The sequence below is a fragment of the Phacochoerus africanus genome, chromosome 8 (assembly GCF_016906955.1).
Source record: "Phacochoerus africanus isolate WHEZ1 chromosome 8, ROS_Pafr_v1, whole genome shotgun sequence".
Taxonomy (NCBI): domain Eukaryota; kingdom Metazoa; phylum Chordata; class Mammalia; order Artiodactyla; family Suidae; genus Phacochoerus; species Phacochoerus africanus.
The window spans coordinates 3049338-4175915 of NC_062551.1; the positions used below are offsets into that span (position 1 = coordinate 3049338).

The 1126578-nt window shown below is 57.1% G+C and overlaps 12 protein-coding genes and 4 long non-coding RNA genes across 30 annotated transcripts; 9 read left to right on the forward strand and 7 right to left on the reverse strand.

Moving 5' to 3' along the window:
• Window positions 1-50738: 50738 nt before the first annotated feature.
• Window positions 50739-57460, reverse strand: LOC125132402 (cytochrome c oxidase subunit 4 isoform 1, mitochondrial). The gene is made up of 5 exons (XM_047789602.1): window positions 57338-57460; window positions 56124-56197; window positions 52396-52563; window positions 51720-51851; window positions 50739-50977 (listed from the first exon to the last, which is right to left on the reverse strand). Exons 2-5 carry the CDS (start codon window positions 56194-56196, stop codon window positions 50841-50843), a joined length of 510 nt encoding a protein of 169 aa, XP_047645558.1. The 5' UTR covers window position 56197; window positions 57338-57460; the 3' UTR covers window positions 50739-50840.
• Window positions 57461-57530: 70 nt separating this feature from the next.
• On the forward strand, window positions 57531-72270 carry EMC8 (ER membrane protein complex subunit 8). The gene is made up of 5 exons (XM_047789601.1): window positions 57531-58044; window positions 65355-65431; window positions 69790-69859; window positions 71193-71287; window positions 71801-72270. Exons 1-5 carry the CDS (start codon window positions 57814-57816, stop codon window positions 71958-71960), a joined length of 633 nt encoding a protein of 210 aa, XP_047645557.1. The 5' UTR covers window positions 57531-57813; the 3' UTR covers window positions 71961-72270.
• Window positions 72271-77358: 5088 nt separating this feature from the next.
• LOC125134057 (uncharacterized) lies at window positions 77359-81965 on the forward strand. The gene is made up of 2 exons (XR_007136550.1): window positions 77359-80206; window positions 81594-81965. It is a non-coding gene; the product is annotated as an uncharacterized LOC125134057 (long non-coding RNA).
• A 19367-nt stretch (window positions 81966-101332) lies between these two features.
• C8H16orf74 (chromosome 8 C16orf74 homolog) lies at window positions 101333-132160 on the forward strand. 2 transcript variants are annotated; one of them, XM_047790582.1, is made up of 5 exons: window positions 101333-101482; window positions 102828-102876; window positions 107844-107888; window positions 130045-130182; window positions 131671-132160. In XM_047790582.1, exons 3-5 carry the CDS (start codon window positions 107861-107863, stop codon window positions 131727-131729), a joined length of 225 nt encoding a protein of 74 aa, XP_047646538.1. In that variant the 5' UTR covers window positions 101333-101482; window positions 102828-102876; window positions 107844-107860; the 3' UTR covers window positions 131730-132160. The 2 variants fall into 2 exon arrangements, with proteins under 2 accessions (XP_047646538.1, XP_047646539.1); XM_047790583.1 differs by lacking the exons at window positions 101333-101482; window positions 102828-102876 and adding an exon at window positions 106183-106206.
• A 7567-nt stretch (window positions 132161-139727) lies between these two features.
• On the forward strand, window positions 139728-165476 carry GINS2 (GINS complex subunit 2). The gene is made up of 5 exons (XM_047792658.1): window positions 139728-139950; window positions 140158-140272; window positions 160758-160857; window positions 163542-163668; window positions 164076-165476. Exons 1-5 carry the CDS (start codon window positions 139861-139863, stop codon window positions 164199-164201), a joined length of 558 nt encoding a protein of 185 aa, XP_047648614.1. The 5' UTR covers window positions 139728-139860; the 3' UTR covers window positions 164202-165476.
• A 2-nt stretch (window positions 165477-165478) lies between these two features.
• GSE1 (Gse1 coiled-coil protein) lies at window positions 165479-583348 on the reverse strand. 6 transcript variants are annotated; one of them, XM_047792654.1, is made up of 17 exons: window positions 581337-583224; window positions 426201-426381; window positions 200512-200730; window positions 190110-190309; window positions 185078-185253; window positions 184529-184726; window positions 183909-184100; window positions 183176-183489; window positions 181979-182303; window positions 178947-179560; window positions 177758-177870; window positions 177293-177521; window positions 175819-175929; window positions 174681-175046; window positions 172669-172944; window positions 170147-170250; window positions 165479-169230 (listed from the first exon to the last, which is right to left on the reverse strand). In XM_047792654.1, exons 1-17 carry the CDS (start codon window positions 582330-582332, stop codon window positions 169096-169098), a joined length of 4749 nt encoding a protein of 1582 aa, XP_047648610.1. In that variant the 5' UTR covers window positions 582333-583224; the 3' UTR covers window positions 165479-169095. The 6 variants fall into 6 exon arrangements, with proteins under 6 accessions (XP_047648610.1, XP_047648608.1, XP_047648607.1 ...); XM_047792652.1 differs by having other exon boundaries at window positions 177293-177563; window positions 185078-185250; window positions 581337-583220; XM_047792651.1 differs by having other exon boundaries at window positions 177293-177563; window positions 581337-583219.
• A 51970-nt stretch (window positions 583349-635318) lies between these two features.
• On the forward strand, window positions 635319-645380 carry CIBAR2 (CBY1 interacting BAR domain containing 2). 2 transcript variants are annotated; one of them, XM_047793693.1, is made up of 10 exons: window positions 635397-635457; window positions 635749-635873; window positions 637792-638026; window positions 639553-639621; window positions 639701-639802; window positions 639918-639923; window positions 640432-640536; window positions 643150-643263; window positions 644512-644610; window positions 645085-645380. In XM_047793693.1, the coding sequence occupies exons 3-10, from the start codon at window positions 637811-637813 to the stop codon at window positions 645211-645213; spliced, it is 840 nt and encodes a 279-aa protein (XP_047649649.1). In that variant the 5' UTR covers window positions 635397-635457; window positions 635749-635873; window positions 637792-637810; the 3' UTR covers window positions 645214-645380. The 2 variants fall into 2 exon arrangements, with proteins under 2 accessions (XP_047649648.1, XP_047649649.1); XM_047793692.1 differs by lacking the exon at window positions 635749-635873 and having other exon boundaries at window positions 635319-635457.
• A 4915-nt stretch (window positions 645381-650295) lies between these two features.
• On the reverse strand, window positions 650296-700398 carry KIAA0513 (KIAA0513 ortholog). 4 transcript variants are annotated; one of them, XM_047794297.1, is made up of 13 exons: window positions 700264-700398; window positions 671326-671793; window positions 669422-669521; window positions 667799-667872; window positions 665286-665356; window positions 664152-664356; window positions 663412-663452; window positions 662870-662948; window positions 660588-660665; window positions 659462-659491; window positions 656620-656700; window positions 656118-656212; window positions 650296-655106 (listed from the first exon to the last, which is right to left on the reverse strand). In XM_047794297.1, exons 2-13 carry the CDS (start codon window positions 671652-671654, stop codon window positions 655057-655059), a joined length of 1233 nt encoding a protein of 410 aa, XP_047650253.1. In that variant the 5' UTR covers window positions 671655-671793; window positions 700264-700398; the 3' UTR covers window positions 650296-655056. The 4 variants fall into 4 exon arrangements, with proteins under 4 accessions (XP_047650253.1, XP_047650255.1, XP_047650254.1 ...); XM_047794299.1 differs by lacking the exon at window positions 700264-700398 and adding an exon at window positions 680907-681098; XM_047794298.1 differs by lacking the exon at window positions 700264-700398 and adding an exon at window positions 680565-680778.
• Window positions 697582-698547, forward strand: LOC125134684 (uncharacterized). The gene is made up of 2 exons (XR_007136707.1): window positions 697582-697736; window positions 698246-698547. It is a non-coding gene; the product is annotated as an uncharacterized LOC125134684 (long non-coding RNA).
• A 5003-nt stretch (window positions 700399-705401) lies between the features above and the next one.
• Window positions 705402-712099, reverse strand: LOC125134582 (uncharacterized). 2 transcript variants are annotated; one of them, XR_007136692.1, is made up of 3 exons: window positions 711586-712099; window positions 709596-709868; window positions 705402-706235 (listed from the first exon to the last, which is right to left on the reverse strand). It is a non-coding gene; the product is annotated as an uncharacterized LOC125134582 (long non-coding RNA). The 2 variants fall into 2 exon arrangements; XR_007136691.1 differs by lacking the exon at window positions 705402-706235 and having other exon boundaries at window positions 709577-709868.
• Window positions 712100-712147: 48 nt separating this feature from the next.
• ZDHHC7 (zinc finger DHHC-type palmitoyltransferase 7) lies at window positions 712148-744339 on the forward strand. 3 transcript variants are annotated; one of them, XM_047794056.1, is made up of 8 exons: window positions 712148-712394; window positions 727444-727529; window positions 730900-731230; window positions 740217-740341; window positions 740496-740592; window positions 740953-741034; window positions 741973-742103; window positions 742594-744339. In XM_047794056.1, the coding sequence occupies exons 3-8, from the start codon at window positions 730916-730918 to the stop codon at window positions 742768-742770; spliced, it is 927 nt and encodes a 308-aa protein (XP_047650012.1). In that variant the 5' UTR covers window positions 712148-712394; window positions 727444-727529; window positions 730900-730915; the 3' UTR covers window positions 742771-744339. The 3 variants fall into 3 exon arrangements, with proteins under 3 accessions (XP_047650012.1, XP_047650013.1, XP_047650014.1); XM_047794057.1 differs by lacking the exon at window positions 712148-712394 and adding an exon at window positions 721464-721482; XM_047794058.1 differs by lacking the exons at window positions 712148-712394; window positions 727444-727529 and adding an exon at window positions 730143-730512.
• A 64272-nt stretch (window positions 744340-808611) lies between these two features.
• Window positions 808612-872698, reverse strand: CRISPLD2 (cysteine rich secretory protein LCCL domain containing 2). Its single transcript, XM_047789611.1, has 15 exons — window positions 872550-872698; window positions 857393-857701; window positions 852255-852373; window positions 849370-849502; window positions 848301-848416; window positions 844536-844636; window positions 839391-839534; window positions 837723-837783; window positions 835227-835293; window positions 834638-834768; window positions 832068-832111; window positions 830051-830123; window positions 827253-827328; window positions 821203-821336; window positions 808612-810873 (listed from the first exon to the last, which is right to left on the reverse strand). Exons 2-15 carry the CDS (start codon window positions 857630-857632, stop codon window positions 810819-810821), a joined length of 1494 nt encoding a protein of 497 aa, XP_047645567.1. The 5' UTR covers window positions 857633-857701; window positions 872550-872698; the 3' UTR covers window positions 808612-810818.
• LOC125132410 (uncharacterized) lies at window positions 823814-828532 on the forward strand. The gene is made up of 3 exons (XR_007136241.1): window positions 823814-823946; window positions 824510-824853; window positions 828465-828532. It is a non-coding gene; the product is annotated as an uncharacterized LOC125132410 (long non-coding RNA).
• Window positions 872699-903688: 30990 nt separating the features above from the next.
• On the reverse strand, window positions 903689-969178 carry USP10 (ubiquitin specific peptidase 10). The gene is made up of 14 exons (XM_047788822.1): window positions 969056-969178; window positions 940740-940808; window positions 935750-935810; window positions 930104-931165; window positions 921837-921928; window positions 921221-921330; window positions 920780-920835; window positions 920434-920537; window positions 917795-917894; window positions 916570-916747; window positions 913831-913996; window positions 911298-911442; window positions 908143-908208; window positions 903689-904709 (listed from the first exon to the last, which is right to left on the reverse strand). The coding sequence occupies exons 1-14, from the start codon at window positions 969074-969076 to the stop codon at window positions 904522-904524; spliced, it is 2418 nt and encodes an 805-aa protein (XP_047644778.1). The 5' UTR covers window positions 969077-969178; the 3' UTR covers window positions 903689-904521.
• A 24175-nt stretch (window positions 969179-993353) lies between these two features.
• On the reverse strand, window positions 993354-1006125 carry KLHL36 (kelch like family member 36). Of its 2 annotated transcripts, none has more exons than XM_047789986.1 (5): window positions 1006000-1006125; window positions 1002951-1003029; window positions 996442-997515; window positions 994790-994947; window positions 993354-994028 (listed from the first exon to the last, which is right to left on the reverse strand). In XM_047789986.1, the coding sequence occupies exons 2-5, from the start codon at window positions 1003008-1003010 to the stop codon at window positions 993473-993475; spliced, it is 1848 nt and encodes a 615-aa protein (XP_047645942.1). In that variant the 5' UTR covers window positions 1003011-1003029; window positions 1006000-1006125; the 3' UTR covers window positions 993354-993472. The 2 variants fall into 2 exon arrangements, with proteins under 2 accessions (XP_047645942.1, XP_047645943.1); XM_047789987.1 differs by lacking the exon at window positions 1006000-1006125 and adding an exon at window positions 1005728-1005993.
• A 19909-nt stretch (window positions 1006126-1026034) lies between these two features.
• COTL1 (coactosin like F-actin binding protein 1) lies at window positions 1026035-1072859 on the forward strand. Its single transcript, XM_047790159.1, has 4 exons — window positions 1026035-1026369; window positions 1026630-1026712; window positions 1053953-1054110; window positions 1071575-1072859. The coding sequence occupies exons 1-4, from the start codon at window positions 1026293-1026295 to the stop codon at window positions 1071683-1071685; spliced, it is 429 nt and encodes a 142-aa protein (XP_047646115.1). The 5' UTR covers window positions 1026035-1026292; the 3' UTR covers window positions 1071686-1072859.
• The last annotated feature ends 53719 nt before the right edge of the window (window positions 1072860-1126578 follow it).

Here is a 1126578-nt window from a genome sequence, read left to right on the forward strand (position 1 = left end):
ACTGAGCGAGGCCAGGGATCAAACCCGAGTCCTCATGGATGCTAGTCAGATTCATTTCCACTGGCCACAATGGGAACTCCCTTTTTCTTTTCTTTTTAGGGCCGCACCCTCAGCCTATGGAAGTTCCCAGGCTAGGGGTCAAATGGGAGCTGCAGCTACCAGCCTACACCACAGCCACAGCAATGCAGGATCCAAGCAGCGTCTGTGACCTACGCCACAGCTCACGGCAACAGTGGATCCTTAACCTGCTGAGTGAGACCAGGGAGCGAACCTGCATCCTCATGGTTCCTCGTCGGGTTCATTAACCGGTGAGCCACAAAGGGAACTCCTATGCTGGCTACCTTTAGGTAGGTTCCCCCCAGTGCCCTTCTAGTCACCCGAAACAAAACCACGCAGGAGCCTGGCTGTCCGGCATATGCCACCTCTGTGTCCCACTGTGGACAAGTCTGGGAACAGAAAGGGCAGGGGTGGCCTGTACCCCAGTGAGATGAGGAAAACAGCAGGGCGCAGTCCCTTCGCCACCCAGGCCCTCGAGCGACAGGGGGCCAGGGGTCATCCTTGACACCAGGAGACACGCAGGGTTGTTTCAGAAAGAGGTGGTTTAAGGTCCCTCCAAATCACTCGCTGTTCATCTGTTTTCATTCCAGCTGCTGATCCCAGATGCCTGTATTTGACACTCTTCTAGTGTCGCATTTCAATTTTTGTTCCATCTGCACTTCCTCTTTGCAAATTTTGCCCGATTTACAAGTCAGGGTGTAATGTGCCAAGGATGCAGAGTTCCAAATCCCCCCCTTGGCAAAGCTGTCATTCTAACTGCCAGGCCGATCATCAAGGACGCGATGACTGGCCAAGCACACCACCTCCCGGAAGGCCTCCGGGGATGGTTCCCGGGGGCGGAGGTCCAGGGAGAGGGGATGCTGTCGGAGGGGGATCTCCAGGGTCCTGTTTTGAAATCCACTCTACACTTGTTTTGGTAAGAACATGTGACACTCTGTTACTTCTCAAAAAGTCTTGCTCCAAAGATGCTGACCTTGGTAGCATGGACTGTGGCTCCAGCAAGGAACTAGGGTCCTTCCTGCATTTCCCGGGATAGGCTGAGCGTGACCCTGGAGAACATGCTTCCTTCTGAGTCACACGACAAACAGGGGTGACTGTGGGTCGGGAAAGACAAGTGCACCCCTGGAGAGCTCGACCCTCAGATCACACTGTTTCTTACAGCGGAGATGAACCTAAATGCGGTCTTTACAAAAGTTAAGGCTCTGTCTTTGAGCTTTTGCACATTTTCCCTTTTTTTTTGTTTGGTTTGGTTTGGTTTTTTGCTTTTTAGGGCAGCACCCTCAGCATATGGAGGTTCCCAGGCCAGGGGTCCAATCAGAGCTACAGCTGCTGGCCTACACCACAGCCACAGCAACGCAGGATCCAAGCGGCATCTTCGACCTACACCACAGCTCATGGCAGCACTGGATCCTTAAACCCTTCACCCACTGAGCGAGGCCAGGGATCGAACCTGCAACCTCATGGTTCCGAGGCGGATTCATTTCTGCTGCGCCACGACGGGAACTCCTGCATGTTGTCCCTTTCATGAAGTATCTCACAAAGCTACCTTTGGGTGTGTAAGCCTGAGTCCACCCCTTTCTGAATTAGAAGCAGAGTGCTTACCGCCCCCAGGCCCACTCCTCCCCACACACTCCCCTGGGTGTTGCCTTTTAAAAACTGGCTATCTGGAGTTCCGTCATGGCCCAGCTGTTAACAAACCCAACCAGTATCCATGAGGACGCAGGTTCGATCCCTGGCCTCACTCAGCAGGTTAAGGATCTGATGTTGCCAGTGAGCTGTGGCATAGGTCAGAGGTGCAGCTTGCATGTGCCATTGCCATGGCTGTGGTGCAGGCCAGCAGCTGTAGCTCCAATTCAGTCCCTAGCCTGGGAACTTCCACATGCCGCAGGTGCAGCCCTAAAAAGAACAAAAAAATATTAAAAAAAAAAAAAAAAGAGGAAGGAAATCCTGACCCATGATACAACACAGATGAACTGTAAGGCCATAAACGAAGGAAACCAGACACAGAAGGACAAACACTGTGTGATTTCACTTACATGAGGGGCTCGGTCCCAGGCCCGGGAACTTCCATATGCCGAGGGTGCAGCAAAAAAAAATAGTAAATCACAAGGTAAATTATAAATGGAATGAAAATGAAAATACAACTTAAAATATGTGGGACGTCCATGAAACTGCGCTTCGAGGGAAGTTTAGAGACATCAGATGCTTAAATAGGAAAAGATGGTTTTCAAATAAACAAGCTAAGACATTCCCAGAGTTCCCTTGGAGCGCAGTGGGTTAAGAACCCAGCGTCGCCAGGGGAGCTTCCACACGGCACAGGCGACGCCAAAAAAAAGACTTGAGCTTAAGAAGCAAGAAAAAACGAGGAGCAACTTAAAGCTAAAGCAAGCGGCACGAAAGGAAAGATAAAACAAGAGCAAATATGAGTTCAAAACGGAAAAACAAGGATAAAATCACCAAAACCAAAAGCCGATTTTTTGTAAAGATCAGGAAAATTGGTAAACCTCTAGCCAAACCAAGCCAGAACGAGAGGAGAACAGGAGGGATCTCATACTGATCTCAGAGATGGTAGAAGAAAGACAAAGCAACATTATAAACAACGCTGGCACAAACCTGACAAGGACACAGGCTACCAACACTCACTCGGGAAGAAGCAGATATCCAGCCAGTCCCACAGCTAAAGCAGCTGTGTCTACGGCTTTCAAAAACCATCCAAGAGAGAATAATTCCCAAGTCATTCTACGTAGCCGGCATCACCCTGACACCAGAGCCAGAGAAACACGACGCAAGAAGGGACACGTGCAGGTCAACACCCTCGTGAACAGAAGTGTGAAAGTGCTCATCGAATAGCAGCAAATTACCGCCATTCGTAAGAAAAATACAAAAATGCCAAAAAAAAAAAGAAAAAGAAAAGAAAAGTTCCCATCATGGAGCCTTGGAAACGAATCCGACTAGGAACCATGAGGTTGTGGGTTCGATCCCCGGCCTCACTTGGTGGGTTAAGGATCCGGCGTTGCCACAGCTATGTAGGTTGCAACTGTGGCTTGGATCTGATCCCTGGCCAGGGAATTCCACGTGCCTCGGGGCAGCCAAAAAAACAACCACACCAACCAAAGAAATAAAACACAGGCTCTTTTAAAGGGCATAAAAGATGACTTGGATGTTCTTGGATGGAAAGACCAACTATTGAAAATATGTCCGTTCTTCATGAATTATCTATAATCGAAGGTAGTTCCAAGCAAATTATTCATGAGGTTTTTTTTTTTTGAACCCCTTTTATTCTAACGCTTATCTCTCATACTGCACCTAGGAGGATGTCTAGGAGGTCGGTGTGTGGGTTTCTCGCTTTTACAGAATTTATTTAAAACTTACATCCGGTGTCAGTTTTCGGGAGGCACCGTGGGTCTTTGCATTCTGGATACGGCGTGGGGTTCTGTACCCACCACCACGCCAGGGTGCCACCCGCCCTCCCCAGTCCCGGGTCCTGCCCTTTTGTCGTCCGGCCCTCCCCTGCCCCGAATCCAAGGGCCTCTTCTGTCCCCTCTCGAGACATTTCAGGAGTGTCCCCTCCCTGGAGGCACCCAGGATGTATGTGATTGCTGGTGTCTGGCTGCTTTCACTTAAATATGTTTGAAACTCGCCCAGGCTGTGCGTAATGGGCAGTTCGTTCCCTTTTTTTTTTTTTTTTTTTTTTTGCTGAGCAGCGTTCTGTCTTATGGAAATGTACCCTGTCCTTGTTCACTCTATAGAAACGAACATACCACAGTTTCTTTAAGTCATCCACTGAGGACGTCTAAGTCGTTTCCGAGGTGAGCGAGCCGTTATCTGCACAACGGCTGGAAGCTTTGTGTGCAGACTACTGGGCAGACATTTTCACTTCTACACGGTGACAGTGCCATGCGGGCCTTATTCCTGAACATTCCGTTTTTCAGTATTAAGTGTAATGTGAGTTGTAGTTGTCCTTTATCGGATTAGAGAAGTTCCCTTATATTCTTTCTTTTTTTTGTCTTTTTAGGGCCACACCCGAGGCACATGGAAGTTCCCAGGCTAGGGGTCAAATCGGAGCTGTAGCTGCCGGCCTACGCCACAGCCACAGCAACACGGAATCCGAGCTGGATCTACGACCTACACCACAGCTCACGGCAATGCTGGATCCTTAACCCACCGTGCCAGGCCAAGGATCGAACCTGCGTACTGGCGCGACAGAGATGCCACTGATCTGAATTCCGAGCCTTTGATTTTTTTTTTCCACTTAGGATCCTATACATTTTTCTGAAATTTTTTCTAGGTTTTCTATGCATTTTACTGTTACTATGAACGAAATCTTTTCGCCATCACAATTTCTAAATGATCGTGATTACTTTAAAGGGAAAATACAGGAGTTCCCTGGTGGCTCAGCAGGTTAAGGATCCAGCATGGTCCCTGCTGTGGCAAGGGTTCAGTCCCTGGCCCCGGAACCTCGGCCTGCCATGGACGGGGCCAAAAACAAGCAAACAAAGGGCAAATAACAGATTTCCAAATACTTGTTTTCTAACCGGCTGCCTCACTGGCCGTCCTATTGGTATTAGCATCACTTATTAATCACTCTGCTCACACATAAGCTTACATCATCAACAAAGAGCCACCGCTCTTTTCCACCATTTAGACGCGCGACTTCCTTTTTCCCCTGGATGACTAACACGTCGAAAACAATGTTAAGTAATTCCACTTTTATTTTCTAAGTTCCACCCCCGAACAGGAGACAAAGCATCTCTTCAGCCTTCTGCTCTCAGGCTCCACTTTTCTAAACTCAGAGACAAACGAGTGGAGGCTGGAAGCCTGTCTCTCTGTACAGCTTCCCATCAATTAAAAATGAAGGACTCAGCAACACAGAAAATTTTAAAGGAAGAAAGCACATCGCCACTCCCGACACCATCGCCCCAACAAGCCCAGCCCCACGGCTCTCTGCGCTCATCCTGTGCAATTACCCTGTAGTCATGGGAACAGAGATGTCCGTTCGAAGCCGGAAAGCGCTTCCTGGATTCTGCGTGCAGACCCCGGACCCAGACAGGTGCCGCCACGTCCGCATCAGCATCGGGGGCTTTGGGGGTAAGGCCGGATAACGAAGAGCATCAGAGTGCTGAGCCAGCGCCTCTGAGGGTCACCGCCAGATGACAGGAGGGAAGGGAACTGGGCGTGGGGGCCGCCCCCGTACTCCTCGCGCCCCCGGAGGGCGATGGAGCCGGCAAGGGCAAGGGCAGCCAGCGGGGCCTTGGTGTCAGGCGGAGGAGCTAGAAAACCCCGGGGGAGCTGGCCTGGCCCTGGGGTGGATCAGCCGGTGACTGGGGGACACATCGACTCCCTTAGCAAAGAGAACAAACTAAATTGCTAGGGACACGTCCAGCCTCAAGTTCAAAAACTGGGCAACGGGGGTGAGGTTTGGGCCACCAGAGCATCAGGGCTGAGAAGCAATTGCAGGTTATTCCAGCTCATGAAATCACCTGCCCTTTGTGTCGGAAAGGACTGCGGGGGTGACCTAACCTAACCGCCCCCCCTTCCCGCCAGCAGGAATCCTCTCTCCAACCCCCTTGACACCCTTGACCCGAGACGGTCTGATTCCAGCCCTGTGTCCTTTCCAGGGTTGAAGCGGCGGTTCTCAGAGGCTGGTTCAAGGGCAACGGCAGTTTGAGGGGGTCTTCATCGCATGGAGCGAAATAGCCTTTCTTTTGTGAACAACGACACTGCTATCCGATAGCTGGTATGTAGGTATATGCATATTATACATATTTTATATATCGCCAAAAATATTTATTTTGGCAGCACCCAAGTCATGCAGAGGTTCCTGGGCCAGGGATCAAATCTGAGCCAGGGCAGTGACAACGCCAGATCCTCGCCCCGCCATGGAACTCCTATGCCAGTTGGTTTTGTAAAGGACCTTATTACAAAACTAAGGCATCCAGTTCCCAACACATACAGGTTTCTTTCCCACTAGTGTTTCAAACACAAAAGGGTAAGAAGCCCTACAGAACACAGCATATGATCGAAATATCATATATGAAATGAGCGTATCCACGTTTCTGTGACTGTAGGGTGTACGGTGGCAAGAACGTAGGGGCCTTTCACCGTCTAACCCCTCACACCTTGCCCAGGGCGCGCAGGAATGTGGGAACACACACTTTGCAACAGAAGTTTACCTGGGGGGCTCTCACGGCTGACATGTGGAGAGGCAGAGAAAATTTAAGAGAGTCCTAGAAACTGGGGGATGTCCCTAAGGTGCAATGACATGGGGACCTGTATTTGAAACCAGCTCCCGGAGTTCCCATCATGGCGCAGTGGTTAACGAATCCGACTAGGAACCATGAGGTTGCAGGTTCGGTCCCTGCCCTTGCTCCGTGGGTTAACGATCCGGCGTTGCCGTGAGCTGTGGTGTCAGTGGCAGACGCGGCTCAGATCCTGCATTGCTGTGGCTCTGGTGTAGGCCGGTGGCTACAGCTCCGATTAGACCCCTAGCCTGGGAACCTCCATATGCCACGGAAGAGGCCCAAGAAATAGCAAAAAAAAAAAAAAAAAGACACACACACACACAAAAAAAGAAACCAGCTCCCATCCTCCTAGGTTTGAGGCAGAGTTTTTCTTGGACACTCGGTGACCTGGGAGTTGTATAAAATAAAGAAATGCAGAAATGGGGGCAGGGTGTACATTTCAGATTGTCATATCTCCTTCTTGATCATTTGTTTCCATGAGTTATAGTTTTTTAATCGTGTCCAGCCACTAGCATTTGTGACCAAAGCATCCTACAAACTTGCACTCAGACTAGACGATCTTTTTCAGAGGGAACGGAGATATTCTGGATAAATACATATCAGATAAAGCATGAATGTGTTTTCACAGAGGCTCTGTGCTTTAATCTGACTTTTTCTAGGACAATCAGAACAGGATAGAGTCTAGAAATAGATCCACTTACACATGATCAGTTGATTTGCTACAAAGGTGCCAAGGCAATTTAAGAAAGAATTATGTTTTCAATTAATGGTAATCCCAACAACGGAATAACTGGGCATCTAATGAGGCAAAAAAAAAAAGAGCAATGACTCTTACCATCTAGAAAAATGGATTCAGGAGTTCCCGTCATGGCGCAGAGGAAACGAATCTGACTAGGAACCATGAGGTTGCGAGTTCAATCCCTGGCCTTGGTCAGCAGGGGGAAGGGTCCGGCGGTGCTGTGAGCTGTGGTGTAGGCCAGCGGCTACAGCTCTTATTCAACCTCTAGCCTGGGAACTCCACATGCCATGAGTGTGGCCATAAAAAGACAAAAAAAAAAAACAAAAACAGAAAAACCCCACAAACGTGATCCCCCTAGATGGTCATTAGGATAATTAAAATTATAACACTAACACCCCGACCGCCGGCTGGAGTGCACAACGGTGCAGCTGCTTTGGAAAACAGAGTGGTGGCTCCTTAAAAAGTTAAACACAAACCTACCACGTGACCCAGCAATTCCACTCATAGGTACTTACCCCCAAGCAAAAAACACATGTTCACATTAATATTTGTGAACAAATGTTTACAGCAGCCCTAGCTGAGTCTCCAAAAACCGGAAACAATTCAAGTGTCCATTCAACGGTAAAGGGATAAGCAAATGGGGGAGTCCCCTGGCCGGGGAACAGTACTCAGCTAAAAGGACGAACGAAACCCCAAACGCACTGCCTCCAGTTTGAAAAGCCAAACACCAAGACTACCTACTCTAAGATTCCATGGACAGGCGATAATTTAAAAAGACCCAACCACAGTGAGAGAAAGGAGGCCCGAGTCAGTGGCTGCCAGGGGGCAGTGGGGCGGGGGGACATTAGCTACAGAGGGCGGGGCCCTTAGGGGACCAGGAGAACATTTGTTATCTGGCAACCGCAGTGGTTACACGACTGTACCCATCCGTCAAAACCCGTCAAGCCATACACTTGGCGCTGGTGAATTGCAGGCATGTAAATTACACGCTGGCGAAGCGTGCACCCCCGGAGGCACGCGGCACCGTGATCAAGGGCAAGTCCATGGCTGTGGTCCCCGGGAGGCGCGGGGGGAAGTAGGAGTTCAGTTTCGTTTCGCCAGAGGATTCCTCTAAATCTAGGTGAATGAAAGCAAAACACTGCAGAATTTTTCAGAGTTTTCCTGCTGCCCCCACGCCGGGCCCTGGCCTGACCCTGTGGCTCTCGGGCATGTGGCGTGACACCCTCGGTTTCTCTTCTTTTTAGAGAGGTTTGACCTCATGCTCAGAGGGGTTCTGGTTCTCGGCCGTGTGCCCCTGTGGACACCCCGGACCTGGAGCCCCGGGCGTCTGCCCACAGGAACACCCAGCCTGGTCCTTCATTCCCTGGGACACTTGGCTTACAGTGACATCAGGGCAGTCACAAAGAGAGAGGAGACCCATCACAGGATGGCACGTGGTCCCTGGATCCACTGGAAAGGCAGCAGTCGGGCAAGCCAGTGAGGCCCGGCCAGCCCCCATGCTCCGCCACCCTGGCCAGCAAGAAGCCTCCCTTGGCAACAAGAGCCAGCTTCGTAGGACACGGACGCCACAAGGCCTGGCTGGGGTGAGCACTCACCAGGGAGCCGTCACCCATGGTGCCCCCTGCCATGCTCAGGGGCCTGGGGCCTCCTAAAACCAGCCCGAGCTGCTGTGTCCCCACCAGAGGAAGGGTTCAAGGGTGACTGACTACCCAGGGGAGGCAGCCTGGGATGTCAGTCGCCTGCACCCAGGGCCCGCGGGCTGCTGGTGCCCTCCCCCGTTTGGACAAGGGGACAAGGAGGAGGGGGCTTCGCAGGGAGGAAATCGGCATCAGGCCCCAGAGCCCCGACATCAAGTTTCCCATTTTGCCCGAAGGCCCCTCACACGTCCCAGCTACTGCTCAAGAGGAAAGGGGAGCTTTTTCCATTGGAGAAGCTCCCAGTCGGCGTCTTTCCCGGTGGGGCTGGGGTGGAGAGACCTGGCTGCTTGTCCCCCAGCCTCGGCCCATCCCTGGAGTTAAATCGGGCCTTCTGGAGTTCCCGTCGTGGCGCAGTGGTTAACGAATCCGACTAGGAACCATGAGGTTGCAGGTTGGATCCCTGGCCTCGCTCAGTGGGTTAAGGATCCAGCGTTGCCGTGAGCTGTGGTGTAGGTCGCAGACGCAGCTCAGATCCCACATTGCTGTGGCTCTGGTGTAGACCGGCGGCTGCAGCCCTGATTCGACCCCTAGCCTGGGAACCTCCATATGCCACAGGAGTGGCCCAAGAAATGGCAAAAAGACCAAAAAAAAAAAAAAAAATTGGGCCTTCTGCTGACTTGGGGGCAGGGTCTCTGTGCGTGGGGGCCGTCCCGGGCAGTGTGGGTGTTGAAAGCATTCCTGGCCACCATCTGCTAGGTGCCAACAGCACCCCCTGCTGTGGTTGGGACAACCCAAAACGCCTCTAGACACGGCCAATTCCCCCGGGCCAGGGGTCGGGGGGCGGTGTACAAGTGCCCCCGGGAGAGAACCACAGAGTTAGGTCTCTTCATTTTGCTTCGGTTTCTTTTAAATCTCTTCCCATCCGTTCCCTCTTCCCTTGGTTCCCTAGCCTTCAGATCTGCCCTAAAGTCAAGTCACCCCCACCCCAGCGCTGTCCAAGGGTCAGTGACTCAGTGCAGAGTCTCAAGGCGAGGACAGTGGCTTCTAAAATGACTGATGCCAGCCCTGCAGGGTGCAGCCTGAACCTGCCTGGTGGGCATCGCCAGGCTTCCTCACCCCACTTGGGGATCTTCAGGCTTGAGATGCCCACGTTGCTTGTGGGTGCCCAGGCCCCACCCCTGGGGGTCCAAGGGTCAGAAGCCCACAGCACCAGAAATTCCTAGGAAGGGCTTTTCCCAACCCACGTTTAAGTATCAGAGTAACAGGATTCAAAAGAAACGACTCTGAAAGGAAACTGAATTACCCGGAGCCACTTCCCATCAGCGGGACCTACCACAGCAGGAAACTGGGGGAGTCCCTGGGGCTGCCTGAGTCACCGACAGAGCCCACAAAAGGCACTGCGAGTGTACCTGTCAGGAGCAGCCAGCGGCACAGACGGAAACTTGGCCTTCAGCCCGCCTGAGCCCTGGTTTTCCCCCGCCGCCTGTCTGGAGGGGCAAATTCAAACCAGGCGGGTCGTCCTCCCCGGGTCTGAATGAGAAAGAGCTTCTGAGCTTACACAGGGCCATGCCTAACTGTGTGCCGGTCTCAGGTGACATTCCACTGTAACATTCTGTTCCAGCCCAGATGGAAGTTTCTAGAAGATGCAGACTTCCATGCCCCCACCTGCTGGTCCCCTGGTGGACACAGACGCCATAAGCTTGAATCACATGTAGCTTTGGGTTTGCAGTTGCCCTGAAGTTTGGATTTAGGAGTCTATATACATATGAGATTGTTTTCACTTGCTGGTCTCTTGACGCCATAAGCTTGACAGCGAGGCTGCCTGCCCTCTGCCTTCCAGGGGAAGATGCGGGTGGGAAGCTCTCGGCTCAGACAACAGTCCCTAGCGGGGGCGTCGCACCTGAGACAGTGGCCCCAGGGCCCTGCGCTCATCTCCTGCCCTGTGATCCTGAGACCGGAGGCACAGGCAGCCTTGAGGGGCAGTCCACTGCAGCTTCCAGGTTCTGAGGCGCGTGTTCCGGCTGTTCTGGGCGCCCGTGAGCCTCACTCCCACCTCCGAACCTGCCCTCCATCCACCGCCGGAGGCCCCACCTGCTCCGCCCGAAAGGGAGGGAAACCCGCGCCCGCACGGGGAGGCAAGCTCCACGCCTGCTACACGCCGCCCTGCCTTCGCCAAGCCCACCTCCCGGCAGGCCCATTACCCTCTCCCGTCCCTTCCTCCCGGAAACCATCACAGGCTTTTCTCTCTCTCCTCAAGCCTCCAGCACCTCCTCGATCCTGTTCCCTTTTCGCTGAGCAAACAGAAGCCACCAGAAGGGACGGTGCCCGGCCAAGAAGAGACAGGGCCTGGAGCCAAGGTCTGCCTTCGGTCGGGGTCTTCACAGAGGGTTCACCTCCCCGGCTCCCGGCTCCCCAGGAGCTGCCACGGCATGAGGCCACGTGAGGAGGCCGTGACGCTCACCTGATCACGCAAGCATCTGACCCCTAGGCTGGCTGCAAAGCCCCGGGGTTCGAATACCACGGGGCTCTCCCTCTTACAGGACAAACGCGTGGCCTGCAAGTGGACGGGGGCGGGTCGAAGGAGGAACTTTGCCATCGGAGGATTATACAGCCAACATCCTCTTCTAGGCCCCAGGAACAGAGCTGTGAACAAGACGGGGTTTCTGAAAGAGCCGGGAGACAGCCCCCCACACCCGCACGCAGGACCACGAATTGTGCGCCTGCCATGAAGCAAAGAAGCAAGGAGCATGCGGGGGGGCAGAAAACCGAGTTGAGGGTTTTGAAATGGGCAGGTGGTCTTGGCCCCAACCACGGGGGTCCAAGGTCATCACAGGGTCCTTACAAGAGGAACGGAGGAGGCTCAAAGCCACGTGACGGCAGACACAGGGTCAGAGAGAAAGAGAAAGTCGAAGCTGTTTGCTGCTGACTTTGAAGCTGGAGGAAGGGGCCACAAGCCCAGGAAAGTGGGCGCCTCCGGAAGGCGGAAGAGATAAGGGAACGGTTCTCCCCTGAGCCTCCAGCAGGAGGCAGCCCTGGGACACCTGCTGTCAGCCCAGTGAGACCCGTGTCAGCTTCTGATCCCAGAACTGCAGGAAAGCAAACCTGGGTGGTTTTTAAGACGGAGGTAGACGAGACACAGCACATTTCGTTCGTTTGTCTCAGTATATACAACACAGAGGGCTTGGTAACTGTATCCATCGTGAAATGCTACAACACTACAGGTAGTTACAGAATTTTTTTTCTTGTGTGGAGAACTTTTAAGATCTATTCTCTTGGAGTTCCCGTCATGGCTCAGCGGTAATGAACCTGACTCATATCCACAAGGATGGGGGTTCGACCCCTGGCCTCGCTCAGTGGGTTAAGGATCTGGCATTGCCGTGAGCTGTGGTGTAGGTCGCAGATGTGGCTTGGATTCCGCGTTGCTGTGGCTGTGGTGGAGGCTGGCAGCTGTAGCTCCGATTCCACCCCTAGCCTGCGAACTTCCACGTGCCACGGGTGTGGCCCTAAAAGGCAAAAAAAAAAAAAAGGTACTCTCTTAGCAGCTTTCAAATAGGCGATGCCGCTTTGTTAACCAGAGTCCCCCGTTGTACCTACATGCCTGCGACACAAATCTGTGTCGTTTTCAGCCATCACGTCCACAGTGATTTGTTACAGCAGCAAGAGGTAACTCACATAGGACCTTAAAAGTCTTCTGTTCAAATCTATTCCTTGAATGACAAAAAAAAAAAAAAAAAAAAACCTGAAAAAAGAACACGGGGCACTATTACCAAGCAGCAAGGCAACCTTCCTAGTCGCCAAATCCAATGTACAAATAGTATAAGCACATGGAGAGACGGGACATCTTCTCGTTCCTGCCAAGAGTTGTTTCTGGCTGCGCACAACAGCTGCTGAAACAAAGGCTCTCCCAGCGCCTGGACCCAGGCGGGGTCCCACAGCCCCCCGAGAAAAGATGAAGCCTGGGACCAGTCAAGGGCTCTGTTTTACCAGGAGTCCCCCTTCATGCCTCCTGGACTATGCCATAATCGATTGTCCCCACGAGGAGAGCCCTGCACCAAACACTGACAAACAACTCGATTTAACCGTGAGAGGCTGTGCGTCCCTGTGACCTTTGAACCAGGCCCAGCACAGACCCTCACATACAAAGATGTGCGGGCTCCTAAGCTGCTCAGAGTGCAGCTCAAACAGAGTAAAATGCTACAGTGCAGCATATAAAAGATGCTGCTTCCAAGGTCTTAGATGCACAGATGAGAAATCATTTTTATTTCATTCTCAGTCCCAGGAATCACATCACAATGGAAAAAAACATCCAAACATTTTCCAATTTTTCTCTGCGTAGTCTGAACATCCTTTTCTTCAAAGAGACAGATTGAGTGTGCTGATTTTCGTATGTATTTACAAGATAAATATATCGCGTACGATAAATACATGTAAAATAGAAATAAATAGAAATGGTAGACTATAACGAGGGAAATTAAACCATTCTACAGGGAGCCAGTTCCCACGACCAAAAACAAAAGTGGCAGATTTGGATGTGTGCCTCCTTGGAAAGGAATCCGTCATCCTTAAACTGAGCAACTCTTCCAACCATGTTTCCGGTGAAGTTCTGTGCCACCCAAAACATTTCTGTGTCACCCTCTATCTTCTTGCAAGTTATTGTAACCATGACAATAATATAATCAGGGAGGTCCCGCTGTGGCACGGTGGGTTAAGGATCAGCGTTGCTGCAGCTGCGGTGTAGGTCACAAGTGCAGCCCGGATTTGATCCCTGGCCTGGGTACTTCCAGATGCCGTGGGTAAGGCCCAAAAAAGGCAACAAAAACAGAAAGGTAATATGATCAGTCTGAGACGGTGGAGACCCCGCCCCCTGAGGGCCTCTTTGTCCCTGCAGGACTCAGCAACCTGACCTCAGGGCCGCGGGAGGGTACAGGCTCTCTCCACTTCCAGATACTGGGGCAGCCGCTCCCTTTTTAGGCGAATAGTAATATACGTGGAGTCCCACTATTTTCTTCCCTGACCCTGCTGTGCCTGCGCCCCCAGGGGTGATGTAACTTAGCATATCCTCCCATCCAGAGACACTGAACGGGAAGGAGACAGCCGGGGGGCAACTGGGCAGGGGCTGCGCCGAGGGTGCTTCAGGGAATGATGCTCCGTGCAGTCGCAAGCGCGGGGCGGACACTCGCCATCCATCCCGACCCTCCTCAGAGCTGCGAGGCTGTCGCTGCACAGGGAGACTCCCGGGAAACCCCCGGGATTCTAGAAAGCCCCATGGGACGATGGAGCAGCACGATGTAGAGTAACGATCAAAACCGGGAGTCCTGGGTTCAAGTTCTGCCTCTGCCAGGAACTGGCCACATCATCTGGGTAGGCTGTTACAGGAATGACCCCCGCCCCCACGGTGAGTAGCACTTCCTGTGTTTTCCCCTTTGGTCTCATGGCTTTCCTACTCCCCCCGCAGTAGGGGGGTCTCTTTGCCCACTGCTCGCCCCTGTGAGGGCCGTGGGACATGCTTCAACCACAGCAAGGACCAAAAATGACTTGCAACTTCCCAGGCGTGGCAGCGCCTGTCTGGCCCTCTTAGAACATTCTCACCAGCATTTGAAGATGCACAGGATGAGAAGCTCCCCGGCAGGCTGCCACCGCACGAGCGAGCCAGGTGAGACCAACTACAGAACGGCCCGCTCCACCCACAGCATCTTGAGGAATAATAAGCCACTGCAGTTTGAAGCCACGGAGCCTGGGCAGTTTGTTATGCAGCATGCTGCCCGCCACACCACTCTCGTCTGTTTACGCCTCTTCTATGCACCTGCTTCCTCATCTAAAATATGAGTTTGTAAAGAGAGAACTACCACATGACCCAGCAACCCCACTCTTGGGCATCTATCCGGACAAAACTTTCCTTGAAAAAGACGCACGCACCCGTACGTTCATTGCAGCCCTATTCACAACAGCCAAGACATGGAAACAACCTAAATGACAAACGACAGACAAATGGATTAAGAAGATGTGGTATATATACACAATGGAATACTACTCACCCATTAAAAAGAACAAACCATGCCATTTACAGCAACATGGATGGAACTAGAGACGCTCATACTAATTGAAGTAAGTCAAAAAGACAAAGACATATGATACCACTTATATCTGGAACCTAATACACGGCACAAATGAACCTTTCCACAGAAAAGAAACTCATGGACTTGGAGAACAGACTTGTGGTTGCTAAGGGGGAGAGGGGGAGACTGGGACTCTGGGGTTAATAGATGCAAACTACTGCCTTTGGAATGGATAAGCAATGAGACCCTGCTGTATAGCAGCAGGATAATGTGAGAAAAAGAATGTGTGTGTGTGTGGGTGTGAGAGAGAGAGAGAGAGGCTGGGTCACCTTGCTGTACAGTAGAAAACTGACAGAACACTGTAAACCAACTATAATAGAAAAAATAAAAAATCATTATCAAAATAAAACATGAGTTTGAATGAGATTCTCTCGAGGCCCCCTCCTCTCTGGAGCAGCACTAATAAATACAGGAGCGGTAAGGATGGCAGGTCCCAGAGGGCCATGCATCCTGGGGGCTGGGGTCTGTGCCCTCCCGAAGATGCTGATGAGGAGCGCAGCAGGTGCGCTCCAGCGGCTCTCGGCCCCTGGGATGCGGCGGCGGCGGCGAGAGTTGGCTCAGCCAGGAGAGGGCGGTCCCGGAGACCTGCCTCCCGGCGCCAGCCTGTGCCCTGGCCCCGCAGCCCCTGCGCCCGGCCTGCGTCCTCCCCTGCGCATCACAGAGCAGCACCTACCCCGAAGCTGCGGGGAAGATGAAATGAGATCCGCGGAGCAGCACGACGTCGGCTGCCATCCTCACCCGACTTCGCTGCAGACGCGCAGGGAGGCGCTGTCCCAACAGACGGAGGAGAATGCTGGCGGGACGCCAAGGACAAAAAGAGGCCGTGGGCCCTCCTGTAACCGAAATGATGAGAACTTCTAGGGCAGCAGGGCTGGAGGCAAACTCCACGCCGTTCTCAGAGCCCAGACAGATGGGGAGATCCGAGGGAGCCCACCCTGGATTCACACGGACCAGCGCTGACACTGAGGGAGGTCGCTACCCCAGGCGCCAACGTGGGTGGCACATTCCTCGGGCCATAAACCCATAATCCTCGCGCCCCATCTCCTGTGAAAGGGTACCTTTAAGAGCAGAAGTTCAAAAGAAAGAAAGAAAGACGCAGGTTCGATCCCTGTCCTCGATCAGCAGGTTAAGGATCCGGCGTTGCCATGAGCTGTGGTGTGGGTCACAGCCGTAGCTCAGATCCCGCATTGCTGTGGCTGCAGTATAGGCCGGCGGCTATGGCTCTGATTCGACCTGGAGCCTGGGAGCCTCCATATGCCGCAGGTGCGGCCCTAAAAATTTTTTTTAAATTTTTAAAAATGAAAAACAAAGAAAGAAATAGAGCAGCCAGTCCTCACGGAAACCCCCAGGAGACTTGCCGCTGAGACAGACTCGGGTCTGAGAACCTGTGCTCTGGGGAAAGGATTTTACTGCCTCTGTGCGAACAGCGCTGCCCAGGATGCCGAGCAGGGGTCTTTGCCTTGGAAGCTCCACAAACACCCAAGCTTGCACTATGAACGCTGATGACTGTAGGGGGTCCATGGGGAAGAAAGTGACCTTTGACAGAATTTTCAAGCATGACCATGTGACCTCAAACAAACAAACAGAGGGCGGCAGTGCGGGTCCCTGGGACCTCCCAGCTGGGGTCGATCTATTTCTCCTTAGCCCTTCTGCAAACCCTTCACTTCCCCATTGAGCCTCAATGAGTCTGCCCTCTCACTGCGGGCTCATGTCCAGACGGGTGTAGACTCAGCTCTGAAAGTCTCTCTCTCCCCGGGGATGTTTAATGGTCACTCCGATCCTTTCCTTTTCTTTTCGTTCTTTTTTTTTCAGGGCTTCACACGGGAGCCCAAAGCACCTCCTGACAGCGTCTGACTCGCAAGCTGCAGCCGCCAGGGAGGGCACGAGCCCTGTCTCCCCACCTACATGCAGCCTGTTGTGAAATCGAGGCTGTAGAGGGATGTTCAGAAAATAGCTTCTTGAAGGAGGCTTCCTTCCTGTGGCCGATTTCATGTAGACATGTCACAATTGCAGGGAAAAAAAAAAATGAGAGGTTAAAAAAACACACTGGATTTGCTGAAAAAGTTATTTCTTGTAGAAGCGTCTCCCTTCCACGTCGGGAGGGCACGGACAAGCAGATGCTCCCTGGTTGCCTTACTCTGTGAAGCTAAGGAAAACCTCACTTCGGCAGGAGCTCTTGCCCAAGCCCAGCAACCTCCTGCCCAGCCGAGAGATGAGAGTAACAGCGAGGGTGGATCGGACCAAACCCGCTACTCACCCCTGGCTGTGCTCATGGCCTGTTCAGTGGCTTCTGTTTGAACAGTTCCATGACCTGAAAGAACTGGAATGGAATGGGGTCCCTGGGGCGTGGGGAGGTCTTCCTTCCACTGTTTCCCTTACTCCGCTCCTGCCTACAGCTCTTAAAAGGTCGTCTTCTTCTTCTATTTTTTTTTTTTTTTTTGGCTTTTTAGGGCCGCACCCCGGGAACCTCCAGGCTAGGGGTCCAATCAGAGCTGCAGCCGCCGGCCTCCATCACAGCACAGCCACGCCAGATCTGAGCAGTGTCTGCGACCTCCACCATAGCTCACAGCAACGTCGGGTCCTTAACCCACTGAGAAAGGCCAGGGATCGAATCCGCAGCCTCGTGGTTCCCAGTCGGATTCATTTCTGCTGCACCATGACGGGAACTCTTTAGAAAGGTCTTCTGGTGCAGGTCACTCATCTCCATCTGAAATGTCTCTGCTTCACAGTCACCCTTGAGGGATGACTGAGCTGGGTTTAGATCCTAGCTTGACAGTTAGTTTTGCTTGTCTTTGTGAGAATATTATTCTATTGTGTTCTGCTTTAATAGGCATGCTGGGATAGCTGGGCATCCATATGGGGAAAAAATGAAATTGGACCCCTACCTCACACCACACATAAGACTCAAGTCTAGGCATTCCGGTGAATTCACCCTCGATGCGAATTAGAGGTCTAATGCTACAAAGTCTTTAGAATTAATGTAGAAGTTTCTCTTCAAAAACGTGGAGGAAGGAAATTTTCCTTAAGACAATAACAAGTCATTAACCACAAAGGCAAAGATTGATAAATTCAACTTTACAAAAATGTAACACTTCTGTTTATCAAAAGATGCCACTAAAAACGCACAGAGTGAGATAAGCTATGTATGACACATGTACCAAACAACTCATTCTTATTCCCTCTGTACAGATCTCCTCCAAATCAGTGACAAAATGACAAACACCGTAACCGAAACGCTGGGGGAGATGTTTCACGAGAAAGCCAGAAGGTCAGAAGTACACTGGTAGCACAATGGGTTAAGGATCTGGGGTTGTCACTGCTGTGGCTGAGGTCACTGCTTTGATGCAGTTTCGATCCCTGGCCAGGGAAATTCCACATGCCGCAGGTGTAGCCAAAAAAGAAAAAAGAAAAGGGAGGATTATCCAGAAGGCCAATAAATATGCAAAAGCATGTACCGCCTCATTCATAATCGGATAAATACAAATTAAAACCACAAAGAGCTAAACTCCGTACCCTCCAAGACCCACGGTTCCCCGTCTAGTATCTGCCTGATGGAAGTGCAAACACCAGAATACATGTAAATATATATACATGCATGTGTATATATGCGTGTGTGCGTATATGTGTATACGCTGTGTGTGTGTGTGTGTGTGTGTGTGTGTGTGTGTGTGCATCTCCAGAGCGCTGGGGGAATATGCCCATCACCATTCAAATGCCGTGGTTACCAAAAGGGACAGATGTGGGGAGGGATGGGTTGGGGGCCGGGACTGGCATATGCGCATCGTGGTAGATGGAATGACTGGCCAGTGGAGACCGGCTGCACAGGGAACTCTGCCCAATGTTCTGTGATGAGCTATGTGGCCAAGGAATCTGAAGAAGAACGGATGTGTGTATGTGAAACTCCACCGCTCTGCGGTACAGCAGAAATGATCACAGTATTTTGAATCAACTACACTTCGATAAAACTCAAAAGGCAGAATAAAACAAAATAAAATGTTACACGGAAAAGCATTCCAATGGATACACTGTGCTATATTCTTGCAAGGGAATGATACACAGCAATGAAGATGAATGGCCTGGGCTACATACAACATGGATGAGCACTCTTTTCTTGTTTTTGTTTTTGTCTTTTTTAGGGCCGCACCCATGGCGTATGGAGGTTCCCAGGTTAGGGGTCGAATCAGAGCTGTACCCGCTGGCCTACCCCACAGTCACAGCAACACCAGATCCTTAACCCCCTGAGCGAGGCCAGGGATCGAACCTGCGTCCTCATGGATGCTGGTCAGATTCGTTTCCATGGAGCCATGATGGGAACGCTGGATGAGCATTCTTTTTTTTTTTTTTTTTATGTTAGAACTTTTTTTTTTTTATTTTCCCACTGTACAGCAAGGGGGTCAGGTTATCCTTACATGTATACATTACATTTTTCCCCCACCCTTTCTTCTGTTGCAACATGAGTATCTAGACAAAGTTCTCAATGCTATTGAGCAGGATCTCCTTGTAAATCTATTCTAAGTTGTGTCTGAGAAGCCCAAGCTCCCGATCCCTCCCACTCCCTCCCCCTCCCATCAGGCAGCCACAAGTCTCTTCTCCAAGTCCATGATTTTCTTTTCTGAGGAGATGTTCATTTGTGCTGGATATTAGATTCCAGTTATGAGTGATATCATATGGTATTTGTCTTTGTCTTTCTGGCTCATTTCACTCAGTATGAGATTCTCTAGCTCCATCCATGTTGCTGCAAATGGCATTATGTCATTCTTTTTTATGGCTGAGTAGTATTCCATTGTGTATATATACCACATCTTCCAAATCCAATCATCTGTCGATGGACATTTGGGTTGTTTCCATGTCCTGGCTATTGTGAAGAGTGCTGCAATGAACATGCGGGTGCACGTGTCTCTTTTAAGTAGAGTTTTGTCCGGATAGATGCCCAAGAGTGGGATTGCGGGGTCTGGATGAGCATTCTTTATGAAAAAACAAAGCACTGAGTGAAAAGAGCCAGTCCCACCCCCCACAGTGTATAGGAAATGGTCCCAGCAGCATCACCTTGGAAGTAAAGGAAAGCGGCGCACTGGGGACGCGCCCGCAGGCCGCGGGGGCGGAACGCCAGGGAGGGACGTGGTGACCACAGGGCAGGCGGGCTGGCTGGGAGGGGTGCTTCCCAGGGATGAGTCAGGGCACGTTTGGATTTTATAGACGTTTCTGGAAAGCACGCCACAGCAGAAGGGGGACGTTGAGGGCACCTGCTAACATGAGAGGAAAACAAGCTACAGCTTCCAAACTAGCACCCCACAAAACTGGGGAGAGAGGTTCGGGGGAGCACATCGAAAGAGCGACAAAACGTAAAGCAAGATGCTGGGGAAAAAGAATAAAATGGGAAGGAGGGTAAACAGTAAGCACGACATAAATGCCAGTGAGGAAAGGTTATTCAGCGAAGGAGGGCACAGAACGGCTGCCACACGCCTGAGGGCCAAGGAGGCTCCCACTCTGAGGAGCGTGACGTCTGTCTTTGTTCAAAATAAGCACACGCTGGACTTCCCATCATGGCTCAGTGGCTAACGAATCTGACTAGGAACCATGAGGTTGCGGGTTCGATCCCTGGCCTCACTCAATGGGTTAAGGATCCCGCATTGCCATGAGCTGTGGTGTAGGTTGCAGACATGGCTGGGATCCCGTGTTGCTGTGACTGTGGTGCAGGCCGGCGGCCACAGCTCTGATTGGACCCCTAGCCTGGGAACCTCCATATGCCGCGGGTGTGGCCCTAAAAAGACAAAAATAAATAAATTAATTAAATAAAATAAAATAAGCATGCATTAAAAATAATAAAAATAATGAAATTCAATAAGCATGCATTAACATGGTAACACACACGCATCTACAAGTTCTGGGAGGCAAAAAACGTTCAGCAGTGTTGATGGCTGTGTGGGGAACCGTGGGTAATTTCAGACTTGCTCTTTGCATATTTCCACATCTAAATGGTGGCCCTTCGACCGCCTCTAAGACTTCATCTTCTGGAGCAGGTGTCACAGCAAAACTGAGAGGAAGGTGGAAAGATCCCCACACGCCCTCACCCCTGTCCTCCCCACCCCGCCCGCAATCTGTCCCCACCAACAACGTCCCCACCAGATGCTGCGTTTGTCGCACCTGACGAACCTACAGCATCGCCCCACAGGCTCCATTAGGGCTCATTCTTGGTGCCGCGTCATCTGTGGGTTTATTTATTTATTTATTTATTTATTTATTTATTTTCTTCGTAGGGCGGCACCTGTGGCACACGGAAGGTCCCAGGCTAGGGGTCGAATAGGAGCTGCAGCCACAGCAACACCAGATCCTTAATCCACTGAGCGAGGCCAGGGATCCAACCTGCACTCTCATGGATACTAGTCAAGTGCTCCCAGGCGGTGTGAGACGATGCCCAGGGAACAGCTGGGCGCAGTTAGAGCATCTCGGGGATGCAGAAGGGCGGACATGTAAGAGCAGTGACCAGAGCGCGTGGCGCCTTGACCTCTGCCGCCGCCCTCTGGCTTTAGCATAACCCTGTCAGGTTTTGCAGAAAAGGACGGTGGCACTCAGGGAGATGGAGGGACGTGGCCGAGACCGCGAGCAGTGGAGGGTGCGGCTACAATCAGAGCCACATCTCCCATGGGCAAATCCACTTTGCTTTCCAATAAACACTCCTGTAGAGACGTCCCAGCTGTGGGCTGAGGAGCAGAGGGGCAAAGGACCCCATCCGCAAAGAGAGGGATGGGGGTGGCAGGTGGAGGCTGCACTGTCTGGGAGCCCGGCCACCAGGCATGGTGGCGGGGAACACGGGAGGGAGCAGGGGCTCTGGCAGAAGAGACCTAGCCGCACCCAGCAGCAGCCACAAGGGCATCACATCAGCTGGCACCATGAGGAGGCGCTTCACCCCACAGCTCTTGCCTTCCGCAGCAGAGCCTGGCGCGCACAACTCCTCTCCCTCCTCCCCGTGACAAGTGAAGAGGCAGAGCCCCCAGGTGTGGCAGGAGGTCCAGGGCACAGGCTTCGGGGTCAGGCAGAGCAGCCCTGAGCCTGGCTGTGACTTTCCAGCCTCAGGTTCCCCGTCTGTGCAATGGGAACAGCACTGGTAACCCCACAGGCACCTGTTAGGTGCTAAGGTGTGTGAGCCACCATCAGGACGCCGGCTTTTACTAAGTCCTAAGAGCTTGCGCAGAAATGATGGCTTGTGTTTATCAAGCACCTGCCACGTATCAGATACTTTGTTAGAGTTCTCAGAGCCCTGAGCCCAGCATTGTTTTTCTTTTGTTTTGACTACAGTTCTAGGACCCTTTTCACAATATTAGGCCACTTTGTTGGAAGACACAGTCTGTGAAAAGGAAGAAATTAGGAGGCTTGAAAATAAAGTTCTGGCTGAGAGTGAAAAGCAGAAAGAAGGGCTGAGGTGGCTGCGGGAGTGCGACCAGGATGGCAGGGGGTGCATTTGCAAAGACTGACGTGGAGACACACAGCTCAAATCACTCCTAGGGGGGATTAAGCATTTAATTGAAACTTCCAGAACCTTCCATGCACTATTTCCTCACAGCAATCCCTGCAATGTAGGTTATACTGGCCCATTTTACAGGTGAGGAAACTAAGGCTGAGAGACATGAAGTGACCTAAGGACCTCAGTATGCATGTTGTTAATAACATTTCTTTACTGTTTTTCTTTTAATGTAAACTTTACAAATGATGAAACACATAAATTTTACTTATCTATTTGCTGAGTTTTGACAAACGCATATAATGGTGCAGCCCAAAGCCCTACCGAGATAAAGACGCGTCCATCAACTGCAAAGTTCCTTCACGCCGCTTCTGCTCAAGCCCCGCCCCTCACGGTGACCAGCGCCCCCAATGTTTCCAGCCTGTAGTAGTAGACTTGCCAGTTCTAGACCCTCATAGAAATAGAATCACGCGGTAAGTCTGCTCCTGGGCAGGGCTCCTGCCACCCTGCGTGGCGCTAAGGTCCACCCACGTGGCTGTCCACTCCGGCTTTCTTCCGGGGCACCAAGCACCACGGCTACCTACCCCACCCTGTCACTGGTGGGACTTCACTGTCCCCAGGTCCTGAGGCTGCTCTGCCCGGTCTTGTGCCAACTGGCAGGCCTTGAAGAGTAAGTGGGAGCACTACCCAACGTCTGGCCACTGCTATGGGCAAGCGGGGAGGCCGGCCAGTAGCGCCCCCTGCCGCCAATTCCAGCTCCCTGCACAGCCAGGCTCTCCCCATCCTCGTCCCCACCCTCCGCAGCCAGGGCCGAACCCCCAGACTGTCTGCCCCCGGCTTCCCTTCCCACCTCGGAGTCAGGCCACCTGCCGGCCCTAAACATGGGATCAAGCCGCACAAGCACTTGACGGGGTCTCCTCCTCTCCCTCACACTAGTTTTCTGGAATATTGGATTTCCAGGTTCCCTGTGGCTGTGGGTAAAGCTGGCAACTCCTGCGTTCATGCCAGGACTGTCCTGGTTGCTTTTGAGTCAAACGCACCTGAGCCATCACCCCTCCAGCTAGGGACCCAGTTCGCGCCCCATCTCAGCTTCAACAGGCCCTCTGTGAGTGCCAAGAAAAGGCAGAGAGCCCTGCTTTGAGCCCCGCTGCCCTCACAGATGCCAGCTCTGCCCACATGCCTGCAGTAGTAAGGGGCACACCCGGCGTCTCAAGTCAGGCTGGTGCTGGGTTCCTGCCTCCTGCCCTGAATCCCTGGAGGCGACTCTGGGCCTGGCAGCACGAGGCAGTTTCTGCAGGAAGTCTTTCCAAATTAGCTCCTAGGCTTGCCGAGCCCAGGGCTGGATCCCTTTGGACGAGTCTTTCTTCTGCTGACACGTGCAAAGCTCGGTGAGGGCATGACGTCCTTCTGGTTGTGTCTGGATCCCTGCCGTGCCTCATCCACAGAGGGGTTTGGATAAATATTTGGGGAAGCAAGGGAAGGCGAGGCAGGGAGAGCCAGGGGGCAGCCTGGAAAGAGGGCGGCTCAGGACCAGGATCTCCATTGTGGAGAGTGTTTGGCCAGTGTGTAAATACGAGGGGTGCAAGATTATACAATTTTGCTCACTGGGGATACAGACAAACTGCCTAAAGGGAGAGGTTCAGAGCGGACGACCTGGGCACAGAGGCCTCCTCCAGGTTGAAAAGCACTGCTCCGTGCCAAACGGACAGAGGATGCCAGAACCCGGCTGGGCTGGGAGGGGCGGCAGAGCTTCCCCAGCCCCAGGCAGCGCACGCACAGGCTCAGCAGACAGCTGTTGGGACACTGGCCGTGGACCCCTACCACCAAAGAAGAGTCCTGGGGAGGGGGGGGGTTGCAGGATTTCTCTGCAGGGGAACCTTCTCTCTGAAGGAGACACCTGCCCCCCCCAAACTCGTCTCGCACACTCTGAAATCTGGAGGTGCAAACTTTTTGGAGGCTGCACCAAAAAGTGAATGATGAACCTGTCAGATGGAGCTAAACACAAGCCCGCTCCCCAACACAGAGCCCCCACCCGCCTCCCCCTGCCCCCGCCCCTTCCCAAGACTAGGCTTGACCTTCGAAAACCCAAAGGCGTATAAACTGCAGTGCATGTGTGGCGGGGGCCGGGGGAGGGGGGGATCTGCTCCACAGAGGAGCATCTGAGGACCTAGGGAAGTGACGTGTCACTTAAAGAGAGCGCATCTGTCACTAAGTCGCAGCCCAGTTTCCTCCCAACAGCTGTCTTCGGCTCCGTTCTTAGAGCGAAGGCGCTCTTGGAGCTGGAACTCTGCGGGCCAAGGGCATGAATGAGGGGTTAAAGCCGGAACACCCAGAGCAGGCAAGCGGGCACCCCGATGAGCCAGCACTTCAGGAAAAGGCTTGTACAGCAACACAGGTGTGTCCACTGCACGCTGTCCGTGGCTGAAGGATCATGAACAGACATCACACCACCTTAAAACCGAAGACGGGGAAATGCTACGTACAGATCAGCCGATTTATAAAAGATGAAGTTACACATTTTCATTTGTTTGCCCCTGCCCACGGCATGTGGAAAGTTCCCAGGCCAGGGAGCAAACCTGTGCCAGAGCAGTGACCAGAGATGCTGCAGGGACAATGCTGGGTCCTTAACCCGCTGCACCACCAGGAAACTCCCCGTGTATTCTGTTTTTAAAGTCCAAGTTGAAACACAAATGCCAAGGACAGAATTAATCCTGCACTGGGGGAATGAGTGATGACACACTGCAGTGTGTTTGCCACGTGGAATAAAAGAACAACAAAGATTCAAACAAACCCGGAGGCATAGGGAGTGAGTGCTGGGAAGGCGTAAGGCCCTGGCATCTCTGTTACAAGGACTTTGGGGCCAAAAGCAGAGCTTGGGTGGGGTGGGGGCAGTGGGAGAGGTGCTGGGGTTCTGGGGAGGGGGTGGGAAGCGCCAAGTATCAAAGCCCTGATGCATCAGGGCCACGAGGAGCCCGAAGGGAGCGGCAGAGGGACTCGGGGCAACAGCACTGTGCTGCTCACACAGCAGCCAAGACTGGGGTCCCCTGCTTCCCAGGCCGGCCCTGGGCTGGCATCTGGACACCTGGATTGGGGCGGGTACCCCCACTCCCAGGACTGAGAAGCGGCTCCCTGCACCACAGCGCGTGTCCAGTGTGGCTGGTGCTCACTGTCCTGCGAGCCTGGGGTTTGGGCACCTGCCAGGCAGGGGTGCTCACGTGACCGGATCCTGAGCTTCCCTGATGGACAGCACTGCACACGTGCTGTCACGGCTCGTCACTGGGGAATTAAGCACGTCCTGTGTGACTCCTCGAGGGAGGAGGCTGGAAACCACCCCCCCCCAGGTGTCACCCCCATGCTCGTCCCTGTCACAGTGGCAAAACCAGCCCTGGAAGCCCGTCGGCTCTGGGCTTTTTCCATGAACCTGAACCACACCCGGAAGTGGAGGAAGCACCTTCCAGGTGAGGACGACCACAAAGGGAGCACCTTTCCTAAAGAGCCCGCCACAGGGGGGCCAGGCGGAGGCCACGCTGATGCAGGCCAGCCGCAAAGACCCGAAGGGGGTCGTGCACCATCGCAGGGGGGTTAAAGCCAAGTAAGCAAACGCAGTAAAACAAGCCATCCTACGCTTCTACTCTCCCTGAAGCAATGTGTTCTGAGGGCAACACGTCACTGAATTGGATCACCAAATACAAGTAAAAATCAGGGAGTTCCCACTGTGGTGCAACAGCAACAAATCCCACTCGGATCCACGAGGATGTGGGTTCCATCCCTGGCCTCGCTCTGTGGGGTAAGGATCCGGCGTTGCCGTGAGCTGTGGTGTAGGTTGCAGACGCAGCTCGGATCCTGCGTTGCTGTGGCTGTGGTGTAGGCTGGCGGCTTCAGCTCTGATTCGACCCCTACCCTGGGAACTTCCACGTGCTGCAGGTGTGGGCCTAAAAAGACCAAAAAAAAAAAAAAAAGGAATTTTTTTTTTTAAAGTAAAAATCAGGGTGCAGTTTTCCTCTTTGTCATGGGTTGAATTGTCTCCCCAAAAGACACACTGCAGCCCTAACCTCTGGTACCCGTGAGCGTGGCCTCGTTTGGAGGTAGGGTTTTTGCAGATGTGATCAAGTTAAGATGAGTTAAGATGGGTCAGACTGGGGGGGGCGGGGGGGAGCCTCAGGCAAGGGCAGTGCCCTAGGAAGAAAAAAGACGTCTGGACATGGGGAGAAGGCCCTGGGCTGACGGAGATGGAGCTGGAGCCAGGCCCCCACAAGCCAGGAAAGCCCAGGATTGCAGAAAGCAGCAGACGATGAGAGGAAGGCAAGGAAAGAGGAAAGAGGCTTCCCGGGGGGCTGCGGAGGGAACAGGGCCCCGGCAGAATCCCCAGCCACTGTTTAAAGTCATCCTGCAACTCACGGGGGGGGGGGGGGGGGGGGGGGGGGGGGGGGGGGGGGGGGGGTGGGGGGGGGGGGGGGGGGCGGGGGGGGGGGGGGGGGGGGTAGGAAGAGGGGGAGAAGCAGGTAAGCGGAGTGTCAGCCGGTGGAGGAGTTCCGCCCGCTCCGGAGGCACTTCCTCCACGCAGGAAAGCTTCCCCTGTGCAGCAGAGGACGGGTCGACCTCAATAAGCTCAATGGTACGAGTCACAGTTTTTAAATCAACCTATCAATCAGCGCCTGGCCTTCCAGGCAAAAAGACAAGGGACCCAAACTGGGATGGAATCAAAAAGGTCCCTCCCTGCCCGACAGGTGGGCTGGTCTCACCCCCCCCACCCCCCACCCCCACCCCCCCCACCCCCACCCCCCCACCCCCACCCCCCCCCCCACCCCCCCCACCCCCCCCACCCCCCCCACCCCCCACCCCCCCCACCCCCCCCACCCCCCCACCCCCCCACCCCCCCCACCCCCCCACCCCCCCCACCCCCACCCCGCCCCAGGCCACAGACGAAAGGGAGGCCAATCAGCACACAGGCTTCCTGCTTTGGGAGGGAGCTTGGAAAGGGGCTGCTGGTACGAGGGGAAAATGCTTTCAAATTCCATGTGCTTGGATTGAAAGAGAAAAGCGTTCACCCTCCAAACGTTTGTCCAAGGCCATCAAAAGTTCAAAGACAGACTTGGGGATCTCAATACCGCAGAGCGGATTTTAAATCACATGCATGCCAGGAGCACCAAAGAGCCCCCGACAGGGCCCCTGCCTGGGGCGAGCCGGAGCCGAGGGCAGTGGAGGGAGGGTTCCCAATGCGTGAGAAACCCTTGATACCGCATCCGAAGCTCCTCACAGCACGTGGAGGTGACCCCGGTACCTTCCAGATTAGAGTCTCTGATTTGAAGGGTCAGGAAATGCTGTGCCTGAGAAGGAAGTCACTCTCCCAGCTTTGCACAGAAGGTGGGATGGACTGGGCCCGTCTGGGGGCTCCTGGCTCCCCCTCCACCCCCGTCTCGAGCTCACCAGTGACCCACATGAGCGCACGTGTGTGTTTCTGGACCCTGCCAGGTGACAGGTGAGAAAATGGAGCAGGAAGAGGCAAAGCGGCGTTTCCCGGGCCCCCACGAGCAATGGAGGGGTTAGGGCCAGAGCCCTGCTCAGCCCCAATCCCCCTGCCTGGCCCTGCCTCCCGGCTCTGGGGAGGAGGATCAGATCCAGCTGTCGGCAGGGCAGTGGCTGAGAGAAAGCTTCGAGGGAGCCGTTTGGAGGGGGTACGAGGCTGGGCCGAAGGGGTGGAGGGCATCCCCTTGGGGGCAAAGAGGGGAAGGAGAAGAAGGGCGTCTCATGAGCCAGACCCAGAACCGAGCCCTCTCCACTCACGGCTGCGCAGGGCGAGCGTGGGGACTGGGCTGAGTGACGGCGGCTCCACGCTGGGCTCACCCCCAAGTGCTAACGTGGGGAGCAGTGAAGAACCTTGAGGTCACAAGGGGGCACCCTGTGAGGTGCACAGTCTCCCCAGGAGCTCAGGATACCCGGTGTTAGCCTTTTCCTGGCCAAGGCCCGTCTCCTGGACCCCATGAGGATTCAGGGGACACCGCGGGCCCCCCGAGGCTCCTTGAACTCTAAAGATGCCTGCACTGGGAAACGCAGCCTGCTCCCTCTCCTTGAGGACCCTGGGGACCAGGACAGCAAACGGAGTCCCCAGCTCCGCCCTGACCAGCAGGTACACGGGGGAAGTCACCCCCCATCCCCACCGCCCTGCACACATGGGGATGGGCGCGCTGTCTCTGTGCTACCAGCTGGCTGGTGCTGCCCAGCAGGGGGCCTTCAGAAATGGGCTTCCATGAAGAGCGTCTTGGAGCGACGGCAAGCCAGCCTTGTCCCTGGATTCACGGGGGTTTCTGGCTTCCAGCTCGTTGGGAGCAGCGTCCCTGGGTCACACCTGCAGAGAGCGCTTGGCTTTGGGGTCCCGTGAGTGTGATCGTCCCCTGGTTTCCCCAAGGTTTGGAGGTGGGCTGTGTGCCTGCAGCTAGCCATTGTGGTGGGAGGGAGTCGCAGAAAGACTCTGCCAAAAGGCGTCCCGGGCCCCAGGCCACCCCGTGACGGGGACTCCTCCCTAGGATGTAGCAAGGGCCCTGCCCCAGACACGGCCCCGGTCAAGGGCTCGGTGTCTGCAGAGAGAGGGTCAGGCCGAGCTGCGGGGACCCACACCACGGACCTCGGCAGGAAAGAGCAGGGACCGTGTGGGACGTGGGGAGGGGGGTGAGGTGTCCCTCATGAGGAAGAAGCAGAGCAGGGAAACGCGAGAAGGTCCTGAGAGAGGCCTCCAAACTTGGGCGGACGCAGGCAAGGTCTGGTACGAGGCGGTTTCCCACGTGGCCCACTGGGACCCACAGGGACCCTATGCCATGGATCTTACTGCCCGAGTTTACAGAGCGGGCTCCGAGGGTTGGGGCCTTGCCGGGCAGCAGGGTACCCCATCTCCCCTGCACCCCCGATCTCTCGTCCAACTCTCCCAGACAGACGGCCACGCCCACGTCCCCGTCCAGGCCGGGCCAGGCGATGGCACGCAGAGCCCCACTCCCAGCAGCCGGGCCAGCCACAGGAGAGGGAACACAGCCCCGCGGCCAGGCTTCCAGCTGAGTTGGGCAGCAGCAGCCTGGGAACGGGGGCGGGGGGGGGGATGGGGAAGTGAAAAAGTGCAGCCTGACCCAGCTGGAGAGCAGCGCCCAGTTCCCAGAGACCCGGCCAGGACAAGGTCAAGACCACACGGCTGTTTGTTCTGTTCATTGTTCACTTCTGAACCGCCACCAGCCCCTCTGTGTTGATGCACGTGCCAGCCTGTCCCCAGGGCCCCTGGAGAGCCTGGCCAACACCAAACAGCAGCCCGCCCTCACCAACCGACTCCCAGGAGCTGGGGCCTACGGCGCCAAGGTGGAGACTGAGCCCACGGGCAGGAACGTCACCAGGAGAGGGCAGAGGGAGGGCAGGAGCTCGTGGGCCCATCAGTGACCCATGCACAGGGACGGGTCCAGGGACTTGCCCCTCCCCTGCACCAAGTCTCACTGGTGCACCCTGAGGGTGGGCCCTGGGGACCCCCGGGAAATGTGTGGCCCTGGGTCCTACACCCCGGGAAATGTGTGGCCCTGGGTCCTACACCCCAGGTGTTGGCCGAACCGCATCTTAGCCCTCTCTTCTGGGCCATCCATCAATGCCCACCCCTCACTTAGTGACCCAGGAGCCCTCTGGCCGCCGTCGCGGTGGTACACATAGCACCACAGCCCCCACTTTCTCACGTTCTCAGCTCAGTTCCACATCCCCTCCAGCTATAAGGCTCCCTGCTGCACAGAACGGGGCCCAGGCTGCGCACTCCTGCAGGCCACGTGTCCTCGGGTGAGGCACGACTTCTGGCTTTAAGAGACACCTCTGAAACCTCCCCAGAGACCCTCCGGCTCTTAGCTTCCTTGGGCAGGGGGACAGGGAGAGACAAGTGACCTTCAGCCAAGCTGATGACAGGTTACGGGTGCAGACCCCTGGGAGGGGCAGCGGCGGGGGGGGGGGGGGGGGGACAGCTCCTTCCAACTCTTCGCTCCTGACTCCACATTGAGATCAGCCTCCGCGGGCGTGTTTCCATGGTAACAGGCAGGTGCTAAGGAATCAGGGCTCTCCCCCTGGGCCCGCTGGTTGCTAAATCTTCCTGCAGCAACCGGAGGCAGGAGCAGGGGCAAAGCACCAGCCTGTGCCCTGCTAATGGTCCGTGAGAGGCTGGATTAGGAGCTGCAAGACCCCCTTCTATCTTCAGAACCGATTCTCTTCACCCCGCAGCTAAAAGAAACCAGGAGCTGCCTCTCGCTTTGCTTTGCCAATGGCCCTCCCTCCTCTCGGAGCCACATCAGCACCGCACGTGTGTGCAGAAGCTCAGGGTTGCCTGGAGCCCGCAGGGCCAGGGGCCGGCCCTCACTTTCCCAGCTGAATGCTAACTTTCCGCTCATTATTTGTAAAGGACATCCTACCTTCCAGAAGGGTTGGGGATGCCAGCAAGGAGTGTCCACACTGGAGTTCCAAGCCCCATCCTAAACCCGAACAAGCAGCACTTGCCACTACAGAGAAGGATCTGGAATGCGGATCTCGGGCTGGCTGGGAGACCAGGTGGGCCTCTCCAGGAGGCCTCATGGGGTGGAATCCGCCCCCTTATCCCATTAATCCTGGTTCTCCGGAAGCTGCCAGGCTCAAAGATGCAGAACCAGTGCAGAGCCAAACTCGCTAGACTAGCTGGGGAAACCAGAGGCTGCTGTACCGACTGTCACTGACGATTCTGCTGTTGGGGGACCTGTGTTGTGTCGCCCTTGAGACAGATCTGCACGGGAAGCCGAGTCACAACCAGGAGCATCTGGGCGGCCTCAGGGCCAGCGGCAGGGCTGTGCTCAAAGACGGCCTGGAACACACTGCCCTGGCCCCCCCAGGAGGCACTGGCCGCTGGGACTCTCCCTTCTCCAGACACCCAGGTGGGCCCGGTCCCTCCCTCCGCCGTGGAAGCAGGTCTTCCTCCCACTAGGGTGATGCCCTCCACGGGCCGGTCATTGTGCAGGGGTGGAAATCACACCTGCTCTGCTGGGTCTGGTCTGCCAGCTGGACGTGCCATCCAGGTCAGGGTTCTGCCCTTGCAGCTGCGGGCACGGGGCGGCAGACAGACGGCCACTCACCTCTGCCTGCTGGGCTGCAGGTGCACAGGCCTGGCGCACAGCAATCACGCCCAACGAAGATTAATGACCAGGCTTCAGCCCACCCCTTGCCAGTTTTCAGGAACTCCTTCAAGGACCAGAGAAGCCTCCAATCCCTACTCTCGGACGTGCGCTTGGAGGTGCGGGGCGGGGGGAGGGTGTCCCACACCCAAACACCCAGAGAAAAGCCATCATGTTGCCACATTGAAAGCCTTCAACATGCGAGTGCTTTGCCACATAGCTGAAACCTGCCTTCCCGAACCTTCCCTCTAGGGTCCCACAACCAGCCCGATTCCTAACTCCTGCCCTGCAGGACGGTCTCTGCAAGGCTTGGGTCCACACGTTTCTCCATGGCTGCTCCCCACTGGCTTGGACTCTGGCTGCCCCTGGAGGATCCGTCTCCTCGTGAGCCTGAGGGGCTCACCATCAGGCGAGAATCAGGAGCACTGCCCTGTCCCAGTCCCCAGAGGTGCCCAACATTAAGAGCTGGCATGTGTCCCGCAGAGATACTTCTCAGCGAGAGATGCTCGTTTCAAACAAACAACCTGTAAGGCAAAGTGTGGTGCATCCCTCCATGCATATTCTACTCAAAACGAAAGGAGTGGCTTTGTCTCCTGCTTTCTCCTTCCCACTGGCCGGAATGCAGACATAACGGCTGGAGCTTGAGCAGCCACCACAGACCACGAGGCACAGTGTTGGGAAGGACAGAACAGCACAAAGGACAGAACAGCACATCGGGAGGAGCTAGGGGTGCGGAAGACCATGCAGCGGCCACACCAGCCTGGAGCTACTTCCTCTGGAGTCTCCTTTTTCCATACGTGGGAGAGAAACGGTCTATCTGGTAAAAGAACTGTGTTTCTCTCGCATTTCTTTCCCTCGTCTCCCTCCCCCGCCCCTTCCTTCCCCCCCCACCCCCGACTCCTCTCTCCCTCACGTCCTCTCTCCTCCCTCCTTCTACTGCACTCAAACTTAATTCTAACTTATACTCAGCCCGACACTCTTTCTTTCTTTCTTTCTTTTTTTTTTTCGTCTTCTTGTCTTTTTAGAGCCGCACCCATGGCATATGGAGCTTCCCAGACTAGGAGTCGAATCGGAGCTACAGCTGCCGGCCTGCGCCACGATGGGAACCCCCCCAACACTGTTTCCATTTCACCAGGAAAGCAGATCAAGCAGGGAAATAAACTGAGTGCAGCTGCCCCACCACCGGCTCTGGAGGAACACAGGGTCCATCAGGAGAGCCGGCTCTCGCCAGACACGCCGTGTCCTGAGAGGAGCCGAGACAGGCACCCTGGACGGAGACACTCGGCAGGCGGGTCTGGAGGACAGTCCGGTCCCGGTGCGCTCGGCTCGGCCCAGGACCACGGGCTCTGCAGCCGCCTCCCTGGGCACAGAGGGCCTCGCTCACTCACCAGCCCCACTGCGGGCACAAGCCTTTGGCTTTAGAGCTCCGTGGCTCCGCCGGCAGGACCGGGTGGGTAAGACACTGCAAGGAGATGGACTTTGGTTCAAAAGGAGGAAGAAATTTCTAGCCATCTGAACTTTCTAAAATACAACGAACGCCTCCCACAAGGGAACAAAGTCCCTGCACGAGGCTGTTGACTGCAGTGTCGTCAGGGGAGAGGGGAGGCAGAGCCACAGGCCAGCCAGCGGACCTGTGCCATCTCGGAACAACGAGGCTGCATTTAGAAAGAACGAGCAGTCCCTGGGTCCTGCTATGGGACCCGCTCAGTCGTCGGTGGTTCAGGGACAAAAGCAACTTACAGAAGGGCGCGTGTGCTTGAAGGTGGAGGTAAACGAAGAGCGCGCTGGGGTCTGGCTTTGAGCGTAACAGGACTCTAGGAAGGCGCAGTGGACGGACCACCACCACCACCCCCAACGGGACCCCCTGAGAAGACCTCAGCCTCGTTTCTGTGATCTTCCAGCCAAAATGCATAACTTGCATTTCACTGTGAGGCAGCACCAGACAAATCCACACCGAAGGGCATGTGACAAAAGACACGTTTGGAATATTCGAACGTGTCAAGGCTGCGAACGCCAAGGAGCGGCCCAAGAACCCATCCAGACTGAAGACGGGGGCATCACGTGATCCTGGCTGGGGTCCTGCCCCAGAGAGCAGGAGCCGGGAGCCCCGGGGCCCAGCCGCTGGGGAACTTGAGTGGGGGTCTCTGGGTCAGGGGTCCCCAGGAATGCTCTGAAATAGTCTCATGTTTCTCTGGGTTCTAGAAGGTTTCCAAACAGAGTAACAATAAACATAAAGGAAACATGCGAAACAGGAGGGGACGGCGCTGACGCCCATGCCTCCTGCCTGCACGAACGTCAGAGGAAGGACGTGGCGCCCTCCACGCCTGCCCACCCCAGACCGAGCCCGAGTCGGGTCCAGCCTGGGGACCAGAGGGACACAGAGACACATCCACCCCCCCGAGTCAGCATGTGAGACACCTTCTCCAAACGGACGGTGACCCAGTCTCTTCAACAAGCAAATGGCCGGAGAGAGGACGAAGGAGACGTAGGAGGCAGCCCAGCCTACCCGGGATCCTGATTCCAGCAAACCACCCCAGGAAGACGTCCCCGACGTGATATAAGGGGCTACTGTTAAGCTATCTGCGTGGAATCATGCTGTTATGATTTTTTTTTAATCTTCACATTTAAGAGCACTGAGACATTGCCATAGGCAAAATAAAATGATGTTCAAATTTGCTTAAAAGCACCTGCGCAAACGTGCATCGACAGAGGAACGGAGAAGCCGAACGTGACACACACATACGACGGAACAGTACTCAGCCTTCAAAGGGACCGAAACGCTGACACCTGCTACCACTATAGTGAGTCTTGAAAATACTACGCTCAGGGAGAGAAGACAGGCACAGGAGCCCAAATGATTTTGTCCCACGTTCTTGAGGCACCTACAGAGTCAAAGTCACGGACACAGGATGTGGAATAGAGGTTCCCAGGGCGGGGGAGGGAAGACAGGTGGCTAGTGTTTAATGGACACAGAGTTTCAATTTGGGAAGATGAAAAATTTCTGGAGCTGGATGCGGGTGATGACTGCAGAACAATACGAACGTGCCTGATGACGGAACTGAGCACGTAAACGGTTAAAAGTGGGAAGTTTTGTGTTGTGTATGTTCTACCACAATAAAAATACACAGGGGTGCTGAGTCACAGGCTGACAATCGTTGAATTGGATGAGCAAAACCTGGAGGTTCCTTCTACGAGTCATCCGACTTCTGTGGGTATCGTAACTGCGTCCACGCCAACAGGCTTTCTTAAAAACCTACCAATAGGGAGTGCCCGTCGTGGCTCTGTGGTTAATGAACCTGACGAGCATCCATGAGGATGCAAGTTCGATCCCTGGCCTCGCTCAGTGGGTTAAGGATCCAGCCTTGCTGTGAGCTGTGGTGCAGGTCACAGGGGCAGCTCAGATCCCGCGTTGCTGTGGCTGTGGTGTAGGCCGGTGGCTACAGCTCCGATTTGACCCCTAGCCTGGGAACCTCCATATGCCTCAGGTGTAGCCCTAAAAAGACAAAAGACGAAAAAAACAAACTTACCAATAAAACAATAGGCCAAACACCCACGGCTGATGAGGGCAGCTACGAAGACCACCGCAGCTCTGGAAAAATGCTCATTAGATGATGCTGGATCCGAAGCTGGCTCTCCAACTGTGTCGCTACTATATACTAAACCACATGCAAAAACATCAATTAAGGGGAAAAGTTAGGAAGGAAATATACACATCACAATAGTGGTCAGATGGTGGGATCCTGGGCAAATTTTATTTTCTTATCGTAAATTTCCTCTGAGTTACATGTACAGTTTGGGAGACAAATTACACAGACACCAAGGCAGCCTCAGGAGAGAGACTGCTAAGAAGCAAGTGAAGAGAAGGGTGCCAGCTGACAAGGTAACATTTCTTCTGGAGAGTTCCAGAGGCTTCCTGGGAGAGGCGGGCTGAGGAGCAGCCTGTGGATTCAGGGAAGAGCCGCCTGTGCCTCTGCCTGTCTGACTGTGGGGTGTGAAGTGGGGCTCCCGCAGTGCCACTCCTCCTGGGGTGCAACGGGCGGCGGCCACGTGCAGGACGGTGGCGGCCCAGGCCTGACCCCAAGGTGCCCCCTGTACAGAAGGGCCTGTGCCTCCTGGGCTGGGGGGCGCTTCCTGTGCAAACGCCTGGCGGCCACGGTACCCAGGAGCTGTGGTTGCCTGGCCCCAATCTGGGCTCCTATTGCTCAACCCGCCGTGCCTTTCCTGTTCCCCTTTCCCGACGGCGCAGCCCGGGAGCGCGGCCGGCGGCTCTGCGGGCTCACCGCAGGGGAGCGGTGGCTCCTGCACGCCGGGCCCCCCCACCTCCCCCCCGAGCTGTTTCCACGTCTCTGATTTTGCTTTTTCCCTCCCCGGGTTGCCAAACAGCTCATGAAGAAAGCCCTTTCTTGTGCTTTTTTATTTGGGGGAAGGAACCCAGCACTGTTTGCTGAGAGGCTGAGCCATCCAGCCAAGATGACAGGACAGGCCCCACTGCCCCCAAGGAGACCAGGTGCGGCAGCTCCCTGAGAACAGCCCAGAGGCTGCACAGTAACAGCCGTTAGCAGGGCCCGAGGCAGAGGGTGCTGGCCCCCGCCCTCCACCCAACAGCTCCCCAGTGGGCCTGCTGTGACCCTGGGGTTCAGAGGAGGAAGCTGCAGTGTCACAGGAGGTGACAGAGGTGACCTAGGTCAGGCGGGGTCGGGGGGTCAGCCAGAACCAGGACTCAGCCACCCACCCACGCAGGTTCCCCTGCGCTAAACCAGGTGCCCTGTGCTCCCAAGGCCACACGATGGCTGCAGGTACCGGAGGCCTCAGCATCCTCTGGAAAAGTGAAGAATCCTCCCGAGGTCACCTCTTTAGGAAGATGAAAGAGCCGTCGGGGCAGGACATGTGGTCAAGGACAGCCCGCCTTCGGGGGCGGGGGGGGGGGGGTGCAGGGAGGGCAACGGAGAAGGGGGCCCAGGATGTTCGGCTGCTTAGGCCACACGGCGGGTCCAGAGGTCCCTGTGTTACCCTGTCGACACTTTGCTACGTCGGAAATATTTCATAATAATCTTAAAACTGAAACAAACAAACCCAACTGCACAGGCTCTCCTCGACACGGAGCCAACCCTCTGAGCAGGGAGCCAAGTGGCTGGGGGTCTTGGCAGCGCACGCTGGGCCCCACTATGTATCCCAAGACCACTCCTCAGGACTGAAGCGTCAAGCAGACCAACGAAGCGGGGAGCGAGGCCCTTCCCGACCCCAGAATTGTGGCTTCATGTGGGCCACCCGCAGCCCCGTCCGCTCCGAGAACCCCCAGCGAGACCACTGACCGCGCTCCCACGGCACCCCGGCCTCTGAGGAACCTGCTGTACTTTCCAAGCCCAGTTACAGAAGAATTCAGGCTGCGCAGAGCCCAGAAACAAACATGGGCTCTTCTGATGCTGAGACCCACAGGGATCTTGACGACACAAACGCCTGAGGAGCTGTCCTCTGTAAATGGACAAAAACACGTAATTCACCGGCAACAGAAACAGCTCAGCGTTCCGCCGCTCCAGTGCCTGGTTATGCAGTATTATTTCAAAAAACTCATGGAAGGCTTTGCGGCCAGTGACCGAGGCTCGGTCACCAAGAGCACACGTCTGCGGTGACAAGCTGTGTGTGGCGCGAATCTGGGAGAGCCTGGACGCGGGGCCAGGACACAGGACCCTGAGGGGCCGCATCCCAGCACCTGCCCCCCAGCCCCCTCTGGCGCCAATGGTATTGGTTGGGGCTGGATCAGGACTACTTCATATTGAAAACACTTTTGCAGGCCTCGCTTGGAGATACTGTGGATTTGGTTCCAGACCAATCCAGGAAATCCACACAAAAAGCAAGTCACGTGAATTTTTTGGTTTCTCGGTACAAACAAACATTATGCTTATGCTACACGGAAATGATTAAGTCTGCAATAGAATTACATCTAAAAAATGTGCATACCTTAATTTAAAAAAAATTGTTAAAAAAAATTTTTTTTTAATTTTTAAATAAATTAAAAAAAAAAATTATGGCGTTCCTGTCATGGCTTAGCTGAAACAAATCTGATTAGCATCCATGAGGATGCAGGTTTGCTCCCTGGCCTTGCTCAGTGGGTTAAGGATCCAGCGTTTCCACGAGCTGTGGTGTAGGTTGCAGACGAGGCTCTGGTGTAGGCTGGTGGCTACAGCTCCGATTCGATCCCTAGCCTGGGAACCTCCATATGCCACGGGAAGTGGCCCTAAAAAGACAAAAAAAAATTATAACGGTTAACATTTAAGATCACTGATCACAGGGCACCAAAGCAAATAATAAGGAAAATGTTTGAAATGTTGCCAAGAATTAGCAAAATATGACACACGAAGTGAACAAATGCTGTTGGAAAAGGGGCACCGATGGACTTATCCAATGAATCATTGCCTCGAGCCTTCGATGTGTCTTTTTTTTTTTTTTTTCCCCGCCTTTTCTAGGGCTGCACCCACAGCATCTGAAGGTTCCCAGGCTAGAGGTCTAATCGGAGCTATAGCTGCCGGCCTACACCACAACCACAGCAACATGGGATCCAAGCCGCGTCTGCGACCTACACCACAGCTCACGGCAACCCCAGATCCTCAACCCACTGAGCAAGGCCAGGAATCGAACCCGCAACCTCATGGTTCCTAGTCGGATTCATTAACCACTGAGCCACGAAGGGAACTCCTCAATGTGTCTTTAAAAAAAAAAAAAAAAAGCACCACCTGTGTGCAGAGCCCCATGAAGCCAGGTGCACCTGCCCAGGGGAGCGGGTGAGTGTTTAACCCCGACACAGCCCACGTCTCTGAACCTGAGCTGTTCATCTGTGCTTCGGGACGAGGTAGGGACCAGATCAGCAGTGACAAAGTCTCATCCAATTTCAGAGCCAAGGCAGGCTGGCAAGAATTTCGCAGCATTTTTTTCAGATCAACTTCAGCCTGAGACTCTTGGCATCCAGAAAATCTTAAAAACCCCCTGGAGGCTAAGCGCACGATCACGAGCTTGTGCCTGTCCGTGATTCCACACACATCTAGGGAGGCGATACTCAGCTCTCGGTGGATTCTCAAAGGGGTGGTGACCGAATCTGTGCGTTGGACTCTTTCCGTGATGAGTGACACACAAAAAATTATCCAGCTTGGAGTCCCCGTCCTGGCACAGCAGAAATGAATCCAACTAGGAACCATGAGGACGCAAGTTCGATCCCTGGCCTCTCTCAGTGGCTTAAAGGATCCGGCGTTGCTGTGAGCTGTGGTGTAGGTCACAGACATGGCTCAGATCCCGAGTTGCTGTGGCTGTGCTGTAGGCCGGCAGCTGTAGCTCCGCCTGAACCCCTAGCCTGGGAACCTCCACATGCCACAGGTATGGCCCTAAAAAGAAAAAAAAATTATCTTGGTTAAACTGACTGGAGTAAATATAGGAGAAAAAAGGAATTTATTGGTTCACGGAAGCAAAAGCTCCTGGAGACACTTGGCTCAGGGCAGGCTGACTGCAGGGCCCAGGTCTCTCTGCAGCTCTGGCGCCACAACCCTCTTTGGCTTCGTCACTGCCAGGGACTCAGGACAAGCAGCGCCTGCCGTGGGTCTAGCCTCACAGCCTCACCGTTCCTGATGCGGCAGAAAGGGGAGAGGCCCTGGCATCCGGGGCTGTGATGCGGGTCACGTGCCCGCTTGTGACCAAACCCTCCCGGCAGAGGACCGGGAGGGTCGGGTGGACGCAGGCCAGGTCCCACCCCAGCCCCGGCCTGGGGGTGACGGGTCCCCAGCAGAAATCCAAGTGGTGCTGAAGGAAGGGTCGGGGGCAGAGCAGGGGCAACGAAGGTGGCCGGGTCCGAGAAGAAGCTAACTCCTCAGCGAAGCATAAGCTCAGGGGAGGTGGTTACCATGACCGTCGTGGGTGAGACCTGGCAAGCCTGGTGCTGCCCGCAGGGCAGGCCTAAAGGTGGCCGTGCCATCTGTTTGGGGTTGAATTATGTCCCCAGGAGATATGTTGCCCTGGTGCCTGTGTGACCTCACTGGCGAATGGTCTCTGCAGATGTACTTGGTTAAGATGGGGTCACACAGGCCAGTGGCCCTAAATCCAATGCCACGTGTCCTTAGAAGAGGAAGGAGGGGAGATCAGATGGACACAGGGAAGAGGCCCTGTGAAGACAAAACAGACTGGAGGGAGGCGGCCAGGAGCCCCCAGAACCAGGAAAAGGCAGGAGGGACCCGCCCCTGAGCCTCCAGATGGAGCCTGGTCCTGCCACCCCTTGACTTCAGACTTCTGGCCTCCAGGACGGCGGAGAAATAAACTCCTATCGCTCTAAGCGCCCCCAGAGTGGGGTCGTCAGTACAAGAACCCAGGACGCTCATACACCACACAGCCTTGCCACCTGGCTACGAGCTGAGTGCGTCCAGGCCCCGCACGTGGGTGCCCAGTCTCTCCAGCCCGTCTCCCCTGCGGCCCCAGAACAGTGGCTCTCCAGACCCATGTGGCTCCCACGCTGGTGTTTTCCAGGGGACCTCAGGGAGGTTTGAGGAAGTGGTGGCCCTAATGGCTGGGAAAGTCCTCCGGGGCAGCCTTGTGACTACTTTGCAGGTGACCCCAGCAGGCTCCTGATCAAAGGGAAAACCCAAGAGCCCCCCTCCAGCCTGGCATGGCCACAGCGGGTACAGAAATGCCTGGGAAGCACCAGAAGCCAGCATAGCCACTGGCCAAGAAGCCCCAAACATGGAATTGCTGTGAAACCTCCTGCAGGTCACACCTTCTGAAACCCACGTGGGCACCTCCAGCTCAGGCCCTCTGGCATCTGGACACGGACTATCTCAGCGTCCATGGAGAAACTAACTCAAAGCCACCCCTCACCAAGCCAGCCTCAAGAGCCCATGCCCTTTGAGCTTAAGTCCTACCCAACAGCTCTGCCAGGAGCCTCAGGCCACTGCAGTTCAAGGTGGGAGGCCAGGCACTGCAGGTGCACAGATCAGGGTCTAGATACTAACCCCATCATCTACTGGGGTACAGCCTTTGGAAGTTGTTGAGTTTCTCTCGGTGTCCCCATCTGGAAGAGACAGCTACACTTCCTACCTCCCAGGACTGCAGCACAGATGGGAGCGTTATTATATGACGATGAGACGCCCGCTCAGCAAATATTTATCGATTATCTAATATATGCCAGACAATACCCCAGAAGCTAGGGGAACAGTGGGGAACAAAACAGACACAGGTGTTTTGGAGCTTATGATGGTGAAGAAGAAGAAAGAAGATGGTGGTCGTGATGCTGAGGCTGGAGACGGTGGGGGAGGAGGATGAAGATGGGGATGGCGATGGGGATGGGGGTGGGGAGGAGGATCATGACGAAGGAGATGCTGGAGAGGACGAGGATGGGGGTGGGGATGGCAATGGGAATGGGGGTGGGGGTGGGGGTGGGGATGGGGGTGGGGATGGGGTGGGAGTGGGGGTGGCGGTGGGGATGGGGATGGGGATGCGGGTGGCGGTGGGGGTGGGGATAGGGGTGGGGGTGGGAATGGGGATGGGGATGGCGGTGGGGGTGGGATGGGGGGGGGATGGGGGTGGGGGTGGGGGTGGGGATTGGGGATGGGGTGGGGGTGGGGGATGGGGATGGGGGTGGTGATAGGGTGGGGATGGGGATGGGGATGGGGTGGGGGTGGGGGTGGGGGTGGGGGGAATGGGGATGGGGGTGGTGATAGGGTGGGGGTGGGAATGGGGATGGGGATGGCGATGGGATGGGTGGGGATGGGGTGGGGATGGGGGGGGGTTGAGGAGTGGGGTGGGGGTTGGGGGGGGTGGGGGGTGGGGGGGGGGATGGTGATGGGGAGTGGGGGGTGGGGGTGGGTGATGGGGGTGGGGGTGGGGGTGGGGGTGGGTATGGGGGTGGTGATAGGGTGGGGATGGTGGAGGATGTGGGTGGGGGGTGCGGTGGGGGTGGGGCTGGCGGTGGGGTGTGGGCTGGGGGGTGGCGATAGGGTGGGGGTGGGGTGGGGATGAGGAAGAGGATCACAATGACGGTGATGCTGGAGAGAGTGGTGAGGAGGAGGAGAGTGGAGATGCTAGCCAAGACCCCTCCCTGGACCACCAGATCCTCAGGAGCAGGAGGAGCTGCACCTTCCACTTTCTACCCGTCCGTGTCTAGCACAGAGCCTTGCACACAGTACGCAAGAAATGGGTGGAGTTGACAGATTAACTTTTCAAGTCACTCTCAGCAGAGGAGACCCCCCCCCACCAAGGGGAGGGGGCTCCAACCGGCCGCCATGCGAATCTCTCTAAAAGTCGTCTGTTTTATCTTTAAAGCGGAGGAGCCTCTTTCCACTTTGTGGTGTACCCTGTTTCTTCTACTTGTAAACAACAAGAACCTTTTTCCAAAACTTTGAAAATAATGCCCCAGGAATACATGTCCTGTTTATTCCTGTGGCTTTTGAGAAGCTAACCACACACACAGCACACGCACACACGCAGCCCCCTAGGCCACCCCCACACACACTGGAGGTCCGCAGAGCCCAGGGCCAGAAGCACGACCCCAGTCTGTCAAGGCTCCGAGCAGATGCGCCTCTCCCAGTGGCAGTGGGCCGCAGCAGGAAGGGCACCGGCCCTGGAGGCGGCTGCAAGGCTCCACCCTCTTGGCAGGAAGGCAAGGAGGCTGAGCCAAAGGCTCTGAAAAGGAAACCAGGAACGTTGCTGCCCCCTTAAAACCTGGCATTTCCATAGCAGGTGCCCCGTCACCATCACACGGACTCTGGAGGACAAAGCAGCAGCGAGGGTCCTGGAACTCGTGGCATTGAGGGAGCTGCTGCTCTGCGTGGCCAGAGCCTCGGGATGTGCTCAGGGGTCCTGCCAGCTCCCCAGGGACAGCCTCTCCAAGGACGAAACCAGGCAGGAAGAGGGCAGGACACTCCCGGGCTGCTGGGCAGACCAGAACCCCGGCGAAGCGGGGCTCCACGCCGTGCCACCACCATCCCCCATGGCCCCCAGGCTCCCTGAGTATCCGTTTCCCCCTTTCTGAAGGGAGCCCTCCACGCCGCCTCGCAGGCGGTTTTCGGTCCTGTTACATAACATTCGCCCTCAAAGCGTGGAGGTGGGAAGCAGCTCACCGGCAACGTGATGACACAGTGGAATTTACTGAGCCGATGACAACGCGTGTCACCCGATTCCCCAAGATGGGGGTGGGGGTGGGGGGGTCCTGTCCTTCCCACGCCAGGAGTTTGGCACCAACGAGGAAAGTGGACCAAGGGGGAGACAGTGAAGCTCAGCTCGTCCCTTGCCAGTGTCGGGAGGCTGATCTGAAGTGTGGGGTCCGAAAAGCCTGGAAGAGCCAGTGGATCTGCCCGGGGGGGTGGGGGTGGGGTCAATTTTACTCCCGATGCGCGGAAATAATTATTTCTGTATCAAAACAAGATACGGCAGTATCATGGGGCAAAATAGAAAATTCCCATGGATTTTCACCATCAAACACAAGACTTTGGAAGGCATGCCACGCACCCGGCAGCACAATTCCTGTCACTGCCCCAGCACTCCAGGCTGCACAAACCCCCTGGCCAACTTTTGAGCAGACAAGTCTGACAAGAAGGAAAAATTGCTTTCACTGCAGAGCCAGCTGCTGGGGCTCCAGGAAAAGGACGGAGCCCGGATGCCACCTGGTGTTCACTTGGGGTGTGACAGCCAGTTTTGTGACACTGTCAGATTCAGATGCCCACGGCAGGGGAGGGTGGGAGGGTTCCTCCTTCGCAAGAGGACCTCTGCATTGACCGACCTTCCCACCCCACCACCACCAGACTGTTGCAGCACCCGGGGCCCCCCTTTGCTAAAGGCCTGGCCTCCAGAGCACGCTTTGTGCCCCTGGAGATGCCGGTCCAGCAGCCCTCGGTTAGGCAGAGGTCTCTGTTTTCACCCAGTTTCCCAGGCAACGTGGGAATGAATGCAGAGGTTTGAACTTGCACTTGAATCACCTGGGGCAGACTTTAAACCCTGCAAGTGCCCCCGAGGTAAGACCCCGCCTCAGCACCTTCACACACCTGCCTAGGGGACCCTGGGCGTGGCCTGAGCGGACAACTCTGGCATAGAGACTTGCTTCCCCTGAGTTTCCTGGTAAGATCCCAGCATTCCTTGGGAGGGACGCTGGCAGTGAACCGGGCTCCTTAGCTGGGGAAGCAGCTCTCAGTCCTGGGACCAAGGAGCTCAGGGACAGGGGTCCTGCGTCTGAGGATTATCCCCTGCTCCTGCCAGGGCTTTGTCAGGACACCCTAAGTGTTCTGTTTTCAGCTTTTTTTCAATAGATCATAGAAATTCCAAAGAGCTTTCTTTTTTTTTTTTTTTGGCCTTTTGCCTTTTGTCTTTTTAGGGCCGCACCTGCAGCATATGGCATGTGGAGATTCCCAGGCTAGGGGTCCAATCGGAGCTGTAGCCACTGGCCACAGCCACAGCCACAACAATGCAGGATCCAAGCCACTGTCTGCGACCTACACCACAGCTCACTGCAACATCGGATCCTTGACCCGTCACTGAGTGAGGCCAGGGATTGAACCCGCGTCCTCACGGATGCCGCCGGGGTTCATTAACCGCTGAACCACGGTGGGAACTCCCCAAAGAGCTATTTTTTGCCACAGTAAGATCAGTGACGTTAGGGATGCAGGGCTAGAAGGCTACAACTGGGACGATCCTGGGAAAAGCAAGCTAAGCTGGGCGCGCTCACCCTCAGACCTGCCTCAGACTAGCGGTAACTTGTTCCAGGATTCGCCGCGTGTGTGTCTGTGAGTGGCCACAGGACGGTCTAGCAGATTCTCGAAGGGTCTGTAATCCCTGAGGATGGCAATCCTGCCTCCACGCTTCCCCCGGCACACGCCTGCTGGTGTGCAGGGCTGAATCTGGCAAAAGCACGCCTACATTTTATGGAGGCGTGAGATTCCAAACATCCACCCCAAGCAGGGTGCTGCCCCCAGCGCGGGCCTAGGAAAGGAAGGCTCAGGAGGTCCCCAGACACCTGGAGCGCAGCCGACGTCCGAGCTGAGCTGGTTTTGCTGCTGACTTTTGGTCTGGTTGATTGGTGGGAAGAAAGCGTGGTTAGAGCACAAAAGATGTGGAAACAGTTTGCAAAGGCCCTGAGAGGCTGCCCCATTCCTAGGGTTTGGACATGTTTGTTTGCTGAATAAACAAGCATGAGCACCTACGACACACCAGCAGTTGTACAGAGGCAACTCAACAGGCATTTAGTGGGCTCCAGTGTAGGCTAACTAGAATTCGAATCCCAGCAGCGACTCTACCAGCTGTGTGCCCTTACACAAGTCACTTAACCTCCCTGTGGCCTATTCCTAAACCTATGAAATGGGAGAACAAGCTCACGTCTGCAGAAGACAGAATGCATGCAGGGCAGGAAGCCAGAGCTGGGACCCAGGCGGCCTGAGCTGGAGACGGGTTCCCTTAGCCCCTGGCCAGCCTGCATCAAGGATAAAGCCCTTCTACGCTTTAACGTAGGTGCCAGCAAGGCCAGGAGCAACGACTCTCAGGCCGTGCACGCCTCCAGCGCACCCCTGTAAAGTGCATCCTGCTCTCGGGATCTGTGCCAAGTCAAAAGCAAAGCTTCCCTGCTTTATGAAATAAAGTCTCCAGCCTGCAGAGCTGCCCCTGCACAGATGCCCCCATGGGCCAGAGGATTCTGCAAGACAGAGCCCGGGCAGCCGGGGCAGGGCACACTGGGATGGGCTTGGCCAGAGCTGCCTGCAAGAGCCCTGCCCATGGCGGAAGAGCGCACGGGCCAAGGAGGGTGTGGAACAAATGTGCTGGCCAGACACCCTGGAGGAAGCCTCGCTCGCTCCGCTTTCTGGATGCTGCACCCCTGGAACGGGATGGGTGAGGCTTCAGCCCTCCCTCTGCTGTGCAGAATGGAGAATGCAGCCCAAGGAAAGAAGTCTAACGCCACGAGATGCAGGTCCAGCTGTTCAACGTGGGATGTCTGCAAGCTGAAGACCCCTTTTCAGAAGGTAGGTGAGCCCCTGCTCAGGGGTGGGAACTTTGGCCCAGGGGTGAGAAGAGACATAAGCCTAAGTGAGCCGACCTCGAATGAGCAGAGGACCTGAAGCTTCCCAAAGAACATACCCAAGAGGGCAACAGGAACATGACAAGATGCTCTGCAAGGCCGGTCGGCAGGGCAATGCAAACCGAAACCACAGGGCGCTCCCCTCGCCCCCGTTAGAATGGCCGTGGCTAAAAAGATAAGGGCTAACAGACGCCACTGGGGGTGCGGGGGAAAAGGGACATGGGTGCCTTGTTAGTGGGAATGTAACAGACTCAAGTTACTACGGCAAAGAGGAGAAAGGATCCTTGCAAAATGAGAACGGTACCCGCCCTATGACCCAGCGCTTCCACTTCTGGGAATGTATCCAGAAGAAATGAAAACTCTAACCCGAAAAGATACCGGCGCCCCCAGGTTCAGAGCAGCATTAGTTACAACAGCTAAGACACAGAAACAACCAAAGTGTCCACCAATGGACGAGCAGAGGAAGAAGCTGCCGTGGATGTGAATACAGAGTGGGACACACTCGAGCATATAAAATGAGAGATTCCACCATCTGACTGTGACTGGACCCCGAAGGCCTCGCGTTGAGTGAAATCAGCCTGACAGAGAAGGGCAAACACGGCCTGATCTCACTTACACGGAGAATCCGAAACACAACCAACCAAACTCACGCATAGAAAAAGAGATGAGACTGTGGTTGCCAGAGGCAGGAGGTGGGGGGGGGACGGGACTGGAGGAAGGTGGGCCAAAGGTCCAGGCTCCAGTGAGGAGATAAATAAGGACCTGGGATGTGACGTGCGACCCGAGCGCTACAGCCGATGCCGCCGTGTGACACGCAGGGAAGGGAAGGCGAGTAAATCCTGGGTTTCCATCCCCCGGGGAGTTGTTCCCCCTTTCTTCTTCTTTCTTTTCTTTGTGTCGTGTCTGCGTGAGATGATGGGTATTGGCGGAACCTTTTAGGGTACGTGTACACGATGGAATACTACTCAGGCATAAAAAAGAATGACATAATGCCATGTGCAGCAACGTGGGTGGACCTGGTGAAGCGAGTCAGAGCAAAGACAACCATCACAGAAGAGCTCATATGTGGAATCTTAAAAAATTACACAAATGAACTTATTTGCAAACCAGAAATAAGACTCACAGACATAGAAAACAAACGTATGGCTGCCAAAGGGGAAAGGAGCAGGAGAGAGGGAGAAAATAGGAGTGTGGGATAGAGAGATGACACCTACTACACGCAAGATGGATAAACAAGGCCCTGCGGCAGAGCACACGGAACTAAATTCAGGATTTTGTAACAACCTGTAACGGTAACGAATCTGGAAAAGAGTAAATGTCTATGTCTCTCTCAAAGTGATTCCGTTTATAAACACACACACACACACACACACACGGACAAGGGTTGAGCTGGTCATGCGCCTGTGTGTGTATAATTGAATCACTCTGCTGTATACCTGCAACTAACGCAATACTGTTAACCAACTACACTTCAATGAAAAGCGTTTCTAAGAGCTGCTGTCAAAGACAGATCTACTTCCTCCTGAACAGCAGCTTGTCCCCTTCAAATACCAACACCAAAGATCATTTTTAAATAAGCGGTTGAGGGCCACACCCGCGGCATATGCAAGGTCCCAGGCTCCGGGTCAAATCGGAGCTGCAGCTGCTGGCCTACACCGAAGCTCACGGCAACGCTGGATGCTGGATCCGTGACCCACTGAGCGAGGCCAGGGGTCCGAGGAAGCCGCATCCTCGTCATCACGAGTCAGGTGTGGAATACACTGGATGCTCATCTCTTCTTGCAGTCAGTCGGGAGAACTTCATGTGAGAGAGAGAATTAAGATAAAAACCTCCTATCTAACGGCACTGGATTAGAGTCTATAGAATTAAACATTTTTAATATATTTATGCACAAATCTTTATGTAGGATGTCACTGGATCAACACTCTAAACCAAAAAGGAGGAAACCGAATTGCTCGGAAATAAGGTGATTTCACGGACAAGCACCAGGTCCTAAACGGCTAAGCCTGAATCTGTACCTTCACCTCTCAGCTGCAGAGACTGTGTCTTCAGCTCCAACTTGAGAAATACTCTAGGCTGGATCAGCGTGCGTTCCCCATGTAGTGTTTACAAACTGCTCGTGGTCTCTCACCCGCTTCCAGCGTGAGAGTATTTCCCATTTCTTCTACCTGCTCTGCCTCCATAAATTCTTGAGCACTTGCAAGTTTCTAAAGCTGCTTTAGGAAGATCTCCCTGTTCTCTGCGGCAAACTGTTTTCCCCATTTAACACGTTTGGATCTGTGCTCAATACAGACTGTGTTGTGGAAAAAAAAAATTAAAATAAAAAATTCAGTAGTTGAGGGAGCTTCCTGGTGGTCTAGCAGTTAAGAACTCAGCGCTGGAGTTCCCGTCGTGGCGCAGTGGTTAACGAATCCGACTAGGAACCATGAGGTTGCGGGTTCGGTCCCTGCCCTTGCTCAGTGGGTTCACGATCCGGTGTTGCCGTGAGCTGTGGTGTAGGTTGCAGACGTGGCTCGGATCCCGCGTTGCTGTGGCTCTGGCGTAGGCTAGTGGCTACAACTCCGATTTGACACCTAGCCTGGGAACCTCCATATGCCGCAGGAGCGGCGCAAGAAATGGCAAAAAAGACAAAAAAAAAAAACAAAAAACTCAGCGCTGTCATTGCTGTGGCACAGCTTCAATCCCTGGCCCAGGAACTTCCACATGCCTCGGCCAAAAAATAAATTAAAAATAAATGGTTGGGAGTTCCCTTTGTGGCTCAGCGGTAACAAACCCGACTAGCATCCATGAGGACGCAGGTTTGACCCCTGGCCCCGCTCAGTGGGTTAAAGATCTGGCGCTGCCGTGGGCGGTGGTGTAGGTTGCAGGTGAGGCCTGGATCCAGCATTGCTGAACGTCCACGCCTTGGGTGAGGCCCTCAAAGGACAATAAAAAGAGAAAAAGAGTGGTTGATCTGTCCCCACGCCTTTGCGCTCTAGGGGGGGCATGGGGGGGGGGGCGTCGTGGTAACATCGCACCTGATGGCTTCATAGGTCTCATCAATAGGGGTTTTGGTCTTGCTCTCCCGTCACCACCTCTAAGCCGGGATCCCCCTCTCCCAACCTGGTCATCATCCCGTGGTTTACCCACCCGCGTGGGGGCATGTGCCACGGGGTTCCCAGGCCTCTGCTCCCCTGCCTTCGGCCACCTCCCATCCTCCAGTTGGGTTTCCTCCTTCCTGGACCACGTCCTTCAGGGCATCTCTGCCGAGACCTGTCAGTAATCATGCCCTCTCTTCATGGTCACCACGAAACACCTTGTCTTTCCTTTGCGCTGGGTCCGTAGTTCCGGTGGTTACCATGTTCTGGATGAAACCACTGCTGCACTGCTTTCTGGCTTCTAGAGCTGCATTTGACATTTCTGCTGTCATCTGTCCCTCTGGACGTAGTGTCTGGCCCACCAAGTGCCCCTCCCACCCAGAATCCCCCAAGGGCCACTCCTGGCGGGGCTGCAGAGACCCTCTGGCCTCCGAGGAGCTAAGCCAATGGCTGCTCCATGGGCCTTGGTGTTCCTCAAAGCCCTGGCCCAACTTCGCCCTCCGGAAGGAGGGGGCTGCACTGGGTTCTCCCTAGACAGCCTGGGAGGGGCGTCTGGGGCTCGTGAGCTCTCTCCCAGCCTCCCACCCGGCTCAGGCATTGGAGCTCTGCACACCCTCCTCAGCCCCACTGGTGGCGTTTCTCGGGCCCCCGACCGGAGCAAGCTGTCCTCAGGGGGTGGGGGGGGGGGTTGTCCCGGTCCTTCAAGCATGAACTATCTCCCGCCTGTGCTCCCACCGCCCCGCCTCTGCTCAAGTCTCAGCTCATTTGCTGCCCCTCCCACTGGCCTCAGCCTGTCCCATCACCCCCAGGACCCTCTTAATCCTTGTCTACTGTCTCCCTTGCCCTCCGTGCTCCCTGCTCCCGGAGGGTCCTGCAGGCACTTCCCCAGGACGTACAGCCCCACCGCAGAGAGCAGACCTCCAGCCTACAGATGGTGAATGGCGGGCTGGCGCGAGCCCTCACGCTGCTCCCTTCAGGGCATAAGCACAAATACAGAGAGAACAGGCCAGCCACCCGTCACATCCTGGAACCCGACGCTGGGGCGCAGGGGGCAGGACTCCGAGCAAGTGCAGAAGTGGTTCCCACCGTCAGGGGAAGCCGCGGCGCTCAGGGAGACCCCGTCTGCAGCCACCCCAGGGTAGAAGCAGTGTCTGGGCTCAGAGGGACCCCATCTCCACCACCGGCTCGATCCCACTCACACAGAACCTGCTGCCTCTGGCTGTGCCTGGCCCCACCGTCCAGTCCAAGGAGGGCCCCTTCCTCTGAGGTCTCCCGAGGGGTGAGCGAGGGCGCCAGGCCCAGGGCAGGTGCCCCGCCAGTGACCACTTAAGGTCAAAAGATCCAGGTGGAGGGCCAGGGTGACCCTGCGCCGGGTCGGGCACTTCAGCCCCACCGCAGGAGCCCACCCTGGAAGGAGCTGAAGCCGTCCAGCCAGACTGGTCCTCACGGCCAGACATGCGCCTGCGGCCCTGGGCTCTTCCTTTCCCACCAGGGCCCTGCGAGAACAAGCCATCAGGGGCATTTCTAAAGCAGCGGGACGCTACAGTCCGGAACTACCTTCAACCTGACCTTAACCTGGCAGGTAAGGCCTTCCCACAAGCCTGCCGAAGGCGTCTCCTGTGAGCTCCTCTGGTCCAGCTCCAGGGGTCGCGTCCCGTCCCAGGCACAGCTCTCACCTCCCTCCCTCCGGCACCGATGCCGCTGGGAGAGCCCTCTGCCCGCCGGCCCTGGTCCCTGCAGCTTGTTCCCTGGGGTCCGTTGTGCTGCCCCTTGCAGGGGCTCCAGGGGAAATAACGTGACGGTGAGGGGGGGCCAGGACAGCAAGAACGCCCCCTGCCTGGAGACCTGTGGGGGCCGGGGCAGTGCTCCTCAAGCCCTGCCTGGCCTGATACTGGGCTCGCTGCTGCTTCTTGGACAGAAAGACTGAGAGGAGCCAGAGACCAGGCCGGGAGCGTGGGCTCAGCCTGCCCGTGCCAATCTCCACACCCCGACATGGATGATTTCACGGGGCGCAAGGCCCAAAGAAACGTGGCCCGGAGACATCTGTCTGGCTACTGCCCCGGGCTTTCCCTCTCACGAGACCTCAACACCCCACATCGAAGGGCTCGCCTTCCTCGTCTGCGTTTACACGACGCTGTCTTCCACCCTGTGTCCGGGCCGCTTCACTCCCACCCAAACCGCGCGTACCAGACGCCCGGGAGGACCCGGGCAGCCCCAAAGAACGGATCACAAGGACTTCGGGTCACCTGCTCGTTTATTAGCACTGGTCGTGTCACGTGACGGTGCGCAGTCAAGGCGCTGCGCTGCAGGGCGGCGACAGGACAGGTGGGGTCGGGCCTCACTTCTTCCACTCGTTCTTGTCGTAGTCCCACTTGGCCGAGAAGCCCTGGATCGGGGCCACCTTCATGTCCAGCATCCTCTTGGTCTGCTTGGCCACCCACTCCTCCTCAAAGGTGTGCGGGATGGGGCCGTACACTACGGTCCAAGGCAAGCTCATGAGCCGCGTCGCCCCGACGCGTCGAGTCCGAGCCCACGCGGTGCACGGCTGAGGCCTCCCCCACTCACTGGGAACCCGTCGCGCGCGCGGCCACCTGCCCGCCACACCCACGCCCACACGAACACACCGCTTTCAAACTCTGGACACGGATTACTCCCCACGTTTCCAAATCACTCCTTCCTTTGTACACGTGAGCAATAAACACTTAAGCTAAAAGCAGACCGGCCCCTCTACAGGACAGAGACAGGCCGACAGCAAGCGGAGAGCACAAACAGAGCCCAAGGGGGCCGGGGCGGACGAGACAGGCCTGGGTCTGTCACCGACCCAGGCCCAGGCAGGCCACAGGCACAGGGTGACACCACCTCAGGATGGGGAAACGCCTACGCCGCTGGACAGACAGCACGAGCGCGAGCGGGGAGCCCGACACGGCCACGTTCTCGGTCTGAAGACCGAGAACCCCTCGGACTGGACGGAGCGGCAGCCCCGCAGCGGGAGGAGCGCGCCTTCCTCGCCGAGCCTCCACCAGGCCTCCTGACAACTGGCTGGGGAGCAGGCAAGCCGCTCGGGAAGCGTGGCCCCACTTCGCCACACGACAGTGCTCAAGAGACAGTTCCCCCGACACGGCAAGCAGTCCCGGGGTGGAGCCCAGGACGGTGGCTGGGCCCTGGAAGCTGGAGCCGGGGGGCTCCCCCGCCCCCGAGCCGCTGCGCCCCGACTCACCATAGTGCTTCTCCCAGATGAGGATGAGGGCGGTGAAGCCGATGAAGAACAGCGCCGTGCCCACGATCGTCTTCCACTCGTTCGTGCTCCTGTTCATCTCGGCGAAGCTCTCGTTGAACTTCAGGCGGTACACTGGCGACGCAAAGGATGGGGCTGTGGGCAGGGGCCACGAGCCCACGGTGCTCTCCGCGGGGCTCCGCCACGCCCCGCAAGACACAGCGGCCTAAGGCCCAGACACACCCGTGCACACGCACACGTGAGCAGCAGACAGGGAAGGAGACGCGTGGCGTTCGCTCTGGGTGCAGGAGAGGGGAGCGCTGCCTCCTTGAGCTCAGCGCATCGGGGTCCCTCTGAGCGCACGTCTCCAGCCTCCTTCCAACTGACCCTTTCGCTCACCTTCCCTCAAGGACGACCAGCAGCCTAGTCCTGGCCGCGGAGGCCCCGGGAAGCCACACGCGCACAGCGAACACACCACCAAGGCCCACTCGGCAGCTCTGCACCCCCATTCCCACTCCTCCCCGGGCACGAAGGGCCCCAGGCGGAGGTCCGGTCGGCGGGCAGGGCTGGGGCCCTGGACACCCCCCACCCTCCCTCGCATGCCGGGCCCTGCGCAGCAGCCCGGAGCCCAGAGGCAGGAGGATTCTCTCCTGACACCGGGCGTCCCTCCGATACCCACGTTCCACTTTCTCATCCATGGAGAGGCTGCTCCAGGAGGCCTTCTCCTTCTCCTTCAAGGCCTTCTGGCTGGCGGAGAGGTTCTTGACGTGGGCCACGTCGGGCAAGGGGTAGTCGCGCCGGTCGACGTAGACCGGGAGGGCGTAGTCCTCACTCTTCACGACGCTTCCTACAACACAGTTGGATCGGTATTTGAAAATTCACAGGTTCAGAGTTGCACACGAGCTGGTACTTCTAAAAACGGAAATAAGCACGTATACCCTAAAAACCTCAGTCATCCGGGGCCGCGGCCCCTGCTCCCAACAGCGGCAAGCCTGTCGAGTGACGCAGGCTCGTCCCGGACAGCAGGCAGCAGCGTGAGGGTGGCGGGCAGGTGCATCCAAGGCAGCACCTTCATCACAGCCAAAGGAAAACCTACCAGGGGCCCGGCCAACGAGGCGGCACCTCCTGCAACTAACAGCGCCGACGAAGCGGTCTGAGCAGCAGAATGGGCTCAATGAAGGCCCTTCTGCGAGGGACTCCAACTAACCAATGAGGAGGCACAAAAACAATACGACACGCATAAAAGAACACGGTTCAAGGATCAGAGGAAAGACAGCTGAAAAGACGGCCGTTACTGTGGCACTGCTGCTGCAGCACGAGACCACAGGGCAGTTCCTGCCTCGCCAACAAGCGTTTACCCAGCGCCTGCTGCGCACCAAGCGCGCTGCTAACCTGCGACCCTCGGCGAAGATTCCTGCCTGCCTCTCGGCGTCTACAGGCCACGGCGGGGGCGAGACAGCAAACAACAAGAGACAGGACCCGATGGGCAACGAGCACTCTGGACAAGAGAGAAACTGGAGCAGAGGACGGGAACCAGGGCCGCACACACAGCAGGAAACTCGTCACCACCACAAAATGAACGAGGGAGACCCCGGGCGCTCCAAACGGAACGACAACCAAGTCACAGGAGAGGACAAGATGGAGACACCTGCTCCAAGAGACAGAAACCGTAGTGTCTTAAGTTGACCCTGGGAGCTCCCTCTGGCGCAGAGGAAATGAATTCAACTCATTATTCATGAGGATGCAGGTTCGATTCCTGGCCTCACACAATGGGTTGAGGAGCCAGCGTTGCCATGAGCTGTGGTGGAGGCCGGCAGCTGCAGCTCCAATTTGACCCCTGGCCTGGGAACTTCCAAATGCTGCGAGTGGGGCCCTAAAAAGCAAAAAAAAGGCTCTGTACGCCATGTAGAGGGAAAAAGAAGAAACAGCAGATTAATTAAAAAAAAAAAAAAAAAAGGATTGGAGTTCCTGTTGTGGCGCCGAGGTGGAAACGAATCCGACGAGGAACCACTAGGTTGCGGGTTCGATTCCTGTGGTATGGGTTGCAGACGCGGCTCGGATCCCGCGTTGCTGTGGCTGTAATGTAGGGGGGCAGCTAGCTACAGCTCTGATTGGACAGACCCCCAGCCTGGGAATCTCCATCTGCCGCAGGTGCAGCCCTCAAAACAAGAAAAAAAAGAGGAATATCTTAAATCTGATAGAGGGTTTTCCCTCTGCAAAAAGCTGGGTGTTGAGGGAGTTCCCGTTGTGGCGCAGTGGTTAACGAATCCGACTAGGAACCATGAGGTTGCGGGTTCGATCCCTGCCCTTGCTCAGTAAGTTAACGATCCGGCGTTGCCGTGAGCGGTGGTGTAGGTTGCAGACGCAGCTCGGATCCCGCGTTGCTGTGGCTCTGGCGTAGGCCGGTGGCTACAGCTCCGATTCGACCCCTGGCCTGGGAACCTCCATATGCCGCGGGAGCGGCCCAAGAAATAGCAACAACAACAACAACAACAACAAAAGCTGGGTGTTGGGTTCTACCACCTATCTACAAGAAAATGTTGTGTTCCAAACTGGTCTGGAGGTATCAAGTCCCATGAAAAGGCTGCACCTCCATTAGCTTAGTCCCAGTGAGCTCCCAAAGCCTGGTAACAGTAGTGAAATAAAACGTCAGGTCTTAAACACAGCAGTGAAGTTTCTCTAGCTGCTTGTCTGTGCCATGCGAATGAGCAGCGTACGTGTTCATACTCAACCTCATCTCATAAGGATTTGAGGTGGAAATGGCTAGAATTACTCCCATTTTAAAATTCTCAGATTCTGTTAAAATGATGAGTGGACTGAAAATCACTCCAGCTACACATGGGTTACTAAAACTAGATGTTCATTAGGGTGACGAGAATGTTCTAAAATTGACTGTGTGATCCTGGCACAACTCTGTGAATGTACTGAAAACCGCTCAAGTGGACCCTTTAAGTGGGTGAACGTGTTATGCGAATTCCATCTCAATAAAGCGCTTACAAAGGTATAAATGCCCGTGACGCCGGGGCACTCTCAGCAGAAAACTGCAGTTTCTGGAACAAGAATGGCCAATTTGTGATCTCAGGGCTGCCAAGGGCTCTTCAGCACTCCGGGCCCGGTCCCCCAGCAAAGGCCTGGTGGGCAGGGGACAACTGCAGACACACACGAGGTTACCACTCCCCACGTTCCTTCTAAAAAGAGAGAAAAGCGGAGTTCCCGGCGTGGTGCAGCCGCAACAAATCTGACTAGGAACCATGGGGGTTACGGGTTCCATCCCTGGCCTCGCTCCGTGGGTTAAGGATTTGGCGTTGCCCTGAGCTGTGGTGTCGGTCACCGACGCGGCTCCCATCTGGCACTGCCGTGACTGTGGTATAGGTCGGTGGCTACAGCTCCGACTGGACCCCTAGCCTGGGAACGTGCATATGCTGCAGGTACGTTCCTAAAAAGATAAGAAGAGCAAAAGAGAAAGAAAACAGACTCCTAAGCCTTCGTAGCTAGTCGCAGGTAGAAAGGAGTTTAAACCAGTTTAGTCTAGGACCTCGAGCTCCTTCACTTCCACTGCTCCAGGGATGTACACGGCATCCAAGCTAGATGGCTGGGAGCTTATTTTTAGAAGCCATTATGAGCTCAATGCGTGCGTCTCCTCATCTCTAGAAAAACACTGAAATCCTTCAGGGTGCTATAGGCTCCTCGTGACTGGTGGTAACCTTCACAAGACCAGCAGCAAACTTGCAGCAACGGGCGTGCGCAGGCACCTCCCCCCTCCCTTTTATCAGAAATACTCCAAACAAAGGACATCAAAGTCGTCAAAGTCGTAGGTGCAGCCACCTCCCAGGGTGAGCCGGTGAGCCCTGAGGGAACTCTGGAAGGAAACAAAGACTACCTGCCACCTAGCAGCCACTCCCACCACCCAGCCCCGAGGAAACTCAGGCTATGGAAAATGCAGGACAGTGGCCCAGACAAAGGAGATGCCTATCAGAGAAAGGATTAGAGAGCCCAGACCGTAGCATCTTCCCAAAGAAAAGTGCTAAATTCCTTGAGGTATCTGGTTTTCTGTTATTTACAAGCAACCTTTTGCTCCCACTACCTGCTCTTTGTTGCAAAACTCCTACAGATCCTAACTCCTCCCTAGGTCTCCTCAGAGCCATTTTCTCAGTTACTTAAGACGCTGCCTCCGGGCTTGGGCTTAAGTTCTCATTTTGCCCCAAATAAAACTTTACTCTCAACTTTGAGGTTGTGCGATTTCTTTAAATCAACACTTTTCAACTCTTTGGTTTAGAACTTCGCGGGGTTAAAATACACATACCTCCCCTTTAGCGCCTCAACAACACAATCCGGATCTCACGATCTGTCTGAAAAACTTCGGCACAGGGCCTGACACATGACAGAGCAAAAAGACGTCACACTTACCATGTGCTCGCACACACACCGAGGTGGAAATTGCTCGCCTGCCAATGAGGCTAAATACTCTGGTAGCCAACATCCTGAAAGATAAAAATGTACCCTTTCTATGAATGAGAGTAAACACCTACCAGGCAAGAGTCTCCTTTTTGCCCCAGTGCATTTTGGGAGTCACTGGAGTTCCTTTTTTTTCTTCCCAACATAACTGATCTCTCAATTCACACCTAGGATGAGGTTTGGTTTTTTTTCTTTTCTCGGCAGTCAACACATCTTAGTGGAGCTGCATTATAAACCAAGCACTGTGACATGTACACACTTTATGCAATTCGTAGAACAGTGCTTTCTTAAAGAGCAAAGAGAAAAAAAAAATTTTAAAGAAGACTCTGAAAAAGATAGAATCCGCTCCCCTTTATGGGCCCCATTGTTTAGAGAGAAAAGATAAATAGGTCAAAGGGACTGTGACAGGCACTGCGTTCACCGTTTGGTTAAAAACCCAATAGGTGCAATAAACAGAAAAGCGAAACCTGGAAGAAAGGCTGCAAGCAGGGTCCCCGTCCATTTCCAATCCCTGCAGGACCATAAATGCCCTGGATGACTGACTCACCTCTCACCTGCACCTTTCCTGAATCTAGCCCATTTCCCCTACCTACCGGTCCCTTAGAACTGCACCTTTCAAGGGACCGTTAACAATGAAAAGGACCTCGAATGACTTCCAAAAATACCCATCACAGGCAGAATAAAGAGAAGCATGACGTCAGGATCGAACTGGCTCCCGTCTCCCACATTTTCTCCCAGGGCCTGGCCCGCGCGTGGGCGGATGCTGAGCGCCTTCCAGGCCGGGAAGCCGAGCCCCTTCCCCCGGAGCACCGTTATGCCCGGAGCGGTGGCAAAGCACCGTCTAAACGGGTGGCCGGGAGGCCGCAAGGCGACCTGCCCTCGGGCCGGCGCCCGCGGCCAGCGGACGCTCAAGGTCAGAGCCGGAAGCCAGCCCGCGGCCGCGACAAGTAAAGCGGCGATGGGCCGGGTGCTTCTGGCCGGCACATAGGCTGCGACACAGCAGCCCCCGAGACCAGAGCCCCCGCAGGCCGACCTCAATGTCACCGGGATCCGAGGCCCAGCCGCCGATTCCTGCTGGCGCCGGGCGGCGAGCACGCAAACCCGAGGGTTCCCGGCGCCCGACCCGCCAGCGCCTCGTAGCGTGAACCGGCCGCCGCCCGCCTCACCTGCCTCGGTCGCTCAGCACTGCCTCGGCGCCTGTCGCGACCGCCCTCTACGCCCCGGCTGCCCGCGACCGGAAGAGAGCGCGACCCTGCCGCGGAGCACCACGGGATCGAGAGGGGACTCCACCCCGCGCCTGGCCGCGCCGAAGGTCACAGGACCGGAAGTGGAGAGGGCCGCGAACGTCGTAAAACGCCGGGCCGGGGTGCTTTCCGGCGGGCAGTGGGGGACCACTTTCCGGCGGCGCCCGGCGAGAAGCGCGAGTGGAGGCTGAGGCGGGCGAGTTGGTTTCTAACCGGCGGGAGCCAGCGTCCGAGGAACTGGAACCGAGTGGGGCCGGGCCTGCGGAGGTCTCCAGAGCCGCGAGCCCGCGCCGGGCAGCCGCTGCCTCGTCCTGCTTCTCCCCTGAGGCGCCGCGCGGCTGGGAGGCGGATCCAGGCCTCGGCCGGCGCCGGGCCTTCGGGGCCCTCCCGGGCTCAGCATGCCCGGGGTGAAGCTGACCACCCAGGCTTACTGCAAGATGGTGCTCCACGGCGCCAAGTACCCGCACTGCGCCGTCAACGGACTGCTGGTGGCCGAGAAGCAGAAGCCACGCAAGGAACACCTCCCCCTGGGCGGCCCTGGCGCCCACCACACCCTCTTCGTGGACTGTATCCCCCTTTTCCACGGCACCCTGGCCCTCGCCCCAATGCTGGAGGTGGCCCTCACCCTGGTAAGCGTGGGAAGGGGCCTGCCTCGGAATCAGCGGCACAGGAGACGGGCTGGCGATTGGCTTCCGAGCAGTCCTAGCTGGAAGCTCACAGTGGTCCGGCCGGAGTCCAGACCCGCCCCCGAGGTCGCCGTGACCATGAACGGAGGACCCGCGAGGGAGATAGGTTTTCCCTGCATTTAGCACGCGCCCGGTAGGCGGCCGCTGGCAGTAGCCGCGGCCAAAGGAGATGCCGTAACCGTCCTGGGTGGCATTAGAGGCGCTTTGGGCGACAAAGTAGTACATTAATTTTCTCAAGCCAGTAGCTTTTATAGAAGCAAGCTGTCATTAACTGAGTAATGATTCGATAGTGTTTGTAGTTGGGATTTTGAGTTGCCGGAAGTTTTGACGCTGCGGTTTGGCTCTTGAGCAGCTTCACGTGTAGGGATCTGTGTCTGGCGTGTGCATAAAGATTGTGATTGCTCCGATGTTACTGCCCCAGATTCCCAGGATGGAGACACGCTTAGAAAGGCAGCGTTGGCATCATGGGCACTGTTGCCCTAGAATGCACGTGAGGACTCTGTAAGAAGAGGTTGTCTGTCCCCCTTAGTGACAGCTAGAGTAACTGGTGGTTTTAAAAGCTGGAGCTGATGTGCCTGCCGGCCAGCACATTTCTGTGTGTCTGCTTAGGACTGCTTAATTGAAGTACAGTGGGAAAAGATGTGTCAGACAGACAGACAGACTGGCTGGTCATTGAATCCTAGGCAGTAGCCTTCCCGGAAAAAAGCCCATCTACAAATTTGAGTTAAAATCTTAGGGAGAAATAAACTGGCCTCAAACCTCCCGCAGTACCTGCGTTGAAGTATGGTTTTCCTTATATCTATAAACTATGATACCAGAAATATACTAGTTAACCCATGGAAATAACAGTTAAGTTTGATAAGGGTTATGTAGAAATCCTTTCTCGGTACCTCCCAACAAGTAAAGTGAATCCATTTCGTAATTTGACTAGTTGTGACACGCAGGTGAATTCTTGGTAAGCAAGAAGTATCTTTAGACAAGCGGTCCTGGCCTGAACTCACTGACGGCATGTCTTTGAATGCCTGTTAAACCGAGTCACGTGTGGATTTCTTCATATCAGCTTGGGATAGGAGACAGATGGGAGGTAGAGCTGTCTGTAAAGTCCGCCGTTTCAGCTCCAGCAGATACGGGCTTTCCATACCAGTACGTCGCTGGGGTGAGCATATGTGTGTTTGAATGCAAGTCTTTCCAACCAGCTGGCTTCATTATTCTGTTATCAGGGGAATTGCAGGGTGATTGGATGTGTGAAGTGCATACCCTTACAGGGAACTAGATTAACCAGTAGGTGTTAATGCAGGATTATTCAGTTATTACATAGTGCCAAGCTTGTGCTGGGCGAGGATATGGCTGTGGATCCAACACAGTACCTGCCTAGCAGTTGAACTTGGACCAGGCAGACACGTACAATACTGAAGAAGTGCCACATGTGGGGTTAAGCAGAAAGCGGTGAGGGGTCAGCTAACCCAGTCTTGGAGAGAAAGGGACATGCAGGTTAGGTGGCCCAGGGTCTGGGGGTGGAGGAAGAACACTCAAGCCAAAGGGACCAGCATGTGCAAAGACCAGGAGAAAATGGGGGCCGGGTGTTTGGGTAGACCTAGAGTGTAGGGTATGAAGGGACTGGGCTTAGAGCGGGGTGAGCCGTGGGCAGGGGTCACGGTGGAGGACCTTGCACATCCCACAAAGGAGGGTGGGTTCCATTACGAGGACAGGGAGGCCCCGGGAGAATTGCCGGGTCACATTTGGGTCTGGGAGTGATGGCTCCAGCCTGCAGCTGCGAGGATATTGGGAATGGGAGTGTCTTTTACACCCGAGGCAGAGAAGTAGCCTAATCTGAGTACACTGTGGACACATGAGAGACAGATTGGAGAGGGCCAGGTGGGAGAATCCACAGCATTCAGTGACGAATCGTGTGTGGACGTAGGGAGAAGGGAGCTAGGGTGACAGACACCTTGGTTTCTGACTTAGGCGCTGGGGGGACAGTGGTACCATCATTCATTGAGGCAAAAAGAAGACAGCCTAGTGTTGAAAGTTGAAAAACGCATCTGCAACTCAGAAGATGGCCAGGCTGGGGGCACAGATTGGAAACCAGTGGCTTCTCAATGCCTTTTGAAGCCATAAGAACGGGCCATGTTGGCGGAGACAGTGTGTAATGAGGAGAGAGCGGCGGACAGAACTCTAGCCTTTACAAGGTGGGTGGGAGGAGGGGAGTCAGCGGACCAAGGTGTAGCCTAGGGGATAGGAGAAGACGTTCTGCCACTTTAAATTCTAGAACGTCCCACAAGGTGAAGACAGACTTAAACTAACTCATTTGGAATGGCCAAAGTAGGACTAATTTTTCTCATTCTTCACGGGGTAAAGGGTTATGTTCTTATTACGAGATACGAATGCAAGTATCTGAGCAAATTAAATAGACTAACTCTAAACAACTATACTGGAGTCCCCTTTGTGTGAACTTTCCCCTAGGAGCGGGGCTTCCACCACTTACGGGGGCGGGGGGTGTGGGGGGGGGATATGCCCAGACGGGACCTTGACTCTTAGATGTACCACTGCCACAGCTTGTCGAGGGGGGGCACTGCTCGAGGCTTCATGCTAACCTTGCACCTCTGCACTCCAGACTCACCTTCTAGCCCTTTTCCCCCAGAGCGCCTGCAGTCAGGGTGCAGTCGGGGTTTTGAGTCTCCCGACCAGCAAAATGAAGTGCAGACGAGACTGCAGTTCACTTCTTTTCGCGCAGTGCAAGCAAACAGCCAAAGTTCTGCCCTTGCCAAGGTTTTGCTTTATTGACCAAAACTTAGATCAGAGACCCAGCATTTGACAAATATGAAAAAGGGAGTTCCCGTCGTGGCGCAGTGGTTAACGAAGCCGACTAGGAGCCAGGAGGTTGCGGGTTCAATCCCTGCCCTTGCTCAGTGGGTTAACGATCCGGCGTTGCCGTGAGCTGTGGTGTGGGTTGCAGACGCGGCTCGGATCCCGCGTTGCTGCGGCTCTGGCGTAGGCTGGTGGCTACAGCTCCGATTCGACCCCTGGCCTGGGAACCTCCATATGCCACGGGTGCGGCCCAAGAAATGGCCAAAAGACAAAAAAAAAAATATGAAAAGGATGTTGATCGAGTCCAAATTAAATAACTCAGAGTCATAGAGGAAAGTTTGCAATTTGAGTCCATCTGCAAATTTTGTGTTACAATTCAGAGACTTAAGTTTGTGTCATTCACCTTTGTCTTAGCAATTCTGTAGCCCGAAGGCGATGTAAAATCGCAGTGTTTGAAGCCACAGTTTATCAGCTATAGGAGACACGGTTTAATACAGCAGCTAAATTCATGAAACTGTATAAAGGAGACCTGATTCCCATGGCTTATTTCTATTTAGGGAGTCTCAGATTGAGTTATTTTTGATAAGTGGGAAAGGCTTCCTTGATATGCAGTCTATCAAAGGGCCCCATCAGATCCCTTTTTAAGGCTTTTCATTATAATTTTCCATTTTAAAAAATGTTGCATTTCTGGGTGCTTTCTATCTTTTTTTAAATACTAATGCCTGTTTTTGTCATTTATCCTTATAACCCTTTGACGTAGGTAGTGATGGAATTATTTCTAATAGCAAAAGCCCATAAAATGTCAGTGGGGAAATTAGCATCAACCTGCTCTTGCCCGAAGCCTTCTCTGCCCTTTTCCCCAGGGCTGTGGAGCAGATTGCCACTCCATTCTGCTCACATGACCTCCTTATTTGCGGGGATCTAGGCACGTAGCTTCGGTCGAGAATGTCTTCTCCCGCCTCCACGAGCTCGTCCGTCATCCCGCACCAGCTGCCGGCCCCCTGGCTCTTTGCTCAGCCCCCTCCTCCCTTCTGCTCCTTTTGTCTCCAGAGCATAAACCTGCGGGCTCGGGCGAGGGAGGTGCTGCTCGGGCTTCTCCCTTGAGGGCTCCCCCGACCTTCGCCCTCTGGCCCTGCGCCTTGCCCTCCAGCACTCTTCCTCCCGGAGCCTGCTCCTTGCCCCGCCAGAGAAGCTGGCAGCCGGCTTGAGATGGAGCTTGTCCTCTCGGGGACACTCACACGCCCTCTCCTTTTAGACTCCGAGGCCCGTGTGTCGGTGCCAGTGGAGAGGCTCGCAGACGCTGCCAGCTTATAAGCGGCAAGCATGGGATTAGTGCCTTCCTCGGGGCGGCTCATACCTGCTCTGTGGCTGTCGTCGTATAGTCACGGGAGGTTGGCGATAGTGCTTTGAAATGGCACAGTGCCCCATGCACGCACGCACGCACACAGACAGCAGCAGCTTTGCTGAGAGGAGCGGCTTTCTCTGTGCAGTCTGGCTGGGGTTGGGTGAGTTGGGTCCAGAGCCTTTAGAAGGTCTTACGTGTCTGGAGTGGAATGAACTGAAAGGGCAGAGAACAGGGTGCAGCTCATGCCAGGGTTAAAGCGTCCTTCTTTCCTCTGAAACATCTCGCTGCGTTGCTAACTGCGGGTGTGGCTCCTCCACGCAGGGTCAGGTTTACCAAGTTGACCTCGGGGTTCAGAGTGGTGTCCTGAACTCTTTGACGTGACCGTTCACAGGTACAAGCAGGGTAAGGAAGACAGAGGGGACTCGCTCGGCACAGAGGTCACACAGCGCTGCCCCCCCCCCGCCCCGCGGGAGGGAGCCCGTCGCCTTTACTGTGGGGGCTGCCCCTTCGGTCCACTGGAGCTTTGCCCTGGCAGGCTGCCACGGCCGACCTCCGGAGCGGCCCCTCCACCCCACCCCCGTCCACACTGCTTGCCTCCTCGCGCCCACCAGCCCCGACTCCGCCTTCTGTCACCGGCGGATGCTGTCTGCTTCCCCTGCGGCTTGCCTCCCCCGGCCTCTGCGCGCCGTGGCCTGTGCTCCACCCTCCACCTGGTGGCCGTGTGCGCCTGTATCTGGACGCAGAGTTAACTTGGTTTACGTGTGACGCCTCGTACAGGCGTCCAGAGTTAACTTGGTTTTTCGTACTTGAATCATTCGAAGCTTTCTAAGGCCAAGCCAGAGCTTTTGTAACCTGGTTCACGTCTGGGGCAACCTTGTCAAAGAGGTCTACTGGAAGTTCGAGGTTATGACACTATTTTTTGCCGTGAATTTGGGTGGGCCCTTGGAGTTTTTCATGCGGGAATCCACCCCTCTTTAGGTAGAGTGAAGGTTGAAGTTGTGTGTTGTGTTTGTCACAGTCGTCCACTGTGTCAGCTGACTTTTCTCTGAGTGAGGATACAAGGTGACACCACTTGTTTGCTAAGGAATGAGTCCTGACGCTTGCCCTCAGCCCAGGAAAGGGATCCAGAAGCGGTTTAGACTGCTCAGTGAAGACTCTGCTTGGAATGGTCCGTGTCCTTACCTTGTCCTTATATTCAGCATAGCTGTTGTGAGCCAGAAAATGACCCCCCAAGATGTCCCCATCTTAATCCTTGGAATCTGTGCACATGTAACCTGACAGGGCAGAGGGGGACCTGCAGTGAGAGGAGATGAAAGATCCTGCGTCATCCGATGGGCCAGCGTGGTCACGAGGGTACTTGTCAGAGGCAGCAGGGTGAGAGTCAGAGGACAGTGTTGTGACAGTAGCAGCAGAAGTCAGAGTGGTGCAGCCACCAGCCAAGGAGCATGGTGACACTCAGGGGCTGGGAGAGGCAAGGAATGAATTTGCCCCTGGAGCCTCCAGAAGGAGTCAGCCCTACAGATCCACCTCTAAGATACACGTGTGTTGTGTTAAGCGACTCAGTCTCTGTGACCTGCTGCAAGGCCATCAGGGGGCCAGGCCAGGAGCCAGACTCGGGGGATACCTTCTGTAGTGGTGGCTCTGGATGTCGGAAGAGCCCCCACCGCCGAGCTTGGAGAGCGGCACCTCGGCAGGGGACACGCGCGGGAGGTCGGTCTTTGGTCAGAAGCAGAGGCTGAGAGGGCTGCTCTGAAGGGCAGGCTAACATGTGGCTTCGAGCTCAGGGAATGGGGCCAGGTACAAGATTTTAGAACTAGGCTATGCCCTTTGATACCTCTTAGAGATAGATTTAGAAAAGACATTAGCGAATTTGCTGCTGTAAGCAGCCATAGAAAGTTTCTAGAACCCATTCCTATAAGCAAAATGTAATGAATTGTGGAGTAATTTGCATCAAAGTTATAGGGAAAGAGCCATTATAAATATTTTGGACACATAGCCCTCATCTTTTGGGTGGATGACCACAACATCTAATTGGTTCAGTGAGCCTTGGTTTTGACCCAATATGGTAATTTGTGAGCTCTTAGGAGGCCAGAATTATTATTCTGATCCTCGTGTGAGCTAGGGAACCTTGAACTATAACCATCTTATAATGTCTGCTTTTAGTCAGAAAGGAGATTGTTGGAAGCCCAAACCAGGATTCGAGAAAGAGAGCAATAGGGCTGTGTTTAAAAAGGAAAAAGAAGAGAATGTGTTTAACCAGCTAATTCACTCTGAAAAAAATCAAGGCTCAATTTTGTCTCCTCTTCTGCAAGCTGAGAGTGGAATTTATGGCGGTGTGTTATTAAAATTCCATTAGAGCCAAACAGGAGGACCTTTTGTGATTTTTAACAACAGCAGTAGACCTGTAGGAAGCTAAATCTGGTGCGAGAAGAGTGGCATTATAAAACCAAAAACTTTGAAAATCTGCTGCATGCTCCCATTTAAAAGCAGGTCACAGAGACGTGCGCACACCTACCTGCCTGGTGCACGTGCCTGCTTCCCCACTTCCCCGCGCGCTGGGTTGTTCATGATGTAAAGTGACGTGGACTCCTCTACCTGCTCTGCTCCCTGGCTGTGCCAGCTGAGGACCTCTCTGAGCGTTTTCGTTTATCTGTGAAGGGTGGACGTGAACGCCCTCAAGGCTTGTGCAAGCCCCACACCGCCTCGGTACTTCGTTGGTTTCCCCTCACCCAGGACGCTGCACCCATTTGTGTGTGTCAGCACCGGGGCCTTCTGCTGAGACTGGGGAAGGAGGTCATTCGTCATGGCCAGCCCCACGCCTCCTGGCCAGCCCGGGGTCCTCATGTCTGGAAGACCACCCTGCTCAGTGCGAGGGAGGGCCCCGGCCCTCGTGTGCTCTCTCTGGCCTCCTGTGCACTGTGGGAGGCCAGCTGGGTGACTTTCTTTCCCATGAGCACCGTCTCCCTCTTGGAGGGAGGAGGATACAGGGGTTAGAGCTGTCCTGACCCAGCATTGGAGGGCAAGGGGTCCCTGAGTTTATGGAGACTTGATATCTAAGGGAAAATCATTCATCTTTTCCTAAATTTTGTTCTTCTTTCAGATTGATTCATGGTGCAAAGATAACAGCTATGTCATTGCTGGTTATTATCAAGCTAACGAGCGAGTAAAGGATGCCAGGTATGTCCTTGTGAAACCCTGTGGGCTCCGAATGCGCCTGGAATGGATCCGACCTCTGTGGGCTCAGGATGCACAGTCTGTGACAACAGAACCCCTCCAGACCCTCTGTGCTTGTTTATAGTATGGGCGGCGGGGGGGGGGGGGCTGGTATAGATAATTCCAAACAAAATTGTGAACATTTACGTGAACGTTCAGATTCTGTTCTGTGTGGCCTTTATTTTGCTTGAAGGGAATTCAGACAATGACAGCAAAAGTCAAGGGTCTTCAGTTTCCGTCCCACTCAGCCGGGACTTGCTTCCCGTCCCTAAACTCAGGACCCTGCAAGGCAGAGCATCGTCTAGGAAAGAGCTCTGCTCTCTTTGGGGTAACTAAAGCAGCTTCTAGCTTTGGTGCTCTCAGGGTCTGATACGTTGTTGAAAATACAGTATCTGCTGCTTCTTTTGTCTTAGGTCCTGGCTCCTCTCCCCTGCTGGGGCTCTCACTAATGAGCAGAGCTGGGAACTTGGCTTTATTTCTGCGTCAGTGTGAGTCCCAGCAGAAAACCAGATGCCCGTGAAGTTAGGCTGGTTTAAAGAGGGCTCGATGAGCCCCTTGTTTCCAGAGGTATGGAGAGCGTGGGAGAGCTCAGGAGAGGGAGGAGCAGCCACCCAGAGCTGGCACCTGCCCTGCCTGAAGGGTCAGGAGGGACTTGCAGGGACCTCGAGGAGTTCCCATTGTGGCTCAGTGGGTTACAAACCCGATGAGTGTCTATGAAGATGCGGGTTTGATCCCTGGCCTCGCTCGGTGGGTTAAGGATCCTCTGTGGCTCTGGCTGCGGCGCAGGCGGGCAGCTGCAGCTCTGATTTGACCCCTAGCCTGGGAACTTGCATAGGCCACAGGCGCGGCCCCAAAAAGAAAAGAAAGAAAAAAGTCCACCTCGAGAAGGGCAGTGGCCTTTTGTCGAGGGATCCAACCAGCAGCCGGCCTGATGTCACCTTCCTCTGGTTTCCTCGGCCAGGGGCACGAGCCAGGAGGGGACCCTCACACGCTTTCCTCACCTCGTCAGGCAGAACCGACTGGCCCAGCGCCCAGGCAGGGAGGGACGCAGTGGAGGCCCCCAGGCCAGTGGCTCCTGGTCATTGCCTGTGACCGCTTGCCCAGCATAGACAAGCGGTCGGACCCAGTGGCACTGTGGAAACAATACGTACGCTGATGGCGCTGGTCGGAGTGGGAACCGTCATGCCCTCAGAGGAGCGGCCCCGGCGTACGGCTGGGCTCGGAGCCACCCCTGTGAGCCTCTGCTTGGATGACAGCACCTAGTTGCTCTCTGAGCCCCGGTCCTTGGCTTTTCCTGCCGCCCTCCGACCCTTCTCTCCCCGTGCCCTGAACATCCCAGGCTCTGCTCTGGTGCATCTTCTGCTGCTCCTAGGAACTCCTCTCCTGAGAGTCTACCTGCCCCCCACGTGTCGATGAGCTAGAGCCCATGCGAGGCCAGGTCAGTCTTGGTCCGTATTGCATGAAGGAGACTGACAGGCCCAGAAGCCTGCCCCAAGCCCAGCTCTGTGCTGAGCCAAGCTGAAGATGCTTGGCCCTTGCCCGCAAGTTGCTGAATTGAATATGAAAGACCCTGAACCCCAGGACTGGTGCAGGACCATAGCCCCTGCCTGAAGGCAGCACCCGCAGGAACCCGGAGGCATTGAATCCATTAGTCTGACCGGAGATGGCCTCGGGGAGGGACGTCGTTTGAGAATGGTCAGGACCTTGTCACACACGGGCTCTGAAGACCAGAGGTCCCAGCGTGATGGAAACAGAGGTGGAGGGGAACGCTGGCTGGTGAGGCTAGAAATGGCAGCTGAGGCATCCGGGGCTACGAGGCATCTCACTGTGTTTTGTAAGCAGTGGGGGGCCGTCCTTGGGAGGTTTTCCTGACCAGACCGTACTTGCCCACGGCTGTTTGCGGGAGGGCGTGGAGAAGACCGGGCAGGAGATGACGCGTTGGCTTCCTTCATCCTCCGCCCCCCTCCCCCAGTCCCCATTCTGCGTGGTCACAGCCTCTGTCTTCCTGCCTCCGTTCAGACCCCATTCCAGCCTAGCCTAGAATCATCCTACTCAGACACCGTTTGCCTGTCTTCATTCCCCCGCTCTGCTCAGGAGGTCTTCACTCTGCCACTGAGGTGTGCCTAGAGAGTGCGGGGGCAGTAGGGGCGCAGGCCCAGGGAGCTCTCCAGCCCTTTGGAGCCTGGGAGCCTTGGCCCTGCTCAGGGTCTAACATCTGCCCCCTGTGCTCACCGTCGACTTGGGACACTGACCCTGCCCGGCACAGGGCTGTACTGGTGGCATCCTTTCAGATCCTCACAGGACGCGCATTTGAAGAAACTCCAGCCAGAGCTGCTCCCGCACAAAAGCCACACAGCCTGGAAGCTCAGAGCTGGGGCCTGCTCGCGTTGTTACTTAGTGTTGTTTGCTTCCACCTGGAAAAGCTTCCCTTCCTCTTCAGCCAGGTCAGGCTCCTTTCTCCTCTTTGAGGAATATCAGCTGATGAGCGCTGTCTCACAGCAGAAGCTTTGGAGCTGGATAGGCTTGGGTTCCAGTCCTCGGGGCTTCCTGATGCACCTTCTTGGGCCTCAGTGGTCCTGCCTGTAACACGCGGCTGACTCATATTTCGGAGAGTGGTCGTGGAGAGGGCGGAGTGGAGCCGTGTGCAGGGTGCGTGGCTTTGTGCTTGGTTCAGAGGAGGGGCTGGTGCTGTTACCAGGCCTGTGGTTCATTTTTCAAAAAACGGTGGGGGGGGGAGATCATTCAGTGTTTTAATCTCGTGAAAAGATCTATAAGGTGTTTGTAGCTGTTTGACTCATTTCCTGGTCTTCAGAAATGATCGAGTAGTATTCTACATTTCATAATTGCTGGAGCTTTGCTTCATAATTAGCATTTCGTGTGGGTGCATTTCAGTACCAGGTCCTGTACCCTGGCCTGGGGCAGATGCTCAAGAAGAAGCTCGTAGATAGAGTTCCTGTTGGGGTGCAGTGGGTTAAGGACCCAACGTTGTCTCTGAGATTGTGGGTTAACTCCCTGGCCTGGGAACACCCACGTGCTGTAGGCAGGGCAATAAACAGAGAAGAGCCTAGAAATTGAGACCCATTGGGAAGCAGTGTTAGAATCCCATGCCTGAAGCTCCCGTTGTGGCTCAGCAGTAACAGACCAGACTGGTATCCATGAGGTTGCGGGTTCGATCCCTGGTCTTGCTCAGTGGGTTAAGGATCTGGCATTGCCGTGAGCTGTGGTGTAGGCCGCAGGTGCGGCTCAGATCCCATGTGGCCATGGTGTGGGCTGGCAACTGCAGCTCCTATTCGGTCCCTAGCCTGGGGGCTCCCATATGCCACAGGTGTGGCCCTAAAAAGCGAAAAGGAAGGAAGGAAAGGAAGAAAGAAGAAACCCATGCCTCTGGTGGAAACCCTGAGAAGGGACGGCCGGGCCGAGGGGGAGGCACAGGCCAGGAAGACATCTGCAGCCTGCGGCGAGGGGCGAGAAGGAGGCGGGCGAGGCCGTGTAGATCAGAGGGGCTGGTGTCCAGCCGGGAGGCCTGGCGAGTGCGGCAGTTGGTAGGGAGGCTTTGGGGGTGCTGACCCTTGGGGGTGAGGGCACAGATACCAGATGGCCCAGTGTGGTGAGGAAATGGAGCAAGGGGACAAGATCGTCCACTCATTAAAGAAGTTGAAGAGATATTGCTGAAAGGGACAAGAGATGCCGGACTGCGGCTGGACAGAACCAATTAAGTCATTCTTCTTTGTCCTGAAAAGGGAAAGACTCAGATTCAACAGCAGAGCTGGCTCCATCGTGCAAGACATGAGACAAATAAGGCCCGAGGAGGAGGTCAGAGGGGAGGGCCTGTGGGCGGGGGGGGGGAAGCCGCTCTCCAGGGGTGAGGGCAGGGCCAGAGCCGGCCATCGAAGCTGAGGAGAAGACTTGGAATGGCTTGGCAAGGTTTAAAATTTAAAAAGAAGAACAAGAAGGAGCAGGTGCATGAATGCCAGCAGCCGAGAGTGAACGAGTCACTGCGAGCGCAGGTGGGGCAGGCGGAGTGCCAACAGCACGGGGGTCTCTGTGCCCTGCGTGGCGCTCAGCACCCGGCTTCGGGCAGCCTTCCTATTTAGGAGACGCCCTCTCCAGACCCCCTTCCAGGGCTTCCTGGGAGGAAGGGGCCAGCTTTGCCGTGTGCCCCGCGTGCCCTGTCCCCACAAGGCACTGTGGCAGGACTGTAGTCACCAGCAGCTGCTGCGGCAGGGGAGCATCATCGCTCGTTACCTCTGCCTTAGGCAGACGGTGTTGACCGGCTGTTCGGGGAACCACGACCTGGGGACCTCACGGCTTCTTTTTTGCAGTCCAAACCAGGTTGCAGAAAAGGTGGCCTCCAGGATCGCCGAGGGCTTCAGTGACACAGCCCTCATCATGGTAAGTCACTTTTTGTTTTTGTTCTTTTTTCCTCTTAAGGGCTACATCTGCGGCATATGGACGTTTCCAGGCTAGGGGTCGAATCGGAGCTACAGCTGCCGGGCTGCACCACAGCCACAGCAACGTCAGATCTGAGCTGCATCTGTGACCTACACCACAGCTCACAGCAATGCCGGATCCTTAACCTGCTTAGCAAGACCAGGGATCAAACCCGCATCCTCATGGATACTGGTTGGGTTCGTTTCTGTTGCACCACAAAGGGAAGTCTTGGTAAGTCACTCCTGATGGCTCCAGAGTTTTCTGTGTACCTCTTGCTAACATGGTGCTTTACCTGGGTCTGCGGAATCCATCGGTCCGAAGCCCTCTTGTGCCGTTTTCTCCCAAGCGCAGGCCTTGAGTTGCTGAATCGCAGGCCGGTGTGGTCACAGCACACCGACTTCCGGAGGTGGGTGTTCAGCAGGTCTCGGTCCCCATGCTGGCAGCTTCAGCACCGCTTGGGAATTTGGTGGGAGTGCAGATTCTCAGTCTGTGTTAAATAAGCTTCTGGGTGATTCTTATGGACGCTCTCGAACCGTTGAGTTGGGTCAGCCAGCACAGCTGAGGACCCTGAGGGTCAGTGGAGGGTCTTCCCACCCCAGCTCCAGGCACCTGTGCCCCGGCCAAACCCTCTTTCCAGGTGTTTGGTTTATTTATAATCAGTCATCTGCCTCCAGGTTTTTCAGAATTTGAGCTGGAGGGTGTCTCTTTTATGCCTTCGTGCTTCGAGGCAGGGCTAGGGGTAGGTTGGGGAGGGAGGCAGGTGGATGGGTAGCCAGCGGCAAGAGCCTTGTTGGAGTTCCTGCCGTGGCTCAGTGGTTAACGAATCTGACTAGCATCCATAAGGACACGGGTTCAATCCCTGGGCTCACTCAGTAGGTTCAGGATCCAGTGTTGCCATGAGCCGCGGTGCGCCACGGATCTGGCGTTGCTGTGGCTGTGGAGAAGGATTGGACCCCTATCCTGGGAATTTCCATATGCCGTGGGTGCGGCCCTAAAAAGAAAAAAAAAATTTAAGAGCCATGTTAATCTCAGTTCAGAGGGGACTCTCACGGGGAAGGCAGGAGTGAGGTTTAGAAGCTTCCCTTTTGTGAGAAAGCACTAAAGTCCGCAGTGTTTACCCTGCACGACGCACGGGTACCTTAGGCCCCGCTCTCGGGGTGTCTTGTGCTGTGAGGCAGGGCTCCTGCCACAGGCGTTGTTGACACTGCTCCTGGGAGAGTCCGGGGGGCCCCGTGGACGTGTGGAGGTGCCGGCTCTCTGGCTCTGCTCACAGCACGTCCTTGTCTCCTGGCAGGTGGACAACACTAAGTTTACGATGGACTGCGTGGTACCTACCATCCATGTGTACGAACACCATGAGAACAAGTGGCGCTGCAGAGACCCACACTAGTGAGTGCCCCGATCCCCGGGGGGGCCTCCCGGGCCTTGAGCCACGTGGGCCGGGGCTGTTCCAGGCACCCAGCTCCCACGGGCAAGCTGACCCCAGCTTTTGGAGGTTCTTAAGGTGGCGTGCCCTCCAGGAGTACGCAGCCCTCATGGAGAGATCCCGCGTGCTCCTCACCCCCTGGAGGACTGAGGCCTTTAGGGTTTCCAGGCAGCTGAGGGACCCGGAGGGTCAGTGGAGGGTCTTCCCACCCCAGCCCCAGGGCGCCTGTCCCCAAGCCAAACCCTCTTTCCAGGCGTTTGGTTTATTGGTCGTCAGCCACCTGCCTCCAGCTTTGTCCGAATTTGAGCGGGAGGACGCTTCGTATTCCGTGTGTGCATCCTCACGTCTGAGTGTGCGTGTTCGCTCGGCTTCGTTGTTGTCTTCCTTTACGCCCTGCTGCCTGTGGCTGGTTTCCTGTTGACTGGCCAGCCCTCTGCTTTCATTAAGAGGCTGAATTCTCTTGTTTCACCTCGTAGTGATTACTGTGAAGACTGGCCGGAGGCCCAGCGCATCTCCGCGTCGCTCCTGGACAGCCGGTCCTACGAGACGCTGGTGGACTTTGATAACCACCTGGATGACATTCGGAATGACTGGACGAACCCCGAGATCAACAAAGCCGTGCTGCACCTGTGCTAGGGAGGGGGTCAGGGACCGGGCTCCGGGCGTTTCCACTGCCCCGAAGAGGAAAAGCTATTTTTAAGTGTAGATAAACGAGCTCGTAGCCTGTGTGGAAAGCTGGCCCGTTTCAGAAGTGGCCCGTGCCTTGGAGGAGGCCGGAAGGTCCTGTCCGCCGTCTGCCTCACGCAGAGCGTCTGGAACCGGTCCCGAGCGTCCCGTCGGCCCGTCCCTGTGGCGTCCTTCCCAGTGTACGTTACTCTCATTCTCAAATCAAAGCCACTCCTGCTTGTCCAAGATTGTTCCTATTAAACAGTTTTAATTAACCTTTTCTAATCTGGAGAGAATGCTTTTTAAGGCTTGTGAACGGTCTTTTAAAAAACAAAACAAAAAACCCCCATGCTATACCTGAATGAGAGTGTTTGTGAGTTTTCACGCCGTCTGTGTCGTTCCGGGATCGGGCGGGCGCCGGCTGCTCCGGGGCCGAGCCCTGCTCGAGAGCGCATGTGCCGTGCTCAGCGGGCCGGAGGCTGCAGCCGCAGACAGCCCTGCCCCACCGGGGTCAGGCTCCCGGAGCCGCCACGACTCTCCACGTGGGAATAATGCCACCGTTGCCCGAGAAACCTTCATCATCAAGGGTAAAAACAAACCTTGTCGGGAAGGCAGCTTGGATGAGAGCACTGGGTGATGCTTCTCAACCAGAAAGCTTATAAACCTTTCTGGCACCAAAAAGGAAAAATGGATCTGTGCTAAGATTGTCTTAAAAAGGCAAGAATCAGTCCTGAGGCCTGACTGACTGGCATGATTATCCAAAGGGTTCTAATTTATGTCTTCAGAGCAGTTCTTTCTCTTGCAGTTGAAGCAGCAGAAGCAAAACAAAACTTAGGCTCCCTGAGTTGCGCAGGGCACTGCCTGTCACTGTACTTGACACGTTGGGTCAAGCTGCTGAAGCCGGTCCTAGGAAGTCGACGGGAATTTTTTACGTGAATTATTTGGGGCAGAGTCGAGAGCGCTGTGCCCTTGCTACTGTCTTCTTTGACTACACGAAGGAAACAGAGCAGTTGGCATCATCTCTCGGAAGGGTTGATGACGCAGAAGCATTCGCTGTTTTCACAAGTAGCAACATCATTTCAGCACCGCTTACCATAGATGTGTTTTATGTGGTCCACCAGCTTCTCTCTTCTCTCCACATACTGCTTCCCCTTGACTCCCTAAGCTCCCTCGTGTCCTGCGGGGAACACGAAGGAAGGGCCATGTGTCCGAGCTCGGGCTCCTCGCGCTCCTCGCCTCAGACGCGGGGCCGTCGCAGATGGAGCGTGGCGGACCGTCTTCCCGGCTGGGTTTGTGATGTTTCCGAAAAGAGAAGACTCTTGTCCAGCATTGACCACAGGAAAGGCTGTGTTCTCCTGGAATTAGAACAAACATGTGCTACTTCCGGTTCAAGGTCCGGGGAACTGGCAAAGCCTTTTGGAATCATAGGTGTGGCTGAGGCCAGTTTCAGCTTCACGGCCAAGATGGTCTTGTTTTCCCTGATTTTCACCCCTTTGTGGAATCCTTGTTCTGGATTCGCCCACCAGCTTCCCAGGAACGGGAGCCCGTCCACTTTGGATTTCAGCCTAGAGCCAGGGGCCCTTTCTGTGGCTGAGTCAGGCTTAGGTTTTCAGAAGAACGCATGTTAAATAAATACTCCAAAGGGAAGAATGTATCCACTGTCGATGAACAAACAACACATCTCCAAAGTGCAGAGAGCTGCTCCTGCATGCGGGGGGCGGGGGGGGGGGGACAAAAGCCTCTGCTGAGCCCCCAGCCCCCCGAGCTGGGTTCCCTCCCTCCTGCCTCTCTGGCCCTCGCTGTGTGGCCTCTGGGCCTCCCGTCCCCTTGACCCTAAGGACAGTCTGCACTCCCCCCGGGATTAAAGTGAGAGCCTGTCAGGTAGCCACAGGGACGGATTCATACCCTGCCTTTTCCTAGAAAAGACAGAAGCAGCCCCACGTGTGTTTGTGTGCTGAAGAGCTCATGGGCGAGAATGTTCCTGAGATTCTTTCCTGCTTCAGTCTGAGGGGGTGGGAGGGGGAGGGGGGTGGAGCTGGCCCCCGAGAACCAGCAGATGTTTAAATCACCCTGGGGGATGTTTTTCTCTTCCACAGGATCCGTCTATCAGGAGGCGAGTAGGACAAATGAATTCTTGATGTATACAAAAACACCACTTTCCGCGTCTAATCGTGGTTGCCTTTAAGATCCGAGGACACGAGACAGGAAAAAGTAGGCAGGGACGTCAGAAGTAACAGAAAGCAATGCGTGTACTCAGGAAGAACTGATTTTGCTAATTCTAATGAAATGAGATTGACCTAGGATAAACAACTTAGAAATCTTGAGTAATTTAAGTTTTCCAGGGATCTGGTACTTTTGAGTCTCCTGTAAAAATTTCTATATAATTAGGTTTGATTTAGTACCTTATTTTTCTGATGGATGTGCTTGGAAGACGTCTGTTCCCATGTGTTGTCATTTTCAGCTTTTCTGACCTACCTTTCTTGTTTTGCCTTCACAAGAAGAATATTTGTTAACACCACTGCCCCTTTTGCACGTTAGGTCTGTCTGAAAACAGCGGCTGTTTTATGACATGGTAAGTGGAAGCGGGGAAAGAGCCGTGAGCACGACCCTCCCTGCCCTGTGGACATTTTTAGCCACTGTCATGAAGCCAGCCGAATTTAAAAATAGACCTCGCTTTCACTAATTGACGTTGCCTGAGACTTTCCCTCAATTCAGTGCCTCTTAAGCATTGGATTTCTTCTTCAGTTCAGCCCTGGCAGCACATGTTGGTTTGTGTTCGCTCTGCCAGCTCTCAGGCGAGTATAAATGCTCATTTCCGTGCCTTTCAGAATCCAGGGGATGATGCACATGGGTAGCCTCGTGGTGCGACTTGTTGCGACGCCTTAAAATGCCTGAGATGGCCCTGAGTGGGCTGCAGAATCGGACCAGGGTTTGGCGTTTCTGTGGGACACAGCCACCTGTTTCTGAGGAGCCTTCTCCCCCTGAAAGGTTCGTTCCTGGGGTCTAGCCCAGCTTTAGAGCTGCCGAAACGTGTGTGCCCCTTGGTCTTTTGCTTCCCAAGTGTGCGACACCTGCCCGCAGGCCACCTCCCTCGCTTGACTGGAGGGCGCCTTTGGCTTGGGCTCGTGTCGCCATGCGGAGCGCAAGAGCCGCTGCCTGGGTGGAGCGCCGTCTGAAGAAAGGGCCGGATGCTGCCGGGCAGGCCGCAGCAAGTGCACCCAGCACACGGGCACACCTTGCCGCGGCTGTGCTTCACCTCTCGCCGTGAAGCCAATGGCAGATAAAGCCGGTCACGTGACGTTTTCGTTTCCCAGTTGATGTGAAAGTTAGGTTCGCACCGCAGTCTAATCTGAGGCGTGCACAGTATGTCTGGAAACAACAGTGTACGTGCCTTAACTTTCACATTTTTCGGTGCCGACACCCTCGAGCCATCGTGTCGCCCTCAGCGAGCCGTCGTCTTGCTGGCGGAGGGTCTTGCCTCCACGGACGGCGGCTGACCACGCAGGGCGGTGGCTGCGGAAGGTCGGGCCGCTGCGGCCAGGTCTTAAGATGCGACAACGAGGACGTTTGCTGCACAGCTGACTTGGTACAGGAACAGTTTCTCTGGAGCACGCGGTGCTGTTTGATGGTGTTGGACCCGCAGTGGAACGTCTTTTCAGAGTTGACGTCAGGGAGCCCCTGTCGTGGCTCAGCAGAAACGAATCTGACGAGCACCCATGAGGATGCAGGTTCAATCCCGGGCCTTGCTCAGCGGGTTAAGGACCCGGCGTTGCTGTCAGCTGTGGTGTAGGTCGCAGATGCAGCTCAGATCCCGAGTTGCTGTGGCTCTGGTGTAGGCCGGCAGCTGCAGGTCGGATTCGACCCCTAGCCTGGGGACCTCCATATTGCCGTGGGTGCGGCCCTAAAAAAGACAAAAAAAAAATTGACGTCCATTCTCTCGAACCTCAAACCTGCTTTCTCAACAAATTTGACGTTGTATTGTGACTCCGTCGTCGTCGTGGTCGTGTCAGCGGTGTTCCCAGCCTCTGCACCAGGAGTAGATTCCATCTCAGGAAACCGTGGGCTCTGCTCGCTCCCAAGAGCGCCTCAGCCACTGAAGGTTTTGTCGTGAGCTCGCAGCGCCTCAGTCCCATCTTCAGGCTCCACTTCTAGTTCTAGCTCTCCCGCTGTGTTCACATCTGCAGTGACCTCCGCCCCCAAAATCTGAGCCCCTCAAAGGCATCAAGAGGGCTGCAATCAACGTCTTTCAAATTCCTCTGTTTTTTCTTTTAGGGCCGCACCCGCAGCACATGGAGGTCCCCAGGCTACGGGTTGAATCAGAGCTGTAGCTGCCAGCCTACACCACAGTCACAGCAACGCCAGATCCGAGCCGTGTCTGACCTGCACCGTAGCTCACGGCAACACCGGATTCTTAACCCACTGAGCGAAGCCAGGTATCAAACCTACATCCTCATGGATTCTAGTCAGTTTCGTTTCTGCTGAGCCATGCCGGGAACTCCCAAACTCCTCTTAATTTTAATATTCTGACCTTTTCCCCAGAGTCACAAATGTTCTTAATGGCATCTGGAAAGGTGAATTCTTTCCAGAAGGTTTTCAGTGTACTTTGCCCAGATTCATCAGAGGATCACTATGGCAGCTATAACCTTAGGAAATTTGTTTCTTTTTTTTTTGTCTTTTTGCCTTTTCTAGGGCCGCTCCCACAGCACATGGAGGTTCCCAAGCGAGGGGTCTGATCAGAGCTGTAGCCGCCAGCCTGCACCACAGCCACAGCAACACCAGATCTGAGCCATGTCTGTGACCTACCCCACAGCTCATGGCAACGCCAGATCCTTAACCCACTGAGTGAGGCCAGGGATCAAACCCGCAACCTCTTGGTTCCTGGTCGGATTCGATCACCACTGAGCCATGACAGGAACTCCGAAATGTGTTTCGTAAATAGTAAGACTTCAAAGTCAGAGTGACTCCTCGACCCACAGGCTGCAGCGTGGCTGCTGTGTTAGCAGACGCGTAAAGAAGTCTAACACCAGTGTGCGTCTCCGTCAGAGCTCTTGGGGGACCAGGCGAACAGTGATAATTTGAAAAGAATCTTTTTTCTGACTGTCAGGTCTCAACAGTGGGGTTAAAGTATTCAGTGGGGGAGTTCTCATTGTGGTGCAGCAGAAATGAATCTAGCCAGTATCCATGAGGTTGCGGAGTTTCATCCGTGGCCTCACTTAGTGGGTCAGGGATCTGGTGTTGCCCTGAGCCGTGGCGTAGGTCACAGATGGGGCTCAGACCCTGAGTTGCTCTGGCTGTGCTGTAGGCCGGCAGCTGTAGCTCTGATTCTACCCCTAGCCTGGCAACCTCCATATGCCACAGGTGCAAAAAAGCAAAAAAAAAAAAACAAAAACAAAAAACACAGTAAACCGTGTTGTCAGCAGACGTGCCGTCATCCAGGCTTTGTCCCACGTCCAGAGCACAGGCCGAGTGGCTTTAGCGTCCTCCTGAAGGACACTGGGACACGTGAAATCGCCACCAAGCCCTGGCTTCACCCGAAAGTCACCAGCCGCATGAGCCCCCAGCAGAGCCGGCCTGACCTCTGAAGCTTTGACGCCCGGCGCGGACGTCCCCCTCCAGCCCTCGGAGTCCTAGCTGGCATCTCCTGACACCAGGAGGCTGTCTGGTGGCCCCTGGACATCTGTCCGCGCGGCCACCTTCCTGGGTGATCCGAGCTGCAGCTTCTCCCTCGGCTCGTGCCCCTCGCCGCGCGCACTTCGGAGCTGTGGAGGCGGCCTCTGTGCTTCGGCCTCGTGACCCGGCCTCTGCGGGTGGGTGTCTGCTCATGTCCTCCTGCAGCTCCCTCGCCTCCGGCAGCCTCTGCAGAATCGGAGAGAGTGCGGGCCCTGCTCCGGTCGAGGCTTCGGCTTCGGGGCGCGTGGCTGGTCTCATCTTCTGTCCGGAGCAGCGGAGCCTTCTCCACGGCAGCAGGGAGGCTCTCTGGCGCTCTCCTCCCTCGGATGCTCCCTGGATCCGTGCTTCCACTCCCTTCGAGAAGGCCGCCTTCCTCTCACGACTCAGATGCCCATTTGGCACGACGGACTTCTGTCTCCGCTTCTTCACTAAGCTCGGTCTCGTCTGGTTTTTGATGGAAAGTGAGAGACACGCGACTCTCCCTTCCCTGGGAGCCCGGCGAGGCCACTGCAGGCTTGTGGATTGGCCTCATTTCCACATGGCGTCTCAGGGAAGAGGGAGGACGGGGGGCTCGTGGCCGGTCATGGGGGCGGTCAGAGCGCACCGGCCACAAGGTCACGGTCTCACATGTGCACAGCTTGTGGTGTCCAAAGCAGTTAACCACACCACCCTCAAAGCCCCGGTCACACCGCACCGTAATAAGTGACAGTAATGGAAAAGTATGACATGTGAGATTGACCAAAATGTGACCCAAAGTGAGCAGATGCTTTTGGGGAAATGGTGCCAATAGACGGCTCAGCAGAGTTGCCATAAAGCTGCAGTTTTTTAAAAATGCAGTATCGGCAAAGTGCAACACCGTGAGCTCCGCCCCTGCTGGGGAGGGTCTCCGGGCCAGGCTGCCAGCCCCGCGCAGCACCTGGCAGTCAGGGAGCCTGCCCCACGCAGGACACTCCCCGGAGATCCCCAAGGGCCCCGGCTGCAGGATGAGTGTGGAGTGCGTCGAGTGGACCCCGTTTCTCCACGGCACCCGGCTCAGTACCACAGAGGTGCTCTTTCCTCAGTGGGGTGCTCTCAACAATTAATCTTCCTGTCGCCTGGGCAGTGCCTCCTTCCCGTGGTGTGGATCCCAGCTGCCACTCCAGTTCCGAGGCTGCGGGCAGGCGCCTCTCGCATCTGAAAAGTGAAGGTGGTGGCGCTTTGGCGACACCGTGCGTGCCGGCTCTCAGCACTGTGCGTCTGGGCTCCACTGAGCAGAGGTCTTACCTGCTGAGGTGTTCACAGTTCTAGAACATACTGCGGCCAGACTGACCCCCAGGGTCAAGCACTGCACGCCTTTGCCGAGAGAGATCTAAGTGCTTGTTCCCAGGGACCATTCAGTGGACGCTTGTTGAAAGAGGAAGTGAGCGGATAAAAGCGTTTCTTCTCGGAAACACCAGCAGCTTGTATTTCCTTCCCCCCTTGTTTACACCTGCCCCCCGCCCCCAGGGCGTCAGGGTGTCAGGCTCTGCAGGTTGCAGGTACGGAGGGACTGCCTGACCCATGACAGGACTGGGCCGGGCGTGCAGCCCCTCCCTGCACAGAAGCTGCCTTCCTCCTCCTCCCCGCCCCGCGTCCTCACTCCTGTGCCCCCCCCCAGCTTTAACGTGCTCTCCTCCTTGTGACAACCCCAGTGTGTGTTCGTGGTGGAAAGTCAGAAGGAAGCCAGGAGTCCCTCCTGGTCACCATCCTGCTGAAGACGAGGTGGAAAGCTGTCCCATCTGTCAGGATCTCCGAGGCCTCCCGTCCTGGATGCTGAGATGCAAAGAAGCGGGAAGCAGGCGTACATTTGAGGAGCTCACACCGTAAATTAGGAGGTAAAAGGCACAATCACCAGTAAAATATCAGAAAATGTGTGGAGATCTCTGGGCTCAGGGCCTGAGAATTCAAATGCATCGAGATTCTGGGCCCAAAAGTCGATTTTTAGCAGGTGGATTCAGGCCACACTTAAAAAAAGCCCTGATCTCTGATCAAAATTCGTGCTTTATAATGAATAATTGAAGATCCTCAGAAGGATGCGACTTACCCAGTGACCGCGTTCAGCCGGGGGCGGAGCACTGAGCCTGCTAATTCCGCAGGTCGCCAGCCCTGCGCCTCCAGAGGGTTCAGCCTTGCGGGATTCAGGTCTCCGGGGTGAACCTGCCTCGGCAGCAAGCGCTTTCATTTTTTTTCTCTTTTAGAAGGTGTTCAGCGCAGGATGCGCAAAGGTGCTGTAAACAGTTGAGCAACAGGGAGCAGGCAGCTGAGGCCAGACCTGCAGCTTCTGAGCCGTCTCACAGCCCTGGACCGAGGACAGCAGGGCGAGGGCCTAGGAAGACCTATCTGTTTATTGTCTTAACTTTTGACAGTTGGGTCTCGAATCTCTTCATTCTTCCCACTTCCCTGAGGTGGCTCTGTAGCCAGAGCTCTCCAGGCAGCTGCCGCCCGTGCCCCCAGGGCCCTGTCCTAGTCCCTGTGTGGGGGTGCAGGACGAGCCCCCAGAGACCTGCTGTTGATGGATTCAAACAAAGGTACAAACGGAAAACATGGAGTCAGCTAAAAGCTCTGCATCTGCTCAGTGCCCTTCTAGGCATCTCTCCCCTAAATGGTAGAATTCTTCATTTTTGTTTTGTTTTGTTTTGTTTTTTGGTTTGATTGCTTGTTTGTTTTTGGTCTTTTTGTCTTTTTAGGGCTGCACCCGCAGCATATGGAGGTTGCCAGGCTAGGGGTCTAACTGGAGCTGCAGCTTCCGGCCTACACCACAGCCACAGCAACACCAGATCCGCAGCCAGAGCAACACCAGATCCGAGCCACATCTGTGACCTACACCACGGCTCACAGCCAGGCCAGATCTTTAACCCACTGAGCAAGGCCAGGCATTGAACCCAAAACCTCATGGTTCCCAGTCAGATTCGTTTCTGCTGCACCATGACAGGAACGCCCTTTTTTTTTTAATCTTCGTTTTTGAATTCCAAAGTCTTCAATTTAAATTCTTTGAAAGATGTAGTTCACATTTTCTGATTATTGAACCACTTTATTTCCGGAACCACTAAGTTTGCCCTTTGGGAGTTCCCGTCGTGGCGCAGTGGTTAACGAATCCGACTAGGAACCATGAGGTGGCGGGTTCGGTCCCTGCCCTTGCTCAGTGGGTTAACGATCCGGCGTTGCCGTGAGCTGTGGTGTAGGTTGCAGACGCGGCTCGGATCCCGCGTTGCTGTGGCTCTGGCGTAGGCCGGTGGCTACGGCTCTGATTGCACCCCTAGCCTGGGGACCTCCATATGCCGTGGAAGCGGCCCAAGAAATAGCAAAAAAAGCCAAAAAAAAAAAAAGTTTGCCCTTTGTATTCACATCCTACATTCTCTGTGTTCCCATCTCAGACATATTGGGCAAGAGTCTCTTTTTTAAGTGTTAAATCTGTACAGGGAAGTGTTCGAATCACAATTATGAACCTCGGTGGATTTTCACAAAGTGGGCAGAGTGGGCAGGCTCAGGCTCATAACCACCACTGAGCCCGGGAGCCCCCTCATCCCTGAGCCTGTGTTGGGTCTGCCTGGTTTTGGAGCTTTCTAGAAATGGACGTATACAGCATGCATTTGAATCGGGTGTGAGATCCATTCGTGTTTCGTGTAGCAATTTTTTATGTGTTTTCATTGCTGTGGGTTACTGCATTTTATCGACGTACCCCAGTTTCTCCATCGCGCTGTTGATGGATATTTGGGGTTTTTCCCGGACGTGGGCCAGCACAGATACTGCTCCGTTAACATTCTCGTGTGTGCTTTTGGGGGGCACAGATGTACACACATCCTTCAGGATCAGGCGTAGAAGGGAGCTTGCTGGAGTGTGTATGTTCAGCTTTTTAGGGGGTGTCGCCAGGGGAAGCAGTGGGTTGCTGACCACCTGCTGAACATCTGCCTCCAGGTGTGGGAGCGCCAGTGTCTCCTCCTCTTCAGTGAGACCATGTCGTCAGTCTGTTTAATGTTAGACCCTTGGAGGCGTGCAGTGCTGTCTTGTGGATTATTGGTCTAAATATGGAAACTAAAATGGTAAGACTTCCAGAAAATAACAGGAGGATACTCACGTCCGTGGGCTTGACAAAGATTTTTAAACGGGACATGCAACTATGTGAGCAGTCGTCCTACATTAAAATCAAAAACTTTTGTGCACTTGATGAAAAAAAAAAATGCGACTGTGGAAAGGAAGGCCGCAGAGCGAGAGGAGATTTATAATACAGTCAGCCAACAAAAGACTTCTGTCTGCTCTATCTATCCAAATATATTAAAAATTAGAGGATGGCGGAATTTGTTTCCTGGCTCCGCGGAAACGAATCTGAGTAGTATCCATAAGGACACAGGTTCGATCCCTGGCCTTGCTCAGTGGGTAAAGGATCTGGCATTGCTGTGAGCTGGGATGTGGGTCTCAGACGAGGCTTGGATCCGGTGTTGCTGTGACTGTGGTGTAGACCGGCGGCTGCAGCGCTGATCCATCCCCTAGGCTGGGAACTTCCATGTGCTATGGAGCGGCCCTAAAAGCCAAAAAAGAAAAAGAGAGAGAGAGAATGGAGGTTCCCGCGTGGAGCAGTGGGTTAAGGATCCAGCATTGCTACAGCAACAGGGCAGGTTCCCTCCTTGGCCCAGGAACTTCCACGTGCCGCAGGTGCGGCCAAAAAAAAAGAAAACTTATAGGCCAGCTTTTAAAAAAAGAACCCGATGGATCAGGGACTCCCCCAAGGAAGCTGTCCAAAAGACCGTAAGCATCTGACAGTGCGCTCAACTGATGTCGTCAAGGAGAAGCGAGCTGAAGCAGTTCCCGTCGTGACGCAGCAGAAACAAACCCGCCTAGGAACCATGAGGTTGCAGGTTCGATCCCTGGCCTCACTCAGTGGGTTAAAGATCGGGCGTTACTGTGAGCTGTGGTGCAGGTCACAGATGCGTCTTGGATCCTGCATTGCTGTGGCTGTGGTGTAGGCTGGCAGCTGTAGCTCCGATTTGACCCCTAGCCTGGGACCCTCCATATGCGCCCCCCCCCAAAAAAAAAAAAGAGAAGCAAATTGAAGACATGAGTCAGTTTTCTCACGGAAGGAAACGCGAAGGAGCAGAATCCCGTCCCTGCACAGTCCACTTGGGTCTCCCAGAACACCCTCTGGTGCTGCGGCACTCAGGTGCGCTGAGGAAGCAGCCGTCCCCATGGCTCCATCAGTACCGGGCGGGGTGTTCCTGAGACCCGGCTCTAACACCTACCCTTGGCAGGCAGGGAGCAGCAGTGCCTGCTTTGAAGAGCTCAGGTGTGGCTTTCTCCTCGGCCACTCAGGATGTGTCAAAAACTGCTGTGGGGGTGTTCTCTTGTGGAGCAGCGGGTTAAGGATCTGATGTTGTCACTGTAGCGGCTCAGGTCCCTGCTCTGGCATGGGTTTGATCCCTGGCCCAGGGATTTCCAGATGCCACAGGCACAGCCAAAAACAACAAAAACAAAAACCCAAAAAACCCTGCTATCGGTGTCACCTGCCTCTGCCACCCTGGCCTCCCCCCCCCCCAAGTCCAGCCCTGAGGCTCAGAACTAGTCCTGACATTGTTCTGTTAATCACCTGTAATGCCTGGAATTTACTCATCCCGCCACCTGCGGATCTCAAAGCCATTTGCAGATCCTGCTGGTAAAACGGCTGTCGGCTGTCGCATGGTCAGCTAAGCTCTCTGTGAAATTACTTCTGAGCAAAGAGGCAGTTCTCAAAACTCAGGGGGACATGGGGCGCCTTGACAGGCAGGCTCTGCACCGACTGGAGCCCCAGGAGGAAGGCACGGTTCATCCAGTCATTACTGGATTATCCAGGAGGGACGGCATTCTCTGTAATTACGGGAGCGTGGCTCCCGGGCTGGGCTGGTGCACCTGCAGATGCAGACACGCTCCAACCTGCCCCTCACATCTGGGCAGAGGGAGACAGAGGCAGGACTGGACCTGGGCTGGTGGGGCATGCCGGCACCAGAGAAGAGGGGGGTGCGTTTTGGCTGGGGGACTGGGGGAGCAGGTGGAGAGAAGCCTGGGACCCCAAGGAAATGAAGGGTTTTCCACTTTCAGCCAAGGGTGCCTGGGCGTTCTTCCCAAGAGTGTCTCCCTGCCAGCCCACTTTTGAGACCAGCCCCACTCAGGCATGGCCTCAGACACCCTATGGACCCCACCCCTTGCTTGGTCCTGCAGGAAGATCAGGGATGGGCCTTGGAGCTGCCGCCACACCCCGGCCCCCCCGCAAACGCTAACCCCGCTGACTCCCGGTCCTTCCTTTACCCAGCCCTCTGGACACTATGGGGAGCAGAAGGCACACAGCAGAGTGACCTGCAGGCCTCGCCCCCAGCCCTTGAGTGTAATGAAGTCCCGAAGCAGGTGCACTGACACACAGCAGGAGCTTGAGTTCCTAGGTAAGGCCATCCCTCCGGTTGGAACGCCCATGGGAGGTTTTGGGGGGAGGATAGAAGCTGGGGTGCAGAGAAGCATTCCAGGTGGGCCTCTCACCTGAGCAGCCAGGGAGGAGTCAGAAGCAGGACGTGGTGACCGGGAGCCACTCACCCCCAGGAGTCTGGGCAGATGGACAGCTATCCCTGGCCACACCCTCTCCATTGCTCGGCTGTCACCTGCGGCTCAACTCCCCCATCCCTGTAAGTCCAGGACTGGGTGGTGCTCAGAGCCTGGCAGTGGCCGCGGGAACTGTCAGCTGGGGTGTCAGGCCTGGGGGCCCAGGTGACAGCTGACGTGCTCATCATTTCCATTCATGTATCTGAAGTCTCACATATCTGAACATCCAGCCCAGGCAGCGCGCCCCGCGTCCAGCGTGGAGGAGGCGCAGGTGCTGGGTCACAGGCGCTGCAGGCACACTGAGGGGGAGAAGCCTGCTGGTGAACCGAGGGAGGGAGCAGGCTCCATGCACACAGGCCTCCCTCTGTGCCCCGGAGCAGGGGCTCCCTGGGACCAGAGAACATGCGACGGGAGAGCTCGCAGCCCCTGCTTCCCACCCGCCAGGAACCTCCTGTGAAAGGTCTGTCTGTGAGGGCTCCAGCTCACTGAGCCCCCTGGGGGGCACCTGTCAAACCCCCAGCAGCAGATGCTGGAGGGAAAAGACCTGGAAACGTGTGTCTCTGACCAGCTCGTCTCGCAGAGCCCGGCTGGCCATCTCGCCGTCCTGGCTTGATCTGGGCTGGAGACTGAGGGTCACTGGCTAAGCCTGGAGCTGAGTAAATCTTGTCATTTATCGTCCCTGCTCCACAGGGAGCTGCCAGCCAGGACTCGACCTCCCAGCACCCCAGGTGGTCCAGATGTGGCTCTGGTTTGCTGGGTCCTCAGGAAGGAGGGCCGAGCGCTGTCTCTGTCCCTCCCACACCGTCTCGGCCCATCTCCCCGCACCTCGGGGTCGGCCTTCACCCCCCACCTCCCCCTTCCCCACCTGCGCAGGGCTGGAAGAACCGTGTTTTCTTGGTGGCATACTTGCCTTCCACCAGCCAGAAACTTCTATGGCCCCAGGACACGCAAAGCCTCCCCCCACCCCCGCCCCGTCAACTCCAGAAGAGGAGGTGAGGCCAAGGCCCTTCCCTGGGGCCTGCCCACCCCACTGGAGCACCGGCCAACCAGGAGCTGGCTGGCAGGTGCAGCCGGTCCCAGGTTAGCCAGCTGGGGGCTCAGCCAGGCCTCTGGTGACGCTCAAGGCTTGGCCCCTCTGTCAGCCACAGGGACTTCGACTCCCAGCCACTGAACAGGTGAAGGTCAAAGCCGAGCAGGCCTCACCTGGCCCATGGAGAACAATGACGGGAGCAGCGGGGCCGGGCCAGTGCCAGGAATGTTTTTGATGTGTGTGGTGACCATAAAATTCCAGAAACCAGAACAAGTCTGGGAAAACCGCCACCGTGGCCATGTCCCCTGGCTTCCAGCAGCGCCGTGGCGCTCCCTGCCCCCGCAGGGGCCCTGGCTCCAGCTGTGCCTCGTGCTCCCGTCATTTACAGCAGCTCAGGATAACGAGTGACGCACTGTCTGAGGTCCTTGGCGTGGCGGTACATGTGCAGAGGCCAGGCTCAGCCGCAGACCGTATTCTGTTCGCCCCGAGGAGGCACAGCCCCACACGTGCCCCCCTCGGAGGCACTGGCGTCCCACACCCCCCAAGCCACTCTCAGCCCGAAGAGCCTCTAGGGTTGTCCCACAGCAGTGGCAGAGCGTGCCTTCCAGGCCTGTCCTGGCTGAGTCGGGCCTTGAACGGAGGCTCTGGTGGGAGCAGGAGCCTTGCACTCAGCCTCCTCTCCAGCCTGATCTTCCTCTCGCACCCAGGAGGGCTATGTTCTTGACACGGGAGCCTGACACAGGCTGGGACCCTGACACAGGCTGGGACCCTGCACCTGACTCCCCTTCCTCTGCCTCCCAGGCCCTGGGCTTTCATTCTAGGAACATTCTCTGCTGGGGCGGGCGCGGAGCCTTTGAGCGATGCTCTCATTTGAGCTGCAGGAGGCTCTGGGGAAGCCTGGGCTGTGCTGGGAGCAGAGACCCTCCTCCCCTCCCGGACCGCTGTGAAGGATGCTTTCGGGTGGGCTGCCCGGACCGAGGCCATGTCCTTGCCGGGGGTGAGCCAGGTCTCTGCCAGCCTCCTGGAAACGGCCGGTCTCTCTCTCACCGCCCAGGCCCTCCCTCAGCCGCGTGCTAGGACCTGTCCGCTCTCCACCCAGAGATCACGGGATCCCGTGCGTTCCCGTCTGGCGGCTGCGTGAGTCTGAGGCACCCAGGCCAGGGTGAGGCCCGCCTTCTCGCCCTGGGGCTGCCTGCCCGGCGTCTCCCCGGGCTCTGTTGGAGCCTGACAGCTTCTCCCAGCCCCATGGCCGGGGCGCCCCCCGACCCAGGTGCAGGGACGGCGGGGACTGCGTTCTGCTCTTCCTCCCTGAGGTGCCCCTGCTCACCAGAGGAGCTGTGCCAAATGACACTGGAACCTGGACGCCCTCCCTTCCCGGCCTGCAAGTGGTCAGGTCAGCCACGCCTGTGACGTCCGACACACCCACACTCGGAGAACACACTGGGTCCTCGGCCAGCTCACCCCAGTTCCTCAGGCCAGACCTTCCCCCTCCGGCTGTGTGTGAACCCCTTGCTCGCAATCCCCCCGGGCCCCCCGAGGGTCCCACATCCGCCGTCCCGGGAGAGCCTTCCAGACGTGGGGCCGTCGTCCCTCTCCCACGCCCACCCGGGCCACGGCTTTGAGTCCCTCCGCCCTGGGGCTTTCTGTCCTCTGTGTGGGCTCCGACTGGCCCGTCCCTCTCTCCCCAAGGCCAGAAACGGGGGTTGCGAGCCAGGGATTAATGGCACAGCCTAAGCTGCCGAAAGCCACGGGCTCCATTGGAAGGCCTGAGCTTAAAGGTAATTTTCCTTCTCTGTAAAGGCCACGCATTTAGCCCAAATGGGCAGAGTCAGGAGACAGTCAGCCAGCAGGGGACAGGGAGCAGCCACAGCCCAGATGGCCACCGGAGAAGTGGGAGCAACTGTCCCCAGCCTGAGACCTGAGACGGCCCCTGACCTCTTCTCCTAGAGGTAAGAGCTGGGCGCCGGGAGCCTCGCAGGGAAAGCAGCCACCCTCTCCCTCCCCCGCCGCTGTGCCCCAGGACCCCCAGAAGGCTTGGGGTCCCCCTGCCCCCTGTGCTCACCATGGAGCTCCTGTCACGTGCCCAGCAGTGTGCCAAGCACTTCCCTGTCCTCATCTCCTGAACTTTAAAAGCTGTATCTGGAGTTCCCGTCGTGGCGCAGCAGAAACGAATCCGACTAGGAACCATGAGGTTGCGGGTTCGATCCCTGGCCTCGCTCAGTGGGTTAAGGATCTGGTGTTGCTGTGGCTCTGGTGCAGGCCGGCAGCTACAGTTCTGATTCGACCCCTAGCCTGGGAACCTCCATGTGCTGCAGGTGAGGCCCTAAAAAGACAAAAAACAAAACAAAACCTATCTTTATGTTCTCATAGCAGAATACACGCCTGGGTTTTCTCATGTAAAGATGGCAGAAATTTAATTAGAGGACGAGAAGGCGGTGCTGCGGCTCCCCCTGCCCACCCCCACCCCACCCCCCCCCCCCCCGGGCAAGAGAGTCGTTCCCCTCTCGGTTGAACACGGTGTTGAAATTCAGTGAGACTGGGAATGCACGTCTACTTTCTTCCCGCGGTTGGCTGGCAGCCTAGCAGGAGGAGGATGCTTGTCTGGCACAAATGGTTTTCTCGTGGAGGAGCGCTCATTGCCAGGGAGAGAACTTCCCAGCGTCCAGGTTTTGTCTTGAGGCTGCAAAGACGCGTGGCCGAAAAGAGTAATCGAATAAGCAGCAGATGGAAGGGGGTGTGCTCCGGGGGTCCCCCAGGGTCGCCAAAGCACTTTGACCTTCCCGACGGGCTCGCGTGTGCCGGGCAGGGGGCGGGGCTGTGGCCCCCGCAGCCGGAGTGGGAGCCCCTGCCTCTCCAGGGACTAGCCGGGCCCTGCGCTGGGCTGTGACTTGGCGCCTACAGACGTGAACAGTCATTTCCAGGCTCTCGAACAGGAGAGAGAATCAGCACTGCTGAGAGGCCGTGTACAGAAGGGATAAGAATGCAGCTCTGGACCTGCTGGCCGAGGCCAAGGGCCAGGTCCACCACTCACTCGCTGGTAACACGGGGCAGCGTTCCTAACGCCTCTGCCTCAGTGTCCCCTGAAACGGGGACCGGGACACCTGCCTTTTGTCCCTGACGTCGTCTGTCAGTTCAGGACGGGTACGTGTGGCAGGCAGCAAGCACCCAGTCAGCTCGTGTGACCGTTGCTGTCGTGTGAAGAGCTTCTGCTCGCAGAGGCTGGTCGTGAAAAAGCGGCTGTGTTTTTGCCCCGCATCCGCGCATCAACGCAGGTCCCGTTATCCCATCTCTCGGGTGTGGGGACTGAAGGGGGGACAGGTGACTTTCTCAAGGCCACGCTTTCCTCCTTTCTGTAATTCAGAGGGGTTTTATCTTTTCCTGTGAAATACTTCTCGTAGAGAAGAGCACGGAGACGCCCTTAACGTGGACTCCCGTCCTCCACACACATGAGCATTTTGCTGTATTGGCTGCCTTTTTTAACAGATTAGGATGTTGAGCTAAGACCCCCTCTGTCCTCCTCTCCTTTGCCGGCTTTTTCCTGCCCTCCCAGCATCACCCACTCGCCTGGAGAGCCCTGCAGGGTTGTCAGGTGCCGTGATGCACGGCTTTGTCTTTTCAAAATGTCCCCACGGAGCTCACGCCGTGCAGCGTTGCTTTCTTCCGCTCAGCGTGCTTTTGAGCATGTCCCACGTGGATGCCCGCAGACCTGGTTTGTCCGCTTGGGCCGCTGTGCCGTCTTCCACCGCACAAACAGGCCGTGCTGAGGTGCCAGAGATTGTCTATTCATTCTTCGGACCAAGTTCCCTGCTTTGCGCCCACTGCTGCCCTCCCCCTCCGGGTGCTCTCCCGTGCGGCCTTCCCGGGACACAGACCCTTCCGTGGGGTGGTTGGCTGGCAAGGGCTGAGCTTCCCCAGATGGTGCCAAGGTGCCCTCCAGTCACCCCCTTCCACTCGCTGAGCAGGGAAGGCAGCTCTCAGCCCTGTGGCCAGGACCAGTTTGCAGTCTGGTGAGCGTGGAGCAGCCCCTCCTTGTGGTGGTGAATTCATTAAATGCTGAGTGGTAAGCCGGAGCTCTCCAGGTCACTAGTGGCAGAGCAACGACCAGGAGCCCACGTGGGACCCAGGGGACAGAGCATCCCTGTGGTCACATCCTGCAGCACCTGCCATCAGGTAGCACAGCCTGAGCTCTGCGTCGCAGTCTCCACCCCTCGCTGGGCAGAAAGCCGGGGTGTCAGCGTCCTTGCCTCTCTAGACCCCTGCTGTCCCATGTGGCTCCTGAGAACGTGGAACATGGCTGGTCCACATTGGGACGCTCTCTGAGTGAAAAAGACACGCTGGCTTTGGAAGACGTAGCACGAAAAGAAAGTTGTGAACTATCTTGTTAATAATTTTTGACCAGGAGTTCCCGTCGTGGTGCAACAGAAACGACTCCGACTGGGAACCATGAGGTTGTGGGTTCGATCCCTGGCCTTGCTCATTGGGTTAAGGATCTGGCATAGCCGCGAGCCGTGGTGTAGGCTGCAGATGCAGCTCGGATCCTGCATTGCTGTGGCTGTGGTGTAGGCCGGCAGCAACAGCTCTGATTAGACCCCTAGCCTGGGAACCTCCATATGCCGCGGGTATAGCCCTAAAAAGAGAAAAAGAAAAAAAGAAAAAAGAAATTCAGTTGGTATTTTTTAATTTTTTTTTTTTTTTTTTTTTTTTGCTTTTTAGGGCCGCCCCCACAGCACATGGAGGTTCCCAGGCTAAGGGTGGTATCAGAGCTACAGCTGCCAGCCTGTGCCACAGCCACAGCAACGCAGGATCTGAGCCACCCCACAGCCTCATGGTTCCTAGTTGGATTCATTTCTGCTATGCCACGATGAGAACTCTGGGTTGTTTGGGTTTTTTTTTTTTTTTTTTTAACATTTTTAACCAAAGTCACTAGGAAATCATAAATGGCACCTGTGGCTCCACTTAGTTTCTACTGGACAGAAATAGCCCTAGACTTTGCCAGTCTGGCACCTTGTGGCGGGTACCCAGGGAAAGTTTGATGAATGAATAAGTGACCTGACGCTTTGAGAACAGAACGAGGGTGTACCAGCATCCCCCTGGCCCATCCCTGGTGTCCTCGGGCTGTGCTGTCCCCTTGCTCGACAGCCCTGATACCCTTCCCTTTGTCCCTTCTTCTCCTGCTCCAGGGTCGTGAGGCAGAGGCCACCAGGGCTGGCCGCCTGCAGAGGCAAGGCCGGCTGCTGCCAGGGAGCCTGCCCTGGGCAGGGCCTCCTGGAAGGCCCCACACTGACCTGGAAACAGTGTCCTGCAGAGAAGCCCAGGCTGCGCTGGGGTCGGCCCCCTCCCAGCCGCTGCGTGTGGCACCCCCACCCTGCTGACACTGTCCCCACAGGTTCCTCCAAAGCTCCTGGAGGCCAGGAGCACACTGAGGGCTGTGAGCCGGCCCTCCCGCTGCCCAAGGCCTCCCGGAAGAACACCAGAGCCGCGCTCGCCCGCTGGGCACGGCGCCCGGGCCCTGCACGCCACGGCACCCGCTTTGATGCCTTGGGAAAGGTTAACTTTGAAGCTGCCAGTCTGGGCGGCCTGGCCAGGCAGGGCTTGAAGGAAGAGCTCTATGGCTCTAGGCCGCTGCCATCTGCGGCGTGACCCCCGAGCAGATGGGAGCCTGGTCTGAGCTCCAGGGAGCCCCTCTTCCCAGAGGTGTGTGGAAATCTTAGCTGTGCGGCATCTTTGGGAAGAAGTACGGTTGACGTAAGCTAAGGTTTCCGCAACTGAATCTGCTCCCCCGCCAGGCACAACACTGAAACTTATTTTAATGGTTTTAGGTGGGAAATATTCAATAATGGCTTTTAGCCTTTTCTCTGTGACAAACGGTGACCGTTCATCGTGAGACTGTCAAGCTCGAGGCTTGTTTATCCCTCCACCACCGTCCCCAACGCCACACTCCCTGGGTCTGCATTGTCCTTCCTGCCACCAGGCCTTTGTCGAGCTCTGGCCCCATCAGGGCACCTGCCTCCCATGTCCTCCATGACTCACTGTCCCGCGGCCCAGCTAGGTCCCCTTAGAAATGCTTCTTCTAAGCTGAGCTGGAAAGCCTGGTTGATTCAAGTGTTTATGATAAGGACAGAGCTTTGGACTTGGTCTTACCTCTGATCCCTGGCGGACTTCGGCCCAGGGCTTTGGGGTGTGAACAGGTGAGGTTCCCCATACATGCCCTCAAATAAAGGGGGTGACTGTCCTTATAAGAACATATTGGTACATGAACAAGAATGTCTATCAAAAGCCACAGATTTGGAGTTCCCATCATGGCTCAGCAGAAACAAACCCGACTAGGAACCATGAGGTTGCGGGTTCGATCCCTGGCCTTGCTCAGTGGGTTAAGGATCCTGCACAGCCATGAGCTGTGGTAGGTCGCAGACATGGCTCGGATCTGGCGTGGCTGTGGCTGTGGTGGAGGCTGGCAGCTGTAGCTCCGATTAGACCCCTAGCCTGGGAACCTCTTTGTTAAAAAGCAAAAAAAAAAAAAAAAAAAAAAAGCTACAGATTCCCTACAGATCAGAAAGTACCAATATTTTATCTTCACAGTAGCTCTAAGGTCTACTATTTCCCTGAATTTGGCAAGATCAAAATTAATCCGACAGAGCAACTCACCCGTGGGCTGTAGGAGGCCCAAGACTGGGAGGTGTCCTTGAGTCCTTCTGTCGCCACCACCTCCCATGGGTCCCAGATCCGTGCCCGCTCCTCCCCCACCTCTCAGGGAACTGCTGCCCCCCAACCCCCCACCATATCTCTCCACTGCCATGACCTCAACCCCGGCCCGGGCTGGGGTTCCCCACCTGCCGGGGGAGGTCCCATCGCATAGCACAGAAGGCGACGAGACAGCCCACCCACACCCACCATCAGACGCCTCCGGTTGTGGAGCATTTTTAAAATAGTTCTTACGGTTTGGCATCCGAAAGGATTTGGCGGCGTGTCCCCTTCCTAGAGTTCACAAGTACAGTCTCGCACACTCAGGAATGCTTGTGAAGCCAAACCTCACTGTGTCTTCAAAGCCCTGGCACGTTTACAAAGACCAAGTTTGATGCCAGTTTCAAAAGGGCTAAAGGGAAGGGCCGAAAGGGCCCCGGGGCCCCTGCCCCCGCCCTGGCACACGGGCAGCCCGCCTGGATGCTGGGGAACCCTCCATGCCCGGGACTCAGGGCCCTGTCCTCGCCTCCCTTTGCAGTGACAGGATGGAACGTTGGGACCTGCTTCTGCGACTTGCTTGCTTTCCCTTGGAGACCGTCCCACAGCAGGGCGCCAAGAGCTTTGTCGTGCTTTCTTGTGGCTGCAGTCTTGTCTTCGTTTATAGTTTGTCCCCACAGCCCTGAAGCAGTGTCGTCGGTCAGGGAGCGCCCAGGGCCTGGAGCCCCTGACAGTGACTCTCCCGCCCCCCCCCACCCCTTTTCCCCATCTGCGGGTCCCCTGGTCATTTCAGGGCTGGGTGCCTGGGGCTCGTGCTGCGCCCGGAGGGGTTAATATGGCAGCTGGTGTAACCGCTGTATCCCAGGCTTCATGGGGTGTAACTTACAGACTGGAGCGTGCACCTGCTTTTATGGGCATAATTCAGTGATTTTTGGTAAATGTGCAGATCCCTCTGCCCCCAGTGGCAGTCTCTGCCCCTCCTCCCTGCCCTGGGCACCCCCAGTCTGCTCTGTGTCTCCATCCACGTGCCCGTCTGGACGCTTCGTTTGAGTGGAATCTGTGCTGTGTGGCCTCCATGTCTGGCATTGCGCACTGGGCACAGTGGCTTTGAGGCTCGTCTTTGGCGCTTCGGGGACCCGGCTTCCTTCTGTCTTACGGCATCCCCGTCTGCATGGACCATGTTTTATTCCTCCGTGCCGCGGTCGATGGCCCTCTGTGCCGTTCTCGTGCGTAGCGCTGCTGTGAACACCGTTTGTGCACGTCTTTGCATCGGACGCGGGGTTTCGCTTCTCTTGGCTGGAGACCTAGAGGTGGCGTCGATGGGGTGTGTTTGCTAAATAAATGGTGACCTTTCTAACAGTTGGCTGAGCTGGATTCCAAGGTGGCTGTATCACTTTCCATTCAAGCGGTAATTTAAGAGTCTCTCCACATCCTCACCAACGTTTATTATCCTTTTATTTTATTTTTTTGTTTGTTTTTTTTAAGGTGGCACCCAGGGCATATGGAGGTTCCCAGGCCTGGGGTCAAATCAGAGCTGCAGCTGCCAGCCTGCACCACAGCCACAGCCACATGAGATCCAAGCCACCTCTGCGACCCACACCGCAGCTCACGGCAACGCCGGATCCTTAACCCACTGAGCAGCGCCAGGGATCAAACCCTCATCCTCGTGGGTACCCGTCGGGTTCGTTAACTCCCCGTTCGCCTTCGCGTTATGAGTTCCGAGAGTCCGGTGTGTGCTCTTCCCTCATCAGGTGTACGATTTGCGAGCATGTTCTGTTTGCGGCTCAGCTTTCCGTTTCCTTAAGGACGTCTTTGAGGTTTTTGATTTTGGTGAGGCGGCAGCGGGTTCTGTGACCCCATCTATTGGTGGATACCGCCTTGGTGTCCAGCATAGGGCGGAAACGAGGCTCTGTCCCCCACTAGCCCAAAACCCAGAGCAAGTGCCAGCCCTTCTCTGGGCATCAGGCACCCTGTCTGCGAAAGAGGCTTGGTGCCAGAACCCGCCTCAGAAGACCAGGCAGAGTGATCCTTACAACGCCCGACGCCTGGTTACTGCACAAGCAACTCGGCTATGATTCGGGCTCTCAGCAAAGTGACACTCGCTCTCACTTTGCATCTCTACGGCAGCCCTTGGAGCTGGGGCTCTTCGCCCCCATTTCAGGGTGAAAAACAGACTCAGAGAAGCTGAGCGACTTGCTGGAGGCCTCATAGCCTGTGAGTGGCTCATAGAGGCCTCACCCCTGTGGGGGTCCCAGACCTGCTGACCAACAGCTGCTCCTGGAGGCAAAGGGAGGCTTCTCCCCCCACCACAAGCTCAGGATGCTGTCCCCAACTGCCCAGGGTCATTAAACGAGCTGGAGCCAGGCACCTGCCGGCAGGGATGGCTGGTATGCAGAGCCCAGGGACGCATGGCTGCCGCCCCACGCCAAGCCCGCAGCTCCAGAGACAAGCCGCTGGGACATGGCAGGACAGGGTGCGGCCGGAGGGACATGGGAGAGCCCAGCGTCAGGGAGCAGGCAGCCTCTTCCGGGGTGGGGTTCAGCCCCTGGGCCCCTCCTGACAGGCTCACCAACTGCAAGGTGAGTCTGAGGCTCTCCAGCGACCCTCTAGGACAGCAGGCCTCCAGCCTGGGGTGTCCCCACCTGTGTCACCCTCCTGCCCGCCCTGCATCTGGGACCTGTGTTCCTTTTCTTTTCTTTTTTCTCTTTTTAGAGCCACACTGATGGCATATGGAGGTTCCCAGGCTAGGGGGGAAATTGGAGCTGCAGCTGCCAGCCTACACCATAGCCACAGCAATGCCAGATCCTTAGCCTACTGAGTGGGGCCAGGGATCCAGTCCTCACCCTCGTGGATACTAGTCAGGTTCATTACCACTGTGCCATGACGGGAACTCCCTGTGTTTCTTTTCTGGCTTGGGGAATTTTCAAACACACGTGAAAAGGGCCTGGCCCACCCAGCCCCATGCGCCCATCACCAGGCTCCAGCAACGACCGCTTCAGGCCCCTTCTCATCTAGTCCCCCATCCACTGAGCAAAATCCAGCATTTTCTTCCTGCGACCCACGCTTCCAAAATCCCACAGTGCAAGTGTGGGCATCCAACAGTTTCCCCAGAAAAACAGGAACCACCTGCCATCCACGCAGCATTGGTGGGTCATGGTGAGAGAGGCCAGCCCTGCCCCTTCCCAGCCACACGTCCTCGGACCAAACCATTTGACCTCTCTGAGCCCCAGTGTCCTCGTCTTTAAGACGGGATACCAGTGCCTACTGCCTGGCAAGAGGGCAGTGGAGGTGAACCAAGACTGCAGGCTGTCCGTGGTGCCCAGGTAAGCAGCAGAACAATCCCAGCAGGCGGGGAGGGCCAGCCCCAACCTCAGGTGGGAAGGTGGGGAGAGAATGGGATGGAGAGGTTACAGGCAGATCTTCAAGTTTCATAACAAGTTATTGAGGCGAAAAAGAACTCAAGCAAATCGAGCAAGTTATCGGTGTACGTTTTCTTACGCTCCCAGCTCTTTTGGACATTCAGACTAGTTCATAAGTTTAACTGCAACCAATTACAGCTGCAGTTGGATCATATTTCTCCTTGACACTTAGAAGGAGCCTGGCTCAGCTACCCCTTGCTGTGTAACAAACATCCCCAAACTTAAAACAGCCGTGGCTTAAAACAATCCCCCTTGTATATTTTCTCCCAAGTCTGTATTTCATGGTGGTTCAGGCAGGTCGTTTGGGGGTAGCTCCTGACATCACCCGGGGCTGCTGTCAGCGTGGGGACTTGCCTGGGCTGGATGTCGGGCCGGGCTCACCCACAGGGCATGTGGAGGGTGCTGGGTGTTGCCTGGGAGCTCAGCTGGAGCTCTGCTGAGTGGTGAGCGGCTTGAGCATCTCTCAGTGTGATGATGGGGTCCTGAGAGGGAGCCTTGCCGAGAGCACGTGTTCCCAGACAGAGAAACCAGGACTCCTGAGGCCTCGTTGCACCTCTCTGTTCCGACGGTCATGCCGTCTCGAGGCCATGACTCCAGGAGGAGGGACGAGGAAGCCTCACCTCTCAGCGGGGAAGGGATGAAGACCCTGAGGTCGGGGTCAGCCGCCACCTCGCTCAGTGAAGGATTGTTGATTGTGAAGCTGAATTTCACAGACGTGCCTCAAATAGGGAATCAGCTGCTGGCGAGGCCTGGGGGGTCATGAATTGGAAAGATCTGCCCCCTCCCCAAGCCCTGGACTGCTTGTGGAGCCCCTCTGGGCCCCAAACCCCCCAGTGCTGCGTGTGACTGGATAGTCTCTGGGGTGTGCGGCGGTCATGCAGTGGTGACGGGGGTCTGCTGGGGGCCAGTCTGCAGGGCACCTGCTCTCCCCACTGCCATGGCCGTGGGCTCCCAGGCACTGCACTTCATAGGCATCCTGAGCTGGGAGATGGTCTTTGGTCAGCCGTGGCCCTGCTGAGCCCTGGGTCTGCCCTAGTGTCCTTTTAGGCTCAGAAAGCGTCTGGGGCAACCACACCTGCCAGCCCTGCCCCTCGTCTTTGCTTCTGCCAGTCCCCTTGCCCGTAGCCCCGGTGCAGGCCCTTTATGGCAACAGAAGGGGCACCTGCCTGAACCCCCTCCTCCCCATTCCGGGCACGGCCCCCCACAGAGGCGCTCCCTCCCTGTCATCTCCCCCGGGCAGCTCCACGGGCTTGGCATTTGGGCAGATGGCTTCCTTTGGGAATGGACTGTAGCATCTGCTGCTTTCCTTGGAATGCGTCTGGTCCCCTGGTCCCCAGAAACCTTCTGAGGACTCGCAGTTCTTTGCAAGTCCCATCCATTCCACCAGCACGTCTAGAGTGCCTGCCCTGTGCTCTGCCTTGCGCCCCACGCCAAGGGCAGCATGCCAGCACTGGCACCTGGTCCCCGCCGTCCGGGGGCCTCCCTGATCGAGAGGCACAGACCTTCACCCATGGCATCCATGAACCCATGGCAGCCTGGCAGCCTGCGGGCCGCCTGGCAAAGGGACACTGGCTCAGAGCTGTGGCCAAGGGGTCGGGGCGGAACAACTCTAGAGGAGGATCTGGTCCCTTTTCTGTGCTCCTTGGGTGGCACCCTGAACCCAGACCCCTACAGCCAGCGTTTCCTCCTGATGGCCACACGCCCCGCCCACCGCACCCCCGCTCCCCTGGGAGGGGCTCACTCCAAGGCCAGCTTCTCAATCTCCTCTTGTCACATGTCTCGCTTTTAGCTCCACCCTTTCCAGCCCCTCCCGCTTTACTTTTCCTCCTTAACACTCGGACTCTCACATCCGTGGGGGGCAGAGGGCTTTGACTCACTGTGTTCTCAGCTGGAACTGTTTCTGGCACATGCCAGGTGCTCTGTCCGCAAAGGGATTCTTGTCGAATTGCGCTCAGGAAGTTACTCCCCGGGGCGGGGCTGGGCGACGGCTGCTCTCATTACTCATCTCCTACTTCCTGGAGATGAGACGGAGACCCAGGCGCTGAGAAGGGAGGCTCTGAGGGACAAGTGTCGGGGCGGACGTCACAGCGCCCCTCCCCCCGGGCGCACACCTGAGGAACCCCCGCCTCCAGCACCTGCCTTTTGCCCAAACTCCAGGAGGGTCTGAACACAGGCAGGTGTGGGGCTGCTGCCCTGGCTTCAGGTCCAGGGGCAGTGGGCTCCAGGCTGCCCTCTCCTCTCCAGTCTCCCCGCCGCTTGTGGGGGCGGGCAGGCAAGCCCACTGAGCTGGATTCTCCCCCAGAGCCCAGGGGTCCCCACCACCTGCTTCCTCTACCCACCCCACCCCAAAACCACCTTCCCAGGAGTGGGCACCTCACCTGGCTGCCAGGAAAACCCTCTCCAAGCGGACTCTTTCTCTCTTTAAAAAAAATAAATAAGTCCCACTTTATTTTGGGAACTTCAACACATCTGAAAGTAGAGAGACCAGTGCACTGACCCACCATGTCCCCGTCACTTCAGCTCAGCGATTATCACCGGTTTTCCGTTGCTTTCTTCTCCTTCTACCCCTCCCACTCTCACTCAGCCACTTTTTTATTTTCCCTGACTCTTTAAAGGCAAACCTCGGCTTCATACTAATTCACTCATAAATACTTTTCCGTATGTACCAGTAAGTAACAGATAAGGGCTTTAGACGTCAAAATGATGGAGTTCCTGGTGGCTGAGCAGGTTCGGGACCTGGCATTGTCCCCGCTTTGGCTCAGGTCGCTGCTGTGGCACAGGTTCGATCCCTGGCCCGAGAATTTCTGAATACTACTGGTGTGGCAAAAAAAAAAAAAAGAAAAGAAGAAAACGCATCCCTGTCCCATCTATTAATATCAGTCATAATTTCTTAATATTATCTAATACGTGGACTACGTTCAGTTTTCTTCTATTACCTCCCAAATGTCTTTTTTTTTTTTTGTCTTTTTAGGGCCACACCTGTAGCATATGGAGGTTCCCAGGCTGGGGGTCTAGTCGGAGCTGTAGCTGCCAAGCCTACACCACAGCCACAGCCACAGCCATGCCAGATCCAAGTGGCATCTGCAACCTACACCACAGCTCACGGCAACGCCAGATCCTTAACCCAATGAGTGAGGCCAGGGATCGAACCCGAAACCTCATGGTTCCTAGTCGGATTTGTGTCTGCTGCGCCACAACAGGAACTCCCCCCAAGTGTCGTTTTCTAGTTGTGTTGTTGGGATTAGCACCTATCCGGGCTTCACACACTTCATCTGGTTGAATTGCACCTGCAGTTTCTAGGCTCCTAAACTCCATCTGCGGGTCCCCATTGTATCAACTGATGAGCATCACCTGGGAGTTTCTACAGACCACCCACGCCTGGGCCCTACCTGGACCAATTAGATCAAGGTCCCTGGGTGACCCTAGCCCTGGGGGTTGGTGTCAATCATTTGATTGATTGGTTAAGTGATCCCCCTCCCCTGTCTCCCCCCCCCATCCCATGCAGTGATCCCGGCAAGCTCCCAGGGCTGGGAACCAGTGGAATCCACTCGGGTTCTCAACAGGCACCAGCAGCTGTGCCCCAGGGTGTCCCCTGGCAATGTCTGGAGATGCTTTTGGTTGTCACAACTTGGGGAAGGGGCGATTCTACGAGCATTTAGTGGGAAAAGGCCAGGGATGCTGCTCAGCATCCTGACTGCCCAGGATGCCCCCACTGGGCTGGGATCAGCCAGCCCCAAACGTCAAAGGGCGGACAGTGAGACATTCTGAGGCTGAAGCACAAAGCCCACTGTTCTAAGGGGCAGAGGCCTCCTGGGGGAGGAAGCAAATTAAGCTGGATTCTTTCCATTCCTCATCTCAGCCCCGGCTGACAAATCGCATCCTGCGGCCTCCTCTCCTTAGCCCCACGTCCCTCCCCCAGTGTCGAGTTGGGCCAAACTCCCCCGAGGGACTGGCTGCTCCCTGCCTGCTGGGGCAGGAGAGGAGGGCACAGGTCAGCATGACTGCTTACCAGCTAGGCGACCTATGGCCTCCTGTGCCTCGGGGCCCACACCTGCAAAACGGAGGGACTAGGGCTGTCCTGAGCATGTGGTGACATCAGGTCACATGCCCACGGGCGCTTAGTCAGTGCCAGTTATCCTGGTCACTGTGGTGCCCAGGGCCCAGTGCAGAGGAGGCGCTCAAAAGGTGCTTGTAGGGAGTTCCCGTTGTGGCTCAGCGGGTTCCGAATCCACCTAGGAGCCATGAGGATGTGGGTTCAATCCCTGGCCTCTCTCAGTGGGCTAGGGATCTGGCGTTGCTGTGAGCTGTGGTGTAGGTGGCAGACGTGGCTCAGGTCCTGCGTTGCTGTGGCTGGGGGGTGGCCCAGCAGCTGCAGATCCGATTCAACCCCCAGCCTGGGAACCTCCATTTACTGTAGGAGCGGCCCTAAGAAGGAAAAAAAAAAAAGTGCTTGTAGAAGTGAATGAATCCCCATCTCCCCTGTGGAAACCGGGGACCAGAGACAGGCTGATGTCACAACCAGCGCCCAGCACTCAGCCTGCCCAGGGCTTCTCAGCTGGCGGAAAGGGCCTCGCCTCCGAGACACAAATGTGGGCGCTGTGCGTGCCCGCTGTCCCTGGGGGCTTCCCCACCCCCCCCTGTTGCCACCATCAGAGGAGGCCATGCGGAGCAGCCCTGCCCCGCAGCTCCCTAGGGAGGAACACGGGCAGAGGACCCTCACAGCCCACCCTCCCTCCCATCCTGCCCTAACCCTGCCCCCCTCTGTGCTCCATTGGGGTGAGACAGGATGCATTTCCTGCTTATCACTCTGGACATGATACAGTCAGGAGAACCAAAAGATTGTGACGTGTTGGAGTTCTCTTGTGGCGTGGTGGCTTAGGGATCTGGTCTGGAGCGGCTTGGGTCACTGCTGTGGGATGGGTTTGATCCCTGGCCTGGGAACTTTCATGTGCCGTGGGTGTGGCCAGACCAGGAGAAAAAAAAAGATTGCAACATTTTCAGCAATGACTCTGAGAGAAGCCCGCTAGGGCGCCCACCCTAATCCCTGTGATCTGATCCTTTCCTGCAGAAGGCGAACAATGGTCCTGCTGAAACTCAGTTTCCCTTTCTAAGCTTCTGGAAGGACACAGGGCACAGGGTATGGAGACCTTGGGCTTGTACGATGGAGCGGGCAGGAGAGGCTTGTGACAACGACATGAGAAACACGTGGGAGGCCTCCTCAGAAACCCATTTGGATAAAAGGCCTCTGCACCCACAGGGTTGGGAACTGGGGGGTTACTATCAGCTGGGCTTGGTAAAAAAAAAAAAACCTGACACCTGCCCGGCAGGCAGGAGACAAGTCCCAACACCCCCATCTGGGCGGCACCCCTGCGTACTCCCTAGAAGTGGGGTGCATGTGTGGAGAGCCAGGGCCAGACTCAACCATGGGGGTAGCTGCGCTTTGATCACGAGGGCCATTTGCAGCCCCCAGGTCAGAGGCCGCATACGGCGGGGGAGGGGGCACATCATGATCGGAGTCCGGGTGCAGCAGGTGGTGAGCTAGTGGGACCGCCCACTCCTCTCGCAGCCTGGCGTTGGGGCGCACTCAAGCACGGCCATCCGGTAGGGGGACGCCCCGAGGCCTACCCTCCACCCCCCAGGGCTGGGGGGCAGGGCCAAGGGAGCCTGGCACCCAGCCTCGGGGCGGGGCGCGCGGTGCAGAGACCCCCGGGCCGCGGCCCAAACTTTCCCCGGGTTGCCCCCCTGCCCGTCCATCTCACCCCGGGGAAACTGACGAGGGCAGGGGGAGGCCGCGAGGCCGCAGGCACTCCCCGGGGAGGCAACCGGGCCCCGCTCCGCCCCAGCGCCCGGCCAGCGCGATCGGGCGCCCGCGGGCGGGGCGGGGCTGCTGCCAGCCCCGCCCCCGGGGGCCGGGAGGGGGCGGTGGGAGGCGTGCGCGCAGCGGCAGCGGCGGCGGCCGGGAGCGCCGGCCGGGGCGGAGCGGGGCCCCCGTGCGCGGCCCGGCCCGGGCCATGACCCCCGCTGCTCTCTCCTGCAGGCTCGCCGCCGCGGCCCCTCGAGCCCGGCCGCCGCCACCACCAGCGCCCGGGCGGGCCCTACAGTGAGCCCACCAGGAAGCGGTGAGTGCCCCGCGCCGCGGCTCCTGGCACGGCGCTGACCACCCCACCCCACCCCACCCCAGCACTTCTAGAAGACGCCGCTCTTCTCCAGGGCCAGCGCCCGGCCGGGCAGCGTCCATTCCCGCCCGCTCCCGCAGGGGTAGGGGCGCGCCTGGGCGGGGTGGGGCGGGGGCGCAGGTCCCGGGGGCCGTGGGGGAACCCTCGCGGGCTCGGGCGTCCCCCCCAACTTCTTGCAGACTTTTCTGCGGAGACGCGGGTTTGGGCAAAGTTGGGCTCCCTCTGGCCGTGCTGCAACTCACACTGGGCGGGCTGGGGGTGTGTCCCCCCACTCTCCCTGCCGCCCCGAGATGTCACGAGTTCCTGGGGAGTGGACCAGACCGCCATTCCTGAAAGCTGGAAAGGAGCCCGGCCCGGGGTGGGGGCAGGAGGCCTCGACAGGAACCACTTCCCCTCCATCGAGTATTTCGGAATGTATTATTTATGACCCGCCTCACTTAGGGGCCCCTTTCGCTCCCAGGGCATCAAAGCAGGTTTGCGGCCGCAAAGGGCGACCAGTGTGAAGGCGCTCGGCATCCCTCCGGCCCGCGGAGCTCAGTGGCCGGGGAGGTGGGGGGGGGGGGCACTCTTTCCAAGGTGGATCCGCGGCCCCGCGCCGCGGCCGGGTGGGCGGGCTCGGTGGGTGGGGACGGCCTCAGACCCGCCGCCCGCGGTTGCCGGCCCGCTGTGCTGGACACCGAAGAGCGCGCAGGTTCAGACGCGTTGCTCGCTGACCAAGAGGGAGGAGGAGGAGTTGCAGGCAGCCTGCTGCAGGCGCTTCTGTGCTAGTCCAGCCTTTGTGCAACAAACACCCCATGTTACTGATAAGGAAACTGAGGCCCGGCGAGGCACGCCTGGTTTGGCAGGCTCTGGCCTTTGCTGCACAGCCCCCAGGGGTGCTTGGGGAGTTGGCCTTGTCCCAGCCTGCGTGAACTCCGGAAACACCCCCTTACCTGTCTGGGCCACACCCACCTTGCGTTCTGGGTCCCCACCCTGGATGGGCGGGAGGCAGGGGAGGTATTTATGGAAAGACTTAATCCCTGTGCCAGCCCTAAGGAGGCTGAAAGCCCCGCCAGCCTAATCTCCTCTCCCTGGAAGGCGTTCTCTTGCCAGTGGGGTGCGCCCCTGTGGGCCCTGAGCCCAAGGTTTAGATCAGCTCCGGAGACTTGAATGGGAACTTCCCTTCAGCGGCCACAGAGACAGCAGGGATACTTGGTGTTTCTTGAGCACTGGTGCTCGGTGCTGGGCTCCGGCACCTGCATCTTCTCTTGTCATTCGCTGACCAAACGCTCTTATCCCCATTTTGCAGATGAGGACACAGACGCTTGTAAATACACAGTGACTGATTCAAGGGGCAGGTAAGTGCCAAGGCCTGGTCTCGAACCCCTGGCCCTCACCGTGTAGGACCCTCAAGAACAGACCTCCCCCCATGAAAATATTGTCAACCGATAATATACACCCAGGATAACATGTCCACATCGAAAGTGTGCTCCCCAGGGAGTTCCCATTGGGGCGCAGCAGAAGCAAGTGTGACTAGTATCCCTGTGGATTCGCGTTTGATCCGGCGTTGCTGTGAGCTGTGGTGTGGCTCGTGGACGCAGCTCTGATTCCACAGGGCTCGGGCTGTGGTGTAAGCTGGCAGCTGTAGCTCCAGTTTGACCTGTAGTTTGGGAACTTCCACATGTCGAGGGTGTGGCCCTAAAAAAGCAAAAAAAAAAAAAAAAGTGTACACCCCAGATGAAGAAACAGAAATCCCCCGGGAGCCCACCCGTCCCCCTTGGGGCAACAGCCTCCCCTGGGAGCCTGTGGATGGTCCTCTGGGTCCCACAGGTGGGGATGCATCGCAGTGACTTTTTATGCGGTAAGAACACAGAGTTTGCTTTTCTCTTTCCCCCGCAAACCTGCATGGGGCGAGCTGCCGGCAGGCGCTCACAGCAGAGGGCTGGTAGTTCCGTGGTGTCTAATGTCGGGGCTGCTGGAAAAATAATGACATGTTTTCTGATTAACCCATGAGTAATTAACTGTTACCCCAACTTCAAATACAACACCGCTTGTTTTTACATAAACATTCTCAGGAATGTATAGCATATGGAAAATTGCACAAATCCTGAGAGTTGAGCTTGCTCTCACAGAGGCCCAGCACGGCAGTGGGCAAGCATTTTGCTCAGACGTAGGTGGCCCGTCAGCGGAAGGCCACAGTTACACGCCAGGTGGCCCAAGACCTCGCCTGGTGACCGTGAAGCAGGTGGGCATTTGGGTGGGCACCTTGACCCTCCCCCACGCCCGTCCTCTTTCACTTCCTGTGGGCGAGCGCTGCGGGCCAGGCCACCCCCTGGCTTCCCCACGCCGCCCCCTGCGGGTCTGTGGGCTAGAGCCAAGGACAGGCTCGTGTTTGCACTCTGTGGACCAGGACGGGAGGCATGTTAACGCCTGTAGCATCTGTTCCCAGCACCGCTCCTTTGGCTGCTGTTGCAGGAATTCTAATCCCGTTGCGAAAAGAAAAGGCCTCTTTTTTTTTTAAGAAAGGAAGCAAACCAAGCTGTGTCGTGTGCTTGCCGGCAGCGGCGATGGGCTGGCCTGGGTTTACAGTGAGGACACAGGCGCCTCGAGCGGGCCTGGGTGCCCCCTGCCCCTGCCACGGGGAGTGGAACCTGATTCCCTGGGGCTGGCGGTCCGCCCACCTAGGCCACCTGTCCCATTGCTCAGCTGGGATTCCTCACCCCTGCCCTCTCCTTGGTCCTCAGGGGGGGGTCTTTGTCAAGGCTGTGAGGCGCTGTCCCGTGTGGAGTCACGGCCTTCTGATTCATCTGGGAGGTGACACCGCAGAGACCCAGATCCAACTTCTAGCCTGACCCCGCCTCGCCCGCACTTGCCCGCTCTAGGCGTCCCTGGCCTCCTCTGCGAAACCCAGGTGACAGTCTTTGCGGAGGGTTTCAGGTTTGGCAAATACGAACTCAGGGTGCCCAGCTCCTTGTGAAGGGCCTGTGCGCGTCCAGGCAGTAGTGGGGCGTCCCGTGTTTTCCTTGGCGTCCTTTGCTCTGAGACCGCCTCCAGTTCCAGATCCGGATGATTCATTCCGGGCAGGGTTTGTTTCATCCTCGCGAGCCCAACCTCATGAGCCACAGAAGTGAAAACGGAAGGGAAGTCAGACATTGGAGCCAAAGCGCGCAGAGCAGGGTCCCTTCAGCCCCAGAGGAGTCCTTGTGTCGCCTGCCCGCAGCTCTCTTGCACCTTTGTGAGTTTTGACTTTGTGCGGAGAACACATTAGTTTACTGTTTGTTCTCTTCCAGTCACACGCCTGCAGGGCGTGAGTCCAGGCACCAGCTCTGTGGGCTGGTGGCGTGTGGTTCTTCCCTTCAAGGTGGCTCTAAAGGTAGTCACCGGAGTTCCCGTTGTGGCGTCAAGGGTTAAGAGTTCAGCTAGTAGTTCCCGTCGTGGCGCAGTGGTTAACGAATCCGACTAGGAACCATGAGGTTGCAGGTTCGGTCCCTGCCCTTGCTCAGTGGGTTAAGGATCCGGCGTTGCCGTGAGCTGTGGTGTAGGTTGCAGACGCAGCTCGGATCCTGCGTTGCTGTGGCTCTGGCGTAGGCCGGTGGCTACAGCTCCGATTCGACCCCTAGCCTGGGAACCTCCATATGCCGAGGGAGCGGCCCAAGAAATAGCAAAAAGACGAAAAAAAAAAAAACAAAAAAAGTTCAGCTAGTATCCATGAGGATGTGGGCTCGATCCCTGGCCTTAGTCAGTGGGTTGAGGATCCAGTGTGGCCCTGAGCTGGGGTGTAGGCCAGCACCTGTAGCTCCAATTCGATCCCTAGCCTGGGAACCGCTATATGCTGCAGGTGTGGCTGTAAAAAGCAAAGGGAAAAAAAAACCCAGTCACAGATACCTTGGCCAGGTGTGTCTTTTCCCGTGGAGATGCTCATGGCCTCAGAGGGACAAAGCAGCCGCCGCTCGTGGATCTGGCCACCACGCAGGGGAGAGGCAGACCCTCAGCGGGGACGTTTCCCCACTGCCCAGCCCTGTCCCCAGACGACTGTGTCGTGGCCGTTTGGCAGCAGGGAGATTTTCATGCCCGGGCGGGCGCAAGAAAGAATCTGTTCTTCTTCAAGCTGTTGTGCCGATAATTAACAATCTGATATTTTGAAGGGAACACAAACAGCACGATTCATTCTGAAAGGGAGGTGTTTCACACTCCCGCACACGTGTGAAAGAGAGAGCGCACTTAACTCTTTGCAGTTAAACCAGCTCAGCGAGTGGCTCTCTTGGGCCCAACGGCTTTCCTGCTGTCTTGCCAAGCTAAGGGGGCCCCTGCTCATGAAGCCTTTCCTTTTGCCCCCATTAAATCTTTATTTTCTAATTACAAAAATGTGTATCTCTGTAACACGTGCAGGCAGTATAGATGGCGGTGTGTAGAAGGAAGGTCCTGGAATGAAACACCACCTCCTTTCTCTCCATAGGCGATGCAGCCCACGCCTCTTGGGCATTTGCTCTGTGCTGCGGGGAGCAAAGCCCTCTCACAGTCACCATCTGCCACCGTGCAGTGCCCCCTGCGGCCTGGGGAGCCCGCTGCACGCCCAGCAGCCCCGTTGTGCAGATGAGGACATGAAGTCCTGGCGGGTTAGGAGCCCGGGGCCCGCGGCTGAGCCAGGCTCGGTCCCAGCGGCTGCGGGCCTGCTCCTCTGGGGAAACGTAAATACACCCCTGTCCTGACTCTCCTGTCCCTGTCTGGCTCTCTGCCCTCTCTCGCTTCCCGCTGCCTCCCCAGGCCCGTCCATCCCTAGCTGATGGCTCCAGTCCGCCTCCTACCCGCCCACAAGTCCAGCCTGGCTGAAACTGAAGCCTCTGTCCCGGCCCCTCCTCCACTCGGACCTTCCCAGGGTCCCGCTGTCACCCCAGGCTTCTAGCAGCTTCTCTCTCTGCACCCTCCCTGCCTAGCTGTCTGCACCCCTCAGGCCCCAGTTTCTGCCTGGAGCAGAGCTGCTCTCACATGACAGACACACGGATCGCCAGGGTCCAGGTGGCGCTGAGATGCTGTATGGCTGACAAGTTCCTGGGGTGCCCCAGGGGTCTCTGCCTAACCAGCCCCTAGGAGGTAGACACTCCTATGGGAGCTCAGAATAACCTCCGAACTTCATCCCCAGCCTCCAGAGACCTCGCGGTCCAGCTCAGCTTTGGCCCCTCTGTGGACCGTTCCTGCCCCAACGCCCCCTCTGGTTCCGCCCATGGGCCACACCCCCTCTTGTCCTCTGAGCCTTTGCACATTCTGTTCCTGCCACCTGGGAGGCTGTTTCCCGCTTGGCCTGCTCCTGCCTGGCTTTGGGGAGGTAGGCCCCAGGTCTCCCAGGCTGGAGCAGGGACCCTCCTCTGTGCTCCTGGCCTCCGTCAGCTTCCCCTGGGTCACCAGCCTCTGAGCAGGCGTGGACCCCATTTGGCCTTGTATTCATCCGCCTGTGTTGGGTCTTCTGCGAACAGAAGCAAGAGCTGTGTTCGGGGCAATGGGAAGGGAGCTGGGAGGTCTGAGCCCGAGGAATGGAAGAGGCGGGAAGAACAGTTGACAGAACCAGAGCTGACTGCCAGGGGCGCCACGCTGGACACAGGCCACGGCCACGCTTCGTGCCGCCCCCCCGCCGGCCTGCACACAGGGGTCTCCTGGGAGGGAAGCCATCCCTCCCCTGGGCCTCTCAGAGACCCGAGGAGCCTCCGAGTGTCGACAGGAGCCTGCAGAGCCTCACCCTGTGGGGCGGGTGGGTCGGAGCTCCACTCCTAGTAAGCTGGGTGGCCGCAGGCGGCTGCCGCCCCCTCTCGGAGCCTTGGTTTCCACATCTGTCAAGAGGCGATTGCGCCTCGGGGGGTTGTGAGCGAGGGTTGAGCATCACGAGCCCTGCCGGCTGCTGCCCCCATTTATTCATTTATTCATCAGCTCCTGGGAAGGCCAGGGTGCTTCATCTTGCAGGGGACGGTGGCGACCCCCGTGGCCTGTGCTCAGGGCCACCCTGTAGCCCACCCCTCCTCCCCCAGCCAGGGCCCTCTCATCCCTAAAGCCTGCCATGCTCTGCAGCCCCCAAGGTCAGGGGCCCCGTCAGCCCTCACCTGCAGCCTCGCCGGCCCGGCCACCGCACGGGGCCTCCTCTGGTATATTTGGCTTTTGAGGCGCCTCACAGTTTTTCCACTCAGCGCACAGCAGATGCAGCCCAGGACTAGTCTGCAGGCGCCGTGACCTCGTGGGCTGCGGTTTCCCTCCGCCACTCCTTCCTGTTGTGCCCTGGGCCGGGGTGGGGGCCTGGCCACGCGTGGCCGATGCAAAACAAGCCTCTCCTCTCTCCCAGGCTGCGGAGGCGCCGACATGGGGCTCAAGCTGACCTGCCTGAAAGGTAAGCACGCGGCTCTCCCCTCCAGCTCCCATGGGGAGTAGGGGCGAGGCAGAGGGAGGGAGACCCCAAGACCCAGGGTTGCTGCCCAGGGGACAGAGGGGACCGGGCCATCAAGGTCAGCACCTGTATACAGTAGGCGCCAGGTAAGTGCGTGCTGACTGAGCACACCTCCAGGCCTTCCTTTCCCCAAGCCTGGGCGACAAGGGTACGGGGCAGTGCCCCCCCTGTTTCGGTTGCCCCCTGAGAGGGGTTCACCGCAGCCTGTGGCGGTCCGGGCCCTGGAGGAAGGTACCAGGCACGCAATGGGATGGAGGGTGTTTGCCGTCTACCCGGGGGCCTGTTATCACCCAGATGGGCTGTGCCACCTGCTGGCTCCTGGGGAAGGAGGGCTGGGAGAGGGAAAGACCAGGAGAGAAGCTTCTCCGAGGAGACAGAATCCCTGGGAGGTGTTGTAAGTGTGGGCAGAGGCAGCCAGACCTCTGTCTCGTGCTTGGACCTTCCGTCCAGCATCTGGGGCCCCCGGAGCCCCTCAGACCCACATGGCCTGCAGGGAGGCCTCTTCCCTTGGCCCGGTATTTAGTGACAAGTGCTCCCCCACCGCATCTCCCCCCTGAAATCCCCTCGCCCGTGTGCAGCAGCGTGCCACCAGCCCTGACTCCCCTCCTGCCACTCAGGCCTGCACCCTGCTCCCTCCTTCTGCCACGGCACCTCCCCGGGATGGGGGACCCGGGCCCGGATGAGTGAGCTCCAGGGGAGTGGCCCTCAGGGGGGCGGGGCCTCTGGATGGACCGACTCCCCCAAGACCTCGGGCAGCGGGGAGCACTGGTCCCCCTGGAAGGGACCTCCGGGAGGGTCAGGGCCTGTGGCTGATCCGAGACCGAGCCCGTGGAGCTCAAGGACCCGCTTCCCTTGGACTCGGCTGCGGGCCGCCCCAGTGCTGGGCACGTGCGGCACGTAGGCTTTTTGTGTTGGTTTTGAATTGTGGTGAAAGATACACAACACAATTCTTGCCAGCTTAGCCATTTTAAGCGTACAATTCAGTGACATTATATGCGTTCGGGGTGGTGCAACCACCGCCACCATCCGTCTCCAGAAGTTTCCATCTTCTCCCACTGAGACTCCGTCCCCACGAAACACTAACTCCCCTCCCCCTTCCTGCAGCCCTGACACCCGGCACCCCCTTTCTGTCTCTGAATCTGCCCGCTCTGGGGCCTCACCTGAGTGGAGTCCTCAGCTTCTGTCCTTTGTGTCGGACGCACCTCACTCAGCATCCGGGTCTCAAGGTGCTTCCCTGCTGTAGCAGGTGCCAGAAGATCCTTCCATTGTGCGTAGACCATGTTTGTTGGGTCTGTTCCCCCCTCGACAGACACTGGGCTGCTTCCACGTTTGGCTGTTGAGTCAGGACTAGCCAGGACCCCGAGGAGATCTGGGGGCCCCTGACCTTCCAGCCTGAGGCTAGAGGCTCAGCCAGGAGAGGAGACCCAGGAGCTATGCTGCTAAGGGCCCCTGGGAGACCCCCACCCCCACCCCATCGCCCTGCCTGCGGGAGTGGAGCTGAGTGTTTCTGAGCTGGGAGCTTTAATTTAATTTAATTTAATTTTTCAGGATTGCAGTTTGATTTTTTGCTAAAGTAGAGCTGATTGACACTGTTGTACCAGTTGCTGCTGCTGCACAGCAAAGAGACCCAGACGTATGTGTATACGGACATTCTCTTTCTTATCTTCCGCCATGGTCGCTCCCAAGACACTGCGTCTAGTTCCCTGTGCTGTACAGCAGGCCTCGTTGTGTTTATCCATCCCTTTTTTGGGGGGGTTGCACCTGCGGCATACCGAAGTTCCCAGGCTAGAGGTCGAATCGGAGCTGCAGCTGCCAGCCTACACCACAGCCACGGCATGTCTGCGACCTACGCCGCAGCTCACAGCGACGCCAGATCCTGAACCCACTGGGCAAGGCCAGGGATCGAACCCGCATCCTTGTGACGTCTAGTCGGGTTCATTACTGCTGAGCCAGGACGGGAGCTTCCCTTTTTTGTTGTTGTTCCATCTTGTTTATGCACCACGTCTTCCCAACCCACCGGTGTTGATGGACCTTGAGGTGGCTTCCGTGTCCGGGCTGTTGTGAATAGCGCTGCTGTGAGCATGGGGGCGCGGGTATCTTTTTGATTTAGAGTTTCGTCCGGATAGATGCCCAGGAGCGGGACTGCTGGCTCACATGGTCCTTCTGTGTTTCATTGTCTGAGGAACTTCCATCTGGTTCTCCGTGGCAGTGGTACCAACTTACCTTCCCCCCCCTCCCGGCAGGGCGGGAGGGTCCCCTTTCTGCACCCCCTCCAGCTTTTATCTGTAGGCTTAGTAACAGTGGCCATTGGGACCACTGTGGGGCACGGCGGGGAGCTTGGAAAAGGGCCGCCTCCCTGGCCCGGCCCCGGGGGAGTGGAGCCAGTGCGTGGTTCATTGCTGGCTCTCTTGCGGCCAGCCCCCCGCCCTGTCCCACCCCCAGCCCCACCTGGCCTTGGCCTCTGGAGGGCAGCACAGGCTTGGGTGTGACCCAGGGCATGGGGCGTGGGGCAGGGTGTAGACACCCCCCCCCCCCGCCCCGCACGCGCTTAACCAGGACAACGCAGGCCCACAGCCCAGGGGCCCCCGGGCCACCCTCCTCCGCGGAGCTTCGTTCTTAGGGGACACACCACAGACGGGGACAGCAGGGGGCTGAGTCCCCAAGCCCTGCGACATTCACGGCTGCACACATCCCTCCCCTCACGCTGCCCGCACGTGTGGTTTCACTTGGTTGTCAGCGCTGGGCTGTGGAGGTCTGTGTACCATCGGTTTTTGGTTTTGTTTTTTTTTTTTTGCTTTCTAGGGCTGCTCCCGCGGCACATGGAGGTTCCCAGGCTAGGAGTCGAATCAGAGCTGCAGCCACCGGCCTCCACCACAGCCACAGCAACGCCGGATCCGATCTGCGTCTGTGACCTACACCACAGCTCACGGCCACGCTGGATCCTTAACCCACTGGGTGAGGCCAGAGATCGAACCCACCTCCTCATGGTTCCCAGTCAGATTCGTTTCCACAGCGCCATGATAGGATCTCCTGCGTTGATTTTTTATTTCCCGTCTGCGAGCTTCGCTGCGCTTCCCCAGGCGTACCAGCCTCACGCTTCTCGACGCCTGTGTCTGGTGCCACCAAGAGCAGGCCTCGGGCTGGTTTCCCACACGTCCTTTTTACCAGTAATGACGTTTTGAACATCTTCGTGTGCAGTTTCTACAACTGTTATTTCTTTGGGATGAATTCCAGAAATCAGAATGTCCTGGTCAAATACCCAGAATAAACGGTCGACTCTTGCTGGGGGCCTGGCCCGGGCAGGACCTCCTCCCCCTCCCTCCCTCCCTCCCTCCATCCATTCCTCCCTCCCTCCCTCCCTCCCTCCCTCCATCCCTCCCTCCCTCCCTCCCTCCATCCCTCCCTCCCTCCCTCCCTCCCTCCATCCATCCCTCCATCCCTCCATCCCTCCATCCATCCATCCCTCCATCCCTCCCTCCATCCCTCCCTCCCTCCATCCATCCCTCCCTCCCTCCCTCCCTCCATCCCTCCCTCCCTCCCTCCCTCCATCCATCCCTCCCTCCCTCCATCCCTCCATCCATCCCCCTCCCTCCCTCCATCCCCCCTCCCTCCCTCCATCCATTCCCTCCATCCCTCCCTCCCTCCATCCATCCCTCCATCCCTCCCTCCATCCATCCATCCATCCCTCCATCCCTCCATCCATCCCTCCCTCCCTCCCTCCATCCATCCCTCCCTCCCTCCCTCCATCCCTCCCTCCCTCCCTCCATCCCTCCCTCCCTCCCTCCCTCCCTCCATCCCTCCCTCCCTCCATCCGTCCCTCCATCCCTCCCTCCCTCCCTCCCTCCATCCATCCCTCCATCCCTCCCTCCATCGGGGGGCGCTCTGGGATTCCCAGTTTCCGGATGAGGAAGCAGAGGGGCAGACAGGCAGTGCAGTTGCCTGGGTCTCGCAGCTGGGACCCAGGTGGGATTCAAAGCCAGGCAGGCTGGTCCCAGAGGCCTCGTCAGAGGAAAGCATTTTAATTCAACATGGGAAGTAACCTCTGCAGCCAGAACCTTGATCCATGTGAGCTCCTACATCTCCACGTTAACCCTGGAACCTGGCGTCTTCCTTTCCTAGAGCCAGTGCAACAGCTGACCCCAAACCAGGGGGCTTAAAACCACAGAAGTCTATCTTTTCACCATTCTGGAGGCCAAAGATCTGCAGTCAGAGTGTCCACAGGGCCAGGCTCCCTCTGGGGCCTCAGGGAGGGTCCCTTCTGCCTCTTCCAGTTCCTGCGGGGCCCGGGCATCCTTGGTTGTGGCCACCTCCCTCCAGGCTGCCTCCGTCTTCACACAGCCTTCCCTGTGTTTCCTGCACGCTTTTTCAGAAGACCTCTCTGGAGTTCCCTGGTGGCTCAGTGGGTTAGGGATCCAGCATTGTCGCAGCTGTGGCTCAGGTCACGCTGTGGCTTGGGTTCAGTCCCTGGCCCAGGAACTTCCGCATGCCATGGGCGTGGCCGAAAGAAGAGAAAGATCTCTCTCTCTTTAATCTTTTTTTTTTTTTTTTTTAATCACCGGACCCACCGCACACACACACGCGCACGCACGGCATAAAGTTCCCGGACCAGTGATTGAATCCGAGCTTCAGCTACGACCTAGCTGCCTCAGTGCAGTTGCTTTAACGCACTGCGCAGGGCCAGGGATGGAACCCACGGTCCGCAGTGACCCGAGTGGATGCAGTTGGATTCTCAGCCCACTGCACCACAGCGGACATGCCTCTCGCTCCTTAGTCTTCGGTCTTTGGCCCTAGAGCCCGTCTTAAATCCAGGATGCTTGTGTCGCAAGATCCCGAACTAATTACGTCTGCAAAGACCTTGTTTCCAAGGGAGGTCACATTCTGAAGTTCAGGGTGGGCATGAATTTGGGGGGAATCTCTGCTCCCCCCACCACAGGTCACTGTACCTCTGAGCCTCCGCATGCAGGATGGGAACATCCCTCTCTGTCTCATTTCTGGAACGTGCTTACTGCCTGTCTGGCTATAAAGTCTCAGCCCCAGGTGGGAGGGAGATCAGAGAGGGTGACAGCAGAGAGAGGAGCACAGCTGTGCCAGAGTCCTTTTGTTTCTGGTTCCAGAGGAGAACAGGCACAGTGGGACCCTCTGGGGGACAGGGGCGGGGGGCGGTCCTTGTGCTCAAGGGCCTGGCCGTAGGGCTGTGACTTGCGGTGATGGTCCCCTGGCCAGAGCGCGGTTCCCCGGTGCCTCCCCATGAGAGGACTGGCACGCACGGGGCGAATCTGTCATCCAGGCCCTGCTCCCCGATTTGCTTATCTCAGCATCACTATAGCTGGGTGACATGGGTAGCCTTACAGATGTGGGGGCCCGAGCACAGGGGAGCTCCCCCCAGCGGCGGCGGCAATAGGTCAGGAGGGGCTTGGCTCAGGAGGCAGGGAGGGTGGGTGGTTCTTTGCGCCCTGGTCCCCAGCGGTGGCGCTGCCTGGGACCGTGTGCTTTTCCCCAGCCCTGCAGCTTCAGCCTCACCTGGGAGCCAGGCAGAGGTGAGAATTCTCCAGACCCACCCAGACCTGCTGAGTCAGAAACTCTGGGGGTTTTTAACGTACCCACTGAGAGATTCCAGGACCTGCTCAAGGTTGAGCCCCGCTGGTGACATCGCTCTGGAATTGGAGGGATCCAGGTTCAGGTCCCAGCTGTGCCCCCGACCCCCCGCGGTCAGTGCATGTGCCCGAGCCGCAGTGTCCCCATCTGTAAAGTGGAGTGACGAGTGGTCGTGTCTCCTGGGCTGGTGGCAGGCGTCATCTGAGAGGAGCACGGGAGAGGGTGCCCAGCGTTTCCCGGCCCTCCCGCCTTCCGCTCTGGAGGCAGCTCCAGCTGGGTGGGGACCTCAGCAGAGGGAGGTTAAAATGGGGGATGGGCTTTCCCCTCGGGACTGCCTCGGGGCCCACGGTGGGCTCTGGGGTTCCCCAGAGGATGCTAGCTGCAGCCCCAGCCCACGCCCGTGTCACCATGGCGACGGGATCCTGAGGATGGGGCTGGGCCCAGGGGACTGTCCTTCTGGGGCCAGGCAGGAAAGGGCCAGGAGCCGGAGACTTTGTCCTGGCCTGACGGCTGGTTCGTTTGTTGAATAGACTATTTTTTAGGATAATTTTAGATTTATAGAAAAAATAGTGAAAACACTACGTGGTTTGCACACACCCTACAGCCAGCTTTCCCCGTAGCTACGTCTTAGGTTAGTGTGGCCTCCTCATTACAGTCAGTGAATCACTACAGACGTGTTATTTTTTATTTTTGATTATTTTCTTTTTGTCTTTTCAGGGCCGCCCCTGTGGCATATGGAGGTTCCCAGGCTAGGGGTCATGTCAGAGCTGCAGCTGCCGGCCTCCCCCTCGCAGGAGCCGAGCTGCGTCTGTGACCTACACCACAGCTCGTGGCCACACCGGATCCTTAACCCACTGAGCGAGGCCGGGGATCGAACCCGCATCCTCACAGATGCTAGTCGGGTTTGCTAACCGCTGAGCCACGACGGGAACCCCCACACATGTTATTTTAACTCAAGTCCCCGCTCGATCCTGATTTCCTGGTCTTTTCCTGATGCCCTTGTTTTGCGGCCGAGTCCCATCCCAGGCCCGCCTCGTATTTAGTTGTCCCCTCGGGGCCCGGCCCCTTTCTCAGAAGTGCCCGTCTTTGTGACCGTGACCTCTCTGCGGAGGACCGGCCAGGGCTTGGAAGGACCCCCCTTCCAAGGGGTTTGGCTGACGTTGGTGCATTTGTCGTCTCTTCCTTGAAGTATGTGATGAGGTGACCGCGGGCACGAGGAGGACACAGGTGCAGCCCCCCAGGCCCCCGGGCGCGGGGACCTCTGGCTGCCAGGCGTCTTTCCTGGCCCCCTCCTGGGGCTCAGAGCCTCTGCTCCCTGTGCCTCAGGTTTTGGTGAGGGGCTGTTGGGAGCTGGCAGTGGCGATGCCCATTTTTCTGATTGGTATTTGGAGGCCCAAGACTAGCCCCACATCACCCCATTCGAGCAGGAGAACATGGTTCCAGCAGCCCCACAGCCGGGTCCAGAGCTGGTCGAGAGCGTGTCCATCACGCAGGCGTTGACTGCACCCCCACCGTGCGCCACCCCGTGGCCAGGACAGGGCTTCCGGGCGAGTGAGGCTGCTCAGGGCTAGGACGGGAGCCCGCCGCCTGGCCGCTGGCCGGGGCCAGGGAGGGGAAGGGGACAGCACTCCTGGCTGCGGGCCCTGCATGGGCAAAGGCCAGAAGCAGGAAGGTGTTTTGCGGGGGGGGGGGGGGGGGGGGTTGAAGAACAGCAGGTGGGCGAGGCAAGGACTGGCCCCGCTGGATGGGGTGGCAGGGGGCGGGGCGGGAGCCCCCCAGAAGGAGGGGGCAAAGGCATTCGTTTGACTAACACATCTTGAGGAGGTTTCGGAACACACGGGGGCTTCATGCCTTTGAAGGGAAGGGATGTGGGGGGGGTGGTCCACCCCGAGGTAGAAAATGGCCAAGGGCAGATGTCCTAGTGTCCCAAGCTTTAGTGTTTGCATCTGTGAAGTGGGCTGGGGCTTCCTGCCCCTGGGGATCTTGGGGGCCCCCTCACCTCACTGTCTAGCAGTGCCACTGCCAGCAGGCAGGCATTTCTGTCTCCTCTGCCCACCCCTGCACCCCCTAGAACAGAGCCTGACACACAGCAGGGGCTCCCTTCCCCTGGGGTCAGGCCCAGACCAGAGCCATGTCCCTGTGCCGCCTTTCGTTCGTTTGGCAGTCACTGACCACCTGCTCAGTGCTGAGCACTGCGCTGGGCCCAGGGGACACAGCAGCCAACGGCACAGTGCCCCTGTCCCCACGCAGGAGGCAGAAAAGAGTGTGTGCACGTGCGGTAGATGTGGTGGTGAGAGCTGCAACGGAGAGGGGCCGCGGAGTGGCTTGAGGCGGGAGAGGGCCTCTCTCAGTGCCCACACTGAAGCCAGCTCAAATGCAGGGAACAGAGTTCCAGGCGGAGGCAACAGCAGATGCAAAGGCCCTGAGACAGGACCAAGCTTGGTGAGCTGATGAGCAGCAAGGAGGCGAGAGTGTGGCTGAAATGGCCGGCGAGGGACAGGGGCCAAGCAGGAGGAGCTGAGGTCACGGGGACAGGCAGGGCCATGGGAACGGAGGTGTGGTATCGAGAATTTCTTTTAAGAGTTCGGGGAGCCCTGGGATCATCCCAGGCCACGGGCCTCAGCCTCCACTGCACATGAGAACCACCCGCAAGGTGTTCAGGAAGGGGCAGCCGGAGCTCGCTGCCCGGGGCAGGCATTTGGGTGTGATGAAGCGTGACGGAGGTGATTGTCCTGAGGTGATTGTCCTGTGCGGCCCGGGGTGAGAAGCATGGTCTGGGCCCCCGTCCTTGCTTTTCAGCCGGGCCTGGAGTGCACACTGACGGCCTGAAGTGACAAGGACCAAGTTAGCTTAGCTGGGCTTCAGGGATGCAGGCTCTAGTCCAGGACTCTTTCTGGCTCCTTCTGAACAGATCTCTCTGCTCAGGAGATGGGGAACTGGGCGGGGGGTGGGGGGGGTGCAGCGTCGAGACCCCCAGCCTGCTCGGAGGAGTGGTGGGCCGTCAAAGCCTGTTTCCAGCGCTAAGCAGATGGGGCTGCCTTTGCTGCCCCCCCAGGGGCGAGCTGACAGCCCTCCTGGCTCACAGCGGGATTTAGCCCCTCTCAGGCTTAAGCTAAACCCGGCACCTGCTGTGCCCGGAAGGAGGGAGGGCCTGTCTCAGCAGGTGGGGGAGCCGTGTGCTCCCTAACGGGGTGCCCTGATCAGCGTTCCTGCCTCCTGACTGTCCCGGCTCCACAGCCCGGAACCACGCTGCCTTGCTGACCTCGGAGTCCCCTTCCTGGCTTTGGGTCCGCACGCAGTAGGGACACAGTAAATATGGGTGGGAGGAACAGTCTCTTGACTGTAAGGTGTGGAGAGCCCCCCAGGACCGCTGATTGGCGGGGGCACCTTGGCGCCTCCCTCCCTCCCCCGGGAGGGGTCAGGTGCAGCTCCTGCCCAACCCCCCTACTCTGCCCAGTATCTCCTGTCATCTGCCCAGCAAGGCTTCGAGGAGACTGGCTCCCTGCCGGGGTTCAGGTGGGGAAACCAAGGCATTGGTGGTAAAGCTCCAGCCCCAGGTCACGCAGCGAGAATGGGACACAGAGGCTGAGGAGGCCTGGTTCCGACGGATCCTCCCGGACCCCTGGAATTCTCTTCTTCCTGGGGTGTGGTTTCTTTTCTTTTCTTTTCTTTTCTTTTTTTTTTTTTTTTGTCTTTGTGCCTTTTCTAGGGCCGCTCCTGCGGCACATGGAGGTTCCCAGGCTAGGGGTCGAATCGGAGCTGTAGCCACCGGCTTACACCAGAGCCACAGCAACGCGGGATCCGAGCCACGTCTACAACCTACACTACAGCTCACAGCAACGCCGGATCCTTAACCCACTGAGCAAGGGCAGAGATCGAACCTGCAACCTCATGGTTCCTAATCGGATTCATTAACCACTGCGCCAAGACGGGAACTCCTGTGGTTCCTAAGGCTTCATGGTGAGGGTTCAGGCATGACCCTAGGCCATGCTGCCCCCACGTCCACCTCTGACTGCCCCTCCCCGCACCCCCACCCCCTGCATCTTTCTGCTTCTGCCTCGCAGGCCTTGCAGTGCCCAAGATCAGTGCCAAGAGAGCTGGGTGGCTGGGGAGTGAGGCGAGAGCAGGACTCAGGTGGCCTTGCGTCTCTTCCAGCTGATGCCCTGGGGAGATTGGCTTGATCCCGTTCCCCGGATGCGGTGGGCTTGACTCCTGGCTTCCCCGGGCCTCTGTGACCACACACTGGGCCCCGCTCCTGAGTGCTTCAAGGGCGAAAGAACCACTCTTGGGGGCATTCTCAGTCCCTTCCTGCCTCTCCAGGCCTGTGCGCTGAATTCTGCCCCTGGCCCCGTCACTGCCTTTTTACTGTCTCAGCTTGTCACCTTGATCAGCCCTCTCCTGCGGGAGCATTCTGCACCTTCCCCTTTGTTCCATTCCACCTCCTAAATTTGTCAGCCCCTCCTCAGAAAATGTTTTATGTCTCTCTTTTCGGGGGGAGGGATGTGTATCTTCATGGTACAGAATGTAAAACCCGCACAAGCATATGCAGTAAAAAATCAGCCTGCTCCCCCCTCTCTCCCAGCACCTGCCTGGTGGTGGCCACTGTTGCCTCCCAGTCTTCAGTCTCTGAGTGGACATATCCCTGTCTTCAGGGCCCAGGCTCCCTCAGGAGCTGCCCAGTTTACTCAGGATGGCCAGGCAGGTGCCCAGTGTACCCACTCACCTCCTTCCTCTGGGACTAACTGGAATCTACTGGCTTAATTGTAGTCACAGCGAGGTTCGGTTCAGAGCCCGAGTAACTATTCATAGCAGCAGTGACAGCCCTAACGATATCGCCCCACGATGCACCAGCTGTCGGCCAGGCTGCCCCAGACACCTTCCTGACATCACATGTGCTGCAGGTTAGGTGTTGGAACCTAGAGTGAGGGTTCGAATCCTTATTCCGGCAAGAGGCCCATCACATGTAGCTCCGCTGCCCCTGAGGAAACAGAGGCTCAGACACGGTAAGGACCTGGCTCAGGCTGCACAGCTGGCAGAGGGCAGGCTGGGGAGGCCAGTCCCTCTGGCTCAGGCCATCCGGAAGCGCCTTCCCATGGCTTCAGCCACACAGGTGGGGACAGGGGAAACCAGCAGCTCCCAGCACCTGCCCGGAAATGCCCAGTGTTGTCTCAGTAACGGCTCTAACTGCGCTTCTCAGCTCTGGGGGATCTTGCCTCTCCCCAGGTAAAGTTGCCAGATTTAGGAAGGGAAAAAAATGCTCAAACAGGATCCCCAGTTACCAGTGAATTTCAAATAAACAAGGGTAATTGCCTAGGATAAGTATGTCCCACAGATAGCATGGGCTATACTTAGACCGAAAGTCCTGAATCTCATCTGGCAGCCAGCCCTACCCACAGGGGACACTTGGCAATCTCTAGAGACATTTTGTGTTGTCACAGATGGTGGGAGCTACAGCATCTAGAGGCCAGGGACCTGCTCACACCCTCCAATGCACAGGACACCCCCCCACACACACCCAAGAAGAGTCCAGCCCCAGCATCAGCTGTGCCCAGGCCCAGGCCCATGGCTGACCCTTGGCCAGGCAGGTGCCAAGGGCTTTGCAGATGCTCTTGAACCTCAGCTCTCAGTCATCCTCTGAGGGCCAGGAGCAGGGCTCACCCACGGCCCAGGAAAGGCAGGGGAGGAGCCCTTGCTGCATGGCTGGGACCCCAGAGGCCCCCGAGGGGCTGGGGCCGGGGCTGGGGCCAGGGCGAGTGTTAGGACCTGGCAGGGCTGGCCGGGAGGCCAGACTGCGGCTGCTGCCTAGCTGGGGAGGTGGGTGCTTCCCCGCCTCTCTGTGGCTCCTCCTCCCGGGTTGTCTCTCCAACAGCTCATCCCTGACGCAAGCTGGGGCTTTTTCCTTAATTAAAAAGAGATTTAAAACATCCCCTGCCGTCTCCATTGGTCCCAGGCTGCCTCGAAAAGGTAAAACCCCCACCCGCCCTGGCCTCATTCCTAATAATGTAAGGCTTTCTGCCTTAATTGGAATTTAGGAAAAAAAAAAAAGATGAAGTGCATCTGGAACCCTCGGAGGCATTTGTCAGTTTGTTTTTTGAAAGACGTGCCCTAAATCCAGTCACCTGGTCATCTTCGAGGAATTAGTGTCGGCCTCACCCACACTCCGCCCGGCCCCAGGGCCTTTGTGTGTGCCAAGGCTGCCCACGCCCTCCCTCCTGATGCTCTCCGATCCCCCTCGGGGAAGCCTTTTCTGACCCCCTCCCACCTCCCTCATTCGTGCTGCTCCTCCCACTGTCTGCTCCTTCCTCTCCCATCACTGACTCAGACTCTGGAAGGCATTTGCTTCCTAGTCCCTGAGTCACCTCCCCTGTGACTTCTCTGTGCCTCAGTGTACCCGTCTGGAAGATGGGCCTCCTTGGGCGGACCATTTGGATGCCTGCAAAGTGCCCACACAGCCCCCAGCCTCTCAGCTCACTGTCCTCACAGCTCAGGAGCGTGGGCCCCTCCCGACAATGGCATGGCTCACAGGGGACCCTCCCTGTTATTTTTTCCAGTCTTTTCTGTACTTTGGGGGGGGGGTGTCCCAGTTTGCTGCTGGGGCCAGACGCACGAGGCGGAGGCAGGCGGTGTGTGGGGGGAGGAGCTGAGAAACGTGCGATGGGACTGTCTTGGTCTCTGCTGCGTCCCCAGCACCTGGAAGGATGCCCAGCACGCAGTAGGTGCACAATAGGTGCCTGTTGCCTGGGCGCCTCCCCTGGGCCCGGCGCTGTGCTGGGGGGCAGGGAGAATCCCCTCACCCTGCAGGTGGACAGGCGGGGCTGGTGGAGTCCCGGAGGCAGAGCAGGACTGAGAATCGGATTCAGTTTGTCGTCCTTGCTGAGCCCGTGGCCCTTCCAACCCGATGAGGAAAAGGGTCTCCGGGTGTTAGGGTGGAACCAGAGGCCTCTCGTCAGAGTCGCTCCACAGCAGTGTTGAACCCCCCGGCGCTGTGACTGCAGGAATGACACCTGCACTCAGTAGATGCTCGGAACTGGCTGAATCGGTGAACACCCGCTAAGGTTAGAGTCTATGCTATTAATAACGCCTGGCGTTTCCGGAGCCTGTGCTGCAAGGCCGGCCAGGTGGTTTCCTCACCTGCAAAATGCACCTAATGAAGTCGCAGTGAGGACTTCAAGTGTGGCTCTGAAGCCTCTCAGCGCCCCCTGGAGGTGGGAACTATTAACCACCCCGATTTTGCAGGCGAGGGAGGAATCGAGGCCTGGAGAAGTGGAGCCGCTGCCGGGTGGATTGACGCCCAGGTGTACGTTCGGGCCTCCCACTGCACAGCGGGCCCAGCAGGGCCACCGTGTGTGACGGTGCCTGGGGAAAGAGTGCACGTGGTCCCGGGGACGTGGTCCCAGGCGGGGATTGCAAGCTGGTACCGGGGTGCGGATCGAGCGCCATTTTAATAAGAACCAGCAGAGGGCGGCCTTGAGCCACGATGCCTGCAGAGGAGCCGCACCTGCTCTAGGCTCCAGCCGGGTGTGGCTGTGGCCTCTAGATGGCCTGGGGGCCGGGAATGGTGCCAAGTCCCCAGTGCCTGGGGCATCCTGAATGGAGGACAGGCCTGGCTCAGGGCTGCTGAGCAGTGGTGAGTGATACCAGAAGGAATGAAGTGGGTGCTCAGGCCTGTAGCCACCTGGCCTCTGTGTGGCCACGTCACCTCCCTTCTCCAAACGTGTTCTCACTGGGGAGTGGCCATGACCCTAGCATCGGCCCTGAGGGATGGTATGAGGACTAGTGCTGCAGTGGAAATGGTGAACTCACCCAGGGCCTGGCACGGGGATGCTTAAGACAAGGTGGCTGGTCCCCGTGGGAGGTGGCAGCAGCCTCACCTCCCCCCAGTACTCATCCCCGGGCCCCCGCCAGCTGGGCAGTCCCATGCCGTACACCCGGTATTTCCTTTCTACAAGATTGGTATCATACTAGAGTTCCTGCTGTGGCTCAGCGGGTTAAGAACCCGACTAGTATCCATGAGGATGTGGATTTGATCCCTGGCCTCACTCAGTGGGTTAAAGGATCTGGCGTTGTTGTGACCTGTGGTGTAGGTTGCAGATGGGGCTTGGATCTGGTGTTGATGTGGTGAAGGCTGGCAGCTGCAGCTCCAGTATGATCCCTAGCCTGGGAACCTCTGCAGATGCAACCCTAAAAAGACCAAAAAAAAAAAAAAAAAGGTTGGTGTCATGGTTCCATCTTTCTAGTGGGGGATGCTGAGGCTCGGAGAGGAGAGCGCAGGTGCCCCAGCTTGGGGCGTCTTAGCCCTGGCTTAGACTCACTCAGGAGCTTTTTTAAGTCCTAGTGGCCAGGCAAAGCAGTGAAATAAAGCTTCTCAGGGGGGAGGGTCCTCCCCCCACTCCAGGATATTTTTAAACTTCCCAAGATGCCAGGATGGAAAACCATATACCCTGGGTAAGGGCAGAACCGGGTTTCAGAAGAAGTCTGCCTGACGCCACGTGACACCACATGTGCCCCAGAGCAGAGCCTGGTCTAGGTGGGTGACAGCCCCCAGCCTGGAAGGCTCCCTGCACAAGCTCCCCATTACATCCCAAATCAAAATCTGGGAGTTCCCTGGTGGCCTAGGGGTTAAGGACCCAGCATTGTCATTGCTATGGCTCCGGTCACTGCTGTGGTGTGGGTTCAGTCCCTGGCTCAGGAACTTTTGCATGCCATGGGCCTGGCCAAAACAACCACAAAAACCAAAAAAGAAATCTTTGCTGGCTCTGAGGTGTGGAGGATGGGCTCCCAGCCTCCTCCCTTGGGGCCTGCCCCCCCCCCCCTGGAATCCCAGCCAAGCCTTTCCCCTCAGGAAATGGGTTCTTAATGGCCCAAGACAGGCACGTAATTAACAAATAACAATTCTGGCTTTGGCACAAATGAGCTTCTTGTCTGGGGCAGGGTTGGCATTTGTTTTTAATCCTCACAGTTGGCTTTATCTCCTGAGAGCTGTTCCTCTTGCTCAGCCACCTCTGCTCGGCGGCTGGGCGGCCCAGGGGCGTTGAAAGGGGCTGGAGTCCTGGGCCCCGCCTTCCCCTCCCCCTCCTCCCCCGGGCCCCCTCCCCGCCCTCCTCCCGCCCCTCTCTTTGCCCCGCCCTCTTCCCCTCCCCTCCCTCCTCTTCCCCTCCCTCCCCTCCCTCCTCTTCCCCTCCCTCCCCCTCTCTGCCCCTCCCTCCTCTGCCCCTCCCTCCCCTCCCTCCTCTTCCCCTCCCTCCCCCGCCCTCCTCCCCTCCCCTCCCTCCTCTCTCCTCCAGCCTCTCTTCAGGGCCCACCTAGTGACCTACTGCTTCGCGCTGAAGAGCTGAAAATGCGCGCTTGGTCACCGAGCTCCCAGAACAGGTTAAAATGCAGACGCGGGCGCTGGGCTTGTCTCCTTGAGCATTTCTTCATTTTGGAACTTTGGACTCTTCGTGGGGGAAGGAGCCTTGGAGAGTGAGCTGGAGATTCCCTCTGCTCACAGTAACAATCGGCTCTGTGAGAGGCCCTTCATGGATAATTCTAGAGGCAGCTGGCAGGGACTGAGCACCCTCTGGGCCCCCGGCTCGCTGGCCAAGTGCAGCCTCTGAGTTCATTTCCTCCTGAACACCTGTCACTTCCCAGCATCAGCCAGGGTGGGGATTTTGGTGGGGCTTTTTTGTCCTTAGCAAATCGCAGGCTTTTGATTTTGAGGTTCCCTTGGAGCCTGTTAGGACATGAGCTGTGTCCCTGATCCAAACTCCCCAACTCCTGGAAGTTATAGAGCTGGCACTGGCAAACCACAGCCCTTGGGCTGTTCTTCCTGTCTTTATAAATAAAGATTTATTGGCACACAGCCTCACCTGCTCATTTACATATTGTCTGTGGCTGCTTTGGGGCTCAAGGGCAAACGTGAGAAGTTGCAACATAAACCCCAACACAAAATATAGTTACTATATGGTCGTTTTCAGACCGTTTCCAGTCTGTGTTCGAGGATCACAGTTACAAGCAGCAGCAGCTTTTGAGTCAGGCAGAGTCTGGTTTGGGTTCAGATCCCGCTCCCACCTCACACCAGCTGTTCACCGCTGTGCAAGTTCTTAGCCTCTCTGGTCCTCAGTCTCCCCGTCTGTGAGGTCACACCTCACGGGTGGCGGTGAAGACCGCAGGAGGAAGTGGTTCTTGGACACCCTGAGCTGTGTCTGGCATGCGGCCAGAGACCCTTAAGGGCTGACGACAACTGCAGCTCCACCAGGAGGGCTTCCTCTGTTTTCCATCCTGGGCTTCTGCCAAAGATGGCAAAAACAAACTGCTCCACTGTTTTTTTCTTTTTTCAAGTTTTAGTGACGCGTGGATTTAGAATGCTGTGCTCGTTTCTGCTGTATGCCAGCGGGGTTGAGGTGCACGTGTGCACACAGCCATTCTCTTTCCCGCAGAGGTGATCAGAGAATATTGGGTGGAGGTCTCTGTGCTGTACAGCAGGTCCCCGTCGCCCAGTCATTCCGTGGACCTCAGTGTGCTTATGCCAATCCCACACCCCCAGTCTCTCCCCTCTCACCTGTCCCCTTTGGTGACCATAAATTTGTCAAAGCCTCTGAATCTGTTTCTGTTCTGAAAACACATTCATTTGTATCCAGTTTTTAGCCTCCACATGTAAGTGATAGCATATGCTGTTTATGTCTCACTGACTGACTTCACTTAGCAGGATGATTTCTAGGTCCATCCTTGTTGCTGCAAATGCCATGATTTCGTTCTTTTTCATGGCTGAGTAATATTCCATTGTATATATGTACCACATCTTCTCTATCCGCTCCTTCATTGATGGGCATTTAGGTTGCTTCCGTGTCTTGGCTATTGTGAATAGTGCTGTACTGAACATTGGGGGCCATGAATCTTTTCCAGTTGTGGTTTTCTCTGGATAGATGCCCAGGAGTGGGATTGCTGGATCATATGGTTGTTCTATTTTTAGTTTTTTAAGGAACCTCCATGCTGTTCTCCATAGTGGTTGTACCAGTTTACATTCCCACCAGCAGTGTAGGAGGGTTCCCTTCTCGCCACACCCCCTCCAGGATTTATTATTTGTAGACTTTTTCATGATGGCCATTCTGGCTGGTGTAAGGTGGTATCTCATTGTAGTTTTGATTTGCATTTCTCTAATAATTAGCGATGTTGAGCATTTTTTCATGTGTTTTCACATGAAAAAATGGGCCATCTGTCTGTCTGCTCTGCTGCTTTTTCAGAAGATGTAAAGGCTGCCTTAGATCAAGTTGGCAGCAGCCTTGGCGAGGGCTCGTGAGGGGCTTATAGTCTGATGGGGGGGACATGGCCTCTTTCTACAGAACTAATTAGCTTGGTAGATTGAGAGGGCCCCACAGAGGAAACAGCAATGGGGTTTCAAGGACAGGCGAGCTGTGCTGACTGTATCAGTTATCTACTACCGTGTAACAAATTACCCCCAAACTCAGTGACTTAAATATTTACTATTGGAGTTCCCGTCGTGATGCAGTGGTTGGCGAGTCCAACTGGGAACCATAAGGTTGTGGGTTCAGTCCCTGGCCTTGCTCAGTGGGTTGGGGATCCAGCGTTGCCATGAGCTGTGATGTAGGTTGCAGACATGGCTCAGATCCCGCGTGGCTGCGGCTGTGGTGTAGGCTAGCCGCTACGGCTCCAATTGGACCCCTAGCCTGGCAACCTCCATATGCCATGGGAGCAGCCTAAGAAATGGCAAAAAAGACCAAAAAAAAAAATCTATCACCATTTCTGTGGATCAGGAATTCAGGGGTGATTTAGGTGGGAAGCTCTGGCCTGGGGTCTCTTCTGAGGTTCTGAAACTGACAGCACTAACGGCCTGAACCCAGCCAGAACACAGTTTGGGACTTAAACCCACCCTAAAGCCAGATTGGGACTTACACCCATGGTTTGAAATTCAAGTCACTCACCCTGTGTCTGGACTCACTGAGGTTCAGGGTCTTCGGGTCTCAGTGCAGAAGGAATTCAGCGAGAGACAAAGGGATAGGCAAGAAAGAGGTGTATTAGGATAGGACGGGCGTTCTTGTCATGGCACAGTGGTTAACGAACCCGACTAGCATCCATGAGGACTCAGGGTTTAATCCCTTGCCTTGCTCCGTGGGTTAAGGATCCGGCATTGCCATGAGCTGTGGTGTAGGTTGCAGACATGGCTCGGATCCCGCATTGCTGTGGCTGTGGTGTAGGTTGGCAGCTCTGATTCGACCCCTAGCCTGGGAACCTCCATATGCCATGGGTGTGGCCCTAAAAAGACAAAAAAAATAATAATAAAAATAAAGGATAGGACGCCTGTGAGATGCAAGCAGGCAGGCTCGGAAGCTTCTGCTCCGAGGATACGGTTTTATCCTCCAAGGGGCGTGGTGGTGGGAAAGGACCACCTCTTCCTCTTTCCTCGAGTCGTAGCTCCTCCTCAGTATCCAGCTCAGCTGAGGGGCGTCCTCAAACTCCTGCCCTTGGTCCGAATCCGAATGCCTGCCTCACCCCATCTCCCACCGGATGACCTTAGTCAAGCAAGCCTGCCTCGATCGGATGGCTTTCCCGAACTGACAGTGGTCTCCCACCTCCCCAGGTTTCCCTCTTTCCCTGTGATCCCCCATGGGGACCCCACAACCACCTGTGCCTCCTCCATCCCTATGGGTTCCATTCAGTCCATTGGCCGGGCCTGTGGTCTCCCCCCCAGGCTGGACTCAGCCAGAGACCCAACTTCCTAGGTGGCCCCTCCCATGGCTGGAGGCCTGGTTCCCCACCACCCGGGCTCCCCCTCTGGCCGCTTGAGCCTAGGTCTTTCGTGACTCACCTTGGGAGGCTTACTCTGGGTTAGGATGCATCCTGGGTCCACCCCACACCGGAGGGGAGGCGCCTCGGGCTCCACCTGCTGGGACGTGCTTGAGAACCGCCACACTGACCCTGCTGGGGTCCTTGAGGAGCACTGCCCCCCTGGGGGTCAGAGGAGGCCTGAGTAGGATCATCTCCCCGGTGCTCAGCCCCTGCTGTTGGCCAGGAGCTCAGGTACTCGAGCGAACGCAGTGAGGCATGGAGACAACAGTGGGACCACCCCAATCCGCGGTGCCTGCAGTTGGTGGGGGGGGGGTTGTTTTGGGGGTTTTTGTTTGTTTGTTTTTTTCGGGCTGCAGCTGTGGCTTGTGGAAGTTCCCAGGCCAGGGATGGAACCTGCACTGCAGTTGCAACCTGCACGATAGCTGCTTAACCTGCTATGCCACATGGGAACTTCCTGATGCCCTTTATTTCTTTGTTTGTTTGTTTTGTTGCTTTTTAGAGCCACACCCGCAGCATGTGGAAGTTCCCAGGCTGGGGGTCCAATTGGAGCTACAGCTGCCAGCCTACACCACAGCCACAGCCACTGGGGATCCGAGCCGCATCTGGGATCTACAGCACAGCTCACAGCTTCGCCAGATCCCCAACCCGAGCGAGACTAGGGATTGAACCCGCATCGTCATGGATACTAGTCAGGTTCGTTTTGCTGTGCCACCACAGGAAGTCCCTGAAGCCGATTTTAATTTAGAATGGAAAGCATCCCCACTTGCTCTGTCTCAGGCGTCAGGCTAGACTCAAGGGAACCAGGAATGAGTGAGACTGTGGCTGTCTTGCAGACGCTCACGGCAAAGGGAGACAGAACTAAGCCTGCCCATCCAGTGTGATCAGCGCTGGAAGACTGATAACTGAGGGAGGGGGCATCAGCCACCTGGGACACCTTCTCCAGAGGAGAGCCTATTGTGCTGGGTTTTGAAGGTTAAGTAGGAGCCCGTCACCTGGCAAAGCAACAGAGAGCATTCCAGGCAGGGGGGAACAGCCTTTGCAAAGGTATGGAAGGCCTGGCGAGCCCAGCGCATTTGGGGAACTGTGAGCAGGCAGGTGGCTGGGAAGGAGGCTTCAAAACAAGTCTGGGCCAGGCTGTGAAGGCTGAAAGCTGCGCTAAGAGGCTGACCTTAATTTATGATCAACATTTCCCAAAATGTATTTCATGACTCATGGTTTTATGAGATGTTAACAGGTGTCCCTCCAAAAACAGGCTCCAAGGTCATTTAAGTTCAGGAAGCCCAGGGTAAAGCACAATGCAAGGAGCTTCCTTGGTGCAGGACTTCTCAGAGCCTTTAATTCTTTTTTAAATTTATTTAATGATTTTTTTTTCATTATAGCTGGTTTACAGTGTTCTTTCAATTTTCTACTGTACAGCAAGGTGACCCAGTCACACACACACACACACACACACACACATACATTCCTTTTTCTTGCATTATCCTGCTCCATCATAAGTGACTAGATATAGTTTCCAGTGCTATACAGCAGGATCTCATTGCTAATCCATTCCAAAGGCAATAGTCTGCATCTATTAACCCCAAGCTCCCAATCCATCCCACTCCCTCCCCTTCCCCCTTGGCAACCACAAGTCTGTTCTCCAAGTCCATGAGTTTCCTTTCTGTGGAAGGGTTCCTTTGTGCCATATATTAGATTCCAGATATATGTGAAATCATATGGTATTTGTCTTTCTCTTTCTGTCTGACTTCACTCAGTATGAGAGTCTCTAGTTCCATCCATGTTGCTGCAAATGGCATGATTTTGTTCTTTTTTATGGCTGAGTAGTATTCCATTGTATATATATACCACATCTTCTTAATCCATTCATCTGTCAGTAGACATTTAGGTTGTTTCCATGTGTTGGCTATTGTGAATAGCCATGTAATGAACATGCGGGTGCATGTATCTTTTTCAAGGACAATTTTGCCCAGATATATGCCCAAGAGTGGGGTTGCTGGGTCATATGGTAGTTCTATGTATAGAGTTCTAAGGTACCTCCATATTGTTCTCCATAGTGGCCGTACCAGCTTACATGCCCACCAACAGTGCAGGAGGGGTCCCTTTTCTCCATACCCCCTCCTCCAGCACTTGTTATTTGTGGACTTGCTAATGATGGCCATTCTGACTGGTGTGAGGTGGTATCTCGTGGGAGTTTTGATTTGCATTTCTGTAATAATCAGGGATGTTGAGCATTTTTTCATGTGCTCGTTGGCCATCCATGCATCTTTGGGAAAATGTCCATTTGGGTCTTTTGCCCATTTGCCATTGGGTTCTTGGCTTTTTTGCTGTTGAGTTGTGTACGTTGTCTGTGTATTTTAGAAATGAAGCCCTTGTCAGTTGCATCATTTGAAATCCTTTCCTCCCATCCCATAGGTCGTCTTTTAGGTTTTTTGCTGGTTTCCTTTGTCGGAGCCTTTAATTCTCTAACATGCGTTAGACTCTCCAAGAGAAGGACAGAGTAGATGGGATTCCCAAACTCACTTGATTGTGAAACCCCCTTCCTGGGGAGTCTGAGGAGGCCAGTGTTCCAGGGAACACACTTTGGGAAAGGCTGCTTGTGTCTAGCTGTCAAGAGCTAAGTGAGTGTTCTAAGCGGGTTCGCGGTCTCTGGCTGCTGTTGGGAGGGTGGGCTGATGAGGGGCAAGCTGGCAGGCAGGGGGGCTGGGAGGGGCAGGAGGAGAGGGAGGATGTCACCGAGATGGAGGGGGGTGGAATCTGCAGGCTTGTGGGGGATTAAACCGGCCCCAGGCTAGAGGACGCGGAGCACTGCGCCCGAGGCTCTGGTGGACGGTGGACAGTGATGGCCTCGACCGAGTCGGGAAGAGCAGAGGCAGGGGCTTGGGGAAGGAGATGGGGGAGTGCTCTCAGGTCAGCTGGAGATGAAAACTAGGCTCGGCAGGATTACCTGAGTTTACAGGAGAAATAGAATGAGGAGGAATTCAACAGCTTGGACGAAACGGATAGATTCCTTTTTTTTTTTTTTTTTTCCTGGCCACTCCCTTGGTTTGTGCAAGTTCCCAGGCCAGGTATCGAACCTGCTCCACAGCCGTGACAGAGCCAAATCCTTCACCACTGGGCCGCCAGGGAACTCCCCAGATTCTTTGCGAACTGCACCATACCCAAACAGATGCCGGAGAAAACAGAAAATCTGAATTAGCCCCATGGCTGTGAAAGAAGCCAAGTTCATGATCCAAAGTCTACACCCAAAGAAAATTCCGGGCCCGGGCAGTTAGTCTGGTGAATGCAGTCTAGAGCTCGTGGGGGGAACCTGACGGATCGCACACAGCCTCTCGGAGGAAAACAGTGGGCGCGGCAACTGAGGCACAGCGGAGGCGCACAGGCCACTCTTCCGGCTCCAGCCGTGTCGCTTTCTCCCGAGCCGAGTCACGTCTTGAGAACCTTGTCTGTGGGTCACACACGGAGGTCACGCTAGGGAACAAAGCGGAGAAGGCTCACCGCACTGGCCGAGTTAGGCCGGCTCGGACAGGTCACTTCACCGTCCTGACGTGTGGCTTCGTCACCCGGGAAGTGGGGACGCAGAGCTGTCCCCCTCTCCGGAGTCCTGGGGGCGCACGGTGATGAAGAGGGGAGGCCGCAGGCGGCGGCGGCAAGTCCCAGCGGCCCCTGATGCTTTTCCCTCTGTCTTGTGTGCACGTGTGTTCCTCGGCCGGCCCCTCAGGCTTAAAACTGTGTGTCAGCGGCAGCAGCCACGACGAGGCCCCCGTCCTGAGCGACAAGCACCTGGATGTTCCCAACATCATCGTCACCCCGCCGACCCCCACGGGCGTCATCCTGCCGAGGGACTCCCGCAGGGCAGGTGAGGCCGCCTTGCCGAGCCAGGGGTCTGGGCGCCCCCTTCGGGGCTGCCGGGCGCCCCCCACCCCGTTTACTAAAAACCTGGGATCCGCACCCATCCACCACACACCCCTTGCGGGGCACCAGCCTCGGGGAGATGTGGCAAGTTAAGTAATTAGCCAGACAGTCCCCACCGGCAGCCAGGTGAGTGACGGCTGGAGCGGGTGGCCACCGGGTGACTGATGGATGCGCACGGGCAGGGCGGCCCTGGGGTGCCATCCTGCTGGCCGCAGTGCTTCAGCTGGGCGGGACAGGCTGGGAAACTCAGCCACGCCAGGGCCGACCCCTGTGCCTCAGTGCAGGGGGCAGAGGGGATGGCGTGTTCCCAGTGAGAGGCTGACAAGAGGCCCAGACTGCTGCCCCTGGGGCCCCTCTGTGGAGCCCACTGGAGCCAGAGGGACGAATCGTCTGTTCATTTATGCATACATGATTGAGCCAGACCTGTGCTGGGGCTGAGGCTGCTCTTGAGACTAAGAATGGCAATACTGAGTCGTGGTTATGATACAGCCGTGAGCCTATTTTCCCTGGAGGCCTCATGGCTACTCTGAGTTAGGTCCAGCTTTCACCCCCAGTTTACAGACGGCGAGGCTGAGGCTCAAGGAGGCTGAGACCCTCTGGGCAGCTGGCACGCGGCAGAGTTGGGATTCAGACCCAGGCCATGTGACTTGGAGCTTGGGCTGTGCCCCCAGGCTTGCACCCTCTCGGCAGCTGCCACGGGTCAGCCGACCAGCCGCGGTGATGTGAGCCCTGCCTGCCTCGTGCCGGGGACACAGGCCCGCCAGGCTGACGTGGAGCTTGTAGGAGTCTGTTGGGGGGACTTGGGTCGACATTTCCAGAAGTTCTCAGCTTGGAAATCAGCTTGCCCAGTGGGGCGAGTGACCTGGGGGAAGGCCCTGGGCTCAGGCCAGGCGGTGTGCAGGCCCTGGGGCTCAGCTGTATGCAGGCGTGATGGCCCCGGCTCCCCCACATCGCAGGGACGGTGGCATCCAGGGAGGCTGTGTGGACTCGTGAAAAGGAGGGTCAGGGGCCCGACCTCACACCCCACTGTGCCCACGTCATTGGCCTCAGGGCAGGAGGAGAGACCAGCAGACCCGGGCAGCGCTGCCCGCGGGGCTGGGGCTCCGAGGGGTGAGCGGATGCCTGGGGTTCCCCACCCCTCCCGGCCACCTTGCTGCCCTGAGGCAGGTTTCCCCTTCTCTGGCCTCAGGTCCCCATTGAGAACCTGGGGGAAGGGGTGGCCATGTTGACCTCTGGCCCAGCCTCAGGCTTGAAGGCATCTCCAGGAGGAGGCTGAGCTGAGGGTGTGGCCCCGGGGGCAGTGGGGACGATCTCAGGGGGCTCGGCACTGGGTGTGGGCAGAGGGTGGCCGGGAAATCCTGGGATGCAGGAGGGGGCGGGGCCGGGATGCGCTGGGGCTCCGCCCAGACGCTGATCCCCCCCTGTCTCCTAGTCTGGCTGGATGAGTCGGGGTCCTGCCCAGAGGATGGCGAAATAGACCCTGAGGCCTGAGAGGAGGAGGCACAGCTGGGGGATTTGTCCACCTCGGCTCCAGCTCCAGCTGTCCCTCCCTCTGCGAGCCCCGGGGGCCTGGGACAGATGGGCACGGAGTGCAGAACAACGGGGGCTCCCGACCCAGCGAGGCATCAGGATGAGCAAGGAGTCGCCCCACCCACTCGCAGAGCCACGTGATTCCCAGACTCTAGCGCCTGCCTGAGCGTCCTCGCCAGCCTGGGTCACGGCGATGGCCATCGGGGTGCCAGCGGGAGGCTTTCTCCTGGACAGACGTAGACGCCTGGTGCCCAGGAGGTCAGCACACACAAGGACTTCTTGCAAAGGACTGGCTCCATTTTTTACGCGTTGTCTTACAGACATTGAAACAGTCCAAAAAGCGATTTATAACTTCTTTTTTGCATCATAAATAAAGATCCCGTGTCAAGAGACCTGGACCCTGCTTCTTGGGTGGGCAGGGGAGGCAGCACACAGCCTGGTACAGAGGTGGGTTTAAGAGAATCGCTCTCACGACGTGGTGGTCTGATGGGTGATGGGTCCTTGGAGGCCCCTCGATTTGCAGCCTGCTGTGTAGACTTGGACGAGGCCAAGGGCACCGGCTCTGAAGTCACGCGGGCCTTGTTCGAGCCTCAGCTCCCTGCATCCTTGCCCACAGCTGTGGGGTCAGGTAACAATCCGTCTCTAGAGTGGGAAGTAGTGGGTTTCTATTGTTTTCTTTTGGTCATGCCCATGGCATCCTAAAGTTCCTTGGCCAGGGATCGAATCCTCACCACAACTGTAAGCAGAGCCATGGCAGTGACAGCACTGGGTCCCTAACCCACTGAGCCGCACAGGAACTCTGAAGCAGTGGGTTTTTGTTTTTGTTTTTTGCGTTTTTTTAGGTATAGTTGATTTACAGGGTTGCGTCATTGTGTTTCTGCTGTGCAGTGGGTTTTTTTTAAACAAAATTGTTGGTCTTTTTCTCTTGCAGACTGCTCTGATTGTGCATGTGTGTTTTGGCTGGTTTTCTGTGGCTTTTCCTGGTCCTGGTTTGCCCTCTGTCTTGGGATTCTTCCTGAAGCACGGCCCGAGCCGTGCCCTTCTGAGCAGGAAGTCTACTGGGGAGGTTGTCCTGGGGTGCACGGGGTAGGGGCTGGGGTCCCCGAGGCGACTCACCATTTCAGTATCTCAGTAGAGGGACTCACAGGTCTCAGAACGGTCGTTGTCGGTGAGTCTCTGGTTTCTTACAATGATAGGCTGCAGATGGAGAGCGGGCCTGAGCGGCCAGGAAAGTGGACACACATGGGGATCGCCCCCCGGGCTGCTCTGAGCTGCGTTTTCACTTGGGGTTGGCCACCTAGACAAGCCTGACTGCCCACGTGGTGGCTTGAGTCTCCGGACCACCCCTCGGCCCAGGTCAGACTGATGCTCTGTGACCCAGGCTCGCCATAAGCCACACTGTCAGCCTGTGCCGTGTGGCCAAGGCCCCCAGGTAAACAAAGACCCTATTAGCAGACAGGACATTCCAAGGGCTTCGAGGGCAAAGACCAGGCCCCCACGGGCGCAGTTCGTGGCACAGGAGGGGAGGGGGTGTGGCATCTCCATCAGCGCCCCCGGCCCGGGGGGAGCAGGTACGAGCAGGGGCTTTGGTGTCCGCCAGACCTGCGCTGTGCTGTGTGACCTCGGACAGTCATTCAGTCTCTCGGAACCTTTTCTTCGCCTGTGAAGTGAGGATCCCAGGAGCTCCAATGTGGGAGCACATGGGGGATTAAGGATCTGTGTGCAGCCCCGCGTGGTGCCTGGCGCAGAGCCCACTGTCAGTAAAAGGGAGTCACGAGCAGACAGGTCACCAAGTTCGCTGGGCCTCGGTTTGCCTTTCTGGGGAATGGACACAATGCCCCTGGAACTGGAGGAGCCTGGGAAATGGAGAGGGTAAATGAGGGATGGGGGATGGGGCCTTAGCGCAGAGCACCTGGGGCCACGTCTGCAGGGGTGCCCCCCTTTCTGTGACAGCAGGATTCCACTGTAGCACCCACACCTTGTTTTCCCAGGGGGTCGTGCCTCTTGGGAACTGGTCGAGAATGACCATCTTATGGGTTTTTTTTTGTTTGTTTGTTTTTGTTTTTGTCTTTTTGCTATTTCTTGGGCCGCACCCTCAGCATATGGAGGTTCCCAGGCTAGGGGTCGAATCGGAGCTGTAGCCTACACCAGAGCCACAGCAACGCGGGATCCGAGCTGCGTCTGTGACCTACACCACAGCTCATGGCGATGCCGGATCCTTAACCCACTGAGCAAGGTCAGGGACCAAACCTGCAACCTCATGGTTCCTAGTCGGATTCATTAACCACTGCGCCACAACGGGAACTCCCGTTTTATGATTTATTTATTTATTTTGCTTTTTAGGGCCTCACCCGTGGCATATGGAGGTTCCCAGGCTAAGGGTCGAATCGGAGCTACAGCTGCCCGCCTACACCACAGCCATAGCCACAGCCACGCCAGATCTGCACCATTTGCCACCTACAGCACAGCTCACGGCAATCCTGGATCCTTAACCCACTGAGCAGAGCCAGATATTGAACCTGCGTCCTTGAGGATGCTAGTCAGGTTCACAACCCACTGAGCCACAACGGGAACTCCCAGAATGACAATTTTAATTGAGGTATAGTTGATTTACAGTGTTGGGTAGAACGACAATTTATTTTGAACCCCAAACATGCCTCCCTGATTTGTATTTCTTGAGTCTGTTTTTCCTTCAGTACATTCTGGGGGAACGGTTGCTAATGTCTGCAGTTTATTTTTCATTTATTTTTAATGCTATGGCTATGCAGACTGATCACAACCAGCAATAAAAAGCTTTGGAAGTGGCTCCCGGGAAAGTGTCTGTGGTGGTGGCGGAGCAGAGGTCACAGTCAATGACAGCCCTGGTGGAATTAACAGCTCTGGTTGCCAACCCAGCCCATTACCCCTAACCTTGGTGTGTCCCGGAGAAGCTCCCAGGTTCCAAGAGACCAGGGACCCTTCAGGTCCTTGACACGAGATGCGTGCTGTATGCCTCCAGGAGGAGAGGCTGGGAGAGGAGAAAGTGTGAAAACAGATGGAAATGTAATTTTTTAATGACAGTAGCAGATGGCAAAAAGACACAGGAGTGTATTCACACCACGTCGGAGCCATTCGAGAGCGCCCGGCTGAGCCGTGATGTGCGCCGTGCGGCTGGCGTGATGGCTCCCCCGCCAGCCCTGGTGGCCAGGGAATGGCAGGGAGGGACTTGCAAGCCTGGGGGGTAGGGGGGACGCTGCCAGGCTGTGCGGTGCCACAGGTGACGGGGAAGGGCCTGAGGCCGCCTAGGGCAGGCAGTCCATGGGCCCTGCTTTCAGTCTCTCCTGTTGGTCCCAGCGGCTGCTGCCCTAGGCCAGGCCCTCGCCACCACTCTCCTGGACATCTGCTTCCAGCCTCCAGGTGAGTCCCTACTGCCCGACCAAGTCCCATCCCCGCACCTGCACCCTTCAGACAGCTCCCCGCCGGGCTCAGGGTCTTGTCCCCTTCCTGGGGAGCAGCTTACACTGCAGCCCTGGGGAGCTGGCCTCTGCGTGCCTTTCCAGCCTCCCTTGTCACCACACTCAGCAGGGAGAAGAGCACCTCGAGGGCTGTCGTGAGCCCCGCTATCTGCCAGATGCAGCGGAGAACTTACCTGCGTCGGTCCCTCCCCACTTCCCAAGGGCTCCAGGATGCAAAGTTTGGAACAGCTGGAGCTGCTGGGCTCCCGGCAACCAGGGCCGCTGGCCAGAAACTGCAGGTGAGGTCAGGCCCGCAGAGGTCACGCCATCACCCCCACCTGAGACCTCGGAGGTCATCCAGCCTGGAGCGCTACTTCCAGGCTTCTGGCGCCTGGTAGGGGTCCCGTTAGGGAGGCAGTCTTGTCCTCTTCTCCGGGCCTGCTAGGTCGCCACCTCCGCCACCTGGGCTTTGGCTTTCAGAGGAGGTGTTTTCACTTCAGCATGTCTCTTTTGCTGCTGTGGCTGTCATTCTAGCCCCCTCCTTGGAGAGAAGACACCCCAGCGGCAAGTCACGGCTTCCTCCAAGGTCCCCTGAGACCACAGGAGAGTAGCCTGGCCGAGGCCAGGCCCCAGCCGGAGGCGCCAGGGCCCTCTGCCCAGGTGTGGCCAGGCACCCAGCAGGTGACATCATCCACAGGCAGGGCATCCTCCCCGCTCCTCGATTCCTCACTCTGTCTTCGTCTTCCTGGACCTCTCTCTTCTCTGTAAGAACATCGCTGCCACGTGGCACTAGTTCAAACCTCCAGGTAAACGGGCCCTGGACTGAGAGCAGGTGCTCTGCCCAGGGGGACCCTGGATCCTTCCCAGCGTGCTCACCCCAGGAAACGTCGGGGTGCATCAGCGAGCCGCCAAGTGCTGTTTCCACGCGGGGTTGGTGGCCGCCGTCCCAGCCAGCAGAGCTGCAGGACGTCGCCAGCATCACAGAAAGATCTGGGGCTTTCAAGTCAGAAGCCCAGGTTGCCGGTCATGCGGGGAGCACCGTGGTCTCAGTTCCCGTGTGACCGGAAGGACGTGCAGGGGACGAGAGCGTCCCAGCTTCCCAGTGATTCAGGTGTCCCAGGGGAAGCTGGAGGGGAGACTTTTACAAAAACAAAAACAGGACTTCCCGTCATAGCGCAGCAGAAACAAATCCAACTAGGAACCATGAGGTTGCCAGTTCGATCCCTGGCCTCGCCCAGTGGGTTAAGGATCTGGCATTGCCGTGAGCTGTGGTGTAGGTTGCAGACGCGGCTCGGATCTAGCATTGCTGCAGCTGTGGCTGTAGTGTAGGCCAGCGGCTATAGCTTTGATTGGACCCCTAGCCTGGGAACCTCCATATGCTGTAGGTGTGGCCCGAAAAAGACAAAAAAACAAAAACAAAAAATGCTTTTTTGTTTTTGGCCGTGCCTGTGGCATACAGAAGTTCCCCGGCCGGGGATCAAACCTGAGCCACAGCAGTGGAAACTGCAAGGCTACCAGGAAGCTCCAAAGAAACTTCGCTTTAGATTTACAGAAAAGTAGCAGATAGTACAGTGGGTTCCCGTATACTGCCCCCCCCGCCCCCCCCAGTTTTACCTGTGCTTAATCCTTAATCTTACCTTACTCCGGTCCACTCGTCACAATGAATGAACCAATTTTGATACTGGATTTTTTTTGGAAGGGGAGGTGCTCATAAGGCATATGGAGGTTCCCAGGCTAGGGGTCCAGTCAGAGCTGTAGCTGCCGGGCCAGACCACCTCCCCATTTTGCTTTTCCTCCTGTTTTCTCTCTTTCCCCCACTTTCAGAGGCCAGGCCTGAGGCTGGGCTGTCAGAAGTCCTTTTTGGACCCTGGGAGGGGCTCAGTCCTGGGCTAGATGGTGGTAAGTTACCCCTCTTCCCAGTTTGCCCCGTTAGAAAAAGTTCCTGGAGTTCCCAGGTAGTGCAGTGGGTTAAGGCGCCAACATTGTTGCTGCAGTGGCTTGGGTCACAGCTGTGGCTTGTGTTCCATCCCTGGCCCTGGAACTTCTACATGCCGCAGGTGTGGCTCCCCCCAGAAAAGGTTCCCAAGGAGCGTGTAAGGTGTGTGATGACTGAGTCAGGAGGTCTGGGTCTGGAGCTTATGGAGGAGCATTTAAATAAGAGATTTATTGAGGAATCGTTCACATACGGTAAAATTCACCCTTTCAAAATCTACAATTCAGCAATTTTTATTATATTTACAGAGTTGTACAAGCACCACCACCACCACTAATTCCAGAACATTCCATCACCCTGAAACGAAACCTCGTCCCCATTAATAGAGACTCCCCTCCCCCTCTCCCCCAACCCTGGTAGCCGCTAATCTAGTACCATGAATTTATCATTTATTCTGCACAGTTCATATAAATGGAATCGTATACGGTTCATGTGTCTGGCTTCTTTTACGTAGTATACTGTTTTCAAGGTTTGTCCCCATTGCAGTGTCAATCAGGGCTTCATTCCTATTTATGGCCGAATAACATTCCCAAGTAACTATCGACTGCATGTGGTTGCTCAGCTCTCAGCTGATAGCCATTTGAGTGGTTTCCATCTTTTTTTTTAGGGCCACACCTGCGGCAGGGTTCCCAGACCAGGGGTCCAATTGGAGATACAGAGATATAGCTGCCAGTCTACACCACAGCCACAGCTGCAGCAATGCGGGATCTGAGCCACGTCTGTGACCTACACCACAGCTCACGGCAACGCCAGGTCCTTAACCCACTGAGCGAGGCCAGGGATCAAACTCGCATCCTCTTGGATCCTTGCCAGGATCATTAACTGCTGAGCCACCCCGGGAACTCAGGTGGCTTCCACCTTTTGGCTGTTGTGAATCATGCTGCTTTAACAAGCCCCCAAGGGACCCTGATGTAGGCTGACGTTTGAGACCTCAAGACAGCACCATCTGGCAGCATGTAAAGCTGCACCCTGCCTCATCTCATTCTCCCAAAAGCCCAGTGAGAGAAGCAGTGGCACTGTCCCATTTTACAGATAAGAACACCAAGGCACCCGACTCTGCCAGCTCTCCTAGTCGTCCCACCAAGGCCTCTCTGAACTGCGGTTTTCCCACCAGCTCTTTTCATTTGCTCTTTTACAGGCTTCAGCCGTCAGGGAGGGAAGCCTCGCCAACTTTGAAACACAAATATTTGCCAGTCAAGACAACATTTCCCCATCAATCAAAACCCAGACAAGCTGGCACACACTCTCTGCAGATGCCTGAGGGAGCTTCTATTTTAGGAGGGGCCAGGTGGCCTGCAGCTTCCCTTCCTTCCCAGACACTCTGGGGGCTCCTTCCCCTCCCCGCTCGCTTGTAGATGAAGAGACTGAAAATCAGAGTGGTCCCTTGCTCTCAGTCACACAGCATCCTGAGGGATTTTTTTATTTTTGAAAGTATTTGTCTTTATAAATGACAAAATGAAGAAAATCTTCAGGCCAGGAATGACAATTTCCAGCATAGAAAAACAACAGCTTTCCAGGCCATGTCGGTAGGCAGAACGATTTATGGCCTTATTTCATCTTCCCAACAACCTGACATGGAGCAGGTTTCAGGGGGGTTAAAGAGGAAAGCATGGAGTTTTCTGGGGTTGGGCAGGCTTCCTACAGGCATCCAGAACCCTGAAATCCTGTCAGGTATGATTTTTCTTAGAGCCTGATGATCAGGGCATCAAATTCAGCCCCTGGCCTGACTGCTCCCCCGCTCCCCCCAACCCCAGTCCTCTTCTAACTGGTTCACCTCCCAGGAAGCATTCCTGGCCTGGGTACCACGGCATCAGAAGCCGGCTGTCCGCACCCCAGACCCGTGAGTCACAATTCTGCAGGCGTGTGCATGTGAACACTGGGAATCTCCTAGGGGGTGCTGACCCAGGAGGGTCTGAGAACACTGCTGCTACCTTGCACACGACCCCACGGTATAGTAAGGCCCCGGGACCAGCTAATGGATGAGCTCATCAATGCGTATTGGCTGCAGTCTTGCAAACTTCCTCTTCCCCAGGGAGTCTAAGGTTAAATTCTCAGCCTCTTCCCCGCGGTTTCTGAATTGGAAGCTGTGGGTGCCGTGGGGGGATCTGCACTTTTATAGGTATTGATCTTCGTGTACTGGGAGAACAGAAAGTTATGAAGTTAAAGCAAACAACGGCTTTCCTCACTCCGCTGGGCTGGGGTCCAGTCTGTGTAAGCCAGGTCACGCCGTGACTTTTACTTGCATATGCTCCCGGCCCCAAACCCCACCTTCACGCCCAGCTTGACTCGCGGTGTGGGCGGGCAGGCGCACAGGGCTGGTTAAGAGACACCGAGCGCTGAACCAGGAACAGGTGGGCTTCCAGCGCCAGGTGCTTGCCCCACGGCAGGGGCGTGGCCGGGACGCGTGGGGGCGTGGCCTTCCTGAGAGGGGCGTGGCCTGCGCACGGCCTCGCTTAAGATCGCCAATCCGCGAGCTCGTAGCAGCCGCGGTCCCCGCCTTCCGCCGCTCCGCGGAGAGCGTCGCGTTCCTATAGGCCAGTCAAGGCTCCTTCCGGCCCGGGGGCGGGTTCCGCGCGGTGGCGGGAAAGCGGCGGCCGCAGCGTTTTTGCAGGACGCCGGGGAGCCTCAGGCGCCGGAGAGGCTGGGGCTGACTGTTGGCTCCACCATGGACGCGGCCGAGGTGGAGTTTCTGGCTGAAAAGGAGCTGGTCACCATTATCCCGAACTTCAGTCTGGACAAGATCTACCTCATCGGGGTGAGGACCCTGGTCGGTTCCCACTTCCGGGAGGGACTGCCCAGCGCCCACAGGTGTTGGGCGGCCGCGTGTGGGGCCCGGAGCGGGTGGGCGGTGGGGCGAGGTGCTCGGCCGAGTTGGCTTTTGCGTGTATTTGGGTTTCAGCTGAGTGGGCAGCAGCGAGGTCCAGCGATGTTCTGTTGTGACGGGCTGTGTGTCCCTTGGCAGGGCGACCTGGGGCCTTTCAACCCTGGCTTGCCAGTGCAGGTGCCTCTGTGGCTGGCCATCAACCTGAAACAAAGACAGAAGTGCCGGCTGCTCGCTCCCGAGTGGATGGACGTAGGTAAGGACGTGGGGGACGAGGAGTGCCGTGGAACCTGGGCTCACCCTCCCGCGCGGGGTCCTTCCTTCTCGGCGGCATCCACTCCTCAGCTGAAATCAATGAGCGGGCCTAGTCTCACCTGCTAGAGGCCGCGGACCGCTGTTATTAATAGTCGTCTGGGGTGTGTGTACCGATTCTAGTTCGGATTTTGAGATACCTCAACTTGCGTGAAAGGTGTTTTGTGACTCGAAAGCAACTTTTCTTCTTTTTGCTTTTTAGGGTCGCAGTCGCGGCCTGTGGAAGTTCCCAGGATAGGGGGCGAATCGGAGCTACAGCTGCGGGCCCACACCACAGCTCACAGCAACGCCAGATCTTAACCCACTGAGCAAGGCCAGGGATTGAACCCGAATCCTCATGGTTACTAGCCGGGTTCATTCCCTGCTGAGCCACAGTGGGAACTTCATCTCTTCTTCTTTGCTTTTTTTCTTTTTAAAGGCCGCACCCATAACATATGCAAGTCCCCAGGCCAGGGCGTGAATCTGAGCCACAGCTGCAGCAAAGCCTGCTGCTTTAACCCATTGTGAATGGTGGCGGGATCAAACCAGGCCTTCGAAGCTACTGGAGCCACTACAGTGGGTTTCTTAATGCACCGAGCCACAATGGGAATTCATAAATCAACATTTCTAATTAAAAAAAAAAATAAGTGTAGACCAGCAGGAGGAGCAGTCATCTCACATTATAGAGAACGCATGGAAATAAGGCGTCAAATACAGAAGGCAGTTTATTTTTGGCCATTTCAAGGGATGAGGTTGAGAACACAAAGACTACACACAGTATTATTTCTTTTGTTTGTATGTGGTTTTTTCTTCTTTTTTCTTTTTTTTTTTTTTTTTTTTTTGGTCTTTTTACCTTTTCTAGGGCCGCTCCTGCGGCATATGGAGGTTCCAGGCTAGGGGTCTAATCGGAACTGTAGCCACCGGTCTATACCAGAGCCACAGCAACTCGGGATCCGAGCCTCGTCTGCAACCTACACCACAGCTCACGGCAATGCCAGATTCTTAACCCACTGAGCAAGGCCAGGGATCGAACCCGCAACCTCATGTTTCCTAGTCGGATTCATTAACCACTGTGCCACAATGGAAACTCCAGTATTATTTTAGTTCTATAAACTGCTCAGAGCAGGCAGATCCACAGAGACAGAGATTAGTGGTTGTATAGGGATGGGGGTATAGGGGTTTTGGGGTGATGAAAATGTGCTAGAAGTACCCTGGCGATTAGGTGGGTTAAGGATCTGGAGTTGTCCCTGTGGTGCCCGTTTAATCCCTGGCCCAGAAGTTTCTGCATGCTCTGGGTGCAGCCCAAAGGAAAGGAGGAAAATTGTTTAATTAAGAGAATTTAATTTATAGTTTTACAACCATTATCACAACCTAATTTTAGAGCATTTCCATCCCAAACCCCCAGTCCACCCGCCCCACCCCTGCCCCAACCTGTCCCCTTTGGTAACCAGAAGTTTTTCAAAGTCTCCGTGTCTGTTTCTGTTCTGCAAATAAGTTCATTTGTATCCTTTTTTTAAAGATTGCACATGTAAGTGATAGCATATGCTGTTTGTCTCTCACTGTCTAAGTTCACTTAGCATGATCATTTCTAGGTCAATGCAAACACCATTATTTCATTCTTTTTTATTGGTGAGTAATGTTTCATTGTCTATTACACATTTTCTTTATCTACTCCTCTGCTGATGGACATTTAGGTTACTTCCGTGTCTTGGCTATTGTGAATAGTGCTGCAGTGAAAATTGGGGTAGGACTTCCTATCGTGGCACAGCGGAAATGAATCCATCTAGGAACCATGAGGTTGTGGGTCTGATCCCTGGCCTCGCTTAGTGGGTTAAAGATCCGGTGTTGTCATGAGCTGTGGTGTAGGTCGAAGATGCAGCTCAGATCCCACATTTCTGTGGCTATGGTGTAGGCCGGCAGCTACAGCTCCAATTTGACCCCTAGCCTGGGAACCTTCATGTGTCACAGGTGAGGCCCTAAAAAGCAAAAGAAAAAAAAAAGTGGGGGTACATGTTTCTTTTCAAGTGGTGGTTTTCTGTGGATAGATGCCCCTGAGTGGGATTGATGGATCATATGGTAATTCTGTTTTTAGTTTTTTGAGGAACCTCCATACTGTTTTCTATAGTGGTTGTACCAGTTTACATTCATATCAGCAGTGTAAGAGATTCCCTTTTCTCCACACCCTCTCCAGTATTATTGATTGTAGGTTTTCAGTGGTGGCCATTCTGGCTGGTGTAGGATGATACCTCACAGCAGTAGTTAATTTGCATTTCTCTAATAATTAGTCATCTTGAGCATTTTTTCATGTGTTTTTTTTTGCCATCTTTGTGTCTTCTTTGGAGATATTTCTGTTCAGATCTTTTGCTAATTTTTTTCATTTGTTTTTGCTTTTTAGGGCCGCCCCTGAGGCATATGGAAGTTCCTAGGCTAGAGAGGTCCAATTGGAGCTGTAGGTGCCGGCCTCCGCCAGAGCCACAGCAACTTGGGATCCGTGTGGTGTCTGTGACCTTCACCACAGCTCATGGCAACACCAGATCCTTAACCCGCTGAGCAAAGCCAGGGATTGAACCTGCATCCTCATGGATGCTAGTCAGATTCATTTCCACTGCCCCGCAATGGGAACTCCTTCTGCTCATTTTTTGATGAGATTGTTTTTTTGATCCTGAGCTGCTGGAGGTGTTTATCTATTTTGGAGATTAGTCCCCCTGTCAGTTGTTTAATTTGCAAATATTTTCTCCTATTTTGTGGGTTGTCTTTTTGTTTATGGTTTCTTTTGCTGTGCAAAACCTTTTTGAGTTTAATTGGGTCCCATTTGTTTGTTTATTTTTTGTCTTTTTAGGCCACACCTGCAGCATATGGAAGTTCCCAGGCTAGGGGTCGAATTGGAGCTGTAGCTGCCAGCCTACACCACAACAGCTCAGGATCCTAGCTGTGTCTGTAACCTATACCATAGCTCCCAGCAACTCCTGATCCTTAACCCACTGAGCCAGGCCAGGGATTGACCCCACATCCTCATGGACAGTAGCCAGGTTCCTGACCACTGAGTCACAGTGGGAACTCCCATTTGTTTATTTTTGTTTTTATGTCATTACTCTAAGAGGTGCATCTGAGATGATACTGCTGTAGTTTATGTCATAGTGCTTGGCATATGTTTTCCTCTAAGAGTTTTAAAGTATCTGGTTTTACATTTAGGTCTTTAATCCATTTTGAGTTTTATTTTTGAGTACGGTGTGAGAGAGTATTCTAGTTTCATTCTTTTATATGCAGTTGTCCAGTTTTCCCAGCACCACTTACTGAAGGGACTGTCTTTTTCTCCATTGTGTGTATGTGTATATATATATATATATTTTATTACTCAATGAATTTATTACACTTATAGTTGTACAATGATCATCACAATCCAATTTCATAGGCTTTCCATCCCACAACCCCAGTGCATCCCCCCACCCCCCTCCATTGTATATTTTTGTTTCCTTTGTCCTAGATAAGTTGACCATACATGCTTGGGTTTATTTGTGGGCTTTCTCTCCTGTTCCATTGAGCTATATTTCTGTTTTTGTGCCAGTGCCATACTCTTTTGATGACTGTAGCTTTGTAGTATAGTCTGAAGTCAGGGAGCCTGATTTCTTCAGCTCCATTTTTCTTGATGAGGATGGTTTTGGCTATTTGGGGTCTTTTGTGGTTCCAAAAATTTTTGTAAATGTTTTGTTCTGTGAAAAATGCTGTTGGAAGTTTGATAGGGATTGTGTTGAATCTGTAGATCATCTGGGATACATAGTCATTTTGACAATATTGATTCTTCCAATCTAGGAGCATGATATACCTTTCCATCTTTTTGTATCATCTTTGATTTCTCTCCTCAGCAACTTAGAGGTTTTTGTTTTTTCGTCTTTTTGGGGCTGTAACCACAGTATATGGAGGTTCCCAGGCTAGGGGTTGAATCGGAGCTGTAGCTGCTGGCCTACACCACAGTCACAGAAACTTGGGATCTGAGCCATGTCTGCGACCTACACCACAGCTCATGGCAACACCAGATCCTTAACTCACTGCGCGAGGCCAGGGATCAAACGTGCATCCTCTTGCATGCTAGTTGGGTTTGTTAGCCATGATGGGAACTCCTAATGTCTTAGAGTTTTCAGAATCCAGGTCTTTTGTCTAGGTAGGTTTATTCCTAGGTACTTTATTCTTTTTTTTTTTTTTTCTTTCTGTCTATGGCCGCAGGTGTGGCATATGGAAGTTCCCAGACTAGTGGTTGAATCAGAGCTGCAGCTGCCAGCCTCCATCACAGCCACTGCCATGCAGGATCTGAGCCAGCCTACACCATAGCTCATGGCAATGCTGGATTCTTAACCCACTGAGCGGGGCCGGGGATGGAAGCCACATCCTCATGGATACCAGTTGGGTTTGTTATCACTGAGCCATGCTGGGAACTCCATCCCATATTTTTGGATTGTTACATCTTTGTTCTCATTTGCAGTTAGGTATTAAATTCCTCTTTGATGTCTTCATGATCCATTAGTTATTTAGTAGGATGTTGTTTAGTCTGCACATGTCTGCGTTTTTTGCAGTTTCTTTCTTGTTGATTTCTGGTCTTAAAGCATTGTGGTTGGAAAAGATGCTTGATAGGATTTCAGTTTTCTTAAATTTACTGAGGTTTGATTTGTGACCCAGAATGTGATCTATCCCAGAGACTGTGTATTCTGCTGCTTTTGTGTGGACTACTCTCTATATGCCTATTAAGTCCACCTGGTCTAATGCATCATTTAAGGCCTGGGTTTCCTTATTGGTTTTCTGCCTGGATGATCTGTCCATTGCTGTACGTGGGGTGTTAAAGTCCCCCATTATTATTGTGTTATTGTCAATTTCTCCTTTTAAGGCCGTTAGCAGTTACCTCATATATTGAGGGGCTCCTGTGTTGGGTGCATATATTTACAATAGTTGTGTCTCCTTCTTGGATTGGTCTGTTGAAAATTATGTGATGTTCTTCTTGTAGCTTTTATTTTAAGGTCTATTTTGTCTGACACGAGGATTGATACTCCAGCTTTCTTTTGATTTCCTTTTGCGGGCAATATTTTCTTCCATCCTCTCACTTTGAGTTTGTATGTGTCTTCAACACTGAAGTGGGTCTCTTAAAGACAGCATACATGTGGGTCTTGTTTTTGTATCCATTCAGCCAGTCTGTGTCTCGGTTGGAGCATTTAGTCCATTTACATTTATGGTAATTATTGATAGGTATTTCGTTATTGCCATTTTGTTAATTGTTTTGGATTTGTTTTTGCTGTTCTTCTTTCTTCTCTTGTGGTTTGATGACTGTCTTTGGTGTTGTGCTTGGAATTCTTTTTCTATTTTTTAAAAAAAATTTTTATTATAGCTGATTTACAGTGATCTGTCAATTTCTGTTGTACAGCAAAGTAACCCAGTTGTACATAGGTGTACATTCTTTTTCTCGCATTATCTTTTATCACGTTATACCACAAGTGATGGGATCTAGTTCCCTGTGCTGTAGAGCAGGACCTCATTGCTTATCCACTTTAAATGTAATAGTTGGCATCTACTCACCCCAAACTCAGGTCCATCCCACTCCTTCCCCCTTCACCTTGGCAACCACAAGTCTGTTCTCTATGTCCATTAGTTTGTGTCTGTTCTGTAGACAGGTTCGTTGTGGCATATTTAGATTCCACATATAAGTGATTTCATATGGTCTTTGTTCTTCTCTTTCTGACTTCACTTAGTTTGAGAATCTCTGGTTGCATCCATGTTGATGCAAATGGCATTATTTGGTTCTTTTTTTTAATGGCTGAGTAGTATTCCATTGTGTATATGTACCACATCTTCCTAATCCATTCATCTGTCGATGGACATTGAGGTCGTTTCCATGTCTTGGCTATTGTGAATAGTGCTGCAGTGAACATAGGGGTGTATGTATCATTTCGAATCAAAGTTTTGTGTCAATAGATGCCCAGGAGTGGGATTGCAGGGTCATATGGTCATTCTATATTTCATTTTCTGAGGTACCTCCATACTGTTTTCCACAGTGGTTGTACCAATTTACATTCCCACCAACAGGGTAGGAGGGTTCCCTTTTCTCCACACCCTCTCCAGCTTTTGTTATTTGTCGACTTACTAATGACGGCCATTCTGATCAGTGTGAGGTGGTACCTCATTGTAGTTTTGATCTGCATTTCTCTAGTAAGCAGTGATGTTGAGCATTTCTTTATGAGGCCTGTTGGCCATCCACGTGTCTTCTTTGCAGAAATGTCTCTTTAGGTCTTGTGCCCATTTTTCAATTGGATTGTTTGGTTTTTTTGCTGTTGAGTTGTATGAGTTGTTTGTGTATTTTGGAGATGAAGCCCTTGCTGGTTGCATCATTTGCAACTGTTTTCTCCCGGTCCATAGGCTGTTTTTTGTTGTTGTTGTTTTGTTTTTTAATGTATGGTTTCCTTTGCTGTGCAAAACCTTGTCAGCTTGATTAGGTCCCATTGGTTTATTTTTGTTATTATTTCTATTGCCTTGGGAGCTGACCTGTGAAAATTTTTGCACAGTTGATGTCAGAGAATGTTTTGCCTATGTGCTCTTCTAGGAGTTCTGTGGTGTCACGTGTTATGTTTAAGTCGTTAAGCCATCTTGAGTTTATTTTTGTGCATCGCGTGAGGGTGTGTTCTAGTTTCACTGATTGACATGCAGCTGTCCAGTCTGCGCAGCACCACTTGCTGAAGAGACTGGCTTTTCCCCATTTTATATTCTTGCTTCCTTTGTCGAAGATTTATTGACCATAGGTGTCTGGGTTCATTCCTGGATACTCTCTCATTCTGTTGGTCTGTGTGTCTGTTTTTGTACCGGCACCACACTGTATTGATGATTGTGCATTTGTGATATTGTTTGACGTCTGGAAGAACTATGCCTCCTGCTTGGTTTTTGTTCCTCAGGATTGCTTTGGCAATTCTGAGTCTCTTAGGCGTCCATATAATTTTTTTTTTTTTTTTTTGCTTTTTAGGGCTGCACTAGTGGCATACGGAGGTTCCCAGGCTAGGGGTCTAATTAGAGCTACAGCTGCCAGCCTACGCCACAACCACAGCAATGCCAGATCTGAGCCACATCTGCGACCTACGCCACAGCTCACGGCAATGCTGGATCCTTAACCTGCTGAGCAAGTCCAGGGATCGAACTCACAACCTCAGAATTTGTTTCTGCTGTGCGATGATGGGAACTCCATGATTTCATGTACATTTTGGATTGTTCTAGTCCTGTGATAAATGTCATGGGTAATATATATATATATATTTTTTTTGCTTTTTAGGGCCCCACTTGGGGCATATGGAAGTTCCCAGGCTAGGGGGTCAAATTGGAGCTACAACTGCCAGCCTATAGCAGAGCTGCAGCAATGCCAGATCCAAGCTGTTCCTGCCACCTACACCACAGCTCATGGCAATGTCGGATCCTTGCTTGACCCACTGAGCTAGGTCAGGGATTGAACCCCCATCCTGATGGATCCTAGTTGGATTCGTTAACCACTGAGCCACGACGGGAACTCTGTCATGGGTAATTGATAGGGATCGCATTAAATATGTCGATTGCTTTGGGTAGTATGGCCATTTTAATGGTACTAATTCTTCCAGTGCATGGAGTATCTTGCCATTTCTTTGAATCCTCTTTAATTTCCTTGATTAATTTTTTTTATAGTTTTCAGCATATAAGTGTTTCACTCCCTTGGTCAGGTTTATTCCTAGGTATTTAATTTTGGGGGGTGCAATTTTATTTACTTATTTATTTATTTTTTGTCTTTTTGCCATTTCTTGGGCCGCTTCCGTGGCATATGGAGGTTCCCAGGCTAGGGGTCAAATTGGAGCTATAGCCGCTGGCCTATGCCACAGCCACAGCAACTCGGGATCCGAGCCGCGTCTGCAACCTACACCACAGCTCATGGCAATGCTGGATCCTTAACCCATTGAGCAAGGCCAGGGATCGAACCCGCAACCTCATGGTTCCTAGTCGGATTCGTTAATCACTGCGCCACAACGGGAACTCCTGGGGTGCAATTTTAAAAGGTATTTTTATATTCCTTATTTTGTGTGTCTTTTTAGAGCCACACTCATGGCACGTGGACGTTCCCAGGCTAAGGGTCAGATTGGAGATGCAGCTGCCGGCCTGGGCCACAGCCACAGCAAGACCAGATCCCAGCCATGTCTGTGACTTTCACCACAGTTCATGGTGATGCTGGATCCTTAACCCACTGAGTGGGGCTAGGGATTGAACCTGCATCCTCATGGATCCTAGTCAGGTTCATCACCTCTGAGCCGCAACGAAAACTCCTATATTCCTTTTCTAATACTTCATCGTTAGTGTACAGAAATGCAGCTGATTTCTGAATGTTAATCTTGTATCCTGCTACTTTGCTGAGTTCCTTGATCAGTTTGAGTAGTTTTTGGGTTGAGTCCTTCGGGTTTTCTATATATAGTATCATGTCATCTGCATATACTGGCAATTTCACCTCTTCTCTTCCAATTTGGATGCTCTTTAGTTCTTTCATTTGATTGCTCCGGCTAGGGCTTCCAGTGCTATGCTGAATAAAAGTGGCGAGAGCGGGCACCCTTGTCTTGTTCCAGATTACAGCAGGAAAGCTTTCAGCTTTTCTCCACTGAGTATTACATTGGCTGTGGGTTTTTTTTTAATTGGCTTTTATTATGTTGAGATATGCTCCCTCTATACCCAGTTTGGTAAGAGTTTTTATTCTGAATGGATGTTGGATTTCCTCAAATGCTTTTTCTGTATCTGTTGAGGTGATGATGTGGTTTTTGACTTTTGTTAATGTGGTGGATGACGTTGATTGATTTGCATATGCTGAACCATCGTGGTGACCTTGGGATGAATCCCACTTGGTCACGTTTTGTGGTATTTTTAATTTTTTTGTTTTATTTATTTCTTTGTGGGTGTGTGATCTTTTTTATATGTTGTTAGATTCCGTTGGCTAAAACTTTGTTGAGAATATTTGCATCTATATTCATCAAAGATATTGGCCTGGAGTTCCTGTCGTGGCGCAGTGGTTAACGAATCCGACTAGGAACCATGAGGTTGTGGGTTCGGTCCCTGCCCTTGCTCAGTGGGTTGACGATCCGGCGTTGCCGTGAGCTGTGGTGTAGGTTGCAGACGCGGCTCGGATCCCGAGTTGCTGTGGCTCTGGCGTAGGCCGGTGGCTACAGCTCCGATTCGACCCCTAGCCTGGGAACCTCCATATGCCGTAGAAGCGGCCCAAAGAAATAGCAAAAAGACAAAAAAAAAAAAAGATATTGGCCTATAATTTTTTTTTTTTTGATAGTTTCTTTGTCTGGTTTTGGTATTGAGGTGATGGTGGCTTCAGAGGATGTCTTTGGGAGTGTTTCTTCTTCAACCTTTTGGAAAATTTTAAAAAGGATGGTTGTAAGTTCTTCCTTGTATGTTTAGTAGAATGCCCTGTTAGGCCATCAGGTCCTGGACTTGTTTGTAGGGAGTGTTTTATTCCGTACTCTTTCATTTCTAGTGATCAGTCCATTCAAATGATCTATTCTTTCTTGACTCAGTTTTGGCAAGCTCTGTATCTCTAGAAAATAGAGTATTTCTTACAGGTTGTCAAATGTATTGGCATATAATTGTTCATAATATTCTCTTTTTCTATTTCTGCAGCATCTGTTGAGATTTCTCCTTTTTCATTTCTTTTTTTTTTGTCTTTTGTCTTTTTTTGTTGTTGTTGTTATTGTTGCTATTTCTTGGGCCGCTCCCGCGGCATATGGAGGTTCCCAGGCTAGGGGTTGAATCGGAGCTGTAGCCACCGGCCTACGCCAGAGCCACAGCAACTCGGGATCCGAGCCGAGTCTGCAACCTACACCACAGCTCACGGCAACGCCGGATCATCAACCCACTGAGCAAGGGCAGGGACCGAACCCGCAACCTCATGGTTCCTAGTCGGATTCGTTAACCACTGCGCCACGACGGGAACTCCCATTTCTTATTTTGTGTGGTTGGGTTCTTTTTCTCTTCTTGGTGAATCTGCACAGAGGTTCGTCAATTTTGTTTACCCTTTCAAAGGACCAGCTTTTTGTTGTATTGGTTTTTTTTTTTTTGTCTTTTTTCCTTTTCTGGGACCACTCCCTCGGCATATGGAGGTTCCCAGGCTAGGGGTCTAATCAGAGCTGTAGCCCCCGGCCTACGCCAGAGCCACAGCAACACGGGATCCGAGCTGCCTCTGCAACCTACACCACAGCTCATGGCAATGCCGGATCCTTAACCCACTGAGCAAGGCCTGGGATTGAATCCGCAACCTCATGGTTCCTAGTTGGATTCATTAACCACTGAGCCACGGCGGGAACTCCCTTGGGTTTGTTTTTGTTTTTGTTTTTTAAATCTCTATTTTACTGATTTTCTTTCTGATCTTTGTGATTTTATCCTTCTGCTGACTTGAGGTTTTATTTGTTCTTTTTCTAATTCATTTAGCTGGTAGGTTAAGTTATTAGGAGAATTTTCTGCTTGTTCTGAGGAAGGTCTGTATCACTCTGAACTCGCCTTTAAGAACTGCTTTTGCGGCATCCCATAGATTTTTAATGGTTGTGTTTTCATTATCATTTGTCTCAAGGCATTTTTTAATTTCCCTTTGGATGTCCTCGTTGTTGTTTAATCTCCATGTAGTCAGTTTTTTCTTATTTCTTTTCCTGTAGTTGATTTCTTGTTTCATGCCACCATGGTCAGAGAAGATGCTTGAAATAATTTCTGTGCTCTTAAATTTGTTGAGATTAGTTTTGTGCCCCAGAGTAGGTGGTCAATCCTTGAGGATGTTCCATGCGCACTTGAAAAGAACGTGTATTCTGGTTCTTTGGGGGTGTGATGTCCTAAAAATAGTAGTCAATTTAATGTTGTGTCATTTATGATCTCTGTTGGCTTACTGATTGTGTTTGCCTAGAGGGTCTGTGCATTGGAGTTCCTGTCGTGGCTCAGCAGTAATGAACCTAACCAGGTAGTATCCGTGAGGATGTGGGTTTGATCCCTGGCCTTGCTCAGTGGGTTAAGGATCAGGCATGGCCTGAGCTGTAGTGTAGGTCACAGATGGGGCTCGGATCCTGTGTTGCTGTCTCTGTGGCATGGGCCAGCAGCTCTGCTTCCACCCCTACCCTGGGAATTGAACCCGCAACCTCATGGTTCCTAGTCGGATTCGTTAGCCACTGAGCCACGATGGGAACTCCTAAGGTAATTATTGATAAACATGTATTTATTGCCATTTTAACCCTTGTTTTCCATTTGATTTTGTGTTTCTCCTTTGTTCTTTTCTTTTTTTGGTTGGGTGATTTCCTTTTATTTTATGCTTGTGTCTTCTTAGTTCTTGTGAATATGTTGTTTGGTTTTGATTTGTGGTTGCCATTTTTTCAAGTATATTAACCCCTGCCTATATGTGCTTGCTGTAGCCTCATAGTCATATAGTTTCAAACTTTTTTTTTTTTTTTTTGGCTTTTTAGGGCCATGCCAGCAGCATATGGCAGTTCCCAGGCTAGGGATCAAATCGCAGCTGCAGCTGCCAGCCTATGCCACAGCCACAGCAACATAGGATCTGAGCCATGTCTGCGACCTACACCATAGTTCGTGGCAGTGCTGGATCCTTAACCCACTGAGTGAGGCCAGGGATCGAACCCGCAACCTCTTGGTTCCCAGTTAGATTCGTTTCCGCTGTGCTACAACCGGAGCTCCTCAAACACATTCTTAAAAAAAAAAAAAAAGTCTCTAGATTTTCTTACTTTCCTTCCCCGCATTTCATGGTTGTTCTTTGTTTTTTGTTTTTTTGTTTGCTTTTTATGGCAACACCTGTGGCATATGGAAGTTCCCAGGCTAGGAATCGAATAGGAGCTATTGCTGCCAAGCAGCCTATGCTCTAGCCATAGCAGTGCCAGATCTGAGCCATGTCTGCAACATACACCACAGGTCATCACGGGGCCGGATCCTTAACCCACTGAATGTGGCCAGGGATCAAACCTGGGCCCTCATGAATACTGGTCAGGCTTGTTAGCGCTGAGCCACAATGGGAACCCGCCCCACACTGTATGATTTTGGTGTCCTTTTCTGTATCCTCGTGTTTATTGTCGCTTTTACGAATAGGGTGTTGTTCCTTTTAGATTCACATACAATCTTATTTAAGGGATTACTTTCCACTTGCGATTTCCTCCATCCTATGTCCTCTTCTCTCCTTTTTAGAGGAGACCGTTCCGTATTTTAGAATGGGTTTAGTATTGCTGTATTCTTTGCGGTTTTTTCGGTTGTTGTTAGAAAACTTCTCTATCTTCTATTTTAAATATTACTCCTGCTGGGAAGAGTATTGTAGGCTGCAGTTTCTCCCTTTTAAAGCTTTGAATATATCTTGCCACTCCCTTCTGGCCTGCAGTGTTTCTGTAGAGAAATCAGCTGACAGCCTTATGGGGGTTCCCTGATAATAACTCTTTGTTTATTTTTTGCCACATTTATTTATTTATTTATTTTTGTCCTTTTGCCATTTCTTGGGCCGCTCCCACGGCATGTCGAAGTTCCCAGGCTAGGGGTCGAATCGGAGCTGCAGCCTCCGGCCTACACCAGAGCCACAGCAATGCGGGATCCGAGCCGCGTCTGTGACCTACACCACAGCTCACGGCAACGCCGGATCCTTAATCCACTGAGTGAGGCCAGGGAACGAATCCGCAACCTCGTGGTTCCTAGTCGGGTTCGTTAACCACTGCGCCGCGTCGGGCACTCCTCTTTTGCTGCATTTAGAATCCTCTCCTTATCCTTAACGTTTGCCGTTTTTATTATAATGCGTTTTGCTGTGGGTCTGTTTGGGTTCAACCTGTTGGAGGCCCTCTCTCCTTCCTGTGTCTTGATAACTGTTTTCTTCAGCTTTAGGAAGTTCGCAGACATCCTTTCTTCAAATACCTCAATCCCCTTTCCTTTTTCTTCTCCTGGAACCCCTCTTAGGCAGAGACTGCTGAATATCCTGTAGCTCTCGTACGCTGCTTTCACGTTTTTTCACTGGGTTTTCTGCCTGCTGTTCCGATGGGATGAGTTCCATTATTCCGTCTTCTAAGTCCCTTCTTCATTCCTCTGCGTTACTCATTTTGCTCCTCAATGCCTTTAACGCAGCTTGTGTCTCTGCAAATGAATTTTCTCATTTTTCTTGGCTCCTCCTTGTATGTTCTAGTTTCTTTCTAGAATTATGTGCATTCCTGTTGAGATCCGCTCTTAACCCCTGCAGCCTTTTCACTGTCTCCTTTTAAAACTCAGTCTCTGTTGGGCTTCAGAGGGCTCTTTCGTGGTTTTCTCCTGGAGGGGATTCTGTCCTTTGAACTGAGAATACTGCCTGAGCATCCTCATCTTGCTTCTATTCCTCTTGTTCTCTGAAGCCTGAGTCGCAGCACCCAGCTCCCTCCCGAATGTCCCAGGCTGCGGTGTTTGGGGCAGTGGCCCCGATGTTTTGTGTGGCTGTCTCTGCTTTGCCCTCCTCAGTCCGGCTGCTCTGCTTTTCTCCACGGCTTTCAGATTCCTCCTCTGTCTTAGCTGATCTCCCCGTCAGTCAGATGGCCTCCCAGGGTGCAGATTCCATTTCTCTCTCACAGCTCCCTCTCAGGAGCTCTGGTCCCGTCCTGATTGCTTTTTTTCTCATCTCTCTCTTTTTTTCTTGTGTTCTACCCAGGTATGTGGAGGGTTTCTTGCCCTTTTTTGGAGATTTAAGGTCTTCTGCCAGCGTTCCGTAGATGGTCTGTGTGAATTGTTCTGCATGCACGTGGTCTTTTTGTGTGTTGTCTTTTTAGGGCCTCGCCTGCACGTGTGGAAGTTGCCAAGCTCGGGGTTGAACCAGAACTGCAGCTGCCAGCCTACGGTATAGCCACAAGAACACCAGCTCTGAACTGTGTTTGTGACCAGCCCCTCAGCTTGTGGCAACACTGGGATCCTCGAACCCACTGAACGAGGCCAGGGAATCGAACCCGCATCCTTATGGATGCTGGTTGTATTCTTAACCCACTGGGCCACAGAGGGAACTCCTAGATGGTTGGTTGGTTGGGTTTTTGATGTTTGTGAAGGAAGGTGAACGCCACCTCTTATTCCTGCAACATTTTGAGCCCCTCGTGGATTGCTTTTTCTTATTAGTGTGTGTATCTAGTGTAGATTTTTCGTTTGCAGTTACCATGAAGTTTTGGTATAGGAACCTATCGATATCGATATAGATACATAGATATACACCAGATAATTTTTTTTTTTTTGTCTTTTTGCCATTTCCTGGGCTGCTCCCTTGGCATATGGAGGTTCCCAGGCTAGGGGTACAATCAGAGCTGCAGCCACCGGCCCACGCCAGAGCCACAGCAATGCAGGATCCGAGCCGTATCTGCAACCTATACCACAGCTCACAGCAATGCCGGATCGTCAACCCACGGAGCAAGGGCAGGGACCGAACCTGCAACCTCATGGTTCCTAGTTGGATTCGTTAACCACTGCGCCATGATGGGAACTCCACACAAGATAATTTTAAGTCTCTGGTCTCTTAATTGCAAATGGGTCTCCAGTATCCTGCATTTGTACCTTCATCTTCTCACCATTTCTGGTTTTGGTAGCATATTTATGTGGATGATGTCCTGTCTTATTACTATATACTTGCCATTAACTAGCGAGCCTCGGCATTTGTAGTTTTCTTGGTTTCTAGTTGTGGCTCCCCCCCCTGCCCCCACCAGAGACGTTCCTTTTAGTATTGGTCGGAAAGCTGGTTTAGTGGTGCTTGTCTGCAAAGCTTTTGATGGCTCCTTCAAGTCTGAACGAGAGCCTTGCTGAGTGGAGTTATCTTGGTTGGAGGTTGTTTCCTTTCATCACCCCGAGTCTGTCGTGCCCCTCCCTTCTGGCCTGTAGAGTTTCTGCTGAAAGATCAGCTGATAACCTTACTGGGGCTCCCTTGCATGTTATTGGTTCTTTTTCCTAGCTGCTTTCCATATTTTCTCTTTGTCTTTAATTTTGGTCAGCTTGATTAATGGATGCCTCGGGGTGCTCCTGCTTGGATGTATGTTCTATGGTGTTCCTTGTGCTTCCTGGATTGAGGGGCTGGTTCCTTCTCCCTGTTGGGCAAGTTTTTGGCCATTTTCTCTTCGCATATTTTCCCTGGCCCCTTCTCTTCTCCTTCTGGCACCCCTGGGATGCAGATGTTGGTGCATTTAAAGTTGTCCCAGAGTTCCCGTGGCCTGTCCTCGCTTCTTTTCAGTCTTGGCTGTTCTATTCTGTAATTTCTACCCGTCCATCTTAGACCTCACATATTTGTCCTTCTGCCTCCCGTATTCTCTTGTTAGTTCCTTCTAGGGAATTTTTTATTTCTTACTGTATTTTTCACCTCTGCTGGCTTAACATTTAAATCTTTTATTGTTTTATTACTTTATTTATTCTTTGTTCAGCGTTTCTTATAATTTATGTCTTTGCCTCCAATTTATTTCCAAGATCCTGAATCATCTTTGCAGTGATCTGTCTAAAGTCTTTTTCATGGAGGTTGCTAAACTCCAGATCACTCAGCTGTTTTTCCGGGTTTTTATTCTTGTTCCTTCATCTGGGTCATAACTCTCTGCCTTTTCATTTTGTGTAGATTTTTTGGCATGGTCTCCTTTTGGCAGGCAGTAGGGTTGTGGCCTCTCCCTCCTATGAGGTCTGCCCCCTTGTGGCTGAAGTTGGTATGGGGGCTTGCTGCAGCCATCCTGCTGGGAGGGACTGGTGCCTGCCCACTGGTCGGTAGACTTGTCTCATCCCTCTGCTGGGTGGGGCTTTGTCTCTGGGTGAGATTAGAGGTGGCTGAGTGCCAAGGAGGACTTTAGGCAGTAGGTCTGCCTTTGGGTGGGGCTGTGTTCCCACCCTGCTTGTTGTTTGGCCTGGGGCTTCTCAGGCCTGATGAGTGGGGCCAGGTTTTTCCAGAACGGCCGCCTCCAGGGAGTTCACACAGTTGACTGTTCCTGAGACCTTTGCCTCCAGTGTCCTTCCCCCACAAGCCACAGCCACCCCCTGTTTTCCCAGGAGGTCCTCCAAGGTCGGCAGGCAGGTCTGACCCAGATGCTAATAGAGTCTCTGCTTTGCCCCCGGGACTCAGAGCTCGTAAAAGCCTGTGTGTGTCCTTCGGAAGAGTCTGTTTCCCCTAGGCCGGCAGAGCTCCTGCGCATACGCCCTGCTGGCCCTCAACGCCAGATGCTCTGGGGGCTCCTCCTCCCACTGCCAGGCCCCCAGGCATGGGAACCTGATGTGGGGCTGGGAACGCCCACTCCTGCTGGGGGGGAGCCTTTCCAGTCTGGATTGCACGCCCGGCAGGTATGGGATTGCTCATGTTGCTCAAGCAGCCCTCCTGCTGTCTCGATGTGGTTGTTTGTCTTTGAGGGTAAGATGTCTGTTTTGGCAGCGTCCAGTCTATTTTTGGCTGGTTGTTCAGCCGGCGGTTGTGATTTTGGTGTTTTGGCGAGAGAAGGTGAGCTCCAGGCCTTCTCTGCTGCCATCCTAATCCCGCCTCCAAAAGACCACGTCCGGAGTCGGCAGAAGTGCGGGGGCACCAGGCTGTGGGTGTGTGAGGAGCCCTGCGCCACCGAACACTTGAAACCTGGGAACCGTATGGCACGTTGGTTATGCCTCAGTAACACTTGAAAAAAATACAAGACTGCACCAAAGGTGCAGACAGGCTTCCCCGGGACCTTGGCGTCTTTTCCTCCCCTGGGAAGTAGGAGTGGCTGTTACAGGAAGGAACCTTCGGTTGATTTCCCGTTGGGGTTGGGGGACGGATACAGTTTGAAAAGTCTGTAAGCGGGGTTCCCGTCGTGGCGCAGTGGTTAATGAATCCAACTGGGAACCATGGGGTTGCATGTTTGATCCCTGGCCTGGCTCCGTGGGTTAAGGATCTGGTGTTGCCGTGAGCTGTGGTGTAGGTCGCAGACACCGCTTGGATCCCACGTTGCTGTGGCTGTGGTGTAGTTTGGCGGCTGTACCTCCAATTAGACCCCTAGCTTGGGCACCTCCATGTGCCATAGGTGCGGCCCTAAAAAGACCAAAAAAAAAGGTCTGTAAGCAATTTGGACTCTCCTCTTCCCATTGGGAACCACCCAGGGACACCTGTCCCCCGAAGCAGAGAACACAGGGCCGGGCAACCGCAAGTACAGTTTGGGAAAGACTGCTTGAGGGAGTTCCTGTTGTGGCTCAGTGGGTTAAGAACCCAACCAGTATCCAAGAGGCTGCAGGTTTGATCCCTGGCCTCGCTCAGTGAGTTAAGGATCCAGGGTTGCCACAAGCTGCAGTGTAGATTGCAGATGTGGATTGGATCCTGCATTGATGTGGCTGTGGCGTAGGCTGGCTTGGATTCTACCCCTAACCTGGGAACTTCCATGTGCCTCAGATGCGACCCCAAAAAGTAAAAAGAAGACTGCTTGGGCCTGCTTTTTCCTCCTTGGCCCCAAGGCGTGAGAGAATCTGGTGGCCCTTAAACGTGATGGGAAACTCCTTCTCTTCAGGCTTCTTTGCCGGGAGCCCGACCAGACCCTGGTCCTGTGAGCACGGCTGCCTTTTCTCCCGCCTTTGACCTTGGCAAACCCATGGTGAGACAGGCAAGACCCTGTCTCGGGGGAGGCGAGTCAGCGGCAGGGCGTGGAGCGAGTTGGCCTGCGCTTTTTGCTTGCAGGCCTGGGCCCCACCGGGGAGATGTGGCAGAGCTCCCCGGCAGCCCGGGGGCCCTCCCCGAGCCCGCCAGTGTTGGCCAGACTTCTCTTTTTTTTTTTTTTGTCTTTTTGCTATTTCTTGGGCCGCTCCCACGGCATATGGAGGTTCCCAGGCTAGGGGTCGAATTGGAGCTGCAGCCGCCGGTCTACACCAGAGCCACAGCAACGCAGGATCTGAGCTGTGTCTGAAACCTACACCACAGCTCACGGCAATGCCGGATCCTTAACCCACTGAGCAAGGGCAGGGACCAAACCCGCAACCTCATGGTTCCTAGTCGGATTCGTTAACCACTGCGCTACGACGGGAACTCCCGTAAATGCTTTTTTTTTTTTTTTTTGTCTTTTTGCTATATCTTGGGCCGCTCCCGCGGCATATGGAGGTTCCCAGGCTAGGGGTCAAATCTGAGCTGTAGCCACCAGCCTACGCCAGGGCCACAGCAACGCAGGATCCGAGCTGTGTCTGAAACCTACATGGCAGCCAGATCCTTAACCCACTGAGCAAGGGCAGGGACCGAACCCGCAACCTCATGGTTCCTAGTCGGATTGTTAACCACTGCGCCATGACGGGAACTCCCGGACTTCTCTTATCCAACCTGAAGTTAGTGGGATCCAGCCCTGTCACTGCAGGTGTGTCACATCGTGCCGTCGGTGCTGAGTGCTGCTTCACTGTGTGACTGTCACTGTCGGGTCACCCATTCTTTCGGTGTGGATAGTAGGTCATTTTCCATTTTGGGCTCTTGTGAATAAGGCTGCTTTGAACAACTTGACTAAGTGTTTCTGTGGATATATGTGTTTATTTCTCTTGGATAAATAAGTACCTAGAGTCGTGGACTTGCCAGGTCGTGGACAGACCGGCTAACGTTAGAAGCTGCTGAGCGGCCCTCGGGAGGGGGGCCTCTGCTCTAAGGGCAGCTGGAACGCACGAGAGTTCCTGCTGCTCCACTCGTGGCCGGCCCTGGGCATGGTCAGTCTTTGTGGTTTGCCGCAGAGGGGTCGTGCACGCTCTTCGATGTTGAAGAGGAAAAGAGGGAGTTCCCGTCGTGGCACAGTGCTTAACGAATCTGACTCGGAACCTTGAGGTTGCGGGTTTGATCCCCGGCCTCGCTCCGTGGGTTAAGGATCCAGCGTTGCGTGCCCCGGCCTCGCTCCGTGGGTTAAGGATCCAGTGTTGCCGTGAGCTGTGGTGTAGGTTGCAGATGTGGCTTGGATCCCGCGTTGCTGTGGCTGTGGTGTAGGCCGGTGGCTACGGCTCAGATTAGACCCCTAGCCTGGGAACCTCCATGTGCCACGGGTGCAGCCCTAGAAAAGATAGCAAGAGAACCGTAAAATAAAAATAAAAAAGGAAAAGAATTGGTCTGCTGTGTGGAGAGGATGTGGGAGGGAAGCCGGCCGCAGGGAGTTGCCGGCCGGAGCCTGGGGGGCTTGGCAGTTGGGGGCAGGAGGTAGGCAGAGGTCTTCTGCAGAAAAGATGGGCAGGCTTTGCTGACGGGCGGCCATGGGAGAGCGGAGGCAGGGGTGACTGCCAGGGGTGCCGGCTTGAGCTGCGGGAGGGGCTGGGGGTGCTGCTTCTGAGACGGGGCGGATGGGGGGACAGTGTGCGGGCTGGAGTGGGAGCCACGAGGCAGGCTCTGCACACGTGACCCCTGAGGTGCCGGTCAGCCCTCCGGGTGGCAGTGCTGTGGGCTGTGGCCGGTTTGGGTCAGGAGCTTGGGTGTGGGAGGCGGTGAGAGCTCCCCTCCGCGTTCGGGGGCGGCAGGTCTGGGGGAGCAGGGGCGGTGAGAAGAGAAAGCGAGGGGAGCAGTGATGCAGAAGCCACAGCCGATGACACGCGGCAGGGCTTGGCCCTTGGCAGCTGTGATGCGCCCCGAGATGCGGCCGCTGGGTTTGCCCAGGCAGGGGTTGTGGCCCCGGTGGCCGTGGTTCTTTTCAAGGTGGAAGGTGTTGCATTGGGTTTGACGGGAGGGTCGAGCCGTGACGGGGACGGGGGTCCCTGGAGAGTGAGGGCAGGTGCCAGGCCGGGGAAGGGGGTGTCTAGTGTGCAGCCCTCAGCAGGCTGGTGGGGGAGCGGGGGCGCCCCACAGGGTGAGGGCTGGGGTGGGGGGACGAGGACATCATGATGGGGACGGGGATGGAGCGCAGGGGCCGCTGGAGGTGGGCGGCCCGTCCTTTCAAACAAGACCCCCGGCAGCGCTGCGCCGGTGTGACCCTCAGCCACATGGGCCGTGCAGATGCAGCACCAGGGTTTTCTCAGGCCATCGGGGCGGGGGGGCACGGACGGTGGCGGAGGCGTGTAGAGACGGGCTGGACTCACGCTGGATTCCAGGTGCGGGGCTCCCAGCCCCGGTTGGTTGGGCGTTGTCTTGCCCTCTTCTGCACGAGGGTTCGTGCAGGTAGAGGAGGGTCTCCGGTACTAGTTACTGTGGTCACTGCGTGTCACGTCCGGGGGCATCAAAGGGCATCCTTTGCTCTGTCCTAAGAGGAGCACTCCCGACTGTGCCGCACTGTTTTCCGTCACGCACGCTGCAGCCTGGAGCGACCAGAGCCCCAGCCGACAGCCTTGTCTGCAAGAAGCGTTCGGGGAGATTGGCCCTGAGTTATCTACTGATAGAAATGTGACTCCCCACAGTGGTTTGTTTGTCCGTTTTTTTAACGTATTTGTTGATAGAGTAAGAGTGCAGTTACTCGGTGAACTTGGAAGGTCTTAAAATACGTCGTTGGTTATGGTCGTGGTAAAACGCCTTCACTCCTCAATTGCAGAGAAGTTGGAGAAGATGAGGGACCATGAACGGAAGGAAGACACTTTTACGCCTGCGCCCAACCCTCACTACACGGAACTCACGAAGCTCCTGCTAAACCAGTAAGTGTCCCTCCCGGCGTGCGCCAGGTCATCCCGGGGTTCAGGGCGTCTCTGGCCCAGGGGCCCCAGCCAGTAACGGGGAGTCGTCTGTGGGCCGCACGTCGCCCCGCCTTTCCTCCTGATCTCTGCCCTTCCCTCCCGGGAGAGCCCCCCTTCCTTCCCCTCTGCAGGGTCCCCCGGGAGCAGGCCCGCGTGTGCCCCTGTCACCGCGTCACCTCGGGGGCCTCTGTCTTAACTGCGTGTGGGGCTGCGTCGGCTGCACTCTTTGCCTCCTCTGGGCTTGTGCCCTGAGGTCTCGCTGGCCTGGGAGGCAAAAACGTGCTGTCCGGATAGCGCGCTTCCCTTCCCGCGCGGCTTCTCTCCCCACCTGGTGGCCGCGCCCCCTTGTTCCTTCTCAAGGCTGCGCCGACCTCCCCTCTGCTTCCCCAGGGCCCAGGCCCGTGCTGGCGCTTCCACTCCTCCTCCACCTGCCCAGGTCCTCAGAGCTTGGGTCCTGTGGGGGCAGGATGGGGGGCTGGAGGGGGCCGTGTGGGGTGTGCACACTGCTTTCTGCGCGGTAAGCCGCCCGGCTCCTGCTCCGTCCCGGCCCCTGCTCCGTGCCTGGGTTGAGCAGCAGGGCCATCCCCCCGCCCCTGGGTTGTGTTTGTGTCCTCGTGCCAGCGCTGTGCTCCCCGCAGCCCCAGTTCTCTCGGGCGGGGCGTCTCAGGCGCCTGGCACTCCCGCTTGCTGCGAGGAGGAACCCGTGTGAGGCTCGGAGCAGGCCCGTGTGGCGCAGCTTGCTGAGGAGGTGCTGAGACTGTCATTTGTAAAATGCAAGCTTTTGAAGCCCTGAGCCCCTTTTAATGGATTCAAGAGCAGAACTAGAACAAACATCGCAACGGCCTGCTGTCGAGCAGCGAGGGCCAGGGGCGCAGGGGCTGGCGCTTTGGAACTTGAATGAAAATTTGCACAGTGTGGACTTGGCCTTAAGCTGACACGAGGCCGCAGTTCTGCGGTTGACGAGGTTCTGTGCTCAGCGTGCCGCCGGGTGGTGGCGTCGTGGGGTCGGCTGGAGCTCTGGTTTTGTGGGGAAGACTAGTGACCTTCGCACAGGCAGTCGCAGTGCCTGGGGCTGCAGCTCCACCGCCTGGTGCTGCGCGGGCAGGGAGCCCTGGCTTGCGGGACGGGACGGGGGAAGGGGGGCGCTGCGGAGGGGAGGGTGCGAGCAGGTGCAGGTGGGAGCAGAGCGGCGAGCTGCTGGACGGGGGGCGGGGGTGGGCAGAGGCCCCGGGAGGTGGGGGGGGGGGGTGTCATGGCGAAGAGGGAGTGACATAGAAGGGACGATGGAAGCAGGGGTGCGGCCTGCTCATCTTGTTTTTGAGGGTGGGCGTGTTAGGCACGCGGTTCCCATCGAAAGCCTCATCTTAGGACTCCTAGTCCTTCTTCCCTCTGCTCGGGCCTTTGTGCGCCGTTGAGTGAACAGGGAGCTGGGATCCTTTGTTCTTGACCTGCTGTTCAGAGCATGAGACCCGAATGTTTGAGTCTGAAGTAAAATCTGCTGCATGCATTTGAGACCCCACTAGTAGTTGTCTGGCTGCTCACCAGGAGCTCATGCTAGCGGGTGGGGAGGTCAGTTCCAGCTAGTCCCGGAGTGCCAGGGGGCGAGCAGGGTTGGCTCTTGTTTTGTCTTCTAGTTTGTCTCTCCTTCAAAGGCGAGTTTAAAAGTGTGTCCCACAGGAAGGCTACCAGTGCCCCTTGCTGACCCCAGTTCAAACCTTTACCCAGAATCCGCTGTGTGCGGGGTGCTGTTGGTGCTACTTTGTGCTTGGTTCTGTGGCTTGTGCAAACGTCTTTGTGTTTGCTCGTTTGAGTGGGACAGTACCTCCCCTTCAGGGCTTCTGTGAAGCTGGAAGCGCTGGGCAGTGCTGGGCACGGAGCTGTTGCCTTCCTTCCCTGGCGGGGTGGCGCCCTCAGATAACCGACGGGGCATGAGCATTAGAAGTTGTGATCTCTGAGCCAGCCCTTGGAAGAAGTCCATTCTGGGTGGAAATTCTACAGCACACAACACCGAGTTATCCTGAGACAGAGGGGGACCAACCCAGAGCTTACTCTGGTAGCTAACACTTTCAGGTAAAACCCCAGCAGCCCTTGCAGCACAGCCTGCCCCGCGACAGTTAACACGCAGGCCGTGTGGATCGTGGCTGAGTTTCTTGGTGCTGAGCATAAGTGCTAGAGATCCTTGGTTTGGTTTGGTTTTGTCTAGTCTTGTTTTAAAGCCGTGCCCACAGCATGCAGAAGTTCCGGGCCAGGGATGGAACCCAAGCCACAGCGGTGACAATGCCAAGTCCTTACCCCTGAAGACTCCAGGGAACTCCAGGCAATCCTTGCATTTTAAAATTGAACACACAGGGAGTTCCCTTGTGGTGCAGTGGGTTAAGGATCTGGCCTTGTCACTGTAGCTGCTTGGGTTGCTGCTGTGGTGCAGGTTTGAGCCCTGGCCCAGGAACTTCCACATGCTGCAGGTGTGGCCAAAAAATAAATAAATAAAACTGAGCACGCAGTGAAACAGACTTTGAGCTGAAGCAGAGCTTGTGTGTCGTGCTGTATCCAGGCAGCACTGACAAAGAAGCCCCGGTGTCTGGGGGTTGGGTGGGTGCCCGGGGGCCTCCAAGGGCCGTTCACGGCACCTCTTGCTTTTGCTCTAGTGCCTCGGACAACATCCCGAAAGCCGATGAGATCCGGACCCTGATCAAGGACGTGTGGGACACTCGCGTAGCCAAGCTGCGCGTGTCTGCAGACAGCTTCGTGAGGCAGCAGGAGGCACACGCCAAGGTGGGCCCGGGGCCGGCGGTACGGCCCCTTGGGACAGGCTTCCCAGCTGGGCTGGGCTTTCAAAAAGTGATCGCCCCTTGCTTCCTTACTTTTTCTGTCTTTGAGGGCCACACCCTCGGCACATGGAGGTTCCCAGGCTAGGGGTCGAATTGGAGCTGTAGCCGCCGGCCTACACCGCAGCCACAGCCAGGCCAGATCCGAGCCGCGTCTGCGACCCACACCCCAGCCCATGGCCACGCCGGATCCTTCACCCACGGAGCGAGGCCAGGGATCGAACCTGTGTCCTCACGGGTGCTCGTCGGGTTTGTTAACCACTGAGCCACGAGGGGCACTCCCGTCTGCCTATTTCCATCTGGTGGACTGTACCTCTTTGCTCGAAACGAAGCCCCTGCTCCCCTGTGTTTCAGCTGGACAACCTGACGCTGATGGAGGTCAACGCCGGCGGCGCCTTCCTCACGCGGGCGCTCAGCCACATGTTCAAGCTCCGCACGAACCTGCAGCCCGCCGACAGCGCCCCCACTCAGGACCTGTAGGGACACCGGCGGGCGGGTTGAACGTGAGGAAAAGCGCCGTGCGGCCGGGATGGCCTTCGAACGTTCTTGAAGAGCCGCAGGCTTGTGCTCCGTCCCCCGGCCCCTCTGTCATTGCATGTCTGTGTCTGGGAGCCGGCTGTCCTTCTATGGGGCCAGAGGCGGCCTTGGCAGAGCCCCGGTCCCCTGCGCGGAGCCGTCCCGTGCGGGTGAGTGGTGACGTCCCGTGTTGCTTTGAAAGGACACACACAGTCAGAGTGGTGATGCGGCCTCGGCCTTTGCTTTTCCTCTGACCCTGATCCCCGGGCTCAACCGAGTCTCCTCCAGAGGGGCTGGACCCACAGCGGCTGAGCAGCTGCGTGGCTGGTGCCGGCGATGCGTGTCGATCTTTTAAGCCCTGCGGCACAATAAAGGCGCGGTCAGCCCAAAGCTCTGTCGGGTTTTTCCTGCTTAGCTCCCCCGGGGGAGGAGCAGACGCACGGGGCAGACCTGGCAGACCAGGCCGAGTGGGCAGACCAGCACTCCGGCTGTCTCTGGTCTAAAGCGTTGCTGTTGAGCGCGAGCAAAGTCAGGGGAAATAACCCGTGTCCCTGAGTGCGTGCGTGAGGCTGAAACCGGTGCCAGAGCAGGAGTGGGCCCAGGCCGGGCTCAGGGAGGACCCAGGTGAGGGGTCAGTTGACCCCAGGAGGAAAATGGTCGTCTCGAGCGTTCTGGAACTGCCCAGTTCCTTACCGAGGTATGTGACCGAGAGAGGAAGGGAGAGTCTCGTGGTGCAGTGAGCAGGTTCGGGGACCCGTGGTCAGAAGCGGTAGCAGGCCATCTAGGGCTTTCCAAAGAGTGCCGTGCGTGACCAGCTGAGCCTGGAGACTCTCTGCTGCTATTGGCCCTTCAGAGTTTGGAGTCCAGACCTGCGGTGAGTTGAGCATGTGTCCACTGCAGACCGACCGCCGGATCGATGACGGGTGTATGTGGACACGGCAGGGCCAGGCAGGGCGGAGCTGGGACCCAGGGGACCTGGTCTCCGCCACTGAAGAGGTGACAGGACTGGCCTTTTCTCGGATGCAGAACCCTTCAGATTTCATGCGGGGAACCTGGTAGGCGGTGAGGGTTCAGGCGTTCTGCGCGTCTCGGGTGTCGCCCCCTGGCCCCTGCTCCTAAAGACCCAGCCGAGGTATAGCCGAATCTGTCTTCACCCTTTACCTGTAAAGTGGGTAATTATCGGGCTGTTACTTTTATTTTGGGGCCTTACTGTAACATAAAAAAGATTTTCTCTCTCGAGATGATTTAGGAAGATTTTATTTTCGGATGTTGTCAGAAATTACAGCCATACGTTCATACCTACCTAACACTACAGTCAACAAACAATGTTACATACAGCACAACGAGCTCCAACAAGTACACTTCCAACAGGCTTAACTTCACAGCATCTAAACTGCCCCCAGAGTGACCCAGGCTCCGTTCCTCCCTCCTCCCGCGTGCTGGGTGTTCTAGCGGCAGGCGGGGCGAGGGTGACCCACGGTGAGCACGGTCGTCCTTGGGTCAGGGCAGAGGTCAGGAGTCTGAGCCAAGCGCTGGGTCGGAAAGCTGGGGACAGGCTACTGCAAGGGCAGACAAAGTCATCGCTTGGTTATTGGACGCAGCACAGGGAGTGCTGCTCGGTGGCCAAGAAGCACTCGGGGGACCGAATCGGCTGAGTGGACCCGCTCCACCTGATGGCGGGTCCGGGAACTGTCTGCCCTCGACAGGGTGGCTCGGAGGGACGGGGAATCCAATTTGACTTGGGAGAGTTGGCAGCCCTGTGAGCTACCTGATGAAACTGAAGATTTCCTGTGATGATTGTTTTGCTGCTTTGCCATAGGTGTGGGCTCCTTTTCATATTCTCTGCATCTCCCTGAGGGTATCATCAGTTAGAATGCCAGTGCCAATTAAGTGTCCCTTTGCCTTTGGGGTACAGGCTAAAGGGTGGCGAGTTCTACCTTGGTCACGTACATCTGTGTGGTTCTGATTCTATGAAACAAGACCTCATCTCCCAAGGGCCAGGCTGTGTGGTGGCAGGTCTGGGGAAAGGCAGAGTCCCATGACCCGGCTTTGGAAGACGTGCCTTTGGGGGGCAGGTGGCCGACGTCTTCCAGGCGCTGTGGGAAGACACGAGGCCAGGGAGGGCCGTCTTCGTGGAGAGACTGACACACGAGTTCCCCTGTCCAACTCCAGAGACAAAGAGGTGCCCCTTCTGACCTCTCAGACTCGCAGACAGCCCGACAGCGAGCCTGCAGGATTCCGCACGCGTCCGATTTGAAGCCCCACCGCCGCCGCGGCCCTGCTCCTTCCGAGCCAGTGCCTTCAGATCCTAAGACTAGGAAGTGCTAGGAGCGCGGCTGGGCCCCGTGTCGCATGGGTGCTTCTGTGTTCCAGAGACACGCTCTTGCCTCTTGGTCTACTCATCTGTCCCAGGGTCTCTATCTAGGTTCTGATTGTCATATTACTTCTTGAGCCCGAGACTATTCGGAGGCCGCCACAGCGAGGTGGCGGGCAGGGAGGCAGAGTCAGGAGCAGCTGGGAGGCGGGGAGGGCAGTTAGCATCAGCTCAGTGCCACAGCCTCCGCCCGGAGAAGGCACCTCTTGAACCCCTGTACCCCCACTCCTCCCCTAACAGGAGAGCCAGCCGAGGGCGCTCCCCTCAGGGTGAGCTCTGTGCTCTGCTTCCCCATCAAGTTAGCAGATCTCCTCCCTCTGCCTTGGGCCAGGGCCACTGCCGAGCTGGGGCGCCAAGGCACCCAAAGGCCTTCTGGCTGGAGGGGAGGATGGGGCCCAGGATGGGACTGCGCAGCCTTCAGACTAGAGACAGCAAGCAGGCTCTACGCAGAGGAAAGCAGCGATGCCTTCCTGTGATTGTTGGCAGCAGGGCGCCCTCTAAACACCTGTCCCCACCTGTGGCACGCGGTGCTCTCTGCGTCTGTGCAGGGGAGGCGGCCCCAGAACAGCCCTTAGTTCTGTCGTTTCTGCAGCGGGGAAGGCGCTGGTAGACTGCTGATAATACTGGCGGCACTTTCTGTCTGCGTTTGCTAATAACTGGAAGGTTCCTGGCAGGCAGACAATGCAAACTGTGTGGGAACAGAGAAAGCGACGCAGCGCCATCTGCCAGCAAGCTGTCGTGCGCGGGTGCAGTCTGGGGCTGAGGGCACGGCCCTGCTCACTGTGAGTGGCCTTCCTGACGGTTCGCCAGCCCCGGTCCCAGCCCAGGGCGGGGTGGGGGGGCGCCCGCAGCGCAAGGCTCCAGCTTCCTCCCCTCGCCCCCGCCGGCTGACCAATCCCTGGCTGCTCTGGCCTCTGGTTCAGGCCCTTCAGGCAAGAGATGCCTTCTTGATCGAGCTCAAACCCCGCCTGAACAAGCAGTAACTGGGCCGAGAGGGAAGCCCTGCCCCCCCCCCCCGCCTCCCCCCGCCCCAGGCTTCACACGGATCACCCCCGTCCAGCTGCTCCTGTGCCTGTCACGGCAGGTGCAAGAGGGGGAGACGTTCTGCTCAGACACTGTTCACCCCACTTTGAGGCTGTTAAAAGCTCTGCCTCTAAAAACGCCGCTAACGTTCCTACCCTGCACCTGCTCTCCGACTGCTGTGAGACACCCTAGAACGTAGCGCAGAAACCGGTCACTTCCTGAAAAGGCCTCTGAGCAAAGCCCGGGGCTGGGTGCTGGGCACGCGTGACGGCACGCAGAGGGCCTCGAGCCGCCCCTCCTCGCTGGACAGCAACGGGCCCCAGGGGCCCTCGGCCATCCGGAGCCAGGAGGGGCCCAACAGGAGGGAAGCGGCAGCGTGGCGGCTCCACGGCACTTTCTGGTGGCAACTCGGAAATGAAGCGACCGCATAGGCGCCAGTGGTAAGCTCTTTTACTTTTCTTCTTTTTTAATTTTTAAAAACACTTCAGTATTTTAATGTCCTGACCAGCAGCAGTACAAACACTAAAAGCAAGGGTTTTTTTTTTTTCTTTTTTGCCCAGAAAAACAAAACAAAAAACAAACAAAACCCCCAAACAGGAAAACAACAAAAATCCCCCCAAACCACATATTAAAAATGGCAGGCTTTTTATAACAATAATTAAAGTAATAAAAACATACAAAACTTTGTTTTTTAATATATATACACAGTACAAGGCTGAAGCACCTTTGACTATTCTCTCAAAATTGACGTTTGTATGAAAACACCCCCCACGGCAGGAACGATCCGTGGCTGTGACTCAACGCACGCACAGAGCTCTGCGCGTGTGCCCGTGGAGTGACAAAAAGGTACCTTCCGTTGGCTGATGGGCTTTCTCTTTAGCTAAGAGCTTTTCTGGGGAAAAGCCTTGGACTGAGGCTTCAGTACGGCTGCTTTGTGTGCTCCTAGGACCTGGTGCTTGGAAGGGAATTTTCCGGAAAAGTAACTGAAACAAATAAGCCCTTTAACTTAAAACGCACCCCACCTTCCGGGAGCCGGAGCAGGCCTCCCTCCGGCCCCGGGGACCGAGACCCGCGCCCACCGCAGCGGGAGCCGAGCGGCTGCTCCTGCTCCAGACTCCGGAGCACACAACCCCAGGGGCGAGAGAGGACCACGTGTTAGTGTTGGTGACGGAGCGTCCGCTTTCAGCTGAACAACGATGACGTGGGGAAAGACTAAAACCACCTCCAGAAAGAAAAACTAGGGGCGTCTACGTGGCTGCTGGCTGATGACCAAGACGACTGAATGGCATTGGAAGCCAAGGCGAGTCCGTTCTTTTTCTGGGGCCTGGAATCCTTTGCTTCATGCATGGCACATTCTCATTGTTTTAAGCTTCAAACCTCCCAGTGAAAAATATTAAATATTCAAGGTAATAAAATAGATACTATTTCTCTACTCTAGGTTCGGCCTCGTGCGACGGAGCGTCACCTGGGGTACCCCTTCAAGTAACCCCGGGGCCAGTGCATGGCCGGCAACGCAAGGCACTTCCGTAAGTGATCCAGTTCGGCCTGGAGGCGCTCCCTTTCTGAAACAATCTTCTGTTTCTGGCTCCTCAGCTCCTGGAGAGAAGGAAAACGCGTGTAAAACGCCTGCAGACCTCTCTCAGCTGTGCTGCACGCGTGGGTCCGCGGCCCCCGGCCTTCAGCACCGCGCATGCTGGGCCCCGGGTTGGCCCACAGCGGCCTCGGCCTCTGGAAGGACCGGTCCAGCTGTGCCCCCAAGGCCTGGATGCCCACAGAACCAGCTTCAAGCCGGAGGTGCCCACACCAGCCCGGCCCCACAGCTGAGATGTGCCCCCGCTCCCTCCCTGCAGGCTGGGAGGAAGGGGGGTTAAGGCTGCAGGGCCTGCGGGTGCGTGGGGGACCTCTGGCCTCAACAGCTTTGCTCTTTAGCATATCACAGGTGGGGAGGGTGAGACAGGGTTTCACGTCCCTTGGCGGCAGGGAAAAGAGCTTCGTCACCCTCCCGGAGCGGAACTCTGCGAAACCCCACTGCTCCCCTCTGCTAAACCTGGGGCCTTCGGCTGACTCCTGAATCTCCCCCTTAGGACGCTAAGCTTTGATCTCACAGGAGCAGGATTTCCCCTCAAAACGTGCTGTGTGGGGTGGGTTTTTTTTTTGTCTTTGTCTTTTTAGGCCCACATCCGTGGCATATGGAGGCTCCAAGGCTAGGGGTCAAAGTGGAGCTGCAGCTGCCGGCCTATGTCACAGCCACAGCCACACCAGATCCGAGCCGCATCTGCGACCTACACCCCAGCCCCCGGCAATGCTGGATCCTTAACCCACTGAGCGAGGCTAGGGATTGAACCTGTAACCTCATGGTTCCTAGTTGGGCTCCTTAACCGCTCAGCCACAAAGGGAACGCCCTGTGTGGGTGTTCCTGTACCCAAACTTGAAAGGCAAGCGTGATGTATTTAAGAAACCCCCCAGCAGCCAATTTCTATTCCCTTCTCCCACATGCCGCCAGGAGACTCACCGCCATGCTGTGGGAAAGCTGCTCAGCCGCGAGGCTGAGGCTGTAGTGCTGGGCCTCCAGCCGCCGGCACTGCGTCTGTAACACCTGCCGCTCCAGGTTTTGCTCTGGAAAGACAAGTGACGTTGACACGTTTCCGGCATGCAGGGGCCACAGGGCTGGCGGGGGTCCCCCTTGGGCTCGCGCAGCCAGCAAAATCCTCTCCATTGGACCCCAGGGCGCCCGGCCTTTTCTGTCGCGCTAGCAAATGGCTAAGTGTGGCTAAAGCAAATTCAAGCCAGTGGAAGAAAGACCAGGGCGCCAGCCTCGAAAGGCAATCTCCAGGATAGCGACGAGGAAGTAATTAAGAGTGAATTTACAGCCTTGAACTGCATTTTTTCAAAAAGAAAGATAAAAAAAGATAAGGGGTCAGGGGCTTGAAAGCTTTTAAGCGGTTAGAAATGTATAAAGTATAGTTTTAATTAGTAAAAGGAAATCTCTGCCTTTCCAAAAGACAGCCTAGTTTCAACGAGAGTTACTTCAAACCTTCAAGAATCAACCCCTGCTTTATATGAAGTGTTTCGGAGAATGGAAACCAGCAAAGGCCACCTGAGGCATGTCCCAGAGACACCACCACAATCCTCAGAGCAAAACGCAAGAGCGACCCCGGCTGACGACACGGGGGAAAGTCGCAAAAGCTCCCAACAGATTCAGCACGGAAGGGGAACACCGAAAGGGGAAAAACGGGAGGCTGTCACCTCCACAGGCCTAGAGCACACGCTCGTCCATTTCCACAGCCACACGCACCACCCCCGCAGCAGGAAAGGTGAGGGCTTATCCTTGGAGTGCTCCTCAAGTTTCACCAAGGGGCACCCCTATTTAAGCCTGAGGTGGTAGGCAATGCAGTGCGACTTAAGAAAAAGGAAACGCATACAAATTCAAAAGGAAGGAACGAAGCATAGGTCTGATCATCTATGATTATCTAGGGAATAAGGGGTGACCAAAACTAAAAAAATCCGCAATAACTAAGTGATACCCACAGCTACATCCACTATGATGGAAGTAAACTGCTCTTGGAGCAAAAACTGGACAGTTTAAGGCCATGTTCACTGGCGGAACAGCAGCACTATCCAGTATGTCCATCCTCCCGGAGTCTGTAAACTCCATGCAACTGAAAACCGAACTCGGGAGTCTTCTGGGTGGAACAAAGGCGGCGATCCGAAAACTCATCAGGGAGAGCCAAGGGCCAAGATCTGAGCTGTCCACAAAGACGTCCGGGTGAGCTGCTCTAGACACTGGGGTGCTGCTACGCTCTCGCACAATCCAGGACAGCGGGCACACCGGGGACGGGGGCACCCGTACAATAGCGGGACAGCGGGTTGCTGGGGGGGGGGGGGGGGAAGAGGGCGCTGGATTTCTACCATAGACTGCATCCACAGAACGAACTTCTAGGCATAAGAAAAGCAGAACTCTGAACGTAACACATTAGAACATCATGTCCTTGAGAGCAGGGAAGGAACTCCCAAACAAAACACCTAAAAACCTCAGCCTGAGAAGGTGGTAACACCTGCCCCCCTACAATAAAAATACTGCTAAATATCCTTCTGGATGCGTATATACACACTTCAAGAACGAGAGATTCGAAATGAGAATTCCATTTGGAGGAGAAGAGGAAGCAGAGTTGATACCTCAGGCGGTGGAGGTCTGTACTGCACTGCTTTTGTTTGCAAGTAGTAGTTGCAATACCGACATGCTAAAAATCCAAGCTCCTCCATGCCAGGGGAAGACAGCTGGGAGGCGGCAGGAGCCTGGCTTTTCCAGCTGTGGCTGGCACGTCCCACCACCTCCCATCAACCCAACGCCCTGAGCTGCCAACAGGGTGAGGGTGGCGGAGCAGCAGGACCACAGCGGGGCTGAGAGCCAGGCCTCCGAGCACCTGGTCAGTGCTCAGCTCCAAACCGGCCCCCCTACCCGTTCTGCTAGGGAAGGGAGGGCAGGGGGGCCCGTCTGCTCCTGCAGCAAGCGCATGGGCCACAGCCTGTGTCTACGACAGATGCCTCTGCAGGCAGCGCCAGGAAGGAACAAGGCGCAGAGAAAGGTGGGAACAGCACCTTTCACCCCAAGCAGAGGCCATGTGGGCAAGGCGGGTCTCGGCCCCCCTCCAGCGGGGCTCCCCCAGGCTGGGCGGGGCCTCCCCAGGCTGGGCGGAGCAAGCGCTCCCAGCTGAGGCGGCGGCTTTCTGGTGGCAGACAAGGGCTCTCCTCCCTGCACACAGGTGCCCTTGGGGGAAGGGCCCTAACCCTGAGACTCTTCACACGTCATGAGGGCTCAGGAGGCGACCAGGCCTGGCTAAGGGGGACTCTGCGAAGTGGGCCAGATTTGTACATTCTAGGACCCGAGTAACAGGAGTCTGCCCTCCCTGACACGGGCAGTGCCTCGTGCCATCCCTCAGAGACAGTCCCGACGCTGGCAGTGCCCCCTGGCACGACGAAGCTTCCTCTCCCTTTTGTGGTGGGCGCCCGGCCTGCTTCCCCTCCCCTGCCTACCTTCCACGTGTTCCTGGTAAGCTTCAAAAATTGCCTCAATCCCATGCCACTTGCGCCGGGGGGGCTCCTCCTCCTCCTCCTCCCCGTCCTCCTCCTCCTCCTCGGAGTCTGGGTCCATCTCCTGCGCCAGGGGGCCCTTCCTGCCAGCGGGGGGCTCCTGCTGCCCATTGTGCTGGGGCAGAGGCAGCCTGCTGGAGGACTGCAGCTCGGGAATGTTGTAGTGGACGGAGGCGTCGACCTTGTGGTTCTGCTCTGCAGACAGCACCGCTGCACTGCCTGGGGAGGAGAAGGCAGCTCATCACAGGGCACATGGGGCCCCCGCGCTGGGGGCAGGGGGCGCTGGTGGAGAGGGGCGACAGAGTCCGCGGGATGGCAAGTCTCCCAGCACACACACACAAAAAGAGGGCGAGGCCTGTACCCCTCCCAGACCAGATGGCAGCATCAGGAACCGCTGGCAAGAGCCATGAGAATAGCAGCAGACCTGCATCGACCATGCGCAGCGGGTATGACCTCAGCCGGGCGGGTCTGAGCTTTGACGTCCAGTTCTGTGAGAGTGTGGGTTTGAACGTGGCCCTCTGCAAGTGTCCGTCCCTCCTCTCACAAAAGGCAGGCACTCCAGGCCCAGCATGCCCTCCAACTCGACCAGGACTGGACTGGCTGCCAGGGCCCGCGTCCCCAGGGCCCCGCCGCCTCGCGCACGGCGCCGCTGCAGGTGTGCTAACGGGGCAAGCCGCCTCCCCAGGAGGATGGCACCCTTGGCAGTCTGGGCTGTAGCATGGCTCAAATGGGCAGGGCCTGGATTGGCCTTAACATCCTGAGCAAACTGTCAGGTGTTAGGTTAGGAAGGGGTGCACTGAGCCATGAGGTCCTCAGGCCCCAGAAAAGCCTCCGGCGTGCCTGAGAGGGGTTAACTGCGGCTTCTAGTCAGAACTGCTTGAAAAGTAAAATTCGAGTAAATTCACAACAAACATCCAATAGAGCAGGCCTCCTGACCTAGGGATCTTTCTTCTTTAAATCTCTACCAAACCACTGCCATTTGCTCTTTGGGTGTCATCTCTGCCGACAGCATTAATTTACCTGAAGGATAATGACAGGGTCAGACCTCTGAGTCTACAACCTAAACCCGCCCCCCCCCCCAACCCCGGTCTTTCTAGGGCCGCACGCATAGCATGTGACAGGGCCCAATTGGAGCTGTAGCCGCCGGCCTACACCACAGCCACAGCGACGCGGGATCTAAGCTTCTCTGCAGCCTGCACCACAGCTCACGGCAATGCCAGATTCGCAGCCCACTGAGTGGGGCCAGGGATCGAACCCGCCCGCTCATGGATACTAATTGGGTTCATTAACCACTGAGCCACGACGGGAACTCCCTAACCAACTTTCATAAGTTGTAATAAAAATTTTTTAATGCTTGTGACATAATACCCACATGATTTTCTCCTGGCTATTGAAGTATTCAAAAATTTTCTATATACTCGGTAGTTAATCCTTGAGGCTTCTGTTCTAATCATTTTCAGCCTCTGATTCAGCGGGAATGAAATGAGCTGACTCCAGTTCTCTGACCTACAGTGACTCCCACCTGCGGATCCAAGGGGCACAAATGTGGGGACTCAACCGTCATGTCACCGCACCTCCTGGGTCTAGTTACCCAAGGACGGGGACTGCGGCCGAGCCTGGGGAGGGGGACTCTGGGCAGTCACGCAGCTGTAGAAGGCATGGGTCCTGCTTTTGCCAGAAAGACCCCTCGCCAGTCCTTGCTCTAGGGAAGAGCGTTGCTCAATTCAGGTGGCCCCTCTTGCTCTACTTCCTGGAGGTGTGGGCTGCAGGCCCGCCCCACCCGGGCACCTGCCCACGTGGCGCACTCTCTGGTCCCACCCGGGCCTGCGGAGGCAGAACCTGCCTCTGAGGAGATCGCAGGGCGCCGCATGAGCCCTGAGGGCTGCGGGGCGCTCCGGAAGGACACCAGCCGCTCAAGCAGCCCAGGAGCAGCGTGGGGTCGGCGGCCTCGTTACCTTTATGCTTCTGCAGGGCCTTCTGCGTGGACTGCAGGACGGACTCGTGGAACTGATGTGCAAACTCCTCCGCCACGAAGGGCTCCCACGGCTTGCTCTTGCCGTTGACACTGTGCGACAGCGGCACGGGGACGTCCTTGGGAGCGGGGCCCCGGATGTAGTGAAGCATGCTCAGGCTCTTCCTGCCACTGGGGGTCTCGCTCAGCCTGGCCTTCTCGCCGCCGGCGGGCGCTGGCTCCTGCCCTCGCTCCTGGGGCCGGAGCGGCTCCGGTCTCGCGGGCTCCGGGGCCTTCGGCATGTCAGGCAGGGAGGCGGCAATGCCCACAGGCTTCTCTGTATCCAGAGAGGCGGGCTGCGTGGCTGGTTCTTTTAGAGACAGAAAGCGAGGTCGGTGTCAGGAGCTGCACGTGAACAGGTGGCCCCTGAGCTCCAGCGCTCGCGCGCCACCACGACCCAGCGCGAAGGACTGGGACACCGAGGCGCCCAGCACGAGGTCGGCGCACACCGTGCGTCTGAAGACGGGCTGTCTTTAGCAGCGAGTCCATGGGGAAAGGTGCCCCGGGAACACGTCTGGGAAGAAGAAGAATCGGCAGGAAGAAGCCAGGCACTTCAGGGCCGAAAGGCAGGAAGGGATGGAGCCCAACCCGACAAGAAAGACCGACGAGAAAGACCGAGGGAGGAGCTGAGAACAGGGCGGGCTGTCAAGACCTCCCGCTCATCGGCAGCGCAGCGGGGGAGACTCAGCCACGCGAGAGCAAGAGAGGATGTGGAAGCAGGTGCAGGAGGCCCTGCAAGGCAGAGAGAGTGGGAAAGAGACGCCAGAGGACAGGAGCAGAGCACGGAAGCAACAGGTGCCGAGACCTGGGCCACCCACTGGCAGACGGCTGGCAGCCACCACGATGCTACACTGGCCACCGGGCGGAGCTCTGCCCCAAGCCGAGACCCTCCCCCAGAACTCGGAGCCCTGACTGCTGAGGCTCGTCTTCCAGCCAAGGAGACCTTCCCGAGTGCAGGAAGCTTGAGAGACACACAGAGAAGCGCACGCTGTTTCCAGGAGGAAGAAAGCCTGGAGGGGTCGCCTCGGACCCTGCGCAGCCCAGGGGACTGTCCTGGGCAGTGGCGGACGGGCTGGCCTTACCGCTCAGGGAGACAGCGGGACTGTCCCTCGGAGAGCTCCTGAGCGGGTCTGCCCTGGCTGACAGTGCCTTCTGCTTCATGGCATGGAGCAGCTCAACAAGTTTCTCCTCGTCTAGGAGAAAAGCAGCCTGAGGTTAACAAGACGGGGCATCATTTCTGAGCGGGAGGGGGAGCAGGAGTCTAGCCCAGGCCGTGACTGGCAGGCGTGAATCCTTTCGAACAAGAAGCCGAAGCCAGGGAAACTGGCTGGGGTCGGAGGAGGAAACCGCCCCGGAGAGCAAGCCTAGATTCCGCGAGGCTTCGCGTTTCCGATGTGTTCTGAGAAGGGCGCGTGTGCGGGGTGATGCGTAGCTAAGGTCTTCCGAAAACACGTGCCGCTTGAAAAGACAGAAGCGTCAGCCCCGACACAGGAAGCGGCCCCAAAGAGCCACACGCCAGTCCCGAAGCACAGGCTGCTTCCAGACGCAGTCTCCCCCGCCATTCCCGACACACGAGTGAGATGCCCACGACGGCTGCCGTGCAGGGCAACGGGACACAGGCCCCGTGACATTCGACGCCACAAATTCCTGCTGCAGTGCAGGTACCTCCCGCTGACCACAACTGAAGCAGCCACGTCATCGGTGGCCTCCTCTAGGAGATAAGTCAGGCAGAAAGAGGCTCGAACAAAGCTAGCCTGATAATTCACGTGTCACTGTCCCCTGAAGGGAAAGCAGGCATTCCTGCTTACCAGTCAGGCTCAGAAACGAAACTGCTGCGACGCACGAGCCACGTTAGTGAGAGCAGCCGAATCCCAACTAAGCACTGGGACGTGCTTCCAGAAAGAGATGCCTGACTATCTGCGAGGGAGACCTGGGGGGGTGCACCCCAGAAAAGGCGCGTTTCCCCCGAGGCACGCCTGCACCGAGCCAGGGGCGGGGGCGCGACCAAGGAAGCAGACGCCCCAGAAAGCATTCAGACGGCCCCGCTCCTGCTCCATGGATTCCAGCCCAAGAGTTGGCCCCAGCATGGGTGGCCAGACCGGCTGGAAGCTTCTCTTAGGGCAAGCCATCCACTCATGGTGGACCTCCTCAAGCCTCCTGCGGTCAGAACCCGAAACCCAGCAGCCACATGAGCCGCCACCAAGAGCAAACACCCGCCACCAAGAAGCCGGGGGGAGGGGGGCGCAAGGCGGTGGCTGAAGGCCCTGGGAGGTGACAAGGGACAAGAGCAGCGTCAGGCTCACGGGAGCTTTATCCACAGAACACCAGCGAGGCTTCACCTCTACGCAGGATGAGGCAAGAGAACACGGGCTTCGAACGGCACGATCTGACTCTCAGAAGGAGAGAGGCGTGGGCCAAGAGCAGCAGGGCATGTCTGGGGGAGCAGAGGGGCTGCTCCCGTGGGGACCCCGAGGGCCGGGGACGTCCCCGCCGCCGGCCTCCGAGGCCTCAGCCAGCCCCGCGCCCCCCAGCCGCCGCAGGCCGGCCGGGCCTCACCTTTCCTCTTCTCGGCGCTGACGTGGGCCAGGCTGAAGATGGTCAGAAACTTCTTCTTCTCCTCGAAGTTGGGGCTGCTGTTCATCTCGTCGGGGCTGTAGCGGGTGGACAGCGCCAGTCTCGGCGAAGGCGTCTGCCGCTTGCTCTGAACTGTCGGGGGCGACGGGCTTCTCTCCCTCAGCATCCGCCGCCGCTTCCTCCGCTTCTGGGTCAGCAACTCCTCCTTCTGCTGTTGGGTGGTCAAGCCAAAAAGTTGCAAAAACTCTAGCTTCTAGATTGGGAAAGAAAACAGATGCGTTTGAAACCACTGGCGGTGGCGTGCTTCCACCGACCCAGGGGCCCCTCCTGGGGTCCTCGCGGGCCCTGGCGGTGTCCCAGCAAAGGTGGGGAAGCCCGAGGTGGGCACCGAGGTGGGTGCCAGCTGCCCAGCCCACCGCCTGACGGCGGCGACGAAACCCCAGCTACCTCGGAGGACGTGTCCAGCTTGAGGGGCGGCTGCTGGGCTACGCAGCGCAGGTGGGCCCTGACCTCCTCCTCGTCGCTCTCGTCGTAGGAGTCGTCCAGGTCGTAGTAGTACCCTGGTGGCAAGAGCAAGTTAGTGAGCCGGGAGGGGACCCTGATACCCCGCGCTGGGTGCACAGGGCACAACCCGCCCCCCAGGCCAGGCCCTACTGGCCTTTCATCTGGAGGCCTCTCATCCCGGGCAGAAACGCACCTTCACCCCTGGTCCCGGGGCTTGCCAGGGGGTGGGGGCGGGGCAGGAGGCAGGCACCAGGCTTCCCTGAGATCCACAGCCCCCAAGGGGCCAGGCGGTCCCCTGGGCTGGCGTGGAGCCCCCGGCAAGGGACAGGGCACACAGGCCTGGGCACGTCCACGGCGGCCCGAGGCTGTCTACGCACCCGCTCCCTCCTGCTGCGGTCACCCGGGCCTATTACTGGGGTCAGGGGGCACACATACACTCAGGTCCCAGCCTCTCAGAGGCACAGGGTGCGCACGAAAACTCGCGTGCAGAGAACAGAACCCTCGCACCCAAGGCCGCACTCCAGGGCGCTACCCACTGAGAGGAAAGTCACACTCGGGCCCTAAATCTACCTTAGACCAGCAACCCAAGACTCACTCGGCCCGAGCCCCGCTTCTGGCGAAGAGGCTGAATTCACCACTGTGCCAAAGAAACCGGTCTGGAACCCCGATCCCTCCTGGTCCAACAGGGGGTGCAGGTGGGAGACTGCCACACTTCCCCTGGCCGGGGGCGGGCAGGAGAGGCAGCCAGATGCCCCGCCCCAACCCCTGGCGATGCCCACCTGCCTGTGACCGTGACGGAAGCCCCAGAAGAGGAGCCCCCGCTGGGCCCGGGGCCGCTCTCAGCTCCTACACCCCGTCGAGCTGCACTGTTAGCATTTATGACTGTCTCACTAATACGTCTCTGCTCATTTATTAATCGTGCGTGTCTGTGTCTTCACAGACAGGCTGGGACTGGCTTTGCGGGTCAGTTTGCACCACGGCAGGACAGGCGAGGGGCCTGGGCCCAGCGACACGGAGGCCGCCGAACTTGCGCCCAGAGCTGCTAAAACCCCAGACAGCGGGAGAAGGGAGCGCCCAGCGTGGGCACAAAGCTCCCCAGACCGGGGGTCGGGGCTGCCCAGGGAGACCGGACCTTTCTCCTGCGCCTCCCGCCGCCTGCGCTCCTCCAGGTCCAGCTTGCTGACCAGCCTCCGGCGCTGCTGCAGGAACTCGTCGTAGATGTAGGCGGGGTCGGGGCCCCGTGGCGCGGGGGGCCGGTAGGGCGAGCCGGGCTTCAGGGGCCCAGCGAGCTCCCCAAAGGGCACTGGCTGGGTGAGCGAGGCCCGCGGCTGGCCCAGGACCGTCTGGGCGGACTGCTCGAGCTCAGCCAGGAAGGGCCCGGGCCCGTGCGGGAAGGCCTGCGGCTCCAGGCTGCCCGCCTCCCGGGCCGGCGGCTGGTACTTGTCCAGGGGGGTGGCCTCGCGCTTGCGGGGCCCCTCCTCCGCCTTCTCCGGGCAGTAGACCCTCTCCACCTTCACCAGCGGGACGGCCGCCGGGCGGCTGGGCTCGAACGGCGCCGGGTGGCTGTGCAGGGGGTGGCTCTCGGGGGCCCGCCGTGTCTCCAGCGCGCTGTCCATCAGGGACACCGGGTTCCAGAGGGCCGTGGGCACGGAGTGGTGCTGCGGCTTGGGCGAGATGAGGGGCGGGGGCCCCCCGAAGTGCTGCGGGGGGTCTCGGCTGCCCGGCTCGTGTCGGTTTGGTCCCGGCCTAGGGAGTGAGCAGAGCGGCCGTCAGTGACAGGGGCCCGGGCACAGCAGCCGCCCACCAGCACCCAGCTGCAAGGCAGCTTCCAGGGCATCCCGGACCAGAGTGCCCTCATGTAGCCGGAGCCAGAGGGGTGACCAGGCCGCCTCTGGGCCACTTCATAGGCTGGGGGTGGACGTGGCTTCCACCCCACAGCACAGGGACCCACTCTCTCTGCAGGCAACTCGAGGCAGGATCGTGCAGAGCGGCTTTTGGGAGCACACGTGGTGCTCCAGACAGGCGCTGCTTGTTGAGGGCACAGAGACGGGCTCGGCCCCGGGTGGGCTGCTCCATCCTGCTTCTCAGCCTGACCTTGTGACAACTCATTTCAGCCCACTACTTCCTGATTTCCCACGAGCTCCGTGACGAGAGACCCCATCTTTGTTGTCCACGGGGAGACCCGTTAGAGGGACCAAGACATGGTTCTGGCACCAATGGCAATGCCCTGACACCAGCCCCCCGCCAGGTGTGCCCTCCCTGCCCGCGAGGGGCAGGGATCCAGGGTGGGCCAGCCGCCTCTCTCCCCACTGTGCTCGCACACGGCAGCAAGGCACCAGCCTCCAGGGTCCGGGCGACCTGCTTCCATGGAGGCCCTCACTGCCAGGGTGGGCCTGTGCCACTGCTGACCCCCAGTGGTCCCTGTCAGAACTGCAGGGACCCCATGCAGCAGCTGCGCCCAAAGGGTCTTCAAGGACCCGGCCGGGGCTGAGCACGAACCCTCACATGCAGGCAGCGAGGGAGTCGAGAAGACCTCCCATCAGACAAGCAGCTTTGCCTCAAGCTGAACTAAGGGACTCTTTGCTTGGTGCATCTAAAACAAAATTCGGCTTCCAAATTCCCAGTTGGGTGCTGTCTTCCCCAAGCTGACCTACTTCCTTAGGGAAAGCTCCGTGCTGCCAAGGTGACTGCAGGCAAGGTGAGGGGCCAGAAGGGGAAGGGACAGAGGCCACGGAGCACATGACCAGGCTCTCAGGGCTCCCCCTGCCTGGCTGGGGGCGACGTCTAACCACAGCCGCCCAGGCTGCGGCACCTCTGCTGGGCAGATCCGGAAAGGAACCACGTCGAGACGTTCCGTGTCCTTAAGTAGCAGCAAAGGAGTAACACCCGCGAGCGCAGTAACTATTTCACGCACTGGCGTCAAGCACAGCTTGGCTGTGTCTAGCTCGGGGCACAAGGCCCTGGGACCATCGGTTCACACTGCCGAGGGGGCCGTCGAGGCAGGGGCGCTATTTGCCTCCAGGCCTGTAGCAGGTCCTACGGCAGAGGCCACCCCTGCTGGGGACAGCAGCGCACAGGCCCTGACAGCTGTTCTGGGGTCCCAGGGCCCCCAAGCAGAGGAAGACATCCTCAAGAGTAGTCAGAGCACCCTGAATTTACCAGGAGTGCTGGGCGAGTGCTGGCTGCTCCCCCAGCCCCAGGGGGTGAGCAGAGAGGGCAGCTCACAGGCAGATGAGCCAGTCCTGTGTGGCCTCAGGTGGGCCCAGAGAAGTGAAGGGACAGTCTGCAGAGGGGACCTCACTGCGGCCACACCAAGCAGAGCAGGCCAGAGGCTGTGGGACACCCGGCCAGGGGCCCGGCCATGGTTTACTCCCGGTTACACCCAACGAGCCAAGCAAATGCCCTCAGCACCCTACTCAGCGGATGCAGAGGCACGGCTGCTGGATGGGCCAGCTGCACCCGGGACACAGCCAGAAAACCCACAGGTCAGCCCACAGCTGGACCCAGACAGCGCCACGAACGCCGCGCTGCAGAGGCGCTCAGAAGCCCTCCCGCTCAACCTCCTCCACGCACAAGTGAGGGAGGGGCCCCAAAACCAGGGTCCCCCAGGCCCGGCTCTCTCCACTGCCCTGGCTGAGGGTCTCAGCCCAGCTCTTCCGATAGAGCCCCGCAAGGACGGAGGGTGGGGTGGGGGACGCGAGGTGACAGGTCAACAGGCGGCAGCAGCGAATCCCCAGGGTGGACAGAGGCCCAACTCACAAGGTGTCTACGCTAGGGGTCCCGCCAGGGGTCCCAGAGGTGGGCACAAAGGCCTCTGGGAAAATCTTTCTAATGGGGCTGGGGACTGGGTGTGTTTTTTTCTTAAATTACTAAAGCAATACAATTAATTCTTTTGCTTAAAAATTAAAGGCAGTTGCCATCTCATTTAGAAAAATTTGGGCAGAGGGAGTGGGAGAGATGTGATTATTAACTGAAGAGTCCCTCGGCCTCTGCAGGGCCCCAGGGTCCTGCGTGGGAGGGGCCCGGGCTCCGGACCCAGGCGCCTGCGAGCAGCTGCTCTCCCCGCTCCCTCTGCTCCCTCCCGGGAGAGACTGACGGGGGTGGCAGGGGCGGGGGTGGGGGGGGGAGGCGAAATGAAACCTCAGCGGCGGTGCCCGGCCCCACCTGGCGCTCTCAGGCCTGTGCTCCGTCTCCATGGGCGCCGGGGGCCGGCCCATGTCTAGGTGCTGCTCCAGCACCTGCTGCCGGAACTCGGACACCTGCGACTGCCGGTCCTCCTTCTCCTGCCGCAGCCGCCGCTGCCGCGCCAGCCACTTCTCCTCCTCGTTGGTGCGCTGGATGAGCAGGGCCGTGGCGGCGCTGCTGCCCGGGAGCGAGAAGAGGCCGTGGTTGGAGAGGAGGCTGGGCACCGGGTGGTGGGGGGTGGGCGCCGGGTGCAGGGGGTGCTGCACGGCCTTGGGCGCCTGCAGGCCCGCATCCTTCAGCTTCTCTGTAGGGGAGAAAGGCCATCACAGCGGGTCTCAGCCCTCCGCCCTGCCTGGGCTCCGGGAAGGGCGCTGCCCTGCAGCCACGGCTCAGACACGAAAGCTGCCCACAGATGCTCCTGCATGCAGGCCTGGCTGCCAGGGACAGTGGCAGGCCTTGGGGTGGCCAGCTGAGCCTCCCGGGGGCTCGCCTTGTCTTGAGACATTCCTGGCAAGGGGTGCGGAGCAGGCTCACACCCCCTTGGCAGAGCAGACTCAAACTTGGGGGAGCCACGCACACCAGCAGTTAAGCTCGTTATTATTGAAAGTGAGATTATGTATACTCACAATGAAACAAAATATGCCTAAAAACTAAGGTTAAAAAAATACTCAAGGAGTTCCTATCGTGGCGCAGTCGACAGGAATCTGACTAGGAACCATGAGGATGCAGGTTCAATCCCTGGCCTCGCTCACTGGGTCAAGGATCTGGCGCTGCCAAGAGCTGTGGCATAGGTCTCACACGCGCGGTTCAGATCCTGCGTTGCTGTGGCTGTGGTGTCGGCTGGAGCTCTGATTGGACCCCCAGCCTGGGAACTGCCATATGCCATGGGTGCGGCCCTAAAATGCAAAAAAAAAACAAAAAACAAAACCTCCAAACTGTCACTTCCTAAGATTGTGGCTGCATGTTTCTGCGGCACACATCGTGGCAGTTATCTACTTCCATGGCATCTGTATCACAGTCTCTCTTCTCAGCTCCCTAACCTGGGAATGTCACTCCTGCCGGCTCCCAGTGCAGGGACCTCAGGCTCATTCACAGCTGGAAACTGACAAGGTCAGCCGGGCTCTGGCCAGGGGCAGCGCCCCGGGCACAGTCCGCCCCCTCCTCCGCCTTGGGTACCTGCTCGGGTCGGGGTCAGCTGCTCGGAGGGCTTGGCCCGCTCCTCGGTGGCGTGGCTCCGCAGCCCGTGCAGCTCGGCCACCGGCAGGAAGGCCGGCTCCAGCGCCTTGGCGGCCAGCAGCTCCTTCTCGCGGGCGCGCTGCTGCTCCCGCTGGCGCTCCAGCTCCCGCTCCTTCTCGCGCTCGCGCTCCAGCTCCTTCTCCCGCTCGCGCTCCTTCTCGCGCTCCCGTTCGCGCTCCTTCTCCCGCTCGCGGTCGGCTTCCCGCTCTCGCTCGCGCTCCCTCTCCCGCCTCAGCTCCTCGTCCATCTGCAGCCTGCGGGGCACAGGGAGACGGTGACCTCCACCGCGGAGGGTGCGGGGGCCGGGACCGTCCACCAGGGAGGAAAAGCCCCCGGGGTCAGACACTGACACATGAGCCCAAGGTTTTGGCGGGAGACCCCAGCGTTCCCCTGGAAACAGTGCCGGGAGACGAGCCAGGTTCTGGTTCTGTTAACACGCCTACGAACTCAAAGGCCCTTAGATCAAAAGCTGTGTACAAACTCCCTTAAGGCCCCCCACCCCCCCCCGGAAGCTCACAGCCTGGGCTGGTGACTCAGGACGCAGTCTCACCGGTCACCGGCCAAGGACCTCGGAGCACCCGCCCTCTGCCCTCGGAGTGAGGGCAGCAGGTGCCGAGGAGCCCGCCGGCCACGCCCAAGGAGCCGAAGGCACCTGTCCCCAGACGGGGCTTACCTCTCGGCGCTGAGGCTGGACATCCGCTCCGAGTGCAGCGCGGCCAGGGACGAGTGCGGGAGCTCAGGCGGGTAGCGGACCCCGGAGAGGTGGAGGTGCACAGCTGACGGGTGCAGCGGAGGCAGGGAGCCGGGGGCAGGGATGGGGTAGAAGGGGGACCGCAGGGCCGACAGGCAGTAGGAGTCGTCCATCCTGTGCCGGGAAGACGGGCCTGGTGAGCACCGCCCTTCAGGGGAAAAAGGCAGGAGCAGCCCGACCGCCAGATGCCCCGGCCAGGGACGGGGCTGCTCCGAGCGCGCTGGGCAGGGCGGGCGGCCGCAGCGCCTCCCAGAGGCCCTGGAGACAGAGGCACGTCCCAGAGCCCCTTCCTCGCGGAGACTGATGGATGCCAACAGCTCGGCCCAGGCTGGGTGGAGACCCACAGCCTAACTCAGACCCGTCAGCAGGACTCGGGGAGCAGCCACGCAGAGCGGTGGCCCAGCACCGTCTCCACCGGGGGTTCTTACTGGCGTGGGAACCACGTGCCCTGCATTAACAGTTACACGCTGCCGTTAAGGGAGCTGGGGAGGGGGCAGCGGAGAGGGGTGAGCCTTCTGCCGGGACGGACTCCTAGGGCTCACCTGAAGGCTGGGTGAGGGAAGGGGTGCGGGGCCAGGTAGCTGGGGTGGTAGTAGGCAGCGGCGGTGGCCGGGTCCAGGCCCAGGGGAGGCAGGGAGGACACGCGGAGGTCCTCGGTGGTGTGGTAGGGCCGGAAGCTCCTCAGGTAGTCCTCGGTCACCGAGCTGGGGGGCACCACATGGTGCACGGGCCGCTGGAGGCTGCAGGTGGAGAGACGGAGGTGGGCGGGGCTCCGGCGCCAGGCTGGGAAACGGGTCAACCCCCCTGTATCCCACTCTGCATCCCCCTCCACCCCCTCTCAGGGACGGGTCCTGGCCGGAGGCCCAGGGCACAGAGGTGGGCAGCTGCTGCTACCTGGGCCACCCTGGCCCTTGCGGTCTTCACCAGTGGGCCTGCCACCCGCAGCCCAGAGGGACCCCCCAGTGCAAAAGTCCGGCTGGGGGTTTAGGGTTGGCAGGTGACACTGCCAGCCATGGGCTCAGCGTGGAAACGGCCAGCAGGTGCTGACGGGGTGACCACAGCCCCACCCCGGGCCTTGAACCCAAACTTACTTGAGCGGTGGGAAGCGGGAGTCCTGTACCACCGAGCTGGGGGAGATGCCGAAGGGGTAGGGGGTGCTGAGCAGGTGCGAGGGGATGGCCGGGCCCCCCGCCTTCTCCTGGGGCAGCGGGGGCTCCACAATGAGGCGTTCCCGGCCGCTGCTGCTGCCCCGAGAGCCAGCGTCCTGCTGGAGGACAGAGCAGCGCATCAGGGTGTGGGCAGGAGGCTGGTGGCCGGGTCAGACGGCGCCCACGAGGCTAGCCAAGCCTTCCTCCAGACCCAGAGGAAGGGGCTGGCTTGCGGGCACGTCCTGGAGCTGTCCCTTCCTGACGGCATTCCTCCCAAACCTGCGGCACACGTGGCGCGGGAGGCGGAACAGAAGGAAGACAGGCAGGTCTGCCCTGGAACCACCTGCAGCCTGTTCTCCCCTCGCGCAACCAGCATGGACCCTCCAGGATCCTACGGGGGCCACCAAGATGGGGGGGCCGGGGGGACGCAGCAGAGCAGGGCCACACCAGCTCCCAACTCAGAATTGGGCCCAGCAGCCTGGGAAGAAAGCTCTGCGCTGCAGCGGGAGTGACAGAACCACCCGCAGCCCCTGCCCACTGAGCATCAGGCACGCACAGCCATCCCCATGTCCCCTGTGCGGACAGCCACCGGCCCGCATCACAGACGCCTTGGCCCTGGTACCCACAGAGGACGTGGCCGAGAGCTGGTGCAGCCCACCCCAGGCTGAACATGCCAGCCTTCCCCCAACAAACCCCCGGGCACCCAGGCACCGAGCAGGCAGCCGAGGCTCCTCACCTGGCCTGACCCGTGGGGACTGTGGCTGTGGCCTGTCTCCAGGACAGAGCACAGGGCCTGGGGCCTGGCCAGGGGTGGAGACCCCAGAAACCAGGAGGGGCTTCCCGGAGGCAGCAAGGGGAGGAGCCGGCCCCCGCCACCCCTGGCCACCGGGAGGTACGTCTGCATCCAGCTCGGAGAAAGCAGACCACGGAGAGGTCCTGTCGCCCTGGTCACTTATGTGGCCAAAAAGGAGCCCCACGGCAGACGCAGGCGCTTAAGGGCAGCCGGGGGGCCCTCGCTCTGGATTCTGGAGCAGCCGCCAGCCCTGCTCAGCCGGCAGCGAGGACCTCGCCGGCCCAGGCCCTTCCTCGGCCAGATGGACTCGGGTGTCGGCTGCTCCTGATCAGCAGCAGCAAAGCAGGGCCTGGACCCAGGTCTGTGCGCCCGGAAGCCCTGGGGTTTCCAGCAGGTGGGCCTTCAACACCAAGAGCCCCTGTCTCCACGCTGAATCAGCACATGTCTGGCCATGACCACTGTACACAGGGCGGTGACAAGAGCCTGTCCGCATCTGACACCCTCTCTCTGTCCCTCAGCCCTGCGCCCCGGCTGCCCATCCTCCTTCAGTCGGAGTCGGGAGGTGGGGTCAGCAGGGCCCCCGCTTCACCTGCTTCCCCGTGTGGGTGGCCAGGGACAGACCGCACAGGGCCCCCTGCCTCACCCCCATGATCCGGCCACCTCCACGCTGGCAGAGGGCGACACCGCGGAGCAGGAGGGCCCATCCATCAGGCGTATTTACCAAACACGCGGGGCCGGGCGGCGGCCTTGCCTCCCCGCGCCCCAGAGGACAGCCGCGATCAGTAATTGAAGGAGACAGGCCGCTGATTGGAATTTTTAATGAGCGGCAACATCTGTTTCCTCCCCACGTGTCAGCGCGGCCCCTCTGCTCACGGCGAGGTCCCCGCGGGGCGTGGACTCCTGTCTGCCCTCCCAGAGGGGCTGTCACGAGGGAGGTGTCAAGGGGGCCACACGTGCACCAGCCCTCAGGCCAGGGCAGGGAGCCCAGAGCGCCCCCCGCAACCGCTTCTCCTCGGGTCCGGGGCAGGGTGGGCTCCCATCTGGTCCTGGAGACCCCAGGCGCGTCCCGTAATTGCCCCATGCCTCAGTTTCCCTGTCTGCTGATCCCAGGAGCAGCTCCCAGAGCAGCGGGGACACATGCACAGACGTAAACAGGGATGGGGGGCGTTCTCACACAGAGCAGCTGCCCCACCCAGCGCCCCCCGTCACTCCCCGCGACATTAACGTCCAGGGGCTGTTTTCAGGTCAGGCTGGCTGGCCCCCCTCCCACCCCCTCCCTGCCTGCTGGCACAGGGCCAGGCCAGCACAGAAGGCCCTGAAGAGGCTGGAAGCTTCTAGCTGCTCCTGGCCTGCCCCTCCCTGGGGCCACAGGGGGGTGGAGAGGCCCCGTGCCTGAGGCCCTGTGGGGGGCGGGGGGGGGGTGTCTTGACAAGGGGCAGCATGGCCCTCAGACGCTCTCTGGATGGGGACACAGTACCTGGAGCCTGAAGCCCCCTTGGTACCAGGGCAGCTCCCACAATAATGCTGAGTCCTGTGCCCACAGGACACGGGGTGACCTGGGCTCAGGCTGCCAATGAGGCCCCCTCCTCCCCTCCCAGCCAAGGGACTCCACTGTTAGCCCAGGGCAGCGAGGTCCCTGGAGGGGGACCTCCATTTGAGGACCAAGTCTGGGGAGGAGCTCCAGGCGAAGCAGGCCGTCGCCCCCTGCTTCCAGCACTGTTCCCTGAACCTAACAGCAGAGCCAGGGGCCCCAGCTCAGAGGCGTCCCCAGAAGCCCCCTTCAAGCCTCAGCGGGACAAAGCCCTGCTTGAAGGCGGCTGGGCCAGATGGCACCTTCCCAGCCTGGCCGCAGGCAAACAAGGAGCTGGAGAGGCTGGGGGAGGGGTGGGCCGCGGGCAGGGGGGGCCCTCGGGCCAGACCCAGGCCCCCCCCCCCCCCGGCTGGAGCCCCACAAGCTTACGACAGGCACCTGGGAACGAGGTCAGGAGAGCGGGCCCCGGGGTGCAGCCCCCAACCCAGGGCGGGCCCGGGAGGCTCAGCTGGCCACCCCAAGGCCCGACACGGTCCCCGCAGGCAGGCCCGCACTCAGGAGCATCTGGGGGCAGCTGTCAGTCTGAGCGGCGGCTGCAGGCGCAGCTGGGGCGGCGGAGGGAGGGCGGGCAGCCAGCCCTTCCCTCCGCGCCGATGGTGCTGATCGCAGAGGCTGCCGGCAGGCAGCCGGGCAGACAAGCCCCGGGAGCCTCAGCACAGCCGGTCACCACGTCCCTCACAGCTCCAGCCACCCGGGAAGCACCGCTGACCCGGCGCAGCCGCCCCCACCGCCCCCCGCGCCCCCCCGAGCGCGGCGACTCTGGGAGGCGACGCCCCTCTCCTGTCCTCACACCTCTGCCGAGCCCCCTCCTCCCCCGCCGCCCCCTCGAAGGATTAAATTCTCTGCGGAGCCTTTGTGCAGGAGCAGAGCAGCCGTACATCATCCGCTAATCCAGCTCCCTGCCCGCCGGCCTCCCCGGTGGCACCCGTGTTTCATTAACCACCGCCGTGGTAAATGGCGGGAGCAGAGCCACCGCGGCCCTGTCTCTGGGGCCGTGGGGACCTCCGAGAGGGCCGAGCTTGGGGGGCAGAGGCCCACGGTCGGGGGGGGGGGGCAGCTGCTGGGCGTAGGGCACAGAACCAGGGGTGTGTCAGGACCCAGAAACCACAGGGACCCAGTGAGCTGGGGGAGAGCCAGGTAGTTAGGCCCCAAGGTCAAGGCTGAGTGCCAGGTGGCCATGGCCCCTCTGGAGGCAGGAGAGCCTGGTAAAGACCCCTTGTCCCCACCTGAAACCAGGACTACGGTGGCTCCAGTCCCAAACCCCTCTGGCCAGTTCCACCCACCAGGCCCTGCCCGGTCCCTCCTGCCCCCACACTGCACACGGGGGAGTGGGAAGGACACCAAGACAGCAGCCTCTTGGTGGCACGGAGCCCTGGCCAGGCGACAGTCCTGGGGGGGTCACAGCCAGCAGGGGCCCGGCCTGTAGCTAGTTCCCCTAACTCAGGAGATGCCATGGGCATCCTTGGCAAGAGGGCGCCCACCTCCAGGGCAGAGAAAAGCCAGACCCTGAGCCATGACGAGGCGGGGCCCTGATCCCCTCCCCACACCCGACCCAGAGAACTGGGGTGGGGGGGGTAGGCAATGAGGCGAGAGTTCTACCCTCCCTCACCCCCTCTTCTTTGTGGCTTAATTAGTATTTCCAAGTGGTGCTAACCCTCTGGGAACCCTGCAGAAAAATCCAGGAGAGAAGCGTGCGGGCGGTGACAGCGGTCTTAATTAGGAAGGGCCCCTCCGGGCGGGAGCGCAGGTGCTGGCGGGAGCAAGGCTGGCCGGGTCAGCCGGGGGCGGGCGTAAAGGCACAGCGCCCAAGGCCACCAGCTCCTTCTGCACAGCCAGGTCACCTGGGCAGTGCACACCCAGGGAGCCCCCAGGTGTGGGGAAGGGCTCCCGGGGCAGGCGGGCTTCAGAAGTTCAGAGACAGGGAACCACGGCCTGTGAAAACACGGCTGCCGAGCTCCCTGTTTCAAGACCTTGTCTGTGCAACAGATGATAATAATAACAGCTATTGTTTATCAGGTGCTCATGATGTGCAAATGCCATTGAAAACGCGCTGTCCCCGCCCTCCCCCCATTCCCACACCGGCGCCCCAATCTCCAGGACCGTGGAACGCAGCTCCATGTGGAGACAGGGTCTCTGAGGAGACGACTAGGTTAAATGAGGGCCCTGGGGCGGGCCCTGATCCAGGACTGGTGTCCTTCTAAGAGCAGGGATCGGGACACAGACGGGCACAGAGGAACGACAGGTCAGGGCGCAGGAGACGGCCGTCTGTGCGCCACGGAGAGAGGCCTCAGCGCCCGACCCGCCCGCACCTGGATCTGGGGCCTCCAGAATCAGGAGAGAACACATCCGCTGCTCGAGCCCCGTCTGCGACGTCTGTCGGGGCGCCCCAAGGCCACCAACGCCCCTGAGTTTTCTTAACAGCGCACAGGCCTCCCAGGCAGGCGCCGCGTTGGGCCACTTTGCAGGGAAACAGGCTCGGGGGAGCGTGCCGAGGGCGCGGGCTTGCAGTCCTGAAACCTAGCCCTGCCCCACGGGGCCACCTTCCCAGCACCCGTGGCCACACGTGGCCGCCACCCCGCCCCCACACTCACCTGGCGGCTCTCACTCCTCCAGACGCCATTGACCGTCTTGGTGGGGGCGATGGTCACCACGGGGGGCGTGCTGGGGACGCTGTGGCCCCCGGGGGGGACAATGATGGGGCCCATGGGCACGCGCTTGGGCGTGCTGGCCGGGGAGCTGTGGTTGGTGGCCGGAGAGGACACGGGGGACGACTCGCTGCTCAGTGAAGACCCTGTGGGAGAAGAAACAGGCGCCTGAACAGGTGTCCCCACCCCGAGCAGCCGGCCAGAGGCTAGGCCGTCGCTCAGCCACCCGGGCGCAGCCTCTCCTGCCCAGAGCTGCCCACCCCAACCCTCGCCCCGGGGTGGGGGGAGAGCACGGGGTGGGGTGGCAGGCAGGGCCACCCCCTCAGACACAGAGGGAGACTGAGCCCAGGAGAGCAGGTGGTGTGGCTGTACGCGACAACCCAGGTCACATGGGCTGATGTGTGTCCCTGGGGGCTCAGGGTGACCGGGGCACGGCGGGGGCGGGGGGAAGGAGGGGACTGGTCTACCTGCCAGTCAGGCGGGATCTGGCCCCCAAGAGGAGGCAGGAGCTGCATAAGAGGGTGTGAGCAAGGGGGCGGGGACCAGACCCCCGAGGCGCATAGAAAGGCCCAGAGGCCCCCCTGCACGGAGGTGCTCCAGCAAGGGATGCTGACGGCAGGATGGGGGGAAGGGAGACGTGGTCGGAGCTGCTGGGCGGCCCGGCAGGGCGGGGAAGAGGCGAGGGGGCAGCCGAGGGAAGCTTATTTTTTCAAAAGTGAATGCATTTATTCTCAAGTTTTAAAGACTGGGTTGTAATTCAGCCTTTAAAGCATGGAGGTTGGTGGGACTTAGCACAAAGAGCTGCGCAGCCATCACCACCTTCGGATCAAACCCGTGCAGCTCAGCATCACCTCTGGATGCTGTGGCTGCAGGGGCGGGGCGGGGCAGGGCGGGGAGGAGGGGAGTGTGCGGGGCCTGCGGGGGGGCCGCGCGTGGAGGGGTGGGTTTAGTTCCAGGCGGCTGCAGAGGGCAATGGGGGTGGGGGTCGGGGTCGGGGTCGGTGGGGAGGGGAGGGCTGGGAGAAAAATCCCTTTGGGTCCCAAGGGAGAAGGCGCCCATGTGCAGCCACGATGGCCTCGCTCCTCCCTTGAGGGGTGGAGGAGAGGGGCCACGTGTGCACGAGGGGGTGACAGCGTGCAGGTCCGTCTGCTCCCCCATCCCCAGCAGCACCAGGCTCACCCTCACAGCCCCGTGGGTTTCTGGTCCTTGCGACCGAGGCACATCCTAGCAGGGGCAGGGGAGTGGCTCTGGGGGCTGGAGCTTGGGCCCCTGGAGCTCGGCTGTTTGGGGGTCCCCGAAAGCCACGCCCAGGCCCAACAAGGCTCAGCTGCGTGACACTCACACCCCACCCTGTTCTGGGCTGCAGTCTGGGGAGGCAGGAGACCCCTTCACAGACCCAAGGTGGACCCCCTCCTTATCTGAGAGCCGCGGAGAGCCCCAGGGCCTGTGTCTGGGCCAGGCCACACGGAGACTCCCAGATTTTATTACCAAAGAGCTTTAATGAGTGCCAGACACCGTGCCCCCCACGATTCTGGGGGCTGCATGAGCACAGGTGGCTGGAGGGGGCGGAGCTGAGACCCAAACGCTTCTCCCTAAGGCCGGACTCGGGGTGCCGGCCTGGGTCTGGGAGGGTCCGGACGCTGCCGAGAGTCCCAAGCAGCAGCCTCACACATGCTCCCCTCTGGGGCCCCACCGGACAGCCTCAGCAGGAATCCCACTTGAGGCACCTGCGGCCCTGGGAGTCGGGGAGGAAGTGGGAGCCAGCGCGGCCCCCTCTGCACGCAGAAGCCCCCTCCCTGGACTCTGTTCTGAACCTGCCTGGGTCCCAGGGCCCAAGAGCCTCGTCTTTTCTCCACGCCATCTCCAGCAGCCGCTCTGTTACCAAATAAAACCTTTGCTTGAAGGGAGGCAGGGTGGCCTGCAGCGCAGGCTGCTGCTTGGACAGTCCTCGGGTCCATGGAAGCACAGCCCCTCCCTCCGCCCCAGAGGCCCCGACCAGCCGGGTGCGGGCTCAGCAGTGGGACCACGAGGCAGAGGAGCTGGACGCCGAGGCCCCACGGATGTTGGGACAGAGCTTTGCCCTGAGCAAGGTGCCCCCGTGGGGCCCCTTCAGTGTGGCTCCTTAGGCTTGCGCACAACTCGCACAACTGTACAGGGTAGCCCGACGGGGAGACAGCCAGTTCGGCAAGATCAGTTTCCAGCCAAGCCGCTTGCAGACTTTGGGAACGACGCCCAGGCCAGGCGACCCCTCGCCCCTAGCTAGCTCCCATCCATCAGTGCCTGGCCAGCTGGGCAGTGAGGGGTGCCCTGAGGGGGGGCGCCTTTTCCCCAGGTGGATCTGCCAACCACGGCCTACACACCAGCAATTCTGCAACCCCAAGCTGGCAGGGCCAACCACCGAGACAGAGCACGGATAAAGATCCCAGCCATGCCACCCACTAGCTGAGCAAGCTCCCTGCCTCAGTCAGATGTCATCACACCCTGGGGGACAGCCGACGGGGACAGACAACGTTGGCTGCGCTCCTTTCCCAGTAGGTTAGCCTCTGAAGTTTTGAAAAAGCTGCCTCTGCGGGAGGCAGGTGGCAGGCTGACCTGGCCAGTCCTGGGGGGTGGAGCTGGCTGCTGCCTTCCAGGGCGACAAGCCGACACAGCGAAGTCCCACCTACACCCTGGCCCGGCAAGGCGACCCAGCAAAGCAGGCTGCTGTCCACCTGCCAGGCAGCCCCGGTGGGAAATGCCCACCACGCCCACCAGCAGCCAGAAGGACACAGAGGCGCGTTCTTAGGAGGGAGCACCCCTGAGGGTGGGCACGGAAAGCCACCAGCATGGCACCCTCGGCCACCAGGTGGGAGGACCTACTGAGTGCCCAGCCTGCACCCTGGGCCGTCCTGTGTGTACCGCCTGTGGGTGGAGGGAGGTGGGTGCATGGGCTCTGGAGCAGAAAAAGATAGAAAACAAACACACGCAGGGCCCCCCAGTCAGGAGGCTGTGCTCCTGGGGGGGGGGGCAGACGGAGGGGAAGCCGGGAGCAGACCCGTCGCGACCGCAACAGCCCAGGGGCCACGCGGTCCCTCAGGGCCGCCTGCCCCCACCTCTCAGATCCCCCCGCCCGGCCGGCCTCCACGCCCCCGCCTGCCGCCCCTCGCTCCGTCTCTGGATCAGCCTCGTTTCTAAGCGCTGGGGAGGGAGGAAGCCCCCAGAGACGCGGCGCACCCGCCCCGGAGGCCACGGGCAATTAGCAGCCTGGTCCCTCGGGCGGGTGGGACGGGCCGTCACTCGGCAGCCGGATCGATCCCTGACCACGCGCCCTGCCAATTAGCGCGCGCTCGCCCCCGACCCCGCGCTCAGGGCGGCCGCGAGGAGGGCTGCGGGGCCGTAATTAACTGGGGTGTGCGGCGGGCCTCGGCCAGACGCGGGGACGCAGATGACAGCCGCAGAGCGCTCGGCGTCCCCTCTGCTGTCTGACCTCGCGGATTAGCGCCCGGGGCCGCTCGGGCACATGTAATTAACAGCTGAGACCCCAAAGTCGCCGAGAGGGGAGTGGGCGTGAGACTGGAAAATAAAACGGTGACCTGGCAGCAGCCCCGTCAGCTTCCTAGACCTGCACTCAACCAGCCACACAAACAATCCATACGCGCCAACGGGATGCCCTTAACAAGACTTCAGCACGCCACCGGGGCGGGGGGGGGGGGAGGCTGGGCCCCCAGCAGAACCCCTCACATGACACGCTGTAGAGTGTGGGGAGCAAGGCAGGTCCCTCTGCCGGGACCACTGCGCCCCGCATGCTGCTAGATGGGGAGAGGGGCAAGGCCAGGCCCCGTCGCCAGGGCTCTCTGGACACAGCCCTGCGCTGAGTCAGGCCGCCTTGCCCGGGAGGGACAGAGCAGATGAATGGACAGTGACTGCCTGGCGTGTTCCCTGAAACAGGGCCCTTGGGACGCACCTGTGGCCGGAGCTGCCAGAGCGTCTCAGGCTGGGGGGCAGCACGGTAGTGGGGAGCCGGCTGGAGGGGCTGCGACAGATGCTGGAGCGAGAGGGGTCCAGGCTTTCACATGGAGGCGGGGAACGGGGTGGGAAACCCGCAGGACTCCCCGCAGGCCTGGCACCGTGGGGACACTGGGCCACGGCACACGCAGGGCTGAGGGCGACAGTGCCACCAACCTGTGGGTTCGGGGAGAAGCCTCTGGAAAACAGTGGCAGGGGCAGCGCACACCCACTTCCCTTCCTGGCGGAGGCTCTTGTGCCCAGCCTGATGGACCCTCCACAGCTCGGAACAGTCGGAGCCATGCCCGCCCGCTGTCCTCCCGTCAAGCTCTCACCCCACCTCTGCCACCAGCAAGTCTTCCTGCCCCCAATTTACCGTCACTAGACCCCAAGCAGCAAAAGCAAGGTGGGGGCCTCTTGCCCCGGTGGGGTGTTGCCCACCAGCCCTGCCCCCCCTCCTCGAACCCTTGCCAGGTGGACAGAGAAGGGGGAGGTGCCGAGGACACGCCCCAAGCTCACGCCTGTGCTACGGGACAGATGCGGCTGCAGGCACGGGGGACACAGCCGTGCGCCACACACACAGGTGGCCAGCGTGCCAGGAGGAATCTGTGCTCCCCGTGCCCGTTTGGCTGTTTTCTTTGAAAGGGACCGATGTCAGCAGAGAAGAGGAGAACCGCCCCTGGCCTCGCTCGGGTGGGCGGTGTGGTGGCCCCGCTGGTGGGCAGAGCCGCACCTGCAACCTCCCCAGAGGGCAGGGTGGCCCCTGCCTCGTTCCCGGCGGCTCTCGGACCCCAGGGTCACCGGACCTGCTTGCAAGGCCAGCAAATGCCTCGAGGGCAGCGTGTTCTCTCTCAGCCGGGCTTGAGGCCCCGCTGTCCTTGTCAGCCCGCTTGTTTCTGGTCCAAACAAAGCTGGCTGGACAGGTCACTTCTCTCACAGGAGTGAAAACAGGGTCTATGCTCTTGGCTCACGAGCCTGGTGAGGTCGCTCGGTGCCCCACGAGGCTCGGGGCCTGCTGGAACAGGCAGATGGGGGACTTGAACGGGCCACCTTGCTCCCTCTGCCCAGCAGCAGCCCCCCAGAGGGCACCCCGGGGAGGCCTCAGGGGACAAGACCATGGGTCGGAACCGTGTGACGTGCTCCAGGGCTGGGGAAGCAGGCCCGTCCCCGTGACGCACGCATCTTCGCTGAGTTGGGACACATCGGGCTCCCGCCCTGTGGTCCCCAGCTGCTCGCAGACGGGCCTGCGTCCCCAAGAGAGGCAAGCAAACTGCCCCCAGGTAGCAACCTCCACCTGAAGTGCCCATTTCCTCGTGCTCCCAGATATGCCCTCGCAGGGGACAGGGGAAGGGTCGAGGTGGCCCCAGCAGACGTCGGGCAGAGCAGCAGAGCCAGGCGGCCACGGAAGGGGTGTGGCTCTGACCCACGTCTATCACGGAAAGACGGTCTCCGTGTACAGGGGACAATCTGTGACTCCCCGACACTCCCTGCAAGGCGGGCCCTGGGGGAGGCAGGGGCCTCAGAGGGGGTCCTGACCTGCCCCAGGACCGGAGGACCTTGGGGCTCCATGGCTGGGGCCCCTTCTAAGATGCCTACGGGGGGGCACATGGTCACTGTCCAGAAGAGGCTCTGGGAGAGGGGGCAGGTGGGGAGGGGGAGGCTGGGCGGAGGCTGGAGCTGTCCTAGGAGCCTCCAGGAGAAAGGGGACGGAATGGCCCAGGGGACACTCTTTTGGTGGCCAGAGGAATGGGGGAGGAGCCTCAGCCACTGAGGCTACAAAGAGGCCAAGGACGGATATCACACGATGCCTCATTCAAGGTGGCCCTGGCCTGTCCCTGACCAAGGGGCCCCTGGATACAACCAGAACTGATGTGGGGGTCAGACCCAAACCTGCAGCCTGAGGCCCCTTCCAGAACATGCTACGTGGGCCTGTTCGCATCCTGGGACCCCACCGTCCTCCAAAGGCAAAGCCGAGGGTCTCGGTGGCAGGGGGCCCTGGGCCTGGACGCAGCCCTGCTGTTGGGACAGATGAGAACCGCCCTCTCCCCTAATGGGGCCCATTTGGGCCTCAAGAGGCAGAGTGCTGAGCTCACGTCCAGCCTGAGAAGCGCTCTCCTCCCCGCCCCGAGGGCCCTCGAGCCCCGGGCTGTGCTGCTGGGGGTGGGGGGAGGTGGCGAGGGGACGGCTTGGCGGCCCTCAAGTGCTGCACACGGCGCTGTGGCCACAGCGAGCGTGTCCTGCTTGGCTCGGGCACATCTATGCAGACAGCGGCCCAGAGAGGTGAGGCGGGGTGACCCCGTCACACAGCAAGGACCTGAACCAGAACCTGCCAAGGCCCGTGTCCTCCCTGCCGGGCACCCATCCCGGAGTGGGTTACGAGCCAAACGGTCCAGGCGCACCACCCACCAACAAGCAGTGCGCCTTCAGGAGTCCCCCGGGGACAGAGGCCCGGCCCCCTCGGCAGCCGATGGAGACAAGCAGGGCCGGTGGCCACAGAGCAAAGCCTCCAAAAGGGTAAACTCCCCACCAAGGGCCTGTTCTCCTCTTGGCGGCCTCTCTCTGGGGGCAGAGCAAACGCGGTCGCATGCGGATCACTTGCTCTGAATCGAATCTTTCAACTGCACCCTGGAGACGCGACGTGAGGAAAGATATTAGCCCGCGAGGCAGAGGAGAGGCTGGGCCATGGCACAGACGATGCTGCTCCTGGGGCGGGTCGGGGGGTGGGCTGGGCTGGGCACCCAGGTGGCAGGTGGCACCAGGACAGCCCTGGCAGCTGGGGGCGGGGGGCATCCCCTGAGCCTCAGGCCCGCCTCCCTCCCATGCAGGGAGTGCACAGAGGCACACCCCTCCCCGCACCTTGGCCCCCGGACCCCAAGACGCAAGCACCCTGGGGCCCTTAGGGCGGCTGTCCTGGGGTGGCTCGCACACACAGGGCCTCACAGCATGGAAGGCGGACAAGGACGCCAGGGAGGGTGGGGGGCCAGGGGGCCTCGGGACAAGTGTCCGTGGAGTTTCCGGTCTCCCCCAGTGCCTCTGACTCGGGACACCAGCAAGCCTGAAACTCAGTTTTGTCCACCAGCAAGACACAACAGAGGCGACACCGTGGGAGGCTGCCCGCTACACAGCAGGCCCTCAAAACACGGTGGCTGCTGAGATTAAGGAAGGGAGAGCTCTCGCTGGGTCGGCCCCCTCCCACGCCCAGTGACGGGCACGTGGCGCCCACCAGCCATGCGGTCATCCCGTCCCGAGAAGCAAGGGGACCCTGGCGCGCTGCGTGGGGATGGACCTACAGACGCCGGGATGTGAGAGCCCACAGGTGACAGGTGTCCGGCCGGCAGATCCTGGCAAGGGCGTGGGGATGGGGTTTCTTTTAGGGGTGACAAGATAGTCTAGGACAAGGGGTGACAGTCACAAAAACACTGAACTATAGTCTCTAAAAGATGAATTTTATGGGGTATAAATTATATCTTAAGAAGTTAACAAAAAAAAAAAAAAAATCGACCCCCCACCCTGACCCATCACCAAGCCCAGCAAATGCGCCCCTTGGGCTCTGGTTCCAGCAGGTGGAGAAGCGGGGCAGGGGGCTGGGGCCTGCGGCCTGCTGGCTCTCCCCTCCTGCCCCAGCGGCCCCCAGGCTTCCAGAAGCTGACAGCCCACATCTCCAACCTGCCTCACCCTCGCCCCTGGGAGCAGAGACCCCAAAGTGCTCCCAGAACACCTGTGGTGGGGGCAGGGGGAGGTGGCACCCCTCGCAGGCAGGACAATACCCTCAGGCTGGTCCCCTCGGAAAGGCCTAAAAGCAGCCGCAGCAAGGAGCACGGCACACAACCTCCCCAGTCACTCAGAGCTGGGGTGACTCAGTGAGGAAAAGGGGGACCAGGTGCGGGCTGTGGCCCAGAGGACGCTCCCGGAAGTGAGTGGGGTCCTCTCTCTAACCCAGGATCCCACCGCGGCTTGACCAGGCGCAGCATCACCAAAGTCACCACTGTCGCTTTAATCCCTCAGGCCTCGCGTGTGGCCGGCCCCCAGAGCCAGCGAGGAGGTGACAAGTGCCCAGGACACACACGCAGACCTCAAGAATCAGGACAGCCCCAGGTCCAAACACTGCTCCACCAACCGAGCCCCCCAAACCTCAGCCTTCTCATCAGAACCTCGGGTCAGCCAGCGGTGGACACTGCGCTCCGAAGACCACACCATCTCGGGCCAGCATGGCTCGGCCCTCTCCTCCCTCTGTCGCAAAGTCCGGGGGGCACCCTTCCCAGGGTGACCTTCTGTCGCAAAGTCCGGGGGGCACCCTCCCCAGAGTGTCACGCAGAACACCCAGGTCACAGCCGCGGGAGCAGGGCACCCCAGCAGCACACTCTGTTCCCGGCCAGCGAGGCCCGGCAGCCTCTGGCACGTGGGCTGCCCACTGGCCCATCACTCGAGCCGGACGCTGGGGCCAGCCTGGGGCAGCGGAGAGAGAACAGAGACCATCGCGGCAGGCTCGCTCTGTCCCGGGGCCCTCATGCGAGCCAGGTCTGCAGGCCTCCCAGCACCTGCTCTGCAAGGGGCGGGAGGTGCCCTTCCACTGCCACGTCCTCTGCAGACGGGGGGTGTCACCCCGGGGCGAGCCCAGCTGCCCGGGAGTGGACACAGCTGCTGGACGAAGCCCTGACGCTCAGGGATGAATCAGCCAGATGGAAACGCATCCTCCCACGTGCTGACAGCTGTCTTTGGAAGCTGTGCCAGCCCAGCTCCTTGGCCTCCTGGAACGCCAGGAAAGAAGTCGCCAAAGCAAGGAGCGCCCGGCAGATTCTGTCCTGGGAGCTCCTTGGGGACTCTGAAGGGACCCCAGGGCTCCACCCCAGGCCAGGCTCCCACTGTGGACAGTTTCCTGGGGGGCTCGCACCCAGCGCTGGGCACCTGTTCTCAGGGCCTCGCCGGCCAGGCCGGACATGCACTGCCTCTGCTCTCAAGCCCGTGGCATGCGGTGCCCTGAACCACAGGGCCTCCTGCTGCCAGACATGCTCATGCGGGGCAAGGGAGTCCCCGGGTGGGCGCGTGAGCAGAGTCGGGGACGGAACGGCCCAGGCAGGCGGACCCGAGCGGTGAGGGTGACCCCCAGCAAGGCAGAAACCAGGTCCCAAGGCCCTGCCTCCTGGGCCCGCACCCGCCGCCAATCCATTCCGGCCTATTGCCCACACACGCTCTCCTGCCAACAACCACGTGAGCAGCAGGGCCTGGGACCGGGGGAGAAGTAGAAATCGGAGCCCACCGGCACCGCCCCCGCCCCGGCCCTCGTCAGCGCAAACGTTCACTCTTCGGAGCTGGGGGCCGTGGAACCATCCAGACAGACCTGGTTCCCACACGTGGGCTCTCCCGGTGCCCCAGAGCCCTGGAATCCAGGACGCCACGCCTTGGACATTCAGGGCAAGGCAGATGGCAGGCAGCAGTACCCAGGTCCCTCCCTGACTGCTCTGCCTCCAAGCGCTGAGTCCAGAGGGTACCTGGAGTCCGGCCCCGGAGCCCCCAAGAGCCCAGGCCTCCCGGCAGCTCTGGCCGCCCAGTGCCCGCCACTCATCCACCTAGCAGCCCTTGACCTGGACTAACGCAGGCTGATGGTCGCCCCTAAAGCCAGAGCTGTAGTGACCCTCACGGTAGCAACAGGACGGCTGAGGCTCAGAGAGGGGAAAGTTTGCCCAAAGTCACACAGCACATCGCTGCCGAAGCGACACTAGGAAATCCCTGTCTTGGCGGGTCAAGCAGTGGCGGGGTGGGCTGTGCTCCCACTTCTGGGACCAAGAGTTTCTAGAGGCCATGTTCCCTGTCACTTCTGGAGCAGGTACCAAGGCTGGAGTACCTGGTCTCCTGGGCAACAAGCCAGCCGGGGTGGGGCTCCCCGGAGCTGGCTGGGGACTCCCGAAGGGGGCCAGCACCCCCTCTCGGAAGCTGCGGAGGGCTCCCGTGGCCCAGCACGTCCACCCTCCTCAGCCCAGGCCCCCAGGCACACCTCCCCACCGCCACTGGACGCCCCTGCAGTGACTCCAGGAGCCCAAGAAGGACAGAGGCAGCAGACAGCGCGGGAAGCAGCGGCAGAGCAGAGGAGCCGGGGCTGGTGGGCGGGCGGGGAGGGCCTGCAGGGCAGAGAGCGCTGTCCCAGCCAGAAGGAGCCAACACAAGAAAGACCAGAGGAGACGCGGGCACGGGGCACGTGGGCAGGAGCGGCTCGGCCTCTGGAGCCCTTTGAAGGCGGGCGATCAGGGGAGCAGCTGCTTCCCGGCGCTGCACCTGCTCCTCGCGGGAGCGGCGAGGTCTGGGCAGGAAGGAAGGGGCTTCTCTCTCCCCCTCCCGCGAGCCGCAGCCTGGCGGGCGCACCTCTTACCTCTGGGCTCCTCCGCCTGTTTGGCGAGCTTGCGCAGCGCGGCGGCAAAGCTGGAGGACGGCGCGGCCTGGGCCGACAGCGCGCTGCTGGTGGCGGGGCTGCCGCTGGGCACCAGGGCGCCATTGAGCGGCGAGGGGGTGAGGGGGTTGACGGTGGCGGTGGTCCTGGTCGCGGTGGAAAGCATCCCTAGTGAAGGGGACTTGGGCTCATGGCTCATGCCTGAAACAGGAAAAGAGGAACCAGAGTCACCCAGAGAGCAGGAGGGCCCAGCACCAGAGCGGGGTCTGTGGGGCCCGGGTCGGGGCCGGGGGGGCTGGCGCCAGCGGGCGGCATGCAGGGAGGGCGAGCGGGAGCAGGCAGAACAGAGCCAGCGCTGCAGAGAGAAGGGGCCGCGACCCCAGCACTCAGGGGCCACCTCACCCTGCTGGATCCCCCATCAAAGCGCTGTGCCCAGGACCCAGCGCTTCTAGACGCCAAATGGCTCGGCCCGCACGATCCTGCAACCTCTCCAGGGCGGCCCAGAGGACTCGACAGCATCCCCACGGGTGTGGGAGACGAGGCACGGGGCCAGCGTCCCCCCGACAGAGAGAAGGACACCAACAGAAAGGAAAAAGACCGAATCTGTGCCAATCGCGAAGATAGACTTGGCAGCAGCTGGGGCTGGCCGAGCAGGTTTCCGCCACGCCTCCAGCACAACTCCAGTGAGGCGGGTTCCGTACTGTGCCCACCATCCAGAGCAGGAAACCGAGCCTGGTACACAGGCAGCACAGGCCTGGGATCCCGCGGCACCCAAAGGCACGGGGGCCCAGCGGGTCTGCACTGAGAAGGTGCTTGGAGACGGAAGTGGGCAGAGACCACGGCTACCTGCCAACCTGCGGGGGCGCACCTGGCACAGATCCCACCTGGACACTGAAGACACACAACTGCACGTCTAAACTGCTGTCCCCAGGAAATCCGGCTTCAGGCCGCGCTGACCAAGGAGCCGCCCACCGGACATAACATCAGACGCTGCCCCGTGAGCCCCTGGTCTTTCGGGTCCGAGGAGGCTGAAGCTTCTCCTGTCCCACGAGCCCCATCGGTAAAGGCTGGGCTCCCTCATGGGCACGGGCACGGGCACAGGCAGGTGCAGAAAGAGCCATAAATTAAGTTTCCCATTAACATCTGCTGCCCTCTCGGGGCACCTGCTGGGTCCCTGCTCCCTCGCCGTGGGTCCACTGGAGGGGGCTTCAATCAAGGCCCACTGCCTGGCAGGCTGTGTGCACGGAGAGGCCAATGGACTTCTGAAACCACCTCCGAGGAACAGCTCCAGGGGGTGCGCGGGGTCCCCGGGGAGGGTTCGTGGGAGTCCAGGAAGAAAGGAAAGACACACTCAGAGAACACCCAAGAAGGACAGACCCGGAACGCCTGCTTCCCCGAGGCTACGGCCCCACCCCAGGAAGCTCTCTGCAGCCCCGGTAGCCCGCCTCACCTCTGCGGGGTCTGCGGCCACCCCAACAGGAGTCTAACTGGGACCTGCCGCCACGACCACCCCCGGCGGCCAGGAGAGCACTGGGTTCCCTGCAGGTGGCAGGGCAGGCGTGGCCCCCGAGACCTGCCCTGCAGCCCACTGCCCCCAGATGCAGCCAGGAGACGCCACAGGCCCTGGTGCACGACCCAAACCCCAAGTCCCGGAGAGCCAGGAGGCGGGAAAAGAGAAATCTTGGGGGCGCAGGCTGGGGGAAGGGCCAGGGCAGCCGTGGGGGCGGCGGGCTGGAGCGTCGGAGACAATACCGAGGCAGGCGCGACCCCGAGGGAACACCATGCTCTTGGGAGAGGCTTGTACCTCGCGAACAAAGGACCCCCACAAGAGCCGCTGCACCCACGGCCAGCAGGCCGGCCTCCCAGCTGCCGGCGGGTCATGTGGGCGGCGCCACGCCGGGGACAGTGTCCCGCGGCAACAGCCCCATTGAGTGGCCGGGGCGACATCGGCCCGAAGCTGACCCTGTGTGTCCTCTGCTTCCCGGAAGGACAGGGAGGAGGGCAGGCCCCCCATGCTGCGCACGGGCACCTCGAGCCCAGCAGAGATGCCCAAGAGCCCGGGCACCCCGAGGGCTCATAAACGAAGAGCCCTTTCGCAGCCGGCCCGGCACCAGCCAGGCACTTGGGCACCCCAAGGCGGATGCCACACCTCGTGAGCTGAGCCCCAAGCCCCTCTCAGCACCCTGTCCTCCCCCGGGAACAGGGACGGTCAGGACAGAGATGGAGGAGGACGCAGGAGCTTGGAGGTCAGGGCTTAGCACGGACGGGGAGGCCACGCCGCGGGGCTGGAACCTCAGCTCTGCCTCTAGCTGTGTGACTGTGGGCACATTACTCTGCCTCTCTGGGCCTCAGTCGCCTCATCCATACATTGGGAATCAAGACAAGACCTGTGACACAAGGTTAATCCCACGAGGTAACTGATGGGAGGCTCCAGAGCAAGCCCGGCCCATCCCGGGTGTCACTGTTCCTGTCACCTACCTGGACAGCTGACAGCGGCAGAAATCCAGGTCTGGGTGGGCAAGGGGCTCAGCTCAGGCCTTAGGGTCTGACTCAGCAGACTGTGACCCGAGTTACTGGACATGCGCCACCTGCCCCCCACCACCCCTCCCCCGGCCGGGCCAGAGCCACACAGCCCAGCTCTCCGGTCCCCAAGTGGCTGAGGCTGATGAAAAGGGGCACAGGGGACACCCCAGGGTGGAGGGGACCAGAGCGTGTGACCTGCTGCCCCCTGGGACACCGGAGGACATGACCCCACACAGGTGCAGACACAGGCGATCCAGAACCGACCAGGTCCTGCCTGGGACTGACGCACCTTCGGCACCCATGCTCAGCCGATAGATGAGGGTTTTTTTGGGGGGGCGGGGGCTGGTGTAAGATGGAGAGCCCCCCTTATGGGGACCCAGCCCTTGCACAGAGCACCAGGTCCTGGGGGTCCCGACTAGCACCCAGAGGAAGGCGTCAGCGAGACAGGCTGCCAGGAAACAGGTGGGGGGGGGGGCTGGGGGGGCTCCAGGCTCCCTACCCCAGGGACATGAAGGCCCTCTCTGGGACACCTAAGCAGTCCTTGGGTCATATCGCCACTCAGGAGAGCCTCTCCATGGGCCTGGGAGAGGCCACAGCAGCAGAGGGGCCCCTCGCCAACTCCCACACGTATACCCCAGGCCTGCCCTTGGGGTCTCAGACAACCCTGGTTGGGGGGAGAGGGGGCACCAGCAGAAAACTGAGCCCAGGAGCTGTTCCAAGGCCACACAGCTCAGCAGCCCATCTAGGGCTCAAACCCCATGTCCTAGGCTCCGATACAGCCTTCTCACCACTCAGGATGTCACCTGTCCGACCCAAGGCCTAACCGAGATGCCAGAACAAAAGATGCTAAGATGCACTTGACCGCAGGGGTTTAGAACCGCGTCCGAAGCCCGTGAGACATCCCCTCAAGGCGGGAAGGAAGCCCAGGCTCTCAATGTGGGCCAGACCTCTCCACTACTCCACCCAACAGAGGACGGCCTGAGCCTGGACACTGCCACCAGGAGGCTCTCAGTGGCTCCCGGCCGCCTCCCTGCACTCCCGCGGGTCCCTGGGCCAGGCTGTGAGGACACCCCAGCGGCCTGTGGGGACCGAGGCCCCCCGCCAACAGCCATGTGAGGCCCCATCTCGGCAGCCGCTCCTCCAGGCCCAGGGGAGCCTTCAGATGAGACCACAGCCCCCGAGACAGTTTGCACCCGACTCTGAGCCAGGGCCACCCGGCTAGGCTGCCCCCAGATCCACACATGCTCAGGTTTGGGACCATCTGTTCCACAGTGTCAGCTGACAGGTGCAGGGAGCACCGCCATGTCCTCCGTGCATCAAGACTCTCAATCTCTGCTCCCTCCTTCCTGGACGCAGAGACGCCCGACCCTTGGCAAATACTCTGCGCCTTCACCCCCCCACCCCCGCCCCCGCCCCGTCTCCAAAACGGGCCCCTCTGATGCCGTCGGAGGCCATCAACCACCTGCCTCCCCTTTCCCGCACTTCTGGGGGGACCAGCCACCATCCCTTTTTTTTTTTTTTTTTGGTCTTTTTTTTTTTGCTACTTCTTTGGGCCGCTCCCTCGGCATATGGCGGTTCCCAGGCTAGGGGTCGAATCCGAGCTGTAGCCACCGGCCTACGCCAGAGCCACAGCAACGTGGGATCCGAGCCGCGTCTGCAACCTACACCACAGCTCACGGCAACACCGGATCGTTAACCCACTGAGCAAGGGCAGGGACCGAACCCGCCACCTCATGGTTCCTAGTCGGATTCGTCAACCACTGCGCCACGACGGGAGCTCCAGCCACCATCCTTTAAACCCTATCACCTCACAGAGAAAGACGTCCCCGGGCCCCTGTTACAGAGAGAGGACCCCAGGCTTGCGCCCAGGGGCGGACGGGTGGTCGACGGTAGGGCTGGGGTTACCTGAACATGGCATCTGTGTCCTGTTCCCATAGAGCTGGTCGGGGCCCAGACCTAGACCCATTCTGGGGGTGCAGGAGGGGGGCCTCGCTCTGCTGTGCCCCACAGCCCACACACGTGTGCTGCCGTGAGACGGAGGGTCGGGGGCGAGCAGGGAGGGGAGGCAGGCAGTGAGCTCCTGTACCTCGTGGGGACCAGCTCCCATAGCCCAGGAGCAGATGTGAGGTCACTACCCAGTGGCCATGTGACAGACCAGCCAGCTGGCAACCTGGGCAGACATGCTGTTTCCACCAGCTGCCAGCGCTGGGCAGGATGGGAGAGGTACTAGAATAAGGGGGGAGCAGCCACAGGGCAAATTCCGGGTCAGACCCCAGAGCATCACATGTCCCTAAAGGTCACTCGTGGGGTCTTAAGCTGGCAGAGGAAGAGCAATTTTCTTGTTGTTAGCACTTTTACTTTTTTCTTTTCTTTCCTTTTTTTTTTTTGGCTATACCTGAGGCATGTGGGAGTTCTCAGTCCAGAGACTGAACCTGCACCACAGCCATGACAACACTGGGTCCTTAACCCACTGCACCACCAGGGAGCTCCCAGCCTATTTACTTCCCTGTGTCCTGGTTTTTCTGTAGTGAACCCGGTTTTTAAAAACGGGGGACCCTCAAAGAGACTTGCCTGCATGAGGCTGGTACAACCAACAGGAGCACAGGGCACCCTGCTGACCAGATGAGGGAGCTGAAGGAACTGGGGTGCCCCTGCTGGACCCCAAATACTCTTCCATAACCCCAGCCTTTCCCGTGACCAGGGTCCCCACAGGCAGGTCTGCCCTCTGTCCCCTCCCTCCCTGGGTCAGGTGCCACCTGCATGCCACTGTCACACTCCTCCTGGCATCCAAGGACACCCCCACCCTCTCTGAGCCTTCCCTCCCCACCTTCAAAGCCTGGCACCTGCTGCCGAGGCCCCACCAGAGGCCTGCAACGCCCCACCGACAACCCCTCGGCCCCCGGGGGGGGGGGTCCCCCAAAGCCAGCGTCCCTGCCGTGGTGTCAGCCGTGGGCTCTGGAGCAGCTTTGAGCAGGAAAGCTGCTCTGCTGATGTCAGGTCACTTAAAATAGAATTCCAAATGAGCAGCTTTGTTAGGGGAGTCTAAAATTAGCATTCCTCCTCAGCAGGCGAGCCCTGGCGGGCTGGGGAGGGGTGGTGGGGGCTGCGGGACCACAGGCAGCCCAGCTGGGGGGACAGCCCCCTCGCACCTGGGATGTAGAAGGACAAAGGCCAAATGCGGGGGACCCAGAGACCCCGCACAGGTCACCGGCGTCGGGGGCCCACACCCACCTCTGTGGCCTCACGCCCCTCACAGGCTCAGCGTCACTCCAGGGCAGGGCTGGCCCGGCCTCCCCGACACAGGTGTTCTGCAGAGGCCAGGCAGGTGCCACCATGACCGTGGAGGCCCCAGGGGCGGGGGGGCCTCGAGATGGCTCTGGTAACCTCAGGAAGCTGAGAAACAGGAGCACTGATGCCCCCTGCTCCGCCCCCCCCCCCATTAGAGAGGTATTTATTAACTTCTGTGCTCCCGGCCTTCACTGAGCTCTTGTCTACATTATCAGCTCATGTAAATTCATTATCCTAACAGCTGGGAACAGGCTTGGCTGGGAGGAGGGCCCGTGATGGATGAGGCCTGGGGGGCTGGGGCGGCGACACGGCTCCCTCTCTGTGGCACCAGCCCCCACACGCGGAGCTCAGGTGGCCTCCTGGGCACCACACGTGCTCAGCCCTGGACAGGCGCCTCCTGCCACCACCATCGCCTGCCTGCTCGACCCCCCAGCAGAAAACAGCTGCCACAGCCAGACACGGGGAGGCGGGAGCCCCTGCCCTGTGCCCAAGGCCGAGGGCAGGGGGAGAGGGAATGCTGCCAGACCAACGGTACCCACAAACCAACCAGGCCCCTCGTCGCACGGATGCCCACAGTCTAAGCAGCAATGACCTCTGGCCCCAGGACGGCCCAGGGAGGCCCTCGCCTTAACTGTCCATCTACCAAAGTCTGGTGTCCTTCCTGAATCCTGGGTTCTCTTCCCTGCTCAGGCCTCTCACGACCAGCAGCAGCACAAAGCTCATATAAAAAAAAAAAAGCGAAGACGACAAATCCACTCAGAAGGGCGCGCGCCGGGCTGGCAGCACGGCGGACGCTTTTCCAGAACCCGCCCCGTCCGCGGTGGTTCTGAACAGACCCGGATTGATCCGGGTCCCCGCTGGCCAAACGCTCCGAACAGCAGGACTTAAGAAGGGGGGCCGGCCCCGCTCCCCCCTCGGCGGCCGGCGGAGGGCGTTATTAATCAGCACGCCGCGGCCTCCCTCCAGCCTCCCGCGGATCCCGTAATTACGGCTTCCTTTCATCCCGCTCTTCCGCGGCTCCAGACCTCAGGCCCGCTCCCTCCATGCTCTGTAATTACAAGCTAATAGCTGAGATGAATTTTCTGCTGGCTCCCGGTTCAAGCACCAATCCGCCCCTTCCCCCTGACAGCCCCCCTCCCCCCCCCCGGGTAATTACACCCCACGAGGCCGGGCCCAGCAGGGCCTCACTTTCAGGCCGGCGTGTGCAATCTGGACTTGCATTCTCTAATCACCCCTCTTAGTAATTTTTCATTACTGCAGAAAGAAATGTTTGTGAACAAATACAGGGCGTCCCCCGGCTCGGGGCCTCCGCGCCGCCGCCCCCTGAAAGGGGCGATGCTCCGGCAGCCCTAACAAGGCCGGGGTCACCCGAGCAGAGACCCGGGCAGGCGGCGGCGGTGGCGGCGGTGCGGGGCGCCACGTGATCTCCGGAGCCGGAGCGGCCTCATAATAAATTCATAATTATATTTGCCTCCGGCGTGTTCTGAGCTCACTTGCACGAAGCCGTCTTTCTCGGGGGTGGGGGCGGGGCGAGTCGGGAAGGTCTTTGCTTCGGGATGCCCGGGTGGCCTGCTTTAGGCCTGGGTGTTCTCTTTCAAGGAAGGTGACACCCCCTCGGGTGGTAGGTTTCTAAGGGGATGGGGGCCTTTGCTTGCCCCCAGAGAGACCCAGACCTGGATGTATTCCCCAGGGACCAGCAAGCCGAGCCAAGGCCATTGCTAACTGCTGGCGCTGGGGACGGCCCGAGCAGATGGCCTGGATCCTGACCCGGAACCAGAGAGCAGGACCAAGGGGGAGAGGGGGAAGAGGGGGGAGGGAGGGAGGCAGCCTGTGTGTCCGGAGGAGACCCCGGCACAGGAGTAACACGAGGAACAAGGCTGCCATCCTGCCCTGGGCAGCCTGTCACTCAGCGGCATTCGTTAAATTGCTTGCGAAGGCGGAAGGCAGGAGCTTACAAGCTGCAGAAAGCCTCCGCCAGGACCCCCGTCAGTGAGAACAGGAGCCCACCCCAGAGCCAGCACGGCTCATGTCTGGGGTCACCGGGCAGCCACGGAGATCGGGCTCAGCAGCTGCAGCAAGTGGGGACAATGAGGGGCTGGTGACATTTAGGGGCCTCCCCAGCCCTGCGTGCAGTCAGGTTAGGGACCGGGGGGGCGTGTTAGGAACTGTGTGTGTGCGCGCGCATGCGTCAGGAGGGTGAATCCAGGCTCCAGGATGAAGCGTGTTCAGGAGACACCCCTAGACGCATGTGACACTCAGATAGTGTGCCAGGAAAACCCGGGCAGAGCTCCCCAGTGGGCAGAACCTGCGGGGCTGAGGCCACAGCTGCTCATGGGCGGGGCTCCCGCATGGAGAGCTCAGCGGCGGGGCTCGGGGCGGACAGAGGCCTCCAAGGACAATCCAGGGATTGGGGTTCAAGGCCACAGACGACTGGGAGACCTGAACATGCCGGTGGAGGCAAAGGACGAAGTCAGGCAACAGATGGTCGTGACATTTGACAGCGATTATTCTAAGCGGGTGCTGCGTCTGGAGAAGCCCGGGACGGGCAGATGAAGGGCTGGCAGCAGCCAGGGGGTGGCGGGGCCAGCCCGGGAGGGGTGTGGAGCGGGAGAGGCAGAAACCCAGTGAACAATTCAGACAAAAAAGGCTGAAAGACAGCATCAGGGCGGAGCCCACGACCCTCGGAGGTGGTCCTGAACCACCGTGTCAGCAGTAACAGTCACAGCGCCTGGCCCTGCCCAGTGCGGCTCGGTCACCCTTCACGATAATCCAGGACCAGACCCCAAGCAGACAGGTCAGCCAAGGGCCTCCTACACGGCCCAGCCCCTACCCCCACTCCACAGATGGGTAAACCGAGGCTGGAACAGAGTCACACTGAGCCTGGGGTGGCATGCTGAGATGCCGAGGAGCCGGCAATTTCCCTTTCAACGACAAAATGCTGGACACAGCCCCTCTTAGGGGTCATCTCCTCTCCTGCAGGCCGCCGCAAGCACCCGCCACACACTGCACCATCTTTCAGCGTGATCTGGGACGGGCCCCCCACCCCCGAATCCCACCTTCCAACAGCTCTGGGCTGGAGGGTGCCCAGGCCACAACCCCGGGAGTGACCCCTTTATGTGCCCGAGGCCCCTGAGCCCACCAGGCCACCCAGCCCCACCTCGCCCATGAAGCAGCCCTTTGAGTAGGGCCTGGAGGCCCGGGGTGCAGGACGTGGGTGGGGGGTCCGAGGTGTCCAGGACAGAGGTCCCGAAGGACAGGAACCCGACCTGGCGAGGAGGCAGCCACTAAATGCCTCCAAGTTTCCATGGAGCGGGAGGCCAGGGCCAGCAGGCAGGAAGAGAGGCCAGGGGGGCAGGGGTCAAGGGCAGGTCCTTTCTCCGAAGGGAGGAAGCCTGCATGGGAGACCAGACTTTGAGGGGCAGGGAGAAGAGGAAGCAAAGGCCCCCGCTGGACCGGGCTTGACCAACCTGGGCCCAGGAATGCAGGCGTTTCAATGGCTTCCGCCCGACCCCTCGGGTGAACAGAAGTTCCAGAGGCTGTCAGAGCACCTGTCCCTCCAGTCCTGAGACGGTGCTGACAAGAGTCTGTGCAGAGCGGGCACCTTCACCTGCATCCCCAGCCCCCAGGGCATTGAGGAGGTCCTCAGCCTGCAGAACAAGTACAGACACCAGCTGCATCTTGGCAGGTGCAGAGCCAGCCAGACTGCACCCTGCTCTGGCAGACTGGGAACTTGAGAGAGTCCACGTGGCAGGACCACCAGGGCTTACGTCAAGGAACTGCATCCTTGGTAGGGAAACAACTGGAAGATGGGGATGCTGGCCTGGCCCCCCCTAAGCTTCCAGTGGGGTCCTGTCAGGTCACCATGTGGTCTGAGCCTCAGTTTCCCCATCAGCACCCCTGGGAGGGGTGGGGTTCTAAGTAGCCCCCTTTCATCCGTCAACCTGTTTTGTTTTTCGTTTTTGGTCTCTTTAGGTCCACACCCACGGCATATGGAGGTTCCCAGGCTAGGGGTCGAATCAGAGCTGTAGCCACCGGCCTACACCACAGCTCACGACAATGCCAGATCCTCAACCCACTGAGCAAGGCCAGGGATCGAATCCGCATCCTTGTGGATGCTAGTCGGGTTTGTTAACTGCTGAGCCACGACAGGAATTCCTGTTTTTTGTTTTTTTTTTTCCAATGGCCACACTCACAGCATATGGAAGTTCCCAGGCCACGAACTGAACCCCCGCCTCCGCAGTGACCCGAGCTGCCTCAGTAGGATTCTTAACCCAAACTGCACGATGGCGAGAACTCCCCACCAACCTGCTTTTACTGGGCCCGCAGTTGCGATATCTTTATTTATTTATTTACATTAAAACATGCTGCACCTGCAGCCTATGGAGATTTCCAGGCTAGTGGCTGAATCAGAGCTGCAGCTGCTGGCCTCTGCCACAGCCACAGCCACACCAGATCTGAGCCACGGCTGTGACCAACACCACAGCTCACCACAATGTCGCATCTTTAACCCACCGAGGGAGGTAAGAGATTGAACCCACGTCCTCGTGGATACCAGTGGGATTTGTAACCCGCTGAGCCACACCGGGAACTCCGAGATATGTTTAAAAGTGAATCCATGGACAGTGTCTTAGAATGGGAGGTTTCAAGTCAAAACGAAGATTTCTGGTTTCTCTTGAAAAATCAGGAGCCACCAAACCCAAGAGTGGCAACTGTCTCTTAGTCTGTCCAGCTCTGCGCGATGCCCGGAGACCTCGCCAGCTCTGAAACGATGCGGGTTTGGGCGACAAACAGCATCTACGGGGGCTTAATAAATGTATGCGACCAGGACACTCGGCTCGGGTGTCAGCAAACATCTTCGTTTATCCAGCTTCAACAGAGAGAGGTGGACCCTTCCACCTTCAGCTTGGGGGTGAGGGGCAGCCAGGAGGGAGGCCCCGATACACGGCGGGTGGGCCCCACTCGAGTCAAAGGCAAGACTTGCCTCGAATTATAAAATGGTTTTTGCTTCTGCAAAAAAGGTCCATTCTCATGATGGGTCAAAGTCACAGACCAGACCGTCTCTCCAAGGAAACACACGCACTGAATTGTGCATGGAGTTGGACCAAGCTCACAAAAGCCTACCTGTAAACCCCGTGGATCCAGATGCATGTACAGAGGTACGCGGCGTCTACAGATCCTACAGAACACAACCCTCTACAAAGCCAACCCCGAGCACTGACACACCTCCCCAGCACTTCCATCCGGGCCAAGAGGCTATGGAGGATCAAAGATACGAAGCTCTTTCGGAGTTTCCATGGTCTAAATTCTTTTTTTTTTTTTTTTTTTTTAAGTCTTTAGGGCCACACGTATGGCACATGGACGTTCAAATCGGACCTGCAGCTACTGGCCTACACCACAGCCACAGCAACTCGGGCTCCGAGCCTCGTCTGTGACCTACACTGCAGCTCAAAGCAGCACCAGATCCTTAACCCACTGAGCGACACCAGGGATCGAACCCACATCCTCATGGATACTACTCAGGTTTGGAACCCGCTGGGCCACAAGGGGGACTCCTCCAAGATCTAAGTTCTAATGGTATTTCCTCACTCAGGCTCCTCTACCATCTTCAAAGCCCTATGTACCATGCCCAAACATCAGTCACTGCCCCACTTAACAAAAAACAACTAAGCTGCAGCCAAAATGGCCTTCCGAGTGGGGCCACCAGTAGAAGTTCACAAAAACATTCATAAGCCACCCGCTGTGAGCTGCCTAGACCCAACCCTGCCACATGCCAGGCTAGGCCGGATACCGTCCTCAGGCCACATCCATCAGCGGCTGAGCAGCCAACTGCCTAGGCCTAAACAATCCATTACTTCTTGTCAAAAGGAACAAACGAAAACCCTCCACAGGGTTCCAGGAACCCAGGCAGGATGCTGAGGCCAGAACTGGCTCTCCCAGGCAGGTACCAGGCTTCACCTCGAAGGGCTCCCAGGTCACCTGGTGAGGGGTGGGCCTGGCTGCTCCCGAGCTCGACTGCTGGCGCCACAAAAGCCTCAAGGCGGATGGACAGGTTTTCTCTCCCTTGTGGGGAGAATGAACGTCCTGGAGGCTGAGGGGTGCAGAGGGAACCCCAATCAGCCAGAGTCGGGTAAATAAGGGTCTAGGTTGCAGCGTGGGTAGAAAGGCGAGTCCCCACAACTCTTTCTGGAGGAATCTGGCCACGTGTGTGTTTTGTTTTTGTTTCTTCTGTCTTTTTGCCTTTTCTAGGGCCACTCCCGCGGCATACGGAGGTTCCCAGGCCAGGGGTCGAATTGGAGCTGTAGCCGCTGGCCCACACCAGAGCCACAGCAACGTGGGATCCGAGCCGCATCTGCAACCACCACAGCTCACGGCAACGCCGGATCCTTAACCCAAAGAGCAAAGCCAGGGATCGAACCCGCAACTTCATGGTTCCTCGTCGGATTCGTTAACCACTGCGCCACGACGGGACCTCCCTTTCCCGGCAACGTTTTTAATGATGCAGGACATTAAGACATCGAGACGTTACACCCGGCCCTTTCCCCTCCCAAGACCTATTCAAGGGATCATAGATGGGTCACTGTCATGAAGTGAGAACACGCCCGTGGGAACTGGGAACACGGCAGCACCAAACGGCGGGGGGGCCTCCGGGGCCCAGGCTGGAAGAAGCCCGGCCCAGACACCCCACGACACACAGCACCGCGCGAGGAGGGAGGCGATGCCGTCCTGCAAGTTTCAACTTGGAAACCGGCTGTCTGGTTACAACCCACTCCCTGTGCCCAGGTGACAGGCTCCCGGCACTAGCAGTGCCACCAAGGAAGCCCTCCCGCGTCTTAGAGTCTCACGAGACAACTATTTCCAAAAAGCTACGTCCCTGTGTCCAGAAAAGTAAGGCCCAGCCATCAATCTGATCTGAAACAGACAGTAGCAGCCCACCCTTCCCTTCCCCCGCGAGCCCGAGCAGGATCGACCAGAAATCCTTTTCAAGAGCCCCTCTAGACGGGGCCCCGAGGACAGAGCCTCAGAGGCCGATTCTGAGCCTCAGTTTTCTCATCCTGTGAAATGAGGGCAGCTCACCTCCCCACCCCCACCCCGCTGCCCCACGAAGTGGCAGGGGGCCGTCACACAGGCCTACCACCTCTGGGATGCAGAAGTCCCTCCAGTGTTCCCATCTGACGGAGAATTTCACCTTGACCTGTATTCAACTTGGCCGTCGTCTGGTCGAGCAAGTCCCTCTGTGCCTAAGTGAAGGGAGAAAGACCGCACAGCCGACGTAAAAAAGCTACCCAAATACATTCAAAGATAAACGGACCCCAGAAATCTGGCAGGAAGAATCCGTTCCTGCCCCTGGGTTTTATCCCTCACGGATGTCTGGTGGGGGGCAGCAGCGTGAGCCCCTGTGGGGCGAGAGGAGGCAGACAGAGGAGCTCCTGTTTCTCCCAGTTGAAGGACAAACAGGGTAATCCCGACCCTGCCAGCCAGACCCTCAGGGAACAAGAGGACAGAGTGAGAACACCACCCCAGGACATCTCATCCTTCCTGTCCTCAAACAGGCCGGTGGCACAGCAGGGGGCGCCTGGGGCCCTAGCTCAGCTGGGGGTGGGGGGGAGATGGTGGAGAGGCCCCAGGGGAGCCCTAAGGAGGCCCCACCCACCTCCGCCTGCAGGCCTGATCCTCCTCAGCTTTTGACACATGGATTTTCCTTCGAGAAGGCTCCACCTGCCAATGTCAATAGGGCCCTCCCTGACCAAAAGCCGGCTGATGCAAGGAAACCTTTTGCTGCTGCCTGCGGGCACAGATGTGCCAACTGGACAGGAAGGGCAGGGCTAGAAGAGGGACCACCAGCAATCCCACCCACCACCACAGGGTGGGGCAGGGGGCAGCAAGTCCCCCCAGAGGGGTGGGTATGCGCGCCCATGCGTGTCCAAGACCCTGGTAGTGGGCCAGGCCCCAGAAGAACCCTTTGGTTCCTGCAGCCTCACCAGGGGGAGGGTCAGTGGGGGCTCCTGGGAGCCCCTGGGAGGCCACAGGGGGCAGTGGACCGAGCCTTCCGGTATCCTCGGGTAAAATCCCAGGACTCCTAGAGCCACCAAGTCAGGGATGACCTGGCGCGCTTCCTGACAAACCCCACCACAAGTGCCCTCCGTGCCAGGCGCTGCTCTGAGCGCTTTATAAGAACGCGGTTAACCCTCTACAGCCCAAGAACGTGGGTGCCACGGCCATTCCTCCTTTAGAGAGAAAACCCAGGCCCGCAAGTGTGCCAGTCACACAGGTTCAGCCAGAGGTGACCGCCCTGGTCAGAGACAGACCAACAGGCCACTAAGAGCAGACACGGGCTCTTCCCCCAGCCCCCCGAGGGCTTCGGCCCTTGCTCTTTGTTGACCCGTTCAGGCACGGGCCTGTGACACGCATTATGTCACCTCAATCCTTGACTCTGAAAAGCCACTACCTCCCCATCCTACAGGAAGGCAGCAGCTGGGGGTGGCGGGGGTGCCCAGCAGCCCCGACCTTGGTGAGAGGGCCTATGCCATCACTGACCCACAAGGAGTCTGGCAACCCCCAAAAAAGCCACTGCAACGTGCAACTCCTCACACCTCCAGCTGGAGGAACCGGTTCCAGGAAGGGAAGGCTTGGCCAGCGCTCCAGAGACACAGAAGCCACCCATCCAAACACAACCCGCACGGGAAGGCCCCTTTAGGAGAAGAGCTTGCAGCTCACCTGGGGCAATTCTGGGGCCAACAGCAAACTCTGGCCTCCCACGTGGGACCGCAATTCTCCTGAGGAAGCAGCAGCCCACCCTCTCCACCGAGGATGCCTCACCCACGGCTCCCCACCCCCAGCAGAAGGCCCTTGGAGCTCAGCTGGGGCTTTGGAAGATCAGATACCCGGGCCCTAACCCTAGAGATTTGGGTCTTCACTGGTCACAGGTGCGGCCTGGGCTGGGGGGCTGGGGGGCTAGGGGTTTAAACAGTCCCCAGGTGAATCTAAAATGTAGTCAAGAATGAACACCTGGTCTGAGGGCTTCCGGCTCCCCCCACATCTCCTTCCTCAGTTAAGTCCCTCCCAGAGTCCACCAGGTCCCCCCGGGGACCCCTTCAAAGCCTCAAGTTCAGCCAGAAGCCCTCTCTTCCATAGAGGCTTGCACATGCTGGTTCCCGCCAGGCCTACCCACCCTCTCCGGAGGCTGCTCTCACTTCGCCCAGCTCTGCAGGAGCTTCCCCTCTGGATGTGCTCAAGGCTTTGGGGAGGGAGAGGCGGCAAGGGGTGGGGCTGGTCTCAGGGACCCCGGGCTTCGCAGCTGACAGGAGAGTGCCAGGCAGAGGAGCAGCCCCAGCAAAGGCAGGGACAGGGCACGGAGCAGGGAGGCCTGTGGCTCCATCCTGCTGGAGCAGAGGCGCACGTCAAGAGGCTGGTGGGGGAACGAAGCTGCAGAGGCGAGATTAAAAGGCCCCTGGCGCGCCGTTTGGCAGGCGTGCAAAGGGCCGCTCGGGATGCGCTCCGGTCTTATCTGCATGTACACCTCCGAGCAGCCGGCGCGGGCCGGGTTCATAGCAGGCGCTCAATAAATTCTCACTGACAGGAACACGTCCCCTCCCGCCTGTGGCCTCGATCGGGGAGAAAGGCCAGCGTGGGGAAGCGGAGCCAGGGGCTCGGCGGCCCGCACCACACTCGACGAGAGAGGAGAGAAATGGAAGCGAGTGGCCAAGCTGAAATGTCACCTGGAACACGGATCCCTGCAGCTCGGGAAAACAGCTCTGCTGGCACGCCGGGCAAGGGGGGCCGGGCAAGGGGGGGCCGGCCGGCTTCACGCAGCCCTGTGGTTTGGAGGCTGCTGTGTTGCCATAACACAGGTAATTAACGCGCTACCACCCAACCCCAGCCCGCTGTGGACTTCGAATAACCCAGACTGGGAATTCCAAGCCTTCGCATGGGGCCAGGCAAAACCTGCCTTGCTGGCTGACTCCACAAGCCCCTACGCGTTCCTGGGGCAAGAGAGAGCGCTGGCAGCCAGGTCTCGCTCACCTGCGTTCCTCTGGCAAAGTAGGAGCCGCGGGCACCCACCTCTCAGGTAGGGGCTCTAAGCCCGGAGGCCCTTCCTCCTCCAGAGCAGGGGAGCAGGGACCTCGCCTACCCAAGGGTCGAGGGCCATCAGGGGACCGAGTGGACTGGGGAGGTGCCTGGCTGGGAGGTGCAGCACACAGATATGCCACAGAGTGGCGCTGTGCCAGCTCTGTGCTGGCTCCTCGGGCCAGCGATGCTGAACCCAGGAGTAGGAGGCTTCTTTGGCTCCGAAACCCCAAGGCTCCAAGGCTCTCTCGGGTGGATCTACAACCTCTGACCTTGCCCTTGAGACCGGGAAGTTACTGAAGGCCATAGGCATGGTTTGGCAAAGGGCGCTGGAGCTTCTGAAGGGGTCTGCTTCTTGCTGTGAACGTGGGTGCGGCCCCCACCTGCCTCTGGGCCTCAATGTGCTCACCCAATAGGGAATTGATTCCCAGTCTCCTCTGCAAGTGAGACTCACCTGGGGAACTCTGAGAACTCCCCAGGCCGCGGCCACGAACCGGGCAGCTGTGGCTTTACTGGGCTTGGGGAAGCCTGGCCACCAGCAGCTGTAGGAAAGCAAGCTTGGGGCATCTATAAACCCTCTTCAGCTGTGCCAAGCCAGGATTCGGTGAGCTGTCCCCCACAGGTCAGGGCCTGCGCCGTCGGGGACGGCCGAGCTGCCTTGCTCAGAGCCCGGCCTCACAGAATGACGGTGCCTGGAACCAGGACACCGGCTTCCCAGCCTCCCTGCCTAAGGCGGGGCTGACCCCAGGTCACCGCCCTGGCTGCTCACCAGCTCCAGGCTCCAGACCTGCACCGCCCCTAAGGTTCACCAAAAGGAAAATCCTGGCTGGCTCCCGAGGCCCCTTCGCATGTTGCCGCAGTAGACAAAGTGGCCAAGGCCAACTCAGCAGCCCCGCTTCCCCCAGAGGTCAGGACGGCGCTGATAGGGGGCCACTGGGACGCAACCGTGTAGCTGTTATCACAGAGCCAGGCCTGCAGACAGCTTCCTAGTCCCGGGGGCAGACGGGCGGGGTGGTGACTCCCCCGCACAATCCGCACAATCCGCCAGCAGCCGCCGCACGCAGATGACACACGGGCTGCCAGTCGGAGCCTGCGCCCTGGGCCCCCCTCACCTGTGGCAGGGCGGCTGAGTCAAGCAGCAGCCTGCGCCTCAGGTTCTGCCATCCCCAAAGGTGGAGGCAGCCCGTAAAGACAGGCTGAGCAACGCTTCCGTGCCCCCAGCTGAAGTAACCACCAAGGGAGGCCCAGGGGCAGCCTGCTCACCTAGGCCGCCCCCACCTTCCAGGGGGAGGAGGGGAAGAATCCAGGGGAGAGGGCCCAGCCAGCCAACTGGGGACATTTCAAAGTACCCCAACAAGATCTGCTGCCCTAGAAATCGGCGTGTGTGTGTGTGGGTGGGGGGGTTCCCACCCAGAGTCCGCGGGGCCCTTTGTTCCAGGCTTTCACAAAAGAAGCGCCCCCCTTTTCATCTGGTGGTCCCGGTTTTTGTTTCCAAACCAGAGCCTGTGTGGGCCCCAGATAAGGAAGGCACTGCAGAGGTTAACAGGGGTTTAAAGTATTTTAGCCGCACTTACCAGACAAAGGCTAGTTTACAAAACAAGAGCCAAATCGACTCAACTCGGCCGGTATCCGCCGCCCAGCCGGCGGGCAGGTGCTCCTGCGCGGCGCACACACAGCCTTCCAAACTTAACGCCGGCGCCCAGCAAGGAGCCCCAGCGCATCACGGGTTTTTTTTGCGGGGGGCGGGGGGTCGCGGCAACGCTTCACCCAACCGGGGGAACCCCTCCTCCCCACGACCTGCGCCTCGACCTCCACAGCGCGCTAGGAGCGGTCCCCTTGTGCCCCCGCCCCCCAGCCCAGGAGGGGGACTGGGCAGTGGGAAGGGGGAGGAGGGACGGGGAGCCCGACTCCCGCTCCGCCTCCACGAAGGGAATTTAATTAGCCTGCTGGAGAGGCGGGCGGGCGGCCGAGGAGGTGTCTCTGGTGCTGCAATATAATTGAATCGGCTCCACTCGGTCGGGCCACTCGCCGCCCATCCGCGCGCCGCCGGCTTGGGGGTGGGGAGGCGCATCCAGGCGAAGCAGGAAGGGCCGGGGAGGGAAAAAGGGCAGTTCGAGGAGGGGGCGGCGGATGCGATCACCTCCCACCTCCGAGGCCGGGGCAGCCATCTTCAGCAGGGGGAGGAGCAGGGGAGCCTCTCCGAGCCGACCCGGGAGCAGAAAGGGAGGAGCGGCGCGGCGGGGCCCGGGCGCGCCCTTGCGGGGCGTGAGGGTCGGAGACCCGGGAGGCGGCAGTCCCGCCCTCCCGGCCGGCTCCCTCGCTCTGGGGGAAGGGGGAGGGGAGCCAGACAAAAACCCAAACCGCGTGCACCCAGCGGGCGAGCGCTCCCCCCCCCCCCCGCCCCCCCGCCGCCAGCACCTGCCGCGGGGGCTCACCGCCGCCCCTCCGCTCCCTCCCCCGCCGCCGCAAAGTTTTCACTCCAGCTCTGGAGTGTAGACGGCTCACCGAGACCCCCTCCCCCCGGGCCAGCTCCTTTGCTCCCCACTCGCTGCACGCTCGTCAGCGCCCCTCGCCGAAAGCAACCACCGAGCCCTTGCCCGAGTCCCTGCCTGGAGCAAGGCCGCCCAGGCTCCGACCTGCCGCGGGCGGGGGGAGGGGGGGCCTGGTCGCCTGCCCTCCCGCCCGACTCTTATCGCCGCTCACACTCCGGGGGAAGTTGCCCCGAGGCCGTTGGCGGCCACCCCCGCGGAACCCACGAACTTGGAGGAGAAGGGGGCGGGCGCCGGGCGGGGGTGGGGAGCGCGGAGAACGCCCCCCGCCCGCCCCCCGCGGCGCGCTCACCTTTCATGCCAGGGCCCCGCAGCTCCACCTCGGCTGACACATGCTGGAGCCACCGTCGCCCAGTGTTTGTCTAAACTGCTTATCTCACCCGGGGCTGCTCGGCGGTGGCGGCGGCGGCTCGGGCTCGCTGGGGAGGTGGAGCTTCCGGGGCCCCAGCCAAGAAACACCTGCTGCTGTCGCCGCCGCCGAGGACACACCCAAGCGCAACGCCGCCCACTCCCGGGCCACTGGCTCGCTCCGGGCTCCCTGACCTCAGCCAGCGGGAGGTGTCGGGTTTCAGCCGCAAACACGCGCGCGCGCGCGCGCGCGCACCGAGGGGCGCCCTGGTACACCCGCGCGAGCACACGCCCCTCCCCAGCCACGCCGGCCAGGTGAGCCGAGGACACGAGCAGGCAGAAGTGCCACTCTCAGGCTCCCGGGGGCCCCTGGCTCGACGGCTCAGGGGTCCCAGGTACACTGGTGTCCAAGTCCAGACACTCGATTCCGAAAGGAGAGAGTGAGTCGCCTCCAACACACCCGCCAACCCAGCGCCCCTGAGCGTCTCACCACCGCTTCCGCGGCGCCCAGAACAGTGTCTGGCACAAAGCAGGCCCAACAAGGAGTGAATGGATAAACTCACGTGCTCCGGAGGGCTTTTGAAGAAAAACTTTCTTGGAGCCGTGTGAGTGTGTGGGTGTGCGCGCGCTGAAGGCGAGGATGGGGAAGATAAAAGATAAGCTGTGTGCGGTTATCCTCCCCGCCCCCCAACGTAAAAGTGTTTGAGTGTTAACAAGCAGGGCCTGTGTGTCTTCCTCCCAAAATTCTAGGAACTCCCCCTTCCCGTTTTAAATAACTTTTGGGAAGGCCACAGTGCGGGGCCAGGGGTAGTTCTTGAAAGAACCCACGTCCCAGCGGCTGGAGAGCCCACGGAGGCGCCGCTCTGCCAGGGGGGTCATTAAGTAGCTGGGGTTGCGGTCAGAGGCGAGGCCGTCCGCCTCCAGAAACTGGCACGACCCACCAGGCTCCAACCCCAGAGCAGCGCCTCCCCATTCCTGGCACACACACGCACACCCCCCACCCTACCTCACCCAGGCACTTGACAGACTGGAATGACTCAGGGAGCGTCCTGAAATTCCAGGGCACCCACAGGCGGCACGGCGGCGAAAGACTGCGGGGCCCAGCCTCCCCTGCCCTGGGCTCCGCCCCGCCCCCACCGGCGGCGGGCTCGGCGACCAGCCTCGAGCCCACCCCCCGCGCAGCCCGCGGCTCCAGGAAGCGGCGCGCTCCTGGGGCAGGCCTCGCCCATCGCCCCTGGCCCCGGCGCGTTCCGGAGCTCCCGGCTCCGACCTCGCGCGCCCAAAGGTCCCATCGGAGCTCGGATGCCCCGGCGGCGCTCCCTCAACATGCCCTTTTGAAAGTCCCCTCATCTACAGCTTTCATACTTTGGAGCCCGGAGGCAAACCAGGACCCACGCCGCCAGCCCCCCGCCCCAAGCGGCCGCCCTAGCGCCGCGCTGCGGGTTTCAACTTTCCGCCGCTGTGCCAGCCCGCGCTTCTGCCAGCCCCAAACCTGCCCCGGGACATGCCCGCGCCGCGCTTGGCAGGCGCGCACGCAGCCGTCCCCGCGGGCCCAGCCTCCCCCGCCTTCCCTCCTCCCTCTCCCTCCCTCCCTCGCCGCGCCAGTCCGGATTGCGACGGGAGGGAGCGCTGGGCGCCTGCCACCCCCCATCCATCTGTTCCCGATGACGCTGGCGGGCCTGGAGCATTCAGAGCCCGCGCCAGCAGGGAGCAGAACCCGCCTGTGTGCCCGCTGGGGGGCGAGGGGCAGGGCCCCCAAGCCACCCACTCCCTGGATCCACCTTTCACCGAGCGCACGCGGGTCGCCCCCTCGCCTTGCACAAGGCTCCAGGCCGACCACAAACGAAAAGGGAAACGGACCTGCGAGGCCGGGACAGGGGGCCGTTACGCGCTCCTACCTGCGGGCGCCGGCGGCCTGGGCACCGCGTGGGAGGGGCTCTTCCCCCCCTCACCACCCGCCGCGCTCCCGGCGGCGCCTCCCTCCCGCGGGCCTAGGCCTCCGCCCGACGCTTTAATGGACGCACCACACGGTGTCTCCACAGTGTGGCCTTTGGTAATCTATCCCCGGCAGTGGCCGATTCACCGCGGCCAGGGCGCGGGGGAGGGGGTGCCTCCTTCTCTGCCGGGAGTCTCGGGCTGAGGGAAGGGAGGGGGGAGTTAGGGGAGAATTCAACGGCCGGCCTAGGGCCTGGAAAACAATAAAAAAAACCTCGGGGGCGCTTCCAAACCTTTCCCACCTGGATTACAGTCTGCGGGGCGGGGGCGGGGGCGGGAAATCCCTTGCAAATGAAAAAACTCGCACCTCTTTCCAGCCCTATCCCCCGGGTCAGGCCACCCCCCAGCCCAGCCTCCAAATCTCTCTCGCCAGGACAGGGTCACTCTTGGGTCCCTTCCTTCCCTGAGGAGGCCCTGGTGATGGTGGCTGGTGGGAGAGGGGCGGTCAAGTTTTTCCACCTGTTTGAGAAGGGCCACGACGGCCAAAAATTCGTGGGGTGGCCACTGCGGCTTATCATTTGACTAATTGTCAGAGGTGGCAGAGCCCTCCCTTGTAGACATCTGGATCCACCGCATTGCGAGGACAGCCTGATCCCCATTTCACAGATGAGGAAGTTGAGGCCAGAACTGCTCAAGGTCACGTGCCCTGGGAGCTGTGCCACGAGCTGCTCACACCTGGCGTCTCCCTTTCCCAGTCCAGCCCCCGGAGGCGGCGGGGAGCTGCAGGAAACCCAAGCGACCGCCAGGGGGCAGCAGCGAGCTGGCCGTGCGCGCCCTGGCCAGAAAATGCTGGCGGCCACCAGGCGGGCTGGCACGGGGAGATAGATGACACTCACTGTCAGAACGCTGGGCCGAGGAAATTAGAAATCCGGGAGCTCGGCCTCCGAGTTTAAGGGTGGGAATTGCTCTCCTGCAGCCCGCACGCTCTCTGCTAACGAGGTCTGTAGCTTTCCTCCTAGTTTCTCAGCCACTCAGGGCTCAGGCTGGCCGCCCTCCCTTTTCCTCCAGGGTGTTCCTTTCCCTCCACAGCAGCTCCCTCCCCGAAGCCAGTGGTGAGCCCTTCCTGGGCCAAGCGCTCCCTTCCTGCACCTCTGCTCGGTCATTCCCATAGGCCTGGAAACCAGGCAGAAAAAGAAGGTTCAGGGTAAAAGGGCATGTTTTACCCAAGGCCGCCAGAGCCAATCCTTTGGGGGACTGTATGGGGGGGGGGCGCTTCCAGAACAGGGATACCTGCTCTGATGACCTGTTCACCAAGGTCCTGCTTCCTTTGTGCCAGGGGCAACTGGATGCTGATGAATGCCTGCCTGCACCCCCAGAGTCGGGTCAGAATGAACCGCGACTCCAGAAACAAAAAGCGGAAATCAGAAGGCCCTCGCCTGGCTCTGAGCACCTACTCAGGTGGGGCTTTGCAAAATCCAGCCCGCCTCCAGGAGCCTGGAACCTGGGCAGTCTGCACAGACAAAAGCGTGCAAGAGCCCTCATTTAAGGAACAGGCCCGGGAGCCCCTTAAACTCACCCCCTGAGATAACTGACAGAGGATCTGCTGGCAATGGTGGGCATTTAGTCACTCAACAAACACACTAGCTTTCCCGGATACAGACCTGAAAATGCCAGGCCTGAGCGGGGAGGTGCTGATAGGAGGGGCACTTGAAGGCAGCAAGGAACTGGAAAGACAGGAAGGTGGGTTACTTACTCATCACCACCAGCACCCCCACCTGGGCACCTACCTGGACCAGGTGAGGTTCCCGGGAGTGGAGGTGATACGGTCAGATCACTTATCACTTTGTCTCTTGCTAAATTCTTGCTGCACTGCGACGAACTGAAGCTCCTCGGAGCCCCAGAGGCGCCACCTAGCGGTCTCAGAGGCACTACCTGCGCCTGCCTCCACTGAGTCCCAGCCCGGGTCCAGTCCCCGGTCTGTGATGGGCCCTTGATACCTTGTCCTCTTGGGACCAGCAGGGCTCATGGTCTAATAACATCCCCCACCCTCACCAGCTGCTCTTGCACAGAAGGGCTGCCTGTCACCATCATTTTTCCATCACCCCAGCCACCCCATTCAGCACCTGAATTGGCAGACAAGCGCCGGGGACCTGGGCTCCCGTGCCATTTACCCAACACCTAACATGTGCCGAGACTGCTCAACTCCTGTCATTTAATCCCCTCGGGCCCTGCAAGGCAGCCTCCAGACCTCCAGTGAGGAGACCCAAGGTTAATTAACTTGCCTAGGGCACACAAATTCGACCCAAGCCTGATCCAGACCCCGGCTGCTGGCCCCGAACCAGGCACCATTTCTCAGTAGCCACCTGCTGCTGCAGATGGAGCGAGCGCTGAGGAGTTGGGGGAGGGGGCAGGTGTGGCATCTCCAGCTGGCTGTAAACCATTCCCCGTTCCAGGAGGGTTGGGGGACCCATCACCCAAAGTCCAGCATCCTGGGATTTAGGCAGTCCCTCTGCACGAGTCGTCCACCTGGCCCAAGGCTACCAGCGCAGAGTCCCCAGGCAGGGGCCTGCCCAGCCGCCCCCTCCATCCCCAGCCCCTGCTGCCCTGCCCTGCCCCCAAACCTCCATCACTTACACTCCCGACTCCCTTTCTCTCTGCAGCCGGCTAGCAGTGGCTCAGAAATCCTCTCCATTCTTCAAAGCCGGGCTTAAATCTTATCTCTTCCAAGGAGGCTTTTCCCATCCCCGCCTCTGGAACTCATCTCTCCAGGCACTGCTAGACAGTGATGCGCAGGGCAGCGGGCCTTGGAGACTGGCGGGACGGGGGCAGGGGGGTGAGATCCAGATTCCCAGGCCACCTCACACAGCCACCCTCAGGGGTGGGGGCCAGGAAAGCGCATCCTTAGCAAGCAAGGGGCAGGAGTGGGGGGCGGGGAATGGGCCGAAAAACAGTAGGTGCCCAGAGGGGAAGGGGACTCTGTGACACATCCCCGGTTGCTAGGCCTGCCTCTGCGCGGTCACCTCTCCCGCAGCCCCGCACAAGGCATAAAGGCGGGGGGGCGGGGAAGACTCCGTGGCAGCCCTCTCCCCTGGACCCCACCCCTAGGGAGGGGCCAGACCCGGGGTGGGGGTGGCGGGGACCTGGGGGCAGGCCCAGGCCTGGCCCGGGGACGTCTCCAGTAGCCAGGATCACCGCCAGGGCGCAGGAAGGGTTAAGGCCCGGACGACCCCGGGTGGCCGAGGTGGCAGGAGTCTGCCTCTTAACCCGGGGCAGCCCGACACTTCCTGCCCTTTCCGCGCCGGCTTCCAAGCTGCACCAGCTCACAGCTGCACTCCTTACAATCAGTTAACAGCTGTTTTGCATAGATTTTCAATTCTAATTGCCTCGCTTTGTGAGCCGCCGGGCCCCGTGAATGGGGAAGCCGCCGCGCGGCGAGAAAGCGGGCGGGGAGGGGGTGGGGGACACTCCAGAGGGGCTAAAAGGAAGCCGGGGTGCGCCGGGCTGGCGGCTTTTATTTTTCTTTTTTAATAAACGAATCCCCACTAACTGCCCCCGCCCCGGCTCCTGCCTCTCCCCCTGCAGCCCAGAATCGGAAGGGGGGCCCCCCCTCCCAACCTTGGGAGAGACGCCCCCCCCATGACCTGAGCTCCCTAACCCACCCCAGACACAGTACCCCGGCGGGGGGTGGGGGTGGGGGCCCGCTTCCAGCGCTGAGCCGCCCGCGGGAGCCCGCGCTCCCCTCCCCCTCCAGCCCCCCACCAGCCCCCCAGGCTCTCCAGTACCCAGATATGGGAAGCTAATTGGACAATAAAGTTGAGCAGCGAGGAAACGCGCTCTCTGGAGACAGCTGGCATCTATAAAAGAGAAATATTTGCATTTAAAACCTTTAAACTTTATACGGGCAGCCGGGCCAAGGCAGGGGGAGGAGGATGGAGGGGGTGTTCGGACCCTCAAGGGGGCCCGGGGCTCCTTGGGGGAGGCCGCGCAGGCCGCTGGGGGTCCACAGAGGCCCTGAGGCTGGGAGTTCTGAACTCCTCCGCCACCGGCAACTCCCCCCTCCACGACCCACGCCCCTGCTGCTCCCTACCGGACACCAGCCAGCCGACGACACTGGCCTGGGTGGCCTTGCCATGGGTCAGGATGGAACCCCCCAAGCTCCCTGCCCACTTGGGAGATGGGGCATTCCGTAGGAGTCTCCAGGCCTTTCCAGGCCAAGCACACAGGGCTGGGGTCCATACCCCACAGGTTCACCTGGGCAGAACCTCAGGGCACCGTCTCCAAGCCGTCCCTCCTCCTGGCCACCTGCTGAGCCGTGGTGGGGAAGTGGCCCCTAGGCTGCAGCTTCCTGCAAGAAGACAGCTTGCCAGGCGGGCCAGGGCTTCCCCAGAGGGCTTCCCCAGGGCTTGGCGCAGCTCTCAACTCGGAGCGGGGGAGGGGGAGGGGAGTGGGGGGGTGGGGTTGCCACTTCATTGCCCGGATGAGGAAATGGGGGTTCAGAGAGGTCAACTGCTTGCAGGGGTGCTGGCAGGCAGCTCCCCTCCACACTGCTGCTGGGGTGGGGGCCCAGTTTTCATTTCCTCGCATGCCTAGTTCCCATTTTTCATATTTGAGAGAACCCTGGCCCCATTTTCCTGCTGTCAACATTTGTGATGTGCAGCCTGAGAGACGGCGTTCCTGAGGGGTCTGAGTTGAGCAGGCTTTTTTTTTTTTTTTTTGAAAAAAAAAAAAGCACTCAGATCCCAGCCTTGCATCCTCCCGGCTCCCTGGCAGGCCTGCACCGAGGGGGTGGGCGGTGCAGGCTCCCAGCCTCTGCCTTCCAGGCCCTGAGCCGAAACTTGCAAGGGCAGGAGGAAGGGGCGGCAGCGACGAATGGGGCCCAAACCCACGGCGCACGCATGATTTTCAACCATGTCAATGAAGCAAAAACCACACCAGACACACCCCCTGTGGCCCGGAGCACTCTGTCCTCGCCCCTTCTGTTCCCACCAGGAACATATTTCCAATCCCAGCAGCGTCTGTCGGCTGGGCTCCTGGGCCGCCGCCACGTCCTGGCTCGGCGTGCAAGGCCCCCGAAGCTGTGCAACTGCCTTTGGGCTTCAGCACACCCTTCCGCCTCCCCAGCCACCAAACTCCCTTATCCACCGTCTCTTCTCTCTTCCTGAACACGACTTCCTGGTCCTCTTTGCGGGACCTTCATTCCAGGACGGCCCAAAACGCACATTTCAAAACAGAGCATCTGCGAGCAGCCACCGGCCTGTGGGCAGGACATCAGCGCGGAGGGGAGCGGGTCAGGGGACAGACACCTGGGCTAAGCCTGAGTGACCACCACCTGGCCGGGCAAAGCGCCACCTGGCTTGCTGTGCCCCAGTTCCGCCAGCTGCTGACTTGACGTGCAAGCAACACAATCCACCATTCCCTGGGTTTAAGGCGAGGACTAAACAAGACGATGAACTAGTCAGGGGCCTTGCACGGTGCCCGGAACACGGCTGGAGCGCAGCGGAATGCCTTATATTGGGTGTGAGGAGGACACGGCTGGGAGGGACACAGCAAATAAAACGGTTTTACGAGGAAGCAGACAGGCAGGGCGGCCTCGTAGGCAGCAGGGTGAGAGCGAGGCATCGGAGCCTGTGACGGGGCCTGGGTCCAGGCAGCGTGGGGCTGGCCTGCTCTCTCGCTCTCCATCCTGGCAGCAATGTCTCTCCCTCCCTCCCCTCCCCCAAGGTAGAGGCTTTGGGGAACCAGAGACCTGCCAGGAATCTGGCCAGTTCCTCCCTGAGCACAGGGCTGTGCTGGCTTCGGTACCACCAGCTGGTCACCTGCAGGTTCTGTGTAGCCACAGTCTTGGAGGAGCCAGAGAGAGGGCTGGGACCCAGCAGGGCCCAAGTTTCTTGGTTTTGTCTTTTTTTTTTTTTTTCCGGGCCACCCCCACAATGTATGGAAGTTCCCAGGCTAGAGGTTGAATCCGAGCTGTAGCTGCTGACCACAGCCACAGCCACAGCCAGAGCCACAGCAACTCGGGATCCGAGCCGCGTCTGCAACTTACACCACAACTCATGGCAACGCCGGGTCCTTCACCCACTGAGCGAGGCCAGGGATCGAACCTGCATCCTCACAGACGCTATTTTGGGTTCCTAACCCACTGAGCCACAACAGGAGCTCCAAGATAACATTTGGAAATTATACACTGAGGTTCAGGTTTTATTCCCAAGTTTCATCTTTTTTTTTTGTTTTTTTTGTTCCCAGGCCAGGAAGCGAATGGACATCACAATAGTGACGCTGCTGAATCCAAAGTGCTACGCCACCAGGAACTCCTTACCTCGATTAAAAAAGAAAAAAGAAATCCCAAGCCTGAGTCCCCCCGCTGATGGTGGGAGAGGCCGGACAGGGCCCACGGCTCCCGGAACGCCCCCACGAAGCTGCCCCGAGGACAGGCAGCCCCTGGAAACTCCACTTCCCGCTGCTCTAGACGCCTGGCCGCGGGGAAAACTTGTCAGGTTCAAGCCTTTTCTGCTTTCGGGGTGTTTTTCCGTGCTCAGCCCCCGCCCCAGACACACACGCTGAAGACACGCAGCACAGCCTCTGCCGGCGGGACCCCTGAGCCCTCAAGGTGGAGAGGGGGGGCGGTCACAGGATCCTCCCCATTTGCATTTTTTTTGCCCCCATCAACAGTGCTCAGGCCTGGGGGGAGGGTAGGCCGCCTGGCAAGAGCCAGGCAGCTGGAGGTCAGGACGCCAACAGGCACACACCTGTCTCTGGCTCCCGCCACCTGACCGCTGGCCTGGAGAGCAGCCAGCTGTGACCTGGGCAGGCCTCGGGGGACAGGGAGGGAGTGGCGTGGGGGGCTGGCAGGGGGGAGCCAGGCCCACCTGAGGTCATCAGTGGCAAGGGAGCCCCCGGTCCTGGACCTCTGACCTGAGGCCAGCATGGTCCCTGGGGGCCAGGGCCAGAGTGCCCAGGCGCCCACCCCCTGCCATACCCACCCGGCAGCAGGCACACTCCCGCCTTCCCAGCCCAACGCCCGGACAGAGAAATCTGGGTGGTTCCCTCAGCAGCTTCTCAGGACAACCCTTCTTTGTAAAAACTAACCAGCTGTCATCCAGCAGGTGAGGCGCTTTCCTTTCCCCCTGGCCTGTCAGCTCACAGGAGGGGGTGCCTGGACCCCAACCCAGGTAGCCATGTGGGCACAGGCTGGGTAGACCACCGGGACAGCAGGCCCTGGGACAGCAAGTCACCGGAGGTCCCACGCACACCTGCGTGGGTCAGAGCTCAGAGCAGCCCGAGAAGGCGAGTTCTGGGACCCAGGCCAGCCGGGCCCGCGGGGTCGCCGTGAACACCCACACCAGTTAGACGGCATCCTGAGCAACTTCTTCAGGGGGGACCCCATTCCCCAATCTTCCTTGCACATAAAAGCCTTTGAAGTTCCTTAAGTAGCAAGCAGCCCTGAAAAACCCGCATCCTTCCGCACAGGCCTGTGGGCCAGCGAGAACACGTGCGGGTGTTCCTGTTGGGACAGAGTAAAGGGACAAAGGCCCCGAGCCCTCCTGGCAGGTGCCGAGGGCAAGACCCCTCCTCCTCCAGGGTCCCCTCCTGGGCTGCCCGCTGCCGCCTCCCTGCGCTCTGACCTCAGCTCCTACCTCTCAGGTCGCGACTTGCAAATCCAGGTACCAGCCACCACCCCGGTCCCCGCCCTCCCCTACACAGGCCTTTCTAGAAGTGTCTTCACACACAGGGCCCCCACCACACCTCTGCTGTGTCGCCTGCAACGCTCCCTCCTTCTCTTCGCGCAGGCTGTACCTGCTGCCAGGGCCCCCTCGTGGGAGCTCCTTTGTCTGCGGCTCACCTCCTCCCTCCAGCCCGGGCTTGACTTCCACCTCCTCCAGGCAGCCCTCCCGGATGTGGCTCTAACCTCGAGGGGACGGTGACCTTCCCCGCCCACAGGGGTTACTTTCAAATTCTTTACTTTCTGCCCTGCGCTTGCCCAGACCTTCCCAAGCCCTTGAATAAACATTGGCTGAATCCATCGAAATGAACGCAAGAAGCCCCTTCGAGGACACAAGCGCTCATCAGCCACAAATGCCGTGCGCGTCCCTCTTGCCCCCAAAACAAACTCAGCCCGGAACAGGATGCAGGAACCTTCAGGATGTGTGTGTCCTCTCTTTCTAGGAGGCTGAGCGCCTTTCCAGCGTGGATGAGGCTGGGTTTTCCCCACCAGCCCGCACAGACGCCACGCCACCGCACCTCCCCAAGTGCAAAGAGGCACCAGGGAAACAAATGCAGGGGGGTTGTGCTGGGGATGGTGGCTTTTTCTGTTGTTGTTGCTGTGAAGGTTTCCAGATGACCTTAGATGATGTCGACAGAGAGGCAGGCCACCAGGGCGGGCCACCAGGACCTGCTCAGCTGCAACCCCCCGTCCCCCATGCAACAGCAACCTCTGGCCCAGCGTTCCAAACGGTCTCCTCTCCCAGGAGTGGCAGGGACACGGGACCACACTCCCGGCCCCTCCCCCTGGCCCACATCTAGGATGCCGGCAGCTCCCTGCCCTCCCCGCCAGCGCCCAGCGCCCCGTGCAGACCTGCCTGGCCAGCAATCCGAAGCCGGCGTCAGCGCCGCCCGGCTCAGGCCTTCTATTCCTGGCTCAGCCGGCAAATTGCTTGGTGACCTTGGGAAAGTCCCCACGCTGCCTGACCCCATCCGCCAGCTCCATTAATAACCGGAGGTGGCGCGGCAGAAGCAGGCCCTGCTGGAAGCCGCGTAGTTTCGAGGTGACCCCGGGTCTCTCTACAGCCTTCGAGCTGTGGGAGGAAACGCTTGCACAACACCTGGAGGCCCTGGAGGCGGCACGGGGAGCCTGGGGCGCATGGTCAGGTCATGGCCTCGAATACTCCCCACGGGGGGGAGCCTGCCCCCTGCAGCCAGACCTCTGTCACGGGGGGAGGACGATGGCCACTGGGCCACCCTCTGTTACAGAGAAGGGCATCTCAGAGCCCTGCCCAGGGGCTGGCTGGGGCGGCCAGCTCACCTGCCTCCCAGGTGACAGGCCGGTGGCGCAGGGCTGGCTGGGATCTTAGAGGAGGAGGAGGGAGGGGGAGAGGGAGGGAGAGGGAGGGGGAGGGGAAGGGCAGGAGGAAGGGGGAAGAGGGGGAGGGAGAGGGAGGGGGAGGGAGAGGGAGGGGGAGGAGGAAGAGGGGAGGGGGAGGGAGGAGAAAGGGGAAGAGGGGGGAGGAGCCCGGGCTCCTCGGTTCTCCCAGCGCCTCTGGCTGCCTCTGCCCACTCGGGGCAATTCTTCAGCTGCAGAGCAGGGCCCGAAAGGTGAAACGCAAGAACATGGGGTCACAGCTGGCCAGGGCAGCACCGGGATGGGAAGCCCGTTCTCCAGACAATCCCCACTGCTCTCGTAACCCGCGATCTCCAAACTGGACTCTCCACGACCTGACGGGCAGGTGTCATACCTCCACGTCCATGACACTCATGCTAATTTGGGGGTGGATGCAGGTGGAACCCAGGAATCGACATTTTCAACGGGTAACCTCTCTCGCCTGGCCCCGAGAGAGTGCCCCAGGGCTCCCCCTTCGAGAACCGCCCCATTATCCCAGCTTGCTCTGTCATCTGACTTGTGGCATGATCCTCTTTTAAAAATTAATTTAAATTTATTTCTTCCCCGCCTCTCTCCCCCAAAAGGATTCGAAGCGGCATTACCAACCTCTGATATGGAGACGTGTTTATTATTTTCACGGTTTCTGCAGGAAGCTCCCCGGAACTCGAAGGGGAATTATACTCAGAGAGAACTGGGTCCCCAGCGTAAGTCAACATTATTCATTTAACAACTTCTATCGGCGCATGGAGATGTGAGCGGGGCCTTACCCAGAGACGTCTCCTGTGGTTACGGGAAGATTTAATTCACAACATCCAAGAAAAATAATTAGGGGAGTGGGAGGAAGAAGGCAGTGGGGAGGGGCGCACAGACACTGCGGTTCCCGGCGCCTCCCACCGCCAGTTACCTGGAGCGTCCCCGCAGCTTTGATGGTGGCCTGCAGGTCCCGCTCTGGGCACAGCTCAGGCAGACGAGGGGGGCAGCGCTTTGGGGGGAAGGGATCTCCAAGCTCCTTCAGACCAGCCACGCCACCCCTCCCCAGCGCTCAGCTTATGGGGGAGCAGCCCCAGCCCAGAGCTGCCCGGGAAGTATCCCCCACCCCCGCCCCGCGCCCAGCCCAAGCCAGGATTCTCCCAGAAGGCTGAGCAAGTCCAGGTGAGGGCATGAGGTGTTCCTGCTGGGCTAGCTGCTGCTTCCTTACACGTGCTGTACCTGAACTTGGCACTTCCGGAAAGATCCAAGTTGGATTTTAACCTGCCTCGCTCGTTTGAAGGAGGTAGGACACAGAAAGCCAGACTCCTGCGGGCAGGGGTGCTCCAAGCCGGAGCCTGCTGGTGGGGGTGACCAAGGCTCAGGGACCACTCACCCCCTCCCCACGGTGACCTGGCTCCAGGGGCGGCCCAGGCCGGCAGTAATGATTTACAGTGGCCAGGGGACCAGAGGCAGGGCAGGGGGCCCAGGTGGGAGTGGCCAGCCCAGACCTTGTGCTGACAAATCCAAGTGCAGCCCCCCAGGACCCAGAAGACAGGGACCTGCTACAAGGAACCTTCTGGGCCGTCACGTCCGGCCTCCCCTCTGAGCGTTGACAGTGAAGAAAGAGGAGATGGGACACACGCCTAGGAGGATGAGAGAGAAAGGAAACACCTTTCCTTGGAAACTGGTTCGCCCTGAAACCATCTAGAGTCGGGTCCAAGGAGCCACACACGCAGAGTCATTTTTATGTTTTCTGTTCTTGACCAGTACGCGGTCTTCAAGCCTGGGGGCCATTACTGATCTATCCTCACCCACGTCTCACGTCCCCATCGTTCCAAAAGACAGAAGGCACTCCCTCTTCCGAAGGTCCCCAGATCTGATCTCAACAGCCCAGAGAGGTTAAGTCATCGACTCCAAGTCACACAGCACCACAGGCAAGATGAAAAGTCAAGTCTGATTCCCAGCTCAGTCCTCCAGCCCCTCCACCTATAGTGACTTCAGATGCCTGGCTGCTCCCAGGGGGTCTCCTGGAAAGCTGTAGTCTGGAAACATTACAGGCGTCCGAGACTATGCCTCCCCGGGGAACTGTTCTGAAGCCTCATTTCTCAAGTTAGTGACAGGGGTCTCCAGCTAAGACTCCCCAGGCAGGGGGACCATCATGATGGCGACAGAAGAGCGAAGGGATCCCTTCTGGGCGATGTGACATGGCCGTGGGTGAGGCGGCCGAGACCCATCTTTGGACAATGTACAGGAAGTATAAATGGGTAGCTGCATGGACGGATGGGTGGCTGAGTGGATGGATGTGTGAGTAGAGGGGCAGATGGACAGATCAGTGAACGGCTGGTGAATGATGGATGGACGGATGGGTGGGTGAGTGGATGGCTGATGGATGGATGGAAGGAAGAAAGAGACGGAAAGAAGAGACGGCGGATGGATGACAGATGGGTGAGTGACTGGGTGGACGGAGAGACGGGAAAGCAGAAAGGTTCTGTTTTCCAAAGTCCCAGCCACATGGACTGTGTCCAAAGTTCTCCCAAAAGGCCTCAGTGGGTTTTTAGGAAGATTCAAGTATTTTCTGGTCCATAAGACCCGGAAGCCAGTGAGCCAGCAATCTGCCCCCAGGGGTCCTCGGCCGGGAGGGCACCTCCTCCCTCCCCTGCTAGGTCTCTGCCTGTGTCCCCAGAAGGGCCTTTTGTCCGCCTGAAAGGAGAAGTGGAGCCCCGCCAGGGGTCCTGGGTTTCTGCAGATGCAAACCCCAGAAGACTGGACACACGAGGCCCGTGGGCCAGGCAGCCTGGGAAAGGGCTCCTGTCTGGGAGACCTGTCTTGTCCTGAGCACAAACACAGCTGCCCTGGAGTCAGGGTGTCCAGGCTCGTATCACCCGGGGTTCCTTTGCAAAGCTCCATCTTCCTGGGTGGCTCCTCCACGTGGGCCGCCCCATCACCAGCGGTCGGAACTGGCAGTCACGCACGCCGGCGACCACGTATCTGGAGCATCTGTTTAGCACAGGTATCGCATACGGTCTTTCTCCATGTCCTCTAAGGCCCCACAGCCCACAGGCAGGGGCAATTATGATCCCCGCCATACAGACGAAGTAACAGGCTCTGAGAGGTCACAGGACTTGCTCAAGCTGCACAGGGAGGTCTAGACTCACAGGGAAGAATGTGCCACCTGATGCGCAGCCCGCCGGAAGCAGCGCCACCTGTGTTTGTTGAATGACTGCTCGATAGAGGGAGTGAAGAAAGGACCATTGGAAGCAGGTCCCAGCAGTCATCGAGGGGACTGAGGCTGGGTGGAAGAGAAGCGAGAGGGCCCCCACCTCGAGACCCAGCCAGCCTCGGTTCCCTCGGAGACTCCTGGGCTCCCAGAGCAGATGGAGCATCTGACTGTGGCAGGCAGGGACATCGGCGGGTTCTAACCTCTGCCCACCTGCCTCCGCCAGCCCCCTGGGACGGGGCCCAGGCCCTCCACAGCGGGCCTCCTGCCCTGGCTGTCAGGGCCACTCGACAAACCACAGGCAGGCCAGGCCTCGGGCAGCCCCTGCAGGTCGCCTCCTCCCCCGGGCTCCCTCCTCTCCTCCCCCGCTTTGCTGCAAAGAAGTCAAATTTGCCACTCGGATGCATTAACCAAGCCGGTAATGAATGGCGACTGTGTGGTGCGGCTGCTTGGAGAGAGAGAGAGAGAGAGAGACGCAGGCCAGGCGCAGACCCCAGCAACCGGGCAATTTTCCAGGCTCAGCTTCCGAGCCCCTCCATTGGAGCCCCTCCCGCTCGCCCCCCCCAGCCCCCCCACCGCCCCCCATAAGAGAGAAGCAGCATGCTCTGTCATCAGAACCGCATTGTTCTGGCCAGAAGAAAAAACGGGTCCAGCAGATGGCAGGTGTAACAAAAGCAGCTTGCTGTGGCCAAACCAATTATTTATCTAATTATGATTTACCACTTAACCACATGATCTTTCTGCAGAGTTGTGGGCAATTAAAACCAGGGTGACTATGTGGATTATGCAAATGGGCTGGAGCCCAGCGAATAAAATTGGAGATTAGACATTCACACAGGCAGAAGCTGGCACAGGGCAGCCCCCACCCCCACCCCCGGGGTGGGGGGAAAGCGGAGGAGCCTGGGGGAGGGGAGGCTGAGGGGCCAGGCTGCACGGGGGGGGGGGGGGGGGGGGGCGGTCAGGAAGGGAGCAGGAAGGAGAGAGAGAACGGAGGGGATCTGGCTGTGGGAATCGGCCCTCCCCTCCCCCCTCAGGCCTCCCAGCTGCTGGAGAGATGACATCAGGTCCCCAGGAGAGGGGAAATCAAGGCAGCTGGCGTGACAGGAGCGGCAGAGAACCGCGGGCCTGGGGAGGGACCTGGGGGCCAGGCTGGACAGGGCGAGCCGAGGCACCAAGAGCCAAGGCCACGGGCAGCCACCCTCCAGGACTGTGAGTGGCGCCTGGGGAGTCCCTGAGCGGGGGAGGGGAGGGGACCTGTGGGTGACATGCCAAGGTTCTCGGCACGTTTGCAGTGAATTATCTTGTTTTCTCTTCATCATCACCTCGGAGACACGGCACCAGGGGCCCCGTCAGACAGACTCGGAAACTGAGGCTTGATGGCGTTCCTTGCCCAGGTGGCCCGCACGGTGGCCTCCCTGCTGGAGAGGGCAGAGCAGGCCATGTTCGTCCTTCCCCGAGCCTGCCCCTCCACGGCTGCCCCCGAGAAATGCTCAGCCGGCGGCCTGGTGAGGCCAGGTCTGTTCAGGTAGGTGGCCGCCACCAACAGGGACCTGCCAGACGAGGACACCCAGGACCCATCCCAGCTCCAAGACAGACCAAGCAGCTGGGTGACCCCAGCCAGGTCACCTGTCCCAGGGCTCACCTTCCAAACGAAGGCACCAGAGGTGATAACTCCATGGTGACTTTGCCCCTCTAAAAGTGGGGGTGACAGGTACCAACCTCCAGCTGTGAGTCAGATCTCCCTGAGACGGCGGAGCAGAAGAGGAGCGGCCTGGAGGGAGAGGCGGCCGCGGGGCTGTCCAGGAACCCGCTTCCCTCTGTTTCTAAGAAGAGCAAAAACTTGCAGAGCACCGGAGCCAGTCCCTGCTCCAGACGCTTGAGGTGTCTACCCCGTAAGCCTCAGAACTACCTTATGAGGTGGTGCTACCTTTACTCCCATCTACTGGGACACAGAGAGGGTAAGTAACTTGCTCAAGGTCACACAGCTGGCAAATGGCAGAGCTGGGGTTGCCATGCGTGCATTCGCTCGTTCATTCACTCAAATAATAAACATTTGAGCAGCTCTGAAATGCCAAGTCTGGGGCTGGAAGCTCAACATAAAAACCAACAGAAGGTCCTTGTCCCTAGGACCTGTATTCTGATGCAGGGACATTTTTGCACCTGCTGTAATTACGTGGGGGAGGGGCTACTGGACAGAATATTTCTCCCTTCCCCCCCTGCAGTAACAGTGGGCAAACCCTTCTCCCACAGAACATTCCCGCAACCCAGGGAAGGGTCAGAAAAGGCAAACCACGTAGACAATCAGTCCCTAACATGGGGGTTTTTTCCTACTAGATCCACACTTTGGGGGGTGGGGGGAGGCCACTGGCCAAAGTGCCGCTTAAATTGAAAGAGGAATTAGTTAAAATTCAAAAAAACTTCAGTTCCTAGGTCATGCTAGACCTCGTCGATAGCCACATGTGGCCAGTGGCTGCCAGTGTGGGCAGCTCAGATCTAGAACATTCCATCATCTTGAAACGCGGCACTGACGGCGCTGCTCCAGGGTACAGTGTGGGTGGGTGGGAGCTTTGTCTGTTTTGTTCATGCCGAAGCCCCAGCACCTACAGCAGTGCCTGGCTGATCACTTCCGGAGGGAAAGAAGGAATGAGAAGCTTCCGTAAGAAGGAGGAGGAAAATGCTCCTGTGGAAAAGGAGAGGCCGGAGTCCTGGTGAGGTCTGAGCGCTGAGAGGACAGCCGCCAAGGCCAGGGTCCGCCAGCCCGGGGCGCATCTCCAGTGGCCCACGGCCTGAGCCCCTGCAGCAGATGCCCAGGGGACCTTCCCCAGGACCCTGATCCAGCGAGGCCACAAGGGGGAGAGGGGAGGGGGAGGGGGCATCTTCACCAAGATGCCAGTTCTGGACGGAGACGCAGCCCCTGGGAGCCGGGCAGAGTCAGGGATGCCTTAGGGATGCCCACCTGCTGTCCTGCCTCGGAACTGCCCCCTAGCCTCCTCCCCTCCTGGATTAGGGCCCTCAGTTCCAAAGTGGGGTCCGGGGGGTGGGGGGCACAGAGGATTACAGAGTTCAAGGAAAACGCTGGCTGAACAACCCAACTCCTGGAGAGTCTCCAGGAGCCCTGGACTAACACTCGTGAGAAGCCTGCACTTCGGGGTCAGGCGTTCACCCCCAGGTCTGACAAAAGCAACCATCCTTCCAACCAGGGACAGTCACGATAACCCCAATTATGCCAGAACATCTGGAGTCTGGGACCCTAAGGCGTCTCACACCCTGGGAAGAGCAGGCAGAAAGGCTGAGCCTATGTCCCGCATCCCTGCCACTCCCCCTCTCCAGCTGGGATTCAGGTGGCCCTCAGGACACAGGCTGTGGCCCCACCCTGCCCCCAAATCCTAGGGCAAAGGGTCTGTCCCATAGGCCTGGCTGAAGCCCCCCCAGTGTCCCCAGAGGGCACTCAGACACATGCCACCCTCAGTCCAGTTCTGCGAGCCTGTCCCAGCCCCCAAGAATGCCACCCTAAGTCCCCCCACTGCCAGCCTTTGCAGGGCACGCGGTCACCCCAGAGGCCAGTACGTCCCCATTTCACAGGCTGGAAGACAGGTTCCCAGAGGACAGAGGTGCCGAGGCCCGAAGGGCCCATTCCGGGCTCGAAGGGACAGCCAGGCTCCCGTGTCTGTGCCGGCGCCACACTCACACACTCACGCCCTCTCACACACACGCACACACACGTTCGATCACACAGTACCTCCTGCACAAGTACTGGGCGCTATAGACGTGACTCCCTCGGAGAACACGGGTCAACCAAGAGCAAGGACCCGCCCCCTTCCAGAAACGCCTGGGAAACTCAAACCACCAGGGTTTGGCTCTGCCTCCTCTAGAGTTCTTCCAGAAACGCCCAGGCCCCGCCCCCGGCGGGCCCCGCCCCTCACCGCCCAGGTCCCGCCCACTGGGTGCCCTGAATCGCCAGCCCCCCGTCCCGCTCCACTGCCACCCAGTTCAGTCTCACAAGCGGGCCTACAGTTCAGTGAGGGAGGGCATGGGCCCCCGCACCCGGCCCTGTCACTAGGAAAGGGCCCCACGTGACCCAGACGCCACCCCGGCAGGCATGGGTCGCCTGCCTGGGCCTCGCGCCCTCGGGGCAGACACTAGCACACTCCCGACCCAAGACAAGCCATCTGGGGCAAAACGCTCTTTTCGCTCCAGGCCTGGGGGGCGCTGGCGGGGATCTGGGAGGCGGGGGCGAGGAGGGCCTGGGGGTCAGGCCACCCGTGCCCTCCCGGCGCCCGAGGGCTGGGGACGGCCGCGGGGCGGGGGGGGGGAGGCGCTCCCTCCTCTCCCGCATCCCCCGCCCCCTCCCCGGGGCCCCTCGTGACAAAGGCCTGCCTTCCTCCCGGGAACGGCTCGTCCTCATAGCGGCGGCGGCAGATTCCGCCGCCTGCCCGAGTTGATAGGCGATTTATGCAGCCTGCAAAGTCGGGAAATACAGAAGTATTCCTGATAATACTTCTTGTCCTACCAAAGGTCACGGGCAGGGCCCATCAATCCCGCGAAATAAAGAAGGTCCCGGTTTTGCTTGTTCTTCAGCGGAGGAGGAGAAGAGCCTTTTAATCGCCTCATTTGGAGAGCTGGCTGGGGTTGTATGTCATCCAAATTACAGATTCAGCATTAATTGACCAGATGTGGGGGGCTCTCGCAGGGCCCCGGAGGACCATAAAGCCATTCCCACACTGGTAATTAGCAGACAGAGTAGCCCAGGCTGGGCCACTGGCCCCCAAGGCACGCAGGGTTGGCTGGGGGTGTAAGCACCGCATACTGGGGGGGGGGGCACTGGTCACCCACTGAGCATGTGCAGTGTCCCATCCCGCCCAGGGCCCCCAGGGGCTCAGAGGCCCGCCCTCGCTGCAGTGGGACTGAACACCTGCTGCCCAGGAGGGGACACGACATCCTGAAAGGTGGGTAGAGGGGGACCTTTCTCCCTAGCAAGTGCCCCGCGTGCATCTGGGATGCAAGTAGCCAGCTACAGAGCAGGGGCCGCGCCAGAGAAGTGAAGCTGGAGTGGACGCGACCCGGCCACCAAAGGGGTGGGCTCAGGCGACTGCCAGGGGTGGATGGAGAGGGGAGGGGGGACGGCCTCCGCTGCGGAGAGCCGGGCGGACCGCAGGTGACAGGTTAGAGGGGGATGTCTACAGGCACTGCATCAAACTCACAACAGGTCCCTCAAGCCCAGAGGCTAAACAGGGTTCAAGGCAGCCCGTCTGCAGAGCCATAACCCTTCACTCACCCAGACCTGGGAATGCCTGGGAGGACCCAAGGGAGAGTCCAGGAAGGCACAGGGGTGGGGAGGTGGGGATCCCCAGCCCTGCCCCTGCTGGCTCCGTGGGGGCAACTGGGGCAGGAGCCGGGTGGCACCTAGGAGATCTTCCTGGGGTCCCGAAGCCTTCTCCACCCCTTCCTTGGCCTCTGCTCAGGGATGGGGCAGATCCTACAGGGGCGTGACCCAAGAAGCCCCACCGCAGCCAGGTGTGTCACCAGACATACCTGGGCCGAAGGTGGGAAGCACACCAGCTCGTCCCCAGGACCCCTGCAGGTGCGTCCTCATCCCCCACCCTTCCCACTTAGAGCGCGACCACCCGGAGCCCCACATGCTCGATCAATTCTGCCGTAATGTGTTTTATGAACATGCAGATGGCATGGCTAGGGCCAGGGGGAAGGTTTTACCTTGGGATAAGAAATTAACACTGGCAAACAGCAAATTTACTGCATGTATTTTCACTTTCCTAATACCAGCGCCATCTGCTAGCAATTGGGGCTCCACATCGCCGTTTTCCCCCTTTATTTCTCCCGCCTGCTCTTTTTTATTTATTTTTTTCATTTTCCGCAGCCGGGCCCTCCAGATGCCCCCAGGGGTGGGGGTTTCTTCACCCCACCAGCGAATCCAGGCTGTGACCAGCACCCCACGCCCGCCTGGACCAAGGACCCTCCTTCTGCCTTCTCTGGGCTGTGAGTGGTGGAGGCGCCCCCCCCAACTCCATGCCCTGGAGGGGTGATGGGAGCCCCAAAGAGAGAGCCAGACTTTAACCGAGCCATGCGCTGAACAGAGGCAGCTCCATAAACCCAGCTACATCAAGACCCCTGACAGCTGAGGGCACTTTTTTCTCCCTTGCTGCTTGCTGGAATTACTTTAAAGAGTTCGCTGCTGTGTGTTCCACACGAGCCCCCACCAGGCAGGAGGAACGACCTGGGGTTGGGGTCTCGGGGCATGGATGACACGTGTGCTCGCCTGAGAGGGGCCAGCTCGAAGGGTCTTCGCAGCGACACACAGAGAAAGCAGCACCTCTGCACCCCGCTGTGTGGCCAGGCCAGGGTTTTGTGTGTGTGCGCTGGTCCCAGGGGCGGGGAGGGGACGGTCTCCAAATACAAGGTCATGGAGCAGGACGCCAGGCACCAGGACACAGCCCTTTTTGGAAGCAGCTGTGACTCTTGGCCATGCAGTCTGGCAGAGGTGGGGGGGATCCATCCTGGGAGCCCCTGGAGGAACACACACCCCAGGCCAGCCGGTGGGGAGCCCACAGGGAGACAAGATCAGAGACAGGAGGCAGGGGAGCCGGGCCCCTCCCAGCAGGGTCAGGACACGCTCCTGTCTGAGGGGTGGAAGCTGCCCTGGATCCGAGGCCACATGGGGCGTCGGTGACAGGCTGAACTGTGCCCCGCCCGCCCGGTGATGCTGAAGCGCTCACCCGAGGACCTCAGAGCACAGCCTCACTGGGAAGAGGGTCACTGCCGATGTCACGAGTTAGTCAAGAGGACGGCGAGCTGGAGAAGGGTGCGCCGGTAATCCGATGACGGGTGTCCCTATAAAAAGGGACCCTTGGGACACAGACACACGTAGAGGGAAGGCAACGTGTAGAAACAGCCGTCTCCGGGCCAAGGAAAGAAGCCTGGGACAGACCTCTCCCCCATGGCCTCGGAAGGACCAGCCCTGTCCAGAGCCACCTTCAGCGGTGACTTCCGGCTCCCAGAGCTCACAAAGGATGCTTTCTGTACGTTAAGCCACGAAGTTTGCGCTGCGTGGCTGTGGCAGCGCTGAGACGGCCGACCAGGCCTTCCTTGGACATCAGACTTGAAATAAGTGAGCACCTTGGAAAGCCTCGGCCTCCTTGTCTGTAAAGTGGGCATCATTACTCTCCCGTCACAGGTCACGGATGGAAGTGTTATTATTGATAATAACGGCCGTCTGATGTTCTAGGCATGTCACGTTTAATCCCTGCAAAGCCCTGCCTCCCGTCATGAAGTAGGTTCTTCTATTGCCCCCATTTTACAGGCATGGCAACTGGAGCACAGAGGGGTTAAGGAACTTGCCTAAGGGCACACAGCTAGTATATGGCGGAGCCAGGAAGTGAATCCAGGCAGGGCTGCTCTGAGCCCTCGCGCCTCACCATGTCACATCCCTAAGAAAGAAGAGGTGTAGACCAGGGACCGGGCTCAGGGCTTGGCTCGGAAGCACTTAGGAAGGACCACTGCTAAGCATCATCACTGCCAGCTTTTCAAAGGAGGTGACCGAGACCCAGAGGGGGGAGGTGACCTGCCCAAGGCCACCTGGGAAGCAAGCATCAGAACCAGGCTGGACCAAATCTCCTTTTTTTTTTTTTGTTTTTGGTCTTTTTGCCTTTTCTAGTGCTGCTACCGCGGCATATGAAGGTTCCCAGGTTAGGGGTCGAATTGGAGCCGTAGCCACCGGCCTACACCACAGCCACAGCAACACAGGATCCAAGCCGCGTCTGCGACCTACACCACAGCTCACGGCAACGCCAGATCCTCAACCCACTGAGCGAGGCCAGGGATCGAACCTGCAATCTCATGGTTCCTAGTCGGATTCGTTAACCACTGAGCCATGACGGGAACGCCTGGACCAAATCTCCTGACGCCACGCTGAAATTACAGGGGAGGGTCCTAGACTTGGGCTGGGGCACCCAAATGGAGACAGAGCTGGGGAGAAAAACACCCCAAACCAACAAGGGGCCAAAGCAAGAGTCTGGAGAAACCTCCAGCCACACAGGAGAGGACCCTACGGTCCCTGGCGTTCCTGCTGGCGTCTCCTGGCACAGCTGCCCCCCAGCTCTGGACTCCATTCCTGGATTTCCTAAAAATGCCGCCTTGGCTGCCACGCAGGAGAGCCACCAAAAAGGGGAATGGGAGCAAGGATGGGGCCCTTTCGGAAGCCAGGGTAGCAGGGCAGAGCACAGAACATTCCGGACAGGGCTCTGGTCTCCGCAGCCCCAGGGACCAATGGGTGGAGACCTCTGGACCCCAGCATGCCAGCAGCACATGGGCTTGGCAGGCAGTGCCATGGGAGCTGGCACCTGGCGGCTAAGCACATGGCACTGTCCTGCCCTCCCGGCCGGCCGTTGAGACGAGAGCAGGTGGAGGCTGCAGGCTCTCCCCGCCCCCTGCGAACCACTCGCATTCACCCCGCCTTTTAAAACATGCCCTGGCAACTCTTCCTGCCCACCAGCAAAAGCAAGGAGGGAGGCCCCAGCCCCACGCAGTGCGATTTGGCCCTGGAACTCTTCCCCTGGCCCTTCTTGGGTCACAGGTGACAGTCTGGATCACATGGACCCCCACTGCTTGCTTCCACGAGGGTTCTGGATGTATCCGGCTGGGAGAAGGCGGGGGTCTCAGCAGCCTCCATATTGGCACGCGCTTCATTCAAACAGACCCCCCCCCTCCACCCCCAGCTTGGCCAGTGCTGCCCCCACCAACTTTTCCGGCCAGAGGGAAGCCAGAGCAGGAGATTGGAGGATAAAATTTGATTTGAAAGAATTTTATCGCTCAGCCCAATGATGGCTTTAAATATTAAAAAGGCATAAAGCGGAGGGGAAACGGGAAAGCTGTACCAAGTACCAGCCTCAGACGGCTTTTGCCAAATACGCTGCCATCTGAGAAAGAACGAGCGTTCGGAGACGAAGAGTCTGCAGGGGCGGGGGGACCATTCTGCCTCCCTGATCCTCCTGCTTTGCAGACATTTTCAAAGCCTGCATCCTGGATTTCCCAAACCTTACCCAGAGACAGGTAATACATTCATTATTGATGGATCAGTACCCAGAGAGTGTAAATTACTGAAACAAACACGGCATAATTAGGGCATTAGAGGGAGCGTGGAGGGAAGGCAGGGTAAGCCACGCTTGGCTGTGGCTTTCATCTTTGCAGGTGTTCATGGCGGTGGCAGCCAGCATCCCAGCCTGCTTACCATATGCACATCCCGGCTAGCCAGTTCTCAGCTGGGAGGTCCACGGGGAACTCCCTCCTGCCCCAGAAGAGGGGCCCTGAACCAGCCAGGCATTTGGGGGAACAAGCAGAGGGGAAGAGAGCAGGCATGTGAGCACGTGCGCGTGCACGCACACGCGCAGAGGCTGGCGCACACGCAGGCACGCACACAAAGACCCAAGGCCAGTCTGCGGGCTGTGCAGCTGGCGCGCCTGTGTCCCTGTCCCCATGCGTGCCCTCAGGATTTCATGACAAGAATGAAACTGATCAGGCAGCCTCCAGTTCCATAATTAGGGCCAATTGAAGGGGACAAAGAAATCTATGGAGATCACAGTGGGACGTGGCGGTGATGAACGCTGGCTTGGAAACAGCATTTTGTACTCACTGGACCGTCACTGTCTTTCCAGAAAAGCTGCCTCTGCCTCCTTTCTCCTGCTCCCTCCCCTGGGGGCAGGGCGGCCGGGAGGCTCGCTCCAGACAGCCCCCTCCACCAACGGCCTTTTCTGGGTCAGGCCTCATTTCTGGTGGCCCATCTCGGAGGAGACCGGGGAGGGGGTTAGGCCTCCTTTTTGGGGTGTGTGTGCTGGCAATGGGAAAAGACAAAAGGCAGACACGCACAGCACACTGTCTCCCAGATGCATCTGAATTAGAGGGAGCTTTGGGACAGTGACCAACTAAATTTCTGGCTTTCTGAGACAACACTGTGTGTGCGTGTGTGTGTGTGTCTGTGTGCACGCCTGTGTGTGCACGATGTGTGTGGCGTGCATGGGGGGGGGTGCCCAATGCATGGGTGACTGTGCTCGCAGGCCAACCACACGCACCTGATGTGAAATGCGAGTGCAGAGACGTATGTTGGGGGGGCCCCAGGGGACTGAGAGCCTTGGAACCTGAGCCCCTTTCTTGCTCTTAACTCACTTTTTAAAAAGTTCGGACACCAAAGGTGGCCCAGGCCTAGAACCGGCAGCCTTTGGCTCCTGAGGACCCTGGAGGCAGGCAAACCGCGAGACTCGGGGGGATGGGGGCTGCCGGCAGAACTGCGGGCACGTGTGGCCAGGGCTGCCCACGCTGGGCACAGCCATCACGCCTTGGGATTCGGGAAGGAGAGCCCAGCTGAGAATCGACACCTCGGCTGCCTGCTGCCAGGCTGTGGGCCCACATGGGGCAGCGGTGCCAGAGGCGTGGGCCAAACTTACCTGCCCCCTTCTAGAATTCTACGCAGGAGACCCCATGACAACCCCCTCTGGAAGGTGGCCCCTGCCCGGCTGGGAGGCATTAGGGGCTCCGGGAAGCATCCCCGGCTGGCATGCCCACCGTATGCCAACCTGCTCCCCCACGCACGTGTGGCTTCCTCCTCGTGCCCGCAGTAATCCTCCGACTTTACAGCAAATTATTAAAACTCACTTATATTTAATCTGCCTTCTGGAATTAATTGAATTTTTACGCTCAGCAAATGCCAGAGTCTGTGCTGCCTCCCGCTCGCTGGCTTGGAACAGCTAAATGACAAGGGGCAGACCAACCGCAGGCTCTGCAGACGCGCGCTGGGGGTAAAAAGGCATTAAGAGGCGGGCGCGGGGGCTGCTGCACAGGACAGCCGACCCCAGCGGGCGCTCTGAACCACGGAGAACAGAAGCTCACTTTATCAACACAGGGAGGGAGGCCTGGGCTCCAGAGGACCCCCCAGAGGCAGGAGCCAGCCAGACACCCTCACCAAGGGTGCCCCCCACCCCCATTGATTTCAGCCCAGGGGAGCGCCGCCCTCTCCCCAGTGACCGGGCTCTGGCTGGCCCCCAAAGAGGCCCAGAGAATATGCCATTTCTTTTCTCCAACTTGGCACTTGTAGCAGCCCAGCACACGGGGGCTTCCGACCCCTCTGAACCCGGGCCAGCTTCTATAGCTGGCTCCACCCTCAAGGCACTGAAGGAGCTGCAGAAGATCCCGGGTCACGTGGTCACATGGCATCCTGGCACACTCCCCCCCTTGCTGGGACACATTAACTGGGGGATGCTGACGCCTCTGGGAGAGGAGGGCAGTGTTTGCAGAGCCCTGTTTGGGGTGCTAAGTGCACCCTCTTCCCTCTGCCAGGCTCTGAGTTCGAAGTGAGATGACACCAGAGCTGGTGCAGAAGCCACTGTGTGTCTGCTCCCGCCCCCGCCTCTCCCCGCCAACAGCCCGCAAACCAGATTCCCCACCAACAGCCCGCAAACCAAACGGAGGCTAGTCTAGCCGCTGGGTTCGAGATTCTGGGCAGAGCCCACCCCCACCCCCAGGCACCCCCACGCTGGCAGCGGCTGCTTCCTCAACAGGACTGATCATTCAGTTGGGGTAGGGGGCTTTCAAAAGTGCAGACTCCCCCACCCCCGCGCCCCCACCAAGGCTAGGAACCTCAGCCAGCAAATTACACCAGTTACACCACTAGAGGGGCTGGATTCTGCCCCCTCCTGCTTGTATGTAGAAGGTGAGAGGTCAGCCTGATTCGCCAAGTGTGGAATGTTCCAGGCACTACAGGTGAGGGCCACCAGACTCACTGTATTTTGTGCCTAGGATCAGAGGCAGCAAGCTGCCTGGCCAGCCAAGTCACCTGGCCAGGCCTGGCCCTGTCCCCACCACTCGCACGCACGCACGCACGCACTTCTGGAGAGTCAGGGAGCAAGGACCCCATAGGACCAGGTTCCCCTGCGTCCTGCCTAGTGTCCCTCCCAGAACAGTGGCACACATCAACACCACCCTCCCCAGCTCCCCCAAATTCGAGTCCCAGAAGGGCACGCCCCAAGGCTTCTCCTGGCTTGTGTGTGCCTGTCCCATTCAGACCCAGCAGAGAGCCGGGCCTCCCCAACTTCAGCCTTCTGCCCTCCCCGCCCCCCGCCACAGGCTCCCAGGACACAGGCCCCTCGTGGCCCTGGCCCCGGGCTGGCCAAGGCGGTGCCCGTGTCTGTTCCCCGGCCTTCCTTGTCACCAGAGGCACTGACCTGGCCATTCCAGACCCCAGCGACCTCCCTCAGTGCCGGGACCTCGGCCCGCCTTTCCAGCTTCTGCACCGCTGCCTGCCTGACTCCAAGCATGGGTGGAGGGGTGGGGTGGTGAGGAGGCTTCATCCCCGCCTCTCAGGGAGTCTCCATCTGCCCCCCATTTCAGCCTCGCATGGAGGTGTCAGCCAACCTCCACACGCCCGCCCCACCTGGCGGGACAGGGGAAGGTGCCCGGGTTGTGCGTGGGGCCTCCACGACTGTTCCGGTCAGCTTGGGCTGCGCTAACAACAGGCCTGGCCTGGCCTTAAACAACAGGCATTTATTTCTCATGGTTCTGGAGGCTGGGGGTCCAAGATCAAGGTGCCGGGGGGGGGGGGGCCTCTCCCCTTGGGGGCAGACTGCTGCCTTTTCCCTGTGTCCTCGCATGGTCCAGACAGAGAGATTGCAGGAGACTGAGAGCCAGAGCGAGACAGGGCTGTGTCTCCTCTTATAAGGACTCGAATCCTGTGGGATTAGGGCCCCATCCTCATGGCCTCATTTCCTCTTAATACTTCCTTAGCAGTCTCTTCTCCAAATGCAGCCACACTGGAGGTGAGAACATCAGCATATAAATCTAGTGAGTGGTGTGGGGGGGAGGCAGCCGTGAACTCGAATATTCATCTGTACCAGCGACCACCAGACACGTCAGAGTACGAAAACCCAGAATCCTAAACCCTTCTTCCAGCAGAGGGCAGAGGGGTGCAGACAGGTTTGAAGGTTCTTCTGTGCCCCCACAGAGGATGCACAGCCAGGAGGACCCAAATTCAACAGCAGGGCAGAGACACCAGCCCCGCTCTCCTACACCGGCCACTGCCCACGGCCACTGCCCAGCTTCCAGGCCTCCTCACCTGCTCCGGAGCCCTTCTCGCATCTCTAGGAAGGGTCCCTCCAGAGGCCCTGCCTGCACTGCTCCCTTGCGTGCTCTCCCTCTCTCTCACCCCCGCCTGTTTTCTCCTTGCACTGCAGCACCAGAGTATCTGCAACCAAAGCCGCCTCCCCCTCTTCTCTGCTCTCCCTACAACTTGCAGGAACTCAACACACATCTACAGAAGGGATATTTAGAGCTGGGGCACCGGGCGGCTTAATCCAGGAGCTGAGCCAGGTTCCAGACACAGGGCCTTTGCAGTCACTGCTCCCCTCACACACCTGCTCCTCCGCCCACCTCTCCTGGGCTGCATCTTTCACTCCCATTGAAGCTCCCTCCCCGGGGTTCCCGTCGTCGTGGTGCCGAGGAAACGAATCCAACTAGGAACCCTGAGGATGCGGGTTCGATCCCTGGCCTCGCTCAGTGGGTTAAGGATCCGGCGTTGCCGTGAGCTGTGGTGTAGGTTGCAGATGCGGCTTGGATTTGGCATTGCTGTGGCTGGGGCGCAGGCCAGCAGCTGTAGCTCCAATTGGACCCCTAGCCGGGGAACCTCCATGTGCCGTGAGTGCGGCCCTAAAAAAAGCAAAACAAACACGCAAACAAAAAAAAAAAACCCAAAAAACCTCCCTCCCCATGCATCGCCCTGCACTGGCCTTCCCCTGGCTGTCTTTCCTCTGTAACCCCCTGTGTATCTTACTGACCTTGTCTGCTGTCTAAACGCCCCCCCAACCTCCCCGCCAAGTACTGGGTCAGTTCCAGGAAGTCAAGAATTAGCACCTGCTTACTTTAGTCCTGAATCCCCAGTGCCCAGTATACCGCAAATGCTCAATCAATGTTTGCTGACTGCATGAAATGAGTTCCCCATGCATGGCGGTATTCAAGCCAGACATGGATGATCTTTCAGGACCGATTCTGACCTAAGACTTGGCATTTCTGCCACTTTCAGAGATGGGTTCCTTGGGAACTCTGCTCCTGGATGAGGGCGGGAGGCCGCCAGGAAACCAGCCCTTAGCGGGGCTCCCACGCTTAGCCCTGGGGAAGTCCCCCAACCCCAGCCCCACGTCCTTCGGGAACGATGCAGCAGGTCCCAGGCAGACTCCGCTGTCCCCAGATCTCCAGGACAGGTCTCTTTGACCCCGGCCGTCCTGCCCACAGCCGGCCCAGGCGCACAGCTGACACAGGCTGCCGGGCAACGGGGCCAGGCCGGATTATCATACATTAAGACATAATTACTCTGTGGAAATTTACAATACAAAGCGCCCTCCCCAACAAGTTGGCTTCAGAAAGATTCCAGGGATACAAAGCGCCGCTGTGTCCGTGGCTGACCCCCCTCTCGCAGCCCGCCCCGGCCAGAATTTCAAAAGAAGCGGGAGAGTTAGACTCGCAGAACCCCATCCTGCCACCAAGGCGGGAGCTCGGCCCAGGGAAGGGCCCTGGCTCTCTAAGCCCCGCCCCAGGGGAGGGGCCGCTTGGTCCCGAAGCCCCGCCCCCTCCAGCCCAGGAGGCTCCAAGCCGCTTCCGCGGGGGCGGGAGCTCTTTCTCACACTGAACCGTATCTCCCAAGCCGCCAACCGGCTACGACCTGCAGCGAGGCGGAGCTTCTACCGCGTTGGCACTACTGAGCACCTACTGTGTGCCAGGCACTGTGTTAGCCCAGCTTGCAACCATGAACGAGGACCAACCAGACCTCTCCGTGTCCTGGCAGCGCTGACAGGCCAGTGGGGGACACAGACAATAAACTACTCCCAAAAGGCACGTGAAGTGGGCGAAGCGCACACGCAGGGGGAGGCAGAGTGGGCAAGCGCGTCCAAAGGGCTTAAGGCGGGACTGGGTGTGGCGAGGGGACGCGGGGCGGGGCTTTCAGTCTAGGGAGGTTTCGAGCAGGGAGCCTCCGAATAGGATTGAAGTGATGGTTCAGCCAGGGTCCGGATCCATCCGCCACTTCCTGGTCGTAGGACCTCAGGCAGGTGAGTTAGCCCCTTAAGCCTCTGCTCTTCTCAACAGCAAAATAAAAACAGCGACGGCTGCCACATACTTGCCGTGCAGACCAGGCGGCAGAACACACTGGCACATGCGCAGTGGGCACGGAGAGAAAGCTCTTGGAGCCTCAGCTGCCCCAGCTGTAAAATGGGCACCAGCGGCCAAGTCACCTGTGCCTTTGGCCTGTCACCTGGGAGCCAAGGAGACTGGAGAAGCACCCCCACTCCCCACCCCACCCCACAACCCCTGGCTCCATGTACGATGGAGCCCAGCATCTAGGCTGTCAATGCTATCAACAGCCTTCGCGGAGGTGGGGGGGTGGCGGGACTGATTAGGGGTTATTTACCCTCTGGCCATAAAACCCAGGGGCAGCCGAGCGGGAGCAGCTGTCCGACCCACCCTCGCAGGTGTCAGCTCCAAGGATCTGGGGCCGCTGCGGCCTCCTGGGACAGGCTCCTGCCAATGGCCTCAGCCTGCCAGGCGCCACAGGAGGGGCTGGGAGGAGCCTGCACTTATCTTAAGAATCACAGGGCCTTTCACCAGCCTCAAGGGCTCCAGGAGAACAAAGGCCAGCAGCTTCCCAACACCAGGTGGCTGACAATTCAGAAAGAGGCTCAGAGAGGGGAAGGGACTTGCCAGGCAGCCACACAGCATTGGATCTGCTGTCCTTCACAGCCGCCACCCCCGGGGCTCCCGTTCCAGGCATCTGTGCAAAGGAGCCCACCACTGGGCTTCTGACCAGCCTGGCAGGTTTGGCTGAGAATTCCAAAGTGCCAGAGACTCAGGGGGCTGTGGCGGACCCCGACTTCCCCAGGAAACTTCCGGGCAAAAGTGGAATCGGTTCCGAATCAATGGTCGTGCCTACCACTGGCTGCTGCCTGCTGAAGGTATGGCTCCCAGGGTGGGGGACCTCTGGGCCCTGTGACATCCTGGACAGATGGCTTTGCCCCTCCTCATCCGTGAAACAGGACTAAATGAGCTAATGCAGCAACCACACGGCACAGCGGTAGGTGCTCAGAGGCCAGGATGGAGGCAGGAGGCTGAGCGCTGCGTTATTTTCTCCGCTACCTACGGGGCAGGACGCTTGCTCCAGACAGCAGGCAAAAATGCAGATGCCTTGGAGTTCCCGACTAGGATCCATGAGAACGCAGGTTCGATCCCTGGCCTCGTTCAGTGGGTAAAGGATCTGGCATTGCCAAGAGCTGCGGGGTAGGTTGCAGACGTGGCTCAAATCCCTTGTTGCTGTGGCTGTGGCGCAGGCTGGCAGCTGTAGTTCTGATCTGACCCCTAGCCTGGGAACCTCCATGTGCCGCGGGTGCAGCCCTAAAAAGACAGAAAATAAAAACAACAAAAAAAGAAAATGCCTTGACCACCCCGCCCACTCCTCTGGAGGAGCTTCGGCGCAGATCTTCCTGTCCCCCTGTTCCCAGGCACTCCTCCGGGGGCCTAGCTGAGCTCCTTTGGGGGGCCAGGTCACTCGACCTCCAGGTCAGCTTCCTGCCTGCAGTGTGGGGACAGGGTGACAGCAAACCCCAGGCAGGGCTTACAGACAGGGAGGGACAGGCCCGCTCTCCTAAACCAGGCAGCATCGCCCACATCAGGTGGGGGCTGCTGTGGTGGCCCAGTGACAACCAGGGGGGGGGGGGGGCCCTGCTGCACGTTTCCCAGGGTTTGCAGTCACCAAGCACGAGGTTCGAGCGGTCACACGGGGCATGCCAAGGCGAGCCCAGGGCCCAAGGTGCAACCCCAGGACACGGTTGCCAGGGAGATGCTTCCTGAACCACTTAGGAGGGAAAAAGGCCGTAATGGCCATAGCACTCGCCTGGACACACTGCTTCCCAGGACGCAGCTTCTGGGAAGGGTCTGGAGGGACTCCCCCTGGGAGAGGGGGTGGAACCTTCTCCTGGGGGTTGGCTGAAGGCGCCGCTCTGAGTCAGCCCTGGGGCTCCGCATCACTGGGCGAACCCAGCTCAGGACTGAGGAGAGACGGGCAGTGCCTGGCTTCTGCTGGCTCGCTTTGATTTGTTTTGTTTAGGGCCGCACCCGAGTCACATGGAAGTTCCCAGGCTAAGGGGTCTAATCGCAGCTGCCGGCCTACATCCCAGCCACAGCAACGGGGGAATCTGAGCCACGTCTGCGACCTACACCACAGCTCATGGCAACGCCGGATCCTTAACCCACTGAGCGAGGCCAGGGATCGAACCCGCAACCTCTTGGTTCCTAGTCAGATTCGTTTCCATGGCGCCACGACCCGAACGCCTCTAGCTGGGCTTTAAAAGACAGCAAGTCCCTTTTCGGAAGATACACTCTTTCCTCTTGGAGTCTGTAAAACCCATTGATTTTCAAGTTCCAGGTACATCTGAGGCCACGTTCTTGAGAATGTGCCTTTCTCTCCTGAATCGACGCCTTTGGTAATATTGTGTATTAAGGACGCGCCATAAAAATAAATTGCATTGTAAAAGGGGCCTCTTAGCAGACAACCTCGGCTCCGGGGTTAAATGTCTCATTTCATACCATTATCCACAGCGCGATCAGATACTGCAAAGGGCAGCGGAGGTTCCGGGCCGGCTTCCGCAGGACGCTGGCCTGGCACAGACAGGGTTAAACAGGGCCCTGGGTTAAGAAGCCTCTTCCAGGTGATGCTCCCCCATCACTGCTTTAATTTCAGAAGATTTCTCGGGCCCAAATAATCCTGAAGACAGCTGTCAGACACATTAGAAAACAGGAAGGGGAAAAAAAAAAAAAAACCCACACAGACACAAAAAAACGAGGCAACATACCAAATGCCAAAATATCATGAAAATTCAAACAGCTAAAACAAATATAACCATAAAAAGACTAGAATCCTAGAAAAGCAATCTCTGCAATTAAGCAGTTTTCTGCTATATAGTGATAATCACCTAATTATACTATTAATGACAGTTCAACCTGCTTTGAAATAAAAGGACATTCTTCCATAACAGGATGCCAGCTGTTAGTTACAGATGTCAAACATTTTTAAAGCATTATTATTAAGGGGGGGGAACCCCATAAAACGAACACATCCATATTTCTCCACCCCCACAGAAAAAAAAACCAACCCTCACAATTAGCCATGTTGCGTTTGCAGTGCCCAAGTGAAAACGGGAAAATAAAATGGCAAAGCCCCATCAGAAGGGAGAAGAAACGGAGAGGGAGACCCCGTCCCCCTCGCCTGGGTCGTGCACGGGCTCCCCAGGCACCCCCCACCCCCCAGGACATGTACAAGGAGGAGCTGTATATATTTTAACGCGTCTTTCATTCCTTCCAATAACATAATCTCTGGAACATCTTTTTTATTTTTTATTTTGCTTTTTAGGGCCGCACCTGCAGCATATGGAGGTTCCCAGGCTAGGGGTCCAATTGAGCTACAGCTGCCGCCCTACACCACAGCCACAGCCACAGCCACAGCCGCGCGGGATCCGAGCCGCATCTGCGACCTACACCACAGGTCGCGGCAACGCCGGATCCTTCACCCACTGAGCGAGGCCAGGGATCGAACCCGCATCCTCCTGGTTCCTGGTCGGAGTCGTTTCCGCTGCGCCACGACAGAAACTCCAATCACTGGAACATCTCAGGATGTTTAGGCCAGAGGACAGCTCTCCCGGCTCCCCCAGTAAACACAGCCTGTCAGAGGCCTGGGGGTGGGAAGCAGTCAGCTGCAGCTAAATCTGGAAGAACTCAGGTCACCTGAGGTGGCAGCTGCCCGCCCGCCCACCAGCCCCAGACCCTGCAGACATGTGCTCGGGCTCATTCCCTGCCAGGATGTCTCCAAACTCCGAGCCCCTCTGACATTCGGGAGCACCAAGGTGTAATAAATACCCAACTTCGCCTTCTGACAATAGGCAGCCCCATTTAATTAACCAGAGCGTAAGGAGCGTGGATGGGGAGGGGGCACGCAGGGAGCAGCCACAGAGCCGGGGATTAACCTTTGAAGCATGTGGCTGGCGGGCCAAGGGGGGCGTCTGGGCGCAGACAGGCTGGGCAAATCTAAAACAGGGGCGCCGGGGGCGATGGACAGCAGATCTGACCACCCTGTCGGGCTTCCTCCAGGGGGTCTCGGGGGTCTCCGGGATGGCAGGGACAAAGCTGTGCAGATGGGTGAGGGGGCGACCCTCAGGGAGGCTGCCCGAGGGGTTCTAGAAGCCACCTGCATCTCAGCAGAGCTGTCAAGACGACAGGCTGGCATTGCGCTTGCTGGAAAGTTCACCTGTCAACTTCCCAAACCTGCAGGGGGCCGAGGAGCCCTTTAGAGGCAGGTGGAGACGCCCTTGGGAGCTCTCTTCTGTGAGGTCATTCTGATGACCTCCTGACCCCAGGGCCTTGTCGAGTGGAGGGGGGGGTGGCTTTGTAGAGTCAGGCTGCTGCTGACCTGCAGGGATTAGGCCTCGGGTTTATCATGGGATAGACGAGGTGGTGTCACAGGGCAGGAGAGGATTTCAGAGCTGCTGAAAGGCACAGACTGGCATCAGGAGGGGCCTCCCTGGCTCAGCTCGAACGTGCTGTGTGACCCGGGGCGAGCCACGTTCCCTCTCTGGGCTGCGGCTGAATAATGGACACTGGGATTTCTCCCCTGTTGAATCCTCACTACAGAGCAGAGGCAAAACATTCTGGAGGTCATGTGTCCAGTTTACAAAGTCCACGGCTGGCCCTCAAGAGCTTTCTTTTCTCCCCTGCAGGACACCCGGGCCAAGCCAGCTCTGTGCTCATTGGACGCTCTCCAAGCAAAACTCCAGTTCCAGAGGCTGCCTGTCAGAAGCAGACGGGTGGCCGAGGCACCCTGGCCCCCCGTGCGGGGAACGAAGCTCTCCAAACCAGCCTTCCAGAAGCTGAGCCCCTGGGATGTCGGGTCCTGCCCCTGCCAAGGAGGCCACATCACGTCTGCCCAAGTTCTCCAGAAAATCCCCACCCAGAGGAGGGAGGCAGAGGTCACCTCCAGGTCCCAGCCTTTGTCCTTTTTCCTGTGGAATTCCACTTTGGCGAAATTTCTCTTGAATTCCTAGGAAGTTCTGCAGAAGCCCATGGATGACACTCACTCATGCCAAGTCTGTTGTGAGCAGAATGCTTCCCGGCAGAGGCTGCCCAGGGCAAGGGTGCTGCTGGCCACCTGCTCTGGCCTCACCTGCTGGGGGGCCCCCGTGTCGCTATTCATAGCATCAATGCAAGTCATCATTAACTTCTGAGAATTTCCAACTAAGATGGACCCCCTGGTACAGGAAAACCGCACGTCCCTAGGACGCTGCTCGGTTTCACAGCAGTGAAAACTGAGGCTCAGGCACACAGTCCTGAAAAGCTTAAGTGGGAGGTCCGTGGTGGTTCAGGGGGTTCAGGATCCAGCATTGTCACTGCTGTGGTGCAGGCTTGATCCCTGGCCTGGGAACTTCCACATGCCATGGGTGTGAATTTATAAAAAAAAAAAAAAAAAAAAAAAAAAAAAGCTTAACTATAGAAACACCATGTGACCCAGCAATTCCACTCGAGGGCACAAACTCAAGAGAAACAAGACAGTGGCCTCCTCACGGGGCTACATTATGTTAAGTTCTACACCACGATCCTGCACTGGATGGGGGGTCACTACTGCCTCTGGAATCAGAATGTCAGGGTTCAAACCCTGGCTCTACCACTGAACAGCTGTGTGACCTTGGACAAATCACTTAACCTCTCTGGTGCCTCGGTTTCCACGCCTGTACACGGGGCTGGTGATATCAGACTTGGCTGGATGAACAACCCACGGGAGGTCCCTTCAACCCCTCGCCTGGACCTCAGGCACCCCCAGAAGTGGAGCCCGGGAGTCAGACACGCTCAAGGTCAAAGGCCAGCCTCCCATGACGGCTCCGGGCGGACTGCTCTGACGGAATGACATCCGGATTCCTGGACACTCAGGATCCTTTCCCAGGATCCTCTCGAGTGCTTGGAAGAGGCCACCGAGGTCCTGTGGCCACGGGGACCCGGCCCCCACCTCTGTCCCAGGGGCGGCCCGGCAACCGAGCGAGGAGAGCGAGTTCTGGAAGCGCCTCTCCCAGGCTTGGGCTCGGGGCACGTAGCTTCACCTGCTCCGTCCTTCTGGGCCCCCACCCCCCCAGGTGTGGGGAGGACGGATTAAAGGGTGTGTACGAAATACATCAATAAATAATGTGTGCGTGCAGGAGAGAGACAGCCATCCGGAGACCTTCGAAAGAGACCCCTCTGCCGATTCCACGCGCGTGCGTGGACACGCAGCTAATACATCCCCCAAGCTGTTGTCCTCCAGGGCCCAGCCGGCCTCCAAATCCAATGCCACTTGACAGCGGGAGCCCCCCCTTCCTTCATCAAACTGTCACTTGGTGGTTTCGGGCCCCCACCTCTGTCCCAGCTCACTTCCCCATTTCACCGAGGGGCACTGACAGCCACACGTGTCCCTCGTCCCCACACGTGACACTGCCAGCCTGACCTCTGGCATGGCTCTGGTCCCTGCCTCCCCAGCTCAGGCTCTCATTACCTCTCGCCTGTCCCTCAGTGTTACAGGCAGGTCAGTCCCTGCCCAGCAGGGCAAAGAGCGGCCCCGGGCTTCCGAGAACCCCCCGGCCCCTGCTGGCGGCCCCCCCCCCCCTCCTTGGCACCCGCAGGTCACAAGCCTGTCCTGTCCAGTGGAACTTTCCATGATGATGGCAACGTTTGCTTCCCACGCCGTCCACAGTGGTGGCCCCCAGCCCCACGAGGCGACCGAGCACTTGAGCTGGGGCCAGCGTGACCGAGGGAGGGAAGCTTTGATTTTGCTTCCTTTTAATTAATTTACGTTTACGTTTCGATGGTCACATGTGGCGAGATCTGGCTCCATGCTTCTCCAAGTGTGGCCTATAGAGCAGCCACATTAATGCCGCCCGGGCTTGGGGAGGATGCAGGTGACTTCAGAGCTTCGAGGGAGGGAAAGTCCCCATGCGGCTTGTCAGGTACCGCCCCGACCCACTTGAAACAGAACCTGCCCCTAAGATCCCGGGTCACTCACGTACACAGTAGCTCGTGCCACCTCCCTTCACGCCGCCCCCACTTTCCCCTTTCAAAATCCACCAACTCTTCAGAATCTGTTTCCAGCACCACCTCTTTCAGGAAGCCCTCTCGGATTGCCCAGCCAAACGGGAATTTTCTGTCCTCCGAGCCCCTGTGCATCTTTCCAAGGCTTGCAGTCCAGAGGGGACTTAGCTCCTCCCCTCCGCGGGGGGCCAGAAGGGCCTCAAAGGCATGACCTGTGACTGACTTTCCACCCTCCCCACAGCCCCTGGCACCCGGCAGGTGCTCGGGAGCTGCCTGGGCAGCGGCAGTTGCAAGAAGCCGACGTCTTTCCAAAGCAGGGCCAGGAGAACAAAGCTGGTTGCAGGCTGTTTGCTTTGTTATTCCTCCCCTTGGCTCGCCCCACCGGTCTGACCCGCTGGCTGCCTCCCTCAGAGCCCAAGCACCTGGGAAGTGACAGAGCCCTGAGTCAAAGGCATCAAAACCAGAATGAAAGGTAGGCAGGTGGAGTTACTGGTTTCAATGAGCCAAATAAAACCTCGCAGACTCGTCAGGAACCTCTGCGCAGGCCGGGAGGAGTGCCACGGCTTTGGCACGCAGCCAGGGGCGGTCTCCAGGAGCCCGCCAGCGGCCCACCTTCGGGACCCTGGAGGCCCCGGAGCCTGGCTGCCAGAGGCAGGTCAAGGGCAAGGCCTTTGCACCCGCCCCGTGAGTTCCCTCTCACCACCACACTCCTGGCGCCTCCCCCACATCCTGGGCTCAGAGAATCTCCCCCGGAGGCCAAGGCCTCCACGGCCAGGCTGACCAAGGGCCAAGGCCATCCAGGACGCCCCCCGCCCCCCCGCCCCCCCCCCGGCCCCGATGAGGCCCCCAGAGGCGGGTGGCGTCCTGGGACTCAGGCAGGCGACACTTAATCCCATCTGGCAGCTCCGCCTGCCCTTTCTCTGGAAAGCTCAGCGCCCAGGAGCTGCTGCGTCAGCCTGGGAACCTGGGGCCATGGGTCATATCTTGGCTCTAACCCCGGAAGCTGCCAGAAACCTCGCTTTACTGTGTCCTCCCCTGCTGGGGGGAGGGGGCGGGGTGCAACCCCCACCCCCACCCCCGGGGCTCAGGCAGGAAGTGGCCTCAGCTCCACGCAGAGACGTCGCCAGGCACTGCAAGACACACAGGTCTTTCCAGGCTGAGGGCAGGTGCAGAGCCCCGAGAGACCCACCAAACCCACACAAGCCTGACGTGGCCCCAAGGCCCGCCCCCCGGCACGCTACGGCGACAGTGTGATCTGAAGTCATCGGTTCTCAGAAGCAGGAAAAAGGCTGTGGTCACCAGCAAAGGCCCCCTGAGCTCCTGCGCAGAGCTGAGGAGAAGGAGGGGACCTGCCCTGGAGCTCCGACCCCAGCTGGAAACAAGACGACAATGACAGTGGCACTAGCAGCTGGTGAGCACCCACGGAGCACCTATACGTGCTGTGTGCCAGGTGAGGCACTCAACTCACCTATGTTTTTAAATTTTAGGGCTGTGCCCACGGCATATGGAAGTTCCGGGGCCAGGGATTGAATCTGAGCCGCACCTGTGACCTATGCCACAGCTGTGGCAACACCGCATCTTTTTTATTTTTTATTTTTATTTTTTGGTCTTTTTAGGGCCGCACCCGCAGCATATGTTAGCCCCCAGGTTAGGGGTCTATTCGGAGCTGCAGCTGCCGGCCTACACCACAGCCACAGCCACGCCAGAACCGAACCACGTCTGCGACCTACACCACAGCTCACGGCCACGCCAGATCCTTAACCCACTGAGCAAGGACCCACTAAACCCGCGTCCTCATGGATACGAGTCAGATTCATTACCCCTAACGGGAACTCCCAACACCAGATCCTTTTAACCTACTATGCCAAGCTGGGGATCAAACCCAAACCTGCGGGGCAACCCGAGCCACGGTAGTCAGGTTCCTAACCACTGTGCCACAGCAGGAACTCCCCACGCCAGGCACTTTAAATGGACAAAGCCTTTTAGTTCTCATGGAAAACGGCATCCTGACACTTGACACATGAGTCAAGTGAGACCCAGAGCACTCAGGTAAAAAAGGCAGAGCTGGGATTCAAACCCTGGCTACCTGGCTTCTGAGCCCAGGAGCTCAAGGCCAAGCCACGCTCCCTCGTAAATAGAGGTGGGGTCGCTCCTATCGTGACCCCCTGGGAGCACAGAGGGCGGAGTAAGCAGTCATAAGGGGGGAGCCCAGAGAGGCTTCCGGACTTCCAAGCCCGGCCCTCCAGGCAGTGGAGGCAGCCTGGATGGCGAGGGCAGGGGGCAGAGAAGCCCAGGCTAGGCGACTGGCAGTGGTTCACTCCCGAGGGCCTCCCGTGCTAGGAAGCCGGGCTGTCAAGGCGGCGCAGAACCCGGCAGAACCATCCAGAAAGGCTCGCCTACTACGCAGGGCAGCTCGGACACGACGGAGGCCAGTCACCACGCTGCACCCAGGAGGCAGCCTCGATAACACGAACCACGTCATCTTCCAGAAGGATGCCCCAAGGGGGATCTGGCCTGGGTGGGGTCCCCGGCGCTGATTCCCGGGAGACCCTCCGAGAGAAGCCAGAGGCAGAGGAGCGGGCCGTGGGGTTTCTTCCTGGCAGGGGTTACCACCGCCAGTGACTCCACGATGCCAAGCGCGTCGTGTTGTGAAACTCGGGGGGTCAGGAAGCCTCTGACCCATGCTCCCTTCCCTCGAGGCGGTGCTGGCCCCGCTGCCACCGTGCCAGTGAGATGTGGTGCCAGTGAGATGTGCGTGAGGAGCCCCACCTCTGGATGCAGAGAGGGAGGGAGAGGAGGGAGAAGGTTCCTCCCCAGGTAACTCGCCGTCTCCGGGTCACAAGTCTAGCCGGTTCTCTAGCCACCGCCCAACCCCTGCGAGCCCAAGTCGAGGATAAATATTCATGAGCCTATCTGGTTCTACACTTTCATTTCTGGCCCCAATTAATAATTTACCAAGGAGTTTCATAAAAATCAGACGGAGCTCATTAGCAGCTCCCCAAAAGGCACTCCAGGCTTCTCACGGATCCTGGTCTTTCTTCTGCGACATCAACACGGCCCTGATTTTGACAAACGACCCTCATTCTGTGCAGAGCTCGGGGACCTGAAATGGAGGGGTCCCCCTGCCAAAGGAGGCCACCCAGGCGTGAGCATCCCGCCGCCCCGCCAGAGCACCAAGGCCTCTGCTCGAGGCCCCGCCACACACACTTCAGGAAGCTGTCCCTGGAAAAGGATGACACCTCTTCTCCTGGAAACGACAAGGCCACCACCTGCCTGGAAGGGACCCAGCAGGCGGTTGGAGCGTGTACAACAGACTGTGTTTCAAAGAGGCCTCCACGCCTCCCACCCCGCGGGCTCTGCCAGCACCCTGCTGTGCTCTCAGCACCCCTCCAACGGACCCCGGGAAGGCTCACCCTGCATTTGTAATTCACAGACAGGGCCACTCTGTGCCTCCTGAGGCTAGGTCCTGAAAGGCCACGCAGCGTTCTCCCCGTGAGCTGGGACCCGTGCCTTCGGCACCCTGAGCCCGCAGGTAGGAAGCAGGGCTTCACAGAGGCCACCACGACATGAGGAAGCCCAAGCCACACGGAGGCACTCGGGCTGAGAGCCCAGCGGAGGGAGGTCCCGGCCAGCAGCCGGCATCACCTGCCAGACAGGTGACGAGACGGCCCTCCGAGGATTCCAGGGTCTGGCAACCAAACTGCCGCAGCAGAGCCCCCAGGCCTCAGGGAGCAGAGCCCCCAGGCCTTCCAGCAGAGCCCCCAGGTCTCAGGGAGCAGAGACCCCAGGCCTCAGCGAGCACAGACCCGCTGTACCCCATCCATCACACGTCCTGACCCACCGCATCCGTGAGTGTGATACACTGTTTTAGAACCACACGCGTGCTTATGAAGTCCCCCTCCACCCCAGGGAGTCCCCTGCAGGCCCACCTACCAGCCCCCCAACTGTTGATAAGACCCGACCAGCCCTGGGCCAGCATCCTGTGTTTAGGGCTGAAGTAGAGATGGGATGAAACCTACCCACCCGTGCGAAACGTCCTAAGAGAGCCGTGGAGGGGGGAAGAGGGACGCCTCTGTCCCTGGGCCCTTAAGGTCTAGGACAAAGGCTGAAGATACTGGGACACCCATTCTGGGGGCGGGGGGGGGGGGGTTGAGAAGCCCGTGTGGCCCCCTCCCTGCGCAGCGCGGTGGCCTCGCCTCGCCCCCCGCCTTTCTCCCCCTACTCTCGGGGGCCCCCTCCAGGGTTCAATGAAGCCTCAGGCACTATGTCCCCTCCCCTCCCTGCTGCTCCCCGCCTGCCCCCTTTCTCTTGTCAGATAATCACGGGAAACCAGCAAACGGTTGACACAGTTACCAAGACAACAGAAGTTAGGACCAGCGAGGAGGTCTGAAAGCTAATCCGAAATGAATTACAGGACAAGAGTGACAAGGGGGCGGGGACCCGTGTCGCGCGGCTTCAAAGGAGGCCCCGGTGCGTGAGCCGAGGTGCCGTCTGCCTCTGGCGGTGGGCCCTGTGCTGGGCTCTGTCGCCGCGGGCTTGGGGGTGACACTGGAGTGCTCTGGGGGCGGGGAGGTGGCAGAAGGAATTCACGGCCGTGACATTCTCTCCGGCAGGTGATCTGGCAGCGCCACCCACCAGCCAGTAAGACTCAGGGTCCGAGGCTCGCCCAATTTAGGTTTTCTTGCTCTCTCTTTTTTTTTGGGGGGGGGGGGCTGTGCCTGCGGCATATGGACGTTCCCCAGACCAGCGACTGAACCCCCACCACAGCAGCGACCCGAGCCACTCCAGTGATGACACCAGATGCTTAACCCGCTGCACCCCAAGGGAACTCCCCGCCCAATTTAGCTTTACTGTCATGGGGGGGACGGGGCAGCGGGAAAGGGGCCAGGACGATCTAATCAAGGCGATTGCATTTCTTCTTTACTTATTTAGAGCTTTTTGCCATCTTGTGACCAAGGCGCTAGGCCCGGCCCCACCTGGCTGACGGCCACTTCGAGAGCCAGAGCAAAGGCGCCTGCCCAGCCCCAGAGCCACTGCCCTCCCTGCTCCGGCCACCACCCGCCACGAGCATGACTCAGGCAGGTCCCCTGGGAAGTGCTTCCTCTGACGCCGGTCCAGAATCCAAGGTATGGCAACATGAAGTCCCCGGCTGGGCACAGGGAACCGCAGCTGGCTAACGGTTCCCAGCACTGGATCGCCTGCCCTAAGGGTCACGACAACCCGAGGAGGTAGGGCCCAGAGAAGGTAAGGCACCTGCCCTGAGTCACACAGCCAGCCAGGAGCTGAGGCAGGACCAACCCCAGGGCTCGCATCCCAGGGTCTTTGTTCCAACCAGCACTGCAGCATCAGAAAGGTTCGCGGACCCTGAGGCTGGCCTGGCAGAGCCCTGGGGGACGGACGGCCCAGACCCTCAGCTCCTGGCTGCTGCTCACGCCTCCCGAGGGCACACATCAGCTTCTTCCTAGCAGGCCCTCCCTGGTGGGTAGACACCCTCTCCCGGGCCCCCCCTGCACCTTCACCTGCCGAGGGCTCCTCTGGAAATGACACCCCCATTCATTCACAAACTTTCTGGGGACCAGTAACCCCAGCTTAGTTTCCATCGTGGGGCCAGAGTGTTAGACCAGCTCTCACACTTGAGCAAGCACAAGAATCCCCAGGAGGCCCCAGAACACACAGACTGCCGGAGCCCACCACAGAGTTTCTGCCTCAGTGGGTCTTGGGTTGGGGAGGGGGGACCCCCAGAATCTGCGTGTCAATAGCTCCCAGCTGGTGCCACCGCCGCCAGCCCAGGAACCCCGCTTTGAGAACCGCCCAGGGGGTCGCCCGCGCTCAGAGCCCCCTGCCCCGCCCTCGTCTCAGAGGACCCCGTCGTGCCCAGGGGGCGGGCGTCCCCCCAGCCCCATCAGGCGGAGGGGAGCCTCTGCTCACTGTCTGAATCCAAGAGGGAGGCTGTCGGAGCCGCCTTCCGAAAACAGATGGGACGAGGCAGGCCGCCATCTGATGCACCTGCACCTCCAGCCCCCCCGCCTCCCACGGCCTCGGCGCTGCCGCTGCCGGTCTGGCCCAGCCCGCCGCCCGTCTCTCGCCTGGGGCCATGGCAGCCACCTCACGACGCTCTCCCTGCTGTCCCCTGACCACCTGGAATCCATCTCGGCCCTGCAGCCAGAAGGAGCCGCTGAGGTCATATGAAGACCTGCCCCCCCCCCCCCGAAGCCCCGACTCCAGCTCTCCCATCTCGGCTCCGAGCCCCCTCCCTGCAGCTCACGCCCTTGTGGCCGAATGGACACCCTCGAGGCCTCAGGGCCTTTGCATGTGTCTGCCCCCTGCCTGCCACCAACCCCGCACATCTCTCCAGGGCTAACTCCTCCCTTCCTCCGGGTCTCTGGCCACCCTCAGCCCGCACACTGGCTACCCCTCCCCCCTCCAGAGCCTGTGCCCAGGAAGACGGTGCCATGTGCCTGTGGCGGGAACAGGCGCTCCAGGAGGCATGGATCTTAGGCGTTTCTTGGCTGTATTTCCATGCGCCCGGCCAGTCCTGGCGTGTCGCAAACACGCACTGAATAAACAGCTGAACCTGGCTACTTCAAAGGCCTAGATCCACACCCGTATACAGCTGAATCGGGGTCACATGTCACACAGGCCTTATGACATTCAAGACCCCTCAAGTGTGGTTCCCACACACCTGCTGGCTTCAGTTCCCGCGGCACTGCTTTAACCCCCTCTGCCTAAGACTGTCCTTCCCGCCCTTTCTGGAAGGCCCAGCTCCCCGGGGGCCAGAGGCTGCTCTGCCTCCCACCAGCCGGGCCCTGCCTGCCCACTCCCTGAGGGCAGGGGCTGGCCCTAACACCACTGCCTGGCCTTCAGGGCCTGGCACATGCAGGAGAGAGCAGAACGCGGAGAAAGGCCAAGGGCCCCTGGGCGGCCAGGGAGGCCCCTCCTGCCCGCTCATTCTCTCCCATCCGTGCCTCGGGTCCAGGACTCTCAGAAATGTCTGGAAGCAGCCCTGCCTCTGGACATCCTCAGGGTGGACCCGCCCTCTCTAAAGGCTGCACAGGCTCCAGAGCCCTGCCACCAGAGGGCACCGTTAAGAATCAGGGCAGGAGTGGTGGCCTGACCTTTCAAGTGCCCAGAGTAGGAAGGCCAGCTCAAATGTCACTTCCTCTCTTGGACACTGATTCCACCCCCACCTCGAAACCAAAATCATTGCCTCTTCTGCACTCCCAGAAATTTCTACACAGGCCCCTGGGCACCAGCATTTGTTACCGCGAATTAATGCTAATCCCTCAGTACCACCAGGGCAGGGCCAGCCCAGGGCCCAGGTCTCAGCACGCCTGGTATGAACTTAATGAACTTACCACATTGAATATCTTTTTTTTTTTTTTTTTTTTTGCCTTTCAGGGCTGCACCCGCGGCATATGGATGTTCCCAGGCTAGGGGTCAAATTGGAGCAACAGCTGCTGGTCTACACCACAGCCACAGCAACTCAGATCCGAGCTGCCCCATCTGTGACCTACACCACAGCTCATGGCAATGCCGGATCCTTAACCCACTGAGCAAGGCCAGGGATGGAACCCGTAGCCTCACGGATACTAGTTGGGTTCGTTATTGCTGAACCGCAACAGGAACTCCCCACGTTGAGTATCTTAAAAGAGTGGCTTCCCTGTTCTTGGTCCTCCCTCCTCACTGTACTAGCTCCCTTCTACCCAGCCTCACCCTCCTGCCAGCCTCCTTACGGCCGGCCTCCAATGCCACCTCCTCCACGGAGCCTTCCTGGATTTCCTCAACTAGGGTGCTTGATCCTGGGAGACGCCACAGCCCTGCATCCTCCTGGATCTCATGCCTTGTTCGTTCCCGAAGCAACCTGACAATGAGCCACAGACCTCCTTTGTGGCTCCCGCTGGGTCCCCGCAAGCCCAGAACCCCACGGGACAGGCCTTGCCCAGCTCGGGTGGTGATATGTAAGAAGGGGCAGACTTGATTTGTGTCCGGGGAGGACAGAACTAGGTCAAATGCACATGTGTGTTTCATGTGAAAAGCAACAGTCTAACAATCCTCGGCGGCGGGGTGGGTCTGACCCTGGGAGACCACCAAATGGAGAGAAGGCAGAGGTTGGGCCATCTGATCTCTGAGGGCCCTTCCAAGGCCAATGTTCCGTGACTTCCCAGCCCCGCAGGCCATTAAGCAAGTGGCCAAATGCCCACTGGGCAGCGGTCCAGGGCTGGTCAGAGGGCGCTTCCTGTCCCCCTGCAGGGGGAGCAGGAGAAGGGCAGGGGGAGGCCCGCGGGCTTCCGCTGGGGGCCTGGCGTCAGGGGCTGGGTGGGCCAGGGCTCTGGAGGCAAGACCTGGGCCCGGATCAACTCAAATCCGGCCAGGCCCCAGCCTCTCACCCAGCTATAATCCGGCCCAGGGCATCCGTCAACCCCAGCCCGAGCAGTGGAGGGCCTGGCCTCAGTGGGAACAAGTCGGAAAAATGCATTTTCCCCGAAAGACTTGTAAAAAAAATTCTCACTGATTTTTTTTTTCCTTTTACCCCAAGCTTTCACAGCTCTAAATATGCCACACTTAGGAATTTTACGAGCAAACTAAGCCATACATCACACGGTTTTATGTTCCTAAATTAACAAAAGGACTTTAAATCTATATGGAGCTCTTAAAAAAAAAAAAAAAAAACTGCATCTCTTTTTATCCCCTCCCCCCAAATTCTCTTTTCCTTTCTAATAACCCCCCTAAACTCACCCAAGTGACTTCGAAATTTCTGCTGATTGCGTAGTTAGACCACCAAGGAAAGGCAGTGCCAAATATGAATAAGGAACTGCTTTGCTGAGGACCCCCTGAGATGGGGGTTCCGCTGTCCCTTGGGAGAGGCTCCATTAGGGGCTATTGAAGCCTGATTTTTTTTTGCTTTTTTTCCTGCCAGGTAGAAGTGTGACAGGTCACACAGAAGTAGATGAAAAGGCCACCTCTCCCAACCCAATCTCACTGAAAATCTAAGAATTCCCGATCAACAGGTCCCTTGATAAAGTCTTCTGATGTCTGTTTAGTGGCCAAACGCAGGGTAGACCAGATGACTGGAGGGGCCCCCCTTGCACTTGATCTTGGAGAGAAGGAAGCATGGGTGGGGCTGTGCCATTCACAAGTGACATGGAGCCCGGCTCTTGGAACAGAAGCCCAGGTCCAGACACTTCATCCCACGGCTGGCTCTGTCACTGGGAGCCGGGTGGCCCTGGCAAGCTGCCCTCCAGCCCTCCACTTCCTCCTGCACAGAAGGAAGAAAATCTTCCTTGCCCCCGCCCCATCCGAGGGCAGGAGTCCAGGTCTCGGAAGGACCGTTTGCTCCGAGGGCATAAAAGAAACTTCTCGTGACTGCAAGAGTGAAGAAGATAAGAAGCGGGCGAGTTTCCAAGGGGGCTACGGCACACTCCCACCCAGGGAGTAAGCACAACACATTTAAGGCAAGAAAAAATCTTAATGAGAACGGGGTGGGAACGGGACCAGGCCCCTCGGAGAAGGGCTGGGCCGCAGCTGGGACAAAAGGGCCCCTGGCTTTCCCAGCCGACAGATGGAAATGTGGCCGCCCCTCCCCATTTCTCAGGGGTATCGGAAGATTAATTAGTGACTGCCTGGAAAGTGCTAGATGGGAGCCGAAATGCTTGTCCCCGCTGAGTTTCTGAGCTGTAAATAAGCAGCTTTCTCAATCACAACTGAAACAGCAACGTTGTCCTTTTATCTGGCTCGAGATCCCACAAGGCCCCGACGGCCCCCCAGAGCAGGCCTCGGGTCGTTCCAGAGCCGCCCCAAAGCCATGGGTTTGCTCTTGACCCAGCAGCTTGCCGTGATAAGCCAGAGCTGGGCATGGCTTGGTCACAGCTGGCAACTGGGGACAACCTGCCCCTCCAGCTTCAGCTCCTGAGGGCGGGGGGGGGGGGCGGGGGGGGACCCGGGGATCTGGCAGCAGGCCTGCCCTCACCGCCAGGTGGGCCTGAGCAGAGACCCACACCCGGCCTCACCCAGGGGCTTTCTGAACTCAGTCTGGGGGGTAAAACAGGCAGCTCCCTGCAGGCCCCCCCTGGGCCGAGGCTCCCGTCTCCTAGGCACTGCCAGCTCCCAACAGGGCAAGCCTGTCTCCTGCAAGCCCGTCAAAGGATGTGTGGCGTGGCGCCTGGGCCAGCCGACCCGTGGGGGGACAGCCAGGGGCAGGGGGGATGTTCTGGGGACACCCGGATCCTCTGAGAGCAGCAGGCTGTGTGGCTCTGGGCCAAGCCTCAGACCTCTCTGGGCCTCAGTTTCCTCCCTGGGGAATCCGGAGTGGCCTTCCCAGCAGTGGACAGAAAACCCCCAGGGGAAGAAGCCAGGGTCACCCAGAGTTCAGCATGCGGCCAGGGTGGGGTCAGCTGACAGCCGAGGAGTCCTCCCTTCTCGAACTCCAGGAACGAGATAAGGGGGCCGGCCGGCAGGGCGCCGCCGCCAGCACCAACAGCCAATTCCCTCCCTCGCTCGTTCAACAAATATTTATTAAGCGGGGACTCTGGAGCCAGACTGCCTGAGGTCAGAGCCCGGCTGCACCGCTTACGGCCCGTGCGACCTCACCCTCTGTGCCTCAGTGTCTCCGGCTGGCAAGTGGGATCACGCTAACACTACGTCTGCTACCGAACGGGCACCAGAGGAGGGGCTGCTGCCACCTCTTCCTCCTTATTATTTGTTATTACTATTATTATTTGTCTTTTGTCTTTTTAGGGCCGCACCTGCGGCATATGGAGGTTCTCAGGCGAGGGGTCCAATCGGAGCTCCAGCGGCCGGCCTACACCACAGCCACAGCCATGCGGGATCTAAGCCACATCTGCAACCCACACCACAGCTCACGGCAACGCCAGATCCTTAACCCGCTGAGCGAGGCCGGGGATCGAACCCGCGGCCTCATGGTCGCTAGCTGGGTTCCTCAACCACTGAGCCGCGACGGGAACTCCTATTTCTACTATTGTTATTACCGGTCCGGCGCTGAGTTGGCCAGGAGAGAAACCCACCGTCTCCACCTGCCCACGGCCAGGGGGAGTTCGGAAAGGGGACAGACGGCTGGGCGCGTGCGCAAACAGAAGAGCATTCTGAGAAGCACTGGAGCCCCCCCTCCCCCCACCGGTCCCCAGTTCCCTTTGCACAGGCCCGGTCCACCCTCTCCTGGCACAGGCAAGCGTTCTTCTGGATCCCAGTCCCCCCACTAGTAACACCGCGTCGTGGGGGTGAGGGGCCTGGTCCAAAGACCCGAGTTCAAGTCCCAGCTCGATCGCTACGAAGCCCTGAGATTTTCTGCAAATGATTCCACCCTAAGAATAATGATTATTATATAGCTGCCACTTGCTAAGTGTCCCCTTTGTCCCAGGTGCGGTCCTCACTCATTGCAAAGATTCACTCATTGAATTTAATCCCTTGCACCAGAAGCCGGCAAACTTCCCTTGTAATGGGCTAGATAACGCCTTTTAGGCTTGGCCGGCCTTGTCACAACCACTCCAGTTTGCTGGGGGAGCACGAAAGCTGCCCCAGATAATGCACAAAGGAACGGACATGGTCTTGTGCCAATAAAACTTTGTTTACAAAAATCAAACGGTGGGCCTCAGATGGCCAAGCCCTGCCTTACACGGATAGTGAAATGACCCAGTGATGGGTCCCATTTCACAAATGGGAACATCGAGGCCCAGAGAGCTTGTTACCTGCCCAGAAGAGGCAGAACAGGACTTCAAACCTGAGTGCCTGGCCTCAATCCTGTCAAACAGGAGAAGCGGTGCCTGATGCCAGCCTGGCTGGGAATGAACTGCCCCACCCCCAACCCCCAGAACAGCTGGCTGGGCAGGTTCTGGGCCCTGCTCCCTGCAGTTATAGACACCGTGACAGGATCTGGCTGTGGGGACAGAATGGGGTTCCAGAGGCTCGAGAGCACCTGGGTGTCAGGCCTCTAAGGCCACAGAGCCACCGCAGGCCAGGCTGGCACGTCCAGGCCTATTCTTCCCGGGCCAGCATGGTGGGCAGCCGCAGGCTTCACGTCGCAGCGCCACCCCTCCTGAGCTGGGCAAGCTGCCAGCTCCTCTGAGCCCGACTCTGGTCATCTGTGAAATGGGTGGATGTGACACAGGCACCTAGTTCTGGAGTGGGAGTGGCAGTTACACAACGGATTCCCAGCAAGCACTTGCAAGGGAGCCTCAGAAGCTCCCCGAGAACCAGGTCAGTCTTTGCCTCTGGCCTCTTTGACTCCAAGGGGAGCTGACCGGAGCCCCAGGGGGGGCAAAGCCACTTGACCTTGGTCTTCCCAGTTAAGCCTCTACTCGGAGATCATAAAGTACAAACCCTAGCGGGGCAACTGGAGAAAGAAAAAAGGAAGACTCTGGAGGCACAGACAGCCCTGTCCACAGGCCAAGAGGACCGGCCCCGTGCCCTGACCTCCCCGGGGTCCCCACCTGCAGGCCTTCCACTCTGCCACTCAGGGCTTCACACCAGCCAGGACCAATTTGCTTTCATGCTCTGGATTTCCCAGCCTGACACTTCCTCCTCCTCCCTCTGCAGCTCCCAGTGTAAATAAAAAAACCGGTCACCTGAGGAATACATATGCGCCAGCAGCCACCCGGTGGCAGGGGAAGTGGGGTGCCGATGACAAACACCTGTGCTTTGCAGAGGCCCCGTACTTAAGAAGATTCCTTCCTGCCACACACATGGGCTCAAAGTCTCTACAAGACAAGGCGCAGCTCTGGGGGCCGCGCCGCAGGCTCACAGAGGGGAGACCCCTGCCAACTTTCCGGCAGCTCCCTGTCCAGGGGGAAGGCCGCCGGAAGCCACCAGCCAGAGCAGGAATGCCAGGCCACAGTCTGGGTCCAAAGGGCCTGGGTGCATCTCCCCAGGCACCCGTGCTGGGCCACCGGGTTCTTCCTCCTGGGCCCTGTGTCAGAACACAGCCCCTTTGTAAACAAGGGATTCGGGTTCTCATCTGGACCAGGCGGGCCAAGGGCGATGCAGAGGGGAGAGGAAGGCTGGATGTGCATTTCAGGCAGGGAAGGGAAGGAGCTCAGGAGCCAGGGGCAGACCCCGAGGAATATTCTTCCTGGAAGAGTGCTGGAGACATAGACCTGGTCGGTTCCTGAGAAGGGCTGGGGACTCAAAACAGCCCCCAAGAAACTGAAAAAAGAGCAAATGGATGGATTTCACAGGAAACAGAGACGCCCCTCCCACTCTTACCCCCACGAACCCTCCCCCTACTCTGTCAACCGTCTGCCCCGGTTCAGGGGCATCGAGAGACACATCTAGCACAGCTGGGTCCTGCCCAGGCCCATTCCCTCCCCCGACGCTCCTCCCAGGGGATCCAGCGCGGCTCTGGGAGCCTCAGCCAAAGCGACTGGGGCTTCAGAGCAGAGGGGAAAAAAACCAAAACCCAACACCTGGCCACGTGCACTTTTCTCCAGCAAAACAGTTCAGGAGTTAACCTCTGCCAGCAGCAGCCTCCTCCGCAGAATTTTTAAAGCCCCGACCTGAGTGAGAAGCCCAGGAACGTCCCCTCTCCTCCCTGCAGCATCCCAACGTGTCCCCCATCCCCAGATCCACGGCTGCCCCAGCTTCCCTAGGAACTGTGTGTCTGCCACCCAGAGAAGATAAAACTCTCCAAGGAAGGAAGGGGAAATAAAAACAGCTCATTCCTAGAACAAGTGGTCACACGCAGGGCAGCCTTCCTGACCTGTAGGTCACGTGGCCCACCCGGGGCCGGCCTGGTGAGTTATTCCCGACCCCGGGGGGCACGGGGGGGGGGGGGGTGACAGCAGGGCAGCCGGGAAGGCCCAGGGAGCACGGAGGCTCCCACCTCCCTCAGGATCCCCGCCTCCCTTTAGCCTCCATGTAATTCTTCTTCAGGTCTCCAAGTGCAAATAAAGTGAACACAAGAGGGGCTCCCCAAACCTCCGGCCCTCACCCCCTCCCCTTCCCCGTGGGCTGCAAGCGCAACTTGCCCCGAAACAGAAAGTTACAGGGCAGGCTGCTGTCAGCGCGCAGGAAGGTTAGGGAAACAGGAAGCCACGCCAACCACTCTCCGGAGCTTCCCCCGGCCCCCTCCTCCGACCTCGGCAGGCACAAAACCTTCCAGGGAATCCCAGGCAGGAAGGGGGGCGGGGAGCGGGCGCGCCACGCTCGCGCGGAGACCGCGCAGGGGGCTGGCTGGAGGAGGAGGAAAAGAAGCCCGGGACTGGGGGTGAGGGGGGGGACGCGTGCTACCCGATCGGGGCGGCCTGCAGGAAAGTAACTTCACACCGGGTGCTTCATTCCCCTTGGAAGGCTTGAGTGCCCCCGGCCGCTCGCGGCACCGCCGCCACCGAGCCGGCTCCGGGCAGACAAAAGGAGCGAGACGCGCAACCCCTGGCGGCGGCGCGGTGGGGGCGCCGAGCCGGGTGGCCGCTCCCCGCCGCACGTAGCGCACACACCGCCGGCTGGACCGCAGCGGGAGCCCGCTCGCCCGCCGGCCTGCTGAGGGCCCGGTGGACCCACCGCTCTGACCCAGGCCGGGGGTGGGGGGTGGGGGTCTGGATGGGTCAGTTAGGGTGGGGGTCCGGGGCGCGCGGGCGCCGCGCGGGACCCGGGGAGGCGCACAGAGCTCGCTTACCTGGTAAGTAATACAGAGGCGGCTTCAATCCAAACATGATTCAGATTAGAATTCCATAGTGGCCAGAGAGGGATGAAGAAGGAAAAAATATATTAAACCCTAGCGAGGAGACAAAAAGCGCCGTCCAAGCCACGGCGCTCAAAAATGTCCAAAACAATAAAATAAAGGCAGAAGAGCGATCCCCACAGCGACGGGGGAAAAAAAAAAAAATCAGTCTTTTTTTTTTTTTTTTTCCTCCCTAAAATGATCAAAAGGCTCTCTCTCCTGCCAGAGCCCGGGCAGTTTCGGCCACCTTGGCCCTGGCAGATCCACAATGAGGTAATTGACGACCAAGGAGCGGCCGGAGCCTCCACGGCTGCCCGGTGTCTTCGCCGCGTGTGTATTTTCTGCCTTTTGGACTTGAGATGCAAATAAAAGAAGGAGGGGGGCGCACGGCGAGGGAAGCAGGCGGGAGAGCGGAGAGGAGCGCGAGAAAAATAAAGGGGGGAGGTGAGGGTGAGGAAATTGGGGGGTTAAGATCTTCAGGGATTACTCATTTGAAAGGAAAAGAGAGAGAGAGAGAAAAGCAGCCCCCAAGACGTGCGAGTAGCAATCTCTCCTCCATTCAGCCATTTGAATGTCAAGGGCGAGGGTCAAGGGACCTGTTTCCAACAGGGTTTCACGTTCAGAACCAGAAGGAAAAAGGAAGGGGGGGGCGGCGGGAGGGGGTATCTCTTGTTGCCAAGGAGAAATCGGCTTTGTTTTCGTTTCCCCTTAGCTACTGGGTGAGGAGGGGCGGGGTGGGGGGAGGAGGGGGCGAGCGGGGAGGGGAAAGGAGAAAATTAATACCCAAACAGCCAAGAAGTATCGAGGGGGAGATTTCTTCTCGTAAATAAAAGAGGCAGCGGTTGCAAACAAGTCTCCGGCAGGAGAAAGCAGGCCGAGGAGCCGCCTCCCCTCCCCCTCTCGCCACCCCCACCCCCACCCTACCCCCCCCCTTTTTTTTTTTTTTTTGGTTATCTCCCAGGCCCGGCGTCCCACCACTGACTCAGAGAGCAGGGGTGGGGGAAGGAGAAAGAACTCGCGGGGGCTCCGGCGCTGGGGCAGAAGGAGCAGGAGGAGAGCGGGCAGGCGAGAGCGCACGGCGGTGGAGAGCCCCTCGATCAATTTTCATGCAAGAATCATTATCGGTAAATTGGAAAGCTGGCTGCCTGACAGCAGATTTGTCTCCCCTAATGAAAGCGAAAGGGTAGGGGCGCAGCGGCGGGCGGCTGCAGGCGGCGGCGGCTCCTTCCGTCTCTACGCCGCATCTTCCAAGAGCTCCAGGCTTCGCAGGGCGATAATAATAGTTTCACTTGCGAGCTTCCCCCCGCGCGGCCGCGGAGCCGGGCGCCAGATCCGTGCGGACTGGGATCGGGGCGCAGAGACCTGGGCTCCCCTCTCCCAATGCAGGGAGGGTGCTGCTGCTGCTGCTGCTGCTACTACTGCTGCTCTCGGCGGGGTGCTCCCCTCTGCCCCGAAGCGGGGGCCGTTTGCAAACTGTGGGCGGCTGCGGGCGCCGCCGGTCCCCCCTCCGGCTGCCCAACTCCGCGCTCTGGCCGCCCGCCCGTCCTCCCTCCCTCCCCACCCACGTCTGACAGCTGCGGGAGCGGAGAGTTCACTCGCCGCGGGGGCCTGGGAGGAGGATCCCCAAATCGTGCTCCGGGAGCTCTGGCCCGCCTTTTGTGAGACCCACTCGGGGCTGCGGAAACACACCGACCCGGCCCAGGGCGAGCTCCTAACCCCGGCGGCTTCTTTCTCTTTGCCTCTCACTCCTCAACCCGCACCCACCCCTTAAAAATCCCTGTTGCAAGGGTAATCAAATGCTTGATACCATCTCCCACACTCTCCCTGCACTGGTGCATTATCAGATCCGGGAAGGCATGCTTCCAGGCAAATAGACCTAATAAATGCTATTACTGGGATTCTGCAAGCCCCGGCTGCACCATAGTAACGAGAGCCCTGGCTAATTTGGTTTAAGAAAACGACCAACTGCACAGAGCGTGTGTGAGTGACTGTGGAGCCTGTATCCCTCCTCCCCACCCGCCTCTCTTTCACACCAGCTCGAGAAGGCCCCATGTGATAATTCCCCAAATCGAAGGGGAAAAAACGCTGCCGCCAAACCACATCCTGTGCGCTCATTGTCCAGCCCAGCGATTTTAAAGAGACAGGATCCATTTACCCACGCCCCCCCCCCAACACGCACACTTAAACGCACGCTGCAAAGCAGCCTCTCGAGGTGACAATTTATTTTCCAGCCCTTTTACCTTCTGAAGGGCCCCTCGGTGGCACGACCAACCGGAATCGCGACTTGGTAACACTAAGGGGTCACCTTTTGACCTCAGATACAATCACCTTGGTTTGAGGAACAGACCTGAGCCTGCAGGTACACACGGCGGGCCACCGCGGTCACGCCAGGCTTGGACTCCTGCCAAGGCTTTCCAGGCGCTGCGTAAATCAGGGGTCCCCAGCGGCGGCCCGGGGGTCCCTGCTAAACGCGGCCGCTTCAGATGACAATTGGACTCCCGGAATACGATACTCTAGAGGAGAGCTGGGGGGGGGGGCGCAGACTGGAGGAGGTGGGCGGACCCCGCGTGCTCCTGACCCCTCTGTGCCACTCGCGCCCCCACCCCACCCCACCCCACCCCACCCCGCCAGAAAATCGTAAATGGGCTGGGCGGAGCGCTCGGAGCCAAAGGAGGGGTGGCGCTCCTCCCCGCCGCCGCCACCAACGGCTGGGTGGGTGCAGCGCGCAGGCGGCTGACTGCCTCCTCCGCCCAGGCGGGCGACGCGAGGAGCGCCTTTTAATCCCGCGGCGCCCCCTCCCCGCGGGCGGCCGAGCGCGCGCGGGCACCAGGGAGGGCGCCGGGGCTGCTGACCTGGAGGAAACCGGCCGCTCGGGGCCGCCAGCATCTGGCCGCTCCGCCCCGCGCTGACCCCGGAGGTCGCGCCCGGCCCTCGGCGGCGGCGGCCCTTTGTTTCCGGGGCTGCGTGGCGGCGCGCTCTGCGCTCCCCGCGCCTCCCCCTGCACCCGCCGCCGCCGCCGCCACCGCCGGCCGCCCTGCAGGGGAGGCACCGGCCTCGCCCGGCAGGGTCGGGGTCCAGCACCTGCCCGCCCGCCCCCGACCGGCCTCCGCTCGGATCCCCGTTTTCGCCTGCTTATCACTCGCATACCTGATTGCCGGCGCCCCTCTGGGAGTGGGGGGCACCCAGGCGCCCACGGGACAGCCCCAGCGAGCTGCCATCCATCCCCCTGACCCCTCCTAAGCTGGGAAACACCTCTGACTCTGTTTGGGGGGAAAAAATAAAACTATTTTTTAAAGACCCTAAACTCTGCGTTTCTGTTGTCATTCTTTTATTGGTTTTTAATTCTCCGGGATTACACGAACAACAGTAGTAATTAATACTAAACCTTCCTCTACTGTATATGCTAATGGCAGGAGCCATAAAAATTAATTTGCAAACATGTCATTACACAATAGCTGTACAGGCAATAAACCTGTAATTATGGGCCAATCACAGGCTGGGTACAGAGGGAGGCCTGCTCCCCCAATCTGCTGGGTGCCCCCCTTCCCCCGCTAAAGGGGCGAAGATGGTGCCAGAAAGAAGCTTGCTTTCTGGGAGCCACCTGTGGCGAATGCTCCCAGTCTGGGGGATGGTAGAGGGGTCTCTAGCCTAGAGTTCCAATGGCCTGGCTGCCAAGCAAGGCCCCCTGGAGACAGCCACTCCAGGGCCAACGGAGCCTGAAACGGCGGGAGAGGAGGCAGGATGCCCGGCTGGCTAGTGCGGTGGGGTGGGGGGAGCAGAAAGAAACGTCGGAGGCAGAGAGAAGAGGAGACGCCACACTGGAGGGCCAGCACCGGCTTATCTTTGCTTCCCCATCAACAGGCAAACATTCCCCGCCCCCCAGGTATTTATTTGAATGCCTGCATCAGATTCTCTGGAAATGTGCAGGCCAAGGCCTAATTGCTTCTCAATACTCCTTTGGGAAGGAGGTGAGCGGCAGGCGTCTAGTGTTTCCATAAGCCTCCTCTGGCCTTGGGTCAGGGTGGCTCAAAGTAGTTTAGTGGCATTTCCTGGTGACAGGGACGTTTGCAAGGGAGGAAGAGAGGCCATCTACCACGGGAGGATGGCTGCGCCGCAACTCCCGACCTGATGCCAAAACAGCTGAAAAATATAAAGCAGGCCCCGCCATGCCAAGCAGCCTGCTTAACGGGCTGACTTGCCACTGAATGGCTCGGTTGTCTGCCATGATGTGGCTGAACGGGGAGCTGGAAGGATTTTCCCTTTCCCACCGGCCCTTGTGGCTTGGCTGTCATTTTTGGAACCCATCACTAAAGCCATTCATTTCCAGGGGAGGCACCCCTCCTGGGACCGGTGCCTCTGGCCCGGCTGGGGATGGGAGGGGCAGCCAGGCTGGGCCACACCTGGACCAGCTGCCAGGTGGCCAGGTGAGAAGGCCAGCACTCGGGTGGGGATTTCAGCTCAGCAGGGTGCTCTGTAAGGATGAGGTACCTCGCTCCAGCTCTCCCCTCTCCTCCCGCTCTATCAGCTCACCTCCAGGGCGGAGGCAGGAATTGATAGAAAAGAGGCAGCAGGGAGTTTCCTGGTGGTCTAGTGGTTAGGCCTTGGCGCTTTCACCACCGAGGCCCAGGTTCGGTCTCTGGTCTGGGAACGGAGATCCCACATCAAGCCGCTTCGAGGTGCGGCCAAAAAGAAGAAAAACAGGCAGCAATCTGCAGGGGCTGAGGCTCCACCGAGGGGAGGGCCATGGGAGGGCAAGCTCACCCCCACCTCCCTGAGAGACCCCACAAGGCCAGCCTGAGCGGGGTCAGAGTGAAGAAAAGAACAGAAAACTGCTAAAACTGCTCCATCTCTCGATGAGGACACAAGCCAGGGGGTGGCTGCTTCCCTGGAGGTGGCGGCATGGGAAGCCCGGGACCCCACCCTGAAGAAGCAGGGGCCCCCGCCTTCCCACTCTCCCTGCCTGCACGTCCAAAATTGAGGGGCCCCAAACTCCCTCTAGTAGCGGGGCGGCCGTGGCCACAGCATAGACACAGCCTCGCGGCCAAGAGCAACCATCAGCTGGATGCAACAAAAATAGCCTTCCAGCACGTGCGGGGGACAGAGGCTGCGGGGTGGGGGGTGTCTGGAGGGCAGGAGGGGGCGTCCAGCTGTGTGTGCATGGTGCCCACAGACACTCTGGTGGCTGCCCAGGCCCGGCTGTGACCTCAGCTTCGATAGAGGGGCGCTGCTCCCCAAGGACGCCAGGGCACGGAGGAGAGGGGCCGTGGGAGGCCGAGCGGCTCACCTGAAATGCCCTCTGGGGCCGCCCCTCCACCTCGTGCCCGCCAGGGGTGATCATGCCTGCTGATGTCTCCCAAGCTCAGCCTGTGCCAGCTGCTGGCCTAAGCACTTTTGCCGGCTAACCCCCCGGATCCTCATGACAGCCGCTTTCAAGGTCACCGTAAGGCAGTCCATTTTCTGGACGAGGCACCGAGAGGGCAAGCACCTCGCCCAAGGACACACAGCCCCGAAGTCCAGAGCTGGGGTCTGAAGCTGAGCTGGTTCCAGAGTCCACGGTCATAACCACCAAGCTTGGACAGACTAGAGTGCAAATTCCAGCTGGGCCCCCCCACCCACCGTGCACCCCCGGGCAGGCATGTCGCCGTCGAGCCTCCGTCTCCTCACCTGGAAAATGGGATGAAATCAGTCCTGCCTCCCAGGAAGATGCAAGTGGGTACCCATGCTGGTGCCTGGCAGAGCACGGCTCCATAAATAGAGCTGCAAATGCCTGTGTTTTAGATAATAGCGATAATAGCAGCGACCATTGCCGGGCCTCAGCACACCCAGGCTCCGTGCTACGTGCTTGGCTAAGGGTGTGACCTTCTCTGGAAGCTGCCCCCACCCCACGGGCCGACCTACGGTGACCAGCACCCCCTTCTGCACATGAGGACTCGGAGGCCCCACAAGGTGACGTCATTCAGCCAAAGGCACCCAGGGAGGGGACACACCCACTTCTCTCTCCATCTGGCTCTGGTCCTTAGGTGACTGGACAGGTGTGAGAGCTCGTTCTCAAGATAAGCAAGGGCGTTCCCGTCGTGGCTCAGCGGAAATGAATCTGGCTACTATCCATGAGGACACAGGTTCAATCCCTGGCCCTGCTCAGTGGGTTAAGGATCCGGTGTTGCCGTGAGCTGTGGTGTAGGCCGGCAGCTGCAGCTCCGATGCAGCCACTAGCCTGGGACCTTCCATATACCGTGGGTGTGGCCCCTGAAAAAAAAAGAAAAAAGAAAAAAAAGATAAGCAAGTCTGAGGTTGGAAGAAAAAGGGAGAAATTCTGTCCTGTCAAGATGACATCTGGAAGTTCCCAGCGTGGTGCAGTGGTTAACGCACCTGACTAGGAACCATGAGGTTGCGGGTTCGATCCCTGGCCTTGCTCAGTGGGTTAAGGATCCGGTGTTGCCGTGAGCTGTGGTGTAGGTCGCAGATGTGGCTCGGAACCCGGCCGGTGGCTACAGCTCCAATTGGACCCCCAGCCTGGGAACCTCCATAGGCTGTGGGAGCGGCCCTAGAAAAGACAAAAAAAAAAAAAAAAAGACAACATCTGCAAACCCAGGTTCTGTTTCCATCTCAGTGTGCTGTGTTGACTTTTGCTTTCCTGGTACCCAGTGGCTCCAGGCACACCCCAGCCAGGGACTGCTGTCCCATCTCTGGGGTCTAAGCAGGCCTCGCACAGCCTCCTCCGCCTGCCTCTGGGTAATGGGCTGCATGGTGGCCCACTGAGATGTATGTCGTCCTGGAACCTTGTATTTGACCTTCACCGGAAAAGGAATCTGCACAGAAATAATTAAGGACCTCAAGATGAGATCATCCTGGATTATCAGAGCGGACCCTAAATGCAAGGGCAAGTATCCTTAAAAAAAGAGAAGCAGACAGAAAAGAAGACACAGGGAAAAGGCCACGTGGACATGGAGGCAAAGGTTGAACAAGGAACATCTCGAGCGACCAGGGGCTGGAAGAGGCAGGAGGACCCTCCCCTAGAGCCTCACTAGGGAGCGTGGTGGCCCCGCTGACCCCTTGCTTTCAGAATTCCGGCCGCCAGGACGGAGAGAGAATCAATTTCTGATATTTGAAGCCACCCAGTTTGGAGTCATTTGTTACAGCAGCTGCAGAAACACATACATCCTGTCATTTCGGTGACAATGGAATGGCCTCTGTCCTGCCAACGCAGGGAGGGCCTGGGCCCTGTCCAAGGCTGGGCATCGTGGGCCTCGGGCCAGCTGGGATGAAGATGAAGCATCCAGGGCAGGTGTGTGCTCAGGCCTGAACTCAACACCCCAGCCCCCAACTAGGGGGCTTTCCGGTGACCTGCCTGCCCGCGTCTCCCCCACTGGTGACACGGCTGGGGTTTGGGCAGCCTTCTGGGCTGCAGGAAGTCATCGAGTATGGCTATCTGCCCAGGGACTGGCCAGCCAGGCAGCCTTGCCGCGTCCACCTATGAACAGAGGCCTCTGCTGGCCTCGTGCATCCTGCCGGCCCCACGGGGCCAGGGTCACGACCACAAACAACACGAAGCCTGGCGGCTGGCTCTTCACCAAACCTGTTGCCCTTTCCTCTTGGGCTCACACCGAGACGTCAATTCTCAGCCTCCCACGCAGGGGAGCGGGGCCAGAGAACCACGTTCTGGCCGAGAAAATACGGTGAAAGGCATCGCTTGCCACTTCCAGGCCCGGCCCACCAGGCCCTGAGCCTCCGTGGTCCCCTTCCAGGCCTGCCCACCAGATGTTAGCTCCCAGGATGACCCTGAACCCATGGGGACCTCCCCAGATATTACTGAGACCAGACACCCCTGCCCGACACCCCACCCGTTACAGATGATGTCAGCAGGTGATGAAGAAATAGGCATCTACGGTGGCACTTCTCCTGGGAGGGTGTGTAAAGGGTAACTTCTCAGCGTGACGCGCCACGGAACCCTCGGGGCCTCTTCGTTGTCGGAGCCAGTGTTAGTCTCGTACAGACGCCATTCGGTCTCTTTGAGGGCCACGTACGGACTGACCGGCACTGCTCTGGATGCTCTGAGCACATTATCCTGTTTCATGCCCACACTAAAGATCAGTCCAACATCATCTCCATCGTTTTTTGTTGTTTTTGTCTTTTTAGGGCCATACCCACAGCATACGGACGTTCCCAGGCTAGGGGTCCAATTGGAGCTGTAGCCACCGGCCTCCACCACAGCCACAGCCACCCTGGATCCGAGCCACATCTGTGACCTACACCACAGCTCACGGCAATGCCGGATCCTGAACCCACTGAGGGAGGCCAGAGCTCGAACCTGCATCCTCATGGATGCTCATCGGGTTCATTAACCGCTGAGCCATGACGGGAACTCCCTATCTCCATTTTTCATATGAGCAAACGGAGGTCCAGAGAAGTAAAGCAGCTTGCCCAAGGTCACACAGCCGGTAAGAGGAAAATCAGATCTGAACCCAGGCCCTGCATTTCATTTAGTTATCTAGTTACTGGCCGTGCTCAAGGCATGCAGAAGTTCCCTGGTCCACAGCAGCAACCCAAGCCATAGCAGTGACAACACTGGATCCTTAATCCACTGAGCCACCAGGGAACTCCCAGAAACCCTTTGCAATGGAAAGCAAGCAAGCAAATAAACACAAGGAGACTGCATGCGGCTGTCTGTCGACACACAGAGCTGTGTACCTGACCTCCAGTTAGGGCCACCGTGGAAGCCACTGGCAGCACGTTCAGGGGCTGGGAATTCTTTACAGTAATGCTTTCTCGAGACATACATCATGGATGTGGCCAAAATGCTTCCTCCCCGTGGCTGCGCAGACGCCAGAGAAATCAGAGACTGCTCTTGAACTGCCAGGTGCAGTCGTCCCTGAAAGGGGGCCCTCCGCCTGTCGCCTGTCCCCACACACCCTGGGGACGCAGGCGGGCCACTTCTGGAGGCAGTCTATTCATAATCTCAGACGCTCTGGTTGTCAACCGTTCTGCTTCGTGCAGAGCCAGCAAGCACAGGGCTGGCAAGTGGCTGCTGAAAAGCCCTGAGGAAGGTCTCCTGGTGGTGGCAGTGGGGGAGGGGGGGACGCGGGGGCGGTGCAGCTCCATGGCCCCAGGCTGGCATGGGGCGCCTTCTGTGGACACGGCAGCAGCCCGACTGTGGCCTGCCCGCTCCGATCCCGCTCCAGCCGCTGTCCCGCTCAGGTGCCCGGGGGCAGCTGCCAAGGCTTTCTTCTCCCCACCAGTGCCTGCCCACCAGGAACCAGGCAAAAGCGTGTACAAGGGAAAAAGGCTTTTGCGAACAGCATCCTTCCGGCTGCCGGCTGCCAGCGTCTGCAGGGCCAGGAGTCACTGCCGGGACATAATTACCGCTCGTGGATGACACGCATATCTCCCTGCCTGCCCCGGGCCTGACTGCTTCAGGTCTGTGTAGCCCTCTGGCCGACACACTGTGGTTCTTAAGAGGTGGCTCCGTGCCTGCTCCCCTCATGCTGGGCTTTCCAGGGGACAGAATCAGAGAGGGGAGCCCTGAGTTCCCTCTGATCCTTCGCTACCTTTATCCTGCAGAGAAAGCCCGCCTGGGCCTGCCACTGCCTTTCTGTTGGCACCCCCCCTTGCCCACCGTCTCTCTGCCGACACCCCCGTGGCCTGAGCTGCCCTTTCGTTACCCCCCGAAGGGCCCTGCCTGAAACAATGGGACTCCCGACATGTCGCCAACAAGAGACATTCTCCCTGGAGAACTGCTCCTCTGTCGGTTGGTTTCTTTTTTCCTTTTTCAGCCACCCCCCCCCCCGCCCGCTCCCCCCCAGCCCACGGCATACGGAGCTCCTGGGGCCAGGGATCAAATCCGAGCCAGAGCTGCGACCTAAGCCACAGCTGTGGCTACGCTGGATCCTTAACCCACTGTGCTGGGCTGGGGATCGAACCCACATCCCAGCGCTCCCAGGATGCTGCTGATCCCACTGCACCAGAGTGTTACCTCCTGTCAGTCACCTTGAGAACAGGGATGTGGCACCACTGACCTCTGGGGCCAGGTGCCTCTTTACTGTGGGGGCTGCCCTGTCCTGGGGGGCGTTTAACAGTGTCCCTCGTCTCAACCCCCTGGATGCCAGTGCCACGCCCCAATTGTGACCATGAAGATGTCCTCAGACACGGCCAAATTTCCCCCCAGAGGCGTCGTGCCCAAATCACCCTGGTAGAGAGCCAGCGAGGTGGCACAAAGGATCCACCTGGGACGCCGAGTGACCTGAGCTTTAGACCCACCTCAGCCGTGGCCTTGGGCAAACAAGCACCTGTCCTGGCCCCAGTTTTTCTATATAAAAACTCGGAGGGGCTGAAAGGGGTGCTGTGGTCCTCCAGCTGTCTCTGATTCTCTGATGCTGCTTACTGTCAATGGTTCCAGAGCAGGGATGAGCTTGGGATTCAGAAAACAGGATCACAAGGAAAGGAATCCAGTGATGGTCTCCTGGGTTCATACAGAAAAATCCGTGAGGGGTCAATATGTGAGCTGGGGAGCTCCAGTGCCTTGCGGCCTTTTCTCCATGTCTTTTTCTGGAGGGGGGGAGGCCACACCCGCGGCACATGGAGGTTCCCAGGCTAGGGGTCTAATCAGAGCTACAGCTGCCGGCCTACGCCACAGCCACAGCAACGTGGGATCTGAGGCCCATCTGCCACCTGCACCACAGCTCACGGCAATGCTGCATCCTTAACCCACTGAGTGAGGCCAGGGATCGAACCCGCATCCTCATGGATCCTAGTCAGGTTTGTTACCGGCTGAGCCACGATGGGAACTTGTCCACAGCCCTCTTTTTCTCTAGCCTGAACAAAACCTCCTCTGAAAAAAAGTACCTGCTATCAGTCATTTACACTCTAGCATGATTGAGCCCCACCTCTTATCATCACAGACCCGAGGCCGTGACTGGAGCCATTTCAGGACTAAGTGGAACAGCTGTAGGATGTATTTGGGAAAGGCAAGACAAAAGAGTCATTCTGCCCGCTTGGGTTAAAACGGTGGTTTCGATTTCACAACATCATGTGAGAAGGGGAACTTCCGGGTGCGCTGTGTTACACTCCGTTTCAACAGCTGCCACAGGGAGGAAGCAGCATCAGTCAAGAGCTGGGCTTGGGAAAAGGTATGTGGCTCAGAGGAATTTTGGTAAAAAGGCGGGTCCAGCAGGACCACCGGCAAAACAGACCCTGAGTGGCCAGTTTCCCCCCCTGGCTGCCGTCACCTCCCCCCCCAGCCTCAAAACCATCAGTCCTTGTGGCACCTGGCAAACACCAGCCTGCCCCGAGCTGAACAGAGCATCAAGGCCAGAACCACCATCCTGACCCATCTGTCTCAAAGAAAGGATTTCCGGTTGTTTGTGGGGATGGGTCACATCCCCGAAACAGCTCTCCTTCAGCCCTGGAACCCAGAGGGAGGCTGACTCTTCCTGCGGCGGGGGCGCATACCCCTGTTTAACTCCACAGAGTGGGAGGCGTGTGGGCCCCGTCAGGTCCCCGTGCAGCTCCACCCCCATCGCAGGTACAGCAGGGCCGTGGCCTCTTCTCTGGCCTTTGGTCTCCTCCTCGGTAGGACGCTTGGACGAAACGATCCCCCAGGCCTTCCAGCTCCGCGAGCCCATGATTAATAAAACTCAGATACACCATCTGCTCACTCTGACATTTAAGAAACAGAACAGGTTTCCAAAGAGAAAGCTGCCCCGTGCAGCTTGCTTTTCCTCCTTCGCCGGCTGATCAAGTATGGGTTCACACCCTCCCCACATCCCAGCCCTGACTCGAAAAATCTCGACACACACACACACACACACACACACACAGAGCTGTCTCCTCCACTCCTCCCCAAAGGTCACGGATGCGGGAACTAGCTGATGCCCTAGCAAAACTGCACCCGCGGGGCCCTCCCGGGCCTTGCGCCCTTTCTAACGTCTTCTCTGGCCGGAGGGCGAGACGTGCATCTTCATAACGTGGCCCCAAGCTTCACAACTCAGTTGGCGCTGACTCATCTTTCCCGCTAGCTCAGCTCCTCGCGCTGGCAAGGGCGGATGACCGCCCCCTGCACAGACGGGGGCTGAGCCTGAAGAGGGGAGGGTCAGCCCCCAGGGCACCCGGAGGACAAGCAGGGCGGCAGGGGCATCACCTCGGCAGAGCACGTGTGTGCCAAATGTTGGACGGCGAGGTCCCACAGCCAGGCGTTCACACAGGATACCTCCAAGGCTCTGTCCTGCCGATGGCCCTTCAGTGTTCGAGGTGGGCTTGTCTCTAATACAAGGTGCCAGAGTTACAGGGTCTCAAGACGACTCTGCTGCAGGCAGGGAACATGGACCTTCTCTCTGGGCCACACTGACGGCCCCGCTGTGTCTGCCGGGGGTCCTACGTCGTGGGTACCTGAGGCCTGGCCGGGGGGGGAGGGGGGACATTCTAAGCCGGGTGAGACCCAGCCAGACGCAGGAGCTGGGCCCAGGCAGTGAGCGCACAGTCTGACAGTGACAGCTGTGTGATAGCGGGTGATCTGATGGGCCTGCTCGTGGCTTCCTCCAGCTGCCTAGGTCCTGCCTCGGCCTGGGCCCCACGGAGGAGAGTCCTAGGAAAGCCCCTGAGCCTAGGAAAGCCCCTGGCCCAGTGTGACTCCATGTTGGCTGGATCTCAGCAGGCCCCACTCCCGTGCCCCGCTCTCTGCGGGCAGCGCCTGTGGGTGGGGTCTGCTGGGTTTCAGCCTCTCTGCTGCTCTCCCCAGGATGCCGGACTTGGCCACCTGCTCCTGCCCTGACCACACTGGCCATAGTTGTCTGTGGCTCCAGGTCCCTCCACACCAAGCAGAGTCATCTCACTTGTGCCTGGTCCCCGGCCCTGCCCACTGCCCCCACCCCCAGCCCCCTAGGAGAAGTGGCCTGGACTTCCTGTTTCCCACAGGGGTCAGTAAAATCAACCCAAACAGCTTGCTAAAAATATTCCTCCAGGAGTTCCTGTTGTGGCTCAGCGGTAACGAACCCGACTGGTATCCAAGAAGATGCGGGTTTGATCCCTGGCCTCACTCAATGGGTTAAGGATCCAGTGTTGCCATGAGCTGTGGTGCAGGTCGCAGATGCAGCTCAGATCCTGCGTTGCTATGGCTGTGGTGTAGGCCGCAGCTGTAGCTCCAATATGACCCTTAGCCTGGGAACCTCCATATGCCGCAGGTGTGGCTCTAAAAAACAAAACAAAACAAAACAAAACAAAAAATTCCTCCAGCTTCTTAGGGGAACCAAAGAGCTCACAGGACTACAAGGAATCACCAGGCCAAAAGGGACAAGGAAACTGGACTCCCCAGAGCTGACATGGCACAGAGGCCACCTTGGCCCCAAGGGCATCTACAGAGCCTCTGGAATTTGAACTTATATTTTTATGGCCTTGAAGGTCAAGGGGGCAGAAAGCAAAGCCTGGGTCCTCTGTACAAACTGCGGATTGAATCGAAGGCCCGCCCCACAATAAGCCAGGGCCCTAGAGAACTGCCTATCAGGGTGAGAGTGAGCGGGGAGCCGGCCAGGCTGTGTGCAGAAGCACAGCCAGGCTGAAGTCGGGTGCTGCCCTGGGAACATCAAGTCCTGAACTGGATTAAGGAGGTGCTGACTGTGGCTCTAGATACCTGCTGGGGAAAAAAAAATAAAAGCCAAAAAAACAACACATCCTCCTAAAGGCAATCGCCTTCCTCCCAGGCTTCAACTTAAACCTGCAAATTCTTCTTTTAAAATCTAATGACCAGGGAGTTCCCACTGTGGCTCAGTGGTAATGAACCTAACTAGTATCCATGAGAACATGGGTTTGATCCTTGGCCTCGCTCAGTGGGTTAAGGATCTGGCCTGGCCATGAGCTGTGGTGTAGGTCACAGATGCAGCTCAGATCCCGCATTGCCGTGGCTGTGGCATAGGCGGGCAGCTCCAGTTCCAATTGGACCCCTAGCCTGGGAAGTTCTCTAGGCTGTGGGTGTGGTCCTAAAACGCAATAAATAAACAAATACATACCTACATAAGTAAAGAAATAAAATAACCAGCACAGAGTTGAGGATTACGAGGCACCCAGGAAATGATTTCCTGGTCGGTAGTCAGCAGCTACAACAGCCAACAGAAGCAGACCTGCAGCGACGCCAGAGGTTGGAATTATGAAAGCCTTTACAATCCTGCCCGCTCCGATCAAGAGAAAAACACACAAACCTCAAGGGATGTGCAGAGAACAGGAAACCGTACCAAGGGCAGCATCGCGGCCTCACATCTCCCCAGGATGTAGTCTCCTCGCGGCCCGCTCACCACCACCTCCCCTAGATGCATGCCTGACCCGCGGCGGGAGCCCAGGAGACACCTGTGGACTCCTGAAAGGGCACACAGGACCGGGGACCCCCAGGGAGGCCATCAGGCTGTTCCAGGTAAGTCGGGGGAATCACTTTAGTCGGTGAGCAAAGAGGCGAGAGGAGATGCTTAACCCCAAATTTCCCTTCGCGGTGACATTTCTCTGTGTGAAGGTAGGCGCTCATGCAAAAACAAATGCAGCCACAGAACGGTCTCCACAGTGGAAGAAAAACAACCCAGAGGTGTAATGACTGCTGCAAAAAAGCTGCATCCTTTAGGCCAAAACGAGCACCCCCCCACCGTTATAATTTCGAGTTATCCGTTCTTTATTACAATTCGCGGCCTTGGCTCTCAAAGCATCTACCAGGGAATCTTTCTGTGGGGGCAATTTTGGTGCCTGCAATTAGCTGAACAGGCATCTTTTGTCCCTGCTAAAGCACTCAATTGCAGGTGTAATTAGGTTCCCTCACCCCTGAAATCTGCAGAGAGCCGCCCGCCTTGACTAACTGCACCCACAATTAAGTGCTTACGGGCATGTGGCTGGAGCCGGCAAACATGTGCACGCAGCTAATAGCGGGGGCACCGAGCACGCTTTCAAAAATAGACACTGTGTTGGAGAAATCCAGCCTCTCTCCATTTGTTGTTCAAACGGCTCTGTCCAGCTGGGAATAATGAGAAAAGACAAACACGCCAATTAGGCTGGGTCCATACATAAATAAACCGCACAGCTCCTTAATTAAGCCACTTGCAGGAGTGGGCGAGGCCGGGAGAAGCAGGGGGCAGGGGCGCCACGGCCGGGCCTGGAGGCGCGGACGCCATTTTGGCCAAGATGGCGGCGCCAAGGGGCGGCCTCCCGCCAACATGGGGCCTCCACCCAACACACCCCATTGGGCCAAGGGATGCTGGAGGGCATGAAGGGCCGGCTTGGGGGCTGGAAGACTGGTGAGGGCGGGGAGGGGTCTCTAGACGCTCCCCAGGCACAGAGGAGGCTGGGTTAGGGAGGCAGTCAAGGCCTGCATCCTGCCGCCAGGGGATGGCAGTGGGGGACTGAGCCTTCTTTGTCCTTTTCCGCGAGCTGCCTCAGGCTGGCACATGACCTCCTCCCGGAGGATCTGTGCTCTCTCCTCTGCCACCTCTTCCTCCCCGAGGCCTCTGAGGGTGGCAAAGTCCCAGATCAAACCACCTGCCGGCCTCCAAGGCCCGCTCCCTCAAGGCGCCTCCAGGGGAGACCCAGCCCCTTGCCAAAGCCTCCCCAGCCACAAACCACCCCGGCTATGAGGTCGCACAGCTCAGGACAGAGGAAGGACCCAGGAGGTCAGGGATGAGGCCAGGAAATGCCAGCAGGCACAGGGCTGTGGGCGATGGTGGGTGATTTCTGAATCTCTGCCCCCCCACACCCGTTCTGTGCTCCCTGCCACGGTGCTGGATTGTTTCTCCACAATAAAACCTAGCACGCTACGGTCGCTGTCATCAGGCGAGGGAGCAACGCGTCCCGCTCCCCGAGCCGTGCCACTGAAAAGCGATCTGCCTTTTGCAGAGCTCAGCAGTCCTGGCTGGAAGCGGACGGTGAAGGCAATATTTAGATAATTAAAAACCCATCGTTGATGGCCAGCCGGGTGGCCACAGGTGGCTTCAGGGTGGACCAGCAATGGCTCAGAATGGCCAGCTTGCCTTCTCTCCTCCCCTTCCAGCCCTGATTGAGGGAGATGAGAGGCCTGGGAGGCAGGCAGGTTGACCACTGGGCAATTCTGCCCCGAGAGGAATCAGGCTCAAACCCGGGATTCTGACCGCATGGTCCCTTCAAGACTTGGCCCCAGCCTGGCCTCTGCTCCCCCTCTGCTGTAGCCACCCCAGCCTGTCTGGCCTCTTCCTGCCTCAGGGCCTTTGCACTGGCTGTGCTTTCTGGTCACCCAGCTATCCACACAGCCTCCCTTCAAATATCACCTCCTCAGGGAGGCCCGCCCTGACTGCCATGGAAAGAAGCTTCACGCGCCCTCCCCAGTTTCCCCACCCCGACTCTACTGTGGGGTTTCTGGAGCTCTTTGTCCCTGGATTTATACCTGACTTTTTCATCACCTTATTCATCTTTTTCTTCTTCTTCTTCTTCTTTTTTTTTTTTTTGGACTTTTTAGGGCCGCATCCATAGCATATAGAGGTTCCCAAGCGAGGGGTCGAATCGGAGCTGCAAGTGCCAACCTGTACCACAGCCACAGCCACAGCAATGCCAGATCCGAGCCACGTCTGCGACCTACACCACAGCCCATGGCAACGCCGGTGGATCCTTAACCCACTGAGTGAGGCCAGGGATCGAACACGCGTCCTCAGGGATACTAGTTGGGTTCTTAATCTGCTGAGCCACAATGGGAACTCCTTTCTCTATGAGGCTTAGGTGGCGTCCCCATCCCTGGTGCCCAGCATGGCACCTGGTGCTCAGAGGGGACAGCTCTGAATAAGTGAATAAACGAATGATGCCTGATTGGATGCAAGGCAACGGGGCGGGGGGGGGGGGGCGCTGCCTCAGCAGGGGGGCCGGGTGAGAAACCAGATGGGGGAAGGACTCTGGAAGCTTCTCAGGGGGAGGGGGGTCCTCCTGTAGGGGAGCTGGAGTTGGAAGCCCTCCCCCAGCTCGGGGCCTGGGGCAGCAGAGGTGACCACAGGTCCATCTGGCCAAGCAGCCTGTGTCTCCTCACTTAGTCTTTGAATTTCTAAAGCTTGACTTGGCGCCAAGAATCACTGAGCTCCCAGGAGCGGAGCCTGGAGTCTGTCTGACCCTCTTCCTGTCCCCCTGCCCCCAGCAGATGCCTGTGAAAATCAAAATCAAGATGGGCTCCTCCGGAGTTCCTGACGTGGCTCAGTGGTTAATGAATCCGACCAGGAACCATGAGGTTGCGGGTTCGATCCCTGGCCTCGCTCAGTGGGTTAAGGATCCGGCATTGCTGTGGCTCTGGTGTAGGCCGGCGGCTGTAGCTCTGATTGGACCCCTAGCCTGGGAACCTCCATATGCCGCGGGAGTGGCCCTAAAAAGCAAAGAAAGAAAGAAAGAAAGGTAGTCTTCTCCTCATGGCAGCCAAGCCTGGATGATCCGCCGTCATGGGGATGGCGGGAGCAGAGCCCACTGCCCCACGCTGATAACCTGAGGCCCCCGTTCTAGGCCCTGGGTCCTGTGCCCCATCAAACGTTGCCTGCAGCTGCCGCTGGGCGCCCACCGGGCAGGCTTGAGCCTCTTCCCTGCTTCGATCCCTCACTCCCGCCTTAAGGGGCCTCCCAGGAACGGTGAGGAGCAAAGGCCTCCTTCTTGCCCCACCTGTTGGGACGGGTCCTACTGACGGGGGGTGGGGGCGGGGGGCTCACAGGGACCCCTTCATCAGGCCCCCTTGTCTCCCGCTCCTCCAAACTCCTGGAGTGTGTGCCCTCCGGGTGATACAACCCGCACCTTGCCGGCCTCCACAGGGCCAGGCCTTGACATTCTGGAACCTTCCTTTCCTGGTCGAGGCCCATGAGCAGTCCTGATAGTCTGACCGGTGGCCTAGACAGCCATGCCTGCTTCTCGGAGGCCCCACGGCCCCCACCTTTTCCCAGCCCCTGCTCGCTGGTGTGGGGTCCCTTCCTGGAGGCAGGTGGGTTGGCCACTGCAGATCAGGCAGCCTCCTGGGCTGGGGTAGGAGCCGGGGGCCAGGTGACCTGGGTCCAAGCCCACCTGCTGCTGGTGGCCCCTGACTTCTCTCTACCTCCATTTTCTCCCAGCACTGAGTGTGGGTGAAAGCCTGGAACGTTCCATGCAGCCCCAGGATCCCGTTATCTGGAAGGTGTGGCAAATGTCACAGGCCCCTGCCCGAGATTGACCCAGGGAGGGGACTGCTCAAGCACAGGTTTGCCAAGTGGCAGGCACCTCGGAGGCCTTCTCTTCCCTGGGAACGGAGGCGGCTTGGCCCCCGAAGCTTCGGGAAGGGCCCTCATCTCTTCTTACGCCACGGAGCCAACGTCACTGTCAGTTCACCAAGAGGGTTCTGCTTCCCCTTTTTGAGGAGCCTTGATCTAAGCCCGAGCCCACTTCCCTAAAGGAAGAGAGCCAGTGGGGCCCCCGTGGAGCACTCAGAGCGTCCTGGCCTTGAGCCAAACCCACAGACGCTTGGCTGGTGACCCGGCCAGTTCTTCTAATCCTCAGGCAGTTGCAGGGCCTCACGGTTCGGGACACTTCCCCTTAGACATCCCGTCCAAGTCCCCCCGCTTTCTCAGCGCCCTTGGGGTCTGTGCCATCATGAACCCCTCTAGCTGCCCCTGTCCTGACCAGCCAACTTTTCCTGTCTCTTCCTGAATCCCCAAGTCTGGCATACAGGTCGTCACTGAGTGCTGGCCAGGTATACAGCAGGTGCTCCATGAATGCACATAGGGAACCACAGAAGGTAGAGGCAGGCCTGGCCCTTGAGGCCCACCCCTGAAGGCATTTGGAAAACTGATCCTTGGGGGGGGGGGGGCTGCTGTCACACAATACCTTCCAGCAAAGTGGGAGGAAGGTGAAAAAAAAAATGGTCCCCAAGGGCCCTGGGCTAGGGGCTAATTTGTTTTGGCCTCTCGGTCCCTGGCCTTGGGGCAGGGGTCCTGACCACATGCAGCTCCAGATTAGCTGGGGTCCCACCCACTTCTGCTTTCACTGGGTGTCACCACAAACCACCCAGCCGGCCTTCCTCTTATCAGCAACTGTCACGCCCAGAGGGCTGCGGTGGCTTTGTTTTCTCATCCTTCCCTCCAGGGAGCCCTGATAAGGAGGCCAACCTTTACCCTCCGCTGCTTCCCTGCTGGCCTGGAAAAGCTTCCCTGTTAACTGAGGGACGGGGCCTGGGGCTTCTGGAATAACTCCACAGACCCACCCCAGCCCGGCAGAGCAGAGAAGGAAGCAGGGAGGACCAGGTTCCCCATTCGGCAGAACCCCACACCCCAGGACACCTCGCAGTGGCCCCAGGAGGCCAGGATGGGGGCCTGCCAGGGGTGGGCTGGGCGACGAGCCAGGTGCGACAGCTGGTGGGCCTCCACGAGGAAGCCCGTTTGCAGGACCCGCTCGCTTGCTGGTTTATAATCTTGGCACCATCAGATAGGAACCGTGGAGTCAGCCAGCAGCACAGAGGGCAAAGCTTCGCTCGGCCACTGCCCCACCTCCATCTCAACGGCAGCTCTCTTCCTTGTCGGGCACCTGGAGCGCTTGGGGGCAGAGGCCACGTCTCAGGTCTGGACTGGCACCAGGGAGAAGCCTGGTCCAGGGAGCTGCCCAGAGCGGTGTGGGCTGCGAGCAGACGTCCTGTGCTGGCAGCCTGGCTCTCTGGGTCACGGCCCCCAGCTCTCCGTTCCGAACAGCCCCGAGTGGGTGTCCGTCAGCCAAAGAACAGGTCAACAACTGTGCTGACAGTCACAAAGGCCCGAATCTCAGCGACCTGGGTGCATGTCACAGACAGCATGTCACGCAGAGGCGGCCAGGCTGCAGGGCGCCTGTGGCACACAGCACTCCACTTACACAACGCCCCAGTGCAGGCGAGGCTCTGGAGGACACGCACGGGAAGAACCAAGGGCAGGCACGCACTCGTGCAGATGTGGGCACACACGCGTGTGTCACACCACTCACAACAGCCCGAACACGGAAGCAACCCCAGTGCCCACCAACAGGTGGCTCAATAACTAAATGTGAAACACACACCCAATGGAATATTATTGAGCCTTAAAAAGCACTGATGCCTGCTACGACGCGATAATCTTGAGGACGCAGTGCTGAGTGAACAAGAGACAGAGAGCTCCTGTAGGAGCTCTACTCACAGGAGGTCGCTAGAGGAGTCAGATCCACAGAGACGGAGCATAGAACAGCCGGTGTCGGGGGCTGCGGGGGCAGGTCGCTTGCTGGGGGTTGGTGTTTAGTGGGGACAGAGTTTCAGTTTAGGAAGACGAAAAATGTTCTGAGAATTCCCGTCTTGGCGCAGTAGAAACGAATCCGACTAGGAACCATGAGGTCGTGGGTTCGATCCCTGGCCTTGCTCAGTGGGTTAAGGATCCAGCGTTGCTGTGGCTGTGGTGTAGGCTGGCAGCTGTAGCTCTGATTTGACCCCGAGGCTGGGAACTTCCGTATGCTGCGGGTGTAGCCCTAAAAAGACTTAAAAAACAAAACAACAACAACAAAAAAAAACAAGAGAACGTTCTGGACATGGCTGAGGTGACGTCTATATAACACTGAACAGGTACTTAATGTCACGGACTGGAACACTGAAAAATGGCTAAGATGCTAAATCTTATGTTTTGTGTATTGAAAGGCACGCCTTTCAAGATGGAACTTTCTAGATGGACAGCAATGTTCTATGCCTGGGCTGAGACGGCAGTTACGCAGATGTACATATGTGTCAAAAGCCAAAAAACAGAACTCTTTAATTTTTTTACGGCTGCACCTGCAGCATATGGAAGTTCTCAGGCCAGGGGTCAAGTTGGAGCTGCAGCTGAGGCCTATGCCACAGCCAGAGCCACGCCAGATCTGAGACCTATGCTGCAGCCTGCAGCAATGCTGGATCCTTAACCCTCTGAACGAGGCCAGGGATCGAACCTCCATCCTCACAGAGACAACGTTCCAGTCCTTAACCCACTGAGCCACAATGCGAACGCCAAAAGACAAAACTCTTTAGATGGCTGTATTTTATTAAATGCAAACTAAACTTCAATAACGTTGATTTTATTATTATTATTATTAGCCACACACAGAGCATGTAGAAGTTCCCAAGCCAGTGAGCAAACGTGAGTCAGAGCAGTGACCCATGACACAGCGGTGACAACACCAGGTCTTTAACCAGTAAGCCACCAGGGAACTCCCAATAACGCTGATTTTAAACACTAAAAAAAAACCCTTAGGCGTTCCCGTTGTGGCTTAGTGGATATCCAACCTGACTAGCATCCATGAGGACACAGGTTTGATCCCTGGGCTCGATCAGTGGGTTAAGGATCTGGCACTGTCATGAGCTGTGGTGTAGGTCACAGACGCGGCTCGGATCGTGCGTTGCTGCGGCTGTGGTGTAGGCCGGCAGCTACAGCTCCAATTCGACCCCTAGCCTGGGAGCCTCCATATGCCTCGGGTGTGGCCCTAAAGACACAAAGAGATAAAAACAAAACAAAACAAAAAACCCATTGATCAATTAATCTCAAATCACGTATATTTTTTACAAATTGTTTTTATGTGTCTGTATTTATAATCTCTCCATTACAAAATATATGCAAGAAGAGATTTTTAAGAGATGAGAAAGAGTTTTGCATATTCTTCCTGAGTTGACGGGTTGCTGTGCCCCCACTCTGGAGGACAGGGGTCTTGGCAGTCTGGAGGATGTGCCAGGCCTCGGGGGGGGGCGCGGGAGAAGGAAGAGCTGGCGGGCGGGGGCTGGGTTAGGTACACGCGTGGCACGTTCTGCGGAGAATCTCAAGGCCCTGCGGTCTACTGATGACACCCTGAGACCAAGGCCGTGGGCACAGGACATGCAGGGGGAGCGGTCTTGCGCCACAGACCCCCCCCACCGCCTCACACGTGTAAGAACAGATGTGACCTCCCCCCCCAAAATCACGTGGGCAGAAATCTCCAGAGTCCAGAGTCCCAGACCAGAGGAATGGGGTGCATCCTTCCTACCTTTTCCGGGGGGGCTCAGCCTCTGCCCTGGGTGGCAGCTGGAAGCAACGTGGGAGTGGGGGTGGGCACATCCTAGATATGGGGGGGTGCCCAGCTTCAAGATGCAGAGGCGGGAAGGGTACCCAGGTTCAAAGTGGACTCTGCCGTGGCTCAGCTCGTGGCCTTGGACACGTCCCCCTGTGCCTCAGTTTCCCATATCAAGGGGATGATGATAGGTCCGGGGGGGGGGGTAGTCTGGCATCTTCAAGGGGCTCGGAGCCAACCACACACTCAGCACTACAGCTGTTACTATGTCTGGACACGCCGCCCACCCCGACCCCGGCACGGCTCCCTTGGGCTCCCTGGGGCACCTCTCTGCGGCCCAAGTTCAAGTCCGTGGGCGGGTCCGTGTTTATCTTTAAGTTGTCCTTTTCCTGCCCCAGCCCAGCACCTGGCCCCTCCCTGGGCCTATTGTCTCAGGACCCAGGGCCATCCGGTTGTCCTGGGGGAGAACAAGGGAGCCCCCCACCCCCATTTCCTCACGCGGCTGGGACTCCAAGTCCCTGACCCAGCCCTTGACCGAATAAACACAGGCGCACACAAAGGACATCCCGGCACAGGGGGGGCGGGTGGGGGGGGGGGTGAGAGCTCCCAGAGCCGTGTGCTTAAGAGGCCACCAGGGCCCTCCTGCGGTGGGTTCGAGGGCGCCTCCACCCCATGAGCCCTTGAGCTCCCAGGAGCTGGAGCCCCAGGGCCCTGCCCAGGCGGCTGAGGCCCTCGCAGGGCATTCCTTCCTCTTTCCAACCCCAGCCCAACCCTCCCAAGCGCCGCGCCCCTCTGCCCCCCGCCGCACCCCCCAGACTCTGTCCTTCTGGGCCTCAGAGAACCGGTGCTCACGTGCGCATGAGCCCTGCCAAGTGGCGGCCCCAGGGAACGAGAGGCCGAGGCTAATACCATCCTTTTCTCACCACAGCCCCCGGTGGGTGAGGCTGCACCAGATCCTCTCTGCCCTGGGACCGTGGGAGAGCAAGGGGCACTCCCCCCACCTTAGGGGGTGCCCCCTTTATCTGCTCCCCCACTTCCCCACCTCCCCCCGCCCCTGCATCAAGCCCCCAGCTCCCAGACAAGCCACCCCAGCCAGAGGTGGCCCTGTGCCAAGAGCATCACTGCATGGGGGGTGTGGGGGTCGACGGGACCCAAGGATGGTTCGTGCCCCCCAGGCAAGGGTGGGGAGTCAGGGGAAGAAGTGAGAACAGCAAGGTGCCCACGGAGGAGCCAGAGGGCCCAGGCCCAGGCAGGACGGCAAGAGAAGGGTTCCCGCTTGGGCCTCATGGCTTCTCGCTGCCTCAATGGCAGCGTCTGGGTCCCCCCCGCCAGGCCTGACCACCCCCACGGGGCGGCGGGCCGCCCTGCGAGTGCTTCCGTCCTATTCTGTCCATTAACTAACGGGAACTCAGATCCACAGGCTGGCTGCTTGCTGAGGCGTCAGGTAGCAATGTTCCATTTGGGTTTCAAATTTTAATGAACGCGTCTGTCCCCTGGGCCCAAGGCGTGGGCTGTGAGTGGGTTGCAGGCGTGCCACCCAAGGCTGGGGCTCCAGCGGGATTTCTACCAAGGCTTGGTTTCTCCAGGGACTGGCTCTGACGACAAATGGTCCTCAGGGCAGCCTCCCCTGCTCCACGGCCCCTCCGAGCCGCAAAACCTACGATTCCTCTTTCCGACAGCCCCAAAGTGGCCTATATCCCAGAGAGAAAAGTTCAGCTCTGATAAGATTGCATCACTGGGAGCAGGGGCAGTCCCCCCTTGCACCCTCGGCCTCTGGCTAACGGCTAACATAATTCCTTTCCGATCTCACCCAGGGCATCCAGTCAGGCTGGGAGGCAAACGGGATAATCCATTTTAGAGAGATTGATCAATATCGTTAGGAGCCTTTTAAATGGTTCCACAGGAGCCAGGGCAGACAGCTGAGCTGGAAATTGGGGGGCCAGGGGTGACGGGAGGGCAGGTGCTCCCCACGGGGATTTTCAGAGAGGCCTCCTATTTCCTACCGGTCAAGAGCTGCTTCCAATGGGGACACGGAGGCTGGGCACGGGCGGGCAGGTCGTGCACTGCACAGGGAGCTGGGCTAAGGGGCCTTCCAGGCTTAAGTCTGGTGGCTCCTGCAAGGACACTGGTGCCTGGAGCAAACAGGACACGTGCCCCTCCCGATATGGGCAGGTCCTGCTCAGTTCTCACCGACAGGTGCCAAGGGTCGACAGAGACCTGGGGAGATCAGAGCTTCAGATTTTTTTTTTTTTTTTTTAAGGGCCACACTTGCAGCAGGTAGAAGTTCCCAGGCCAGGGGTGGAACCCGAGCTACAGCTGCCAGCCTACACCTCAGCCACAGCAATATGGGATCCGAGTCTGTGACCTACACCACAGCTAAGGCCAGATCTTTTTTTTTTTTTTTTTGCTTTTGAGATCTGAACATGTGGCATATGGCGTTCCCAGGCTAAGGGTTGCACTGAATTGGAGCAACGGCTGCTGGCCTACGCCACACCCACACAGGATCGGAGCTGCCTCTGTGACCTACACCACAGCTCACGGCGACGCCAGATCTCTGACCCACTGAGCCTGGCTAGGGATCGAACCCACGTCTTCATGGCTACTAGTCAGCTTCTTAACCCGCTGAGCCACAATGGGAACTCCCAGACTTATTTAAAAAACCTAGAAATCTAGGTTTAAAACAAACAAAAACTCCTGGTTTTTAAATATTGGCAATAAATTTTTTAAAATCAATAAAGCAGTATGTGGGGACCAAGGAAAACATAGCTGCAGGCCAAGCACTGAGTTCCACAGCCGCCCCAACCAGGAGGCTCTGTTCCTTCTCGGGTCCTCCTATTGCCCCATCCACCTGCCGCTGGGCTGCCCCCACCTCTCTGTGCACACTCTCCCGAAGCCCGATCCCCTTTGCTGCCAGAGGCCCAGCACAATCCACTGTCTGTCAGCTCCTCCTTCAAAACATACCTGGAACGGATTCCCTCTGACCCAGTCCTGCGGGCCTGGGCTACAGCAGCACCTCCTCGCTGGTCTCCCGCTGCCCCCGCGCCCCCTGCAGTCGATTCTTGGTACAGCAGCCTGAGGAGGCCTGTCCCAGGAAAGGCCGATGCTGGAGCCTCTCGGCACAGCACCCTCTGTGGCTCCCACCTCATTCTGAGTAAAAGACGTGCCCTGACAACCTTCTCTGGGATCTTGTGCTATCTGCCCTCTGCCCACCTCTTCCCCGGTCTCCTGGCCTCCTGGCTTTTACTCCTGCCCCAGGGCCTTTGCATTTGCCCCTCCCTGTCACCTGGGTCACCTCCCCTGCCGGATATCCGCATGACTGGGAAAGGGGTCTATCAATAATCCAGATTAAGAGGCATAAAGTGGGACTGCCTGTGTGGCGAACAGGATGTCCCAGTCACCTTTTGTTTCTTCCAGGCTCTGCTACATGGCGTCAGAAAAGCCTTTCCTGGCCACCCCATTAAAGCCCCCATCCCCGCCCTGCTGCCACGAGTTCCCCCACCTGAAACATTTTCTCCACCGCACCTTTCACCATCAGAACTTTTGCTGGAGTGCCTGTCACGGCTCAGCGGAAACGAATCTGACTAGCATCCATGAGGACGCAGGTTCGATCCCTGGCCTCGCTCAGTGGGTTAAGGATCCAGCACTGTTGTGAGCTGCGGTGTAGGCTGCAGACACAGTTTGGATCCTGTGTTGCTTGCCTGTGGTGTAGGCTGGCAGCTGCAGCTCCAATGTGACCCCTTGCCTGAGAACCTCCATATGCTGTGGGTGCGGCCCTAAAAAGACAAAAAAAAAAAAAAACAAAAAAAAAACATAAAACCACAATCCTTTTGCTTATTTACCAGGTTTTGGTTTGGTTGTTTCTTACCTATGGCCTCGACTAGACTGTATGCCCCATGAGGGGCAGGGGATTTTTGTCTGTGTGGCTCGCTAATTGCTGTGACCCGGGCTAGGACAGCACTAAGTGGCTGAATGTCTCCCCATTTCCTTCAGGGTCCCTGCAAATGACATTCAAAGCCCCTCGCATAGCTAGCCATCTCCCTAGCTGTATCCCCCATTCTGGCTCCTCCATGAATCACCCACAGTGTGTTCGGCACAACTCTGGGCATAACGCTCTTTTTTCCAACAATGTCCTTCTCCTGCCCATCTGCCACGCAAACTCCTCTTCATCCTTTAAAACCCAGTGCGAAAATGCCCTACTTCAGGAAACATTCCCTGACTCTGTCTCTACTGCCGACTACAGTTAATCCTCCTTCCGTTATCACTCCCGTGTGTGCTGTGTTGGCATCTACAGCCTTCCATGTCCGTCTTTGAGGGCAGGGTCTGCTGGCTGTGTCCTCCAGACTCTGTGGGCCTGGGCTACCCACAGTCAGCCTACCGCTGTCAATCAAAGCTCTCCCCGCCCAGGGCAGCTGCCAGTCCCAGGAAAAGTGCACCTTTGCCATAACCCCTCCTGGGACAGGCGGCTGGAGAAGAGGGTCGGGGGTCTGGGTGCTGCCCCCTGTGCCCCCCATCCCTGCCCTGCTCCAGGCTCATCTGCCCTCCACCCTCCTAGGGAGGGTCCTTCTCATTACAAATCTTCCTCCGCTTCTGTCCTCTCGGCCGCCCTCCCCCGCAGCAGGGGCAGCACCTTTCCCATGAATCACCTGCCAGGCCGGCAGGCAGCCTGAGAGCCTCCTGCACACATGTGCACCCGGGTCAGGGGGCCGGGGCTGGAGAGGCAGGGGAGGCGGCGGGGGGGGGAGGCTGGCAGATGGCTCCTGCTAAGAAGCACGAGGCATCGGTCCTGGCGGCAACCAGCCCCCCTGCTGGAGGCGACTCGGCCAGGAGGTGAGAGCGGGTCAGGGCCTCTCACCAGGGAGAAGGCCCTGGGGTTGGAAGCGGGGAGGGGTCGGCCGCACCCCTCCCCAAATCCCGCACCCACTGCTGACGATATTTTTATCACGCTGTTGGGCACGTCCGCTGTGAGCTTAATCTAACGTCCATATTGCTGCTACTTAATTAAATAGATGGACTCACTGTACATTTACAAGTCTTAATTCATCCTGAACAAAATTGGCCATGTTTGGTTCTTTATACACTAGCAGCTCCCTGGAACAAATGGTGGCCTTTTCGAGTTAACGGCGGGGACAGGTTAAAAGCTAATTATCGGCCCTGGTCGCCCGTGTGAGAGAGCGCGGACGTCTTTATCCATCACAGACGTGAGCCGAGGGGCTGAAGGGTTCCAGTTTCCCAGCCGCTGCGGGTCCGCTCCTGCTGGGTCTGAACCTCTGACGGTGGGTGGGCTCCTGCCTCGCGGGGGGGGGGGGGCTCTTTCCATCCGCCCGCCCCGCCTCCCTTCTCTCCTTGGGAGCGGCTCTCCCGTCCCAGCCCATAGCCCGGGCCACCTGCCCACTCCGCGGGGCTGCCTGCTCGTGTGCATGGCCCGTGCTCTCCCCCTGAGCCGTCAGAGAGTGAGTCAGGTCTGCACTCACAGCCCCCTGGGGGCTGGGGGCAGGTGGCCTGGGGAGGGGGCACTGAGCCCAGGCGGCAGGGGCATCCCTATCTCACGGCGTCAGGACAAACGTCCCCGCGCTCACCCTGGGGAGTGCCTAGACCGGGCCCTGGCACGTGGCAGGTGCTCAAAGCCTGTAGCAGGTTCTGGCAGGTCTCGAGCCTGCGGCTGGGCGCTGGGCGGGGGTATAAAAGGGCCAGGCTGGCAAGCAAAACGTCAGGTACCAGCTGCCCTGGCCTGTCTCATGGCAACTCTGCCTGGTCAGGACCGCCTCTGCCCTGGAGCCAGGGACTGGGGGACTGAGCCAGAGCTTGGGGTTTTCATCTCGTGCCACACGCCAGCCCCTGGGCTGCAGGTCTGCAGAGCGTGAGGCGCCTGTGACAAGAAGCCAGGGCACCCCGCCCACATTCAGCCAGGTGCTGTTCTAAGCGCTTTCTGGCTACGGACGTGTGTCAGCCTCACCGCAACCCTCGGCGGGGAGGGACCACTCCTACCCTCGCTGTACAGGAAGAAACTGAGCCCAGAGAGGTCAAACAGCGTGCTGGGGGTCACACAGCCAGCATCCTTGGAGAAGACATCTGGGGGCAGAGCTCACAGTCTAAGCAGCCCCAGACTGTGCCTGGGCTCCGCCTGAGCCCCTGCCCCCCAGGCAGCTGGGCAGGGGCTCCCACGCCCTAAACAGCTGACGCCCTCGAAGGAAAGCCTGCTGATCGAACATGAAGGTCCCACCCTGGGCAGGAGGGGCAGCGCCATGGAACAAGAAAGCCTGGGCCTGGCCTCACAGTTCTCAGGATCCCACAGACCACGGGGCAGGCAGCCGGGCCCCAGCCCACAGCCAGCCCTCCCAGCAAGCTGCCCTGTTCTCCAGCCTGGCCAGGCATCACTCTGCCCCCTGACCCTGGGGGGCCTCTGCCAGAGAGGGAGGGGTCGTCTGTGCCCCCAAGGGGGCCACCCTGCCACCCTGCAGTGGAGGCAAGTGGCACAGAGGGGTCTGGCTGCACGCAGGGCTATGGTGTGTCACCAACAGCACCCTCAGGCCAAATGAGGCCACCGAGCTGCTCAGAGGCCACCGGATCTGGTCCACTGACCTGGCTCCACTTGGAGGCTGCAAAAGGAGAGAGGCCAGCGGGCGCTGTGACCTAAACTCCAGGGCAGGTGGCTCAGTGAGCAGCCGGTTGGCCCAGGGGAGTGGTTGTTCGGAGGGAGAAGGGGGCCAGGGAGGAGGTGGGGGGGTCGCCCACTAGCTTTAATCCTGCTGTGGATTAAACGCCCCGCCTACCCCCCCCCCCCCCGCCGCACACAGTGTGTGGAGAGGCCATGAGACCCCGGGGGAAGCTGGCTGCCCCTCTGGCCTCTCCTCCTTGTCATTACAGGCCTGGCCCCCAGCTGCCTGGCCCTGGAGAGTGACCAGGTCAGAGATATAAACACACCCGCTTCCCGGCCCCCGAGAACGGGCACAGCCAGGCCGCCTGGTCCATCTCTGTCCCGGACGGTGACCAGGGTGGGAGGCTGTCTCCGACAGGTGCCCCCCCGTGGACTCCGCACCCTGGGGACTGCCCCTGGGCCCAGAGAGCAGGGCCTCATCTGTCAAGTCTCACAAGAGAGGTGGCCACTCCAGCACTTCTGCCAGCCTCCGCTGGGCCGGAAGCATCTACACCAGGCCATCTCGCTGTTTCACCAGCAGCCCCCATTTCTCGACGGGCAAGTAGAGCCCCAGAGAGGCCGAGCTCCTTTCCTGAAGCCACACAGCCAGCCAGAGTTGTAACTGGGATCCGATCCCAAGGGGATGGGGTCTCATGGCCTGAGCTCCGACTGTGCCCCTCCCCCCATCACCCACCCACCAGCCAGAGAGGGCAGACCCCCTGCAGGCTGCCGCCAGGGGCTGGAGAGGCTGGGAAGTGGTGGTTCCCGGCCCCTCGGGTAAGCAGCCCAGGATACGGCGGAATCGGGAGGGCGAGGGCTTCTCGTGAGCCTCTATCCCAGGCACTCGGCGTCACCCCCGGAGGCCTCAGTCCCCTTCCTGGGGCCTGACCCCCCCACCTGCCCACCCTGGCCTGTGTATATCCTCCCAGAGGGCCCCCCACTGCTCACTACCCTGCTGTCTCACCGGCTGGGAACAGCTGGCAGGGAGGGGCAAGCCTGTCCTCTGGGGGTGAGCCACCGCCAAGACTGGACACCTGCGACTGTTCTCCCAACGTCCAGGGAGCCCCTGTGGGGTGACATCTGGAACCCGTCGAAGGGCATGGGGCGCAGGCGGCCAAGAGCTAGGCCCCACCCCTTGTCCTATTGCCCGCAATTGCATCAGCCCGAGCCCCCAGGGCTGGGGGTCTTAGGGGGGTGAGGGCAGCCCCTAGGGCCCCCAGCCCTGCTTCCTTCCCTGCCCCCACTCTGGCTCCTTCATCAGCCCTTGGAGACTCTCCTTCCTCTGCCTCCCCACACAGAGACAATTTCATCAGATAGTCAACACATATTTGCCCTGCAACTTCCTGAGTGTCCAGAGGGCAGAGGCGGGATTTTTGTTTTTTTGGCTTTTCAGGGCCACACCTGCAAGGTGCCGTTCCCAGGTTAGGGGGCTGCAGCTGCAGCTACTGCCATAGTCACCGCAACGCCAGATCCAAGCCACGTCTGCGACCTCCACCGCAACTCGCGGCAACACGGGATCATTAGCCCACGGAGGGAGGCCAGCATCCTGCTGGATACTAGTTGGACTGTTAACCCGCTGAGCCGCAGCGGGAACTCTCAGAGTGGGACTGTCACAGAAGACAGAGTTGTGCTAGATGGCAGGGTGCCCCCCAGAGGGGCACCCTCTCACAACACACACTCATGTGCACACACACACACACTCACACTCCGCGGTTCAAACCCTCCCTTCCCTGCTCTGTAGCGCGACCTCCCCGCTGGGTGCCTCAGTTTCCCCACCTGTGCAAAGAGCCCCACGGACCCGCCTGCTCAGAACAGTAAGTGAGCTCACACCCAAGCCCTGGAAGGGGCTCAGGTCATTGCTGACCCCCAGCAAGTGCCCTAGGCCTCCACTTCCAGCCTGAGCTGCCCCCCCCCAGGGTGACTCACAGCCAGGCCTGTGGGGGGAGCGAGCCCTGAGGATTCTCCGGAGGAAGTCACGCTGCCCAGGAAGCAACTGGGTGGGGGCTGGCGGGGCTCAGGGGGAAGGGAGGGCTCGCCTTCAGGGGTGCTGGGGTGGGGGGGCCCCAGGCCAGGCTGATCTTTCACACCTGCTGACACCCTGACCATCCTGACCGCGGGTCTTGGCAGGTGCGGCCAAGGGCGTGGGGAGGGCCGCCCCCGCCAGTCTCTTCTGCGGCCGCCTTAACGGTGTGGGAGAGAGACAAGACGAAGAAGGAGCCACTTCCTGGCAAATCCCACGACTCATCCGGGGCCGGAGGCAGGCGGGGGGCGGGAGGGGGGGACGGGGACACGCGCCTTCTAAGGCCTCTCCCGAGGTCAGGGGCCTGGAGGCTGACCGCCTACTTCAATCCTTACCGCTGCCCCCTGCCACAGTCCCAGCTCAGGGGGTCCCGGCTCCAGATGGGGAAACGGAGGCTCAAAGAGCTTGAGGCCGCCTGGCTGGCGATGCCCGGCCTGGCTTCCAACTGCCTCTTCCCACGAGGGCTCCGGGGATTTCGAGGAGGCCCTGCAGAGGCTCCACAGGAAGGCGGCCGGGGGGCCGCTCCCCCCGCCACTTCCACCAGCTAGAAGGCGCCACTCGCTTCTGTGCGCGGTGCCCAGTCTCTTGCTGGCACGCACAGACACAGGAACCCTTGGCATTGCCAGGGCCCTCATTAGCAGAGGATCTTAAAGCAGAATGTGGAAACCCTTCAAGACCCCCCGGGCCGCGCGCCAGCGTGCTCTGGCTTTACAGGGTGAGGACACTGAGACAGGCCAGAGGGCGCCTCAAACGCCCCCCGGCCCCCCCCCCAGGCACCTCCTGCAGGGGTGGGGCTGGAAACCTCTCCTGCCTGCTGGATGCAAGGGAAGGGTGCCAGTGCAGCAAGGGGTGTGGGGACAGGAACGCACAGAAGAAACGGGGGGTCCACAGAGGACCCAAACCCGCCCAGAGCTACTTTGTAGCAGGTGAAGCCGGGCCTGGAACTCAGGCTTCCTGACGCCCACAGACCAGCCCTGGGCAGGCTTCTGCACCGGGCAGGAGAGACGGCCGCAGTGCCCAGGGGGCTGGGCTGGGAGGACAGCACTGAGCCCAGAGGCAGGAGCCTTGGGACCTGGTCCCGGCTGTGTCACAAATTCGCTTTGGGCTCCAGCTCCTCATCTGAGAAGGTGAGGCCCGGACAGCCTGAGAGTCTGTCTCTCGATGTGGACAGAAAACCCACCCCCAGGCCTTGGCCCAGTTGTCCCGCGCCCTCGGCTCCTGCCCTGGGACCCCCGGAAGCAGCCCTGCATGGCACTGGGTGGGAGGCCTGGCACTGGTCAAGGGAGAGGCTCAGCCCAGGGTCAGCCTTTCTGTGGCAATCGACTTAATCCCGGAGGCCTGGCTGAAAACTCTGGACTCCTTCCCTAGCCCTCCCCAGCCTGGAGCAGAGCTCTCTCAGCCAGTCTCTCTGCCAAGCCCGAGGCTGACAGACAGACCAACAGACAGATGGGGCGAGAGAGACCCTCCAGAGAGCTGGGGGGGCCAGGCAGGGGCCGCCCGGGCGCGATCTCAAGCAGCGGGGCAAGCCTCGAATTAGTGACGTGTCCTCAACACACGCACCAACTGCTCTGTCTACACCCGAGTCGTGCTCTGCGCTCTGAACCCCCCACAGTGGGGCGGACGGCCCCGTTCTACGGTGGGGGAAACTGAGTCTCAAGGCAGCCGCCGGAGCCTGAACGTGGCCCCCGAGCTCTCCCCAAGAGCCTGATGTGGGCTCCCAGCTGTGTGACCTTGGCCAAGCCACATCCCTCTCTGGGCTTCTTCCTCCCCCGCCCGCCTCCGCAGCGTCAGGTGCTGACGTCAGAGCCCTGCCTCACAGCCAACGAAGGCGATGACTCAGCCGAGCACGCCGCGCAGTCTGGCCACGTGGCCCGGATCTCCCGGCCATGCCCCAGGGCTCCTTCCGTGACCACCACGACGGCCAGCCCTGTCCCATCCACGCCGGGGCAGCATCCTCAGCACCCAGAGACCCCCCCCCATCCCAAGAGACCGGCCCCCCTCGGTCCATCCCGCAGCCCCCTGCACGCGCGCATGTGCCTGGGCAGCGTCCCTGGACCAGGAGGCACAGCTGCCCGGGCAGCGGGGGCCGCGGGGCCACGGCGGGCAGCCCTGCAGGGGAGAGATAAGGCTGGCTCCGGGTCCCTGCCCCTGACGGGGCTGCGGGCGGGAGCCGGGCCCTGGCACCGGGCTGGGGATGGTGGCGGGAAGTGACAGGGAGGCAGAGCCGGGAGACAGGCCCCTCACAAAGAGCGCGTCCTCTGTAAGTGGAGATAAACCCTGCGAGGGAGCGGGCGCTAAATCAGTTGTTGAGCCGATGTACCACACGCTGACAGGGCAGATGTGAGGCCTTTCACGGCCGCGCGGCTTTCATTTGTCGTTATTCATGGGCGAGCCGGGCGCTTTATCTCCCTCGCATTATGTGAGGCCACGAGGCAGACACTTGCTCCTGCGCGCGCAGGGCTCCCTCGGAAAATATTAATATGTAAATGTCACTCTCCCAAGACCAGAAATGAAATGGAATGACCGGCTGGGAGATGCTCTGCTGGCAAGATAAAAAAAGAAAAAAAAAAAAAAAAAGAAAGAAGAGGAAAAAAAAAAGCCAAGGAGCGAGGAGAGGCTGCTCAGGGCTGGAGGCCAGGGGGCCGCTTCAGGAAGGAGGGCTCGCGGGGAGCCGGGGTCTGGGGCTCCCAGCCGCCTTCTGTCTCCAAGCAGAGGTTCCGCCTCAGAGCCAGGAGGGGAATCCTGGGTGGTGGCCCAGGGTCCGGAGGGCTTCCCTGCTTCCAGGACAAGTATCACGGATGCTGACATGTGACCAGGCGGTCACTCTGGGGGCTTCTGGGAGCACTCACGTGCCGGGGCTCCTGGGTGACTGCCAGCCCCGTGGCCCCATTTGCCAGATGAGGAATGGGACATGGGGAGGCTAAGTGGCTGGGCCAGGGCATGTGATGGCATACGGGGGGCGGGGGCTGGAACCCAGGGCTGCGCGTGCCCAGCCCCTGCCAGTGTCCTCGGAGGTCACCATCTTCTCCCATCATATCCCAAGGGATGACCATCTGATCCCGAGGAGACAGACCCAGGCCACCCCTGCCTTTCCTGGCTGGTCCCAGCCTGCCCTCCCCAAGGAAGGCAGAGGCTGTCCCCCACCTGCCAGGAACCTTAGGCAGTAAGAGGCACCCTACCCGCACCCGCGGTGAGCGGGACCCCCGGGAAACCATGCCAGCTTCTCAAGGAAGAGAAACGGTGCAGGGGCCTCCGAGCGCCCAGTCCACGGCCCGCATTTTACAGCTGGGGAAACGGAGTCTCAGGGGATCTCCAACCATCAGAGTGATGCCCAGCAGCCCCGAGGCAGGCTCGACTCCTCCCAGCCATCACCCCGCTCAACTCCTAGGGGTGGGGCCTGCGCTGTCTTCTTGTCATGGGTAGCACAAGGTCCCAAGGGGTCGCGGTGCAGCAGTCGGGACACCACCCAGCTGCCCTGCCCCGGGGTCTCCGCTCCTCCCTCCGGGAGGAGGCATCTGTGGCCAGTGAGCTTCCAGGTGCCTGTGCAATGATCCCTCCCATGCAGGGACCACTGATTTTGCACTGAGGATGTTTGGCAGTAGGCAGGGACCCCAGTGTAGATGGGCAGTGCCCGCAGGGTGGCTGCCCTCAGGGCTGGCGCTCTGCTTGAAGCCCCACGGCCTCTCTTTGCAGCCTTACTGCAGCCGGGTGCTGAGCCTACCCCCTGCTCCCCTCTTCTCTGCGTCCAGCCCCTGCTTCCCACCATCGCATGTGCCCAGTGCTGAGAAAACTGGACCGGGGGAGGGGTCCAGGGGGAGCGGCCACCAGCCACAGGACTAGCTGGGCAGCCAGCTGGCTTAACTTCTTGGCAGAAGAGATAGGTGTTTTGGGGGGGATGGGAGGGACCCCACCACAGAGCGATGCTTGAAGCCCAGCCCTGCCCAGCCGGACCCACGGCACCCTGGAGGAATGTGGGGGCATTTCCAGGCCCCCGCCTGCTCAGGCGATCTCCCCACACACGGAAAATACCAGCCTCGAGCCCCGAGAAAACACAGGCGTGAGCTGAGAGCAGCCTCTGGCCCTTCTGGAGGCTGCTGCCCTCCCCCCCGCCCCCACCCCCGCCCCCGCCTGCCTGCTGCCAGATCCCATCAGCCGCCTCTCGGGTGACCCAGGCCGCGGAGCTAGCAGGAGCAGTTGTGTTTCTCCCCAGCAACGCCAGCTCGCTACTTAACCCTGTCCAGCAGGGCGCCCGCGGGAGGCCTGCCCGAAAGACGGTGGGGCTGGGGGTGCGCGGGCTGAGACCAGGAGGCCCCGGCTCCCTGGGCACCCCTGGCTGGAGGGCAGGCCCCTGGGGACAGGGACAGGGATGGAGCAGAGGTGGGGCGGCGCCTGCAGATGGAAACTATGACTTCAGAAAGCTGGAATGCTGCTTGGGAAACATCAAGGCTCATTCATCACAGGGAGGCACCCTGGGAGCCGGAGGGCGGGCTCCTGGGCTCCCCCAGGACGGAGCCTGTGCACACGCCTCCCGCCCCACCATGAACACGAAGGACACGGAAACATGTGTGCACAGCACACACAAGTGTGCACCCACACACGTGCAAACGCACAGCACACACACGTGCCCACAGATGCATGCTGCATACACACACGTGCGCAAGCACGAGTGCACAACGCACACACAGGTGCGCGCGTGTGTGCGCGCGCACACACACACACACCCTGCCAAGCCTCTGACTCACCAGTCCTGACCTCTGCTCTGGGATCCCTGCAGGCCTGCGGGCAGAGCCAGGCGGAGGGTGGCAGGCGGGTGGTGGTGGTGGGGGGAGCAGTGGCTTGGCTGGGGCTGGGGGCTCCGGGAGGGGAGCGGGCGCCCACAGCCAGGCCTTGTGATCTGGACTTGAGAAATCGCCATCCCTAATAAGAGATTCTGGCAACAGGGGCCCTTCCCTGAACAAGGGGCTGGGATCTCTGAGCGCCTGTGCAGGAGTCTGGGCAAGTTTAACGCAAGGCATGTGAGGAGTGGGGCTTGGCAACGGCTCAGGGGCTGCGCCAAACCCCAGCAGGTCCGCTGCGCCCCCAGGGCTGGGCTGGCGGCTGCAAAGCCAGGCCTGCCCACCCCTCCCCACGCCTGGCTGCCTTCTCCCCTCTGCCTGCAGCTGCCCTGGGGGAGGGGAGGGGAGGGGAGGGGGCTCCCAAGTGGGGGGAGTGGAGGTGGCAGTTTGGGTCTGTTTCCAGGGAAGCCCTGGGGGCTCCTGGCCAGAGTGGGGGCTTGGGTCCCTAGTCCTCCCCTGGGGCCAAACTGGAGGAAGGGGGAGGGGAGAGCAAGGGGGCTGGGGGCGGGGAGCGCACCCAGGACCTAAGGAGGGGGACGATGAGGAGGGAAAGAGCAGAGCAGGGGCCTCGTGGGAGCCTCAGCCCTGACCTCGGCACCCAAGGGCGAGCCCCTGCTCCTCCCCCCCGCGGCGGCGTCCAAGGCCACACCCTGCCATCACCTGGGAAGCACACAGGTCTCCTTCCTCCGAGACCCCCCAGGGAGTCCGCCCTGTGATGGTTCCCAAAGCGGGGCTCCCCACATCATCAGCATCACCGGGGAGCAGAGATGCAGATTCCCAGGCCCTCCCCAGAGCTGAGTGTTCCCATAGCACCCACCCGAAGGGCGCTGATGCTGGGTGGAGGGTGGGCCAGACCTCCGCCTGGGGCCTGGGGTGTGCCACCTAGGGCGGGGTCTCCTGGAGGAGGAGGGAGCATGCCAGGGCGGGAAAGCACGGGAGTCCCAGAGGAGGGCGGTAAGGCCCAGGGCAGCAAGTGCCCCGAGTCTTAGACGCTACAGACAGGGGCATGGGTGCCTGGGGCATAGGCAGGTGGGTAGCCGGCAGCAGGGGATGGGGGAACTGGCTCATGTGGGGTGAGGTGGGGGGAGGGCTTCAGCAGTGACGGAGGTGACCTGGAAGAGCCCCAACCTGGCTGTAGCCTGTGACAATGACAGTGGCAGGGACGGCTGGGGTACCTCGGTGCCAGGGCTGTTTCAAGCACTTTGCATACACGGTTCTCCCCACACGACACACCAGAGCCAACTCAGAGCACAGAGACGGTGAGGAAGTGGCTGTGGACACCCAGCTCCAAGGGGCTGAGAGGGGAGGGGAGGGAAGCGTATCACAGAGTCAGGGTCCGTGCTCTCAACTGCCGTTCTACAGATGGGGAGGCGAGGCAGAGCCAAAGGCGACAGGAGCCAGGGCGCGGCACAGGATCCTGGCTGGGCAATGGCCAGGATGGGCCAGCAGGCCAGAGAGCAGATCGATGGCGGACACAGACAGAGGCCAGGCTGGAGGAGGGTTTCCATGGCTTTCGGAGGTCCCCAAGGTGACACAAACACCGAAGGCTGGGGTCTGGGGCCAAGAGAAGGGTGAGAAGGACTTTCCCAAGGCCCGGGCTGGGGACCTGCTCCACTGCCCCCATACTGGCCAGGCAGGGGCCAAGCAGGTGAGTCTGAGATCCCGCCATCCCCACCCCTCTTGCAAATCTGCAATTAAATTAGCATCTGTCTCCACCAATGGGGCACAGCTAACGGGCCCTGCCCTCCGCTCCCGGGTGATGGGAGCGCTTTGATACCAGGCTGGACGCTAATGCGTGCTGTGCGAGGGACCCTTAATTTATTACGTGCTGGTAATTGATGTTTATAGAAAGTAGCTCTTACAGCTACTCAAAGTAGGGGATGAAAGGCAATCCATCAGCCATTTGCCTCAAAAGAAAGGGAGAAAACACCACACATTTCAAAAGCAACCCCCCCAAAAAATACTGGAAGGGGGCTGGATTAGCACGTTGGCACTTTGAAGCTCGGGGCGCCAAGGACACAGACAAATGGCGATTAGCAGGACATGGGAAATTGTCACGGCAGCCTGTGGCTTTCAGAGCAGGACGGGTCTGGGGTCCCTCCCGGGGGAACCCAAGCCGCGGTGCTGGACGCTGCCCTGTGGGCCGACTGCATTCCCTCGGCCGCCTGGCCCATCCTCCTGGTCACCTGTTCTGTTCCTTCCAGGCCACAACTCCAAGAAATGGGGCTCGAGGCCCAGGCTTGGTTGGAGGGGACCCTGCTGAGCCCCAGGGTGGCTCCAGGGCTCAGCGAGACCCCCTCGCTCCTGCGTCATGGCTGAGGCTTTGAGGATCCCCACACGGGCTGAGCTGGACTGTGGACTGTGGATGTGAGGGCCGCAGGTCCCCAGAGATGCCGCCTCCGCCCCCTCATCCTTCACCCCTCACTCCATCCTCAAAACCACCCCATCCAGCAGATCCCCCAGGCGGCGACCCAGACCCCCAGCGCTCAGAGGAGGCTGGCCTTCTGGGGACAGGGGCACTGCCAAGCGGCCTGCCAGCCCCGCCCTGCTGCTGGAGCTTATCGGCATGCTGTGTTGAACTGGGTTAGTTTCCTGTGGCTACCACTGCAAATCACCCCAGACTCAAGGGTTAAAACAACCATTTTATTCTCTCCTAGCTGTGGAGCCAGGAGCGGAAAATCAGGGAGGTCCCCAAGGTGACACAAACACCGAAGGCTGGGGTCTGGGTTGACATCAAGGTGTGATTCCTGCAGAGGCTCCTGGGGGCATCCTTCCTGACTCTCCCAGCTGCTGGGGGCCAAAGGGGTGCCCTGGCCGGAGAGGCCACCTCTCTGGTCACGTGGCCCCCTCAAGTCTGTGTCTCGAATCTCCCTCGGCCTCATCGCTCCGGTGATGGCGTTTAGGGTCCAGGCTCATCACCCCCCCAGTCCTTAACCCAGTCACACCTGCAGACACCCCTTTTCTGAATCGGGTCACATTTACAAGGTTCCAGGTGTTAGGACCAGACGTCTTTCGGGGCCGCTTTTCAGCCTCTCGCACACACGCGAGGAGAATCAAGCCGGGTCCCCGCTTCTTTAGGTCCAGCTTGGACGACCCCGAAAGCCCGTCCCTCACTCAGTAACTTGCACCTGTCCGCGACTCACTGTCCTGGGTGCTGGCGACACAGCACTAAAGGAAACAACGCATGGCCCTCTCTTCACGCAGCTTGCGTGTCTACATGGTCAAAGAAGGATCGACGCGAAGCACAACAAAGCCAGGAGAGGACGTGGTGTCACGTTCTGACGGGGAGGTCGGGGGTGGCCTCCCGGAGCAGCTGACTTTTGAAGAAAGGCCTGAAGGAGCCTGGAGCAGGGCAGTATGGAGGTTGCAGGGAGAACAGCAGGTGCAAAGGCCCTGAGGCTAGAGTGTGGCTGGCTGTTCAGACACCAGCAAGGAGGCCGGCGTAACTGGTGGGAAGCAGTTGAAGTGGGCAGTCAGAGCTGGATATGGGGGGTGGGGTGGGGGGGTCAGGAAGGCGCAAAGCCACCTGTGCCCACACTTAGGGTCCTGCCTCCCTAACCAAGGCCAGGTTCCCTCTTCCCCTCCAGGATTTTCTTCCAGTAGAAGCAGCCCCCAGCCCCTGCTGGGGGTCCAGTCCAGGGGCTGTGCTCGGGCACAGAGCTGCAGGCACAAGGCCACTGTGGGGTGCGTGCCGAGGAGGCCGAGGCTGGCTGTGTGGGCCACACACACACACACACACACACACACACACACACACACACACGGATGCTCGTCCCAGGCTGCAGGTGCGCCGTGGGCAAAGCTGTGCCTGCTGGAGCTGCAGCCTGCATTAAGAATTTATCAGCCCAGAGGGAAGAAGTCTTTAGCTCGGGGTTCCCTGCTGTGGGGTCCTGAGCAGCAGCAAAACTTTGCTTCTGGGAATAAAATGGAAAGGCAGCCCCGGGAGGACCATGTGAAGCCTCTCACGAGGCTTTTCCCTTTGAGCGGGGCCCATCAGGCCCCTAATGATGGGAGGGCCAGGGGGCAGGTGGGGGCCCCAGGGCACCCCAGGGCAAGCACGCTTGACGGTGGCCACCCCAGAGGCGCCCCCCGCCCCCGCCCCTGCCCAGGGCCCCACCTGCTCGGCGCTGCCTGGCCTAATAAACCCTCCCTCTTTGGAGTCACATTCAAGGCAGTTCCAACAGGGAGCCATACGTCACCAAATCCAGCAAAAATTTGTGCTAAATTGAATCAATCCATCTTGAAAATGGCTCTTGTCAGGTTCTGTCAGGGATGCCGTCTGCAGGGATGCAGAGATCAGGAGAGGCGATCGGGACGCCAGGGCTGGGGACCGGATCCAAACCCCTCAAAGCCTCCCGCAGCCTCCGGTTGGGGAGGGAGGGACTCCTGGGCTGTGTCCCGTGGGGTGGGGGCGGGGCGGTCCGCCGCGGTCCCCTCCGCCCGCAGCCTGGCCAGGCTGCCATTGTTCTACCGAAAAGGAACCTTCCCGTTTCTCAGTTCCACAGACTGCTGAGATTATCAGGTGCCCACTGATCACCAGGTGAGCTGATGGCAGGTGGTGGCCCGGCCAAGCCAGCCCCAGGACACCCAGACCCGGCACTGCGGGGCGAGGGGATGCCCTCCAGGAGGGCGACCAGGAGGCAGCCTGGAGGGCAAGGGGGCTGGAGGGGCCCTTGACGTCCCCGCCCCTGCCACCGCGTGTGCCATGACCCTGGGCAGCAGACCCCACATCTGGAGCTCTAGGCTCCTGATATGAACAAGACACGGGGTCACCCAGCCAGCCAGCACCCTGCTGCTCCCAGGGAGGCCTGGCCCAGAAACGGGGCTCGGGGCCTTCGGGGCCCCCACTAACGTGACCTCCCCGCGACCAGAGCTCCATCTTCCCCAAGTCCGACTCACCCCACCTTGGACCAGACCCAGCTGCCCCACTTCCACGGGCGCCCATGCCAGCCTGGCTCCCATCGCGAGGGCAGGTGGCTTCCCGGCCCACAGAGAGCTCTGGGCCATCCAGCCTTGGTCCGCACTGTGCCCCCCCCGCCCAGGCTGGCCCCCCTTCTCCACTGGGGTCATTCTCGACCCCTGTCCCTCAGGTCCTGGCTCAACTCCCTCGTCCGCCATCCCTGTCGTTGACTGCCTCCCAGAAGGCCAGGGCCCCAGTCCCTTCTAACGAGTCCCAGCTCCCCTCAGCGCCTCGAGCTCACAGGCCTGTGCTTCTGGGGGACTTGCCACGAGTCCGTGATGCAGCTGCCAGACAAGCCCACGGCTGTCAGCCCCACCCCAAGGCTCGCCCAGGGCACGGGCAAGGGCACAGCTGGACCACGGCTCCTCCCCCAGGCAGCCCACCTGCCAAGCCCCAGGATCGCCTGCACCCAACCCGGAGCTGTTTCTGCTTCTCCCCCATTTTAATGCCCCGCGTGGGGCAGAAGCCACCCAGGATATGTCACTTTGGAACATGACCGGTTCTGAGAAACTCCCCCGAGGGCTTAGAAGTCAGAGCAGGGACAGCCCCAGGGCGACGGTGGCTGACCAGGGGCCCAAGGGGGGGGGGCGGGGGAGACCTGGGGGCTGGTAACTGGGTGAGCTCAGCTGGGGAGCACGTGCTGAATCGCGGTCCCTAAAATTGCTCTGCTGAAGTGCTAAGCTCCACCCCGCACCTCAGAGTGGGGCTGTCCACGAGCCTTTCACCAAGAAGGTACACAGACACACAGACCATGTGGCGACACGGGGAGAAGGCAGCTGTCTACACTCGCAGGAGAGAAGCCTCTAGAGGAGCCAGCCCGGCTGGCGCCTTGATCTTGGACTTCTAGCCTCCAGGACTGTGAGAAAAGAAACGTCTGATGTCTGGGTCACCGTGTCCCTGAGCTGTGTCCCGGTGTCCCAAGCACCACGGCACTCATCTGGGGGGGGGGGGGGGCGGGACACTGTGGTCCGCCCAGCGGCCTCCAGGGGCCAGGGGGCGGTTCTGGTGGGGAGAGAAGCAGCCGGGTTTGGCTTCCTGGGGTCATCTTCCGTCCGAGTCACCACAACCCCCAACTCAATTTCCAAACCGGATGCCGAGGAAGCAGAATGCCTGGGCCGAGATCCACAGAGGGGTTTACCAGCAGGCGGAGGGAGACAAAGGCAGTCTCGCCTGACACAAATATAGATGAATACGCGTGTAGGAAACCCACAGACTGGCAAATTAAAATGTGGTCGGGGCTGGCGAGCATCGACACCGGGTGATGGATCTTCCCAGCCAGACCGCCGGGCCCACCGAATATGTCACCACGACAGCGCACGGTCCTGGGAAACGGCAGCCCCACGCGTGTTCCCCCCCCTCCCGGGGGGGGGGGGAGGAAGACGGGCCCGCTCAGGAAGCAGGGACAGGGGGACGGAGGGAAGAGCAAGCAGCAGGCGCTCGGGGAAGAGCTGATGAACGGCGTGTGAACGCGTGAGTGAATGAAGGAAGGAAGGAACGAATGACGTCACGCTTGGGCGCTGGCACGCGGCTCCGCACGCGGTGAGGACGCTGTCACCATGGGCGCGACTGCACCGTCTCCACCACCCCAGGGGCCAAACCGCATCGACGTGGATGACCTCCGCTCCAAGCAACACCCGACCCCCCAGAAAGGTGTTCGAGGCTCTCCCCCTCTGGGCCACCCTCGCGCCACACCGGCCACTTGGACGTCTCTGCCTCCTCCCGTGCCTGTCTCGTCCCGTTTCCTGGAATAACCCCTCCTCCTTCCCCTGGTGCGTCCCACCACATCCTTCCCGGGCCCCAAGGTGACGGAAAGGCCCAGGGGACACTGGCGTGCGTGGTTGGAGATGTCCGGCCTCGGTCTGCCCCCATCACCCCGCGCTCAGGCACGCGGCTCTTGGCACCACCCCTGGCCCTGGGGGCCCCCTCGCACGGCATCATGCCCGGCTCACCCCACTCAGCCCAGGCCTGGGCTCCAGGGGCGAAGGCGTCCAGTGGGTCCATCCATCGTAGCCACAAGGATGGAGCAGGTACAGGGCCAACACTTCAAAGCCAGAATCCCACTTGGAGAATGAGTGGGAAGGGCCCCTGCTGTTTGGGGTGTGTGTGTGTGTTCGTGCATCAGAGTGCACGTGGGTATGTGTGTAAACACGTACACGTGGGTGTGTGTCCACGTGGACCACTTGGGTGTGCGCCTGTGGGGTGCAGGGGTGTGCGCTGGGTACAGAGGGAATTTTCTACCCAGCAATTTAATACTTGTAACTCCTTTTCAGACCTGTGTTCTCCTAAATTCTTCGTTTAACTAACAAACAAGCCTAAGGATATGGGGCAGAGCCCACCCAAGCCACGTCTGCACCTTTCTCCGGGACATTAAAATCCCCAATGGTTTAAGCCAATTGAGTCAAGCCTCCCGATACCTGCAGCCCCAGGCACCTCGCAGAGCTGTCTACTTAATATGCGTCTAAACTGCCTCCCTCACCACTTATGCCCAGACGCTCAAGATGCCGCTGGCTTCACGTGTAATGACATGTTCTGGATACACATTAGAACAATAGTCGGGGAGCTCCCGCAGTGGTGCTGTGGGTTAAGAACCTGACTGCGGGGGCTCGGGTCCCTGCAGAGGTGCAGGTTCAATCCCCGGGCCCGGGCTGTGAGTTAAAGGATCTGATGTTGCCACGGCTGCGACTCAGATTCAACCTCTGGCCCGGGAACTGCCGTCTACTTTAAGTGTAGCCATAGAAAGCAAAGAAGGAAAGAGGGAAAGAAGGAAGGCAGGAAGGAAGGAAATAGTCACTGGGTCACCCGTAAGCTTGAAGCCACAAATCCACATTCCACCTGTGACTGATCTGCAGTCAGGGCTGGCCTTCACCCTGCCCTTTGGGAAGACTGCCCTCCAAAGGCCTTTCCGGATCATTTTTAAAGGGTGAGAGGAAACGGGGGTGAAGACCCTTGGGCCGGACAGGCTTTACAAACTGTAAAGTGCTGTTCTCATGGCACACATCCCACATCCCCAGGGGGGTCCAGCCCCTTCCCCCCAAAGATGTCCTCTGCCCAGCAGAGCATCTGCTCCGCCATCCTCCCTTCCCCCCGGGGGTGTGTGCACCTCCGGTCTGCCGCCCCACTCGGGATCCGTGTCACCCTCGCCTGGAAGAGCAGTGCGGGCAGCGCGGCGGAAGGCAGAGGCGGCGTGGACGAGGGAGGCGGCGTTTTCTGCGCGGTTAGCGGCCTAGGCTTCCTCCTGCGACCACCGCCACAGCTGACCCTCCCTCCTCGTGAGGAAGCGAGAAGGTGGCCATCCATCTTCGGTGCTGCGGGTCCTAATTAAGCGCCAGCCAATTCCCCAACCTGCCTGCTTTCTGTCCCGGGCATAATATGTTATTTACCTGCAGCTAATAGGTTCACGGGTAATGATAGCCTTGTATCAAATGACGGCCGTTTGGCTTCTGACAGTTTTAAAGACCAGTCTCGGGGACACTACAGTTTCTAATTACAGGGTCTGTCACCGGCGAGGGTCGGTTCAACACCGCTCCTTCTCCCGCGGGTGACACTTCTGTCCAGATAGGAAATTTAAGCTCAGCCGCGACAGTTAAGGTTAAAAATACTGCTTGGTACGAGGCGAGGGATCCTAATTTGGGTCGCTGCCGTGTTTAATTAATTGGACTGCGGCAATCAGCACGCCGTGGGCCGTAATTACAGGCAGGGCGAGAGGCCCCGCTCCCCCTCGCCGTGTCTTACAGCTGTAATTTCGCGGGGGCTCTGACCTGGCTCAGAGCAAGGGGCCCTGGAGTTCTTTCAAGGAGTGAGGTACTTCATTAGGCAGCCGTGATCTGTGAGCAGGAGAGACGGGCGAGCTGCAGTGTGGGGGCAGGTGGTGGCCGGGCGGCCCGGGAGGAGGGCTCACACCTGCCCTGGCCCTTCCCGGCTATGGGCTGCCTCCCCCGGGGGGCATCCTGGCAGGCAGGGTGATGACAAAAATGAGTGACCCCTGGATGCCAGAGAAAGCCACAGCGAAGACAGAATCCTGGCTCCAGAAATCTGGCTCCTTGGTCCCTGGTTTCCACGCCTCACTGTCGTGCACGGCCAGGCAAGTTCAGACCACAGGGCCTTTGCACGTGTGGCTTTCTCTGCACCAGTCCCCCTTCCCCAGATACTAACATGGTGTCCTCCCCATCTCTTCGTTCAGTCACCTCCTTAGGGGGGCCTTTCCCTGACCTGTGGACCCCCATCACCCATCCTGGCATCCAGTCCCCACCAGCCTCTGAGGCCACATCACGTGTGTACAGCCTGGCTTGTGTTCCGTCTTCCAGGAGTCCTGGTCTGTCTCAGAATGAACGGTCCACTTCCTGGTCCCCCGGGGCCACCCCCCCGTCTGCATCCCAGGCTGACCTTGTTCACATGTCAAGGAGGCCCCCGGACAAGCTGGGCTGGAATCTCCACAACACCTGCCGGCTCGGACGTCGGGACCCCTCCACCCCTGGCGGGTGTGCTTGCCCGAGAGTCAAAGGCAGCTTAGCCTCTGAGCACCGAGAGCTCCTTCTCCAACTTCTCTCAGCGTTTCAGACTCAAGCGTGACCGCAGGGTCAGGGGACCCCTCGGGACAGCAGAACTCACAGGCCTCGGCTCTGGCCCGGCCCCTGTGCTGCCTGATCACGCGCAAGGCGCTTTTCATCAGACCCCCCTGCGCACTGTGGGGTACGGCGGTTAGCAGCTGCCCAGGGCCCTGACACGGCCGAGCCTGTGCTCCTCATCCGTAAAATGGGAACGGTCCTCCTTCTTCGCCCAGAGAGGCAGCTCTGCGGCACCAAAGAGCCAGAACAGCGGGCGTGCTTAGGGAGGTAGATGCTGGGCAGCCTGGTTGTGCACCTGGCTGCCTCACCCCAGGGAGCAGAACGGGCAGGCGGACCTCCGTGGGCAGCGGCCAGGGTCAGAGCTGACAATGCACTTCTGGGTCCTCAGATGCTCAGGGCACAAGCCTCAGCCCTTCCACCTCCCTGCCCCTTGGTGGCCTGGGGCTCGGGACCGGGGGTTCTCGGTTTACCCCACCCCGGGCTGCCTGCCCCAAGGCTCAGCACCAGCAGTGCCCACACCCCTTCCCGCTGTCCCCCAAGGAGCCCCCCCCCCCCCAGCCCGCTCCCAACTCCGGATCTTCCTGCTGGAGCTAATTCCCCATCGGGATCCGGTCCCCCGCCAAGCCTCCCACTGTGCACAACCGAGCATTCGCTCAGCACGAGGATGAGGTTTATGAAGCCAAAAACGGGGCCTCTGCCGGGAGCTCCCCCTGTCGCTGAACGTCCCCCTCCCACCCTCCGCCTCCCTCGTGCCCACCCCACCCCCACCGCCCTTAAAGGAGAAGGAGGGAGGAGGGCAGGGCCCCCCGTGGGGGACAGATGTCATTCCAGACACACAGGCAGAGGGACAGTATCTGCCAGCGGGCCGCCCCGCCCCGAGACCCTCACCCAGAAGGGAGTACGTGGGCCGAGCTGTGCCCCCATCAAAGACACTCCCCCTGAACCGGGCCCTGGAAAGGGTCCTCGGATGTGTGGCAAAGACGCAAGCTAGGACGAGTCACACTGGCATCGGGTGGGCCCTCGATCCAATAGGATGGGTCCTGATAAGCAGACGAGAGTCCCCGAGACGGACACACAGGGGAGAAGCCACGGGACGGCAGAGGTGGAGACAGAGGGATGCGGCCACGATCCAAGGAGCGTGGGGGACGCCGGGCCAACACCAGAGACAGGAAGAGACGGGGGAGGACCCCCCTGCAGGCTTCAGAGGCACCCCCGCCCTACGGACGCCTGGGTCTCAGACTTCTGCCCCCCAGAACGGGAGGCAGTAGATTTCTGCTTTTGAAGGCACCGGGTTGGGGCACCTTGTCACACAGCCTCAGGACACTCCCGCGGGCACACGGGAGAGGAGCACGCCAGACTCAGTGACCTCTGCGGGGTGGCCAAATCCATCACTGCCACGCGTGCCCCTCCCCGCCGACCCTCCCCGTGCGGTTCCCATGGAGCTTGGGGACCCAGGGGGTGGGGGACAAACACGCCTGTTTATTAAGAATCGAAGGCTGGGCTGCTGCATCTCAGCAGAGCGCTGCCTTTGAAGTGCCGAGTGATTTATTTTAGCCAATTACGGGTGCACTTCCCCTTCCTGAGGACCCCACGTAATTGATTGAAACCTATTGAAAACAAATTAGCCAGCACCAGGATGCAAAGATCTGTTTATCACTTCTCTGGAGGTTTTCAGGGAATCCAAGGGAACTACAAAACACATCCGCGTTTGTTGTTCTCGTCCCCAGAAGGACGGGAGGAGAAAGAGAACAAGCCTCTTCCAGACCCTTCTGTGCACCTGGCAGCCTGTTATCCATTATCTCTGATCCCCAGAGTCTTTGGGATTATCGTCCCGAGGACGCCCTAATACTCCGCCGGCTGACATCAGCGCCCATCGGGGGGCACTTAGGGTGGTCCCAGTTCTTCGTGGCAGAATGTAGATCTTTATACGTGCGGTTCTGGTGCCTGTTTGGGATGACTGATTTGCTTAAAAGAAACCCCAGCATGGGATTGCTGGGATAGCAGGGAAGAAGCATCTCCGTGGGTCTACACATAACCTGCCCTTTTGCTTTTCCAAAAAAGCTCTTCCCGTCCGTGGGCTGCCAGGCTCCAGGCGTCTGTTTCACCACGGCTGTGCCAGCAACGTATGTTATCATTTTATTACGTTTGAGGGCTGACTCGGCAGGTATAAAATGGCATTGGCGGTGACTTCATATATAGGTGGACGTCTTAAAAAACATCAATCTTAATTGTGGCAAAACACATATAACATAAACCCCCCTTAATCATTTCTTTTTTTGTCTTTTTGTTTTCCTTCATTTTTGGCCGCCCTGCGGCATATGGAGCTCCCAGGCCGGGGATCAGATCTAAGTGACAGTCTCAACCGAAACCACAGCTGCAGCAACCCACGGTGCCAGGCTGGGGCTCGAACCCGAGTCCCAGCACTCCCAAGATGCCACCGACCTGGGTGCCGCACAGAGGAAGCTCTCCCCCTTAATAATTTCGAATCGCACATTCCTGTTCAATTGCATTTAAAACAATTATCTTCCCACCTGTGTGAGGAATGCTCTGTTGTGACAGGCTGGCATGCTCTCACTGATGCCCTGAGCCTGGCTTACCCCACCTCGGCCCTGCCGACCTACCCACCCATGCCTACCTCTCAGGAGCTACAGTCCAGCATGTCCCAGCCCCACTTGTACGCCAGGCTTAGAAAGGGGGCTTCCTCCCCTGCTCGAGAGCCCGTGGTGCCTCCCCCGGCCCAGCCCATCAGACCGCAACTCCTGAAAAGCCGCACCCACCCCGTCCACCAGGGGTAGGTCACGCCGGGACCCAGACCTGTCCACCTGCCCCTGATGTCAAGCTTCTAATTGCTCAAACCAGTGTTTGCTCTTTCCTGCCCTTTTGCAAGCGAGGCAGGTATGCAGCCCACGCTGCCCCTGCTGCCCTGCAGGTGGCCAGCTCGGACACTGTCCCTTTGGCAGGGACCAAGACGAGGCCTGCCAGGTCCTCCTGCATCCGAGCCAGCTGCAGGGCCTCCCTCTCCCGGGCTGCCCCAAACCAGAGAAGGCCTAAGCTCCAGGCTCTGCAAGAACACTGGCCGTCACCGCCGCTGTCACTGCTGCGTGAATCCTGCTGCTATTTCTGTCACACCTCACTGCTGTCAGCAGGAATAGCTGGGTTGAAAGTACAAGGTGGAAGCGTCCCACAGAGCACCTTGCCCCGGGGCAGGTGTTCCCTGCTGTCGCCGCCAGGTGGTCTCTGTCCTCAGGAGGTGGCGGGCAGGGCAGGTGTGAGAACCCTGCAAGCCTGGGCCCCACCCCTCGGGCCCACCTCCGAGGGTATGCATGCGACACACTTACGTGGGATACGTGTAAGTACATGCATGTGTATGTGGGCCCAGCACTGCACAAGTGTATGTCAGTGTGTGTGTGTGTGTGTGTGCGCGCGCGCGCGCGCGCACGCGCGCGCATGGGCGCAGTACGTGTGTCTCTGCATGCACGCTGGTTTGCACGTGCTTATCTCTGTGTGTGTGTGTGTGTGTGAATGAGTGTTTAGGTGTGCACGTTTTTCTTTCCTTCCTTCCTTCTATTTTTTTTCATGGCTGCACCTGCAGCATACAAAAGTTCCCAGGCTAGGGATCGAATCAGAGCTGCAGCTGCCAGTCTATGTTACAGCTACAGCAACGCCAGATCCGAGCCACATCTGCGACCTACACCACAGCTCACGGCAATGTCAGATCTTTAACCCACTGAGTGAGGCCAGGGATTGAACCTGCGTCCTCATGGATACTAGTGGGGTCTGTAACCTACTAAGCCACAATGGGAACCCCAGCAGGTGTACTTCCGTGTGTGCAAGTGTGTCAGGGGTGGGAACAAGGAAACCAGCAGGTCCGTAACACAGCTGTGCTGGGTTAGGGGGACCCTGGGAGGGGAACCACTGCCTGCAAGACAAACGGGGTGGGGGGGGAGCACACTCCCCCCGCCCCCCCCGCATCTACTCAACAGCTCTGTCTGTTCTCCATCAGCCAGCGCAGAGGCACGGCAGCTGAGGCGTGAGTTCTAGAGCCTAGATCCCGGCTCTGCCAGCTCCCAGCCATGAGACTTCAGGCAGAAGTGGCGACAGCTCCCTGGGCCTCCCTTTTCCCATCTGCAAAGTGGGAACAATCAGAGAACCGGGAAACAGAGAGGACTCAAAACACCCACACCGGGTGCCGAGACCACGTGGGCACCAGGCCAGCCCTTGAGGATGGCGGCCTGCGCTGTCCTGGGGCTCCCCGACCTGTGACCTTGAGCTGGCCATGGGCTGTGACCTTGAGCTGGCTGCAGGCTGTGTCCCTGTGTTAATCCCCATAACCTGCCACTGGGACCTGATTCAGAGCCTGGGTCTCCGCAGCTGTGACGAGGTTGTATGTACACTAAGAACCAGAGGTGTCACCCGCCACGCCACACCGTGCCCACAGGGGAGAGGCCAGGTGACATCAGCAGTTCCTTCACTGTGGCCACGGGAGAAAAATACGTTTGAGTCAGAGATCCTGACTGAAAGCGACACCCAGATGCCTTCCAGGGAACGTGGTACTGGCTCCAGCCTGAAGAATCCACGCAACGACCTCATTTGTTCGGTTCGTCCATAACCCCACTGGGGTTACAGTGGCCCATTTTACAGGTGGGGAAACGGAGGCCCCAAGGCCTCTGGCTCAGGTCACACGGCTTCTGCAACGCACACCTGGGGACTCCTGAGTCCCTGTTGCAGCACATTTCTGGGTGTCACCGTAGGAGGCAGAGGAAGAAGCTTTAATGCCAGACCCAAGCGTGCTGCCTACAGCCCAGGCGGGTCCCCAGAGGGCAGTGCTAAGTGGCAGCTTTGCAGGACTAGAAAAGCTCAGACACAAAGGGGGTGTGAAACACTCCGCCACCCTGAACGGCCACCCTGAACCCCCAGCCACCCAGGTGACAGCCGGCGGGTTAGGGATGTTTTTCAGCCAGGCTGTCCTGGTCCTGAGTCTCCTGGCGACAGCTCCCTTTGCTGGGCCTCGGGGGCTCCCTTTGCTCACACGCACTCCAGGGAACCCGGCCTGGAGTTACAGGTTCTGAATCTTTCAGACACTCTGTTGCTGCTGTTTGCCTCTGACTGCAAGGTCCCCTCTCTCCTTCGAAGAGTCGTTTTCTCCCCAATTCCATCTCTGCCCTCAACCTACAGAAATCACCCAGCCTTCCATCAGCTATGGGGCAGACACCCCCCAGGGCCCGGCCTTGCCACCCCGGCTGCCTCCCTGGGGCCCGTCAGTTGTCTCTCGGGCATAGGAACGGTTCCCCCTTTGGCAGCGTCTCACAGTATTTATTGTTCTGCTCTGGGTGCAGTCTGGTCCTGGCGGCACCCCGGCGTCAGCGACGCAAACACCATCACTCATGCGGCATAAACCTGTTGTGGCAATTCCCCGCCTGGGCCCGCGAGAGGCGCCCATCACTCTTCCCCGACGGCGCTCCAAGGCGCGGGGTGGCGGGAGATGGATGGTTCTGGGAATTACCGCCGGCTGCAAAGTGGGGACCTTTCACCTCTGGGGAGAGGGGTCAAGTCACAGCCATCGCGGGCCCGGGCCCCAGGGAAATGAAGCAGGAGACCCCTGCTCGGGGCACGGCCCTGACGCCCCCACTACAAGCATCTGGTCGTACTGCACGCCAGGGGAGCCCAGTCTGGCCTCCAGAACGATCGATTCACTGGGGCCGCCTGACAGAGCTCCAGGCAGGTGCTGTCTGTGGCTTTTGACAAATGAGGAATCGGAGACTGGGGGACACAAGACGAATTGCCCCTGGTCTCCAGATTTTCCTGTGTCCTTTCCGAGGGGCAAGCTGCCCCCTCAGATCACAAACTCAGCTTCCCCCTCCCCCAGCCTCCCGGAGGCTAGGATTAGGTCTTAAGAAGTTCCCGTTGTAGGAGTTCCCGCTGTGGCTCAGCGGCAAAGAAGCCGATTAGTATCCATGAGGATGCAGCTTCGATCTCTGGCCTCGCTCAGTGGGTTAAGGAGCCGGCGTTGCCATGAGCTGCGGTGTAGGTTCAGATCCGGCGGTGCTGTGGCTGTAGTGTAGGCTGGCAGCTCTGATTCGACCCCTAGCCTGGGACCCTCACATGCCATGGGCCTAAAAAGGAAAAAAAATCAATCTAAGACCCTTTACACCAGTGCAAAGATTTCAGCGCACGTTCTCCTTGGAGTCTGGAAACGCAGGGAGTGCGCGACGTCTCTGGTCAGCTGTCGGAGAGAAAGGGGTCCAGAAGCCCTGAGGGTCTGAGCAGCCTGCCGGGGTCCTGTGGCCTGGCCTGGCCTAGGACAGGGGCCTGGACTTCAGCTCGAGCGCTCTCTCCTCGCCCGACGGAACCCCCCTGCCTCAGGATACGTGGGAGAGGAGCTGACCATGGCTTACAGGGGGGGGGGGGGGCATCACCGTCCTGGACCTTCCCCTCCCAGGACGGCGCCAGCAGGACCACAGACCACCAGCAGCGCGGCCACGTCCTGAATAACACAGCGCCAGCAAGAGGGCAGCGTGCTCGCCGCCAGGAGGAGGGCTGCTGGCCTGACCTAGAAACTTCTGAGCCAGGCTGAGCCAGGCCAGGCCAGGCCAAGGCTGTGCCCCTCACCCGGCGGTCACCTCCCTACCGTCCAGCCCTGTGTTGAGGCAGCACAGGGCAGCACCCCCTGGACCAGGGGCGGAGCGAGGCTGTCACCTCCTCGCCACGAGCGGGGCGACGCCTGAGTTGGGTCGCCCACCTGGGCTCCAGCTCCTCGGCCTCAGATGAGCGGGCCTTGCTGGAGAGACCTAAGCTCCTCCTCGCGGTCCGAGTGGGGTAAGGAGAGCCCTCCCCACATTTAGGTCCACCCGGAACCTCAGAGTGGGAGCGTCTCTGGAAAGGGGGTCTTTCCGATGTAAGGAGCTCAGATGAGCTCATCCTGGATTAGGGAGGCCAAACATCGGAGACGCCTGGTGTTCTGAAGATGACGGTCACGTGACACCCGCAGAGCCAGGAGGGACGTGGGCCACGAAGCACTACAGATGGCTGGAGCCCCCAGAAGCTGGGAGAGGCAGGAAGGACCCGCCCCTGGGGCCTCTGGAGGGAACAGGGCCCTGCCTCCGCCCTGATTTTGAACTTCTGGCCTCCAGAACAGAGACAGAACAAACTTCTGGGATTTGAAGACAGCTGGTTTGGGGTAGTGTGCAACAGCAGCCCTAGGAAACTCAAAGGGTCTGAAACCTCGAATCAAGTTTACTGGGAATATGCTGAGGGCAGGACCTGCCCCCGGGCCTTTGCACCTGCCGCCTGGTCTCAAAGGAGCCCTCCACAAGCACAGAGCCTGCCTGCTTCCTCCCTTCAGGCCTCTGCTCAACGTCACAGCCACGCAGGCCTGTCTGCCCGCCCCACAGACATTCGCCCTGGCCTCTCTTCTCTGCCCTGGCCACATACACCACCTAATGTCGTGTGTCTGCTGTCCCACCCCTGTCTTCCAACACACATGCAGAACCCAAGCCCCCCGCCCTCCGCACAGGGGTCTACCTGGGTCCTGGCTGGGCTCCCAGCTCCAGGCACAGAGCCTGGCACATGGCAGGTGCTCCACAAATACGTGTAGAATGCACCTGTACGATCTGGGCCCAGCGCCGGGGCGGGCAACCTTTGGAAGGGCTAGGAAAGGCGCTGAGAGGTCCTATGTCACCAGTGCCCTGGGACAGATTCCTCGGAGAAGATGCCCCGGTGAGTGGGAGGCAGCCTGGCATGGCAGTAACAGGCTTGCGATCCGGAAACTAGCTGGGCTCAAACTGCTGATCTGGCACGTCTAAGCTGTGCAGCCTCAGGCAAGTTCCAAAACCTCTCTGGGCCTGAGGGACAGAAAAGTACCTGACTTGTGCATTTGTTGTGTCTATTAAATGAACTAAAGGGGATGGGGCCTGAGAGCAGGGGTGGCGTTTCCTAAGCACCAGCTCAGCAGGAATCGCTGCTGCTATTGTGAGGACTCCTGGGAAAGACCAGGAGGGGACACAGGGGCGGCTCCATCTGAGGGGCACCCCCTAGGCTCGTGGGAGGCGGGGCCCCCGGGGGTACCAAGAGACTGCGGCACAGGCCCGTCGGGGCAGCAGCAAACTTGTGAGAGCCAGACTCGGTTTGTCTATGGAACATACATGGAGATCCCAGCATCCCCAGCTGAAAAACGAGCCCAGTGAGCAGGAGCAAAGCGCCCTGGGGCTCTGGCCAAGCCCGTCCGGCACCTGCAGCCTCCAAGGGCTGGGAGTGGCGGCCCGCGGCCAGCTCTCTGGGCCTGGCTGCTTCCCAGGGTGGCACCTGGCAATCAGAACGATGCCCCAGCCCCCGAGGCACCCTGAGCAGGCCTGAGACCCGAGAACCGAGTGGGGACCAGGACAGGGATAAAAGGCACCGCCTGTACACATGGGCCTCAGGCGCAGCTGCCACCGAGCAGTTGAGACTCAGCCGTGGACTGAGTAGGGACAGTCTGGGCTGCATGCAGCCAGGCCCAACGTGTCCCTCCACCCCTGGCTCTGCCCCTGCTCAGCCTGCACATGGTTCAAGGGGTCCCACGGGGCCCAGGGCACCGCACTGCCCCATCCTCAGAGGAGGAGACCCTGCCTGGCCTTTCGCTTCCTCCCTTGCTAGGCCTCTTCCCTCCCGACGGGATCACGCCTGCCCTGCCCGATTCCTCCAAGACGCCCGGGCTGGTCCTCCCCGCACCTGTGACCCTGCCTGTGTCCCCCTCATCCCCAGCCTTTGCTCTCGCCGCTCCCTCTTCCCGGAGCCCCCCCCTCCCCAGAGGCCAGCAATCACTCCCTGGCCGCCTGCAAATTGCTGCTCAAAGCCACCCTCCTGACGTGCTGTCTCTACAGCTGCAAAGCCTGCTCCATGAGCATCCGCCGATGCTCGGGTTTGCTCTGTCCATCTTGGAGGGCACAGGCGGCTCTCGAGGTGGCTCTTATGGGTCCCAGGGGCTCCGCAAATACCAGGTAAGGAGCAAACAGATGCTGGCTCCCTTCTCCTGGCCCCAGGGGTGCACCCAGGGGACACCTCAGTCAGCACCTGCTGCCCATGAGAACAGGCCAGGCCGGGGCTGTCCGGAGGCTCAGTGGCGGAGGGGCGGGGAGGCACCAGCAGAGAAGCCAAGGAAGTGCCTCCTGGCGCACAGACCCTGCCCCCTGTGATGCTGGCAGCATGTGGCACTCACAGGAATGCCCTGGAGTGGGGCTGGGGGGAGCAGGCGGCTGGAGGGAGGGGGAGAGAAGCCGGGGTCGGGGTCCGGGATGCGGCTCCGCCCCCACGAGAGCGGGCAGGCTCAGGCAGGAGCTAATGGCTATACCCCATCCAGCAGCCTTGGCCGGCATTAATTTGACCATATATACACACGCTAATCAGCTGTAACCGTGGCACCCAGCTCAATTCAAATTGATTTACTGAGCCTGGAAATGGATACAAATGTGATTAAAGGCTTTTTATTTTACATAGGTTCTCTATAAAATGATTTAAATCAATTGCCCGGCAGGCCCCACGCTATTACTGCACAGAGCCTCCTCTTATATTGATGGATGCCGTGCTCTGAGCTAGAGCTGGGTGTCAGCAACACTCTGCCGCCCAGCCCTGGGGTTGGAGTCGGGCAGCCGCAGCACCTGCCGGTTGTGGGTCTGCCTCTGCTCAGGGTCCCCCTCTGCGGCCAGCCAGATGGGCTGGCACCATCAAGAGGGCAGCAAACACTGAGAGGCGAGGTGGGAAGGCCCGGGAGAAGGCTCGCATTGCCATGGCAACAGCCTTAAGCATCATCTCCTAGCCCACTTGCCTCTCACCTGTGACCCCTGCCTCTGGCCAACTCAGGGGGCCGACCTGAGCCCAGGAGGTCAAGTTCAGGTCAAGGACACTGTCGGAATGGATATCCCGCAGACGTCATCTGCTCTCACCCCGCGGGACCTTTTCACAGGGGAGGAAACTGAGGCTGAGGGATGTGAATTGTCAGCAGAGTCTCAGGTGACCCTAGGCAACGTCCAGCAGGCCAAGGACAGCGGTGTGCCACCACCCTCTGTGTGATGGCAGACAGGGCTCTCCAACAACGGAAGTTCATTCCTTCACATTCTGGAGGCCAGATGGCCAAAATCCAGGGTTCAGCAGGGCCACATTCTCCCTGGAGGCTCCTGGGGACATCCTTCCTGCTTCTCCCACCCTTTGGGGGGCTCCCAGCATTCCTTGGCTTGTGGCAGCATCATTTCAGTCTTGTTCCGCCACGGCACAACCCTCTTCCCCGGACGTGACGGTGTCGCCTCTGCAGAGGCAGGATGGGGACGCAAGCCGCAGGCCACCTGGCTCCCTGGCAGGCTCCAGCTGGGCTACGATGACAGCACCCACCGAGAAACGGGGGGAGTGAGGGGAAAACACCTCAAGCATCTTCCCACAGGGTTCTCTCCAGAACAGTCCCTTCGTCCCTGCTCGAAAGTCCATCAAGACAGGGGATGGGGCGGCTGGGGGCAGGAAGGTGGCTTCGTTTCCACTCCAGGGCTGGGCTACCCATTACACCACCCCCTAGCCCCTGGCAGTGATTAGAATTCAAAATTAAATTTTATTACAACTAAATTAAGTTTGAAACTCCACACCCCCATCACAAGAGCCACGTGTAGCTCTAGTGGCTACTACGCAGGACATTACAGATGCAAGACACTTTCCACCACCATAGAAAGTTCTACCGGACAGCTGAGCTGGACTCATTTTTCCATGTGTATTTTGTACCGTGGGCAAGAAGAATCAATCCAAACAACAAAAAAAGTAATAATGACATAAAATAAAAGCATACAGAGCCGCTAGATTCCCATCACACCAAATCCCACCCCTGAGGGCTTTCAGAGTCTCCGCATTCTCACTTCTCCTCCCATCAGTGACACCTTCTCCAGGTCCAGCCCCTGCCTCGACTCATCTCTCCCGACTCTTCCCTCATTCGTACACTTGCCTAACTCCCTGGTCTGCTCAAACTTCGCCACGAGGCCCTCCTCCACAGTTTCGAACACTGCATCCTCTGGTCTCAGCCTAACAAACTCCTAGGCATCCTTCAAAACCCCAGTCTAAAATCAGAGCCTCCAGGAAGCCTGCTCCTACAGCATCTTGTGCTTCCATCTCATGGCGGTTCCTATCATGAACTTGAGTCACTTGTGCATCTGCTCTTCTGCCCTTGGCTGTGAGCGTTTTGTAACAAGGCGCATTAGTTTAACACCTGGCAGGCAGCAGGAACTCTGGATGTGCCGTGGAAGAAATAAGCCAGAAATCTCTCTCAGCTAGACCCGGAGTTTTCTAGAGCTTAACACTGCCTAGAGGCCTGTGGACCATGACAAGTGTTGGCTGCATGAGTCAATGAATGAGTGACAGAGACCAGGGGTCAGGTCCCACACCCTCCCTCCAGCTGCTGAGAACATGTGTAAGCACACAGTAGGAGCTTCTTAAAAGGATGGCAGCAGACGAGCTGAACTAAGCAGAGCAGCTATGGCCAGAGGCTGAGGATCCTGGGTGTGGGAAATAATAGCTGGAAAAACCTTTAAGACAATGAGGCGGGCGGGGCCGGCGTCCCAGGGAGGCCAGACTCTGCCTGGGCACCTGCTCCCTGCTTGTTTATTCTCCGCTCCTCCCGCACACAGCCAGCCGGCCAACCTTCTGCAAGGTCACCGTGAGGCTGGGCACAGGCTCCCTGGACAAGCTAAGGCCCTTCTCCCAGGCTCACCTGGCCTGCTCCTGCTGGAAGCTTCTAGGGCCAGGCAGTGGGGCTGCCACCGCCCTGCAGAGACCCGAGAGGGGAGACGGGGACGCAGAGGACTTGAGGGACGGATGGGTCACCGTGGCCTGAACGGCTCTTTGGGAGCCCGGGAGCCACAGCCTCGGGGACAGAGCCCACCAAGAGCCCAAGGACAAGCTGACCGTCCAAGGTGGCACAGACCCCTGCCTCCCTTGGTCTCCGTGGCCTGTCCCCTCCCTGAGGGAGCAGGGCGCCCCCTCCTAGAGGGAAGCTCTCTACTCACGTCTCTGACACATGGTGGGGGGCGGGGGGTCCCAGGACATCCATCCTCTAGGGTCAGCGTCCACCCCACCGTTAAGGGACAGGATTGCCGGACCTCAGTGCCAAGCCCAAGTCTGCCCACAAACCAGAGGTTCCAGAACGGGTGAGAATGGCCCACAGAGCTCAGGGAAACACTTTCCTTCCCAGATTACCGTAAAGACACCACTCGGGGACAGCCAGGTCTGGGGGCGGCCACGGAGCAGCCACGCCCTCTCTGGGCACGTCACCTCCCGGCACAGACGTGTCCGCTGAGCTGGAAGCTCTCGGCACTCGAGACTCGAGGGATTTTGACAGTGGCTTCACCGCGTAGGTGCCACTGGTCACTAACTCACTCCCTCGGCGGCGGGGGTGCAGGTGGGGGTGGGGGTGCGTCCCAGGCTTGCGATCAGGGGCCAGAGCCCACCGGGAGTCACCTCAGCCGCGAGAGCCCAAGGGGCTGAGGAGCCGTGTCAGGAAACAGCACATTCCTGATGACGTCATGTCCCCCCCCGGGGGTGGGGGGAGAGGGCTGACCTCCCACTTCCACTCCCTTCAAGGCGGCACGGAGACTCCCATACGGGCCAGGCTGCCTGTGTTCAAATCCTGGCCCGCCAACCCCTGCTGTGTGACCTGGGCACATTGCCCAGCCTCTCTGTGCCTCAGTTCCCATCCGTGACAGAGACAAATGGAAAGATTCCCGAGGTTGCCGGAAACTTCGACGAGCTCAGATTCACCTGGCTCAACAGGGCGCGCTCCCAGGGACAAACAGGTACAGCCCATCACAGCCGGGCCAAGCCCATGAGCCCAGGGCTCAGGTCTGCAAAGGCAGCGCTTAAGCAGCGTCTCTCCTCCCACAGGCGACCCGCTCGCGGGACGAGCAGGAAGGTACAGGTTAGGAGGCAAGGTACATGCCCTCCTCTGGGTCGAAAACTAGGTCTGAGTTAACCAGAACCTTCCCCGGGGGGCAGGGTGGGGTGCTGACTTGATGTACTAATGACGGCCGCGCTCGCTGCCCCGTCCCTGCCTTCTGGCCCCTCCCAGGTGGATCTGGATCCGCCCTGGCTAGGACCCCCGGGTTCGTAGTCACATCTGGCAGCCCCTCTGCCCCCGGCATGCAGAGGTGCACCCAATGCCGCTGGTCAGAGGCCACAGGGAGCCACAGAGGGTTCCGCACAGAGGCAAGGCTGCATCCGATTAGAAGCGTGACATTCTCAGAGGGGAGAAACACCCGCGCCCAGGGGCCATGGTGACTGAGCAAGGCCAACACCGGGGAGATGAGGGGAGGGCTCCCCAGGACCCATGTGCACGCGCATGTGAGTGTGAGACAGCAGACGTGTGGGAGCAAGGATGTTCTGAGTGTGCGTGTGCCTGTTTCTGAGCCTACACGTGTGCAACTATATGCGTGAGACTGCAGGCGAATTGTGTAAAAGTGAGTGTTGGCTGTGTGTAAACGTGAGAGTGTGAGCGTGTGCATGCGTGTGTGAGGCAGTACAGGCGGGTGTAAGTGTGCGAGCATGCGAGAACATATGTGTGTGCATGGGTGTGTAAGGGAGTGTTATGAGTGGGTGTACAGGCTCCCGCCTCATCTGTAAAACGGGGCCACACCCCCGCCGGCGGCTTCAGGGCCAGGATGGGGACTCTGCCGAGGTGGGGCGGCGCCCGGTCCAGGCCCAGCGTGGGGCGTCCCTGAGAGGGGCTCTCCCCGTTTCTAGGGGGTGTTGGAGGGACGGGAGGGGCCGCAGGCAGCAGCTCCTGGGACCCCAGCCCCCAGGGACGAGCTGGGCGGGGGGTGGTGGGGTGGGGAGGGCAGCCCCTGCCGGCCCGGGGAGGAGGGCATGCGACTCCCAATTACAGGAACAATTAGGCATGCTGATGCACAGCCAGCCGCCGCGGCGCCACCGCGAGAGTGACAAGCCGGCCCCGGCGGGCTGCGAGCCGGCTCTAATCCCGGGAAGGCTCTCCAGTGTTAATGGTGCAGGCAGGCTCATTAGCTGTAATCCATCTGTCCTTAACGCGGCGGTGGCGGTGGCGGTGGCGGTGGCGGAGGCGGTGGCGGCGCGCGGCTGCGGGACCTAGGATGCCCTCCCAGGAAGGGAGGGCGGGCCGCGAGCTCCATCCCTCCTTCCCGCCCGCAAGACAGTGGGGCGGGGGTGGCCCAGGGGAAGAGAGCAGGACCCAGCCCCCCCCTCCCTGAATTCAGAGCTGGCCCGTGCAAAGGCTGGACCTGGGGCCTGGCCTCGCCCTGCTGTGTGACCGTGAGAAGCTTGATTTCTGACTCTGGGCCCAGGTGGTCCTCAGGGGAAAAGCAGGGGCTGGAGTCCGTGCCCCCAGGACACAGGAAACCATGTGTGGGAGGCCCCGGGGTCCCCGACTCTGCACTCAGCTGCCCTCACTCAACTAGGGAGGTGTGGTGCTGTGAAAGTCACCCAGAATATTCCAGATGGTTTGCTGACAACCTAAATCCTGCCTCTGTGTGTGGTGGTAGAAGTGGCCCTACCACCTGGACCCTGGGTGCCCTGGCAAGGGGCCCAGACAGGGCTGAGGAATCAAGGTTGACTGAGCAGGGAGATGCCACGGGCCTGACTCAGGTGCAGCTGTGCCAGGCAGCTGCAGGTGCCCTGGGCCCCAGGGGCAGGCACAGGGGAGGTGGCCCCCCCTCCTCATAGGCTGTCCTAGCAGAGCAAAGACTGTGGGCCGGAAGGGCTGCCCAAACAGGGCGGGCAGGCGAGCTGGCTGCAGAGGAAGGGGCTGGGGGCACGAGACGGTCCTGGACCAGGCTGCCACATTCGAGTCCCGGCTCTGCTGTGTGAGGCGGGGAGATTATTTACCCTCTCTGTGCCCTCCGTCTCCCCATCTGTCAAAGAGCAAGTAACTCTTCCCCGATGGTTACAAGGAAGCTGAGGAGACGTGTGCAAAGCTGCTTCCAACAGGCCCGGCTCTGGGATGTGGCCGCCTCAACCACCGTCACCCAGGATGGAGCCTTTCCCTGGCTTCTGTCCCTCCAGGGCCACCTCTGGGATCTCCACCACGTCCGTACACCCCAGATGACACACTTCCTCCTCTGGCAGATCAACCTGCTCTTTTGTTACTGAATGGACCATTTACAAAACCCAACTAAAAAAAAAAAATTATGTCCAGAAGTGGCCAATCACCAGCAGAAGGAAAGGGCGCCATCCCCGAATTCTCCTGGATCCTGACGGCTGAGCCCAGCTTGTCAATAAGCAAAGGCCAGAGAACGTGGGGACGCTGACATGGCATGCCACCCTCTGCAATACGGGGGCCGTCATGGGTGCCACGTCATGATTCCTGAGAGGCTCTGAAAGCAGGGCCACCTCTTCCCCTCCTGGAAAAGCAGACTCAGCTCCACCGGGCCCAGGACGCCGGATCCAGAGGCCCGCGCTCTGTTGTTTAAGCGCCCCAGCCTCAGTTTCCCCATCCGGAAAATGGGGGCACTCGATGTCCTGACAACTACTGGGCGGTTTCCCCATCACCCGGGTCTGAAAGCCCCTCCGTCCCGTGGGCGGAGGGGGCGGCTGGCAGCACAGAGCCATCTGTGCGGGCGGGAGGACCGTGCACGCTGGGCAGCTCTCTCCCCGACATTCTTCAATTATTCAAACGATAACCATGCCCTTATTTAAAGTCTAGTCTTGCATCCTCGCGTCCGGCGGCGGCGGGGAGCACGGGGCCTGCTGGTGGATTCACACAAGGACAGGCTCCCGCTCACAAAGTCAATTAATTAAGCAAACACGCCTGCCAGCAGGTTCTCAGGTGTGCAGCCGGGAGGCCCGGCGTCTCAGCCCGCTGCCTCTGGGACACCTGATCCCACAGGGATGGCCAAGCGGGTGGGGACAGGGGCCCGGGACCGGGTGCTAGCTGGTGGAACAGAAAGGCACAGAAACTACTGTTTGCAGGGCACCCACTGTGCACCAGGCCCCAGACGGGCCCACGGCGGCCAAGGGCTCTTCCAGCCCCTGACAAACAGCCCCTCACCGTGCCAAGGCGAGGTGGGGACACGGAGGCACAGAGAGGCCGAGTGACTGGCTCAAGGTCGCCCCAGCAGTCAGGGTCACGGTGGGGATTGGAGTCCAGGCCATCTGCTCTGGGCTCTGCCCTCGGAGCTGAGGGGCAGCTTTTGCGGACACCCATGCGCACAGCACCCGTCGGGCCAGCTCCGCATCCGTCCCTCCTCGAGGAGAAGGCGCGTGCTCTCTGCCTCTCACCTGCTGATGAAACGCAGCTGACAAACAGAGTGGTTCTGGCCCCTTCAGGCCCTGGACCTCTCGCCAGCTCACATCTGCTACTCTCCCCTGGCAAATGACAAGAGCCAGCACGGGGAGGGCACTGCGCCTACAAAGCCCCTGCGGAGCCATCAGAGCCTCTGAACGGATGTGATGTCCGGAGGCCTGTCAGCCACAGCAGCTCCATTTTTCAGAGGAGGCTCTGAACCCCAGAGCTGCAGTGACCCAGGCCAGTTCCCCTGCCTTCCAGGGGCACAGTTAGGGACCAGGTCTCCAGACACCAGGTCACTGGGCCTCAAGGTGAAGGGCCGGCCTGTCCTGCAAAGGCCGCTAAGCCTGGGGACTAAGAGTGCGGATGCTGGGGTGGGGGGCCGGGTTGCACCCAGCCTTGGCACTTCCTAGCTGTTCATCTCAGGCAAGGCGTAAGGGCTCTGGGTCTCAGTTTCCTCATCCATAAAACGGGAATCAAAACAGAAGCACCTCCTCCCCCTGGTCATTGTGAGAACAACACAAGTTAATGCAGAATGAAGCACGTAGCCTGGGGCGTCCTGACTGCACCTCTTCTGCGTGGCTCATCTCATCTCCCAAAGCGCTGACACAGACAGGCTGCAGGACCGGCTCTAGCAGCACAATTAGCTGCATCGAGGTAAAGAGAAGCTGCCAGGCCCTGTCTTTACCTGAAGACAGGGCCTGGCAGCCTCTCTTTATCAGCTCATCTCGGCTCCTGGAAACTCACCATACCAAGCACTTCCAGCAAACAGGCATTGACAGTCCAAACCCTGGCCCATGTGTAGAACGGAGAATTCAACTCATTTGAAATATCTCCATCAGCTCCCCACTTGGAAGGATGAGGAGTCCATCCACACAGGACTAACTCCAGTTCCTTGACTGGGGTTCCTTTTAACTCAAATGCCCTCTTATCCCCTCTTCATCCACTGAGTAAACTCCTACACACCCCTCAAAACCCTTTTCAGGAGTTCCCACTGTGGTGCAGCAGAAACGAATCCGACTGGGAATCATGAGGTTGCGGGTTCCATCTCTGGCCTCGCTCCGTGGGTTAAGGATCTGGTGTTGCCGTGGCTGTGGGGTAGGCGAGCAGCTGTAGCTCCGATTCGACCCCCAGCCTGGGAACTTCCATATGCTGCAGGTGCGGCCCTAAAAAGCAAAAAAAAAAAAAAAAAAAAAAAACAAAAAAAAACCCAGAAAGAAAACAAACAAAAAAAATACTTTTCAATATCACTTCCCTCTGGCTCCCCACTGAGTTAGCACGGCCTCTGCCCTGCCGTCTCTGAGCCTGATGTGCTGCTTGCCAACCGCAGAAACTGCCGACCACGAGCCAGTTACTCACTTTAGGTGGCTTCTCTCAGTTCATCTTTCAAATCAGAGGTATCGTTTTTCTCGACAGATGAGGAAACTGATGCACAGAGCACTTCAGCCGCGTGCTGGGGCTGCACAGCTGGTCAGGGGCAGCGCCTGGACTCGAACCCAGCAAGTCTGGCTCTGCTCTCAGGGAGGATGAGCTGTTTCAGCAAGCGCTGGTGTCAGGATTGGCCGGAACTGGTAGAACAGCGCAGGGGGGAAAATTGCCGAAACGAGGCAGGAAGCCATTAGGCCCAGAGAGGAAGCGAGGCCGAGCCAAAAACCAAAACTGAAATCTGAGCAGAGGCAGCACACGCTGTCCTGGGAGGGGGTTGACAGGGACCTGAGGTTTCAGCAGGCGCTGCTCCCCGGGGGACCTGCCAGCGCTCGCTCAGTGCGGAACCCAGCTGCTCTGGCCCATTATTATTTCAGGAGTTGGGGAGGCGGGTGCAGGCCTCTGGGCCTTAAGCTGAAACCTCAGGGAGGGGGTGTTGGGGGCGCCAAGCAGAGGAATCAGACTGGGGGCCCTCCCCCGCCCCGATGGTGCTGGCCACCCAGTCTGGCCCCCACTCTTCTTCGCAAGGCCTCACCTGCCCCCACTGCCTGCCACACCTGCTGTGAAACCAACATCCCAGCTCTGTCTCCGGGGACAGCAATCGGACACCACACACAGCAGGAAGCGGCAAAGGGCCAGGGACTGGCTTGGGGTGGCTGGGGCGCAGGGATGGGGGTGGGGGTCCTGCTGGGCCTCCCAGGAACAGCACAGCCCGAGAGGGTGGGCTTAGGAAGAGGGGGCGGCTGTAAGGGTCCCCAGGGATCTGTGAGCAGGTAGGGGGTTGTCAGAGACTTGCCCCAGGAAGACACGGAGCTACAGAGGCTCCAGAAGGCTGTCACCCACCTCTCCCGGGGCCCGGGGTCTCCCTCTGTCCCCGTGCACACACCTGCCTCTTTCTTCCCAAGCACCAAAATGCCGGGGTTCAGGCAGCAGCACCTGGAGCCAGACTGCCCAAGTTCACCTCTGGTCCTGACACTAAGGTCCATGACCTCTCTGTGCCACAGTTTTCCCCATCTGTCAAATGGGAAAGGTACCACTGCACACACCAGCGGGGATGGTGAGAGATTAGAGATTTCAAAGGGCCGGAGACACAGAAGATGCTGCAGAAGGACCACCCATCACTGCCCGTTTCCGCTGCGCCATCTCCAGCCCCCCCGCCGCCCTCTGATCTGGAAGCGGGGTCTGGATTGCTGTGAGGAAGAAACGAACCCTGATGTTGCAGCCACAAGCGAGGACATCCGGGCCTCAGTGTCACCTCCATGTCCCAGGCACGTGACAGCCTACAGAGGCCTCTATGAACGGGCTCAGGCCAGAGCAGGGCGCGCGGCGACACGCGAGACATGTTCCCTCTACCTGGTGACGGCGCCCCCCCGGCCACCCCGCTGCCCTCAACCCCCACAGGAGGTCCTCCTGACAGAAAAGGCAGCGAGCAAGCCAGTCACCGGGAGGTCCCGAGGTTTGAAAACAAAGGTCTGCCCCAAAACATGTCCACACGAGTCCACACAGCACTATTTACAAAAGCCGAAAAGCAGAACTCACCCAAATGTCCACTGATGCCTGGATGCACAAAAATGTGGCACTGGAATATTACTCAGTCATGAAAAGGAACGCGGTCCTAACTCATACTACAACATGGATGAAGCTGGAGAATATGATGCTCAGTGAAAGAAGCTACACAAAAGGCCAAAAATTTTATGGTTCCATTAGTACAAGATGCCCAGCATAGGTAAACCCATAGAGAGAGAAAGTAGATTAATGGTTGTAAGGGGATGGGGGGGCGGGTAACAGTGCATTGGGTGTGGGGTTTCTTTCTGGGGTGATGAAAATGTTCTGGAATGAGACGGTGGTGAAGGTTCAATTCTGTGAACGTACCAAAAACCACTGACTTGTACATTAAAAGACTCGTTTATATGGGATGCCAACCACATCTCAATAAAAGCACCCAAAACGCCAAAGCCCCTGAAGTCTATTCTGTGCCTGGCGAGTGACACCCCAGGCCCAGGAGGCTCCCAGCACGGGGGCAGCTGCTCGGAGTTGGCCTGAGCGGGTGGAGGGCCGCCCCTGGCCAGAAGGGCAGTGCCCACAAGCATGGTGGAAGACCTCTCGGTTTTACGTTTGGCTAAAGTGTCAGGAAGCACTTAGCACACTTATCTGGAGTTGTTCCCAAGCACCTCCTGCATACATGCTCCAGGCACTGGGGACAGCCTCTGGAGCCAGAGTGACCGAGTCCCGGCCCTGGTGCAGCCCAGCTCAGCACAGAGACCCCCGGAATCCCAAGGTCACGTGAATACACCCTTACCAAGCGTGGCCAGAAAGTGAGCTGGGAAACCCTTGCTCCAAAGGGAAAGTTGGAGTCAGCAGGAACAGCATTACAGTAGGTGGGAAGAGCATGTGCGAAGGCCATGAGGCAAATGGGAACACGAGGAACTAAGAATGGCTGCTGAGGCTGGGCCCAGGGAACAAAAGACACGAGTGGCAGCTGTGAGGACCCATGTCTGGGGTGATAGAAATTTCTCTGCACCCCAAACACTTAAGATGTCACCACCAGGCCACGACAGTGTGGAGCTGAAAGCACAGCACGTCTTGTGTCGGTGTCGTGCCAGGGGTGTGTGTGAATGGATTAGAGGGCACAAGGGACTCTGCCAGCCCCTAATCTTTTGCAGCTGCAATTCTCTGAATGTCAGCCCAGTCTGGCGGGCCCCTCCGACCTATGAGGAACCCCCTCCAGACACCCCACCCAGGCCTCTGGAGAGCTCATCATGTTCGTAGCCAGGAGCCCTCACCTGCCTCAAGGAAAACTATTTCCCACCGAGCTATTTCCGGCCTGTTCTCCAGCCTCAGCAGAAGCAAGATGCCCGCTTCCCTGGGAGGGAGCTTCCTGTCCGGGAAATCACAGGCCCAGACCCCCAGACACGGGCCCCTGGAGCCACAGAGACCAGCGGCCCTGGCAGCTAGGTTTATAAGGCTCCAAATTGCCCGTCTCTGCAGACAGACCAGGCACGCTACAAATAAACCAGCTTCTGAAGGCTGGGCTGGTATTATTATAAATAGTCACTCCTCAGCATAATTACAGGTTTGCAGACAGAAGTCTGTCTCCCTCCGCTTGGCAGGCTCAAGGACAGGCACCCGGGCTCCTGCCCTCGCCCGCTCTGGGACAGCCCTCTGCACCCCACGGGCAGCAGGTGGCCCAGCCCCCAGAAAGGAGGCTTCCCACCCCCCTGTGACAGAAGAGCCCTTCGAGGCAGCCTCAGGACCACGGCTCCCCCGGGGAAAGGGCCCGTGAGCCCCCGGCCCTGATGAAAGGTTGAGCAATACTGCTGCCTGCACGCCCACATCCCTGCCGCCCCAGGCTGCGGACTTGGCTGGCGGGGCAGAGATAAGGAAGGGGGCAGCCCAACAGGTGGGACTTGATCCTGGGGGGACCCAGGAGAGAGGGGTCAGCAGGATCCCACGGGCGGGTCAATGAATCCCCTGGGAGAGTTGCGACAAGTTAAAATGGATCGTCCCTGGGCCACATGAGCTGTGACACGGGGGGAACCGAATCGAGAGATAAACTAGACCCATCTGGAAAAAGAGCCAAGCGGGAGATTATAGTGAAATTCAGACCCAAAGGTCCGAGCGGGGAATCCACCAGCACCGGGGCTGCGCCCAGCACCTTGGCAGAGAGAAGGATGGAGGACACAGCAGTAAGAGCACCATTTATTTCGGAAACTGGCACAAGGATCTGAAAGCATCCTGTTCCCCCGGCCCTACGGGGGGAGGGGGGAGGAGAAGGGGAGCAGGGAGAGAAAGAGGAAAGGAGAGGGGGTGACGGGGGCCAGAGAGCGAAGCGGGCGTGCGAGGGTGAGGAGAGGTCACGGTTACACCATCGGCACCAGGCACTCAGGTTTAATTGTGGGAAACGCTGCAGAGAGAGATGAAAAGTACCACACGGGCTGGCACAGCCCCTGCGGCGGCTGCCCGGGGTCCCCCACCCGCCTTCCTGCCCGCACGTCCAGCTGTTCCCTTCCCTGCTCCCAGGAACAACAGCTGCCGACGGGGAGAAGAGGGAGGGGAGGGGTGTGTAGGAAGCTGACACTCAGAAAGCCACCCGAGAACGGGCTGCCCTGAGTGGGAAGCTGCACCTCCCCAGAGATGCCAGCTCTTCCCCAGACAGGAGCCAAACCCATGCCTCTCGTCACCTTCTCCGGCCCGGCTGACTCCTCCTGCCTGGACTGGTGCAGTAGCCAACTACCTCGCTGGTCCCCCCCCTCCTGAGCCTCCTCCATCCCTCTGTCCCCACCCCCTGGTTCCCCGCCGTTTCGTGAACACGGCAGGCAAGGCCCTGCTCAGGGCTCTGCCTCAGCTGTTCCGCCGGGTGCGTGACCAGCTCCCAGTCACTTCTCATAGGTGGCTTCACGGACCCCTGAAGCGGGCTGATTGGTGGCCTCTCCAAAGATACGCACACATCACAGCCCCGGACACCTGTGAACGGGACCTCGCCTGGAAAAGGGGGCATTGCAACAGTAACGAGGGATCTTGACATGAGGTCAGCCTGGATTATCCGGGTGGGGCCTAAATCCTGTAACACGTGTCCACGCAAGAGGAAAGAAGCCCCTCGGGGAGGCCGGTGGAGACAGAGCAAAGCTGAGGCCCCCCAGCCAAGGAAGGCCAGTGGCCACCAGGAGCTGGCAGAAGCAAGGATCAGCTTCTTGCTGGAGCCCCATAGGGCGCAGGCCTGGGGGAGCTCAGAACCTTCCCGCCTCCAGAATGAACTTCTTGTTTGGGACCTAGTTTCTGGAGCTTCGTCACGGCCGCCCCAGGACGGCTGAGAAGCCTCCAGCTCAACCCACAGTGGCCTGCCTCGGCCACAACCGGGCTCGCACAGGACCTGCACCTTTAGAAAACCCGCACGGTAAGGGGCCTTACATCCACCGTTTCCCGTCTACACAGCAAGTTTCTGACCCGGAACTGCTGGTCTTCCCTCACTGCAGCCAACTTGGGGCGACCGTGTGGCCCAGCCCCTCCCCGGCCATGTGCCCCCGAATGCATGCAAGGGTGAGGTGCCCTCGAGCGGGTGACCTGGCACCTCCTCTTGCTTGGCTTGGCCTGCCTGAAAGAATTCTGGGGAAAGAAAGCGCTCTACCAAAGCGGCCCCAAAGCAATACACGCTCGGTTCCGCTCTCAGAAGACGGCGTGTTAGTGGCCCGGGGCTGAGGTGACCACTGCCACAGGCTGGGGGCTTAACACCACGTTTCTCCTCCCACAGTTCTGGAGTCTGAAAGACCGGATCAAGGAGTTCCCTGGTGGGGCAGGGGGCTAGGGACCTGGTGTTGTCACTGCAACAGCTCAGGTCACTGCTGCGGTGCGGGTTCAGTCCCTGGCCCTAGAACTTCCACAGGCTGAGGGTGCAGCCACAAAAGGGACACGGGCAAAAGAAAAAAAAAAAAAAAACCCAGTCCAAATCAAGACGTGTGCAGGTCTGGGCTCCCACCTCCTGAGGTTCTTGGGGAGGCGCCTTCCTGTCTCTTCCAGCTTCTGCTGGTTGCTGGCCACCCTCGGCTTGCGGACGCATCAGTCCAGTCTGCCTGTCGTCCATGATACTCTCGGCCACCATGTGTCTGCCACTGTCACTGGACCAGGGCCCACTGTGACCCAGGAGGACCTCATCTTAACCTTACTCCATCTACCAAGGTCCTATTTCCAAGCAAGGCCACATTCACGGGGACCAGGGGTTAGGACCTGAACAGATCTGGGGAGACACAATGCCACCCACCTCAGGGGGGCAACCAAAGTGACAGGGCCAGCCCCTCGCAGCTGCCTGGAACACAGATCCACTGGCTGACCCGCCCCACTTCCAGAAACACGCATGGTGGGCAGCCTTGGGGAGGCCCAGCCCCATGACTCAGCCCCAGCTCCGTGAAATGGGTTTGCTGGCACCCGCCTCTCCAGATGGGCACAGGGAGAGCTGGCAACCAAGGGGCTCTGCCAGCACCTTCTCTCCAGGTGACCTGGGGTCCTAAACCTCAGCTCAAAGCCTCTCCCCAGAGGAGCCCGCCTGCCCACCCCCAGGCCGGCCGGGCCGCCCTTCTCTGTCCCGCCTGTAGCTCGCCCTTCACCCCGCCCTCCATGAAAGCCTCACTTTACTGGGCTCAACAGTGTCCCCCAAATGCATGTCCACTCGGAGCCTCAGAACAAGACCGCACTTGGAAAGAGCCTCTGCAGATGTGAGCAAGTTAAAATGAGGTCACAGTGGATTCAGTGGCCCCAGATCCAATGAACAGCCTTCTTCCAGGAAGAGAAGAAGAAGAGCACGAGGACAGAGGCAGAAGGATGCGGCCACGAGCCAAGGACGCCTGGAGCCACAGGGGCCGCCAGAGGCAGGAGGGACTCTCCCCCAGCACCTTCGCAGGGAGGCCGCCCTGCCCAGACCTTGATCAAGACAGCGGCCTCCAGAGCCACGAGAGGACCCGCATCTGCTGTTTCAGGCCCCGGCTGGCGGGCTTGGTTACAGCAGCTCAAGGAAACTCATCACTCACCTGAAGCGAGTGAGTCTCAGCTGTGGCCGTTTTGCCCCCCCAGGGGACAGCGCGTGATGTTTGGGGACATCTTTGTCATCACAGCTGGGGGTGTTACTGGCACACAGTGGCCAGGGAAGCTGCAACATACCCTACAATGCACAGAACAGCCCCGCACAAGGAAGCATCCAGCCCCAAATGTCAACAGCATCCCAGCGCCCCAGGATGTACCCACCCTGTGACAGGGGGGGTACAAGTGTCAGGGGGACAAGCTGTCATCCCCGAACCACTGGGGCCCATCCCAGGTCTAGCACAAGCAGACGCCTAAGAAACACGGGCTGAACGAATGACCCCGGGGGGAACGGGGTGCAGCCCACGTGATGCTCGATGCCCACTTCACCCCCAGCCTGTGGCCACCGAGACTGTGCCAGGCCCCCCTCAGAGGCCACCACGGGAACACGATGCCGGCAGGACCGTGCAGTCAGCTGAGATGCTGAGGACCCAGGCTCCTTTCTCGGGTCGGCGGCGGGTGGGGTCTGCGAGGTGAGGGGGCCGGGCTGGGGAAGCCCAGGGCCGCAGTGAGGCTGGGTCCCCAGGCGGGAAGCCCGCGGCTGCCCCTCCCTCCCGCCGCCCCGTCGTCGCCCCCAGCATCAAGCTTCAGTGGCTTGTGTGCCTGCCAGATGGCAACGCGCTATGTGTCAGGAGATAATCGCTATTAAAAATTCACTGGGTTTTATTTTATCTTTATTTTTTTAGGTTCCGTTTGGGCTCTCTGCTTTCTCCTAAAGAAGCTACCAAACTGCCACCCGCCGCACTCTTTTAATTGTCTCTAATTAAAAGAAACATTGACTGGGTCACCAGGGTTTCTTCACGCTGGTGGCTGGGGCGGCGGGGGCAGGGATGGCCTCGCCAGCCCCACGCACCCCCCCCCCGGGGAGCAGAATGAGGGGTGGCCCCTCCCAGGGCACCCAGGGGGCCTCCCTGACCTCCTACTCTGAGACTCGGCAGGCAGGACAGCTTTCCTGCCCCGAGAGACCCCAGTTCTGGCAGGTGTGGGTCACAGTGTGAGGACTTCAGCAGCCCAGCAAGGTGACAGGACACAGCCAGCGTCCGGGGCATTGCAGGGCACAGCGGCCGGGCAAGGAGGTCTGTGTTGTGGCTCTGACCCCACAGGGCAACTTCAGATGCCAGCTCTGGCCCCGGCCACCGCCCCAGGCAAGCCCTGACCTGCTCAGCCTCAGGCTCCACATCGGCCCAGGGCTGCCTGCAGCTGGTCCCCCGGCTGCTGGGCAGGCGTGAGTTAGATGCTGCAGGCTGATGCGCGGGGGGTGAGGTCAGGTCAGGAGAGGCGGGCAAATAGCCCGCCGGCCCCACAGGTCCTCTCAAGTCAGCCAAGGATTCGGGCGCCAACTGGTTCCAGCATGTTCTGGGTGCTGGGGATACAGCAGTGAACAGACCAGCTGGCTCACACGGCCAACCTTCCGGGAGAAGGTGGGAGGTGACATACAATTGAACGTGGTCGGGGGGGGGGGGGGTCCTGTGGACCCCAGCGCCGTGAGCCTTGACCCAGAGCGAGGCCAAGGGGGGACCCGAGGGTGGAAGAGACAGGGCTGCAGGAGGGGATGCAGAGGGACAGGTGGACGGCCCTGGCTCCCCCCCGCCGGCCCCCGCCTATCTTGAGCATCCCTTCCTCCTGCACACAGGTGACAACCAGGGCACTACTGGGCGGAGCCTGGCCTGCTGCTGTGCCCACTTCAGCCTGGAGAGGCCTTCCTTCCCACCAGGCCAGCTCATGCCTCCCGCCTGAGCTGGAACCCAGAGAGATCAAGCGGGGGTTCCCAGCCTCCAGGTCCCCAAAGCTGATCCGTATTCTCTCAGGTGCCCCACAACAGCGGGAGTCCTTGAAGCAACATTAGATGGTATTCCTTTTTTTTTTTTTTTTGTCTTTTTGCCATTTCTAGGGCCACTCCTGTGACATATGGAGGTTCCCAGGCTAGGGGTCCAATCGGAGATGTAGCCACCAGCCTACGCCAGAGCCACAGCAACGCGGGATCCAAGCGCGTCTGCAACCTACACCACAGCTCAGGGCAACGCCGGATCCTTAACCTACTGAGCAAGGCCAGGGATCGAACCCGCAACCTCATGGTTCCGAGTCGGATTCGATAACCACTAAGCCACAACGGGAACTCCCATAAGTGGTATTCTTATTATATTTTAAAATACATATGAGGGCAGGGCTGATAGTGTGTTACTGTCCCGGGGCTGCAATAACAAATGACTACAATGCAGAGGCAGGGGTGGGGCTTAAAACAAGTGAATAGATTCTCCTACAGTCCTAGTGACCGACTGCAAGTCTGAAATCAGTTGATGGCGGGGCTCACTGCCCCACCCCCACCCCGGGCTCTGGGGAGGTCCCTTCCTTGGCTCCTCCACATCCCGGGGCTCCAGGCGTCTTTGACTCGTGGCCACCTCCCTCCAGCCTCTGCCTCCGCCTTTGCGTGGCATCTTCCCCAGGCATCAGTCACCAGAGCGAGGACCCACCCACACAAGGATGCTGCATCTCGGCATCCTTGGCCAACGGCTTATTTCCAACTAAGGTCACATTCCAAGGTCCCGGGTGGGCATGAATCTTGGGAGACACTGTTTGCCGCAGCACAGATGACGTGTCGTGCCCCCAGCACCCCAAGCCAAGTGCTACCCCACTGTCCTTCCAGAGCTGTCAGCAGACAGGCAAGTGCCGTCTCTGTTCTTGACGACAGCGTGGCAGGGAGGGGATGGGAGCAGAGGAGGAAAGAGACATTCCCTGGCCGGAGGTCCTCCCACGGGCTCGGAAGGGCGGCCGGCCTTGACGGGATCAACTCACCTGCCCCCAGATCTGAGTCGCTGAGCCCGTGACCCTGGCGCGACGGTCCCGGGAAGAGCCGGTCCAGCCCATCCTCGTGGAACCGGGGAGGCAGAGGCCCCAGGAAGGTCTGCCCCTGGATTCTTCCTGCTCCTCCAGGGTACCCCCCCGCCCTGTGGTCCCGGGACCCCTGAACACAGCCACACAGGTGACAGGGCAGGTGAGAGGCAGCCCAGCACGCGATGGGGTCTGGAGGCCAGGATGCAGGCAGAAAGGGAGGGAACGGGCTTCAAAGGTCAAGGGTCCCTGAAAACCAGAGGCTGGGCAGGGAGGAAGCGGCTACGACCCCAGACCCTCTGATCTCCTCCACGCCCTCTCCGCCAGCACCCCGTGTCACTTTATTTGTACGTATTTATTTTTAAGGGCTGTACCCAGGGCATATGGGAGTTTCCCGGCCAGGGGTTGAATCGAAACCAAACCAACACTGGATCCTTTAATCCACTGCACCAGGCCAGGAACGGACCCCACACCTCTGCAGCGAGCTTAGCTGCTGCAGTCGGAGTCTTAACCCACTGAGCCACAGCAGAGACCCCCTGGATCATTTTAGATGTGAAGGATTTCTCGGGGACCAGCTCGGGGAGAGCTAATGGTTAGGAGGGCATCTCCGTGTGCTGGGCACAATTTACACACATCAACCACTTAGGCCGACACCCTTAGGAAGTACAGAGGGGAGGTTTGTGACACGGCAATAGCTCCCTAGCACAAGACAGGTGCTATTATTACTTCTCCTTCTATAGCAGAGGAAACGACAGCACAGAGAGGTTAAGCGTCTTCCCCAAGGGCACACAGCCAATAACAGGCAGATTCAGATGCAAACCCAGGTTGTCTGGCTCCAGGCTGGAGCTCCTAACGCTAGGCCAGGCCTGCGTAGAAACACAGGGACCCAAGTTACAGAGCAAGGGCCAAACTCCTACCTGGTGGCTGAAGCCACGGGAGGGAAGGCCCAGCAATTCAGCCACCGGCTCATCCCCACATCTTTTTTTTTTTGGGGGGGGGGGGCGGTTATTTGTTTTTTTTAAGGCTGAACTTGCAGCATATAGAGGTTCCCAGGCTAGAGGTCAAATGGAGCTACAGCTGCTGGCCTACACCACAGCTACAGCCATATCAGATCCAAGCTGCATCTGTGGCCTACAACCCAGCTCACGACAACACCGGATCCTTCACCCACTGAGCAAGGCCAGGGATCGAACCCACAATCTCATGGATCCTAGTCAGGCTTGTTAACCACTGAGCCACGACGGGAACTCTGGGACCCACTTGTTAATCCACCTCTCCTTCTTGGCCCAAGGCATCCAGGGCGACTCTTTCCAAACAGGGCAAGACCTACATGCAAACCTGGACAAGGCCTGCCTGGTTCACTTTTTACCCAAAAACCAAAGCACAGATGACACCACCCCCCTGGGCAACTGCATCACTGGCACAGGTGTGGCCACGTGGCTCTCTCACCTCTTACAGGTGCTGACCCAAGGACTGACAGGCTCAGCTGCCCGTGTCCACCATCAGGGCCCCTTTGAGGTCACAGAATCTCAGGGCAGAAGCCTGCCCTGGGTCCATCAGAGCTGGCAGTGGTGGCCAGGGGCCATGGTATTCAGACGGGCACCAGCCACCCCCTGGGGGTTCCCTGGGACCCCACTTTGGGAATAATCCAACCACCAAGGCTGTGTCCCCCACTCTCCCAGGCTCCGACTTCAACCCACGAGGACAGCACCTGGCCCCCCAGCACCCAGCCCCTTGCAGAGCGGCCAGCAGCTGGGTTAACCCAACCTGGCCCGGGGGGGATCCCACATCCTTTCAACAGCTGACCACACACGGTCCACCCAGAAGGCCCTGTTCCAACTGTCCCCACAGCTGGCCAGTGGTCCAGATGTGAGCCTGACCTCCTGGCCCCAGGCCTCACCACCGCCAGGAAGCTCGTCCCCACAGGGGACCTGGAAACCTTCCGAAGGCTTCCCCGCGGGTCCGCCTCGAGTTGGGTATTACCCCAGTATTCGTCCGAGCCAAGCGCCCACTGCTCATGGAGGAAGTGGGACCAAACACTGATTGGTCTCGCCAGCAGAAAGGTCGCCTTCTAGTCATCCGACGAGCATGTAGTGGACACCTACTGCATACTCAGCCACTCGGGAGACTGACATGAGAGGAAAAGCATCTTTCCTCACACAACTCCTGATAGAAGACAGAAAATAGGTACAAAGGTGTGGATTCCATCTAGAAAAAAATAACATGAGCCATGAAGACAGGAGGGGGCAGGAGAGAAGATTTATGGCTGGGTGGAAAATGGAAGGCCTCTTGGAGGAGGTAGCTTTGTATGGGAGATGGCAGAGAGAGCCTGGAAGAACTTTCCAGATAGAAAAGAAAGTAGTAGCAGTTGCCACGTATTTACTCGACAGCACACAGGCACTATCATTAACTGGACTGACGTATTTATTCCTAGGAGGGCAGAACCACAGTCCCCATGCTCCAGATGGTGAGTATGGCACAGAGAGGTTAGGTCACCTGCCTCAAGTCACACAGCAAGGAGGAGGGAGGAAAGGCTAGGAACTCGGGGGTCTGGCACCCTTCGCTGTTAGGCTACACGCCTCCCCAGTGGCTGAGCACTAAGCAGAGACAGGCATGGCCGCGCAACGGCAACGACAAGACATGGAGTCCGCAGGCTGGAGGGCTGGGCAGGACTCTGAATGGCAGGTGGGGGCACATCACAGAGAAGCCCAGGTTTCTCAGCTGATGGTGGCGTCCTGCAAACAGTCAGGGGCCTTCCAAGACTGCTACCAAGCAGAGGGACCAGATCCGGGTGGGACCACCCAGGCTCCCTCACTAGCTGTGTGACCCTGAGTAGTGAGCCGAACCTCTCTGAGCTCATCTCCTCCCCTGCCAAAACAAGAAGGTGCAGAACTGGCGCCCGGTTCTGAAGCTGCTGTGAGGCCGGGGGTTTCACCTCTGCAGGCTGCCTGGCAAATGCTGGCTCACACCCGCAAGACGCCACCGCCCCCCTCTCCCCGTACACCCCCGGGGAAACTGAGGTCTGAGGTGCCACGTGACCTGGCCATGAGCACACAGCCGGCGAGGGGCCTCCTGGGTCCCACGGGGCAGGGCCTCTGCCCCCCCTCCGCCAGCCGCGGGGAGAAGGGCGATCAGAGGGAGCCAGCGGCAGAGAGCAATGATCAAACACCCGAATGAGACGGGAGTTTTGTAGGTTCATTTAGCTGAAAGGGAAGAGAACCCCCCCCCCCCGCTTCCTCTAAGCTGCTGCCCCCCACCCAGCCCCCCAGGAGAGCACAGGAAACCACCTAAGCCGACGTCTGATGGACAGGGATTTGTTTTAAGCTCGCTCTCGTCACTGCACTATAATCAGCAGCTGCTCACGACCTCTCCACAAGCCGCTCTCCCCTCCCTGAGTTTTCAAAAAGCAAAAAGCTTTAAAAGCCTCAGTTCAAACAGGCAGAGGAGCGTACACAGAGAGATGCTGGGCTGGAAGGGCTGGGAGGCGGGAGGAGGGGGGCCGGGGCCCAGAGCAGCGTGGGTGGGGGCTGGAGTGGGAGCAGAAGGGGCACCCCACGGTCACCTGGAAGAAAGGGCCAGCGGGGGAGGCGCCTGTAGGTCAGGAGGGCCAGGCTCACGGCGGAGGGGGAGCTGCATGAGTGCCATCGTCCTCCCCGGCCTCTGTCACCGGCGGCACCACGGTGACAGGGCCTCGGCAACCTGAGGGACTGCCCACGGCTGCCTCCTCTCCACCCCCCCCCTCCCCTCCAGCCGAGGACGCCGGGGCCGCTGCCCTACCCACTGACCGCGACACACCTGCAGCTCGCAGGGGTGCCTCCAGCCTCCGAGTTTTGGGGAACCCTCTCCAGTGGAGACTGACAAGAGATCCTGCGCACGGCGGCCTCTGTGACCCGGCGCACCCTTCCACTGCTAATGAATGCTCATCGGTGTGAGGTCACAGCCTTGACGCCACGAGAAAGTTCCCCCACGAGGAGGGGGAGAGGCCCAGGGACATGCCACCAGGGCCTGGGAAGGGGGCAACTTGAGTGAAACGTAGTTTGGGCCACACATCCCACCCTCGTCCCCACTAGGGCCCCCACTCGCCGGCTAGGGGGAGAGAGCCCATCCCCTCCCCATTTTTGGTTCCTGGATCATAGCCCCCTGGTTTCCTGCTGGCACAGAGGGGCCAGGCCTGGACTGACACGCCCAGGTTGCTCACGGGCCATGACAAGGCAGACCAGTCAGGTCACCAGGACAAAAATCCGCTCTCACTGCTAGACCCTGGACGGACAGGTGGGTAGACGGGGCTTTCCTACTTGAAAAAACAAATCCATTGGCTTCTTTTCTGAGTTGACAGCAAGAAGAGGTGGCAGGCAGCATGTCCAGGGGGGGCCTAGGCATGAGCCAGGGGTAAGCCAGGGTCGGGAGGCCCTGGGGCTGGGCCTTGAGCCCCAGAAAGTTCGATCCCAGGCCCTCCCCCTCTCCCTCCCGCAGGCAGCTGGCCGGCACTTACTGAGATTCTGCAGCAGAGACGACCAGGTCTTCAGGCCGAGCATGCTGGGCAGCCCTCGCCGCCGCCGCCGAGGCCGCGGGACCCGGGGGACGCTAGGGGGGGCTTCCCCGCTCAGCCCGCGGCGTGGGCGCGGGGTCCCCGAGGGGTGGGGGGTCCCCGCGCGCGGTGCGCTCCTGCGGCCCGCGGCGCGCCAGGGGCTGGGTCCCCAGGGAGGTGGCTGGCGAGGGGGCCGAGGGGGTCACGGGGACAGGAGGATGCCCCGAGCGGGGCCGGGGAACCGGGGGTTCAGGCGCCGCCAGGGGCGTCCGCTTGGCCGCTGCAGGGACCCGGGAGCGATGCCGTGGCGCCGGGGCGGCGGAAGGTCCGGGGCGCCCGAGGGGGGGGGGGCGAGCAGCCTCTCACGCCGCCCCCAGGAGCGCCCCGCGTCCCCGCGCCCGCAGCTTCACGCACCGCCGGCCGTGGCTACGCGGCCGCCTGGCAGCAACCATCTTATTGCCTTCCCGCTCGGCTGGGGCCGCGCGCCGCCTCCCGCCACCTCCCGCCACCTCCCGCGCGCCGCGGCGCCCCCATCAGCTCCCCCCGGCCGCCCTCCCCTCCCCTCCCCGCGCCCCGCCCGCTCCCCGGGCAGCCCCCGCTCCCCTGCACTTGATAACGCGCTTGTCAAGACTGCTGAGTTGTTCCTGACCTCTCCCCCGCCGCTGCTAATTAAGGCTCCGCCGTGACAGTTCAAGTGCCGAGCATCAAGTTTGCAGAACCAAAGCCTCTAATTGGGGCCGCTTTTCATTTCTCCATCCCGCGGGCTGGGGCTCCCCAGACCTGGGCACTGGCGCATTTTCCTTTTGTGTTTTCCATCAGGGAGGAGGAGAAGCGGGGGGACCGGCACTGGGAGAGAGGGCAGGCAAACAACCAAAAGGCGGGTGGGGGAGCAGAAGAGCCAGGCTGGGGTTGGGGGGGGGGGGCTCCGCGGGCCCCCAACTGCCAGTCAGCGGCCACAGGACCTCTCCCTCCGAGCCCACCCTAACCCAGGGGTCTCTGAGGTCCCTGACTCAGGGATCCCAAGAGCACTCCCCCCCCCCGCCCCTCCCCTAGCTGCCCCTCCGCCCTGGGGGCTGCGGCGGCAGGGGGTGTGGCAAAGGAGGGGCAGCACCCCCCTCCCAATTGGAGGAGTGGGGGGTGTCCTGTATGGAGCACCACTGCTGATGACCCTGCGGTCGGGCGGGAGCTGGCCCACGAAGCCCCCCCTGGCTAAGAGGTGTGCTGCTGGCCTCTCCTTTCCAGATAAGTGCTGGCGAGCATCGAGGCTCTTAGTGACTCTTCAAGCTGCCTTTCCCCTCCAACGCCTACTAAATCAAGCCGGCGCTGAGAGCCACCGGCTGGGAGGAGAGGAGGAAGGAGGGGCCGGCTGCTGGCTGCCTCTCAGGAGCTGGTGGCAGGGCGGAGGGCTGACATGAAGTCTCAGGGGGAGGAGGTGGGGAGGAGAGCTAGAGGCCCAGACCTCCTCTCCCCACCCCACCCCCCGGGGCGGGGGGAGAAGAGGGGGGTTGGGGGCTGGGGGGAGGCAGGCTGGGAGGAAACCCGGGGGGTGGGGTACATGAGCTCCCAGCCAGGCAGGGCCTTTCAGCTCAGAATCCTGGAGCCTCAGGCCGCAGGCCAGCCAGGGGGCTCACGGAAACTCAGGGCGGGGATGCCCTTGCGTGTGTGAGCAGTCCAGGTGATTCTAATTAAATTGGGGGCGTTACTCACAACCCCCCCATGATTCTGGGGCTCCCCCCAGGGGGGGTCTCTAACAAGGCCACATCTTAGAGCCCCCAGGGGACAATTTTAACTACCTCCCCACCCGAGGATGTCTGGGCGGGACCCAGACAAATGACGTCACACCTCTGGGCGTGGACCCAGGCGTCAGCATTTCCTGCAGCACCCAGGGGATTCCTACTTGCCAAGCTGGTGGTAGATGGTGGGGTGGGGGTGGGGTTCTGCACCCTCCCCCCCCCCCCCCGCCGGCATATTTGGCAAGGTCAGACCTCTCCCTCTCTCGGGAACCCCTCCCGGGGCAGAACGGCTCCGAGGAATTGCTTCCAGCCGCCAAGCTGAAACCTGGGAACTTCCCTCCTGTGGGTCAAGCCCCTCCCGTCTGTTATCAGACCCCAGAAACTCAAGAGCACCCCACTTTCAGGGTCCCCTCCCCAGCCTGACCCTGGTTTCCTCAGCTCATTCCCATCACAGTCAAGTGTTCTGGAATGTTCCTCAGTTTGTCAACATCCTTCTCGAAGGTGAGGTCTGCAGGACCATGAGTACAGGTGTGCCTGCCACCTCGGCCGGCCTCCCTCCCACTCTCAGGGCCTCTGAAGATGCCAGTAGGAGAGGTCCTGCCCCCACTGGGAGCAGCCAAGGCCACAGGCACCTCCGCGCATGTCAAGTTCCCCATCCTCTGCTTGTCAATTTGCATTTGGAACAAAGTGCTGGACCTGATATGAATGACACTGCATTTTATCAAGAAGGTCCTTCCCATCGTCCAACAGATTAGCAAACACCTGGGTTCCGCCTCCCACGAGTCTGCCAGCCCTCCCACGGGCGTGGGTACCATGTGAGGTGGTTCTCATCTCTGCAGGACAAGATGCCAATCACCTGCGGGGATTTTTGGTTGGTTGGTTGGGTTTTGTTTTTGTCTTTTTGCGGCTGCACCCACAGCATAAGGAAGTTCCCAGGCTAGGGGTCCAATCAGAGCTGCAGCTGCCCATCTACACCAGAGCCACAGCAACGCGGGATCCGAGCCGAGTCTGGGACATACCCTACAGCTCATGGCAACGCCGGATCCTCAACCCACTGAACCAGGCCAGGGATCGAACCTGCGTCCTCATGGATACCAGCTGGGTTCATGACTGCTAAGCCATGGTGGGAACTCCTCACTGGGGGAGTTTTTAAAATACCAGCTTGGGGCCCCACCCTGGACCAGTCATATCAGCATCTCGGGGGAGGGGGCCCCAGTGTCAGTATTTCTAGAATACAGGCGGTTCTGCTGTGCAGCTGGAGCTGAGAGCAGCTGCAGTAAGGACCAGCCGCGGACCCTGAACACACTTGGCCTTTCCGGCTGGAGTGGCTGTGGGGGAGTATCTTACTGTGGGGGTCCAGGGATATGGGCTAGGAGGGGGCAGCCTGCTTCTTCCCCAGGCTTGGGTAGAAGTCCCAGCACCCTCGCCTTACCGATGGCAGGAGGGTTGCCCCGGCTTATCCTGCATGGAGCAGGTGTGGGGAAAGCCTGCAAGGCCAGGAATGGGGTGAAGGTGTGTCCTGCATGTGCCCTGGGGGCCCTTGTCTGCACCCTCCAGGGGAGCGCACAGGATCCCTGGCTGCTGTGGGGGGTCTGCCGCCTGGCGGGAACTCTTTGGGAAGCTGTGGCGGGGGGGGGGGGGGGGGGGGGGGGGGGGTGAGGGGAAGCGCCCTGGGCTTCATACTGTCATCTGTAAGCGACCCATGAACACTGCTCAGCTTCTGTGCACAGCCAAGGGCTCAAGAACAAAGAGAAAGTCTGAACTGACTTGCCCGCGGTCACACCAACTTGCAGGGCCTCGGTTTTCTCATCTGCACAAAGGGCACACTGCGCTAAAAGACCTCATAGATTCCCCTGCCTCTAACCACTCCTTGGCCTGAGTAAACAGATCCCAGCCAAGCCCCAGGAAGCACGTGGGCAACAGACACGACGCAAGACAGTGGAGAGGAGCGTCCTGGTCCCCCCAGGGTGAAAAAACGCTGGGTGCCGTTGGATATGTGCTCTGAGTCCCTAGCTGCCACCTAGGGGAAGGGGTGGTGGTGACGGGAGCCAAGAGATCCCCAGGGAGGAGAGCCGCCAGGTACAGTTGTTCATGTCGTTCACTACACAAGAGGATCTGGAGGAAAGGGCCCTCATGCTGCTCCTAAGACACACCCGGGAATGGGTTCTATCTGCCTGCAGGAAGAGGCGCCTTCTAATTTGCACAAAAGACCTGGACGGGCTGGGGGGGCTCTCCCAGGGCAGGCCTGCTGCTTCCCAAAGTCGGCCCTCCTACTTCCAAATTCATTCCTTTCCTGGAGAGCCTACCCTTCACTCCGAGAGCACAGGCTGGAAGTTCAACCTTCCAGGGAGGACGCGGGCCCTTCAAGCCACTCAAAGGGGTAAATGACATCCACCTGTTCCTAGTGCAGGTGTAGACAGGCCGAAGGAGGGCCCCGGGCAGTGTATGGCGTGGGTGAAGCTGTCACGGAGATTTGTCCTGCCAGCCTCCTGACTTGGTCCTGATGCCATACTTTTTCCTTTTTTTCTCTTTCGGCCACCCTGCAGTAGATGGCATTCCCAGGCCAGATATCAGCTCCAAGCCGCAGTGGTGACTTACACCACAGCGGCGACAATGCCAGATCCTCAACCCACGGGGCTGGGCGGGGGATGGAACCCGCGTCCCAGCATTCCCAAGATGCCGCAAGGTGCCACGCCTTCAGGGTAGACCCGAGTACTGGCACTATTGGAAACCTCCAAGGCAGCAGATGACAGCACTGGTGTCACGTATGGCAGCAAAACGTGAGTCTCCAGAGCCTCTCAGGGCCTGAGAACCAAGGACCCAAAACGACAAGCAAACCTCAACACGACCTTGGTCCAGAGACGGGAGCCAAAGGGCACGGCCTCAGCCTCCGCATCTGTAAAAATGGGGCCAACAGGACTGCTGCCTGTCACGCAGTAAAAACGGGGCAACGCACACAGAGGGCTCAGAACAGGGCCTGGTGAGGGCTTTATCAGTGTGCGTCGCCCTTATTGTTCTCGGGAAATCAGGGTGGCCTCAAGGCTTGGGTCAGGTTTTCTGGGCTCAGGAGCTTCAGGAGGGTCCCTTGGGCCGCAGATCTGTCCCCTGTCCATCCACGCTGAAGCTGGACGCCTGCCGGCTGAGGCAGAATCGCCCCCAGTCTCATTCCTGCAGCGCGAGGCCCTCGCCGGGCTGCTCATGTGGGGTGGTGGGGAAAGGCTGCATGCAGGTGGCCCGGGGGGCCCTGGGGGGGGGGGGCTGCCTTCCCCGGGCTCCCCACATGCCCAGAGTTCAGGGACTGCCAGCTCCTGGGGCGATGACACATGTCATCCCCACGAGGGCGGCGGCAAGGTCTGCTCGCTGACCTCTCCGGGACAGGAGAGAAACCTGAGATGGCCTGTGTCCCCACCCCAGGTCAGAGGTGGCCTCACCCCTGCGGCCGCCAGATTCCTGGGATTCATGACCAGGCAGCTACAGCCCAGGCCGCCCGCTTCCTGGCGCGATGCTGATGCTCACCGCACCCCCCGCCCCCGCCCCCGTCTTCCCACCCCTCGCAAGGCCCCGCCTGGGGTCCTGACCTTTGCCAGATAAGCCACAGCGCCTCGGCCCCTGCCTCTCCTGGCTGTGGCTGGACACCCCTGGGGCCTCAGGGCAAAGCCAGCTGCCCTTTGTCTGGGGGTCAGAGCAAAGCCGGGGCAGTAGGAGCAGCCGGCTCACCGTCCCAGGCTGGCGGCAGGCCTAGGACACTGACTGCATCTTATCTCGCAGCCCAGTTGGCAGAATCTTCTGGCGAGGAGGCCGCAGGAGCCCCGACAGCTGCTTGGGGCGCAGGGGCTGCGCCGAGATTCCGCAGGGGGAGGGTGGCTGCCGTCCTCACGTGCTGGACGCGGGTCGGGGTCCTCTTTGGAAAACCCAGCTCGCCCCTTGGTCTCCCCCGAGGTGGGGGGGTGGTTACCAAGCCTGGTCTCCCCTCCAAGGCCTGTGTTCCTGTAACAGCCCCCCACAGGCCCTGCCCGCGGCTGTTTTCCCTACCACAGATGCCAGCTGAATCTTTTTTTTTTCTTTTTCGGCCACCCAGCGGCACATGGAGTTCCCCAGGCCAGGATTCGGATCTGAGCCGCAGTCTCGACCGAAGCCACAGCTGCAGCATCGCTGGATCCCTAACCCACTGTGCCAGGCTGGGGACTGACCCTGCGTCCCAGCGCTCCCAGGACGCCGCCAATCCTGTGTGCCACAGCGGGAGCTCCAGGCGAATCTTTGTTTTTTGGTGTTTTTTCTTTCTTTTTTTTTTGTCTTTTTGCCTTTTCCCAGGCCGCTATCATGGCATATGGAGGTTCCCAGGCTAGGGGTTTAATCGGAGCTGTAGCTGCCGGCCTACGCCATAGCCACAGCAATGCGGGTTCCGAGCCGCATCTGCGACCTACACCACAGCTCATGGCCACGCCGGATCCTTAACCCACGGAGCAAGGCCAGGGAAGGAACCCACAACCTCATGGTTCCTAGTTGGATTCGTTAACCACTGTGCCACGACAGGAACTCCCAGGCAGATCTTTGAATGCCACTAGCCATCTCACACACGCAAGGCGTAAAACCACCGTCCCTTCTTATCCTCAGGGTCCTTGGGGGTTTGCAGGGCTCCTGGTCCCCAGTGCACCAGCCTGCGTTGCCCGCCGTGTGGAGCCATGGGCTGTGTGTGCAGAGGCACCAGAAGTTTGGAGGTTCCAGAGCACAAGGTGGGCAGTGCTGCCCCAGAGCAAGCTCCACGGGGGGTCCTTCTCCCCCCACCCCGACTCCATCTCGCTGGCCCTGAGGGCCCAGCTCCATCAGCCCCTGAAACTGGACACGGAGAAGGCCGGTCCAGTCCACACAGCCCCTCTGCACCACGAGGCTGGCACATGGCCTCTCCCAAAGTACCGTCCTGCCCTTCGGTGACCCTGCTCCAAGCCAGGCCTGTGTCAACGAGATGCCAGCCTCCTCTGGACCAGCCCTAGGTGAGCTGAGTGCAGAGGGAAAGCCGGCCAGACACAGGTTCACATCCCAGCTCTGCTACTTAATGTCCCTGTCCCCCCTGGCAAGTCGTGAGCTTCCCTGAGCCTCGGTTTCCTCATCTGGAAAATGGGGAGGCTTCTGGCACCTCCCTGCAGGGTCACAGTGAGGATGACACGCGTTCATAGGGGTTTGTAAGGCGCATAGAGTGGGGCCTGACCGGTGAGGTCACTGGTACCTGGTGGGGGCGGGAGAGCATTTCAGCCTGGGATGGGGGGCAGGGGACAAGCCCACCCTAAGGGTTTCCAGGCTCCAGACGAGGGTCCTGGGACAGTGACAGAATGGCGCTGAGGGGCAAGAGGGCTTCGGAGATGGGCGCCAAGCAGGTGGGGCTGTCCCTAGGACCTTCCTTGACGAAGCAGGCATCTTCCCGGATCCAGGGGGGCCGCAACCTCATTTTGCAGAGGAGGAAAATGAGGTGTCAAGAGAGGAAGGGCCTTGGGCAGAGGGGCTCATGAGGACGACAGCGAGAACCACTCCCGTTCCCTGGCCCCTGGCCCCAGGGGCCCAGCCTTGGGGGGCTGCCTTGGGGGTGGAGGGACACAAGCCACCTCCAGCCCTTGGCCCAAAGGGTGGCCACCTGATGGGACCTGCTCCCAGGCCACCCACTGACTGCACCCCACTTAAAGGGGCTGCTGGAGTTCCTGTCATGGCGAAGTGGTTAACGAATCCGACTAGGAACCATGAGGTTGCGGGTTCGATCCCTGCCCTTGCTCAGTGGGTTAAGGATCCAGCGTTGCTGCGGCTGTGGTGTAGGCCAGCGGCTACAGCTCCGATTTGACCCCTAGCCTGGGAACCTCCATATGCCGCGGGAGCGGCCCTAGAAAAGGCAAAAAGACAAACAATAAAAGATAAAATAAAGGGGCTGCTCTCCCACCTGAGCTCGGGGCCCAGCCCTCCCCAGGCAGCCCCTCCGTGGCTGGCTGCCAGCCTGCGTGCCACCTCCACCCCTATTCATCACAATTACCCACCACCTGGCACTCGCCGCACCGCTCCGGCCGGGCTTTCCCGCACATGCGTCCGCACATGGAGCTGTCCCCGCAGCCTCTGAGGAGGGGCTGCGGAAGGCCACGGGCGCAGAGAGTGGGGGAGCTGCCCAGGGCCCCCACCCCCATGGCTTCACAGCAGAGCTCCCCCAAACGGCGTCCCTTCCCCCCCCCCCCCCCGATCAGTGATGCTGATGACGCCAAAATCCAGAACCTTCTTCCAATGTGGGAACCAGAGGGGCTCCCTTGGGGTTGCTTACCCACCGCCTCCACATACCAGACCGGGCTCAGGAGTTTGTGCCTCGTCCGAGGTCCTGACCTGGGGTCTGAGCCCAGAACCACCAGCTGCACTCAGCCACCTCTTGGCGGGGGCATGAAGCCCAAAACACACAATCAAGGGGACATGGTGGGGGGGGGAATTGCTGAACACACCCCCAGAGAAGGCAAAGGACTCCAGCCGGGGCCCTTGGTGCCCGTAGGGCAGGGGGAGCCACCGAGCAGCCCCCTGCCTTCAGCCAGGGGTCCTCACCCGCCCAGCACCAACAGAGCAGCTGGCGGAAAGGAGGCGCTGGGTGTTTATTAAGAAAATAAACGGGGAGAGAAAATGCAAACTCCAGACCTGGAAAAACACGAGCATCGCGCCCACCAGATGTTTCTGACAGCATCTGTAGGAGGGTCCCTGTGCCCAGACCCTTCCCAGGACCCTGTAAGGAGGAGACGACCACGGGCCTTCCTGGGGGTGCATCTTGCACCCATGGGAGCCCAGTGGGTCCACGGAAGGAGGCCACATGCAATTTGGGCTTCTAGAAGGATCTGTCGCCTTAGGTTGGGGCTGCCTGTCACGCTCACCTGGAGAGATTTGAAAACTCCCCGGGGGCCAGGCCACAACCCAAGGTAGCTATGTCACACCCTGGGGGAGGGGAGGTCCCGGCCTCCTTGTTTTTAAGTCTCCAGGGGTCCCCTGAGCTGCCAGGACCTGGATGCTGTGCACAGAGGAGGGAGCGGTGGGTGGCCAGGGTGGGAACACAGGGACCCAGAGCCCGGCTCACCACCCCACGTTAATCACCCCGGCCCCCAGCGTGTCCCAGCCTGCGAAAGTCGGGTAAATAAATAAACAACCGCGCTGGCAGAGCTGGCCAGCGCTGCCAAATTAGGGCCTCGAGTCAGACAGCTTGACTCTCAAGACATAATCGGTTTAATTGCAGGGCCTCGGCACAGGCCAGGGTGGTGAACTGCTCCCGCACTCCCATCCGTTTTATTAAAATCCAATTATTCGAGCTGGCCATGGGGCTCGGCGCGGACAAAGAGGCATCTGCCGCCAAGGTCGGACCTGGCGCTGGGAGACGGGTCCGCGGGCGTGCACTCGTCTTCCTTAGGGCACGTGGGCCCCGGTCTCGCAGGGACCCCAACGGGGGAGAAAGGCAGGGAGGGCCTCTTCCATGGCTTCGTGGGCTGCATGGCCTGCAGGGAGGCGGCTGGCAGCACCAGCCCAGGGCTCCCATGTCATCAGCCACCAGACGCGACAATGACACCACAAGCTTCACAAGAGCGTCGTGAGATGCTGCTGCAGACTGAGTGTTTGTGTCCCTGCTGGGCCAGTGAAGCCCTATCCCCCCCGCCCCGTGCCCTGGTCTTTGGAGCGGGGGGCATTTGGAAGGTGGTAGGTTAGATGAGGTCCCACGGATGGGGCCCACACGACGGGATCGGTGCCCTCGAAGAGCTCACACAGGCCAATGGTCTCTCCATAAGGGCACAAAGAAGCAGCCACGTGAGGACCCGGCAAGGAGGCACCCCCCACCCCCAGCAACCCAGTGTGCTGGCACCTGACCTCGAGCTTCCAGCCTCCCAAACCGCGAGCAATAAGCGTCTGTTATCTGAGCCCCCCACCCCGCCCCCCGGCCACGGCATTGTGACAACAGCCCAAGCGGGTGAAGACGGTTGGGGAAGAATTAAAACACTCAAAGTAACCCCCCCCCCACCCCGCCGCCGCCATCCACTGATGGGAGGGGACACACCAGGTGGGAAGCATCCTGACACCCGGACCCCACTCCCGACCACAACACAGGCACCCACAACTGCGCGCTGAGAGAAGGGAGCCAGACCGGCAATTTTCCTGCTGAGAGCCTCCTAGGACGTCCAGCAAAGGCGAAGACAGAGGGACAGACAACAGACCTGCGGGGGGGCAGGAGGGTTACGAGGGGAGAGCTCCGGGGTGGGGCAGGGGTGGGGGAGGGGGGCGGTTACATCTGTCTTGGGCTGGTGGTCTCACCAGTGCCTGCGTTTGTGAAAACTCACCAAACAGTACACTTAAAAAGGAGGAGGGTTCCTGAATATGCTATGTCTTAATAAATCTGATTAAACACACACACACACACACACGCGTGCACACACACACACACACACACACCCCCATGAGGTGTCGGCAACAGAGCTGGCCACAAAGTGTACCCATGAGAGGGTAGCTGGCGCAGCCCGGAAGCTCGACGGCGACGCCAAGGGGCTGGAGGTGGGAGCTCCCTGGGGCTGAAAGCCTGCTCCTTGGCGGGCTGAGCTGGGAGCCCTGCTGGGCAGGGGGGGCGGAAAGAGGGTAACTGGTCATTTGCCAGACGGGGCACATTTTTTTCTTTTTTTTATGGCCGCACCTGCAGCATCGTGGCCCACTTTTCTGTCTTTCCACGTGTTGTCACCATCGGATCCTCGAAGTGGCTCTTCAAGTGCCACTGCTACATTCTGCAGGAGGCAGGTTCAGCGAAGTCAAGCCCACCCTCCGAGGTCACACAGCAGCAATGCAGAGCCGGGCACGTGGGGCCCCAGAGCCTGGACCCAAACCACTCAGCCCAGGTGCTCCGTGTTCAGCGAGTGACTCTTAGCCGGGCGGAACCAAGGCAATGAGGCTTCCAAAGCCTATTCCTGAGAGAGGAGAGGGGTCCCTGCTGGGCTCACGTCTCCAATCAATCTTACTTGCCAGCGTTTCTCCCGTCATCCGGCCTTAGGAAAAGCGGCTGCTCGGGTGACGCTGCGGTGAAGGTGGCATGACAGGGCCTGATCTGGAAGCCAGGGCTCCCCAACCCCATGCCACCCTGAGCTTTGTTTCCCAGGCCCTTCCAGGCCCAGCACCACCAGGAGCATCGGTGAGGCGGCAACAGCTGCCCGGCGCCTCCCCAAAGCCTCCAACGGGGTGCGCCGTGGGAGCCCCTGGCCAGCACGCAGCCACGAGGTGAAGCGGGCACCATTAGAGTCACAAAGACCAATTAAAACGAGAGGAAAAACAGCCTTCGGATCCCCCAGCGCACCCCGGCCAGCTGCTCCCCGCTCCCACCTCGCCGGCCCCGCGGGGCCGCTCCCTCCCGCGCCCGGCCACCTGCCTCTGACAGCGGCAATATTGATGCCCACCTCCCAGACCCGAGCTCCGGCCGCCAGGGCCCAGGGGCGGGGGCACCAGAGAGGCAAACAGCTCCCGGATTTTCGACTCAATTGCTGTGAGGAGAGATGAGAAATTGCCTTTCTGACCCAAAACCGGAGTTCACAGCTGCACTTCATTACCGATTTCTCCAGGAGGCCCTGGGAGAGGCCAGCGCGCGGAGGGCTCACCTGTTAACAGCAGCTGCGCCCGCCTCTTTCATAAGCACGTTGGTGGTTTCCTGCCCGGGGCTGCGGGGGCAGGGGGTGTGGGCGGCCCGGGCGGGCTGCCAGTGGTGCCCCGAAGCCCCCCCTCCCCCCCACCATCCCCACCCCTGCCAGTTTGCATTAACTCAGCGGATGGAGGGAGGGAGAGGAAATGGCCACGGGTCTGGGCCTTGCTCTTGCTAGAAGGTACCAGAAAGCAGGGTCACATCCTCCCCCTGGGGCTCCACCTCGTTGCTCTGGGTCTCATGTCCACTTTGCTAGGCTAACACGCACCTGGGTCAGGGTCCCCAGAGCATCGCTGGGGATGGGGACGTAGCCGCTGCTCAATAAATGCCCCCTCCCCTCCGCCCTTGCAGTCGGCCTCTCCGTGCTTTGGAAATGCCACCGTTCAATACCTGACAGTTATTTAAAGAGCACGGGAACCAGAGGTTCTTCACTGTGGCTGCACGTTAGAATCATCTGGAGGGCTTGAGGAGCAGCAGGGGGAAAGCAGAGCCCTCGCCAGCCCTGCCAGAGGCTGCCCTGCCCTTCCCTGCCAGCTGTGCTCTCCATCCGCCATTAAGATTGGCACCCAGGTCCCCCCACGCAGAGATGGAGCAGGCCCTGGGGACGAGGAAGCTGCCCCCCTGCCCTGAGTCCGCCCCATCAGGAGTGAGCCCATTGGTGTGGTGGTGACAAGCTGTGTGACACCAGGCAAGTCGCTTAACCTCTCTGACCCTCTGACAACAAGACTGGATACTGTCTGGGTATAGACGGCCTCAAAGCTGGGCCTGGAAGACACCCTAGGGTCTGGCCTCACACCTAAAATCCTGTCTCAGTTCTTCCATGCAGTTCCGAGCTCTTTGTGGTCTGGGGGACATGGTTTCCGTTCAGTCCCTGCCACTAGACACCAGCACGAGGCTAAAAACATCGAGCCTGTAAAGCTCTGGTCACTGCACCTGGGAGGCGGGGAGGACGTGTGAAGCTCACAGGTCCTTGTGAAGGTGACAGAGGCACGGAGCAAGCCCCTGGCCCAGCCATGGTGACGGCTGGCGTGTCCCGAGACCTGAGACCTCAGAGCACTGGTTCTCTTAGCCGCAGATGACAAAGCCGAGGTCTGGAGAGGTCGACTGCTCCAGGGCAGCTGGGGAGGCTGGGGTGTGAACCCTGACCTCGTGAGCCCAAGGCCCTGGCCTCACATGCTCCGGGGGGGGCCTCCTTTGGGTGCCTCCTCTTGTCCTGGGCTCTCCCCGCGCCGGGCCGCCGGGACCTTGGACTGGCCGGATCCAAGGGTGGTCGAAGGAACAGGGACACATGTAGGGCCCTGGGCCACAAAGCGGGGTGTGTGTGTGTGTGTGTGTGTGTGTGTGTGTGTGTGTGTGTGTGCGCGCGCATGCGCGCACACGCACTGCAAACTCTCGCCTGTGCCCACCACCACCATCAGGGAATCGAACGGGAAGGCAAAGGGGCCCAGAAACAGGCAAGGGGGGCCCAGGGTGAGTCCACATGGGCTCAGCCCTGGAGCAGCTGCCTCAAGTCCTGGATGAACAGAGAGGCCCAGCTGGTGCTGCAGCGCACAGAGCGCCTGACAGTCTATGGGGTGGGGTGGGGGGGGAAGCCACGTGCCTGCAGAGGGAAAGGAGGTCACACGGGGACAGCAGGCAGGGAGGGAGCAAGGCAGCCTGGCCGGGGCGGAGGGGGAGGTGGCGGGGGGGGGTGCCCAGCTCGGGGTGGGGGGGGCGGGGGGGCGGGCATAAACGGTACGCTGGGGCTCAGAGAGGTTAGCTCCCTGGCCCGACCATGCAGCGGAAGCCCAGACAAACACATGAGCCAGTGTCCCCAGACACACCGTGCCCTGTCCTCAGGCCAAACCTCAGGCCCACTTCAGGGCTAGCCTGCAGGGTGTCCCAGCACCATGCAGGCCGAGAACCCAACGTCAACCGCGGACCCCCGGAGGCCCCACCCTTTCCACGCTTCTCCCTCGTCCTGATTCCTTGTCGCCTCAGGGCCACACGGGGAACCACCCACAACAGCAAGCGCCAACATTTATTTGTGTCTACTGCGAGGTCCCAGAGCTTAAATCGGGTCAGCTCATAGAAGCCTCTGGGCCCTGCTGCCAGGCCTGTTCTGTTCCTGCCCTCATGTGACTGCGGAAACACGAGAGACGGGGCACTGCAGCCCCTGCCCGGGGTCTCACAGCTGGTCACTGCAGAGCCAGGTGGCGGCCAGGCCGTCCACTCCAGAGCTCCCGCCTCTACCCCAGGGGCGGAAGGATGCACAGCAGCCTCGGTGTCCTGCGAGAGCCCAGGTCCTCCCTCTGACCCACCGGCAGGTTGCTGGGCCAGGCGGGGTTCTGGAAGCAGTCCCGCTGACAATCACGACGAGGATACCGGCAGCTAATATTTACATAACGCTCACCGTGTGCGCGCCAGGCACGCTTCCAAATGCTACGCGCACAGCCATGACGCGCGGAACCTCCCGAGCCTACATGGGCAGGAAATTATCTGCCCATTTCCCAGATGGGGTGCCCACAGCACAGAGAGGTTAGGTGGCCTGACGGAGACACACAGCCATCAGGTGTCCAGAGTCCAGAGGAAGGCCCATCAACCTGAGCCCGGAGCTGAGACGGAGCCCCTGCAGAAACGCCACAGGCAGGCATGGGTGGGAGCAGGCCAGCAGCCCCGGGCAGGGGGCCGGGGGGCGCTTCCCTCCCGCCAGGAGACGGCCGCTGCTGGCACTCTCCCCGAGAGGCCAGGCCTTGCTAGGGAAGCAGAAATCTGTTGTTAGCACAGTGCCAAACCCAAAGTGGCTGCGCCCGAGCTGCAATCCAATAAAAGTGCGACTTGTCTATTTATCATCCTCGGGGCTTTTTATCACAGCGCAGATGGCTGCTACCTTGGGAAGCTCAGCAGCTCCCTGCCAGCCGCCCGCCATGCAAAGCTTAGCTCAACAGAATCTGGGCCTGCACCTGCGAGGGGCCACAAGAGGTGGCCACCCAGGCACGCGGGGTCCCATCTCCCCCCCCTCGGCGCTCACCCCACCCCCCACCCCGACTCTACAGTGTCTGCCTGGCTCTGATGGAGCAGGTAGCCTGCTCTCCTGCATGGTGCCAGCCCAGGGCCCACTGCACCTGGTGTGGAGCCCCTAATTAGCCCGCGTGGCAGGTGCTCCTGGGAGGGAAGAGAAGGCAGCGAGGAGCCCTGCTGGAGGGGGTGAAGGGCCGGCGGCGGGGGGCTGGCTGTGGAGCGCGAGGCACCCCAAGCCTATGGCCAGGCAGCTCAGAACAAGGGGGCCCTGCGGGGCGCCGCCGGCGATTCGGGCTGGAAGATAAAGCCTGACAAGATCAAGGGCGAGGCGTGCAGGAAAGACAGCGACCGTGCACAGCCTCCTGGCGTTCGTGCGGCTGGGGGGGCGGCGCGGGGGGGGGGGCAAGGAATTAGAAGCTGCCTCACGATCGCTGGAGGCTAAGACTCAGCTGCTGCAAAGCAAGAGGCCCGCTGCCCCCCTCCCCCCAAAGAGGTCGCACGAAGAAGGGGAATGGGCCAGACCCAGGGGTCACGGAACCCCTGGGACCCTCTGTGTCCACAATGGAACCCAGGTGGAGGCTGGGATTTCAGGGAGGCTGGGGGAGGTCCCTGGCTCTGCGCTGGACCAGAGGTCAGGCCTGAGGCCAGGTGCTGGTCGCAGCCTCTCCCAGCATCACAGGCTTGCATCCGTTGGAGGCAGGTTTCTCCATCAACAGAAGCCCAGGTGTTGTGTGTGTGTGTGTGTGTGTGTGTCTGTGTGTGTGTCTGTGTCTGTGTTGAGGGGGGGCTGGAGGTTCACCCCACCCAGCCTGTGAGGTCCTAGAGACTCAGGGTACCCGGGCACTGCAAGCTGTAGCCCAGGAAATAAAACCACCCAAGCTCCCGCCCCCCACCCATGAGGTTTCCCGGCTGTTCTGCGGGTCCGCTCTCTGAAGACATCCGACCAGGCAGCTATAAAAACGAATGGCCTTCTGCGTCACACACCTCAGGGATCCCACCGGACGAGGGGCTGCAGGCCTGGCATAGGCATCGGGCATCCTTCCTGCCAACTCCCTGGTCCTCCCCCAGGACTGGAGACACGGGCCATCCCCCTGGCGTCCCCTTCAGCTCCTGAGCCGTCCTTCCCGTCCCCCAGGCGCTGTAGCTTGGGCCCCTCCCACGCCTGGAAGACCCCTGTCCGCCCCCAGAACTTGCCTGCCGCCCCTGGAGCCCTCACTCAACTGCAGGAGCTTCGGGCTTCTTGGTCACTACAACGTGCTACCAGTGGGCACGATCTCGCCCTCAGCGGAGGAGGAAGCGGAAGCTCAGGGGATCCAGGCGGGGTCACCCAGGCTGCCCCCTACCCCGCGGGGCTGGGTCCTCCGTCTTCCAAATGTTAGAGACCCCGCTGTCCTAGCCTCTTCTGTGAGGAGCAAAGCAGGGGCTGGGGGTGACATGCGCACACGCCACGCCGCCCGCATGTGTCTCTAGGTTTTCACTCCTTGGACGATACTTAAGTTCTTGCCGGTAAAACGGCTGACACGTATATAAATACTACTGTAGGCCAGACCCCGCTCTGAGCACCTTCCATCCGATTCCTCACGATCTCTAGGAAGAATGTGTTAGCGCGATCTCTGTTTCACAGATGGAAGGCAGCACAGAGAGGTGAAGAAACTGCCCAAGGTCACACAGCTGAAGTCAAATTGAAATCTGTCATCAAGAGTTCGTGCTGCTTCGCCAGGCCATCTCCGATCCCACCTGGGCACAGCTACCTGGACCACCTTTTTTTTTTGGCCACACCCTCAGCCTATATAAGTTCCTGGGCCAGGGATCAAACTTGAGCCACTGCAGCAACAACGCCAGGTCCTCAACCCTCTGAGCCACCTGGGAGCTCCTGGACCCTCTCTGTCCCAGTCAACAGAGACCTGAGATTTCTGCGCTCCGGCTGAAAATTTCCCATGAGGAAGGGGGGGATGGGAATATCACACTACCTGTCACCCAAGAATTCAAGGTGGCCAGCTTGCTGGGGACCCTGAGATGGATGCTGCATTGCCCCCCTACCCCCGATAGGAAACTGACAAGGAGATGTTGGATCTCAGTGGGCGGGGCGGCCACAGGGAGAGGTCATGGGAGGACAGAGGGGGAGGCTGGAGTGCTGCGGCCACAAGCCAAGGACGCCTGGAGCCGCCAAGGAGCTGGAAGAAGCAAGAAAGGAACCCTCACTCCTCCTGGAGCCTCTAGAAGGAATTAACCCTGCCGACACCTTGATTTTGGACTTCTAGCCCCCAGCACCCTGAGAGAATAAATTCTTGTGGTTTCAAAGTTTGTGATGATGTGTCATGGCAGCCCCAGAACACTGATACGGGGGCTACCATGGTGGCCACTGCTGAGGGAGGGTTCCCCCCCCCCGGCCCCCGATGGGCTGCCCACTGGCACTCCTCTCTGGTACTCTCTGCATTCAAGGTGGGTCTGAAGTCTGGAGCAGACACATCACACCTCTTTCCTGTCCCCAAATTCCTGGACGACCGCTTGGCACCAGACACTGTCCGCCACCAGCCTCAGTTTACCTGGCAGTGGGGTTCAACCTCCTGCTTCCCAGCACATCATCCATCATTCATTCATTCAACAAACACGGAGCAACCACCTACTAAGTGCCTGCAGTCTTCCAGGCTCTGGGAACGAGGCAGGGAAGGTGATAAGGGTCCTGCCCGTGTGGGGATGACGCTGGGGCAGGGGAGCCAGACGGCAAACAAGCAGACAAGCAACACATTTCAGCACTGGGGACTGCCGTGGGGATCCGAAGCCAGTGGTGGCAGCGGATGCCGCTTTAAGGAGGGGTGACCAAGCAAAAGCCTCTGGTGGAGGGGTGATATTTGAGCTGAGGCCTGAAACAAGGGAGGGAGGGAATCCTGCAAATATCTGGAAGAAGAGGGCGTCAGGCCACTGGATCAGCAGGTGCAAAGGTCCTGAGGCAGAACAAGAGCTGTGCGCTCAAGGACCCATGAGGCAGCAATGTGGCACACGGCTCCCGGGGAGGGGCCCTCGAGGCCTCTACGCTACCCTAAGGGTTGGGGTTTTACTCCAAACCACAGCCCAGCAGAGGTTTTCCTGACTCCTCGTCCTCACCGCTAAACCCTTAAAGGGGTAGGGTGTCTCTCCAGCCCAGACTTGCCCCAGGTCATTGGTTCATTCAGTCATTCAACAAACACTTCCTGTCCTGGGAACGGTGCCCAGCATCGGGCATGCTCTGGTGAACAGGACACGGAAGGCTGCGTGCGCGGGTTGACACTCAGTGGAAGATGGATGCTAAGGCGGTTCAAGTAAACATGGCAGCACCACGGCGGGGATGGAGGCGGGGGGGTTCTCTGGGGAAGACTCTGCTGGGGGGGCGAGAGCGAGGCGGTGGCAGTCAACCATCCAGCAGGAGAGAGACCACCCCGTCCCCCGAAGCCTGGAGGGAGCCGTCCATCCCTCAGAGGGTGGCAAGCCTGGGGGTGAGCGAGTGTGTGTGTGTGTGCATGTGTGCACATGTGTGTGTGCCTGTGCGTGTGCATCGGTGCTCGTGCGTTGGGGAGAGAGACTCTTCACCAGGCAAGCCTGGACCCGAAGGCTCATCAGAAGCCCACCCTCCATGGACACAGGCCCAAAATTGCCAAGTGTTTCAGCATGGTGCCCGGCGCGTGTGTGAGCGTGAGAGAAACATGTGTTCTCCCCCTGCCAGCGCCTCTGAACAAAGTCCACCCTCTACCTCTCAGGCCCTCTGCCATCTGTCTCTCCCCCTCCCTCTGGGCTCGGCCATTAGAGCCGCTGGGGGTCACCCCCAACCTTCCAGATGGCAGGGAGCAAGGCCACATCTCCCCCAAGGGAGGTGGAGCCAGGACTGCTGCCCCCTCCTCTGCTGCCCCCGCAGCCACCTGGGTCACGGGGCAGGCCACCACCCTCATCCTTGGCGCCTCTGAGCTGTCCTGACCCCTGTCCCTGAGCCCCACCGCCAGTGGCCTTTTGCCACCACCGCATAAATCACTATCCAGGTCACGGCCCCCAGGGCCTGCAGACAGAGTGGCTGCCAAAGACCCCTGACAGCCCCGGCCAGGGACCTCCTGGGGCCAGGGGGAAGGTCAGGAGAGTCCAGGGTCGCTCTGGGCCTCCAGGTGACGGCGGCTGGCCCCAAACTGCACGGGGAGGGCAACTCGGATCATGGGGCCCAGATGAGGGACTCAGGTCAAACCTTCCCAGGTGCCCCCACAGAGAGCAGGCAGGAAGTGGCATCCGGCAGCTCTCAGCAGCTCTCGGCAGCTCTCAGCAGCTGTCTGCGCCAGCCTTCCCAGGTCTGAACCTTGGCACAGTGTGGTCAATGAAGGGGCAGCACGGGCACCGCCCACAGACCTGGGTGCTGCTGAGTGACCTCACCCTCTGTCTTCATAGCAACTTTACAGGGATTCCTGGAGAATCCTTGCCGCGGCTAACAGTCGTTCTTACAGTCATTCAACAAACAGAGGAGACTGAGGCTGGATGGAGACACGAGCTATGGAACCAACTGCTTGGTCTGAATTCTAGTGTCTTGCTTCCTGACTTGCTGAACTTAATTTAAGCAAGTGACTCGGCTGCTGTGGGCCTCAGTTTCCCCATCTGCGAAAGGGCAGGACTGCACCTAACCCCTAGGCTCCTGTCAGTACTTAACAAGGCAGTGCTTGGGACAGGGTCCACACCTATTGTGACCTACCGCTTAAGATCCTAGGGGTGGGCCCTGGGGGTACCCATAGGAGAGAGACACAGAGCCAGGTAATAAGTCCTAATGTCGAATACTCACTGGGTCCCAGCGCTGTAACACCCAGAACGGACTTAATTCCACAAAATCCCATGACGCGAGGGAGTTCCTATTACCATCTAGGAAACTGGAGGCTCACAGAGGCCCCGCGACTTGCCCAAGACCCCACACCTAAACGGTCACTGGGGGATTTGAACCTGGAGACAAGACAGTGCAGTCACTGACCCAGCTGGTTGATGGCTCTAGGGTGGCGTCCAGGCTTGTGGACAGCGCCCCCAACCACCTGACTCCCAGAGCTGGAAACTAGGTGAAAGAAAACCAAGTTTACTTCGCAGGTAGGGACACGCAGGCCGGGAGAGGGTAAGTGGTAGCCTAGAGTGACAGGCAGTGAGTGCCACCACCCAAACCCAGATCCCTCCCTGGGTTCTGATCCTGAGCAGACCTTGAGGTGTCTCCCTCCCAGCCCCCTTTCTGGGCAGAGCCCACCCGCCTGTGCAAACCGGCAGCTCTCCCCTCCCCAGGGCAGGGCGGCTTGGGTGCCCACCCCCTGGGTTATTTCCTTATCTCCCCTCGTGGGCACCACGCAGCTGCCTCCCGACACAACAGGAGGGCCGTCGCAACATCAAGCTTTCTAGAAATAAAAATGAGGGAAAAAAAGCCTTTGCAGGAGGCCATTCCCGTATTTACATGTAAAAAGCTCTCCTCAGAGAGCTTCCTCTGGGGGGCGGGGGACCGCTCGGAGAGACGCACAAGGGATTCTCAGTGACCCCAGGCGCCTCCTCTGCGAGCCCGGCGGAGGCGTCAGTCCGCCGGGAGGGAGATCTGAAGGCCGCGGCGGGGGAGGGTCTGCGGGGAGGGGCGGGGCTGCAGGGAAGGGAGGGGCTGCGGGGAGGGGCTGCAGGGAGGGGGAGGGGCTGCAGGGAGGGGCGGGGCCTCGGGGAGGGGGAGGGGCCGCGGGGAGGGGGAGGCGGCCGCTTCCTCGCCCCGCCCCCCGCCGTGGGAAATTTCCTGGGTGTGGTAACACGTGAGCCCGGCCGGCTGCGCCCGCGCCCCCCCCGCCCCCGCCATCTGCTCCGAGGCCAGAAGTCGCCGGGGAGGTGGGGGGCGCTGCTGCGGGCCGCGCTGCGCCGACCTCGGTGCTAACCTCGCTCCCCACCCCCACCGTTGGAAGCAGATGTCCCCCATTGATGGGCTGGAGGTCCGCTCTGTCCTCCCCCGGCGTCCCGCCAGCCGCGGAGGGGGCTCCGGAGCGGGGGGGGGGGGTAGGGAACCAAGCCCAGCCCGCTCTCAGGCCTGCGGGCTCCCTCTCCCACCCGGAGAAGGCCGCAGCGTGGGGTCCCAGCCCGGGAACCGGGCGTCTGGCCAGCGAGGCCCCTGCCAGGCAGCCGTCCCGCCCCCTCGGGCGGGAGACCGGCGCCCACGCGCCCTCCGGGGTTTGGGCCTCGCCCAGCTGGCTCCCAGGGGCTCCCCAGGAGATTAACTCCTTCCCCCTCCACGCCTTAACCCTCTGGGCCTGGAGTTTCATTTCTGTCCCACCCGCCGCCCCCCAAGAAGGGAGTTTTCCTCTGACAGGGACCCTGTGTGTGGGTCTGCTTTCTAGACAGGAATTGCCCCTGGACCTGAAAGGTTAACCCCCCTCCTGCCCCAGTGGGAGCGGGGATGTGGCGGTGGGGGTGGGCAGAGGGAGGCCCCAGACCAGGCCCACCCTTGGGCGGCTGCTGGCTACAGTGACCACCTCCTGCATCTGGGTGTGGCCCAAGGGGCCAGCGTCTCAGCAGGCGGGGGGGGGGCTGAGGCAGGGCCGGCCGCACAAGGTGTGCTCTAGTGCCAGAGGAAGACGCGGGGCTCCTCTTTCAGAAAGAATCAAGTGTCAAGGTGGTCACACCAGAGCAGGACACCAAGTGTAGGGATCCATGCACAGGTCACGTGCCTGCGAAGCCCCCTTGCTGCGGGGTCAGGGAGGAAGGGGGGGGGGCCAAGACAGGGCAGGGAAGAGATGGGCAAGCCCAGGCCCCAGCCACTCTGACATTCAGCTCTGACCACCCTTCCTGTGTGGCCTCAAGTAAACAACTCAATCTCTCTGTGTTTTGGTGTCCTCATCCGTAAGATGCAGGTCAAACCAGCCTTTCCCTCACTGCGTTGCTGGGAAAACTAGAGGAGTTACATACACGTGTAAGGAGTGGGCATGGGAGTTCCCGTCGTGGCGCAGCAGGAACTGATCCGACGAGGAACCATAAGATTGCGGGTTCCATCCCTGACCTTGCTCTGTGGGTTAAGGATCCAGCGTTGCCATGAGCTGTGGTGTAGATTGCAGATGCAGCTCGGATCTCGTGTTGCTGTGGCTGTGGCTGTGGCGTAGGCTGGCGGCTACAGCCCCAATTAGACTGCTAGCCTCGGAACCTCCATATGCTGCGGGTGCAGCCCTAAAAAGACAAAAAGATAAAAAAATAAATAAATAAGAGTGGGCACGGTGTGATGATGCAAACAGTATTGATTTTTACTATCATAACCTTTTTTGCTCTTGGCCACCACCCTGGCAATCCCTGAATCACATGCTAGGTGGGGCTCACAGAGTGGCCGAGGACCATGGGTGTTCTGTGGGAGCCCTACCGTGTTATAGGAACGAGGCCAGGGTTCCCGACGCTGCATTAATCAATCCTGTGACTTCCGCAAGTCCCTCCCAGTCTCTGAGTCTCTGGTACAGTGGGGGTGGGGTGGCCCACAGTCCTCCAAACGGACATTGTAAAATTTCTTCTCCCGCGCATCCCTTTCACCAGGGATATGAGGAATTACGGCTCTTCCCGCCCCTCACAGAGCCAGAGATTTCTCTCCTTCCATCACACCAACATCCGTCCTTCCAGCCAACATCTTCTGATCCATCCAACCATCTACCATCCTTCATTCTCCATCCTCCATCCATCCAATTCCATGAAGGTACCCATCCATCCACTCATCACCCATCCCTCTATCCACCCATCCCTCCCTCCCTCCCTCCACTCAGTCTTCCTCTGGTCAGAGAGACGGGTATCAACGCCAAGAACAAGGACCCCGGGACCTGTCAGGAGTGGGCAGCAGAGGACTCAGCAGTCAAGGTCAATGGCATCCACTCAGTTTCTCTAAGACCGACAGACGGTGGCCTGACCCAGGGGACTGGCCCTTCCCGAGGCTCAGTTTCCTCGTCTCTAAAATGGACATAAGAACTACCTCATTTGGGTGGTGTCCAGACTAAACAAAAAGGAAAGGACAACATAAGCCAAGCCAGAGCATGTTTACCCCAAAGGAGGCTTGGGCTCCCATCACGCATCCTGCTGTTAACAACAGCACCTGCCTGGGTGGGTGCCTGAGCTTCCATGATGCCCCCGGAACCTCCAGGCACCTCCTAGTTTCCCCAGAAGACTCTCTGGGCATATTTATTACCATCTGGGCTCCAGAGCAGAACCAAAAAAGCACACGGCTTTTCCATCCACACCCAGGGTGACGGCTCTAGGCCTCGGAGACACCAGCTCAATCTGCAGTGTCATACAGACCGGGGTTCAAATCCCAGCTCCGTCACCACTGGTGCCTCTGGGGCCACACTGGAAGCCTTCCGGAGAATGACTGGTAAACACCCGACGTGTAAACACCCCCCAGAACCCTGTTATCATCAAAAATGGGGCAGAGGGGGAGGCGGGGATCTGCGGAGATACACGAGGGTATGACAGCAAAGGTGGCATGCAGTGGCCCACGCGTGATACCCACCGCGTGCACAGCAGCGTCCACGACACATAACACACACGTACCACACGCACACAAGGCTGCCGACTGGAAACAACTGCCTGGAGCGTGATACCCACCACGTGCACAGCAGCGTCCACGACACATAACACACACGTACCACAGGCACACAAAGCTGCCAACTGGAAACAAATGCCTGGAGATGTGAGTTCTGCGCCGAAGCACCTGGAAGGGCGGAAAAGCCCAGACGAGATGCCAGCACCGGGCCTCAGCATCAAGCTGCTGGTTGCCTTTCTCCCACCTGGTCCCTACCTGCCTGTGAGGCAAATGCTCCCCAGATTCCTCCTTCAAGGGAGAAGGTTCCACTGTGCTCTGAACTTGAGCTTCTGTTTCAGGTGCCCCCCCCAGTTAGCTGCAATCCCTTGACAGGGGTACGCCTATGTACAGGCTGCCACCCTTCAGGCTCCCCCACCTGGGCATGCCGGCGTGGTCCAACAGCAGAGTGTTCTGGAAGCACCGCAATCCATTCTTCATGCTTAGGACCTAATCTTATGACACTCTAAGCGTTTTATTAATAGTCTATTAGTGGGTAATTCACGCATTTTGATGAGAAATCATTTGGTGGTGGTTTACAGGGGAGGAGGGGTTTAGGGCAAGTTAGGGGGGTCGCGGAGCGAGGGTATCCCCTCGTTTGCTTCCCAGCACCTGCGCAGGCGACAACGACTCCGCCGGGTCCCACTGTGGCGGCGTGGCGGCGATGCCCCCCCCCACCCCCCGACAGTCCCGCCACTCATTAATCTTGATGAGTTTTCTGCTGAGTATTCTTCCAGCACTTTCAAACCGCTCGCTAATTGCAATTAATCACTTACCGAAACAGATGTCAGGAACAATGGGATTGGGAAGGCTGGAGGCTTGATAAAGCTGTCGGGAGAGGGTGCAAGGGCGGCTGGGGACGGAGGAGACCCGGGCACCCTCTGCACTCTGGGGTGTCAGGGGTCTGTTCCTGCCTGGGTGGGCTCGGATGGGGCGGGAAGGCAGGACGGGAGTGGGCTGAGTGTCAGGGAGCCAAGAGGAAGGCCCCACATGCACCCTGGAGGCCAGCTTCCAGCCTCCCTGATCCCCCCCCCAGGATCGGATCGGGGCCCAGCGGGCACTTGGATCAGAGGTGCAAACTCCTGCCAGCCCAGGGCGGGGTTGTGTGGTTTGCACCCTGCGGTTAACATAAGAATTGTATATTCGCATTAGTTGCCAACATCTAAAAATCAGATTTGACAGAAAAATCTGGACTTCTGGCTTCTCTTGAAAAATACAAAGATTTTGCCATAGTCCATCCTGCAGCAACAATCCACCGTGGCTGAGCAAGCCCCCACCCCCGCCCCTGTCCCCCAAGACCCCTCCACGCTCCCCAGGCGGCTTCACTCGCCCTCTGGTCTTCACCCGGCCAACCCATCAGGGAGACACAGAGGCTCTGCACATGGTCTGGAGGCTCCTGGATGCTGAGCCAAGCTCCCCGGCTTTCCACACTGGACAGAAGGCTTCTGCCCCTTGAGGCAGGGGTTTCCATCCCGAGCTGCAGGTGAGCCTCCGGGGGCGGGGTTAGACACCCTCATGGCCAGTGCCCTGTGCTGGATCTCAGAGCACAGGCAGCATCATTGGGGAGCTTAGAGATGCAGGTTCTGGAGTTCCCGCTGTGGTGCAAAGGGATCAGCAGTGTCTTCAGAGCACTGGGACGCGGGTTTGATCCTCGGTCCGGCACAGCGGATTTAAGGATCTGGCATTGCCACAGTTGCGGCTCAGGTCGCAACTGCAGCTTGGAACTGATCCCTGACCCAGGAACTCCATATGCCATGGGGTGGCCAAAAGGAAAGAAATGCAGATTCTCAGGCCCCACCCCAGACCTGCTGAGTGGGGACCCCGGGGCTGGGGCCGGCCATCTGTGTCTGAAGGAGCACCCCCACAGGATTCTGACGCTCGTGCAAGTTAGAGCACCACTGCTCCAGATCTTGACAGGGTCGGGGTGGGGTGGGGTCCACCCAGGTGTACACCTACATAAAAATCCCGCCAACCATACCGGTAAGATGAGTGCCCTCCACTAACACGTCACGCCAGGCTGTGCCCTGGACACTGGAGCCAGCACCCCTGGGGTGCCAGCCAGGTGTCTGTACTCTGTAAAGCTCTCCCGCAGGTGCCGCGGAGCCGCAGTGACAGCTGCTGTGTGGCTGCTGCTGGCCCACCAGGCTCTCCCGCCTCCTCCCGGGCCTGGCCCAGCTTTCCAGGTGCAGTGGAAATACGGCAAGGGGCACAGCCATCTAATCTGAGCCTCCCTCAGCTGCCCTCCCGGGGCAGGGTCCTCCTGGGTCTGCCAAGCTGGTCCTGCCGAGCTGGGCGACCTCAGGCAGGTTGCTTGACCTCTCTGTACAGCTTCTCCCCCCGTCTGTGAAGTGGGGATTAGGACCATACAGAACGCACCCCCTGCATCCTAACAATTATCATCAATGATTATCACGGCTCATCTTTTTATCTGTGCGTCTTATTGCTCCAGAGTACCGCGAGGGGCTGGATTTTATCCTGCTTCTTCACCTGCCAAACAGGCTTCGTGTGCCACGAGGTTGTGAAATTAAACGAGTTAACATGCGAAGCTCCCAGCCCGGCACCTGGTACCGCTGTGAGGCTCAGAAAGTGCTAGATGTTGTTAGGATGCTGCTCTGCAGCTGGCACAGAGCTGGGCGCAGGCTGAGCCCCTAATCGACTCACGGAGGACTGGGGAAAGAAGAGACAGAAGAGCGAATGAAACCCACTGATATTCTCTCGCTGCGCAGCTTTCACTGCGTACCTGCCGGGTGTCAGCGGCTTCGCAGCCCTGGGAATAGCGCCTCGCGTGGAACAAGTCCCCGGTGGGGCTGAGCGTCCAGCAGGGAGACAGGTGGTAAATAAACACACACATCCATGCGTATGCCAGCTGTGATGCCAAGCTCTGGAGGAGGACAGCAGAGTAGGTGGATGGGGCCCCACGGGAGGGCAGGAGCGAGGGCAGAGGCCAGCTATGAATCATGCGGATCCATGTGAGTGGGAAGGGTGGGGAGGGGCTGTGGAAACAGCACATGCAAAGGCCCTGGGGCACATCTGAGGGCCAGGGAGGAGGCCCGTGTGGCTGGGAGAGTGGGAGGGCACGGGACTGGGAGATACTCCGGCTGGGGGTGTGGGACAGATCGGCCCAGGCCTGGAGGCCAGAATGAGGACTCTGGCTTTGCCCCAGTGATGGGGGGGGGGAGCCATGGAAGGTCCTGAGCAAGGGGGGCCAGGACGTTACCTCCTTAGCAGATCCACACTTGTCTCATGGAGCAAGCTGCCCTCTGCCCACCCGCTGCTGCCGGAGCCCCTCAGGCTATACGCAGTGTCCTCGGTGCTTCCTGGGGGGACTGTTTCTGGGCAGCAGTTTGGCCCTGTCCCCTGGGGAGTTCCCTGTGCTCTGGGTGTGCTGGACACACATCTGTGACACTACAAGACGGTGTCTGGCTTGGCGGCGCATCCCTTGGGGGGTGCTGTGTCTCTGCGTTGTGTCTCCGTGTGTGCAGCTCTGCGTGTTTCACGGGGTGTGCGTGTTGCAGGAACATAGGTGACCACGAGTGTCTGCTGCTCCCACGTGTGTTTTCAGAAGTTGCGCAGTGAGTGGGGGTATGTGTGTAGTTGGATCCTGTAGTGCGTCCTGCGTGTGCGTGGGCTTCGAGCTGCGGGTGTGTGACGTACATACACAGAGACAGCATGTGCTGAGCCATTCCCATTGCAAGGTCATAGGTTGGGGGTAGCTGGGGGGGACAGCCACACGGCTCCATTTCCCAGGTGAGCAAACAGAGGCTCCAAGGCCACTCAACAATGAGAGGAGCAGTCAGGATTCAAACCAGGGTCTGTGGGACACACGGCAGCCCATGTTCTGTCCCGCCCTCCCCGGTCTCTTCTTCAAGCGCTTCTCACTGGAAAACCAAAGATGAGAAATCTTTGAGCCGCCGGCAGTGGGCTAAAGCCAGAGTTAAGTCAGCACACTTAATGGTGACTGCACATGCCTCCAGTCAAGGGGGTATCTTTCTGTTGTTTGTTCATCCATCCATCCATCCATCCATCCGTCCATCCATCCATCCGTCCATCCATCTCCAACAAATTCATAGAAAGTGGTGAGTAAACATGTAGATTCTGGAACAGGACTGTGGGAAGAGTGAATCCTGCTGGCTGGCTAAGCAACTGTGGGCAGGTAACCTCACCTCCGCAGGCCTCACTGTCCTAGGGATAAGAAGAGACAGAGCTGGAAGATGTCTCTAAGATATTAGCCAGAGGAGGCTGCAGTATAGGAAGTTCAGATTCCTACTTGCCTCCTTCTTGCTGTGGATTCTTGGCCACGGTCAAAGTTACTTCACTGCTCAGCCTCAATCTCTCCAACTATCTTTTGGGAACAAAGGCCGGGATAAGTTTGCCCAGCACTGCTTGATATACGGGGGCAGAATGGTTTTAGGAAGGTGGGAAGGGGAGGCTGGCCTGGCTGGCCGTGGTGGCCGTGTACGGTGACTTTACTGTCCCTTGTCCCTGCACTGCCTCCACAGGAAGACACCTCATCCCTCTGCCCCATGAGATTCGCTTTGCACCAGAGATTCCATCTCCCCACATCCCGGCACCAGCCCAGCCTCACCCCCTTCTCCGAGGTCTGGCTCCCAGCTCCATGGGCCCCTGCTCTGCCAAGCTTCCACCTTCCAGCAGCCCCAACCTCTTCCTGGACTCCAGGGGCAATCTCTCTGGGTCCTGTGTGTCCCCTTTTGCCCTTTCAGTCCTCCAGCACCTGTTTCGCCAAGGCCCTGTATTAAATCCTCTCTGCCGAAATACCTCCTGTGGTTTCTCTTTCCTGGCTGGCCCCCAACTGAGATAACAGAACAGGCAGCTGTTCAACAGCTGTGACAACACCATGGGAGCAGCGAGGGACGTGGGGAGGGCTGATGGGAGCCCTGGGCTCGAGGGTGGGGTCCCCAGCCCAGACCTGCCCCCCCCAGTATGCTCCCTGCCCAGCTCCCTGCCTACCCCACTTTCCTCCAGGAAGAAAGCCCCCCTCCAGCTGCCTGTACAAGAGGCAGAGGCTCTGCCTACAACCCGAGGAGGCCCTTGACACGTGTTAAAATAAATATTCTGCAAATACGATGTTCCATATGTATGACTTCGTGGGGTGATGATTTTTCTACTGATCGCCCTAAGTGACAGCTGTGCGGGGAGCGCTGGAAACGTGGGCTCGGCGGCCTTGCCGTGCCACGCGGCGGGGTGGTGACAGGGTGCCATGGCGCAGGAGCATCTGGCGACTCGGGACACGCGAGGAGCCCGGCGCCTGTCTGCACTCTGTGCAGGCGCATTAGCTATTCCGCGGGGCGGATGGAGCAGGTGTTCCCGAGCAGCCTGTGCGTGATAATTACTTTTAGATTGTTTTAAAGTATTTAAGCAAGATCCAGGAGGCTGCGAGGGAGGCGGGGACGTGGGCGGTGGGCCACCCCCCCACCCCCGCCCCTGGGGCCAGCCTCCTGGATTTGCACAGGTTGGCGAGGCCTGGATCGCGTGGCACAAGTGGGTCCCACCGGCTGGCAGGTCAACGTGCAGCTTGTAGCAACTAGTCCAGCTGGGCCGGTTGTTACAATATTGACACACTTCCATCCTGCGGCTCCAGGTCCCAGCAAGCTGCTTCCAGAAGGCCTGGCCTCTGGCCAGGAAACCGCCCACCTCCCCGTGCCCCAGGATGAAAGGCGGGCGGGGGCAGGACAGGTGAAGTACCTTGGGCATTGATGCTGATGGTGCATCAGCTCAAGCTCCATTTCCCACAAGCACACTTGGGCCCCGCACTGTGACAGCAGGGGACCGGGTCCCTAGCTCTCACCCCGGTGCATCTCTGAGGACACGCAGAGGAGCTGAATGGGGCCACTGTGAACAGTGAACGGATAAGTGAGAGAGCGAAGGGAGGAATGGGGACGGCTGTTATGAGGGAGACACGAGCTGGGCTTCTGGCTCCTTCAGAGACCCCGGAATATTCTCTGTCTGAACCAGCAACGTGTCCACGCTCTGAGGCACTTTGCAGGGGGCTCCAGGCTCTCAGGCTGGACAGTGATTAGAGCAGGAAGTGCTGCTCCGGAAGCGTCCCCAGGTCAGTGTCCCGAGCGGGGAGCAGGCACCTGGGGAAGAGCTTTGCAGGCAGAGGAAAGGGGTGGAGCAAAGTGGGGGGAGGCATGGAAAGACAGACAGACAGACGTACATTCTCACCACAGCTCTGTCGGTGGGATGGAGGAAAGATGCCGCCCCAGCCCCTCCTGGCACTGAGCCCCCGCCTCGATCTTTCTCTTTGGTCCAAGCCCCTCGCAACCCCAGCCCACCACTGAATTAGCTGCTCAGGATATGCCGCGTTCAAGGCACAGGGTCCCCCATGAGGCTGTCCAGAAGTCCAGCAGCTCCAGATTGATTAAATGGGAATCCTGGCAGGTGGGACTCTGCTCAGGGGTGATTTCAGAAATGCCCCCAGGGGTCTAAGGCACAGAAGCAGAAGGTGACCACACCCTAGGAGCAGTGAGCCAGGCTTGGAGCCTCTGGGCAGTGGGGGTGCCCGGCTGGGCACATCCCCCACCCTGGGGACTGACCTCAGCACTGGGCCTATGGACTTGGGAGCCCGGGAGGACAAAAGCCCAGTTTTGTGTCATAGAGGATGTCCACGCAGGGTTGGAAATGGCTCCCCAGACAGGCTGGGCCTTTGCCCTTTTCTCCAGAAAAGGGTCCCTCCTGGCCATTTCCAGCCCAAGGGGCATCCACACTCAGAGGCAGGTCAGGTGATCGGGATTCTGGTTCCTGGGTAACTGACTCTGCCCCCCTACCCCTTGCCCTCTGCAGTGTTTGCCCAGGCAGCGCCTAGGGCCAGCCGCACCTGAATGCCCCCTTGGGCAGAGATCAGAGGGCCAGGAGCTGGGAGCAGTGGTGTTTACAGCTGCTATTTAAAATGCAGGCAAGTTCAATATTAGCTCAGGGTTTATGCAATCTGTTGCTAAGATAAAGCAGCTAAGACGGTAAGCGGGGCGCCCTGCCCTGCCAGAGCCCAGGCCTGCAGGCTCCAGCAGCCCCTCCTACAAAGCCCTCTTGCCAGGGTCCACCGAGCCCAACCCCAGGGCAGCTGTGCTCCCACCACAGGGGAACCTGTATGTTCCTTCCCCCCAACTCAGCAAGGACGCTGGAGCCCTGAATGGCCTCTGAGGCCCTGTATGACCTACCCCACTCCTTCCTCCATGCCCTTGACTCCCCAGCTCCAGCCTCCAATGCGCCCGAGCATGTGCCCACCTCAGGGCCTTTGCATCTGCAGTGGCCTCTGCTCAGAATGCTCTTCCTCCTCCTCCTCCTCCCCTCCTTCAGGCTGGAAATTCACCTCCTGCAACCACAGCCCCCACCTGTCTCCCCTTCCTCCCCTCCTCTGCTTCAACTGTTTCTACAGATTTTCTCACACCCTGCCAGTTTTATTTTTGCTTGCTTTTTAGGGTCACACCCACAGCATATGGAAGTTCCCCGGCCAGGGCTCGAATTGGAGCTGCAGCTGCCAGTTTACAGCACAGCCACAGCCACGCGGGATCCAAGCTGCATCTGGGACCTACTCAACAGCTCACAGTGACACCGGATCCTCAACCCACTGAGCGGGACCCAGGGATCGAACCTGCGTCCTCATGGATACCAGCTGGGTTCCTAACGCGCTGAGCCACGCCGAGAACTGCCTTGTGTAACACATCTGAGCACGTTTATGTTCTATCCACGCGCCCGTGAGGGCAGGGACCCTGTCTGCCCCTTGGGGGCATGAACAGCGCCAGACCCAGAGCAGCGGCTCAGTAAACACTTGTGCAATGGCCTGGACTCCCAGCCCAGTGCTCCGCCCACCCCTCCCCCACGGCCCCTGCCCGCAGGCCTCCCGGCAGGAAGCTGACACCCCTCATTGAGTGGCTCTGTGGGGCACCCCCGCTCCCTCTTGAGAAGCCTCTTACTGCCAGTCTTGCCTGGAGCCTCCGTGCGGGCGCGTGGGAGGATCCCGAGAGCCACCCAGCAGGATTCATCTTTTATTCATGCTGATAATGTAACCGGGATGGCGTCTGGTGCAAAGTCACTTAACCCATTAGAAGATGCTTCGGCGGCGGCGGCGGCGGCGGTGCAGCCCCGGACAAGGGAGGTGGGGGCCGAGAGGGCACAGGGGTCGGCAGATGGGTCACCCTCATAAAAAGCAATGGCCGGTTCCGTGCATCTGCCAAGACCAGCCTGGAAGGGAGCCCCCGGGTGTTCAGCAAAGAGGTCCCAGAATAGCGACAAACACCTGCCTGAGGCGGGGGTGAGGATGGAGCGGGTGCGGAGAGGAACAGGGGGTGTCAGTGGCCCAGAGGAGGCGTCAGGGAGTGTCAGCCGTTACTGGTTCTTTTAGGAAGAAAGCCCTCAAGTCAGAGGACCTGGGAGGCCGCTCTCAAAGGAAATATTAGCTTTCCTGCTCTGATGAAGCAGGTGGGATACAAAGTGACGCACTCTCACCAACACACACACACACACACAGATGGAGACCATTCCCAAGGGGAGGCGGATAGTAGCTGTCGGGATGTTTGTTGAATGAATAAGCGATGACCTAGCTGGGGGCCACTGTTGGAGGCCGGGCTCTGCATCTTGCTGTCTTGGAGAAATGGGCCTCAGGGGGTCACGGCTACACTGTGGGGGCTTCGCACCCCCCCCCTCCGCTGTCACAGGTGAGGATTAAATGAAATACTACAGAGAGCACATCGAGAGGCGGCTGTGCCTCCTCGGGCCGGGCTCTGCCCCTCTCTGTGCTTCAGCTTGCTCCTCATTCAACGAGGGGCTGTGCTCTTTCGTGGGACAGGTGTGGCCCCGTGGGAAGCAGGAGGCCCTCCATCCTTCTCCTCCCATGAGCCGGGACCAAGGCCAGACAGACCCCCGGACACTTCTGTCCTGGGCCCAGGCCACTGGGGGACCGTGTTCAGGAGAGCCCAGGGCCTCTGTCCACACACCCAACTATCCTGCTTCCCTTCTAGATTTTATTTCACCAACACTTCTCTGCCCTGCTGGGCGGTGTTCAAACACCCTGCAGATGTCACTCTAATTCTCTGGAGGAGCCTCCTTCTTCCCATTCAGCGGAGGAAGAAACTGATGCCCAGAGGATCGGGTGGTGCAGGGCCTCCGGAGCAGGGCGGGCCGCATCTGAGTGGCGCCCCCTTAAGGAGGCCCGAGACACTGCAGCCCCAAGGCTCCGGCGGGGGGGGGGTGCCCTCCCCTTCTCTGGGGCCCTAGAGGGAGGCCCGAAACCGCGCTCAGGACGTGGAGAAGCCACCTGCCCTTGGCCTCCTCAGACCCGCACTCAGTGCACAGGCAGGCACTTAGGCTGAGCCTCGCGGGACAGGCAGGTGCACCGGGTCCCTGGCAGCCTGCTTCTGTCACTGTCACCATCACCTGGGGATCCAATGGGGTGGGAAGCAGAGGGCACAGGTGCAGAGTTTTAGCACCTGGTTTCCTCTGAGGTGAAGGGCGGGTCAGAACTTGCTGGGCCCTTGTAAGAAAGCACCACAGACGGGGAGGGGGGGCGCGAGGGGGCAAAACCAGGAATGTAATTCTCACGGCTCCGGAGGCCAGAAGGCTGGGATCGCCTCTCTGGAGGCTCTTGGGGAAGATCCTTCCTGCCTCCAGCAGCCCCGGCCCCTTCGCAGGCCCTTCTCACAGGGACACCAGTCATGCGATTAAGTCCTCTCCGATGCTGCACGACGCCTTAACCACAGCCGCACAGACCCAGTCTTCAAATGAGATCACATCCTGAGGTCCCAGGTGGCATGCACGGGGGGTGACACTACTCACCCCAGCACAGCCCCACACTCAGCAACAGCTCATGCCACAGTCCAGCCTCCCCACCCCAGCGCCCAGGCTGACCCGGCCCCCACTGCTCCCCATGGCTTTGTGGCCCACAGCTGGCACCTCATCCACCTTCCCAGCCACGCTCTGCCTCCCTGGCCCCCATGTTCATGCCGCTCAGTCTCCAGGCCTTTCTCCATGCCATTCCCTCCATCTGCAATGCCTTCCTCCAGTTTCCCGTGTGGGAAACGCCCTCTGCCTTCAAAGCCCAGCTCAAGCGTCACCACCCTCAGGAAACCCTCCGTGATTTCAGGCTGGGCTCCCTGCTCCCTGTGCTTATTCCAGCCATTGTCACGAGCATGCCGTTGGGTGTCTGCCGAGGTTAACTGTCACAGTCCCCTGATACCAGGAGGGCAGGGGACGTGTCTGGTTCAGGTCAGCATCTCCGTCCCCAACACAAGGCATGTCACAGACCTGTGATAACTGCCGAGGGCATGAGTGAATCCCAGCTGGGTCTCAGACAGGCCTTTCCAGCTCGGACTCCAGCCCTGCCTGTCCCCTGTCCTGCTGGAGCCTCTGCCCACCATGCTGGCCCTCTGGCCCTCCCAGTGTGGCGGCTCTCAGCCCTGGCTGCCCACCACATTGACCTGGGAAGTCTCAAAACTCTCCCCGCAGGGGACCCACCTCCAGCCCGTGTCCATCGGGCCCTCTGGGGGCGGGGCCTGGGCATCAGTGGTGTTGGTGAGTTTCCCCAAGTGACATGAACAAGCTGAGAAGCGCGGTACCAAGGAAAGGAAGGCTGGTGAGTTTGTAAACTCCGACCTCCACTCCAGATGGGTCCACAGCTCCCTCGACGGGGACAGGGCCTGGGCCGCCTCGCCGCTGTCCCTGCAGTGACCACGCCAGCGCCGCGCCCCCCACCCCCAACAGTCAGCACGCCCCGGGGCCCGGCGCCCCCCCCAGGCACCACTCACTCCCAAGGTGTCTGCCCCGCTCCCAGCTTCACACACCATCTGTGCACCAAGGGTGCCGCGCTCGGAGCTCCAGACTCCAGATCCAACTGCCAACTGGATCTCCACTTGGGAGTCTAACGGCGCCGTGAAACGTGGCCAGAACGGAGCTCCGGCTCCTCTCTCCAGACCCGCTCCTCCTGGCAACGCGTGCCTTGCAATTGCTTAAGTCAAAAACGTGGAGATGTTCACGAACCCTCTTTCTCTCCCAGCCCCGCTCCGATCCTCCCGCAAATCCCGACAGCTCCGCGTTCCAATGGCACCCCGAATCCAATCAGCCCCTCCAACGCTGCCACCCGGGCCCGGAAGCCTCACGTCCTTGCCTTCATGATCACGACAACCTCCTCATGGTGGCCTGCCTCCGTCCTTGCCCCCTTTGCCTGCTCCCAACCCGGAAGCCTTGCTGGGGGGTGGGCGGGTTCAGGGGACCCAGAGCCCATCCCTTCCCAGGGGACCCCGGGGTGGAGCCTGGAAACGATGACCTAAGGACTACGTTTCCCTTCAGCTCTGGACCCTGTGCTCTTGGCTGTGCCTGTCGCCAACATCCCACAGACGGCCGTCAGAAAGGGCTAGAGCCGTCAGAGAGGGCTTCCTGGAGGAGGTGGGGTTTGTGCCAAGGAAGGAGATGGACCGTCCGCCATGACTGTGGGGACAGAGATGCGCAGCGGGCTGGGGAAGGTGGCAGGGAGCTGCGTGGCTGCTTCCGAGGTCAAGGGCACGCCTGGGACAGCCTTGAGCCTTTGGGTCCCGCCTCGATGACTTTGCACCAAACCTGCTTCGCGGCAGCCCCGAGGACTCCGGCTCCACCCGTTTCCAGGAACCCTTCCCCACCCTGCCTTCCTCTAGGCCAGGGAGCCCGACGACGGGGGCCCCAGCCTGGCAGCATCAGCATCACCTGGGAGCGTGTGAGAAACGCGGCGTCTGCGGCCCCACCCAGCCCCACTGAGTCAGAAACGCTGGGACAGGGCCCAGCCAAGGATGTCGCCACACCCCCCGGGGGGGTGCTCACACCACTGGGGTCTGGGACTGCCACCCAGCCTTGCTGGGGGGTGGGCAGGTTCAGGGGACCCAGAGCCCATCCCTTTCCAGGGGACTCAGGACCCAGCCTCCTGTCCTGGGAAGTCCTCTGAGCGAATGACCGCTGGGGCGGCCTCGGCGGGGGGACCAGTCTCCCCATCAGGGAGGAGCTCTGAACCAGCGGTGACGTCGGGCTTCCCGCGGCTGCCCTGACACCCGTGCCAGCCCCTCTAGAACCTCAGGGAGGTAAGTGCAGGAAGTGGGAAGTCCAGTGCTCTGACCCCGTCCTCCCATCAGTAAGAACACGGAGGCCAGTAGGAAAGTCTAAATAGATCACGGAGGAGGCCAGTGGCTGAGCTAGCACTTGACCGAGGGCTCCTGATGTTGAGTCGAGAGCCTGACGGGCTCTATCAGTGCTTCCACGGGAGCCACTGCACCCCCAGGCGACAGCTGGCAACATCTGGAGATGCTCTGGGTTGTCCCAACTAGGGGAGTGGGTGCTAAGAGCAGGGAGTGGGTATAGGCCAGAGGGGTGGCTCCACATTTTATAGCGTCCAGGACTGGCCCCGTCCCAGAGAATGAGCCAGCCCTAGCGCTGCTCAAGAAGCCCAGGCTGTATATAGGTTCTGGGGGTCTCAAGTCAGCCCAGGACCGGAAAACCAGTGACCCCATAGGAGCCTATGTGCCAGGCCCTCAAATTCTTGCCAAGCTCTACGGCTGCTGCAATGGCCTGTAAGCGTCTCCTGGGCACCCTACCTGACCTCTGGGACCCCGGGACCCCTCCAGGGAGTACATGGCTGAGCACGCGCTCTCCTGGCCTGGCGGCTGACCCGCCCACCTTCCTGGAAGGGGCGGCCGGACGGCTGAGCCCACAGCCCCCCCCACACACACACCACTTGCTCCCCCTCGGGGCTCCCAAGAGAAAAAACCCCCAGAGCAGAATTACACGTTCAACCTTGAGAAATTAGGCGGCCCCTCCCAGCTCCGGGCTCCGAGCCCCCGCCCTCCGCTCGCTGGCGAGCACTGGTTCCAAGAGCGGTTCATATTTAATAACGCAATTTATATTCCACTCTCAACATAAACTATTGTAAAGGCGCTCTAATGTAAAAATACATCTGGCTTGTCAATAGTTTATCTTCTGGATCTGCATCGAAATCCCTGGGCCTTTTTGACTTATGGCTGCACCACTGTCTAATGAATAAAAAGGTGCAAATTATAGGCCCGGCTTTAATGCTCATCATAAAATTAGACGATAGTTGCAAAAGCTGCATTCTCCTGCCCACAGTGCAGCGATGGCGAGCCATAAATAAAGTGTATTTAATGTATCTCGGGGCTGCGCAAAGCCAGGAAACAGTGCGTTATCGCTCGGCCTTCGATGGGTCCGCCAGAAGTTCAATGAAGTGATAACGGATCCATCATGTGAATTTATGTTAACTGTCTCCGCGCAAAGCCGTGGCCCCAACACTGTAAATAGCCTACAATCCTTCTAGCAGGCCTGCCTGCCAATAAAACTGTCACTGCCGCGCTGGCAGCAAGCACCTTCAGGACAGGGGGACAAGCCGTTAAGTTCTGGAGGCCGAGAGGGGCCTCGCCTCCCACCCTCCCCGGCTCTTCGGCGGGTTTGTCAGCTGCAAGGGGAATGAATCTTCTTTCAAACAGCAGATCCCACTGATGCGGGGGGCGGGGGGGGGGGGTCACCAGAGGCCGGCCGCTGGAGAAGGGTCTGCGGCTGGCGGGGAGGCTGTCTCAGCAGGGACAGGGGCCCTGAGCCAGGACCCGCTCCCTTCCGGTGCGGGGTTTGCAGGCTCTTCAGCTCTAGGAGGTGAGTCTGGCGTAGCATCGGGACCCTAGCAGGAACCGCCTGGAACCTACTGGTTCCGCAGCGGGTTTGTTATCTACTCCATCAGTTCATTGATTCGTTAATATTCTATTCAGCACTTTCTGGGTTCCTGTGAGGACACAGGAAGGCCCAACCGTTGAGAAGACAGGATCTCCGAGGATAAAAACCCAGCCCTGCTGCTTCCGTCTCCCCATGTCTCTCTTCTCTGCAGCCCTGTGTCACCGACTCCTTTCTTGTTGGAGTTGTGAGTGAAGCCCCAAAGGGTCCTGACCCGGTCTGTGGATGGGTCTTTCGTCCCCGGCACAAAACAGAACAGAAGACACTCGAGTTGGAGTTCCTATCGTGGCTCAGGGGTTAAGAACCTGACATAGTGTCTGTGAGGATGCAGGTTCGATCCCTGGCCTCACTCAGTGGGTTAAGGATCTGGCATTGCCGTGAGTTGCGGTGTAGGTCACAGACGTGGCTCGGATCTGGCGTGGCTGTGGCTGCAGTTCCGATTGGACCCCTAGCCTGGGAACCTCCATGTGCTGCAGGTGCAGCTGTCAAAAGAAAGAAAGAAAGAAAACAGAGTCAGTCAAGCATTGTTTCAAGGGCATGCGTGTGCACGCAGGTCCTGGGTCACGATGTAAGTTGGAAGATTCACACAGCGTGGGGCGCAGGCACAGACATTTGAGGAACACTCGTCCGTGCCAGGCATTTGGCATGGAATGCGCTTCCTGAAATACTAACTTTCTTGGCACGTGGAAGCGTCTGATCTTCCTGGGTGAGTCCTGTAAATGCTGCCCCGCGACCCCGGGTCCCGTGTCTAGCTGGATCCCTTACGCCCAACAGTGGTCTCGAGGAGAGAGGGGGCCAGGGAGCGCGCCAAGGCCCACAGCCTCTGCGGAGTAACTCCTGGGATCCTCTGACTCTTTTTTAGTTTATTTACTTTTTAAAAACCTACTTTATTTTTATTTATCCTTTAGGCCACACCCGCGGCATGCGGAAGTTCAGGCTGGGGACTGACCCTGAGACACAGCAGTGACAACGCCAGATCCCCAGCCCAGGAGGCCACCAGGGAACTGCTCCGAATGCTTTTTTTTTCTCTTTTGTCTTTTAGGGCTACACCCCAAGCATACGGAGGGTCCCAGGCTAGGGGTCCAATTGGAACTGTAGCCGCAGGCCTACGCCACAGCTCACGGCAACGCCGGCTCCTTAACCCACTGAGCAAGGCCAGGGATCGAACCCACATCCTCATAGATGCTAGTCAGGTTCGCTAACTGCTGAGCCAAGACGGGAACTCCTTTTTTTTTTTTTCCTGAATCCTTTTTAAATTGCTCTTCTGGGGTCAGTCTGGTGAGGTGCACAGCCCGCTGGGGCAGTGGCGCGCGTATGGAGCAGGTACACACGTGTTCTGGGAAGCGCGTGCTGAAGCGATTTGATACGGGGTCTGGGAAGTTTGCAGACCCCTGGGATCCGACGTGTGCCATCACGTCGCTGTCACTGATGCCAAGGATTAAAGAGGGCCCTCTAAACGCAACCGGGGGAATGAGCTTGGGAACGACAGCTGGGGACGGGGTGACATCACTCTCCAGCAACGACCCAGGGAGGCCCCGCCTTCCTCCTGCGTGGACCAGAAGCTCCTCTCCCCACTTCCACAGCCCCCACGAGGCCTCGTTTCCCACACCCCAGCTGCCACGAGCAAGTCCTCTTTGGGGACACAGGTGTGCCCCAGCCTCGCTGCTTCAACCGCACTCTCTTGGGAGCTCCCCTTCCCCCGCCTGTGGACACTGTCCCTGTGGTGTTTGTCACTATACAGATTCCAGGGCCTGGCCACGCACTCCAGGGTCAGCACCCCTGGGGGGCAGAGGCCCAGCTACCTCACGGATCCCACTGAAGTGTGACAGCCACCAACAGTCACGTGGGCAGGGCACGCGAAAACCTGTGGGGTTTGACATGGGAATAAGCAGTCTGACCCCCACCCCCCTGGGTCAGCCGTGAAGCAAGCAGAACAGCTGGGGCTTGGAGCAGGGTTCCCAGCAGCAGCATGGAACCTTCCAGAAGCCAGGCCTTCCACGAGCAGAGTCCTGACTTCACACACATCAGCCAAAGGTTCCAATGTCTAACCCATCCCTGAACAAGCACGAGAGCTGCTTCTCGGGCGTGCGGCTAGCGGGGTGCGAGCAAAAAGGAGCCTCTGCCGGTTGATGAGGTTGAGGCTCTGGGTTCAGGGGAGCAGCCCGCGTGGCCCTGGTAGGTCTAAACGCAACCACACGCGGCCTCCCCAGAGGCGGGCGGAGGGCACTGCCACGCGGAGGGGAGGTGAAGATGAGCGGGCAGAGAAGTGCAGATGCTGGCCCTGAAGACTGGCGCCGTGCAGTCACAAGCCAAGGGCGCGGGCAGCCTCAGACACTGCAAGAGGCCTCCAGACACTGTAAGAGAGCCTCCCCTACCCCAAGCCTCCTGAGGGAGCAGGGCTCAGCCCAGCTTGATTTCAGCTCCGTGATACTGGACTTCTGGCCTCAGGACGAAGAGAGGACAAATGCCTGTTGCTTTAAGCCACCGAGCTGTGGTCATTTGCTACGCTGGCCGCAGGACCCTAGAACAGGGCCCCACGTTCCAAGGGGTCTAGGGCTTGGAATGTAACGCTCTGTGGTCGGTGCCTTTAAATTCTTAATCATTTCATCTTTTTTTTTTTTTTTTGGTTTTTAGGGCCGCACCTGCGGCACATGGAGGTTCCCAGGCTAGGGGTTGAATCGGAGCTACAGCTGCTAGTCTACACCACAGCCACAGCAAAGCAGGATCCGAGCTGCATCTGCACCTATGTCACAGCTCACAGCAACACTGGATCCTTAACCCACTGAGCAAGGCCAGGGATCGAACCTGCGTCCTCACGGATACCAGTCAGATTCGTTAACCGCTGCACCACGATAGGAACTCGCATCATTTCATCTTTTGATTTGTGTCTTAGAAGTGAGGTCAGATGGGACAATAGTATGACAGGGGGCTTGAAGCTTTGGCTGAGCAGCAGTCCAGCCCCCCCGGCCCCAGATCAGCAGCCAGCGTGCACGGGGTGTGGGGAGGCTCCCATCCTGTCATCACCTCCACCACGGCCACTGGGGAGGGCCCGGACCCCTGGGGGCCAAGGGGGTCGAAGCGGGGCCCTGAGATGGCAGTGCTGGGGACCATCTGTCCCTCTTACACCCCAGGAACTCGGCAGGTCCTGGGGTGGAGGCTGGGATCCCCTGGAACCGTCTGCAGTGGGCTGGGCTGGGAGGCCCGAGGGAAGGCGAGGTTGACTCTGCTCTTGCACGGAGACCCCAAAAGATGGAGCTGGCCCCAACGGCCAGGGTTCCAGGGGCACTGATGGGGCAGCGGCCTGGACAACCTGGGCCACTTTCTTGGGGGTGTCCCAGCCCTGTGCCCTGGACCAGGCCGCCAGAGAGCCCCGGACCTGCAGAGCAGAAGGATGCTGCCAAGTGGCTCTTCTTGCCTTAGGTGCAGCCAGCACCAAGGGCTGGGGTCACAGAGATGCTTTCCAGCAACAGGATGGGTGCCCCCTGCCCCACCTCGCTCCCAGCACTGCAGCCAGTTCCCGAAACCCCGCCCCAGGGGGGCCCGCGGGAGGCACCCCAACCTCAGATACAACACGCCCCTCATCTCTGGTGAGCCCAGGTTCTGCAGAAACACCCCTGATTTTATTTTGAGGACTCGCAGGGCACAGGTAGAGAAACACCAGCAGCTCACTCTCGGAGGGTCTCTTCTCCTGCTGGGGGGCAGCTTTGACAGGCTCCCCATCAGCCTCCACCCTCTCCCCGCACCGGGGTCCATGCCCCCTCCGTGTGGGCGGGGCCTGGGGACTTCCCTCGAGGGACCAGAATATGGTAAAAGAGATGGGGTGTCACCGGTGAGATTTGCCTAAAAGACTGTGGTTCCCTCTCTGCTTCACACACACTCTGTGACCTTGGCTTGCTCGTTTGCATAAGCAGAAGGCCTTGTGGGACTTGCCACGTGGCACGGACAGAGGGAGGCCTCCAGCCAACCTCCAGCGAGGGACCGAGGCCCTCCCTCTGTTCAAAAGCCCTGGAGGAACTGAATCCTGCCAACGACGGGGAGGGAGCCCTCAGATGAGACAGCAGCCCCAAAGGACACCGGGAGCACAGCCCGGGAGGGACCCCGAAGCCAGAGATCCAGTGGGACAGCGCCCAGACTCCTGACCCACCGACAATGGGAGAGCAGCAGCATTGGAGTGGCCCAGGTTTGGAGTAATTTGTTATGTGGCTGGCTGGAGTCAGCTGACACGCCCAGCCAGACATGCTCTAGCACCTTCTCTGGGAAGCACTGTCCTCCCGTTTTGCAGCCCATGCTCGGCTGAGCTGGCAGAACCCTGTCTCCTCACCCACGCTCCCACCTCCACTATTTTTTTTTTGTCTTTTTGCCTTTTCTAGGCCTGCACCCGCAGCATATGGAGGTTCCCAGGCTAGGGGTCGAATCAGAGCTGTAGCCACCAGCCTATGCCAGAGCCACAGCAACATGGGATCCAAGCTGTCTGTGACCTACACCACAGCTTATGCCAACGCCGAATCCTTAGCCCACTGAGCAAGGCCAGGGATCGAACCCGAAACCTCATGGTTCCTACTCGGATTCGTTAACCACTGCACCATGACGGGAACTCCCCACCTGCACGCTTCCAGCTCCTGGTCAGCTCCCTCTCAGCCTTGTCTTCTGTCACCTCTGCAAACTCTGCTCAGTCCTCCTGGGCCACTCCCGTCTCCCCTTCACGGCCCATGTCTCGGATCAACTCCATCGCAGCCGTGTCTCCGCTCCCCAGGGCCCCTCCGCATCTCTGGATTCAGGTCATAAGATACCATGCCCTGACGACAGGCCACTTCCCTGTCTCAGCGTCCACTGGCTCATTTTGCCTCTTCCCTGGGCGGCAGGTTTCCAAAGGATGGATAACGCTTAGCCAACCAACTCAGGTCCAGACTCCGTAAAGCACCTACTGTGTGCCGGAAGCTGGGCTCCCAGACAAATGGCACAGGATTCTTGCCCTCTCTGGGCCAGCAGTTCTCAGATGTGAGGGCTGCAGGGCTTGTGAGAAAGCAGTTCCCTCACGGGGCACCCTTAACAGGTGCGGGCTCTGGTTCTGAGAAGCCGGGGTTGCGGTGCTGGCAGCTGCCCGGAGGGCAGTTCTGTGCGGATGTGACGGTGCTCGGACACACGCCCTGCGTCCCTGGAAATGCTCGGAGGAAGGCTGGTCGCCCACTCACCAGAACATGCCGGAGTTCATTACACTTAGACAGCTGTCCACGTGGAAAGGGCAAAGTTAAAACATCCCGGCAGGAGTTGGCGGGACCCAGGCTGAGAGTCACACTCTCACAGCAGGGTGGCCACCGGTCAGCTGCACACATGTGCTAAAGGTGACAGCCTGAAATAGAGCTGTGACTCATCCAGAGCGAGGGCCCCAGGCAGAACAGGACGTGGCGTCCATCAGGGGACGGGGGTGTGGGCGTTGGTCCAGGGCGCACGAGCCCAGTGCGCCTGGACCGTGTGTGGCACCTTTCCCGCCCCGACTGGACCCTTGGAGCACACAGGGACAGGCCAACTGCAGTCAGTCCCTGGGACGCCTGCCCTGCCCCCACACGTGCAGTGCCCTGTGTATACAGTAGGTGCTCCCTTCACACCGTAACGAGGGCCCCTGCCTGCTCCCCAGCACCCCGCCGCCAGGGCCCTTCCTCTCCTGCTTCCTGGGTGGTCCCCTCCCACCACCTGTGGCCACAGCCATGGCCACCCAGCAGGAGGCCCGCCTGGAGGGGGCACAGCTGGCAGGACTGGCCGCAGCGCTCCCCCAGGAGCCCCAGGCTAGCGGGGAGCCAGCCACTGGCCTCTGGGCCAGCTCGCTCACCTGGGAGGCGCCCAGAGGAAAGCAACCGCGCCGAGGCCCCCTCCCACCCCTCCTGTCGTGCCTCCCCGCTCCACCCCATTCCCGAGGTCCCCAGGACTCCCTAATAATAGCAATCCTAAATCCTCATGGCCAATTCTGCTCCATTTCTATAAATAATGTAGAATCTTTTTATTTACTGACAGGTTGTAAAAGTATCAGGGAGAATAATGTGAAATCAGGAGCTGCTGAATAATGCACAAGGTCGGCCTCCCTCCGTCTCCTGCCAGCGGGTCCCTGGCCCCCAGCACTGCGCCCCCGAGGTGAGGGGTGGGGGGGGATGCGTAGAGCTGAAGCTCCTGGGCCCTGGGCACCACTTGCTCCCGTTCAGTCTTTCAAGACTGGGCTCCTTGGAGGAGGCTTCTGGAGCCACTCAGGGAGGGACACAGGGTCTGGGGCCCGCGCCCTCGTCATTTGGTTATTCAAACCAGGCCCTAGCCACCTCCTCTTGCAAACAGATATTTGCATGGTCAGAGCCACGTGTCCGCAACAACCTTCCCAGCACATGTCCTCAGACACACACAGACACACCCACAACCACACACACACAACCACACCCTGATACATACACAACCATGCAAAATATACAACTAGAGACAAGTACATAACACACACACACATAGGACACACTAACACACGCAGACCCACCCGGACGCATATAACAGACACGCATGTACAATTACGCAAGATACAGAAGCACATAAACCCAGAGACACGCAGAGGTACATGGAATCCTGACACACACAGCCACACACTCAGACGGACAGATACAACCACGCGCAAAGGTACAACCACACACACAGACACAAGATACACAAGGACACACACACGTTGTTTTTCTCTCTCTTTGATCATCTCGAAAGCTCAGCAGAATGGGGAGGGCCGGCTGGCTAAGTCTCGAAGGTTCTCGACTTCCGAAGACCTTGCATTAGCCACGCAAGGTGCCAGCTTGGTTATGAGGGTGCAGGTGTTCAGGGCTGGGGCTCAGACTGGCCACACTGAGGGCGTGACTTGACAGGCTCCCGGTCCAGGCAGAGCCGCCGGGCCGGGCTGGGGGCAGCCTGGAGGCCAGGTCTGTCTCTGCCCAGGGGCGATCCTCTCAGCCATCAGCGAGCGGGGCTGGGGGGCTACGCGCTGGGATGTGCACCCATGAGGGTGGGGGCCTCGGCTGTCTGCTGACAGGTGCAGTCCCTGTGCCCGGGGTGCTTGGCTCACGGCGGGTGCTCAGCAAACAGGCACGATGACAATTCTCAGTGCAACTCTTACCTCCACTGTACAGACGAGGAAACTATCCAGGGGCTCGAAAAAGCCTGCGGGATTGTGGGCAGGGAAGTCTGGAGCAGGGACAAGCCGTAGGCATCACCCTTTCTCCCCGAGGCTGGGTGGTTGGGTGGCTCTCCTATTCCTTGTGTTTCTCTGAATGCATCACATATGCACGGTGAGACACAATAAAGTCGCTGCAGTCCCTGTGGACAGAACCCCTCAAAGAAGCTGGCCCTGGAGCTCCCGCTGTGGCTCAGTGGTTAACAAACCCAACTAGTATCCAAGAGGATGCAGGTTCGATCTCTGGCCTTGCTCAGCGGATTAAGGATCCGACGTTGCCACAAGCCGTGGTGTAGGTCACAGATGTGGCTCGGATCTGGCGATGCTGTGGCTGTGGGGTAGGCTGGCAGCTGCAGCAGCTCTGATCGGACCCCTAGCCTGGGACTTGTCACATGGTGCAGGTACGGCCCGAAAAAAGCAAAAAAAAAAAAAAAAAGAAGCTGGTCTTTCCAAGGGTGCGTGGGGTCCTGCTGGGGTTGGGGGCAGCCAGATGCTACTCTGAAGGCTCCCCAGGGCACCACACACACGCATGCATAGACGCACGCAATGCACACCCACCTGCACTTGTGTATTTATTACACCAGTCAGATGGTACATACTGACATACGTGGACACACAATGCAAATACACACTGGCGTGTATGCGCACAGCAGTGCACACCACCACCAGGTAGGCATGAAAGCACACACTCACACACGCACACGGATGTTACACACCATGTGAGGATGCATACATGCCACAATCACACGTATGTCCACACGTGCACACAGCCCCACCCACCTAAACAGGCACCCACACCCCCACACACCTCCACACACATTCCCCCGGGCAGGATCAAGTGACCAGAAAGGGACAACTGTCCACTGGCCCAGGAACCTGGGACTGGCTGTGAGCTTTGGTTTCCCCCCGTGAGCTCTGCTGCCACAGTTTCAGGAAGCTCAGCCCCTCAATTCGAGCCTATTGCTGCAGCCGGGGACGCTGAGGTGTGTCCCCATTTTTACGGCTGGGACGCTGAGGCGCCAGGTCCCGCAGCGATCTGCCTGAGAGGACAGGATCCGGTATTTGTTTAGTGGCTTTAGACCCGGAAGCCTTGACGGGCGGCGCCTTGATCCAGTCTTGCCACGGCCGCAGGTGGCAGACGTGGCCCCACGCTACAGACACAACAGAAGGTACAACGATGTTTGCAAAGACAGACGGGACAGGACGCCGTGGAGTGGAGGCTATTATCAGGCCCATTTTGCAGATGTGAACACCAAGGGGTGGAGAGGTGACACCACTTGGCTGGGTCTGAACCCCAGAGACTTTGGGATGCAGAGCAAGAGGCGTCTACTGGGCAGCAGAGAATCACCTGGAAGCCCTGAAAATGCACCACCGCCTGGAACCCCTACCCTGAGAGTCCGACTTAAGTGGTCTGTGGGGTGGAGGGTGGGCCTCAGGACTTCGGAAAAGCAGGGCCAAGGGCAGGCCCCAGCTTTTCGGCGCTCATCTGCTTCTGGAATCCTCTTGCCTCCCTCTGCGAGGGCTCCCAGGGGAGACGCCTGAGTTAAAATCAGGCTGCAGGTGGGGCCCCCTTCCCACGTCATTTCAATCCCCGAGGCCAGCAGGTCCCCAGAGAAGCAGTTGGGAAGACGACCAAGGTGTGAGGCTGGCGGGTGTCCTTGAGCGGGGCCAGATGGCCGCTCCCACGGCAGGTGGTGCCGCCCGCGCTGCCAGAAGCTCCAGGGAGGCCCCGGGGCTGAGTCAGAAACCTAGGCTCCCTGCCCGGAAGGTGACTTTGGAACCTCGTGAATTCGGATGTGACAGCTCCAGAAGCTGGGAGGAGCCCTCGGCTGCAGAATCAGCCCCTCCCCAAGCCTTGGTCACCAGGGACCACGTGCTCCGGGGCAGGGACAGCGCAAGGGGACCCCAATGCCATGCACCTGCCTGCAGTGGGGGAGGGGGAGCGCAGTACCTGCACCAGGGGTGGACACAGAGGCGTGTGTGTGTCTATGAAGGCGGAGGGCCAGGGGTCTCCAGCCAGTGGGCTGTGCGGTGTGACCCTGGATCCAGCACTCTGCCTCTCTCAGCTGTGTTTACGTCCCCATCTGGGAAAAGGGGAAAGAAACCTCCCTTTGCCGGCAGCTGAGGTCTTTGAACCCCGGCCCTGTGAGAGTGAAACCAAGCCTCACTTCCTCCCTGCCTCCCAGGCCAGACTTGGGGGATCAGGACCGAGGGGGGGGGCCCAGGGAGTGTTGTCGTCTCCCCTTTGCACCCTCTGATTCCCCCGTCATCGCTGGGAGGGGGGGGCTTTCTCCCATCTTTTGATTTCCTGTTCCCCACGCCCTCTCTTTCTCTGTCTCCCTTGCCAGATGGTCCCAAGCCTGGTGGGGTCACAGGCTCTCCGGAGAGGGCACTCCCCGCCCCAGACAGGAAACAGCAGCCTCCTGGGGGGCCCCCAGCGCTAAGGCCTTCCAGATGCAGCCTCTTCTGACGCACCCCTGGTTCGCGTCCCGGCAGGACCGTGACTTCCGAGGGGTCCCTGTGCCCCTCCGGCGGCCCCTGGACGTTCACTCTGACCCGGGGAGACCTTGGACGTGGCCCGGATGCCCTGGAGCGCGCAGAGCCACCCCCTTTCCAAGTTAGGGAAAGGAAGGCGCCGTGGGGCCTGGGCCAACTGATTTCCTGCGCTGGCGCCTGGCGGTGGGCAGCCCGCCTTTGGCAGCGGCTTGGCATCAGAAGGCGCTGGCAGACCGCAGAAGTGGAGGGGGCCGGCGGGGCGGCTCCCACACGTCCAGTTCGCCCAGGCACCCAGGACAGCGGCGCCTCCCACCTCGTCCTGAAAGTGGGTGCCGGGGGTGGGGAGTGTTTTGCATCCTGGTTGCTATGCACCGGCTCTATCCTGGAGTTCAAGCCGGGACCTGTCTCCGTGAGAGCCTGTGGCCGAATATTTCCTGCCTCTTAAAACAAGGTTCACCCGCCCTCTCCCAAGTCGCTGGCCCCCCACTGCCCGAGCTGGCACGGAAGAGGCCCCGCTCTAGTCACCCCTCCCTCATCGCGCAGGGGCCTGGGGGAGGCTGGCAGCTGCAGGGAGGTTTCCCTCCCACCTTCTTCTCACGGGATCTGAGTGGGTTTTGTGACAAGGAGTGAGCCAGCAGGGCAGCCTGAGGCTGGGAACAGGCCGCCTGGGTCTGCAAGGATGCTCTCCACGGCCCTACTAACATCTGAGAGAACCTTCTAGAGGAAGGAAGCTGGCGGGTGGGGTGGGGGAACCCTGAGCACCTCGGAGCTCAGCAGACACACGGAGCCTAGGGACAGCCGGCCAGCCCTCGGGGCCCCGGGCCGGGGGTCTCAAACCCGGTCTGGGGTGGCCCCCACCCCCATCCTGCAGGACACTGCAGCCTCCCGTCTGCGGGGCCTGGGCGGTTGCGGTTTTCCTCTCTCGCCCGATCTATTCTGGGCTCGCTCTGCTCAGGGCGGGCTGGGAAAGGGCTGAGGCCAGGGCAGGGCGGCAGCGGGGCCGCAGGAAGCCGGGAGGAGGCTGGCAGGCTGACTGAGGGGCTGCTCCGGGCAGGCCCCTGGGGAGCGTGGGCAGGGAGGGCGCGCATATGAAGGGTGAGTCCAAAGATGGAAAGGGTTTTCTTGGGAGCCCTGGCGGGAAAGGAGGCTCCGAGCCACTGCGGTGAGGCCTGGGCACAGTGCCCGACCCGAAGCTGGAGCCACAGAGCTGGGCACCGGCCACTGGGAGGTGTCTCTGGCCGGCGTACGTGCCAGCTTGTGTCCACCACGGCCGGGCCTGCAGGCTCCGAGACGCCCCTCTGCCTTCCGGCTCCACCCCTGGACAGACCCGGCCCCCACGCTGGGCTCAGTCTGTCCGCCTGTGAAATGGGGCGACTCGTGGCGCTGCCCCTCTCATGAGGAAGAGCCCAGCACACAGTAGGGATACGATAATCTCTTCCCACTGTAACACACTCCCTGGTCGACACGGCCCTGAGGCCCAGGCTGCCCCAGGCTTAGATTTTTCCGGGCCTGGTCATTCCTTCCTCAGACCAGGGCTCTAGGGCAAGGCCCATGCTCACAGCCTGGCATGCAGGCTGCCCCAGTTTGCCCTCTCGCCTGCTCAGCTCCCACCTCGCCATGGCCTGACCTCCAGCCTCGCTTTTCAAGATGCCCAAGCATCCACGCTCCCTACAAGCTCGCCCTCCCCCACTGAGCATGCCCAGCTGCCTCCCTCCACCGTCTAATTCTCACACACGGCATTCCCAGATGTAAGCACCACCTCCTCCAGGAAGACTTCCAGAGATGCATCCAGCCTGTGCCTTATTGAGTTTCCAGAGCACTCAGCCCAGGCCCACGCGGAGCCTGGCAACCGTGTACCAGCGGAGCTGGGGCTGGCACAGAGGGCATTCACGGTGCCCGGGGAAGATGTGCTTGTCAGAGGCAGTGGGAAATGGGATGGCACGGGTCCATTTTGCTGCAGGAAAAGAGATGCACTGGGTGTGAGGAGGGGGAGGAAGGGGGGCTTCCACTCCAAGGGAGACAGATGAGCTAACACTGTCCCCCCCCCCCACGCCCCTGGACCTGCAGAGAAGCCCACACCTGGCTCCCAGCAGGGCCTGGAAGCTTGGAGTGAACCTGCCGAGGCCAGGCGAGGCCAGGCGGGGAGCTGCAGGGGGGAGGGAGGGAGAGCCCTTCAGGACAAGACCAGCCGCCCTGCACGGAACAGGCTCGGGTGACTCGCTGACCCCAGGACCCACCAAATCCTCGGCTTGAAGGTGAAGCTCAAAGCTGGACGGTCCTCCTCGTGTTAACATGAGAAGAGCAAGTCCCCAACCTCCACGATTATTTGAGAATTCTCCCTCCACACCCATCAAATTAGAGCAGTGTCCAACGGGGCCGCGGGAGCGCAGACAGGTATTAAATTTTAATGAGCGCTAATGGCTTTGCCCTACTTTGTGAGGGCCGGGCCTACATTTATGAACGTTTAATTTCTCGGGCCCTGACCTCTTTCCTTCCCTCTCCTGCCGTCCCCTCGCCGGCTGCTCCCTTCACTGATGCTTGAGGGCGGGGCGGGAACCTTCCTGGACCACCTGACAGCCGGCTCCCTGAGCCTGATGGCCAAACGCTCACTCTCCTGGGGAGAAAAGCAGAACGCAAGTCACAGCCCCAGAGCCTGCAGCCGGCAGGAACAGACTGTCCACGTGACGCTAGGAACATGGCATTTCATGGATTCCCTGACTCCCAGGTAGATGCGGGAGCGCCCCCACCCCCCGGGGCTCCCCCCACTGATGCCTGCAGGCCAGCAGCCCACCTCCGTGGGACCACAGTTCCCCGGAGCCTGAGTCAGGACCGCAGGGCAGGGTGGCGGCCGAGCCCCTGCTGCCCCCTGGCGGCCATGAGGCCCACCTGCCGGGGGCGGGGGAGGTCTGGCCACAAACCCCGGGCTCAGGCCCGGCCACCAGGCAGGCCAGGACGACGGCTTGGTTCTGGACCGGAAGTCCTAGAGAGATCGGAGCCCTGGAGTCGGCTGCGATCTCATGGGTTTGGGTCCCACGGCCCCTGTGGGGCTAAATGTCCCAGCAGCCTGAAGGAAGACTGTTCTGGAAGGTTCCAGGCCTGCCTCAGGCAGTGACGGGTGGCCCTCTGAGCCTGAGGAGTCATCTTTGCTCAGTGAAGTTAACAAAACATCCCCCCAGCTGCCTCATAGCCCTTCAGCTTCAAGGTGGGGTCAATGCCAGTCGCACTTATTCAGCGCCTACTGTGTGCTAGGTGCCGCGGGACTGAGCCGTAAGGACGTCAGCCGTGACTGCTGGCAGGAGCCAAGGGATGACAACATCACAGACTTCAGGTCATTCGGCCTGGAGCCCCCAGAGCGTGCAGACCACCGTCTCTCCTCTGTCCCGCCAGAGGCCCCCAGATGTGGCCCAAGCTCACACGTGCACTCGAGAGCCTTCCACCCGCGTCTCCGGGAGGGAGCCGCAGCGCCTCCGCTGGGCCTGTTGGAAGCGATGCCTGCAGGCCCCGGGGCAGGCGGCCTGCAGCGGCTCCCTGGACCTTCCATCTGATCCTCCTGCCTCTGACAAGCCTTCAGTCCTGCCAGAAGGAGGAGGCCAAGCCCAAAGAGGGGAGCAGAGAGAAGCCCAGGCTCCGGCCCGGCTGTGCGGGAATTCGGGTGCTCAGAGAGACACACGCTCCGCTGCCTCTGCGTGGACAGCGGGGCGTCAGTGGGAGGGTCTCCGACCTGGCTGGCGTCAGCCACCAAGGCCCCAGTCACCCTTCAGGTGACGCTCCCTAACAGTAAGGAGGCAACCACCTGGGTTCCAGTCCCTTCCACCACCTCCTGGCTGTGCCATCTAGCTGGGCCTCAGTTTTCCCGTCTATGAACTGGGGACAGTGAGAGAACGTACACCCTCACAAGAATGCCCAATAAGATACAGTGGAAATTTAAATTTCACATAAATAAGGAATAAATGGTTTTGTTTTTTGTTTTGTCTATTTAGGGCCACACCTGTGGCATATGGAGGTTACAGGCTAGGGGTCCAATTGGAGCTGCAGTCACTGGCCGACACCACAGCCACAGCAACACCAGATCCGAGCCACGTCTGCGACCTACACCACAGCTCATGGCAATGCCAGATCCTTAACTCACTGAGCAAGGCCAGGGATCGAACCTGCGTCCTCGTGGATGCCCGTCAGATCCGTTTCCTCTGAGCCACGATGGGAACTCCAGGAAAAAGATTTCAAATACAACGGCTTAAGGCATCATTCACGTACCATGCCTGAGACACTGGTTTCTAGTGTATGCACAGAGCTGGGCCACTGTCGCCGCAATCCATTTTAGAATTATCTTCACGACTCCAGAAAGAAACCCCGGACCCGTTAGCAGTCACTTCCATTTCGCCCCCCAGCCCTAAGCAATGAATACATTTTTGAGCGTAAGCATATCCCAAAGACGACACAGGACATTTTTTTTTTTTTTGGCCACGCCCATGGTATGGGGAAGTTCCTGAGCAAGGAATTGAACCTGTACCACAGCACTGACCTGAGCCCAGGCAGTGACAAGGCCAGATCCTTAAACTGCAGAGCCACACGGGAACCCTGACATGTGAGATACACTTGTACGAAAAGGTATTTGTTGTTTGTCTGAAGTTGAAATTTAACCGAGTGTCCTGTTTCGTTTTTCTTTCTAAATCTGGCGGCCCTGCCCCCGGGGCGGCCGTGGGCATCAAGAGCGGCAGGTGCTTCACACAGAGTCAGTGATGTGTGCATTGGCTGGCCCGTTATTTTTACTGTCTTCATTTGTGTTCTCCCAGAAGCAGAGCCCGGGGACAAGGATTTGTGGGCCAGGGGTCTGTTCGTGAGGGGCTTTGGGAAGGGCGGACGTGGAGTGGTGAGATGGGGTGGGGGGCAACGAGGGGCCACAGGGAGTGGTCCTGCTGGGGACCCTGGGAGAGGAGGGGTCCTGGGAAGGACAGGGGGTTGCAGACTTGATCAGGAATGCCTTTCTTTCTTGGTGGGATGTCAACCTCCTGCCTGGGGCGGCAGCTGAGACTCTGAATCACGGGGCTCTGGGAGTTCGGCCAGTGGGTGCCCAACAGGTGATGGAGACACCCCAGGCACATGAACTGGGGTGAATGGTGTCCCCCCAAATTCACATCCATCGGGAACCTGCGAGGGTGATCCCTCATGGCAGGCGGACCTTTGCAGATGTTAAAACGAGGCGTCGTGGAACAGCGTGGACCCTCAGCCAAGGTCTGGAGTCCGGAAAAGAAGAGCGGAGCCTGGACACACACACACACACACACACAGGGAGGGCGGTCATGTGACAGCAGAGCCATAAGCTGGAGGAGGCGGCCACGAGCCAAGTGGCGCCAAGGACAGCCGGAACCGCCAGGAGCCAGAAGAGACAAGGAGGGACGCTCCCTGAGAGCCTTCTTCGGGGATCACAGCCCTGCCGGCCCCTTGATCTTGGCCTCCAGGACTGCAGGAGGATACACTCCTGTTGCTTGAAGCTGCCCAGGCTGTGGCCCCCTGCTACGGCCACCCCGAGACGGGGAGACAGCGAGTCCCTCTGTCTCTGTGCCTCTGCCCTTTCAACAACAAAAGGGATCAAAGCGGCAGCCTCCCAGGGCGGCCGTGCGTGCGGCGCAGCCAGACACCCCAGGAGTTCAGCGCGGGCCCAGGATGCCCTATGCCCTGGGCAGCGCCAGCGGCTGCGGGTTGGTCTGGCTCGGTCCCTGCCCCACCAGAGCGCGATGGGCTGACAGCCCCAAACCCTTGAAGCAGCCCCAGCTGGGGAGGCTGGCGCCCTTGTTCTGTGCGCTCCCGGGGTGCCACGGTGACAGAGCGGCCGCTATCAACTCCCGCAGCGCCCGCCCTCTGCCCGGCCCTTGCCATGCTGCCAGCATCGCGCATCCCAGGAGCGCAGACACAGAATGTCATGTCATAGCGTTCGCGGTCCCATAACCTTTGCTTCAGGGGGCGGCTCCAGCTGTCAGAGGAGCCTGCAGGTAAATATTTCAGCAGCCGGAGGCCAGCGCGGGGGCTTGGCCGGCTGGGGGCCAGGCTCCCCGGGGGGAGGCGGGGGGCAGGGACAGGCACCGCGGGAGCGCTGGCGGCCAAGCTCGAGCCATTTTAAAATATTCTCACGGTAAATCCAAAGCAAGCAAGCGGGAGAGGCTCAAGCAAGGATAAAATACGAGCAGATATAAAGCCAGACACCTTTATTGTTCCGAAATGTCTTCCAGCAAGTTATGGGACCACAGCTTGACCCTCACCTATCACACTGTTAAACAGCAGGACACAAAGCAGGCTCTCGGAATCGGGGCTCAAAGGAGGCTTCTGGTCCCCCACTCGGCGGGAATCTGACCCCGACGCTGCTGTAAAGAGCCCTGTCCTTCTCTCCTGCTGGGCACCCCCCCTTTCGGTCATGTGAAGGTGTCCCCCCTGCCTGCGCTGGCAGAGCCCTGCCTGCCGTGTCACAAAGCGACAGGCGTTCAGGCTTTATTGAGCACTTACTACGCCCGGCAATGGTCTGGGGCCTGGAGACACGGAAATACATCAAATAACTTGGACACGGCAGCCTGATGGGAGAACGGATCAGAGCTTGTCCCCAAGCACGGCCGCTTGTCCCCAAGAGAGGCCTGTTCTCTCTGTCCCTCCTCAGGCCTCCACTGCCTCCCAGGTGAAACGGGCAAAGAGCCCACTCCCCCTGGGGGTCTTGGTGACCCTTTAGCGCCATGAGCCACACAAAGCGCTAAGCTTGGGCCTACCCCGCCCTCCACGTGGCTGCTGATAAGTGATGTCCTTCTCTGGGGCTCGGTTTGCTCCTCTGTGAAATGGGGCAACAGCCACACCTCCTCCCCGGACTTTGGTGCCAATTCAGTGGCTTAGGACAGGTAGGGGGCTTTCAGCAGGAGGGGCTCCGACCCTAGGCTAGGGATCGAATCAGAGCTGCAGCTGCCCACCTACGCCACAACCACGGCAATGCGGGATCTGAGCCGCATCCGCGACCTATGCTGCAGCTCAAGGCAACGCCAGATCCTTAACCCACTGAGTGAGGCCAGGGATCGAACCCATGTCCTCCCAGACACTAGCCAGGTTCTTCACAACGAGGGCTATTCTTATTTACACAGAAGGGGAGGCCCTGGAGGCTCAGCCAGTAGAACCTCCTCCCCGTTCTAGGGTGACGGGGACGGGGACAAAGGGTGGGTGAGGTGCAGGAGGAGAGGCAGTGACAGGACCACCTGAGGAGCTCTGAAGGGCAAGGCCTGCCCCACCTGCATGCAAATCGGATGCAAATACGCTTGCTCCCCGCATCGAGGCCCCAACCCGCAGCCTGGTAGGAGCTGGGCAGCTCCCTGGAGTTCTGCCCAACCACACAGCTCTGGATGATGCCAGGTGGGCCCAGACTGGTGCTGGGTGCTGGGCACCTCTGTCTCCAGCCCCTGGCTGGGAGGCCTCAGGACTGCTACCTTTCTCTTTTTAAATGTTTAAAATTTGTATTTTCGTTGGGCCCAGAGCACGTGGAAGTTCCCGGGCCAGGCATCGAACCCGCACAGCCACAGAGACGATGCCAAATCCTTAACCTGCCACACCACAGCGGGAACTCCCTGGCTCCCTTTCTTGATCAGTGACAGCCACTCCAAGGTCCCGAGAGGGCCCTCGATGTCACCGATGTCACGGAGATTTTCTCCACCTTTTAGAATTTGTGACACACTTGTGACTTTGCCTGGAGGTGCTTCATCTAACCCATCTTCTCACCCACCCTCACAAGGCAGCACGCAGCCCCAGCATCTCCCGCTGTTTCTGTCAACGGGCAGGACTGGGTGGGGGAAGGAAAGATGCCTGAGTGTTGTCTGCCGTCCTCTGTTCTCTTCTTCCACCCACTCCTAGCAGCCTCCCCGCCCTCCTCCTTCATCCAGCCATCCATCCTTCTGTCCAGCCGTCTGTGCGGCCGGTTAGGTTTACTGAGCCGCTACTATATGCCGGGCGCTCCCCTACGTTCAGGACACACAGTGAGCAAAAGACACAGACGAGCTCCCCGGACAGGACGTTCTAGCCAAAGGAGATTAAAAACCCACAGAAACCAACAAACAGGACAATCTGGAGTGACTGGTGCCGAGTATGAGGAAGAAGGCAAACCAAGACATCTGAGAATGAGGGACCTGAGGGGAGGCAATCAGGTGACCCGGGAGGGCTTCCTGGAGGAGGTGGCGTGGGAGCTGGAGCCTGAAGGGGGAGGGGGCCACTCATGCTGAGTGCTGGGCCTCGGGTGTTCCAGGCGGCGGCGGGAAGAGCGAGGCCCCGGCAGGCCCAGGAGAGGAGGGGCCACAGGAGGGGCTCGAGTGGGTGGGTGACAGGTGGGTGCAGAGGAAGCTGGGCACCAGGAAGGGAAACCAGCGGGGCTGGGACTGGGCAGGGCCTGGAGGGTGGGGTGGTCCTCAGGGGCCAGGGGAGCTGCCCCCTTCTCAGGCCCCGGGTCCCCGGTACTGGCCCCAGGGAGCCTGCATGTAGCACCTGCCAGGTTCTGGACCAGAAAAGCCACCTTGAGAGACCAGGTTGTCAGACAGGAGCGGGGACACCCCAGTAAGGTCCCTGTGGACTTCAAGGGGCCCTGAGCGCCCCCCTCTCCGACTGTAGGAGCGACGGGCTGGGGAGCTGCTTCCAGCCCCCATAGCCAGAGCCAGCCTCTCCTGAGCACGGACTCCACAGAGTCTCCCTTCCAAGGCTTCTCACAAGTACGCCTGTCCAATCCTCTCATCATTTTACAGGTGGAGAAATTGAGGCCCAGAGAGAGTAAGCGTGTGCTCAAAGGTCACACAGCCGGATCCGAGCCTGTGCTGTGAGCCAACACTGCCACTGTGGCTGCTGCCAGCAATGAACACTAACGCGTGTCATTTCCACAGCGCTCTGGCCCCAGGGCGTCAAAAGTGCGTGCCATTTGCAGCACGTCTTACAGCCACAGAGCTCCATTTCCAGTTATTATCCCATTTCACACATGAGCAAACTGAGGCAACAGCGGGGAAGACGTGGAGGCTGGGGTTTGAGCCAGGCAGGAGAGGGCTCCTCCTGCTTTGGCATCTGCTGCCGCTAGGGTTTGGGGGCACAGGGCTGTTAAGAGGGGGGCCCAGGGCACCTGCTGTCACTTCCCTCTCTGCAGGCCGCACGGCAGAGCGGACGGGGCAGGGCCCACGTGAAGCATGCCACCTGCAGTCCCCACAGTTAAACAGACTGGGAGGTGGGCTGGCTTCCAAGCTGGCATCCTGTCAGCCCCGACCTGTCACACAGAGGCCCTGAGCAAAGGGCAGCTGTGATATAGTCCCGGGCAGCCCCAGGCAGGCCCCCCTCAGGGCATCCTCAGGGCCCCGGGGTCCACCCCCCGGTTTTAAAGGACTGCCCTCCCCTGGAGCCCCCTCACCCCCCACCGGGTGTGCACCAACCCTGCAGCTGCCCCTCGGCCCTTTCCCCTCCTCACCCCCATTCAGGGCGTGGCAGACCCCCCGTCTGGATCTGGAGCCGGAGCTGGAGCCGGCCTGGCCCGGGGGTCATGGGTGGTCATCCTTAATGGCTCCTGTCCGGCTCTGTCTCCACAAGGGAGTGATCTATGACCTCATTACTGCCGAGGCCTCCGAAGGGCTCCAGGATGGATTACCCACTGCCTTGGGAGAGCAGGGAGGCGAAAACGCGGGCAGGTGAAAAATGAACTTCATCAGACTCCGCGGGTCTCATTACCATCCATCAGCAGCCAGCCCGCCCCTGGGGGGGCCGGGGGGGGAGCTCCACCTAAGCCATGGCGCTCAGCCCAGCTTTGCCTCCTGCCTCGCTCTCCAGGGACCCGAGAAGCAGCCGCCAGCCAGCGGTGGGGGCGGGAAGCCAGCATCTCCCACCAGGGCCGGCCGCCGTGCAGCTGTGGGTCTCTGGCCAGGGGCCTGGATGGTGGGGGCCTCCCAGAGAGACACAGCCAACCTGCTCTCTCTCTCTGCCCCCAGCCCCCGTCCCCCGCCCGGACAAGCAGCTACTGGCTGGCACCCACCCCCAACCCCTATCGAGCTCACCTTGCCCTGCTGGGCCCAGCACGGGACAAGGGGCCTCCTCGGGCAGAAAGGGCTGGTCTTCCACCTGGTGGAGCTCCTGGGGCAGGTGCCGGGGGTGGGGGGCAGGGAGACCTTTAGGAGGGGAAGCAGTTCTGGAGGCATCGGGGCTGTGCCAAGGTCAGGCGAGGGGTGGGGGGTTGGGGGGGGATGGGGGTGGGTGGGGGACAGGCACCCCACAGCCTAGCCTGGCTGAGCACGAGGCTCCCAGCGGCTAGGCGCAGAGCAGGCCTGCTCCAAAGGTCATCTCCCATCTTCCCCTGGTCCCTTCCCAAAGAACCCCCAGGACACGGAAAAGGCCCACAAGGCTTGGGCCCGCCTGTCCTGTGACTCCCATCCTGCATCAGAGGGACCAGTTTCAAGTCACTCCCTCCTCCAGCCAGGCTTGGGGCCCCTTGGGAGCGGCTGGGCTTCACCAAGGCCCCAGATGAAGGCTGCTGGGTGTTCAGCATCCCACCTGCATGCCTGGCCGCAAGCTCTCGGCCCTTCTGTGAGCTGAGCTGCCACGCACATGAGAAGCGAGAGTGAGACCCAAGGGACGGGGGCAGGTAAAGGAAATCCTTTCCCACGACAACCCTGGAGGCCACTGGTTCAGGACCTGCTCAGTGGGCCCGGTATGAGCAACGGGAGGAGCATTGGCGCTATTGCTGGTCCTGTTTATAGGTGTGGAAAACAAAGTTCAGAGAGGTTGAGAATGGCGTGAAGTCACACAGCAAAGCTGGGCAGCAGGCCAGCACCCTGAGCCTGTTGGCTAAGTTTTGGGGCTAGGGAGAGGGTCTCCAAGCTGGGATGGCCCTCGCACGACGGAGGCCACCCTGCAACACCCGCCACGTTCTCAGGGCGTCTCCGCCGGGGTGACCAGGTCTCAGCACACAGCCCCTGTTCTCTGGGGCCTCAGATCAGGAGCCCGGGCTGGCGGCCCCACTGGCACATCGCTCTCCACCTTTGAGCCCGTCCTCCTGTCTGGGGAGGGAGGTGACACTGGTGGCTTCTCAGCAGGGAGCGAGCTCTGGGGAGGGCCTCGGGGAGGCGGCTCTGGCAGAGGACGTCTCCTTCCTGCGGAGGGACGCCTGCCATGAACTCGATTCTGAGGGAAAACCAACCAGGGTCTGAACCAGAGCTACAGGCAGCTGCCAAGCCCACAGGGAACAGCCCAGGACGGATGACAGCAGCCTCTGGGCCAAAAACACAATCCTGCGGCCCAGAGACCAGGGGTCCACTCTGACCCCAGGCTCTGCAGGGAGGAGGCACACGGGGTGCTCCCACTAGGGGCCTGAGGACTTCCTGCCCTTGGGAGGTCCCTTTCATTGCAGATGCCTCTCATCCCAGTGTCACCCTCAAGACCCTGCGGCTCTAGAGCCTCCTGGCTGTGGCTCCCCTCCCCGAGCAGACAAACACCCACAAGGCAATTAGAGGGAAGTATGATTAGTCAGTTGTGGGCAGCTTCTCAGGAAACTCGCAGTCACCCAGGCTGGCCTCGGGGGAGGAGTGTGTGTGTCAGAGAGAGAGAGAGACCATGGGAGTGTGTGTGCGTGTGTGTGTGCGCGCGCGCGTGCACATGCGAGCTGGGTAAGCCTGAGTGTGAGGCTGACGGCGTGGGTGTGTCTCAGTGCAGTTAAATGAGAGTGTGTACTTATGTAGAGGCTGCGTGTGTGTGTGTGTGTGTGTGTCTCTGATGGTGTGTACACGTGCTGGGATCCGTGCGTCTCTGTCTGTGAGCACACACGCCTGTACCCATGAATGGGCCCTCGCATGCCCACCCCAGGCCCGCGAGGCGACGGTGAAGCGGCCAGGGCAGCCGAGCCTGCGGGAAGGCGGAGGGCTTCCAGGATTTCTGCTCCTGCTCGGAAGCTTGGACCTGCTCGGCCCCGACGCCCACTCCGTCCTTCCAACCTGCCCAGCGTCCAGGGCTGGACTCCCCAGCCCATCACTGGGAAACCGAGGGGCCGGCCAGCTGCCCCCAGGGCCCTGGGGGCTGTGTGACCTGGTGGGATCGAACTTGGTCACCCACACTGCAGGGACGGGGCGGAGCGGGGAGGCTTGACGGGTCGCTGCGTGTCCTCCTGGACACCCGTGCCCACGGCGGGGGCCTCCTGGCTGACTCGCCTCGGGCCGGGGTTCCAGCTCATCCTGAGTGGCCAGGGCCTCCGCGTCAAGGAAGGGCCCGAAGAGCGAGATAAGCCAGACGGACGCGGAGGGACGGGGAGGGAGCAACAGGTGGGGCAGATAAGCCTGCGGAGCCGACCCTGTCCCCAGGCCTCACAGCAGCGTGTGGCCGGGAGATAACTGCGTTCTGGGGGTGGCCCGGCTGGGGCCCAGCCCGCGTGATGGGTGCTCAGCGGATGCACAGAGTGCCCGTGGGGGGGCGCTGGCAGAAAGGGGTGCTGCGGATGCCCAGGGGAGCTGGGGAGCCCGCTCGGCTGCCATCCATCTACTCCTATGCCGCAGACAGGCTGCACCCGCGGCAGGCAGGGCATGGGGAGCCCAGGGCGGCGGGGGGGGGGGGGGGCGCAGGGGGCTGGCCCCCAGGCTGCCGTCCACTGAGGGACCCCGCATGGAGCATTGGCGGTCTCCAGCTCATCCTCTTCACAAAGGGACATGCCAGCTTCAGAGCCACCCCACAGCCTCTAGGGGTGGGGAGCACAGCCAGTTCTCCAAGGCGCGGCCAGTGTCCAAGGGTCCTGGGTGACCCTGAGAAGTGCCACCATCCCAAGGGCCAGACGGGGCTGCTGGCCTCAGTTCTGCGTTAGTGGGAGCTGCCAGGGTCTGACTGCCTGGTTCAGACCCCGGCTCAAGCCTCCAGCTCCTCATCTGTAAATGGGGCCGACAGTGCCTACCTCTGAGGGGCGCTGGGAACAGCACACTGTACCCAGCAAAGTGCTGTCCATATTTAGGAAATAAAATTAAACTAAAAGCACGGCCTAGCGGATCCTATTCCTAAGTCTACACTGACCCTTGAACAACAAGGGTGTGAAATTCATGCACCCACATATACCCAGACGTCTTTTTTTTTTTGTCTTCTTTTTGCCTTTTCTGGGGCCACTCCCGTGGCATATGGAGGTTCCCAGGCTAGGGGTTGAATCGGAGCTACAGCTGCTGGCCTACACCAGAGCCACAGCAACACGGGATCCGAGCCGCGTCTGCAACCTACACCACAGCTCATGGCAACGCCGGATCCTTAACCCACTGAGCAAGGGCAGGGATCGAACCTGCAACCTCATGGTTCCTAGTCAGATTCGTTAACCACTGCGCCACGACGGGAACTCCTCGGGTTTCTTTCCAGTGGTAAATACTACAGTCCTGCACAGTCCGAGGTTGACAGAATCCACGCATATGGAGAACCAATTAGAAGTTACATGTGGAGTTTCAACAGCTCGGAGGGTTGGCGTCCCTTACCCCAACTCTATAGCCCCCCACACTGAAAACAAGTGTTCAAAGTCATGCTCATACATGAATGTTCATGGCAGCATTAATCACAACAGCCAAGACGCGGAGACAGCCCCGTGTCCACCAGCAGAAGAATGAACACATAGAATGTGGCACAGCCACGCAGCGGAATATTATTCGGCCATGAACAGGGCTGAAGTCCTGGCACAGCTGCGGCATGGATGGACCTTGAAAACATGCTCGGCGAGAGAAGCCAGACACAGAAGGCCACACACCGTATGGTTCCACAGGAAATGTCCAGAACAGGCAAATCCACAGAAGCAGAAAGCAGGTGAGTGGTTTCTAGGCACTGGGGGAGAGGGAAAGAAAATGACTAATAGTTATGGGGGTTCCTTTTGGGGTGACCAACTGGAAAGAGGTGATGGTCACACAACACTGTGACAGTACTAAATGCCACTGAATAATTCACTTTATTATTATTATTATTTTTTTTTGTCCTAGTCCGTGGCATGCAGACGTCCCTGGGCCAGGGGTCAAATCTGAGCCACAGCAGTGACAATGCTGGATCCTTAACTGCTAGGCCACCAGACAACTTCTGAATTATTCCCTTCAAAACAGCTAGTTTTACATTATGTGAATTTTGGCTCAATACACAAAAATTTAAATTAACATGCATGGCCAAGACTTTACTAGACCATCAGGGGGCTCCCACAGCCACCCAGAAACTCTCGGGTCCCCAAATAAAACGCTGAGACTGGAGAAAGGAGTCTCTCCCAGGTCCCCTGGCTGGGGGAGCCGTGCCGGGCTGGCCTGCGAGGCTGGGTGATGGTGGATCAGGGCCGATGACGCGGACACCCCCCACCCCAGTGAGTGTTAACTGGACCCCGTCAGACCTAGGGCCTCCCCAGATGGAGCCGATGTGTGAACCGTGTGGCTGTCAGGATTTCAAACCACTAGCATCCAACGCACAGCACAGATCAAAGGTCCGAGATTCAACCCTCAGCCTGACCACGGAGTGGGGCAGCCGAGGGGGTGATTCCTCAGCTGGTGTCACCCCCACCTCTGTCTTGCTTGTGACCGTGGCCAGCGGCTCCCCCCGCTTTACTTTCCTCATCTGCAGAACCATGGGGCTGATCCTGGGGCTCGGGGGGAAGGCGGTGGGGGGGGGGCTTGGACACCCCCAGGATTCAGATGAGGCCTTGGAGCATCTCCCTGTCCACGGCAATAGTCTCCTTCTGTCTCCGAGAAGACCTCTCCCGCCCTCCTTTGCATCTTAGAATCCTTCAAGTCACAGCTCTGTGCCTCCTCCTCCAGGAAGCCCTCCGAGAATCCTTCAGCCGTGTGCCCTCAACCCCTGGGGTGCCCCTGCTGGACTTTAAGGTGCCTGAGGATAAAGTCGCTATCTCTAACCTCCTGCTGTCATTCAGGGAGATGGTGACTGTCCATGTTCGAATTTCCTGGCCACTCCTGTGACCCTTATAATCCACCGGAATGTTCTGGAAATGACGTTCTGACTTCCCAAGGCCAAGTACCTGATGTCCTATCTTTGTATGTAGAAAAGAAGTCCCTTTGTCCCCATGCCTGGCAGGGCTGGGACACCCGGCAGGTGTGCGCTAGGCAGGAAGGCCAGCATTCGGGGACCCTCTTGATTCACACCCTCGACCTGCACAGGGTCTGATCTCCAGGCGGCCAGAGCGGAAGAGTGACCTCAATTCCTGCTTCCCTCACCTCCTGGACCATGGCCACAGGGCTTGGGCTGGGCTGGGGGTCCAGCAGCAGAGCGAACACACACCTGGGCAGCAGGACTCTGGGCCCCTCGTGGCCCTGCGGGTGCTCTGACAGCCCGTCAGGGAGCTGGGTCCAGGCCCAGCAGCCTGAGCTGGCACCTGCAGGGGACGGGTGGAGGGACATGCCCCCTGCTCCCAGGCATGAGGCTGCTGGTTCTGTTTTGGTGAAACCGTGACGGATCCATGAGAATCAGAGGCCTAGAGGCCTGAGTGGCAACTCAGCATGGGGACAGGAAGGACGCCAATAGTAGAAGCACCTGCCAGAAGCCGCCATCGAGTCTCTTCAGGAACAGGGTTGGGGTAACAATCAGGCAATAAGAGGAAAAGTGTGAAGCAGCCCTGAGTTGTCTTTGTCAGGCCACACCTGGAGCATGCGGAAGTTCCCAGGCCAGGGATCAAACCCGCGTCACAGCGCCGACCCGAGCTGCTGCAATGACAAAACGCCGGATCCTTAACCCGCTGCAGCACAACGGAATTCTGCCTTTAGTTTTCTTTTTTTCTTTTTCTTTTTCTTTTTTTTGTCTTTTTGCCTTTTCTAGGGCCGCTCCCTTGGCATATGGAGGTTCCCAGGCTAGGGGTCCAATTGGAGGTGTAGCCACCAGCCTACACCACAGCCACAGCCACAGCCACAGCCACAGCAACGCAGCATCTGAGCTGCATCTGCGACCTACACCACAGCTCACGGCAACGCCAGATCCTTGACCCACTGAGCAAGGCCAGGGATCGAACCCGCAACCCCATGGTTCCTAGTCGGATTTGTTAACCATTGCGCCATGACGGGAACTCCCTGGTTTTCTCACTTTGCTGATCTGTCCATTTGTTCATTTGACAAGTATTTATCAAGGGCCTACTGTGGGCCGGGCACTGACCTAGGGGCTGGGCAGATGGCGTTGGAAATTCTTGTCCTCTGGGAGCTGCTCAGACACTGGGCACGGCAGACGATAAGAAAAATCAGCGAAATACACTGCTAGACAGCGCTGTGAGCCTGTGACAGCCTAAGGACGAGGATGGGACACAGCAGGAGGTGGCCCTTTTAGCAGAGAAGGACAGGATGCCAGTGAAGAGGGTGACTCTGCCCACAGATCCGGGTGAGAGAGGGAGGGCTCTCTGGGGAGCAGCCTGAAGCGGGCCAAGACCTGGGGGGCTGCCTGGCGTGTGGAAAGGGCGCGCGCATGCGCGCGCACACACACACACACACACACACACACACACACACACACCCGCCCCCCCCCCCCGCCCCCCCCCCGCCCAGAGGGCTAGGAGGCTTGTCCGGGTTTGCAGCCAGAAAGTGCTAGGGTCTGACCTGGATACTGAGCTTGTCAAGGCCCCTCTCTGGCGGTGTGCACCCACTGGCGAGGGGCCCATTCTGTTCCCCCACCCCCATCCCTGGCTGAGCAGGGCTTCTCCTTGAGGGAAGGGAGGGAGCAATGGCAGGGGAGGTGGTGGCAGAATGGCACTAGGGTAGCCAGGTGGCCAGGGACCACAGGGACCACCTTCCACCCCTAAGGTGCCCATCCTGTGTGCCCGCAGACCCAGGATGTCCACAAGGCTGCAGGGTGCAAAGCTGGCCTGGGCCTCAGTCTCCTGGTCTCTACAATGGGTTCACGACTGGGCCCGGTCAGCGCTTCCGTGAGAGCATGGAGAGACAGGCTCCTCGCCAGCAGGCGCTCAGGAGTTGGCCTTATAAGGGGGGAGAACGGGAGCTCCCTGCCCCTTAAAGAAGCATCGGGAAGGCTGGGCAGCCTTCCCAGAGCTCAGTGCCCTGAAATGGGCTTCTCAGCTTCAACCCTGCCACACACACCCGCCCTCAGACGCGGGTCAGGCTCCCCTGACTGCCCCGTGGGGCCAGGTGGCCGCATGGAGGGCACCGAATCTGAGGGCTGGGAGGGGGCCGGTGGGAGATGAATGTCACGGAGTCTACGGAGGGAGTCTGGGGATCGGCCCTTCCTGTGCGCCCAAAGCCCGCCTGGAGGAGGGGACCTCGCCAGGCCAGTGTGGGTGGGCCCTGCCCCCTGCCAGGCTCCCCTCCAAGCTCCCTGCTCCTCCGAACCTACCGGGGCGCAGATGACCGGGCTGGTAAACCCCTTTCCCGGGGCCAGGGCTGTCTGCAAAAGGCCTGAGATAAGGCTGAGTGGCGCAGCCCAGCCTGTGGTTTCTCGGCACCGGGAGGCGGCCATGTGGACAAAGGGGCCTGGCGGTGGCGGGGGGTTGGGGGGAGCGGGCGTCCCCTGCAGCTCCCAGAGAGGGAGAGAGGGAGGCCCCCCCTGCAACCCTGCAGCTGTTTATCAATCCAGAGCTCACCTCGTGCCAAGCCCGGTGCCAGCCACCCCTGGGGCACAAGGCCGCTGAACCCCAGCCTCCTGCCTTCCAGGACCTCCAGGTGGCAAAGAACAAAGCTGGCAGTTTCTACCCAGGGCACACGGAGTGAGGCAACAACTGGCATTTTCCACACGCTGTCCCGGCTCAAAGTGCGTTTCATCCTTATCTCATGTAATCTGCCTATAACCTGGCGACGCAGGCTACTGCCTCTACTTTTCGGAGGAGGAAATGAAAGCACAGAGAGGTTAGGTAACATGCTTAAGGTCACACAGCTAGGAGAGGTTTCACTTGGTGTCTCTCTCCAGAGGTGCTGTTTGACCTGCAGCTCAGTAAGTTAAGACATTAAATCTCGGCAAAGGGGGCTCTTAGGAGGCAAGGTAGCGGGGCGGGGACGCCTGGTACCCACAAAGTCGTGACCTTAGATGCTCAAGGAGAATGGGATTCATGGAGGGCTTGGATACACACGTATCACTCTGACCTCGAAGGACAGACATGGCTTCTTACAACCCCCCAAGCCGCCCCACTGTGTGCAGCCCACGATGGGAGCCCTGTCACCCACAGTCACTCCTACACATCGCCCTCACCAACACCCCAGACTTTGGATCAAAGGGGGCCCGAACTCCAGAAACAAACATCAAAACGTGGGAGGCGGAGAAGACGGGAGGGAGCCCCTAGGCCGCTGCACACGGTACAGCTCCACCCAAAGACCTGAGATTGTGCAGTGCCCAACCTGTGCCACGCAGCAACCATCCAGAACCCCAGGGGGACCTGCAGCCCTGGTGACGGTGGCCATGTTGCCTTGGACACCTTTCTCTCCAGAACAGAGCGGGGCAGCTGTCCCCCCAAAAGACCCCCTCCTCGCTATCCTGCATACACTGTGCACCCCCAACCCCTCGCCCAGCCCCAGCCCTCCACTCAGCAGGACCCCCACCCACACCCTCCACGGCGGCACCTGTGGCTTGGCAGGGCCTGGCAGTGGCGGTGGCGGTGGCGGTGGCGGGTGGCGGGGAGGAAGGCAGGCACAGACATCCGCCGCCCCTCCCCCGCTCCCGGGCTCACCTCCAGCTCCCGTGGTGACAGCCCGCCTCCCACAGCTCTGAGAGAACAGAGCCAGGCTGTGTTCACGTGTCCCCCCGCAGGGACCACACGGCGGGCAGGAGGGCAGGCGGGCGGGGGAGCAGAGCCACCACCCCTCGCTGCCAGGCCACAGGCTCTGTCTGTGCCCAAACCTGCCATTAGGGAGAGGCGAGGCGGCCAGACCAGCCCACCCAGCCCTTGAGCCCCCCCAGACCAGCCCCTGGGGACCAAGGCGGTCCCCCAAGGATGGGGCCAGAGTGATGTTTCAACGGCTCAGCGTTCCCACGCTATGGGGCGGACATCCTTGGCTCTTCCTATTTCCCAGATGGGAAAACTGAGGCTCAGAGAGGGCTCACAGATCTGCCTGCAGGGTCTGGTCCTGAGACTGTGGACAGCATCTCCCCATGCTCTGCTTCCTGGGGGTCTAGGGGGAGGAGCTGGGGAGGGGCTGGAGCAGTGCCTGGGGTCCCCAAGGGCTCAGGAGGGCAGTTGCTTTGGCCCAAGGAGGCAGGAGGGAGGCCCTCCCAGGGTTGGTTCCTGGTGGGAATTCCTGCTTTGGAACTGCTGGCTGGTCCCAGGCCCCACCTCTCTGAGGCTCAGTTTCCTTGTTGATAAAACGGGCTAATGATTTGAGAACTGGCATGCAGTAGGTGTTGCATAAGTGCTCCTTCCCTTCTGTATGCTGCTGGGTGAGGAGACAAGGCCAGGGGCCGGGATGCTGGCAGGAAGCTGCCCCCAGCCGGGAGGGTACCGGCCTGTGATTTCTGAGCACTTGCTCTGTTCCGGGCCAGGGCGCTGTGCCTCACCTTGGCAGGCTGCCTCCCGCCCCGGGGCTGGTGGGGGTCACGTGGGATCTCCCCTGGCCAAGTCAGCGTCCTGAGTTTCCTGCCTTGCTCCCCACTAGGGAGAGGTGGGCTGTGGGGGGTGACACTGGGGTTCAAATGCTCCCAGAAAAGGTGACCAGAATGACAATGGGGACAGTGCCAGGCAAGGGGCCGATGGCTCACACCGCTGACCTGCGGTGTCCTGAGGGCCTCAGGTCCTGACCCACGCCGTCCTCAGAGCCCTGGCTGGCAGGATTCATGTTGGGAAGGGGCCCAGAGAGGTGAGGGCAGCTTATCCCGGGCACACAGCAATGAGGAGTGGCCAGGGGATCTGAAGCCAGGCCCAAGAGGTCCAGAGCCCCACTTTTCACACCACTTCTGGGGGGGCGAGAGGTGCCTAGAATGGTCTCTCGGCCCCCATAAGGGAGGGCACGGCGCCAGTGTCACCGAGGTGAAGGAGCAGAGAGGCTGGCTCCTGTCCACCTGTCTGTCCTTACCCCACGGAGGACAGCAGCAGCAGTGAGCAGTCCAAAAAGCCAGGCTCAGGGGCCTTCTCCTCCCTGCCCCTGCCCTGCCCCAAACCAGCAGGTGGGACATGTGTCACGTCCACGCCCCTCATGGCATCCAGGGGCGGCGAGCCCGGCCAGCTGCCAAAGCCATTGCACGCGGCACACTAATTCCTTCAGCCCGAAGCCACAGGGGCCACCTCGCCCGCTGGGCCTGCTGGGTGCACACACCAACAGATGCACAGAACCACACACACCCCCCCCCACTCAGAACCACACACACACACACAGCCCCTGGGGAGGTGGAGGAAAGAGCCCTGACTGGAAGCCCACCTGACCTGCCTGTCCTGCCAGCGCCAAGGGGAGGGAGGGAGGCCTGGCGGGGACAAAAGCACACTCAAACCCTCCCCGGGCTGCCCGCTGCCAGGGGCTGGGGTCTCCAGACCCACCTGGGAAGAGAAGAGACCCGGTGTTCATTCAGTCTCCATTCAGGGAGGCATCCACCCAGCCAGCCAGCCTTCGCGCTCCACCCATCATCCTAGGAATGCCACCGGGCGCCTGCAGCACGCCGAGCCTCCTCCAGGCAGCCATCAGACCGTCGGAAGCCCTGGCTGACATGAGCTTGGTGCCGGAAGGATACAGACAAGACAGGATGCTTCCTAGCAGCAAGGACAGCCTCGCCGAACCCTCACAGTGCCACCAGCACTGCCACGTTACAGGTGAGGAAGCTGACTTGACAAGAAAGGGAACCAGAGACAGAAACACCCGAACAGCCAACGACGCATGATGGTATGAGCCAGGCCCCCGAATGTCCTGGGAGGGTCCTGGTTTTCAGCCCATGTCCCCACGTAACAGGTAATGGTGCCACCTGCACTCTCACACGTGCCCTGGTTTGGACCCCAGTGAAGCCAACTGAGCTCCCTTCCCATTCTAGAGCTGAGGAAAGGATGTAATATTGAGGGGGAGAGGGAAAGAGAGAGAGAGAGAGAGAGGGACGGAGCAGTCCCTGAAGGCTTCCTGGAAGAGGCGGGGCTGAGCTGCTCCTGGAGTCGGAGACACTGCCGCCTGAGACCCCATGTCTGTGACCCAGGCCAGGGCTCAGCTTTGTTCCTTTGTTTAAGGACGCTATGGTCGGGGGGATCCCAGAAAGCGCAGACACTGGGTACCAGCCAGGGTCAGGGACGGGGCCTGGGACTGCCTGGGGCAGGTGTGCCCACCTGGCTGCCAAGGGTGTGAGGAAGGGGCAGAGGTCCATGCTGTGCTTCGGTGATAGGAACAAAACCCCCAATGGCCCCTGGCTGCCCTCCCAGCACCCACAAGGCAGGCTGCGCCCGGGCCCGCTCCTGGCACCCAGTGCCCCGCCCCCTGGGAGGACAAGGTGCCCCGCCTTCCGCTGCCACAGGTGCCTCGTGGCCTGGCACCTGCCTGTCCTGGCAGGGCTGGGGCTGCCCCCGGCCTGATGGAGCCACGGCCCACTGTCTTCCAGCCAAAGCCCCGCTGTGACACTGGGGAACCTTCTCAAAGCTGACAGAACGTCTTTGTAAATGGGGTTGGATTTCCCATAATTGGGGCTACAGTTTATGCTGCCTTGTGGGTCAGGATGCAAGCTCTGTGCCACACCGTCGTCTCGGTTCTGCCCACCTGACCAGCCTGGGGACATCCACAAGTCACCTGACCTCCGTGTCTCGGCCTTCTCATCTGGAACACGGGGGAGGAACGGTGCCTACACACAGGGTATGGGGAGGGTCAGTGAAGTGGTGCCTGCCAAGTGTGGCAAAGAGCCTGGTATGCAGGAGGTGCTCACTAAATGCCAGCTACTACAGTCCTTGCAGATGGGACTCCCAGAAGAGAAGGGACCTGGAGTCTGAGACTCAGAAGGATGCTTGTCCCCTTTCCTCCGCCCTCCACGACCTCACCAACATGTTGGTGGTTCCTGCTCGCATACCCCTGAGGACGGGGAGCTCACTACCTCGCAGCCAGTGGGCCTGCAGATGGGCGTGGAGTGTGCGCCCCTTGTCCGTGTGTTCCTTCGCAGTCAGATTAAGTCCAAGCCAGGGAGTGGAGGGTCAGGACGCGAGTCCGTGCCTCCCACCTCCCAGCCTGGGGTCCTGGATGTCACCTGAGTGGCCCAGAAGCTGGCTGTGATGGGAGGAGGGGTGGAGAAGCCGTCGCACCTCAGCTGGTGTGAAACGAGCTCTGAGGCTTCAGTGTCCCTGTGCCGTGCGGATCTGTGTCCCTCCCCGGCCCTCCGGGAGGCTGTCCCTTGGCCTCCTCCACCTGCTCCTGAGCCCCCAGATCTGCCTGGTTCCTCTCTCGGCCCTCCTACCCTTTCGCTCCCACTTCCGAAGCAGGAGGGGACCTGGGAGATGGGTCACCTGGGTTCTGGACCCTGCTTTGTCCCGGGGGCTGGGCAGCCCCAGGCAGGGGTGCTCCCTTCTCTGGGCCTCGGCATCGTCTCTACAGGAAGGGAGGGGGCGAGTCATGCCCTCTCCGAGCCATCAGGCTCCGTGCTTTGCCTCTAGTGGCCAGGAGGGCAGCAGGCTCACCTGTGCACACCCTCGGGTGCCCAGCACGGGCCCAGTGGGCACTGTGGAAAGAGGAGCTGCCCTGATGGGGGCAGTGGGGGCTTGCCAGGGGATCCTGGGGCTGCAGCATTTGCCGCCATGCCTCAGTGCTCTGTGACGCCCCCTTACAATCCCGGCCCTTGGGCTTAGACTAGGGCCATTATGTCAACCCATGGGGACATTCCGTCTGTCCCCTGGGCCAGGCTTATGTTCCACACACGCACCTAAGTCCCCTGCAGCCAGGGCAGCCCTCACCGAGTCCCAGCTCCCCCCGCCCCGCCCTCACCCACTGCCCTGGGAGGGGCCACCTCGGGACTCACCCAGCGGCAGGAGCATGTGCCACTTGGGGCTCTTCTGGTCCATGAGAATGGGCTGTCTCAGCCCCTGGCCCCCTGGCCCGGCCACCTTGGAGCAGCTCCCTTGGGCCTGGGAGAGCTGAGGGGGCAGGGCAGCACGGCGGGGAGTGGGGGGAACAAAGGAAGCCCCCTCCCAGGTCTGCAGATCCGCCTGGGAGGCAGACTCCTGAGAAGCCAGCTGAGAGTGCCAAGAGAGCCAGGCTGCCCAGCCAGCCGCAGCACAACCACGCGGCCGGGCCCTCCCCCCGCCCTGGCACACACCCTGCCAGCTGCAGACAGGAGCCGCTCCGGAGGGTGGCAGCCACTTCCTGCCTTCCCTGCGCAAGACCCAGTAGGCCTGAGCTGTTCACTGCATGTGCCAGACCTATGCCCCGGGTAGCACAGGAGCCCCAGATCCCCAGAAGGCCACACCTGCCAACAAGGTCCCCCTTGCTCATTCATAAAATCACCTCTCCCGAGCATCTACAGTGTGCCAGGCACTGTGCGGGGCAACCTCTAGCTGGGCGCCAAGACCCCGGAACTGCTGAGACGCCCTCCAGGCCGCAGGAGCCACCCACACGCAGCCTTCCTGGGCAGAAAGGGAGGGGACAGCCCAGCTCAGGCTGGAGGAAGGGGCAGGCTCCGTGCCCTGGATGGAGGGGCTTCAGGCTGGTGCCTGGGGAGGCGGGGGAGCGGGGTGGAGGGGGCAGGAGGAGAGCTGGCGCTGAGGGGGCGGGGCCTGTTGGCGAGGAGGGGGAGGAGCCTATGGCCACGCGCGGGTCAGCTCCAGGGTCTCCTCCCCAGCGGGTCTCCTCTCCTCCCTACGAGGGTCCAGACGCCCGGTTCAAGGGCTGCCTCCTCCCCAGAGCCCTCCCGGCTGCCCTGAGCTTTCTCTGCCTTCCTGCCCTTGTCGGATCCCACCCTGGTGTATCTGGGGACAGAGGGCTGGACATTTGCTGGGGGTGGGGACCAAGACTTCCCTGCTTTAGGGCACAGGCCAGGCCCAGAGGGTCACCCAGGATGCTGAAGGTGGCCCACAGGCTGCCTACTGGGGTGCAGGAATGGCAGGCGGGGATGGGGACAGAGCCCTGTTGGGTCTCTGGGGTCAATCCCCTTCCCTGCGCCTGAGGCGGGCGGCAAGCGGGGGGCTGGGGGGCCACCCAAGGGCTGTAGCTTAGCCCATGTTGCCAATGCTAGTTGTATCGCCTCCTGGGCCAATGCCAAACTGCACCCAGAACCTGCTGGAATGGGTGAGAATCCAGCACCTCCCAGGAAACCTCCCAGCCAGGGCGTGAGGGCCCCGCCCCACTCTAAATGCAGGGGTGAAGTTCCTTCTGTGGAGCAGTGGTTCAGAAACCGACTGCCTCAGCTCATGCTGCTGTGGAGGCACGGGTTCGATCCCCAGTCCAGCACAGTGAGTTAAAGGATTCGGTGTTGCTACAGCTGTGGCTTGGACTCAGTCCCTGCTCTGGGAACTTCCGTATGCCATAGGTGCGGCCATAAAAATTTTTTTTAAAATTTTAAATTAAAATGAATGAATGAATGAACGAATGAATGCAGCGGTTAGGAACTGAGGTCATCTTCATGCCACAGTCTCGCCCAGAAAAGCTCTGTCATCACCTCCACGTTCCAGGCGAGGCGGAAGACCCAGGCTGGGCCAGAGCACCTGCCGGGCGGACCTGGCTGCTCAGGTTGTCCTGGCAGCATGGCCATGAGGCCGGAGGGCCAGTCCCAGCAAAGCACCCACAGTGGTGCCTGGTGCAGAGTCAGCACTCGGTAAATTCCTGTATCCTTGTGCTGTCCGCATGGGCCTGCCCGTCCTTCAACTGTGGGCACAGACCCCATGTTGCATGGGCTGCATGCGGCCAGCTCAGCCCACAAGAACGACGGGTGTGGCAGTCAAATAATGGTCCCCGAAGACAACCTAAGCCCTAAGCCCTGGGACCTATGAATGTGTCACTTTACAGAACAAGAGGGACTTTGCAGATGTGGTTAGATTCCGGGCCCTGGGATGAGAGCATCCTGGATGACCCAGTGGGTTCAGAGCAGTCACAAGGGTGCGTGTAAGGGGCAGGCAGGAGGGGGCAGGAGGGGGTGTGCTGCTGAAGTGACAGGCTGGCAGGATGCGAGCCTGGGACGCGGGCACCTCTAGAAGCCGGAAGAGAAAACCGATTCTTCCCTGGAGCTTCCAGAAGAAACCAGCCCCGCGACACCTTGATTCTAGCCCAAGGAGACCCACGTCAGATCCCAGACCTCCAGACTGTAAGGTAATGAACTTGGGCTGCTCTAAAGTGCCAAGATCATGGGACCTGTGACAGCAGCCACAGGAAACTCACATAACTAGGGAAGAAAGCTGTTCCCAGACTCTCAGCACTGACACACAGTAGTCGCTCCATAAATGCGCTTCCCTGCGTATTTGATCCAGGAGCTCTCAGCCCCTCCTCAGAGGCAGTCAAGTTCAAGGGAGAAAAAGGACAGATCCCTTAAGGTGACCTTGAAGTGCCCTTGACCCCACTACCATCACACTGTGAAACCTCAGGGAAAAGCAGACAGCCTGTGGCTGCTGGAATTTTATATTTTAGCAAGACTCTCATTTCCTCTTTACCTTCCCCTCGACCGGCCCCTCAGCACCAGCTGACTTAAAACCTGTATGCACTCAACAAACACTGATCAAGCACCACTGGGCCGGGCGCTGGAGAGATAAAGTCAGTGAGCTACGGTCCCTGCTCTCATGGAGAGGGCAGGCGTGCTGAGCCTGGGCTGCCTCAGGGCCTTTGCACCTGCTCTTCCCTGGAACTCTGCCCAGGACCATCTCCGCAGCAAGGCCTTCTGGGACCAGCCCGCCTACAGTTGCCACCCTCACCTCTCCGTGATCTCCTGCCCTATTTTGCTTCATGGCCCCTGTCACCACCTGGCATCACACATGCTGCCCAGCACAGTCTCTGGCACATGGTGGGTATTCAGTAAACACTGGTGAACAGGGCACAGACGAGAGCAGCGGGGTAGAGGCAGAGACGGATGTGTGAACAGGCAACCGTGGTGCAGACACAAACAGAGGGGGCTGCTGGGAGGGATCCCCAGTTTTCAGATGCTTCTTGCTCTGAATTAGAAGGTCATGGGTGAGAGTTGGTGTGCCCACAGGGAGGGTCTTTCAGATGATGCTCTTTGAGCCAGCCGGATGCATATGGTACCATGGCAGCCAGAGTCCTGCAAGCTCCAGCTTCTGCATGTGCCAGCTTGCATTTGGTCAAGGGGACAGCAGGGTGCTGGGTGGGTGCAGGCCAGGGCCGGGCTGGCAGACAGGTGGGCCCAAGAGCAGCAGCCCTTGCGGGGGTGGTCTCTGCCGGTTCCTGCTCCCAGGGGTCCCTGACACCGGTCCCGAGGTACCCGACCCTGAGCCCCGGAACAGTCATTTCTCTGGCTCAGCTGATCGCTTCTTTTCTGCCTGAAGTTTTCATCACAAACTTATTTGGAAAGAAATGAGCATGAAGGGCAAACAGACCTGCTGGCCAGCCGCTTGGCCGGGTCTAAACAGTTGCTTTTACCTTCATGCCATTTTTTTTTGTCTTTTTGTCTTTTCTAGGGCTGCTCCTATGGCATGTGGAGATTCCCAGGCTAGGGGTCTAATCGGAGCTGTAGCCACCGGCCTATACCACAGCCACAGCAATGCAGGATCCAGGCTGCATCTGTGACCTACACCACAGCTCACGGCAACACCAGGTCCTTAACCCACTGAGTGAGCCCAGGGATCGAACCTGCAACCTCATGGTTCCTAATCGGGTTCATTAGCCACTGAGCCACAATGGGAACTCCCCTTCGTGCCATTTTGCACGTCACGTAAGTCAGCGCTCAGTTCATTGTATTGAACCACCCGAGTTCTCTTTTCTTTTTCACGTCATGGAAATCTGAATCAGTCAGAGGAACCAAAGAGTCACACACCGGCCCAGGGGCCAGCTGAAAGCCACCAACCCTGGCAGCGGAGGAGCAGGGTGGGAAGGGGTTTCAGGCCCAGCACGGCGCGTCCCTGCTCCACGCTCAGAGGCTCCCGGGGGAAGATGAGCTGCCCAGCCAAGAGCCTCCCGGGCTCGCTGAGCTTCTCAGCCTCCTGCCCCGACTTGCAAGCTCTGCGCCCCCCTCTGTTCCAAGAAGTTGCCGAGAAGATAAACACTCACAGGTTGGAGAGAAAACAGACTTGGGGTCCCAGCTTGGCTGGAGACGTACAAGGGAAGGGAGGGCTGATGGGCGCAGGGGGGCCCCGTCAACCGCCCAAAGAGCCTCTCCATCCAGCTGGGAAGCGGGCCGGGGGAGCTGCAGCCAAACCCGGCCCCTGTGCCCTCTGAGCAGCTGCCGCTTGGCCGCGGGCACAGGCGTCCTCCCAGCGCCTGCCGCCAACGCGCGCGGCACCAGCCCTCGCTCCAGACCAGGCGTGCCAAGGTCGACTCAAGCCCGAGCCAAGTACCCAAGTGGAGGCCCTGCCTTCCCGGCCATGGAGACCCAACCCCGCTGGCCGGGAGTCCGTTTGCACACAACAAAGGAGAGACAAAAGCCACGGCGGGGCCAGGGCCAGCTCCCACATCCCCAGGTGCCTGGCACGGCGCTCAGCAAGGGACGTGAATAGACTCTCGGACCCACCTGGCGATTGCAGGGGACACCGAGGCCCAGAGAGGGTGTCTGCTTAACACCAAAAGCTCAGACAGAGCAGATCCGGGATGTGAATTGAAGGAGTGCCAGTCCGGAGCCAAACACTTAAGACTCCACACCCAACAAACACTGATTTGATTTAAACACAGAGCTGCAAAGGACAAGAGGAGGAAGAAGCCAGAGCAGCCCCAGAACGGACATCACACATCAGCAACTAACATGGTTCAAGGTCCAGGAAACTCCTACTGCTGTGTCCTCACGGCTCTTGGGTTGCATCTTCCAGGGGCAACCCCCCGCCCCCAGCTCCAAAAACTCAGCACAGGTCTGAGGGGCTCAGCTTCTGAGAAGCTGCCTGATCCCCTGTGCTGGCAGCTTGACTCTGGGGGCCCCTTCCTGGGAGCGCTGGCTGAGCTACAGCATCTGCAGCAGAGTCCCCCCACATCCGCGGAGCCAGGGAGCCCAGGCAGAGGCTGGTGACGCTGGGGGCAGAGGGCACAGGCAGCTGAGCTGAGCCATCGGCTCTAGGGGATGCACTGTCCCCAGTGGCTTCGCAGCAGCAGACCAGGATGTGCACTGAGTGATCGGTAAGGCGAAGCAGCCCCAGGGCATGGGCACGGGCCAGGATGAGGAAGCAGAGAGGGCACACAGAGGCCACCCCAGGCAAAGCCTCAGCCTGGCCCACAGAGCCCCAGAGGGTAAGCTGGCCTTTTGCTGGCAGCCAGGCCTGGTCCTCACGCTCCCACACCTGCCGGAGGATGAGAACTCGCAGCGTTTCTCCCAGAAGGAGCACAAAGGGACCCGGGGAGGGCGTGCAGGTGCAGCAGGACAGACTCAGACCCAGTTCTTGGAGCTCACGGACCAGTGGGTGATCCGTCCGGTGGGCTGGCCGGCCGGGCCAGCGACGGCCAACCCTCCACCATGCCCGGGCCCCCCTGTAGTGGACAGTTGTCACTGCCCAGCTCCTTTCCATCACCAGGGGGCCTCTTCAGGCCAATGGAAGAATATGGGTCACCTCAAGGCCTCACGGCCAAGGTGGGTGTGTGTCCAGTGGCTTTCTCGTGTTTTCCTCCCCGTGTCTGCTGGTGGATGGAATCAGGAAACGCTGGGAGCTATGACCTGGCTGAGCCATGAGCTAAAGGGAACCTGGGACCCCATGTCACCCAACCAGGAAGCACAGTGGGCTCAGGGGTACCTGCTACAGCAGCTGTCGGTGCTTGTCCTAACACAACTAATTCATAAGGGACGGCGTGGTCAGCGGGATAATGGCCCTTAAAGACATCCATGTCCAGACCCCGGGAACCTGTGAGGATGCTCCCTGACACGGCACGAGGGAGCAGCGTCTGGTGGTCGGCTGACCTTGAGACGAGCTCGGATCCTGCACTGTGCAGGTGGCCCGCGCAATCACAGGTCCTGGTGCAGAAGCGGGCAGGGAGCATCGGGAGGGCGCTGTGGCCACAGAAACAGGGCAGAGGGATGCAGTGCCCGCTGCTCGGCGGGTGGAGGAGGGGCCACGCCCCGAGGGATGCGGGCACCGCCGCCGGCAGCTGGAAAAGGCCAGGAAACAGATTCTCGCCTGGAGCCTCCAGGGGGCACCAGCTCTTCCCACACCTTGATGTGAGCCCGGGAGACCCGTGTTGGATTTCTGGCCTCCAGAACCATAAGATACGAAAGGCTGCCGGACTTAGGGTTTACAGCAGCAGGAGGAACTTCCAAGAACTGGACTCTTCCAGGAACTGGACTTGTCCACGGTAGTCGCTGCCGTGGTGGCGACGAGAGCAGGGGAAGGCGGGGTCCCCCGGGCCAGCCCGGCCGAGAAATGGGAGATGCGCTGAGTCTTGGTCCCCACCCCGCCCAGCTAGTCCTGTCCTCCCCTCCCCTCCCTGCTGGACCAGTGGTCCCCAAAAGCCTGGAATAAGTACCAGCAAGAAAGGAGGCTTCCCGGTGGGAGCAGAGCAGCCTCTGGAAGGAACCCACAGAGCACCCCAACAGGGCTGGCCAATCCCAGCTCCCCCCCACATGGCAGAAGGGAAAGGGAGGAGCCCCAGGAACACGAACGGGACTGGAGAGTCACCCTCTGGCTGGCCTTCTGGGACCCCATCCCAAACCCCTCGGTGGAGTCTGGGGTTTCCACTCTCTGCAAATAAAGATATCATTAACCACTTTAGAAGCCATCCCACAGCTCAGAAAGGCCATCCAGGGCCATGTGGCAGAACGACGGGGGGGGGGGGCAGTGCTCCGCTGAGCAACACGGCCACTCAGGGAGCATGTTCACAGAGGCGACAAGAATGGTGCCCCCTGGAGTTGTGCAGTGTGAAACCTGTGCAACTTTGCCCTGTGGCCCTGCGGCCCCCTGGGGGTTCCTCCCATGTCACTGATGCCGTGCTACAAGGAAGACTTCATTGTCCCCGCGCCCACTCAGCCGATGGAGCAGCTAAGCTCTGGAGAGATTCTGAAACTTGCCGAGGCTCCGTGGCGGGAAGTGGCAGCGCTGAGATGTGGAAACTTGGACTTGGGTCTGGGATCCCAAAACCACACCCTCACTTATCACCAGACGGTGCCGCTTCCCTGCCAAGGAGGCTGCGACCGCAGAGAGGTCATTGTTCAGGAATGCCTGTGCTCATCAGCTGGTGATGAATTAGGAGCGTCCCCTTGCTGGAGTTGACACCGCCTGCGAGTGGCGCATGAGAAATGGACCTTCCTTTGACTAACGGCTTGAGAATATTGGAAAGAGCAGGGCCTAGGGCTCCTCTCCTACAGGGGGAGGCCACCTCGAGGGGATGGCTCCCCAGGTGGGCTGGCCGTGCATATCCCTGGGGCCACTTGGCCAGCCTCCAGCCCGACACAAGGGTGGTCGGTGTGACAGCTTCCTTCCCTGGTTGAAGGCTGCTGCCCCCACACCCCAGATGTCTGCAGGGCACAGGGGTCAGAAACAGACCGCAATGGCCAGCTGCCCCCCAAAGCAATAGAGGCAGCCCCTGACCCGCCCAGGCCACTGGCCCTTCTGGGAAAGACCCCTTCCCCAGATGGCACTGGGGTGGATGCCACCCCATAGGGAGCGGGAGAGACAGAGGGGAGACGAGGAGGCTCAGAGCTCTGGAGAGAGGGAGTTGCAGGGCGGCGTGCATGGGTGTGCACGCGGGATGGTGTGTGTGTGTGTGTGTGCGCGCGCGCGTGCGTGCATGCGCGTGTGTGTGTGTGTGTGTGTGTGTGTGTGTGTGTGTTGGGGGGCACGTGTGCATACAGGTATGCGTGTCTGCGATGTGGTTCTGTGTGCACCTTAGGCCACACAGGTGCCTGCGTGTGCATATCTGAATGTGTGTCCCTGCACGTCCCTGTATCTGCACGTGTCCCCTTCTGTGTGGCGCATGTGCCAGATCTGCGTTTGTCCCTGAGTGTCCCTGGGCCCGTGTGTGTCCATGTGTCTATAAGTGCTCGCCCCCTGTGCCCGCCCCGCTGTCCAGCTGGCAGTGCACAGCTGGACCCGGGGGCTGTGCCGCCCGCTCGAGGAGAGGTGGCAGGTGTGTAATAAACCATTAGTCACTGTCACATTTCCAAGCAGCAGCGGCGGTGGCCTCCCCGGGAGGGGCTGACTGCAGGATGGCGCTTCTGGCGGGTCTCCAGCTGTGAGCTGAGCTCCCCCCCGCCGGGCATGGCCGCAGCCTGATAGGGAGCAGCTGGCAGACGTGGGGCTTGTGCCCCAGGCGGCCCCAGGGCAGGGGGGAGGGCAGGGCCTCGTGTGTGCCCACTGGGGGAGGGGAGGGTCCCCCAGGGTCATGGTTGTGCAGGTTTTTAACCCAGAGCTGGGGCAGGGGGGCACAGCTGGGGTGAAGGAGGTGGGTCAGGAGTAAAGCTTCAGGGATCTCTGGCTGCCTGGAGGAGGCGGCTCCAGGAGTGACCGCGGTGACAAGCAACAGTGCTGACCCGAGCCAGTACCATGAGCACTTGTGGGGGGGGAGTAGGCGGGGCCCGTGCTGAATGCGCTCCTGTCCCGGTTTGATTGTCACGCTGCCCTGTGAGCCAGGCACTGGCATCAGCCTTCACTCCCACTGCTCAGACGAGGATGGCAAGCCACAGTGCATGAAGACCCTTGTCCCAGGCTCGGGGGGCGGGGGGCATCCCTGCCACTCCCCGCGTACGGCCCCTGTGCGCCTGACACCTCATCCCCATCTGCCGGCGTCTAGAAGCCCTTGGGGGGCCAGGTGGTCGTCAGCCCCTGGTCAGCCCGCTCTGAACTTGGCCCCAGGCCCAGCCCCGCCCCTGGCCGAGTCCACGTCGCAGGGAGAAATAGGTGGGTCCTGCAGATGGACCCCCAGGACCCGAGGACAGGGGTGGGGGCAGCTGCACCCACCCCCAGCCCCCAGCCACCAGCTCCAACTCTCTCCCTAACAGGCAGCATCTTCCACCAGCTGCCCCTGCAGTGGACCAGCGCCAGGGAGGCCTGGGCTGGGGAGTCGGCGAGTCTTAGGGGCAGGACACACACAGGGACCGGCCTTAGGGGTCCTGGCCTAAGGTACCACTCCGCGACCCTCTGTAGGCAAGAACGCAGGCATCCACTCAATGCCCCCAGCCCGGGGCCCACACGGCTCATGACAAACACCACCCACAGGCCCCACAACCCAGGAGGGAACGGCCTCTCCATCAGCAGGGAAGCAACGCGCCCGACGGGGCCGAGATGGGCGCCCGGGAGCCCCGTGGCAGGTGGGGTGGGAGCGAACACCCGCCCGGGAAACCAATGGGCAGCGTCTTCCCTGGCTGGACCCCCCCCCACCCCATTCCCTCTGGCCCAGCTGAGGCTGAGCGCAAGGGCCCCATGGATGCGCACGGCGGGAGGCAGAGGGCAGGCACACGGGCCGGCGGAACAGCACGCAGCGCACAGAGGCGGCGAAACCCAGCGCCGCGGCAGCTGTGACAACAGACGGACCCTGCGGCGCTGAGCCAGGCCCAGGAGACAAAGCTCACACCCCCAGAAACTAGGCGGTGTTCAGGCAAACACAGGTGCGGCGGGAAAAGCAAACGGGAGATGGTGGCTCACCCTGGGGGGGGAGAACGGGGTGGGGGTGCAGCCAGGGAGAGGGCGCGTCCCGTCCCGGGGCTCGGGTTGGGTGGTGCTTCGGGGCCACCCAGTGCATTATTTTTTTAACTGAATGAGTGAACACGATGAAAAGCAGAGATAAAAAGATACAACAAAGGCCGTCTGTGAATCGTGGATAAGAGGGTGTGGACAAGCGAGGATTCTGATTAAACCACAATCAGGCTTAATCCCTGGAGTGGGAAAAGCATTCAAAGAAGGGAGACTCCGCCTCGCGGCTCTGCCTAGGATGTGGGGTCGGCAGGTGGGACTCTTCGGCACAACTAGCTTTGGGGGCCCCCCATGCCGGGGTGGCCTGATCTGCTCCAGAACCCAGACAGTAAAAAGCCGGCCTACCTGTGCCCACAAGGTCTGCTCCGGCCGTGTCCAGGCTGCTCTGCTGACCGCGGGCTGGCCCCTGCTCTGGGGCAGTCCTGGAGCCCCTGGTCAGGCTCTCTGCTGGCGCGCCCGGCCGAGGTCCTGGCTCCCGGCTGGGAGGGGGGACAGCCGTCGATGCCTCGAGAGAAGCAGAGGTGACCTGGAAAGACGGGAGGGGACAGGGTGAGTCCGGGCCACGCCTGCCTGGAGTTGCCCAGCAGGGGGGCCCCCCTGGGCTGCTGGGGCCCACCCCTCCCCCACGATGGCCTGGCTTTGGGACTCAGTGTGGCTGGCTCGGGACAGTGGCAGCGCTGGTCCCCAGAAAGCCAGTGTGAGCCAGCGTGAGCGTCTTCCTCACGCAGCAAACCCCGCCTGGGACTCTGGGCTGAGCGCCAGGCACCTCGGATCCCCCGCTGAGGTCCCATCGCTACCTCTGCTCTGCACCACGGACGTTCCTACAAGTCCTGCTAGTTAGTTGCAACTCTCATAACTAACATGCAGTCCACTCTGCAAAGCGGCCACCCTGTCCCCCCTACCCTTTGGCTGTATTTTAAAAAACTGGGGTGAAATATACATAACATGAAACTTACATCTGGACCATTTTTAAGTCTGCAACTCACTGGTATTTGGTCCAACCACATCGTGCAACCATCCCTGGATCCATTTCCAGAACTTTCTCCACGTAGCAAAAGGAAACGCCACACCATTAAGCACCAACTCTCCGGACTCCCTCCCTCAGCCCCTGGCAGCCATCCCCCTACTTTCTGCCTGTGAATGTGACCCTCCTGGTAGCCTCGCCCCCCTCTGCAGCTGGGGAAACTGAGGCCCAGAGAGGGAGGTGGGAGCCTGGGGTCACAGAGCTGCCGGAGGCCTGGGCAGGGTCAGTCCAGGTCTGCAGGGCTTCAGATCCTAGGCCTGGGCTTCAGGGTGTGGGAGAGACCTGCCAGGGTTCCAGGGCCAGTCCTGAGGACTGGGGAGCACACCCCCTCCACTGTCTGATCCCCAACTCCGGGCCTACACGGTTGTCGAAAAGCAACTTCATGTCAATGCTACGTGTGGGAGGATGGGTGCTATAAACCAAAGCGCCCCATCCAGGCTCCACGAGCCCCACAGGCCGGAGACGTATACATGTTCCACGTGTTTCTGGGAACGCTTTAATTTATAGGATCCAGATGGTGACACGGCCCCGACCACAGTCCCCGCAAATCCCACAGGCGTGCTGGCGGCTGCGGCAGGAGCCGGGAGGAGGTGGCGCCTGGGCCCGACACACTTCATTCACTTCCTGGCTTGCTTGGGGCCGGGGCCCCTCAGGGTGGCAAGGCCCCTGGAAGCCCCGGACAGACCCCCCTGCCCGCCTCATTTGAGCAGCTCTTGCAACCTTGCCCCCCGCTCCCTACGCTTTAGCCAACAACCCGACGCAGGGCTGCTGCGCCCCCGTTCGTCACAGGATGACTCGTCCAGCCAAGCCTGGGGATGTCCATAGGGTGGTACCTGATCAAACCAGGCAGCGCGCCTGCAACCCCCTGGGGGGCAGGGGGCAGGGGGTGAAGGAGGGCAGCACTGTTTCCTGGCCTTGACCCTGCCCCCGGGCAAGTGGCAAGAGGGGTGACGCTCACGGCCTGCTTGTCCTCCTGCAGCTGGGGGACCAGAGTCCTGCAGGGGAAGGTGTGGGGGGGGGCACCTGGTGGGGGTGGGGAGCTGTGAGCCCGAGGATGCGCTCCAGGTGACCCTCTGAGTGGTCCTCGGGGCCTTTGTCTCCCACAAAAACATGGAAACACCAAGAGGCAAAGTAGCCTGTCTGAGCTCTCCTGGGACCTGGGGCTGTCGGGATTCGAACTCAAGCAGTTGGGAGAAGACCCTGCCTCCGTTAGAAAGCAACCAGGGGACATGGCTTTGAAGCAGAGAACATCAGGTGGCAAAAGAGAATATGACTGGGCGGTGGGGGCAGGGGCAGATGACAAGTCCCACAGGAGTTTAGAAAGGGAGAATTCCCCCGGGGGCTGGGAAAATCCAGGCAGGCTTCCTGGAGCAGGTGGAACTTGAACGAGACCTTCAAGAGGAGCAGGCTTTGCAAGGGAGTGGGGACAGGAAGGGCAAGAGATTCAAACACATCCCTGCAGGAGCCAGGAGAATAAACGGTTAACAGAGTACGAGGCAGGGGAGACTAGAGGGGACAGCCCCAGTCCCCAGCGGCTGCATGGAGGAAAACCAGCTCCCCCCATCCCCAGCCCCGGGTCGGATTTTTCCGGAGGATGCTGGGAAAGCATCTTTAAAAGCTGTGCTCTCATGCTGATTAAGCGCTACATGTACCCCTATCAGCGAACCCGCACATGCTGCTGGTGGGATTGCAAAACAGGGCAGCTACTTTGGAGAGGGCCTGGCAGCTCCCTAAGGTCAAACACAGGGTCATCCAGGGACCCAGTCGTTCCACTCCTAGGCAGCGAGCCCAGAAAAGCAAACCCACAAAAACGTGCACCTGAAGGTTCACAGCAGCCCCCAGGTCACAGACAAATGAAGTCGACCCGCAAGGACCTGGGGGGTGGGCCCTTCCACAGTCAAGCCTGCAGACGAGAGCACAGCTTCACGGTGGCCTTGACCTGCAGCCTTCGAGACTCTTAGCAGGGGGCCCCAGGGAGCGTGTGCGGATGGGTGTGTTGCTGAGTCGCTCGTTCGTGGGCCTTTGTTACGCAGCAGCGCCTAACTCCTACAACCCCAAAGAGCTACAACAGGGGCCTGGCCCAGAAACACGTCCTCCGTCCCCTGGTCCAGCTGTTCCCATCGCGGCAACTCGCGGTGGAAGTAAAAGGATTTCAGCCCCGTCTCCAGCGTTTGTCAGCAGCTGCCTGGGACTCCCAGGAGGCTCAGCCACTCTCAATGGATGGGCGAGGCTGCCAGACACACGCGCTGTGGTGCATACGCATTAGCTCCCGCTGGCATCGTCTCTGGGGAGGCGGAGGGCCTCAGCCAGACATCACACGGAGGCAGAGAGCTGCCTTTCCTCTCTCTTCCAGGCCAAAGGGACGACCGCCCCTGACTAATAAAAAGCAGACCTCGCTGTGGCTTCTCTCAACCAGAGCCAAGCGTTCCAAGCTCACGGCCTGTCTTCATTTAAAGGGCTGTTAGGATCGAGCGTGGGACATACACTGCTCCCTACGTTGGGGACCCCAGAAACGGGCGGCACCCCAGCGAGGCCACAGGGCCCCTGCAGAGCGAGCAGGAAAAAGTCTACTGCCCCCTGACTCCCCTGGGCTCCGGGCCAGTACGTTTAAAGCACTGCTTAAAGGCGAAAGGGCAAAGGGGGAACGTGTCCAGGGTTCTTTACAAAAGGGATTTGCCGCCCAGCCCACCGCTGACCAGCCTAACGAGGTCTTGCCTGGTTACAAGTCCTCCAGGAAGGGATTTCTGAGAGCACCGACTCCAGGTGAGTTCACAGGGAGGGCTGGAGATGGAGGTGGGCAGAGAGCAGATGCGGCAGCCCTACTCCAAAGGGGAAAACCAGGAGTTCCCACTGTGGCTCAGGGGGTTAAGAACCCAACATCATGACCATGAGGATGCAAGTTCGATTCCCTGGCCCCACTCAGTGGGTTAAGGATCCGGGGTTGCCGGGAGCTGTGGTGTAGGTCGCAGATGTGGCTCGGATCCCGTGTTGCTGTGGCTGTGGTGTCGGCCAGCAGCTACAGCTCCGATTCGACCTCTAGCCCAGGAACTTTGGTATGCCACAGGTGTGGCCATAAAAAGGAAAAAAAAGAAAGCACTCTTGGAAGCCGGCCTTACCGGTCTTGAATAAAGCAGCTTGGGACAGAATCCTGCGTGCTGCCTGCCTGCAGGAATAACTACAAGTTAACAGGCAAGTCACGGTGGCTCTGACCTCAGTTTACGCCTCTGGGAAATGGGTCAGTAATGCCTACCCTAGATTTGTTGAGGACTTGCTCTGGGCCCGGTGCCCCCGGAGCATCTGCTCTCAGTGGCCTATTTAACGCTCCCAACAACCCTATCTCAGCTGCCCCTTTGTAGCAGAGGAAACTCAGGCACAGAGACGTCAAGTCAGCTGCCCGAGGCCCCCCAGCTGGTTGCAGTCAGAGCTGACAATCCAGGCCAGTCGTCTCAGGTACTGAACCCCTGCATGCCCCTGCTGCGCCAGCACCCAGCAGGTGCCCAGTGCACACCAGGAGGGCCTGAGTCCTGGGCTCACTGCTTCAGCAAACGCCTGGGGGGGTCGCGGGCACACAGGTTTATCCTGCGGGTCAGTGGGTAGGGGGTGTGTCGGTGAAGTGAGACTGATTTTTTTTTTTGTCTTTTTGTCTTTTTGCCATTTCTTGCGCCGCTCCCGCGGCATATGGATGTTCCCAGGCTAGGGGTTGAATCGGAGCTGTAGCTGCCAGCCTACGCCAGAGCCACAGCAACGTGGGATCCGAGCCTCGTCTGCGACCCACACCACAGCTCACGGCAACGCCGGATCGTTAACCCACTGAGCAAGGGCAGGGACCAAACCCGCAACCTCATGGTTCCTAGTCGGATTCGTTAACCACTGCGCCACGACGGGAACTCCTGTGAGACTGATTTTTCTCAAGAGCAGGGCCAGGAGGATGAGCCAGAACAGAGCTGCAGGAAGGGACAGAGGAGACGCGGCGTTACCTGCCCTTGGCCCCGAGGAAAAATCAGACACAGGCAGGAAGCCAAGTGCAGGGAGAAAAGCCGCCTCCCTCCCCAGCAGCGGTGGCCGGGCTGGAGGGAGACCTCTGCCACCTGCCAGGGACACGCGGGTCACAGGACTGGTGCTGTCTGTCTGGGAGGGAACTAAGGGGACATGGGGCCCCTCCGCCCCGTTTCCGGGCCCCCACGAGAGCCCACCTACAAAGACGTGCTCGAGCCTCTCTGATGGGGTTTCCTGCTCTGCACTGCAAGCTGGTGCATCAGAGGCCCCCAAACAGTATTTTATGCCCCTTAATTCCCTGTAATAGCTCCGTGATGGCAAGCGGAGGATTCCGAATACCGCACTAAAGGAAAGATAGGGTCAGGGCCGGGGGAGATGGAGCCACCGAATGCAGAGTCCCCGACAAGCAGACAACTCACGGGTTTTTAAATGCGCAGGGCAGGCCGGGCGTAATTGGAAAGTTATTAGATATGGAATACACACAGCACCCAGCAAATGAGTAATCAGGGACTAATTAAGCTCACGCGACACAGCAGAGCGCGCGGGAGAGGCTGCTGGCCCCACATCTGTGACTGCAATTAGGGGGCACTCCGGCTGCAGCGCTCGTGGGGAGGGGGGCGCCCGCTCGGGCGGAGAAGCCACAGCCAGGGGTCTCGATCTGACGCTGCCCCAGCTGAGTGCCCTCAGAGGCTCCCACCTCTCAGTGCTGGCGGATGGGAGGGAGGCATGGGCTCATCCAGCCTCGAGGAGGGGAGAAGCCCAGGCAGACGGAAGGCCCAGGACTCAGGAACTGCAAGGAAGGTTCTGTCTCTGGCTTCACATCCAGCCAGGGGACCGATCACGGTAGCCACCCGAATGACGTGTGCACAGGGCCACCTCCTGGAGCTTTGCAATGTCCTGCCAGGGAGGCCAGGTGGGGAGGCTGACCAGTCCATTCTACAGATGGAGAAACTGAGGCTAAGACGACCGGAAGTGGACAGAGATCACCCGGCCTGGTTCCCCTTCCAGCAGGCACCGGATACCTCCCTCGAGAGTCTGGAAAGGAAGAAGGTCCTCGGGTTTCTCAGGAGGACGGCAGCCAAGCTCAGTGGAGAAAAGGGGCCAGAGGCACTTGTGTGGCCAAGCGGAGACCACCTGGGTTCCCAGCTGGGTGACCTTGGGCAGGCTTTTTAATGCCTCTGGGCCTCTGCTTCCTCGTGTGAAAAGGGGGGAGCTGAGAGTCACGTCCACACAGCAGGGCAGATGCAAGAATTCCCTAGTTAGGATTCGTGCAGCCCAGCCCGGCCAGACACACAGAAAGACCGAAAGGCCATGGTTAAAGCAGGAGAGAGCAGATGACAGAGGCAAAGCCCGCCTGCCAGACGGACCATCAAGAGATCCCTCGTTCAAGGCCTGGGAGTTGTGGGAGCTGAAGAATCTCTGGGTTCCGCTGAAACTAGGCATTGTGTCCAAGCCAGGAGCCACTGTCTGTCCCTGAAGGGCCAGAGCAGAAGGGCCATGGGCCATGATCCTAAAGCAGCAGGCTTGGGACAAAAGTGCCTTCCAATGGTCACGGCTCCACGCAGACCGCAGCACCTGCTGAGCGCCAGGCCCCACACCAGCCTTTGCAGGTGTCTTAGCCGTGGGGGGTGGGGCAGGAACTGTCAAGCTCCATCACACAGACGGGGAGACTGAGACACACAGAGGGCAATGCCCCACTGTGCTTGGCAGCAGGGCGCGGTGGGCTGGTGGGGCGTGATGTCTCTCAGCTTCTTAGAAAGCCGGAGTCTGCTGCCAATAGCACTCAGAGCCTTGCGAGACACAGCTGGGTGGGGCAGAGGCAGGCACACCTAGTTCCTGCTGCTCTTGTGGCTCAAAGGGACCTTCTAGAAGGCATGAGCCTGGTCCCCTCCCTCAAGGGAGGCTTCTGAGTCAGCTGACTCCCTTGTAAGGCCCGGGACAGGGCAGAGGGCTTCGGGAAGAATTCATTGTTTCCAGAGGCAGGCATGCCTCCCCGTGACTGCCAGGCAACAGAGCACATGGGTGACAGTGGGGGAACCCAACTCAGGCCAGGGTTGGGGCGAGAGCCCTTGGGGATGTAGGGGCTCCCCTAGCCCTTGGCATTAGCCCCAAATCCCAGCTCCTGCAGGCGGGCAGGGAGAGCCAGACTGACCTCAGAGCAATCAGTACCCGACACCCCGACTGTCCTGGGTCCCCCTCCTACTCCTGCTTGCCCGCTGTGCCCACTCACCTCCTCTTGTCTTCCGGGGAGAGAGACTTCTACCAGTTTCTGGGCACCCTGCCCACTCCACCCGATCCATGCTTGGGCCTGAGCCAACTTTCCAAAAAATCACACTCAGCCCGCTTGCGTAAAATCCTTCACCGAAGTTCTCGCCCTGCCATGTGGCATCTAAGAGCCATACGATTTGGGCCAGCCCAGCTTCTCACACATCTGTCATGTCTCACAGCCATCCACTTACCACGTGTTCACCCACCCTTCCATCCATTCAATCATCTGTCTATCCACCTGCCAGCCCATTCATCCTGTCTGCCATCCATCCATCCATCCATCTGTCTGTCCTTCCATCCACCTGTCTGCCCATCCATCCATCCATCTGTCTGTCCTTCCATCCACCTGTCCATCCATCCATCTGTCTGTCCATCATCCACCTGTCTGCCCATCCATCCATCCATCCACCCATCCAATCATCTGTCTATCCACCTGCCAGCCCACTCATCCTCCTGCCTGCCATCCATCCATTCATCTGTCCATCCCTCCATCCGTTCATCCATCTATCCATCCTTCCATCTCTCTGTCCATCCATCCACCCTTCCATCCATCCATCTGTCCATTCATCCGTCTGTCCATCCACCCACCCATCCGTCCATCCATCCATCTGTCCATTCATCCAGTCCTTTCATCCATCTGTCCATCCATCCATCCATCCATCCGTTTTTCCATCCATCCATCCGTCCAGCAACCTGCCAGCCCATTCATCTTCCTGTCTGCCATCTGTCCATCCATCCATCCTTCCATCCATCCACCCATCCGTCCACCCATCCATGCATCCAATCATCTGTCTCTCCATCTCCCAGCCCATCCATCCACCTGTCTGCCCATCCATCCATCCATCCATCCGTCTGTCCTTCCATCCACCTGTCTGCCCATCCATCCATCCATCCAATCATCTGTCTATCCACCTGCCAGCCCACTCATCCTCCTGCCTGCCATCCATCCATTCATCTGTCCATCCCTCCATCCGTTCATCCATCTATCCATCCTTCCATCTCTCTGTCCATCCATCCACCCTTCCATCCATCCATCTGTCCATTCATCCATCCGTCTGTCCATCCATCCACCCATCCGTCCATCCATCCATCTGTCCATTCATCCAGTCCTTTCATCCATCTGTCCATCCATCCATCCATCCATCCATTCGTTTTTCCATCCATCCATCCGTCCAGCAACCTGCCAGCCCATTCATCTTCCTGTCTGCCATCTGTCCATCCATCCATCCTTCCATCCATCCACCCATCCGTCCGTCCATCCATGCATCCAATCATCTGTCTCTCCATCTCCCAGCCCATCCATCCTCCTGTCTGCCATCTGTCCATCTGTCCGTCCGTCCATCCAATAATCACTTATTAAGCACTTACTGTTGCCAGACAATATACCTGGCAACGCTGTACAATAGCAAACAAAAGAGTTAATAATTCCTGCTGTTAAGGAGGTGACACTCTGGATGGGGGAGACAGACATCAATACGTGCACGTTCATGTGTCATTTGGTCCGAGGTGCCAGAAGACAGATGCGAGGAGGGTGGGCAGGGACAGAATTTTCCATAGGCTGTCCCAGTGAGAAGAGGACGTTTGTACCCAGACCCGAAGGAAACAAGGGAGCTAGCCAAGGAGACAGATGTTTGTGGGAAGAGTGTTCCAGGAAGAGGGAACAGCAAACACAAAGGCCCCGAGGCAGGGAGCATGTCTGCAAACCTTTTCTGAAAAGGTCAGATAGCATTTTCGGCTTATGAAGCATATGGTTCTGCTGGAACTACTCAACCCTGGCCTCGCAGCACCAGAGTGACTTAAACATGAACAAAAGCGCGCTGGGGCTGTTCCAGTGCAGCTTTACTGATGGACACTGAAATGTGAATTTCTCACCATTTTCAGGTCATGATATACTATTCTTCCATATATATATACATATATTTTGTCTTCTCTAGGGCTGCACCCGCGGCATATGGAGGTTCCCAGGCTAGGGGTCTAATCGGAGCTGTTGCCGCCGGCCTATGCCACAGCCGCAGCAACACAGCATCTGAGCTGCATCTGTGACCTGCACCACAGCTCATGGCAAGGGCAGATCCTTAACCCACTGAGCGAGGCCAGGGATCGAACCTGGAACCTCATTGCTCTTAGTTGGATTCGTTAACCACTGTGCCACGGCAGGAACTCCTTCCTTTGATTTTTGCAAAAAAAGGGGACCCATTTTGAGTCCACGGGCTGTCTGCAAACAAGCTGTAGGCACGATGTGGTCCCTAGGCCAAGTTTGCTGATCCTTGTTCTAGAATCAGAAGTCTGGGGGTGGAGTGCCATTTGCTTCAAATCCTAAACACACCTGGGAAGAGAGGGGTCGTGCAGGGAGGGGGGAGCCTTGACTGAGGCAGAGGCAAGGCTGGGAGAAGTGGGAGCCGCTGAGGCTGCTGCAGGGGCTCCCACTGGTTTACCCAGACGGCCGGCCGTGGGGGACACGTGTGTGCCTGTACCTCTGGGCTCATTACCATCTGTCTCCCCTCCAAGCACACGGTAGGGGCTGAGGACAGAGGGAGAAACCATCTTGCCTGGTTCAAATCCCAGCCCCACCACCTATGAGCTGTGAGCCTTCAGGCAACTGACTGCACCTCTCTGGGCCTTGGTTTCCCAGCCATAAAAGGGCAAGGGGTCCCCAGGTTCGGGGGGGGGGTAGAAACAACACGGGGATCTGCTCAGGAGCCACTGTCATGCCCATGACACCCCCAAATGCCCTCTGCCCACCCTAGTTTCCCACCTCCTTTTCAGCCATGGGTCTTCCCCCTTCCCCGGGCTGTCTCCCCAGCTCCCCCTCCCAGACAAAGGCAGACCCTCCCCAAACCACCTCCACTAGCGCCCTCATCTGCGTACCACTGATTGAGGGGTTACAGTTCTGACCCCCTGCCTCTTGACTGTTCACTCCCACAAAGAGTACTCTCAGTAACCCCAGGGCCGGGCACAGTGTCCCCAGCACAGCACACAGAAGGGCCATCTGCGTTACGGAAGGAGCCATGTGGAAGCCTGGGGAACAGCGTTTCAGGAATAGGGAACAGCCCATGCAAAGGCCCTGAGGCAGGAGAATGTGCGTGAGAAACAGCAACAGGGCCCACGTGGCTGAAGAATGAGCAAATGAGTCATCTTTTGGAGGGTCTCGTGGGTCCCTAAGGGACTCTGGCTCTCATTCGGAATAAAATGGGTTCTGAGCCAAGGAGAGATGTGATCCTTTGTTTGCTTTTGTTTTTATTTTTATTTTTATTTATTTTTTTGGTCTTTTGTCTCTATAGGGCCGCACCCGCAGCATACGGAGGTCCCCAGGCCAGGGGTCAAATCGGAGCTACAGCCGCCAGCCTATACCACAGCCACGCCAGATCCGAGCCACATCTGCGAACTGCCCCACAGCTCACGGCAACATCAGATCCTTAACCCACTGAGCAAGGCCAGGGATCGAACCCACAACTTCATGGTTCCTGGTCGGATTCATTTCCACTGCGCCACAACGGGAACGCCCTGGTTTTGTTCTAACTTTTTATGAGGCGATGCTTCCGGATTCACATGCAGTTGTGAGGAACGACCCAGGGAGATCCCGCGTGCGCTTTGCACAGTCTGCCCAGGATCTAACAAAACTAAAGCCAAGGTCACAGGAGGACAGCAACAGGCCGGCTCACCTACTTTCTGCAGCTGCATCCCCCAGGCTGACCCGTGTGCATTTTGTTCTCTGCAACGAGACCTCACTGGCAGAGGCTCCTGTTTCCACCTCCACGTCGAGATTCGGAACAGCCCAGCCTAAGCTGCCCGTGACTCTCTTTGATAAACACACCCACCTCCCGGCTGCCCCGACGCCAAGCCCTGGCAACCACGGATGTGTTCTCCATTCCTGTATTTTGTCACTTCAAGCGTGTTATGTAAATCCGATCACAGCCTGCAGCCCTTGGGGACTGGCTGTTTCCACGCAGCACGACTCCCTGGAGAGTCACCAGGGTGTTGGCCGCACCGGTAGTTTGCGCCTCTGTATCCCAAAGCAGTCGTCCACGAAGCCACTTTTCTGCAGGTTCAGCTGCCTCCCTGGCCCCACCGCGGCCTTTCCCAGCTCCCCGCTCCTGTGTGCAGAGTCTGCACCGGGCTTTACCCGGCAGCTCCCCATTCAGAGCCTGCACCTCAGCCCCCTTTGCAAGTCAAAGCCCTGTTAGCCAGGCACGATGCCCACCCCTCCAGCCCCCCACCCTCCCACACAGCCTCCTAGGATGCCCCCAGCCAGGGCGGTCAGGGGGCTTATCAACCGTCACCCTTCTGGAGGGCTCCCTGTTCCAATAGGATCAGAGATGTGTAGCAACCTGCCAAACGCCACACAGCTGGAAGGTGGCCAGCCTGGTGGAACTCAATTACTACAAAGACAGCTTCCGAGGAGAGGGTGAGAGCAGGGGGGCCCTGGGCTCTGTGGGGGCTCCGCTCGACCCAGCGCCTCCACCGAGGGGGCCTCGCCCGCTGCAGGTGAACATGACATAATTACTGTGGAGGAAAGCAGTGTCTCACCCAGGGCAGTCAGTTTATCAAGCGCTGACAGTGCATTAGCTAAGTGATCACTAGACTATTAATTTTTTTCCCCAGCCCTTGCCAGGGGTATTACAGTGAAAAATGGCAGCTTAACCGCAGGGAAATTCTTCAGGGTGACAAAAATAAAAATAGCTCTAATTGAAGTTGATAGAAATTATACCCTTTAAAAACACACGTCGGGGTGCACTGGCTATAATGTAAATTAACGCCAGGCCAGGGTTTCTGTCACAAGAGCGTGGAAACACAGTGACAGCCACGGCAAACAGCCTCCCAGGGCGTCACATCTGCTGGGTCACGGCTCAGCGGCCTCGGATGTCAAGAGGAAGCAGGGCGGGCTGGAGGCTGGTGCCCAGGGGCCTGCAGATGTGGCCTTGCCCGCCACCCAGCCCCTGTGCCGGGACAGCGGGCCGGACACAGCCGGGGCCCGGGTCAACACCGTGGCTGAGGGCACCGGATGTCCTGAGGTCCTGCAGGCCCCGGAGCGGAGGTGGCCGGGCCCGGAGCAAGCCGAGCCGGTACTTCAACACTGCTGCCGTCGGAGCCCCGCTCCCTAAGCAGGATGCCAGCCTGACACTCAGCGATTAAAACGTGTTAATAAAGGAGGCCCCAGGTAATCAGAAGCTGCGGGTTCTGGTCACAGCGGCGCACTGTCTCCTGGCAGCCAAGGGGCTTCCATCCGGCGCATGAGCTCATGATACATATAATGGCAATAAAAGACTAATAAACACGGCTGCTCTGCGTCCCACACCGTTTTAAGCACTTTCCACACGTTTTAATTCACTTAATCCTCGAACCCACCGGGGAGGCAGACGCTGTCGTTACTGTCATCATGTTCCAGACGAGGAAGCGAGTCTGGAGACCCAGAGAGACGTGTAACCTGCCTGGAGGGACCATCAGGGGCAGACCAGAGCCGCCCTCCCGCCGCCCCCTCCGGCCCGTGCCCCTGAGCCCAGCAGAGGACTGCCCGCGAGCGGCAGGGCTAGATCACCATCACGGCCTGTCACCAGATCGCAAGTCGAATGTGCCACGTGCGGCTCGGGTAACAGGAAGAACAAACCTCACGCCGCGTCGGAGCGGCTTCTTTCACCTGAACCTTGCGCTCTGCCGCTTGTGCTTCCAGCACCGAATGTTGCCTGGAGCCTGAAACGCACAGGGCAGCCCATTCTCAAGGCTCTGACCTTTAAGAGAATATATAACTTCACCCACAGAGAAAGAAAACGTTGCAGAACAGAGAAGGACATTTGTCTTGTTGGCCACTGACAGGAACATTGTTGCCTGCCCGACGTGGGCAGCTGCCAGAACAACGGATCCGACCCCGAGAAGTTGGCAACAACCCCCGCCCCGCCCCGCACCCTGCCTTAAAAAATGGTTCCCGTCGTGGCGCAGTGGTTAACAAATCCGACGAGGAACCATGAGGTCGCAGGTTCAATCCCTGGCCTTGCTCAGTGGGTTAAGGATCCGGTGTGGCCATGGGCTGTGGTGTAGGTTGCAGACGCGGCTCGGATCCCGTGTTGCTGTGGCTCTGGTGTAGGCTGGTGGCTACAGCTCCGATTCCAACCCCTAGTCTGGGAACCTCCATATGCCTCGGGAACGGCCCAAGAAATGGCAAAAAAACAAACAAACAAACAAAAAAAATGCTCTGCTGGAGTTCCCGTTATGGCGCAGTGGAAAGGAGTCCCACTAGGAACCATGAGGCGGCGGGTTCGATCCCTGGCCTCGCTCAGTGGATTAAGGATCCGGCGTGGCCGTGAGCTGTGGTGTAGGTCACAGACTCAGCTCGGATCCCGCGTTGCTGTGGCTGTGGTGTAGGCCAGTGGCTACAGCTCTGATTAGACCCATAGCCTGGGAACCTCCATATGCTGCAGGTGCGGCCCTAAAAAGACAAAAAAAAAAAAATCACCTAAACTTCCTACAGCCACTCAAAGCTGTGCTGGGTATTCAGAGAGGGGGATGACGAAGAAAACAGACCTAGGGATTAATTTTGGAATATTTACTGGTCCCCTGCCCCACACAGGCTCTGTTCCAGGCCCTGGGGATTCAGAGCTGGTGGGGGAGGGGGAGGGAAATTTCCTGCCGCTTTTGCTGTGACGTTTCAGGTTTTGGAAGAAGACAGGTAATAGCACAGTGGCTCATCTGGATCCACGGGCAAAGAAGAAAGTCATCAAAAATGAAACTCCAAACATGGTCGCATGATGTAACGACACAAGCCAAAAGTCTAAGAATCTGACCAGCAAAGGATTTTAAGCTTCCTCTTTTAAAAAGAAGAAAGGGAACGATTAGAAGGAACCTCTCGTTTTCTCGTGCTACCCGCACTCTCACACACACACACACACACACACACACACACACACACACACACACACACCCCATTTCCAGGGAAAGAAATCTAATAATGTAAGAAACACTGAGAAGAGTGATTTTCGTGGCTCTGCCCTGCAGTCTTCCTGGAAAAGATCTGAAGGGAATAATTGAGTGGAGCGAGTCCTGGTTGAGGTGGAAAGGGGAAAAGCAACAGTGGGAAGTGAAGGGGGGGCTTCTAGAAAGGGTACACACGCCACGCGGGCAAGTCACGCCAGGGCCGGCTCAGCTCCGCCGCTGTTTGTTCAGAGGAGTCACGGCAGACACGAGAGCAGACCGTGGGGGGTGAGCACAGACATAAGCGGCCCTTCCCGGGAGGGAAGAGATGCCCCATGGTGGAAACGACAGGCCGGGTAGCTTGGCATCCACACCCAGGCAGAGCCCAGAACAAATCATGGCACACGGGCAGGGGATCAATTTTCAATCATGTCAAAAGGCACCAGAATCTCTCGTGGCGACTGGCCTGGCTCCCGGACGGGGTGTGATGCCAGCGTCACTGGCGTCCCTCTGGGGAGCCCTCTGGACCCAGGACCTGCTTGGCCCATGACGGCCACCTGGGGGCACGGATGCCCTGCTCTGACCTCACGCCATCACCTGCCTGAGTGCTAAGAGGGTGATGCCAGTGGGAAGAGGTGCCATGCAACTCGGCCTCGGGCCTGGCCGCCCTCTGCACATGTCGCCTCGTTTCATTCTCAAGCAGCAGGACCCACGATAGTCAGGAGGTCCTCAGGGGCCTCCGTCCATGAAAGCTTGTCCAGGCTCAGGGAGTGGTGGACTCCCTCGCCGTGGGCTGTGCGGCCACCGGGAAGTTCCTGAACCTCTCTGAGCCTCGCCATCCCCTTCTGTAAAATGATCGTCATGACACTATCCACCTCACGGGGGAAAAAAAAAGGCTCAAGACACACGTGCTTAGACCATGTGGCGCCGCGAAGCTGTTGAGGAAAAAGCCTCAGCGATTTCCAGTTCTCCTACGGAGACCCCTTGAGATCAGAACCTCACGTCATGGGAATTAGGTGCCAAGCAAACACGTTACACTGCTTCACTTGCTCCATCCTCCTAACATGCCTACGAGGTAGTTTTACACCATTACACTCCCATTTCATGGATGAGGCGACTGAGGCACAGAGGGGGTAAGTCAGCTGCCCAGTGTCACACAGCACCTGCTGTGCACCCAGATGCTGCCGGGCCAGCCGCCTCAGTCTGTGCTGCTAACCTCCACGCAAAAGCACCCCCCGGAACAGCCTGGCAAGTTCAGAGGGCCCCCAGGGTAACCCCCCCGCCCGCTGTACAAAGGAGATGAAGCAACTTCATACCAACAGCTGGTTAGAGGTGAGGCAAGATACCCAGGAAGGCAAGTCTGGAGACGCAGAGGGATAAGAACCTAAGAGTATGACAATGAGGAGAGGAAAGTGAGCCTAAAGTGGGGAGGGGGCGGGGGAGGCCGCCCTTCCGTGGGTGGCAGAGGGCAGGACTTCGGGGAGACGGAGGGAGAGGGAGGGACACGGAGCCCGCGAGCGGCCAGGGGCGCTCCCCCGGCCCCGTATCCATTTTCCAGATCTTTATTCTGATCCTGCGTTTCTTTTGATCATTATGAAAAAGGAAAACCACCATGGGCACCTTGCAAGCAGGGGGCTGCGTGCTCGGGAGCAGCGCGGCGGCGGGGCTGGGAAGGCGCAGGCACCGGCTTTGTTTGTCTAATCTCTGTCTCTGCCGAGATGAATGGGAGCTCCGGCAAGGTGCCAGCACCCCCACATCTCAGAGGTGGGAGGCACCTGGAATGCCCTCTGCCTCCTGTTTCTCAGACTCTGGGATGGGTCCCACAGGAGAGCAATTTTTTTTTTTTTTAAAGGAATGGAATAGAATAAAAAAAAAAATGAGCAGAATGCACCACATGCTGTGCAAGTATCATTTTGTGAGCCTTGTGTGTCAGGGGTTGAGGAAGGTCAGGTCCAGGCGCTCAGGACCCCTGGCTACCCTCTTCTGGCCCTGCCCCAGGGGCCCCCCAGGGTGAGGAGGCTGTGGGGCAGGGGGGCAGGGGCAAACTCCTCCGCTGCTCCCCTCTCAGACTGCACCCCCAGTTACAGGACCCAAGGTCCCCCTGCTTGTACCCCCAAGTCCATGTGCAGAGCTATGTCCAAGTCCTTGTTTGTCCATTGTGCCCAACCCTGCAGGTGCTAGGGGCAGGCCAAGGGTGTGGGCGTGTGTGTGTGTGTGCTGCGCACCTGCAAGCCCTACCCCCCAAGTTCACCAAGGCAGTGGATGCTCTGACCCCAAACCATGGCCCTGCCGTCCCCTGTGCAGCTCCCTTACCGCTGGCACCTGGACACTCCATTTTCAGACTCCAATGCTCAGACCGGGAGCTCCCTGAGCAAACCTCTGCACACCTTCTGGCCCAGAGCCAGGCTTCATAAATGTTTGTTGAATGAATAAGTGAAGGAACGAACAGAGGCTCGAAATCAGGCGGCCAAGCCCAAACGCCTCTGAGTCCCACAGCAGGAGAAGGGCTAATGGCTGCTCCCAAATGACCCTGGTGGTCACCAAGGCCCGAGGCACAGCCCAGAGACTTCGAGAAGGACCCTAGCCCCCAGCTAAGTCACAAGCAGCCCCCAGGTCCCATTCTGACACAGCCCTGGGAGGCTGGGGCGGCGGGAAGGCCTGGGTCCCGGAGGGCCGTGAGCCCTGCCCCGGCCATCCCTCCAGCACAGCCCAGGAGGGGCCAGGTCCCCCCCACCCCCGCCGGAACCCCACCCCTCCCGGGGCCGGCCGGCCAGCAGGCTGGGGGCTCTTTGCGGGGCCCTGAGGTGAGCAGGGAAACGCCACACAAGACGTAGCGGGCGCGAGGGCTAAAGGACATCCGCACCCGTGCCCCGCACACCAGGCGTCTGCTTCCTGTGGCCTCAGGGTTCCCAACTTTAAAGTGGGCACAGCCGCCCCCGCTCCGGGCAGCAGTGGTCATCATTTTACTGATGCCCTTGTTGGCATGGGACCTCTGTCCACAGTGTCCCTGATGGGGGCCCGCCCACCGGAACCCAGTCGGGCCCCCACAACACCTGTGCTACGTTCCACACTCGGGTGACCTGGAGGGGCTGGAGATGAGGGGACTAAAACCCCCAGAGCCTTCCCGGGGCTCCGCAGCTCACCAAGGGGGCGCCCCGAGGATGGGTAGGCCACTCACAGAAATTGGCACGGCCTGCAGAGGGGGGCTTCCCAGTGCCCCGGAAGGGTGTGGGGGCAGTTCTGGAGCAGGTCAGAGCCAGATTCTGGCTACACAGCCACCCCACAGACGAGAGGGGGTCCCTGGGGGGTGTCCTGAGAGGGTGAGGGGACCAGGGACCAGGGGTGTCCTTGCTCTGCTCACCTCGCAGGCAGCAGCGCTTGCCGCCTCCCCCCACTTTACAGATGGGGAAGCTGAGGCTCGAGAGGAAGGAGGGCCACGGAGGTCCTCGGGCCCGGGGTGGGGACAGAGGAGCCAGGCACCGCCCTGGGGCACGTGGCTCCCTGTCCCTGCCGACGCCCCTCTCCTCATCTTCAGGAGCTTGCTCTGCACAGTGGCCTCTGCCTCCTGCAGCTCCAGTGCCCAGCTAGAGGCCTGGCTGTGAGCTCAGCCAGCCTGCGAGGCTGCCAAGGTGCCAACTCCCCAGCTCCTCGCTAATTACTCATTTTTTCAGATCAAAGGCCTCATTTATTGAAAAGTGGATTGAACTTGCCGGCTTGCCTCCCTCAGAAACAAAGCTAAGACAAAGCAGCCTCCGCCTGACTCCGCCGAGCCCAGCTCTCGGCCCACCCTGGCTTCGCAAAGCGAGCCCCCATCAAATGCCCCCGCAGCGCACCCAGGGCACTGGGTCTGTGGCTGTGAAGGGGACGGGCTCAGGGGTGTGGGGCTCAAGCAGGGGTGAGGGAAGGGCTGGGGTCTCCCTCGAGGGGTCCCACGGCCCCTGCTAAGGGTTCCTGTATGAGTAGCCCACCCCACTCCCAGGGCCGGGGCCCTTCGAGGCTCACCCTCCAGGCGCAATGCCAGGGTGGGACGGGAGCTGCCAGAGCTCAGCCCGCTGGGATGAGCAGGACTCTGAGGGGCTGAGGCTAGAGGAAGGGCCCCAGGGAAGGGACGCTGAGAAGGGGAGCAGGTACAGGCACGGAGCCGCCCAGCCCACACGTGGGGGCCAGGAATGGCAGAGAGAGCCGGACCAGCCCTGCAGGAGGGGTCAGGGCAGCAGGGCAGTGACACCTGCAGCCCTCGGGCAGCTCCCTCCTCCAATGAGCCCCTATTCCAATACGTGGGCAACTGTGATTCCCATTTTGCAGAGGCTGAAACCGAGGCCACATGGCCCAGGGCCACCCTGATGATAAGCAGCTGCTGGAGCTACGGAAATCATGCTCTGATAAAGGATGAAGCGATGCCAATTTCGGTAGTGGCGCCAGGGAGGAACCCAGGACAGGGGCTCTCGGCCCCGAGAAGGCGCCTGGGGACCCCCTGACCTCAAAGGGAGCGGCACCCACAGGCCACCCATGCCCTGATGGGCAGAAGACAGCCAGAGGTGCGGCCCCCAGAGGCGAGAGGCCACCCATCCCGAGCGCGCAGAGGGGCCCGCGCCGCTCCAAATGCTTGCCCTTGCTCTCAGCCAGAGCCCGTGCAGCCGGCCCGTGATTGCCACACGCATCCGGGGCCCGCCGGGAAGATGTGTTACTGATGTGGTGACAGTTCATCATCAGCTGACTTTCCCGAGAAGGTTGTCGCCCGTAAAGTCAACGTCTGCAGGAAGGGAGATGGTTCCCGACCATCGGTCTGGGCCTGACTCAGTCAGTTAGGAAGCCTGAGAACAGAGCTGAGGCTTCCCCCGGAGGAGGAAGAAAAGGCCGCCGTGGAAGCACCGCCACCTGCCCTTCCTTGCGGCCCGCCCTGGATCGGCCCCACCAGCCCCACCATCACTCGGCCCGACTCTGGCGGCAAATGTCTTTGAATCCATTTCGGGGCGGTTCTGCTCCTCTGGTTGGACCCTAATGGGTACAGGGGTTTATAGAAGGACCAACGGGGGACAGGGACCAAGACTGGTCCCTTGGAGTTCCCGTCGTGGCGCAGTGGTTAACGAATCTGACTAGGAACCATGAGGTTGCAGGTTCGATCCCCGGCCTTGCTCAGTGGGTTGGGGATCCGGTGTTGCCGTGAGCTGTGGTGTAGGTTGCAGAGGCAGCTTGGATCCCATGTTGCTGTGGCTCTGGCCTAGCCTGGAAACCTCCATATGCCGTGGGAGCAGCCCAAGAAATGGCAAAAAGACCAAAAAAAAAAAAAAAAAGGTCCCTGCATTCACTAGTCTGCTGGTGGCTTCTGAAAGCAAATACAATCCCTAAATGCCTCCTTCAGGGACTGGAGATGGGGGGTTGGTGGGCGGCAGCCGCCTCTAGGGGCTTGCTAGAAATGCAGACTCCCAGGCCCTGCCCAGCCCTGCTGCATCAGAACCTGCCCTTGAACAAGGCCTGGGGGAATCAGACACTCAGCACCAGGAAGCCTGGTGTAGAGCCCCTTGCAAAAGCATTCGCTGGAAGGGAAAGAGAGAATGGGAGGCTGGGAGCACCCAGCACCCAGCACCCAGCTTGGGGCCTGGCTCCTGGGATGGGGGACCGGCCCAGCGGGCTGAACTGATGAACAGAAGACAAGGAAACCCTCTGTGAAAGAGGAGACTGAGCGGGGAGAGAGGGGCTTTTAGGAGGAAGTTGTGTCATCAGCACAACTCCCAAGACCGGTTTCTCAATTGCCACCAGCCTGGGGGGGGGGCAGAACCGGGGGGGGGGGGAGGGGAGGGAGGGGAGGGAGGGGAGGGGAGGGGAGGGGACGGGGGAGGCACCTATGGGTCTCAGTCTTACTAAGTGAGAGCTCCGGCTTTGGAACCTAACGGAGCTGACGGTGTATCCCGCTGTGTGACTCTGGGTAAGTCACTTCACCTCTCCGAGCCTCTACTCCCCCATCTGGCAATAGGGCCAATGGCAGTCCTTACTTTGTAGAGTTGAGGGAGGTGTCTGCAAGTCAGGAAGGATAAGGTACACTTGTGCCAGTTGGATCATTATTTGGAAGCAGGGAAGGAATTACACACATGGGGCCATAAACAGGGTATCAGGCAGGCAGACCCCGGGCCGGATGGAGCAACAGCCCCACCTCGTGGCCGATGGCGACAGTGCCCTAGGCGACTGCGCGGCAGCGTTGCGTTTTTCCACCTCTAGGTAAGCGTCCCCTTTGGTACCTGCCCCACTGGCTGGATGCAAAAGAGGGTCTGGGTCCCCCCACCCTGGGCCCGAGGCTGCCCCTGGAGCCGCTGGGAGAGGGGCCCCCGTGTCCTGGCCAGATACCCAGAGCAGCCGGGAGACCTCAGATGCAGCGAACCTGCTCCCACACCCTGAGCTTCCACATGGAGCAGGAAGTACAGGGGGTGGGGCATGGAATCGCCATAAAGCTGACTCAGGCGTACACAGCCCTTTCATCTGGAGGTCACAAGGCCTGACACACACGCGTGTTAAGTCCACCGGAGGAGAAAGCCCCGTGTCCACACTTCCCATACCAGGGTCCAGTTTGGGCCTTGCATGGAGAGAGACGCAATGATCAGAGCATTTCACATTCCCTCTTTTCTACAAGAGAAGCCTTGGATCAGAAAGGTTGGGTGTTTTGCCCAAGGTCACACAGCACGGTGTGAACCGGTCTCTCTAACTCCCATCTGGCTGGCTGGATTAACTCCTGCCTGGTAGCCAGGCTGGGAAAGGTGAGCCGTGAACAGGTCCCATGCGTCAGGCTGTCCACGCCTGGGAAGGACTCACATCTGGCCACCAATATTCGTCAAAGAGTCTGAGAGAGGGCACAGAATTTGGGACCAGGCAGATGTCATTTAGCAACTTTTTTTTTTTTTTGTATTTTCTAGGGCCGCACCTGTGGCATATGGAGGTTCCCAGGCTAGGGGGTCTAATCGGAGCTACAGCTGCCGGCCTACGCCATAGCCACAGCAATGCCAGATCCAAGCCGCGTCTGCGACCTACACCACAGTTCATGGCAACGCCAGATCTTTAACCCACTGAGCGAGGACAGTGATCGAACCCACAACCTCATGGTTCCTAGTTGGATTCATTTCTGCTGCACCGTGATGGGAACTCCCCAGCAACATTTTAAATAATGAAATATTTCAAACATACAGAAAATAATGTAGCAAGCACACACACAGGTACCCGCCTCTTGCCCACCTGTATCCCTCCCCAACCCAGAAGAGACGGACACCGCTGTGCAGCCAGGGTCCCTCTGAGTGTGTTGAGAGCCCGGGGCTTGCCCATCAGCAGGGCCCCCAGGCCTCCCTCGCCGACACCAGGGGAGTGACCCACGCAGGGTACCTGTCCCTCGGCAGAGGCACCAGTTTCTCGCGGCTGCTGTGACGGGGACCACAGCCGCGTCTTTCAAACATCTCCACTCCAGCCTCTTCCAGCCTGGAGGGCAGAAGTCTGACACGGGCCTCAAGGGGCTAAACTCAAGGTGGCACGAGGCTGGTTCCTTCCGGTGGCTACAGGGGAGCATCCCTGCTTTTCCCGCTTCTGAAGGTGCCTGCAGCCCTCGGCTCGCCGGCCCTTCCCCGCATCGCTGCAATTCTTATTCGGCCACCACACGTCCTACTTCCGTTTCTCTAGAATCCCCTCCACGTCCGTCCTATAAGGACCCCGGGATGGTCTCACCTGGATAAGCCACTTCAGGTCTCTCTCTCTCTCTCCCTTACACACACACACACACACACACACACACACACACACACACACGGTTCTGTGGACTGGAACGCGCCCATCTTGGGGGCCATTATTCAGCCTGGCCCAGCAGGTGTTTACCAAACGTGGCCTTGCCCCTGTCCCCCCACCCCTCCCTGTCGCAGGAAGCACACACGAGGACCCCAAGGAGCCGGCGGAGCACCAGCAGCTGGGAGCAGAAGCAAAGGAATGAGAGCTCCCGCTGTGGCGCACAGGATCGCGGCATTGCTGCAGCACCAGGATGCAGGTTCCATTCCCAGCCCAGCACAGTGGGGTCAGGATCCAGGGTGGCCGCAGCCACGGCTTGGATCTGATCCCTGGCCCAGGAACTCCATATGCTGTGGGGGCGGCCAAAAGAAAAAAAAATACAAAGGAGCAAAGGAATATGACGGGAGGAGCCAGGGGTCCAGTCTTGGGCTCTCAGGGACAGCCCCTTGGAGGAGGGGGCCTTGCAGCGCGGGCCTCTGGCGCCCCCTGGCCACACCCACGATGGGGTGGGGGGGAGTGTGTGCCCCCTGCCAGGGAGGGAAGCTGTGCCCTTGTTCTGCCCACACGCTGCAAAGCCCCCCTCCCCCAGCCCTTGTTCCCCGGGAGCCCCAGTTACAGTTTTAATGAATTCCTTGCCCTCTGATTAGCAGGTGCGGCTTTGAAAGGGAGCGCCTGGCGTTTCCCTTGCAAGGAGCCTTTAATAACCAAACCCAAGGACTCGTGGGCTGGCTCCCGCCTAATCCCCATCTGAACGGCAGGCTTAATGAGCCCTGGCACCAGCAAACCCCGTCCTGCCCTCTCCCAGCCGCCTGGAGCGCCCATGGGGCTCGTTACCAAGCGGCTTCCGCCCTGCCGGGAGAGGCCCCAGCCGTCCAGGGGACTGAGGTCTGGGAGCCAGCGTGTGCCCAGACTGGGTAGCATCCTACAGGCCACTCTGTGTCCCTGGGCCAGCAGGGCCCCCTCTCCAACACTGCCTAGCACCGACCAGAAGCCCGGGCCGTTCTGCTCTGTCCAGTGGCTGACAGATGCCCTGACACCATCTGTATGATCCTGAGTTATCCCTGGTCCCTGGGGCTGAGACCTGTATACACAGGGACAAGGATCCGGCGCAGCCACCTCTGGGCTTAATCTCACTCAGCAGCCCTGGGGGGCAGGCAGTGTTAACACCCCCTTTACAGATGACAAAATCAAGGTGCAGAACAGCCGAAGCCTTTGCTGGCAGCTAAAGGGTGGCAGAAGGCTCCAACAGGGTTGGTCGCATTCCTGGGCTCAGCTCTTGCCGCGGGGCCCAGGGAGCTGTGGGGAGGGACGGGGCAGAGTTCGAAGGTTCAAACAGCCTTGTCGCCTGAATCTCTGGCCACACTAGGGGTGGGACAATGACCCTCTTTGACCCACCACCAAAGGCCTGTCTCATCGGAAGGTTCCAGGCCAGGGGGCCCTCTGCCACCCTCCTGCAGATCCAGGGGTCACCTACTGCGAGGCTGGGGTGGGGGTGGGGCAGCACGGAGGTCTGGAGGGTCCCCTCCGTCCCCAACCACCCCATCATCGGCAGGAGGCTGGGGGTGGAGCTGCGGGCTGGGTGGCAGCCTCGTAAATCATGGGAGAGGCGGGGCACACAAAGACCCCCGGAGGTGAGGGGTGGCTTGGTGGCAGGGGGGGGCACCCAGGCCCCTCGCCTCTCTCCAATTCCCTCCCCAGGGTGTGCCCTGCGGGGCCCAGAGAGGGGCCTGCTCCAAGAGAAGGAATATTCTAGAACACGGGGGGTTTATTTCTCTGAAACTAAATGGATCCGCCTCGGGGTTGCTGGAAGGAGGCGGAGGCGCCTCCCACCCCATTTTGTGCGGCAGCTCCCTCCTCCCCTTGCTTCTGAATAGCCCGCCCGTCCGCCCGGAGCTTGAAAGGCGTTTGGAGTGTTTAGGCGGGAGAGGAGAGGCCTCTGCTGGCTTCCTTTGTTGGGAAAGGGCCCCCGCTGGGCCTTTATCTGGCTCTGCCGGCTCTTCCTGCAGCTGCTGAGACACCTCCGGCAGGAGGCTCAGGAAGCCCGCCCGCCAGGCCTCCCGTCCCTGCTGGGGGGGGGGGGGGGGGGTCCAGCCAGGCCAACACCTCCGGCCCCTCCACTCCCGGGGCGGGCAAGGGGCTCAGTTTGGAAGCGGATGGGTCTGCCGGGCCTGGCCGCCCCGCATCCCCTGGCCTGGCAGGACCTGAGCTCCCTGGCATCCGTCAGGCTGGGGCAGGGTACCAAGCAGTCATTGAGCACCGACTGCATGCAGCACTGGCCAGGTCACTGTGGGAGAGCGACGGGCAGGTCCGAGGGGCCTGCTGGGACCTGGCCTGGGGGTCTGCTGGATTCAGGTGGCCCAGTCGTCTGAGCTGGGCACTGGGGGAGGGGCGCGGGTCCCGCCGCAAAGACGGCGGGGCCCCCTCCTCCCAGGAGCTGGTGGGCGAGCAGGAGAGAGGACATCCCTCCGCACACCCTGATAAGTGCCAGGGGAGTGTCTGTGACCCGGATGGCTTGCCTGACTCTCCGCCCCTCAGCTTCCCCCCGCTCCCCGGCCCCGTGCAGTGGGCTGTGGGGTGCAGGCCCGGTGACCTGTGAGCACCCTTCCCGCCCTGACCCTCCGGGCTGCGAGGAGGGATGATATTTCCCAAAATGGGCCACACTGCTCCCTCCCAGGCCACACGCGCGTCCAGATCTTTCCAGCTTGGCCCCCTCCTTGACGCTGGAGGGGGCAGGGGCTTTGTGAGACCGGCCCTGATGGAGTCAGGGAAGTGGATGCCAGGGGGCCAAGGAGGCCTGGTCATGAGGGTGGTACAGCTTCTGCCCGGCTCTGTGCCTCAGGACCCTTGGTCTTAGGACCCAGCCACCGTGCTGTGCCGGGGTTGGGGTGGGGGGCACACCGCCACGCTCCCAGCCCTGCCACTGCCTGGGCCACCAGCGCTGTGGGCGTGAGGCTGCATCCTCCAGCCCTAGTCCAGATGCGAAAGCTTGGGGAGCAGAGACGGGTCCCCCCTGCCCAGCCTCACCCGAATGGTCCATCTGTCAGCCAAAGCGGTGGCTTCCTGCTCCTGACTTGGGGGTGTCTGGTCACACAGCCGTCACCCAGATGACGACCGGGAGAAACCGTCCCCTGACGGGGACACCAGAGCACTTAGCACGTGCCAGGTGCCCACAAATACTAGTTAATATGAGTAAATCCTAGTTAGACTGACGCTAAAACATGAGTTAAACTCAGACAGGAAGTGCTTGCTGAGGGCCAGGCACTGTTCGAAGCATTTTCCTTTTCCAGATTAAGAAACTGAAGCACAGAGAGGGAAAGGAACCCTCCTAAGGTCACACAGCCAGAAAGTGGGGGGAGCTGGGATCTGAACCAGGCCAGTGGCTCCAGAGTCTTCCCCTTTAACCTTTAGGTTTTACGGCCCCTCCCCAAGGGTTGGGATGATCCCACGTCTGGAAAAAGCCAGGATTTCCCGATGCCAGAAAAACATGTTCTTTCCACTGAAGTGATGTTACGTGCCAACTGTTAGGCCATTTTTCTGTCCTTGTCCACTTTCTCATGTGAACATATGCTAAACAGGCAAGTATTAAATATTCTTTCTCACATCACAGGACCCAGGTTTTGCTCAAAAAAACATGATTGTGAGATGAACAACTCAGAGGGACAGTCATAAGCCTCCAGAGGTCAGAGAGGTCTGGGACATAAAGAACTAAAAGGGTGCAGCCCAGGCCCAAAGCTTGCTCTTGCCACGGAGCCTTCTTTAAAAAACAGAGATACAGGAGTTCCCGTTGTGGTGCAGTGGTTAACGAATCCGACGAGGAACCATGAGATTTCGGGTTCGATCCCTGGCCTTGCTCAGGGGTTAAGGATCCGGTGTGGCCGTGAGCTGTGGTGTAGGTTGCGGATGCGGCTCGGATTCCGCGTTGCTGTGGCTGTGGTGTAGGCCTGTGGCTACAGCTGCGATTCGACCCCTAGCCTGGGAACCACCATATGCCACGGGAGCGGATCTAGAAAAGGCAAAAAGACACACACACACACAGAACAAAAAAAAAAAAACAGAGATACACCTGGGCATATACCTGCACAAAACCATAATTCAAAAAGATAAACACACACCTGTGTTCGTAGCAGCACTATTCACAACAGCCAAGGCACGGAAAGCACCACAATGTCCATTGAGGAAAAGCTGTAAATGGGGTTGTGATGACCACTGAACAGCCATAAATGTAATAAAATTTACTGAGTTAAAAAAAATGTCCATGGACACACGAATGGACTAAGAAGATGTGGTACATCTATGCAATGGAATACTACTCAGCCATAAAAAGGAACGAAATAATTGCACTTGCAACAACACGGATGCAACCAGAGATTCTCATACTACGTGAAGTCAGAAAGAGAAAGGCAAGTACCACATGATATCACTTACATGCAGAATCTAAAATACAGCACAAGTGGACCTATCTACAAAACAGAAACATGCGTTCCCTTTGGGGCTCAGCAGTTAACGAACCCAACGAGGATCCATGAGGAGACGGGTTCCATCCCTGGCCTCACTCCGTGGGTTAAGGATCCGGCGTGGCCGTGAGTTGCGGTGTAGGTCACAGATGCGGCTCAGATCCGGCGTGGCTGTGGCTGTGGTGTAGGCCAGCGGCTATAGCTCCGATTCGCCCCTGAGCCTGGGAACGTCCGTGTGCCACAGGCGTGGCTCCAAAAAACAAAAGCAAACAAACAAAAAAATGAAACAGACTCACAGACATAGAGAACAGACGTGCAGATGCCAAGCGGGAGGGGGGTGGGGGAGGATGGGGTGGGAGGTTGGGGTTGGCAGATGTGACCTATGATAAACCGAACAGATAAATGACCAGGTCCCACTGCAGAGTCAATATCCTGTGACAAACCATAATGGAACAGAAGACGAAAAAAGAGTGTATATAAAACTGAAATCAGTTGGCCGTACCGCAGAAATTAACACAACAGTATAAATCCACTAGACTTCAATTGAAAAATAAATCAAATACAGTTTATGGGGAAAAAAACAGACCCATGACTTACATGTCACACAATGCAGCATTTTGAAGCACACAACCCGGGGACGGTTAGTGTATTACGATGCCGTGTGCCCCTCACCACTTGCGAATCCCAGAGCGCGTTCAGTACCCCAAACAACACCCCATCCCCCGAAGTCGTTCCTCCCCCCAGGTCCCAGGCAAACACTCGTCCACTGTCTCTATTCTGGACATTTCACTCGCATAAAATCATACAGTACGCAGCCCTGTCCAGCTGCGTGGCTTCAAGGTGCATCCTCCACGCGAGGGCATCTATCAGTGGTTGGCTTCTTTTCACGGCTAAATAATATTCCATCGCATGGATGGGCCACATTTGGTTTAGCCGTCATCCGTGGAGAGACGCTTGGGCTGTTGCCACTTTGTGCTTACGTAACTGGTGCCGACGTGAGCTGCGGTGGACACGTGGTTATGGGGATGTGTGTGTTCAGGTCGCGTGGGCATCCACCTGGGAGTGGCACGGCAGGGTCCTGCAGGGACCCGAGGTTTGCTGGTTTGGGGAACCGGCAACCCGTTTCCGCAGCAGCAGAAGCATTTTCCAGCCCCCCCTGCAGCGAGCGATGGTTCAGACCCACCTGCCGGCTGACACTTTTGGACTCCAGCCCTGCCAGCGGGGGATGAAGTGAGGTTTCGTTGTGGTTTTTACGCAAAAAGAGATCAGGGAAGGTGGGCAGGGGCAGGTCACAGAAAACTTTCCTGGACTCAGGACAGATTTGGGGTCAAGGCTTTACTGGACATGGAAGCTGGGTGGCCCTCGGCCAGGTGACCAGCCTCTCTGTGCTGCGTTATCTCACAAGGCACACGAGAGGCAAGCATGTGACACACGCACCACGGCCGACAACACGGGCGGGGGGGGCCCAGCACGAGACGAAAACGGGGGGCCCTCATTCAGCAACGAGGGCAAACGTCAGGACGGCGACCGCATGACACCGCGTGGGGGACCTGTGAGAATACAGGTGGCCCGCAGAGCTGGCCCTGGACACGTGGCCAGGGCTGCGGCCCTCTGCTCAGCCTGGCAGGTGTCAGGGAGGAGGGGACCCACCGGGCGGAGCCCTGGGCGTTCTGGCAGGTTCCGGCCACAAAGGCCTGTGGATCGGGGTCCCCTCACCGGTCTCGTGTACACACGCCTCCTCGCCGTCACCCTCCCTCTCAGACCCCTGCCTCTGCAAAGGTCCCTTCCTTCTAGAAGGGGCTCAACGTCACAGCCCCCTCGGTATCTCACTCTCACAACTCTGGTTGGCCAGCCACTCCACCTCTGACCTCTCACCTTTCACCCTTTCTAAGGGCGGCTGAAGTGGGCGGGGGCAGTGGATCTAATCCCGCTATCACGTGGTCACCAGAAGGTTCCCGAAAATGCCGAGCCTTTGGCATGGAACGCTGGCTCCCAGCCCATGTCTCCTGCTCAGAGAGGGCACAGAAGTCCTGTGGGCCCGTGTGGCCCCATGTCTGGCTTGGAGTCTGTGGCCTCAGCGTCCCAGGGCCACCTGAGATCAGCTCCCGGGCCATCTGTAAGGTTCTGTCTCCGCTGGGGCCACAAATGCTCAGACGCAGCCGAGCCACCTGCCTGGGGCGGGGCTGTTTGCCCTTCGGGGCTATTGCAGGAAGCTGGAGGCAGGGCACGAACACCCCGAGCTTTGGCCCAGCCCCCCCCAGGCCAGCCGCATGGGCCCCTGGGGTTGTCGGAGCCTCAGTCCCTGAGCGTAAAGTGGAGACAACAGCCCCCCGACAACCCAGCAGAGCCGTCAGGGCTGGAGCGGTGTCCTCGGAGCTTGGGGCCCACCCGGCAGCCCCCATGGGTGTCAGCTGCTGGCACAGTAGCAGGATAAACAGTTGCTGGTCATCACCTGTGGCAAATTCACATCTGACTAGGTTTATGCATTTATTTATCTTTGCAATAGGGTTCGGAAGGGCAAGCACTGCGGCCGGTTGCATTTCCAGAAGGCTCAGGGAGGTCTCTCTGCTCTGGGTGGGCTGCCCCTCCGCCCCACGCCCCCTGCTTTAAAGGTGCCGACCCGTCAGAAGCTAGGAGACAGGGACTGGCCATCGGGGATGGCAGAGGACACGCTCTTTCCTGGAACCCGTGCCACGTGACACTGGGCTGGCCTCTGGCAGAAGCCGATGTTGAACTTGGCAAGGGATGCTGTGCTCTGGGCGATGGGCGGGTCCAGACGACCCGGCCCTCCTGACCTGCACGTGGCTGGAGCCAGGGCCCCAGGTGCCTTCCCACGAAGCCAAGTGCCAGCCCTGAGCAATGGTCCCCACAGCTGCCCGGGGACGGCACAGCCAAGGTCAGGCCTGGTGTGGGGACAACGGCCTGGGTCAGAGAGCAGATTCCGGGTCTGGCTCGACTCCGAGTGACTCAGGCATGGCCCTGACCTCTCCCCAAGCCACAGCGTCCTCATCAGTGAACTGAGGCTGCTCATCTAAGCTTGGAAATTCAATCGGTTACAGGAGGCCAGATTCCTCCCCCACTCCTTTCCAATAGGAAATAGATAAAATGGATAAAAGCGCAGGCCTTGGTGGTGGTGGGGGGAGTGTGGCACCGACACTTTCCTTCCCCCTCCCTTTCTGTTTTTTTTTAATCTTTTTAGGGCCACACCCGCGGCATATGGAGGTTTGCAGGCTAGGGGTCGAATCAGAGCTACAGCTGCTGGCCTACACCACAGCCACAGCCATGCAGGATCCGAGCTGCATCTGTGACCTACGCCACAGCTCATGGCAACACCAGAGCTCCACCAGCACACACTGAGGCTACAGGTTAGCCGAGCACCTACTATGTGCCACGAACTATTCTAAGGGCTGGGGACCCAGCTGTGAGCAAGTCAGACCATGTCCCTGTCTGCCAGGCTCCTAGAGGCAGCAAGACCAAAAACAAACCTCTGACGTGCAGGGGGTGGCAGGGGAGTGGCCTGAAGGAAAGTCGAGGCACAGAGGAGGGTTAAGCCTGAGGGGGTGTGACTCCGGGGAGGCCCCCACGAGGACGCCCAGGAGGGAAGTGTGGAGGGAATTCTGAGCACTTTCTAGGCAGAAGGACCAACAGGTGCAAAGGCCCTGGGGCGGAGGTGCTGTTGTGGCTCAGTGGTAATGACCCAACGAGGAGCCGTGAGGATGCGGGTTAGATCCCTAGCCTCACTCAGTGGGTCGGGGATCCAGTGTTGCCGTGGTGTAGGTCAAAGACACCGCTGGGGTCTGGGGCGGCTGTGGCTGCGGCTGTGGTGCAGGCTGGCGGCTGTAGCTCTGATTTGACCTGCAGCCTGAGAACCTCCATATGCCGCAGCCCACAGGGGGTGGGGGGTAGAAGGGAGGCAGGAGAGCCGAGGGCTAAGATCACGCCCTGGCAGGCTGAGCGCGCCGGGCTGAACAGCATCGCCCCCAGCTCAAGCCTCCCCCGCCCCCGGGATCTCCACACGCGGCCTCATTGGCTCCTGTGTCTTTGCAGGTGCACATTCATTAGCAGGGGGTCACACCTGATGGGGGTGGGCCTTCAATCCAGCAAAAGGTTTTTTATAAAAAGGAGAGAGTACACTGGCACGGAGCAGAAAGCCAGCCAAAGACAGAGGCAGGGGTTGGAGGGAGGCGGCCACAAGCCAAGGACACGTGGAGCCACAGGGGCTGGAAGAGGCTGGATGGACCCCACGGGGACGGACCCCACCCCTGCCGCGAGCCCTGCCCACACCTTGATTTTGGACTTGATTTTGGCTTCCAGATGGTGAGAGAACAGATGCCTGCTGTCTAGGCCCCCAGTGGTGGCCCTTTCTAATGGCAGCCCCAGGACACCAAACGCCAGGGAGGGACTTGGGTTTTATGTGCGGTGAGATGGGATCCACACAGACAGTGGATGGGGGGTGGCAGGCTCGGCCTGACCTGCCTGGCATTTTACAGGGCCGGTCACTCCCCATCACCCAGCAGACCAAGCGCCTAGATGCGGGGGACGCTAAGGGGCGCAGCATTCTGGGGAAGAGAAAGAAAAACCACTCGTGCCCTGTGGTCACCCGAGAGCCCTCAGGCGACACATCCAAGCCACCCACGTCTCAAGGGCCCGCTCCCTCCCCAGGCAGGCGCCTCCTGTGCCCCTGGCCCCAGGAACAGCAGCCAAATGGATGCACTGCCCCCACCCCACCCCGGCTCTCCCCGTGACCCTATTTAAAGCCCCCGAGCCAGAGTTTCCCCTCTGAAAAGCCAGAACCCATCATTAGGCATCTGAGAAGCTGTAATTTTTGTTTTTAAGGGAACACGGCCCTGACGGAGACATGAGTCAGCTGGGTAGGTCGGCAACACACTCTGAGGATCCAGAGTCCTGAGAGGAGGTGACCAGGACAGGGACGACAGAAAGGTTCCCCCCGCATTGACCTGTGTCTGCCAGGCACCGTGCCGGCTGTGCCCACAAATGCAGCCTCGATTCAGCTCGACACTATTTTCCTGAGTGTGTACAGTTTATGAGAAGCTCTTCGAGGAAGGGGAAGAGAAGGTCAAAGCTGGCCTGGAACAGCTGAGCTCCAGGTGGAACAGACAGGACCTGAGAGGTCACAGGGACACTCGGGGGCAATGGAGTGACATAACATTGAGTCTGACATTCAAGGCCCCCGGGCACTCTGTGTTCTGGGTTAAGCCTCAGTTTGCTCATCTGTAAAATGGTCGTGACCAAGGCTGCCTGAGCCCTTGATGGTAACTACAAAGCTCCAACAGGATACGCCTCGACGCCCAGCCTACAGGGCGCTCATCGGCCAGTCACAGGCCACCATGCCCCGCCCCACCTCACCCTGGCCGGATCCAGGAAAGTGGGAGGACACTCCCAGGACGAGGCCCAGGAGCCACCGTCCTGCATGCCCTTGCCATGATGTCACTTGATCTAGAAGCTTCCAGAAGGATTCCTGCTGCACTGCCCCACCAGTGCTCTCTCTGGCAGTGACAGCCAAGCCTTGAATCACACGCCCACTTTTCGAGGGCTCCCTGCACAAATTTCCAACCACTGGCAGTGGGGAAACAAATCCTGCCCATGCCCGCCAGGCCTTCGTGGGTGCTGTTCCCCCTCCCTGGCACGCCAGCCCCTCTCTTTCCCAGCTTCTAGAAGCTCCCCAGGTCTTCCGAGGCCTCAGTCAGGCCCTGTCTCCCTGGGGCGCCCAGCCCTGCTTGCTACTCGAAATATTTCACAACTGGGGCAGCAGGCCCGTCACATCTGCTCCCTGGGGACAGAATGGGTCCCCCTCCCAAGAAGATGCCACCCTGCAGCGCCCTAGGCACACAGGAGACACGCCAGGCGCCAGGACAGACCAGGACACCTGCAGAGAATCTCAGGGGTGGGTGGGTGGGTGGGGGTTGGCATGTGCAGAGCACCTTGTGGGGGCACACCAGGGGTTCCCTACGCCTCCTCTGCTGTCAGACCACTGGTTATTTCCGTGGCCCCTCCACAGAGGGCATGTGCTGTCCCTGCAGGGGGCCTGGTCTGCCGAGAGACCCTGGGCACTGGCCCACCGCTGCCCCCTACTGGCCGTGGGCGCATGAGCGCATCCTCTCCCCTCTGAGCAACTGGCCCTAGAGCCGGCCACGAGACCCCCGTCAAGAGGAGGTCCTGCTAATCGGGGTGCTGACCCCTGCCCCACAGAAGAGAGAAGGTGTTTGGACCAGAAGATGTAGGTCCCAGACACACTTGTCCAAAACGGTGGCCACAGGCCACACGTGGCTATGGAGCCCTGGAAATGCATCTCGGGTGACGGAGAAGTGGGTACACGGGGTTCTGAAGACTCGTTATGAGAAAAAATACCACAGATCATTCAATATTTTGATTACATGTGCAAACGATAACATGTTGGACTTGCTGGGTCAAAGAAAATATATTAAAGCTAATTCCACCTGTTTTCACCCCATCTTTTTTCTCCCCCCCTTATTAGGGCTGTACCCAGGGCATATGGAAGTTTCCAGCCTAGGGGTCAATTTGGAGCTGCAGCTGCTGGCCTACGCCACAGCCACAGCCACAGCCAAGCCAGATCCAAGCCTCATCTGCAACCTACACCACACCTCATGGCAATGCCAGATCCTTAACCCACTGAACGGGGCCAGGGACTGAACTTGCGTCCTCATGGATATTAGTCGGATTCTTAACCCGCTGAGCCACAAAAGAAACTCCCTTCACCCCCAGTCTTACTGAGATGTAACTGACACATAACACTGTGGTAGTTTAGGATAAACAATGTAATAATTTGATAAGTACATATACTGCAAAAATATTATCACGCTTAGTTAGCATCCATCACCTCATGACATTACAGATTTTTTTTTCCCTTGGCATGAAAATGTTCTTTGTTTTTCTTAATGTGGCTACTAGGAAATTTAAAATTCCATAGGTGGCTGGCATTGATTTCTATGGGACAGTGGCTGGAATTTCCACTCAGTCATTTGCCCTTTGAAAACCAGCAGATACAAGTTCCCATCGTGGCTCAGTGGTTAACAAACCCAACTAGGAACCATGAGGTTGCAGGTTCGATCCCTGGCCTTGCTCATTGGGTTAAGGATCTGGTGTGGCTGTGGCTGTGGTGTAGGCCAGTGGCTACAGCTCCGATTGGACCCCTAGCCTGGGAACTTCCATATGACATGGGTGCGGCCCTAAAAAGACAAAAAAGACAAAAAAAAAAAAAGAAGAAAAGAAACCCAGCAGATAGACCAGATGGCCTCTGGCGACTGTCCCTCTGGGACATTCTGTGGCCCTGAGCACCGCCTCTGGAGCAGCAGCTCCTCTCTGGCCTTAACTCCAACAGTCGCTTGTCCACAGACTGTCCCGGCCACCCTACCTAAGACTGCAGTTCTGCCGGAGCAACTGGCTCTTGCCCCTTCTTGCCTGCGGGGCTCCTCGCCCTCTAACCTCCACATTTAGGGTTGTCAGATGCAGCAAGTACAAATCGAGGGCACCCAGTTAAAGTCTGAATGTCAGATCAACAACGAACACCTTCTTAGTATATCCCAACCAACATGTGGGATATACTTATACCCCAAATCTATCCGTCACTGACAGAAACACAAATTTAACTGGGCCCCTGGGTTCTGCCTGGAGCCCGCCCCACTACCGAGTCTGTACCCCTTTCTCATCTTGCATGTTGTCTGGAGTCTCCGGACCTGGGATGACACCTCCCTGAGGTCAGGGGCGCTGGTTTTGGTGACTCTCGGACCTGTGGCATTTAGTTCTGACCAGCACACAGCCTGTGCCCAACAAATATTTCTCGCATGAATCAGGGAAACCAGCATTTCCTCTCGGGAGACAGCAGCTAACCTGGGGCCCCCCTCTGATGCCCGGGTGCTTGCGGACACACTCAGGGTGGGGTGCCCTCTCCGAGGAAGCCTGCCCACCTGCCAACATCCTCCAGGCTCCAAATACACACAGAGGAGGCCTCAGGAGAAATGAGGCCGCGCGACCCCCAGAGGGTGGGACCTGACAGCTGCAGGTCTCGCTTTAAAGACGGGCTGGGCTGCTTGGCCCTTAGGGCTGCGCAGTGCTAAGCGGGGCCACCAGCCTCCCGTCCCCTGTCCCTCAACCGGCCTCTCTGCCTCCTTCTCAGGTGTCAAAGCTAACTCTGCCGATGTGCCCTTGGAAGAAGGTCCTGAACATGGGGTCCCTGGGTAGCTCGGGCCCCTCTGTCCAGAGTGGGCAGGGCCGGGTGCCCGGATATTAGCTGGGCCTCTGCTTTGTGGGGACACACTCGGCGGATTTCCTGAGCTGGCCCTGACTTGAAGCGCTGTGACCACGTGTCTGCAAAGCCTCCAGTTCTCCTGGCTGTTCTGCTATATCAGCAAATGCGGGGCTGTGGCAGTTTGCATCTTGATCAAGATAAGAAGGCTCCAGAACTCCTAGCTGGGAAGGAGGGGCCTGGAGCAGCTCTATCTCTCCTACCAGATGCCCTGAGAGATACACAAGAAACAGAGACCACACTGGTGCCCGCCCTCGGGGACGCTTGTCCATGGAGATAAGACTCGGAAGAAGTGGCAGGAGAAAAATGCAAGCAGCAGCCAACCGAGGGGCAGAGGGAGCTCAGGGGGCATCTCAAGAGCGATGACCCAGGCTGGCGGGGCCACAGGAGGAGGCGGGGGGGTGGGGTGGGGTGGGGGTGGGACCAAAGGAGCCTGTGTGTTCACATGCAGGGGACAGCTGGCCCGGCCGCCACCAAGGCTTGCAGCGTCACCACCCTGTGTCGGCCACCATCCACCTTCCCTCAGAGCCGGGCCAGGTGCCAGCACACTGTGTGCCCCAGCTCCACTGAGTTTACGCTTAACCATGACCCCCAGGGCGGTCTCAGAACTTCCCAAAGGGTTCCTAGGAGGTGGCAGGACTACGCGCCTCGGGTTCTGGGCTATTCTGGGCCCCCAGCGGGTGGCCCATCTCCTCCTCCATTCTCTTCTCTCCCCAGAGTCATGAGGCACAGCCCTGGAGAAGCGGGTGGAGAAGAGGGGCCCTCTCCAAGCCAGGGTGTGCGGCCGTGTGTTGGTGTGTAAGAGAAAGACACACTCGCACATACTCATGCACTTGGCTGGGACTGGTGCAGTATCCCATCACCCACGGAACGACTCATCTCTCTCGGATCCCTCAGCCTCCCTGCCCCCCAAGTGAGCAGGTGTGGGGGTCCAGCAGGACGGTTGGAGGGCAGCAGGAGCCAGGTCTTGGCCAGATGGGCACCTCATCAGCTTCCACCCCGCTTCCCTGCAGCTGCCGGCCTCAGCCCTCGGAGCCCTGAGCTGGCCCTGGAGCCCTGCTTCAGGCCAAGGCCTCACCCCCGCCCCCATGGCCTGAGGCCCCTCCAGCTGTCCTGGGGTGACCGATGGGGCAGGAAACCCTCTCCCAGAAAGGCCAGGATGCCGGGGGTGCGGGAGGGCGAGCCAGGGGCAGGGGCAGGATTATTCTCGCTTGGCTTCCTCAGAGCTGACATGAAAGAGCCCGTTGTCCACCCCAGAGAGAGAGGAGGCCAAGATGGCCTGGCCCCGGCCCAAGCAGGCAGGCTGTCCTGGGACGGCCAGCAGGGTGGTCCTGGGGCGGGGCAGCTCCCCACCATGGAACCACAGGATGGGGTTCGAGCCAGGGGCCTGGGGGTCTTGAAGGGGAGACACACGGAATGGGGGAGTCGTCCTTGCGGGGGGGAAGCGGGGCCAGGGATGGGGGGCGAGGGCTCCCAGGGCCGGCTCTGCAGGCGCTGCTGGATGAACACGGAGGCCTCCTGCAGCTGCTACAGGTGTGGCCACGCCCTGGATGGGAAGCTGGGGTCGGCCGGGACACACAGAGCGGGGACTGGAACCCAGAGAAGGCCTGGCCTCCGGACGAGGGCACTGCCAGGTCTCCCGTCCCTCCAAGAAAACGCCTGGGAGGCTGCATGGGGCCTCAGGGCCTCTGCAGCCCCAGGGGACAGTGGCCCCTTCTGCCCCACCAGGGCTGGTGCCAGGGGACCCTGTGCCTGCTTCTTGGGACACTGCAGCAGCTGGGCCTGGACAGGGAAGCAAGAAGGGGCCTCGGTCACCCTCCTCTGGGGCCAGCTTCAGTCTAGAAGGACCAGACCTCCTCTGGCCTGTACTGGGTGAACGGCGCCCCCACACACGTGTCCCCCCAGAACCTGTGAGCTTATTTGGAAATAGGGTCTTTGCAGGTGGACTCAAGTAAACATGAAGCCAGGCTGGAATCGGGGGGCCCTAAACCCGAGTGCAGTTACCCCCTCAAGAGAGAGGCAGCGGGGAGGCCACGTGATGATGGAGGCAGAGGTTGGAGGGTGCGGCCACAGCCAAGAAACGCCGGGGGCCACCAGACCTGCCGGGGGAGCCCAGTGCCTGCTGCCTGGGGAGGAGCACCTGCTCTGCACCTTGGCCCTCCCATCTGTGCCCATCCGTGCCCATCCCGTGCCAGCCTCAGTGGGACTTGGGTAGCAGACTCTCTCCTGTGGGGAGAGGGCCTTGGTTGGGCCTTGGAGTGTAGCAGCAAGGAGCTGGCCACGCCTCCCCTCCCGGCTGTCCTCTGCCACCATCAGCCCTGCCACCCGCAGGAAAACCCACTAATCCATCCTGACAGCCCACCACCAGTCCTGACCCCCGCGGAGGAGAGGCTGGCGTGGCTATATTTAGCCTCCAATGGCTCCTGCCTGGGAGGCTGTGAAATTGGGGGGGGGGCGGGTCTGGAGGATACAGAGTTGGGGCAGTGCCCCCGCTGGCCCCTCTGGGTGTGCCCCAGCTCCCAGAGCGACTTGCCGATTCAGGACTTTGGCTGCAGACAGTGCGATGGCCCCGCTCGCAGCGTGGGGGCTGCGGTCCACTGGGCCACGTCACCTGCAGCTCTGGACGCGCCTGTGGGTGGGCCGGCCAGGAAACGAGCACCCTCCCTGGCTGTCTTGACTGGGCACAGTGCCCTCTCCAGATGGGACTGGAAGTTCCCTCCCCAGCCTGGCCCTCTCCTCCAGCTGCCCCCATCTCACCCCAGTGCGCCCTGCAGTCCCCCCGGATGCTGGACAGAGAGGCTGCAAATGATGCTCAGGTGCCTGGGAGCCGGGAGGAGGGTGACAGGGAGAAGGGAGAAGGTGGTGGTACAGGTGAGAAGGTCAGAGAGAAGGGGGGTGACGGATGGGGGGGAGAGTGACGGATGGGGGGGAGAGGAAAGGAAGGCCGGCCCCCGTTACTATGAAAACCACTGTCGGATGATGATAATCAGAATGAAGGCTGAATAAAAACAGCAACTATTTCTGGAGCATGACCATCCAAGAGGGTAGCCCTGGCTTTATTCCCATTTCCCTGACGGGGAAACGGAGGCCCACGGCAGCGCCGGGCACCACAACGAAAGGCTGTTCCCTGGTCCTCTCCTGTCGCCGTCGGCACAGCTCAGTCTGGGCCGCCCTGCTGGGGGGGTCGGGGGTGGGGAGCAGGCAGCTGGTGGGGGAGCCGCCAGGAGGCCCAGGCCAAGGCTGGGGCGGGGGTGGAGGAGGGAGGCAGCCCAGCTGAGCGCCCGCTGGCGGGTCAGGGGTGAGGCGGCGCTAAGTGGCTTATGCCTCGGTACAGAGGCCAACTGACAGACGGCTGGATTAACAAAGACGCACTCTGTTCCCCGGCAGGTCATGTGCAAAGCCCAGCCACGACCCCTGTCACTTCGCCTTTTTTCTTTTTTTGTAAGAACGGATGTTTGTTCCTGAGCCGGGCCGTGGGAGGGGGCGCCCGCCTCCTCGCCAGCTGTAAGCACATCAGCTGCCGCGGGCACAATAGAAGCTGCTCCCCCGCGTGCCCCCCCCTCCCCCGGAGCCCGGCCCCAGGCCGCCAGCCGGCCTCGCAAGCCAACGGGGCTCAGCCTGCCGCCCAGCTTTGCAGCAGAGCCGCGCTCCAGCGTGCCAGCGCGCAGACCAGCCGCTGAAAATGGATCATTAGCCTCAAATGGAGCCTGCAGAGAAGGGGGCAGCGGGCGGGCAGCCTTGGCAGCTGCGGGCGCTCTTCCCCGCCTGCACCCCGGAGGGTCACGGGAGGGTACGTTTCCCCCCTCACCGCCCCTGCCCGGCCTGGCTGATCACACCCCACGACGGTGCTAGTTCAGCCAGACCAAATCACAGATGGCCTGAAAACCAATCTCGCCTTTTTCTTTTTACCATTAAAATATGCCTACTCGGAGCTGCTGTTGTGGCTCAGCGGTTAACAAACCCGACTAGCATCCATGAGGATGCAGGTTTGATCCCTGGCCTCGCTCAGTGGGCTAAGGATCTGGCATGGCCGTGAGCTGCGGTGTAGGTCGCAGACGCGGCTCGGATCCCGTGTGGCTGTGGCTCTGGTGTAGGCCGGCGGCTACAGCTCCGATCAGACCCCTAGCCTGGGAACCTCCATATGTCGCGGGTGTGGCCCTAAGAGACAAGAGGACAAAAAAAAAAAAAAGTGGCTATTTGACAACGGAACACGACACGCGTGGCTGGCGTTCGATTCCTCCGGGCAGGGGCTAGAGAGCCCTGGATCAGCATCCTCTGCTTCGAAACGCAGATTCCCAGGCCCCACCCAGGCTTGCAGAACCAGAGCCTCATTCCCAGGCCAGCTCTGGCGCCCCGCAACCGCTCTGTGCTCGGGACAGGCCCCACAGTGACTCCGGCCTCCCGCCCGGGTCCCTGCCCTTCTGGGCTCCTGCAAACCCCGCTCAGCAGGCCCCGGCTGGGGGGACCTCCCCATGGGTCACGGAAGCAGAAAAGAGGATCTTAGAGGCAGAATGTCCTTGGTCCCTCCAAAGGGGCTTCTGGCCAAAACCTCTCTCGTTTAGACCTAATGGAGGGAGACGGTCCGGCTTGCAGAGTTGAAGAACGGTTGACCAAGCGCCTTGCACAGGCAGAGCATATAAAGTAGCTCTAGTCCATTCTCTCTGGACAGACGCGGCAACACAGAGTGAGCGTGCCTCTTGAGGTTTTTGTGGCGCTACTTTTACCAGATAGGAATAACTTCCCAGGAAGGACCGGTCACCGTGGGTCAGTGGACAGTCCCTTTCAAAGTTCCTGGGGTATTTTGTTCTCAAGCAGGTTAAAATAAGTCCCCGAGTCCCTGTCTGCCATCAGCATCAAAGTCCAGGGCTTAAAATGCCTGCTGATACACAAGCAGGGCTTTCCAGGCTGGGGAAGCTGAGAGGCTGTTTTTTGTTTTTTGTTTTTCGTTTTTTTTTTTTTTTTTTTGGTCTTTTTGCCTTTTCCAGGGCTGCTCCCGTGGCACATGGAGGTTCCCAGGCTAGGGGTCCAATCGGAGCTGTAGCCACCGGCCTACGCCGGAGCCACAGCAACGGGGGATCCGAGCCGCATGTGCAACCTACACCACAGCTCACGGCAATGCTGGATCCTTAACCCACCGAGCGAGGCCAGGGATCGAACCTGCAACCTCATGGTTCCCAGTCGGATTCGTCAACCACTGTGCCATGACGGGAACTCCCTGAGAGGCTGTCTTGACACCCTGCCTAGTGTCTAAAGAAGCAAAAGATGCCCTCAGTCATGGCTGCCCCCAAAGGTTCTGGAGGCTGGAGACGGGGTTCAGGGGTGGTGGGACCAGTCCCCCCACCCCCACCCCCTGGCTCTCACATCACCAGCGAGATGTCAGGTGTTCACAGGGAGGCCTTCGGAGCAGAAGGCTGCTTCGGACATGCCCTTTCAATGGAGAGAAGAAGGGGCTCTTGACTCCACTTCAAATGTGAAGCAACCAAAACTCAAGGCACTGACTTGAAGCCTCCCCGAGGTTCGGGTCTAAATCTCTCCTGCACACCGGCTCCTGCCCCAGAGGAGCTGTCGGTGTTGGTGGAGGAAGTGGCACCAAGAACCCCGCCAGACACTTCGACGCAGCTGCACCCCAATTTCCCAAACTCCCAGGAAGCACTGAGCAGCGAAGGGGGGACCCTGCCTACAGAAGTCTGGCCTGGCCTGGCCCCAGAGGCCCCCTCCACGTCTGTGTGAACCTGACTTATGGTGAGGGTCTTGGCCAGCTCTGGAGGGGCTGGAGAAGAGGCCAGCCATGACTTTGAGAAGGCCCCCAGTAAAAACTCTGGACACCGCGGCTCGGGGGTGCTGCTTGTGAGATTCCGTGCGGCTGTCCCTACTGTTGCCAGGAGGAGTAAACACTGTCCCAGGAGCTCCTGCTGTGGCTCAGGGGTTAACAAACCCGACTAATAGCCATGAGGATGTGGGTTCGATCCCTGGCCTTGCTCAGTGGGTTAAGGATCTGGCGTGGCCGTGAGCTGTGGTGTAGGTCGCAGATGCGGCTCGGATCCCGCATGGCTGTGGCTGTGGCATCACACAGCAGCTACAGCTCCAATTGGACCCCTAGCCTGGGAACCTCCATATGCCTAAGGTACGGCCCTAAAAAGACCATAAAAAAAGCAAAACAAAAACAAAAAAAGCTGTCCTGACCCCCTGGGAGTGGGGGGCTGTGTGTCTGGACCCCTGCCGGACCCGCCCAGGCGTCTCTTTTCCTGGCTGATTTTCATCTGAATCCTCTCGCTGCCGTGAACCATAACCGCGAGCACAGCGGCCTTCAGCAGCTTTGAGGTTTGTCAGCAAACTGTCAAACCTGAGAGTGGCCTTGGGGACACCCCACCCCAGCATGTCTGCACAGGTGGGACAGGTGAGGGCAGTCTGCGGATGACCTCTGAACTCTGCAGATGGCTAAAGCAGAGCCAACGCCGGGAAGAAACAAGAGAAAAGGCAAGAAGCTTCCAGACCTGATGCAGCTTTACCCACTGCCCACCCTGGGCCACTGAAGTCGCTTAGAAGCCACATGTCAGCAGGTGAGCCAGGTCAGGGCCTTCCCACCTCCAGGGGCAGTGGGTCGGCTGCAGCCAGTCTGTGTGGCCCCAGCACAAACTCTGCCCAAACCCTGCGCGGGGTGGGGGTGGGGGGCTTACAGACAGCCCCCCTCACTGCCCTCACCTGCCAGGCGCTCGGCGCTGGAGTCTTGGATGGTGTGAGCTGAATTTGGACACCAGGCCTCCTCCCCTGGTCCCAGCAGGAAGGGCCACCAGGAACCACAACCCTGGGGGTGGAGGGCGCGCCACCCTCTCCCATCACGGAGGGTCTCTCAAGGGCTGTTCCCCTCCCTGGAAAAGGTTGCATCTAAAAGCCCCTCTGTCACCCCCACAGCTCCCTCAAACCTGCTTCTGGGTGGCCTCGCCCAGGCCCAGAAGCAGACCCCTCTCTGGTTGGCTTCAAATTGCTAGAAAGTTCCTTCCACTATAGAGCCCAAGAGTTCTGGAACAAGTTTTCTGATGGGGCCCGTGGCTCCATCCAGAATAAATCTCCTTGCTCTCAACACGTATCCAACACAGAAGGACAGCCCGGAGCTGCCCAGGTGAAGCCTCTTCCACCCCCTCCCCCTGTTCTGGAGCAGCGTGGCTTCCAGAAGCAGCTGTCCTGGCCCGGCTCCCTGTCTAGACCTGCCTGGCCGGGCCGGTGTCCCAGCGTGTCACCACTGCGCTTCTGTTTCCCGCCCTGAGGGGGCAGGTTAGGAAACCCAGCCGGGCAGGAACGTGGCCAGAGCTGGAGGGCCACTGGCAGCCCACAAACTACTGGAGGAAGGTTCTCGCTTTTTCTAGAGCGGCAGTTCCCAAACCGGGCTGCACGCCAGAGTAACCGGGGAACTTTACAAAATACTGACGCCCAAGGCCCACCACGGTCGGAGACCCTGGTTCAGGTGGGCTGGGCCTGGGCATCAGCATGTCGTTAAAAGCCCCCCAGGTGATTGTAACTAATGAGCAGCCAGAGTCTAGCACCACTGCCCCTTTAGCCCGCGCTGGGGGGGAGAGCCTGGGACCCCCGCCAGGGAGCAGCTTGGACCCACCACGCCACCACCGATGCACCTGCAGCGAGGGGCATGCGCACTGAGGCATGTGGGGCGTCCCACGAGGGGGGCTGGGCTGGGCTGCGCGGAGGGGCAGTTTCTGGCAGAACCTGGGCTGTGCAGCCCACCCCAAGCGGGTTTGAAGGAGGTGGGTCCTGCTCTGAGCTGGGCACTGTCTTTAGAGGATGGCTTTTTGGTGGTGAAGGATTTTAATTTTTTCTAGGAGGCTAGAGGTGCCGCTGGCAAAGGAGCAGCAGCCGTGATGCTGGTGGAGGAGGGGCCATGCAGCCACCGTGGGGTTGCAGAGCAGCCGCCTCTTCCCAGCAAGGCCACGGGTGCCCTCGTCACCCTGCCTGTACCTGTGAGCGTTGCTAACGTTTGGCGAGAGCATCAGGGCCCAGCAGACAGCAGGCGCTTTTTCACACCAGGTCTGATGGGCTCTAGGCAAGTAGACCTTCAACCTGTTGGCTCCCCATGCGGAGGTTTCAACCCCTAAAGCCCTTTTGCTCTTTCCCTTCTGAAGACACAAGCCCAGCGCTTCTCCTGGCAAGGAACGGAGCTGCCCCTGGCAGCTACCCAGCCTCACTCGCCATGCCCGGCTGCCTCCTCGCAAAGAGGGCCCTCCATCCAAAACCGGGGCCCATCCTCTCCTGGCAGTGGGCCTGGGCATCCGCCATGGGCTATTCTAAGCTCCACATAAAATGGCGGGGGATCGGTCCCTTCCTCCTCCTGGAACTCAGTTTCCCCATCATGAAACAGGAAGGCTCGTCCATGATTTGGGGCGTCTGGTGCAGAAAGGACATGCAGCAGCCACCCTGTCCCCCAAGCTTGGGTGGTCACCCCTGAGGCCTCAAGAGGCGCCTTCTGCCAGCTCCTCTGATCCAGTCGTCTATTCGGGAACCTTCTCCTAACCACCCAGGATGGCTCCCGGTCCTGTTTTCCTTGCTCGGGTCACCGTGTTTGCCTGGAGCAAGGAGGCAGACACTTCCTGTGGTCAGTCAGATAGGGTGCCCTGGTCGGCCCTGAAAAGGGCATGGAAAAGCATAGGGCACAGCCCTTGTGCTCAAAGCTTGTGAAAGCAGTGCCGCGGCAGCCGAGGCGCTGTGCCCACTGGGCGCTGACCCTTAGCAGGCACTTCACACTGTCCCTCATTTCAGCCTCTCTGCCTCCTCTCTGCATCCTGTTTTCACCCTGTTTTCCTCACGGGGAAACTGAGGCAGGCCCAGGTCCCCCTGAGCACAAGAGGCAGAACCGGCCATGAACCTGGGCAGCCTGGCTCCACAGCCTGGCTCCTGTCCATTATGTCTGCAGCTTGTGAGTTGTGCGGCCTGGGGCAGGCTGCTTCACCTCTCCGGGCCTTGGTTTCTCCATCTGTAAAACGGGCGTAATAGTAGACCCTGCCACCCAGGGCTTGGGGTGAGGGTCAAATGAATGAGTCCAGGGAGAACCTGGGGCATACAGCAAGTGCTCAATAAGTGGCAGCTACTAGGATTGCCACAGGTGCTAGGTCTAATTCAGGGGCTTGGGTGTTTTAGTGCCCTCTGGTGGCAGGGAGGTCTCCTGCAGGAGGAGACCTGCAGCAGCATCTATGGACAGCAGCCACCAACCACTGGCCGCAGGTGGGCTTCTACTCTGGGAACATCTGGGCGTGCTTCAGCACTGAAGCGTGCGTCTGCAACCCAAGGCACCCCCCTTTCCAGGTGCTTCCGATCTTGGTGTCATCATGGCTGGGGCGGATCCTGGTGCCCCAGAAGCAAGCTAAGTCAGAGGGACCGTGCCATGGCAAGCCTCCAGCCCCTCGGCCACCTCGCCGGGATGCCAGACACGGGCTGAGCCTTGGGTGAAGCAGAGACTGGCCAGCGCTCACCACATCAGATGCACAGCTCTGGTCATGCAGCCAAGTGACAGTCCCACCGGGGCTAGCCGTGGGGCTCTCAGGTCCCAAGAAACGCCGGTGCCGGGACCCTGGACCATCTCACAGAAGGCCTCCTGCACACCTGGACCCACTGCACACCATCTCACAGAAGACCGACTGGACGGCGATTTAAGTGGGAATAGCTTTTACTGCATCAACCGTTGACAACTGGGGGCTATTTTCTGCAGTGGCTTAGGCTTAGCCTACCCGCCCTGCCTAATACACCAAACCTTAACAGCAGCAGAGGCTAAGATCCCACCTCAGGGAACTAACCGTGGGCCCTCTGTATTGGAATTACCAGGAGTGCTTGTTATAAGGCAGCTGCCTGGGCCTGGGCCCCGGCCTCCTGAATCAGAAGCTTGGGGGTAGCCCTGGAACCCACCTCTGAAACCAGCACCCCTGGTGACTCTGCTGCCCAAGGCACGTGAGAACGGCCGGCATCACCACAGAAAATGACGACCTCTGGGGATGCTAGGGAGGGGACAGCCTGGGTCCCCAGGCCTGGGCCCAGCCCGCCCCCTCCCCCTGCTCTCCACCAACAGCCTTACGGGGCGGGGGGAGGGCTGTGAGTCACTCAGGGCTGCTGGTCATTCAGGAAACTGGGCAGACTTTAGGGTCCTTGCCTCACGCAATGACAAATTCACTGGATTCTGATCAGGTCGTTCCTTAGCAGGTGGGATAAATCGCAGCGGATCTCTTGTCAGGACGACTCGGAGTCATCCCGGATTAAATTAATAATGATTAATTGGGGCTCCTGCACGCTGTGCCGTGGAGCGAAGATTAGAGCATGACGAGCTGGCGCTCTCTCGCTTTTATCTCCTCGCTCCCTCCCTGGCTGCCCCTCCCCCGAGGTGACATTCTAAGACGGGAGACTGGAAGTGGAGGAGGTGGCGAAGGGGGGGGGCAGCCACCAACAGCCACGCGGAGGGCTGTGGGCAGCTCGGCGGCGGGGCAGCGGATGGGGTCTGGCAGGGTTTCCGCCTGGAGAGGGGCCGCTGCTGTTTGAGCATTTGCATCCACCGAGGTGGGAGGTGGCAGGTGGCAGGTGGCAGAGCAGTCTTCCTGGGTCACAGAACCCAGATGGGCTTGCCCCCTCCCCGGCCCCACTCCCCACTGCTCAGGCAGCCCTGCACCCGGATTCCTGATTCCGGGGCAGGACTTGACTCTAGGGCCTGGGGTGGATAAGCCCGTGGGGGCCAAGGTCATAGGCAGTGCTCATGTGGTGACACAAAGAGCAGGGTCTGCCGCCCAGGGCCTCTGGGCCCATCTGGAAAGAGGGTGGGCCCACACGGGGGCTGCTGCCTGAGGAGACCCCCCCTCGGCCCCGCCCTGGGAGAGGACCGAGGGAGGCAGGGCCGGCTTCGAGGATGCAGAGCCGGAGACAGATAGAACCACAGCGCAGAGGGGCCTGAGATTAGCCCCGAGATGCTCCTTGGGTGACCTTCCTGTCCGCTGCCCAGGGAGGGCGGCTGGGGACAAACCTGGTCGTTCCCACCAGCAGGCACTGCTGAGCGGTGGCTTCACGAGGTGAGGCGGGCACACACAGAGTCTGCATTTTCTGGAAACCACTCACGATCCCCGGGACCCGTCTCCCAGGGTCTGGCCCATTCCAGGGGCTTCTCCTACCACCCCAGCAGTTCCACGCCCTCCCCGCCAAGTGAGGCCACTGCTGCCAACTGCCTGGGTCGTTAGAAAATTTTCACAGAGGGCACCACTCTGCTAGTCCCACAGGGCTCATAAAGCCAACAGTACCTCCACTTGGGAGGCTTAACCAGCAACATTCCTGCAGCGGGCTCGGCGCCACGGGAGGTGAGAGCAAAGGGGGGGGCAGCCAGCCTGTGTGGGTTTGGGAAGGTTTTGTGCCACTTCAGAGAGCCGGCAGCTGGCACTGCAGGGATTCGGAGCAGTGGGAGGATGCAGGGGGACAGCCCCGGTGGGGGGGGGCATTCCTTCCTTAAGGGCCAGAGGGCTGAGGCTGCCTGGCTGCAGCTCCACTCGTGTCTCCTTCTCCTCCAGCCCCACCACACCCCAAATGCCAGGAGGCAGGCCAGCTGGGGGGCTCAACGTACTGGGTGTGGAGTGAGCCCACCCTGGCCAAGGGAGTCCCAGCTCGGCGGCACGCTATGTGGGTGGTTGGGGGCTGAGCTGCTCATCTCCTTCAATCCTATTTTTGCATCCACAGCACAGGGGTTGGGCTGGGATCTAAACCAGAGAGCTGTCTCAAGAAGTGGGTAGGTACCACGTGAATAGTGACTGCTCCAAAAATGTCCCCCTTAACAGATGAGTGGGAAGTTCCTATTGTGGCTCAGCAGGATAAGAAGCCAACATAGTGTCTGTGGGAATGGGGGTTCCATCCCTGGCCTCGCTCAGTGGATTAAGGATCCAACGTTGCCGTGAGCTGTGGTGTAGGTTGCAGATGCGGCTCGGAGCTGGCCTCGCTGTGGCTATGGTGTAGGCTGGCAGCTGCAGCTCTGATTCGACCCCTAGCCTGGGAACCTCCATATGTTGCAGGTGCAGCTGTAAAAAGAAGGAAAGAAGAAAAAACCACAGATGAGAAGATAAATAAAAGAGTCTATTCACATGGTGGAATAGTATACAGCCGTGAAAAGGAATGAGGTACTGACACAGCTACAAGGTTGAACCTGAAAAACATCACGCTGAATGAAAGAGGCCAGATGAATGGACAAACCCTGTATGATTCTATTCATAGAACATATCTGAACAGGCTGACTGACAGACAGAGCAGAGACTAGAGTTACCGGGGGCTGGCTGGAGGGGAATGGGGAGGTCTTACTGAGTGGCTACAGAGCTCCTGTTTGGCAAGATGAAAAAGTTTTGGGCACAGATGGTGGTGATGGTTGTACAACACTGTGAATGCACTTAGTGCCACAGAAGTGTACACTTAATAATTAAAATGGCACCTGTGGGAGTTCCCATTGTGGCTCAGTGGTTAACAAATCCGACCAGGAACCATGAGGTTGTGGGTTCAATCCCTGGCCTCGCTCAGGGGGTTAAGGATCTGGTGTTGCTGTGGCTGTAGTGTAGGCCGGTGGCTACAGCTCCGATTGGACCCCTAGCCTGGGAACCTCCATTTGCCATGGGAGCGGCCCTAGAAAAGGCAAAAAGACCAAAAAAATAATTAAAATAAAATAAAATAAAATGGCAGCTGTGGTACAGTGGATTAAGGATCTGACTTCAGTGGCTCAGGTCACTGCAGAGGTGCAGTCTCAATTCCCTGCTGAGGGCAGTGAGTTAAGGATCCTGAATTGCCAAAACTGTGGTATAGGTATTATCAGCTGCAGCTCAGATTCAATTCTCTGGCCCAGGAAGTTCCATATGCCACTGGTGCAGGGGAAAAAAAAAAATCCTAGTCCAGCTCCCCGAAAGCAATTCTAGGGTAATCCAAGTCCTTTTCCAATATGCAGGTGTGAGACTATACATTGTCCTGTAAGTACTGCTTTAGTTGCATCACACACATTTTGATATGTAGTATTTTTTCTATATGAAGTTTAAAATGTTTTTGTTTTTCATTATTATTTCTTCTTTGATATATATATTACTTAAAAGTATATTTCCTTTCTTTTTTTTTTGTCTTTTTTTTTTGCCTTTTCTAGGGCTGCTCCTGTGGCACATGGAGGTTCCCAGGCTAGGGGTCTAATCAGAGCTGTAGCTGCTGGCCTACACTAGAGCCACAGCAATGCAGGATCCGAGGCAAGTCTGCAACCTACACCACAGCTCACAGCAATGCCGGATTCTTAGCCCACTGTGAGAAGCCAGGGATCAAACCCACAACCTCATGGTTCCTAGTCGGATTTGTTAACCACTGAGCCACGACGGGAACTCCAAAAGTATATTTCTTAATTATAACAACAACAAAAAAATAATTAAAATGGCAAATTTTATGTATTTTTACACAGTAATAAGATGTAATCGTTAAGTCTACAGTTAAAACTGTCTTAACTTCTGCAGCGGAAGGGGTAGGGCAGAGGGCTCGGATGCAAGGCGCTGCACTTGACTCCAAGAGCAAGGGCAAGTCCACGAGCTCCCGAGCTCCCGGAGGCAGGCCTGTTCACAGACACACTCCCTGCAGCCTTGGGCAAGTCACTCAGCCTTACCCACCTGCAGGGCGGAAGTGGGTGTGGACACTGCCCAGGCCTTCCCTGAGGCCAGATGAGGGCGCCTGCACGGTGGCACACAGCAAGGCCCAAAGGATGAAGAAGGCAGCTCAGGACCCAGAAGCCTGACCCTGCCCCAGCTCTGCTCCCACTAGCATGCCGTCCTCAAGACCAGCCGATTCCGAAAAAGACCCGAGAATTCTCTCTCTTTTTTTTTTTGGCTGCGCCCATGGCGTGCAGAAGTTTCCAGGCCAGGGATCCAACTCAGACCACAGCAGTGACCCCAGCCACAGTCATGACAATGCCAGGTCCTTAACCTGCTGAGCCATCACAGAGGTCCTACAGGTAGGCCTTCTGCCACGCCTGACTCCGTGCCAGGGCCACTCAGGACCAAACCCATCAACCAGATCCTGCTGGGCTGGCGTATTTCCTGGACTTGCCGGGTCAACCCCACAGGACGAGACCGTGCACATGCAACGAATGAGGTTTGATCAGAACCATGATACACATTCACTCAGCAAATGTGTTGACCAGAAGGCCATGCCCATGGCAGGCTGGGAAACGGGGCTGTGGAACGGCCGAAAGACAGACAGGTGGAGGGGTGCCCACCACCAGAGGCAGCTGCAGGGCCTGGCTTCGCCGGCTAAGAAGGAAAATTGTCCAGCACCACATACATAAATACCTAGACTCCCTCTGAGTCACCCCCGTAATTTCTTTTTTTTTTTTTGTCTTTTGTCTCTTTTTGTTGTTGTTGTTGTGTTGCTATTTCTTGGGCCGCTCCTGCGGCATATGGAGGTTCCCAGGCTAGGGGTCGAATCGGAGCTGTAGCCACCGGCCTACGCCAGAGCCACAGCAACGCGGGATCCGAGCCGCGTCTGCAACCTACACCACAGCTCACGGCAACGCCGGATCGTTAACCCACTGAGCAAGGGCAGGGACCGAACCCGCAACCTCATGGTTCCTAGTCGGATTCGTTAACCACTGCGCCACGACGGGAACTCCCTCCCCCGTAATTTCTACCTGATCCGTAGCCAAGGGTCCATGCCCTGGCATGACATTCACAGGGCTTGAACCCCCAGGGCTTGACACTGCTTAATTATTTTAAAGTATCCTGAGGACTCTTTTGTCGCAGCTAGACAAAGACCCTCCTCATGGGCCAAGGATGTCAACCAGCCAAAGACACTGGAAAGAAGCCCCCGAACAAAGCACCTTCCTGGAACTCCGGGGTCCCTCCTCCAAAGTGGGGTCCACTGCCCAGGATCTGTCGAAGGGCTGCAGAGAGAGATTCCCTTTAGGCCAAGTGACCTTGAGACCTGGCCATCCCCGTCCGTGTTCCCTCAGCCCTCTGGTGGCAGGTCTGCCATCGGCCCAGTCCTTCTTTCCAGGGTGGGGGCACCCCCTGGGTCTCTGGGCTCTGGTTTCTCGCCTGCCCCTTCTTGCTAGCCTCCACCTGTCCGGCCAACTGGTCACCTGGGGTGTGGCAGGCAGAACAAGGGGCCCCAAAGATGGGTCCATCATTATCCCCAGAACCAGGAAACAGGTGCTTATATGGAAATAGGGGACTTCACAGAGGAGATTAAGCGAAGGGCCTCGCGATGGGAGACGATCCCGGACAATCGAGGTGGTGTCCCGGCTGTGCTGAGGGCCAAGTGGGAGCACGGAAGCGGGGCCAGATGGCAGCGACGCGGCTGGCTCGGAAGGTGGAAGGAGCCCCGGCCAAAGGGTGCGGGCGCCTCCAGAAGCTGGAAGAGGTCAGGAAGCACATTCTCCCTCCGGGAAGGAGCCAGCCCTGCCAAGGCCTTGATTTTAGCCCCTTGAGACCCGCCTCAGACGTGTGACCTCCAGAACAGTAAGGGAACGAACGTGAATGGTTTTAGCTGCCAAGTTCACTGTGAATTTGTGAAGCGGACACAGCCAGCCAGGGCCCAGGCTGGGGGCTCTAGAACAGAGCTGCCAGTCGGCTGCATCTCCCCGGAGGAGACTCCTCTCCCCGGATGGCTCCCCAAGGAGCAGGTGTCTCCGGGGAGAAGTCTCGTGATGTCACATGCCCGTCACACACCTTCACTGCTGCCTGCTGCCCCCAGAGTCAGCCCAGCAGGATGCTTCTGAGGGGGGCTTGACTTCCTGTTCCCCTGCTGTCCCTGTAAGGGCCCCCTGGTGAGCTGGCTGTCCCCCTCCCTGTGCCCTGGGTCCACTGCGGGGCCACCCACCCCAGTCCCACCCAAACCTAATCTAGACGTTCAACTGAAGTCCCCCACAGCATCCCTTTCTAGGGCCAGTAGTGCCACAGCCCACCCGCCACGGGCTCCCAGGCTGGGCCTCGCATCCCAGACGCTCTGGCCCACCCTCTGGACACCGAGCAGGGCCCTGTGGTGCCTGGAGAACTTCTGTCCCCCCACCCCCACCCCAAGAACCCCTCACGTCCAAAGAGTGGTGGCTCTGGCCCGCAGATCCCAGGTCATAGCAGAGAGCCTTCCTGGCAGCAATACAGTGATCGGACCCTGAACCTCTGCCAGGCCAGGAAGCCCTTTCTTGGAGAAGCTTCCGAGAAGCCACTGCTGATGACAGGGAAGAAAAAGCAGTCCCTGAACAAAGAGGAAGCACTGCAGGTGCCGAGGGAGTTCTCGCGCCCAAGGCTTAAGGGACAACGAGCCCTCTTTGTGGGGACCCGGGTGCCTCTTTAGGCCTTTCCATATCCATGCAGAGGGGAGACCAGGGGGACCCCGCGAAGCTCCAGGAGCCGCTGCCTGGGTCCTGCAGGGACAGTCCGGGGCCCAAGTCAGGGACACTCAGGCGTGTGGAACCACTCGCCCCACCCCCACCCTCCCCCGTGACAACAACCAGGTTAAGACGCAGGGACCAGGTCGGCCTGCCTCCCCTCCCCTGGGCAGGCCCCCCCGACCAGCAGTGGGCAGGGGGCACCCCCAGAACTCCCGGGGGGCTACTGCTCACGCCCCATCACCCTGAGCACTGTCTGTTGGGGTGGGACCCTCCCGCCGGGACCCTCCCGCCTGGCTGGATCTTAGGTGACACCGTGGCTGCAGGCATTCTGGCCAAGGCTCGGCTGTCTCCCGTGAGACCCTCAGCAGGTGCAGTCAAAAACCACAGAGGAGGTGGGGAGAGGAGGAGAGAGGCAGGAACCTTCTGGAATCATCCTGGCAGGCTGGTGAGGGACTGGACGTGGGGCAGGGTGTGTGCCCAGGCAGGACACTTGGCCAGTGGCACCAGGCAGGGTGATACCCTTGCTGGCAGGAGAGGGCGGAAGATAGACTGTTTCTTTTGGACATACTGGGTTTGCCTTCTGGGGACACTGGGGGGGAGGAGGCCTCTGGCTGGACAGGTCCAGGCTCTTGACCTCAGACAGCCCTGCACAAACCAGCAGCTCTGCATCGTCCAGAAAAGTGGAAGGTGACCCCATGCTGTGCCCCCGAAATATGACTGCAAATCCTTAGACACCCCTGAGCGTGCGCACGGGGAACCGAACAGGCACAGCATGGGTAAGAGCCGGAAGGAGCGCCCTGTCTTGGGTGGAACACGAATGAATAAACACCACAGTGGAAAAGGGGCAGCCAGACCGCCACGGCTCCTCAGAATAAACCCCAAACCCCAAAGGCAAGCCCTGGAGGGCAGCACTCCCTGAAACCGGAGACCCAGAGCTTCAAAGCGGGCCAGGCCCAGCCAGAGGTGGTCTCTGGTTCCAGCCACCTCCCCCGAAAGTCTGAAATGTCACACTTTGATGGCGGCGGGGGGACCCAGGGCATCTGGAGTGATGCTGACACAGGCAGCGGGCCGGCTGCACCCTGGGGTTTCCTGTCTCTACTCAGCGGCGAAGAGGCGGTCCTGCCACCGCTGGAGAGACGGACAGATGGAAGCAGAGACACGCGGTACTGGGCTGGGAAGGGTCGCCCTAAAAGTGACATCCACTCGGAAACTCAGAATGTGAGCTGACCTGGAACAGGGTCTGAGCAGGTATACTTAGTTGAGATGAGGTCGTGCTGGATGAGGGTGGCCCTAAACCCAGCAACGGTGTCCTGACAGGTGACAAGGGAGGCAGAGGGGGTGACTGCACAGCCGGAGACGTGGCAGAGAGGCACAGGCTGTGTCCTGGAGCCTAGGAGACATCAGCCCTCCTCTAGCCTCTGAAAGAGGAAGTTTCTGTTTAAGCCACCGAGTTGTGGGCATTTGTTACGCCAGCCCCCGGACACGACTGTAGGCCCATGACAGGCCAACAGCTTACAGAAAAGGCACGGATAATCGACATCCACGGCGCCGTGGCTGCCAGCAGTGGGGTAGGGAGAGGGGCTGACGAGGAAGCAGTGCACAGAACTTTCTGGAGGGATGGAGGCATTCTGGGTGATGACTGGGGTGGTTGCACGACGGTACGTTTGTCAAAACTCACTGAATCAGACACTTAGAACTCATGCATATCTTAATGCATATAAACTCTATCTCAATAAAGCTTAACCAAAAAGTAAAAATAAAACAACTTAACCCGCACATATGGGTGCACACACACACTGGGAACTAGGGTCTATTATCAGCCCCATTTTACAGATGAGCAGGCAAAGCTCAGAGAGGGCAAGTACCTCGCCCAAGGATGCACAGCGAGTAGCCACGGATGCAGGATGCTGGCACCTCACAGGCTGAGGGCAGTTATTCTGTCTCCCTCTCTGCTGCTATTGGGTTCTGAGGGTCAAGGGCAGGGCGGCGCCATTTCTGTCGAAGTCCCCAGAGCCTGACCCCATCCGCCCCAAGTCAGCTCTAACAAAAGATGGAGGAAAACGAGCGTCCTTTGTGGGACAAGTGACAAGGGCAGTGTTCTGCGCTCAGAAGGGAGGAGGGCAGAGCCCGGCCAGGGTTTAATGACCCCACAGAGAGGCCTATGAGGTGGCCCCTTGGCCCTGAACAGCGGTGCAGGCTGGACCTGCAGCCCCAGCCTCCTGCAGGGTGAGGACAGCATGGGGAGGGTCTCCGGGGGTCAGGGGCTTGGTCAGCAGCTGTGGCTGAAGGATAAGAAAGGCCAGGATGGGGCCACACGCTATGCCCACGCCATGGCCCTGAGCCCCGCGGCACAGCCACCCTGCCAGGGTGACAGCCCTCCCTTCAACGCCCCAAACGCACGGGGGCGGGAAGGAGGCGGGAGGTGCGGCATCCTCTCCAAGGGCAGGAAAGGAAGGGAAGAATCCAGAACACACAGCTTGATTGCTCAGGAAGGAAAAAAAATACAGCGAGAGCCAGACAAGCACAAAGGCGCTCTTCTGCAAAGTGGCCGCTGCGCTGGGCTCGTGCCACTCGTGGTCTCACGACACCCTGCCTGCCTGCCTCTAACCTGAGCCCCAGACCCTGTGCAGACACTCAGGGCCACCCAAGGGTCTCCTGCTGTCCTCGTGACTGTCTGGGGCCAGCAGCCCTGCTCCGGTTTGCTGACTCGGCCCTGAGAGGGGACAGACGCCTCCCTGGTCCCCTGCTGAGTTGCCCCGTCCGGGGGACCATGCAAGCTGACGGTGGTGGGAGAAGGGCAAAGAAGTACAGGATGTGGTCCCTGCCAGTCATCTGGTCAGAACGACAAAACACAAACTAACTCGGAAACCGAAGGACAGTGTGCAAGGTGGCTGATCCTATTCTTTTTGTATCTGCTCCACTCCCACACAAAGGCTTTGGGCAGAGTTGTCTAATGTCACAGACAGTTACAAAAAGAGGCGCAAGGTGTAAACTAGAGGTTTATGTCCAAAACAGGTGCCCTCTTGCTCCAGGATGCATGGTATATGGTGTAGAGGCTGGATTTCATTTGATGTCCTTGTGCAGTGTGGAACCTGCACAACCGCACATGGGAGATTCAGAATTATGAACAGAAAGCCCCATGGGTGACAGAGGGTTGAAGGCATGTTCCCTGAACATCTAGGTCTGGGAAAGAAACCCACTCACATTTCAGTTAACAGTGTAAGGCGACACGCGATCCGTGCCTGATTGAATGGCCCAGGCTGAGGTGAGGCTGAAGCCTTGTGGGGGGAAGGATCCCCAAAGGCCAGCGTGTTCCCAGTGGAGTGGCCAGGCAAGGGGAGCGATGTGGACAAGGCTGAGCCATCAGAGGACAGCAAGGGGATGAGCCTTGGGGGTGCAGGAGACCGGCTGGTCAGGACGAGCCGGGCCACCTAAGGGGCGACAGGTGCTCTCCAGGTGTGACCTTCCCTCTGGGAGAGACTTAGCTGTCCAGCAGCTGATGTGCAAACCACTTCTCTTTGTGCAAGGAAAACCCGCCCAGCACTTTGGGGGTGGGAGGAAGGTCTCACTTCCCTGCAGGCTCAGCCTGGACCCAGATCCGGCCTCATCCGGAAGGTTCCCGCTTCCCTGGCTTCCGTGCCCCAGATCCCCGCCCCTGGCCCCGGCCCCAAACACCTCCTCCCCTCCTCCAGCGGCCAGGACACAGGTCACCAAGGAGGGAACTGAACTCTGGCAAAGGAGAGAAGAGCTGGCAGGCAGTGGCCCGCTCAGCAAAACCCTCCGCTGCTGGGAGTCAGGGAGGCCCGGCCTCAGCCTCCTCGGAAGGCAGGTCCTGGCCATGAGCAGGGTGTCTGCACTCCCCCGGCAGCCCTGGGACAGTGCGCCACCGCTCCGCGCTCCAAAGGCCTGGGTGGCTCTTAATGACAACCCAACCTTTCCCCTTCTGTCCAGGGGAGGCCAAGCAGACCCTACTTGGAGGCGCCCCTCTCCCCATACCTTCAGCCCCCCCCACCGCACCATTGCTCTGTACTGGAGCCAAGAGCCTCTTCCCCCACGAACAGCCCTGTGCCGGCCCCCTGGGTCGCCACTCGCCGCCTCCTCTCCAAACCCCCTTCCTCCGGCCCCCACAACTCGGAAGCCGCACAGGCCTTCTTCTGGCCTGGGTGGTCCAGGCCCAGGCGTTGGTGTCTGCACCTGCGGGCCTGAGTGGTTTCCCTTCTGGCGCACGATTTAGCGGTGCAACTGTTGTGCCCAGAAGCCGACATCCCCTGCCGCCCGGACCTGTGGTCTCAGCATCACCACGCCACCACTCCGGGAAGCCCTTGCAGACAGATGGCAGCTGCCCTGTGACCAGCCCCCAGGTGCTATCACCTAATTCAGCCCGTTGTAACCAGCCACCACATTAGCATCAGCATTTATTTTTTTTTATTTTTATTTTTCTTTGTCTTTTTGCCTTTTCTAGGGTCGCTCCCACGGCATATGGAAGTTCGCAGGCTAGGGGTCGAATCGGAGCTGTAACCACTGGCCTACACCAGAGCCACAGCAACGTGGGATCCGAGCCACACCACAGCTCACGGCAACGCCGGATCCTTTACCCGCTGAGCAAGGCCAGGGATCGAACCCGCAACCTCATGGTTCCTAGTCGGATTCGTTGACCACTGAGCCACGACGGGAACTCCCAGCATCAGCATTTAGACTGACATCAGGCAAGTGCTCGGCGCTTTCCTAAGTCCCACATAAGCTTCCCATCTTACAGAGGAGCAAACTGAGGCGCAGGACAGCTACACTTTGCCGCAGTGACACAGTGGCCTGTCTCTTATCTCCTGGGTCCAGGTGCAGCAGCAGCCATCACACCAGTCCAGCAGGTGCACCAGGTGACAAGGAACTTCCCGGTTCACGCTAAGCACCCAGGGTCCTGTGGTTTGGCCAGCCCTGGCGGTAGGGCACGCCAGCCCCTGGGCCCATGGGGAGGGTGGACAGGCAGGAAAGGCAGCCTATCATAGCTCCTGCCCACTGGCCCTCTGCCACCCCTGCACGGCGTCTCCTTGGCCTCCTGCCCCTCCCCCAAGTTTCAGCCAGCAGCGTGCTCTCACCCCCATCCTGGTCCCCGTGAAAGGTCGTGGGGGGCTGAGGCCAGCCTGACGGGAGCCCGGAGCCCAGGCTGGCTTCGGCTTGAATGTTCAGAGGTGCAGTTGTTACTGCCTCTTGAGGACAGGAATGGACATGAATGGGGGGCCACCTCGGCCCCTCCTGCCACATACCCTCTTGGAAAATAGGACTGAACCACTCTGAGCTTTACCACGCATGGGCGTGTGGCGGGATGGACCTGCTCACCTAAACCTCTCCTGCCCTCACCACCCCCACCCATGCAAATCCCTCAGCAGCTGTCACAGCCCGCACTGCAGGGCCAGCTGGGCCAGCTGGGCAGCGGGGCTGAGCGGTGGGGGCCGGGCTTCCTCCCAGGGCCCTCCCCACACTGCTGGCTTTGTTTTGCATGGGGGGGCAGGGGTGGGTGGTGCTTCAGAGAGGCTAGGAGCAGACTCCAAAGATGCTTTATGCCAGATCTTGCGGGCCTGACAGCAGAAAGCCTGCCCGCCCTGCCGGCCTGCCTTTGCTCTGGAAGTGGAAGTGGCAGGAGGTGCTGGAGGGGTGCTTTTAGCCCTGGTGGTTAGACGTGGGGCCCCTGGGTTGGGCTGCCCAGCTTTAAATCCTGGCTGATCACTTCCTAGCTGTGTGACCTCCAGCAAGTTGCCTGCCCTCTCTGGGCCTCAGCTATCCCTTCTGTATCCTGTGGACAGCAAGGGTCGCCACGTCCCAGGAAGGGGTGAGGAAGTGAATGAGAAGACGCCTGCAAAGTATTACGGAGGGTGCCACCTGACCCTGGCCCGGCGCTCAGAAAATGCCAGCCAACAGCCAACAGCCATGATAATTCATGGGGGCCAATCTCGGAGCTTCCCCCTTGCCAGCATCCAACGGAGGCCCAGTGCACGCTGAAGAGCAGGTGGCGGCGCCCACAGCCCAGAAGGGACCAGGGCGGCTTGAGCGGCGGTCTCCAGCACCCCACTGGGATAGATGCGAACTTGAGCCAATGCCTCTTGGCTGTGTGACCTTGGCAAGTTCTCAACCTCTCTGGGCCTCGGTCCTCACCAAGCAAACAGGAAATGGCGCTGGGAGGACTCAGGAAGAAGGTGTGCTGAGCGCAGGCTCCGTGCCAGGCCCATGGTGAGCCCAGCGCTCTGCTGCTCTCAGTGTCTGCCCTCTCAGGGCGCTGCCTGGGCACTGGTTTTGGGGGCCCATCAGAGAAGGAGCCTCTTTACCCGACGCTTGCCTCTCGGCACCTACAACCTCATTCATCCCGGACTCGCTGGCAGCCACCAGTGGCAGTTTCCAGAAATCAATGCCCACCTCCCCAGAGATGAGAGCCGTCCAGGCTCCAAGGACCTGCAACGCTGCCCAACGTGACCACGGAAGGAAGGGAGGCCTGGGCGCTGGCAGATCGCCAAGCCTGCCTCTGACTTGGGAGGGGACAGCAGCGTTTGTGCTGTCAGCCTCAGGTGACTGTTTGAGTAATTCCTTTCGTCTCCTCCAGGTCAATGTGGGCTTCTCTTTCTTCAGCCTGGAACGCCTTGTCCTGGGCCATCAGACAGAGGCTTGTCAGGGCGCCTCCGAAACACCACCTCTTCCAGGAAGCCTGCCTGGGTTGATGGTCCCCACCAGCACCAGCACTGCTCCCACAGAAGCGCTGCCCTCAATATCCCAGGTTGGCGCCAAAATTAACCTTGAGATCGGGTCTGACGGTTCCGAAGGAGACGGTCGGGGGGCGGGCGCACGGACCCCCTGGCGGAAGTAGGAAGGGTGGCCTTGGCATTCAAGGCTCACATGAGCCAGACCCCCACCGTTCTCCCCTACTTTCTCCTCCTGAAGCCCCAAGCTCCCCTCAGCACGTCTCAGACACTGATTTTTCAGACCGGTGCAGCTCGGGCAGGGCTCGGGGCCCCGACAGCAGAGGGGCGCTGGATTCCAGTCCCCAGCCCCTTACCCCCCAGCATGGGTGCCTTGCATGGATGCTGACAGTCTGCCTCCCTGCTTCCAACTGCGCTGGGCCGGGAATGCCTCCCACCCCAGGTGCCTGTGACCCAAGCACAAAGGCTGCCTCCTGCAGGAAGCCAGCCTGACCCCTGTCGGCTCAGGTCCCTCCTCCAAGGCACAGACTGCATCGTGACTTCCGCTGCTCTAAGGGGCATCGGGGGTCCAGACAGGGGCTCCTTAGGATCAGAACCTCGTCAGGTCCCGGGCCAGTGCTGGACGTGTGGCGGGTCTGCCTGCATCCTCATCACAGCGGGTGAGGCTGTGCGCGGGCGAGGTCGGAGCACAGGGGCTTGGTGTGACCTCAGCAGGTCACTTCCTGCCTGCCCGGCCTGGTTGTCTGTGAGGTGCCCCCGCCCCGGCCCCTCCACCGGCTCTGACATTCTCCCGTGAATATTCAGAGTCAGAGCTTCTTTCATTATTTTTTCAAACGTGCAAAAGCAGGAAGGGGGGGATCAGGGGTGCATCCTTCTCACTGACCTTTGCCTCTTCCTCCCACACAGGACCTACTGTGTGCCAGGCCCTGTCCGTGGGACCGTGCCCATGGCCACGAGCAAACCGGACCTTCCCCGAGGCCAAGGGGGCTTACGATGGGCGTGTAGGGGAAAGACCCCAAACAAGGAAAACAGAGAGTTTCCGTCGTGGCGCAGCGGGAACGAATCTGACTAGGAAGCATGAGGTTGCAGGTTCGATCCCTGGCCTCGCTCAGTGGGTTCGGAATCCGGCACTGCCGTGAGCTGTGGTGTAGGTCGCAGACGCGGCTCGGATCTGGCGTGGCTGTGGCTGTGGTGCAGGCCGGCAGCTGTAGCTCCCGATTCGACCGCTAGCCTGGGAACCTCCATAGGCCGCGGGTGTGGCCCTTAAAGACAACAACTACAACGACAACAAAAACAAGCCAAACAGCACGTTAGGGACACCAGTGGAAAAGAAAAATAAAACTCAGGAGGTCGGGGAGGAATTGCTGAGCTGGGGGCTGGAGGTTTAGGCAGGATGGCTGGGGAGGTGAGAATTGAGGAAGCCCTGGGAGGAAGTGAGGGAGGTAGCCATGCAGATTTATCAGGAGGAACAGCATTCCAGGCAGATGGAAGAGCACATGCGAAGGCCCTGGGGCAGGGACACGAACAGCGAGAAGAGCTTCTGGGCTAGAGCAGAGGAGTCAGGAGAGGAGGCCAGAGGCGGGCTGTGGGCAGATCCAGAAAGGCCCAGGGGTCACTGAGGTTGAGAGAGGACCCACGGGTCCTTCCTCAAACCCCGGCGTGGTGGCCGTGGGGGGTGGGGGGGTGCAGGCAGGCAGCGCTTGCTTTGGGCCCCACAAAGCCGGCCCGAGGCCCCCCTGGAGCCCAGGCCTCTGCGGGCTCGCCCAGCGCGGAGTGTCTTGCACAATTTCCGGGAGCCAAAGCTGACGGAGCCATCTGTCTGCAACAGACCCGGGCGCTTGCCTCCAGCTGGTCCCTCGCACAAGCCAGAGTTCTCCGTGACACCGCAGAACAGTCATCTGCTGTCCCGAGACACGGGGGAGACGGAGGCGCCGAGAGCCTGAGCGCGTGGCCAGGGCCAGGCAGCAGCCCCTCCCTGGCAGGTGGGGCGACTCCGCCCCCCGCAGCCTGCAGCCCCCGGCCCTTTGGGGCGTGGAGGTGCATTTGTAATAGCTTCATGCAGTGCCCCGGATCCCCCAGGAGACCCTGGGCCCCCGCCGCGGGATGAGGAAGGTAATCGTTGATTTCACTTTTTCCTTTGTTTTTTTAAACTCCCTGCACAGGGAATAAAACATCCCCCTCTGGCTGCTAATTCAAACTCGCCTGACTGTGAACTTGCCCAGTGATGGTAGAACAGATGTTCCAGTGGCCCCCAATCTTTTACCTTTCCAAAGAAATAACCCCCCCCCCACACACACACGATCCAATCTGAAGCTGCTGGACCCGTGGACCTACAGACGTGTATACTGCGGCGCCAAACCGTTTTTGGCAAAGCCGGAGAACTCGTCCTGGTGACCATGAGAGCTCGGACGTGCCTCCTCCTCATCTGCTAACGGGACCCAGCCTTCCGGGCCAGGCGCTCGACAGTCACCTGCTGGCGGGAGGGGGACGTGTCCCCATCCGAGGACCAGCCCTGGGAAGGGCATCCCCGCCCGCCGAGTCCCCATTTCAGCGAGGCAGCGACAGCAGCGATCTGAGGGGAGATGGGCCAGGCACATGGATACAGACACCCCCGTTTTATTTTCCGGGGCTTTGCTGTCACGCATTCCCTCAAATAAATGTTCCCGTTTCGCGTGAGTCACTTGGCGAAGATACCGGGGCGCTGATGCCAGCGCGGGGGCTGACCCGCCTGAACCCTTCCTTGGAAAATATCAAGAGGCCGTTGTGCTCCCGTTACGAGCTCAGGGGACGAGCCCCCCAGCCCGAGTGTGTCTTCCGAGTTAGGGTCTGCGGACCCCCTCCCGCTCGAGCACGCGTGGGCCCCGCGTTGTCAACGCAGCAGCTCGGGACGAGGCGGCCGCGGACGGGGAGGGCGGGCTGCAAGGACGTGTCAGGACGTCTCCTCTTCTGCACCAGCGGTCAGGGGGGGAACAAGCTGCTCTCCCCATCTCCAGCCTCGGTGTCCCCGTTTGCTTCCGCTTGTCTGCCTGGGTCCTGCCGTGACGGACGGTCTGCTTTCCCTCCAGAGGCTCCTTGTGATGCTGAAACTAACTGGATCAAAACCATACCCTCCCAGGGTTGGCTGGTGCTTCAGAATTCTTGAGGGAGGTGTTTGCAGCCTTCACCGCGTTTGCCAAGCAGGCAGGCTCTCGCCAAAGTGCAGGTTCTCATCTGGGTGCGGGGCAGGGTCCCAGACACTGCATTTCTTGCACCCTCTGGGGAAAGACATGGGGCTGGTGCCCAGAACACACTGAGCATCCAAGGGCTGAACCCCCCCGGGTGCAGAATCAGCTGGTGCGAGAAGCACACCCCCTTCTCAGCTTGTCAAACAGGCCATTTTCGGCAGGAACATCCCGGCAATGACGCCGCGTTCTTCTCCGTGTATAACTGCAGGTCCCCAAGGTCATCTTTCCCGCCCTTCGGGTGGTCACACTGATCACCTGGACGGGTTTAGGGTGACCACGCTCCCCCTCAAAATCCAGAAAGATCTCGGGGAGACACCTGGAGACAAGGCAAGCACCTCGTCCGCCACCATCCCTCTGCCCACCGGCTTCTGCATCCACTGACGATTCCCGCCTGAAACAATGACGCCTGCGCTGTCTGCAAACAGCATCTGGTGGGTTCCATCACTTCCTCTCCCTTCACTCATCTTCTGATTCAAATTCTGGGCCGTGGTGACACATTCCACACAAAAAGGAGCCCAGTTACGGCTGAGCTGAAGTCTTAGCAGTGCCTGTTTCCTGCCTGCGGGTCAAAGTTCGCCTCCAGCAGCCAAGACGGCAGCCTCTTGGCACGGCGGCCGCGTGTGCCAGCCCCTCCCAGGCCTCGGCCAGCCCTTCCCTTTATTAGTCCATGGGTCATCCTTTTCCCAAAGATCCCTCCAGTCTGAACCATCCCAACCACGGACCACAGGTCTCCCAGCTGCAGGTGTTTCATATCCAGGTAGGGGAACCTCCCCGTGCCCCTGGCTGGCTCACCTCGGCCCCAAGTGCCCGAGAATCGTCCACCCAGCAAATCCCTTAATTGGTGGCCCTGAGAAAACCAGGGCTGTATGCCGTCATCGCAGAGTCCTGGGGCCGGGGGGGGGGGGCCTGTGCTGCTCGGAGGGCAGGTGTCTGGGGCAGCAGCAGAGAGAGGGGCAGGGGCCAGGTCTCCTCGGCCACCTCGCCGAAGGCGGGCCCAGTGCTTGGACGCCGAGGCTCAGGCCCGGCCCCCACCCGCGCTGCCCTCTCCCGCCTTCACTCTGTCTGATTATTCTCTGTTGTCATGTTCTTTGTCCCCGGGCCGCACGCTGTGATTACACGCCAAGAGTCATCCTGCAGCGACAGCTAAAGCGTAGCCCGTCAGGCAGACTCTCGATTCTCCCGGCCTCCTGACCCGCGGGGCTGTCTCCTGGGCCGGGGGCATCTTGAAAGCAGAACAACGTGCTTTTGAGGGCTGGCAGGCGGCGGTGGGCGAGGGACAGCCACGGCCTCGGGCTCACACGGAACTGCCGCAGGGGCCACGGCGCCTTGCGGTCCCAGCCCCCACCTCCCCACCCCAGCCACCCCCTCCCTTCATGCACACCCAGAAACAGAGGCCCAGACAGCAGGGACACGGGCTCAAGGGCGTCCAGGCAGGAGGAGGCACCCGGAGAGAGCGGATCCAAGCTCTGGAGCCACACTGCTGGCTCTGCCCTCGCCAAACTGTGTGGCCTTAGACAAGGGACTCAACCTCTCTGGGCCTCGGTTTTCTTCTCTGTAAAATGGGCAGAATCACAGCCTGCACTGCCCAGGGGTTGTCTGGGGACTGAAGGAGCTGACACACTCAGGGAGCGTGGAGAGTGAGCTGCACATACAGCTGCAAACCTTCTTTTTACTCTCAGACCAGGGCCTGGGGTGGGTCCGTGGCCCGAGGGGGCGGCACAGCGCAATGGAGCCTGCCTGCTGCCACCCTGCAGCTCCAAACCCAGGAAGGTGTGAGGATCTGGTGCCCGCCCATCCCCACTCTGGCTGCCGTGGGTGAGGATCCAGGTCCCTCTGGGACCCTGGGCTACCTGCTGTGCCCAAGTCAGACACACCTGAGGGCTGAGGTCTCCTGAGGCCCCTGTGCTCCAGAAGAAGAAGGCGCATGGCACCTCCTTGGCTGCAGCCCCGGAAGTCAAGGGCAGAGACCCAGCAGGAGGCCAAGTGGAGCTGAGAAGCTCAGAGCACAGGTGCTGGTACCTGCTCCTTGCCAGCTTCTGCAGCAGCCCCTCCAGGTACTTCCAGCCTCTGCCAACTGGGCACCTGGTTAGGACCAAGCAGGCCGGGGATGCTGGAGGCCGGAGGCGAGAGCAGGGACCTGTGCAGCCAGTGAAACACAGTGGAAGGGACAGTTAATGACTCCTGAGGCTAGGACATCAAGGGTTCTGTCCCTTCCACCGGCTCTCATGGGGAATCCAGCCACCATGCCGTGAGGCCACTCAAGCAGCCCAGTGGAGAGATGCCCGAAGGACGGGACCCAGCCCCCTGCCACCCGACGGCTCCACCTTGGAATTAAATCTTCCCACGCCGGGTCAGCAACTGATTCCAACCCCTGCTGACGTCTCGAGAAACCCTGAGCTAGAACCACCAGGTCAGGCCGCGCCCAAAGTCCCGACCCTTGGGCACCGTGAGAAGGAGTCGGCACTCACTGTGGTTTCAGGCCACAAGGTTTGGGGGGGGGCGGTGATTAGTTACTCAGCATCAGTAATCAGGAATACAGCACTGAATTACCCAAGTTAATCAGGAAAGAAACCCTTGAGGTAAAGGAGAGTCTGGACTTAAGAAGCCTTGGTAGAGAAAACGTATAGGAGAGAAGGGGTTTCCGTCACAGCGCAGTGGTTAACAAATCTGACGAGGAACCATGAGGTTGCGGGTTCGATCCCTGGCCTCGCTCAGTGGGTGAAGGATCTGGCATTGTCATGAGCTGTGGTGTAGGTCGCAGATGCGGCTCGGATCCCGGGTTACTGTGGCTGTGGCTGCGGTGTAGGCCAGCAGTTATAGCTCCAATTAGACCCCTAGCCTAGGAACCTCCATATGCCGTGAGCGTGGCCCTAAAAAGAAAAAAAAAATAACGGAGAGAGAAAAGAGAAGTCATATTCATTACAGATAAATACACACACACACACACACACACACACACACACGTATTTTCTTTTTTAGGGCTGCACCTGCAGCATATGGAAGTTCCCAGACTAGGGGTCAAATTGGAGCTGCAGCTGCCAGCCTACACCACAGCCACAGTAACGTGGGATTCTTAACCCACTGAGCAAGGCCGGAGATCGAACCCGCATCCTCACGGATACTAGTCAGGTTCATTACCGCTGAGCCACAATGGGGGACTCCTCATATTCACGATAAAATCCTCCTGGGAGAAACAGGAGCCTTTGCGGCCCCCCTGCTCAAGCAATGTGTATTGCTGCAAACCCCGTTCTTCTGGGGGCTCAGCGTCCTTGTCATCAAACCAACTGGCCACCTGGACACTCCCCTGGACCTTTCTGACTCTGCCATTCAACAGCCCCGACCCAGCTCAGTAAACCCCCTGAGCCCCCCAGTGTCCCTAGGTTCTGTGAAAAGCAACTTTCACAAATCTGGAGAGAAGGAAGCTTTAGAACAAGTCAACCGGAATTTCTGTTGTGGCTCAGTGGCTTAAGAACCTGACCAGTATCCGTGAGGATGTGGGTTTGATTCCTGGCCTCGCTCAGTGGGTTAAGGATCCGGTGTTGCTGTGAGCTGCAGTGCTGGTTGCAGGTGCGGCTGGGATCCCGCGTTCCTGTGGCTGTGGTCTAGGCCGGCAGCTGCAGCTCTCATTCAACCCCTACCCTAGGAACTTCCATAGGCTGTGGGTGTGGCCCTAAAAAGCAAAAAAAAATAACAGAGTCAACCCCAGTGGGGGGCAGGTCGCCAGCAAGTCCATGCATAACATGAGGAACAAGCACGGGGGCCAGAGGATGGCCTCTTGTGCCGCCCAAGACCCCACACGGGGCAAATTTAAGCCTTGGACTCTGAAGGAAGCAGGCACCCGCAGGTGGGGCGCTGAACTCAGGGATCCCACGGTTTCTGGCTAAATAATCCTGCGTGTATGTCGTAGGCAGCGTTCTGCTCAAACACGTGAATCTCTCCAGCACTGTGCTAGAGCTTCTGAAAGCAGCAGAGTGTGAGGAGGCTTGGAAGGGACTCAAGCCTCTGGCCTTCCCTGGCCCCCGCCCCCGAATTCCTATCCCCTAAAGCTGTCTGTCACCCATCACCTGGAAAGCGGGCTGAGCCACAAAGAAGCTGCAGAGCCCCGGGGAGGTAACCGTGCCTCACATCTCCTCCTCCCATTCCGCCCACGGAGACCAGGTCGGACAGAGTCTGAGATTTCTCTTCTGGGGTTTTCTTTCTCCGGGGCCCTGCATATGGTTTATCCAAGAAAACAACAAAACTGGAGTCTCTGAAAGAAGCCGGAAACTAATAGCTCTGACTAATTAAGAGGCAGGTTAGATTAAGCTCTGATGCAGCGTAACTTCTCCATTTGGCATTTAATACACTCGCTCAACCCCCGTGGGCCCCGGTTTAACCACCTGCAGAGGGGATATGAGTAATAATTATCTGCTTTGGAGAGGTGCTGGGAGGGTTAATTAACTCAGGGCTGGGATGCTTTGAGCCGCTCCATGGCCGGCTTGGGGGGTGTGAACACCACCCCGAGTGCTGTTCCAGAAAGAAGCCATTGCTTGCTTGCTGTCAAGAATGCGTGACCCCGGAGAAGTCCCCAGGCCCTGGATGTCCGCTCTCAATGTCCAGCGCGGACACCCTGTAAGATCCCCGCGGCGCTAAAGCTTAAAGGTGCTGCGCCATGGAGTTCCCGTTGTGGGGCAGTGGTTAATGAATCCGACTGGGAACCATGAGGTTGCGGGTTCGACCCCTGGCCTTGCTCAGTGGGTTAAGGATCTGGCGTTGCCGTGAGCTCTGGCATAGGCCGGTGGCTACAGCTCCGAGTAGACCCCTAGCCTGGGAACTTCCATATGCTGTGGGAGCGGCCCAAGAAATGGCAAAAGGACCAAAAAAAAAAAAAAAAAGGTGCTGGGTGGAAACAGAGGCCGTCTGTCTGCCGCTTTACCCATCTAGGTCTTTCCTGAAGGGACTTCAGAGCAGGGAGGCCCATTCTTCCCAAATTGCCCACCACGATGAGAGACAGGTGCACAGCAAGGGCAGGGGGCCCAGTGCTTCCCCCTGGTTGGACCCTCCCCAGCGAGTGAATTCTCACCTGGCTCTGCCGCTGGAGCAACGCAGCCAGGACGGGCTGCCAGGCAAGCCCAGGACCCGTGGGTGGTTCCGCCCCAGGGAGCCAGCTTTGGCAGCACCAGCTCCTTGTCCCCGGCCCTGCAGTCCTCTCTGCCTTGGATTTTGTTTTATCTTGTTTTATTTTTAGGGCTGCACCTGCGGCACATGGATGCTCCCAGGCCAGGAGTCAAATCAGAGCTACAGCTGCCAGCCTACACCACAGCCACGGCAACGTGGGATTCTTAACCCACTGAGCGAGGCCAGGAACTGAACCCGCATCCTCATGGACACTATGTTGGGTTCTCAACGCACTGAGCCACAATGGGAACTGCTGCTTTTTTTTGTTATTGTTGCTGTCTTTTTAGGGTCGCACCTGCAGCATACAGAGTTTCCCAGGCTAGGGGTGGAACTGGAGCTGTAGCCGCTGGCCTACACCACAGCCACAGCAACACCAGATCCGAGCTGCCTCTGCCACCTATAAGGTCATGGCAATGCCAGACCTTAACCCACTGAGCGAGGCCAGGGATTGAACCTGCGTCCTCATGGATACAGTCAGATTTGTTTCTGCTGAGCCATGATGGGAACGCCTATTTGTTTATTTTTTGTTCTGGCTGTACGCCTGAGCCAAAGATCAAACCAAGCAGGGACCGAAGCCACTGCAGTGACACCTGATCCTTAACCCACAGAGCCACCAGGGAACTCCTCTCCGCCTTGTTTTTCTAGGAAGTCAGACTCAGTAACACAAGACAGTGTCCTCAGAGGGCTTTGAAAAAGGAAAAACATTTATGCAAATACAAGGAAGCGAGGCGACTTTTGTAAGCTATTAATAAGGGTTTGCGGGCATGATACTGGGCGGGGGGAAGCCCCAGACAAAAGAGATCTCGGGCCCCAGCGACCCCAGCCAGGAGATGCCCCCGAGTGGACTCTGAGCCTGAGAGGGGTCTTAGGCAGGGAAGTCTCACCCTGGACCAGGGAGGGACTTGCTCAAGGTCACCGAGCGGGCAGATGCAGGAGCTGAGGGCACGGTCCCCACACCCTCCGCACCCCTGGCCTCAAGCTCCGCCCCTCGCCCCACCCCCACCTCAGGCTCCACCCTCGGGGAAGCTGGGTCTTGAAGGGCCAGTTCCACCTGCTCCTCAATGTCAGGGGGTTTGGAATGAGAGCTGCGGACCTTCTGGCTCTGGGAAACACTGGCAGTGAAAACACTGACCTCAGCAGCCCTGGGTGAAAGGGAACACTTCCCGGGGCCCGGGCGGGGGTCAAGCTCCGCCCCCCTCAACTCTGTGGGTGCAAAGAATTCAGTCTTTGCCCCGGAGAATTCCTAGAGTCACACACTTGAACTCCACGAATGGCCGTCTCCCTGGCTAGCGATCCAGCAGATGAAAGCCCTGTCTGCTCAGAGATGCTGTTCCCGCCACTGAGAGACGGCTTCCCTCAAAATGCAGATCCGAACTCAGGCAGGGCAGGGTCAGGGGTCTCAGGGCTTTGAGTGAGGACAAGAGAAGTTGCAGTTCAGAAAACCACCACAGCTCCTGGGGGCCTCCCAGGCATTCAGATAGGGGGGCTCATTTGCTCCCCATCAACCCCAAGAGGCAGGCAAGGATGGTGCGACCCCGGTTATAGCGGAGAACATGAGGTCCTGAGCTTGGGAGCTGCCTTTGGTGGGGTTACTGGCAGGCTTGGCAGAGGAAGCTCATGCCTGGGAACCGCAAAGCCCGGGTCCCCCCCCCTCCGACCCTAGGAACGCAGCCTGGAGCTTCCTCTCCCTCCTTCCCCACATCAGCCACGATGCTCCGCGCCTGAGCTGGAGGAACCAACCAGGCCCCAAAGCCTCCACTGGGGTGGCAGAGGCCGGCAGCTGCAGCTCCCATTTCACCCCTAGCCTGGGAACCTCCATATGCCGCAGGGGCAGCCCTAAAAAAAAAAAAAAAAAAAAAAAGAACAAAAAAAAGAGAAATCATGCTATTTGGTAACAGAGTGCAGAGCCCCTCCCTGAGGGACCAGTGCTCCCACCACCTCGGACCCATGGCTGCACAGCAAGGAGACAGGGACTCAGGCCGACCTGCAGCGCCTGGATCAGTGATGGGTCCCCCCAGTCACAGACTATGAGTCCAGGGGAGCCCCTCACCAGCTCTGGCCCAGAAAACGGGGGCACTTCTCTCCTCAGTCTTGTCTCCTGTAAAATGGGGCATAACGACGACTTTCCTCATGGGGCAGCTGTGAGGTTTAAGTGGGACCATACCCAGTTGGAACAAGAGTGGCGGGCCCTGTGCCTCCCGCGAAGGGAGCCGGGAAAGGCCCTGAGGCCCGTTTTACTGCCCATATCCCCTGCCTGCAGAGGTGGCACCAGGGCCCAATGCCCCACAGGCAGGATGGAGCCCCGAGGTGGGGCCTCAAAGGAAACATGGGCCTCTCCAGCCACAGGCCCGACATCCGGGCATCCAGGGTCACTCAGGATCTCCCCCAGAGCACACAGCTCAGACACCAAGGCCTGAAGAGCCCAAAACCAGGCGTGGAAGAGCAGCCTGGGGCCTGAGCTGCTGGTGATGGACACAGAGAGCAGACACTCCAGGAGGGAGGCCCGGGGGTAGAAAGTAGCCCAGATCCCTGCCCGCCTGTCCCCCGACAGCTGCCCAGCTGCACCCCAGGAGCGCCTCCAGGTGGGCTTCAAAACGAGGCCGGGACCAGCATCACAGGACTGGTTAGGAATGCAGAGTCTCAGGCCCCGCCCTGGACCCACGAGAGCCCCGTGGCTGGCGTGCACATCTGAGCAGCCTGGGCCTGGGTGGCGCCCAGGAGTGCATTTATGAGGAATCTGGGGGACGTCCCCATGGCCCCCCCACCGCCCTGCACCACACCTGCCAGAAGGCTACTCCCACCCCACCTCTGTACCCTCTCCCGGGCCAGCTGCCTCTGGTCACTCCTCGTCACCAAGCTCCACGGGCCTCCTGACCACCTGCTCTCCGCTTAAAGCTGCCCCGAGGCACCGGGCAGTGTCCTCCTTGGCCCTGCTGTGCTTGTCACTGCTCAGTGACTGCCAGTCTCTCCCCCAGCAGGCTGCAGGGGCACAGGTTGGGGGAGGGGCGCGTGCTGGCACCCAGAAGGTGCTCAGAAAACACTGGGTGAATGGGGGACCCTGCCCCGGCCCGGCCCTGAGTCAGACTTCCGGGTCCACGGAGTAGCAGCTCCGAGGCTCCTGGGCCACCCCCCTTAGGTCCTCGTGCCTCAGTTTCCTCCGCTGGATTAAGTGAGATCTGCGTGAAGTGCTCCACCAGGGCAGAGAGCAAGCGCACAGCAAAAGCTGAGGGCCCAGCAGCCACCAGAAAGGCATCCCCGCTGCTCTGCGAGGTGGAGACCCCTGGCCTGGTCTAGGCCCCCCAGCTGTGTGACCTTGGACAAGATGCGCACCTCTCTGGGCCACATCTGCAAAGTGGGGATGTGAACCCCACCCCTGCAACCTGAGGGCTGGGCCCACCTCCTTGGCGACTCTGGCTACCGACCCGGTGCCCTGCTCGCTCGGGGCTAAGTTAGCCACTGGGGGGGGGGTCCCCTCTCCCAGGCACCAAACATGCCCATTGTTGGGACTGGGACCCTGCAGCCTAGGGACTTAGGAGCACCCGCTCTGGCTCTGCCCAAGCCCTGCTAGAGCTGAGACAGGGCCTGTGTGAGGCCTTGTACCCACATGGCAGAAATAAACCGGGTCAGAGGGCAGGGAGCAGGCCTGCGGCTCAGCCATCTGCCTCTTCCCTTCCCGGGCCAAGGGCGCCATCTGCTGGGGGCACAGGGCTCGGCACCCGGGCCGCCCCTCGGCTCAGCTCCACCTGGGGCCAGGCTGGAGGGGTGCGACCTTCCTGTCCCCAGGCTGCGCCCCTAGATCCACTCCCCCCACCTGTGCCCTGACGGGTTCCCCACCCTGGACAGACCCTCGGGATTCGACCGTGACGCCCACGGACCTGCAGGTGGAATGCTAAGAGCTGCCTCCAGAACCTTCTCTCCCTTTGTCGGCATGGTTCAAATTCAGGGGATATTCCCAATGAGTCTGATGAGACGCGCACCCAAGGCCCTCTGTGTGTGAGATCCAGCCCTTCTCTCAAGAGGCTCCTGCTGGCGCCAGGATCCTGGCCCCTCCCAGAGCCCTCTGTCCCCGCAGGCCCTGGGCCTGGCCTGCCTCTCCGTCCCCTCCCCACCCACCCACCGTCTACGTGGCTTTCATGCCCAGTGCTGAGGGGCTGAGGCCAGGGCTCTGGCCGGCTGTCCTGGCAAGAACGGCCCATCCTCCACTTCCTGGTGCTCTAGCTCTGGAATCTTCCTCTGCTCATGGTGGGGGCCGGGGGGGAGCAATACAAGCCCCCACCTGTGCCTGTGGCCGGCCAGCCCCAGAGGAACCGCGTGTGGCCTCTCAGTCCTCACGACCTCCTAGTGCCAGACACGAGCTGCCAACGAGCTCAAGTTAGGGACGCTGTCGTCCTCCCGCCTGCTGGGGGAGAAACGGCAGAATATGCCTCATTGTCCCCAGGAACTGGAGCAGGGCCAGCCCCCCGCCCCCGGCTCCTAACACACACACAGAGCCTCCAGGGACCAGGGCTCAGCTGTCTGTACCCAGCAGGCGGCAGGTGCCCTGCTCCTGGGGGCAGGTGCCCGTGACTAGGCCAGCGCAGACCAGAGCCCTGGGAGAAAGGAAGGGGCACTCAGGTCCCATCAGCATGCTGCGAAGACGAAGGCCCTGCTCCCAGGGGGCAGGCGACACTCCACACTCCCGACACAATCCCGAAATCCCATGGGTCACTGTGCGCGGCCACTGGCACCCCGCCGGGTCCCAAGCCAGGCCTTGGGAGGGCCTTCAGGGCAACTGCTGGCGGGTGTCGCTAACCCCACCTCTATACCGTGTTGTCCTTAGCTCTCTGCTGTGTTAAAACACACCCAAGACACGCCTGAACCTTTTTTTTTTGGCCATATCTATGGCATGCAGAAGGTCTCGGGCCAGGGATCGAACCCTCGCCTCAGCAGGGACAACACCGAGTCCTTAACCGTTAGGCCAACCAGGGAACTCCATGAATATTCCAACTGCTTTACCAGCCCCACACGCTAACCAGTGGAGCTCACCAGCCTTTGTGTTTTGACGACTTTAAAACTAAACAATTCAGGAGCATCTCGTACATTCATTGTGCAACCGCCTCCTCTGTCTGGTCCCCAGATACGTCTGCATCACCCCAAACAGAATCCCTGTGCCCGTTCACGGTTGCTTCCCATCCCCCTGCCTCCAGCAACTGTTACCCTGCTTTCTATCTCCAGGGACTGGCTTATTCTGGACATTTCATATACATGAAGTCACATATATGTGGCCTTTTGTGACAAACTTCCTTCACTTTGAATCACGGTGTCAAGGTTCACTCACGTGGTAGCCCGGGTCAGTGCTTCATTCCTGTTCATGGCCGAGTAATACTCCACTCTGTGGGTAGACTCTGCTTTGCTTCTCATCTGTGGATGGCCATTTGGACCATTGCTGCCTTTTGGCTCCTGGGATACACACTGGGGGGTACATTCACGTCTAAGTTCCTTGAAAATGTTTTTTGGTTTTGTTTTTCTTTTTACGGCTGCACCTGTGGCATATGGAGGTTCCCAGGCTAGGGGCTGAATTGGAGCCGATTTGAGGCCCACGCCACAGCTGCAGCATCTCCAGATCTGAGCTGCATCTGCAACCTACGCTGCAGCTCATGGCCACGCCGGATCCTTAACGCACTGAGCAAGGCCAGGGATTGAACCTGCATCCTCACAGACACGGTGTTGGGTTGGTAACCACTGAGCCACAATGGGAACGCCCCTTGAAAATGTTCAAAGGCCAGGTCACTGAGGCGGAATCACGTGCCTCCTCGAGGAGCCATTTCGCTGAAGAGGCTGTGTCTCCCCTTCCAGCCCCAGGGAGGGGAGACGCAGCCCCTGCTCAGCAGGTGAGGCTCAGTGGGTCAGAGATGCAGACACGGGGCCCTGGAGAGGCTGAGGGACTGTCTAGGGTCCCCCATCTCTGAGGGGGAGGTGCAGCTGGGGTCTGAGCAGGCCCATGTGGCCCTGAAGCTGGCGCCATGCACCTCCAGGCTGTCACTGTATCACCTCCCAGACAGCCCTGGCTTCCATTCTTGTCTGAGGAGAAGCAAGGATGCTTGGCACAGACAGCTGCAGGCTTCTCTTCTGCCCCTCCTGTCCCCAAACCCGGCCCCCGGACAGGGCCAGGGAGGCCAGCTGAGCTCGGCCTCACCTCCCCGACGTCCGGCGGGCCAGCAGCAGCATGAGGCCAACGGGCGGCTTCTCAGGAAAGGTGCCAGGCGCCGGGGACCCGGGGGCCCGGGCAGACGCTCTGAGGGCTCACAGAATGCCACGTGCAGCTGAAGGGCCGCACGTAGGAAGATCTCACCACAACCGGACAGTTTTCCAGGAAAGGAAAAATGGCCAGCAGCCACGCTAGAAGCAGCAGAAACGTGAACAGACGTCCAACCCGGGAAGAAGCAGGGGATGCGGCGTCGGAGGAGTGACTCCAAGGACGGGGGAAGGCCAGACGCGCTGCCTGAGAACTTGGAGGGAGAGGGATCGCCTCCCCTCCGCCCCAGGAGTGGCTCGAAAGCGCGTGCAAGGACGCGGCACGGAGGGAGCCGGACGCCAGGATCTGAGAAGCTGCAAGGCAGGAGGGCCAGGCCTGGCCTGTCCCTCCGCTCCCGGAGGACAGGTGACAGGGACGAGCAGGCTGGAGGCAGGCCTGGGGACACCAGCGCACCAGGGCCCAGGCTGGCGGCGGCCTACACAGGGCAGGATGCTCCACCCCGGTGCAGGGGGGTGGGGGGGGGGCGACCTCCAGAGAGAGGGGGTGAGGCGGGAGGGTGTGAAGAAGAGGCCTCGTGAGAAGAGGCCCTGCAGGTCCCCCAGGCCCCCACCCAGCCCGGGGCCCTCTGACCGCTCTCCCAGAGCGAGGCGCATCTCAACCAGAACATGACCTAGATCTGCCACCTTCCCCCGGCTCCCTCATCCCTCCCTCCAGGCCACGCCACTCTCCCCTGGGACTCTGGCCCAGGACCCAAGATGGTGGGCAAGGGGGGCCTGGGGTCAGAAGACCCCGGCTGGCCTGTGACCTCGCAGGCCCCTTGGCCTCACAGGGCCCGGCAACACTCCGATGCTGCAAGGGACAGGCAAGCGGTTTGCAAACCTGAGAGGCTCATGGTAGCAGTCCTCCCGGGCCTGGAGCGGGTGTTCAGGCCTGGGGGTGCCTCTCCGCTCACCCCCCAAAGACTGCTGACGCCAATAACCACCAGGACACTTTGTCACCCCTCCCAGACCTTGCGTAGCGACACTGGGCAGACAAGGCCCCAGGTACAGCCTCTGTGTGAGCAGAGGGTCGGAGGGCAGGTGGCAGCGGCCGGAGGAGGGAAGGGAGGAGAGCCACGCGGGCCAGACCACCCAGCCCTCAGCCCTGCTGGGAGCTCAGGGGTCCCGGGGGTGCAGTGTCTACATACCAGTTCCCCCACAGGCCCGGGCAGGATGCAACCTCCCAGCACTTCTGGGCCAGGTGTCAGCTGGGGCCCCAGAAGCACCTAGAAAAGCCATTCGGAGGCAGGTGTTTGGAAGCAGAGCCTGCAGGGTGAAGGGAGAAGCAGGGGTACAGGCGGGCCTGAGGGCCTTGGCTCTGCCTCCGAACAAGCCAGGAGACAGGCCACCGGCTCCAGTGAAGATAGAGAAACTAGGAGTACCTGCTGTGGCTCAGCGAGTTAAGAACCCGACTGGCACCCATGAGGATGTGGGTTCGAGCCCTGGCCTTCCCTGGTGGGTTAAGGATCCAGCATTGCCGCAAGCTGCGGTTTAGGTCGCAGGTGCAGCTTGGATCTGGCTGTGGCACAGGCCTCAGCTGGGGCTCCAATTTGATCCCTAGCCTGGGAATTTCCATATGGCACAAATGGGGCCCTAAAAAGCGGGAAAAAAAAAAAAAAAAAAAGCAAGACATGGAGAAGCCAAAGCCGGCTGAGCCACGGTGCGGGGAGGTGGTGTCTGCTGCCAGGCGGGTCTGCCTGCCCCCAAGGCTGCCGGCTTTCCATCCCTCCTGCTCGCTGGAGCCGGGATGGATGGGCTGTCGGCGGCTGCAGACAGGCCCATTTACAAGCTGCTCTTTCCAGAGCGGATGGCAAGACCTCATACAGAACCGCTCCCACCCCGGAAACACCCAGGGCGACGCTCTCTGCAGCTCGCGGGAGCTGGGCTTCCGAGGATGATTAAATGGATTTTTCCTCCCTCTGGTGTGTGTTTCCTTCAAGGCCGCACGCAGGACGGAGCATTAACAAAGCAGCCAGCCCAGGGCAGCATCAATCCTACAAGTACAACAGCCTGTGAGCTTTGATTTAATAAAATCGGCCCCCACTGGGCCACTTTAATTGTTTCCAGATTCTGAAAATATTTGAAAAGAGGATGCAAATGGAAAAATCCACCTCTGGCTACTGCAGTGTCTGGAGCTCGCTGGGCCGAATGCCCGCGGGGCTGTGTCCTCCGAGAGTCACCTGGGCAGAGGGAGGGAGCCCCTGATGTCCCTGAGAGCAATGGCCCAGGAGGAGAATGACAGGGAGGGCAAGACCTCTTTAGCCATCAGACCAGGCTTCTGTTCCGTGTCGACAGCTGGGCAGCAGGGTCATTGCCCTGCCAGTGAGCCCTGGGGCACGAGGGCCCGGCCACAGCTCCACCACCCCCAGAGTCCGCAGGCTGTGCTGTGGCAGGCAGCGGGTGGCCCAGGGAGGTCACGACTGACCCTTCCCTTCTGGCCAGAGTGACTGGAGAGGAGCAAAGCCACACCAGTCCCCAGGCAAAAGGCAACGTGACAGCATCACAGGAAGAGCACGGGGTGAGGGGTGGAGTCCGGTGGATCTAAGTTCCGAGCCCAGCTCTACCAAGCTGTGCAGCCTTGGGCAAGTCACCTGCCTTCTCTGGGCCTCAGTTGTCATGTGCGCAAAATGGGCTGGCTCTGCGGACTCCAAAGCGCTCAAGGGTGAATGGCGTGCACAAAACCCAGGGACGCGCTGCACTGCCCCGGGTGCCGGCGGGTCAGTGGCACAGTGCGGGTGTGAACCCCAGGAGCCACCCCCGCCCACAGGGACACATTTTGCACGGCCCCCTGCTCCCAAACTTTACTGGGGCTACTTTGCAGAGGCATGTTTACCAGCAGCTGGGGTTTGAAGGGGGCAGGGGAGGGGCTGGGCGGGCAGAGCTGGAGGACGCTGTGGGGAGGCAGGAGCCCCTGTTCTGTCCCAGGGCCCCAGGCCTGCATGCCACCTGCACTGCGTTTGTAAGAATCTCCTTAATCAGGAAAGATTGTTTGTTATCTCCATAAAACATGAGGAGAGAACACACACACAGCACGTGCGCGCACACACACACTCACACGCGCTCAGGTGCACTCCCACCCCACGCCTGACACAGATGACAGCCTGTCACGGTCTGTATGTTACAAGTCAATTACGCCCACCTCCCTGCCAGCCTCTGATGCCGCTGGGGGCACGCAGCACAGTGGATTAGACACCGAGGAAGGATGCGACGCTCCTGGGGAGAGGCCCGCCAGCCCCCGGGAGGCCGCCACCCGTCAATCAAGAGGAAATTGGAGGGGGGGGCGTGGCTCCTTTATCATCACCCCGTATCTTCCATATTAAATGGCAAAGGCAGTAAAAAAAAAGATGATGTGGCCCCAGCGTGGCCTGGGGCAAGTTTCCAAACACGCCTGCCCTCAGTTTCTCCATCTGTACAGTGGACCCTGTGTCCTCCCAGGGTCACCACCGGGGAAGCCCTTGGTTCAGGGGGTGCGGGGTCGGTATCTCCCTCTCCTGGAGTTTCCTGCAGCTTCCCCTCCCCCCCACGCCATCTGGACCTTGGTCGTTAAAATCAGAGAAAACCGGCCCGGCCCCCTGGCGCAGAAATGGGTCCCCTCTTGAGCCCCTGTGTCTGGGCAGCTTTGAGTGTATAGAGAGGCCACTCCCCCCAGAACAGTGGCGCCCACACTGCTCCCCACTGAGGACCCCCGCAGAGGAGGGGGAGGAGGGGAAGGAAGTGAGGAGGGGGTCGGGTGCCAAGCGCAGCGTGGGTAAGGGGGCTCGCCACGCAGCCCTGCGGGTGGTTCCTGCTGGTACTTTCATCATTATCACCATGGGTATTAGGAAGAGGGGCCGGGGGAGCGGGGGCCGCAGCGGCAGAGCGGAGATGCTCCGTGCTAAAGGACCCCCCAGTCCTGACCTGCCCAGGCCCGGGCTGCCCACAAGCTGGTCCCGGGGCCCAGGCACCGACAGCCCCATGGGGTGACAGCCCGGACGGCACTGTGAGGGCAGGGGCAGGAAACAAGGTGGCTGGGGGCCCTGCGGGCACTAATGAAACCACCACCAGTGCCACCCTGACATGACAGCTCCTGGGCTGTGGCAGGGATCCAGGCTCACTCATTGCACATCTGATTCATTTAACCTTTTTTTTTTTTTTTTGCTTTTCAGGGCCACACCCATGGCATATGGAAGTTCCCAGGCCTACCCCCCAGCCACAGGAACGTGGGATCCAAGCTTCATCCGCGAGCTACACCACAGCTGACAGCAACATCAACCCACTGAATAGCAACAGGGACTCCGAGTCATGCAACCTTGATGCAGGCATTTCTGTGATCCCCACTTCATAGATGAAAAAACTGAGCCTCAGAGAGGCAACTTGGCCAAGGTTGCCAGTTAGTGGCAGAGCAGAGTCTGAACCATGCACCTGGCCCCACCGCCCATGTTTAGCCAGCACACCCTGCCCCCTCTTGGACAGCAGAGCATATCAAAGGGGTGTGCAGCTGTCTGAGGAGGGGCCGCCTGCAGAGGGTTCTGAGGGGTGAAGAGGAGTCGGCCAGCAGAGGAAACAACTTGGGATGGGGAAAGTGTGGATGTGCTCAAGAGAACACAAAGAGGTGAGTACAGGCGGAGAGAAAGGCAGGTCTATGCCTGGCACACAGTAGGTGCTCAATAAATGTTTACAGAAGAGGTGCTGGAGGCGGGGAGGGCATGAGACGCAGGCTGGGCGGGGTAGAGGGTGGAGGTTGCCTTTTCCTGCACACAAGCTGTGTGCACACAAGTACCTCTCCATCCTCCCCACTTCCTTCCTGCCCATCCCCAGGGCGGCCCCTGCACCCCCCAGGGCTGCCCTGGGCCCCCCTGCCAGGCTCCATGCCAAGCATCCTTGGGAAGATGAGAAGAGAGGGGGCAGGGATGCAGAGGGAGTGGGGAAGCTGGTCCACAAAGCTTTGGATTCTTAAGGACGGGGAACTACAGAGCACAAAAGCCGCCCGCTGCTGCCCCCACATCCTGGGAACCCGACGCTGCCCGGGGCGGGGGCCTCGGAGGCGCTCTGTCGCCAGCGGGAGCCGAGAGTCTCAGGGGAGGCCAGCCGGGCGGCCACCGCGGCTGCTCCGATAACCTTCAGCCCTGACCTCATTCCCCACTGAGGCTTGTGCAATTTCTTCCAATTTTCCACATAATTAGCTGAGCTGGAGGGGTGTCCCCTCCTCTGAGGCAAGGAGCCGGCTGCGCCGGGGCCCAGGGCCTGGGGCTGCGGCAGGGCTGGCGTGGCGGGTGCCAGATGGTGAGCAGTCAGGGGACAGGGTAGGACGGGTGGGGGGCGGCAGGGGCTCTGATCTCCGCCCCCTCCCGCTGGCCGTGTGACTTCAGGTCGGAGGTCAGGCCTTGAAAGATGCGGCCACAGAAGGCCTCTCCCAGGATGCAATGGCTCGGGGCTCCCGAGGGGCAGGACCCACAAGGGGCCAAGAGACCCCGTCTCCCCCCACCCCTCCCAGCCCCCCACCCAAACATCCACCCCTTCTTCCTGCTCCCCTCACGCTTTCTTCCAGGCCTCAAAGCCCCGCTTCCAGTTAGGAGGGTGGGTCCAGGCTCGGCACCGGCTCTGCCCCCTGTCTGCTGGGTGACAGACAGCAACGCAGACCTGCTGGCCTGGGTCTTGCCATGTGTGCAGTGGGCAGAACAGGAGCCACCTCGAGGTTGGGAAGAAACAGATGCACAGAGAGAGGCCGCCCGGCTCCTCAGAGCCATGACAAGAGCTGTGCCCATGCATGGGCAGGGCCGGCTTGGCTTCTACCACGGGGCTCTTTGGGTTTCTTTTTTCTTTTCTTTTTTTTGAGCCAAATCTGCGTCCCATGGAGGTTCCCAGGCTAGGGGTTGAATTGGAGCTACAGCTGCCGGCGGACACCACAGTCACAGGAACCTGGGACCCGAGCCCCACCTAAACCACAGCTTGTGGCAATGCCGGATTCTCAACCCACTGAGCGAGGCCAGGGATCGAACCCGTGTCCTCATGGATGCTGGCTGGGTTTGTTTCCGCTGAGCCACAACAGGAAAGCAGGGTTCCTTTCAAGGGATGGGGTCACCCCTGCCCAGGTGCGGGGAGGCCCCGGGTGGCTCTGCAGTGCTGTCACGGACCCCCAGTTTGGCTGAACCAAGGAGCAAGGAGACACAGGCGTCCCTGCCAAGCACTCCCTCCCTCCTCGGGCCTCGATGTCACGATCTGGGCGACGGGCGAGGTCTCCCCACCCCACCCTGCACGTCACCCCCTCTGCCGCAGAAGGTGGCCCCAGAGAGAAGACGCCCCTCCTGGCAGCCCGGCCCCAGGGGCAGAAGGGGGGTGACCATGGCCCCCAAGATGCCCCACGGCCTGGGGAGGAGCCGGCGGGGGAGCTGCGGGCTCCTTGGAACGGCCTTCCCCTGACAGCGTGAGCGATTGGCTTCCTCCCCGGAGCCGGCGCCAAGGCCTGGAATCCATCACTCGTGTCGTCTGTCCGGCCTCTAGGCCGCTCTTACGGGGGTGGCGCAAATGTCCCAGGCAGCACGGGGCCCGGAGAACGTCAAGGCTGAGCCCAGACACCTGGACCCACACCTGCCCCATGACCACGGACGTGGGGCCTCACCTCCCGACTCTAGGACGCTCACTGGAAAATGCACTCGCCTGGGTCCCGTGAGCTGGCCAGGGGTGCTGGCCGCAGCCGGGGCCCTCTGCTATTCGGAGTCGTGCCAGGGGAGAAGAAAGCAACTAGGGGAAGGGATGCAAAGAGACCGTGCTGAGCTGGGGGCCAGCTGGCCCCAGGAGAACCTGGGGCAGAGAATAACATCATTCATTCATTCATCAAACATAAGGTCCCCTTGCCCCCCTGGTGCTGACCATGCAGGAGAAACCAAACACACAGGCCTGGGCCTGAGAAACTCATATTTCACTGGGAGGAGACCAGTTACCAGAAAGCTGATGTGAGGGGGGCGGGTATCACGGAAGACTTCCTGGAGGAAGTGACATCCGTGATGCATTTTCCCAGAGGATAAAGGAGAGGTGGGGGGGAATGCCCAACAGACAGGCCAGGCACACTCAGGGAGAGGCCAGAAGGGGGTCTGTGTGCGAGGGCCCCCAGGAGCAGAGACGGGGTCCCAGAGGGTCAGACTCAACAGGAAAGGCAGCATAACTGAGCAGTCAGCTCTCATCAGCAGCAGTCACGCCTGCCTCCACCCACCCGAGGGTGGCCGCAAGCTCCTTTCTGTTTTGTTTAAGAGGCCTGAGCGCCAGGCAGCCAGGATTGGTGACAAGCTTTTCCTGCTGCAAATAAACTGGTTTGGAGCCCTGTTTACACTCCCTGCATCTCCCCGAAGGCCCTTATTCCTCTAATTCCATCGCTCAATTGCTCTTAGGAAAAACAAAATGATACGGATCCCCCTTCATATCAATCCCAGTTTGGTGATACCCGGAGGCAGCCCTGCCACCCCCTCGAGTCGAGCAGGAATGTTCACCAACAGTTCACAGCACGCCAGACCCCGCTCCAAACAGCCCTGCCTGTTCACTCCCCGCACAGACACTGTGCTGTTACTGTCCCATGTCTCAGAGGTAAAGGCAGAGGCCCAGAGAGGGCAAGTCACGAGACTGGCATCACACAGCAATCAAGTCAGGACCCAGGGTGTCTGATCTCAAAAGGCAAAGGACTTAACCCCACAGCCCCGGCCCTCCTGGTCCGGCCTGCCTGTGGTTCCTGACCCATCCGCCCCCCCTCCCCCGGGATTCTCAACAGAGGGAGGGGTCACCTCCACATCCTTCTCCCTGATACTGCGCCACTGGAAGAGCTGTGCTGGGGGGGCTGGCAGGGGGAGTGGGCATGAGCCCCCAGGTACACGGCGCCCAGAAGGACTTCACAGAGCGCAAGCCAAGCTCCAGGCCACATCTGCCAGCCCGCTGCCCCAGGCTGCTCCCAAGGTGTTCTCCGAAAGCCTGGCGCCAAGGATGGAGAGCGGAGGGTGCCCTGAGCACCACTAGGCCAGAAACACAGAAAATAAAGAGAAGGTGAGGGCGGCGGACCCGTATCAAATAAAGATGGCCCTGGACACCCAGAGTGGACGTGCCTGACACCCCAACAAGGGTCAGCTCAGGGTACGGCCAAGGCTCCCACTGCACCCGGACCAGCTCCTGGCCAGCTGTGGGTGTGGCGCTGGTTCGCCGGCTGCCCTGACATGGGGTCCCCCCTGGGGGACCTTGTGCTCCAGAAGGGATCTGGGGGGAAGGCAGATCACACTCCGTACCCAGGACATATGTCCACACAAAGATGTGACACGTTATCCACCGGGGGTTTTCTCTGCCCTCAAGGTGAAACTCCAGGATGAAATGTCCCTGGCAGGACATCTGAGGCCCTTGGAGATGAGCCCCGCTCTCTGATCACCCCCCCCCACCCCCGGACTCCTCCAGAAGGCTGTGCTCCAGGACCACTCACTCCTAACCTCTGCGCAAGAGGGCCCCCCACCTGGAACACCCGTCCACCTTCCCCACCTGTGTCACCTCCTCGTGGAAGCCCTCCTTGACGCCCAGACTGGCTGGGAGCCTGCCCTGGGCTGAGCTCTAGTCTCGCCCCCAGTGTCCATGTGTCTGTCCCCCTGCTGATCAGCAGCTCCACAAGGCCAGGACAGCCGTTCAGACCCAGCACGTAGGAAATGACACCAAATGAAAGGGGTGAGGTGGCAATTCCGCAGTTTGATCTGATTCTAAGTGCCTCGGGAGGATGTGCCATTGGAATCAGTGGCTCTCAGCCACATCCACCGGTTAGAAAAAATCCAAGCCTTAATGCACGAGCCCAGACCGGGAGGCCCCAGGCCAGCAGCAGCCTCAGTGCCACGTGTGAGCTTGTCAGAAATGCAGATTCTGGATGGGGACCTCTGGGGACCACCCCGGCTCGGTGTTTAACAAGCCCCCCAGGGAAGCCTGAAGGCTGCTCAAGTGTGAGAAGCCTGCCCGAAAAAATATAAAGTAATATACTGGATTTTCATAACAAGCCCCAAAAGGGGGGGGGGCTCCCGATCTTTGTGATTCATCCTCGCAAATAAACATGACAGCGAGCATCGGTCAGAGAGGCCCTTCCTGACCACGCTGCTGCTCGAAACTGCACCCGCCTCCCCCCCCCGCCACGCTCCACCCACCCCGTGCTTCCCTTTCCTCCAGGCCTCTAATCACTTCTAATGAGCTGTCAGGAGGATGCGAGCCAGCCCGGCCCCCTCCCCGACAGCAGCAGGGATTACATATGCTGCTTGGTGGTTTGTTACCATCTCCTTCCTGGCTAGAAGGTCAGCAGCCTTTTTGCTCACGGCGTCCAGGACAGGGCCTGGCACACAGTAGGTGCTCGAGGTGTGCTGGATGCGCGGAACCCAGGCGCTTGCCCGTTCTTTCAGCTCATTGTGCAATGCGTTCCCCTAGGAGATGCTCGCAGCGAGTCTGAGGGAGCAGAAGGGGTACCACTGTTTTCGGCTTTTCATGGCCACAACCATGGTCCCGGGCTAGGGGTCGGATCAGAGCTCCAGCTGCCGGCCTACACCACAGGCACAGCAACGACAGATCGGATCCGCATCTGCGACCTACACCACAGCTCACGGCAATGCTGGATCCTCCACCCCGTGAGAGGGGCCAGGGATCGAACCCGCGTTCACATGCATACTAGTTGGGTTCTTAACCCTCTCAGCCACGATGGGAGCTCCCGGGTACCCCTCTCACAACCAATGTGCCGATGAGAGCGCTGAGCCACGGGGAGGAGCGGAGGGGCGGGAGGTCAAACAGGGCCTCGGACACCCTCTTGGGTCTGGGTCCTAGTCCGGAACCTGCTACCCATGGGCAACTTCGGTCCCCGGGGGTCAGCCGTCCTGGCCTTGCCCTCCTAACCCTGCTGACACACAGGCCCCAGAGGGACCGCAGTCCCTGGGCACCACGACAATGACAACCGCCGGGAGGCGCCTCTCTGATCCGGGGATGGAGTGGGGAGGCCGGGGCGGGCCTCCTCTGAAGCCTCGGCTGCGGCTCCAGGGCCCTGACGCCGCCGCCTGCCATATGAGAGGCCCCCTGGTGCAGAGACACACAGCTAATTAGCTGTCAGGAGCCAGGCAAACTCCAGCCTGCCCGCCCTTCTCAGACAGCCTCTCCCGGCATCGCCCTCTGCCACTGCGTGTCACCGCATGATAAAAGGAAATACGTTCAAAGCCGAGCCACTAACAAGAGACGGGGCGGCTCGCAGAGGCAGAGAGAAGCAGACTGCCTCTGACACTCTCGGAGGAAAGGGAGATAAATTAAAACCATTAAAAAAATAATTTGTCATCGTCAGTTTTCAGAAAGAAGTTACTCTTGCAGAGCAGACTTCTGGGCGTCCTGAGCATCGGCTGGTGGGTGCCAGCAACATGCTGGAGGGTTCAGAACGGGCCCTGTGCCCTGCCGCCTGTGTGACCTTGGGTGAGTGGCTCCGGGGCCTCAGTCTGCCCATCTGCAGAGTGGGGCTGATCAGAGGCCCTAGACGAGAGGGGTGGGGGAGACGCAATGAGATGAACGCAGGTGACATGTTAGCATCACGGGGACAGTCTCGGTGCACCCGTGTTGCTGTGGGTCCCGAAGGGCGCGCAAAGCCCTGACGGTGCTCTAGGATGGGGTGACAATATCCCGGATCGCAGAGCACTCGGAGAACTCCCTGAACGAGGGCCTAGAACACACCCAAGTAGCTGGCCGCTGTTCTGATTCTGTTTAAGGCCATCTGCTGGGCCCTGTGGCTACCGTCGAAGCTGGACAGCCTCGGGATGCCAGGAGAAATAAACGCTGAGCCCTCTCCTGCTGGCGGCCAGGGCTCCAGCAGACGGGCTCAGCCGATCCCTTGCCCTAAGCTTGCCCATGGCTCCCCAGCGCAGCCTCCGTGGGACCTGCTGGAAGAGCTGCCTGGCGGTCAGAAGCGGCTGTGCCCCCCTGGACATGCTGGCGCCCTCTCTGTGCCCCCCTCCTCTGCAGGGCACAGGAATTGCTGACCCTCCCTGAGCCCTAACTGGAAGTCAGACCCAGTGCCAAAGGCTATGTACCCACACTCACCGAGTTCCAGCAGCAGCCCATTATACAGGTGGGAATGCTGAGGCACCACGAGGAAAACTCACTTCCCCAAAGTCACGCACTAGTGAGTGGAGGCACCAGGACTCCTGTCCAGAGCCCTCATAACCACGCACACCAAGGGCTCCATGTGTGGCTGTCATACAGCAAGCACTCAATAAATGTTGGGGGTGAAGTCTCCTGGCACCATCAGCAAGAAAGCGCCAGCTCCACGCCTGGGCTGCAGGAACAAGCAGAGACAGGTTCCCAGGGCAGGAGAGCCTGGATCTTGGGGGCGGCCTTGGCCCTCCAGGCCCTGTGAGGGTGATCGTGAGGCTGGGGGCTGACAACGCTGGCCAAAGCACCCACTTCCCACTGAACACAGCCCGTGACAAACTGGGCGTCAAGCCCCGTTCTCGCCGCCGGCCCAAACGCCAAACAGGACCCGCGTCTCTCCACGCCCCTCCCCTTTCTGTCCGCAGCCGGGCGGGGCAGGTCAACAGATGTCCCCAGGGAAAAAACGAGAGCCCATCTTGATGCTGACAACGACCCAGGCCACACACGGACTCCCTGCGTCCTCGGGGACAACAGCCCCACGTGTCATGTTACGGGACATGGGTGGTGTGGGGGCGGGGGGGCGCCACCTAACGCAAGCCTGGCCTTCAGGCCGCACGGTCCGGGGGGGGGGGGGCGGGGGCGGTGACGAGCAAGCCCCGAGCAGTCGCAAGTCACACGGAAAGGGCCGTCGCGGAGGCCAGACGGCCAGGCGCACAGGGAGCTCCGCGGATGGGGGAGAGCTGGGGGCGGGGCGGCTCCTGGTGGGTCGGCCCCGTTGCCATGGAAACCCGGTCCTGCTGGCCGAGTCCACTGAGTTGAAATATTTGACCTGACAAGCATCAAGGTCACTGAAATTAAAGCCGCGGCGTAACCCTCGGAGACCCCGGGTGACCGTAAGGCTAGGACGCTGGGGGGCCCTGCCGGAGGGCGTGGGGCTGGAGCTCCCCCTTCCCGCTGCCCCCCACCCCGCTGGAAGGGCAGGTGGGCTGCTCTGGGGCCCCTTCCCTGGGCTAGGGATCACCCCCCAGGGTCCTTTCTTGACTCTGTGGCCCTGCCCCAGCCCTCACCCACCCCCATTGCCACCAGCACCCCTCCTCTGCTTCCTTCAGCTCCAGCCGACTAAGCTGCTGCTGGGGTTTCCGCCACCAGGAAGCAGGGGCCCCAGCGCCTCTGAGCTGCTCGGCTTCTGGGACTACCAGAGCCCAGGCCCAGGTCCTTCCCGACCGTGCCCCTCCTCCTGGGTCCCTGCCTCCTGCAACTGCTGCTGCCAGGGTGAAAACAACCCTAAGAGGGCGCACTAGCTCCAGCCCTGTGCAGGGCCACCCTGGGCGCTTACCCTCTCTGTGCCGCTGGGAGGGTGGCCAACCTCCTGGGACAGCTGGGACTGTATCTGTTCTCACCCCGCCTGGCTGTCCTTAGACCCTCAGCCTCCTCACGCAGCAAAGAGCTGTCTGGTGCCTGAACCAGCACACAGTGGGGGTGACACACGGGGGGTATGAGTGGGGGTGACATACAGGGGGATTGGACACACAGTGGGGGTGACACACAGTGGGGTGTCACTCAGTGGGCTGGAGTGAGCCTCCCAGGAGCAGGGTGCTGCGCAGATGGCTGGGAGCCGTCACTGGGCCCTTGGAGACCCGTCCGCATGTGCCCCCCACCGCGTGGTTGTTTTATTTCTCTCTGTCCGCCCCCCTCTGCCCACTTCCCGCCATCCCGCTGGCCACGCAGTGGACCCCTCACTCTGCCTGAAGCCCCCACTCTCTCCTGGCAGGGGGTCAAGGCCTGGCCTAGGCCCAGGACCCCAAGGGGCCTCTGGGGAGCCCCCCTCTGCCTGGCAGCCCCCGGGGCCTCCCCGAAGTGGCTCTGGCCCCATCGAGAGATGAAGAGGGAGCAGCAGGCCCTGCTGACATGCTGAGGGGTTGCCATGGCAACCGCGCAGGGCGGGCCAGCTGGCAGGAGCGGAGTCTGGCAGAGCCACAGGCCTGGCCTCTCACCAGGGCCGGGTCGGGCTGGGGCGCAGGGGCCAGGCGGGGCCCAGGCGGGGCGGGGGCCCAAAAAGGGCCAAGCTGACAGATCGGCCACGTCCTCCCTCTCCGAGGAGAGGGAGGCAACCTTGCTGAGCCATCATCAGCCGGGAATGGGACTGGAACTGGACCTCGAGGAAGCCCACCTCCCCACTCCCCACACACGGGGGGGCGGGGGCTCTTGCTGGAATTCTCCGGTGCCTTCGGAGGCAGAGGGCACCCCAACCCCGCCCCTCCATCCCCGGCCGACCCCGCCCCCTACCCCAGGCCCTGTGGTCCAGGAGGCAGAGCTTCACTGGCTCCGGGCTTCCTCAGCGCAGCCCATCGTAGGTTCCCTGTCAAGGGCGGGGAACGCAAGTTTGAACAGCGGGCAAGTTCAAACTCCCTGGGGCTGCGGCTGGGGGGAGGCTGCTGAGTGCAGGCAGATACAAAAGATCCATCTGTCTGACTCCTCCCGCCCCTGCCCCGTGGACACGGGCGGCAGCACCCACACCCTGCTGGACCTTTCCTGCCCTCACTTGCACCCCCGGGAGAACTCAGAGCCTGGCTCCCAGGACAGGGTGCCAGGAAAATGTTCCCAGGGAGCTCAGGTCCCTTCGCCTCCCTCCCTCCCTCCCAGGACAGAGGAGCTGGGCTGCCCCGGGCTGAGCTGTGGGCCTGCAGGAAAGTGGCCTCCCTCAGGCCCGGCCCGTGTGGCCTTGGTGGCATGCGGCGAGATGGAGGGGCCTCTCAGCCCAGATCTGTCCATGCTGCCCCTCCTCGAAGTGGGCAAGAAGGCGCCTGGGTCTGCCAGGCCGCCCCCAGGCACCGCAGACGCGCCCCACCCCCATCGAGATCAACGCAGCCAGGGTTGTTCTGCCCATTTAAGAGATGAAGAAGCCGAGGCCTCGCAAGTGAGCCAAGTCGCCCAAGGTCACCGGGCAAAGCGAGGCCACAGGTCCAGGCCCCTCGCTCCGAACCGGCCAACCCTGCCTCCCAGCACCTCCGAGCTGGGGCCCCAGGAGACCAGCGTTCAGGCAGATGTGTAAACTGAGGCCTGAAGACATCAGGATAAACGTCCCAGATGTTCAGAGAGACGCCTGATTTGAATTCCTTATTTCTTCCCAACGAAGGCAATCTGTAAAAAGCTTAACCAAATGTGGTTTCATCTTTCCTGTCTTTTAAGACATCTATAAATCAGTTTACAAATATCTAAGAACTACCCTTCCTGGGACCATGTGCTCCAGCTCGAGGTCTGGTAAAACAGAACACACTGAGTTCCCGGGAATGTGGCATAAAACGCAAAGGGGCTCCAGTGTGTTCTCGCTGCCACTTAGACTGGTGCCCACGGGCCCACCCTGCAGGTCTCCAGCCTCCCCAGGGGGCGCCAGCAGCACTCCCCAGAAGAACCGTCCGAGGTGATGGAATGTTCTAGATCTGTGCTGCCAGCCACATGTGGTTGGCGAGCACCTGGAATGCGGCCAGTGCGACCAAAGAGCAGCACTTCTAACTGTACCTCCTCAAGTGGCCACACGTGGCTGGGGGGCCATCCCAGAGTAAAGCTGCCCTGTCCATCACGAGCATGGCTGAGGTCAGAGGGCGGGTGGTGGCGGGGCGAGACCCAAGGCTGGCAGCATCAGCTGGGACGGAGAGTAGATGAGCTGGTGGAGCTGGTCAGGTGGCGAGGTGAGGGGGTGACAGGTTCGGGGGTCCAGGACAGAAGCACTGGCACTCATTCTGAGAGGCCAGACTGGACAAGAAGACGGCTTTGCAAAAGGATGCAGGACAGGGGCCCTGGGTAACCGCCTCCGATGCACTGGGCCTCCCCTTCCCCATGCAGAAGCTGCAGCAGTAACAGCGCCAGGGCCACGGGTGCTCTAAGGTTCAAGGAGTCCCCGGGGAGAGGCACTCGAGCAGTGCCCAGGGCAGCACGCTGCGAATGTCCGCCACTGCGTGTTTGGCTGCGGCGGTCCTCCTGATCCGAGCCCCCCCCCCGCCCCAGTGCCATCTGGTCTTCCTGCCAAGGGCAGAGCCCATGGCTCCTGGCTCCTGGCATCCGCTGCCCCCTCCACGCTTTTGTCAGGATAAACCCCCTCAGCCTCTCAATGCTACAAGCCAGGCATTATACCTCCTTTTCCAGATGGGGAAGCCAAGACACAGAGAGGTGAGATCTACCCAGGGCCACACAGCTCCATGGAGCAGACACTGATGGCACCCCATTTACAGATGGGAAAACTGAGGCCACGAGGGGGCGTGCTCGGCGGTCCTGGGTCACACGCGGCACCCCATCTTACAGACAGGGAAACTGAGGCCGGGAGGGGCGTGCTCGGTGGTCGGTCACACAGCCAGGAAGAAGCTGAGCTGAGCTGGCAGCTGGGACTTGGGTCTCCTGAGCCTCCTGGCGGGCTCCAGGCAGGGTGCGCGGGGGAGAAGCCTCTGGAAGGGCCAAGGAGGCAGGCTGGCGGACGGGGGGAGGTGGCGACAGCAGGCTGGGCTTCTGCCATCCGCTCCCATCCCTGCTTCTCACACCCGCCACCACGGGGGAGCCGGAAGCTGGCGACACCAACTGTTGCCGCCTCCTCCTCTCCCCACCCATCTGCTCGCGCACAGGACAGGGTGGGCGTCAGGTCCTCGCCTAGACAGCCCGCTGCTGTCGCAGTTGGGGCTGGCCCCCACCCTCTCCTTCTCCTGGGGATCCCGGGGGACAGTGAGGTGGACACAGTGGCCGGAGGCCCCTCACCTCCGAGTCTCACTGTCACATGGGTGACACACACACCATCCATGTGGCTCGGCTCTCAACCGGGCCCTACCCAGAACCGGGGGCCTGTCCCATGTCCCTCCATCTGTGGGGTTTCCAATCCCAGAGCCGGGGGCTTCATGCCCCTCCCACTGCAAAAGTTTCCTGCTGTCCCAGAAACACAGCTATCCTTGTCGCCTGGTGTGTGACCTGACTCCAACCAGCAAGGGGGGGCGCCCGTGTGCACCGGGACCTCCGTGGCTCCCCCGCGGAAACGGAGAGCTCAGGGCAGTCTGTCTCAACCTGCGACACCCTTCGCCAGTCTCTGGGGGGGCTCAGGGACCCCTCCCCGAGGTATGGCTATGCTGTGGGCCACCTAACAAGTGTGGGCGCCTGCTGTATACAGGGCACTCCGGGAGTGGCCAGAGGACAGCCTCCAAAGGTCAACATGGGTCCCAGTCCAGAAAGCCAAGGGGACAAGGCCTGCCGGGCATGCGGGCCAAGGGGACACAGGGAGGGACACGGTGGCAGGTAAGGCTCCCCAGGCAGAAAAGCTGCGCCCCAAGGGCTGGGGAGGGCTCAGTGGGTGCCCCTGGACCTCTGCTGTTCCCCTTGCTTCTGACACTACCCCGTGGGAGGGCTCCATGATGTTGCTGCCACTTCCAGGCTGTGTGACTGCAGACCAGTTACTCAGCCTCTCTGAGTGCCAAGGGAAGGTGTCACAGGCAGCCCCCCTGACAGAGACCCCACCCCAATTCCAGGGCCTGTTAGGCTACGGTCTGTGGGATCTTGCAGGGGACAGCGACATCTAGTGGGCCGAGGGCACGCTGTCCTATCACCCCAGGAGGTCTCCCAGGCACCCCAATTCCCCAAGGGCTGGAGGCTCACCCCCCAGGGAGGACCGGGCAGAGGGGTGCCGAGAGCTTGAGGCAGGCTCCGCGCATCGCTGGTGCCAACGCCGGGCTCAGCTCCCTCTCCCCAGAACTCCTGTGCCTCCTCCCGTGGGCAGCCGTGTTCCCGCGTGGCATATGCCCGCCATATGCTCTCCCTGTCACAGCATCCTCAGTGGGCCTGCATGCAGCCTGCTGGCAGGGGCGGGGTGCCTCGGAGCTGGAGCTCACCCCAACTGCTACACAGAGCAAACTGCACAGGGAGCTGCTCCCGGGAGGGCCAGCCCCACCCCCAGGGAGGCGGGGCTGTGGTCCCATATCACAGACAGACAAATGGAGGCTCCGAGAGGCCGAGCGCCGTCCTCGAGCCACACAGCTGGCAAGGGCAGACGGGTCCTGGGCCCCATGGCCTCTGGTTGTGCATCTGTCATTTGCGAGGGGTGGGAGAAAGCCCCGTGGAACCCTCGGGGTGCTGGGGCCTCGGTTTGTTCAAGTCCCTGGGCCACCGCATCTCCTGTTTCCTCCTCCCCACGGGAGGTGGGACCCCGTTTGCAGAGGAGGCCTCACTGGTCTCCTCCTCCTGGGCTCCTTGGGCCTGAAGCCTGAAGCTGACTTGTGTTTCTCATGCTAGGGGGCTGGGGATCCTCCCGGGGAGCTGTGGGGGGGAATCAGAGGGTTGGGGGCTCGTTCTCTTAAACCACAAAGTTTCTAGAGCTGGTTTCCGTAATAAGCACATGGCACACGGTCCAAAGGAACAGGGGGAGGGGAGGAAGGTTCCAGGCGGTGACACAAGTGTGTAGTAACAGGCCCACCGCCACTGCCACAGTGTCCGTCTCCACACGCCACGCCATCTGTGTCCAGATCGCCCTCCTCTGACAAGGACACGAGTCATGGACTCAGGGCCCCCTCATCCTGTCTGACCTCATTTTAACAAATTACATCTGCAAAGACCTCCCTTCTCTCTTTTTTTGGCTGCATCTGCAGCATATGGAAGTTCCTAGGCCAGGGATTAAATCCAAGCCACAGCTGTGGCAACACCAGATCCTCAACCCACTGAGCCAGACCAGGGATCAAACCCACGCCACCACAGAAGTGACACCTGTTCCCCAACCTGCTGCCCCACAGCGGGAACTCTCCTTCTTCCTAAAAAGGTCGCATTCTGAGGTTGTGGGTGGACAGGCATTTGGAGGGATGACATCCCTTGACCAGTCAAGAAGCGGCCTTGGCACACAGAGTGCCCGGTGAACGTGGGTTTACGGATCCGCCCCAAACACCCAGAGGGGGACTCAGGCACGTGAGGACACCAAGGTTGAGAACCACTGATTCCTCTGCCTGGAATCGGCCTGGCAGCGTGGGGCTGGGATTTGATCTGGTTTCACGCCTCCACCGCCTGGGCATTTCCTGGCCCGACGCTCCCCCCAGCCACCTCCCTGGGCGGCACAGGCATCACCCCCACGGGCCACACCACAGCCTTGGAGGGAGGCCCCTCCGCGGAGGCATGCCGCCTGCCCAGCCACCGCACCAGCCTCTTCAGTCTCGGAGGAGGAGAGCGGAGAGCGGAGGGCGGAGGGCGGAGGGCGGAGGGCGGGGCTTGCCAGGGGCGTGGCCCCTGAGAGGGCGTGGCCCCTGAGAGGGCGTGGCCCCTGAGAGGGCGTGGCCCCTGAGAGGGCGTGGCCCCTGAGAGGGCGTGGCCCCTGAGAGGGCGTGGCCCCTGAGAGGGCGTGGCCCCTGAGAGGGCGTGGCCCCTGAGAGGGCGTGGCGAGTGGGAGGGTGCAGTTCCTGGGCGCCCAGCTTGCTGTTATTTTCTCATTGCGATGGACACAGCAGCCTCCTCCTGGTCTAGGTCCCAGGCCTCCCCCAGGGTTACGCTAACCCTCTACGGGGCCCCGACTGGCTTCCAAGTGAGGCTGAGCTGGGCTCAAGGACCTAAGGCTCTGTCCCCTCTGCTGGGCTCAGTGAAACAGGGAGATTGGCAGTGTCTGCCTCTAACCGCTGCCCACAAGCGCCAGGTCCTGAGGGAAGCCCGGGAGGGAAGCTGAAGCCCTCGGGGCGGGGCCAGATCTCTCAGGCTCAGTCATCCACTCTGTGTTTACTGAACATCTACTTTGTGCCATCGCTGTGCTCAGGCTTGGCACATGGCTGCAGCCACAGGCCTGACCCAAGTCCCTCCCCGGAGGGACAGGTTAAGCTGGGAGAGGTGCTGCCTTAAAAGGGGACTGATCGGAGCCTGGAATCACTCAGCAATTCCACTCCTGGGGGGTGGACCCAAACACAGACCCACACAGAACCAGTCCACGCACGTTCACAGAAGCCCAGATGTTCATCAGCGGTGAATGGACAGGCCACCGTGGAATCCTACTCGGCATGTAAGCAGTGACACCCGGACACACGCCACCACGTGGTCGAGCCCTGAACACATCCTCCGAGTGAAAGAGGTCAGACTCCAAAGGACACACACTGTACGATTCTGTTCAGACGAAACGGCCAGGCAGAACTGGCAAATTCTCAGAGAGTAGCAGTGGAGTCGCGGTTGCCAGGGCCCGGGGTCGGGAGGAGCAGGGAGGAACTGCTAAGGGTAAGAGCTTTCTTTTTAGGGTGATAAGATGTTCCAGAATGAAACGGCTGCACACATCTGACTCTTCTAAAATCCACTGAACCCGACACCGCTGTGGGGAAGTTTTCTCTTCCTTTTTGGCCGCCCCGCAGCACATGGAGTTTCCAGACCAGAGATCGGATTCGAGCCACCGGGGCGACGTATGCCCCATTTGCGGCAACACCAGATCCTTAACCCCCTGTGTGAGGCCGGGACTGAACCTGTGTTCATGTTTCAGAGACACCCTTGATCCTGTTGTACCACAGCGGGAACTCTGAACTCTACAGTTTTAATGTGTGAATTGGTATAAAATTCTAACTTTTAAAAAATGCACTTAAAATGACACTTGCAAAATGCCGTTTCTCATACGTTGGGGTGTTTTTGAAATTATCAAAAACTAAAAGGAATGAGCCCATATTGTTTTGTGGCCAGAGATAGAACACAGCCACCTGGCGTGAGGGGACCGAGGCAGCTGTCTATGAACTGGCAGTGGGTCCCCAGGGGTCTGGCCACGGGGGCACCGACCTGGAGCTGGCAGGGGCTCCTCAGGGGCTTCGGCCAGGGACCAGGTATGTAGCAGTGACCACCAGCCACCCTGAGGAGAGGCCTGTGGACAAGGGTCCGAGCCCCTCCCAAGAGCACACCCTGCCTTGTCTCTGCAGTGGGCACGGAGACGGGTGGTCTCCGGGGGCGGCCAAGGGCTTGGCCCGGCCTCAGGATGGTGACAAAACTAGAGAGGCTCAGCATCAGACTGCCCGAGGCTGTTGTCATTCTAACAAAACTCCCGCCAGCCCAGCAGACCCCCAAGAGCCCCAGAGCAGGAGCTGGCGTCACCCCGATGTTCAGACGAGGAAACCAAGGCGGGGAAGGTCTCTGGGTCCTACGGCATCCGCACCGCTGCAGCGGTGACACCACGGCTGCGGGGCACCTGTCTGCCTCCCGCCCCATCGCGAGGCAAGCCTGGCACTCCCTTCTGGGGCCCCACTCAGAGCCAGGCCCTCAGGGTCCCAAAATAACACCCTTCCCCACGACGGCCATTCACATTTGCGGACAGGAGTGGGTATCCCCCAGTTTAACCCAGTTCAGATGCTGGTTACCAGCGCTGGCGCAGACACCACGGTTCATGAACACGGTCAATCCCACAAGGGGCCCCCGCGACCATGCACATCGCCAGCCCCCCAGCTCCCCACAACCCCCTCCTCAGGTTGTTAATCTGCTAGAAAGGCTCCCAGGACTCAGTGAAACACGACGGACTAGAACTGGTTGGTTGCAGAGGCTCCAACTTGGGGACAGCCACATAGAAGGCCCACAGCGCCCTGCTGGGTGGACAGCTGGGTGGCAGGAGCCTTGATCAGGCCTGCAGCCCTGAGAGTCAGCCTGGATGCTCGGCTGCCTGCACGGGGTGGCAGAGAGCCCAGAGCTCTGCTCCCAGAAGCTGTCAGTCCCACTGAGTGACTTCCATGGTGCCAGGTCCCCATGCCAGGGGTGGGCAGCGACCTTAGAGAGACAGGAGCCCCGCCCCTGGATCTGAGGGTCCAGGTTTACATGCAGTTTCTCAGTCTCTGTAACCGACTGAGGCCCTCTTCCTCCTGCTGGTGGAAGGAGCAACCGGCGGGGGCGGCGGGGGGAGGGGGTTGCTACCAACCAGAGGCCAGTAGGGAACTCAGCCTGGAGGCAGTCCACCCTTGCTGGACCCTACTCCTCCTCCTGCAAGGAGTCCGCAGCAGAGGTTTCCCAGTGCCCCGTGGGACCTAGAGAGGGGGCCCGGCAGGGGTGGGCTCTGGCCAGCAACCTCCCTCTGCAGCAGTTCCGTTCTTCCTGATGGAGTATATTGGGCTACTGGGTACAATGAAATCTGAAAACACCACTGCTGCTTAAAAATCTTTCATGCCTGAGCAAGGCGGGATTTCTCAGTTGTGCCTCAAGCTGGCTGAGCAAAAGATGCACCCTGTTGACTCAGTGAGTGAAGAGTCGGGGGCAGAAGGACTTCAGGCACAGCTGGATCCAGCAGCTCACACACATCACCTGTGTCTCTCTCTCCCCCTCCTCTTCCTGGCCCTGAGTTCTTCAACCTTGGCCTCCCTCTTGGGAGACTCCTGCCATCAAATGCCCCCTGGAGCACTACGTGGAGGGGGTATGAGTGCCGAGTGCCCGCCGAGGCTGGTCCCATCCGTTCACCGCCAGCATTGAGCCTGCCCCCGTGGGGACCCTCAGCCCAGGCCCTGGCATCTCCACCCAAAGGGAGCAGTTCCCACTGACCAAAGACCTGAGCGGGTGCCAATGCGGGAGGTGGCACCAGCCAGGACCGCCTCTCCCAGCTCAGCTCCAGCCAAGATAAGGTTCCCAAAGGACTACTGCTGGTGTGTAAATATTAGATACTTCCGTCTCCTTCGAGACCAATTACACAGATCATGGCGGCTCCCGCAGGACTCTCCCTTCCACTTACTGTATCATCATTAACAGCCTATTAGGTAACAGCTGCTCAGAGAGAGAGAGAGAGAGAGGGAGAGAGAGAGAGGGAGGGGGAGAGAGAAAAGGGGAGAGACCAGAGAGAGACAGAGATGGGGAGGATGACACACAGAGACACACAGGGAGAGGACAGAGGGACAGAGTCAGGATGCGGGGAGAGGCGGGCCGACAGAACAGAGGCAGAGACCCAGGACGGAGCCGGGAGGAGGCGGCTGTGAGCTCTCCAGGGGGCGTGGGGCTCCTGGGGCTCCAGGCCCACCAGCCTCTCGGGGTCCCCTGCCTGTCCCTGCAGCTGTGCTGGCCTCAGGCTGCCCCAGGAAGGTGCCAGGGAAGCCCTTCTCGGGCAGGCTGCCCCCAGCAGGCCTCAACCCCATGCCACCTGGCAGCTTCTCTGCAGCGACTCCTACAGCCTTTAGGAATAGAGCTCCAGAGCTTTCTACGGAAAGGCGTTCGGGGGCCTGTTCAGCCCGGCTGCATATGCCACACTGTGGGGGCCCAACGCTGTTTAGAAGAGAAGCTGGAGGGAGTTCCTGCCGTGGCGCAGGGGAAATGAATCTGACTAGGAACCATGAGGACACAGGTTCGACCCCTGGCCTCATTCAGGGGTTAAGGATTCGGCCTTGCCATGACCTGTGGTGTAGGGTGCAGACTCGGCTTGGATCCCACGTGGCTGCGGCTGTGGCTGTGGTGTAGACCGGTGGCTACAGCTCTGATTTGACCCCTAGCCTGGGAACCTCCATATGCCGTGCGAGCAGCCCTAAAGTTAAAAAAAAAAAAAAGAAAAAGAGAGAGAGAGAGAGAAGAGTAGCTGGGGGTCAGGTGTTTCCACTGGAATCACAGACCAGCCCCCGCACCCAGCCCCTCCCTGCGTCCCCTCTCTGCGTCTCCTGGGGCGACCTATGCAGAGATAAGGCGAAAGGACCCACAGAGGCTGAGTGACCAGCTTCCCCAAAGCCACTCTTCCGGGGAGCCCCATGCTGGAGCTCAAGGCCAGGGACCCAAGGTCAGGGCTATGCTCCTGAACTCCGGTACCTGAACCTCCTGAACTGCCTCGGGAGCAGCACGTCTTCTGCTGGAGGCTTGGGGACCAACCACAAAACCCCAGGGACTGAGGGCTTGAGCCCGGCTCCCAGGGGAGCGGGGACAGAGAGCCCCTGCGTGGTCAACCGGACCAGGACTCCGCCGATGAGCGTGTCACAGTCCCCCCTGCAGGCGGCCTCTCGGATCCGGAGCAGGGTCCAAGGCCAGCTCCTTCTCCCCACCCCCAGACCCCACTGCTTCTGAGGTCCCATCTGGCCCGAACCTCGGCCTCCTGGCACGGCTGCAGGCTTACCATCCGTCTGTCCATCCATCCAAACCACAAATATGTGCCGAGCATTCCCCACCCCCGGTGCTGGTCTAGGCGCTGGGGACGCAGACCCCGCCTGCACGGAGCAGAGGTGCCTGTGGTCAGAGACGAGTGCCCAAGAACTTGGCCAAGGAAGGCTGAGAAGGGGCCGAGAAGACACGGCGGTAGGTCTAACACGACCGAGAAGCAGGGGAAAAAGCCCGTGGTGCGGGGGTGGCGGGGGGGGGGGGGGCGGACAAGATGGGATCAGACTGGAAGGGGCGCTGGAGACCCCCCTTGAACCCCGAGGCCAGGACTGGCATTTGCTTCTAGGAGCTTCTGGACGCTGCCTCTTGGGTCTAAGCAGGGGCTGACCCAGTATGCGTGTCCACAGGGCAGCCTGGCCTCAGGATCTGGGAGGCACCAACCATGAGGCCTTGAGGGAGGGGTCCCCTGAGCCCCTGCCCCCTTCAGCACTCAGAAGAGGTGACAGCTATTCCCCACCCAGGTGTGTGCTCCCCAGAGGGCCCCCCCTTTCATCACTTCCCAGGCAAAGACCCCTTGGCTGCTCCCCCCACCCCCAGCCCCGTCTCCAGGCTGCGGGAGGTCTGGGGCCTTGGGGGCTGGGGGCAGGGTGGGCCTGGCGCCCTGGAGCCCCTGCTGGGATTTCGGGTTCCCAGCTCTGCAAAGCATTTGATTTCTCCTCCTTCAGGGCTGGGAATAATTAGGCGAGCAGAACATAAATCATGGCCTGGCCCTGTACATCTGCTAATCACATCTCCTGGGGATGGGTGAGGCGGGGCTGGGCTGGGGTGCTGGGTCCCTGCAGCTGGGGCCTCCTGCCGAGGGGGTGGGGAGCGGCCACACACCCCAGGTCCACCACGGCCCCAGGGAGGGTGTGGGGTGCTGGTGGAGAGGGTGTGGTTCCAGGCTCCCCCAAACTCACACCCACACACAGCCGCACAGTCAAGCACCGCCCCCACAGACACACACTCTCGCCCACTACTGACAACACATCCAGAGACAAACACACACACACACACACACACACACACACACACACACACACACACACACACACACACACACACACACACACACTCCCCCAGGGAAGAACAGGAAATTGCAGTTTGGGGGTTTGGCGCCACCTAGGGTCCATCTCCTGGAACTGCAAGCCTGGACGTGGCTGAGCCACCATAGACACAAAAATGGTCCCCTCATCCCCCTCCTGACTCCAGGCAGCGAGATGGGGTCTGGGAGGTGCACCCTCGAAGAAGACCGTCCCCAGGTACACCTCTCAGAGCCACGCACCCATGGAGTTCCTGAGATCCTGGGCTCTGCTCTGTCTATGCCCCACAGCACCTCCTTCCAGGCTCCTCCCAAGAAGACACCGGGCTGAGTGGTGACCCTGCTGCCAAAGGACAGCGCACAGAGGGCGGCCCCGCCAGCTCCGTGCACCTCGAAGGCACAGCTACCTGTGCGCAGCCACCACCGCCAGGTCCCGGGCCCTCCCTCCACCCCCAGCACTGCCCTAAGGGACCATGTGGCCAGAAAAAGCCACCTCCAAGCTTCTGGCCTTTGAGCCAGTAAAGAGAGTCCCCTGGCCCCTGGGAATATTTCATTTGACTTTTCAAAACGTTCAACAGTGAGACGCATGATTTGGAAAAAGCCAAACGGTGCAAAAGGTGACACCACTACGTGAGGGTCCCTCGGGCTCCCGGGAGCAGCCCCTGTCCCCACCTGTCTGCACCTTCTTTCACATTCCGCCGCAGACCTGCCCCCGCTTTGCCACAGGAGGCCTCCGGAGCTTTTCACACAGCATCCCGCCCGCTGCACAGGGGCCCCGGGTGATTTCACCAAGGTGGTGCCAGGTGGCCTGGGAGCACAATGCTGCAGCCGGCACACGTATCCCGCCTTCTTCCACTGTGTCAGGCTGCCCTGGGGCGTGACGCCCACCCTGCACGGGCCTCTCTGGGGGGAAGGTGACAGCAGGGGGACGCATCCTGACAGCAGAACCGTTAGGTCAGAGGGACGTGTCTCCTGGTTGCTATCATCCCTGCTGCGCTTTTTGTTCCTGCCCGGGGGCGGCTTCTAGAAGCTGAACAAGGAAATGAACAGATTTGCCCCCGGACTGTCTGGAAAGAACCAGCCTGGCCAGCACCCTGACATCAGTCTCCAGGGAGACAGGTTCTGGACTTCTGGCCTCTGGACATCATGATCCAGACACAATTATTATGACGACTCTAAGTGTGTGTTGTTCTAAGCGGGTGCGTTTGTGTTCATTTGTTGCAGCAGCCACAGCAAACTGACACTTTACCATGTCCCCTCGCTGGCTACCCATCCGATCCACCAGGGGAACTTGATTCATTTTGTCTTTTGGGGGCCACACCCACAGCACATGGAAGTTCCCAGACTAGGGGTCCAATTGGAGCTGCAGCTGCTGGCCCACACCACAGTCACAGCAATGTGGGATCCGAGCCGCGTCTGTGACCCACACCACAGCTCACAGCAATGCCGGATCCTTAATCCACTGAGCGAGGCCTGGGATTCAACCACATCCTCATAGATGTTAGTTAGGTTCTCAACCCGCTCAACCATGACGGGAACTCGCCACCTGGGGAACTTTACAAACATGTTCGGCCTCACCCCAGACCAGTGGAATCGGAATCCCCTGGGAGTGCTGGCATGCGGCTTTTCTAAGGAGCAGGCAGGATGGGGGGACCCTGCCCGGACCTCCTGCCCTGGGAGCCCCAGTGCGGGCCATGGGCATGGGTCTCCTCCCCGCCCTGACATCCGCTGCTGCTGGCCCCACTCCCCGGCCATGCCGGGCAGGAGAGCCTGCCCTCTCTGAGCCTCAGTTTCCCCACCTGTAAAATACCAGAGAGAGCACCCTCCTGCTATGGGTTTAAAATAAGGAGCCGTGTGCCAAGAGGCTGGCCCAGGGTCTGCCCTGCAGGACACTCGCCACGTGTCCACGTGCTCACTGCCCGGGTTACAGTGCTGAGATAGCCTGCTGTCACCTTCCCCCCAAGAGGATGGCAGAAGGCCATCAAGAGGCAGTACCACGTCCCAGAGCAGCCTTGGATCCACGGCCAGCCCTGGTCCCTGCTCATCCGCTCCCGCACCTGGAACCCTCCCAGCTGGTGGCGGAGCTCCTGGTGTGTACAGGCACTGACTCCCCAGGATACGGCAGACCCACCAGCTCTTCCTGATGGCACCTGTGGGACATGCCACCAAGGCCTGTATGCGGAGCCGTGTCCATCAGGGGGACCACTGAGGGCTGTGGGATCCTGGGGGGAGCTTAGGAGGACATTTGGACAGGAGACTAAGAGGGCATTAAACCACTCAGGGCTGGGAAGTCAGTCGGGGACGCACGACACACGGCTCTGAGGAAGCAGGCTGCAGTGGGGGGACACAGGAGCACCAGCACGGTGGCAGGGCAGACCAGAAGCTGGCTGGACCTGGGACACAGGCAGCCGCTGAGAGATGAGTGGCCATTCCAGGGGCTGGCTCCCTCTCACAGCCACCAGAAACCAGGGGCAAGCTGTCCATCTCTGGGCCAGGGGGTGCTTGGTGGTGATGCCATGAAGGGTAGCTGGCCCGTCCTTGTCTTAAATCCAGACAAGGGATAAAGCTGGGGAGAAAACCCTCGGAAGCCTGGCTGGGAGCCTCACCACCTCCAGGAAGCCCTCCCTGGCCATCTTTGCAGGGCTGAGGACTTAAAGGGCTCTCGAGTCCCGCAGACCTCAGCTGGAATCTCGTTCTATCCCCTACTAGGTATGGGACATCCCGCCACAGCTGATTTAGGGAGAGGTGTGCAGGGGCATGCGTGGAGGTGGCACCAGGGAACACAAGCGAAGCAGCATCTGCTAAGGGCCAGGCGCTGGGCTGAGTCCTCCACAGCCCTTCAGAGTGGCCTTCGCCTTTTACTGATGCAAAGACGGAGGCTCAGAGAGGGAAAGCAACAAGCCCATGGCACACAGCTAGAAGTGTCAGTGCTGGGTTCACACCTGGGTCTGTCTGTCCCCAAAGCAGGGAGGAAGGCTACGACAGCCCCACCTCCCAGGGAACATGGCAATTTGCTTCCTCACACATCCTGGGCTGGACCGAGGCTCCAGGACCTCAGGACCACAGAAAGCTGGCAGCTTTCTGTGAAGAAGGATAAGCCAGAACAGTCAAAAGCGGGGTCAGAACATCTCATCGGCCATCTGCGGCGGGTGGAGAAGGACCCAGCCTGACAATTACTGTGGGCTGCACAGAAAACCCCTAGGGTCATGCTTTGAATCAGAACAGCGACAGCCGCTGGGCACTGCACTTGCGTTAAGTTCTTTCATGTTCCCACTGTACAGATGGCAAAGCTGAGGCTCAGTGACTCACGGAGAGTCACTCAGCTCACAGGGGATGTCACAGGCCCTTGAGCCTGAGTTTTCCCACCAGGCGACAGACCTTCATAAGCAGGCGCACACGGTTCAATGTCCTGCCCAGCGCTCGGGTACAGACAGACATACTGTACCCAGCAGAGCAAGACGGAGAATGCACCCGGCCCGGAGGGCTCTGGGTCGCTGGGTCAGGTCTCGACACTGTCCTGATGGGCTGGTTGTCTCTCCAGGATCCAGGGGAACAGATTCCTGACCCCACCCCTTGCCAGCCTGAAGGCCCCTTGCTCTGGGCTCTGGCCTCACTGCCCAGAGCGGAGAACACATTTCTGCGGAACCATGACAAATGGCAAAATCCCAGCCCCGAGGCGAGGCCCCAAGTGTGTTCAGAGAAGGACTGGGCTACCCTGTGCCCCCCGCCCTCTCTCGGCCCCAGCTCCCCTCCTGCATGGTGGCCACGGCTGCCCTGGAGAGCTGCAGCCAGGGGCAGGGGCAGGTGTCTGGCCCGGTGGGAGCCTGAGCCCCAGCTCCAGGGAGAGGCTCAAGGAGGGGGCGGGCCGGTGGGGTTCTCCACTAGGGGTGCATCGGTGACGCTTCTCGTGGCTCTTCAGGCACCCCCTTCTCCCCACCCCTGCTGACCCCTGTCTAAACTGCCCGGGGGAGTGGGGGGCGGCATTTCTGCCCACTTTGCTCACACCCCTTGCCTTGCTCAATACACGACTGTCCCCAGGTGGGCACATCGGCCACCTTGCCTCCTTTCCCCACCTGAGCCCGCCCTGATCGCGTGCCCTCCTACGGCCCTGCTGCGTGGGTTCCGCCAGCCAGCGCTTAGGAGGTGCCCATTAGGTGTCTGTCAGATGAAACGACTAAATAAAAGCAGAAAATGGACAGGAAGGATGCAGCTCGGGTAGGGGGAGAGGAACAGGCCCCCAGGAGCCCCTGGCAGCCTGGCCCGCCACCGTCCCCTGCCAGGGCTCTGGCCCAATCCTGGGGGTGGAGGGGGCGCGAGAGGAGCAGGGAGAGGGGCCAAGACAAGCAGAGGGACTTCCAGAGCCCCTTTCCAGGCCACAGAGGCAAGGGCTACTCTCACGCATGCTCTGGATTCCACCCGCAGGACCGGGAGCCAAGGCTGACGAAACCCGGCCTCCCACGCCATCCCCTCCCGGGCGGCGAGGGCAGAGGGATGTCTCAGAACACCTCCTCCCCCTGGATGACCGCCTCCGTGGGAGGCGATGGTTCTGGAAGAAAAACAAACAGGCGCTGGGGGAGGGAGGAAGCCAGCAGCAGATGCTGGCGGGAGAGAAGCAGCGTCTGGGGGCGGGCAGGGCGGGCGGCTGGGCTGCACGGTGGCCCCCCCGCCACGGGCGCCCTATGGCGCCAGGCCAGGGTCGGGGCCCCGGGCTCTTCCGCTGGGCCTGGCAGGGAAGTTGGGCAGAGAAAGCGTCCCTGGCAGGATGCCACCTCCCAGGGGTCCTCCTCCGCCAACCGACAACACGCCACCCTGTCTTGGGTCTGACAGCACCGTTGGCAGAGTGGCCCAGGCCAGGACCCTGGGGCCCCCGCTCTCGAGTGTCCACTCCATTCCCCTGGCCGTGGCCAAGCCCTTGGCCGTCCTTCCCAGCGACCTTTCTTCACTCACTCATCCAGTAACTGGGGGGCTCCTAGGATGACCAGGCTACGCAGGGCACTGGGGTGATACAGCAGACAGACCCCTTCCTGGCCTCGAGAAGCTTCATTCGCTCACCTGTGGCTCCCCAGTACCTTCAGGCAAACCCCCAAGAGCACATTCAAAGCTTCCAGCTCCTACCTTGAACTCGCCACTCAGGACCCCAGCCCTGCTCTGACCTCCAGGCACAGGGACAGCACACCCCCCCCACCCCCATGTTTACCTGCCCAAGCTTACCCCTCCTCCAAGCATTCGTCTGCCCACGGGGCTCTCCACCCACCAGCTTTTCTGGAAACCTCCCTCACCCCTCTACAGGAAATTAGCTTTAAACTGAAGAGCCCTGGGGTGAGGGCCAGGTGACAAGGCACTGGGGGTCTTGCAGGAGAAGGGGAGGGGGTTCTGAGGGAGGGGTGGCAGGGGCAGTCCGGCAAAAATGGGCAGGAAGCTGGTGGGGGCTGGCAGGTGGGTCTGGAGCAGGGGTGTTCCCTCACAGCTGCCTGCATGCTCCATCCAAAGCTGGAGAGGGAATTGCTGCCTAGGGGTCCAGGCCACTGTTCCGCTCCTGAACCTTCAAGGGCTCCCCGTGGCCTGGCCGCCAAGTCCAAGAGACTCAGGAGGGGGCATTCCCAGACTTCACACTGGCTCCAGCCTCTGCTCCAGACGCAGCCACGTGCACCTGCTGTTCTCTCTCCAGAACACACCCTTCCCGCTTCTCTCCATCTGACTGCGGGCGCCTGCGCGTGCGCGTCCATGGGCGCGTGCGTTTATACAGCCCTTTTCATCCCAGAGAAGCTCTTACTTCCATTTCGTCTCGCCCTGTTCTCAAACCCTTACATCACACACCCCGTCCCACTCCCTTTCTACGACTCACCCACTTTACAGAGGGTGAGGCACAGAGAGGTTAAGTCACATGCCCAGGTCACACAGCTCTGAAGTGATGCCGCTGGGCTGGGCAGCAGGCCCCAGGCCAGGATGCATTACACAGCCTGGACTGTCCACAGCATCGGCCACGGGGCTCCTACGTGGCCTTTCATGCGTGACTGCGCCGCCAGGCCCGGGCGCCAGGCCCCAGGGCGTCCGGCCCTGCCAGGCAGAGGTGCAGACCCAGCCAGGACGATGCCGCGGGGGGTGTGAGAATGAACCTGTGTGAGCTCTGTCAGACTCAGCCCTGGGCGATTTCAACACGGACATCAACGGCGGCGGCACCACAGGGGAGCCGCGTGGCCGGGGGCAAGGCCCCGGTTTGCCCCTCTCTACAGCGGAGGCCAAGCCGCTGGCCCCAGGTCTCCCCGCCCCACGGGGGGGAAAGCCACATCCCGCGGCCCTTTCGATCCCGGGGCCGGCGGGCCTGCCCAGGAGCCACACCGGCAGCCGGAGGAGGGAGGAGCCAGGAAATCCGGGCGGGGCGGCGCCCACCCCCAGCCTCGGGCCAGGCGCCGGAGGGGGCGCCGGCTGCCCCCAGAAACACGCTCCAGATGCGCGAGGCGCTGCCAGCATTCCTGGAAGGTAACGCCAGGCCGGGCAGGGGGCGGGGGCGGGGCGGCAGCCCGCTGCCAGATGTGCACGGCGAACAGCTGCCCCCGGCTAATAAGGTCAGCTCCTGGCTCCGGCGAGCCGCGCACTCACCCGCCGCCTCCGCCCGCCTGGCACCCGCGCCGTCGTGCTTCCCCGGGCGGGAGGTGCGCCCCCCACAGCCGCCCCCGCCCGTGGGGGAGGGGCCAGGCTCCACCCCACCCCCTAGTGTTGGGCGGGGGAGCCAGAATCTGGAGGGGGGCGGGAGAAAGACCCCCCTCCCCCTCCCCCCCCCCCTTCACCGCCCCCCCCCCCCCGCCGAGCCATCACTTCCCTGCTGTTGGAGGGAGGGTGATGGTTCCGGGCTGGCGTTTATTTTGTTTTATTAGCCGTTCCCCTTCTGTGATTCAAAGGCAGACCTGGCGCTAGCCTGGGGCCTGGCCCGAGGGGGACGCACTCGCCTTCCACTGTGCCCTCCGGTTGGGGATCCCCGCTGTGGGCGGCGCGGGCTGCCGGCGAAGGCAGCTGGGGGGACCCCGGGGCGCCCAGGAGTCCAGGGCCCTCCTCCCCCTGGGACCTCGCCCCCCAGCCTACCGCCTCCAGCTCACCCCACCCCAGGAACACCCTGTCCTCCATCCAGAGACGTGAGGTCACCTCCCCGCGGGTCACGGATCGGGTAGAGGAGCCAGCTTTCGGGACCGGGGCCCAGATGCCGCCCCTCCCTTCCACCCGAGCCCCGCCCCCCCCCAGGGCTGAGGGCAGCCCCCCTCCCACCCCTCCCCACCAGATAAAGGCGCCGTCAGCCGCCTTTGTTTCTCTGGCGTAAACCGAGCCAGATGCGGTCTAATCCCCCAGCTGGGCTGGATTTGCCTGCGGCTGTGGCTCCAGCGTCTCCCAACCCCTCCAGCCCCTCCCATCCCTGCTGTGCCCGCTGCCCTGAGTTCCCAGGGTCGCTGGGGGAGGGGGGGGCGCGCAGGGCGGGGACAGGCTCAACCTCACCTCTCTCCCTCTGAAGGCCAAGGGCACAGGAAGGTCACTGGCTCTGGGATCACCCCCACCCCCACCCCCAGGTGAGTCATGTGACTTCTCTGAACCTTGGTTTTCTGGTCTGTGAACTGGGAACCATGAGGCCACAGATTGTAGGAGGCTGGTGTGCTGGATACTATCCTTAGGATCTAGAATGATACTCACCCCCTTGACCACCTACTGTGCACCACACAACCCCATTTGACCCCACCTCCCATCTCCTAGGCCTGGCACAGCAGCCGTGGTCACTGAGGTGCCCTGGGGACTCCTCAGACAAGACCCATTCCGCCCCCCAAGAGGGTGAGAACCCGAGGAAGCTGGAATTGACCCCATTGCACAGGTGAAGAAGCTGAGGCCCCAAAAGGCCCCGAAGCTAGTAAGACACAGGACTATTACTGAAAATGAGGACATGGCCCAGAGAGGTAAAGCGACTCACCTAGGGTCACACAGCAAAGGAAAGGCAGAGAGAATGGATGCCCAAGGAGCAGCTACAGGAGGGCCCGGGGAGGGCACCTTCCCAGCCTCTGCTCCCTTGTAGCACAAGGTGGGTTCTTCCAAGTGTGGTCTGAAACCCTCCAGAATCAGACCCCTGTGATACCTGTTCAAATGCACATTCCTGGGCCAAGGTCTGGTCCTGCTAAACTAGCGTCCCAAGGCCCTGGAATCTGCATTAATCAGAAGTGTGGGGGACTGGTGCTGAAGAGCTGCATTCTGTGCTGCCGTCCAGGTGGCAAGGGCAGGAAGGGCCTGGGGCAGGCCAAGTAAAAAGCCCGAGGGCAGCTCTGTGCCCTCTGGGACCCAGCCTCCCAGCTCTGGGCCATGAGGCTGGGAACAGAGCCTCACCTGGACTGGTTCAGCCAGGAGGCGGGCGGGGTGCCAAGCGCAGAAGCTGCCAGGAGCGTCTGATGGACACGGCGCCTCCTTCCAGAGGCCATTAATCATCCAGAGAACCTCCCCGTCGGTCGGCCCGTCTGTTCTCACCGCCTCCACTCACGCACACCGCGGACACGCGCACCAAGCGCACGGACACACATACTACGCACACAGGAACACCCCCACACACACACGCACACGCCACACATGCAAGAACACGCACTTATGCACAGACTCTGCATGTGCACACATCACACCCACACACCCCCATGCACCACACAACACGCCACACATTTGTGCCATATGCGTGCGGAACACAAACATGCGAACACACAGACACACGTGCACACACAGCTATCAGAGCAGCTATCCCTCCCTCATGAGAGGACACGGATGGGTCAGGAACGCGGTTCTAGATATTCAAAAGGCAGAGCAGCCCCCTGAAGCCCCTACTGGGGGGCACCAGCCGGGTTCCAGCACCCCATTCCTTTGCCTCCTTGGCACTCTTCATGCCCATTTGAAGCTCCAACTAGGGGGCAGCGTGATTAATAAAAAATAAGGAAAGGAATTAATGATTGGCTAAGTAAACCTGGCTTGACAGACGCCTTGGCTTTGCAAGCAAAGAAGGAGCTAATCGCTCGGATTCTTGGGGCAAGAAGGCTGGTACCCAACTTCCCCATACGCTTCGCTGATGAGAATGAGGCTGGGGGTGAGGAGGTGCCTGCCCACAGCCAGCGGCCCCCAGGAAGCCCCTGGGACTGGAGTGCAGGTCCCCTGCCCCGGAGCGCCCTCCGCCCTCTGCCCTCTCTGGCCCTTGGCCACACATACACACACACACACACACACACGAGCCCAGCCACGGGTGTCCTGCTCGTGCATGTCATATACTGGAACCCAGGGCCATTCATTCATCCTTCATAATGCAGAGAACACAAACACAGGGCTGAGACCCTGAAGGCGCAACCATGGGAGCGAGATGCTTTCTTCAGCTGGAGCAGTCAGGGAGGCTTCCTGGAGGAGGTGACACTTGTGCGTTCAATAGAAAGGAGCTGGTGCTCTGGGCAGAAGGGCAGGTACCATGTTGCATCTGAAGGCATGGAGCCATTGTTTGGGCAGGACCCCCTCCCCCAGAGACTAAGAAAGAGCACGAGGTGGTGGAGGGGGGGGCTGCCTTCTGTCTGATGCCTCCTATAGGAACTCAGCTGGGCCTGGTGAGGGCCTGAGCCACAGGAGACTGGGCCTGAGGATCTGCCCATTCTGCTCCCAAGCCCACATCCAGAGCAGGACGAGACACTGGGGAACAGTCCTGTTCCTCTAAGTGTCTCGACACTCAGAGCCTGTCTGTACCCTGAGCCCCCATCCATCTGCCCGGCTTAGAGTGTCTGAGCTCCGGCCTGAGGGCAACAGATTGCTGCTAAAACGGACAGAATATCTGCATTCAGATATGAGGGTCGGCCCTTCAGGGCATGCCCAGGGAGCACCTCGTGGCTTCTTTGGGATTGGCGTGTTCTTTGGGGTTTAGAAGGTGGCTCCCAGGGAAGAAGTCGGAAGAATGCTTGGCTCCGTGTGGCCTCGTGGCAACAAACATGAACCTCCCCAGGGATGTACCGAAGGCCAAGGTCTTGGTTCTGGTCTGCCTGCCAAGAAGGTCACCACTGTCCATCTCCCACTCCCCGGCCACGGGGAAGCCAGTCTGGCTGGGCTCCGGCCCCAGGAGCCTGGCACTCCCTGAATCAAGGACGGAGGGGCTGCCAAGCACAGGCACAGTCAGAGAAGAACCAGAGTGACAGCCCCCAACTGGCAGCATCAGGGGTCCCGGAGGCCCGCAGCATGAGGATTCTCCATTTGCTTTTGCTAGTTTTTCTGTATCTTCCAAGAGTGCCAGGATGACCAGGCGTCACTTTGTGCTGGGGGAAGAGTGTTATTAAAGATACTCAGAGGCGGAAGGAGCGGAAATGACCTTGATATGGAAGTGAAACTCTGAATGTTTAGATGGGATTGGGGGCCTAGACAGTTAGCCAACTGAGAGGAAGACCCAATGGAACCATCATACTGTTCACACAAGTAGCTCTGCCCAGGGAGCTCCTAGGGAAGGTGGGGTAGCTATGGTCAGCCAGCCACCCTCATTTTGACCATGTGTCCAGCTACTGGTCCATTTGTCTGATCAGCCATTCATCCATTCATCTGTCCATCTTTTCATCCATCTGCTCATCCATCCAACCATCTATCCATCCCAACCATCCATCCATCCAAACCATCCGTCCATCCAAACCATCCGTCCATCCAACCATCCGTCCAACCATCCATCCATCCAAACCATCCGTCCATCCAAACCATCCGTCCATCCAACCATCCGTCCATCCCAACCATCCGTCCATCCAAACCATCCGTCCATCCAAACCATCCGTCCATCCAACCATCCGTCCAACCATCCATCCATCCAAACCATCCGTCCATCCAAACCATCCGTCCATCCAAACCATCCGTCCATCCAACCATCCGTCCAACCATCCGTCCATCCAAACCATCCGTCCATCCAAACCATCCGTCCATCCAACCATCCGTCCATCCAAACCATCCATCCATCCCAACCATCCGTCCATCCAAACCATCCGTCCATCCAAACCATCCGTCCATCCAACCATCCGTCCAACCATCCGTCCATCCAAACCATCCATCCATCCAACCATCCGTCCATCCAAACCATCCATCCATCCCAACCATCCGTCCATCCAAACCATCCGTCCATCCAAACCATCCGTCCATCCAACCATCCGTTCAACCATCCATCCATCCCAACCATCCATCCATCCAAACCATCCGTCCATCCAACCATCCGTCCATCCCAACCATCCATCCATCCAAACCATCCGTCCATCCAACCATCCGTCCATCCAAGCATCCGTCCATCCCAACCATCCATCCATCCAACCATCTGTCCATCCAACCATCCATCCATCCAACCATCCATCTAGCCACTTTTATTCCAGGCTTCCATCCCTCCATTGTTCCACTCATTCATCTGCCCATCCATCCATCCATCCATCCATCCAAACCATCCATCCAAGCATCCATTCAGTCCATTCATCCATACGTTCAATTCATCTGTCCATCCATCCATTCAGTCTATCTGTCCGTCCATCCATCTACCCATCCATCCAACCATTCATCTATCCACTGTTATTCCAGGCTTCCACCCCTCCATCAATCCACTCACTCATCTGCCCATCCATCCCTCCGTCATCCATCATCCACCTTCTATCCAGCCTTCATCTTTCCATCAACTTGTCCTCCCGCTCACTCATCTAGAGTAAGCAACATCTTCCCCTTTTATCTAACGAGCATCTGTCCGTCCCCCACCAGTGGCTGTCCACCAGCACACTCTTTTCCCTTTACAGGGGCGGGCCAATCAGAATCTTCCCTGGGACATTTGCTAGGATGGGTTCTCCCTCGCCCTCGGGAGTCACTAGATATCAGCTTAGAACTGCTCGTGACCCTCCCAGCCATGTAAAGACAAGCTGCCCAAGAATGAATCCCACACGAGAAGGCAGAGCTGAAGTTGAAGACAGGTGGAGGCCTGGGGCCAGCTTCACCCTCACTGGTTACAGGAGCCAACACACTGCCTTTTGCTAGAGCAAGCTGGAGCTGGGTTTGTGGCATTCACAGACAGAAAGGGCGTGGGTAGGGCAAGGCCTTCCTTCTAGGTGATGTGGAACCTTCTAGATGTTCCTGAGTCAGACAAGGATGTCCCAGAGACAAGTAAGCCCCATCCCCGCCTGCCGGAGGCAGTTGGAGGTGCAGCTGTAGAACCTAAACAGAGAGGAAAGCCACCTGGCCCGATGCTCTGTGCCAGCATGGGCTCAAAAGAGGCCAGACAAGGCCCCATCACTGAGCTTCAGTTTCCTTATCTACAAAGTGGAGAGAGCATCACCCACGGGGCAGGGCTGCTTGAAGATCAGGTCAACGGGCTGCTCCCCAAACAGCCATTCCCACCCACTTTTTTGCCTGGCATAGCCTATGCCACATAAAGTCTGAGAAAGTCGGCAACTCGTGTCACCAGCACCCCTGCAATGATAGATGGGCACATGACCATGGGCAAGTGGACCCAGGTGTGCTAAAATCTTCTAGGACACACACATGCCCCAAAGAGAAAAGGGCAAGGATGCCCCCCATCCCATCCTGCTTTTGAATGCCATCCTGTGAGAAACGATGCTTGGAGCTGTGGCAGCCAGCCTGCAACCATGAGGAAAGTGCCAAGAGAGTTACACTTGAGTTTACAGAAAAGGTCATTTCTTGTACACCTCAGGCTGTGGTTTGCACTCTCACTATTGCTGGTGGGAGACAGTCTCGTGAAGCGGTTAAGAGCGTGGATTCTGGAGCCAGCTCTATCTATGACTTCCTGGCTGTGTGACCTTCAGCAAGTTCCCTAACCTTGCTGTGCTATTTCATTCTCCAAGTCTGTGAGTACTGAATAACTCAGTATACATGAAAACACTGAGCACAGTGCATGGCACAGGGACCTCCCCCCAGCAGACAGTAGCTCTAATTGCCATCGCTGGCAGAGAACGTGGGGGTGGGGGAGGGCCGGGCCAGGCCAGGGCCGGGGGAAGCCGGGCAGGCACAGAGGCCCAGGCCCGCAGGAGCTGAACGGGAGCCGGGCGCCTGCTCCTGACCTTGGTGCTGCGGAGGCTGCGTGGACTTGCTCTGTGTTCGCCCTGCCAAGGCCTGAGCAGCTGGCTCCAGCCTGCTGATGCCTGCAGGGAGAGGCGCCCCGGGACGCGGCTGCCCGCCTCCCTCCGCCCTGCCCGGCTAGAGCCAGGCTGGCAGCCCACCAGGTGGGCGCCCTGTCGGCCTGGGGGGACTTCAGCCCAGGCCCAGAGACGCCCCCCGAGTCTGCAGGCCGAGGCTCCTGCACTCCTAGCCAATCAGCCTCACCCTCCTGGAGAAGGCCGTGTCCCCTTCCCTCCATTCCACTTGGCAGCAGCGCGGCAGTGACTCAAAAACAGTTGTTTGGCTTGTGGGACGCCCAGGCCCTGCACAGCTCGGAACAGGCTCCCGGCTGGGGGCCGCGTGGCTCTTTGGGGCGTGTTCTCCTTCCCAGGGAGGGCGGAGGGCCCCAGGCTCCTTTGCAGCAGGAGAAACTGAGAGGTCCTGCCACACCACCTCCTCTCCGGAGCACATCCTTTCTGCTGGTGGCTCTCCCGGGCTCAGAAATATGTTCCCGGGGACCCCCCTCCTCTTCCCCAAAGCTCATCAGACACGCCTGTCTGCCTGCTACCACCGTTCACGCGGTCCTTACAGGGCCTGGGGAGCTGCTGGGATCAGGGCCAGGCTCCTACATGGGCAGGGACAGGGCTGCTTACACACGACATCTCCATGACGACCCAGAGACGGGTCTAGGGGAGACCCTGAGGCTCAGAGAGTGCGTGTGCCTTGTCTGGGTCACACAGCTCCTTCAGAGCAGGGGAGGGGCTCAGACCCGGGCTTGGCTGACCTTAAAGCCTGGGCATTAACTGCACTGACTCAGCATTCCCAGAAGCTTCGGGCCCCAGAGCTCAGCCCTCCCCCTTCTGGCCATCCTGCACGTTGCTGCCCAAGAACAATGCTTAGAAGCCTCCTCTGCTCAACAACCTTCCGTGGCTCCCCAGCGCCCACGGGAAAAGACCAAATCCTCCGAAAAGCCCTCTCCATCTCTAACCTCCGCCATCCTTCCTGCAATCTGTCCCTCTCGCCACGAGCCAAGTGATGGCAGGGTCCCCTGAAGAGCCTGGACCACCCACGGCCTCCTCCAGCCAGGCCTGCACCCACCACAGGACCTCTGTGCATGCTCTCCCCTCAGCCTGGAAGCGACTCTCCCCACGGCCCTGCTGCCATGCCCGCCACCACACCCCTTTCCCGTGGCATTTTCTCCACTACTGCACATGTCTCACAACCCAGCGGGGCATGCTCGTGGCATTGATTTAGGTTTAATGTTTGATGCTGCGAGGGCAGGACCCTGCCTGTCCTGTTTACTGCTGCACCTGCCCCGATCCAGCCCAAGGCCGGCGCTCAGGAAACGTTGGCTGAATGAGGGAGTAGGTGAATGAATGCGTGAGTCAATGAGGGAGTGAATGAATGAATGAGTCCCCTTCTCCCGGGGCTCATCGCAGAGCCGGCATGTATCTGGAGCCCTGGCTGGCCCGAAATGAACCCCCCTCCCACATTCTCTGCCTAGGCTTATCCTCCCTGACCCTCGAGTGGTCCAAGCACCCCCTGCTCTGGCCCCACCGCCTGCATCACTCTCCCAGACGCTCCTCCACGGCACAGACGTCCCCGAACTTGCGTGTGTGGTTCCTGCTATCTGAATCGCCCTTGCTCCCTCACCTACCCAACCAACTCCTACACATCCCTCAAGAGCCCTTCAAGTATTGCCGCCCTTGGAAGGCAGAGCTGATCATGCCCCCTTGTGACACCCTCTGTCCTGCGGACCCACCGGCTGGGAGATCCTGGTGTGTTTACCTTCGCTGATCACACACAGCACGCAGCAGGCGTTCGAGTCATCGTTATGGGAGCCCCAACCCACCATCTCCTCTCAGGTCCTTTGAACGGGCAGGCTTCCCTGGCTGGACGGGAACTCTCGGACAGCGGGGGCTGCTCTGTTCATCGTGATGTCGTCAAGGCAAAAGCCAGTGCCTCCTGGACGGATGGATGGACCAAATGGACAGCTGAATGGGCAGATGGATGGATGGATGAAAAGAGGAAAAAAGCGGATGGATGGAGGGGTAGATGGACGTCCAGAGGGGAAAAAGAGATGAACGGACAGAGGGACGAATGGAAGGAAGGAATCAGGCAAGACAGAGATACGAATGGGAGGGCGAAGGAAGGAAAGGCGGAGGGAGAGAAGGGTGGGTGACGGATGCAGGCATGGATGATGGGCGGATGGAAGGAAGGAAGCAGGACTGGATGCAAACGTGCACACGACAAGTGGAGGGACAGAAAAGGTGCACGGGGACACTCGCTGGGCCCTGACTGCCTACCCGGCCCTGTGCCAAGCCCTCCTGCTCCATGCGGGCTCCACAACTGCCTCAAGCAGCAGGCGGCTCCCTCGCTTTACCAAGGCGGAAGCGAGGTGAAGAGGCACGAAGAGGTGAGATTATTACCCACAGTCACAGCCGTAGGTGGCTGAACCATGATTTGAACCCAGGGCCACGCCCTCAGCCACTCTGCCACCAGCAGGCCTCAGACCTTGCCATCATGCCCCCCCTCCCCATTATCCAGCATGTTCACGCTCCCTGCCCTTCGTGTGATTCCACTTAGTATTTCCTCTGTGATAATTTTCCTCAACTCCACTCACTTTTTTTTTTCCCCTGTTTTTTGCCATTTCTTGGGCCACTCCCGCGGCATATGGAGGTTCCCAGGCTAGGGGTTTAATCAGAGCTACAGCTGCTGGCCTACGCCAGAGCCACAGCAACACGGGATCCGAGCCACATCTGCAACCTACACCACAGCTCATGGCAACGCCAGATCCTTAACCCACTGAGCAAGGGCAGGGATCGAACCCACAACCTCATGGTTCCTAGTCGGATTCGTTAACCACTGCGCCACAACGGGAACTCCAGCTCCACTCACTTTTGAAGCTTAAAGTAAAAAGGCCCACGACGACGAGAAAAGGAAGATCAGCCTCAAACAACATAAATAGAAGATAACCCTAAAAATACACACTGTGAAAAAGAAGCAGCGTTATTCAATTTTAGGCAAATACTATTCCCTTCAAGGCTCGGGACCCTCTTTCTCTACTAAAAAGGGGGTCAGCAGGTGTGGTGGTTAAAAATATGTCCACAGATGCTCTGACACACTTCCCTTGAGGAGGTGAAGCCCCTGAGCGTGGGCCAGGCTTTGGGCTTCGCCTCCAATGAACAGAATGCGGCCAGAGCGAGCGTGTGTACCTCCCGAGACCAGGGCACTTGAGGCACTGCAGCTCCGTCCTGGTTCTTGCACTCTGGGTAAAGCCAGCTGCTCTAGGGAGAGTCACATGGCAAGAACTGAGGCCTCCAGCCAACAGCCATGTAAGGACACCATGTGACAGCGGGTCCCCCAGCCCCAGTCAAACCTTCTGGTGAGACCACAGCCCCGGCTGACATCCTGATGACAGCCTCACCTGGAGCCAGAACCACCCCACTGAGCCATTCCCCACAAATACTGTGAGAGAGTAAACATTTGTTGTTTTAAGCTGCAGTGTTTTGGGGGGGTATTTTGTTACACAGCAGTAGCTAACTAATACAGCAAGTGCGAGGAAGGCATTAAAGACAGCGATTCCAAGCTGAGACTCTCCATGAAACAGCCAGAATGATCCAAGGGCGACTGATGAAAGAGGAAGAAGTGGACCGTGACGGAACCCAAGGGATTCTCTGATCCCATTTCCGTGCTGTCCCCCTACCCCTACCCTCCAGTCTGCTTTCACACAGCAGCCAGAGGCACAGACGGGGGTCACATGAATCAGGTCACATCCCCCTGGGGAACTTCCCCAACACATCCTCTTCCCACTTAAATTCCCAAAGCTCCATGTCCTCCAGCCCCCCCTGGCCTCTCAGAACTCCCCATGGGCTCTCCCTCCTCCCTGTTCATCCACCTCGGCCATCCCGGCCTCCTGCTTTACCTGCAAAACCCCAAGCTCATTCCCCCCGCCAGGGCCTTTGCACTGATGGCGCTCCTGTTCCCTCTGCCTGGACCACTCCTTGCCGGGCCTGCCCCTCACACCCTTCAGGGCTTCACGCCCCAACCATAGCCCCTGCTCCCCGACTCCCTCCAGGCCTCACCACCTCCACAGGACACCAGGCTGCATATTAATTTGACACCATGCTGTATATCTATCCCTTCTTTCGTCACCATCAGGCTCCCCCAGCAGAAGGAAAGCTGGATAGAGGAGGGATGGGGTAGTGGGAGGAGGCAGAGGCAGGCTGCCTTGTTCAGGCCTGCAACTCCCTTACCTGGAACATGGTCCTGCACATAGTAGGTGCTCAACAGACCTTCATGGAATAAATGATGGAGCTTCTGGATGCCACCACGGGCTGGGCATCCAGGAAACAGGGAGGCAAGACTCAAGACGAACTCAGCTCTAAGCTGGAACTGGAACAGACCACGCTCAATCTGTAGAGCCTCCAGCTCAACCCAAATATAAAAATATTTCTCGGCTGCCAACCAGACTGAGGGCTTTTTTTTTTGCTTTTCTTTTTTTTTGCTTTTTTTTTTTTTTTTTTTGCTTTAATGAGTTTGGCTCCAGGAACCTCTCCTCTCAAACCCCCTCCTTGCCTCGCTTCTCCTCTCCTGACTCTCCCCCTCCTTCCCCACTCGGCCCTGTGAGCAGCCCACATCGCGGAAGGCTGCCCTACACAGGAGCCCTCTGGGTCATCCTACCCCCCTGGGCCTCTGAGATGTGCCTTGTTCTGCCTCTAGAACATCTTAAAAACGGAGACATGGGTATGGAGTTTCTGTTCAGAGGGATGAGAAAGTTCTGGAACTAGATGGTCATGCATGTACGTAACACCAGCAGACGGTAGGCTTTAAAATGGTTACACTGGGAGTTCCCGTCGTGGCGCAGTGGTTAACAAATCCGACTAGGAACCATGAGGATGTGGGTTTGATCCCTGCCCTTGCTCAGTGGGTTAACGATCCAGCGTTGCCGTGAGCTGTGGTGTAGGTTGCAGACGCGGCTCGGATCCCGCGTTGCTGTGGCTCTGGCGTAGGCCGGTGGCTGCAGCTCTGATTGGACCCCTAGCCTGGGAACCTCCATATGCCGCGGGAGCGGCCCAAGAAATAGCAACAACAACAACAAAAGACAAAAAAAAATAAAATAAAATGGTTACACTGGGAAGCTTTACAAAAACACACACTCACACACACACAAAGTGTGACCAAAAAAATGGTGCTGGCCCCATGTGGCCATCGTCAAGTTCAGCAGTTCAGCAATACAAATATTTTATATTTTCTTTTTCTCTTTCTTTTTTTGCTTTTTAGAGCCACACCTGCGGCACAAGGAACTTCCCAGGCTAGAGGTCCAATCGGAGTTACAGCCACTGGCCTACACCACAGCCACAGCAACGCAGGATCCGAGCCGTGTCTGCGACCTACACCACAGCTCAACACCGGATCCTTAACCCACTGAGCAAGGCCAGGGATCGAACCCGCAACCTCAGGGTTCCTAGTCAGATTCGTTTCCGCTGCACCATGACAGGAACTGCCAAGATTTTATAATTTCTAACACGGGCTAAGGCCATTTTTCTGTGTTTTCCTGAGATAGAACACATGGGTATGAGAGCTTTGATGCCTGCTGACCCAATAAATCAACTTCTCCTTCACACAACTGATCAGAAAATGAACCAAAACATCAAATCTCGTAAAACCACCCAGAAGATGAAATTTCCCAAAGTTTCCCAAACATGCTTTGGGAATATACCGTTTAAAATTTTTTATTTTTCTCTTTCTTACGCAGAAATTAAAAGAGTCAGAAAGAGAAGGAAAGTCTCTATGAATGGAGCCCTGTGGTGGATCCAGACCCCTGCACAGGGAAGGCCGGCTTGGGCGGGAGGAGGCCAGTGAGACAGAAAATAAATAAACGGGAGCTTCCCCACCTCCCCACCTCCGAGGGCGCATGTTCACCGGGAATCACCCCCACCAGCCTAGTCCACGCAGCAAGCCAGGATGCATTGCTCTTTTTTTTTTTTGCCCCGTGCCCATGGCATGCAGAATTTCCCAGGCCAGGGATCGAACCCCGCGCCACAGCAGTGACCACGCCAGACCTTAACCCGCTGCACCCCATGGGAAATCCAGGATTGTACTTTTTTAATTGGGCCCCATTTGCAGCTTCCTGAAGAAAGCACTGAACGCGTTACAATTTTCAAATTGTTTGATACACCAGAGATGCTGGCGCACGGCTCGGGGAGGCGGGAATCGGCTGTTTTGAAAAATAGAGATAAGGCTCTTGGCAGAGTTTTTTCAAGATTGAAAGCTGCTGGTGGGCCAGTTTCCACCATTCACGACGCCCTGGAGAATGAACGCAATTGTGCTCGGACGTAGAAAAGGGAGCCCACTGTCCTGCAGCGACCAAGGCGCTGCCTCCAGCTTGGCCTGTGGTCCTACTTCGCCTACTTGCTGGCAGGCAAAGGATGCAGGGGTCCTGCCCTGATGCCCACGGGGCCTGGGCTCCGCACGCTGGGTTCTGGACGAGTACGTCCCCGAGGTCTCCTTGGTCCCAGTTCAGGGCAGAGTCTGATGGGACAAGAGGCGGGGGTCTCCACCCTGAAGCGGATAAGATTTTCCCACCGAGGACCCCAGCAGCAGGGGGGGAGTGGCGACCTGGGCAGGTCCCCTGCCAGCCTGCATGGGGCCCAGAGGCGGGGAGATGTGGGCCCAGCACCCTGGCCTCATCCTCCCCCCAGGTGCCCCTGGCCAGCTTGGTATGGGCCTCCCCCGCCCTCCAGGAGGTGGGCCAGCGAGTCAGGGGTGACCCTGGGGGCCAGGGGCCAGGATGGGCGGCTGAATCAGCACCCTCCAGATCAACGAGAGAGCCGGCCACTCTGCCCAGAGGTAGAAAAACATCCCTACCCCAACCAGGGCCTGCCGTGGAGCCTGGCCCCCAGCCCAGCCCAGGGCCCAGTGTGCCATCAGCACCGCCCACCCCATCGTGGTCCAGGGGTAGCTGGGGGTCGCACCCGCCCGCCTGGAGAGCGCTCCTCCTGGACCCAGGGTTATTTACAGAGCCGGCTGCTATTTAAAGCCCTGGCTTGTTTAGGAAGCAGCAGCGTGGGCTGGGCCCTTAGGGGAGCAGGCAGGGGGAGCCCTGGCAGGGGAGTCTGGGGCCACGGACCATCCGGGGCTGGAGAGCCTGGTGCCACTTGAACAGGGGACCAATTAATCCCTTTGGGGGCCCAGGAGATGTTGATTTTGCCTGGTCACCCGCAGTGTGTGTATGTGTGTGTGTGTCTCTCTGTGTGCTCACGCGGGCACATCAGGGGAGCGAGGACTCCGCCCCCAGCCCCCAGCCGACCTCCCCTGCCACAGCCACACAGGGCTCTTCATGGGGTGACCAGGCCACCCGCCCCCACGGCAGAGACAGCTGCAGGCCGCCTGGCCTCCCAGCCACTTGACCTTGGAGGGCTGGTCTCCTCCAGGATTTTACAGCCGGAGCCTGGTTTTCCCAGCCATGGCGTCTCCAGGAGGGGACAGCCCAGAGGGTGCCGGGTGGCCGCAGAAGTTGGCTGATCTCCCATGTGCCTGTGGACCAGGCAGGGGGAGAGGGGGCCGCTGGGGAGGGGATGGGGGCAGGGGTGGGGGTGGAACAGGGGGTGCTGGAGGAAGCCGGGGGCGGGGGGGGGGGCAGGAGGGCGGTTTGGAAAGGTTTCCCGAGAAAGGGAGTGGTGACAAGACCCAGAGAGACACGATTCCGAGACAGAGAGGGACGCAGGACAAAGACGGAGCTGGAGGCGGGAACACGAGGAGGACCTGGGAGCCGAGCCGCCGGGCGGGGAGGAGGCGCGAGTGGCTGACATGTGTGTGGCGAGGCTCAAGTTCAAAAGGGAGGGAAGAGGTGGTTTGACGACCAAAGTCATTGAAAAATTTTGGCGCAGCTGCCCCGAGGCTCCTGGCCGCGGGCCCGGCTCGGAGCTGAACTTAAACAAACCCCTGCAGCAGCCATCTGCTTGATTTTAAAATAAATCAAACAGTCTGCTGAGCCGGGATCGAGTTTCCATCTGCGCCGCCGCCCGCTCGCCGGCTTGGAGCCGCGCTTGCCTCTCCCAGCCAAGGCTCCTGGCAACATGTGGGCCGGTAATTCCTCCAGGAGCAGGGAAACCGGACCCCCGCCCCCAGCTCCTAACTGAAAGCAAGTGCTATTTTTACAGCCACCCACTGGAGAGGGGGCCCGCCAAGGGCTCGGGAAACCCTCAGGCACAGGGCTGCCTCCGGCCCAGAGGGGTGGGGGACACGCCAGGCGAGCCCCCCCCCCGCACCCCCGTGCTGCCTCCAGGAAAGGGGCAAGGGGCTGAGCGTGAGGATGCTGCCCGCCCCCTCGGCCAGGAAGGGGTTCTGACATACCCGAGAACCATGGGCAGGGCGGGGCAGCCCTGGACCACTCAAGGCTCCCCTGGAGCAGTCAAACATAGCAGGGGACACCCCCCCCATGTTCCTGGGAAGTGCCACCTACCTGTCCCCGGCAAGGCCAGGCCACCACGGGCATCTGCCTTCTCTGACCCGGACTGGAGACAGAGAAAGGCAAACACCAGCCCGGCAGGCATCCGTGAGCCCTTCGGTGGGCTGGGCATCACCCAGCCCTTCTGCTGGTCTCGGGAGAACAGGGATGGGTCCTAGGATCTTGGGGCCGCAGCTGGCACGTGGGGGCTTTGAACAAGGAAAGAACCGGCCACAGGAAAAGATGCTTGTCTGGGGAATTGCCAGCTCCCAACTGGAGGGAGACATGTTGATGAGACTGTCCCCTCCAGCTAGGCTCGGGGATGCGGGGGGTGGGGGGGGGGAGCTCCAGCCCCAGCAGGACGCCTCCTTCCACAGTCCACACTGCCCTCTGACCCCTGCCACACGTTTCTCAACGTGTGTGCCAGGTCCTCGCAGGGAGGTGGGAGGGACCCCAACTTCATGCACACTCCTCGGCCAGGAGTGCGAGGGTCTGGACCCTGCCCACTGAGCTTGGGTCCTGAGTCAGAAGTACCGGGTTGTGGGGGGTGGCCATGGCTCTGGGACCTTCCAGCTCCCACCCCCGCACATGCCACGCAGCTCTTTCCAGGGACAACCAGCCCTCGATGCAAAGGCTCCCATAACGGCGAAGCTCCTTCTGGTTTGCCTGGCCAGCACGTTGTTCCTCGGCCCCAAACCCAGCCCAGGGACGAAGACAAGCCAGTTCCACAGGCCAGCGGGTCCTACTGCGGCAGGCGCTCTCGCCACCCTCTCCCGGGTCTGAGAGAGGTCCCCGTCCCCCTTCCCACCCCGCTGCCCGTTTTCCATGCGGGGAACCTGAAGCACAGGTGGGCAGCATCAGTTCTCCCAGGATGGAAATGGTACAGCCAAGGCCCCGGGTGGGACCTGCCCACTCCCCCCCCACCCCCGACACCCTCAACCACTGTGGGCTCCATGCTCCTCCACGGGCTTCCTCCCCCACCTCCTCCCAGCCGCCCACGCCAGCTGCCCCCCAACCCAACCGGCCTTTGAGGAGACCCAGCCCAACACCCAGCACACTGCCCTCCATAAGCCAGCTTGCTTGCTCCCCAAGACGGCCCCAAGGACAGTGCCACAGACTCATTTGACGGTGGAGGAAACGGAGGCCTGGTGAGCTGCCCAAGAGCCAGCCAGCAAGGGGCAGGAGAGGGACAGCACTCTGGCCCAGCGTGGGCCTGGCACGGCCCCCCTCCCCAGCCCCCTGCCCCAGAAACCAAGCCTCAGACGAGGGGCAGAGGCAGAGAGGGGAGGGGCCGCCCCCTGGCCACGAGGTCCGCTCTGCGTCACCCCTTCCCCTCTCCCCCTGCCCCTCGCATCCACTGGGCAAGCAGGTACTGCACACCCACTGTATGCCAGCCCACTGTCAGCCCCGCCCAGGAGACAAGGCATGTCACAGTCACTCTAACAGGGTCTGTGACGAGGGAACAGGCAGGGTCACGGAGGAAGAAAAACGGGAAGGAGCACCCAGGTGCGCTGGCGTCCCAGGACGGCTGTGACCAAGCACCACAAACCAGGTGGCTTAAAGGACAGAGGCTCGTTGGCTCCGTTTGGAGACGTTTCAAATCAAGGTGTCGCCAGGGCCACACTTGTGCGACGGGGAGGCCCCTTCTTGCCTTTTCCAGCTTCTGCCCCCGTCTTCACACGGCCTCTGTGTGCGTCAGCCCACACGCCCCTCTTATGAGGACACCAGACCCTGGACTCAGGGCCACCCTCATCCAGCCCCACTTCATCTTAGCTGGATGACATCAGCAAAGACTCTGTCTCCAAATAAGGCCACATTTACAGGGTGTGGTGGCCATGGATCTGGGGGGACATGGTGCCCCCGCATCGCTCCCCGAGGTGCTTGCCCCTGGGTAGATCTTGCCAGGTGGCCCAAAGCTCCAGCGCGGAGAAGGGGCCAGCAGGCACTCCACGCTCTGAACCCGATCCTTGCAGGATGTCAAACTTTTTTCTGTCTCTGGGGCTCTAACGGCCAGAGCCTGTTATGGGATATTATGTACCCGGAGGAAGGGCGCCAGTGCCAGCTCCCGGCCTGGCAAGAGGCGCCCTGGGATGGCCTGCGCCTCACTTCACAGCTCTCTCTCTCTCTTTCCCCCAGAAGCAGCCACAGAAAATCTTTGTGGGGACGGCCAAGGCCTCCGTTCCCACACGACTGACTCAGCGCGGCTGCCAAGAGCCCACTGACCTCCGCCCCCGGGACCTGCGAGCCTGAGCTCTTGCGGATGCCGGTCTGCCCCCCCCCCCCCGAAGCTCCCGCTTCTCTGAGAAGCCCAGCTCAGAGTCGGAGCCCAGAAGATGACTTTCACGGCCACGCGGTCCCCCCAGGGCCCTCCTGATGGCTGTAAGCCCAGGCCTGGGGGTGTGTTCCTCACGTAGCAGGACCAGCCTTGCTGACGAATGCACTCGGGGTGGGTGGGGAGCTGCGTGTGGCAGCCGTGGCCCTGGGACACTTCTGGAAATGGACCCCACAAGAGTGAAAACCGTGACGGTTCGGTGTCCACTGCACTGTGATGAGTGACAGTGGGGGACATTCGAAGTGTCCCCCCATAAGGGGCAATGACTAAAACCCAGACTCCCCCTTCACACAGCACTGAGCGTCCTCAGCTGTCACCCTGGGGGTGGCTGGACACCCCTTCGGGACGTCTGCAGGCTCGTGTATTAGCTTGATGGGGCTGCTGTGGCCAAGGACCAGGCAGGCGGACTTGACGAGAGAGACGCGTTTTTCTCGCTGTGCGGGAGGCTGGAGGTCGGAGGTCAAGGGCATGGACAGGTTCACTTCCTTCCGAGACCTCTCCCCGTGGCTGTCTCCCCACGTTGAGGCCAGCCTTCTGGGTGGGTCTTTGTCCTAATCTCGTCTTCTTACGACGTCACTCGTCCAGCTGCACGCAGGTGAACTCACCTTACACGAATCACTTCCGTCTACACCCCATGTCCAAAGACAGTCCTGTCTTCAACAGAGGGACTCCGGAGGGTCCACGGTTCAGCCCATGACAGGGCTCCTCCACCAAACAGAAGCCATTCCACAGGCCCTGTGTCCAGTAACACCAAGGGGACACGGAAGCTTTCAGCCCCCTGTTGGATGAGACCCAAGTGCTCCTGGATCTCACTGGCTCCCGGGAAGGAAGCCCTGCCTGCAAAGCCCTTGCCCCAGAGCCAGCATCAGGGCCAGGGAGACGGCCTGGGGCAGCTCCAGCTCCCCGTCTCAGCAGCGGGGTGGCCTTGGACAGGAGACCCTACACCTGCCTCCCAGGTCCTCCAGGTCAGAGGCCAGGCTCCCTGGGACACCTGGTAGGGGGCTTCGCGCACCCGCTCCACTCTCGAGACCCGACCCCATTAGGCTAGAGGGCGGCAATCCAGCTCCAGGTAAGATTAACACGTGGTCACCCGCAAAGGCCTTACGAGGCAGGCTCCTCTGGGTCCTACAGCCCCAAGGGCAGCTGTGGAGGTGCCATCCCGTTTCGCAGCCGAGGCTCGGACACGGCCAGCAGCCTGACCAAGGTTGCGTGGCATGGAAAGCGCCTGCCTCACATTTAATGCTGAGACGACCCGGTGACAGTATCGGGGCGCTTTTCAGTGAGAAGGGGTCCCACGTCCTTCTCGGCACAGCCGCGCCAGCTTTCCAAGGCCTCTGCCAGCCTGGACCTACGGGGACATTTTTCTTGAAGGCTGGAATCAACACGTGTACAAGTCCGCGTTCTGCTTATTTTTACTCAGCATTAGATCATCCACTTCCCTCTGGGTAAAGATGGGCTCCATGGCTGTCATTTTAAAGACACGTAATACTCAACCCAAGTGACACACAACCGATTGCTGAACCGAGCATTCGGACTCTCTGCACTCTTATAAATAAGAGCACAAAGAACATCTTTGGGCCTTATCATTTTCACGCTTGCAACTTAATTCCTTAAGATGCATTTCCAGAAAGGGGACTCCGGGGACAAAGTGTGGGGAGTTTTTAAAGCCCTGGATGCAGCCTGACAAAGGATTTGGGGAAAAAAAATATGATACAGATTTGTGCTGCCACCCGCGATACAGATGAGCCATATCGTTGCAACTTCGCCAGCACCGAGTCTTACCATTTTTTCTGGTGTTCTCAGGGTTTTCATGGAACTGTTTCCCCGGACGTTTACTCTTGGTGTTTTCTCTCATTTGAACCATCCATCCAAAAGGCCCCACACGTTTTTAACAGCCACCTGGGAGGCCAGAAAGTTCAGAACCAGCCTCTGGTGGCCCACAGCTTCCAGCGGCTTCCTTTGTGTGTCTGATCAATGGCGAGGAACAGCCTCTCCCAGCAGCCCCCTCGGCCACAGGTGCCCCCACCACCAGGGTAGGTCCAGCAGGCAGTGCCGGGCTGCCACTTGGAGCTCCTAATCCCCACGCTGGTCATGTGCGGTGGCCGAGCCCATGTGGCGTGGACATAGGGTTGCAGAATGTGGGCCAAGCTGCCGAAGGGACACTGCTTTGCCTGGAGTGACCTAAGGGCTGGCCATGGAGAAGCAGGTGCCACTGAAGCCGTTCCTGGAACTCTGAGTTGCTCCACAGGGTGTCTCCTAAATTTGGGGCAGGTGGAGCGGACGAGGACAGGGTGGGGGGAGGGCAATGTCAATGGGGAGCCTGGCCAGCTGGGGGCCCAGAGAGACCCAGAAAAAGCCAGGAATAGACTCTGGGCTTCCTTTGACATTCAAAATAACCCGGCTAAGGGCACGAGGCAAAGAAGCCAGGCACTACAAGCCACGTGGTGAGCGCCGGGCTTCAGAGGAACACTGATGGTCTGGGTTCAAGTTCAGGGACCACCCTGCTCGGCTTTGAGATCACTGGCTGGTTCTCTCATCTCCCCAGGCCTCAGTCTCCTCATCTGCGAAATGGGACCACAATGCTCATGAGACGGTTGTTGTCGGAGTTACGGAGCCACTATGTGTACAGCCCAGCAGGCCCGGGGCACAGTGAGCGCTCAGGAAACAAAACCTTCAAATGGGGCTGACACGTCGGGAGCCCAGACCCCACCCAGCAGGTCCGGAGGCAGCCTCGGCAAACCACGACCCACTGGTCAGCCAGGCCAAGATGGTTTTTAACGTTTTGATTTTATTTTATTATTTTATTTTATTTTATTTTATTGTTTGGGTTTGTTTAGTTTTGTTTTTTAGGGCCACACCCTTGGCATATGCAAGTTCCCAGGCCAGGGATCGAATTCAAGCTGCAGCTGAGACATAGGCAACTAACGGCAACGCCAGACCCTCTGACCCACTGTGCCAGGCGGGGGGTTGAATCCACGCCTCCAAAGCCAACCAAGCTGTAGTCAGGTTGTTAACCCACTGCACCACAGCAGGAACTCCAGTTCTTACATTTTCAAAGAAGGGTAAAAAATAAATAACAAAAAAGAATATGCAACAGACACCCAGACTGGCCCACAAAGCCTCAAATATTTACCACCTGGTTCTTTGAGAAAAAGCTGGCTGAGCCCGATCTAGAGGCACTGAAGCTTCTGCTGGAAGCAAGGAGACAGAACGGGCAGTGTGGGTCCAGTGAGGACAGGAAGCTGGGGGGACATCAGTGTCCGAGCGGAGGGCTGCATGGAAGGGCCTGCAGGTCAGAGAAAGTGCCCGCCCAGCAGCGGGGACCCACTCACCTGCCACCAGGGAACCGGGCGGACAGAGGCAGCTGCTGAGACGCCCGGGCTAAGGGGCAGCCACGTGGCGTGTCCCCATCCCCTGGAGCTCAGAACCCACGTCAGGAGGGTACCTGAGATGCCGCAGGGCCAGACTCGGGGAAACTGAGGCAAGACAGCCTGGCTCGTCCAAAGTCACCGGCCAGTTAGGGACAAGAACTCAGGCGAGCTGAATCCCCAGCCTGCACTCCTTCCTGGCTTGTGGGCCCTTCCTGACCTTCCTCTGTCCCCAGAGACCCTGGCTGGACCCCGCCTACGGAGCACCCATGGCCCAGACAGGGTGCTCCTTGACTGAGGTCCTGGGATGGGGACCCAGGGACCTCAATCCCGTCCCCAGCTACACTCTGCAGAATCACATCTGTGCTCCCCCCGCCCGGTCCCTCAGGAAAGCTGCCCCTGCCTCATGTGCCCCCAAAGCCACTCCCATCTTCACCGCATGACACACAGTGACCCCGGCAGGTGTCTGACGGAGTAAGCGATCGGTCCCCAAGGTCAGCTGCCAGAGGGCACTCTCCTTCCATTGTACAGATGAGTGGGCAGGGGCTGAGACAGGTGCGGGGCCTCCTGTGAAGCCACCCTGCTGGTCAGCACAGAGCTGGGGTCCAGCCGGCACTGCCCGGCTCCGAGGCCCGGGCCCCGCACATGCCAGCCTCGGGGGTTAACGGGGACCTGCAGACACCGCGAGGCAGGGCGGGGAGGGGGCCTCTGAAGGAGCCTGGTCACCCCTGCTGGGGAGGGGGGCAGCCAGCCCCAGAGGACAGGGCCCCATCTGTCTTGCTCGCTGCTGTCACGGAGGCCGGGGACACGCCAGGAATCTGCTCAGTGACTGAGTGACTGAGGCTGGCCCGGCAGTGGGGGCCCCGAAGTGCCACAGAGGAGACCGCTGGGCCCAGCAGCCCCTCCCCGTGGGCCCTGGCCTGAGTCTCCTGGGAGCCCAAGCAGGGGCCAGGGTACGGTGGAGGGGGCAGTGCCCTCGGGGAGGGCGGGGGGGGCCCCAGCTCCAGGTTTTGCCTCCTTGAATATAGAAAAGGGGGGAGGGAGAGAGCAGACGAGCAGAGACACACACAGCCCCCAGCCGCCAGCCTGTCCCCATCACCAAGAACCCTCGGCTTGGCCCTGCCAAGAGCCGGGGCCAGCAGTGGGCCTGGAGAATAAACATGTCACTGCAAGGCCCGCCCGCCGGACCGCTGGAGCCAAGAACCGCCAGAGGCTGTAAACAGTCTCTCTCTTGGCCGCAGACTCTGGCCCACCTCTCTGCCCGGGAATTAGCACTTTGCCTGCCATAAAGACACGGCAGGCCAGGGTGGGGGCGTTTGGGGAGGGGGTGGTGGGCAGGGAAGCTGGGCTGGCCCAGGGCCAGCCAGCACCTCCATCCTCGCGGCCTGGAAGCTCCCCCTTTCTCCAGGAGGCAGAGGGAGGCTGTGAATGAATGGGCCGCGGGGAGGCCCCGCCTGGCAGTGCTGGTGCAGGCCGGGGAAGGGGCAGGGGAGGGCGAGGCCTTCTCTAGAGCCCTGGCCTAGAGAGCCCTGGCCGAGGGAGGCAGATGCCTCTCACTGCACCCCACCCCCCACCCGAGCCTTCCAGCTGGATCGCGGGAAGGCAGGGGGTCCCCGGGCAGCAGACGCCCAGGACACACTAAGGAACCTTCTGGCCATCTTGAAAAACCTCTCAGGCCAGCCCCCAACAGTCCTGCTGCTGGTTCACAGCAGGCTCAACACCTGCTGCATTCATGTGCCCTCCTGAACCACACGGCTTCTCCAAAGGCAGATCCAGCCGGGCCACCCCAGCTGAAACCCTTCAGCAGGGCCCCTGGCTGCCTCCGGGCCTTTGCACATGCCCGCCTCGCTCCTCCCTCCCTCCCCTCTCATCCCCAATCGTTCAGGCCGTGGAGCAATGGTCACTTCCTCCAGGAAGCCTCTCAGACATCATCCACCACGAAGTCACAGGCTCCCTTTACCTGCCTCCTCGCGCCACCCCCCCCCCCCCAACACTCCTCTCCTTCCCAGTTCTCATCCTGGGCTTGGAAGCTGTGTGTGTGTCCAGGGACTAGCGCTGCCTCTCTCTCCCACCAGACTGGAAACCCGGAGGACGGGGCTGCGTCTGGCTTTGCACGTCACAGTTTCTTAACTGCCAGGCACCTCGTCACACTCGGTCACACTCCGTCGCCACTTGAATGAATGAGTCAGTGAACGAAGGCAATGGTCTGACCACCTGTGTCACCTAGAAAGTCACCCAGGCTCAATTCAAATCCCCTCCCCGTCCGTGAGGCCTCTGCGGATGGACAGGGTCCCCTGCTCCTCGGAGCTCCCCACGGCCCCTGGCCCACAGGGACGCCCAAGCCCCCCGCAGACAAGAGCCTCCCCCGGGCCACCAAAGACTGTGGGGACGAAAGGGTGTCCAAAGGAAGGGAGAAAAGGCAAAGCTGTGAAGACTGGCCTGAGCATGGACTGGCCGGCCGAACAGGGGCTCAAGGCCCGGCTCTGCTGTGCAGCGTGGAGCCAAGGGTCTGCCCTCTCTGGGCTTCGGTCTCTTCAGCCACAAAAAGGAGGTGATGGTCAGAGCAGTCACCTCTTCAGCGGCCGTGCAGAGGGTCAGTGAGAAGAGACGGGCACGTGTCCAACCCGTAAGAGCTTTTTTTTTTCTTTTTTTTTCTTTTTGTCTTTTTGCTATTTCTTTGGGCCACTTCCGCGGCATATGGAGGTTCCCAGGCTAGGGGTCGAATCGGAGCTGTAGCCACCGGCCTATGCCAGAGCCACAGCAACGCGGGATCCGAGCCGCGTCTGCAACCTACACCACAGCTCACGACAACGCCGGATCCTTAACCCACTGAGCAAGGCCAGGGACAGAACCCGCAACCTCATGGTTCCTAGTCGGATTCGTTAACCACTGCGCCACGACGGGAACTCCCGTAAGAGCTTTATGACCCATGATTCAGGCAAGCCATCTGCCCAGAACGTTCTGAGGGGTTCCAGGGTTTTTTCTGGGGTGCCCCCACCAGGGACTTGGTCTGGACCTGGACTCCAGAACTCTGGGCCTGGGGTCTGCTGCCCAGCCAGGTCTCAGCGCAAGGACCCCCATAAGGAGCCATAAGCACAGAGCCCCCTGGGTGTGGGGGCAGCAGCAGGCCTAGCATCTCGGGGGAGCTGGGGCTGCCCGACACTGCCCTGCAGAAACTCAGTCTGCCACTTCAGACATCGGAGCCCCAGCGAGGACAGCCCCATGGCTGCAGGGCCACATGGGCTGGCTGTGTCCTGTGCCCCATCCACAGTCCTGCCCACAGACCCCCCCCCACCCCCCCACCCTGGCTCAGTGACGGCTCCTGGCACCTGCCCTCAGGCCCCGATGCTTACGATTGGCACCCTCACCAGCCAGGGCACTGCCCGCCGTGCTCCCCCTGCCGTGCCCAGGCCCACACGCGCTCCTCGGCCGGGACACGAGGGAGCCCTGGCTGCTGGGACCCCACCTGAGCAGGTCTGACACTTGTCCCCCGCAGAGGGGCCGTCGGCCTAGAACAGCCACAGGTCAAGGCCGGCCAGGAGACGCTCTGGGTGGCCACTGAGAAGCAGGCACCAAGAAGGACAGCAGGAGGGATGAGGCGGGGGTGCGGCCCTGGGGAGAGGCCTCTCGGGAGCCCTGGAGCCGGGTGTGAGTTCAGAACTCAGACTGGAGGAGCCAGCGCCTCTGGGGAGAAACCCCCCGCGGGGCGGGACAGATGCTCGGGAGGAGGGGAAGGGATGCAGCTGGCAGGAGCGTGGAGGCCAGGGCTGGCCGGCATCCCCGAGGAGCTGGGGCCCGGCCAGGAGGCTGCAGCCTGTCGCCAGGGCGGCGGCGGGGTGAGGCCAGACCCCTGGCCTTCCGTCCCGCCTGGGGGCCCGGCCTCGCTCCCCTCTGGGCCTGGGGAGGCTGCATCGGGGCTCCAGGGAGGGCGCTGGGCAGGCGCAGACAAAGGGAACTGGGTGGGAGTCTGTCAGGCTCCCAAGGGAGCTTCCTCCGGGGTCAGCAAAGTCACCCCCCCACACACACACTCGGCCTCCGGGATCACAGGGGCCTTTCTGAGGGGCACAGGGGCTGCAGGCAGGGCACTCCTGGCACTCTCAAGGGACAATTCCTTCTGTGGGTCGGTCCTGAGGACCACAGGGCACCAGAAATGCTGGAGGCCCCATTAATGTGCCAACCAAAAACATGCATGTGTTTACAAATGCCCATGGGACGCTGGACGGTGGCTCTGCCCTGCTGTGGCCAGAGCCCGGCTTGGGGCCTGCTGTGCTCTTCAGAGCCCCGTCTCCCACGGGCACCTCCTGCTGCCCCCCAGGGCCCTGCTCGGTTGGCCCCCAGCCCCCTAAGAGCCCAGCAGCCTTGGAAATTGGCACCTTCAGCACGTCCCCGGGCCCACGCTCCACGTCGATGTGTCACCTGGGCTTCAGTGGGAGGTGGGCCTGTGGGAGGCTCCCCAGGACCCTGGCCCTCACACTCCTTTCTCAGAAGGTGCTGGATTCCAGGAGGCAGCAGGGACTGGCAGGGAGGGCCTCGGAGATGAGGACAGGCCCTCACCCCCAACCTGACAGCCGCTGGGCTGGTGGGCGTCAGCTCTGCACCCCGGGTCTTCCATGGAGCCGGTGGGCATCCGTGGCGGAGGGGAGGGGGGCGACGGATCGCCCCACCCTCCCTGAGCTTAATGAAGGCCCCGGAACGCCCTCTCACTTAACTCAAGTTTTCCTTTGCAACTCGCTTTTCGCAAATCTTTCAAAGGCTGAAAGCAGCCTCATTCAACACACACAGGTAACTAAAATACACCCAGGGCTTGCATCGGCAGGTACCACTTTCTCCCTCCTCAATTCTGCAATCTAAAAGGCTTTACAACCGAAAGCAAACGGATTTCACAAGTTTGTAGCAAATTTTGAGTTTTATCCATGCGACCCCAATAAATACATATACAAAGTTTTATACACACACATACTTACATGTATGTATGAAGGGAGAGAGACGTTTGAATAAGACCCCAGCCCTGAGGTGTCCCCTCGCACTAAGATCAGAAGTAGAGGCCAAGAGGCCAAATGGACAGTTTTGCTCCCTGTGACTCAGTCATTTAATGCCGTATCAGTCAGCCCCTTATAAAGACATCGGCCTGTGTGAGAGCACCAACCGCACAGGGGAAATGCGGGCCCAGGGAGAGGACTCAGGACCCAGGGACCAGGGAGCTGAATTCTGGTCTGGCCTCCGGGGTACAGCTGTGTGACGTGGGGGGAGCCGAACGACCTCTCTGAGCAAACTTTCCCTATTTCCCTGCTCTGGAAACAGAGAATCCGGGCAGCCCCAGAGACAATGAGACCAAAGCCCGCAGCAAACACTCCACAAATATGAACTGTCCCAGTCATGACATGAGGGCAGGAGAGAGCGTGGTGTGGGCCTGGCCGCCCGAGCTGGAGAGGGGGGGAACCAAGGATTCTCCCGGGGGGAACGGGGCCCCGGATGCAGAGGTAACGTGGCCGCCGAGGACGAGCACCGTGACCAAAGTGAGACCCGAGTCTATTTGAAGGTGAAAAGAACGGGGAAGAAGAGAGTGACAAGGTGTCAGGGAAGGAGAGAGTGACAAGGTGTCAGGGAAGAAGAGAGTGACAAGGTGTCAGGGAAGAAGAGAGTGACAAGGTGTCAGGGAGTGGGTGAGGGAGAAGGGGGGCAATCCTTAGACGTAGAAGGAGGGGTGACAGTTCCGGCGGCTATTTTTGCTATTTTTACTTGGGAGAAGCGGGGGTGTGGTGGGGTGGGGGGGGTGGAGGCGGGGCTGCTGGAGGGCGGGGCCAGAGGCGGAGCCGGGGGCTGCTGGAGGGCGGGGCCGGGGTGGAGCCGGGGCGGCCACGTGTTCCGGCCTCAGAGTCTGCCTCCAGGCCTGTCCCCGCCCACCCTGGCTGTTCATTCCCCACCCCACCCCACCCCCGGCGCGCGCCCCCCATCTCTGCTTGGACTCTTGCAGTAGCCTTCGTGCTGCTCTCCCTCCCAGCCACCAGCCTCCACACACGGGGCCGCTCTGACTCTGGTCCCAGCAGGCCCTGCTCAGAACCCGTTCCCTGATGTCCGTGGCTGAGGGGACAAAGCGTGGCCTCGGGTCTGAGTGTCCCATTTAATCCTTCTTGGATCCCGAGCTCCCAAACTTAGATTTGAGAGAGGAAAAAAAAGGGCAGAGGTGCAAACTCCGAGTTCCCACCCAAAGCTCTTTTTGACAGACAAGAAAAAAACTGCCTGTTTACACAGAAGGAAAGGCGGGGGATCTCGGAGGACCAACTTGTCTCTTTCCGCAGTTAAGCCAACACGCCTCTGACAAAATAAACACAGCGGGACCGCTGGTGTATATTCTTGGAGAGGGTGATTACACTTCAGAATAAATCCATCTCCCTCCTTTGAGTCTCTGGTCAAAAGGACCGGTGTCCGTGCTCGTGCTCGGTGCCACGGGGGCCCACGCCCCAGCGCGCACTCTGCCAGCACAGAGGAGGCCTGGCCGGGAGGCAGGGGTGGGACCCACGCCCAGGGAGCGAGGCCCTGGAGTGTGTGTGCTGGGGGCAGGGGCATCTCTGAGGTCCTTGTCACAATCACACAGCGGCGTCCAGGGCTGTCTAGGGGGAAAGTCTGGAGCATCTCCGAAGCCACCACGGCCTCCCCTGGTGGGGAGCGGAGCAGTAAGCATCCCTCCCCAGGCCAAGCCAGCAGGACTCTGGACCATCTCCCTTCTACCCTCCCACCAAGCTGCCAAGGGACAGGCCGCGTGCTCTGCTCTTCCACTTCTCCACTGCCCCCCTCCCTGGCTGCGGGGGCAGCTCCGGGCAGGCAGAGACTCTCGTCTGTGTTGTTCATGGCTACGTGCCCCCCACCCCGTCCCAGGACACGGCCTGGCCCGCAGCTGGCACTTAAAAAATGCTTGCCGAGTGAATTCACTGTGTGCGCCTGGCCGGCCTCTCATCCCTCCGTCCGTCCAACCAGCAGAGGCAGATTCCCTTCCCTTTGACATCTAGTGACATGGGAGCTCCTTTCTCCATGAGGCCCTGTCCAGAGGGCCCCCCCACCCCTACCCCGGGGGTTCCAGGACGGCTCAGAGCTGGACGCCAAGGGCCAGAAGGAGCCAGGGGTTTCCTGTCTTCATCCCTCCTATCTCCAAACAGGCGCCGGGAGTGAGGATGCTGAGGGCCCCAGCACGACGTCCCAGCCACTCCACGCAGGAAGATTCCCCCCATCACAAAGTCAGTCTTGGCCGGAACTAAGAACTGCTGCCTCCTTGGAGAAAAACCATGCAGCTTGTCATGGACTAAATCCAGAAACTGCCCTCCACGCTCAGCACACACTGAAGGCGGAGTAAAAACATACTGTGAGCGATGAGGCTGACTTTTGCTCCCAAGAGACCAGCTCGGCTCCAGCTGCGAGGCTGAGGGTCAGCCCTGGGCCGGCCGAGCTGCACGGACGCACCCTGTCCCTCTGAACCGCGGCTTCCTGCCTGTTACTCGAGGGTGCAGGACCTCCAGCCTGGGAACTCCTAGAATTTTCTCACCTTGCCGACTAGGAGGCAGAGGCGAGGGGCTTGCTCCAAGCAGACATGAGGCGGGGACAGTAGGACCAGGCTCCCAGACCTGGTGACACATGGCTGTGATTCTGGGAGAGAACAGGCGACCAGGTGTTTGTTCACAGGTATTTACTTTAGGTCTGCGGAGGGGCCAATGCTCTCGAGACCGCTGGTGGCTGGAGAAATCCAGCTACTGTCCTCCGTCTTCTCAAACTTGTTTGGGATTTGAGCCTCTGAACTGAGATACAGGTTCAAGATCTGAAAGCTACAAGGAGGCTGGGGATCAGGAGCCTTTCTCAACCCTCCCTGGGCTCCCAGACTCTCCCCTCAGGGATGAACGAGCCAGGCTCTTGTCCCGCTGTCCTGGACTTGCCAGCCCACCTGTCTGGCCTCCCCACCAGGCTCTGGGCTCCTGGGGAGCCGGGCACTCCCCTATGCCTAGCACACAGCAGGCACTCAAGAAATGGTTGATCAGCAAATGAATCACATCCACTCCCTCTGGCCCCAAGGAAACACCTGCCAGCCCGAGGTGACCAGACAGCCGACGGGTCCTGCCCCAGGGTCCCAAGGTCACCTCCAGACCTGCACGTGTCCAGACCTGAAATGCTAAGGACACACGGGTGCTCTCAGCGTCCTCAGGAGAAACCCAAACACGGAGTGACCTTCAAATTCAGTTAAAAATGGATTTTGCTGACCTTAATAAAAGATGCCTTCAGCTGCTGAACAAGGGAAGGCAAATTCCATCAAGTCCCACCCCGTCAAAACACGCAGTATCCAGGACTCCCAGGACGAGAAAGTGCCACTGCCCGGAGGGACTGACAGAGCTGCTCAGGGCCCGGGCAGGCCTGGCTGCCAGCAACGTGGAGCAGGCCGGGTCCCCCTCGTGGGGGAAACACGTCCCCTTTTATAACAGCCTCAGATCGACTCCAGAACAACCCCCGACACAAGGGGAGGCCTGGGCACATCGGGGGCCATGTTTTCCTTTTCTCCTGAAAGCTGAAAAAGTTACACACATTCACTGCCTGATTCAAGCAGAGCAGGAGCAGAGGGGCAAAAAGCCGTTCCCTCTGCTCTGTCCACACAGGAGAACGCGGCCATTTCCCATCTTGCTCCATCTTCACACACACGAGTCAGAGAGGAGGGCGGCCTTCCCCCGCTTCCCTAATCCGAGACTCTTCTCCACCCAGACCCCGACCACACGGCACTGAGGCCGTGGAGGCGCTTATAACCCCGATCCCCAAAGCCTTGCCCGCAAGCCCCACACCAAAAAGTTCTGGAGACCAAGTGTTTCTGCACCCATGTGTCAGCCAAACCTGCCCTTCCCGGAGGCTATTTATAGTCTGGGTGTTCTCCTCCCCCCCCCACCCCGGCCCCAGTTCCCATTTTGCCGCAGGAACGGGACTGGGTATGATTCCAGGGCCCTGCCCCCCCCCCCCACGGGGGTCTTACGTAGAATAGAGCAGGGGCATGAAAGGATCTGCCTAAGGGGCTAAAAGCCCCCAAACGGCTTCTGGCCTTAAAGGCATCCCATGAGATACACGGACCAGACGTGACAGGAACAGCAGCTTCTAACTTTCACCACGAGGAGCTCGCCTTCCGGTGATTTTCACCGTAGACAGCGCCTGCCTAACTGCGTGGAATTCGCAAGGTTAATTTCTGCTACCCCAGGCAATGCTGCAGTGGACAGCCTAATTCTCTCTCTCTCTCCCTCTCTCTCTCTCTCTCTCACACACACACACACACACACACACACACACACACACACACACACACACACGAGTCCTGTTTTCTACAGGGTACATCAGCAGTGCACACCCCTGACGGTGGTGAAAATATGCTGCAGAGAAGACAGCTAGGTGCCACATGGCAACGCTCTAGGATGCTGCAATCAGAGGGCGGAATCCAAGTCCTAGGTCTGCAGCCCGGCAGCTGTGTGACTCAGCCCGAGTGACTTAACTTCTCTGGGCCTTGGGAACATGGGAAGCTGGGAAGCTGCTTCCAGCTCTCCCTTCTCGGCTACCAGCCCTGCCCAGGCCTGCGTTGGGGCAGCTGCCCCTCAGGTAGTTCCTACCTGTATCCTTTTCTCCTTCTTCCCACTTGCCTGCCTCTCAGAACAATCCCTCTTTGGAAACCACTTTCAAACAAATAGGAATGCCCATTGTGGCGCAGCAGAAACAAATCTGACTAGGAACCATGAGGTTGTGGGTTCGATCCCTGGCCTCGCTCAGTGGGTTAAGGATCCAGCATTGTTGTGAGCTGTGGTGTAGGTTACAGATGCGGCTCAGATCCCGCGTTGCTGTGGCTGTGCTGCAGCTCCGATTAGACCCCTAGCCTGGAAACTTCCATATGCTGTGTGTGTGGCCCTAAAAAGCCAAAAAACAAAACAAAAACACAGACTGACTGCTGCCCCAAGGCTCACCTGTGGCCTCATCAGCCTCTTCATCAAAAAAATACAAACATGGGAGTTCCCGTCGTGGCGCAGTGGTTAACGAATCCGACTAGGAACCATGAGGTTGCGGGTTCGGTCCCTGCCCTTGCTCAGTGGGTTAAGGATCCGGCGTTGCCATGAGCTGTGGCGTAGGTCACAGAGGCGGCTCGGATCCCGCGTTGCTGTGGCTCTGGCGTAGACTGGCGGCTACAGCTCCGATTCGACCCCTAGCTTGGGAACCTCCATATGCCGCGGGAGCGGCCCAAAGAAATAGCAAAAAGCCAAAAAAAAAAAAAAATGGTGGCTCCTTGAACTGGCTCCCTGGGCACCTCTGCCCAGCCCAGCCCTGGCAGCAGGACCCCAGCAGCCCCCACTGGGAAGCGTCTCGTTGATCGTCTCGCGAAACACGCTGTGCAGAACACACGTCCTGCCCCTGCCGAGGGGGCCCCAGTGCATGTCGGTGCTGAGAGGTGCTGCAGCCCACAGCCCTGTTTTAATCGACTGTGTGAGCGAGGAAGAAAATCGTGCCCATACCCAAGACATCAGCGGTCCTTGGCCCACACGTGGGGGCGTGCTGAGTGTCTGAGGTCACCGCACACACTTCCAGAGTCACCTCCTGCTCAGAAACCTTTCCGCAGGCCCCCCCACCGTCTCTCCCCAGTAGCCGAGCTGAAGCCTGAGCCTGTTGTTTGCAGTCCACAGTGTCCTGTGTCCTTTCACTGCTTGGAAAAAGAAGGTCATCTGTGGTCACTGTCATGTGCGGCCCGGACCGGCCCCTGGCCAGCTGGGACATGTGAGTTAAACCTGTGACTCCTCCGGCCTCAGTTTTCTCGCCTGTGCAATGGAGCCGGCAGCTCAGCCCCACCATCTCAGGCGACCATCTCAGGCGTCTAGCCTGCCCGGGGGTCTCAGCTGCGGTAGAGACCAGCAGGGCCATCAAAACAGCAGCAAAGAGTACAGGTGACTTTCTTTTCCCACGAGCAGTTCAGGGGTGCAGCGTCAGAATGCTCCGATGTGGCTGCCTGGCTCTGGGTTAAAGCCTCGGACCCTGAGCTTCACTTCCTGTGATGAAAGGGGAGCCCGCACGAACACCCAGACACACCCAGACACAGAGATCACACAGACACGCACAGAGAGACGCAAACGCACACACGAGAGCATCTAAAACTGGGGAGCCCCGTGGGGTGGGTGTGACGGCAGTCTGGGTATGAAGTGTCCTCTAGTGAAGCCGGACGTGAGCGCAGGGGAAGCCTGGGGGAAGGGTTATGACTCTGCAAAGTGACAATCAGCTGCAAGTAACAAGTTGCTTAAACGAAGCAGGCTAACCCCTCTATCCTGGGGACACTGTGAGCCTGCCACCAGATGGGGTGTTTACCATTCACAGCTCGTGACCGCACGGGCTGTGCAGACACACGGAAGAACCACGCCAGCGGAGGAAGCTCAGGAGCAGAGAGTAGATGCTCAGTAATCTCCCCTATTCTTTCAAAAAGGGCTCATTAGCCGGGAAAAGGGGACCCACTTGAAGCCATGGTCTCTCCGCATCAGAGGCTTTATCAAGACTGGCAGCCGCCCGGGGAGCAGCTCCCTGCTCCCTCCCACCGCCTTTCTGCCAGAAGCCGGGGGGTGGGGGGAGTGGGGAAAGCTGGCATTGTGGGCAGAACCAAGAACAGGGTTTATTCAAATAAAACAGTTATAAGTAAATAGGATTTATTCACATCCCACCTCTCCCCCAAAAGCTCTGAGGCAGATTCTGGCAGGTGCTTCTGAGACAGCAGAGACGGGCCGCCCCACCCCCACGCCTGCTCCCCTTCTGCCCCGTCCCTTCCCACAGCCAGTCCAGGGAGGCCGCTGGATGCTGGCAAGCAAAACGTCCCCCTCCGGGCCTCCCAGCCCCCCGGCAACTTGCTGTACCAGCAGCAATGAGGCTGGGGGCCCCCAGGCTCCCCAGTGCCTGAGGCAGCCAGGCCAGGGCGGGTCACACAGTAAGAGCCAAGGCGGGTGGGGGACAGGCCCAGGCGGGGGCGGGGGGCACTGGGGTTTGAGAAGGTTCATTGCAGAGCCACCACATCTGGGAAGACCTAGAGACAAGCCAGGTGTCCAGCAACAGGTGACCCGGGCTCACGACAGAGCCCCTAAGACTCGCATTCATTCCCAGGATGCTGAGTGACGTGGGAACCACAGAGCGAGAGGTGGCGCTCAGCGCTAGGCCATTCCGCTCGTCGCATCTGCAAACCAGCCTGACACACATACTGTGATCCCACTCTACAGGTGGGGACGTCCTAGCACAAAGGGTTAAGTAACTGGTCCAAGCCACACAGCCAGAAAGGGGTACTGGTCCCACCCGGAACCAAGCATCTCACCCCCCGGGCCGCAGTCAGCCCCCCTAACAATTCATGCTGTCCAAAGTGGAAAAGCCTAGAACACACAACACACAGGAGGAGTCCACCTACAGTGACTGGGGTGTGTGTGTACACGTGTGTGTGTGTGTGGGGGTGGACATGTGCAAAGAAAAGGATGCTGGAAGCTCCAGGCCGTGGAATTATGGGCAACTTGCATGCTTCCTTTTTATCTGTTGTCTACAGTTTCAACACAGAACCTGTCACACCTCAGGACAAGATGTGACCTGTTGAGCCAGCCGCCCCGCTCCCTCCTCTCCTGCTCCAGGTGCCCTCCCTCTGCAGGTTCCCACCCAGGCTCACGGCGCTCTGGAACCTTCGCTCCGGGCCCAAGTCCTTCCTGGCCCCGTACCTCCCCCACCCCCCGAGGTCCGTCATGAGATCAGGGAAAGCTTCTCACGCCAAAAAGCTTCCACAGCATCGCCCGAAATCCATCTCCCAGGGGCACCCACGGCTCTGCGGTACCTAAATGTTCGCTCGGTGGAGGGACGGGGGGGCGTTAAGGCCCCTCCCACGGGGGAGTCACCATGGTGACAGGAAAATGGTGTTTACAACGACACCCGGAAATGTTTGTGCGGGACATCAGGTGACTGAGAGCAAGATGCAGAACCGTACGTCGAGCTGCATTTCAACTCTGGGCGAAGAATGCGCTGCCAATGCCCAGGAGGACGCGCCCAGCAATGTCCACAGCGGCTGCCTCTGAGCTGCGGGGGGAGCAGGCGCTGAGGCTGGGCGGGCGGAACAGCTCTCCTTCATTCCTCTGTGGGCGACCCCACGTCCCTCTGATAATAATGCAATTCTCCTAAAAAACAATAGCTGCCAGGAGTTCCCGTCGTGGCTCAGCAGTTAATGAACCTGACGCGTTTCCATGAGGATGCAGGTTCGATCCCCCGCGGCCTCGCTCCGTGGGTTAAGGATCCGGTGTTGCTGTGAGCTGTGGCGTAGGTCGAGGACGTGGCTCGGATCCCGCGTTGCTGTGGCTGCGGTGTAGGCCGGTGACTACAGCTCCCATTGGACCCCTGGCCTGGGAACCTCCATGTGCCACAGGTGCAGCCCTAAAGATACGAACAATAATAGTAACAGGTAGCACTTCTACGTGGTTCACTAATTCCCAGATACCAAGCACTCTACGTGCGTTAACTCGCTTAACCCCGTCTTTGAGGTACAACCACAAGAGGTTCCCAGAAGAAGAAACCAAGGCACAGAGAGGTTTACTTACTTGCCTAAGAGCACACAGCTGGGAGGTGTCGTATTTAAAATGAAAAAAAGGTTTGGAGTTCCCCCTGCGGTATAGCGGGTTGATGATCTGGCTTGCCTCTGGGGCATTGCTGGTTTGATCCCCAGCCCAGCGCAGGAGGTGAAGGATCTGGTGTTGTCACTTCTGTGGCAGAGGTCACAGATGCAGCTCGGGTTCGATCCCTGACCAGGAACTTCCATATGCCACAGGTGTGGCCAAAAGAGGAAAAAAAAAAAGATAAGAAATTTTTTTAAAAGTTGAAAAAGACATTAAAACCCTCTTTTGATAGGAAGACTCAAGGGTGGAAAAGAATTTTACTATTTACTGTATGTGTACTGTTATCGATACATAAATAAGCATAACCTGCTGACTGTTTCACGCCTATTTTATTTTATTTTACGTCTTTTTGTCTTTTTAGGGCCACACCCACAGCATATGGAGGTTCCCAGGCTAGAGGTCCCATCAGAGCTGTTGCTGCCGGTCTACACCACAGCCAGGGCAACACAGGATCTGAGCCACATCTGCGACCTACACCACAGTTCACGGTAACTCCAGATCCTTAAGCCACTGAGTGAGGCCAGGGATCGAACCCGCGTCCTCATGGATGCTAGCCGGATTCGTTAGCCGCTGAGCCACGACGGGAGCTCCTCACTCCTCTTTTAAAAAGCAAATTGCACACGAGAACCCTTATCCATCATCGTGGGGAACAGAGACCTGTGCAGCCTCTTCGAAAACAATCTGACAGTTCCTCTGACGGTAAAACCCAGAGTCACGGTAAGACCCAGCAATTCCACTCTGATACGCTCCCGGAGGCAAAAAAACCCCAGCCACGCAAAAACCTGTACACGAATGTTCAAAGCAGTGCCATTCACGATATCTGAAACAAGTCAAAGAGCCATCCACGTGTGCACAGATCAACTAAATGCAACCTACATACCCAGAGGACTATTATTTGGTCATGAAAAGGAATGAAGCACTGACGCCCACTACGATGGAGATGAATCCTGGCAGCGACGTGCGGAGTGAAAGAAGCCAGGCCGCAAAGACCACAGATTGTAGGATGCTATTTACACGAAACAAACAGGACAGGCAAGTCCACAGACAGCGGTGGCGGAGGCTGGCCGGGGCACGGGAGGCAGAATTTCTTCTAGCGGTGTTGAAAAATGTTCTAAAATTAGAGTGTGATGACGGTTGCACAATTTGGGGAATATAATAAAAACCACTGAATTGTTTACCTTAAAAGGGTAAATTTTATGGTCTGCACATCTATCTCAACAAAGCCGCTAGTAAAAAAAAAATTTTTTTAGAGAATGCAACTCACCCAGCAAAGAATTCCCCTGGCTCTGAGAGGACACAAGGTGGCTGTGGATTCCCAGCAGGATGCCATTCATGATCCAGCCTCACCCTCGTGAGCCCCTCGTTTGTGTCTCAGGCTAGGGGTTCCACGTGGGCTCATTAACAGCTGGGACCTGCTTCCCAGCGCCCCTCAACTTGCTAACGCAAAAAATATCAAGGTATCTGTCCCTGGAGGGATAAACTTGACCGATGAACTGCAAATAGCCCAGGGCACTGGCATTCTGCTTCAGCCTCCTCAAACACGCTCGGTCTTCCCCTTCCCACAGCTTCTTGGATAAAGTGAGGGAGGTTGAACTCAAGGATCAGGAGGCTTCCTCCCAGAACTATAACTCTAAAGACACAACTCTGAGAATTGTCACAAATGCATGGACAAGAGAAACAGATGTTTCAGTCAGGTTACAGACAAAATATACTTTGTAGCAAAAGCATGGATGGACACAAACATTTTGGACCGTGGACGACACCGTTATTATAAAAAGTGAGACATGGAGTTCCCGTCGTGGCGCAGTGGTTAACGAATCCGACTAGGAACCATGAGGTTGCGGGTTCGGTCCCTGCCCTTGCTCAGTGGGTTAACGATCCGGCGTTGCCGTGAGCTGTGGTGTAGGTTGCAGACGCGGCTCGGATCCCGCGTTGCTGTGGCTCTGGCGTAGGCCGGTGGCTACAGCTCCGATTCGACCCCTAGCCTGGGAACCTCCATATGCCGCGGGAGCGGCCCAAGAAATAGCAAAAAGACAAAAAAAATAAAAAAAATAAAAAATAAAAAGTGAGACATAACATTATGGAACACATATATTCCAAACAACAGAGTCACCAACATATTGAAAAGCCAGTAATCCTTCATAGTCTGTGGCTCTAAGATACGTGGTTTTCTCTTCTGCGTAAAATAAATAAATAAATATGTCTAGCATTTTTCTTACTAATCCAAGGTTTGATAAACTCCCCTGAAGCAAAAGAACGTGCCATACTAACTTCCCCTGTGGAGGTCACAAAGGCAGGCTGAGAGAGAGAAATCACATTAACACCCCTGGCTCCACCGACAGAGAGAAGGCCAGGCTTGGAAAACATGCTCTTTAGCATAAATAACTGGGAAAAGGCCTGGTGGTTTCACAAACATTTTGTCTACACCTGCTAAAATAGAACAAGAGAGGAGGCCCGTGCAAAAGACCTTACATTTACAGCCCAAAAGGACTGGTTCAAAACATTAAGTAAAACACAATTTCCCAATACAAACCTTTGGGGAGATCGATGAAACTGACAAACCTCTAGAAAGACTGATCAAGGGGAAAAAAGATGGCACCAACGACCGATATCGGGAAAGCAAGAGGGGACAACATCACAGACCCTACAGACATCAGCAGGATAATGAGAGACTATTACGACGGAGTTGCGCCAATTAACTCGACCACGAAGATGAAATGGACAGCAAGTTCTCTGAAAAACATCAAGTACCAAACTGGCTCAGCAACAAAGGAACCTCCCAGGAGACGACTCCGTCAGCACATCAAGACCACAGGCAAGCCACTCGTCCACTGAAGAAGGTAACTCAGAAAAAGACTACCAACTGGAGCAGGTTTTCCTTTCTTTTCATTTCGCTCATTCATTCATTCATTCATTCACTCATTTATTCATTCATTCATTCATTTATTTTTTTTATTTTTTTTTGTCTTTTTGCCTTTTATAGGGCTGCTCCCGCGGCATATGGAGGTTCCCATGCTAGGGGTCCAATCGGAGCTGTAGCCACCGGCCTATGCCAGAACCACAGCAACATGGGATCCGAGTCACATCTGTGACCCACACCACAGCCCACGGCAATGCCGGATCCTTAACCCACTGAGCAAGGCCAGGGATCGAACCCGCAACCTCATGGTTCCTAGATGGATTTGTTAACCACTGCGCCACGATGGGAACTCCCATTCGTTCATTTATATAGCCATACCCATGGCATCTGCAAGCCTATGGAAGTTCCCAGGCCAGGGACTGAATCTGAGCCTCAGCCATGACCTATGCTGTGGCTGCAGCAACATCAGATCCTTTTTTTTTTTTTTTTTGGTCTTGTCTCTTGCCTTTTTAGGGCCACACCCACAGCACATGGAGGTTCCTAGGCTAGGGGTCGAATGGGAACTACAGCCACCGGCCTACACCACAGCCACAGCAATGCAGGATCCGAGCCGTGTCCTCGACCTCCACCACAGCTCACGGCAACACTGGACTCCCAACCCAATGAGAGAGACCAGGGGTCGATCAAACCTGTGTCCTCATGGCTAGTTGGGTTCATTAACCATTGAGCCACAGGGGAACTCCTCCCAGCACTGGACCCTTTAATCCATTGCACCACAGTGGCAACTCCTAGAGCAGGTATTTAACCTTTTTTTTTTTTGGCAGGCAAAAGTTCCCTGGCCAGGTATCGAACCAGAGCCACAGGAGTGCCAACGCCAAATTCTTAACCACTAGACCACCAGGGAACTCATGGAGCGAGTTTTTAAGCGGCGATGAAGACGGTCTGTTTTGACTTACTGTCTCTAGAACGTTAATTCACTGTGGTTTTTAAAGACATACGCTTAACACCATCCTTATTATTTTCTTCCTCAACCCTTTTTCTCTAAGACTTCTCTTTCGCCAACTGTGGCTTTGCCAGCCGCGGAGCTCTTCAGGAAGGCCTCTCTCAGGGCTGGTAACTTTGCACAATGCACAAAAGACAAACCAGGGGAGGCGCAGAGGCTACAAAATTCTAACTGTAGCTCTTTTTTCCCATCAAGTTGGAGAGACAAGGCTTCCAGATGTGAAGCAATCTGAAGACAACACGAAACCACACATAATAAAGGCATTAATTATTACCAAGTGTGAAAGTATGCAGACAGACAAGGGCCTGGGCCAGCCTGGAGAGGGGAGAGCCTTCAGCTGGGAGAACTTAGCCAAGGAGCCTCCCAGAATGGGGCAAAGAGGCCGAAAACAGAAGAAAGAGCCCACGTCAAGATGCGAGGGTGGGACCGAGTCGGATGGTTTCAAGGGACAGCGAGGAGTCTGCTCACCTGCGTCGCTGAGTGTGTGCAGAAGGGAGTGTGGGAACGATGGCTCTTCACCTTTTGGGGGGTCACACATCCCTCTGAGGGTCTAATGAAAGGCACCGATGTCCTTTCCTCAGAAACACGCATCTCGGCACCAGATTTTGCAGGGAGTTTGGAGGTTGAGAAACGTGTACAGAGCAATGGGGACACAGCACTGAGAACGATGGGTCTTTGTCAATGGCCCTCTCTCCTGCCTCTAGCAGGTCACTCTTCCTCAGGGCCTGACCCAAAAGGGGCCGCCTCCTTTGGTGCTGACTGTCACCAAATACCTATGTGACTCATCTCAGCAGCAGAGGCCATGTGAGAGCCGCATCTCCGAAGGCCCCCTTAGCCCTTGGAGCCAGGGATGGGGGCTACTTCCAGCCTTCCCGTCCCCCTCCTCTGGATGACCGTGGCCCCCTCATGGCTTGGTGGCAGTCACTGTGAACAGGGCCCAGCCTCATGGGAGATGGACCAGGAGCTCCACTACTCACCAGGACAGCCTCGGTGGAGGCTTTCTGCGGGCGTGGGGCACGGCCCTTCCAGGGGCCTTTGAGGCCACGGCCATGAGCAAGCCCCCAGATGCCCCCTCCCCGACCTCTCTGCCCCCAGTGGCCAGAGCCAACATTTCTGGGGTCCCGGCTGCTTGCGAGGCTCTCACTGGGGATGTCACCTGCCTTGTGTCCTCCTGGGGGAGGACAGAAACCTGTCTCTGTGTTTGAGCAAGACGTCTGGGGCTCAGAGCCGTGAAGCGAGGTTGACGACACGTGGGCGGCGAGGTCTGATGTCAGGACATCCTTGGCTGAACCACACCCCCCGCCGCGGGTGGAGAGCGACCAGCCTGGCCTCGCCTGCAGCCGCGGCTCCATCCCCCTTTTGCACGGCTGACTGGGAGAGTCTGTGCTACGGGACAGAGGAGGGCTTCGTACCAGGCAAAGTCTGGAAGCTGAGTTTCTGACATCCTTGCTTCTCTGTCTCCAGAGCAGAAAGGCCTCTGAGTTTGCAGGGCTCCCGGCAGGCAGCCTGAACCCTGCCTAGGACCTCGGTCTGCCCTGAAGTCACCCCAGGAGGGTGGTGGGGACGCGGGGGCACCGGGGCACTGCCCCGCCGACCAGCCCAGGTCCCCGAGCCAGGCGGCTGCCAGTTTCCGCTGAGGCCGTGTTCCACCCAATGATGTCCCCAGTGCCACTGCAGCCACAATCACGAGGGATCCCATTAACGCCCCTGGGGGCACAGAGCCCTGGGCACCAGGACACCGCAGGGTCAGCCTGTCAGCCGGGTGTCACCCTGCTGCCTGGACTTGGACCTGGACGTGACAGAGACAAGAGGCCTCTCAAGGCTGACTGCTCCCCCATGCAGCCGTGTTGCTGGGTCAGCCCCAACCGGGGCCCCGCCCAGGCTCAGCAGGACCCTGCCAGGCACCGCAAAGTTACCCCAAGGGCGTCAGCAGGGAAGACAAGCGCCAAGGTCACCCGTTCACCCACCAGAGTCCTACTCACACGGCCGTAAGAGACCTTCCTGCCAGCCTCTGACACGGGGCAGCTGCCGTGGCCCTTCCCTCACCCCCACCATCACGGTCACTGTCACCACCTTCACTGTCACCCCACTTCGATGCATTTCATTGAGCTGGAGACCCCGACTGTGTGTTTTATTTTATTTCATTTTTTGGTGTTTTTGCCTTTTCTAGGGCCACTCCCTCGGCATGTGGAGGTTCCCAGGCTGGGGATCTAATCGGAGCTGTAGCCACCAGCCTGCACCACAGCCACAGCAACGTGGGATCCGAGCCACATCTGCGACCTACACCACAGCTCACGGCCACGCCGGATCCTGAACCCTCTGAGTGAGGCCAGGGATCGAACCCGCGACCTCATGGTTCCTAGTGGGATTCATTAACCACTGCGCCACAACGGGACCTCCAGACTGTGTGTTTTCCATCTTCTCTGAGGACAGGGCGGCTCTTACAACAGGTGGAGTGTCAGGTTCAAGGGCAGTATTTCTTTCTTGCCTGGTGGCAGGTACACTGATGCGCTTTATAAAGGACCACATCTAGGAGGAGATAAATTACAGCATCCACGCCCTCTGCCGAGCACCGCCCTGGTCCTCCTTTGACGGCAGCATCTAGCGCATAGTAGGGCTCAGTGAATTCTGCTGAATGAACCGGCCGTCCTGGCTTATACCCCCTCATCTACAGCTGAAGGCAGACGTGTCCCCTCCCTGCGTCAATTCTACCCACAAACATCTCCTAGGCAACGCCCCTCCCAGGCCCCTGCAGGCCCCGGAGTTTCCCAGAATGCCCCGGGGAGGTGGAGGCGGCTCTCCTCTGGGACCCGGGAGCAGGGCTGGCTGGGAGGGCTTGGACGGCTGGCAGGCAGCCCACAGCCAGCGAGGAGCCCCCGAGGAGCTCCAGGCCATGGGCCCGGCTGGGGTGAGGCCACCAGGAAGCGGATTTGGCACAAGCGCCAAAAGGCCCACACAGACCAGAGAAGCTGGCGAGAGGGAATGTTTCTCCCGCCACTTGGAGAAATTCTACACGTGGGTCCAGGGAAGGTCCACCCAGCAGGCTCTTTGTGAATTCACCCAACTGCGCGGGGAGGGGCAGGAGCTGCAGAGCAGAGTTTGGCCAGAAATTTCCAGAGTGTGTTCCAAGCATTCTCAGCTGAGCTCCCCAGGCTGCAGGCCAGATGCTCGGCTCCGGGGGAGGCCGACCTCTGGGGCTCCTGGGGGGTCCTCTGCTGAGGGCGGGTGGGGACACAGCCCTGGCCACCTGACAATCATGATATCAAAATGCAGGCGTGCAGAAAGGCACCAGGCGGGAGCTTCTCTCAGGCCCACTGTCCCTGAAGCAGCCTGTGGGGTGGAGAAGCGGTTGGAGCCACATGGACCGTCACGAGTCCTGCTCCCACAGGGACAGCTGTGTGGCCATGGGCAAGTCACCTTCCCTCGCTGCACCTCAGAGACTTCAAGACACAGATATTGCCAGAGAGAGAGGGCTACAGCTTTGAGACGATGGGGCCAATTCATCAAAGTTGAAACTGTCATCCACGTGCAGGAGCCTTGAAATTCACAAAGCGACAGTCGACAAGATGAAAGAGGGAAAAAGACAAATCGAAAGGGTGAGGCAGATGAACACTCTGCCATCAGAGGTGATGTGATGTCGGGGGCGGGGGCGGGGGGGCAAGGGAGCTGCTGTCCCCAAGCCGGCCGCCCCCACAGCATTGCAGGAGCTTGCTGTAATCTGAACACTCCAGCCGCCCCAACCAAGGGCCCCGGGGCATCGCCAGTGGCACAAAAGCAAGAACAGTCCACACCCGAGCGAGACCCTCCAGAAGGGAAAGGGCGTTCGCAGAGATCCTGCCAGCAAAGGAATCAGGATCAAAAGAGCTGGCGCCACAGCCCATCAAAGGCCACCTTCTCAGGCCATCTGAGCCTCCGAGGCCTGGAAGGCTCCCCCAGGCCTCCCCTGCCGTGGGCCACCGGCTGTGGACGCCAGGACCCCGAGCCCCTGTCCCAGGGCTGCTGTGTCTGGGAGTCTGCAAGGCCCGCCCACGCCGCCCACCTGCTGCGGGCCCTCCCGGCCGGCAGAGCCCACACAAGCCTCTTAATCCCCGACGGCGAACCCTCTGGTCTGGAAGCCAGGCGAGGTTTACGGGTCTGGGGAGGCTCATAAAACACGGCTGCGGCGTACCCAGGCGCTGGCCCCCTCCAGGCGCCCCCTCTCTGGGGTCTAGGGACACCTCCTTGTGTGGCCCCTGCCAGCCCCACACGCTCTCTCGGCAGTGCCACTCAGCGCGGGGCGGGGGGAGAGGCCACGGCCGGGCTCAGACGCCCCCTCTCACCTGCTCTCCCACGTCCCAGCTCTGCCATGTAATCCCCAACTCTCAAGGTCATGAGCCTTGGCCTCCTCACGCAGGGCAGTTCATGCCACCCCCCATGATCAGAGGGGCAATGGACAGTCTGGGGAGGGGGCAGAGGGTCACTGACGCCCTTAGGATGGTGGCTGGCCTGGAGCAGCCACTATCAATGGCATCGCCGTCTCCTGAGACCTCACCATGTCTGCATCAGGCCCAGGGAACGGGCAGAACCTAAACGGTCTTCCTTGTACGGCTCTGCCCACAAGTGTCACTAACAGGTGGGCAGGACAGCGTGGCCTTGGCGGGCTCTGACCTTTGAGGGGTCTTCCTCGGACCCTTTTCCGCTGCCTCTCCCCACCGCCACCTCACTGGCCAGGGAGAACCAGCTTCCAGAGATGGGCTGCTCCCACCCAGGGTCCCGGCCTGCCTGCCTGGCTCAGCGGAGCCAAATACAACGGTGACCTTTGCGCCATTCACTCAAGGTTGCTGGGACCTCTCAAAGGAAACCCAATCCAGCCATCAATCTCATTCAGGGTTCCACACCAAATGGGTCGGGCAGCAGGTGGCTGGGGAGGCCAGTGTCGAGGCAGAGAATCTCAGAGCCGCTGCACTCTAGAGCCTCCTGACCTGGGCCTCGGGGTGCCACCCCTGCCAAAGGGTGCAGAAAGATGAGAACTCGACAGCTGCATGGGAGCCCAGGGCCTCAGCTCCTGCTCCAGCATCTGCTCCCATTTAACAGAGGGTAAAACTGAGACCCAGACAGGTAGAGAGTCTTGCCCAAGGCCAGTGTGAGTCAAAAACCCCAAGAGCCAATACAACCTGTTCCCGGTTCTCCATAAAGCTCCTCCTGGAGTTCCCGTCGTGGCTCTGCGACTAACAAACCTGACTAGCATCCATGAGGATGTGGGTTCGATCCCTGGCCTCACTCAGGGGGTTAAGGATCCGGCGTTGCTGTGAGCTGAGGTGTAGGTCACAGACGCGGCTCAGATCTGGTGTTGCCGTGGCTGTGGTGTAGATGGGCAGCTACAGTTCTGATTCAACCGTCAGCCTGGGAACTTCCATAGGCCGCAGGTGCAGCTCTAAAAAGACAAGAGAATAAAAATAAAAAATAAAGCTCCTCTTCTCCCAGGGAGAAGGCCAAGCCTCATCTTCAAACAAACCCAGTGATGGAAACCAGCCACAGGACGAGTAACTGTGGTCAGTCAGTTGATGGATCAAAGCTGCAAGGAGTCATATTTTCAAACCTAAATCATACTGTGTTATTTCCTTAAACCTCCCCCCCGCCATGGGAAGGCAGAACTTAAAGGGTAAACGTGGTATCACCAGCAATTCCACATCAGGGTATCAACCCAGGGGAAATGAAAACACGGGTCGGCACAAAAACCTGTACACACACAGCCACAAACACACACACGTGTCCAAAAGAATCTGAAAAAGAGGGCTGAATATATTGATTCACGCCACAACGTGGGTGAGCCTCGAACCCATAACTGAGAGGAGCCACAAAAGACCACACAGCCCATGGTTCCATTTCTACGACACGCAGAACAGGTACATCCATGGAGACAGGAGATGCGTGGTTGCCAGGGGCTGGGGGGGGGGTTGACCACTAAGGGGGACCAGGTTTCTGCCGAGGGGGACAGATGTGTGACGGGCCCACGACTCTATGCGTACGCTAAAAACCACCCAACAGTATGCTTTAAAAGGGTGAGGGGGAGTTCCCGTTGTGGCACAGTGGTTAACGAATCTGAGTAGGAACATGAGGTTGCAGGTTCGATCCCTGGCCTGGCTCCGTGGATGAAGGATCCGGCGTTGCCGTGAGCTGTGGAGTAGGCCGCAGACACGGCTCGGATCCAGCGCTGCTGTGGCTGTGGTGTAGGCTGGCGGCTACAGCTCCAACTGGACCCCTAGCCTGGGAACCTCCATATGCCGCAGGTGTGGCCCTAGAAAAGACAAAAAAAAAAAAAAAGGAAAAGAAGGAACCTTACAACCAAGGTGGCAAAGATACTACTGACTTAAAAATAAAGGCCTGGAGTTCCCGTCGTGGCGCAGTGGTTAACGAATCCAACTAGGAACCATGAGGTTGCGGGTTCGGTCCCTGCCCTTGCTCAGTGGGTTAACGATCTGGCGTTGCCGTGAGCTGTGGTGTAGGTTGCAGACGCGGCTCGGATCCCGCGTTGCTGTGGCTCTGGCGTAGGCTGGTGGCTACAGCTCCGATTGGACCCCTAGCCTGGGAACCTCCATATGTCGCGGGAGCGGCCCAAGAAATGGCAAAAAGACAAAAAAATAAAATAAAATAAAGGCCTGAGTGCTTTGATTAAAAAAAAAAAAAAAAAAAGGTGAGGGGCTGTTGTTGTTTCTGGCTGCCCTGGCGGCAGATGGAAGCTCCAGGGCCAGAGACTGAATCCGAGCAGCAGCTGTGGCAACAGCAGATCCTTTAATCCACTGGGCCAGGCCGGAGACCAAACCCCCGCCTCAGCCGAGACGTGAGCCGCTCGCTGCAGGCAGATCCTTAACCCACTGCGCATGGCGGGAACTCCAAAAGGGTGAGTTTTATAGGGTGTGAATTCTATCTCGACAAATAAGACAAAAACAGCATCTTCTCAGGGTCAGCCCCCAGACCCGACTCCCCAGCTGAAGGCCCCTGCCCGCCTCGGAGAAGATGCTGGCCTCGCTCTCGAGCACCCTGGCCGCCTCACTGTTCTGGGGTCCGACCTCAGACCCTCCTCCCGCTCAGGTGACACCCCGCATCCCACTCCATGTCGCTTCCCCATCATCACAGGCCCTCCCCGCACGGGCCTGGTTTCCCCACTGCGGGACCCTGATGCCCAGAGCACCGCCTGGGAAACAGCAGGTGCTTAATAAAGACAGGCTGAACAAATGAGGAGGATCCTTTTAGTGGCCACCATGCTACGCCTTCAAGATAAAAGGCCCAAACTCCTGGCCAGTGCCTACAAAATCCTCTATCAGCGGTTCTCACCTCACTGCCAGAATCTTCCAGAAGCTTTAAAATACCAGGGCCACCGGGGCCGCCCCTCAGAGACCCCTTGGAGAGCCACGCCTCAGCTGAATGAATTAACCGGCGGGGGCAGTTGATTCAAATATGCCTCAAAACACTGCCGACCTGTCCCATCCCACCCTCTCTTCCCACTTCAAGCAGCACGGATGAAGGCTCCCCAGCAAAGCCCGCTCCCCGCAGGCGGGCCTTTGCACACGCGCCCCTGCCAGGAGCACAGGACCCCCCTCATGGACCTGGCTGACTCCTTCCCGGTCTTGAGGATAGCCTAGATGTCACCTCCTCCAGGAAGCCTTCCCTGAACACCCCCGCTTCCCACCGTCCCGGGGGGCTCCCAGCAAATGCCAGCACAGATCTCCACGTGCTGCAGGACCACAGCTGGACCCTCCACTCCATCCGCCACCAGCACCCGAGGCAGGGCCCGCCTGACTGCACATCACCTCCTCGGAGCGCCTGGTGCGCTGCAGGCCTGCAAACGTGTGGCGGCTGTGGGGTAAAACGCGTGCAACTGTTTCTGCAGAACAGCCCCGGTCAAGGGCAGGCACGTGAGCAGGGCCAGGAGGCAGAACTACAGCAGCACCCCTGCCACGCAGGACTGGCAGAAGTTCTTTCTGACACTGAACCGTGTAGCTAGCTCGTGTTATTGGAAAAATAAACCAGCAGAAGTGGCCTTAGGCCGTGGGCCTGCTGGTCCTCCAGCTATAAAGCTGCCTGCAAAGCGAGGACCTATATGGGTTTTCTAATGCGTTATTCTCTCCAGGACAGAAGGCCACGGTGTTTGGGGGGCCCAGCACCACAGACCAAGCTCAAAACCCAGACCTCCCGAGATGGGGAGATATGGAACAAGGGGGCCAAACTTGCAGTTCTAAGACTAACAACACAGGGGCTCACGGGGCATTATAGCTAGAAGCCCTGCGTCACGTACTTGCATATTGCTAAGAGAGCAGAACGTTCCGGCCAGGAACGAGAACTGCTAAGTATGACATGGGATGCACGGCATTTTACAATATATATGCATCCAATCAACCCGGTGCACGCCCCAATTACATAATGTTATATTAATTATGCCTCGGGAAAGCCGAGGATAAAAGAAAAAGAAAATGAACTGCTAATAAATCACAAGATGAGTCCAGATACAGCCTCAGCATCCTTGTCCACACAGAACCACCAGTCAGATTTCACGTGTGGAAAGCAAACCAGCTCTGACCCCCGAAAACCAGACCCTTCATCTTGACAGATGGGGAAACGCGCAAAGGGCACATGGCCAGTAGAAGCTCCTTTTGCAACCACCCTCCCAGGGCTACATGGCAAACAGAAGCCAAGGTCCCAGAGGCTCTTTCCAGAGGGCAGAAGTACCGCGGTCGCCACCGCCCATGCCAGGATACGGACGGACCTGGCGCAGAAAGTGGACCTGCACCCCAGACCTGGGCACTTCCTCAGCTGAGAGGACAGGCCGATGAGACAAACCTGCCCAGGACCTGCCAACCCTCCAAAAGTCACGGCAGAGTTAACCTCCCAAGGGTCAGATCCACAGAGATCTAAGCAGAGGAGGGGCCAGAAAGCTCTGAGCAAAGGGGCCCTCCAGCCCTGCTCCCTCCCCTGCTCCCAGGGAAGGCTGAGTTTTGAAGACCTTCGCCTCCACAGTTGTCTCCAATCGCCTCCCGGTTGAAGACAAGGCGCATCTGGAAAGTTCACTCCTCTGAGCAGATGGCTCCCAACCCGCCAAGAAAAGCACAACCTCCCCTTGGAAGGGGTGGTCAGAGCTTGGGAAAGGCCCAAAGCCCAGTCACTTCCCAGCAGCTGCCAGGGAGAGAGGGCCAGGGTCAGCCCAGCCGGGCGGCCTCTCCCCCATCGGATCGCCTTGCCCAGGTGCCCCCAGGAGGAGGGGCGGCCGGGCCTCCCCGACGAGCGGGGAGCCCCGTGGGCGCAGAGAGCCGGGAACACGGGAAACAGATGTGCGCGCGGCCCTGACAGGCGAGCGATGACAGACGCTCTCCGCAGGCCTCAGATGTCAGCGCAGAGGGAAAAAGGCGATGCAGCAGCGGCAACACCTGTTCCGGCTCAGAGGCCACGCGGGGGGGGGGGGCTTCCCCCCGCCCCCCGACTCAGGGCCCCCCACCCCCGGCGAGGGCCGGTGCGGTTAGGTAAACAGCTGCACGCTCCACTGCCCAGAACATTCCCTGGACGGTCAGAGCCGCAAGAGGGAAGAGGCTGGCTTGCACCGCCCGCGGATCGATCACGCGGCAGACTCATCCTTGATGGGAGCAGGCTTCTGGGGGGGGGGGGGGGCTGAAAGGGGAACACCTGAGCAAGGCCGGGAGGGGGCCGGGGACAGCAGAGCCAGCCCCGGGGCTTCTGGCTCCTGCCTCCCAGCTGCTCAGCGGGCTGAAAGGGGGGTAGGGGAGGAAATCATCCCCCCGCCACCCCCCCACCCCCCCACCCCGGCCACTGTCACCTTTACAGCTGGGGCCCCAGAGAGGACAGAGAGTCAAGTGCACAGACCCCAAAGCCAGGCTCCTGGGTCCAATGCCAGCCCTGATGTCACGTGCTGAGTGACCTTGGGCAAACTCCTTGGCCTCTCTGGACTGGCCTCTTCCTCTCTGACATGGGGATAATGGCCCCTCCCCTAGTCAAACAGTGAAGGTGAATAAAGCTGAAGCCTGGCACAGTCGTGCCTCCTGGCACTGAGGGGCAGGACAACCATTCCCGCCACCAGCAGCAAAGTGGGCGGCAGGGACTGTGACATCAGAGCCTGTGGGTGCCAACGAGAGCCCCGCCCTGAGCTACAGGCACCTCAAGGAGGGTAAGGGAATACAGGGGACCCCCCCACACACACTGCCCACCAGCTGCTCTCACATCACTAACTTTCCAGAGGACTGAGCATCTCCACTTCTCAGGAGCAGCAACAGGCTCAGAGAGGGCAAGCGTGGTACCCGGATCACACAGCCAGCTCCCAGGAACTGAAGAGTGGAGCCACGTCTGCCTTAAGGCCCAGCCAGGGTCTCTCCACGACTTCGCAGAGCTTTGCAGAGCTTCCCAGAACTGGGGCTCCTCTTTGGGGAGGCACCCCCAAAAGGGATGGGCTTTAGCCTCCCTGGCCTGCCCTCAACACAGCGGGAACCAAGCAGCCGAGCTCAGAGATGCAGAGGCTACAGAGCAGGATGCTCTCCAACGGGAGAAGGGTCCAGCTGGGGCGAAAAGCCACAAACGCCATCTAAGCAGAGGGCTCCAGGGACACCCTTCCGCCCGTCCTCTTTCGATCACGTTGTCTTTCTTAGCGGTTAAAGGTGCTTCACTCGTGAAGGAACATTTAAGAGCAAACAACCGAGGCATCACGAGAGGAGGTTCTGGAACAGACGGACCCAGCTAAACGGTTTCCTCGCAGCAACCCTGCGATGCCCCCAGCTCCTCCCCCCCGGGTTCACAAACCACACACTCAAACCGGAGAGACAGGGCCCCGGAGCTGGCATCAGGAGAGGAGCTCGGGGGCCTCGGCACCTTCCCGGGTGGCGACAGTCGCTTACTCGGCCCTGACAGCCGTGCTGGGGGCCCCTCGGTTTGGCCTGCGGTTCCCGTGACTCTGGCTCACATTCCCCAGGCCCACCCAGGCCACCCTGGCGCCCGGCCCGTAGCCTCAGCTCTGCAGGAAATTGTATTCTTTGTGGACTCTTCGTGCCCCTCCTCCTGACACCACCGGATCCCCAGCGTCTGGAACAGCGCCTGGCTCAGAGTAGGCGCTCCCTCCATAAATATTTGTTGAATGAATGAGAGGGAGGAGGAGGCGGCGGGGCAGAGACTGCATTTCTGGCATCCTGCTGACCCGCAGGCAGCCTCTCAGGAGGCAGGAGCTGAGGCTTCTCTTTGCCTCTGTCGAAGCAGCCCAGAGCCCCACACCGCTGCCCTACCGCACACAGGCCGGATGGCCTCGCCAGCCACGAGAGTTGGTGTCATGGCCTGGCCCCAGGTATGGCTCTTCCCAGCCCACTGCAAGCCTTTCCGGAAATGTCTTTTTTTGGCTTTTTTGGCTTTTTTAGGGCCGCACCCAAACCATGAGGTTCCCAGGCTAGGGGTTCAATTGGAGCTGCAGCTGCCAGCCGACACCCCAGCCACAGCAACACCAGATCCTTAACCCACTGAGCGAAGCCAGGGATGGAACCCGCAATCTCATGGCTCCTAGTCGGATTCGTTTCCACCGTGCCACGGCAGGAACTCCCCTTTCAAGAAACTTTTATTGTTTTCTCGTATCTTCACCTCTAAATCCAATCTTCGTTTCCTGACTTCAAGGCATCGGGTTCACTCCAACCTTCTTTTCCTTCCTCCTGAATTCTTCCCCCTCAACAAATCCTACCCATTTCCCAAAGCTCCCCCTCCACCAGGCAGTCCAATGGTGTGGGCCTCTGGGGTAGGAAGACCTGGGTTCAAGACCCCCCCCCAGCCACCTACTGGCTGTGCAATAGTCACCAGGGTCATCTGACTCCTCCGAGTCTCAGTCTACTCTCCTCTTAAATGGGAATAATAAGGCCTCGGAGAGAATTGGTGAGGAGCAAATGAAATAAGCTGCTTTAGAAAGGGTGCAAAAGTTACGGAGTTCCCGTCATGGCTCAGCGGTATGGAACGCGACAGCATCCATGAGGACGCAGGTTCGATCCCTGGCCTCGCCCACTGGGCTAAGGATCCGGCGTTGCTGTGAGCTGTGGTATAGATCGCAGATGTGGCTTGGATCCCACGTTGCTGTGGCTATGGTGTAAGCCAGCAGCTGTGGCTCCAATTCCTAGTTTCCTAGCCTGGGAACTTCCATATACGGCGGGTGCGGCCCTAAAAAGACAAAAAAAAAAAAAAAAAGCATGAGTTTGACCTTCCCGAACTCATGCTGACCCCTTCTGGGCGGACACCAGCTTGCATTTTCATCCACACGGGGCTGCCCTCCGCCACCCCCCTTCCCAGCTGGACTGGGAACTGCAGCTTCTTTTGTTCCCTCAAGTTCCTATCAGTCGGGGCCCAGGGTTGGCCTCTCATCAACCCCTGACGAGTGAGCACATCGACGTGGGAAAACTCACCCAAGTTCGCACATTCTGCAGAAAAGAGCCTGAGAGGCCTCTACAGGCACGCCCACCACCCCCGCCACCACCCCAGACCGGAAGTCTGCACCCCTCCTGCACAGCGGGAGCCTCTGCACAATCCACCTGCCTCCTAGAAGAACCTGCCCAGGATGTCAGGCCAACACGGGAGCCGGGGGTGGGGGGGGGGGTTACTGTGCGCCAAGTACCTGGCTTTCTGGAAGCATTCAAATACTCTGATGGATTTAATTCTCACCATGGCCCCACGGGGCAGGTGATAGCTATTTCCACTCCCCAGCCAAGGAAACGAGCTTAGGGAGGGTAAGACGCGTCCTCCTGAGCACGCAGCTAACAGGAGAAAGGGTAAGAGAGGAACCCAGCTCTGTCCTGCTCCACAGCCAGGCCCTTTGCCCAGGTCTGGCCCCTTCGGGAACCGCAGCTCAGACTTCCAGCCGCAGACCTGCGAGCTGAACTGCCAGGCACCGCACACCAGAGATTCAGCATCTGTAATTGGGGGTGTGGTGGGGGGGGGGGAATGGACACACTTCTGTGTTAGATGAGAGCCCACCCAGAAACGGCTCTAAAGACAAAAGCCCCCAGATCAGACCAAAGCCCCCGGCGACAGTCCAGCGTCCAAAGAGGGCAGTGACACGGAAGAAACCCTGGGCAGAGCCTGCAGGCATGGGGACTGGGCACCACCTTGAGAAACGCGATGACCCTGAGGGAACCTGCGCCCCAGGAGCCCCACACGCGTGCGCACGCATGTACCCGTGGGAGGCAGCATCAGGACGGAACCACCATTCTGGGACCGGTGGGGACACCCGTCCCCGTTCGCTCGTCCCTCTGCCAGCCCCTCCCAGCGGCTGCCCCTACAGGCGGCGGAATAAAACAAGCCAGTGTCACCGGCTTTGGTGGAAATGAGAATTCACGGCTCCGGTGGCCGTGACGGTGGGCACAACTCGCTTCCCGAGACCCGCGGGGGCAGTTCTGGCCTCAGCCTTTGCAAAGCCAGATCCCAAATGAACGGAGCCCCGTCTGGCTCCTCCCGGGCAGGCAGCGTGAAGGAGGCGCCTTATAAACAGGGCCTCCCACCCTCCCCCTGCACAGCTGACTTGCAGAGAAGAAAGACTCTCTTCCCACCGGGAGAAACCGTCTGTTTAGGCCACCGTCCCCGGGGTCCCAAACCCCCACGTCTGGAAATCTGTCTCCATCTGCTCTTAAGCAACCAGAGAGCCTCAGAGGGAAAGTGTGAACTTGGGTGGAAAATTCTGGAAAAGCTACACGGAGTGGGAGTGAGAGTCGAGAGGAACTTCCACCTCTGATGTGTTTCAAACCGGGTGAGTGCCGAGACCTCTCGGTGACCTGCGTGGCTGGACTAATTACCAATGTTATCAGGCGGATGACAGACGTGCCCCGAACTTCCTCTGTTTGATAGATTCCGCTGCAAACACTCAAGTTCAGGCTCATGCCTGCTGCTTTCAGCACTGCCCTATTCTTCCACGAGGCCACTCCTGGCCTCCCAACTCCTCTGGCCTGTCACACGCTTCCGAGCTCAACCAGGTCAGCGTGCTCACTGAGCCCTGGCCGGGTGACCCGGGGCAGGGGGAGCGTCCCTCCTGCTGGACCACACGGGGCGCAAAACCCCTCTCCTCTCCAGCAGCGGTGCAGAAAACAACATTACCTCCTTCCCTGCTTGGGTTTCAGAGGAGGACACGAGAACGGAGCTGCTTACCTTCCTCGCCGCCGCCCCTGGGGAGCTCCAGCCCATGGGTCCCTGGCGGGTGAGCCCTTGGCCAGCACACACCAGGGTCCCGCACTCCGTGCAGGCGCCGATGATCAGCTGTCGCCCATCGTCCACGAGCAGGCTGTGGCTCGCTCGAAGGGTGTAGAGAAACAAGGGCAGCCGGGCCACCCGCACGGCCTTCAGCCCGAGACACCGCTTCTTCTCCTGCTGGCAGAAGAAGCACACGAATATCTCCACTTGGTACTGCCGCGACCAGGGGCTGATGGCGTGGGGGGCGCTGCGGGCCTCGTGCTGCAGCCACTGGCCCAGCAGGTCATGGTAGCAGAGCACGCAGGTGGCCACCAGGCCGGTGGAGTCGGCAGGCCTGGCGCGCGGGGCTGGCGGGTAGACGGTGAGGAAGGGGAAGAAGGGCTCCTTCTCGCCCAGGCGGCTGGAGGGGTTCACGTTGAGCTGGAACTCCTTGCCAGGGCCCAGCTCGGCCCCGCAGATGTAGCAGACAGAGGCCGGGCCGCCCTGGGCCGAGGCGGGCGGCTCGCAGAGCGCAGGGTCCGAGGCTGAGAAGGCCTGGTGGTACCGGCCCAAGAAGCCCTGCACGGAGGTGATGAGCTCCTCGTTCTGGCAGGCCCGGTACAGGGCCCACACGTCCTCCAGGACGCTGAAGCACTTGGGGCAGCTGCGGACCTCACAGCGCTTGTTGGGGCCCTGGGCGTTGGGCGGGCAGGGCAGGAGGCTGAGAAACGGGAAATGCATGGAGCCCCTGGCGTTGCCGTTGAGGGTCCTGCAGGCCACGGCCCGGGCATCCCGCGTACAGTCCTCCCCGCAGAGGTAGCAGGCCTCTGGCAGGGCCCCGGCGGGCGGGCCCTCTTCCCTGGGGAGCCTCCTGCCCTTGGAGGCCATGCCGGGAGCGTGGCTGTTCAGGGGCACCACGTAGAGCCGCTGCAGGACGGGCACGTTGGCCAGCTCGAAGCTTTGCCACTGCTGCATGAGGGAGGAGAAGCAGCAGGGGCACACCAGGGTGCTGCCACCCTCGCTGATGGGCTGCGCCCCCGGGGGCGGGCTATGCAGCCACAGGAAGGGGAAGAAGGGCGCCTGGGCCAGCTTCTCCTGCTTCTGCACGTGGATCTGGTGCTGCGAGGCCGGGGACAGCGCACACCCACAGATGTAGCAGCAAAGGCCCTCTGGTGGTGCAGCCCGGCTCTCCAGGGGAGCCCGGGGGGCACGGCCCCCGCCAGCGGCGTCCTGGTCTCTGGGGCAGCAGGGGCCTGGGAGAGGCTGCTCCTTGCGGTCCTCCTCCTCGCTGGTGATGTTGACGTCACTGTCCTCAGAAGCGCGCGTCTCCGCCAGCGGTTTGCTCTCGGCAGTCTTGGCGGCCCTGCCCAGAGGGGCTCCTTTCACGCCCTCTGCAGGGGCGCCTTGGACCGGAGGCCTTTGCCAAGGGTCCGGAAGGCCCCTCAGGACGCTGGCCCGGGCCTCTGGGGCCCAGGGCCTCCCAGCGCCCTTGCGCCGGCGCCGGATGCCGGCCCTGGGCTCCCCGTCCACGTGGAGCTTCGAGGGGATCCCGTCGTCCTCCAGGTCCCCCGGCGTGGGGGTCTCCGCGCCCAGTCCCGGAGGGGGTCCCGGCGCCGGCCTCCACTCCGGGCAGCGGCCCCCGCGAGGCCCGGGCCCGGGGGCGGCCCGCGCCGCTGGCGCCCCGTCCTGGCGGGGACTGGCGGCGTCGCGCGCGGCGGGGTCGGGCTCGGAGAAGGGGTCGGTGTCCGACAGCTCCGACAGCTCGGAATCTCGAGGCTCCTCGGGGGCCGCGCGGGGCCCGGGGCCGCCGCCGCCGTCTTCGTCGTCGTCGGCCGCGCCGCCCAGCGCGTAGGCGACGTTCCACTCGCGGGGGGCCCCGGCGCCCCCGCGGCGCCCGCCCGCGCCCGCGTCGCACTGGTGGGGCCGCTTGAGCCAGTACATGCGCTTGTCCACGGGCGTGCGGGCGCGCTCGAAGGCGGCCCACTGCTCGCCCAGGAAGCAGCGGCACACGGCGCACACCAGCACGCAGCCGTCGGCCGGGGACAGCTCGCGCGCGCCGGGCGCCGGCTCCTGCTGCTGCAGGAACGGGAAGAAGGGCTGCGCCGGGGCCCCCGCGCCCGCCGCCGCCGCCGGCTGCTTCACCTGCAGCTTCAGCTCCTTGCCGCGCCCGATGCCGCCGCCGCAGATGAAGCAGGAGAGCGGCGCGCCGCCGCCGCCGCCGCCGCCGCCCGCCGCCCGCTCGCCCACGGCTGCCATGAGCCGCTGCTTGCGGGAGACCGGCGCCGGCCGCCCGCTCATGGCCGCGCCGCGCCGGCCCCCGCGCGCCCCGGGCCGCCCTCACCGCCCGCCGCCGCCGCCGCCGCCGCGCCCAACTTGGAGCATGTGTGCGCGCCGCAAAGTTTGGCGGCGGGCGGCCGGCGCGGGCGCGGGCGCTCGGCCGCTCGCAGGGGCGCCCCCCCCGGCCGGCCGAGCCCCCGGCGGCGCCGCGGCGAGCGCGCCCGGAACGCAGCGGCGGCGGCGGGCCCCGGGCGGCTGGAGCGGCAGCCGCATGTGCGAGCTCCGGCGCCTGCCAAAGCGTTGGGTCATTTAATTGGGGAGGAGGGAGGCGGGGCGGCGGGCGGCGCGGAGGGAGGAGGGGAGGGGAGGGGAGGGGAGGGGAGGGGAGGGGAAGGGCGGGAGGGGAGGGGAAGGGCGGGGAGCGCGGCGGGCGGGGGACTCCCTCCCTCGCGCTCCCTCCCCTCCCTCCCCTCCGCCTCCCTCCTCCTCCTCCTCCACCTCCTCCTCCCTGCCTCCCTCCCAACCCCCCCCCCCCCCCCCCCGGTCCCAAACTGCGCACAATAGCTCGCCGGCTCCTCTATCTATTTTGTGTCCAGCCGGGAGCCGCGCTCGGTGATTCATTGCCCCAATTAGGGGCTCTCTCCAGCGCGCCAGGCTCGAGCCGTCTGAAGGGTCTCCTCCGGGACCCGCGAAAACCCATCAGCCGCTAGAGCTGGTCTTTAAGTAAAGGTCAGGCAGGACGCCGGAGGAGCCAGGTAAGGACGCGGCCGGCGTCCCCGGAGACCAGAGAGCCCGCCGAGGAAGGGCAGCTCTCTGGAGGAGGGAGGCTGCCCAGTGAGCTGGGCTGTTGCCGGCCCTCTCCCCATTCCAAAGGGTCCCAGCACCCCCCCCCCCATCTAAAGGGCCCTTTACAGCCCTGAGGAGTCCTGGATCCGGGGTATCTTTCAGGGCCCAGGGTTCTAATTTTGGTGACAGGGAAGAGGGACTGTCTCCCGGTCGCCTGAACACCTTAGTGAATGCACCAGCCATCCTGGGGACAGACTCGGCCTGCCCCGCCCCTCCCCACTGCTGGCCAGGGACAAAAAGGGTCCCGTGTGTCTAGGCTGTGTGTTCCAGGGCGATGACTCAACAAGTCTGGGCCTTTCAGGGCATTAACTGGTTCCAAGTCATACGTGTAGATCATGTATTTCTTAAACACACAGAGAGAGACCTTTAGCATGCGCCAGGTGCAGAGTCTAAGCAGTTTATACACATTCTCTCCCGTCGCTCTTTTCAGTAACTCTGGGTTAAGTGCCATGATCAGCCCATTGCACAGATGACAATGAGGAGGCGGCGAGCATTAAGGTGTACGCTTCGCTTCGGGAGCGGCGGACCTGGGATTCAGACTCTAGCTGCCAGCTCCAGGCCCCTGTTCTCAACTCCCTGGCTGTACAGCCTCACTAAACAAACATCTGGGCCCCGTCATCCATCTGCTGGTGGAGACTGGCCACAGCAGGGGACACAGCCAGGACCTCTCCATCCTCCCTGCTGCTCTGGCTCAGGCTGGGAGGCCTCGTGCAACTCTGGGCCTCTCTGGGCCTCCCATTCCGGAGGGACAGAATGCCCACCCCTTCCAGCTTCAAAATTCTGTGACTCTCTGATTTCTGAGCAGTTAGCAGCTGTCCCGACCTGCCAGCTGGAGCCCAGAGTCAGACTGGGGACAAAGGTGCCAGCTTGGCCCCTCTGCCCTCTGGGACTCCGTCTTGTAAATAAAACGAGGCTTTCTCTTGGCACGCATTATAAATAAATGGAACAGGAGAAAAGGGCCACCTCTTTGGAACCCCTGGAAGAAACCCCAGGGACCACGGTCCAGGGGTCAGCAGGAAAGTCACCACTGTCATTGTGGCCAGATACCCTGGGCTGTGGGTTCTCAGCCAGGCCAGAAAAAAGCTGTGTCAGCAAAACTGTCCCTCAGGAATGTTGGGGGCAGGGCGAGGGGGTTTCCCTGCCTCTGGCATTTTTAATACCTGCTGAGAGGAGGGGGCCCGATTAGGAAAACTTTAAAGGGTGATATCTGTTTCCTTCTGTCTCAGCCCAACTCTCCCCCCCCCCCCCACCAAGAGGCTTCTGGTAAAACAGTCCTGGCTCTGGAAAGGCAGGTCCACTGTGGGGTTACACGTGGGTCCCTTCGGGCTTGGCCTATGCGGTTCCCTCTGCTTCAAACCCTTTCCAGGCTGTCTCTTGTGAAGCCAGCTCCCCTCGGCTTTATGGTCTTGGCTGCAGTGTCTCCCCCCAGCGTCTTCCCTGCCTCCTTCTTCTAAGGGAGGCGTCTGTGCTATTCTTGGTCTCAGCTCGCTGGCATTGGAATTAGCCATTGATTTTCTTTCTTTTTCTGGGGCCCACTCCCTTCCCAGTCCCCCAGCACCTGGGCTCCATCCTGGGGGAACCAGGTCTGTCTCGCTCACTGTGTATAAGCAGGGCCTGGCACACTGTCCGGGGTCCACGCCCCTGGGTCCCTGTCCTGTTTCATCCTCTCCAGCTGTAGGAGCCTTGGGCAAGCCTCTTAGCTCCCTAAGCCTCAGTTTTCTGCCCTGTGAAGTGGGGTTGTGATCCTCAGTGGACTTTTTGGCTTGGATCACAGGGGCCTGGCACACAGTGGGCAACAGTGTGTGTGTGTGTGTGTGTGTCTGTCTGTCTCCATGTCCTTCCTGGTCCTGTCCAGTCATTGAGGAGAGTCTGCTACTGCCTGTCTACACTCCTCCACGGTGTGGAGGAATCGTCCAGAGAATGTCCCGCGTATATGCCACATGTGTGAAAGTGTGTGTGTGTGTGTGTGTGTGTGTGTGTTGGCCTGAGTATGTATTGTGTTGGTGTGTGCAGGTTGTATGCATCTGTTAGTAAGTACACATGTGCACACATATGTTAGCGTGTATGTGTGCATGCGTTCACAAGTGTGTGTGCATGTGTTATTGTGTACATTGTGTTTGTGTGTATGCATGTTGTTTGTGTATACATGTATGTGTGCGTGTGTTCGTGTTTGCGTGTGTGTGTGTATACGCGTGCACACATCCCTGTGCACATCTATGTGTGTGTGTGCTCGTGCGTGTGCCTTTGTGGGTATATAAAGTGGGCCAGGAGGGAGAGGAGAAAGGCAGCCGCTGGATGTTTGGTTTCCTTCAATGACCCAGTGACTCAGGAAAGTCCCCTGGCACATATCTCGGGAGCCAGGGAGCAGGTGAGCCCAGATCAGAGGAGGAGGAAGGCAGGTGACAACGGCTGGTCACTTGTGGGTGGATGACAGGGGTGGGGCCGCTGGCACAGCTTGACACTTCAGGCTGACATCACAGCTCTGCCATTCACCAGCTGTGTGGCTTTGGACTGCTACTTAACCTCTCTGAGCCTCAGGTGCCCCATCTGTAAAGCAAGGATAACGAGACGGCACACGGGGCTGGGAGGAAGGTGAAATGGGGACGCAGGAGCCACTGTAACACTTGTGCACAGGAGCTGAGTGTTAAACACACACAGGTCCCTGTCCCACACAGATGCAGACTGGCCGAATTTTTGCAACAAGCTGGTGCGGTAGGGTCTGTGACATCCTCCATTTCCAGGTGAGAAGACAGAGGAGGGAGGTAAAGACGCGAGGTCACACAGAGGGTGGAGCTGGGGCTCAGCCCAGGCGAGGGTCTCTGTCGCTCCCTGGCTTTCTCAGCCATTAGCTTGAGGATGCCCGTGTGATGCCCACGTGTCCTCACACATGCCCCCAGTTGCACACCTAATGAGCCTGAGACATAAAACGGCCTGAGAACCTGCCCGAGGTGAGGCGACATCTCAGGGTTCATTCCTCTTAACGTCACGTCGGAGCCACGGCCCCCAGACCCCAGCAGAGCCAGCCTCTTGCCTCCCTGAGCCGCTCGGCCCTCCCTGCAGCTGGAGAGAGGGTGCCGGGCGCCTCCCGGGCCCACGGATCTCTGCCCCGCTCTCTCCATCCTCTTTCCTAGGACCTGACTCTGGTGGTCCTGAAAAGCCACGACAGATGCTCGCGGCAGCCCCCGCCCGCGCTGGCAGTGGGGAGACAACACCCACCTCGGGGCCGGAGGAGACCAGAAGGCCGTCAGCGCGGAACATCTGGGCACATCTCAAATGTGCGGCTTCCTGTAGGGTCGCCTTGGCCCGGAAACCACAGGAATCTGCCCTCGCGCTGCGGGGGAGAGCAAGTTTCCAGGCTCCGAGCACTTATCACACGTCGTTTTGTGTGTCTGCCTCTGGGTGGCTTCCCCTGCACCGTCCCACGGCGTCACAGGGCCAGGGACACGGCTGGGGCCTGATCCACGCTTGAACAGGGGTTGCCAGACTCTATCCAAACCCTCACGGCGCTTTCCAAGTTCCAGCATCGCCTGGCTGCTCCCGGCGGCTTCCAGTCTTGCATTTCTCCTGCTGCCAGTGATTCAGACCAAAGCCTTCCACGTGCCCCCCGCCTCCCCCGACCCCATCAGCTGACTTCCCTTCTCACTGGTACCAGCGCCTGTTTCCTCCTCCCTCCACCCACATACCCCCCCCAGGACCCGTTTACCTTCGGAAGCTGCTCCCCCCAGTTCCTCTTTTAGAGGCTACGAGCGTGCTGTGTGTTTGGCCTCTGGCTCACGGAGGACCAGAAAAACAAAATTTATCATCTGACTGTCCTATTTTTTTTTTCTTTCTTTCCATTTTATTTCCCCCTAAGAATGAAGCCAGCACTTCGCCGCCATGCTCTGAGGAAGCATCAGACATGGCAGGCCACAGGCAAAAGCATCTCCTCCTCCTTAGAGAGAAGGAATGCAGCCGTTAACAATAAAAAAAAAAAAAAAATCCCTGGGATTTATGGAGGCCTTGGGCTTATGAGCCGTCTCACATCCGTTAGCCAGCGTGACACAGCCATCCAGGGGGGCGAAGCTGGAGTCCCAGCTCCATCTGAGAGAGAGAGAAACTGGCTCCAGAGCACAGTTCCTGGGCCCTGGCTAAGCCCCCAGCTGGCCAAGCTGGTGAAATTTCCTTGCATATGTATGTATGAACCGGGCTGATTTGCTCAATGAAAACATTAAAAATACATGGTTTGTTGGGTGACCCTGGTTGATTGTCCCTTTTGTTTTCAAATACAGGAGCTTCAGAGGCTGGGCACAGGAGGGCCACTTTCCATCTCTGGAGCCTGAGACAGCCTGTGCTGAGAGCATTTCAAAAGCTGCAATGCATTTTGTTTGTTTGTTTGTTTTGGTTGTTTTTTTGGTTTTTTGTTTTAAAGTCACTGCTTGGGAGTTCCCTGGTGGTCTGGTGGTTAGGACTTGGCCCTTTCACCACTGCAGCCCGGGTTCAATCCCTGGTCTGTGAACTGAGATCCCACATCAAGCCTCTGCCTGCCGTGGCAAAATAAGTACATACATTTTTTAAAAAATGACTGCATGTGTTACAGAATTAAGAATCAGAGCATGCAATCTAGGGTCTAAGAGCAGGATCAGGTGCCCCCTGAAATCTTGCCTTGCTCCTGTGAACCTGAAAAAAAAAAATCAAGAAGCAAAAATATCCCAGTCTCCCCGCAGCTCCCTCCGTCTCAGAAGCCGAGGCTATTGCCGTGAACTTCAGGGCCTCGTAAAACTCCTTTGATAAATGATCACCAAGGTGGACCTGCCACTGGGGATGACGGGACAAACACCCCACATAAATCTGCAGCATACGCAGAGACTCCCTTGCTGCTGGCTTCTCAACAGCCCCCTGATTTGCAGCACAAAATCCACAGTAATCATTCACGTGGTTAGTTCCCAGCCTGGGAGGCTCAGGTAGGGAACGGGGCGGGGGCAGGGGGAGACAAGGAGAACAAAGCGACTTCAAACTGCCTTAAGAGCACCGGGCACACAGTAGGCGCTCAGTGTGAACCAGTCCATGTCCCCTAGTGCACGGGTGGTAGCTAAGTTTTATAGGATGCTGCCGAAGGGCCAGGTGCTACGTTCAAAGCATCCATCATCCCTGGTTAAATCTGCACCTGCGGCACATGGAGGTTCCCAGGATAGGGGCTGAATCGGAGCTACAGCCACCGGCCTACACCACAGCCACAGCCACACGGGATCCGAGCCACATCAGCGACCTACTCTACAGTTCACGGCCACGCTGGATCCTTAACCCACTAAGCAGGGCCAGGGATCAAACCTGTGTATTCATGGATACCAGTCGGATTCATTACTGCTGAGCTACAACAGGAACTCCAAAAAAAAAAAAAATAGGCGTAATTGTTGACTCAATTTTACTGACAGAGACACTGAGACTCTGAATAGTGAACGCGTGTCCCCAAGGCCACAGAGCTGAGCGGGCAGGGCTGGATTCAAAGCCAGGCCGTCTGGCCCCAGAGCCTTGCTCTAATCCGCCCTGCTGTGCGCCCAGCTCCTGGCCTGCGGGGCCAGCCTCCTCTGATTCTTGTCCTTAGTTGGGTCCTGCCAAGGAGCCTAATGGGAGGGCTTGCCAGACGCCTTCGAGTCCTGCCCAGGGCTCCAGCAGCAGCCACATCCCAGCCCAGCGGCCCCTGACCCTTAGCTGCCCAGGCTCTCAGGCCCTGGCATGCTCGGTGGGCTGTGGCCGGTCCCCAGCACTGGCTAAGAGGAGGGGCTGGGAAGCCAGCAGCCACAGAGTCTTTCCAGCTGTTCCTCTGAGTCACTGAAGGATATTCCACCACCCGCCTGCCCCCGCAGCCGCCTGCCCTGGTCTTTATTTCTGCTGTTGGTTGACGCTGGACTCCCCGATGGGGTGTGAGGCAGCACTGAAATGCGTGTCCAATGCTAAAGTGGGTGCAGTGATTTTTTTAAAATCTTCCATTAGGGTTTTTTTTTTGGCCCCAGCCACTGCATCCAAAATTTGTCAGTCAAACCCTAGCCACAGCAGGAATGATGCTGGATCCTTAACCTGCTGAGCCACCAGGGAACTCCTCGTGATGTTTTCACATAGAGAAGCCAGGAGCATTGGTATCTAGGTACCGCTGGCGGAATTTTCACAAACTGAACCCCTCTGTGTAATTGGGACCCAGAAATGAGGCTGGTCCAGCCTCCCAGCAGCCCCTCTTGCATCCTCATGCAGGCATTACCCGCCTCACCAGGTGTGCCAACTGACAGCCCGAACTCCAGGCCTCCTGGCTTCTAACCCCAAACTGTTGATTGTTTTTAAGCAGCTTTATCTAGATGTAATTCGCACGCCCCACAATCCACCAAATTCAATGGCCGACAGTTCGGTGGCTTTCAGTCAATTTAGAGGTGTGCCACCCCCACTCAGAATCAGTTTTATGATATTTTCATTGCCCCCCCCCCAAGAAACCGCATATCCGTAAGCAGTCACTTCCCAATCCCCCCAGCGCCTGGCAACCACTCATCTAGTTTCTGCCTGTGTGGCTCTGCCCATTCTAGAGACTGCATATTGTAGCCTCATATAACATGTGGTCTTTTGGGAGTTCCCGTCGTGGTGCAGCGGAAACGCATCCGACTAGGAACCATGAGGTTGCGGGTTCGATCCCTGGCCTTGCTCAGTGCGTCAAGGATCCGGTGTTGCCGTGAGCTGTGGGGCAGGTCGCAGACCCAGCTCAGATCTGGCGTGGCTGTGGATCTGGGGTAGGCCGACAGCTACGGCTCCGATTCGACCCCTAGCCTGGGAACCTCCATGTGCCACAGGTGCGGCCCTAAAAGGACAAAGCCAAAATAAACCAATAAATAAATAAATACGTGGTCTTTTGGGGACTGGCTTCTTTATCTTGGCATATGACGTTTTCAGGGTGCATCCGCTGCGGTAGCCTGTGGCAGCACAGAGTGTCTGTGTATTTTATGTAGGTAGATGTGTATCATACCTCCTCTTGTGTCTGGCTGGTGACTCTAAATTGTGTCTGTGCCAGTCTCCTCTATTTTTGCACCTAGGAGTGCCCGATGCTTTTCCGTTGCTTTATGGCATGCGGGGGATGAGGGTACCATAGTTTATTCATCCATGGCCCTGCTGACGCGCCCTTGGGAAGTGCCCATGTTAGGCTACCACACATGCCATTGCGCTGAACATTTCTGTTCTTGTGTTTTGCTGAATACACATGCGGTGTTTCTCATAGCGCCGCGGCTCACCAGGTACGTAGCTGTTCTCCTAAGCCATGTGAACGCGCCTTCGGGGTGGCTGGTGGAATTCCCAGGATTCCCTTGTTCCCGACCCCTCCTCTCAGCTGCCCACCCACTGGCTTGACCAGGGGGCTGTCTCTCCGCAGGGTACCCGCCCCCTGCCCACCCCGGCAGCCCCCAGGCCGCCCACACGGCCGCAGCGGAAAGGGGCTTGGTAGCTGGTATTTTCGTTGGGTTGGTCGAGCACGCGTGGTTTCTCTGCCCTGGCTCTGAAACTGTGTTCCTTTCACAGGCCAGAAATACTTAGGCATGGCTCGCTCTAAAAGGGGAAACACATTTTAAAATTCCAATCTGCCCAGGTCTTAGAATGATTTAGAACATTCCAGCTGTCGAGAGGACAGCGCTCACCAGGAACAGTGACTTACAGTCCCCGGTTCCCACTGTGGGTCCCGACTCCACTCCTTCCCGGCTTCAAAGTGCATCGCCGAGCGCCTGCCCATCCGAGGGTCTGAGCAAAGGGGCCGAGGCCGTGGGACAACGCGGGTCCTGGAGGGAGGCGGTCCCCGACCCTCAGCCAGCCACGCTCTGCTCTAAATCTGCTTTCTTCCAAAGCCCCCATGTGAAGGAAAAGCGCCAGCATTATTTCAACTTCGTAGGTGAGGAGGCTGAAGCCCAGAGACGCTGTGCGTTGCCCAAGACCACACAGCTTCTAAGGGACAGAGCAGGAATTCGAACGCAGGCTCTCTGGCTCCAGAGCCCACACCCTTCAAAACGGTAGTATGCTGCCTGTGGCTTTCAACATCTGGATGGAAATCCCAGCCCCGCCATGGATCCTGTGCATGGCCTTGGGCCAGCAACTGACCTTCTGAGCCATATTCCCTTCGCCCGTGTGCCTGTGGGAATAACTCCGCCTACCGCTCCTCATTGCCCGGCGGGGGGTGGGAGCGGAGGGATCAAACCATCCCCAGATGCAGAAGGGCCGGAACTCAGCAGGCCCTGTTCGCGGGTCCATTCTGCCCGCCAGCGTGCTCTCTGCCACCGCAGCTCCCCCACATCGGATCCCACTGCCACGAAGTGGATGCCTTCTGCAGCGCACGTTTTGGGAGCGAGTCGAGGCATCCGATTCTCTCTGGCCCATCCCATTCCTTTACAGGTGGAGGATCCAAGTCTCAGAGCATCATACATGGTTCAAGGTCACACACAGGGTCACAGGGGGAACTCTCGGCCTGAAGCTCTTTCACCCTTTGGAAAACGGGGCTTCATGGTTTTGAGGCCAAGGTGCCCTCACCTGGTTGCCCAAGAATTTCTTCCTGGCTTCGTCCTCTCTTCCTTGGGACCGCCAAAGCTCCCTGCCACCTCAGGGACCAGCTCTAGCCTTCAGAGAGAACCAGAACAAATCTGATGTCCTGAGCAGCCTCCCGGGGCTCCAGCCTGCTCCCCACCCCCCAGTGGGAGCAGGGCAGGAGAGGAGACCAGGAGTCAGGCCCCGGTGTCCCATTGCGACTCTGGCCAGGCACCCTGATGCCCCTTCCAGAAAGACAATCTCCCAGTGGGGCCACCCGGGACCCTGCTCGGCCATCAATATTTATCAGACCTGAAAGCTGAGCCACGAAAAACAGCCGAGAACAGGTGCCGCAGTGGCGGGCACCCCAGCCCCGGCTGCGGGCAGCTGGGGGGGCTTAGAGGAGGGGGTGGGGCTGGACAAGGCAGGCTGATCAGGGGCCTCATGTCGGGGGAGCAGATCAAGGAAACGGCCACCTGATTAGAAGTTGGAGCTCTCCTCCGGCAGCAGGTGTGCGGGGCCAGAGCCAGGGGTTGGGGGGAGGGAGGACTCAGGGAGGGCTGCCTGCCTGGGGGTTGGGAGCTGGGAGTTGGGGGTGGGTTTGCAGGGCAGCAACGGTGCCCCTCCTGCTTCCCCTGGGGGCGCCTCCCGTCTAATGTTCCCCCAGGAGCTTTTGTCCCAAAGCACAAATCTGGTCTCCCTCCTGCGTGAGACTCTCACGCGCCACGGCTCTCAGGTCAAAGACTGAGCTCCTTGTTTCTGGCCCTGCCTGAGTGTCCCGGAGACCCCAGGACAAGAGACCCTGTGCACACTGCATCTCAGGGCCTTTGCACACGCCACTTTGACGGACTGGAACTTGATGCCCTGCCTTCTGTGCCGGTTTAATCCGTGCCCGTACCAGACATATGCCACCCGTCACCCTTCTGCTCTGCAGGCCGGCCCTGCAGCCACATTCAGCAGGTGCCCTCGCCTCCGCCTTCCCTCTGGACTCAGCCCGGGAGATGCTGCAGGGAGAAGCAAGGGGCAGTAGGAGGGACAGGCGGGGCTAATTTTTTCCTCTCCCGGCTCCATCCTTCCCCACCTCCATCTCTCCCCCTCCGCCTCTCCCCCCATCTCGCACCATCCTCCCCTCCCCCCTTGGACAAGAGCTCTAGAAATGGCTCAATTTCCTCTGTGGCTCCAGCAGCAATTCCACTAACCATCCCCTCTTTTCCCTCCGACCCAGGGGTGCCAGCCGCTTTCTGCAGCTCCTCCTCTCCCCTCCTTGCTCTTTCAACCAGCTACCCTATTGTAACCAGGTCCCTCTATTTAAGGAGCCACCTGACAAGGGGCCCTTTCCTGGCGGCCTGATGGCCCCTCCTGTGGTTCCTGCCCGAGGATCCAGACCCCACAGGCGCCCTTCCCTGTCCCCCCAGGCCTGGCTCGGGAGCCTCTGGGATACCCTGGGTGATTTCTTTTCCTTCTGGGCACTTCTTGCTGTTTGCAATTAGGAATTCATGAGTGTGGTTATTCGATTAACATCTGTCTCCCCCACATTTGCAAGTTCCAGGAGGGTAAGGGCCAGACATCTGGTTTTGCTCAACGCTGTATCTCCAGCCCCAGAACCCAGCACAATGCCTGGCACCCAGGGGCATGCAGGAAACATTTCCTGAATGAACAAATGAATGAACGAACCAGGAGAGCTGTGAACTACTCATTCGGCCAGAACCACTTGTTCTAGAGGAATCTTCCCCCTCTTTCATAAAGCTACTGGATAGATTGCTGGCAGAAACTCTTCATTCATGCATTCAACGGTGATTTACTGGGTACCCCCTGGGTGCCAGGGTGGTGGATGGATGGATGTTGGGGTGAGGAAGAAGGGGTGGATGGAGAAACAGGTGGGGGGCAGGAAAGCATGATTTTACTCATGGAAAAAAAGGAAGGCAGGGCAGGAAGACACGCAGGCTGAATTAAGAGAAAAGACACAGCCATTTTTCGGAGAAGCAGCGGAAGGGCCCGGATTGGCAGCGCTCACGTGGGAACTGTGTGCTGAGTCCCTGAAATATACAGGAAGGTCACGCTCTGAGAAGGCGGCAGGGGAGGCAGCCTCTGAACAGAGCTGCAACTCCCTCGTGGTCGCCACGGTGAATGACTCTGGTTGGGGGAGCCCATTCCCAGCCAGGGCTTTGAGGCCAACAGGCCGTGCCTGGTAGCTGCCTGGAGATGCAGGGCTCCTGAGCCGGCGGGGGGGGGGGGGGCAGGGGCAAGACCCAGCCCCCGGAGCCCCCGTGCATGCGTCCAGTAGGAGGCGGACAACATTGCTCTTCCAGCCCAGTCCCTGAGACCCCGAGAAGCTCTACCTGATGAGCCTCAGAACCGCCCTGAGCCCGACGGGCAGGCCGCTGGCCTGCAGCACGCCCTGGGCCTGGGAATCTGCATTGTTGCAACGACCGTCCGGGGATTCTGACGCAGAAGGTTCAGGCACCACCATTTGAAAAACACAGCTAGGGCTGTGCTCTCAAATCACATCAGGAAAGAGCAGGGCGGGACACAGGCAGGCAGGGCGCCCTCGAGCTTGGCAGCCAAGAAACTGTGTTCAACCCCAACCCGTCACAGAGGGCACCCCTGAGCCTGTGTCCCCATCTGCAAACTGCATGCACCAGTGTTTTATGCCTCCCTACCGACATAAGTATCAAGCACAAAGCACCCAAAGAAGGTGTTACAGGCAGCAAAGGAAGCTACGAAGGCATCCACTGTCAAAATCCAGGGCACTTCCATGCTGAAGAGGAGTTCCAGAATTAGGAATTCTGCCGATTTTAGAAATATAGGAGTTCCCTGGTGGCTTTGTGGGTTAAGGACCAAGCACTGTCACTGCTGTGGCTCAGGTCTCTGCTATGGCACAGGTTTGACCCCTGGCCCCCAAATTTCCGATGTCACCGCAGGCTCAGCCAAAAATAATAGAACAAATAAAATAAAATAAAATGCTGCTTATACCCAACATTTCCTTACAGCTCAGTGGGGTCTGGGGCATCCTTAAATTCACTGATTATTTCTCTAGCAAAATATACGGATCTCCACCTTACAAGGAAGCAAAGGAGGCTATAAATAGCCTTATGTCAGCTCGAGGCAGATTTTTGTGGCCAAATGAGTTACAGACAAGCTTGTTTTTTCCAGCTTCTGTGACTTTGCAACTGCAGATAAGGGACTGAGCCCTGTGCAAAGATGCAGCCATCCACAACGATGCTATGAAAAAAAACTGTGCTGTGGCCTCCTCGGTATAGACTGAGAAGGGGATGAACGTGGTATTGGGAAAGTAAAAAGAGAGTTAAAATGACACGCATGTCAATGGAAAAGAGGCTAGAGCACTGGGTCACCCGACACTGGGGCCACTGATGATGAGCTTTTTGCTAATGGGTACTTCCAAAAGTTTCTACCTTCAACTATGAATGTATATTGCTTTTTGCTTTTTGTTTTTGTTTTTGTTTTTTTTTTGGCTATGCCCTTGGCATGCGAAAGTTCTAGGGCCAGGGATGGAACCCGTGCCACAGTAGTAACCCATGCCATAGCAAGGACAACGTCAGGTCCTTAACCTGCTAAGCCGCCAGAGAGCTCTGCGATTTTTTTTTTTTTTTTTGCTTTTTAGGGGTCACACCCAGGGCATATGGAAGTTCCCAGGCTAGGGGCTGCATCAGAGCTGCAGCTGCCAGCCTATGCCACAACTCCAGATACGCAACTCACCGAGCAAGGCCAGGGATCAAACCTGCATCCTCGTGGATACCAGTCGGGTTCGTGACCGCTGAGCCCCAACAGCAACTCCTATGATTTTTTTTTTAATACAACTTGATTTTGAAAGGCAGAATTTTTTTTTTTTTAAAGCTTCGGAGTTCCCGTTGGGGCTCAGTGGTTAACGAATCCAACTAGGAACCATGAGGTTGCGGGTTCGATCCCTGGCCTTGCTGAGTGGGTTAAGGATCCAGCATTGCCTTGAGCTGTGGTGTAGGTCACAGATGCGGCTCGGATCCCGTGTTGCTGTGGCTCTGGTGTAGGCCAGCGGCTACAGCTTCGATTAGACCCCTAGCCTGGGAACTTCCATATGCTGTGGGAGCAGCCCTAGAAAAGGCAAAAAGACACACACAAAAAAGCTTCTGTTTGTTTATTTCTTTTTGGCCATGCCCTCAGCATGTGGAAGTTCCCGGGCAAGGGATCAAACCTGCACCTCAGCAGTGACAACACCAGATCCTTAACCTGCTGCACCACCAGGGAACTTATGTGTGTGTGTTTAAAAGAGGAATTTTGAAATCTTTCAATGTGCAAAAGCTTGGTGAAATGACCCCGCTCTGAGGGAAGTGATGAGCCAGGGGTGTCAGGAGTCTTGGGGGCAGCACGGCCACGTCCCTTCTCGGGGCCTCCTGGGAGAGTGGGCACAGCTCCACGCCTGTCTCATCGGGGCCTCCTCTACCCCCAGCCCAGAGGACCAGGCTCTAAAGGGAACCAGATTTAGGGGGTCCCCTGTCCATGAGGGACCCAGGCCAGGCGCCCCATCGCGGGTGCCCCCAGGGGGCCCAGCACAGAGCTGGGAGCATGCGCGGGAGGCGAAGGCAGGTGGGAGGGAGGGAGGGGCGAGGGCGGCAGAAGGGCCACTGGGCGGGAGCCTCTGATTTGCGGCCCCCCCCTCAACAGGTGGCCTGCCATCTGCTCCGGCTCCCCGCCCAGGCCACGTGTCCAGCCCTCTTGAGTTTAACTTTGGCTGCGCACACGGCCTGAGTTCATACAGCCAGAAAAAGAACTCACCAAGAGTGAGCCAGGCTGAGGACAGAGCACAGGTCACTTGTTCCCTGAGAGTGAGGCTAAAAATGACCAGGCACTTTGGAAAGTCCCCGTGCTCAGGCCCTGCCCTGCATTTCTCTTGACTGGGTTCCTGGAGTTTGGCCTAAAAGCTCTTTAGAGCTGGACGTGCCCACCTTTTAGCAGACAGACACAGAAATGCAGGATCAGAGAGGTGAAGGAGCTGCCCTGGGGTCACACAGCTTAACATTCATTGATTCGCTCATTGATTCCCTGTTTACAGCTTGCGCTCCCTGCCAGCTGCAGAAATAAGGCCTCGGGGAGCCTATCGACGCAGCGAGGAAACTAGCCATACAGATGCCACACGTAAAGATAAAAGAGCGGCTGGAGCCCACACGGGGAGATAATGCCGGAAGCTCTCTGAGCCTCAACTTCCTCGTCTGGAAAGTGGGAGTGATACCGCCACAGCCTCTTAGGGCTGATGGTGGAGTCCTTCCAGACGACGGTAGCTTCACACGCTTTTATTTTATGTTCGGCGACCTTGTGTGGTCAGCATCACTGCCTTTTGCAGATGAGGGAGGGAGGTGTCAAAGCTACCTGCCAGCGTGCTCGAGACAAGCCCAGACCTGGACCAGGTCACCCTGACCCCCAGCTGCCCCCCTCTCTGGTCCTCCTAGGCCCCCCCCCTCCTTCCTCCTCACTGCATCTGCCTCCGCCCTGGAAGGGAACGTGCTGGAACCTGTCCCCAGGGCGGGGCCCAGCTGTCACCCTCCCAGCTGCTGAGACCCTGGTGTGCGGTGTCCGGTGCCAGGCTGCAGGCGGAGGCCAGGGGGACAGATACAGCTTCTGACCCCCGGGGACAGGGAGGAGGGGGCAGAGGGCCAGACAGCAGCCACCCTCCCCTGCGCTACCCTCTGCTCCCTAACAGGCCCCCTCCTCCAGGCAGCCAGCCCTGCCTGCCGGCTTTCCTCCCGCCAGGCCAGGTCCCTCCCCACAGTGGCCCAATGGCAATGACACAAGCGGAGAGTTCAGGTTCTGGGATGGGAACGTCCTGCCGCTGAAGGAATGCCAGGAGCCTGGGATGGAGCCCGGAGCACGTGGCAGCTCGTCGACACAGGTTGGTTTTCACGAGGATGGCTGGACGGACAGGCTGAGAAGAGCCGCTGGCCGACCGTGAGCACAGACGTGTTCTAAGGGCAGAGGGGCTTTGCTCAGCAGGGTGCCGGTGGCTATGACATGGACGTCCCCGCAGCCACGGGCCCTGTCTGCGGTCTCAGCCCCCCCCCCCCCCCAGGAGAGGATGACCCTGAACTTGGGAGACGTGTGGTAACGGCCATGAGGGAGCCAGGCTGTGAACACAGATGGGTCGATCCCAAAGCCTCCTTTAGCCCACGGGGCTCTGTCTGCCGAACAGAGGGCCGTTCCGGGCCGGCTGGGGGCTCCGGGGTCCAGCTCGGGCCAGCCCTGTCCTGAGGACTCTGGTCTCTGCGGCCCTGCCAGCGGCCCCACCCCTCAAAGCCGTCGGGGGCTCCCTCGCAGCTCATCCCGGCCGGCGCCACGCCGTGCCGCCTGGAATGGGGCAGGATGGTCCTTATGACCAGAGGCCCCATCCTTGCCCTCCCACTTTAGGGCCGCGGGACGTGCAGGCGGGGGGGTGCTCGGGGTGGGGGCAGGAGACAGGCCCCCCACCCCCACCCGTGCTGGGGGCCCTGGGGACCCAGGGAGTGGCCGTTCTGCAGAGAAGGGAGCCGGCCAGCCGCAGGGGGCGGGGTACAGGCGGCGCTGGCCCAGGAAAGGCCTGCCTGCCAGGCCCGGGCCTCCCCGGGCTGAGCGCCTCTTCCCGCCGGCCCGGAGGCGCCAGAGCCGGCCTGGGAGGGAGCCGCGCCAGGTCAGGCCCGGCCTGTCCCCTCCCTCAAGTCCCCGCCCTGAGAAGGGCTTTCTTCCCACCAGAGCCAGAAGCAGGAGGGACAGCGAGGTTCTGACCCTGCAGAGACGGAAAGACCAGAGAGGGACAGGGGGACAGAGACAGGGAGAGACAGAGAGACAGAGATAGAGAGTCAGAGACAGAGTCAGAGAGAGACAGAGACGGGGAGAGACACAGAGATAAAGACAGAGACGCCCAGAGAGACAGAGATGGGGAGAGACACAGAGATAAAGACAGAGACGCCCAGAGAGACAGAGATGGGGAGAGACACAGAGATAAAGACAGAGACGCCCAGAGAGACAGAGACAGGGAGAGACACAGAGATAAAGACAGACACAGACAGAGAGACAGAGACACACCTGAGAGATATACACGTATTGACACAGACATAAGCCTTCACCTGTGGCGAAACACAGGGTCAGAGAGAGAGAGACAAAAGGAGAGAGAGACACAGAGACGCAGAGCCAGAGCCCCGCACAGGCCCGCACGGGCCCTCTGCCGCCTGCTGCCTTCACCCCCAAATCAGCCACTTGCTGGGGAAGCGGCTGGAGCGGGGGCTGTGGGGCCTCCCCCGGGCAGTGACCCAGAGCCTGCAGGGGCCCCAGGCGCCCAGCACAGGCCGAGCTCAGTGCCCACACCCAGACCCAGACTCAGGGCCGATACTCTGCACGGTGAGGGAGCTGGAGCTGCGACACACGCTGGGGCCCAGGTTTGAGTCCTGGGCTGCGTCCCATCTGCCTGGGGACCCGGCTCAAGAGACCCCTCTCGGGGCCTGAGGTCCGTCACGTGCAAGGCAGAAGAGGAGACATGTGGGGAACCGTGGGTGGTGCTCCGGGCAGGCGATGCCCCGCGGGGCACACGTGTCTCCACCGCCAGGGCACAGAGAGCAAGGCTGCAGGGTCCAGAAGGAGACCTGCCTCCAGCCTTCGGGTGGGCGGCAATGAGCCATGCGGCCTCAGCCTCGGGCTCCAAGAGGAGTCGTCCCACACCTGGGCCCCCTCCACCCACAGCCCCGGCTCCACAGACCTCCGTCAGCCCACAGCTTGGCTTTCCAGCTGCCCTACTATGTGCCAAGCCCCGGCGGGGTCAAAGGTGCTGCAAACACAGGGGCCACGCAAGCCAAGGTCACCACAAGGCTGTGTGGTCCTGAGAACAGGGTCCGGGCCACGAGGGCCCCAGGGATGTGAGGCCACGTGCTTTTCTCGAACCGCCCGAACGGAGGCACAGTTCATGTAATGAAACGCATCCGTTTCAGTCATTCTGACCCAGACTCACCCCCAAGTAGCCACGACCCAGATCAAAAGAGCCAACATGTCCGTCGCCCCCCAAATCTTCTCTCCTGCCCCTCCCCAGGCGACCCTCCACCCCACCCGCTGAAAACTGCTGATGTGTTTCCGGGGGCAATAAAGTTGGCTCTTCTAGAATTTCTCATGCGCACGCGTCACACAGCGCACCTGGCGGCTGTCACGCAACAGAATGTTTTCAAGGCCCCGAAGGCACCGGGTGCCGGGGCCACTCCTTCCCTTTTCCCCATGGGCAGTGTCCTGGTACAGTGACACCAGTTTGTGTCCCGGCCCCCTGGTGCCAGACCTGCGGATGGCTTCCAGGTGGGGGTGCCATGAACACGGCTGCTGTGCGCAGCGAGCCGCTCTTGGTGGCACGTGGGTGCTCCCTCCTCTCCAGCAGGGTCACGAACAGGCACTGACCCCAAGCCGGGAGCTGGTTTGGTCCCACTTCCCTTGTCTTTAAAATGGAGATTTTTTTTAAAAAAAGTGGAAGAGTTCCCACTGTGGCTCAGCAGGTTAAGAACCTGACTAGTATCCATGAGGATGTGGGTTTGATCCCTGGTCTCCCTCAGTGGGTGAGGGATCCAGTGTTGCCGTGAGCTGTGGTGTGGCCACAAACACAGCTTCAATCCTGCGTTGCTGTGACTGTGGTGTAGGCTGGTGACAACAGCTTCAATTTGACCCCTAGCATGGGAACTTCCATACGCCGCAGGTGCAGCCTTAAAAAAGGAGGGAGGGAATAATAATAATAAATAAAAATAATCCGTATGTCCACCCGCAGATGAATGCATTAACAGGCACGTCCTATTGAACCATAAAAAAGGCTGGCGGTCCTGACACAGGCCAACACGTGGACGAGCCACGAAAGCAGGCAGCGGGAAAGAAGGCAGACACAGAGCGCCAGGAAATGTAGGCTCCTATTTACAGGAAATGTCCAGAGCAAGGACACCCACAGGCACTGAAAGGAGACGAACAGTTGCTTGGGGTTAGGGAGGGGCATCGGGAATGACGTGGTGTCCTTTCTGGGCGATAAAAAAACGCTCTGAAATTAGATAGAGGTGAGGGTTACCCAACCTTGTGATTGTACTAATTGCTACTAAATTTTATGCTCTTTTTTTTTTTTTTTTTGGCCACTCAGAGGTTCCCAGGTCAGGGATCCAACCCACACCCCAGCAGTAACCAGAGCCACAGCACTGACAAGGCCAGATCCTTATCCCACTGCACCGCCAGGGAACTCCCGATTTGTACACGTCAGCATGGTTCCATTGCTGAATTTTATGAGATGTGAATTTTGCCTCACTTTTTAAAACTTGGGGATAATCCGATAATAACAGGACTGCTTCACAGGATTTCTGGGCAGGTTAATGAGACGATACGCAGAAGCACAGGGCTAGAAAACGGTCTGGCACCTAGCAGGTGCTCAGCAAATAATGGTCAATCCGGGAACGGCCAGCAGTATGGTTCCCAGCTCCCCGGCGCCTCAGGCGAAGCCCTGCCAGGAAATAATGGTAATGAGCCCGCTTGCAGCCACTCTGACCTTCACTCTGCTCATTACCTTCGAGAAATCTTCAAAACAATCGCATCACAAGGGAATCTTTAAACATTTATTATTATTAATCTCCCCGTGTTTACAGAGAAGGAAATCAAGAGAGGTTAAGGAACCCGCCCAAGGTCAGCCACCAGCCTGGCCCAAGGTCAGCCACCAGCCCGAGCTGGTCACTTCCGAGCCCACGGGGCCAGGTGAGTGCCCAGCACAGTCAGCCAGCCCCACACGCCAGGACATGCGTCCTGGGGTCCTGATGCAGGGACACATGTACCCTTGGGCATCTTTGCAGAGGGCGGGCCGCTCTCGGACTCTCAGGCTGGATTTAGATAGATCTGGGGGCAGGGAGGCCACACAGCATCCTTGTGATGCTGGGCTCCCAGTGGGAGTGGGATGAGGCTATGGGGGTCCTGGGTGACCAGGTAGAGGCCCTGGCGGAGGCCAGGCCAGTGCACTGTTCCCAGGGACTCCAAGCCTGCTTTGACTCGTAGGGAAAGAGGACATAAGGAAAACACAGGGAGAACAAGCCACGGAAACCGGCTCCTGGCTGCCTGACCTGCTCTCTGTCGGCAAGCGGCCAGACTCCTCTGGTGGCCTCCGCCATGGCCTCCTGTCCCCAGCCCTCAGTGGCCACAGACACATCTCATCATCCTGAGACCTTGCTCCTGGCTGCATGTCAGCCCCAAAGACCCCTCCCTGAGACCATCACACCCCTTCCCGCCTGGTTGTGGGACAGACTCTCCCAGAGCACCCCCCCACTCCCCACGTCCCCAGCCAGCCCATTGGCGGCACGCTGGTCCACACCCAGGCTCCCAAAGTTCCATTCCACTCCCGTCCCTCCCTCCCCTGCCCTCCAGCCGTCTGTGGCTCCCTCGAGCCCCAGAGAGGCAGTTTGGAAACTGGCAAGAAGGGAAGACTCTGGAGTCAGGGGATCTGGTTCAAATCCTGCCTCTGCCATGGACACATCAAGTGGCATCCTGTGCCCCCCACCTGGCTGTGCCTCGCTGTCTCCATCTGTAAAGTGGAGTCAGGAGCCAGGCTGCGGGCACAATTCCTGGGCTGGCACCTGGGGAGCGCTGAAAGCAGGGCGCACTGCTGAGTATTGCAGGGAGCGGGGAGAGGGGTGGACCAACGTCACGGGCTCTGCCTCCCGCCTTCTCCTTGGGCTCTGTGCCACAGCAGGGGCCGCCAAGTCGTGCCAATGGAACAAAGGCTGTGGACGCTCGCAAAGACCTTGCCAGGTCCGAGGACAGGGCGCTTCGAAGGGCGTTCCATGCATCGACTCCTCTCACCACCCTCACAACCCTCTGAGGTTGGTACTTGACAGGTGGGGAACCGAGGCACAGAGAGGTTAAGGGTCACCCAGCGGGTACATGAAGAGGCGTCCTGGCCCTGGGGCCTGTCGTCTAAACCACTGGGCTGTGTGGACTCCCTCCAGCCTCGGCACCGGCCTGGTGTGTCACAGAAACTCTGTCACCATCAACGTCCCCCAGGTGTGAGCCGCGGCCTGTCTAGGCACACGGGGCCAGCCCCGGGCCAGTCGTCGGATTCTAGGACCTTTTCAGTGAAGGGGGCGCCTCTGGGAGAGTAGGGGCTCGGCCGGCCCACCCTGGCCCGTCCGTCCTCTCGTTCATTTATCCCACATCATGAGGCACCTGCTGTGGGCCACGGTGAGGCCCCTGGTGTCTCTGCCGTCCTCAGAGTTGTTCTTGGGACACCTTTTACTTCCCCGGCCCATGAGGTGGCCTTGTGACGGACCACTTCACCCAGCTGCGGCCTGGCCAGCACGCTCGGTGTCACCGTCCCCCGGGCCCACCGTGATATGCCTGCGTGGTCAGCGGCCGTGGCAAGGAGAACATCTGTGCGCCGGGCACCGCCTCATGCGATTTGTAAATGGGTCGCATGCCTTCCACCCTTCACCTGCCGAGAGCGAGGCTCAGAGAGGTAGAGTGACCTGTCCCAGGCCACCCAGCCGCAAGAGGCCAAGCCATGGCTTCCCCTCCCCCATCAGCCACACCTGTCCATGTGACAGTCACAGCCCGTGACGATTCTCTGAGGCTCTTCAGCCCCCTCCGGCCCCCTTAGGAAGCAGGTCCGTGCTGCCACCTCCTCTGACCTTGGGTGCTGGATCCCCAGCCCCCAAAGGCCAACCTTGACACGGACCTGCTGTCAGTGGCATAGCAACCCCCCGAGTGTCCACATCCTAATCTCTGGAACGTGTATGTGACCGCGGACGGCAAAGCAGGCCTGGCCGATGGATTCGGTGGAGGACTGTGAGATGGGGACATGGTCCTGGATCATGCGGGGGACCCCAATGCAATCGCAAAGTCCTTAAGAGAGAGAAGCGGGAGAGCCAGGACCTGAGAGGGGGGGTTCAAAGATGCTGTGCGGTTGGCATTGAAGACGGACGAGGAGCCGTGGGCCGAGGAACGCGGCGCCTCAAGAACCGGGAAAAGGTAAGGAAGCAGGTCCCCCTCGGCGCCCCCAGGAGCGCCCGACTCTGCCCACACTGGATGCTGGCCCCGAAAGACCCGGGTCAGAGTCTGACCTGCAGGACTGTAACAAGAAATCTGCGGTGGTTTGAGTCCCACACCTCTGCGGTCATTTGTCACGGTGGCCACAGGGACCTCAGAGCGCTCTGGATGTCCCCTCTGGTTCTCGGGGCACTGCTGGCTGTGCTCGGCCTGCCTTCCCCTGCCCACCCAGCCTGCGCAGGGCGCCGCCCACCGCCCCTCCCCGCCAGCCCCGCTGGCTCTGCCCCCACCCGCCGGGGTTAGTCACTTATCACGCCTCTTCATCTCACCTAGCATCTAACTGGAATTTCCTCAAAGGCAGGAAGCCTGATGGAGGCGTCTTTGTCTGTCCCGTGGCACCCGGTGCGGGACGGGCTCAGCCGGCGCACACTGAACACGCGTGGCCTCGCCACCCCCGCGGTCCCCAGGGTCTGCCCACCCCTTCCTCGTCACTATGCTCCAGGCGAGCAGCCCACTTCAGCCTCTTGGCTGAGCCTTTGCCCAGGCAGCTCCTGGACGGTTCGTCCTCTGAATGCAAAGCTGTCTGTCCTCAGGGCTCAGCATGGCGGCAGTGAGAACACCGCCTCTTCCAGGAAGTGCTCCCTGATTGCCCATCAGAAATCTCCCACATCTGAAAATCATTTCACTTATTGCTTAGCTTTTTTTCTAGAATCTTCTTGAGGGCAGCACTGGGCCCACACTGAGGAGGGGGATCCCCAGAGCCCTTGCAGGGGGTGAAGACAGATGTCCCTGCTCCCAGCCCAGGCCCTCCCGAGGAGCTGGGTGAACTCCAGGGAGCCTCGACCCCTCCCTGAGTCTGGGCGTCCCACCTGCTGTGTGGCAGTAACCTGTCTCCCAGAACAGTGATGGCTGAACAAGGCGTGGTGGCCCGGCACAGGGTGGCACGAAATCAGTGCTCAGCTAACACTGGCCCCCCTTCCCTCCTCCATCCCCCAGCCCCTGATCCACGGGCCAGGGCGTGAGCCAGTGCCTGAAATGGAGAGCACGGCCACAGAAGCCCGGCCTCGTGCCAGCCTGTCGGAGGTCCAGCGAGACCTACAGCAGCTGGCATCGCCTCCCCCTTCCAGGTGGAGCCACAGGGCTTGAGGTCCCGCAGCCGGACTTCCCACCCACTCTGTTAGGTTTCCCTGTGGTCCGCAGGAGGACAGCAGGGTTCACAAGCCTTTTGTAGGGGGACAGAGGCACCCCGGCCCGACCTCAGCTCAGCAGGACCGCGGGTCCCGGGAGCGGGAGCACATCTGTTTCCCGGCCGGTCTGGGTGTGGACAGACAGAGTGGGGACGAGGTATTCGAGGTGGGGACAGAGGGACCAAAGCGACTTAGGGGCTCAGAGGACGCGTCCTCCAGAAATCAGGTCCCTGACAACTACCCCTGCCCAGCCCCCCCCAACCCCTCAGCAAGCTTCTCACGGGAACAATCCGGCTGGCTGGAACCAGGCCACATGGATATGCATTGGTGACAGGAAACACGACATGACCTTGGCTGGGTTTGGAGGCTGCAGTGCCCCTGGGTACCGAGGCCTCAGACCCCAGAGCCACCCGGGGAGGTGGCAGGTCATGGGGCAGGTGAGAGGCCTTGCCCGCCCCCCAAGCCTCCCCACCCCCTGACACCCGCTTACTGAGTACCCCGCTGTCTGCTCCGAGCTGGGTGGACACCGCTGGTATAAATAAAATTCCGTTTTGGCCAGGGTCCGTCCAGCCTCAGCCAAAGGCCAGTGAGGGGCCGGGAGTGACAAGCCCTGGCTGTCCCCGGAGAGGGTGGAGGAGGGGAGTCCTGGGTCACCTTTCATATCTCACCCCTCCGTGTCCTCAGCGCAGGGGCTGTGCCCCCACCCGTGGGAGGTGGGCGTGGGGCTGACGAGGAGGGGGACACGGCCCCCATTAAGGTCCCCAACATCCTAGATGTAGCTTCTGCAGAATGCAAAGAGCAGAGGCTCCAACAAGGGCCAGCTGCGTCAGGAGCTGGCGGCCGGGTACCCCGGGGTCCACTGCAAAGGATGCTGAGAGGTGACCCACACGCAGGACCCAGAGGCTGCTGGACGGGGCTCCAGAGGCCCCCTCGACCCAGCGAGCAGAGAGCATCACTTCCTGTCGGACCCTCTCCCCGGCCCCGCAGCAAACACCCTCCCGACACCTCCTGGGCCTGAGCCTGGCCAGGCCGCCCGGGGCTCTCTGGGGAGGGTTTTCACAAAGACCGTCCGGCCCCTGGGCCGCTGCAGGAAGTCCTGGAGGCCAGCATCACAATGCATTGCTTCCGGCCACCGAGGGGTCCCCGGGGAACAGGAAAGAGGTGCCGGTGGCCCTGGCACTTCTCTGAGGGACTGGCCAGGTGGCCCTGGAAGGCTGTGGCCCTGAGCAGAGAGACAGAAAAGCTGCCCAGGGTGAAGGTGACAGCATTTAAGCCTGGGTGGGCAGGGGACAGCCTTCCTAACAGCCCCGTTCTCAGGTTACTCCTCTGCTCACACACCTCCTATGGCTCCCCATTGCCTGGCGGAGCCAGTCTAGATGCTGAAGCTCGGCATTCAAGGCTCTCAGGCATTTCCACCAGTGGGAGGCTGACCAGGCTCCTTTCTGACTCCAAACGCTCCAGGTCTGAGGGAGCCATCGCTTCTCTCGCTATCTCGGCTCTGACTGTCAGCCCTGTTTCTTCAGTCTAATCATGACAGCTCCCCCAGCTTTAAGGACTGAAAGCGCCTGGGCCCCGGCTGCTGGCCCAGCAGCTCCCACAGGGAAGCTGTGCACAGCGTGGCCAGGAGAGCCAGCCCTGCCTGGTCCGGGTCCTGCCTCTGCGGTGCTCTGGTGTCCCATCGATGAAATGGGGACACCACCACCCTGTGGGGCTACATGGCAGGTACCAAAGCAGAGTGCCTGGCAGGTCAGAAGGGACCAATCAGTGTCAACCAGGGTGACAGCTGTCAGCAGCGGAATAGCCCCAAAGCCACGCACCTGAGAATGTGAACTTAACGTGGCAGAGAGACCTGGGAAATGGAATCGCAGTGGGATCTGGAAATGGGTGATGACGCTGGATTCTCCAGGGGGCCAGGGGAGATGGAGGAGCCTTAGAAGACGGAGGTGGGGGTGGGGTCACAGTCAGAGAAGGGGTGGGGACAGAAGCAGAGCCAGCGACAGAGAGAGACTGACGGATCTGAAGATGAAGGAGGAGGCCACAAGCCACGGAATGGGGGCACCTCCAGAAAGCTGGCGAGGCGGGGCACCCATCGCGACCCCCAGAAGGAATGCAGCCCCGCCCACACCTTCGCGTTGGGTCGTCTGACCTCTGGAGCCGCAAGAGAGCGGATCTGTGCTGTTTCCAGCCACTGGGTTTGCAGGGATCGGTGACAGCAGCCATGGGAAACTCGCTCAGCCGTGGCCCCACTGGTGCTCTCCTTGGTCCTCGGGGCGACCCTGCGATCGGGGCGTGGTGAGCTGGGTCACAGGGGCCCCCGTGGCGGGCTCCACATAGGTGGTCTCTGTGTGCTGCCCACCCCGGGGGGGCTCGCTGTGCTCCTGAACGTTTACTGGTAAGGCGATTTGTATTTCATTTCACGCCGTCGCCTGTTACGTGCTCTTGACCACAGGCCAGTCCGCCGCATCAGCTTCCTCACTGCGTGTCACTGCCGGCTGTGAGGCAGGCGGCTCCTGGGGTGGGATGAGTCCTAGCCATGTCCCTGAAAGTGGCCATGGGGGCGGGCACCCCAGTGCCTCACCAGCCAAGGGGAAATCATTGTGTCCCATCTAATGAAGTCCGTAGCCCATGTTCCTTTAAAATTACCTGCGAGGGGAGTTCCCGTCGTGGCGCAGGGGTTAACGAACTCGACTAGGGACCATGAGGTTGCAGGTTTGGTCCCTGGCCTCACTCCGTGGGTTAAGGATCTGGCATTGCCATGAGCTGTGGTGTAGGCCAGCAGCTGTAGATCTGATTCGATCCCTAGCCTGGGAACCTCCATATGCTGCGGGTGCGGCCCTAAAAAGCAAATAAAATAAAATAAAACAAAATTTCCTGGGAGTTTATATATATATATATATTCCAGGCTGCACCCTGAATATATCAAATCAAAATTTCTGGAGGGAGGTGGAGCCTGGGAAAAAAAATATCAGGTTGGTTTGTTTGTTTTTGGCAAACAGACTGCTGTTTGTAAAAAATTTTTAACTTGGAGTTCCCTTCATGGCTCAGCACTTAATGAACCTGACTAGGATCCATGAGGACACAGGTTCGATCCCTGGCTACTCGCTCAGTGGGTTAAGGATCTGGTGCTGCTGTGAGCTATGGTGTAGGTCACAGATGCGGCTTGCATCTGGTGCTGCTGTGGCTGTGGCATAGGCTGGCAGTTTCAGCTCTGATTCGCTCCCTAGCTTGGGAACGTCCATGTGTCACACCTGTGGCCCTAAAAAGCAAAAAAAAAAAAAAAAAATCTAATAAAAATTTGTATTGAGGTATGGTTGATTTACAGTGTTGCGTTAATTTTTTCTGTACAGAAAAGTGATTCAGTTTTATATATACTCCTCTTCATCTTGTTTCCCATGACGGCTTCTCATGGGAATCGGAATATAGTTCCCTGCTCTGTGCAGGTGGACCTCATTGTTTATCCAGGAGTGTTTTTTGGGGTTTTTTTGGTTTTGTCTTTTTTGTCTTTTTTGTCTTTTTTGGGCCACACCCGTGGCACATGGAGGTTCCCAGGCCAGGAGTCCAGTCAGAGCTGTTGCTGCCAGCCTACACCACAGCCACAGCAACACCAGATCCGAGTCATGTCTGCGACCTACACCACAGCTCACGGCAACACCAGATCCTTAACCCACTGAGGACTGACACTTTCCTGTTTTTGAATCTTTCTAGAAAACTATCACCCTCAAGGCTGTGTGGTTCTGTCCTGGGCATATAACCAGACAAAATATAATTCAAAAAGATGCGTGCACCCCCTTCACATTTACCATCCACTGACTTTTGACAAAGGTGACAAGATCCCTCATGGGGGACGATTGTCTTTTCAACAAAAGGGGATGGGACGCGAGACATCCACCAAGCAAAAGCATCAAGTTGGACCCTTATCTCACACCACCTACTTACCATGGCTCAAAACCCTACATGTAAGAGCTAAAACTATAAAACTCTTGAAGAAAACAGGGGGAGATCTTCATGACCTTGGATTAAGTAATGGTTCTTAGAAAATGACACCAAAAGGACAAGCAACAAAAGAAACAGGGAAATTGGACTTCATCAATGTTAAAAACTTTTTCACTCCAAGGGAGACCACCCAGAAAGGGAAAAGACAACCCACAGAAGGGGAGAAATTATGGGCAAGTTGCATATCTGAAAAGGATCATGTATGTAGCATATATAAAGAGTGCTTGCAATTCAACAACAAGAAGACAAACATCTTTATTTTTTAAATGGGCAAAGGATGTGAATAGACAGTTCTCCAAAGGAGACACACGAATGGCCAACAAGCCCATGAAAAGATGCTCAACATCATTAGTCATTAGGGGCATGTAAGCCCAAACCACAATGAGATAGCCCTCCCCACCTGCTAGAATCAAAAGGAGGGCAGTAAGTGTTGGTTAGAAAGCGGAGAAGTTGGAGCTCTTGCACAAGGCTGACGGGAGTGTTGAGCGGCCCCGCTGCTTAGGAAAACATTCTGGCAGCTCCTCAAAATGTGAAACCTAGAGTCACCATATGACCCAGTGATTCCACTCCCAGGTAACTGCCTGAGAGAAGTAGAAACATCCTTCCACGTGACGTTTTATCCAGAGAGCAGCACCACTCACAAGAGCCCAAAGTGGAAACAACCCAGATGTCCATGGATGAAGGAATGGATCAATATATGTGGTCTATTCTTAGGCTGGAATGCTATCCAGCTTAAAAAAAAAAAAATCGAAGCAGAACACGGATGGACCTTGACATCGTTACGCCAAGAGAAAGCAGCAGGTCCCAAGAGAGCACGAGCTGGAGGATTCTATGCACATGAAGTGTCCAGAACAGGCAGATCCCTTGAGACAGAAGGTAGATCCGCGGTAGCTTAGGGCTGGGGGGTTGAGCAACATGGGAGGAATTTCTTTCTGGGTTGAGGAAAAGGTTCTTTTCTGAAATTAGGGAGCGGGACCGGTTGTACAATCCGCGAATCTATTCCAAACGACGGCATCGAATAGTTTACAGAGGGGAACGGTATGGCTGGGGGGTTATACCTCAATGACACTGTCACACGTGAAAAAGCAGATGGACTTTTAGCTGCTCCAGAGGGGTCAGCTGAGCTACCCCCACCTCCCACCCCCGCCACGGTGCTGACCCCTCCCCTCCTGCCCAACTCCCGCAGGGCAGCTCCCTCCAGGGCAGATGGCAGGGATACGGCTCCGGCTCCGCATCCTCCATCCATCAGTGCCCGGGGCGACCCCGCCACAGAGCGCGAGGCCCAAATGCCCACAGTCCTGAACTTGAGAACTCGACAAGCCCTGACACGGCAGGCGGTTTGAAACTTTTATACATATAATCGTTTATATATATATATAATTTATATATATATATATAGCTAAATATATACATACTCAGCACTAGACTCCCAGGCTTGCAGGAGTCTCGCCAAGACAAACAACCCAGTTTCTTCAATAGATACACCAGAAGGAAACCGAGAGAGAGGGAGGGGAGAGAGACAGAGATGGCCAGAGACAGAGAGAGAGAGACGACCCGGAAATAGAGGAGACACCCACACAGGGAGGCGCTGATCTATTAACCCTTCACAGTGGGCACCTTATTTGGGTCCTGATTCAAACTGCCCCCAGGCCAGGCCGTTGGGGGAGAGTGTTACTAAGGGCAAGAGGCATTCCTGTGTGGCTCAGCAGGATAGGAATCCCACGTCTCCCTGAGGATGCAGGTTCCGTCCGGGGCCACGCTCTGTTGGTTAAGGAGCTGGTGTTGCCACAAAGTGCGGTGTAGGTGGCAGGTGCGGCTTGGACCCGGCATTGCTGTGGCTGTGGTGTAGGCTGGCAGCTGCAGCTCCGATTGGGATTTGACCCCTGGCCCGGGAACTTCCATGTGCTATTGTGCTATAGGTGCCACCTTAAAAAAGAAGAAAAGAGAACAGAAATAAGTAACTCGTATCTCTGTCCCCCCCAGTAGTGGGTCTGAGTGGCGTTTGCTTCTCCTGGGAAAGGCCATGGCGGGTGACTGGCTGGTGTTGAGTTAAATGGACTCATTAGTGCTTATGTTATAGTTATGGGGTGACAACGATGAGCCTCATAAATACTGGTGGCCTAATTCCTGTAATTTGTGTTTCTCCTTCCATTTTCTCTGCTTCTCCAAACACTGCTTTTTATGACCAAGGGGCCACCTCATTGACTGGCTCCCCTGCCGCCCTGAAAGCCCCCCCTCAGTGAGGTACGTAATTGCGTTACATATTTTTTAAGGGTTTTTTTTTCTGCCTGGTTATTCATGCAATAGCTCTAGGGGTCACATATATTTTACATTTTCTTCTTTTAATTAAAAAAGAACTCCAGGACACTTAAAATGCAAATATCCTCCAAAAGAACCTCACTTGTCTCAGCCAACCCATGGGTCACACAGCCAGAGAAGAGCAGGGCTGGGATTTGAACCTGGGTCTCTCTAACTCCTGAGGGCACTGTGCCACGTGTGCCGCCTGCCACCTTTTGGTCAGGCCTGTGGGAGCGCAACTGCTCCAAGGCGGATTCTCAGGGGGCAGCTGAGTCAGGACTGCCACTTCTGGACAGTGCCACTGTCTCTCCCACTCCAGGGCCACCAGCAGCCACTGGGATTCTCAAAATGACAAAACAGATGGCGACACTGAGGCTGGGAGCCCTGGGGCCCTCAGAACAAAGTCCTCCGTCCTCGGTGACCTCAGGCTGGTCATAGCTGGGCCCTGCCTGGTGCCCGAGCCTCACCTCCTCCCCTCTAGTCCTGAGAACTCTGTGCTGCTGGGGTCCTCAAGCATGCACGCTTCCTCTTGTCACCAGCCCTTTGCACAGGTTGTTCCCACTACCTGGAACAGTGCTCTCCTGCCGCCCAAGCCCCTTTCTCCTGGCTCTTATCTTTCCACTTTCAGCTTAGATGTCTCCTCCTCCAGGAAGCCCTCCCGATTGTTCCAAGGTGAGGTTGAATGCCCCTCATGAAAGACTCCTGAGGCCTTCAGGGCCACCCCTGTATTTTGGGTGTTTACTCTGTACTGTAAGTGCTCATTTAATTGTTCCCTTGCTACCTCGGCCCTTATGAAGATGAGAATCTACTGACCTCTCTAGGCTTAGCCTGCTGGTCTCCACCTCCAGGGCAGCGCCTGCCCAGGCCACCATCCCCGCTGCTTACATGGTGACAATCAACGTGATTCCTTCCTACCAGCTCAGCTCTCTGCCTCTTCTCATCCTCTCCTTCACCTGGTGAAGGGTCTTCCTTTTCTAAAGCGGGAGCCACACCACAACGCTCGCCTGCTGAGGCCCAAGGAGGGCCTTTCCCCACCGGTCTTGGAACAAGGTCTTGGCCACGCCCCCTAGGGCCCAGTTATCAGGCTCCAGCCCCTAACATCTTCCGGTCTCTCGCCCCTTCTTCCCCGCCCCGTTCACGCTCTGCTGGCTTCCGTTTGGATCCTAGAACCCAACAAGCTGCCTCAGGGCCTTGGCATGTGCCACTCCGGTGGCCTGAGCACTCTTCCTGCCCAGCTCGGGGTGAAGGAGCCCTGCTCGGAAGCAGGTCAGCCTGGGACCCACGCGCTCCAGTGCCTGTAGAGGCCTATGCTAACTGTAACCACGTGCATTTACTCACTCGGCTTTGTTCTACTTCTAATGTTCCCTGAAAATGAAGGAAGCAGGGACACTGTGTCTCGCACACCCTTGTAATTCAGATACCTGGCGCACGCCCTGACGCCCGGAAGGACTCAGTCCCTGTTCATGAAATGAATGAATGACGACAAAAGGGACAGAGGGCCAAGCCTCGGAGACGCTGAGAGCCTTACCGACACCTCAGGGCTCCCCTGCTGCTCTGGGCTTTGAGGAGACCAGGGACCAGCAGCCCTTGCCCCTCTAAGGCCACCCAGCATCCCCTGCTGAGGCGTTTCATTTGAGACAGGTGACACTTTCAAACAAAATAAACATGTCATAATCCATAAAGTGGCCTGGTGTTGGTGGGGGATTGGGCAGGAGGCTGTTGGAAGGAACCACAGACAGACAGACAGATAGATGGACCGATGGACAGAGGACCAGGCGAGCCGGGGCTGGTGGGCTTGGGGCTGCAGCCTCCTCAGCACCTCAGTCTGGCTCAAAGCTCTGCCCTTCCTGCGCCCGTGTTCACCTCGGAATCAGGCGTCTGTGGTCGGCAAGCATCAGGAAACTCCGGGCCCACGGCTGGAGGCTGAAGGGTCATTTCTCTAAGAGGCTCGAGGGAAAGGGACACAACCCAGGACAGAGAGAGGCAGGCACGGGCACAGGCAGCTCCCACGCCCACCCAGCTTTAAGCAGAAAGGCCAGGTGTGTCTGAACGCGCGCGATGTGCTCAGCCCTCGCTTCCCGCTCAGTTTCAAAGGTGGATCTTATGGATGTGCTCTTTGGGAAGATGAAAAAGTTGTTTCTCGGAGAGGAGAGAGGAGGGAAGAGAAGGGAAGAGAAAGAAGAAAAAGAAAGAAAGAGAAAGAGAGAGAAGGGAAGGAAAGAAAGAAAGAAAGAGGGAAAGGAAAGGAAAGAATTAACACCTCAACCCCTAATCAGAGAAGCCCCACCAGCCCTGTCCCGAAGCCACCCCAGAGGCCGCTTTCTGGATTTGGCAGGCCAGGCTTGCTGGGGGGACCCCACCCGGAGCCCAGGCTGTCCCCTCCCTCCTGGACAAGCCTGGTTACACAACCCCTCTGTGGCCGCCGTCCAGGAGGCCGGTCACATGGGGCAGCTTCGCCGGAGGGGCGGGGGAGGGAGGTGCTTCCAGGCCCGGGCTGTCGCCACGGCTGTCCCCCGCCCCCATTAGCTTGGCCTGGGAGTCAGCTCTTCAGCCCACTGGCTCGGCCAGACTGAGCCCAGAGTGTTCCCAGATGTGCGCTGCGGGTAATAAAAAGGCGAACGGTTCCTGTCAGCAGCAGGAAACTCCAGGAGGGCGACCCCCAGCAGCCGGCAGGGCAGATGTTTGCAACGTGTGCTCTGGCGGCAGGGAAGGGAGGCCCGAGGCACCAGGACAGCCGCACAGGGACTGCACAGGGGGTGCCCCTGCACCCCGTCTCCTTGGACATGCGGCAGAAGGGGGCGGGGTCCCCGTGCATTCCTCTTGCTGGCCCCAGCCACCGACTCCATCCCGCCCTGCCTGACCCCACCTTGGACTTACTCTGAGCATGGACATCTGGCATCTGCATTTTCCCTGCAGCCCCACTCCGTGCCCCAGGGAACTGTATCCCTGACCTGGGGAAGTGGCTTCCCCCCCCACCCCTAGCCGGGGCCCCAACCTTGACTTTCTGGGGGCAAGTGCAATCCCAGTATTTTGCCCTTGCCCCTTAGCAACAAGGGAGAGCATGTGACCCAGTCCTGGCCAATCACCGTTTTCCATGCTCCTAACCACTGTGATTGGTGCAGGGATGGGCACGGGACCTAACCAGGACCAATCAGAGTCCTTCCCTGGGACTTTTCCAGGTCGACAGAGGTGGACAGAAGTGTCACCTTGAGCGTGAACCTCGTAAGAGGTGGCACTGGAAGGATGTTGGGGGTCTCCTGAACTGCTCCACATACGAGGAGATGGGGTCCAGCGTTTGCACAGCAAGTTGCGGCAGAGCGAGCCGGCCCCCGGTTCCCAAGAGGCCTTGGCGGGGCTGCTCCTTCCAGGGCCTGGTTCCCCAGCCAGACTTGCAGGCAGGGAAGGCGAGGGCTGACCACGCGGGTGACCCACTGACCTTGAGTCTTAGAGCGCCATGAGTCAGAGCGACCGAAAGGGACAGTGATGTCACCACCAGGCAGGGTGGGTAGACCGCCCGGGATCGTGCCAGGAGAGGCCTGCTTTTGCCTTAAAACACAAGCTGAGCCCAGTTACACCAGCTGGGCCATGTCGGGCTCTGGCCAAGCTGCTGAGGTGACTCTGGGCAGGCGACGGGTTAGATTAGGGCAGGCCTGATCAGCCAGGTCGGGACAGGAAGTAGGGCCAAACCAGGGCGGGCCCTGGAGGAAATGGAGACGTCTCACCCTCAGCCCTCAAACTGACCTCTGGGGACGGCGCCAACGTCTTCCTTTCTTCCCTAAAGGGTCCGAGCGCCAGGGAGCGCACTCATCTGCTCCTCACAACCCCCCACGAGGCAGGACCGATGTCTCGCTCACTTTTCAGAGGAGGAGACTGAGGGTCAGAGTGGGGGTGGACCCGCCCAGGAACACGACTGCTAACAACGCAGGACGGAGGCTCTCCCGACCCCCAGGCCAGGGCTCTCTCCTCTGCAGCACAGCGGCTCCCACTGCCCGGGCTTTGCCGGGGGTGTGGAGGGCACCTGAGGAGCTCTGCCTTCGTGTCCTCCACCCTGGGGTCTGGGGGCTTGACTGTGTTCCCTGCCTGCCTCTCCTCCTCTCCCCCCGGCTCCTCCAAGTCTCCCTTTCTCTGCGCCCTGAGAGCCAGGCTCCAAGGGGACATCTGTCCCCCAGGCGTAGGTGGTAACACACACACACAGAGTCACACACACAGAGACACACACACCCCCACACAGACATACATGCACACACACACAGACACACACACACACACAGATACACACACATCAGGGTTTTCCTGGAGAAACTTCAGAAGAAGCAACACACCCACTTCTGGTCTCCCCCATAAGAAGTGCTGTTTGCACAAAGTCCGCTCAACTTTCTGGCCGGTTCAGGCTGTCTTGTTGGACGCCAGGAATTGGGGGCAGGGGTGGCCGATGGGCTCCCTGCTCCCAACAAAGTCCGTGAGAACCGCAGCCCCAGCCTGGAGCCCTGGGGCTGGCAGAGCCTCTGCGGGGCAGGCTGGTAGAGCATCGGCTACTCCCAGTTTGGAGGCAGATGCGCTGGGCCGCAGCCCTGCCCGCCTCTGATCAGCTTGGCTGCGTGAACTTGTCAATCACTCAACCTCTCAGAGCCTCGATTCCCCAGCTGCGAAGCTGCAGTAATGACCTTGGCCTATCCAAGGACGGGTGAGCGAGGCCTGGGCGCGTGCGGAGGCGCCCACCCCCCGCCACTGGCCATCACCCTGAAGAACAACCCCCCCTCCCCCGCGCGAGCCGGACCCACCCCCAGCGAGCCGGACACGTGAGTCAGCCCCCCCAGCATTGCTCTGTCACCTCCCTGGGGGCTCTGGCCTCCAGCCCCTGCCCCCCAGGGAACAACCCAGAAAGACTGGGGGGAGGGGCGGGCAGAAAGCGGAGCAGCCAGGCCAGCAGGGTGGGGGCCGGGAAGACCTGGGCGGCCACAGGAAAGGTGTGGCCGGAACCCCCGGAGCCAGCAGCTGGAAGGAAGGAGTCGCCAGGTGGGCCCCGCCCGCGGCAGGAGCGCCGCGCGGGCAGAGGGCCAGGGCACTTGGCAGGGCCGGTCCAGCCTCCGGAGACCCTGGGATGTCCTTCGGGACGGAGGGCCAAGCATTGTCCCTGATTACCAGAGGTTCTGGCCGGCGGCTTTCACACGGCTCATTGTATCCCGGGGCCTGTGGGAACTGGCTCCTTTCCCGCAGCTCAGTGGGGTTTCGGATCGTGGCCCCTCCATCTGCCACCATCCCTGAGCTCAGCGCCGAGCTGGACGAGAAGGGAGGGGAGGGGAGGTGGCCTTAGCTTCCATTCATGCCAGAGCTCATTCAGTCTGCATTAAGGAGCCCACGGTGTGCTGGCCCCACGCTACCTGATCCCGGTACCTCTCTTGCTTCTTCCTATTCCTTATTTTCTGATTCATCACTGCTCTTTGTCACTAGTGCTTAGACACTGGGATGGGGCCAGATCACCAGCCAGTCAAGCCATGGGATGAGCCCTGGGTTGTACTCAGGCTCTGGAAAGGCAGCCCCAAGTTCATTTCCTCGGCAGGGCTGCTGTGTTCAGTTGTTTAGGTTGTGCACTACACAAGGTGCTGTGGCAGGGCTGCTGTGTTCAGTTGTTTAGGTTGTGCACTGCACAAGGTGCTGCGTCCAAGTGGATGCTCTTCACACTGTGAACATCTTTACATAAGGTATTTTTTGTATTTTTCTTACAGGTTCATTGATGTGAAAGATGGCCTATTTGCATATTGATTCTGTCAGTTTTCTGTCAGAGGGCCACAAACGGACCCACTGTAACCAAACTGGGAAACCACAATTGTCGTCATTATTCCTAACAGCTACTGTGAAAACTTTGAATCCCCCATTATTTTATGTTCAACAGTTTATATCGAACGCCTTTACATGTGGCGTCTTGTTGTTAAAGAAAAGATAAGAGGACGGCTTAAAATTATCGACGGGGAAAGAGGTGGTTTTTTCTAAGGAGCCTGGGCTAAGCCATTTGCCTCTGTGAGCCTCAGTTTTCCCATCTGTCTCATGGGCCTAATGGCCAGTCCCTTGCAAGGTGTGCTGAGGGTGCTGGGGTTCAATGGAAGCCCGGGGTGCACAGGACGTGCTCAGCAAGTGGTAGGGGTGGTCACTTTCCTCCTGGAAACTTGTTCTGGTGTCTCAGGGTACCCCTCGCCCCCCGAGAAGCAGAGGCAGCTCTCCCAGCCCCACCGTAGCAGGAAGATGCTCTGCCTTTATTTAGAGTCCTGGTCCACCAGGGCCTGAAATGCTTGCCCCTGCATTTCTCCAAATTTGGTCCTGCCCAGACTCTCGACCCTGCTTCCTGTCCCCCACCCCCGCCGCCCCTGCTGCCAACGCCCCTCCGTCCGCGCTGGCCGCCAGAGGGGCCGCCACCGAGGGGGCCTCCCCAGAGCCCCCAGAAGCCGCCCAAGAGGAAATCCTCTTCCTCCCCTTCCAGGCTGGAAACGACAGAGCTTCTTGTGGAATTTTTTGGCTTCCACACCGCAGAATGTTCTAGCCTCATCAGCCACGGGCTCCCCTTCCCTGCTGGCTGGCAATTCTTTGGCCGGAGACGTGTTTGGACCTTACCTCCTCTTTGTGCCCCCTGCCCCCCCCCCCCCATGCTTGTCGCAGGCACACCACATTATGCCAAGGATCCAGAAGAACCAACCGGAAGTGATCCAAACTCCCCTACAACTGGTCCTTTCCAAAACTGGAAATGCGGGGGTAGGAGGGGACCATGACAGCCGTGGCCTCTCCATGACACAGGGCGGGGGGAACAGGGGGTAGTGGGTGGGGAGATCCAAAGGGCTGGATGGGATCCTGCCGTGGCCTTTGCAAAGAAAATCCAGCTCTTTATTCGTCCAGCTCCAGCCCTCCCCTCTTGGCAGCAGAATAATTAAATATTCATGCATTTTCTCCTTCCCCTAAGAAAGTGATAAGTCAGATTCTTCTCCACACACATAGAAAAATTGCCCCCAGGCAAGGGGTTGGAGCCAAATTTCAGTTGAAGACAAAGCCTCCACTTCAATTTACGAATGAAAACACCCTTCACCTTTGCCGCTGTGAATTTCCTAGATACACACGGTCAAGACAATTGGAGAATTATGAGGCTCCAGGACCAATTAGGGCTGTTTGTATTGACGTAAAGTCTGGGGGATTTTTTTTCTTCCCCTCACAAGTATTTATGATACTGACAGATGCAACAGGAAAGAAAAAAAAAAAAAATCCCTGCACAGGAATAAGTCTGGTGGGGCCACGTGGCTAAGGATTCAGTCCCCGGTTTTGTTTAAGCGCCGGGACAGGACTGACAGTCCCCCCAGGTGCTGCCGCATCCCAGGTGAGTGGCAGGGCCCACCTGAAGGCGGGTGTCCGGCCCATTTTGCAGGTGAGGAGACTGAGGTCTGAGGTCGTCTTCTCAAAATGGCAAAGCTGGTGGTGGGCCACGCAAACGGGATCTGCCAGCAGCAGACAGGACCGTGCTGTTTGGAATTTGGTCTGTTTAGGTCTCAGTGTGTGGGCAAGGGGAGGTGCGGGTGAGGGTCCTGCTCCCGAGGGGCCCGTGGGAGGAAAAGGCTGGCAACCTTGGGACTTGGCCAAGAAAAACACCTCTTTGGAGAAAATCTGGGGTGGGGGAGCTACAGAGGGGGCAAAGCCCCCGATCAGGCTCCATGTCTGACCTGGCCTTTCAGGAAAAGTGGTCCCCCCACTGCCTCTCACAAAACTGTCTGGAGAAGGGCTGAGCCCTAGTGGGCTTTAGGGCACCCGACCCTCCCTCACACAGGGATTTCCCTGCACCCACTCTGCTCACGGGCACAGCACGGCACCTACTCTGCACACACACAGCCCAGCACCTACTCTGCGCACACAGAGCCCGGCACCTACTTTGCTCACAGGCTCAGCCTGGCACCTACTCTGCTCATGGGTTCAGCCTGGCACCTACTCTGCTCATGGGTTCAGTGCAGCACCTCCTCTGCACATGGGCACAGCCCACACCTCCTCTGCACATGGGCACAGCCCACACCTCCTCTGCACATGGGCACAGCCCATACCTCCTCTGCACACAGGCACAGTGCGATGGGCTGCTGGGGCCTCCTCCATGCTGGGCCTCAAGCCCTGGATGAGCAAGCAACTGAGCCCTCTGATTCAGTGTCCCGTTTGGAAAATGGGCACAATGACAGAAGCTCCTGGCAGTGTGGTCGTGAGGAGTCCCTGAGACAAGCCGGCACAGGTTCCCCGTGGGTTTAGGGCAACCAGTGGCCTGGGTTCAAACCCGCTTCTACCATTCACTGTGTCATCTTGGGCCTGCAACTTACCTCTGCACTTCAGTCTCCCCCTCTGGAAATGAGACAGTAAGAGTGACAGGCCCGTGGGGCTGCTGTGACAGTTAAAAGTGTTTACAGTTTGTTGGAGTTCCCGTCGTGGCACAGTGGTTAACGAATCTGACTAGGAACCATGAGATTGCGGGTTCGGTCCCTGCCCTTGCTCAGTGGGTTAACGATCCGGCGTCGCTGTGAGCTGTGGTGTAGGTTGCAGAGGCAGCTCGGATCCTGCGCTGCTGTGGCTCTGGCATAGGCTGGCGGCTACAGCTCCGATTCGACCCCTAGCCTGGGAACCTCCATATGCCGCGGGAGCGGCCCAAAGAAATAACAAAAGAGACAAAAAAACAAAACAAACAAAAAAAGTATTTACAGTTTGGTGGCTCATACATAGATGTTTTGGGCAATTCTCTGTGGACATATTACGCTTTGTCATATAAAGGCCCGCGCGTGATGGGGAGAGGCATTGCACACAAACCCCTTTAGCACGCTCAGGGCGCATAGAGAATGGTTAAGAAATATAAGTGCTATTGTTCTTTTTTTTTTTTTTTTTTTTTTTTGCTTTTTAGGGCCGCTCCTGCGGCATCTGGAGGTTCCCAGGCTAGGGGTGTGCTCGGAGCTGTAGCTGGCTGGCTTATGCCACAGCCGCAGCACTGCAGGATCTGAGCCACACCTGTGACCTACACCACAGCTCACAGCAACGCCAGCTCCTTCACCCACCGAGTGAGGCCAGGGATCCAACCCACATCCTTATGGATTCTAGTCGGATTCCTTTCCACTGCGCCAGGACGGGAACTCCCATTACTATTCTATTTTTATTCTGTAGGCCAGTGGGAGCCACGGAGGGTCTCAGAGTGAGGGCAGTGGCAGCAGAAATTACACTTAACAAAGCTGGCTCTCAGGCATCTTAGAAGTAAAGATACAAGCGCGGGACCACCAGCCCAGCTGGTGCCTTTGTGGGGGAAAGAAGGACAGAGCCCGGGCGGGGGCCCGGCCCCTCCACGGCGCGGGCAGCCCACGCGGCAGATGGAAGGGCTCCGCAGCTGGCGTGCGGGGGTGGGTGGACCCGGGCGGGCGGCGTTTCCGGCGCCCCCATCCCGCTCGCGGGCTCCCTGACCGCATTTTTCCATCTCACTTTTTCCCTTGTAATGCGCGCTCGCGTCTTCAGATCGCGATTGTTTTTTGTGAATGGAATGTAACTTGAGAGCCGGGCGGAACGTCCCCGGGACGCCGTGCAGATGGAGAAGGTCCCCTCTCCGTGTGAAAGGCAAGCCGGGCGGCCTCGGCTCCCCGGTAGCCCCGGCGGCCGGCAAGACAGACGGGGCCAGGTGGGGAAGGTCACGGCAGGAATGAATCGGGAGAAGCGGGGACGCCCCCCGCCCCCCTGCTCCCCACCACGCGGGGCCCCGCCAGCCCTGTTTTCTGGGCTTTGTGCTGTTCGGCATCGGACCACCCACGGAGAAGCCGACCTCTGCCAGGAGGGGGCACCTGGGGGCTGGGGGCTCTTCTAGGGAGGAGGCAGGTGACTTGCCCGTCCTGCAATCTCGGCCCAGCCCCCAGCACTAAGTAGCATTCATTCAGTCATTCACTCATGGTTTCAAAAGATATTAGTCACACGCTTACTACGTGCCAGGACTGCACCAGGCACCGGACACCACAGGGAATGGGACAGCTGGGCCCCTGCCCTCATGGACTGATGGGGAAATACGACCAGCACAGGATGCTGAACCGGAGAGATGAAACAACACGCACAAGAACACAGCCAGTCAGGTTGGACCCGGATCTTGTTGAGCCCTGCCTAACGGTGCTGCCAGCTGAGGCCAGGGCTAGGCGTTGGGGGGCCTGGAATGGGGGCAAACGCCCAGCTCCTCCCAGGGGTCAGTCAGGGCCTGCTTTGCAGGAAGGCCAGGCTCTTGGTGGAGGCGCATCCTTTCCAGCACAGCTGTGAAAGGAGCGTGGATTTGGGGGAATCATGACATTCCCAAGGCTCCCGTCTTCATAAACTGAGAATATCAGCTCCCACCCAAGGACCCAAGGGTGAGTGTGCAGATGAAACAAAGTTCATCGTAGAAAATGAGCTCGGTATGGTCTCTGGTACACCGGACCTAGCAAATGTTCAATAAAGGCTACTTGCACAGTGAACAACCTGCCCAACGGTACCTAGCAGTACCTTCTCTGTTCCCTTTCCTTACAAGCTTACACATTTAAACTGAAAGGGTCGGACAGAGCTGGCTTTGAAAGGCAGAAGGATTTCAATGGCGTTTATGGCTGCAAAGAAATGGGGAGGTGACTGTCTCAGGCATTCATGCTGCTTCTAACAGGCCTGTATTTTCTGAGCACTTAACTGTGCTCTCACTGTGCCAGCACCGTCCCTGGACAGCTCAGGCCACAGAAATAAGCCCTAGCAAGAAGATCTGGAAGATGGGGCCACAGCTCTGTGGCTCGTGAATGCCTGGGAAGTTGAAAAGGCATGAATATTTTATATACTTTCCAGGACTTCTGAGTGGCGAAAAATCCTTGAAAGACTGAAAAAGCCCCCATTTCCCAGACTTTCTCTCTGCTGTTTTATGTGTTGACTAGAATTCATATACTATAAAATCTACAATTTTAAAGTGTACAATTCAGCAATTTTTTAACATCCACAAGGGTGTGTAACCATCCCCACTATGCAAATCCAAAACATTTCACCACCCCCACAAGAAACCCCACATCCTTCCGTGTTAGTCCTGCCCCCATGCTTTCCCCGCCCTGCCGCAGCAACCACTAGTCTACTTTGTGTCACTATGAATTTTCCTAATCTTTTTTTTTTTTTTGTCTTTTGTCCTTTTAGAGCCGCGCCCACAGCATATGGAAGTTCCCAGGCTACGGGTCGAATCGGAGCTATAGCTGCCGGCTTACACCACAGCCACAGCCACGCCAGATCTGAGCCACATCTGCGACCTACACCGCAGCGCACGGCAACGCCAGATCCTTAACCCACGGAGGGAGGCCAGGGATCAAACCCGCAACCTCCTGGTGCCTAGTCAGATTCGTTTCCGCTGTTCCACGACGGGAACTCTGACTTTTCCTATTCTTGACATTTCATATCCACATACCCACATGTGGGTCTTTTGCGACTGGCTTCTTTCCCTTCAAAAGATGTTTTCAAGGTTTATCCATGTCACAGCCTGGGCTTGCATCCTTTTTCTGGCTCACTAACACCCCGGCTGGTGGATAGACCACAGTTTGTTTATTCATTCATCTGCTGATGGACCCTGAAGTCGTTTCCACTTGGGCGCTATTGTGACTTGTGCCACGTTGTCGTGGGGGCGTGTCCAGTTGTCTTGGGTGCGCAGGAGCGGAATGCCTGGGTCACGTGGGAACTATGTTTAACTTGTAGAGGAACTGCCAGGCCCTCTTCCCAAGCAGCTGTGCCTGTTTCTTCTTCCAACGGCAGTGCGGGTGGGCTCTGATTTCTCTGCATCCTCGCCAACACTTGCGACTGTCAGTCTTTTTTAACTTTTGGCTGCACCCGCAGCATGTGGAAGTTCCCAGGCCAGGGCTCGAACCTGCACCACAGCAGCAACCAAAGCCACAGCAGTGACGATGCTGGACCCCGAGTGCGGAGCCTCCAGGGAACTCGCCACGTCCGTCTTTTGGATTGTCGCCATCCCAGTGGGGTGACGTGGCTTCTCTCCACGCTTAGCTCCCTCTGCTACCAGCTCTGAGCACAGCTTCCACCACCCACAGAACCACCAGGGCTTTGTTGATCGGGGGCTTCCTCTAGACCGAGACCCCAGGAAGCCGGGGGCACGCACCTGTCCTGAACACCTCGGTCCCCCAGAGTGCAGCCCAGAGCAGCCCCTCGGTAAGAATCGTGTTGACTGAGCGGATGGATGACACGGGAGCCCAGATCCAGACCACACACGGCTCAGAGTTCTAAAGCCTCTTTATCTTTCACCAGCCCAAGGAACCAGACGCAAACTGGTGTTCCTTGGAAATGTCCGAGTGTTCACCAAGTTCTCTGACAGCCTGTGGTCACTGCAGCCCCCGCCGGGGTGGAGGGTGTCCTGGGAGGGACCGCCCTGGGAGGGACCTGGTCCCCCCACCCCCTGCCCTGGCTGCAGTTCTGCTCCTGGACGGCGCCCAGCCCCGGAGGCCCGGCCTCTGTGGTGTGCGATGCCCTCCCGGGAGGAAGAGCCCAGCATTGCGTGTGGGGAGAAAGTTCTGTGCAGCCCAGGGAAGATGCTGAGCCGTCCTTGTGGAATCAGAGAGCCCAAGGGCAGGTCACCCTTTGGTGCCTTGGACCGAGGCGGCCTGGACGGTGGCCAGGGCTTTGGTGGAGCCTCTGGTCAACAGGGCTGGTCTTGGCCGCCCCCCCCCCCCACGCTCATCGCTCACACCGCCTCTCCTCCCCGTGTCCCAAGCCCAGCCAGGCCTCTGCTCCAGAACCAGGGGCCGAAGCGACCGTCACTTCGGAGCCCCAGACCCTGCCTGCCGGAGGGCCCTCTGTCTTGCTGCGCCTGCTTTACAGATGAGGACACCGAGGCCCCGGGGCAGGTCAGACCTGGTGCACAGTCTCGGGGCTGGGAGGTGGTGGAGCTGGGACGCCAACCAGTTTGGCGGAGGTCGTCCCCAAAAGGCGGAGCCAGGGCAACGGGAGCTCAAAACAGAGGCGCACAAGACGGACCCCGAGCAGTGAGGATGTGGGGGAGGGGCGCAGCTGGCACACACCTCCGTGTGTGTGTGTGTGTGTGTGTGTGCGCGCACACGCGCGCGCCCATGCGCATGTTACAGTATTCTGTCCTACAGTGTTTCTGGCCTGGTCAGATCAAAAGCTGTGCCACCTGCATTAGTTTCCCATAGCGTTATTTTGACACGTTCCTGATTTTGGTGACATCCAGGTGCCAGGCGGGGGGCGGGGAGGCCAGGCTTTGGCGCCCAGCGCTGATCTCCGCGGGCACAGACCACCAGCCCTCTGTGCCTCAGTGTCCCCACGTGGGGGGGCTGGGATGAAGCCGCCATGTCACGTGTCTGGGGTATGGTACCCCGGGCAGGCCTGGACATCCCTGTCCCCTCTCCCTCCCTGGCCTCAGCGCCCCCGCCCCCCGAGGCCTGAGCCCCGTGGACAGTGGGACAGGCTGGACCGGAAGGAATTCAAGCTGCAGATGAGAAGGCAGGAAAGGGTCAGCCAGCCGTGACATCGGCCTGGGCCTTTCCCATCCTCCAGGGTGCGGGACACGGACCAGATGGTGAGTCCCAATCGCCCGTGTTATAGGTGAGCAAGAGCTTCTCTTTCCCCGGTTTTGGGAACCAGCAGAGTGTTGCCAGTTCTTTGTTTTGCCAGTAAGGACATCTTCAAAAATACCATTTACAGCCACTGCCGAGTCACACCCAACTCAGGAGACTCAGGAGCCCAAAAGCAAAGCCGAAATCAAGAGTCAGCATTTTAAAAAAACGGGGTCAGCCTGGCTTGGTGAGTATGTTTTTGCCTCTCCCGTGGCCCTTCCTGTCTGGTGGCTTTGGGCCGTGGACATGCTAACCAGGCCGGCTTCGGTGTGTGGTCCACCTTCGGGGACCAACGGGCTGGGCCCCGCAGTCCGTGGCTGTTGCGGAGACAGGGCTGACAAAAGCTGGGCACTGCGTGGCACTGGCTTCCCTCTGGCGGGGGCAGGGACGGTCCCTGGCAATTCCATTTTACCGAGGAAATGGGCCCCCGCCTGATGGGCCAGAAGGCCCTGGAGAGAAATGTCCCCGCCCGGAGCCTGAGCCCTGAGCTCCCAGGAGGGCTGGTGGCAGGTTGAAATTCCACTTTGCCTGCTGGCTATTGGTCCTTGATCTGGATGTGTTCCCCACTGAATGTCCACTCTGCAAACACAGGGCTATCTTTCCTGACCTGGTCCCAGTGCCTACAGGAGATCCCTGGGCACAAGAGAGCCACTTAATAAATATTTGTTCCGTAATTGGCAGCGTTCAAATACCCACACTCTCATGGAATATTATAGAGCCATTAAAACAAGGTCAATGGGAGTTCCCGTCGTGGCGCAGTGGTTAACGAATCCGACTAGGAACCATGAGGTTGCGGGTTCGGTCCCTGCCCTTGCTCAGTGGGTTAACGATCTGGCGTTGCCGTGAGCTGTGGTGTAGGTTGCAGATGCGGCTCGGATCCCGCATTGCTGTGGCTCTGGCATAGGCCGGTGGCTGCAGCTCCAATTCGACCCCTAGCCTGGGAACCTCCATATGCCGCGGGAGCGGCCCAAGAAATAGCAACAACAACAACAACAAAAAAGACAAAAAAAAAACCAACAAGGTCGATGGCTGGCAGGCATTAACAGTATTTGAAACTGGGTACAAATATTCCATTGCTCTCTTCCTTTTTTTGTTTTTGTTTTTATTTTTTTGCCTTTTCTAGGGCTGCTCCCATGGCACATGGAGGTTCCCAGGCTAGGGGTCAAATCGGAGCTGTAGCCACCAGCCTACACCACAGCCACAGCAACTCGAGATTCGAGCTGCATCTGCGACCTACACCACAGCTCTTGGCAATGCCGGATCCTTAACCCACTGAGCAGGGCCAGGGATCGAACCCGCAACCTCATGGTTCCTAGTCGGAGTCACGATGGGAATGCCTGTTCTCTTCTTTCCACTGTTCTGTACATTTGAAATCTTTCTTAATAAAAAGCTCAAAGAAAGTAACGAAAAATCATACCAATGCGGAGTTTATAAGAAACAACATGGGCATGCCTGTGGTATATAGAAATGATGAAATCATATAAATCATTTGCCAAAGAGCTCGTGAGGAAACGTATCCCAACGCAGCTAATGGGTCTTTCTGGTTGTGGGTTACCAGCTTTTCCTTCTGTATTTTCTACCCATGTTTCTGGATTTTCTATAATGGGTGGGGGGTGGGGGGGGAAGCTTTGTAAAAAAAAGTATGAATAAGGCACATCACAGGGTTTTTCTTTTCCCACCATCCTTTGCTCTGCGTCTTCTCCTGGGGAGCTGCTAATTGCTCCTAAATTGTCTCCTCTTTGCCTAGGAGGGAACAAGGCTTTCCTGTTCAGGAAACATTTGTGCTGCCAGGAGTCCAGCAGATGAGAAAGAAGAGAGGAGAGAGGCCCCTTCGCCTGGCGGTGGGGGCTGGGCTCCCAGGAGCCCCGGGCAGCGCCAAGCTGACGAGGGCTCTCAGATCATCGGAAAGCGACAGAGGGTCAGCATGCGGGGTGTTCTGGGATGTGAAGCTGACCCCCAGGGCAGCAGAGATGGGAGGACCCTTGGTCCCACCGTCTCACTGTACAGATAAGAACATGAGATTCAGACAGGGGCAGTGACCCCCCCAAGGTCACACAGCATCCAGTGGCCAAGGTCAGACTCGACCCCTCGACTCCTGAGAGCGCTTCCTCAGCTCCCCCTCACCGTCCCCCGGGGCCCTCTCCTAGCAGTGCTCCTGGGTTTTCCGCTCTGGTGGGCCCAGAGGGCAACCATCCACCCCCTTCCCAACTTCCTGCATCCCCGGGTTTCGAAATCACCTCTGGGTTTTCCAAGGGAAACATATTTTGGTTTTGGTTCTTACTTTTCTTCTGCTCATTTGAAGAAATCTGAGAGTCCTTGCTAATTGCTTGGTCAAGACTGCAGGCAGGCAGCGAGGCAGGCCACAAATGTGATCTCCAGCCCGTGGCCAGCACTGGCCTGGAGAAAGAGGGGACATGAGGCCTGTCCCTGGTGCTTGCTCAGCACATGAGTCCCGAGTCGTAGGACCCCAGGGTGGGGTGTTTGCCAAGTTCCCCACGTCGGGAAAGACTGAGAGAATCTATATCATGCCCCTCAAAGCTGGGACTTTAGAGGCCGTGTGTGCAGACCGAGTCATGGGGAGTTTGTGGCCACGGGCCCAGTCAGAAGGGGGCCCTGCCACCTAGACTACATTTCACATTTCCTAGCTTCCTTGCAACTAGGTGTGGCTGTGTGACTAGGTTCTGGCCAGCGGGATGTGAGCACAGAGTGATGCGTACCCCCTAAGGAAAGCCAGGCACACACCCTTCTTTGCCCCTCCCTGCTTTGTGCTGACTGGATGGTAGATGTGATGGGTGGAGATCCAGCAGCCATTCTGGAGCATGAGGAGGTGACTCTAGGAATAACGAGAACAAAATAGGAGAAACCTGGGCCCTGACATTGTAGAGCCTCCCACAGTGAGACATAAATTTCCATCTCCTTGAAAAAGATACATGCACCCCTATGTTCACTGCAGCACTATTCACAATAGCCAAGACATGGAAACAACCTAAATGTCCATCAACAGATGAATGGATTAAGAAGATGCAGTGCATGTACGCAATGGAATACTACTCAGGCATAAGAAAGAACAAAATAAGGCCATTTGCAGCAATATGGATGAAACCAGAGACTCTCATATTAAGTGAAGTAAGTCAGAAAGAGAAAGACAAATGCCATATGCTATCACTTATATCTGGAATCTAATATACGGCACAAATGAACCTTTCAGCAGAAAAGAAACAAACTCATGGGCCTGGAGAACAGACCTGCGGTTGCCGAGGGAGAGGGGGAGGGAGTGAGATGGACTGGGAGTCTGGGGTTAGGAGATGCAAACTGTGGCCTTAGGAGTGGAGAAGCAGTGAGATCCTGCTGTGTAGCCCAGGGAACTCTATCCCATCCTTTGTGATGGAACATGATGGAGGATGATTTGAGAAAAAGAATGGATGTGTGTGTGTGACGGGGTCACTCTGCTGTACAGCAAAAAGGTGACAGAACAATGTCAATCAACCATAATAGAAAAAATAGAAAATGAAATAAATGTCCGTCTTCCTAGAGCCACAATTATTTGGGGTTTCCTGCGCTTTGCGGCCAAGAGTATTTCTCAGTCATGCGCCACCTTGTGGCTGCAGAGGGGGTTGCCGTCCTTTGCGGAGGGGCTGTGGCCGAGAGGCTCGGGGAAGCTCTGTGATGACGATTATTGTGCAGAAGAACAACTGCTGACATGTATCTGCGTGGGTGTGGGTGTGCACACGCGTGTGTGTGTGTGTAAAACACTCAGCCCAGCGCCTGGTGCAGAGGAAGAGCCCATAAGTCTTAGCAAATTCACTGTCACCGGAGGTGGTTAAACCATGTACTCTGGGACCCGGCACACAGAGGGCCATCCGGGGTCAGAGGGAAGATTCCAGGCAGAGGAGGCATTTTGAACTTGGCCCTAAGGATGGGAATCGGACGAGCGAGACTGGTAAGCAGTGACATCAACAGGCGCCGTGACCTTGACGCTGTTTGGATACTATTACGGCTTTCATTTCACGTAATGCCCTGGAGTCCAGGGGAGCAGACGCAGGCCACCCTCGTGAGTCCTCCGGCCCCCGGGGTCCCCACTACCTCTGTCCCCTCTGGGGCCAGCCCCAGGGTAGCGGATGAATTGTCGGGCTTTAAATTCAAGGGGAGGTTCCTCGGGTCGCTGTGACCAAATGACCACGAATGTGATGACTGAAGATGGCACACAGGTATCATCTCGTTTCAAGGTTGGGAGTCAGAGCAGGAGCAGCATAGAGGGGCACGGTGGGTGGAAGGTGAGGGGTGAGCAGGACGAGAGCCCCCCCAACCAGAGGCTGCCCACACAGAGAACGTGGCCCCCTGCTTGGCCCTTTGCCAATTCAAGGCCTGGCAGGTGGGGGGACCTGCCCCTTCACCCCCGCCAGCCACACCCCTCCTGGCCAGCCTGATGCCCCCTGCTCCCCTGGCTCCATCTAGGTCGGGGCCCTTTCCTGGGGCCGGGACCCAGCTGAGGGCCTCTCAGCATCGGAAGATAATGCCGGCCCCGCAGGGCTGAAAGTCATTGCCGATGGGGGGTCTGCAGCAGCTCTGCCCGAGCCCCCCCTTTCCGAGTTCATGTACCCGCCTGCTGGCTTCACGAAGCCTGTGAAATGTCAGCTCGGTGTGATGTGGCTGCGAAAAAAACGCTCATTCAATCTGGAGCTGCACTAAAAATGTACTTGGACCTGGGAGGGCGGAGCTCCCCAGGTCCTACGTGGTCAGACCCCTCGTGGGGTGGCAGGGCCACCACCCCTACCCTGCTGGGGTTCCTGAGGCCAGACACTGAGGGTCGGCCCCAGGCACCATCTCGATTCCTCCCGATGTCACCCGCTCCATGAGTGGGAAGGACTACTGTGCCCACTTCACAGATGAGGACACTGAGGCTCACAGGAGGCCTGGCCTGGCCTGGGGCCCCGGCGGGAGGAAGGAGCCTGGACTCGGCCCCTGGGCACAAGCTCCATGAGGCAGGGGGCCCGGCCACCGGGGGTAGGGGGGATGCATCCTCAGCAGCGGCCCAGGGTGGGGGCGGAGGAAACACGCAGCGAACACCTGCGGGGGACAGAGGATGACCGAGCCCGGACCCTGGGCCCACCGGGCTCTGTGACGGGGCAGGTGGCAAGGGCTGGCAGTGACGTCACATGGGACGCGGTGGAGGGAAAAGAGCCAGCTCGGGAAGACAGTGTCATAAACTGGGGCAGGACGGCCTCCGAGGTCCCCCAAGTCCCCCCGCCAGAATATGAGACCTACCTCCCGCCCAATGTTCCCTGAAGCAACTCCCTCCACACCCCCGTTCACAAAAATGTCAGAATTGTGCCAGCTACAGACAGCGGGGGACCCTGGATTGGACACTGGAGCAGAAGCAAATGATCTGTTTGCTTGCAATGACATTACGGGGACAAGTGTGAAATCTGAAGAAAGCCTGTAGATCAGATAATAGAAGGAAATTTATCAGAGAATGAGCCCGTGTGAGCCGTCTGGTTCCAATATTGGGCTGAGGCTGTGTAAGAGGCCTGTGCTGCTTTTAGGAAGCACACCAAGCATCTGGGGAAAGGGCATCAGGCTTGCAACTTGCTCTCAAGTGGTTCAGAAAATACAGAGAGAGAAGGACGAGGCCAATTTGGTAAAACGTTTAACAACTGGAGACTTTGGGTGAGGAGGTCCTTGTATTCTTTCCATACAATGGAAATTATTTCAAAATAAAAGGTGACCCATGGAAAGAAAGGCAGTCTCCTGAAGGAGACTGGCTTGGGCGCAGCTCCCACCTCAAGGAGGGAAACAGACTCAGCAGGATTTGCACAGAGCCCTGAGTCAGCAGAAAAGCCAGCCATTGGTGACTTTGCTGGGACAGCTGGGGACTGGTGACAACGAGGGAAGACTGGATGCCAGCCCCGCCGTCACGGTCGTCTCCTGGGTGTGATGGTCACAGGAGGTCTTGAGGGAGAAGGTCCTTGCTCTTTGAACACGCACATGATCTGGAGCAAAGGGTCAGGATGTCTGCGGCTCTCACGTGCTTCAGCAAAAATACATTTGCAGGCAGGTCAGTGCGAGCCACAGGCTCTAAACGCGGCAGCAGGGTCGGGGGTGCATAGGGTTTGTGCCGTATTTCTCGACACAGACCTGCTTGGCCCTGCAGCCAAGGGTGATAAAGGGGTTTGGGGTGGGAGAGGCAGAGGGAGGGGCAGCCTTCTCCCCCGCCAGCCCCTGAACCCCCACCCCCCCAGCCCCTGCATCTCCCTCTCCCCAGCCTCTTGGCGTTTCTCTCTCTGGCCGCAAGATGTCGCTGTGTGGCCCCACCAGAAGGCGGTTTCCATTTTTTAAAGTTCGTAAGGTTTATGAGTGACCCACTGGCCTTTCTCTCCAACGCGCCGCTCCTTCTCCCATCCTGCGCGAAGGCTCCTGTCTCCTCTACTGTGTTTCCTGGGGTCACGCAGCCCAGCCTGCCCTCCCCCCGGGACTTCTCCATTCGGGGGTCTCTGCTGCCCTCTGGTGGTCATTGCCTGTAACACGGACCCAACTTTCCTGAACCCGCTTTGCAGCCTCTCCTGGCCTAGAAGACAGAGGACCAAGTCGGAAATCCAGAGGGTGGGCTGGCAACTCAGGCAGGAGCTGATGCTGTGGCTTGGGGCAGAATTTCCTCATCACCAGGAAACAGTTTTGCTCTCAGGATCTTCCAGGGACGGGGTGAAGGGCCCCCCCCGACCGCGACTGAGGCTCAGCACCTTTACTTAAAGACAACTGAACGCGAGGCTCACCGCATCTACCGAACGCCCTTCCAGCACCCTGGGGATCCGTGTGGATGAGCTGACTGGTTCTCCTGCCCTGCCGAGTTGACACAGAAATCTGCCCTTCGCGGTTGGCTCCCTGAAAAGGCTACATTTGAAAGTGAAATGTCACGTCTCAAATTCTGTCGTCCTGCTCGTTTCCAATGCCCACTTAAAACACACACACACCCTTCGGTAAGAAAAAGCCTGTTCTGGTTTCTGAGAGTGTGAAGAGTGCATGAGTGCAGGCATCTCGGGGAGCCCTGCACAGTGACCTGGGGGGCATCAGGGGTCCGGCAGTGCCGCCATGTGGCCTATGCATGGCTCCGGGCCCATGGGGAGCCCTGGGCTCCTGCAAAGGCACAGCTGGAGTCCGAGTAGCAAAGGGACCACGCAGAGATGGGGAGGGGGCAGGGAACCAGCACAGGACCAGCCACCGCGCAGCCGTCACCACGTGAACCCACAGGCCAAGAATCCCACTGGGAGTTGCCCTGCCCCGTCCCTTCTCCTCCCACCCGGGGTTTATTTCCCTGAACAAGAAGGCAAAGAGAGAGGACCCCAGGCCCACTGTACGGGGGAGAAGCCTGCCCCTCAGAGGGGTCAGGTGACTTGCCTAAGGTCACACAGCAGAGCTGGGGGCTGGGATTTGAACCCATGTTTAGCTGACTCTCAAGTCTTTGCTTTCGAGGTCTGGAGAAAAAGCAGCCCTCCCAGCCCTGTTGGTGAGAACATAAATTGGTGCAGCTGTTATGGAAAACGGTGTGGACGGCCCTCAAAACACTAAAAATAGAGTTGCCGTATGATCTCGCAATCCCACTCCAGACAAAACTATGATTTGAAAAGATACATGCACCTCGATGTTCATAGAAGCACTATTTACAACAGCCAAGACCTGGAAGCAACCTGAGTGTCCATCAATAGATGAGTGGACAGAGAAAATGCAGTTATATATACAACGGAATACTACTCAGCCCTAAAAAAGAATGAAATCATGTCATTTGCAGCAACATGGATGGACCTAGAGATTATCGTACCAAGTGAAGTAAGTCAGAGAAAGACAATATCATACATCATTTATCTGTACAATCTAAAATATGATGTAAATGAACATATTTACAAAACAGAAACAGACTCACAGGCATAGAAAACAAACTTATGGTTATCGAAGGGGAAGGGTGCGAGGAGATTAGGAGTTTGGGGTTAGCAGACACAAACTATTACACGTAAAATAGATAAATAAAGTCCTAGTGCCTAGCACAGGGAACTCTATTCAACTCGATCTTGTAAAAACCTAAAATGGAAAAGAAACTGAAAAAAAGACGTCCGTGTGTGTAACGGAATCCCTTTGCGGTACTCCAGAAAATAACACTGCCAACCAGCCAGATGTCAGTAGAAATAAATAAATTCCTCTCTTTCAGATACACTGAAGAAAAAAACCCAACAAACCACTCTTCATGAGGCCACCTCGACACACACAAAATGACCAGACTTGGGGAGTGGGTTCCCCCAGGGCGACCGTTACCAGCACGGCTTTCGACGCCCCCTCTTCCCAGCCAGTCTCTCATTGTTGCGGTGGCTCGGTTCACATTTCTTTTTTTTTTTTTTCTTTTGTTGTTGCTGTTGCTATTTCTTGGGCCGCTCCCGTGGCATATGGAGGTTCCCAGGCTAGGGGTCGAGTCGGAGCTGTAGCCACCGGCCTACGCCAGAGCCACAGCAACTCGGGATCCGAGCCGCGTCTGCAACCTACACCACAGCTCACGGCAACGCTGGATCCTTAACCCACTGAGCAAGGGCAGGGACCGAACCCGCAACCTCATGGTTCCTAGTCAGATTCGTTAACCACTGCGCCACGACGGGAACTCCGGTTCACATTTCTTTAGGGAAAAGTCCGCTGCGCTGAATGGCACACTTCGTACAGTCAGCAAATGTACTGAGTACCGGGGGGGCGGGGGGGGGGGGTTGTCGTTATGTTTTCTTTTTGTGTTTTGTTGGTTTTTATAATAAGGGAGAAAAGACCAATAAAACGATGAGAAAAATGTTTCAGATGTCCCTGGGGGCTGGGGCCCTGTCCCCTCCCTTCAGTGACAAGGCCTGGAGACGACCCTGCATTCGCTCTGTGCTTTTTATCCCCCTAAGGAGCCAGGTCCCCTAGGAGCCTGGGGGAAGCCTGGTGGCCTTCTTGGCCTCAGGACCCACACATACAGCGGGACCCCGGGCTGAGCCCCAGATGAGCAGCCCTAAATCCAGTCCCTGCATTCTCCTGGGGACCCCAACACTGCCAGGCCCACGAGAGCCACCATCCTCACAGGGAGAGTGGTGGCCTCTCCGGGACCCCACCAGGGCCAGTGCGGCCTGGTGAAGCCTCCTAACCTGCTCCGGGAGGCTGGGCCCAGGAGAGGTTGCCCGGGCGACCCGCTAAGGCTCCTCCCAGGGTGCCTGTGGGTGGCCACGGTGCCAGGCAACCAGGTGGCGGCGTCCCTTGAGCCAGGATCAAGCCGCTGTGCCCGGCCCTGGGGGACTTCTCCCAGGCTTGCCGGATCCCTGGGGCCCTGTCCCTACTCCCCACGACAGCTCCGCCTCCGGTCACAATGAGCATTGTCCTCTCCAGGTGAGTGGCCGAGCTGGCCCGGGCTGGGAGGGAGAGGGAGGCTGGGTTTTCGAGGCCAGATGCACTAAGACAGACGCTGGGGGGTGGGGGGGGTGGGCGGTGGGAGGCTTCTCCCACCCACTCCGCCCCTGAAGGTCGAGGGCAGACAGGGCTCAGGACCCTGGAGGCTTCCAGAATCGGGCCTCTGCTTCTGCAGCCCTGCTACCCACAGCCCTGGGGACGTCCCAGTCAGAGTTCTCCCCAACTTCCCCTGCTCGGCTCTACCTAAGAACCACTCTTCATGCCTCAAAGCCCCACCAGGCACCACCCCTTCTGCGGAATCGTCCCCGACCCCACTGCTGGCAGCCGGATCCTACTTGTTTCTAAGCCTGTCTCCTCTGGGGGGTCGCAGACCCAGGGTGCCTCTGAACCCGCTGGTAATGCTTCCTTCCCAAGGCAGCCCCCCCGCCCCTGGCCGCCCTCACAGGGAATCTGGTTCACGAGGCTGGCGTGGGGGCTGGGAATCTGCAGGTTTAACTTGTGCTGCAGGTGATTCTGCCTGAGGGGTCTGGGACCCCACCTGGAGGGACTGAGGCTGTGGCCAGCTGTGTGCCTGGAGCAAGACACTCCACCTCTCTGGCCTCTGTTGAACGTGCTGGCAGTTCCCACGGCGTGCGCTGCAAACTGGGCAGGGCCGCGCCCGTGGGGGTTTGTCGGGAGGACAAAAAGCCCCACTCCCAGCTCCGCCTTAGAGATGTGGTTAGAGACGCCCATGGGGGTCGGGGGTCGGTGGAGTTTGGTTGAACAGAGGGAGGCTGGGGCAGCGAGGACCTGAGAGGAGGGGCGAGGAGAGGGTGCCAGGGGCGGGGTGGCAGTGCCCGAGGCAGTACCCCTTTGCTGCCTCGGGAAGACGACTCAGCAGGTCCCTCCCTCCTCTGCTCTTCTTCATGGAACACCTGCGAGGGCCAGGGGCTTGCAGCCATGGAGCTGCATCGAGAAGGTTCCATCCCCCCCGCCCCCCCCACGCCCCCCCCCCGCCGAGATGCAGAGGGTGAGACAAACGGGGATGACCGGAAGCGATAAACGGGGTGGTGTGCGGATAAAGCGATAGATAAATGGTGTGTGGGGGGGGGAGGTATGCAAACCAAAGGTTTGGGGCTGCGGAGGAAGGGGGGACCAACCGGCGGAGCACGGGGTCCTCAGGGCAGGGACACTTCTCCGTGATGCTGTGGTGGTGCAGACAGGGCACCGGGCTTGTGTCAAAACCCCTTGGGTACAACCCCAAGCAGCCCGCAGGCTGGAGAGGAGGGCCTTGGGTTAATAAGAAGGTGCTGCGGGCACATCGCTGTTCATGGAGAGAAATCCTGGGGCTGGTGAGGGTGCCTGGGGCCTCTGCCCTGTCCACTCAGGTCTCCCATAATCTTTTTTTTTTTTTGTCTTTTCTTCTTCTTTCTGTCTTTTCTAGGTCCCCACCCACGGCACATGAAGGTTCCCAGGCTAGGGGTCCAATTGGAGCTACAGCTGCTGGCCTACACCGCAGGCACAGCCACACGGGATCCAAGCCGCATCTGTGACCCACACCACAGTTCACGGCAATGCCAGATCCTTAACCCACTGGGCGAGGCCAGGGATCGAACCCACATCCTCATGGTTCCTAGTCGAATTCATGAACCACTGAGCCACGACGGGAACGCTAGTTCTCCTGTAATCTTAAAACTGGTTTCTCCTCTCCCCCAGAAAGCTAATTAATTTATTTATCTGTAGGGCCACACCCACGGCACGTGGAGGTTCCCAGGCTAGGGGTCAAATCAGAGCTACAGCTGCCGGCCTACACCACACCCACAGCCACACGGGATCCAAGCCGCATCTGCAACCTACCCCACAGCTCACAGCAATGCTGGATCCCTGACCCACTGAGCAGGGCCAGGGATCGAACCCACATCCTCATGCACACTATGTTGGGTTCTTAACCCAATGAGCCACAACAGGAACTCCAAGCTTATTAATTTAAGAAGAAGCTTTATGATGTCGAGACGGGAGAGAGAGTTTCAGCAGCTCTGGGAAGGCTAGCACTGGGGGGTTTCAGAGGGGATTTCACTGCAGCTGGGATGGTTGGGATAAAGCCCCATTAAATGGTCCCCAGGGGGGAAAGGACAGGCCGGGAGCCAAACCCATGTTTGCATACGTGCCTGGCCGCGGACCAGCCCTGGGACCCCGCGGACACCCTGCACCTGCCCTGATGGGCTCACCTGGGGCCCTTGGGTGTCCTCCTGGGGACCAGGACACAGGACGGCCATGGTGGGTGGCCCCTGCGCCCTCTGCCCAGGGCGGCCCCTCAGGCCCCTGCCTCCCCAGGGACAGCCAGGTGAGGGTGATGGAAGACACGGTGACCCAGGCCGAGAAGCACTTCGGCCAGCTCTGCTCGCTGCTGGCCGCCTACACCCGCAAGACGGCCCGGCTGCGGGACAAGGCCGACCAGCTGGTCAGACAGCTCGTCGACTTCGCCAACACGGAGCACCCGGAGATGCGGGCCACGCTGCGGAGCCTCGCCGAGGACCTGGCCAGAGTGCAGGACTACCGGCAGGCCGAGGTGAGCAGGGGGGCTCCGAGGACCCTGCCCGGGGGGGGACCTGAGGGGCAGAGCCGCCCCGCGGGGTCTGCCGTCCGAAGACATGAGTTAAAAATAAAAGCTCCAGGAGTTCCCGTTGTGGCTCAGCGGGAAAATCGTCTTTGCGATGGTAGGAAAAGCGGAAACCAGAAGGCAACGCCTGACGCAGGCAATCAGATGAGTGACGCAGACCAAAAAACCTCACCCCCATCGCTAGAGGGAGGAGGCGACCTCCCTCAGGGGAGGGGACAGCACCCTGTGTCACCCAGCACTTCCTAATTCCACCTGCCAGATGGGCAGCCACCTGCGCTGTCTCACCGACTTTATCCAAAGAACACAAGCTGTGCCCCTCTCTCTCCCACCAGCGGGTAGGAAGAGCTTGGGGCCCGGTGCCAGGCAAAGCCCTGGCAGACCCCGTCCCCTCCACGTTTACAGTTCAAAGGGGTGATTGGCCTTTTCTGGTGGTAAAACCAACCAGAGGCTTCTTTAGCTTTTAAAAGGTTTACAGCCCTCTCGACCGGACGGATTTACAATCGCTGGTTCTCTGAAGGAAGCGCTGTACGGAGAACGGCCGGGGAGCGCTCCCTTTCCCTTTCGGCGCCTGGGAAAATTATTATTACTTTTCCTAGTTCTGCATTTACAAGAGCCATGATGAAGGGGCCAGGTGGGGACTCCAGCTCCCTGGCCCATCTGGGAAGCCAGACTTTCGGGGACCCCTGTCCTCCAGGCAGCAGCCTTACCGAGGACCTTGTGAGAAATGCAGATTCTCAGCCGCACCCTGAACTCACAGGGTCAGAACCTCGGGGCGGGGCCTGATGACCTGGGGTTTAAGGGGCCCTTGGGGGACTCCTGTGCCTGCTCTAGTGTGACACCCACAGGGAAAGAGCTTAATTCACACTAGTTTTATTTTATTTAGGCCATGCCTGGCACACCCAAGTCCCCTGGCCAGGTATCAAACTGTACCACGGCAGTGACAACGCTGGGTCTTAGCCACTAGGCCACCAGGGAACTCCCACACTGCCCTTAACTGTGACCGCTGTTACCATTACTGATATTGTTTATCTGAGTGTCCAGCATTAGGCCTGGCACGTGGGCACTGACCCAGGGTCATGAGGTGACCCCCTCGCCAACCTCGAGGTGTCCCTGGGGGTCAGAGTCCGCTCTGAAACCTGTGCCAGTCCGGGTGTTCCAGGCGGGTCTATCAGCCTCCCCAGTAGGACCTTAAGGCAGTTGCGAGAGCTGAAACGGCGTTGGGTCCCATCAAGTTGCCACGAAACCCTGGGCAGCGACTGTCATTATACCCATTTTCCAGGCTAGGAATTGAAACGTGTCACTGGAGCCTGAGGGAGACAGAGGCTTGAGCCCAGATGGGTGCTCACAGGCCAAGGTGGGGGGAGAGGCCACTGTGCAGCTCCAGGGATGCAGACGGCGCTCTATAAATGCAGGCCAGGGGCCACGCGGCCTCCTGGCACCCCCAGCTCTGACTCTGTGTGTTCGTGCTACCCCAGGTTGAAAGGCTGGAGAGGAAGGTTATTGACCCCCTGAAGCTCTATGGGGCGCAGATAAAGCAGACCCGGGTGAGCGAGGGCACAGCAGCAGGGAGGGGGGCCGGGGGTGGGGCTGGGACCCCAGGAAACCACCCCCCTCCTTCCTTAGGCGGAGATCAAGAAATGCAAACGCGTCCGGAACAATGAGATCAAACAGCTGGAGAGACTGGAGAAGCTGAGGCAGAAGTCCCCTTCCGACAGACCGACCCTCGTATCCTTCCTGCGGCTGCTCAGGGCCATGCACCCCCGCGCCCTCTGGGTGGGGGCTTTGGGGGCCACCCCGGGGGCTGCTGGTGAACCTGGGTCCTTAACAGCACCTTTCTCAGTCCCAGGTGAGCGTCACGTGTCGGAGTGGGGCGGGCGGGCTCGCACGCAGGTAAGGAACGGCCTCACGCAACGGCCAGGTGAGCTTCACCTGAGCAGGTGCGGCAGGGCCCGCGCTCAGGATGCAAGATTGGAGGGGGTCGCCTGGGGCTCGGCAGACCTGGGTCCTGTCCCATCCGTGAGGCGACTCAGCCAGGCAGCCTGTTGCCCCCTCCACGGCCCGTGTCCCTGGCGGGGTTACCTGCTCAGAGCTCATTCAGGAGGCGCGAACTTGTAGATGAGGCCGAGAAAGGTGACTCGCCCAAGATCACACAGGGAGCCAAGGGCAGACCCAGCCCAGCTCCGGGGGGTCTGGCTCTGAAAGCCCAGCTTCTTCACATCCCGGCCTGGCGTGGAGTTGGCCCCGTTCCTTCCATGAGATGCCCAGGGCGCAGGGGAGCTGGCCCCAAAGGGGGCTGCAGGGGCAGAGAACGGTCTAGAAGGGAGCCCCCATGACACCTTCTCCCTCTGGGCCAGGCGGAGACCAGTGTGCAGAGGGCCTCGGTGGACGCCAACCGCACCACCCACCAGCTGGAGGAGACAATTGATACCTTCCAGAAGCAGAAGCTGAAGGACCTACAGGTAGGGGTGTCGGCCCTGGGGGGAAGCACGCCAGGCTGCCTCGTGTGTGTGTGCTGATGTGTGCGTGTGTGTGTGTGTGTGTGTGTGTGCGTGCCTGCGTGTGAGTTTGTGCCCTCGCGGCTCCCAGGACAGTTAATCCTGGCTTCATCCTGACCACGGGGGGAAGAGGCCGGCTGCTCTGGGCAGCTGTCCTGCACAGCTGTCCCGCCCGGAAGACACCCTTGGCCGCCCTGCCCTCTCACAATCGGCCCAGCTGCCCGCCCGCCGGGCCTGCTCGGCATCCTGCCCCTCGGTCCCCTCCTCTCCACACGGGACCCACAGGACTCGCCCTGCCTGCCTTCTCTCCTCCACGAAGCCCCAGTCGCACAGAGCCCAGACCCCCACGTCACACCCGGAGCCCCAGCTCATACAACAGGCTTCAGGGAGTTGGGGTCTTCCCCCCAAGATGGTCACAGAGGCCCCCGCACCCATCTTGGCACCCCGGCTTGTCCACTCTCCAAGTCGCAGTCTCACAGAAGGCAGCTCTGGTTTGTCCCTCCCAGGTTTAATGGCCCCTGTGCTTCCCTCGATCCAAGGACAGAGGCTGAAACCCTCCCCGAGACTCTGGAAGCCCCAGCCCAGCCCTTGGACATATCACTGCAAGCCCAAGGGCATCAAGGCCTTTCCTACCTCAGGGCCTTTGCACAGGCTGTGACCTCTGCTCTCCACCGAGCTCCCACCTCTTCAGCCTACAGGAAACTTTGCCCGGACCCCCAGACCTGGTCCGACCAACGGTTAACACCCTCTCCTCCCTCTGGGGGCAATTACACCCCGGGGGGGGGGGCGAATCGAACAAATGTTGAATCCACACCTACTACAGGCCGGGCGCTATGCCTGAGGCTGGGGACACCGCAGCTAGCAAAGCAAAGCCCTGTCCTCCCAGAGCTGACACCCTTGAGGGAGACAGAGACACATCGGGCAGACTCCAGGGTGCATGGAGAGCAGAGAGCGGGGGTGACTGTCCCACACCTGCCTCCCACGCTGCATGTCAGCACCACATGCATGCCTGCCTTGTCCCCTCCTGGGTCCTGGGCACCCGGGCCTGGCACTCAGCAGATTCTCAGTAAATACGAGGACAATGAATGAAGAATAAATGAGCGAATGAATGCCATGTTGCAGGCAGAACCTAAAACCACCAGCAGACCATTATGAGACGCCTGATGTTTACGACGCCCGAAAGCAGGGCTCCTGGGGTGTCAACAAAGCACACAAGATTCTCCACGGTCGGGGGCCAACAGAAGCATACAGTTCCAAAGGGGCATCTTTTACCATTTGGGGATTAAACTCACAAAGAGACACTTATCCAAACCCCCAGAGTTTAGACGAGATTAAAAACCAGAGGTCGAAGTAGTGATTAGCGCTGTGCTGGTTTGAGGTCACCATTCGAGGGAAATGATCATAAAATAACTCTGACGCCTATAAAAGAATGTAAGTCCTGCCTTCATGCAGGGTTCGCCTACCTGAGTGGGCATCAGAAATCTCCCGGGGGCTTCTTAAAACGCAGGGGACGGGCCCGCCCGGCAGCCCCGGCCCGCGGGTCTGCATTTTTTCCATCAAGCTCCCAGGGGAGGCCGGTGTTGATGTGGGGCCACACGCCAGTAAACAGCAGGATGAGGTCCTAGATTCCCAGTGGGGGCCACCGGCACCGGCTCCCGGGGGCAGGAGGGAGCAGGCAGGCGGGAGGTAAGGCTTCCAGCCCAGCCGGGGGGCCTCCCCTCCCCTTTCTTCTCCCAGGCCGGCTTAGCAGCTTCTCCAGGTGCTTCCCATATGATGTGAAGAGGTGTGTTTCCAAACTGCAAGCTCCTTCCCCAATTCCAAGCCTCTGTCCTGTCGGGTCTCCCACACCGTGGCAGCTTGTGCCAGGCCCAGCACACAGTAGGAGCTTGCGCCAGGCCCAGCACACAGTGCAAGTCCCTCTGGGGTCTGACCCACAATAGGAGCCAATGCTGGACTTGACACACTGTAGGAGTCTCCACTCAGGTCTGACATATAGTAGGAGCTTGTGCTAGGCCTTGCACACAGTAGGCGCCCCCGCTGGAGCCAGACACGTAGTAGGAGCTCTGTGAGAGCTTATTGAGCCAAGCCGAACCATCTGACCAAGATGAGCCAAGCTCTTCATCACTAATAAGGTTTTGACACACTGGTTCATCAGGTTGAGGGGCCTCCGGGCCAAGCAGGGTCTACCAGCCCCCTCTCCTTCTCCCACAAGACCCGCTTCTAGCCCGTGGGTGTCAGAGGCTAAAGCTTTGCAGCCACCCACCTGCAAAAACCTGTCCTCAGAACGAGAGATGCAAAGGCTGAGTGGCTGAGCCCAGGCTGACCGAGCTGAGAAAGTCCACGAGGCCTTACTCATTTCTGGAACCGTCCTTGTGCCGGGCGGCTTTTGAACCAGGGGAAGGCATTACGTGTCCCAACAAAAATGAACGTGACACAACGTCTCAGAATTCCCCATGCACAACCTCTGCCGCAAGGACCACTAAGCTCCTGCCCCCCCATCTTGTCCGCGTCCAAGGTGACCCCAGGACAGTCCCTCTGACCGTGTCGCATATGTGACCCAGGCTTCTCTCCCCCTAGAAAATTTTTTCGGACTTTGTGACCATCGAGATGGTGTTCCACGCCAAAGCCGTGGAGGTGTATTCCAGCGCCTTCCAGACCCTGGAGAGCTATGACCTGGAGAGAGACCTGGAGGTGGGTCCCCCTGTCTTCCCTCTGGGGGTGCAGTGCTCCACTGGAGGCTGCTTCCGCTTTGAGAGAAGCAGCGTTTGGTGGCAACATCTTGCCATTTCTCCACTCCTGGAGGCTCACGGTGATGCTTGGTTCCCAACGCATGTCCCGGGCACCAGGCAGGTGGGGAACTTGGCTCTGGAACAGCAAGCGCGCCTCGCCCGCCGGGGGGGTCAAGAGCAACAGCGAAAGCACCTCCAGGCTGATGCTTTGCTGTCCTTGGGGCGGAGGCAAAGTGCTCCTGGCCCTCACCTGAGGTGATTACGGTCTAGAATTAGCTGTTACCTACGACAGGCTGGCCAAGCCTCGAGGGGGTCAGAGGTACAACACGTGATCACCTGCCACGCTCATCTTCCGCGGTTCCGGGGGTGGGGGCTTCGGCTGGGCCGTCCTCGCCCGGGACCTTCCAGCCAATCCGTGGCCGGGGCCGTGCTCCTGGCTCATGGGTGGGAGATGCTGGCTGTCATCTGTCGGGGTTCAGGACAGGCCATGTGACTCACAGAGTTCCGGGCACAACGAAGCCCCGGGCCCTTCGCTCCACATGAAGTGGTGGAGACGGCAGCGTCCTTCTGAGCCGGGGGCCTGGACATGAGCCGTACCCCCTGAGGCCCACCCTGTCTGGTCCGGGCTGGGGTCTGCCGCCCGAGTAACTGCCCACGGCCTCTCCTCGGGGGCACAGCGGCTGGTCCAGAAGCGAGCATCAGAGACAGAGCCAGGCGGACCCCGTGTCACCTTCTGCGACGTAACGTCAGGAGAACTAAGCATAGCATCGTGCCTGCCACATCCCGTTCCGTACAAGGGCGTCACGAAGGCCACAGTCAGGGGAGGAGAGTTAGAGGCCCGCTCCTGCTGGGAAAAGTGTCAAAGAATCTGTGGGTGATCTTCAAAACCACCAAGGGGGGGTGGGGAACGCCTGGCTGGGCTCTGGGACATTCACTCACCTCTACTTTGCTGGGGGACCAGGGGTGGGATCACTAATCATGCTGTGTGACCATGGATGAGTGAACTCGCCTCTCTGGGCCTCGGTTTTCCTGTCTGTAAAATGGGATGCTAAGGCCAGTTCACCAGGCTGCTGTCGATCATATGCAACAAGGAACAGGAGGCTCCAGGGGACCTGGAGCGGGTGGGGGCCTGGCAGCTGCCTTCCCCCCCCTCCCGCCCCCGGGCCCTTCATCCGTGCTTACACCCCGGTCTCTGTAACCCTCCTGGCAGGATTTTAGAGCCAAGATGCAAGGAGTTTATGGACGTTACAATGCTCGGCCGCTCACAAATACCACCGCCTCCCCAGCGGTCCCGTGGTCTCTGGCCCAGGTGAGCACTGGGGGTGGGACACCCATGACAAGGTGACGTGACCAGAGGCCAGCAGAGAACTCGGATCCGAGATGAGCCGCTGCTTGGGGGGGAGGGGGCAGGAGGGTCTGACCTGGACCCACCTGAAGCAGACTCGGGGACCACCATGTACCACGCAGGGGCTGAGGGAGGGTCCCCCGCTTCCTGAATCCTTCTCTCCAAAGGCTGCGGAAGAAGTACCATCCCCAGCCAGACTGCCCGGGTCCAAACCCACTGCTCCTAAGCTGTGTGACCCTGGGAAATTTCCTTAACCTCTCTGGGTCTTAGAGGCCTCACCTGCAAAGAGGGGCTGATGAAAGTAACCCCTCAAAGGCTTTGCTATTAGGCGAACAAACCTACGTGAGGCACTTGGAGAACAATGCCTGTCGCCATCACTCTGACACCTGCTGTTGTTGCCGCGATATTCTTACTATTATTATTATTATTATTATTTAGAGTGCTCAGAGCACCATACGGAGCCAGAGAAAAGAAGCGGTGAGTGAGGAGGACTCGGCCAAGGAGGAGGAGCCCGTGGAGGACTTTCAGGGGACGGGGGCTCCGTCAATAACTCGTGTAGGGGGCTGATGCTGGACGCTCGGGGACGCCGCTGTGTGCAAGTCACGTGTCCTCTGAGCCTTGGTGTCCCCATCTGTACGACAGCGGTCGCATCACTCACCTCCTGGGCGGCTCTGGGGATCCAGGTGTCCAGCCAGCTGGCGCTCAATAAACGTGGGGGCATCTCCCCGACTCGAGCTGGGTCTCGCTTCCTGCCCTCCCACCGGGGCTCTGGGTGTCTACACCCGTGTGAAGGGTGAGAGCTCAGTGTGTCACTGGACCAGACGGGGGTCCACTCGCCCACGTACGGAGACGCCCATCTCCTGACACCGGGTCGTAATGAAGGCACACGTAGCATTTCCTGCAGGCGCCAGGCAAGGGGTCCACACAGCTAGTGCTCAAAAGACCCAAACATCCCGTGGCTTTCAGGGACAGGCTTTTAAAGACGGCGGCAGGGTAGGGGGTGGAGTTGGGCCCTGTGGGCTGCGTGATCAGCTCGTGGACGCTCTTCTGATTGGCTGGTGGTGAGGTCACTGGAAGTCAGATCATCCACCTTCTGGTTCTCACCGGTCCGGGGTCTCCGTGCTGGTGGGCAGCACGCAGTTAACTTCTTCCACCTGGTGGGGCTTCAGCTTCTGCAAAACAGCTCCCAGGCCAAGGCTCAGGAGATTGTCTACAGCCCTTGAGGAAGAACTAAGAGTCCCTGACTTTGCTGAATGGCTGAACTATTAATATTTTGTCTTCCTGGGCTGCTTTCCTTTTTTTCTGCACTTTCTCATCCGTCTGATGAAATTTATTCTTTGGAATCGGGGAAGGCCTAGGAGGCTAGTTTTTCTACAAACAAGAGGCAGGCGGTGGACCCCGGGGTCTGTCCTGGAAGGTTCCCAGGGTCCTTATGGGTTACAGGTGACTCATCTTCCAGGGCTGCCCCAATAAACACGCCTCATGGGGGCTTCAAACCCCAGAAATCTATTCTCCCTCAGGCTGGAGGCCTGGAGGCCGAGATCAGGGCGCTGGCAGGCAGGCTCCTTCCGGGCTCCGCGGGGAGGCTCTCTGGGCGTGCCCAGGCAGTGCCAGGGGCTCCTTGGCTTGTAAAACCATCACTCTGATCTCACCTTCACCCTCATGTGGCGTCTTCCTGTGTGTATCTGTGTCCAGATTTCCTCTTTGTACAAGGACGCTGGTCACGTTGGACTGGGGTCCACCCCACTCGCCCTAAATACATCCACCCAGATGCTATTTCCCAAGAAGCTCACATTCTGAGCTCCCGGGAGTCAGAACTTCGAGGCATGAACTTTTAGGGGGAACGCAATTTACCCAAAACACAGGGACAGGAGGCACAGGGACACCTCCAAAGTGGAGGGAGGGGTGGGGTTCACAGGCTCGGCTGGCTGCCTGCCTGGGCGTCCTGGGTGTGCAAATCCCCGACAGTGTCGGGGGCATCTGAGCTCTGGGTCACATGGTCCCCGGAACACCTCCCGCTGCTTCCTGAAGACCTATGTTGGGAAGGGTCCTTCCTGCAGCCTCTCAAGCTGGCCTGGTGGGTGCACCCTTTGCTCTGGAGCCAACTGGCCCCTAATTTGATTCCCCACTTGGGGTACCACGATTTCCGCATCAGCACAGCGGGAAACAAGACCTTCCTCGTGGGTGTGGAGAAAAGGGAGCCCCCACACTGCCAGTGGGGGTGCACGCTGGTGCAGCCACTCAGGAGACGAGTATGGAGGTTCCTCCAAACACTAAAAACAGAGTTGCTGTGTGATCCTGCACTCCCACCCCCGGGGCACACACCAGGAGAAAAGCCTAATTCAAAAAGTCACATGCACCCCAGTGTTCACAGCAGCATGAGTCACAGCAGCCAAGACAAGGAAGCCACCTGAGGGTCCATGGACAGAGGGAGGCATAAAGAAGACGGGGTACACAGACATGAGGGAATATTCCTCAGCCAGAAAAACAAACGAAATCATGCCATGTACAGAAGCACGGAGGGACCTAGAGATTCTCGGGCGAAGTGAAGTCAGAGAGAGAGAGAGGAATCCCATGTGATATCACTGACATAAGGAATTTTAAAAGGATGTAAATGAGCCTATTAACAAAACGACACAGACTCACAGACACCCAAGACAAACTGTGGTTACCAAGGGCAAAACGGGATGAAGGACGAATGAGGGGTTTGGGATTTTCAGATGCCCAGGACTGTGAATAAAATCAACTGCAAGGTCCCACTGCGTCGCAGTCGGGAACTGTACAGTGAATGCAGAGGGAACCACAGTCAAGGTCCTATGATAGGAGCTCCCGTCGTGGCGCAGTGGTTAACGAATCCGACTAGGAACCATGAGGTTACGGGTTCGGTCCCTGCCCTTGCTCAGTGGGTTAAGGATCCGGCGTTGCCGTGAGCTGTGGTGTAGGTTGCAGATGAGGCTCAGATCCTGCATTGCTGTGGCTCTGGTGTAGGCTGGTGGCTACGGCTCCGATTGGACCCCTAGCCTGGGACCCTCCATATGCCACGGGAGCGGCCCAAGAAATGGCAAAAAGACAAAAAAAAAAAAATCCTATGATAAGCCATAATGGAAAAGAATATATTCAATGTATCATTGAATCACTTTGCCATAGTCCAGCAACTAAACCATTGTAAATGAACTGTACATCAATAAAAAAGTAAAACTTAAAAAGCCCCAAACCTTCCTCATGGGATCATTGCGAGATGAATGTCCTGACCACAGTGATGTTTATTACCCCCAATCCAGCGCCCACACACCTCCTCCAGGAAGCCCACCCTGATTCAACCGGGAATGACACTTCAACAGTAGCTGCAACATTCTCTAGTTCCTATATAATAAGATGCCATGTATTGTATTACATAGTACATCGCATCACATTTTACACTATTTTCTCATACCTTTATACTAAGTATATATGTGGGCCCGTGCACACGCACACACACACACACACACACGTACAATTTTGTCACCTCAGCTGTGTTTCCGTACCACTATTTTCCGAGGGAAAACGACCTTGGTCTTCACCTTGTGGTCCTGGCGCCTGGTGGCACCTGGCTCATAGAAAGGGCTCATTCCGTGCAAGGCGACAGCATCAAGGGCCTCTCCCCCCTCCTCTGGCCTCAGCGCCTGGAGACCAAGGCGCCCTAACCCCAGGGGTGGACGCAGGCCAAGAGCGTCCGGGCTCTCTCTGCGGGTGGCCGCCTGGAGTGGGGACACGTTCCCTCGCTCCTCTCTTTGGGGCCCAGGAGGCGGGCGGTGCGGTGCGGGGGGCAGGGGTGGAAGGAGCCTAAGTTTTGGGGTCTCCTGTTTTCTGGGTCCTATGCATGGAGGCAGACGGCTCCCTAGAGCCATGTGCGCAGGTGTCTGAGTTTGGGGGGAAAGCAAGCACCTGCGTCGTCTCCTCCGCCATGAAAGAGGGACTTGGTCAGGGAGAGGCTTCTTCCAAATGCGGGGTGAGAGGGGATGTTTCTCGCGGGGCCGGGGGTGTGTCTCACCCTGGAGCCCTGGAGGCGGCGGCAGGCGAAGGCGCGCGGCACGAATTTAAGAGGCGAAGCACTGTGTGCTCGGGGTGCCCCAGGGCAGTTTCAAATGTCAATACACGTCAAAGAGAAAGGCTACAATGTACAAAGAAACACCCTCTGAACGCGGAAGGGGTAACATTTCTATTTGTTGCTGTGAATTCTGAAGAATACACTTTCAATGTATTCCTATAAAATCTGCAGACAAGAGTTTGCTTCTTTGTCTTTGTCTATTTTATTTTTTGTCTTTTCTAAGGCTGTACCCACGGCACATAGGGGATCCCAGGCTAGGGGTCTAATTGGAGCTGTAGCCGCCGGCCTACACCACAACCACAGCCACCAAGCTACATCTGTGACTTACACCACAGCTCCCTGCAACGCCGGATCCTTCACCCACCGAGTGAGGCCAGGGATCGAACCTGCAACCTCATGGTTCCTCGTCGGATTCGTCAACCACTGTGCCACGATGGGAACTCTTTCTCTTTCTTTTTAAAGGGTGGGAAGCTTCCTCCAGGTGCCTCTCCCCGGTTTGCTTATGTCGTGTGGAAAACTGGAGTGAGAAGCATGTTGGTGTTTCTTACAGGAACCATCTCGGGAGATGAGGTTTTCATTGCCATTTTACAGATGAAGCAACTGAGGTTCAAAGGACAACAGGGCAAAAGGCCTGCGGTCGGTCAGAGGAGGCGAACGGGGCTGGGCTCTGTGCGGGGGCTGCCCCGCCCTGCTCCTTGGGGTCCTATCCTGTCCCCTGGAGCTGCCTCTGGGTCCAGCCTTGGCCTGTAGCCGCGGGGACTCTCCTGGCACCAGAGGAAAAGTCAGAGGTGACGGCCTAGGCTCGGAGGCTTCCACGCATGGCTACGAGGGAGCCGTGACCTCCAGGCGGGGCGGGAGAACTGGGGATGGGGGCGTCCGCCCCCGCCCAGGGACGGGGCACGTACCCCAGCTTATTTCAGGCAGTCAGAGCGGGGCTGGGGGACCTGCCTGCACCTGCATCCTGGGACCATCCTACCCGCCGCTCCGGGAACCGAGGACACTCCTTCCAGGCCCTTTGCTGCTCCCCTAGACCGGGTGAGGCTGGACAGCGTGCATGTGGCTATGGACCTCTTCCAATCACAGAAGGAAAGCCCGGCATCTCACGAAACCCATCTGTGAAACCACGTTGGAGAGGGCTGGTAAAAGGGGCCCGTTTGTGTCTGGCTGGAGCACAAATCGGGTTCCTCCTACAGCTCCCCCAAAGGCAAGAGGTGGGCAGCCGTGGCTCGGAGCAAAGGCGAGACCCGGATGCCAGCTGGAAGGGTTTGGAGGCATCCTGGAGCCTGGGCCTCTGGTTCCCTAGCCCCCTCCTCCCATCCCCGCCTCCCAGCAAGTGCAGGGACCATCCGGAGCAGCCCAGCAGGGGGGCCCCCTTTCCAGTTTTCCCATCACACACACCCCCTGCGCAAGACCAGCTGCTGAGTCAAGGTGAAGAAAACATCTCTTTGACCCGAAAAAGGTGTTTTCTCCTGAAATGCCACTGCCGTCACTGAGAAGACTGCAAATTCCATAAAAAAAAAGTACTCACGGATATGTGAAAACAACAATTACACAGACTGACGTCTCTTTTTTTAAGATCATTTATTTCAGTTTCCACCTTCTGACGATCCGAGGTGCGACAGACAGATGTTTTTTTTTCTTCACAGGAAAACAGCTTGGCTCTTAGCCCTGTTCTGAGATCTTCACCCCTGAAACGTTCACCATCTGAAAATAGTTGGTAGCACATCACCTCGCGGGACACCCGATTGCATAACCGTACACCAAACACACCTGCACCCCCGACCCCGGCTTCTGGGCCGCTGAGTGGCCTGTGGATGCAGCAGCAGGGAGTTCAGGTCCCAGATCAACGGGCGGGAGAGAAACGGAGAACGCACGTGGGAGACCCCGCGGAAGCCCCAAGTTCCAGGAAGCCGTCCCATGTGGACCCGTCTGAAGCGCGGTGCCTGCTGCTTGAGTTTCCAGCACTTCCTGCTGTTCAAATGGTTGGTCCGTCCTTCGTGGGAAAGGCAGCCCCCAGCACAGGCCCAGATCAGGGCCCTGGGCGGGGATGGAGCCCCCGTGTGCACCCCTTTCATTTTCACAACCGTGCCATCCAGGACCAGGGAGGGGAACAGGCACAGCCCGGGGCGAGGGCTGACGCAGGTCCGAGGGGCTTCACCAGCAGGAGCCCTGCGCCCAGCTCAGCACCCTTCTCCCCACCCACAGCAGCTCAGGAGGGCGTCAGGCGACAGTGCCCCGGTCCGACCCTACAGGTGAAGCCAGGACCTGGGGTGGCCCCCACCTGCACGAAGATCCTGCAGGAGGTGACAGTTTCCCCTCTCCTCCCTGGAATCCTGGGGACACAGCCAGCGGAGGGCCCCCTCCCAAGCCCTCTGCTCATCTCAAGCTCAGACAGATGGCCAACTTGGGGACACAGGCCAGCGCCAGGCCACCCAGGGACAAGGCCGGCCAGCCACACGAGGCGCTTGCTCCCCTCTTCAGGGATAGCAGCCCCGGGAGAGCCCGTGGCCGAGGCTGGTGCCCCTGGGTGAGAACGCTTCACCCCTCTGCCACCCAGAGAACTTACGCAGGCCTAGTCCCAGCCCCACGGTGACGAGGAGGTACTGGGAGTCGGGCCTGGCTCCGACCCAGGTGTGAACACCGCACACCAGCCAGTTAGGGGCACTTCTCGCCAATGCAAGCCTCCGTGCTGGTGGAGCTCAGCTGAAAGCTTTTTAAGAGAAACTCGCCCTTGAGAATCATGGAAAAGGAGTAAGTGATTCACAGGAAGACGGGGTGAGAGGGCCGCGTCGCGGGAGCAGTGGCTCAAGGGCACTGATAGGCGGGGGGCGGGGAGTGAGCAGAATCCGGGGGCTGGGGAGCTGTGGGCCCCCACCTGGCCGCCCTCCTGCCTTCTCCCCTGCCCCGCCAGCTCGCCGAGCCCCCCACTGTTTCAGCAAATGGCAAAGGATGGGCCCTCTGGCTGTCCAGCTGTCTCAAGTGGGCGTAATTTGGCAACAAAGCTGCTCTAACTACACAGAACCTCCCTAAGCAAAAAGCCAGCCCATCAGGGAGCCGTCAAGCCCAGCCAGGTCCAGCTTGCAGCTGTGGCTCTGACTTCTGGGGAGTCACCCGGGTTCAACAAGCCCCTAACAAACCCCTTTGTAGTGTGAATGCTGTGTTTCTCACATCAGGGGGCTGGGCCACCAGGGGTGCTGGGTGACAAATTAACCCACACACAAGAGCCCACGGGAAAGGCTGCCGCCTTCTCTCTGCAGCCATGAACCCCAGCGTCTACCGGGCAGGGAGAGGCGAGCACAGGCTCCACGGGCTCCAGCCCCGAGCGAGGAGGAGAGCGGTCAGACGGCACGTCCGATGCCCGGGCTCAGCCTTTGTCCTGAACCCAGCGGGGGCTTGCCCGGCACCCTGCCCATCCCGGCTTCCGTCTGGCCACAAAACTCGGGCCCTGGGCCCCCTTCCTAGCCCTCCTCTCGGGTAACTTAGGAGCTCCCAGAGCTGCCTTTTTTTTTTTTTTTTTTTGGCAATGGGAAAATCACGGTCTATTCTCCACCATACACACAATTCCTAACAGCAGAACTGGGTTCTCCCGCCTTTGGTTGAACATCTGAATGGTCCATGGCCCCTTAAATGTCTATCGATATCGCTAAAACCGTACAGAGGCTGAAGACCCACAAAGCCACATCGCAACACCATCCCGGTTCCAAGGCAGCGTGCTTTTCACGTGGGGGAACTGACCGCTGTGGGCTCGCTCAACTCTGAGCCCGGAAGGGCCGCCGCAGCAGGAAGCCCAAAATGCCACTGCTAACAGAGCCATCGATGATGCTCCCAGCTCGGGACGCCGAGCCTGCTGGGCTGGAGACGCTCCTCCTGGACGTGACCCGAGGCTTCCAGCCCCGCGTCCGGCGGTCTTGAAAGGGCCACCAGCACCCTGTACCCTGTGCGTATGGCGGGGAGACGCCTGGCACGCGGGGGCCTGAGAGCGCCCCGGGTCGTCCGCTGCGGCTGGAGGGAGGATGGTGTCACCGAGGAGGCCTCAGCGAAGCAGGACGCCGGCTTATCCAGGGGCGCTGCGTCTCCTCCAGGGACGCTGGCCAGTCGCCGCAAGGTGGAACGCTCGGCCACAGGCGGTGCCGGGAGGAGACGGCGGAGCAGCTGGGAACCCCCTCGATGGCGGTCAGTCGGCAGCATCCCCTCGGGGCAGCGGGGGTACCCCTGGGGTCAGACTCATTCCACTCTTAGGAGCGGGATGGAGGTGGACAGGGCCAGGGAAAGCGCCGCTGGCTTCTACTCTCAATGCCATTTCAGGAGGCCAATGTGGAAAAAGAGTCCCAAGACCACGCTGAAGTTACCGTGCGTGCAGAAGGCCAAAGAAGGCAAAGCTGTGTTTCCTTCCAGGGCCCCGCGCCCTCCCGCCCACCCCGGGGAAGAGGGCGGGCCCGCTCCCCAGCACCCCATGGAAGGACCCAGAACTCCTCCTTCAGAAATCGGGCCGGATCAAACTTCCATACACAAATCTTATATATGCAAGGGAAGTCTTTGGGGCACCTTAGAATGAAGTCTTAATGCATATTCCAACTAACCTCTGAGAAATGACCACAGAAGCTGAGGACAGCCGGGGCCAGCCCTGCGAGGGCCCTGACCGGGGGGAGGGAGCACGGCACCCCAGGGGTCATGCCCCAACATCTCAGGAGGGGCCACACTGTCTGCAGGAGGCAGTGGAGGGGCCTGCCTCGCACACGCGTGAACTGGACGTTAGGTCTCTAAAATGCACTTGGTAGAGACACGTGTGATCGCGGGGCCCGACACGGGGCGGGCACACGGCAGCCTGCGTGACCCTGCCTTGCACAGGACAGGCAAACCAGTGACACGGCTGCGCTGTGTTTAACGGCCAGAGAGGGTGACCACGCACACACACGCACACACAGCAACGAAGCCCCAGCCCATGCTCCTGGTGGAACAGTTCACACCGGCACACCAGGGTCTTGCCGTGCTTCCTGCTGCCTCTCTCATGATCGCCAAGACATACAGTCCACAGCACAATTAACACACAGCCTTCTCTAGAACGTTCCAGGGAGGCGGCCCCGGGAGGACCACCTGGGAGCCCTGGCTGGAGGGCGGGCTATCAGGTGGGTGTTTCACATGTCTGCCAGCTGGAGGAGGAAAGGGAACCCAGGACGCAGGGCCAGGGCCGGAAGGACAGCGCCCAGGGGCCTATTTCAAGGTCAGCGAGTGGCAGGAGGGGGCGGGGGCACCAGGCTGACCGCAGCCTTCACACAGGGACAGCCAGCATGCTGTGCGCTCTGGTCAGGCTGCAGGGCCTGGGCGGGTACAAACCCAGGGGAAAAGCCCGGTTCCCGGGGTGGGGGGACTGCAGGGTCAGCGGGAAAGGGTTGTAGGGCTGGGGCCGCGCTCCCCAAGGTAGCCAAGGGCGGTGCTGCCAGGCCACCTGCCACAGCGATGTAGCCGCCTCTGTCTCACGTGAGACAAGGAGCAGTGCTGCTCGCATTTAGAAAGGGCAACTGTCTTGAGGCCACTGAAAAAACTTCTCTTCTGTGCTTCCTGCGGGACAGACAGCCCCAGGCTGCTCCCAGGGAGCGAGTGGCAGAGGCGCCTCTGTGGCGGGAGCAAGTGGACAGCTGACCGGGGACGCCCCACGTTCTGACTCGACCCCGGACCAGGGACCAGGCCTTCTGCCACCAGGAGCACGTCCTGGCCCGGGCCTCTGTCCCGACGGCAGGGGGATCTCTCACCTCCGCGAGCTTCCTCTGCAGGCCCTGCCGCATGGAGAGGGGGCCGGGAAAGAGCCCACTGGCCACGGGCCGACCCTCAGAGGCCCGCTGCCCTGAGTGGCTACCACGGGACAGGAGCCCTGGCTGCAAGGGTGACCCCGTCCTGCCTGCAGGGAGGGCTCCAGATGGTCCCCAGGACAGCCTGTGTCACTGGCGCGTGCCGGGTCACAGCCGCCCTCGCCCAGCTTCCCCCGTGCGCCCCACCCTGGCCTGCGTGAGGCTGCGACGGACACAGGGCCCGTCCTGGACCCGGCGTCCTCTTCCACTTTTCGGTCCCGTGTCACAGGCCTGACCCTCAGGGGGTAGTACAGTCACCTCGGATTAGCTGCAGAGTCCCAGGGACACTGGCACGTGGGTGGGGCGCAGATGCAGGCTGAGGGGCGGCGGGGAGGACAGGCGGCCAGGTGCTGTAACCGCTCGTTCTAGGGTGGCGTGGAGCGGCTGTGGGGGCTGCCGACGTCATGCAGGGTGGGGTGACAGCCAGCCGCGGGCCCGGGCAGGCCTCCTAGGGCGCCTCGGGCCACCTCCCACGCCCTACTCAACGGCCATCTGCTCGATGTGGTCGCTCAGCAGCTTGTACTGCTCTGCAAGACAAAACGACGTTGTCTCGTGTTAAGAGACGATGACACAGACAGGGCTCCGCCTCCTCCCGGGCAGGGACGAAGCAGGACCTCCCGGGAACGGTGAGTGTGGCCTGCAGAAGGCGTGCCCTTGGCCACAAGCACACTGCCCGACGGGCACCGTCTCCTGGAAGCGGGCTCCTTGGGACCACGACGCAGCTCCTCATAGGATGTGGCAGCGGGCAGCCCCCAGGCCCGGAGCCGGCTGTGGGCACATGGACCATATCGAGGGGGCCGGGCGTGGGTCCCGGAGGCACCCCTGGGGGGCAGGGCTGGGGGGCAGGGCTGAGGACAGCACTTTGGGGGGCAGGGCTGGGGGGCAGGGCTGAGGACAGCACTTCGAGACGGTCCAGGGGCACCTCCCGAGGCCGCCTGTCTGCAGCCCGTTGTAACTCAGTGCAGGCTGTTTTGCTTTTCAACACGGGTCTATCCACATATGTGTCTACGTGGAAGGATTTTTAGGGGACAGAGACTATTTGTAACAGGTGAGAAGACACACAAAGGCCAGCTGTGGATTAGGGCAGCTGACATCAGCAACACACCCCCTTCCGTTACACAAGTCAGAGGTTCTAGAACAACCTCGAGACACCCCCCCACTCCCCGCCCCAAACCCCGGACGGCCCACGGCGGTGTGCTTCAAGAAACAAGGGCCATTTAGAAGCAAAAGCAACTTATGGCCAGAGTGACCCATGTTCAAGGTCAGAGTCTGAGCCCCACGTTCCGTCTTGACCTGGGCCCTGTCTGCCAGCACTGACCTGGCACCTGGCAGGCTCCTCTCCACCCCCCGCAACCCCTTGCCGGGGCAAATCCCACCTCCAGACATGGGTTTTGACATGGAAGGAATATGTCCCGGCCGAGGCAGCCAGGAACATTCCAGGTCACATTTGGAATTAAAGCAGGGACAATCCCCTGAGGGGGTGGAAATTTCAACCCGCGGTCCCCACGCCCCAGGCTGCCGGCCCCGCCGTGACTCACCCTCGTCCAGGTTGCCGATCACTGCCTGCTTCTTCAGAAAGTCATTGCACAGCTTCTTGTTCAGGCCGAACGCCAGCATGTTGTGTGTGAACGTGCTGCGGGGGCACAGCGGGAGCTGGCACCCTTCCCGCCTCCGGGAAAGGGAGCCGGGAGTCGGCAGGAAGGAGGCAACACCAAGCCCCTCGTCAGCCAGCCGGCAATGCTAGGGTCAACCCGCGGGCTGCCCGGGGCGGTGTCAGGGCGGACGGATCAGGAGCCCGAGTGGGGGCCAGCAGGAGGTGATGACCAGCTTCTGAGCTGCTCCAGAAGCCACCGCGGGAGGGACCCTGAGTCTCCCGAGGCGGCGCTCCCCCAGCCCAGCCCCCAGGGAGGAGCATCTCGTCCGCGGCCCCCTCCTCGCCGAGCCTGGGCGTCAGGAGCAGCCCCCCCACCCCCTGCCCGGCTCTCATGCCCTGGGGCACCGGGTGTGGGGAGTGGGGCCTCCACCCGGTCCTGCTCTCACCCCAGCTGCCCGAAGGTGATGTTCTCGTCAAACCGCAGGCTGTCGTCCCGCTCCTCCTGGGTCATGTGGCACCACCGCTCCCTGCAAGCACAGGAGGGCGGCGGGGGCTTCAGAGCGCGGCCCCTCGCGCGCCCCACCCCTGCTCTGACCTCCAGGGGGGCCCTCTCTGACACACAGGGCACAGCCCCACGGAGGAGCCGCTGGCTCTGCCTCTAGGAAGCGCGCCCGAGGGCTGCTCGTCCGCCCGAGGGCTCGAGACACAAACTCATGACAGCACCCCGGCGCAGACGCAGAGACCCAGGACCCAGAGAGGGTGTGTGCGTGGCGGTCGCCCAGAACGTTCTCCAGGAGACGAGAAGGCCGCCCCCCCACCCTTCTCCAGGGTTCAGGGCCGCGAGCCAGCCCACATGTGACGGGGGGGGGGGGGGGGGGCAGGGACCTGCCCAGAGGACAGGCCCCGCCCCGCGTCAGCAAGGAGGGGGCGACAAGAAGCCAGGAGGGGGCCCTGGGACCCGCGCGGTCTCCACACCCAGGCCCTCAGGCGGGGTCCGCCCGGCCTCGGGGCCAGAAGCGCTCTGACCACACGCTGCCTGCCGGCCAGGCCAGCCCGGATCGGCCACTGTCCCTCTCCTCCTGGGCTTCCTCCCAGCCGATGCTCACCTCACGCGGCCCTTGGGAGGGCGTGGAAAGCCTGTGGCGGTTACCCGGGGTCCGAAGCAGAGGGGGACACAAAGGCGCTGAGGAGCGCTGGGCTGGGCAACCCGACAGGGAGGGACCACGGCCCGCTCAGCTCCAGGGCTGCGGGCTCTCTGCGCAGGATCACGGGTCAGGGGTCCCGTGGGAAGGGGGTTCTTGGGAGCCGCACGAGCTCTGCATCCCTGCATGGAGCTGAGGCCACCCGATCCCTCCTTAAGGCAGAGTGTCCTTGTCCCAAGGGCCCCGGGGACCGACTGCCCCTCCACTCTCCGCCCCCGCAGCCTGGGGCACAAGAGCGAGCAGACGCACACCTCCACCTTGAGGAGAAGCCCGCTTTCCCGTTTCCCCTCAAAAGGTAGGCTGACCCGACAAGGCTGAGAGAAGGAAAGAGGGTGAAGAGGCACAGGGGGCGGGGGCGGGGTGATGGAGGAGCCGGAGGAAGAGGAACAGAACCAAGAACGTCGACTCCTCACTCCCGTCCACCCTCCAGGCCCAGGGAGGCCACCAGTGCGGCCGCGGCTGGGCGGGAGCCACAGGTCCCCAGGGCATGACAGAGGCGAGGGGCAGTGTCCCTCCCAGTCTCCTCAGGGCGACAACAGGACAGTCATGAAGACCCGGACGGCACCTCCAGGACTATGCTAATCTCATCCCACGGTCCTTCCTCCTTCCCCCAGTGTCACCCTTAGGGCGGTCCAGGCACATAAATCCGCACACTTCTGCCAGGCTCGCTGTGTGCAGGTGTGCAGGCTGTGCACTGCACAACCCAGCCCACATGGAAAGGGTTCCCTTGCGGTTGTGCCGCACAGCAGCCCTGACCCAAGTGAGGAGGTGATTCCTTCTGCTGTGGCCAGGACTAGAATTGGGCCCTTTAATTTGACCTCTGAAGAATGGCACAAGGTCATGAATGATCAGGGGATGTCTACAATCCAATCCATTCCTTAAAACTGAGTTCAACACCGGTTGAGGTCTACTGAATTAAGTGGGCAGAAGGGGTATCTAAATGGCCACAGTGGGAATTTGGATGTGACCCCAGAACAGGAAGCCTCCTGAAATAGAGACATTTCCGCCTCTGACGATAGAGCAGATGCTGTCGGCAGGTCCGCCAAAGAGAAATCGGGCTGGAGGCACCAGCTTGCCCAGGGACCCAGAGCCAAGGCCTCAGCCCCCACCCCCCCATCTCGCTGCAACACTCGCTCTCCTTCTGGGAGAGGCCTGGGGCGCATGGGGGTGTCCCGGGGGGACAGGCCTGGACATGCACGTCCAGACAACGGCTCTGGGTGAGGTCGCCTGTGCAGCCAGAGGCTCGCTTCCCCTTGGGGCTGAGCAGTGCCGGCCCTCAGCACGCCGGGATGCTCCAGCCCTCTCAGGCCTCTGCCGGGGCGCTGGGAGGCCCTGCTGGCTCAGGGCTGGTTCATCACCCTCTACCGCCAGACGGATGGGATTTGGGGTTTTTCACTAACAGAGGTCTCTGCTGTACCTAAATGCTCCTTTGAAAGCCACGAAAAGCTGCATCAAAACCCAAGATTTTTCAAAAAACGATAAGCACTAAAAACACATCGCTGATGAAAGGAAGTGTGCTCTGGGAAACTTCTACCGGGAGAAAAAAAATCAGAAATCCTGTTTAGAATAGGCAGGCCTTTAACTCTAAAAATATCCTAGAGTGCAAACAATTAAAGCCAGACCCTACCGTGGCTGCTTCTGCAGGAGGCAGCCTGTTCTAGACGTTTCTCTTCTGGGGACCCCCCCCCCATCCCAGGCACACACACAGGCCCCACGTCACAGGGTGGCTGGAAGGAGGGGGCAGCTCAAACCTGTCAGAGTGGCCGAGGGTCTGCCAGAACCCACACGCCTCCAAGCGTGGCCTCAGGGACAGGCCCTCAGGCCGACCCTCAGCTCCCCGGAGGCATCAGTGAGCAGCAAGTGAAGCTGCGGGAGTAGTTCTGGGGTCTGCTTGGGGCCGCTGGAGCAGCCAGTGGAGCGGAGGCTGGACCTCACTGCCCTCCTCTCGGGAGTCCCCTGCCATCCCCAGCCTTCCCGGCGCGGGGCCCGCGGGCAGTGAGTCGCCCTCGCGTCCGGGCGCCCCCCACCGCCCCCGGTGGCCCCGGAAGGCCCCGCCCTGTCCGTGGACAGTCAAGTGGACACACACCTCTTTTCCTCCTCCTCTCCAGCATCCCCTCTGGAGCGGCAGCAGAAACAGGTAAACAGAGGAACACGTCAAAGTCAAGAAAAACAGATGGAAAGGGAACAAGCGCGGGAAGGGGGTCACCAGGGCCGAGACGGAGCTGGACACGGGTTCCAGGGCCGCGGGCCTGGGTGTCTGAGGGCAAAGCAACGCGCGAAGCCCTCGTCTACAGCCCTGCCCCGCGTCTGGTCTCCCGGCAGACTGGAGAAGTCTCTCTCTCGAATCCTCGGGAACGTTCCAGCCTCTCCTTCTATGTGCTGCCCCTTCCTCCCCGGAGGCACAGCCGCAGCGGGCCGCCAAGGGGCACGAGGCGGACCCTCTCGCCCCCCAAAAGAAAGACCTCACTTGAGATCCCCAAGTGCTAGTGGAGCCAAGCCTTCAACCACAGGCCTCTGCCCTCCCCCGCCAGGAGGAAGGTTAAGGGGGCCCCCCTGTCAGAGAAGGGGGGTTCGTGGCATTGACGGGAAGAGACTCCAAGACATCAAAGCCCTGTGACTGGGGGGTGGGGGGGGACAGTAAAGTGACCCGGGCCTGGGAGGCTGCTGTGGCCGGGGACCTCAGCTCGGGCAGCCAGAGAGAGAGCTGAGCACCCGCCCCGCACCCCGTGGAACGCTTTACAAGAGGGGTGTTTGCGGTGGCGGGGCTGCCCTGGGGGAGCTGAAGGTCTGTTCAGGTGCAGCCCAGGGCACTGAGGGCCAGGTCACAACTTTCCCAGGCGGGCGCCCTGCCCCCAGGGCCCCCACTGCGGGCCCGGCTGGAGGAAGTCAGGTTTCGTGCGGAGGCAGAGGGGGTCCGAGGGGGGCCTGAGGGTTTTGCCCAGTGGGAGGTGGCATTCTTCAGAAGGGTCAGGCCAGCTCATGCCGGAGCCCCGGGCAGGAAGCACGCATGCAAGCTGAGCCCCCCACCCCCCAAAGCTGCGTGCCCAGGGCCCCCAGGCAGCTTGCGGGGCGCGGGGCCGGGCGGGGGTGAGGGAGAGACACCGCACCCTCGCAGCCTCGGCCCTTGTGCTCTCCTTCAGAAACAGGCAAACAGAGCCTCCCCGGTGCTCCTCCTGAGGCAGGGCGGGCGCAGGCCCGGACGTGGCTCCTACCTGGTGGTGGGGGACCGCTTTCTCCTCTCGCAGTGGACAGCGTCGAAGAAGGCCGCGTTCCAGAACCTCAGCGTGTGCCTGCAAGACAGAGGAGGCGGGACAGCCCGTCTCAGGCCACCGGAGGGATAAGCAAGCCGACCCTCAGGGAGAAGAGAACGAGCACATGCCTCGACCCTAAACGGAGCTGGCTCCCCGGGCGGCAGTGTCCTGAGGGCGTCTGCCTGGCTCCCGGGAGGGGAGCCTATGACCTGGGGGGCAGGCAGGAGTGCAGGTGACGGCGGAGCCGGGGAAGCCCTGGACTCATCAGGTCAAAGGTGAAGCCGCCACCTGCAGGATGCGGGCCATGGCCGTTTCCCCTTCTCTGCCTCCCACCGAGGCTCCCAAGAGGAATCAGAGGCTTTGGGGAGAGCTGCTTTTCTAGAACAGGGTCTGGTAACATACACGAGAACCTGGCAGGGACAGGCCAGAGAGCAAACAGATTTGCAGGCACAGACGAGAGAACCGTTCTTCCCAAAGAACAAGGCTGGCAAACCCATGGCACATGAGCCAAATCCAGCCGCTGCCGGATTGTGTAAACCCAGCTTCATGGGATCACAGCCAGGCCCACGCACGTTATGTCCTGGCTGTGGCGGAGTGCAGTGTTGTCGGCAAAGCCTGAAACTTAGCACCCGGCCCTTTACAGAAAAGTGTGCTGATGAGGATCCGGCGGCATTGCTGTGAGCTGTGGTGTCGGTGGCAGATGCAGCGTGGATCCCGTGTTGCTGTGGCTGTGGTGTAGACCGGCAGCTGCAGCTCTGATTCAACCCCTAGCCTTGGAACACCCACATGCCGCAGGTGCAGCCCTAAAAACTAAAAAAAAAAAAAAAAAAAAAAAATAATAATAATATTAAGTGCGCTGAGCCCCATTACAAATGATGGCACAGCAGCCGTGTCGAGCCCCGAGGGACCTGAGCTAAATCATGGGCAGGTGGGACCCGGACTGGCCGGCTGCTCCATCCCCGCCTCCATCTGAGCCTGGCCCAGCAAGGGGGTGGCCCCCTCACGGAGGCTGCGGGCCACACGCCCCACACGCCCTGATCTGCTGTGGCCAAGTTCTCCCACGGCTGGACTTCATGGGAGGGGCACGTCTGACACCCGGTGGTTCCAGGTGCTAGAACGCTGCCAGCCTGTGAGTAAATCAACCTGCCGAAAGCTGGCTCGGGGCAAGACAGAGGGCAAGGCCTGCCCTGCCCCCGCCTCCCACTCCCACCAGGCCCTTCACACGGATGCGTTATCTGTACAGACCGAGGAGCTCATGCACGGTCCCTAGCACGCACTCCCGTGAAGGGTGCCAGAGGGGTTAGCATGCTCGTGCAACTGTGCAACCGCCACCGCTGTCCGTTTCCAGAACGTTTTCATCGGCCCATGAAGCAAAGCACTGACTCCCAGCCCCCGCGCGCCCCAGCCCCTGGCAACCAAAGCGCTGCTCTGTGTCTGGGAGTGACTTCCTGGACGTCTCATGGAAAGACACCACGCGCGTGGTCTTTGGCATCTGGCTTCGATCCCTTAGCGGCGAGTTTTCCAGGGCCGCCCAGGCTGTGGCAGCTGAGGGGGCCCCGTCCGGCCACGTGGCTGAGGAAGGGCCCACATCTAGAGTATCCGTACATCAGGGGGCCACCGAGATGGACGTGCAGGTTGCTGCCACCCTTGGGCGCTTAGGAATAATGCTGTCACGCACACGTGCGCACAGGCGTTTGCTTGAGCACCTGCTTTCAGCTCTCTCGAGGGTCTACCCTGGAGTGAAGCTGCTGGGGGACCCGCGCTGCCTCCATTGAACCTCCGAGGAACTGCCAGGGCGCCCTTCACAGAGGCTGCCTGCCGGGCAACCCCACCGGCCGGGCTTGAGGTTCCAATTTCCGCACATCCTCTCCAACGCTCACAGCCACCTGTGCTTTGTCATTTTCGTTTTGCAGTTGCACCCGCGGCATATTATGGAGGTTCCCAGGCTAGGGCTCTAACGAGAGCTGGAGCCGGTGGCCTACGCCACAGCCAGAGCAACACGGGATCCGAGCCGCGTTTGCAACCTACACCACAGCTCACAGCCATACCGGATTCTTAACCCACGGAGCGAGGCAGGGATTCAAACCTGCATCCTCACAGACACCTTGTCTGGGTGCTTAACCCACTGAACCACAGTGGGAACTCCCCATCCTCCTCTTCTGCTTGGCCCTCCCACAGTGAGGGGCGTGGCGGCCTTCACTTCTGATGGCGAGTGGGCGCCCTGCAGGCGGTGGCAGCCTTACCAGATGGGCTGCTGCTTCAGGTGCGTGTACAGGTAGATCTTCTGCCCCCTCCGCTCCTCCTCCGGGCTGCAAACTGTCACTGCGGGGGGGGGGGGGGGGAGTGGCTGAGCGAGGCAGATCCCATGGCAACTCTCCCTGCAGGCCCCGCGTCCCCCCAGAGGTCATACAAATAAGCAGCCACTATTTCCTGGTGCCTGCTCAGCTGCCCACAGCCCATCATGATGCCCTCAGGCCTGGCAGTGGGGACTCCTCCCCAGGAAGGGGCCGGGGACCAGCCTCCCCACCCCCACGATGCTTTCCGTGACCTCCCTGGGGGGAGGCGTTATCCCCAGAGCGGGTTTTTCCATGGAAATTCAATATGAGGTTACAGGAGCCGAGAGCAGCGGGGCCTCAGGCATGGCAGCACCCCTGCTCCAGAGGAGCTAGAGTCCAGGACGTTTGGGGATCTGTCGGCAGGGGGGCCCGGTTCCCTGGGCTGGGCTGAGACCACGCAGAGCTGCTGCGATGCCGCCCGAGGGCCCGAGAGCCCAGGAGGCACTCACCTGTTCCCGGTGGCTTCTCCTGGAGCTTGTCCTCTTCCTCCCTTGGGGACACAAACCACAGGGGTGACAAAGTGACCCCCAGAGCTTCTCAAAGAACCCTTTCACGTTGATGGAAAGGGGTCACGTCTCACGACACCGTGGACATTTGAGGCGGGTTTCTCTGAATCGGCGTTTACGACATGGAAGCTCTGTCTACCAGTCGCCAGTCTTTGCAAACTGCGACATGCTATGCAGGCTTCCTTGTGCCTTTTCTCTGAGTCCCAAACTGTCTGGACCAGGGGAGGAATAAAGCCAAGTTGCCTGGTTGGAACAGAGCCACCGGAGGGGACGCGGGGACCAGGAGATGTCCCCCTTTCTTTGTGGGAGTCTCAGTTCTACGCTGTTCTGAAGCGCCTGGCCCCACGGTCACCCCGGGGGGACGTGCCGTCTCCTCGCCTTCACCTGCTCCGGGAGCACAAGCTCTCACCCCAGGAGAAGCAGGACGGGGGGCCGTCATCTCCCTCCCACCTACTGACAACTTGCACATGGAAACAGGGACCCCTGGGGGTACCCCTGTATGTTAGCAAACGGGGGGCACTTGGAAACCCCAGAAAACTGCAGGATGAGGCGGCACGCCGGGCGGGCAGCTGTGTTTCCCGGGAGGGGCTCGGGGCCTCCAACGGGCAGGGGCGAGCAGACGCTCCCGGCGGGCTCGGTCGGCAGGTCAGGTCCCCCATCGCAGCCACGCGCGGGGCACTCACTCGCTTCTCCTGGCCAGGGGCCCCTTGGGCTTGGTCTCCAGCCCGAAGAAGCCCTTGACGTTCTCCGTCCTGGCCGACGTGTTCTTCAGCAGCCGCTCGGCAATGTCCTTCTTCTCCGCCAGCCAGCTGTTGGCCGACCTCAAGTAGGAGTCGATGCTCCCCGCCGGCTTCTCCTTGGCCTCCGAGGGGAGCAGCTGCGGCTTACCTGGAGCGCAGGGGCGCGGGGTGAGCACGCGGCAGGGACCTCGGAGGGCGGGTGGGGTCCTGGGGGTGGGCTAGGCTGTCTCCCTCTGCCATCGTGGGCGCGCCCCAGCTCTCTGGCTGAGCCCCCACTGGGCACCAGCCAGCCAGGTGCCACCAGGGGCTGAAGGGGAAACAGGCGGGGATCCAGCCCCAAGGAAGCAGCAGGTCCAGAGGAGTGAGCGATGCCCAAGTGGCGCAGGGGGAGGGAGGAGGACAGGCTTTCCCCGCGGCGGGAAGAGGCGGGCAGCGGCCAAATGGCCCTGAGCGCCCCTGGGCCGGTTCTGGAATAGGAGGGCCCGGACGCGGTGACGGGAGGAGGGCGGCCGGGGAAGGAGGCGCACTCCTCCCGCTGCCTTTGGAATGAGGCCCACGTGCCCCCTTCGGGTCACAGGGCTCCGGGGGTGGGAAGGAGGCCAGCACTGGCGCTGCACGGACCAGCTCCAGTCCACGTGCAGGTCCCTAGCGAGTGTCTGATGTCGCATCAGGAGGCCCCAGTGCAAGGAGCCAGGGGAGCTCAGCCCACACTCTGCACAAAGGCAGCTCCAGCCCAGGGCCCAGGGCTGCTCCTCTGCACCGCACCCCGGCTGCCCCGGTGCACATTTGGCCAAAACATGGACCGACAGCTCCCTCCCCGCAGCCGCAGCACCTGCCCTGAGAAGTCCCGCCTGTGGGTTTCTACCACCCTTGTTTCCTCGTGGCCAGAAGCGCCAGCCTCCTGACCGCCCCGTGGACCACTCCCTTCCCCTGTTCTAGAGGGACCCCTCACCATGGGCCCCTCCCTATCAGGCCTCGCAGCTTTGCCTTTAACGGGGACGAAACCCCACCCGAGGCAGGCTGGCGGGTCCCAGGCCCCCTGCCCCACCCCGCCCTGCCCCGCCCGGGGGGGCTCACCGATGTAGTAGTAGGTGAAACACATGGTCATGAGACTCTTGGCTGGTGCGAAGTCATCCATCTGATGGCACCTGAAGGGGAGGAGGGTGCCTGGCTGAAGGAAGCTTCCAGCTGGTGCTCCCACCGCACATTCACAAGGTGACACCGACAGGCTTTGCTCCGCAGGCCCTCCCTCCCCCGACGCTGCAGAGGAGAAGCCACAGAAATAACTCCCCTGGTCCAAAGAGCGAGTCACCCGTTGGCTCACCGCCTGGGAGTGGGGCTGATTCTGGGCAGGAAGAGGAGCTCGCCTTCTGTCAGCCTGGCCTCTCCCACCTGCTCCTGGAGCAGCCCGGGCCCAGGACGCCTCGACCCCACACCAAGGAGTAGCCCCAGAACTGGAGACCGGGCCTCAGGTCTCAGGCCCACACTGGAGGCCCCGGACACCTCGCAGCCTGTCGTTCTCAGGAACGAGCAGGGACTTAGATGACCCACCCCAGACAGACAGGGGCGGCCCTGGCCCCTTCACGGGCGTGGCCAGCTGTGGACGGCCGGGCCCACCCCAGAACCCCGGCCTCAGGGCCCGAGGATGTGCATTTCCCAACAAGCTGCCGCGGGAAGCCTATGTTCCGAGGCTCCCGGTCCAGGAACGACACTTCGAGATGGGCTGGGAATTCAAAGATCTACCAACTCCACGGCACTTGCTGAAGAGCAAAGCATTACCTAGCAGAAGCTCCGATAAGCTACGACAGTCCTGCACACAGCAAGGCGCACGCTTACGCCACCACGCCAGACTCCCGGCAGCCAGAGGAAGCGACACACACGGAACCATCCAACTTCACAAACACGAAAGGGGGGACAGTGCCAAAGGAGGCTTGTCTGCCACTAGGAATTTGGACCATTACAGGTGCAAAAGCTACAGCGACGTTCACTGCGGCACCGTGACCCAGAGCAGGAGGGGAAGCGCGATGGGCTCACCGCCCACCAATCACGGTACGTTCCCACGCGCCTGCATGGGGAACACCTCGCAGCCATTCACAGCGGCAGCGCTGTGTGTGAGCCCACGCACGGGGCTGTCTCTTCGGGAAAAAAACGCGTGTTTGCCCATGAGTGTGCACCACGGGCTGTGCTAACCCCGGGCCTGGGACCGCGAGTGGGAGAAGAGGCCACAAGAGCCTCTCCTCTCCTCTCAGCCTCGGGGCCGTCCATCCGGTTTCTTCGCGTCCTTCCCTTCCTGCTTTGTTTTCAACTCTGGACAAGTACTGCTTAAAAAAACAAAGCCCCCCCACCCCCGCCGCCAAAAAAGGAAGAAAAACTAGTCAACAGAAACATTCTAGACAGCGTGAAGGCCATTTTTAAAATAAAAACAATCAAATAAATCTAAAAGGCAAACTTCTAAATTTTTTTTTTTTTTTTTGCCGCCTTACAAAAAATATGTATGCTCACCAAGAGAAAGATACTGCACGTGGTAGGACTGGAACTTGGATTTAACTGCTTCCCCCCAGTTTTACTTATTTAAGGAAACATTGAAAGAAAAATTGTGACTTAAATAAGCGCGTTGCCATGTGGGACAGGCGCCATCTACACAAAATCCGGGTTCGCGAAAAGGCCATGGGCACAAACGCCAGAGGCAGCGGCGTCTTCAGGGCAGGAGAGCGAGCTGACCCCTCCACCTGCGGCTGCTCGGACGCAGCTGTGGACACGCTCCCGGGGGCGAGGACACTGTCCCTCCACCCCGCCAGCTCCGACACCGAGGTTCCTCCCCCAGGAGCACCCTGAGCAAGTGCCGGAAAAACAGGGGCTCTTCTCTGAGCCACGTTCCTCCAGCACGCACCCGTGTCCACGGGGACAGAGGGCGCCTGGGAGGCACCGAGACACAGGGAGCAGCCACACTTCCACGCGGAGAAAAGGGAAAGCAAGAGTGAAGAGGGGGCTCGGGGCTGGAAGGACGCAGGGACACGGAGACGAGGGGACCTCCCTTCCCCACGCCTTGCCCCCCATCCTCAGAGCCCCCCGGCTCAGCCCCCCAGGCAGACGCGGCCCCTCCGGCTCATCCCGGGAGTCACGTCCAGCTCTGATGCGAGTCAGGACCTTAAGAAGGGGCCGAGGCCTAGAGCCAGGGCCTCGGGAGGAGGAGCCCCGCGGGCCACGCAGCCTGGCTCCCCAGCCACCCAGAGCCCACACGGTCTGGCATGCCCTCTGTGACACGAGGCTCGGGCCCATCTCTCTAAGTGGGCGGTCACCCCGTGTCAGGGCCGTCACCGCAGGCAAGCCGGAGCCCGCCAAGCTCCGCGCATGTCATCACAGCCTGTCCCGGGACGCGCACGGCGGGCTGACTCACGCCCAGCGGGGCCTTGATCTCTGCCGCCGGGCGGGACCACTCGGTGACTCGTGGGATGCCCGTTGCGACGTCTAGCTGATGCCGGCGGTGTCAGAGCAGCGGGGCGAGGACACGAGGGGCGGTTACTCGCGGCTGGGGTCTCGTGGGCGGGAAGGGAGGGAGGGTGGAGGCTCTGGGCGGCAGCGCCACTTACTCGAACAGGACCACGGCAAAGGACTGCACCAGCCGGTAGAAGGTGGGCTCCGAGACGCACTTGGAGTTGCAGCGCTGGCCGGGAAGAGGGCAGACACATCACGGGGGGGCAGAGGTGCCCTCAGCCTGGCATCTCTAAACACAGCTGGGGTGCAGGCCCGGGATGGGCCTGCTCTTCAGAAACCAAGACCCAGCCGAGGGCTGGCCCTGCGCCCTCATCGCTCCGAGCACAGGCGGGCGTTTCCCACGTGGTCTTAGGAGATTTTAAAAACTAGGGACTTGACACACTCTCTCACCCACGGGAGCTATGGAAGGACAGGACCCCAAGGTGACAACACTGGCTCTTCTCTGGATGGAAGACTTACGGGCACTTTCTCTATGTTTGCTTTTCTGCATTTTCTCTCTCTCTTTTTTTTTTTTTCGGCCGTGCCCAGAGCATGCAGAAGCCCTTGAGCCAGGGATCAAACCCGAGCCACAGCAGTAACAATGCTGGGTCCTTAACCTGCTAGGCCACTAGGGAACTCTTCATCTGCACGTTCTAATCTTTCTGTGGAGAATAAGTTATTTGTGATAAAAAGACTTTGACGAGGCAGTTTCCGTTGTGGCGCAGTGGGTAACGAATCTGACTAGGAACCATGAGGTTGCGGGTTCGATCCCTGGCCTTGCTCAATGGGTTAAGGATCCAGTGTTGCCGCGAGCTGTGTTGTAGGCCGCTGATGTGGCTCAGATCCCGCGTTGCTGTGGCTCTGGCGTAGGCAGGTGGCTAAAGCTCCGATTCGACTCCTGGCCTGGGAACCTCCATATGCCACAGGAGCGGCCCAAGAAATGGCAAAAAGACAAAAAACAAAAACAAACTTTGAGGAGGAGTTCCCATCGTGCTGCAGTGGAAATGAATCCGACGAGGAACCATGAAGTGGCGGGTTCGATCCCTGACCCCAATGGGTTAAGGATCTGGTGTTGCCGTGAGCTGTGGTGTAGGCCAGCAGCTGCAGTTCCAGTTTCACCCCTAGCCCAGGAACCTCTATATGCTATGGGTGCGGCCCTAAAACGACAAACAAACAAACAAAAAAAAACCTTAAAAATTAAGAAATTAATCCACCTCACAGAAAAAAAAAAAAAAAAAGAATCTACTGGCTATTTAAAAACTTAATTCTCATCTGAATTTACCTGGCTGTCACTGCCCTGAATATTTTATCTTTACAAAAACTGAGTGTTGTGGATTACTGAATAAAAGCCTGAATGGGAGTTCTCCTGTGGCACAGTGGGTTCGGATCTGGCAATGTTACTATAGCGGCTCGGGTCGCTGCTCTGGCACAGGTTCGATGCCTGGCCCGGGTACTTCCACATGCCCCAGGCACGGCCAAAAAACAAAACAAGGAGGGGAAAAACCCTGCATGGACACAGCCCCTGCACTTGTTTTTTAAAAAACGAGCTTTTCTGGAATTCCCTGGGGTTGGGGGACCATCATCCTTTCGGGGGCACTGCCCACTGCTGTAAGCGGGGTTTGAGAGCATCTCTAGGCGAGTTTCACACTGTTGTTCTGGGGGGTCATTTCCCTCAACTCCTTCATTTCTCCAGCGAGGAGGAGCTGCCCACGCCAGAGCGCCCCGCGTCACCCTCTTACCTGGGCGCTCACGTACCGGGCAAACCATTCCCGGGCTTTGCCGTTCTCACTGCTGCAATGCTCCCCGAACTTGGCCTTCTCCTCCTGGTCCAAGTCCTCCCTGAAAAAGAAGGCAGAGGGGAAACGAAACAGAAACCCTTCAACCCCCTGGACCGAGAAAGATTCCCGTGGGGCAGAGGCAGGACGGGAGCCCGGAGCACAGCCGGCTCTGGGCCCCGCAGCACGGAACCCCCGCTGCCCTCACCCGCCACCTGCGGACGCCTGGTCTACAGCAGCTCATCTCGCCGTCTGGGCCACCCCAGGAGGAAGCGTGTCATTTCTGTTTTAAAGAGGAGGAGACGGGCTCGGAGGATGAGACACCGCTGAGGCGCAGTGAGCAGGAGCCCCAGCCAGACGTCCTGGCTCCAAAGCCCACAAGCCTCCCCGACGCCCGCCTCAGTGAGGTCCAGGCACCTGCAAGGGCTTGGCTCTCCAGCTCGCCCGGCTTCCCGCTAGTCTCGGGTGCTGACGTCAGCAGGGAGCCCCCGCTGGAGTCAGGAATTCCTAATGTGCTCGGTCCCACTGAGGCCGAGAAACACCGAGGGGTCTGCTGCCCCTCCGACCACTGGAAGGAGGACGCGGCGGCTCACCCCTCCGCGCTTCGGAAGAGCCAGTCTGCCCGCCTCTCTGACCACCCCCGGCTCGGTCTGTGAGGGGAAGACGGAGGGACCCCGGGCCTGGGCTCACTGCCACCAGGGCGAATGAAACCCTTGCCTCATCTCAAACCACTTGCAATCATCTCCATGGGGGGCCAGTATTCTACCCCAAATGGGAAGACTAAAACAGGGAAGCTGAAGATCCACTGGCTGGTGCGGTTTCATTTATTCAAGGTTTTGCAGAAAACACCTTGGTCTCATTTCCCCCAAAACAACAACAGCAGAGGGAGCGCGAGGATCGGCCCGGCGCGTGCGGGTCTCTCGGAACGCGCCTGCGAACGCACCCGACGCGGCTCTCCGTGCCCTGCACTGCCCACAGGCTGCCACAAATGCAAACTGGCCTTCCTGGCAGATGAGCAAGCTTCTGGGCCTTTTTTCTCCCCTTTGCATTAACTGGGTGTGCTCAGAGAAAGCTGACGAATTGCCACACAAAACCCGGAGGACGCCCGCCCACTGCTCTCCCAGAAGGCCTGATAATCGCACAGCAAAGCAGTTTGGGGAGCCGTTGAAGATTTGTGTCCGAGACCGCGGCCCCTCCTAACCGCTCGGATAAGTGAGGCCACACCCGGAGAAGGTGGACATTGACCTGCCAGCAACGAGCGAGGGGGCTGAGTCACAGCAGGAAACACCCGCCTTGCTGGGTGGTGTCAACCAGCGCAGTCTTCTTATGCGTGAACCAAACAGGGAGAGTCCCTCGGACCAAGGCTCTGCAGACCCCCACGTGTGCACATCTACGGGTTTAAAGGCAGATTCTGACCCGGGGGGTTGGGTGCGGCCCAGGACTCTGCATTTCTTACAAGCTCCCGTGATGCTGATGCTGCAGGTCGGGTCAGCGCTGACCTGGGGAGCGAGAGCTGCAGCACTTCAGCTGCTGTGAACCACGTGAGACCAGCAGTCAGGAGCCAGGGCCTGGGCTGAATCTGCAGCTGCCTCCCCTTCCCCGGGTGAGACGGGGCAGCGTGAGGCAGGCAGACCCCAGCTCCTCCGTCCGCCTTCTCACCCAGCCTCCACTTTCTGCTGCCAATGCCACTGGTCCTTGCTCGCCCCGTCAAGAGGCACCAGAGAGGGCCAGACAGAGCAGCCCAGCGGGTCCCCATCCTGCGTGAGCTCAGCCGTCCTGGCCCCGTCCTGCCCCCACTCAGCGTCAGCTGAGAGCCGCACCTCCCACCGGAGCAGGGGGCCCACGGGCGGGGCTGGCGCCGGGCTTACCCCCCGGAGAAGATCTTCTCCACGTAGCGGCGCATAAACTCCCGGAGCTCGCGCGGCTCCTCGTCCTTGGCGGAGTCGGCGCTCTGGTTGGAGGAGAAGGACTCGTTGGAGGAGGAGCGGCGGTACCCGCCCCAGGCCGGGTGTGAGGGCGACTCGCCCAGGTCGTTCTCGCTGTCCGCCGACTCCGTGGTCTCACTCTCCGACGCGCCCTCGCCCGGGGAGCTGTCCCCATCGGGCAGCTTCGGGGGCATCGCCTCCAGGGGCGAGGAGGTGGACGGCTCGGCCCCGAAGTCAATCAGCGAGCCCACGGGGACCTCGGGGGCCTCCATGGCTCGGGCGGGCAGCAGCGGTGGTGGCGGCGGCGGCAGCGGACGGGGTTCCCAGGTGACTCAGCGGGAGCTGGCCGTGTGCGTGGGCGCTGCGGGCCCGAGCGGGAGTCCTCTGGGGCGGCTGGCGGGCCTAAGGCATCTGGGATGGAAAGAGACACATCAGCGCAGTCACCGCCCCGCGCATAAGAGGAGCTGGGCACCGAGAATCCGACTGAGGTGAACGAACTCCCGTAAAGGGAAGAGGCTCCAAACTCCCAGCACTGGGGCCATTTCTCCGCCGCCGCCGTCCTCCCACGGCCTGCGTGCAGTCGAGCACCCAGTACTGGGCAGTGAGCACACACTACCGTCAGGATTTCTCCAGACGAAGCCCAGAGACCTCAAGGGGGCTGCACCCGCCAGCCCTGCCCCGACTCGGGCCTACCAGCCTGAGGCCAGTAAGAACGGGCACCTGCCGCCCTGGATGGCGGCCCAGGAGACGGTGTCGCCAGGCACGTGCTAGGCATGTGGGTCCCTCGCCCCCTCCCGGGTCCCCGTCTCAGCACTCTCCCACCCAAGACCCAGAACCTCCCTGCTGTCTGTACACGGCCCCTCAAGCCCTCTCGTGGTATCTAAGTGGCATTTGCTGCCTGACCGGCCTTCTCCTCCCTGCCCCCTTCCTGCCCCAGGGCCACCCTGGGCAACGACAGCCACGTTCCCGGGGCTGTCCCGCTGCTCCCTAGGCTGGACGGTCCTCTCCCGCCCCCACCTTCCTCCCTCAGCCCCACCCAGAGGCTTGGCTTAGCGCCACCTCTCCGAGAAGCTTTGCTCCACCCCTAGGCCAGCTATTTACCGACTCCTCTTGGCCCCTGGCATTTTATTTATGCTCATTTGTGAGTTTGCGTGTTTGAGACACAGATACTGGTATTTCTGTTTACCCCACTAAAGTATAACCCCCTGAGGGTGATCTTAGCCACCTCTGCAGCAATCCAAGCGCCCCGCGCAGTCCTGACTAAGAGTCCACTCGAGGAAGGACCAGCCCTGACCGCGGACATGCTCTGAGAGTCGGGCAAGTCGACGACGGAGGCGGTGCTGGGATTAATTAGGATCTTCGATTCTAAACCAGGTCTCCCGCCGGTCAGTTCCAGGGTCACCTGCCAGTTCTGGGGCTCCCTCCCTGGGGACGTGGGGCGGGCAGCCCAGCAGGAAGTCACCGTCCTCTTCATACGAAAGCCATCTTGATCCTGGGCTATGTCCCTTTCCTCCCGCTCTACAGATCCCCAAATATCCAGGACAACACCTGGCAGACAGGTGGCTGCCGACACTAGAACGCATGCATCTTCTATGGGCAATTCAATGTGAAAACTGCACTTACTGCCGCTAAGAGCTTAATGCTCACGAATCCATTATGGGCTCCTCCAGATTCCCCTGAGCAGGATACTTTTACACACCACGGGTCAGAAAGACGGAACGGCTGGCTCCGTGTCATTGGAGTGGCCACGGCCCACCTTCAGAAAAGCCCTACAGAGCCTGCCTTGGTCCGAAACAGAGAAGCACAAACCTCAGCTCAAAAGAAGTTTCTGGGCCAGGAGAGCAACAGCGGCCCCTAGGAGCCCAGGTGCTCAGCCAGCCTGAGACTAAGGAGTCAGGGGTGGGGCCACCCTGGTCCCTTCCCACCAGTGAGGCTGGCGAGCTGGGGCCTCTGCCTCGGGACCAGGGCCTCCATCAGAGACATCGAGGTCGTGTCAGATCAGGTTCCTTCTGGCAACCACGGTCTCAGACTCTTCAAAGAACAGAAAATCACACCTATACTGACTCACCTGATACCAAAAATGGAAAATCACACACTAGGAAAAATGTTTGCAGCCGCTATGATAGGAAAACTGAGTTAATCACATCTACATGATAAATTGAGCCAATTCCAACTAAAAAAAATCTATGTATTTTTTTTTGTCTTTTTTTTTTTTTTTGCTATTTCTTGGGCCATTCCCGCGGCATATGGAGGTTCCCAGGCTAGGGGTTGAATCGGAGCTGTAGCCACCGGCCTACGCCAGAGCCACAGCAACGCGGGATCCGAGCCGTGTCTGCAACCTACACCACAGCTCACGGCAACGCCGGATCGTCAACCCACTGAGCAAGGGCAGGGACCGAACCCGCAACCTCATGGTTCCTAGTCGGATTCGTTAACCACTGCGCCACGACGGGAACTCCAAAATCTATATTCTAATAGAGGTATGAACTATTCAAATAGGTGTGGCACAAGAGGAAATATTATTAAACGCTGAGACAGTTCTTCAACCCATACTAATAGCCTCACACAGAGACAGGTGAGGCGAAACAGAGATGAGCTTACACGACAAAACAAAAGCAAAAATAGCATTTAAAACCCCAAAGCCGAAGAGATTGTGAAACAAATAACACTACCAAACAATCCTGGCACAAGGGATAAATAAGCCTTTAGCAATTTCTCTAATTCTTATTTTTCTCTCCTCTGATCCAGGAATTCATATTCTTGGAATTCATCGAAGAAAAGAATTCAAAACATTTAAAAACAGCTACTGGAAGGAAAATGCTCGGTATTTACGATCCTGACAAATTAGGGGGGGATATCTAAATATGGTAAAGTGGCAAACAGGGTCTAACAATTTGATGCAAGAGCCCTCGGCATAAGAAGCAATTAGGAAAATGTTGACTTCATAGTTAACAAACATTCCACCATCAACACATATTTACTGCATCTCACTGTGTGCCATCCCCGGGTCCGGGGGCTGGAAACACTGAAGTGAGGGCATTTTAATTTTCCTATAATGGCAATTACATGAACCTATGAAAAAGGACTGAAAAAGAAGACAGAAACCCACGGCAGTGCTGGTCCTAGGGCAATTTCCCCCTTTTCTTTTATTCTTGATCAGCACAAGGGCATGTGCAAGAAACAAACATTCAGAGAGGTGACCAGTTACTGTATCTTGCAGCATCTCAGGTGGTTAACCTGAAGGGCCGTGTCTATTTACCGAGGCAGAATCCCCAGCACTGGAGGTTCAAGATCAGACCGAATTATCACAGCTACTTCTGGTCCGGCCCGAGACACCCTCAGAGGCTGGCAGGAGGCTCTCCCGGCACCCTTCTTCTGAGCTTGGAGATTTGGGGGGTGCCGGAGTCATCCTCTCCCAGAAGCCTCCTCTGTGGGCGCGGAAGGAGAGGGTGGTGAGGGGCCCGGCCCTGCAGGAGGGGAAGCAGGGGCAGGCGGGGCCAGGTGGGCACCATGGGCTGCCCCGTGCAGGCCACTCTGCCCCAGGACTCGTGCTGGGGGAGAGGAGAGAGAGCCAAGCCGGCTCCCAGAGCTGAGACGCTGGCGTGACGCGAAGCTTGTGCTAAGGTCCTTGGAAGGGACCAGCGTAACCACAGGCCTCACGCAGGATGAGGGGACAGTCACATTCGGCACCCCGGGATCACACACCCCATGTGACTACCTGTCCAGCTGGAGACACAGAGGAACAGGCCCCAAGTGCACGGACCGCGCTGAGCGCCGGCCAGGGGCTGCCACTCAGGGTCCGGAGCCCAGTCGGATCCCATCTAAAGAGCTTTCTAAAAGTGCTGAAATCCACTGCGTGAAATCTGCCAATTCCTCAACCATGGCAACCCATTGAAATTTATTACCAAATACACCACAGGCCAGAAGAAACATGTCTGTGGATTGCACCCAATCCTCTGCTTTCTTCCTCGGACAAGGAGGCCCACAGACCCACTGTAGGGCCACAGACTCAGACCCAAGATTTGCAATCGTGGCAGAACCTCTGCCAACACAGAGCGTAGATATTACAAATGCTTTTCTATGACCTGCAGCAAAACAGACCTTCCTACACGCACACCCTTATAACCTCACCTCCAGGGCCCTAAGGCAGAAGCTTCTGCAACCAAATTGGGCTGCCTTAACCCACGAGGAAGCTTAGCCACCCGCCCGTGTAACAATGTCCATTGCGCAGCTTCTATGCATCAGGACCACGCAAGGAGCTGGAAATCCAGCCCTGAGTAAGGCCGGGGGGAGCAAACTGGCCGTGCACGTGTGTTAGGAGTAGGACACAGCTGATAAAACAAAAGCCCTAACAAGAATGTCACTGCCACCACGTGCTACAGACACGGTCTCAGGGTGACAGCTCTGAGCGCTGAGTGGGGGGGGCTTCTTTAGACCGGGGGTCAGGGAGGAGCAGCCGCGGAGACTTGAGGGTCTTCTGAGCAGAAGACAGTGGTCTGGGTGGAGGAACAGCTCAGAAACCCCAGCCAGCCATGACTATGGAAAGCTCAGGAAGCGGGAAGGCTGAGGCTAGGAGGGGCTGGCGAGGTGCGCTGGCCGGGCCACACACGAGTCCGGGTCCGGGTTCTCTGGGACGGGCAGGCCGCCGCGGCAGCGGTCTGCGGAAGGAAACGAGCGTGAGGGATGGCCATGGCCATGGCAGGGGCCCCTCTGGCAGGCGGTTTCCTGACCTCGGGCCCCCCACCCCAGCACGGGGCCCAGCTGCGGCAGGAACACGGAAGGAGGCGGCCGTCTGTGGCTGCGGGGCCACTTCCCCACAAGGCTTTGCTCAAACCCTGATTTCCCCAGAGCCCAGAGGGAGCGTCTCCAGCAGGCTGACCTGGGGCCACCACAGGTTCCCGGGGCGGGGAGGCTCCGGAACCTTCCACAACTCTGCACGCCACCCGTCTCCGGCAGCGCCCTCTCCTTTGGGGTCTCTGAGCCACCGGATGCACCGCTCCTGCCATCAAAGGAAGCGACGGCCAAGTGGTTGGACCAGCACAGGGGACACACCGGCTCCCCACCCACCGCCACTCCCCTCAGAGCACAGGAAAGCCCAGGCTGGGCGGGAAGCCCCTGCTCGATGGCCCCACGGCCCAGCAGCAGGCGCCCTGCCCCTCTCCTGAGTGCCCATCTCGGGGGCAGAGGCCTGCACATCACTGAGGCTGTGATGGTGCCACCAAACCCTCCCCCAAGCCTGTGCTGTGGCCGTGGGCACGTAGGGGGTCTGCCTCTGCACCCTCCCTTCATCTGAAGGGTCAAGACCCCGCCTAAGCCCGCCCTGAACCGCATGCATTTATGTCACTGGTACAGGGCAGGGCACTGTGCAAGGGTGGGCAGGACTGTCCAACAGACGAGGAGCGGAGACCCTGAGGCCTGGGACACGCGGACACCACGTGAGCAAGCGCCGTTGGGAAAAAGGCGCCAAGAGGCCTGCCGGACTCCGGGTGGCCACGCACCTGCAATCCATAAACACAGTGCGGGTGAAGCGCCACAGAACGAGACAAGGGAGGCCTCTCTGTCTTTCGATGACTTTATCTCCTTGCAAAGCTACACTTTCTGCGGTTTGCCATGACGAAAAGCCCGCAATGCACAGAAATCCGCGCGAAGTGGGAAAGGAGAGCGGTGGTGTCTAATCTGATTCTAAAGACTAGAAGGTCCCAAAGGCGCAGACAGGCCGCGGCTGAGTAGCTGTGGTGGTTTAAGAAGGAAACAAGAGTATTTTTCAAATACTGGTCCCCGGAGGGGTCCGCTTCCTAGTCCCCAGGACCTTTGAATCTGTCACTTTACATTGACAAGAGGGACTCTGCAGAGAGGACGAAGCGCAGGGGCCCGAGGTGGGGACATGCTCGGGGGTGGTCCCTACGTGGTCACAAGGACCCTGAGGAGAGGGAGGCGAGGGTGGTGGAGCCACAGGAGGAGACGGGAGACGCCAGGACGGGGGCTTTGAAGGGGGAGGAGGGGCCGCCCCCCGGGGGGTGGGCGCCTCTGGAGGCTGGGAGAGGCCAGAGAGGAAGCGTCTTCTCTGGGTCCTCCCGAGGGAACCGGCCTCGGGACACCTTGAGAGCCGGTCAGGCTGACTTTGAACTTCTGACCCCAGAACTGGAAGAGAGTAAATCCTCGTTTTAAGCCACGGGGTCTGTGGTGACGTGTTAAAGCAGCCCCAGGAACCCGGCACAAACAGCCAGCGTGTCGTCAGGACATCAAAACGTACTCAGTTGTTGGGCCCATGAGCTATTCGTTTAAGCCCCAGGAAAACACAGCGTCTGAGACCCTAAGGTGCTGGGACCTCCGCCTGGAAGGCGGGCCGGGGGCCAGGCCACCAAGGCCCTTCCTGCCTGGAGCGCAGAGCCTGACGGAGGCCTCCGGGCGGCCCCGTGTGGCCGGTCAGGCGGGTCCCAGCACTCAGGCAAGCGTGTAGCCATCGCTTCATTTTCTCGTCCCTTCACGGTAAACACGCCGTTGGGGAAAGACGTGCAGGTGGAGGACGGGGAGGAAGCTCTCTTGACCCCACCCGGCCGGCAAGATCCCGCCTCCGTCTGCGGACCCCTGTCGGGACCGGACAAAAGGCAAACGCCTTCTTCACCGTTTCAAAGCAACAGACCTCTGGATGTCTGTGCGGCACCTCGCGGGTGGTGACATCAAGGAACACGCAGGTGACGCACGCGGAGGGCCCTCTCCAGCCCCCTGGGGGGGTGGTTTCCTTCCCACAGACCTGGCTGGAGAAGCACAGGGGCTCCGGGCTTGGCTGCAGGGAGGGCGGCAGACCCTGGCTGAGACCTCGGGTCTCTGGGGCTGCCCTGAGACAGGTGGACTTGACCGAGGACCAGACGAGTGACCTTCAGCTACGAAGTGACATCACAATGAGAGGTTTCATGGAAAACCGGGCCTCCCTGAAATGCTGGAGGAGAGGAGGTGGAGGGGAAGGAAGGGCAGCCTTTCCACACGCCGCCCCCTCCATCGGCCCGCGCACCCCCCCGCACCCCGGCGGAGTCCCAGCATCCTGGGGCACGGGACCCATGTCCACGCCTCCCCCGCCTGCCACACGCGATTAGCCTCACAGCGCAGAGGCATCTGCTCCCTCTGCGCACCTCCCCCGCCGCAGTCACAAGTCACGGAAAGGCCCGGGGGCCGGTGGGGGCGAGGAGGAGCCCCAGCCCTGCTGCAGAGCCGCGACCCCCGGCGCTCCAGCCAGGCCGCAGGCCCAACCCGCTTCCTGTCACTCAGAATCACCCCGTGCAGAGGCGGCTGACCAGATCTGATCCGGACAGACAAGCCTGCTCAGTACTTTCCGCCCGGGTGGCAACTGACACTGCCTTGGAACCAGGGAGAAACGTGGGGCCGTTTGGGCTCTGAGGCAAGTCACCCCAGTGAATGAATCCATGTGAAATTAGAAGTGTCACCGCTGTCCTTTTAGATGTCAGTGGTTCAGGCTGCAGTTCGGATACAAATTTATACCCGGTCAATGTGGGTCCAGGGCGACTTCAGGCCAGTGGAATGAAAGAAACCCATTACTGTTGATGGACAGTGAATACAGTGGAGTTTCCTGGCAGCCAAAGTAAAAAAGGGAATCCCTCTGGGTTGCAACATTTTTTTCATGCGGACACATTCATCTATAAATGAACTTTATCCAGACACTGAATTTTTTTTTTTTTTGGTCTTTTTAGAGCCGCACCCACGGCCTATGGAAGATCCGAGACTATGGGTTTGAATCTGAGACGAAGTTGCTGGCCTACACCACAGCCACAGCCCCACGGGATCTGAGCCATAGCTTCGACCTACACCACAGTTCATGGCAACGCCCTTAACCCACTGAGCGAGGCCAGAGATTGAACCCACAACCTCATGGATACTAGTCGGGTTCACTACCACTGAGCCACAAAGGGAACTAATTCCCCAGACACCAAATCTAAAAATCGATTTGTCAAGAGGGTTCTCAGATGAAAAGACAAAGGTGACTATAAGGAAAGTCTCTAACAAGGTTTCTGTAAAAGATACAGAGGCACTGACACGTACATTTTTGAAAATGACTCTAAGAACCTGAAGGCCTATGGGAAATCCACGCAGAACAGGTATGTGTGGCTAGAGCATGCCAAGGGATGAAGAAGAGCTCTCCCTGGTGGCAGGGATGGGGCAGCACAAACCAGGAGATGGCATAATTACCACGCCCATGAGGGTCCCTTTCCCTCAAATAGCAGACGTCCCCAAGGGCGGCCGGCAAGCGCTGATCACCCGCCATTCACAGCCAGGTGCCCTGGAGAGCACTTGCGCCAAAGTTCCGACCCCATCATCAAAACAGGACCACGAGGGCTGGAGGCAGGCAGGGCAGAAGACTGACACACGGTCGCCCCAACGCCCCGCTCGAGGCACCCACTTGGGGGTCCCAGGGCCAGAGCAGGACGGCTGTGTGGGCCCCAGGGCTGGATGGCTGTGTGGACTCAGATCAAGACAGGCCTCGAGATGTGAAGAAGTTTTGGAAATACCTGAACCGACTCATCTTGCTCACGTTTTCCTCCTTATCAGGGACAAGAGTGACACCCGATAATAACCCACATCTGGGTAGTTCTAAAGGCGTGCCTCCACAGAGGGCAGGCTAAGAGTCTCAGCGGCAAGAAAGTACTGTGTGATGGTTTAAATGGCCTCGTCAAAAACAGCAACACGGGAGTTCCCGTTGTGGCGCAGCGGAAACGAATCCGACGAGGAACCATGAGGTTGCGGGTTCGATCCCTGGCCTTGCTCAGCTCCAGTGTTGCCGTGAGCTATGGTGCAGGTCGCAGACGCAGCTCAGATCCCACACTGCTGTGGCTGTGGTGCAGACCGGCGGCTGCAGCCCCGATGCGACCCCTAGCCTGGGAACCTCCATGTGCCGCGGGAACGGCCCTAGAAAAGGCAAAAAAACCAAAAAACAAACAAAAAAAACCTCCAGCAACACCTACAAAGAGTTACTGCCCACATTTCAGACTTTCCTCCTGGTCCCTCAGAGTGTGGCGAATCCTCCAACAGACGAGGCCACAGACGATGAAAGGTGGAGGTCGAGCCGCTGCCCCCAGCCCCCGCGTCGACCTGAGGGATGTCTCCCCCCGCCACGGGCTCAGGGCTCCAGCCCAGCCCCATCCCACTCCCCCCCCATCAGTGACTCAGACCTGCACGCGAGGAGGCCCAGGGGCAACGCGGGCGGCCGGAAGCCAGAGGGAGAGTGAACCCAGAGAACAACGCCGTCGGGACCCAAGATTCTGGTAGAGTCAGGGCGCTGAGCCGAAGAGACGCCTCTGGACACACAAGGGCCGAGTGGCTTTCACGTGCCGGGCCTGGTGTGGGAGCAAAGAGGCGGGGACACCACGGTTTCTGCCCCCGAATAACTCGTCAGTGATGAGTGATCCAAGGTTTCACAATCCGATACTGAGAGGCGGCTCTTTGGCCAACGGCTCTCGGGCGAGTGAGTCAATGGGTTTGGCGCCAACATCACCGCCAAACTCAAAACTGACCTTCAGCCAGTGACAGAAGCGCCTGAACCAGAACAGGAGACGGGGTTTCACGCGCCTCTGCTTCCGCTGGGCAGGCTGCTCCTGGAACATTCCGTCCAACCCCACACCTCGGAAGGAGGAACCCACTGCTCTTCTGGCAGCAAATCTGCATAAACACGTCCAGGAACCAGCATCATTCTCCGGGAACCCGGCATTGTTCTCCTCATCCTGAAGCCCCAAGCAACCCCAAAGGGTGCACTGTAATAAGCTGGCAAGGGTATTTCAATTTAATAAATGCTGGTATGACTTTTTAAAAAGGAGAGCGCTACTGAGACTCTGGAGAGCATCCAAAAAATAAAAAATAGAAACAAAAGCCTACCTGATCACCATGGGGCATGAGCAACGGTGAGAAAGAGGATGCTGGGAGTTCCCACTGTGGTGCAGTGGAAATGAATCTGGCTAGGAACCATGAGGATGCAGGTTCGATCCCTGGCCTCACTCAGTGGGTTAAGGATCTGGCATTGCCATGAGCTGTGGTGTAGGTTGCAGACGCGGCTCGGATCTGGCATTGCTGTGGCTCTGGCGTAGGCCGGTGGCTACAGCTCCGATTCAACCCCTAGCCTGGGAACCTCCATATGCTGTGTGTGTGGCCCTAAAAAGCAAAAAAAAAAAAAAAAAAAAAGGAAAGAAAGAAAGAAATGGAGGATGCTGACTGAGGGGTAACTTGGGAAACAAGACAGCGGGTTACTTGTGAGGAGCGGCCGTGTGTGCGAGGGATCAGCCTGTCCCCCGCGGCTCCAGCGGGAAGAACCTTGTGCGACGGCAGAGTCCCAGCAAGGCAGCGTCTCCCCCCAGGACGGTCCCTCGAGTCTCCTCTTGGGGGACACCGGAAGCAGAGGTGTTAGCGGGTTGTTAGGAGCGGCTGCTGCACCTCTGGGTTTCCTGCCATTTCCACCCCGAGATAACATTTTACGACACTGAATGCAGGCGCCTCTCCACTGCCGCTGTCATAATGGTTATTATCTGAAGAGAACGCCTTTTTTATGAGCTCCAGGAAGACGGGAATGTCTAAGACAGTCACAGTTCACGGAAAAAGAGATAAGGGACCATTTTCTGGTCCCCCACTCAGGGAGAGAACAGGGGTGATGGGTTCTCCACGAAGACGTCCTTAAAAACTGTGATCTCCTACAGAGGCGAAAAATTCATTTGAGTAATAAAAACAAGCAAGCAAACCAAACCACTGTGGTCTCGCTGGGCCAGCTCAAACCCGAAGGGCTGGGACCAGGGCCGTGGAGGGATGAGTTCCCCACCGTCTAGAGACTCTGCTGCCCTTGGTTCACAGGAGTGCCGAGGCTCCAGAATAAATCCCTGTCACACGACGCCCAAATCCGAAGGGGCCAGGAGTTAAATGAGCCCCACGTGCATGAGGGAGGAAGGAAAGGCATCCTGCGACCAGAAATCAACGGAGCCTCCCCGGCTAAGGCTTTGCAATTTCTAAGTTTTTCAAGAGTGGTCCTACGTCATGGAGTTTGCTTGTGGTCCAGCAGGTTAAGGATCAGGCGCTGTCACTACAGTGGCTTGGGTCGCTGCCGTGGTGCAGGTTCGATCCCTGGCCCAGGTACTCCCCCATGCTGCGGGCATGACCAAAGAAAAAACCAAAACCAAAACCCAGGGTTGAAAAAGTCTCACGTCAAAAGGACCCTCCCGCAAGCATCTGGACGTACCCTTTTCACTTCAGACACAGTGAGTACATCCCAGGCAATTCCGCAGCGAACTGGCGAGCCCTCTGGTTTAAGGCAACGGGGGTACTTGGGGACGGGTGTTTTCCATCAGTTCCCACCACCAACTTCCTGAGTTGGCTGCACTATAACCAAACGTCAGAATTAATTACAGGGCACAGAAGCAAACAACGGCACTTCTTCGGGAAAAGAGGGACACAGCTGACATCACAGCAACAGCTGCATTCGATTTGGATACAGATGGACGCAGCCTTCCATCCTGCTGGGTAATTTGGCAAAATGACTGCATTCTGCCCCAGGCCCTGGCACAGAGACAGCCACACTTTACTGGATTGGGATGGGATCCCTAAAACACCTGGGACTTGATCTTTCCAGAACCCAAGGCAGGTGAGGGATGCAGCAGGACAAACGTCCATCCTTTTTGGGTTTGGTGCTTTGCTCCCGCGGGCCCAAGGCAGGGCCCGAACAAGGAGCCATGCGCACGGCCACCTGCGCCTCCGCGGAGGGAAGGCTCTGGGCAGATGCTGTGGGATGCGGGATCACCTGGAGGTGGCAGGAAGCCCTCTGCTCGGAGCCGCCAGTGTCCGTCACCAGGGACAGTGACGCTGGCGTCTCTGGCTGGCCGTCAAGGCGCTCTGCAGCCTGGAGCTGGTCACGGCTGCCCACGCAGCTCTCCAATGACCACCGCAGAGGGGGCGCTGCGGTCACTCCTGTCAACCTCACGCAAGCACGGGGCTGTAGTTTCTTCAAGACAGACCTTCTGCAGCATCAGGCTGGTGTCCCCCCTCCCCCTCTCTCCCCCTGACACGCGCTGCACCTCTGCTGAGGCCTGTCCTCATTTCCCTGTATGCACCACCCACCCCGCTCTGGCTACATCTCTTGGCACACCCCAAACCTGCTCTGCAACACAAGGAAATCTGAAAATTGTTCCTGTGTTACCCTGGTGTTTTCTCCAGGTCGGGCTGTGTCTTTCGAAATCCTCCCTGATGTTGAAACATGTTTAACAATATTTTTCAAGTCTCTCTATTTCATTTACCCTAATAACCCCAAAGATGGCCCAAAAAACCCCTATACGCAGCATGCTTTATAAAGAGCAAAAGAAACGAAATGCTCCACGAGAAGAAAAAGGGATGTCCCTTCCACCACAATAATTCAGGCACTTCACTGAAATACTTCGGAGAGCAATAAGGATGACGTGGCGTGGGGAAAAGGCTTAGGTTAAATGAAAATGAAGTGAAAAACGAAAAACCAAGACGTAAAATTATACTCTCCCCATAATTACAACTATGTCACAGTCAAAGCGAACAATGCCGCAGCTGTTCTGCCCGCCCGGCACGGCTGTGACAAAGATCAAATGACTTAGGACTTCCCGCTGTGGCGCAGTGGTTAAGACACCGACTGCCGTGACTCAGGTTGCTGCGGAGGTGTGGGTGTGATCGCTGGCCCGGTTCAGTGGGTTAAAGGATCCTGCACTGCCGTATCTGTGACTCGGATTCAATCCCTGGCCCAGGAACTTTCCTATACCATGGTGCAGTCACTTAATTAAAAAAAAAAAAAAAATCAAAGGAACTAATATAACCAACCAGAAAAAAAGGCAAAGGTACTCCACAAATTCTGAATGGTATTAACATCAGGCATTTGAAGGATGTTCGGTGGGAACTTTACAGATCACCCTGGCGCTAGAGACCCTGGAGGAAACAGCCCCTTCCAAAGTTCCGCTGCACCGCCTCCAGCCGGCCCTTGTCCTCATCGGCGCCCACATGCGCAGACGGAAATTCAGGGATCGTTTTGGCATCGACAGCCCTCTTGTTCAGAACATCTTTTAACAAAGCAAGAGTTATTCTTGCAATAAAGGCTTTGCTTTACTGGCGTGAGTGTGCGTGAGAACCCGTGGTAGGAGATGACTTCGTTACCAAGCCCAGGTCAGAGGCTGCAGCACGAGGCTACTCGCGTCAGTGCCCAGAAGCAAACACTCGAGATGCCAGATTCAGGGTTCTCGACGCTCAGAGGGACCTCCCTGCTTGTCCATGTGTGCTTTTCCTGACATCCCCAGGGGAGAGGAATAAAGGCAGCTGCTCAGAGTCAAACCGCTCCCTCCACCCGGCAGCCTGAGCGGGAGCTGAGAAACTTCCTCCCCGCCCTGCAAGGGCAGACACGGGACAGCAGGGTCAGGAGGGCTCCAGGGGCGGGTCCCTGCGTGCTTTCCACCACGCTGCACATCGGGCATCTCTGTCACGACGTACCTGATGCCCACTTACTTCCCTCCTTCCTGCTGCAAACCACAGCTCTCCCACACCAGCAGCACCCTGACTTGCTCACGTCTTTGTCTAATCCGGATCTCTTTGCTGAAGGCCTCCAAAACGCACGTCTCCTCGCCTCCTGACGGTTCTGAGTGAGAGGCACACTCCGTCCCGTCTCGCCCACTGAAGGTCGCTACAGAAAGTGGACCGAGTGGACAGAGCAGCTATCAGAGGACACAGCAGCAGGTGAAGGAGGGACGCAGCCAGAATTGGAAGCCCACCCAAGCCGTGGTGATGCTGCCACTGCCCCATAGCAGGACCCCGCCTGGACCGAGGAAGAGGCATCGGGAGAGCTCCAGAAGCCTGGTCCTGGCATGAGCAGCAGGAGAAGGGTTGCCCAGCTCTCACAAATGGAGAGCCCAAACCCAGGACTTTTCCCTACTCGTGCCTCTGTCTTCCTGATGCTCTCACACCCAGCCCCCAGCAATTCCCCCGACAACGGCAGCAGAGGGGGCCACAGATGCCTAAGACTTTGAGGGAACAATCCTTCCTCTCCAACTGGAGGAGCTGTGGTCTGAAGCGGGTGAAAACCCGCTGGATTTTTTCTCTCTTGGTCACCCTCTTGCTCAGTCACAGGTATGAGCTAAGTCGCAGAGAGAGTGCAGCAGAACGAGAGAAATAACACCCCCGCTTTCTGGCTGAAAAACCGAGAAGCAGCAGCCCCTGGGTCTGGCAAGGGGAGGGGAGATGGTGAAGAGGGAGGAACTCGGCCCCATCGAGCTGTATGTGAGGCCCCAGGCTGCCCCGCGTGCTGAGCACACAAGGACATAATGCTCAACAGCCCATCCCGGATGCTGAGTACTCAACTCCAGGAAAAAACACCGCCAAGGTTCCATGCTGGCCAGGAGGTGACACGCAGGGGCAGCCCTGAGGAGTACCAGAAAGGCTTTGGAAACACAGCTGATAGTGAAACCCACAGAAGGCTGGCAGGACCTAGAGTCTGAACGCCAAGTGGTGGAATGCCAGTAGCAACAAGGGCAGCAACGTTCTCCACAGGGTTTAAACAAGACCCAGCGTCTCACAGTATAACAGCCAGAGATTCAGGATCAATCCAAAGTTATTCCACATGCAGAGAACCAGGAGACTCCTCAACTCACGTGGGAAAGGACAAATCAAGTGATGCCGGTGCCAAGAGGACAAAGTCCTGGAATTAAGTAAGACTTCAAAGTAGTTATTATCTTAAAAAGAACTCCAGGAAGTAAGGGAGACCATTTCTGAAATAAAGGGAAAGATAAAAAACAAAAACAAACAAACAAACAAAAAAACTCAGGCAAGAAACTGAAGATACAAAGAAGAATCAAATGAAAATTTCAGGACTGAAAAATATAGTAACTAAAAATTTAAAAGCCACTGGACAGGCTCCGTAGCAGAAAGAATATGACAAAGAGTCAGTGAACATGAAGACAGATCAGTAAAAAATGGTCTAATCTGAACTGGAGAGAAAAGGTTTTTAAAAAGGAAGCAGAGCCTTGGGGACGTGTGGGACAAAACTATAGGATCTAACATCTGTGTCCACGGAGTCCCAGAACGACAGGGGCAAGGAGACAGAGTAAAAACTACGTCTGAGGAAATAATGACTGAACTCCGCAAATCTGGCAAAGGGCATGAACGAACAGATTGCAGCAGCTCAGTGAATACAGAAAGATACAGCCGAAGAAATCCACACCCGTGCACATCACGATGAAACTGCCGAAAACTGAAGACAAAGGAAAATATTGAAAGCAACCATAGAAAAATGCATTACTCATCGGGGAACAAGGATTCAAGTGACTGTAGTTGTTTTTTGTTTTTTGTTTTTTTAAACAAAAACTGTGGCACCCAGAAGGAAGTGAAAAAAAGAAAACAAAACCAAAGCACTTTTTATGTGCTCAAAGAACTGACAGTCTAGATTTCTATATGGGCCAAACAAACAAACAAAAACCAAACCTGCAGGAACGAAGGTAAGAACATTCTCAAGAGAACTTGCTGCCTGTGGATGTGCATGATACGAAGTTACACAGCAACTTCCTCAGGTGCAAAAGAAATGACACCCAGAGGAAATGGAACAAGGGATGAAGGAAGTGCCCAGGAAAAGGAGAAACATCCAGGTAAACACAGTGGACAGTCCTCCCCTCCCGACAAGTTTAACACTTGAAAGGAAAAATTATAATACTGGTTGATGAGATTTCCCAGGTAAAAAGATATCAAAACGACACCATAAAGTGAAGAGGAAAAGGGGACCTAGATGGGGGTGAGATTTCCACTTTCCACTTGAAGTCATAAAATACGGATTCCAAGGCGCCCGTGAAAAGTTAAGCATGTGTACTGTAACCCCCGGGGCAAACGCATGCACACACACGCACACACCCAAACACACACCTCATAGATAAAGGAAAAAAGGCAATAGATAAATGAAAATGCAGTGCTAAAATGCATTCCAATAATCCCAAAGAGGAGTTCCCGTCGTGGCTCAGTGGAAACAAATCCAACTAGGAACCATGAGGTTGAGGGTTCCCTGGTCTTGCTCCGTGGGTTAAGGAGCCAGTGTTGCCATGAACTGTGGTACAGGTTCTGATCTGGCGTGGCTGTGACTGTGGTGTAGGCTGGTGGCTACAGCTCCAATTAGACCCCTAGCCTGGGAACCTCCATATCTGCAGAAGCAGCTCTAGAAAAGGTGAAAAGACAATAATAGTAATAATAATAACAATTCCGAAGAATACAGGAAAAGAGACAGAGAGGAAAAAAAAAAAAAAGGGGGGGAACAAATGGAAAACAAAAAATGGAATGGTACACGTAAACCCAATACTAAACGTAAATTGTGTGAACACACCAACGAAGTGGCAGTGATGATCAGAATGGATTAAAAGACAGGACTGAACCATGTGCTCGCTGAAAGAAATTCACTCCAAGAGCTATACTGGTACATGACCAATAAAAGGACAGAAAAACACACATGCAAACATTAACTGAAATAAAATCAAAAGGCAGGAGTTCCCATCCAGGCTTAGCGGTAATGAACCCACCTAGGGTCCATGAGGATGTGGGCTCAATCCCCGGCCTCGCCCAGTGGGTCAAAGGAGCTGGGGTTGCCACAAGCTGTGGTGCAGGTCACAGATGCAGCTCAGACCCTGCACTGCTGTGGCTGGGGCACAGGCCGGCAGCTGTAGCTCTGAATCGACCCCTAGCTTGGGAACTTCCACATGCCATGGGTGCAGCCCAAAAATGCAAAAAATAAAAACAAAAAATAAAGCTAGGAGTTCCCGTCATGGCGCAGTGGTTAAGGAATCCGACTAGGAACCACGAGGTTGCAGGTTCGGTCCCTGCCCTTGCTCAGTGGGTTAACGATCCGGCGTTGCCGTGAGCTGTGGTGTAGGTTGCAGACGCGGCTCGGATCCCGCGTTGCTGTGGCTCTGGTGTAGGCCGGTGGCTACAGCTCCGATTTGACCCCTAGCCTGGGACCCTCCATATGCCGCGGGAGCGGCCCAAAGAAATAGCAAAAAGACAAAAATAAATAAATAAATAAATAAAGCTAAAAGGGTGTAACAGACAAAGTATACATCAGAACTAAGAGAACTACCAGGACTAAGAAAAGGAATATTACAGAAGTTCCCACTATGGTACACGGGTTAAAAATCTGACTGCACGAGCTCAGGTCACTGGGGAGGCAGGGGTTCGATCCCTGGCCTTCGGCAATGGGTTAAAAGATCCAGCATTGCCACAGCTGCAGTGTCGGCTGCAGCTGTGGCTTGGATTCAACCCCTGGACCAGGAACTTCCATATCCCGAGGGTATAGCTATAAACATTTTTTTTAATTTTTAAAAAGGAATATTACATAATTGATCAACGTGTCAATTCACGAAGAGGATAACAATCCTAGACACGTCTATACCTCACAAGAGAGTCTCAAACACACGAAGCAAAAACGGCTAAAACTGAAGGGAGGAAGAGACGGGTCCAGAGTAAAGGTGGAGACTTTAAAATGCCTCTCTCAGTGATCTGCAGAATCAGCAGACAGAAAACCAGCAGGGACGCTGAAGGCTGGATCAGCAGCGTCCACTAGCTGGACCCACCGACGTTTATAGAACACGTCACCCAACGACAGCGGCGTAAACGTTCTTCTCGAGGACACACGGAATATTCACCGACAGAGTCCATGTGATGGGCTATAAAACGAACCGTAGCAAATTTAAAACCACTGAAATCACACAAAGTATGTCCTCCGACCACAGTGGGATTAGACTAGAAATTTATAACAGACGTCTAACAGGAAAATCTCGAAATATTTGGAAATTAAACAGCATACTTCTACACAACCCACTGATCAAAAAGGAAACTTCTAAGAAAACCAAAAGCAGCAAGGAATTGAATAGAAGTGAAAATCCAATATATTTCAACCTGCTAAATGCAGCTAAGTCAGTGCTTAGAGAGATATTTACAGCATGAAATGCTGATATTAGAAAAGCTTCTGGGAGTTCCCACTGTGGTACAGTGGGTTAAGGATCTGGCATTGCCCCAGCTGTGGCATAGGTCACAGCTGTGGCTCAGATTTGATCCCTGGCTCAGGAACTTCCATGTGTCATGGGTGCGGCAAAAAAAAAAAAAAAATAATAATAATAATAATTTAAGCTTCTACTTTAAAAGCTAAAAAAAAAAAAAGAATGCAAAAGGTGGAGTTCCCACTGTGACTCAGCAGTAACAAACCCAACTAGTAACTGTGAGGACGCAGGTTCAATCCCTGGCCAGGCTCAGTGGGTTAAGGATCCAGCGTTGCTGTGGCTGTGGTGTAGGATGGCACCTGCAGCTTTGATTCAGCTCCTACCCTGGGAACTTCCATACGCCATACATGTGGCCCTAAAAAGAAAAAAAAAAAAAGGAATTTCCATCGTGGTTCAGAGATTAACGAATCCAACAAGGAACCATGAAGTTGTGGGTTCAACCCCTGGCCTCACTCACTAAGTTAAGGATCTGGCGTTGCTGGGAGTTGTGGTGTAGGTCACAGTCGAGGCTCAGATCCCGCATTGCTATGGCTGTGGTGCAGGCCGGTGGTTACAGCTCCCATTACACCCCTAGCCTGGGAACTTCCATGTGCTGCTGGGGTGTGGCCCTAAAAAGATAGATAGATAAATAAATAAATAAAGCTTTCTGCGAAGGAGCGGGAACTAAACAGTTAGGCACTAAATAATTCTAGATTCCGTTTTCCTGGAATAAAGCCCCACGATGGTAGGGTTGGCTGAGACTTGAGGTTTCCGCAAGATATGGGGGTTGGGAGGCAGACAAGAAGCTCGGCAAAAGGCACAGACTCATGGGAGTCGCTCTAAGGTGGGAAATGGGGACCCAGGGCAGTGACGGGACGGGGGACGTGTGGCAGCAACGCCACCCTGTGGCGCACACTCGGCTGGGCTGCGTCTGGAGCCTTGCTTTCTGCCCACCCCACCAGCCGAGAAAAGAAGAGAAGCAGGGAAAAGGTGGGTCCCTCCGGCCTCTGGACTTGCCCCCTCTCTGCTTAGTGCCAAGTCCCGGAATGTCACTGCTCAGGCCCGAGGACAGAGCTGCTGCCTCCCATCTCCTGATGCAGGCGGCTCCAGCGTGACGGATAAAAGGTGCCGTTCTGCAGCGCTCAGGCCACTGTGTGACAGACACCGATGAAGCCCTACCATGTCCTGGGAACTGTGATGAGGTCCCAGGGATACAAAAAGGACAAACAGGCAACGGGCCCTCCTTTCCCAACACCGTCCGGGAGAGCCGGACACAAGCAAGTGACAATGGCAATGGCACCGCGCCGGATGCAGACGGGGGCCCAGAAGTGGGGGCACCCAGTTCCGCTGGAGGAGACTTTACAGGCTGTGCTGTTTGGGTCGGAACTGGCGGGAGCCTGCCGGTCAGACAAGGGACGCCCGGCAGAGAACCCGCCGCAGAGGAGACGGCACGCAGCAGCAGGTGGGAGGGAACAGGACCCCCCAGCCCACCACACACACCCAGCCCAGACCCAGCTGGAAGGCAGCAAAGCACACAACAGATGGCCCATCTAGCACAGCTCCACTTCGGATCGGGAAGTATTCCCCAAACCTTAAAACAGAAACATGCATCACCAACCCCCCTCCACCCACAACACTGAGGGAGCCAATTCTCTTACTGCGAGGGGCCTTAATTTTAACAAGAATGGAAACATGTAATTCTGTGCCTCGGTCCCGCCTGGGAGTATAAGCACGTGTCTTTTTTTAAAGCGTAGCTGGCAGATGTTTCTTTGAAGGCAGGTGAAAAGAAGCGGGTTTCGGGTTTCTGCCGCTGCTTCGCTTCAAAGGTGTCTGACAGCTCGCAAGGGCACAGAGCGTATTGATCCACGGTTCCGAGGCCCGGGCTTCTCCAGGTGTCTGCTCGGCGGAATTCTAATTCGTGGTGTAAACGCGCAGCCGATTTTCTTTTATCTCAAACGCTTCAGCCGAGGGCAGTTCCCTTTGGTCTATCCTTTTAGCAAGAGAAATGCTAAGAAGGGGTGGGTTTACACGAAAGAGACAGAAGGGAATAGAAAGATGAGGCCGGCACAGGACTGTCAAATCTCCAGAGACTAATAACCTTTCTGATGCTATCAGAGGCAATTCAGAAACACAGCCATGTGGAGCCACACTCATCTGCACAGGGGCTTCGATGAGCAGCCCCAACAACACATGGGCTGGACACTTCTTGGTAGTGAGGGCTGGCCTGTAGGCCAAGTTATACCCTGGCCAGCAGCATTCCTGGTCTCCGCTTTCAGAGCAGAAGCATCTCCCCAAGACGTGACACCAAAAGGACCCTAGATGGATGCCCGAAGCACCCCCCACCAAGACGTGACAACCAAAAGGACCCTAGATGGTGCCCCCAGTTGAAAATCCCTGATCTAGATGAACCTGAGCAGCAACAACGCCAGAGTCTCCATCCTGTTAATTTTCCTTTTGAAAATCCTTCTCCCAGTATCACTGTCCCTGCAAAAATAAGCCCAATAAAGAATAATCACAGGAGTTTCCACTGTGGCTCAGTGTGTTAAGAACCCAACTAGTATCCATGAGGATGCAGGTACGATCCCTGGCCTCGTGCCGTGGGTTAAGGATCCAGCGTTGTCGTGAGCTGTGGTGTGGGTCACAGATGGGGCTTGGATCTGGTGTTGTCGTAAGCCGTGGTGTAGGCCAGGGGCTACAGCTCTGATTTCACCCCCAGCCCAGGAACTTCCATGTGTCGCAGGAGCAGCCCTAAAAGGAAAAAAAAAAAAAAATCATGATAGACCTATGACAAGAAACAAGTCCCGACGTGAAACTGGGGCCATGGAATCCCCCCTAAGAGGCTCCAAATGGCACCAGCTACTCCGGTGCCCCTGGGACATGAAGAGGATGGAGGTGTGTTTCGTTTGTTCAGTCACATGTTCATGTGACCACCCAACGTCTGTGAGCACTGCGGCGTGCCAGGCGCTGCGCCAGGAGACAGGACAAACGAGTCCAGGTCTGCAGAAGCACGTGTCCCCACCGGAGAGCAGAGGTCAACGGACAGCATCGTGGTCCGTCCTCAGCGCCGTGAACGACTTCACAGCTCGGCTGGAGCCGTGGCCACTCCCCACACGCTCACAGCGCCAGCGGAGGCGGCTCGTTCACACTGAGATGCTACGGCCACCAGACTGCAGACTCGGTGCAGGAAGAGAAGGTAAGCGGTCTTGTGAACTGTGAGAGTGTTCTGGATGTACCGGACTTGATAAAATCTACGCTCAAAATGAACTGGGCCTGTTTACTTGTTCAGCGCGGCTGCTGGAAGCTGAAGCCTTTGCCCGTGGCTGGGCCTGCTCTCCTGCCCGAGACCTCCGCCACCAGCGTGTGGCCCCAGCCAACTCGCGTTCCCTGGCTCTGTGGTGGGAATGAACCCGGCCTGGCTGAGGCCGGCAGGGGCTCGGAGGCCAAGGGAAGGAGTCAGGATTTCACCCCAGGAGCCACAGGGGCGCACGGGAGGGTTTGCATCACACTGGTTTAGATTTTGCAAAGATGCAGCACTCTGGCTGGCGGGGTGCATGAGAGGGGACAGGCAAGCAGGCGAGACAGAGCAGGACTCCTGGGCGGGCAGAGTCTACCTCGAGGGAGTCCCGGGGTTTGGGCCACTCCAGGTGACTTGAGAGACGAGGTCTGAGGTGCTGCTTCTCACCCTTACAGGAGTCTGGCCCACGCCCCTTACAGTAAATGTCGATTCGGTACAAGACTGCTTGCCCCCACGAGAGCAGATAGAGGAGTTTTCTTAATTATCCGCATCGAGCCTCGAGATTCCAAGTGATGCCACTGCTTAAGGAAGTGCAGTGTGAGCCGCCCCCTCCTGGGAGGGAACTGGTGTCCTTTTTCCTGAGCACCCCCCCAACCTGTTAAAATCGGGGGAGAGCTCAGGTTTCCATTGCTGACCTCATTCAGCTCTTTGACTTCAAGGTACTTACCATGAACCGTGCATTTGCTTTTCTTCTCTCAGGAGGTTCCCCCACTTGGACGGGGGCCTATTTCTGCACCTGAACTTCCCAGGTTCACCCCCAAGGGCCTCGCGCAAGGGAGGCAGCTGAAGCGCAGCCAGCCAAACGCATCCACTCTGGCATTTTCCGTCCGCTCCGCTGCTTCTGCAGCCTCCTCTTCCTTTCCCCCGGCTCGTGGGTCCTTTCTGCCACTCGTGAGTCACCTGCTCTGAGTCATGCTGGCTGCGGTGCAGAGGCCAGGACAGGGCCCCAGAGTGCGCCTGGTCCAGGAGCCACTGTCCCCTAGAGGTCCTCTCTGCACCCGGGCGCAGGCTCACCTGAGTGGACTCCGTAGCGAGAAGGAAAATAACCCCCATCTCTCTCTTTTTCTCCCTCCAAATTGGCTGTTTCTATCAGCTTTTGCTGGCGCTCCCTCTGGTGGTGGCATGTGCCCTGGTCATGGGTTTGGGACCTCAAGAGGCAGGCAGACGTTTCTGTTATGAGCCCAGAAAGCCCTGGGGATGAGAGGTGCCGTCCTTCCCTGTCCCTCTGCTGTACGACACGGAGAGTCACCTGTGTGCCCCACAGGGCTCACGCTGCCTTCTGAGAGGGACGAGGACACCGCCAAACCGCACATGGAACCAGGCAAGACGAGACCTGTGGGAGCCTGGGAGACAGCCCCGGGCCGGATCGGCCTGGATCTGCGTGCCACCTCGGCCATCAAGCTGTGGCGGGAGGCCCATCGCCCTGCCTGCCTTCCGTGCCTCGGCTTTCCCGTCTGTGAAGTGGGGAGGCTAACTGTGGTGACCCCCTTCGGGCTCGTGGAAGGGTTAGTGACAGCCTTGACCGAGCACCCCGGAACCTGCCATAATAGCACCGGGACCCCCTGGGGTCGGAACACAAACCACCCCTCCCTCCGAGCTCGGTCATTGCCCCCTCGTCAGGGGGGCACCTGATCTGAAAACCACCCCAGAAACACGAGCTCTTTGCCCACCCTCTGGACTCAAAGCCCAGCGTTTTACCAGGTGAGACTCCCTTCTTCCAAGCACCTCCCTTCTAAATATAAAGCTCCTGGCAGAAGTGTCGTCATCAGCAACACCTTAGCCCCCGGGAACAACCAGCCCATCAGGTCCCCAGGGCAAGGGGCCCGCAAAGGCAGGAGGAAGGAAGAACAGCAAGCAGGGACGGACGCAGAGCCCGAGGGGGAGGTGGGGCTGGCACCTGGGATGTGAGAGGAGATCAGGGCTGTGGAAGGTGACACAGAAACTGGCAGCCAAGGCGCCACTGGGAAGGATCCTGGGAAGCTAGGGGCGGGTGGGAGAGGCAGAGGCAGGAACTACCTCTCGCTGGTCACCTTTCTTCATCATTTGAGTCCTGTACCATCTGCATCTATGTCCCAGTCAACGGAAAGTTAAATAAGGAGGGGACCCGGGGTCCGGGGTGGGACAGAGGCACCCAGAGGTAAAAGGGTCTCCGAAGGCAGAGGCGCAGCCAGGGCAGGAATTTTGCTGGCAGCCTGCCCTGCCCTCACCCCCCCGGCGCCCCCGCCCCAAAGCAGAGAACTCGCTACCAACTCCTGCACGGCTCGCGCTTGGAGCATCAACAGTGCTTTTGCAGGGTCGAAATCCGAGACGCTGAAACCCAGAATTCTCCAAGCCTCACCTCAAAGCCTGCAGAATCACCGGAAAAGCTCGACCAAGGACAAACACGACTTCTCTGCTGTTGCTGTCGCGGCCTCTGGTCAGAGCTGGTGTGTGGGTGTGACGCGGGCACACCGGGTTCAGCCGCACCTTTTATCTCACTGCGGACGTCAACGAGCCGGGCAGAGCGAAACGCCAAGGAAGGAAACCATCTCCCCAGGAACCCTGCAGAACCATCTCAGAAACCCCACACCCACCCTGGGCGGGAGCCCCAAGGAAGACCCGGCCATCGGCGGGTGGGGGAGGCCACGGGCCGTCACTGTCCTCACCTGGGACAGAGACCACCACCTACATTGCAGGTCGCAAGGATTATGGATTCATGGATGCTCTCGGTGCAAACGTCCAAACCCACGCCATCATCCCTGAAAGTAACCCAGCCTTCCTGCCGGCTTTCCCTTTCACATGTCACTGGATCTTGAAGTTAGGTCTCGCCCACTGAATTATGTCCCCTAAAAGGATACGCTGAAGTCCTAACCCCTGGAACCTGTGAACGGGAACTTATATGGAAACAGAGCCCTTGCAGATGTAATTAGTTAAAGTCAGTATGGAAGCGGGTGGGCCCCAAATCCAATGTGACTGATGTTCTTATAAAAAGAGAGACAGACAGACAGACCGGCACACACGCCCGTGCCCGCACCCGCGCCCACAGACGCGGAGAAGGCCATGAGACCAGAGGGGGAAGGGGCGCAGCTACAAAACAAGGACCGGCAAGGTTGGCTGGAAACTCCCAGAGGCTGAGAAAGAGGCACCAACAGGTTCTCCCTCCGAGCCCCCAAGAAGGAACCAACGCTGCTGACCCCTTGATTTTGGATGTCTGGCCTCCAGAACGGCAAGAGTAAAGAGGTGTTGTTTTAAGCCCCAGCCCACCCCCAGTTCACGGTACTCTGCTGCAGCGGCCCTGGAAAACGCCTACAGAAAGTCACGTGGTTTCACCGTCTGTCCAATTGCTTGAATTCTCTTGCCCAGGGGCCAGCTGCCTGTGGATGACTGTCCCTAGCAAAAGAAGACAAATTTAGTATCCGCCAGGGCAGCAAACCCACCCATCTTTGAAAAGGTCTGTCATAAAAACCATTCATTCGACAAATATTTACAGAGCACCTACTATATGCCAGGCACTGTTGACACAATGGGAAATGGGGAGCAGACAGTAAGAGCACTTTCGAGTAAGGCCATTTCTGATACTACCATGAAGAAAGCAAAACAGTGTCCTCTAAGTGAGAAGGCTGGGGACCAGGAAGGAATTATTTAGATCATGAGGGAAGGTCCTCCTAGGTATGTGATACTGGACCAGGGACCTGAATGAAAGGGAGGCAGCCAGAGGAAAATCTGGAGGAGGAGCAGCGGGTGCAAAGGCCCTGAGGCAGACATGCTCAAGGCACAGAACGGAGAGACTTGGGAGGGAGGGGGCGGTCATTGATGAACCTCCTTGTTTGGAAGGTCGGTCAGTGCTCGAAGACTACACCCGGATGACAGGTCTGCCTCTGGTCCCAAGACCAGAGACATCCCTGGGCAGAGACATGATTTGATTCACAGTTTTGAAAAGTTCCCTCCGGCATCATCAGGTTCTTCAAGCTGAAGACTTTCTGTGTTTAACTTTGGGATCTTGGGCCTCCAGAGAAGACGTCTGATAAATGACATTCCTGTACCTTCTGTAATCACGGCTCCCAAGATTCTTGGGCTCACCAGCTCGAATTCATTCCCCACCGCGGCAATTTCCAATGAACACATGTGAGTTTTTTTCTATGTCCTTCACGGAGTGTGATGCCCAGAAAAAGAACTCAGTATTCTCGGCACGGGGTAGACTGGAACTTCCACCCTTGTTGTTTCAGATCTATACATCCCCTGACACGCCCGAATGCCTTCGCATTTAGTTGTTATTATTTTTTTTTCTTTTTCTTTCTTGGATTTTTTTTTTTTTTAAAGGGCAGTACTCACTGCATATGCCAGAGATCCAATCGGAGCTACAGCTGCCGCCTATGCCACAGGCACAGCAACGTGGGATCCAGGCTGTGTCTGTGACCTACACTAGAGTTCACAGCAACCCCAGATCCTTAACCTACTGAGGGAAGCCAGGGATTGAACCTGTGTCCTCAGGGATGCTAGTCAGATTCGTTAACTGCTGAGCCACGACGGGAACTCCTTTAGCATTTAGTTCTGTTTGTAGCATTGACCTGCTGAAACACAGCTCAGATAACCTCCCCCAAGGTCCTTTTCTAGATCTAGATGCTCAGATCTAAAAAAATGCGGTTAAAGCTCAGTCTTCCCTATTGAGAACAGCTGTGCTCTGTTCTGTTTTGGGTTTTTTTTTTTTTTAAGGTGTCCCCATAACCCAGCCAGTGCCATGCATAAAAAACTGGATAAAATAAACACAAGTACTGGGTCAACTCCCCAGGTTTCACAACCACTGCACTTCTCCTCTGGGTGGAGGACAAGGAAAACAATGGTGGCAAGTTTCCCTAGAATTGCTTTGGTCTCTTGCATCACTCAGATAAAGACACCCCCCGCACATTAGGAAACACCCCCCAGCCCCGCCCGAGCGCTTGAGCAAAAGACACTCCCTGCAATCACACTTCCTACTAGGTTCTCAAAGACTTAGAAACAAATCTGAGTAGACGCAGACGCTCAAGCCCGGGCCGGGGGAAGTGGTGGAGGAGGCGCAATCTATGCCCAAGAGCGGAGCTGACTTCGTAAGTGGGGCCGGGGGTGGGAGAGAAGGCACGCTGGGAAAGCCCTGGGGCCCTGGGACGCGTGTGCCATCCGCCCGCCTCGTCCCCACATCCCACCCTGCAGAGCCGCCTTGGGCCAGGCAGCGGCTGTGGGACGGCTCGCCGTAACACGCTGCTTTGCGCCCTCGTCGTTAAGGGACCTCGGCCTCACTTTCCTCATCCGTGACGTGGGCGTGATAACACCGTCTGTCACTCCAAGTTTCTGGGGACGATCAATTAAGATTTTGCATGTGGAAGCAGACCCAATCTTTTGGGAGAGAACGTGGAGGAGGGGAAAGAACGTGTACGTGTGTAGGGCTGGGGCACCGTGCTGTATGGCAGAAACCGGCACGGCACGGTAAATCAACTCCACTTTAAAAAGAGCCTGTGTGTGTGAAAGCCCCTTGCAGATTACACTGGGTGTCAAAGTGAGGGGTTATCTTGGCAACAAGGACTCTGACTCCTCCCTGTGCCCGTCTTTATCGCTGCAGGTTGACGCCGCCTGACGTCTTCTCTTCCTAGGCTGCTTTTGATGCTTCCTTTAACCTAATCATCTTCTTTTTCGGGAAGAGAGAGACAGAGGTCAGCGCAGAATGACTCACCCCACCCTAAACCTTTCCTCACGACTGTCCTAAAAGAAGGGTCCCCAGAGCCTTTTGGGGTCACCGTGAAGCAAGTGACCTCCAAAGAAAAAAAAGCTGTTGTCATGAACAAAGAACCACACCTAATATCTGGATATTCTCCACTTTCTGGAAATCTGTAATTATTGAAGTTTTCTGATTTACTCAGGTCACTAAGTGGCTTTTCTTTTGGTTTTCGTAGTTGTATTTTTTTTTTTTTAACTAAAGTATAGTTGATTGACAATGCTGTGCCAATTTCTGTGGTACAGCATAGGGACCCAGTCATAAGTCTATGTACATACCCTTTCTTATATTATCTTCCATCATGTTCTAACCCAAGAGACTGGGTACAGCTCCCTGTGCTGTACAGCAAGACAGCATTGCTCATCCATTCTAGATGCAGAAGCTTGCAGGGGCTGCTTTTCATTGTCCTTAGCTGTTAGGTTCCCAAAGAATACAAAGTATCTTCACATTAACAGGCACACGCCATACAAAAGACAAACACTGCAAAACACAAAAACCGAAACAAAAAAACAAACCCCACAGGGGATGTATGTACTCCAGAACCAAAGGAGAGGCTAGAGAAAATCTGCTTACTGAGGTGCCAAAGCCCCAGCCCTGGGCCGTCTTCTGTCTTTAATGGAAAAAGAATCTCCTGAGGCAACTTTCTCCTCGTGAGCCCATCTCAAGCGCTTCCAACGCGTAAGCAGCCCTATTTCTGAACAAAGTGGAAATAAAGACAAACCACAGCCCCGGGAGAGAGGAAACAATGGGAGAACACACTTCCAAGTGGAACCGTGAGAAGATGCGAAGAAGGGCTCACGGGTGATACCAGGGATTTTTTTTTCCTTTGCTTAATTCCGTGGTAGGCACCTTGGCCACCCTGATTTAGGTGTAGGGAGGGGGCGCCTCTAACCAAATGAACCTGAAGCCCTGAGTATTAGGGGACAATTGTCTGCATGGGGGCCTGGCTACTGCAGCTTGGTCCCTGACAGCTGTCACCTTGCCTCTAACGTTCACTGGCCCAAGAGCCTCTGAGCCTCCACGTCAGGGCGGCTCACCTGTGCCAGCTCACAGGCAAGTTCCTGCTCAGTCGGCTGGCTGGCACCTTGGCCTCGCGCTCAATCAGAGTTAGAGGAGCTGGCTGTGCCCAGGGCCGAGTCTTCCTCCTCCTCCCAAATCCAGTCAACATGCAGCCCAGGGAAGCACAGACCCCCCGAGCGAGAGGAAACTGCACTGGCTCCAGGAAGACCACATCCTGTGCTTTCCAAGACCCGGGAGGCTGGTCCAGGCCAGCCTGAACCAGCTGTCCTGAACGGTCTCTGACACTGCGTGCCTACCGCCGTTCCCTCTGCAAAGCTCCTCTTGGCTTCCTGATCGTGGGGAGGAGGGGCCCTGGGAAGGCAGAGCCCTTTCTCCCGTGTCCCCACACCTCCTGGGGCTGCCACCCCAGGAGCAGAGAGGCAGCGAACTTAAAATCCAACACACAGCACAACTTGGCAAAGGTCTTTCGAACCGGGTCCCAGGCACCCTCTCCCCAGCATGCCCTTCCACGAGTCGGGGGCTTCTCCTCCCCCCCAAATTGAAGAACCGCCTCCATCCCAAAGCCACTTGGCGACACCATCAGCCACCGGGGAGTGAGGACACCTTGTCCAGCCCCCCCTCCAGGTACTGCACTGCTGCCCACACGTGGGCTCCTGCCCCCACCCCATCTCCTCACCCTCAGCACGCGCCGACCCTGCAGGAACCTCCAGGCCCCCGACCCCCTCCCCATGGCCCATCACCCGCCGGTGCCCGGGCGCTCCGGCGGAGCCCTCCGGAGAGCCCCCGCGCCGTCCAGGGAACCTGGCACGCCCTCCCCTCACGGGCGCCGGCGGGGCCCCTCTCACCGCGGCGAGGGCCGGCAGGACGGACCGGGGAGCCGGCGGGCGCCGTCTGACTCGGCGGAGCAGCGGCTGCGCCGGCCTGAGTCGGGTCCTTCTGAGGCGCCGGCCCGCGCGAGCTGTCCGTCAACCGGCCGTGCCCGCCCCCGGCCCGGTCTGCGCAGGCGCGGGGCGGCCCGCGAGCGGCGTCACGTGTCTGCGCGGCTGGTGCGGGGCCCCTTGAGCGCCCGAGGGGCTCCTCGCCCGTCGGGATGGCGCCGGGCTGGGGTTGCGTCTCCACGTCCGCCTGGTCCCCCGCCCCCTGGGAGCACTTTCGGGGCCTTCCCGTGGGTCCCCGTGACCCAGGGTCCCGAGAACTCCGTTTCCCTGATCTCAAAACTAGGGTGTTCTCCCGGGCCGAGAAGAGCTGGGTAAAAGCAGGCCATTCTTGGAGCAAATGAGTGGGTGATGTGGGGGGCGGTGGGGTGGGGGGAGCCCCGGCCGGGATCCAGGAAATAGAGCCTGATGCTGGTTGCTTCCCCGCTCTGGTGGCCGCACCTTTAATACAAGGACGCCGTTCGCCACTTCCTGCTCGCCTGTTTGAGAGTTTTAGGGTGAAGTCTTTTTGTGTGTGTTTTTGGGTTTTTTTGGGGTTTTTGCCATTTTCTTGGGCCGTTCCCATGGCATATGGAGATTCCCAGATTAGGGATCGAATCGGAGGTGTAACCACCGGCCTACGTCAGAGCCACAGCAACGCGGGATCCGAGCCTCATCTGCAGCCTACACCACAGCTCACGGCAACACCAGATCTTTAACCCACTGAGCAAGGCCAGGGATCGAACCCGCAACCTCATGGTTCCTAGTTGGATTCGTTAACCACTGAGCCACGACAGGAACTTCAGGGTGAAGTTTTGACAGGAACAGACATACTAGTGAAACAGGTCAGGTAAGGGTGCATGAAGGAGAAGGGCAATTTGGGGCCGATTCATTTTTTTGAAGGGGGGCATCTTAAAAGCTGATAGGTTCCACCTCCCTCTTCAAAACTTCTAGGCCAATCAGCATCTTTTGACCAGATAGAATAAATACAGTTTTCAGGCTACCGGTTTGGGTTTCTTCGGCAACTCTTCAAATAAAACAAACAAACCCACAAAAGTTAAAAAAAAAAAAAAAAAAAAGGAAGCCTTTTCAGTTCTAGAGCAAGTACAGAAACATAAACTGACACATACACTCCCAGGAATTTTGAGGTTATGGCAAACTGGGTTTCAGCACCTAGCAAAATAGAGGGCTGATTTTGCAGTGCGCTGAAACCTCGGCATTCTCTGAAGACATTTCCAGAGCTACGCTACAGAGGTATAGTGCTCCTTTGGGGGGTTGCCTATACAAAATAATAAAGCTCTACCTTTAAATAAAGAAAGGCCCTCAGCAACAACAAGAACTACAACAACAAAAGACAAAAATAAATAAATTAAAAAAAAAAAAAGGAGTTCCCGTCATGGCGCAGTGGTTAACGAATCTGACTGGGAACCATGAGGTTGTGGGTTCGGTCCCTGGCCTTGCTCAGTGGGTTAACGATCCGGCGTTGCCGTGAGCTGTGGTGTAGGTCACAGACGCGGCTCGGATCCCGTGTTGCTGTGGCTCTGGCGTAGGCCGGTGGCTACAGCTCCGATTCGACCCCTAGCCTGGGAACCTCCATATGCCGCAGGAGCGGCCCAAGAAATAGCAACAGCAACAACAACAACTACAACAACAAAAGACAAAAATAAATTAAAAAAAAAAAGAAAGAAGAGAAAGAAAGGCCCTGCTATCTGAACCAGGGCGGATTGTCCATCTTAGAAAACTGAGTTCTTTGAAGTCCTCGGAGTTATGCATGAGGAACTTGAGTTCTGCCCCTTCGGGGAAACGATGACATCTGGATTGATGGTCACATGTCTTTCCTGTGCCTCAAGTGTGAAGCTGCTGGTTCCTGGCAAGATGGCCTACTGAATTTAGGACTTGCTTGGAAAAGCTAAGGGACCAAGATGAAGGAAATAGCCGAGAGGTACAGTTCCCCAAGAGTCACGAGGCTTCTAGTGCCACAGCTGCTTCGGGTCTATTCCAGATTTGCTGGACCAACTTGGTGTAGCCACCGCATATAAGTAACTGGATCTCTGGGTGTTTCGAGCTTGGTGTGAACTCAGGGAGACAGGACTGTAAAGCATTCCTTCCCTTGTGCGGGCACTACAGCTGGGTGGGCCTGCCATTGGTCCCTATGAGGCTCTGCCCTGCACGCATCCAAATACAAGCCCATCGGGAAGACTCTTTGGGGAGTTCCTGTTGTAGCTCAACGGAAACAAATCCGACTTGGAACCATGAGGTTGCGGGTTCGATCTCTGGCCTTGATTGGCGGGTGAAGGATCTGGCATTGCTGTGACCTGTGGTGTAGGTCGCAGACGCAGCTTGGATCCAGCATTGCTATGACTGGTGTAGGCCGGTGGTGGCAGCTACAGCTCTGATCAGACCCCTAGCCTGGGAACCTCCATGTGCCGTGAGTGCAGCCCGAAAAAGCAAAGCAAAAAAAAAAAAAAAAAAGTCTTTTTGGGAACAGAGGGGGATTGCATCTGCAGCTGGAGGAAGTCCTCCCTTGATTCAGTGAGTGAACCTGGCACCAGCCATGGACTCTTGCAGCCTTCATGTGGCTCTCGTGATACCAACTATTCAGAAAAATTGGAAAAGGGTGTGATTCCATTTAGGGAAATATTTCTCCTCAAAGAGTCCTGTGGACCTGTCTCTGCACACCTCATACAAGATCTTCTGAACTTGCCAGAGAGTTGGAGAGAGGCAGATGTCAAGGCCGTTTTACTTTATTTTTCAATTTATTTCTTTCGGCTGCACCCACAGCATACAGAAATTCTGGGACCAGGGATGGAACCTGTGCCACATTAGTGACAACGCCAGGTTCTTAACCCGCTGAGCCACCAGGGAACTCAGACATGGCCATTTTTTAAAAGGGCAAGAAAAGTTGCCTTGTGGCATAGCGGGTTCAGGATCTGGCATTGTCACTGCAGTGGCTCAGGTTGCTGCTGTGGCACAGGTTCAATACCTGGCTTGGGAACTTCTGCATGCTGCAGGTGGGGCCCCCAAAAAGTTTTTTTTAAATAAAAAAAAATATAAAGAGGAAGAAAGTTCTGCAAACCACAGACCCGTGAGCTTGATGTTGGGCCTGGGAAACATTCAGGACAGATGACTCAGGAAAAACGCTGGTAACCCTCACAAGAGGAGCAGCAATGGTGAAGCCTTGCTGGGTTAACCATGTTTCTGCTATAAAATCTACAGGCTGGATAAGGAAATACGGAAGAAAGAGTATATTTGGACCTGGGAGGTGTGTTGACCAGAGATCTATCAGTTACAAGTGACAGAAGTCAAACCAAACTGGTGTTTCAAAAAAGGGAATGTAGAAGTTCCCGTCATGGCTCAGTAGTTCACGAACCCAACTAGGATCCGTGAGGATGCAGGTTCGATCCTTGGCCTCCCTCAGTGGGTTAAGGATTCAGCACTGCCATGAGCTGTGGCATAGGTCTGTACTGTAGGCCGCCAGCGGCTGCTCCAATTTGACCCCTAGCCTGGGAACCTCCATATGCCGCGAGTGCAGCCCTAAAAAGAAAAAAAAGGGGGGGAATATAGTAGCTTATGTAACTGGAAAGTTCTGGGGTTGGCCCAGCAGGGTCCAGAAGCACAAATGAGGTCATGAGAATTTGGTCTCTCTGCCCTACTTGACTGTGTCCCTCTGAGCTGGGCTTCATTCACAGATCAGGTCCTTTTTATAGCCTGGTCTTCAGCAGCAGCAAGCTTATGTCCTCTCAACCTAGCAGCCCCGGTGGAAAAAAAGGATTTTCTCCTTCGATATTTCCAGCAAACGTGTCAGGATTTGGTCCGCATGCACTAGCCTCACTCATGGGCTCAGGCCCTTGAACCACCTCTGAGGCTAGGTTGTTGGGATTGGCGCATCTGGACAGAAGGCAGGAATAGCCCCACCTAACTACCTGGGTAGAGAGGACAGGAGGGGTGGGTCCCCACAGGAAACAGAGGTGCCCTTGCCAGGAGAAGCGGGGACAGATTCTGGGCAGGCAAGGGAAAGCAACACATATCTGGAATAAAACATTCACCGAGAGAGTCTGTGATACTGAATAAAGGGCGTGAGGAAAAGGTGGGAGAAGTACTATATTTATTTGATGGCTGAATCAATACGCAAAATACTTTGATTAGAAGATCAACAACAACAAAAAAAACTATTATATGAGATAAAGCAGGTGGTGGGGCTTGGCGTCAGGTCTGTTTCTGGTTGTCCACCACGTCCCTTTTCCCTGGCCCCTTTGTAACATATTACTGCAGACGCAGTGGCTTCAAACAATACAAGTTTATTGCCTTACAGTTCAGGAGGCCAGTTCCTAAAACTGAGCTGTCAGCAGGGCTGGTTCCTCCCGGAGCCTCTGGAAGGTTTCCTGGCCTTTTCCAGCTTCTGGAGGCTGCCTGCCTTCTTCGGCTTGGGGCCCCTCCTTCCATTTTCGAGGCAGAGTCCGTTAAAGGATTCCATTAAATGCCTTGAATCTGGAAGGGTTCTCAGCTTTCCTTTGTCCTCCGGGACCCTGGTATTGAGAGTAGAGGCTGCGCGCTGTGTGAACGCCTCTCAGGGTACATTGTTCTGACTGCCCCTACACGGAGTCAGGGAACACATTTTTGGCAGCAGTGCTGCATAAATGAGGTGTGTCCTCAGGACATCCTACGAACATCAGTTTGTCTCATTATTGCTGATGTTTGGTGTTTGACCCAAGATTGAAATGGTAATGGATTTCTCCATCGGAAAGGCTTTTGTTGGTTTTGTTTTGTTTTGTTTTGTTTTTTCCCCAGGGCCGTGGCATAAGGAGGTTCCCAGGTTAGGGGTTGAATCACAGTTGCAGCTGCCCACCTACACCACAGCTACAGCAACACGGGATCCGAGCCAAGTCTGCGACCTACACCGCAGCTCACAGGAATGCCTCATCCTTAACTCAGTGAGCAAGGCCAGGGATAGAACCCACATCCTCATGGATGCTAGTCAGGTTCGTTACCATGGAGCCATGACTGGGAACTCCTGGTTTTTTTTGGCCTTACCCGCAGCATGCTGAAGTTCCTGGGCCAGGGATCAAACCTGAGCCACAGCAGCGACCCAAGCTGCTGCAGTGACAACACTGGATCCGTAACTAGCTGCGGGACAAGAGAACTTGCTAAACATATTTTATTCTCCCTTTGTAAGTAATTAGCAGGGAATCTGTGGGGAAGAAGCTTCGAGACTACTTAGATATCTAAATGTACTACTTCTATTTTCCCGTGAACTTTCCCCCAGCGGCTCACCATCCATCAAGGGCGATGCTCTGGTGGTTGCAGAATGTCAGCTGCTGCCATGTGATTCTTCCATCAACATTCATTAGTGGACATGACCCTGCATTTGTCCTTGCCCTTTGCCGGTCTCTTTGCCAATGAGCAGCCGGAGTGAACTTTACAAACCACAAATGTGATCAAACCCTCCAGTGGCCGCCACGGCCCTCAGATTTGGCCAGAATCCCTCCTTGGTTGTTAAGAACCGGCCCCTCCCGAGCTCTGCAGCCAGGTCCCAAGCCGCATCCCCGCGCCGTGCTCTCTGCACAGGGCTCCTCGCAGAAACTCCACCAGTCCCTGCTGCTCTCCAGCCAGCGCCTCCACACCTAGCTCTGCTTCGAGCTCTTCCTCCACTCCCGCCCGCCTTTCCTTTCCTCACCAAATACCCACGTGTCCTTCCCAAAGTCACATCGTAGAGGAAGCCCTCCCCTGCGACCCCAGGCCAGGTCGATGCCCAGGTGCCCTGGCTCCCTGTTTACGTCTTTTCCTCGACGGGAGCACAGCAGTCGTCCTTGTAAGTTGACTGTATTCTTATTTACCTGTTTGATGAGTCTCTGCGCTCCCTGACAGGCGGGGACTTTGGTTTTGCTTTGTTGGGTCAGCAGCACCTAAGGGGGTGCCAAGGCGAGAGGCCATCATTAAATACTTGTTGAGTGAACCACTATAGGTCTAAGCTAAGGATCTGAAGGCTGGGGTGGAAGAAAGACAAGGGCTGGGTTTTTGGAGCCAGAGCACAGAGGGGCAGGGACTTGCTGCCAGGAAGCATGGTGCAGCAGCAGCAGCAGCAAGCAGAGCACTCACGTGGCACCTGAGCCCTGGGGACCTGGTGTAGCGGACTGGGGTGTGAGGGACGCCTCTGGCTCCTCAGAGGGTGACAATGTTACGGTATCCAGAGCAGGAGAGCCAGACAGGAAAGCTGCGCTCTGCCTCGCTGGGGAGGTCACTCAACGCGGAGCCTGACTTCTCAGCCATACCAAATGGGATGGTGCCCATTTCACAGGGACCTGAGGGCAAAGTGTGTCTATGAGGCAGCGAGGCTCCCCTGCTAGGGCGGGACCTTGAGCACAGCACTTAAGGCTATTGGGCCCGTTTCGTCTGAGAAAAGGGCCAACCGTAGCTTGTTCATCTGTTGGATGCGCAGCCATGGAGTGCCTACGTCCTGGCAGTGAGTGAGACCCCCAGATTCCTGCCTTTCCTGAGGCTCGAGTGGCATGGCGGGGTGTGTGTGGGGGGGAGAAATAAGAGAAAGACAGGGGCTGCTAGTGACTTGTGACAAGGGGCAAAGCAGGAGAGGGACGTGACACATTGCAGGAATGGCAGTGGGTGGAATTTCAGATAGGGCGCCAGGAAGGTGCGCCCCGAGAAGCTGGCTGTCCAAGGGGCGCAGAGCCCTGGGCTGGGCGCTCAGTTTGGGTTGCATCGTATCTGCCAGCCACACACCTCCCCCGCCGGGCACAGGCCCAGCAGGCTCAGCCCACAGCAGGAGGGAGGGGGCGCAGGGAAGAGGAATCGGGAATGCATCACACCATGTGGGGGGGTTAGACTTCGTGTGCCTTGTCAGACACTGGGGGCTGTGGAGTCTCAGCCTCCTGGCTCCCCTGATCCCGCTGATGCGCTCAGCACCACAAACTCGATGGAAAAAAATTAGAAAGCAGCCAAACTTCCTTCTGAAGAAATTTCTGATTTTCTACTGTACAACCCTTGGAAGTCTCTCCTCCGCAAATCATACAGGTACAAGGTTGGGGATGTGTTCTTACCAAGAGAACATCCGTACAACCAGCACCCAGATCAAGAAATAGGGTATTACTAGGATTCTACCATCCCACTCAGCGGTAACCACTGTCCTGCCCTTTCTTCCCATTCTGAAGATCAATTTTGCTCGATTTGGAGCTTTTTATTAATAAAATCTTATATTGGAGTCCCCATGTGGCGCAGTGGAAACAAATCCAACTAGGAACCATAAGATTTCGGGTTCGATCCCTGACCTCGCTCAGTGGGTCAAGGATCGTGTCAGTAGGTCACAGACACGGCTTGGATCTGGCGCGGCTGTGGCATAGGCTGGTGGCTACAGCTCCGATCAGACCCCTAGCCTGGGAACCTCCATAGACTGTGGGTGTGGCCCTAAAAAGCCAAAAAATAAAATGAAATCGTATAGGGTGTAGTCTTCGGGAGAGATTTTTCTGTATCGTTGTATGTGGTGTCCCTTAGTATTTCATGGCAAAGGTATGCCACTATCCGTTCATTCTAGCCCGACGCTAGAAACAAGCCAGATGTCCAGGAACAAGGCGGTACCGTGTCCTGTGGGAACATTCTAGCACAGGTCTTTTGGTCCATCTTCAGCAGACACTCCTAGTGGTTGTCCCGGTGGTTTAACCATCACCCTCCCGCCCCCAGCAGTGAGGTGGATGCAAGTCCTGGTTACTTCCTACACTTGCCACGCGGGGTGTCGTCTCACACGGGCCATTCTGGTAGGTGTGTCACCAGTATTTCATTGTGGCTTAAGCCGGCGTTTCCCTGATGGCTAATGCGAAGCAGCACTTTTTCATGTTTTGGCTCTTCCTTGTGAAATAGCTGTTCAAAGGGTCTGCAAATTGTTCCACTGGGCTGTCTCTTTTACTTTTAGTGGTAAAGTATTTAAAAATGGATACGTGGATGAAACATCTGACAAGTTACAGACCGATTCCTTGCATAGTTCGCCAGGGATATCCTGTGTCCACAGAAACATCCATATCCCTCAAATCGTCTTTTCTACACAAATACAGTTCACACAATAGTCTTAATATCCCTTGAAGGCCACCGTACCCACAGGGTTCCCTCTGTAAGAGGCACATACTTTATGACTCTACCGATGACACACAGGGCGATGTGGCTGCTTCAACAAAAATACCGCTGTGAACGTGGGCGAGTCCACCTGCGGGGTGAATCCCTGAATGGGATGCTGGGTCACGGGGTGCGTCCACTTACATTTCTGGGGCTCCTACTGCTGCCGTGCTCGGCAAAGAGCTGAAATGGCAATGGCGCCACCTTGGTCTGCCTTGCCAACCCAGAGACTCACCAGACTTTTCTTTGCCAACCCACTAGGTGAAACATGGGATCTCTGTCCTTTAAATTTGCATTCATTCCTTTTACTTTCAATGACGCTGAGCATCTTTTCACGTGGTTGAATGGAGGCTCCGCTTTATTTATTTATTTTGGCGGCACCTGAGGCATGGACAGGTCCCAGCCCAGGGATCAAAGCTGCGCCACAGCAGAGACCTGAGCCGCAACAGCGACAATGCTGGACCCTTAATTTGCTGTGCCGCAAGAGATCTCTGAAGCTCCCCCTAAAAAAACAAACCAAAAAACCATTTCCTAGGATGTATGGCTGGCTGGAAACTAGCTCCTGATGGGTAATCAGAATTAACCCTGGAGATGGGATATTTCCCATCCTTGCAAGGGCCTCCAGTGTCAGGAGGCTTTTGGCTCCATGGAGCTTAGTGAAATCAAGGAGGCAAAAACTGTGTTGAACCAGTCTTCAAACAGGAAGAAACCTTAGAAATCAAGTGTAATCTTGTATTTTAGCGATTAAAAAAAAAGCTGAGGCTTGGAGAGGGGAAATGACTTGTAGAGACCACACGTCAACTCTGTTGAGAAAGACATGAAAATCCTTGATAAGAGGTTTTTTGTTTTTTTTTTGGCGGGGAGGGAGGGGAGCCGCATCTGCTGCATAGGGAAGCTCCCAGGCCAGGGGTCAAATCTGAGCCACAGCTGCAACCCTAGGCCGCAGATGAAGCAACGCTGGATCTTTAACCCACTGTGCCACAGTGGGAACTCCCCATTAAATATTTTAATGAATGATTTTATTGTACTATTTCCTTTAGCAAGGGTGCAAATTTAAAGTTATAATAAACAAAACTATGCTAGTAACTACAGCACGCAGATAGCACAAACGAGTGTGGAGACAGAGGAGAATTATATGGCACAGATACCTCTACTCTTCATTTTTGTGTGAAATACTTTGAAATGAGTCAAGATTATTGGGTGTCCTCAATGCAGAAAGAGGCGTTGTCTTGCACGCCCTTGGGTTATCCGGTTCTCCGGATTTTTTTTTTTTTCTTTGCTTCATCCTCTTTCTATTGTAGCTTTTGGAGAATTGATAGCAATGCAAGTGATTCTGTTACCAAGGCTGTTGCCCCAGAATCATATCCCTGCCCCTCCCTTGAATGGGAACCAATGACTCTCATCTAAGTTTCAGGAGGAGGCTGCAAACAGAAGAAAAAAAAAAAAAAAGAATTGGTTAGAGCCAACTAGGCCCAAGATGGTGGAAGGTTTTGACTTCCAGTAAACCTTGAGCCTCATCATAAGCTCAGTGTACTATATTAGCATTCTAAGTGACACACCCACCAGCGCCACAAGTGAAGGTGGCCAAGTGAAGGTGGCCGTGACAAAACCCGGAAAAGCCATGTAACCACTAAAAAGAAGTGCTGCATCAGTTCCAGGTCCTAACGGGGCCAGTTCCCCAGTAAGTCAGGAACAGTCCCCCACTTTTCACCTCCACTGTAATTTGAATCGCATCAAGAAGCTGATTGTGGGGGTTAAGTGGTTAACGAATCCAACTAGGAACCATGAGGTCGCAGGTTTGATCCCTGGCCTTGCTCAGTGGGTTAAGGATCTGGCGTTGCCATGAGCTGTGGTGTGGGTCGCAGATGCGGCTCGGATCCTGTGTTGCTGTGGCTCTGGCGTAGGCCAGTAGCTACAGCTCTGATTGGACCCCTAGCCTGGGAACCTCCATATGCCTTGGGAGCGGCCCTAGAAAAGGCAAAAAGACCAAAAAAAAAAGAAGCTGATTGTGAACTAAGTTCCAGTTTCTCCCTTCTTTGGCCACTGAACGGAGCTTGTGCTATCCCAGCCTCAGCACCGGTCTGTCTCATTATTGTCTTGCACGAATCTGATCACAAGTCTTTGGCTCTGACCCTGGTGTGGGACCAGTTTCTTGCCCACCAATGCCAGACATATAAACGAATCTCATCTGCTGCAAGTTCATTTGAGTCCCCACTGCAGAAGAAGCCAGTTCTGCCCCTGGAGTTCATTTCAGGAGTTCACTGTAGCCTTCCTGACACCCTACACATCTGCCTGCCTTTTGGATTCATCTTTAAACCACTTGTATTATCTTCCATATGCTTCTGAAGAATTCATGAGTTAAATTAAATCTTTAACATGTGTTTATATTTGTGTGAGAGTCACAGAGTGTTAATTTAACCTTTTTTTTTTTTTTTTGGCCAGGTCTGCAGCAAGCAGAAGTTCCCAGGACAGGGACTGAGCCCGAGCCACAGCATGGACAATGCCAGATCCTTAACCCACTGAGCCAGGCCAGGGATGGAGCCTGCATCCTCACAGAAACAATGTGGGGTCTTTAACTTGCTGAGCCACAACAGGAGCTCCTTGTTAAACTTTTTTTTAAGATACTCTTTTAACGTTGCTCAGAGCAAGAGTATCTTAAGCACAGCAGCCACTTGTAGTCTTGATGTTGTCCTTTCTTGCAATCTATATAAAAAGGACTGACCACGAATGGGAGGCCTACCTCTTTTCTTCCTTGTGGAAAGAAATATATCAGGAGATGGGGGGCTCAACAAGAGATGTCTGAATGCCAACTACCATTTTGAATACGAAATACAGTAACAAAATTTTATCCTTTTAAAGTTGGAGTTTTGATGATGAATGCACCCTTTACTTCCAAAGTTTAGCTGGATTAGCATTTCTGGGAGCAAGGACGGTAACTAGTGAGAAGGTGGCTCGCCCACAGTGAGAGGCTGATGGATTCCCCCTGCTGTAATTACCGCTCTCATCAATCTAACAAGTCAGCCAGCACTTGTTTAACAACGATCGCTAACTGAGCGCCTACTTCCCAGCCCTGCGGAAATTGTTCCAAATATTACAGGAAACATGCCCCCGCCCCCCCCAAACCAACCACGTTTTCACCTTCGAAAACCTTAGGACTCAGCATCTGCAAGGAGTCGCTGGGATGCTGGTTTCCAGGTCCCAGGGAGAAACCACAGGTTCAGCGAATCAGAAATCAGGCCTCCAATGGCGCTGTCCCCTCTCCCCACGTGCTTTCTGGCTCGGTCGTTTCACTGCCACTCCCGCTCCTTCATCAACCCCCGTTCCGAGTTCTCATCCCCGCACACCGCACAGGCCACACCAAAAGCTGGCTCAGGGACGCCGCTGCGGGCGCCGGACCGCCGGGCAAGAATTCCGCCCCGAGCAGGAACGCCTAACCACGGGGCTTGGACCTTGCGGCAGCCCGTAGCCGTCAGGCTGTCTCTTCCGGGCCTCGGTTTGCATGGATCCCTTTACTTTCGCGACGGGAGCTTGCGACTAAGAGCCGCCTTTCCCTGGAAACTGTCAGTCTTTAAGACCTTCGGTCCCACAGGGATCCAGGCCGCCCAGTCCCCGGAAACCGCCCCGAGCACCCCGCTCCGCGGGCACGGCGCGGCCGGAACTGCGCAAGCGCGGCGCCGCCGACCTCGCCGGGTTCACTTCCGGGGGTCGTGCCGCCCTGCTCCCCAGGCTGGGCTCCGGCTCTCGTGTCCGCTCTGCAGCCGCCTTCCTCCGACCGGCCCGGCGGGACCGAGCCGAGCCCTGGGGCCCGCCGCGGCCCGGCCATGAGCGCGGCCGCATGATGCGTCCCTGCCTCGGCCGCTGCAGTCGCCGCCGCCGCCGCCGCAGGCCGGGAGGAGCCGCAGCGCCGGGCGACCCCGCAGCGCCGGGCGACCCCGCCCGGGCCTCGGGTGAGTGCGGCGGGTTGGGCCGGGCGGGGCCGGGCCGGCTGCTGGCGCCCGGGTCTCCCGGCCTCTCCAGGCCCAGGTCCGCCAGCCCCGGGCCCCCTGCTCCCTCTCCTCCACCCCGCGCCGCACCTGCACCCTTCCCGAGCTCCTCGGGGGCACCTCTGTGCCAGCGCCTGACTTCTCTTCCGGGCGTTTCCTTGTCACTGCTTAGTGCATCTCTTGGGGTAGCGCTCGAATTGCAGCCCCAGCCTTTTTCCTGACCTTGGGCGTGACACTCAGCTCTTCGCGCCACGCTTTTCTCCGTTTAATAACTAATAACGGGCTTGCTGTTAGGGCCCTAAGAAAGCGTGGCTATAAATCCTCTGTGAACTGTGAGGAGCAGTTTACAAGCGTGAATTACAATGGGCTTTCTCGAACGTCGCCCGAGGCTTCTCGAATGCTCCTGTTCGTCTCTCCCTTTTAAGTTTTAACTGTTAGGTTTGCCCACCTTCCTCGGTATCCTCCCTTCCTCTGCCAGTGATTCTTTGGGACGGGGGGCGGGGATGGTTGTCTGCCAGGAACAATTAGGGTAGCCTTGGGGGCAGTGTTTGCATCTTTCCCTGCTGCAGCCGAGGCTCATCTCCTGAGGAGTCATTGCTGCTGGAACTAAGTCTCTTTTCACTGTTGGGTGGACACACTTGATTAGCTTAGGGGTAACCAGGTTTTTGGCGGTGTAAGAACTGTTGATGACCTGCCTCGTAGCCTTTTTTTACGGACCAGGTTGTGCACAGTATTGTGTAATCAGTGCTACAGTTTTCTTTTTCTTTTCTTTTTCTTTTTTTTTTTGCTATTTCTTGGGCCGCTCCTGCGGCATATGGAGGTTCCCAGGCCAGGGGTCTAATTGGAGCTGTAGCCACCGGCCTATGCCAGAGCCACAGCAACGCGGGATCCGAGCTGCGTCTGCAACCTACACCACAGCTCATGACAACGCTGGATCGTTAACCCACTGAGCAAGGCCAGGGATCGAACCGGCAACCTCATGGTTCCTAGTCGGATTCGTTAACCACTGCGCCACGACGGGAACTCCTGTGCTACAGTTTTAAATGTTTGCAGTCTGCTAGGTGTTTGTACTTAGTGCGCATAGATTTGTCTGTTATTCAGATGGTCTAGAAATCTAAGTCAATGTATATTTCTTAGACCCTTCACAAAGATGATGAATTTACTCTCCTGATAGTTTTACAACTTTTTTTTTTAAAAAACCTCAAATCACCTTTTAAAAAGTCAAATTTAGTAGTTCCCTTGTGGTGCAGCAGGCTAAGGACCTGGTGTTGTCACTGCCAAGGCAAAACAAAATGAATGAAAAGTCAAATTTAGTCTTGTTAGTGTTATCTTTCAACGTTTATTTGTTTATAAAAAGTTACCTTGGGCATTCCCGTTGTGGCACAGCAGAAATGAATCTGACTAGTAACCATGAGGTTGTGGGTTCGATCCCTGGCCTGGCTTAGTGAGTTAAGGATCCGGTATTGCTGAGAGCCATGGTGTAAGTCACAGATGCTGCTTGGATCCTGCGTGGCTGCAGCTGTGGCCAGCACCTGTAGCTCTGATTTGACCCTAGCCTGGAAAGTTCCGTATGCCATGGGTGCAGCCCTAAAAAAAATAAATAAATAAAAGTTGCCTTGGAGTTCCCATTGTGGCTCATCAGTAGAGAACCCGACTAGTATCTGTGAGGACAAGGGTTCAGTCCCTGGCCTCGCTCAGTGGGTTAAGGATCTGGCGTTGCCGTGAGCAGTAGTATAGGTTGCAGACTTGGCTCAGATCCCAAGTTGCTGTTACTGTGGTGTAGGCTGGCAGCTCCAGCTCCAGTTCGACTCTTGGCCCAGGAACTTCCATATGTGGTGGTTCAGCCCTAAAAAGACCAAAAAAAAAAAAAAAGGGGTCACCTTGGAGTTTCTGCTGTGGCGCACTGGGTTAATAATTACACTGCAGCGGCCTGGGTCTCTGTGCAGGTGCAGGTTTGATACCTGGCCCCGTGCCGTGGGTTAAAGGATCCAGTGTTGCCACAGCTGCTGCTGGGATTCAGTCCTGGCCAGGGAACTTCCATGTGCTGTGAGTGTGACCATTAAAAAAAAAAAAAAGTCACTTTGTTAAGAAGTCAGAATGCTTGATTACAGAGAAAGTCTCTGGGGTTATATGAGAAACAGAATGGAGCAGAAGGGTTCAGTTGTTGGGAGTTCAGGTCCTGGCTCAGCGGAAACGAATCTGACTAGTATCCATGAGGATGCAGTTTTGATCCCTGGCCTCACTCAGTGGGTCAGGGATCCAGCATTGCCTTGAGTTGTGGTGTAGGTCACAGACGGGCACCACACCGTAGCTTCAGCTGACCGTCTACGTCGCAGACATAGCTCTGATCCCGAGTTGCTCTGGCTGTGGTGTAGACCGTCAGCTATAGCTCCCTTTAGACCCCTAGCCTGGGAACCTCCAGATGCCTCGGATGTGGCCCTACAAAGAAAAAAAAAAAAAGTGTTCAATTGCATTTCGTGAACATCCCAGAAAATAGGAGGGTGAGGCTTATTCAGGTTATTGGGATTGTGAACTGTCAGGCGTCCTGGCGGGAGGCCGACTTTGAGTTAGGAGATGGAGGGGAATGGGAGTGTCTGAAGGCTGTTTCCTAAAGAGTTCATGCAGCAACAGTTGGTGCCCTTGGCACACGTCTCTTGTGGAAGTGAGTAGAAATGTGTGCATGTCGTTGTTTGCCGATGACTCAGAGCCTGCCTCGATGACAGTGAGCGGATTGGACCTTTACAGCCATGCTTATCCGTGCACTGTAAGAGAAAGAGCCTCTTCCAGAAAGGACAGATGTTCACACGAGGAAGCGGACCTTCTCCGCAGGAGGCAAAGTACTGACAGGAGCTTTATGTAAGAACAGCCTTGGGTGGCTCGTTGGTAACTAGCGGAACTGGGGCTCGAAGTCAGTCCCCTGTGCAGTCAGTGCTTGGGCGGAATTGAGTAGTAGTTTTCCTGATGATTCCAGAACTTCCCTGCTCCAGTCCCTGCGGACCAGCTCTACAGGACAGTTTTCTTGAAACAGCATTTTGATAGTATGTTTCTTAAAAGTAGCATTTTAATTCTAAAAGTAACCCAAGTGGAGTTCCCCACCTTGGCCTAGCTGGTTAAGGATCCCATGTGTCTCAGGTGTCTCTGTGGCGACTCAGGTCGCTGCAGAGGTGCAGGGTTCAATCGCCAGCCCAGCATTGGGTTGAGGATCTGGCGTTGCCTCATCTGCAGCTTGGATTTGATCCCTGGCCTGGAAACTTCCATATGCCTCGGGCGCGGCCAAAAAAAGAGAAGTAATACATGCTTGTTTTGTTTAAAATAAAAAAAATTCAAACACTAGAGCAGAGCATGAACTGTAGAGTCTGAAACACTCACTCTCGCTCCCTTTTGTCCCCAGAGCCAGTGTCCAGGATCAAGTTATCAACTTGTGTGCGGCCTTTCAGCTTTAGCACCCCAGAAAAGTTTAGGCCACCTGCAGAGAGCTGGTTACCCACAAAGTTGAGAGGGAACAGTCCACCCCAGACCACCCTCGATTCTAATTCCAGCTGCAAGTTTGGGGCTTCCCAGGCCACCCTTGGGTTTGATTCCCAGCTGGACGGCCTTGCAGAACTCGTTCAGATCTGTTATGCTCAGAGTTATGGTTATTTATTACAGGGAAAACCAGCTAAGGGATTTGCTGCACAGCAGAAATTGACAGAACATGGTAAATCAACTACAATGGGAAAAATAAAAATCTTAAATAAACGAGGTCAGCGAGGTGAAGTCTCTCAAAGGACAGAGTTCAGGGACACACCCACGTGGGGCTTCTGTGGTCCCCTCCCCAGGAGTCCACATGCGGTGCTTCCCTGGCATTGACGTGAGGCTCAGGCGTTGGCGGCCAGAGGTGCTCACCTGAGCCCAGGTGTTGGGAGTCTTTTGGGGCTTCTCTTACACAGGCAGGATTGATTGATTGATTGACTTCCCACATGGTTGATCTCAGTTTGCAGTCAGCTGATACTCCGTGGCCCAGAGCTTCCCCCTAAATCACACTGGTGGTCCTTCTGGTGGGGCCGCCCCACTCACATTGTCAGCGGAGGACAAAGCCGAGCCCTCCTCTTGAACAAGGTCAAATTCTTTATTATACAGCATCCTTCATTCATGGTACCTTCTGTAAAGATAAATGTTTTTAGAAGTTCCCACTGTGGTGCGGTGGGTTAGGAACCCGACCGCAGTGGCTCCAGTCATTGCTGAGGTGCGGGTGTGATCCTCGGCCTGTCACAGTGGGTTACAGTGGGTTAAAGGATCCATCATTGCCATACATGTGCCATAGGTCACAGCTCAGGTTCAGATTCAGTCCCTGGCCTGGGACCTTCCACATGCTGCAGGTACAGACATTAAAAAAAAAAAGACCCCCAAATTGGAGTTCTTGCTGTGGCTCAGCAGAAACGAATCTGACTAGTATCCCTGAGGACGCGGGTTCGATCCCTGGCCTTGCTCACTGGGTTGAGGATCCGGTGTGGCCATGAGCTGTGGTGTAGGTCACGGACGTGGCTTGGATCTGGCCTTGCTGTGGCTGTGGTGTAGGCCAGCAGCTACAGCTGTGATTTGACCCCTAGCCTGGGACCCTCCATATGCCACGGGTTCAGCCCAAAAAAGCAAAAACAAACAAGCAAACAAGCAAAAACAATTTTTTTTTCCCTCTGAAAATAGAGCAGTGTCCCAAATAGGGGGAGCGAGCTAGTGGTTAACAGTGGAGAGAGGGAGGGAGGGAAGGGCAAGACGGGTCGGGGATTAAGAGGTTCAAATTATTATGTAAAATAAACAAGCTTCAAGGATAGATTGTGAAACATGGGGAATCTTACTGGCATCTTATAATAACTCTAAATGGAATGTAGCCTTTACAGACGGTGCCTGTCGTACGCTTGAGACTTGATGTCGTGTATCTGCTCTTCCCCAATTAAAAGTTATGTCCGTGTGCGCGCGTGCACAGTGTGTGTAAATAGTTGTGTGCACAGAGATGCACACACGCTTTTTTGCTTTCCCATTGACGAGGGACTGCCTTCTAGATCCCCGAGCAGACAGAGGCCGCTGGGAGAGTTCTCTCACCTTTGCCTCTTTCTGGCTGCGGGGTCTCTGAGTGCCCCGCACTGTTCCCCTCGCCCCTGAGCAAGAGAGGACACCTCCTTCCCAGCGCCCACATGTGGCTGTACGTTGACCTGCTGGTCATGGGACAGGAGTGTAGTTGTCAACTCTCACTTGCCTCTGATTTTCTGCTCTTTCACTAATTTCTTTGCCTCTGTCTACACACCTGTTCTTGTTTTTGCTTGCTGAGTCCTTTTTTTTTTTTTTTTTTTTTGCTTTTTAGGGCCCCACCTGCAGCACATGGAGGTTCCCAGACTAGGGGTCCAATCGGACCTACAGCTGCCGGCCTACGCCACAGCACAGCACAGTGGGATCCGAGCCACGTCTGTGACCTACACCACAGCTCACAGCAACGCCAGATCCTTAATCCACTGAGCAAGGCCAGGAGCTGAACCCAAAACCTCATGGTTCCTCGTTGGGTTCGTTTCCGCTGCTGCATGTCGGGAACTCCTTGTCTTACCGACAACTTCATTCCATGCTTGAAACATCTGCAGTAGAATTTTATCAATGGTCTCATAAAATCCAGACTCTTGGGGGCCATAGAGTGTCTTGTTTTGGTACGGCCCCTTCACAGTCATGAAAGCACATAGGCTTCCCTGCAGCACCCTGTGTGAGGCAGGCACTTGGTAAATGGTGGATGAAGAATTTTGCCAGGGAGAGTCTTCCCACGGGAGGAAGCAGTGGGAGCAGCAGCACAGAGGCGTGAACGCCACACGGATGAGCCTGGAGGGCAGGCCAGCCGGATTCAGTGGCGCCTTGACTGCCGTGGTCCCGGGGTTTGGGGTCTCTGTTGGTTAGGATGCTGCAGAGGTGAGGCGCATAAGCTTGGGTGGGGAAGGTGGGACGGGGCAGGGCAGAGCTGCAAGGAGGGCGTGTCAGGGCCTCAGGAAGGAGCCAAGGGAGCCGGGTCGGGATGCTAAGGTTGCTTAATTCCGGCGGAGAGGCCAGCTCTGTGCTAAGCTGGTGGTGTGGTTCACTCTGGAAAGGGCGTGATGTGTTTGCTGCCCCCGAGTAAGCTGGGGGCATCAGGATAGGGGAGCGTCCAGGTTCTCTTGAGACAGGCTTTTACAGGATCTCTTGGTCAGAATGTTTTGCATTCTTAGCGGTTCCCGTTTCCCACACTCCATTTGTTTGTTACAAAAGGCATTTTCTGAAACCTAGTGCCCTGGGAGGCGCCGCGTTGTATTGGAAGAACGTGGGCTTTGGAGTCAAAACAGTCCTGACTCTACCCTTTACTGGCCGTGAACTTGGGCGAGTTACTTCACCTCCAGGCTCCATCTCCTCATGGCCAGACGCTCGCCTCATGTTTAGGTTAGTGGGGGACGTATACCCAGCGGGCGGGTGTTGGGGAGTCGGCCTTTCCTGTCCCGTTCCAGCATCTCACCTCGCCCTTGACGCGCATCAGAGGGCGAGTTCACCTGTGAGCCTGTCAGATGTGCCTAGTGTCGCAGGTTTGGACGCGTCTGATATTAAAAAGTTCATGTGCGGAGCTCCTGTCGTGGCTCAGCGGTTAACGAACCTGACTAGCATCCATGAGGACGCAGGTTCGATCCCTGGCCTCGCTCTGTGGGTTAAGGATCCGGCATTGCTATGAGCTGTGGTGTGGGTCATAGACGTGGCTCGGATCCCTCGTTGCTGTGGCTGTGTTATATAGACCAGTGGTTACAGCTCCTATTAGACCCCTTGCCTGGGAACTTCCATATGCTGCAGGTGCGGCTCTGAAAAGACAAAAAATAGATAAAAGGTTCATTTGCTAATAACCAAAGAGGGCCTGGCAGGAAGATAGGGGAAGAGGCTGGGAGTCTCCAGCCCAGTTCAGGCTCTGTTCCTCCCTGGGACTTGAAGGTCTTGGGATCTCTGGGCGTTTCTTTGTCTCTGGATTTGGAATTCTTGAGGGTTTGGCTACTAGGTTGGGGGGTTTTTAAAAGAGCTGTTCGGTTTGCTCTCAGAGCCAGGCCGGGGCCCTAGTCCAGGGACAAAGCTGGGCGCTCTGGTGGATGTGTGCCCGTCCGGTGGGACTGCCTCGGCCGCCTCCTCCTGAAACCAGACTCCCCAGGGGAGCCCTGCCTTGTGCTTTCCCCCTCTCCCCCTCCCCGTCCACACTGCCCCCCCCCCCCCGACCCCATGGGGGCTCCCTGGACTGCCCCACCCCACCAGGGCCAGGGCTCCCGCTTTGACGTCCTTGCTCCTCTCTGCTCTGGCTTCTCTCAGGCAGCAAGTACTGGCGGAGGTGCGGGGTGCCGGGTATGGCAGGGGCCGTGGGTCCAGGCGATGGCAGAGGCCCCAGGCTGGCGGAGGGGGGTGCTGTGTGGCCACAGGGGGCCTTTGGATTTTATTCTAACTGCAGGGGCTTTAGCCTGTGAGGACCTCCACCTGGAGAGACTGACTGGGCGCTGAGCCGGAGTGGGTTGTGGCTGAGGGGGCGGCAGTGAGTCTAGAACCAGCCCTGGTCTGCGCAGGCCCCGGCTCCGGCAGGTGGGGAAAGAAGGCAGCCAGGGGCCCTCCGGGTGTGACCTTGGCATCTAGACGGTGGTGGTTTATTGAGCCGGGAGGAGTGGGGTGAGAGCTCCCTGGCGGCAGGGCTCTTTCTGTTCTGACCCCACGAGGAGCGGGGGACTGGCCGCCTGGAACCCCTGGCGGTGGATTATTGGTGTGGGAATCTGTTCTCACTGCAGGAACCGAGGTCCTGTGACACCACGTGGGGAGCGTGTAGCAAAGCTGAGACCCCGGGCCCAGCCTGGACACGCGTGTGCCATCCAGCTTTCTGTGAGAGAGAAGGGCCTGGGGAGAGGCCGGAGTGGCTGGGGGGGGGAAGGAGAGCCCCCGCCCCCCAAAGAACTTTCTTCTCCCAGAGCCTTGGCTCCTTCTGGTGTGTTGCTCAGTTTGCCATCTTCTACCTGACTGCAAAAGACTTTCTGGAAAGGCTAAGTAATAAATAAGGTGACCACTCACAGCACAGAGAGTGCGCTGGCGTCCTGCTGAGACGCGGCTTCCGTTAGCCCAGCAGTCCAGTGTGTGTTGTGGTCACTTTAAAGGTTGATACTCTGTTCTCCAGATGTAGTCATTCGCGAAGAAGACAGTGGTTCTTAGGGCATGCGCTGCTGGTCTGGTTTGCAGGCACCAGCCGAATCTTTGCTGACTGCACGTGGACGGAGAGAACACTGACGAACGCGGCTGCCCTTGCAGCGAATGCACAGGGGTGGACGATCTGAAGGCCCCATGCCGACCAGGTGCAGGAGGAAGGAGCCTGCCTCTCCTCACTCCTCCGAGCAGGCCCCATCCTGGCAGCTTGTCACTCAGGCTGGGGACCCGCCCACGATGTATGTGCCTGTCACCGCCCCCCCTCCCCTCCCCTTCTGCGGAGCACAGACTGCGTGAGATCTTAGGTTATCCCAAATTGCACTTCCTCTGATTTGTAAAAATCCCCCTATAGGAGCTCCCGTCCTGGCTCCGTGGGACTGAACCTGATAGTATCCATGAGGACACAGGTTCGATCCCTGGCCTCACTCCATGGGTTAAGGATCCGGTGTGGCTGTGGCTGTGGTGTAGGCCTGCAGCTGCAGCTCTGATTCCACCCACAGCCTGAGAACTTCCATATGCTGCAGGTGCACCCCCCCCAAAAAAAAACCAAAATAAAATGAAGTTCCCCCTATAGCCTTATGTTTTGTCTTACATCGTAGCAGATGGAGAAGGTAACAGGAAAAGGAGCGCATGGACCTTATGCTCACGATGACAGGTGGGCCAGGGAGCTCCATTGAAGAGAATAAACACAGACACCTGCGGACCCAGCCTCCGTCCCCAGGCCGCCCAGGCTCTCTCGTCACATCCTCTAGGCCTGGTTCTCAGTCCCCCAGGAACTCCAGTTCCTTGAAGTTTTGTCACCTGGCTTCTCAGGCTGCTGCTCTTCGTCCTGACGCTGTTTGATCTCCAGCCCCTTGTAAGCCTCTGGGTGCGGGGCTGGACGTGGGGGTGAAAGGCCCAGCCGTCCCCCTCGCTGTGTGGAAGCTGCAGGTTTGCAGCCCCGCCTGGCCCGCGGCGCCGCGTGGCGGTCCTTTCTCGCCGCCCTCCTTCCTTATTCGTCTCGTCACTCCCTCCACGTCGCACAGCCCGCCTCCAGCCTCTGTGCAGAGCACGCTGTCCCTCTGCTCTGTCAGCCCTCGGCCCCTGAGTCTGCAAACTGGGACCCTCCTTCTTTCAAAACAGATAAAGTGAGGCTGCATGCTTTTGTAGTTGCAGAGAGAGCTCAGATAAGCATAAAAATAGAGAAAAACAGGACCTCTTGGCTTGTAGTTTCTTCGTCTGATTGTTTAGTGGGCTTAGCTGGCGTGTATTCTTCGTTTTTTGGCGTTAACTCACTTTGGGGCTGTCCTGGGCTGTTGAAACGTGTGCCGTGGTCAAACCAGGATGCAGCGGGTAGGGTCCCGGCGGGTCTCGGGACTAACCGTGACCTCGGGCTGCTCCCCGGTGGCTCATCTATAAAATGGGGAAGCCAAGCTTAAAGTGAGAGGGGGAATTGAGAAACATGTGTTTTTCCTTCTGGCTACATACGTCCTTCAGTGACTGCATTTTAAAAAATGTGTTTCTTCACTTTCTCGCCACCCAGTCTCCAAGCTCCTGTGCGTTTACTGACACTGCTGGGAGAGGTCCTGGCACCGCTTCTGTGTGTGGACTGCCCCAGGCTTCCCTCCTGCCCCAGGGCTCTGACCCTCCCCTCCTGGCCCCTGCTCCCCTCCTGGCCCCTGCTCCCCTCCTGGCCCTGCCTCCGTCACCTCTGCTCTGGGGCCGGGCTGTGCCTCCTGACGGCCTGGCTTCCCCTTCCATTTTAGGTATCTCACTTTGTCACCAGGTATCTTTAAAACATCCTCTCCCTTGGGCGTGGCATCAAGTGTGGAATTCCTGGCTCCTTGGCCTTCGGGAGCCCTGTCTGCAGGCCCAGCCGCTCCTCCCGCCTCCCCGCCCTCCCTGGGGCCCGGGGCCTGCAGCCTAGGCTGCCCTTTCCCGCCTCTCACACGGCCGCCTCCTGCGCAAATCTTGTGGGTGGGTGGCCCGCTCCTGCCTTCCTTTTGGATGCGTTCTCTGGTTCCTCTGGACACAGCCGTGTCACCTCGCTCCCTCAGCACCACCCGCCTCTCACTCGGGCACAGCACTTAGCATGTTATTTCCGGGCCTGAGTCCCACCTCTCTGGTTCGTGAGCGCCTGTGGGCTGAAGTTCCAGCTGGTGGCGCATCCTGCCTCTTTGGGGCCTTGAGTGGCGCTGGAGCTTGGAGGCCCCGCCCCCACGTCTGCATTAAAAAGATCTCTTGTGGGGCTGTGTTTGCTTCTTAGGCTTCTCTGCGCCTGATGCAGATATTTGCTCATTTCTGGGTTTTTTTGTTTGTTTTTTTTTAATAGGTCACCAGTGGGTGTGTGAAGAGTAAAACAGTGATGGGTTTAAAAAGCATTTTAATGTGCACACGATTACCAGACTCTAGGATAGACATTCTTTTTATCTCAGTAGTGAAAATAACAGTATCCTGAGTCTTTCTTTGCGGTTAGCTGATACACTAAGGAATACTGATGCCAAGTTCCCGTTGTGACACAGCAGAAACAAGTCCGACTAGGAGCCGTGAGGTTGGGGGTTCGATCCTTGGCCTCGCCCAGTGGGTTAACGAGTGCCCAGTGGCGTTGCCCTGAGCTGTGGTGTAGGTCACAGATGCAGCTTGGATCTGGCATTGCTGTGGCCATGGTATAGGTTTGCAGCCATCACCTGGGAACCTCCATATGCCGCAGGTGCGGCCCTAAAAAAAAAGAAAAAAGAATACTGATGTCTTTTGTTTACTTACTTGTTTTCAGTTTGTTTATGAGAAATACATTTTCTGTTTATGGGCACGGGAGAAAAAGGGAAGAAGGAAGCACTTCTTGAGAAACCTACCAGAAGATGGTGTTAAAAGCGGCCCTGACACAGGGTCTGGCTCTTGAGAGCAGAGTCTGTAGGGAGAAAACACCTGGAACTTGGCTGCTCTTACACCTCTTACACCTGCACACGTACCTGTGCTGGTTATTTTTTCTCTTACTCTTTTTTTTTTTTTTATATTGAGGCATAATTAGTGTTCGATGAAATGCATAATTTTAAGTGTGTACTTCATGGTTGTTGGGCTTTTTTTAACAGCTGGTTGAATTTTGTTTTGACAGTGCACATGCATGCGTAGCCTGCTGCTCTGTCCAGACAGAGGACTTTGCATCAGCCAGTTAGAGCAGGCAGGTAGCTGGTCTGAGCAGAGAATGGGGGGCACAGGCCAGGGGGCAGGAAGCTGTGCATCTTGTAGACAGTGGGGTCCACGGGCAGACAGAGAAAAGCTGGAACCTCCAGGCTGACAGGAAACTGCACCTTTTAGGGTGATAAGTGTCCTGGAGGCAGATAACGAGAGATAGGAACGGAATCTCAAGAGTGGAATGGGATCTGTGACCCATTATGCCCTCCCTGCAATAATAACAGCCTTGCAGGTACGAAGGGCCTTTATGCATGTCTGATGGAGGCTAGATAAGGACACAACCCTTCCCCCGCCCCTCATCGGTCTGCCCCTCCTAACCCAGCTCGCCCTGGGAACCACCGCAGGGCCGCTGCCCCCTGCCTGCCCGCTGTCCCGCCGAGAGGGCAGTCACTCTGAAATAAACCCTCGCTTTCCCTTTCTCTGGATTCCTTCTGCGATGAGACAAGAACCTCTCACTGCAAACAGTCTCAAAGTTACCTTAGGCTCTTATCATTCCCCTCTGTGCTCAAACCCTGTTCTGATTTCTTCCGAAATAAATTATTTCACTTGTTAGAGGGCCGTGTAGCTGGACTCATCCTGTATGTATTCTTGTGTCTGGTCACTCACTGAGCCTGATGTTTTTGAGATTTAGCCGTAATCCCACCGGCCCCCTCTGTGTGGAGCGGAGAAGGGCTGGCTGCAGGGCCTTATGAGGACAGCGCTGGCCCTGCTTGAAAAACCGGAATATCCAGCCCCGTTGGGCATTCATCTCTTGGGAGGACCGGCTGGGCTCTTTCTGGTTTGCTGAGTGTTGTGAATGAAGCAGCCGTGAACAGTTGTGTGCGTGTTTTGCGTTCATAGTCACCTTGAAGAGACTCCCTAGAAGTGGCGTTGCTGACGACGGGGTCAGTGTTGGTTTCACTCTGAGAAAGTGCCAGACCGCTTTCTGGCCTCCCAAAGTGGTTGCTGTTGTGGTGACTTTTTAAAATTTATAAGAGAAGTTCTGTTGTGGCACAGCAGGTCAAGGATCTGGCATTGTCACTGCAGGGGCTTAGGTGGCTGCTATGGCGTGGGTTCGGTCCTGGCCTGGGAACTTGTACAAGCCATGGGTGCAACCAAAAAAATTGTAGAAGTAACCGTGGATTTGGCCTTACTGTAGAGATTCGGCTGTACACCTGGGGCCTATGATGGGCAGTCCTGTATTCTGCAAAGCCAGCTTTCTTTTAGAACAGTGCTAATAACAGATACAAAATGACTGTGAATGAAAGTTGGAAAAATATTATTAGGCACAATTAAGTTATGTTATTTGGCATTTAAAGTTACTGGCCACTGCGCAAATAGTGAATAAAGTTACTGTCTAGAAATGCCCTATCCAAAGTCAGCTGCATTAGTTTAAGCACCTGTGAGTCACAGCCGCGTTGGTTATTAAAAAGTTCAGAGGGCACTCGGAGCCGCCGCTGTGACAGGCAAGCCTCTGGTGTGCAGCTGCTGGGACAGGCCAGGGGGGCTGCAGAGTGGGGTCCTGGGGAGGCTGGCGGGGATGGGTGGGCCGGGCACCCCGGGGAGGGGCACACCTGGTTGGGAGGCAGCGAGCAGCCCGGCCCGGGGAGGACCCAGAGGATGTTTGGAGGCGGAGGCCGGGGAGCCTGGCCTGCCCGCCCCGTGATCCCCCAGACCCTGTCCCCCTGCCCCCGTCCACACCAGCCCCTTGGTGTCCTAGTCGGGGTCTTGGTTTCAGAAAACGGACGCCGCCTGTGGGTTTGCTGAGCAGGACGGTGGTGTTGGGAAGGATACGGGGTGAAAGCGCTGGGCCGGCCGTGAGGCACCCGGGGCGCCCGGCACTCAGGGTGGCCGTGCGGCTGGGCCGCCTTCAGTAGACCCTTCTGGATTGGTGCATCTGGTGGCCTCTGATTTTCCCTCCTAAGTTCTTCCTGTTGGTCCTTTAAAATTTTTATTTTATTTTATTTTGCTGTACATGTGGCATATGAAGCTCCTGGGCCAGGGATTGAACCCAGCATCACAGTAAAACATAATTTTTTTTTTTTTGTCTTTTCTAGGGCTGCTCCCGTGGGATATGGAGATTCCCAGGCTAGGGGTTGAATCGGAGCTGTAGCTGCCGGCCTACGCCAGAGCCACAGCAACGAGGGATCCGAGCCGCGTCTGTGACCCACACCACAGCTCACAGCAACGCCGGATCCTTCACCCATGGAGCCAGGCCAGGGATCGAACCTGCAACCTCATGGTTCCTAGTCGGATTCGTTAACCACTGCGCCACGATGGGAACGCCAACATAATTTTCTTAATGTTTGATTTACAGTGTTGTGTTAGTTTCGGGCGTACAGCAAAGGGATTCAGTTATGCATACACACATAGAATGCTCTTTCGCATTTGCCGCTGTCGGTTATGACGGGGTGTCGAGCGCGGTCCCGTCGGTCTGTCTCCTGTCACCCACTCCACGGGGTGTCTCCGTTAATCCCAAACCCCTGATTGTTCAGCGTTTCTTCCTGGGCGATTGCCCTACTCTCTCTGCTGACCCTGGGTTTAAGATTTAAACATTCTGCCGTCATTTTCTCATTTTTCAATTACTAGGACGTTGTCAGAATGTTCTTGAGGTTTGCAGATGCAGTCTCTGATTTCTCCCTAAGGTGCTCCTCTGGTGTTACACCTGCTCTGGCTCCTGTTTCCTCCTCTTGCGTCCGCGGCTCTTTCTCTCGTGAGTCCTGTCTGGTTTTCTCCACAGCACCTGACTGCTGGCCGCTCATTCCTGTTTAAGAACGAGACAGGCCTGTGTCCGTGGTGCATGTCCTGGTGGCCCTTGGGAAACCTGGCAGGAATCAGACCTCTTTGCCCCCGTCCCTTGGTTGTCTTTAGGCCTTTTGTCTTGGGCCAGGTGGGTGCTTGCCTTATGCTACGTCTCCTCTGAGTAGCCCAGCGGGAGATGTACCTGCACCTCTGGGGCCCGTGCTCTCTCCCCTCTGGGGCCCGTGCCCTCTCTCCCCCGGGGCCCATGCCCTCTCTCCCCCGGGGCCTGTGCCCTCTCCCCTCTGGGACCCGTGCCCTCTCCCCCCCGGGGCCTGTGCCCTCTCCCCCCCGGGGCCTGTGCCCTCTCCCCTCTGGGACCCGTGCCCTCTCTCCCCCGGGGCCCGTGCCCTCTCCCCTCTGGGACCCGTGCCCTCTCTCCCCCGGGGCCCGTGCCCTCTCTCCCCCGGGGCCCGTGCCCTCTCCCCTCTGGCCTCCCCTCTCCCCCCCCCCACCCGGGGGGCTCCATGCCCTCTGCTCTTTTCTGTACTTCCTCTGCCCTGGCTGGCAGGATGGTTGTTGACTTGAAGTGAAGGTTGGCCAGATTTGGTCTGGATTATTCCTAGGGAGATCTTTCTCAAGGGGTTTTAGCTTACAGATTTGTTAAAACCAGGGCTAAAGTAATAGGGTAAAATGGACAGGTTTAAAACAAATTACTTAGGTTTCAGGATTGACGGTAAACTTAACTCGTAACGAAAACTTAGGGGGTCATGATGTCACAGTTAACGAGAGTTCCGAACAACAGAACTTTACGTGGGAAGCATTTTGTTGGTTACATGGGCTCAAAAAGTTCATCAGCCATTGGGAAATACTGCCCACTTTTGTCATAAAATAATACCTTTCCTAATCCGATTTTATCATCTTTCAGATCCGCTCACCTAGGGCAGTATGCACCTTCAGATCCTGAGGAAAAGGCACAGGCTGTTCGCGTGATGTTTAGAAATACCTTGTGAGGTAAGAGCGGCTCTTCTCTGGGCGTGTGTGCCGCGGTGGGTGTGTGGCTTCCTCCTCCACAGCAGACGCCGGCTCGTTCATCGCCAAAGAGGCGGCGCCGGTGGATCAGGTGGTCGGTGGGGACAAGGAAGCCGTTCTCGTCACCTGTTGTTTGCGTTTGCTCACGACTCACCACAGTTGCGGTGGCTCAGGTTCGATCCCCAGCCCGGGAGCTTCCATATGCCATGGGGGCGGCCGTTAAAAAAAAAGGAGAGTCCGAAGGAAGAGGCCCTGCGTGAATTGCTAAGTCATTAGCAGAGGCTTCAGGATGGGGGCTGCGGGAGTGGGGGTGGCTCTCTTGCAGGGTTGTCCCCTTTCGATGCTGGAGACCCGCCGTGTTGTCCGTGCTCGGCGGAAGGAGCTTTGCCTGACAAGGGGATAGACCAAGTCCCATTAAGGGGACTCGGTTTTTTTCTTTTGACTTTTTAGGGCCACACCTGCGGCATATGGAGGCTCCCAAGTTAGGGGTCCAATCGGAGCTGTAGCCACCGGCCTCCCCCACAGCCACAGCAGCGCCCGATCTGAGCCGCATCTGTGACCTACACCGCAGCTCACGGCCACACTGGATCCTTCACCCACTGAGTGAGGCCCGAGGTCGAACCCGCGTCCTCATGGGTGCTCTTCGGGTTTGCTCGCTGCTGAGTCACGATGGGAGCGCCCAGATGGACTCTGAAAGTGGAGAGACGATGATGTGGCATCTGCTGACCGTCGGCCACGGCGCGGTGCTTTCAGGTTTTTCTCAGAAACGACCTTCAGGAGGAGGGGAAGATCGGCAGCGCCTGGCATCGGGTGGGGGGGCGCGCCGCCCCGGGCTGCGTCGCGGATTGCCGGCCCTCGGCTCTGTTCCCTGTGGTTTAGACGAGTTCAGCGTAAAGGAGTTGTTTCTTCACTTCCTCCCTCCCTTCCTGTTGGCACCGACGCGGGCAAGTGCCGTGACTCAGCCGGGCGCCTGCCCTCAAGGCCCGCCCCTGGCTGTGTCCAGCCTGACCTCACTCTGTTCAGTGATGGCCTTCTTTGTGTTTTTTTAAATTTAAAAAATGTTTTTTTAATTAGGGCCGCACCCTAAGGGAGGTTCCCAGGCGAGGGGTCAAATCGGAGCTGTAGCTGCCGGCCTACGCCAGAGCCACAGCCAGAGCCACAGCAACGCGGGATCCGGGCCACGTCTGCGACCCACACCACAGCTCCCGACAACGTTGGATCCTTAACCTACTGAGTGAGGCTAGGGATTGAACCTGCGTTCTCATGGATGTTAGTCGGGTTCATTAACCGCTGAGCCACGACGGGAATGCCGAGTGATTGTTCTCTTGAAGACGAATTGACTTTGGGACGTCAGGGTGCCTTCTCTGCCTTCTCGTGCACTGCGTCCTGAGCTGCTTTGAGGGCTGTCCTGCTCCCCAGCGTTGGTGTCTGTGTTCACTCTTCCTCTCAAGTAGAGCCGCCACCTGCGCTCCAGGGAGGCCTGCGGCCACGGGCCTGTGTCCTGCTCTCGGCAGCCACTCTGGCCAGTGCCTGGGCCAAAATGTTGAGCAGAACCGGTCCAGGCGTTCAGAAGACGCCTGGGTCCTGACCTCTGGACAGATGCAGGCTGAGCACATGTGTACAGAAGGCCAGTGTGTCTCTGGACACGGGGCTCTGCCCCCGTTTCTCACAGGACGTGGCCTGCATAAGAAGTGACCACACTGCAGAGGGACGCTGTTCGGAGGAATCTGTCCACTTGAGGCCAGGGTGGGCGTTTGCGATTTGCTCGGAACTTCTGTCGACTCACCAGGACGCTGTTCGGACCTCAGAGGGGCACTGGGCTCGTGTTGCTCCTGCCTGTAAAAACACATGTGCTTGGGCGGCTCCGTCGGGGAGCCCGGAGGGGAGACCCGGCCTTGCTCCCAGGCAGCTCTCGAGACAGAGGGTGTGGTGAGTTGCAGGCAGCCCTTTCTCGGCCCTTGGATGGAATCAGGTGGTATAGACGGAACCTTGCCCCCCATCCTCTCCAGGTGGTCGTGCCTGGCGCGCAGAGGCCTTTCAGAGGGCGCTCTTCAGAGAGAGGAGGGCTGTGTCCTCAGGAAGACTTTTGCTGGTCTTGTTTTTTTTTTTTTTTTTTTTTTTTTGCCATCCTGTGGCACGTGGAGTTTTCGGGCCGGGGTCAGATCTGAGCCGCAGTCGTGACCTATGCCACAGCTGTGGCAACACCCGCTCCTTTAACCCACTGCTGGGCCGGGGATGGAACCTGTGTCCCCGCACGGCCTAGACGCCGCCGATCCGTCGAACCACAGCGGGAATAGGATGACTTGCTTGGAGGAGAGAAACATCAGGCCCTGGAGGGCGGGGGCAGGGGGGCAGTACCCGGCAGAGGCACAGGGCCCAGGACACGCCGGCGGAGGAACGGCTGGTTCAGGTCTGCCCGTGTTCTCATCTGTGGTGTCTTGTTTCACCTGAATAGTTTTAAAGCTGTTTGGTCGAAGAGCAGAGTGTGGGGAACCGGCTCTCTCCGTGCACATCTGTATCTTGGTATCAAGAGGGAATTCTGCAAAATATTTACCGCAGGCACTCTCATCAGCAAATTCATGCAGTGGGTAAATGTTTTCATAATGACTGTGCTCCGGTTGCAGTTCAGGCAAGGGTCACACCCAGATTCCAAAGTCCATGCTGTTTGTCCGACCCGAGCCCGGCACCGCTCTCGGCGCTCCTGCTGCTGCTCGGGAGCTGCTGTCTGGGTCCAGAAAGCACCGGAGCCATTTGGTGAAGCACCGGTGGCGTTTTCCAGTCCCTACACGGGCGCCTAAGGCCACACGAACGGACTCGCTTTCCGCGTGTCTGTCGGGACTGTCGGCGCTCTTCCGTCAGACCCCAGGAGAGGAGGCTCAGGTTGAAAGCAGCAGCGAGACCTTTGCTGGGATGAGGGCCAGGTTTTCTTCAGTATCTGCGGGCCCGCGGTGTCCTCGGGTGTCAGGTGCTTGAGGAAGAGGGGGAAGCATCAGAAGGGTGGGTTACTAAGGGAAGGAACCCTCCTGAAGGCAGAGCGAGGGGGGGCTCGGGGCCGGCGGAGAGAAGGTGCAGAGCCACCGAGGGCCTCAGCACACGCCCCCTTGTCCCAGGCGAACCGAGGGAGAAATGCGGGCAGGCCGGGAGGGACGGGGACCACAGCCGGGTCACAGCTGCGGGCCTGTCCGCCAGCTGTCCGTCCGCGCGGACACGGGGGCCCTGGCGCTGTCGGCGGGCCGCGCTGGTGGCAGTGGTCCCCGGGCTTCATCTCCGCCGGGTCGGGAGCTGGTGCCGCCTTAGCCGTGCGGCCGGGGCTGGTGTGTCCCCGAGCCTCACGCTGTGTGTGCCGCCCCAGGGTGCGCCGGGAAACCATGCCGTCACCGGGACACCGGCTCCGGGATGTCGAGCACCACCCTCTGCTGACCGAAGGTGACGCCTACGACTCCGCGCCGTCCTCGTCCTCCGAGGCCGACGGGGCAGACAGGGTCTGGTTCATCCGCGACGGCTGCGGCGTGGTCTGTGCCGTCCTGACGTGGCTCCTGGTGGTGTACGCCGACTTCGTGGTGACCTTCGTCATGCTGCTGCCGTCCAAGGACTTCTGGTACGCCGTGCTCAACGGCGTCTCCTTCAACTGCCTGGCGGTGCTCGCCCTGTCCTCGCACCTGAGGACCATGCTCACCGACCCCGTGAGTACCCGCCCGCTGGGCTCCTGCCGCCTGGGCGCGGGGGGCGCGGCCGCCGCACGCAGGGGGCCCTGGGGGGCTCCCGCGGTCCCGGGGGCGGGCGGGCAGCGCTCCTCGTGCCTTAAGCGGAGAGCAGACATCACCTGAGTCAGAGCAATGCCGTGTGCGCGCGGACAGCTTTCCCGCTGGCCGTCTCTTCAAATGAAGAGCTCCGTCTGGACAGTGGCCGTAATCCCTCCCCGTGTAAACATTCTGTTTCCCTAAAGAGCGGGCTGGAAGCTGAGTGACGGGCATCTAGACTTCCCTGGCCCAGCAGCCTTTGCAGTGTCTCCTGGTCACACGCAGCTAGTTTAACGTCTTTGGACTAAAGGTTGGCTGTTATCTCTCCGTTCTTTCTGACTTTGTTCTTCTTTTACTTTTATGTCTCAGCTAAAATCTGGAGCAAACAGCTCATTCTCGCTGGTAAAAGGCCAAGGTTCACCCAGGGCAGGGAGCGGGGACCCACTGATGGTGGCGCCACCAGGTGTGGGTGTGACTTTGGAGGAAGCGATTGCCCCATAGAGGTGGGGGCAGGTGTGGTGCGGGCGCTGACACAGGTGTATGAAAACGAGGGCAGGTTAAGGGGCTCTTGGGGAGCAGCTCCCTGAGATCCAAAGGGGCCAGCTCTGGCAGGGCGGTGCCCAGCGTCCTGTGTTCTGATGGTCACGGGGTCACGCCGCTGCTCAGCAGTTTTGGTTTTGAGACATCCTCTGGGCAGGCCGAGTGCAGATGGTGGGTTCCAGGCTGGCCCAGAGCCCGAGGGATGTGTTGCCTGGTGGGCAGGGCAAGCTGCAGGCCCGGGAGAGGGTCCCGCCATCCGTGGCGGTGCGCCCCAGGTGTGCCCGGCCCGGCATCGGTGGTCCGTGTGGGGCTGCATTTGAAAAGGGTCTTCTCACAGCATTAAGAGTGGTTTTAGGAGTTCCTGTTGTGGCTCCTGATGTGTGAAGTCTGCTGGCTGCGTGGCTGTTGGTTGGCTTGCTCTCAATAGGTACCGAGAAGTTACGAATAAGATCAGGACTCTGCAAATACACTTGCTGGTAGGAACCGGTTCACCAAACGTGGTTGGCACGTTGATGGCCTTGTGTCCGAGCGCCTCTGTCCCGGGCTGTGCCAGCATCGTGCCCCCATCACCTTGTTTGCTTCGCAGAGGTTTTGGGCCTCAGGCCACAGACAGCAGGGAGAAGCAGCACTTAGGGGCCACGCTCAGAAGCGGAGTCTGCCCGTGGTTTTGCGGCCTCATCTTGCTGTCGGCTGTTTGACTGTAACCCAGCGGGACGCCCCCGCGGGAACTGTCCAGGGCCGCCTTCTCTTTTTCTTTTATGAAGCAGCGCCTCCCTCTGGGCTGCAGCGGGGCGGGTGGGGTGGGGGACAACAGTGCCTGTCAGGAGAGACGAGGAGCCCGGCTGGAGATCCTCCCGCCGCCAGTCCCACCGGGCACGCTGGCAGCCAGGGACCGTGGATGGATGTGCACTTGTCACCAGACACCTGCGCAGGACAGACCCAGCCTGGTTTCGGTGTGCCGGGAGACGGCCGCCACCACCAGGGCTCCGCCTGCTCGAGCCTCTGAGCAGCCTCCGTCGCTCTGGTCCGCATCCCAGGAACGGCCACTCTCTGAGGCCTGGGGCCCTGACGGTGTGGTGCTGCGGCGGCAGCAGAGAGAGCGGACAGAGGCGCACGGGGTCAGGCCTCCAGGGGGAGAAGAGGAAGCTGGGGGTGCTCAGGCCCTGCCCCTGCTCCCATGGGCATATTCACGGCCAGTCGGAGGGGAAGCTTTAGGGGAGGGGGTGCCGAGGTGGAGGAGGCTGTGAGGTCCCACGTAATTCACACACAGCCAGGATCACCCTTTCACAGTGGTTTTAATATGTTCTCACCACCACGACTTTGGGCGTAACCGCCTGTGCCCCTTAACTGTCCCTGCCCCGTCCCCCCGGGTCCGCCAGCGTCACCTGGTGCTCTGCTCTCTGTCTCTGTGGCTTTGCCTGTTCTGGATGGTGCCTCTCAGGGGAATCCTGCGACGTGTGGCCTGTCTGGCTCTTTGTCTCGGCGCTGGTTTCCAGGGCTTGACCGGTGAGCGCCTGCTTCCTTGGCATGGCTGAAGGGCGTTCTGCTGTGTGGATGCAGCGCATTTGTTCATGGCATCACCTGTTCACAGCCCCTTGGGTGGTATCCACTTTTTGGCTGTTAAGGGTAATTTTGCCATGAACACTTGTGTGGACGAGTTTTTGTGTGGACCTGGGAGTGGCATCACAGCGTCATGTATTAACCCCACACCTTAACGTGTCCATGGTGGCTGCCATGCATGAGGGTGCCAGCTTCTCCATGTCCTCGTGTTATAGCTCATCTTTTTTTTTAGTTTTATTGAAGAGAAGTTGCTTGACAGTGTGTTAATTTCTGCCGTACAGCAAAGCGATTCGGCTGCACATGCACCCGTCTCCATTCCTACGGGAGTCAGCACAGAGGGCTGATTTCCCGTGCTGGGCACCGGGTCCCTGTGGACCGTCCCTTCCATGTACAGTGGCACCTGGGCCAGTCCCAACCCTGAATCCATCCCTCCCCCACCTCTCCCCTTTGGTGACGTTGTTTGTTTTCAAAGACTGTGAGTCTTTCTGTTTTTCTTTCAAATAACACATGATGTGGAGTTCCCGTTGTGGCTCAGTGGGTTAAGAACTTGATTAGTGTCCATGAGGATGCGGGTTCAATCCCTGGCCTTGCTCAGTGAATTAAGGATCTGGTGTTTCTGCAAGCTGCAATGTAGGTCCCAGATGCAGCTTGGATCCGGTATGGCTGTGGTCTGGGCCGGCAGCTGTGGCTTCATTTCACCCCTAGCCCAGGAACTTCCACATGCTGAAAGTGTAACCCTAAAAAGAAAAAAATATATTGCCTTTTAAAAAAAACACAGGAGCTCCCGTCGTGGCTCAGTGGAAACAAATCTGACCAGCATTCACAAACACCAGTTCCTTGCTCAGTGGGCCAAGGAACTGGTGTTGCTGTGAACTGTGGTATAGGCTGGTGGCTCCAGCTCTGATTGGACCCCTAGCCTGGGAACCTCCATATGCCATGGATGAGGCCCTAAAAAGACAAAAGAAAATAAACAAACAGATAACTAACTAAAATAGCAGAGATCCTTCTGTGTGTCTATTTTGCACTTTTTGCTTTGCCCCCCCCCCCCCCCCAGCATGCAGAAATTCCTGGGCTAGGGATCAAACCCAAGCTACTGTGGTGACACCACCAAACAAATCCTTCACTGCTAGGCCACCAGGGAACTCCGTATTCGTTTTGTAAATAAGTTCATTTGGATCTTTTTGTTTGTTTAGTTTTGCTTTTTAGGGCTGCCCCAAGGCATATGGAGATTCCCAGGCTAGGGGTTGAATCTGAGCCACAGCTGCCGGCCTAGACCACAGCCACAGCAACTTGGAGTCTGAACTGCGTCTGCAACCTACACCATAGCTCGCGGCCACGCCAGATCCTTAACCCACTGGGCGAGGCCAGGGATCGAGCCTGTGTCCTCACGGATGCTAGTCGGGTTCGTTTCCGCTGAGCCACGACGGGAAGGCCTGGATCATTTAAGAGTCCAACTATGAATGTATGATATTTGTCCTTCTTTGACTTAGTTAGCAGGAGACTCTCTGGTTGCATCCGTGTTGCTTCGTTCTTCTTTGCGGCCGAGCAGTGGCACATGTGTACATGCACCGCATCTTCTTGCAGCTTCTTGCTCTCTTCCTCTGTCGGTGGGCATTTAGGTTGCTTCCGTGTCGGCTGTTGTGACTAGCGCTGCAGTGAACAGAGGGGTGCGTGCATCTTTGTGAATTAGCGTTTTCTCTGGATCGATGCCCGGGCATGGGTTGCTGGATCGTGCGGTAGCTTTGCATTTAGTTTTCTGAGGACCCTGCATACTGAGCAGGAAGGGGGATGCGGCCCATGACACTGGATGGATCAGAGAGCAGGTCTACCACTGGAGCATGACTCTGTGTGAGGCCACCCGCTGCCCTGCACCCTGAGCCTGCTGTCCTTTGGTCCCAGCCCTGTTCATAAGCACTGGCCTTGCAGCAGACGTGTGCCACATGCCCAAGTGGGCTTTGCAGACGCAAGACTGAACAGGAGGCCGCAAGCAGGAGTCACGACCTGCGGGCCTGACAGCTCTCGTTCAGTCCAGACCAGACCCTTGGTTGGCAGAGGTGTTCCAGAGGCAGAGGGCTTTCCGGGTGCGCACAGGTGGGCCCCTGACCCGCTGGCTGCGCAGCTGATACTTCCGCCTGTCCCCTTTCTTCCATCCCCAGGGTACTTGGAAGTAAACCTCAGACGTGGTAAAACCGTAAGTGTGTGTGTACGTCTCCGCACAGGGCTCGTCAGGAAGTCATGGCCGCGGCACCAAGAGCCGCGCGGAGCCGTCCAAGAATTCCTCCAGGTCTTGGTCCTTTGCTGCTCGTTTCTGTTGACTCGGGGCCCAGTAAGATCCTTCGTCGGTGTCTGGCTGACGTGGCCCCCTCTTTGCCGTCCGTGGGATTTTTTTACGCTGGAGAAACGCGGTCCTTTGTTTTGGGGCTCTCCTCCCACGCTGGAGTGCTGGCCGTGACTTGATGTGCTCCCTGTCCCGGGGGTGTCCACACGTCAGGAGGGAGACCTTGGGGAGGCCCCAGGCTGGGGTCCCGGGGGCCCAGACTGCGAGGTCTGGGGAGACAGCAAGAGCATGTGCTGTGCCCTGCGCTGCCGCCCTGGACTCGGGCCGTGGTTGGGCTGCTCCTCCGGGCGGCGTCTGGCTTCCTGCTCTGCGGGGACCAGGGGTGGGTGAGCGCGGCTGTGAGCAGTCAGGCGCTAGAAGGGGCGGCGATGAGAAAGCCAACAGCAGGACTTTGTGCAGAAGGGGAGCAGTGGGCCGTGGGAAGCCGAGCTGGGGCTGCGATGCAACGGGCAGGACGTGTTCCAGAAAAAAAAAACCCTGAAAATGGCTCCGTGCACCCGTGACTTGCGGACCGCACCTCAGCGGGGCGGAAGGTGGGTGCAGGGAAGAGCAGCCGGCGCCCCCCTCCAGCCGTGACCCGCGAGCCCTCCGCTCTGTGTCCGTGTGGGCCACTGGCTTCGGGCGCTGGGCGAGTCAGTGGGCAGCCCCCCGGAGGACCAGGGATCGCCTTCCCGCTTTGTAGTCGTCAGGTGTCCGCTGCGTGTCCCCCTTGGCCACGCACGTCCTCGCGCTGAGCAGTCACAGGCCGGCTCTTGAACGGGTGGCTGGGTGGGCTGTCGGGCTCCCCGGAAGGGGTCCGTCACCTGCTCTGCTGTGGAAAAGCACGTGTGTGTCCATCAGAATGAAGGGGTGTGGGGGGGTTAACCTGGTCCCCTTCTTCTTCTCATGGGACGTGGGACCCAGACTCGCCAGGAGCAGATGTACCACGTTGCAGGAGGTCATACCATCGTAACAGCAACACACGGCTGGGGTCCCGGCCTGAGAGGAGACCGGAACGACCCCAGGGGGTGTTGGGGGTGTTGTGCAAATTGAGCGAACTGTGGTACCTGACGCTCTTCCGTAGGTTTCAAAACCAGCATTGGTTTTTTTAATGTAGTTGATCTACAGCGTTGCGCCATTTTCTGCTGCGCAGCAAAATGACCTCGTGACACACACACACACACACACACACTTTTCCATGTTGTCTTCCATCATGGTCTCTCCCAGCAGACTGGATAGAGTTGCCTGTGCTCTACAGCAGGACCTCATTGCCTTCCATTCTAAATGTCGCAGTTGGCACCTGCTAACCCAAACACCCAGTCCATCCCACTCCCTCCTGCGTCTCCCTTGGCAGTGACAAGTCTGTTCTGTTTGTTTGTTTGTTTGTTTGTTTGTTTTTGGCTGCCCTGGGGCATGTGACATTGCCGGGCCAGAGATCAGATCCAAGCCACTGTTGTGACCTACACCCCATCTGTGACAACACAGCATGCTTTAACCCACTGTGCCTGGCCGGGGATTGAACCTGCGTCCTGGTGCTACAGAGATGCGGTCAGTTCCATTACGCCGCAGCAGGAACTCCTGTTTCTGTTCTGTAGATAGGCTCATTTGTGCCATGTTTTAGACTCCGCACGTTAGTAATATCATATGGTGTTTGTCTGTCTCTGACTCCTCTTCATATAATTTCTGGTTGCATCCATGTTGCTGCGAATGACGTTATTTTATTCTTTTTATCGCTGAGTGGTATTCCATCGTGTACATATTACTGCAACATCTTTACCCAGTCTTCTGTTGAGGGGCCTTGAGGCGGCGTCCATGTCTTGGCCGTTGTGAATCGTGCTGCTGTGAACATAGGGGTGCGTGGATCTTTTTGAATTAGGTTTGGATATGTGCCCAGGAGTGGGACTGCTGGATCATATGGTAGTTCTGTGTATAGTTTTCTGAGGAACCTCCATACTGTTCTCCACAGTGGCTGCACCAGTTTCCATTCCCACCAACAGCGTAGGAGGGTCCCCTTTTCTCCACACCCCCTCTGGCGTTTGTTATTTGTGGACTTAGTAATTGTAGCTGTTCTGACTGCTGTGAGGTAGTAAGTACCTCGTTGTAGTTTTGATTTGCGTTTCTCTGATCATTAGTGATGTTGAGCAGCTTTTCATGTGCCTACCGGCCGTCTCCATGGCTTTGGAGAAATGTCTGTTTAGGTCTTTTGCCCATTTTTCTTTTTGTTTGTTTGTTTAGGGCCACAGGTGTGGCATATGGAAGTTCCCAGGCTAGGGGTCAAATCAGAGCTGCAGTTGCTGGCCTACAGCACAGCCACAGCAACGCTGGATCCTTAACTCACTGAGTGAGGGCAGGGATCAAATTGTGTCTTTATGGATACTAGTCAGGTTCATTTCCACTGAGCCACAGTGGGAACTCCCTTCTGCCCTTTTTTCCTCTTTTTTTTTTTTTGTCTTTTGTTGTTGTTGTTATTGTTGTTGTTGCTATTTCTTGGGCCGCTCCCACGGCATATGGAGGTTCCCAGGCTAGGGGTTGAATCGGAGCTGTAGCCACCGGCCTACGCCAGAGCCACAGCAACGCGGGATCCGAGCCGCGTCTGCAACCTACACCACAGCTCACGGCAACGCTGTATCGTTAACCCATTGAGCAAGGGCAGGGACCGAACCCGCAACCTCATGGTTCCTAGTCGGATTCGTTAACCACTGCGCCACGACGGCAACTCCTTTTTTTGGTATTTTTTAAGTCCGCACCTGTGACATATGGAGGGTCCCAGGCTAGGGGTTAAATCGGAGCCGTAGCTGCCAGCCTGCGCCAGAGCCACAGCCATGCCAGACCTGAGCCACACCTGCAACTTACACCACAGCTCACGGCAATGCTGGCTCCTTAACCCACTGAGCAAGGCCAGGGATCGAACCCACATCCTCATGGTTCCTGGTCGGATTTCGTTTCCCCTGCGCCACAGTGGGACTCCATCCTGCCCTTTTTTGGATGGGGTGTTTGTTGTTGAGTTGTCTGAATTGTTTGTACTGTGGAGAGTAAGCCCTTGTGGGTTGCATTGTTTGCCACTATTTTCTCCTGTTCCAGAGGTTGTCTTTTTGGGTTTTCGTATGGCTTCCTCTGCTGTGCCAAAAAGCTTTTAAGTTTGATTAGGTCCCATTTGTTTACAAAAACAAGCATTTACACTGTCAACTTTTTTACCTTCTAGATTGAGGAGACAGTCAGAGTGTTAGGAAATGCTGGGGCTGACCCCCCACAGCTTCCCCGCACGTCCCGCTCCCTGGGGACAGTGGTCCTCGGTGGTCCTGGGTCTCCCACGCCTGCTGAGCCTTTCCTGGGCTGGGCATGGCCCTCGCCCTGCAGGGCCCGGACCCGGCGTCCAGGGCCCAGCGCTGCTGCTGTCAGCGGCACCCTTCACTGTCGCCCTGCCCTTCTGTTTCCTGTCCTCCTGCTGGCCTTGTCGCCGCACCCCTGCCCTGCTCTTCCCGCTGGGGCTTGTTCTCCAGAAACATGTGTCTCTGCGAAGGACGGGCTCCGTGGGCTCCGACGGGGGTGTGCAGACCTCAAGATGTGGGCTCTGCTCAGGCCGCTACCCAGTCCACACCAGGGCGCCTGGACTGATCTTCCACACGTGTTTCGTTACCCGTCTCCGCCGCCGCCAGAGCGCACGTCCTCGCTGTGACAGCCCGTGGGTCTCTGGCCTCCCGCTGTTGGTTCCGTTCCCCGGACTCCGGGTCCCCCGGGTGAGGTCTGGTGCAGACGCACTGCCCCCCCTCTCTGGGGCCACACGTCGCAGACTGTGGGGGGCCCTCCCTGATGGGGTTGGCACAGACAGGCAACTTTGCAGACAGGGGAACATGTCGCTTTAGAGGTGGCTGTGCTCAGCCTTCCCCTGCAGCAGCTCACGGGGACCCGGGCACCTCAGCAGGGAACGCGGGCCCTGTCGTGTCCCTGGGGACGGTCTCCTGACCTTGAGATGGAATGGCCGAGCAGACACCTTGCTTCTGGTGTGTCCTGCGCGAAGATAGAAAAAACCCAGGGGACGTGCCAGTTTGTGAAGGATAAGGTGCTGTTATTTTTCTTGGAAAATAAAACGTCTGGTCCTGCCAGAGTAATAAACTTGAAACAACAGTTTCAGCATTCTAAATTATCTTTTGATAAATAAAACCCAAGACTAGTTCCTGCATGACTGAATGGTTGTTTTTTTTTTTTTTTTCTTTCGAGGGCCACACCCTTGACTTAAGGAAGTTCCCAGGCTAGGGATCTAATTGGATGTACAGCTGCCAGCCGACACCACAGCCACAGCCACACCAGATCCAAGCCACAGCTGCAGCTGACACCACAGCTCATAGCAGTGCCAGATCCTTAACCCACTGAGCAGGGCCAGGGATCGAACCCACATCCTCACGGACACTTGGCGGGTTTGTTACCGCCGAGCCACGGCAAGAACTCCGATTTTTTTTTTTTTTTTTTAAGCTTTCTCCTTCCCAGCTAAAACACATTCTTATTAAACTGTAGGGGGCGGTACCCAAAGGAAACGCTACAAAGGAATTCATGGAGAGCTTGCAGCTGAAGCCTGGAGAGGTGATCTACAAGTGCCCCAAGTGCTGCTGCATCAAGCCCGAGCGTGCCCACCACTGCAGGTACTCGCCTTCCCTGGGCGCCCAGCACTGCGGGTACCCCCTCCTCAGGCCGGATGCCCCCTCGGCGGCTTCTTACCTGTGCCGTGTTGGTGAGGTGGCGTTTCTGCAGAGTGTGGAGGACTGAAAGTCTAACTTCGCCCTTTTCCCTTTGCAGTATTTGCAAAAGATGCATTCGGAAAATGGATCATCACTGCCCCTGGGTGAACAACTGCGTGGGGGAGAAGAATCAGAGGTTTTTTGTGCTCTTCACTGTGAGTGAAAATATTTGCGTAGTGACTTACCCTGAGTTTTGAGTTCTACCTACAGTGTTGCCTGGAGCGGTGAGTTTCTTCTGCAGTCAGAGGTGCTCCCGGCCTCCGCTCTGGGATTCGCGTTATAACGGCGCCGTCTCGGGTGGGCGGCGGGTGGCCGGTGATGCTCTGGCTGTTCCTGGGGCTCATTCTCTCCCAGATCCCTTGAACCACAAGGTCCAAGGAGTGTTAGAACGTGTGTCCACGCCCCCCCCCCCCGGCCCCTGGGACCCTGGGACGGCAGGCGTTCCTCGCTCGAGCGCACGGACTCGTGGATGGGGCGGGCGGCCCGCAGCGCGGCTCACACGCGTCTCCCCGCAGATGTACATCGCGCTGGCCTCGGTGCACGCGCTCGTCCTCTGCGGGCTCCAGTTCATCTCCTGTGTCCGAGGGCAGTGGACTGGTAAGCGGCAGGCGGACGGGGAGCCGAGGGCGCGGGCAGGTGCTCCCTGTTACTCCAGGAGCTAAGTGACGTTTTCAGCAAGAGAATGTGGGTCACTTGCCACACGGCCGTCACGCTGGGGCAGTGGCACCCCGTACGCACCGTCGGTCTCCCTTAGTTAATAGTTTCCGGGGGGAGTTCCCGTGGTGGCGCAGTGGTTAACGAATCCGACTAGGAACCATGAGGTTGCGGTTCGGTCCCCGCCCTTGCTCAGTGGGTTAAGGATCCAGCGTTGCCGTGAGCGGTGGTGTAGGTTGCAGACGCGGCTCGGATCCCGCGTTGCTGTGGCTCTGGCGTAGGCCGGTGGCTACAGCTCCGATTCAACCCCTAGCCTGGGAACCTCCATATGCCGCAGGAGCGGCCCAAAGAAATAGCAAAAAAAGACAAAGAGAAAAAAGTTTCCGGGGAGTTTCTTTATATTTTACAGATTTTTGAGACGGGGTGAAAATTCCTGTTGTGCCCACCAAACCTGGTGTGTGTTTTCTGGGTGCCTCGCTCGGCGTGGCGCGGCTCCGTCTTCTAGGCGTGACAGGTGGGCCCGAGCTGTCCAGCCCTGGACTCCATGTGCCCCGTGTGAGAATGGCCCACCAGCGTGGGGACGTGTGACTCATCTGTCTGGCTTCAGCTGCATTTTAATAAGCAGTTTAACACACAGATGGAGTCTTAATAGGGGTCTTTGGTCCTACAGAAGCTCTTGAACCCACAGACTGGGGAGGGCGTGACTTCCTCCCCGCAAGGGCTGCCTTCTGCCTCTTGCATAGCAGCGCCCGTGCCTGTTTGCCAGACTAGCCTGTGCTCCTGCGGAGCCTGGCCGGGCGGGCGCGCCGTGGCGGGCTCTGCGCCAGCGCCTGGGCACCGGGCCTGCGGCGCCGCTCACCAGCCGCCTTCCTTGTGTGCAGAGTGCAGTGGTTTCTCGCCTCCAGTGACGGTGATCCTGCTCATCTTCCTGTGCCTTGAGGGGCTGCTGTTTTTCACGTTCACCGCCGTCATGTTCGGCACCCAGATCCACTCGATATGCAACGACGAGACGGTACGCGCCCTCCCTGCGCGCGATTCGTGTGTGCCGAGCGCGCCCGTCGCCTGCTGGGGACAGACGGCGGGTGCCTGTGTGTTTGGTCGGGTGGCCCCGGGAGCTGCGACAGCGTCACCAGCGTGTTCCCCTTGGTGCCTGTTTCCGGGGTCCCTCTCATTTGCGACGCGGCAGGGCCCGGCAGGCGGAGTGGGCAGGCTTCTAGGAGACCCCACGCCCCTGCTGCCTTTCAGCTGTAGACCCAGGGCCCGGGCCCGGAGGACCAGCTCCCACTGTGCCACTGGCTGCCTGCGCTGTCCATCCGGCTGCTGGCCACTGCCCGGCTGTGCTTGGGTGGCCGCAGAGCTGGGGCCAGGAGGAGCCCCGCGTCCCCCATCCCTCGTCCCGGGTGCGGCGCAGAGCTGGCGTCGGTGGTGCGTCCCGTCCAGCCCTGCCGGGGCCGCGTCTGCCGAGGCCGTGCCGGTGTCCACCTGCCTTTCTTTCCCTCCAGGAGATCGAGAGGCTCAAGAGTGAGAAGCCCACGTGGGAGCGGAGGCTGCGGTGGGAGGGGATGAAGTCTGTCTTTGGGGGGCCCCCTTCGCTGCTCTGGATGAACCCCTTCGTCGGCTTCCGACTGCGGCGCCTGCAGACGAGACCCAGGAAAGGGGGCCCCGAGTTCTCGGTGTGAGGCTCCCTCGGCATGCGGACCTTTTTAAGGACTTTATCTGGGGTCAGAAGGTATCACCCGCTCGTCTGTGGCCAGTAGGGCGAATGGAACCTCCACTTGCCGCAGAGGTTACACGGTCACGGGTGGCAGGTTGGCCACACCAGTAAGTGGTGGCGCTCTGATCACTGTCACTGTCCAGCAGCGAAAGGGTGTGGCCACACGAAGAAGCCAAATGTCCTTCTCCTCCTGCACAGTTAGGAGTTTTGTGGACACACTCTGCCTTTTCTGAGAAGGCGTGTGGGATGTCACACGGGTCATTAAAATCCTGTGTGCTGAGCAGCTTTTCTCAATCATGAAGAAAACAAGTCAATCCAGTGAACCAGAGTTTGGCAGCCGGGGGTTTCAGGGAGCCCCGTTGCCCCAGGACTCACGAGTGACCCCCTCGGGCAAGAAGGGGCTTTGATGCAGGAGCTCCATGGGCCACCCCGGCCCCACACTTTGCACTGAGCAGTGGGGGCTCCCGCCTTGCCCCCCGGGGCCGTCCCTGGCCCCGTCAGCGAGTCTCTGCGGGTCAGTGTGCGCGTGCACGCGTGGTTTCAAGGGGGCCGTGTCGTTGGGCGATGTGACCTGGAATGGCCGTTTCAGGGAAGGGGGAGGCTGTGCGGCCCCCTCCCGGGGGCGTCTATGAGTGTATTGCGTAGGAGAAGGGGTCTCGATCCAAAGAACAGTGGCTCCTGCGTGGTCCCCTGCTGCCCTCTCGTTTTCTTTTCATGTACAGACCTCGGGGCTCGGGAGCTGGCTAGTGCTTTTCCGGCCACGTTAGCCTCTGCGGGAGAAGCGGGCGTCTGCAGCGGCCCGGTAGCCTGGAGCAGACGTGGCTGGAGGCCCCCGAGGAGGCGGGAGGGCTGCAGAGCAGGAGCCCCTGGGCCCGGGTGCCTCCTTTGCAGGCAGTATTCAGGGTGGTGACCTCTGGACTTTTTATTTTTACCTTCTTGGGGCCTCTTTTATGTTGTTTCTCTTCCCCCGTCCCAAGCGATCAAATAGGACCCTTGGTGCAGAGCTTAAGTGACGCCAGAAAGCAAACAGCGCCCCTCCGTGGGGACTCGCCTTAAACCTGCCTGGTTTGTGCGTGTTTTGCGGGCCTCGTGAGGAAGCCGCCTGTGACGAGGTCTGGGGGCCCCGCGCCTGCCTCCCTGTCTCCACGCCTTTCCGCTCGTCCGTGAGCCGTAGCTGTGCTTTTGTTCGAATTCCCCTGTCCCATCCTGGCCAGGGCTCCTGCCCCTGCGGGCGCGGAGGGGCCCACGTCCTCCTGGGAGCCTGAGCGGCAGGCGGAGGCCAGAGGCCAGCGGGAGGAGTGCCCGAGGTCCTTCTGCGGGTCCGCGTGCACGTCCGTCATCCGGCTGACGTGTATGGGGCTTCAGCACGAGGCTTTGGCGTGTGTATCCAGGTTTCCAGTAAGAGAAGTTACCCAGGTGGTTGACTCCCTGACACGCGGCAGGTGTCTGCCCGTCGAGTATACTTGACTTTTCCGCCTCTTCTTTGGACGTACCTTTTGTATGAAATAAAGTCACGAGTTGACGTCCTCCCGCAGTGTGTTGAGTGGCACAGTTCTTGAGGGGTTCCTGGCGCGTGCTCCGCGCTTGGCTCTGCCTCAGCTCAGGGACACGAGCGCCTGGGCCCCCGCGGTCCCCTGGCTGCTCCCAGAGTCCCTCTCACGCTGGGACACGTGACGGCCCAGGGTGAGGGCACATGTAACGTCTGGCTCCAGCCGACACATCCTCACTTCATTGGCTTCGTCCTGAACATTCCTTCGTTTGTTTAGGGCACTCTGAAACAATACAGTTTTTAAAAATCTCTTCTATAAATCAACTACAATAAAAGCTTTAAAAAGCTTCAACTTTTTTTTTTTTTTTTTTTTTTGCTTTTTAGAGCCACACCCGCGGCATATGGAGGTTCCCAGGCTTGGGGTCAAATCGGAGCTGTAGCCGCCGGCCTACACCACAGCCACAGCAACAATGGATCCTTAACCCCCTGAGCAAGGCCAGGGATCAAACCTGCAACCTCATGGTCCCTAGTCGGATTCACTTCCACTGAGCCACAACCGGAACTCCAAAATTGTCAACATTTAACATGCCTTTATGCTAAAAACTCTTACCAAAATGGGTATAGAGAGAACACATCTCAACATAATCAAAGCCATTTATGACAAACCCACAGCCAGTATAATGAACTCAACGGAAAAAAAGCTGAAAGCCTTCCCACTAAAATCTGGAACAAGACAAGGAGGCCCACTCTCACCACTTCTACTCAACATAGTTTTGGAAGTCCTACTCACAGCACTCAAAAGAAATAAAAGGTACCCAATTTGGAAGAGACGAGGTAAAATTGTCACTCTGTGCAGATGACATGATACTATATATAGAAAACCCTAAGGACGCCACACAAAAAGTACTTGAACTAATCAAAGAATTCAGCAAATTAGCAGGATACAAGATTAACATTCAGAAATCGATGGCATTTCTGTATATAACAATGAAATATTAGAAAATGAATGTTGAAATACAATACCTTTTAAAATCATACCCCCCAAAATTAAATGCCGTAGGAATAAACCTGACCAAGAGGATTCAGAGAAATGGAAAGACATTCCCTGCTTCTGGATTGGAAGAATTAATATCCTTAAATTGGCCATACTCCCCAGAGCAATCTGCAGACAATGCAATCCCTACCAAATTACCCATGACTTCTTTTTTTTTTTTTTTTTACAGAACTAGAATGAACAATCCAAAAATTAGGGGACCAAAGCAATCTGGGGAGGCGGGCGGTGGCGGGGAGCAGGAGGCATAACTCTCCCAGACTTCAGACAATATTACAAAGCTACAGTAATCGAGACAGTGTTTACAAAAAGACAGACCAATGGAACAGCATAGAGAGCCCAGAATTAAACCCAGACAATTCATCTTGGACAAAGGAGGCAAAAATATAAAACAGGAACAAGGCTCTTCAGCAAGTGGTGCTGGGAAAGCTGGACAGCTACATGTCCATCAATGAAGCTAGAAGACACCCTCACAGCATGCCCCAAAATAAACTCTAAATGGCTTAAAGAATTAATAAGCGACACCATAAAACTCCCAGAAAATAACATAGGCAAAATATTCTCCGACAAACCGTACAAATGTTTTTTTAGGTCAGTCTCCCCAGGCAATAGAGATAAAAATAAACCAGTGGGACCTAATCAAACTTACTAGCTTTTGCACAGCAAAGGAAACCATAAAAACAAAAACAAACCAAAAAAACCCCTACAGAATGGGAGAAAATAATTGCAAAAGATGTAACTGACAAGGGCTTCATCTCCAAAATGTACAAACAACTCATACAACTCAATAGCAAAAAACCAAAACAACCCAACTGAAAAATGAGCAGAAGACCTAAATAGACATTTCTCCCAAGAAGACCTAAGGATGGGCAACAGGCACCTTAAAAGATGCCCAGCATCACTAATTATTAGAGAAATGCAAATCGAAACTACGAGCTACCACCTCATAGTTAGGATGGCTATAACTAATAAGTCTACAAATTAAAAATGCAGGTTCCCATCATGGCTCAGCGGAAACTCTCTGGTGAGGATCCATGAGGATGCAGGTTCAATCCCTGGCCTTGCTCAGTGGGTTAAGGATCCAATGCTGCTGTGAACTGTGGTGTTGATCACAGATGTGGCTCAGATCTGGCATTGCTGTGGCTGTGGTGTAGGACGAAGGCTGCAGCTCTGATTGGACCCCTAGCCTGGCAACTTCCATGTGCCAAGAGTGCAGCCCTCAAAAAGACAAAAGTAAAAAAAATTAAAAAACAAAAATGCTGGAGAGGGTGTGGAGAAAAGGGAACCCTCCTACACTGTTGGTGGGAATGTAAATTGGTACAACCACTATGGAAAACAGTATGGAGGTACCTCAGAAAACTAAATATAGAAATACCGTATGATCCAGCAACCCACTCCTAGGCACATACTCCAGACGAAACTTGCTTTCGAAAAGATACATGCACCCCTATGTTCAGGGCAGCACTCTTCACGACAGCCAAGTCATGGAAACCACCTAAATGTCCACCAACAGATGAATGAAGATGTGGTACATATACACACAACGGAATACTACTCAGTCATGAAAAGAACAAGATAATGTCATTTGCAGCAACATGGATGCAGCCAGAGATTCTTATCCTAAGTGACGTTAACTCAGAGAAAGACCATTACCATATGATATCACTTACATGTGGGGTCTAAAATGTGGCACACATGAGCCTTTATCTATATAAGCTGACTGACTCATGGACACAGAGAACAGACTTGTGGCTGCCGCGGGGGAGGGGGAGGGGCTGGGAGTTTGGGGTTAGTAGATGGGGACTTACATTTCCAACGGGTCAGCAATGAGGTCCTGCCGCACAGCACAGGGACCGGGATAGGACATGAGAGACGATGACAGGAGCAAAAGAAGATACACACACGTATAACTGGGTCACTTTGCTGTGCAGAAATTGACAGAATATTGTAGATCAACCATAATTTAAAAAATTAAGAGAAACGGCTTTGGATGAAGGTCGTCCAAAGATACAAACTTGCAGCTGTCAGATGAAGTCCTCGAGCTGCAACACACAACGCGATAAACGTAGCTAACGCTGCACAGCACGAGGCATCGGAGCGGTTAAGAGGGTGAATGCTAAGAGTTCGTCACAAGGAAAAAGTCCTTTACTTCTCTGCCCGTGAGACTGAGCTGTGACGAGCGTCTCACGAGGCGCGGCAGTCCGCTCATCATCCCGGAGCCTTAAACTCACACGGGGCCGCGTGTCAGTTGTCTCAATGAAACTGGGCGAGAAAAAGGGAAAACAAGAGCGAGAAATGAGGCTCAAGGGGCCACTTGGTGACAAGTCTCCAAAGCGGGTCCGGTCACACTCTGCTCCAGGCCACCTCGAGCCTTAAAGACGGCGCCGCAGAAACGGTGGCCTGGGGCAGACGCGGTCGCCCGCACGTTTGCCAGGGAACACACACGGCAACTCCGGAGACCGAACAGCTTGCAGCAGCAGCGATGACGTTCCCCGAACTCCAGCAGCGAGACCGGGTGCTGCGCGGCTGAAATCCTAACGCACGCAGACAGGGGCCCGCGTCCCCATAAGACAGTCTGCCCCAGCCGGTCTGGGGCCGGCCGGCCCATTCCTGACATGCTGCGGCGGCTGCTCCGGGGACGGCCCTTGGAGCAGCCGCGGCAGCGGCACGGAACACGTCCTAAGCCACCGCGGCAGCGGCGGAAGGAACCGTGTGGCCGCACAGGACGGTCCCGCCGACGCCGCGTCGGCCTCGTGCGCATGCGTGCGTGGCCGTGTGGCGTCAGAACCGGAAGGGAAACGAGCAACGGGAGCACGTGGATTTGTTGACGTGACGAGACGTTGAGAAAATGTCAGTTTTAAAGTCCTCCTGTGTGGGTAGAACATACAGGTTTTTCTTAAAGTACGTGATCCAGACAGTGGGCTACTGAACTGCGCTGCTTAGAGTCTCTGCCCCAAAAGGATGATTTAGAACCCGCTTGTTCGAGAACTGTAGCTTCATGAGAAAAGCCTGGGTGCTGACCCAGTTCAGAGGGGCTGAAGCTCTTAGGATGATTTAAGCAGGAAGCGCTTCGGTCAGTAGGGCCTCTTCAGCAGTGTCACGGGGAGCGGAAGGTTGCCGTGCTGCAGAGCCGACCGCTGGCTGCTGTGGGGCTTTGGTGGCCTCTCTGCAGCCCGAGGCTGGCCGTCTTGCAGTGACTCTGGCTGCTTCCTGAACAGGGGGTCACCCAGCTCTAAGGGCAAGCCCCTTAGGCTGCAGGGTTGTTTTAGGACCCGACAGCATCATTGAGTCAGCAGGGAGGTTCCTGGGGCCACTTTGAAGGGCATGCAGTCCTGAGTGCAGAAGCTCTGGCTTATTCGAGACACAGGTGTTTTTTTGGTCTTTTTTGGTTTTTTTTAGGGTCACACGCACAGCATATGCAAGTTCCCAGGTTGGGGTCAGATTGGAGCTGCAGCCACTGGCCTACACCAAAGCCACGCAAGATCCGAGCCACACCTGCGACCTACACCACGGCTCACGGCAGCGCCAGATCCTTAACCCAAGGAGCGAGGCCAGGGATCGAACCTTGATCCTCACGGATACTAGTTGGGTTCATAACCCTCTGAGCCACAACAGGACCTCCCTCGAGACACAGTATTAACTTGACTTTACAGCCAAGCCCTGCTGCGTCACGGGCCAGGCCTGCAAGCTGGCGCATCAGCCCTGAAGCCGTCTCACTGACAGGCGGCCCATGTGGGACAGTGGAGCACATTGATGTGCCGTCTGGCCACAGGCAGACAAGCTTGGGGGCACGTGCAAACAGGCTCGGGGGCAGCAGCCAGCCCTCAACAGACCAGCTGCACCATCACTGGCTGGTAGGACACACTTGAGTCCCAAGAAAAGCTCCAAGTTCAAGGTTAAATAATAACGATGATGGCCAGGACGCAGTTTTGACATTTCCAGCTTCCAAAGCACCTTCCTGTGTGTGATCTGATCACAGCCCCCTCCCCCCCCCCATAACCTCAAGGCAAGTGACAGTGCACCATCTGATAGACCAAAGACTGAGGTTCAGTGAGTTGCCGTGAAGCGCCCAGCTTCTCACAGGTGGGAAGAGAGGAGGGCGTCTGGGTAGAATAAAAGCACTTTTTCTAATCTAGATCCTTCTCTGTTTTTACTTTTTTTAGCACTAAGTTTAAAAATAAAGATGCTAATAGAACTCCTTTTGCATAAACGAAGGAGTTGAAAACAATAAATTAAAACCTTCTCTGAAGTTATTTCAGTAACTTCAAAGTCTATTTCAAAATATATTCAAAAGTATGGAGTTCCCGTTGTGGTGCAATGGTTAATGAATCCGACTAGGAACCATGAGGTTGCGGGTTCGATCCCTGGCCTCGCTCAGTGGGTCAGGGATCCAGGGTTGCCGTGAGCTGAGGGGTGGGTCGCAGATGCGGCTCGGATCCCGCGTTGCTGTGGCTGTGGTGTAGGCTGGCGGCTACAGCTCCAATTCGATCCCTAGCCTGGGAACCTCCATATGCCGCGGGAGCGGCCCAAGAAATGGCAAAAAGACAAAAAAAAAAAAAAGTGTATTTCAGTAACGCAAAGTATATTCTAAACAAACTGCATCCTCATCTGCGGCGGACTCGAGCCTCCCTCAGCGTCCCCGTGGTGTCCCTTCCCACCCCAAAGCCTGCGTGTTGTGCTCGGCCCATGTGCAGGTGCCAGGATGACATTGACGTCTTTAATAACGTGAGAACCTGGCCAACTTCCAGCGCACCTGGTCACCCAGAAGCAGCTCGTGGAACTCCAGAAGGTGTGGCTTCTGCTGCTTCATAGACGCACACATGTCCCTGAGGGAAGCCACACCTCGGTGGCCAGGCCCCAGGTGGCGAGGGGCGGGGGGAGGAACCTGGAAGGAGAGCCCCAAAGGGCTGGTCCTCAGCCTGGCGTCTGCGTGATGTCCACCAGAGGGCGCCATGGGCCAGCAGATGCACACACACCGCTCCGGCCACAGAAAAACTCCTGCACCGCTGGCCTCCTGCGGCCAAGCCGCACATTCCCTGAACACCTACTATGTGCCGGCGAGGCCTCTGCCCTCAAGAAACACACATACAAGAAATTAAATGCATACTTATACACTGTGCTTCGTGCTGTAGCAGAACAGAGCAGTGGGGAGAGGGAACATCGGGGTGAAGATATGAAGAGGGGGAATCTGGGAGGAGTCTCTGGGGAGAGTTCTACTCTCTTCACCACTGACTCGGGATTAGAGCTGGTTAAAACCAGCGAATGCTGGGTCAGAATGCCGGCGAAGCTCCTGTGGCTCAGCCTCCCAGGCTCAAAGCTGCTCAAAGGTTAGCGTGCACGCACACACAAAGGTCACGGGCCCAGTGGGCAGAGGTGCCCCTGAAGATTCCCTAAAGACAGGCTGACCGTCTCCCCCAAGCCCAGGGCAAATCACAGACACCCGAGGATCAGGAGCTTCATAGACCTTTCCCTCGGGACGGGCTGCTGGGCCCTTTGTGGGAGCAGGGGTGGCACCTGCTGCCACCCCAGGGGGTACAGAGGTGAGGCCTCAAGTGGCGGGAGAGGCCCGCGCATGGCCTGTCTCTGGCCTTAGCCTGGGTGACGCCTTGCCATCTGGGCAGCAGGGGACACTCGCTGGGTGGCCTTGCAGGCTAGCTGGTAGGCAGGGGCTTCTGCCCAGTGCCCCAGAAACTCGGTGCCCAGGAAGCCTCCGTGAGGGTCACTCTATGGGCAGGTGTGGCTTTCAGCCTGAGCAACTGTGAAATACGATTCAAAGAGCCAGACAGGCTGCAGTTCCCGTCCCTGCCACCTCCCAGCTGTGTGGCCTGGGACAAGCGCCTTCACCTCTCTGGGCCTCAGGTGCCTCATCTTTAGAATGACACAACAGGGAGTTCCCGTCGTGGCGCAGCGGAAACAAATCTGGCTAGGAACCATGAGGTTGTGGGTTCGATCCCTGGCCTCGCTTCATGGGTTAAGGATCTGGTGTTGCCATGAGCTGTGGTGTAGGTCACAGACGCGGCTCGATTCTGATGTTGCTGTGGCTGTGGTGTAGGCTGGCCACTGTAGCTCCGATTCGACCCCTAGCCTGGGAACCTCCATGTGCCACAGGTGTGGCCCTAAAAAGACAAAAAAATAAAAAAATTAAAAATGACACATGCAGCCATGCTAAGGGTTAGAGAGGAGGAGCCAGGAAGGGCTAGGAGGGGTGGCTGGCACGCGGCGGGCACTCCAGAAACGTTAGCGACCGTGACGGGCTGGTCCTGGGAGGGCTTTGCAGCCGAGGCAAGACCTCAGGCCAGACCCGACGTGCAGTGGGCAGTTGATTCCCGGTTCCTCTCGTTTGCCCTTTCTTGGCTTTTTTTTTTGGGCCTAACACGGAGTCTTCAGTTAAGCTGGTCTTGGAGGTTTTGTTTTGTTTTCTTTAACCAAATAAAAATGTAACCAACTAAACAAAACCAAGTCCATTTATAACAAACGCCCACCAGTGCAAACATTTGCAATCTTCCCCAAAGCATTTTATCCGCAGCAGGGAGGCCTGTGGAATTTTCAGAGGCTGCAGCTCCCGTCTTTGAAAACCACCAGTGTCTCTGGGTTTGTCTGGGACTCTCTCTCTGCCAGGGGCTCTTTTCCATCTGCCCTCATTTCCAGCAAAGCCCAAGGCCTGTGGGCCGCCGTCAAGGCGCTTTGGACCCAGTGTGGCGCATTTGGCCTGAGGTTGCACGCTGATGGCTGTGACCTGGATCTGGTGGGTCAAATACCCGCAGTCAGTTGCTCAGATCTGCAGATCTGGGGATTTCACCTAGCCGTGCAGATTCACAGCTGCCAGGGACCCATTCTTCCCCGGCCGCCTGCCTGGGGCCAGGGCAGCCATCCCACGAGCAAGGCCATCAGGACAGCATTTGAATCCTCTCGCAAGAATTTATTGGGGCATGGAGTTCCCATGTGTGGCACAGTGGAAGCGAATCCAACTAGGAACCATGAGGTTGCAGGTTCGATCCCTGGGCTCACTCGGTGGGTTTAGGATCTGGCATTGCCACAAGCTGTTGTATAGGCTGCAGACCTGGCTTGGACCCCACATGGCTGCAGCTGTGGCTGTGGCATTGCCTAGCAGCTGTAGCTCTGATTTGACCCCTAGCCCGGGAACTTCCGTATGCTGCAGGTATGGCCCTGAAAAGCAAACAAAACAAAACAAAACAAAAAACAACAGAAAAAAAGTTACTGGAGCAAAAATCCATATTAAAAAACAATCATCTTAAAGTGAACAATTCAGTGGCGTTTGGTACATTTGCAGTGGGGTGTAACCACCCCCTTTGTCTGGTTCCAAAGTGTTTCCATCATCTCCTCAAACACCCCGGACCCAGGATCACTCACGCCCCCTTCCATCGCCCCAGGCCTGGCCACCTCTCAGCTTCTCCGTCTCTCTGCAGTTGCCTCTTCTGAATACTTCTTACGGATAGAATCCCATATGCTGTGTGTCAGCTTCCTTCACTCAGCATGTCTTCTGGGTTCACACACGCTGGGCGGTGTCGCCTCTGACGTGTGTACGTCACAGGCATCTATTGCAGTGTCACAGCAGTGCCACCTGCCACTCGGATTGGCCGCCAGCATCCTCCCAGGAGCAGGAGGATCCCATCTCTTGTTCTTGGCTGTGTACTACTCCACTGCATGGTGCACCTGAGAGGTGAGGGCCCTGGGCTCTGAGCCCCACGTGGGCCAGCCCTGCCCGCACCCCCTCACCCAGCCTGGAAAGGGAGGGCTGGGACCTACTCTCCACTTTCCTGGCCGCGGGTCGCCCATGGCCAACACTTTACGTGCCCAGCACCTGACGTGGTGCAGGAGCTTGTTCGTAACGGGAACGCACAACTACTTGTCACACAGTGTTTAAGTCCTCAGCCACCACCTCCTCCAGGGAGACTTCCCTGGTCACCCCAAGTGGGGAAAGCCCCCTCCCTGAGTCCAGGCCCTGTGATCTCATCACAGCACTCACTCCAGCTGGGTGTGACTGTCCGCGGTCGCCTTGCTGGCTGCTAATCCTGGTGTCACCAGGAGCTGGCAGGACACCCAGCGCCGGGTGGTGAATGGACAGCCAGCCTGCGAGTGCCTGGTGCACATCCAGGGACTAAACAGAGGCTAGTGTCATCAATGCCACCTCTACAGGGCGCCTGACGGGTTCAGGCCCCAGCGAGCCGCGGAGGCGGGGTGATCACACCCACTGGAAGGGTGAGGAAGCTGACCCCAGGCCGACCCCAGGCTGACCCCTCCTCCCCAGCCCCCCCACCCCCACCCCCTGAGCCTTGCTCCCGCCCTCCCATCAGGGCTGGTGCAGCGGATGCAAGAGCAGAGCGGGCCCCAGGTCCGAGGGAGCAGGATGAAGGGCAGGGGGAGGCTGAGGTGGGGCAGGGGGGGTGGCTCCAGAGCCCTGGTGCTCTCAGGACCCTGGCGGGGAGGGTGAGCCTGTGTCGGGGAGGGAGAAGTGACCTCGGTGGGACTGTCTGACCAGAATGTGTCAGCACCAGGACCCTTTGATGGTGTGGGGACAGAGGCTGGAGAAAGAGCCAGCCCCTCCCAAGGCCAAGGGCCGCCCTGCTGGCCTGGCCGCCAAGCTCAGGTGAGAATGCGCCTTCTCTCTCCTCTCCCTTTGGATTCTGGGAGGGAGAAAAGGACACATCCACTGAGGGGAAAACTCCAAAGATGTTGAAAGCTTCAGTGCAGAAAGAAGAGATGGCAGCCGGGAGCTGGCAGCAGTGAGGCCCACACGCCCACTTGTTCACACACCGGGTCCTCCCCCGTTGAGGAGCATTTTGTCTTTGCCGGCTCGGCTCCCTGCTCCCATTTCCCCATGAACGTGTCTTTCCCAGGCTGGGTCCGTGCTGTGGGCAGAGCTGGGGGGCAGGGGGAGGACACAGGACCCCACGTGGCAGGAGAGCACAGGTGCGGGTCCCCCCTTCATCTCGGAGAATCGAGATTCCAGATGTGGCGATGAGCAAACCAACAGACCACGGCCAAAGCAGACAGGACGGGGAGCCAGAGGAGAGAGTGGATGTTGGGGGGAGACGCTGGGGTGGATGAGACGGGGGTTCTGGTGTCACCACAGGATGCAAGAGACACGGGGCGGGGAGAGGGAGCAGGATTCTGAGAAACAATTGTGGGCTAAGGAGTGGATTTTTTGAGGTTTGTGAGAAATGCAAGTCAAAGTCCAAATTCCTTCCTAACCCTCTTTCGTGACTGGGCTACACTTTCTGCAGGGCTCTCTGGACTGGGCCACTGGGAACCCCAGCTCATACTAGGGTTCCATCCACACAGCCTGTCTCACCAGGAGGCGATGACTTAATCCTTATGCTCAGAGAGGTTGGGGCTGGCGTTATCCTGCACCAAAGACACGGAAACTGAGGTGCAAAGAGGTCAGGTAAGTTACCCGGAGTCACAGCCAGGAAGGGGCCAGGTCAGGACACACCCCAGGTCTTCCCGCCTCCCAAGTCAGGCCTCTTTTCTCTCTCCAGCTCTGCCCCGCGGAAGGATCCCATGACACTGAATCACCTCTTTTTCAGGGTTTTTAGTATTTCAGGCCAAATCTGAGTGAGGTTTTCTGTTTCCTCTGAAAAGTCTGGCCTGACCTCAGGGCACCTCTGCCCGGTCACTGGCAGGAGTCCCCCGCTGGCGGTGTGGGCACAGGGCAGGCTGCTCTGGGCACGACTTGGTAGAAACTCAGATTACTCAGTAAAAGGTCTCTTTACCTTGGGGGTCAAAACACACAGATAATGTAGAGATCTTGAATAGGATAATGGCCCGTGTTGGCACGGAAACGGGCGGGAAAATGGCACCACTGCTCTGTGCCAGCACAAGGTTAATCGGTACCACCTTCTGGGGAGCAGGCTGGTACAAGGAATCACATGTCTTCAACATGCAAAGCCTTTGACCCAGCAAGTCCACTTCTAGGAACCAAGGAAACAGCCCTGCCCACTCCACTTCTCCTCACTCCCGCAGGGACCGGCCACGTGGTCAGCGAGGCCCACATCGGACTAGTTAACTACAGCTGGTTAACTAGAGCAGTGGGTTAACCAGCTCCTTCCCCTGGACTCCTTTTGCTTCCCCCACATTGCAAGAGCCTTTTGACTATTTAAAAATAGCACCTAATTGTGCATGTACACATTTCTGTTTATTTCATGGCTGGGCTTCCCATCCCAAAAGCAGCAGAACCTCCAGTCTGGAGGGGCCATGGGGTTTTCTAGCCCAGCATGTCTTAAAGTGTGTCCTGAAGGAGGGGACAGGGGAGGTGGGAGTGACGCCCGCGTGATTGGGTAAGCTTGGGGAAATGGAACACGCGCTTCTCTGCAGGACTTCTCAGAGCCTTTGCTAAACCATGGGCGTTGCGATCTCCACAAGGCAGACAGAGACAGCGGTATTAGTCTCCTGAGGCTGCTGTAACAAACGGCCACAAACTTGGGAGGGGCTGGTGGCCTAAAACAACAGGCATTGGTTCTATTGCAGTTCTGGAGCCCCGAGGTTTGAAATCAAGGTGCCGGCAGGGCCAGGCTCCCTCTGAAAGCTCTGAAGGCTCTGGGGTAAAATCCTTGTCTCTTCGGGCTTCTGATGGCCTCCAGTGTTCCTGGCTCGTGGCTGCGTCCCTCCCATCTCTGCCTCCGTCTTCACATGTGTTGCCCTCCGGGTCCGTGCCTCACTGTGGCCCATTTCCCTCTTCCGAGAAGGACCCCAGTCATTGGAAGAGGCCCCCCCGCTCGTCTGACCTCATTTTAACTTAATTTCATCGGCAAAGACCCCATTTCCAAATAAGGTCGTCCTCACAGGTCCGGGTGGATATGAATCGGGGCGGGGGCGGGGGGATGCTGTTCACCCAGTGTCAGTGGGAAAACCTTGGAGGTTCTGAGTCAGGGGAGGCCCAGGAGCTGAGCGATGTCGTCTTCCTTCCTGCTGCGCTGGGACAGACCGTGGGGCTGCAGCCGGGCTCACGGAGCAGCAAGCAGGGGGAGGCCGGCTTGGCCCGGGTGATGCAGGGACGGTGGGGAGAAGCAGCTGGCCTCGGGCTGCCCTCTGAGGGTGAGTAATAGGTGACCTGGCTCTGGGATAGGAGGCAGAGAAAACGAGGCGCCAGGGATGACCTGTAGGTTTAACTGGAGATGCTGGAACAGCGGAGGTACCATCAGTACCAGGAATCAGCCTAGGACCAGACAGCGTTCTGGGCAGAGTGACGGGTCTGAGAATGGAGGGACTGGTCCCCCCGTGTTGCTTGGCCCTTGCCAGCCCACCCGCCGTGCCCAGGACCATCAGTCCTCTCGAGCTTGCCGAGGAACTGCCTCGGCGCTGCGTGCGCACTGGCCTCAGCCCTGCCCCGGGCTACACTCCGTCACATCCTGACCCTCTGGCACAAGGGAGGCTCTCAGTCTCAGGGCCCTCTGAAACCGGCTTCCAGTGCTCCAAGGTGGTCTTGGCGGCCGTGCCCTCCCAGCGCCCGCGGCTCCGAGAGACCCTGGCCACACCCGCCAGCCCCTCGGGGCCTCTTCCCGGCAGCTGGGTGTTTGAGGGAAGGGTAGGCTGGCCCCTTGCTGGGAGGGGGCACCGACGTGGGTGCAGCCTGAAGACAACAGGGTGTGCACAGCGCAGGGCAGGTCCCTGGGGTGGGGACACTCCTGTGGCTTTCAGGGATGCGCATCTCGGGCTGGGCTGCCCAGCTGGGCTCAGCGAATCCTGCAGGCACAACCTCAGGCCTGGAGCCCATTTCTCTTGCGTCTGAGGTTGGTTTACAAGTCGTGCTGCCCAGGCTGAAGTCACTTGCCAGCCTGCTGCACCGCAGAGCCACTTCTCGAGCTCGCCACAAAGCAGGTTATGGAGCCCCAGTCAGCTGTCCTCACTTGAGCTCTGAAATGTCTCTGGACCCCTCCCTTTTGCCGGGAATTCAAAGGACTTGGTCCAACCTCTGGGCAAAAAAGGAGGCTGGCCTAAATACCAGGCAACCGCCTGGTCTGGGCGGCAGAAGGCACGGCCGTGAATTGCTGAGCAATTTCTCAGCGAGGGTAGACAGAGCCTTAGTTTTCCCATCTGTAAAATGGGAGGTGGCTCCGGCATGTTCCAGGGGGTCAGGATGGCTCAGTGGCTTTTAGGCTCTTCTCAGGAGAGAAGCCTGGAGGAAGGGGACTCTGAGGGCTGCTTCTTCCTTTCCATCCCTTCCTGCCTCAGCCAGAACAACTCCCATTAGTCTTCCAAGGAAAACGTCACTTCAAAGTATGTCTTAAAGTCAGAGATGTGCCAATGCCCTGACCACAGCCGTGATGGCCCATCTAGGGCCCCCTAGGCCTGTGGTCAGAGGGCAGATGGCAGAGGGATCTGGGGCAAGGCTGGGGTTGGACTCTGTCCAGCTTCCTTTCCAGTCCTGGGGGAGCTCTGTGCCTCTTCTAACCATCATAGGATGCTGGGTGAGCTGCCAATCACAGAGCTCCACCCCCTGAGTGAACACGTGATTCCGGCTTGACCAATCAGGCCCGTCCCCCTGGCCACAGCAATAGGTCCAAGGCATAACCACGTGACTAACCATGTGACTAAGGCTGGCCAATCAAGGTCCTTCCCTGGAGCATCTGCACAGTGAAACAGGACAAGAAATGTTCTAGGTTCTTTTTTCATGGAGCTGGGGGACCGAAGCCTGGGGCTACCAGCCCTGTGTTTCCCACTGCTGGGAGAAAACCTGCTTACTCCAGGAGAAAAGGAGGCCCCCGCAGAGACCCCAAGATGGGGAGAGGGTGAGCTCTCATGGCACTGAAATTCCTGGGCACCACTTCATGCTCCGAGTGGCCTTTGGGTGGGAGCCTCTTGGGGTTTGCGCTTCTGCCACTGACAAACAGGAGTCCTGCCTGATCCAGGACCAGTGGAAGGGCCAGGAGAGCTCGGCAGCCAATTTCCTGATGGATCTTGAAGCTTCTGGAGGGTGAGGATAAGTGAGAACTTCGCTTTCTATTTACTTAATTAGTGGAGTCCTTCCCATGAGAAACCAAATACAGTTTGCGGCACCCGGACAGCACTGGAGACAGACTCAAGGGATGGATGGAGGGAGGCAGGAGGAGCCGGCGTGGGACTGAGCCAGTTTCCACGGGACTTGACGGCTGGCCAAGAGCTAGCCATGCTCCAGCCCTCTTGAGGCGGCAGGACCCCGAGGGTTTAAGCACCCTCCAAACTCCCACATGGGCCTTGCGGTAGGAGCTGACCCACCACCAGCTCTTTGCTGCAGTGCCTATGTCCCCAGACTTGTAAATTTCATAGAAATTCAGAAAATGCTTTTGAGAATGAACAAAGGCTTCAGTAAATTGCCATGGCCCCCTCTGACCAGCACGCCTTCATAAAATGCTAACTTAATCCCCAACAGTTAAGGAAGGACTTAAGCTGCGAGTCAGGGCCGAGCCCTGCATCTGGCTGTGTTCAGTCTGGAGGGACCCTTGATCTTCTCATGTCCCCTCGAGGCCTTGACAACCAGCACATGGGCAACCACAGGCGGTAGGTGTGTAAGTTCTAGAGGCCACCGCATCAGAGCGCCACAAACTAGGGGACTTGAAGCAGCAGAAGGTTCTGGAGGCCAGAGTCTAAACTCGAGGTGTGAGCAGGGCCAAGCTTGGTCTGAGGGCTCCAGGGGAGGGTCCTTCCTGCCTCTTCCAGCTTGTGGTGTTGCCCGCAGGCAGAGGCCTTCCTTTGCTTGCAGAAATCTCTCTCCTATCTCTGAGTCCACTCTCGTGTGACTTCTCCCGTGTGTCTGTGACAAAATTCCCCTCGTCTTGAAAGGACACTAGGCATTAGGTTTGGGCCGCCCTAACCCAGTATGAACCCACCTTAACTTGATGACAACTGTGAAGGCCCTATTTCTAAACGTCAGGTCACGTTCCCAGGTTCTGGGGGTGGGGACACGAACAGCTCCTTAAAAGGGACGCCGTTCAGCCTGGCTGAGCTGGCCAGCGCTGTGGGGTGCCCGACCGCCAGCATCCTCACACTGACAGCAGAGTGTGAGAAGGTCCCTCCCAGCTCTGGGAGGCGGGCTGCATGGCCCGGGACAGCTGGGGACCCCTGGCTGTGCCCCCTTCCCTCACATGTTTCCCTGCCAGGGAGTGGCTGGCTCGAGGGCAGCTAGCAGCCGGCTGGCAAAGCCAGGCCAGGGCACAGAGCTCGAGCACTGGGCCAGGGCTGGGCCATGACCCGGGGACCTTCCTGGGGAAGGTGCTAGAAGCCTCAGCCTCAGTCCAAGCCTCAGCGCAGCCAAGGGGGCAGGTTCACGGCAGAGGGAAATGCACGCCTTGGCCTTCGGATGGCAGGAGGGCTTGACTTGATGGGGGGACCCCTTCGGGACCTTGCAGGCCACTTGGGAGACATGGCAGCCGCCACCAGCCTTAATCCTCTGGACAGGAACCAGAGTTTGCTCATGGGCTCCCTGGAGACTGATTCTGCAAGGGGAATTGAGTAGCTGTCAGCCAAAACCACCTGCTTCCCAGAGAGGGGCAGTGACCAGCCTGAGGTCACACAGCAACCAGTCAGAACCAGCATGGGAGACCTGCCTCCCAGTTCTGCCAGTGAGAGCCCCTTACCCACTAAGGTGGCATCTATTGGGGAGGTTTTGCCCTTGGGAACCGGGATTGATTTTACAGCGCAGTCGGGAAGGAAATGTGACCACTTACCAGCCCACCTGCTGGAGCCCTGATGTTTGGGAACAAGCGAGAAGGCACACTGACTGAACACCTACCGTGTGCTCACATTCCTGCCCGCCTTGTCTGCGCAGCGGGAGGCCCAGGGTGGTTCCTCGCCCTCTCAAGGCCCTCTCGGGATGTCAGTTCATCTCCGGGAGTCCCAGTACCCTCGTGTGGAAAACGGGATCACGAGCTCGGTGTCACAGATGGTCATGAGGGTTAGGGGTCCCGTCCCAGTACGGGCACCTGGCAGGTGCTCAAGAAAGGTGATGTTTGCTAATTATTAGGGAAATGCAAATACACGCTACAGTGAGGTACCACCTCACAGGGGTCAGAAAGGCCATCCTCAAAAACCTACAAGTAACAACTGCTAGAGAGGGTGTGGAGGAAATGGAGCCATCCTACTCTGTGGATGGGAATGTAAGCTGGTCCAACCACTATGGAAGACAGTATAGAGGGGCCTCAAAAAACGAAAAATAGGGTTGCCGTATGATCCAGCAATCCCACTCCTGGGCATATATCCCAGAAAAAAACTACAAATCACAAAGATGCATGCACCCCAATGTGCACAGCAACACGGTTCCCAATAGCCAAGACAGGGAAACAACCCAAATGTCCATCAACAGAGGAATGGATTAAGAAGATGTGGTACACAGATGCAACGGAATACTACTCAGCCCTGAAAAAGAATGAAATGTTGCCATTTGCAGCAACATGGACGCAACTAGAGATTCTCGTATTAAGTGATGTCAGACAGTCAAAGACAGCCCTCCTATGATGTCACTTATACATGGAGTCTAAAATTTGACACAAATGGACCTATCTGTGAAACACAAACAGACTCATAGGGTAGAGAATAGACTTGTCACCAAGGGGGAGATGGGGTGGGGGAGAGATGGCCTGGGAGGTTGGGATTAGCAGATGCAAACCAGTATGTGTAGGCCAGATAAGCAACAAGGTCCTACTGTGCAGCCCAGGGAGCTCCATTCGACATCCTGGGATAAAGCATAATGGAAAAGAATATGAAAAATGATATATAACTGAATCACTGTGCTGTGCGGTGGAAATTAATACAATATTGCACATCAACTACGCTTCCATAAAATATGTTTTAAAAGAAGACAGCGGATGTTTTGATTTCCCACTGCGGCTGTAATCTATTTCCACAAACTCTGCAGCTTCAACAACACACACTTGAGTCTGGAGGTCAGAAGTTCAGTGTGGGGCTCACTGGGTGACCCCAGGGTCCGTGGGGCTGTGCTCTCCCTGGGGGTCCTTGGGGACAAACCATCCCTGGCCCTTCCTCCACTTCCAGAACCAGCATCACTGCATCTCGGACCTTCTCCCTTGTCGTTTCTGGGAGCTGGGTAAAGGTCTCTGGCCTCAAGGACTCATTCCACGGGGCCCGCCGGGAAAAGCCAGGTCACTCTGGCATCACGAGGTCCTCAGCTCCATCACACCTGCAAAGCCCCCTTGACCTCAGCAGGTCTCATACACACAGCAGCTTCCAGGAATGAGGGGGAGGGCATCCAGGCTGGGGTGGGGGCAGGCGGGACGCGGCTGACCGCAGGTGAGTTGAGCCGAATGCATACAGCGAGGGATGCCTGGGCCGGTCTTGGCAGTTCTTTTTGGAAGGAGAGGCTCCCCCTAAAACCAGCCCACTCAAGGGCCATTTCCCATCCCTGCTGTTTTTGACTCTTTTCAAAGAGGCTCTGTCTAGCCGAGGAGACGGGGTCAGAGCTGCCAAACCTTTGCTTCAAAATAAACCCTACAAGGAAATTTCCACGGGACTGGGTCCTTTCCTGCCCCCACCCACCCCCAAACCTGCCTGAAAGCCCAAACCACGCAGGCCGTCTTGTACACAGACTGTCAGGTTCCAAGCTCTCCCGAGAATGGTTTCTATTGTTGGGCGTTTACTGTCTGCTCTTCCCTAACAAACTCAAGAGCACCGGGCCTACGGAACTCGGCAGCGTGGACTGGCTGAGAGCATCGCCTGGGACTTGGAGAGGCTTTCACAGTCCTCAGAAGAGCCTAACCTGTTCCACCACCCACCTGACACCCCCCCAGGGCCCTTCCTCGTTGCCAACAGAGCGCTCGGCTATCTCCCAAACTCCCCGTTTACAGGGAGCGTAGGTTATGCCAACACTGAGGCAGGCACAGGGATCCCACTTGCCAAACACCTGGCATCTTCTGATTTTATTTGCTGGATCCAGAAAGTCACGCTTTCCAACGGGCTTTTGCAAGGAGGACGAGCATTCGTCTCGGGTTTCAAACAGGTTCACAGGGGCCGACGTCATCTGGCAAATTCTCCCAGCACCCCCAGGGTCCCCCTTTCCAGAGGAGGAAAGCAGGTGGACAGCGAGGGGCCTGGGCCTGGTCACTCAGCCGCCAAGTGACAGGGCTGGGCTGGAAGCTGGCTTTCAGGTGACCCAATGTGCTGTGGGGACACTCATCTCCCTCTCTCTCTTTTTTCCTGTCTGAGCCTGTGACATGGCGGCATGCCAAAGCTCCTGGGCCAGGGATCGAACCCAAGACAGTGATAGCACTGAATTTTTGTTTGTTTGTTTGTTTTTTAGGGCCGAAACTGCAGCATATGGGGCTTCCCAGGCTAGGGGTCGAATTGGCGCTGTAACCGCCGGCCTACACCACAGCCAAACCCATGCAGGATCAGAGCTGTGTCTGTGACCTACACCACAGCTCATGGCAATGCTGGATTCTTAACCCACTGAGCGAGGCCAGGGACGGAACCTGCGACCTCATGGATACTAGTTGGGGTCGCTTCCACTGAGCCACGACAGGAGCTCCCACACTGACTTCTTCACCACTAGGCCACCGGGCACTCCCGCACCGCAGGGAGACCCTCTGCTAGTCGGGTAGAAGAAGAAATGCCTATTTGGTCTCTGTCCCTCTTCCTGGCACAAGCGCTCCTAAAACCTGCGTGATTTCCTGGTGGGGAGTAATGCGGGTCTTTCGTCAAAACGACCAAGCCCCCCTCAACCACAGCTGGGTTTACGCTGATGAGGTGACTCCTGGTGGCCCCCGGAGAGCTCGAGCAGCGGGGCTGGTTGCCGGGGATGTGAGGGGTGGAACTTCCAGCCCCGCGCCCACCTCCAGGGAGGCGACGCCAGGTCATCAATGGCACCTGATTTAGTCAGTCGTGGATGATGGAACCTCCGGGAAAGCCCTTCTGGGTTGGTGAGCCCCCCACCCCCCGACTCCCCAGGGACAGAAGCTCCTGCCCTTGGACCACGCCGGCCCTGTGGCTACATCCTCCTCACCTGCATCCTTGATACCAAACCAGTGAGCGTGAGGCGTCCCAGCGCATCCCCGCGCATGAGCAAAGGCGGGACAAGCCGTGACCGGGAGCCAAGGCGGACGCAGTGTGGATGACCTGGGGACCCAGTGCTTGTGACCGGCGTCTGACAGGGGGACAGTCTGGTGGGGCTAAGCCCCCGCCCATGGGGTCTGCTCTCCCTCCAGGTCCTTCGTGTCAGAACTACAGCAAGCTGTAGGCCACCCAGCGGCATCCACAGAGACCCAGGGAACTGCTGGGCAAACCCGTGCATTCGGTGTCCGAGGCGGTAACGAGTGAAGAACAGATCTCAGCAGTAACTATATTCACGCGTGTATTAATTCAGTCGCTGTTTGGTAAGTTCAGTCAACGTGGCGCTGGTGATAAAGTGAGGGGAAAAAAGGCATGTCCCACAAAAAGAGCAGCACACGATGCACTGATTCAATCAACTGCTGTGTGTACGGGAGGTATGGAGAATCACACTCGTCATTTTATTTTTATTTTTTGCTTTTTAGGGCCGCACTTGTGGCATGTGGAAGTTCCCAGGCTAGGGGTCCAATCAGAGCTGTAGCCCCAGGCTACACCACAGCCACAGCGACATGGGATCCAAGCTATGTCTGTGACCTACACCACAGCTCATGGCCACGCTGGATTTAGTCAGCGGATCCACTGAGCGAGGCCAGGGATCGAACCCACAACCTTATGGTTCCTAGTCGATTCGTTAACCACTGAGCCACAATGGGAACTCCTAAATTATTCTTCTAAATTTAGTTACGCAGTAGGCCAAGTACCGTCCCCCAAACATACCAGTTCCTAATCTCTGGAACCTATAAATGTTACCTGCAGGTGTAAATTAAACACTTTGCAGGTGGGACCAAGGATGCGTGGACGGGAATTTAACCAGGCTTGGCTGGAGGGTTCAGACGCACCTGTACGTGTGCTTATAAGGGAGGCAGAGGAGACGTGATGCCCACAGAGGCAGCAGGGTGACGGCAGATGCAGAGAGACGGATGTGACCACAAACCTCCAGTTGCCGGGGCCCCCAGAAGCTGGAAGAAGAAGGAAGGACCATCCCCCAGAGCACCCAGAGGGGGCCCGGCCCTGCCGACACTTGCACTGTACAGCCCTGGCCTCCAGAATCCTGAGGCAACCATTCCTGGTCTGTGCAGGCACCGCATTCATGGTGATTTATTTCCACTGTCACAGGCCTACCTTGGTTACAGGAGCACATCTTAGGGACACGGCTGGATGAGCTGCTCTGTTGGCACAGAGCCAGTGCCATCTGCTGGGGCTAGAACACTCCCGGCCTCCTGGGTTCCCAGGCATCGTTCTCCCCAGAAAGAACCACTCTCGTGACAGGTGGGTTCTGCCTACTCCTGAACCTCATACACCTGGGACCCTACAGCAAGCATTCACGTGCGAGGACTCCTTTGCTCCAATTACCATCAGCGAAATCCTGGCAAGTGGATCACGTGGACGGCGCTTGCTTGCTTTCACTATATAAATATATTTCATTTGTTCAGCTAGTCCCCTGCGGGGCTGGGCTGTTCCAACCATCACCTTCCATGAAGAAGCTGCTAAAGCAGTCAAGCGGGACCCCAGGGGGCCTTCCCAGAACAGAACCTCCACCCCGCCCGTCCTCCACCCACCTCTGTCTCTCTCTTTTTTTGCTTTTTAGGGCAGCACCTGCGGCATATGGAGGTTCCCAGGCTAGGGTCTAATTGGAGCAGTAGCTGCCAGCCTGCACCATAGCCTCAGCCATGCAGGACCTGAGCCACGTCTGCAGCCTACACCACAGCTCACAGCAACACTGGATCCTTAACCCACTGAGCAAGGCCAGGAATCAAACCTGCCTCCTCATAGCTACTAGTCGGGTTCATTACCACTGAGCCACAACGGGCACTCCGAGCCTGCCTCTTTTTAGCAGAAAAGCTTTAGCCGCCTAGGCCTTCCCTGAGTTTCAAAGAGTAAAATTAATCAGAGATGTTAAGACAATACGGAAAGAAAGGAAAACAGACCAGCAAGACAAAATAACAAGGGTTCAACCATTCGACAAAGTCAAGGACTTCTGTTCTTTTCAAGGGCCATAGACAATCTCCTGAGCCCTGGCCTGGGAGCTGTTTGGCAGAAGCTGAAGCCCCACCAGGTGGAAGAAGTTAACTGCGTGCTGCCCACCAGCACGGAGACCCCACACTGGTTGGAACCAGAATTCTGATGACGCCGACTCCCAGTGACTTCGCCACCTACCAATCTGAAGGACGTCCACGAGCTGCTCATGCCCCAAAACCCCTGCCTCACCCCGTCTTGAAAAACCTCTCCCTGAAAGCTCTCAGGGAGTTCAGACCTTTCGGGCACCAGAGGCCCTGGACTCCTTGCCTCGATAAACTCTGCAATAAACTCTACGCATTCATTCCTTCACCACAGCCTGGTGTCAGGAGCCCGGCTATACTGCGCGTGGGCGAGGGGACCCCAGTGGGATCAATAACAGTAGGAACGTGGTCTTACTGCCTCCTATGGATGCGGCTCATTTCCCTGGGCATGGGCTTGCTGGGTCCACACTGCTAATTCCCTACAGCTTCCAGGTGATTCAGACGCGAGTCAGTTGTGAGACGCCCCCTCTTCCGGCCAAAGGTCCTTGACTGGGGGCAGTTTTGCCTCACTTGAGTGGTGCTAACAGTATTTCGGGGAGAGGCTAGGATGCTGCCAGCACCCTACAGTATATGGGATGCCCCCCACCCAGCAGACACACCAAAGGTCACCCAGATCCCATGGCCCCAAGCACCGAGGCTGAGAAACCTACTGTGGCCAAAACTCACGACCGAGCACGGATAACCCACCTGCACAGAGATGCCGCTTCTTGGATGGTGGGATGGGCTCAGCGGTCTGGCCGCTCTGGGCGAGCCCTGGAGAGAGGCGGGCTGCCCTGCTGAGAATGTGGAGCTGACCTCCGCTGTGGGCCTTCAGTTGAGGCTCCGAGGTCACCTCCTTCCCCACAGGTGCCGGCGTGGCGTTCCGAGGTCAAGCCTGCTGAGTCCTCTCTTCTTGGGTCTGTTGGCTCCCGGGACAGACACAACCCCCAGGGGAGGGGGACCAGGTCTCAGCCATTGCTGGAGATGTTTGCTAAATGAGGGGTTGACCCGAGTTCCAGGCAGCTCTGCTCTGAGAACCCTGGCGGAAGGTTGCCCCGTGGGACCTGGGACCCTGGAACAAAGTTCCAACAGGCACCCTCCCCTCAGCTCCGTCTGCTGGGGGACGTTTCATGCTGTCGCACAGGCAACCCCTCGGGGACCAGGTATGATGGAGACGGCTGGCAGCTCACCACCTCCTCGTCCTCCAGGGCACACAGACTACATCTCCCAGCATCCCTTGCAGGCAGGCGTGGCCATGTGACTGAATTCTGGCCAATGGAATTCGAGTGGATGTCATGTGCTCCTCTTAAAAGCCTGCCCACCTGCTCCTCCCTGCCCTGTCTCTTCCCCGCCCCAGCAGGAAGCAAAGGGCTCCTGGGGGCTGGTAGAGAGTTCCCAGCATTCAGTTCCTAAACTGCCGGGTGGTGGAGGCATCCACTTGGCACCTGCTCTCCATTAGCGAGTGTAAAACAAACCTCAATTGCATTTGCAGTGGTTGAAATGTGGAGACTTGCTTGTTACAGCAGCTAGCATGCCCTTACCTAGGAAACCATGGTTCTGCAAACTGAAGGGGACTGGATTTCAACCCCACTCCAGGTGACAAGTGATTCTTCCCCCACAAAAAAAAAAAAAAAAAGGACTTAAAATGCAGAAGGAGGAGGAGGATGCTGGCTTTGCAGAAAAAGCACAGCGGCCAAGGAGACCCCTGAACGACATGTAACTCAGGAGGCGCAAGACCGGCAGGCGTTTCTCAACCTGTGCAGCGGGGCTGTTGAGATTTATGGACAAGCAAAATGGAGGGATCACTCTTTGCTGTCATTAAAAAATATATATATTTAATTAATTTACAGTTACATGTTTAAAATCATATTAGAGATTTTCTTAGAAATACGCTGGTTTCTACACTCACGTGTCTCCTCACCACTGCATAATCAGTTCCCCTCCATCAGTTCCCTCCGCTGAAATGTCCAGGGCATGTCTATTTCCTGGGCTGCACCTCAGCTTCTAGGGGAGCCCACAGTGAGACTCTCTGCCTCGGGCCCCCTTTGTGGGCCCATCGAGGGAAGCGAGGAAGGGCCGAGTGGGGCTGCCATCTCCCTGGCAGGGGCTGCAGCCCCCTGACCTCTGCTCTCCCTCTCTGGGAGTTTTCCTCTTCCCTGGGTTGCCTTTCAAATCCTCCCTGCTCTGACCCACCCCAGGGCAGCCCTCCCATAGGGATTCCAGGAATGTTTATTTGCACTTGAAAGCCTGGCTCTCAAGACCAACGATTAAAAAGAAAACTCAACGCTGCGGCTCAGCGGGAAACAAATCTGACTAGTATCCATGAAGATGAGAGTTCGATCCCAGGCCTCGTTCAGTGGGTTAAGGATCTGGTGTTGCAGTGAGCTGTGGTGTAGGCCAGTGGCTAGAGCTCCAATACAATCCCTAGACTGAGAACCTCCAATAGCTGCGGGTATGGCCCTAAAACAACAAAAAAAGAGGAAGAGAAAATTCAAAAGGAGGCAAGAACATACAGTGGAGGAAAGACAGTCTTTTCAATAAGTGGTGTTGGGAAAACTGGACAGCTGCATGTAGAAGAATGAAATCAGAACATCCTCTAATACCACATACAAAAATAAACTCAAAATGGATTAAAGACCTGAGTTCCCGTTGTGGTTCAGAGGAAATGAATCTGACTAGCAACCACAAGGACGCAGGTTTGATCCCTGGCCTCACTCAGTGGGTTAAGGATCCAGTGTTGCCATGAGCTGTGCTGTAGGTCCCGGATGTGACTTGGATCCCACGTTACTGTGGCTGTGGTGTAGGCTGGCAGCTATAGCTCCACTTGGATCCCTTGCCTGGGAACCTCCATATGCTTCTGGTGCAGCCCTAAAAAGACAAAAAAATTAAAAAATTAAAAAAAATAAAAAGACAACCCACAGAATGGGAGAAAATCTTGGCAAATGATGCAACCGACAAAGGCTTAATCTCCAAAATATACAAACAACTCATACAACTCAACAAAAAACCAAACCACCCAATTGAAAAATGGGCAGAGGACCTAAAGAGACATTTCTCCAAAGAAATCAAACAGATGGCCAGCAGGCACACGAAAAGATGTTCAACGGAACTAATTATTAGAGAAATGCCAATTAAAACTCTATGAGGTACCACCGCACACCAGTCAGAAAGGCCATCATGATTAAGTCCACAAATAACAAATGCTGGAGGGGGTGTGGAGAAAACGGAACCCTCCTGCCGTGTTGCTAGGAATGCAAACTCATACAACCACTGTGGAAAACAGTATGGAGGTACCTTAGAAAATTACACATAGAACTACCATATGACCCAGCAATCCCACTCTTGGGCATCTATCCAGACAAAAAGATACATGTTCACTGCAGCACTATTCACAATAGCCAAGACATGGAAACAACCCAAATGTCCATCAACAGAGGAACAGATTAAGAAGATGTGGTATATATACACAATGGAATATTATTCAGCCATAAAAAAGGACAAAGTAGTGCTACTTGCAGCAACATGGATGGAACTAGAGAGTCTCATACTAAGTGAAGTGAGTCAGAAAGAGAAAGACAAACACCATATGAGATCACTTATATGTGGAGTCTAAAATATGGCACAAAAGATCTACCTATAAAACAGAGCCAGATCATGGACATGGAGGGCAGATTTGTGTGTGCCGGGGGGAAGGGGGGATGGACGGGAAGTTTGGGGTCGGTAGATGCAGACTGTTGCATTTAGGACGGATGGGTGATGGGGTCCGGCTGCGCAGTGCAGGGAGCCGTGTGGCTGGGGGCGGTGGCTGGGTCACCTCGCTCTACAGCAGAAATTGAAGGAACACTATAAATCAACTATCATTAAAAAGAAAAAACGAAAACTCAAAAACGTTATTCTGCTCAAAGCTGTTTACACCTTTGTAGTCATTCTCCTCCGCCCAGGCTACGAAGGGCACATTTTGTAGCCTGGTGGTGAAAGCAGAAGGGATGCTGAGGGGGCCTCCCCAAGAAAATTACTGGGCTATTTCTCCGTCTTCTTTCTCTGTAGAAATAAAGCCAGTCACCAGCAAGGAGCAGAGCGTATACACAGGAACAAAACTTCTCTACAAGTGGGCGGGTGCCTGGTCTCTGTGGAAGGGCAGATACTGAGGCCTGGGGAGGGAAAAGGGGTTCGAGGGGTGACTCGGGGCCCCCACCCCACCCCTTTGGCACCGTCATACTCTCCAAAAGGGAAGGGGAAAAACATCTCCCCCTTTCCAAAACATTCACTTGGCTCCATGGATCCTGTCTGAAACGAAGAAAATAAAGCAGAAAAACAGCTGATAAACGTCTCCTGCTCGAGGCTGTCCTTTGAGGCAGAACCCAAGCCGTGACTCATCCCTGCCTGTGATAAGCATTTGCACTTTCCCGCAGACACAGGCCACAGGCCCGCGGATCCCCGACTTGGTTGGGGTTTATCTGCCTTCGGTGATGCGGGGGATGGGCGCCGCCGTCATTCTGTCCCTCCCGGTGGGTGTCTGTCGGAACACTCACGAGCACAGCCGTGTAAGTCTGAGGTTACCCAGGATGGGTCCCTCCCTCCCCGTGCTCTGAAGTCAGACCCAGACCAGGCACCCGCTGGAGAGCACCCAGGCCAGCCTGGCCTCTCGCTGTCTGCGTCTGCCCGCCGTCCTGGGACGGCGTGGCTTGGTGGCATGCCATGTGGGAGGCTGGCCCCTGTGAGCTGTGTCCACCAGCAGGAGCGGGGTGGGCAGTCGCAGAAGGATTCTATCCGCAGGCCCTCCAGGGAGGCTGGGAACCCAGCCCGGGCCAAGTCCTGGCCTCGAGCCTTGAAGAGGTCACTCCTCGCACGGCCACCAGAGGGCGCTGCCCAGCACCCCCGCGCCACTCCCTTATGACCGCTTCCAGGGCTCCCCAGGGCTCTGGGGACACAGGCCTTGTCAACCCGCTGACAAGGCCGAGCAGGATCTGGCTGCTGACCTTTCTGGCTTCATCTCGCTCTCCGTGCTCTCTGCTCCCGCAGCTCCTGGAGAGGACACCGCCTGCCTCCACGGGGCTTTTGCCGTCTCCCTGCCCCCTGGTCAGAGGCCAGCTGTCCTCAAGCATCAGCTCATCCCCAGGAGGTCACGAGGCCCTGGGTGGCGCCCTGGAGCCCTGCATTATTGGCAGCCTTGGCCAAGGATGCAATGAAATGATTAATTCTGCCATGGCTCATCCACGGCCTGGGTCCCGAGCTGGACCGTCAGCGTCAGAGTCTCCCTTGTCCACGGCTGACCCCCAGGGCCACACGATGCCCGCAGTGCCGTGATGGCAGACGTTAGTGATGGTCACCGGGCATCTCTGGACCTCTCTTCTGGGCACCTGGCGGGACTGCAGTTGCACTTTGCAGCCCCTGGTGGCGGGGACGTGTCACTCCCGGGGTGAAAGCCTTTAATTGCTAATGCCACCCTGAGGTTCAGCCGAGGCGGTGGCTGCTCCTTCAGCTGGGGTGGCCCAGTGCCTATGACAATAAGAACTCCCCTGCCCCCCACCCCCCCCGGGGCAGCGCTGTCACTTATCACTGTGTGACCCCATCACCTACTCCTGACACAGACACACCCCGACACACTCAGAAACCCACAGACACATGCATGCACTAGAACAGTGCCTGGCACACAGTCAGCCAAAGAGTAAATCCTTAAACTGATCCAGTACGAGGTCAGCTCTGTGCTCCCCATGCCAGGTGCTGGGGGAGATCCCCAAACACATAGCGTCATGGGTCAGAGCCCCCCCCCTGGCACCCCTGAGGTGAGGCGCTGCGGGCAGGACATAGGGACGTGCTCCCAGGACAGCAGGCCTGGGCGTGGGGGCAGCGGGGGGGGCTGGGATTTCAGGCCCAGTCTGATCCGCGTTATCCGCAGCGTGGGTGACTCATGCGTGATGCACACGGAGGAAAAACATCTTGAGTTTGTCCTGAATTCGGGAGGAGAAGGGAGAGGGGATTAGCTGGGCGCCTCTGTTCATGTCTGAGAGCGCCCCAGGAGTCGCAGGACACCCCCCACCGCACCCCCCTGTTATAAATGCACGAGGGCCCAGAGGCCAGGCCTGCTGTGAGCCTTGAGCGCCTCGCCTCATCCCAACTAGGTACCATCAATGCATAATTATCAATACTAATTAGCCCTCACGAGGGCGCCCGAGGCTGCCAGGGCACAGCTTCTTTGTGGTTGGTGTGGGGGTGTCCACAGCATTATAGCATGTCTTTCTTGCTTTTTTTTGGCTATGCCCTCGGCCTGCCGGAGTTCCCAGGCCGGGGTTCAAACCCGCGCCACAGCAGTGACACCACCAGATCCTTATCCACTAGACCACTAGAGCACTCCCCGCCACACAGCTTTCTGACCAAGGTGGGTGATATTAAGGTACAATTGAGATGAAGTGCCAGCCTCTGGCCAAGCCCCTCCGCTGTGCCCAGCCCTGCCAGTCCCACCCAGGATCTGCCCTGCAGCCCAGCCTCATTGCTCTGCTTCTTGTAGATAAGAGGTGGGCACTGGCGGTGGGCAGGAAACGGCTTACAGATGGCAGGTGGGCCAAAGGAGCTAAAAACAGTCCAGAGCAGGGGGTCATTTAAAAGGCTCAGGGGGAGGAGAGCCCAGCCCAGGCCACAGCTGAGCAAGCAAAAGTCAGGAAGCGTGCGATGGGCTTTTTCAGCCTGGACAATGTCTTTTTAAGTGGAGACGTCCATCGGCTTTGGGAAGAAGACTCAGACCCTGGAGAGAGGCCAAGGCTTGCCCTGGTCAGCAGCCCCGGCTGCGCACCAGCTGTCCCACCCCGGGGCAACTGAGTCCTATGTGGCGTTAGGAACTCAGGGGGCCTTGAGGAACGCCCCAGAGGGAGCGGGAGAAGCTTTGGCCTAGGAGGAGGAGAGAGGTGGGGCTCCTTCTTCTCCCCCTCCCTCTGCCACGCTGGCTCGCCTTCCTCTGTCCTTCTGTCTTGAGGCTCATTTTCCTCCCCTCCCCCGCCTTCTCCTGTTTTGTTTTGTTTTTTTCTCTTTTTCACCATATTTATTACACACCTACTACGTCCAAGATAGGCACTGGGATTCAGCAATGAATAAAAAGAAAACTTGCGTGGGAGAGATCCTGCTTGCGTGGGAGAGATCGATAATAAAATGAATAAGTAAAAATACATTATAAAAAAGTGATAGGAGGAACAAATGAGGCAGGCAAGGAAACATCGCCTGGGGCAGCGGGGGTGGGGTGGAGGGGGAGGCTGGAGGAGTCTTTGCCAAGGTCGGCAGGGGAGGGAAGTCCCCCTGAGAAGTAAGACCACTGGGAAGGATGGTCTGGGCAGCGGGTGCAGCAGGTGCAAAGGCCCTGGGGTAGCAGCGTGCCTAGTGTGTTTGCAAATAGCGTGGCTCCAGTCCTGCCTCTGGACGGTCAGAGGAGCCTCCTCGTTGCCCTCCTTGCCTTCAGGTTCCCTCTCTCTGTCCCGTGGTGACCTGGGTGTCCAAAGGACACCCAGGGTGGGAAACTGACACAGGGTCCACCCCCAGGGAGGCCGTGGTCCAGCCCGGTCAGTGAGCACCGGCAGCTCGTGGGCTCACTGGACCAAAGTCTTCTTGGCTTTGGCCACCACAGAATGGTGGGGTTTTTTTTTAACTGGTAACTTTTTGGGGTTTTTTTTTTTTTTTTGGACTTTTCGTCTTTTGAGGGCTGCACCTGCGGCATTTGGACGTTCTCCGGCTCGGGGTCTACGTGGCGCTGTAGCCTTCGGCCTACACCACAGCTCACAGCAACGCCAGATCCTTAACCCCCTGAGTGAGGCCAGGGATCGAACCTGCATCCTCAAGGATGCAAGTCGGGTTTGCTCTCCGCCGAGACACGACGGGAACTCCTGAACTGGTAACTGTTAATTTGGATATGATTTCAAACTCACTGAAAAGTTGCAAAGATAGTACAGGGAAGTCCTGCATCTTTGTGCAGACGTGCCGGCGGCTTAGAAGAGGCCCTGCTTCATCATTCGCGCTCTGTCTCTGTCTGTGTGTGAACATGTGTAATACATGCGTTCTCCGAGCTGTGGGCGAGGCACCGCCATCAGACACTTTTGCCCATAAACACTGTGGTGCCATGAAAACAACCTTCACGTCCAGGGAAGGACGAACGGATAACAGGAATATGAGGTATGATATACGCGGACTATCATCCAGCCTTAAGAAGGAAATCCTGCCGCTCGCGACAGCAAAGGAGGAACCCGGACGACATAATCCTAAGTGAAATAAGCCAGACCCAGAGAACAAACACTCCATGATAGCACTCATGCGACGAATCCAAAACACACTCATCAAACCAGAGAGTAAAGCTGCAGCCCCGGTTTGACGAGATGAGTAAGGCCTAGAAATCTGCCCAGCAGCTTACAGCCTGCGGTGAACACTGGTATTGCGTACGTAAATGGCTGCTAAGAGGACGGAGCTTATGTTGGCTGTTCCTGTATTTTCATTTTTATTTTTTTGGCTTTTTAGGGCTACACCCAGGGCCTATGGAGGTTCCCAGGCTCGGGGTTGAATTGGAGCTGCAGCTGCCGGCCTACACCACAGCCACAGCAACGCAGGATCTGAGCCACGTCTGCGACCTACACCACAGCTCAGGGCAACAGCGGATCCTTAACCCACTGGGCGAGGCCAGGGATCGAACCTACATCCTCATGGATACTAGTTGGATTCATTTCCACTGCGCCATGATGGGAAGCCCTATGTTAGCTGTTCCTATCGCAGAAGGAAGGGAGGGAGGGACAGAGGGGGGGAGGAGGCAGGAGGAAGTCCTGGAGGTGACATGTACATGGGACGGCCGTGACGGTTCGCCGGTGTAAACTGATCTCCAAGCTGCTCTGCTCGTAGACATTAAATACAGGCGGATTCTGCGCATTCCTCTCACCACACCAAAGTGATGCAAACGCGTTTCAGTGTGCGGTTTCGGAGAATAAGGACCACCCCTTCCATAACCGCCGTGCGAAGGTCAAACTTGGGAAGCGCACACGGATACAGGCCTTGTTTCTCATCCCTTCTGGTTCTAGTTCAAAGTCTGATCTGGCTGCAGTCAGTTTCCGCCAGCCACCACGATGCCAGCCTTTGTGGCCGTCCTTCCCTCCCCTGACCTAACATCTGGCCCAGGACCCCACGCCCCAGCTGGTGGTCGTGGCCCTGGAGGCAGCTTGCATCCGGAAGAGCTCCTTGGCCTTTTTCTTCTTTTTTGTCTTCCGCGATGTTGACATTTTCGAAGCGTTGGGGCCAGTAATTTTGACGGCTGTCCCTCGGTTTGGGCTGCCGCCCAGTGAGACCCGGGTTCGGCGTTTGGGCTGAGATCAGCACCCCAGTGCGGCTACATCCCTTGAGGGCATCTTATCAGGAGACACGCGATGCTGGTTTATTCCAAGATTGATGAGGTTCGTTGGGCGTTTTTGTTTTAATGAATAAAAAAGTTGATTAGCCCTAGAAAAAAAGATAATTCCTCAAAATCGGTTCGTAACAACTTCCCTGCGAAGCAGTAAGCTCAGAAAATTTCTTCCTTATGAACACAACATCGCGTTGCTTTTGGTCCAAGGTGACAGGTGACAGACGGATGGATGTGGCAGAATCTAGGAAGGACGGGCCTCGCCCCCGATGTGCAACAGAAATGCAGGTGCTGTGAACAGGGAGGGACTCACAGCCAAGGCCAACTTCGAGCCCTGGGGACACTTCTGTGGGGACTGTCACATCCCCCAGGGCCTGCTGAGGTCCGCGAGGCTACTCTCCTTGTTCTGAGCTGGTCTTTTCCTCCACCCAGGGGCAGCCCTGCTGTGCCAGGAGACGGCTCCCAGGAGCCTGCGTTGGTGCCACCGAGGGCAGGCCTGCGCGCTGGAGGTGATGGGGTGGATGCGATGGCTCGGGGTTCGGGGATATAAACCCTAAGGTTGTATCTGCCTGCTCCCCGGCCACGGATGGATAAACCAGGTGCCACCTGGCCTGACGTCAGGACACGGTCTGCTCACAAAGAGAATGAGGCGCTGACATGGCGACACCGTGCACGAACCCTTACACCCAGTGAGGGGAGCCGGACGCAAGGGTCACCCGGCGTGGGACGGTCCAGAAGGGAGAGCACTGAGCCAGAGGCGGACTGGCGGCTGTGGAGGGCGGGGGGGAGATGGGGGGGGAGCGACTCCTGAGGGGTACGCGGTCTTGCTTTGGGGTGATGGACTGTTTGGCGAGTGTACTAAATGCTTCTGAAGCGATCACTCTAAAAGGCTTGCTTTTATGTTATGTGATTTCCCCTCAATGAATTATTTAAAACACAAAACAAAGCTCTCACTGCAGTGGGTAAGACTGAGCTTCGGGGAGGCCAGCGGGAGCTGCTGCCACGGGGCAGAGGAAGGGGGATGTGGGCGGCAGGGTGTGGGCAGCAGGAGAGAGCCGGGGCTGGGCAAAGATCGGGAGGGTGGGACGCCCCAGCTTCTGCAGGACTGAGCGGACACTGGGGCTCAGCAGTGGATACTGGGCTCAGCGGCATCCAGAGCCCAAAGGCCCCCAGAAGCTTCTGGAAAAAGAGCGATGAGCCATCTGTGTGTTGGGTTTGTGGCGCACGGGGACCTCCCGGGGGCAGGGGAGGGGGGTGGGACTCACGTGCGTCTCTTCCACCAAGTGAGTCACAGGAAGGGCTGCGAACATCCCTCTGGGAAAAGAGGCCGCGTATCCTACCTTCTGGAAGCAGCCCTCCCTCCCGCTGCATTCCGGGGCTGGGCCCCAGGTCAGCTGGCGGCAGACAGAGAGTCGTCGGGTCGGGCGGGCTGTAGGGGCTGGTGGGGGGGCTGCCACGTGCTCCCGGGCCCTGGCCTCCCCAAGGCCCCATGGGGGACCATATCCTGCTGTTTGTAAACCTCAGAGGCCAACAAACATCCCTGGCAGGAGCCAGGCCGGGGCACAGACATCTGGAAGGCGTTAGCCTACTCCCAGGAGGGTAACTGGAAGGCTGAGTGAGCCAGTCTCCGCTCACGGCCCCGGCGGTGGGAACACTGTGACACAGACACGGGTCCAAGGACGCCCAGGAGGGGACATCCCCACGGGAGGGGCGGCAGGGGCCTGGCGGGAACCATCACAGTCACGGCCAGCACGATGGGGAGAAGGCAGATCTCGCTTGGGTCTGCGAGGAGACATGGAGGGGCTGGGCAGGCGGTTCCGGGACTTTCCATGCAGCGCACCCAGACCTTCTCCCCAGACCTCGGGCTTCGCTTCCTCACTGGCCCACGCCCTGCCCACGCCCTGCCCACGCGGGGAGCTTCCCGGTGACGTGGCTTCGTCCGGATGCTCCCAGCCCCTCCCCTCCCACCTCCGCCTGCCCTGCAGGGCTCGTGGAAACACTCCAGTCTCCTAAGTGGGTCAGGGACACTTACGGGCTCTCTGAGCCCCGGGCAAGAGCCCATGTCCTGGATGCCAGCCTGGGCGGGCAGGGCGTCTGGCCGTGCGGGGCCTCTGGTACACGGTGGAACGAAACGGATGCGGTGAATGGATGGATGCACCCTGGGGACCCCAGTAAAGGGTTTTCACGACTCCACGTTTTCTGCTGTGGGGAATGTGCTCAGAGGCACGTGGAGGGCAGAGTTCCCAGCTTTTCTTCTATTTCTGATGCTTCGAGGGAAAAGGAAGTAGAAAAACGAGCAGAAGCTACCTGTCAAGCGTGGAACATGCTTCACAGCCCTTTGGCTGTTCTTCAATTTCAGAGGCTCGCTCTCTGGGTTGGCAGAGCTGCCCTGGGGGCTGGGCTCAGCCTGGGGTAGGGGCTGCCGGGCCCTGTGTGGCTCCAAAGAACTCTTTCCTGAGGTCCCGGTACCCACTGTGCCCTGGGAACTGGTCCCGGATTCTGCCTGCCCAGGTTTCCTTCAAGAGTGCAGGGGTGGACACAGCCATGTGGCCCAAAAGGCAGATTCCCCGGCTTCGCCAGTTCAGGAGGTCTCCTTTGGAAGCCCTGGCGGGGAGGGGCTTGAGGAGCCGGGGCTGATGCCTGGCCTCTGGCCTCTCCGTGGAGACCCCTGACTCTGGAGCCCGGTGGGGGGGAACCTCCATGAACCATAACTCATCTGGACAGCCCCCCACCTTGCTGACCTTGCTGGAATGATGCTAAGTGCCATCCAGGGTGGCCCTTATTAGTATTTCGATAAGCACAACATTCTGAGTCATCACAGCTGCTCTGAAAGCCAGGCCTGGAAGATTTACGCAAGGGGCAGGGAAAAAAAAAAAGGAAATAAACAAACATGAAAAGAGAGGGAAAAAATGTTTTTAGAAAGGGCTGGAACTAATTTGGGGGTTAAACCCAGCTGCCCACACAGCTTCGTTTCGACTTTTCAAGCGTTATTCTATACGATTTATTTCCTGCAAAAGCCTTTGACAGCTATTGTGTAAATGGTTTCCATTTATTCTGGAAAGGCCTCTTCTGCTCTGGGGAGGTCTGACCAGGCCCCTGTTAAGTCAGAACAACAACCACCGGTTTTGATTTGGGAAAACAAAACCCACCAAAAGACAGGAGAGCAAAAGAAAGGCTGGGTCCAGAAGGAACCTGCAGACAATCCGGAATGAGTCACGCAGCGCCTCTGGCCCTCGGAGAGATCTAGGTTTGAGTCCTGCTGTGTGTCCTTGGGCAAATTACTTAACCTTGCTGAGCCCTGCTTGCCTCACCTGTAAAACGGGGACAGTAGATGGACTACCTCACAGGCAAGTTATGAGCATTAACTGAGAACGGCCGTGGCACATTGTAAACACTTAGCAACGATGGCAGGTCTCATAAGACAGAAACACTGAGAACAGAGGACTCTGTCTCCCTGCCTGCTACCCGGACCATCCTGCAAAGGCTCCGACAGCTTTGGACGTGAAGGTCTCAGGCCCTGGAGGAGACGGGTGCAGCTGCAGAAAGGTTATGAGAGCCTGGGATCACACTCACCCATGGTCAGAGTCTGGTTATCTTTGGAATCTAAAAGCATCCTTCCGTCTGAAAGGAAAGGGCCCCTCCTTGAGAAAAAAGTGGTTTGCAAACCTCACAACTGAGTTCTTCTTTTGTCGCCAAGACCCAAAGAAAATCGTGATGAAGCCAATTCTGCGAAGCTGGATGGAGGAAGAGAGAAGGTTCTGGAGCTCATATTGAGGGGGCATGGACTGGAGGAGCTGGGGAGGGAGGGGCTTCTGGAAATGAGCAGGCGCAGGTTTCTTGGCAGCCTCGAAGAGGGCGTGGATTTTGCCACGAGTGGGAGGAGGGGGCTGCAGGAGGCAGGGTCCAGAGGGCCTGGCAGGCTCTGCTCCATGGGGCAGTGGGATGCGACCCGCCTGGAACCCCTGGACTCGGCCCAGAGCAGTGGGGCTGCCAGGCTGGCCCAGGACGTCCACACGAGCCCAGGCCCCCCGGCCCGGCCAAAGCCCCTGCAGGTCACAGCACAGGAAAGGGCCGTGGCCACCTGGGATGCTCGTCAGCGCATTTGCAGCCCGAGCAGGAGGAAGAGAGAGGTCGGGGCTGGAGGCCAAGAAAGAATCCGAGGCCAGTGTGGCCAGAGCCAAGCAGGGAGCAGGCGGGGAGCAGGTGGGGGCCAGGCGGGGGCCAGGCGGGCAGCACAGGCGGGCCCTGGGCTCTGAGCACGCAGGCAGCAGGCCAGAGGCAGCACAGCGACCCTGACCGGGCCTCCGAGAGCCAGGGTTCCCGGCAGGACACAGAGTGCTCACCCTTGGCTGTGACCTTGGCTGCCTCCCATTGGGAAGGGCCGGCGGGGAGGGGGCTCTGCCAGGGCAGCTGGGGTGACCTAAGGATCTGGGGAGGCAGCCCGTGGTTCCGGCCTCTCAGCTGTGACGTCCACTCTGGCGCAAAGCCAGGCTTAGCACAGGCCTGGAGGGGCCTCAGGACGGGGCTACTCCAAGTTCCAAGAACCTTCCAGGTAGGTACGTCAGGGCGACTCAAAGGGGTGGGCTGAGCCGCCACCCCCACATTCCTCAGCCTCTCTGCTTGTACCTGGGTCCTCCAGACGCAGAGCCTGAGACAAGGATTGAATACGAACAGTGTGTTGGCTGGGGGCACCTGTGGCCAGAGCAAGCCCTCGGACGGGCACTACAGGTAAGGGGTGCATTCAGGGGGGATGGGGCAGAGGGCAGCTGGCATCATCTGCCACCCCAGACCTGTGGCCCCCACAAATCTGCAACCGCCCCCCTCCCCACGTCCTTCCTGCCCCCGTCCCTTCACCCGCCACAGCACCCCCGCCAGCTGCGACGTTCCGCAAACACCCGGCACCTCTGACCTCAGGGCCTTTGCCCGGAAATCTCTTCTCCAGAAACGCCCATAGGAAAATGTGAACCCCAAGAGGGAAGTTTGTTGGGCGTGATCAGCGAGATATTTCCAGCGCACGGAAGAGTGCGTGGCACTTAGTAAATGTTTATCCATTAGGAAATGACTGAAAGTGACCTAAAACAATCCTAAATGGAATTGATGGTTTCTGATGCACCTGGAGGTAAGATTCTAGGCCTTTACACCCACAGAGAGCATTTCCTCTGAAGGAAACTGGGAAAGCATCATACAGATGCCCAAGCCGGGGGCACGGGGGGAGGGGGTGCAGGGTTCCCCATGCTTCTCTGTGGCTGCCTGTGTCCTCGGAGCCCCTGGTAATGGCTGAGCTTGTCCTCAGAGGAGGCGCGGCCCAGAACCAGGACAGTGGTGCTTCTTCACTTTAGAAAAGGCGTCTGTGCGGAACTCCAGCAAACAAAACCAACGCCGTGCTTTCGCCTTCATTAAAGCAGATCTGCCCAAAGACCACCCTAGGGACTCAGGGACAGCTTGAAATCCACCCACTTGGAGTGTGAGGGGTCTTGGGACAGGGACGTATATGAAATCTGAAGAGCTGAGTCCAGAGCTTTTCAAACAGCGACTGCACAGCTGCCAGCGGTGGGTCACCTTAAACTCAGGAGTCTGATGCAGGATGTCTGGGCTGGAGCCAGAGGCTCTGCACTTGTCAAGAGCTGCCAGGGATGCTGAGGCTGCTGGGCCACGGCCAGGACTTCGGGCGAGCGGACTGCGCGTTGGGGGAATGTCTCCCCTCTCTGCCCGAGTCAGGGGGAATTTGATCGTCTTGCCTGGGCTTTCCACCAGCTCAGCAGTGGTGAGGACTAGGAGGGAGGCAGCAGAGTCCTTGGAGGAAGAGCAGAGGGAGGGACTGAGGCAGCCTCGCAGATACACAGGCCCATGTATCTGAGTTAGGGTACAGGGCATGCTGCTGTGACAAAGGGGCCCCTCACATGCTGGCTTAAATATAGACATTTCTCTCACAGTCCAGAGGAAGGTGACTGCTAGGAGAGCAGCTTTTAAGCTTCAACACGTGGTTTTTGTCTCTGGATGCAAAGTGGTTGCTGCAGCCCCTGCCATCATATCCACATCCCACATAGTGGGAAGGAGGAACGAGCAAAGGGAGTCTGTGCCCATTCTTTTTAAGGGCAGAACATGGCAATGGTACACACCTCGTCTGCTCACACTGTTGGCCAGACACGGCCATTTCTAGCTGCAAAGGAGCCGGGAAATGAGCAGTCTTAAGCCCAGTGAAAGTTGAGGCTTTTCGCCATCAAAGGTAGAAAGGGGATGGATGCCGGGGGCATCTACAGGAAGAGAAGCTATTATGTGAAACCTCTAGGCTTGAAGTTGAATCACAGTCCAATAACTTTAGCAGGCAGAGGCTGCCTGCCCCACTTATGTGGGTACAGAGTGTGTGGTCAGTGGCATAATGCCCCCAAAATGTGCCTATGTCATCTTACACAACGGAAGGGACTTTGCAGGTGTGATGAAGAGAGGGGAGGTTATCTTGGTTTATCCCATGGGCCCAGCGTCATCGCAAGGGTCCCCGTAAGAGGGAAGCAGGAGGGTCAGCATCAAGAAGAGGAGACCTGACGACAGGGGCGGAGTGCGGAGGGATGTGCCTTGAAGGCGGAGGATGGGCACTGCCCAAGGAGGCGGGCGCCGCGGGAAGCTGGCAAAGGCCAGGAAATGGATTCTCCCCTGGCTCCTCCTTCTGCCAGAAGGAGCAGCTCTGCCCCACCCGAGGCTGGCCTGTGGGACCCGTGTAGGTCTTTGGGCCTCCAGCACAGCGAGGAACGCATTTCGGTCGTTTCCCGATGTCACGTCTGTGACCGTGGGTCCCAGCAGCCTGGGAACCTGCAGAGAGGAGCAGCCCCCATCTCAGCCGGTCCTTGCCCTTTAGGCTCCCACAGGCCCTGCTCCGACTCAGACCAGGCCTTTGCTGGCCTCGAAACACCCCTTTCTAGATCCGGCCTCCACTGAGCACAGACTTAGCTTCTGCTACCCAAACGCAGTACCCCATAACCCCGACGAATCCCGGGCCCCCGGGATCAGCAAGTGCTCAGAGAGGCCATCAGGCTTTGCCTGGCAACCAGCAGGGAACTTGGACAGAACAGCAGACCCGGCGGGCCTGGCTGCAGCGCTGGCCCCTCTTCCTCTCCACCCTGGCGTGTCAGAGCGCGGGTCCCACGGACCCCCGGCCCTGCCAGGCGCCATCCCCCTCCCCGTGTCCACTCTCGCCTGGGCTTCTGTGTCTCCAGTGCCCAGCTGGACACCGGCTCCTGCTCCCACTGGCACAGGAGCCCTCAGTCCTCTGACTCTGAAAACGCACTCGGCTTCTTCCTTGGGGTTTCGGATGAATCCTGTAAAGAAGCCACTTTTCCCAAAGAGGTACTGTCAACGGAGGACTGATTTTGTGCCAGACCCTCTGCCCCACACTGGCTGACTTACGTGAGCTTTAAACCTCAGGACCCATCAAAACAAGGATGTAATTATGGGCCCTCTGCCCCAGACACAGGCAGGAAATGGGTGGAGAGGCCCGGGGCCTTGCTGGGAGCCAGAGGGCCCAGGGCTGGACCCCTGGGCTGGCCTGGCCGTCTACACTGCCTGTTCTGGGCTGTTACAGGAGCTGCCTGCAGAGAACCAGATCCTCCTGCTGGCCTGGACAGCTTGTCCACGTTTGCTTCCAGAAGGATGGCCCTCAGGTCCCCTAAGGCCACACAGCCCTCTTTCCTGATGGGCAGATACACAGAGCAGGCGCTGTGGGTCAGTGGCTGGGGAGGCGGCAGAGGGAGTCGGGGGCCAGGACTGATGAGTCAGCACGCGCACAGCCCGGCTTGCAGAGAAGGATCTTCGAGGCCAAAGGAGACGTGACTTTTGGCCCCGCCAGCCGGAAGGCTTCGCTTAAACTGCATCCTTTCAAGGAGCTGTGCCGGCCACGGAAAATGGAGGGGCTGTGGACGGGACCACCCCTGCCCAGGCCCCTCTCCCACCCTCTCGGAAACCTGGGAGAGGCTGAGGAGGAGGACAAACGGGCGGGCCGGGACCCCAGGGCTCAGGCTCAGTCTTTCACCTGTAAAATGGAGCAATAGTCTGTTTCCTGCGTCCAGGTGCTGGGGAAGGCCAAGTGAGACCACGAAAGAGGAAGTATTTTGGAAACTCAGCCACTCCCTTAAACACTTCAGTGGAGAGTGTGACGGGCCAGGCTGGGGAGGGGACATGCGGGGGGACCTCCCCGCAAGCCCTGCCCTCCAGGAGCTGTTAGTGTGGCCGAGAAGACAACAGGTACCAGATCGTGGTAGGTAAGCCTGGGGAACCCGAGAGTGCCAGGATTCTGGAAGGTTCTGGGTCAGGGCAGGAGGGAGCTGCAGCTGGAGGGATGCTCAGGCAGGCAGCAGCCTAGGAATCCTGGGCCAGGAACACTGGAATCCTGAGACTCCGGGCCCGCAGGTTCCCAGGAAGGAGTGGCTTGTCCAAGGGCACCTGGCTGGGGCCTGGCGCAACTTCTGATGACAGCCTGTGCAAAGGCCCGGGGACACGAGGGAGCCAGGAGAAGTGCAAAGGCTCCTGACAAGTCTGTACAGGGCAGGGGGACTTTTGTCAAGGGTCCAGCTGCGAGACCTCAGGGCCAACGCCCACCCCTGAAACCGAAGGCGTGTGATGGTGACGGGGAGGTGGGGGAGGGTCTGGGCCAGAGCAGAGGCTGGGGACAGAACCCTTTGGTCCCCACGGGGAGCACACGTGCCAGAAGCCCCATCCGCTCCCTGGTGACTCTCCTCTTCCAGGGCAGGGCTGGGCAGAGGCTTCTCTGGCTGGGGATGCGGGACCACCTCGCCCCTCGGGACGCTGCGTGGCTCTGTCCTGCGCAAACATTTGGAGCAGGGTGGGGACGTTTCCTCCTGGAGATAAGGCCTGGGCAGGCCTCCCTGGCAGCTGCCTGTGAGGACAGCTGTGAACACAGAGCCTGGCTCCCTGGGCCTGGAGAGGCTTCAACTTCTCTGATGAGAATTGAGCTCCAGGCCCCCGAAGATCCTAGGGGCTTAACCCACCTCAAGGGCTGAAGGATGTTTTCAGACAAAGTCCAGCTGGACAGACTGTAGCCTTTGGGGGAAACAAAAAAACCAGAAGGAAACTACAACAGGACAGGCTGCTTTGCCCCGCTGTATTAGGCAGGCCTGCCCTTGAATGAGCCCTAACTTGGAGACGGAACTGAACCCAAGTACCCTGTCTCACATTTTTTACTTAAAGGCCAATTTGGGAAACATAAAAATGTTCACAGGTCACTCTTTCCCCAGCCCTGCCTCCCATGAACAATAAAAAATTAGCTTGAGGGAGTTCCCGTCATGGCGCAGTGGTTAACGAATCCAACTAGGAACCATGAGGTTGCGGGTTCGGTCCCTGCCCTTGCTCCGTGGGTTAACGATCCGGCGTTGCCGTGAGCTGTGGTGTAGGTTGCAGATGCGGCTCGGATCCCGCGTTGCTGTGGCTCTGGCGTAGGCTGGTGGCTACAGCTCCGATCTGACCCCTAGCCTGGGAACCTCCATATGCCGCGGCAGCGGCCCAAGAAATAGCAACAACAACAACAACAACAAAAAAGACAAAAGACAAAAAAAAAATTAGCTTGAGGGCATCTCATGGGGAAAACATGGCTTTTTGAAGGAGCTCTTTGGGGATACAATTCACACGCTATGCAGTTCTCCGCTTTAAAGCACACAGTTTGGTGACTTAGCGTATATAGAGCCTTGCAACTGTCGGGACAGCCACTCTAGACCATCGCGTGGCACTTAAACGAAACCGGGTAATCGCAGCCGTCTCCTCCAGCCCCCGCCCCCGCCCCCGCCCCGGCGATGCTAATCCGCTCTCTGTCTCTGTGGATTTTCCATTCCGGACATTCGTGTACGTGGAATCCTGCAACGCGTGCTCCTCTGAGTCTGGCCTTTTTCACCGCGCGTCCCTGGCGAGATTCACCCTCCACGTGGCGGCCTACGTCAGTGCCTCACTCCTCTTTTTTTGTTTGTCTTTTCAGGGCCACACCCGCGGCCTATGGAGGTTCCCAGGCTCGGTGTCCAATCGGAGCTGTCGATGATGACCACAGTCACAGCCACGCCAGATCCGAGTCGTGTGGGCGACCTACACCACAGCTCACGGCAACGCGGGGCCCTTAACCCACTGCGCAAGGCCAGGGGTTGAACCTGTGTCCTTATGGATGCTAAGCCACGACGGGAACTCCCAGTGCTTCATTCCCCTTCGCGGCCGCCGTGCTCCCCCTTTCTGTGGACAGACCGCGGTTGGCTCATCCCTGCCCCTGGGGATGGGCATTTGGAGGGTTTCTACTTTTTGGCTGTTGTGACCAGTGCTTCTGTGGACATCTGTGCAGTTTTATTTATTTGGCCGAACCTGAAGCAAGTGAAAGTCGTGGGGCTAGGGATCAAATCTGCGCCCCAGCAATGACCTGAGCCACAGCAGGGACAATGCCAGATCCTCAACCCACTGTGCCACCAGGGAACTCCCATTTATGTATGTTTTGGGGTGAACTGAGCTTTTCCTTTCTTTGGGCGCATCGGCAGAATTGCTGAATCATAAAGTAATAGATTTAATTTTTTGAGGAATAGTCAGATGGGGAAACTGTAGATTTTTACAAATTACACGTGACGCACTTACCAAAAATTCGCTAAAGCTGTTAAGTGTTTACTCTGGCCAGGGTGTCACATGAACTATCATATTTCATCCCCAAACACAGCTATTTGGGGGGTATTATTATCAGGGTCCCCACTGTACAGCACAAGAAGCTGGGGATCAGAGAGGGTGAGCCACTGAGGAGGGTGGCCCAGTCCAAGTGTGGAGCAGGGATTTGAACCCGCTCCCTCCTGAAGACCCCTGATGGGTGCCCCCGATTCCGATGTCAGGGAAAGAAGCAGGCTTCCTTTCCAGCCACAAAGTTCTTGTGTTGGAGAACTGACAACCCAGCAACCACGTTCTAACGGCTCTTCCAGGGCCTCCATCAGGGGCCGGGTCGCGATGCTGTGCCGCCACCGCCACCGCCACCGCTCATGCATTCATCCTTCCCCTTAGCCACGCACGTGGCCCAGCTCCGGGCGAGGCCCGCTGGGTGGAGCTCCCGCTTGAGACCCACATCCTGGCGGCCAAGGGCAAACCGGCTTTTCTTCCTCAAAACAGCACTGACAGGCCTCTCCACGAACCAATGTTCCCATCTCACCTGCTCCACTGACAGCTACAGTGCGCAGCCCTGTGTGGACCAGAATCCCCTAAAGTCTTTGTTAAATTGCCAGGCCCACCCCCAGGGGGTGCTGTGGGTTCGGGGCGGGGCCTGGGAATCTGCATTTCCAACAAGCTCCCCGGGGAGGCTGACGCTGCTGCTCCGAGGCACTAAGTCTGCAGTGTGGGGGCTGGTCTGTCCGGCCCCTCCTTGGAGCAGGTGTAAGGTGCTTCTGTGTTCACCAGGGCAAAAGTGCACCTAAGGAACGACCTTCCTGATTCACTTGAGACCTTCCTGGACCACCACCTGGCGGGGATGACGAATGGAGCGCGTACCCAACGGAACACCTAGGACCACCTGCCTCGCTGCGGGGCCAGGGGTAGGCAGGAGTTTCACGACTTCTCAAGGTATTCGTGGGACCCCGCCCGCTGTCAATTGATCCCTGGTGCTCTGCTGCCCCCTAGTGGTGGGCAATTCTGCACCACCTCCTTTGGGAGAGGTGCCCCTTGATTGCTGACTATAGGTGGGGACCGCCCCTGTTCCCAGGATCCCAAGGCCAGAGTCCTCATACTTGCTTTCTTGGGAACTGATCTGCTATTAGTCACATACACCTTAGTAAGAGTAAGTTCAAGCCCTTGAGGCTCCGTTCCTGGGGAGATTGCCACTTAAATCCCGAAGGTCATCTGGAGGACAGGAGGGTTTCCCTGCTGGCGCTAAGTTTTTTGCACAAGGGAAGGGGCCTTCCAAGAACCTTGGAGAGCCGCTGTCTCCTCTGACCTGGGAACACGGGAGGACCTGGCCAGGGCCCTGCCGCCCAGCTCTGAGTGCCCCCACCTGCAGGGGCGCCTGTGAGCACTGTGCACCCGCCTTATAAGATGCTGAGCTCTGACGGAGCCCCATGCTTGGTGTTCCTGCTGCATCTTCCTGCCGCTTACATCAGCCCTCCAAGGTCACGGTTGCCAATGGGGACAGACAGGCTAAGGGGCAAGGGGAAGTCCCTGGGGGACATCTAAGTGGAGAAGCCAGTGGGCACTTGACCCAGGACATCTAGGGACCTGGAACTCAGCGGGGGTGGGGTGGCCCACATGGCAATGGCCCTGGGAGCTCTCCGGGGGCGGGTGGGGGAGGGGTCCAGGGAGGATGGAAGCGCCCAGGGTGGGCTGTCAGAAGGGAAGGAGCCAGCAGGGGGGCTGGGAGGGAGGGGGAACCGGGAGGGCCAAGGATTGGAGGCGCTGACAGGAAGATGCCAGCTGGAAGCGTGAGGTCTCAGAAAAACCCAATGTTTGATCTGCTGCTTTGCTGGCTGGAGGGCAAAATGCGACTGCTTTAAAGAGGGGCCAGGGACCCAGCCCGAGGCGCCATCCTAGGGTGGAACTGAACTCAGGTCCCTTCCCCATCCATAAACACACACACACACACACACACACACACACACACACACTCTCTGAATCGGGATAAATGATGGCCCATAAACTGCTATGTCCACATCCTAAACCCCTCTAACCTGTGAATGGGATGAGATTGGGAAATTGGGTCTTTGTAGCTGAATTCAGTTAAGGACCATCCAGGTTGGCCCCGAGTCCAATGACAGGTGTCCTTATAGGAAACAGGAGAGACGCAGACAAGAAGACAAGACACGGGGACAGAAGCAGAGGCTGGAGTGAAGCAGCCACGGGCAAAGATGTGTGGGGCCACCAGGAGCTGGAAGACCCTCCCCGAGAGCCTTCCAGGGAAGGAGACCCTGCCGACACCTTGATATTGGACTTCTGACCTCCAGACTGTGGGGGAAAATATGTCTGGGTTTTGTTTGTTTTTTGCCTTTTTAGGGCCACACCTGCAGCATATGGAAGTTCCCAGGCTAGGGGTCATATCAGAGCTGTAGCCCCTGGCCTACGCCACAGTTACAGCAATGAAGGATCCGAGCCATGTCTGTGACCTACACCACAGCTCACGGCAATGCTGGATCCCTAACCCACTGAGCAAGGCCAGGGATTGAACCTGCGTCCTCATGGGTACTAGTCAGATTCATTTCTGCTACGCCACGATGGGAACTCCCTGTCTGTTGTTTAAAGTCACCCAACTTGGAAAACTTGTTAGGGAAACTCTGGGAAGCGAATAAGGTTTCTATCAAGATATCTGTATATACACATAAAATAGATAGCCTCCCATGAACACAAACACACACGAGACACACACACATGAGACACACATAATGAAAAGACACCTTCTGCATCAGTGTTTTTCAAAGTGAGGTCCGAGGAGCCCCTTCCTTTGCCTGGGGACCCATCACAATGAAGAGCCCTGGCACCTGCCCAGACCTGGGGGGTCGGGCCCTCTGGATGCGGCCCCTGCATGGGCATCTTAAACCACTTTTCCAGGTGATTCGAAAGGACCTGGAGGCCTGGAACCCCGTGGTCATCTAGACGTGGCTGTGAGGGTGACTCGAGGGCAGGTGGGAGGTGACGCTTCACACAGAGGGGCCAGGACAGTGTCCACGCAGAACAGGAGGGACAAGGACGGACAGTCCTGCTGCGGGGAGGTCGCCAGCGTGCCTTCCTGGAGGCTGGCCTGTGCCGAGGGCCCAGATGTTTGGGGTCACGGGGACCCAGCCCCGCCCCGGGAGCAGCTGCTCTCGGAAGGAGCCAGGAGCGCAAAGCCTGTGCAATGTCCACACTCCACATGCTTGGCCGGCCCCACGTTTCAGCAGCTGCTCCGTGTCAGGCTGCTCCAGGAATTCCCGGGCCCGGGAGAGAGGCCGGGGCTCCCACCCCGGGAGCAGCGGGCGGGATGGGCCACAGGGCCATCTGGAAGTTTCTGGGCCTCAGGGAACACTTACGTAACTGGTTCAGAGAGGAAGTCTGGATGATGGGTCAGTGCCACACGCTGGGCTGAGGGCTGGGCGGCCACTCCTGTCCAGTCCCCGCAACAGGGACCTTCTCTTACCCCTCAAGCTCCCCACGACCCTCACGTGCTCCATGCCGTCAAGGATGGAAGGACAGATCCCTCGAGGGACTCACAGGGCTTGGCAGAGGGGCTGGCACCAGAGTTTGCTGAGTGATAGGGTTTCTACCTGGGAGGCGGGATCTGGGCAAAGGGGGTCCCTGGCCAAGCGCACTGCACCCCTGAGACCTTAGTGGAAATGCAGACTCCGAGGCCCCACCCAGCCCTCTCGAGTCAGAAACTCGGCGGGTGGGCGGCGAGCCGTATAATCTCCGGTGTCCCAAAGGTGAGAACCGCTGGGCAGCGCGGGGCCACCCTGGCTGAGCGCTAGAGTCACCCTCGGAGCTTCTGGACCCAGACCAAACCTGGGCTCCCTGCAGCCCGGCTGCACCCAGTGCCAGGAGGGGGGCCAGGTGCACTGCTCCTGGGGAATCTCTGGGGATGCTGAGTTGCGAACACGCACTGCGTCTGGGAAGTGACACAGGTCCGGACCCAAAGCCTGGCCCTGCCTCTGGACAGCTGAGACTGTGGGCAAGTCACTAGAAGAGCCCTGGGCTTGTTTCTGGAGCTGGAAACAGGGCAGTGATCCCGGCCCTTCCTCCTGGTGCTGCGGCGCGTCCTGGTTCACTGTGTGCCACACACTCGCCATGCCTCTCGGCGCCCAGTTGCACAGGAAATGGGAGCTGCTGTTATTGGCAGTGGGAGCATTATTACTAGTCTTACTAGCGTCCTGTTACTACCAGGACTGGTACTGCCATGACTGTGATCACTGTTACTGCCACTGCCATCACCGTTATTACTCACAGTACCACGATCATCACTGCTCTCCCCACGGCTACCACTACCACGGCTATTAATCCTCTTACTGTCGTGAGTAGTACTGCTATTACTATGGTTACTCGTACTGCTGTTACTGCTAGTATCAATACAATTGCCATCATCCCTATGGTTAGTTCTGCATCACCATCACCACCGTTCTTCTTATTACTACGGCTAGCATTAGTGCTGCGGCCAGCATTAATACTACTGCCAGCATTAATACTATCGCCGGCGTTAGTACTGCTACCATTGCTACTATTACTGCTGCCGCTCTTCTGTCAAGGCAGGAGAATGCGGTCCTCCAAGGTGCTTCAAGGAGGGACAATCCCCTCTCCTGCGGGCTGGCTGAGTTCTGGACTCCTGGACCAGGAACTCAGCCCAAAGCCTTATACTTTGCAGAACCAAGATCCCGAAGCAGACGGGGTCCTCCCGGGCCCCCCAGGACTACAGCTCTGAGGGGCAGGGGAGCCCTTTGGAAACGCGGCTTGCACTCGGGGGTTGGTTTATGTCCCTGGAATGGATCTTCCCCAGACGGCGGGGGCTCCCCCTCAGGCTCAGGTTTCAAACGTTCCAGCCTTTTGTCCTTCCTGAGCACCAGGCAAGATTTACAGGGAGGTGGCTTCCAAGTGGCTCTTCCCTCCCCAGATCCGATCTTCTCGGGGCCAGACAGGAGGCAGGACAGAGCACCTCCCTGCTTGTGAAGCAGGAAGGGAGGCCTCACTTTCTGGAAAGGCCCCAGGGCCGTGGGAAGCTGGGGTTGGGGAGAGAGGGGGAAACCGGTGGGTTTCCTTGGGAGAAAAGGGGAAAACAGGATATGGAGCTTAAAAAAGAAAATGGCAGTGAACTTGAGAAGGCAGAACATAACCCACACCTGGATTTATCAAGCGGAGCAACACATCTCCTGCAGAGACGTGAGGGCAGAGCCTGGCTGGCAGCTCCTGGTGGGAACGGGTGAGGTTAAACCAAGGGCCGTGGAGCCCCAGCACCAGGACTGACTCTACTCCAACCACCAGACCGCCACACTGGAAAAAGCTGAAGACCCTCCTCCATCAGACGCATGGACTGTTCTCGAAGTGGTTGCATGCCTCTAGACGGTCCCGCGGGGCTTCCCTAATTCCTGTCCTAGGACATGGCCGTCAGCCATCACCGAGAGAAACGAGGACAGCCCCCTGTGCAGAGAGCGCCTCTGTGGCTCTTCGGTGAATTTCCTTTCAGGCTTTCTCTGTGTGTTGTTTGGCCACGCCCCACGTCATGCAAAAGTTTCCAGGCCAGAAATGGAACCTGTACCACAGTGGCAACCCAAGCCACAGCAGTGACAAGCCAGGTCCTCAACCCACTAGGCCACCAGGGAACTCCACATTCTACACATTTTAAAACGATAATATTGTAGGGTAGATTGCATTTTGTGTTTGTTGGTTGATGTGCTTTTTAGGGCTGTGTGTGCAGAATATGGAGGTTCCCACGCTAGGGGTCGAATCGAAGCTACAAGTGCCGGCCTACACCACAGCCACAGCCATGCTAGATACAAGCCACGTCTGCATCCTACACCACAGCTCACAGCAATGCTGGATCCTTAACCCATTGAGCAAGGCCAGGGATTGAACCCACATCCTCATGAATACTAGTCGGGTTTGTAACCCATGGAGCCACACCAGGAAGTCACTTTTGAATTTTTTTAGATTCCCGATGACAGAGATGTTTCTTTCCCTGCCACCACAACCTGCATTACCGGACCTGGCGATGGACAGCACCTGGCCCGGTTTCTCTAAGCCAGACACCTGGAAGCGACCGTGACATGCCCTCTTCCTCTGCCCAAAGCCTGTGCACCCCCAAGACCTGCCGCCGTTGCCCCCCGCGTCTCTCACCCCACCCAGTGCTCGCCATCCCCTCGGCCACACCGCCTAGCACGCGCTTTAGAAGCGTTTGGCTGCAGGGCCCTCAGCAGGGCTGGGCCATGGCCTCCTTCCCGGCTCTCTGGCTCCCACCCTGAACTCCAACAATCCCCCCGACACGCTGCCGCAGAACGCGCTTGCAAAATGCAAACTCGATCACGTCGTGCCCATGAAAACCTCAATGGCCGGAGCCCACGGCTCCTGGGATAAAGACCAGATGCCTCCTGCAGGAAGCCTCCCTGACTGCACACACGACCTCCCCCGCTTCGCGGCACTGCACGCGCCTGAGTGCCGTTCTCGCGGGTGTGAGCGGGTCCACAGTCTGGCAGCCCTGAATCACTGCGCCTCTGGGAAGCATTCTATTGGTGCTGCTCAGCTAAGAGCAAGCCCTCTGAAAATCCATTTGTGAAAAAGCAAAAAGCAAAAAACCGCATTTGTGGGTGAACGAACTCCGTCGGTAAATCCGGTGTCGGAGAGACTTGTCATTCCCATTGTGGGGTGGGGTTTCTTTTGGCCACGCCCACGGCATATGGAAGTTCCCAGGCCTGGGATCAAACCATAGCAGTGACCCAAGCCACAGCGGTGACAAGGTCCTTAACCTACTGCACCACCAGGGAACTCCTCCCATCATGTTTTCTTAATCCTGCCTTTGTGCCCGATGCTCGGATATGTGAACCCCCAGCGTGGTGTATCTCACTACGATCGCAAAATGTGGGCATCCCCACCTGAAATACTGAGCATGGCCCGATGGCTCCAGTGTCTTGGTCTGGGGAAGCGACCTGGCTCTTAGTTTATAGAACTTCTGGGGAAAGAGCTCAGCCAAAAGTGGAGACGAGAGACCGTGGTCCCTGAAAGTCTTGCCAAACATCTGATCCTTGCCTCCTGGGAGTGGAAGGGGCGGCCTCCCCCCACCCCCGCCGCTGTCCTCCCCCTGGGGCGGGAGAGGTGGTGACCTGTGACTAGAGCAGTCCCTGCGGCCATTCCCGGCGAGGGGGCCTCCGGGGGCGCTGGCAAAGGCGGCCGCCCAGGGACGCCGAGACCACAGGTTCAGCTCAAACAAGGAGCGTGCAGTCACCCCAGGTTCTCAACTCTGCAAATGCTAAACTCCCTCCTCTCCCCTCTATGCTGGGGTGAGGTCACCGGGGCCGGCGCAGAGATGACACAGGAAGAGGCCACTGTGGGGTGAGAGGCGGAGAGTCTGAGGCTGCCCCAAGCTGGGACCCATCTCTGCTGACACCCTGGGGTCTTCCTGCTGCCGTCAGTATCTTTTGGGTTAAGATAATTCTCCTCTTACGAAGTGCCAGGGGGTGGGGTTTGTCCCTCTTCTTTCGGCAAAGCAGCCAAAGGGAAAACACAAACCCACACAGTCTGGGAGGACAGGAGTTGGCCAAAGAGAACCATCTGGACCTGGTTCCCCAGCATCTGGGCCGAGAGTGGAGAAAATGAGGTGTTTCAGCCGCAGCATGGCTGTCCTTCTGATTGGCGGCGCCGCCGTCCTTATAAAGTTCACCCAGCCCTGAGCCAGTGCCGGGGGCGCGGCGAGGGTCTCTATTTTAGGGACAAGGTGGGGTTGGGACTCCAGCCGTCAGGGCGTCTAAGTGGCAGCGCTGGGCCTGCCGCGCGTGCGCGCGCAGCTTTCTTACCTGCACATCCTTGTCTGCGGCGCCCCTGTGCCTGCACATCGATGCGGCTCCTCCAGGTGGAAGCCTGGGAGGCGGAGACATCACACTGAGACTCGCGTGGGTTCCAGGCCTCCTCGTAGCGGTCGCCCCTCCTCCAGGCCACCGCGTGTCAGCCGGGGCCCCTGGTGCAAGTTAATTGCATACCGGGAGCCTCAGTCTTCCCACCTAGGAAATGGGCTCAGGGTACCTAACTTACAGGTTTGCTGGGAAGCGTTCTGCCCCCTTTCCTCTTCCTCGCTTTTCTCCTCCTCCTTTGGGCCGGGGCGGGAGCTATTTCCACCTGGAAGCCTCCCGCCCCAAACCTGTGCTGCCCAGCACGTCCCCTGAGCCCCTCGCCTCGGGCCTCCTGGCCCTTGTGATTCAGGTCTGGGGCCTGGGCTCCAGGGTCAGCGGCAGGCCTGGCACACAGTGGGTGCTTTGGGCGTCCCTGGAGCCGGAAGGAAGGGATGAGGACATCCGGGAGGCGTGGCCTCTCCAAGAGTCTGAGCCGGGGGCTGCTCACCTGTGCGGGCTGGTCTCCAGCAGCCCCGGGGGCCAAGTGGGCACAGGTGCGCTTCAGAGCCGCAGAACCCTGATCGCCTGCACAGAGGGGCCAGGCTGCCCTGTGGCATCACACATTCGGGGCTACCTGCATTTGGGGGTTTTGTGGTTATTACTTTCTGTAACCTTTCTTTTTGGTATAATTTCAACAGACAAGTTGCCGCACGAAGAGGGATGTCCACAGCCCCTCCCCCAGGCTCACCAGCATTTCCATCCTGCCCCAGGCGCTCTCGAGAGGTTTTCATTTAAATTCCTTTACAGAGACATTGCAGACGTAGGCCCTTTAATGTCTAGAAGCCCTGGCCTGTGTCTCCCGAGAACACGACCTCCTATCACCCAAACATGACGATACAACCCAAATCAGGAAATGTCACATCTCACTGGCTTATGACACGGCCAACTTCAGAGGTTCTGCAGACGCGGTTCCAGACCACTGCAGTGAAGTGGGTGTTTCAATAAACCGTACAAATGCTTTGGTTTCCCAGTGCACGTAAAAGTATGTTTACACTATATGGTAGTCTGTTAATAGTGCAAGAGCAGCATGTCTGAGAAAGTTACGTACATGCCTTAAGTTTCACATATTTCGGTGCCGACGCATACAAGCCATCGTCTCGGGCTCAGCGAGCCGTCGTCTTGCTGGCGGAGGGTCTTGCCTCCGCGGACGGCGGCTGACCACGCAGGGCGGTGGCTGCGGAAGGTCGGGCCGCTGCGGCCAGGTCTTAAGATGCGACAACGAGGACGTTTGCTGCATGGCTGACTTGGTGCAGGAACAGTTTCTCTGGAGCACGCGGTGCTGTTTGATGGTGTTGGACCCGCAGTGGAACGTCTTTTCAGAGTTGACGTCAGGGAGCCCCCGTCGTGGCTCAGCAGAAACGAATCTGACGAGCACCCATGAGGATGCAGGTTCAATCCCGGGCCTTGCTCAGCGGGTTAAGGACCCGGCGTTGCTGTCAGCTGTGGTGTAGGTCGCAGATGCAGCTCAGATCCCAAGTTGCTGTGGCTCTGGTGTAGGCCGGCAGCTGCAGGTCGGATTCGACCCCTAGCCTGGGGACCTCCATATGCCGTGGGTGCGGCCCTAAAAAAGACAAAAAAAAAAATTGACGTCCATTCTCTCGAACCTCAAACCTGTTTTCTCAACGAATTTGACGTTGTATTGTGACGCCGTCGTCGTGGTCGTGTCAGCGGTGTTCCCAGCCTCTGCACCAGGAGTAGATTCCATCTCAGGAAACCGTGGGCTCTGCTCGCTCCCAAGAGTGCCTCAGCCACTGAAGGTTTTGTCGTGAGCTCGCAGCGCCTCAGTCCCATCTTCAGGCTCCACTTCTAGTTCTAGCTCTCTCGCTGTGTTCACATCTGCCGTGACCGCCGCCCCCAAAGTCTGAGCCCCTCAAAGGCATCAAGAGGGCTGCAATCAACGTCTTCCAAATTCCTCTTAGTGTGAATATTTTGACCTTTTCCCGAGCATCACCAATGTTCTTCATGGCAGCTAGAACAGTGACTCCTTTCCAGAAGGTTCTCAGTGTACCTTGCCCAGATTCATCAGAGGATCACTATCCATGGCAGCTATAACCTTACAAAATGTGTTGCTTAAATAATAAGACTTGAAAGTCAGAGTGACTCCTCGATCCACGGGCTGCAGAGTGGCTGCTGTGTTGGCAGACGTGTAAATAATTCCAACCCCAGCACACGTCTCCATCAGAGCTCTTGGGGACCGGGTGCCTTGTCCGTGAACAGTGATATTTTGAAAAGAATCTTTTTTTTCTAAGCATCAGGTCGCCACAGTGGGATTAAAAATAGTCAGTAAACCTGAGTAAACTTAAGAACGGAGCACAGGGAAAGGGAAAGGGCACTGCTGTTCCGCAAAGGTGGACGGAACACTGTAAATCCGCTGTCATGAAAAATAAATTTCAAAAAAAAAAAAGAACAGCTGTCATTGGAGCCCTCAGAACACACGGGATTTATCAATGACGTCTGCCCACTCAGAGGGTGTGGAAATAGTGTGAGAATCACCAGAGTGTGACACAGAGACGCGAAGTGAGCCGATGCTGCTGGGAGAGTGTCACCCACAGATTGGGACGGCCACAAACCTGCCATGTGTGACAACACTGCATCGGCGAAGCTCTCTCAGGTGGTGCAGCTCTGAGGTCAGGGGCGTCCTGACAGCACGGCTGGCTGGGGGCCCAGCACTGTCCCTGCTGTGGCTCGGGTTTGATCCCCGGTCCAGGAACTTCCACATGCCATGGGCGTGGCCAAAACTAAAAAAACAAATCAAACAAAAAACAATGAGGTTGGCCTGCACTCTTGGGGTGTGACCGGGTGTCTCGTGGACACTGCGATGCCACGTCTCTGACACGCAGCCCTCCTGCAAGGTCCGCCCAGTGCAACCTCTAAGAGGCTCCACTTCCCGGGTCCAGGCCCCCCTGCGAAGAGACACCCCTTTCACCCCCTGTGAGGTGCACGGGCTCCTGGCCTTTCTTCTTGGCCAGTTTTTAGGAGCGTCCTTCTTGTTTTGACCCACTGGCAGGGAACTCTGGATGCCGCTCGGAGCCAAGTTTGCAGAATTAAGTGTGTTAGGAAAGGGATGCCCCTTGCTGGTCACGTCCTGTCATGCGGCCCCGAAGTGTGGCTGTGACTGACCCCAGTCAGGGACTCCCTCTGAGGGTGGCGCGGCCTGGCGGTCAGGGGCGTGCGGTCTGACCTGACTGCTCAGGCTCAAATCGCAGCTCGGGTCCTTCCAGGCTGTGTGACCTTGGGAAGGACAGCTCCTCGCCCTGGGCCTCAGTCTGCCCATCTGTGAGAAGGGACAATGCCAGTCGCTACCGCACGAGGCTGCGAGGAGGAGGAACAGGTGACTCTTTGTAAAGAGCTGAGAACAGTGTCCGGCGTGTTATACGGAGCATTTTTGGCACAAGGTGGCCGCCTCGCAGGACTGTCTGGTTCCAATCACACAATCTTAAAAGAGGCAGCATGCATCACACTTGTTCTGGGCAGAGCGGCTCAGTCACCCGAGTATTCGTGCTCCCCCACCCCGGTCCTTCCCCTGGGACCTCCCTTTACGCAGGTGTGCATGCGCGCGCGCGCGCGCGCGCACACACACACACACACACACACACACACGGGAGGAAACACAGAGCTCCTTTTGTCCGCTGATTTCCTAAGCCCAGAACACCAGCTGGGGCGTCATCAGGAGGGAAGGACATTTAAACTGCCCCTGGCAGCTCCTGGTCTCCCACACTCTTCACCCACTGCTTCCTGAGGTGATAGGAGGGCTCCCCAGACAACTCACCCCAGACAATGCACCCTGAGAAACAGCCCCTTACTTGCTGCCCTCTTTTAGAGTCCTGGAAGGAGGGGCAGGGCAACGTGGGGAGGGCCCTTCTCGCCAGGCTGAGAAAGTGCAGGGGAAGAGGCCTGTGGCTCCAGCTGGCAGCGTTTCGGAGCAGGAAATGGCACTTCTTCCCATCCCACCCACGTGGGTGATTCACAGTCACGTGTCCTGATCCGCAGCCCCGGGGCTCCCCAAACCAGAAAACGGGGCCCAGGCTCGCAGGGGCTTCTCCAGGGCTGGTCTAGTCAGTCCTACATTGACTCGTTGGCTCATTCATTTATCCAAGTGCTCCTGGTGGGGGCACCTATTGCTCAGCTATTTTGATAACTATTCACTTATTACTGTGACATTAACGGACACATAAGCAGGGCTTTTTTTCTGTTTTTTTTTTGTCTTTTTAGGGCTGCGCTTGTGGCATATGAAGTTCCCAGGCTAGGGGTCCAGTCGGAGCTGCAGCCTCCAGCCTACGCCAGAGCCACAACAATGCGGGATCTGAGACGTGCCTGTGAACCACATCACAGCTTACGGCAACGCCGGATCCTTAACCCACTGAGCGAGGCCAGGGATCGAACCTGCATCCTCCTGGATACTAGTCGGGTTCGTTAACCACTGAGCCATGACGGGAACTCCTGTTATCATATTATTCATCAAATCTTGTTAAATAGCCTGGGTGTCGTTTTAAACACTTCACACACACTATCTTGCTGACCCCTCATGACCACTCTAGGAGATAGGTGCTATTATTGTGCCCCTTGTACAGACAAGGAAATGGAAGCACAGAGAGGTTAAGGAACTTGCCCAAGGTCACACAGCTAGAAGGAAGCACATGAGACTCTAACCCAGGGGCTCCTCATTCTCGGCTATACTCCCTTGTCTGATGATACGGGGGATGAAAAAGAGGTTTTTGAGATGGTGAGAGAGGCCAGATCTCATGGTGGTCATGCAGCCTGGGGACGAAGACCAGCTCAGGCACCTGTGGGCTGCGTCACAAGTCTCCGAGGCAGGTAGGTCTCCTGCTGGGGCTCAAAGAGGCATCTCAAAGACCAACGACACTCAGCACGCACAGGGGAGCTGGATCCAGCCCAGGCTTGGGGCTCTGGCTGGGCATCTGGTGCTGTGCAAGCAGAGGCTGTGTCTCGGTGTGGCGGTCAAGTTCACGGAGGGGCAGCTGGGTTCTGTGGGAAGGTTTGGCCGGAATGTGGGTCTGCCTCTCTGCATTGCCTCGGCCAACCAAGGTAAGTCGGGCCTGTTTCCTCACCTGACAAGCAGGCATAGTTCTCATATCGCAGGAGCCCTTCTATCTCAGGGCTGTCATGAAGACACACGGGCGTCTTAGCAGCTCATAAGTGGCAAAGGGACACTGCAGCGTGTTTGTTACCCTCCCGAGCCAAGGGAGGGCTTGGGAAAGGATGGGGCTGGGGGCAGTATGGTTTGAATTAAGCTGTTTATATGCACCTCGTCCAGTGACAAATGGCTGTCATGACGGAGGAGCGTGGTTTCAATTTTCCATTAGGGATCAGACGTCTCGTGGCTCTGCCAGCCTCGTCCGGAAGTGGGCAGGCCGTCCCAGCAGCCCTGGGACCCAGGGAAGGGAGCCCTGGATCCTCACGCCCGCTCCAGGCCAGCCTCGGGGAGGGGAGACAGTGCCTGCCGACCCGGCCTGGGGTCTCTCTGGCTGTCCTTGCTGCTTGAGGCCACCCCCACCCCCGGCAAGACAAGACCCTCCTATTTGGGGGCAGAATCGCATTAGCACATGTTCAGGCCCATCAGCAGCCGCTGGCCAGAGCTGGTGTTTCCAGGCCAGCCCAGCAGGGAGGGATGGGGGCCAGGGCGGGGGTGGGGGGCAGGGGAAGGGCCGACCTGTGGGCAGAGGCCCATCTGGGCAGAGCTTAGGGAAGAGACCCTGGGTGGGACCCGTGGCCCCGAGGGCCTGGTCAAGAGGCTCGGCTGAGTTGGGCCTCCGTTTCCTCATCTGTGAGTGGGGGTGTCGTGGGGTGGTGGCCAGGAGTGAGAGGAGGTGTGGGGCGCTGTGAATTTTCAGCCACACGCCCCTATGAGGAAGCTTGACCTTTGGGTCTCAAGTCCTGCCCCTCCCTCCACGTCTAATGAACTTGGAAGAGTCAAAACGTTCATTCAGGGAAAAGCAAACTGTTTTTCCTCGTCCTTTCAAGTTTGAATCAGTTCATTGAGAAGGCTCTCTGGTCCCCCTCTCCTCAAGGTGGCATTTAATAGCCATCAAAAACAGAAATCAGAGCCCAGCCCTCCTGGGATCAGAACCCATCCCCGGGCCCCCTGTCCCTGGTGTCCAAGCCCCTGTCCTCCTCACAGCCTTGTGGCCACCAGATCTGCCCTCAGGTCTCGCCCACCCCCCCGCTCCCTGACCCCCTCTGAGCTCCCCTCCCTGCAGCCTCCGTGGGGTCCCTCCCAGCCCCTGGGGCTCACCTCTTCCTTCACCCGGAACTCCCCAGCTTCTGACACCCACCCAGCTCCGCCCTCATACCCCCCACTTTCCAAATGTCACCTTCTCAGCCATCTGACCTCGCTCTCCTGACCACTCCATGTACAGCACCAACAGCCTGGCCTGGAAAGCCTGTCCCCTTCCTGGTTCTTTTCTCATCACAGGGCTTCTCACCCCCTGAAATACAATGTATGCAACACATGCTTTTGTGTATTGCCTGCCTCCCCCAACACCAATATAGACATGAAGGCAAGCTCCACGTGGGAGCAGACATATTTGTACCTATTGCTTTTTCATCTGTGTTATCTCTAAGGTCCAGACAGTGCCTAGAACATAGTAGGTGTTCAATAAATGTCAAATGGATGGGTGGATGGATGGATGGATGATGGGTGAGAGGCTGGATGGGTGGGTGGATGTGTGGGTGGGTGGGTGGTTGGGTGGAGGGATGGGTGGTGGATGATGCATGGTGGGTGGGTGGGTGAGCGGCCGTCTTCAGTCTGCAGGCTGGGGAATTCTTCAAGTTCTGGAAGGAAGTGGGAAACGAGTTCCTTCTAGTCCCCAGTTTCCCAGACCTGACCTGGGGTCCCCTCCCTTGGTCCCCACCTGACTCCAGCACAATGAGAGGCAGACACAAGTGGCCCTCCCCAGCACCCTGCACTTATTTAAGTAGAAAAGGGACTTGTTACTAGAACATTATGGAGCCCACAGAATCTCAGGGAGGGTTGGAGGACCAGGTGGGAGGGTTCTGCTCCAGAAATGATACCTGAGATCACACCACAGAATGGACCTACCTGCTGGGTGGCTGAGCCCCAGTCAGCAAGGTTTGCTCTAAGCAGCCCGCTGGGGTGGGGGCTCAGACTGTTCTGTCAATCCCACGCCTATGGTGGCCGGATAAACACAGGGGCCCCAGGAACTGCAGTTAAACAATAAGATTTTAGGACAAGTATGTTCCACACGATATTTTATTGTTATTGTTATTATTTTATTTTGTCTAAATCTGGCACCCCTACCTGCTGTCTCTGAAACCCCACTGCTCCCCGGAGAACAGTGTCTGGATACCAGCTTCCTGGCACCAGGGGCTCCCAATTCGAAGTCACAGAAACACATCCCACGCATGTACCCTAGCTGCAAGAGAGTCTGGGAAAGCATGTGTCTCCAACCTTCTAAAGCAGGAGGGGGCTCAGCCTTCTGGGGTAGGGGAGCCCCTTGCACCAGCGCCAGCTCCTGGTTTTAGGCTTCTGGTCCACCACTATCTGGGGTGTCTGGGCAGGGGGAAGAACCAGATTCTCCCCAAATCTGTTGTGTGGTCCGTGAGATGTGGCCTTTGAGACATATGTAAGCTTTTCCTCAACTTTTTCTCCACCAGATTCTCGTAGGTCTGTTTAGATCCTATTGCCACTAAAAGGAACTAGGCTGATTCCAGGACTGGAGCAAGTTAAGAACAAGATGAGCCAGGAACATGTTGTTAGGCCAGCATGCAGGGCCAAAAGGGACGGGACGATGTCAGCACACCGAGCCAGCTGGAAGGGGCTTGCTGTTCAAATCTGGGATGGTTTGAGCATCAAAATGAAAAACGCGCTGTCATCCACTGCATAAAATAATCAACGAGCCCAAAACAGTATACGTGTGCATGTGTATTTGTACAGAACATGTGTGATACGTACGCAATGCATATTTACAAAATAACAATGTGTGCAAATAACTACACGAATCGGGGAGAAGGGAAACCTTTTCCGTAGGGGAGAGTGGCAGCTGATAAACGTGGAGGGCAGAGCATAATCGGAAAAGCTACCATCTGACAACCATCCCCAAGTACCTGTTTCAGGGAAGAAGCATCTCCAGAGGCTAAAACGGGTGATGGAGGTTTTTGGGGGGGGGAAAGGCTATTTACGTCGTTTCACGCTGCCTCTTCACAGGATAATTATTGATCACCGAAAAGGACAGGAGGGTCACAGCGGAGAAACCTGGCCGACGCCAGCCGTCCCTGAGTGATTGAGATGTGGACATCAGAGCAACACAGCAACTAGACACACGCTGCCTGGCACAGGCGCCGAGAAGCACACAGCGTTCCTTCTGCAGGATTCCTTCCAAGAATGTGTCACCCGGACCTCCTAAGGAAGAAACAGGACAACCCCCTCCCGGGGGATGCTCCGCAAAATACGGGGTCGCTCATCTTTAAAAAAGCGTCCACGTCAGAAAAGGAGACGATGAAGCGGGGGAGGGGCGTGGACAGACGCAAGGACACTCATGGGACACGCAAACCGAATGTGATTCACGATCTGAGATTTTCTTTTGCCATAACGGACATTCTCGGCTCTGTCGGCAAGATCGGAATAAGGTCTGTAGATGGGACCACGAAATGCCTCCCCATTCATGTCCCGAGTCAGACCATCAGCCCAGGGCTGTGCAAGAAACGCCTCCTTCCTGGGAAGAGAAGGTCCTTGTTCTCAGGAAATAACACCCTATGGTCCTGAGATGAAGAGGCTCTCGCGTCTGCAACTGCCTCCTAATTTAGAAAAGAAGAGAGACAACAGGATGGAGCCATGGCAGGAAGTACCGGGTCTGGGGAAGCTGAAAGAGGAGACAGGGAATTCTTTGGAGCGTTCTTGCGATGCTTGTGCGAGTCTCAAATGAGGTCAAGATGAAAAGTGAAAGAACCAAAAGTCTGCATAGAAAGTCAAGAGTCAAAATTCACCTCCGTGGTCCTGCCGTGCCCGGCCCCCTCCCCTGAGGGAGAAGCCAGGGCAGCGCGTCTGCTGCCGCCTAAAAGCCCAGAGAGGGTTTTCCAGGGAAAAATCCCAGGATGGCACGACATGTTTGGTAAAAGAACGGTATACCTCCAACACAAATGTAGTGTTTAGCATGTGCCGGGCTTCCAAATGCTAAAAAAACCCAACTGTATTAACTCATTTGAGCCTCATAACAGTCGTACAAGTAGCTGCTGTTATTATCTCCACTGTGTACATGAAGAAACTGAGGCACAGAAGTGCTGAGTAACTGGTCCAGGGTTTCGTCATTGCAAGTGGTCGAGCCGGGATTTGAACCCAAGCCCGCTGGCTCCAGGTTCCTCTCCTGGCCCTGAGAAGTGACATATGAGGAGGATTTCCAGGGTTCAAACCACGAGGGCACAGACGAGGGACCAAAGTCACCAATCCCCAGAGCACTGTCCCCAGAGTCCCCAAAAAGCAAAGGGTGGCAGAGTCGAGCTCTGCGTCCAGGGAGGTGAGATGGCACGTGACAGTCAGCTACCAAGGCTTGGCCTGAGGGGCTCGTGTCAACCTGTGAAGGCATGTTGACAAATACCACCCCTTCCCCAGCCCAAATTCATCCTCCTGGAACCTCAGCGTGTGACCTTATGTTGAAAGGCTCTTGGCATTGTCATTAACTAAGCATTGTGAGGTGAAAGGACCCTGGACTGAGGAGGGCCCTGGCTCTAATGACGGTGTTCTCAGAAGAGGAGAGGACCAGAGAAGCCCAAGCAGAAGGCCACGTGCAGCTGGGGCAGAGGTGGCAGGGATGTGGTCACCAGCCAAGGAATGCCAGGAGCCCCCAGAAGCTGGAAGAGGCGGGAAGGACCCTCCACTGGAATCTTCAGAGGGATTCCTTGGCTTCAGACTTCCAGCCTCCAGAACTGAGAGGGAATAAGTTCCTGCTATTTAAGCTACTGGATTTGTGCTCATCTGTTCTGAAAAAGCCCACCTGTGGAAGCTCACAGCTGAGCTGCAACATATCTACCCAGGGTCCTTCCCCATTTTTCCTCATAGGACCCCTTTAGGATCTGTGATGTGCTCAGGGAAAAATATGCATCGCTGCTAACGTCCTTGGGGCTAGGAGTGGCTATGCGACCCACCGACCAACTAGGTGTCAGGGGGATTTACGGGTTGGGACTTCAGAGAGAGCTACGCTTCCATTGTTTTTCTGGCTACTCAGGGTTCTGCTTCCAGTGACGGCAGAGAAACTACAATCAGACCCACCGTTATCTGCATGGCAACCCTAAACTCCAGGAAAAATATAAAGCACAACTCCCCAGTGGTGACTGAGAGCAGCGAGGGCAGCAGAAACTGCGTGGGAGTCAACCTTTGGAGGGAAGGGACTGCACCGTATGAGTCTCTGGTGTTTTTCAATGTTTTGCCTGAACACACCCCCCGTTAGCATCACCTAGGGGCGGCTACAAGTCTAATCGGAGCCTGAAATCTTGAAGAGCCAGAAGTTGCCACAGCTAGAAGGTGAGAAAGAACACTCCAGAAAAGAGAGAGCTGCAGAAGGGAAATGCCAAATTCCGGCTATAAGCTCCATCCACGTCTCCGGCTGACCTTGAACTGTGTCTGCACAGAGCAGCCTCCAAGCAGCCCAGCACAGGCCATCACAACCAGAGCAATTTTGGCTGCGGGCCACTGCAGGGAGCAGAGCTTGAGTTCAGACAAGTTAATTTCCTGCTCAAACAAAAGGTCACCATCTAGAACCTCCGGGATGCCTTATCGCAGTGTCCAAGATATAATCGAAAATTGCGAGACATACAAAGAAATAAACAGAAATGTGTCCATACACAAAAGTCGAGGTTGGCAAAGAATGGCCCGTGGGCTGGACGTCTGCTTTTGAAAACGAAGTTTCGGGGAACGCAGTCACGGCCAACCACCTACAGATGGCGGCGTCCACTCCACAACCACAAGGTCACGTCGTTGTGACAGAGATGCTATGTACCCACAACCCGAAAATATTTCCTGACGGGGTCCTTTAAGAGGAAGGCTGCCAACGCCTGTTCAAAGGAAAAGACAGTCAGTGGTGACTGGTCCAGACACAGGGATCAGCTGATCTCTGTCTACACTGAGGTCACAAAGAAAAATATGTTCCAAATAAATGAAAAAAAAATGAGAAATTTCACAGAGAATTAGAAAAATTAGGAAAAGAATCCACTGGGCATTCTAGAAGTAAAAATACACATCTGGAATCAAGAGGGCAGAATCACCTGCCATGTGGCTTTGCCCTTCCCGACGTCTCTTCTGTCTCAGAATGTCCACGGCGTGCTGGAGGGGACAGGCATCTCTCTTTCTTCTTCTTCTTCTTCTTTTTTTTTTTTTTTTTTTTTAAGGCTGTGCCTGTGGCATATGGAGGTTCCCAGGCTAGGGGTCGAATCGGAGCTGCAGCCACCAGTCTACACCACAGCCACAGCCACGCCAGATCCGAGCTGCGTCTGCGACCTACACCACAGCTCACGGCCACGCCAGATCCTCAACCCACTGAGCGAGGCCAGGGATCAAACCTGCCACCTCATGGTTCCTACTCGGATTTGTTTCTGCTGCGCCACGACAGGAACCACGAGGACTCCCGCTGTGGGCTGAGGATGGCAGAGCAGGAAGTGGGAGGGAAGCCGGTGCCTGCGCCGTCCCAGGCACAGCGCCCGGGGTCCCCTGCCTCCCGCGGCTGCGTCTCTAGTCTCTACTCCGTGCAGCCAGATGTATTCCTCGCTGGCATTTTGACCCAGAAAATCTACTGGCACTTGGTTTTATTTGATGAATATGTTGAATTAGCAAGTCACGGACAGAACTGTGTGCTAACTGGACTGGGCAGCACACGGGCGCCTGTTGGCCCTGGCACGTAGAGGGCACGTGGCCCGGGTGGGTCCTTCCCCATCTTCCTGGGTGCGGCTGCAGGGCACTGGGATGGAGGAAACGTCCATGGGGCCTCGGGCACGACGGATGGAAGGCGGTGAATTCAGGTGAGCTGCCGGCTGAGAGGCCAGCCCCTTCCTGTCCAGCTGGCACACAGGAGGCCTTCTGCCCGCTCAGAGCCAGGCCAGGCACTGTCAGAGGAATCAGGTCAGCGGTCTGTCTCCCTCCCTGGATCTTGGATGGAGGCTGCTACCCGTTCAGGTGGCCGAGATGAAAGGCTGAAGGGAATGTCACGAGGTTTGCAAAAGCTGGGCCTCCGGCACCAAATTTATTTATTTATTTTCAGGGTCTAAAAGGTTGTTTTTATTTTTTTCTAAGCGCCAGAGGGAGTCTAGGACAGCTTTTGGTTTGGAGTGATTCAATTGGAAGGAAAATGGACAAAACAAACAAACAAAAATCAACCCTACAACACCTAACGGTTTCAGGACCACCTACAGAGCGGGAGGGTTTTTGCTTTTCCTTCTGAGCATGAAGTGGCCTTGGCTGGAGGAGCCAAGGTGCCATAGCTCGTGTCACCCCCTCGCTGGGTCCCCAGGGCCCTTGGGGGCAGGAGGGGGGGGCAAGGCAGGTCTCTGCTGGGAGCCAGAACCCGAGGAGAGGCTTGAAAGTCCGTCTGGTCCAAGGATCTTCCAGCTTCGGCTTGTCTCCTTACCGGGATGAGGCGCTCACGCCCTCCTCCCAAGGGCCACGTCCTCTTCGCAAGTCCCGCCAGTGTGAGTCCCCTTTACATATTTGGTCAAAATCTGTCTTCTCCGCACTGCAGAGCCGCGGAGCCATCACACGCGGCAGGTGCGTGTGCACAGCCAGGGCCGAGCACGTCTCAAGTTTGCCCTCATTTCATCTGCACAGCCGCCCCGTGGCGTGGACACCATTATTGCTGCCCTCTGATGGAGGAGGCCACGGATGCTCAGAGAGGTTCAGCAACGTGTCCCGTGCCACACAGCTAGTAAAGAGCTGATCTGGGATTCAATTTAGCCATGGCTGAGTCCAGCCTCTTTCTTTCTTTTACTTATTTATTTTTTTTGGCTGCTTCCAAGGCATGCAGAAGTTCCCAGGCCAGGGATTGAACCCAAGCCATAGCAGTGACAATGCCAGATTCCTAACCTGCTGAGCCGCCAAGGAACTCTGAGTCCTGGCTCTTAACCCTTACACCACACCGCCTCTCCGCGGCCTCTGATCTGCCTTTGTGCTTTAAACCTTTCTGTTCTATCACGATGGCTGGTGACAAGCCTAGGCATGGGCAGGTGACCCACTGCTGATGCAAGGGACTTAAAAACAAGCCCATGGGGTAACAGGGAGAAAGATTTCCTTCTCTGATAAGAGGGAGAACCCTGGAAGTCCCGCCCCTTCCTCCTGTCTCAGGCTTGGTGTGGGGACAGTCTGGGGCGTGGTGGCTGTCTGACCACAGAGGACAGGCGTGTCTGCGGGGAAGGGGACCAGGTGTCCTGACATCCCTGAGCCTTCGCCCTCCTGACTTCTGGCCAGAGACGGCCAAGGATTTTCAGAGGGATGGCCGCCCCGAGGGCTGTAACTCCCATATCTTCTGAGTCACTGGGTCTGGGCTGGGCCTGAGAACCTGCCTTTCTGACAAGTCCTGAGCCATTAGATGGGCTTCGTTTATCTGCTGCCCCACAGCTTTGCCAAACCCGCACCTAGAGTGGCCCTTATTCCAGCACCTTTCAGCCGACAGCTCACCTGTCACCTGCACACTGCAGTGAAGTGGTTGTGACCAAGTCCCATTTCAGAGAGGAGCTGCCTGAGGCCCCAAGAGGCACACTGACTTGTCCAGGCTCCCTTGGTTGCTACGAGGTGGAGGCTAACCGGGGACTCCCAGGTCTCTGCTGCAGCTCAGATGGATTCTGCAAGCAGCAAGTGCCACTCCCTCCCTGTCACTGCCGTCTCCCCCAGCAGGCAGTATAGCTTTTGTGTGTTGGAGGTTTGGGGACGAGGAGTTGGGGCCCGGGATGGTGGTGTCCTGGGATCTTGGAAGAACGTCCCGGGGCAGGAAAAAGAGGTGCCACAGAATGCTGCAGACTCTGCAGGAGGAAGGCTGGAAGGGAGGCTCCCAACACACGGGGCTGCAGTCCACAGGGTTGGGGGCTGGGGGCATTTCCATGCACTTGACAAGGCATTTGTCAGAACCCAGTGTTCCCTGCCATCAGGCATTATTACATTACATAAGCAATATATATGTATATATATTTTTTTGTCTTTTTAGGGCCACACCCGCTGCATATGGAGGTTCCCAGGCTAGGGGTCGATTCGGAGCTACAGCTGCCGGCCTACACCACAGCCCCAGCCACATGGAATCCGAGCCGCGTCTGCGACCTACACCACAGCTCACGGCGACGCCAGATCCTTCACCCACGGAGCGAGGCCAGGGATCGAACCCGAGTCCTCAGGGATCCTAATCAGATTTGTTTCCTCAGAGCACGATGGGAACTCCACTTATGTAGTGTGTTAAAATCAACATTGAAAAAGCCTTGAAGGTACTTATTGAAGAGGCAATGACGAGCACCTGTCATCAATAGGAGGCCCGCGAAAGCCGAGGCAGAGCCCACGGATGGAGGGACGGAAAGGGGCAGCCAGGCGCCCCGACATCGCTTGTGGGTGACGCCCGGAGCACTCGGGGACACAGAGGGGCTGAGGCCTGGGAAGAAGGTGACCACTAAGGACTGAACTGGGCTCCCCCCTCCCCAAACTCACACGCGGAAGCCCTAAGGCCCGCCGGAACCGCATTTGGAGACGGAGCCTGTTACGGAGATAATTGAGGTGTCAGGCCCCAATCCTCCAGGGTCGGGGCCGAGTCCTCAGGGACCTGTGTCCTTGAGGAAGAGGCCAGGGTTCCTCAGAGAAGAGAACCCGGGGAGAAGGCAGCCGTCTGCAGGCCAAGGGCGAGGCCTCAGGAGGAACCAAGCCTGGGGCCCTTGACCGTGGCGCTCTGGCCTCCGGAGCCCCCAGTCTGCGGGACCTCGTCCCGGCGGCCCGAGCCGAGGGGGACAGCGAGGGATGAGGGCTGTCACACTCACCGCTCAGGCTGAGGTGGGGGCCTGTGTCACCGGGAGCCCGTGAAGACCGCAGGTCTCAGACCTCGGCCCCGCGGGACCGGAACCTGCGGCTCGAAGAGCCCCGCCCCCAGGTGAGCCGCCTGCTCGAGGGTCCCGGCCCGGCAGGTGGAAGCACCCTGGCAGTCGGCATCCCCATCCCTGGGGGGCTGGTGTCAAGGAAATGACGCAACGGCGAAGAGCCTGGGGGCGGGGCTGCCCAAGTTTGATTCCTCGCACATGGTTCGGCTGTGTCCACAAAAGATGGCAAACGTGTTAGAAATCAAACCGGTTTTATTGAGACAACAGCAACGTGGTCCCTGTGGATGCGAAGCACACACACACTTTACAACAAACTCTTGTACGTAGGAAGTAGTAAAATACATCATTTTTCATAGAAAAAAGCACACACGTAAGCTGCGGGCTGAGTGAGCCTACAGACGGGATGAAAAAAATCAGAACACGATGGGGCGAAATGAGAAGGAAACCAACACTTGGGGGGGGGGGCAGGACCACGTGGGCCTGACGTGTCGCGTACATTAGAGGCGGTCCCTGACTTCAAGGGCTTATCATTTGCATCCCCGAAAGAAAAACGGTTCCAGTTTCACAATGTTTGTGAGGGTGAAAAAGGCAACGCGACCTGGTTCTGAGCGAGGGCTCTGTGGCCCAGGACATGGGCCCGGGGAGTCTCCTTCAAAAGGACGGGGCCCGACTGTCTTGGACATTTCAGCTTCTCCCCCGAGACGGCCACTTGCAAAGCAAACCTACTGAAGTTCCCCCGGTCGGCCACTAATTCTAAAAACCCCACCTTGCAGTCTGGACGGGGCTGGTGACAGGCGACAGTCCATGGGCATAATACCAGCCTCCAGAAGCTTCCAAGGACTTAGATCCTTGGCGGGAGCTAGACACAACATCTGACGTTCTGACCAAATTCTTCCACACGGACGCTTGGAGTCGAACAGTCGGTGCCTGTGAATTATAACAAGCCCGCAACACACAGAGCAAAAACACAGGCCTGCGAGGTTCTGCCTGGTTGAGCTCAGAGTTTCCTTCTTTTACAAACTCCCTCAAAGGGGAAAGTGATTTTCCTTCGGTTTCTGCCCCAGTGAGGGCTGAACTCAGACACCGCGGAGACTGAGCTCCCAGGCAGCGTGCCTCGTCCAGACCGTCTTAGTTTTTCGTCTTAACTTTCTGCTGGTGCTGTTTTGCCTTTGAAATGTTTTGATGGAGGGGGGCCATCCAATTTGAAACCGGCCTTCACAAAAGTGATCCACTGGCCAGCCGGCTGGTGGAGGGAGGATTTTTTCGCCTTCTGCAAAGAAATGCAATTTACAAAAGGGTATTCTGTTTCACTGCGGGTTGTGGGTCTAGGCTCAGGAAGGCGCTTTCTACGGGGGTGGGAGCCAGGGAGCGCGGCGCGCCTCCGAGCCTCGGGAACGTTTGGCAAAAGACCTGTTCCACAAAAACAGGAAGAGAGAAGCCTTCTCGAGTGTTACCGTCTTGTGGTTGTTACGCCGCGGGCTGGTTTCACAACCACAGGCTGCTCCTCTTCCCAGAGCTGCTAACCTCGGCGAGGAATGTCCTCAGGAATGAATCCATTCCTCCCGTTGCTCAGAAAATAGGTCACCCGATGGACGGGGAATCGGCAGGCTTAATTGCCATTTTTTTAAAGGCAGCCACACAACTGCCCTTCTTTGGCTGTTCTTAGACATCTCAGTGGAACGGACCACAGAGACGAGGAGTTGGGGGGGGGGGGGGAGTGGGCTTCCAACAGAATTGCTTGCCAAGCAGAGAGCCTGGGAGGAGACGCATCAACTGGTGTCGGGTGTGAGCCACGTGGGGAGGGGCGAGGAAGGGTCCTGGTTCATCGGTCCCCAATGAGACCGAAGGTCACGGCAGCACACAGACGGCCACGTGGACAAAGGGAAGGCCCCAGACAAGGTACATCTGTGGCCTTACGGCTGAACTCGAAATAAACCAGCACTGCTGTGAATAGAACCAGCCCGCCCGCAGCAGGAGGGCGGCAGGACGGGGGCCAGGGCAGAGCCCCTCGTCCCGGCCCATTTGTCTGACCAGCAAACATTAAACCCATTTTTCTCCACTGGTAGGGACGGACTGTGTGTTTTTTTTAAATAGCTATCTTCGATTCCGTTCCCGGACCCCCGAGCGCTCTCCATACCGCCCCGATGCCTTGTGGCCTGAGCTCCGAATCCTTTACTCTCTCCATCCACAAAGGCCACAAGGGGCAGAGGGCCTCCTGGGGAGACCCCAGGGCTCAGCAGGACGGTCACCGGCTGTCGGCCCAGGACCCCGAGGAGGCTGCTTGTTTCTCCACCGCGAGGAGCTGAGACCCCAGCACCGAATGCCGCTCGGAAGGCGTTTCCTGACCCTCCACACCCCAGCCCACCCCCCGTACAAAATAAAAATAAAAAGCGAAACCCCAAAGCCCTCCGAAGATGCCCCTTCTCCGCGGCGCCCCAAGTTCACTGCCTGACGGCAAAGATCCGGAAGGCCTTTCCGTCGCGAGGGGTCCTCAGGCTGAAAAGGAAGGGAGAGGGGGGTACGTTACCGAGCGATCATCTGCAGGGAGGGGCCCGGCCGGGCGGCGGGGGGAGTGCTGGGTGTCCCCAAGTCCCCGGGGCGGGGAGAACCACAGCCCAGAGACACTTCCCGAAGCTGCTGGGAGGGGAGCCCGCTCCAGCCAGGAGCCGCTGGCAAGTCCCTTTCCCTCTGCAGACGGGCCTGGGTCTGGATGGAGGTCAGTGCTGCTGAGCTGCCTCTGTTAACTTGGAGTCTGCTGGGCCCCGTCTGTCTGCACTGAACCCAGGCTCCGGGACTTCTGCCTGGTTTTTGCTGCCACCTCTGAACCCAGCGAGTGGCCATCTGCTTGAGCAATTAATAGGGCGGCTTGAAACCTACACGGCACGGCCTGCCGTCGGGAACACAGGTGCGCCGACCCGGCTCGGCGTGTGTGAAGCGTGTTCTATAGGCCTTGACCCGCCTTCCTTCGGAGGAGCCATTAGGATCCCAGTGAGAAGTGAAGTGACTTCAGGCTCCCCCTGCCCCGTAAAAACCACCTTCTCAAGACAGAAGTTAAATCCTTCGGGTAACTGAAAACAGCCTTCGTGAGGCAGAACCTGCCGTGAAATGCACACTTGCAAAGCGTACAGTTCAGAGTTCCCGCCGTGGTGCAATGGGTTAGAAATCCGACTGCAGCAGGGTGGGGCGCTACAGAGGTACAGCTTTGCTCCCCAGCCTGGGGCACTGGGTAAAGGATCCAGCATTGCCACAGCTTTGATGTAGGTTGCAGCCTTGGCCCAGATTCAGTCCCTGGCTGGGGAACTTCCATATGCCGAGGTGCAGCCATAAATAAATAAGGTTTATGATTCAGTTTAGGAGGTTGTGCCATCACCTGCACCATTCAGTTTTAGATCATTAGTCACCCCCAAAGATCTTTTTTTTTTTTTTTTTTTGCTTTTTAGGGCCACACCCGCAGCATATGGAGGTTCCCAAGCTAGGGGTCCAATCAGAGCTATAGCCGCTGGCCTACACCACAGCCACAGCAATGGTAGATCTGAGCCGCATCTGCAACCCACACCACAGCTCCTGACAACACCGGATCCTTAACCCACTGAGCGAGGCCAGGGATCGAACCTGCGACTTCATGGGTCCTAGTCGGATTCGTTTCTGCTGCGCCACGACGGGAACGCCTATGCCCGTTTACAGTCAGTGCCCCTGCCCCCAGGCCCGGAAAATTTCTGCTTCTAGGGATTTGCCTCTTTTGGACATTTCACCTACATGGAGTCCCAAGACATGTGGCTTCCTGTGACTGGCTCCTGTCATCAGCACGATGTTTTTGAGGTCTGTCCACATAGCGCGACGTGTTATTACTAAGCAGTACTCCGTGAGAGAGACAGCCTACGCATCCCTTGTTCCTTCCTCAGGTGATGGACAGAGTCCTGCCACTTTCGCCAGTTATAAGCAATGCTGCCAGGAACATGTGGGTGCATGCTTTTGTGTGACAGTGTTTTCCATTCTTTTGCAGTATATACCTAAGAGTGGAATTACTGGCTTTGATGTTGCACGTACATTCAACGTTAAACAACCAACCAACCAACCACAAGAAAACCCTGCCAAACAGTTTTCCGAAGCAGCTGCACTGTTTTACGCTCCTGCCAGCGGGGCACGGGCGCCCCTGGGCTCTCCACAACCTTGTCAACATCTGTTTCCGTCTTACAGCTGCTGCAGTGGCCTCCTGTACAAAAAGCGGCTTCCTCATGCTTTTTATCCAACTGCATAGTACTCCACTGTACCCATCTATTTAGTTAACTGAGTCCTTACGGATGGTTATTTACGCTTCTCATCTTCTGCTTTTGGAAACGATGCTACAGCAAACCTGGTCCCCGGGGGCTGTGTGCATCAGTGGGAGGGTACCTGGGAATAAGTCCCCGGGCGTGGAATTACGCGTCAAAGGACACGTGCATCTGTGACGTGGACCGCATGCCAGCCTGCTCTCTGGAAAGGTCGTCCGATTGACGACCCCCTCGCCCGTGCACGAGGCTGCCTGCTCACCCCCGTCCTTGCCAGCACAGCCCCTTATGAAGCTTTCTGTTCTCAGCCAATCCAGACCAGGCGATGGCATGAAGACAGAGTTTCCGTTTGCATGTCACCCATCATGAATGACCTTGAGCACGAGAGGAACAGCCCAGAGTGATTTAGAACCACCCCTGCCTTTAGAGTCCCCCCGCTGCCAGAGGGGCCCAGTTTGGAAACTGCCAGAGGAGTCAGATGGCCCTCGCCCCGTGGGCCCCCGCCCCCGACGGCTTGGCCAGGTTGAGATCCTCAGGGAGCGGGAACTGAATTCCTGGTTGTTCCTCCCCCATCCCCACCCGCCGCATGGCAGCTCCAGGCTTTTGGCTACCCTGGGATTGAACTTTTGAAACGTCTATCAGATGGGAGCCCCTGGCAAGACGGGCTGTGAAGGAAAAGCCAAGAGCCCAGACACAGCAGAATGTTCAGCCGAGGCAGCTTCGTGCCAGCTGCTCCCCACGGACCCGCGGAGGGAGAAGGCGGCCGCGTGGGGGCTGGGGTTACCACGGCTGCCCTGCTGGTTTCTCAGATGCTCCGATCCCAGGGCCCCTCAAGGCCTCTGGGCTCCCAGGTTTCTCTGGATGCTCTGCCCAAATGAGTGGTCTGGGAGAACCACCCTGAGCCACGAGGCACTCGGCTATCCCAGCCGGGGGGCAAGCCTCGCTGCGGAAAGCCACCAGGGCTGGCGTCTCTGACTTACTGCTGGAAACTCTACGGACGGGGCCGTGGGTGCTCCCATCCTTGGGCCTCAACGTGGGGACAGGGGCCCAGTCAGGCTGCCAGGGACCATCCAGACCCTAAGTTTCTGGAGGACCCACCCACTCCCACCAAGCCTCCCCGGGGAACCAGGGGCTGCCTGGAAGGCAGGAGCAGGCCCCGCCCACTGGGTGTGCTTTCTTGACGCCTCAGAAGGTGTGCATCTGGCTACCACCTCCGGCCAGGTGTGGTCCCACCCACTGCCTCAGGCAAAAAACTCTCCCAGCTTTCCTGGCTCCAAAAAGCCTATTGTTCCTGTGTCAAACCTTCACTCCAGTTCTCCCAGGAAAGTTGACAGGTGTGTGATGTGTGATGAAAAGCAAGTGGGATCTGATAAATTATCCAATAACCTCCCTTTCGAAATCTTGCCCTCTGGCTCTCCTCTTAGGTTAGTGTGTAGCTCCCACGCATGTGCAAGGACATGTAAATTGGCGTGGCATTTCGGGACAATTTTCACAGAAGATGTTGAGCAGTTGTCTGAAGGGGTATTAAAAATCCTACAACCTAAGCCGACTCTTTTGGAAAAAATAAAAACCATTAAAAAAAAAAAAAATCCCACGAAGAGCGGAACGTGACCGTTCGACCGGTCTTTCTTGTTATGTGTGGACCCCGGGTTGGGCGTCGGGGACGTGGACGAACAACCAGGAGGGAGTTCTTGCCTTCACGGAGCTCACAGTCTGGGGGTGGGAGAGAAACAGCTACACGTGCGTAAGAAGTCACTTCAGAGAGCGCTGTGTCCCAGGAGGAAGAGCCACCTCTTCCTGGAGAGCAGCACAGGGTCAATCCATGGGCCCCAGGGGCGGCCGGAAAATTTTCAAAAGGTGCGTGTGCGGGTGCAGGCGTGGAACGCCCTCGGGGGCAGGGTTTAAACAGGAGCGGACACACCGCGCGGTCACACAAGGCTGTTTAGCAGCTGTGCCTCCTCGAGCAAAGGGAAGTTACCTAAGAAAACCGCCAGGAAAGCCCACGGGCTTGTGCAAAGATGTGCTTTACCGCGTGGTCTGTAACAGGAAAAGAAAAGACGGGAACAACCCGGACGCCAGCCAACGAGGTAAAGAAACCACCGTCTCTGGAGTTCCCGTCGTGGCGCAGTGGCTAACGAATCCGACTAGGAACCATGAGGTTGCAGGTTCAATCCCTGGCCCTGCTCAGTGGGTTAAGGATCCGGCGTTGCCGTGAGCTGTGGTGCAGGTCGCAGACGCGGCTCGGATCCCGCGTTGCTGTGGCTCCGGCATAGGCCGGTGGCTACAGCTCCGATTCGACCCCTAGCCTGGGAATCTCCATATGCCGCGGGAGCGGCCCAAGAAATGGTAAAAAAGAAAAGAAAAGAAACCACCGTTTCTCTGCACAGAGGACCTGCGTGGAGCCACAGAGGTGGCACCGTGGCGTATGGGACACTGGAAGAGCCAGGGAGGCTCACCACCTGCTGCTGAAGGCACAATGCACAGAACGACGCAGGCAGACAGATGCCCCCCCCTTTATAAAAACAAAACAAAAACCAAAACAGGAAATACGCTGTTGTTGTGTAAAGAGGAAAAAACAAATCGGGAAGGAAATACACCAGAATGTCGACAGTGGCTGGTTCTGGCTGTGGGATTTTCCGTGATAGTAATTTCTAAAAATTAGTCTACTAGTTCTCGACATTTCTCTAATCTTATAAAAAGCAGGGTTAAAAACGGAAGGAAGGGAGGGAGGGAAGGAGGGAAAAGCAGCACAGAAGTCCCTGGAGAACTGAGGAAGAATCTGAGCTGCCCGGGCAGCTCCCGGGGTCCCCCTGGGCTGACCCAGCACGTGAGATCCCTTGATCTGCTTGAGGAGCTGTCACCGGCTCCGGGAAACAGTCAAGTGCTGCCGCCTCGGGCGGGGTCACCGCCGCAGCCCCGTCAGTGAGTCTGGGCTCCCAGGCCGCAGCTGCGCCCTGCGCACTCACGGCCGCGCACAGACGCTGCCTCCATGCTTTCCAGAACCTCCCCCGGCCGTGCCTCAGCGCCCCCTCGGGATCTCTCGGCTGCTTCCCACTCCCCGAAAGGGAACCACGGCTCTGGGAGGGGCTGCGACTCGCCCGCAGCGGACCACCTGCTCCAGGCGTGGCGAGGATGGGCCTGCAGGTCTGCCGATGCTCCGGGGCCATTATCCTTAGTGGACAGGCTGTGGCCACGCCATCCCTGAGGACCCACACTGGCCGACCCCGCATCGCAGAGCGGGGTGGTCAGAGGCTGGGAGCCCCTCGGGAGGCAGGAGGCTGAAGGGCCGTGAGGAGCTGCGACCTAGAGCCGAACCCCTGCCCGTAAGCATCACTCCGAGAGGAAGTGACCACCGTGTCTGCCATCACGTGACACAGACTGGATTAAGGAGAGAGGACGGCCGGCAATGCCAGGGGCTGGGTCGCCGTCCTGGCAGGGAGGGAGGAGTTGTCCACCAGCTGGCCGCTGACCCCACAGGGTCATGGAACCCAGCGACAAAAGGACGGCAGAAGAGGAATATGTGATTGCGCTTCCGACTTTTAAACGTGCACTGTCCTTTTTATTATTAAGAAATATCATTTATATGTATACATGTACACATATGTATTTATATGTATACATGTCTGTTGTGCGTGTGTGTGTGTTCTGGCCACGCCCGCAGTATGTAGAAGTTCTGCGCACAGGGATTGAACTCATGCCACAGCAGTGACAATGCCGGGTCCTTAACCCACTGAGCCACCAGGGAACTCCTATATATATAGATTTTTTTTTTTTTAATAAAAATTCTACCTCTCTTCTCCCAGAGTCTTGCCCTCTACTGATCTTTCAGGAAAATTCAAGAGTCAGAAAGACATAGTTTCAGACCTTATCTGTGGACCTTGGGTTAAGCCATTTCTCTGAGCCTCAGTTCCCACATCTGTAAAACAGGGTTCACAGAAGCACCCCCTCCTCGGGGACGCCGAAGAAGTGAAGGAGCTTATCCAGGGAACCATGTGGTCAATGCTGCGGGTTTGGCAGGAGCTCACAGCCAGGAGCTGTGGACACCCACTGTTACCCCACTAGGTCTAAACCTCATTCTCCCGCCAGAAAAACGAGAACGCACCTGGCATGCAGTGGGCACCTGCACGGCAATGAACTAATTATCCACACGAGAGCCCCAGCCCCCAACGAATTGTAAAAGCTCCCCATTGCATATCATGAAATACAAGACATTTTTTAGGGAATAAATTTGAGAGTGGTGTGTATAATACGATTTCCATTTTCGTTTTTATGTGCACTGCCCAGAGGGAAAAAAGGCCTGGAAATGCTATAAAGAAGCAATTAACAAAGGCTAATAGGATGCCGGCAGCAACCCTTCTCTTCCTAATCCCTAGACATATTATGTAAATAATAAGCGTGTATTTCTTTTCTAACAAATATTTTTAAAGTTACAAGTGTATCTTAGTGTAAGTTTCACCCAGACCCCTCTGGGCAGGGCCTGTGCCCCAAGCTCAGCTGCTTGTCTGTGGTAAGGAGTCATATGTGCTGGTTACAAGCCTGGGTGCTGGAGCAGGTAGCCTGAGTTCAGGTCCCAGCCCTGCCAGGTCTGGCTGGGTGACCTTGGGCACGTCGCTTAACCTCTCTGTGCCTCCCTTTCCTTGCTGACAAAATGAGAACTGTGGTCCCCGTCTCATGGGGCTGTTGGGAAGGTCAGATGAGCTGATGTGTGCACTGACCTTAGAGCCCCGGGGACTGGGGCGGGGGGGTGGGGAGACAGCAGAGGAGACCAGCCCAGCCCTGACCAGCTGGCTTCGGGGAGAGGACAAATTCATTCCATCTGGAAATAACAGCTCAATGCTTTCTGCTTCTCAGAGTGTCTGGATGTGTCCAGAGATTTTTCCACACCCAACCCTTGAGACTCCCAGAGCTCCCAGGGGCTGGCGAGTGCCTGGAGTGCAGCTCACCCAAACAGAGACGTGCCCTGGGCACAAACACCCACTGGGTCCCCCAGCCCTTACGAGTAATTTTTCCCTTCATATATATTGAAATGATAATGTTTTTGATATACTGTATCAAATAAAACAGACTCTAAAACTTCCCTTCTATTTCTTTTCACTGTGGCTACGAGAACTTGACACTGTCCCGCGTGTGGCTCACAGTAGGGCGTCCTGGCCATGACGCAGGAGACGGAGGCCTCTGAGGACAAGGATGTTTGTCCCCTGCCCCCGCTGTGGCCCTGGCCCTGAAGACAGTGCCTGGGACACAGGAGTGGCCCCATAAATGCTAACTGGGTGCGTCTACTATTTGCGTGAAATTCCACCCGCACATGTACCATCTACTTCTGTAAAAAGCTTATGTTGGTTCCAACCAAGTGCCCAAGAATGGTACCTGTCACTATTTGGGATATTTCCCAATCTCATTGTGACACGTGTCTTAAAAAATGGTCCTGGTCCAAGCAAAACTCCTGAACCGATTCTCATTCCCATGTCCAGCTTCTTCTCGAGAATATTCGGACAAACCCCGGCCCCGACATCGAAAGCTCTTCCGGACCCCTTTTCCCTCCTTTCCTTTATGGGCACGTGTGAGAGAGAGAGAGAGAAGGTCCACTTACACTGTTCCAATGATCTTTCGAAACTTTCAGGAAATCCTCTTCTAGACTAAGACAATTGCTAAACCACAGCCACTTCAAAGCAGAACCAACCTGTGGCTCGTGACGTGAGAATTCTGTTCAGCGGGTTTTGTTTGGTTGGTTGGTTGGTTGGTTGAAGGATTCTCTAAATTTAGAGCACAGCTTGCTATGAACAGGTTGCTATGTCCACGTCTCCCTGGGGACCGCTGTGACCACTCTAGGGGACAGAGCCCCCTCCGGACCCAGGCTGGGTTCCCATGGTTCCTAGTGGGAACGGGCTGTGGGCAAATTTCCCAGCCCTGGTCTTCATGCAGAGGGGCGCTGAGGTCCCATCTAAACAAGGGCAGGAGGGGGCATGGCCTGGCCCGGGGCATCCAGAAGCCTCTGCAGGAGCCACATCACGGAGGCACCTGCGCACAGTGCGATGGGGCCTGCGTGATGCACTCAGCTCCCAGCTCCTCCCTCCCCAGCAGCAATGCCTGTGCCCTTCTATTGCCGCCCTTTCTGCACTGTCTGTCCTCCAGCTGGAGGAAGCCCTGCCAGGGTGGAGACGGGGCTGTGTGTCCCCTGCTGGGTTCCAGCTTCTGGGACATCACAAGGGCTCCCCCAGTGTATGAGCCTGAGGGGTGAGCCATGTGGAAAGGATGGATGCAAGGACGAAAGGACAACTCCTGAAGGATGCTTTCTTCCTGTCCTGCGAGATAAGCCACAGGCCACTGACCCTCCGGGAAAAGAGCAGAGCGTCTGGGTCTGCAGCGGGCCTCGGAGGTCACGTCAGTGCAGCGAGGGCCGGCACATCCATCCAACACCTACGACGGGCGCTGGGGGAGCGCTTTACACACAGTGGCTCATTCAGTCCTCCCAGCAGCCCTGACCAAGGACGGATCGGGGCGCGGGAAAGCTGTCTGTCCGAGGTCACGCAGGCGGCAAGCAGCGTGGAGGGGTCCCAATCGCCATTGGACCTCGCATGCCCGCCTGGTCGGGCCTCTTTTCTCTGCTCGTGCAGGGCAGACTCTACCATCTTGGTGCCCGTGGACCCCCACACGGGTCCCGGCCCCTGTGAACACGTCACAAATAACTGACCCCTCATCACGACGGATCCGAATCATGGGCAGCACTGCCTGCGTGTGCTGGGACGTTGTCACCCTTGCCACACCCTCACAGTAGTGGCTGTCACCCTCCAGTGGGGGTCAGGCTCCCCGCCCCACCCCAAGGACAGAGCCATACAGACTGCCTAGCCTGCTCCCCAAGTGTCTGGGGTGGGCTGGAGAATTCGCTTTTCTACCAAGTTCGTGGTTGATTCAGATGCTGCTGCTCTGGGAGCCTATTTGCAGACCCATCCTTTTGCCACCAGCCCCAGGAGTGGGTGATATCATTCTCCCCCTGAAGGGGAGGAAACTGAGGCACAGAAAGGTTGGACAACTCACCCAAACATCCTCACGGATTCCCACTCGAGGGACTCGGGGGCGGCGGGGGGGGGGGGGGGAGGCGGGAAGAGCTCGAGGAGGAAGGGAAGCCAAGACTCCACTCACTCACACCTTTCTGGAAGGTGCAGTGAGCACCAGCCACTTGGGGCCTGGGAGAGGCTGCCTAGAAGATGCAGCAGGCCTTCCGGACCCGCGGGCTCAGCGTCCGCGGGCTCAGCATCCGCGCCGCCACAGGTTGGCTGGACCCACAGCTGTGGCATCCGTGGCTGCGGAGCGCCCACTGTCCTTTGCTGCTGTGTGTACAGGACTGAGCATCTGAGGACCTGGGATCCTCGGGGGGGGGGCAGGGCGGGGGGTGTTCTAAGGACCAAGACCCCGCAGATACTGAGGGGCCTGCACTCAACTATGCCAGCACATTGCCCGCGAGAGAACTACAGGTGGGAGGGGGCTTGACCCTGGGGAAGAAGGCGCTCTAGGGCACCCCCTCTCCGCCTGCTGCTCCCCCCAGACACCCCCCTGTGCCCCAGCCGTGGCGTGGGGTGGGGTGGGGGCCGCTGGGGTCTTCCCAAGGACCAGAGCGGCAGAGAGGACAAAGGCCGCCCTACTAGCCTCTCATCAGCACGGTTTTTCACTGCAAGGGGCACAGGGGGCTCCGCTGATGGGGGTCCTGGGATTTCGTTCCACCTGCACCAGGAAAATTCCACCTCATCAGCGGCTTCAGTTCCCTCCCATTAAATCACTGGAATTTCCCTTCATTAAGCTTTCCCCAAACAGAGGTTGCAGACTCTGAAGAAGAAAACGCACAAGCTGTTACCTCCAGCTGTTCGTGTCTGCACAGCCCCCCTGGATTCCCTGTCACTTGATTCTGTGGGGTCCTCCCATGCCATCCTGAGGCTCAGAGCAGCCTGGGAGGACGGGAGGGTGGGCGCCGGGGCAGAGCTCCGTGGAGCCCGGGAAGGGGGGCTTCAGGAGGCCTGGCACATGCTGTTGGTTTGGTTTGGGCCGTGTGCACAGCCTGTGTGAGAGGCAGAGACCACGGGCACACCGAGGCCACCGGGGAGAAGTCAGAGGCTCAGGAGATCTGGTGGCTCAGGGTCACGCGCTGGCCGGAAGCAGAACCCGGGTCAGCGGGACTCCGCTCTTACTTACACAGTGAAACGCAACTATACTTTGCCAGGGCTACATAAAACCTGTGTGTAACTGATCGCACTGCTTTGTGGGGGGCAGGGGGTGCACCAGAGGGACACACAGCAAACAGCCCAGTGATGCCCCCGGGTGAGAGGTTCTGGATGGTGGTTCTCCTTTGGCCTTAGCTGATGTTTCGAAGCTGTCTACACCAACACATGCACCAGTCAGAGAAGGTTCTTATTGTGAAAAAAGAAAGGAAGAGAAAAGAAAAGGAAAGGCCTGTCCTGAGTGTCCGGGTAAGAATGGATGCGATGGCTTTAAACGGCACCGTCTCCAGCCCTCCCCCAGTGCTCCCACTGGCCTCGGGCGTCGAGGGGCCGAGGACGTGGCCTACCTTTCAGACTGGACCCCGTTCCTGAGCGAGCCCACGTAAGTCTTCTTTTTGTCCACAGGCATCACATCCACGTAGCCCCCGCTGTCATTCTTGATGACTCCCGCGTGCACAGCTGTCTTACAGATGCTTGAGGTCTGGAAGCACAGGAAGAGCTGGGATCAAGGTCAAGGTCAGGTGCTGAGGGGATGCCGGCTGGGGTCAGCCGTGACTTGGTCCCCTGGTTGGTGGGGCGCTGACCACATCAGCGTCGAGGAGGTAACCACTGCTACCTTGATTTCTCGCTGGCCTCTTCAGGGAGACCTGGCCTCATCTATCCATTCATTCGTTTGTCCAATTTTTCAACAGATATTTTCTGAGCACCTACTATGTGCCAGGCACTGTATGAGATACAGGAGGATTCAGCAGAGAACAAAACACAGATCCTACCTTAGTGGAGTCAAGGGAGACAGACAAACACACACACAAATAAGGAAGCCAGGCTGCGAAGAAAACAAAACCAGATCATGAAATAACAATGACTGGTGGAAGGGACTCTTTTAGAACAGTTCATAGGGGTTAGATGGCTCTCGGCGTGACATCTGAGCTCAGACCATAGTCACAAAAAAGGAGCCACCCACAGCCATGGCACCAAGCATCCCAGGCAGAGGGAGCAGCCTGTGCAAAGGCCCTGGGGTGGGAGTGAATGTGTCCTGTCTGAGGGATAGAAAGAGGGACCAGTGTGGCTGGAATAGAGTGAGTCAGGCAGAATGTGGCCGGAGCTGGCGGGAGGTGAGAGGGACCAATGACGTGGGGCTGTGAGGGCCGCAGGGGGAGCTTGGGTTCATTGCAGGGGCCAAGGGAGCTGACGGACTTCAAGCAAGGGTAGGACGTGCTGTTTTCTAAAGTAATCAAATAGTCCAGTTCCTGGGTAATCAAGTCACCAAGTTAAACTGGGGTCTTAACTTATCCAACAGAAAAATGGTCCTCAGATTGGGATGCCTGAGAGTAATTAATCCACATTTCTCAAAGTGGGGGAAACTCATTCAGGGGTGCTTCACCCTGACCTACGGACTCATGATCCACCCAGATGAGGGCCAGGTGCTCCTGATGCCCACTCAAGGTTGAGAACCAGGTAGGTAACACCCTCCTGCCTCCTCCATGGCCCTTTCATCGGGCCTGGGCTAGGACCTGACACTGGCCTTGGCCCTGAGTCTCAGCCCTCCCTGCAGTTCACAGCCACCTGCAGCATCTTTACTTGGAGAGGATGTCTGAATTCCCTTGCCTTCCCCACCCCACCAGATTCAGCTGCTCTGGGGTGAAGCCCGAGACTGAGTTATTTCAAACACTTGTTGGGCGATGGTCAGGAGCAGGCAGGGCTGCAGCCATGGGGTGAGCTAGTCCACTTGTGAGGTCAACAGCGTCCTTCACGGTAAGCAGAGCTAACATTGACTCTGAGCTTATTAAATACCAGGGCCTGGGCTGCCTTTTGCTCGTCATCTCACTTAATCTTCAAACGCGATGGGTGACTCCTGTTATTCCCATTTTACGGGCCAGAAGGCATGGGCTCAACGAGGCTCAGTAGCATTGCCAAGACTCTACAGACAGTTAGTGGTTAATAGGAGAGATTCCAAATGAGATGTGGCTGCGTGCAAAGCCTCTGACGCTGTGATCGGCAGAAGAGTGGCCCCTGAAGAGGCCCACATCCTAGTCCCTGGAACCTGTGGATATGTGACCTGACATGGCGCAAAGACTTTGCAGACGAGACTAAGTTCAGGACCTGGAGACGGGAGAGGCTCCTCAGAGCGTATGGTCGCTCCGCAGGAGGGCGGGTCTGGGCTCTGCTGTCTGTCAATGTCACCCCTCTGCTTGGCACCGGACCCCGAGGTCACCTGTGACGTGACTAAGGCCCCAGCCTCTGGTTAACTTTGTGAAGAAAGCAAGACAGCAAAGAGGACAAATCCCGCGTGATTCTACTTGCGGGAGGCACAAAAGTAGTCAAATTTACAAAAACAGAAAGTAGACTGGTGGTTCCCAGGGGCTGGCAGAGGGCCGGGGGACGGGGAGCTGCTGCTCCCTGAGCACTGGGCTCAGATTTGCAAGATGAAAAACGGGAGGTCTGGAGCCCCACACCGTAAGTCCACCCAGCACTACCGTGCTGCGCCGGGCCGCACACTTAGAGGTGACTGAGAGTGCACACTCCCTGCTATGTGTGTTGCACTCCCAGTGCCTCCCAGAGGGAACCCTCAAGAGGGGTCGGCACAGCCTCTGTCCCCAGCACAACCCTCCAAGTCCCTCTGTCTGTACCACCGTCCTCAGCCCGGCTGGGTCTGGGAGGTGTATCTTGAATGGCCCTGTGAATGGGACACGCAGCTGACTGAGCAGGTTCCTGGCACCAGACAAGAGGGGACGGGTTGAGGAGGCTCTCTGAGAATCCCGACTCGAAATATCAACCAAGCAGACGCCCAGCACCGCTCAGAAACGGCAACATTCCTTCTCTGGGGCGCTGAAGGGAGCTAAAGGACCCTTCGACCCCCAGGTCACTCCAGACAAGGGGCTGGTTTTGCAGAAGAAGAAAAAGTTGCCTCACCGCAGAAGCCCCCGCCCCGGCCACTCCCTGGGAAGTCAACACGGCTGTTAAAAGGTGGGGAGTCTCCAAGCAGACAGGCTCCGTCATGCTAAAGGTGGGAGAACTGGATTTCCTGGCTTCCACCACAGTTCCAAGGGTTTCACGTGCTGGGCACAGCAACCTCCCGGTAACCGACCAGGTAGGTGGTATGATTATTATTACTATTGTTAATATTATTATCCCCTCTTGACAGAGGTTAAATGACCTTCCCCCAGTCCCTGGGCTGCCACCCAGAGCCGGGAGCTGCACACTGCTCCGCATGGGACAAGAGCAGCCTCTGAGGAGCTGTTGAGAAGATTAGGCAGGATAAAGGGCTTGATGCGGGCGTGCCCCCGGAAAGGAGACCACAGAACGGCAGGACTCTGCGGAAGGCACATATCTATGGACGCAGAGTTAGTTCTAAAGTAGAGGCTCCTTCAAAGACAAGACGAAGGACTTCTGCATTAACCGTGTTATTCTAGAAACAGCTGCACTGTGTCCTAAGGAAAGCCCCTCTGATATCACTAAGATGGTAATTACTGCCTATGCCTGTCCCTGCCCACTAACCCTGTCACCTTCCTCGATCCCATTAGTAATAGTCTCATCACCTTCCTTAATAAAAGCCGTGTGGGCTAAAGCATGAGCGCCTTTGTTCTGGGGAGAACAGAGTGCCTCCTGGTCCCCCACTTTCTGGATGTAAGAGTCTTGTGTGTTCTGTTCTAGCTCTTCGAGGATCCCCTGTTTCCCTGCAGCGCTGGATGCGGCGGAGACACGTCAGTTAATAAGCCAAACGCCACCACAACCCTCACTCTTGCCATCACCACGATCAAAAACTCTCAAGGGACTCTGTCTCTCGCCCAGTGGTCCTTAAACGGTGGTCCCAGGCCAGGAGCGTCGGCCCACCCAGGAACTTATTGGAAACACAGGCTCTCTGGCGCTACCCCGGACCCACGGCGTCAGAAACACTGGGAACGGCAGCCAGAACTCTGTTTCGAACAAGCTCTCTGGGGATTCTGATGTGTGCACGAGGGTGAGAATTTATCCAGCCACCGCGGGAGGCAGGACAGGTAAGAAAACCGAGGTTCAGAGCAGGGCAAGGCTTGTCCACCTCCCACGACGGGTAAATGTCACAGCCGGGGCTTCAGTTTGCATCTTCTGACCCACTTAGTTCACAGGTTACACCCTGGTGCTTCTCCTGCCTGCAGCTCACCACAAAGTGTGCGATCTGCCAAGCAATGCGCTCTGGGTGAACAGACAGGAACTGCAGGCACTATGAGGCCCTTCGAAGGTCTGGAGACAACTCTCCAAAAATAAATCTCTTAGCTAAACAGACATTTTCCAAAAGGCAGCATCATTTCCCAGAATACAGAGTGACCTAGAAACCAAGGCCAGAAAAGAACTTCTGAAATGGAGGTAGTTCTCCTTCTCACTCCCTTCCGTCCTTTCAGTTTCTGAAGAGCTGTTTGAAGCCCTGACCACCGTATTTCTGTTTAGCCCTTCGACGCACACAAAATGAACGATTATCATGTGCCAGGCCCTGACCGGAGCATGGTGCTTCCAAAAGCTTTAAACCCTAGTGAACAAGTTAGTTGGAGACTGTATGCAGGTTTCCACCAACGCACCTGTTCACACCTGTGTGTTTCTGCGTGCAGGCACACTCACTCAAGCAGGCAGAGCAGAGGCGGGAAAGAAGAGAGCCTCGGCCAGAAACACCCTCATCTGCGTCTCCCCTTTGCCCTGTACTAGCTCTGGGATTTGGGTAGGCTATTCTGAGCCCTCACTTGCCTTCTCTGTAAGATGGACATAACAACACTTAGAGATTTTTTAGGAACCTAAAACATAGCAAAAGGTAGTCTTATATTATTATTAAAATTTCATCAAGTTATCCTTGCATTTCTAACCTTTTTTTTGGGGGGGGGGGAGCTTTATGTGTTTAGCTGCTCTGTTGTTTGGAGCATACAGATTTAATTTTCATATCTTCATAAAGTGTCCCTTTTGTGCTACAGGAAAATGAATTCTGTTCTCCCGTTTAGCGTATTTAACTTTAAATTCCACTTTATCCCATAGCATTCCTGCCACTCCTGCTCTATTTGTTTCTTTGTATTTCACTAGAATCACTTGGTTCATCCCTTCTTATTTAAAGCAACTGAAAATCAAGTACACTGTCCTGGAGTTCCCGTCATGGCTCAGTGGTTAACGAACCCAACTGGGAACCATGAGGTTGCGGGTTCAATCCCTGGCCTCACTCAGTGGGTTAAGGATTCGGCATTGCCGTGAGCTGTGGTGTAGGTCGTAGATGCAGCTCGGATCCCACATGGCTGTGGCTGTGGTGTAGGCCGGCAGCTACAACTCCAATTCGACCCCTAGCCTGGGAACCTCTGTAGGCTGAGGGTGCAGCCCTAAAAAGCCAAAAAAAAAAAAAAAAAGGTACTCTGTCCTTTGGTAGCAGATTTGGGTGCGAATATTTAGTATAACAATTGATTTATGTTATCCTGCTCTTTCACTAAAATTTTAGAACTCAATTTTGGCTCAACAGCTTTCAAGGAGAAAAAAGACCCATTAAAAGCAAAAGCAAAAAAGATGGGGAGAGGGAGTTGCCTTGACTTTGAAGAACTCAGTGACCTCACATTTCCAAGAACCCAGAATACATGACGGCAGACGGGGGCAAAGGTGAGGGGGTGGGGGAGCCACAAACATGCAGATGAGGAAAGGGTGAGTAAAGCCTTCCATGGGGACCTGCTGACTTCATCATGAACTCTTAGACCTAGGATGTTCCCTCGACTAGAAAATCCTAGCTCTGGCTCCTTCCACGGGGAGGCACACGATTTGTCAAGGAGATCAAGCAGCCTGCTGGGCAGAGCGGGGACCACATTCCCATGCTCTGGGTCACCAGGGCCCCTAAACCCTGGGCCACTGCCCGCAGCAGCCTACGTTCTGTAGGATTCACCGAAGAAAACCAGGCTGAAGCTTCCTCGCTAAAGCCAGGGGGAAAATGCAGGAACAGAATCCAGAATCACAAGAGCGCTTCTCAACAAGGAGTAAGTGAAGGTACTTCGCAGTTTCTCCTGCGTGCTGTTAGCTCTGTGTGTACAGAGCCAAAAAGCAATGCAGTGAGTCGGGTGGGCCAATAGCTCTACAGGCGAGACGAGGGCCAGAAGGGTTATCACATATCTGAGGAAAGGACGTGCGTGACGCATAGACGTCTTCACATGGAGCAAGTGTCAGCGGGGATGCGGGACTCAGTGCCCTAAACCCCGCGATGGTGTGTGTGAGATGAGGCAGGTGCAGCCGCGTCTGCTCGCAGCAGCACAGGGAGACGGGAGCATGAATATCTCTGTCCACGGGTGACTAGGGCCCCGGGAGCAGAAACGAGCGGTGTCCACGTAGCCAGAGGCACGGGGATGGGATCTAGGATCCCCGCGTCCAGACCTTGGAACCTGGTTTCTGCAAAGGCCAGAATACTCACGTCGGCATAGATGTTGCTTCCAAACACGGGGGCCCAGTAGGACGGCTCATCTTTGCAGTAAGCTGGACAGCGGACCCTGGAAAACAAGAAGCAGGGAGGGGCTGGTTCTAATCAGTGGACAACAAAACTTGTGGAGAAAAGCAGCTGGCCTGCTTTATTTCCATGTCAGGATTGAAGTCCTCAGATGAAAGGCAACCCACTATCATGTGGTTCACTCTCTAAGGAAAAAAATACACGCTCCCATCCCAGGAGAGATAAACACACTTCCGCCTCTCCTTCAAGTGCACTGGGAAGTTTAAATCCTCATGAGAGAAGATGGGGCGGGGGGGGGGGGGGGTCCTAAGAAGGGGGCGAGGCTCCAGGGGTGCTCCTCCTGTCTGGGGTGCTGGCCAGCTCACCTCTGGGCAGTTGCGGGGACTGCCATCTACAGACTTTTAAAGGCCACTTCCCGGCCTGGGGCGGAAAGGGTGGAGGGCCCTTACCTCGGTGACTCCCGGAATATTCCAGGGAGGGGGCGCTGATGACTGGGGCGCGAGGGCCAGCTCCCAGCCCTGTGGGTCACCACATCCCTGCCACCGGGCCTGAGGGGAGCACCTCACACTGGAAGCAGTGAGAGCTTCCCCCAAGAAGAGAGCTCTGTCTTTAGGGGGTGTAACAGTACCTCCCAGCTGGAGCCCAGGGACCCAGACACCTGCATGGTGGCCCGGAGCCCCGAGGCAGCGGCAGGGATGGCACAGGGAAAGGGGGTGTGTCTGAGAGTTAAAAAAAAAAAAGAATGTGGGGAAGACCGTTCTTTCGTCCTGCTGGAATGGCAGACCAGAAACACATTTCGGAGACCAGCCGTATGTCACGTTTTCCTTCTAGAAATTTTTCCTTCTACGTTGTCGCTTCAATATTTGGGAAAATCTACCAAAGGGTTGTTTGCCTGTCTTGAAGGGCGGTGTGAGCCAGGGAGAAAGCTCGGGGGATGCGGGTTACAAAGGGGAGGAGCCTCCGACCAGGCCCCTCCCCCCGGCATCCCGCCCCTCCCCCCTCAGCCCCCCCCCCCCCCCCCCCCCCCGCCTCCGCCTTCCCGCTCACACCTCGGGAGTGGCCAACCTGTTAGTTTAGTTTTGCTCTGTTAAAGTTTGTTGGCGTGTGGTTGCCGTATTGGCTTAAGGTTTACAGGAACGTGAATCAGCAATGCATGTGTCCATTCTTTTTCCCACACAGGTTATAACAGACCATGGAGGAGGCCGCCCCGGGCTCTACACCAGGTCCGTGTTAATCTACCGTTAGTTTTAAGGTCAGTCTTTCCCTTGGATAACCCATGGGTCTGTAGGCCCAGGATATGACAAGACCCAGCTTTTGAGAGGCTCTAATAAGTGCTCCGCAGGCACCCCTTCTTTTGTTAGGAAGCGCTGTCCCCCAAAAGTCAGCAAAGGGCTGAGCAGGTGCGTAGGAACCCACGTGAGCCCTAGTCCTTAGACAAAGCGCCATACGTCTGCAGGAGAGAACTGCCCTGGGCCACACGACAGAATAAACAACCCCCGATTCAACCAACAACACTGGTGAATCGCAGAGCACCATGCAGGGTGAAAGAAGCCAGACCCAGACGGCTCCGTGCCATACGGCTCTAGAAAAAGCACAATTGCAGGGACAGGAAGTAGCTCCGTGGTGGGCGGGGATACTCGGGGGAGTTGGGGGCGGGGAGGGACGGGACTACAGGGGAAGTTGCGGGGTGAGGAAAACATTCTCTAGCTGGAATGGATAAAGAAGACATGGTAATACTACTCGGCCATAAAAAAGGATGAAGGCTTGCCATTTGCAGCAACATGGATGGGTCTAGAGATTAACATACTAACTGAAGTAAATCAGACAGAAAGGCAAGTATCATGTGATATCACTTATACATGAAATTTTAAAAATGACACAAATGAGCTTATCTATGGCACAGAAACAGACTCACAGACATAGAGAACAGACTGGTAGTTGCCAAGGGGGATGGGGTGTGGGGGAAAGATGGATTGGGGGTTTGGGATTATTAGATGCAAACTATTAATGTATAATAAACAACAAGGTCCTACAGTAGAGCACAGGGAACTATATTCAATATCCTGTGATAAACCATCATGGAAAAGAATATATACACACACACACACACACTCAAGTTGTATACTTATGGTGGGTGGATTTTACTGTGTGTAAATCACACCTCAAAAAGGCTGGGTTTTAAAGACCTAGTTCTCAAGTCACCAGAGAAAATATCACAGATCAAGCACAGGAATCAGCTGATTTCAGGGGGACAGGTGGCATCTCGCTTCCAGAGTCCCGCACAGTTCTAAGAAGCTAAGGATGACAGGCCCCGAGGTCTGCCCAGGGGTGTGGGAAGAGCTTGGTGGCAAAGGAGGTCACGTCTGCAAGTCCAGTGGTCCCTCCTGTGAGTGGAGGTGACAAGAGGGGCGAGGCCACCTTCTCGGTCACGTTCCCCAAAGTAGGACCCCAGGGCCTGGCTTCACACCCAGAAACTTCTAAAGATGCAGCTGCCTTGCTGGGCCACCCCAGAGCTGGCGGTTTGTTCTTTTAACGCCTCTCAGGCGATTCCACCACGCAGCCAGGATTGGGGGGGGGGTTGTGTGCGGGGAGGTGGGGGGGGTCTTGACTCAGAGCACAAAGCGACGGACTTCCTGGGCGGATACGGGCAAGGGCCACATCGAGATGTCAGCTGTGCTTGGCTGCTTGCGGTGACCCCTGACCGAGCCCGGGGCCTTCTCCTCTCAGCCCTGATGGTTGCAACTCTAGACGCTGGGGAGCCTTACCTTGGGCAGTGGGTCCCCGACTTCTCGAACGGGCAGAGCTGGGCCACGGTGGTGTAGCAGTCCAGGTCCTGCACTGTGGAAGGGAGCACACCAGGAGAGCCCTCAGGCTACCGGCCTGTGAAATGGGCTGATGGACAACCAGGTCCTAGGGGTTCCTTGGGCCCCGAACCGGGATGGGAGCTGGGCCGCAGAACCAGCAGGTGCCAAGCCCGAGGGCTCCTGGCTCCTCCCGTAGGGCTGCCCAAGGAATGAGACGAAACTGAAGGCCCAAATATGTTTACGGGTCAAGGGCACATCACCCTCAACAGTTTCTCCAGGGACCAGCAAACGTTTCATGTGCATCACGCTTCGCCGCTTGGGATTCTCTTCCTCTGCTTTATCATGCTGCAACCTCAGGGCAGGGATCCTTCTAATTAGACAGGTGAGGAAACGGAGCCCCAGAAAAGCTAAGAGACCCCTGCGCCTGCCCGGGACACGGGTCAGCTCTTCAGGCACACCCTTGCTGAGGGGCAGGTGACTCTCCTTCCAGGTCACGGGTTGTGTTTTAACAACAGATATAAGAAAGTGGTTCTAATACTGGCCACCTAAGGTCTCTGCCAGCCTGAACCTGTCCACCCCGGGGCTCTGCTAACTCTTTCTTAAAGAGCCAGAGACTCAATAGTCCCAGTTCTGTGGGCCCCATGGTCTGTACTACAACCACTCAGCTCTGCTGCTGTAGCAGAAACCCGCCACAGACAACGGAGAAGTGAGCGGACACGGCCGAGTGCCGATAAAGCTTTATTTATAAAAACAGATGGCAAGCAGGATCTGGCCTTGAGGGTTGTCGTTTGCCCACCCCTGGTCCAGCCTGTCGCCTGGATGGGTCAGGGACCTTCGCGGCAATCCAGCAAGGGAGAGGTTTCATGCACCGAGGGACTGCTACCCAGTGGGATGCGGGGAGATCATTAAATCGGGTTTAGAAGCCCACTTGAAGGCACAGGTCTTCCTGGTACATTATTATTTCAAAAAAGATCCAGTTACCAATTCTATTTCAATTTTACAAAGCAGTGTATATATTCCTAACACAAAGGGAAAAGCAACGTTACGGGTATCCACCAAAATGCTCAGAGAACTTATCTCTGACTGGTGGGTTTAAGTCTTCTTCTTCTTTTTTTTAAATAACTCCTTGTATTTTTTAATGATTTTTATTTTTTTCCATTATAGTAATTCCCCCTGTTTTTAAATTATCTGGAATAAAGAGGCATTACTTTTGTGATAGGAAAAAAAGCTGCCTTGTGTTGTTATAAAGATATCTAACCAGATATGCTTGCATTCAGGGCAAATGACAAGAGGTGCTGTCCCCAAGGAAGAAAGGGCCGGTGGGCGCGCTTCCAGGATGGGTGGGGGGTTGCTGGGCAGTTTGCCCCTGCGTCTCTGCCTGCCTGAGACTAGGCCCGTCAGGTGCCCAGTCTGGGCAACCGTAAGCCAGACCTGCACTTCCAGGTACGGCGCGCTCCCTGACGACACATCCCACTCTGTGGCATGAACGCGCCACGGGCAATATAAAAAGCTGGGCCAGAGAAGGCAAATACGGGCCACGTACTTCCCCACACTTCCCTCTCTTGCCCGTGGCAGACATGGCTAATCTATCCAGCTCGGTTTTCTGCTGAGCCAAGGATGAGGGCTCAGAATCCTTCTCAACACGATGCTGCAGGAAGCCCTATCAAGCAACAGAAACCGACACTCCCTGTGCAACCTCTTGGCTCCTCTAGACCCAGGCATTCGTATTTCAGGGACAGTCAGCTAGGAACCCAGGTCTGTGTCTCAGGGTTAGCAGTCGAGGGCCGATGGCAAGTTTAGGAACTAGTTAAAGGATCGACCCACCCTGGGAACCCTGAACTGCCTTTATAATGCTGAGAACAGCAACGTTAGTGGGCACGACACACATTCAATCGGTGACGAAGGGGAATGAAATTTCCAGGGAAACCCAAGATAACTGGTGCGTCACGGTCCCACAGGAAAAGAGGGGCCAGCTTACCTTTCACTTTGGACACCGTGAATGAGCTGGAAGCCTTGTATTTGCTGCGGAAGGAAACACGAGGTGAGTGCAAACAGAAGGGCCTCAAAGGCGCACGCGTGCTCTCGCGCTTATTTTATCTGCAGCCACACCCTCACACTTTTCTGCTTGTTTTCCATCGGCCTGCAAGCCCTGGGGATAGTCTACAGCAGGATCTAGAATGAGAACGTTCTAGAGTGGGGCTCGCTCATCGTTTCGTGCCAGGGACCCCGCCTGCAGCCTGTTGAAGCCTATGGACACCACCTCGGAATGATGATTTTTAACTGCGTATGATAAATTTAAACGATTAAAACTAAGAATACTATTATTAATATCACTATCAAAATATTAGGCCGTATTTGTGTTACAGTGACAGCTGTGTCTTTTCACTAACACATGAAAACAGAATCGAGAGGAGGCCTTTGGACCTCGTCCCTTGGGGGTCATGATGGCAGAATCTGTTTGGAGATGCCTCCAGCAAGGGGACTTCTGCTCGTGAGAAAGTCACCAGCCCTACTAGTGCTCCTTAGGTTTGAAGCCAAGTCCAAACAGAAGACAATACTACTAAGGTTAGTGACAGGAAAGCTTTCGTTTGCTTGGCGATCACATTCACGGACCCCCCTGGGGTCTAAGACGTGAAGCAGCCCACTGTGGATGCGAAGGTAGCCACTGGAAGGGACCGCAAGTGGCTTTAGGACAAGGGTCAGGCAGCACAGGACCCGAACCTTCGGCCAGGCCCACAGCTCCACCAGGGCCGGCGCTGTGCTTAGTCAAGGCCAGGGTTGAGGCCACCCAGACGATCTGTCCGTGAATATTTTCTTTGCTTTCGTTTAAACTTCCTTGCTCTCTTGTTTACATAACCCCTCAAATCCCAGCTAAGACAGAAAAGGAAGGTTGCAACACGGCCCGAAGAACCAGGCCCTTCCAAGCAGCATGACTCACGGAGTTTCTGAAACGTTCTGAGTGGCCTCAGCACTCGGGTGGGAAACGCTACCTTGTTTTCTTTTGTTTTAAATAAATCTCAGCATTTTCATTTTATTTTTTATTATTATTTTTCAGTCTAAGGACTGAGCCTCAGGCCGCAGCAGTAAAGGCACTGAGTCCTAACCACTAGACTGCCAGGGAGCTCCCAGGACATGCTACCTTGTGACAGTCACAGGAGCATCTGCTGGGTGGGTGACTTCGTTGCCACAGACCCTGGGATGGGCACTGACATTGGGGCTGGGGGGTGGGGGGAGTCCCTGACACGCTGCCCCGTGGTGGGTTATGGGTGTCAGCCCTGGGTCCTATGTGGCCCTCATTTCTAAAAATGTCACCCAAAAGGGATGAAGCACCAGCCCAGGTCATGCCCAGGGAGGAGGCAGAGCCACGTCTACTCGACTCCAGACCCCCCTGGGGTTCCACCAGCTCCCGTCACTTTAGGCCTTGGAGTCCATGGACAGATCAAGACACAGCCTCCTAGGCCCGCCAATGCTCCCCCAAAAGTCAGAATGGCGAGCACGGTCTGCCCTGTCATCCACCCACATACCTGACATGAAAAACATCTTCCTAAACCAAGCAAGTCTGTCTAACAAGTGAGGAGCCTCACTCCCGGGAGGTAAGAAAGAGTTCCGGGAGTTCCCGTGTGGCGCAGTGGAAACGAATCTGACTAGGAACCATCGGGATGTGGGTTCTATCCCTGGCCTCACTCAGTGGGTTAAGGATCCAGTGTTGCCATGAGCTGTGGTGCAGGTCGCAGACACAGCTCAGATCTGGCATTGCCGTGGCTATGGTGTAGGCCAACAGCTACAGCTCCGACTAGACCCCTAGCCTGGGGACCTCCATATGCCACGGGTGCAGCCCTAAAATGCAAAAAAAAAAAAAAAAGAAAAAAAGAAAAAAGAAAAGAAAAAAGGAAGAAAAAGAGAAAGCGTTCCAATCAAGAATATGAGTTAGCCTACAAAGTCATACCATCAACCGCTACTGAGTGTTTGAAGAGGTCTCAGTGACTCCCGAGGGAGAATATTCTGGAACTCACAGCAGCCTGCAAGACGGTGTGCTTTTGAAGGTTAGATCCTGACTATCTCTGGGAAGCGGGACGGAAGACCTTATTTCCTTTTCTGTCTTTCTGTATTTTAACGGCTGTGGGTTCATTTTATAACTAAGCACAGTGTTACTAACGGCAAATATGCAACAAACTTTCCTAAAAGCTAAAAAAAACAAAGCTCAACCCCATTAAACACACACACACACAAACCCACTTGAACGAAACAGGCTCAGTGGCCTAGAGGAGCGATTCCCGAGGGACGGGATTGCGTCCTCTGTGTTGTGTTCCTGCTTCTTTCTATCGCTCAGTCCCTTCCAAAGTCTCAGCAACACCCTCAGAATCAGAAGTTTCCAGGCATTTCCTGGTGGCCTAACAGTTAAGGATCAGGCATGGTCACCTCTGTGGCACAGGTTCGATCCCTGGCCCGGGAACTTCCGCATGATGTGGGCTCAGTCAAAAAAAAAAAAGAGAAAAGAAAAAAAAAGGGAAAAGACGTTTTCAGGAACCCTGATCAAAGCAGCGTTACCTCAGAGACTGCACGCCGTTTCTCTCGGACTTGACGAAAAAGGGGACCTTGCCGTTCCTGGTGACGTCCACCAGGCCTCCCTTGTCGTCCAGGATGCCGTAGTGGATGGCGGCCCGGCAGATGCTGGACGCCTGCGGGGGAGGGGCAGGGCCTGAGTCCCTCTGAATTCACCTTTGTCAGCGATCTTGTCCAGGAAACACCCAAGATGTGTGTCCTCCACCCACAAAAAGCCCAAACGGCGGGCCAAGGCTCCCCCCACCTCCGGCGCCCCCCTCCCTCTCTGACGCGTCTTTGTTCCCTGGGCGGCTTATCTTTAAAAACGCATCCGAGGTGCTGTGCAAACTGAGAACGGGGACAAACAGCCCTTTCTCCCGACGCAGTGGAGCATGTGAACGCTCAGGCTTGGGGGAAGACTGGCCCTCCCGAGGGCCGCCCCGGTTCCCCCAGGTGGCTTCACAAGTTTGTGACCCCGGAAGCGTACGTGTGGATCGGCGCTACCCAAAGGGGCTGGCGCGCAGGAGCGGAAGGAAGAGCTTTCCATGGACAGGAGTCCACGCAAGCCGCTTAAAGAAACACGGGCCAGACTCACGCTTTCATAGAACAGAGTCCCAAAGATCTTCGCCCTGTTGTGCAGGCAGCCGGCTGGACACTGGTACCTGGTGGAGAAGCAAGCAAATCATGTTCAGAGATAAACATGTTTGATGGACCCTGACCTGGAATCTACCGGGCTTTTTCCCCTTCAGCAGCTCCGTTATCACATACAGAAAACGTTCCAGGACCGAGGGGGCACTGTTTTTGAGCCAGTCACGAGAGAGAGGGATGGAGCTCCCGCCGCACAGAAACATCAGTCACCACCTCCGTGTTGACAGCACATCTGGCGTTTCTACAGCTCAGGAATCCTTATGAACCAACAACCCAGAGCCTCTGTAACTCAGGCACCTGCCAGAAGGCCCAGCCTCGACTAGGCGAACGGACCACCAACTCTGTGGGCAAGAGACAGCTGGTATATGAGAGCACCTGGGGGAGTTCCTGTCGTGGCACAGCGGAAACGAATCTGACTAGGAACCAGGAGGTTGAGGGTTCGATCCCCGGCCTCGCTCCGTGGGTTAAGGATCCAGCATTGCCACGAGCTGTGGTGTAGGTCACAGATGCGATTCCGATCCTGCATTGCTGTGGATGTGGTATAGGCCGGCAGCTGTAGCTCCGATTTGACCCTTAGCCTGAGAACCTTCATGTGCTGCAGGTGCAGCCCTCAAAAGCAAAAAAAAAAAAGCACCTGGGGACAGACACCTTGTCAGTTCCTTTAGGTTCTGTCAAATTCGGCTCAGGGGGAAGGCCTGAGATCCTCTCGGAAAATTCTTTCTTTTTTCTTTTGGCTGCACCTGTGGCATACAAAAGTTCCCAGACCAGGAATCGAACGTGCACCACAGCAGTGACGTGCACCACGGAGCCACCAGGGAACTCCAGAAAAATTTTCTAAATTACATTTCCCAACTAGGGTGACCACGCACCCTGCTTGGCCCAGGACCAAGGGGTTTCCTGGGACTTGCGGTGCTAAAACTGGGAAAGTCCTGGACAAATTGGGACCTGTTGGTCACCTCTTCCCAGGCTCGGAGCCAGGGACTGGGCCCCCCCCATAGGAAGCCCAGATGAGGAGGACACAGTGAGGGTATCCTGTCGGGGGCACAGCAGCCTGTGAGGATGGCTGTCCTTACAGCCACAAGATCGTCCTCCTGTTCTTGGGCCACGTTTTCTTCACTGCCCACCCCCAGCCTGGGACGGGGCTCCTTCCAACAGAAGGCCCGGCAGAGGCCTCGGTGGCCAGAATGTCTCATCCAGGTCAGTCCTCCAGTTCAGAGTTTCTCAGGGTAAGACTGGCCAGTTCTTGAGCTCCCCTGAGCTCCTTGGATCATAAGTTCCGGCCGAAGCCCCAGACCTGTGTATTTTTGGCCACGCATGAAGCAGCACGCAGAAGTTCCCTGACCAGAGATTGAACCTGGCCCACGACTGTAACCAGAACACAGCAGTGACAACACCAGATCCTTAACCCGCTGAGCCACAAGGGAACTCCTAGAACCTGTATTTTTAGTAAACTTTTCCAGGAGACTCTGCTAGGCTCCCGGGTTTGACAACATATATGGCTGCATATTAGAATCACCCGGATGGGCTATAAAAACACACATGAATCCCCCAAACCATGCATGGGGCTGGCGCTGATCTCAGAATTAAAGCAGCATCCCTGGGCAGAGGGCCCTGGAACGGGGATTTTCTGGGTCCTCCAGATGATTCTAACGTACAGTCGCTGTGCTGGAGCCGGCATGTCAGCTGAGAGAGGGCTGGTGATGCCGCCAGCTACTGGTTACACTGAGGGGAGCCGGAAGGCAGCCATGAAATCGGCAAACTAGCCATTTTCCTTTCTGAGAGCCACTGGGTCAAAATACAGAGGGTTCGTCTTCGCTGTTGTCTCAGGATGCACCTCCCAGGGGCCCCAGGGCGGGCGGCCTCCCCTCCGTAGGCCTGAGCCTCTTAACTGGAGGACGTGTCCTGGTAGGAGGAGACCCAGAGCTTGGGCTCCTCTAGGCCACAGGGGAGCAGCTGCTGGTGGTTTCACCCCTCAGGGCTCATGGGTAATTTCTGGACACATTTCTGGTTGTCTCAACCAGGGAGCACTGGCCTCCAGTGGCTGGGCCAGGGGAAGCTGGCCCACACCCTGTAACACACAGGACGCCCCCCCCCCCCCCCCGCAAAGACCTGTCGGCCCTGAATGTCAGTATTGCCAAGGCTGGGAACCCTGATCTGAGTTGACAGCCACGGGTCATCTTTGTGTGCCAAGCTCTTAATAAAAGGCTCGGCCAGAAGGAATTTGGGGACGTTAGCCTGACAGGTGACACGAAGTGAGCAGGTTCCCTTTCCTGCTCAGCCTGTCCCAAGAACTGTGCTGAAAACAGAGAGCGGCATTTCCGTGGGTTTCTTTCTACCCGTCTCGGGCCGGGTGGTTCTCAGCTGACAGATCTTGGCGTGACCCACGACCCAGAGCAGGTGCCTCGAGGGCTGCAGGCGGGCGAGAGGGACGGGCAGCCCTTACCTGTTACACGTGGACCCTTTACACTTGTCCTTCATCTTGGTGTCACACTTGACAACTTGGGCTGGGGAGAAATGCAGAAACACACGTCACAGCGAGAAGGAGGAGGATGAGTCTGGGGGAGAAGATCCCACTGTCTGCTCTGAGGAACTTTCTGGAATGTTCTGGAATTGTTCTGCAGTGGCTGCAGGCGTAGGGTGAGGTTCAAATCCCAGAGCCACCTCTTTCCAGAAGCCCTGTCTCCCTGAACACCTCACTCACCCTCCGAGGTTCACCTTCTGCTTATTAATGGGGACAAGCACAATGTCTACTTCCAGGGGTTTCTGTGACCCCTAAACGAGAAACTCAATGTAACCCCAGTGGGAGCCGGCACGCTAAGTGCCCCGTGGCCTCACAGGGCTCTGGAGGGCAAGCCTCGACCCATCCAGGAGGCAGGGACCCAGCCACTCTCCCGAGTGCCATCTCCCCGCACCAGCCAAGACGACTCCGCCAAGCCTTCTCTTTTGGTTTTTTTATAGGACATATCAAGAATCTTGGAGCGGTGTTAGAGCTTGACAAAAAGATGTATTATTTTGTGATTACTGGGGAAAAAAAAAACAAAAATGGAAGCATTTGGAACTTCTGGACAGATGAGAACATTGATGTTTCCTGGTTAAGAAAACACAGGCTGACAAAACAAAAAGCACCAGGAAAGGACATCTGAAGGTCCCAGAGGATAGAGAGACTCGTGGGGTGGGGAGCAGGTGACAATGCAGCAGAGGGTTTTTGAGAAGGACGGGCATGAGCTGGCTCCTACTCAGGGGCAGGTCCAGATTGATGCTGCTTAAGGTTTGGAGGGAAAACAGAGGCAGCTGCAGGCAGAGAGAACCTGCCTGGTGCCATGTCTTAAGAAAATGCCTTCCAGAGCCCCAAGCCTTTGGTAAAGGCACCACATGCACACAGACACCCTAGCAGGGGTGGGGGACATGGGACAGGCAGCGGGAGGGCAGAAAGAAGCAATTGTTGGGAGGCAGAGTATCTTGGGAGACCAGGGAGAAGAAAATGGGAGGGAGGTGAGCGTGAGGACACTTGGCATCTGGGGCCTTCCGGAAGCCTCGGGGAAGACGTCCAAGTCCTCGCCTTAAGGGGTTGGTTGGAGGCGACTTAGCGAGGATCTGAAAGTCCAGGGGTATCTCGGCTAACACTGGGTGACCCCACTGCTGTAAATAATCCTGGCAGCAACCTGACAGAGGAATCACTCTGCCACTTTACGGACAAGCGCATCAAGTCTCAGAGCCAGCTGCTGGCGGGAGTCACAGGGCTGGCGCGTGGTGACCACAGGGGCCGGGCCCCACGCTGCGCAATCATTCTCCCTTAGGGAGGCTGGTGCTTCCAAAAGGAACCCAATTTCAGCCCAGGTCCTCTTGCAAAGAACAAGAGAAGGTCTAAGCTTAAAACACCTGCCTGGGGGGAGAAGGCCACCCAAGCACAGCGCCTCTAATGCTTGCTTTTGAAGGGACAGCGGGTGGTGCTTTTGCAAGCTTCACCCCTGCCCCCCCACCCCCCATCCCCACTGTTTGTCAACTTGGAGACCTCTCCACCCACCAGCTCCCCTCCTCCCCCCCACCCCCAGGGAAAGGGCCCCCTTCGGAGGCAGCTGGCAGGGCAGGCAGAGGGCAGAGCCCCACTCACTCATGTAGCTCACGGCAGGGGCCTTCTTGGGCTTCGTGGGTCTGATCACCCTGGGCTGGACCCAGACGTGCTTCTCTTCGGGATTGGGAGCCGTTTCCACCTCATTCATCTCGTCCGTTTCAGGTTTCTGGTGGAAGGTCTCCTCTTAATAGTGAAAAGGGAGAGAAAAGAAACACGCTAGGAATCGATCAACAGACATTTTGGAAAAAAAAAGAAAAAAGAAGCAGCAGCAGCCATTTGGAAACTAAACTTGTTGGAGGTTTGGTTTCACAAAGGGTCATTTCAGCGGCAAAGAGAAAGTTACATTTCAGAACTGAGCTGGCCAGGTGGAATTCTACCAGCCCAGGGGCCACGGACGGCTCTCTGCGCACTGTGTTTGCCTTGGACCCAGGAGCCGCTGGGCTGGCCAGAGGGTACAAGGCCCCGCCGCCCGCACCTGGGTGATCAATGGTCGCTTGTCCCATCTGCGCCTGCGCGCCACCCTCTGCCCAAGGAAGCGGCTTCAGGAAGCTGATCCCAAACCATCGCTGTCTCCCCTGAGATCCCTGGGACCCCAGGTTCTCGTGGGGGTGGGGTTCCCTTCCTCCACATGCCATCATGGCGCACGAAGACCCCCGTCGGTGCTCTCGGACCCCACGGCCCTCACCACCAGGTCAAGATACTGTCTGCTCCATCCCTGAGGGGGCGTGATCCTGGAACCAGCTCACCGCCTTTCTCTGCACTGACATTATGAAGCCCAGTAACCCTGGAACCATCACCTAGAATGAGCCAATGACCTAATGCCTGGTTTAAAAAAAAAAAATTAGTTCACTGGGTCCCCATTCTTCTCTACCCAAAATGTATTTCTCCAACCATGACCCGCATGTTTCAACACACTCTTAAGTCACTGAACAAACTGCATTTATTAAGCATCAGTTTATTTACCTTGCAGTTTTCATCGTGAACGTCAACTATGCACTACTCGCTGTCCTCTGTCATCGGGCCACCTGGACACCAAATCATAAATTCCAGCCAAAGCAAAGCAGGGCACTGCTGCTGGGGTTTGCCTGAGTGTCCTTATCAAAGGTGAACTGCTGCACGTCTCCACGGGGGGTACCCCAGCCCGCTCAAGGATCAGAGTTAGAAACCCCTGCCTTCTGAGCCCCTCCAGTGAAAAAGGCGTGTGTGGATAAGGACGGTTTCAAGGAGCAGGAATGAAGTGCCCTCCTGGGCCTCTTGGTGTCAGTGGAGCAAACCTCCACCCCGTCAAGTATCATCAAGCCTCCAGCCTCTTCCCGGTTCTCCGTCAGAGGAAGCGCTTTTCTCCAAAGGCAGACCGGGAGTTCCGCGTGGACAGCCATCCAGTGGAAGGGTAAACGAGATCCCCTCCGAGGCTCTTTGAGGCTGGGCTACTCTGCAGCTCCTTCACGGGCTGAGGGGTCACTGCACCACCCCCACCCCCAGGCGAACCCTGGCCCAAGAGGAGGATGGACAGGGCTGATGCCGCAGGAGAACCGCAATTTTGAGTCCCAAGTTCATTACCGGAGCTCACGGGCCACCATGTCCCGCGCCTGGGCGGTGGCCTCGCCACCACCAGCTGCAACCACCCCGAGGCCAGCAGCCAGCCTGCCTCACATCCTATCCTGTCTCCACTGAGCCCCACGCATGCTAGGTGCTCAACACTGCTGGACAAAGGATGAGCAAAAGCCCCAAAGAATTCTTTTGGGGAAAAAAATTCTCCCAGCCAAATTTAAAGACACTCGGGAAGGGAATTCTGAAGACACCCTCCATAGCCAAGCGCTATAGGCAAAATCTTTACAAAGACCTGGGGCTTGCAAACCCCGCTGGGGACGCAGCGGCATCTCTGGCCAGTCTTCCCGTCAATGCGGCTATTCAGGTTTGCCCTCCACTGAAAGCCAGAACTGTCCCTGGAATAAGCTGGGTTTTCTTCCACTGGCCTTTAGGGTTTTAAACCTCATAATCGCGGCTTTATTTAGCCCAACATAGCTGGGTGATGCGGTGTGAAGCGTTTGGGGGCTCACTATTTCAGAAAACGGGCAGACAGCCCTCGCCCTCAGACACACACGTGGGAAGCTGAATCCTTACCCAGAGGATGGGCTGTATTTGAGGACATCCTAATTAAGCTCCCCTGTGCAGACCAGCACAGGCCCTGGGGAAATTCCACGCCCAAGTTCACGGCAAGGTTACTCTGCCATGGTCCAGCTCCAGACCCGGGGTCCCGGGCCCAGGGCACGGCTGCCTCGTTCTGCAGACTCCCACCCATTCAATAAGCAGAATGCGTAAGGGCCAAGCTCTCCTGTTATCCTCTCGTTGCCCTGGGAGACATGAGCGGCCCCATTTTGCAGACAGGGAAGCTGAGGCTCAGAGAGGCTGTGTAACCTGCCCGCGCTTACCTAGCTGAGAGTCAATCCACCTTTCCCCGAAGTCCATGTCTTTCCCTGCCACCCAGGGGAAGGCTGGAGGGATGGAAGCTTCTCTTATGGTCTGGCCTTGTCCCTGCTCCATCTCCATTATAGGTCAAGGCCTTGCCCAGGACCTCAATAAACGCTTATTAAGTAGCTTATGCAGATAAGCCGCTTTGCAGGAGACTTTCTGCATGGTTAGCTCAGAAAATCAGGATACCTGCCAAGCAAAGTTGGGTATTTTCCACCAAAAATAAAGAATCAAGTCCAGGAGGCTTTGCCGGGTGGGTTAACCAGTACCCAAGCTATCTTTGTGTGCTTTGCTCTTTGAAAATGACCCTCTGTGGATATTGGAGGCCTATTTCTTCAGACAACACGTGGAACACACCAGCCGCGTGCCCCTGGAGGCCCCACTTTGAATGGGCAGTTGTAACTACAGGCAACTCAAGATCAAGGGGGCATGAAAAGCATGGAGGCGGGTGCGCTGCCTGTCTGTGGAATCAGAGAGGTCTCCCTGGAGGAGGTGCGACACCAGAGCTGTGTTTCCCAGGAAGAGAAGGTGGGATCTGGGATCTAGGCTGGGAGAGGGGCCCCAAGCCAGGGGATGAGTGCAGTCAACCCCCGCCCCCGCGTCTCCAGGGAAGGAATGAGCTGTGTTCACGAGGTACAACCCAACCTGCTGAGCCCACAGCCCCCTCGCTGCATCCTCCTAACGGGTGGCCCACGGGAAGACCCCATCAGCACCGTGACAGAGGGGGAGCCCCAGCTCAAAGAAGGCAGGTAGTGTGCACAGCCAGGACCCGAGATGCCCGCTCTGCTTGCCTGCACCCCGACAGCCTGCTGTATGCACAAGCTCAGCCTCCCCACGAAGGGAGACCTGAGGGGGACCCCAGTGGGCCCCCTTCCCTCCCGGTCCCCAGATCAGCACTCAGGATCTGACGGGGGACCTGACCCCCTCGGGGCCACCAGTCAGTGGCCACAGGACCGGCCTGAATGGGAATTTGGGGAAGGGTCTGGCATGCCTCGAGGGTCAGCCTGCCTTCTTCTCAGCCCTCCCAGGATCCCAGGGGCTGACGCATCACCCCATTTTCACACTGGAAGACGGAGGCTCAGAGACATGAAGTGACCTGCCCGGGCTCCCACTGACGACCGTGCAAGGTCGACATTCCTAAAGCAGGGTGCTGGACTCCACAACCGACGCTCATCCCACGAACCCAGGAATCGGGTTGGGGCCTCCTGGGAATATTTCAAGAAAGATGGGCGTGGGGAGCCCTATTTCAAAGACAGCGAAGGGGCGTTGCCTGGCGGGGTGGGGGAACAGGAGAAATGCCATTTACCAAGCCCTTACAGGGCCCCTGCCCCGTGGCAGGCACTGCGGGGACCTGCCCGTCACTGCTGGGCCTCCGGCCCCAGTCTCGTTACCACACTGCCTCGTGCCCCGAGCCTCTGTGCAGGCGGCTCTCCCCTCTCTCATTTTGAGGCTCTGTCCTCCTTCTGAAGGGCCACCTGCTGGGGACCCCTCCCGCCGTAGCCATTCCTTGTCCTGGAGGCTGCGTGCCCCTCCCCAGGGCAGCGGCCCCACGGGGCTTCAGGCTCCTGAAGGCAGGACCCTGCCCATCTGGGCCCCACCGTCTCCCCCATCCATATCACCTAGCAACGTCCTGGCACGTGGCAGGTGCTCAATACATCGGCACACAGGCATTGGCTCTCGCATTTGGGCCCGAGGCACGCTGTGGAGACGAGCCAGCACAGCCACTTTGCTGACGGGTACGGTGAGCACCTGGTGTGGGCACCCGCCTCACGTCAGGCAGAATCGGAGCCGGAAGCCTCGTGCCCAGATGTTGGGTTGCCCCCCCCCCCCGGAGTCCCCGTGGAGACTCACCCACCTTGACTTATGACCAGAGGACCAGCACCGACGGGACTCAGATTCCCCCCACTCTCGGATCCTGCTTCTCCCTCCTGCCCTGTCCCCCGCCCCCCGGCCCTGCCGGTGGGCAGATCGGCAGCGACCGGCTGGCCTGAGAGGGTCTGGGGCCCTCCTCTCCACCCGGAGCCCGGCTGACCGACCCCAAGTGCCCCCCACCCAAGGGAAAGGCCCAGTCCTCCTGAGGCCCCCTCAGCATCACGAGACCTGACGATGAGGCCACGTGAAAACGCACACGCAGGCACCAACACCGGGCCCGTGGCCCAGTCGTGCTCCTCCAGGGCAGGAGCTCGAGGCAAGGGCCCCAGCGGTGAGGAGCTCCCGGCAGGACAGTGGTGGGTTATTTACAGGGGCAGGGAGAGTGGAACTGACCTGAGGGGCCCGCAGACAAGGGGTGCCAAGTACACAGCTGCTGAAAGCGCTGCTTGGCCTGAGCTGGGGGTGGGGGGCTCGAGTCGGGGCTGGGCTGGGCGTGCTGCACCTGGGGGTGGCTGCAGGGACAAGGACGGGCGTTGGGGGGGGGGGGGGGGGGGGCTGAAGACAGCCCGGCCTGCAGCTCGCCCGGAACAGCCGTCTTTCAGCTGTTTTAAATTCCTTCTTTTTGTCTGTTTCATACCAAATTCTGAGCACCCAGAGGGCAGGGTGTGTCTGGCCGGTGCGCCCACGGGAGATGCCCGGGGTGGTGGTGGAGGGGGGGTCCCCAGAGGCCGCTGTCCCCCAGGGATCAGGAGGCCGAGGGCGGGAGGGACTGCGGCTGAGCGGCTCTGACGCGGGAGTTGGAGGGGAAAGGCGGCCAAGGGCTCCGACGTGGCGTCCTACCTCGGTAACACAGGTTGTTCCTGCAGCCGCCTCCGTAGCTGGGCGGGCACTGGGAGCAGGGCCGGCCGGTTTTGTAGGGGGCTTCTCCGATCCAGTTCCCCCTGAGGACAAACCAGAAACACTGTCAGGGGGCCGCCACTCAGGCCTGGGCGCCCCCCTCGCCTTTCTGGACCCTCTCGGGGCCTTGAACGCAGTCAGGCAGGAAGGAAGGTGTGACAAGGGAAAGGCGCCCGCCCTGAGCCCCCTGTGCACAGCCCAGAGCATTCTAGAAGAGCCCCGGGCAGGGGCTGTGAAGCATCCGTCTCCCCAGCACCTTGGTTCTGGGGCCTAACCAGGACCCTGCTCCCCGACAACTCTGAACACTGTCTACACTCCCAGCCCCAGCGCCCCTGAGCTGGGAAGCTGCTGGAATCCCCTTTGAAGCCATTTGTCAAACGAGTCAAGGTCGCCTGTTCCAGGGTGTTCCTTGCCTTCCCCGGGTCCTTACCACATACCTGCCGGCTCACTTCAGCCTTCCAGCACCCAGGAGGGATGTGCTGGAATTCAGTCTTTTTCAGAAGAGGACCCTGAGGCTCAGAGAGGTTACGGGACTTGCCCGAGTCACACAGCGAAGGGGTGGGAGGACGACGATTGGAACCCAGGCTGTGGGGCTCAGAGCCATGGACCACGCTCAGCTCCAGGGGTTGGGACCGAGGTGCCCTGGGTACCACCCACCTCCCTGTGAAGCTCCCAGGGCAGGAAGCAGAGGCCACAGGGTGGGACTTCTCCAGGAGCCAGGGAGCTGTTGGGGAACGGAGTCCCCAAGCCCTTCCTGTAGCACTTGGGCCTTTGGCAGCACAAGCTGGAGTGGTGAGTGTGGGGGACCAGTGTCTAGATTTGTTCTAGAAACTTCCCTCAAGGTCACCCCAGCTATCCACGTGCTCACTCAGGAGAGAGATTCAAGGCCAGGCCGCGGGGCCAGGCAGTGAGGGGCAGGCTCCCCGTGCTGGCTGGGCCCCGCCAGCGCCCCTCAGCCCTGAGCCATCTCCTCCTCTGTAACGGGGTAACGGCGGGGGTGGGCCTAAGATGAAGGGGGCGCTGGGCAGCTCCTGGTGAGGACCACACGCTCTCTGAGCGTTTCCTAAATCAATCGGCTCATCTGGGCGGTGTTTCTGACAGCTTTTCACGGAGGCCAGGGGCTCCTGCCAGAGTTGGCTGGGCAACAGAGTGCAGAAAACACGCTGTTTGCCCTCGAATGGCTTAAAACAGCAGCATGGCAACACCCAGGGCCACAGCAGGGTGCGGGGGAGGCCTGGGGAAGGTGGGCAGGGGCTGTTATAATCCCACCCACAGACGCAAGATAACACCCACGCCGGGCTGCGGCCCCCACTCCCTGAGTGCCTCCACCCGGATACCGGCTGGTGGGCCCGCCCCCCCCAAAGGACCATCGCCAGGCAGACCCAGAGCGCCCTGGCACCTGCCCTGTCACCAGGTGGGCTCAGTAGGGTTACTTCAGACCCCTTGGGCTCTCAGACGGGCTCCTCCCCTCCCCCTGGCCAAGTCCACCAGTGTCTGTATGTTGCACATTTTCTCCAAGACAAGCCACACCCCGCACACAGCAGGAGGAGCCACTCTCAGGCTTAGCAGTTGTGGACGCCAGCTGGGAGCCAGGCCCTGGCCCCGCGTCCTGCAGACTCCCCACCAGCCCCCAAACGTGACTGCCCTCACACCTGCGAGGCCATCAAGGCCCAGGACCGACCCCCACCCACCAAAGGGATCGGAGCCCAGACACCTTTCCAGGGCCCACCCTCTCGGCCACTGCCCCCTGCATGGCTGGGGGCTCAGACTTGAAGAAAGAGGCCGAGGACACTACAGAGCCATTGAAAAAAAAAAAAAAAAATCCCCTGAACACATGACACCACAGACGAACCTCCCAGCTCTGGCGCTGAGAGGCCGTATCTGTCCATTCAGAGAAGCAGCCAGACCAAACAGAATGACCGATGCGGAGAGAGGTGTTAGAATCCTGGTCGCTCGGGCGCAAGGGAAGCCCCGCCTCCAGCCCGGGCCCGGGATACTCCCTACCCTGACCTGGGGGTGGTCGGATGGGACATACACACGCAGGGCGTGTGCATGCGCGTGCACGTGCCCCCCCCCCCCCCCCACTCAGAGGTGGAACCCTCACCCGGGGGTGGCTGCATTTGGAGATGGAGCCTCAGAGGAGTCGAAGGTTAAATCCCCAGGTGGGACCCTCCTCCGATAGGATCAGCCTCCTTCTAAGAAGAGACGAGCCGCTGGCCCCTTTGCGTCTCCCTCCCTCCTCCTCCTCTACCCCCCCCCGCCCCCGCCCCGACACACACACACGGAGGAGCCACCCCCAAAGGCGGGGGCGAAGGCAGCCCTCTGCGGGCCAGGAAGAGAACCCTCACCAGAAACCAGCCCTGCTGGGCCCTGCCCCGGCCTCCCAGCCTCCAGAGACGTAAAGGCCGGTTGTCGGGCTGCCCCGTGTATGGCTGTTTCGTTACAGCAGCCTGTGCTGACCCGGTATCTACACGCGTGCAAATGGATCGAGCTGTGCACTCAGGATCAGCGGGTTCTGCTGTACGCAAGTCACCGTGTTGGCAAAGAGAAGGGTAGGGGCCGAATCGGGGGGAATGGGATTCCGAGCGGGCCTTCTGGTGTCTTTCTGAACATAAAGGCTGGAACCAACTGTCCCTCACTCCCCCCTGCTGCTCTGCCAGGAAGGAGTCCCCCGACGGAGGGCCAGGTTCTTGCGCTTCCGTGGGGCTGGGGACCCCATGATGACCTCACCGCCGCCTCGCCCCGTGGGCTGCCGAGGCGCTGCCCCCGCAGCCGTAGGGATGGTTTCCCGAGAGCCGCCGCTTTCCTCCCGACCTCATCCCCACCTTCCCACGGCCGCTCCTGGCCCAACCCAGTAAATGAGGTCATTCCTGCTTCTTTCAGTCACTGAGAAAATATGCCTCAAGGGCCCACCGCCTGCAGGGCCCAGGGTTAGGATGGCGGCCAGGCCCGTGGCCGGCGTGCAGACCACAGGCTGGAAAGTGGGTGAGCTGTTCTCTGAGAATCAGCACATGTTTGTCTGATGAGCAGCAGAGGTGAGAGCACAGGGCTAAGCGACACGGCGATGAGCTCAGGATGCTGTGAAGAGGAAGAGGGGCTACGACATGAAGGCCTGATGTGGCCCCTTTGTGGAGGGAAATCTTCAGGACCGGCAAGAATACCTGTTTTCTAGGGTGCTGCCCGCTGCGTGTATCCAGAGAAAAAGAATGAACTAGGGCAGACCCCACCGGGGGCCCAGCCAACGGCTATTCCGGCTTCTGTCTGACTCAGGTCGCCCAGAGGAGGACTCGCAAAGCCAGTGGGGTTCATTTCATTGGCCTAAGCCAGGGGGGGCAGTGTTGTTCTCCCTTGTCCGTGAATGGTCTCCTTCTGGCCAATGACATAAGGAGAAAGTGGGCCGGGGTGAGAAAAGCCTAAGAAGAGAGCCCTTTTGTATGATTCTCCTCCCTTTTGTTTGTGAAGATGTGAGGTCCTGTGCTCTGCAGCCATCTTGTGACCATGAGGAGAGGAGCAGAGAGCAAGAAGACAGAAAGGGCCTGCGTTCTCATTGACACTGCTGAGCTAGGGAGCTAATCTAGGTGCGCCAACCTCTAGAGGCCTCATCACGCGAAAGAGTGAAGAGACTCCACCGTGCAAGCTGGGTTTAGATGGGTCTTCCATGACTGGAAACCGCACCCAAACCCATAAAACCGGGCCCCTTGTTCTTACTTTGGAGAGTAATTGCAGACGAGGTAGACCGCGTTCTCCCAAACATCTCCCCAGACGTTCATCCTACGGCAGGTGTTCACAGCACAGCCGATCTTGGTGGTGGTGGCCCAGACTATCTGAAAGGGTGACACCCACACATCAGGGCTCAAGGGGTGAGGCACACAGGGTGACATAACCTGGCCTGGATCCACGGGGTGCTGGCAATAAAGGGCTGTGTGTGGAAGGGGTGAAGCACCCGATTCTTTCCCTAACCCGTGGAAGGTCCATACATTTGCTTAAAAAACAACAGGCGTTCCCGTCGTGGTGCAGTGCCTAACGAATCTCACTAGGAACCATGAGGTTGCGGGTTTGATCCCTGGCCTCACTCAGTGGGTTAAGGATCCGGCATTGCCATGAGCTGGGGTGTAGGTCGCAGACGCGGCTCAGATCCCCCGTTGCTGTGGCTGTGGTGGAGGCCGGCAGCTACAGCTCCGACTGGACCCCTAGCCTGGGAGCCTCCATATGCCGCGTGTGCGGCCCTAGAAATGGCAAAAAGCCAAAAACAAAACAAGACAAAAACACCACCAGTGGAGTCCCTGCTGCGGCTCAGTGGGTTAAGAACCCAACTAGTACCCATGAGGATGTGGGTTGGCTCCCTGGCCTTGCGCAGTGGGTTAAGGCTCTGTCGTTGCTGCCAGTTGTGGTGTAGGTCTCAGACGTGGTGGGTTTAGAGCCAACACGGCTGTGAGCTGCGGTGTAGGCTGGCAGCTGCAGCTCCAATTCAACCCCTAGCCTGGGAACTTCTATACGGCGCGGGCGCAGCCCTAAAAAAAAAAAAAGAACACACGAAAACACACACAAGGAAGACGCCGCAGCAATGTACGAATGCCAGAGGTGCTTCTAGTGCTCACGCTCGGCGTCCATATGGTGAGCAAGCCGCAGAGAGCTCGGTTCTGAGCAGCTCTGAATTCAAGGAGCGAAGGAAGCAAGGACCCAAGAGAGGTTTGCTGATGGGGCGACAGTGCCCCGGGCCCGGGGCCAGTGATACCCGTGGGCACCGGTCTGAGGCCATGCCCGACCTTCCACTTACCTGCGTGTAGTGGGTACACATGGCCCCCGAGCACCGCTCTGGACACCAGGGGTTGCACTCGTGGGGGTAGGGGTAGGTGTAGTCCTTCACCTCGTCGTACCAGGACTGCACGTGGAAGCCGGGAGAGCGGTACCTGCAGGGCGGAGCGGCTCGTCACGTCCCCGCCACCCCGCGCCCAACAGCGACAGCCGGAGGAGAGGCTCCTTCTGGCCAGCAGCCTCACGGCCCAGCCAGCACCTGCTAAAGGTGCTCAAAACCCAAATCGGCCAGAAGCTCCCCTGGGCATCCCTGGAGGCCCTCTGGGTTCCAGCAGGGTCCCTGGGTGACACCTGCGCGTGCGGGAAACTTTTACCTGGCCCCTAGTAAGTCCTTTTTAATGCTAATAATTACGTATTTATTTTCATGTCCATCTAGGAAACTATATGCAGCCCCCGAACCCCATATTTCAGAGATATTATTGCTTAAGACAAAATTGAAGGTGTAGGTCCATTTAAAGTCAAGTAGGAGGTCCCGCTGCGGCTCAATGGGATCGGCAGTGTCTCTGCAGCACCAGGATGCAGGTTCCATTGCCGACCAGGCAAGGCGAGTTAAAGGAGCCAGCATAGCTGCAGCATAGGTCACAGCTGTGGCTCCGGACGGACCCCTGGCCCAGAAACTCTCCATGCTGCAGGTACTTGAGAAAAAATTTAAAAAACAAAGTCAACGTGAAGGGAGTTGCCTGGTGGCCTAGTAGTTAAGGATTCGGCGTTGTCGCTGCCGTGGCTCGGGTTTGATCCCTGGCCTGGGGAACTTAGGGATGCTTTGGCCAAGTGGAGAAAGGGGTAAGTAACCGAACAGGTGAGGCACAGACGGGACACCCCCTGCGGCAGGGGAGGTGTGGAAGCAGGGAGAGAGCTGGCTCTAGGGGACAGGTCCCAGCCACACGTAAAGAGGAGCCCAAGGCCTCATGTCCCTGCACCGCCAGGACAGCGTCATTCCTCAGCTGCCAGGGGACCCAAGGACTCAGAATCAGGGCAGAAAACTCTACAAGGGGCAGGAACTGGCAGGGCCGCAGAGCACTGCAGCCAGCGGGCAACCCGGTACCAACCCCGCACCGGGGATTTTATCACCTGCGTCTTCTCTTGCGCACCCCCCGCCCCGCCCCCAGTCATGATCAGTGGATGCTGTCCCCTCGTTTGGGCCCCGTCTGCCAGGTTGGCACCACTTATTTTCTTACCAGGAAAGAAAATAAACCAGAGGCAAGGCCTGGGTCACTGCCACCGGCAAGTATAAACGAAGCGGTTTCAATAAAGAGAACAGGCACGGGGCGCTGGGCACTGCCGGGCACACTCTGGTGAGCGGGCACTTGGAGGTCTTGGAACAATGACTGTCAGCACCCAGAGGATGGTGGCGGTGAGTGCGGTGGCCAGGGAGGGGTCAGCTCGGGGCGGGAGACGCAGGCCACAGCTACGTCCAAAGCCACAGGACCCACCCGGCCCTCCGCTGCCCCAGAGCCCCACCGCCAGGCTGTGCCACTGGGGACAAGAACAGCTGTCTGCCGAGGCGGCTTCGGAGGAGGAGGGGCTTTTTTGGAAAGTGAGTCAGCGATATTCACACAGAAGGGGGACAGGCTTTGTGCCCTCTGACCTGTCAATCCCCTCCTCAGTTTTCCTACTACCTCATTCAAAGGAGCCAACAAACAAAAACGTAACCCACTAACTGCAAGGACAGAAGGGCTAGGAGTTCCCTTGTGGCCCAAGGGGTTAGGGATCGGCGTTGTCACCGCCATGGCTTGGTTTGCTGCTGTGGCGAGAGTTCAATCCCTGACCCAGGAACTTCCACAAGCCCTGGGGCAGCTAAGAAGAAAAATCAAAAGAATGGAATAGCTAAATTCCGGTCTGTCAACTTGACGGCCCGCAGGCAGCCTTGACGAGGTGTTAACCAGGACAACTATGTCATAGAAAATTGTTCAACATTGTGTGAGAGGGGGGAAAAAAAAGAACTAACAGCTGGCTGGCCACGTTACAACAACGATGCGAAAAAATGCCGGCCCACAGCCAGACGCAGCCCCAGGAAGCTAGGAACACAGACAGAGCTGAACCAGGCAGCCAAGGGATGGGTTTTGTTCCCTTTAGACAGTTCCTCTTATTTCTTCTTCTTCTTTTTTAATAAACGCAACCATTTACGTATGTATGTATGTATCAGGTTGTACCCGAAGCATACAGAAGTTTCCGGGCCAGGGGTCGAACCCAAACCACAGCAGTGACAACACCGGATCCCTAACCACTAGGCCACCAGGGAACTCCCTAGACACTTTCTTTTAATGCTGTCAGAAGACCGACTTTATAAAAAGCAGCAAAGAACACGTGTTGCCACGTCGATGAAGCCACAGCTCGAGGCCTGTCAGGACACGTGTCCAGCTTCCGTCCTGGAAGGGCCCTGGCTAAAGGGAAGGGCAGCTGCTTGGGGTCCCATTAGACTCCACGCTTAAGGAGTTGGAAATACTGGATTTGAGGGCAAGCAAAGCCTGGCCTGTATTTGTGAGAGGCTCTTTCCGGTCCAGGCCGACTTTTCAATGACAGGGCAGTGTTAAAGCAGGAGCCCCCGGGAGACACCCGGGCCCCGGTTCCGAGGACGCGTGTGCACCGCACGTGGAGGGCTGGTCAGTGAGTCTTCATGGGTCAAAAGCCATTTCCTGCACTCCCTCCTGAAACCAGCCCTCGGCCCCGGGGGCAGGGGACAGGGGATGAGAGGGGCCCCCAGCGGCTCAGGCGCTCGGGAATGCGGCCCAGCTGACCTGGGGGAGGTCTCGGGGTGACATTTAGCAGACACCGTCGCGGACTTGGCGGTTCAGCGACATGAGTGAGACCCCAGTCTGCACGTACGGGGGCCACGGTGGCTCTTACCTGCCCCAGTGCACGGCCAGGTTCTGCCCAATGGACACCAGCAGACTGGTGGGCCCGTGCTCCCAGATACACTCCTGGGCCCAGGCCGCCGCCGACCTCGCCAGCTCTTCATCCCAGGTCTGCGGGGAGAGGGGAAATGAGACCAGGAGGTTACAGTCAGGGATGGGGGCGGGGAGCAGCCAACGTGCAGAGAGGCCCCCAGCCGGGCCCGGGGTGACACTGGGCTCAGGGACCCTGTGTGTGTCTCCCATGGGTCCCCAACTCAGCCAGCGGGAAGTGGCCGGTCGGCAAATAATTTAGAGGAGCCAGGACCCCAGGTGTCCTCAGAGCTCCTGCTCGGCCCCTGACTTCTCCGGGATGCTGGCAAGTCCCTCTTCTCAGCCTCAGTGTCCTTATCTATGAAATGGGGGGATGAATACATCCCAGGGAAGGATGGTGGTGACGGATGGCTGCACGACGGGGTGAGGGCGCTTCCTGCCGCTGAGCAGTGCTTTTAAAAACGGTTGAAATGGTAAATTTTATATTACATCTATGTTACCATGATATATATATATATATATATTTTTTTTAAGTGGCAAGAAATGCCTTCAGCTGGCCCAGTCCTTCCCCTCCGGCACTGCCCACCGAGTCAGGGGTCAGGGCCAAGGACTCTGCAGTGGCCCAAGCCCCAGCCGGCCCAGGGCGCGCAGGGAACTCCTCTGCGAAGAGCCCGGGAACCAAGGAGCCGGGTCCCTTCTCTTCTGCGGAGGAACCAACACCAAGTGGCCCTCCTGCCCTGGGCGCCAGCGGCTGCCCTGCCCCCGCCCAGAGGCCGCGCAAAGATGCTCCAGCTGCGGGCAGGGAGGGCGGCCCCTCAGGGGCAGCTCCGGCCCTGACACACGTGGGGGGCACACCAAAAGCCTGTCCGGGCAGACCTCTGTCCCAGGGCCGCCCCCCGCCCCGCCCCCCATCCTGCCAACCCCTTCGGGCTGAGGTAACAGAGCCCCTGATATCCAGAGGCAAATCCTGCCCCTGCGGGCCCCGGTCCACCCCTCGATCCGCTGCCCATTTCAGCGGCGGGGACCCCGTGGGTCTCTCGCTGGCAGCGCCCAACCTCAGGGCCTTGGCACGGTGCCGCTTCTGCCTGGGATCTTTCTCAGATGCCTAAGCACAGCCGCGGGGGTCACACTCTGTCCAGGGAAGACAGGTCTGTGGATGAGAGCACGCACCCTGCCTTCAGAGGGTGCTGCTCCCTGGACTCAGCAGATCTTGCAGTTCCAAGCGGCCGGTCCTGCCGCGAGCCCCCTTCGGGGCTTCCTGACGCTGGGCAGCCCCCTTCCTGCCTCCCAGACTAAAGGCCACCCCCCAACAGCCACTTGCACCACGTTGGCGAATCCGTCTCCAGGCTGGGGCCACCTGACGCTCCAAGAAGTAAACACTGTCACCCAGGGCAGAGGGGCAGTGGGGGTGCGGGGGGGAGGGGGGCAGAGACGCACCAAGATGTGTCTGGAAGTGGCTGGCTCTGGGGGGCCCGCTCGAGTCCAGGGAGGCAGGCAGAGCCCCTGCAGGCCCCACCGCCCCCACCCTGCAGGTCGTGGCCCCTGAGAAGCTCCCTCTTTAGTCTGAGCCCTGGTTCACCAATGTGAACCCTGCTTGCCGTGTGGGGAGGGCACGGGAAGGCCAGGAGGAGTGAGGGAGAGGCAGACACGCCTCCGATCTCTGGGGGTTCGAGGCTCCTCAAATTCAGGCTGGAGACACGCAGAGGTGATGTCTGGTCTGCAGAGGACAGGGCCAGACTCAGGGCTCCCTCTGCGCCTGCCCACCCTGCCCACCCTCCTCTTGGCAGCAGGGGCAGAGGTACCTCCTCATCACTGTGATGCCAGCAGCAGGCCCGGCACATAGGAGGACCTCAAAGCAGTGTCTCCCCAGCGAAGGAGTGCAGGCCTTGCACTTGCGGTGTGGCTGTGTGGTGAGGTTACAGCCGACACACACGTGGGCAGTCGGGGCCCTTTCCTCAGCCGTGCCCAGTGCTCTGACCGCCGACCCAGAGCAAGGCACGCGGGAGTGACGCGTGATGAACCCCGGGTCCTCGGGCTCGCTCCAGCCCCGACCTGCCCCCTCACTGCCTGCCCACTGGGCTTTCCCAGCTGAAGACCTGGCCCACAGCTAGTCCCTGTCCCAGGGAGGGAAAGGCACAGGTGGACACTCTGTTCCCCCAAAGGGACAACTCACGGAAGGAAACGGGCGACCAGGGCAGTGAGGTGTGCTGGTGAGAGTGTGCGTGTTGGATGAACCCGGTATCATGCCCTGTTCTGCCTCATGTCTACTGTGTGACGTTGAGCAAGTGACTTCACCTCTCTGTGCTTCTGTTTCCCTATCTCTCAATGGGCTAATGGTACCTGGAATAGGATTTGGGGGAAAGGCTGAATGAGAGCAGGCATGGAGCCCCCAGGTGGGAGGCAAAGGAGCCCTCCGGAAACGGTATCTGGCTAGTAAAAAAGTTAACTTTCTCAAGTAACCACAGGTGAAGGGGCAGTGCTGGGTCCTGTACCACTGGACTCGCCATCACCTGAACACCTGCCATTTGCCAGGGAACATCAGCACCAATTTCTTATTTATTTTGTATTTTATTTATTGATTTGTTTTTGCTTTTTCGGGCTGCGCGCATGGCATATGGAGGTTCCCAGGCTAGGGGCCTAATGGGAGCTGTAGCCCGCCGGCCTTCGCCACAGCCACAGCAGCGCAGGATCGGAGCTGCGTCTGCCACCTGCACCACAGCTCACAGCAATGCCAGAGCCTCAACCCACTGAGAGAGGCCAGGGATTGAATTTGCAACCTCACGGTTCCTCATCGGATTCATTTGCCCTGCGCCACAATGGGAACTCCCCAGTTTCTTATTTAATTCTCCCAACAAGCCCTTGAGGTATGTTTTACTTCCATTGCCACAGATTTTAAGAACCTTACTATTAAGAGAAGTTAAGTAACTTGGCTAAGGTCACACAGCCAGGTACTGGAACTTTAACAACCTGGCCTCGTCTGGCGTCCAAGGGGGCTCTTCCTGCTCTGCACTCTGTCACCAAGTGCTGGTCCCACTCCACTGAAATAAATATGATCATTCAAATAATAGCAACGGTATGGTCAACTTTTTTTTGGCATATGGAAGTTCCAGGCAAGGGGTTGAATCAGGCCTGTAGCTGCCAGCCTAGGCCACAGCCACAACAATGCCAGATCCTAGCTGCATCTGAGACCTACACCGCAGCTCATGGCAACACCGGATCCTTAGCCCACTGAGCGAGGCCAGCGACCATAACCGCATCCTCATGGATACTAGTTGGGTTCATTAACCACTGAGCCACAATGGGAACTCCCACCATTTATTTACTACTTATCACACGTTATCTTAGCGACTCCTCCAGACAACTCTACGAGAAGGTCCTTGTATTGTCTCCACTGTGCTGGTCAGGAAATATAAACTCAGAGAGGCTAAGCAGTCTGCTGAAGTCACAGAGCTGGCAGCTACCTGAACCCAGGCAGACTGGCTCCAGAGCCTGTCCACTTACAAAACCTCTAAATGGGGTGTCTTAACTCTTTGGAGCTATAAAATCCAATTCTCAGTGCTGAGCCTGTTTCAAAGGAGTGTGGCTGGAAGCCCCAGTGAGCAGAGCTGAGCAGGAAGCCCTGTACCCACTTTCTCAAATGAGTGCCCCTGTCTGGGTGGAACCAGGACAGGCAGCACTGGGCCAAGGATGCTGGGGGAAGGAGGCTGGGCCTCAGACTGCCTCGCCTGCCCCACAGCCTCCTGCTCCAGCCACCCCACCCTGGAGACTCGGCTGCCCCCACAAGCAGGCTATTTAGACCGAAGGACCCAGATTCCAGCTGCAATCCAGAAATATCATGAAATAAACCAATAAGAAAATGCCACAGGCTTCTCACGGACTGTCCAGGGCCTGCCCCTCCTGGCTGCAGATCTATGCTCCTTTGACCTGCATGAATCTCCCAAAAACCACTAGACCAGCGCAGTGAGGAAAAGAGCATAAACCCAGCCCCTGCCCTAGAGGAGGCGGGAAGAGCCAGGACCCCAGGCAGGCTGGGGCCCAGGAAGCGTCAGGCCAAGGGAAACACCTACTCCCTGATGGGCAGCACGAGGGCCCCGGGGTGGGCAGCGGACAAGCTGTACGGGGACCAACCCAGAAAGCAATGGGGAAGCCAAAGGATCAGGTCCTGGGGAAGGAGCGGGGAGGCGTCTGCACCCGAAAAAACCATCTATCCTCTCTCCACCTCAACCCAAAAGAGTCTGCACAGCTGCCCAGGCGTCAGCATCTGAAAGGGGGCCCATCTGCCGCCGCTTTGCAGTAAACACCTGGACATTTTCACGAGGGAAAAAAACGGTTTCAAAGCCAGTTCCCAGAGGACAGCAGGTAACAGGCCACCTGGTGCGGGCACAGTGACACCAAGGAGCTCATAGGCACAGGTGGGTCCACTTATGGGGAGGGGGTCCCACAGGGGACAGAGCAGCTGAGTCCAGAGGAAAGAGAGGCTCCGTGGCCCTGGGCCGAGGGCTGCAGGGATGGACGGGGGTGCGGAGGGGATGAGGGCAGGGCTGGGGAGTCAGCTAGACCCAGGTAGGAATCAGCCTCTGCCTCCAGCCTCAGTTTCCCAACCTGTCAAGTGGGGGAGTCACAGCACCCATCTCCCCGGGGCTGGGAGGATGGGGAACAGAGACGTGGGGGCAGAGCTGGGGACGTGCACGGGGGAGTGGGCTGCCCCTCCGGCTCCTGAGCATGGGCTCCTCCAGATGCCTGGGGACCCCCGCCCCATCCTTCTCTACCTCCTCCTCTCACGGACTCAGCCGCCAGCCCAAAGGAGGGGCTAAGATGCTAAGATGACACCAACTCTCCAGCCCCGGGGCTGAGCGTCTGTGCCGGGCCTTCGGCAGACACCATCCAAATGTCCCGGGGGCCGCGTGCCGTGGGACCGTGGGCACTGAGGCTCAGACCGGCTAAGGAGGGCCGGGGTCACACAGCGGGGAGCGGGCAGAGCTGGGTCGGCGCGCCACGTCCGAGGCCGCCTCCCCTCGCCGCCAGGAGGGCCCGGGGGAAGAGCCAAGGGTGGGGGGCTGACTACAGGGGTGGGGGGCTGCTGCCGGGGGCCCCGCTCACCATGTGCTCCATGTTGGAGGCCGGTGGGGACACCTGGCCTCGCAGCTTGTTGTGCAGCATAAGGATCTCCTCCTGGTCCACCCGGGGGATGGCCCTCCGCGCCCGGGAGTGGGGCCTGTCCTGCTGGTATTTGCTGAGCAGCTTCTCCAAGTGCGTGACGTTGGGCAGGAAAAAGCCTTGCGCCCCGCAGACCAGCAGCGCCAGCCCCAGGGCCGGGATGCCGTGGAGGACGCAGCGCATGGCTCTAGGCGGCAGCAGGGGCTGAGTGACAGGGCGGCCTCGGGTGGCAGGACCGGGTGCTCACGAGCTCTGAAAGGAAGCAGAGCGGCCGTCAGTATCCAACCCGCGAGCGCCGGCAGCGGAACCGACATCGTTGCTCTCCCCACTTTGCAGAGGGAGAGACGGAGGCTCAGGGCAGCGAAACCACCCACGTCCCGAGACAGGAAGCGGTGCGGACGGGAGCTGGAATCAAGCCGGGGGCCTCCCCCAAGGCCAGCTGCCCGAGTCCACACAGGACATCCTGGCTTGGCCGCTCTTGGACCCAACGTCTCTTGGCTCCATCCTTTCTCATTTTGACTCAGTAACTCTACTCATTCAGGACCCCAGGGGCTCTGTGGCCTGAATTAAGTTCCATCCCCTGTCCCCAAAGAGACCGATAAAGTCATTTCATGTGACCAAAGGATGTGCCGTGAGCCAATGTGAGGGCACACCTGCCAGTCCCTGCCACACAAGGCTCAGCTGCCGACATGGCTGTCAGGCGTCCCCAGGCCCCTCACTGCACGGGGCCCCTCCCATCACGGCCCTTCCACGGGGCGCTGGCCACGTAACCATCACACACTGAGACACAGCCTCCCAGAACCCACCCAGGGGCCCAGCCACATGCTCTGCCAAGAGAATCCGCAGAGAAAGCGGCAGCCAGAAAGACCCAAGGGCGCCTGAGTACCCCACCCTCACCCCGTCCCTGCCTGGCAAGCCCGCCAACCAGCCTGGCAGGTGGCCTGCCCTGGTCAGCTTCTGTCTGACCAGGAGCCCGTGACAGGCTCTGCCGGATGCACCCTGCTGGTTCCTAAGTTAGCGGCTCTTGGGGGTAACTAGTGACCATCAGGCACAGCAGCGGGGCCAAGGGGACAGAAGAGGGCGGCTGGCACCCTGGCACCTTCGAGGTCCTTCATGGACCTGAGCTTCCCAGGGGGCGTTTCTGGAACCCCAACCCTGGCACGGGCCAGGCGGGGGGCCGAGGTGCGCAGCCTTGTGGTCACGTCAGCTGGGAATCACTGCTCTCAGAGGGACACGGTGCCAAGGGCGGGACTGCCTCACCTTCCAACCCTCCCAGGATCTTGATGGGCCATTGTCTTTGGGCTACGAGCCCTTCTCCTAAATAAGGCCTCCTGCTGACCTTTCCTCCAGGGCACGCATGGCAGGAAAAGCTGCCTTAGTCTTGGAAAACACTTACTAATTTTAAAATTCCACGATCTGGAGTTAATTTATTAGGTGAAATTCTGCTGTGCCTTGTGCTCCTTTCAAGAACCCTTTCTGCACACGCACATGTGCCAGTCACATCACTTCCAAGCCTCACGACAACCCAGGAGATGGGCGCAGCGACAGTCCCGTTTTACAGATGAGGAAGCTGGCCTGAGAGCGGGGACCCCAAGGCCACTCTGCTGCTACGACTTGAACCCCAGGGAACTCCATCACACTGTCCTGCCTCCTCTCTCCCTGTGGTCCATGGGTGTCACCTCCACTAACGATCACAAGGCAGTGTCTTCCTCCTGGCCCTCCACCTGGTCCAAGAACACAAGGCAGGGACTGTTGGTCCACCCTCTCGCCTCTGCTTTGCTTCCAAGAAGAGTCGGTCGGTCACTCATCAACCTTTATCGAGCACCAATTGTTTTTTGGCCGCACCCACAGTATGCAGACGAACTGAGGCCAGGGATCAACTCAAGTCACAGCTGTGACCTGAGCCAGAGGAGTGACAGTGCCAGATCCTTAACCCACTGAGCCACCAGCTAATTCCACCGGGCACCTATTCTGTCCTAGATGCTGCACGAAGACGAAGAAGATGCGGTCCCTGGCCTCGAGGAGCTCCCAATTGCACTGGAGAGATGGGTGAAGAAAATACAGCCCCCACTCAGCAGGAGAGGCCTGACTTAGCGCAGCGAGTTGGAGCAAGGGGCTCAGAAACCCACCCGGAGTCCCTGGGAGGCTCAGAACTTTGAGAAGCCTCCACTGTTCTTAAGCCACATTAGCGACAACCAGATATGCCCTAGGTCGAATTGGCCGGGGCTGCAAGGTGGCAGCTGGAGGAGGCCACCCTCAGAGGCAGGCCCCAGGGGGTGGGGGGTGGAGCCGAGGAGCCATGGGAACGAGGCAGTTCCCATCACCAACCCTGGAAACTCTCCGAGGACATGACCAAGCCCTTGCTTCAGATAAAAATAATCCCCATCCAGGGGGAGCCTGGCTCTCTGAAGTGGGTGAGATGTGGGCCCCGTGCCGAGGAGTTCCCCTTGGGGCAGAGCCCCAGGGACATACAGAGGACTTCTGTGTGTGCACTGGCCCCATGGGAACCAAGCCAATGCCTCGGAAGCTCTTGGCCCGCTTCTCCCTGCGTTAGTCACACCACCATATATGACCATGTCCCAGCTGCAGAGCCCAGGCTGAACGAGATGCCAAGAGGCACTGACGCGGGCGAAGACCTGGGACGAAGTGGGGGGCAGGACTGACATCACAGCGCCCCCCCCCCAGGCATCTCGACAACACTCGATTTGCTTTATTCTACGTTTAAGCATCCTGAGGGGCAGGCTACACCTAAAGCCAAGAAACATGAGTTGCTTTTATGACTCAACTAGACCAAAACCTGGGTTCGGTATAAATCACTGGCAGGCACAATTCAAATCACTCTTGGTAGGGGGACAGATAAATGAACTGTGGGGCAGTTGGGTGGAATATTACACAGCAGGTAAAAGGACAGGCCAGAGCTCTGTGAGTGTCAGTAGAAACTAAGCTCAAATACAAGTTGGGCTAAAAAAGCACGTTGTAAAAATATCACACTAATGGTTCTCTTTTTGTAAATTTTAAAGCATATTGTGTAGAGTCTATGGAGATTATGTATGTACACATGTGTGTATATATCATATACACATGCTTGAGAGATGTATGTTCACCTCTGCATATGGTGTGCGCGTGTGTGTGCACATGTGCACGGGCACGTTTGTACAGTAAAACCGGGACTGGTCAGACCAAGTTCATGGTGGCGGATGACTCGGGGTGGAGGCAATGGGACTGGGAAGGAGAATATGAAGGAACTCGTCTTTAACGTCGTGTTTCTACTCAAAAAATCTCAAGTGAATACAGGCGAGTGTAAGCTCTGTCCACATGAGGCAGACACGCTGAGCTGGCAGGAGCCGTGGCCCAGTGACCAAAGGAGTGTGTCCTTGGGGGCTGACCCCAGTGCGGAGCGCCTGCTCTCCTTTGCACGTCTCTATTGTAATGGTTTTAAATAATAATGAGTAAAAGAGGGTGTTCCTGTCGTGGCTCAATGAATCTGACTAGTGTCCATGAGGATGCAGGTTCGATCCCTGGTCTCCCTCAGTGGGCTAAGGATCCGGCGTTGCCGTGAGCTGTGGGGTAGGTCACAGACGCCTCTCGGATCTGGCGTTGCTGCGGCTGTAGCACAGGCAGGCAGCCGTAGCTCTGATTCGACCCCGAGCCTGGGAACCTCCACATGCTGCAGTGCGGCCCTAGAAAGAATGAAGAATAAAACAGGTTAAAACTCAGAAGCATGAAAGGACAATGGAACCACTGCTGCTTCAAAGTGCACCCTCCACCCACCCAGGTGTGTTCTCCTGAACAAGAGCGACCTTAGTTCAAAAGCAGAAACAGGCCCTGGTCCCCCCAGTCACACAGTGACTCTTAAGGAGAAGGCACCAGTGTGTCACCCCCAGAGAGTGACACCTTCACATCGTGGCGATGTGTCATCAAGACACGCCCTGTCATCGCGCTCAACACCCACCCAGTCTCCATCCCCCGAGGGTCCCTTGACTCAAATACACCTCCTGCTCGGGCCGAGCGCCCTCTGGTACCTGGACAGGGAGGCCCGCGCGCCTCCGCTCTGCATTGTGCCCCCACGTCTCCCAGGGTTGCCAAAGGCAAGCCTAGCCCTTCCCGACTCTGTCCCCGGCCCCTTACACCGAGTAAAGCACCCGTGGGGATGGCTGCACAATTTACTAGGACGACGTCTGGGAGACGTCTCTCCTTGGCCACAGTTGCCAAACCCAGCCCCCGGGGACACAGAGAAGACAGTGGTGCCAGGGTCCCAGGAGAACAGACCAGGGAGGCGGGGAGGGGACCAGCAAAGCTTTCAAGCTCCAGGGCCAACAGCGAGACCCAACCTGGAGTCACACTCCCATGGCAGCAGCTTTCAGATGCATGTGGACTCCGGCCATCTTCCCTCCCATTTTCCAGGCAACACAACTGAGCCCGGGAGGTTGGAGGGCTGGTCTGAGGTGGAATGGAGACTTGAAATCCAGCTTTCTGGAAGCGCGGCCGTCACGCCTCCACCCCCCAAGGCTCCAGGGACACTCGGGGCGTCAGCAGCCCCGTGGGCTCCCGAACCCACCTGGGGTCTCCTTGAAGGCTGTCTCCTGGGCCACACTGCCCCCAGTTCAACTCTCAGGAGGGAGGGCAAGAGAACGTAGTTTAAGTCCGATGCGTCACCCGCCCGGGTTGCCTTCGTCTGTGTTTGGGAAAGTCTGCCAGAAAGATGAATCTGAGGTGGGAGCCCGCCAGCCGTCAGCTCCGAGGCGTGCCAAGCTCTCTGCTTTTGCACATGCTGTTCCCGCAGCCCAGCCCATGAGCCCAACCTGCCCCTCCCCCGGCCCAGGCCCCGCAGAGGAATGCCTGCTCGTGGGTTGAGACTCAGCTCCAGGGTCACTGCTTAATCACGGCCCCAGACCTGTCGGCCTTGCTCACCCACGGATGGTCAGTGTCTGATCCCCTTGGGAGGGGACCCATACATTCATTCCGTAAATATTTATTGAACACTGTTGGCGCCTCGGTGGTGAACAAGACCGACAGGTCTGCAGGCGTGATTCAGCTCCTGGAAGCTTCCAGAACACAGTGACCCTCTGGCTGCGTCATCCCCGAGCTTCCATCTGCCTGCAGGGGAGGGGGCGGGCTGGGGGCGAGAGAGGAGCCGGGGGCTGAGGGATGAACCCAAGCAGGAACAGGAGCGGCAACAGATGACAGGGCTCGCGGCGCACCCCACAGCTAAGCGGCTAATCGCGCCCGCTGTTCAAATGACGGTGATGGTGTTAAATGCTCTGGAAGCAGTAATGCTTCTGGAAGCCTGGAATTGATAGCGGGGAAGGCAGTGAAGACGGCTAATCTCCCTACACCACATTATTTCCAAGCCCCACCTCTGCTTTGAGATGGAATCTGATGTTTAAAAATCCCATGACACGTCTAATGTGCAGGGGGCGGGGGCAGCATGCGAAACAAAAGCCCTGTCCTAAAACTGAAATATACTTCAGCTCACCATAAGCCTACGGCCTCGGCCCCTTTTTCTCAACTTCCTGGGGAAGTGGGTTCTGGGACGTCACAGGCGGGGTCTGTAGCCTGAATGTGACCATCTGGCCAGGAACCAGATTCAGGCTGACAAGAGTCACCCAGTGCAGCGACCAGGGCTGCTCGAGGCTCTGTCTCCTTCCAGGGCTCAGCTCAGCTGAGTTAACTGGCTCTGGGGTCCAAGGACTCATCAGCCTGCCTCTCGCCTGCTCACACCAGCCGCCTGGCCAGCTAGACTTGGTGCCGCTGGAGGGCTGGAACCAGTGACCACGGGTAAACAGTTAACAACTGGTGCTCAAGAAGCCCCCAAATACCCACCCTGATTTGTAGCGTCTGCCAATCCCCTTGGTATAAATATTCCCACCGTGGCAATTTCAAGCCACCAGCATGGGCTCGCTGAGTGTGGAGTTTCTGGAAAGAACTTCCAGTAACACACCAAGGTGTAGTTTTTCCATCATAGGCACAGAATAGACACCAGCCACCCCAAGAGCAGAGAGAATATAAAGCGCAGTAAAAAAAAAAAAAAGTGCTAAGTTTTGAGTATGTATTACCACCTTCTTCTTCTTTTTTTTTTTTGGCGTTTTTAGGGCCACGTCCTTGGCATATGGAGGTTCCCAGGCTAGGGATCTAAATGGAGCTACAGCTGCCAGCCACAGCCACAGCCACGCCAGCCCCGAGCCACGTCTGTGATCTACACCACAGCTCACGGCAACGCCGGATCCTTAGCCCACTGAGCAAGGCCGGGGATCGAACCCACAAGCTCGTCATTCCTAGTTGGATTCGTTTCCACTGCGCCATGATGGGAACGCCTACGTTCATTTTAAACACAACTTATTTCACTGTAAGTTTATATAACGTTTCATGATGGCTGTCGCCACAGGAAACCATGCTCACTTTACAACTTGTAAGGGAAAAGGATCCGGGAAAGAAAACGTGTCTGTGTAGACGTGAGTCATTCTGCTGTACCCCTCAAACTAACACAACATCGTAAATCACGTGTACTTCCAAACAACAACCACAACAACAAGACAGTTGTGTTTAACTGGTCCACAACTTTTCTGAACATTTAACTATCGGCTCGCATGAGCTGGGGTGAGCCAGCCCCAGCCCGCCACTGGCTGGCCCTGTGTCTTGTGCATCCAACCTGATACCTCGGCAGGTATTAACTGCCCGGTGAGCTTTTATCACCGGTAACCCAGCCAAGCCTCGGTGAATGGGCTCAAAGCAGCAGGCGTGGTTCCGGGCGCTCTCCTCGCAGCATCTCACGTTTCATCCTCCCTGCAAGACGGATGGTGTCTGCAAGCCTGATCCCAATTTTACAGATGAGGAAACTCAGGCTTAAATCAAACAGCAACTTGCTCGCGGCCACACGAGATGCCTGAGGACGATGCCAAGGAGGCCGCCACACTGACTGCTTCCTTACTCAGCCCAGTTCTACTTGCACCCCCATGACAGCTGGGCTCCCTCAGCGAGGGACCCCGCAGCTCACCCCCAAGGCGGGAGCGCCCCGGGCTCTGCTCTTCCTCAGAAGCGCAAAAGAACTCAGCCTGTGAGCGAGGCCAAAGGCAGAGCAGAGGCAGACCCACAAACCACCCAGAAATTCCAGGAATGAAGTGAGGGCTGGGAGGAGGCGGGGGACACCCCGGCCTGTCTCCAGCAGATCCCAGGACTGAGAAGAGCGGCTGGGTAAGTACCAGACATCCCATAGCGGCGGGGGGGGGGGGGGGGTTCTCCTGCCTCCACTGGATCCGGTCCGTCCTCCTTAAAGCCTTCTCGACAGCACAGCGGAGGAAATAGGCCCCTTCCTTCCCTGCCAATGACTTTGCCCCCACCCCACAAGGCCAGACACCGGGCTTAACAAAAATGCCACCTCCATGGGCACCTTCTTTCCCCCTGTCCCTTCGGCAAACGATAGGCCCTCCTGAGTTACACAGGACAATGCCAGCATGCTTAACCGAACACGTGCAATATTCGAAACCCACTCGGGTTTTTACATACTATGCCCAGAATATACACAAGTTTGAACAGAAAGAAAAAAGTCATTCAACAAACATTTTCTTCATCTATTCTGCGCAAAAAAAAAAAACCAACAACAACAAAAAAACTAAAAACCAGGTTTGTGGAGTTCCTGTTGTGGCTCAGTGGTTAATGAACGCGACTATCATCCATGAGATTGTGGATTCGATCCCTGGCCTTGCTCAGTGGGTAAAGGATCTGGCGCTGCCGTGAGCTACGGTGGAGGTCGAAGACGTGGCTGTGGTGTAGGCCGGTGGCTACAGCTCTGATTCGACGGCTAGCCTGGGGACTTCCATATGCCGCAGGTGCGGCCCTAAAAAGACAAAAAAAAAAATGCAAGCCACGTCAATACACAAGAGAAGCCACTTCAGAGTGACTGGGTAATAAACGGATACAGTCTTCAGTGGCCAGTGCCCAGCCCCGGGGCCCCCTGGACCTTCTTGCAGAGGGTGGATGGCTCCTTGGGAACAAAGCTCCCAGCAAAGCTTTGGATAAACAGCAGGAAACCTCCATCTCCACAGGACCAGAAACCCAGGCCTCCCGGCAGGAGCGTAAAGAGTGTGGACCCCGGGTCAGCCCCCGTCTGAATCCTGACTCCAGGCCTCTCGGAGCCTCCAGTTCCTCACGGGGCAAAACAAAGCCCTGAATCTCTCCCGGGGCTGGGAGAGGATGCAAACATTACGGAGACGGTGGTTGTCAAGAGCCCAGCGGCAGAGGCCCGCCGTCCACCGCTGTGTGAGGCCTGTCTCCGGCCGTCCTCCTCGCGGTGAATCCAGGCAGCCCGGATCCTCTCTGCCCTGGGCCATGGAGCTGGCAGCACCTGGGCCAGCCTCCGGCCTGAAAGGCATGATTCACGGGTATTGGGTGGTACCTGCAAGGTTGAGTCACAGCCTGGAACCCAGCTCAGAGATGCCCAGCTCCGATTCTATAGCAACAGGTTATGGAATGAATCTGCTCCTTCGCGGGTGAAAATCCCCGGGCAGATCCCCAGGTGGCCATGGAGTCCTTGGGATACGAGAGTGAACAGTCTGTCTGTCCCTGGGGGTCAGGGGGGGACATCAGTGGACAGACAGGCCGGGGCTGGAGGGGGACAGCGCTGGGAAACAGGCACTGAGGTTGGGCAGAGGGAGAGGCAGCCAGAACCACACGGACGGAGGCTCAGAGGTGGTCGCTGTCGTGGCCTGACCAAGGACAGGCACAGGCCCAGTGGGGTCACAGAGGCTGGCAGGGCCAGGTGCCCAGGGGACTTGACGGCTAAGACAGGAGTCTTGATTTTGCTCTGAATGCTAAGAAGGGGGGGGTGTGTGCGTGTGTGTGCACGTGTGCGTGGGTGTGTAATGAGGGAGGGACGAAGCCTATGGTGAAAGGTCTGTTCTATTCTGCGAGAGCCTGGCAGATGCAGTACCGCGGACAAAGCTCATGGACACAATGTGAAACCAACGTAGCCAGACCCCAGTGATGAGACACGCCTGGTTCCGTTCGCATGAAGTTCAAAACCAGGCAAAACCAACCGAGGCCATCGGAAGTCCACAAACGGGTATCCTCGGGGGTGGGGCATCAGGAGGGGCCCCAGGGGATATGGCCACACACTGCAGCTCTGGGGCCACAGCTCGCGAGGGAGCCCTGGGAGAAAACTCGTCCCCCAGCACACGAATGCCTGTGCATCCTTCTTAGCACATCGAACCTGAATAAAAGCTGAAGGGGAAAGTTAAAGGGGGAGTTCCCATTGTGGCTCAGTGGGTTAAGAACCCACTAGGATCCATGGGGATGCGGGTTTGATCCCTAGCCCTGCTCAGGGGATTAAGGATCTAGTGTTGCTGTGAGCTGCGGTGTAGGTCACAGATGTGGCTTGGATCCTGAGTGGCTGTGGCTGTGGTGGAGGCCGGCAGCTGCAGCTCCGATTCGACCCCTTGCCCGGGAACCTCCATATGCCGCGGGTGCGGCCCTAAAAAAGAAAAAATAAAAATTTTTAATTAAAAGAGGGGGAGAAAAAGAAAGCAGCTCTGGCTTCTTTTGGAAGAAGGGCTCCAGAGAAGCAGGACCGCATCATGCAAGAGAACATCCGTTGGGGCTCCCCCAGGAGTCTCAGGCCTGAGACACCTCCAGAGTCCGGTCACCGACAGCCCCTCGAAGCACACTTGAAGGTGCCAGAGGCCAGACAGAGGCCCGCCCGGCCGGGGCCCCGACCTGGGCCAGCCCTGGACTCTCCCAGCCAGGGCCCGGTTCATCCCCGGGCTGAGAGGGCACTTTGTCCACAGCGAGGCCGAAGCTGAAAATATCTTAAGGTCTGTGAAGCGCAGTGTTTTTAAAGCAGCGGTGCCTCCCGCCGTGAGAACAGACGGGCTGTGTTGGGAGCCGGTTTGGGGTGGGAGAGACCCAGCGGACAGGTACGTACACACACACACACACACACACACACACACACACACACACACACACAGATTTTAAATGCTGGGGTGGGGGGATGACCTGTTCTTTCAGAAGAGGCGCACTGTGTGCTGGAGGAAGATGCTGGAAGCGTCAGGACACTTGCTCACGCCCCAGAGCAACGGGTGCCAACCAGTGGAGCCTCTTCCGGAAGAAAGCCCCACGGACACGCCAAGAACTCATTCCCAGGAGCCCCTGCTCTGGACGCAAGAGGTCATTCTGGCTCCCAAGCCACTCACTCCATCCTCGCCACGTGACCTCTTCCTGGTCACACCAGGCCCCGTAAACAGAACATTCCACCCCCCTCGGCCAGCCCCTCCCAGCCCGTTCCGGGGCCGGGACCCCAGGCAGGCCTTCTTGGCTTTCTAGGGCGGCAGGTCCCACGCTGCAGCCTGGACCGAGAAAGTGCTGGAAGCTGTGTTAGAACACAGACTGCCGGCCCCACCCCCAAAGCCTCAGGAGGTCTGGGGCAGGGCCTGAAAATCGGCATTTTGGCAAGTTCGCAGGTGCCGCTGCCGGTCCCGGTCCCCGCCTTGGAGAACCACCGCTTGGGGTGATCATGGCCTCTTGCAGCTCCTGGCACTGCACCTTAGGCCGGTGTTTGCCCCTGCCCAAGCTCTGCCCACCGTTCTACCATCTCCCTGTTCTGGCTCATATTTCGCAGTTTATTTAAGTTGGCTCGCTTTGGGGGTTGAAAGAAATGCACTTTAAAAGGGGAGCCTTCTGTGATCAGCCTGAGCCAAGAACCTGATTGCTTCTGCCTCGAACAAAGGGCGAGAGTAAAACAAAACCCAAAGAGAACAGAACAGAGAGAGGCCACGGGCTTCGCCGGAGAGGAGACTCTGTTGCAATTGGAGGTCACGGCAGAGGGACACACTGGGCAGGAGGCAGGCCCTGGGGCGGTCACCTTGCTGCAACAGAGAGGTGCGGGGACGTCTGCATCGGAGGCCTTTGCTGCTGGCTCAGTGCACAGGCTCAGTCACCTTGGGGACCAGCAGGGACGGGCCCCCTACCCTTTGGGGGACAGTGCGCATCTCACCGTGGTCTGTTCTCAGGGAGCACCCTGTGACTCTCCTACGGCCCGCGGCCCAGGGCGGGAAGCCCACACCCACCGCAGCTCACCCCACCGCCGGGGAGACTCATGCCCCCGGAGCTGGAGCCGACGCCCTCCAGCCAGCCAGCCAGCCACTCAGAGCTTCTCGGCATTCTCCGGGTACCAGGCCTCTCCCCACCTCTGGCCTTTGACCCCCACATCCCTCCACTTGGCACACCCTCCCCCAGGTCCCACCCACCCACCGGCCCCTTTCCGTCCACAGAGCGCCACCTCTTGGCTCTAAAAGGACTTCTAGGCCCTTATCAGTCAGACTCAGCAGTTGCCAGCTGGATACCGGTCCTCATTCCTAGAGAGACCCAAGATTCTTCTCCAACCTGAAAGAACTTCGGGGCAGGGTCAATTCTGGGACCACGGAACGCTAAACGAAGCGGCGGCTCCGCTCTGTTTCCTTCAGGGGTTTTACCATTCGGCACTCACAGTGGGACACGATCCAGAACCTTGGATTGAAAATGTGGGGTTTCATAATTTATGATATTTTTTGAAACGACGGCCCCAAAGTTGCACAATCCTCATTAGGACTGTTCCTCTTCCCCGGAATCTGTGGTTTTTGTCTAAGCTGATGCAGCACTGGAGACAATCAGAGGAGATAAATCTCTGCTCGGGCTGGACCACGAGAAACTATCTGTCCTCACAGCCTTGGAGCGGGGGTGAGGGGGGAGTATCTGTCAGTGAGTACCCCAAATCACACAGCCTGGGGCACAAGGCAGGACGCCCCCCAGGGCATCACCCCCAGCAGGATCCTCTGCCAACTGCTCTCCCAGGGGAGCTGTCGACACCTCCCCCCAACACCCAGATGCCGGGTCTCCCTGCACCCACAGCAGAGGCCTCGACGGAAGATGATCCCAGCAGACGCTTCTTTAAGAGAAAAAAAAGGACGCGTGATCCCTAATAAGATAAAAATTACGTTCCCATGTGCTCCAGCTCTTTCCCTCCCAGGGGTAGACCCAACGCAGCTGAAAGCAGGTGTTCAAACAGACGTGGATGCAGATGTTAATAGCAGCATTATGCCAAGAGCCAAAAGGCGGAAATGGACTCAACTTCCATCAATGGAAAAGTGGATAAATGTAAGATGCTCTAGCCACACACCGGAATAGTATTCAGCCATAAAAAGGGATGGAGCGTGACACAACTGCGACATGAAGGAAGCTGGACAACTTCATGCTCAGTGAGAGAAGCCAGACACAAAAAGCCACATCCTGCATGATCCCGCTTGTGTGAACTGTCCGGAATAAGCACATCCAGAGAGACAGAAAGCAGATGAGTAGATGCCAGGGGCTGGGGAGGACAGGAGAGAGAGTGCCTGCCAATAATGGCGGGGGGGGGAGCCTTGGGGGCTGAAGAAAACATTCTGGAACTAGACGGTGGCGACAATTGCACAACACTGCCCATGTACTGATGCGGCTGAACCGTGCACTTTAAAATGATAAACCTCGTGTTTATGTGTCCTTGACCACAAGAGGGAAAAAATAAATAAAAAAGGGCCCGGCTGGCCCGTCCCACCACCGCCGGCTCTGCCTGGTCTCCCTGTTCCAGAACGGAGCGCCTCCGTTGGGGACTTTACGAGAGGCTCCAGATGCCCCATCCCGGGAAGACCTCAGCTCAGTGACTTGAAGATGGAGTGAAATGACGCCTGCGTCATATTTCCCTTCCTTGACAAGCCATCAGCCCCTGTGAGTGATGCTGGGTTGCACATCTGGGACTGATCAAAAACCAGTGAGTCTGCAAAAAAGGGGGGAAAAACCCTCCTAGGTCGGGAGTAAGCAGACACAGAGGCACCTCCCGTACACAGTGAATTACTCTGGTGACAGAGGAAAGAAATGTTCCAGCTTCCACAAGGCCAACGAGGTCAGCCTTTGGGGGTCCTGCCTTTAAAAGTCCGTTTTCAAATGCAACCTACCAAAAACCCACACACCCCACAGGCGGGACATCTGACAGAGGGTGAAGTGTGGGGGCTTTCAGAGGCCTCATGCTCTTCTGCCGAGGCTCCGGCCCCTCTCCCACTGAGCCAGCTCTCCTTTCCAATCCAGAGGCGCGACTGTGGGAGCTCGCATTGGTCTGGGGTCCCGGCATCCGTGCATCCGCCCCCGCTCCAGGCTCACCCCAGACCAGAGCCAGGGACTCAGACCCCACAGGGCAGAAGCCTTGCTTAGCAGCGAGCTCTGGGCTGACAGTCGTGTGGCCATTGGACCAGCATCTCCCTCCAGAATCTGGGTGGGGCTCGGCCAGGATGCCGGCTCTCCCCACTCTGGTTGTGTCATGCAGGGTACATGCCTTAACCACTCTGAGTCTCAATGTCTCCTTGTAAAAAGAAGGACAGTCCAGTGCCCAGCTCACAAAGAAGCCAGCGGGATAGGTCATCCGTGTAAAATCCCGGGCATGGCTGGCCCACAGGAAGTGCCAGATAAGTGTCAGCTGCTGGTAGGATTATAAATGCTAGCATTATTCTTCCTCTCTTACTTTTTAAGAGACTGTAAAAATCAAAATCACTCTTTTTCTTCTGCCCCGGGATGTATTGTCAGCTCTGCTGACTGCTGTGTTACCAGGAGCCTCTCCCAAACCAGACAAGTCCTTGCTGGAGGTCAGGTTCCCTGGTGAAATTGGCAGGTGGGTAGAGAAGGAGACAGGACCCAGACACTAAGTATGTAGGTTAAGGGCTAACAGACAGCCCTGGGGTGACAACATCACCTGCCAGCTAGGGGACCTTGGGCAAGCACTTGACCTCTTTGAGCCTCAGTTCCCTCATCTGTGAAATGAAGATCAAGGGGCCTACGGCCCAGGTGTGATGCAGGTAAAGGTGGTGGCACGGGGCCTCTTAGCTAGCACGCCAGAAACACAGCTCCCACACCTGCTCCTTTCCCCACATGGGAACAGCCGGATCAGGGGCAGAAACAGAAAAACAGGGGCATGAAACCCAAAGAGCTCTGGGAGTCCTCTTCTTGGTCTCTTTGGAGATGGAGCCGTGGCCTTCACCTCGTCCTTCACATCCTGGGTCTCTCATTCATCAGGCTCTAGACCCGGGATGCCCTGACCTGGCTGGGGAAGGCAGGCGCCCCAAGGCTCAAGGTAGAAACTCATATGCCCACTCTTGGTTGGAATATGAGCTGCCTATTTGCCAGACTCCCAGCTGCTTTTCTTGCCCAGAGCAGCATTGCACCTTCTGGCCAAGAGACAGCCAATTCAAATCAGACTTCGAGGAGCAGGCACCAGCTAAGCCCTTCCTGGCTTGTCCACAGCCCAGCCCTTTCAAGGGAGGCTCTGGGTCCGCCCTGCACCAGGGGCTGGTCCCAGCTCTTCTGCCCGGGGCAGCAGATCTCCTAGACCCCGGTGCTGAACTTTCAGCTCCCAGCTATCCCCCCACAAGAAGAAGTCTGTTCAAATACCCACTCTGGCTGAAGACCCAGAAACTCCTGCAGGAACTCTGAAATGCCCTGTGCTGTGACACATCCATGGGGAGTTTTGGAGGCAGAGAGAACTGGGTCCCAGCCTCCAATCTGCCTGGACAACTCAATTCACCTCTCTGACCCTCAGGGTCTCCATCTGAAATGCAGGGAGAGGAAGACTGCCTTGCAGGTTTGGGGCAAACACAATTATAAAGGGGCATGGCCCTGTAAACTGCCCGCAGGATGCACCAGCCCTTAGGTGCCCCCAGTCCTCTGCCCGGGGGTGGAACGTCTTCAAACTCCTGTCATATGCACACCACCAGCTTTGCATTTATCGACACCCACTGTGTACACAGTAATGCGACAGGTGCTAGCGAACTGGACAGGGAAGGCAAGACTACAGAGCCTCCGGGAGCATAAATCTGTAGTCAGACCAGCTTGGAATTCTGGCTCCCTCGCTTCCTACATGTGAGGCGACTTGTCGCTCAGCATCAGTTTCTCAATCTGTGAAAGGGCATCAGAAGAGATGCAGGCGGCGCGCTCAGCTTAGTGTCCACACACAGTAAACCCTAAGAGACGACATCTGCTCTGGTCACTTCAGGCTCCTCAGAGACTGTGGGAGCAGATCGCAACTTGCCGAGAAGAAATTCACACTTACCTTTGCAGGGCTCCAACCACCACCTCGCGGAGTCTCCCGAGTGGAGTGGCGTCTCCCGCGTGGAGTGGGGGGCAGCGGCAGCGGCAGGGGCAGCGCAGACACAGCGGACAGAGAGGACACCCGGGCTGCCGAGGGATGCAGTGGGTCCTGGCACCCTATGCGCCTCTTCTTGTAGGCTGCCCGGAGCCCGGAGGCCACGCCCCTCCAGTGGCCAGCAGCAGATTGGGCCAGGCTGTCGTAGCCCCGCCCCTGCCCTCCTCCGGCCCCGCCCCTCCCCGCGCTGCCCCAACCCCCACCGGCCCCGCCCCTCCCCGGCTGCCCCGGCTCCGGGAGCCACCCGCGCCTGGAGTCTGGGGGCAAGGCAGGGAGGTCAGGACCACCCTCGTCCTAAGAATTCGGCTCGAGAAGAGGACGCGCTCAGTTTCCTCTCTGTGACCATAAAAGTATTGTTTTCACTGAGAGCTTATGATGTACCCAGCGCGGTGCCAAGCACTTTCCACCAGGAGTTTGCAAATTTACCAAATTCCATTTCTCTACGCCTCAATTGGAAAATGGGAATAAGGCAACGACTTCCCGGGGATTATAGCAAATGAAATCGGGAAGGGCGTGGGCTCCATCAACTATGGTGCAGAATACACACTTGCTAAATTTATTCCCATCCTCTACACGTGGATAGAAAACTTCACTCTTGCCACATACTCACTATTCCCTCAGAAAGGAAGAAGAGGTCCAGGCTTTACCGTCATAATCCTAGTATAGGCTCACAGCAATACACACAGTGAGGTGGAAATGATCCCATTTCACAGACTGGGAGGCTTGGAGAAGAGAGTGCTCCAAGTCCCACAGCTATCAGCGAGCCGGCAGCGCGGGTTCAAACCCTGCTCTTCTTTCATTTTGCACACAGGCATGTAGCAGCCATAAACCCTTAAATCAATTTAGAGCCAGGAGAAATCACCTTTGAGAGATGCAAAGCCCTTGTTGGCAGGTGAAGAAATCAAGTCCCCAGGAGCTAAAGAGCTCCCCCGTGGGCCCCACTCGGTCACACACTGTGGACCTACTGTGTGCGGGTGGTACTGGTACCCCAGGGCAGGAGGAAGCCTGTTCTCACTGCATTGCTTATTCCTGCTGAAGACGCTGGAATCAGCTCACTCATCACCTCCCTACACACAGCCCCATCCAGTCTGCACCAGCCCCTGAATGACCAGCCGTGAGCAGGCACAGGTGAGCCCCCTCTGGAATCTCAGAGGCACCCAGACGGAGTCAGAGCACAAGACTGGGGTGCATGGGACAAAGATGGAGAGCGGAGGGAACAAAGATGAGGAAAGAACCCCAGGGACTGGCCAGGCATGTGTGACATGGATTCAGAAAAACTGGAGTTCTCTGGTGGCCTAGCAGTTAAAGAGCAGGTGTTGTACTGCCATGGCTCGAGTCTGATCCCTGGCCTCGGAACTTCTGCCTGCCATGGTCAAAAAAAAAAAATCTGTAATTAAAAAAAAAAAATCTAGACACTCTTATTAAAGATTTTGGTATAGCTCAAATACAGATAAAAAATAGTTATTAAAAAAAACATTTTATTTTCATTTCTTTTATGTTTCTTTCTTTTCCCAATTTCTGAAACATCATTTTCTTTTTCTTTTCTTTTTTTTTTTTTGTTGTTGTTGCCTTTCCTAGGGCCACACCCAAGGCATATGGAGGTTCCCAGGTTAGGGGTCTAATCAGAGCTGTAGCTGCCAGCCTACGCCACAGCCATGCCAGAACCGAGATGCGTCTGTGACATACACTGCAGCTCATGGCAACGCCAGATCCTTAACCCAAGGAGCGAGGCCAGGGATCGAACCCGAGACCTCATGGTTCCTAGTCGGATTCGTTAATCACTGAACCACGAGGGGAACTCCCGAAGCATCACTTTCAGTTCAGCATTCATTCATCCAATACTGATTAAGCATCTACCACATGCCAAGCTCTGTCCCAAGCACAGTGGCATTTAGAGGTGCAAGAAATGAACGGCTGCAGAGCAAGAGCCCTCGGCCTGAGAGAGGGCAGACCCAGGGGAGAGCAGAGCTGTGCTCCTAACAGGTGCCTCTCAGGTCTCCAGCCTCATACGCATCAGCCTGTCAAATCCCCCTGCTCTGAAAAGCCCTCTGAGACTGGAAACTGGGCACAGAGAGTGTCACAGCTTCCCCAAGGTCACACAGCTCCCTAGTGGAGGAACTGGGATTCGAACGCATGCTCCTGCCCACTCAGCTGCCATCACCTGTGTACCATCAAACCTTGGGCACAGGGGCATGGGATAAAGTGGCCCCTGTCCCAGCAGAGGCAGGGGAAGCCACACGTGGGCAGGCTTCCCACGGGCCCAGCATGTGGCACAGGGGGCGCGGTCAATAATGAAATGTTGACCGGCTCGCCAGCTCTGGCCTTCACTTCCTTTCTGTGGCAGTGCTGTGGGCTCCTTGCTGTCCTGGACGGCGCGTGGGGATAACCTTCCCTGCCCAGGTGTTCCGGGGGTGCCGCTGGCAGAGCTGCATCTCTGCAATGTCACCCTCCCCGCCGAGCCGCCACCTCCTGCCCCAGCACCCTGCACAGCATGGCACTGCCAGAGCCTCGCCTCTCCCGGTGGGGTCTCCTCTTCATCACTCTGCCTGCTTCGCATCGGCCCTGCCGACCTCTGCGGCTGGCATCTGACCGGGCCCAGCACTGTCACTGACCTCTTCCGACAAGTACTCACCCCACGACCTGGGCCCCTAAGCCCAGTGGCCCGAGGGGAAGCGGGGGCCGGGTCTGCGCAGTGTGCACCCAGCGGGCATTTCTGAACGTCTTCATTGCTCGTCAACATCCCAGCGGAGTTCATCTTTCTGCCGTGGCACGGGATGGCTACCGCTGCTGTGTGACAACCCGCCCCAACGTGGAGTGGCTTAAAGCGGCCATTTCAATGTGCTCATAGTTTTGTGGGTCAGGAGTCTGGGACGGCCCCATTGGCTGACTTTTCCTTAGGGGTCTCTCATGCGGCTGCAGGCAGATGCTGCTGGGGCTGCAGACATCCGAAGGCTCAGCCGCGCTCGACAACCAAGCTGGGTCACCCACGTGGTAGGTGCCACGGGGCCTCTCCAGGGAGGGCAGCCTCGGGGGAGGCAGGCTTTTACCTTCCCCCAGAGCAAGCCTCCCAAGAGAGCCAGGCAGAAGGTGCTTGACCTTTTATGGCCTGGCACTGAAAGTCACCAAACATCACTGCTGCCATATTCTTGGTCAAAACACAGAGCTTGCTTAGGTCCAGGGGAGAGGGCGGAGGTCACACCTTTCAACAAGCAGAGATCAAAGGATCTGCAGACCTGTTTTAAATCCTCTTCAGTTTCCATTTTTATTTTTTATCTTTTTAGGGCCACACCCACGGCATACGGAGGCTCCCAGGCTAAGGGTCAAATCAGAGTTACAGCTGCCAGCCTACACCACAGCTACATCGATGCTGGACCCAAGCCACATCTGTGACCTACACCACAGCTCACGACAACACCGGATCCTTAAGCCACTGAGTGAGGCCAGGGATCAAACCCTCGTCCTCATGGATACTAGTCAGATTTCCACTGAGCCACGATGGGAACTCCTCATTTTTATTTTTATTATTTTTCCTTTTTGGCCACCCTGTGGTATATGGAATTCCTAGGCCAGGGATCAGATCCGAGCCACAGCTGCAACCTGTACTGCAGCTGCAGCAATACCAAATCCTTCTTTAACCCACTGCACCGGCCGAGGATCAAACCTCCGTCCTGGTGCTGTAGAGACACCGCCAAGCCCACTGCGCCACAGCAGGAACTCCCTCTCTAGGTTTTAGCAGATAAGATATGTGAACACACACAGACAGTGCCTGGCACGGAGCAGACACTCAGGAAAAGATAATCTATCCTTCTCTGGAAGCTAACAAAGTCCGTCCAGGGGAAGGAGGATCCAGACTGACGAATGTGAATCCTGACTCCATCAGCTCTGTGTCTCTGCTCAAGTCACTCCACCTCTCTGAGCAGCAACTGCCTCCCACGCTGCATCACCCACGACTACAACTGAGGCTACAGGCTGCCCGCTCGTGCCATCATCTGGAGCTAGCTGGCCTGAGCTCAAATCCTGACGGCTTCACTTCCAAGCTTGGCCCCAGGTCCGGCTCCCCACCTGTAACCCGGGCGGATGACAATGGCATCCTTCTCCCATGGGGCTGCCGTGAGCACGAAATGGTTAATACATGGGAAACAGTCAGAACAGGGCCTGGCACTTAGCAAGTACTCGTTAATAACTTGTTATGAGGGCCAGTAAAGTACAAAGAGAGAGGTTTGATTTCCATCAGCTTTTCCATCATTGTGCAATCTTAGACTCTGATTCCCAAAAAATAACATTTGCATTTGAATAAAATGGTGTGTCATGAGCAACAAAGGCTTCTGGGAGGTCCTGGACGGGGAAAGAACCAAGACGCACCCGAGAGTCCTCCTGGTAAGGGACTGGCCACGGCCATTCTTGGAAATCCCAGCAAAGGGTCCTTGTTGCCACCCCGGCAAGAGTTAAGTCACGGGGAGTTTGAGACAAAGGAAACGGCCCTTCTGGCCATGATGAAGCCCAAGCTGGAACAAGGAACACTTGAGCCTGGTCCGACGTCTTGGAGAGGGTCCATCCCTCTGTCCACTCACTCCTGGAAGCAAGGTGGGCTGATGGGAGGGCCACGCACACGTCTGCAGAGCACTGAGGGTCACACGCACGGACAGGAAGCTTTAACCTTTCAGAGCAAAGATCAAAGTCTTTCTCTCCTGTCTCGACGTGGCTGCCACAGGACTGATGGGTCTTGAACTCACACCAACGTCTTCCCACCAGTTGTTTTCACTGGAATCTCCCTGAGCTGCACATTAGGAGCCAAGGCTGGGGAGTTCCAGCTTCTCGTTTGTTCTTTCCACGTCTACAGCAGCTGTGGAAAGTCACTGAGCCTCAACGCAGCAAAAACATCAAAGCCTTGGAGTTTCTGTCGTGGCTCAGTGGTTAACGAATCTGACTAGGAACCATGAGGTCATGGGTTCAACCCCTGGACTCACTCAGTAAGTTAAGGATCCGGCGTTGCTGTGAGCTGTGGTGTAGGTGGCAGACGCAGCTCGGATCCCGCGTTGCTGTGGCTCTGGCGTAGGCCGGCGGCTACAGCTCTGATTCGACCCCTAGCCTGGGAACCTCCATATGCCGTGGGAGCGGCCCAAGAAAAGACAAAAAAAAAACCCAGAAAACCAAAGCCTCAAGGCATCACAGACATTAACAATTCGAGTCCAGGAGACACGGGGTACCATTCTGTGATGGGCACGGCTTAGGAAGAGGAACCAAAAGGACGGCAAAGACGGAGACACCTCTGTGTTGCCAGGTGCCCCTCCCGCGGCCCGCCAGGATCTCAGCGGGATGGATTTGCTTGACTCGTTGGTGAGGTCTGCACCTTATAGGGGCAGGCAACGCTTTGAGGGGCTGGGGGGGAACCGGGGCAAGATTTGATCAACGGAAGTTCGAAGTAACTGAAACCCACTCTAGCTGGCTTAAGCAGAGAAGGGGCTTCCTTGGTGGAATTCAAGGACAGCCAGACCCTTGAAGAACTAAAATTGGTCCCGGAAGGGTGGCAGGCAGCCCGATGGTGTTTTCTGAATGGGGGTCCCTTCCTTCTCCCTCTGCAGCCGGCCTCGCCCATTCCCTGTGGACATGACTTCCCCACCCGCGTGGCCTGCACACGCCCTCGTTCAGGGAAGAGCTGGGGAGTGGCTACCCATCCCCCAGCTCTAACGTCCTGGAGAGAGAATCTACCTGCCTCTGACGGGAGCAGACTCCCACCACGGTCAGTCAATGGACCCAGGGGACATCAGGTAGCACAGACGTGATGGCAGGGCACTGTGGACAGGAAAGTCACCCCCACAGGCCAGATGGATTTGGGGTGGGGGGCACAGCAAAGAGCCTGTGGTCAGAGCTGGAGAAAGGCCCGGGATTCAGTGGGACAGCAGCTTGGGGTGAAAACCACCTATGAGGCTGAGACAGAACCGTCTGTGTCCCACCCATGTCCCCAGCCATTTCCACACACGGACCACCTGTGCCTGGGCGGGGCAGCCTCGAGGCCATCAGCCCCGCTGAGCACGTGACCACGATGGTCCCAAAGGGCCTGGGAGTTAATACCCCCGGGACATCAGCCCCGGTGGCTAACACGGCTGGGGCATCAGTACCCAGATCCTGTGCACTCGGCCGGGCTGGGTCGGAAGTGGATGCTCCCCAGAAGGATTTGCTGGCTGGTCACGGAGCCGTCGCCTTACTGCTGCCCAGTTTCCTATGTGCCGGCCTCGGCTCTATTTTGCACGTCTCCGAGAAGCTGCCTGCCTCTAAGGCTCAGCTCAAGGCCGGCTTCTGGGAACCCAAACTAAGTCAAGGACCCTGGAGCTCGGGGAGGAGAGGCCCGAGGCTCCCTCTTCTCCGGGACAGACATCTGGGCTCCTTCTTCGAGCCCCCGACCATTGGTTGAGCGTCCGCTACTCGCCAGAAGGCGCGCTGACACTTCAGGAGGGACGCGCCGAGCAAGTCCCGCCACACAAAGAGAGGAGGGCTTTTTACCAGGAGAACCCGGGAGGCCGACGGCTGAGCTGCGATGTTGTTTAACTATATTAAAACCATGACTCACGTACGGAAAGGGAACACCAAGCCTTGGACGACGACGGGCAGCCACTTCGAGCTCGAAAGAAGTAGTTGAGGGCGAATTAAAGGGATTCTTCCTCCAACGGCGAAGGGTAAATTTACCCAACTCGAGTTACCCCACAAGAAGGCATACAAGCACGAAATGTAAACAGATTTTTTAAAAATAAGTGAATGCCGGAGTTCATTTTTTATTCTGTTGGATGACATTTACCGAGGACTTTCTTGGGACCAGGCCGTCCTGGAAAAAAGATGAATAAGGCAGACATGAGGTGAGCCTTTGGACAGAGGGACCCCGGGCGAGTGGTCAATGCGCCCTCTGTGCCCAGGGCAGGAACACGACCTAGAGGCTGGGGGACAGGACGCAGGGCCAGCTGCGGGTCACGGAACCATAACTAGGACAGACTGAGGAAGAAAAAGAGGTGACATGCCGGCTGCTATGAGTGGAGGCCTGGGGGACACGACAAGACTGGTTTCAGGGACACCTGGGACCAGGACGCAAAGACAACGACCACGTTCCCCTGCTCCCCCGCCTCTCTGGGCCCCACCTGGCTGCTCTGGTCACTCTGTGTGCCCACACCCTGTCTCAGAGTCTCTTTGGGGGAAACTCAAACCACGACACCAGCCATCACCACCAGGCAGAGAAGGTGGCCGCTGGCAGCTATGACTCCATCTATGTCCCATCAGACCGCACTTTCCATCTGACTGTAAAATGAGACACAAAATCCCAGGGAGGACATGATAGGTCCAGCTCTGGCCACGTGCCCTCTCTGCCACGTGCCCTCATGCCCCTTCCTGGTCCTAGAACCCTGACTTGCAGCTGCCAGCACGGACATGCCTTTGCCTCGGCGCTTTCTCTGGGCGTGATGCCCTGAGCAGGCTAAGGTAGGCATGGAGTCACCCCTGGAGCAGCACCAACCAGAACTTAATACGGACTGGAGTGTAGACAGCCCAGCTCCCTCCCCCCTTGGCGGGGTGACACTGGCTCCCAGAGACCCCAGGGGAACTCACTCCTGGAACCACAGAGGGGCTGCAGGGATGCCCCTGCGCCTCCTCCTGGCACTTCCCAGGATCATCTCCCCAGTAAAGCCCGTGTGCCCACACCCTGTCTCAGAGTCTCTTTGGGGGAAACTCAAACCAAGAGACCAGCCATCACCACCAGTCTATGGCCGGGGGAGGGGACCCGAAGCAGGTGCACCCAGGAAGAGGGCTGGGCAGAGATGCCAAGACAGATAGGTCTAGAAGGATGAACGGGTGAGGCAGGGACCACAGCGGGGAGGCGATTGGGAGTGCGAGTCTGCTAAGTAACGCAGACTCGAACCGGGGGCGGGGGGGGGGGGGAGAACTGGGAGCCCTCGAGGTCAAGACTTCCACTCTGGGCAGATCTGTGGGGAGGGTGGCCTGGGTCAGGGGGGCTGGAACGGATGGTTCGGGGGAACTCCTGGCACCAAAGAGGATGGCTGACCACAGCATCTGGGCTGGTGCTGGGTGGGTCCCGAGCTCCCAGGACAGAACCAGGAAGACCCAGCTTGTTGTCTCTCAGGCGCTTCACATGAATCCCGCCTTCCAGCCTCACGCCCCTGCTCCAGGGTGGGACCTGCAGCAGCCCCTGAAACTGAGGAGAAAGCTGAAGCTCACCACACACCTCAGCAAGCTGCCCGGGACCACACAGCGAGACAGTGGCAACCCGGGGGCTCCCAAACCGGAGTTTTACCCAACATGTGATGTGCTCAATGGTCAGAAATACATCCAACGCAAGTCCGTCTGTCTGTCTGTCTGTCTGTCGCTGGATCTATCCAGGCCTGAGTTCCACCTCCGAGCTTTCGACGAGCAAGGGACACCTGTTGAGGCAATGAGGTGGTCAGAAGGGAGTGGCCTGTTCAGCTCTTTGGCTAGAAAGTACTGGAACCATGTCATTTCGTATTTTTTTTTTTTTTTACCATTTTTAAAATTAAAGTATAGCTGATTTACAAGGAGAAAAAAGAAAAAGGGGGAAAAAAAAAACAAGAAAAAGAAAGAAAGTACAAGAACATTCAGGGAGATTTTGTTACAGGATTTGGGATGGAGATGTGTTTCTGGTCTTTGCAGTATAAACAGTGATCCTGGAACACTCATGAATCCTTCCTCTGAGCCAAGGAAAAGTTTATAAAAAGTGATAAGGCTGCCAAGTCATCAACACGCAGGGTGACAGTTTGCGGCCAGCCTGGGCCAATGATGCCAGCTGCCCGGTGCTCCATCTCAGTGCGCCATCCTTTAGCCACAAGACCCCCGAGCAGCGACATGGGGGCTGGAGGTGCCTCCAGAAAGCCCGCCTCTCTTCTGTCTTAAAAACAGGAAGATGCTTGGCTTCCCAGCGAGTACACTGTCACTCAGGTAAAAGGCTACCTCCGGCCGGCCTTGCGTCTGCTCTTTTCTGTGGAACTACTTGGCCAAAGGGAAGGGGGAAGAATCCTTGTGTGTGGGTTCAAGGAAGTCTCCCTAAAAGGAGGGCAGGTTTGCCCTTCGTTCTCCTTCTTCCTTCCTGCCTGGAATATGGGTACGATGGCAGGAGTGCAGCAGCCACCTTGAAACCGAGCAACACCCTGTGGGGCTCCTGGGCACAAGAACCTTTCTGTGCCCCTCATTTCAAGTTCTTAGGAAATGGGCCTCCTTCAGCCTCCACGGCCCTCCCTGAGTTCCTCGGGACAGGTTCAGGCAGTTGCTGCCTGGGGAAGGGAGGGGATGCAGATGCAAGGGCCGAATAGTCAAGAAAGGAGAGGGCAGCCTTGGGGTGGGACCCTGGCTCCCTCTCAAGAGAGACACGTAATGACGTAGGCATCTCATACACCTAAGAGAAAAAGTATATTCCTTATGCTGCTTTTAGCAATGAATACTTTAAAACGGAGCAGCCTGGAGCCCTTCCTGGTGCTTCGCCCTGGCGCACCTGCACCTAAACACGGTCCCCCGTGAGCTAAAGATCCGGCCCCCTGAGCACAACTCCCTGTGCGTTAAAGATTATCAGCACCTGATGCCATTCGGGGACTTGCCTAGTTTTTGCTCTAAGCGCTGACCGACACGCGCTTTTAGCAAGTACTGTTACTCTAGGCAGTGACCCAGAAGGCCGCCACCAGGACCACGCCGAGATCTCCTGACACCGGTTTCACGGACTAAGATTCCCGCACTGAACGAAGACAGCGTGTCCGCCCCCAATCTTGATCTGTATCTCAAAGCCTGTTTTTCTCCTTTTGGACCACAGAACTCCATGCAATTCTTCCCCAAAGGAGGGAGCAGTCTTCAGGGCACTAGCCTGCTGGGGATTCCTTTGCCTGGAAAAGCAATAAAAGCTTTTTTTTTTTCCTTCACTTCTTTTTTTTTCTTCCCTTCACCCAAAACCCAGTCTCCGGGTTTCTATTCGGCCCCAGCGGACAGAGACAGAGTTTTGGCAACAACCTTGGTCCATGAGGTACTCTGGGAACAGGAGCCCTAAACGGTGGCATTTAGGTCCATGACCGGGTCTCTCCATCAGCCCCACTAGCTGCCCCACTAGCCACCTGGGTCCTTCTTCTCATAGTAGCTAATCCTGACGACATCCTTAGTTGAAAAGTGACAATGGAGCGAGTGTTAGAACAAGAGCGTTTATTTGTTGTAGTTAGTGTTTCTTTGTTTTCTCTCCTTTTTTTTTTTTTTTTTTTCTTTTTTGCTCTTTTTGTCTCTTTAGGACTGCACCCTTGGCACGTGGAGGTTCCCAGGCCAGGGGTCGAATCGGAGCCGTAGCCACCGGGCTACTCCAGAGCCACAGCAACGCGGGATCCGAGCCGCGTCTGCAACCTACACCACAGCTCACGGCAACGCTGGATCCTTCACCCACCGAGGGAGGCCAGGGATCAAACCCGCATCCTCACGCTTCCTGGTCGGATTTGTTTCTGCTGCGCCACGACGGGAACTCCTGTTTTCTCTCCTTTGACTCATCCACCTGGAACCTCTTCATACTTGGGGGGGAAACAGCGAAATGGAAGCATTTGATATATCTTTACAAAAACGGGGAGACTCGGTTTCACAATTTCATAAGAGACTCGGGCTGTTCTGAAATCATTACCCGGGGCCGGCCAAACCGCTGTCTGCAACACATCCGGGTTCCCGCCATCGCCAGCCCCCCCCGGCCTCGTCTCCTTGCCGACACCCAAGCAGAAGGCCCGGAGAACAAGGACCTGGCTGGGCGAGCCTTGCGGAAGCAGCTCTCTGGGCAAACGCTGCTGCAACACGCCTGCTTTCTCCTCAGTGACAGTCAGGCTTTTCCAGAGGAGGCTGGGCCCTGGGTTTCATGCCCAGGGTGTGGCGTTTCTGGAAGATTCAGCCTGGGAAGAAGCCAAGCATCCGGATGCTGCTCATCCTCCCATGGACGTGGCGTGAGCTGGACCCCCCTGCACCGGCCGGGAGAGCGGGGGCCGAACAGAATGAGAGATGGTGTCCCCTGCAGCCGCCAGCAAGGAAGCACGGCACCCACCCCCTGCGGAGAGGGCCCTCGCCCAGGACCCCAGGCCAGCGAGCCTCCAGACCTCTGCGGGCCCCCGAGTCCAGCCCGTCCCTCGGCGTCTCCCTCTGTGCGGTGGGAACACCGACAGACCCTCCGCAGCGCTGCTGGAGTCAAGGAGTTAACTGCGGAGGATTCTAAGCATCTCCCCTTCCATCCGTGTCCTCCGAGCTGTCGGGCCTCCTGTCCCGATAAACACTGTCCCTGCCAAGCACTACCACCCATGGGACGCCCCCCTCATCTCCCCCGCCCCCGAAAACAATCAAATGAGGGGAGTTTGTGGTCAGAGCCTGAAAAGCGGGTCAATGAACGTTTGGGGCTGCCGAACAAATGACTGCCATCCCGCGCCCTAAAACAACAGAGTTGTTCCCCCACAGTGTCCGCGGCCAGGGTTGGAACTCAGGGTGTCGGCGGGGGCGGCTGCCTCTGGAGCCTGAGGGGCGGGTCCGTGCTCCCTTCTTCCAGGGTCTGGTCTGCGGGACCCGCTCGTCTTCGAAGGACCCCAGCCCCAGTGGTAAGAGCCGCACTCGTTCAGGGAGCACCCATCTCATGACTTGTGCAGAGACTCCTTTTCCAGGTGGGGCCGCCTGCTGGGGTTCCCGGCGCTGTGAGTTCTGGAAGGACGCTATGCCCTTGACTTTGAACCATGTGACCAGGAATACGCCAGGCCTTAAGACACGGGCCGTTTCCACGCTGTCCCCGGGAGGCACTCGCCGGGAGGGGAGCCAGCATGAGCCTCCCAACGGGCCCTCCGGCAAAATCGATGACTGCCGCTGCTCTAAGGCGCTCAGTTTGGGGGTGGCTCCTCGTACAGCAAGTGGTAACGGGGAGAGGAAACGTCCTTCGGTGCTTTTTTTTTTTCCCAATTTACACTTGGCCGTGGTGTGCAGAAGCCTGACGTGGGATCTCCGTTTCCAGACCAGACAGTGACCCGGGCCGCAGCGGTGAAAGCAACGGGTCCTAACTGCTAGACCACCGGGGAGCTCCCTGAGTCCCCAGCTCGCGCACTTCGCGGCTGGGCACACGGCCTGGGCTCATCAAATGTGTGCTGACTCTGACAAATCATGTCTGATGCACAAGACACGACTGGGCGACGGCCACAACGGAAGCCGTGAACACCACGGGATCCGTTACAGAGAGCACGCCGGGGCTCTGTCTTCCCTCTGCCTAAGCCGAGATAAACCGCGATGCTCCTTGCCAGACGATGGGCTGGTGTCTGTGCTCCTGGTGAAGAGGCACCACCGGCCCCGGAGGAGACCGGCTGCACGGTCGCCGCGGGTGTGGCTGGGTGAGTAAGTGAATCTGTGAGACCTGCAGGCGTGCGAGCCCGAGCGCATCCCCGACCTGGGGACGGCGGCAAGAACGACCTCGCCCTGCGTGCGTCTTGCTGGCAGCCGAATGACTGCATTCTGCTGCTCACTGGGTCTCGCTTTCAACCTCCGCCGGAGCTGAGACATCTCTTCAGAAGAGTAATGACCACGCGGTCAGTCATCACCGGGATGACGGCTGACCTCTCCGTGTCCCCGTGTCCTTGCCCCTCTGGGACTTGGCTCCTCAGCTCATCAAGGCTCTCTTTCTCCCCCCTGTACCTGGCGTGCACAACGGATTACAATGGAAGCCATGTGGCACCTGCTCCAAGCCGGGGACCCAAGGGGTCTGCAGCTTCTGCCCTTGCTCTCTCAGACCCAGAGAAGGGCTGAGCTCTAAAGAAGCCCAGTCTAGGGAGTTCCCGTTTGTGGCGCAGCAGAAACGAATCCCACTAGGAACCATGAGGTTGCAGGTTCGATCCCTGGCCTGGCTCAGTGGATTAAGGATCCGGTGTTGCTGAGGCTATGGTGTAGGCCGGCAGCTGCAGCTCTTATTCAATCCCTAGCCTGGGAACTTCCACGTGCCTCGGTGCAGACCTGAAAAAAGAAGCAAAAAGCAAAAAAAAAAAAAAAAAAAAGAAGCAGCAGCAGCAGCCCAGTCTAGCCCACTGGACGATGAGAGGATGGAGGGAGGGGCCGGTGCCTCAGCTGACAGCCAGCCCCGACTGCCAGGCATGTGAGCGAGTGGCTTGGGCCCCCAGCCCTAGCGAAGCCGTCAGGCCCCTGCAGCAAGACCGCAGAAGGATCACCAGACTCCCACCCCACAGAACGTGAGAGCAGTGCATTGCAGAGTTTGAACCCACTGCAATTAGGGATGCTTGTTACACAGCAAAGGCTGACAGAAACAGATCACGTCAAGTAATGAGAAACTTGGTCAGAGAGGAGGTTCTGGAAGGCCACACACGTCCCCTCTAAACAGCCAACCATCCAGTGAAAAACGCCAGGGAAGTTCTGACTTCTCTTACGGGCTGGACTGTGCCTCCCCTGCCCCAGAAATGTGTATGTTGAAATCTGTTAAAACCAAGAGCCCAGGTCCCCAAGAGCCCAGGTACTAAAGCCCAAGGGGGCAAAGAGAGATTCCATCCCTGGCTGAAGCGTGGTCTCCAGCATCCTGGCTCCCCTGCCCGCCCGGCACGGAGGCTGCGCCTCATCTCTCAGGCCCTGTCGCCGGCCGAGAGCCAGTCCCCGAGGATGTGCCATGAACACAACTTGCTATGACGCAGTTTCCTAGGGCATCTACCAAGGACCAAAAATGGGGGGCAGGGGGTGGGGCTTAAAACAACAGAAACGTATGCGCTCACCTTTCTAGAAGCCAGAATCCAACACCCAGGTGTCTATGGGCCTTGCTCCCTCCGAAGGCTCCAGGGTGGACGGGCTCGGCGCCTCTCAGCCTCCGCTGGCCTCCGGCAGCCCCTGGGGCTCCTCAGCAACACATCCCTCAGCCTCGGATGGTGGGCACTCGGCCGTCTTCCCTGTGTGCCTGTGTCCACGTGGCCCTCTGCTTACGGACGTCTCTGTAAAGTCACTGTCTTCTTACAGTGACTCTCATTAGGGCCCAGCCTCCCCCAGTAGGACCCCAACTCTGCAAACTACATCCACAAAGACCCAATTTCCAAAGAAAGTCACATCCTGAGGGCCGAGCGGAGATGAGGTCTGGGGACACCTCAGTCACCCGCCACACCCAGGAGAAGGGGCGACGTCCGTGGCATTAAGGTTAGGCTCTGGAAATGGGAGCTTCTCCGGAACTATCCTGTGGGTCCAACAGAACCACAAGGGTCCTTAGAAGAGGGAGGCAGGGCCCGAAGTCAAAGAGCAGGTGCTGTGATGACAGAAGGAGGGGCAGGAGAGAGGCCTCTGAGGGCAGAGGAGGGCGCCGGGAGCTGAGGGGCCGGGCACCTCTGGAAGCTGGAGAAGGCCAGGAAACAGATTCTCCGCCGGGGCCTCCAGAGGGCACCAGCCCTGCCAGCTCCGCCACCGTGGCCCAGTGAGACCCATCGAGGCTGTCTGGCCTCCAGACCTGCTGGGGGGCAGATTTATGCTGATTTATGCTGTTTTGAGTCTCCGAGGTTGGGGTCACTGACGACAGCAGCCACGGGCACTAAACAGATCCGTGATTCGCTGTGACAGCAGGGGCAGCGGGCAGCCCCAGAGCCGGGCCACGGGCTCCACGCTGCCCCTCGGAGGGGAAACCACGGTGAATCAGCAGCAGCGCCAGCAACGGCTTCCAGGCAGCCCGGCTCGCAGACCACACGGCCCTGGCTCGGCCCTGAGTCATCTGGCTCCTCCTTAGAGCAGCTTCCTTATGGCCTCTTTACCAGAAAGGCCCTGGGTCTGTCCTGATCATTTTTCTAGCAATGCGACAGGCTGGACGTGGGCCAGGCTGGACGTGAAGGTGGCCGAGGCTGTGGGCAGAGCCTGGGCACAATGAGCCTCTGCCTCCACAGCCCGCCTCCTCCTCCAGGACCTTCGCATCCCTGTGGGACTGGCAGCGACGCTCACACCACACCTACGCAGAGGTATGGGTCTGTTTTCTAGAACGGGGCGGCTGGGGGTGCTGCGGGCAGCGGTTCCGACACCTGACCATGAGCAGGACCCCGGGTTCCCTCCTGAGAGCACCGCCGCTCACTTGACCAGCTCGCTGGGCCGCCATGTGCCACGAGAGCCCCTCGCGGCTGCATCTCCCCTTCCTCTATGCCTCCCGGGGCGGCAGGAACGTTTAGGGTCTTTGTGGTTTTTCTGGGGGAGACCCCCCCAACCCCATATGCTTTTACAAGACACAGGAGACAAGATCAGTGAACTGAGGCACCCAGGACACATGACCACAAACCGGGGGGCTTAAGACAACAGGAATTTGTTTCCTCCCGACCCTGGAGGCCAGAACGCTCAAGTCCAGGCAGGTGGCGCTCACGGCAAAGGGTCTGAGGAAAGTCCTTCCTGCCCTTTTTCCCGCCGCCGGGGGCTCCGGGCGTTCTTCTGCCCAGTGGCCCCAGCCTTTCCGCTTGGGAACTGCTACCTGATCAAAGGAGCACATGTGCAGACTCTTTTTCCAAACAAGGTCATGTTTGCCGTTCTCAGGGTCGGCAGCCCGCCTTCAACCCACCACAGCAAGCTGGGGCTCAGCTCTGGCCTTTCCCTCACAAGCCAGCCGCCGCCACAGCCTGGGATTGCAATGCTGCCACACGGGACTGGGCCGGGGCCTGCTAGGCTCCCTCCCCACCATACTGAGGAGGCTCCAGGCCCTTCTGCCTTCAGCCTCGCCCTTCATCTACCTCCCTCCGCAACTCCAAGGCAGGAGCCAGGGCAACAGCTCAGGACATGTCACCCCCTTTCCCTTCTCATCCCCCCCGCCACCACCACCTGGCTGAGGCCGGGAGGGAAGGACCTCACACCTTCTTGTGTTACAAGGATGCTCCTTTCATGAAGCCCTGAATTTATTCTCCTCTGGCTGATCATCAGCTTGAAGGCCAAGTTCAACAGGCCTCTTTTTTATTTTTAACTGAGGTACAGTCACAGTTTCAGCTGTACAGCAAAGTGATGCAGTTACACACACACACACACACACACACACACAGATTCAGGTTCCTCTCCATCATAGGTATTACAAGATACTGAATATAATAGTCTCTTCCTCTGACTTACTCACCTACTGTGATCATCTCTGGGTCCATCCACGCTGCTGTGAACGCCATCACTTCATTCTTTTTAAAGGCTGAGTAATATTCCATTGCGTATGTGCACCACGTCTCCTTTATCCATTCATCCGACGATGGACACTTAGGTGGCTTCCACGTCCTGGCTACTGTAAACAGGGCTGCTATGCACACTGGGCTGCATGAATCTTTTCAAATTAGAGTTTTTTCCTGGATATATGCCCAGGCGTGGGATTACCGGATCACATGGTAACTCTATTTTAAGGATTTCTTTTGTTTGTTCTATGGCTGCACCCATAGCATATGCAAGTTCCCAGGCCAGGGATTGAATCCAAGCCACTGCTTCAATCTGTGCCACAGCTACAGCAACACTGGATCCCTTAACCCACTGCACTGGGCCGGGGATCGAACTCACACTTCCGCAGCAACCCAAGCCACTGCGGTTGGATTCTGAGCCCACTGCAACCACAGCAGGAGCTCCTATTTCTAGTTCTTGAAGGAAACTCCATTCTGTTTTCCATAATGGCTGTACCAATTTACATTCCCACCCACGGCGTGGGAAAGCTCCCTTTTCTCCGCAGCCTCTAGGCAGCTACCATTTACAGACTTTTTTCTATTGGCCGCACCCACAGCACGTGGCAGTTCCTGGGCCAGGGATCAAACCCACACCCCAGCAATGACCTGAGCCACAACAGTGACAACACCAGATCCTGAATGGCCCCTACAGACCTCTGTGCTCCTGTCTGTAGACTTCTGGGTGGTAACAGGTTAAGTGGGTGCTAAAGGCATTTAGAAAGCCCTTTCTTTGTCTTTACCTCTGTCTGCTTTCAGGCTTCCGATCTCAGTAGGAACTCGACAAGCTGGACTCTGCCTCCCCTCTCCTGCTGGGCCCCTGAAGCGTTCCTGGTCCCCAAGAGGCAGCCAGCAGCCCCGGGGCAGAAGGGGAAAGGTCAGGGATCCTGAAATACCAAGAAGAGGGCACATCCTGTGTTGTCACACAGACCCTTCCACTGACCGGAGGTGCCTGCACCGGCCCAATCTCACCAGCAGGGGGCATCGGAGGCGTTTTTAAATCAACCCTACAGGAGGTAGACCGCAGAGTGGATAAAGCATACACAGGGCAAGGAGTTCCGGCAAATGGCCACACCGCATGACCGCAGTCACACACAGCACGTTTCCACCACCTCCTGCCCCTCCCCCGTCAGCCCTCACCCACCTCCCAGCTCCGCTAGCTTTGCCTGTTCCAGAAGGTCACGGACAGGGGGTCACGCAGTGTGTGGACAGAAAACTCTACGAAGGACCCTTTGGCTAGGAAAGTGCTGGAGCACGGAGCACACAGCTCTGGAGAAAGGCACGGAGCACGAGGGAGGGAGGGGAGGCCCAGGCCAGGGGAACCGAGGTGAGCTCGCCATCCTCAGCGCTGCGCTTCCAGCCATCACCTCACTTCTCCTGAATTTCCAGAACTCTCCACTTTGCTCTGTGGATGATGCAAAGCAGGGACACCACACTTGTGAGCTTAGGGGATAAAGTGCAGTGGTGTAGGTTTAGCCTGTTTCCTACTGGAACCGAAAGTCAATCCAAACATGCATTATTGTTATTATTATTAATTATTATTATTATTACTATTGAACTTTGCCTTCACCAGTTGTCTCAGAGTTGGTCTCATTAGGGAAAAGAGTTACTTTTATATATCTCTAATGAACTTTTCAACTTTTTAATACCTACAAGGAAATAACACAGATAAACTGGAATGCAACACGCTGTGCAATTAATCTGAAAGAAGACAAGAAAAGAATGAGAAAAAAGTCCCAAAGAAGAGGGGGGACAAGTGGCAAACACAGAGCAAGACGGCAGGTTTCAACCCAACCATGTCGATATTTCTATTAAATCTCAATGATCTCAAGAGTCCAATCAGAAGGCAGAGGTTGTCCGATGGTATAAAAAAGCAAGGCGCAGTGATAGGCCAGGTATGAGAAACGAACTTCAGACACAAAGACACGCACGGGTTCAAAGCAAGGCGCGGGGAGAATGGACAGCGAGCCCTGCATCTGCGCTTACCAGGGAAGGCTAAGGCGGGGACGGTGCCAGGCGCACTTCAGAAGGATAAAGAGGAGTTCCCGTCGTGGCGCAGTGGTTAACGCATCCGACGAGGAACCATGAGGTTGCGGGTTCCATCCCTGGCCTCGCTCAGTGGGTTAAGGATCTGGTGTTGCCGTGAGCTGTGGTGTATGTCGCAGACGTGGCTCAGATCCCGTGTTGCTGTGGCTGTGGTGTAGGCCGGCAGCTACAGCTCCGATTGGACCCCTAGCCTGGGAACCTCCATATGCCATGGGAACGGCCCTAGAAAAGATAAAAATAAAAAATAATTAGCATGTACAACAGTATGCAAAATACGAAAGAAACAGGCTTAAAACTGAAAAAAAGATGGAGCTCCCGTCATAGCTTAGGGGATAACAAATCCATCTAGGAACCATGAGGTTGCAGGTTTGATCCCTGGCCTTGCTCAGCGGTTAAGGATCCAGCGTTGCTGCGAGCTGTGCTGTAGGTCGCAGACTCGGCTCGGATCCTGCGTCGCCGTGGCTGTGGTGCAGGCCAGCGGCTACAGCTCCACTTAGACCCCTAGCCTGGGAATCTCCATACGCCACAGGAGCAGCCCTAGAAATGGCAAAAAGACAAAATAATAATAATAATAATAATAGAATAAAACTTCTAGACAAAAACATAGGAGAAACTCTCTGGGACCTTGGATTAGGCAATGATTTCTTCGACGCAATATGAAAAGCATGATCCATAAAAGACCAAATTGACAAAGCAGACGAAAGCACATGCTCTGACAGTGAGTCGCTGGTTTACAACGTGTGTAGAAATTGTAGGTGTGCTTTACGGTAGCATTTAGTGTGGGGGAGGGCACATGAAAAGACACGGTTGCAAGGGTCCTGCGTTTTCCTGGAGTCACTCAAGATTAAGTAGGTTGCGGCCAGTTAAAGATGGACAGTGAAACCCCCCCCACAACTGCTGAAAAGGCTGGTGTTTTCCAGAGGCTGGGGGAAAACTCCTAAAACATATTAAGCAAAAACAGAGAAAAAGCATCAAAAGTACAACCTAAACATACATGTGTGTGTGTGTATGTGTACACACACATATATACACGTATGCGTGTGTGTGTATATGTGTGCGTGAGGGTGTGTGTGTGTGTATATACACACACATACATTTTAGGGCCATCCCTGCAGCACATGGAGGGTCCCAGGCTAAGGGTCCAATCGGAGCTACTGCAGCCGGCCTACACCACAGCCACAGCAACGCGGGATCCGAGCCAACTCAGGGCAACGCAGGATCCTTAACCCACTGAGCGAGGCCCAGGATTGAATCCACATGTTGCTACTTTTCTATTAACTGAGAACAAGCCACCAAGTCCACCTCAGCCACCCAGTCCATCTGTGCAGGGACGGCAGGGATGAAGTGCTGCTGGCCCGATGGGGTCCTGCGGCGGCCCCCCGGTTGGGCTGTTTGTGAAGTTTACCAAAATGATCCCGAGTCGGGACCACAGGTCCCGGCAAGAAGGGCGGGGGCTCGGCCCTCTCTGACTCAGTCCCTCGGGGGCCGGGATGGCACGGGTCAGCAGAAGGGACAGTTACGAAGCTCCCATGAGTGGCAGGACCTGCAGAAGCAGCCAGCTCTGGCGGGAACTGGCTCTCTACACAGGAAGACGCCTAGGCTTCCCAGAATTCTTAATCCAAACAAAACGCCAGCAAGTACAAACGTTTCAAGGGTAACTCGTCTTTTACTAACACTTCCCACCAGTACTGAGAGGTTAACGATCCGGCCTCTTTACGAGGCTTCTGGGAAGAAGGTTTGCTGACTTGGGCTGACCTGCTGGTTAGGCATCAGGAAGTTGTGATCGGCAGAAGGCTGACATTCCCGAAGTCCATCCTCGAAAGAAGAGCCAGCCTGCCCCCTGTGTTCACCTAGAAGCTGCTGCCTTTGGAATTTTATTTTTCAGTGTATCCTGGCTAAGAGGAACCATAAAAATGGGTCTGCGTTTCAATCCCTGCCACAGCACTTCCTTGCTGTGTGCCCAGGGGAAAGTCACTTGCCTTCTCTGGGCCTTACTCCCCACATCACAGGCTGCCATGGAGATAAATGAGAGGATTACAAAGGGCTTAGTAAGTGAAGTACATAATGGCCTGGGTGCATTAAGGGCTTAGAAGCGGTAGTTCTCACGAGCCCTATTCCAAATACAGACTCTTGGCCGTGTGCACTCGACCCAAGATGAGTCATGTTCCCTAAATGAGTCACGGTCTGTTAGCCGCGACCCCGAGCACCCTCCAGCGTTGCCACGGCCTGGCCCCAAGAGGCAGGAGACCAGGCGGGACCCTCATTCTGCTGCACGTGGCTTCTCTGTGCCTCCACTTGTCCATTTGCGGCCTGAGAGACTCGGCCCGCCCCCTGGGCAGCTCCACTCTTCCAAAGGAGAGCAGCAGATTCAGCTCCACACGCAAACGTGGGATGGAGATGGGCGCACACACCCAGGGAGGCCGAATCAGAGTGGACCTCACACCACTGCAGAGGAAAGCGCCCCACCAAGTGGTATAGGAGCTCCCAGGCTCATCTCCATGCTGCTCAAGAGAGATTGGAAAATGTATTGAACCGAAAGTGAAAAGACAAAGGATCAAATTTGGTAGGATGCAGCTAAGCCCATGCTTGGAGGGAAATTTATAGCAAACAAAAAAAGACAAAACAAACAACAACAACAAAAAAAGATAGAGAGAGATACAGACAAGAACAAATGGGCGGCATCTGCAATAAAAAGGAGCTGTCACATAATCTGACCACAGGGGCACCACAAGGACAATGAGAGAAAACTGAGCACCTCTATGCACTTAAACTCAACACCGGAGATGAATTAGTACTATTCTTGGAAAGCCACAAATGACCGAAACTCATCCGAGATGAAGCAGGTTACCTGGGAGTCCTGTATCTATGAAACTAATTGAACTTGTAGTTTAAATTTTTCTTTAGGCCCAGATGGTTTCACAGAGACATCTACCAAATGTTTAGAGGAGAAATAACACCAGTCCTACTCAAGAAGCGGGTACGCGCCAATTCAAGAGGCCGCTATTATTCTGACACCCGAACTACACACAGACCGCACAAGACCAGTGAACAGACCGCTGTGCATTAGGATCGGATGCAGACCTCTTTGGCAAATACTAGCAAATCAAATTCGGCAATGTGAGAAATGTGCTACACCAAGACCAAATGGCGTCTAGCCCAGGAATGCAGGTTGGTGGAGTATTTAAAAAAAAAAACAAAACAACACACTCCACTATATTAACAGACTAAAGAAGACACAGAATCATATTAACTGGTGCAGAAAAAAAATCTGACAAAATTCAACATGCATTCATGATAAGTACTCTCAGAAAACTGAGGACCTTCCTTAATTTGATAAAAGACATCCACAGAAATCCCACAGCTAGCATATCTAATGGTGAAGGAGCTGCCTTCCCTTAGGATCAGAAACAAAGCAAATATGTATTTCCATAACATTCTTATGCCTCATTTTATCAAAAGCCCTGGCCAATGAAATACGGCAAGAAAAAGAAATCACAGACGCACATACTGAAAGAAACAGACATGTCCACGTGCACACATCACTGTCTCTGTAGAAAAATCTCAAGGCGTGAGTAAAAGCTTATACGAGCTCAGCAAGCTCCCAGCACACAAGGTCAACATGCAAAAGCCAATCATATTGCTATCCATAGCAATAAACAAATGATAAATGAAGATCTTAAAATAATACCATTTTCAACCGCTCCCCCGTAACGAAAGAATAAGGTATCAATCTCACAACACTTGTCTATGATTTGCATGTTTCATCAAAACACTGATGAAAGAAATCAAAGACCTAAAAGGGAAAGACAGGCCGTGTGAATAAGGTATCAATCTCACAACACTTGTCTATGATTTGCATGTTTCATCAAAACACTGATGAAAGAAATCAAAGACCTAAAAGGGAAAGACAGGCTGTGTTCAGGGGGTTGGAAGTCTTGACATAATTCAGCTGTGCATTCTCTCCACTAGAACCTAACAGTTCCAACCAAAATTCCAGCATGAGTTTTGTAGACAGAGGCAAGCACGTCTGCCACTCATGCCGCAGCTTCCTCAACCTGCTGAGCAAGGCCGGGATTGAACCCCCATCACCCGGGACACTATCTCAGGTTCCTGACCTGATGAGGCACAACGAGAACGCCTCAGCCCCTTTCATTTCTGATCCCGGCACCGCCGGAGAAACCTGGCACTGAGTCCGTGCTCAGCAACAGTGTGACGAATGAATTAAATTCACTTGACACCAATCCAAGATGCGATTCTCGTAATAGTTAATGGCAGACCTGGCCAAGTATTTCTGGGGGCGGGGGAGGCTGTTTTGTGATGGGACAAAGAGACTGGCCAGCGCAGAAGGGTCCCCAGACCCCGCGGCACCAGCAAGAATTCTCAGCGCAGAGGTCTCCTCGGCACATAGGGCACTAAGAACGGACCTAGAAAACCCCTGGAGACATTCCGCATCAATTAAGACTCAAGCTGGAACCATCTAGGGTTTGGATAAATGTTTTCAGGTTATTTTCCAAGCATCTGATGAAACCCCAAAGACAGCTTTCCCAGGCATGTGTCCCCACAAGTTGGAAACCCAGAGGTACTGAAATAAGAGTTTAACCCTTGGGTTGAGGATTTGATTGTTCTGAACTCACCGTAAGAAAATGGCCCTCGGTGCCAGGCCGCCTGTGCCCTGTTTATTTAAACGTGGACTTAGGGGCTTGCCCCGAAGTGCACGCAACCGACGGCCACAGTAATTCTCACACCGGCGCTTTTACTCCAAGAGGGTACCGAGTTGACAGACGTGTTTCCCCAGTCACTGGAATCGAGAGAAAACCCCTTGGTCGCGACACGGCCAAACTCCAGATCTCAGAGACCTTGATCTTGGAGACGTGGGGGATGGAAGAGGGGCTCCAGCAGATCCCTGGGCTGGCAGCACTCCGACTGGGGGACACGGAGGAGAAACTCTTTCTAAATTTGGAAAGGAAAACTTGCCCAGTGTAGAGAAACTGGAATACACAAATAGAAAGATTGAGGGGGCAAAAAAAGCCTTCAGCCTCAAGCGCTGGTGATGTTTGCATGAGGGTATTCTGCTTTCAGGGCTTTTTTCAGGGGGCATGGTCGTTTGTTTTTGCTCTTGCACTGGGCTTTGGGAACTGGATTTCAAGGTGTCAAAGGCCTGGGTGAGATGAAAGGCAGAGCTGTGTGGTTAACTAGCCATCAGCCCCTCCTCGAAAGCTTCAGGCCGCAGGACCGATCACCCTTGTGTGGACAGCAGGGCTCAGGGTCCAGGAGGCAGGATTCCTGCACTGGCTGCACTTGTCCCTGTCACAAACTTCCTCCAGGAAACACAGACGCCAGGTTCTGCCCAGCTCACCAAGGCCGTGAAAACGGCAGGAGGAGGTACCCAGGGTGGATGAAACGCCGTGAGTCTGCAAACAACCACCCGCTAAGCTTGTTTCTTTGTTTCCGAGTGGACTCGTCGGACCCCCTTCTGCAGATTTCGGGGAGGACCAGGGGGATACCGTGCAAAGACTCGAGGTCACCTGTTCAGCCGGGCACTTGCTTATCAGGAGCGTTTACCCAGTGGTGACCGGGAAGAAAGGCTGATCCGCAGAGCGCCGCTTATGGCTGGACACACCGTGGTCAAAGCCGCCACACTCTGAGTACCGTCCTCGAGCTTCAGCCTCCCCGCTGTGAATCTCAACACAGAGGGCTTGTGTTAACCCTGCTGCGGGACCAACTGCCACGGCGACAGACTGCAGAGACGCTCTCGCGTGAATTCTTTCTTGCAGAAAGGACATCCTGTAAGATGCAGCGTCCTCACCGGTCAGAGTCTCCAGGGCAGTGGTTCTCAACCAGAGGCGACTTGGGACATCTGGCCATGTTGGGGACGGGTGTTGTCACACCTGCAGGGGGAGTGCAACTGGCATCCAGTGGGCGAGGCCAGGATGCTAACAGCCTACAATACAGCGGGCAGCCACACACATAGGTGTCCACAGGGACGAGGGTGAGGAAGGGACGTATGTCAGACGTCAGGTACTGGTCACCCTTAGGGAGGGCACGTGGGGGCCCTGGAAGCACCGTACACGCACACATGGGTGTGTAAGACGCAGGGCCCAGTGAGCTGCCCGTTAAGATTTGAGCACTTGGCCGTGTGCATGTCACACCCCCAGCCCTGCTCCCCTCCAGCGACACCACTGCCCTCCCCACCGCCCCCACTTAAGTAGGACAGGACAGCTTCGTCAATGCACCCCTTTTACTCCAGCGAAATTAAAGGGTTTGGCTGCGGCTGCTCCAAGGCAAACACGAACCATATGAACACGCAGACTCACGGCAGCCACGCGGTTCCCTCGCGCATACTTTCCAAACCACCGCCGCCGACGCAGCCAGCAGAGCACAAGCGTCTGGAGCTTACGGCGCCCCCCACTCCCCAGGTTTTATTGCTCATCATGTCCATGAAGGCGGGGGGGGGGGCGCAGGACCCACCCCATCCTGCTCCATCAGCCCCAAACCTGCTCCAGGGTGTCAGCGCTGAGGGTGTTCAAAGACCCAGCAGGTCACCTGCTCAGCGGGCCAGGAAGCTGCTGGCCGTGCTCAGGCTGTGATCTGTGGTCACCCCACCAGCCCAGGGCAAGGACGGCCAGAAGGACGCTTCTCGCTGGCCTGGCCCTGCGAGGCTCTCTTGCTGCAGCTGCCACTCTAGAAAAAGCGAGCACCCGCCTGCCCATTTATTCTGATTCTTGTTGCTGTTTTACCCTCCTTTAGATTCATATTATGTTATTAGGACGAACAAGACCAAAACTCTGGAATGGACTCGGTTTCAGGAGAGGAGGACTTGGAGATCAGAGTGAATGCGGGCTTCACATTACAGCCTTGGTCACGGGGACCTAACCGGGGGGCCGAGAAGTAAGGCCACTGAGCCCCCTGCCACGAGCAGCAACAGGCCGGGTAGCTGGACCCCACCGCTGAGGACAGGCCAGGCCCTGGAGATCCAGGCTGAGTGTGAAGGAAGCAGCAGCCCTGTCACTGGCAGCGGGGCCCCGAGGAAGGACCCTGGGCCCGAATCCCTCCCAGCCTCCTTCCCTCCCACAGTGCACAGAACTGGTCGCCCTAGAGAAATAAAGCAGATTTATTTCAAGCGTGCTGTGTTTACTGAATGAAACACATGCTTTCTTCTTAGTTGTCACCGTGGGTGAGCTGGGGTTTTTACTTCTTTGAAAGCAAATGTGAGGTTGGGCCTGTCTTTGGTTTATTCTTCCTGTGCACTGACGAATTTTAATGTTTCTGCAAGTCCCCGCAGGGCTGTAAAGAAGAAGAACAGCACAAAGCCAGGGCGGGTGTGTGCAGCCAGCCCTGGGCGTGCATCTCACTAAAAGGGAGGAATAACCCTTCCTGCCGAGCGGCTGAGACCGCTCCCTGGGGACGGTGGGAGACGGGCTGCCTCGACCCGGACACTCCAGCTACTTTCTGGTGGAAACTCGGCCGGCAGCAAACATGTCCTATCCTGGTGGGCAGAAGACAGCATCCAGCTGTCTGGGTACGACAGAAGCATCCAGAAATGACAGGACAGACCTCAAATGCGTGGACAGGCAAGCAGGGTCAAAGGTCAGGCAGATAAAAGACAGAAAGGTATCAGCCATGAGGACCGGTCCCAAGCTCCATGATGGCACCAGAAGGGCCACGGGTGTCCAGGGCTCATGAAGCCCCAAGGCCATGCTCTCACTTGGCCCAACCCTGCCCCATGGCCCATGTGGCAGCACCACCCCAGCCACTTCATCGATCCTGGGCCACCTCCCCAAGGTCACAGGCTGGTTTTAGTCCTGTCACTGCTTTTGCTGTTTTAAGACCATAAGCATTGAAAGTTCATCCAGATGCCCTGGGTTGCTATCACCGGCCTCTGCCTGCCATTCTAGTTCACCCCGAGTGCCAGGCCTGAACCCAGACTGCAGGGAGGAAGGGGTGGGCCTGCACACAGCACAGGGGCTCTGAGCAGACCCGGAGGCCGATGCCAACCCCCTCGTGGCACAGGGCAGGCAGGAAGCACCCCCGGAGCTGTCAGGAGGCCCAGCGCCTGTCCAGAGCTCAGAAGCAGGCCTGGCCCAAGGACGGCGCTCCATCTCCCTGGCTCTCAGGAGCATCTCAAGGAGATGCCAAAGGAGGAAGGATGCGGGCAGCGGGAGGGAGGCGCCGAGGGGGTGGCAGGCAGGAGCGCCCCGGGGGTGACCACAGGGGGCACTGCAGGTGAGTCCCTGGTCCCAATGCCCAGGACCTGCTCGGGTCAGCAGCATCCCCCCACCCGGCGAGGGTTCCACGGAGTCTGTGCTTCCTGCACCGGGAGGGTGGTCCCCGCACGGCAGGGAGGGTTTGAAGTCAGGAGAAACGGGAAACTTTCCTGGAAAGTGAATGTCCGTCACCGCAAAGGTAATTCACACCTTTAAGAAAGGGCACCCCTGCCACGTGAGTGACCCCTGAGTGCATCACCCAGGAGGACCCTCGCTGGCCTTGGACATGAAGGGGGGTGTTAGCTGGCAAGTCAGGAGCCATCCACCTGCTCCCACCAAGCACAGGACACTGCTCTCAGCTGCAGGTGATAAAATAAGCAGAAAGCAAATCCGGCCCCACAGGGCAGAGTCCAGAGCGGCCACTGCTGCCAAGAGGGAAGGAACCAGGACACTTCAATTCTCTGTCCCTCAGGAAACCCACGCCCGCACGAGGGGCTTTCGACTTTATTTAAGCAGAGGGATGATTTTTTTCTTAAATCGTGTAGAGAATCCCAAAGTGCCCAGAAAACACGGGAGGAGATTTGCTTTGGAGCTCAAGGTCAGGGTCACCGGACCCAAGCTCGGAGTCCCAGGGCCGCCCCGAACGCCGCGCAAGGCCTCGCAGATGGCCCCGCATGGGTTAAGAACAAAACCAGCTGTAATTTCTGAAAAGGACAAAACACACACGGGGTTGGGGTTCACCCAGTCCCTAAACGTGCCCACAGGGACGCAGGGTGCCCCCGGGCAGGGCGGCGGGGACTTCTTACTGGTCTGAGAGCGTACGGTGACCAACGCTGCCCCAGCATTATCACAAAACCAACAATAAATACTTTCAACAAACGATAAGACCAAGAGCAGGCACTGAAGTGGGGGTCGAGGAGGAAACGGAGTTTCTGAGAAGATGAAAAGAGACCATCTCGGATGGTCTCACGGTGGATTCAAAACACAGCACCTCCTAAACAGCACAGCAGCCGGGCTCAGGCGCGCTCCCCTTGGAGGGGTGGGGGACCAGCTGATTTAGAAGCTCGCTTGCAGTTCCCGTGGTGGCGCAGAGGAAACGAAGCTGACGAGAACCCATGAGGTTGCCGGTTCGATCCCAGGCCTCGCTCCGTGGGTGAGGGATCCAGTGTTGCCGTGAGCTGCGGTGTAGGTCGCAGATGCGGCTCGGATCTGGCGTGGCTGTGGCGGTGGCTGTGGTGTCGGCCGGCAGCTGTAGCTCCGATTGGACCCCTAGCCTGGGAAACTCCATATGCCGCAGGTACGGTCCTAAAAAGACAAAAAAATATATATAAGCTTGCCTGCCAGCTCTTTCCAAGGTGAGACACGAGGAAACGCTGGCTGCTCCATTCAGCAAAAAAAAGGAAGCGCTTTGCAGGTTATCCTCCGTCACGTTCATTAGGCATCCTCACACAAGCGCTCGCCCGAGCACCCGGCAGGGCCGCGTCTGAGCAGCAAAGGGAAGAGCACGACTGGGAGAGAAAGGCCCCAAGCCAAGCCCGTCGAGGAGCCCTCCTCCCTCAGGGCCGAGCCCTTCCTGGGGGGGAGGGGAGCGTGCACCTCAGTGAAGGGACCAGGCGCTGGGCCGCCGTGTCGCCCCTTTCCCCCCCGAAGAGAACGGACGTCGGCACAGGCCCAAGCCAAGCTATGGAGCTCGTTGTTCAAGCAAATACATTTTTTTTTTCTCCAAAAAGGACAAATGAGATGGGAAGAGTCCGTCCAAAAGATGAATAATAACTCTTAAAAAAAAAATCCTAGGAAGCAAGAGAAAATGTTTGAAGAGGCAAAGGCACGCCTGCTTGGCAATTTGCTAGGACTGATTTTAAAGAAAACACACACAGAGAGCAGGCTGTGAACACCTGGCCTCACCAGTCGTGGACTGTTTTTTAAACACGAAGACTTTTTTTCCCCTTATGTTTTCTGAGCCCACAGACCCTCAGGAAATTAGTGTCATGGGTACAGTCCTCGCTGGGACCAGGCAACAAGGCATCTTTCTTTCTCGGCCAGAGAAGCAGCAGAAAAGCCTTTGGTCTCTCCTGACAGACGAGGCACTTCCGAAGGCAAGTGTGACACGGGTTAGAGGCCGCAGCTGCACTGGCAGGGCTGCCGCTCCCGCTGGGCCGCTGTGACCGGGAGACGAGGGCCTGCCGTCTGTCTCTGCACAAACTGAACCGTGAGCCGCTGCAGCGCAGGGTGGAGGCCAGGAGTAAGGCCGTGTGTGCTCTGGAAAAACTGGCAGGACAGGTCTTCAGATAGTTGGGTATTTTCAGAAGATTTTATGAGCCCGATTCTTGCCTCTCCTCATATCTAGAAAAGCACTAAATTCTTTCATGGTGACACGTGCTCCTCGTGACGAGACTAGCAGCAAGGGTCTGGAAAATGCCTGCCAAATGGTGCACAGACCTGCCCCTTCACCAAAACCGCACACACACTGGCCTCGGCTCCTGTCTCTCTGGAGCAGTTTCTCAGAGCTCTCGGAAACGCTGCCCCCCAGGCGGGAGTCCTCATTCTGCCCCAAACACAACTTAACTCTCAACTCTCTGGCTCAGTCAAATACAAGCAGCCAGAAACTTCCACTACGGAAAAAACACAAAAGGATGCATTTGCTGACTACAAAGTTACTGCTCATGTGCGATCCACACATCAGACCCGGACAGGACTGCCTGTGCTGGGAAACGACACGATGGCTGCTCTGGGCCACCGGGCAGCTGAACACGGCTGTGCAAATCCGACAGGGAGAGAAAGGACTGCTATTTTTCATCCTCTGAGGACCCATTTTTCATTCGTTCCTCCTGAAAGTAGCACATGCACTTTCTTGGCTTTGGGCAAACAATACGCCAACCACATAAACCTGATTACATTCTTCCTGTAAGAGAGCTTCCTTCCAAGTCTCGCGGGCAACATCACACATTAAAGAAAAGTCTCCCTGTAATAATACTTCTGACAACAGCCCAGCACTCACACTGGATTAAACGCCCCTTACAACAACGCATCAAATGCTTATGAAGGAAAATCACTATGTTTGTACCCCCAGCACCAAGGTTCTGAGTGTAAATGACCTTGAAGCCAAGGAAACGGTCTATGAAGCTTACAAAAACATCCAAAAAATTGCAGCACAGAATACTAAACGTTGGCGTTCTCCTGCGGCAGGGGGTCGAGGACCCGGCGTTGTCACTGCAGGGACTGCTGGGGCGGGGGTCTGATCCTAGCCCGAGCTCCCACAGCTGAGACTTCCTGGCAGGCGGCTCCTTGCTATGTGCTCTCCCCGGAGTTCTGGTCGTCACAGCTCGATCTCTGTCGTGAACACGACCCGAGCTGTTGGGTGACATGGGTCACGTGTGTTGTTTCACACGCCCCTGAAACACCACTGCTACTTCCCAGACGGCTGAACCGACGCGTCGCGGGACCAGCAGGGCCAGGAGCCCCCAAGGATGAGGAGGAGCACGGCGACCGGGACTCGGGACGTCCCACAGGACTTAACGCGTCTCTAACCACCTTTGAGAGACTCGAGGGCTTTCAAACAAGTCCCTCACTATCTTGGTCGTTTTCAACACGTCTGAAGCTCAGCAACCTAAGTGACTTCACAATTTAAAGACCACGGGGTCACCGCTGAACGACACTCCAAGGAAAACTTGCTCATCTAAGTCCATCGGAAGATGTGGAAGCAGGCTGGCGTGCCCGGAACAGCAGGCCCCGTCTGGCCCCTTGGGCCAGGTTCCCCGCACGGGCGTTTCCCAGTCAGAGGCTGCGTTCTAGACGGGGTGCTCACTGACACCCGGGGACACTTCAACCAACCTCCGTGACGGAAGCTGGATGCCTCTTGCAAAGACCAAAGCATCACAGCCCACAACTCAACTCTGGGGTTCAGAACAGGCCCTGACGCCACCTGCGGCTGGTTACTGCTGGCGTGGGCGGCTTCCCCCGAAGTTAATCTGGCTTCTGAACTCCACCTGCTCCGCAAGAAGCGTACACTCTCTCACCGAGAAGCGAGTTGCTGACACGACCTGTAAGTAGCTGAGCGCATCAGAGTGGAGTTACGCAGGGCGAGCGGGCTCAGCAGGCAATGTCAGGACTGTAATTTTAAAAGTAGGCTCTGACCCTCGAGTGGCACACGGCAGGCTAGGGAAGAGCAGGAGCTTGGGCACAAGGCCCGCGTCAATTACACCGCGTCTCTGGGGAGCCCAGCGCTGTGCCGGGAGCCCTCACAGGGGGCCTTCCGGAAGCCAGGGCCCCAGAGGCACAGGAGCTGAGGGAAGCGGCCTGGCCCTTCCGCTCCTCCTCTTCCTTCTCAAAGGCTTCCTTTCCACAGCCGGAGGGTGTCTGGCGGGGCGGCTGAGAGGCTCAGCAGCAGGCAAGTACAAGGAGGCTGAGCCAGGACCCACACCCGGCAGGCATCCCCGAGCCACGCTGGGACTGAACAGCTTACCTGCTCTTCCGTGCTACGTGAAGATTCAAAAGCATCCATGTACCCACATCACTGAAGTTCAGCTTTCACCAACTCTGGCAGAGCAGTCGAGGCCAAATGAGCTGCAGTTACTGGAAAAGGCATTTGCCATCAAAGAAACACCACACACACTCAGCGTAAAACCAACGCTGTGATTTTTATTGATGGGCGACAACTTCATACTCCTAGGCATCACTAACTGTACAATTAGAGACGCAGCACTGTGGGAGAGCAGACAGCAGAAGTCAAGAGCAGACTTAAGGAAACATCCATCTCCATCATTTTGCCCACTTTTCATTAGGTGTACACAGAAGCAGGAATGCAATCTGAAGTCTTTTAATGGCAATACAGTTACAATCACCCATCTACGTGACTAACACGTTAACTCCAAGGGTCTGGTCCGCAACGCAGACGTTTAAGCAGCTTCTCACACAATCATTAAAATGTACTTTTCCTGTTAGGAACCAGCAACTGACTTTTTGTGTGTGTTTTTCTTTTGAAGTACGAACTGTCTCTTCTCTGATAACTGGCTCATTTTGATCATTTATCAAAAACTAACGGGTGGGGGGAGGAGAGTGTGATGGATTAAAAAATTTCTTTTTTAAGGAAAGATAAAATTCATTTTCACAAATTTACAAGTGTTGCTGGTGCAGGATTTATTCTACTACGCAATGAGACTGGGAATCAAATGCAAGTTCCCCTTCTGACTCAGGAATCGGCATTATTTCAGAAATGTGGTTTTTGGGTGTATTCTCTTAAACCCAATGCTCTGGATCTGGAAGTTAGGAGCCAGCGTAAGCCATGTTGTGCGCAAACCCCAAGGCGTCTCCTTTCATCCTAGCCCATTTCTGCAGGAGGGAGAACGAGTTTCTCTCTAAAGAGCCACTACAGAGAGGAGGGGGGCGGGGCGAGGTGGGCTCTACAAGCGGCAGCGGCGGCAGCGGCGGGCACGGTGGTGGCGGCAGCGGCGGCTACAGCAGGTCCACGCGGCGGTAATAGAGGAGGTAGGCTGTGCGCTCTGCGGCGGGCTTCACCACCTGGTACTGGTTGATCACCTTGACCGTCTGGTCGTCGATGCGCAGCCAGCCGTTGAGGCCGATCTGGAAGACGTCCGTGGTGTAGTGGCCGCCCGTGGCACTGCTGCCGTGGTGGTAGACCACTGCAAGAGAGGCGGGGGCGCCAGGGGTGAGAGCGCTGCGCCCCAGCCCGCCTCCCGGCCCAAGCCTGCCCCTCCTGGGAACCGCGTGACACCGACGGTGGGGGGGGGGGGCGGCGGCGGGGCCGGGCCTGGTCCAGCGCAAACCCCCGCACAGGTCATTGACGGGCACACAGACGCCTGAATAACACACTGGGCCGCGCTACCCCCAAGTGCGTGAGAAAAGGCGGGGGGGTTAAGTGGGGCCTGGAGGCAGCCGGGGGCGCGGGGGACCTCCCCGCAGAGCCACCAGCAGGGCAAGCCAAGCGACCTGGGGCCTCGGGAACAACACGGAGACCCAATGCCCCCATCCACACTGTTCTCAACAGCGTGGCTGAATCTCAGACAAAGTGAAAAAGTGGAAAAGCCTCAACACCCCAAGAAGAACGATCTGTGCATCGCTGTTACCACGCGGTGTATTTTCCACATAGCAGATGGGCTGTCTGGCGGTGCAGGAGCACACGCCCACTACATGAAGAAGCCAGAAACCCAGGTCTCCCGTGGACTGTCACCTGTGACAAGGACAGCACTGCCCCAGGAGGGTCAGCAGGGCAGCCAGCAGGGTGGGTGTGGCAACAGGCATTACTGGTTCTTCTTTTTAAAGAACATTTCCAATTTTTCTTACAACTTTAAAATAAGCTTTTTTTTGAAACAGCTTTAACAGAAAAAAAAACAAAACAAAAACACTTGTCAAAAATCCTGTAATTCAAACAAGAAGCCTTGGTCAAATGTCCAAAACAAAAGAACTCTGGGAAGACACCACAAGACACTGAGACGCAGAGGAGGGGCCGGGGGGCCAGGCGGGGAGGAGAGGCACGCTGGGAGCAGGTGCAGTCACCAACACGCCCGAGGTCAGCGCGCTCTCGGGAGCCAGCAGCCCGCAGGGATCCGAGGACAGCGCCTACAGCCTCGGTTGCTGGATAGACCCGGGCTCTGCCACTGAGGACACTCTGCTGGGGCTCAGAGGACACTGGGGCCCTGGCCAGCCAGGGACAAACCTGACTGGTCACATGGGGACAGCAAGACTGCAGAGCCATCAGGTGGGAAACCAGTAAAAGGACCGATACAAGATCAGGGCTTCTTCCGGTCCTGCGGGTCAGTGACAGAGCAGCGGCCACAGGACGAGGGGAGCAGCAGCATGTCCCTCTGACCCCAAATCCAGCTGTGGGGCTTCTGTCCTGGAATTTCACCTCCAAAACCTAAATGACTTGGGTAAGAGTTGGTTTTCAGTGACCAGAACAGTACGATTTCAAGCACCTGTGGATTTAACGTGTGTTTCCTGTAAGATCCCTCATTCTAAACGTTCAGGAGAGAAGAGCTGAGGTTTCTCAAGCAAAAGCCCCGTAACTAACATGGTGACATGTCACGGATACGCGGCAAACTCACGTCATGGAATGGAGCTGAGAATCAGAGTGTTCAGAATGTTCACGCGTGGGAGTTCCCATCATGGCACAGCGGAAATAAATCCTACTGGGAACCATGAGGTTTTGGATTCGATCTCTGGCCTCTCTCAGGGGGTTAAGGATCTAGCTAGCATTGGTGTGACCTGTGGTGCAGATCGCAGTTCAGCTCGGACCCTGTGTGGCTGTAGCTGTGGCGTAGGCCAGCAGCTGCAGCTCTGATTCAATGCCTAGCCTGGGAACCTCCATATGCCGTGGGTGCGGCCCTAAAAAGCAAAAAAAAAACAACAAAAAAAGTGCTCACGCACAGCACTAACTCGTTTTTTTGTCCCACAATTAGAACCACTTTTTTTTTTTTTTTTTTTGCTTTTTAGGATCACACCCAGAGCATATGGAAGTTCCCGGCTAGGGGTCTAATTGGTGCTGCAGCTGTCAGCCTATGCCACAGGCACAGCAACACCAGATTCTTAACCCACTGAGTGAAGCCAGGGATTGAACCCACATCCTCTTGGATACTAGTTGGGTTCGTTACTGCTGAGCCATGACACGAACTCCAGAACCACTTTTTATTTTTTATTATTTTTATTTTTTGGCTTTTTAGGGCCGCACCTGTGGCATATGGAGGTTCCCAGGCTAGGGGTCGAGTAGGAGCTACAGCTGCCAGCCTACGCCACAGCCACAGCCACGCAAGATCTGAGCCGCATCTGCGACTTACACCACAGCTCACACTCACAGCAATGCCAGATTCTTCCTGTACTGATCGGGGCCAGAGATTGAATCTACAACCTCATGGTTCCTAGTCGGATTCGTTACTGCAGAGCCACGACGGGAGCTCCAGAGATTCTCTTTTTATAGACAGATATGGAGAGGAATAGATAGATATATGTGGAGACAAAGATATGTATGTATCTATGTGTATGTACACACGGGAAACTTCCAGCAGTCCAGTGACCTTGTTCCTGAGAGGATTAGACTCAGGATGAGGCCTGGGCTATGCACCAGGCTGCAATGGCCGGGTGGAGGGAGCGCTCACACTGGGGCCCTGGATGCTGGTGCCAAACCCCAGGGAGCCAGGTGAGACCTGGGAGCCCTCTGGTCTCAGAGGCAAGCCCCAGGGCCTGAGTGCCAGGCTGAGCCAGGACCAGAGGAGAGCAGACACATCCCGAGGACAGTGCCCTCAGGTCGCAGCAGGCTTGGGGGAGGCTGTGAGCAGCCGCTTGCGGGACAAGAGCAAGGCAGAGGCTGCAGCGCCTGACCCCCCGACCAACCAGGGCCCACCCCAACGCCCTAAGTGCTCGATGGGCACAGGGCACTAAGTACTGCTCCGCGAGTGCTCGCTCACTCATCTGTGCAATGGGGACACACACTTACCTCTAAGGACAGTGACAGAAGAGGTGAGACAGCATATAAAAGGATCTGGCAGAAAGGCTCCACGGATGGGGGAGGACCAGTAAGAGCAGCGTCATTTAAATTGCAAAGCAACACACAAGGAGAGGGAGCCAGAAACTTGTAATAAAACCACCCAGAAAACCAAACACAACATTGCTAACAGCACCTCTGAAGACACATGAAGCCCCAGAGGCATACAAGACTCGGCTCTAAGGGGGCGGGCAGGAGGGCACCGTGTGGGGAGGACATGCCCTCCCGGCAGCTGGCGCCACGCCCAGGGACCAGCTCCCCCAGGCCACGGCTGCAGCAGGGACGGGCCCCAACCTGGAAAGCTCCCGCTTTTGAGTCAGAGAGCGAAGGAACCCTGTTAAACGAGGCTTCCACTGGCTGAGCTTTCAGCCAGAAGGTATTCTGTCAAATGCCAAATGCATCAAACTTTAGGTAAAACACACATTTTCAAGAGATGTTCTGACTTATAAAATCCAGTAGAGACATACTACAATAATCCAGGCTCTGTATTAAGTGAGATCACTGCAAAACCGTGCCTGGGTACAAACCCCTTCTATCATTGCTTCAGTACGGAAAGTACGCCATACAAATTCACTCACCTGCAAATAGCCTATAGGTTCTGTGGCATTTAAAATTCTTATTTTTAACCCCTGGAGAAAGCAGTTCTGAAAAACAAAATATCGAGAGCTTCAGTCTATAAAAGCACTGACAGAAAGGCCTCATGGAAACAAGGCGGTAAACTTACTCCATCTAAGGAACCCACCCTGTGGAGCCAGGAGACCAAACAGACCCCATCTTTTTTTTTTTTTTTGTCTTTTTAGGGCCGCACCCGTGGCACATGGAGGTTCCCAGGCTCTGGGTCAAACTGGAACTGCAGCTGTCGGCCTACACCACAGCCACAGCAACTCAGGATCTGAGTCGTGTCTTCGACCTACACCACAGCTCGTGGTAACACACCGAGTGAGGCCAGGGATGGAACCTGAGTCCTCACGGATGCCCGTCGGGTTCCTAACCCGCTGAGCCACGATGGGAACTGCCCCCCACCCCTTTAGTCGTACGAGAACTGAGCAGTGAGGCCCATCGGCTGTGTGCTGCAGTAACAAGTGCCATCAGAACCCACCCCAGGGGACAGGAGCGCATGTCCCAAATGCCTCAGCCCATGCTAAAAACCCAAACAAGCAGACGTTCTAAAAAAGGAAAAGAAAAAAGCTGCCCACTTACAAACAAAAAACCAGAAGAAAGCAGGCTGGGAAAGGCTAAGTTTAGAATGTTTCACATGTGAGTCAGTCACCAGCGATTCAGTCTGGCCAGAGCAGGTGGGGAGCCCCTGGTTCTCAGGTGTGCAGCTCCCTCCTGGCAGAGGCACCTCGGGGTGCCGTGGCCAGCGCCAGGAAGAGCCCCTGGGGACAGGCTGTGCTCACACCATTACCAGGGCCTTCTCTCTCCCTCCACCACCTGAGCCAGGTCCTCCTGTCCCCCAGGCCATTTCTCTTCCTAAAAAGCATCCAAGGCGGCAGCAGGTATCAAATTACGTGTAAAAGAAAGATATGCAGGAGTTCCCGCAGTGACTCAGGGATAACTTCCACATGCTGCAGGCGTGGGCAAAAAACAAACAAAAAAATAACCAAGGGTTCCCGCTGTGGCTCAGCAATAATGCACCCAACTCGTCTACGAGGACTCAGGTTCAATCCCTGGCCTCACTAGGTGGGTTAGGGATCTGGTGTTGCCGTGAGCTGTGGTGAAGTCGCAGACGTGGCTCGGGTCCCACATTGCCATGGCTGTGGTGGAGGCCCCTAGCCTGGGAACCTCCATACACCACAGGTGCGGCCCTAGACAGAAGGAAGGAAGTCAAATAAAACCAGCCTGAAAAACCACGCCGGCCCCTCGACGGCTGAGCTGGGGTGAGGGAGGAGGCAGGAGCGTGGGTCAGAGGCACCGGCAGGACTGGGTTTTGCTCCAGCTTCCTAACGCCCACAAGAAACAGGACGGGCAAGCCAGCATGCGACTCTTGGCTGGCGTCTCTTCACCTTTGTCCTCCAACCGGCCACGAGAGGAGGGTGGCCCTAAGCTGGCACCAGAGCCAGACTATCAGCTGGAGGTGACCCTCGGGAGAACAGGGCTGAGACCCAGAGTCTGGATCTCAGGGCTGGGGGACTGCAGCGTCCCCGGGGCACAGGGGAAGCGGCCGGGAACACAGGTCCCTGCGCTCTGGTTCCTGGTCACCGGGCCAGGGAAGGGGAGGGGAGGACGGCAGGCTGGGGCCTCTGGAGACCCTGGGACGACGTCGGGTACTCAGAGAAGCCCTCTAGCTCCCTGTGCCTGAGGAACCTTCGGTTTTGCACAGAACATCTCTCACAAACCTGGCAGCTTTCAGGGAAGGTTCTCCTTCAAGCCGCACGTTAGCCAGGCGGCGGCTGCTTTCACCGCCGTGTGCCCAAGCTGCCAGGCCCAGGTGCCTGGCTGAGACCTGCGGCTGCAGCCGTGGCCCTACACCTATCACTGTCACCATGGGTCAGAGAAACAGTCCCCACCCACTAAAAAGGCCTGACTTAGCAGGGGGGGTCTACACAGCTGTTAAGGTAAGGAAAATCCCTTTCTTTCACTAATCCATGTATTTTTTTAGTATTTTTCTCAGCTAGTAGTAAGTTCACATGCATCATTCATTTTTGCCTTTGTTTTTTTGGGTTTTTTGTTTGTTTTTAGGGACACACCTAGGGCATATGGAAGTTCTCAGGCTAGGGGTCAAATTGGAGCTACAGCTGCTGGTCTACACCACAGCCATAGCAACCCAGGATCTGAGCCACATCCTCGACCTACACCACTGCTCATGGCAACACTGGATCCTTAACCCACCGAGTGAGGCCAAGGATTGAACCCTCAACTTCACGGTTACTAGCTGGATTCATTTCCACTACGCCACAAAGGGAATTCCCTGCCTTTATTTTATTTTTGTCTTTTTGCTTTTTCTAGGGCTGCTCCCACAGCACATGGAGGTTCCCAGGCTAGGGGTCGAATCAGAGCTGTAGCCACCAGCCTACGCCAGAGCCACAGCAACGCGAGATCCGAGCCGCATGTGCGGCCTACACCACAGCTCACGGCAACACCGGATCCTTAACCCACTGGGTGAGGCCAGGGATCGAACCCTCAACCTCATGGTTCCTAGTCGGATTCGTTAACCATTGCGCCACTACAGGAATTCCAACCCTGCCTTTATTTTTAAAAAGCCATTTTGTTACTTTTTATAGCTGTACCCTTGGCATAATGAAATTCCTGGACCAGGGATCAAACCTGAGCCTCAGCAGTGACGATGCCAAGACCTTAACCACCAGAGAACTCCCTAAAAAGTCATTTTAATGAGCATTTTAACATAAAGGTCTATTAATAATCAAGAAATTTCAAATACTGAATTCTTGTTCAGCAGGTTAAGGACCTGACGTTGTGTCTGTGGGGATGCGGGCTCCATCCCAGGCCTGGCTCAGTGAGTTACGGATCTGGTGTTGCCACAGGCTGCTGCGCAGGTTGCAGATGCGGCTCTGGATCCGCCACGGCTGTGGCCGTGGCGCAGGCCAGCAGCTGGAGCTCTGATTTGATCCCTGGCCTGGGAAGTACCATATGCAATAAGAAGGAAATTTCAAACAAAGAAAGGCACAGAGGAGCGCTTCCTGAATCCCGCCATCAGAGAAACGCGGACGCGGCCGCTGGCTTCCTGAGCCCCGAGCCCCGCCCGCCCCCAGCCCCGCCTTACGCACGTTACCTTTACTAATTTCCAAGTCCACAGGATACTCGATGTTTTTGATAAGCTTCTGGCATCCACCAGTCTTCTCGTAGACAAACCGTTTTAGGTGCAGCACGAGGACAGGAGGCAGTTTTTCCAGAGTCACTCTTCGACTGATCTCAACCTAAGACACAAAGCACACAGGACGTGGCGGCTCAGTGAGCGGCAGAGGCTGCCTCCAGCCCACTCAGAGAGCAGAGCTCCGGGGTGGTGCTGCTCCAGCCTTCCTGAGGCACCGCGTCCCCTGCGGGTCTGACGGAATCTTCTGAGAGCTCAGGACATGCTGCTTAGAAAAACGCATATATCCCCACAAACACAACACAGAGGAGCCGCTGTGTCCCTGAGTCAAGTTAAGAATCTTCACTCTATGCACTCAACTGGCATAAAAATCAAAACGCTAACTTAGGAAAACCCTGAATTATACATGCAGGAATTTATTTTCTAATAACTCTTGCAGTACTGATAAAACTGAAGCCATGATGTTTCTTTTATTCGATGCTTTAAATAATCCAATCATCAGTTTTATAAGTTTCGGTTTTATGTTTACAGGTCTAGTGAATGCTGCTGTTTACTGGATGCGTCTTCACAAACGATACTTGACCCTTTGGGGCAGCAGGCCTAGGAGTCTCCAGATCCTTCCGCATCCGTCTTCCCACCCAGACAAGACGCCAGGCATGGAAACCGCCCCGCATGCCTCTGCAGTAAGGACAGCGGAAGAAGGAAAAGTGTGGCCACAGTTCCACCGTGAAAGCAGAGAGGACGACCCTTGGGCTCCAGCCTCCTCGCCTGCAGACCGGGAGGCGGTGCACCGCTTCTCTGGGGCGACTGCTCACGAAGGGGCTCACGTGAAGCGCCATGTGTCCTGGGCTTCCAGCCACTTTCTAAGCACCCAACAAAATCAGACCTTCTTACAGAGCTAGTGTTTCACGGAATCCTGTTTCCCCACCAACCTTCATGGGATCCCACAGAGAAAAAACACATGACCTAAGAACACAACAAAATCAAACCTGGTACTTTATTTACAAGGTACACTTTTTTTAAAAGTGACATTCCAGAAAATGTGCTACTTGCCCCTCAGACACCTGTACAAGCTACCTGCAGCCTCCCTCCCTCAAACACCTGCTGGCCCACTCAGATGCCGGAATAGTCAGCATCCTTCCCTGCTGTCTTCAAGGCTCCACCCAAAGGCCACTTCTTCCCTGAATCCTTCCCCCAAAGCCGCCTTCTAGAACCACTCACCTCCTCCCCCCCACCCTCGGAGCACAGACTGACCACCACAACCACGGCTTTCCCTACCAGAACGCCCGCCCCTCCCCAAGGCCGTTTAGCCGCAGCAGGAGCCAATGACGAAAACCGACACGTCACCAAAGTGCGTTCCCAGGAGCCTGGCAAAGGCGGGAGGCCTCCCCAGCAGGACCAGTGGCCAGACTCAGGGGACTGGCTCCAAGCAGAGGAGCTAGGATGGTGGTTTCAGCTCTGGAGTTAGGCTGCCCCAGAGGGAGCCAAGCGGACGGTCCCCACGGCAGACTCACAGCCTGGCCACACCAACTGACCCCCCAGAACAAGCAGCCCTAGCTCTCCTGTCTGCCTCCCACCACCAGACCTGCAGCGTCTCCTCTAAGCCAACTGCCAAGATCTTGTTCCAGCTCCTAAGACTCCTATTTTATTTATTTATTTTTTACTTCTATTTTTTAAAACAACACTGCCCACAGAAGCGATGAGAAAACACACGGAGACCTGGGCCTCCCTTGCGCAGAGCCCCCGAGAGGCTGGCCTGACGACGGGCGAGCAGACGAAAAGGAGGCCTCCCTGTCCCGCCTCCGCTCTTGAGCGGGGGCACAAGCGGCAGGGCCAGGGCAGGCCCTCGGCTCACCCTGCAGCCACCACACGCGACTCCAGCAAGCAGGCGCCAAGGAGACACTCGAAGCTGATCCGAGAAGCACGGCCCTGACTCGCCTGCGTTCACCTCCCAGCACACTTCCCCGAATTCACTCCCGCCATCTAGATCTGGGCCACGTGAGGGGAAGACACTCTCCTGCGGAGGAGAGAGCGGGCCTGAACCTGCGCATCTGGCCAGGCACGCTCCCCGCACCTCACAACCTCCGTTCACACCAGATCAAAGGGGAAGAGGCATTGGAACAATCACTTTCTATTTGTCGCTGTCCATGAAGATCCACGATCAACGGCAAACCAGAAGTTTAGAGTATCTTTTAGGCCCTAACTAACCTCATGAAACCGGGCTCTGCGGTATCAGGAACGTAAACCACACTGATACGCCACGGCGCCAGGACGGGGTGCCGGAAAGTGACGCGCCAGATCCTTAACCCAGGACCCGGAGCCAAAGGCAGCTGTGAGGACAGTCCGTTTCAACCAGGAAAATCTAAAAACGTGGAAGCCTGCAGCCCCCGGCGAAAGCGGCGGGGCTCCACCCACCTCTGCTCACTGTGGACCCCGCGCTCTTCCGCCACCACCAGTGGGCCCTGGGGTGGGGGTGGAGGCCGCGGGGACGTACCTCCTGCTTGGTTTTGGTGGTGTAGCCCTGGACAGACTCTCTCGCCACCAGGCTCTCCAACGCGTCCTGGACGGTGCGGATCTTGTCGGACTGGATGTCCAGCTGCAGCGTGAAGAAGGGCTGCAGGGTGGCAGACTCCTTGAAGCTCTGCTGGTAAACCACGGACCTGAGGACGGAAGACACACGGCCTTTCAGAGCCCGGCCGCCCGCCCGCCCCCCCGAGTTAGCCAGCAGCCCGAGAGGAACCACCGCGCAGCAGCAGGAGGAGGCCGGAGAGATCGGAAACACCAAAAATACACTGGATTTTCAAATAGATCTGCTCAAATCGCCTCTTCAGAACTTCTGGCAACTCAGCTGATCATTGTCCAGCTTGAGAGCTCCGGGAGGAGACCATTCCATCCTCTCCACACTCAGCATGATGCACGGTCGGGAAAGCGACCACCAGGCCACAGCCAGAAAACGCGGATGCTTCTCACCCCCAAAGCGCCACGGCCTGTTCTAATGAAACTCGGGAAGCCCCCAGGCCAACAGAACGCCCTGGACGGCATGTCCCTGTGAGCGCGACTGGCAGAGGCCGGGGCGCAGTGTGTACGCGGTGGGGAGGCGGCCACCGCCCCAGGAGGAGGCGGCCAGCCCAGCCTTCTTTTCTTAGCTGGTTTTTCATTTCACTTTTCTTTTTTCTAGGTTTTTCTGAGTAAAAATGTGCCTTCGACCCATCATCTCTCATCTAGCTTCAGCAAGATGAGCGGCCCACTAGGGAGTCTATCTCTGCCGTCTGAGGGACCGAGTGTATTCACCGAATACAAGGCGGGAGACCGGCGCGCAGGCCGGCGCCTCCACGCTCCGCCCGAGACGGAAGACCCGAGAGTAACGGCCGCGCCCTCCTTCCAAAGGGGAACAGCGGGAAAAGCAGCAAAGCCGTTGCAGAGATCAAGATTGGCGCTCCTGCCTCGAAGGGCCTGGACTTTCTCGAAAGGGTGGGCAATGCGAGAAAGGAGCTGGTCTCTCTGGAGAAACTGAAAAACCACCAGAGAAGGAGAAATTTTAGGAGAAATCCTTCAGCCGCTCTGAAGAAAGAATCAGGCTTAATGGTGGCTACTACACAGAGAAAAGGTTCCTAAATTTTAAGCATTAGCTCCTTATCTTTGCTTTAGAGGCTTTTTTTGCTTTTTAGGGCTGCACCCGCAGCATATGGAGGTTCCCAAGCTAGGGGTCAAATTGGAGCTGTAGCTGCCTGCCTACGCCAGAGCCAGAGCCACGAGGGATCCAAGCCGCGTCTGTGACCTACACCACAGCCCATGGCAACGCTGGATCCTTAACCCACTGAGCAAGGCCAGGGATCGAATCCTTGACCTCACAGATGCTAGTCCGGTTCATTAAACTTCATAGAGTGTTTTTTTTAAAAAAAAAAAAAAAAAGAAAAAAGTACCAACAACTGCTTTCAACACAAAGACCGAACAAGGTAGAGGCTGCAGGGTCATGGTAGAGCCATCCGGGACAAGCCAGAAATTTCTCCCAACTGTACTGAGGTTTTACCTACTGGGGATTCACCAACAAATTTGGGATCTCTGGGTGTGGTGGCGGGCGGTGTGCTCTATCTACACACACCCACTGGACTGGGCCCTCACCCGCCATCCTTGGTGGGTGCCCCAAGATGGCCAGCATCAGGCTACTGGGCTAACAAGGGATCAGGACACAGATGGCCTCTTAACACTGCTGTTCTCCAACCTGGACCCCTGCTCCCTCTCCCCACATGGCCCAAGCCAAGGAACTGGAGGCTGACCCAGGAGCCCAGGACAGAAAGGAGCCTGCAGAGTCCAGCTCACAGCAGGGAGCACAGGAACATGTTCCAGGCTGCATGGCAGCACAGCTGGCATCTAGACCCAGCGCCACAGAGCATCGGCAGCCAGCCCATGAGCAAGCGGGCCTATCCCTAAGGTTTTCATTAACCTGCTGAAAGGCGCTCAATCTAAGCTGTCCGGGAGCAGAGGCTGACCTAGCTTTTCAGGACTTGAAAGGGGTGCTACTTCTTTTTAATATGCAGCATATGGGACAATGAAATGCTAAGCACGCACTTAAAAAAAAAAAAAAAAAAAAAGACAAAACCCACTCCTGCTGGCAATGCTGCGAAGCCTCCAGAAGGAAATCCTGCTGCCATGAGGGAGAGGAGTAAGCCTCCTTAGAGTGGGCACGAGCTCTACTGAAGGCCACACGGTGGTGGTGGCCTGGACGGCTCCAACGGCAACGAATAAAGACCTCTGTGAATGAGCAGAAGGCGCTGACTTCAGCAGAGTGGGCGGAGAGGTGCCAGGCACCCCGGTCACGAGCTCTATGAGGTGACATCCCTCCCCAGCTCACTTGGGGCCAACGCTCCCAAGTCCTCCAATCAGACACGTGAACGTCTTCTCTCAACAAAACGTGAACTTCAATGAACTGGTCTTTCTCTTCCTACTCGCCTGTGAGCAGAGGACAGAGGGGTGAACGCTGCTGAGGGAGGGTAGTGCCCACTGCGGCAGCCAGGCAGGAGCAATGCCCTCTGCGGGAAGGCCGCCACGGGCAGCATGAGAGCAGGGGGCGCGGCGGAAGAGCGGCAGGAAGGCCAAGCACAGAGAGGCACACAGTCAAGGCAAACCACCAAGTCCAAGATCTCTTAGGACAAATCTTACACCTCCCCCCTCCAGCAAAACGCCAAAATCCTACAAAAGGAAAATGCTAAATTATTCCAGAAAAGCATAAAACCTGATGTGTCCACCAAAAATGCCAGTGATTGGGGTCTGAACAAAATCCGCCTGGCGAGTGACCGAGGTCTTATTTCTGGGGCCCACTTGCTCCCATTCGTCCTCACTTCCTTCGCCTGGTTCTTCCTGCTCGTCTTCGTCCACCAGGTGGCTTTGGGGTCCGTTGGAAACAGTAAGTTCTGAAAAGGAGATGGGCTGCTTAGGCTGCTATTTACCCAAAGAGCAAAAAATAAAAATAAAAGAAGGTTCTACAGAAACCGCCTCCACAGACTGTCAAGAGTAGCTTGAAAAGTGCAGAGGACAGAGGTGGAGGGGCCAGAAATAGACAGAGGCATGGACACCCCGGTAACAGCGATCCAGCAGTCAGCCAAGTACTCCCCCAACTCCTCTTGCAGCTTTTCTGTGCATTTGACCATTTTCCTAATAAAAAGTTGAAGGAAAAAAGCAGAGGTTCTGGACAAATTTTGAAATATCCAAACAATCTCACTCGTACACAATAAGCAACATAAAAGTAACTAGCTATCTTAATGAGTCAATAAGTGATTTTTTGGGGCGGGGGGTCTTTTTGCCATTTTTTGGGCTGGTCCCACAGCATGTGGAGGTTCCCAGGCTAGGGGTCGAATCGGAGATGTAGCTGCCCGCCTACGCCAGAGCCACAGCAACGCGGGATCTGAGGCAAGTCTGCGAGCTACACCACAGCTCACGGCAACGCTGGAGCCTTAACCCGCTGAGCAAGACCAGGGATCGAACCCGCAACCTCATGGGTCCTAGTCGGATTCGTTAACTGCTGAGCCATGACGGGAACTCCAATAAGTGATTTTTTGAACGGCAAATGACTATTGTGGGAAAAGGCAACTTATTAACATATGAAAATATACATAACACTTGTTTAATATATATATATATTTTTTTTTTTTTTTTTTTTGCTTTTTAGGGCTGTACTTGAGGCACATGGAGATTCCCAGTCCAGGGGTCAAATCGGAGCTACAGCTGCCAGCCTGCACCACAGCCACAGCCACGCAGGATCTGAGCCGTGTCTGCAACCGACACCACAGCTCACGGCAACGCCAGATCTTCAACCCACTGAGCGTGGCCAGGGATGGAACCCGCAACCTCACGGCTCCTAGTCAGACTGGTTTCCGCTGCACCACAGTGGGAACTCCCCTAAGAACAATCCTTAAGAAAATGCTCTCACACAGGTTTACAGCAAGTACACCACAACCTACTTTCATTGTTCGGGGAGAGAAGCTTCTTGAGGCTCAGCATCTCCTCGTGGAGGCCATTCAGGATGAAGCCCAGGTACTCCTCCGCGTCCTCCTGCCGACCCTGCAAAGGCCCAACGCGACCGGGTCCCTCTCATTACTCAAGGCCCGCGTCGAAGGGACCACCTGCGTGTTCAAACTACGCCTTCTCCTAAACTTCCGGTGAGACTTGAGTCAAGGGTTCCCCCAAAATCCCGTGAATTTTTCTCCGGGCAGCTGAGATGGGTGGAGGAGGGCAGAGGAAGGGCTGAAGCCAGGGCGGGGGGGAGGGCAGACCAAACACATGCATCTCTAAGCAACAGGGCCGTGGGGCTTGACACATGGCTTTCTTCTGTACTTTCGACATGTTCTACGATAAACCTAAGTCACCTTAATAATAAGCTATTTACTAAGTGAAACAGAAAACAAGAACTAGATGTCTATGGCCGCTTCGCTGCGCACCCCAGGGCTACCGCTCCGGCTCCAAGTTGTAAAATCAGCTGCCGTGCGTATCTCCTACCTTTGACGGAGGCAACCCAAGGGGAGAGAACCCAAATTATGTATGAAAACCTCCACTGACGCAAAGACTTAGCTACTCGCTGTACACGCACACATCAGCATAACCATCGCGTGATACGAACGAGCTGCTGGATCTCACACTGGCTGGGTCTGACTGCCTAACTCGTCAGGACGGGGGCCTGGGTCGCACGAGGGAACAGAGCTGCGTGTTCTGAGGATCTGCCAACGCCCCTGCCTGCGGTCTCCACGTCGAGGAGTGTGCTCCAAGTGGAGCTGTGGCTACGGACGGATGGCAGCCGTCTGGGCAAGTGTGCTGTGTCTGTGGGACAGGGCGGAGCTGGCACAGCCCGAGACCCGAGGAGTCAAGCGCCTGAGGAAAGCCTGCTCACTCTGTTGGTCCTTGGCTGCCTCAGTGGGAACTCGGATTTCAGGGTTCCCACCACTCCCGGAACTTGAGAAGGGAGCATGCCTGAACTGTGCCAGCAGTGTGGTTCGGGCTGAGCCTGGCTTCTCCCTCTGGGAGTCTGGAGTGTGGGGGTGTGGGAGGCAGCGGGTGCCCACATGACTAGCCGCTAACAAAACCCTTGGACCCCAAGTCTCTGAGGAGCTGCCCTGGTGGACCAACCACACTTTGATGCGGGCAGAATCAAGAGGGCTGTGTGTGGCGCCACCCGGAGAGGGGCCTGGAGGTTTCCTGCAGACGGCGCCCGTGCCTGCTCCGGGCTGCTTGCCGTCCTTGTGTCTGTCATACTGAACTGGAGCAGAGGGGGGTCGACCCAGCACAGCCAAGACTGAAGAGCAGGATCTCAGCGCGGCTCGACCACAGGAAGCCCCGGCCTTGCCTCAGTCCAGCTGGGCTGGGCGGCCTCCTCTGGCTCCCAAAGCGCCCGCACAGCATCTATCTTAGTGCTGGTCTTGTCCGCTTTCTCAGGTTTCAGATCTACTGGGCGAGGAGCTCTCTCGGGGCAGAGGGCACAGTTTACTCCACGTCCGCGTCCCCAGCCCTCGGTCCGCGGCCGTCCGGGACTTGGGAAATGCGAACTCTGAGCCCAACACCAAAGGCTGTGTTACAAGTGTGTAAAGAGCCCCTGGTGGTCTTGCACACTGCCAGAGGCATTCACGCTTCTTCAAAACAACAGAGCATCAAACAAAGGACTTTACTCAATTTGAATGGAATTTTCTCGACTATTTTCCTAAATAATTTCCCTAAGCATCACATCAGCTGCTGGTACTGACTCATCACGAGCTCCGTCAGGGAGGAAAGAAAGGATGCAGTTAACTGTGCAAAGGGAGCCCTGACCTACTCTCAAGAGCCGTCCGGGTGGCTGTTTATTTATTTTTTGTCTTTTTAGGGCTGCACCCGTGGCATATGAAGTTCGCAGGGTAGGGGTCGAATCGGAGCTGTCACTGCTGGCCTACACCACAGCCACAGCAATGCAGGATCCGAGCCATGTCTGCAACCTACACTGCAGCTCACAGTAACACTGGATCCTTCACCCACTGAGTGAGGACAGGGATTGAACCCGAGTCCTCATTCATACTGGCTGGGTTCGTGAGCGCTGAGCCACAATGGCAACTCCAGGGTGGGCCGTCTACAAGACCTCTGTGGCCCGTGGCCCTTGGCCTTCGTTCGCAAGGGTATGATTAAAAGCATAGGGCTCCAAGGAGCTGCCACTGTGTAAGCACATGAGAAGACAGCAGCTCTCCTGACCGGTTCTAGGCCCAATCTCCCCATCCGAAGGGCAGGCCGTGCAGTGGACTTGGAGCTGACTCGGCTGCTTAGCTCTGCCGTTTATTAGCTGTCACACTGGACAAAGACTGCACTTTTTCCAAACATAACAAGCGGTCGACAATGGTACTTTATTCACGGGGTTAAGTAAGCTAATGCAGGGGACAAACTTGGCGCTGAGGCTGGCGCACAGTAAATGACACAAGGTGTCCCTGATTTAACGCACCCTGGAGGCTCACTCCGAACTGAACGTGCCCAGAGCAAGCCTCGATCCGCAGCACCCCCACTTAACCGCCGCACTGAAAGCGGAGGGCAAGCACTGGCTAAGCACCAGGGAAGGCACCCGGCCACGCGGGAGGTCAGGGCGGGCCCCCACCTTCTCAGACAGGCTCGACTTGATGACGGTCAGGAGTCTGTAAATGTACGTGGGTTCGAAGGCAGCTCCGGGGCGGATGTCCCTCATGATCTTATCCCCGAGCGCTGCAACGGAAGCAGAACAGGGACCTTCGTAACGAAACCACGCCTTCCAACGGTAACGCGGAAAATCACCGCAGCCTCCCCCCGAGCGCTGCCCGATGCTGAGGACAGCGCAGGTGCAGCCCTCTCCACCAAGAGGCGGTTCCCTTCCAGCAAGACTGAGCGGATCAAGTTTACCAAGTTCCGCCCTCTGACTCCCTAACTCCCAGGATGCAACGGCATCACAAGACTCTGTTTTCACTCACCTTGCCGGGGTTTTGGAGGTACTGGCATATTGGTAAACTCATTCATTAGCCGAACACTAAACATGGGGGGAAAGAAGTTAGTACATTTTTTAAAAAAAGATACACATTTGCTCAAGAGCCTTGGCTAAGCAGAGCATCAACTAGTACGAAGAAAACAAACTTTATAGAGAGGCACTGCTAGAGCAGCTAGTGAGCTCCGAATCTGCTCTCAAGGTTGTTATGTTTCAGTGCACTGTGAGTGATATAAATCGGTAAATGCTAAAATGTATTCAACAGAATCTAAAGAACATAAAAACTCCAGCTCCATCTCTGGTTAACTTCCGTATAAAATCGTGAACAGTGAGTTTTTTAAAAAACAGAATGACAGCACGTCGCTAAGCTGTTTGAATCTAATCATCAGAGGGGGAAGCCCACCCTTACCCACCGGAAGCGCCCACTTACAAGCTGTCTATCATGGGGGTGGACGTGCACGGCCGCTGCACCTTGGAGAACACGGGGATGAACTTCATCAGGTGGTACATCGGAGGGCAGGCAACCAAGGCCTGCAGCGTCTGAACGCCGGCAGTAAGGAAGCGTGAAGGAAACGAAACAGATGCTCCGAGCCGTCCGGTGGCGGCGCGGGAGACGCAGGAACACTCAAAACTAAATAAGCCAAGAATACCAAACAATGCAGACGCCCAGACCCAGGAAGGAATGACCCAAACAGTCCCGGGGCCAAGTGCCTTGTGATGCTCTCGTAGTTTATGTGCAAGAACGTGATTGCACCGAGACAATCAAATCAAGTAACACGAGAATTGCAGTGCTAAGTGGTCACCCCACCTATTACTCAGAACAATTCTAATGAGAATTAAACTGGCATGAGTCTGCCCATCCCAAGTCAACAAATCATCTTTGTTTTTTGGCCAGGAATAACTCTCGTGATAAGAGGTAAGGAACCAAGTTTTTAGAGTCAAAATGTGGGGCAGACGCCCCCGGGAAGCTGAACTGAGAAGTCGAGCGTGCTGGAGAAGAGAGAGCTGCGGGGAGCCAGCCTGGGAACAGCATCGGAGAAGGATACAGCATTAATGTAGCACCAGTTTCCTTTATTGATCAGCCCGCGGGGTTGCAAGGACACTGGTTTATGAATCAGGGTCACGTTCTCCAGTAACTCTGCAAGAGCAAAGAAGCACAGTGAAGAGTCGACGGCCAGCTAAGGAACAGCTCTCACGCTCTGAGCGCTCCGGGCCTTAACCCGCTTCCCTCAAGCACACATCACCTCCAAAGGCAAGGCACGCTGTGCTAAAGCTTCCTTCCGCTCACCACCACACGGTACTCAATGATTTAAATGTTCAAAGATATTTTCCCCAGAACACCAACATTTATCTCCCTGTAATAATATAATTAGGGTACACAAGAACCTTTTTGTCTGTTTTAGGGCCACACCTATGGCACATGGAGGTTCCCAGGCTGGGGGTCCAATCGGAGCCGTAGCCGCCAGCCTATGCCACAGCCACAGCCATGCCAGATCCGAGCCGCATCTGTGACCTACACCACAGCTCATGGCAATACCGGATCCTTAACCCACTCAGCAAAGCTAGGGATCGAACCCGCATCCTCGTGATTCTTAGTAGGATTTGTTTCAGCTGCACCACAACGGGAACTCCTACAAGAACTGTTTTAATAAGAAACAGAAAAAGCTTAAAAAACAATATAAGAGAAATCAACTACGCTTTAATTTAAAACCAGTCACAGTACCAGTGGGGACAGATTTAAAAGCTAGGGGCTTTGCCACAGGGACAGCGAGGCCGGCCTCCTTACTCAGGAGATCGCTCAGACACCACGGGGGAAGGCGTTCACACAGGACGCGGCCCTTCGACGTCTGGGCGCCCAGCACTTCGAAGCGGGAGTTCTGTGGCTGCTCAGCAAGTGACACCCCTTCCTTTAGGGACAACTGTATCCCACGAACTAAACCGTAGTTCCCTCAGAAGTCCCACTGAGGGCTGCTGTGTATACCCGAGTCCCTCGTTCCACTGACAAACAGGCTTGGTTATCTGCCCTCAGACTCATCTTCTCCCATCGTCTTCCTCAGTCTTAAAACAGCCGTCTTTACAACTCAGTGCTTTAATGCTTCACTTCATTAAGTGCTTTCACTTTTTTTTTTCTTTTCAGAAATGCTTTATAATGAGGCCTCCCCAAGTCCATTATAGATCGTGGAACAGGGAGAGCTACAATTTCTGCATCCCTCCACACCTGGCAAGTGGCCTCACAACTGACAGATGCTCACTGGCCGCACTTAATCCTCGGTGACCCCAGAGTACCACCACCACCACCACCATCCCCCTCTCACCAAAAGGAGACAGGCTCAAGGTTAAGTGGCCTGCGTGTGACCACACAGGACTCGGGCTGTGCAGCCAGCACCTGAAATCCACAACCTTCGGCCACACGACACGGCCTCCCACAAGGTTCCAACTGGTTCCTAGAGAGCACAGGTCTGTCTGCTGTCTGCACCCACCCCAGCATCTCTCCAACAAAAGCAGCCCTGGCTTTCTAAAAACACGGCTGGAATGAAAAGGTCCCAGACCTAAGCATTACATGAAGACGTTAACTTGCAAGATTCTCGTGTCAGCACACACACTGTCACCCTCTTGTGTGAGAATAAATGCCCTCTTTCCTCCAACAGAGGAAGCACAGAGAACAGTTTCCCCATTGATTAAAAAAATAGGAGTTCCCGTCGTGGCTCAGTGGTTAATGACTCCGACTAGGAACCATGAGGATGTGGGTTCGATCCCTGGCCTCGCTCAATGGGTTAAGGATTTGGCCTTGCCGTGAGCTGTGGTGTAGGTCGCAGACATGACTCAGATCCAGCAGTGCTGTGGCTGTGGTGTAGGCCAGCAGCTGCAGCTCCCATTTGATCCCTAGCCTGGGAACCGAACCTCCATATGCTGTGGGTGCGGCCCTAAAGAGACCCCCCCCCCAAAAAAAAAATTACAGACTCAAGAAAACCCATGGTGTCTGCTGCTCCGTTGGGCTAAGCTGGCCATGGTCCTCTCCCCTCTCCCTGTAAGGTACGGTGCTTGGCCTGCAGGGCAGAGCCGCTCAGGAAGGGACCTGCGCCACAGCCTGCGTGGGACTCTAACTGAACTACTCCCGGCCGCCCTGACGTCCCTGCCAGAGGGTCGCCACTATCGTCCCATTTTACAGGGAGGCAAAACAAGGTCCAGGGGGTTAGGTAACTGGTGGAGGTCATGTAACTGAGCTGACGTAAGAACCTGGGTCCAGAAGCCAGGCCCTTTCTTCTCAGTAGATAATGAATGGACTCTGCTTTAAAACCCATTTCCTCTAAGGTTTCAGACACTAACTTTTCCCACCAGCTAAAGATCTTCTACTCACAATGGATTTTTATAATGTCTTTGAGCCATTTTATCCCAGCAGCCCGTAAGTTCCAACGTGTGCCACAGAATGGCAATTATTCAACAGAATTACTCCACAAAAAACTTGTGCGTTTTCAAATAAGCATCAGTCCCAAAGAACACTCCAACACAACACATGACTCGGGGCCACGGTATTTTCATTATCTAAAAACAATTAATATGGAGTTGCCATCATGCTCAGTGGGATAGGAACTCAACACAGCTGACCACAGGATGCAAGTTCGATCCCTGGCCCTGCTCAGTGGGTTAAGGATCCAGCGTTGCTGCAAGCTGCAACTTAAGTCACAGATGCAGGTCAGATACCATGTTGCCGTGGCTGTGGCATCACACAGCAGCTGCAGCTCCGATTCAACCCCTTGCCTGGGAACTTCCACATGCCACAGGTACAGCCATAAAAAGACAAAACAAAAAAACAAAACAAACAAACAAACCAAAAAAACCCAATAAAGTTTTCACATGATGGTTAAAAAAAAACAAAAAAAACCTCAAAGGACCTCTGCTAAATGACTTGCTGCCACTGGCCAGGCCCTGCCTGGGCCCGTGTCCTGCAGTCAGAGGACCGAGGGGTGGCCGTGATGCAGGCTGGGCTTAAGGGGGTCAGTGGAGGGGGCGCTCCACCCAGTCCAAGGTCTGCAGAACCCTGAAGTGGCCAGGGGCATGTGACGGCCAAGAGCCAGAAAAGTGCGTCCAGCTGGGTGATGTGTCTCCTACCCAGTGGAGAGGTGCAACGGGAGGGGGTCTGTGCTCTGTGCAGTTAGAAGACCACGGGCTCACATTCAGAGGTTCAAACAAGGGTACCAGACAATGAGCACCAGTACAGGCTACACCGGTACTGGCAAGCAATGCATCTCGACTGCCACACGCACACAGGACCCTGCAGCTCGGGCCGAACTATCCACTCCGCCAGCTACGGGTCCAAGGTGGAGCCCCAAGCACCACCCACGTCCAAGTGACAGGCCGAGGAGACACCCCCAGGGTGACTGGAATGGGCAGAGGGGGCAGAGCAGGGTGGAGGGCCTCAGGGAGGAAAACAACAGCGGCCTGACACCTGGCTGAGGAGTGTGCAGGGTGGGGGTCGCTAAGGCTGCTCAGAGCACGGCAGGGGGGAGCAGCCAGGGAAGGGCAGACCCGCCACGTCTATGGTGCATAGAAGAATGAATCAGCATAACAATTTCCTTGACAATGTTGGAGGTAGTCTCCCAGGGTGGGGCCGGGCTAAAGGCGAGGGGAGTGGGCTAGACAGTATTATCCCTTCGTTCCCGGTCAACAGACACTGAAGGAAAACAGAAAGTGACCGAGGAAGCGTACAAGATTCACCTGAATCATCCCCTCGGTTCCAACTGTCCTGAGAGACTCAACAACATGTTTACAGATGGTCAGAAGGGTTTGGATCTGTACGCTGCTGAATTTTTAACAGATCACTTATGGCAGGGCCAAGTCCCCTCTCGAAGGGGAAGCAGCTGCAAAACTATCAAGAACTAACTGCTCTAAGCTGGACACCGCATCTCCTCTTAGATTCTCAACAGAGCTACGAGCCGCAGATCACCTGGCCACCTGGAGGTGGACACCGTCGGGCCGACAGAACCCGGAGAAGTCATCCAACTGAAAAGTGACGTCAGCGGACTTCCTTCCAACATGGATCTGGGCAACAGCCTGTGCTGGTTGGACAGAAACCCCGAGTTCCTCCATCAACGCTTCCCTTGAATCAATGCCAGCTTGCGGCCCTCACTTCTGATTTGCGCACTTGGAGCAGGCAGGCAAGAAGTTGCACGATTTCTGGCCCAACACTAAGTTCCAGTCTCTTAGCATCACCCGGTGGTTTGTTCAGTAAGAGCACGTAACCAAGCGTCCCCCGTAGACGCACATCCTCCAAACTAAAAACTCTGAAAGCTAAAGACTCTGAAACCGGACATCCTGTTCTCAGGTACACTTCTCAGAGGAGGTCCTGGACTAGCTTCCTTTCAGGTCTGGTGCAACGTCCACACATGTGGAGGAGCATGGCACACGCTCCAAGTTCACAGACTTGCAACATACAGACAAGAAACTTCTCTGATTTCTCCTAATGATTATGCGGTTATTCCAAACCCTGCAGTGGCCAGTCGTCCCTAGGCTAAAACAGTGTCACCCTGCTGTGTGTCACGTCCCCACGCCCCACAGCGCCCCTCTCCAAGTCAGACTGGCAGAGCCTGGAGGTCTCTGTGGTGGGGGAGCCACCCCGTCCCCAGACAGCAGAAGGGATGCTCCTGACGGCAACAGCCTCACACTGTCAACCGCTCAGCTGCACTCCCCTCCGCAGCCCAGGGTGTGGCCTTCTCTGTCCACGGCCTGGTACTGCTCGGCCCACTGGCTTCAAAGGCCTCCCCTCGCCAACTCCCCCCCCCCTCCCCAGCACAAAACACGTCCCCTCTGCTGTAAGGGCTCCAGCCAATCCTTTCCTGACTCGGACCCTAGACAGCCCCAGGGCAAGGCCGACAGCTACTCCCGGGCCTGGCGGTGCAAAGCAGGCAGTGAGCACGCATTAGACAGCCATGGAGGAGGAATGAGGCATCTAGAAAGCTGTGGGCTACGGGGAATGACTCCATTCCAGTCTGTCAGAAACTACCCAGGGGAGCTGCAAGGTCATCCTACCACACAGCTGGGTAGGCCTCCGGGAGCAGGAGGCTGCGGTGGAGAAGCAGACCAAGGGCGAGAGTCCCAGAAGACAGGCAGAGGGTTCGCACCTGGTTCCGCCACTTCCGTCACCCCGCAACCTGGAGCCCAGACAGCGTGCTGCCCAACGCACGGCTACGGTGAGGACCTGGCATAATGGGATAGTGGGTCAGCTCTTAGATGCTCCTAATTCTCAGACAATAAAGAGCTGTGGCGTTCCCACTGTGGCTCGATCCCTGACCTTGCTCAGTAGGTTAAAGACCCGGTGTTGCTGTGGCTGTGGCATTGCCCTAAAAAGCCAAAAAAAAAAAAACCCCAAAAAACCAAAAACCAAAAACCATTACAGCAATGGATAAACAGACTGAATAATCGCAAATTGGCTGTATTCCAACTCTTTCTTTCTTTACAGCTATTTGTCCCTCTGATCTCTACTTCTCTTGCAGTTACACAAAAGTCACTGTCATTTTTATTTTTACTTTGTCTTTTTGCCTTTTCTAGGGCCGCACCCTCGACATTTGGAGGTTCCCAGGCTAGGGGTGCAATCGGAGCTGTAGCTGCCAGCCTATGCCACAGCCACAGCCATGCCGGATCCGAGCTGCGTCTGCGACCCACACCGCAGCTCACGGCAACACTGGATCCTTCACCCACTGAGCGAGGCCAGGGATCGAACCCACAACCTCATGGTTCCTAGTCGGATTCGTTAACCACTGCGCCACTACAGGAACTCCTATGATAGCAACAGATCTTTTAATGGAGCTAGAATTTCACACACTTAAATGCTGCTTAAAGTAAGTGGGCCTGTGGTTTACAACTGCCCATTAAGGGGAAATCAGTGGTACTGGGTCTGACCTGCAACAAACGGAATATACTTATCATTTTTTTTTTTTTCTTTTTTGGCTGCCCCATGGCATATGGTGACCCCAGGCCAGGGATCAGATCTGAGCCTCAGTTGTGACCTACACCGCGGCTGCGGCAACGCTGGATCCTTAACCCACTGTGCCGGGCTGGGGACGGAAGCTTCGTCCCAGGGCTCCAGAGACACGGCCGATCCTGTTCCATCACAACGGGAACTGCTACTTTATCATTTTTATGATGAAAGAAATCTCTAAGTGGGAGAACATGACGAAGGGGAAAAAATTCCAAACCATCCACTTTACCTAAGCTCAGTATGATTTCTAGAATTCTTCAGTGTGACAACTCTGGCTGCATTATTTCACAGCAAGAATACTGAAAACTGTCACCAACTACATTCTATATCTAAGGTTCAGTAAGCAAGCTAAAAACAATGAAGTATTTTAAAAGAAACCACATTTCTGCTCAGATAATTAAAACATGTTTATAACTGACCGATCAAAATAGGAGCAAGAAAATAAACCTGCTGGGGGAGGGCATGAGGGAACCCACTGCTTCACTGCAACACCAGGGGTTTAGACTGTGGCAATGCTCTCCTCTAGCACAAACCACTAAGAGCCCCGACTTGCACGCCATTTCAGATAGTAGATTCACCTGAGATTTTAGCAGGTCAACGAGATTTTACATACGCAACAAAACCAAGTAGCAAACCACATTTAAAGTCATAAAACTAGAGCGCTTTAAAATATTCAAGAAGGAGGTCCCGTTGTGGTGCAGTGGTAACAAACCTGACTAGTATCCATGAGGATGGGGGTTCGATCCCTGGCCTCGCTCAGTGGGCTAAGGATCCAATGTTGCTGTGAGCTGTGGTGCAGGTCACAGATGCAGTTTGGATCCAGCGTGGCTGTGGCTGTGGTGTGGGCTGGCAGCTGTGGCTCTGATTCAACACCTAGTCTGGAACTTCCATATGCCACAGGTGCGGCCCTAAAACAAAACAAACAAACAAACAAAAAAACAAAAAAAATTAAGGAATTCCCTGGTGGTGGCTCAGTGGATTAAGGATCCAGCATTGCCACTGAGGTGGGTCACTACTCTGGCTCCTGCTCAATCCTTGAAGCAGGAACTTCCGCACGCCATGGGTAAAGAAAAAAAGATTTTCTAATTTTAAATAAATTTTCACAGAGGTGGGAAGCCTTCCTTTGTGAAGCAATTTTTACGAACAGAAAATTACATATCTCTGACTTCGAACTTAGAATGCCCCCCCTTCCCCTGAAGCATATGGAAGTTCCTGGGGTGAGGGACAGATCTAAGCCACAGCTGTGGCCATGCTAGATCCTTAACCCACTGTGCCAGGCCAGAAATCAACCTGCACCTCAGCAGTGACCTGAGCGGCTCCAGAGACAACACCTGATCCTCAACCTGCTGTGCCACAAGGGAACTCCAGGACAGCTTATTTTAACTCTGCCAGTGGGGCAAGACTCCGAAGAAGTGGTGACTCAACTTCCCAGCACAAGGAAACCTGAAGAATCAGCCCAGCTTCTTGGACATGTACAGAAACACACGCTCCTCTGTTTCTGCCTGCCTCCATTAAAAACCACATAAGTTGTGCAGCTTTACAGCTTTATTGTGAACTGGTCCTACTTTTCAGAGTAGCACTTCAAAATAAAATGTTAACTTTAGGCCAAACTGTTAGGTTTTTTTTCTCTTCTTGTCAAGAATTGACCGTGGTGTGCTAAAACTGAGTAAAATCCACTTATTCAATCCCAAATAGGCATTAAAAAAGGGGAAAAAAAACAACATTTTTTTATACCCTACGAAATAAAGAAGAGAAACAGGAGTTCTCTGCTGGCTCAGTGGGTTAAGGACCCAGTGTTGTCACTGCTGTGGCTCTGGTTACTGCTGTGGCGCGGGTCTGATCCCTGGCTTGGGAACTTCCGCATGTGGCACGTTGCCCAAAATAAATAAATAAATACAATTTTTTAATTACCTTCTAATTAAAAAAAAGGAAAAAGAAAAAAACACTAAGTGAGTTCAAATCAGGGATTATGACAGCACAGGCGTAACAGCTGTTAACACAAGACTGTCCATTACACGGTCACACAATGGAGCTCGACCACTCGGTCAAAAGGCAAGAAGTGGCAACGTAACTTGGCAACAGAAATGACTGGCAACAGACATGGATTTTTCAGTTAACACAAGTTGTGACACCCCCTTATAATCATTTTCCTTTCAGACAACAATGTAAGGCACCGGCGTCCTGCAGGAAGTCCTCGTCACACACAGGTGACCTGCTACTGCTCAGGCTAACGTCACAGCACCCCAGTCCTCAGCCCAGACGGCCTCCAACTCCTCGCGCAACAGCGCTGAGACCTGCGCCCCCGCTCACTTCAGCCCTGCCTCTTTGGGACTATACCTGCGATCTTTATGGCTACAGGATCCTCTGTAACTGGAACCAGCCCTTCCTTGACTTCGGCCTGCTTTTCAGAGACCAGGGGAGACGTGGCGGGAGGGGAATACTTAGTTTCCACCGAAACCACAGGCGAGGAGGGGGAAGAGGAGGGCTTAGAATCATGAAAAAGACTGGCCCACGACTTCGCGGGCTGGCTGGCGGGAGCGGCGCCCGGCACCGAGCCCGAGGCCGGGGCCGGGGCGTCCCCAGGAGGAGAGGTGCTCTCGGCTTTCGCTGGGTCCGAGTCCATGCTTTCCACAGTGTGCGACTCCACCCCGTTGGCGGCTGGGCCCTCACCCAAGGATTCAAGTATTTGTCCGTCAGCGACTCCCAGGTCCTCAGTAGTATCAGTCCCGACACACGGCTGAGCCCCAGCTGTCCTCAACAGGGTGTCCCTGCCGGCCTCGGCGGGGAGGCAGGGCTGCTCGAGGTCAGCCCCGGGCGGGTCCTCAGGCTGCCCCGCAGTCCTGGCCCCGCCGTCCAGGGCGCCGGGCAAAGAGCCACCAGGCCCAGCGTCACTGACGAGGTCCGTGGGGTCCGGGGGGCTGCCGCAAGTCCTGGGGGTCCCTGACGGGGGCCCGTGCCCCACCAGCTCGGCATCCCGAGCGCCTGCGCTGCTCAGGACGGCTGGAGCGGCATGGCCATTGACCAGGGCTTCCGCGGCAGGGCCACCCTCGCCGCCGTCTTTCAAGTAACTGTAATAGCCAGGTGGCCGTTTTTTCTTCTTTTTACGCTCCCTTTGTCCAAGACCACCTGAGACGCCATCACTTTCTCCAACTTCCACCTCCACGGGAGCGCCGCCATCCAGGGCAAGGGCAGAGCCTGGGTAGGGACAGGCGGCGGAGCTGCAGTTCACGTCTTTATCTAAATCATCAGGGGTCTTTTTGGAAGTTGTGCAACTAAGGATAAATTCCGGGGCCTGAGGATTCAGTGTGCTTGAAATACTGTAGCTGGGGGTTCTCCGCAGAGGGTCACTGGGTTCAATTACTTCATTCACACCAAATTCAATTCTCTGATAGTCTTGTCCTGTTTCGAAAGAAAATGATCAGTAAACACCCCATTAGTTAAGAACACAGCTATACAAACTATAAAAGTCTCAGTAATTATTTCTTTTTGAAACTGAAACCTTAAGAGTCTTGTGACAATTAACAAAGCTATGACATTTAATTTCTGTCCTGAATAATTTGCTAAAAATAAAACTACAATATAATATTTAATTTGGGGATACGAAATAAAAAACCTGTATTTATTTTCCACTCTCAGGACAGCTAAGGAAGATTTTCAGAAGGGAAAAAAATGAAATGAGGATGAAAGTAATATCCTGCCTGTCTAAAAATACCCCTTACGGTTCCCACTGGATCCGTGGGTTAAGAATCTGCCTGAAGCTGCCTGGGTCCCTGTGGAGATGTGGGTTCGATCCCCAGCCCAGGGCAGTGGGTTAAAGGAGCCAGCACTGCCACAGCTGTGGCAAAGGTCACAGCTGCAGCTCAGAAATGATCCCTTGCCTGGGAACTTCCAAATGCCACAGGGGCAGTCATTTAAAAAAAAGAGAGTTCCTGTTGTGGCTCAGCGGCAGCAAATCCGAGTAGTACCCAAGAGGACGTGGCCTCATTCAATGGGTTAAGGATTCGGCGTTGCTGTGAGCTGCAGTGTAAGTCGCAGACGTGGTTTGGATCCCGCATCACTGCGGCTGTGGTGTAGGTCGGCAGCTGTAGCTCCAACTGGACCCTTGGCCTGGGAACCTCCATATGTCGCAGGTGCTGCCCTAGAAAGGCAAAAAAAAAAAAAAAAAGATAACTTTAGGACTGCAAACTTTTAACAAATCTTCTTGGAATCCTTCAATACTTCCTGCCCGTTGACAAAAATCTACATATTCCATCCATTCTAAGGCGGACATTTTCTTCATAGGTCGCATCTCAGAAATTAGGCTGAATTTTATTTATTTACTTTTTAGGGCCATAACTGGGACATATGGAGGTTCCCAGGCTAGGGGCTGAATCGGAGCTATAGCTGCTTGTCTACGCCACAGCCACAGCAATGCCAGATCTGAGCCCTGTCTGCGACCTACACCATGGCTCAGGGCAACATCAGATCCTTAACCCACTGAGTGAGGCCATGGATTGAACCTGCATCCTTATAAACGCTAGTCAGGTCTGTTTCTGCTGAGCCAGGACAGGAACTCCTAAGCTGAGTCTTCCAACGAGTATCAAGCACCAACGTCATCTCATGTCTAATGAAACAGTTGTGCGTCTTGAAGTTAAAGAAAGAACACATGCTTTTTAATTTTTAGTGTGTAACTGAAGACTCCTCCAAGTCTAGCACAAGAGGCCAGCTTTTCCTTAAGAAAAACCGTCATAGGAGTTCCCGTCGTGGCGCAGCGGTTAACGAATCCGACTAGGAACCATGAGGTTGCGGGTTCGGTCTCTGGCCTCGCCCAGTGGGTTAAGGATCCAGCGTTGCCGTGAGCTGTGGTGTAGGTGGCAGACGAGGCTCAGATCCCGCATTGCTGTGGCTCCGGCGTAGGCCGGTGGTTACAGCTCCAATTTGACCCCTAGCCTGGGAACCTCCATATGCCGCGGGAGCGGCCCAAGAAATGGCAAAAAGACAAAAAAAAAAAAGAAAAAAGAAAAAACCATGGCAATACCAAAAGAATATTTTAGCGCAGAAAACCAAACCTAGTATACTTTGGAAGTCTTTTTAACAGAAGAAAAAACAGCCCCAGACAGGGGCCAGGGGCCCGAAGAGCGTCCTAATTCTTCCTTTGTTCCGACAGCCCCAGGCCTGCATGCGGCGGGGAGGAGCACACCAGCCCCGCAGCAACAAGCTCCCCCGAAAGACAAAGACCTAACAGCGAGCCTTCCTTCCAGGCTGCCGACTGACCATTTGAATCCTGTGGCCTCTGAGCACTGATGTGCGGTTTCCTTAATTTCTCTACTATTAAACTGAGAAGCCAAGGGTCCAGTTGGCTCGCAAGCATCACCCTGGAAGGCACAGAGCTGCCACAGGGACCACAAGGGAGGCGCCTAGAGAAGGGGAGGCTGCGTGGAGACGGTATGTGCTGTATCGTGCAGCGGGGGCCAGACTGGGGTCATTTCCAGGAGACACAATGCCGTCCACATCTCCGTCTTAATCTTATCATATCACAAAACATTCGAGAACATGATGTGGCATCCATGGAACCACTGTGATGCACCACAGCTGTTGTCACAACGCTGAGCCAGCGCAGCGCCTGATGCCATGGAGGCAGACGCCTGCCCAGTACAGTTCCCCCTCCGCCCTCAGAGCCCCGGTGTGGACACACATGCGCTGCCCTCGTCGGGCTGCGGGAGCCTGGAAGGGCTGCAAACTGCCTTCAACAGGCCCACCAAAGCACTGGGTAAACGGGAACTCAGTGCTCAGGTCAGGCAGGCAGTGGATTTGTCGAAGGAAGGAAAACTTCGCAAAACACGGCCTTTCTCAAAGCCTGCTCACTGCAGCCTGCACAGTCCCACGGCCTGGAGGAGACCCCGAGGCTGCCGTGTTCTGAGGCACCCGGGGAGGCTCTTGCCCGAGACTATTTGAGACCAACTGCTCGAGGGGCAGCCTCAGCTGATTTGTCCCATCCACTCTCGGCCAATTCAGGAGTCACAGCACCCGGCTGTGTGCACAGCGCTCACCATCACGGGGAGGGGACGAAGTGAGCAGAGGCAAGGGCCCCGCCTCTACTAGGAGACAAGGGCCAAGGCAGAAGACGACAGCACAGAGGGTGGGTGAGCCAGGGGCTCAAGGGCTTTACACAAACACTTCCAGACACTGAAAAAAAGTGCTCAGTTTCAATCAGAAGCTACAAAGGGGTCAGTGGAACAGTGGAGATAACAGGACTGGGGGGTTGGGGTGCGGGGATTGAGGAGGACAAGCCTTTTCATGTTTTAGGAACCGACTACAAGAGGCAGCAATACAAAAAGCATGCCAGCCAGGAACCCCCGCCAAGGACATGCGAAGCTGGCTCTGGCGGGAAGGAAACACATCCTTCCAAAGTGTGCATCCAAACCATCCTGGGCACTGACAGCACGGCAGACGCTGTCCCGGGCAGCTGCTAAACAGGAGTGGAAGCCCTGCGGTCTCTGCCACCCAGAGCTGAGCGCAGCCCAAATGGGGAGGCAGACGAATGACTGGACAGCGGGCTGGCACTATAAGAGAAATGAAAAGAAGAGACAAGAGAGGGGAAAAGGCCTCGGAGAGGGGGGCTTTTAAGCTGGTCTGTCACTAACAGTGTAAGTAGCTGTGCTTTTGGCTGATTAAAAGATGGACCTGGGAGAAGACAGGAGAGAATGGAGACAAAGAGCCAAAAGGTTTGGGAGTTCCTGTCGTGGCGCAGTGGTTAACGAATCTGACTGGGAACCATGAGGTAGCGGGTTCGGTCCCTGGCCTTGCTCAGTGGGTTAAGGATCTGGCGTTGTCGTGAGCTGTGGCGTGGGTCGCAGACGCGGCTTGGACTCGGATTCCGAGTTACTGTGGCTCTGGCATAGGCTGGCGGCTACAGCTCTGATTCTACCCCTAGCCTGGGAACCTCCATATGCCACGGGAGCAGCCCCAGAAAAGGCAAAAAAGACAAAAAAAAAAAAAAAGAGCCAAAAAGTTTAATTGAACAGGGATTCGAGCCCGGAAGGCGGGGTATGGCGAGAGAGGGAAGAAGGGTGCGGGGCAGAAGCGAGCAAGGCTGGGGGCCGGTGGAGGATGGGCAGCAGGCAGGGGCCTGTGGGCCCCTCTGGCTTCACTTTACTCTTGTCCTGAGCCATCATTAGACCAGCCCTCTCTGTTATGTTCCTTACAAAGCTGCTAAAAATTATAGATATAGTCACATTCTCATTTTACTGCAGTCTTTCAGAGGTCTATAGTTAAATGTAAACTATGACAAAAACCCTGCCACGGATCTGACCATGCTAATCAAACAGGGAACCCAATTCTGCCCTCAAAGAAAAGGTCCAGCTTTCGGCTTCTCCAAGGCCAGCGAGGGCCTTTAGCACAATGCGAACTGCACCAGGCCTAGACAGCTTCGACCCACGCCAAGGCAGCCGGCCCTGCTGTCACTTCGACACTGGGCAGGCAAATGCGGCGAAAGGGGTGCGTCTCAGGAAGCACCGCCTCCGGCCATCAGCTCAGGGGCTGGGACAGAGACAAAAACACTAAGAACAGGCCAACAGGTGAAGAGGTCACCCAATTCCCCACGACCCTTGGTGACAGAGGGGGACACAAACGGCAAGACAACAGACCCAAGCTGCCACTGAGCTGGGCAGAGAGCACGAGCACAGCGTATTGCCAGCCCTGTGCCCAGCGGCCGTGACGCCCATCCAGACAGAAGTTCACGAAGAACCCTGGCTACGAAGGACACACCTGCGCTGCTGGGGACTGTTGGGAAAAAAGAGAAGGGAGCAACGACTTCCTTCATGCAACGTGGGACACTTGGAGGCACAGAAAAAACTTCAGTTCAGTAGCTCACACAGTTCAGCAATTAAATCTGCTCTAGTTTTCAGCAAAAACATCAAGCGAAAAGGGAATGCTTATCCAAACCGTACGAATGGACAGGAAAGCACCGTTTCCAGGAAGCCTGCCCACCCAGCCCCAGCTTACCGTCGAGCAGGTCATCCGCAGCCCGTGGGCCACACAGGACTGTTCCAGCGAACGGAGGGAGCTGCACAGGGAAGTGGAAAACAAATTTTAATTCAACAAACTGTGAGACCCCCAACACATGCTACTCATTAAAGCAACCTTCATTAAAACACTTTATCCATGCAACTTCTTACGGCATTATTTTTAACAAAACAACACAGATGGAGAGACAGTGAGTTCACACATCTTCCCTTTTAAACACCATCAGAATGCTTTTAAATATCTGTTATTATTAAACAGATAAAAAAATGAGGCAAAAGATTAAAGTGGACTCCACTGGGGAGCTCCCACTGTGGCTCAGCAGTAATGATCCCGACTTGTATCCATAAAGACTAGGGTTCAATCGCTGGCCTCACTCAGTGGGTTAAGGATCCGGCATTGCCGTGAGCCGTGGTGTAGGTCGCAGACTCGGCCTGGATCCACCATTGCTGTTGCTGTGGTGTGGGCTGGCAGCTGCACCTCCAATGTGGCCCCTTGCCTGGGAACTTTCACATGCCACAGGTACAGCCGTAAACAAACAAAAAAGTAAATAAGTTAAATTAAATGGACACATCCTTCATTTCACAGGGAGTTGCAAGCCACCCACAAGTCCTACCACCGCTTCTCTTTCCCCATCCACTAGGCAAGACGATGCTGCATGACCTGCACTGGACACTGACCGTTACTTCATGTCCACTCGGCCCAAGGACAGAGGGGACAAAGCCCCGGGAAAGAAAAGCCTGGGAATGGTGGCTCCTGTTTAACAGTGTCTTAACTAACTGAGTCAACAGCTAGCAATCACACTCCTTGCTTGAAAGACATCAAGAGGGCAGGGGTCTGAGCTCTCTGCAAGACACGGAGAGGTACCGTGAGCGTACCAAAGTTCGCCCATCCTAGCTAGTCCACGGTACTTAGGAGGAAGACAAGTTTGAGATGAGAAAGTTCAGGATGGGAAGGGTTAGGTATGTGGACAGGTAACTGCTACCTGAAGGCGGAACCAAAGAACAAAACCATTACATCTTAGCACAGCCTTCCTCAGAGTCAGCTCGCAGCAGCCCGCTCAGTACAATGGCCTGGGGTGCCGGGACGGGGTCACCGAGGCTGCCATGCTCAGGGGTACCCAGGTGATGCTTGTGCCCACTACTGTCGGAGAACTACTGCCTAAGTGATGCCCTCAGCTGACTGCTCCGGTCAACCCTTCGCAATTAAGCTTTTCACTACAAGGAGACAAGCTCTTCCTGAGAAAAGTAATGGCAAAGAGACGCTAGGAAAACAAAGGGCGATTCAAAAGGAACGGACAACTCCCAGGACTTGAGAGCAGCACCCATTTCCACCACACAGGGCGAAAGCAGTGTGCCAAGGTGGGCTGCACTCCACACACCCTGCAAACACTCACAGCCAGTGCCCAGCACTCACACTGGCACAGACACACAGCAGAAAGGTGCATCTGAGGAAGTCACAAATCAGGCTGACGTCCCTCTGCAGTCACAAAAGATCTGTGCTGACTCTCAGACACAGAACACCGTCTTTTTCCATCAGTGGCACTAGGGTGCCCCCTGGTGATGGAAATCTGTACAACTGTAAATGCTCTAAGTGTTTCGTTTTTAAAATCATACAATACTTAGACAAACATCGAGTCAGTGATAGAGGAATTCCCGTCATGGCTCAGCAGCTTCTGAACCCAACTAGCATCCAAGAGGACGCAGGTTTGCTCCCTGGCCTCGATCAGTGTGTTGAGGATCCAGCATTGCCATGAGCGGTGGCGTAGGTCACAGATGCAGCTGGGATCTGGCATTGCTGTGGCTGTGGTGTAGGCCAGCAGCTGCAGCTCTGATTCAACCCCTAGCCTGGGAATCTCCATATGTCTCACCTGCAGCCCATTTAAAAAAAAAAAAAAGGAGAGGCAGAATTTGAACACCAGATAGACTCCAAGGCAATACTGCCATTTTCTATTAGTGTGTTTTAAAACACTTATTTTGACTGAATGCTGGAATGAGTTCAGGTACAGAAAAGAAATCTGTGTATGCATTTCTTTTTTACTCTATAGAATCGATATGGTCCCTTTAATTCACCAAACCTCCGTCACCTCTAAGATACCCCTCAGCCTGTGGTAACTGGGTACAATAAATACACAGCAGAATGAAAGTGTAAGAACTGTTCAAAGTTCTCTCTTTAGCTATGTAGCTACTTATAAGAATAGACAATTTAAGAAGCAAAGCAGGAGTTCCTGCTGTGGCATAAAAATGGATCAGTGGGGAGTTCCCGTCGTGGCGCAGTGGTTAACGAATCCGACTAGGAACCATGAGGTTGCACATTTGATCCCTGCCCTTGCTCAGTGGGTTAACGATCCGGCATTGCCGTGAGCTGTGGTGTAGGTTGCAGATGCGGCTCGGATCCCGAGTTGCTGTGGCTCTGGCGTAGGCCGGTGGCTACAGCTCCGATTCGACCCACAGCCTGGGAACCTCCATATGCCGCGGGAGTGGCCCAAAAAATAGCAAAAAGACCAAAAAAAAAAAAAAAAAAGGATCAGTGGTGTCTTGGGAGCCCTGGGACGCAGGTTCCATCCCCAGCCGAAATAAAAAAAAAGAAGAAAAAGCAAAAATATAAAATCTCACGTACAAATGCAAACTGAGCAATGTAAAAAACTGAAATCTAGGAGTTCCCAGCGTGGCTTAGTAGTTAACTAATCTGACTAGGAACCATGAGGTTGCAGGTTCGATCCCTGGCCTTGCTCAGTGGGTTAAGGATCTGGCGTTGCTGTGGTTCTGGCGTAGGCTGGTGGCTACAGCTCCGATTCGACCCCTAGCCTGGGAACCTCCATATGCCACAGGAGCGGCCCTAGAAAAGGCAAAAAGACCAAAAAAAAACACTGAAATCTAGTTATATTAGATATGAAATCAAATTAACTTAGAAAACACAGCTACTCAGGCCCTTCAATAAGGCAAGATTTCAAAATCTTTCAGTGCTACCACTATCTACTGTAATCTAAAAACTATCAAGAGCTCCGACTCTTCTCTGAAATCCCACTGAGACACCACACAACTGAGAAGAACTGCCTTAACTCCACCACCGCGCGCGCGAGCACACACACACACACACCTACAGCTGCCCGTGCACCCTGGGCTGGTTATGCAGTTGTTGGCTGAGTGCAGAGCAGCCCCGATGCTGAGTTTCTGGCCAGTCTCAAGAACAATCAGCCTTCTCTCCCCCTGCCCACCCCCTTTTGCTTGGCTGCCCCTACAGCATATGAAAGATCTGGGACACGAGTCCCTGTTGTGGCTCAGTGGTTAACGAATCTGACTAGGAACCACGAGGTTGCGGGTTCGATCCATGGCCTTGCTCAGTGGGTTAAGGAGCTGGCGTTGCCGTGAGCTGTGGTGTAGGTTGCAGACGCGGCTCGGATCCTGGGCTGCTGTGGCTGTGGTGTAGGCTGGAGGCTACAGCCCCGATTGGACCCCTAGCCTGGGAACCTCCATATACCACGGGAGTGGCCCAAGAAATGGCAAAAAAAGAAAAAAACCCACAACCATAAAGAAAAAAAAAACAAAAACCAATCCATTTGACATTAAAAGTTTAAAATGTAATTTCCCTTTATTGGGGAGGGGAAGAGGTTCAGCATATATGAAGTTTAAGAATCCCTCATGATAGGAGATACCTGTAATATTCAAAGGCAAAGACTATTAACCCTATAAATCAGTAAGAGAAAGACAAGCCATTTGATAAAAATATGGACAAGGGACACAGATTGGGTAACTAAGAGAAGAGAAGCAGAAATCTATACCGCCAATGGACAAATGAAACGAATGAAGCAGTGCTCGATTTGTGTAACCTGGGAAATGTACATTAAAATATGGTGAATCCACTTATTATCTATCAGATTAACAAAAAATTTAAGCATGTCCATACTGAATATTAACAGGACTTAAAAAAAAATGAGATCAAAAAACTCTCCCGCACTGCTACTGGGAATGCAGACTCTAAAACCTCTTAGAAAGCAGACTCGGAGTCTCTAATAAAACTAAAGGTGCTCAGTCCTCGCAGAGCCCAGCAATTCCATTCCCAGGAGTACTTCTTGGGAATCACAGGAGTATGAGGAGGAGACACGACCCAGTGCTTCCCGCCTCAGAGAGCAGCAGAGACCTAGACAGTCCTCAACAGGCAACGGGTGAAGAAACTTCGCTAAGTTCAAGACTTAACTAAAATCAAAAAGTGAGAACAAAATGTTCAGATGTATCTGAAAAATGCTGAGCCTAAAATAAACTGTAAAATGATGAACCCAGGGAGCTCCCGTAGTGGCTCAGTGGTAACAAACCTGACCAGTATCCATGAGGACCCAGGTTTGATCCCTGGCCTCACTCAGTGAGTGAAGGATCTGGCGTTGCCGTGAGCTGCGGTGTAGGTCACAGACGTGGCTTGGATCCCGTATTACTGTGGCTGTGGTGTAGGCCGGCAGCTACAGCTCCAATTTCAACCCCTAGCCTGAGAATTTCCAATATGCTGCAGGTACAGCCCTGAAAAGCCAAAAAAAAAAAAAAAAAAGAAAAAGAAAAAGAAAACAGAAAAATGATGAACCCAGAATGAAACCACTTATGTGACACTTTAATCGCATAGCAATACTCTGTACCATCTGTCGCCACACATGTGGACGCGGTAGAGGGTGAAAACCAGTCAGGAAACAACCCTGAGCAATTTCAGCAGAGTCGGTATTTCTGGGGAAAAAAGGGAGTGAGACGGGAGAGCACACAACAGAGGCGTCAAAGGCATCTGTAATGCTGTTATGCATAAATCCAGCAAAAGGTTAACAGTAGTCAAATATGATTGCAGGTTTCAGTCATTTCTCATAGTAGTCTCTACACTTACGTACAGCGGAATTCTTAATCAAAACACATAAATTAAAAACCAAAACGAAAACATAACCATCATTTATATGTATACGTACACTCATTAAAACATAAAAAAAACACTGTCTTACCTCAACTGAAGAGCGAGGGGTCACAAAGAACTGGTTGAATTCATCAGGACTAAAATCTCCAAAAATATACTGAAAAAAAAAAAAGAATCACTGATCACGTAAAATACGCACATTAACTTTCAGAAAAAAGCGCTACACACCTATCCTATACATGACTGGCCGGACTCCCCAAGAGCCTTTCTCAAGTAAACAAATCAAGGGTCTGCAAACTGAGATTTCTACATGTAGCGTTTCTCAATTACAAACAAGAAACACCACTCATCTTTTCCATAAACGGTGAAGAACATTCTAAAGCGGATAAAGCTTGGATCTGTCACCAAGGCTGTTGCCCCAGAATCATATCCCTGCCCCTCCCTCAAAGAGAAACCATTACTCTTATCTAAATTTCAGGAGGAGAGTTCCGTCGTGGCGCAGTGGTTAATGTATCCGACTAGGAACCATGAGGTTGCGGGTTCGGTCCCTGCCCTTGCTCAGTGGGTTAACGATCCGGCGTTGCCGTGAGCTGTGGTGTAGGTTGCAGACGCGGCTCGGATCCCGCGTTGCTGTGGCTCTGGCGTAGGCCGGTGGCTACAGCTCCGATTCGACCCCTAGCCTGGGAACCTCCATATGCCACGGGCGCGGCCCAAGAAATAGCAAAAAGACAAAAAATAAATAAATAAATAAATTTCAGGAGGAAGCTGCAAAGAGCAAAAAACAAGAGCTGGAGTTCCCACTGTGGCTCAGTGGGTTACGTATGAACCTGACTAGCATCCATGAGGATGCCGGTTCAATCCCTGGCCTTGCTCAGTGGGGTGGGAGTCCTGCACTGCCGTGAGCTGTGATATAGGTCACAGCTGCGGGTTCAGATCCTGCACTGCTATGGTCGTGGCTGGCAGCTGCAGCTCATTAGACCCCTAGCCTGGGACCCTCCAAATGCTGTGTGCGGTGCCAAAAAACCCCACAAAAGACAAGATCTCCTTGACCACAGATCAGGACTTGATGAACACATGTAATCCTAAAAAGACACCATAAGCAACTGCTACCTATCAACTATTCAACACTGAAATATCATTTAACACTTGACAAGTGGCTAGCCAGAGCTGCTTTCAACTCCAACTTAATTCCCTTAAAACTAGCTCACATATATCAGTAAACAACTCTATCAAAATACACATGGGAGTTTCCACTGTGGCACAATGCATTAAGAGTCTGACTGCAGTGGCTTGGGTTGCTACAGAGGTTCGGGTTCAATCCCTGACCTGGCACAGTGGGTTGCAGGATCCAGTGTTGCCACAGCTGCTGTTCCAATTCCATACCCGGCCTGGGAACTTCCACATGCCACAGGTGCAAACAGCAATTTTAAAAATATAAATACAGGTATCACATGCTCTTACCCTAATGAGGCCTATTCAATCCTTAAAATGTATGCGTTTTCAGAGTTCCCGTCATGGCGCAGCAGAAATGAATCCGACTAGGAACCACGAGGTTGCAGGTTCAATCCCTGGCCTCACTCAATGGGTTAAGGATCCAGCAATGCTATGAGCTGTGGTGTAGCTGCAGACACAGCTCGGAGCCCACGCTGTTGAGGCTGGGGTGTAGGCCAGCGGCTACAGCTCCAACAGCTCCAACTGGACCCCTAGCCTGGGAACCTCCAATATGCCACAGGTGTGGCCCTAAAAAGACCAAAAAAAAAAAAAAGTATGAGTTTTTGAATGCAAAAGTATGAGTTTTTATAATGTTAAACTTCAACATTATAAAAAACAGTCATTTCGCAATTCCCACTGTGACTCAGCAAGCTACAGACCCAAATGCCATCCTTGAGGATTTGGGTTCGATCCCTGGCCTCGCTCAGTGGCTTAAAGGATCCTGGGTTGCCATGAGCTGCAGTGTAGGTCACAGACGAGGCTGGGATCCCGCATTGCTTTGGCTGTGGCTCTGGCCCTAAAAAAGCAAAAGAAAAAAAAAAGAGAGCGAGAGAATTTCCTGCCATCACAGTGCATGGGGGAAAAAAAGGTTAGTATTTCTTTCATAGACAGAGAAACTAATGCCTCTCTGATAACCACGCAAACATTCTGTGGAAGTGATAAAATTAAACAGCCCATATAAACTTGGAGGCAACTATTTCATCATCATTATTTTTTTTTTTTTTTTTATCTTTTTAGGGCTGCGCCTGCAGCATATGAAGATTCCCAGGCTAGGGGTCGAATCGGAGCTGTAGCCACCGGCCCACACCACAGCCACAGCCACGCCCGATCTGAGCCGTGTCTGCAACCGACACCACAGCTCAAGGCAACGCCGGCTCCTTAACCCACTGAGCGAGACCAGGGATAGAACCTGTGCCCTCAATGGACGCTAGTCAGATTTCGTTTCCGCTGAGCTACGAAGGGAACTCCTGGAGACAACTACTTCAGTGCTTATAAAAATCAATGTGTATCATTTAGAAATATTATCATTTCCTCATATTACTATGAGGAAGCATTTTTTATCCCTACTGTTCCAAAAAGGCAAATAGGAGTACTGCTTATTAAAATAAAATTTAGCTTAAATAAATTTACTAGGAAGAAAAAAGTTAAATTACAAAGTTGAAATGACCAAAATCAAAGAAAAAGCCAAGTATTTATTCAACTACAAATCCCAGTGAGTGGACGTAAATTGTGCGGCCCTGCATTTTAGTGACAATTACTGAAGTAACACTATACCTGACTAAAGGCCGAAGCAGCCCAAGGCTTGGGACAGCACAGAGCTTATCACAGAAACTCAGGGCAGCCCATCGCCACTACAATGTTCCAGTCGCACCGCCTGCTAGAGTCTTGGTGAACGTCAATCGCAAACCATTTTAGGTGTTTGGCAGAATGAAGACTGTTACCAAAAAGCGGGGGGAGGCCTCTGCTCCTCCGAAAGCTCCCGTCACAAAAGGCTGAGGCAAAGTTTCAGGTTACAGGAAGCGGAAGAGACGGACTACCACATGCAACACCTGACCCTAGACTGGCCCTTGTCCTGGAAGGGACACGCTGTAAAGATCAGTAGGTCAGAGAACAGTACTGCATCTGTGCAGACTTATGACAAGATGACCGTCCCCCTGAGGTTATGTAAGAGAACGTTCCGGTCACAGGAAATACGCATTCAAGCTGATAGGGGTACAGGGTCGCCAGCTGTGTCACCAATCCTCCCTCAAATCTCAAAGGGTGGAAAAAGGGTCTGTGTGTTCGTGCACGTGTGCAGAGTCTGGGAATTTGTGGAGAGAGAGCTTAAGGGCACACAAATGATTAAGCAAGTGAGGTTCAACCGTAACAGGTCAATGTGAATAAAAAAGCAACTTTGATAAATTTGAAATCATTTCCAAATAGTTGTGTTTTTTGTGTTTTTTCTCTTTTTTTGGTCTTTTTAGGGCCACACCCGTGGCATATGGAGGTTCCCAGGCTGGGGTCAAATGGGAGCTGTAGCCACCCGCCTACACCACAGCCAGTGCAACGAGGGATCCAAGCCACGTCTGCAACCCACACTGAAGCTCACGGAAACGCAGGATCCTTAACTCGCTGCACGAGCCCAGGGATCAAACCTGAGTCGTCATGGATGCTAGTCAGATTACTTAACCGCTGAGCCACAGCGGGAACTCCCAAGATAGTTTTTCGGCTTTTTTTTTTTTTTTTTTAAGCTAAAGCTGAAAATAGTTGTGATGAAATTTCTTACCCTCTCTTTATATGTGTGTGAAGTATTTCCCTTCCTCTGGAGAATTAACACACTTTAAAGTCTGTTTTTAGGCGTTCCCATCGTGGCTCAGTGGTTAACAAATCCGACTAGGAACCATGAGGTTGCAGGTTTGATCCCTGGTCTTGCTCAGTGGGTTAAGGATCCGGCGTTGCCGTGAGCTGTGGTGTAGGCTGCAGACGAGGCTCGGATCCCGCGTTGCTGTGGCTCTGGTGTAGGCTGGAGGCTGCAGCTCCACTTAGACCCCTGGCCTGGGGACCTCCATATGCCACGGGAGCGATCCTAGAAAAGGCAAAAAGACCAAAAAATAAATAAATAAAGTCTGTTTTTAGGAAAAACAGGGTTTAAAAAAAATGAAAAGGATTTTGTACCTGATTTCACAGAATTTATAAGCTAGTGGGGAGAAAATGCCCCTGACCACATGAATCTGTCCTGCAGGAGCAGAGCCAGCTGAAAGCCAGGACGGTGAAGGGGGCAGCCATGCCCAGGGCAGGCCCGGCCCACCCAGGCCGAAGTGACTGTTTACACGGTGCTGAGAGCTCTAGGCCTCCCTCGGCTGTAAGGCGAGCCTGCAGAGTCCCCTAGGTCTGAAGGGCTGCCCAGCAGAGGAAGGTGAATAAACGAGTTACAAGCGGGAACAAGCGACCCAAATGCTCCTCACAAACGCTCCTCTCCCCCACCCCGGGGGGGGGGGGGGCTGTAGCCGCTGCAGGGAAGGCCAGCGGGGGTGGGACACAGCCCAGGGCCTGGGAAATGGTGCAGCTCTAGGCCGAGCCAGGAACAAAGCCCAGCTCCAGCTCTCTGATCTCCCACAGTTCACGTTTGATCATTTCAGGATCCTTTCTAGAATGAACATGAAAAGTATATCTAAAAGAAACACATCTGGCAGAGGGGGGCCAAGCCACAGCACGGTCAGGGTGCAGACAAGACGCCGCTCGGGGCGGCGCAGCCGGGCGGGGCCGCTCTGGTCTTCGGGGGAGACGGAGGCCTGGTCCCCCGGCTGCGCCGCTGGCTAAAGGGCAGGCGGAACGGGAAACACCAGTGTTTGTGCTACAGGCAGAGCAAAGACCCAATCTCAGCCCAAGGGAGGCAGGGCGAAGGAAGACATCTGCCCGCACGGCCCACAGATCTCCACAGAGGCCACGAAGCCTCGGCAAACAGCGCTTTCCGCCCCAAGAGGAGAAACGGACGGAGGGCGACCACCACGGCCGGGCGCCAGGGGGCGCTGGAGCGCAGCGCGGAGTCTTCCGCTCAACTCCCAAAGCCTGAGCCCTAGAAAGGGCAGTAACTGGGCAGGGGCCCCCCCAGTCGAGGTCCCCTGCCTTCGAAAGGACTGGGGATGTGGGAGATCAGCCCCTGAGGTAAAAGCACTAACACAGGTCTGACCAAGAAACACTCTGCTGTGTGTGCACACGGTGCCGCCCTGGCTCCAGGGCATCGGAGCCCAGCCCCAGGGACAGCATCCCCGGGACAGACAGGAGCCGGCTGGGTCTCACAGGGTTCAATGACCGAACCACACACAGCGACAAGAGGGAGAAGCACAAAGTCTTTCCCAACCCAAGGAAATTGAATTTGGGAGATAGGAGGCAACGGAAAGGACTAATAAACGGCTCCGAGTGATAAAAGCTTTAATCTCATCTCTCAAGTGAGGATGTGCCAAACTATACAACCTCCAAAGTCCTTCCCAGCTCCCAGAAGACCTCCCAGGCGGAACCAGGACTATGGAACGGGTTCAGAAACGTTCTTAGACTAACACGGGCAACCACGTGGATGGACCCTGAACACATCACACTGGGTGAAAGAGGCCACACGCTGCCCGAGTCCATCCATGTGAAACGTCCAGGTGGGGCCACTCCCTGGAGACAGAGCAAACCGGCTGCCAGGCTGCTGGGTGGGGGGGGGGGGGGGGGGTAGGGAGTCACGCCTGATGGGTGTGGAGTTTCTTTCCGCAGTAATGAAATGTCCTAAGGTTGACTGCTAAGAGCTAACCGCACACCTTGTGACTATTTTAAAAAGCACCAAAACGTACCGCTATTTAAACACGTGAAGTCTCTGGTATGGGAATATCGCAACAAAATTAAGTGAAAAAAAAAAATCAGGTCAGTAGTTGCATTAAAAGATACATTTTAGTTTCTTTGCTACATTTTACTGATTGGGGCCAGTACTTGATAGATGCCGAACAGTCACCATATGCTCTTAACTTTGTTAAGTGACGTGCGTGGCCTGGGGGACACTTGGAGGCGACACTGTTCAGTCAGAGCACAGTGGGAAGTTCATTAATTTAACAACGTGTGTCGGGCACCAACCATCCACAGCGGACTGTGCGCGATTATGAGAATAAACTCTGAATGAGACAGATGTAGGGTCTGCAACAACATGACACTGACAGTTGTCACAATGCAAGCGCACCGCAAGCTGCAAAGAGTATTATAAACAGCAAAAGCAGACCAAAGAAGACGGAGGCGAGAAAGGCTCATTCCTCCACTGGCTGGGCTGCAGCAGAAACCTGCTGAATTTCTCGGGGCGAGGAATCCTGAGAAGGGAACAAATGGACAAACCGTGACAAAGCCACTCCCCCAGGCAGCACCACTCCTTAGAATTCAAATGTCAACCTACTGCAATTCAGAGTCAGTTTGGTGGGGTCTGTGCATTTTATTCTGACTATTAAAGTACTGCCAAAAGTTATCCCCTCACTTTTCCAAGGAGGCTTTTTTCATAGTAGGTTGGATATATTTCTTTAAGCGCTCTCATGGAGAGGCTGAGCTAAAACTTGTTTCCCCAGACTGCATCTCCAAGTTAGAAAACACGATTCATTTAGCAGAAATCCACTTAACAACTTTCCAGGCCTACTGTACACTACACAACGCCAGTTAAATATTAACTTGCTTTGCTCTAAACCAGTACTAAACTGCAAGGAAACAGAGATAGCCCTCATTATACAGTAACTTGCTATATGGACTTTTTATCACACGGAACAGAGCTGATAAACTAGGGAGTGAATTCAGTCTGTGTTATATCTGGGACAGCCTTAGCAGAAAGAAGTCAAGATCCCACCTATTTTCATATCTATTACAATCACCGTGGCGCTAATCAAGGAAGGGAAAGGAAGGAGGAAAAGCAGAAGACTAATAAAAAAGAAACATCAGAATTCATCAAACTATATACTTCAATGGATGAAATTCACTGCTTGTGTATTATATGCCTCCGTAAAGTTAGTTTTAAAAAAGAACAGAAACCAGAGTTCCGGTGGTACAGCGGGCTAAGGATCTGCTGCTGTCACTGCTGTGGCGCAGGTGTGATCCCTGGCCCTGGAACTTTCACAAGCCGTGGGACAGAAACCAAGTGAAATTCATCTTTCCATTGCCTGCAGTGAAGGCAGTTCTTGGCATACAGCAGGTGCTCAAGAGCTCTGTTGAAGAGGAAAAAGGAAAAAAAAAATCTACAAGAAACAAAATTTCCAGGGGCGAGGAATGACAGCCTCTCCATACCCCACAAGAGTTAAACTACATATGCCATGGGTACAACCAAAAAAAAAAAAAAGTAATAAAACTGAAAATACCAAGTGTCGGTGAGGATGCAGAAGGGGAATTCTCACACACTCCTGCTACAGACGTGAAAGGATCCTGCTCTTTGGGAAAGCCTGGCAGTTTCTTACAAGATAAAACATACATCTACAATATAACATACAACAATTCTATTTCTGGGTATTTTAACCTAAGAAATGACAACATGGAGCTCCCGTCGTGGCTCAGTGGTTAACGAATCCAACTAGGATCTATGATGAGGGTTCGATCCCTGGCCTCGTTCAGTGGGTTAAGGATCCAGTACTGCCGTGAGCTGTGGCGTAGGTCGCAGACATGGCTTGACTCTCCTGTTGCTGCGGCTGTGGCGTAGGCCAGCGGCTGCAGCTCCAATGTGACCCCTAGCCTGGAAACTTCCATATGCCGTGGGTGCAGCCTTAAAAAAGCAAAAAGAAACAAAGAAAGGAAAGGAAAACATATATTGTACAAGTACAAAACCAAAGACTTGTACATGAATGTAGTGAGAGCATCACTCACAACAGTCAAACCACGGAACAACAAATATCCGTCAAGAGGTGAAGAGATAAACAAATTGTGGTCCATCCATATAAAGGACTACTACTCAGCACTGAAAAGGAACTCTTCTTACAACATGGGTAAATCTCAAAAATGTTACGCTGAATGAAAGAAGGGAGATAGAAGAATATTCTATATAATTCCACATAAAGAGAGTGCTAGAAAAGGGAAACTTAGCCTGTAGTGACAGAAAGCAGATGAGTAATTGTCTGGGTATGGGGTAGAGATTCATGGCAAAAGGACATGTGAGAAATTTCTGGGCAATGAAAGTATCTTTTTTCTTTTTTAACGGCTGCATCCACAGCATGTGGAAGTTTCCGAACTAGGGGCCAGGAAGTGAATCTGAGCCACAGCTGCAACCTATGCACCAGCCACAGCAACAATGGATCCCTTAACCCACTGCACCAGGCTGGGGATCAATCCTGAGCTTCCGCAGCAACCCAAGCCACTGCAGTCAGATCCTTAACTCACTATGCCACAGCCGGAACTCTGAAAATATCTCTATCTTGATCATAGTGGCAGTTACTCTGCTATATACATTTGTCAAAACTCAAACTGAAAACTTAAAATTGATATATTTACTGTATTAAATGATGCCTCCATATGGTTGATTTTTTTTTAAAAAAAGCAGGTGCACGTCTATAAAGAGCACGGCTAAGGCAGCTCTGTTCTAAAAACAGCTCTTGAAGACCAAGGACCACATTACCAACTTTTCATGTACACAAGTACAATTCGTAAGCACTCTATACTCACTCACACGGCAAGACTTTTTTCTTTTTGGTCTTTTTAGGGCCTCACCCGTGGCATGCAGAAGTTCCCAGGCTACGGGTCTTCAAGTTGAAGCTGTAGCTGCTGGCCTACGCCACAGCCACACAGCAACGTGGGATCCGAGCCGCATCCACAATCTACACCACAGCTCACAGCAACGCTGGACTCTTAACCCACTGAGCGAGGCCAGAGATCAAACCTGCATCCTCATGGATACTAGTCCGGCTCATTACTGCTGAGCTACAACGGGAACTCCCAAGACTTTTTTTTTTTTAGTAAGATTTCATGTTCCTTGGTTCAAAGACTCTTAACTAGTGGTACGTAACACCACCTAAACTAGCATGTACTTGTATACTGCTGCCAGTTATCACTGTAACAGGCTTCTTTAAGCCTCCAACCTCAGACTGTTCATGCCTGGCTTGGCCTTTATAACTGCCTGGATCCCCTGACCACCTACTCCAATGCCACACTATACACACAGACAATTACTGCCAACGATGCTGAACCCAAAGTCCAGTGTTGCATTAAACAGAATGCTACATGAGCAGAAACTTGTAAACCCATCTGTTCTACAGGATTTTGCACTTAATGAAACGTGCTGGAACTCAACCAACAAAAGCTTGGCTACAGAAGGCCACATGCCAGAAAGGAAAGTTCGTCACTAAACCAGAGCAGCACATTAAGAGACTTTCAGGAAAAAAGAAGTGTAACTAGACAGACTTCTAGAGAAAAAGATAAACTCTTCTCTTCTAACCTCCTAGTCACTGCCAATGGTTTCTTCCAACACCTGGAAAACCCAGAGCTGGAAAGAAAGGTACTCATGTTAGCTGTTACACACACCCTTCTTCCAATTTTAAGGCGTTAATATATAGAACATTCTATTTAATGAGTTGCTTTGGCTGTTGATGAAAACCAAAGTTACTGGGAGTTCCCTGGTGGCTCAGCATGTTAGGGATGAGGGGTTGTCACTGTTGTGCTTTGGGTCACTGCTGTGGCTTGGGTTCCATCCCTGGCTCAGCAACTTCATCGTGCCGAGGGTGTGGCCAAAAAAAGGAAACCCAAAGCTACTTAGAAGGGTTGATCGAGCAGTGAAAGATGCAAAATTACTATCTCCTGAAAATAAAAGAATGCAAAACGGGTGTTGATAGCTTTGTGATGTGCCCAGTCTACTGCATACCTTCTCAGTTAACCTCCACCTAACAAACAACCTGTTGAAAATAGCCTTGGAAGACCGTAATGACAGAGCTGTAATTTACTTTACCAGCCAAAACCAGAGGCTGAATTACACATGATCCATTCTTGAATCATGTCTAAGTTTACTGTTAGGATTAAAAATCTTTTATTAGAGTTCCCGTCATGGCTCAGTGGTTAACGAATCCAACTAGGAACCATGAGGTGGCGAGTTCGATCCCTGGTCTTGCTCAGTGGGTTAAGGATCCAGCGTTGCTGTGAGCTGTGGTGTAGGTTGCAGAAGCGGCTCGGATCCTGTTGCTGTGGCTCTGGCGTAGGCCAGCAGCTACAGCTCTGATCAAACCCTAGCCTGGGAATCTCTGTATGCCGCAGGAGCGGCCCAAAAAATGGCAAAAAGACAATAAATAAATAAATAGACAGACAGACAGACAGACAGATAGATAAAATAAAATCCTTTATTAGGGAGTTCCCGTCGTGGCGCAGTGGTTAACGAATCCGACTAGGAACCATGAGATTGCGGGTTCGGTCCCTACCCTTGCTTAGTGGGTTAAAGATCCGGCGTTGCCGTGAGCTTGGTGTAGGTTGCAGACGTGGCTCGGATGCCGCGTTGCTGTGGCTCTGGCGTAGGCCTGTGGCTACAGCTCTGATTCAATCCCTAGCCTGGGAACCTCCACATGCCTCGGGAGCGGCCCAAGAAATAGCAAAAAATAAAAAGACCAAAAAAAAAAAATTTTTAAATCCTTTATTAGAAAAATTAAACTGGGAGTTCCCGTCGTGGCTCAGTGGAAACGAATCCAACTAGCATCCAAGAGGATGCCAGTTCAATCCCTGGCCTCGCTTAGTGGGTCGGGGATCTGGCGTTGTCATGAGCTGTGTTGCAGGTCACACATGCAGCTCAGATCCTGCATTGCTGTCGCTTTTGTGTAGGTCAGCAGCTGTAGCTCTCATTCGACCCCTAGCCTGGGAACCTTCATGTGCCCTAAGAAAAGGAAAACAAGGAAAAAAAGAAAAATTAAACTGAAGACGATTGGTGTTGCCAGGGCTGTGGCACAGGCCCCAGCTGCAGCTCCAAGTCTACCCCTGGCCTGGGACCTTCCATAGGCCATAGGTTCAGCCCTAAAAAGAAAAACAGACTTGGTCCTGCCTCTTGAACCATTCTCTCTCTCTCCTCTGGCTGGGCACCTGGATATTCCCCGGCTAAGCAGCTCACCCACTCTCAGGGCTTCAACTACGCTGACGAAGTCCAAACACATCTTCAACCTGGGCTGCTCAATTCTCCTCCAGTTGCTTCTTTCAAGCTCCCAACTCTTGAGCTCTTCCGCTGCTACATACTAGTTTAACTTTAAAATCAAGAGGCCCATTATTTTTTCAAAATCAGCTTCTACAATTATGTCAAGAGCAAATTTCATCATTCTTCCAACCTCCTAGATGAGAAACTTTGAAAATTACCTTGAATTATACACCCAAGTACCTAGGAAAAAACCTCATCAAAGTACCAAAATGCACAAAAATTTTACTTGGTAAAAACAGCAGCAACTGCAGGGGCTGAAATCAGAATTCTAATGCAGTGCTACATACTAACACTTCATACAGGATCGATCCAGAGACCAGGACCTCAATGAGGCAAAGGCAGGAGCAGCACCTTTCCGCACACACATCACACACCAGTCAGAAAGCACTGCCCAACCCAAGCCCTGATGAGCCAGCCCCTCCAGGCCTGGCCGCCTGCAATAACCAAGATGAGATCTCGGCCTCCCAACACCCACTGAACGCCTGACACGTAAGAGACCCTCAAATGGTGACAGAATGGGAGTTCCCGTCGTGGGTCAGCAGTTAATGAACGCGGCGAGCATCCATGAGGACGTGGGTTCGATCCCTGGCATCATCGCTCAGTGGGTTAAGGATCTGGCGTTGCCGTGACCTGTGGTGTAGATCGAAGACACAGCTCAGATCCTGCGTTGCTACGGCTGTGGTGCAGGCTGGCGACTACAGCTCTGATTCAACCGCTAGCCTGGGAACCTTCCATATGCCGCAGATGTGGCCCTAAAAAGACAAAAAAAAAAAAAATGCTGACAGAATGGCCAACAGTCCTAGAACAGTCAGTCTGTCACCAAACTAAACAGATTTCTACTGAGCACCAATGGCACAGAAGATAATAAGAAAGTATTTTAGGAGTTCCCGTCGTGGCGCAGTGGTTAAAGAATCCGACTAGGAACCATGAGGTTGCGGGTTCGGTCCCTGGCCTTGCTCAGTGGGTTAACGATCCGGCATTGCCGTGAGCTGTGGTGTAGGCTGCAGATGCGGCTCGGATCCCGCGTTGCTGTGGCTCTGGTGTAGGCTGGTGGCTATGGCTCCGATTCGACCCCTAGCCTGGGAACCTCCATGTGCCGTGGGAGCGGCCCAAAGAAATAGAAAAAAGACAAAAAAAAAAAAGTATTTTAAACGTTTAAGCAGTGTTTACTGCCTTAAAAAAACTTGCGGGGATGGAGGTGGGGGACAAGTACCTACCGCGTGCTACATGACTCCTGTGGGTTAAGCACTGCCCTAAAGGCATTTAACATACAGACCTCATTTAGCCATCCCGTCACTCCTAAAAGGCAGTGATTCAGAGTTCTGCTGTGACGCTGCAGGTTAAGGATGCAACGCTGTCTCAGTGGCAGCTCAGGTTTGATCCCTGGTCCGGCAGCGAAGGCGGAACCCAGGGGGCTTGTGCAGCTCTGAGGCCCCACCGAGACCTACTGAAGCCAAATATGCCATTAACAAGATGCCCAGGGGATCCTTAGTGTAGGCTGAGTTTGCGAAGCAGCTGCTGAGGCTCACATAACCCCAGGATCCTCTTATAATGTAAGCACCACGTGGCTCCAAACTCCTCCATTAAGTTGGGTGAACATTTCTCATCCAAATGGGAGGCAACTTTCAAAGTAAAAGGACCAAATTAATTACCTTGGAACAAGTGTGCACCAGGACATCTGGTCAACTGCTACCTGTATGGACGGCAGAGATGGGATCTACACTCTCTAGCGTGGTGTAATGGCCCTCCCGGCCTAAAGGATCCCACCTTACCTCTCTGTGCACCTAAGACCCTGTGACTCCAAATGGACTCACTACTCTCCCGCCCTCCATGCAGGCGGCTCCCTCAACCCCCACTCCTCTGCCCATCAAGCTGAAAACCGGCACCACCCCCTCAGGGAATTCACTGCAACCCCTATTTCTTTCAAAGCCTTGTTCACATGTCATGGTAATTACCATTTATCTATGTTTCTGTAAATAAACTATGATCTCTGTGCATCTTTCAGTTCTAAATCCCATCCACTTAAGCACACTTAGAATTTAGTAATCTAGGAGTTCCCATTATGCTGCAGCAGAAACGAATCCGACTAGGAACCATCAGGTTGCGGATTTGATCCCTGGCCTTGCTCAGTGGGTTAAGGATCCGGCATTGCCATGAGCTGTGGTATAGCTCGCAGGCCTGGCTCAACCTGGCGTTGCTGTTGGTGAGGTTTAGGCTGGCAGCAACAGCTCCAATTAGACCCCTAGCCTGGGAACCTCCATATGCCACAGATGCGGCCCTAAAAACACAAAAGACAAAAAAAAAAATAGTAATAATCTAGTAAGTAGCTGTTACTGGGTGATGATGAAAAGAACCAGAGGTTGAGAGAAATAAACTTGCCCCAGATCCCACAAACATAAACTGGGAGAGGAGAGACTGGAAGCTGGAGCTGACCCCGAGGCACAGATGTATAGATAGCTAAGCAACAAGAAAACTTAAGGAAGATTCTAAAATAAAAGAAGAAATGTTCAGATGGTCCAGAATGACCTGCCAGGGAGAAAGGACAGTCTTCAGTCTGGGAGCCCAGAACGAGGAAACTACAAAGCTGGAAAAGGAGAGTGGGGAGGGACAGGGCTTCAGGACTGCAAAGGATTTTGTGGCCATCCTCCCAATGTCCTTTCCCTTCCTCCCGGGAGAGTGGGCCCCAGTTCAGAAGGCCAACACACACACACACCCAGCTCCAGAGGGGAGTCCACAGGGCGTGCTATCCTCATCGCACAGAGTGCTGGGTTCAGGGGGTGCCAAAGAATTCTGGGACACACTCACTCTCTTGTTCCAGTGCGTGTGCCGGGCACAAACATGAAGCCTGCCACTACGGTAGCCTCTTTTTTTTTTTTGCTTTTTTAGGGCCGCACCCTCGGCATATGGAGGATTCCGGGTAGGGGCTGAATCAGAGCTGCAGCTGCCTGTCTACACCACGGCCACAACAACGCAGGATCTGAGCCTCGTCTGCAACCTACACCACAGCTCACGGGAACGCCAGATCCTTAACCCACTGAGCGGGGCCAAGGATTCTCAGGATGCTGGTTGGGTTCGTTAACCGCTGAGCCACAATAGGAGCTCCTACAGTAGTCATTTCGCTGCAGGGGGATGCCTAGCCTTAGGACAAAACAGATACAACACAGGTAAAGAAAAACCAGGTTCTCAAAGATGTTACTGAACTGATGAGGCAAACCAACCTTGAAGCCTGACCTACCTATAGAAATTTCTAGTTTTATGAGCTAGTAAATCTCTAATTTATGGTGTAAGAGCTGAGCTAACGTTTAATTATTAGCAAAAGCATCCTGAGACAGAAATGAAGTGAGCCATATAGGAGATAAAAGGTCTGCCTCACGTTCCATGGCAGCAAACAGGGGATTCATACAAAGATCACTCAAAAAAGCCAAAGCGACAGGTTAACATGAAACCGAAGCCCTCCTCACATGGCCCATTTCTCCCCACGTGCCAAAACCCTCTTCATTCTCAAGGCTCCTCACGACCCATCTCCTCCCTCCCTCAATTACCCTGCAGAACTTAACATGCGCACCGCCGAGTTCGGCACCTAATCCCACATCCCAGAAGCGCTCCAATTGCTTCCTGTGCCTTAGTCACCTGCTGAGTCACCCGCTACACACACAGGGAAGAACGCGTGGGTTATTACCTTCCTGTCAGCTACGCGCAGCAGCTAAAGCTGCTGGCCTTCACCAAACATGGGCCAGCTTACTGACAAACTTTTTCTAAAAAGACCTTTCTCAATCTTTTCCAACTATTTCATAACTTGCTCTGTGTAACTTGCTCTGTCTCAGATACTAGTTTTAAAATACAAACATGAGGCGCTCCATGGTGGCTCAGTAGGTTAAGGATCCAGCATTTTAACTGCAACAGCCCGAGTCACTGCTGCAGCTCAAGTTCAACCCCTGGCCCAGGAACTTCCACATGCTGCGAGTGTGGTCACTAAAATAAAATAAAGTACCATGGATGAAGGCTAACACTGGCTGAGATATCTACGGTGTCGTGGTGGGGAACTGAGGCAAAAGCCAAGGGAGAAGTTCTCCTTCCACACGCATCAATGACACAGGCTCTCCACCCAGCAAGGCAGGCAGCTCTGCAGGTCTCAAATTTAGGGATAACAGCATTTGCTCAGACCAGGTCAACAAAGGATCCCTGCTCTGGACACTACTGGGATTGGGAAAGCCAAGGCGAAGGCATTTTATCTACATCAGTAAATGCCCTCTGATCTCAGCTATCTCTGTTGAGAAACAGCCCAAAGAGTGAAACAAAACAGCTAATGAGCTGATATACAGGTCAGTCGCCTGGATTCGAGGAACGCCAGCAGAGATCGAGAGCTATGAAATGAGGACGCAGGTTCAATCCCAGGCCTTGCTCAGTGGGTTAAGGATCCAGCGTTGCTGTGAGCTGTGGTGTATGTCACAGACGTGCCTTGGATCCCGAGTTGCTGTGGCCGTGCCTATGGTGTGGGCCAGCAGCTACAGCTCTGATTCAGTCCCTAGCCTGGGAACCTCCATATGCCAAGTGTGTGGGCCTAAAAAGATTTCCCCCCCCCCCAAAAAAAAAGAGAGAGAGCCATGAAAACTCTAAAAGGAAGTCTCAATGCCAGCCACATTCTTGCTTACAACCCTCTGAACCGAGCAGCCCACCCCTTCATCAGCTCTCACTGCTACGGAGCTATTTCTAGGGGAGGCAAATCTGTCCCTTGAAGCTCTGCACACCCTGGTCCTGATCTTCATTTGCAGAATGCAGTCCTGAACCTGCGGACTGACAGCCAGCTGCTCCTTCTGTCAGGTTAACTCACCATCGACCTGCAGCACAGGGAAGGCGGGCCCTGGAGGAGCAGGGGGGCCAGGCTGCTCTGGGGCCCCTGGGCTCCCACCTGAGCGCACCTGCCAGACTCCAGCTAGACGACTGTCTGGGTGCTGCCCCCTCCGTCCGGCAGGACCATGCCTTCCTTTCACCACCTTGGCACTTGGCCCATCGGGGCTGGCAGGCGGCAGGCGGCAGGGAAAGGCTGGCAGACCGTAGCAGAGATGCAGGGCACCTGCAGAGTCCAAGTCTACGGGGCCCACCAAGCTCACTGGGCACATGGTGGGAGGAGGTCAACTCGGATCTGTTCCCACCCAAAAAGAAATCAAGGGCCGAGCAACAAAATGGCAACCTATCTTCCCTCCTGTCTCCCTTAAAAAGAACAAACTCGCTTGTTCAACGTGCGTCATGGGGTGAGAGGTAAACTCTTTCCAAACTGAGCTCGGGCAACTCTGCATCCAGGACTAGTCATGGCGAGGGTATTGCTACAGTGTCACTGTGTGTGAAGTTCAAGTTACAGCCAGGCGAGCTTCCACTCAAAACAGAGGAAAACGGGTTTGTTTTTTAAGATTTTTTATATTTTTTAAGTTGAAATAAGAATTAGACACTTTATTAATGGTTCTAATCTTTGGCATTTCATGTTACATTAAACCTGTTCATATAATAGTCCTTTGTTAGAAAAAAAAAAAAAAGAGTTTTTTAAAAAGCTATCTCATTTCTTTCTCATGGAACAAAACCCTGTCATAGACGAAAAAGTTCATGCTGCTGGCACCCCGCCTCACACTGTGCAGAACGGCATGGAAAAGCCAAGGATTCATGAGAACCAAAATGCAACCAAGAGTGATTATTTTAGCACCAGTTCATGAAAAACTGGAGACAAGAATACCCTAAACTGACAAACCCATGACCAGTAACAAAAAAAGGCAGCAAGAATTTCTGAAGCAAACTGGCTTATTGCTGGTGCACACATCCCCAAGGACGTCCCGACCACAGCCAGGCCTCGAGGCGACCTAGGAAGCTCATTCCAGCGCTCGGGGGCATCAGATGATCACGGTTGCAGGGAGCTTTGGTGGATTCTGTGCTGCTCCCCAGCCCCCACTAGGGTCCTGCTTCAGGACTGGGAGTGCAGCAGTTTCTCATGGCTTTGGGGAAGAGGCTATTTGTACTTACAGATTTTGTGTAATGGTGTTTTGCAATCCACAAACCCCAACACAGGGCTCAGCAAAAACAGGATAAATGTTGAGAAGGAATTAGTCAATCAGTTGGTGACTGAACTTCAAGCAAAACTGAACTCTCATTCTGAAGACCCAGTGCCCCAGGGTCCTCAAAGTGGCAACATTTGAAGACTCCTCGGTTGGTTGTATTCCCATGGTTCACTCCAGTCGAATCGGAGCTGCAGCTGCCGGCCTACACCACAGCCACAGCAACACAGGTCTGAGGCGAGTGAGTGACCCACACCACAGCTCACGGCAACACCAGATCCTTAACCCACTGAGCGGGGGCAGGGATCGAACCCGCAATCTCATGGATTTTAGTTGGGCTCGTTACCACTGAGCCACAATAGGAACTTCCAAGCCTGTATCTTTTGTTTCTGTTCAGACCTAACCTAGACTGGAAAAGTTCTGAAATGTCCAAAATATGATTTAATTAATCCTATTCAAAGGAGGTGCTCAGTGGGTTAAGGGGAAAAGCTGTGTGGAGGCTCGGACACCTGCTTGGGCTGAGAGACCTGAGAGGGCTGAGGTTTGGGGGCCTAGTTAGAGACCCCACTTAGTGTGTCTGCAGGGCCATCAGGGCACCAGGTGGTTCAGATGAAAGAGGACCATGGCCAAGGAGCACAGCTTCAGAAACACTACTACACAGGCGTCTGTCACAGCAAGCAGGCCAAGGCCTGGGCCTTGTCCAGTATAATAAAGTATAATAAAGTATACTTTATATACTTTATAATATATAATAAAGGAGTATAATAAAGGAACGAAGCTTGTGTTTAAAGGCGCCTCGCCCTAAAAAATAAAGGGAATCACGTCCCAAACGACTTGCCCCAAAGACTCTATCCAATCACACCTAAGGACACTCCAGGGCTATCTGCCTTGCGTTAATCCACCTCAGATGACCCCAAAAGGATGTCCTGCTTCCTCCCTTCCCGCTCAAAATTTGGGGTTTAAGATGCTTGGGGTGCTAAGGCGAGCAGAGAGGCCATCCTCAGCTCTGGACGAGAGCCAGAAGCGTGAAACCGTGCCAAGCCGTGAAGGACCCCATCAGGGCCCCGCAGCACGGCTGCGCTCAGCAGTGCTAACACGGGGAGGGACGCCAAGCCGCGGCTTCCCAGACACCACCTGCTCCCAAGACCAAACACCATCAGCGGCTGGACTATCAAGGCCCTTCAGCGCTCCTGACTCCCGAACCCTGCTTCATCCTATACACCAAGCAGTCACCCATCGAGCTCAGGTTCCCAAACAGGCCGCAGGCTGGGAGACTTTGTCCCTCGGCCCGTTTCCCCCACACACCATGTTCTTGTGCTCCTCTGCCCAAATGTCCCCTTTCCTAGAAGAGCCATCTCCCCAGCATCCCTGGCGCTCCTCTTTTCAATCTAAGTATCTCCGGGACCATGCCACTTTACCCCAGCTCCGCCGCACCTGCCCAAGCTTCCCCTGCTGGGCTCGGGTCTGCAGGGCAGGCAGAGTCTGAGCTCCAAGGGCAACGCGTCCACTTCCACGCTTCCCGAAGGGGAGGTGGCCATCCCCCACCTCCGCCCTGAGCCTTCTCTGAGTCTCCCGGGTGGCCCACACCCGGCTCCAGCCACGGAGTCGGCACATAGGCTGGGCACAGGCTGTGTGCGCGCCCTTCCTTCTGGATGGTCCTCAGTCTGGGATGACATGCGCCTTACTCTGCCTATCTGACTCGACAGCAAGCGCCCTGGAAGGAGGGACAATGCCTGTTTCTGCTCTCCACGCCAGACTCAGTGCCTGGTACGCAGTAGCCATTCAACAGCTACTTGCTGAATGAATGAATGAATGAAAGTTCTCGACGACACTGTTCACGCTTGGCACAGGAACCACGACCCTAAAACAGAATTTACCAGTGAGCCTGTCCCCCCCCCCCAACTACTCTGTGAACTTTAAAGCACAGAACCTCTCTTTTCAGCTCTATATTGCTAATGCCTGGCCACTAAAATTCTTTTTTTGAACAATCACAAAGGATATATAATCCTCTATATGTAGCTCTGAATGAGTTGTCTGATATCCCACAAATTAATTCCAAAGGACATGGAATGCTACCCTTCGAAGACCTTATTTTGCCATTTTATTAGTAGTGGTTGAGTACGACTTCTGGGGGAAGGGATCTGAGGCAAGGAGTAGGAGAGTTTGGGGTTTGGCTTTTTTGCTTGCTTGTTTCCCTTGGCCACTACAGTATTTGATAAAAAACAAAAGGGCAGAGTTCCCGCCGTGGCACAGTGGTTAACAAATCCGACTAGGAACCATGAGGTTGCAGGTTCGATTCCTGGCCTTGCTCACTGGGTTGAGGATCCGGCATTGCCGTGAATTGTGGTGTAGGTCTCGGACACGGCTTGGATCTGGCACTACCGTGGCTGTGGTGTAGGCCAGCAGCTTCAGCTCTGATTAGACCCCTAGCGTGGGACCCTCCATATGCCACAGGTGTGGCCCTAAAAGGACCAAAGACAAAAAACAAAATAACAAAAGAAGTGCCAAAAGCCTGATTTTGGAGAAGACAGAGGAAAAGCCCAGGCTCACACCCAATTCCACACTATTCCCTAGGGCTGAGGGCTACCCTACCAACCTCTCCAACTAAAGGTTAGTCCTCTCAGCAATCTCCTCTGAGGAAGAGCTGACCAAAAGACAAGAATCTGAATTTGAAACAGACTTTTTTTTTTTTTTACAATATAGAAAACAGCACAGCTGCTATAATTAACAGGTTGAATGTCATCAAAGTACCATTTCCTTTAAAAAAGAAAAGAAAAAGTTAGTTGGGAGCCATCACCAGGCCGGGGGTGGAATCGGAGCTGCAAGCTGTTGGCCTACACCACAGCTTGCAGCAACACTAGATCCTCAACCCACTGAGTGAGGTCAGTGACCGAACCCACATCTTCATGGATACTAGTTGGGTTCTTAACCCGCTGAGCCAGAGTGAGAACTCCAGAAACTCCAAGTCTTTATTTTGTATTTAAAAATAAAACCCATCAGGAGTTCCCAGCGTGGCTAAGTGGTGACAAACCTGACTACCACCTGACTAGCATCCACAAAGATGCAGTTTCAATCCCTGGCCTTGCTCAGTGGGTTAAAGAGCCAGTGTTGCCATGAGCTGTGGTGTAGGTCGCAGACTGGGCTTGGATACTAAGTTGTGGCTGTGGCTGTGGCTGCCAGCTGCAGCTCCGATTCCACCCCAGCCTGGGAACCTCCATATGCCGTGGGCGCAGCCCTAAAGACAAAAAATAAAGATAAAATAAAACCAGTCAGAACTTTTACCAAAACGCATTCCACACAAAATTTCGTAACTAACAATTAGTAACAGATTAGTAGCACTCAGTAATTAGTAACGATGTCTTTAAACATTTAAACCTCTATTCTGCTCATTCGGCCATTCCGTAAACGTTCGCCGAGAAGCTCCCACGGGAAGCCACTGCGTGGACCATGCCTCTGTCGGCCCAGCAAAGCAGAAAAGGCAAGGGGACTGCCAAGACCTGCTCTCAAGTTCCTGACTTCACAGCCACGTGACTTTAAGTCACCACCTCTCTGGGTTTTTTTGGGGGGGAGGGCATTGTTTTCTTCATCTTTTTAGGGCTGCACCCAGGGGATATGGAGGTTCCCAGGTTGGAGGTCGAATCAGAGCTGTAGCTGCCAGCCTACACCACAGCCACAGCAACGCCAGATCTGAGCCTCGTCTGCAAACTATACCTCAACTCACGGCAACGCCAGATCCTTAGTGAGGCCAGGGGTCAAAGCCGCATCCTCATGGATACTGGTCAGATTCGTTTCTGCTGAGCTACAACCGCAACTCCCACAACCTCCCTACGTCTCAGTTTATTCATCTGTAAAACAGTGACAGTAACAATACATTACAGAGTCGCTGTAAAGCTGAAACAAGCCACAGCACTTTATAAACAGTGCACTTCATACCCTCCACACTGTCTACATGTTGATTACTGCAACACTTCGTGCTCTGTGATAAACGTGCTCTGCCCCGATGCCCATGGGCAGGTGAATGGATTAAGAAGACGCAGTATATCTACACTTGGAATACTACTCAGCCAGAAAAAAGAACAAAATCATGCCATTTGCAGCAACACGGATGGAACCAGAGAATCTCATATTAAGTGAAGTAAGTCAGAAAGAGAAAGACAAATACCATATGAGATCATGTATATCACTTATATACGGCTCAGATGAACCCATCTAAAGAAAAGAAACAAACTCATGGGCATGGAGAACAGCTGTGTGGGTGCCCAGGACGAGGGAGTGGGATGGACTGGGAGTTTGGGGTTAGTAGATGCAAACTAGTGCCTCTGGAATGAATAAGCAATGAGATCCCGCTGTACAGCACAGGAACTATATCCAGTCACTTGTGACAGAACGTGATGGAGAATGATGTGAGGAAAAGAATACACATATACACACACACACACACACACACACACACACACACACACAGCTGGGTCACCTTGCTGTACAGCAGAAGTTGACAAAACATTGTAAATCAACCATAATAAAAAAAAAAATCTGGGAGTTCCCGTCATGGCTCAGTGGTTAACGAATCCGACTAGGAACCATGAGGTTGCGGGTTTGATCCCTGGCCTTGCTCGGCAGGTTAAGGATCCGGCGTTGCCCTGATCTGTGGTGTGGGCTGCAGATGCGGCTCGCATCCACAGTTGCTGTGGCTCTGGCATAGGCCCTAGCTACAGCTGTGATGATTAGACCCTTAGCCTGGGAACATCTACATGCCGCGGAAGCGGCCCTAGAAATAGCAAAAAAAAAAAAAAAAAAATCTGGGGTTCCCGTTGTGGCTCAGTGGCTAATAAATCTGACTAGGAACCATGAGGTTGCGGGTTCGATCCCTGGCCTTGCTCAGTGGGTTAAGGAGCTGGTGTTGCTGTGAGCTGTGGTGTAGGGCGCAGGTGCAGCTCGGATCCTGCGTTGCTGTGGCTGTGGTGTAGCCTGGCAGCTATAGCTCCGATTCAGCCCCTAGCCTGGGAACCTCCATGTGCTGCAGGTGTGGCCCTAAAAAGCAAAAAAATTTAAAAATTTTTAAAAATAAAATAAAAATGAGCACCTTCCAGTTGTACTCACAATAATGGTAAACTTTTAGTTTTGCAAATAAGGAGAGTAAGATGAGAAAATGGTCTGAAAAGCCATCACCCCACCACTTCCAGTTCAACCAGTGGATCGCATCTAACTAAGCTCGATGGTGGTGGGGGGGCACGTTCTCTCACCCCAGCCAGCACATTCACAATCACAGGTCTCTAACATGAACCCTGTGTTCCGTGTGTCTTCGATGCGAGTTTTTTCCTACATTCAGTTTCTTGCATCAGGGCATACCTGACTTCTCTAGTATTATTAAATTAACATTCAACCTTTTTTTCACAGTAGCTCCAATGAGAATCTTAGTTTGGAGCTGACGTGATCAATCTTTTGAAACTTCTAAGACACTTTGCCAGAAAAGAACAAGGGCATGCCGAATGTCTGCCTCTAATATACTTAGATGAAAAGCAGCATTTTTTCATAAAACAAGCACAATGGGGAAACAAAACTGCACCACCACCAGAGAGAGAGAGAAAGGCAAACAGCTATATATAAAAATCAGGTACCCAAGGCACAAGAGAGGGAACACCAGCCTTTCTATCAGGAGGCACTTTCAGGAGTTCCCGTCGTGGCTCAGCGGTAACAAGCCCAACCAGTATCCGTGGGGATGCAGGTAAGATCCCTGCCCTTGCTCAGTGGGTTAAGGATCCTGTGTTGCCATGAGCTGTGGTGTAGGCCGGCTGCTGCAGCAGCGCTGATTCGACCCCTAGCCTGGGAACCTCCATATGCCATGGGTGCAGCCCTAGAAGGGGGGGGGGGAGATGACTTTCATTTCTAATGCACTACTTGTGAGACTACTAAACCAGACAATGCATCCAGGCTTACGAGATGGCCCTTGAACGGATACTAGAAAAATACACTGAGAATTGATCTAAAGAAGGGCAACCAAGATTCGGAAGATGTGGTATATATACACAATGGAATACTACTCAGCCATAAAAAAGAATGACATAATGCCATTTGCAGCAACATGGATGGAACTAGAGAATCTCATACTGAGTGAAATGAGCCAGAAAGACAAAGACAAATACCATAAGATATCACTTATAACTGGAATCTAATATCCAAATGAACATCTCCTCAGAAAAGAAAATCATGGGCTTGGAGAAGAGACTTGTGGCTGCCTGATGGGAGGGGGAGGGAGTGGGAGGGATCGGGAGCTTGGGCTTATCAGACACAACTTAGAATAGATTTACAAGGAGATCCTGCTGAATAGCATTGAGAACTTTGTCTAGATACTCATGTTGCAACCTAGGAACCATGAGGAAAAATGTAATTATAATGTATACATGTAAGGATAACCTGACCCCCTTGCTGTACAGTGGGAAAATTAAAAAAAATTATTAAAAAAAAAAAAATAAGAAGGGCAACCAAGAAAGCTGCAGATGAAGCCCAAAAGGGAGGGGCCCGAGGAACAAGAGCAGCACACTGTCCTCGTGCAGGCACTGGGCTGCCCTCCAGGCTCGCTGTCACCTCACAATTCTCAAGTGAGCAGAAAGGAGTGTCCAGGAAGACATGCTTTAATCCTCTCTCCCTGCTCCAAACCACACTTCCACCCTACAGCTCACCTTCCCTGTTCCCAGGAGAGGGCAGGGCAACCTGAACATAGCTTCAAGACAAGGGGCAGAAGGGAGCTACCGGCAGACAGCTTCTGGTTTCTCGGGTCTTCTGCTGAAAATGGGGTCATGATTGAAAAGCTTTTCCAAACAGAAAGTAGCCCACTCATGAAAAGTCTGCTTTCTGAAGACGCCACATCTAGGTTTATGACAGACTCTACAATTTCTGATCCCTGAAACAAACAGAACTATAAAGCCGCCCCACAGGCTACCGTTATTGTGCCTACACGAGTTCTTAGTCCAGCCTGCGTTGACAGAAACGGCCACAGAAAGACCTATTGGGAGGGCACCTCAATGAACAGGAAAACTGCAGTCCAAGCACATGTCAGTCTTTGGAAATGAACGTTTACACTGCTGAAGTAGCACTAAAGTGACAAATGACAGTAATCCAAGGGCCCAAGGCCAGTAAATTCCATTGCAAACAGATTTATCTGTTTTGTGCCACAGTGATTCTCGCATGTGTGGCAGTAAATAGAACTGTAACAGCCTATTTAGAAATTCAAAAGCAAGGATTTCCTACTACTTTTAATATTTAGCATATTATCAGGAAGAAGTGTCCTTTAACGCACCACTTGAAAAACCAGATCCATTAATAGCAAGTACCAGCATGTCTGAAATTTGTAAAATCACAAAAACAAAAAATAATCTCGAATGTAACTAACTCAAGCAGAGACCACACAACTTTTCTCAACTACTTCAATATTACATTCTGAGCACAACACACAGTAAAGGTGCCACCAGGCCTAGCATTAAATAATCATTAAGCTCTGTAATTCTCTTTGCCTTTAAGTTTCCCTATGTGAACAACTATTTCAATCATGTCAGGTCCACGTTAAAAACAGCCCTGGAACAAACGTCCTAAATTTTGCTCTAGAGAGGAATTGAGACTGAGGCGGGTCCACCGATCACCACTGTAATGTCAGTACTCTGTAGTCCCAACAAGACGGACTCCAGGGGGTGCATGAGGCCCTGGACAGGGCTCATCTGCACTGGGGCTCCGCAGAAACCAGAGGCAACTGTCAACTCACAAACTTCAAACAGCACATCTAGTCTTAGGACATGTTTCAGTATGTTGCTGTCACCCCGCAAAGAAAACGGCCATCTCCAAATATCCTATATTTCAAATAATTTCATTTACTTCAGCTGCTCACCATGAAACTCCAATAAAATGTATCTTTTTGGAGAATTACTAATATGGCTGTCAGTCACAAAGACATACAAGGATACAGTAACACTCTGCCATATGCAGTAAACCAGATACAAAGAATCTCACAGTGTAAACTGTAGGGCCACATTATTGCAAGGTAATGAAGAGCCTAGAGGGAGCACAGACCAGAGCAACCGCAGGCTATCCAAACAGGGTGTACGCAGCACTACTGCAGGGACTTCACTAAAAGCAACCACAAGGATCACAGCAATTTCTTCCGGTTTAGGCAGAATTGGTCAGTTCAAATGAATTATCCCAAATCGTTTAACCGGTTTCCTTGTGAACAAATAGTCATAATTAGAGATGTACTTTCACTTCAATTGTCAGAGTTCACCGTTTGTATTTGTTAAACTGTGTTGAAAGCTAATGCCATTAGAAGTGTTTCCAAGTTTTGCACTGTTTCATGTCAACCGAGGCAACAGAGTTCCATCAGTAGTATAGAAATAGCATAGGAGTTCCCCTCACGGCTCAGTGGTTAATGAACCCGACTAGAACCCGACTAGTATCCATGAGGACACTGGTTCGATCCCTGGCCTCCATGTGACCCGGGTGCAGCCCTAAAGAGACAAAAAAAAAAAAAAAAAAAAGACCAAAAAAATAAAAAAAGGAAAGAAAAGAAATAGGATATAACCTATACAAATGTTTTAACCATAACAAGCTAATTTTAATAGGGCCGCTACTGTTAATTTGTGGTTGTCATCTGCAATCATAAACAGGTACCAAGCGGCAGTCTGATGGTGCTTTGCACAGACTGAGTGCTCCATCAACACGCGGCCATTAAGGTTGCAGACCCTCAGACAGCAGGTAACTGAATAAAATAAATTCTTTAAAATACTCAGCCTGACTCAAGCAGGATCCAATCATTCAACCATGTTATCGATGTTTTCACTACTATTCTTTTTTTTTTTTTGTCTTTTTAGGGCTGCACCCGAGTCATATGGAGGTTCCCAGGCCGGGGGTCCAACTGGAGCTGGAGCTGCCGGCCTATACCACAGCCACAGCAATGGGGGATCCAAGCCTCGTGCGACCTACACCACAGCTCAAGGCAACGCTTAACCAACTGAGGGAGGCCAGGGATCAAACCAGCAACCTCACGGTTCCTAGTTGGATTCATTTCCGCCTCGCCACGACAGGAACTCCTTCACCACTGTTCTTTCAAAAAGAATTAAGAAAAAAAAAAGAAATACAAGAAATTATACTCTTTCCTACTTTCTCCAAGCTAGAACTTAAAAGTACTTAAATCATACTTTAAAAGAATAAACCCAAAGTGTTGCTAACATTTAAGTTTACCTTACTTTGCCACTCCAATTTTCGAGAAAGATGTGTACAAGCAATACTGCTGTATAAAACATAAATACCTGGAGTTCCTGTCGTGGCGCAGTGGTTAATGAATCCGACTAGGAACCATACAGTTGTGGGTTCGATCCCTGGCCTTGCTCAGTGGGTTAAGGATCCAGTGTTGCCGTGAGCTGTGAGCCGCAGACTCGGCTCGGATCCCGAGTTGCTGTGGCTGTGGCGCAGGCCGGTGGCTACAGCTCCGATTGGACCCCTAGCCTGGAAACCTCCATAAGCTGCGGGAGCGCCCAAGAAATCACAAAAAACAAACAAACAAACATAAATACCAGGACAACGAAAGCAAAAGAAACTACAATCTAGTTTACAGATTATCTCCATTCATTAACACTTCAATCAGTTTTGCATTGCAACTGGTGCTTAACACAACAGAAGTGGTGGAGTTCCCTTGTGGCACAGAGGGTTAAGGATCTGGCCTTGTCACTGCAGCGGCTGGGTCACTTCTGTGGCACAGGTTCCACCCCTGTCAGGGGAACTGCCCCGCTGCTTCCAGCGCCATCAAAAAGGAAAAAAAAAGTGCAAGTGAATTCTGCCTAAACATGATTTCCCCATTCTAAAATCACTATGAATATCATATTACCCATTCGTGCATAATGAACCTTTACCTATTTTGCAGCTATTTACTTTAAGAGAAAGGCAAATACCAAACGTCTTAAGGGGGAAAAAAAAAAATCTTCCAATTACACATTTGAAAAACTTAGGCAACAAAGCCCTTTTTTTATGCAAAGAACTACTTTAAAAGTTGATGTACAAGTGCAGAAAGTTAAAGGCAGCAAGGTGGAGAGCACACTCAAGTGCCAAAAACTTCACAAAACTGCAGGTTCCTGTAAAATTTAATTTTCTGCAATTTTTCTCACTTTAAATTCCACAACACGCATCAGTTACAAGTTATTAAAATCGACTCCATTTCCAAAGAGGCAACAAAAGCCACTTGCTTATACAGGGTTATGATTTACTGGTCGCCAGCCTTCCAATACTTACTTTGTTTCATGTTCGCGGATTTAATACAAAAGCACAATGAGATATGATGGAAACTTCGCAATAACTCCTAGGATTAACAGTCGACAAATCGGCGGTCTACAGCCAGCCGGACAAGTTAATACCACATGCCCATTTTTACTCAAATTCACTGAATTTCGGGGAGTGGGAGAGGGGGAGAAAAGTTCAACTCAACACACAACTCTCCCTTTTGAAAGCGGCGTTTTACTCTTTCTTTCCACCGCGGGATTATTATAAACAACCCCTAAGCCTGACCCACGGCTCTGACAGGGTGCGTTAGGAGTGTCAGCTTGGCGGAGAGGGATTCGTGCAAAAGAAGTCACTCAAAGGCAAGTCAAAGTGCGGTACTGGCGAGTTATTTCGAGTTTCTTTGTAACTGTAACCTTAAGCTGCTTCTTAGTGACTTGAATCTAAAAGCCAGAAAACCGACAAGCCCCCCCCCCCCCCCAGGGGTTGATCAAGCTGCGAAAGCAACCCTGGGGGGCACTGGGGAAATCCGGCCACCCCCAAATCTTGGTGATTCGTTCCGGGCGGAGAAGCGAGCTGAGGGCGTGGAAGGTTCTGCCGCCTCGGGGGCCTCCCGAGGCCCCAGGCTGCCTTTCCGGGCGACGAGGGCCCCGGCTGCACCGCCGGCTCGGCCCGAGGGCCAGCCCCGAGGTTAACCCCTTCGCGTCCCCCACGCCCGCTCCAGGCGGGCCCCGGCGCCCCCTCCTCGCCGCTCCCCCCAGGCGGGGGCCCGGCGGGCTCCGGCGCCGGGCCGGCCGGGCTGCCGGCGGCCGAGGCGCGGAGGCGGCGGGAGGCTCGGGGCCTAGTCCCGGGCAGCATGTCCCGGCGCCCTCCCCCACTCCCACACGCTCGCTCGGGCCAGGGTGCGGGCGCCCGCCCACCAGCCCCGGGGCCGGCCCGCCCGCCGCTCGGGACGCCTTCCAGCCGAGAGCGCCGGCCAGCGGCTACCTGCGGGTTGCGGAGGGCCATGGCGGCCCGTTTCAATGAGCCTCGGCGCCCGTCCGAGTCCTCACGCTGCTTCCCCCGCCGCCGCCATCTTCTCGCCCGCACATACACACTCGCATCCGCCGCCGCGCCTGCGCACTGACCGCGCGCCGCGGGGCGCGGGGAGGCGGCGCGCCGGGCGCGCGCTGCGCATGCGCGGCCGACAGGTGGGTGTGCAACGCGGGAACCCGGCCCGGGTGGACTCGGGGCCCGCGCACCTCCGCGGAGGCCGGCGGGTCGCAGCGGACCGGGAGCTCCGGGGCGGGCCGCGCGGCGGGAAGAGAAAACCCTACCGGGCAGAGTTGACTACGCCAAAGCGCCCAGTCGGCCTGGGTTTCTCACCTGCCCGGAGGCCACCTGGGTGCTGCGCGGGCGAGGAGGGCCGGAGCCCGAGTGCCGCGGCCGGACGTCGGCCCCCGCCGCCCAAGCCTAGGGCCTCCCTGGGCCCGGGTCCCCGACTTGAGGCGGTCACATCCGTCCATTCATTCATTTATTCACTTTTCGTTCATTACCCAAACACTGAGGTGCCGTAGGCATGGGAGAATATATTTAGAGATAAAAAAAAAAAAAAAAAAGACGGACACCTAAAAGCGCCTATGATTGAGGCCTGACAAATAGTGAGCACTAAGTGTAACCCATCACACACATACGTGCAAGTATCCAGACAGACCAGTTTCGGGTCATTGACTCAAGAAACAGTGACCCCCTACCTGACCACGCAGTTTACCGCCACCGGCTTTGACCCTCTCGAGCTGAGTGATTCAGGCGAGTCAATTCCCATTCCTAAACCTTTGGTTTCCTTACCTGTGAGTGAAACTAATAAACTTTTTTTTTTTTTTTTACGGCCGCATCCACAGCATATGGAGGTTCTCAGTCTAGGGGTCAAATCGGAGCTGTAGCCACAGCCACAGCCACAGCCCCGCCAGATGTGAGCTGCATCTGCGACCTACACCACAGCTCACGGCAACGCTGGATCCTTAACCTTCTGATCGAGGCCAGGGATCGAACCTGAGTCCTCACTGATGCTAGTCAGATTCGTTTCCGATGAGCCACAACGGGGAAATCCCAATAAAATTTCTAATTTCATAAGATTTCTGTGGCTATCAAATGAGAGTGAGCCCACTGGCCAAGAGATCCAACCCCCAATAACAATTAGCTACGGTGACTCCATTATTGTTCTCATGTGCTCAGGGAATACGGCGGCTAGTCTCCAGACTCCACTGCTAAGCAGAGGAGATCAACAGTAAATCCATTACCAGGTTCCATAAGGCAGGGGGCCTGGTCTTTTCAAAAATAGAATGCCTTGGAGTTCCCACTGTTGCTCAGCAGGTTCACAAACACGACTAGCACCCATGAGGAGGCAGGTTCCATCCCTGGCTTCACTCATTGGGTTAAGGGTCCAGCGTTGCAGTGAGCTGCGATGTTAGCTGCAGCCACCCTCTGGGATCCCAGGTTGCTGTGGCTGTGATGTAGGCCAGCAGCTATAGTTCCGATTGGACCCCTAAAAAATATATAAAAAAAGAGTATATACACATATGTATAACTGTGATCACTTTGCTGTACACCAGAAATTAATACCACATTGTCAATCAACTATATTGCGATACAAAATTTTTAAAAAATAAAAGTATTTTAAAAAACTTAACCGAGTAAGTTTTTTGGAATCTTGATTCTTGATTGGATCCTGGTGTGTTTTTTAAGCTGGTAATATTTTTGGACAACTGTAGAAAGTTGAGTGTGGCTTGGATATAGATGATTTTAGTGCATTGTTAGTATCATTCACAGAGTAATAATGATATGCTCCTGAGAGAGAATGTTTTTACTGTTAAGATACGCATCTGGAGTTCCCATTGTGGCGCAGTGGTTAATGAATCCGACTGGGAACCATGAGGTTGCGGGTTCGGTCCCTGTCCTTGCTCAGTGGGTTAAAGGATCCGGCGTTGCCGCGAGCTGTGGTGTAGGTTGCAGACACAGCTCGGATCCCATGTTGCTGTGGCTCTGGCATAGGCTGGCGGCTACAGCTCCGATTCGACCCCTAGCCTGGGAACCTCCATATGCCGAGGGAGTGGCCCAAGAAATGGCAAAAGGACAAAAAAAAAAAAAAAGATACGCATCTGAAAAATTTAGGGGTGAATGTCATAATGCCTGAAGGAGGCCAGGATCAAACCTGAAACCTTATGGTTCCCAGTCAGATTCGTTTCCACGGCACCACAACGGGAACTCCCTGTATGTTTGAAATTTTTTAAACAAAAAGCTAGGGGTGGGGTTCCCACCGTGGTGCAGTGGTTAAGCTTCCAGCATTGCCACAGCGGCATAGGTCGCAGCTATAGTTTGGATTCAATTCATTCCCTAGCGTGGGAACTTCCATTGCTGTAGGTGCTGCCAAGAAAAGAAAAAAAAATCAATACAAGGAGATAAATGTGAAAAGAAAAATATGAATGGCACAGTGGGCCCTGCGGTGTTTAGCAGGTCCCTTATATTTGCAGCGAGAGCCGGCGGAAGAATCCAGAGTGAAGACAGACCTGAACTAAAACCCTGACACCCCACTCACTGGGCTGTGTCAATTTCAGCAGGTTATTTAAACTTTCTCCAAATCTTTTTTTTTTGTCTTTTTTTTTAAGGGCCACCCCCGAGGCATATGGAGATTCCCAGTCTAAGGGTTGAATCAGAGCTGCAGCTGCCTGCCTACACCACAGCCACAGCACCTCGGGATCCAAGGGTCGTCTGTCTTCAACTTTCACCACAGCTCACGGCAATGCTGGATCCTTAACCCACTGAGCGAGGCCAGGGATCGAACCCTTGTCCTCAGGGATGCTAGTCGGATTCATTTCCGCTGAGCCACGATGGGAACACCCTCCAAATCTTCTGTAAGAGGAGGTAGGTAGGTGGAATAATCCCATCCCCAAAATGTCCACTTGCTAATCTCCAGAACCTGTGCAGATGTCATTGTACGTGGCAACAGGGACTGGCACTGCCGCAGGGGCTGTGGTCGCTGCTGTGGTGAGGGTCTGTCTGATACCTGGCCCAGGAAATGCCACAGACCTCAAGCATGGCGGCGGGGGTGGGGTGGGTGACGACACTTGGCCAATGTGATTAAATTGAGGACTTTAAAATGGATTAGTCTGGATTATGTGGGTGGAACCCATAGGAATACAAAGATCCTTATAAAGGAAAGGGAGAGGAAGCCAGAGGGTCGGATAATCAGAAAATGACCACTGAAGGGGCGGGAGAAAGAGAGGAGTGTGGCAGGGGAGGGGTTTCAAGAAGCTGTGCTGCTGGCTTAGGAGATGGAGGCAGGGGTTAAGAGCCAAGGAATGAAGGAGCTTCTAGAAGCTGGTAAAGATGTGAAGTTTTCTGGAGGTCTAGTAGTTAGGATTCAACACTCTTACCACCAAAGCTCGGGTTCAGTCCTTGGTCTGGGCACTGAGGTCCCACATCAAGCCACTGCACAATGCAGCAAAAAAAAAAAAAATATATATATATATATATATTTAATAAAATTAAATAAACAACATTTTTTAAAAATTGAGAGAGGCAACTAAAGACATAGATTTTCATTTTGCAGCATTCCCTGGTGGCTCAGCAAGTTAAGAACTGGCCATTCATGGCTGTGGCACCAGTTTGATTCCTGGCCCAGAAACTTCTGAATCGTGGGGGCACGGCCAAAACAAAGCAAGACAAAACAAACAAACAAACAAAAGTTTCTCCCAGAGCCTCCTTAGAAGGAACATGGCCTTGACTGTCCCTTGCTTTTAGCCCAGTGACTCTTCTGACCTCCAGAACTGTAAAATAATCATTTGTAAACCAGTAAATGTGTGATCAGTTGTTACAGCAGCAATAGGAAATTAACAAGGGGAGAACATACTACCCCCTTTGCAAGCACATAGCAGGAGGAAAGGGAGGAATAAATCTAGCCCAACACTTGTAAGCTGCCATTCAACACATGGGAAGGGACTTTTTTTTTTTTGTCTTTTCTAGGGCCGCTTCCGAGGCACATGGAGGTTCCCAGGCTAGGGGTCCAATCGGAGCTGCAGCCACCGGCCTACGTCAGAGCCACAGCAACTCGGGATCCGAGCCGCATCTGCGACCTACACCACAGCTCATGGCAACACCGGATCGTTAACCCACTGAGCGAGGCCAGGGATCGAACCCGCAACCTCATGGTTCCTAGTCAGATTCGTTAACCACTGTGCCACGGCGGGAACCTCAGGGAGGACTTTTTATTACACTCCACAGAGGGTGCAAGTTTTCTCCAAGGAGGTAACATTGAAGCTAAGCCTCGATAACTATGTCTGCAAAGGGGATCCGTACTGAAACAATGGCTACATGGCCTGACCAGCAAGACTTAATTCCTGGGCCCAAGGGGTCAGAGTACGTCATTTAGGCCTGTCTTACCTGGCAAATTCTTTCCTGGAACTCTGATAATATAGAAGAGTATCTCCAGCCAGCTGTGTGACCTTGAGCAAAAGTACCTGACCTCTCTGGACGTCTGTTTCCTCATCTGTAAAATGGGAGAAATAATGCCTCACAACAATGCAGGGAAACTGAACACAGTAGCAAGAAAACACATGTAAATTCCTCAGTAAGATGTTTGGCACAGAGCAAGAGCTCAATAAATGATGGAAATTATCATTATTATTCACAGACTTTCTGGAAGGGAAGGTGATGTTTGCATAGGCTCGGTGCATTTTTGCCAGGATTTATTGCTAATGATAACATGCTTTCAAACAAAAATTAGAATTTGGGGAAACTTATCCACAATCATGAGCTGGGCAGCTTCCCAAGACTTAAAGACGATGAGATTGGTGGTGAGAGTAACAAATGAGGTGGGTTTTTTAAAAATAATGACTAATGGAATATTTCAACATTTGGAAGATCTGCTTAACTCACGGAATCAATATTTTCCAAATGACCCATGTAGGATATTATAAAATCGTGCATGTATGAATGAAAGATCCATTCCAAGTATAAGACTGACTGGTGGATTTTAATCTAGGAGCTACAAGAATTCATTGATATGATTTCACATTCCACTTTGCAATTTTCCTTTAAGAAATTTGTTTTTCGTGACCGAGCCTCCTTGCCTGCCCGCTTGCATCTCTCACAAGCATCCTATCTTAATAAATCTACTTCTTGCCGATCAAAAAAAAAAATTGTTCTTTGCAAAGCAATAAAGAAAAACACAGAGTTCCCGTCATGGCTAAGTGGAAAGGAATCCAACTAGGAACCATGAGGTTGTAGGTTCAATCCCTGGCCTCGCTCAGTGGGTTAAGGATCTGGCGTTGCCATGGCTGTGGAGTAGGCCGGCAGCTGTAGCATCAACTTGACCACTAGCCTGGAAACTTCCACATGCCACAGGTGCAGCCATAGGAAGAAACCCAAAAAAAGAAGAAAAAAAAGGAATAGGTGAAGCTAATATGGTGAAATCTTGCTAACTGTGAATCCAAGGTATGAGAGTGTCTGGTCAGGTCCTCTGAGAAGCCACATGGATAGAAAGTCCTTGAGCCAAATTTCCCCATCAGAGGAATCCCATTCTCGCAAGAAGGAACCTGCCTAGTAGCAGTATGAGTTTCCTGTGGCTTCTGTAACAAATTGCCACCAACTGGGGCCGGGAGCAGGCTTAAAACAACAGACATTGGAATTCCTACAGTCGAACAGTGGGTTAAAAAGCTGACTGCAGTGGCTCAGGTTGCAGCTTAGCCTCCAATGCAATCCCTGACCCAGGGAGCTCCCTCGGCAGGCCGCAGGTGTGGCCACTAAAAACAAACAAACAAACAAAACAGACGTTTATCCTCTTGCAGCTCTGGAGGCTGGGAGTCTGAAATCCAGGTGGCAGCCGGGTCAGTTCCTTCTGGAAGCTCTCAGGGTGTATCTGTTCCAGGCCTCTCCCCAGCTTCTAATGCTGCCGGCGTCCTCGGCTGGGAGCTGCCCCACTCCCATCTCTGCCTCTGTGGTCACGCGGCTCTTTCCCTGATGGCTGCGTCACTTCGTAAAACCAAGTCTGAGGGGTTTTCACCCAGAGCCAAAGGGAACTTCAGGCTGTCCACCTGAGCCCCTAGTTGTGTGGCCCGCCCTGCAGGGCATGTTATCGGAAATGTTTCATCTTTAAACGTCAGCATCAAACTCAGCCCAGCGACCTCTCTGCGGAGGGAGGGAGCAGATGGAGGAGGAAACACAGGTGGCCGCCTCTCTCCGTCAGCTCCTGCCATCCAACATGCGAAAACGATGCTCACCCGTTTATTTCTTCTTCTCACTCTTTGGCTCTTTTACTTTGGGTGGCAGAACACACAGAGTTGAGGCCTGTTTTTGTTTTTGTTTTTGTTTTTTTTTGGCTGCATCTTCAGCATGTGGAAGTTCCTGGGCCAGGGATCCAACCCAGGCCATAGCAGTGACCCGAGCCATGACAGTGACCATGCCAGGTCCTTAACCCACTGAGCCGCACGGGGAACTCCTTCACAATCTCCTTTCGCCTATCAAAATAAGGGTCTTTTCTACCCTCCAGGGAAGGTTGACTACAATAAAAAATCAAGAGATTTTGAAGAGAAACATCGTCCATGGCCCCAGCACGCAGGCATGACCCCTACGATTGTTCAATTTCTCTTCTCCCCCTGAGCTAGTTATTAGCAAGGATATGATTGGAATCTGCAACGTGGGCTTTGGGGCGCCAGCGGCCGAAGCTCAGTCCCCGGCTCCCTGATTCAGCAGCAGGGGAGCTGTGGATGTGCCGCTGCAGGAAGACTTGGTCTCCTCCTCTGATGCCATGGTCAGGATTAAGTGAGGTCATACACATCAGCTAAACTGAGGGTCATAGATAGAGAGGGGACAGCCAAGGCTGCCCAAGAAGCGGGTATCACTGACCCTCCAGGGAGCGTGGTGGGCCATGCAGGGGTGGAGGAGAGGGGCTCCAGGGCAGACTAGACATGTTGGCTCAGCATCTCTAAAGCACAGGGCTGGACCAGCAGCTGAGTCCGGGCGGGAGAGGCTGGGAGCCTTGGCAGAGATGACGGTGGAGAAATGGGCAGGGATGGCATTCCCGATGCGGTGCAGTGGGTTAAGAATCTGACTGCAGGAGTTCCCGTCGTGGCGCAGTGCTTAACGAATCCGACTGGGAACCATGAGGTTGCGGGTTCGGTCCCTGCCCTTGCTCAGTGGGTTAAGGAGCTGGCGTTGCCGTGAGCTGTGGTGTAGGTTGCAGACGCGGCTCGGATCCCGCTTTGCTGTGGCTCTGGCGTAGGCCGGTGGCTCCAGCTCCGATTCAACCCCTAGCCTGGGAACCTCCATATGCCGCGGGAGCAGCCCAAGAAATAGCAACAACAACAACAACAACAACAAAAAAAAAAGAATCTGACTGCAGCCGCTCAGGTCACTGTGGGAGCACTGGTTTGATCTCTGGCCCAGTACAGCGGATTCAAGGATTCAATCCCTGGCCTGGGAATGTCCATATTCTGTGAATATGGCCAAAAATTAAAAAAAAAAAAAAGAAGAAAAGAACTGGGCAGGGGGCAAATCAGATAATACCATCCACCATTCGCAGAAGACCATGTGCTGGCACTTTGGTTAAATCCTTCCAATGCATCAGTGATTCATTTATTGGTATGTTTTCATTCAGCAGAGCATCGGGAGTTCCTACCGTACGCAAGTGTCCATACAGATGCTGCAGACGGGGGCACAGGCAGTAAAATAGAAGCAAATGCAGAATGTGTCTGTACACGGACTGGACCTAGAGAGATACACACGAGTTCTCAGCTCACATGGTCCCGGTAGGTTGTTTCCAGAATTCCCATCCCTGAGAACATTGCCGTGGATTTCTCATCTTCCCCCCTTTTAAACAATCATTAAGTAATTAAATACGCAGTGACTTGGCGGCCAGTGAGCACCTAAGGGTTTCCCGACAGCAGGGCCTCCTCATAAAGGGGGCCACTTACCGCCCGTGAACTTGAGCAGCAGACTAAGTGATGGCTCGGTCCCCTCACACGCTGGCAGGTCAAAGCCACGCGGTTCCCGGTTCTGCCCCAACAATCCTGCTTTTGCTCTGGGGAGGTGGGGACCACACCACCTTGCTTTTCTTTCTTTCTTTCTTTCTTTCTTTCTTTCTTTCTTTCTTTCTTTCTTTCTTTCTTTCTTTCTTTCTTTTTTTGGGGGCTTTTGACTTTTTAGGGCCACTCCCGTGGCATATGGAGGTTCCCAGGCTAGGGGCCTAATCAGAGCTACAGCCGCCGGTCTACACCACAGCTACAGTCACGCCAGATCCGAGCCACATCTGCGACCTACACCACAGCTCACGGAAATGCCGGATCCTTAGCCCACTGATCGAGGCCAGGGATCGAACCCGCAACCTCATGGTTCCTAGTCGGATTCGTTTCCACTGCGCCAGACAGGAACTCCCCAGCTTGCTTTTCATCGTAGCCTCAACAAGGCTTGATGTCTGACACGACACGCTCCACACATTTCTGACGAGGTCATGAAGGACCGGGGCCCCAAAGTACTTGGCAACCGGGGCTGGAGTCTCCAAAGGAAGCCGCACCTTCAAGCCTTCTCCTACTCTCAGGCTGTGTCCTGAGCGGAAATTCCTTTCTGTTCTAGGACCCCCGAGCTTTTCCGAGCTTGACAAGCTCACCCGGCTAGTTAGAGCGAGGAAGACCAGCCCTCGTCCCTTGATGGGGACGGAGCAGGAGAGTTACACAGGGGGGTGCAGAAGTCCCTGGAGGGGACCACAGCTAGAGAGGGAAGCTAGGGGACTGGGGGAGACCACTGCAAGTTAACCATCGCCCGAGAAAGCATCCCAACGAACCAGGCCTGCTTAACTCTAAACCCATAAACAAAAGCCCCAGCTATGCCTCCAGTCATGAAGTGAGAGAAAAAGTGAGGCCTGCATTCAAGTTCAAAAAGATAGTGAACCTCAGGACCAAGGACAGGAGTTTAAGGGAAGGATGGCCTTCCAAAGTAGGAGAGCTGCGGAGCTCCCGTCGTGGCGCAGTGCTTAACGAATCCGACTAGGAACCATGAGGTTGCGGGTTCGATCCCTGGCCTCGCTCAGTGGGTTAAGGATCCAGCATTGCCATGAGCTGTGATGTAGGTTGCAGACGCGGCTCGGATCCTGTGTTGCTGTGGCTGTGGTGTAGGCCAACGGCTACAGCTGCGATTGGACCCCTAGCCTGGGAACCTCCATATGCCGCGCAGGGGCGGCCCTAGAAAAGACAAAAAAAGAAAAAGAAAAAAAAAAAAACAAGTAGGAGAGCCTCATTATACAGAAAGCTGGGATGATCAGACATGTTTTAGCCTAAGTCACCGCCCTTCTGCTGATCTGAATAAGCACCAGGACAGTCCTGGTTTAACCTCAGAGGGTCGGATACTCTGTTACCAGATATGACAGAAGACCCACTGGTCGGACGGTGAGCGGGACTCTACCTAAGGATGAGGATGACGGCCGCTTTTCCTCCTCCCCGCTTTCCTTGGATTATACAAATGTAGCCGCCTAATCCTCAGGGCAGCGCCTTCTCCCTAAGCTAGTTCCCAGGGCTTGCGTGAGTGATGATGAACTTAACAGACATCTCCCAAAGTTCCCCAGGCTCCCCTCCCTATCCTCCGCTTCCTGGGTAACTGTCCCCTTCCATCCCTGTCGAGGTGGAAGCACAAACGTTCAGTCTGTAGCACCAAACGGTCTCTGAAGTCTGCACGTACGAATAAGTCCCTCCGAGGCCTGTCCGCAAATAAGATCATCTAACGGCGAATGAAAGCCAAGTCTGCGTGTACTGCAATTATATTCATTTACTTTTTCTTTCTTTTTTGCTTTTTAGGGCCACACCTGCGGCACAGGGAGGTTCCAAGGCTGGGTGTCCAATTGGAGCGACAGCTGCCAGCCTACGTCACAGCCACGGCAACGCGGGATCCTTAACCCCCCCCACCCCCAAGCCAGGGATTGAACCCACCACCTCATGGTTCCTAGTCAGATTCGTTTCCGCTGCGCCATGACGGGAACTCTTGTATTCACTTCCTTCCTGGAGGAGCACATGCAGATCCTTCACCTCCAGGGGACTCTGGCGACACCGTGGAAACACTCTCATTTTTCTCCTGAGTCCCCAGGGCCTCGTCGCCCTATAGATGGAAATTAGGTTCTGGACTCATGTTTTGTGTCTATCAGCCTGTTAAATCCTCACCACAATCTTAGGAAGTCGGAGCCATTACTCTTCGCTTCATTTTACACACGAAGAAACTGTGGATTTTTCTACCCTAGTTCATGTCACTGGTCCCTCCCTAGAGGGTCAAGCCAGGATTTGAACCCAGGCCTGTTGGATGCCTCAGACTTTGCTGGTAACTTCTGCCCTCACCGCCTTCAAATAACTCAAGTTTCATCTTCGCTCTCTGACAAGCCCTTGCATTTTTTGTCTTTTTTGGTTTTTTTTCCTTCTTTCTTTTTAGGGCTGCCCCTGCAGCATACGCAAGTTCCCAAGGTAGGGGTCACGTTGCAGCTATAATCACTGGCTTACCCCACAGCCGCAGCCACAGCAATGCTGGATCTCAGCTACCTCTGTGACCTACACCTCAGCTCACAGCAACACCTGATCCTTAACCCACCGAGCGAGGCCAGGGACTGCGCCCTCATCCTCATGGATACTAGTTGAGTTCTTAACCTGCTGAGCCACAATGGGAACTGCAGCCCTTGCATTTCAGGATAGTTTCTGTGTGTTGACAAATAAACCTGCTCCAGCCTCTCCTCCAGTGTCTTGCGGACTCTGTAGCTCTCTTACCATTTCCTGAAAACTGGCTTCATCTCTTGGTAAGGCATTGAGCCAAAAGACACAGTCAAGCCAAAGATCAGGAAAAGGAAGGATTGGAGTTCTCACCGTGGCCCAATGAGATGGGCAGCATCTCTGGAGCACCAGAATGCAGGTTCGATCCCTGGTCTGGCACAGCGGGTTACACCATCCTGCATTGCCACAGCCGTGGTGTAGGTTGCAGCAGCGGCTCAGGTCTGATCCCTGGCCCTGGAACTCCATATGCTGTCGGGAGGCCAGAAAAGGAGAAGGAGGAGGAGAGGGGAGGGGGGGAGGAGGAGGAGGGGGGGGGAGGGGGAGGGGGAAGGGGAGGGAGGAGAAGGAGGAAGGAGGAGGAGGAGAAGAAGGTGATGGAGGAGGAAGAGCAGGGGGAGGAGGAGAAGAAGGAGGAGGGGGAGAAGAAGGAGGAGGAGAAGGAGGTGGAGAGGGGGAGAAGCGGGGGGAGAAGAAGGTGATGGGAGGGAGGAGAAGAAGGAGGAGGAAGGGTTTCTTACTACTCGTAGCAGGAAAGAGAACATCTTCCCAGAGCATGGTCCCCTGACAGCAAACCTGGGGGAGTTTGAAGCTAAGGGGACATGCATATGCATGAAGGGGCTTGAGCAGAAGAGAATTCAGCCTAGAATTGGGGCAAAGGCCCACAGAGGCCAAGCCTTAGTTGATGGAAGTCGGGAGTCGTCCTTGACAGAAGGGTCCTTCCCGCCTCCCCGTAGGGGCCGGAGGGGGCTTAGTTCCCAGAGAGCAGAAAGGTCTATTGCTTTGTATATTCCTGGAGAAGAAGCTAAGACTCGGCCTATCACTGCCTTGTCTCTGCTCCTGTATCCTTTTCCCCGTGAAGATCACTGATTACAGAGACCTGCTCAGGGGCAGAACAGCCTTTGGTCACAAAACGACTTAGGCCAAAATGGCTTCTCTTATGTCAAGAAAGCCATGCCCGGAGGTCCCAATGTGGCTCAGCAGGTTAAGAACCAGACTAAGATCCATGAGGACGTGGGTTCAATCCTTGGCCTCGCCCATCGGGGTAAGGCGAGGGCGTTGCCATGAGCTGAGCACATGCGGCTGGGATCCCACGTTGCAGTGGCTGTGGTGTAGGCTGGCAGCTGCAGCTCTGATTCGACTCCTAGCCTGGGAACCTCCATATGCCATGGGTGCAGCCCTAAAAAGACAGGACCAAAGTCACATGTGACTTATAATTCACCACAAGCTAACATCTAAACTGACAGAGTGCGAGTCCAGTGGTAAACAGTGAGTTGCACAAAATGACCTTTCCCTGGAGAGGCAAGCTCTGGGTCAGAGGTGGTCCACTGCTCCCTTATGTAAATAAAGTTTTATCAGAACAAGTTCTGGGCCATGCATTTACATATCCCCTCCAGCTGCATTCCTGCTGCAAAAGCCACCTGGGGAGTTGCAACACAGACCCTCTGGCCCACAAAATCCTTACTCTCTGGCCCTTTCCAGGAAAAATTTGCCCTTGAGCTGTGGTCTCTAGAGTTCCCGTTGTGGCTCAGCAGGTTAAGGACCCAATGTTGTCTTTCTGAGGATTCAGCCTCAATCTCTGGCCTCGGTCAGTAGGTTAAGCCTCCCAAGTTGCTGCAAGTTGTGGCATATGTCGCAGCTGCAGCTCCAATTCGACCCCTGGCCTGGGAACTTTGATATGCCATAGGTGTGGCTGTAAAAAAAAAAGGAGAAAAAAGAGAAAAATGCAGCATCAACCCCTGGGAACTGTGAGAAATGTAATACTGAGGTTCCGCCCCAATTCAGACCCACCAAATCAGAAATTCCAGGAGTAGGCAGGCCAGCAATCTGGGTTGTAACACCGTCAGGGGGCTTCTAATGCCTTTGAGAGTCAGGTGACCCCTGGGCAGACTTGAGGAACAAGCTGTCGTCGTCTGCTAAGACACCTTGAGAGCATCTAGTGTCCCAAACAGGGGATAATTTTTATTTATATGACATGTGGGTGAAAACAGTGGGAGCCAAGATTGGTGAGCTCAGCGTATGACAGGTTGCGCCAAGGCAGGAAGTGAAAATATCCTGCCATTGAAAGCTTTCAGCACAGGAATGGAGATCACATTTTCACTGTAGACAGATGTCTCAGGCATCGGCATGTTTAAACACGTGGGAGTGGGGCTGGGGAGGTGGAGGAGCACAAAGAGATAGGAGGACTTGGTGCCAGGTAAGAGCCTGAAACTGAATTCCAGGCTGGAGACATTTTGTGAACTCCTGGATACAGCCATGCCTGAAGCCAGAGAAAATTCAGCCTTCTCAATTAAGCCATCATGAATAGGAAGCTGCAGAGGAGCTGATTAACAAGGGAAAGAATCAAAAAATACTGATGTCGGAGTTCCTGTCGTGGCTCAGTGGTTAATGAATCCAACTAGGAACCATGAAGTTGCAGGTTCGATTCCTGGCCTTGCTCGGTGGGTTAAGGATCCAGCGTTGCTGTGAGCTGTGGTGTAGGTTGCAGACGCGGCTCGGATCCCGCGTTTCTGTGGCTCTGGCAAAGGCCGGCGGCTACAGCTTTGATTTGACCCCTAGCCTGGGAACCTCCATAGGTCATGGGTGCACCTTAGAAAAGACAAAAAAAAAGTGACATCATGGTATCTGTCAACAGTTCAGGGGATGTTTAGCTGTAAGTAGAACTGAAATGGCACAGGACCCTCTGTGCCCCTCCCTGGTACAAATCCTTTCTCTTTGTGGGTACTAGGATTCATTCTGCCTTTCCCTGAGTTCCAAAGGGCAGATTCCAACAGTTGCCTATCAGGGAAGGGAGGGGATGCAGAAACTAGAAAGAATAGGGCCAGGGTTCCTTCTCAAGGAAGAGATGTAACAGTATCTTCGAGTTCTGCAGGACAAGGCCCCCACCCTGATGGAGGATGGCAACTTCCTGCTGAGCACATGATTCCTGGAGCACCGCCCAGTGACCTCATCACCAACCAATCAGAGCAAAGCCATATGCCCTGCAGCCCGCCCCCCAGGTTTTGCCTATTAAAAACTTCTCCTGGAAAACCAGAGATGAATTCGAGGTTTTTGAGCATTAGCCAGCTATTCTCCTTGCTTGGCTCTGCCACAAATCTTTCTCTGCTCCAAACTCTTAGGTTTCTGTTTGCCTGGCCTCGCTGTGCGTAGGACACAGGAACTGGCATTTGCTAAGAACCTCTCTGGTCGCTTTGAGTCATCTGGCAGGAACGCAAGCGCAGGGAAAGAGTCCTTTTCTAGAGGCATAGCCTCTTTTCCTTTCCATCAACAGGCCTTTGTGAACAGAGGTTGTGAATACACCTGTACTGGCCGACATTGCCTCACTTCGGAGGTAAACGCGCCGAGGCTTAGAGTCCAGTTCTGCCCCCTCGACAAGAGATTAAACTTTTCTGTCTCTGTTTCTTCATCTCTCATCTTGAGATTACGAGGAGCGCCTCTAGCACAGCAGAGAAGCGTACACAATGAGACATCAAAGGCGCAGGGCTCCGCCCGATGTCTGGTCCATGCTAAGCATTTTATAAGGGAGGATGTTATCACCATCAACCTGGGGTCTCCAGAGGGACAAACATTTTTAGACTAACTGGCTTGTGACATGGATTGTTTCGGTCCAATCGGGGATGAATTCTTTTCATGGAACTTAAAAAATAATTAAAGCTTGACTACCCTTTGATAGAGAATTACTATGAAAGTGTTTTGCATATAAGGCAGTGTTGTTGCTGTTGGCACTTTTGCTCCATTAGTTATACAATAATTTTGGGGGTCTCTTTAGGGCCCACCCGTGGCATACGGAGGTTCCCAGGCTAGGGGTCGAATTGGATCTGCAGCTGCCGGTCTACATCACAGGCACAGCAATGAAGGATCCGAGCCACGTCTGTGACCTATACCACAGCTCATGGCAACGCTGGATCCTTAACCCACTGAGCGAGGCCAGGGGATTGAACCAGCGTCCTCATGGATACTACTCAGGTTCAGGTACTCATACTACCACTGAGCCACAGCAGGAACTCCCCCGAATCATTTCCTGAGTAGGGCTCCTTTGGGCACCTGCTTAGAGGATAAGGGGAATGCAGGTCACACGCTGAGGGACATGAATCCTCTCCAGCCATCCCAGCCCACAGCGAAGGGAACGGAGATTTCAGAGAGAAAGTGTCTGGTGCAGATGGCACGTGACAGAGCTAAAGCTAAGTCCCACATTCCTGGTACAAAGCCTCATGCTCTGTCCACGTCACAGAGGGGAATCTAGTCCCTGTTCTAAAAGCAGGAGACCCCAAGCACAGCCTTGCCTGAACCTAATTAGTTATGGAGCTCAGACTGGCATCCTGCTCTCTCGAATTTCAGCCTGGAACCACCACAAAAAGGCCCCCAGCACTAGTGCCCTTACGAGATCGGAATGGCATATAGCAGTTATTTTAGTGCCTTTAGGTGACTGAGGGAGTGGCGCCGTGACCCTGGGAAGATGAATCACTGCTCTGGCATGCCTGGTAAAGGGATGCCATTGAGCCCAGCCTGCAGTCCCAGGGCCAGCGGATGCTGGACACCATTCAAAGGGTTGGGCTGCACCCCAGGGCTTCCCACCCCCCTCAAGAGGAAGTCCGCAGACGAAGTTCACTTTCTCTGGGAGGCAGCAGGTGTGGGGCTCCGGCAGAGGTTTGCTCCAGGACCTCTCCGTCCGTCTCAAGCTGGAAGCTTCAGCTACCCCCAGGCCGGGTTGTACTTAACCAGCGAGAAGCCCCGGGGGCTTTAGGTTTGGCAGATTCCTAGCTCGGGAAAGCCTGTGGGTGCAGAGCGGGGGACAGAACCCTCTAGAGAGCAATGATCCTCAGGTATGCCTGCATTAGACTCCCCAGGAGGGCCGAGTCAGCAGATCTGGGTGGAGCCTGAGATTCCGCATTCCCAAAGTCCCTGGGATGCTGCCGCCCCCATCCAGGGACCACCGTTTGAGGACGACTGCTTTAGGGCGCCCTCTGGAGGATGGCCTGAGACCTGCACACAGAGAATTGCTCCCGGGCAGGCCTGAAATCAGTGCTGACTCTACACTCAACAATTTATTCCCGATTTTAGAACCCAGGTCAGGAGGGTTTTATCCTGGCTCTCAACTTGTGGCTATCTGGGAGACCCACATGCAAAACTCAGAGAATGGGCTGAATTACCGCTGTAACATTTTCAACAAATGTATTGCCAAAGACTTCATGTATCGTAAAATTCAATGACTTTTCTTGTAGTCACAGATATGTACAAATACAACCACCGTCAATTTTAGGGCATTTTCATCCCCAGAAAGAGAAACTCATAGCCTTTAGCTACCGCATCCCTGTCTGCTCTCATTCCCACCCCAGCCTGGAGCAACCACTAATCTACTTTCTGTTCCTGTAAATTTGCCCATTCCGGCCACTGCATATAAACTGAATCATGTGTCAGGGTATCCTTTGTTCCTGGCTTCTTCAGTTTAGCACACTGATTTCAAAGTTTGGGGGAGTTCCCCGCTAGTCTAGTGGTTAGGACTCGGCACTTTCACTACTGCGCCTGGAATTCGATCCCTGGTCTGGGCAATGAGATCCCCCCATCAAGCTGCTGCATGCTGCAGCCGAAGAAACACAAAACATGAGAAAACAAAAAACCCAAAGGTGTTCCCCCTGTGGGGCAGCGGCTTGGGTTGCTGCAGAGGCACAGGTTCAATTCCTCGCCCTGCAGCTGTGGGTTAAAGGATCTGGTGTTGCCACACCTGTCATGTAAATTGCAGCTGTGGCTCTAATTCAGTCCCTGGCCCGGAAACTTCCATATACCATTAAAAAAAAAAAAAAGCTTTGTTGAGACATAATTTATACACATAACATTTGCCCATTTAAAATGTACAGTTTGCTGGGTTTCAAGGCATTTTGTCACTGTCCCTAGCTGACCTGGCTTCGTTGGTCTGCTGCCACCTCTTCACCACTGTAATCCCAGCACCCCCCGCCTGCCCGGCACAAGCCTGGTAAATAGCTGGCACCTTTGCGAGCGAGCTCAGAGTTGTCAGGCTCCATGGAGGATGTGGCTAGGTCCTGGAGACAATGACCTTGGCCTCAGCTCACATTCAGTGTGGACCCCCCACCCCGTGTGTGAATCTGAAGAGGGAGGCCTGGCTCCTCGCTGCCCTCCGCCCAGCCCACGCTGCCCTGCCAGCCCAGCGTGGGGACAGCAATCTGCTGATGGCTGAGTGGAGGCCCGTGGTCAGCCCTCAGCTCCCATGAGCAGCCCTGCAGGGCCTTCTGGGGACAGAATACCCTGCAGGAATTTACACGGGCGGTCATGTTCAAGTGGTTGAAACAAGAGCAGGGCCTGAGATGGCAGACTTGGGTCAAAGTCCAGCTCCAGGCATAACAGAGCCCTCTGGGATGGGACACAGATGCCCTGCCCTCCTCTGTTGCTGCTACGAGATGGGCCCCCCTGGTGTCATGTGGACAGCATGGCACCCCCTCCATCACACACCTTGCCGCTTTCTGCCCCAGGGCATGTCTCGGAACAGCTGGCTCAGTCAGAAGAGCAGCCCAGGAGCAGAGGTCCTTAGGGCCCCGGGAGCAGCCCTGCCTGGGGGGCAGAGGCCAGTAAAGGCTCTCGCCCTTCTTCCTCAGGCAGGTGATGTGTGAGAAAGACCCAGGCGGCCAGCTCACTGATAACACCAGCAAGAGGTGCCACTGCTATCCCCGGTCCCCCCAACTTGGGGCAGTGCCTCCGTGATGCCATCGGGGGATAGGACGCAGCAGCCGTTTGGCTGCTAAGCACACTTGGGACCCTGGCTCTGGGAAACGATGGCTGCTGGCCCGCAGGTCTGGGAGGGGTGGCATGTGGAGAGATGGAGAGAGGAGACAGGGAGCCTAAAGAGGTGGGGGGAGCAGAGTGGAGGGAAAGGAAGGATTTGACTGGGCCCCATGGGCCATGACCACGAGGCCCAGGTGAGAGCTGCTTCCATAAGTGCAGGCAACCCTCAGGTTTGGCAGCAAAAATAACCAAATGTTATGACTTGGGGGCGATTCACTACTCGGTGGTAAAGTACCGTCTTCGCTTTTCCTCCCTCCTGGTTGGCTCCAGCTTGCTGGGAACCTGGGGACCAGCTCCCCAGATGAGCTACCCACCTTCAAGCCCTGGTCTCAGGCTCTCCTGTCAGGAGGACTCAAGACGAGCGGAACCCGGACCTGCTGGGAGGTAAGGTGATTTGACTTGGCTAAGGTAACGAGCCCGAGCTCCGGGCGCTTGATCTGGAAAAGAGGTGTATTGTTTCTGACCAAAGATTCTTCTCCAAATGCAAGAATCCAAGCGATTGAGCACCTGGCAGCCCATATCCCATTGGGGCAGCTCATTGGCTCAGAGGCAAACTAAAATCCAGTTTCCAGGAGTGATGGGCAGGGCGGCCCCTCGTGCCATCCTCCCAGAGCTGAACTGCCGAGGGTTCAGGGAAGAACTGCCCGACTGTGACTGGGCCTGTCGGCCTGCGGGGGGGCCTTGCAAGACCTCAGCAGGGCAGGGAACTATCTTCCTGTCCTTGGGCCCTAAGGGCAGTCAGGGGACTCAGTTCTTAGGGAAATGTTACTGTAGCTTTCTGATAAAGATAAGACATGGCTTGTCTCTTTTTCTTTCCTAATTATCCCAACCGACACAAATTGAAGCAAATAGTTTCATTTCAGGACCCAGGACTTTGGGCTGCAATTATGGATCTGAATGAAATTCCTGGTAAAATAGAGTCATTAGAAGCACAATGAGAGCAGAAATGAAATGTCCCAGCCTTTTAAAACACGAGAAAACAGTCTGGTTAATTTCTTTTTTCTTTCTTTCTTTCTTTTTTTTTTTTTTGTCTTTTTGCCTTTTCTAGGGCTGCTCCCTCGGTATGTGGAGGTTCCCAGGGTAGGGGTCTAATCGGAGTTGTAGCCACCGGCCCACGCCAGAGCTGCAGCAACACCAGATCCGAGCTGCATCTGCGACCTATACCACAGCTCACAGCAACACCAGATCCTTCACCCACTGAGCGAGGCCAGGGATCGAACCCGAAATCTCATGGTTCCTAGTTGGATTCGTTAACCACTGCACCACAACGGGAACTCCTTTCTTTCTTTCTTTTTTTTTTTTTCTTTTTTTAATGGCATATCAAAGTTCCCAGGCTAGGGGAGGAGTTCCTGTAGTGGCATGGTGGAAATGAATCCAATGAGGAACCATGAGGCTGCGGGTTCGATCCCTGGCCTCGCTCAGTGGGTTAAGTATCTAGAGTTGCCATGAACTGTGGTTTAGGTTGCAGACATGGCTTGGATCTGGCATTGCTGTGGCTCTGGCATAGGCCAGAAGCAACAGCTCCGATTAGACCCCTAGCCTGGGAACCTCCCTATGCCACGGGTGCAGCCCTAAAAAAGAATAAAAAGAAAAGAAAAAAAAAGTTCCCAGGCTAGGGGTTGAATCGGAGCTGCAGCTGCTGGCCACGGCCACAGCCACAGCCACATGGGATCTGAGCTGCATCTGCAACCTACACAGCAGCTCATGGCAATGGTGGATCCTTAACCAGAGAGGCCATGGATTGAACCTGAATCCTCAGGGTGGATACCAGCTGGGTTCATTACCACCGAGCCACAACGGGAACTCCCAGCCTGGTTAAGTTCCACATTATATCTGGGCCCAACGTACATGGGTTCTTTTCCATTTGGGCAGAGAAAAGAGGACTGAAGATTATGACAATAACCACGCAAGACTAGGAACGTAATGAGAAAATAAGCCATACCCTAGCAGGCAAATCATTTTTAATGTGTTTTGAGAACTGAATACTCTTTATGGGGTTAGCAACAAAGGGGGAAACAAAACCAACGTGCAGAAAATTAAGAAGAGGTAAGACACAGAAATGCTTTGGGTGTCATCCAATTACAAATACAAAAGCCACAAAGCAAAAAAGTAGCACAGACACAATTACAGATTTCAGTAACATTAGTAGCCAGAATACACCCCATGAATTACTCAACCATCAACTGTCTTTCCAGTTTTGCAAGGGGGCTGGCGCTGAGGATGGAGCTCAGCTGAGCCAAAAGGACTTTACTGCAAATCTGTAAAGACGGCTTAAGGCTCTCTTCTCTTCTCGAAGGAGTGTGACAAGGGAGGGTGTTTCCCTCCGCCCCCTCCACCACTGATATCTGTGCACTCACGCAATGCTTTTAACTAAGGCCACCAAAAGATAAGTTCTTGAGACCCCCCCAAACACCCTGCGAAGCCACAAACTCCATCCATGCAAAATGGAGAAAAAAGAAAGGAACCACCTCCAAAACTCAGGGCACTAACTCGATCAAGCGCAAGATGGTTCACGGTTGCAGCTTTTGCGCATTTCAGGGTACGAAGTCTCGTTAAAAGAAGGGGTGGACAGGAGCGGCCCCGGCCACGCCCTGGGTTGAGGAATGACCCGTATCAGAAAGGGGATGTGTAGATCAGCCCTCGGGTTTCAACTCTGCACACTCTGTTGAGGTAGGCGCTTTGGAAGGAATGCAGAAAGTCTCAGGGTGTTAGAGGGTCTCCATGACAAAGCAGTGCCCTCCTGCTCAGCTGGGGGCCTAAGATGGTCACCCGCATGGGCCATGTGTGACCTTACACGAGCGGAGGGTTCGTGTCAGCCTGCGGCCCTGGAGAAGAGCAAGCTCCAAGTCCCAGCCACGGGGAGGGGAGGAGGGGGGAACCCGGCAGGCAACTACAAAACGGTTATTAGCAAATGGTATCAAAAAGTATCAAAACATTTCAAAAAACTTTAAAAGCTGCCAGGCCTGGCGGACACACAGGGTGGGCTCTGCAGGCACCTGTGGAGCTGCCCTACATTTCAAAGGTTTATGCCAGAGGCCGGGACACCGCCCCTTCCCTTCTGAAGAAGCTCAGAAGCCACGGGGACAGTGAAGATGTCCAGGCCACAAGGCCAGAGCTGCCCCTCCACGTGTGGGTGCAGGGGTCTGGCATCCTGGCCAAAGGTTCTGAGAACCAAAAGCTTGGTGAGATACTGGCCAAGCCGCATGCCACAAGGACCCAGGAAGGATGGAGGAGGAGGCTGCTAACTGCAGCGGGGAGGGCCCGGGGGAGGGGGCAGAGGGTCCTTCCACTTCCCTGGTTAGGGGCCAGGCACTCGGAACCACAGGTTAATTCACCCGAACTCAGAGCAGGACCCTGGACCTGGGAGGGACTCCCCTCCCCTTGGGCCTCTGGGATCCCATGTGAAACGGGGCACCCTTCTAAATCGCCATGAGGGTAACTTATCATTCCGGGGCGAGGGGAGGGACGCCCCCAGTATAAATGCACGAGGTTTTCTGCTCAGATCAAGATCGAGAAGTAGTCCGACCTGAAAATCTAGGTTGCTAAAGCAGCAGGAGAGTAAAAACACAGATCGAGCCGTATGCGCACGCAAGCTGCTAGGGTCACCTCTGCACTTAAAACAGCGGAAGGACCACGCTAAGAGACGAGGGCTCTCGAGCTTTTCTAGCCTGCCTCCCGTCTCTCATTACGCGAGTGCCTTAAGCAGACAGGGTTCTAACCTGGGTAAGGAGCAAACTCAAAACCTACTACTAATACGAAGTTAAAACTCTAGTTATTTTTATTAGAAAAAAATTTTTTTTTTTTTGCCCTTTAGGACCACACCTGTGGCACATGGAGGTTCCCAGGCTAGGGGTCCAATCGGAGCCGCAGCCGCCGGCCTACACCACAGCCACAGCCACGCGGGATCTGAGCAGCATCAGCGACCTCCACCACAGCTCACGGCCACGCTGGATCCTTCACCCACGGAGCGAGGCCAGGGATCGAACCCGCAACCTCAGGGTTCCTAATTCGATTCATTTCTGCTGCGTCATGACAGGAACTCCAACCTCTAGTTCTTTAAAAGTAAGGAAACAAAATCAAAACCTGAAGAAAAGCCCATCATGCCCATTTTGAAAGATCGAAATAAGATGATCCAAGAGTCCTCAAGGCTCAGCGCGGCGTCTGCCCGAAGAATGGCCGAAGCTGCCACTTCTGTCTCACGAGGGCAGCCGGGAGAACGCGGGCCCTTGCCACTGTGCAACCACACTATGCCATGATGCTGCCATTCAAATGCTCCCTGCGTAGGACCCCCCACCCCCGCTCTGCTCATCCGGCTTACGAGCCGTTTTCTGCATTCTTGGTTGGACTGCGGGCGGTGCTTTCCGTCTTAAACACACAGATGGCAGAGGCCGGCCACGGCGCCCTCGCTCTGCTCTTCCGCATCTGGGCAGACACTGCGCGTGGGTCACTGCGAGCCCCTCCGCAGCCCCCGAGGAGCTCGCAAACCTTTCTCAGCCCAGTGGAGCCACCGCCAGCCCTTGAAGCTGGTCTACAAAAGGCCACGTCCTCATCAAGTCCGCCTTTAAAAGAACGCTCGGCGCCTCGATCAGGTCACCACTCTGAGGCATGGACATGGCAAACATCCTCCATGGCGCCAAGAGAGACAGCGCAGAAGGTCAGGTGCAGGGCCCGGGACGTGACCCACAAGGCACAAGAGCATCGGAACAGAGACCAGCACCACACCTTTATCCCGGGACACGTCCAGCCGTCAAAGGTACGAGTGGCGTGGGCTAAGAATGCATCGCCGTCCTCTCCCTAAGGTCAGAGCCCTTCTCCCCGAAGCACGTGTGGTTCTACGTGCGCGGCCTGCCCTGCCCTGCCCCTGGACTCTGGTTGAACAAGCACCTCTCCGCTCCGGGGCTGAGCGAGGAACAATAAACCACAGGTTCTGTGCCTTCTAAAGGGTCTTCGAATAAGGAAACTTTTCTGGAATAGGAAGGGGCAAGCTATCCTGAGCTGGCAGTAGTTCTGCAAAACGTGTTTTGTGGAGAGCTGGAGTAGGTTTGAGACAAAAAAAAAAAAAAAGAGTGGGGTTTCAGACTCAACGAAGTTTGGAAATGCTGGGCTGATGGAGGATTAACAGGTAACGGAGGACTCCGCAGAGCCTTTAATAGACCAAAGTGGTGTATAAAAGGCCTCCGAGAAAATGGACACTATTTTTGGTTTGACTGTACACCTTACAGAACCTCCCAAGAGCGTGTAAGCCTCTAGCAACTTCCATATGCACGGAACCAGCTCAAAATGCAGACAGGTCGCAAGAGAGGGCAGGCGTTTGGGTACTGACGCTTTCAGCTCCCGCCTGCTCGCAGCTCTCCTGTCACCCCAGCAAGAAGCCCATCCAAGGCATCCCAGGCCTTCAGGAGAAGGGAAGGGAGTGCAGCAAGGAGACAGAGAAGGAAAGAGAATGTGAACCAGAGGCTCATTCCGATAGCAGGGCTGATGATAAATCTTGAAGCATTTGCATCTCTGCAACCGGATCTCAGCCAGAGTTAGATCATTCACCCCTCCCTTGGCTGGGGATTAAAACCCAGCCCACTCCTGTCCCCTTGCGGACACCCTAAGGGGGACACAGCAGTGACAGTCTGTTACAGTCACTGCAGGAGCCAACGCAGGGCGGTGGTCACACCTCCCAAAAGGAGGTGCCGAATCCACTTCCAAGGCTCCTACAGACGGAAACAGCTTAAGCCCTGGGAGGAGCCTGGGCGTGCTCGCACTTGGTGGCTTAAGGATGATGGGGAAACAGCTCCAGACTTGCTCAAGAATGTAGCCTGGAGCACAAAGCTGCTGGGCAGCAGTGGGCTGGGATGGGGTCTGGGGTCTGGCGCCTGGCGCAGGGGTCGGGGAGGCGCTGGGCTAACCTGACCACCTCCTCCTGCCCAGGGCCAATGTGCCCTCAGGCCGTGGGCGCCTCCTGTGGCTTCTGGGAGCAGGAGTCACAGAAAACAATTCTAGGAGCTCCTCTCTTCTTTCCTGAGAAATCCCTGGAGATCTTCAGGCCTCAGTGCGTCGGTGATCTAAGAACTGTGGGTTCCAGGAAAAAGCAAAAGGAAAAAGCACAATTACAGAAACACGATCACAACGAGCCTCGGGCCTTCTCTCCGTGATGACCGACAGCCCGCAAGAATTCGGAAGGTCACCAAGCGGGAGCAACAGGATTGTTTAGAAGCAGCAGCCACCTGCAGGAGAAACCCCGGTGGGGACACCTCCCTGGCGAGAGGTCTCCCGTGTCACCTGGCTGCCCAGCGCGCACGCGGGTGACCCCTGGTCACTCAGGCACCCACAGGGGCCTCTGTGTCCCACTGGGGAGACAAGCATGCTGGATGCCTGAACGAGGCTGAGGCCGTCATTCCAGGAAATGGTTACAAGGGGTTCCAGGCACTTCCCCCCCGCCCTCCTGGTGGTTTCAGAATGGACAATTCCGACGTGGGGCCCAGGAACCTGATTTTTTAACAGCTCAGCCAGGTTTGGGGAGGTGTGGACTAGGGGGTCTGAAACGTCCCACCAAAGCCCTTTGTTTCATTACAAAAATGTGGGCATCGCCCCTGCCCCAGCTACTCACGGGGGACAGTCAGGGGACGGTCAGGGGACACCCCAGGGACTTGGAACATGGGAGGCAGCAGGCAGGCCCAGGGACTGCGCCTGCCTGGGGCCAGGTTCAATTATTCAAGCAGGATGATATGCAAAGTTATAGAGAAGATTTAATCGGTCACTGTGGTGTCACAGAAGTGCCAAAAATCATAAAAGTAAAAAAAAGCTGCGAAGTCGCACACAACGGCGCCAGGACTCGGCCCGGGGGCGGTCACTGGCCGCGGTCCTGGGGCCGCTTGCCTTTGCCCTTCTTCTTCTTGTCCTCCAGGCGTGGCGTCAGGGCGCAGACGCAGGCGGACACGCCGGCGATGGCCTTGGGCAGGTCGGTGCCCTTGCTCCACTTGTCCTTCTCGCGGTCGTAGACCTGCACGGTCTTGGAGAAGGCCGTGTTCTCCCAGCTGTAGCCGCCCAGGATGTAGATGCGGCCCTGCCACACCGCCACCCCCGACTCGCTGTTGGCCTGCAGCAGCGGCGCCACGCGGGTCCACTGGTTGCACTGCGGGCTGTAGGCCTCCACGCCGAGCACGTCGAAGCGCTCCATGGACTCGATGCTGTCGTCGCTGCCGCCGATGGAGTAGATGCTATCCCCCAGGCTGCACATGCTGTGCCAGCCGCGCGCCGTGGGCATGGGCCGCCGCTCCTCCCACACGTCCGTCCGGTGGTCGTAGCACAGCAGGTTCTTGCGGTAGGGCCCAATCTGGTAGTCGTGGCCCCCCGAGATGTACACGAAGTCTTTGTAGATGGTGCCCGCGTGGCCATACGTGAACCTGCGGAGACAGGAATGGATGCGCGGATGGACGGACGGATGGAGACGGAGCTCGGGGCTGCGCCGGGCTCACCCCAGCCTTGCGCTCACCCCAGACACCCTTGTGACTCCCGGGGACGGAGGCCCCAAGATGCCCGGACGTGCCTGCAGCAGCCTGGTTCAGGAAGTGCGCTGGCAGGTTTGACGACAGGGAACTGGACAGAGTAATGCAGGCACCTCCGCCAAACCTGACGGTAACTAAGGCAGTGGACGGACGTCTCGGTGCCGGGACACTAAGAACAGGAAGGGACCCAACCCTGGCGCGTTTCCCGCGTGTGCCAGATGCCGAGGGGGCCCAGAAGGCCTCGGCCCGTCCTCAGGTCAGCCCCACAGGGTGGGTGTCTCACCACGCCCCCTTCACAGAGGAGGAAACAGGGAGTCAGGTGGAGGATGGGTAACCCCCCAGCCTCTGAACGCCTCCTGCCCGAAGGCAGAGACACTGCCAGGAAACTCTCACTCTCACGACGCAGCACGCGCCCCCTGAATCTCAGGAAGGGAAGGGACTCAGCAACGCAGGGACGTTTGTCTCAGCGGCAGAGAGACGCCTGCACTAGGATGGCCCAGAACAGGCACCCTGACCCATCACCACCACGCCTTCTGCTCCCCAAATCTACCTGCTGTCAGCTACAAGCCGGTAGATTCTTCCTGGAATCGGAGGCCAAAATATCCAGGGAGGGAGGTGGGCTGAGCGGTAACCCAAAGTCGCCACAAAACCCCGATCACCTTGGCAAGCCGGCCACGTAGGACCAGGAGTCCGTCTTGGGACTGTAGGTCTCTACCGAAGAGAGAGCTCCGTTCTCATTCCGGCCACCGACGGCCACCAGCATGTCCTCAATGGACGCAAGGTAGAAATCCACGCGGCGCTGGTTCATGGAGGCCACCTAAGGGGCGAGACACCTGTTCCTTCCCCTCCCCAGACCTGCGTCAGCGTCACGTCAGCATCCAGCCCCACGTCCCCAAACATGCTCCACGGAAGGCACAACCCGGGAGGGTGACGCGGTGGCCACTCGAGTCTGGGAAGGGAGCCCGACTTGAAGAAAGAGGGGCTCTCTAGGCGGGATGTCTCAGCGCCCCCGGGACCCTCGAGCCTATGCGAATCCCCAAGAAGAGGGCTGGAGAACGCATCTCCCGAAACCTGTCTGGCCACGTGGCCAACCTCACGGGCTGGAATTCTGCGGGACAGCCTGCTCAGAAGTGCTGATGCAGCGATTTCCTGAAATAAAAGCTCATCTCCCCGGCCCTCCTCCATCCGGTATTTCTTCGCTCGTGCTGCCTGCCATCCCGGCAGAGGGAAGAAAGCAGCGCTGAGTGGGAAACGGGCAACAGAAGAGCCACGTTTCATTGTTTCTTTTTTAAAAAGCCATCCAGGCAGGACACACAAGTCCCACAGGAGACCACACGTTTGGGCGGCCACCACTAGGACGGTGTTGGGGACAGGCTGCCTGGCCGGGAGCCTCATTCTGGGGGCGAGACCGAGACTTTGGTTTTAGATTTTTGAGACTAAAACTAAAGGTCCCCTGAGTCTGTTCTGAGCCTTCAGCTCAGAAAGACACTGAGTGCAGTAAAAGGACGGAGGTGTGAGCAGGAAGACTGAGACAGGCGTCCGTGGGTGGCGCTCTGGTTCTCGAGAGAAAAGGAGTGCACCTGCCAACCGGCCGCCCCGGAGGCCTCCGCGCCCCCATTCCTGGGGAGGGGGAGCTGAAATGTGCAGAGCGCAAGGAAGGGGTCTGAGACCCCTGGCTACCACTGAGCAGAGCCGGGGTGAGAACCTGGGTCTGACACCAAGACCCAGGCTCTTCCCGGAATGAGTGCCACACCTGCTGGAGGCCACAACCTCTACCAGAAGGGAGCCTTCGTGGCCTCCTTCAACCAGCTCCAAACCTTTTCCCAAAGAGGAGCCTGGCGGAGACGCTGAGACACAGGAGGCGGCTGGAGCCACTGGTCAGGTTTTCAGACCGGTCCCAACCCTTATGGTGGCCGCTAGCTTCCTGAGGCCACTTACACTCAAATGTAAATTAACTACAATAAAATAACGTTGAAAACTCAGTTCTTCAGTCCCACAGGCCAAAGTCCCAGCGCTCAGCTGCCACATGTGGCCGGTGGCTACTACATGGGACAGCAGGGATGCCGCACGTTTCTGTCAGTGCGGAAAGTTCGACCGGTCGGCGCTGCTCTGGACACCGAGTGCCCCGGCACGAGGCGGCCGGTCAGCCTCCTGGCCCCCACCCAGGGTAGGGACGGTGGCGCGTCCCTGTACCATCACACCTCGCTCAGCAGCAGGACAGCGGTCAAGGCCCGAGGGGGAGGGGGCGGTCAAGGCTAGGTTACGATCAAAAGTCCTCAAGAGTAAAGAAATAATCTGGCTTTAATCTCACCTTGATCCACTGTTTACAGCGGGGGTCATACCTATAAAGAAGATTGGACGCCGCATCCCCTCCGTTGTCCCGCGAGAAGCTGCCGCCCGCGATGAAGATGAAGCCCCCCAGCACGGCGACACAGTGGTGGCTCCGCCGGGCCGGCAGGGGCGTCTCCTTGACCCACTGCTCGTTCTGGGCGTCCAGGTAGCAGGTGTCGTCACTGAGCTCCAGACACCGCTCGGAGACCTCGCCGCCCACGAAGAGCAGGCGCTCCTGGTTGGTGCGCAGGGCCGTGCGCTTGGTCTGCATGACCGGCTGCGCCGCCAGGCTGTTGTGGTAGCGCACGGCCTCCTCGATGAAGCCCTCGCAGTTGGCCTCCCGCGGCAGCAGCGCGCACACGGCCGGCTTGACGCGGTGCAGCAGGTCGTTCTTGGGGATGAGCGGGAAGTGGATATTCTCCAGCACCTGGAAGGCGTGCGCCTCGCGCTCGGGCTGCTGCGTCAGCCACTGCAGGGCGGCCTGCAGCAGGTCGTGCTCGCACTCCCGCTGCACGTCACTGCTGCCCAGGTAGAGGCACAGCTTCTGCATGGAGATGCTCTGCAGGAAGTCGGGCGTGAAGGACAGCGTGCCGAAGCGGCTGAGGATGAAGCCGTCGATGAAGGCGTCCAGCCGCTTGAGGCTGTAGATGGAGGCCAGCTCCTGCAGGTACAGGTAGTTGTCCTCGCTCACCTCCTGCTCCAGGTACTCGCAGCAGAAGTCCACCGCCGTCCAGATCTGCAGCAGGTGGGCCGTCTCCAGGATGTAGTCGATGTTGCCGCCGTCCAGCACCAGCTCGCCGCCATACAGGAAGTCCACCACGGCCTTGAGCCCGATGTAGGAGGCGCCCACCAACTCCACCTCCTTCTGGAAGGCCTCGCGCATGCCCAGGGTGAACATGGAGTTGAAGTAGTCGCTGCACACGGCCAGCAGGTTGCGGTGGGCCGGCACGCGCTGCTCGTCGGCCACCAGGACCACGTCGCAGAAGAGGCCACGGAGGCGCTGCTCATTCAGCCGCTGCAGCACCGTGGTCGAGTGGTCGGCCCAGCGGTACACCTGCGGGGGGGGGCACACATCAGTGGGGAGAGGGCCGCCAACCCGCCCCCGCGAGGAGGCCCCATGATCAACCTGGGGCCCGAGATCAGCATTTCAAACACAGCAGAGAGAGTTCCCTGGTGGTCTAGTGGTTAGGACCTGGCACATTCTCCGCCGTAGCCCGGGTTCCATGCCTGGTCTGAGAACTGAGATGCCATCGCAAGCCACAGCATGCCCTTGCCCTGGCCAACACGAAAACCCAACCACACAGTGGCACGAGGGAGAAGAGGACACAGAGCAGCCGCGGGTCCGGGCGCCTCCAGAAAGCAAAGCCGCTTGTGTGTGCGTGTGTATTGGCACAGTTCCTTTTCTTCCTTCTTTATAAATTCTTAGCTCGGTCTTTCTTTTTCCTGTTCTTTCATCCGTTCCCTTCCGTCTTCTCCCCCTCTTCTATGAACAGAATGCCTGAAAGTTTTCTCCCCTCCCTGCCGTCCTCCCTCTCCGCTCGCCAGGCTGGCGCACGGAGTTTGGAAACGCTGTCCTGCAAGGGCCGTGCAGCTGGGGGGGGGGGTGCAGCCCCAAAGCCGAAGCTGCTGGATCCCTGGCCCCCTGCTCTGCAGCGGTGTGACTGCACTGAGTCTGGAGCAGCCTCTGAGCCTCCGTCCCTGGCCTCACAGGGAGAGGTCGGAGCGGGGGGGCTGTGAGCCAGAGCGTGGCCCTGAGCAGGACAGCCGAGGAGAGTCAGCGGCCGCGGCCGTCAGCTAGGCGGAGGTGCAATGCCGACAGGTACGCCCCGGAGAGCAGCCCAGGGATGAGGCGGGTCCCCGAGACTTAGCAGCAGATCCGGACAGATGTGCTCGGGGGCCTCACTTGCAGAAGCACGGCTGCTCCGGTCATTGACAGGGTGAAAAGAGACACCTCTGAGATGCAGGAGCACGGTCTCTTCCTGGAGCTGACGGGCCGCGCACTGTGTCAGCACTCAAGATGCACACTCCTCTGGGGACCCCAAGAACCCCTGGGGGACTGCCAGTTAGAACCCCAGTGACCAGGCGAGGGAGAGTCAGGATTGGAGAGACTAAGAAACCTGCCCAGAGTCCCACAGCAACTGAGGGGCAGGGCTGGGATCGGACCCGAGGTCTGACTCCAGAGCCTAAACCTTTAACCACCAGGCTACCCTGGAATTAGCAAATCAATCAATACGAACACTTAATAGGAATGAATGAAATCAGTTCAGATGGGTGGACATTTACGGACTGTTACCTGCCTACCCTAGGCTTTTGAGGATGCAAAACCTCACACCTGGACAACAGTTTCTAAATCCCTGAAGAACTAACTATGCTTTGGGCTTTCAGGATGTGCCACGCTGCTGTATTAATTCCCTATAAAAGCAACAAGAAAATTCAACATATAGAAAAAGAGACGGCTCAGAAACATCAGCCAGGTAGGAGGGCCTGAGCAGGGAATGGGGGTAGAAGGGCAGGGCAGGGGGCTGAGGGCTCAGCGGGGTGAGCACCCAGGGGACTGGCTCCTGGGACCCTAGGGGTTACTTCTCAACGCGTGGCCCACGGCCAAGGCGGCTTTTCCTTCCCTCCCAAACCTGCTCTTCACTGCCTCTGATGCCTCATTTCCCTGTGGCCCTCTCTCGTCCAGCCGATTTCAGCTCCGTCCATACGAGAGCCTCGGCGACGGCCTCACCTCCGAGGATGCCAACAGCTGTTCCCCAAACGTGCTCCGCTTCCCAGCCGAGGGAGCCAGGCTGTGCTGCCTGACGTTCCAGGAGGGCCTCATGAGCGTCCACACACGGATATCCCTGTTTGTTCGGGTTAGTCAGAGGGCCAGGCTGGCCTGGCTGTGGCTCCTCATTAAGCAGGAATGGTTTGGGCTCCAGTTCACTCTGGCTTGGGGCCCTCTTGGGAGTCGAGTGAAGGGAGGAAATAAAAAAGCACTACAGCATGGAGTTCCCTGGTAGCCTAGCAGTTAAGGATCTGGCGTTTTCACTGCTGTGGCTCAGGTCACTACTGTGGCTTGGGTTCAAACACTGGCCTGGGAACTTCTAGCAGGCCACAGGTGTGAGCTACCCACCCCCCCAAAAAAATAAAAATTTAAAAAGCATTAGAGCAGCGGGCTATCAAGTCATGGGGAGGCTGATGTCACCGAAAGCAAGTGGGGACATCAGGCTTCTGGCGGCCACCCTGGGCTCCCAGCTGTCTCTAAGCTGGTGGGGGCGCTGGAACTACTGCACTTGAATGGGGGCCTCGTGTGAACAGGGCAACAGCCCTGGGGAGGGGTGGGGGCAGGGGAAAGCCCAGGAAGACAGCTGCCAGGGGAGACACCTGCTCCCCGGAGCCAGGGCCGGGACCGGGAGTCTGTGCCAAGGAGGCCGGTGCGCTCTCCACCTGCGTCTTGACTCAAGCGCGTGTCTGCTCACCTAGTGTGACAGCAGAGACGAGAACAAAGATGGACAAACGTCGCTTCCTGACTTCAAAGGGGCATTAGTAACCAAGTTACAGCATTTCTCACAATTTAGAAACGTGGAGCCCCCACATTCTCCGACGGTATTAACCCTGTTTGTTCCCTTGGGTTTGTTTTTTGATCTTTTTTTTTGTTTTTGCCTTTTTAGGGCTGCACTTGTGGCATACAGAAGTTTGCAGGCTAGAGGTTGAATCGGAGCTGCAGCTACTGCCACAGCCATAGCAACTTGGGATCCGAACCACATTTGTGATCTACACCATAGCTCATGGCAACGCCTGATCCTTAACCCACTGAGCGAGGCCAGGGATTGAACCTGCGTCCTTGTGGATCCTGTTCCTATTCATTACCGCTGAGCCACGACGGGAGCTCCCTCTTATTTTGTGCCTTAATCAGAGGCTGGGCAAGGTGAAGACACATACGTGCTCAGGGTCTAACATAGGACAGAAAACAGCAGGTAGGGAGTATTTTCTATTAAAAAAGAATTCTGGGGAGTTCCTGTCATGATGCAGCGGTTAACGAATCCGACTAGGAAGCATGAGGTTGAGGGTTCAATCCCTGGCTTTGCTCAGTGGGTTAAGGATCCCGTGTTGCCGTGACCTCTGGTGTAGGTTGCAGACGCAGCTAAGATCCCGTGTTGCTGTGGCTCTGGCGTAGGCCGGCGGCTACAGCTCCGATTAGACCCCTAGCCTGGGAACCTCCATATGCCTCGGGATCGGCCCTAGAAAAGGCAAAAGACCAAAAAAAAAAAAAAAAGAATTCTGCATCAAAGTGGATCAACACACTTAGAGCAGATCCATGACGAGTGGCAGACACACCATGGAAGACTCCACCACTATGAGAAAGGTACAAGCTACCACCACCCAAGGCCACTGGGGTGAACCCAGAAGCAGGATGAGAAGAGTGAGGAGCTGGGCACGCAGAGGCCTTATAAGTGCAAGGGCAGGCAGACCTGCAGGACCGGAAGCTGGCAGGGTGGCTGTCCGGTTCTTTAATTTATCTGGGTGCTGGCTGCACGGGTGTGCTGAATATTGAGAAAAACAAGGGAATATTATGATTTGGGCATTCCATCCGGCCCCCCCGCCTGTTTTTGGCCACAGCCACGGCATATGGAAGCTCCCAGGTCAGGGATCAGATTCAAGCCACATCTGCCACTATGCAGCAGTAGTGGCAATGCCAGATCCTTAACCCACTGCATGGAGGCCGGGGATTGAACCGGCGCCTCCATAGAGACAAGCCGGATCACTAACCCACTGCACCACAGCAGTAACTCCTGGGTGCGTTTTAAATATAAAAAATGAGGAACAGTACACAATGAGGCAAGGGATAGAGAAGCCTACTCCTAAAAGCTTCCATTCAGAGAGAAACAAGCTGGGCATCTGGTGTGAAGGGACAAAGATTTCTAGCGCTACGAACTTAGAAAGCTACACTGTCTCTGCAGCCAAGCTCTGAAACAAAGCCCCTTTGAGTCGGCAGTGGGACCGGGCTTTCGCAGCGGATAAAGCCAGGCTTGGCAGGGCCTTCCCGGTCACTCAGATGGAAACAGGAGACCATTTCTCAGGGGAACCAACCTCTCCTGAAAATCACAGCCCTCTTTTTCTTTTTCACACATCTGTCCAACCGCATTCCCCTTCCTTCTCCTAGGCTGCTCGTAATTTCCTTTTGTCTACAGTGCTCTTGGCTTTGCTTTTTTCTTTTCCGGCCACACCTGTGGCACGTGGGAGGTCCGAGGTTAGGGAATGAACCCAAGCCACAGTGGTGACAACGCTGGACCTTTAACCTGCTGAGCCACCAGGGAACTCCCAAAGTGGTATTTCCTAATCTTTTTTTCAGTCTGCTTTTATGGTTAAGGCATTTTTTCATAACAGCTCACCATTTTTTTTTTTTTTTTGCTTTTTAGGGCCACACCGGTGGCATATGGAAGTTCCCAGGTTAGGGGTCAAATCAGAGCTACACTGCCAGCCTACACCACAGCCACAGCAATGCCAGATCCTTAACCCACTGAGCAAGGCCTGGGATTGAACCTGCATCCTTATGGATACTAGTCAGATTCATCTCCGCTGAGCCACAATGGAAACTCCTCACCAAGCCATTTTAACACCATATATAGTCTGTACATCTGCACATATGCTGTGGGTACAGCTGGGCTTTATATTGGAAAAGAGTAAAATTCTTTCCACAGCTCTCAGGGTCCACTCCATCTCCTGATGGGCAATATTCGCCCCATGGAGAATCTACGACCTAAGGTAACCATGACATTTCGTCTTCAAAAAAGGACACTCAGTAATAATTTAGGATTATAAGTATTTATAAAGGGACAGGTATAAGCAGGGACTGGACTGTCCCCCAGACTGCCCCCCCCCAAGTCACCTGAGGAGTTTGCTTAAGGTAGAGACTTCCTGGTCCTGCTCTCAGATTTTACGTCTGCAAGTCTGGGGTCGGGCTGGGCAAGGGCATGTCTAATGAATCACCTGCCCCCCGCCCTGCCCCCGGCATGACACAGGTCGGGAGCCTCGCCTTGGGGAACCCACCCCCGATTGCTCCCAGGGTCCCCAAAAGTCACGAGCAGGGAAAGACTCACTCGGGGCCCTCAACATCCGGGTATGCGAAGTGCTGCCCCGCCATAAGGATGGGGGCTGGCTTCTCCATGGACACTTCAAAAATGCCACGGAGGCGTCTGTGGAGAAGGCAGCCCCCATCCTTATGGCATCTACCCTGTCCCATGGCCTCTACCCTGTCCTGCAGACCTCTTAGAGGCATGGTGCAGGGTAAACGAGGCGGGCTGTGTTTCAAACAGCCCGCGCACCCCCCACTCCCACTTGCTCTGACTTTACGACTTTGCCACTCCTAGCCTGTGCCACTTCTGGGGCATTGTTAAGGAGATGAATACTGCCACCAAGCACCGAAAATGAGCCTGTGAATACGAATGAGCTCGTGAGAAAGAGCTCACGCAATGTGCCCAGGCGGCGAGCGACCCATCCACAGACCTTTGACGACTCGCTGATCTTGTACGGCCGAGACACTCGCGTCTGCCGGCTTCCTTCCATGATAAAGGAGACGGCAGCCCTGCAGGAAGAACAGGACTTCTGAGCGCGGAGCAGTAACACTAGATCATGCACGAATCGCTGGCTCTGCTGGCAGGTATCAGTGGCAGCAAGAGCGACAGACACGGCCACCCGCAGCAAAGTAGAGAAAACTGTACCACGAAGGACTCTCTTAGGCTGAGAGCTGAAACGATCAGACAGAACTTTTAACACATGTTCTGTCTCACCTACAGTCCCACCGCATCGTGTGTCTGAGCCCACCTCCTACAAATACCTACCTTTCGACACCTGATCGCAACAGGGCCTTTTCCACAGATCAGGATGACAATGACAAGAGTCACCGTTTCAGAGCCCAGACTTAAGGGGTGGACAAGCACCCCATCATGGAACTCCCACAACTACCCGGCCAGGCTGATGCCACTGACACCACCGTTACGCACGAGGACGTTGAGCTCAAGGTCACAAAACTAGCGGATGGTGAGGAATCCAATCGGAATCCGTCCAGCTTCAAAAGCGGACAGACGCGGGCCCTTCCCCGGGATGCTCTGTGAACACGGTCCAGTCTTGGAGAGACTGACATTTCATGAAGTCAAGAATGCAGTGCCGTCACGCCTACCAAGCCTCAAATGTGGTGTAGGCCCAGGCACTGTCTTAAGTGCTTTTCCGTCGTCACGGGTTTAACCCCCACCACAACCCCAGGAGGCCTGACCTGTCACCATCCTCCGTTCACAGAGGAGGAAGCTGACGGCAGTAAGGGGAAGTGACTGGTCGAGCGTCACACACAGGAAAGAGAGGCAGAGTTAGGATTTCTTTTTTCTTTTTTTTGGTCTTTTGTCCTTTTTAGGGCCGCACCCTCGACATTTGGAGGTTCCCAGGCTAGGGGTCTAATCAGAGCTGTAGCCACCGGCCTACACCACAGCCACAGCCACGCCATCTCCGAGCTGCATCTGCGACTTACACTACAGCTCGTGGCAACACTGGATCCTTAACCCACTGAGTGAAGTCAGGGATCAAAACCGCAACCTCATGGTTTCTAGCCGGATTCACTTCCGCAGCACCACGACAGAAATACCTCTTTTTTTTTTTTAATAAGATTTTTTTAAATTTATTTTTTATTTTTAGGGCATATGGAAGTGCCCGGGCTAGGGGTCGAATCTGAGCCACGTTTGTGAACTACACCACAGATTTTGGCAATGCCAGATCCTTAATCCACGGAGCAAGGCCAGAGATCGAACCCACATCTTCATGGATACTAGTCAGAGTCTTAATCCTTTGAGCCACAATGGGAACTCGGATTTAGGATTTCAACCTAAGGAGGCTTTCATGCTCTTAACCCTTAGGCTCTTCCACCTGGCCTTTAAAAAAAAAAAAAAAAAAAAAAAAGTGCTCACAGGCGGGAAACTTTGGCTGGGGCGTATGTCCCACCACAAATATCCAAGATAAACTTGGAAAGGCAAGTTAACCTCTCTAGACTTCAAGGTTGAGTTTATGGAGTGGGCTGGTGTAGCAGGCAATGTTAAAAGTTTCTTCCAGCTTTGAAATGCCAGGCAACTCACTAAGAGCACTGAGCTGGGCTGTGGGGGACCTCGGAGGATGGGAGCACACAGAGAAAGGATGAGGCCTGCAGTATGGGCACGGGTCACAAACTGGCACTGACAGTTTGAGGAGGAATTTTTCTGAGTTGAGAAGAGTCAATCTGTCACCAAGTGAACACACTTTGCTGATAGAAAATCATGTGACAAGCAGTCAGCAGTGTCAAGACAATCAGGGACACACAGAGGGGGTGGCAGTGTCCCCCGTGGAGGAATAAAACTGGGGACGGTCCATCCTGCCGACTCCCTGGGGGAAGGAAAGGACAACCAGATTTCTCTGGACCAATCAGCAACTCTGTGACAAAGACCAGCCGCCCCTGACCCTGTCCTTTCTGACTCCCCCTCAGATGCTGAGGGGGCTCAGAGAGGGGGGATGGGAAGGACCCGGGCCTCCATGCGCTGCCTCCTGCTCACCCCTAACTTCTCTGTTTCACCTGCATCCTCTAAGACAGGTACCACCATTGTTTCTGACATCCCGGCTCAGGTGGCCGTGGGACCCACCCAAGGTCACACAGCAGAAAGTCTCCCTCATCCCAGGCAGCCAGTCAGGGCTCAGGTTTGACCTCAGTGCTAAAAGCTTTCTTGTCTAGGCCAAGATTTCTAGAGAGCGTTTCCCCTTGTGGAGGCTCCCTTTTGTCTGCGGGCAGGTGGTTTGGGGCCAAGGGCTACAGGAGTGTTGGGTGTCAGCTGCTTCCATGCTTGCTGAAAGCAGGTGACGGGTCAAGGCCATCCGTGGGGACAGCGGCGATCCCCAGTTTGGTGTAAAAGGTCTTTCGGTAAACACGGGAACAGAGGCCACCTCAGGCCAGGAGGGTCCCCAGGGAGCCTCCTCTTCGGGTTCTTTCCCCGGGTGTCGACCCAGATCCCAGATCCTGCCCGACCTCAGCACTGACGGAGACAGCATCGTTGAGATGGGAGCGGATGCCCGCGGGCACTCACACGTCCCGGGCCTCGCCGGCGGGGTCTCCGGGGACGTCGCTGTCCCTCGCTCGGACCCGGCACCCCCTGGCGGAACTGCCGGTACAACGGCCGCCCGGACAGGCTCGAGCCGGCTAGGAGGCGGCGGAGGGAGGCGAAGCTGGGTCGCGCCGGGGGCCAGCAACCGCGGCGGGACGCGGGGACACTCACCTGGGCCGCGCGGGGCTGGCCGCCCAGGCCGCACCTCCACCTGCGGGCGCGGCGGCCCCCTCCTCCCACCCCGCGACCGCCTCTCCGCCCGCTCCCCGCCCCGCCGCCCTCCCGCCATCCCCGGAGCACAAAGGGATCCCGGGGGCGGGGCGGGGGCGCAGCTCGCGGGGCCCGGGACCCCGTTGAGGCCGGCCCGCCCCCCGCCACGGCCCCGGGACGGCGCGCGGCTCCGGCTGGGCCCGGGCAGGAAGGGGGCGCGCGCAGAGGCCCACCTGAGAGGGCGCGCTACGGGCGCGGCGCGGGGAGCCCCGGCGGCGGGGCCGGGCGGGCGGGGCGGCGGGGCCCGGGCGCCGGAGCCCGCAGGCGGGCCGGGTGCGCGGCCATGGCTCCGCCAGGAAGTGCGACGCCGAGGGCGGAGGCGCGCGCGGCCAATGGCGGCGGCCGGGAGGGGGTGGGCTCAGGCGGCGCGGGGGCGGGGCCTGCGCGGGGGCGGGGCGCGCGGGGGGCGGGGCGGGGCGGGGCGGGGCGAGGGCTGGGTCCGCGCCCACACTTGGCGCGCAGCCCTGGGCTGCCCCCGGCTCGGTCGCTGCCTGGGCGGGTCACACACGGTCACGCATCGCGAAATGCGTAGTGGGGGTCGCCCGCCATTCCAGGTATAGGGACACGGAGCGGACGGGACGGGCAAGGTCCCAGGCCTGGGGGGAAGTGAGCGGCTGGCCGAGACCTGAGCCCTGGGAGGTGACAGCGCAGTGGCACCTTCCAGCAGTCACCTCCTTCCAGTCTTAGGGCGAAGGTCCCCTGCATGCACCCTAAGGCGAGGCCTTCGCCTACTCCTCTGTTTAAAGTCACATTCTCTCTCTTCACTTCCAGCTTTACGTTTCATTTAGCCTTACCATTGTATAATCTTCTGGATTTTTTTTTTTGTTGTTGTTCTTTTGCTATTTCTTTGGGCCACTCCCGTGGCATATGGAGGTTCCCAGGCTAGGAGTTCAATGGAAGCTGTAGCTGCCCGCCTACGCCATAGGCGCAGCAACGCGGGATTCCAACCGCCTCTGCGACCTACACCACAGCTCAGGGCAACGCTGGTCCTTAACCCACTGAGCGAGGCCAGGGATCGAACCAGCTACCTCCTGGTTCCTAGTCAGATTCGTTAACCACTGAGCCACGACGGGAACTCCCTGGATCATTTTCTTATTCATTTGACTTTTTGACCCTCTCCCCAACTAGAAACCCTCTAGGGCAGCAGTTACCTTTGGTTTTATTCCTAGCTGGGCCCCCATCTAGTAGGTGCTCAGCAGAGTGAATAAATTTAACCATCACAGATCTATCATGGTCAAACTTACACTACAGCATGGATGAACCTTCAAAACATAGTAAGTGAAAGAACACTACGTAAAAGGACATATATTGCATGATTCCATTTATGTAAAGTTTCCAAAGTAGGCAAATCCAAAGAGCCAGAACGTAAATTAGTGTTTGCCCAGGACCGGTGAGTTGGGGTGAAATGGGGTGGTTGTTAAAGATGAAGGGATTTTTTTGAGTGTGGTGTTAAAAATGTTGTGAAATTAGGTAGTACTGATGGTTGTGCAACTCTGAGTCTGTGAAAAACCATTGAATTGTACAATTTAAAAGGGTAAATTGGGGACTCCCACTGTGGCTCAGCAGTAACGAACCTGACTATTAACCATGAGAATGTGGGTTTGGTCCCTGACCTTGCTCAGTGCGTTAAGGATCCGGCATTGCCGTGAGCTGTGTTGTGGGTCGCAGATGCAGCTTGGACCTGGCGTTGCTGTGGCTGTGGTGTAAGCAGGCAACTGCAGCTCTGATTCAACCCCTAGCCTGGGAACTTATATACGCTGTGAGTGTGGCCCTAAAAAAGCAAAACTAAATAAATAAGTAAAAGGGTAAATTGGAGTTCCCTGGTAGCTCAGCAGGTTAAGGACCCAGTGTTGTCACTGCTGTGGCCTGGGTACTACTACGGGCGGCTTTGATCCCTGGCCTGGGAAATTCCAAGGCCATGGGTGAGGCCAAAAAAAAAAAAAAAAAAAAAACAAAGCCAAGAAAACCCAAAGTCGAATAAAAAATTTCTCGGTCTCCCTGTTTTCCTGTTTCCTGCCTTCTCTGGTAAGGATTGGGAGCGTGTCTTTTTTTGGTTTTTGGGGTTTTTTTTTTTTAGTCTTTTTAGGGCTGCACTCAGGGGTTGAATTGGAGCTGCAGCCACTGGCCTACACCACAGCCACAGCAATGCCAGATCCAAGCCACATCTGCAACCTACACCACAGTTCACAGCAACACCGGATCCTTAACCCACTGAGCAATGCCAGGGATCAAACCTGCGTCCTCATGGATGCTAGTCAGATTCATTTCTGCTGAGCCAGGAAGGGAACTCCACTTAGGCATATCTTTAAAGCCTTACTTGCACATCCCCCCCTCCTTGACCCCTCCCCTCCTCGACCCCTCCCCCCTCCTCGACCCCTCCCCCCTCCTCGACCCCCCTCCTTCTTGACCCCTCCCCCCTCCTTGACCCCTCTCCATCAGCCCAAAGCTAATCCCCCATCTCGTTCTATGTCTGTATCTTGATATGCCAGTCTCCGCTTTTTCATGACTTCATGCACGCCATTCATCAGTTCATTGAGCAGACTCTGTGCCAGGTGCTGAGGTGATGCCAGGGATAGAAAGACCCTTTCGGGGATGTTAGGGAGGGTGGTAAACAAGTAAAGGAGCAATTACTCTAACAGGGCCAGTCCCGTGTCAGGGACATACTCAGAGTGCTGTGGGCGGGACAGATTCTGTTTCACAGCTTTAGTTAAAGATGCACTTGGAGTTCCCTTGTGGTGCAGTGGTTTAAGAATCTGTCCAAAGTTGTGTCTCCCGCCAAAGATTCTCTTTATATAGATAGATGGAGGAGTTCCCGTTGTGGCGCAGTGGTTAACGAATCCGACTAGGAACCATGAGGTTGCGGGTTCGATCCCTGCCCTTGCTCAGGGGGTTAACAATCCGGCGTTGCCGTGAGCTGTGGTGTAGGTTGCAGATGCGGCTCGGATCCCGCGTTGCTGTGGCTCTGGCGTAGGCTGGCAGCTACAGCTCCGATTAGACCCCTAGCCTGGGAACCTCCATATGCCGCGGGAGCAGCCCAAGAAATGGCAAAAAGACAAAAAAAAAAAAAGATAGATATGGAGAAGTATAGATAGATAGATAGATAGATAGATAGATAGACAAAGATATGTATGCATCTCTCTATGTATATCTTTATTTTTATTTTTTGTCTTTTTGCCTTTTCTAGGGCCGCTGCCGTGGCATATGGAGGTTCCCAGGCTAGGCGTCTAATCGGAGCTGTAGCTGCCAGCCCACAGCAAGGCGGGATCTGAGCCACGTCTTCGACCTATACCACAGCTCACGGCAACGCTGGCTCCTTAATCCATTGAGCAAGGCCAGGGATCGAACCCGCAACCTCATGGTTCCTAGTCGGATCCATTTCTACTGAGCCACGACGGGAACTCCCTCTCTATGTATTTATGCATTTCTCTATCTCTCTCTGCATCTATCCATTTATCCAGGTTTAGCTATAGATATTTTAACAGCCTCAACTTAACATGGTTATCTGTCTCCCTGGTGTTGGTTTTTTTTGTTTTTTTTGTTTTTTTTTTTGGTCTCTTTGCCTTTTCTAGGGCCGCTTCCTGTGGCATATGGAGGATCCCAGGCTAGGGGTCGAATTGGAGCTGTAGCCACCGGCCTACACCAGAGCCACAGCAACGCAGGATCCAAGCCACGCCTGCAACCTACACCACAGCTCACGGCAATGCTGGATCGTTAACCCACTGAGCAAGGGCAGGGATCGAACCCACAACCTCATGGTTCCTAGTCGGATTCATTAACCACTGAGCCACGACGGGAACTCCCTGGTGTTGGGTTTTGTGTGAATGAGAAGATGTACAAACGAAGGTGGGGGCAGCCTTGAGTAAGGGCCTGGGACATGCTCAGGAATCCCCATGTGACCTTGACCTGAAAAATGTTCCAACATGGCTAAGCTGCCTTTATCCTGCTTTCCCCATCAGCACTTAGTGAACCACCCTTTGGCTTTTTTTTCCCCTTTAAGTCACATTTTCTCTGCAATTATAAAGTGATGCATGTTTACCTTGGACTTATGCCACAGCCACAGCCACGCAGGATCCTAGCCGAGTCTGTGACCTACACCACAGCTCATGGCAACATTGGATCCTTAACCCACTGAGTGAGGCCTGGGATCGAACCTGGGTCCTCATGGATGCTAGCCAGATTCATTTCCACTGAGCCGCAACAGGGAACTGCCAGAACTGGGCTTTGAACTTGCGCAGGCTCGTGTGTGTTTATTCCCATGCCAGAGCCAACCTACTTAGAAAAGACAAGTTTTTCCCAATATTCGAATTTCAACGATCAGACTTGTTTTGATTCTGAACCTGCTCCGAAGTGGGCACTGCAAGCCTGACCTCGCCCCCTGCACCATCCTGCCTCTGCGTGATGATAAGAGGAAGGCACGCCCCCTGCAGAGAACTTGGAACACGCAGATAAGCACCAAAGGGAAAATATTACCCACCCGAGGAGAACAGCTGTCAGTACTTAAGTGCAGATGGGGCCAATGTTTTCTGCTCGTGGTCCCCACGCATCTGTGCATATGACGCCCATGTGGTGCAGGGCTTTTGGAAACCGCCCTTTTCCCCTCTTTTGCAAATATCGCGAGATTTTCTCGGGTCCCTAAGTTCTCTTCCACTGGGCTGTGAACTTGACCCTCCCTCCCTGTTGGGCACCTGGCTGGCTTCGCTGTTCTAATAACACCCGGGAGCATTTTTGCCTCCCCGCCTGAAGGTGAAGCAGAATGGTGGGGTCCAAGAAGCCCCAGTTTGTGAGGCTCTGGCCTCCCCCAAAGGCTGTCCTAGTAGGTGGCCCCTGACAGTGGCTCAGCACCCCATCCCTTCTGAGGTTCGGACGCCATCAGATGGAACGAGGGCCAGCACATCCTTTGCAGTGTCCAGTGCAAAATGAAGATGTGGGACTGCTTGTTCAGAAAGCAGGAAAAAGGCTTTTTCCTTTCTTCTGTGGTCTCTCACCGTGGTGCTTTTTATTTGCCGTTTCATGCCACCATGCTCCTTGGGACATGGGGCAGGAGTATGTGTGAGGCTCAAGCAGAGTCTCACAGGCACCCAGGACCGTGGGATCTGGTGGGCGGGGCAGGGGTTGCCACAGGCCTTCCTGCACTGTGCCTGGGCTCCAACTGGGTGACAGTGATGGCTGGACAGGGGTGAGGATGCCTGTGATCAAGAACCGTCCCGGGAGTTCCCCTTGTGGCTCAGCGGTAATGAACCTGACCAGGATCCATGAGGTTGCGGGTTCGGTCCCTGGCCTCGCTCCGTGGGTTAAGGACCAGTGTTGCCATGAGCTGTGGTGTAGGTTGCAGATGCGGCTTGGATCCTGCATTGCTGTGGCTGTGGCGTGGGCGGGTGGCTGCAGCTCCGATTGGACTCCTAGCCTGGGAACCTCCATATGCTGCAGGTGAGGCCCTAAAAAAGCACACACATAGAAAGAATGGCATCAGGGAGGGGGAGGGGGGCGAGGCCAACTGTGGGGAGGCACAGGCCCCATGCTAAACACTCTCTCCATCACCTGGGGAATCCTCTCGGCACCTTACGGGTCCATGCCAATGTTATCCCCACTTTACAGATGAGGAAACCAAGGCTCTGACTCTATCCAGCTGGTAAGTGCGGGAACCAGGATGAAGAACGGAGGCCACCCTGTGCCAGCACCCACACAACCAGTTAACGCCTTAACCAGCACTGGAAGGGCTGCAAGCTGCTTTTCTTTCAAGTTACCTTCTTGGCTCTAACCTTTCTGGCGCCCAGGAGGTCACCGCTGGTACTAAGGGGAGGCAGGGTGAGCTGCAGCGAGCTGCCAGCCAGGCCCCCACCAGCTGGGCCTGGCGGGGCTGGGAGGCCCGTGAGAACTGCTGCTTGCAGCTGCAGCCCCGGCCTTCAGGGAGTTTCCAGGAGGGAGCCTCCTGGAGGAGGAGGAGGGCGGGGGAGGGGGTGCTGGCTCTCTAAACACTTGTTCTTCTCACCAGAGGGTTGTCCTTGGCCCAGCTTCCTGCCCAGCGGCTGAGTAATCTAGAAAAAATCGCAGCCCAGCATAAAGGAGCTAATCACGTCTGCAAGTGGAATTCTTGGCTCCATCCCTCTTGTTAAGTTGTTAACTGTTTGGGCCGGAGGATAAGAAACAAGAGACCAGCAGAGGGGTAGAGCCACAGTGGGAGCCTGCGCTCAGGCCTTGGTCGTTGCTAACCTCAGATTAAAGAAAAAAGAACCCCCACCGAAAGGAGTTTCCCGATGGCCTAGTGGTTAAGAATCTAGGGTTGGTGCTGCTGTGGCTCGGGTCACTGCTGTGGCACGAGTTAGATCCCTGGCCTCGGAACTTCTGCATGCCGTGGGCAGAAACCCCTCAGAGTTCTCTTGTGGCACAGTGGGTTAAGGATCGGCATTGTCACTGAGGCAGTTTGGGTCGCTGCTGTGGCATGGGTTCAATCCCTGGCCGGGCCAAAAACAAACAAACAAACAAACGCCTTGTCTGGCACTTGGTATTTCTCTCTCCCCAGCTGTGCCTGGATTGCAGCCTTGGTGTGGCTACTCCCCAGCTGTGTGAACTGGACCAGCTATAACCTTGCCTCGCTGTTCCATCTCCAGCCAGGGTGGTGTGTGCCCCTCTCATGGCCTTGATGGAGAGGGACGAATGAATTAATAGGTTCATTCATAAGTGCTTAATACATGGCGACAATTTATAAAGGTGCCTCCTACATAAAGCTCCACAAATTTGAGCTTTTGCTGATAGTCCCTGACAGTCTGCCAGTAACAGAACTCTTCCTTGGCTTCAGACTTTGCCTCCTGTTCAAGCAGAAATAATTTGGAAAAGAACTTTTTTTTTTTTTTTTGCTTTTTAGGGCCACACCCATGGCCTATGGAAGTTCCCAGGCTAGGGGTCATATTGGAGCTACAGCTGCCAGCCTACACCACAGGCACAGCAATGTGGGATCCGAGCCTGATCTGAGACTTACACCACAGCACATAGCAACGCCGGATCTTTAACCCACGGAGTGAGGTCAGATCTTTAACCCACGGAGTGAGGCCAGGGATGGAACCTGCGTCCTCCTGGATACGGGTCGGATTCCTTTCTGCTGTGCCACAATGGGAACTCCAGGCCTCTTTTTTTTTTTTTTGTCTTTTGTCTTTGTTGTTGTTGTTGTTGTTGCTATTTCTTGGGCCGCTCCCGCGGCATATGGAGGTTCCCAGGCTAGGGGTTGAATCGGAGCTGGAGCCACCGGCCTACGCCAGAGCCACAGCAACTCGGGATCTGAGCCGCGTCTGCAACCTACACCACAGCTCACAGCAACGCCGGATCGTTAACCCACTGAGCAAGGGCAGGGACCGAACCCGCAACCTCATGGTTCCTAGTCGGATTCGTTAACCACTGCGCCACGACGGGAACTCCCAGGCCTCTTTTTTATTAGTCATTTACACCTTAGCATTTGCTCATCAGCTTCAGGCACCTTCTTGAGACGACATCGTTGTTTGTGTTTGGAAGGAAAGGAAGATGTCGGCACCCCTCCCCCCACCTGGCGGTGGTCCAGAGAAGGGGGAGGGGAAGCAGCATGAAGCATGGGATGCAAAGGGAACTCCTGTTTTGGGTTTTATTTACTTATTTATTTTTTTCTTTTTAGAGCCACGCCTTCGGCATATGGAAGTTCCCAGGCCAGGGGTTGAATCAGAGCTGCAGCTGCCGGCCTATGTCACAGCCACAGCCACAGCAATGCCAGATGCGACCTACGCTGCACCTTGCAGCAACGCTAGATCCTTAACCCGCTGAGGCCAGAGATGGAACCCGCATCTTCGGGGCTACCAGCAGGGTTCTTGACCCACTGAGCCACATCCCGAACTCCAGGAAGCTCCCTGAATGTCACGGTTTTTCCTGGGGCTGACTCTGTTTTGGGGCCTGCCTGTCACTTACTGCCGAGGTCCCTAATGAAGCGGGCATTGCCCACAGCCTGACTCTGCCACGTTATGCCAGATCACATAACGTGGTCACAGGCTTCTTTCTCTTCTTGCCAACTGTGAAAATGAAGTGCCTGGGATTTCAGAGTTGCAAACCTGGCTGGGGTCCAAGGCCGGCAGGTAACCTGGAGGGAGGCCCGTCTCTTCTGCAACCCGCAAGCCTCTCATGTGTAAAACCAGGCTAATGCAGATAAAAGCCTTCCCAGAGTTGTTTTGCCCAGAAGAGCACAAAGGCGACAAAGGCGATTATTTGTGGGTTCATTCACTGCTCACACCCGCTGCCTTCCTGATGCAATGGCAACTGAGAGACTGTTCATGTATCACATTTGACTGGAGAACGCCTGCAGCGGATGTTCTCTGAATAGACATTTCGTATCAGTTCACGGGGGGGGGGGGGGGGGGGGGGGCTCTAGAGCTGTGCTGGGTAAAAGGGTCACCGTCAGCCATGTATAGCCATTTCCATTTCAATGTGTTAAAATTACATAACATTTGTTTTAGTTTTAATTTTAAGGTTAATTTTTGGCTTTTGAGGGCTGCACCCTTGGCATATGGAGGCTCCCACACTATGGGTCGAATCAGAGCTGCAGTTGCAGGCCCACGCCAGAGCCACAGCAATGCTGGATCCGAGCCACATCTGCAACCTACACCACAGCTCATGGCAATGCCAGATCCTTAACCCACTGAGCAAGGCCAGGGATCGAACCGGAGTCCTCATGGACACCAGTCAGGCTCGTTACTGCTGAGCCACGATGGGAACTCCAAAATTACATAAAAGTCAAAATTCATTTTCTCGGTTGTCTTAGCCCCATGTCCTCAATAGCCACCAGCAGCCAGTGGCAGCCATATTGGACAGATGACAAGAGTTCCTTTGTGGCTCAGCAGGTTAAGGACCCAGCATTGTCACTGCTGTGGCACAGGTTCAATCTCTGGCCTGGGAACATCCACATGTCCGCATGCCTCAGGCACAGCCAAAAAACAGGAGTGAGGGAGGTTATAGAACAATTCCGTTGTTGCAGAAGGTTCCAGAGATGCTGCCCCAGGGCATCTCTTAGAGATGCAGGATTTCGAGCGAGTTGCTTGTCTCTCTGGGCCTTGGTTTCTGCATTGGCAAAATGGGAGTTAATCTGCTCAACAGCAAATATTTATTGACTGCTGGCCATGTGTCAGGTACTCTTTTAGGTGCTGGGGATATAGCATTGGATAAATAAAATTGTGACACATGAGGCTGACACAGAGAAGGAGGAGCACTTATTTCTGAGAGGTGGTCCGAGGAGTAAATGGAGACCAGGAAAAGTGTTCGACGCCGCGCCCAGCACGTTCTAAGTGCTTAAGCAAATTTAGCTGGTAGTGTCACTGGTAATCTATCCAGCTCCCTTCCCCCACAGCCTTGCTACCTGGAATGGTAAACACATAACATGCATATCTATCTCTACTTCGCATCTGGTACCCATGGCAGACATTGCTAATCGATCACAGCACTTTCCCACTGAGCCCAGAGGTCCGGATGGGATTCTAGGCATAGCATCAGGCCCCACACTCAGATACATCCTCTCAGAACTCACAGACACCCTCTTCAACCTCACCTCCAAGTTCCCCTACGAGCGGCATGGCTCCACACTCCCGGATGCTGTCTGCCTTAGATCTTGTCTGGTGAGTTCAAGCTCAGACTCCAGGTCCAAGCTCAGAACCTTCTTAGGGGAAAGAACAAGTGCCTGGTCGGTACCTTGTCAGCAGATCAGCTGGTCCCGCTTTGATCTCCTGCTAGTAACTGGCTTCCTGATTGGCTGCCTCTTGGAGTGAGGTCTCTGCTCGCAGGGCTCCTGGAGACTTGAATACCGTTCTTCCCCTCTATTCCAGAAAAGTGGATTTTTCTCTAGGCTGGGCAAATGGTCCTGGCCGAAAAGCGCTGAGTGAAACCCGGCCCTGCGTCTGAAGTGGGAGAGAGGCTGGAGCACAGGCAGTTGTAATGCAGTGAGATAAGAGGGAGGTGGGAGCTGGCCCTGGGCTGTGGGGACGCAGGGAAGGAGGAGCACTGGGTCCTTGGGAGTCTGTTTCACGGAGGGGTGCCCTCCTCCTCCTCCGCGGGCGCCCAGGCCCTTGGAACAGCCCGTCCCAGCTCCCTCTCTCCCCCAGCGCAGAGACTGACCTGGACTCGGGTCCTGACTCAGCAGGCTGTCCTCTCTCTGGGCAACCCATGATTTGGGTTCTTTGGGTCACATTCACTCAGCACAGCATGCGGTGACGACACGTGGTGTAAAGGTGTCTGAGTTCAACTCTTGCTTCAGCCACTTACCAGCTGTGTGACCTTGGGCAAGTTACCCAGCCTCTCTGTGCCTTGCTTTCCTCCTCTGTGGAATGAGGTTTATTGTAGAGCCTACCTGCCTGTCCCCACAACCCCTGTCCCCCCACCTCCCCATGGAGAGGGTTTAGCGAGATGCCTGGGGTGCGAGACTGGCTCACGGCTACGTCGGTCACACACATGTCTCTGGATCGCCAGAGATGTTTCTCTTTTACTCTTAGTATGGTTACTTCCATGAATGCAAAAAGTTTTTTAAATGCCAAAATTTCCTGGCACCCCTGGGATAAAGCTTATCTGCTCATGACATGTAACTATACCCAGGGAGTGACTTTTGAGCTGCGTTTGAAAGGACAAGTGGGAGACCCCCGGCAGCTGAGAGAAGAGAGGGGGTCCCAGGCAGAGGGAACAGCATGTGCAAAAGCCCAGAGGAGGGAAGCAGCAGACAGTGGAGGAAGAGCCCTGGCTGCCTGGAACATGGGGTGCTTGCTGGGAACAGTGGGAATTGGGGTCAGCAGAGGAGACTGAACTCCACAAGGATAGAAACCCTTTGGCCCTGAGCTCAGTGTCTGGCTAGGATGGTTGAAGTTGTTTTACCTTATTTATTATTATTATTATTATTATTATTATGTTGGCTATGCCTTAGGCACGTGGAAGTTCCCTAGCCAGGGATCAAATCTGAGCCGCCCCTGCAAGCTACACGACACCTCTGGCAACAGGGGACCCTTAACCCACTCTGCCACAGCAGGAACTCCGGAAACCCCCTGTTTGTTTGCTTATTATTTTGCTTTTTAGGGCTGTGCCTGCTGCATATGGAAGTTCCAGGCTAGGGGTAAACAGGAGTTGCAGCTGTCAGCCTGTATGAGGCACAGAGACTCAAGGTGCGAGCCCAGTCTGCCGTCTACACCACAGTTCACGGCAACACCAGATCCTTAACCCACTGAGCGAGGCCAGGGATTGAACCTGCGTCTTCATGGATACTAGGTGGGTTCTTTACCCCTGAGCCACAACGGGCACTCCTATTTTTTATTATTGAAGTATGTCGATTTACAAAGTTGTGTTCGTTTCTGATGTAAAGTGATTCAATTATACATCTATCAAGTAGCCACTTTTCAGGGTGGCTGGAACTTTACAGGGAACTCTTGGAAATAGCAGAAAGCATACACCTTAGAGCTTCCCCACCCGAGGGGCGGGGCAGAGGGGGTACCTGTACATCATTCCTGGTGCGTATTGGCTGACCGCTGCTTTTGGGTATTAATCAGGCTGCATCCCCAGCCTGCTGGGCCAGTGGGCAGAGCATTTCCTGTGATTCTGAGGCAAAGCCCTCAGACCCAGAGCTGTAAATACTGGCAGTTGCAGAAGTAAGTCCTGAGGGATAAAGGATGGAACACCGACAGCATTCGCTGCACCCTCTTCATGGAACTAGTCCTCTCTGAAGTCCTTTCCACAAGCTTCTATTGAAGCTGCCAGAGTGAGAACCTCACATAGCTCCACCCACAAATGTGGGCACATGGTCATATCTAGCCAATCATGGGTGCCGATTCCTTCGCTACCGTGATTGGCTTAAGGGGTGGACATGTCAACCAAGCTGGACCAATCAGAATCATTCCCTGGGATTTTTGTACAGTTGCTCAGAGAAAGATCTCTTTTGTTTGTCACTAAGGGGGTAGAGGGTAAACTCAGCGTCTCTGCATGGAAATAGCTTATTTGTAATAGAGGCGAATGTGGCCAAAGAGCAGGAAAACAAAACTGAGAGACAGAGGGAGAGAGAGGATGGAGATGATGATGTTGGATTCCTGGTCCCATTGTACCTCTATTTCCTAAGGGTGGTTACTTGTGCCAGTAAATTCTGCATCTTTTTTCCCCAAAAACTATTAGCTTAAGCTGGTGTGATTTCTGTTTTTTTCACTTATGACATCCGTGTCCTTACTAATGCAGAACCTATTCACATTTTAATCCCTTAGACCCTAACGTGGCAGTATTTCAGGAATGAAGACATATTTATTAACCAAGAATCTTGCATTATGAGTCTCTGTCCCTGAGGCCAGGCCATTCCCATGCTGTTGGTTCCTGTAAGGCTGAGCTCAACTGGAAAGTTTCATGTTTTTCTTTTCCAAGTTACATAATGCATGTGATTCCAGAAAGCAGAAATTCAGGACAGGGGTGTGGAAGAGTGAACCAGAGGTCGTTGGTCCAAGGATGTACCCTCAGGTTGACCAATGTGGGGGTGACTATGTGGTCCATCCCACAAGGCTTCTTGAGGAGCTCAGAAAATGCATCTCAGAACTGTCCCCCAGGGAGATGGAAGGCAGACACATGTGTTTATTTGTTCCTGCACTGTCACTGTCAAGGGCAGCCCATGGGAGTCAACCCCACCATCAACTTCTGGGTTGAAGCCCTAGAGGGCTTTTTAGCATTTCATGCCATGGTGTCTGCAGGGTCTGGGGATCTGAAGATGAGACATAGGTTGGTCCTGGCTGTGGGTCCCCATCATTTTATTTTGCACATACCAGGCAAGGCCTGAGCAAAACTGATGCCGTAGTGACAGGAGTAAGAGGTGGGGAGAGAGGATCCGAAGAGCAAGCACTTGACCAGCTACCATTTCTTTTCCTTTTTCTTTTTTTTGTCTTTTTACTATTTCTTTGGGCCACTCCCGTGGCATATGGAGATTCCCAGGCTAGGGGTACAATCGGAGCTGTAGCCGCCAGCCTACGCCAGAGCCACAGCAACGCGGGATCCGAGCCGCATCTGCAACCTACACCACAGCTCACGGCAACGCCGGATCGTTAACCCACTGAGCAAGCGCAGGGACTGAACCCGCAACCTCGTGGTTCCTAGTCGGATTCGTTAACCGCTGTGCCACGACGGGAACTCCCAGGTACCATTTCTCATCAGAGAGACTGAAGACCACAGTCTACTCATTCCAAGACTCTCTCTCTCTCTCTCTCTTTTTGTCACTTTGACTTTTCTAGGCTGATCGCTCAGCATATGGAGGTTCCCAGGCTAGGGGTCTAATCGGAGCTGTAGCTGCCAGCCTACGCCAGAGTCACAGCAACTCGGGGTCCGAGCCGCAACTGCGAACTACACCACAGCCCACGGCAACGCTGGATCCCCAACCCACTGAGCAAAGCCAGGGATCAAACCTGCAAACTCATGGTTCCTAGTCAGATTCGTTAACCACTGCGCCACGACAGGAACTCCATCCCAAGACTCTCTTGAATCCAGAGTCTTGTAAAGCTGCCTCTGCCACACTTCCTGACTGCCTGTTGACCTTCAACCTTTTGCAAAGTCCCTTTTCTGGGTGTCACCTTCTGAGCATCCAGATATTTGGCAGTCACAGGTCTGCATATTTGTTCCCCGTCCCTGTGCACTTCCTCTGATGATCCCCCTTGGTGGGCTGGCACCAATACTGCCCTGGCTGCTAAGTCCTGCCCCTCCCCTTCCTCTTGGGTTAGTCTCAGAGAATTCTTAACTCCATAAAAAAAAAGAATTCTGACCCCATCAATGACGCCACCTACTGGCAGGTGGGGTGGACTGGTTATTCCTCATTTGCTTTCTCCCCTTGCCCCAGCCCCTCATTCATTCTTTACTTTCTTTTTCTTTTTCTTTCTTTCTTTCTTTTTTTCTTGCTTTTTAGGGCCCCACCCACGACATATGGAGGTTCCCAGGCTAGGGGTCTAATCAGAGCTGTAGCTGCCGGCCTACACCACAGCTATAGCAACGTGGGATCCGAGCTGAGTCTGTGACCTATACCATGGCTCATGGCACGGCCTGATCCCCGGCCCACTGAGCGAGGCCAGGGATCAAACCTGAATCCTTCGGCTACTAGTCGGATTCGTTTCTGCTGTGCCGCAAGGGAACTCCCTCTCTCCTGACCTGGCAGTCTGACCTTGAGAGGTGGCACCATCTGCCCTTCTCAGCTCACTCATTCCTGCTGCAGCCAATATCCTGCATTTGATTTTCCTGCTTAGATACTTCTCTCTTGCTCACTAGACGATTTATATACATATCAATGTATATTTAAACAGTATACAAAGTTTATATATACACAGTTATAGTATATATAGACTATATACATAGTTTATATATTTGCATACATATAAAAATAAGTGTATATATAAAGTGTATACATACTACATACAGTTTATATACACAGTTACATATATAAACTATATACATATGTACTGTTTCTGTTTTCCAGTGTATTTATTTATTTATTTATTTATTTTTTGTCTTTTTTGTCTTTTTGTCTGTTGTTGTTGTTGTTGCTATTTCTTGGGCCGCTCCCACGGCATATGGAGATTCCCAGGCTAGGGGTCCAGTCGGAGCTGTAGCCACCGGCCTACGCCAGAGCCACAGCAACGCGGGATCCGAGCCGCATCTGCAACATACACCACAGCTCACGGCAACGCCGGATTGTTAACCCCCTGAGCAAGGGCAGGGACCGAACCCGCAACCTCATGGTTCCTATTCGGATTCGTTAACCACTGCGCCATGACGGGAACTCCTCCAGTGTATTTAAATGCTGCGTGCTACTTCTAGTAACACAATTTAGGATCCCATATAGGAGTTCCCTAGAGGTCCAGTGGTTGGAGGATCTGGCATTGTCCCTGCTGTGGCTCTGGTTCGATCCTGGCCTGGGACCTTCTGTGTGCCATGGGTGTGGCCAGAAAAAGCAAAGATTACATACAGATTTGGGGGAGGTGGTGCTGGCACTTAAAATACCAGCTGCTGTTATAAGCTTTGACATGTATTTTCCACATGAGAACCTCAACCCATTCCTAGATGGGGGAGACCCACTTCATGGAAGAGGAAGCTGAGGCTCGGGAAGGGGCCAGCAGGATTTGGGTGAGCAGGTGTCCGAACCCTTAGCTGTGAGACCACACTGTCCCACTCAGAGGCTTGGACCCATGCTGCCCTTACTCACTGGTAGATAAAGTCCCACAACACGCTGGCCCTTCCAGAGCCTTCCCACTGGATTTCTGCCCAAAAATGTGGCGTTCTCTCTGCGTGACTCACAGCTCCTAAAAAAGACCGTTCAGAGGTAGCCATGCTCTTCCCTCGGTCCATAGCTCTGCACCTTCACTTTGCAAATGTTCCTAGGGGCCTCTTTTCAGAGACTTGACAATGGGGGAGCTGGGCATGGACTCTATAAATAGCACTTTCTATAAATATCCGCTCTGTGTAAGGCACCTGCTTCAGAACGACAACCACCTCGCTGAGGACAGCAAGTTTCAGGGTTGTGTTTTATTCTCATCTCTAATTACAGCTGAGGTGGGATTTCTTCCTTCCTTTTTTTGTCTCTTTTTCTCCCTTCCTTCGTTCTTTCCTTCCCTCCTACTATGATTAATATATATTATATATTAATGTATATATATATATGACATATGTATGTATGTGCACATGCACACATAGATACACAAACCCACACATACACATACCTAGAGCTTGCCCACCCAAGGGTGATTTCAGACAGCAATGAGGGCTACGAGAAACAAAGGGTCATGTGGTAGGTGGTACAGGGTGACAGTGGAGGTCACAGACGGGGTTACTTGATAGGGGGATGCTGAGCGATCATCTGAGGGGTAACATTTGAGATCTGAATGAGAAGTCAGTCTTGCAGAATTCGGGCTAAGGGGTGCAGGCAGAGGAACAGAATTTGCCTGAAGGTGAAACGGATACAATAGGAAAGCAACGTAGAAAGATAGAATCCCAGCCCTGATGAAAACATGCCCGAGGAGTTCCTTGGTAGCTCCACAGATTAAGGATTCCGTGCTGGTACTGCAGTGGCTTGGGGTTCAAGCCCTGGCCCGGGAACTTCCCAATGCTGTGGTCACGGCCAAAAAACAAAACAAAACAAAATCTAAGTGCAGATGGCAATTTAGGTCATGACTAATCTAGAACCTAAAACCAGTATAATGATAACTAGGCTAGTAAATACTGGTACAGTATCTGGAAAAAATTATGATCTGACTTAGACCTCACACCATTCACCAGGATAAAAGACAAATGAATAAAAACTTTAAAAGGAGGAGTTCCAGTCGTGGCGCAGCAGAAACGAATCCGACTAGGAACCATGAGGTTGTGGGTTCGATCCCTGGCCTCGCTCAATGGGTTACAGATCCTAGGTTGCCATGAGCTAGGTTGCAGACATGGCTCAGATCTGGCATTGCTGTGGCTGTGGTGTAAGCTGGCCTCTGTAGCTCCGAGTTGCCCCCTGGCCTGGGAAATTCCATACGCTTTGGGTGTGGCCCGAAAAAGCAAGAAGCAAAAATAAATAAAGAAACCTATTTGAACTACCTTTTCTGTTGTTAACAACCAGACTACCCACACCAAAGTAACGGCTCGTTTCCCCTCCCTGACAGTAATCCCCACGAGGGCAGGTGGATCTGATATCCAGAGATCCCCTTTATTTTTTTTTTAATTTTTATTTATTTTATTTACTTATTTTAGGGCCACACCTGCACCATATGGAAGTTCCCAGGCTAGGAGTCGAATCAGAGTTGCAGCTGCTGACCTACACCACAGCTCACAGCAACACCAGATCCTTAACCCACTGGGTGAGGCCAGGGATTGAACCTGTGTCCTCGTGGATACTAGTCGGATTTGTTAAGGCTGAGTTACAGCGGGAACTCCCCAGTGGTCCCCTTTAGATGACCGTTCTGAAGATGAAACTTGACACCCAGTGGAGAAGGACCTTCCGAAAAAAATTTCTTACCAGGTCTGTGCTTGGCTCATTTACATCACAAGCCTGCCCCCTACCGGTAAGTGAGTTTGTGACACCTCCCAAAATGGACTCAGCGCCTGGAATAAATGAAGGATGAATGAGGAATGATATTCCAACGAATTCATACCTTCCCTCGGTTCTTGACATAGAGCACAGTGCATAATAAGTGTGAAATATTTTGATTGGATTTACCTTCTAAAGTCACATGAATTGATTTAGGTTGCTTTTTACACCATGGAGACCTCAATTTAAACACATAACACACAGCGTTTCTTTCTGTGTGCATTTTATTTTCTGCCTGGCTGGGTCCATTGATTGACCTCAGGACGCTCCAAACCTGGGTTCTCCTGAAACCCTTTACCTTTTCAGCCCAGTAGAGGGCGACAGCAACTACAAGTAGGAGAAAGGAAACTCCCGAAAATCATCCAAGCATACCCACCAAGATCCCTGAACTGTGGGATCCAACCTGGGATGGGAGCCACTTTGTTGTTATTTCATATTCTTAATAGATAATGCAGTCACGTGTTCAAAAATTAGAATAGAATAGAATACAATGGAATAGGAGTCAAACAGTATATGGTGAAATCTCCCTCCCTCCCCTCTTCTTTTGTGCCTGGCTTCTTCACCTCCACCTCAGGTACCATGATTGTTTTTCTCTTGTGTCCTTTTCCAGAGGTTTTATGCTCAGGCAAACCTTCCTCCCACTATAGCCCAAAGGCAGCAACAGCAAAAGGTAAATTTGCTAGATATTGACAAACAGCTGGATGTGCCAATCTGAACGCCCACCGGCTTGTGTAGGAGGGCCTGGGTCTTCACAGCCCCACCAACAAAGCGTGTTTGTCATACTTGGCTTTTTGCCGACCTGCTAATTTTGTAAGATATCTCAGCCTTCCTTTAATTTGCATTTCTCTTATTAGGACTTGAGATGAAACAGCTTTTCCTTGTTTAAGTGCCTTCGGGTCTATATGGTCATATATCCTGGACCCATTTTTCTTTTCTCTTTCTCTCTTTTCTTTTTGGCCATGACCAAGGCATATGGAAATTCCCAGGCCAGGGGTTGTGCCCTAGCCGCATCAGTGACTCAAGCCACAGCAGTGACAATGCTGGATCCTTAACCCAATGAACCACAAGGGAACTCCTCTTCTCTCTCTCCGCCCCCCCATCCCACTTTTTAGGGTCACACCTGTGGCATATGGCAATAAGGGGCTAGAGGTTGAATCCAAGCTGCAGCTGCTGGCATACGCCACAACCACAGCCGGGGCAACAGGCAACCCTGGATCTGAGCCGCATCCTTGACTTAGGCCAAAGCTGGTGGCAACGCCAGATTCTTAACCCACTGAGTGCGCCCAGGAATTGAATCCCACTTCTTATGGACACGAGCTCAGGTTCTTAACCTATTGAGCCCCCTCTTCTCTTTTTTAGGCTGGCTTCCCTGTATGTCAGCAGGACAAAATTCTTTGTAATTTGAGTTGCAAATACTTTCCACTGCTTTGTCTTTTGGGCTTTTTTTCCCCCACTGAGGAAGGGTTTTTATATATTTGAATGTGTCCATTTTGTTACAGCTTCTGGATTTTGAGTCATACTTAGAAGGACCTTTTCTATTCGACTTAGAACAGAAGCTAACCATGTTTTCTTCTGGTACTTTTGCGGTTTCCTTTATTTTCAGGCAAATCTTTGATTCTTTTTGACGGTACCCTGATCTGTGGTGTGAGGTACAGATCCATTTTTGTTTTTCTTTCTAATGGCCGATTACCCCATTGCCCTTCCCAGGAAGTAAGGTAGAGCTGCTTTGGGCTGCACCAAATTAATGTTTTTGTCTTTTTATTTATGACAATAGCAGCTCCTCCTTTCCTATAAATGTGGCCCCATTCATCCCCCACCCCCTTACTGCCTGTTCTCTGCTTATTTGATTTTTTTCTTTGGCTGCGCCTGAGACATGTGGAAGTTCCCGGGCTAGGGATTGAATCCTCGCCACAGCGGTGACCGGAGCCACTGCAGTGACAGTACTGGATCCTTAGCCCGCTGTGTCACAAGGGAACTCTGCCTGCTTGATTTTTGTTTGCCATCGAGAGTTTTATTAGTTAGATGTTGTCCCTGACCTCCTGGGTTTCTATTTAGGAATTACTTTAATGAATAACCAACAATGGTGACCTTTTGTTGAATGTCCAATGTATTTGTTTACAAATATCCCTTCCACTAAACCATAAAATAAACCTATGATATTAGTAGTATTATTCCATTGGAGGAGAGTAATCAGGCAGTTCTCAGGCTTGTCCAAGGGCCCAGTGTTAAAAAGAGGCAGTGGTGGATGCAGTTTAAGAGGCGGGCTTTTTTACCCGCCTCGACCCTATAACTGGTCTTTATGGAGTGACTGCAAGAGGGAATGAATGAGTGAGTCAGTGAGGGAAGGAAGAAGGCAGAATGAGTCAGCTCCTGCACTCTGAGGAGCCCACAGGGGGAGATAAGAGGTGAATGCAAATAACCAGCACACAAAGTAAACAGTGATCCCACCAGCGTTTTGGAAGCAGTCCATCTTTCTATCCCCTCCTGTTTAAGATGCTTAATTCTCTCCAACTCCTTCCTACCTAGAAACCACGGAGCCAAACCCTGGGGGTAGGGGCAGTCTCCTAGGGTTGGATGCGTGAAGTCACCCCCTTGGAGGTCCCCTGTGGAGCTCTGTAGCCCAGCAGGCAGGGTGTGTGTGGGGGGCGGGGAGGAGAGCGATGGAGGGAGGGAGGTTGTAGGGGGATGCAAGGTGGGAGAGGGAAGGGAGCGGGGGGGAATAGAGGAGGCAGAAAGGGTTGTTGCGGCGGGGGGATAAGGAGGAGGGGGGCTGGAGGAGGAGAGAAGAGCCAGGAGGAGAGGTGGGAATAGACGGTAGGGAGAAGGGGAGAACTGGGAGGAACGAGGCCGTTGGGGGGGGGGGGAAGAGGGGGAGGAAGGGAAAGGAGAAAGAGGGCTGCGGGGAGAAGATGGGGGAGGGCTTGGGAAGGAGTTGGGGGAGTAGGGGAAGGAGGAGAGGGTTCAGGAAGAGAGAGAAGAAGGAGAGACGGGGAGGGGAAGGGGAGGGGAGGAGGGAGGAAAAAGCCCCTTCTCCAGCCCCCACCGCAGAGTTGCGCAACCCACCCGGGCTGGGATTGGCCGCCGGCGAGTAAGGACGCCCCGCCCCCGGGGCCCTGCGGCCAATAGCGAGAGGGGGCCGGGCGAGATGCGTCCCAGGAGGCCAATGGCCGGAGGGGGCGGGGCGGCGCGGCCTGCATCTGGCCCGCGTTCCCTGCGCACTCCGTGCCACCGCCGCGCTCGGAGCTCGGAGCTCGCAGCTCGCTTCGCCCTGCGCCTCTGTCGCCGCCGCCGCTGCCACCGCCACCCGCACACCCTTGGCGCGTCCACGCACCGCTCCGCTCCTTGCAGCCGGCACAGAGTGCGCTTATCGCTCGTTCAGGGCAGAGTATCCCCGTTGCAGCCCCTCGGCGATGGCCACCAAGATCGACAAAGAGGCTTGCCGGACGGCGTATAACCTGGTGCGCGACGACAGCTCGGCCGTCATCTGGTGAGGAACTTTCCATTGCTCTCCAAGCCCCGCTCCCCGAGCTCGCGAGGGGCCGGGGGCACTGAGCCGTCTTCCAGACCGGACGGATTAAGGGTCATCCCGTGCTGTCTTCCCGCAGCCTTAACCCAGGACAGCGTGGAAAGCCAGCGCTGGCTTCTCCCTAGCCAGAGCATCTTTTAGATTGTCCTGCTGGAAGCTCGGCACCATGCCGCTACCAACGTTGATGTGTGTGTGTGTTTTTCTCTTCTCCCAATCCAAAGGGTGACTTTTAAATACGACGGCTCCACCATCGTCCCCGGCGAGCAGGGAGCGGAATATCAGGACTTCATCCAACAATGCACAGGTAGGGAGAAGCGCCTTCTAGGGGAGTTCCCCATCTTTGGAGAAACTGTCAATGCCAGGGAGAAGCGGCAGAGGCCAAAGGCGCCCCTGGCTTAGTGGAACCAGATAAGAGCGTTTTAAAGCCTCGTAAAAACCTCTCCCGTCTGGGCATCCGGAGCCGTCGGAGGTGACCACACAGTACCCTTTCTAGGCACGACGGCTCCTTTACCCCCTGTGAGTCACTAGTTTTCCAGCACCAGCTCACGCGGTTTCAAACTCCAGGGTCCAGCCCTCTCCACTTTACCCTTTCTTAGGTCAGCGAGCCCAAATAAAAACAATCCTGGAGTTTATTGCAGGAGAAAGAAACTCTCAGCAGCCCCCGCCCCCCACAGTCATTGTCCTTGTGCCGGTGATATGTGCTTATTTGTAGAGCCAAGTATGAAAGAGTACACCCCCTGTGATCCCATTTATATGAAATGATAGAAAAGGCAAAGCTAATCTGTGGTGTGAAAAGTGTGAAAAGTGGTCACGCTTGGGGGTGGGTAGCCGCTCCCTGGGAGCGGGCATGCGGAAGGTGGGGGTGGGTTCGGGTGGGGTTGGAAATGTTCCATATTTTCATCTGGGAGGTGGTCACACAGGTGTGTACCTATTTAAGAAATCGTCCAACAAAATGCTTAAGATCTGTAAACTTTGGGCCCTTCCCTGGGGTGTGTGGAACCATGAAGAGGAAAGAAGCTGTGGCTCTATGACCACATCCCCTTCCCCCCTTCCCTGGAAGCTAAAGTCATTGGTAATGGGGCTCTTTAAAGCTGGGGTTGGACAATGGGCTCTTGAATGGTCCCCAGGCTCTGGCTTGGAAATAGATATATTCAGACAAAGGCAGTGCAGCAGGGACGTTAGGGCGGGGACTCAGGGTCAGAAGGTGGCCACTTTCTAGCTCTGTGGTTTGGGGCGAATTATTTAACCTCCTGGGGCTGGGGGGAGGGGAGGAGGCTTGGTTTCCTCATCTGTCATCTTAGAGAGCAGTTGTGAGCATAGGTGAGTCATTGTGTAAAACACTCAGGAGGGTGCCGTGGCCGGTGACATGGTCGTTTGTGAAACAGATAAAACGTACACAGGACGGGAGGGATCAGGGCTCCTTGCCTTTCTTCACGTAACATTCTGGGTTTACTCTAATTCAAAGTATATTTATGAAATGTCTGCTATGGGCTGACTGGTACGAAGGGTGTGTGTGTGTGTGTGTGTGTGTGTGTGTGTGTGTGTGTGTGTGTGTGTGTGTGTTTTCCCAATGTTCTCGCAACTGAAATGTCTCCCTGAGAGATGCCTCCAGATGTTCATTCATTGCTTTTGTAAAGGGTCGTTTAAAACCTCAGATGCAGAAAGTACTACAACAACTCACATCTAATAATGTGCACAGGGCCTCGTGCGCAGGGCTGGCAGGGCTGGGGTTGGAACCCCATCTCTCAACCGCTATTATCCTTCCTTCCGCCCCTGTGATGATTGCTTTTTCGCAAGTGGAGTAAGTCCAGACTCCTGACTTTCGCCCGATTTGGTCCAGAACTAGGAAGTTGAGCAGGGTCGTTGGGCTTGCTGGCTCTGAGCTTTCTCAGAGACCAGCTTCCTTTCTCTCTGGACAGTAAAGTAGCCCTTTCTCTCCTCCGGCTGGCCCTCTACCTCCCACCCCCCATCAGGCTGGGGTCCCCTCCCCCTCCCCGTCTCGGAAGCTATTGTTCTCTCCATTGAGTAGGAGAAGGTGACCCTGGGGAAGAAAGAGCATCCTGTGAGTAGATTCCGAACAGATGAACAGATGCTCCTGCTCCCAGCGTGGGGCAGGACTCTTCCTCCCTCCCCGGGGCTTTGTGGTTTTCTCCTCTGACCCTTCCCCCAACGACGGGGATGGGAGTGGGGAGGGCCTGGTGGGAGAACTAAAAATGCTTTCCCTGCTGCTTGTTGATCTTATGAATGGGCCGTGGGATCTGAAGGCTCCGTCTGCTTTGGCTGGAAGTCTGCCTTCCTTCCCCAGCCATCTGTTGGACAAATGTATAGGCGAGTTACGGTTGCCGTGTGTGCTCTTGTTTGCCTTAGAAAAGCTTGTTCCATCCCACTGCCGTGTCCTCATAACCCAGTGATAGAGGATTCTGAACACTGACCAGTAATTCTATATGCAAGTCGCTGCGCTTAACACACTTCGTCTCCCTTCCTGAGCTTGTTTCCTTTCTGTGGGTGAGGAAACCAAGGCCCAGAGAGGTTAAGTGACTTGCCTGAGATCACACAGCAAGGTTGTGGCAGAGCTGAACTTGCCCCCAGGGAAGGCTGGCCCCAAGGCCAGGCCCACTTTGTAATGAAGGCAGGGAGGGCTCTTGGTGGCCCTAGTTCCTGGCCAGGTGTCCTGATAGGCCCTGGAGTCACATGTTCTGAGGGCAAGTTCTTGCTCTGGCACACGCTTCTTATTGCTTCTTATTTCCAAACATCTTCTCACCAGGCGGATCTGGCCTCTCCTGCATCACTGCTGGGGGGGGAGCGTGGATGAGGGGGAGGGTGTCCACCCCAGCTCCCCTCCCTCTCCTCCCTCCTCCCTGACTGACAGCCCCTCCCCCAGCATCCTCTCTCTGAACGCCCCTCCCCCCACCCCCCTCTGGCCGCTGTCTTCCTGCTGCGGTCCCCCCCCCACCCCACCCCCCGTTTGCCACAGTGGAATCTGCCCTTCCCACCTCTCCCTGTCATCTGACCTCAGCCCCCAGGCTGGCCTGTCTTGTCCGCAGGAGCTGTTTCCTGAAGGTCGTGGATCTGGAAGTTCGCTTGTGGGGCCCTCATCCTCCTCTTTCTTCCTGCCTGCAGGATTCGAGGCCCTCTCTGGCCCCGTGATGGCGCTTCTGGCGCTGGACTCACGTGGTCCCCTCCCCCTTGTGCACTAACCACACCCTCTCCATCACCGCCTGGGCCTCTGGCTTCTTGCTCCGAACTTCAGTCCGTGTAAGATGGTTGGAGAACTTTCAAGTGCGGTGAGAGGAGCCCAATACAGTCAGCTTAGGCCAAAAACAAAAAGAAAGAAAGAAAAAAGAAAAGAAAAAGAAAAAAAGTGTTAGCTTACATGGTTGGAAAGTTTAAGAGAAGTACTAGCTGCAGGTAAGGCTGTCCAAGCTCAACCCTGCTCCTCTGGAGGCTCCTGGCTCTGTCCTCTTCCTTTATCACCCTTCTTGGGGGCAGGAGGGCAGGCTTTCTGAGTGGTGACACAGATGGCCACTAAGCACCCTGGCTTCCCAGCCGCAGGCAGAGCCATCCTTATGCAGAGAGAGAGAGACCCTTTGCCAGTGACTTCAGAGGAGGCCTCTGAAGATACTATCAGCCTGACAGATACTCTTTGGACTGGCTGGGTTCACGTCCCTGTCCTGAACCAATCACTGGCTTCTGGTTGGCTAGCCCTGGCTGGTGCCCACCCTTCGAGTGGGCAAGGGGCAGCCCCACCGGAACCGGGAGACAGCGTGGGGGAGGGTGTCTTCCCCAGGAAAGAGCTCGAGGAGGACGCACAGCTCCCAGAAGAGGGGCGAACCCCAAACAGGTCCGTTGCCCCTCACCCTCACCCCCCTTTATTGCGACAGTCTCTTAGCCCTTCTACCCCCCCGCCATTGGACCCCTGCCACTGCTGGAGCAACTCTTCCTAAAGCTGGGCTCCAATGAAGTCACTCCTCTGCTCCTTAACCATCTATGGCTCCCCACTCCCCATTGCACTTAGCACAGACTGTTTGCTTGGCATTCAGGAGCTTGTCCCCACTCACATCTCCTGCCTGACAGCTCCCCACAACCTTCTTTGTGCACCTGCAGCCTGAAGCATAACACCGTGTAACACTCCCAGCCTTCAGGCCTGCGATTTTGGAGGTTGCCTCCAGGGGAATTCCTCCCCCTCCACACCCCTGTCATTCCTTCTAGGATTTAGCCACCAAGCCAGCCTGGGGCAATCCCACCTGTATTTCAACAGCTGGGACCCTTTGCAATCAGAAAAGCTCTAGACTCACACCCCAACTCTGCCTTGTGTGTGGACTCAGGCCGGGACAAACACCCTCTATGCAGCAGTCCTCTGGTCTGTAAGTTGAAGGTCCTAGCAGTGCCTCCCTCTGGGAGGGTTAACTGAAATAATATGTCCAAAAGGAGAGCACAGGGCCCCAAGGCTGGTGGCTATTGTTACTGTTACTTTTTTTTTTTTTTTTTAAGGCCGCACCTGCGGCATATGGAGGTTCCCAGGCTAGGGGTGGAATCAGAGCCGTTGCTGCCGGCCTGTACCACAGCCACAGCAACGCCAGATCCGAGCCGAGTCTTTGACCTTCACCACAGCAACGCCAGATCCTTAACCCACTGAGTGAGGCCAGGGATCAAACCCACATCCTCATGGGTACTAGTCAGATTCTTTTCCACTGAGCCGCGACGGGAATTCCTGTTGCTTTTTGGATCATTATTTTCACTCTCGTAGAGCTTAGGATGGAGGTGTGCTTTCTGCTCTGAAGTTTCAGTGCATGCCCCAGCTCAGTGCACAGTACGCACTCAGTTCTGGGTTTGCCCCTTGGGGTGCCTGACCCCAGGCTGGCACGCAGTAGACATTCAGCCTCATGTGGACATGTGTTGGACCTTTGGCCCAGGTCGGTGTGCAGTCGGTGCTCAGTACATGGTGAGGGGTGGTTAGCATGGTGGTGAAAGCTTTGGGTTGCTTCACATACTTGCCAGTCATGTGACCTGAAGCAGGTGCATCACCCACCGGGCTCATCCTTTTCCTATAATGTGGTCATTAGGAGGATTAAGGCAGCAAGTCCGTGGTGCCAAGGACACGGCAAGTGCTCCATGGACGTTAATCAGTGTGACTGTCACCTCAATGGTGGAATTTAATTGATGCGGAAGCAGAGTATGTGGTCTGAGAGCACAGAAAGGTGGGAAGGCGAAGAGATGATGGGGAGAAAATGGGTACCAAGCCGTGCCGGAGGCTCTCTGGTCTGCCCTCCCTCGCCCCAGACCTGGAGGAGCCAGGGCTCAGGCTGCGGGAAAGGAACCCTCTGCCAGCCTGACTGGCCTGTGAGCTCTCTGATTGCAGCAGAAAATGCTCACAGATCCCGTATATGTGTCGGGGCAATGGCTCAGGCTGTCTGAAATCATGTCTTGTTTCTGTAACTTACAAATAATGCATGTCCGTTGTGGAATATTCAGAAAGCAAGTCTAAGCAAAGAGAAGAGAGAGGGGAGAGGAGAGATAATTTAGGAGTTTGGAATTAACATATGCAGACTACTATACATAAAAAAACCAAGGGAGTTCCCATCGTGGCTCAGTGGGTTAATGATCCAGCTTGTGTCTGTGGTAGTGCCGGTTCAGTCTCTGGCTTGGCGCAGTGGGTTAAGGATCTGGGGTTGCCACAGCTGTGGCATAGTTCGCAGCTGCAGCTTGGATTCAGTTTTTAGCCTGGGGAACTTCCATGTGCTGTGGATGCAGCCATAAAAAAACCCCCCTAAAACGAAGGACTTACTGTGTAGCACAGGGAACTATCTTCAATATTTTGTAGTAACCTGTATGGGAGAAGAATGTGAAAACATACTTGAATCATTGTGCTGTATACTTGAAACTAGCACAGCATTGTAAATCAGCTACTCCTTAATTTAAAAAAAGGGGAGGCGTTCCCGCTGTGGTGCAGCAGAAATGAATCCAACTAGTATCCATGAGGATGTGGGTTCGATCCCCAGCCTCGCTCAGTGGGTTAAGGATCTGGCATTGCCGTGAGCTATGGTGTAGGCCGCAGATGTGGCTCAGATCCCGAGTTGCTGTGGATATGGTGTAGGCTGGCAGCTGTAGCTCCAATTCCACACCTAGCCTGGGCACTTCCTTATGCCATGGGTGTGGCCCCTATGGGGGAAAAAAAAAGGCAAAAAATAAAAAAAGGAAGTAAAAGCCAGATACAGTTCAGTTATAGTTCAGCAGTGAGAAATTTGTTCATTCATTCATTCATTCATTCATCCGTTCCCTTTTTCCTTCTCTCCTCCAGTGTGTATGCGTAGCTGCCCTGAAGGGTACTTGCTATTCTAGGCACTGGGGACAAATACGGCAGCAGAGAAAGCCCCTGTCCCCACGGAGCTGATGTTTTATTGTCATTGCCCAGCCTTTAAAGTGGCTCTGTAATGGTCTCTCATAGACATGTGACATTGTTTAACAGATCTGTTATTGATGGACCCGAAGTGCTCTGTTGCCAGCAGTTTTATTTTAGAAAGAATCCAGGCATCTGGGAATGAATCCAGTTTTCTGTTGGAAGAGATTTTAAAGCCGATCGGTTACGAGCACTGATGGTGGAGCCAGGGTATCTTGTCTTGACTTGTGGCCTTGCTGTGCTGTGTGACCTTGGGCAGATCTCCCAGACGCTGTTTCCTCATCTGTAAGATGGGGATAATGTTGGCACATAGTACAGGTTTGTGAGGAGGATAAATTGACATGATACACACAAAGCTTGAGGGCGGTGCCTGGCTTAGAGCGCATGCTCAGTAAAGGTAGTATTGTTAACGTGGCGCCTTGGAAGATGGTGAACATCCAGAGGGGGTTGAAAGAAACTTGATGGGGAGGGTGGTTACCAGAGAAGGTACATTCAAGGAGGGCAGTGTCAGCATGAAGCTCCATGTCAGGTAGGTAGACATGCCCTGTGATGTTGGCTGAATGATGATCTGGGTACCGATGATATTCCCATGATGCTCTGGTGAGTCTGGAGCCTTCAGCTCAAAATATCCCCTCACAGAGAGACGTGGGGTTCTGTGTTTTTTGTCCAGCATCCCATCCTTTGGGGGAACTTCTCTTTCACATTTTGTAATAATCTTGCTCAGTCAGTGTCGTTCCAGTGGGACTGACTCTGCCCCTCCCCACAGGGAGGGCACATGACCCAGACCTGGCCAATCAGAGCAAGCCATGATGTGTTAACAAGTCTGTTAAGTGATTGGTTCAGGGTTGGGCCCATGTGACTCATGTCAAGCCAATCAGCTCCATCCCTTAGACTTTGGACAAAGTTGTTGGGAGTCCTTTTATTTTTCTCTGGGATTAAGACCTGTGAGCACATTGTAGGCTTGGGGCTTGCAGGTCCCATCAACCGTTTGGAAAAGGAACCTGAGAACTCAGGAATAGGGCCAAAAACGGAGGGTGGAGACTAGATGACATGGCTTAAACTCCTGGATCCAGCCATACCTGACTCTCCCTTCTTAGAATATTTATTTTCATAAGCCAACCAATTTTTTTTTCCCCTTAAGCCAGTGTGAGTACGTTCTTTATCACTTCCCTCTAAAAGAGTCCTGGCTATAGTACCCAGGGTACCAGGCTAAGAGGGGAGAATCCAGGTTGGGCAAGGAATTCAAAACCTTTCATGTGAGAATTAACTGAGGAAACTGGGCATATTTAACTTAGAGGGACATCCCACCCCAAGCCCATGTGGTATAAACGGTAGAAATTTCAGGGGTAGATTTTGGGTTTGCCTAAGGAAGAATGGGCCTCAAGTCCAAATGGGCTGTCACTGGAGGTAGTGAGACCCCCATCACGGGAGGTATGTCAGGGGAGGCTGCCTGATCTCTTGACATAGGAGTTTATGAAAGGGATTGCACGAGGCCCTTTGGACCACTCATTCTCTCTCTGTCTCACAGCCTCCTTCTTGGTCTGTTCTGCTCCCAGGAAGAGTGAGGAAATGCATTAGCTTAGGAGTGGGTAACACCCCTCTGGGATTGGGCTCAGCCTTACCAGCGACTGAATGTGGCAGTGGGATGGTTCCTAAGGAAAACGGGGGTGTGTTTACTGTTAAGGAAGAAAAGTGGGAGTTTTACTGTGGCTCCGCAGAAACGAGCCTGACTAGTATCCAAGAGGATGTGGGTTCGATCCCTGGTCTTGTTCAGTGTGTTAAGGATCCGGCGTTGCCATGAACTGTGGTGTAGGTCACAGACGTGGCTTGGATCCTGCGTTGCTGTGGCTGTGGCATAGGCCGGCAGTTATAGCTCCGATTAGACCCCTAGCCTGGGAACCTCCATATGCTGCACCTGTGGCCCAAAAAGAAGAAGGAAAGAAAAGAAAAGACAAGAAAAAAAAAAACCCATTTGTTCTCATGCTTGTTAAAGAACAGTAAGGCAGACTTCATTCAGGGGACGGTTGTGATAGGTGTAGGGACCACTACGGGGGTCCTTAAGCAGGGGAGAGAGATCAGGCTCAACTCTGCATCCGCCAAGGCAAAGTGGGACTTTATAGTCAAGAAACAAGGCGGGGATCAGTCAGTGGGTGGAAAGTTAGCAAGCGGAGAGGTCGGGGGTGAGGGGGGATTCTGGCTAAACTCCTCTAACAGGATGCCTGCTGAAGGCAGGCCAGTGCTGATCCATCACCTGGGGCAAGGTGGAAGACAGGAGCCCACTTACCTCTGGAGGGTGATCAGATACGGAGGATGGGGGATTCTGGCCGGAGGGACTTAGCAGGATCCTTGCTAGAGTTGGATACGGCAGAGATGAACACGGAGCTCCAGAAGTTGAGACCTAGTTGAAAAGAGCTCAGAAGAGCCCCGTTAGAGTTTAGTCAAGGCCAGAATCTTTGCTGTTAACGAAAGAGGGATGTGATGTGAACGAGACAGATACACTTGCTGTCCACGCTCTCTGCACGTGCCGCTGTATAACACACATGCAGGTGGCGTGTTTTTCTCTTCTCTGCTTGGATTTTTTTTCCCATCTAGCTGCACACAGACATTTTTGCCCCTAGCTTTGCTCCAATTCAGAAACTTGAGGAGTTCCCTTAGTGGGGTAAGCATGTTGTGTTGTCACTGCTATGGCACAGGTTCGATCCCTGGCCCAGGAACTTCTGCATGCCTCAGGCGTGGTCCAAAAAAAAAAAAAAAAAAATCAGAAACTTGAGTGAGAAAGGAAGGAGAGAAGTCGTCTAGTGAGTCCAGGGGAATATGAGGTCAAAAGGAAGCCGTAAATCTGTGACAGGGCTTCCGACATTATAAAGCTTAAGTGATCTGTCAGTCATGCACTCAACAATCATTGATTGAAACATTGTTTCTGGAGCTCCCTTGTGGCTCCAGGTTAAGGAACCTGGCTAGGATCCATGAGGATGTGGCTTTGATCCCTGGCCTTGCTCAGGGGGTTAAGGACTCAGCGTTGCTGTGAGCTGTGGTGTAGGTCGCAGACGAGGCTTGGATCTGGCATTGCCGTGGCTGCGGTGTAGGCTGGCAGCTCCAGCTCCAGTTTGACTCCTAGCCTGGGAACCTCCATATGCCTGGGTGCCTCCCTAAAATAGAAGAAAAAAGAAAAAGAAGCATTGTTTCTGTTGCTTCAGAAACAGTGTCAGGTGATGATTCTTAGCAGCCCCTGAAGGACTGTTGAGGGACCCTCTTCCCAGTTTTCTGCAAACTCCAGTCTCCCGCTGCCTTTGTGGCCCACACATCTGTTGCTGGGAGGGGAAGCTCGCTCATGTCCATGTTCCAGGTAACTAGGGCGTCTCTCGTCCCGAGAAAGTGTCCGATCCCTTTGGAGTTGAATTTTTGCTCCTTGGAAATCTTTAGAGTTCATGCAAACGTTTTGAAAGCGTTGCTTGAGGCTCGCATAGCTCTTACATCCACATCCTGTTTCTCGTCCTTTCTTCGCCTCATTACATCCTGGCGTTGCCCCACCCGCGGAGCGTGCATCCCATGCCCAGGTCAGAAGACGGTGGCCGTCCCTCGTCTCTCCTCCACTTTCCCTCCCTCCAGGCTTCAGCAGCTACGTCCTGAAAAGATGGTTTTCCCTTCCCTCTGCTTCTGCGCTGCCGTGCTCGCCCGGTTCCCCTTTTCGCCTGTCTCGCTCTCACTTCCCTCTGCTGCTTCTCCTTCCCTGCCTGCCCTCCAAGTGTGGGTGTTTCCTGGGCTCCACCCTTGAGCCTGGCTTTTCCCTCTTTGGGACATGTGTTGAGTGCCGACTGTATGCCGGCCCTTTGCTGAGGGCTGGGGTGACCCTTTCCCGACCCCAGTGAGCTTGCGGTCCAGGCAGGGGTGGAGGCGGGGGTGGAGGTGGTGCTTTGCTCTCCCATTAACAACCTTTTGTAGCTTTTTCCCCTCAAGTCCAAATGCCTGGAGAAGACGTGGAATGCCCTTTAGGAAGGGATGCTCCCATGCTCATGCCAACTCATGACTCCAACCTCGTGGTGGCGAATGCCCGGCACTGTGTGGCCACTTTGCCTGTAGCAGCTCATCTAATTTTTCTTATTCGTGAGGAGTTGGTCTGTAATGAGTACAGTGACACCGGAGTAGGGGGTCATTCCTCTTTCCCTGATGAGGAATCTAATGGTTTCCTTGGAAGAGTCTAAAGTCGCACAGAGTTCCGCTGTGGCGCAATGGGTTAAGAATCAGACTGTGGCAGCTTAGGTCACTGAGGAGGTGCAGGTTCAATCCCCCGCCCGGGAACTTCTATATGCCACAGACGTGGCCATAAAAAAGTTACTTGCTTGGTAGACTCGCAGATACAGGGGACAAACTAGCGGTGGTTACCAGTGGGGGGAGGAAGCAGGGAGGGGAAAGATAAGGCTAGGGGAAAAAAAAAAAGAGTTATGGGATTATATGACATTATGTATGTGAAACTTTCAAATTTTGGAAAGTGCTCTAGAACTTAAAGCATCTTTTTTAAAAATGACTTTTATTTTTTTCCATTATAGTTGGTTTTTGCAGAATCTTCTTTGGTTCAATTAAAAATTTGTTTTAAAGTCACTTGCTTGGAGTTCCCTGGTGGCTTCGTGGTTAAGGATCCAGCATTGTCATGGCTATGATTTGGATCACTGCTGTGGCTTGCATTTGATCCTGGGCCCAGCAACTTCTGCATGCTACAGGCACCAAAAAAAAAAAAAAAAGGCGCTGGCCTGAGATGGCACAGTAGGTGGAAAAACTAGACTCTGAACCCAGATCTGCATCCAGGGCTCTCAGCCTTTCCTCTGGACTGCGCTGCACCCCCCCTTCCTTGTGACCTGTGCCGTCTTTCCTCTCCTGGCCCTGTTGTCCACTTGGCTTTCCTGGAGGACTCCTAAACATCCGTCAAGGCCCAGCGTAAATGTCCCTTCCACTCAGATGCCCTCCTTGCCTTTGTGATGCTCATTACGTTACGCGTTGGTTACACATGCGTCTGTTTCTTCAGTTCCCAGCGAGATCCTGGAAAGAGGGCCCTTGTCTCTGGTGGTGGTACTCTTGGTGGAGCATCCCTCCCCCTTGTGGTTACCCAGTCTGTCCCAATCTCTTTGCCCCGGGTGGGGGAGGGGGGGCGGTGGTGTGTGTGCCACTCCCTCGTGTGGGCCCAAGTTGCAGGCTCAGCACTTACCAGCTCCCCACGCTCTGTGCCCATGAGTGTTCGTGTATCTGGTTGCTGTCTGACTCTCCTGCTGGGACTGAGCTCCCGGGGGCAGGAGCCTGGTCCATTTGGTCAGCACCTGGGTCAGCACCACGCACTCTTCCCGGACGCGTGTCGTGTTGGGTAGATGAATGAACAGCAGCCCCCTGAGAGATTTGAGAGCTGAGCTCCGCCCTGGCCGTCCCCTGTCCTCTCTGCCGACCACACGGAGAGTCTGCAAGTCCCAAGGCCCTGAGGCCTTCGCCCCGACTGGCCTCTGGCCCAGGTCTGTGGCCCGGAGCCCCCACAGGGCTGCATTCCTCGCCGACTTAATTTGGGTCTTTGTTTTTTCAGATTCCGCTCGTGGCTTCCACAGCGCCAGGTCCCCAGAGGCCTGTGTGTGAAGGGAGGGCAGTAGGCCCAGTGTTTTGTATCTGATTCCATCAGTGTATCCGAAATTCACCTGCTTGGCATTCTGCTTTGTTGATTTTTAAAATTTTTATGTATTTATTTATTTACTTTTTTTTTTTTTTTTTTGGTCTTTTCTAGGGCCGCTTCCCGTGGCATATGGAGGTTCCCAGGCTAGGGGTCGAATCAGAGCTGTAGCCGCCGGCCTACGCCAGAGCCACAGCAACGTAGGATCCAAGCCTCATCTGCGACCTATACCACAGATCACGGCAACGCCAGATCCTTAACCCACTGAGCAAGGCCAGGGACCGAACCCGCAACCTCATGGTTCCTAGTCGGATTTGTTAACCACTGAGTCATGACGGGAACTCTCTGGCATCCTGTTTTAGTTCTGAACTCTGTTTCTCGTCATCTGTATCATTTTTCCTCATGCACTTTTTTTTTTTTTTAATCCTCCATGCATTTGTGGAAGTTTCCTTGCCAATAATAGGTAGTGATAATACTTAAAAATGAACAGCGAGCATTGGGCTTTTATTGTGCCAGGAATCGTGCTGAGATCCTTGTACGTGTTTCCTGTGGCTGCTGTAACAAAGTGCCACGGACTGAGTGGCTTAAGACAACATAATTTTCTCGGCTTACAGTTGTGGAAGGCAGGCAGCCCAAATCCACCCCACTGAGCTAACTTCAAGGCCACCTCACTGGGCTAACTTCAGGGTGGGGGCGGGACTGTTCCTTCCAGAGGCACCTGCGCCCCTTGACTCAGGGCCCCTCCCCATCCTTTGAGGCTGGCAGGGGTGGCTTGTGTCCCTCTCTGGTGCTACCTCTCTGATTCTTCCGCCTCCCTCTCTTCCCCCTTTGAGGACACTTGTGATTATGTTGGGCCCATGCGGATTATCCGTCGTAACCACTCCATGCCCAGATCCTTAACTTAATCGCACCTGCAAAGTCGCTTGTGCCAGGTCAGGTTACACAGGTTCCAGAGGTCAGGATGTGGACGTCTTTGGGGTCCATTGTTTTGCCAGCCACAGTCCCTAATTATGATTTTATGTAGTTGACACCGTGACCCAATGTGGTAGGTGGGCCCTGTTGTTGTTCCCATTTCACAGACAGGAACACTGAGGCCCAGAGCCACAAAGACAGCAGCCCAGGGTTGCACGGAGGCTGATGTGTGTTTCTGCCAATGCCTGTGCTCCTGGCTCCACCCCGACCCCTGCCGCTTCCTAATGCTGGCAACTAAAACTCTCTTGAAACAGGGAGGACAGACCACAGGCGAGCTCTTTTCTTTTCCCCCCTCCGCCTCATTGCGAGATAATGGACATAGCTCACTGTACAGATTTAAGGGGTGCCGCCTGGTGGTTTGGTTGGCACGCCATGTGAAATGATTACCACGGTAGGTCTGGTTCACACCCATCATCTGATATAGATGCAATAAAACAAAAGGAAAACATTTTTCCTCCGGTGGGAAGAACACTTAGGGTCTTTTCTCTTAACAGTCTCCCACAAGCTCTTTGCTTGAATGCCAAGGGGCAGACCTGCTGCCCGGGCCTCTGGCCGGGGGCACATGTGCAGAGGACTGTGCGGCACGGGGGTCATTTTCCTGCCTTTGCGCAAGTGGCGAACCCGAGATGGCCTCCGGGGAGCCACCCCCTTCATTCGCACGCCTCCTCTCTCCCAGGGGAGACTTCCGACCCCGCTGCTTCTGACAGAGACGAAGTCCCTGCGAGGTCGTGGGTCTGACCCGGAAGTGGTTTCCTTCCCTTTTTTGGCTACAGTTCTCCCCAGATTCTAGAATGGAGTGGATGGGTCATGGTTTGCCTCGGGCAGGTCAGGGGCCCCTCTGGGGCTTTGGGGCCGGAGTGAAGAGAGCCAGGCTCCGTGGGAGCCCCCTGCCCCACCAAGGACGATGCCCTGTCTCTTGCAGCCTTTGGCTGGGACACCACTGGCTCTTTTTTTTTTTTTTTTTCGTTTTTATGGTAGTTATGTGGTTTTTTTTTTTTTTTAAAGTCTTATTGAAGTAGGGTTGATTTACAGGTTTGCAGTCCCTTCTGCTGCACAACAAAGTGATTCAGTTATACATGCACACACGTCCATTCTCCTTCAGATTCTTTTCCTACATAGATAATCACGGAGGGCTGGGTAGCGTCCCCTGTGCTGGAGAGCCAGTCCCTCTGGCCAGGCATTCCGTAGACCTCAGTGTGTATAGGCCACTGACTCCATTCTTGATTTGGCCAGACCTACTGCCGTGTGTTCATTTTAGGGAAAGTAACTTACTCTCTTCTTGGGCAACGTGCAATCCTTCATCTAACAGATGTAAATTGAGGACCTACTGCTGTGCCAGGCCCTCTGGACACTGGGGAAGCTGAGTGGTCTGGACCCTAGAGCTGCCATTCTGCCAGGACAGATAATAGACCAGCCAGCAAATCAGATCCTTTCAGAATGAGATGAGTGAGCAGAAAAGAAAACGAAGCAATGGGCCAGAGATGAATCGTGGGGACCCCACTGTCCGCCGGGGTGGTCAGGAGAGCCTGAAAGAGGAGGGAGCATGAAGGCAAAACCCGAATGCAAGGGAGCCAGGCGTGCGGCATCAGGACCCTGCGGAAGGGGAGGCCCCATACATCCCATAGGGATCCCACTTCCAGAGCATGGAAAGACCTTGTTTTTATTTTAGTTGAATTTAGTGTTTGCTTTGTAGGGCCGCACCCACGGCATTTCGAGGTTCCCAGACTAGGGGTCAAATCCGAGCTACATCTGCAGGCCGCAGTTGCAGTCACAGCCACAGCCACCACCACTTCAATGCAGGGTCCGAGCCGCATCTGCAACCTACCCCACAGCTCGCAGCAACACCCGATCGCTGACCCACTGAGGGAGGCCAGGGATCGAACCCAGATCCTCGTGGATACTCGTGGGATTTGTTTCTGCTGCGCCACAGCAGGAACTCCTGTAAAGAACGCTTCAGACTCACGGCAAGGTGAATCACCCACGTAAAAAGTGGGCACGGGATTTGAATGGGTCTTTCTGCCGAGGAGACGAGCAGATGGCCCGTGAACACAGGAGCCGATGCTCGGCATCCTTAGTCGTTGGGGCAGGGCAGGTCAGGGAGCACTGGGAAGTCGCCTCCCACGCACTGGGAGGCCAGGATCGCAGGTGTGGCGAGGCGGGCGCGAGTCAGAGCCATCACGCCCTACTGGTGGGGAAGCAGGCCCAGCTGCTGGGGACACAGTCTGGCAGCTCCCGAAGGGTCAAGCCTAGCTCTTTCACGCCTGAGTATCTGCCCAAGAGAAATGCAGACACAGACTGGTACACGAACGGTCACAGAGGCTTGACTCACAGCAGCCAAACAGGGAGGATCCCCCACCCCCAGCTGCCCATCCGCTGATGACCAGATAGGCAAAGTGGGGTCCCTTCCTCAATGGAATATTATTTAGTCGTAACAAGGCATAAAATACCGCCAGGTGCTATACCGTGGATGAGCCTTGAAAACATGATGCTGAGTGAAAGGAGCCAGACATAAAAGGCCACACATTGTATGATTCTGTGTATTTCACGTTTCCAGAACAAGCAAATCCAGGGAGATATAAAGCAGGTTAGTGGCTGTCAGGAATGGGGGGCTAGGTGTGACTATTCACGGGTTTCCTTTTGGGGTGTTCTAAGTAGGTGTTCCCTTGCGGTGAAGCAGGTTCAGGATCTGGTGCTGTCACTGCAGTGGCTCGGATGGCTGTGGTGGCGCAGGTTCGGCCCCTGGCTTGGGAACTTCCTCACGCTGCAGGCATGGCCAAAAAAAAAAAAAGTGTTCTAAGTAGTGGTGACAGTTGTGCAGCTTTGTGGATATACCAAAATCCAATGAATTGTACACTTAAAAGAAGGGAATTTTGGAATTCCCTTTGTGGCGCTGCTGAAACGAATCCAACCAGTATCCATGAGGATGCGGGTTCGATCCCTGGGCTGGCTGGGTGGGTCTGGGATTTGGCGTTGCCGTGAGCTGTGGTGTAGGTCACAGACACAGCTCGGATCCCGCGATGCTGTGACCGTGGCGTAGGCTGGCGGCTGTAGCTCCGATTTGACCCCTAGCCTGGGAACTTCCATATGCCCATGGGTGCTGCGGACTTTAAAAAAAGGAATGAATTTTATGGTATATGTAAATGAGCTTGTAAAACATGAAGAGGAAATCCAGCAGGGCGCTGGCCCCCACTTGCTGGGAGGTGGGGTCGGAGCTGGGCCTCGTGGGCCATGGGGAGGGCTCTGATTTTGCCTGAACAGCATGCATTTTATTCCCACGACTTTTGGCCCACGACCTTCTAGAATTTCCCCTTGGGCCTTCCTGGGGTGCGTTCCCAGGTCAGCATTTTTGGTTCTGTCGCGTTCCCTTCCATTTCAGACCTGCCTTTTCCTGGGGCCCCAGACTCGCCCCGCCCCGTCTCTCTCACTTGTGCTTGAACCTGATCTCGGGCCACTCTCCTTTCCTGCCACCCCCCTTTGCTCTGTCATCATTACCGTGTCCTCATCCTCCTGTCTGTCCAGCAGTTGTCGTGCTGCTGGCTCTGTGCCCAGCTCAGTTCTGAGCCTTTACAAGCTCTGGACCCATGGCTGGGTTTTCATCTTCCAGGCCAGCATCTGGCACCAAGCTGGTGCCCAAGAGATGTTTCATGGCCTGCACTCCTTGCCTCGAATGCTTAGAGGAAAGGGGTCCATCTGTCTTGGATATTCCTGCGGGTTAATAAGTCAGTGAATCAATGAAAGAGTGAAATGAATCAGCTCTAAACGTGTGCATGAACTCAAGGGCTGCAGTGTTAACAGCCGCTGAGATGAAAACCACGTGTCCAAGCCCCGGGTTGGGGGCGGCTCTGAGGCAGGGGTGAGCCCTGGGGGTCAGAGAGAGGATGTTACGGAGCCCTGATCACACTGTGGAAAGAGGCCGAGCTGGGACTTGAACTCAGGTCTCCTGGTTCTCTCGGGTGCCGAGGGTTGGCTTTGCCTTGCTCTGCTGGAGCGCCCCGCTTGGTAACATGAGCAGGGAAGGATGCCCATGCTCAGCAGGCATTGCTGATTCTAGCAACGCCATGTGTGCCTGCCCTGCCTGTGGGCTTTTATTTAAAGGGCACGTTTGTGGAGTACCCATTGTGGCTGAGTAGTAACAAACCTGATGAGTATCCATGAGGATGTGGGTTCGATCCCTGGCCCCGCTCAGTGAGTTAGGGATCTGGTATTTCTGTGAACTTCGGTGTAGACTGCAGACATAGCTCGGATCCGGCGTTGCTGTGGCTGTGATGTAGGCTGGCAGCTGCAGCTCTGATTCAATTCTTAGCCTGGGAACCTCCATTGGCCGCGGGTGCGGCCCTACAAAGACAAAAAAAGGTGGGCCCATTTATCCAGACTGGCCCGTTGCTTCCTGTCCTTCCACAGCTGCTCATTCCTGCCTGTCTCTTCATTCCTGCTCTCTGGGTGTAGAAGCCACACCGTGAAAACTCCAGGGAGGAGATTGTTTTTATTCTTAGAAGACAGCATCTCTTGTTATAGTGACACAGCGAGGACTGGGGACCAAAATGCTTCCGAGCAGCTAAAGTGGATGTGCCAATGGGTGTTCCCGTCGTGGCACAGTGGTCAGTGAATCTGACTAGGAACCGTGAGGTTGTGGGTTCGATCCCTGGCCTTGCTCAGTGGGTTGAGGATCCAGCGTTGCTGCGAGCTGTGGTGTGGGTCGCAGACGTGGCTCGGATCCCGAGTTGCTGTGGCTCTGGCGTAGGCTGGCGCCTATAGCTCCAATTAGACCCCTAGCCTGGGAACCCCCATGTGCCATGGGAGCGGCCCTAGAAAAGACAAAAAATAAATGTATAAATAAAATGAAGTGGATGCACCAAGGCTCCTCTTTTATTCAGGAAATATTTACGGAGCATAAACATTGTGTCAAGCACCGTTCTGGGAACTCGAGGTGTAAGAGAGGTTTCCTTTCTGGGTAGGGATGAGCTGTAAGGGCCTCAGGGCTGTCATTCTGAGCCTTTTTCAACTCTTGTTTTACACACAACTATAATGAGCTAACTATATGCCCCTCTAGCCTGTGACAAGTCAGAAATAGAGCGAGCGCCTATTGAGGGAGGCAAGTTGAACTTGCCCGCAGAAGCTGGTGCTTTTGTCTGTGGGCTGCTGTCGGAATCGTTGCCTCAAGTTGTTAACGTGGGCACCTTTCTTCCTCCTTACTCTGTTAGCTGCATGAGCTCTAGGTCATCCTGCAGGACCCGGATGAAACATCACCTCCTCCCTGAAGCCTGCCCTGATCACTGCCCTCTGGGCAGAGTCGCTCTCTCGCTTTCTTTGATGTTCCTTTTGCCCTATGGTATCTTGTAGCTAAGGTGCTACCTTCACTGTGCTCACAGACTTGTCTTTTGATCCCTGCTAAATTGTGTATTTTTGGTAGGCTCAAATTGTGTCTTATTCAGCAAAGTCCCTGCATCTCAAATTATCAACACATGTTTGTCAAATGACTAACTGACAGCCATGGAAGAAACAGCAAAACGATAAACAGCAGATAGGAGAATGCAGAGCCGTGCACTCCAGGGACGTTTAGTGCTCAGGCGATCAGACCCTGACTCCTTCAGTGTCCCTGGAGTGTCACATTGTCAGTGCTGCAGTCATGGACTCAGAGCCTCCAGAAACTGGTTACAGCCACTGTTCTCTAATTCAGAAGGTGAAGTTGGGTATAACACACTGACTTCCATTTAAGGAAGTAAAAGGCAGCATCAAAAAAAAGTTCTGGTGCTTTGTCCCTGGGGGGAGACCTGTATCTCCTCCTGATAATGTGGCCTCCAGCTCAGCCCATTCCCCGAGGGTTCTACCGAGGTGACTATCCTTTTTTCATCTGGCTCCCCTGTGCTCCATTTTCCGGGGTTCTCTGTCAAACTAGGAAAGCTGGGTCATTGCACATTTCATGCACATTCAACCAGGAAGGATTCCTGGGCGACGTCTGCTGCTAGGAGCCAGGGGTGGGACAAAGAGCCAGCTGCACAGACAGTCAGATCTCAGCCATGTCGCCCCCATCCTCTGTGTCCGAGAGACAGAGGACCGTTTCCGCTCCCCAGGTCCTTGTCTGTCGCTGCCCAGCTCCGCCATCAGCAGCCCGCTGGAAGTGATGCAGCTGTGGCTGCTGTCCAGCTGTCCTCTGCCCCAGGGCAGCAGGATGTTCAAATTCTTTCCCGTTTCCTTTCATGCCCGCTCCAGGGAGCTGGCTTGGTGGAAGCTGACAGCTCAGCTGTTTGGTGTGTGGGTTGTTTTCTTCCTTAGTGAACCTTGTTTGCGTAACATCTCGGGGTGTCTATATAAGGTAAGGTCAGCTTCAGCCCCGCCGCCCGCCCGCCCCGCAATTGAGCGGTGCTCTGGGGCAATTTCCTGCTGTTTCCCTCCCCCCCCTCCCCGCCCCCGTCTTTGGTCTTGCTCTGAAGTTCATTGTTGGCTGGAGATTGTGAAAGGGTTACTTCCCTCTTTTTTTCTTTCTGTTGGCCAGCAGATATGTATCGAGTGCCTGCGCTGCACCTAGCATGGTCATCGTTTCTGGGGCTTGGACAAGACCTGGACGGATATGAAAGTAGCTGAAAAGAAAAGATCAAAAGGACAGGCGCCCAAAGGCTTGCTTAGGTGTTACTTAGGGAGTTTACTGGGTTATTGAAGTGGTGCCCCCCCCCTTTGGTATTTCTATTTATTTTGCACCTGGTATGGGTTTTGTGTGTGATTTAAAAAAAAAAAAATTGTTCGAAGTGTTTGCAGAAGTGTGAGAAAGCCTCACACTGCCCGGCCCCAGGCATAGCCTCAAACTCCTCAGTCTCCTCTGGGTTTTGTCTTCCAGCCAGTGCCAGCTTTGGGAAGATGCAGAGGAATCTCAGGGGTCTTTGGGGGAGAAGGCAGGGCCCCTTGACCATTGTGGACCCTGTGCCTGGGCTGCCATGGTTAGAACACTGGATGAGATTGTCAGAATCTGCCCCTCACGGAGTCGGAGCCTCAGGAGAGTTCCAGCCTGGGCAGGAGGGGTGGAAGAGGGCAGGGAGTCCTTGAGAGCTTGGTGGGAAATATGTGCCGTTTATAGTTTTTGGGAAAATTCTTAGAGCAGCTCACTCTGGTGGCCTTGGTGATTCCAGGGTAATCTGGCCAGCTTTTTATTTTTATTATTATTATTATTTTTTGTCTTTTTGCCTTTTCGAAGCATATGGAGGTTCCCAGGCTAGGGGTCAAATTGGAGTTGTAGTCACCGGCCTACACCAGAGCCACAGCAATGCGGGATCCAAGCTGCGTCTGCGACCCACACCACAGCTCACGGCAACGCCAGATCCTTAACCCGCTGAGCAAGACCAGGGATCGAACCCGCAACCTCGTGGCTCCTTAGTCAGATTCGTTAACCCCTGAGCCACGACGGGAGCTCCTGGCCAGCTTCTTAAACTCCTTTTCCTATGTGGTCTTCTCCCCCTGCTTTGTATCATTCTGTTTCCTCTGCACACACCCCCACTCCCGCCATCCTGCCTCCCCTCTCTCTTTTCCTAAGTCCCTTGCCCTAGACAGAGCTGCAGGAGAGAAGGGATGGGAGGAATGGAGAGGGCGGTAGAGTCAGTGGAGTGGAACGAGAGGGAAGTGCAGAATTGAGGAGGGGGCTAGAGGAGGCTGGGCGAGGAAGGGGCTGCAGAGGAGAGAATGCCCAGTGACCGCAGCTGGCATTTCAGAGCACCTGCTCTGTGCCAGGCACTGTCTCCAGAACTTTACATGCTGTGATTTTATGCTGTAAGTTAAACGGCTTAGTGAATGAAAACCAGGAGCCTTGAAAAGATGAGCAGGACCTTGAGCCCAGCGGGCCCTGCCTGGGATCTCTAGGTCCAGAGGGGTTCTTAACGCTAGGGATTAGCTGGTGCAGGAGCTGTTTGGCACCTGTAACCCATCATTGGCCCATGATGATGCCTCACAGACAACCAAAGGGTCACATTCTCTTGAGAGTCGTGTTCCGTTAACACCCTCTGAGGGCCCCCTCTTCACGGGCAAGACCCTCGCTAGGCCAGAAGAGGAGCGTGTGCCAGCCCCAGTTGGGGGCAGCTGACGTGCAGTCCGCCTGGGCTTTGAGCCCACGGTGGGGCCCGAGGCAGTGAGCGGTGGAGCCGATGGTCCTCTGGGGTGGGGGCTCCCACCTTGCGACGTCATCCGTTGACAGCTCCCCCGAGGTGGAGTTCCGTGATGCTCTCGGAACCTTGTTAAAGATGGCTCGTATCAGTACACATGTGTAAGTCCCAGAAAAACTCCCCCTTGACCCATGTGGTGGTTCAGTAGCTCTTTTTCTAAGTACCGCTCTTCTGTCTTGGACTCTCTTCTGGGACTGCGGGATTTGGGGGATGGGGGCAGTCTCTGGGGGACAGTCCCAGGGGTCTTTGGTGCTGAGATGCCCAGGAACCACACCTCAATGCCTCGAACTCTGCAAATTATATTGGCGAGGAGACCAAGTGTACAGGAAGCTCCTTCATACGAACACTTCCTTAAAGTGAAAGGGCGTGGGAGGAGAGAAAGGGGGTGGAGCTGAACTTTGGGCCCTTGAACTTGTCTGCCCACGAGAGCCTTTGTCTCACCCCCTTTCCCAGCGTTGGAGGAGAGCAGGTCCTCCAAGCCCAAAGCCCCGTCCTTTCATCTGCTCATCACTTCCTCTAGGTCAGTGGTCCTCAGGCTTCAGAGGCATCTGAATCCCCACAGCTGGTTCAGATCCACCTCCTGGACCCCATTCCCTGGAGTTTCTGAATTTGCCGTCTCATGAGTTCTTGGGTGATGCTGCTGGCTGCTGGTCTGAGGACCACACTTTGAGAACTGCTGATGTAGCCATAGCTAGCTCTCCAGTGGGCGGGGAGGGGGATGTCTGGCTCCTTATCCCTTCATCCCTCAGTTTCTCTGTCTGTGAAATGAGAGCAGTGCTGACCTCTTGGGCTGAAGACATGTGCAGCTAAGTGTCAGTGCCTAGAACCTCACCCAGCACGTAGTCGGTCTCAGTAAACAGCCTCTGGCATCTCCAGGACCCTCCCTGGTCTCCCTGGCATGTAGCCCTCTGCTTGGCACAGAGTAGGTCCTCAAGAGTACTCATAGGATCAGCACATGACCATGTGTGCTTAGCAGGGTGAGCCTGAGCTTGACGGATACAGAAGGCAGCATAGAGGCTGGAAGGCAAGGAGGTTGCTCGTTCGGTTTGGCAGTGAGGACGCCACCATGGACCTTTTTTTTTTTTTTTTTTTTGTCTTATTGCCATTTCTTGGGCCGCTCTCGCGGCACATGGAGGTTCCCAGGCTAGGAGTTGAATCGGAGCTGGAGCCACTGGCCTACGCCAGAGCCACAGCAACTCGGGATCCGAGCCGCGTCTGCAACCTACACCACAGCTCACGGCAACGCCGGATCCTTAACCCACTGAGCAAGGGCAGGGACCGAACCCGCAACCTCATGGTTCCTAGTCGGATTCATTAACCACTGCGCCACCACGGGAACTCCTACCATGGACCTTTGAAAGCAGTTTTGCCGGGGATGTGGAGATAGACAAATGGTAACTGTCCCTATCAGCCAAGGCTTTCATGTCTTTTTTTTTTTAATTTAATCCTCACACCCTCCTTATGAGGTAGGTATTTGATCCATTTTGCAGATGAGGAAACCGAGGCCTAGAGACATTTAGGAGTCGGATCACAGAGCTGGTACCAAGTGGGGATGAGTTTCTGTTGGAGTGCAGAACTTGGGACTCAGCGATGGTATTGATCAGAACGGTGAGGCTGAACTCTCCAGGGAGCAGCAGGTGTAGACAGTCAGGCAGAGGCCTCTCGCGGACAGGGTTCAGGGTGTCTGTCCCCTGGTGTGATCCTGGGCCCAGGTCCCCCTGACCGGGATTATCTAGAACTGGAGCTCACCTCCTCAACCTCAGACTAGAAAGAGGTACCAGTCTTCTCGGGGCCAGTTTTGCCATCCTCGTGCATACATGCTTATACACACATTCACTTAGGCAGCACAAACATGCACACACGTGTGCACACACACACACACTCGTAGGCATACATGTGATGGGGTTAAGCTCTGCCTTCCAGGTGACAGCACCCGTGTGCCCCTCCGTGTCTGGGCTGCCTGGTTTATTCAGAGGAGGGAAGTTAGCGATTGAACGAGAACTTCCTCCTGCGCAGACCACTTTGAGGTCAGATGGGCTGAGAACCTCCTTTGGGATGTGGGGAGAGGGTGGGCGGGGACAGAGGTCTGCGTGGGCAGCTGTGAAAATATCGCTCAGACCAACAGGTTTTTCATCTCCGACTTTCTGCTGACTTTTCACTGTTGTGCCAAATCCCGGGCGGCAGACATTTGTAAGCATAACGTGACTCTTGGACTTTCAAAAAACATCAGCAATCTCGTGGGCCGAACCTTTGTCAGATAAGCACCCAACAACCACCCCGGAAAGCAGTCTTCCTGCTGTGATAATGTAAATGACATTGGCCTTCCGCTCTGGCCTGCAGCTCTGGCAGGTCTCAAAAGCCAGGTCCCCATGTCCTTGGGGATGGGACTGAGATGCACCTAACGAGCGGCTGTCTTACGCCAGGTCACGCGCTGTTACCTGGGGCACCTGGCTTGTAACTTTCCCACTGGCTTTGGCCAGCGATGCGGTGGTTGGGATCTGAGTACAGTCACGGGATCCCAACCCTCCAGGCTGACCAATGAGGAAGAGGGAAATAGCATGGTTGCCATGGAAACGGACGGCGGGTTCTTTTGCTGGTGCTGTCTGGGTATTTACAAGTCGGAGGCATCCAATGGGTGGCCTGCCTCCTCCTCGAGTCAAGGTGGCCATTTGATTAAACGCTTTGGAGCCGGTTCTCCGGTTGCTCCAGTGACTCCACTCAGAAGAGTGCTGCCTTCCCAGACGTGGCCGCCGGTGCCGGGCAGTGCTCTGGATAGAAGGGCTTCTGCACCAGCCAGGCGTGGCTGCGTGAATTTCAGTTCCTCAGCCCCACCAGCCCCATTTCCTGTGCTCACTCGCCACCTGCAGCTCCGCCTTGTGCCTCAGGCTCTGGGAAGAAGGTTTTACTGTGTCGGGCCAGGTTTCCCAGCATCCTGCTTAAAACTCACGGTTGACGAAGGAGGGAGGCATAAAACCACCGCAATTTGGAAACATCCCAAGTGGCCACCAGTGGATGCCTGGATGGACAGAACAGATGTGGTCCATCCATACAATGGAATATTATGCAGCCATAAAAGGAATGGAGCCCTGACCATCCTACCATGGGCATGAACCTCACAAACAACCTGAGTGAAAGAAGCCAGACACAAAAGACTGGCGGAGGATGCCACCTGCGAGAAATGCCCAGAACTGGTGTATCCAGAGAGAGAAGGCAGCTTCGTGGTTACACAGGGCGGGAGAAAGGGGGGATGAGGGGTGCCTGCTGGTGAGGAGAGGGGTTCTTTTGGGGGGTGAAGCAGATGTTCTGGAATCAGTGGTGGTAATGAGTGCACAACATCCTGGATGCACTAAAGGCCGCTGACTCGTGTGCTTTAAAATAGTTAAAATGATGGACTTTTGTCCTGTGACTGTTACCTCCATAAAGAAAAAATTGGGGAGGACAGAAAGAATCATCCCATTTTACAGATGAGGCTGCTGAGGTGGGACGGTTGGGGATTAGGTCAGACGGGGATTAAGTCAGATGGAGTAAGGGCTGGAGCTCACATGGCCGCCTGTCCCCTGGGCTCCTCCTTCCTCACCTCCCACAGCCACCGGTCCCTAGGCCATGTCCCTTTGGCTGTGCCGGGTCCCTGTGACCACTCTTTCTTCTCTGTCATCAACACCTTGTCACTCCCTGACCCCCATGGTTAAGTCCCGGGATGGGTGCCCACCAGGCTCCGGGTGGGGGCAGTTGCCCAAAGGAGCAGGCTGGGCAGGCACCGAAGATGCCCCAGCCCTTGGCGTCAGGCTGGCTTTGTCCTCGGCGTCACACAATCTTGGGCGTGTCACATGACCTCCAAGACTCACGTGCTCCGCAGCGGTTTGGGTGTTGGTGAAGGTGACCCCCTGGCCCACCTCCCAGCATCCCTATGAAGCCCTGGTGAACACCAGCTTTTCAGCTGAAAGGTTCTGTGCCCCGGACATGGTGGTTATCGTCTGTTTCCTTTAAGGGATGCTGGGCTGTAGAGTTTAAATCAAGAGTCCGTGGCCTGCCGAGGGCTGTTTCCGCTCCCCCGGTTCCGATGGTTCCCTCTTAGACGGCATAGCTGGTTGTCCAGGATGCGCTCAGGCTTCGAGGTGCTAACCAGCCCGGACAGACTGCGTCTCCTTTACACTCAGGGCTGGTGGCCTTGGGTCTTGGCGAGAATCTATGCTTTGTGTGGGATTCAGTGGGGAGCACCTGGAATGATTCTAGGAAGAGAGGCACCTTCATGTAAAAAAGAAAACAAAAAACAAAAAACGACAGAGTTCCCCTGTGGCTCAGCAGGTTGAGAACTCAACTAGTATACATGAAGATGTGGGTTTGATTCCCGGCCTCGTTCAGTGGGTTAAGGATCCGACGTTGCCTTGAGCTGTGGTGTAGGTTGCAGTAATGGCTCAGATCTGGTGTTGGTGTGGCTGTGGTGTAGGCAGGCAGCTGTAGCTCTGATTCGACCCCTAGCCTGGGAACTTTATATGCTGCAGGTGTGGCCCTAAAAAGTTTAAAAAAAATTAAAAAAGATAAACAGTCATAAAACCTCTAAGTGGGATCCTTTGACCAGCAGCATCAGTATTACCCAGGAGCTAGCTAGAAAGCCAGACTCTGGAGTTCCCATTGTGGCACAGCAGAAACAAAGGTGACCAGTAACCATGAGGTTGCGGGTTCGATTCCTGGCCTCACTCAGTGGGTTAAGGATCTGGCGTTGCCGTGAGCTGTAGTGTAGGTCGCAGATGCGGATCCTCTGTTACTGTGGCTATGGCGTAGGTTGGTATCTCCATTTCAGCCCCTGGCTCGAATATGCTTGAACCTCCGTATGCTGCAGGTGCGGCTCTAAAAAGACAAAAAAGAAAAAGAAAAAGAAAGCCAGACTCCAACTCAGAATGTGTGTTTTAGCCAGACCCCAGGTAACGCAGACACATACAGCTCTTGAGAAGCACAGTTCCATGGGTCACTGGGTCCCTGAGAAACCCTAAAGCCAGCACCGGAAAGCCATTGGGGAGCATGAGCTGGGTGACATGGCAGGTACAGGGTGAGTGGCCCACACCAGTAGCATCCTTTGTGCCAGCCGTGGCCGGGAGGGGCTGAGGTGAGGCCTCACTGGTAACCTGAAATGTCACCTGTTCAGGGATTATGAGTCTGGGTTAGGGTATGTGAGTCCCCCACAAAAGGGGCAGGATTTTGGTGGAAAACACAAGGGGTCCCGATTAGACAAGGACACAGACCATGTCTGGAAATTTGTTCTCACCTGGGGGTGGTTTTGCCCCCAAGGGGCCACTGGGCGGTGGCTGCAGACATTGTTGGTTGTCATGCTGGGGCGGGGAATGTGATCCTGGCATCTGGTGGGCGGAGGCCAGGGATGCTGTTCCATGTCCTTCCGCGCTCAGGATGCGCGCCCGCTGCAAAGACCGACCCGGCCCCCAATGTCCACAGCGCTGAGGTGGACACACACACACACACACACCACACATCACTTTAAAAACTCCAGCATGGGGTTCCCTGGTGGCTCAGTGGGTTAAAGATCCAGCGCTGTCACTGCAGTGGCCCAGGTACCTGCTGTGGCGTGGGTTCGATCCCTGGCCCTGGAACGTCCATGCGCTGCAGGTGTAGCCAAAAATAAAATAAAAGAAATGACAGTGCAAGATTATCCCCTGGTATTTTGGGGATGCAGAGCAGTGGGGGCCCGGGGACCTGGCTCAGTGGCATATGGAAGAGATTCTGAAGGGACGAAAATTAAAGCACTGGTGTGGCCGTGACACAGACTTACATGTACATTCGCGGGACGCAGTAGCCTCCAGAGGCGTTGTAATAAAAAACGAATATTTACCCTATATCAAGCGGAGCACACCCCATGGAAGAATACTCAGAATAATTGTCTGGCCATAAGCGGGCCATGCCCAGTGTGCCCGGAGCTGCATCCCAGGCCAGGGCGGGGGCCACTGTCTGTTTCCTCCCTCCCCCGACTCCTCCCCCGGCCTGGTGCCCATCTTTCTACCGTGTTGCTTTCCCATTCTTCATAGGGCCTCAGATTTGAGGTAAAAAGAGTCCACAAACTTCTCCCTGAATGTGATTCAGAATTTGAGCCTTGACTGAATGAGGGGAGGGGTGGGGTCACGGGCGTGGCAGCCAGAGAGGCCTGGGCTCCTGGGCTCCGTCTGCTGGTGCAGCCCAGTGGGGTGGTGGGGGGGAGGGAGGCATCCTGTGACCCTTCTGAGCCCCCACCTGCCGTCTGTGAGATGGGTGTCTGAGCCAGCCGCGCTGTTGTCAGGACGGTTGGTTGGAGGAACGTGGCTCCCTCGTGGCACAGAGCCCATCCCGGGGGAGGTGGATTCGGGGTCTGTTAACCGAGCCCCCCTTTTGCCATCGGTGCAGATGACGTCCGACTGTTTGCCTTCGTGCGCTTCACCACTGGGGATGCCATGAGCAAGAGGTCCAAGTTTGCGCTCATCACCTGGATTGGCGAGAATGTCAGCGGGCTGCAGCGCGCCAAGACGGGCACCGACAAGACCCTGGTGAAGGAAGTGGTGCAGGTAACCCTCCTTGTGTTCTTTTAGGGGCTTGGGTTGGGGGCCACCATCCAGCAGGGACGCGATGGGCTGCGTTGGGCTCCTGGGTTGGTGACTTTGAATGTGTCGGGCTATGTCTCTGGACCACCAGTGCCACTGGTGAGATGTGCCCCAGATTGTTTTAAGGGTGCGGGCTGGGAGGTCAGTAGCTGCGTTTGCCACCTGACCGTGGAGTACTGGCATCGTGGTGACTGGGTCTACCTTGGCGGGTGGGGGAAGTGGCTCACGGGGACGAAGGCTGGAAGGATGACCAAAATGGCGCCACTTCCTGATGGGGTGATGGATGACTTCAACGGGGGCCATGGGGACCCAAGGGGAGAAATCACGTGTGCCCTCTGAAGAGCGTCTGGCACGCAGTAGGTACACAGTAACATTTGGTGGAATGTCAACCTCATGAGTGCCAGCAGGGGTCTTGAATGATGATTTTGATGGCATAGAATGACTGTATCCACCATGGCGCAGCTTCCTAGTTGGGGCAGGTGGCCGCTGGCCTTGGCTGGCTTGGGCCTGTGGCCCTGTTAGACTGAGAGGAAGAGGGAAGATGCATGTACACTTGATTTTGGCTTTGAGCTCCTGAACACGTCTACCTGTAGGACTCTCTATTTTCAAGTATTTTTTCCATTCTGGGTATAACACAAATGGACACCACTGGGAAATTTCCCAAGTGGATCATGTGGGGGCTAAGCCATGGGGTTATACTGAGAAAAAAAAAAAAAAACAATCAAGATCAAAATTCTAGAAAGATAAGCTGGGGAAGAGAGCAAAGGGGAGAGCATTTTTTCCCTACCAAAGGGTTCTCTTTTGCCTTTTGAGGGGCACACCTGTGGCATATGGAGGATCCCAGGCTAAGGGTCTAATTGGAGCTGTTGCTGCCAGTGTACTCCACAGCCACGCCAGATCCGAGCCACATCTGCGACCTACACCACAGCTCACAGCTACGCCAGATCCTTAACCCATTGAGTGAGGCCAGGGATCAAACTCACAACCTCATAGTTCCTAGTTGGATTCATTTCCACCGTGCCAAGATGGGAACTGCGGATTCGCTATTTTTGCAAAAGGATTTCCCAAAACCCGTGGTGAGGAGGAGGTAGCTAACAGGCGTAGGGCTTCTTTTTGAGGTGATGAAAATCTTCCAAAATATTCTGAAATCTGGGGTGCTGGTTGCACGTATCTGAGAATGTACCAGATGCCACTGCATTGTGAAACACAGAGTGAAATGCACACGCATACGTATCGGCTGTGTGCAGTGTGTGTCCTGGACTGGATGCTTGAACAGAAAAACGGGCGAAGTTGGAATGGAGGCTGGAGTTAAATCACTAGTAACGGTGCAGCGTTGGCATCTTAGCTGTGACAAACGTACCTCTGTAACAGCAGATGTTCACAATTGTCTAAATGGCCCGTGGGGTACGTGGAAACTCTGGGTCCTGGCTCTTGCAACTTTTCGGTAAAGCCAAAACTATCTCCAAAGAAAATCTGTATTTAAAAAATAATAACAGGGGGAAAATTCCTATCATTTCTATTATCGCAGGCACTTTTTCCATCTTTCCTACCACTGGGCGAATGCACCCAGCTCTGGGCGTTGCTGTGATCATAGCCTGCAGATCACATCCTATCACTGCCTCTCTCTCTATTTTTTTTTAACTTCATTTACTTTCATAAATTATGTGGCTGCCGTTTTTGTAGTGAACGTTTTCCTGGGGACCGAGTGTCCCATTTCCCAAGTGCGCTGTGATACCCTGAAAGCTCCCTGGCCTTGGTCGCTTGAGCTGCTTCCAGTTTTATCAAACCAATGTTTTAACACATGGCGCTCCTTTCTCTGTTCCACTGGATTCTTAGACTATGTTCTCAGGAGCTGGGGTTCCAGAGTTAATAGGGGTGATCATCATTTTAAAAAGGCGTACGTTGTCAGGTTCCCTCCTAAAGGGTTAGCGCCATGCCCGGGGACATGGTAAAAAAAAAATTTTTTTTTTTGATCATCATAGGGCTGCACCTGTGGCATATGGAGGCTCCCAGGCTAGGGGTCAAATCGGAGCTGATGACCTGCCCCACAGCCACGGCCACGCGGGATCAGAGCTGTGTCTGCGACCTACACTGCAGCTCAGGGCAATTTCAGATCCTTACCCTACTGAGCGAGGCCAGGGATCAAACCTACGTCCTCAGGGGTGCTAGTCGGATCTGTTTCTGCTGTGCCACAGCGGGAACTCTTCATAGCGAATAGTCAACAAATGTTATTTCTTCCATACCGTAATCAGCATTACCAGACGGCACTGGGATTGGCACCTGTCTGGCACTGGCACCCTTGCTCTGATGGCCCCCGACTCAACCCTTTGGGCTCTTCTTCTACAGGACAGTTGGGGTTTGAATGGTTAACCAGCTTTCAGAGTTTTCCTCTATGGCAGCAGCATGGAACGTGCACAAGAATGCAGGTCCCTGGCCAAAGGTCTCCCGCTGAACTCTGCCATCCTGGCTTATTCCTCTCGTGGGGCAGCCCCGCGTGGCCAGAACAGGGCACACAGGGAAAGGATGTGTGCTGGGGTGCGTCCACTGGGGACAGTCTTTGGATCTTGCAGAGCTTCTGTTTTTGGTTTGGTTTTTTTTCCACTTTTAAGACTGTAGTAAAATACGTCACATAAACCGCTGGCCATCTTAAAGTGTACAGCGCAGTGGCGTTAAGTACTTTCACAGCGCTGGGCAACCAGCCCCATCGGACAAAAGTTCCAGAACTTGTTTTTAATCGCCCCTCCCCCAAAGGGAAACCTTGGCCCTCTTAGCAGTCTGCAGAATTCCTCTGCAATCGAGAACTCTTCTTAATTTGGTTAAGTGGGTTAAGAGGGTGATTCGGGTAACTTCATTTGGGAGTTTTGGTTACACTTCATTTGTTCGCAAGCTCAAATGCATTGCAGAAAAAAGGGGCGTTGCAAAAAAGGAATTATTTAAAAAAGGAGAGTCCTAGAAGTTCCCATGTGGGCAGCAGGTCAAGGATCCAGTGTTGCTGCAGCTGTGGCCTGGGTTTGATCTCTGGCCCGGGAACTTGCATGTGCCATGCGCGTGGCCCAAAAAAGGGGAGAGTTCCCTGGTGGTCTAATGGTTAGGAATCAGTGCTTTCATTCCTGTGGCCCAGGCTCAGTTCCTGGTCCAGGAACTAATATCCCACATAAGCTGTTGCAGACTGTAGCCAAAAATAAACAAACAAATAGATAAATAAATAAATACAAATTAAAAGGAGAATCGCCTGGCTCTCTGAACTGGGAAGGGCAGGTTTACCGGCTTTGGGTGTGTCTAGATCAAGGGCTGAAGCAGTAACTTCCTTTCGTCTCTCTTTTCTCTTTCCTCTGGGTTTGGCCTCAGGTGGTCTGTGCACAGCAGGAGAAATGGTGCAGGCCTGGTGGTTCTTTTGGGTCTTGATCCCAAGGGAAGAAAGAGCCCTCCTCCCTCTGTGTCAATCATTCCCTTAAAAGGATCCAATTGGCCCAGCTTAGCTCACATGTACATCCTGTGGGAGAGGGAGGTGGGGCCTCATGATTGGCAGCTCCACATCCGATCCCATTTGTTAAAAGAAAAGGATGCTGGTGGATAGAAGCACCGTGTCCCCCCTGCTGGTGGGGGAATCAGAGATGGTGTCTTGAACTGTAGGTGTCTTGTAATATTTAGTCCATTATCTTTGCGTATTCCTCCTCTGCATTTTAAAAATTTCGGTGGAGTTCCTGTCGTGGCGCAATGGACACGAACCTGACTAGTATCCATGCGGACGCAGGTTTGATCCCTGGCCTTGATCAGTGGGTTAAGGATCCGGCGTTGCGGTGAGCTGTGGTGTAGGTTGCAGACCCGCCTCGGATCTGATGTGGCTGTGGCTGTGGTGTAGGCCGGCAGCTGTAGCTCCGATTGGACCCCTGGCCTGGGAACCTCCATATGCTGTGGGTGTGGCCCTAAAAGGACAAAAAAAAAAAAAGTTAATTACCTGAAACTATTACAAAACATCACATTTACACGACAGTTGCAAAGACAGCCATTTATGTTACCCAGGGTCGATTTTACTGGCCTAATGATTTCTTCCGACAGTCACTAAAATCCTGCTGGTCCTGACGTGTCATTTGTCTCCTCTGCATGATGGGGACTCGGAACAGATATTCTCTAAGGCGTCTCCATGTGGACAAATCCGGATTCTGTGTCTTGGGAATGTGCTCGCACCCCCAGCTGCCTTTTACCACGGTTTCCATGAGAAGCATAAATGGATGGAGTTTTAGTTTACCGTTATTAATAACCCTTTGTTTTTATAATAACAAAAATAGTATACCCACATCCTCATGCTTTGTATGAAACGTCAAAAAGGTCTATTAAGATCGAGTCCATGGAACCGAGAAGGCTGGGTCCTCATGGCACCTGCCTGCCTGTGGGCGGGTCTCTCTCCCTTCCCGGGCCTCAGTTTTCCCACTTAGAGAATGGGTTGAATGGGCTGACTTGCTGGGGCACATTCTGGTTTTTTTGTTTTTTGTTTTTTTGTCTTTTTTGCCTTTTCTAGGACCACTCCTGCAGCATATGGAGGTTCCCAGGCTAGGGATCCAATTGGAGCTGTAGCCACCAGCCTACGCCAGAGCCACAGCAATGCCAGATCATTAACCCACTGAGCAAGGGCAGGGATCGAACCCACAACCTCATGGTTCCTCAGATTCGTTAACCACTGCGCCATGACAGGAACTCCCACATTCGGTTTTGTTTTAATTTTTATTTATTTATTTTTATGGCCGCACCCATGGCATAGGGAAGTTCCTGGGCCAGGGACTGAATCTGAGCCACAGCTGTGGCAGCCCTGGCGCCTTTAACCCGCTGCCCTGGCCAGGGATGGAACCTGCATCTCCACAATAACTGGAGCCACAGGGGTTGCGTTCTTAACCCCCTGTGCCACAATGGGAACTCCTATTCTGTTCTGATATATTGTGAAGTTGTTTCATTTTTTATGGGATACTGTGTGACAGCCTGTTACCTTGAGAGAAACCTTGTTTTACTTTGTCAGAGAGACAGTGATCTGGGGTGTAGCCTCTTGGGCCAGATGGCTTGGCTTCAGATTTCAGGCAGGAGCCCTCCGTCTGACTGTGTTGCAGGTGGCTCAGCCCAGAGTCAAAGCCATCAGAGGGGCAGTCAGGTCCTGGCCTCGCCCACCCTGGTCAGGGCTGACTTTAAACAATCCAGACCTGGCCTGGCACCTGCCACGTAGGTGCATCATCAGCAAGGGGGGCAGCTGAGACCCAGAGCTGTGACGGGTCTTGGCCCGAGCCCACGGCTGCGAGCAGCGGGCCCGAGGCTGGAGCCCAGAGGAGTTCAACGACAGGGCTTTGATCCTGGGTCGCTCCGGTCTGTGTTTAGAACCAGGCGGAGATGCTGAGCTGCATCTGCCGCTGGTGGAAAACAGGACTGGGCCAGCGAGGCCGTGGGCAGCTGAGGGTGCTGGTCACTCAGGCTGGGCGATGGTGACACCCAGACTTGGGCCCCGGAATGTGCTGAGTGGACAGGGTGCAGGGCTGCGTCGTCACAGCCATCGTCCGTGGCCCAGAAATGCCTGGCTGGTGCCGGCAACACAACACCCGTCCCATTGTTCCCGGCGCCTCTGCGGGATTACAGGGACAATACAGTCGCCCTGTTACAGACCTGCCCACGCAGAGCCAGACTGGTTTGATTTAGAGCAGAGCCAGTCCATAAAACATCGTGCTGGCTGTGCAGAATCGCGCCATTCATGGGATCGTGCCATCTCTCTCTCTCTTTTTTTAAAAAAAATTTTAACAGTATGTGAATGCTCATGGAGCCCAGTAACCAGAGGTGGGTCTCAGCTTTCAGCACTGGGATGCTGGAAAGAACAGCATGGCGTGTTTCTTCTAGGACGAAGGGGAGACAGGACGGGTGGGCGTGTCAGTGACCACGTGGAGCCATCAGTGTAATGTGTATCCTGATGGCCTCTGACCCGTGTGCTGAAATTCTGGACCCCGCTCCCCCAGGGCCAGTACCAGATGCCCCATCTGTCCTCCGGGAGGCTCACATTCGTGTACTAGTGTGGTAGGAATATTAACAACGAGAGTTTTATTGTGTCCCTACCACATGCCTGGCACTTCCAGGGACCCTCCACATATGAAAATCATGTATTCTGGGAGTTCCCTGGTGGCTCAGTGGGTTAGGGACCCAGCATTGTCTCCGCTGTGGCTCAGGTTCAATCCCTGGCCCGGAACTTTTGCCTGTTGTGGGCGTGGCACAAAACCCCCACGTCTTCCTCCTGGCAAGGCCAATTCTGCCATCATCCTCATTGGACAGATGGGGAGTCTGGGAAGGTGGGGGAGGTTGCTCCAGGTTCCCAGTGCTTGCAGACCAGTCCCAGGGACCCAACTTAGTCACTTCACCCCACGACACGTTTCCCCAAGTCCTCCAGCACCAAGAAAACGGTTCTGAGGCCACATGCCTTTTGGCAACTCTGCTTTTATAGATGTGCATATAAAAGGCACGGAGAAGTTCTACAGGAAACAAAGCTTTTATGTTTATTTTTAAATTTGCTCATCTTGCTCTCAATCTTTCTTGATGGTAGAACCTTTTTTTTTTTTTTAAACTGGAAACTGAATATCATTTCACATTGCTTTTTTTTCCCTTTCCTTTTTTTTTTAAGCGCTGCTCCCGTCATGGCTCAGTGGAAACGAATCTGATTAGTATCCATGAGGACGCAGGTTCAATCCCTGGCCTCAATCAGTGGATTAAGGATCCGGTGTTGCTGTGAGCTGTGGTGTAGGTTGCAGACGTGGCTTGGATCTGGTGTTGCTGTGGCTGTGGCGTAGGCCGGCAGCTATAGCTCCAATTAGACCCCTAGCCTGGGAACCTCCATATGCTGTGGGTGCGGCCCTAAAAAGTACCCCCTCCAAAAAAAATGCTGCTTTGTCAAATGGGAACGATCATAGGCTTAAGGGGAGTGAGACCCATGCTGATATTCTAGCTCTATCAACTTTTTGCCCTAGAACTTTGTATTTATTTAAATATTTACTTATTTTCCTTTTTAGAGCCGCACCCGCGGCATATGGAGGTTCCCAGGTGAAGGGTTGAATCAGAGCCACAGGTGCCAGCCTACACCACAACCACAGCCACACAGGATCCAAGCCACATCTGCAAACTACACCACAGCTAAAGGCAACGCCAGACCCTTAACCCACTGAGCAAGGCCAGGGATCGAACCCACAACCTCACGGTTCCTAGTTGGATTCGTTTCTGCTGTACCATGACGGGAACTTCAGGACTTTATCTTTAGACTCTGTTCTCACTGATGAAAAAGAGAATGTAAATTTTCATAGAACTGTCAGACGGATTAAAGAAAAGCAGAGGATGTGAAAAGGTTTCTCATTTTGGTAACTGATGAACTCCTATTCGTCCTTCAAAACCTGATTCTTTGATTCTTTATCCCCTTCTCCTACCAGCCTCCATGAGAATGGCTCCTGCATTTGTGTTTGTAAAAGGCCCCAAATTCCGTGAATTATAATTAAGTGATGCTAGAAAGTAATCCCCAGGCCAGGGAGCATGGCTGCTTTATTTGGTAGTAGTCCTCATTCCTAGGAGAGTTCTTAAACAGGTGCTAAAAAGTGAAGCAAGGACTCATAGGCTGTAGTCTGTGTCTTGTTCTGTGTGTATTCCTAGAACAGAAGCTCCTTAACGTTCAGTCACTGCTCTTTGGGTTGAATTAAATTGTGGAAGCCATTTGCACTCAGGGAGGGGGCTGGGGCTAGGTTGGAATTTCCAAAGGCTCTGTTTTTGTTTCAGTGGAAAACAGAGGTGTGAGCTGGTTGGGTCAGCCAGGAGGACCCATGCACCCCGCGTAATGAGACTTACTGGGCCGCTGCTGTCCCTTGCCAAGTGTTAGTTGCGGCTGGGTACCCAGGGACAGCGTAGATGCTTCTTCCCTCGTGAAAGGGCTTCAGGTGTTTGTTTTCGTGGAGAGTCTTAAGCTTCTTCCAGCCCCTGGTTCTTGGAAAGGCCCCTTTTCTTCTCAGAACCAGAAAGGGCCTTTTGTGCTGATGCCTTTCACCTGGGCCCGGGCAGGGGCGAGGGGGCTTTGTGTTGTTCGTGTCATCTATTTAGAACACAGAGCATAGAGTTCCCGTTGTGGCTCAGTGGCTAACAAACCTGACTAGGAACCATGAGGTTGCAGGTTCCATCCCTGCCCTCGCTCAGTGAGTTAATGATCTGGCATTGCTGTGAGCTGTGGTGTAGGTCGCAGACACGACTTAGATCCCACGTGGCTGTGGCTGTGGTGTAGGCTGGCAGCTGCAGCTCCCATTCGACCCCTAGCCTGGGAACTTCCATATGCTGCAGGTGCGGCCCTAAAAAGACAACAAACAAACAAACAAAAACACAGACCACCTAGTTCCACATAGAAAGCTCCCAAGCTGCCTGTGGACGGTGGTGCTGGGGTCACGTGTGGAGGGGCAGGTGCGGTGGTGACACCCAGTATACAGATGAGGAAACTGAGGCTGGGATGGAGGCGTCCTCAAGCCAAGGTGAGTGTTGAGACAGATGCCAGATGGGCAGGATCAGAGGCCCCTTTAATGGTGAGGAGGGTGTTCGGGAGCCCAGCGGCTGAGAGGTTAAAAGCTGTCAGGAAAAAGAGGAAGATGCCCAGATCCTGAGCCTGGCCTGTTCATGGAAGCCGCTTTCACAGTTAAATCCTGAATAGCACAACTTCAATCCTGTATCTCATAAGCGCCTGCTATATATGAAGGGTTCAATGTGGATACTCTTATTTACTCGATTTTTGTTGAAAAGTGGAAGCAGTCTGGTGTTTACTGACAGTGAACATCTGTGAGGATACATGCTGTTATTTTTTAAAAAGTCTGTTGAATTCTTTCTTTGGGAGGATGTCCCCAAGGTGGGTATCACTGAGGAGCAAAATATGCTAAGGACACTTTCATCCAGGAGGAAATGAAAGTCCCAAACCCAGATTTAAAATTGCTTATCAGTTGATCCATAGCAGAAGCTATGTGAAGGTCTGGGTTAAGAAGGATTCTGAGGTTAAGTCTGGACTCAGTGGGAAAAGTGTCCTGATTGATTTGTGATGTCTGCTGTGGGATTGATTTTTGATGTCTGCTGTGGTTACCAGAGGAGAGAGTAGCATTCCTTTCCCACATTCGTACCACCCCTGATCCAGGTGGAGCCATAGGTGTCTGTGCTCGGGAAAGTGGGTATCAGAATCCAGGCAGTCACACAAATGCTTGAGAAGCCAGTGGCCCTGCAGGGGTCAGGATTCAAGGCATATGGACAGCAGCCCCTATTTGGTTTGGACCCAAACCCACCCTGGGAAGCATAGGATGTCATTTTTCCCGCCGTCCATGTTGGGCGATTACCTGTGTCTGCTTGAAATGCCTTCTCTTGTCCTTTGTCCTCTGCCTGGTGAAATAGGGTTGTGTCATTTCTGACCTGGTGCGGCGACGCCGGTGCCTGGGTCCCCAAATCTGTCAAACACATGACTGTACCATTTTGATCTGTTTGCTTTTCCCTTGTCTATGATGACTCATGCCAGTTACATGAACCTGTGCTTTGGGAGTAAATTACACCTTGCTGGAAGGATTTTTAGAACCTTGCTCTCTGAGGCACCGTGGAATGGTTGTGGGCGGGAAGGGGTGCGGGGGCCCAGGAGGGCTTGGTGGGTCCCGTGCTGGGCATTGCCATCAGGCCCGTGTTCCCTGGAGGGGCCTTTGCTCCTAGCACAGTGCAGGCTGCTGGGACCAACTGTTTTTCTTCAGCACGCCAAGGTTTTTGGTTTTTAATCACTCTTCGCCCACTTGGGGAAAAGCTCCAATATTGTGGCCAGCCTGTTTCTTGTCCACCCCCAGACCCATCTCACACATGTGGGAGGGGAGAGTCGTCTTCTTCTTCTCGTTTTGTCTTTTTTTATTTTAAAAAATTTTTCTGCTTTTTAGGGCCGCGCCTGTGGCATATGGAGGTTCCCAGGCTAGGGGTCTAATTGGAGCTACAGCTGCCAGCCCACACCACAGCCACAGCCATGCCAGATCCGAGCCGTGTCTGTGACCCACACCACAGCTCACGGCAACACCGGATCCTTAACCCCACTGTGCTGGGCTGGGGATCGAACCCACACTGCCTTAGGGACAATGCCAGATCTTTAACCTGCTGTGCCACAGCAGGAACTCCAGGAGGGAAGATTCTATCCTCCACTGTTTTTGTTTTTTTTTTTTTGTTTTTTTGGCAGGAGTTTGGGATAGGCCTGAAGCTAGTACACAACCTTCCTTTTGAAAGCCACGGTTGCATCCCAAAGTCGACATTTCTCTGCCAGTTTTTCCCCATGGCCCCTTGGATTGTGGTGTCGAAGGTGGAACTTTGTCCACATGCTCTGGAGCCATAGGTGCAAATCCATGGATGGCAGGTGGGGAAGGACCAGCAGAATCTATTGTCCAGCCCTCTTCTCTCACGGAGATGGAAACCAGGGCCCGGAGCCATTGACTGCTTCCTTCAGGGCATTTCAGAGGGACCCCTAAGTAGGAGACTGTGACTTCCCAGGGCCTAGGAGAATGTCTGGCCTATACTAGGTGCTCAGTAAACACACGTTTATTGAACGAATGAATTGCATTAGCTCTCACTGTCTTTGAATACAACACATGCAGGTCACCTCACCTCCCTGCCCCCCCCCCCCCGAAATGTGCATTGCTGGGGTTTTTTCTTCCCAGACTTTCTCTGCCCTACCTTATGTCTTTGCATACAGAAGCAGTCGACCATGGGCTTCCCTGACAGGCTTTCTCCTCCTCCTCCCACGGTCAGCCCCAAGCCCAGCTTTGGGATGAGCTGGATGGGCCATCTTCTTTCTGCAAGGCGAACTGGTGTCACCACCTTGGGCACTCCACGGAATTCCCAGAGTTCTCTCGTGGCGCAGCGGGTTAAGGATCCAGCATGGTTGCTCCAGTGCCTGGGGTCACTGCTGGGGGGCAGGTTCGATCCCTGGCCCTGGATCGTCCACATTCTGTGGGCGTGGCTAAAAAAAAAGAAGGAATTCCCCAGACTACCCTTTGTTAAAAAGCAAACAGTCAGGATGGAGAAATGAGTGTGGGGGAGAGAAGAGGAAGTAACCACTCCCTGTACTTTCAGCCTGTTTCAGAAAACTTCTTTATAGCTCAGATCCCCCTAACTCTCTTGAGAGCGAAAGTAACCCGGGATTGTGGGGACTATTACCTAATCATTCTTCTTTTAAAAAAAGATTCTTTATGGCTGTACCTGCGGCCTATGGAACTTCCTGGGCCAGGGATCCGATCCAAGCCACAATTGCGACCTCTGCTGCAGCTGTGGCAAAGCTGATCCTTAACCCACTGTGTGGGGCCAGGGATCGAACGAACGTTCGTCCCACCGCCCCAGAGATGCCACTGATCCTGTTGCACCACAGCAGGGCCTCCTACCTAATCTTTCTTGAGCGCTGCCTCTGCGCCAGGCGCCCTCATCAGGTCCTCGACCAGCCCTAGGTTGTAGGGCCTCTCATTGTCCCCACTTGCAGATGAGGAGACTGAGACTCCGGGAAGATACGTCTCCAGGGAGGGTTAGGCTGCTGGAGATGCATGTGGACCTTGTCCCTCTGTATTTGGCACAAATGACTCCCAGCACAGTTGAGGACAGAAGCCGGGGTTTAGACCCAGGCGGTTGGGAGCCATTTAAAAATGCGATGATTTTAAAGCAAGGATAGGAAAAGACTTAAGTCCTTTTTTTTTTTTGCCTGTGCCCAAGGTATGTGGAAGTTCCTGGGCCAGCCGTTGAACCCCCGCCACAGCTGTAACCAGAGCCACAACCGTGGCAACACCGGATCCTCAACCCATGGAGCCACGAGGGAACTCTGAAATACTTGCGTACTTTTAAAATCAGCCGTGCACATAGATTCTAGATGGTGTTCAGAGCCCCAGTTCCTAAGCCCAGTCCTTCTCTAGAACTGCCCTCCTTGGAAGCAGGCTGCCCTTCATCGTGTATCTTTGAAGCATGAACTTAAATGCACTCGAGGAAACTTACAGGGACAGGATGGCTCCTGACCTTGACTGTGTGTGTTTCCAGACCGTCTTGGAGACCTGTTTGGCATGACGGGGCCTCTTTGCGAAGTCCTGGCCTGGCAGAAAAGGGAGAGCCCCTGTCTGGAGGCTGTCAGCCGGGGACGCTGAGTTCCCACACCGAGAAGATCTTTTTAGAACCACAGGTGGTGCCCCCAGATGGGCATCTTTTGCTTTGGGCTTTCGTATGTGGCTTTGGCAGCCTTGAGGGTATGAACGGATCCCGGTGCGGGAGGGACGTGCCATCTGGAGCATCCCGCCACGCAGGAGGCAGAGGCACCTGCCCCTCCCCTCTCCCAGCCCTGCCCTGAGGCTGCTGTGTGCCCTGGGATCACTTGCTTCCCCTCTCTGTGTCTCTTACTTCTTCTCTCTCAGACAGGGGCAGGGAGTGAATGTCAGGGTTTCAGCGGCTCTTTCAGCTCCATACCCACCCCCAGCCTTTTTTATTAACCAAAGTATAATTTGCATAGCGGAAAAGACACATAGATGTACAGCGTGATACATTTCTGAGTTTTATTTAACTTCCTAAATTTGCTGATTTTTTTTGGCCATGCCTGTGACATGTAGAAGTTCCAGGGCCAGGGATCGAACCCATGGCACAGTAGTGGCCCAAGCTGCTGCAGTGACAGCCACCGGATCCTTAACCAGCGCCATAAGGGAATTCCAAATTTCAAAAATTTGAACTTTTGCATACACCCATAAAACACCTCCCAGATCAAGACACGGAATAGTCCCAGCCCCCTTTCTCCCACCCGAAGGCCCCCTCCCCTCCTCCGATGGGCTGATTTATAATGGATTGTCCTTGACAGAGCAGGTTATTCTTTCAGACTCTTTCTCGTTCCATCCAGATCTAGGCGGCCACCGGCCATGTGGCTGCAGAGCATGTGAAGTCTGGCTTGTCACACTGCTGCGCGCTGTGCTTATGAGCAAAATAACACATGGGCTCGTGGGAAACACAGGATGTGGAGATTCCACCAGCGGCTTTGCAGACTGATTGCCTCTTAAAGTGACGAGACTATGGATGGAGTTAGATGAAATACTCTTGCAGTGAATGTCGCCTGTTTCTTTGCCACATCTTCCAGTGTCGCTCCTTGAAAATATAAAGTTCCCTGTGTGTTAGCATCGCTCTTGGCCCTAATGATCTCCTTGGGGGTAGGGACATGCCCCCTGTACCTTGTAGCCTTTTTGTCCCCTGCCTCTGCCCCCGGAGGTGTTTGGCGGTGCCCGGAGGTGCCAGGGACAGTGGCTGGGAGCGCGGAGGCGTGAGTGTGGCGGGGAGGGAGGTGGTGCTGCTTTGGGCTGATACGTTCTGTGTGGTTTTCAGCGCTGACTAGTCCTTGCAGCCGTCTCAGGGCCTGGGTGTTGAGCCCACGTCGCGGTCTGGCTGTCCACTGCACCCTTTGGGCTCTTTTTCTGCCTCTTTTTGAAGAGTCACATTTCAGCTCCCTCCCCAGAGGGGCTGGTGTCTCCCTGCCGCGTCAAAAGCCCTCTCCGTGAGGACCATGGAAGATGCAGAGGTGCAGATGTGAGCAGTTGTTGGGTTTAGGTTGACGCGGACTTTTGGGGGACTCTTTGCCGAGTCCACACCCTGAGGGGAAGCACTGGCTTACCTTTGAAGCCTCTGGCCACCCCACCCCCTCCCCCTCCAGCCCCCAGCCTCCCAGGGTGGGGGGAGCCCTCTAGGTCAGGCCTGCTCGGACCACTTGCATGTGGCTGGCTGCCTCCTGCCTGCCCTCTGGAGGATGGGGTTGCTCCCACCGTAGGAGTGGGTGGGGTTGCTTTCCTCTCTTGCTCTCTCTCTATTTTTTAAAGTTTTATTAAGTAGAGGTGGCTGACATTGTTATGACCATGTGTGCTGTACAATGAACTGCTTCAGTTATACGTGTACACACGTCCTTTCTTTTTCACATCCTTTGCCTCTGTAGATTATCACACAACACCGGATAGAGAGAGGTTGCTTTTCTCCATAATTTTGTTTCACAGGATCATTTTTTGGCACATCTTTTGGTTTTCAACCTGTCTCCGATGTACAGCCTTTAGGGCTCCTTCACTCTGTAGCTGGAGACAGAGCTTTTTGTAAAGGTAATTTTGTTCATTTATATTTATTGTTATGTTACTTTTAACTGGGTTCTGCTACCCCGGTTTGCACCTGTCGGCTTTGATTTCGATTTTGCACATGCGTATGGTTTCAAGGTGGAGTGTGCACAGCTCCCCGTGCACTTCCATAGTGGCTTTCATAGACCTGATCAAACTTCTTAATCTGAACTATCCAGTGGCCAACAGCCCCAAGCCTGCGTGTCCTGGCGTCTCTTGATTGCCATATACAGCCGCCCCAGGGCAGGGGACTTTGGACTTCCTTCTATGGGCATCTTGAGCTGCAGGTCTCCTCCTCCTGCTCCGTTCTCTGCCCCTCCCATGGCCATGGGGCTCAGGTTGAGGAACCTGTGGCTTCCGGGTTCCCCTTTTCTGACGCTGCCCTCCCAGCAGAACCCTGCCCTGTGTTCACTTGCGGCTGATGACTTAAGAGACCCTGTGCAGCCCAGCACAGCCGACTGGGAGTCGAATGGGTTGAAAGACTGCTGAGTCATCTGGCCAGACCCAGCCTGTGCGTCTTATCTTTAAAAAAGAAAAAAAGGAAAAGCTAACAGACTGAGGGAGGCTGGAGAACATGCGTGAGGCTGCACCTGGCACCTATTAGTTGCTTGATAAATATCAGCCCTCCCACTTCCTCTTTCCTCTTAGGAAGGAGGAGGCTTGGCCTGCTGAATATTTACCTTAGGACGATGAAACCTGACCTTAGCAGCTCTCCTGGTTTAGTCTTTCTCTCTATTTTTTTTTTAATTGAGGCAAAATTCATATAACATAAAATTGACCACCATTTAAAAACATAAAATTCAGTGGCATTTAGTACATTCACAGCCACCCTCTCTATTCAGTTCCAAAACATGTCCATCACCCCCAGAGGACACGGTGACCCTTCTAAGAAGGCCAGTTTTAGAGTCAGCTGAACCTACTAGCTGTGTGACTCTAGGCAAGTGTCATCGTCTTTAGGCTTTGTTTTCTCATCTTATTTTATTTTTTTGTCTTTTAGGGCTGCACCCGCGGCATATGGAGATTCCCAGGCTAGGGGTCTACTCAGAGCTACAGCTGCCGACCTACACCACAGCCACAGCCACGTGGGATCCAAGCCACGTCCTCAACCTACACCACAGCTCACGGCAACACCAGATCCTTAACCCACTGAGCGAGACCAGGGATCGAACCCACAACCTCATGGTTCTTAGTTGGATTCGTTTCCGCTGCGCCACAGTGGGAACTCCTGTTTTCTCATCTTTAAAATGGAAATAATAATGATCATTTTACAGGATTGAAAAAAAAATAGTTTTATTGAGGTATAGTTTATACGCCATAAAATCAAACTCACCCTAAGTCTCTTCCTGTCTCCAGCTTCTAGAAACCTTGTGTCTACTTTCTGTCTCTGGATTTGCCTTTTCTGGACATTTCACATAGATGGAGTCATACAGTATGTGGCCTTTCTTTCTTTCTTTCATACGGTATGTGGCTCACAGCAGCTTGATGTGGGATCTCAACTCCTATTATCAGGGATTGATCCTGGCCTGCAGAGGTGAAAGCCCCGAATCCTAACCACTAGACCACCAGGGAACTCCCAATGTGTGATCTTTCATGTCTGGCTTCTTTCACTGAGCATGAGGGTTTTGAGGTTCATCCCTGCCATAGCGTGTCCCATTCTTTTTTCTGACTGAATAGTATTCCATTGTGTGGATAGGCCATACATTCATTTACCCATTCATGTGTTGATGGGCATTTGGGTTGTTTGCATTTTTTGGCTGTTAATGACTAATGTTGCCATGAATATTTGTGTTTGGAGGTGTTTGTGTGGATGGATGCTTTCATTTCTCTGGGGTAGATTTCTAGAAGTAGAACTGCTAAGTCGTATTCAAAGGTTTTGAGAATTAAGTTCGCTAATGTGTGGCCGTGTCAGGTACACATTAGGTGCTCAATAAATGGTGGCAATTGTTTACTTTGTTTTCATGTGGACTTTTTTTATGTGGATGATTTTCTGACTTTCAGACTTTGGTCATTTTCTCTGTATTCTTACCTGTCCGCATCCTGAAAATTTCCTTGCTTAATGGAACTCTTTTTTTGTCTTTTTTTCTTTTCTAGGGCTGCACCCACAGCATATGGAGGTTCCCAGGCTAGGGGTCTCCTTGGAGCTGCAGCTGCCAGCCTGTGCCAGAGCCACAGTAATGCAGAATCAGAGCTGCGTCTGCAACCTACCCCGCAGCTCACGGCAACACTGGGTCCTTAACCCACTGAGCAAGGTCAGAGATCAAACCCGCAACCTCATGGTTCCTAGTTGGATCCGCTAATCACTTAGCCATGACAGGAGCTCCTGTTTATGGATCTCTTATGATGCATATATTAAAATAACTGTCGATTGTTCATGGCTCAGGGTTATCTGATAAGCCATATCACCTGCTTCACTCTTTATGCCACTAGCATTCGGGAGAGCTTCATGTGTGCCAGGCTGGTGGGGTATTAGGGTTGAACACACGTGTACCCTGAGAGGGCACAGTGATGTCATCCATTTGCTCATCCCTGCAGTCCGATCACATGACATGGTGTTTGTTGAATGAATGCAGGCAAAGCCTCTGCCTTCAAGTCACTGACTGTGGCTGGCGAGCTTAGGATATACTTTAGTGTGTTCAGTGCCCAGACCTGAGACCAGAGGCCCTGAATCACCAGGACCAGGGGTGCCTGAAGTTACCTTGTACCAGCTGATGACAGCCAGCGATGTCTCTTCCCAGCTCCTCATACAGCTCCCTTGTCCATAGCTTGTAATCGACCATCATGGGAATATTTATACTATGGAAACAGGGAAAACTACAAACGATCTCCCCTCCCCCCAACCTCCGCCAGCCCTCTTTTCTGCAAAGCCTGGTGTTACTTTCACCAGCACACCAGCCTGCCTTTTCGGCTTTGTCTCTCATTATTCTCCTGACAAGATAGGTTTTCACAGATGAGGAAACTGAGGCATAGACATTGGCAAGAACTTATCCAAGGTCACACAGCTGGAAACCGACAGAGTCGGAGTCCAAACCCAGTCCTGACCTTGGCCTGTTTCCACGGTCTTGGGACTGCATGGTGTCTGGACTTTACCCATCTTCTGATCTCTAGTCATGTTTTTTGCTTTTTTTTTCCCTCCCTGCCAAACCATTCTGGCACCAGATTGTCATTTTGATCGTTTCTTAGTATTTTCGGTGCCAAGACTTCCTGGTGTGTTGCCTGAGCAACACTGAGTTCCCATCTCCTCCTTTTTAACCGGAACTCTGTGTTTCATTTTGTTCTTGCAGAATTTCGCCAAAGAGTTTGTGATCAGTGATCGGAAGGAGCTGGAGGAAGATTTTATCAAGAGCGAGCTCAAGAAGGCCGGGGGTGCCAATTATGACGCCCAGACGGAGTAACCCCCGCACCCCGCGCCTTGCCAAAGTCATCTGCCTGCTCCCCGGGGGAGGGGACCGCGGCCTCAGCTACCAGCCCATCAGCCCACCAGGGAGAGGAGACGCGATGAGAGGCAACGCCCGCCACCCCGTCCGCAACCCAGCTCCCCTCCCCGCTTCCCCTTGTGCACCTGCTGTGTCCCGTCCCACGAAGCTCATGGAACATCTTTCTTTGCTCTTTTTTCTTTTCTCCTCCCCCCCGACCCCTTTCTCGTTCTAAACAAAAATCATTTGGATGCCAAGGTCACGCACATCACCAGATCGGAGGTGCCTCCCGCGGTGACCCTCTCCTGGCATTTCTTAACGCACAGGCAGCCTGCCCGGCCTGACCCATCAACCTCGCATCGCTTCTGGCGCCTGGGCCAGTGTCGCTCTCTTGTTTTCTTTTTTTTGGCGCCCGCCTGCTTCCCACGGAGGAGGCAGCCACGTGGGGAGCCCATCCTCATCGCGCCCTTGTCGCGCCCCGCTGGCCAGGCTCACACCTCCGGGAGTCCCTCCGGAGGCCCCCCCCCACCCCCCACCTCCATTCCAAGTTGCCTAAGCTCCATGTCCATCAGAGACGGTGCTCGGTGGAGAGATGGGCAGCCCTGACTCAGACCGAAGGAGGAGAGAGGAAAATCTGCCACCCGTCAGAAGCGGCCCGTTCCCCACCCTTGGGATGGCGCTCTCGGGATGGCGGGGGGTGGGGGCAGAGGTCTGAGTCCAGATTCGACGGGAGGTGCTCAGGGCTCACATCCTTGGGCTCCCCAAGTGACGAGGACATTAGGGGTGCAGAATGGGCATTTAGGTCAAAGCGGTCCTCTGCACGACAGCACAGACAGCAGGGGACAGAGGCTCCCTGCTCCGTCACAGTCACCACAGCTGTGTGTGCAGCGCCCTCCCCCCCCCACTGGGGGGGGGGGGAGCCAGAAAGTCTATGGTTTTAATCCTCGGTGGCACCTCACACAAAAAGGATTTTTTTTTTCAAAGAAAGATGAGGTTGGCTTGGTTCTTCATGCGCATGTTAGGTAGGGCTCTTTTTCTCTTTTCCTTGCTCGTTTCGTCGGGGGACGTCTGTGCTGTGCTGGGGTGGTGAAGGCATCTGCACTCAAAACGGTTTACAGAAATAAATTTTTGTTTTGTTTTGTTTTTCAAAAAACAAGGCTGTCCGATTTGTCTTAGAAAGCATCTCGCCTTACTGGAAAAAACCAAGGCGGTTTTCCTATTCATGTTTAATTGGCATTTTCAGAGCTCTGGGGGGCTGGGCGTATTCACATTCAGGGGCTTGTTTAATTTTTAGCAACAACCGAAAGACACAGGGGCTGTTTGTATCCTTGGTTTATGGAAACGGAGGCTCCGGGAAACTCAGTGATTCACCTGAGGCGACCCAGCTAGAAGGTGGCAGAGCTGGGATCCGAACTCCGGTCCCCCGGTGGCCCTGGCACTGGAGCTCGTGAGGGAGATGGAGAGGCCCTCGACTGGAGACAGGGAGGAGACAGCAGGCATGTGATGGGGGTCAGAACCCTCCGCCCCGAGTGTTCGGGGGGAACTGGGAGGAATCGTCCCGAGCTGGGCTGTGACATCCTTTCTGAGGTTGTCCTAGAGCTTGAAAATGGGATTTCCAGCACGCCAGCCCCAGTGGGAATGCAGAATCAGGCCGGAGGAGTTTCAGGGGCACAGCCAGGTTTGGAGAAGCTGCGAGGGGGCGGGGAGGGTTCGGGGAGAGGACACAAACCCGAATTGGGGGACAAAGGAATCCTGTAGGGCGTGGGCAAGGCCAAGGTCACCCACTGTCGGCCACGCCCCTCTGCTCATAGCTGTGTGGCTCTGGGCAAGTTACTTAACTTCTCTGGGCTCCCGTGGAATCAGTGGCAATAACTCGGAAGGCTTGAGGCGCAGCAAGGATTATGTGGGTGCCCAACAGGGCTCAGTCCTCATCTCATCAGGCCTGTCACTAGGTCCTGGGGATTCTGGGTGCCCCAGTTTTTTTCCTGTGCCTAGACCAGAAGGAGCCAAACTGGGTCTCTGGCTTCCTGGCCTTTGGGCTTTTTTGCTTTCAGAGAACTTGGGACAATTAGAGATGTAGATAAGTCCCCTTGGGAAGAAAAGCCAGATTCTCTGGGGAAAAAATTACAAAGGGCCTGGGCCTGGTAAGGGCCATCCAGGAGGGCTTCCCTGAGGAGGTGACAGAGAAGCAGGCAAAGGGCTGGAGGGACGAGCAGACCAGGGACAAAGTCTGTGGGCAGGTTTGCGGAGGGTGGAGCTGGGTTTGTGTGTCAAGGAGCATTTTTTTTTTTTTAATTTTAAAAATAAAGTATAGTTGATGTACAGTATTGTGTCCATTTCTGTTGGACAGTGAGGTGACTCAGTCCCACATAAATATGTATATTCCCTTTCTTGGATTATCTTGCATCGTGTTGTATCCAAAGGGACTGGATATAGTTCCGAGTGCTGTACAGCCAGACCTCACTGCTTATCATTCTAAGTGGTACAGTTTGCATGACTAACCCCAAACGCCCTGTCCATCCGACTCCCTCCCTTCTCCCCCCTTGGCGGCCACAAGTCTCAAGGAGCTTGGTTTTAATCGAAAGCTGCAGCTCAGGCCTTTGCTGGGATTTCAGAAAGCGCCTGATGGGATCTCGAGGTCTTCAAGGGCAGAAAGCCCTTGCCTTTATCTCTTTATCCCCTGGAGCTAGCATCTAGCACATACATGTCTGGTCGTGTTGCCTGGAGCTGCCTCCACCTGCTCCTGTCCCTGCCCAAGGCCTGGATGCTCATCTGGCCTCCCTCAGGGGCTGGCAGGGGCTGGGGGCTCTGGAGACTGGCATCTCTTTGCTCACAAGTGGTCTTTCAGCAGCTGGTCCAGCTCATCCCCAAACGATGGTGTGAAATGGCCACCATGTTGATTTTGGGGGACAGGGATCTAGGAAATGCTGGGGGAGCTGATTCTTACAGGCAGGAGCTCTGCTTTGGTCAGATTGCCTGGGCTGGATGCCCAAGCCCACTGGGCCCGCAGCTGATGGGCTGTGGATTGACAGGGTCAAGGCCAGGACCTCCCTGTATGACAGCCGGCTTCCCCAGGGTGAGCATCCCAGAAGACGAGGGTGAGGCTACCTGGCCTTTGCTGACCCAGCCTCTGGAGTTACAGAGCAGCATTTCTGCTGGGGGGCGGGGGGGGGGATTGATTATGAGTCCTCACACTCGAGGGGAGGGGACATTGACCCCCATCTTTCAGTAGAAGAAGTGCCAAGTCATGGGACCTACTTTTTTTTGGTCTTTCTAAGGCCACACCTGCGGCATACGGAGGTTCCCAGGCTAGGGGTCTAATTGAAGCTGTAGCCGCCAGCCTACGCCAGAGCCACGGCAACGCCAGATCTGAGCCATGTCTGTGACCTACACCACAGCTCATGGCAACGCCGATCCTTAACCCACTGAGCAAGGTCAGGGATCAAACCTGCATCCTCATGGATGCTAGTCAGATTTGTTCATCCACTGAACCACCACGGGACCTACTTTTTAAAGCACCACGCCTGCTGTGACCAGGCACCAAGCTAGGTCTGGGGTGCCTCATGCTCGGGGGACTTGCCTGGGGCTGGGGGTGGGGCAGGGACACCTTCAAGGAAACCAGCTGGTAGTGCCCTCTGGGGGCGGGGGCAGGGGCGGGCTGCTACTCTCGGCTGATTGATCCCTGGGGGAGGCTTCTCTTTCTCTTTGCCCCGCCTCTCCAAGGACGTTTCCTCTCCAGGGGGCTCTCTGAAGCCGGAAAGGGGGGCCCAGCCCCCAGGGCCCCCGGGTGGGGGTGGGGGTTCCTCCTGCTGCCCCCGCCCCACCCCCAGGATGCGTTGTCCTCTCTGCTGCTTCCTGTTCCCTGTATCTTAGTCACAGAAGAGATGAAACAACCAAAAAAGGGCGGCCCTGAGGAGAGATGACTCAGCCAGGGACCGGAGCTGCTCTGCGCTCAGGCTGAGTCAGGTTGGAGGTGGCCAGACAGGTGGTCGGGGCCAGTGCCTCCGAGGCCTCTCTGTGCTTCAGTTTCCTCCTGCCGATGGCTCCACCACCTACAGCCTGTGTGACCTCGGGTGGGAGGCTTAACCTCTCCGAGGACTAGCCAGGGCCAGGCCGAAGTTCAGCGGGGCAGGGATATATTGTCAAGTATTTGTGAACAGAAATAGAGTCCATCTGGGAGTTCCCGTCGTGGCTCAGTGGTTAATGCATCTGATTAGGAACCATGAAGTTGCGGGTTTGATCCCTGGCCTTGCTCAGTGGGTTAAGGATCCGGCATTGCCATGAGCTGTGGTGTAGGTCACAGATGCAGCTCGGATCCCACGTTGCTGTGGCTGTGGTGTAGGCCGGCGGCTACAGCTCTGATTAGACCCCAGCCTGGGAAATTCCATATGTGGCGGGAGCGGCCCTAGAAATGGCAAAAAGACCAAAAAAAAAAAAAAAAAAAAGTCCATCCATCCACACCTTGTAAGTGGCTGAGCCAGGATCCAAACCCAGGCAGTCCTGGATTCAAGCATCTTTCCATGAGCCTCTGCTGTGGGGTCTGGCCCAGGAGTGGGTGAATGAGTCCCCTCCATTCTGTCCAATAGGAAGTGGCTAGTTAGCCTCACCTGGGTCCCCAGGTGCCTGCTGCCCAGGACAAGCCCCCCTGGCAGGGGCTCCCTCCAGGCTGTAGGCAGGGTGAAGCAGGGATTCCAGAAATTGGATTCCGACCCAAAGAAAGAGAGAGAAGTGGCAGCCAGGCCACACCAGGACTGCGGTGCCGTGACAGTTTCCAAACCATCACTTGTACCTTCAGTTTGAGACAAGAGCAGAAGAAAACTGAAGGGGTCTCATGGGGACCATGTGATGTTCTATCTGGGTGCCAGGTGGCTACACGGGACTCGCTCGAGGAATGACCGGAGGGGTCCCCCGCGGAGGCAATTGCACAAACATCGGCTGGCTCGCCTCACCTTGGTCAGAATGTGCAGAGTCATCACCTTAGACGCCGTAACCTAAGGGAGAGAAGTTAGGAATCTGGCTAACAGCCACTTGCAAATCTGGCCAAAGAAAGAACAGGTACAGGGTGACCTTTCAGCAGAACAGCTGGGGCACGATGTGGGAAGTCACGGGACAGGACTTGGAGGGAAAAATCGCACGTCTGCCACGGCTTTAAACCCTCAGCTTCCCGCCAGCCAAGGGGCCGGCGACCTCCCGTTTTGGTTTGCACGTCAATTCCGAAGGCATGAAACTAAGAGGAAAACGTCTTTGCAAGATTATGCTGTAATGTCCAGCCTCATTTTGCCCCTTTGGACAAGTTCATCCTAAAATCAGAAGAGAATGTTGCTCCCACCTGCAGCTCCATCCGAGCCCTCTGCTCACGCCCCCTGCTCCCTGGAGCATGTCGCTGCCCTGTGATCACGTTTAAACATCCCAAGAGGGGCTCCGCAGCCAGGACTTGCCACTCCCTCTTTGGACCCCTGATCCGGCGTTCTTCTTCCTCCACTTTCCTCATAGCCTCCCTCCTCCCTCTACAGAGAGACTGGTTTCTGCCCCAACCTGCTTCTTCAAGAAGTTTCCCCCAGGAGCTCCCGCTGTGGCATGGTGGAATTGGCGGCGTCTTGGAAGCGCTGGCACCCGGGTTCGATCCCCGGCCCAGCACAGTGGGTTAAGGATCTGGTGTCGCTGAAGCTGCGGCCTAGGTGGAAACCATGGCTCCGATCTGATCCCTGGCCCGGGAACGCCATAGCTGCAGGTCGGCCAAAAAAGGGGAAAAAAAAGTTTTGCCCGCATGCTGTGTTATCTGCTGACCAGTGGTCCCCCAAAGATAAATCCCGGCCCAGAACCTGTGCGCGGGAGCTTGTTTGGCAACAGGGCCTCTGTGAATGGGAAGAAGTGAAAACTCTCCAGGTGAGAAGATTCTGGATTGAGCGTGGGCCGGAGGCGAACTGCAGGTGTCCCTTGTAAGAGAAAGCAGAGGGAGACACAGAAAGAGACACAGACACAGGGGTGACGCTGTGGGACGATGGAGGCAGAGAATGGAGGGATGGGGCCCAAGTCGAGGACGCGTGGAGCCCAGAAGCTGGAAGAGACCAGAAGGCCCCTCCCCAGAGCATCTAACGTGTGGAGGGGCAGCGCCAGCCCCTGGACCTGACTTCCAGCCTCCGAAACAGTGAGAGTCCATTTCTGTTGTTGGAAGCCCCTAGTTGGGGTCGTGTGTTACAGGGGATTCGGGGGGGTCTTCCCTCCCCCATTTACTGCTCCCCCCAACCGTGACCAGCTCAAGCCCAGGGACGGTGTCCCCAGGGCCTCACGCAGAGTAGGCCCTCAGAATACGACCCAAGAGTGGGGCGCCCCTGCAGCAGGGGTGTCCTGAATGGGGAGCCAGGACCCCTCCTTACCAAGCCCCACGCATCACCCAGACCTTGGACAGGGTCAGACCTGGGTCCCCAGGGCTTCCCGGCTTCCTCCTCCCGGGACCTGGCCCCGGCCTCTGGCTCTGCCACGGGGCAGCTGCACACCTCATGGACCCACCTGTCTACCAGCTTCTCCGCCATCATCCTAATTGCGTCTCCCCTATCATTGTTTCTAGAAGATTCTTAAGACACCGCTGGGGAGGCTGCTCTAGAGGCTGGGCTGTGCCCCAGGATTGGGGGGGCTGAGGGACCTGGGCTCCCTCTGGGTGTGGTGGGAGGGGCGAGTTTGCCCTGGGGTCAAGGGTCATGCCTGGAGAGGCTGGGGATGACCCAGCCTGGCCTGCGGAGACGTGCAGGTCCCCTTGGGATGCACCCTGAGAGCCTGGGGAGGGGGCTGGGCTGTCTGCCTGTGCTGGAGATCCAGGGCGGGGAGCCCATTTCCGGCCCTGCTTTGGGGGAGCGGTTCTGCAGCTGGGGGGTAAGGCAGAAAAGAAGCCTGTTTGAACTGAGGGCCAGCAGCCTGCCACGGGTTATTTCTTGTGCATCCAAGAGCGGTCCGGCAGACACCAGCCAGCCCCGGGCTCACCTCCAGCAGGCCCCGTGTCTGATGTCACCACAGAGGACACGCAGGGCAGAGGCTGGCATGTGCAGGCGAGACGAACTGGTTCTTCCCCTAAGTCCCCAAAGCATCAAGGTTGGGGAAAGGGCGACTTGTAAAACAATGAGGCTACAGGATGGTAACACTGGAGCGAAATGTACAGACCAGATACAGTGGCAGATGTCATGTGTGCGTATATATTCTCCAAAGCCGAGAGCTGGGAGAATGAGGGGTGAGCCGGGGCTGCTGGGCAGGAGGGGAAAGTAGGGTCCGAATGAGACTCCAGCTGTGTCTGTTTAGTTCATTGATTTCGGAAAGGAAGGAAGTCTCTGCAATGAAACGGGAGCATCTGTGTCGGGGCAGGTGGAAAGTTGCCAGAAGCGTTTCTCTGTTGTCGTGTCTGTTTGGAATACAGAAGTTTAGGCGTTGTTAAAAAGTGGACAAAAACATTTGTGGAGCGCACCCAGGGCGGAGTGTGAGGTAGAAATGATGGGAGAATCCGGGGAAGGTCAGAGAAAAGCAGGAGCAAATCACGGAGGCCCCACGGAGAACGGAGGCTGCGCTTCTGCCCAACGGCGAGAGTTTTGTTATTTGAAGTCTAGTTGATTTACAAGGTTGTCTTAGCTTCTGCTGTGCAGCAAAGTGATTCTGTTAACACATGTGTAAACATTCTTTGTTGTATTTTCCGTTGTGGTTTATTATAGGATATTGAATATAGTTCCCTGTGCTACACAGTAGGACCTTATTTACCCGCACTGTATATACTAGTTTGTGTCTGCTAATCCCAGACTCATAATCCATCCATCACCGTTGGCAACCATGAGTCTGTTCTCTATATCTGGGAGCTGATTCTCTATTGTAGAGAAGTTCATTTGTGTCATATTTTAGATTCCACCTAGAAGTGAAATCACATGATATTTGTCTTTCTCTTTCTGACTTAGTATGAGAATCTCTAGGTCCACCCATCTTGCTGGAAATGATGTGATTTTGTTCTTTGTCAGGGCTGAGTAATATTCCATTGTATGTACGTACCACATCTTCTTGATCCATTCATCTGTGGATGGGCATTTCGGTGGCTTCCGTGTCTTGGCTATTGTGAATAGTGCTGCAATGAACATAGAGGTGCATGTATCTTTTTGAATTAGAATTTTCTCTGGATATATGCCCAGGAGTGGGATTGTTGGATCATATGGCAACTGTACTTTTAGTCTTTTGAGACCCCTCCGTACTGTTTTCTGTAGTGCCTGCACCAACTAGCATTCCCACCAACAGTGTAGGAGGCTTCCCTTTTCTCCACACCCTCTCTGGTGTTTGTTATCTGTAGACAGCTGAAGTGATGGCCATTCTAACCAGTGTGCAGTGGTACCTCGCTGTACTTTTGATCTGCATTTTTCTAATAATTAGAACGTTGAGCATCTTTGCATGAGCTCCAGGGGCCAGCGTGCTGAGTTTGAAGACTCAAACACAACCAATATGGGGCTGCTTGCTGTTGAAAACAAATTGTCGGTCTGAAAGATGATAAGGAAGATGCTTCCAGCACCCTCCTCCAGGCTGCCCCTCCCAAGCCCCTGGGGGGGGGGGGAAACCCACTGCCCAGGCCCCGGCCTCCTGTATCCCACACCCTGTCTCATCAGCCTGCCCACAGCCTTCCGCCGGGTGCCTGCTGCTCTGAGCTCTGCTCCGGGGTCGCCCCTGAAGGGCAGGGGTGTGGCTTAGCTGTTTGTCTAGCATCTCCAGTTTCTGGCACAGGAACCTTTGCACAGTAGGAGCTCTCTTAATCCTCAATAAAAGGATACCACCTAAAGGAAGCTGCAGTATAAACGAGTGTCATGCTTCTCAAAGGGGCTCTCGGCAACCAGAGCAAACCTGCCTGGCGTATTTGCTATAATGCAGATTTCTGGGTCCCCACCCAGACCCAGAGAGTCGCTGTCTTGGGGAGTCAGCCGAGAATCTGTATTTTTTGGAAGTTTATCTCGTGATCCTGGAAACTCTAATAAGAAGGTCTTTTCAGAGGGTAGAGCCTGGCGATGCCTTTTCCCACTGGTATTTAGTGTGCGATGAAGAACCTCATTGGACCACCCAGGAACAGGGGAAAAGCAGACCCCAGGCCCAGCTGCTGGCCTAGGCGGTCACAGACTCTGGGAGAGGGTTGGGGGCAGTTTGGCTGTAAACACATCCTCAGGCCACATCTGATGCGTGTTTGTGTTTGAGGAGCCCCGATTTTGACCACAGCCCAACTTTCCACCCCTTTCCTAGAAAAGAAACTTTGAGTCCATTTTAGAAGAAATGTTGAAATGAACTTATATTTTTTTCATTCTGCAAGTATAACATACCATCATACCATCATAAAAAATAGTGAGAGGAGTTCCTGTTGTGGTGCAGCAGAAACAAACCTGACCAGCATCCATGAGGATGCGGGTTCCATCCCTGGCCTTGCTCAGTGGGTTAAGGATACCGTGTTGCCCTGAGTTGTGGTGTAGGTCGCAGACGTGGCTGTGGCATAGCTTGGCAGCTGCAGCTTCTATTCGACCCCTAGCCTTGGCCCCTCTGTATGCCGTGCATGCGGCCCTAAAAAGCAAAGGAAGAAAAAAGCTACAAAACAGAGATAAAGCTAAAAATGATCTGATAGTCTCCCTCCCAGATAGAGATCTCTTGTCCCAGCTGGGGGGGTACATCCTTCCAGACTTTCTAGAACAGTGTCTATGGTTTGATTTTCAAAACTTGACGTTATACCCTGTTGGCGGTTTTGTAATTTACTCTTTTCCCTTCATATACAGTGAACACTCTTTCACATCAATGAATAGTCCTATAGTCATTTTTTCATGGCTTATGCTGGATAGTTGGACTGTCATTAATTTAGCCAGACCTCTAATGGCTGGATGTTTAGAGGGCTGGAGTTGGCAAGCCGGTGACCCACAAGCCAGATGTGGCCCCCTAATGTGTTGGAATTGCATACATACAGTTGCAGAGTTTGCCCACGCACAGCCGACGGGAGTATTATTCACTTGAATGTACACAAGACTAGGGACCCCAGAGTTGTGCAGTGTACGACCTGCACAACAGTGCTAAGAAGCCCCACCTCCAAATTTTTTGTTTTTGCTTTTTAGGGCCACACCTGCATGGAGGTTCCCAGGCTAGGGGTTGAATTGAAGCTATAGCCATAGCCACAGCCACAGCAATGCCAGATCCGAGCCACATCTTTGACCTACACCACAGCTGAAGGCAATGCTAGATCCTTAACCCACTGAACAAAGCCAGGAATCAAACCCGCATCCTCATGGATCCTAGTCAGGTTTATTAGCCCCTGAGCCATGATGGGAACTCCTCCACCTCCAAATCTTGAATTACTTGCCGATGTTTAAAAAGTGAAAGATTTCACATGAGAACCTAGCTCTCAACTTTTCTTGACAGATTCAGAGATTCAGTAACACAAAGGGTACATTCCAGCAGAGGGAGGAGGGGCTGGGGCTGAGATGGTTGTACCTACAGACAGGGGCGTGTGTGTGCTCGCCAGGGCCCTGCAACCCCCGAATCTGGTTAACCCCCCTGCCTCTCTAAACATGAAGTCTGATCCTATGAGCATTTGAATTTGTCATTTGTGAAAGACCTTTTTTTTTTCTTTTTTACGGCTGTACCAGTAGCATATGGAGTTCCTGGGCTAGGGGTCGAATCAGAGCTGCAGCTGCCGGCCTACACCACAGCCACAGCAACACAGGACCCCAGCCGTGTCTGTGTCTTACGTCACAGCTTGTGGCAACACCAGATCCTTAACCCACTGAGCAAGGCCAGGAACCGAACCTGAATTTTCATGGACACTATGCTGGGCTCTTAACCCAGTGGGCCAAACGGAAACTCCTGGATGACACTTTTGAATATTTGTTGAATGAAGGAAGGAATCACTTTTCAAAGCCCCAGTAGCCTGGAGTGAGAGATGCTTCCTTGATTTCATTTAAATAACCCATATGGGGAGTTGCCATGGCAACTCTGAGCCGGTATTGTCGACTGCCTTAAGGAGGATCACAGAGCATCCTCTAAAAGCAGTAGCCCTCCCTCCCCCACCCCCATCCCCCACCCCATGGAGACTCAATCCCAGCGCGGCTATAGTTACCCTTGCCTTTTAATGGGGGGAAGCAGGTGTGCTTTTAGAACAGAATGGTAGCTCTGAAAGGCGCACAGCTACCATTTAGTGCTGTGGGTTCCAGTTCCTTCCCCGCAAAGGATTCCTTTTTTTAATTTATTTTATTTTTTTGTCTTTTTGCCTTTTCTAGGGCTGCTCCCTCGGCATATGGAGATTCCCAGGCTAGGGGTCGAATTAGAGCTGTAGCCGCCGGCCTACACCAGGACCACAGGGACACAGGATCTAAGCTGTGTCTGAAATCTACACCACAGCTCATGGCAATGCCGGATCCTTCACCCACTGAGCAAGGCCAGGGATCAAACCTGAAACCTTATGGTTCCTAGTCTAATTCATTACCCACTGCGCCATGACGGGAACTCCAAGGATTCCTTTTATTATTTACCTCCCCATGCAGTCCCTATTTTGGAACGGTTGTCTTCCAAACAAACTGCATTTAGAAGCATAGATTTGTTTTCTTATTTAGAAAGGAAATCAGAGATGAAGAGTGATAGCCGGTGTGTCATATCAGGGCTAAGCAAATGGGTTCCTATCCTGATTGCCCCATTCACTTGCTGTGTGACCTTGCGCAAGTCACACAAACTCTCTGAGCCTGAGTGTCACTATCTTTTTTGTTTGTTTGTTTGTTTTGCTTCTTAGGGCTGCACCCGTGGCATAGGGAAGTACCCAGGCTAGGGGTTGAAATGGAACTGCAGCTGCCAGCCTATGCCAGAGCCATAGCAATACGGGATCTGAGCCGAGTCTTCACCTATACCACCGTTCACGGCAAAGCCAGATCCTTAACCCACTGAGTGAGGCCAGGGGCCACCCCCGCATCTTCATGTATCCTAGTCTGGTTTGTTCACCGCTGAACCAGGAAGGGAAATCCTTCACTACCTTTTGAATAACAATAGCAGTCCTCACTTGGTAAGTTTGTTGCCAAATAAATATCCAATACAAGATAACGCAAGGAGCTTTCAGAGCAGTGCTTGGCCAGTCATGGCAGGCACCAGATACAGAGTGGCCCTTAAGATTTTGACACCACCAATAATCACTGCGAACGTTTAGCGGGACTTAATCTGTCTAGCCACACTGAGGTTAAGAAAGAGAAGTCTGACCCCCACTGCTGTGTTTAGGGACCACTGGCTCATCCGAGAAACCTAGATTAGGGGTCATGTCAAAATGCCCCTTGCCGCCTTGAGTGTGTTTTGGGGCCTTGGAGCTGGACTCTGCCCTGTCCCCCAGGTCCCCGTCTGTAGCACAGTCCCTCTCCTGGGTGATGACCCTGGGTACTCAGTGTTCATCCCAACTCCTTTAAGTTAAAAATGAATTACCTGGGTGTTCCCGTTGTGGCTCAGTGGTATTGAATCTGACTGGTATCCGTGAAGACACAGGTTTGATCCTTGATCTCGTTCAGTGGGTTAAGGATCCGGCGTCGCTGTGAACTGTGGTGTAGGTTGCTGCTGCGACTTGGATCCCATGTTGCTGTGGCTGTGGTGTGGGCTGGCAGCTGCAGCTCTGATTTGACCCCGAGTCTGGAAACTTCCATATGCTGCAGGCTAGCTCTAAAAAGACAAAATACAAATAAAGAACCCAAATGCCCCAAACTCTCTTGGATCTTGGGTTCTGGGTGTGAGTTTGGTTGTGCCAGTTATGTGTGTTCCCAGGAGACCTGGAACATGGGATGGAGATGAGAGCCGTCTTTCTTTCTTTCTTTTTTTTTTTTGTCTTTTGTCTTTTTAGGGCCACACCTGTGGCATATGGAGGTTCCCAGGCTAGTGGTCTGAGCCGCATCTGCGACCTACACCACAGCTCACGGCACAACACCGGATCCTTAACCCATTGAGCAAGGCTAGGGATCAAACCCGAAACCTCATGGTTCCTCGTCAGATTCGTTTCCACTTCGCCACAATGGGAACTCCTGGACCCCAGCTCTGAAGGTGGTTCCTGACTCTCTGGTCCCCTTGGCATCTTTCTGATTTTGCAGCCTTCCTGACTTTGGCAGCTCCCCCGGCTGGTCAGTTCTGCAGTGTCTGGAGGTCATTATCACATCTGCATCTGCGGCCGCTTCTCCAGGCAGCCACCAGTTTTGTAAGCACTTGGCACTTTGTATGCAAATGCTTTCTGCCAGAAATATTGCCATGTGTCTGCTTCCTGCAGGGAGCCTGACTCAGGCCGCCCTCTGGGTACCTCATCCCTGCTGGCTGCCTGGCGTGTATGCCCGCCCTGCCCTTCCGGCTGCTGGATCTGACTCGAAACCTGACTCATATCTCAGGCTGCTGCTTGCCTCCAGTGTAGACAAACCACTTCCGACTGTGGCCTGGAGGCTCTGGGCTCCTCTTTCAGAACCTTATACGAGGGTGCGGTTCCAAACGCTCACTACTCTTATTGTGGGGAGCGCTTGCTTAGCAGTGAGTAAGTTCCAGAGTCACGAAGGGGTACTTCCAAACTGAAAGTAACAAGTCTGTCTCGAAAATTACTCTCAGCATCATCCTCTCATAAAGGCTGGGGAGTGGGCCTTTATGTGCCTTGAAATGCAGTGATTCAGGCAGTGACTAAATCGTGCGCTTTTTCTTATTAAGGTTCTCATCTCTTTAAACTGCAGACGTAGCAGATACTCAGTGTAACGAATTCTGAATAATACAGAAGTATAACATAAGTCCGGAAGAATACAGACCCAGCTATAAATGGTGGGTGCCTCAATGATCTGTATTCTTCCAGGTTTTAACTTTTTTTGCGCATATGCAAACACACACACATACAGATATGCACAGATATAATTTTCTGGATGAAATGAAATTATCTATGTAGAATTATACATATAAGAGATCCGTATATATGCAGAGAGAGAACACATATAGTTTCGCAATGAACTCTTTTCACTGAGTAAATCAAGAAAGATGCTCCCCATCAGTGCATATAGATATCTTTCATTTTACTTAAATTCTGTTCAGGTTTTTTTTTTTTTTTTTTTGTCTTTTAGGGCCACACCTGTGGCGTATGGAGGTTCCTAGGCTCGGGGTCTAATCAGAGCTGTAGCTCACAGCCACGCAGGATCCAAGCCATGTCTGCAACCTACACCACAGCTCATGGCAACCCTGGATCCTTAATGCACTGAGTGAGGCCAGGGATCGAACCCATGTCCTCATGGTTCCTAGCCGGGTTCTTTAACCACTGAGCCACAACGGGAACTCCAAATTCTGTTCAGTGTTTGAGATCAGGGAGGTGTAACAGTTGACGGAGGGAGTTGTGTGGTGGCTCAGCAGGTTAAGGCTAGTGCATTGTCACTGCCATGGTTCGGGTGGCTGCTGTGACACGGGTTTGATTCCTGGCCTGAGAACCTCTGCCTGCTGTGTGCAAGGCCAAAAAGAAACAAACAACGATGAAATAGTTTATAGAGCACGTCCGATCTTGATGGACCCTGTGACCTGCACACTTAAATAGCCTCCTCCCCTCGAGTGTGGAGGGAACCTACAAATATGATGGGGTGTCACCCCTGTGACCACAGCGTGTTATATGGGACTTCATTGGGTTTTAAGAAAGGGAGGATGGAAGTTGCTGTCATGGCTCAGTGGTTAATGAATCCAACTAATATCCATGAGGACGTGGGTTCGATCCCTGGCCTCGCTCAGTGGGTTAAGGATCCCGCGCTGCTGTAAGCTGTGGTTTAGGTCACAGGTGCAGCTTGGATCCCGCGTGGCTATGGCTGTGGTGTAGGCCGGCAGCTGTAGCTCCAATGAGACCCCTCACCTGGGAACCTCCATAGGCCACGGGTGCAGCCCTAGAAAAGACAAAAGACCGAAAACAAAAAAAAGGGAGGCTGGAGTCCCCACTGTGGCTCAGTGGGTTCATGATCCAGCTTGTCTTTGTGAAGGTATCCGTGGGATCTCCTGCTTGGTAGCTGTGGTGTAGAGTGTAAGTCCAGCTTGAATTCTACCTCTGTCCTGGGAATTTCCATAAGCTGTGGGCATTGCCAAAAAAGGGGAAAAAAAAAAGGAAGTTATCCTCAGTGGGCCTGACCTAATCTGGCAAGGCCTTAAAAGGGCTGGGTTCTTCCTGCGGGGGAGAGTGCCCACTGCTGAAGGCTGGGGGCACTGGGAAGGGCTGAGAGCGCTTCCCCAGGACCAGGGCCCACCCCAGCCAACAACCAGCCGGGAAAGGGGCCCTCAGACATAAAGCTGCGAGGACGTGAATTCTGCCACAACCCAGATGTGCCTAGAAGAGACCTTGATCCCGGGGTGAGCCCGGGTCTTCCTGATGTCTCGATCGTGGCCTTGAGCTCTTGAGCAGGGAACCCAGCCCAGTTGTGCAGGGACCTCTGACTCGCAGAACTGGGAAATCGTAGATGCGCAGGGGCTAGAGGGGTGTTGTTTTAAGTTACCAAGTTGGGGTAATTGATTGGTTAATGCAATGATCGAAAACCGGTGTGGCATGTAGGTTGTTTCCAGCTTTTGTGTGTTTATAACTAACACCTCCGTGCTGAGCCTCTTTGTATATGCGTATTTACGCTACAGAGTTTCTAAAAGATTTGGGGTGCACCATGTAGATGATGACATAAACCATGAAACTACCCTCCTGGAGCCCGTCCCCCGTTTCCCTACACCCTCGCCATTGCTGGATATTAGCCAGCATTTTTATTCTGGTAAAATGCACGTAACATAACAACTGCCATTTTATTTTCTTTTTTAAAAAGCTTTATTGAAGCCTAGTTGATTTACAATATCATGATAATGTCTCCCGTACAACAAAGTGAGTTAGCTACACACCTTTTAAGCACTTTCTTTTTTTCTCTTTTTGCTTTTTAGGGCCACACCTGTGGCATATGCAAGTTCCCAGGCTAGGGGTTGACTTGGAGCTGCAGCCGCCAGCCTACACCACGGCCACAGCAACACCAGACCTGAGCCGCATCTGTGACCTACACCACAGCTCGTGGCAATGCCGGATCCTTAACCCACAGAGCGAGGCCAGGGATCGAACCTGCGTCCTCACGGATGCCAGTCAGGTTCATTGCCGCTGAGCCACGACGGGAACTCTCATTTTCACCATTTTAACGTGAGCAGCTCCGTGGTATTACATGTACACCATTGCGCAAGTGTCACGGCTATCTAGTTCCAGAACTTTCCATCACCTCCAAAGACCGCCTACCTGTTCAGCAGTTGCTCTCTATCCCCACTCGCACCCCCTGGCAGCCACTAATCTGCTGTCTTATTATTAATCTTTTTACTTTTTGGAGTTCCTGTTATGGCTCAATGATTAACAAACCCAACTAGTATCCATGAGGATGTGGGTTGGATCCCTGGCCTCGCTCAGTGGGTTAAGGATCCGGCGTTGCCGTGAGCTGTGGTACAGATGTGGCTCAGATCCTGCGTTGCTGTGGCTGTGGCATAGGCCGGAGGCTACAGCTCCGATTTGACCCCTAGCCTGGGAACCTCCATACACCAGGGGTGCAGCCCGAAAAAGACAAAAAAAAAAAAAAGTCTTTTTGCCCATCAGATATGCAAATAGGGATATTTATCTCCAATGGCTTTGATGCCAGGATAAGGCACTGGAGCTCAGGCTTGTGTATTTCACTTGGGGGTCAGCAAACACCAGATGGTCACATCCTTGCCATCCCGTTCCTCCCGGTGTCCCCAGCTCTGACAACCCCCACCTGGGCATCCACCCACCCTCTCCGCTCGAGTCCCGCATGTGTGCCTTTCCTCGTCTGAGGTGTGTTGATTCTAAGCGGCAAAGTGCCAGCCTCTTGTTCTGCTCCCCGCCTCCTCAGGCCCTCCCCTCTGGGCAGGAGCAAAGGACAGGGGACAGAGAAGGAGGCTGAGGTCCAGGGAGGCCGCTTGGAGAGGTGGGGACTGTGGCCGCAGGGGGAGGCCACACCCTTGTCAAGGGGCTGCTCTCATCTACGCTATAGCGGCTGTGTGTTCCCAGATTTTCTGGTTTTCAAAAGAAGCCCCAGATCTGGATCTTTATACCAGAGGGACTGGCATCTCATTCAGAAAGCTCGTCCCCAGGGTTCCGGACAAGGTAGGGGAGCGGGTGGGTGGGGAGCCCAGAGCCATCTCCCCCAACAGGCAGCTGCGTTGCCACAGAAGGAGAGGTGTGGGGACAGCGGGTCCTGGGTTGCTGGAGGCGTGCAAAGCCCCAGACAGACGCCCGCGGCTCCTCTCCAGGCCCGGCTCACTCCAGCCAGGCCCTTAAAGGTTCGGGAACATTCTCCCTGACTGTGGCTATTTCCATGGTGCCGCCGAGCAACTGGGAAGAGCAGGGCCCTGCATGTCACCTTCCTGGGCCAAGCACCCCACCCCATGTGACGTGGAGATGCCAGGTGGGGTGGGCTGTGGGTTTACAGGCAGATGCCCTGGGTGGGCTCCCCATGTCCTGCCTGGTGCATGGCTGTGGAGATGGTGTTGGGAGCTGGGGTCCTTACTGAGCTGAGAGGAAGAAGACCCTGACCACACAGCCAGGCTTTGGGGGCAGCCCCGGGGCCCCAGCAGCTGTCAGGGAGTGGCTGGGGTGCTGGGGGCGCAGGTGGCCCTCTGAGGGCTGCTTGGCTTGGGGGCGGGGCAGAGAACGCTGGCTCTAAGAAGCTTTTCTGGTTTTTCTAAAAGGCTCTTCTTGACCACAGCCATTAGGCCTGAAGGTCTGCTGTCACTTAAGTTCTCAGGTTTCATGTACCCGTGGGAAGCCATCAGCTCTGGGCCTCCTGCAGAGCCCACCCTCTAAAACCTTTGTGCTGAGCCGACAAACTGGGGGAGGTGGGGGGAGGGGAGCAAGACCCCATCCTTTGAAGGAGAAGCCACCTTTCTCATTGAGGACCCACTATGTGGCCAGCCTGCCGCCTTCTCATCTCGGAGGGGTGCGATACTGCTGAACCATGTTACAGATGGGCACACTGAGGCTCAGAGAGGTCAAGCTACTTGCCTAAGTAAGGAGAGAAAGTGGCTGAGCTGGGATTTGAACCCAAATCCGTTGGCTCAAAAGGCCGTACTTATGTCTTTCTCTCCCTCCCTCCCTTGCCTCCGTCCTTCCCTCTCTCTTTCTCCTTCCCTCCCTCCCCATCACCTCCAGAACCATCCCTCCTACGGCCTTTTCTCCTCCAAGCTGGATATTCCACTGGCCTCTGAAGTGAACAGATGGAGTGGGTCCAAGCTGCCACCACCCATTGCATAGACGTTGCCACAGTCCCCTGGTTCCCTTCTTGCCTGGTCTTCACCTGCTCATATCCAACAGGAGTCTCCGGGGCTTCATACGGAGCGAAACTCCAAGGGGTCACCACGGCACCAAGGCCAGGTGTGCCTGGGCATCCAGGTGTGAGCTGGATCCCTCTCTCCTGCAGCTCTTGCCGAGGTGCCCTTATCCGAGAGGCCTGCCTTGACGTCTGTCCTCAACCAGCACGGGGCGTCCTTCTTTAGGCCATGGGCCTGGTTGGTTTGTCTGCAGAGCTCTAATTACCACCCACACCAGGTGCCAGCTTGATCTCTGCCTGCCTCTCCCCTCCAGGGGGTCAGCCCCAGGGGAGCAGGGACTCCATCAGGTTCACTGCTGTTTCCTGGGCACCAGGAACAGGGGCTGGAGAACACCTGTCGAATGAGCAGACCTGTCTCTGCATTCCTGTCTTCATCTCTATCTCCATCTGCATCTCTGGCTGTCTCTGTACTTTATCTGCATCTCTGCCCATGTCTATCTGTAATTAGAGCTCTGCAGATAAACGGCTTGCAGGGGGTAAGAGCTGTCAGCAGCTCTGTGACCCTTTCCACCTCCACCTGTTTCACCTCGTTTGCTGCCCTTGGCCCTTCACAGAGGTCAGACACCAGTCTGACCAGAGCATCCTGGCTCCCTGGGAGGCCTTTGGTCGCGTCCAGAGACATTTTGATGATCCCGCCTGGAAGGCTGGGGGGGCAATGTGACCTCCCGGGGGTCCAGGCCAGGGCACCTGCCCCTTCCCTTTCCTCTTCCCAGCACCTAGGAGGGCGCCTGGGCTGTGGCAGGTGCTCAGCAAACAGGGTTACTGTCTTCAGCCTAAGATATCAGTAGTGTGGAGTTCCCATCGTGGTTCAACGGTTAACAAATCCGACTAGGAACCATGAGGTTGTGGGTTTGATCCCTGGCCTTGCTCAGTGGGTTAAGGATCTGGCGTTGAGCTGTGGTGTAGGTTGCTGACATGGCTTGGATCCCTCGTTGCTGTGGCTCTGGCGTAGCCTGGTGGCTACGGCTCCGATTAGATCCCTAGCCTGGGAATCTCCATACGCCGCAGGAGCGGCCCTAGAAAAGGCAAAAAGACAAAAAATAATAATAATAATAAAATATCAGCAGTGTGACAAGGACTCGGAGGGAATGTGGGAAAATCTCAAACCTTGTGTGGATGAGGCTTTTGTGACATGAAAACTGGGGAAAGGTGGAGATGGTTTCTGTACTGATTTCTTCCAAGGCCAAACCTGTTATCTGCACTCAAGAATCTTTAACAAACCTGAAAGGAGGGGTGGGGGAGGCGTGGGGGGGGGAGGGTTCCAGGTCAGGAGGGGGATGGTGCAAATGCTGCTGATAATAAATGGTCCCCCGGGTCCCCCAGCAGAAAGAGTCCACCCCGCCCACCTCCCCCAAAGCTCTGGGAGCCCCTGGGAATCCCGTAAGGATTGGACAAGACAGCTGTTTAATTATTCACGATTCGCACTTGATTTCAGATGAGACGAAGGAAAAGTTAACGCCGGAGGCCACAGCTGTGGGGTCCCCAGGTTCACCTCTGACCCACTGCTTCTCAGCTCTGGTTTCAGGGTCTGATTTCAACCCTGGGAGGACCTTGACCTTCGGGTGCCAGGTGTTAGGCCCGTGTCCCCGTCTGCGGTGCCCTGGGGTGGGAGCCCGACCGCCTAGGTGGTTCAACCAGCTGTGGTGGCATCGGCATTCAAACAGCTGTCTGTCTGAGCCCCACATCTGCACTTTCTCGCCTGTAAACCATGTTCCCTGCACCCAGGGGGCTTTGTCCTGCTGGGGTCAAGCTGGGGCAGTCCCTCTGCTTCCATCGCTCTCAGCCTCTCCAGGATTAGACAGTCTCCCCCCAGAGTGCCACATGTGAGCCGGCAGTTTGGTGGCAATCTCAGGGCACAGAGAGGAACAGGTGTTAGGTTATGTTAAGCGCCATGTGGTTCCTGGAGTGGATTAAAACGTGCAAAACAGGAGTTACCATTCCCCACCCCCGCTTCCCCGCAGTTCTGACACTTGGGCAGATGAAGAAGCCCCTGGATTTGGGGTCTGGTGGGTCTGCGTAGCGCCTGAGAATCTGCATCTCTCCCAAGGCCCCAGGTGGTCCTGATGCTGCTGGTCCAGAGATGCTCACAGGGTGCTGTGTGCTCAGGGGTGTGCTGGAACCAGGAAGACCTGGAGCTCATCCCCCCCAACTCCATGTTTGGGGACCTCACATCCGTACCTTGAAACTGCCCGTGAGAAATATTTACACCAGGGAAACTGGAAATCAGTCAACACAGCAAATCAGGGCTCACCTCAGAGCCGGTTAAACTGAGCAGCAGACACTCTGCCCAGAGCTGTTCTAAGCACTTCACGTGTATAAACCCTTTCATCCTTTCACGCACCCTGTGCAGTACATGGTATTGTCATTCTCATCCTGCAGACGTGGAAACAGAGGCCCAGGAAATTTAACTTGGCCAAGATCACCCAGCTATAGAGGAGCTGAGGTTTTCAACCTAAACATTCTGGATCCACTGTCTGTTGTTAAGCTCTGAATTATATGGCTCATTAAGACCGTGATTTCATGGATATTGTTTAAGCTAAGACTAAGAAAAGAAAAACCACAGTGGACTGAGTTTTTAAAAAAATAAGAACTGGGAGTTCCCATCGAGGCTCAGTGGTTAACAAATCCAACTAGGAACCATGAGGTTGCAGGTTTGATCCCTGGCCTTGCTCGTTGGGTTAAGGATCTGGCATTGCCGTGGTGTAGGTCGCAGATGTAACTTGGATCCCGAGTTGCTGTGGCTCTGGAGTAGGCCGGCAGCTATAGCTCCGATTAGACCCCTAGCCTGGGAAGCTCCATATGCTGCAGGAGCGGCCCAAGAAATGGCAAAAAAAGACCAAAAAAAAAAAAAAAGAACTAGAGTTTCCGTCGTGGCTCAGTGGTTAATGAACTCAACTAGTATCCATGAAGATGTAGCTTCGATCCCTGGCCTCGCTCAGTGGGGAGAGGATCCAGCATTGCCGTGAGCTGTAGTATAGGCTGCAGACACGGCTTGGATCCTGCGTTGCTGTAGCTGTGGTACAGGTTGGCAGCTGTAGCTCCAATTTGACCCCTAGCCTGGGAACCTCCATATGCTGCCGGTATGGCCCTAAAAAGACCAAAAAACAAAAAACAAAAAAACAAAAAACAAAACTAAATCATAGCACTGCTGTGTTGTAGACAAGAGAGTTAGCTCAAGTGGCAGATGGGCTTTCCTGGGTTGGTTTGTAATGGATGGGCATGCCCTCCTTTGCGGAAAAGATGCCAGAGCATTGCCACAGGGGTTGAGGGTCATACCCGGTGACAAGCGGGGGCAGTGCTCGGCCAGCAGGGGACCCTTGGGGATCACGTGTTGAGAGGATGTTTTTCAGGCGGCTTTGAATTTTAGACAGAGATGCCAGTTTGAACTTGTCCTAAGGGTTGGATCTGTGCACATTCCTTCAAGATATTATCAACGTGTAAATAGAAAACAAGATTTTAAAAATTCACCATACAGGAGTTCCCTGGTAGTCAAGAGGTTAAGGATCTGGCACTGTCACTGCTGTGGCCTGGGTCATTGCTGCAGCATGGGTTCAATCCCCGGCTTGGAAATTTTCATATATTGTGGGTGCAGCCAAAAAAAAAAATAAATCCACTGGGCATAGTGCCCGAACGTCCATTGACCTTGGGACCTTGGTGGGGGGTCGTCAACTCTCTGACTTCTAATTTCCCCAGCAGTTGTCACCTCCTGGAGATGGGTAATATAGTTCTCCAGAGCTGAGTGTTTTTTTTTTTTTGTCTTTTTAGGGCCATGCCTGAGGCATATGGAAGTCCCCAGGCTAGGGGTTGAATTGGAGCTACAGCTGCTGTCCTACACCACAGCCACAGCAATGTGGGATCTGAGCCACATCTGTGACCTACACCACAGCTCATGGCAACGCCGGATCCTTCACCCACTGAGCGAGGCCAGGGATCGAACCTGCATCCTCATGGATACTTGTCAGATTCGTTTCCACTGAACCATGTCGGGGACTCTCCAGAGCTGGGCTGTTAAACATGTATTATCTGCGTGGCTCTATCCCTCGATCTAGAATCTGTCCTGGGACATTCCTGGGGCTCCTCTTAAATCTCTCCTTCCTCTGTCAGAAAATGTTCGCGGGAGTTCCCGTCGTGGCGCAGTGGTTAACGAATCCGACTAGGAACCATGAGGTTGCGGGTTCGGTCCCTGCCCTTGCTCCGTGGGTTAACGATCCGGCGTTGCCATGAGCTGTGGTGTAGGTTGCAGACGCGGCTCGGATCCCGCGTTGCTGTGGCTCTGGCGTAGGCCTGTGGCTACGGCTCCGATTCGACCCCTAGCCTGGGAACCTCCACATGCCGCGGGAGCGGCCCAAGAAATGGCAAAAAGACAAAAAAAAAAGAAAAGAAAAGAAAAGAAAATGTTCGAGCCGAGTCCATGGCAGACAGCTTGTCCACCAGCTGTGTCTTGCTGTGAAGGAATCTGGCTCCTTCTGGTGGATGAGGCTCCGCGTGGTGAACTGGGTAGCATGAGCGTGGCTGCCTGGGCATCGGTCCCTGAGGGTGCTGACAACCTCCTTATGGGACCGCTGGGGGTCCTGCGGGTCCGAGTAGAGCGAGGCACCATGACATCAAGAGGAACCACGCCCAGTGCCCATCTGGAGAACACTCACCCTGAGCAGACACTGCCACAGCCTCCCTCCCCGCCCCTAGCCTTCCTCACAACCACCCTTTGGGGTGAGTGGCGATTATTCCCATTTCACAGATGAGGATCCTGAGGCTCAAAGGGGCGTAAATGACCCTGGTAAGCAACACAAATGTGACTGGAGGAGTTCCCGTTGTGGTTCAGTGGTTAGCAAATCTGACTAGGAACCATGAGGTTGCAGGTTAGATCCCTGGCCTTGCTCAGTGGGTGAAGGATCCGGCGTTGCAGTGAGCTGCGGTGTAGGTTGCAGACACAGCTCGAACCCCAAGTTGCTGTGGCTGTGGCTGTGGTGTAGGCCGGCGGCTACAGCTCCAACCGGACCCCTAGCCTGGGAACCTCCATATGCCGCGGGAGTGGCCTTAGAAAAGGCAAAAAGACAAAAAAAAAAAAAAGACTTGAGTTCCCACTGTGGTACAATGGGATCGGCAGCATCTTGGGAGCGCTGGGACACAGGTTCAATCCCTGGCCCTGCACAGTGTATTAAGGATCCGGCGTTGCTACAGTTTTGGCTCAGGTTTGATCCTTGACCCAGAAACTCCATATGCCATAGGGTGACCAAAAAATAATTTAAAAAAAAAAAAAGGCTTTTGAGTGTCCCTGCTGTGTGACTCTGCACTGGGGATTTTGTGGCTGGTTTAGTTTGGGTTCCCAAACCAACAGAACCAGCGGCAAGGGTTCAAGTACAAGGGGTTTATTTAGAAGGTGGTCCTGGAGAGGGAGCAGGGAAGTGGGGGGAAGGAGCCAGTGATGGGCGGAGTTGTCATTGCCATAGGCCACTTGGCGCGACACACCTGAGGGTCTTCTCACCCAAGGTCAAGGCAGCTGGTGCTGGCCCTCCACCCCCTTAGGCTTTGGCTCACAGCTGCCCACCATGGAGCCTGTGGGTGACACTAGCCCCTCATTTCACACCAGCCCCTAGCCTGAGAATTTTCTCCATAGACCCACAGTAAACCATGAACCACCACAGTTCACCCGCCTCCTACGTCTGTCTGGTCGCCAGTCCCTGCTTCACCACCTCTTCCGAGATTTCTATTAGAGGGTCCCATTCTTCTCAAACAAAAGCACCACGGACCAGTAATAAGATCTCCTGGCGAATGGGAAGGAGCTAGGGCACAGCTGCTCTTGAGGTCTTATTAGGGACATCTACCCAATTAAAGGAAGCCGCTGGTTGGCTTTTTTTCTCAAAACAAGGGTGCTAATAAAACATTGTCTTTAGAAGGAAGGATAAATATGCCCTTTCCCAGTTTGTTTTTCAAGAATCCTACTGTGGAGAGAAGCCAGACCTCCTCTGATGTTGCTTTAACAGACAATTATTTTAATTACAGAAGTTTGGGTTTCCATGCGGCCTAGACCATTAGCTGTGAATCCTTTTGAAAACAAGCCCCCTGCTTTGTGCAATGGGAAGTTTGTTCTTAAGAGCTGTTGGGAGCCACCTGGGAGAACATAAGGAGAAAAGGGTGTAATTTATTGAAAGATCATGGTTGACTCCTGCTGACCAAGGGCAGCGATGCCTCAGGAGTGCGTCAGAACCAGATGGAAGGCCATCAGAGACCCGAGTAATAGTCCTTCTCCATCCTCTGTCACTGCCAACCTGCTTACTCTCCTCTACCCGCGTGGAGGACAGAGATCTCCAACACCTGAAATTTGGAACCTCAAATCCAGGACACCGCACGGTGAAGGCTGAAGCTCAGGGGCAGAATCTGATTGGCTCAGCTCGAGTCAGGTGACCACCCCATGTCCAATCACCTCCAACCAGAGCTGCTGACTTGCAAGGTGCCAATATGGCCGCCGGGGTTCACGCCTGCGGAGCTGGGGAGCGGCGTCTCGGGAGAGCGGGGTGAGTGGCCTCGAGGCTGGAGCCCCCACCTGTGCTTTGTACCTCTCGTGAGTCAGAAGATGCCCAAGGACAGAAGGCCACTGCAGATTTAAGACACCAATGGTAAAGGCGCATGTTTTGTATTCCTTAAAACTTCCTTTCTATCAATTTGTGAAATAGCGACCATGTATTGGAACCGTTTTAAATTTCTGTTCACTGATGGATTGCAGACCTCTTGCAAGGACCCCACCCGCAGCCCGAAGTTCAGGAATGGAGGCCTCAGGTAGCCTCTTGCGTAAGGATAAGGAATCCTTTGCTGATAGCTTATCGGTCGCTGTCTCCCCAGGCTGCCCCGCCTGTTCGGACATAGGCAAGAGCTGGTCCGGTCCGCTTTTTAGACCGCCCTTCTGAGCTGGAATAATCCCCATCCGCCGACGGGCAGGGATGACCTGCCTACCTGTTTTCTCTGTATCCTGTACCAGGTGGGGAGCCGGGAAGAGGGGCCTGGAGGGGAGGGAGGAAGCCAGAGGCTCAGCATGTGGGTTTCTTCCCCGGGTTCCTCATTCCATTCATCTGTTCCTTCCTGCGGATACGGGCTGAGTCCACGCCTGGTGCTAGGCATTGGCAGGGAGAGAGAACACTCTAGTGGGGCGTGTAAGGGGCGCAAGACCCAGGGCAGGGTCCTCTCGGAGGCTTCAGAGCGGCATTGAACTGGCCTCAAAAGCTTTATTCATTCATTCGTTCCATCACCAAGTAATTACTGAGTCTCATCTGTGTGCAGCCCCTGTTCTAGGTGCTGGAGACACTGAGATCCTTATTACAGGCCGGGGAATGGCTTCCACCAGGTAGGCACGCGGCAAAGCCGGCTGCCAGTGTTACAATACTTGTAACCCCGCAAAGGGCTCGTGTGCCCCAGGGCGCAGAAAACCAAGCTTGGGCAGCCAGAGTTGGATGCAGAGGAGGGGTTAATTGCAGGGCACCAAGCGAGGGAGTGGGAGACGAGCCTCAGACCCACTCCACTTTGGTCTTTGAGTTGGGGTGTTTTAAAGGAGAAGAGTGAAGAAGCCGGGGTTCATCAGCTTGTGGCATTCCTGTGAATTTAAAATCAGAGTTTCAGGGGTCAGGATGCCTCTGGTTTATGATTTAGTCCATGGCTGGGGGGGGGTCTTTGGGCCCATCCTGCCCTGGAGAAACCACCTGAGTTTGCAGGTGATGGTGATGTCTCTAGGGGCAGTTTGAGCGCATTAATGATGTTATCGGCAGCTGCGCATTCAGTCACCTGACTCGGGTTGATGAGTGTTCCGCAAGCACAGGATTAAGGTCAACTGGCTGAGAAGGAGATTCAAGCTTGAGAGAGGGAGACTCCTCGTGAACTTGGTAGGGGAACTTGGTTTTAGGGGGTCTCAGCCAGTAAGCCTGTTGGTGAGAGTCCCCAGGCCGAGCCAGCCCCTCCTCCCCCACTGGCATTTATTGGACACCTGCTGCATGCCGGGCTCCGTGCTCGGGCTCGAGCTGACTTCCTCAGTCTGCACAGTCCTCCTGCGACAGCACTGGTGTTGGTGGCCCCACTTTGCAGAGGAGGGAACAGACGCTTAGTGAGGTTAAGCGACTTGAACCTTCTTCCCACCTGTGTGGTTTGCTCCGGCCTGGTCTCCATCCATCCTGTGCCCTTTCTGGAGGACAGGGACCTCCCCTAACACAGGAAGTGCACAGTGGGGTGCCCGGAGAGGACCAGTGTCTTCCCCGCCCCTGGATCTTAGGTGTCTGGTCCCCACCTTGGAACGCTCGCCCTCAGCTCCTCCTTCCAGGCTGAGGGCCAAGGACTGATGGTAGCCGAGCAGCACCTGTCCAGGGAGGAGAGAGGATGGGGGGGACAGACCCTTTGGGGCTGGACTCTCGGGCGTCTGGTAGGGAGGAGGTTTTAAGCCCCACTTCCCTTGCTCCTGGAAGTTGGCCTATGGAATTGGTTGCAATAAGAGGATACAGGTGGGGGGAGGGTCTGCATCCAAGGTACCCCATTTCTGTGTCCCCGTGATGACTGGATGATGGGACACCTCATCCAGGCTCACAGGTCCCCCAGATTGTTCCTGCTTCCAGAACAGTCACCACTTGCTCAGGCCTTCTGAGAGAGTCAGGACTTCTATATCAGGGGGTCCTAATTGCTTTAAAAGTGAGAGAAAAATTGAGAACTGCCTTGCTGTGTGGCCTCAGGCAGGCCACTTGCTCTCTCTGAGCCTCAGAAGTGAGAGACTGCAGACACAGTGCTTACAGGGGCCAGGGGCCCGATGAAGCAGAGAGTGAGGTTGTGCCAGGCTGAGTGAGCCTGGGAGACCCCTGCCTTACCACGTGGGCATGAGGCTTTGAGTTTCTAGAGCCGCTGATTTTGTAAGAGGAATCACAACTTTGGATTTTTTGGCGTTTTGTCTTTTACAGTCATACCTGTGGCACATGGAAGTTCACAGCCTTGGAGTCAAATCGGAGCTACATGTAGCTGCCAGCCTACATCACAGCCACGGCAACGCTGGATTCAAGCCACATCTTTGACCTACACCACAGCTCATGAGCCGGATCCTTAACCCACGGAGTGAGGCCAGGGATTGAACTCTCATCCTTGTGGATACTAGTCAGGTTTGTTACCACTGAGCCACAAGAAGAACGCCTGGATATTTTTTTTTTTTAATGTTAAGATTTTTCTCATACTCGCTTTTGTCATTTTAAAGTTTTTTTTTTTTTTTTTTTTTAATGAACGCACGACATTCCTGCCCCCAAGAGGTATTCAGAAATGTAGAGCTAGATGGATTTTTGAAAACTGAACCCAGGGTTCAGCACCCACCCAGACACAAAGCACATCTGCCCCAAATCCCACTTCCCCCCCAACCCTCACCGTCACTGCCTCAGTGTCCCCCCCATGCCCTGTGCCCAGAGGTGACCACTGGACATCCAGGGTGTACTTCTGTGTCTGGCTTCTTTGCCCCGCATTATGTCTCAAATTGAGACAAGTGGGGGCCCAGTTGTAAACCCTTCTTGCTCCGTGTCTGTGCTGTATTTGATGCTGTGAAAGGACCATGACTGATTCCGTCATTCCCTGTGATGGGCCTTTGGGTGGTTCCGTGAGTGGGGCGAACCACAAGAGAGCTGTCGCCAGCACCTTCACCCCTGGCTTTTGGTTTACACGCGAACGCATCGCTGTGGAATCCATCCTCCGCGTGGAATGGCTGAGTCTTGGAAAGACACCTGTTCCGAGGGAGATGCATTTTGATGTGCAATCCCTCTGCTTTATAATGACAGAAAGCCATGAATATTTGTTTAGACAAGGATTCAGCCAAGTGAAACATTCTTCAGGCAGAGGAGGCCTGCTGGCAGCCAGCTAGTAAACTCCGGGCTGGGTTGGACTCGCGAGTCTGTAAGGGCCCTCCTGGTCTGTGAGGAGCTTCGTTGGTGCCTTTCCTGGTTCCTAAGTGTGTATGACACTTTCCATCCTCGAAGAACTATAACCATGTTATGGAACATTCAGAACAAGGTAAGAAATAGCCGCAGAAGCTCATCGCCTTGATGCGAACATGGTAGGGTCTTTGAATGTTCTGTTCCAGGGCTTCTTTCGCGGCGGATATATGCATTTTCTTGCCCTCTCGCTCTTCATCAGTTCTGTATGCCACCTCTTGACTCAGTCATCAGTATTTGCATGTTATCACACAAGTCTCTTAGCCAACTGCGGTTGATTTCAGATTCATTTACTTTGCTGGGCGGGGAGAAAACCATTCCTGTCTCTATTTTTATTTTTATTTATTTATTTATGTATTTTAGTCTTTTTGCCTTTTTCAGGGCTGCTCCTGCAGCATATGGAGGTTCCCTGGCTAGGGGTCCAATTGGAGCTGTAGCTGCCAGCCTACGCCAGAGCCACAGCCACAGCCACATGGGATCTGAGCCGCGTCTGTGACCTACACCACAGCTCCTGGCAACGCTGGATCCTTAACCCTCTGATCAAGGCCAGGGATCGAACCCGCAACCTCATGGTTCCTAGTTGGATTCGTTAACCACTGCGCCACGATGGGAACTCCCTGTCCCTATTTTTAGATTTATCATTACATCTATAAATAAAAGGGCTGCTGGTAAGAGAGCTTTACCCCCTGTAATAATAAGGCTTTCTTATTATTAAGGAAATCGGGTTTAGGAGCACAAAGAATGTGGCTGCACTACTTGCGGTCAGAACCCTCGTTGTACGGTGTGACCTCTCTGGGCCTCAGTTTGTTTTATGTGGAAAGTGGGAGCAATAAGCAGTGTTTGCCTGATGGTTTGTTGTGAGGATTCAATGAGGTGATACCTGTCATGTGCTTGGAACAGCGTCTTGGGCTTTGTAAAACAGCAAAGGCTAGTGATTTATTCTTAGCTACACAATTTTTTTTTTTTTCTTTTTAGGGTGGCACCGTGCCATGTGGAAGTTCCCAGGCTAGGGGTTGAATCAGAGCTGCAGCTGCTAGCCTGGCCTACGCCACAGCAAGGCCAGATCCGAGCCCCATCTGTGACCTGCACCACAGCTCACAGCCACGCCGGATCCTCAACCTCCTGAGCGAGGCCAGGGATGGAACCTGCATCCTCATGGATACTAGTTGGGCTCTTAACCCGCTGAGCCACAGTGGGAACTCCAAGAATTATTTATTATGTGTATTTTTCTGCATATAAAAGTAATATTTGTTCATTACAGAAACTTGAGGATACTCAGAAACCACCCCCCGCCTCAGGACGTGGGAATTCCGTGTCCTGCTTTTATCTGTGGACCCGCACACTGTGCTTTCTTTGTCTGGTTTCTGTCACTCAGCGTGACGTCTGTGAGATCCAGCCGGGCTGTCGCGTGTACTCGGAGGTCCCTCTTTCTTCTGTGTGGGTTCCCTTACCTGGAACGAGCGCTTTTGGTGAAGCATGCCGCACTCGATGGGCAGTCGGTTGGGTGTTGCATTTTCAGCGTGGGCTCTTGTGAGCAGTGCGGCTGAGAACATTCTGGCACAGTCCTCCCCCGTGTAGGCGTTCCTGCGGGGTGAACACTAGGAGTGGAATTGCTGCTTATGATGTAGATTTCTGCACAGCTTGAGCAGACACTCCCACATGGTTAGAAGGGGTCTATGCGGGGAGTGACTTTCTTGAATCGGAGAACCAGGGTGCTGGGTGAATCAGACTCGTCAGTGCAGTCAGGCTGGCCTCCCGGGCACACGGCCCTGCTCTTGGACCAGCCTGGCCTGAGATTTATTGCTCTGTGGGCGCCTTCTTGAAATTCTTAATAATTTTATCTTTTTTTTTCCTCCTGTCTTTTTAGGGTTGCACCTGCGGCATATGGAAGTTCTCAGGCTAGGGGTTGAATTGATGCTATAGCTGGCCTACACCACAGCCACAGCAACGCCAGATCCTTAACCCACGGAGCAAGGCAGGGATCGAACCTGTGTCCTCATGGATGGTAGTCAGATTCTTTTCTGCCGAGCCACAGTAGAAACTCCTTAATAATTTTATCTTTATATTTGTGGGTTTTTTCCTTTTTTCTTTTTTTTTTTTTTTTGTCCTTTTAGGGCTGAACCCGCCCTAGGTTCCCAGGCTAGGAGTCAAATTGGAGCTGTAGCTGCCAGCCTACACCACAGCCATAGCAATGTGGGATCTAAGCCGCATCTGTGACCTGCACCACAGCTCACGGCAATGCTGGATCCTTAACCCACTGAGCGAGGCCAGGGATAGAACCTGCGTCCTCTTGGGTACTAGTCAAATTTGTTTCCACTGAGTCACAACGGGAACTCCTTAATCATTTTATCTTTACATTTGTGTTTTGTAAGTGACGTTTGATGGGACAGGGGGGCATGCCCTGGGGCTGGGAGTCCTGCCTGCAGCCACCTCCCTGCTTCCTAGAATGAGTTCTGGCCACTCCCTGCCCCATGGTACCCTCCATGGGGCTGCTCTCCGCCCAGTCCTGAGCATACACCCCCTCACCCGGGGTGGGGGGAGCATTAACGAGCAAATGGAAAACGCCAAGACAGGTCGAGAGAAAGAGAGAAGACGGGGAGGAGGAGGAGGGGAAGGAAGAGAAAGGGACCGAGGGCTGCACGTTTTCACTTCTCCTGGGCCGGCTGGAGGTCCTCCCCTGCTCACAGTGGCCCAGGCGCCCTGCCCAGCACCTCACACATGTGATCACCTTGGACCTTGGCCACCCTGGGAGCTCAGCACTATTGTCACCCCCCTTGCAGAGCAGACAAGGCAGGGAGCCTGGAAGGAACTGTCACGGGGGTGGGGGGAAGCTGGAAAGGAGGCGCTGGGCAGATCTGGAGCTGCTCCTCTGTCTGCCCCGCGCCTGTGCTCGTCACCCTCTTAGGGTACCCGGAGCTGTGGGTCCGGACCCCCTCAGATGGGGGCGGGCAAGCTTGTCGGGGGAAGGTGGAAGAGCCTCGTGGAGAAGGGACCCTGTGGCCAGGGTGGCATCAGCTAGGCCTGGTGGACATTGATGGCGGGGGTTTAGCGGTCCCCAGCGACGGGGGCCAGCAGCCTGAAGGGGCCTGGGGGGCTCTGCAGGGTGCAGCCTGTGGATGGGCCGCAGCGGCGTCAGGGCGTGGAAGGCTTCATGAAATGATCATGAGGTCACGATTCATAATGCATGAGGGGTCGGGTGGGGGCCGCTCGCCGCACACAGGCCCTTTGTTCCTGGCGGGGCCGCCGGAGCGCTTTCCTCGTAATCATCTCAGAGGAAGGAAGCGGAGAAGATTGATCTCCCAGAGTCTGATCCGCTTCCTTTGGGGCGGCTGCTCTCTGTCCCGCACAGAACTCTGAAGGCGCCCCAGAGATGCTTTGCTGGAGTCACGAGGGACAGACGCTGAAGAGCTGAAGATACACAGCTCGCTTACAGAGTCTTAGAAAACGCACGTTCGTGTGTGTGTGTGTGTGTGTGTGTGTGTGTGTGTGTGTGTGTAGCTTCTTCCCAGACCGGCCATCTCACAAACCTCTGTATTGTTCACCCAGCCTCTTTGTGGAGCTGTGTTTGTTTCTTTCAGTTTGGTTTATTTTTAAATTGGAGAAGAAGGGAAAGGGCGCGAGGGGATAGATTTGCTCAGATCAATAGCTCAGCGGGAAATGGACTTAAGGTCAAAGGTCAACTAATCCATCACCAAAGGGGTTTTGAGGCGCTGCTGCCTAGAAGGGAAGTTTATGGGAGAGTGAGCACGAGGTGGTGAAGCCATAAATTCCGGGCCGCTGCAGCCAGGGGGCTGGTGACTGCATGTCACGGGAAGTTTCGGGGCAGATTTGTTTCTTGCCAACTGCTGACTCTTGTTTTCTGCTTTCTGGAAGCCAGTGTGGGTGGGACCCTGCCCCCTGGGCTGGAACAGAGCGCACCACGGCTGCACACTTGACCCTGCTGGGCCAATCAGCATCTCTGCCCCATGAAACTCCATCAGGCCGGTTCTGGAGCGGAGGAGGTGAAATCCTGGGTGGGGCCAGCAGCCGAGCCAGTGAGGTGGGGGTGCAGGAAGCGGAGCTCGAGGGGGAGGCGGGGAGAGAAAGGGAAGGAAACCTCCTGGTTTTCCAGGCTCTGCTTCCAGCACGCTGAGGCCCAACCACATTCTCGTCTTTGGGGTCTCTGAGACGCCCCCTTGACCTTCCAGTAAATCTCCTTTGGTAACTGAAGTTTCTAGAATGGCTTTATGCAGGACCCGCCATGTAATGCAGGGGACTTAGTGCGAAGGAAACCGTGGGGCCCCCTGTTCCACCATTTGTAAGAATTTTAAGGTGGCGACAACAGCATGAAACTGATGGGGGCGCTCCTAGGCCGGGCCCTGTGACTGTGCTCACAGAGCCAGCCCTGGGTTTGCGTTACCTGCAACCAAAAGAGTTGTGAGCCAGCCAGCCAGACCTGGCCAGAAAGGTGCTCTTCCCACGCAAAGAGAAGGTATTTCAAAAGTCTTCCCAGAACCGCATCAGGAGCAGCCACAGGCTGGGAAATGAGAATAGACAGAAAAAGTCCAGGAGGACTGAATAAAATGAAGGCAGAGGCATTCCCAGGGCAGGATGTCTAGCGGGGAGCCCGGGGGTGGGGTGGGCGCTGGGAGCAAACGCCTTTCAGTTCTGTGCTGCTGGGTGCCTGCAGACAGAGCCCGTGGCCCAGGGGAGGAGTGGGCTGAGGGCCGGGCAGGGCAGCCCGGTGCCCCAAAGGGGTCCCCACACTGCATGGTGGCGCAGAGGGGTGTCTGGACCAGGTCAGAGCAAGGAGAACTTTCTCTTCGCCTGGTCCGGGTGAGGGGCCCCATCGCCAGTGCCGGGAACGGGGCCGCAAAGCACCATGGGCAACTCAGAACCGCGTCTGCATGTCTGTCCTTAGGTGTCGATTGCTTTGTTTAACCAACTGAGGAACTAGCCGAATCCTGTTCTCATCTCTGCCATGAGTTCAGATCTTCCCCTTCCATGTGGACCCCGAAAGGCCCATCTCTAAATGCCGTCCCACTTGGGGGTTAAGGCTCCAACAGGGATTCTGAGGAGACACAGGACATTCAGACGATCATATCCAGCCGTGGGCCTTTCCTGTAAGACCTGGCCGCGTGTCCTGACTCCGTCACTGTAAACACATCTTCACTGTGGCAGTAACGCTACTGAAACCCAGCAGTTCTTCCAGCGGGTCTGTGAATGTGGGCGTGGTCTTGCGGGGACCCCCCCCCCCCCCCCCCCCCCCCCGCCAGCCCCGAGGCACAATGGGTGTGTGTGTGATGTCTTGCTTTTTGTTTCGGGAAGGTAGGTCCGTCACTTTGACAAGGAACAAGTCAGTTGGCTCTAAGATTCTGTCCCCCGAATGCACAGCCATGATGTTGCTTTAGCCACGAGATCGCGTTCTCGGCACAGTAGCCCCAGCCACGGTTTCCAGCCGCTGCTCAGCCGGGTGGCTTCCTCCCCACTCCTGACCCTTGGCTCTGACATCCCTCCCGATGACACGATGGCCCGAACCCTCCCCCGCTTCTCCTCCCACCACTGCGGCCAGGAAGCGGCTGGGGTGCCCGGAGCAGGGCCTCGCCTGGGCAAGGGAAGCCGGAAGCCAGACTCCGGAACCCAGGAGGAGGTCGAGAGCGGCCGTGGAGGATGCCCCAGAAAGGGTACCCGGTCCTCAGCCACTCAAGGGGATTCCTCTCAGGGATGCAGAGGCGACGGGCCCTTCTTTTCTGGAAAGGTCACTGCGGGCATCCGTCTCCCAGTGACTGTCCTGGTTTTGTCCGTGAATGAGAGACTCAGAAGGGAGTGAGTGGGCAAAAGGCCACAGTGCCAAAAATGCAGCCCCGGGAGTTCCCGTCGTGGCGCAGTGGTTAACGAATCCGACTAGGAACCGTGAGGTTGCAGGTTCGGTCCCTGCCCTTGCTCAGAGGGTTAACGATCCGGCGTTGCCGTGAGCTGTGGTGTAGGTTGCAGATGCGGCTCGGATCCCGCGTTGCTGTGGCTCTGGCGTAGGCCGGTGGCTACAGCTCCGATTCAACCCCTAGCCTGGGAAGCTCCATGTGCCGCAGGAGCGGCCCAAGAAATAGCAACAACAACAACAACAAAAAAAGACAAAAAAAAAAATGCAGCCCTGCAGCCCAGAGCACCCATAAATTTGCACATCGGTGACATGTGTGTGTTTCTTTGTCCCAGTTCTGGCTCGTTGGCTTGCAGAGCGGGGTCTGTCCAGGTTTCCCAGCTTCTCCTCCTGGCCGGCGAGAGCTGTGGATGCAGGAGCAAGGGAGTGAGAGTGGCCCGGATGTGGTTCTCAGAAACTCTGCAGCCACAAGCCCAGGCTCCCAAACGGTGCAGGCCGAGGAGCAGGAAGGCAGAATGGGTAGAACAAGGGCTGGGGCGTCCCATCCCCACCCCGCAGTGACCCGGGGCGAGTCCCCGGACCTCTCTGAGAGTCCGTTTTCCCATCTGGAATATGGTGACAATAGTCTCTGCCTCACTCGGAGGGGCACGGAGGATGGAGTGAGACTCTGCTCATCACGTGCTGGCGCTGGGCCACTGTCGTTAACCGCTGGCGTCTCAGGATCTCAGGGTGGGGCAGGGTGGGCGCGGGAGGGCACTGAGCCCCTGGGAGTTGGTCTTGGACCAGGAGCTGCCATTTTACTTACTCCAAACAAGAGACCCACGAGCCTGGGTGGGGCTTTGCAAAACTTAACGCGCATTTCGTGGAGGACCTTCCAGCTCACTGTGTGAACAGAGGGCGGGCCCACAACGATTTTCCTTCGAAGGAGGCCCTGTCCGGGGCTTTGGTGTTGAAATGAGAGACGTTATCCCCAGACACAGCTGCCACCCTTGACTTTTTCCAAAGTCATAGTCATCTGTCATAAGCCCCTACGGGCCACACGTGGGTGTCACTCAGTCAGCCTGGGCGGCTCGGACCCGGGGCTTTGTTCTCCCCTGCAGGGTCATGTCGGCTTTCAGGAGCGCCGAGGTGCTGGTGGGGCGGGTTGCTGCGATTATGGCTTTGAGCAGATAAGCAGGAATAAGCTGGTGTCCCTCTGTTAGCACTTCCAAGCATGGCGCTGTTCTGAGAGCCCCTCATCTAGAGCCCACAGTTCAGGAGGTGGGGTACTGCCATCCCCGTTTTACAGATGGGGAAACTGAGGCCAGCTAAAGAGCTGGCTAGGGCACACAGCTAGTGAATCTGCAGAGCCTGGCTCCTCGGCTGTGCCTCTTTACCCCGAGGCTCTGCCTTCTGGTTGATGGCAGGTGTGTCACAAGAGCTGGGCGTTGTCACACGCCAAGGGGGTTTTGCCCTTAAATTCAGTTTGGGGAGTTCTTGTTGTGGCTCAGCAGTTAGCAAACCCCACTAGTATCCATGAGGACGTGGGTTCGATCCCTGGCCTTGCTCAGTGGGTTAAGAATCTGGCATTGCTGTGAACTGTGGTGTAGGTCACAGACACAGCTCGGATCCTGCATTGCTGGGGCTCTGGTGTGGGCCGGTGGTTACAGCTCCGATTGGACCCCTGGCCTGGGAACTGCTATATGCCACCAGTGTGGCCCTAAAAGACCAAACAAACAAACAAAAAAAAAAAACCTCAATTTTGATCCTGTCCATGAGCCAAACGCACTTGTCCCTTGTTCCTTCTTTGCTCTGCTGCAGAGGGCAGCAGCTAAGTTCATTGATTCCGCCGCAGGCGCCCGAGTGTCGTCCCAGCTCCCACCTCCCTGTGGGATTTCGAGGCTGTGGGTTAACCTTCCCGAGCCCGGTGTCCTCAGGTGGAATACTGCAACCTGCCACCGGGAGGGGGCGGGGGGGAATGGCCCACGAATGGTGGTCGCCCAAGGGCGCAGAACAGTGCCTGGCAGGTCGCGAGCGCGGTTTCTGTGCTTGGTGTTAATACCTTTTGAAATAACAAGCCTGTATTTGCTCAAAGAACAGAGCTTTGTCGGGAGAGTCTCTTGGTCGGTTCCTGGGTGGCCAGACAAGCAGCGGGCTCTGCTTAGAGCTGGGCGCCCGTGTGCCAGCCCTGGCCATGCCCTTTCTAGCCGTGTGACGTTGGGCAAGTTCCTGGACCTTTCTGAGCACCATTTCTCTCACCTGTGCAGCCGGGGGTTGAGCTCCCTGCAAGATTCCTACGAGCAGTCAGAGAATTACTGGGTCAAGAGCAAGGGGCACAGATGACATCAGAGAGGGGACCATGGGTCTCTGAGCCTGGCACGTGCCCCTGGGTGGTTCCTAGCGCAGCCCTGTCTCCGTGTCGCCCACTGTGTGGGCCGCCCGGGGGCTGGGATTATCGTTGTCTCTGAGGAGGGGCGGGCAGCTCCTAACACAGCATCAGGAACTCCGAGTCCAGACCGTGGCTCTCGGAGGCTTTCGTCTCCACCGGGAGTGCTGAGCTCCGGCCACTCGTCCCGCCCTGGGAGTTGCGTGGCTCTCCTGAGCTGGAGGTTCTGGACAGTGCGGGCAGCCTCGTGTCCCAGCAGGACTGGTGGGTGCAGACTGTGCTCTCCGAGGGGCTTTGCCTGGAATCTGCCCATGCTGCTGGCTTGGCTGGCGAGGCTGAACAAAAGACGAGGCAGAGCCGTGTGGCTGCGGTGGCGAGGACAGAGTTTGGGGGCATGCAGGAGGGGAGAACGCTCCCCCAAGCCAGGGTTAAGATGCTTCTCTGTACACAGGCTGCTGGGGGGGGACCTGCCCACCCACCGCTATTGTCATTTCCCGTCCCAGGACGGGCTGGGGGGAGGGGCGAGGGGGAGCAGGGCTAATGACTGAGGGGGCGCCGCTAAGACACGGCTCCCGAAGCGTGGTCGGGGGGCCACTGGCTGGTCGGGAGGGGCCCGCCTTAGGTTCTCCTGGGCAAAGAGTCAGCAATTCCTTGGACTTCATCTTTACGTAAAGCTGGAGATGCTCAGCAGTCACTCGGAAAGCGAGGTGGTAAAGGTGCTGAAGCCCTTCCCTTGGAGCTGCAGGTTGGGGACGTAGTAACAGAAGCAGGTCCTCCTCTGCCTTCCAAGTAGCATGGATGGCAGCATTGCTGGGTTGGCACCTCTCAGGTCTTCAGGGCTCTGGTCAGGGAAGCAGGTTACATTTATACAGGGAAGGGCACCCTGGAAAGATGCGGGGAGGGAGGGGGGGGGCCGGGGCTCCGCTGAGGGAGGGTGTTGGCTGCTGCTGGGGCGGGACTCGGGGCGGGAGACGAACCCAGAGTTCCCAGGTCATGTCGTGGCCACCTGCATCTGGAATCCCTTCTCTGGATGTGGGGATCCGCCCACCTGATGATCCTGAGCTAGATGCCAAGTTGACCTCTGCCAGTTCAGACAGAGGTGGGAAGCAGATGCCTGGTTAGAATTGGATGTGTTTTTTGTTTGTTTGGGGTTTTTTTTGGTCTTTTTACCTTTTCTAGGGCTGCACCCGTGGCACATGGAGGTTCCCAGGCTAGGGGTCTAATCAGAGCTGTAGCCGCTGGCCTACCGCCAGAGCCACAGCAACGCGGGATCTGAGATGCGCCTGCGACCTACACCACAGCTCACAGCAACGCCGGATCCTTAACCCACTGAGCAAGGCCAGGGATCGAACCCGCAACCTCAGGGTTCCCAGTCAGATTCATTAACCACTGCGCCACGACGGGAACTCTGGGATTGGGTGTCTTAGAGGCTGGGTGGGAGCCTGTGATGGCTGCGGGTGGAGGGAGTAGATGGGGAGAAGCCTCTGCATGTGATGGGGTCTGACCTAGCAGGAGGGGCTCAGCCCACGGGGCAGCAAGGAGGGAGTCAGGCCAGGCTCGGGTGGGGGTGGGCCCAGAACGAGGACAAGCTCATGGAGGAGCCCCGCGTGGGGCCGGGTGTCCCTGGCTGGGAGCAGAGGGGCTGCCAGGTCCCCTCCTGGCCAGCACAGACCCAACAGCACAGACAGAGTAGCCGCTATAATGAGGCGGGGCTGTGGAGGCAAAGGTTCCGTAGGAGCCGGGGCTGGAAGGTTAGGGGTCAGGACGAGGGCTGCAGGGCCCATGGGCTGGAGATGCTGCTGCTGCTTCAGGCAGGTGGCCCCCTGGGCCGCCACCTCCCCCTGCAGTTCTCAAAGATGCCCCCGGGTGCCCAAGGCCCCACGTCCTCAGGTGAAGCCACAGGCAGCACCGCGACCACTGAGGGTGGCACACCTGTGGTCCTGAGGGCTGCCGAGCCCTGGAACCTCGGGTGCCTGATCCTGTCTCCCAGAGCTGGCGCCCTTGGCCTGGGCATCAGGACCCGGGTAGTTTGCCCATGAGAGTCCCACGTACAGCCTGGCCAAGAGCTGTTGGTCTACACCACAAGTGGTGAAAAGCTGGATCTCTCAACTCAGCTACCATCTGGATTCAACAGCCTGTGCCGTCCTAGCATGTGTGTCAGGTGACCTCCAGTGCACGAGCCAGCCCCAAGGCCTGGGGACACTCACAGTCAGTGGGTCCCTCACACCAACTGCCAGAGCCTTTACTGTCGGTGTTAGATGTTCCACAAAGCCCCACTGCGTCAACATCCTTTTATTTGGAGCTGGGTTGGTCCCTGGTGGCCTCCCTTGGGTGTCGCTGTCCCAGTTCTGTGAAACTTGCAGGCTCTCGAGGCCACGCCCCCACCTTGGGAAGGGGAGGTCGTAGCTCTCCTGGCAGCCCCTCTGGGGCCCTCAGTGTCTTGGTGGCATTGCCACCTGCCTGCGCCTCCCCCAGTGGCTCTCAGGGACTGAAATCTCTCAGAGGAGGCCGTGGCCTTTCTTCCTCTCAGATGAGAATGGGGCCTTAATATAAACCCTCCAGAGCAGGGGGCTTAGGTACGCAGAGGTGTGAGCCATAGAGCAGACCTGCGGACTGCATGGCACTGCCCCTCATTCAGCTCCCAGGCTTCACACCTGGCCCCTGGGCACGTGACCTTATCTGGAAATAGGGGCTTTGCAGGTGTGGTTAGGTCTCTGCTGAGGAGCTCACACTGGATTTGGGCGGGCCCTGAATCTAATGCCAGGTCCTGATGAGAGATGGGGTTGGGGCCCGAGAGGCTGCGCGTGATGACAGAGGCAGGTGCATGGATGTGTCTGCAGGGTCCCTGACACTGGGGGTCGCTGGCAGCCATCAGAAGCGGGAGAGGCTGGACTGTCCCTCAGGCCTGCGGAGGGGACCCATCCAGCCTCCACACACATCCTGTTTGTGGCGCTTCGTTAGAGGAGCCCCAGGAAATCATACAAGACCCACTCCGGGAAAATCAGGCTTCAGCGCTGGGGGTGGTATCTCACACCATCCTGGGGAGGTGTGTGGGCTGGGAGGCCCCCTCCTGAGAGGCCACAGCTGACTGTCCCTGCGTTTTGACGTTAGTGAACCAGGTTGAGGGACAGCCTTGGGCGATGCCTGGTCTCCAGGGGGTCTTGTTTGAGGGCAAGTCTGCGGATGCCCAAAGTCTGCATTTCTTTCTTTCTTTCTTTTTTTTTGGTCTTTTTTTGGGGCCGCACCCATGGCATATGGAGGTTCCCAGGCTGGGGGTCAAATCGGAGCTGTTGCTGCCGGCCTACACCACAGCCACAGCAATGCCAGATGCGAGCTTTTTCTGTGACATACACCACAGCTCATGGCAACGCCAGATCCTTAACCCACTGAGTGAGGCCAGGGATCGAACCCGCAACCTCATGGTTCCTAGTCAGATTTGTTTCCGCTGCGCCACGACAGGAACTCCCAAGGTCTGCATTACTAACAAGCTCCCGGGGGATGCCGTACCCGAGGACCACACTCCGAGGAGCGCGTGTTGGTCGGTGAGCTCCCAGACCACATGCACCAGGCCACCTGGACGCCGAGGAAGAGGATGGGGACATCCCAGGGCGTCACTCCCGACCTGCAGAGTCAGCCTCTCTGGGACCACGCCTTGCATCTGCGTGTTTAACCTCCTGCCTGGGGTAGCCTGACAGCCCCTGAATTGAAGATGCCCAGCATTGCGGGTTTCTGAGGGTGTCAGGGCCAGGAGGACAGTGGCCCTGAGGGAGTCTGATCCCTTAATCAAGGCAGGGGAAAAGCCTTTGACATGTTTTGAGCTCCTAGTCCATGCCACGCACTCAGCAGCGAGCCTTTGTCCATGAGTGTACCTAACCCTTTATTTAACACTCCTGGGAGGCAGCTCTTACTCTTACCCATTTCACAGACGGTGAAACTGAGGCCTATAGAGACAGCGCCTCTTACTCAGTGTCCAGACAGACAGGGCGGAGTGGGACGCACAGCCCGCTCTCTGAGAGCTCGCCACCTCCACATTCATGCCAGCTGATGGCGCGCCCGTCTGGGTCTCAGCTCAGCTCTATTTAGGCTGTGCTTCTCAGGCTTTCATGAGCTCAAGAGTCACCTGGTGAAAGTCATTTTGGCTCGCAGGTGACATTGACTGCTGCCCTCAGCCCGCTATCCATAGGCTTGGTTTAGGAGGCGTCTGCGGGGTCCAGGTGCCCTAGGGGAGTCGGGGGCGGGGGTCAGCCTGCGGGGGGGCCGTCATGTTTTCTAGCGATCGTACCACCTGGGTAAAGGGACCCAGTGGTCGAGTTACAGAGCAGTTGGCTCCAGCAGCTAGAGCTTCAAGTGGGTGAATATGTGCCAGCAGCTTTCTTTGAAAACCAAGCAGCTGCCCGGCTGCCCCGCAGATCTCATCAGGCCCCTGCTCAGAGTTACCTTCGCTGAGAATCTCACTGATGAGGATGGAGCCGAAGACTCGCCTGGTGCTTGAGACGCCAGGACAGCGGGGGGGATGGCGGCGGGGGGGGCCCTCACTGAGAGCAAATGATGCCCTTGGGATGTTGGTGGGTGCGTGCCCGAGTGTACCGCCGGGTCCTTCTTCCTCAAAGGGTCGTGCTGGAGGCCATACCGCCGGGTCCGTCTTCCTCAAAGGGTCGTGCTGGAGACCAGTCCAGGATGAAGTCAGTGCAGGTTTGTAGTAACTGAGAAATGCGAGGCTTCTGCAAAACGATGCATGCTGGGGTTTTTTGCCTTAAAAAAAAATCTAGTGATATTAGTTGATGAAACAGAGGTCATGATAAATGGCATTTTTAAAAAAAGGTCATTCTTAGTCTGTAAACAAGAAGCAGCCGGCCTCCTGTCGACTCAGCCCCTGAGTGTTTTATTTCGTCTGTGAAACCTACAAATCCAGAGACCTCAGTGTTCGGCCCTTGGTTAAAGGTATATGCACAAGGGCGTTCACTGCAGCATCACACATACAAAGAAAAGATGGGAAGCTTTTTTCAGAAAGCTCGCCTGTAGGGATTGGCGTAATGAGTTCCGTGTTCCCAGGTGGTGGCGTACAATGAAATCCGAGGCTTGTGTGGCTCCGTGGTAAAGCGGAGGAGGGGAGCTCCCGTCGTGGCTCAGGGAAAAAGGAACCTGAGGAACATCCATGAGGATGCAGGTTTGATCCCTGGCCTTACTCAGTGGGTTAAGGATCTGGCATTGCTGTGAGCTGTGGTGTAGGCTGGCAGCTGTAGCTCCGATTCAACCCCTAGGCTGGGATCCTCCATATGCTGAGGGTGTGGCCCTAAAAAAAAAAAAAAAAAGGTGGAGGAGGAAGAAGGGGTAGCAAGGCATCAGCTTCTGACGTCCGTGTTTAAGGGAGACGGATGGGTGTGAAATGGATTCATAGCAGAGCTCTGGGAAAACCCACCAGAAGCTTCTGGCCACGGCAGCCTCTCGGGAGCAGGACTGGGAACTCCGGTGAGATTTCCACCTGCTCCTGGGCCGTTTGCAATGGTTACCATGTTCATGTGTGCATGTTGCAACCAGCAAATTAATTAGCAAACTGGGAACCAGACTTGGAGGTGTCCGTTAGCAGGTCAGGGAGGAGATACCGGTTTTCAGCTGGCGATTTTGCTTCGTTGTGCTGATGGCTTTTCACATCCCCACCGGCTGGTGCAGGGGCAGCTGCGGGAGCACGTGCGCGCAGAGGCCCCGCCTGTCTGAGGCTCTGCTCTCCAACCTGAGGGGCGTGGGAGTCGCAAACACAGCTCGCCGGGCCCCACTGTGGGGTCTCTGATCCAGGAGGTCTGCGTGGGGCGGGGGATCTGAGTTTCTCAGGAGCTCCTGGGTGGTGCTGAGCTACTGGTCCAGGACCCCGCGTTAACGACCCCTGCTTATGGGGCTCCAGCCCTGGTTTGGGTATTTATCTCTGCAAAGACCTGGCTAGCCCTTCCCCACAAAACGGTAGGCAGCAGATGGGGGTTCCCCGGCTGCTGTGATGATTAAAGGGGAAAGTGGAGCAGCGGTTCCAGCCTGGGCTGCAGCTGGGAACCCCTCAGGAGGGTTAAAAATGCCCACCCCCGAATCCCCATCCCAGACCGGTTATGTAGGAACCTTCCAGCGTGGGCTCCGCTGGGGGCAGTTTTAAAAAACCCACAGAGGGGAGTTCCCACTGTGGTGAAGTGGGTTAGGAATCCTGCTGCCGTGGCTCAGGTTGCTGTGGAGGCGCGTGTTTGATCCCCATCTGGGCGCAGTGGGTTAAAGGATCCTGTGTTGGTCCACCTGCAGCGTAGTTTGCAGCTGTGGCTCGAAACCATCCCTGGCCCACGAACTTCCATTTGTCAAGGGTGCAGCCATAAAGAAACAAAAAACAAAATTCCCAGAGGGGAATTCCTTTGTGGTGCATTAGGTTAAGGACCCAGCATGTCACTGCAGGGACTCAGGTGACTGCTGTGGTGCAGGTTCGATCCCTGGCCCAGGTACTGGCGTGGCCAAAACAAAACCCTCAGGGGAACTCTGATACTGGGTGTCCAGGGGCTGGTGCTACAGAGGCCCACAAACTGTGCCTTAAACAATGAACTGTGTCCTGTCTCAGCTCTGGGAGCCAGGAGTCTGAACTCAAGACGGCTCTCGGCAGAGCTGGTCCTTCCGAGGCCGAGAGAGTCTGTTTGGGGCCTGTCTCCTCGGCTTAGGGACGGCTCTCTGCTCTCTCCCGCCTCACGTCTCCCTCCCGTTATGCGTGTCGGTCTCTCGTTTTTAATAGGACACCAGTCATACCGAATTGGGGCCACCCTCTGCCAGCTGGGCGGCATCCGAACCAAGCACGTCAGCAGTGACTGTTTCCAAGTACGGTCACGGCCTTTGGTCCTGGGGTTAGGACTTCATCGGGTGGACGCTGAGGGCCAGACCAGATATAACGGTTCCTCCTCAGACCAGTGCGCCCGCAGATTTCTCGGGGACCTTATGAAAATGCAGATTCTGATTGAGCAGGTCCGGGGCAGGGCCCACGACCCAGCATTTCTAATCAGAGTCCAAAGCGTGACGACCAGATTATATTAAGGAATTATTGTTGGGAGTTCCCTGGTGGTGCAGCAGGTTAAGGACCTGGCCTTGTCCCTGCTGTGGTGCGTGTTCGATCCCCGGCTCTGGAACTGTTGTATGCCATGGGCATGGCCCAAAAAGGAATTGTTGGTAATGGCGTTGTGGTTGGGCAGGAGGGTGCCATTTTTACGAAGGGATGCAGACGGACCTGTTTAAGGCTAAGATATCTGGATGACTTTCTTTCAAACACACTCGTGAACAACAGGAGAAAGGGCAAAATGTGGATGATGGGTAAGATGCAGGTGGTGGGTGTAAAGTTGGTTTTATTAGTCTGCTTTTCCTCCTGTTAGAAAATTTTTGTCATAAGCCTTTAGAAAAGAAAAAGCTTTTCAGGTGCCTCGAAGGGGCAGCTGGTGCTGGGAGCCTCTGGGGTGGATGGAAGGACAGGTGGCCCGCGGCGGGAGGGGCGCTGGGGAGTGGGGTCAGCCTCCGAGTCTCCGCCGGGAACTTCGTCTTCCGGCCATGGCCTCTTCCTTCCTTCCGTCTGCCTCCCTCGGACTTGTGGGAGGCGTTCGGAAGCAGGTGGGATGCCGGGATCCTCTGCTTCCGGGTCCCGGGCTCTGGGGGGCGGGAGCCGGTTCATGCTTCTGAGCCACCGCCTTTGCGTCCATGTCCCCAGCCCTTAGCGGAATGCCCGGCACACAACCGGCACTCAATACATGCACTCAGCGCACGAGCAGCTGTACTTACTCTGAAGGCCAGTGTGCTCCGGAGGAGCCAGGCTCGGGGGGGCAGGGCCCCTGTCCTAACGGCCAAGCGGGTCTGAAGTCCTAGCCCACGCTGCCCGGTGGGACGAGGCGCCCTGCACCACTCGAAGGGCTCCAGCGGCGCGTTTTCAAAGGGAAAAGACATGGGCGACATGCATCTTAACGCCGTGTGGTGTTTGACCCGCGCAGCCAAGTTAGCGTTCCCACCCGTCACTTCTTGTGTAATTACGGGGAGGCAGCAGCCGGACACTCACAGCCGGTCTGAGAGTTGGGGGTGGTGGAGGTCGCAGGAACCCACACGCGGGATGAAGGCACCTCGAGTCGCACGCGCACACACAGCGGTTTCCTGGTTTTGTTAGAGGACAATGGTGGCCTAAGATGTCACCATGTGACACTGAGGGAAGGGCACCCGGGACCTCTGTGTACTGTCTTCGCAACTTCCCATGCATCTACAGTTATTTGAAAATGAAGGTTAAAATGTTTGAGATATTTTACAGCTTATTATTATTTTGCTTTTTAGGGCTGCACCTGCGGCACGTGGAGGTTCCGAGTCTAGGGCTCCAACTGGAGCTCCAGCTGGCGGCCTACGCCACAGCCACACGGGATCTGAGTCTGTGACCTGCACCACAGCTCACGGCAACGCCAGATCCTTAACCCACTGAGCGAGGCCAGGGATCAAACCCACAGCCTCCTAGTTCTAGTCAGATTCGTTTCTGCTGTGCCACGATGGGAACTCCCTTAAATTTTTTTTTTTTTTACTTAAAAAAAACCCCAAAACCCCAAACCAAAACTCAAGCCTCAACTCTGAGTGGCACACTTACAGCACATCTCAGATGGGACCAGTTGAGCGGCTTGGAAGCCACCCGTGGCCATGGGCCGGGTGGGGTGGGGTGGGGCTGCAGATTCGAACAGCACAGCTGCGTTCCTTCCACTCCTGGAGGCCTCTTTTGTCTCCCACTGGCTGCTTGTCTGATAGATAAGTTACTTATCTCACCTTAGATGAGTTACTGCCCTCCTCTGAGCCTCGGTTTTCCTGATCTGTAAAGTGGGACTAATTATGGAGTGTAGCCTGCTCAGCTGTGTGAGGGTCAAAGGAGAGACCGTGTGTTGGGCACTTGGTGAGGACCTGGCCCATAGTCACAGGGAGCCGACGATTACAAGTATTGTCATGTGTGAAAGCCCAAACTGCATCTTCTCTGGCCCCCTGGTGTCACAGTCCCCTCCCGCCTCTGCTGCCCAGCCCCCTCCCTGCCCCCCAACCCTTGTCCCCGCCCCACTGCCCCAGCTGGCGATGAGGCCCCAGCATCTCTTCTGGCGTCAGCTGCTGGGCAGGAGGTAAGATGTCCCCACTGACCTTGCCCCCAACCCCTGGTTGTCACAGATCGCCGGCAGCAAGCTGGCTGCGGGCTGGGCGGCCGCTGGGAGGCCGGCCTTCTGCAGAGATCTGTGCAGAGCCTCTTGTGACACTGAGGGCTTCCTCTCTGAGCCCGGGGCTGAACCCACAGCTGCTTTTCACCTTATAAGGCAACCCCTGGAAGCCTGCACACAGGTGAGCAGGCCGCTGCTGGGGCCTCTGAGCCCAGCCCTGGAGGCGCCCGCCTGAGCAGTGGGGGATTCGACACCTTTTATGGTTTTAGAGAAGAAGAAAAAGGCGGGTGCACCACAAAAGCAGAAACACAGGGTTTTATCGTGGTGAGAAGCGCCGGGTTCACCTCCTACACACTTGCTCAAAACCAGGATGTTACTAGCGCGGCAGAGCGCCTGGCTCACAACGCACCGCGAAGGAGGCCGTGTGACCAGGGCCCCAGGGGGGCAGGAGGCAGCCACAGGAATCAGCCGTAGAATTGAAGCCAGGAGGTCGCTGGATGGGTTCAGGGCTTGTCCTTGGGGTCTTCTCTGCATCTATCCCCTCCTTTCAGCAGCGGAGCCTGCGGGCCAGGCGTGGGGGGCACATGTGTGATGCCACGTGCTCGTGTTCTGCATCCTGGGGCTGCCAACAGGGCAGATGGCCGGTCCCCTCTCACACTACTGTCCCTGGCTGCCCTCTCCTGGGCGCTCCTTCCTGACCCCTTCAAGGACACCGATGGGGTTTTACCTGGATTATTGGCGAGGTGGGAAGAGGCAGGAACCCCAAGTAACTGTCTTAGGCTCCAAACTCTGTGAACTCCTGGCTGCACATCTCCACTTTGTTCTCACGTCATGTGACGGGCACCCCCTGTCCCCCACTTCTCACCCCCGCCCCCGCTGTCCCAGCTGAACCAGAAATGACAGGAAATGGCTTAAAAAATGAAACCTTTAGGAGTTCTCGGGTGGCTCAAAGAGTTAAGGGTCTGGTGTTGTCACTGCCGTAGCACGGGTTCAATCCCTGGCCTAGAAACTACTGTACTTCTGACTTGCCACCCCACCCCAAAAAAGGGAAAACCTTAAAAAAAAAAAACAAAAAACCCCACATGATCCAAGGAGCGCATTATAGAAAACGGAAGAAAGTGACTGTCCAGAGGAAAGCAGATGGCGCTGACCTTGGCCAGGTGGCCAAGGCCAACACCAGCAGTGGGGCCTCGGGGATCCCTGCGCCCTTGATAGGCTTTGTGAGGGGGGGCACTGCACCTGTGGGGGCTTCGCACCCCACAGCACAAGCCCAGCCTAGTCACAAGGGATGCGCCGGAGAAACCCCGTTCGAAGGCACCTTACGAAACACTCCTCCAGGCCGTCGGCAGCCAGGGAAGCCCGAGGAGCTGTCAGAGCCTGGAGATGCCCCAGGAGACTGAATGGACCCTGGGATCAGCATTGGTTCATCAGTGGGGACAAATGTTCTAGACAATTGTAAGACATTAACCACAGGGGAGACTCAATGTGGGATACACAGGACCTCTCTGTATCCTATTCTCAACAACCTTGGAAGTCAGAAATTAATCCAAAAGTTTTAATGTGAAAACCATGAGCTGAGCTGATTGTTTTGCAGTGATCATGAGCGCCACCTTGTGGGCACAGGGTGACATTGGCTGTGCCGAGTCTGCAAGGACACGCAAGCACAGACTGCGCGTGGGCAATGGGAAAGGCCGGTGTCCTGCCCTGCAGTGGCTCCTCATCCAGCGGAGAAAGTGCACAGCAAACACTGGGCTCCTCGTCGCAGCCAGCATCTATTTGCACCGTTGCCTTGGGCCGGAGCCTGAGCTGAGCCATTCTCTTGTCCCTGGTCCAAGACAGCCTGGCAGGTGCAGTCACCAAACCAGCTTTGTGTAGTTCTGTTGTCCGTGCAGTGGCTTGGGTTTCAATCCTGGCCCAGGAACTTCCACGTGCTGTGGGCGTGGCCCCCCAAAATCCCCAAACCAGCTTTATTTCCTGCTGCCCTCCCCCCTCCAACCTGCTCACTATGGTGGAAGGGGAGCCACCTTCTCGCCCTTGGGTGAAAAGCCCGGACCTTCTCTGTGGTTTTTCTCTCTCCATTTTAAGGATGTCAGGTCCTGGGGTCGCTTTGGCTCGGAAGCAGTCCCTCTCCACTTCATTACTGGAAGATGTCCAATCCCAGCTAATGAAGCTTGGGGCTCCATTTAACATTAAATGTCTGGCCTCCCTCCCCTGGAGCACCTGCCGGGAGGGAGGGGGCTGGGTGGCTTGCCTCCTCTTTGTTCCCTCCTTCCCTTACAGCCACTGTTTCTGGTCAGGGTTGCCAGAAAGAACCTCATCGTCCAGTTAAATTTGTATTTCGGGCAAAGGACAAATCATTTCTTTTCAGTATAAATATGTCCCGTGCAACATTTGGGACTATTCATTACTAAAGTACTATTCATTGTTTGTCTAAAATTCAGATATAACTGGGACCCTTGTTCATGCCCTTCCAGGCTCAGCTCACAGTGGAGGGATGGGAGGTGATGTAGGCAGGAAGTTTTCACTTGACTGATGACAGTTTGTTTGTGTCACTGCTGCTGGAGCCAGTGTCATGGCTTGAGACATTCACTTATGCTCTTTCTGTTCAGGAGATCGGATGCCTGAACTCGAGGTGTCTGCCGGGCTGTGTTCTCTCTGGAGGTTCTAGAGAGTTCCTCCCCTGCCTTTTCTAGATCCTAGGAATCCTTCCTTCATCTTCACACCGGTAGGTGTGTCATCTCCCAGTCCCCCCCCCCCGCCCCCCGCCCCCTTGTTGTGTCACATCTTCTTGTCTGACTCTGACCCTCCGGCTCTCTTATGAGGACCTGTGGTGACACGGGCCCACGTGGATAATCCAGGATCCCATCTCAAGCTCCTTGACCTGATTGCAGAGTCCCTTTTGCCCTCCGTCAGGTCACATATGCACAGGTTGGGGGCTGTTGTCTGGCCTCCCACAGGTGGGGAGCTGGCTTCAGGCCATCTGGGCCTCGCCCAGGTCTCCGGCTGACTTTGATCTCACGGCCACTTCTGTGCATCCTTGGCCCTGCAGCTCCCTGACTGGGCCTGTCTGTGGCTGGCGGCTCCCAGTCTGCCCTGGGCTGGAGGACCTCCTGCCACTGTCACTGTGGAGCCCTGGGGAGAGTCACCATGGTTCCTGGCAGCTCTGCGCAAGATGTGTCCTGATGCCTGCCCAGATCCCCCACCTCTGACTCTGCTGGGTGGCAGGGTGGTTGCTCTGCTGTCCCCACAGCTCAGCTATGGCAGGGGTGCCATGGTCAGTGGCTGGAGCGCCCGGAGGGGCACTGGAGCCACCACCTCCCAGGCCCGCAGGTCAGAGGCGGGCTCCCCACCCACTCCTGGGGAGATGGACTCAGCCCTCCAAGGGTTCGCTCCCCAGATGCCCCTCGTCTCCATGACCTTGACCCTCTGACCCTTCCTCCTGGGGGGGCTTTGCTTCCTGGAGTGGCGATGTTGAGGAGGTACAGGGGGCACCAGGCAGAGCAGCGCGGGGCACAGCGCAGTGGATGAACAGCTTGGGGGAGGGGAGTGGCGTGGGTGGACAGTCCCAGGGAAAGAGGACACACAGGTGGGACCGGGGGCCAGAGTCCCAGGCCTGCAGGAGAGTGAAGGGGTGGTGTTGGCTGGGTCCGTGACGAGCTGTGCTTTGGGAGGAGAGATGGTCGGCTGGGGACGGGGACCCCTGGGCCAAGGTCACCAGGGGTCCTCGGGTCCAGGGCCCCCTCTGTCCAGGCGGTTTGTCACTGTTGGTGTTGGCTGCGGTCCCTGGCCTGGGGCGGCTTGTTTTCTCCGCCGTGCAGTTGAGCCCTGTCCCTTTGGGAGGAAGCCACCATGTGCAGCCCAGGTGGGTGGAGAGAAGAGCCGCTCGGCGCCTCCTCCAGGCAGGAGCCTCCACCCGGATTGCTGGCGCCTTTGGAAGGGGGATGTCCCCCGCTGGCGCGTGTCTTTGGCGAGTCGTGTGTGCGGGCGCACGGTTCATTCGCTTTGCTTTCCAGGTGTCTCTCCTGCGGCAGCAGCGGTGGGGTAGGGAGGTCATAAGTGTGAGGCCACCTTGCACAGGGCTTCGTACAAATCACGCAGTTGAGTCCAGGAACTGGAAAACCATTCACGCCTGTGTTTCTTTGGGATTTGTGCAGAAGGCCTTCAGATTGTCCTGCAGTTGAGAGTTTTTAACCACAGCAAGTCCCAGTGGTCGTTTAGGGTGACAGCACGGAGGTGGCCCAAGGCCTGTTTCTTGGTCTTTGATGTCGCTGTCCCCCCCCCTTTCCTTCATCTTTTTAGGGCCACACCCTCAGCACGTCAAGGTTTTCAGGCTAGGGGTTAATTTGGAGCTGTAGCTGCCGGCCTACACCACAGCCACAGCAACACCAGATCCAAGCCGCATCTGCAACCTACACCACAGCTCATGGCAACACCGGATCCTTAACCCACTGAGGGAGGCCAGGGATCGAACCCGTGTCCTCATGGATACTAGTCAGGTTTGTTAACCACTCAGCCATGACGGGAACTCCCAGACTCACTCTTGAGATGAGTGCCTGTGGCAGCGTCTGTGTGTGTTGAGGCTGGATGTACAACTGGGCATTCTCCAAATAAACCCAGTTTTTAAAAAATTTACTTACTTTCTGTCAAACTATAGTTAATTTATAATATTGTGTTAGTCCAGGAGTACAGCAAAATGATTTAGTTGTATGTACATATATAAATATGTATTTCTGTAGATGGTCTTTTTTTCAGATTCTTTTCCATTACAAGGTTATTACAAGATAGTAAATGTAGCTCCTGTGTTGCACACTAGGTCCTTATCATTTTTGTGCTTTATATGCAGTAGCGCATATCTGTTAGTCCCAGACTCCTCATTTGTCCCTCCCCTCCTTTCTCTTTGGTCAGCATAAGTTTGTTGTCTGTGTCTGTGAGTCTGTTTCTCTTTTCTAAGCTCACTTGTATTATTTTTTAGATTCCACGTATAAGTCATATCTTAGCATATTTGTCTTTCTCTGTCTTATTTAGTATGATAATCTCTAGGTCCATTCATGGTGCTGCCGATGGCATTATTTCATTCTTTTTTATGGCTGCGTAATACTCCATTGTATATATGGTCCACAGCTTCTTTATCCAGTCTTCTGTTGATGGGCATTTAGTTTGTTTCCATGTCTTGGCTGTTATAAATAGTGCTTCTGTGAGCCCTGGAGTGTGTGTTTCTTTTCACATTAGGGTTTTTCATCTTTTCCAGATATATGCCCAGGAGTAGGGTTGCAGGATCATATGGCAATTTTGTTTTTATCTATTTATTTATTTTCAGCTACATCCAGAGCATAGGGAAGTTCTCAGGCCAGGGACAGAATCCAAGCTGCACCTATAACCTACAGCACAGATGTAGCAATATCAGATCTTTAACCCATTGTGCCAGGCCAGGGATCAAACCCACACGACCTCAGAAACAACACTGAATCCTCAACCTGCTTGCCACCCTGAGAACTCCTATTTTTAGTTTTTTTAGGTTTTTTTTGGGGGGGGAGGGCTGCACCTGGGGCATATGGAAGTTCCCAGGGTAGGAGTTGAATGGGAGCTGCAGCTGTCAACCTACACCACGGCCACAGCAGTGCTGGATCCTTAACCCACTGAGCGAGGCCAGGGGCAGAGAATTTTCACAGGATTTTGTGCAAGGGCAGGGTTTGGGTGACACTCAGAGAAGAAGCAGTGTTTCAGCAGGCACAGGACAGAACAGGCCATGTGCGAAGGGGCCGACATTGGGTCTGGGCTGCATCGTGGACCCCGATCCTGTTCCTTGGGAATTACAAAGAGGGCTCTGGAATGTTGGGTCCAGAAAGCACTTTTCTGTATCTGCACCTGGGTGGGAAATCCAGGCTGTTTCGCTGCCAGAGTTGGCTGAAATTTTCCAGGGGGGCCTGGGGAGTTTCATTCTTACGGTAGAATTTCATCTATGATTTTTTTTTTTTTTTTATTGATAGCCGTAACTGCAGCATATGGAAGTTCCCAGGCGAGGGGTCAAATTGGAGCTGAGCTGCCGACCTACACCGCAGCCACAGCAACACCAGATCCTTAACGCACTCGATGAGGCCAGGGAAGAACCCACCTGTGTTGGGTTCTTAACCCACTGAGCCACAATGGCAACTCCTCATCTATGATTTTGGAATTCAAAGTTCTTTTTGAGTACAATAGTCACTACACAAAAAAGGGGATCCTTAGCGACACTTTATGGCTGCGGCCGCGTGTCCTTGAGAAATGCTGCTCCCTGTGAACTTGAGGACAACACAGCACAGCTGGTTTCATCTGTGTGGTCATTCTGCCCATTTAAGGACCCAGGGGGCCCTGTGATGCCCTCTCAGTCCGGGGTCCCAAACCAGGGGTGTCCTCGGGAACAGGAGGGAAGCGGGTGGCTGCGGAACAAGTCTTGGAGGTAAAACAGACTTAGTAAGCCATGGAACACGGGGACAGAGGAAGTAGGAAGATGGTTCCATGTGTCTGACTTGGGCATGGTGAACCGGCCCTGAGGAAGGAAATAAATAGGAGATGCAGTTTTGGAGGGAAGAGGCTGTGTTTGGGTTTGGCCCAGCTGAGTTTGAGGTACAGCCTTGTGGACATATGGGGGTCAGAGGGCAGGCTAGATGACCAGCTGGACGGGCAGGTTTGGGGCTCAGCTCAGCAGACAGGTGGGAAGTGACGTCACCAGGAAGGCTGACAGGAGGAAGGATGTCATCTCAGGGAGGATGCGAGGGCTGAAAGAGGGGTGGAGGTAAAGTGCCAACTACCAGAGGAGTGGGGAAGAGCTGGGGCTGAGTGACCTCGGGGTCCAGGCAGGAGAGTTTTAATGGTGAGGAGTGCTAGCTGTGAACCCCGGTGTCTAAGGACTGAACGTGCCCCATGGATTTAGTGGTTTGGGGATTGAATGGAAGGTGACTAAATCCCCATGACCGTCTGGAGTAAAGCTGGGGTGGAGGGGGTGGGGGGGGGGGGCGGGGGGTCTCGGAGAAGCTGGGGAAGGCTTGAGGGTAAAGGAGAGTTGATCAAGACTGGAGAGACTTAGTCACGTTGAAGGGCTACTGGGAGGAACTGGTAGTCCGAATGCAGGCAGAGAAGAGGGCTCCCAGGAAAAGGTAGGGGCTACGCTGTTGCGAGGCAGGAGCCCCGGCTCTCCATGGGAGGCTGCACCGCGATTAGTGGCAGACAGGGGAAGGGCTGCCAGAGGAGAGTGGCCTGGGTCTTAACCCGAAGAGGCCTCAGTGGTGGAGGGTCCCCCTGGCTGGGTTACCCGCTTCTCTTCTCTCCCTGTCTCCCCTGGACTTACTTTCTTCTCTCCCAGCTGTGCTTTGTTTCACCCCAGCCAAGCGCAGCTACTATGTCCCAGCCCAGACAACCCCTCCCTCCCCAGGTGCATTTCCCGGGCTCTTCCCAGGAATCAGCATCACCAGCCCTCCCGGTCCCACCTCCAGCCTTTCCCCAGCTCCTTCCCGAGTGGAACCGGCAGGGATTCCCACCTCCTTCCTTCCGGCAGCCGGTCCCGCCCTTGGTTCCGCCCTCGGTTCCGCCCTCACACGCCTGTGCAGGGGCCAGGCCCCATGCGGTGCGTAGCCATTGGCTGAATCTTTCATAAGGCTCCGCCCCCTAGGCTTGTATATCTGCTATTGGGGCAGATAGCTGTCAGCAAGTGCCGTCGCCTAGCAACGGGGTGGGCTGTTCCAGGGGGAAATCTGCGGACTGCAACCGGAAAAGCTGGCCGGGTCAGTGCTGGGGCAGTGGGCTAGGGCTTCTGGGAGCTGGGAGTCGGGGGTAGGGGAATGGTCATTGGCCCGGGGGCCCTGGAGGGAACAGCATTGCTAGGGTACGGATGGGGCGATGGCCCTGGTCCCGGGAGCAGATGGTACCAAAGTGTACATGGGTCCTGCTCCTCCCTGGCAGCTTGTGCCTCTGTGCCCTGGGGTGGGGACGGCTGAGAGGGCGGGAGGGAGCGTCTCCCCTAGTGGTCGACCCTCACCTGATCCTCACCTTCCGCATGAGGTCAGCTGTCGGAAGGGAGAGTGACAGCTGTATAGACGGGGAAGGACTGGGGAGACTCTGCGGGAGGAGAGGGTCGTTCTGAAGTGTGAGGGCGCTGGGGCGATCTTTTTGCTGACCACAGCTGCTCCGATTTGTCCTGGGAGAGTGGAGCTGATCGCTCAATTCAGGGCAGAGGGGAAGGAGGAGAAAGTGTTCCCAGGCAAACCTGCGGGTCATCAGTGGGGTTCCTTCGGGGAGAGAAGCCAGCCTGGGCAGGAGCAGGAGAGGTCACGTTCTGGCCAGCAGGGGCTTTGCGGAGCCTGAGGCTGGCCAGGGCTCCACTGACCCTTCACAGAAGGGCTGCTGGTTCTGGGCTGTAAACAGGATTTGAAGCACATGAGATGGAGTCTTGTCAGAAAAAGGGTACTGAGAGCTGAGTGACTGCTCCCGGGACAGTGGCCCTTTGGAGGTGAAGCGTCCCTTGAGGACAGGAGCCGTCAGAGATGCTCTGAGTAGGACATGCCTGAGCCATCGTAGGATGCCAGCAGGCACTGTGGCCATTCTGCAGAAAACCAGCTCCTGGCTCCCTCCCCAGCACCCTGGAGTTTTCCTTGCTCTGAGGCAAGAACTCAACCTTCTCTTGCCTTGGGCTGATCTATCTCCTCTGGCTTCCAGAAAGTGGAATTAAATGCCCCATGTTTCCTCATTTGATCCTTTCTGCCTCATCACAGGGCTGGTGGCACGTTCCCTATTTCGCTAAGGTTTGACTGGACTTAATAACTTGCCCCCAGTCAAAACGCCAGCCGGTGTCAGAACTTGACCTCAGATCTGTGCGTCGTTGCTTATTCGTAACTTCAGAGCCGGGACCCTGCGTGGAGAGGCAGCGCTCTGGGTGTCAGTGCACCTCACTGCCAACCCTCCAGCTCATCCCTGCATCCTTGGAAGCCAGCGTCTCCTCCCCAGCCCTACTGGCTCTGGGGCCAGGCCCTTTGTTGTGGGCGCTGTCCTGTGCCTTGTACGGCATTTAGCAGCATCCCTGGTTTCTGTCCACTGGATGCCAGCAGCACCTCTCTCCCTGGTTGTGACAACCAAACATCATTGCCACGTGTCCTCTGGGGGGACAAAGCCACCCCCAGTTGAGGGGCACAGGGGTTAGCAGTCTGGAGGGACATGGAGGTGTGTCCTGCT

Excerpts from the sequence above, each read along its gene's own strand:
- CIBAR2 (XM_047793692.1), top strand. The coding sequence starts at position 635,438 with ATGAGCATTGTCCTCTCCAG. Across the intron at positions 638,027-639,552 it reads AGGACTACCGGCAGGCCGAG|GTTGAAAGGCTGGAGAGGAA; the intron begins GTGAGCAGGGGG and ends GTGCTACCCCAG. Across the intron at positions 640,537-643,149 it reads AGAAGCTGAAGGACCTACAG|AAAATTTTTTCGGACTTTGT; the intron begins GTAGGGGTGTCG and ends CTCTCCCCCTAG.
- KIAA0513 (XM_047794297.1), bottom strand. The coding sequence starts at position 671,654 with ATGGAGGCCCCCGAGGTCCCCGTGGGCTCGCTGATTGACTTCGGGGCC. Across the intron at positions 663,453-664,151 it reads CCCCTGGCCAGGAGAAGCGA|GGAGGAAGAGGACAAGCTCC; the intron begins GTGAGTGCCCCG and ends TGTGTCCCCAAG. Across the intron at positions 656,701-659,461 it reads GGAGAGGAGGAGGAAAAGAG|GGAGCGGTGGTGCCACATGA; the intron begins GTGTGTGTCCAC and ends CTGTGCTTGCAG.
- GSE1 (XM_047792655.1), bottom strand. The coding sequence starts at position 583,298 with ATGTACTGGCTCAAGCGGCCCCACCAGTGCGACGCGGGCGCGGGCGGG. Across the intron at positions 182,304-183,175 it reads GCTGACCCCGACCCGAGCAG|AGAAGCTGAAGGATGCGGGC; the intron begins GTACCCAAGGCG and ends TCTCCCCTACAG. Across the intron at positions 175,047-177,292 it reads CAGCGCCGAGAAGAGGAAAG|AACCAGCCACGCAGCCCGCC; the intron begins GTGAGGCCCGGC and ends TGTCTCTAAAAG.
- GINS2 (XM_047792658.1), top strand. The coding sequence starts at position 139,861 with ATGGACGCGGCCGAGGTGGAGTTTCTGGCTGAAAAGGAGCTGGTCACC. Across the intron at positions 160,858-163,541 it reads ACGAAGCTCCTGCTAAACCA|TGCCTCGGACAACATCCCGA; the intron begins GTAAGTGTCCCT and ends CTTTTGCTCTAG. Across the intron at positions 163,669-164,075 it reads AGCAGGAGGCACACGCCAAG|CTGGACAACCTGACGCTGAT; the intron begins GTGGGCCCGGGG and ends CCTGTGTTTCAG.
- EMC8 (XM_047789601.1), top strand. The coding sequence starts at position 57,814 with ATGCCCGGGGTGAAGCTGACCACCCAGGCTTACTGCAAGATGGTGCTC. Across the intron at positions 65,432-69,789 it reads GAGCGAGTAAAGGATGCCAG|TCCAAACCAGGTTGCAGAAA; the intron begins GTATGTCCTTGT and ends TCTTTTTTGCAG. Across the intron at positions 71,288-71,800 it reads CGCTGCAGAGACCCACACTA|TGATTACTGTGAAGACTGGC; the intron begins GTGAGTGCCCCG and ends TTCACCTCGTAG.
- COTL1 (XM_047790159.1), top strand. The coding sequence starts at position 1,026,293 with ATGGCCACCAAGATCGACAAAGAGGCTTGCCGGACGGCGTATAACCTG. Across the intron at positions 1,026,370-1,026,629 it reads GACAGCTCGGCCGTCATCTG|GGTGACTTTTAAATACGACG; the intron begins GTGAGGAACTTT and ends CCCAATCCAAAG. Across the intron at positions 1,054,111-1,071,574 it reads TGGTGAAGGAAGTGGTGCAG|AATTTCGCCAAAGAGTTTGT; the intron begins GTAACCCTCCTT and ends TTGTTCTTGCAG.
- LOC125132402 (XM_047789602.1), bottom strand. The coding sequence starts at position 56,196 with ATGTTGGCTACCAGAGTATTTAGCCTCATTGGCAGGCGAGCAATTTCC. Across the intron at positions 51,852-52,395 it reads CATGGATGAGAAAGTGGAAC|TGTACCGCCTGAAGTTCAAC; the intron begins GTGGGTATCGGA and ends TTGCGTCGCCAG. Across the intron at positions 50,978-51,719 it reads CATCTGGGAGAAGCACTATG|TGTACGGCCCCATCCCGCAC; the intron begins GTGAGTCGGGGC and ends CTTGGACCGTAG.
- C8H16orf74 (XM_047790582.1), top strand. The coding sequence starts at position 107,861 with ATGGGGCTCAAGCTGACCTGCCTGAAAG. Across the intron at positions 107,889-130,044 it reads CAAGCTGACCTGCCTGAAAG|GCTTAAAACTGTGTGTCAGC; the intron begins GTAAGCACGCGG and ends CCGGCCCCTCAG. Across the intron at positions 130,183-131,670 it reads GAGGGACTCCCGCAGGGCAG|TCTGGCTGGATGAGTCGGGG; the intron begins GTGAGGCCGCCT and ends CCTGTCTCCTAG.
- ZDHHC7 (XM_047794056.1), top strand. The coding sequence starts at position 730,916 with ATGCCGTCACCGGGACACCGGCTCCGGGATGTCGAGCACCACCCTCTG. Across the intron at positions 741,035-741,972 it reads TGTCCGAGGGCAGTGGACTG|AGTGCAGTGGTTTCTCGCCT; the intron begins GTAAGCGGCAGG and ends CCTTGTGTGCAG. Across the intron at positions 742,104-742,593 it reads CGATATGCAACGACGAGACG|GAGATCGAGAGGCTCAAGAG; the intron begins GTACGCGCCCTC and ends CTTTCCCTCCAG.
- KLHL36 (XM_047789986.1), bottom strand. The coding sequence starts at position 1,003,010 with ATGGAAGGAAGCCGGCAGACGCGAGTGTCTCGGCCGTACAAGATCAGC. Across the intron at positions 994,948-996,441 it reads GCTGTAAACAGTGGATCAAG|GTGGCCTCCATGAACCAGCG; the intron begins GTGAGATTAAAG and ends CTCGCCCCTTAG. Across the intron at positions 994,029-994,789 it reads TACGTGGCCGGCTTGCCAAG|GTTCACGTATGGCCACGCGG; the intron begins GTGATCGGGGTT and ends CTGTCTCCGCAG.
- CRISPLD2 (XM_047789611.1), bottom strand. The coding sequence starts at position 857,632 with ATGCGCTGCGTCCTCCACGGCATCCCGGCCCTGGGGCTGGCGCTGCTG. Across the intron at positions 844,637-848,300 it reads GTCTGCAATTACTCTCCAAA|GGGGAACTGGATCGGAGAAG; the intron begins GTAAGAACAAGG and ends GTTTGTCCTCAG. Across the intron at positions 832,112-834,637 it reads AACGGCGTGCAGTCTCTGAG|CAAATACAAGGCTTCCAGCT; the intron begins GTAACGCTGCTT and ends TTCCTTCCGCAG.
- USP10 (XM_047788822.1), bottom strand. The coding sequence starts at position 969,076 with ATGGCCCTCCGCAACCCGCAG. Across the intron at positions 921,331-921,836 it reads ACTGGTGCTACATTAATGCT|ACGCTGCAGGCCTTGGTTGC; the intron begins GTATCCTTCTCC and ends GCCGGCGTTCAG. Across the intron at positions 920,836-921,220 it reads ACCCCCATGATAGACAGCTT|TGTTCGGCTAATGAATGAGT; the intron begins GTAAGTGGGCGC and ends CCCCATGTTTAG.